Source organism: Camelus bactrianus, chromosome 1, assembly GCF_048773025.1.
Source record: "Camelus bactrianus isolate YW-2024 breed Bactrian camel chromosome 1, ASM4877302v1, whole genome shotgun sequence".
Taxonomy (NCBI): Eukaryota; Metazoa; Chordata; class Mammalia; order Artiodactyla; family Camelidae; genus Camelus; species Camelus bactrianus.
The window spans coordinates 38,127,332-39,280,764 of NC_133539.1; the positions used below are offsets into that span (position 1 = coordinate 38,127,332).

Consider the following 1,153,433-nt stretch of genomic DNA (forward strand, 5'->3'; position numbering starts at 1 on the left):
AGAAGAATCTTTTTAATAATGTTATCTGCAGGATATGGATGCATAGGGCAGAATCGTCCATTTCTAGAGAGTGGTGAGAATTTCAGATAGGATAAATTGTTGGAGAGTATAAATAATCTAGGAAAAGTTTAAGTATGTTGAGATATTTATTGACAACTGAATATATATGTTAAATATGTAAGTGAGAGAATTAGACACTAATTCAGAAGATGGATGATAGTCTATAGCAGTGGTTCTCAACCAAGTGAGTCTGGCCATCCATGGGACAGTTGGCAATGTCTGGAGGCACTTCTGGTTTTCATAGCCAGGGGCAAAGTACAGGAGGATGTGCTATTGCCATCTGGTGAATAGAAGCCAAGGATCCTGATAAATATTGTACAAAGTACAGGGCATTCTACCTCAAGAAAATAATTATGTGGCCCAAAATATCAATAGTGCTGACAATGAGAAAATATGGAGTCAATGTGGGGGCAGTGAATGAAAGTCCACACAGAAAGAAGTGATCTGAGAGACTGAAGCAAAGAGAGAATAGAATGAAAAGCCTCAAAAGAACTGTTCTTTTTGGCCCTTGCTCACCTTACATTAATTCTAATTTATGTTGTTTTCTGAAGCACATGAGAAAACTTTGTCTGTTGTAAGTTTTTAATAAGTGCTTTAAAAATTATGCTTCCACCCTAAAAGAGAGAGAGCGTAACTCCCCATTCCTTAAGTGTGGGCTGTGCATAGGACTTCCTTCCAAAAAGCACAGTGTAGAAAGGATAACTCTCTAGAGTAACTTCATGTGGACAAACCTGACAACGACCACTCCAACCAGGTGTCCAAGGTCAACATGAACAGAGATAAATCATGTTAATAGTATATACTATTTTTCAAATGTGATGAAAATTGAACTTCATCTTTGTCCTCTTCCTCTAAAAACCTCATAACCCCAGCCTAAGCATGAGAAAAATATCAGACAAATTCCAATAGAAGGGCACCTTACAATACACCTGATTAGCACTCCTCAAAACTATCAAGGTCATCCAAAACCAGGAAAGTTAGAGAAAATGTCACAGACAAGAGGAGCTTAAGAAGACATGACAACAAAATGTTAATCTAGTAACCTGGATGGAAACTTGGAATAAAAAAGGACATTAGATAAAAATTAAGGAATCCCATGTAATCTATAGATTTTAGCTAACAATATTAATATATCAGTATTGGTTCGTTAATTGTAACAAATACACGATACTAAGGTAAGAAGTTAATAATAGAAGAAACCGTGTGTAGAGGGAAGGGGCATATAGGAACTCTGTACTATCTTTCTATAAATCAAACTTTCAAAAATGGAGTCTACTAATAAAACCTATTTGAACAAATGAAGAGTATTTAACCAAAAACATGATAATGATAAATGTAGTCTACGCTAAAATTTGATAAACATACTGAAAGCTGAAAAAAGTTCTTTTGAAGTTATTTAGTTTACTTAGAAAGTAACATTCAGTAATGAGATACTTTATTTTTATCCCTTTCCATGTGTTCTTTGGATAAAAACGCCAATGCATAGCAACAGCAAAATGTATTAAATATGTACCTATACAATAGAAATGAAAACTTTTTTTCAAATACTGAAGTATGAATCATTAGTCTACTAGATTCTAGTCAAGAGTAAGTCTGTACCTAACTTAGATGACAGCTTCATTCCCAAAACAAGAAAATGAAAAGGTTATATTCAAAAGATAAATCTTCTTTGATGACAAGAAGATTTTTCTAATGGCTCTTTTCTACTAAGACAGTTATGTGAATATTAATTTTGCCATGTTACAACTTGGAATAGGCAAAATTTTGTACACAATTTTATTTTATTTTTTGCCCAAGCCAATTAAGATTTTAATCACATTTGATAAACAAGCCTACATGTTTTTTTGAATTTTGAACTCTTCTTAATACATAAAACAAACTTAATCTATAGGAGCAAATCTATAATTATATTACCACAGAAATAATGTACACAAAGTAACACAATATAATTTTATCTTAAAGTGCACTTAATATGTTTACCCACATACTTTAAATTATTCATCATTAATAAGTAGTCTATAATCTCTTTTTTCTAGCATTGCTTTTTGTTATTGACATATGATATTGTACAACTTTAAGGTGTGCAGCATAATAGTTTTATACACACACACACACACACACATATATATAGCCAAATGATTACTACAATAACATTTAATTTAGATTCCACATAAAGTGAGTCCATATGTATTTGTCTCCCTCTGCCTGACTTCTTTCACTTAACATAATACCCTCAAGTTTCACCTATGTTGTCAAAAATGACACGATTTCCTTCTTCTTTAAGACTAAAACATATATATGTGTATCTGTTTATATATATGCTATGTTTTCTTTATCCGTTCATATATTGATGAGTACTTAGGTTGTTTCCACGTTTTGGCTATTGTAAATAACACTGCAATGAACATGGGGATGCAGATTTCTCTTCCAGATAATGATTTCATTTCCTTTGTATATATACCCAGAAATGGCATTGCTGGACCATATGGTAGTTCTACTTTTAATTTTTTGAGGAAACCTCCATAATGCTTTCCGTAGTGGCTGCACTAATTTACATTCCCACCAACAGTGCACAAGTATTCCCTTTTACATCACTCTTCACACTTGTTATCCCTTATCTTTTTGAGAATAGCCATTTTCTCAGGTGTGAGGTCATTGTAGTTTTGATTTGCATCTCCCTGATTAGTGATGTGGAACACCTTTTCATGTACCTGTTAGCCAATTGAATATCCTAAATGTAAAATGTAAAGTTCATAAAACTTCAAGGAGAATATGTAGGAGGAAATCTGTGTAAGTCTGTTTGGTTTTTTAGACACAACACAAAAAGCACAATCTGTGAAAGAAAAAATTGATAAGTTCGATTCTAATAAAATTAAAAATGCTTGCTCTGTGTAAGATGTTATTACGAGAATCAGAAGACAAGACACAGCATAGGTGAAATATGTGCAAACCACGTATCTGAAAATATAATTGTATCCAAACCATACAAGGAACTCCTTAAAATCAACAACAAGAAAACAACTCAATTAAAAATTGGGAAATATATTTGAACAGATACTCCATGGAAAAAACTGTGCAAGTGTCAAAAATATGAAAAGATGCTCAACATCATTTGTCATTAGAAAAATTTAAATTAAAACAACAATGGCATACCACTACCATCTATTACAATAGCTAAAACCCCAAATTGGACAAAATCAATTTCAGGTGAGAATTTGAAGCAAAAGGAACTGTCATTCATTTCTGGTGAGAATGTAAATGGTACAGCTACTTTGGAAGACAATTTGGCAGTGCTCATACACCTAAATATAATCTTATCATATGATCCAGCAATTGTACTCCTAGATAATTACTTAACTGATTTGAAAACTTATGTCCACATTTAAACCTATGTGTGAAAACAGTTATTCATAATCACCAAGCAAGCAAGATGTATGTCAACAGTCAACAATTGAAACAAACTTAGTATATCCATGCAACACACTATGATTTAACAATGAAAAGGAATCAGCTATCAATCCATGCAACATCTTTAATGCAACTTAAATTCATATTGCTAAGAGAAAGATCCCAGTCTGAGCTACGTATTGTGTGATTCCTATTATTAGACATTATGGAAGAAAACAAAATTATGGAGCTAATAAAACAATTAGTGGTTGTCAGGGGTGTAAGGTGGGTGTGGTAAATAGGTAAAGCACAGTGGATTTCTTAGGGCCGTGAATCTATTCTGTATGGTACCGTACTAGTGGATAAAGGATACTACATTTGTCAAAACCCACAGGACTCTACAGCACAGAGTAAACCAAAGTTGTAAATATCATGTAGGATGTCAGTAAATTCCCAGGACCACCACAGGAACTTACTTACATTTCATTTTAGTCAATGTCCCCCAGAATAAAAACTGTATTTCCAATGGGTGTCATGTTCTTTCTGTCTGGGGACTTTGCTTAACATTTATTCTTAGGTAGATCTGCCAGTGATGATTCTTTCAGTTTTTATATGTCTTTATTTCACCTTAGCTTAGGAAAGGTATTTTTGCTGACAGTTTTTTTCCCCAGTAATTTAAAAAACTGTCTTTTGAGTTGCATTATTTTTCATAAGAAATCTACCACCATTCTTATTTTTGCTCCCTAGCTACTTTTAACACTTTTCTTTATCACTGCTGTTAAGGAGTTTGATTAGGATGTGCCTTGTGTAAATTCTTTTTTCTTGTGCTTGGGTTCATTGAGCTTCTTACATTTGTAGGTTTATAGTTTTCACCACTTTGGGAACTATTTCAGCATTATTTCTTTAAACATTTTTTTCTGTTCCTCCTTCTCGCTCCTTTTCTCTAACTACAAATATATTTGGTCAGTTTAAGTTGTCCCGTGGTTCACTGATGTTCTTCATTTTACAATATTCTCTTTTTCTCTACGTATTTCTCTCATTGTGCCCTCACATGGCAGAAGGACTGAAAGAGTTCTCTGGGGTCTCTTGTGTAAAGGTACCAATCCTATTTATGAGGCCTTCACTTTCATGACCTAACTGCCTTCCAAAGGCCCCACCTCCTGATACTATTCAGGTGTTAGGATTTCAATATATGAGTTTTGAGAGACAAAAGCATTCAGTCCATAACAGAATCCATCTAGGTCTACATATTATTTTTTTTTTGCACAGTTTAATTATGGATTGAATTGCATTAAAATATATAAGAATGCTCAGATTTTCTAGGTTTCTCACACATAAATGTTACCCAATTCTGATTTCACAATAAAACGTTCCATAACACACAGAAAGTGTAAGCCACTATGATCAGAAGACAGCGTAAATAGTAAATAGCAGATTTAGTTATTGTGTTAACAGAAAAGACTAAATAGTCAAATCAGCTGCACACAAATCATAGATTTGACCCAACACCTAACTTTACTAAAAACTCAGCATAGACGAACATCAGGTACAGACAAAACTTCTTTTTGAAGGAACCTGAAATTATCAGAAGCAACCTCCAAAAATGTCCCTTTTCTCTTGCATTAGGTTGAATTTCGGCCTTGAATTAACAGATCAGTTTTGAATAATGTATGTGAAAATATTTCTTGAGGGAAGTTATTCTTGTTTGGAGGCTCCTCTGTTCATTCTTCCTCAGTTACACAGATAAGTAATGTGGCCATGCTTAATCCATACTTTTATCAATGTTTATTTTGTTGATAATAAAAATATACAGATTAAATATATCCTGCTAATATAATTTTCTAGTATATTTCATTTACTTGTTTTTAAAGATTTCAGATTGAAATCATTGGCATTTTACAAAGTAGTCTGGTCAGGGCCATTCATTCTCCTACATATGCCCAAATAGGAAAGAAGTGAGTTAGAGGACTGCTATGAGCCCTTTCCTTTGGAGGCAAAGACAGGTTTTAGATTTGGAACACACAATAAATTACATAGAGAATAATTTAACAATAATGTTGCCAGTTTGAAACTTATGTTGTACATTTGAATACATGCTTTACAATCCTACAATTTTACACTACAAACAAGAGAACTCTGACACATGTACACAGGAGATACACACAAGATATTAGAGTAGGATGCTTGTAAATAGCAAAAGTATATATATGAACAAATGAAAAAAGTACAAAATTTAAAAACTTAAACTTTGTTTTATTAAGAGGAGCATTGTTAAATACATTTTTAGCAGTAAAAGCAAATGAACCAGAACTATATGTATAAACATGAACAAATCTCACACACACTGTCTTATGCTAACAGCAAGTTGAAGGAAAATGCATCCAGTATATCCTATTTATATACAAAATATGCAATTTTGCAGAAATTTGGAGATCCATACCTATATAGAAAATTACAAAGAAATGCATATGAATAATAAACACCAAATCTGTAACACTAGCTATCTCTGAGTGGGAGAGAAGAAAATGTGTTCAGGAAGGGGTAGCAAAAAAGCTAAAATATATTTGAAACTTGTATTATTAATAAAAATCATAAGCATATTTTTTCTGGATTATCAATAAGCCATACTTAGGTTTAAAATATAATTATCATATGTTTTATAAAAACTAAAATAATAAAACTTGTCAGTGAGGGGGCATACTTGTTAAAAAGCAAAACTGTGATATTTCCCATTAAATTATTATATATTGTATGGAAAACAAAAATCCTGTAACTTTCTAGTTCAGAATAATACAGGAATTTACAATCCACTGAGGACAGAGGGATAGGAGAATTCACTAAAGTAAATAGATAAATAGAATACAGATAATTACAGTTACAAAAATAAGTATATTTTTATCTAGTTGGATAGATTAAAGAAATCAAAAGGGACAGTAAAACCTGTGCTGGATACTCATTTGTATGTTGCTGGTTAAACTGCCTAGAGACTATTAAAGGTAAAAAACAAAAATTGAGTAGCTAGAACAGAAATAACTTCTTAAGTTATAGTTATCTATGAATTTATTCAATTTTTTGGTGAGGCTTATCTTTAATTTGATTATATTCTTGGTACCTTGCCTCAACATTACATTAACAAAATAGAAAATTATACATTGTTCTCCCTCTACTGTGCAGAACCAATCATTCCCAACATATTTTTTTTTTTATCTTTACAGATTCCCATTTCAAGCAATCTCTTCCCATATTATGTTTAAAAGAGACGTGTAATCCATTTGACAACTGAAGTGAAGGTACTGGTGCCTAGAGTGGTCAGACCAAGTAAACAAGTAAAGCAGCGTTTCTTAAAATGTAATGAATGAGTGCCCATACAGCTGCTAATAATTATTCTTATTTTTTAAAGTGTTTTTGGTGCAATTTGGAAACTTGGGTTAAACTAATCTAGCTAGGCTTCAGGTCTAGCTAAATTCTCAAAGTATTTTATTGGCTAATGTACCTTAGGAATCCCTGGGTGTAGGGTACGTTAGCAAGAGTAATGTGTACTTTCGATAATGGAGACTTTTTATTTCCATTAGCCCCCCTATAAGCATCTAAATTTTATCTTAACAAAGCTCACTTTTAACTGGATGCATAAGCAAGTCAAAAATTTTGAAAGTGTAAGAAATTATAAAATAATTGGCCTTTGTAGCCATTAGGAAGCATGTAAAATGCTGTATTTCAGCTTTCACTCAATCTAACAAAAACAGCTTTCATTCAATCTAACATTTCTAAAGAAATGGTGTATTCTATCTCCTTCAACCAATTGAATATTATCACTATTTCTCTTGCCCAAGTTTAACTTGAACTTATGGAGAAATAAGATAAAGATTGAATCAAGAATGCACAGTGGAGAAAAAGACTGTCTCTTCAACAAATGGTGTTGGGAAATCTGGACAACCACATGTAAATCAATGAAGTTAGAACTCCCTCACACCATACACAAAAAATAAATTCAAAATGGCTTTAAGACTTAAACATAAGACAAGACCACTATAAACCTCCTAGAAGAAAACATAGGCAAAACATTCTCCAACATAAACCTTAGCAATGTTCTCTTATGGCAGTCTACACAGGCAGTGGAAATAAAAGCAAAAATAAATGGGACCTAATTAAACTTATAAGCTTTTGCACAGCAAAGGAAATCATGAACAAAACAAAATGACAACCTATGGAATGGGAGAAAATATTTGTAAATGATATGACTGACAAGGGCTTAATTTCCAGCATATATAAACAGCTCATACAGCTTAATAACAAAAAAACAACTCAATCCAAAAATGGGCAGAAGACCTAAACAAAAAATTATCCAATGAACATATATAAATGGCCAATAGGCACATGAAAAAATGCTCAGTATCACTAATTGTCAGAGAAATGCAAATAAAACTACAGTGAGGTATCACCTCACATCAGTCATAATGGCCATCATTCAAAAGTCCATAAACAATAAATGCTAGACAGGGTGTGAAGAAAAGGGAACCCTCCTACACTACTGATGGAATGTAATTTGGTGCAGCCATTATGGAAAACAGTATGGAGATTTCCTCAAAAGACTAAAAATGGGCTTACCATATGAGCCAGCAATCCCACTCTTGGGCATGTATCTGGAGGGAACTCTAATTCGAAAAGATACATGAACCGCAATGTTCACAGCAGCACCATATACAATAGCCAAGACATGGAAACAACATAAATGTCCACTGACAGATGACTGAATAAAGAAGCTGTAGTGTATTTATACAATGGAATATTTACTTCTCAGTCATAAAAATGAATAAAATAATGCCATTTGGAGCAACATGGATGGACCTGGAGATCATCATTGTAAGTGAAATAAACCATAAAGAGAAAGAAAAATATCATATGACATCACTCATATGTGGAATTGTAAAAAAAAAGAAAAAAAAAGGGCATAAATGAACTTATTTACAAATCAGAAACAGACTCACAGACACAGAAAACAAACTATGGTTAACAGTGGGGAAAAGGGATGGGAAGGGATAATTTGTTTGAGAGTTGCAGATACTAACTATTATGTATAAAATAGATAAACAACAAGTTTCTTCTGTATAGGACAGGGAATTATATTCAATATCTTATAATAACCTATAATGAAAAAGAATATGAAAACAAATATATGTATATATACATATTACTGAAATATTATGCTGTACACCAGAAATTGTCACACACTGTAAACTAACTATACTTCAATAAAAAATAAATAAAGAAAGAAAGAAAGATTGAAGAAATTTCCACCAACTAGAACAATGGAATAGACCACACTGAGAAAAAGAGTTCTCTGTCATTGAATCTTTTTTCAAACAGCAGCAGACTGGTACTCTATAATGTATATAAAGAGTATCTTTGCACTAGGTAACCCCTAAAGTAGACTCAATGTCTTGGTGCCCATAGGTGACATGTGGTCATAAAAATAACTGTATACTCACTTCCTTATTAGGTGTCTAACTTAGAAAATTTGGAAGCAATTCAATCAGATGATTATTAAATCTTTTCTCAGTTTAAATGTTTCTGCAAAATTTACTTCATTATTTGCATGATACAGTAAAGAAATAAAACTTATATAGCCATAGGTTTTTAGGTTGCTTTAAATGTATCCAAATCCTAGACACAGCTGTTTTACTGTCACATAGATGAACATCAAACATGACTACATCATTCATTCTGAAGTTGCCTAAGTATAAGAAATGCTTAAGCCTTCATAATAGATTCAGAAGGATTTGTATATAATCTTTGAGAAATGCATTTACATTTCTGAAAAGATAATTGGCTACCTCTATCATAGCAGTATATCTTATTTAGACGAATCAAGCCATAGAGAGTAGCATTGTTTAAAATTACCCTGGAGTGAAAAAGCTCTTGCAATGAAACACAATGCTATTAGCTTTGAAAACTAACCTTGAATATTAGTATAGTCCTGTGGATAAATGAGGCAAAAATGAAAAAGCACAGTTCAGGAAAAGTAAGCAATGTTATAACTAATGATTTATGGTAATCAGTGTGATACTATGAATTTTAGCATTATGAATAAATGAATGAAGTTGAAAATGACAACAGAATTCTTTGGTATTCTTTCATTTATACAACAAATTTCTTTTATAAATAAAGTTAACTACCTAGAGCCAGGCTCTTACATTCATATGTCCTTACACATCCTTTTATATCCTTACCTAGAAGAGGAAAACTTACTAACATATCCATACGTGGGTTTACAGCAGCAAGAAATAGGAAAGATGAAGTGGAATTGGAGCTGTCATTCACACAGATTTAAGCATCATCATTTCCACTCTCTGGAGATGATTACAGAAGTGATTTTCTTTTTCCTTATATCTATTCAGTCTGAGTACAGTGGCCCAAGAACTGCTAGATATCCTGGCTTTTCTTTCTGAAGAATGCAGTAATAAACTGTGGATTAAAGAAACAAAGTAATGTGGATAAAAGGGGGAGTGGAGGAAACAAGGTAAGAGAAGCACGCATGGTTCACCCAGGGACTGAGAGGGAAAATACTGGAAAATATCATATGCAGTAAGTGCCTGCTATGGAGAAAAAAGCAATGGACTAGGATCAGGAAAACAGCCCTGGATAATCGCTACCTGTTACTCTATTTAATACTCATTTTTCACAACTTTAAAATTAGAGTGAGAGGGATTGCACAAATAATATTCAAAGTGCTTCTCTGCTTTAAAGTTCTAGATTCTGTGTTCTAATTATAGTGGCTTTTGTGTGTGTGAATCTGTGTGTATGTGTGTTTTCTCTCTTGGTGAAATATTCGAGAAACTAAATACAATCAGGGTACTAAGGGTTCTGCACCCACTTCTAATGTGTGGTTGGGGTTTTCGCTCACACCAAGGAGTTCTCTGACATCAGCAGCTGGATGTCTTACAATTCAACTCAATTGTGACACTATCTATCTGGAGATACTGCAAGATCTCGCAAGTTAAGGACTCAGTCCTGCCAGACTGCTCACTCACACCCACAATTCAGATGCCAAGCCCAAATACGGGTTGTCACCAGTGCTTCTGAGCTACCAGCTATAGATTGGAGGTTCTAAGGACCCTCTCCTCGGTTAGCTAACGTGGCTCCCAGAACTCAGAGAAACATTGTGCTTCCTAAATTACTAGTTTATTATACTCAGGAATAGCCAGAAGTAAGAGATGCATAGGGCAAGATATAAGAAAAGGGCTCAGAGCTTCCACTCTCTCCCAGTGAGCACTCTCCCATCATCTCCAGGTGTTCACAAACCTGGAAGCTCTCCAAAGCCTCTCCTTTTGGGTTTTTATGGAGGCTTCATTACATAGGCACAACTGATTAAATCACAGGCCAATGGTAATTGATACAATCTCCAGTCCCTCTCCCCTCCCCAGAAATAAAGGGGATGGGGCAGCAGGATTGAAATTTCCAACACTCTAATCACGTAGTTGGTTCTCCTGGCAACCAGCTCCCATCCTTAGGTTAAGTTCAAAAGCCACCTCATTCACATAATAAAAGACATCTTTTTCACTTTCATTTAGGAAATTCCAAAGGTTTAGGAGATTTGCACCAGAAAAGGGGACAAAGGTCAAATATACATTTCTTATTACAAATCACAATTTTACAGGTATACTAAATCCATTTTGGAATTAGATAAAGTGTAAATTAATTAAAGTCATTTCAAGCTTTTAAAAAATCCGTGCTACAACTTTCATCTGTGTTAGACGACTTTCCAGGCAATGAGTGACTTATGTACACCTGTTAAAATTTGCACATATTTTTCAACATCATTAAGTCCTTAAACACTTATAACAGAAGGAAGATGTAGTTTTCTGTGGACTTCCCCTCAAAAGTTTTAGAAATGACTTTAAGAACAAAGTCCTTCATCTCTAGTTGGCTCCAGATTTATCTAGTTGAGCATTCTTCTCCCAATGAAGGATGAAGCTAAAATTCCATGGAGATACCTCGTTGGGGTCAATTTCAAGGACTTAGTCTAGGGAACAGTCTTAGTCTTGCATTCTCACTAGATAAATGAATCACCAACAATAAGAATCCAGTATAAGATCAGAGAACTGAATTTTTATGGTGACTTTTATTTCACAGCAATCACTGCCACCCCATTACAGTATGGCTCATTTAACTCTGGTACTCGTCCTCAAATGATGTTGCGTCAGAATCATGGGGATCTGTACTCATTGGATTATCATCCAAAATCCAATCAGAAGAGTGAGGCTCTAATTTATACTTAGCTGTCTTAGCAGGAATATATTTGGGCACATGACATATCTAGACACTTATTTATTGAATTGTGTTGACTGGTCCATTGTTAACTCTGAATTACATATGTTCAGTTAAAATTTGCTGACCAGCTGAAGCCAAAAGTTAGTACAGAAATACTTCTATTTGCAAAGGGAAATAAAAAATGCTCCCAGAATAAAATCCTATATACACTGATACCTAATTCAATTTCCTTTACCCTGACAGAAGTTAAATATTCACCACCTGAATCTATTAAATTTGAAATTTAAGAAATATACTGTGTAACCCTTAGAGAGGAAACTTTTAATCTATTCTATGTCTAGAACTACAATAATTTCAAAGAGTAAACCCAAAAATGTGTGACTCTTTAAAATAATCCCATTTTAATTTCATTGTTAACTTAAGGCAGGTTATTGCTGGAGTAACTGAAAACAACACGCTGCAGCTCAGTCTTTGCTAAAATGTCCACCCTAATTCTCTTTGATACAATTTTTTCTTTCAATACAACCATCTCACCTTCTGAACATTATTACCCAACAAAGTACCATTATCCAGATGGATCTAACACACAATGGGTGAAAGCAGGAACTTTATCAAACAATCTAATGTCAATATTTTACCCTCCTAACTGAATTATTGTGAGAATTAAACCATGTAAAGTGCTGAAAATATTGGCATACTGTAAGTGCTCAGTAAATATTATTCTTGCTGTTTTATTACTTACAAAAAGGACTTTAAAGGACTTTTTAGAGAAAGTGTAGTCTTCCAATAGTTCAGCTCAATATAACAGAGTTTGATATTGCTGCTTGATGTCAAAACAATTCTGAATTTTGGATTCAGAATTTGAATTCCAGTTGATTTCTTAATCATTTCCTTATGCATGCATTTATTTTTCATTGTATGTCTTCTTCCAATATAATGTACATTCCACAAAAACAGAGCCTTTTTTATCTTCACTGTGTCCCCAACATCTCTGACAGTTTCTAAACATTCTTAATAAGTATTTCATTAATTATCAAATAATTGTTTTCCTTATGAAACTTGCATGGGTGTTTAGGTGAAGAGGACACTCAAGACACTCCTGGGTGACCACGAGAAAACTTGGGCCCTCCTGCTTTTATCGTAAAACAATCTTAATGTTTCAACTCAAGCTGATTAGGAGATAAATAGATACAGATGTTTGCCAGAATTCAAAGTTTAATATTGGGTGATAGAAGTATGAGTTATATTTATTTATTCTTATAGTTTCTACAACAGGTAAATACTACCTTTTTCAATAAGAATGTGTACTCTAGTAAGTTAAATCACAGGAAACTTATTATTTAATTCTCTAAATACAATCTACAATTTGAAAAAGAAGACAGAGAATACCACAAAAATGTTGCTACATCTTTGTTTGTCAATTATCTGGAATTGAGAAAATATTTGGTATCTAGTATACCCAGTACATTCAATTAGTCAACACTTCGACCACTACCAGAGACTCCAGCTGGAAAAGTATATGCCCATATGGCAACATATCAGTTCCTAGTTAATGACATTTTTTCCCAAAGTCACTGGTAATTTTTTTTAGAGTATGTGTGGAACTTCTGCCAAGATTAGACATGACTGAGCATCACCTGTCCTTTCCTTCTAGGCCCATATTCCGAGCTACACAAATGACCAAGTTATATGAACAAAAGGAAAAGTCCGATGAAAGTGAAAGCAAATGAGAAAAAAGAAAGAATCTCTCTCTAAAACCTAAGCATAAGTAGCCAAATGTACACAATCACTTCTTTCTACATTGGGAGAATCTTGTGAACTGAAAGAAGTCATGATTATTTAAACCCTTCTAACACACAAAGAGGAAAGCATACCTAAATGCTTGAAATTCAAAGAAGAAAGAAAGACTGTGGTACTGATGCGAAAATATCATATCTCCCTTTTCTTTAAGAGGGAAAGAATAGGAACTGGAAGAAATCCAACTCTCCAATTCATTGTCTTTTATATTTCCCTTAAAGCATTGAAATAAACCTGTGTATTTTTGTGTTTACTTTATATTAATGCTTCTCCCACTAAAATATGGGCATCATGAGGGCAGTATATGACCTTGAATATAGATAACGTTCAAAAATCATTTGTTGAATAAATTTAATTAAATTAACAAGAATAGCATTAATTTAATAGTAAGTTTATAGAGTTCCTTATAGAACTGTTTTAGAACTCTAGTTCACTTACATAAATGAATGTGTGTATGTGTGTGCATGTTTTGTGCGTAACACAGGACATTCATAATTCAGTTTCTACCATAGTCTATGGTGATCACAGACTACATGAGTATTTCATTTACTCCCTTGTACTGATACTGAAGCTGTAACTCTACTCGAATTCTGTAATTCATATAATTCATAGACAATATTGCTAAGCTCATAATAGCATAGCTATGTGCTGGCTTACTTATTTCATATGATATTCATGGTCATATTATTTTAAGAGGAAGATAAATACATGTATATCTTATCTGCACTGGATATAAATCTCTCTTGCTCATTCTCTCCATCTCCCTCTGCTTTCAACTTAATTGAAACAGGGAGGTACTGCAGATCTCCTTTGCACACTTTTTCTCTTCAACCGATCTATTTGGTAGCGTGTCTTTCATATTATAATAACATAGACTGTTATGCATTATTTTTAAACATTTTGTTACACTAGTCATTCTTTTATTTTGGATTTCATTCAAATGAATATCATAAGCAAAATATTCCCTTTCTTACACTATGCTCACTGTTACGATCTATCTTTACTTTTTTTAACACCTTTATTGTGATATATGATTCCTATACAGTAAACTACATGTATTTCAGATGTATAATTTGACTAATTTTGATAGATGCATATGTTTTAATTTTAAAAAGAAACTTTCAAGACTTTAATGTAGACAATACTGAAATGAATATTATTGTGTATGTTCATGAAAGAAGAATAAAAGAAACTCCATTTCAAGACAGCTTACATAAAAGCAGCAGGAGAATTTCAATGCATTGTAAATGAGAAGCATAAAAATATAAAATTTATACTAGGCTATGCCCACTCTGCTCCATGATGCAACCTAGGCCAGAAAAACATTGTATGGACACATATATCTTACACCAGTAATTAACTCTGAGAAACTAAGTACCTTGGATATATCAATTATACAATGAAAATACATTATTTTCATTGAATTATATGAATTATTTCTCTGATAAAACAATTTTATTATTTGGAAATGTTATCAAACTGTAGATCTTGGATGTTAAAGCTTAAAAAAGTATAATTTCAAAAGACTTCATAAATATTTTAAATTCCACTTATTTCAGTTATTTTTCTACCATGTTTACCAAGGGTACTTTTTAAAATGACCTACATTAACAACATCCTATAATGCTAGAATATTTATAGACATAATGATTCTCAGAGATAACCATATAACCAATAAAATTGAGTTAATGTTTTTATAATAAAAAATTAAGAAAAAATGAGCATTGAGGAGATGCTTTGTTAAAGTATTCTAACTAATTGGATGAATAAGCATAATGATATGATTATACACAGGCATTTGTATAATATTAATAACAAATGAAATTATTTTATGCTATTAACAAATAACTCAATATGTTGACTTCAAAACCCAATTTAATCTATGTTCTTAATCACTTAATTTAAATTAGAAAAAATAAATGAGTTTTGGCAATCTGATATGTTTATTAGCAAAAAACAATCATGTAACACAATTAATGAATGATTCAGTTAAAGTAGGCATCATTACCAATTTTTTAAAGATATTAGATACCAAAGTAAAATTTAGTCTAAAACTGTATGTAAACTTTGGATGGTTTATATAAGTATTTTCTCATAATTGCTTATGAGCAATTTTTGACCAGAGGGTTTTGCAGACTAGGAATTAGATTTACACAGACCTAGCTGCACTTTCATTCTTGGGTCTCTTTGAAGGAAGAATTCTATTTTAGAGTAATAGTAAATTATAAAATCATACTATATGCCTCAGCAGAATATAGATTTTTTTTTGCAAGAACAAGTAGTATTGACTTCTGGTTTTAGCTCTGACAAATAAAGACTGGAAGTCATCACTCCCCTTGTACAGCAAGCAAACGCTGAACAACTGAAAATCAATGACATTAATTAGACTCATCTGAGAATTGAGGGCACAGGATAGAGTCCAACCCAAAATCTGTAGAGACAGGCGAATACAGAGAAGCACAGCCTATATCAGCTTACCAGAATCATAACTAATTACAGGCATATCTTGGTAGAAATAAGTAAGTTTGATAAATTGCCAGAGGCAGAATGTAGCCTAATGAGAGAATGAGAACCTCCTGAATTTCATAGTCTTGGGAATCCCCCATATTTTAATAGTTTTAATGTCTAGGAATCCAGCCAGGTTCTCATGATGAAGAAGCAAGAAATACTCTCGTGTTTCTGACAAGGATGAGGAAAGAAAACCATTTCAATATATACCAGGAACATTCTTCATAACAAAGTTCTACCCAGCAAGAGAAAAACTTTACCAGAGACTGATATTATATGGAGGAAGGGAAATTCCCCAGCTATAGCCTTTCTCTAGTCCTTCTGTCTCACCTAAGGGAGAAAAAGATAAAGCTGAGAAACACCTGTGAGATCACAGACCAGGGCCACAGACTCACTAAAAGAATGAGACAATCAGAGGGCTACTGAACCCTTCTCCTCCCACTACATCTTGCCATCACATCAATATGGATTCAATATGATAACATTGGATCATAGCTAAAAGAGCCAGCAAAGCTCAGATTCTATTTAAAATGGATGTTTAGGGAAACCTAAAAAAACACAGGGGAATTTAAAAAACAAACGAACAGCAAAGACAATAAAGGAAATTGAAGCCTCTGATGTCTAAAGCTACAGCAAGCATTGAACACAACCCAATTTCAAGCCAAATTAACATAAAACTTCTCACTAAGATCCTATTTATGTCAGTTCCCATTACCTGATATATCATGCTTGGCTTTCACCAAAAAACTCCTAAGGTAAGAAAAAAATACAGTGTAAAGAAACAAAGTCAGAATCAAAACCAGATTCAGGTGTAACAGAGATACTGGATCTATGAAACTGGGAATTAAAAAACTGATTAACAGGCTAAGGGATCTAGTGAAAAAGGAAACAATGGAAAAGAACAAATGGGTAATATAAGCTGAGAAATGGAAATTCAAAGAAAGAGTAATTTTTAAAAACCCTAGAAATAAAAACAACATGACAGAATGGAGAGTTCTTTTGATGAGCTCACTAGGGAAGTGTCAGTGAACCTGAAGACAGGTGGATACAAACCTTCCAAGCTGAAAGGTAAAGAGGAAAAGTAATGGAAAAAAATCCAAGAATTGTGAAACAATTTCAAAATGTGTAATTACACGTTATTGGAATACCAGAAGGAGAAGAAAGACACACTGGAGCTGAAAAAAAATATTTGAAGAATATTAGAAGAAAAATTTCCAAAATTAATTGCAAACACCAAACCACAAAACAGGGAGCTAGCTGTTTTGAAAGCACCAAACAGGATAAATACCAAAAAAAAACTAAAACTAAGTGTTTCATATTCAAATTGTAGAAAACCAAAGATAAAGAAAAACCCTAGAAGCAAATAGAGAAATAAACATCTTACCTATAGAGGAACAAGAATAAGAATTACACCAACTTCTTGCTAGAAACCATGCAAGCAAGAAAACACTGAAGTGAAATATTCAAAGTGTTGAAGGAAAAAACCCAGCAACTTGGAAGGAATTCTATATGCAGTGATATTATCAGTCATATGAGGAAAAAATGCTTTCTCAGATAAATAAAACAGAGAATTCATCAGTAGTAGACTTGCCCTGCAAGAAATGCTAAAAATTTTTTCAGGGAGAAAGAAAGTGATACTCAAATTGACATAAAGAAAGGAAGAGATTTAGAGAAGGAATAAAAGAAGGTACAATAAAATATTTTACTTTTCTTATTCTTGATACAATATATGAGTATTTATTCAACAAAATAACAGCAGCAATATAGAGAGTGATTATAGCATACCTATATATGAAATGAATGAAAGCAATGCTGTAGGGGGCAGGAAGGAAAAATTAGTAATACTCTATTATAAGCTGCTTGCACTATTCATAAAGTGGTATGGTATTATTTAAGAGCAGACTTAATTACTTATAAATGCATACTGCAAATTCTAGGGTGACCACTAAAAATAATTTAAAAGTAAGTGTAACTGATATGTTAAAAGATACAAAAAAAAAAGGAATTGCATAAAATGCTTCATTAAAAGCAAAAGCACAGAAAAACAGGGAAAAATAAAAATCAAGAACAATACAACAAATAGAAAGTAGTTACATGAGAAATATAAATCAACTATTTCAATAATCACTTTAAGTGTGAATGGTGTAAAAATATCAATTAAAAGAGATCGATAAAATGGATATAATATTTTTTAAAAATCCAACTAAATGTTGTCTACAAGAAACTAACTTTAAATCTAAAGACTCAGATAGGTTAAAAGATGGGATGGAGAAAAATATAATATGCTACCACTAATCTAAAAGAAGTAGGAATAGCTACATTAATTTTTTAAAAAGCAGATTTCAAAACAGGGAAAATTATTAAGGATAAAGAGAGAAATTATATAATGATAAGGAGGTCAATTCTCTAAGAAAACATGACAACGCATATCCACTTAAAAATAGAGTTTCAAAATGTGAGGCTAAAACTTCAAGGAGAAATAAACTAATCCATTCTTATAATTAAAAACTTCAACATTCCTCTTTTGGTAATAGATCAATTAGGCAGAAAATCACTAAGGATATGGTTGATAGAACAGTAGTATCTATCAACTAGATCTAATTAAGTTTTATAGAACACTTCATCCAAAAATAGCAAAATATACATTATTAAGCTTATGTAGAACATTCACTACTATAGACCACATTTAGGGCCATAAAACCATTTGACAAATTTAAAAGAATAAAAATACAAAGTGTGCTCTCAGATTAGAATGAAATTAAACTAGAAATCAATAACAGAAAGATGGCCAGAATTCTCTTGAGTATCTGCAGATTAAACGAAACATTACTTAATTACATATCAATCGAAGTCTCATGAGAAATTTTATAATTACTATTAATTGATTGAAAATGAAAATTTATCATAATTTGTAGGATGCAGTGAAAGCAATGCTTAGAGGGAAATTTACATGTTAGAAATGAATAAAGATATAAATTCAATAGTCTTAGCCTCTGCGTAATAAGAAACTAAAGAAAGAAAAGCAATTTAAGCCTAAAGAAATCACAAAAACATAAGATGAAGAGCAGAAATCAGGGAAATTGAAACCAAGAAAACAACAGAGAAAAACCAACAAAGCCAAAAGCTGGTTCTTCGAAAAGACAAATAAAATTGACAAATCCCTAGGTAGCACAACCAAGAAAAAAAAGAGAGAAGATACAACTTACCAATATTAGACATAAAAATTGGTTGTAACTACTGATTCAGGGACATCAAAATGATATAAAAATATTAAGAACTCTATGCTTGCAGATTTGATAATTTGATTAATTCCTGAAAGAAATATACTACCAAAACTCACAAATGTACAAACAGATAATCTGAATAGGCCTGTTATATATTAAAGAAATCAAATCAATAATTAATGACCTTTTTAAAAGGCTCATATGAATTCACTGGTGAGTATTACCAAAAGTTTAAGCAGCATTCTCTATAATTTCTTCCAGCAAACAGAAGTAGAGAGAACATTTCCTAACTCAATCTATGAGGCCACTCTTAACCCAAATACCAAAACCAGATAGACAATACAAGAGAGAAAAGCTACAGACCAATATCTCTCATGAACATAGATTCTAAACAAAATAATAGCAAATTAAATCCAAAAAGATATAAAAGAAATTACACACCATGAACAAGTGAGATTTATTCTAGTTATGCAAAACTATTTAACATTTGAAAATCAGTTAATATAATTCACAATATCATTTTAATTAGGTCCTATTTGCTTATTTTTGCTTTTATTTCCATTACTCTAGGAGATGAATCCAAAAACATATTGCTGCAATTTATATCAGAGAATGTTCTGCCTATGTTTTCCTCTAGGAGATTTAGAGTATTTGGTCTTCAATTCATTTTGAGTTTATTTTTGTATACAGTGTTACAGAATGTTCTAATTTCAGTCTTTTACTGTCCAGTGTTCCCAGCACCACACTCTCATTTCTCCATTGTATATTCTTATCTCCTTTGTCATAGATCAATTGACCATAAGTGAATGGGTTTATTTCTGGGCTTTCTATCCTGTTCCACTGATCTGTGTGTCTGGTTTTGTGCTAGTAACATATTATTTTTGATCATAACTTTGTAGCTTTGCATTATAGTCTGAAATCAAGGAACGTGATTCCTCCAGTTCCACTCTTCTTTCTCAAGATTGTTTTGGCTATTTAGGATCTTTGGTCTTTATACACAAATTTTAAAATTTTTGTCCTAGTTCTGTGAACAGTGTCACTGGTAATTTGATAGGGATTTACTGAATCTGTATATTGCCTTAGGTAGTATGGCCATTTTAACAATATTGATTCTTCCAATCCAAGAGTACAGTATATATTTCCATCTGTTTGTGTTGTCTTCAATTTCTTTAATTGGTGTCATATAATTTTCAGGGTACAGGTCTTTTGCTTCCTCAGGTAAATTTATTCCTAGGTATTTTATTCTTTTTGATGTGATGGCAAATAGTGTTGTTTCCTTAATTTCTTTTTCTGATATTTTGTTGTTAGTGTACAGAAATGCAACAGATTTTTTTACATTAGTTTTGTTTCCTGAAACTCTACCAAATTCACTGATGAACTCTAGTAGTTTTCTGACAGTGTTTTTAGGATTTTCTATGTATAGTATCTTGTCATCTGCAAACAATGACAGTTCTACTTCTTCTTTTCCAACTTGGATTCCTTTTCTTTCTTTTTCTTTTCTGATTGCTGTGGTTAGGTCTTCCAAAACTTCATTGAAAGTGACAAAATGGGCATCCTTATCTTGTTCCTGATCTTAGACGACTAAAATGAAACTTAAAAGCTTTTTCACAGCAAAGGAACCCTTAAACAAAATGAAAAGACAGCCTATGGGATGCATGAAAATATTTGCAAATGATGTGACCGACAAGGATCAATTTTGAAAATATACAAACAGCTCATACAGCTTAATATTAAAAAAAATTTAAAAAATAGGCAAAAGAATTAAATAGACATTTCTACAAAGGAGACATACTGATGGCCAGCAGGCACATGTGAAATGCTCAATATTGCTAATTACTGAAGAAATGCAAATCAGTACTACAATGAGGTATCACCTCATACCAGTTAGAATGGTCTTCACCAAAAAGTCCACAAATAAATGCTGGAGAGAGTGTAAAGAAAAGGGAACCCTCCTAGACTGTTGCTAGGAATGTAAATTGATGCAGCCACTATGGAAAACAGCATGGAGGTTCTTCAAAGAACTAAAAATAGATATACCATATGATCTTGCAATCTCAGTCCTGGGCATATATCGAGAGAAAACTCTAATTCAAAAATGTACATGCACCCTATTGTCCATAGCAGCACTATTTACAGTAGCCAAGACATGAAAACAACCTAAATGTCCATTGACAAATGAATGGATAAAGATGTGGCAATTGTGTGTGTGTGTGTGTGTGTGTGTGTGTGTATAATTGAACATTACTCAGCCATAAAAAAGAATGAAATAATGCCACTTGTAGCAACATCGATAAATGTACAGATTACCATATTAAATGAAGTAAGTCTGAGCAAGAAAAATATCATATGACATCACTCATAAGTGGAATTCAAAAAAAGATACAAATGAACTTATTTACAAACCAGAAATAGACTCACAGACATAGAAACAAACTTATGGTTACCAAAGGGGAAAGGAGTGGAGAGATAAATTAGGAGCCTGGGGTTAATATGTACACACTACTATATATAAAATAGATAAACAACAAGGACCTACTGTATAGCACAGAAAACTATATTCAATATCTAGCAATAACTTACAGTGGAGAAGAATCTGAAAAGGAGTGTATGTATAACTGAATCACTTTGCTGTACACCTGAAACTAACATGGCATTGTAAATCAACTATGTTTGAATAAAAATTTAAAAATTAAAAAAAAAGCAAAAAACAAAAAATGCATTACCAGAATTGAAAAAAAATACATAATTCACAACATCAAAGGTAAAAGAAAACTATCATATGATCATATGCAGAAAAAGCACTTGGTAAAATCCAATACCCACACATGATAAAAACTCTCAACAACTAGGATTAGAGGGCAACTTCTTAAACCTGATTAAGGACACATACAAAAACCCTACTGCTAACAGCATACTTAATGATAAAAAACTAGACACTGTTCTTTAAGATTTGGAGGAACAAGACAGAGGATAATGCCTCTCACTATTACTTTTAAACATTGTACTGGAAGCCCTAAGCAGTGCAATAAGACAGAAAAATAGACTATAAGGTATACAAACTGGGAAGGAAGAATAACATTATCTTTTTTCATAGACAACATGCTTGGCTATTTAAAAAAATCCCAAGGAAACAACCAAAGAAACTCCTAGTACTAAGAATCACCTATAGCAATATTGGAGGATATAAGGTTAACACACATAAGTCAGGGTTTTTTTTAATACTAGCAATGGAAAATTGGAATTTGAAAGTAATGTGTATACTGGCATACACCAGCACAACATCTCTTAGAGGTCTGCTGAGAGCTCCCTGTAAACAGTATGTCATAGGGACCATGGAAGAGAACTTGGAGGGCTCCCAAAGTGTAACAGACATGGTACGACTACTGTCAACTATCTCTCGATCTGTGGTTCTCAATTAGGGGAGATTTTGCCTCCCAGGGAACATTTGGCAATGTCCAGAGACATTTTTGGCTATCAAAACTGGTTCGGGGCTGCCCTGGTATCTAGGGGTAGAGGATAGCAATGCTGCTAAACATCCTACAATGTATAAGACAGCCCCTGGCCCCTCAGCAAAGAATTATCTGACCCAAAATAAGGTTGGACCGCTCTGCACTACATAAACACAAATGCCCAACCCATGCTTAAATTAGACGGTTTCAATCAAAGTAAGAAAGGAAAGACTTGGGGTTGACTGAGATATCACAGAGTCAATCATACTGCAATAAATGTAAATGATAACTTCTATATATCTAATAGATCCATTTGTGTAATGTTCACCACAGAGAGAATAGGGCATTTTGCTTATTTTTAAAGATATGTAATGAGGAACAACAGAAAAGTAAACAGATAATTATTAGAAAAATTGAACCAATATTGAAATCATGATGCTCACATTTGAATTGAGTAAATGTCAGAGGCAGAGATTCACAAAGTTCATCCCTTGGTGATAGAAACTTGAATGTATCTTTGAAGTGGAAGAGAAAGTGCATTTCTAGGTCTCCCCTTATCATTTATCAAGAGAACTAGTACTATCTTTGCTTATTTTTTTTTAAATTACTGTTCAGGATTCTGATAAGATGCAAAAGCCAGAGAGCTGTTTTCTAAGGAAAATCTGTTTCCAGTTTAAGCTCTTTAATCATGGAGTAGTAGTGCTGCTTACAAACTAAATAAACGTAGAATGTGTTGAGTACTTCACTAGCTACCTTATATCCCTCTCTTATTTTTGTTTCTTTTTTGGGGGAATCCCATAATTAAAGAGGGTTATGCAGCTAACACTCCAGGTATAGAAAGACATTGCATCCAGCTAGGGACTAGCAATCTATAATTTGATAGATCTGTCACTAAATTTCAAAATGGGATTCAAAAAGCAGGAAGAGAGTCAAACTTTGACAGTGATGACCTGTCTAAAGTGAAAATAAGGAAGATGTTGAATTGCTTATTCAAAATGCTGAGAGTAATAGGTCATGACACTGCTTTCAAGAAGCAGAAACTGTGATAATTAAACAAATGAGACATTACAAAAAAACTCATTTGGTTAACGTGTTCTTCAGTGATGAATGTTTCCCTTTACTTTCCAAAATTCAAGAAAGTATTTTGTTTTCATATTCTTTTTCATATAGGTTACTACAAGATTTTGAATATAGTTCCCTGTGCTATACAGTATAAACTTACGTATATGCATGACTGAACTATTATGCTGTACACCAGAAATTGACAGAACATTGTAAACTGACTATACTTCAATTAAAAAAAGAATTTTGGCTGATTTTATTTAAATACAGTCTGATAGACTGTGGTAGCAAAGTTTGTATAAGCCTTGTTTTGAAAATTTAAGAGTATCTGGATGCCACAAGTTTTAGGTCAATTTGTAATTTAAAGTATCTTAAAATTTAAGATACACAATTAGCAGATTATAATTATGTTTAATAGAACACATTACTTAAATCTAATATAATAATCATTAAGTTTTTAAAGATGAAATCAGAATATATATTATAAACTCAATTTTCTTAAACTAAAAAGAATATTCAACTCTGTAAGTATAAATAAAACAATGTCAATTTCACCTTTGTCTGTCTCTCCTCCTCTCCTCCCCACTCCAACCTACTCATTTAATTGAATTTAAGGAGAATGAAAGTTTAGTTACATTATTCACAAGAGTTCAAACCTTGGCCTTTTCTTACTAGCTGTGTGAATTTGATTAATTTACTTAAATCAGCCTTTCTAAGGCTCAAGTTTGTCATCGGTCAAATGGAAATAATAATAGTACCCATATCTTAGGATTGACATAAAGACTAAATAAAGCAGAGTATATAATATAAAGCTCCTTCTACGTAAGTGTGGGTCCTATTAACATTTTGTTAACAGCTTTTCCACTGGAACTCAGCTTGCTTTGCTAATATCCGTGGCCCAAGCTGAAAGTTCACTTAATGATGTGTTCTTTCAAAACATGTCCAGTGCCTGAAGTTGATCCCCACATGACTCAGGTTCAGTCCAGCTCTGGGCCAAGGCTCACTATGGAAACTTTCACAGCCTCTATCACAGAGTCACCTCACTACTTGCCATGTTAGGCCGAAAGGAAGGCCTGTTGATATTTAACTCAGGTTTCTTCCCATGTTCAACCTTACTCCAGAAATCTATTGACATTAAACTCCTTCTCTCCTTCTGCCTACCCATGGTTCAAAGCCAAAATGTTGATGCAGACATCCCTCACGCTGAATTGGGATATTGGTGGGGAAACTCAAAAATGTCGTATTTTCCAAGAGTCCAAAATGTGAATAAAGGCAAAAGACAAGTCATAGTTCTCAAATTACTTAACACATGTGCCTTTTTTTCCTTTTCTGTCACATCTTCCTTCTCTTCATAATCCATTATAAATAAAAGAGGTAAGTTCCCCTCCCTGACTTCAGCTTCATAGCTAAAGCTTAATGGTAGGAAAGCATGAGGAAAAAGAGGAGAACAAGCTTATCCACAAGGGTGCTTAATTTCAGAATTTTTTTTGTCACCATTACCAGTCATATTATAAATTATTATTCATTTAGTTAAAACATCTATGATTATGATTTTAAACTGGTTTAAGACTCAATAAATAATCTTAGATTCATCTAATAACCTGACTCATCACTATTCCAAGAGACAGCACCAATGAATATTATTTGTAGTATTTCTATGTAAAATACAACAGACACTGCATACATTACATTATTTCAGAAAGAATTGTGAGTTTCTGAATGTGTAGAGTAGAGGTAGTTTTATAAATACCAAAAATAATTCTCACTGGTGAATTTACCACAGTGTAAATATTACCATATCCTATGATTAAAGCAATCACCAGAGGAAATCAAAGAATTTGCAGAAAATTTTTCTTGATAATTGCTAATTTGCTGAACTCCTTTCCTGGTTATATCATTAATGGAAATTAAGAGGATGCTTTTGCCTTTACTGCATTCATTTCTTCCTACCAATATATTTCTAGAATATATTTTGTGACTAATATTGAGGGAAATATCAGCTAATTTAGCTTATGCCATCAATTTGTTCCAGTCAAGTCTATTTACCTGCCATTGTATTCTCCCTTGTAAAGAATCCCTGTAGTAAAGAGTAGGGTTTTCAGGATGTGACTTCTTGGAAATGCTACAGTATCCTTTAACTTGACAGAATGACTACAGAGTTCCGGTGGTATTCATTCCATATCCCTGGTATATCTGGGTTGGTTCTGTTCAGAGTGATTTTTCTGTTCCCAACATCAGGGTACATGAGTGCTCAAATGTCCTGAACCAGAGATAAGCTTAGTGAACCCACCCCAACTCTGAGTGTAGACACTCATGGCTCTGATGGTGGTGTTTTTTCAGCAGTTTGACCAGCTGCCTTTGTAGTTTGATTAACAGAAAAAGCATACCTGTGCCCAGTGTTATGAATAGCGTGTGCCACAGGCCAGTTTTCTGGACCAGTATTGGTAATATCAGATGGTAAGAGCACTAGTCCTAGCTTGTTCTTCCTTAATGTAATACAGGGCCTTCCAGTTCCCTCCCTGGAATAGTGATACCCATCACGGCAATCCTGATGACCTAGAAAGAGGCAGTTGGCTACATATCCAACAACTGGACTGACTCCTCTGCTGGGCATACAAGTGGGCTCACCATAGAAAGGTATTTCCATAAGCTGCTCATCCTGCGACCAGAAATCATAGAAGCAGCAGAAATCAAAGGTCAAAAAGACAGACAGCTAGCAGGAAGACATATGAGAAGATCTTCTCCTATAAGAATAACACTTGTGGCTCAATCCTTAGATGTTAATGTGGCTGTAGCTTTGGGAATCTGACATGGTTGTGCATACCATACATATTAGTCAGGGGAAGCAGCACTGTCAGGCACACAGAGATAGACTTGGGGCAGAATTTCAGACCAGGACACCCACCCTCTCTCCCATCTCAATGATGATGTTGCATTCCAGGCACAGTGCATTTCAACAGGTTCAGCTTGGCAGCAGAACAATGGGATCACAGCAGAGACTGGGTAGTTCCCCTTCACTGAGGGGTTTGAAGTAACTCAGCCATCCTGGTGGGACATCCCATTGCAAATTCCAGTAGAAAATGCCTTTGTGATGGAATTTGGTGTTCTCAGGAACATAGCACAGTGATCCACAGTGAGAGTCAGGGCAACTGCTATCTCCCAAGGCCTCAAGATTCCCCTTATCTTTACAGCATTGGATGTCTTGACAGGGGTTCCCAGTCTGGTATCTGGGATAACAGGCCCTATCTGTTGATCATTCAAATGTATTAAAGCCCGGGGTTTGTACTTTAATCCGCCTGGTCAAGGTGGTTTTTCTCGTTAGTAATTTAAATTGCTGCTTTAATATTCCATTATTCCTTTCTACCAACCTTGCTGCTTGCAGGTTGTGGGGTAGATGGAACCTCCATTCAATGTCATGTTATTTCACCTAGTGTTGCATATAGCGATGTGACCCCTGGTCACTTCTATCTGACAAGAGAATCCATACATGGTATTCAGCTTCTTTAATTCCCTCATGGTGGGAGTCTGTTTTGCATGGCAAGAGGGGAAAGTTTGGGTTAGGCTAAACAAGGTGCTTATGCACATTAAGACATATTTAGAACACTCAATTGGAAGGGTGTAATAAATTTGCCAATTCCTTTACCAGTTGGGAACTCTGGTGGATGGCCCCAGGCTCCTTAGGCAATGTGTGTTTGAGCACACAGAACCTGTTTTTACCGCATCGACCAAGTCACTGTATTTCAAGGGCAATCTGGCTTTCTTTGGCAATATTTCATCCCATCTGGGCACTATGGTGGTGGCTATTCTTACGTACCCAGTCTGTTGTATCAACTGAAGGGACAAATACATCAACAAGCCCAGTGTGCATATATTCTTTCATCATAAATGTTTCCTGAGTTGGGGGTTTCTCCACTGGCTGGGGTTGTTGTTGGTATGCTTTTGCTTTTCTTCATATTAGGGTTCTAAGGACATGGGGCACTTCATCTGTTTCTCTCTTAATCACCGTAACATCCTTCTCTTAAGTCTCTTTACTTTCCCAAGGATTTCACCTCTTAGCATCTCAATCAGGCTTTGCCACGAGTGTTCAGACCTTAATTCATGTAGTCTTGCACCTTCTCAGCTTTGTAAAACACACTAAGTTCTCCAATTTATCCTGCTTTCCTACTTTGTCTGCCAGACCTGAAGCTTGCAGAGCAGTCCTTTTCTAACCTCAGCTCTTCTTCCAACTGGAGCTTCAGGCTCTAGTTGGGCATCAGTGGTGAGCCGACCTGCCCCAGGTGGAGTCCAGCCCGCTGCGGCAGCCGTGCATTTCTCTTCTCTGCTACAGCGCCCTATGACAGTTCCACAGACACGTTAAACCTGAGGTGTTCTTGTACTCAGGTGGCGGTCCACAAGCACCCAACATACAGGTCACCCTTCCACACACAGAGGTCAATGGACAACTTGGGATTTCACCTGTGGACCTCCCCTGTGGACCTCTTTCCCAAGAGCTATTTCTCTGGTCCCCTGTGTGGCTTGCCAATTGTTGGGAGTTTTTCAAGTGTAATCTGAAACTGGTCTTCATACAAGGAGTGCAACAAAAGACAGAAGAGGTAGACCATCCCAGATGGGCAAGTGGCAGTTTTAATGAGCAAGGGAACTTACATATGAGGCTTTTCTTTGGTGGCTGCTAGTGACTAGATCTCTGTCTCCACCTGCCATAATCTTAAAACATTATGTAGAGACCGTAACAAAGTTCAATCACATATACCATCCAGATTGTCACACCATTTTACTCTCTCAAGGCTGCATTTGTGGAGTGGCTCCTAGCATGAAAAAGTGCAAGAACGTACATCCCAAGGACAGAAGAGGAGAGAAACTCTGATTGTCTGGATCCTGCTCACAGATCAACCAGAGATCACATCCTCTTAATGCACAGAATGTGGTTGTGAAGACTAAGTTAGGGAATGGATACAAAATGGTCAGCACAGTGCCTGGATACAGGAAGCACTCCAGACCATATCATTTTGTGAAGTACTTATGGCTCTTTCCCTAACAAGGCCTGTCCACTGATGCCTTCCCAATCCAGGCCACAATATCTATTGTTCTAAATAGGATTTGGCATAGTAGACGAAAGCAAAGTCATCAAATTATCATACTTAACATGAAAAGCTCAGCTGTAAGACAGAAAGTTTTAGAAGAATGCTTACTGTGCCAGTGTTTCTCATCTGAAAGAAAAGACTTACACTGAGATTGGACAGGAGAAGTTGGAGGGCAAAGTGACAGGGATCAGCTAAACTCTTTGGGAATCTGAGATTAAAGGGAACCAATGCCTGCTTCCCATCTGGACCCTAGGGAGGCAACAGTTTCACTATAGTCCTCGGGCCATCACAGGGGCAGTAAAAACTTCTCATGTGCACACTATTTGGAATGTTGAGGCAGCAGCAGGGAGAGGCTGTCCTAGTGAACATCCTAGGAACACAAAGTAGTTTTAGAGGTGTCAAATGTCTCTGATTTTTGGAGGAAAGTATGAATGTAAGTTGAAAGGAATAAAATGCCGACAGCCCTAAAGAATCTCACAATTATGACAAGGAAAAGGGCCAAGAGGGGTTTGGTTCGTCCCAGCCATATATTCAGGGGCTGGTTGAAAACAGAGGCATCTTATTGCATGCTAGCTAGAACTGCAAGCATGGTTAATAATTGAACCTCTCACCAAAGTAAGGCCATGAAGCTATCATACCAATAGATTAAAAACCAATCTGGTTATTGGAAGTAAAGGAAAATATACTAAACTGACACAGCATACATCTGAAACGATCAAGTTTACCTGGAATTGACCAAAATTAGATATTTTCCCTAAAAACATTGTCACATTTTTCTATACCTGAAATATGTGGCCTATGATTTTTGAATCTAGGACACTAAATAATAGTTATCGTTCTTATTTAATACTCATGTCAGAAATTTAACAAAGCTTTTTTTTTTTTAAGTGGAGAACAGATTTTAGGATGATGTTACTTAGATATAACAACCTAAATATCAAGAAAATATTTTCCTTCACATTGAAAAATTAGTAATCTCATTAGCCCATCTGCTTCCTATGAACTCTGCATGATAAAAGACTATTGAAAAGCAGTGAACAGGATCCGGCAGCAGGAAAGCAATCTCACACCACATTTAGAACTACGATTAAGTAACAAAGCACTGATTGGTCCCTGGAGTAACATACACCCATAGATTAAGAGTCAGGGTTAAAAAACTGCACTTTAGATCATGTCATGGCAAACCTAAGAAGGCCTATACCACAATTTGGCCACAGTTTCTGATATGCTAAAATTAGTTAACTTGAAAAGGTCTGTGGTTAGAGTTAATTTATTTAAATTATTTTGTGTTTCCCTTCATGTAAGTCATTCAATAGCCAGAAAAAAAAATGAATAAAATAAAGAAAAAAACTAAAATAATCCATAAACTATGAAAACAAATAAAAATCTGTATTTAAGTAGCTCATTTGCCTAAGGATATTTTATAAGATATAAGTACTATATTTTATTTCTATATTAATGATTTGTGAATTAGACAAATTTATTGTCAATAGAAAAGTCTGAAGCAGGAATGTCTTCTAGAGAATATATAGGACCTAACAAACATTTAAAGTGTTGACTCTGTTCAGACCTGGACTCTACTAATGAATAGTGAGGGAAATAACATGCTGATTCAAGGACTAAATAACCAGTACCACATCAAACAGTACCACAAAGACTATTTCCTAGTCACCCCACACAGACTAGACACTCTCTTCTATTAATAATTTACACTAAATAACGTATGTCTGTAGCTAGCTGCCATTTGGCTCTGATTTCATGACCTAGTAGGGAGTTTGGCTTATGTATAGTGGAGATATGAGCCTTCCCCAAAGCTTCCCTGACATTTCCTTATGTCTCTCAATTCCTGGTCAGCTGCTGTGCTGATTGAATTTGCTGTTCACTTCCTCATTTCATGTCAATATCTCATCATAATTAATAATATCAATCACAGGCTATATTTGAACACAAAGTACCACATCTGTGCAGCTAGCATTCCACTTGAGATTTTAGCCAATCCATATTCTACCCAGTACAGACTAATTTTTCCTGTTCTTGGCACATTTTCCACATTGCCCTAAACTATTCAATTCATAAATAGAGATAATTTTATTTTATAATTCATAAAAACTTAGCATTTAGTTGTTTTTATTCATTTTTAAATGCTTTGAAGGAAAAAAAATCAAATGTATTAAAAAATAAAGGTGTTCACTAGTTTTTCTAACTAAAAAGACTAGGTGTAGGTCAGGGTTCAAGTACAGTTTGACCTGAGATCCACCTTAAATTCTCTGTGACAATGCCTATTCTGAACTTAGCATGTGGCAAGGTGAGTGATATTAGCATAAGTGACTTAGATCAACAAGGACCCAACTCTGAAGTTGAGGGTGTGGTTAACTCTACCCAAATCACTTAGTTAATGTATAATGGTAAGGTAAAATTTAGGGGTCTACTCAACATCTATAAACACCTCATAAACCTATCAAGGTATTCATAGGAAGATATATTTGTCTTTAAAAATGCCTAAGCTATAAAACAAATCCATTCCCTCTCCAAAAAAGAAAAACTGAGTTTCAAATACCTATGCCTATCTGTTTTAAGTCCAGAGTCTGCAGGGGTATTCCATTTTCTTAGTCAGGCCTTCTTCAGGAGCCTCTTTATGGCCTACTGGTTACAGTTAAATGACAATTTATCTTCTTACAACATTTGCCCTAATCCATGGCAATAATTGCTTCACTAATAACTTACCTTTGGAAATGAGAAGGGTTAAATAGAATATACAGTGTCTATTTGCCATAGCACATACTATAACTAGACAATAATGCAAGAACTCTGCCCTGGCAGTGTGGTGAATTACTTGGTCAGTCAGTCTGACAGCTTCTAGTTTTGCTTTCTGGGAGAATAGCTCTTGCTCACTGTCTTCCATGTCAATAGCTGGAATAGGCATAGGCGTGATGTCTTTCTGGGAACTGGATAAATTTTACAGTACTCCTATTAAAAGAATTCCGTAACACAAGGGACTGAATAATCATCCTTTTTCTATCACTCAAGGCTGAACATAGTTCAGCAATATAGTCTGCTATGGTAGTCTAAATTATTTTCCCCTTTCTTTACTCCTTCTTTTATCCATGCCCTTTGTCATGTGACTTTGCAGTTCGCCCAGTCTGACATGAGGTAGCATATATTCCATGCTAATTTGATACAGCCATATGATTTGTTTGGCCAATGGCATGTTCGTGGACACAAATCAAACAGAAGATTGACATGTACATGTCTGTTTCTGCTTGCTTTCTGCTCCTTTGGAAACTGTCATGAGTTCATACCCTAGAAAGTCCATTGGTCACAGAACAACAACTAAGACAGAAACTCATGATTTGGAGACAACCCACCTGATCACAGTTTATATCTGCCTTATCCCAAGGAAACGACAGAGACATGAATGAGAAATAAAGGCTTTTTATTTTATGTTGCTAAGAATGTTGTGTTTTTTTGTTGTTGTTTGTTTTTTAAAAAGCACTATTAAGAATATTGATGGCAGTGACAAAACTGGTATCCAGAAGTGGGGTACTACACATCAAAATTTTAAAATGTGTAGCATTATTTGTGGGGCCTATGGAGGGGGAAGTAATAGTTATAAAAGACTGAAAACTTAGATTAAAAAATTTTAAAAGGGACTGGAAAAATAGAGACGTGTTATGTAATGGCCAAACATTTGTAACAACTATCACCTGGAGTAAACTGGAAAATAGGAAATATGCCTCCTGATCTTGTGGCCTTGGGAAAGAGGGTTACCAGGAAGAACACTGAAAACATAAGCTGGCTCCTATGAGCTGTATTTTTAAATAAATAAATAAATAAATAAATAAATAAATAAATAAATAAATAAAATTTGAAAAATTTGGGGAAAAAACATGCTCGGGGAAAAATAGCCAGTTTACAAACAAAACTGAAAAAGAATATAGAAAGCCTGGAAAATCTGGAACTCAGCAGGCTGGAAAATAAAAGCATTTCCCAATACCAAAAAAATATTTAATTTAATATAAATACTGGGGGCTAAGTAAGTCTAATATATGTAACTGGAAGGATAGCTAAAATCACATGTGGTATGATCATTACTAATCAAAACTACAATGAGGTATCACCTTACACCAGTCACAATGGCCATCATTCAAAATTCCACAAACAATAAATGCTGGAGAGGCTGTGGAGGAAAGGGAACCCTCCTACACTGTTGCTGGGAACATAGTTTGGTGCAGCCATTATGGAAAACTCAAAAGATTCCTCAAAAGACTAAAAATAGACCTACCATATGATCCAGCAATCACACTCCTGGGCATATATCCCGAGGGAAACTTAATTCAAAAGTATACATACACCCTAATGTTCATAGCAGCACTATATACAATAGCCAAGACATGAAAACAACCTAAATGTTACATTGACAGATGACTGGATAAAGAAGTTGTGGTATATTTATACAATGGAATACTACTCAGCCATAAAAAATAATAAAACGCCATTTGCAGCAACATGGATGGATCTGGAGATCATCATGCTAAATGAAGTAAGTCAGAAAGAGAAAGAAAAATACCATATGATATCACTTATACGTGGATTCTAAAAAGAAAAAAAAAACCAACAAACTTATTTGCAAAACAGAAACAGACTCACAGACACAGAAAACAAACTTATGGTTACCAGAGAGGGGAGAGGGTGGGAAGGATAAAACTGTGAGTTCAAGACTTGCAAATATTAACTATTATATATAAAATGCATAAACAACAGGTTTATACTGTATAGCACAGGAAACTATATTCAATATCTTGTAGTAACCTATGGTTTAAAAGAATATGAAAACAAATATATGTATGTTCCTATATGACTGAAGTATTTTACTATACACCAGAAATTGACACAACACTGTAAACTGACTATACTTCAATAAAAATATATTTAAAAAAAAAAAACAAGAATTAAAGTGGTGCTTCCTGATTCTGATTCTCTCAGAAAGGACTAGTCTAGGTTTAAGACACAAGTGTTATCAAGGAAGTACTCCCAGGAGAAACTGGCAAGGATGTGTAGGATAAAGAAATGGACCAAACCAAGCAGCGTGCAATTTTAAGTCTGGGACTCAGCCTGATACCATGTAGAATTCTATGCATAAATCGGCATTCTGAAGTTTGTCTCTCCTCAAGGCAAGGAATTGGCTTATTTTTGTACTCAACAATATAATTTTAAATAAAGTCGGCTAATATATTTACTTCAAAATTTGGTATCAATTACATATTAATTCCATCTCATGATACTTTAACCAAAGCTAAAGCTCATGTTGATTTATTGTCTCTGAATCTACTAGTAACAAATTACAGTGTTAATAATCTTTCCCACAGTCATTTTAACATTTACTGAAAAAATTCAAGGGGAAGTACAATAATTGGGATGGAAACAGGAGATTGTGCTTCCCCTGCCCCAAATCATAAATTCTGTTATCTCTATTGTCTCCATATTTTTGCTTCTATTTATCTTCTTTGAGACAGAGTCTGGCTGGTCCAAACCTACTTAGCTGTAGAGTTCTGAGCTTGCAGCCAGTTGGTGATGACAGTCCTCAGGAGGAAAGTGCTCTTTTAGTGATATTAGAAAATACCACTTTACATGAGGCTAAATATATCTCTTCATTTAGACTTCACTGAAGTCTAAAGTTGCCCTAAATCCTAATATTTTGATTTTTTTCTTAAGGGTCCTGTTTGTTAGAGGATTACATGATCCAATAAAATCCACAGATTATGGAGAAAATAATCCCGTCATAACCATTGTGGATATAGTAATGCATTAAAGTGATCAAAGGAGAGAATATTGAGAGAAGGTCAGATAAATGTGTTTGGGGGGAAAAGTGGGATGGAAAAGGGTTGTTAAATAAATAAAAGACATCTATTTAAATTTTAATTTCAGATAAATGGAAAAAATTGATATTGGTATATCCCAAATATTACACAGAACATGTATATTTATATGTGTATATAAAATACTTGTTTGTCTGAAAATCAAATTTAACTGAAAGTCTGTTTTTATTGTTGTGATTTTGTTTTGTTTTTGCTAAGTTAGCAACCCTGAGGAGGTGTGGCTGTGGCGGGAATTGAGGGCTGAAGAGGGAGAGGGCTATCGTGTAGAGTATTACAGCCATTTCAAGGTCTTAGTCTTTTGCCTTAAGTGAGATTTAAAAAATAATAATTAATGGCTTAAATGTGAAGAAAGATATGATTTATCTTACATTTTTATAGAATGTATAGTTGGCAATAAACTGAAAGGGAGAAACGATGGAAGCGTGGAAACAAGTTAGCACAATTCTCCAGCAATTCAGGCAACAAGTGCTGGTGACATGCAGTAAGACTGTAGGAGTGATCACGGTGCTAAGTAGTATGATTTTGGATTAATTCTGAAGGTAATGCAGATAGGATATACTAAATGATTAATGGTAAAATGGTAAAGTATAAAGGAAAGGAGACAAGAATGGATATGGTAATTTTATTCTGTTTTTTCCCTTGGCAACTGGGAAAAAGAAGTTCCCACATACAGGGGTAATAAAGATTATAGGAGAAACAGTTTTAGTGGATGAAATGAGTAGGTCTATACTGGACATGTTAAGTTTGAGAAATCTGATACACATCCAAGTGAAGATGGTGAGTACACAGTTAGATCTAAGGATAGATGGTCAGGACAAAAAAAAATTGAAAATTATATGCTTATAGGATATTTAAAGTCATGGAACTAAGTATGATAATATAGTTAGTTTTTTGATATTTATTATTTCAGAGGTTAAACCTTGTCCTCCTGGGTCAAAATTTATACTTGTTATCCTGAAGCATGTTGAGATCTGACCCCAGTTACTGGTCAAATTGCCACAAGAAGTTGTTGGTTTTAAGAAAAATATGTGTTTTTGCCAAGACACTGCCCTAGCTGAGGTTACTATAATATCTTCAACAAGAGAGGCTTACTATTCTCAAAATATTGCTATGAAAATTTTCTGATTTAAAAAAATTATAAATTACATCTGAAATGAAAGAAAATCAGTACCTAGGGAAAAGGAGATCTATCAAAACTGAAAGTTCTAAGAGCTCTTTAACATATAATATATTTCATAAACTGGGCTTCAACTGATTTTACCTTAAAATGCATCTATGCTCCGCTTATGAATTCAAAACACACTGTTTTTGGAGTACACAAAATATCAATGATTTATGCTGTTACATTAACATAACTTTCCCCTGTACATTAATGACTTACAGTTTTATACTCTGAGGACTATGATTCCTCTGTAATATTTTCACTTGGTCCAAACACCTCTCACTTTATTATATTTTCATGTATCAAAGGGTTAAAATAAAACTGAAAATTTAATTACATCATTAAGATCCAAAATTATGATTTTAACTGACTTCATGTACTTAAAAAATCAATAATATTCCAATCAATTCATAATGACAATCAACCTCTGGTAACAAATATCTGAACTAAGGGTTCCATAGGTATTGATCATGAAATTCTGAAACAGACTTAAGGTCAAGAAGTGTTGAAAATAAAGAGACAGAATTTTTTTTTTTTTCGCAGCACTTCTCTAACTCTTCAATATGACAATGTTCTTTGTAAATCTGAAAAGTTTTTGAGAGTTATCTGGATATTTTTATAGTACACACTTCAGGAAAGGAAACTTCTCTAGATGCATTCCGTTGATTGTGTTTATTTTGTAAGCAGGTTACTAAGCAAAACCACCAAAATCAATGAATGAAAGGAAGTTTTTTGATATTTATCTATGAATCATACTAATACTCAACTATATTGAGTCAAGATATAGATAAGTAGATAAACATAGAGATAGACATATAGATACAGTGGACTGATTGTTAATACAATGGAGTTTGATCAAAATAGAACATAAGTTATTCTATAGTATACACAAACCTTTACATATAATGACTTATGACAATAGAATTTTAATGTTTGAAAAACTTACAGGTTATATCCCAATCTATCTTGTAATGTGGAAATGATCTTTATAATATCCCTAAAAAGTATATACTTTTTATCATAAAAATATATTTCATTAAGCATATACTAATATGCTCGTGTACTTTTTTTAGTAAGATGATCTGAGATTAAATTTCAAATACATCATGAACTTAGTTACATAAGCATCAAGTTCTTTACTAAATATAAATAATAGTATCTAATTCATACAATGTTTTTGAAGATTAAGTGGCAAAATATACAAGGCACAAAACTTTACACAAGGTCTGACACTAATATTTAATGTTATTATAACTATGATTAACATTTCTAAGAAATTTTAAAGCAGCATATAGAGCAATCTTCCTAAATCCCTGAAATTAAATTAGAAAACCAATTTACAATGAATAATTGACAACTCAAAGCAGATGTAGCTAACATTAATGATTTATAATTTTATGCCCTATTCTAAGGGATTTATGCATATTAACTCATTTAATTATTACATGTTGTACATACTATTGTTATCTTAATTTTATCTATTAGGAAACTGAGGCACAAAGATTTTACCAAACTCCAAACAGCTAGTAAATGGCAAAGCTAGGAACTGAACCAGCAGCAATTAAGCTCCAGGATATCTGCTCTTTACCCTTACTGTATGCTGCCTTTCTAGCTGCAGATAGATCACAGATTAAATAGGTCATTGAAAAATAAATGAGCTAGAGAGTGAGATGAAACAAAAGAAAGAGAGAGCAATTTGATGAAGGAACATGAGTGTGAAACTAGAATGATACCAGACCTAAACAAAGCCTTTATCAGCAGGAGAGTGGTAATAAAGAGGTGGGAGGTAAGAAGGCAGTCAAAGACAAGATTTTATAACTAGTGCTCAAAAGTTACAGTGAGGCAAGTCTCATGGCTTTTGGATTCTACTCCCTATATGTCTCTTCAATGGTAGGTTACCACAGAAGATACCAACAAATATCTGAATAATATAATTCCTTCTCTTAGCTCTGATTCCATTAATTCATTTATTCAATAGTTTAATATTCAGTACCCATACTAACCAGGCACTGTTGTATGTACCTGAAATACACTGATGACCTAGGCAGAGAAGTTGACTCTCTAAAATATTCTCCTGTTCATAGAATGATTGGAAAAAGTCTGTCCCTTTACTCTTGAGTCCACTTGGTAGTCATCAGACAAGGACTCAGAGGCATTCTTCCAGACAGAAAGGACATATTTCTAATCACTTAGAAAATGAATCTGAGGTGGGTGGTGAGCAAGAACATGAAGGAAACGTGTCAGAAATCGGTCCTTTCATGAATAAATGCCTTCAACCATCCTTTCATTTCCAGAAAGGTCCCTAGAATTCCTGAAAGCCCGAGAGACTGAGATTTTACTCATACCCCTTTCAGAAATAAGACATTATAACATAATAAAAAATGATCCTCTCTCCTTGAAGCCTGGTCACAAAGGGCCAATTCACTTTGTGATAGTGAGAGGGGACAAAGAGGGAAGATATAAAAGTCATCCTACATCTCAAATCACTTAAAATGCCCCAAATATTTCTAAGGAAGGTTTTAAACATGCACACATAAAACTCCTCCACATGAAAGAAATAGAATGCATCTTCAGTTAAAACACTACTCAATTCTACATCATTTCCCAAAGATCTGCTATATGAGAGAAAGAAAATTTTTTTAAACCTGCAAAGATTTTATAGCAGAACAAGAGTATAATATTGATGTGGATAAAAATTGAACAGTATCCCTGATTGACACAGAAGTAAATAGAAGAGAAATAACAAATAGCTGTGATTGGCATGAAAATTCCTGGGTGTTTCATTTTACTCACAGGAAAAAGTAGGAGTGGTCACAGCCCTGAACTGAGCTGAGATACCTGAGAACCGGGGAAAAGGAGGTGAATAGTTAGGATGCTGATTATCACTCTTGGTACAAAGCGAAAAACAAATTATTTCCAGCATAATTAACACTGAGCAGGACTGAAACCATGGAGTGAGTCCATAATCAAAGCACCACTGTTGACAGCAGCAACTTGAGAAGCAGTGGTCAGAACAACCATATAACTACCTAGGGCTGGGACTGTGGAAGCATCTGCTGAGTATTAATTATTCTAGTGAGGGACACTTTAGTGACATTCTTATATCATTTATGTAGCTAAGATGCAAGCCATATAATATTTACCTAGTGCAATTTATAAATACATTTTGTATACTTCCAAGCAGTTGAGAAGCTTGGCAGCCAGCAAACTCAATTTGAGAAAGACAGTTTTTCTAAGAAATGCTCTTAATCATTAAAAACATGTACAACTTCATAAATTTAGAATGCTTATCTAAATCATCTGGGCATTTTGCAAGAGTGTATGGTTTTCCTAAATATAAAATATTTTTCACATTACTTCACTTTCTCTTATTACAGTAATGGGAAATGTGTTTTATTTTATATAAGAGCAAGCATATTATCTGTACCAACACCATGTAATAATTTTGAACTGACCCCTGTATTGAGTTTTTAACACATTTTTATTCTGTGTACTTGATAGAAATTTAACAATCATAACCCATGTTTACATTTGATACCCAATAGAATTTGCATAGAAAGAGTTGAGTGTTCACAGTCTTGTTAGCTCTCAGAATCTAGATCACAAATGTTAGTTTCATAGTGAGTTAGTTGCAAATCAACTATACTTCAATTGAAAATAATAAATAAATAAAGTTTGGCAAATCTTATTATAGTTTCTGTAGTAGAAATGTCTTAAATAAGATAAATAGGTTTTATATCTTAAAATACTACAAAATATTTAACAATATAAGAAATATTTCCATAATCTGAAAAGAGTGACCTATTCTGATTTAAGCACAGATATAGTCATTTATTTATCTGTGCATTATAGTTTGCATGCATACATTCATTTAACACATATTTGTTGAGGACATAAAGTAGCAGGTATTTTACTGTGCCCTGAATAAAAAAGGGGAATAATAGACTGTAATTGTTTTTCTGAGCTGAATATGAAAGGCAGAAAAATATAGCAATCTGGATACAATTCTGTGGGCTGTCATTTTATACTAGGTTACAGTCTCTGGAAGAAGAGAAAATGTGTTTAAATTCTGATTCAGCCATTTCCTAAGTGTGTAGTTCTAATTAAGGTTCTTAAACTTTCTAAACTAGAGTTCTTTCTTCTATTAGAAGAGTTTCCTTTGCTTTAAAATTGTTATAATAATATCACTTAAGGATTGTAAGGATTAGATGAAATAACACATGTAAACTACTACAATACTAGTCTAATAATTATGTTTTCAATAACATACAAAATAAGAACCCAGAAGTACAGTGTAGTAATTTAAACACAGAGTTTATTCTCATCATCTATGCCACTAATACCATGGAATAAATGTATGCACATGTATTGCTATTCTGTTGTCTTCAATTCCCATACCACAAAAAAATAAAAGTTTGGTAAACATTCTGAACTAAAATTAAAGTACTAGCGAATTGAAAAATTAACCTCTTTTGTATGTGAAACATTAGACATTATAAAAAAGAAAGCCCTGTTTTCACCCCAGATAGCATGCAGCATCTCTGGCTAGTGTTGATCATCAGTGTTTACAGCTTTGGGATCCTTTCAACTCAGTTTTTCTAATATATGTAGATCTTATGATGTTCTAAACTTAGGTGGTTCCATAACTGAAAGAAAAAATATATATGAAATCACAAAATATTTTCCCCATTTTTTTATAAGAACAGTGTTTAAACTAGTCCCATTTACTTGCCAGTTATTTTATTTCCTTTGAAAAATTTATGCACATAATGTAAATATATTTGGATTTATTTCTATTCTTTTACATGTGTTCACTTATATAAGTAATTTATAGCCTTAGATTGAAAATATATTATATTTGATGCCCTGAAACTTATTATTTGGAAAGTTGAAAATATCTATTATTTCATAATAGTTTTCAATGAAACTTTAGTGTTTATTTCTTAAAAATTTTGTAAGATAGGTAAAACAAAAGACCCTTAAAGTGGGAGTGAAGGGGGACAAAGAAAGAATAGTACCAACCACAACACTTCTCTTTAAGATAAAGAAATACAACAGAGTGTAGACATAGTTGGATCCCTGTTCGGACAACCTTTTCCTCTTAGGAGATACAACCTAAGAATACATAAGAGGTGACTAGCCACTGTTACAGAAAACACGTCATGCAAAGAGCTAGGATATCCTAAGCACCACAAAGCATAGAATTAGGTCTATAAAATACTAATTTTTATTAGGTTATAAGTCACTAAAACTAAGGATTTTAGTGGTAGATGACAGAGGTAGCTAACAAGTCCAAGAAATATTCCACAAATAGTTTCAACATCTGCTTGTTTCAGATACTCTATTCGAAAATTCAGATTACAGGGAAAGAGACTGAAGGAGGTTGTGGCAGGAGTTCTCTGTTGGCTCTTTCTGTTGTAACTTGGGGGTAGGTCACATTATCATAGATGTGACTGCCAGAGGCACTGTGAGTGTTTATCAAGGAAAGAATAGGGGATTGTAAAACAATCAACCAATAAGCTATCCTAAATGTCAGCTACTAGAAGGGTTGGCACTGTACAATCAGCTGATTAAGTTTATCATCATCAGACTAAGAGCAAGATTACAAAGAGATAGTATATACAGAAAAGTAAATTTCTTTATGTACCTCAGATCCCAAGTATGTCCAGCATGTATGCACATAGGTTTTACCCAATGTGAAATTAAGTCATAGTTAGATATTTTGTACATGTGTTAGAATATTGGCTAGGCTGCTTTAAACAAGGTGATATATATATCAACTGAATTGAAGTTTTTTTCTTTATTGTTAGAGTTCAGTAGTAAGTTGACCAGGCATCACTGAGTGGTACCATAATCCTCAATATATCTCTTCTATCTCTGGTCCAAACAAGCTACTCCTCTTTGCACCATCTGCTAGCCAGGGAGAAGAGTGAAAGGAATTGAGAAGAATATGCTTTCTCCTTGTAAGGAAAAGGCATGATGGCTCAAAGACTTCTGTTCATTTCTGCTGATCAGAATTTAGTCAAATGTCCACACCCAAATGCATGGGAAGCTGAAAAACATAGTATTTAAATTGGTCAACTATGTGGCCAGTTATGACAGTTACTACGGAGAAATACTAAAATTGGATATTGATGGACAACAAGCAATCTGTCACAAAGCTTTTAAAAAGCTGAGAAATGTGGTCATCAAAATAAAGAGTGAGAAATTTAACAAGAACATAGCAAGACTAGAAGTGTAAAAACTTGTAATTCTTAAATAACCAAAGTAATATGACATTTTCCATAAACAGAGCCCTCAAGTTAGAATAGAGATTTCAACTATTTGTTGAATTCTAAATTACTAGAATGAACCTAAAAAATGTCTCAAGTTTCTTTTGACTCTGAGGAATTGTAGAAAACGTTTATGATTTTTATCTGGCTGTGATGCTTATGGCAAAAGCAGATGAACATAAAAGTTACAATATAGATCAAGGTTTTTAAAAATATTTATTTTCCTTGAATCTTGGTATTAAGTGACAGTATTTCTGAAAGTTTATTATTAAGTTTTGTTAAGAAAAACAAATATCGATAATAGTTTAAGTTTGTTAGGGAGAACTTAATGCTTGCTACTCGGTCTCTGTGCCCATGTATCTCCTCCCCATTTATTGGCAGCTGCCTGAATTACATAGAGTATCCCTTAGAAAAGCAGTATTTACATCATGCAATATGAAAAATATAATTCTTCTAGAGTTATGTTTATGTATTAGAGAAACTTGGACACGTCTGGAAATACAGGTGGCATGTATATCATTGACTGAATAGCAACAGATAATTCGGTTCAGGTGTTGCCTATATGTGTATATGCATTCAAGTAAACAGTCCATGTTAAGGAAAACACGACTATATATTTCAATCATAGATGAAACATCAAAAATTCCACACCAGATACATATTATTTGTAAGACATCTCCACTAGGCCACACAGATGTGGACAATAATCAACAAAGATTGTACCCTCCTTAAAAAAATAAACTAGAAAAACTATTGGTTAGCTCAGACACCCATTTCATGTATTCATTTGATTATTTGTTGAGATTATTATAAACAAATGTATATTCATTGTATTTTATGAATATACTCACATATATTCACTTTAATTTATGGGGTTAAAATCAAATGCCATCATTATTTCTTTTATTACTCAAATTGTTCTAGCTTTGATAAATGAGCTACTTGTAGTTCATGCCTGTGTCCTATCAACAGGTGCCAGTCTTTTATTGAGCACTTGCATACCTTCTGACCAAGATATTCCAAGCTCATATTATATTGCCCTTGCCCCAGATGAGGAACTAACTAGTTTTTAAAGAATCTGTGGCTCCTTTTATCAGAGAAGGGTGTTTAAAAGCAAAATCTGGGTTCTAGGTGTGCTCATTGTTGCTGGGATGTCATTGCTTCTACACCCTCTCTGTAGACATAGTCAGATGTATGCATATACGGTAACCCATACATAAGCACACATCTATATTTCTTTATCCATCTACCTGCCTGTATATCTAACTATGTACCTATCCATCTGTTTGTGAGAAACATATTTACTAACTAGACTGCAGCACTCATATACAGTTCTTTTTGTATTTAGACTTGTAGTCAAGGTACTATTTTCCAAAGTTGATAAGGATGTTTCTTTTCTTCCCCACCCACTTCAATGTGGTTACATCTTTAATTTTTAATTTAGTTAGGTCTGTGTTTTTAGTGTTCATATTCTGCTTTTGTTCTGCCAACATTTTGATTGGTTCTCATTATTTATTTGGAGAGGTAGGAAGACTTATGAGACACATTACTATGGTGCTAAAAGCCAGAGCTGTACAAAATGATAGGCTCAAAGAAATGTCACTTCCTCTTCATTGCTGCTCCACTCATTCTATGCCCCCTTCCTTTCACCTCCCTTCCATGCAGTTTCTAATAGAATGTACATACAGAAATTATGATTGTATTCATTAGTCTACTACCTAGATTTTTTTAAAGACTACAGATAAATTTAATACGCCTATGTTTTAGGTAAAATATTCCAAGTGTAAATGAAACGTCTTGTGTTCTTGCTTATATCACATTACGGCCAGTGTTTGATATGTGTATTTTGTCTGTATACCTACTTTATCTACTTATTTATTACTGTATAATTCTAGCATGATTTATATTTCCCTTTTAATATATGTGCCTTTTAAAAAAGTAATCCAAAAGCACTTCAAGATGGTGGAGCATAAATAAATAAGCAAATCTTGAGTCTTCCTTACCCTCACTTAGACTGTTTTGAGAATTAGATGGAAACTTCATTGCCGGTGGGACAAAATCTGAGGAAATGTGGAAGCAAAGATAAAGATAAAGGACAAAGACATAATTTTACTAATTTTGTTCTTTTATATGGTTTCAGTGGTCTGTAAGAATTTCACTCTCATTCTCTCATTCTGTGGACATGGTATGATGAAAATCTATTTCAAATCTTCTTGAAAGCAGGTATGGTTAAATAAAGTATTTAAAATTAATTAAAAGTAAGCCTGAGAATAAAGAGATTTTAAGAATTTTAATTTTTTGAAGTAACATGATTCATAGTTTTAGAAGAAGTTGTTAAATATAGTGGAATATTATTTTAAATGTTAATAAAATGTAAAATATCTTGAAGTGTTCATTGCATTGAAGAAAACTTACACTTTTAGCTCTTATTTATATAATGTAATATACTATGCATACACATACACAAACAGAGAGAAAGAGATCTCATACATTTATTTCATGACAATTTTACCACAGCATATATGTTCTTATTTTCAAATTAGCAAGTTGATCAAAATAAGTTGATAATAGAAAGTATGAATCTGTTTTACTGAAATAATTTAAGGCTTGGTGAGAAGAAACCTGAAGCTTTAGTGTAAGTATGTCCTAAATACTTCATGAGACATAGTTATACTTAACATAGTTTGTTGTTTATCTGAAATTCAGATTTAACTAGGTTTCTGTTTTTATGTGATAACCCTAGCTTAGCAGGATAGGGCTGGATCAGACTTAAAAAGTTAGTTAGAAAATAAGGTAACATTTCATGCACACCTAAGAGTATGGAATAAGAGTCAAAGGTCCTACACAAATATGGGGCTTAGTCAAATTCTAATGAACACATGCATGGAGTTCAGTATCTTTTATTGCTATAAATTCATAAATATTTTAAGGTTTCAACATGGCTTCTGTCAAAGCCTACTATCACCCAAGAAATATGGGAAAGCTACCCTGAAAGGCTACTGCTATTGCTCATATGCTTTGTAAGACTGGGTCCAAAGCTCAGGAACAATGACGAAAGGCTGTTCAAAGACTGCTTTGATTGCCTACAGAATCATTACCTTAATTCTAGATGCTCCTGTATTGCCATCATGGAAATCAGGTTTGGAATTAGGGAGAAAGAAAAATACTTTCCAGCACTGATAAACACAGGGTTAAGTTGTTCTCTTAGAGAAATGGGGAATAGTGGAGAATATTTAGGAATCAGAAAGCCCTTGCTTCATTGGCTATCCAAACTGAAATTTAAGAAAAGAATAAACTGAATCCAGGTACATGTTTTTGAAGGGGATTTCCATTGATTTGTTTTTCTTTTTGATATTTTTTTGATGATTGCTTTGGTATTCCTACTATAATCACATGCAGAGAGAGAAGAAAAATAGAGTCTTCTACCATTTCAGGAGAGAGAACAGCTGCAGCAATGATGCAGAAAATGGCAGCATTAGTAAAAGTGATAGAATAGGATAATCTTCAGAGGGCAACAAAAGTTGCTACCTTTTGTAATCATTCTTCAATTATACTTTGCCACTAGAGCTTTTGTTTCAGTACAAATGGAAAAAAATATTATTCAGTGCATGTATTTGTTGCCCTAGTTTATGGAAGATCATCAGTGTTTTCAAATTGTGTGTAAGTAAAAGTAAATCATTTAACCAAATTGTGCTGAGAAAAAGAGAGGCAAAAAAGAACATAATTATGTTTTGTTTAATGTGTTCTCCAAGGTAAAGCACAGTAATTTGTTTCACTACTTGTAATACATAGGGGTATTTCTAATGGGTTTCTTCCACATATTTATATGTCAGTCTCCAACTCATTAATACTAGTTATTAATATTTATTTTGGAAGCAAAAGCCTTAATTTATAATATAGTTTAAACTGGATATTGGCCAATATTTATACATTTTTTAAAGTATTAGTAATCCTTACTGTCTGTAATAGCTCAGCACCATAAAAATGACTGTGCAACGTGAACTGTACAAAGTACTCTTACTAAAAATGGGAAAACTACAATACACAATTAAATGACCTTTAGAAATGTTTGTCAAAACATTAAAAATTTTCTTGCTCTTGGCTATAAATGCATAGGGAAATTTTTCAAAATAGTAAAACTAATATATTGTACACTGTAATTTAAAATATTGGAAACATTCAGAATTAAAGTGTTTTATTTCTTTCTAAAAAACATGTCAAGACTAATTTGAACAGTGCCTTCTCATTATGTAACTTACAATATAGAGCGAGTGTCTTTTCTATGTCTTGGAAAATTGCCATACCTTAGAAGGAATTCTAAGTTTGATCAGCTTCCAGCATTTTGCCCTTTCCAGTTACAATGTCTTAGAATATCTCCAAAGTTCCTTTAACATGGAGTTTTTCTTGCCAGAGTCACTTTCACCAAGACATCTTCATCCTTTTCATCACAACCACTTTGGTCATTTACCTCAGTAAGTTTGCCTCCGTTAAGTTCCTCTAGAGTCTCTCAAGTTATACTAGAATTCCATCTACACAAGATTCTAGTTCTATTTTCAGCATTATCATAACCACTACCATTCTTTGATGCATTTTCATCTTTGTTGGACAATCCCTTCTTTTGATTATAAAACTTTGTAAAATGTTACTTCAGTTTATCAGGGGAAACAGAGAGGCTATAGCTTTTCTCTCTGTGCATGAACTGCTTAACAAACACACAATGACCGATCACTTAGGGACCCTGAAGGAATTGAAATGATCGGTCTACTGATCATAATGTGCATCTATTATTTATATAAAAATTTGTGGACTGAAAAGGTAGCAGTAAAGTATATTCACAGTTAATATCCTGTAGTAACTGAAATTTGAACTGTGTTTTTAGGGAAAGCTAAGGTTAGTTAAATAACCTGAGGTGAATGAAATTTGTTCATATGGAAACCACAAAGTTAGGAATGTATGTATTTACTCCAATCAAAACTAGACTAGATATTAAATTTAGTTGGCAGTGAATGCTTCCTTCATTGATTGATCAGGTGGCTCAGCAGAATTAACAACAAAATGATAACTTACACAGTATTTAGCTTTTTCCATAAGCCTTAACAGAAATCCTTAAACACACACTAGTATCCAAGCAAATATAGAATATACATAAAAAAAGCATGCTTATCATGTAAAAACAGCTTCAGGACCAGTGCCCTAGTTGCCCAAACCATGTGGACATACATACTCTTATACAGAAATTCTGGAGTCACCTCTACTTCTTAGCCTCTATATTGGATGCTGCCATCAGCAAGAGAGCCCAGCAGAGACAAAATAATTTTATAGAACCAGCATTCAACTAGAACTTTGAGCTTATCAGTTTCTTAATAAATATTAGCTAAACAGTTCTTTTGTCTCCTCTTCACAAAATTGTTGGTTTATAAGTTTGTCAGCTCACATCATTATCCATGAATATTGAACTTGGTGCATTATCTAATCCTATCATAGCATATTGCACTTTTGGTCCTATAGAGATTACATTCTTTCATCCAACTCAGAATCTTTTCTTACCTGTCTAATCACCTCATGTTCTGCCACATGGGTTCTCTGTTCTAAAATACTAAAGAATCTCCCAAATTTTATGTGAATATTGCTTTTATATTGTATGCAACCACCGTTTTGTGTATTTCTTCTATCTATTCATTCTCTTTATGTAGAGAAAAAAATAAGTAACTTAAGAAAATGAAAACATGTATATATTTATATAAATTAATTATAAACATACAAATTATAAATATATAAACATAATAAATTTATATAAACATATAATTTTGTGTATATTCTGAGAATTTACAAAGAATTTACAAAGATTGAAAGTTCTTAGCAAAAAAAAAAAGTTTTAATGTTTTAATAGGAGGGAGATAGAAGACTGTTTTCCCCAAAACTATGGATTCTTCAATTTTTTTTCTATAGAAACAAGAAAAGTTTTTGTTTGTCTTTAGGCAGATACTACACCTTTGTGGTTAGGATCTATAGGAACAGTAAGCCCTAAAAAACGTATTCTCAGTAGTCATGAACTAATGTTAAATTCTTTTATCTGACATTACCAGAGTTCAAAGATTGTTGTAAATGTCAGCAATCAAATCTACAAAGGATATCTCTGAGGATGGGATTAGGAAGCAAACACATCCTGAAGTCAGCTATTAACCTCAAATTATCTCTCTATACTCTAGCAAAACATTTAGGAGATTAGAATCAGGGAAAAGCCACACTAATTGATACTTACTAATAAAGGTCAGCCACAAGTAGTAATTAGACCTCTATGAATACTCAGAAGGCCTGATCCTCTGCCTGTGCTGCAGTCTTCAACTAAAAGCTCTTAGGAGACATTGCCTCACTATGGATGAAGGGCACTCACAGGCTATTATAACATGAAAGTGTTGAAGATTAGCAAAGACAAGCATTAGGATATGGAGCTGGGAGAGAGGCAACTAGGACATAGGAAACAAGAATCAGCAGGCCCACCAGAGCACCACTTGAGCTAAGATCATAGTGAGGAGTTGTATCTCAGTGTCACAGTCAGATGCGAACAAATTTTAGAACCAAGTGATTTAACTGGAGTGAAAAATTATCAGTTGGTGTGCTGAGCCGTATAATCATGAGATAAATAAGCAAAACATCTTAACCAAAGCTTGGATATTAAGCAAGAAGACTGAGCTAGTGATCAAAGTCTGAGAACATGTATTTTTCCATGGTAGGTCTCTTCCAAAGACCTGGGATTCATATTTTTTTACCTTCCTTTCTTTTCTCTCAAATTAGAAGCATGTTGCAAAATATAGCATATATAATAAAAGCATGCTATCATCACCAGCTGCTTTGGAAACACTCTGACTTTGGGTTATGTAATATTTGGTTTTTAAGGACAATGTCTCCACAAGTTCAGATGCTTTGAGGTGAACAAAATAATTGTGTTTCCTACTTTTTCTGGCATTAGGAGTTAATAAGGCCTAAACAATTTATTCTATTTAGCCACAGTGAAATTTCTACTTCATTCAAATGATAAAGATCTTTATCTTTCCTTCACTCATCTACTCAAAGATAAATATTGATGACCTACAATGTAGCAAGAGCTTTATTTTCCTATTTATTAGGAAAACAAATACAAATAAGAAAGTGTTTTACCTTTAAGAGCTTAGATTCCAGGGAATCTTGAGATGGAGGGAGACGGCAGTAGAAGATTTCAGGATCAACTTTTGGCTGTATTAAGATATGAACTCAAGCACTTATTGTCTTTCCAGAAAGGTAACTGCAGTAGAAGTTGGTAAATATTCCTACCCTTATACAGGCAAAAACTTTTTGCAAATGATATCAATCAACACAGAAGATCATTAGATATAGGACTATTAGAAGATAGTGTTTGGAATATTTGGATTGTACAAAGTTGTCTATGATATTGATCTTCACAATGGCAATAAATGGTGACAACATTGTGTAGTGTCAAGGGTGGCATCCATCATTGAATTTATATTTATTTTCATTTTGTACTTATTTAGCATCCATATATTTATGTAATTATATTTATAGTTATATTTAGGTATATGTTTTTATCTGATTTATATTTCCTGTAGTCAACTTGTGCAGTGGATATAAATTTTCCAATGTCATATAGAGAGCGGTAATTTTTTCAGTTTTAGTCTTTGGTACATTCCTAATGTTGCAAGAATGCTTAACAACATAACATGTGCACAAGTATTTGTTGACTGCTATGACATGTAACTGCAGGAGTAGAGCTCCATTATCATATTTTTATTACCCTCTACCTGACAATACTATATTGAGAGAAATGCATTTGAAGGGTAACATCAGAATTAATGGTGATTTGATACCAATATTTTGTTAGCCCATGGAAAATTAAAATGTCTCTAAGTAGCCATGTGGGCTACAAGCATGAATGGAAATACACCATCATTTAGAGAGGTTAAAATTTTACAATGTCATTTTTGCTTGATAGTGAGGATTTCCCATTACTAAAGTGTTTTCTGCAATGAAGGATGTGCATAAGATTGACAGGCATTAAACGGAACTGAAATACATACACAGAAGTTCTTCAAGCATCTTTCAGTCTTTTCATTAAATCAAAGATAATGTGAATGTGTTCTCATTATGCCTTTACACCTCACTTATACTAATCTCCTTTAATGAAAGGCAAAGCAGGCTTTGTTATTAGAGCCTTTGTTAGGCAACAATATTTGGCTGGCATTTCAAAAACTTGATTGAAATTTATCTTGCATAGTTATCTTCTATTATAGGAAGTGATAATGCTTTAAAAAAACAATGATATAAAAGTTTTTAAATGATTGAAATTTGGGAAATACCAATTAAAGTCTAAGGATTGATTCATTATTTGTCATGAAGCATAATGGAGAGGTCAAGACTAAAGCTTGGCCTGACCTTAGCATCAAGGTCTTCCACATGACAGTGTATGAAGAAAATATAGAGATTATAAGGGCAATCTAGAAATTCTAAGAAGAATTTCTAATTCCCCTTCCTGGGTCTCTGCAGTTCATACTGCTTGCCCAAATAACAACCTTATTATCCTCACCTTTCTTAAGATTTCCTTATCTTGATTGCCTGCTCAGTCTGACCTGTAAATCTGTGGCTATTTTGATTGTCAACTAGTTTTCATCCTTCAGTTCTGACCCTGGGACAAATACATTCTAAACTGCTCCTGAATTCTGGCTTTATCATAATTTTTCTATATCTTCATACTACCTTGGATTAATTTTCTTCCAAGGCTAGTGCTGTTCCTTTGTTTCCAAACATACTCCTTTCTTCTGTCAAACAATAATCAGTATGGAGGCTATAAAGAATAAAGAACTTTATTTGGGAATTTTCAATTCAGGAGACACAGATCTGAGTAAAACCAAGCATTCCAGGGAAGAGAATGAGTCAGGGGCTTATAAAGGCAAAAGCCACATGTTTGTTCAAGAATTATGATTGACCCTTGATTCCATGCAAGAATGGAAATATTTGTCTTTAAATAATAGGGGGTGTCATGAGTTGTTTTAGGGTAAGGTATGTCTATGAAGTTGCAACCCAAGGGTACAATTCTAACCTTTGTGTTATATTATTCTACTCAGAAATGGATCTACTCTGACACTAATGAGGTATAAATAACATTGGTAAAGTCATCTTTCAAAGCCCCGTGCCTAATTATTTTTCATAATTTTGTGTTCTTTCTCTATAAGAGAGCTGGCCAAATTATATAAGCGTTGGGCCTCATAAAATGTGGCTGATGACATCTTCAATATAACAGTAAGAATGATGCGGGCATATTTGGAAAATAATGAAACATTTGTAAAGAAATGATGGATACAATCATGGCTTGGACACTGAGGATTGAAACTATCTACTCTTTTACACAATTTAGTTCACTTTCTACCATAATATGATTGTATTATTCCGTTACCTTCATTAGCATAACTTTACTATTCCAGAAGACTCTTATCCAGGCTAATAAATTTATTTTTAATAGAGGAACTTCATGAAAGACCCATGGACTCTTCAATATAAAGCATCAATAGTTTGTATCCTAAGACTCTTTGAACCCTTAACCCCAAAAGCCTTGCTTTGCTATTTCTACCAATCCTAGAGTGTTGTATCCTGATCCATTCCCAATCTTAATCAATCTCTCTCATTGCCCACTTTGAAATGCCCACATTAAATCAAACTGAAACTACTCAGTAAAACTGAATCTTGCCCACCCAAGAGACATTTACAAAGTTCTCTTGACCACTCACAAAGGTCTTCTCGTCTACCATAGTAAGAAATTTACTCAAATCTGTCTTATGAACAGATAGTGTTGGTGATATTTGGGGAGCCAGTTTATAACAACTGACAAGCCCTTTTATGTATCCATATACCTGCAAAGAATCATTTTAGCCATACACATGTCTGAATTATGACCACATGAATGTTTTAGAGGATATAATTTACTAATATATAAACAGATGAGTCCAACCTGGTAACATTCATGGTTACCTTCACTAATTTTATCACTATCCTTTGGAAGATAGAAATCAGAATTTTAACATTTAAACCCTGAATCTGAATTTTTCAACTCCTTTTGGAAATATGTGTGTGGATTTTTATAACATTTCGTTGTTTTCAATGGAAAACAAATGAAACAGTGAATTTTGGGACTTTACTAAATGATTACACATAGGATTTCTTATTCTTTCATAAGATTTCAAGAAAGAGTCTTAAATCCTGAGTTATAATTCCGGTGAAAGGAGAAACAGAAGGACAAGTAAAGAATGCTCTGGTCCCCATTTTCAATGTATTCAATCTAGTTCCTAAATATCGTGATTCCTACTCTTTATTTTCTCTATCAACTGCAACACTAGAGGAAAAAACAGAAGGGGCAATGACTGAAGTCTTCATAAAAGAGAGGAGACAGCATGACAACACTACAAAACTGTCTGCTTGAAAATTTTCACTCTTCTTCATTGCCATAGAGACAAAACAGAAACACTTTACCCCTTTTCCCTTATGCAGCCACAATATCCTCTTTTTTCTTTTTCCATTCCTATCAATCTTAATATTCTTTTGTTTTATTTGTTTGTTTGTTTTCTGGGGGGTGGTAATTAGGTTTATTTATTTATATTATAATTTTTTTAATGGAGGTACTGGAGATTGAACCCAGAACCTTGAGCATGCTAAGCACACAATCCACCACTGAGCTATATCCTCCCACCTTGATTCCTTTAAACCAACTCATTTTTGATACAGTATGTACGGTAATGACATGATGGTGTAAGAAAGAGGATGAATGAAAATCAAAGACCCACAGTCTATAAATAGGGACCCTGAAATCCTCTGTGATGCCTATGATAGTAATAAGCTTGGTCATAGCTCATATTTGTGGTATTTACTTTCAAGATTGGACAGAGAGGTAGGAAGAAAATAAAGATAGAGCATAAGGATTAATTTGTTAGGAGAGAATGAAAGACGTGAATACCTCAGGTCAGGTCAAGAGGTATGTTCTTGAAGCAGCAGCTTCAGCTCCTTATGACTTTTCCTTTTGACTTTTCTTGAAAAAAGAATAGTAATGTTTGTTTAAACAAAGTTCTGATATGAAAAATTTCCAAAAAAACAGAACCAAAAAAACAAAAACAAAAACAAAAACAAAAACAGGCTTGCATAGCAGAAAAAAAAAAAAGAAGAAGAAGAAAGAAAGAAAAAGAAAAATCTGAGGTAAAAAATTATTCTACATTTTTTTTTTAAAGAACTGAGTAGGTATACATCAGGGGATTAAAGTGCCATGTAAGTATGCTAATATTTTAGTAAAAACAGTCAATGTGAAACACCAACTGTATGTGACATAAGCAGAAAATATATTCTTCCAATATGTTAATATTTTTCTACAGTTTGAATTATTTTTACAATTGTTTCCACTGTCTATCCTAGTAGTGTGTTTTAGACTCTAAGTTCTAAGAGGTGAAAATCATTGATTTTGAGTTCTTTGAATACTGCAAGTCAGTTCAGTGTGCACTAGAATTTTGAAAACCTGTAACAAGAACATTAGCTAAGATACTCATTTTCAGTTAGCAATATTCATCCCACAATTGCTCCTGTAGAAGGCTGTGTCCTCCATGTATGCTTCACTCTGAGTTAGGCATTTGAAATGGCAAATTTACTTCTTTACCTCATATTACTGCTAAAATTAAGAGCTTTTTATTAGCATAATTAGCAAATCCCAACATAAGAGGAAAAACTTTTTGAGCATGTGGGTTTCTTGTTGGAATGATCTGTAAGTCATATTTGAAATGCTTAAACTCTTTCCACATAAACAGAGAGCATCACTGCACGGCACTATGACACTCTTTACATTATTAATGAAAAACTGGTTCACAGGTAACAAAAATAACAAAATAACTCTTTTCAAATGTCTCAGCAGAAGATAAAACTCATGAAATAATTGTTTCCTAAGTACATTTTCCCTCGTAGTCGTTACTGATCTCCTAGAATCTCCTGTAGTGTCAATTTTTTCCCTCTTCTCAAAATTCGGGCAACAGATGATTTTACCACTGCTCCCCGTCTTGCTTGCTAACATTTGGAGGAGGAAATATAACTCATTTTGAAAGTCATTTGGGTGGCAGCCTTCCTTTTTTCAAAAAAAAGTATGAGAATCACTAGGACGTGAGACTATGGATTTGGGTTTCAATTCACAATTAGAGAAGCATTAATTCCTTGATTCCACTATAGAGGCCAAATATCAGATCATAGAAAGCTGTGCAGCAATGCTAAAAGAAGGAAGAATACTACACTTCCAGTCTCCAAAGACCAACACAAACGGAGACTGTATATTCACTGATACGCAGTTATTTGTTCTGAAACAAGGTCCTTTCCATTAAAAAATAAAAATTATTTTATTTGACAGATTTGGGATTGTTACTTTGCTTTTAGGAAATCTATAAAAGGGGAAAACTTAGTACCCACGTCCTGGAGCCGAGGCAGTAAGTCAAATAAGATTACTTCTCCAGGGATCACATATGTTTTCATTAACATAAATCAATATCTTTCTATCAAAGTCTCATTTGGAGAGGATCAACTGTAGGAGAACTCTTTTACTAAATGTCAAACAAGTCACTTAGGATGAAAATTTTACCCTGGATTTTCTGTCAAACCTCAGTGCTATTCCAAGAAGGAAGAAACCCCAACATGCTGATTTATCCAGCCAGAGCCCACATGAAATTAGTTCACACATTGGGAAGGGGCCCAAGTTATAAGCCCACAACTGGTACAACAGAGCACCCTGGAAGGACTTCAACACCACCACCTTGGAGCAGATGAATGTTCCCTGAGGGACATGGCTCTGCCAGCAGTAGACTAGATAGATGTCAGCCTTTACTGCTTCCCTCAGCCACATGCCTTTGTGCTATTAACAAACTGCACAACCATATGTGACAGCCTTGGGCCCAACCAGCAGCTGTGTGCATCACCTGGGCTGATGGAATTGTTCTTCTAAGTATTTGATCTGGGCCCATAGTGCCACAGGATTGTGGAATACTTATCCTTATTAATTAGGTACAGAAGAAAGGTCTACATTCCTGATAGGCAAGCTTTAAATATCATGGCAAACTTTACTTATCTTATTCTCCTTATAAAGAATTTCATTAATATAAATTTAGATGTAAATCATCACTACAATAATCACCTCTTACTACAAGTTTCTTTTTTGAATATTTACTTATGATTTAATATTGACTTATAAGATAATTGAGTCCCACAATAGTATTATTAGTTATTAAGGCAAAAATCAATAGGGTCTACAACAATAGAAATATAATAAAATGGTAAATGATGTCAACCAGGTGTATACACTTATGAAATTACATTGATCTAAACTTCAATATAATAAACTATAATTTTTTCTTGTCTCAATATCCTGGTAAGTAATCCATTCACAATGTCAGACCTCATGAAGATAAACACCTGATGTGTGCCACAGACACAGAGGTATTTAGTATCAAGAAGACAATTCAAGACATATATTAAGTAGCATCGTTCAGAACACAATGTCAACTATCTTGGATTATTTCAGTAGCAAAATCCTCTTTTCTGATACATCAGAAATCAAAGGAACCTTTGTCACTTGAGTTCAGTCTCAGCATATGTTTTGGAAAGATCAGATAGTTCTATAAATTTATTTAGTCATATGTTCCTTCTTTCCATTTTATGGCAGCCAGAGCATGACTAGGCACTTAAATAAAGCTCCCAGAAATTTAAATATTTAAGAAATAAAGCATAAGACAAAATTGATAGTCAAAGAATGACTCCATATGGTGGCAGTGGCAGGAATCCAGCTGGAATGGAGTTAAGAGTTAAGCAATATTGACTGCTCAGCCAGTCATCTGAAACACACTGTACCTTGGCTATTTGTGCAAACTAGATTCTCAAATCCTTGTGGTATTCTGAACCTAATTCTCTTGCCTGTCTATTGATTCCTTGAGCTAGTCAATATCCCTTCAATACATTTATTTTTTGCTTAATTCAGTCAGAATTGGTTTCTATTGTTCTCAACTAAGAACTGAGTGATATAAGTATATAGAAAGAAATGTGAGTGTATATAGTGAAAGACTTTTATTCCCTAGGACATTTTTATTCACAGTGCTGCTCTAATAACTATATAGCTTTATAAAAATGTCTTGAATAGTCATAATAAAATTTTCAGCTTGGGAAAATTTGTTAATAGTCAATATTTGCTAAATCCTAAGAGATTTCTCCAAGGTTCTGCCTCTTCAATCTTAGGATCCTACCAACATGTCTATTCTGAATTTACTGATAGATGGCTGCTCCCAAGTATGGCATATTTTAAATTATAACATGTTCCAGTGTATTATTCTGTATACTTTTACTCAAAAATTATTTTTGACTTTCATGAAGGTAATATAATTTATACAAGTCTGATTGGGGCAAATAATCCATTTTCCAACCAACCACTCATCCATATATTGATCTGGAGTAACTAGCCTTCCCCATAGATCTGGATTGAATAATATTCTATCTTACTTAAGAGATTTAATCCCAAATCCTAAGCATTTACTGCAGAACCCATGTCTTTTCTTCTACTCTTCTTGGAATGGGGCAGAGCCTTAGTCTCAAATTCTAACTATCAAGAATACAGCACCACAAAGTGGTTATTAGTTCAAAGTATATACTACATCTTGAAAACATACACCCGAAATTCATAGGGTGTCATGGCCTCCTTGGCATCCTAGCTGCATGTTTAGAAGTATCATTCTAACTTTTAATACAGCTTTCAGATTCTGGATGATGATGATGGGGCACATTGTTTGATTATTTGATCCTACTTTTATGTGTTCTTTGCCATATAATGGTTTCCTTGTTTTGAAGTTACATAGGATCTCATTAGGTAAATTAGACATTTTTATGAACTCTCAGATAATGGTCCTGGCTATGGAAGCAGGCAGGAAAAGGAAACCCACATCAGAAATACATATTAGTTACAGTAAGGATGAAATTCTGCCTCCTTTGAGTATAAGGGGTGTACAGTAGCTTACCATCATATGGCTCATTGATCTCCTTAAAAGTTCGTACCACAGCAAGGAATCCACCTCCGTCTTTGCTGCTTACAATCTAAACATTCCTCCCTGGCAATAGCTACATCATCCTTGGTGAGAGGGATCCCACGTAATTGGACCTATCTATAGCCTTTATCTCTGCCACCATGGCATGGGATTTTTCACAAGTATCAGGCGGCCAAGGAGAGAAACTGGCTGACATGATGTATGACGGATAAGTTATCCTACTTGTCAGTTTGTTCAATTCTTTTCCTTCAGTTGGTGTTTGCTGTTGGCCATTGACTGAACACAGAAGTATTTACACTTTTATACTTTCTACTATAGTTTCAATCATACACTTCCTCTCAATACCTTCTTTCTTTGAGCTTCTAATCATATTCATTCTAGGTCCCCTCCCACCCAGTCAAGCCAATCATTACTGCTCCAAAATTTGAAAACCCTTATCACCAACCATTTCTTCCTTTTTCTGCAAAATTAATGGCCAGATACACTGATCAAAGATCTGCCAGGTGGAAGGATTCCCTCTCACTAATATACTTTAGTACTGACTCCAACAGAAGCTATACTGCAGTGAAAATCCATTTCCATATTTCAGCCAACTTAAGCATAACCCAATCTGAGTTTGCTTGCCTGTTTGTTTTCTCCTGTATCATGTGGTCATAGGAAAGATCCTACAGTGCCTATAGTGTAAATTAAAGACACATTTGTGCAATGGATGTGTGTGACACTGGGTCTAGGCTGTTGTTAACAGCAAAGCCCATTTAACAATTCTGGGAAATAAAAGTAGAATGTGGGGAATAAAATAAAGTCTAACCTTTTTTTCCCCCTCATTGGGCTTCATCAGTCTGTCTCTAAACTACAAAACCATTGTATAACTGGCCTGCTATGCCAGAGACAAAAGAAATGAGATGAAATTCCCTATACCCAATATTTTATGAACTTACATCAGAACAAAGGCCTTCAAAAGGGATATGGGGTCTCCTCCACTGAGGTAATACCAGTCCCTGATTCTCCCCCTGAGGACCATCTTATTCTCCTCCCTAACCCTCTTCCTACTGCTCCCTCCCTAACCTCTTCCTTCTTAGATCCTGACTTGAGCCATAGGCCAGACAGGCCTCCTCCATTACCCTGTCCAGCAAGTACACAAAGCAGGACTAATTATCTGTGAGAGTCCAACAACCCACCAGGAACAGTACTCCCTTTGAAGCAGGTCCCCAGTGGAGAAGGAGGGCTCGCCCAGGTACCCACCCCATTTACCACTCCCAATCTGTATAATTGGAGAAGTCATAGTAAGGGATTGAGGAAAGATCCAGAGGGATTCCTAAATCTGACTAGGAGAATCTTTCAGACCCATGAACCTACCTGGGGAGACATTCAGAGCCTCCTTCAATGTACTCCTAACAGGGGAAGAAAAGGCCATGATCTTTCAAAAGCCAGAGTGGAAACAGACAAAGAGAACAGAAACAATGCAGGCCATGTTATTTTCACACCAGGGAATCAAGCATGCCTGGAAAATGAACCCAACTGGGACCACCAAGACACTGTGTGGAAGACAGAGGCTAACCCATCATAAAAATATGATCCTAAAGCGAATCCAGGCAGCAGGAAAGAAACATGCCATGGGAATAAGATAAAGGAAATCAACCTGGAGCTGGCAGAAAACACTTTGGCATTTCTAGAGCACATCAGGGAATCCTTCTGAATCTATATACTACAACTGACCTTGAGTCATTGGAAGGAACACACTCATGAGGTCCTATTTCATTTCTCAAAGTGCCCTAGACATTAGGAATAAACTTCAGAAACTGAAGTAGAACCAGATACCCCTACCTCTCACCTGGTGGAGGTTACTTACTGGGTGTTTAATAACTGAGAGGAGGAGAAGTCAGAGGATTAAAAAGGTCCAGAGGCAAGCTCACCTGCCGCCCTCCAGTGTCGACTAGTCAGCACAGGAATCTGGACTAACTTCCCACAGAGATTCTCAATTACAGTGAGCGATCCCCTGGCCCCACCAAGGGATAGCAAGCCAAGGAGACTAGGACTGAATCAGTACAGCATATGTTAACAACAGAGACGCTGGAACAGAGAATGCCCTCGCAGCCACCAAAGGGAATGGAATAGCAGATCCTGGCCTCTACCTCCACTTCTGCTGAAAAGATGGAGCTGTTAGCCCTCACCTGAGCCTTAGAGATTGGGACAGGAAAAATCTTAAATGTCTACATAGATTCCCAGTATGCAATGCCATCTTACATGTACATGGGGCTATTTAGAAGGAAAGCTGTATGCTTTGGAGAATAAACAGGTGAAACGTGGCTTTGGCATATTGAAGCTCTTAGAAGCAGTACAGCTTCCAAAAAAGGTGGCACTGATTCATTGTAGAGGTCACCAAAAAAGGAATGCAGCACGTCTCTAAAAGGTTAGAGAAATGTTGGTCACTCAGTAATGGAGTCCAGGCTTTGTGACAAACATATGGAAAGGTAGCTGAGGAGAAGTTCTCCTCCTCCACCTGGGTTATGACAACGCCCCAATCAGCAGGAAGAAGTAGTTACAGAAGGCAAACTTTGGCCCCTCAGCATCCCTCGGGAATGAGAAGCAGGACAGAGGAGAAATTGGTCACCTGCACAGCCCATTAACAATTCCCAGAAAATAAAAATAGAATCTGAGTAATAAGATAAAGTCTAACCTTTTTTCCTTAGTGCTTTGTCTAGTTTCACTTACTTGTAGGTTGTTGTGCACAGACGCCTCACACTCGGCCCTTCAGACCGGAGCTCCTCGCACAAAATGGCTGCACTGACACCTCAGCTCCACAGGCACCTCAGCTCAGCGCAGAGACGCTGCCCCGGACACCTCAGTTCAAGATGGCGGCAGCGTGCTGTGCGTAGAGACGCTGCGCCGAGCACTGCGATCTGGAGCATGAGCAGCACAGCTGCGCGCCCCGCGAGAACTCCGCCCCTCCGCGCCCCGGTGACGGGATCCCTATAGAGCAGCCCTCCTCACGGCCAACAGGGAGAGCGTGTGCTCTAGAGCTCGGGCTCACACTTCTCCATTCTCTGATCAAAGGGTAACGCTTTCCTTTGCTTCTGAAGCTAACTCCATCTCCTTATGTTGGCTTGACGAACTCTGGGCAGGAGGACCCTTGGTGGAGACTGACTCGGGAAGGTAAATAACACTATCTTTTGATGTAGTTTCTTGCGCAGCCTGGACTTATTAATACCCTAACTGAATGTACTATCGTGTAGTGTATTGCTGCTGTTCCACCAAAACGTATGACTTAGTGTAGGTGACAATACTACCAGAACGACTCTGATAACATAGTTACATTTTCTCTCACATTCAAGAACAGTCTCTACTAAGTGTAATGAAACAAAAGCTGCTTTACTGCTGGTGAGTAATTCTCTGCTGCAGATGGCATTTCCTTACTCCAGCGTCTAAGAGGTCTGTACTGATATTCTTCTATTGGAGCTTGCTAGCGATTCCACATAGGATCTTTACCCACATTGACTCTGTCAGGTCATATAACTTACAAACTGCTTAAATCTGCTCTAATTTCTTTCTTCTTGAGCCCCATTCAACTGGTAGTGTTTTGAATCATCTAATAAACAGGTTAGAGCAGCATTCCCAAGTGTGGCATATGCAATTCCCAAATGCACATGGACATATAGAAAATACCATTTTTGTAGTGGAAAACCAAAGATACTTTTTTTCCCCTAAATAGTAGGAGGTATGTGATGCAATAACTTATTTACCTTGGAGGATGTCGTATAATTGTTTTGCAAATTTGTGTTTCCTCCCTTCAACTTGCACTGGAGAAATATAATACCCCTCTGCTCCAATGATTGTGGGCTTTATCCATGTGACTTGCTTTGGTCAGTAGAATGTAGTTGGAAGTGACAGTATGCTATCTCCAAGCCTAGGCTTTAAAATGCATGGATTATTTCTGCTCCCTTCTTTGGGAATTTCCAGCCTCTGCCAAAAAGAGAAAATGCCCCTGTGATACTGTGACTTAATAAGATCTATATATATATATTTAGTTTGGGCTCCATTTCTGGCACAGAGCTTCCAAAACCCTTGGGCTTTCCAAAGTGATGAGAGGGTTAATGTGTCTTTTGTTATTCTAATGAGGTGACTTTGGAAAAATCTCCCTAAGGATGGGAGCTGGTTACTAGAGGAGACAACTGTGTGATTAGAAGGTTGGAAATTTAGGTAATGGTGCCCCTCGCCTCCAGATCCAAGAGGGGAGAGGGGCTGAAGGTTGGATCAGTTGCCAGTGACCAATGATTTAATCAAACAGACATATGTAATGCTGCCTCCTTAAAAACCCAAAAGAAGTGTCAGAGTGTTGGTGAACACCTAGAAGTGCTGGCAGAGTGGCGCTCTCAGGGAGGACATGGAAGCTCTGCACTCTTTCCCCATATCTTGCCCTTTGTATCTCTTCCATATGGCTTTTCTTGAGTTATAATATATCTTTTTATAATAAACCAGTGATCTATTAAGTAAAATGTTTCTCTTGAGTTGTGGGAGCTGCTCTGGCAAATTAATTGACCCCAAAGAGGAGGTATGTGGGAACCTCTGATTTATAGCCAGTTGGTCAGAAATACAGGTAACAACATAGCCTTGCAACTAGCCTCGAAAACAAGGAGGGGTTGTAAGGACCTTCCGTCTAGCTAGTCAGTCAGAAGCACAAGTAATAGTCTGGTCCTACAACTGGCATCTGAAGTGGGATGAGTAGAAGTCTTGTAGGATTGTCCCTTTAACCTGTGGGATCTGATGCTATTTCTGGGTAGATAGTGTTAGAATTGAATTGAATTCTCAGACACAGCTGCTGCCTGAGAATTTCTTGGTGTTGTGTGGAAACTGCTCCCACACAATCATTGGAATTGGGTCCAGGAACCATAAAGAGCCCAAATAGAAGCTGCTTCTTCTGTTTTGGACACAGAGAATAAGATGAAAGTAGTAGAATAAAGCCAGTAGCCAAAACCAGCCAAACAGCAGGATGAAACTGAACTTCGCCAACTGACACACATAGAATGTCCTAGAATGCCCTTAAAATTGACCTCTGAAAACTTTACTAATGTGTCAAGCCCTTGGGCTGTTTAGGGTTTATGTCTGCACTCTTGCCATCCAGAGTACTTGCCATTTCCTGCTTTACACATTCGATTAAAATACTGTCATCAATATGGTAGACCTTCATGGTGTTCTTTAGATTGTCAAGATCCGTTCTATCTATATTGTGCCTATTGTGCTAAAGAGCAAGAGATTAGCATAGTCTTAGAGGTATGTGTTGAATGTAAATGTAAACTGCATTGGATCTTCCTTTTTGACTGGGATCAAAAAGAACATATTTTCTAGGTCAATGGGGCAAACCAAGTACCTGAGGCTATGTTGGTGTGTTCTAGTAAACATACCACCTCCTCACAGACACTGTGGTTGTACTACACTTGGTTCAGTGTATGATGGTCCATCAGCAACAGCCATGGTCTTTGTGGTTTTTTCAGGAGTCATAACAATGAATTAAAAATCTTATGAGGACTACCTTTTTTAAATAACTGAGGATAATATCTGAATCCTTTACATTTTTGAGTGTGCTGTGTATTTTTCTTCTTCTACTTAGGTTGCAATATGATTTCTTATTCACTGTCTTCTCCAGTGGTAACAGAGTCAGGTGGTTTCTTTTGGATTTCCTTCTGTAATGCTTCTTACTCTACAAGGAAGAGAACCAATATCAGTAACCTGCCAGCCAATAATTATATCCACCCTGAGTTTGTACTCAGGAACCAGGGAAATGACCATAAAATGAATCTATGACCTATTAGATCCACCATGAGATGAACCAGCACCAGGTTGTCATTTATCATATGGCCTTTGCACACCCTCATGTTAACAGGGTACTGTGATGGTATCTTGCATTCTCTGGTGTCAATGTCAGCTAATACCCAGTATCCAAAGGCCCTGAAAGGATATTTGTATTCTCCTTTCCCCTTTGTGCCATTCTTCTTGTAAATATATTTAGGCCAATTTGGCAAACCATTGGGTGAATGACTGCTGAGTATATTCGTATTGCATTTCAGGCTTCTACATTATGGTCATGGCCTTCCTATCAGTCAATATGCTTTATGTCTGAGAACTGACTCAGGTCTAGAAACTAAGACAGAAATTGCGATTTTATGCTGTGATATCTGACATCAGTCTTCTCTTTGCCTACTCTTGATAACTTTGGGATATATAAGTCAAGTACTGTACTTCTTGACTGCTCATCTGCCTTTGTCCTTAGGAAAGCTATGGTCTATTAGCTACTATCATAGGCCTATTATCTATTGATGAGGGCTTTCTGACCTTAAGGTCCATTATGCAATTATGTTCACCTTGCCATTGAATTAAATGGTGCCACCTGGCATCTGCTAATCTGCATACCTAAAACATACAATGACAATGGAGAGATCGGTTTACAACAGCATTTCCTGTTATCAGCCCTGGCCTAGAGAAAAAAATACACCAGTGAACTATTCAGCAATGTAAGTATCCTCTTTCCATTTACATATTCTTTATCATTTTAGTAAAAGGAGTGTTCCAATAATCAAATGGCATATACTTTGGTCTTATATGACAAATCAATTCTATCAAGTTTACCTCTCTGAACATTTTGGGCCCTTCCTCAATACGATACTAAGGCAGTCCTGGAAATTCTATCTATTTAAGTATTAGCCTTTCTTTTCTAATTTAAATTTCTAATTGTCTCATTTCAATAGCCAGCAGCATATAAATAGACAACATGAACTCTTTGCCTGAGTTATGGAAGAATACTCTCATTTTTTAAGTCTTTCTTATTCTTTTCTCCCTGGTCCAGTATCCATAAGGCATATTCCCAGACATGTCATGTTGATTATTGCCAGTATACTTTAGCCAGATGCAGCAGCTCTTCCTTTAAACAATCACTGTCTCTCAGCAGTAGGGAGTGTACCCCTCTCTTTAGGCTTCAGAAAGATTTAACCTAGTTATTGTACTAGAATTGATGCAGGAAAACATATGTGGCGCAGGAGGAGGGCTGTGTCGTAGGTCTTGGTTGAGCCCCTGGGACGTGCTCCGCCAAGTGTAGGTCCTTGGATTCACGCAGGAAAGAATTCAAGACCAAGCCACAGTTGAGTGAAGGTAGATTTATTCAGAGAGATACATTGAAAGGCAAGAGAAAGGCCACAAGGTTTGGGGGTTGGGTGCTCAGATTAAAAGTAGGTACACACTCCATAGACAGAATGTGGGCAGTCTCTGAGGAGGGAGAGAGAGGGGCGACCGCGAGGCACCATGTTGCTGGTTTTTATGGGCTTGGTGGCTTCGTATGCTAATAAGTGGAAGGACCAGTCTAAGTAGTCTGGGGAAGAGGCTGGGATTCCCAGGAAGTTGGCCATTTCCCACTCTCTGACCTTCTGTGTCTAGCCTTCAGACTGCCATGGTGCCTGTGGGCGTGTTATTCACCATGTTAATATATTGCAATGGGCGTATAATGAAGCTCAAGATCTACTAGAAGTTAAATCTCCCATCATCCTGAGCCTCAAGGCCAACTGGGGGTTGAATCTTTCACCATTTTGATGTTAATTGCTGTGGCATTCCTTGAATGGCTGTGCACTGCCCCATTCCTGTCTCAGAATCAGTGAAGACTAATTCTGAAGACTGTAGGCAACACAAGAGGAATGCAAGCATCATTGTGTAACAGATCCACTTCAAGTGGAGCCTTTGCTTGATCTCCAATCAATGAGCAGCAGATTTTTTCTAATGAGCAAAGATTTTTAATCCTTGCCTTAAGAGGCATTAAGTACTTCGATTCACCTCTCTTGTATATATCCCAGACAGCGTAAGTCCCAGAGGAATCAGATATATATGGAACAGATCTGAACCCAACTCACAGCTTAGAGCTGAGCTAGTCAAGCCTAGATCAGATGAGTTTGACATGAATAAACAATTTTCCCTGCTACCCACTGCCCCCTGCCAAGTTTCCTCTGTAACATAAAACAGCCAGACCAGGAAAGCCAATAAAACAGGAAGGTTTTTAATAATAATAAATTATTTCAAGAGACAGAAAACTCACCATTTTAAGTCTTTAATGAAAATATTGGCATTAACAAAACTGTGTAAGAAATAGAATTCTCATGTATTTCTGGTAGGAGTATGAGTTTTTATAACCATTATGAAAAATTGTCAGCATATACTGAACCCAAATATGTGCCTGTCCTTTGGCCTGGTAATCATATGCCTAGGTATACACCCAGAAGAATGTATACATATGTTCACTGAAAAACAACTTCTGGTATGTTCAGAACATTACTATAAATAATAGCCTCCAATAGAAACTACCCAAATGCTTATCAGCAGAAAAATGGATAAATAAATTGTGGTGTATTCACACAATAAAATCCAGAATATCAATAAAAATAAACTGGAATTATACATGACAATATTAATGAATCTCACAAACAAAGTATTAAGCCAAAGAATCCATACCAAAAAAGAAAAATAATATACATTCAAAAATGACAAAACTAATCTATACTGTTAGACTGCAGGGGAGCAGTTACCCTTGGATGTCACTAATTTAGAAAGCAGAAAAGGAGCTTCTGGGGTAGTGACAATGTTCTGTTTCTTGATCTAGGTTTGAGTTACACAAGCTCATTCAGTGATAATTCATTATTTATGATATTTCAAAAATCACTTTTTAAACTCCTTAGCAAAAGAAGCATTTTCTTTTTCATACAATTGAAAACGTCAGAGGTAACATACGCTTCAGACTTGCTTCTCAGGAACACAAAGTCTGCCCAGTACTCAGCTCTTTTCTGATCTATGTTGCCTTATAAGGCTTTGCATGGTGTGAAGAAGACTTTAAGCTATTCTAGGTCTTTCCTTTCAAATATAAAACTGGTGGAGAAATGAACTTCTCAGTCTATAAATGCCTTGTGCCTCAACAGACTGTTCTCAGCTCTATGGTCATTCTTTGAGCCAGTCGATAGAGCTACTCAGAATAAAATGTGCTGACTACTGTGTTTTCAGTCAAACAAACTCCCCTGAATGTTGGGGTAGGGTCATTTTCTTCTAAGCTACTTGGACTGAAAAATGGGAAAGAAGTTTTTCTATTTATAAAAACAAACAAAAATAAACATGGTTTCTTACCAGGAATAGAATAGATGCTATGCACCAGAGGTCAAGATAACTCTCAACAACACATAGCCTGTTTGGTTTGATCTTGAGAGCTAGATCAAACTCCATTATTTTGAGCATCCTAAGGGGAAAATTACGTCTACCGTACCCTCTTGAGTGAGGTGCTTAAAGAACAGGAGGACCACGAATATAGCTGCCCTGCTAGGCTGAGTTGTTCCCAGTTGCTGTAGTGACTTATGTATGCTAGCAGGGATGATTATTGCCTGTGATGTCACTGTGTTTTAAAGCATGAGCAAGAAGAAAAAAGACCAACAAAATAAAAAACAGAGAAAGAAACACAGAGTCATCTCACAAGAAATGGAACTACTGGAAATGTCAGATGAAATAAAGTAAGTAATAAAATCTGTGAAGCACATCAAATATAATTTGTGGAAAACAACCACAAAACAAAATAGATTTTCAACTTAAATTTTTCAATAGTTAAAAGATACTTATGGATGAAAGTTAAATTGACTAGAAAGATCTACTAAAAGAAATATAAAATATGTAGAGAGAGTATAAATGATGGCAATCACTAATGAAAAGATGAGTTATTGAGGGCATAGACAAGAAAATTTTCATGCATATGAAAGGAGTCTTGAAATATGTTTATAAAGGAAGTTGTACAGGAGAGGTACTACTTAAACAAATCAAGAAATTTTCTTTTATTTGAAGAAAGATTTATGCCTGAAGATTGACAAGGTTCCCTAGGTCCCAAGGAGGATTACTAAAAAGGTCATTTACACGGATATATCCTAATGAAAAATTTTAATCCCAACAGTAATATAAAATCTTATAAGCTTCTCAAAGAGCAAGTAACTTTTAAAGGAAAGAGAATCTGACTAATATCTGACTTATTTATAATATTAAAACTCAGCAGTCAATGAAATATAATCTAATGAGACCAAAGGAGTTAGATTCAAATTATTATTCACCTGTCAGAGAAAAGGAATGACATTTTCAGATATAAATGGACTCAGATTTTATATAATCTGTGTGTTTCTGAGAAAAATTCAATGACCAAGTGACAATTAAATCAGAACTAAAATATTGTAAAAGTGAGGATCATGTTGGACAAAGAGTGATAAGTGATGACTTGTAATTTACATAATTGACTCTAAATGGATTTGTATTTGACTCTAAATGTTACTATAATTGGGAAATCATAGTAGTGCTGTAAAGTAAGTTTTCTTAAAAGAAATGAGACAAATTGCAAGGGAAACCCTAAAACTAGATTTCAACAAAACCCAGGACCTTGAAAGTATAAGGAATGGAAAAACAAAAGCAAAAACAAAAAACATTTTAACCATCACACCTAGAATAATGATTGACATGCAGCAGAAACTGTTAGTAACTATCAGATACCCATTTTATTTCTCTTCCTTGGTAATAGAAATTCAGTTTTACTTATGGCAACAATATATCCAAATAAAACATTACATTTTCTGCCATACCTTGGAGATGGAAGAGCTATGCAACCAAGTGCTAGGCAATAGGTATATGCAGAGGTTTCGATGTGATGGCTGGAAGGCTACTAAATGTTTGCAGACTATGCTGGGATGCATACCTATTTTGCCTTCTCTTTTTCTCCTCATTGATGCCTGGAACATGAATTTAATGGCTAGAAGTCATGAGACAACGTATTAATATAAATGAAAAAGAAGTTAAACCAAAAGTAGGAAGAGAAATTAGTAAAGGTTAATGCTGAAAATAATGAAATGGGAAAAAAAAGAAGGATAAATGAAGTATATTATATGTTTTCAAATTACCAATATAATAAGTAGTTTTCTTTGATACTGATTAGAAGAGAAAAACAGTCAAATTAAAAATACACAAACATGCACACACACATATGTAAGTTTGTGTGTATGTGTGTGTATGTGTGTAGATGAATATTACCAGAATATGAGAGGAGCTTATAAAAATTATGAGAGACTAATACATATTATTCAAGAAAAAAGTAAAATACAGTCTAGGTGATATGGATTAGTTTCATGTAAAGTGTAAAATACCAAAATTGGCCAAGAAGTGGAAAGAAATTATAAAAGTGATTAAATATTTAAAGTTAAAATCAATGTATTGTTTTACAAAGGAGTTCACTGTACAATTTTTAGTAGTTAAAAAAAGGAAAGAAGCATAAATACCCGTTTGCAGAAGAATCATTAAACTATCTCTATTCTATGAAATATTATACAACTATTAAATAAATTTAGATTTCTCTCTATTGATGACATAAGTGACATTATGTGTGAAAAGCAGTTTGTAGTACTGTTTTAGGAAAATATTAATTAATTTTACTTCATTTGTTTAATAATATCAAATAGCAGTACAAAGCTTAATAGCAGTACTGGTTTTCATAAGACACTGAATCCAAAAGATTGACAAAAGATCTAGGGAACAAGCAGAGACACAAAGGAAACATACAAACATACTTAAGAGCTATTGTATTAGTTTCCTATTGCTGCAATGACAAGTTACCACAAAGTTAATTACTTTAAAAAGATGAAATTTTTCTGGAGATTAGAATTTTAAAATCAAGGTATTGTCAGTGTTATATTCCTTCCAGAGCCTTCAGGGAGAATCTGTTTCTTTGTCTTTTCCAGCTTCTAAAGGCCACCTTCATTCTCAGCTCAATGGCTCCATCCTTCATCTTGCAAGTACATCACAACAACCTCTGGTTCAGACATTGTCTCCTTTTTCTGTCTTTGATCCTCCTGTCTCCCTCTTCTAAGTACGCTTGTTATCAGAACCAACCAGATAATCCAGAATGATCTCTACATCTTAAGATCTTTAATCATATTTGCAAATTTCCTTTTGTTCTATGTGTTAGCATATTCAAAGGACCCCAGTATTAGGATGTGGACATCTTTGGAGGGCAACCATTTTGCCTATCACATCTATCAATAACCTCATTAGATTCATACAATATCCATTGGCCTAAAATTATTAATAAACTTAATTTTTTCCTACTAAACTATGGGAAGATCTATATAATATCAATTATATACCCAAGCTACAAATGAAGTGAGTATAGACTTAGAACAATGTTTTCAGCTCTGAAAAAAATAGATCAATTTAATAGCAACATTTAAACTAATATAATATACAAATAATTCAAAAAATGAACAGGCAAAAAAACTAATTCAAAATGTTTTCTGATTAATTGCACGTAATAAAAGAAAAAAAAAAACCTAGAAAACTGACAAATGCAAACTGAGTATAAAATCTCCAGCCTTCATTGAAATTATGCTACAATACAGAAAACCACCTTAATCATGTCAATTACAAGTCTCAGTATATTTTGGTTGAATATACTATACAGCATATAACTTTAAATGCACCTAAGACTATTAATTTTAAGGAAAATAAAAGATAATTTTGCCTAACACATCAAGTGAAATTTGTAATTGTTATTTGTTAGAATTGCATTAAAGTTAAACAAATAAATATTTAAAGCACAAAATTCAAAACCATAATCAAACTGTGATAAAAATCTGAGGTAAATTATATGTTGTTTTGATAAAATGAGAGGGAAATCCTTTTATCAAGCAGTTTACTTGTAATTCTTCTGTTGACATCTTCTATCAGCAAATATAGTACACAGAATATGAGAATTCTGATCTTGGAAAAAGACTGGCAGTTATTTAATAAATGTCTTCCCTTTACAAATGAGCATAATGAAGCACAGAAGAACTTGGTGATTTATTCAAGATCATACTACTAATTACTGTGAGAGAAAATCTCAAATCATAACATAGAACTCATATTAAGCAGACATTTTCTTTTGGCACATATAAAATTCCATTATAACACATTATTTTATTTATGTAACTGAGGAATTAGTTTATAGAATTCTTTTATTCTAGATGGCTTTTTCAACAGATTTTTCTCATATATAATAGTGATTATGTCTTAAAAAATGTTACAATGCAAGCTTATTTAATCAAATTTATCTCTTAGTTCAAAAAGTCTGATTATGTGGTAATTAATGTTAAATTTTACAATGACTATTTATAATTTCATATAAAATTAGTTACACGTAAGTTTAAACAACATACATAACCCCCAAATGGTTCAGTAGTTTAAGCTGTCAATGTAAAGTTAAATATTGCATTTGTCTGGATAATAACCATGGATTTAGAAAGTTATTTTCTATGAACAAATATGTAATCCATGTGTAACAAATCACAAATGCTTTGTTTATTAATTTCCTGTAGTTAATGAAATATCTTATTTGGAGATTAAGTTGTTTCTCAGACTCATAGCTACAGAAAAGAAACTTGTGATTACCAGAGGGGATAGGATAGTGAGGAGGGAGAAATTAGAGGTTTGTGATCAAGAGATCCAAACTACTATATATAAAATAGGTAAGCAACAAGGATATACTGTATAGCACAAGGAAGTATACTCATTATCTTGTATTAACCTTTAATGGAATATAATCTTCAAAAATAATCACTGTGTTGTTCACCTGAAATAACACAATATTGTAAATCAACTGTACTTCAATTTAAAAAAAGAAAAAAATTGTTTCATTACTTTGGTATAAATGTTCACTAAGGCAGAAAAAAATGTAAACTTTTTCAATGAAAGAAATGCTTTTGAAGTAATCCAAAACTAACTGGAGGATAATTGCTGTAAATAAAATATTCTCATGATGGATACCTTTAGCATCATATTAATATTCTTTTAGAGGACATCAAAATATTTATGTTCAATACATATAACTGAAAGGTAAACTCAGTGGTTAATTTTAAATTAAACAATGTAAAATTGGTTATAATACTTTTGTGCAAATAAAAGCATGTGTATTTATTAAAATTTTTTCAATCCCTCATGAATACATTATCCACCAAACCTGATAAATATTTGAATTGATTGTATACATGTATTAATTTTACTGGCTGTGTTGTTTGATATAGTCCGAAAAGCCTGAGACATTAAAAAGATCCTTTCACAGAAGTAAATTCCATTCAAAGGAAATTCCATTATGACTGAATTTTTTAGTTAAATAACTACTTCAGTCTATGTTTTTATAGGATGCAATTAGGAGGAAAAGCAATTTTCTCAATTTTCTCATATGATTCAGAAGTGTTCTAAAAATATATATTATTGCATTAATTTTAATGCTTAAATTTAAATCATTATTCTTGAGCCTATTCCTTTAAGCCTAGATGAATATGATAACTTTCATAATATAGAAGCTTTTACACATTTAAGAAACCAATTTAATCAATTAATTATATGATACCTTACTATTGAATATTGAAGTTGAAGGTAGATACATACTGAGACTCCACCTACACAATATAACAACCAAACAATGCAACTAGTCTCTGAGGAAGAAGAGGAAGAATAAAAAGAGAAGGAGAAAGGTAGGGAGGCTGGAGAGATGGAAAAGGAAGAAAAGGAATAGGTAGCTCATGGTGAAATTCACAAATGGATTGTAGGTTGAGGTAAGTTGATTAACTGATCGTTTTACTCTTCAACTAATGGTATTAGCACTACGTCAAAATGCCAAAATCAGTTTCTATTAGATCTGTACATATACTGCCTTTTAGTAGATCCTAAATTTACTTATTTAAAATATACTATTTGTTCATTTGTAATTCAGTGCAAAATGTTGAAACGTCTCATTCCACAGATGCAATGCATAATAAGTTGAATGAACAATTGACATAGCAACATATAACTGTCAATGACAAATGGCATACACTGCAATGTATTTCTCAAAAGTCTATTTCTGCAATAAACTCAGATGGAATTATTCTTCTTATAAACATTCATGATCTGAGGAGTAGATCTATCCTACCCAGCTTTATGGCCCCTCCCTTTAGTCAATGACTTCTCATTACTGTGACACCAAAAGCTGCAAATTTCCTTATCTCTAAAGTGGAGTTAATAATATTCACTGTTTCATGGGAGTTTTAAAGATCAAACAAATCATAAACATAAAGCACTTAGCATCATATACTATATTAACTACTTAATATATGATAATATATATTTAAAAATTTTTTTCTTTTTAATAACTAAAAATAGATTTAGCTATTTGTGTGTTTCCTGTGGTTACTAGGTATTTGAAATTTCATTAGTCAGTGTAATGATGTGAAAAATATACCCAATTAAAACAATGAATTAACATGTAAACCCATAGATAGGAGATTCATGGACAGATCGAGTTGTGCTTTGTCCAAATGGGCTATGCTGTTTCTTAGAAATGAACTATCAAATGTAGAAATAGCATCAGCAGCACAGCAGCACTGATAAAATATAACCTTTTAAGATTTACAGACAAATATTTATCTTATTTTATTGTACTACTGCAACTTTTTAAGTGAACGATTTTTCATTTCTCTATAATAACATTTTAGAATGAACAAAACATAAATGCATATATAGAAAATCCCTTTTAACTCATTGAGAGCTCACAAATACTATAAAGGAATTATTATATTCAATTTACTTTCCAGCAGAATTCCTTTAAATTCAAGTATATTTCTATAAATCTGTTGTTAGTCTTCTCATAAGAATACCTCCCAAATCAATAGTATTTGAATAATTTTAATCATTGGCATTGATTTCCTTGTGGAAAGGCAGTGTTAAAATGATTTATTTCAATTAGAGTTCTCAGATTTGGGACAATACCATATATTGAAGTTGTACCATCAATTGATCTTGAAGGATTCTAAATCCTAAAAGAGTGAATTCAATCTTCAAAAGCCCTTAACTTAAGGTCAGAGTAAGTGTTGGGAAAAAATTTGTATACTGAATCACAGCTGGACAATATTTTGGTCAATATTTTAAAATAAAATACTTTATTTTAGAACAGTTTTAGATACACAGAAAAATTGAAGACAATACTGATAGTTCACATATACCCCACATCAGTTTTTCCTATTATTAACATGACACATCTATTATAATTTTTAAAATATTGATATATTATCGTTAATTAAAATCTACGCATTTTCTTAGTTTTACCTCACGTCTTCTTTTTTTTAAATTCCAAGATCCTTTCCAGGGCGCCACACTACATTTAGCTGTGTTATTTCTTTAGGTTCCTTTTGGATATGACAGTTCATGTCTAATATTTTAACTCATATTCTAACAGTATAATTTTTTAAAAATTCTACTTTTTAAATTATTCTTTCCTTTTAGTATTAAACCTTATAGTAACAGACATACTTAACTATTCTTGAGAGTGTTGGTGGACCCCATCTATGTTGACCTTGTCTTTAAGATCTACTAATTAAATCTCAAATTTATTTTGTATTAGAGTATTCTTCAAACACCTGTGCCACTGATAATTAATATTCTTTTAATTCAGGCTAGTTTCGACATTCTGTATGCAAAAAAATTTTTCTCTTGCAACTTTTACTGTCTCTGGTGAAGAAATAATATAAAATTTACTTCTAAATTATCCATGAGACTAGATATAACATCTTGTAATAATACACTGGTACTTGTATGGGAATCTTAGTATGAATAAATACAAAATGGCGTCCTATTGAATCTTTCAGTTCTTACTGCTGAAAACTGAGTGAAAACATTTTATTTTTGTTAAAGGCTATTCAAGAATTTTCATCTTTGTAGAATTTGTTCTATAGGGCAGGAAGAAGGGTTTAAATTTGATTGGTGGCATAAAAAGTCACTATGGAAATATCTTTGCAAACATACACTGATGGAAGAACATGAATCCATTAAAATAGCTTTATACATTACCTTCTAATAAAATGTGTCAGTCTCTAAAAAATCCTCCAGTGGTTGAAAGATTTGAAGAAGTACCTCACAACTGTCTAAACTACTGCCTTAATTAAGACATTGCACTGAAAATTTTAGCCAAAAAATTTGATAAAAAACTATAATAAAAAATTCCTGAGAAATAGCACCATACCCAAGAAGGTCTAACATTGAGAAGAAAATGAAAGATCAGAATATATCTACAACAGAATCAAATTGTTGGAGAGAGAATTTGAACAAAAATGCAATAATAATTCTTGAGAAATTTTAAGTATAACATACACAAAAAATGTTTCCAACGTCTTTTTAAATGAAGATAGTTTTGATCGCTAATATCTCTCTAACCTTCTGTAACAATCCCAATGTTATTTTAAATACTATTTTAACTTTAATTTCAAAACCAAATTAAAATAGTACAAAATTAAAACTGCTTATCTCACTAGTGAATGTACATAAGAGATATTAAGTAAAACATTAAGAAACTGAACACAGCAATTTATCAATAGAATACTGTTCTAAGAAACTTGTAGAGACTTGTCCTATTAATGGCAGTTGGCACCTTTGCAACATGTGTCTTCTCCTCTAGTAATTTGTCACATTTCACATCCAAAATATCCATTTAGAAAGCAGAACTTACCTACAAGGCTCCCTTGCTTCTACCTATAGGAGTCTTTGCTTCATAAGAAATAATTCATAAGAAAGGTTCAGCATATAGAGTCCATTTTCTGCTTTAACTATTTGTAAGTGACTCTAAGGTATTTAGAGGTAGTATTTGCAATGGAGAATTGTGACTGACACAAGCAGCTTATAAGAGTAATTCAAGCATCTTAAAATTGTAGGCTATCAGTAGATTAATTTCATCAACAAATTAAAAGACAAAATATATGATTACACAAATTGTGCTAAAATGACACTTGATTATACTGAAGATATGTGGGGAAAAAAGACTAAGTAACAGGTAAGTAGACTTTTTACCAAAATTTAATGACAATATAGTCTGGGTGAGACAGGAAGGGGGCAGGGCACAGCCATTCAAGGAATGCTACAGCAATTAACATCAAAATGGTGAAAGATTCAACCCCCAGTAGGCCTTGAGGCTCAAGATGATGGGAGATTTAACTTCTAGTAGATCTTAAGCTTCATTATATGCTTACTGTACTATGTTAGCATGATGAATAACAAGCCTACAGGTGCCATGACAGTCACAAGGCTAGCCACAAAAGGTCAAAGAGTGGGAAATGGCCAACTTCCTGGGAATCCCAGCCCCTTCCCCAGGCTACTTAGACTGGTCCTTCCACTTATTAGCATATGAAACCACTGAGCCAATAAAAACTGGCAAGATGGTGCCTCGCCTCATGGCTGCCCTCTCTCTCTCCCTTCAGAGACTGCCTGCACTCTGTCCATGGAGTGTGTACCTACTTTTAATCTGAGCACCCAACCCCCACCACACCTTATGGCCTTTCTCTTACCTTTCAATGTATCTTTCTGAATAAATCTACCTTTACTCAACTGTGGCTCACCCTTGAATTCCTTCCTGTGCAAAGCCAAGGACCCACACCTGGCGGGGCACATCCCAGGGGCTCAACCGAAGCCTCTGACACAGCCCTTCCCCACCTCCCACATCTGTTTTCCTGCATCATGGGCACTGTATCTTGTAGATATAAAACCAGCAGTACCTAAGTGTATGTACACAAAAATATATACTATAAAATTTTCTATAGTGATAAAAAAATTGCAAACAAAGTGAATTTCCCTCAATAAGAGAATGGCTAAGTAAATGATGGTATATCTCAGACATTATGAAGCTATAAAAAGAATGACAGTTCCAGTTTTAAATGAGTCCATCAGGTTTTGTTTTTTGTTTTTTGTTTTTTAGTATATATATATATATATTTTTTATTGAAGTATAGTCAGTTTACAATGTTGTGTCCATTTCTGGTATACAGCATAATGCTTCAGTCATACATGAACATATATATATTTGTTTTCGTACTCTTTTTCACCATAAGTTACTACAAAATATTGAATATAGTTCCCTGTGCTGTACAGTATGAACTTGTTGTTTATCTATTTTATATATATCAGTTAGGATCTATAAATCTCGTACTCCCAATTTATCCCTTCCCACCGTCCTTCTTCTGCTGGTAACCATAAGTTTGTTTTTTATGTCTGTGAATCTGTTTCTGTTTTGTAAATAAGTTTGTTTGTCTATCTTTTTTCAGATTGCACATATAAGGGATATCATATAGCATTTTTCTTTCTCTTTCTGACTTACTTCACTTAGAATGACGATCTCCAGTAATGCCATTTGCATCAGTTGTTGTTGACTGAAAATGGAAAGATGCAGATTCCTCTCTGGTGAATGGGGCATGGTAGGAGAGGGTGACTAGAGAACTGCTGTTTGTTGTTGTTTGTTTGGATGTGGGAGGATGAGATAGTTGCAGTCTCCCAGCGAATGCAGAAGACCTGTGTTCTAAGTACGTAGTTTGATTTGAACAAAGAGTAGAACGTGGGACAATAATAAGGGAACCAGATTCTTTGCAAATTAAAAAAACAAAAAAACAAAAAAAAACCTTAAGAGAGTTTTTACCTGTGTCAGGGATAAAACAGCTGTTTATGTTTCAACTTCATGCAAACTTTTATAGAGTAACTCCCTTCTCAGAGTACCCTGAATAAGTGGCCCAGGTGGGGACTTACTCCAAAGTCTGTCCATGAACCTGGGGAATAGACAGAAAAGACTTTTATCTAATTTTTAAATTTTTTTTATTTAAAGAATTTTATTTTGGACTTTAATATTAAATATCAGACTCATCAAATTCACAGCAAAACAAGCATAAACATCTAGATCTAACTTTCAAGATCTTTTTAAAATTGAGGTATGTTGTATGCTAACCATATTAGTTTCAGGTGTTCAACTTGATCTGATACTGATATAAATTGCAGATATCACCACAATGTCTAGTTAACACTTATCACTTTACATTGTTACAATTTTTTTTCTTGTGATAAGAACTTTAAAAATTTATTAGCAATTACTATTTGTTTTATTGTTGTTTTAATTGTTAACCTCTAGTACCATTTGACATTTTAAACTAGATACATCTATTACTTTGATCAAATTAATTAATACAAAGTAATGTTTAAAAGGAAAATCAGATGCTCTTTATGTGGGTTTTGTGTCTTTTTTCCATGTAAACAGTAAATGCTGGAGAGGGTGTGGAGAAAAGGGAACCTATCTATACTGTTTCATGTGCCTGTTGGCCATCTGGATGTCTTCTTTGGAGAGATGTCTATTTAAGTCTTCTGCACATTTTTTGATTGGGCTGCTTGTTTTTGGGTTTTTTTTTTTTTGATATTAAGATGTATGAGCTGTTTGTATGTATTGAAAATTAGTCCATTGTCAGTCACATCATTTGCAAATATTTTCTCCTATTCTATAGGTTGTCAAAGAGTATTCTACATATGTTTTCCTCTAGGAGTTTTATAGTATCTGGTCTACATTCAGCTCTTTAATCCATTTTGAGTTTATCTTGGTGTATGGTGTTACATGGTTTTGTATTTCCATAGAAATTTAAAAAAATTTTTTTCCAGTTCTGTGAAAAATGTCATTGGAAATTTCATAGGGATTGCATTGAGTTTGTACATTATCTTGGGTAGTACACAGAGTATCTTTCCATCTATTTGTGTCATTTTCAATTGCTTTCATCACTGTCTTATAGTTTTTTGAGTACAGGTCCTTTGCCTCTTTAGATAGGTTTATTCATAGGTATTTTATCCTTTTTGATGCAATGGTAAATGGGATTGTTTCCTTAAAAAATTTCTATGGAGAATCTGTAAAAATACCAAATCACTACGCTATACACCTGAAACTAATACTGTAAATCAAATATACTTCAGTTTAAAGAGTGCATTAAACTTTCATTGCCACACACACAAAAAAATAGTTTTCTAATCAAGCAAACTACACATTTGGAATCACTTCTGTTCAAACTACATTTTTTTTGCATCACTTCTGTTCATTTTTAACAATTTATACTTTACTATTTGGCTGTCTCATGTGCTATGTCATCTCCTTCCTTCAAGTGTTCCTAGATCTTGTAAATACATAATCATTTGTCTGTAAATTCCCATAGAAACTTACTTACACCTACACTTAGAATTCAACATATTGTTTATTAGGGCAGTTTAGTCTTTACTCTTTAGCTGAATATGTTCTCTTTTTCCTTGTAGATTGATTCTTCACTCTTGTCTACCATGACATCTGCCCTTATAGTCTTTTCCATCAACGAGTTGCATATTGAGGAGTCCTGGCAGATGAGGAGAGACGAGAAGGAGAGGAGAGGCATTTACCCTCCCTCCTAGGCTACATTCTGTGACCTAAGATAACTGCTCCTCTCCAGAGAGTCCCTCCATAGGACTCTCTCTCCTGCAATTGTTTCCTCTCTTCCTCACTGTAGTCCTGGGCTACCCACCCTGAGGTTCCCCTATAATTGGCTGGTAAATTTCTATAAAGTAGCTTTGTAAATTAAAAATCAGTGTATCCTAATTTGCATATGACCTCTCTTTCTTCTTGATATCTTGAATGACAAACTTACATAGGAAAGTGTAATTTCTTCTAGTGATAGAGAACATACCTTGTGCTTCTCTTCACCTTTGTATACATCCAGGGCAGAGTTCCTTCAATGTAGTAGATGATGCTTAATAAATATGAAATCAATTATATTGGATATCACCTTGAGATGAACATATTACTGAAAACTCCATGCATTAAATATAATTGTAAGAGAACTACTGATTTTGTCTTAATTTATCCAACTGTGGAAATATGTGAAGAGTTTATTTTGACAATATTGTGCCTGCAAATGTCAAAATAAGGCATAGCTACCTAAAATACTTTAAAGAGTCTCCTTTTAAACAATAAGTATAACACAACACAAACTATTAAAGGATTGTTTCTTAGTACATTATTTAAAATTACTTAAAATTAAGCATGAGACATAGTAATTCTTAATAGTACACTAAATAGCAATTATTGTGAGACAGTCCATAAAAGCAAAATGAATCAATGCAGAAAAATAATTTTTATTTTTCATAAAATGTTGAAAATCTAAAATTTAGAAATCATTACCTGGCATTTTCACTTTAATACATTTTCCTCTTATATTTTCTACTGATGCTTCTGAAAGACACTTCTGATAATACAAGTCCCTCTAGTGGCATCTGATGTAAAATTTGTAATATAAATAAAAGTTATAATTTTTCTTAGTGTTTAGAGAATAGGTTAAGACATTTAAGAATTATTAATAAAATTGATATTTAGAAATAATGGAACAACCAGTCATTTATTTGCTGCAATAATGTTTCATTCTAATATAGCATATATTTATTCTTTAAATTTATTTCATTATATTAATTTTGTCAAATTAATTTAAAAATTAATAAATAAGAACATTTTCCATTGAAAAGGACAGTTTGATATGGGGCAGGGGGAATTTATTTCTTAAACACCTATTCCATGTTAGATCTTTTATCCATTAATTCATTTAATTTCATCAACAATGAGCTTTTAAAATAGTATAATTTTCACTTTAATGAAAATAAAACTCAGAAAATAATGTCACATGTCTAATTAGTGCCAGAGTAAAGGGTTTATCTAAGGCACTTTTTACTATACATCCCAATTAAATAAAACTTTAAAAATGAAAAGAAAGACTGACATGTACCCAGAAAATTTTGACAGCTAGTTCTAAACTGACAAGTAGAAGGGCAATACTAAGCTATAAGGTGAAAAGGTCAAAAAGAGGTTTTTAAATCTCTGTAATTCTGATATAATTAAATTGACTTTCCCATATTTTTTTAACCAGATAGTGTCTTACTGAAAGGTGAATTAATAAGCAACTTGCTTCATATTTAAATTAAATTTTAAATCTGACCATTTAGCATTTTGTATTTATGACTATTCGGGATCTGACTTCTGCTGAAATTATGTAAGGGCTGTCTTGTACTAAGCAACATTAGGCCATGTCAGAATAAAAAATAAAATATATGAAATTTATGTAATATGACACTTCTTAAGATAATCTTTATTTTTAGTCTGAAAAACCAACAAAAAGAAGCATAGTTGTATGGGAAATGAGAGAAACCCACTTTGGAAATTTTCCCCAATTTCCCTGGAAAGGACTACAAAAAAAGTAAAATTGTTGACAATCTACTTTATTTCTATTTTAATTGAGGTGTAATCTGAGTTATGATCATGCTATTCTTTTAATATTTATGTTTCTGATCTGGTTAATATTTTAATATTATGTGCTTATAAAAGCAAATTTAATATTTGTTCATTATCAGTGTGCCCCCAAATTGTCACTCCTTCCAGGCAATGAAAAAATAATTCTAGTATTTCCACATTACATTATTACCTAACTAAATTCACCTTTGTCGTGCTAGTTCTTTCTCTGTGCTGCGAATGAATTCTCAAACAAGACCCTTAGTTAGCTGCTATTCACAAAATTATTTGCATTTGACTAGAAAGAGCTGATGTAGAGTATCCCTGAATGAGATAAATGTTTAAAGCTGACTTTTCTTAAGCGCATTTTCATGGGCAAAGAGACACCACACTGCTGGGGATGTTTCCTCTAAAGTGTTCTGATGCCATATACATCTTCCCTGGCCATTGGCAGATAATCCCTAACTTCTCATCTGGACTTTCAGCATTATAATTCCAGCGTCTTTGAGCAGCCATCTTCCAGACCATCCAAGTGGCCCTACGGAAAAAAAGTCAGGTTGTTTCTTTCTCCTTGGCCCACATTTGATCTTTGAGAAAAGCTCGCATTTATCCTGCTATCTGTGAGAATGCAGAAGATTTCCAGTCTCGGTGTTTACTCTGCTAACACAGGCTGCTTCAGCATGCCTCTCAATCTTTAGACACCAGACTATTGTTTCCAACAAGATCACCAGATCCCTCTTTTTGAAGTGCACACTCATTTGCTTGAAAGGGAGGGGAAGCATATGCTATATAGAGTAGAGTGATGACAACCTCCTGTCCCTTACTTTTTTCCCCTTACCTTCCCCAAACTGTATGTGTTTAAAGCTACTATTTGTATTGGCTGCTGATGGCCAGAGGCTACATAAACTGGAAAATTAGGACTGCCAGCCTTCAGTTTAAATAAGCCCACATTGAGAGAGAAAGAGTACTTTAATTTGAAATGAATTTCAAAGATTTTGAAAATCATTCTGAGCTTATTATTCACTTATCTATCTTCTGAGAAGAATCTGTTCAAATGGTTATTCACATTTTACTTTTGAATTGTCTTATATGGAATTCTTCGTATATCCTGGTTTGAATTCTGTTGTCACACATATCATTGTAAATATTTTCTTGGTTTGTTGCTTGCCTTTTCATTCATTCCTTAGGGATGGTTTTCAAAGAACAGGAGTCTTTTTTTTCTTTTTAATGACATCCAACTTATCTTTTTTTTTTTCTTTTTATAAGTGCTTGTTGTATCCATTATAAAATTCTTTACCTTTTCAAATCTATTCCTAGACATCAAATCTTTAGGATGTCATCTAAAAGTTTTATAGGTTTAAATTTTACTTTCATGTATATGACATATTAAGAATTGAATTTGTATGTAAAGTCAGAGAAAAGATTTATTTATTTCTGTATAAGTATTTAGTTGTTCCAGCACTATTTTTAAAAAAGAATAAAACCATCTTTTCCCATTGAATTATCTTGGTACCTTTGTCAAAACTCAATTGATCATGAATGTATGGGTCTATTTCTGGACTCTATATTTTGCTCCATTGATCTCTGTTTATATTTATATCTATATCACATACTGTTGATTTTTATAGTAGGTCTTGAAATCACTATTTTAGAATGGGCCAATGTCCCTTTCCAAAGCTCCAGAGAGTGGAACAGAGATTTCACCCAATGGGAAAGGCAGACCATAAGAACAGAGTTTAAATCTCTCTCCAAGGGAACTGACTTTATTTGGAATAGAGTATGAGAAAGTCCAAGCCTAAGGTCACTCTAAAAAATCAATGGATATTTCGGTGGTAAGTATTTAAGAGGAGTCTAGTGGGTCCATGAGAGCAACAAGCTAAACAGTAGACCAGCTAGTTTACCAGAAAGAACCAGTGAAAGAAACAATAAAGGGAATCCTTCCTGGTATCAGAATTAACCTCAAAGACTTGCTTCTAGAACTACCCTGGCAAAGCAGTCTATACTTAATTGCATCACACTATAAAATACTGTATACAAATAATAAATAATAAATCAATCAACAACAATTAATATAACCTAACAGCTGGGTATGATACCAACTGAGGAAAATCACTAAACAGAGAGATCAATGAAAGGAACAAAGAGAGCCTCTGATGAATTCACTGTCATCTCAAGGTGACTAGATACATGTCCAAGGATAGGTCCTCTGGGGAGTAACATCAGAAGTTTTAAACTAAAGGAAAAAATAAACATCACCATAATAATCCAACTAAGTTACCAAGAAATAAACAAAGCCCTAAAGTAGGAGAATCAGTAACCAGAATTGCTACAATGTCTAAAATGCCCAGTTGTCAACCAAAAATTATTAGACAGGCAAAGACACAGAAAAATTGGCCCATATACAAAGGAAAAAGCAGGCAACAGAAACTGGCTAGATAAGGGACAAATGTAATTAGGAGACAAAGACTTCAAAGAAGCTACTACAATTATGTTCAGAGAACTAAAGGAAACTATACTTAAAGAAGTAAAGGAGGATATGGTGACACTGTCTCATTAATTAAATGGAAAGAAATAATAAAAATTAGAGCAGATACTAATGAAATAGAGTATAGAAAACAGTAGATAAAAAAGAATAAAACCAAAATTTGCTTCTTTGAAAAGATCAATAAAATTGACAAATCTTTACTTAGACTGACCAGGGGAAAAAAAGATTCAAATTACTAAAAACAGGAATGAAATAGAGAATATTAGTACCAATCTTAAAGAAGATTTTGAGGAAATATGAACTACTATATGCCAATAAATTAAATAACTTAGATGAAGTAAGCAAATTTCTATAGAGTCCCAAATTGGAGAAACTGACTCAAGAATAAACTATTTGAATTAACCTACAACAAGTGAACAGATTGAGTAGGAAACTTAAAAACTTCCCACAAGACAAGCCCAGGTACAAATGGTCTCACTGGTGAATGCTACCACAATTTTAAAGAAGAATTAATAATAATCCTTCCAAGAAATAGAAGAGGGAACACTTCCCAGTTCATACTATGTGGTCAATATTTCTCTAAACCCTAATGCAGACAGAGATATCACAGGAAATGAAGACTACAAGCCAATATCTCTTATAAATATGATGTAAAATTTCTCAACAAAATATTTACAAACCAAGTCTAACAACATGTAAAAAGAATAACACACTATGACTAGTGGGATTTATCCCAAGAATACCAAGTTAGTTTAAAGTCTGAAAATCAACTAATCTAATCTACCATTTTAATAGAGGACAAAACCATATGATCATTTCAATAGACACAGAAAAAGCATGTGACAAAATGCAACACCATTTCAGGACAAAACCACTTTGTATAGTAAAAGGTACCTATTCCCCTCTGCCAGGGAGAAAGCCTAGGATTTCAGCCTACGTTGTAGACTGCCCAGGATTTCAGGTTCCACCAGTTCTTTTGGCTGGGAACCTTTGGGAAGTGCAAAAACTATACAAAGCTATAAATCTCTCTGCCTATAGTCTGAGTAGACACCTAAACACATTGGAAAGACTCAACTGAAGCAACAGAGGTATGCTTTACCTGGAACATTCCATGATATGGAATGTTAATTCAGATAGTGTCTTATACATCTCCATAGAGTTTTTCATGTCCCAGGGTGGACCTGCAGTAGCAGAATGAGTCCCATGCATCTAGTTCCATGCATCTATGAACATAATTCAGAAAGTGATTATACCTATGTGACCTTTAGGAAGACAATAAGGAATAGATTAGCTGAAACCAGAATGGACAGACAAATGAGGAAAACACAAGATGAAGAGTGTCTCAGCAGAAGATGGTAGGAGAGACAACACTGAGACTAGAAATCTTCAACCCCAACACTGAGATTTGATGTTCCTAAAGCCACCACATCCAACAATAACAAAATCTTGTTGAAATAGAGGCATAACTCTGGAGAAAGGAATGTGCAGATCCCTGAAATAAATAATGCAATTTTATTTCTGACAAAATGAAAACTTGAAATTAAAATTAAGTTGAATTATGAGAAAATGTTATATTTCTTGTACCTGAGTTTGTGTCATAAACTGTGCATCTACTAACTAGAATAACATATAATAACCACCTTTAATAGCCAGGCCCTGGCAAGAATTTTAGAGCCTCTTGTAAATTACTGTGCTTGATTTTGTGTTTCTACCACCCAACAAAGAAAAGTCTGAAATACTGAGATATCATTAAACATGATATCTGAGATTATTTTATATAGCTCTGTGAGGATAAACAAGACAGTCTTCGTATTGACTTGAACAAATATGGGGGGGGGGGGGAGAGTAACTTCATAGATCTTCAGTTTAATCTTGAGCATTTTGAACTTAATGACAACATTTAAACCATCCAGACTTCATAATTTATAGGACCATTCTGTTCAATTTTCACATGATTACCTAGACAATGGCAAATGCTTGCTTCTCTCTCTGAGAGTTAAAGAACAAACATTATTGGCAGTATTCGCTTTCCTAACTCATTGGGGTTTACCTAAAAACCTCCGTATGGCATCCCACTCTGTTGTTGATGCCCACCTCACCTGATCCCACTCTCACTATTCATAAATTATCCTTTTCTTTATCTCTGTGGCATTCAATTAACCCTTTTTCAAAGGCACTGTGAAGACTCCATATTTTCCTCCACTATAAAAATAAATGCTCTAAGCCATTATCTTGATGTGTTAAGCCCATCCAAACTTGGCAACATTAGAAAGAAATCATCATGAGACCATGCAACCTAAAGATTCAAAAGCAAAATATTGCATTTTACCATCCTGAGGGGCTTATTTATTTATTTATTTTTTACCATACTTGCCAACATGTAAGCTCCTTTCTTGAGATGCAGCAGTGATGAACCTGAAACCAAGCAGGACCCTGCAGGATATTCCCAGAGACAAACTTCCATGTCTCCTGCCTGCCTCTTATTTGTAGTAAAACTTTAGCCCCCTAGGCCTTCCCTGAGTTCCAAAGAGGAAATTTAATCAGAGAAGTGAGAAACTGCAGAAACAAAGGAAAACAGTCAAGCAAGATAAAATAATAAGTGTTTAGCCATAAAACAAAATCAAGAACCTTCTGTCCCACCTCAAGGGTTATAGATAATATCCTGAACCATATACTTGAGTTGTTTTGCAGACACTAAAACCCCAACCAGGTAGAAGAAGTTAATTGCTGACCACCAGCACGTAGACCTTAGATCCACTGAAGCCAGAAAACTGATAATTGAGATTGTCATAACATCACACGGTTACCTCACCATCAGCCAATCAGAAGAATGTACATAAGCTGATCATGCAACTCTCAACCCTCCCTCTCAACTTGTCTTTAAAAACCCTTCCTTGAAATCCATCGGGGAGTTTGGGTCTTCTGAGCATGAGCTGCCCATTCTCTTTGCTTGGCCCTACATCTGGCATCTTGCAATAAATAAGTAACTTTCCTTCACCACAAGCTGATGTCAGTAGATTGGCTTTACTGCACATTAGACGAGTTTGGTTTGGTAACAAGCCAGAGTAAAAAATGTGACATTCTAAACCTCCACTTCTGATTTTTCAACCCCTGTCTACAATAATTAAGGCTTTATAATATGAACTTCTATATGTAAGATTTAATATCTTATTTACATCCAATCTTTGAGCAACCAGGAACAAGGGTAAAGGCAATTATACTAATATCAGTTGTTATGAAAGTCAAATTCTGAAATGTTTGGCTTAAATAACAAGCACATATTCTTCTCAATCCTGAAGAAACTTGCTGACAAGTCTGCTGGATAAATATTCTATACCCTTTATCTATAAGAGGGTTGTTTACTCCACTAACAAGCACAGGGAGCCAGCAGATCTCTAGAACCAAGAAACCATACTCCATATTCCAAAAATCCATTAGCTGAAAATAATTTTCAGAAACTTAAATTTCAGAATTCTGCCAATGCTACTTCCATAGGAAATCTAGAATTGGGAGATCACGTTGCTATATATTTCCCCCTAAAAAGTAGCCAAAAGGATTGGCTAACCACTATCCAAAACATTCACATAGCATCACCAATATTATACTTAAAATCTTAAAGTATTGTCAACATTCTTAAACTTAAATATTGAATAATCTTATCCATGTATCAGCTCTTTCAGTGACTGGAGGTGGGAGAGATGGAGACAGAGGGTTGCAGCTTATATCTTTGAAGGCCTCTGTGTAATTAGATTTTCTATGGAAGGCGCAGTTTAACAAGCTGTGGCCAATTGATGACATTTACTCAACTTTCTGTATATGATCCAAACATATCTCAATCCACTATTTATTTACATGCTTTAAAGTGTTTTAAACTACTGTCTGTGAAAAATTTCTACTTCGAGAACCCTTCTAATCTAATGCCATAAAGAATAGGACAGGCCTCCCTCCACTTGGAAGATTATACATCAGACTCCTAAATTGACATGGTAAGATGTTATCTCTACCACCTAATCTTGTTGGAATCATACTAAGAGTCAATAAAGTAAAATATGGCACACTAATGACTAATGTCAATTATAATATTGGACTGAGTGAAAACTGGTACTTGTCAAACTCCCATGGAATATCGATTATTGGTAAAAATGCTCCTTAAGGAGCACTTTTTCTTTCTTTGTACTGTGCTAGGATCTTTATAAAGATATTGCTGGCTCAACACAAAGCTGCTTACCTGACTGTCTTATTAGAGTTATACAGTCATGCCCTTCTTAATTATAGTTTAATCATATGGCTTTGATATCTTCTATGTGATGATGAAAGAAATATCCTTTTGAAGATCAATTCTGTACCTCTTTATCCTACAAAAACTTATTGAGGGCCAGTTGAATGCCCTCTTCACTGTGTAGGGGCTGGGAATAAAAAAAAATCAAACAAGTCAAGGTCAGATGCTCCTAAGAAATTTCAGTTTAATTAGACAAATGAGCAATAAATTATTAAAACAAATAAATATACAAATTGGTATATGCATGGGTGGCAATATGTGTATGGTGCTATGGGAATACAGAGACAGGTCACTTCATACTCTAACTAAATACAGATTCAATTATGTTATCCAATATCCCTTAAACATGGGAAGCATGTTTATTTCTCCTAGAAGTCAATGACAACAAGTAAGTTTATTTCCATAGAGAGATTTTATGTTCTCTTTTATTGTATTATGAGAACTAGATAGCCTAAAGTAATTTGCTTTTTCATTCTGACTTTAGTTCATTGCAGTAAGTAACTCATACTAAGAGCCTGATTCATTTTTTATCTTTTCAAATTAGCTTTTGATGTTTACCTTGTAATTGCCTTGTTTTACATGTTTTTGAATTATATAATTTTTAGAGTAGATAGGGTTAGAAAGATAATCTATTTTAATCCCCTGAAGTTTCAAAGAGATTAATTTGGTCCTCTAGATTGTAAGTGATCTAACCAAGATTACATAGCTAGTTACTTGCAGAATTTAGATTAGAAACCAAGTCACCTGAATCCTAGTACTTTACTTATGCAAAAAAGTAAAAGATGAAATACAAATAATGGTGACAAATCAGAAAATGAGGAAAGGAGAAAGGAAGAGAAGAAAATGAAAGGGAAGGAGAAAAAAGAATGTAAGAAATTTGAAAGGGTTTAAATTTTAGTTTGGCAAAATTTAGAAATAAAACCTTAAAAAATACAGCAGTCAAAAGTCTCACCATGAAGTGAAAATATTCTGTTGGCATTTTCTCTGGTATAAATAAACATAGTCCCAAACTCAAATAAAATCTTTAAAATGTAGCAGAACATGTATCTTTCTTCAGAGTCATTGACATAGTTGTATTTTAAGTTGTAAGGGTGAGCAATTCTATTTGTCCAGATGCTTTAAAAACAGTGAGAATCGCTCTTACCTCTTTTGCTACATTTTCTAAAATAGGTTGGTGTTTTAAGACCTAAATGCTAACAGCTCTGGCTTCTACACTAGCACTCTGACTAGTATCTAGTTCAGTATATGTTCCTGATTCATGAAGAGAAGCAATTTATTAATTAATAAAGCTTTAATTCCTCCCTAAAGTTTATAAACTGAAAAACATATGTTTGTGTGTTTGTGCCTGTGATTTGTAAAGTTAGGAAAGCAGCATCACCTGACTCCAACTGAATACACACCTACAATGGCCCCTCCATGTGGCCTGGGTTTGTAGTGGCATGGTAGGCTGTGTGTGTCATGTTTGATCAAAAACCTACCTCAATTTTACATCAGTTTGTTAAGTGTTTTGAGAAAAAAATCACATGCCTTAGATACCAAACAATGCTCATCGAGAATTGTTCCAGTTTTCTATTGCTGCATAATAACCTGCCAAAAAATTAGTGATTTAAAACAACAACTTATTATTATGTTTCAACTCACTGAAACAGTTTTATCTATGGTTATTGTTTAATATTATCTATGTTTCTATGGATTGACTGGGATCAGGTGGGCAGTTTTGTCTCAGGGTATCTCAGGAATTCATAGTGTCCTTTTTCTTTCTTTTTCTTCTTTTTTTTTTTTTTTTTAGATTCCACATATGAATGATACTATGTGGTATTTTTCTCTCTCTTTCTGGCTTACTTCACTTAGAATGATGATCTCTAGGTCCATGCATGTGGCTGCAGATAACATTATTTCATTATTTTTTATGGCTGCGTAGTATTTCATTGTATAAATATACCACAGCTTCTTTATCGAAGCATTTGTTGATGAACATTTAGGTTGTTTCCATGTCTTGGCTGTTGTATACAGTGCTGCTATGACTATTAGGATGCATGTATCTTTTCAAATTAGAGTTCCCTCTGGATATATACCCAGAAGTAGGATTGCTGGATCATGTGGTAGGTCTATTTTTAGTTTATGAGGAATCTCCATACTGATTTCCATAATGGCTGCACCAAGCTACATTCCCACCAACAGTGTAAACGGATTCCCTTTTCTCCACACCCTCTCCAGTATTTATTGTTTGTGGACTTTTGAATGATGGCCATTCTGACTGGTGTGAGGGAATACCTCATTGTAGTTTTGATTGGCATTTCTCTGACAATTAGTGATATTGAGCATTTTTTCATGTGCCTATTGGCCATTTGTATGTCTTCACTGGAGAATTACTTGTTTAGGTCCTCTGCTCATTTTGGGATTGGGTTGTTTGTTTTTTTGTTGTTGTTGTTAAGTTGTATTAGCTGTTTATATATTCTGGAGATTAAGCGTTTTTAGTGCATCATTTGTAAATATTTTCTCCCATTCCATAGAATGTCATTTTGTTTTGCTTACAGTTTCCTTTGCTGTGCAAAAGCTTGTACATTTAATTAGGTCCCATTTGTTTATTGTTGCTCTTACTTCTTTTGCCTGGGTAAAATGCCCTAGGAGAATATTGCTAAAATTTATGTCAGACAATGTTTTGCCTATGTTTTCTTCTAGGAGATTTATCATGTCTTGTCTTATCATGTCTTCTCTTTAAGCCATTTTGAGTTTATATTTGTGTTTGATGTGAAGGAGTGTTCTAACTTCATTGATTTACATGCTGCTATCCAGTTTTTGCAGGAAGGCTTCTCTATACGACCTAGCCGCCTATGTTTTGAGATGTCATTTTTACTCCATTCTAATAGTTCAAACAAGTTACTACATAGATTCAAGAGGATAGGAAATTAAACCCCACCTTTTGATGTGAGGAAGATCATGGGTATTCCAGGAGGAAGGACTTGATAGCAGTTATCTTTGGATATTATGTACCAAAAGAGGTTCCACCAATATTTTCACATTTATGAAAACTCATCTCATGGGAATGCTTTACAGGATACACATCACAACAAAACATCCTTCGATAAATAATTTTGAATCTTTTCAAGTGTGTAAATTTATGATTTAGATGTACCCCCCACCCACAAGTTTCACTCTGAACAACCCAGTAAATATTAATTTATCCATTATATTTTGAAACTAAGAGATTATATTCTGTTTACTTTCACTTTAAAGAACCCCAATATCACTTTTTTTATACAGTGGAATGAAACAAATTAATCATATTTTTTCTTTGTCATTATATTTTTCTTAATTTGCATCTTCACTATTCACAAATTATTTCCAATTGCAACAAGATTGTCAAGATAATTATTAGTGGACATAAAACTATCATTGAAAAAATATATTAAGCATATATACACATATTAAAAATAGATAGATGAACCCTTTTTTCCACATATGGTTTTTATTTACCATATTTTGCTAGGTTTATCTGAATGCTTTCTCTGGTATAAAGCTGGAAATATACATGAAGTATAATTGTGTTGTATATCCCAGAGAGCTTTTGTTATATCAGTATTTTAAGAGTAACTCTGTCATATTTTACACAACTCCCCAGCAAGCAGTAATACCTTTAGTCATATCAGTACTTCCTTTGCCTATTTATCTTGAAGATCTGCTATCCATATTAATATGTTTATCTTCTAAACTTTGAGAGAAGAATCACATCTTTGGTTCACATTTGAATATAAGGGTTTTATCAGTTATTATTAAGAACAGCATAAGTTTATCTACAAGTAAATGTTTTTTGATAAGTAATCCTATTAGAATTCTCCTTTAGGAGTATATCCAGCATTCTTGCCATCTCACACACCCACAAATGTTCTTACTTAGTCATACTTCCCTTTTATTAAATATCAACAAACTTACCTACCCTTAAAATGTAAATTAACATTTCAAAAACTATTAATTTATGGGACTATTTAATTAGTATTTTAACTTATTTTATTGATGCACTATTAATGGGGTTGTTGTTGTTTTCTATTAAATTCAAAGCATTCCCACAAATGCCAAATGACTCACTTGAGCAGTTGGGAAATTTCATTTTGCAAATCAGCTTTGTGAATCCCCAGAAGTGGTAATTTTTAGACTGCTTTGGATAGTCTCCCAATGCTTCTATTGTTGTCCAGTTACCCCTTGAGGAATACCACTCTACTTCTTCAACAGGATAATATCATACCTGTGCACCTGTAAGTCTGAACAACAGTGTATATATAGCTTGTACAACCTCAGTTGCAGTGTCAAGGGCTTATCAAAGTCCATTTCATATCTCCTAAATCAATTCTGATATAAAGTGATGTCTTGAATACATGTGAGCCAGCTACCCGCCATAATAAGTTACCGTTGTCAGGCAAGGAGTTACCAAATCTAGAAGGATGTAATGTATGAGGTAAAGATTTCAAAAGAAAATTAGTAAGATGAGAGCAGAAATCTAATTTTTGAAAAAGATTTCACAGCAGCTTGAAACAAAATCAGTTGGCAAGTCTGGTGTTCAATATTTTCTACTAATCTGACTGGGTATTTCTTTGGAATTGAGGTTCATCTGAGGATGCATGTTCTGTCCTCACTAGTAGTGAAGAATAAAATGGTGTAATTTCACAGAATTACTTTTACCAGGCCATTAACTTGATAGAAATATGGATTGATTTCTGGAAGACTGAAAGAACAGATCAAATCAAGCCACATGTAACTAGCGTGTTAAACATATGACTCACAGGATATCATCTAATTGAAAATCTAGTCTGATTTCCTCCTGTCCCTTAACATTTTCTCAGTGGGGAAGGAACTCTTCCCCACCCTTGTGTATAAATATGGACATATCCCATGAGTATTCTGTTTTAGGCAATGGATGGTCACTTATCTTCATAATCAAAGACTTAATTTAGAATACAGAATATCTATCAAAATGCTAACTAAACACTAATTCAGGAGTATGAGTTCTTAAAACATTTCTTTCCTCCTCCCACTCTACTTCTATGTTAACCCTAGAGGAGGCTACCTGCTTTCAAGTGCAATGATATAGTTGATCTCTGCTTTCTCTTTATGTTCAAGGCTTTCCACTCTAGCTGTGGTTTGGTCCACCAGGGGAGGGAAAAGATACAAGGCAATATGAAGAATTTTACTTGAATTGTATGGGGCTTCTTTGTTTCTGGTTCTGGCAGGGGTTTAACACTGACTTTCTTTTTCTTCCTCATGAGCTGCTACTGTAAAATTTTCAGATATTTTCATCTGTGGCAATCTTTCTCATGCAGCTCCTTTGAACTGAGAAGATGCATCTCTATTCTATTGGAATACACTTGTGACTCATTCCACATTCTCTACAAACCTAGTGTTTATCTCATTTTTTTTAAAGACTTTATTCTTTAAGAGTAGTTTTAAGTTCACAACAAAATTGAGAGGAAGGTACAGAGATTTCCCATATACATACTACCCTCAAACTTGTATAGCCTCCCCCATTATCAGTGTCCCCCACTACAGTAACATTTGTTACAACTGATGGACCTACATTGATAATCATTATCCCCCAAAGTCCACAGTTTACATTGTGATTCACTCTTGGTATTGTACATTCTATGGGCTTGGATAAATATTTAATGGCATGTATCCATCATTATAGTATCATATGGAGTATTTTCACTGCCCTAAATATCCTCTGAGCCCCCACTATTCATCCCTCCCCACCCCCTAATCCTTGGAAACCACTGATGTTTTTGTTGTCTCCATAGTTTTGCCTTTTCCAGCATGACATATGGTTGGGATTATGCAGCACAGAGCCTTTTCAGATTGGATTCTTTCACTTAGTAATGTGCACTTAAGGTTCATCCATGTTTTTTCATGACTTAACAGCTCTTTATTTTTTAGTACTGAATAATACTCTGAATGTATGGATGTATCACTGTTTCTACACTCATCTACTTAAGGAAATTTTTTTTTTAATTTTTAAATTTTTGTGGGGGTAGATAATTAGATTTATTTATTTATTTTTAGAGGAAATACTGGGGATTGAACCTAGGGCCTTGGGTATGCTAAGTATACATTCTACCACTTGAACTATACCCTCCCCCCAGGAAATCTTGATTGTTTCTCAGTTTTGGCAATTATGAATAAAGCAGCTATAAACATCTGTGTGTGGGGTTTTTGTGTGGATAAAGACTTAATACCTTTGAGTAAAACACCAAGGAGTACTATTTCTAGCTTGTATGGTAAGAGTATGCTTAATTTTGTAGGAAACCACCAAACTGTCTTCCAAAATGTACCATTTTGCATACCCACCAGCAGTCAATGAGAAGTCCTGTTGCTCTACATCCTTACCAGCATTTGGTGATGTTGGTGTTTCAGATTTTGGCCATTCTGATACATGTGTAGTGGTAACTTGTGTTAATTTGCATTTTCCTGATGATGTATCTCCTGTTTTTTACTACAGGAGTTCCTCAGCCTTTTACTGTCCCTATGAAACTGAATTCAAAATGACCTGATGAAATATTCATTCTTGTGTGTCCCACTCATTCGTTGCCCAACAAATTGAGGTTCAGGCTGCTCCCATTGTGGCATCCCTATCTTATTTTTACAGATTAGTTAGCCTTTCTAAAATGGCACAACAAGATCTTCCAGCACACGTGCTCTTCTTACTATGTGATGTTTATATTCTTCTCCCTGAGTTGTAGGGCCTATGTTCTCAGAAGAAGCCTAGAACACATAGGAAGGGTCAATTGTACAAGTTCTGACTGACAGCCCTGGCTGAGGTACCGGCCAGTATCAGTGTGAGGGAAGATGCCTTGAGTCATCCACAGTTGTTGCATCTTCTGAGCTGAGGCCTCAGATATTATGAAACAGAGATGAGTCCTATTCGTGCTGTCCCCTCTCTGAATTCCTACCCCACTGAGTCCTGAGTATAATGAAATGTGTGTTTTTTTGCCACTAAGGTACAAGCTATAAAAAATGGAATATCAGGAATGAATCATGCATCAGCCGTCTATGTCTCCCACATGTAGCATATACATTTTGAGCTTAAATTGGTCTGACGGAACTCTCTCAGCTTGTATCACCCTTTTATTTTTGCAGCAAGACAGCAGATATTTTCACAGAAGTTTCTTTATAATCCTCCTCCTTTAAGCCCCAATCTTTTTTCTAATAGGTGGAGCTAGGGAACATGGAGTGGATTCATGTAAAGTTCCTTTGTAAATGTGCATAATAATCTGGCTTTGCTGTATCTTGGTGTCTGCTCACTGTCAAAACATCAATTTTAATATATGTTACACGCAGTATGAAGCATCCATAGAAGTTTGGAGTAGAGATGAGAGGTGTTCTTCCTGTGGGGCTCCCAAGAAAGACTACCCTGTGCCCAGAGTGACCAAAGACAGTAATACATGACCCAGGACAAACTCAAGAGCCCACCTCTAAAGAAAGAGGGCTGCATTTCTGAAGAGGAAAACGGCTCCTAAAATGAGTTTTGTTTCTCTCAGAGTAAAGAATTAATTATTCTGACAAGGGAATGGACTGAAGTCTAAGTAGCCTGACTGTCCCTGCTGGAAGTATAAACTTTCAGTCAACTTTCCAAGGAGAAAAGAGACTTGATATGCAAAGAACATTATGATATAAAGAGAAGATCCACATTAGCTAATTTTATTAATTAATCATTCTTTCATTTATAAATATAAAGAGAAGAAAAGATAACTAACTTTTTAAGGGAAATAATTCTCTACTTCCCTACTCTGCCCCTAAAAAGAATAGGTTAATTGAACAAAACAGCTGACCTTGGAGAACAGAGATATTTTGAAGTAGTGTTATAGTTATCCTTCTAATAAACTGTTTTTGTCTGACCAGCATCCATTTTTTTCTTCTTCAAGAACCACCCTCTACCGCTTTCAATTTGCATGGATCTCATAATGATTAATCTATCCCCCGATAGTAGGGGTAGACATGTGAACCAGTTACGAATGAGGAGAATTTTGTATCCTTCTGGCAATGGTGATTTGTTAAAATCTGTCCCTTTGACCAAGGTTGAACTAGCAATAGCTAATGAGTGTTATTCTCTTTTTCTGCTTAAATCAGTGTAAATAGGTTTCTGTTATTTGAAACTGAAGACCCATAGATTACTCATAGATATCAAAAAAAAATATTGCTGCATACAACAAAAACAACTGTTATTAAAACAGAGTAATCAGAATTAGAATAATATTATTAATTTTTTCAAATAGTAAGTTGAGCCAAAAACTTCATCAAAATATGAACAAATAGGAAAAGGAGTAATAGACATGGAAAAGTTAAACCAGGAGGTGTAGATCTATATAAAAATATACCAAGGATAGGAAACAAAAATGAGACTGAATCTAAATAATGGAAGAATATTTCCCAGAGACAAAGATGCCATCTTTAAAAACAGATTTTGTTTTCTAGAGCAGTTTTAGGCTTACAGAAAAATTATACAGAAAGTACAGAGAGTTTCTATTTATCCTCTTCCCCAGAACATAGTTTCTAGTATTACTAACATTTTGCATTACTGTGGTACATTTATTATAATTGATGAACCAATATTGATACAATACTATTACTATAAGAATGGGGGCAAAAATCTAGGTACGATTTAAGAATGCACAAAATGACTTCCCCTTCTGAAAAGACATAGTTCAAAAGTAGAAATATTGCTTCAAAGTCTTCAACAGCTCAATTTATGGTTTGAATAGGCTTTTAAAGTAATGTAAACTTGTTACATGTATAATTGAGCACTTAAGTCATTTCTCACCACCAACAAGATAGTATGAGCCACGACCCAAATCATTAAGAAGTCCTATCCATTTACCTTCAAAATGTATGGAAAATCCATTCACTTATCCCTCCCTGTCACCACCCTAGGACCAACCACTATTGTCTCCCTCCAGAATTACTGCCTAAACCTCCTGTTTCTTCTCTCTGCTTATACTCCTGCCTGCATTACAAAGAACAGATAGAACCTCTTTATAAAAGTAAGAATCATTGCTCTGCGTCTTATTAGTATATATTCTATGTGTTTTGGCTTCGTCATTTGTAAAGTGGGTACAATAAGAGTACCTGCCTCATAGGGCTGTGAATATTAAATGACCTGGCATGTATGTTGTATCTAGAACAGTGTGAGACACATGATAAGCATTTTATGTGTGTGAACACTAGAATGTAAGTTCTGTGTAAGCACACTTTAGTCTGTTTTGTTACTCACTCTCATACATAGTGCCTTGAAAAGATGCTCTGCATGGAATGCGTAACATAATTGCTGAATAAACATGAGCTAGGAGCATTGGGAGAAAGGTACCATTTAAAAGAAAGAGCTAAGTAAAACAAAAGAAAAAGGATGCTACAAGAGTAACAAATGTATAAATGTTGGGCCATTAGAATGGAGAATGAGGTCATTTGGATTTAGTCACAGTTTCGAAGAAGATTCACTGAAAAGATTCCATGACCTAAGCTTAATTTCATAGAATTAGAAAAAATTTACTAGAAAGATACACAGATGTATGCTAACTATATACATGCATGGTTGTGTTTATTTGGGTCAACATTCAGAGATACAAGAGAGGCAGCACAGCAGTGAAAGGCACAGCTTTTGGAGCCAGACCGTTTGGGTTCACATCTCTGCTTTACCACTTACTGCATGGGTGACTACGGGCAAGTTCTGTGCTTCCACTTTCTAATCTATAAAATGAGGATAATAATAGCAACTACTGCAGAGTGTTCTTTTGAAGATTAATTGAATTCCCATTCATAATTAGTATTTAAAATTATTTTCTGAAATTAATATTTGTACTTGGAACAGTGTCTAGCACATGGTAAATACTACATAACTGTCGGCTAACTAATATAAAAATTAATGCTTTTTATTTTATCATACTTCAAGATTTCATTAGAAGATGATGCCATTTTTAACGGATTCTCTTTTTTTTTAGTTTGGTGCTTATGACAAATTAAAGTTACAGGATATTATCAAGTGACAGACTTTAGGACAATATAAATAAAACAATGGTAAACAGATTCGCCAGCTTTCCTGTGAACCCTCATATTTTAAAAAATCTGCTAAAATAAAAACGAGAGCCTGACAATGTTTTTACATGTAAATTGAAGTCAAAAAGAAAACAAACAATAACAACAACAAAAACAGAGACAAATACTAGCATCTAAATGAAAAAATCTTGCTGCTTCTTTGACAAATCTCTGGGTAAGGATATTAGTTTTGGAACCTCCACTACTGTTATGAATCTCTCAGGTCACTGTAATTTTGTGGAACCCAGGGCAGTGTAATAGACATAGTGGGCACAGCAGAGTTGATGGCAGGTCCTGAACAATTTTTAAAATTGTAGCGTCCAAGATCAGGCATATTATGAAAGCAATTCTACTCAGAATTGAAATAATTTTAATAATATTAACATTTTTATCAGAGTGACTACTTTTAATGTCTTCTGACCAAATCAATGTAATATGAAAAAGGCACAACATATCAGGCTAGTTTTAAAGACTGCGTAAACACATGCAGTAGCAAAGTTATTGTTCAGAAAGAGCTTCATTTTTGTTGGTAAACATGACTGTGTGACAGAATTTCTATAGTAAAATCGAGCTGTTCTTGTAGAAAGTTGTACTGTGTCCACTCGATGTTTACATGGTTTTCAAATCCCTTTCTTGTTTCCCCCTATTTTCAACGTGGAAGTGGAAGTACTGAAAATAAAACTAGGATACACACACACACGCCAATCCCACACATGGCTACTTACTTTTATATTTTTAAAATTAACAAAAACTAAAAATTCACTACCCTAGTCACACCAGTCACAAACACTCAGAAGGTACATGTGAATGTGGCAAGTGGCTATTTTACTGAACAGCAAGGATACACAACATTTTTAGTATTGCCATAAGTTCTATTAGGTAGTATTAATATATAGATTTATTTTAGATAATATATAACCTTAATATTTATTTAAAATTGTACATATTCTCTATAAACAAGAACATTTCTTATTTTTTTCCAATGGATAAAAACACTCAAAAATAAGCATGAATATACTTCCCATTTCTTTTATATTTCAAACCATGATCCTAAATAAATTAAGAACAAGCAAAAGAATAGTCACTGACTGTATATTAATGCTAATCTAAGTCAACCTAGTGCTTATGTTTGCTTTTTTCCGATTTAAAAATTTTTTTTCTGAAAAGAGCAAATACAATTGAATTCCAAATGCTATGAACCTCATCATACTTCTATACCATGAACCATAAATGGAATTTAACACTGAAATAATAGAGGAGTCTCACATGGACTCTGTAGTGGAGTTTAGTTCCCCAAATAGCAAAAGACCATTTTCATAACAGTTCAGAATAGGCACAATATGTAATAATAATTATTCATATATCACACTTAAAGTTCTAATGACACAAGTATTTAATAATCTGTAACAAACGGAAAAATGGCTCCTATATACATTTTTACAGTTGAAAAATGTAACTATTAAATTATCTTCTATGAAAAAAAGCTAATAAAAATAAATTTGACCTAAAAGATAAACATCGTTAGTATTTAAACACAAATTATTTAGCAATTTTTTTCGTAGAGATGTAAAGGAAACATGCTCTGCTTTTTAGATTTCTCGAGGTCCTTGGGAAAAGTGGATATGTGTTTCAAAGTCAGGCAGGAATATGAAGAACCATATGCTGATTGTCAAATGATTAGTATAAGTGAGTTATACAGAAATTACAATCATCAAATAATTATAAGGTAATATTGGAAAAATTTTATATTCCGTGTAAACATTTTAACAGCCATGGTAAATAAACACACTATGACTAAAATGATTTAGAATCCCTAACATAAAAGGTAAATATTAGGCATATTAAGTTTTTGTTGTTAAAGCTCACTTGGAAATATAATGTGATGTCACTCAAGGCTTGTTCTTTTATTTTTTAAATCAAGTTTAACATATATTTTAAAAAATAACAGAACTTCAAAGGTGCAGACATGGGACCTGATTTCAAACTAAACTGAAATATTATAGGACACATGTTTATAAAAAGAACTTTACATACAAAATCCATCTTAAGAGATCATTAAGGAATCATTTCTCTTTATCTGACACTTAATCTATCTCCAATTTGATTGTAGTAAAAGAAGGTTTTGCATTATTTATATCAAAATAAGTGAAATGTTTAAATGAGAATGGCTATTAATATGGATAATACTATTTATAAAATTAACATTTAAATATTTGACATACCAATGTATTTTTATTGCAAAAGCTAGCTTCGCCTTTTCCTGAAGTGAGGAAAAAGTATCTTAATGCAAATTTAATACAAGACAAAATACGAAGTCTGTTTTGATAAGTTAATTTAAATACTTGAATAGACATTAGTGGCAATAGTCCTGTGACACTGATATCTTATTTATTATAATGGATTTTTTTAAAAGATAGTTCACTTCTATTATTAGTTGTTCCCCATTGGATACTTAGAACATGATCTTAAATGATATTTATTATAATTCAATGAAAACAAAGTTGCTTTGATAAAGCTGGGCATTTTGGGGCATGAAAGATAAATGATAATACGTTACTAGTAAAATTAAAATAAATTTAAATATATCATTTAAAAATGTCTCTGCATAATTTAGTTTGTTATTTTTTGTGGATACCTGATGCTACACAGACTATTTAGTACATTTTATTTTAAAAAATGCAAGTTACTTGAATCTAGTAGAATTATTTGGCTGTTGTGCATAACCTTTAGTATTGTATTTGGTATTAGTAAAAGTTCATGCACTAGCTTTCACAGGATGAATCAATCCATACCAAGAGTAAGTTTACCTCAAGCAAAAGTGGTGACTGTAGAGATTCAGACCTTAGAGGGTGAGGGTGTGAGTCCTCTCCTCTTACGTAACTGTAATAATTTGAAACTCCATTATGGGATAACATAGAATGGTTTGTATGTTTTGATTGGAATGATTTGTATGTCTGTGCCCTTCAATACAATATTAACTTTTGATGGTTAGGAACTAAATCCAAATAATCCTTGTACCTTGCCCTTAATGCTCAGCACAAATGCACATGAAAATCTGGCTTGGTAGGTGGTTACTGAATTTAAAAAGCACTAGAGAGAATGTTCTCATTGAATTACAGATACATATACTCACAATACATATTATATGTATAAGACATATATATGGTATATGACATGTTTTTTTCTTTTACTATAAAATCCTATACAACACAAGAACAAAATGCAATATCACAGCAGCAAACCACAGTATGGCTTATGTAGCCTCAAGCTGATTTTTATTTCTGTGAGGTTTTTTTAAGACTTGATAGGCTAACAATAAAGTATCCAGTATTGTTTTGAATATCTTCTTCCAGAAAAATATTACCTACCTTCTAATATCAAAGACATTTTCTGGAGTAAATAATGTGTGTGTTTTCCCCTGATTACATCTTTTCTTAAAGCAAAGGGCCTCAAATTAAGTATGTATTTCACTTTGTGAATTTTTTTTCACTTTAGCTTTCTGCATGCTAAAATATACAATTAATATTTTATATTTATATTTATATTTTAAAGTTGATGAAATGACAACAACTCTGCAACATCTGTCTATATTTTATATTAACAAAAAAGACTTAGATAATTGTACCTATTCAAAGTACTACACTAATATTTTAAGACCTGATGTTTTGACATACTTGAAGATCAATATTCTTTATATTTATGCCACTTTTACCTTAACTTTAGAGAACACAAATTACAGATATAAATGGATTAATTTACTCTATCAAAATAAAATACTTTCTCACACCTTGAAACGTGCTCAGTATACATTGAAATATAATTTTTTTTTCTTCAAAGGCATTAATTGCAGGTTAAGTCTCTCCTTTAATCATTTTAAAAAGCAAATAATATTTGTGAACTCCATCATTTCTACCATAAATGAAATCTTAGACTAGTTTTTAGTGTCATATATTCTTTATTTAATAAAAATGTAATCATTCTTACCTTAATCCAGACCACATACATCACAAAGAATAATGGTCTGAGAGAAAACAAAAGAATTTTGAACAATACAGTACTGAAAAATGAGACATGCATGCTTTTCTGAATACAGGTATGATTCAAACAGACAAGTGCAGATAAATCTACATGAATATTGCATCTGGTTCATTGAGTGGCTTACAATTTTGAAACTGTCACATGTCAGCAAATGTATCAGCCCTGCTGGAAAATCAAAACGGAAGAACATTTCTGTTAAGTTCAATTGTTTCTAGTTCACATAAGCTAACCATGACTATATTTTAAATAAAAAGTTACCTTTTAAAAACAAATTATTTTTATTCACACCAGCATTAACTCTTCTCTGAGTGAAGAGAACTGAGCATATAACATGAGCTCAAAAGTATTTTAGAATGAATATGCATATATGCATTTTGTATGAATATATGTGTATATATAAATTTATTTTTATATATTTATTGGATAGCACAAATGGTCAAATGGTTATGGTAATTTTTTTTAAAACCATATTTTGAAATTGATTATGTCAAACCCTTGGAATATAAGTCTAGGCAAAGGTCGTGATAATTACATTTCAATTTATCTTCTTCAAGATGAATTTTTACTTAAGAGGTCTTCTAGACATGCAATAAACAGGGCCTAAACATATAAGCATGTTTTATTTTAATATTTGGAAAAATCTTGTAATTATTTGTTTTCTTAAAAACCAAAATCAGAATATGACTTTCAATTATTTGACCAGGTAATTAATATGTCTTGACTATGACTTATTTAAACAAACAAAATTTGTGACTTTGTAGGTAAATTTGTAGGTAGGGGTAAGGGTAGAAACCCAGTTTAATCAAGCTGTTATTGTTACTCTGAAGCAAATAACAGTGTATGCTTCAGATACTGTGCCACGATTTGGAAATAAGTGAGAATTGTTGAGAAGAATCTTAGCTTTTCTTTTTTACTCTTACGTTTTTCCCTCCTTCCTTCCTTCCTTCTATTAGAGCCATTCCCTTCTAACCTAATTTTTGAAAGAATCTTATTGCTGTTCTATTTACAATATAGTCTCTAAGATGTAATAGTGAAGGACAATATTAGAATTTAGGTTAAAACTTTGATACTAAAATATTTTTATTCTACATTACTTTTTGGAAATAATTTCTTTTTAGTGGTGTTCCATTAAAAAAAGAAACAAAACTCCTTGCAAGTCTAGTTAATTTAAAAACTAGAAGCTTAGAAATAGATTAACATAGCTTACATTTCTAAGTTAACAGATCGTATTATAGATTCCTTCAGTTTATCAGAATATAGTATATTTTAGGCATTTATAAGGAGTGTCTTCTTTGGACAGAATTTTCCCCTTAGTGAGCTGTTAATGAAATCTATCAAACTATTCACTGTAAGTGAATTTAAACATTTAAACATAAGAAATTCAAATTTAATTATAAAAAGGTCATGAAAATATACTGTTTGACAGTAAATAAAAAGATTATCTTGAATCAAAACATAAGGATACTGAATCACCACTTTCAAGGACATTATTTATTTCGAAATAATGATTTATATTGTAATGTAGCTTTTCTAATTTTACAGCTTGTAAATTGTAAACTGAGTTTGTTAAATCATATTACAAATGATATTGAGTGTCAGTATCAGGAAGAGTGATAAAATCAGCAGCAAAATCAGACTTTACTCCTTTAAGTACCAATATATAAAAATCTATATTTGGTTCTCTTCATAAGTGATTTATTTGCATATATTTAAATTGGCGTTGGACACCTTTAAAGAGAGGCAGAGTTTGAATTCATAATGAGAATGAAAGTATAGTCACCAATGGGAAACCTTCCTCACAGTCTCAGAATCACTTGCAATTCACATTTCTGTCCTTGCAGCGGAATTAGACGTGGCGCATCTTTTGCCCTCCTTCTCTTTGCCTCCAATTGACTGTACAACAATTAACTGAAACCACTTCAACTGTACGTGACACAAACACAGCCGCGCGGAAACGCGTTGAGTAGAAGGGTGCTTTCTCTTCCAGAATTCTGTAAGCGTCGACCGCTGACCCTTTGCTCCTTCATCCACTAACTCTCCCAAATTCTGCCACTGTGCCTCCCCCCCCCCCGCCCTCTGAAAGGAAAATATCGTCCATCCTACGTAATTCCACAGCTCTCTCTTCTCAGCTCACTTTCCTCCATTGCCATAAATATTTCTTCAAAACATTCTGATGAGTTTTGAGTTGGGCTTTTGGAAATCACTCGACTGTGATACCCCAAGTCCCTTCAAGAAAGAAAATAATAATGATGATGATGGCGATGATTAACAGTGAATAGAGTATTACAGAACCCCCACACCAGCGATTTGGGCTCCTCGGCGCGCCCTTCACAAACGCATTAAGTTTGGCCTGAGAGCATTCCTCCTTCCTTGTAGTTCCTTGCATGGTAAGCCGCTTCACTTGCAAGCAGTGGAGGCATTTTTGTTGTCGACTAACCCCCTCTAGCGCCGGACTGGTAGCATCCGAGCCGCGGCTGCCAGGCGGGCTGAGCGTCTGGGTGGCGGAGCTTAGCTGCCCTCCGGCTCCGTCCCTGCCCACAATGCCCTCCTCGACCGCGGGGCGAGAGCCTCAGGGCCACGGGCGCCGGGCCCCTCCCTGTTAGCCCGCGTGTTGCCCCTCCGCCCCGCTCCCGGGCGAGGGCCGCGTGATCCCACCAAGCAGCCGGCGCCGCGGCTTCCCAACCGACCCGAGCGCTGGGAGGGAGTGGGTGCCGCGAGGGGGCGGCTTGCACGGAGAGAGCGGTCCGCTCGCAGGCACTCGGCGCCGCTGTGGATGTGGCCAAGCGCCGCTCAGCCCTTGGGCTGCTCTGAGCGCGGGGTCCGATGCCAGCACACCGCGGGCGCTCCGGACCCCGGGAATCCCAGCGCCCACATCTGCGACAATGCTCGTGACCTCCACTGCGAAGTCGCGGCCGCACGGCGACGAGAAGACCTCAGTGAGCCGTGGTGCCAGGCACCCGCCCTTGTCGGGCCTGATGTGACTCTCCTTTGCTGCTTGCTCCCTTCCTTCGCTTTCTTAGGACTCGAAGCAGCGGAGGCGGCCGCAAAGCTGAGGCTCTCGCCCTACTGGGCAAGTTTAGGCGACCCGCGCTGAGGAGCGGGCAGGCTGGTCTGCCACGGCCAAGCTCACCCAGGACCCGGAGCGCTTGCCCACAGCACTCGCCCCCTCCGGCGGCGGAAATGTGAAGTCGGGGGATAGCCGTGTTGGGTGCTGACTAGCCCTGAAACGCAGGACGCTGCTGCCGCGAAATGGGGAGCAAAGTGCTTGGGGTACTCAGTGCGGCCTCAGAGATGCCGGGAAAGCGGCTGCCGAGGCGCAGCGCAGACGCGGCCGAGTTGGAGGTGTTCGCTCTGCGGGCCGCTGCCGTCGCCACCTAGGAGAGCGGCTGAAGGCGCAGCTCCACATCTCTCCCGGGCCGCTCGCGGCTTCCCGTAGCCGCCTCACTTGCTGGGCTTTCGCCGCACCGGCGGGAGGAAAGTTCCCGCGGCCCTCGCCCCTCGCCTCTCTTCATAGCTGCTGCGCCTCTCCTGCTCCTGGCTCTGCAAGTGCCCACTTCAGTCCAGAGAGGCGCTCGGGCCGCGGGAGCTGCTAGCCGCACCTGGTCGTCCCTCCCCCCTACCCGCCGCGAGCGGCCGCCCCCGCCCCTCGCTCCCCTCCCCCAAACCACAGCCCGAGCTCGCTCCTGCGCGCGCGCTCTCCCGGGCCCAAGTGAATAGTCCTCGCGCGAGCGGGACGCGGTGGTGGATGCAATTCCGCTCGCCTGCAGCCGTCAGGAGGTCCCTGGCGCCGCAGGCAGCGTCCTCCTCCGAAGCAGCTGCGCCTGCACCTTGGCAGCCTGGACCTTCGTGCCCTGCCCCCGGGGCCTCGCGCGGGGGGCGCCCCGGGTCACCCCCTGTGGGCCGGGTGGAGGAGGAAGAGGAGGAGGAAGAAGACGTGGACTGGGACCCCTACCCTACGCAGAACACCTGGCTGCGCTGCTGCCACTTCTCTTTAAGGGGGAGGAGAAGAGAGCCGAGGAGAGCCATGGGGGGCTGCGAAGTCCGGGAATTTCTTTTGCAGTTTGGTTTCTTCTTGCCTCTGCTGACAGCTTGGCCGGTCGACTGCAGTCACGTCTCCAACAACCAAGGTAAGGGACGGGGGCAGAGGAGCGGGGGAAGGCGGGAGGAGGCGGGTGCTCTGAGGACCGGTGCCTTGGTAGTCTCCTGAGGTAACTTCGTCCCGGAGTCGGCTTCTCCAGCCTCCCCACACGAGGGGGTCGAGAATGTTCCCTCACCAGATCGCCGTGTCCCCCATCGCCCGGGACCCGCTGTCGCACGAGCTGTGGTCCCTTCTGCTAACAAATGTCTTTAAACGGGTTGGTGAGCATCAGCAGCAGTTGGGTCCCCCCACTGTTGGCGGCGGGACCGCTCCCGGCTGTGCGGTCTCCACAGGAGGTCAGGCTCGGTGGCACAGGCTTAATGGAGACTTCTGGCTCTTTGCGGTCGCTCACAGAACGGTAACGTGTAGGTTCTCCCACATGCTTTCAGGAAAGCGGATCGTTCCCTTGTAGCCGTCCGTAAACTAAGCCGCCCTCGCCTAGCTGCAACCGATTTACCCCATTCGAACCGAGTGTAGACGTCTTGGAAATTATCGTAGACCAGATGCCCGGAGAGGGTGGGGGGATAAGCATTAGGTGTGAATTTGTAAGTTGTGGATATCCTATTCATAAAGTCGAGTCAGTGACAAATTTTTGGGGTGAAGACTTTGTTTCTGTGAAGTGGTAAAGTGAAGATGAATGGCGTGTGAACAGTGAAAGTCACGCTTAGCAAATGGAAAGCACTGAGAATTTTTAAACATTTTCTTTCTTTCTAGTCAACCGTATTTATGAGACATATCTCATTGGATTTCTGCTATGAATATCTGAGAATCTATAAAAAAAATCACCTGCATAATCTAAATCCTCTTAGACTAACCAGTGAACGACCGTAAAAGTTTTCCAGCATGTACCTGGCTGGATGCACTCATTGGCACTGTGATGACCACCAGTATGTCACCTGTTTTGTCACATTTTTACAAACATTTCACATATAAAATTTCAATTATAGTTACCATTCAACATATAAGACCTCAGAATAGTTTACAAATATAAAAATGGAGGTCAAATGATGTGAAATTGTGCACATTCTTTGTGAGGGTGAGAAGGCAAGTAAAACAACACAGCTTTCTTTTTTATTATGAACATATATGACCACTTTATTTTATCGGAAATAGAATTATTCAGAATCAATATTCAGTTGTTTTCATTTATACAACTGGTACTTTTGACATGTTTTCCTAATTTTTTTTGACCTGCTAGATTGCAATCACAAATGCATATGTAAATTTGGAAGTGATACAGAACCATCATGCCTTTGAAGATGTATTATAAGTGCCACCTATAGTGCCATACTCCCCTATGGTGGTGTATACCTTCACACACTTCCCTTATTTATTTTCAAGGACTATTGACATTAAGTATCAAAGGGGTAGTTATTTAATCTACTGCTGAAAATAGGATTGTTAAAAATAACATGTAATTATGTACTTGGCCTTTTTATTGTAAGGAGAAACAATTTTTAATAATTGTAAAGTCGGACATTTATATTGTACTATATGTTTGTATTTAGTGCTACTAAAGAGATGTGTGCTTTGAGAGTCAGGTTTACTAGAAACATCTTAACAGTTATTTCCATGCAATCATTTCCCTAAGTCAATATTTATTTTTTCAATAAGTGCCTACCACCATACACCAGTAACCATCCTAGGCCCTGAGGATACTAACATGAGTAAAACTCAATTCAGAATCTTCACATGACTAAAGTGCCATTCTACCTAAATGTGTCAAGTGTTAAAATATGACCTTTCAGATACGCAAGTTAAATTTAAGGGCATAGAGGAGTTATTTGTTAACCTCTTACAGTAATTTTTATTTGTTTGTCTATTTTAATGGCTTGCCCATACTTTTTAAAGACATTTTACCTAAAATATTTACCAATTATATGTAATTTATGTGTGTTTTTATAAATTAGCATAACTTACTGTTAGTGAATGTGTATTACTCAGTTTATTTTATAGTTGTATAGGATCATTAGACTTAGTCTACTAAAACTCAAATTTGTATTAAAAACACAAGCTATCCTTTACACTTGGCTAATGTAGTACCTAAAGTCTAAGTTGGGTAAAATTTAAAGGAGTTCTTCAACGGAAGACTGTGGAGAAAATATGTTCATATTTTTTCATCAGACACAAATGATTACTTATAAAATGGTTTTTGTAGCCTAAAATCAGTGATTAGAAATTATGATTTATAATACCTTGGGATAATTTTTGACTACTGAAGTCATCCCGATAATAGTTAATAAAATGTGGAACTTCAAAATGTTATTCTTTTGAACATTCAGGGGATTTTTTCTTATTTATAGTTTCATAAATAGGTGACATGCGTCAATGTATCTTACCAATCTTTAAACGTTGAAAACATAAAGCATTAGAGAATTATTGTGGTACATATACAATAAAGAAATATTAACTATAAATCAGATTTCTTATACACATAATAAATATAAGTAATTGGATTAATATTAATTTTAAGGAGATAGTATTCATTTTCCTAGTAACTTCATCCTAAGAGCTAATGGAATTTGTATTTTATTTTAAAAATTTGTTACGGAGGGCAAAATTTCAGTTTTATGTAACTTCCCTTCTAATTAAGGATATTCACAATGTAAACTTTTTAATGTTATTTATTTTTACCAGATTATATAAAATCTTTCGTGGTTGAATGAAGGAATCATCCTTTTCCCCCTTCCTAGTTTTCTATAGGTAGGCAGGGTAAAATGGTGATAATGATAGAAAAATGAACTACCTAAATTTTAACATGGTGCTTAACATGGTGCTAAGAGTAACATGAGTCTAGAAAGCATCTCTTGTCTTGATGTTTATCTAGCTGTGAAGCTCTACACTATAAAGACAAAATAAATCAATGTGACTCTTCCTATTACCCAAACCTCCTTGAATCGATCAGAATGTAGAGTTGCTTCCTAGATCATTTCATCTGATTAAGTAAGTGAAAGCATGATTTGTACTCAGATTTCTCTTATTCCATTAATTTTCCCTCTATTTAAAACCACAGTATTTGGTGTTGGTAATTTTTATTAAAAATAGCAGATTTCTGTACTAGTAGGATACTTAGGTGAGTATAAAATACAATCTTGTTTCATATTTAAGTAACCATGTGTAACCATGTGTATTGATTACAGTGGTTAGTAGCCCCCAAGAATCCATTAATTCAGATTACTCTGCTTTCTCCTAAAAAGAGTTGATGCATCTCTTAGGGTGTGACTCCAAAAATAATCAATCAGATACTCAAATAATTTATTAGATCAAAATATGGTTTGGATGCAAGATTCTAGTGAGTTCATTTTCTACGAAGATTGTGTGAATTGATTCCCCTCTCTCCCACCAGCCTAGGCAGTTCAGTGACAGATGAAGTAAACAAGGGAAACAGTAGTCTGACTCTTTAGTTTTATTGAATTTATTAATTTGAATGAATTGAGTTTAAATGCACTAAGTTGTATGTAAATACAGGTGAACATACCTGAGCAGAAAAAATCTGCTTATTTAAATTCATAGCCTAAAATTAGTTGAACTGCCATAAATATTGTTCACAAACTATAAAACTGAATATTCTTATAGAAAGAGAGTAATTGAAATGTTTTTGAAAAGTTTGAGTGAACTTTACTGAAAATATTAACATTTTTGTTAAATAAGGAAAACTGAATGATTTCCAAAGAATATTGCTAAAGGAACTTTCACTTAGGTAAAATTCATTTTCAGGGATAAACTGTAGTTGTAAAGGTGTAGGAGATTGTAATCACATGCCTTCTTGTTGACCATAATTATAAAAACAAACTAGGATGTAATTTTATTATATATTTACAAATTGAAATGTCATTGTGCAATTAGTTATCATGATTAGTATTTAAAATAGAAATACAAAATGTCATTGATATGCATTGAACATCTAAATGTTTTTTGCTCTGGGTTTGGGTTAAGACTATATCTAAAAACTTTTTCTTACATAAAAATTATACACTCTTCTTTAAGGATCTCTTCTTCAAACTAGAAGTGACATGAATAAAACAGTTTTATTTGGATTTTCCTAAGGGGGAAAATATATATCTAATGGCATAAGACAGAATGGCTAAATTACATCTTCTATTATTTTTTATATTTTCAAATTTTCCTATAAGGAACTTATATTACTTTTATGTTACAAAATGAAATATTAAGAAAATATTAGAGTAGAAATTATTTCTTTTCTTCACCAATCATTGCTAGTAGAAATAAACGAAGTACTAAAGACATCATAGATTTCTTGTATTTCTTTCCACCAATCCTCTTTCCCTATCACAGGCACCATGTATCAATCATCTCTTTCTTCTGTCTTCACGCATACAAGTACTTCTGACTACATACTCCATTTGTCCCAAATGGTGAGAGAATAGATTTTATTTCACACTGTATATCAGTCAACCAAACCCCAAAAGTAATAGAAATTTCTTCATTGTGGTCTTGAGTCAACATTTCTTGGGAGTATAAATATGGTGGAAATCAATAGGTATAGTTAAATAATCAAAATGGGTTAACTTTGTCCACTGTACTTTGTTAGTCATCTAATCAAACTAAACTTGTATGGAAGGATTAAATTGTTTATACTGTACAGCATTTTTTTAAATAAAAATTATGCTGTATATATCATATATATATAAATTGGACAACATAATGTGAGATACTGTATCTTTAAGGTTCTGATCAACTTGAAATTTCATTAGACTAGCATCTTTAAAAAAAAGAAATTATATTACCTCTGATTTTGCCTTATTTTATTGAGTATTTTGTTTTAGATTTTAATATTTAGATGATGGAGGAAAAAGGATAAATAAGGCAAACTTTATGCCCTCTTGGAATGTATTTTCTAGTAAGGGAGAGTGGCAAAAGAAAAAAAAAGTAAGTAAGTAAAATGCTATGCTATACAGGAAACAGTAAAGGCACTGAGATAGAGAATAATAGGAAGGGCATGCTATTTTAAATGTGATGGTTGGAAGGGCCTATCTGGGAGGTTACATGTAAGCCACATTCACAGGGAAGAGAAAGAGCTAATTGTACATAATGGGAAGAAGTTCAGTCTAGGTAGAGGGAACTGCCTGGTCACTGACCTTGAAGGGAAATAAACTTGCATATTTGAAGACCTAAGTCCAGTGTGACTGGAGCATACTGTGCAAGGAAGAGGATAGCACAAAGTTAAGATTTGAAAGACTCAGGAACCAGATCCCACAGAGAAGAAAAAGAGCCATGGTAAGGAGTTGTGGTTTCATATTATCCTAGGGAAAATGGGAAGCAATTGAGATATTCTAACCCATTTTCATTTTAAGAGCATTATGGTTAGTGAGGGAAGTGATGATGGGAAGACGGTGAGACTAGAATTAGGAGTCTGTTGCAGTTGTCCAACGAAAGGGGTTAGGTGGCCTGGCCAGAGTGCTGGTAGTGAGGTGAGAGAAGAAGATGGATTTGAGGTATATTTTAGAGGTAGGATTACAGGACCATTTTGTCCTTATAGAGAAATAAATGTAGATACTCAACATTTATATCATTTTTTCCCGTGGGGCCCCAAAATATTTTCCATTACTCTCCATGAAAATGACCTTGATCATTGACAGAAGATAGGAAGGAATGGGGTAAGAAGTCCATTTCCCACTTTACTCATCTCAAGCTGTGATTTAAAATATTTCTTAATAGTGCAGTTTTGCTATTTCAAACCATTGTGTATAACATAGTACACTCATATTGGATCAACAAGTGAAATTTGTTAATGGATTTCTGACATGATAACTTTCCATATATAGTTACTTTTTTGTCAGAGTTGATAATGGCACAAGTGGTTGGGGACATTTTCACAAAGCAATATGGTGATCCAACAGTCTATTAAAATACAGAGCAATATTTGGAAGTTTGAGTTATGGCACCAATTTTATTCATCTCTTTTATGATCAAATTAATGTTAGTAAAAACAAAAATGTAAATGTAGAAGTAAAATAGGTGTGTTTTCAGATATTTTCCATTATTCCCTCTGCATTTTGTTCAAATGAAGAGAAACAAATAAATTTTCAGAAAGCTTGTAAGAAACCCAGAAAATGAGATGTTAGGATATCTGATATTCTTGGGAATGAGGGAAGAAACTGTTAGTCTCCACTAAACAACAGTAAATTGCATGTAATTTGAAAAATTTCCCTGACTAGTTCATTATTCATTTTTTTGAGTTGCCTTTTAATAATAATATAGAATATAATTATTAAATATATAAAAGCATAAATAGGCCTAACTTAAACAATAGTCCTATATACTTTATGTATATTTAGAAAATTCATACTCTGGAGATGCCTCATTGAAACATTTCCAAGTATTCCTAAATATATATTCAGACATAGTAAATCTTATATTTTACTTCAGTGCTTAGAATGTTCTGGAAAATACTACTTTATAGTTATTCCCTTTCATTAAACATTATGCCTTCTTATGAGATATACAATTTTAATTTTCAAAGATAAATATCCTAAAACTGAGTGAAAACAATCATTCTTTAAACAGATACTGTCAGAGACCTACTTCTCGATGGGAGTGTACTTACCATATATAAGGAATTCAAGTAGAACTTTCCCTCCAAGAATATATGGTCCAGTGAAAGAATTTTTAGTCTCTTTCCAGGTCTAGCAGGAAAATTTTCTGTTTTCTTTAAATTACATCCAAAATTAATTTAAAAACTTAAAAAACCCACTTGTTATATGATAATATATTAACAGTATTGATGATCAGCCCTCATAATATAAAATATTTATGTATCATTTGAAAATAATATCTATTATTTCATTACAGTTGCTTTCAAAGAAAAGAAAATAAGTCACTCAACAGTTGTATCTTAAGCATCTCCCTTTGACATCATGCTAGATTCTGAGGCTGCAACTGATTATCATACAGTCTCTGATCTTTAGAAACTGAGTCTTCTCTGTTGATGTTATGTATCCTTCAGTAATTGATATTTACTCTTTGATCACTTGATGGTTTTTATAAGATGAGGAATTTCACAGTAAATAAGATTATGAGGAGTGAAGGAAGAGAGTAAAATAATACTACTTAACATGTGTTTTACTTGTAAAATTGCTTCACAAGAATCTTCTAATGTTAGTTTTATGGATGGGCATATATTCTATTTAATTACATGAAAAATAAACATAAGTATGCGTTAAAAACACATTCACGTATAGAAAATCAAAATATTTCACATCTGTAATGATTTTTCATAGAGTGACAGGTGGAAGGAGCTATTGTTTAGAGGATATTAGACTGCCTTTTTCTGGTGTGTTTATTTAAAGTATGTTAATTATTAAAAACTGTGATTCATGGTAAAGAAACAAGTTTACAGTTTCAAATTGCAGCAAGCATACCTTTAAATTGAACTTTGGATCAAGAATTGGGATGAAAGTGTGTATTTTCAGTCCATGTCCTGAAAAGTACTTTCAGCTACTTTCCTAGGACACCATTGTATCCTCTAGCCATCAACCTGTTTGAGGACCTGAACCTGGTGGATATAAATGAAAAATTACTGCTCTTCCTATTTCATTTCATAACTTCAAGTGTAAAAGCTGTACTTACTTTTTGATCAAGATAGCATCTCCTTAGAAATTGAATGTTCAGAAACAGAATTAGTTATGTATTATTTTACTATTGTAATGTTAGGTGTGTGGCTATCTGAGTTGATAAAAATAAGCACTAATTGTAAATGTATACACAATTTAATTATTTTAACTTAATAGCATAGCGGTAGAATAAGTATGTATTCTTTCAGGTTGACTGCTGTATTATAATTCATTTGTGCTACATGAGCACTGCAAAGACAAACAGGTTCTTGGATAGTACATAGAGTGTAATGTCTAGAATAAGGAAAAGCACTTACCCATGAATTAAAAAAATTGATATATGAAAATTTGCCTACCTATGATGATTATAAATTAGGTGTTTTTTAAGCAAGTTCATAAAGAGAAATATTTTGTATAATAGGAAATAAAAAAAATTACATTAGAATGTATTCCAAATAAGAATTATCTAAAACTAATTGAAATGATTGCCCTCAAATTTGAGTTGAATTTTCTTAATATCACCTTAATTTTTACTTTTAAAGGCAAAATTGTGTTCCTTATGTTGCTATGATACTTTAATATTGCTAAAAATAATTGAAATTAAATGTGTAATTAGAGAATTAAACTATGTAGCAGTGAATAAATAAGTTACAAAAATTGATATCTCAGACAACTGACGGTTATTTTAAAATATAATGCAGTAGCTAAGTAGCTATAAACAGGCCAGAATGAAAGAAAGATAGGGGTAGAAAAACTGAGTTATGGTACTGTTTTAAAAAATGAACTTGTTCTATATATCTAACAATACCCTGGGTTAGATCCTTAATCTCTGCAAACAAAAATGTGTCCATTGAAGACAAATCCTGAAAATTTCCTTCTGCTCTCCCTCTGGACTTAAAGTAGACTTAGATTATATTTAAGTTGTAAATGCAAGTAAAAATAATTAGTGGTTGCCATTATGTATGACAGAAGAAAACTGAACAAACTAATAGGTCGCATTGCACAAAATCGTAAGACTTTTGTCCATTTCTAAAATTAAATGAAATCTATACATTGGTACCTTGTTAACAATTATAATGCTTCAGCAAAAAAAAAGGAATGAAATAGCCAGGAAAATTTTAGAACCCTTGAACATTTAATGAGGAAAGTCCACTGTTACCTTGGCTATTTTATATACTCAGTTTAATGAGGAAGCAGTCAGAAAGTGATCCTAATTTTTATCTGAAGAAGAAAAAAAAATTTCAGAAGTGAATATTGTTCATATAGCATATTTGCTTAGCCTGGTTTAAAATATGTAAAAAATTAACATGCTTCAATTTTATTGTTATTTTTATGATACTACATTAGACCAAAAAAGGTACTTATAATAACTTACTGTCTTAAACTGTTATAGTATAATAACTTTATTTTATAGATTAGAAAACTGTAGTTCACCCAAGTTATTAAAATAACAGTTAGGTAGTTTGTTTGTAAAAATAACATGTGTAAGAACCTTTATGATAGTCACTAGTTTATGATCAAATATCTGTACGTGTGTGCGCGTGCTTTCTTTTAGATTTTTCAAGAGCTCTTGTTACCTAGCAAAGCAGAATTAATATTTAAGAATTTGTTTTAAAGGTTAGCATCCTAGAGTTTTAATATGCTTGTTAAAGCTAACTGAAATTTTTCCCCTAAAATTATCAAGCCTTAAAATCAGATAAAATTATTAACCTCTTTCTATTATAAAGTTCTCAAATATTTTTATTGTAATATAGCTATAGTTACCTTGCAGTTTTTGTTTGTTCATTTTTATTTTTGTTACTTAGGTATCAATTCAGTTCCTAACCTATATGGTTTATTCATATATATTTTCCTAAAATTCTTAAATTAGTTCCAAATTAAATATATATTCATCCAATATTAAATGAAATGTTGATACTTAACTATGTTTTTTCACTGTGCTGGGAACAAGAAATACAAAGGTGGGTCACTTTGTCCTGGGCTTCTTAGAGTTTAAGATTTAACTAATGAGACTATTTATATGTCACTGAATAATTAAAACATTCATTTAGCAAAATAACGTGGATTTAGCTGTCCCACAGATAAGTTCACATCTATGTATTATTGTTTACAGAGATGAAAAGATAAAAGTACTGTTCTCAAGGATCTATGAATTATTATGTGGAATCACTGTGGAATCAATATATTTATTCAGTATATTGATCATGAACATATATTGGCCCTAACTTGGTGTGAGTACTATAAATGAAATAAGATCTGCCCCCTGGCCTGAAGGACAGTGTTGTAAAATTGAAGAGATATATTTGACAGTTAAATACTAGCAATATAGCAAAGATGAAATGAAGGTAAATAATTTAAAAATGTACAAACAAATAAGAATCTTGAGTTACACAAGGGAAATGAAAATGAGTCTCACATTTATCAGGATTCATCATCATGAATATATGTAAATAATAAGAGAATTAAAATGAATGACTCCTCCAGAAACCTGTTTTTAAGTTACTTTGAATTGGTTATTCTGCACTTAAAGATTAAAACTTACTCTGCATATAAATAAAAAAAAAATCCAGTGAACAATAGTTTAGATTAACATAGAGCTTTTAGGTGGTATGACTTGGCTTTTTCATTAAAAGTTTTATTGTATTCTTTAAGAAGTAGTTTATTTAATGATGTTTGGCTTCTTTAAAAAATATAACACAAAAACTATAACAACAGAAAAATCTCAATTTTAATGGATTATATGTGGTTTTGTCTACTGATTATTTTACCTTTAGATGACGGTAAAATTGTAAAACCTGTATAGGTTACTTTATATGCAATTTAAAGATTAAAAATGTTTCTCTAGTTTCTTGCCATCTCCTGCTATTCTTGTTTTATTGTAATTCTCTCTTCCCTAACTCTATTAAATATTTATTTTTAGCAGTGTTTCATAACTTTGAAATTGCTGGTATTCTTTAACATTTATCTTGAGAAATTGGTAAATTACTGTTTGATAGATCCTGTATTTTATATTTGAGAAATGTGCCTGTACAAGAACATACATATAAAAATTGCTGCCAGAATTTGCTATTTTTAAACAGAGAAAAATCAATAGCAGATTATCCATGATTAGCTGTTGACATTTAGATTTGTACACTTAGAATGTCAAAAAGCACTGAAAACCATCAATTTAGTTTCTAAATTACAATACTATTCTTATTTTCAAATCCAACACTTTATAATTCTCATCCTCCCTCCAATATAGTGTATTTTAAAAATAATTGAAATAATTATTTTTATTGCTGTTTGGATATCAAGATTGGCTTCAACCTCCAAATTTTCCCACTCATCATTTTTTCCTCTCTAATATTTGCTTCTGAAGACATGCACACATTGAACAATAGGCAATTGGGGAATAAAATACTGATTTACCAATCACTTTAATAGTAATTTATATATCAATGATAAGTTCCCTGTCAAAATGTCAGCCATCGAATTACAACCAATGGAACTTTATTCTGAAGTCGGGTTTCTTACCTTCCAGTTTAAATAAAAATCATCCCAAATTCATGTAATATCCACATACATATACAATCTTCTAATACTGTCCAGCTTTGAAAAACTCCTCAGGTGGAACAAGCTAGGAAAACAGTTGAAAGAGGGTTGAGAATTTGAATAAGAACTTAGGCTAAAAGCAAGGAAATTTCCTTCCCCAGTTCTCATTTCTTAGTATTTTAATTAATATTTTTGGAGGAGTTTATAATTTTATGGAAGGATGTCTATTAATCTTTTTCTCTGTTAATTTTTTAGTTTTTTAATGTGTAGAGAATCTTTGGACATCCTGTTTAACTGTGCTTTCTAGATATGTTATGGTTTCAGGTTAATATATCATGCCTCAGAGAATGCTATGAAAACACACATTTCTTTTGAAGATGTAAAGTGTTCTGGAAAGCAATTAAGCAGAATGTTGAAAAATATTCATCGACTTGGATACATTAATTCCACTTTTATGAATTTAAATTCTAGGGGAATGCACAGATAAAGACAGGCTAAGATTTATATACAAGGATTTTCATCTCAGTCTTATTTATAATACTGAAGAATTGCATTTAAAGTAAACGCCCCCAAATAAGAACATCCTCAAAGAGATTTAACTTCCTTTATTTGGAAATTTTTCTTCGGTGAGGTCTTGTGTATCAAGAGGTGTCCCAAATTCCTCTGTGTGAGACAGTAGAAAAACTTGTTCTGCTACTGAGAGAGAACATAAGAGAGAAGATGTAGAACAAGGAGAGAAGGCTTTGCAATAGGAGCAGTCTGATGGAAATTCTGGGATTAGTTTAGAGTAGTCAGGAAGACAGTTTAAAAATGATGGTAACTGTTGTTCTATGAAGTTATTTGCATGACTGAGATGTTAATCATTTCTTCCATCTTCACCTCTAAAATTTTGTCAGTCTGTTATACTCCAGAAAAATAAAGAATAGAAAATAGGTTTAAAAATTCTCTGAGGAAAGAAGGCTAGCTACATCACCACCATCCAACAACGACAACAACAACAAAAAAATCTGAAGGTATCAGAGTTCAGTTACTCAGCTAAATAGGGTTCTACCAAAACTTTGCCCATTCAAAACAGCAGCTGGATAGCTGTTTCCCTTCTCATCTGCTCCTAAAATGAGTTCCTGATCCCTTTAGAGGAGGTAACATCATCCATCTATCTAACATGACAGCATTCCCATACAAAATTTACAGAGGGCAAAGATTTTAAAAAGAAAAAGAAAAGGAAAGAAAGCCACCTCTGTGTCCGCTATGTGTACTGTTTCTCTTATCAGGAAACACATGTCAAATATGTGAGAGAAGCATTTTAGAGATACAAAGGGGAAAGTGGTACCTTTAACAATATGGGATCTTGATCATATGCTCTAAACACACTAACTTCATTTTCGTTCTTGTGAATACATAGAATAGCTTGGTCACCTGTGCTTTTGCTCATGGCAGTAAACTCTGAAGTCAGGGATTTAGCCATAGTTTTCCCCAGAGTGAAAATGAGAGAATGTCATAGCAAAAGTGAAGAAGCAGGGCTCTGTCTGCCTCCTTTTCTTTTTTCCTGGATGATAAACACTGCCTCATTCCCCAACACCTCCATAGCTCCATTTGCTGAGCCTTCCAATACATTTTAGAGTGACAGCCACCAATCTTAGACTCTCCTTGCTGCTTCATTCCTAGGCAAAAGCCTAATTTACATCATCCCTGATTTAGAGCAACTAGAGGATTAATTTTGATTATATGCTGTCACTGGCAAATGAATCTCTAGCGAGGATATATTTTGAATGGCAGCATTTTCAGATTTGGAGAAATTATTTTAAAAAATAGTCACTCATCCAAACTGGTTGGGGTCACTAGAGTCAGGAAGTAGATCCCTACATTTTCTCATAAGGAAAACTTCAGGCTCAGATAATATTTATTGGCTCTGTTTTGGAGATTGGAAAGTATCCCAGCCCAGTTATAATGGTTATAAAAGAGGGCATACCATGGCACGCAGACCACTTTATCTTCAGCTAATGAGTGTCATCCATTAATCAAGAATACTTTTGCTTAAGTTATAAAAGTTACTTTTTAAAGAAAATGATAGAAGGGGTGAGATCATTGCTTTCACTTTTGACAAATATATAAAGAGGGGAAATTAAGCCCACATAGTACGAAGAGGAAGGAATACAATTAAATGCAGTCATCTTTCACTTCAGGAAGTTTAGTTCCTATCATAATCTGTGCTTTCAAGCACTGTATGATGCTCCCTTTCCAATAAAATCATACTACAAATACCTAGATTAGACGTCTGTGATTTTTGGAAGTCCTCAAAGGAAAAGAGATGTGTTCATTTGCTTGCTCTCCTGTCCTTGAGAACTACTGATAAGTTTTAAACATTATGAAAACATAAGTTTTAAACAATTAATGTGTATTTCTTCTTAAAACTAAGTATGTGGTAATCCATGGCAGTGTAAGAGCTATCTTCCAATCTCATGGGGAAATAGAGGTAGCATCTGCTTCCTGTCGTCTTGAGCTTTTCACCATTCTGATTTGATGAGTGAAATTCTGCATTAAATGTTTATTATATGACGATCACACATAGGAAATGGAAAATACTTCACATAAATATTGTACGGTAAGCTTGAGTTGTATTTTGTTCAAAAGTTTAAAATAGCTTACTTAATTGTTACTGTAGCTCTTATAATCTTTAGCAGTTATTTGGACTCTGACCTAATACTGTCTATTACACACACACACACACACACACATACACAGCCTGAAACACTATGATATTTGCTCTATAAACAAGTTATTTTTTACTACTGTGTAGTGGTTCACATAATTTCAAGTATTTCATTTTAGTGCTGTAGTGAAAAGAACTATAAATTTAAAGTGTGTGTACATTTTAATTTTTTCTACTATATTTCAGGCCATATCACATTAAGTATTCTAGATATAACTTGCTTGAGGCTGTGCTTTATAGGAAAATCAGTTCTAATTTAAGTTCAAAATAATGGATAGCATCTTTGTGCTTAAGGAGGATATTTCTCTGAAAAACTCAAGCATGTTTTGCACTCAGCAGTCTCTCCCATTAACACACATAGAGAAATTGATTGTATCTCCAGTTGATGGAGTATTTGACATAGTAGGAAAAATGAAGAAATAGACCAAATGCTTTTCACCTGTGTATTAATTTATTTCTACCACTTTATCTTTTTTATTCCATTTCTCCAAAGTAGGTAAGCGGCATAATTTACTGCACTTATTTTACTAATGGAATTTATATGGGCGATAAGTTACTTGGCAAAGCTGATAAAACAAATAGTAACCACAGAGGAAAAAGAAATCAGGTCATAAGCCTGTTAGATCAGTGTACTTTCTAAATGGAAAGGAGAATTTCAGGCAACTCTTAGAATATTAAAAATGCAAAGATACTGAATTTAAATATTGTTCCTCTACATTAATGTTTTGAAAACTTTTTGAAGCACTGAAACTTTATCACTTATAAATATTGGTAATCTATTTTAAAAGAATAGTGCCTCCTTTTTGCTCCCTCCTCTTCTGAGACAGCCCACACTCTGTCTATGGAGTGTGTACCTTTTACTCTAATCTGAGCACCCAGCCCCCACACCTCGTGACCTTTCTCTTGCCTTCTGAAACAGCCTACACTCTATGCAGTATGTATGTCTCTACATAAATCTACTTTTACTCAACTGTGGCTTGCTCTTTCCTATGGAAAGCCAAGGACCCACACTTGATGGGACATGTCCCAGTGATTCAAAGGAGACCTGGGACACAGCCCTCCTCACGCCCCACACACGTTTTTCCTTCATCATCTCTCTGGTGCCCAACATAGGGTATTTACATAAAGAAATGGGGCTCAAAGGGCATAACCTCGATCAGCCTATTGGGCTTCGGCTCCCCTCTCTTCAGAGGGTAGCAGGGGGTTTCTCCCACACCATGGGATTCAAGTAGCCCTTAGGTGGTGGCTGAAGCTGCCTGCAGGATCTAGCAGAGACCAGCTCTCTATCCGTGAAGGAGCCCACCAAGCCCAAGGCTTTTCTCTCCTTGATCTTTTCTCATTCTTTCCTCTATCGCTCTGTCTCTTCGGACTCGAGAAGATCCACCAAGGCAACCACTCTGACATCCAAATTAAGACCATGTGGCAAGTAATTAACAGCCTGACTGGATGTTTAACCATGACTTTTAAGTCTTTTTGTCATTATAGACTGTTAAACTGCTGTTACAAAGGAGCTTCATCTTTAAGAAGATTCATCAGAAGTCAGTGGAAACAGTGGGTTACAAACAGTCCCGTATCAGATGATGGCTATGCAAGGATTCCAGCCCATACCACCCTTGGACTCAAAAACAAAAGGCTATCCTGCCCCTGGGGCCCCTAGATAGGTATTCTGAGATTTTTACTCCCTGATAGGCAGGGTCAATGCCCCTACTCAGCCTGGAAGTAGTTTCAGAAGACAGACCTTTGCACCTCTGCAACCCCATAAGATTATGGGAATAAAATCTCTGAGGGGAAAGGAGACAGGAAGGAAGGAGACAGGGCATAGCCATTCGAGGAATAACACAACAATTAACACCAGGATGGCAAAAGATTTAACCCCTGGTAGGCCTTAAGACTCAAGATGGTGGGAGATTTGACTTCTAGTAGACCTTGAGCTTCATTGGACACTCATTGTAATATATTAGCATGGTAAATAACATGCCCACAGATGCCATGACAGTCCCAAGGCTAGCCACGGAAAGTCAAAGGGTGGGAAATGGCTGACTTCCTGGTAATCCCAGCCCCTTCCTCAGGGTAGTTAGACTGGTCCTTTCACTTATTAGCATATGTAGCTACCAAGCCCATAAAAACTGGCAACATGGTGCCTCGTGTCCACCTTTTTGCTCCCTTCTCTTTGGAGATGGCCCACACTCTGACTGTGGAGTGTGTACCTACTTTTACTCTAATCTGAGCACCAAACCCCGACACCTCATGGCCTTCTGAAACAGACTACACTCTATGCAGTGTGTCTCTCTCTAAATAAATCTACCTTTACTCAAAAAATAAAATAAATAAAAGAATAGGGAATTATTTGGCAAACATAAGGAAGAATTCCTTTCCCTGTATCATACAGCTTTTTAAATTAGCATTTAATAGTTATGATCTTGAGTAATAGTCATTTTTACTCTTTATTTTGTTTATATGTATTATTTTTAAATTTGTAATGCCCATTTCAGTGTGCTTTTGCCTGTTTATTTTACTAATTTGTCCATATATAGTTAAACTCATTAGGCACTGTATAAGCAGTCTTGATTAATGAGTAATAATGACAACTTCAGTATCTAATGAGAGGCCATATAGTTTGAGTCTTCAGTCCCTGCTTCTCCTCCATGTGGGCTACTTTTTATTTTCCTGCAGTTTGGATCTAGCAGCTATTGAGTCTTAGTGTCTGTAAGAATTGCTGCAGAACTTGTTCAAATGACACATTACTGAGCACCACTTCCAAAGAGTTGGATTTAGTGTGTTCAATATAGTGTTTAGGAGTGTTCATTTTTAACAAGCATTCTACTAAATGTGGATGCAGATGGTTTGAGAAACCCTGATTTAGGGATTCATTCCAGTTCTTTGTTTGCAGCAAATAGGAATTAAAGCTAGTTAAATAAGCAGAAAAGAAATTTTTAAGAAGTAGATGTCCTATAAATAAATACTGAATTTATAATATAACTTTTGGATTTGTAAGACTTTGGATATGATGATTCCACAGAAGCAAAGAGACTCCTAGAGAACCAACTTTAGAAAAGGATAGGAGTCAGAGCAGCATGTGGGATCTAGACGCCAGGAATTAATCATCAGTCTCACTGAACTGAATTGATTTCAACCCTTTTCTTCCTATAATTGTATTACTGAGCTAAAAATATCAATCCTGTAAGAGTGTGTCTGGTTAGCTTGGATTGGGTCATGAGCCTCTGTATCATAGAAAGAGTAGGGCCCCTTGATTGACAAACTTATCATGAATGGACACTATAGGAGACAAGTTAATTCCTTAAAAATGCCACTAAAACAAGTGGAATGGATAATGAGTGGCCAAAACCTCGCATATGTCTAATCACTGGTAATATAATCATCCAAATAACTTCCTTTAGAATTTCAGCCCTTCCACTAAAAACTCAATTATGAAGTGAATATGACTTTGTATAATTAGAGTCTATAGAGTCTTCCAGTTCAGCCTAGGGGAGTTAGTCGTCATTTTGCTACTACCCTCAATAGAGTATTAGCAATTTAGGAGGCATATTATGATAGAATCATGAAGCCAATTTCCCAAAAGGATAGTGTATATTTGCTTTTACCCAAGTACAATTTGAAACACCCCTTGTTATGATAAAATGCTTATCAACTGCAGTATAGAAGATAAGGAAACATATAGGTGGCTTGAACTAACCTTTTCTTTACAAGAAATTGGACTTTTAGCAAGTGGCTTATGCTTATGAGTATGTCCAAAATTTCAGTGCATTCAAAATTAAAATATTATGCAGTATTCTTGTCATTAACCATGTGCCTGGTTAATATGAGAAAATTTGTGACAAAAAATATTGTGCCCAGTATTGATCCAGTTTCCATACACAATTCTTATGCGTTTAAAAATAAACTATAGAATGAATGTGTAATTCCTAAACTATAGAAAGAAAATTGATATGCCTCTAAACCTTATATTTTTGTCTAGTAAATGACATTTTAAGGAGCTTCGATTTTAAGATTGCCAGTGTTTCCTTTTAAGACAATTAACTTTTCTATGGGCCATTTTCCCAGAAATAGCTGCCCAAATGCAGTATAAACTCTTGAGTTTTTGAGTGCTTACTCCTTCCTGGGCCCCATTCTGAGTACTTCAGTGTATTCAATTGTATACTCTTCACAACAACCTATAAAGTTAATATTACTATTTTCATCTCTATTTTATAGGTGAGGAAATCAGGATGCAAAATAGGTTAAGTAACTTGACACAGTGTTAAAGGATAACAGAGTGTTATAGGTTTAATTGTGTGCCCCCCCCAACTCATATGTTTAAGTCCTAATTCCCAGTACCTCAGAATATGGCCTCTTTTGGAAAAGGGGTCATTGCAGATGTAATTAGTTAAGATGAGGTCATACTGGAGTACTGTGGACCCCTAATCCAATATGACTGGTGTCCTAATGAAAAGGGGGAAATTTGGACAGACATGCACACAGGGAGAAGGCTATGTGAAGATTAAAGCAGATATTGGAGTTACACATCTACAAGCCAAGGAACACTGCAGATTGCCAACAGACTGCTGTAAGCTAGGACAGAGGCATGAAACAGATTCTCTCTCATGGTTCTCAGAAGGAACCAGCCCTGCTGACATCTTGATTTTAGACTGGTTCTAGACCCCAGAAGTGTAAAACAATAAATGTCTGCTATTCTGACCCAACTAGTTGTCATACTTTGTTATGGCAGTACTAGGAAATAAACATGCAGGGTAAGGATTTGGATTTAGACATTATACCTCCAAAGCTTACATTCTTAACCAACACACTATATTATTTCCATAAAGGTAAGAGAATTGAATAAATACATAATATTTTAGGATGGGAAAGATACCTACACTAGGAAAGTGAATCCAGACTAAGAAGTAATAACATTTCTTTGAATCTTGAAGTACCTCTTTGTAAGGGCATTGAGAAAGGAGCTTAAAGTAGCATTTTTCTTCAAAACTGACAACAGGAAAAATGAAATAGATTAACTGACTAAATATGTTTGGAAAAAAGTCATGATCTGGGAATTTAACCACAAACTATAAATTTGTATAAATTAAGTTTGTTTAAATGTCAAAAAAATGTTTATTTAAATATTAAAAGATGTCTCCCTTAAGAAATCTCTAGAGAAAGATAAAAAATTTTAAGGAAGATCTCTGCTGTATCTATTTGATGACGTTTACATATATCAGTCACATAGAGCATACCTTTTGCATAAACCCAGGACTTGACTATTAGTGAATTAAACAGGAAAAATGTTGAAAAAAAAATTCTTATTACACAATGACCACAATGGAGAATCTGCATGGTATTCTGCCCATAGCTTTTTCTAATTAAAACAAACAGCTGTGGAATTAAGGAACAGTCATGCATAACCTAGGTTTCTTCTGTTCAAAAATAAATGCAGTGGAAAGCAAAATGAGAAAGAAAAGTTAGAAGTCAGTAGGAAGTACTTGATATCTCGACTCTGAAATATTGAAAACAATAATGAAAAGCTTGAGATGTCAGAGTTGCTCTGAATTGTCAAGAATAGAGAGGTAAAAGCTTGGAAGCCATGATTTTTTTTTTTTCCTTCTAACTCTGAGAATAGATTAAAGATGAATTAAGGGGGATTTTCTGCTTGACTTCAATAGAGGTAGGAAATAATCTGTAAAGCAGAGATATCTTGCAGTTTGGTCAGTAAGATGCTTGATTCTTGTTTCTTTATTTCTCTCTGCTCAGTGCTGCATAGTCAAATAGGTCTGAGACTGAATCTCAGTCCTATGCCTTATTGAGAATGAGTTTCTTAGAAAATGGATTACTGTCTTGGCTTTGCTTTAATTATCTGTAAAATAGCAGAAATAACACCTGTTCGGTTTCATTTTGAGATTTTATAAATGCAGTATATATAGAAGTGCCTGACCACACAACGACAGTCACAATAAAATAATAGTTAACATTAATCTAGTGATTACTATGCTTTAAGGGCTTCAGTGCATTGTGTCATTCATCTGAACTAGGAAGTAGGTCATATTATTCATTCCAATTCAACATTGAAGGCGCTGAGTCATAGAGTTTTGGGGAATTTGCTCAAGGTCATGAACTAGTAAGTTCAGTATAGATTTTGGAATCAAGCTTAGATCATTATCTTTGAAATAACACAATTAAATATATTACCAATGACCCTTATCAAGGATACAAATAAGAGTAAACTTAGTTCTTTATGAATTTATTGTGTAATAGAGAAAGTCAAGTGGGTGGAGACACCTTCTTGCAGGTGTGGTGATAGTAATATGCACAAGTTACTAATGGCTTTGGAGGAAGATATTGTCATATCCATTTTCAGGTATCAAGAAAGACTTTCTATAGGAAGCAGAGCTTGAACTAAGTGATGAAATGTTAGTCACTATTTATCAGGTGACTAGTGATAACAAATCATTCCAGAGAAGGGGAGTAACAAGTGCAATAACATGATGAAAACATAGGATAGCATTTTGTGAGACACTGGTAAATAGGATTAGGTAGAGACTACAAAGAGGAGAGAGGCAGAAGATGAAGGATGGAAAATAGACAGGGGTCAAGCCATGAAGAGCTTTGAATGCTGTGCTAAGTGGTGTGCGTTTTATCATTAAAGACCAGAGATTCTTAACCCTGGCTGTACATCAAAATCATATTGGGGCCTTTTGAAAAAATACCCATACATAAGTTCAACCCACGTCTACCTTTATAAACATACTTTTTTTGTGATGAATTTTGAACATCTTTCTTCCTACTCTTGTTAACTCTATTAAGTGTGTAGTAGGCCCTCAATAAATGTAGGTTGGTTGATCTTAGTAGTTAGCTTCTGTTAGCTAATACAGCCACTTCAGAATTATTTTTAGTTATTTTGGTGAGTTATGTGATAGGATTTTTTTTTTATTAACATAAAAAGTTAACATTTTTATAAGGTACTCTGGAATTAAAAAAAAAACATGAAGTTAATGATAACCCAGAATATCACTGTGATATTCTGACATATTTATTGATGATTTACTAATAAACAGTCAAAGGGTGCATTTTTGGTGAGCAGCACATTTCCATATCCCTCCCCTGTTTGCGCTGTCTTGGTGCAGGCACACTGACTGCATTTTTCCCCGTGATCTTGAAACTGATAGTCTAGTAATTTCCCTATTTCAGCTTCTAATATAGAATATTACCTGTGGGTTTTGTGTGTGTGTGTGTATGTGTGTGTGTATGTGTGTGTGTATGATAATGCTACATGCAGATTTAAAGATTTTTGTTAGTGCTTCAAAGGCAGAAAAGAAGGAAACTAATCTAAAAAAATCTACCTGGGTATAAAAAGAAAAAGACATTTGATTTCACATATAAAGAGCTTATAAATCATCACTCGGTTCTAACAATAAGCAAAAACCTGAAAAGACTGAAAAATCAGCTCTTCTTGGGTCCATAAGATAGGGGAGGACATGGAGCAAAGTGCTTGCTTCCAAGATTAGAGAGACAGACAGGCAAATATAAGGAGTTACTGCTTCCCAGAGTAGAGACTTTTAAGCAGAAACAGCCACAGGAACCAGTGCCTGTTGCATCATGTCCAGCAATCAAGAAAAAAAATTGTAAGGTGTACCAGAAGGCAAAACCCACAATTTTAAGAGACATATCAAACATCAGAACCAGATATGGCAGGGACGCTCGAATTATCAGATTGGGGATTTAAAACAGCTATAATTACTATGCTAAGGTCTCTAATGGATTAATTAGACAGCAAGCAAGAGCAGATGGGCAATGTAAGTAGAGAGATGGAAATGTTGATAATGAAAATAAATGCATATGTATGTATGTGTGTATGCTTGTGTATAATTGTAATGAATGACAGCAATGATACATGAGGTGGGAAGGAAGTAGGATTATTTTGTTACTATAAGGTACAGTACCTACAAAGCTGTATAGCATTATTTGCAAGTAGACATGCATTAGTTGTAAATGTATATTGCAAACTCAAGAGCAACCACTAAAAAAAGGTGAAAAAAGAAGTATAACTGATATACTGGTAAGACAGCGAAAATGGAATGATATAAAAGCTAGCTAAAACCACAAAAGGCAGAAAAAGAAAAAAAGAGAAAAAGAAAAAAATGAGAACAAAGAACAAGGGCAACAAGTAGAAGACAGTAATGAATATTGTACCAGCTATACCATTAATCACTCTCAATGTCAATGATCTAAATGGGTGAAATAAAATGCAGAGATTGTTAGAGTCAATCAAAAAAACAAGGCCCAGTAATATGTTCTCTAAAAGAAACCCACTTTAAATATAAAGAAACATATGGATTAAATGTAAATAGATGGAGAAAAATATACCATCCTAACAGGAATCAAGAAAACACATGAGTAGCTATATTAATTTCAGACAACAGGCTTCACAGCAAGACAAGTTATTAGGGATAAAGAAGGACATTACAAAATGATGAAAGGGTCGGTTTTCCAAGAGACATAGCAGTCTCCCATGTGTATGTGCCTAACAACAGAACATCAAACTTGTTTAGGCAGAGACTGATAGAACTGCCAGGAGTTCCATAGAATAGTTGATACACTACTATATTTGGAGACTTCAACCCCTCTATCAGAAACAGACATATCCAACAGGCAGAAAATCAATAAGCACATAGTTGAACTCAATAAAACTATCAGTCAACTGGATATAATTTTCATCTATAGACTACTTCATCCAAGAATAGCATCCGATACACATTCTTCTCAAGCTCATATGGAACATTCACCAAGATATACATGACTGTTGAGCTTAAAAAAAAAAAACCAAAAACTTACCAAATTTAAAGGATAAAAATAATCCATTGTGTCAGCTAAGGACACAATGCAAATCAGTAGTAGAAAGATAACTGGAAAATACCAAAATACATGGATATAACCAACACACTAACTACCAAGACTGAATCATGAAGAAATAGAAACTCTAAACTGACCAGTCCTACTAAGAAGATTAAATCAGTAATCAACATTCCACCACTCCATCCCACAGAAAAGTCCAGGGCCAGATGGCTTCACTTAATGAATTCTACCAAACATTTGAAGAATGATAGTACTAATCCTTCTCAAATCCTTCTGAAAAATAAGAGGAGAGAACACTTCCTAATTCTTTTTATGAGGCCAGCATTACCCTGATACCAAAATTAGACTAGGATACTACAAGAAAAGAAAATTACAGGCCAATATCTTTGATGAGCATAGATGCAAAAATCCTCAACAAAGTATTAGCAAACCAAATTCAGCAGTGTATTAAAAGGATCGTACACCATGATCAAGTGGTCGTTACTCCAGGGGTGTAAGAATGGTTCAACATTTGGAAATCAGTCAGTGTGATACATCACATTAACAGATGAAAGATAAAAATCATATTATTTCAATAGATGCAGAAAAAGTTTTTGACAGAATTCAACCATTCATGATGAAAAGACTGGGGGTAGAGGGAATGTACCTCAGCATAGTAAAGACCATGTTAACAAGCTCATAGCTAACATCATACTCAATGGAGAGAAGCTGAAAGCCTTTCCTCTGAGATCAGAAACAAGACAAGGATGCCCACTCTTGCCGCTTTTACTCAACATAGTACTGAAATTCTAGGCCAGAGCAATTAGCAAGAAAAAGAAAGCAAAGACATCCAAATCAGAATGGGAGAAGTAAAATTATCTTTATTTACAGATAACATGATATTATATATAGAAAACCCTAAAGACCACCAAAAAACTACTAGAACTAATAATTAATTCAGTAAAGTTGCAGGATACAAAATCAATATATAAAAACCAGCTTCATTTCTATGAAATAACATCAAACCATCAGAAACAGAAATTAAGAAAACAATCTAATTTACAATTGCATCAAAAAGAATAAAATACCTAAGAATAAATGTAACCAAGGAGGTTAAAGATCTGTACACTGAACACTGTAAGACACTGATGTATGAAATTGAAGAAGATACAAATAAATGGAAGGATATTCCATGCTTATGGATTTGAAAAATTAATATTGTTAAAATGTCCATACTACCCAAAGCAATCTACAGGTTCTGTGTAATCCCTATGAAAATTCCAATGACATTTTTCGCAGAAATAGAAAAAAAATCCTAAAATTTCTGTGGAACCACAAAAGACCCTGAATAGCCAAAGCAATCTTGAGAAAAAAGACATGTCCAGAGGCATCACACTTCTTGATTTCAAATTATATTAAAATAAGACCTGTAACAAAACTTCTAGACGATAACATAAGGGAAGAGAACCCTGATGTCAGTATTGGCAGTAGTTTGTTTTTGATTTGACACCAAAAGCAAAGGCAACAAAGGCACAAACAAGTAAGACTACATAAAACTAAAAATCTGCCCAGCAAAGGAAACTATCAACCAGATGGAAAGGCAACCTATGGAATGGGAGAAAATATTTGTAAATATATCTAATATGGGTTAATATCAAAAATAGAAAACTCACATAACTCAATAGCAAAAAAACCCAACAAAACACAAAAACTAACTGAAAAACAAGCAGAAGAACTGAATAGACATTTTCTGAAGAAGATGTGGAAATGACCAATAATGAAGAGGTACTCTATATCACTAATTATCAAGGTATTGTAAATCAAAAACGCAATGAACTGTCAGATCATACTTGTTAGAATGGCTATCATCAAAAAGATGAGATAACAAATGTTGACAAGGATGTGGGTAAAAGGGGACTCTTATACACTATTGGTAGGAATGCACATTGGGGCAGCCATAGCCACCAATCACATTCTGGAGATTCCTCAAAAAACTGAAAATAAAACTTTTGTATGATCCATCATTCTCACTTCTTTTCTTTCATCCTGAAAGAAATGCTCCCTGTTCATTTCAGCATTATTTACAATAGCAAGATATGGAAACAATGCTAGTGTCCATCACTGATGAATAGATAAAGAAGATGTGGTGTATATATACATAATGGAATATTATTTAGCCACGAGAAAGAAGGAAATCCTGCCACTTATGACAACATGGATGGATCTTGTGGGCATGATGTTAAGTGAAATAAACCAGACAGAGAAAGACAAATACTTCATGGTATCACTTATATGTGGAATCTAAATAAAAGCCAAACTTGAACAGAGTGAAGAAAAATGGTTGCTGGAGGCGGAAAGGTGGAGGAAATATAAACATTTAGCTATAACATGAATTATGCCTAAGTTTCTGATGTATAACATAGTGACTGTAGTAGATGACAGTGAATTGTGTAATTGAAGTTTGCTAAGAGAGTAGAACTTAGATATCATCACAAAAATATGTGAAGTTGTACATGTACATCAAATCATTATGGCGTACATTTTAAATTACTTATAGTTTCGTCTATTACACCCCAATAAAGCTGAGAGGTAAATAAAACTAAAGAGAAAAAAAAGGAAAGATACTGCAGGCAATGTAATCGACCTGTGTCATAACTGTGTGTTGCCCTTTACATAGACCTAGTGACAAACTACTTTCATTCAGGTATTGTAAATTTTTGTAACTCTGTCTCTATATCCCCAAATATGTGCCGTATTTATATATTATTTCTAGGATGTGTTTTATTGTCTTATATAAAAATACTAAGTGGGAAAAAGTTTGTATTTTTATTACAAAGTTTTTCTTAGTGAAAGTCTTTTTATTTAGTTTTCAATTTTAATACTGAAATGTAATAAAATTTTAATCTATTTACTTCAAAGTGATAATTTTTTAAAATATTGGACTTTTTTGATTAATTATGGGAAGATAGCAATATCTGATGTTTTGATTTCTTAATGTAATTCTGTGCTTTACATTTGTATTGATTTATTTGGACACTTGGGTGTATAAAATAGGAAATCAGAGGTAAATGGAAAGCCAGAGATTGCTAGCAAAATTCTGTAATTTTGATTTGAGTGAAATGAGATTTAAAATATTAAATGAATTGTCCACAGTCACTTACCAGTTTTTGGCAAAATGAATACTAGAAACTCTAAAACACACTGACACTTCCATACAAGATATAAAGTGGATTTTCATTGATTTTTTCCTAACAAGTGTGATTTTCCTATCAATTGGCATGAATATCACTTCTTTTTTTTTATATGTAGGTGCATTCTTTTTTTTTAACATGTTTTATTGAGTTATATTCATTTTACAATGTTGTGTCAAATTCCAGTGTAGAGCACAATTTTTCAGTTATACATGAACATACATATATTCATTGTCACATTTTTTTCACTGTGAGCTACCGCAAGATCTTGTATTTATTTCCCTGTGCTATACAGTATAATCTTGTTTAACTATTCTGCATATGCTTGTCAGTATCTACAAATTTTGAACTCCCAGTCTGTCCCTTCCCACCCCTAGCCCCTTGGCAATCACAAGTTTGTATTCTATGAGTCTGTTTCTGTTTCGTATGTATGTATGTATGTATTATGTATTTATATTCCACATATGAGCAATCTCATATGGTGTTTTTCTTTCTCTTTCTGGCTTACTTCACTTAGAATGACATTCTCCAGGAACATCCATGTTGCTGCAAATGGCATTATGTTGTCAGTTTTTATGGCTGAATAGTATTCCATTGTATAAATGTACTAATTCTTCTTTATCCAGTCATCTGTTGATGGACACTTAGGCTGTTTCCATGTCTTGGCTATTGTAAATCGTGCTGCTCTGAACATTGTAGTTTTGATTTGCATTTCTCTGATAATTAGTGATACTGAGCATTTTTTCATGTACCTATTTATCCTTTGTATTTCTTCCTTGGAGAATTGCTTGTTTAGGTCTTCTGCCCATTTTTGGATTGGATTGTTTGTTTTTTTCTTATTAAGTCGTATGAGCTGCTTATATATTCTAGAGATCAAGCCTTTGTCAGTTTCATCATTTGCAAAAGTTTTCTCCCATTCCATAGGTTGTTGTTTTGTTTTACATATGGTTTCCTTTGCTGTGCAGAAGCTTGTAAGTTTAATTACGTTCCATTTGTTTATTCTTGCTTTTATTTCTATTGCTTGGGTAGACTGCCCTAGGAGAGCATTTTTGAGCTGTATGTGAGAGAATGTTTTGCCTGTATTTTCTTCTAGGAGTTTTTTTGTATCTTGTCTTATGCTTAAGTCTTTGAACATCACTTCTAAATGGAGGTACACAACTTTGGCAATGAAAATTTTATAAAAATATTGCTAAGAATTTCACAGTATTAAGGGGAAATAAGTGTCAATGATGATTATTTCTCACGCTGCTTGCGTAAAATCTATCTCATGTTCTATACAGTGGAGCTAAATTCTATATGAAGAAACTCAAATATAATCTGGAGACTATATAATTAGAAACATTGTACTATGTAAATGATGCATTACCTGAAAGTTGCTTTAATCTCTGACTTTTTCCATAAACAGCATAGTCATATATCTTCTCTCTCATTTTCTCAAAATCCAAAATCACTTTTATTCAGTCATGGTTCTGGTGCATGAATAGCTATCGGGCAAAAACATTTAGGTAATTAATATTTAACCCAAATTTTGCTAATTTTTTGGAAGTCATTGGAAAATGATATGAAGAAGGTTAAGAAAGTTAAAAACACTTTTCCCAGGCACCACACAGACTAACTAGTTGGGCTGACTGACATTGGTCTTTTTGTGGCCTTCGGAAAATACTTCACTCTCACTGAGCCACAGTTTTCTTCTTGGTGAAGTTTTGATAACAGGTTTATTGCAATATAATATTGTTTGTCAAAATGTTCTGAAAATTGTGACATGCTTATGCAACTGCATTATTTCATTACTATTTCTCAGCAATGCTGGAACACCTTTAAACATTGGTATCAAGTCGTTTAATCATTCATTCTAGATTTACTGAACAAACTTTAATTGAATTCCAGAAGCTGTGACTCATGTTGGCATTAAAAAGATGAACCATTCTGCCTCCCTCTCAAGTCAAGAAGGAGAAAAAAGAATGGAAGAGGGAGGTGAGAGAAAAGAAGGGCAGGTGAGCCAGTTGTGTCCAGGTATCACTGTGATTGTGCCTGTGCACACGTAAGCCTAGCTGCAGCATATCACAGTGTGCCTCGGTCTGCCAAGTTAAATAGTCTGATCCTAGGTTATCTAATTGAAATAGAGCAAAAAAGGGAAAGAAGTCTACTATTTTGTATAGAATATACACACTTAATTTCCTAACAGTCCTGGGAGGTCGGTAGTACTATTATGCCCTTTTTTATGAATGAGGAAGCTGAGGTACAGAGAGGTTAAGTAGTTTACCTAGGACCACTCATAAGAAGGCAATGGGTGAGGCATCTAGATTGGGCAGTACAAGGTGAGGCAAAGTGGAGTTCCTTGAGATGAAGATTACGAGATGGTGGTGACTTCACATATCAGCTATTATACAGCAAATAGAGGTGTGCCCAGCATCCTCAAGTTGTATTTCTGAAACAGATGGAAATAACCTCTAATTAAGAAGCTCAGAATTCTTGAGCACAGAATGGAGAAATACTCAACTAGTAATTATATTTCAATGTGGTAAATATCCTCTAGTAGGAATATGCACAGGAGTTATTGGAGGATAAGGAAGGTTGGTGTGACTTACTTATAAAGGAATCAACAAAGGCTTTTCACAGTTGATAATGCTTGTGCAGTCTTTTTTTTTCCATATGAGGTAAAATATGAATAGCATAAAACTTACTATATTAGCCATTTTAAGTGTATCATCCAGTGGTATTAAGTGCATTCATACTGTAGTGCAACTATCACCATCATTTATTTCTAGAACTTTTCATCTTGCAGAACTGAAACTCTTTACCCATTAAAAAATAATTCCCCATGATCCCTTCCCAGCAACCCCTGAAAGCCACTGTAATACTATCTTTCTTTTATCAAATCTCTCCTTTCCCTCCATGCCCCAGCCTTAGGTAACCACTGTTTTACTCTTTTGTTACTATGAATTCAGCTTTTTTCCCGATATATACAAGTGAAATCATACACTATTTGCCTCTCTCTGTATGATTTATTTCACTTAGCATAATGACCTCCAAGTTTATCCATGTTGTTGTAAACTGCAGGATTTCCTTCTTTTTAAAGGCTGAATAATATTCCATTGTGTATGTATATATCAGTATCTTTATCCATTTATCCATCAACTGACATTTAGGCTATTTCCATATCTTGGCCATTGTATATAATGCTGCAGTGAAAAAGGGAAGGTTGATATCTATTAGAGATAGTGGTTTATTTCCTTGGGATGTGTACCCAGAAGTGTGATAGCTGTGTAGTATGATAGTTCTGTTTTCAATTTTTTGAGAAATTTCCATACTATTTTCCGTACTGATTTGCATTCCCACTAACAATTTACAAAGTTTCCCTTTATAAGCATCCTTGTCAATACTTACTATCTTTTGACTTTCTGGTAATAGTCATCCTAATAGGTGTGAAGTGATATTTCATTGGGGTTTTGATGTGCATTTCCTGCTAATGTGATTTTGAGCATCTTTTAATGTCTGCTGGCCATTTATATGTCTTCTCTGGAAAAATATTTATTCATATTCTCTGCCTATTTTTTAATTGTATAATTTGATTTTTTTTGCTTTTGAGTTCTAAGAGTTCCTTATATATTTTAGATATTAACCCCATTGGATATATGACTTGCAAATATTTTCTCCCATTCCATAGGTTGCCATTTCATTTTGTTGGTCTCCTTTGCTTTCTGGAAACCTTTGATATAGTCCCACTTGTTTATTTTTGCTTTTGTTGCCTGTGCTTTGGGTGTCATATCCAAAAAATCATTGCTGAGACCAGTTTTAAGGAGCATTTCACCTATGTTTTCTTCTAGGAATTTTACAATTTCAAGTCTTACTTTTAAGTCTTTCATCTTTGAGTTGACTTTTATCTATGGTTCAAGATAAGGGTCTAATTTTATTCTTCTGCACGTGGATATCCAGTTTTTCTAAGATCATTTACTAAAGAGATTATCCTTTCCCCATTGTGTATTCATAGCGCCTTTGGGAAAAATCAGTTGACTGTACATATGTGGGTTTATATGCAGGCCCTCTGTTTGTTCCATTGATCTACGTGTCTCTATTTACGTGCAGTCTTGAATGACATTGTTTATGATGAAGGAGAGTCAATAGCAAAGGGCTTTTCCACAAGATTGAAGAGGCTATTCCAGATAGAGAATTAAAGAGCTTGGCATTTCTGTGAAAGAATAACTGATTCAGTATAGTTTTCTTTTTTTTGAGGTGGAGGTAGCCAGAAGGGATTGGAAATAGAGGAGAAATCGAAAAATGAGGTGATCCCAAACTGTTTATCAAGTCAGCATGCTTCAATATTTTACTTTTACTTTTATATTTTACTTCTATATCCTTTTTACTATGATATGTCTTTAATACCTTTAAAGCTCATTTAATCATTTTTGGTGTAATATTGCAACTTTGGGTAAAGGCATTTTATTTTATTATATTTTAATGAAAATTAAAGTAAATTTAAATTTAAGTCAAAATATAAGGCAGAATTTTACTTTTTATTTGATTATTAATACATAATTTAACATCAATTATTTAAGGAATAATTATGATTTTTATATAATTCAAAAGTATATTTTAGTATACCAATTAAAGTATGTCTACTTGATATGGTATAAAAATCTCTTAATATCTCGATATTTGAAGTTTATCAAATTTGCACTGAAATGCTCAGTGGTTCAGTTTAATAATGTTAATATTCTAGTGCATCATGATGAAATAAATGAGGTCAAATTGCAGTTTCAAGTACTTATCTGTACATAACACGTTTTACATGATGAAAGCTTCCCCAGAATAAATAGTTAACTACATACAGTCTTTATCATGTTTTATCTTTTTAATGTAACTCTTCATCAATATTTTTCATTGTTTCTACTTTAATTGGTGGTCATTTATGGGTAGATATGGGTAGATATTAAATGCAATGTGACTGAGAATGAGCAGTTTCACACAGCTAATGGAGCTGACTGAGAGAAGGACTTGCTTTATCTCCATAAACTGCCATTAGTTCATATCCCTATGGCTTTTATTTTAAAGGGGAACAATTAGACTATTTTTATCTGTTGATTTTTAAAAAAAACTGCAAAGCCAAAATTAAAAGTTTTCATTTGTACATTTAATGCTTAGTATCAGAAACCCAGGGATTTTAGAAGATACTTGATTAGGAAGCGTAATTGATTAGAAATTATTAATGAGTTTTAAGAAATAAGAAATATATGATGTAATTAATATTTTAGAATGCTCTCTCTGGTAGTGACTAAAACATTGTGAAGACTGGAGTCAGTGGTGTCAGTTAAAAAATAACTGCAGTAGATTAGGAAAGAGAAAACTGGTTTCTAAGAATTTTGTAAGCTTTAGATTTTGGTATCTTGGTCCTAAATGTTGGGTAAGTTGTTGATGTTGTAGGAATTTACTAGGCATTTGTTTGCATAGCAGTGAAACTGTTGGCAGGTGTTAAGGGAGAGGAGCATTAAATAATCCAATTTCTTTAAAAAAATGTTTTTCTGATCCCAGAATGAACAGTGGTTGGAGACAATAAGAGTTGATCATGGGAGTCCAACTAGAACACTATTATCATTATTCATGGAAAAAATTTCTGTGACTTAGACTAGAGCAGTGGCAATGAATGCTGAAAGAGTGAATGCTTTTGAGAGGATCTTAAACCAGCCATTGAGTTCTCCAGGTGAGAAGTAATGTGTGACTTAGCTTATAACTCCTGGGGAGTTAATCACATGTCTGAGACCAACAACAAGGGGACAAGAAGTGCAATCATACCATGTGCCTCGAATTGGGAGCTCCCTGTATATTTTGTCAGGAGCAATAATGCCTTTTCTTATTTCTTATTTCTTATTTTACCTTTCTGGTAACCAAATACCCAAATCATTCTGCCTCATCTTGTTGTCAAAATGCACATTCACCTTGTGGTGGGGGACTCTATTATTCTCTACTCTTGATCCATTCAGGATTATTCATTTTCTCTTGAGCTGTACAAGCAAGGGACTCCACAAACTTGCTGTTATTTTCATCTTTATTAACAAGTGTGTCAGTGGTCTAAATCACTCTTGCAGGTAATTTAAAATGCCTTTTTTTTTAATGGACATTGGGCCCATTGGTGTGAGCAGTAGTGATAGTAACAGTTTCACAGATCTGAGCAGAAGAGGAGACTAGGATTGGTGGTAGAGGAAGGACAAGGGGAATGAATTGCTTGCTGGTTGACTGCTGCTAGAATATGGGATGGCGGTATTCTTTCTCTCTTAACTCAGACTTGACCCATTCTTATGGGTGAAGGTGGAATGCTGGGAAGGGCAGGAAAAGTACTGATTCAAAGCAAAGGAGATACTGATCCCTGGCTACTGAATAGTGGCTTGGGATGGGACAAAAATCATAATTTGTTAAACTTTAATCCTTAGAGTGACTATTTTGAGGAGAAAGGAGATCTATTTCCCTTGGCCTCAATGTGGCAATCAAGTGAGTCAACAAGATTGAATTTTTTAAAAAAATCAATTTTTTGTTTCAAAGTCTGGAGCAAATCTGTCAGAGTTATAAAGGTAAAAAAACAGATGGTAGTAATTAATAATATTCGTACAGTATTTCTAGTTCTCTGTTTTTTTAAGCATGTTAGGAAGATTGTATTTCCTAGCTACCTTTGTGTTAGGTGAGGTCACCTGGATAGTGTGTCTAATGAGTTTGGATCACAACTGATATGCATGTTATATTAAGTGCCTGTGTAACACTTTCAGAGAGAGGCTCATTTTTTTCCTATTGTGAGGTGACATGCATTGATGAGGTTGGTGGCTTCTCATTCAGTGTTTATTTCCAAGTAACCACCATGAGCAGAGCCTACGACCACCATGCAGTCCATTGAGCTTCTGAAATTTTCTTTCTGCAACATACCTGTTTGATATTACTAGCAGCAGTATGTATCGGCAACATTTTGATCTTTCTAATATGTGAGGTAAAAGCATGACTGTATTAATTTGTATTTCTTTATAAGGAAGGTTTAATGTCAAACACTGGCAGCAGCGCCATGAGAACACTAAGTCTGCTGCTTTTGCCACCACCCCCATAATTAATTCTGTCCATGCCTGTTACCATTTCTCACTCAGGTTGAAGGTCCTATTCTGAAACATTCTATTGAATACTCTTACGTTGTGGCACCTGTGATATAGCTGCCACGGAGCCAAATATCTGCCTTCCTTTAGATTCTCTGGTGAGAGGCAGCCTCCCATTTAGCCTGAGATTTCTTTTTAAAATGAAGATGCGATTCAGGCAAGGCTACTACTCCAGAGCTGAGGTTGTAGGCAGGAAAATGTCATCTCTGAAAATCTTAAAGCATGAGAGAACCAGAGGTGCCATCAATTTCATACAGGAACGCAGGGAGCCTCATCTCAGGTATCAGCATGAATTAATAAAGTTTACACTAGCAAGAAGTCTGAGATTATGTCTACTAAACCAGGAATAGGTGTTAGCAGCCCCATTTCCTTGTCTTTTATATTCTGGTAATTGGTATGGGAGGACCAGGGTAAGGGAGAAGAAATCCAAGGTGATGTAGCTGCTTTCCACATTGTATGTGAGGTTAGGCTTCCTGCAAAGTATGCTCCTCTCCCTAGCCTCTGTTTTCTTTAGCACTACATTTTAACTCTAATCTTATAAACAGGCTTAGATGATTATCTTATCCCTTTAAAACACATCATAAATTTCAACTTTATGCTACCATTCTCTCGGTTATATATGGTGATGAGTGTTAAGACCTTTAAGGATTTATTGCACCTTAACTGTTTTCTTTTTCTCTTAGGACATCTTTGATTTCCTAATATCTTATCCTCTTTCAGTGTAAGCAGAGAGAATCACAGAACTTAAAACCAGCAGCATCACCTTATCCAGATTAGAATGTTACAGCTCATACATTTTTATCTATTTAAAATCTTGAGTTGAGGTTGGTTCGGTTTGCGTATGATAGCTGTTTACTCTTGATAAATATTTTAGAATATTTATGTCAGCTTTTTTCACAGCTACAGTTTTCAACTCACTGTCTTTAATATTTGATGCAATCAGAAAATTTAGAATTTAGTCTCCATTAGAACCTCAATTAAAAAAAAAGACGAAAGTGCTTTCATCATAGCAGGATTCATACTTAGCTTCCACTAAGCGTCTGTCTATGAGTTGGATTTCCTTTGTGCAAGTTGATACACATCCTCTCATTTTCAGCTTGTTAGAGCAGAGCTGTCTGCTTGTTAGAGCAGCACCTGGGGTTGGCACTGATCTCATATTTTTGTTAATGAAAATGTAGTGTGGAGAGGTTAGACAGAATATTTTTGGTCCAGCTGTTACCATTATTTTACCTATAAACTTTAGGGTTTTAAAAAAAAATCTTTAAGAATAAAGATTCAGAGCTTAGTTTTCATCTATAAATGAGCAATAATGAAAATTGGGGTTTAATAGGTGAGAGAGCATGTAAAGACATGAGTATCTGTATGATGTATGTTATTTGAAACACATGTTCATTTAAATAGTCTTAAATTATAGATGAGAAATATTTATTGAACTCTTTCTTTAACAAAGTCAAGTTTAGTTTAGGTTAGTTGTGAAGAGATGGATGTTTGTCAATTATGTGAGGCAACTCTATCAATGAGGTGGCAGTAAGCAGGTAGAAAGGGTAGTAATGAAGTTGGGTTTTAGCCTGCAGAAATCATGAACTCCTTTTTCTAGCAAGGGAAATTTGAGTGTGAGTGTTCAGAGTAAAGTGATTGTAGTGGAGTGAGGAACAATGGATGCTTATTACCTGGATTGACAGCCAGCCAAAAATAGGCTGTCTTGAGGGCATGTGAATTATCACTTTGAATATATCCTGGAGCAGCCTTTATTTATGTGACATCTTGATAAAAAGGTCTATTCTAACAATACTTAAAATAAAAAGAAATTTTCTTTCTTTTATTGTCCTCTTTAATAATTTATACTTTCCCTTATTTTTAAAGAAGAAACCAGTGTTGCTTAATAGATGTTATTTTATTTGAATATATTTATAGTTATGTAAAATGCACAAAGTATATTGGAACCATATCATTCTTTCCTAATAAATTCTTCTTTGCTCGAGCCTGGACCCATTTGAGTCCCACATGTAGGCATACTTCCCATCCAGGCTGGAGGGTAGCTGTGACTTAATTGAAAAGTTTCAGCATTCTTTAACACTGTACAAAGATTCTCGTGTTGGGTTAATCCTGTATATTCGTTCTAATCATTGGGCTTCTCTGTTTTTTCCCTAAGACCAAATCTGATTTAGTTTAGTGGTGGAAGCTTTCTGCTTAATTCCTTACATGTATGTACAAACTTGATCCTGAAACAGTGTTTGTAGTCTGCCCTGAATTCCTATAGTTAAACTTAACCTGAGGGACCTGTGACTGGATGGATACAAAAATGAATGTCATACATTACTTCTTTGGCCTTCTCAGTTATTCATACGTAAATTGAGACTAGAATATGGATATATCTACTCTGTCTAATTATGCTCTGACATTCACTGTTTCTACTTCCCAAAGATTTGGTCTTGCTGTTTCTGGTTTATCTTACAGAGATGCCAAATATGATGAAGGATTTATGGGAATGTATAAGCTAAGTGTATTTAAATATAGTTAAAATGTGAATAGAAAAAGATTGAGATATTTGGAAAATAACTTTTACTTAAAGGATTAAAAATTTAAAAAATATGTACTGATTCTGAGTGTTCCTAAAGTATCTTTATATGTGAATCCAGAATTATTTCTATACTAAAAACCATTTTCTGTAATTGATTTGTTTCCTTTTTTAGGTTAAATTTATGTAATATCTGAGTTGTGATTAGCCAGTTCATAATTATGGCACAATTCTTACCAGAGAATAAAATTTTGATGAAATATAAGAGTACCAAATTATACCATGAAAAATGAATGATTTCTGTAAGCAATTGAGGGATACAGTTTACAATAATTCCAACAGAACTTGACCTATGAAAGAGTGAGAGACAAATATTAGATAGTACTTGAAGGGAAGAGGTGAGCATGAGAAACATGAACACGGTGGGTAAGAAAGGGGAACACCAGCTGAAATAAAATTCAGGCAAAATGATGATAGGCATAATTATATTCTAAAGGGTACTGATCTCCAGTTTATCCAGTCCATGTGAGGCCACATAATTAAATGATGTATAAATCATATGGTAATTGAAGCCGTCTTTGAACATGTGTAGAAAAATAAAGTATACTGTACATTCGATGAAGTTGAATTTATTTGTTATATGCTCTACTGTCTCCCCAGAACTTAGCACAGACACTACAAGATAGGACAAATATATTTTTATTTTCTTTTTTTAAAATTGAAGTACAGTTGATTTGCAATATTAGTTTTAGGTGTATAACATAGTGATTTAATATTTTTATAGATTATATTCCACTTAAAGTACCTCTTAATCTTCTTCCTCTGCCTTTCCCTTACCCTGACCCTCTCCCTACTAGTAACCACTAGTTTGTTTTCTGTATCTGTGAGTCTGTTTCTGTTTTGTTATAGTCACTTGTTTTAATTTTTTAGATGGCCCTGTAAGGTATTATGCTTAGGGAGGTAAGTCAGATGAGACAAATACTATTTGTTTTCACTTATATTTGGAATCTGAAACATTAAAACAAATGAATTAATATGACAAATATTTTGAAATAATGAGTGAAATTTTTAAATGAGGAAAGAATGACTTTGAGAAAAGCTTTTATGATCAAAGAAGAAAATTAATTTCCAGATCTTAATGGATTTCTCCTCTTTGGATAGTATAATTAAATGGCAGCATGTAAAAAATGTAAGTTATATTTCTCCAAATAAAATAAGTCGGTAAGAATTCAAGATTGGGTCTTAAAGGTAACTTATTAAGTTGTTGAGCAGTTGTGTTAGGGTTACTCTCAGACTGTGCTCAATTCATTTCCATTCAGCATTGTAGCTCATGTGTTACAATACAAAGACTTAGTATCTAATTGGAAATGAAAATAAACTCTTCATGTAAGTAACTATGATGATGCCTCTGCTGATGTCAGTCCAAATGTCCTGGTGATTGCTCCCAATATATTACTAAAGATATTTTTCCTGCCCTAACTTCCTGACTGCCATCAATGAATTCTAATAGTGAATTTCTAATTTTACCCACAATGGAAGCTAATTTATTAATTATCTCATTTATCTCATCACTTAATCAGGTTTTACTTGGTTTGAGTTACTAGGAAAGGGGAACCCAGCACATTTCTGTATATCCTTAATAGGTCATAGACTAAGGAATTCGTTGGTATAAAGGGCAAGGTTCTGAGGGACACACTGAAATCTTTACTATCTCTTGTGTTCTCCGGATTCAGAACTGGCTCTACTTAGCAGTTCTAGTTCCAAGATATATTATGAATTCCAAGGATGGTTAGCTAAACTTGTCATAAGCAGTGATGATGTATTCACATGTCTGTTTGAAATGTGAGGAATGAATCCACAATGTTTTCTAATATTTGAGGGTAATATTATAGAGTTAGAAAGTTACAGCTCAATGGGTACTTGAAGAAGATAAAATCACAAAGCTTACATTATTAAACAGTGTTTTTTAAACTGTGTGTTGTGACCCAGTAGGTTACTAAATAAAATAAATTTAAAAACAAAAGAGAATAGAAAATATAAAATTATACCAGAGCCAAGGGTTGTTTTATGAAACTTTGCTTTATGTCTGTTTACTGGTTCCTAGTGTAAACTGTGTTTTGACTGTGGGTAGCCAATAAGATTGAAAGTCACTGGCTCATAGCAGAGATTCTCAAATTATAGTGCACAGAATTTTGAGTGAGACTTGTTTAAAAATAAATTTAAAAATAAAAAGAGAGAAAAGTAGGGAAAAATACTAATTGCCTGTTTCTACCCTATAAGATTCTGACCCAGTAGATCTGAGGTGTGGCCCAGGAATATGCTTTATTAAAACATCCCGGATGACTATATACATGGTCTTTATGTCACATTTTGAAAATTGATGCCTTTGTGAAATCTAATAGAGGAAGAGACTGTGAGCCTCTATCTTTTTTCTGTGGAGTTGAAGGAAACTATTCTCTATTCTAATTTTTATACTTGGCCAAAGATAATTGGAAAAAATGAAAATAGTCTTAAGTCATTGAATAATTTTATGCATTTGATATGTGGAATTGATGTACAATAGCTCCTTTAGTAGCTTGAGACATTGTTTAATAATCCAACTAGATTTCCTAGTTGGTTCAACCAAAAGATGAACTTAGAGTAAACTAAGAGAGTACTGTTTTACTGGATGTGACATACCAAGCAAGAAACTAAATTTCTTTAAGCTTGTTTCAGTCACCCATTACCCTATCCCATATCTCAAATTTTTGCAAGGCAGTTATTGTTATTTACCATAGCTGTAGCTGGGAAAGGACACAATCTTAATGACTATTATTAAACTGTGTCCAGACTGTTCCTGAGGCCGTATGTTTGGTGTTTGGCTTGTATTATGGATTGTCTGTGGGAGTGTTGGGTATTATGTTTCACCTGTACTTTAGCAGTCACTCTTCCTTGATTCTGGTGCAGCTCTCTTAGGGTGGATCCTACTCTCTTAGGGTGGACCCTCTTGTCCATCAGAGCATGCTAACTGGTATATCTCAGAATCCTAGTTTACCTCTCATTTTTTTCCAAAATCTCAACTGGTAGAGAGAGGGTCTATTTATTTTTGCCTCAACTATTTTATCTTGTATAAGTTAACAGTAATACTGCCTCTAAATAAAAAAAAAAAAACCATAATTCTAGTTAGGTCCCATTAATGAATAAAACTTATATCTGATTCTTGATAAATTATTAACTAAAATATTCTCAGGAACTAATCCTAAATAGTCAGTAATTTCTTATATTTACTGACCTCTCTTACCCCTACTCCTGAACGGTGATAATTATAAGTTTGGACATTTATCAAAACATAGATTGACACTTCAGTTTTTCTTTTCTAAGATGGTGAGGTGGCAAAAATAAAGCTCTTAGGAATCCTCTAAAATCAAGGCATTATTCTAATTATTTTATTATTTTCATTATAGAGTAATGCTTCTTTTAAGAAGAAAGAAACATGCTTTTTTAGAACTGAGTGAACGTGTCATGCTTAAATAAGTAAATATATGAGTATGAATTATAATCCATGAGATAAAATATTTGACAGGTGATTCTTAAGATTCTTAGGATTATGGTCTTTAAGAAGAGAATTATACAAGAAATAATTTTTGCTAAGTGGATGAGGGGATAAACTGTGTGAAAAATGAAGTATTTATTTATTTTTGGACATCTAGGAACTATATATCAGAGGAGGACAAAATACAGTTTTGCCCCAAAAGATATACAACAGAGTCATTGTAAATAACTCACAATTTGATTTGGTCAGGGGTAATACAGGGTCAAAGAAAAAAAGAGTAAAAAAAATTAGTGAAAAGAGTCATATGTATTCATTCAGTACATGCTATTGATATTAGATAGTAACTCTACCAAATGCCAGTGTTAAGAAAATGGGAAATTTTGTTGAGATATGTTTTGTAATGCTCACAGTTTTCTTGGACTTTGCAAAAAAAAAAGTCATTTGGAGTCTTGTTAGCAGTAGGAAATATATTCATTAATTTCACATGGACTTACAATTTAAAAAACATGTTTCAAGCTGAAAATTCTCGTGTATACGTATATTTCATTAAATGTGTGTTGCAAGTCAGATTTTATGATAAATTTTTAATATGCTCTTTCCCCTAATGAAATTTTGCTAATGTGTATTAAGCTTCTAAACAGATAATAATGATCCTACATTGAGTTTTAAGTTATTTCTAATATTTCTACCTTAATAAAAATTTGGTCAAGTCCAAATCTTTTTTAAGAATACCCAAGAATATGTTAAAATAAAGTTTTGTGAAAACTACTAGTGACTATATTAATCATTAAAAAATATTTAAACCTCCATATTTTAAGTTTTATATGAAAATTTGATTAATACACTTTACCATTCTATATAATACTTAATGGTTTTGAAATACATGTTCAAGAATTTCTTGAGAGGGGATAAACTGGTAATGTTTATATCCTTAAAAAAATAAGATGTATTTTAAGCCAGACTAGATTGCATTTGTTTTCTCTATTCTTAGGTTATCTGAATATCTTTGTGCTTATATTTCTTATAAAAATGTCCAAGGTTAGTAATTCTGTTTAGACACATGAAAACATTGGTGTCCAGACATACTTAAGTGACATAACTGTAATTCTGCTTTCTGGATACACAGCAGACAGTAACTGCTTTTCCCAGAACAATTTGAAAAAAATGGAAATTTCCTGAGGGGAAATATATGCTTATCAAGAGTTAGAGCTGTCTTCTTGATCAGCCTTCAAAGCTGAAGTAAATAAGACATGAAGTTTAGCTTCCAAGCGGGCTTTAATTCAGAAATTGCTGACCAAATACAAATGCCCATAGCCTTCTGTCATGAGATTGTTCATTACCTTGGTCCAGTTGCTCAGATTAGGTGTGAAATATTATAAAATTCAAAGGTAAATGCTTTAAAAAGTGCCAGCTTACATATTTTATTGTTCAATAGAAATGTGGATGACTCCAGCTCAGTATTAATTCATTTCACACTGTGGGAGATTAGGCAGTAAACAAGACTCTTGTAAAATCAATTAAATTTAAAATCAAGTTTTACGATATTTTATTTCTAAAATTCTAAATAAATATTAAGGTAATTATTTTGTTGGTTTTATGTTAGGAAAATTTCCATATAAAATAATGTAAACTTTTATGTCATGCTGTGTTTTTTATAGCTGCTTATTAGAATCCTTTAATCAGAAAACCAATTGAGTACAGGATACCTCTCAAATCTCATGTGTTAAAAATCCTTCCTCCCTTTCACTCTTCTTGTAATACTGGCTGCTCTATTTTTCCTCTCTCTTCAACTGTCCTGGTTTCTCATCCTTCACAAGATCAGAGAGATGTTAGCATAGTGGTGAGGTACTTGGGCTTTAATATAAGACCAACTGGCATCAAATTCAAATGCTTCTGCCTCTTACTAGATTTCTTTCCTGAATTACATTTCTTTACCTCTTCAGGACTTTGCTTTCTTAACTGGTAAAGTGAAGGTAGTAATAAGAACTTTAAAAAAAGTGTGAAATAAATAGCAAGTAAGATACTCCATGTAGAACATGCTTAGCTAAGTGTTTGACTCATAGGATTAATTCAATTAATGTTAGATAAAATTATTATATTACAATATAGGATTTTAAAATGAGACTCATGAATTCAGCTGGAATTTCAAAGCCAAGAACCGTATATAGGTTCATACTAAGGTGAAGTATGGGATAGAGCATCCCCTCTGCAGCTCATAGTTAAAAGTTTTTAAAAACAATCTTTCTAGCATTAAAGATGGCCAATTTCAACTATTATAAGTGATTACATTTGGGAACATTGAAAGGAATTGCAATTCGGGGTGGAGAAGTAATGCTTTAGTGGAGGAAATATTAAAGGGACAACTCAAAGGTTAATATGTGTTAGCTATAATTTTGGGAGCCTAAGAATGGTAGGGGAGTCTATGACGTGGTGGCCAGAGACGGGAGAGCAGAGCAGATACAGGGCTGCACCAGGAGGGAACTCCATAAACTAGGGTGCACGGGTCAAATCTGTGCATTTCTATATCCTAAATGTGGACCATTTAGAAAGGAACTGTCCTGGAATACACATTAGAAAGGTACTGCCTCATATGTTCAAATGGTTTATAATTAACTGGAAGAGACACTGTTTTCTTCAGAGTTAGTTTCCCAGCAGGAAAATTTCCTTAAAATGGTCACATAAGGTAAAGCCATCTTTGACCATCTTCCAGTCTCAGAGAGCCCCAAAGTCAGATCAACTGAACCAGTCGTGAAAAGCTTACCCTTCTCTACTTTGACCCCGGTGAGTCGGAAATAGCAGTCAATGAGTGGTGGCTTGTGAAGAGAATCTAAACACAAACTACTTCCACACTGTACACAGGCCTTAAGCAAAATCAAATTGACGGAGAAGTGCAAAGTCATATGAATTTTGAATTTTGGCTGTTTAATATTAAAAATTTTTGAAATACAACATATTTTGACTAAGAAGGCATAGCAGAATAATATACCTGCCTGAGATTTCATTGGAGGATGGGATAAAAGTAGATGACAGAGATTTTTTTGAACGAGGGTGACAGAAAATAAAAACAAAGTAAAAACTACGTATAATTAATAAAATGAATGTATAAACTAAAATATAAATAAAATTAAATTCTAATTATTTCAATAAAATCATAATATAATCAAATACTTCTTTAACTACTACGTGACCTAGTTACAGGAGATACATGTTTTGCCACCCTCTAGAAGCATGAATGCTAGTTATGGAAATGAAATTTTATGGTATAGCAGGAAAATCAGTATTCTTGGTGAGAGATATGGATTTTAATCTAGTAGTAGCACTAACTACCTGTGTGATATTTAATAAGTCTTATAATATTTCTGGGTCCCATATTCCTCCTCATCTGTAACATGACATTATCTATAAATAACATAAACTGACATATCATAAGTTTCCAGTGAGAAGCAAAAATTAGCTGGACACATACTAAGCATATTTAGGGGAGGGAGAGTTCACTGTGGCCTTGATCAGTTGGGAGAATTTTGTTATGCCAACTCTACCATCATTTCTCATCTGGATACTTCAGTAGCCTTTTGAAGGGTCATGGTGCTAGGTCCTAGGAAAAAGTTGGTGAACAAGGTGACTGAGGTCCATAAACGTAGGAAACCTAGTCTCTTCTGGGAGATAAATGACTGAATAGTTATAGTAAAGTCATGCTTTTTTGGTGTGGTACATGCATTAATCTATGGAGACTCATTAAACATGACATTTCCTTACCATTAGGTAAAAGAAATCAGAAGAGACTTCCAACAAGAGCTATCATGTAAATTGAGACCCAGGAGAGGTAGTCACCAAGATGAGAGAATATTAGTTTGTGAGAAGGCCCAAAGAGTTTGATATCAGAGAGAACACTGAATTAATTTAGTAAGGCCTGGAGCACTGAATTTGAGGGATGTAGTGCTGAGAAAAAAGGCTTGAGAGGTGAATGTGACAGATTCTGGAGGGACACGGAAGCATAATGTTGGTCACTTGAGAATTGCTGAGAATTTTTAAGACAGCTAATCATTGCTAGTCCAAAAACTTTTTGAAAAAATCCAAATTTGATTTGGTTATAATAGTGATTTAAAAATTGTCTTATTATTGTTTTACTATAAACTGAAGGGTGTGAATATGTAGTGTACAGTACACATGGGGAAAAAGTAAATATTAGTCTAAAATACTTTAAAAGGTTCTGCTTATTGTAGCTACTAGAACACTGACTATGGTTATTTTTTACTATTATCTCAATTCTCAAATTAATCTCTCAGAATATACATTTCTTTTATTTTTTAAGAATCATAAAGATAACACAATTATTAATTGAGACTAAAATCAATTTATGGAATAAAAGCAATGTAATAAATACTTTTTCACTGTGTTCTCATTATACATGAGCCATCATTGAGAATTGAGTCATGTTTTTAGGTTGATTCAACTGTACAAAAGGGAGAATTTTTGTTGAATGTAGGTGATACTAGAGCAAATACCATCTTCAACAGGAATCTAAGTAAAGAAAAGCTTAGTGAGTAAATGCATACCTGCAAGTTGTGTTTTGTTTTTAAATTGACATAATACTTAGCTTAGTTTCATCATTATTTATGGTGTCATGGTAGGACTATTTCATTATAATGTGTGTCATTTTCAAGTTGGCCTGAAGCAACTGGAGTATTAATCTTCTAGAAAAACCAGAACTTCAATTTCTTATCAACACGAGTTCAATTCTGTATCAGGAGGATGCTCATTGAAATTTAATCTTCTGGACAAAATAAATTCAGAGTTCTCTCCTTAAGTCACTCAGTTTCACAAGTTTGGGTCAGATTCCCAAATATTCTCAGCTACCCTATATTTAAGGGATTTATATGGTATAGTATAATACTTAGATTTTGAAGTAATTTGTTTATCTCAGAATATACTTTCTAATGCAAAATGGTTTGCTGTCCATCATCCCATTCCCTTCTGTTCTATATTTACTTGAGTGCCTCACACAGCTCTTGGATTTACTAAGTACTCAATAGATGGTTGACAGAGGTGAGGAGGAGGCAAATGACTGTATCTGTCAGTGTTTCTGACATCAGTAGCTTCCTTATCTGGGATTGGGGCTTTAGCAGAACTATTTAATAGTTGCATTGTGGAATTCCTTTGAGTTAAAATTATTTTAATGTCACCCATTTCTCTGTAAGCAGAATGACCAGGGTATCATTGCCCTTCTAATAGGGGGTATGTGGGATAATTGCCACTGACCCATTGTCAGAGTAACTTACATGTTGCTGGTTACTGTCAGTTTGGGTCCCCTTTCCCCAGTAACAGTATGAAATCTTGATTATTTCAGGGCTTCCATGCTTCCTTATATTCACAATTTGCTTCTCTAAGGCACAAAGGCACGTGATTAAAATTTATAACTATGTCCTCGAGCAATAGTAGGCATGAGGATTTGTTAATACTCTGTTTTATTTTCTGACATTTCAGTATATCTAGTGTCTAATAAAAATAATTCGCTAAAAGTTTAAATTTATATGAAAACCCAACCATGTAGGGACTCTATAAAAGTACCATTCTGGCCACTTCAAGATTAAAGTGTCAGATCGGTAGGGTCCCTACATTTAACTTCAAAGCTGTTGTAGATGCTTCTGTAGCTCTTTTTAAATGCTTTTTAATACCATCTGATGTTCCTTTCCCTAGCCATTCTCCAACATCAGTGGCCATAATACATTGATTCTTTTCTTTGTCCAGAGCACCAGCTGATTTATTTTATTTTGGGTAGATGGTTCTTTCTGTTCATAGGTATGTTTTTTTCCTTATATTTGAGTGTATTCTTTCAGATCATATATATATATATATATATATATATATATATATATATATATATATATATATATATATTTTCTAATCTGAAAACGCCTAAAACTACTTCAGATATACTTTATCATGTACACACACACACACACACACAGAATCTCTCCTACTAGGGTTTCCATTGAAATTTTTGCTTAAGTAGTGATTTCACTTCAGTAGTTTTTATTTTTTTAATTTTCTTTTCCATATGATCAGGATTGCAGGATTTTTACTATGACTTTTCCACTGCTTTGACTCTGCTCTAGTAATTTCTTTTGATACAATCTGATAGAAAAGCAGAAAGTTCCTTTATTATTTATTGCTTTTGGAACACTGGATTTATAATCACAGACTTTACTCCTTCCCCAGTGTACTTGTCTCAGTAGTTTGCAGCTACTGAAAGGATACTATAATTTTTGTTTGTGTGTTCTAACTTATCCATTTTTATCGAATTTTGGGCCTTTACTAACTGAAGTTATATATATTCTAAATTCCTCATCTGTGTATTTTCATTTTCTTCTTCTATTCCTTTATTCATTTTTAAAAAAAATAATCTTGAGGAAGAGTGTGGGGATTAAAATACACAGTTTTGGTCTTCAAGGAATTTAATCTAAGGAAGAACAGTTATACAAAGAAATATACACTTTGTGGTAAAATAAAGTAAGATAATTACTGTTAGTGAAGTATGTGCAAATTTCAGTAGGGCATAAGAATAAGAGCATTTCCATCTTATGGGGGTAAATTATGGAAGAAATCAAATTCAGGTTAAGCTTTAAGTGATGACTAGGAGTCTTCTTGTTGGGACCAAAAGAGCAAGAATATTCCAAGCAGAAAGGAATAGCATGAAATGTGGAGAGGTGAAAGGGCAAGGTAAGTTTCAGGATTACCAGTGCATCATAGTAATGTTGGGTGGGGATGAAGTGCTACAGAGGAACAGGAAGAAGTAGGACTGGTAGATGGGATCAAGCCAAGAAGGATCTTGCATGCAGTGTAAAGGAATTCAAAGTAAACTTTGTAAGGCAACAGTTGTCATTCCATGTTGTCTTGAAAAATTTGCCATAGAATGTTAGTACATATTCATTGGGAACGAGGTTTTTAGTGCCCATCTCTAACTTTAGTGAGGAGAATACTGGGTTAAAACTAGTTAAGCAGTTATCTTATGTCTTCTCTGATCATTGTTATGTAATTATATCATGAATCTAAAGGGAATATAGAGAATAGCTCAACTCTGTCTAATCATGTCTTCCTTACTACAGGTTTTATGTGAACCAGAAATCCAAATTAGATTCATAGCACTTATGAAATGCACAGTTATATATTTATTTTATAGTTTATTTTCTCTTTATCACATTATATTATAATCACCCTGAAGACAGAGTTTATGTTTATTTTGATTCACTTTTATACTCAGAACCTGGTCGGATGGTCAGTGTGAAGAAATAAGTGCACATTTAAAGCAATTATTTTGGGAGAATTTTTTTTAAAGTGATAAGGGAACCACTGAGGAATTTTGAATAGAGAATGGAGAAATCAGATTTGAATTTTAGGTAGATCACTGATGCTACATTGTGGAAGTTAAATGAAAGGAACAAGACCAAAGGATACTGTCCAGTTGAAAAAGAAAGTAAGTAAGGAATAGAAAAACTGATAGATTTGAAGATGGTCTAGAAAGCTCAGTATTAGTTCTCTATTGCCGTTGTAACAAATTACCTTAGATTTAGCAGCTTAAACAACACAAATTTATCCTTACAGTTTTGTAGGTTAGGAATCTGATATGATCTCCCTAGGCTAAAATCAAAGTGTCAGTGGGACTGTGTTCCTGTATGGAGGCTCTAGAGGAGAATCTGTTTCCTCACGCTTTCCAGCTTCTGGAGGCTGTTCACATTGTTTGGCTCATGGCTGCCTTCCTCCGTCTTTAAGCCAGCAGTGTTACATCTCCCTGGTCCTTTCTTCTGTAGTCACATATTTCTTTGACTCTCTTCTGCTCTTAGGTACCCTTGTTACTCCAGTGGGCCCACCAGATAATCTAGAATAGGATAGTCCCTTACTTTAATGTCAGATGATCAGCAACCTTAATTCTATCTGCAAACTCAATTTCCTTTTGCCATGTAACAAAGCATACACCCACAGGTTCCTGGGATTAGAGCATGGACAACTTCGGGGGACTCTTATTCTGCTTGTAACATCCAATTTGCAAACGATAGCTGGGGAGTTGGGACAGGTAAATCAAGAATTAGATATGGGTTCTCAATTTTCTTCACTTGTGCAGATCCTGGGTATCTGAAATAGTAGCTGAAATAGGGAAATCAGGAGGTGGTACCTGTTCATGTGAAAATAATGAGCTCAGGTGCAGACATGTTAAGTTTGAGGAGTGTTTGAGGAGGTAATTGAGAAGATGTGAATACTAGTTGACCTGTGATTTGTACTCAGACAATGGGAGGCTCCTTACCCCCTCCCTGTCCTTGGAATGTACAGTTCTGCCCACCATTTCTGCAGTGGGAGCAGATCGAGGGACAGAGTCTTGAGAGAGTAAGGTATTGTAGAGACCATCTGGACGGTATGCAGGACTGAACCCAGTTGAGAACTCTGTATAAAAATTTAAGATTCTGTCCAGTGGGTGTGGAGATTTTTCATCTTACAGCTGCCCAAGACAAACCTTGTATTTTAGTTCCTTTATGTATTAAGTGCTACCACCCACCAGTCTGTAATGGTCTGACTCTTCCTTGGTCTCTCCTCACCCCCTGTGTATAGGCGCCAGTTTGCAAACCAACAAGGGGCCTCTTAATTGTGTCTAAAGCATAAGAGAGAGAGTTATGCTGGAGATACTGTTTTGGAGATTGACACCACTGAAATAATAGTTGAAATCCCCAAATGGATAAGTTTTCTCTGAAAAGTGCAAAGACAGGGAAAACAAGAGAACAGATTCCTGAATAATGTACAACTATGCATTACTCAGAATATGGAGGGTTTTGATTATATAATGAAATAAAGTCATAGAGAAAGGAGAAGACTATTAATATTAAGATAAATTGCTCAGAAACTATTTGCATTAAGAAATCAACTGGCTTTTAGTCTTTTAAACTCTTCATTCTTTGTCAATAAAAATAAGGACCACAGTGTGTTTCCCTTTGTAAAGAGCAATCTAAGACCGAAACAATCTGGCAGCTAATAGCAGATACCATGCCTGAAAGTTTAGATTCTTCCCCACATCATTAGGAAATATTATTCTCTGTCCTTATTTGAAACCGGATACAATCAACTCAGTAATTGGAATTTATTTTACTCACATGTAAAAATCTTTTTTGGAAGAAATACAAACTACTTTGCAATTAAAGAGAGTCTGTAGATAGAACCAATTTTCTTTACAAAAAATAAAAATTAAGCCTTCTAAAATTTAGCCAATATCAGAAAGGCTATAATAGTGGAAACTATAATATGCCTTGTAAATAGTGTTTGAAATGCCAGAGTTGTAGTTGGCAGTACATATGTTTGAAAAACAATTTAAATAGAAACTTTCAATGTTTTTTTCAGCACTATTTAATGTTAAGAGCTTTAAAATGGGTAGATAAAACTCTTAATTCTATAAATAGAAATAAACCTAGAGGATTAAGAAAAAATAAAACAGGGTTACTACTTTCCAGTCATTTAGTACTTTCCAAGAAATCTTTGATAGGTAATTTTGTCTCTTGGTGTGTTTACCTGCAAGAAAGGAGACTCCCTGGGGAGACAAATCATCAGTTAATAAATCATCCTTCTCATTTTAAAGTTAGTCTCCTATATGCCTGATTAGCAAGGTGTAGTCTCCTGAAATACGATCACTCCTTGTTGGAGGAATAAAAATTGAGCTTCTTAACCATGAAAGCTGAGGATGGAATTTGGGTCCTGACAACTTCACCAAAAGAATTTCTCAACATTTTACGTTTCTGATCGTAATTCATGTCTTGGGTAATCAATAAATTAAAACTGATCAAGATCCTATGAAAGCCTGCATCTGCTTTCTTATGCTTAATTATACCTGAGAAGCCCATGTTGGATAAAATATTCTCCATTTGCCTAAATGTTAAAATGCCACTATCATTTCTATTGTATTTACTTTATTGCACAAGATCCTATGGATAAACCCTATGACAATAGCACTTAATGATCTGCATTCCCTACAGGGTAATGGTGATAATTCCTGTTTTTTTTTTTTTAATGCTATTTTCTTTTATTTTTTCTGCCAACAATAAAGCTTCCATCTGTCGTTCTTTTCTGTATACTGAAGCCATGCTGCTCTTGGCATGGGTCACCTTTGTAAATGTTTCATTTATGAAACATTCCTTCTCCTGACTCCTCAGCAGTACAGAAATATGCCACAAAAGATCAGCTGTCTTGCAGTTCATGTGCCGCTAAATCTGGCATCACATTCACTCTGTCATTTCCTCAATAGTTTCCAGTAAGAAGTTGTCCTACATAATTTTCGTGACTTTATTTATCAAATAATTATGCTAAAAAGCTATTTAATGTCTAAATGATATGACATTCTCTCATTATAGACTATTCTGTTCCACAGGCAATATTACTTAGCAAAATCCTCAGTACAATTCAATTTACCGATTCAGAAGATAATACACCTTCTTCAGGCAGTCAAGGATGTTGAAATCGTGGTAAAAGAGTTAAAAAATTACATTTTTATTTAAATTATTATTTTACAGCATATCCCCAGAATGTATATTATTATGTGAACAGATTATCAAGTTTCATGACCTGACAACCATGTTTTATAAGCAGCTGACTGTGAAATATACATGTTCATAAGGAGTTTAGTTAGCTGATGTAGAGAAGAGTCTTCCACATTGGCAATTTAGCTTTACTTTTTTTTAGAGACTAAAGAAACTACAGTATGGATAGTATTTCTGTAGTCAGCTGCAGAGGAGGCGGTTGGGAAATCTAAGGAAAAAAAAATCACTATCTTAGATCTCTGTTGAAGACGCTTTAAGTGGATGAATTAATAAGAGAAATTCAAAGGGCAAAGGGGAGATAACCATGACCCATGAAACAATAAGCAAAGTTTTGTTTTGTTATTATGTACTAAGCCATGCTGTCCTGGTAGAGTGGCTAACAAGATCAGAGTCTGTTGAGAGCTAGATAATATGGCTTAGAGAATTACCTGGTTTAAGGCAGAACAACTCCTAACAATTAGAAGAATAAGAATTTTGAGTTGGCTAAGTTTATATAAGCACACAATACTAGAGTCAAGTACAGAACCCAGGAAGTAGATAGAAGATATTATCTAAACAGAGGGTAATATCTTTGGACATGGTAGGAACTGGAGTTTTAGGTTTTCTCTTTCAATATATTTCTATGAGGAATTACTTCTGTGGTGTGATTTTGGTCATGACATGAAAGACTCTCAAGTCACTATCACCTGAATGGTGCTGTAATCAAATTTAGCTTGAATAAATAAATAAATAGTGTAGAAAGCATAAGGGGAAATGAGTATTCATAAGCACATTTGTGTGCTGCTTTAGTTAAGATGTTTTATTGGTATGATGATTGCTTTTAGTGGGGCAGCAGACACGAGGGGGATGATTTGGACACCACACTCTCAGAGACGGGGATAGACACACAGGGTTTGGACTGAGAGTGAGCAAGCCTGAAGGCACTCTGTGTTAAAAGGGTAGGGCCTTGGATAGAGCAGAGAAGAGTACACCAAAGGGTACAGAAAATGTTTGTCTCTCATAATCCATTCTGTGCTTAACACAAATGCCTACTTTGATTTTATTTTTCCGAAGACCACTTTGTCTCTTAACCACATCTTAGAGCGATCATATGTGATAACCTTTGACCTTCTCCATTACAGACAAAAGCACAATAGCCATTTAAATTTTGTACAGTGCCTGCCTCCCCTCTAATCCTGCACTGCTTTTTCAATATGTGGTTAAGAATGTTTTTACCCAAGACATGAGTTTCTTGCTCATACTCCCTTCCATTCAGTTCATTCACTTGTTCATTCATTCATTTATTCATTTTATTCAACAAATATATACACATACATACACAGACCCTGCCTTTGAGGAGCTCATATTGCATTGGCAGAACTAATTTGTAAATTAATACTGATGATTGTGTCTTTATCTGGTATAATTTCAGTGGACAAAAATGAGAATATTCTCCTTTCAAAGTTTTTTAATACATGTTTTTCAAAAATTTGACAATTACTATTTTTACCTGATAATTTTTTATTTCTGATGATTAAAACTTAGATTAGAAAAATATCCTTATAACACTTCTTAATTTATCTCCCACTCTAACTAAAACCTATGTCTCTCCTTTAAAATTTAGCAGATATTTCTTGTCTTTGCTATTATTTTAGAGATGAGTATCCTTCAGGTAAAAAATTGTTTCCCTTCCTGTTGTCTACTGCGACATATTTCTACAATCTATTCATTCCTTGGCACTTTTCTATAGGAACTGAGATAAGTGGTCCAATTACCAACAGTTTTGATGGTGATATTGATGTGCTGTTGGATGTCTGCCCTTTTGGAATAGCAATTTATTTCTACACATTCTACTAAATAGCTACAGCCTTTCCTCTTCTGCATCTTCTGAATAGGGCATTTTAATCTGTTTTGCTATTTACATGTTTAAATAAACTATGTCGGTTGACACAAAAATCCTAACAGTAGGAGTGAAAAAATAACACCAGATACTCCTTGAGGGTAGATATTACGTCTTATAAACTTTCTATACCCTGAAATAGTTAATATAGAGACTTAAATATAACAGACTCAGTAAATGCTTGTTGAAATAATGTTGAAATGTCTTCATGTAAAATCAAGTAACATTTTTGTAACTCTGCATATCCTTAAGAAGGAAGTCGAAAAGTACTAAAAGTATTTCCATTACAACCATGTGAGTGTAATGGAGGGAAAAAACAACATTGCAGGATAACTTCTTTTCTTCCGTTTTCAAGAAAAGAGACAGACTCTTCTTTACTCATATAATTTTTTCTTAGATTCCTAGTAAAAGTAATTTTTTCCTCCTCAATAGAAAGCCACTATTTTTTGTTTTTAAAGTAAGGGTTTTGATACGGTTGTCTTCCATTATATAGAAATGGTTTTGCATTGGGATGCCCATTATATTGTAGATAATTCTTTCAAGTAATTAGTCATAATCTCTTTTACCAATGCTATAAAAAATGATTTAGACACATTTCAGACCTTGATTTTCATTAAAAAGGGCAAGTGTCCAAAGCCCACGGAAGACAAATGAGAAATGTAAGACAAGAAAGAACTAGAAAGGCAAGAAGCATCCTTGATGCTGTTTAAGTGATGGGGAGGAGGTTCAGTGGTTTGGGCTAAGTGGAGTATATGTAATAAATGTTGTAAGTTTCTGTGAGAGATGAGAAAATCACAACATTTGATAAATACAAGACTAACAATCAAAGACTAAAGCGCAATAGTCTTTTCTACCTATTAAAACTGTGTAATTGAAGGAAATGGAAATAGTACTTGTCCTAAATGAAGCTACTTAGCTTCTTTATAGACTGAAGTGCTGAAGATGTCAAAATGGAAGAATTGTGTATTGTCATTAATTTAGAACGTGCCAAATTTACTTTCCTTTCCTTTTTTAACCATAAAGATAACTGAACACTTTGATGGGAAAAGCACGACTTTGAAGTGACTTGTTGATAATCTTAATGGCCTTGTTTGGGAGCCCAGAGTGAGCCTATCATTTTGTGACCTTATGATGGATTAAATCCACACCTGGGTTCTCCTTGGGTATCTGTGGTAAGCCCTCCTGTCTAAAGGCAGGCTTTAGAAATGATCATGAGGCTGAAGCAAATAGAGCTGTGTCAAGCAGGATAACGGTATAGAGTTCTTTTGAGTCAAATAGGAAGGTGTGGAAATGAGGATGAACATTACTAGTTATATTTTTAATCAACTACTAACCATTCATTATTTGGATAAGATTTTCGGTGGCAGTTCTTCCTGAATAGTATAGCTTTTCTTCTAAATAACAAGCTAGATTGAATTGTTTACCCATTTTCTCCAGGTAAGGTGATAATCAAGTAAAATAATTTCTGATTATTATAGCTTATTTTTCCATCAGAACAGAAAGAAAGAATGATCTGTTTTCTAGAAGGGACAGAAACACACTTTTGAACATACTTTCTGAAAAAGATTTTTTTCTAGGAGAGTAGAAAGTGAATGTTATGAGTTCAATTGTTCTAGACTTGATTTTATTGTCTACTTTTGAGAAAACTGTTTAACGTCTCTATGTTCCTATTGCCTTATCTTTCAAATAGGAGTTCTAAACTCACATGGGGTAGAAAAAATAATAATAAAAATATCTATATTAAAAACCAATAGGCAACAATGGAAATAAGAAAGCTATGACAAAACAAAATGCTATATGTATACTTAATGAATAAGTATCGATCTCAGTTTCCAGATAAAAGTATTTTTGTTATTTTTAAGAAAGGGTGATTCTCTTTGGAAAATGTTGCCTTAAAAATAATGCCAATACACAGAGGGACATACCAGGGGTTAATGTAATAATCCTATGCTTACCTAAAGCAATCTCTTTTTGATTTTGTTAGGAATTAAATATTGATTCTGACTCTTTGTGAGGTTACAGACTCATAGTATCTGGAAGTTATAATTGTGCTTTTTTTTCAATCAAAAAAATGCAGTTATGTCAAAACATTAGTTACTGTGGTAACCTGGCATTGAAATAGACAGTTGCTGTATAGGTAGGTAGGTAGGTAGGTAGATAGATAGATAGATAGATAGATAGATAGATAGATAGATAGGTAGATAGTTAGATGTTTGTTTATGTATCTAGATCTATAGCTTGAAGTATTCTGATTACATTTAATCTGACCATGATGTTGGAAGTTATTTTACCTGTTTGTTTAGATCTATGGGAGGTGGTAGGGTGTGTTACAGTCAGTGGAACATGGAAGTAACTATTAAAAACCTCTACTAGGTTGTTACTAAGTGACTTAGTAACTTACTTTACCTTTCTGGATCTTATTTATAAAATAAAAGTTCTAAATGGAATGATTCTAAGAAGAAATGGCTTTCCCTTCTTTGCATGAAAACTATTGGAGAAAATCCCAAGCCTGTATTTACTGCTGTCTGAACTTTTAAAAATATTGGTAAATCTCTGGACTCAGTTCACATGCCATTAACTTGAATTTTTACAGAGAAATTATCCTAAAAGAATAGCTACTTTCTTAGTAGGTTGATTGATCTCTTCCTTGTTTAATTTTTCGAAGTGATATATAAATGAAATCTTACACCTTTTATTGTGCAGTTGGAATAAAGATGATCTATTATACACTGTAAAACCTATATGCTAATTGTTTTAAAACTAATATATCTTAAATTTGCTAAAAGGGTTATAAGGATAAATTATTCAAGGGCAAAAAAGTAACATTGAGCTTTTTAATCTTTGTACTCATTACTCTGACTTTTAATTCAGTGCTATCAACCTTGTCTTTAATATCTAATATCTTCTTTTAGAACACAATAACATTTTCTTATAACTTCCAAAAGAATGAGTAAAGGAAGCACTAATAAATTAAGAGACATTTCCAGAGAAACATATAATATGCTGGAAATTTACTTCTAAAGTTAATAGGAAAATTATATATAGTTTAACATATTCTATGCATTATATTGGTTATTAAGTATTATAAAACTTTGTTTTGATACCACCTGCAATTTATTTTCTGGTTTAACCAATTTCTTATTTATTATGACATGAATAAATATATTTTGATGTGTACTCCTTAGATAAATAAGAGATGTTAATCTTGCTGTGTTTAAAACCTCGCCGTTAAATTAAAAATCTAAAAAATGTTCACATTTTATTGAAGTTAATGTTGACATGTTTTTTTTTCCTCCACTCTGGTAGGGACTAGATAACTTTTACTTAAAGCCAGCAGGAGGAGCTCTCACCTTGCTGGGTTCAATGTAATTAGTGTGCCTGAAAAACCTGATTTTGTGGGGGTTTTGTATATGAAACAGATGATAAAATTTAAACACTTATCACATGTAATGGTATTAAAAATCTAAAAAATCCTCAGTTTTATTTTGATATCAGTGCATCATTCACTTGTCAAGAATGCAAAATTGAAATTTTACTGTCCTTAAGAATTTTTTTCAAAGTATGCTTGTAGTTTAATGAGGAAAATAAAGCAATTATATAAATATTGTTTCTTGAAGCTACTAATAAACAAAAAAAACCCTTTTCCTAAGGGTCTACACTGTTGTTTAAGTATATACACATTTTCCTTTTTTATTTTGAAATGAGTGTATTTCATAGTTTATAAATTATAAATACTAACAACCAAGCAGCCCCAATATGTTTTAGAAAAATATTACATCAATTAATCAATTTATTAATTTGTCAACCTATGAAAAAGAAATCTGTGTCGCTAGGCATCTTTGTATTAGGCATCTTTGAACACTCTACTTCAATAAACCTCTTGATTTAAATAGCATGATTTGTAGGTAGTGCCAGTAAAGTTTCTGTTGAAACCACTGGTGAGAAAACTAGGATAAAAACTTACGAAGGTTTGGAATCAGCAAAAGAAATAGTGATTTTTCTCTGCTTCTACAAAAATAAAATGATAAAACAATGAAGTTTTATATTTAAATTTAAAAAGTAATAAGAAAACACTTAAAAATTGGAAAGGTTTAAAAAAAATTTTTTTAATGGACATTCTAGCATCAGTCTCCTTGGTGGGACTCACTTTGTGATCTTAAGGAAAATTATGTAACCTCTCTCAGCCTCAGTTTTCTCTGCTGTAAATTGAGCATTTTAAAAAAGAAACAACTTATAGGACAACATGGAGATTCCTTGAAGAAGAAAATATATAGAATGTCCTTTCTACAGTGACTGTGAATTTGTGTCATTACTTTATCAACTTACTAGGGAAATAATGATATATTCCAAAAATGTAAATGTGCTAAATGAGTAACATTAAACTTTTCAGTACCCCAAAGTAGATATCGGGATTGCATACCTCTGAATTCTTTTCAATAGTATATACACAAAATAAAATAACATTTATTTGACAATAAGATAAACTTATGGTTTTGAATATTTATTACAATGATATCTTCAGCTTTTTTCTCTAATATGTGAGATTATTTTTGTTAAACTGAATGAACCCAAATGTCATCAGGTGTTTATTTTGTGTATTTGCATGTGTGTGTTTTTGTGTGTACATATATATGTTAAGTCTGTATATATATTCATATATAGGTATATAATCCATTTGTTCTTTCTGTTACGTTTAGGTTTGTTAGCATTGTGTGTTAATATGGAGTAAATGAAACTATAAAGAAAGCCTTCTGAAAGGCTCTAGCCTTTTATGTGTCTTTATATCTTTATGTGACATTAGCAACATTGAGAGCCATTACCTAGATATGTTAATTCTTTAAGAGTAGAAAATGATGTAGCCTAATTCAGTCATTTTGTCTTCATTTATTAACTGAAATATTTCAGTAAGAGAAATATCCCATCATTAACTATTTCTTTATTTACGAGTAGTTCTTAGAGAAAAAGCAAAATAAATGTTTTATTCTTTTCAGATTATTTACCAGTTTTTAAAATATGGTTTCCTACTGTACTGCAAGTTATCAGTGGATATATTTTATCATTATGAATGCGTAGACTTAAGCATATTTGAAGGGTTTCAATCCCTTAGAGTCATTAACCTTGTGTATGGTCAAATTATCCATTTTTGGCCATTTGGAAGCCTGTGCCAGTTGGCTCCTGAATCCTTTTGACATGACACTGGTAAACATTGATATCTTCCCTGATTTCTGGTATTAAATTTATAAAACACCACCAATGAAATAATCTTACAAAAAATAAAAATAAGCGGAACCTAGATCTATCTGGTCAAGCCACTGAATATATCTACCAATTTAAAGAAAATACAGGGAATGGAGGAATACGTTCAGTGATATCTCATGGTAAGGAAAATCTAGAATGTGGGATAAAACAACTTTTATGGGACAAATATTTCTTATCAAATTTGATTTCATGTAGTGAAAAAGATGACTGGCTCTTCATTAGGAAACAAATTAAAATAACTATGAGATACTATTGCACACCTGTTACAATGTCTTAAAAAAAAAAAAGCTGGACAGTACCAAGTACTGGTGAGGATGTGGAGCAACTGGAAAGCCGTACATTCTGCTAAAGGAAATGTAAAACTTCATAGCCATTTTGAAATACAGTTTGACTTTTTCTTAAAACATAAGCCTTCTTTGTATAACCCAGTAATCATTATTTACCATGCAGAAATGAAAACATAGGTTCATATAAAAATTTATGAGAGAAGCAAGATGGCGGATTAGAAGGACACTTGTAGCTCACCCTCTCCCACAAATACACCAAAACTCACATCTACGGACCTACTCAACCAACCAGAGCACCTGCCAAACTCCGACAGAACATCGCCCTCTTTGAAAGACAAAGACGCCAAATATCTGGTAGGAGAAAAGGGAAAAAGAAAGAAGAAAAAGCAAAACGGTGCGGGACCGGTCCTGTGGGGAGAGAGCAGCAGAGGAGGACTGGAGCTCATTCACTGGGTCTCCCCCCTCCAATGGAGAGGCCAGTGGGACAGAGGGGGAGCCTCTGAGGCTCAGATCTGCCCCGAGCACCCCTTGACCGACAGAACTGAGTTAAATGGGCACAAAGGGTCCCCGTGACACCCAGCGCAAGACTCGAGCCAGCAGCTGGGGGCTGGGCCAGGCTGCCTGAGCTAGGCGGAGGACTAGGGGGGCTGTACTGAGGCAGCCCCGGGGGACTGCAAGGTGCTGCACGCCGTGGCTGGGAGGGGATACGGACTGGAACAACCTTGGTCCCCCATAAATTGCAAAAAAAGCAAAGAAACATGGCTGGTGTGCCCTGTGGGGAGGGGTGCCATAGCCTTTGTCTCCTCAGGCCTGCGCCGCCATTACTGGCTCTTCTCCTGAGAAGAGAGGCGGGGCGCAGCCACAGCTGCCATCTCCTCCAGTGCGCAGCGCCCAGGCGGGGGCAGGGCCGAGACCTGAACCCGAACCCTGAGGCTCTGGAACCTCCTAGTCAGGACTGAGACTTGTTTACAGCCTGAGGCAGATAGGATCTTTCTGCCCTGGTACCTCAGAGAACTTGTGCTGCCAAGACAAACAAGGAGCTGAGAGTTGGCATGAAGCAGGGGCGGGGCCGTTCTGTGGTCTTCCCTGAGCCCGCCTTTGGAGCGCTGACTGGAGGCAGAGCAGGCAGCTGCACAGAGCAGCGGAACTACGGGCTCCAGGAGAGGGCGGGTAGACACCCGCCTTGTGGCAGGAACGCAGCACCTGACCACCGTGCTGGGAAGGGGCAGGATCCGCCCACCTGCCTCCCCACCCCCCCAGAGTGCAGCATCTGACTGCAGCAGTAGGAGGGGGAGTGACCCGCCTGCCCACCGGGTAAGAGCTCAGCTCCAGACCCAGTATTAGGAGGGGGCGTGACTTGCTAGCCAATAGCCACTGGGAGCAGCACAGACGAGGGCGCCAACAGAGGGCCTCTGGAAACAGCAAGCTGAGTTCGTGAAACAGGGCAAAGACACAAAGACCTCTCAATAAGAGCGTTAAGGGCACACCATCTCCAGGAGAACTAGATAACTGATAAGCCACAGTGCCAGAGAGATATAAGCAATATGAAGAAGCAGAGGAACCACTCCCAATTAAAAGATCAAGAGAAATCCCCTGAAAGCACAATCAAGGAAATAGACATTGATGGCCTACTAGATCAAGATTTCAAAAGACTGATCAAAGTACTGAAGGAACTAAAAGAGATAATGTTTAGAGATATAAAATATGTCAAAAATGAAATAGAAGCTATAAAGAAGAACCAAGTAAAATTAGTAAACTCATTTGCTGAGATGAGAGCTGACCTAAAAGCTGTGCAGAGCAGACTAGATAATGCAGAGGAACGAATAAGTGACCTAGAAGACAGGACAACAGAGAGCACCCAATCAGAACAACAATGAAAAACAAATGAAAAACAATGAAAACAATGTAAGGGACCTATGGGATAATAAAAAGCATGCCAATCTACACATAATAGGGGTTCCAGAATGAGAAGAAAGAACAAAGGGGATTGAAAAGGTATTGGAAGAAATTATGACTGAAAAGTTCCCAAACCTAAAGAAGGAATCAGATATACAAGTACAGGAGGCTCAGAGGGTCCCAAACAGGAAGAACCCAAACAGACCCACACCAAGACATATCATAATCAAGATGGCCAGAGTCAAGGATAAAGAAATGATCCTAAAGGCAGAAAGGGAAAAACAAAGAGTGAGTTACAAGGGACCCCCCCCCCCCCATAAGGCTCTCAGCTGTTTTCTCTACAAATACTACAGGCCAGAAGGGACTGACAAGATAAATTCAAAGTCCTGAATGAAAAAAAGATGCAGCTTAGGATACTCTATCCAGCAAGGCTATCCTTTAAAATAGAAGGAGAGATAAAGAACTTCACAGATAAGCAAAAAGAATAAGAGTTTAGCAACACTAAACCCATGCTAAAAGAAATATTAACAGGTCTACTCTAAATAGAAAAGAAGCAGGATACTACAAAAATGAGAAACTCATAACTGGAAAGGAGATAACTGTCATGAATTGCAAAAAGAATAAACACAAAATTGTAAAAGAAGACATCTAAATTATTAAGAGTGGGAGAGGGAAGCAAGGAAAGCCACTGTGGAAAACAGTATGGAGATTCCTCAAAAGACTAGGAATAGACTTACCATATGACCCAGGAATGCTACTCCTGGGCATATATCCAGAAGGAACCCTACTTCAAAATGACACCTGCACCCCAATGTTCATAGCAGCACTATTTACCATAGCCAAGACATGGAAGCAGCCTAAGATGTCCATCAACAGCTGACTGGATAAAGAAGATGTGGTATATTTATACAATGGAATACTATTCAGCCACAAAACCCGACAACCTAACACCATTTGCAACAACATGGATGTTCCTGGAGAATGTCATTCTAAGTGAAGTAAGCCAGAAAGAGAAAGAAAAATACCATATGAGATCACTTATATGAGGAATCTAAAAAAAAGCTAAACCAAAACAAAACATAAATACAAAACAGAAACAGACTCATAAACATAGAATACAAACTTGTGGTTGCCAAGGGGGCGGGGGGTGGGAAGGGACAGACTAAGGTTTTAAAATGCAGAATAGATAAACAAGATTATACTATATAGCACAGGGAAATATATACAAGATCTTATGGTAGCTCACAGAGAAAAAAATGTGACAATGAATATATGTATGTTCACGTATAACTGAAAAATTGTACTCTACACTGGAATTTGACACAACATTGTAAAATGACTATAACTCAATAAAAAATGTTAAAAAAATTATATGTGAAAGTTTATCAAGTAGAGAATTCCATGCAATATAACACTTTTCAGCAATAAAAAGGAACTGAGTATTCTGTTGTGTGTATTGATATATACAGTAACATATATGAATCTCAAATGGATTATGCTATGTAAGAGAAACTAGGCTCACAAGACTTCATGTTGTATAATTTCATTCATGTAACATTTGGGGAACGGCAAAACCATAGAGACAGAATTCACATTAGTAGTTGCCAGTTGTTGGGACAGAGAAGGAATTCGCCATAAAGAATCACAAAGGAAATTTTGGTGGTGATAGATGTATTCTGTAGCTTGACTGTAATGGCTGTTACATGGATGTAGGAGCTGACCACAATTCCTAGAAATGTGCATTTAAAAAGGCTGAATTTTAAATTATACCTCAATAAATCTAACTTAAGAAATATAAAAGGGGAACCTATAGATTGAAAAAAATACTTAAAAACAAGACCTCACTATAATGTGTGGGATTTATTTGGATCTTGATTTTCTGTTAAAATAAGTTGAGACCATGGGAATATTAAGCACTGATGGGTATTTGATTACATTAAATAATACATACTATTTATAGTAATGAATTAAGATATTTTAATTATATTTAAAAAGAGTATGTTAGATATACATGCTAAAACTTTTACATATCAAATGATATGATTACTAGAATTTACTTCAAAGAAATCTCACAGTGAAAGAGTAACATGTATAGATGAAATAAGATTGGCTATAGTTGGTAATTACTAAAGCAGGGTGATTAGTATATGAGGTTTCATTGTACTGTTATCTCCACATTTTAAAATATTTTTGAGAGAGAATTTTCCATAATAAAAATTAAATAATTATGGCTCAGTTTTACAAATATATGCTTGGTGAATAGATTTTAACAGTATTGAAGGAATATTCTACAATGAGTAAGAATTTATTGCAGAAATTTAAGCATGGTTTAATGATTAAAAATCAATAAAATGTATCACAGGGATTCCAATAAGAAGAAAACACAGAATCCTTACAATAGATGCTAAATGGCAGATGGCAAATAACATACTCCCAATGGCATTTTTAAAAAACTATTAAAAAAAAAAACCTGCACTTCCTTAACCAAATGAAGGACTAAAACTCATGGTAAGATATCAAAGCATTGTTTCTCAGAGGTCCATGACCTTACTGGCATCTGGGAGACGTGGAGGTAGTAGTTAAAATAAAGATCTTCTGAATCATGGGCACTACATATTAACCTGCCAGAAGCACTACACCTCAAGTTGATCACCATTTAGCTCTATAGTCTCATTGATGTCCTCCTAGTTCCTCCAAATAATCTCCACTCCTGCTCCCTACTCCAGCAACTGAGGACTGGCTTAGTCATAGCTCAGTTAAGTTATAGAAAGTATTTTAAAATAAGTTTTTTCTTATCACATCTTTTTGAAGACCTCCTCATCTTAGGCCAGCCCAAATTGCATTTCCTTTGTGAAATATTCCCAGACTTGCCCTATCAGCCTTAGCCTAACTTAATTGCTGAGCTATTATATATAGTCTTTTAGAATTTAAGAGAAATGTTCTGATCATTTGTTTATATGTCTCTTCAACCAGTTTATGAATTACTTTTGGTTAGGAAAAAAGATGCATGGTTTTTATTTTTGCTTTTGCCTCCCTTAGCAGTAAGTATACTAGTGCATACAATGATAATGTAATCTATGCTTTAAAGATAGTAGGTTTATTCAAAATGTGTTTTTTTTTAAATTCTTTTCCAAGCATGTATAAGGGTATTTAATAACACAGAAAGAAAATAAAGAAGCCTGCTTTAATAGTTTCTCTTCCTTTAATGTGATATAAAAAGACTATATATGAAAATGGCAGAGAAAGCCATGATGGTTATTTCATGGTTGGTTTGCAAACTGGCCCTGTACTCCTGGAAGGCAAGGAGAGTCTGAACAAAGAGGCAGATAACTCCAGATTGGAGGTTGGTAGGTACGGGAACTTACTTACCAAGCTGGTCTTGGGCAGCTGTAAGACGAATAGATCTCTGCACTTGCCCTTTAGAATCTTGAAGTTTATATAGAGTTTATATAGCCTCAACTGAATCTGGGTTCATTCATATGTATGTCCAGGTGGTCTCAACAGTGCGTTCCTCTCTCAAGGCTCTCTCCTTGGAACAGCTCCCGCTGTGGGAATGGTGGGCAGAGCATACATTCTAAGGACAGGGGAGGAGCTGGAGAGCCTCCCATTCATTGCTTAGGTCCGTTCGTGGGTCAACTGGTGGTTACATCCTCCTCATTACCTTCTCTAACATTCATCAGTTTTAAAAGTCAGCTGTTAAAAATGACTTTATTAGTTTTATTATTCAATTATCCATTTTATTTAACATTGCTAAACACAAATTTCATATTTTAAACTTAATTTATAAGCACCTCATACATTTTAGAATTACTTAATATCATTATATGCTAATATTTCATGTAGTCAAATTTTAAAGTTAGTAATGCAACTTATTAAAGCTAATGCAATGAATAATAATAAGGGAGTTAACATTAATGATTTAAATTACTGATACATTTTTACATTAATTGAGAAGTTCATGCAATTTTTTTAATTTATTTAATTCCAGTTGTGTTGCTTGATACAACAACTGTGCTGGGAGAGCTGGGATGGAAAACATATCCATTAAATGGGGTAAGTTTAAATATCTTTTTAAAATTGTCATAGTTGTAGGTTAATTTTAGCATCTATTATAATAGTTAAAGGAACAGTGCATTTTTAGCTGTATTTAGTATGAATTTTAGCATATTACTTAAATCCCACAGGAAATACTAAAATATAATTAGAACTGATAATCAATGGTATAAAAATTCTTTGCTTTCTTCTAAATTAATAATTCTTCCTTAATATATTGTTTATACATAGTAGTATTAGAATAGCTCCCATATGAATATTTTCTTTAGAAATAAAATTTTACGCTCAAGATACTTTTCTTTGTATATATTTATTAAATTTGGTAACCTCAATTTGTGCATAAAAAAACTATAGATTGTTGTAAATAGATTTTACAGATACTAACAATTTGGTATTTATTAGAAAGTATGAATCTACCAAAGCAGTTTGTGTTTTTTGAACTTGGCAAAAAGATACATTATGATTAGCATTTTGTTAGCAGAATGTAGTTGCTTTTGAAAAGATTATAAAGATGTGTAATTTCCAAAGTACACCATTTCAGGTATTAACATCATTTTACCTATGGTTATACTTGACTTTTTATATGTTTTGATATATTTTGTGTCATTTTCACATTACAGTGTATTTCTACATCTTTTTTTTTTTTTCTCATTTCAAGCTAAACTTAAAAGGGTGGGTTGTGAAGCTTTTTAGTTTGCTTTTCTCTGTTTAAACAGAATCTTCAGTAATGGAGTAGTCAACCTTTTCCAGATATACTTGGGTTAGCTTTCCTTCCTTTTCTTAGAAACTGTGTTTTTCTTATTCATCACATTCTTACTTGATATTGTTTTACATTGCTTTTTTCATTATCTCTACAAATTTAAATCTCAATGGAGAAGTTGACCCAAAATTTTTTTATTTTTTAGAATCATTCAAATATTGCTGTTTTAATTTGAAACAGAAATCAGAACTTTATATCAGAAATTATTCAATAGTTATCATTAAACATGTATATTTTCAACTGAAAGTTCCTATGAAGAGTTCAGTTCTTATGTCTTTGTTTAACAGGCCATTTGTTTCTTTAGATTTGTTTGTTTTATAGACTATGGTTTTATTTTTTCTGAAATTTTTGTTTTATTCTAATAGAGCTCTCCTCAAACCATTTCTGAAAATATACCTTTTAAACTAAGATTATGCTTTTCTTCATTATCTTATTTTCATTAAAATGAGTAAATATCAGTATCTGTTGAGCGTATTGAGAATGTCACATTTATCACAATTATTTTCAAAAAGTGAGTGAAACTTCTTTTTTGGAATGCCCTTCCGAGATAAATACACATGTCCTTTTCTCGATATACTAAGTAACTTACAACTAGTTAGGTAGTTTATAAGCCTCACTTTTTCATCTTCTGAAAAAAATGACAAAAAATATTAGTGATCATACTATCACTGACCTTATGTAGTCATAGCCAAAGAATCATGTGAGGAACAGGAGTTGCACCCCTGCTCTAGTGATTGTGTTTGGTTTGATCAGACTGCATTTCCTAAAGCAAACTGGTAACTGGAGACACAGAGACTTAGAGAGTTACAAATAAACTTCATTGCTATCATACTTATAATGACTTTGTCATTGGTGTTATGAAACAGGGCATTTTTCTACTTGTGGTTTACTATAGAGAGAGGGAAGAATTGTCTGAAAAGTGATGCTTACTTACCTCATAGTTTTCCGTTTGCCAGACACTGCACTAAGAATTTTATACTTTATTTTCAAGATGGCTCTATGAAGTACGTCTTAATTCTTTTTCCCTGTTGGAGAAGCCCAGTCTTAAAGATGGCAAGGAACAAAAAATGCCAAGAAGTTATAGGCCAAATAGTGAGTGATGGCCTCCAATTCAAACTAAATTATTTCTGACTCTAAAGCCCGGATACTTACGATGGAACTGCAAACAGAGAGAAGCATTGAAAACTTCCTGAAAGGTCAATTACTTATGTGTGATATTTGCATAATTGATTCAGATTTTTTTTCTCCCTTGTTAAACGTACTGCTGAACTGAGATGTACATGTTGGGCACCAGCCCAAAAATGAGCAAGAGGAAAGAGAAAGAAGATGGGAAGAAGAGTACAGTAGAAAATAAATACAATAGAATAAGGTAGAAAATGAAAAGACAGTTAAAATTCATTGAGCGTTTACCATATGCTAGGCTTTGTTCAAAGCACTTTACTCACGTGAGTCCTAGAAATCAAGTATAATTTTTCCCTATTGAAAGATGTGAAAATTGAGACCTGAGTATGTTAAATAACTTCAGTATAGTCGCAGAACTAGGAAGTGATGCAACAAAACCTCTGAGCCATATATAGACTAATCTTCACAGGTAGGGGTGGTTATTTCACAGCTGTGCACTTTTTATTTCTTTTAAGATTCTGCCATGTAAAGATAAAGGGCAATGACCAATAATATAGACTACAGAGAGAAAAATAGCACATGGATTCAGAAATTAAAGAGTAAATTGAATACTCAGTTACCTTGGAATATCACTGATAGAATAGGCTATATTACTTTTAGATTATTCCCCAAATAATAATGTATATATGGCACGTGTCGCCAGTAGGGATACTTGAAAATTGGAGTACATGGACATACTTTGTAATAGATATGGACTAAGCTTTATGAATTAGATCAAACAAAGGTGAATCAAGGGAAATAATAAAATGGATAGATGACATGAGTAAATTTTAAAGAAAACATACAACTTAAATTTTCTCTTTGAATGCAGAGGATAGATTACTGACAAGAATAGAGCTTTACTTAATGCTATTTATAGGTAAAACAAGTAAGGAAATGGTAAGGATGAAAAGCTTTGAAAGAAATCTACTAAAAATGGCAAGACTGAAAAGCATCCAGACATCATAATTGGTTAAATAATTTGAAATCTATAGAAGCTGTAAATCAGTTTATAACATTTAAACTACCATTTATGTCTGCATATTAAAATTATATCTATTTGAAATTTTCTAGCTTTTTGAGGGTCTCAGGTTTTTTGAGCCATGCTAATTTGAGTTTTAACTAAAGTTGCCTTTTCTCAGAGACACTACTTCAGTTGGTTTTACAAATATGTCATGGAGAGAAAAGACAACTAGGTGATATATTTGGCAATCTTATGATTTAAAGTATATTTGATATTTCTCTGACTAAAGTAGTTTCTATGAATAACTTTAAAATTGATAAATTTTCTTTATGTAAAGAATTGAACTAATAGATATTTTTGAATCCATCTACTATATAAAATATATGATTTAATAAATTATTTCATAGTGGGTTTATTTTTTTTTTTATTTTTTTTTAAACTTAAAATACCCATTCCACCAGTAATATCACACTGATGTAGTTACAGGAGTAGGCATTCATGATGTGCCTGTAAACAAAACCATTACTGGTTATTTAAGTGTAACATAAGTACCTATGGTTAGCAAATATGAGTAGTTTTGAGCAAATGATGTTTTAGTTTTGTAGAAATGAAAGGAAAATATATTTATTTTCTGAAATGCTTTCTTGTTAACTCATTTTTGCCAATGCAGAAAATACACTTTGTTTTTTTTAAGTCATGTCCAGAATTCAATTCAGTAAACTTTAATTTTACGTTCTTTGTGCCAAGTACTCTGTGAAAGTGTTCTAAGAGTTTTTTCCTACCCACAAGGAGTCTTGCAGTTTAGAGATAATTCTACACAATCATCAGACCAAAGAGAATGTCTTCAGGAAATTTTGAGTAATGTTTTGTGAAAGAATAATAATGAGAGGGGTCAGTTCTGTTCAAGGAAAAGTGGTAGTAGGATGTGATACATCAGCTCTTTCTTGTAAACTGAAGGAATCACATATGGGCTGGAAGAGAGGATAGAAAGCACCTGTTAGGCAAAGAGAATGGCTTGAGGACAGGCACAGAATTTTTAAATGTGTGCATTAAGTTTTAGGAATGTTGAGAATCATTTGTGTGGCTAGAGTGAAGGGCGGTGGTGGGAAATAAGGCTATGACCATAGACTAAGCTGTATTGTAGAAGACTTAGAATTTCAATGTCTTAGTTGATTTAGATAGTGTATAGCTCAGCCCCAGTAAGTAGAAGTAAAGTTAAAAACTTTCCAGATTTACTTAAACACACAATAAAAAAAAATTATTGAAGATTTCTTTTATTTAAGGCAATAATATAAATCCTTGGTAATGAAAGACACCTTAGAAAATTATTAGGAAAAAAATGTTCAAAATGTAGGTGTTATTACTGGTATGTGGAAAACACAGTGAAATTGAATAACTATATGTGTATAGAAGTTGGAGCTTGGTTTTATGAAAGAATGAATACCTCAGAGAATTTGGGAACCCATAGTTGTAATTCTTAATTCTGTGCTCTCACTGTCTAATGCCAAGAATTTTATGTCTACATAATTCAAAGCTCTTAAGAACTTTATCCTGTGTGTGTCCCTTCCATCCTTTATCTGTCAAACATACTACACTAAAGTCATAAAATTATGATGACCTGGTAGAGTAGCTAACACAGTGCCATGATAATCAATGAAAGAGTGCTTCATGAATAAAAACTTGTGCATAGCACTATAGAAGTTAAGTGAATACTGAAGAAGTGTTTTCAGAAACATTTAAGTATAGGCATGTGCCCTGGATTTTCTGTTTGCTAAGTACTGAATCTTGCTATGTAAACCTGAAGGACCTATTTGAGTTTTGAAAATCTCCAGGGAAGAAGGCAGCTAGTCTTTAAGAAGTCGTGCCATTGTAATGCTAATGAGAAAAACACAGAAACACAAAAGACACTGCTCATGCAATAACTTTGTACAAAAGTAGCAATTAAAAAATATATGTATATCTCCTGAGTTTGTTCTCTTAATCTGAAAATGTATGAAAGAAAAATCATATAAATTTTCTTGCCACATTAACTCTCATGTTTACTCCTTTCCTTTCATATTTTATTTACTCAGGTTGGTTTTAGCCTATTTATAACATTTTAGATGAAAGAGAATACAATAAAAGGGCCTGTAAATTAAATTTTATATTCAAAATCCTCAATACTCATTACAGAAGGGGTCCCTCTCATTCAGTGCCAAACAGCAGTCGGGGTTTGTCATACTGGGGCATCTTGGCTCAATGTTAACTAATAAAAAGTAACTGCTACTAAACAGAAAAATGAAAAGCTTTTTAGAATATAAAAAGTGGACTTCATGATTAAAAACTTACATTATTTCAGTCACCCAAGTCCAGGAAGCACAGAGTTCCACACAGGATCAACCCAAAGAGGAACACACCAAGGCACATAGTAATGAAATTGACAAAAATTAAGGATAAGGAGAAAATATTAAAGTTAGCAAGAGAAAAGCAACAAATAACATACGAGGGAACTCCCATAAGGTTATCAGCTGATTTTTCAGCAGAAACTCTACAGGCCAGAAGGGAGTGGCACGATATATTTAAAGTGATGAAAGGGAAAAACTTAACAACCAAGAATACTCTATCCAGCAAGGGCTCTTGTTCATATTTGATGGAGAAATCAAAAGCTTCACGGATAAACAAAAGCTGAAAGAGTTCAGCACCACCAAACCAGCTTTACAATAAATTTTAAAGGACCTTCTCTAGTCATCGAATTATAAGAAAAGAGAACAAAAAGAAGAAAGAGAAAAACTTACATTGTTTTACTTTGAGATTTAGTACTTATACTACTTCTTAAAATGTAACTACTTAAAATACTTATACTTAAAATGTATACTACTATACTTCTTAAAATGTAATAATCACATTTTTTTTAAGATTTTGGTACTATAATTGAAAAAGTAAGTGACTTATTTGAGTGGCCACAAAACCTGATAGTTAAAACATAGCTTTTCATAATAATAGTAATTCCATATTATTTAATATATACCTAAAATTGTACATAATTAATATTGATGGAAATAACTTGATTTTTAAGTACTCCATCAACTCACCTGAAATAGTTTCACCATTTATTTTTATTCACAGTAGTATGTTTAACAAGAAAATGAAAGATTTGCTTGTTCTGGATATTTTTCCCCCACGCTTCTCTTTTGGCTGCTACTGTATACATAGTAGATCAGTCTATGTTACAAAGTTGTAGTGGACTCAGATATAAGCACTCCAGTATTCAAAATCAAACTTTCAACAGTGAAGTATGCTTTAACAAAAAAAATTAAGAGAAAACTGAATGTTAGTGGGAAAAGAAGTGCTATTGTATAATGAGTTACATCTTACTAGAGATTGGAAAACTTTGTGTTTCTTAGATGCCAAATATTGGTTTCAAATATATATTATATGTATTTTGCAAATGTTGTAACTTAGTGATCATTAGAGTTTGAACAACATAAGATAAGATATGTAATCTTATCTGGTTTTCAATAATGCAGGATAATTTAAGATATGTGATCTTATCTCTTAAGCATAGTGAATTGGTATTAGGACGTTTACCCTGAGATAGTTAGGAAAATAGAGATTCAAGTCATTCATGCCTAAATAAAAGCTATGAGTGAACCTAGCAGTTCAGTTACTAATTATTCTTACAATGAAAAAAAATGATTTTTATAATAAAACAGGGTTGTATTACAATTCAACTGTGTAGAAAGTTACCTTTATTCCATTAGCAAGAGTTCATCAGTTCCTAATATTGTTCCAAAGTTGAAAAATCAAAGATAGAGTGTGTTTATGATAGAGAATGGAATACCTACAAATAGTTAATATCTGTATTTTACGGTAAGAACCAATTTATCATTGTAGCAGATTCTAGTACCACACTTTTGTTCATTTTATAGTACATTGAAATTATCCAAAACTATAGATATCTATTTGAATTCTGAAAATATAAATTTTTAAGACAGTTTCAGTTTGAAATGAATGTGTCAGTTATTCTTTCCAAAACTGATACCTACACAGTTTTTTTTCTGAGAAACTTCACAACATATGTAGTAGTTTTCTAAATATCCATCATATTAGTTTCAGTCATATTATTTCACATTTAAAAGAAATTTCTTTCAGTCATATCCCTCAACTCAGAGATTCTTTCCTCAGAAGGAGCCCATCAAAGCCACTCTTCATTTCCCTCACACCGTTTTGATCTCTAGCATTTCTTCTTGATCCATTCTTAGAATTTCCATCTCTCTGCTTACGTTATCCATCTATTCTTACATGTTGTGTACATTATCCATTAAAGCCCCTAGCATATTATCCATGGTTTTAAAAAATTCCTGCTCTGGTAATCCCAACATTCCTGCCATATTGGACTCTGGTTCTGATGCTCTTCAGCCTCTTCAAACAGTGTTTTTTTTTTGCCTTTTAGTACATCTTGTAATTTTTTTTTATTGAAAAGTAGATGTAATGTATGGGTAATAAGAACTGAGGTATATAGGCCTGTAGTAATGTGGTAAGATATTGGGGGCAGGGAAAGTAGTCTATAGGCTCATAATTAAGCCTCAGTCTTTTAGTGGGTCTGTGCTCCTGGACTGTCAGCTTCACCCAGACTTCTCAGTTTTCTTTTCCCCTGTTAGATGGGACAGGATGGCTAGGGGGAGTTGAAGTAGGTTGTCCCCCTACATGGAAGACTAGAGCTGGCTGGAGCTGGGAATTTTCCTTCCCTCAAGTAGGTTAGGCTCTGGTAAAACCCCCAGAAGGTGAGGTTCTGCTAAAATACTTTTCCCTGAAGGCAGGCCTTGTTAAGAAGAATCAGATGCTCTGGCACATTTCACAGTAGTTCCTTTCATTTTCACATGTCATCAACATTATATAATTGGTTGAAACATTTGCTTAAAGAGTTTCACAAATTATGATTTTCCCTTAATTTTCTCTGCCTTCTGTTTTTAATGCATGAGCTGTCCGAATTTTTCAATTTCTCTTCACTTCAATCACTGTTGGTAGCAGTTGGCTTTATTTTCAAATCCATTTAATCTAAAAAATAAATCAAGCTTTTATGCCTTTGATTATATGACATTACTGCTGTTATTCTTTATGAATCAATAAGGGGAGACTTCAGAGTTTCCCTTGGTGTGCAGGCTCAGTGGTAGGCCATGACACTCCCAGGAGCTTGTAGAAATTGGGTTCCACATACCTTGGCTTCATAGGAAACCTAATGTAAATTTCTGCCCCCAAATATTCAAATTATTAATGTGATGGGTCTGCAGTAAGAACTGTGCTTAAGCATTTAATATATTTTTTCATTGAACCCTAATAATATCGATGTGAAATAAATATTATTAGCACCATTTTATAGATGAAAAAGCTGAACTTGAGAAAAATTACATCACCTGCCCAAGTTTGTGGTGACATTTATCTGGTACTAAAACCAAGGTCATCTCATTCCCAAAGCCAGGATAGTTAACCACTCAATGTACCATGAATTGATTTTCAACACTGTGACTGATGTTGTGGAGAGTATAGAATAATCTATAAGGTTGCTCAAGTGCAGTCTTAATCTAGTTACAATGTTGTTACAATGAACAGATTTTGTGTCAAAAGGTATGAGGTTATTGAAAAGTGCTAAAAAAAAAGATTAATGTGTCTTTGATGACGAAAGGCTATCCCAAAGCTAAGGACGGTTAATAATTATTAAGTACAGTTGTTTAGTTAGTGGCATAAAAGTATTTGATGCACGTTTAGATTGTTTCGATTTTTTTTCTACCTAGGAAAGAACTAATGAAATATTCTTTGGTGTTTTTCTTCTGAGTTTATTCTTTTGTGTCTCATTTTAAATAACTAGGTCCTTATGCACGTCTGTTATTCACTGTCAGCTAAATAAGGGTAAAACATGAAATAGTTCAATCCAAAACTGAAAAAAAAAACCCTTTAGAAATGAGTATATTAGAAATGTTAGAAAAATTAGAGAACAAAATTAAGAGTAATGTTAGAGCTTGTCATTTCCACACAATCTTCTAAGCAGATTGACCAAGAGGCTTATTGAGGGATTTCTAATATGGTTAGTGCTAGGATGCCGTACTTCCTCAACCATAGTTTATTGAGACAAAAGTGGGCATTTGAAATATATCCAATTAATTGGCTAGTCAGCTACCTGGCACCTGTCACGTGTGATTTCCATAAATGGCCAAATCAGTCAGATTCCTTTTTAGGGCTTTAGGATTTCTAAGTTCAGAGACAAAAGGAAACAGCTGTCAGAAACTTCTGCCATAAAGACAGACTAAAGGATACATGGAAAAGGAGAGCAGAGGGACCGTGATTAAAAAAAAAAAATCATGTGCAAGTAAAAGTTTTAAGAGAACAGGAAAACAAACAACAAACAGCAGGTGAAGGACAACCAGCCAGTAAGTAGAGGAGAATGGAGAATAGCACATGCAGAGAAAAGGCCATGAGAAAATAAAGAGCAGGGTATTGGGCACTTCTGAAGTTGACCAGGTTGCTGTTAAATCTCAAGCTCCAGCTCTTTAATATTCCTAAAATGAATTCCCTTTGTGTAAACTACCAAACTGTAAAAGCAGATTGTAAACCTGATGATGATGATGATGATGATGATGAAGACTACAATGGTGATGGCAGAAAAAAGAGACGGCACTATATTGAGTTCGACCAGGAAATGTGAAAAGCTGTGGAAAGTAGAATTCCTTGAGAAGGAGAATGCAGGAACATGAATCACCCAGAGCTGTAGGCCTTCTTTTCTCATCTCTTGCATGGGTAAATGACCTCCCCTGCATGCAGGCAGTCGGGGAAACGGGAAACAGGTGAATGAATATGCATAGTTTAGTAGAGTCCATAAATGTTTAAATATTAATACCTGAACAGCTATGATATGTGGCACGTCTCTCTACACTGTCTCAAAATATTCCTTCCTGTATAGCAACCTGTGCAAATAAGTAAGTAAATGGGTTTCTGCCTTATTTTTCACCGGTTGAAAGAACATGTTTTGGATATTGATGAAATTATTTCTGACATAAGGAAGAGGAGTAAGAAGAAAGCAGGTAACTATGATTTAGGAAATCAGATGTGAAGTATTTACTGACATCGGTGAGTATGTAATTAACTTCATATTCTGTGGACAACTGAAAAATAAGTATGTTTGCAAATCATTTTTCATTGTCTGCTGTTCTTTAATGTTAATCTTGATGGTGTCTTCTCTAAGATCTATTTTTAAAGATATAGATCACTTTAAGCCAATTACCCTTGATACACATAATATAGTCTTTTCTTTATTCTCTCTCTCTCTTTTTTTACATTGCTATTTATAAAATGTTAACTTTTGGTCTCCTTCTTCCAAGAGAAGTTTCCAGTTGTCCTTTTAAAATGAACTCCCATACTGTATAATCTAAGCTAAAATTTGGTTTTATCAGAAAATTCTTATTGTAACCAGAGTCATTCAAAATATGTATAAGCCATTTCATTTATAAATGAGAAAGTCTGTATCTAAATCCAGAGCAGACACATACAAATGTTATATTCTCTCATGACACCATAAAAGATTATTTGTGAAATAATTAACAACTAGATGAACTATATAGTAGGCCAAATACTTTTATAAATTTTTTTGTATTTTAAGGGATTGACTCACTCTTATCCCCACAACCAGTCAGCAAGTCCTGTTGACTCTATCACTTAAAGCTCTTTAAAATCGGTCTTTATCATCATGACATCAATTTGGCTCCTCATCATTCTTCTCCAAATTACCATGGTTATGTTTTAAATTATCCACTTCCTTTGGGTCCTTCTCTGGCCCCTTCCACCAAACTTTCTAATCCATCCTTCATCTAGTTGCCAGAACTTAACTTCCATACTGAAGACCTAATCATGTCCCTACTCTGCTTGACCCCTGCTTCCCTTACCTACCGTTTAACCTGTGGCCCAGAGCTGCCTCTTCATTTTTATCTTCAGCCAGTCTATCTTCCAGCTTTTTCTGAAGAGACTTGTAGTTTCTTCCCTGTAATTTGCTTTCTCTTGTCTCTGCTGTTGAGTTTATCTGGAAGGTTCTCTTTCCAACCCCTACCTTCTCTGGCTTTCTCCTATCTTTTTTTTTTTTAAGGCCAACATTTTCCATCTTTTCTGAGAAGACATACTGTCAAAGGTTGAATTAGGAAACTCTTTGGGAACACCAGGAACCTCAGTGTATATCACAGTGTTTAAATGTCTCACAATATTTACAATGTCTGTCTCTTACAAGATTATAAACTGTTGGAGGTATGGATTGGGTGTGTCACTATATCCGAGTTAGTGACTGTCATATGACAGATGTGCAGTAATAGTTGGTTGAATAGCTAAGTATATGTACAAGTTAAAAATTATTTTACATACATATTGGTTAAAGACTATATTTTGCAACTCTCATTGGAGCTGAGAAAGTTACTACCTTTGAGCCGAATCAGCTGTGACAAAAAGACTTAACAGTTGTGAAAACTGAACCCTGTTCTTACTCAGCATTGGTTCTGAGAACAGGTAGAAAAGTTTATATATTTACTCTCAATTTTGTATTTTAGACAGAGCATTCATTTTCTTCTTACCAGTTTTCTCATTCAATTTGAAGTTGAAAGGTGGGTGGGAAAGATACTTACCTAAGAAATAAAAAGACTATAAAAGAGCTTATAAGCTATCTAAGCAACACCAATCAAGACATAATATACTTTAAAAGAATTAATGACCAGTTTAGAGCAGTTGATGATCTGAATCACATCTGGGAAATATTAACTGCAGATGGTTATTAGTACTGCACCTTATTATTAGGATGAAAATGAAAAATAGAGCATATGGATTTTTAATGGTTGATAGATGGACTGCAAATTTTAGAGAATTTATACTAACCAGTCAAGCTTTCAAAAAGCATAGGTCAGCATTAAATGTTAAATAGGTTTTGTACTCTGTATTCCATGCAATTAGTATTTTGAACTAATGTACCATAGTAAGCAAAATAGTTTCTTAAAATGGCTTGACTTTGTTTTATTTTAGCAAAAAAAAAACCCTGTTGTGCTCATAAATGTAATGCCTAACTTAGTCTTTATCTCTCCCATAATTAGGTAGGTAGTAGTGTATACCAAAATACTTCAGTGAAATTTTAAAAGTTTTTCAAATAATTATGTATATCGATGATTTAAAATACATTATATAGACACACACAAACACATATATGCATTCTGGAGACCACATTTGAAGAGGTAAAATTAGATCTGTAATGTTGATTTAGATAGCTCAATTTAACAATGATATTCATTTAATCAAATTATCTGCTTACCTTAAATGTAGTGTTTTCTGATGCACACTAGAAGTATTTTTTCATGGTTCCTGTTAAAAATTGCTCTAAGAAATACCCACATTATAAATCTTAAAATAAAGAAGTAGATACAGCTAACATATTATGTTTTTTATTCTTTCTATTTTAAATACTATGTTAATTATCTGGATGACCATAAGTCCTGGTTTGCCTGGAATAGTCCTCGTTTATTTTTGTTGTCCTAGAATAATTATTAATTGTATCCCATTTATTTTTAAGTGTCCTTGTTTGGGTGAGAAATTGTATAGTCACTATGATGTCAGTTCAGGTAATGTTAACTGGATTACCAGTAAACCCCAAATATGTGATAATTCAAACAGAAGAGAATATTATTCTCACTTTTGTAATAGTTTAAAGTGAGTTTTCCCAGTTGTCAGAAATTCCTCCTCTTCCTTCCATGGAAAGGATAATCCTCCTTCTTAAAAATGTGTAAGTGGTACACAGTACTTATATTTTAATGGCTACAACCCATTCACATTACTGCACCTAATTACAAGGGAGGCAGAAAATTTAAGTTATCCTGGGGAAGAAGAAGAAATGATTTTAGCTGAATGGGCTAAATTACTAGTTGTCATCCAATATCCATTCTCTTTTTTTGTTCTCATTAATAGAACTTTGATTTTGAGGAAGTGATATGTCAAACTAAAAACTCCTATAGTTTCTCATGCATTTTGGAGCTAGTTGTGACCAAAACACTATTCTAGCCAGTGATATATAAGTGGAGGTGTTTTGTGGAATTTCCAGGAAAGCTACTTAAAATGAGCTCTTTCAACTAGAGGTCAACCTTTTTGACTAATACATTCCCCTTTTGTTGTCTAGAATGCAGATGTGATGTCTAGAGCTTCAGCAGACATCTTGGATCCAAACTAAATTTGAGGATGAGATCACATGCTAGGATGGTAGAGTGCATATTATACAACCATTAAAATTATATGTGTGCTATAGACTTAAATTACATTAGAACATTGCCCTGTATAATATTAAGTGAAAAAAAGAGCAAAACATGTCTAATCTTTATTTTTTTAATGTGTATGCTAGAACAACATGAAAGGAAATAAAACCACTTATTAAGAAGTTTTCCTGTAGGTCATGAGAGTATATGGTGATTTGGTTTTTTGTTCATATTTTCTATTTTTAAAAAGTCTCTACAATAGGAATATATTTATCTTAATATTAAAATTAAACATTTACTAAATGTGTATTTTATTTATTTATGTTCTAATATAGATTTTCTTAATTTATAAATACTGTGTCATTTTGAAAGGATTTAGTGTGATTTAGTGTTGTTATTTCCCAACAATCAAATGTCAATAGAAAATGACTTCAAGATGCCTCTGGAATCCAGAGTTTTATATATAAAATTAATATAGATTAGATATATGTAAGAAAAATACCTCAAAAGCCTATTACATGCTTCCTGAAATTAGAAAGAAGAATAAGCTGAATTTGGTTTTATTAGATACTGAGATGTCACCTAAAATTGATATAAAAATTAAGAAAGACTGTCTTAATTCAAATGGTAGAAATTGTGATTCAGAGAGAAAAAATTTGTCAGTATTTATTCAATAGAGTCATTAATTTGTCTTTTCATCTATTTATCCATCCATCCAGCAACTATTCATTAAAAGCCTATGTTCTTGGCTGTTAAGACTGAAATAATTGGCAAAGATGTGGTCCTTGTCCTTAAAACCAATGGTGGCAGATAGACAACAATTAAATAATCTTATAATACAGTAAATGTAAAATTGCAAATGTGGTAAGCATAAGTTTTATGAAGGAGAGATGCTACTGGAGTTTAAAGGGATTTAATCTGGTCAGGAAAATTTTAAAAAAGGAATTCTCTAAGTCAGTATACAGGGGAGATAATAAGTATGTGCTTGGAGCAGCAAAGAAGGAAAGAAATCACTTCTTAGGAAGTGGGAACAGAATTTGCAAGATGCATGAGATGAAATGAATGGAGGGCCCTATGATTGGAGATCAGAGAGAGAGAGAGAAAGAGAGGGAGACTGAGGGAGATAGAAAGAGGTGTCAAACAAAAAGATAAGGACAAGAGGTAGGTCAAGCAAGAAGAGACAGAAAGTGAAAGGAAGTCAGCACATTAACAAGCAAAGCCTTGCAGACCATGGTAAAGTATGTTATTATCCCAATCTCAGTCTAAATTTATTAGAGGGTAGTATGCAGACTTGCATTTTGAGATTATCCTTGTTGAATATAGGCAGAATAGTTAGAAAGCCTCAACACAGGGACAGAGTCTTGACGGGCTAGTTTCAGAGCAGTTATGTGTCAGCAGAAGCTGACATCAGCTAATGCCATTAAATGTTATCACGTATGTCCTGGTTTTAATTTGTCTCTCTAGACGTATAAAAGTGTGTATCATTCCAGCGTGGTTTCCCCTCTCCAAAACAGTTTTATATGATGGTTTCCAGTAGCTTTTTAAGGTTTAAAATCTCTAAGCACCGAGTTACAATTTTTTACCAGAGTAGGAGTAAAATTTGAATGGTGAAAAACATATGACGAAAACATTCACAGATGTTGTCTACCTTATTACTAGTTTATTCTCAGTATCTAACATTAATTCTACCACAGATTACAGTCAATAAATATTAGTTTATTAAGTGAAAAACTGAATAAACTGATTCATTATTTTTGAGTAAGTGCTAGTATCTTTGTAGAAAAACATACTTCATAAATTTTCACTCACAGCGCACCTAATGTGTTATTAGTATTGTCCTTAATTTAATTCTTATATATTTTCTATTCTCGGTTTTAAGGTCTTGTAGGACTATGTTTTTACCATTTAACTGATATTCAGAAAAGCAGATAATACTTTTCTCAGATGAAAACTATGAATATTGCACTTGAAGTATACTGTTTACATTTCAGTTTTAATCAATTACTTGATTAAAGATCCATTTACAGCATTTTGCCTTTGTAGAAGAAATGAGGACAAAAATCAGTGAACTTAATACTTGATACAAGGTCAATAAACAGAAATCAATTTTATATCTGTATACTAGCAACAAACAAAAAACTAAAAAAATTAGAAGTATCACTTTTCATATCAGAAATCACAAGCACTTAGAAATAAGCAAAAACACTTTGCATTGGAAACTGCAGATAGTCTTTAGAGAAAGAATTACAGAAATGGAAAGTATATATCATGGATTGGACAAATCACTATTAGATTGTAGTGAATTCTCCCCAAGTACCTTACAGGTTTAATGAATTAAATCCAGATAAATACCTCATCTAGTTTTCTTAGTTTTTTTTTCCCCTTTTAAAAACTTGAGGTAACATTGACAAAGCATAAAATTAACCATTTTAAAGTGAATGATTCAGTGACATTTAGGATATTCACAGCATTCTGGAACCAGCACTTCTGTCTAGTTCCAAAACATTTTCATTGCCCCAAAAGAAAGCCTGTACCTGTTAAGCAGTTCCTCCCTATTCTCTTTCCCCCATTCCCTGGCAGGGAACAATCTTTCTGTTTCTGTGAATTTACATATTCTGGATATTTTATATACATGGAATCATACCTTTTATATCTGGCTTCTTTCACTTAGCATAATTTTCTGAGTTTTATTCATGGGTTTCACCCACAAAACATGTACTAATACTTCATTCCTTTTTATGGCTGAATTATATTCCATTGTATGTATATGCCACATTTTGTTTATGCATTCATCCATTGGTGGACACTTGGGCTGCTTCACCATTTAGTTATCATTAATAGTGCTACTATGTTTATAGCTGTATTTGTTTTAGTACCTGTTTTTAATTATTTAGGCTATATACTTAGTTGTGGAATTTCTGGTTCATATGGTAATGCTATGTCTATCAAACTGTTTTCTACGGGGGATGAATCATTTTACATTCTTGGAGCTCTTGATGTGAAAGATAAAATTGTAAAGCTTTGAAAAGAAAATCTTCATGAGCTTTGAGTAGGCAAATATTTATTAAACATGACCCAAAATATGATAAACAAACAAACATGTAAATTGATCAGTATTAATATTAAGAACTTTTGTCTGTTGGAAGAAACCATTAAGGATGGGGAAAGGCAACTCACAGATTAGAAGAAGATATTTGCAATACAGTCATCTAACTGAAATATATCCAGCATATATTAAAAAACACCTCCCAAAAACCAATGAGAAGAACACAGATGATACAGTAGAAAAATGGACAAAAGAATTGAAAGGGCATTAGAGAAAGAAGATGGCCAAATACTCAATACACATATGAAAAAGAGCTCAGTTTCTTTGAAGTGTATTAAAAAATTAAATTTGAGATGGATGGAAGGATTGATAGGCAATTTTCAAAAAAGTATAGTTGAATGTTAATTATAGTATCTAAGTGATGGATATAGATACTCATAAAATGCTTGAATTTTTAAAAATGTTCATTGTTATAATAGAAATGGAGTAAGAATAAAAACAGAATGAGTTTTTAATGTACACCTAACAGGATGGCTAAAATGAATAAAAGATATATCAGGATTTGGAAAGTATTTGGAGCAAGTGGAGCTCTCATACACTACTAGTGATTGTACAGATTGGTATAACTTCTTTGGAGAATTGTTCAGCGGTGTTTACTAAATGTTATTAGCACGTGCATTTCCTACAACCCAACAATTCTGCCTCTAGATGTGAGTGCAGTGGAATTGTGTAACATGTTCACCCAAAGACATGGACGAACATGAATGTCAATCAAGAGGAAAATAGATAAATAGTGGTCTAGTCACAAAATACAATACTACAAAGCAATGACAGTGAGCAAACTATGTCTTCATGCAGCAGTATGGCTGAATCTCACAAATACAATGTTGAACAAAAGAAAGTAGAAATCAAGGAGTACATGCCATGTGATTCAACGCGTGCAGGATTCAAAACAGGCAAAGTTAATCCGTAATGTCAGAAGTCAGGATAGTAGTGAGTGGGGAAAAGGCAGAAGAAGGGCTTTTAAGATGCTCAAAACTGTTCTATTTTTGAGTTGACCGATGGCCACATGGGTCTATTCACTTTGTGAAAAATTCATTGATCTGTACACTTAGTCATATAGTTGATTCTGCTCCCTGGAAGAAACTCCTTTGTTTGTTTTGTTCTGTGACCCCTGGTTCTGCCCTTGAGAAAGTTTTTCTCATCCATAACCACAACTGAGATGAGTCTTAGGAGGGGAATTATTCTTGTGAGGTGAACAGGTTTCATGGTCTACTGGTGCAGATTTGGAGGCCTAGAGATTGCATTAAGAGCTGAAAAGAATTGCTCACTGCAGGTATATCATTTATTTGAAAATGTTTTCTTAAAAACACTTAGTAGGCTTAGGTCATTTTCTCCTTTGAGTAGCTATTGCCAGTGATTTCATATAGATGGCACATCACAGAAAGAGGAATATTCACTCACTCTCTCTCTCTCTCTCTCTCTCTCTCTCTCTCTCTCTCTCTCTCTCTCTCTCTCTCACACTCACTCCCCTCTGGGCTTTGGCCCAAATCCATTCTTACAGTGCATTCACCAGAACTCACCACATGACCTTGGCTAATTTCATTGGGAGTCAGATGTGTAGGGAAGCTCAAGAAATAACTGGCGAGCATTACTGTCTCTGTAACATCCTTTCGTTCACAGAATTCACTTTTAATTTGAGGATTCATGAGGTTTTTTTAGTTTTATTCTTCTCTTCAAGAAAATTCACAACTATTATCTTCTCATGTATTCCATTTTCTTTTGTCGTAAGATAAATATTGGAACTTTTCAGCTGGTTCCCTGTATTTCTTAGTAGTTCTTCCATAATTTAAAATCATTTTCTCTCCTTGTAGGTTAATCAGTGTAAGTTATTACTATTAAATTTCAATGTATATTCCAACATATTAATCATTATTGTCCATTCTAGTGTTTGGCCTGTCTCCTGATTTCATACCAGTTAATACATATGTGTGAGTTTCTGCATATTTCTGATTGTTTCTTTTTTGCTGTTCTCTCCTTTTACTTCATTTCACTCTGCTTTTGCCTCCCCCACCTTTATTTTTACTCTTTTTTATAGTGGAAGTTATTCCAGCATTTATATATTTGACATCTTAAATATATTTATGAATCTTTTCAGATTGTATTGTGAAATTATTTTCATTCATGTGTACTTTGTGTTATTATTGGTTTCATTGGCTCATTTCCATAACATTTCATTTCTTCAGCTTGGAGCAATTCTTTGTTACTAAACTAGGCCTACAAATTGCTCAGCAGCCATATTTGTTTGTTTTAAGCTTCCTTTCATGTGCTGACGTAGGCAGTGAGATGGAGAAAAAGTCATGCTCCATGTGGTAAGCCTGTTGTGTTCAGTCTCACGTGAAAGATTTTTGTCCTTTGCCCTGCCTGAAGAGTTAAAACTACTAAGCACCAATACTTGCTTTCAGACAAAGGTCTCAGCGGGTCAATGGCTTCAGGTCTCCTCACTGCTTTGCATTTGTGATCGGTTTTTTTCCCAAGAGTTCTTGTTTTTATCCTGGCTATGTAATTTTTAATTTTTATTTTCTAATTTTCCATTTTGTTTATCACTTCTCTAGGTTTAACAGTAAAATGTTACTAAAGCAAGGAATTGTAACATCACCTTGACTTGAAATTCAGCATAACAAAAATTAAGACACTATCCAAACACTTACCTGTTGGGATAAAGGACCTTTTATACACTTGTTAGTTTTTATAAATGTTTCATTTACCTATTAAGATTGAATAGTTTTTAAGCACAAGTCATCTATTTAAAATTTTAGAACCAGACTTCGGAAAAAGGCATTCAAGATTATATTTTTTAAAAAACGTGAATGGCATTTCTGTCCTTTATCCTATTAGTAATTTAAAAACTACCACAAAATTAAAATAGCTATTTCCCCAAATATCATTGATAATACTTCAAAAGAGTCATGTACAACTCGTTGTTGCAGTTTTATTGTAATTTAAAAACTAGTGTGATTTTTAGAAGTACGTTTTATTGTTATTCCCTGTTAATAAGGTCTCTACAAATAGCAATGCATTGATACCAAAGTTTTTTACAAACACTGATTACTACCCAATGCCAGTTAACTATTTTATGTATTTTGTACTAAGCTTCAGGCAAATACACACACACACACACACACACACACACACACAGAGGCCCTCTCTGTGTATTACGTTTCTCAGTCCTGAGTAGTGATTTTGCTATGTGTGTAATAGCAGACCAAATTTCTTCTTATGGCAGCGAGTTACCCATTATCTAATCTGCTGTGAAGCAGATCTTGATAGGTGCTAGCACCAAACCACCCTGGTTAAAGATAGAGGGCAAGCTACCCTTTTCCTCTGGTTTTTCGGATTTACACCTGGGAATCTGAGAGGATGTTACTCAGTCAAAAGATACTTTTCTGTTCTCTTTTGGATTGACTTTTCTGTTCAGAGGCTCACTCTCCATTTAGAAAAGCAGTCGTCAAAATAGGCTCGTCTGCAGACTATTCCTTCTCCATAAAACTAAATGTGTCATTTGTTCCTGAGCAGATGTTAACAAATATAATCAGAAATTCTAATGTAGCTGCATGTGTAGAGAGAGCAGCAAAATAAAGGGAAGCATGCTAACTAAAATTAAAGTGTAGTTCAGTGACTTCCTTTATGAAAGAATTTTTCCAAATGGATCCCAGAATTCATAAATATCTTGTGAGTGTCTGATTGACAATGCGAGTGATGTTACAGAAATCTTCAAAGCAAGTTTTGTCTTCTCATTGTATGTGATTTGGTAGTTTCTCCATTTGCCCCTGGAAAGTATAGTATGAAGGAATGAACTAGTTTACATTGGTGAACTAGCCATTGCTGCACTTAGTGCCAGACAATTCTCAAGACAAAATGTTTTATACCTCAATACATAATATTTAAATTCCAAAATCTTAAGACTTCAAAGCCTAAAAATAAGTGGAAAGGAAAACTATTGATTTTGTAATGTTTTACATTACTTCAGTTTTAAGAAATACTGTTACAGTTACCTGTTTTGGAGTAAATATTGCTAAAGAAAAAAAACATCTCTTGAAACTAATGCTACATAATTGAAATTTAATCCTTAACTAAGACAATGCCCAGAAACAAAGTGAAGCTTTTAGGTATGTTACTGTTTTATGATCGTTATCCAAACTTTTTAATATTAAAACAATGAACTCTGCCTGTATAATTATTTAATATTTGTAATGTGACTTAAATATTGTTATTGGGAGCCATGCTAAGGGTAAGATATAGAATTTTACTGAAATGGGATACACATAGCTGATGGAAGAAATCTGTCATAGCATGAACAATAGCGATGGATAGTTTGACAGCCTCAGCAGTACCTTCCTGCCTTCTCATTTTCACTACCACAGGGGAGTCAGAGTAATCATTCAAAGTTTCAACGGACTCTTCTGTTCACAGTGTTTTCTCATTTGTAAATTACTTAAAGAATTTAAATGACCAATGATTATTTATACATGTAAAAAATGTAATGTGTAGATAATTTAAGTAACTAGTTATGACTAGTTAAAAGTACAACGTAATCAAGAATTACATATAATATTGTACATTATATAATATACTAGTTGCTAGGGGTGCTGTGATAAATTTTCACAAACTGGTGGCTTCAAAGAATAGCAATTTATTCTCTCACAGTCCTGGAAGTCGGAAGTGTTAAGTCAAAGCAGTGGCAGTGTCAAGCTCCCTCTGAAGGCTCTAGGAAAGAGTCCTTCCTTGCATCTTCTAAGCTTCTGGTGTTTGCCAGCAATCCTTGGCATCCCTTGGCTTGTGGCTGCATCACCCCACTTTATGCCTCCATCTTCACATGGCTGTCCTCCCTCTGTATATGTCTGTATCTTCTTAAAAGGACACCAGGTATTGAATTTAGGCTCTACCCTAATTCATTATGACATTACCTCAATTTGATTACATTTGTTTCAGATGAGGTTTCACATTTACAGGTTCTAGATGAACATGGAGTGTGTGGGCACTTTTCAACCCACTACAGGTCAATACTGTTGTTCAGTGTCTGTTTCTTTCTTCAGGGTTAACATCTGATGTTTGAGTACCTCATCAAGTACACTCATCAAGGAGTAGTTGGAAAGCTAAGGGGAGTTAACCACATACACATTAGTGAAAAATATTTGATAATTATTTGCTGGTAAAATAATTACTGTTTCTTAGGTCTTTTAGTATTTCATTATAAGCTATAGTCCTGTTGTCCTGGAGGATGCTGTCTTTGGTAAAATCTGAAAAAATGATATTAAATACAACACAGAGAATAATGGAAACAATGGGATTTGGGAAATTTGTGTATTTTCTCTAATTTTATGATATAATCTTAATTCACAGTTTAAGTGTGGCCTCCAACAGCCCTTATAAAGATCTTGAAAAGTTTCTGAAATGATGGAAACATAATCATTTTCTATTGACTCTTAGTGGTCTTATGGGTGTTTCTTACTGTCAGGATTTGGTCTCTTGTCTAGTGTGAATCAATGGCAATTAAAGTAGATTATTATCCAAGATGGTTCCTTTTGAAAATGAAATGGGCATTAATTAATAATTACTCTGGGACAATGCGTATAAACAAGGCATTCAATACTGCTAACTATTTATTAATTTACAGATCTTTTTGTTGGTAATTGGAATAATTGTGTCTCTCCCATGCCTCAACACAGAAAAATGTATTGATCAGATATAGCTTATTTCAGTCATGGTTGATGTTTCATAGTCGTTAAACTACAGAGGAGGAAGATACTAATTCAGTGAGATGACTGTGCAAGTTGGTGTTATCTGCAGAATCCCAAGAAGGAGAGAAAGTACTTACGTAATTTGGAAGAAAATGTAAAAGCTACTATTTACTTTAAAATTTCACGTGTAATAAATTAAATATTATACTTGTACACATGTCCTTTTTATCCCAGATGCTTAGATTTTGCAAATGAAATTAAATCATATTGAATATCATTAGAATATTATTGAAAATATTCTGAAAGGAGACTTAAATTTTTTTAAGCTCTATTAATCTTGATGACTCCTTTTTGTGGGAGAAGGATCAGAATTTTCTTTTTAGGATCCTCATTTTAAATAATTGCAAATTCAGTTATGTAAATTCACCTGTTGAGTCTCATTTATGATAGATGATATGTGGAAAGATAAATGTTTCAGGGATATGTGTTTTAATGTTCAGTTTTAAGAAAAAGCAAAGGAAATAAAAAGAGAGAAAGAAGAAGATAGTGAATACAATGAACATAAGAATATAGGAAATGGGGAAGGAAAGAGAGGGGGCTTTTGAGGAACAGAGAGTAAGCCTATGCTAGCAAGCATGGAAAGAGAAGTTTGGTTTTGAAAATTTTTTATTGTCTGCAGAATGTAACTAAATAAGAAGATTTACACAGTGGTTTTGCCACAGGAATAGGCTCTGGCATGTGCCAATGCAATTAAGCATCCCATTCATCTCTGTCAGTCATGGCCCTTCAAAGACTGATTTCAAAGAATTACTTGTTGTGAGAGGGAGGACATAAGGAAACATTTGAAACAACAAGTGATTAATGGTATCATTATGGAGTCCTGTAGCTATTATGCAAAACCTACAGCGTTTCTGTGAACAAAATGAAAAAACTGGAATATCCATGGGTTTCACATTCTGAATCTTTGACTAAAAATGAATTAATGTAACTGGCCACAGACTGAAGATAAACTAGACTGCCTGGCTAAATAGCAAGTGGTGATCAGTGTTGATTCTAACTATACATTTGGCTGAGAGTAGAAAAGAAGTAATATCATTTCTGTTGCATAATAGTGACATTTGATGCCTAGAGGCAGCACATTAGGAAAGGCAAAAAATCTCGTGGAGAATGATACTGTCAGTGAGACAAGGCAGTTTTTATCAATTCATCAGCCAGGAGATTCTGAAGCTCTCTGCCATGGGCACCTTAGGTTAAACCAAATATATTTATGGGATTTGCAGCAGGTCTAAATATTTGAGTATGCCAATGAGGAAATAGCACACATACTGGCTGTCAAAGGAAAAAAAATAAGTAGATATATATGTACAGGCTTATGAGGGTAGCCATGACTATTATATATGGTTAAATGAAAACAGCTATTTCAGAACTGCATGTATAACACAACCTTATTTTTAACCTTAAAATGATGCCTACAAAATTATTGGCTACAAATATAAACACAAGTTGGTTATACTGCGATAATTCAATTACCTGTTGGATTCAGGATTGGATTGAGAGGACTCTGGAAGAAGATAACTAATTTTTTTTTCACCTTATATCCTTTTATTAAAAAATAGAAGAATTATAGATGATATTCACATTCATTTTATGCCTTTATAATAAGCAAGAAAAATGCCTGGACTTCTAAAAAGGAATAAAATTATTAAAATGTTGGTTGTCATAACAGATAGAATAAAAATAAAACTGCATGATTTATAACTTAAACTCATATTGAAGGAGCAACAACAGCTTCCTGAGTTGCCAAATGGATAAGAATGGTGTCTTGGTCCTTAGGGGAAAAAAAGTAGAGGAGAATGTGTGACAAAATTAATATTGCCAAGGAGAACAAAGGAGGACACCAGATTCATTTTCTGGCCGAGAGTCTACAAGTATAATTATGATTTTTAAGAGTTTTCAAGCAACCACTGATAAATTTCCAAGAAATCTTAAAAGTAGTGGTATTATAAAGTATTTGGATATGCAGTCATATCCACTAATATGTGTCAGTTCTGCTAAGCATCTCTTAATTTTGCAGGCTATGTAGTACCAAAAGACAGGTTGAATGTTGTCCTGGAAGGTACTATTTTCTCTATTGTATTTGTAAGTAAAGTACAAGGACTTAAAGACATCACTGTGGTTTACTACAGAGTGGGATGATTATGCCAACGTCACAAAACTCATTGCTAATTTAATATATCAGGGTGTTACATCGCCAACAAGAAAGGCAATGGGAAAAGACCATTGAGAGCATTCAGGCAGTGGAGATCTCTTAGTATTCTTTAGCATTGTGTGAAATTTCTGCTTTGGGAAGGGTGGGCACACTTGCTGTTAGACTGAACAGATATTTGTCAGAGAAGGTTTTTAAAGCAATTTGGTCAGTCTTGCCTAGTAGGAAAACCAGAACCTCCTTAGTTAATTCTAACAAAGGAATTAAAACAGGAATTTGTTTACAGATGTGTTAGAAGGACTAGAGGAGTAAAAGGGGGAAGTAAATATAGGAAAAGATCAGTAATTGCAGGGAACTACTGTTATCCCTTGGGCTGGAGGGGCAAAAAGAAAGTGATTATCCAGGGCCTCCTGTTGGAGCACTGCTAAGGCCATTCTGCTGTTGAAACCACTGACGCTCCATTTTTCAGCAAGCCAGGAGTCACACACCTGCTATTGCCAGGGAATCTTGTAGAATCACAGCCAGCTGAAGCTCTTGGACTCGTCTATGCGGTGCCTGGAGTCCACAGCTCAGTTGCTGAATCTGCATTGCCTGGAGCAGGAGTCAGTGAGGCTGTGCTGCCTAGTTGGCTTAACTACCCCTGCCTCAGCTGCCAGAGCCAGAAGTAGAAATGGCTGGGGTGGGGAGGGGTAATGCCCTTTCTCCTCCTGCTTCTAATCTCACATCAGTGCTTCATTGACAGGACCTAACTACAAGTCAGGCAGCAAAGGATTCCAGGAAATTGCTACCTCATACTAATTGTATTCATTAATTCAACAAGTATATGTAAAACATCTATGTATGTCAGATATATTTTAAACACTGGGGACTCAAATGTAAACAAAACTGACAAAGCTTCTGTTTTACATGGTGCTTGCATTTTAGCAGAGAGAAAAAGAATATAATTGCATGTATGCTACTATAACATTAAGTGGTGGTGAGGTCTAAGAAGAAGTAAAGGAATGAAAGAAGAGTGACAGACTGATGGTTAAATGGCACTGGAGTTGGGGGAAATCTCACTGATGAAGTAATATTTGAGCAGAACTCTAAAAACTTAAAAAGGATGGTGAGCCATGTGGGTAGCAGAGGGAAGAGTGTTCTTGGGAAAGGTATTATCTTGTACTAGATGATTGACAAATATGAGGAAAAATATGGAAGCCAGCATGGCTGGTGCAGAGGAAGCAAGGGTAAGAATTGTAGGGGTTCAGGGCAAAGAAGTATTGTTCCCCTTCCCCCCTGCATTGATCACATTAACTCATTTGACTCAGATATTCTGTGGAGCCCTCTTTGAGAGACTCTGTTCAAAGGCACATTAGAAATTTGTAGATTTTTGTAAGAACTCCAGCAGTGGCAGTGCTTCTAAATTTGATGTACAGAATGATGATATGCATGGAACTCCTGCCAAATAAAATTAACTCTCATAGAAATGAAAACGAAAATATTTTACTTGTCAAATTAACTCTGTAAACAGATAATAACACTGACAAAAGAGCATTAAAACTAGTATTCTTTTTCATGCTGAATAGCACTGTATATTGAAAAACAAACACATACCGTAAACCATAAAATCAATCATATTCTTTCCTAGTATTACCATTTATGAGAATCTTGCCTAGAGAATGCAAAAAGTACATGTGACATGTGCTTGAAGATGTTAATTGCCTAGTTATCTAACATTTCTTAGAGAACAAAGAAAAATGGCTTTAGAATTCACAGTACATTAATATTTATGGTGCAACAAATAGAATTTCATTAAATCATGGATGTTTCATGGTGACTTGGGTCTATTAAGAACTTCAAGGTCTTAAGATCTTTCCTGGTCTGTGAATAATTTTATAGGAATATTTTGTTTTAAAATCCTTCGAAACTTATTTTACTTGTGATATAGAATATTCCTCCTGGGTTTGACTTTTTTTTTAATTATAACTTTTGACATTCAGAATTTCTGAGCATGCAGTTACTCAATCCATGGCACTTGGCTTAGTCACGCAGCATCCTGAATTCATAGAATCAAGTGTGAAATTTCAGACAAAAAAAATCATATGGAATATTATTATATCTTTCTGCAAAGAAAATAATTACAAAACTAAAATTAAAAAAACTTATAATATCATCTAAACCAAACTATGTATTTCACAATTCTATGGCACTGGATTCTAGAATGATAAATATACTCGAACTGAAATGTCTTATATGTTTCATCACTTGTAGAAAAACTTGTAGCTTCTATAAAAAACTTATAGCATGCAAGAAAGAAGACTATTAATTATGCTCATCAGGTTTTTCTTACTATTATAGGATTCACTAAGAGTGATAATCTATACAAATACCAGAAAAGAGAAATTGATTTTAATTTATTGCATATGGATCTTTTAAATACAGGAAATTTTTAGGGTACAGGAGTAATGAATTTTATCATAGATTACCTACAAATCATAGAATCTCATACTTTTAAGATTTTTAAATTAGAATAACTTTCTAAGTACATATCTAATGTACATATGAATATGTAGAGAGATTAGTAGTTCAAAACTCAGAATTACGTTTTATAAAGTCTGAATATGAAAGGTCTGCTGAGTATAGATCATATTGAGAAATCACAGAGAGACCCATGAAATACCAAAAATGTTATTGTTTTTACTGTTTAAAAAAATAATGAATTAGTCAGATTAGTTTACCAAGAAATTGGTAAGCATAGCTACCAGAGAGAGAGAGAGAGGGGGAGAGAACGGTGGCAGGCAAGATAACTTCCATTCCCCTACTTTCTCTCCCCCTCTCCCTCTCCCTCTCCCTCTCTTTTTGTTTTTACTTTTATTTCTGCAGATCCTGCAGTCTCAGATTTCTACGTTGTTCTGAGACCAACTCTGTAAGTGAAGTGGGTCAAATGTCAGCCATCTTTGGTAAGTTCGACTTAAGCCCAGGCTTTTATCTTTCCTGGTTCTCAGTTTCTTTTCACTTGGAACTCTATTCCTCATGTTCTTACACCTGTTCCACAATACATTGGGACCCTCTTTCCTCACTTCTTTACCCATTGGGCATCTTAAACACTGACAACAAGGGAACTTGTGTCTTCGTTCTTCCAGTTCTGACATCCTGACAAGTCATGTGCCCTTGTACCCTGTCATACCCCCTTTTAAAGAACATCTTGTGTCTTTGCAGCTTTGTCTACAATTTCCAGTTACACCATTTGTTCTTTGTCTTAATTTTCTATGTTGCTTCTTGTGGTCATAAGACTATATAGCAGCAGCAAAATCCTACAGTAGTTGGTTTAGGACAACCATTGAGTTAGGAAGTAAAGAGTTTTCAAGATACCTTTTTTTCCTAAAAAGTTTAGAGTATGTATAGAAAGTGTCGAATTTGGGTCACTGGAAATAAATAGGAGAAACTAGGTAAGAAAAGAGTTTATGAGAAAGGACACAGGCTCTGAAAGGATAAGATTATTAGGTCTAGGTTTGCCAGACACTGAGGTTCCAGATAAATGATTCCTGGAATGCTGGTGGAAGTGGTAGCAGCAAAGGAGGAAATAATTGGGTACTAAGAAAATGGAGATATTATGGACAAAAGCAGACCACTAAGTTGGATTTATAAAAGATGACTTCCTGGCAGTTGTCCTACTCTTGATGAAATGTCGTGGAAGGTGATAATTAAAGGATCTGCAGAAATGTTTAAAAAAAAGAAAATTATAAATAATGTGATTTATGTTATATATCATTCATTAACATGTGTTTAGCACTTTTATAGATGTGTTTGGAAAATTTTACTATAGATACTTTGAATGCAAATATTTTAAGATTGGCCATTTAAATATTTTACCTCATTTCCATATTCATAGATATTGTTTGTCTGTTACGTTCAAGGGACTGTTAATGGTGTTGTTCATTAAATACCCTACTAAAAATTTTAATTTTTATTTCTTTTGATTATTGAGGTTGTAAATTATGATGATGGAAACGTTACAGATCAGATGTATTAGCTTCTGATGTCTTGCAGCTATTTCTAAACATTTACTTATTGCTGATAACAGGGGCAAACATTATTTTGATATTTCTCCCCTATTGTTGTTTTATAATTGCCTTATTTTTCTTTTCTTTGCCTTGGTATTGCTTCCTTTGTATGCATCTTGTGTTTGCATTGATGCTCTTAATTTTAGCATCTTTAATATTCAGTAAAAAATGTCAGATTCTAGAGAAGATACAGGGATATTTCATGTTTTTGATTTTCTGTAATTAGTGATTATTTCATTATTGATTTTTAAGATATCCAGTCATCTCTCTCCAAAGGCATATATCTGGTGTGATTTAACAAAATAATTTATAATATATTCTGAGAAACATACAACCTTGGGAAAATGACAAAGTTCAGTACCATTTAAACAAATAGGTTGTTTTTTGTTTTCACTTCTATGAATCTATATTACATGTTTATATATAATTTTATTGCAAAGGTCAACTTCATCTTATTTATTTATTTATTTAACAGTTACTATTTTTGTCTAGCAATACAGGAATAAAACTAAATCACCACAGAATTTTGCATAATGTTTCAGTTATTTCACCAGGGATTGGCTATGTCCCATTATCAGTGATGGAGTATGGCAAAATGAAACACTGATTGTATGGCTTTTTTATATGATTCAATTTTATATTGCACATTTGTCATATTTTGCATGGTTGGATAGCTCATTACTTGTTCCTATATTGAGGTCAGTAAGTAGGGTAAATTTATATTTCATTTTTTTCTATTCATATTTTAGCAATTTTCATTTCATATATTGAAGTAACCATATTTATTATTAACTGAGAGAGTCCATGAAGTTCAATGGAATCAGGGGGCAGCTAGGTCTGAGGGTTGGTTGGGTACGAGAGGGTTGTTGTAAAGAGAGCGAAATAAGTATTTGAATTCTTTTAAAAATTTTACAATAAAGAAAACCATTTTTTTCTATGTTCTTATTGTTGTAAACTGTTGATTTCTTTGAAACTAAAAGCTATTTATTTGGAGGCACTGTGAGATGAAAGGATCATCTTAATCTGGTTTTAAGGAGATGCCTTTGTTGACGTTAATCTACTATGAGCCAGAAATAAAGCTTTTGGAGATTAATAAACTGATTGAAGCAGCTGGGAAAGATAAAGAACAGGAATCAAAGGTTTCTTTTGCTTGATATGGATTCAATTAGTGAGCAGTATGGTCTAAGGTTTCAGCAGTAGATACAGAGAGATGTTGACAGACAGACTTTTGATGGCAGATATATTTTTTCATGTTCTTTAAACTGGTTGTTTTTGTCCTGTCGTTATCTTAAAAAAAAAAGTAAATTGGAGAGATTTTTCAGGACAGAGCTTAGTGTCAAGTTAAATTCTTAAAGAATTAGTTTTTAAACTAATATAGTTCATGTGGGTGAGGATCATGTGGGTACACCACTCAGATAATTAAGGGAAAAAACCCCAATAATTTATTTTAATTTCTTAAGCTAGTATACCAGTTTTATAACCTTTGACTTTGCTCTCAAAAATAGGTACCAGCAAAAAATTCTGGCATGAGGAAAAATATATGAATTTTGTTTCATAAATGTATTTCAGTACTTACTTGATTGATTTTTATTATTTTCTGCTATCTCCCTCTTGGCATTTGAAAGTGGCTAATATTCACATATGAGATATTAAACTGGCTGTACAATATATGCATGTTTGTCATAAAAATAACAGTATATATTAGTGTTTCACTTAGTAAGTTTATTTATATTTTACCTCTTTACAGACAGGAATGGGGCAACTGATCATAACACTGTACTTTCTATGCAAATTAATTTGTAACATTGAAACTAAAGATGGAGTAACTTTAATATATTCTAAATATTACATCTTAAGAAGCCTTCACAGTGCCTTTTATGTTAAAGGCACACAATATATATTTTTAATATAAATGAATGAATGAAGTTGAACAACATGACAAATCTCAGTGAACTGTGTAACTCAATAGTTATGTTATGTGAGTAACTGTAACACTGTGGCCTAAAACCTCAGCTTTCTTAATAGTTAACTCTGGATGCGAGTCGTGAATGTTGATTCTGCTGCTGAATTTGTGCTTGACCTTGAGCAAGGTCCTGTGTGTCTCTGGGCATATATATATATATCTTCAATCATACAATGTAGGAGTTGTTCTAGATATGATCTGAGCTTCCACTCTCACGTGGTGTAAGTAGCCCATTTGTTCTTGCACACTCCCACAAATAGCTTGTTAATTACTGAGGATGCCAATCCATCTTTGGATAATTTTAAATACCAGTAAAGTCTTTCTTATCCTGAGCTAAAGTCTCACTTCCTAAGTTTTGCATTGTTCATTGTGGTAAGTGTGCCCTTGGGTACATTCATAGAAATTATTGATGAAAGTGGTATACAGGACTGGACAGGGTATTGTGTTATGGTTACACTTTTTAACAACAGAAAAAATCTGTTTGGTCAGTATCTTTTGGACATGGCCATTCAATTCGTAGTAGTCAATTAATTGTCCTTGTGGTTTAGCTAATATGTCTCCATTGTGCACAGAAGGATATCACAGAAATTTGACAGATGCCTTACCAAGTCCTGACTCATTTTGATGGCTGCATTTTCTAGCAAATAAGGACAGGAGAAAGTAGGGAGGGAGAGAAGGAAAAGAAGAAGGGAGGAAGGCAAAAAGGAAGGAATAAGTTATATAGCTAAGACTTGATAATAATCCATAAGATTCTTTATACTCAAGAATTTTGCTTTTACAAGTATCATTTCCTCTACGCTATCAGTTTATCCACGTGCTTAAACATTTCCCCCAAATGTTCTGTAATATCTTCCATGTTTAAAACAATCTTTCTTAATGTTACACTCCTTCACCTCGTCTGTGGTTTGTAGTCAGTGTCTTTTTTTTTTTTTGCTTACATTCTCACAATTTTCTCTTACAGTCTTTCTCCACTGAAACTGCTTTTATCAACTCTTAAAATTGTTAACTTTGTGTTGCCAAATATTTTGGTCAGTTTGCATTTTATTCACCCTCTCAGAAAAGTTCAACAGAATTGGTCACTGTCTCTCCCCTTTAGTTTATATATGCCATCTTTATTTGACTTCTAGCTTCTTGTACTCCACGTGTTTTCCTTTTATTTTATTGTTCTTTTCTCAGTCAGTAATAACAGGTGATCCCATCTAGTTGGTGGCTTAAATAACATTAATTTAGCATTGTTATTAAAAAGTTTCATCTTTTTTTTCTCATGTTTCCTCTGAATTCCTGACTTTTGAATCTAACTCTGACATCACCACTTAGATGTCTACTGAGAATTCTTAAAGGTCTGTCCAAGATTCCTCTCACATAACAAAAACAAAACGAAACAAAACCCTCTTCCTGAATTGTTCTAGTCTGAGTAAATTTAAGCCATAATTATCTACCCAATTGTGACTCCTCTGTACTATTAAAATATAAATTCAATTTGAACACTTCCTAACATCTTCACCACTACCATCTCAGTCCCGGCCTAGCAATAGCCTGGTAATTGGTCTCTCTTTCTACTTTTTGACTTAATCTCTCCACAGTACCTGCAGTGATCGTTTAAAATTAGATCATACCACTGTTTTGCTTGAAACTTTCAATAGCATCTTTCACTCTATGAGAAAAATTCAAAGACTTAATATATCTCCTGAGGGTTCCATGTGAACAGGGCCAGCCTACCCCTCCAGCCCCACCATCTACCATTCCCTCTGTTGTTCTTTCTGCTCCAGCTATACTAGCCTTCTTCCTAATCTTTGAACTTGCCTTTAAACTTGTTCTTGTCTAGATCTTAAATGTTCCTTTGCTGAAGTTTTCACATGGCTCCTTCCCACATCGTTTTGCCATTTGCTACTAAATATCACCCAACTTGTCCACAGTAGCCTTTCAAATTTATACCTCTTTATTCTCTTACACTCCATTCTGTTCTCCCTAACACTTGTTTATTGTCTGTTTCCACATAACAATGTAAACTCCAAGTCTATCTTGTTTACCTACCCATGCAGAATTTCTGACTCGTAGAAGGAGCACAGTAATTATTGATTGAAATACCGTTGTTTTTCTCTTGAATGAGATATCATTCCATTGCATTTATAATATTTTATGCTTCTAAATGACTTATGAATCATTTTATTTTGATATATTTGCTTAAAATATGATCATGACATTTCAACTTTTTTCTGAAAATAAAGCTGTATTTAGGGGGAAATGCTGATTGCTATTATATTAATATTTTAGCTTTATAAATATTCAACACACATAATTAGAAATATTTAGTTACAATTTTTGAAATTTTTGATTAAATATAATAGAGTAGATATTATAATCATAAAAATTAAAATATTATTATCTATTCTCACCTTGATTATGGTGATGGTTTCATGGGTATATACATATGTATATATTGTATACATTAAATATTTGCAATTTTTTGTATATCAGTTATACCTCAGTAAAACCATTTAAAAATAAAATACCAGGAATGAATTAAATATTTAAAACTTGTACTTTGTGAATATAAGTCAGAAAGTGGATTCTATTTTTGTTCATTCAAATTAAATTTTTTATTCAAAGACACTAAAGCCCCATCTTATTCTTTTTCAAGTTAATCTCACTTTAATGAAAACACATGGTCATTTTTTTTTAAATGTTGAAAGCTTTAACTTCTTGAAAACACTTATGTTAATAGAAAAATTATGGATATATGTAGTAAAATGCACATCAACTTTAAGATAGCAGTTTCCTTTGAGCGTACTCATGGAATAGAGCAGAGGATGTGACCTTTAGTGGTATTTATAAAAATTTATTTTTTTGAAGCAAAAGATATGGAATTAATAAAATCAGAGTTTAACATTTGTTCAGATGTAGTGCTGGGCAAATTCTTGTCTGCTTAATATTATTACTTATAACTTTTGATATGTTTTAAATACTTCTAATTTAAAAAACAAACAATTAAAAATAAAAAAATTTATCTTACTTTTGTCATTTAAATGAATCTGTAACCTGGTAATGATTGTATAAGTTGAGTTAATTTGCTGTTAAATCTATCATTTTTTTTAACTTTTTAAAGGGTTTTAAAATACCTCTTTTATTGTATAGATTTAAATGTCTTTTTCACATTATTCCTTCCAAAGTCTTTTGTTTTTCTACCTTCTGTTACCTTTATTCTACTGAATATAGGCTGTCTCAGTTTAGATGCCTAAGAACTGGAACACAAGAAATCTAAAACAGAAAGTAGTTGTCCTAAATAAATTTAAATAATTTAAACATGGATGGAGTATACATAAATGAAATACATTTAAAAAGGAAAAAAATAAGATTCATCTTCCAAAAGTTCCTGTTGTTTTTTTTTTGTTTGTTTGTTTTTTAATTTCGTTACTGTCAGTGGTATCAATCTTCTCTTTCTTTTTAGAGTTTTTACTTCTGACCCCATTCAGTCAGTCCTTAAGTACACATAATGCAACCCTTTTATGATGCTTTAGGTTTGGTCTAAAATTTGTTTGCCCTAAAGGAGAGTCCTGTCATGCTAAAGTGAATAAAATTAGTGGGATGTGCCTTCTGAGTAAGTCAGGAACCAATTGTCAATCAATAGTGAAAACAATAGATTTAGCCTCATGAAATGTATAGACTGGCAGGAGATGGAGAACAGTGAATAGGAAATTACAATATTGTAGGTTAGATGTGTTGATATGAAAATACCAGCTACTGTGAAATAATGGAGGAAGCACCTACTCCAGTTAAGGAGTTTAAGGAAAACTTCTTAGGATAAGTAGCATCTAATTGGAGACCTGAAGCCTGGATAGGATTTTGCCAGATGAGAGGTAGAAAGGCAAATTTTTTCAGAAATAATCACAAATCCTGAAGCAGGTGAGATTACAGTTATTTAAACAATGGAAGCATGCTAGCAGCATGGTTTTGAGAGAGGGAAAGGCAGTGTAAAATGGAACTGGAAAAGTATCCAAGAGGAGTTTTCAAAGGCCTTGTGTGTGCCACATTAAATAAAAATGGATTTTATTTCAAGGGATAAAATGTGGATTTTATTCCAAGGGAGTGATGTAGTCCAATTTACATTTAAGGGAGATTACTGTGGCTGCAAAGCCTGCTCCATCTTACTGTATATTATTCACTTTAAATTTGTTTTAGAGAAGAATTCTCTTAATATCCCAAACCTGATCATATCCCTCATTTAGCACTTTGCACTTCATCTTCAGAGTGCATGTATAATTGTAATAAAATAGTAAATTGTGGGATAAAATAGTAAATTGTGTGATTCTCCTCCTGGATCATAATCTCTGAGATGGTGGACACCAAACTCTCTGGTTTATTGCTGTATCCTCAGCATCTGTCTCAAATCCTTTTATAGAGTATGTGCTCAATAAGTATATATATTGAATGAATAATCTATAGAGGCCTAATTATCAAGAATAAAATAGTTTTCAAGATTAATTAACAATTTAGCTAAAGATAACTAAAAACTAGTATTGATTTTAAACTTTTTTTCTCATTCTTACAATGCGTTTAACAAACAATTATCGAGGGCCTTCCTATACTAAGTATTGTGATACAAACTAAGGAAAGTAAGTGATTAAGTGTGAATAATAAATATTTTTAGAATTAATGGCTACCGTTCAAGCAAGGTATTTTGGAGAGGTACACTCAACAATACTAAATATGCAGCTAAAAATATAGATTTATTGCTCCTATTCCAACTTAAAAAAAGGTTTTATGTTTTATAAATCTTTTGTATTCCTGAAGCTACATGTCAACTTTTAAGTGATTTTTTTATGTCAGTATGGAAAAAATTGCCAGAGCAGGGCTTCTTTTAAAGTATAATTACAGACTTGCTGTTGGTAAGTTGTTAAGAAATTATCCTAAAAAGAGTAGGAGGTATTGATGAATTGGAAATAGCTACCTTTTACTATTCATAAAAATTGACTTAATTTTCTCGATCAATGATAAGTGATTCTCTGTTTAGGAAAGTTTTAGGTTGTGTAAAAATAAACGTTTTTGACTGGAAAAGTAAATACAATTTTAGAATCTGTTAATAATTGTGTTTTTAAAAAGACATTCTGCTTATGATCAGCAGCCACAAATGTTGTGATAAAAATACCTGAATTCAGAAGGACCTGTTTAGAATTTTGGTTTCCAAACTGGATATATTACATTGAAAAATTTATCAGGAAATTCATTTCAGCTCTTGAAGTTATAGTTTGTGGTTTAAAAAGAACAGGAGTTACAGACAACCCAACTCAGTTAATTTATGCTGTGCATGAAGAAAAAAAAGTTTTTTAATCAGATGATTAATATATATTTATGGAGCCTAGAAGAAGCTTAGTCCAGACATGTTCTAGCAATTCTTGTCAAAGAGATTTTGGAGCAGAACATTTTGTACAGGCTCCCATCAAGAAGGTTAATGTTTGAGCTTATAAAGCAAATGACCCGAGAATCCTACCATGTGATTTGAGTTCTACTTTACTGAAAAAAAAATTTATGGCTATAAAACTTTTAAATTGTTCATCATTATGTCACTGATACTATAATATTTTATGCTGTCTGCACCAGGGGAAAGTAGGAAGTTAGTTAACTATTTTGGATTCTTAAAAATGAGTACTTTATAGAGTTAACCATTGTCCTGATTTTATGAAACGGCACTTTGAGAGTTATTTTAGCATTTTCAAAGATGGTTTACCTCAATTTGTTTTGCCAGTCTTTATTCTAATGATATGGTCAGTTACTTAGTAATATTTCTTACTTGTTTTTAAAAATGTTTAGATTTCAGCTTATTAGGTGAGGGATGACCAAAAACAAATTGCAGTGATTTGAAAGCATACTGTATGAGTTTTGATTCATTATTTCACATTCTTATCTACTTAATTTTCTGAATAAAAAGCAAGTTTCTATGAGGGAAAAAGGGTTTCTTTTTTTTTTTTTTTAACATTACATAATGAATTAAATGTGTTCCTGGATTAATTTTTAAAGTAAATTAAATAAATGAGGAAATATTATTTTAATAAAATATCTGTCAAAATTTTTTAATGTAAGCAGGCAAATTTTATAGTTAACATAAAACCAAATGTAAGTTATCCCTCATTCACTATAGTACATTATTCATAAGTAAGATAAGGGCATCAATAGTATGTAGTCATTTTTAGTAAGTGTATAATTGAAAAAAATGACCACTGTTTGCAAAGTTTAAAGGTATATTAAAATTTTTACACTACTATAAGCAGTAAATAATTAGCACATTGAAAGACTATTCTGAAAACTAGGAAAATATGATAAAGTATTATGAACTTCAAAGTTAGAGGATCTTTTTGGGAATGATGATAGCCCTAGATTCAGATTTGAGAGCAAGGAGTAAATTTAAACATCTGTACATACAATAAATAATCAAAGAAGTTTTAGGGAAAATTCAATTAAAGTTTATGACAGGATAATAGATTTCATAGAAATTTGTAGAAGTACATTAGGATTATCTACAAAGGAATGTTGTCTCTTGCTTAAAAATGATTCATTTAGGCATTTCATTTAATTTAGCTTTAGGGAGTTTTTTTATATTTATGTCTATTTCAATAAGAAACTATCTTTCTTCAGTCTACTGAGGCACGGATTATAATTGACTGTAATAACTTTTACGTATTGGGTACTATTTAAAGTTTCATAGATCTAAAAGCCTATGCCTTTGGCCAAAGTAGAAATGTGTGTCCATCTCTACTAATAATTTTCTTAATATTTTTTCATTTGATAAATCACTTTGCCTCAAGCTCTTTCTGCTAATAAGTACAGTGTGGATTTTTAAAAAATTTCCCATGCTATTTTGTCCAAGTATCATCCTACTTCATAGAAGAATAAAAGGACTGCATAAAATCATTGTACATTTCTGAATGTAGGTCTGTAGTTTGTGAAGTTCTGCTTTGCCAGTTCCCCTGGTATTTGATTCAAATAATCATTCAAAAAAAGTTTTTTTTGCTAGTAGCATGTACAAAACTAAAATCATAGGGAAACAAAATCAACAGAATACATGATCTAAAGTAAGCAAAGATATCCTAAACACTAATCAAAATACTTGCATTACAAATTAAGAAACAAGGGGAAAGACAACAGAAGTTGATTTTATCTTATGCTTCTCATCACAATAAATAGCTGGTGGAAAAAATATTCCTAAAATTTATCAAAATATTTTGTGTTCATGTGAATTTTCTTTATAAGTGATTCATTTTCCTACAACAAAAGATCTTTAAACTTTAAAATAAAACCAAGTTAACTGATGAGAAGAGTGCAAAGAATTTAAGGGTATAATTCTCATCTATATATTAGATAAATAAGAAAAATTCCCTTCCCTTCTCTACAGTGTAGAGAAAGTAGCAGAAAATATTAAGCACGGTGAAAATATACCTTTGCTTATTCACTTACTCATTTCACAGTGTGTTGACTGAATGCCTATGTAGTGCGGAAGACCTGCTCTTCAGGAGTTTTTAAAGGCTAGTATCAAACACCTTTGGGTAATTAAGTTCCATTTACAAAAATAAACAAACCTATAAACATATTTCATTTCGTTCTTGTGTTGATATACAGCATTTCTTATGTGACTTAATTATTCCAGAAACCTTTGAGGACTTCCTGTATAGTTTTATTTATGATTGTGTATGTGTGTGTCTTTAATACATTGTATCTTAATATGTATATACATTTTAGGATGCATGTATTTTTGTGTTTCTTCAGGAAGTCCTGCACCTCCCATTTAATAAAATAGCTCCATAAAGTAGCTTCAACTAATAAAATTTTTTTGTTCTCTGTAATAAAAATTGGAATAATTAAAATTTAGAGTCATCATGAAATAAAAATAATTTGTTTCAGTTTTGAACAGAATTTGAGGTACAGGTTTATGTAGTCTTTAAGAGGAAGAAAGTTTTATTTAATCCAAAATTTTATGGATTACCACATGTATTAACTTCAAGACAGCTTCTACCCAGAATTCTTTAAGGCCATTAATTACCTATATAAGAAAAAGAAAGTACTTCTAATACAGATATCCAACAATACTTTCTTTGTTTAGACTAATTATGTTTTGCTCTAAGACTGAGAATTATACATATAACTTTATCTAGAAGATTATTTAGGGAGATATATATGATAAAAACTCAACTGTGATACTTTTACATGTGATTTTAATTTTGTTTATGACTAGCACTACAATGAGAACATGTTACTTTCTAAAGGTGATAAAATCATGTGATAATGAAAAATTAGTAAACACTTTTTTCTAGATCGTACATGAATAGAGGAACATATTAGTTAACTATGTAAATCATTTTACATGTTTATTTTTCATGTATATTATGATACTGTTTTTCAAATACATTTATTATGTTTGGCTAATTTTTTTTTAATTTAAAAAATATCCGGGAAATAAAACATACCATTTTTCAAATCATGCATTTTTATGTTGTTTTTCTCCTTATGTAGGTTGTTAAAATATTCATGATTGTCATGACTGGGCAATGGCTAATCTCTCAATGCCTTTATATAGCTCTTAGATTAGAATAACCAAAGTATACTAAATAAATTAATTTTCAGAAAGGATTTTGAAATTCATTGAAAACTCCTAACTTTTAATGCATTGTGTGTATATATGTGATAACATAGAAGCCAGTTGAATGGAGCTTCTGTTGGCCAAGATTGTGAAAATTTAAGTATCATAAAGAATAATGACTGAAGTTGATTTAAATAAATTGTCTATTAAACTCCTTCAGTCTACCTTGATATGAGAGAGACAGAGAGAGAAAGTGGAGAAAAAAAAAAGAGTCTTACATTTGATGACAGCTATTACACCAAATGCTTACTCAAAATATTTGTAATTAAAGAAAAGAATTAAGTATTTAATTTCATTTTCCTGTAGGAACGCTATTTCTGGGTTACCAGATGGCCTCAGTTCATGAGAGACAGTTTTTCATTACAGAATAATTCCTCCTACTAAATAAAGAAGAAATGATAGAATTAGAAAATCACCATTTTTCAAAACCTAATGGAATAATTAATTCAGCAAAGGTTGTCTGGGATATTAAAGTCACTAGATGAAATATTTGGGGAAAAGAATTTTCAGGTTGGAAAAGAGAGACAGCCAAGTGCATGATGTAGACCTTGATTGGTTATGTAGGTAAACTTGAAAATTGACTATATTTTTAGATAACACTAAAAAATCACTGTCAATTTTATTAGATATGACAGTGGTATTATGTCTATGTAGGAAACTGTATTTTTCAAAGAATGTGTTTAAGTAGAATGTTATAGCTGAGATTTACTTTAAAAAATTAAAGTGGTAAAAAATACGATACTTGTAATTAAATGTAAATAATGCAGCTCATGCAACTTTATATCCTCCTGTATTCTTTCTTATTTTGGGGGAAAATGTTCAAAATCAAATAGCTGAAAAAATGCTAGAGAATACACTTTAATTATCCAACCTACCTTTTGCATTTTATTTCTTTATCAAAAATCTATAAAGAGAGAACTTTCCCCCTAGTATTTAACATACATATTTCACATTACTTAAACCACATGAATTATAAATAATGAAAAAATGATGAATGTTCAAGAGGATTAATCTAACATTCAGAAAGAAATTAAATTGCCTTAGTACATCTTCTTTCTACTAATAAAATATTTAATTATTAGAATGCCAGGTTTCCAAAGTCGTAAACTTTTATTTTCTATTCACTTATTGTTACATTTCTTTAGCTAAAGATGTTTATATAAACTTCAGGGTTTTTTTCTACTTTTAGAATGCGTACTTTACGACAGATAAATACCTAGCTTTTTAGGATTCGTCTGCCTCTACTTCGGTTTTCCTATTTCTCCAAATGAAATTAGTCACATTATTACAGAATTATCTTGTAATTCTACAGTTTCATTAACACCTGGCAAGAAATGGGAAAACAGGAGAGATTCAGGATTAAGTTGCAGATCACTGAAAGCAGAGGCAGTGTGGGACATATGAATGTTTTTTGGAAAAGAAGAATTTAATGTGAAATTATAGGGATACAGAGTAAGTTTATGACTGTACATTTTAACTTGAAATTGGAGTTAAAGTTAAGTATGTGAAACAATCATCTAGTTGTAGATTGAGGAGTCAGACAAGGGAGAATATAGATACTTGTTTCTGTTTTGGAGTACCATAAATAATACTGTGATTATCATCCTGTCATAGATTGGGAAATAACCAGACAACAGTTGTCATTGTTTGTAAGAAATAGGTTTATTTCTATGTTATTTTATGACAAAATTTTTTATAATAATTGATGGAAAAGGCTGTGAGGTGAGTTGAGGTGACGCAGTATTTTAAAGTAGCAAACAAGTGTAAGATCCCTTATATCAAAAATCACATTACTTATTACTGTTTCTACAAATATCAGAATATTATGGCATTTCCTTTTCCATACATTCCTGAGTGCACACACAAACACACACACTCACAGAAGCACACGATATTGTCTGCTAGTTTGGTTTTCTTGAAGCAGTTAGCAGAGTCTATGCAGGTGAACTTTTCCAAGGAAAGAACTTTTGCAAAATAAGGATCTACAGCCAACCACATGAAATCCATAAGGAACAGTAATAATTTAAAGTATTTTCCTCAGTAAGCCTTAAAAGTAGATTTTATTTACATCTGGATAATCTGCAAACTTGTTAACTTTTGATACTAATCACTGTTAGAAGTAAGTCATACAAAGGCAGAGGTTTTTATGTGCTTTGCTCACTGCTGTGCCAAAAATTACTTGGCAAATATGAACACGAAATTAATAATTACACTTCCATCGGCACCATGTAAGAATATGCTTCACCAAAGCTAGTAAGTTTTAAAAAAAATAGTGTGAAATCCTCTGGTAAGATTGCTTGGAATGATGCAAATGTGGATACTTAGATACCATACCTTTGGCAAATGGTTCCCATTTATGCACCAAGCTCACCCTCGTAATTTACAAACCTGTCCTGCAGACCCACGTTTTTTCAGTTGTTTTTTCTGAACTTTGAACATATAGCATTAACATTGGGTTTTATTACATTAGCCAATTTAATAGACTAAAACTGTTTTGATTTGCAGTACTTTGCTTGCTAGTTGGTTATTGGAATTGACCACTGGTATTTCTTTTTCATAAATTGTGTGATCATGCCTTTTACTAGCTCTCAGAATTTCTCCATGGCCCTTGCTTTTTAGCTCTTTCCTATGTCTTTGAACTTCAGTACTTCATATAATTTTAATGACCATTAGCTAAGTATTTCATCCTTTGAGACCGATTCCATATCTTCATCCTACTCTGCCACATCCAGAAAAAAATGCAGTATCTACAACCTATCCTAAAAGAGGAATAGCATAAAGAAAACAATGATGTTGTAATATTGTATTTATAAAATGTACAAAAGAAACAGAAGCCACCTTATGAACATCACTTGGTAAATTGTAATATTTATACTTTTCAAGAAGTACTTTAAGATCGTAATTATTTTTTTTTTAATTTGGTGCCCTAGACTTTCAAATAACTCAAATATCTAATATCTTCCAGAATTTAATGCTGTTGTTAATTCAGCATGAACTGTTCTTCCAACAACTTTACTACTTTTATAACAATTTATAAAATAACTCATATATTTTCAGAACAAATTATATCTGTAATTAAAATCTCTCAAGTTCATAATTTAAAAAGCAAGCTATAGTTTTCTTTATATTTCTCTTTCTTGGAATTTACTAAGCTTCCTGAAACTACGGGTTTCTCTATGATGAAATTTAGAAATTTTTTTGTTATCCTTTTTCAGATAATATTTCTGCCCCAATCTCTCTTCTGTCTCTATCTGGGACTCCAAAAACATGTATGCAAGACTACTTCATGCTGACCCTCGGGTCATTGAGCTTTTATTCCCTTTTCTCTTTTTCAAATCTCTTTTTTTCTTTATATTCCTCAGTGTGGATGATTTCTATTAACCTGTATGTCAGGTTCAATGATCCTTTTTTCTATTTTGTCCAATATGCTTTAAATCTCATCCAGTGGATTCTTTTATTTCAGATATTGCATTGTTCAATTCCAGAATTTTTCTTGGTTGTTTTGCTTTGCTTTGTTTTGTTCTGCAGTTTTTATATCTCTCCTGACTCAATGTAGTCATCTTTTCTTGTAGATTTTTTCATAGATTTATCATAACTATTTCAAACTCCTCTTCACTAATTTCAGCAACTGGTTTGTCTGTTTCAACTGACAGATTTTTCTCTTGATACAGTGTCTTATTTTCCTATTTCTTCACATGTTCAGTAAATTCTTATTTTATACAGGACATTATGGATGATACATAGTTATCATCCTTTGGTACCTGGGGGGATCAGTCCCGGGAGTCCCCGAGAACACCAGTATCCACAGATGCTCAAGTCCCTATTACATAAAATGGCATTGTAAAATGCATACATATATTTATTGAAAAAATCAGCATGTAGGTGGTCCTGTGCAGTTCAAACCTGTGTTGTTCGCGAGTCTCTGGATATTGTGATTTTCCTCTAAAACTTTTGAGTTTTCTTCTGTCAGGCAATTACGTTACTCACAAATCACCTTGACTTTTTTGGAAGCTTAGTTTTAGGCTTTGTTAGGGTTATTTCGCTCTATTACGGTTTTGTACTTGGTTGTAGAGACAATCCCTTAGTCTGAGACAAGGTCTTTATTTCTAAGGCATGACTTTTCTGGTCTTCAGTGGAAAGCTGGAGTGTTTACAAAGCCTCTGAATTTGTCAGGACTTGAAATACAACCTTACCTTCTTTGGGGTGGGCAGCTGCTAAAATCTCTAGTCAGCTTTTTCAGGCTTTCATCTCTTTTCCTCTGGGTGTCTTTCCCAGAACAAGAGCAGTTTGAGTTAACTAAGGCTTCCGGGGTATGTATATGCACCTTTTGGACTCCCCCTTCTCCAGCTCTCCACCGCTGCACCCCAACACCCAATTTCCAGCTGCTCTGTAAGCGAAAAAGTCCAACCTCTGATTCCTCAATAGGGTCAGGGTCAAAAAACCTGCAGCTTCCAGCTTGAGCTCTTTCTGTTCCCTTCCAGCCACCCCACCCCTTATATTATAGACTGAGAAATACGCTTAATGTAGATGGGATGTCTAAAATGTGTGATACTTTTCTTTTCAAGGATCTTATCTCCTTTAGTTTCTGCCTCCCTTAAGTCTCTTCCAGTTCCCTCATCCTTTGCCATTTCCAGAGTTTATTCCTTTTATTAACAAAAGACAGTCCAACATAAGCTATATTCTGCCATTATCAGAAATTGAAAATATCCCAGAATAGTATTTTCAGCAGTCTTTTAAAATAGCTAATACCTCATGCTAATATTTAAAACCATAGAGCTATAAGACTTTATCTTTTAAGATATATTTTGTGACTTTAAAAGTTTGTGTTTTTGAAGTGTCCCCCCTCTTCTTAGTTACCATCTTATCATGATTTCATGTTACTTTCACCTTCTGCCAATATCATATGTAGATATTATTATTTATACTTTAATTTCTTTGGGGGGGGCAATTCTGGATATCTTTAATATCAGGCCATACAATCAAATGAAATTTAATCTTAGCACAAATTTTTGCTTTATTTTTAGATCAGAAAGGTAGTTCACTAAAAATGCACTGGAGTCATCACTCCAGGATAGAATATTTAGATTAGGAAAGTCCCAGGGTGCCAGGAGTATTGCTGTACCTATCAGAAGTCTCCTAACGGGGATATGAGGAGAGGATGGATTAGCGTCCTTTCATGCCCAAAACTTAAGGTCCTAGCTTCGTGTATACCTGAAAGCATTTCAAAACTAGCAAGTGCTTGATCATCTCCTACTCCTACTCATTACTAAACTTAAACTATGTACACTTAGATTTTGAAATTGCTGAGAGATTCCAGGTATTTGCAGTGGCAGCTCAGAAGAAAATTTACCCATTTTTCTACCATAAGCCTCTGCCATTGCCACACACTGTATTTTTCAGTGTCAGCCAATGTTATTTAAAGTGTACAGTGGAGAGAGATGTCCCATGATGGTTTCACTAAAAAGGAATATAGCATACCATTCCTGGTAGGTATTCCTAAATTAAAATAAGGTTTTAAAGACTGAAATATTTTTTCAATTATAGAAATAAGCAGTCCAGTACAAACACACAAAACATTTAAATTGGACATTCTCAGATTTTCCAGAATATACTGTACCAAGGAATCCTTTTTGGTTATTGTAGTTAGTCCTACCTGCTGCAGTGCAGAATTGTTCAGTGGGGCACTCTTAAATTCAGTTTGGTCTCAGTTCCTACTTATAACCCTAACAGTTGTCTTATACTGGTTCTGTGTTGCCCTCTGAGCTAACTTAGACACACACTGGTAATATAAAATTTACCTTTTAATAACCAGCTAATTGCATTAATCTTTATTTTATTCTCTAACAATGTTTATAATTAACAGAGTTCATGAGCTTGCTATCATTCTCCTGTCTTTTTTGTTTACTCATTTTAATCCTTGAGGATTCATTATGCTTAGAAAATTTCACCTTCTTTCCTTCAAGCTGCAGTTTATATTCCATCTCTTATAAGATACTGTCTTAAATTGTCTAAAACAGTTTCGTACTCAATATTTAATATGTCGCTAAGATCAACTAGTATTGTGTGTCATGTCTACCTAATTGTTTGTTGTAATCTTCCAGTGAGAAAAGGAATTTGCCACTTTTCTCCTATTACAGCACCTGTGGCTTGTGAAACCTATATTTAATTACTAAATCATGGAAAATAAAGTTTTCACTGATTTCACCTGTATAATATACCTAGTTTATACATCATGACTTTGAGAAGGTTTCTATTTTGGATTGTCCTTCTATTTAGTGACAAACTTTTATCTGCTTCTATTTTATTCTCCAAATCTGAATCTTTTAATTCTATTTGTCTGCACTAAGTAGCAACCCATTGGCCAGAAACTTACGGAAATCAAATTAATTTTACTATTACTGTGTATTTTGACTTTGCATCTTCAAATTTGAAAGATATATTTTAACATTGAATCTTTTATGAACTCTTGTGGACTCTTATAAACTGTTTTTTTCTTTTAGATAAGTCGAAGGAATTTCATTTGTGTCTGTGAGCACTTTTAATTCAACAGGTTTTGTGATTGTTCAGTGTTAAATGTCCGCAATATTATGTTGATGAACACCTTCAGCTTATGTTTCTGTCATTAAACTGTAGATTTCTTCCCCACAATATGTTGTTATTGTTCATGCTATAGTAAGTTACTAGTAGAGTTTCCCTTTCAAATTGTAAAATATATTTTCTGGTTTACTGAGGTTTTTTTTCATAGAGGGAAATAAATTCTCTCGTATTTAAGCTACAAAGGAGATTATTTGTATACTTCACTCTGACTGACTAGACTATTTTGATTTTTAATTTAAAGGCATGGGGGTCAGTGTTAATTTCTATCAGGTTTTCCTTCCTTACAGCTTTAGTCTTCGTTTCTGTTTTTAGAATTTATGCTAAAAGATTAATTTTAATTTTATCTTGCTCTGCCATTATTAAAGGAATTACGTTAACACATTTGGGTTTTCTAATCTTAGTAGTAAATTATCATTTTCATAAGTGATAATTTGTTTTTTTAGAACTATTTTCAGCACACCTCATTATTTTTTAACTGTAGCTTTGAAATAACCAAATACATGTTTCTAGAATAATCAGACAAAAAATATCAAGGAAATAGATATTTCTATTGATTTTGTGTTTTGTCAAGCTAGCTACATGTTGAGTAACTATAATTTTACTATATGTGTAACTATGTCATGGACATATGGAAAGTGGGTATAGAAATATTTGTAAAAATTAATTTATAACATTTATATTACTTTACAGAGTCTTCAAGTATTAGTGAACTTTAAAGTTATAAATTTAAAAATGTACAATTAGGAGGGCAAATGTGCTTGAAATAAATATTAACAAATTAAGTACCATAAAAGTGTCTTTTTCTAAAGAAGTTTTAATGCTAAATATGGAAACATAAGGTGGAAAAGAAGTCCTTTAAATATGGTGGCTTTAAATATTATTTTTGTTCTTGGAATTATAAAACATAACTTTGTTCATTACCTGTTTTTTATGTACTAGAACCATGAAGAATGGTGGTGCCATTTACAGTTTATACCTACTTTCAGTCATAATAACTGAAATTAAATATATTGATTCTCTAATGTCTACCCAAGCCCTGTGTAGGCTTAAATGATTCAGGAACACTAAGAGCATTTACATTAGTGGTTACTGTTTTAGCAACCTCTCTTCCTTTAAGTATTTTTCACCATGTTCGTTTTCACTAAACCTGAAGACAGTACTCATATTAACATTTTTATACATTTTAGAAAACAACTAACTAAATCATCAGTAGTTTTACTACATGTCAGATAGTCAGTATTGGGGAAAAATCAAATTAAAAATATTTTGCATATTGTAACTATTTACATTGATCTTTGAAACAAATTAAGGGTGATATATTCCTACCAACATACAATCTTATTTTTTTCATTCAAGGTTAGAAATGTAATCAACAATATTTTAAGTTTGGTAAACACATGCAACTATTATATATATTACATATATATGTGAAACTATTGTATATAGTACACATGGAAATAATTTTTACTTATCCTTAATAAACAATGCATTTAATATTTTCTCATCTGTGTAAGAACATGCTATATTTTAATATTTTTTAAAAATCCAGCTTATAAAGATAGCATATCAAAATTAGATTGCCCTGAAGAAACATACTTCATTTTGTATAACAGGAATCATGCTAAATAGTTCAGCTTTCCTTAGAAATCGTTTTTACTTATGCATAGTTCTAAGGATGCTTCAGATCTGACTCAGACATGCACATTTTCAAATATAACTTGATTTGAGTTAATATAATGTAATTATATTTATCTTGAGAATATTGTTGATTTGACATAGGAAGACTCATTAGTGAAAATGAATACGTAATGTCATACCGTTTAACACCTTCACCATGCAAAGTTGCTAAAACAGTATGGAAAAAACCTCCTAAGGAAAATTTGATATAGCTTTCCTATGCTTTTCCAGACCTATTTTCAACACTGCTAAAAGGGGGGAAAATTCAAGAAGGCACTGAAGAGACCACCTCACCAGACCCCGCTGTTACTTCTCCTCTGGATGTACATGCTGCAGCTCCATAGGAGCCAGGTTGGAAAAGTTTCTAGGAAAAAACATGTTCATTAATGGCATATATTTTTAAGTAGAAAGATTCTTTTTCTATGGGAGTTTGTCTTTCTAGGCCTCAGAGTTAAGAACATTAAAAAGCCCATATTTTTAGTTTGAATGTAACATTTATTTCTTAATTGTTATTTTTTTAAAATATCGATGATAAGCATCTGGCTTCTTAAAAATTTTTTTGAAATGTAATGGTTCCAAAGTATGCAAAATTAATTAATTAGAAAACGCTGTGGTTCTGTTTTATATGAACTTAAAAAAAATCAAGCTGTTACTAATCTATTATAATGATAGAGTATGAAGTTAAATTATTGTAAAAAGTTACATCAACTTTTTCAAGTTCTTATGTGCATACTACATAAATGGCAGTAGGTTGTTTCTATAGTGTTCTTTTTTCTGTACCTCAAGCTCAAGGAAATGTATATTATCGCTCTTGATTCCAAGTGAAAGTTTAAAAGTAATAAGTTTTCACATAATGTTGTTAATTATCTATACCTGGGAAGACTCTGAAGCTACAGGTCAGTGAGTTAGCAAAACAACCTTAAAAGGGCATTTTTCTTCCTAAGACTAATCTTAAAACCTAATTTTCAGAGTTCATATATTTTAAAAACATAAGTTAAATTTTGAATAAAAAATCTAAAAAACACAATAGGTAATATCCCTGACATTTTAAATTCTGAATTCATAGGTACACAAAAAGTAAGAATTATCTTTGCATGTGTATAAGAGCTAATGTTACATGTCTGTCTAAAGTATGATACTTCTAAAGTTTAGGATCTCTCTCTAATTGTTAATAATTTTCTTGCTAACTTGGTAAAGGAAAAATCAGTGATTTATATGTGATTTATAACCTTTATCACATTTGCTTTGTATTATAATTATTGTTTCAAGGGAGTGTTTTTTGTTGTTCTTTTTCTTTCCCTCACGCTAAAGTGTAAACTCCTTTAGAGAAGTGATCATATATCAGTATATCATTTAGGTTTCTGTCTGCTGTGAGGTCTAATAAATTTTCACATATTAGAAAGTTTGTTGACAGAACTAAGTGTATAATGTCAGGCATTAAAAACAAATACTTAGCCCCAAAAATGTGCTTTATTGACTTGTTTAAAAATAGGCTATCAGTTCCTAACATTTGGTATCAATTCAGAAGCATTAATGAGTCCATCTGCCTGAAAACTCTAAAGCAACTTTGATGTGTGTATGTGACTTCTCTCTCTCCTTAATGGCCTAAGACAGTGATGACTTGGACAGAACTAGAATGATGATGTAAATTGTATTGTAAAATTCTAACTTTCTTGTGTTGCACTGGGTAAATACTCAGTGAAACTGAAGTTCTGGTTATCAGACTTATTAAACATAAAATAAATAATAATGTAGGGTTCTTTGGTTTTGTGAGACAAATTTATCTATTCTAAGTTCTGTAGAATATAATATGGATCAGCAAAACTGAAATGTATAAAGCAAATGCATAAAGAGAAAATGGACCAAGTAACAAGATTCTCTAACAGGTTGAGATAGAGAAAAACCAACTTCATTAACCTGTTAATTGGTAAATCATTTGAATTAATGTGTTAAAACATTTTTTTTCAGTGAAAAAGAAAGGGTCATAAATAGATCAGCTTGAGGAGTTCATAGTGAGAGGTGAGAAAAAGCAATAACTCTACAAACATCTGCTCCCAGTGAATGAAGCAGATCTCCCAAGTGGCTATTAGAAAGGATTATAGTCCCTTAGAAACAGTCTGGGAATTAAGATGATTTAGTTCAACCCTTTCATTCTCTCCCCTAATAGAGACTTTATTTATATCTATAGACGTGTTATCTATATTTATGTGTGTATATGTGTATGTAGATACAGATATGTGTATATATATTTGTGTATATATATATGCACACATATGTACACACACATAATCATATTAAAAATTGAAAGATGGGCTAGCAGCCTATATTTTCCTAGAGAAGAAACTGTAAAAATTAAAATAAAACAGAGATAAACAGAGGAAATGAATTTAAGATTTTGGAAATTATCATTTAAATGTAAGAAAGATGAATTATGCAATTCATGATATATATTCTCTGATTTAGTAGTGGTATTCTAATTCATCATCAATTGTATTATATATATATGCACATATTAATACACTGCAATATATTTATCCCTGTCAACTATTATACATTTTTCTATAAAATTCCTTGAAAAATTATCTATATGTTGTCTCCTTTTCCTTACCATGAAAGAGCTCTCTATAGTCCCCATCTTCTCTGATAACCTCTCTAGTTAGACTTTTGTCCAACTGTTCACTAAACCAACTCAGCTCAAGATCACGTATAACACTCACATTGTGAAATTTAGAAGTCAGTTTTCAGTCTTCATCTTCCTTGATTTATGAGTGGCACTTATTCATATACTAGCTACCTCTTTTTTTGAAACAGTTGTATCACTTGACTTCCATAAAATCACTTTGTTTCTTCTCTCTCTCTCTCTCTTTTTTTCTTCTCAATTTCCTTGGCTGGGTTCTCCTTTAGGGATCAATGCTTTGACTCTTATATTGCCATTTACTCTTCATATGGTCTTATTCAGTCTTAAGACTTTAAATATGTTAATGAATCCTGAATTTATATTTTAGCCTGGGCTTCTCTGAACTCAGACTTGTATATCCAGAATTGCACCTGTTCAACTTAGATGTCTGTCAGGCATCTTATATACAAACCTGAACTCCTTATCTATCCACCTTAACCTGCTTCTCCCATAGTCATCACCATTTCATAAAAGGGAAATTATAGTATTCCAGTATCTGTAGACAAAAACTTGGAGTTATATTTGACCTCACTTTTTCTCAAAATTTATAACTTTATAAATTTATAAAATTTATAAAATTTTAACAGCAAATTTTTGTGGCTTTACCTTCAAAATACATTCAAAATTTGATTGCTTTTTAACACCATTATTGCAACCACTCTGGTCCATGGTGCCATCATCTTTCTCCTAGATTTAGTATAGTAGCCTCCTAAATAGATTTTCTTTATTTCTTTTTCATTAAATGGAGGTACCAGGGATTGAACCCAGGACCTTGTGCATGATAAGCATGTGCTTTGCCATTGAGCTGTACTCTCATCTCCCTAAATAGATTTTCTGATTCCATACTTACCATCTCGTCAATAGCCTATTTAACTTTGTAGACCTGTGCTGTGTAGTATGGAGCCCCAGGACCAATGGGTTCCTTGAAATGAAGTTGTCTTCACTCACCATGTAATGTCTGAATTGTACATCTGGGTAGATTGAATGAGCAGCTAACTTTTGTATGGCCAAGACTAATAAAGGTTGTGTAAGCCAGATATTGGAGTTATGATAGGTTCCCAACTTATTCTAATAATTAGCATATATTCCTAGCTCCCCCAAATAAAAGTGCACACCTGTATGACTTTGATCAGAACAGTTAGCATTTTCATATTTGGTTTCCTCCTCTATAAAATAACTAAAATAATATTGCCTACTTTGTAGATTTTTTTTGAGGGTTAAACTGAAAATAAATGAATGAATAAATATAAACCAGTTAATACAGCAACCCGTACCTACTATTGATTCTCTTATTTTCTAGTTCTTGGTATGGCTAACACTGCTCACTCCCTAATTCAAATGCTGATGCTTTGTCTGATCTGTGAAGTCTAGGACCTCTTAGACAAGAGTTAGTCACTGTTGACCCTGGGCCCCCATGGTACCCTGTGCACAATGCTGGTATGATCCTTATTGCCCTTGCTGTTCTGAGGTGTACTGAGTTGTGGCTCTCTCCCTCATTAGATTGAAACTCTGTGAAGTCAAGGGACATGTCTTTTTCTCAGTTGTAATATATTAGTTCATAGAGAAATGACTGTGATAATTGGGTTCTTAAAATTGAAACAACTGAATGATGAAAGTTGAACAGAAACAACAAATTATCATTATTCATGAGAGATAATCTTCCAAAGACACCCTTAATCCAAAATAACTAATAATGTGTTAACTCTCAAGCCTCCTGATTTTATGAAATCATTTTTGAATATTGATGTTTTAGTGTGTTTACCAAGTCTACCTTTACTTTTCATTATTTATCTATAGTGCTATTCACATCATAATTGCCATTCTCCATGCTTAAATATTAATTTTCTACCATTATCTCTGATGTCTAGCTAGTTTTTCATTATTAACATTGAAATATTTTCTAATGGCATTAGTGATATAAGAGAGGGAGTGATGCCTAATTATAATTTTCATATAATTTAACCCACATTTATTTTTTGTTTTCTAATTTTCCTTAGTTATGAAGTATATTTTAGTGTTTACTTTCTGGCATTTCTTTCAATTTAGTTGATAATTGATAGTGTTTTGGCAGTGACATTATAATAGTGAAAAAAATCTGTTTTTTTATTCCTTAAATGCTTCAATGTTTCAAATCTCATTTTCAAGAAAAACTTAACTGAGAAGCTGATAAAAGGAAGATTTTCTCCAGCATGATCAGTATTTTTCTTACATCCAGATTGTAGTTCCATAATACCTACTTCTGCAATCCTGCATTACTTTTTTTAAGCGCCAAAAGGATGCTTGATGCATAGTTTTCTGGTTTTTTTTTTAATTGAAATATAGTTGATATACACTCTTACATAAGTTACAGATGTAAAACATAGTGATTCACAAATTTTAAAGGTTATACTTCATTTATAGTTACTATAAAATACTGGCTGTATTCCCTCTATTGTACAATACATCCTTGTAACTTACTTACTTTATACATAATAATTTGTATCTCTTAATCCCTTACCCCTATCTTGCCCCTCCTCCCTTTCCTCTCCCCATTGGTAACCACTAGTTTGTTCTCTATGAGTCTGTTCACTTTTTGTTATATTTACTTTTTTTTTTTTTAGATTCTAGATGTAAATAATATCATACAGTATTTGTCTTTCTTTGTCTTATTTATTACACTTTGCATAATACACTCCAAGTCCATCCATGTTGTTGCAGATGGCAAAAGTTTATTCTTTTTTGTAATTGAGTAGTGTTCTATTGTATATATGCACCACACCTTTTTCATCTATTCATCTATTGATGGACACTTCGGTTCCTTTCATATCTTGGCAGTTGTAAATAATGCTGCTATGAACATTGGGTGCATGTATCTTTAAAAAAAAATAGGGTTTTTGTTTTCTTTGGATATATATCCAGAAGTAGAATTGCTGGGTCACATGGTAGTTCTAGGTTTAGTTTTATGAGAAACCTCCATACTGTTTTCCACAGTGGATGCACCAATTTATATTCCTACAACAGTGTACAGGGTTCCCTTTTCTCCACATCTTTTCAACATTTGTTATTTGTTGATACCTTTTTGACAGATATCTCATTGTGGTTTTAATTTGCATTTCTCTGATGATTAAAGTTGTATACTTTTTCATGTGCCTGTTGGCCATCTGCATTTCCTCTTTGGAAAAATGTGTATTCAGGTCTTCTGCTCATTTTTTAATTAGGTTTTTTTTTTTTGATGTTTAGTTGTATGAACTGTTTATATTTTGAATATTAACCACTTATCAATCATATCATTTGCAAATATTTTGTTCAGTAGGTTGTCTATTTGTTTAGCTGATGATTTCCTTTGCTATGCAAAAGCTTTTTTTGGGGGGAGGTTCTTTTTTATTGAATTTTTTATATGTGTCAATTTCTGGTGTACCGCATAATGTCCCAGTCATGCATATGTTCATTTTCATATTCTTTTTCATTAAAGGTTGTTACAAGATATTGAACATAGTTCCCTGTGCTATACAGAAGAAATTCATCTTTTATCTATTTTATATATAGTGATTAACATTTGCAAATCTCAAAAGCATTTTAAATTTAGTTATGTCCCATTTGTTTATTTTTGCCTTTTTTCCTTTGCTTTAGTAGATGGATCCAAAAAAAATTACTCTGATTTATGTCAAAGAGTATTCTGCCTTTGTTTTCTCTAGAAGTTTTATGGTTTTAAATTTTCTGGTTTTAAATTTTTTTTGGTTAGTCTGGTCTTAAATTTAAGACATTAATTCATTTTGAGTTTATTTTTGTATAAGGTGTATGAAGAAAGTTCTAATAATTTAATTCTTTTACATATAGCTTTTCAGTTTTCCCAGAACCACTTATTGAAGAGACTGTCTTTTCTCCATTGTATATTCTTGCCTCCTTTGTCATAGATTAATTGACTCTAAGTCTGTGGGTTTATTTCTGGGCTCTTTATTCTATTCCATGGATCTATATGTCTGGTTTTGTACCAGTACCATACTGTTTTGATTACTGTAGCTTTGTATTACTATCTGAAGTAAGGGAATGTGATTCCTCCAGCTCAGTTCTTCTTTCTCAAGATTGTTCTGGCTATTTGTGATCCTTTGTGTTTCCATACAAAGTTTAAAATTATTTGTTCTAGTTCTATGACAAATGCCCTTGATATTTTGATAGGTATTGCACTGAACCTATATTTTGCTTTGGGTAGTATGGTCATGTTAACAATATTAGTTTTTCCAATACATGAACACACTATATCTTTTAACCTATCACTTGATTTAATTCTTTGTTCTAGTGTACTTTATCTCATATTTGTGATATAAAGAAATCAAAATATGCTTCTTTCGCTTTATTATATTTTATTTTATTAAAGGTGAACTTACTAGATTTCAAGAGTATTTACAAAGTACTCATTACTAACTACTCAGTTATTAATACCTCCTAATAAAAAGGCACACAATTCTTTGCTGAGAGAATTTGAGTATCTTAAATATTAAGAGACAATCTCTGATATCAAGATGATTATGATATAATAAGAGTATACACTGTATAGATAATCATCATCATTATCATAATTGTTTTACATGATATTTTATAGTTTATCAAATAGCTTCACTAATGGAGATTCAAAATTATCAACTTTGTGAAGTTATATTGTGTTCTTTATTTTACAGATAAAGAATTTGAAGATTAGATAAGTTTAAGTAACTAATTTAAGTTTACTTGAAGTGTTGAACCTATGGATTAATAAAATCGCATCTTTTGATGGGAATTTCTAGGTTATATCATAAATTGGTTCCTTTATGAGAACAGAAAACAATGCAGTGGGTAGATTATAAATGCAAATTTGGTGTTATAGTCCTTACATTTATAGCAATTAATAGAAGAGATCTCTGTGACTTGAGATAGTCATGAAAAGTAGTATGGACTCTATGGAGGAAGAAAGATAGGAATTAAAGAGAAGAGTTCCTACTGTTTCTCAGCGACCTAAGAAAATGTGATTTACTTGGTTTGAGCTAAGGGCAGGGGAGGTGCATAGGCCTGATGCTGACAGCCAGGGCTCTTGGAAAACTTAATCCTTTCTCATCATCCATGAGGGGCCCTTATCTCATCGGTCCATGATGCCAGGAGGAGACCATCATCATTTAGCATTCCCCAAAACACCTATCCAGACAAGAGGATGAGCTAGTTGTGCTCTGAGGTTTCTGATGAATGGCCTGATAAGCACCATGAGGACCGTGACTGGCACATTAGATAGATAATGTTTTCTAAACTTACTGTTACCCAGTATCAGGGTTAGTATTTGAATTTCAGTATTTTGTGTATTTTTCTACAGCTTATGTTTTTCCACCATACCATGTAACTTAGATTTGCCCCACTTTGTTGTATGCTAATCACATAGTTATTTTTTCAATGAGAAATTATGTTTGAAAATTCAATTTAGTATTTTTATTATTGAAAAATAAAGTGTAAGATTTACATTTCTAATTGTTAAATCACTATTGAAAAGTTGTATTTGGAAATTCATTTTAGTATTTATATTATTAAAAATTACAAATCAATTATTAGAATTACATTTACTTCTAATTTAAATACTCATCTTACGTATCTTCTTTCATCCAGTGAGGAAGCGATTTTAAAATTGCTTTAAAAAATTACAGAAATGGTATGTGCTGGTGATAAAATACTCAATTAATACCAGAGTCCATGGAGCAAAATGTGAGTTTCTAGCTCTGCTTCCTTTCTTAGTGTTACCTGCTATTAAAACTCATATCTATCTTTCCAGGCCTTTTTTTTTTTTTTTAAGTAAAAATGGTCCAGTTCTATACCTTTTTATGCAGATTTCTTTTATCTCACTTACCTGTATGTCGTGGGCAACCTTCTATATCAGCACGTGCTGATCTGTCTCATACTTGCCATTCCCTCTTTCTCTTACACCTCATATTCCAAATCATTAGTAAGGCCTAACAGGCCAACCTGAAAATATATCTGGAATGATTGCATTTCCTGCTGCTATCCTGTTCCAAACTTTATCTCCTCTCACTTGACTATTTCAATAGCATCTTAACTGCTGTCTCTTCCTCACTTGCTTTCTGCAGCCTATTATCCCAGACAGCAACCAAAATGACCCACTTAAAATGTAAGCCAGATCTTGTCATTCTTTCTGACAAAACCTTCCAGTCTTTTGAAATCTTATTAAGGGTAAAAGCCAAAATCCTCACTGCAGCCTGCTTGAGTCTTAGTGATCTTTCCTCCTCAGCTGTCTCTTTGAACTCAATTCTTAACCACTCCCAACCTTGCACACTGAACTCCAGTCACACTGGCCCCTTGCTGTTTCTCATATAACCTGTGCTTACTTCCAACTCATGCTCTTTAATCTATTTCCACTTCTTTTAATGCTCTTTCTCCAGATTTCCTCTTGTCTTGCCCCCTCAGTTAAGTTTCAAATATCACTTGATTATCTCCCATAAAAGAATACTCCCTCATTCACTTACAGCTCCCTTACCTTACCTCACTTTATTTTTCTCTATGGCACTTTTTACCACTGATACTTTGTGTGTTTCCTTTAAAATTTATTTTCTTTTAAACAAGCTAACCTATAATGAACTGGGAAAGCAGAGAATTTGTCTTATATTTTTACTGACTTCTGCCCTAAATAGAACACTGTCTGGCACGTAACAGGTTCTTAAAAATATTTGTTGAATGAATTATTGAATAATTTGAATGATTAATGAGCTATATTAACATCTATAACATATTCTAAAATATAGATCAGCTATAATTTATCCATTGACCTATTGTAGGCATTTCATTTGTCTCTAATTCTCACTATTAGAAAAACTCCTCAGTAAACATTCTTGTGCTGTATTTCTGTAGACATATTTCTGAGTAGAAATACTGTAAAAGGGGTATACATTTTAAAATTTGATGTATGTTGACAAGGTGCCTTTCAAAAAGATGAATCATATATATCTTTCTAATACTGAGTGATTTTATCCATAGGCATGCTGTATATCTTATATTTATTCAGCTTTCCATGTATTTTAATGAGTTTTATTCATACATGTGAATAGACTTGATTTTTATTCATACCGTTTATGGTTTTTCAATGTCTATACCAGACGTATTTAAAGTATTCCAGGAAACCAGCAGGAAAACAGTTTTGGTATGAAGAATTTCCACTAAAGTTGTGGAAGTTAGAGTTAGTTCTGTTGATAATTTGCATCGGTACTCCCAGTCTTTTCTGAGCTCATTTTTGATAAATTCCAAGATTAATGGCAAAAAAAGAATATATGACCTAAAAAAATATTATGGCAATACATCTATAGAAACAAGAAGAGATTTTAAAAGTAAAGATTCACATTGATGCTTTTTATTGAATGATCTTTATTTTAACCTTCACAGACAAAATTCAATGACTTAAAAAGATACATAATGAACAACACTCATTTTATTATCCATGTCAGTGAATCTGTTTATTCCCACCTTCTCACACATTATGCTAATGACTTTTTAGATGAACGCATTTTAATTAAAAAATAAGAGTCAGTTAAAAAGTGTTACAAATAGAAGCAAATACAAACTGTGGCTTGTGTGATATAAAATATGCTTTGAAGAAATCAACTGAAGAATCACTTGCTGGTAGCTCTGAGGGATAAGAATGTTTAAAACAAATGCCTTTTTCATGTTACGTGAATCAGTATTCATTAGGAAATTCAGTAGTAAACATGCCCAGTGTATTCCTAGGCAAATGTTTCATCAGGTCAGTGTCAAAAACTTGCTAAATGGAAAAAGTCCATGCTGTAAAAAGAACATGAAAAAGCTTAGAACATTATTCAATACATATGAATCTCTTTACAAGTTTATTCCTAATCCGTTTATATAGAGGTGGCTTAGAGATTGGTAATTGGAAAAAAGTTCTCCCTTTATGTTCTCTGCTGTCTGAGAAGCTTATTGGGAAATTGCTAATAAGAGGCACATAGATGATAGGAATTAATTCTGACGAGTGAATCAGAAACTTTAAGCATATGCAGATAGCTGTGACCCGTCGAACTGACTAGACTCTCCCTCACCTAGCATAATTCAAATGGATACAGATAATGTACTTACCCCAAAGCTGGAAAAGAACTATCAGGTTTTTAAGGTTCTGGGAGGAAATCTAGTGGACTCTATTGGCATTATCATTCCTTTTAGTTGAATGTTATAACTTTGGAATTAAATTATGTGAAGTAAACACTGGTTACAGAGCTTAGAATTCCATAAATAGAGATACCTGGAAGCCAGAAGACACATTTTACAAATGGATGAATGAGTGAATTTGGCAGGAAAATTAAGGCATTAAAATGAAATTTAACAAAAAGGGAGGAAAACATTGTCCAGATAATACCACAAACCCAGTACAGAAGAGAAGATAAAAGATATAGAAAATCTGAATCACAGTGATGGGAAAAATACAATTGAATGAAGTAAAATACTTACGGACTTAGCTTAAGCATATTGAACAGAGCAGGAATAATGTGCAGAGTGATCTGGAAAATAACAGAAAGTCATTGAAAGGGATTTGGGTAGAAGTAATATGATGGCACTAGTAGGTCAAAACATAGCACCCAGAATGAAGGGAAATCTGTGAAGTTGCAGGGTGTTTGCAGAAATAACTGTTCACAATATTGGAAGGCTAAGGACATTGCCATATTACAGATGTCCTCAATTTAATTTAGAAAATTTGAACCAAATAAAGATATAAAATGGGGCCTCTAAATATCTGGAAATACTTTCATATATGCAGAAGCATGCTTTAATTAATCACTTTTAATGAAACTTTTCTATTTCACTGTAAAGAATCTGTAATTGGGAAGATATTTCAGACTTGAGAAACTTGTACCTGCAAAGAATAATAGAAGTTACTAAATTTCAGTCATTTATAATTCCTATCAATATAGCACTGAATGGTGTTACAAAAATAACGGAATCTTTGGGAGTAATAACCAAGTTATATTAGAATTCTCATTAGTTGAATAAAATTAGGAGGCTGAAAAAAGTAATAATTTAGTTCTGTTAATTTTTATTTAAGTTCAAGAGACCTATAATTATGTACAATGCATTCAGTCTCCCCCCAAACTGAACTATTAGATCACAAGAAGTAGAGAAAATGTAGTAAAGCTGTGCCTCATAGCAGCTGGTTCAAAAAAGTCTCTCACATCTCAGCAGGGGGAGCTTATGGGCCTGTATTCTATTGTTCTTCAGTAACATGACTCAACTCATTGAATATTGGGCTCTTTCTGCATAATCCTTGAAGATTTTTATTTTCACTTTTGCTGTTTGCTAATTCTCTGACTTGGGAAGTGAATCACTTGGGAAGTGATCCAGCTTCCATAAGACTTAGTCGTCCTTATATGTAAGATGTGGATAATATTACCTACTTAATAGGATTTTTATGAGGGCTAAAAGTGATATTACATGTAAAACCTTAATGCAGTGGTTATACTCATTCAATGAATACTGTTAATAATATTGACCAGTACTGTAATATTGGTAATGCTACTTCTTTGAATGATTAAGATTTACATGTACTGGCTTTTTCCTTGGCATATTTACTATATATGTGTGTTGGAGGGAGAGATGGTTGATAATGAGATATCATGAAGTACACATTTGTTATTTCTGTTGCTAAAACTCAGTCTTCATAATCATTTTGGTGACTCTCCCCCAATAATTGTCTTACTTTTATTTTTAAAGGTTCACCTTTGCTCCACTGTGATCACTAAATGGATCATGAGTAGGAGGACTGAAAACAAGAAGACTAGTTGGATGGCAGTTGTAATAGTACTAATAATAGATGATTGTTTGAATTAAGTTGTTAGCAACACAGATGGAGAAAACATTGATGTGTGTTGATATGTTTGTGAAGTAAAGCTTATACAACTAGCTGTTGAATTATATGTTAGATATGATGGAAAAATAAGGGAAGGATACTCCTAGACTATTGTCTTGACTATCTGGTAGATTGTTGGTTGCATTTACTAGGATGGGTAAGACTAGCAGAGGAGCAGAAGGGTAGAGGATGAGAATCAAGAGTTCTGTTTCAACCATGTTTTGTGATACCTATAAAACAGCTAAGTAAATATTTCAAAAAAGACTGCTGTATATATGAGATTGGAGTTCAGTGAAGAGGTCAGGACTCTAGATACAATTTTGGACATTTTGGTAAAAGTTTGATATTTAAAATCATCAGTCTGATTGGGATCACCTAGTAAAACAATGTAGCCTTAAAAAAATAGTGGGACTAACTCATGGTTTTAGTTATTCCCAGAATCCTTCCTTCATAAGCTTGATTTCAACATTGCTTTCATGGTTTTTATAATCACTCTGTATAATAAACTTTCAGGTTTAGTTCCAAATGCTAACTGGTCCTCCCACCTCCACTCCATTTGCATCCCATGTTTATTTGTTCACATTTCTGAAAAGGAATATTTGATTTTACCCACTTCCTGACCATTAAGTTAGAGGCTTACTGCCATTCACTAACCTAGATGATTTTCCTCTAGATTACAAACCAATATTTTCAATATATACTCCATATTAGATATTATGCTATGCATTGTACATGTGTTATCTCATAAAATGATTGAAATGGTCTATGGAAAGAAAGGTACTTTTAATTTTATTTCTTTGATTATGAATTGAAGATCAAAATAAATTTCCCAGATCACATAGTTTGTAAATTATGGATTTGAAGACAAGCATGCATAGCTCCAAAGTCTAAATTTAAGAAAAAGTTATAAGGATTTAAGCCCTGAATTGCTTGACACCATGTTTACCTTTATATGAACAAACTTCATATACTGTAAGGCAGACAAAAGTCAATAAACAAACACTAGAGAATAAGACTGAAATTTCTAACAACGTTTGAGTTTTGGAATCCTTTTTTTTCCTGTGACTGACTTCATCCCTTCCTTTTCTGAGGTACAGTAGAAACCAGTAAATTCTACCTTTTACTTAAGATTGTTCAATTTGCACATGGACTGTCTTAAATAATACAACCATGATGCACAACAGAGAAAGGAATGAATATTATTATTTGACACATTTATTAATATGTTATATAATTAATAGATATAATTCGCATATTATAAAATTCATTGACTTAAAGTGTATAATTCAGTGACTTTAGTGTATTTAGAATTGTGAAACCATCACCATAAAATTTAGAAAGTATCCCCCAATGCTGTGGTGTACTCATTAGCAATCCTTACCCAGAGCCCCACCATCCACCTCAACTACACTAAACTCCAGTAGGCAAGCATTAATCTACTTTTTACCTCTATAGAGGTCTGGGATAATGACTTCATTATCAGTACTGATGGCTCCTGGTCTTGAAAATCTTTGGTTTTGTAGGTCCAGCAGTACCTTCATTTATTTCTTATCATGTTATTTCTGGGACTGTCATGTCTGTTAGACAGTGCCACACATCCTGGTGTGTCAGTACCTCCTGGTTGCCATTCAAGCTTGGCTGCCCATTTTTGCATTTAGAACAGTTACGTTCACCTTCACTCTTACATTTAAGTGTCATCATCTGGCTTCTGCTGTTCTGAAATCCCATCATTCTTACTGAAACTAGGAAACCAGTTTCATAAGCAGACCCCTAACTCTACCCTTTATTTGATCAATAATCACTTTCCTCCCAATAAAGGGAGAGTACTGCCACTGTTGGATTTTACTGAGAATTGACGATAGCTGTAGCCTAGAAGCTTGACTGAGGTGGAGAGAGAGATCTTGAGGAGGGCAGGCTTTGTCTTGCCAAATATCTACTTGAGAGTAGGCCACTGCATGTCCCCCAAGCAAAGGGAGTCTGTTGTCTTCTAGAAAGGGTGAATGAACCATTTCTACAGGCCCATAGATTTTAGGGATATCTGGGGATTCAAGTTCTCAAGTACATTCATCCATCTCTGTTCTAGGGCATAGAAACTTCCCTGTCCATGCCTGACTTGTAAGAGATATGACAAGGCTGTGAATTCATCCTTCTCTGCAGTTTGGTTCCTAGCACAGTCAGGTCCTGAGCTTGGTTTGCATCCCTGATGCCTTTTGGCTGCAGAAGACTAATGTCTCTATAAATGCTATTTTTTTTTAAAAAGCCTTTTATTTCGCACCATGTTGGCTGTTGGAGTTGGGTGTTTGTGAGTTCAGTATGTCATTTTTCTTCCTTCAATGCATTGATGGCATTTAACAGTAACCATTGTCCTTATAATTACCTCTGCTTTGCATCTTTTTCAAATTCTAGAGATATTATGTAAACCAATGCAACCTTTCTACCTTATGAAAACCCAGTTCACCTCAGTTAAGAATGGCAGTAATTGAGATACTTCAGAATGCCGGAGGGTATCACTACTCACTCCCAGCAGTGGCATTCTTGTTGCTGTTTGGCTAGTGAGTAATCCACTTACTAGGCTACCTGCTTCCTTGAATCATTTTTTGTACCAACTGACTTGGTTGCAGTTCCCCTGTGAGCTGATGCTGAGATAACAATTTGAATTTTTACAGTTTATTTGGTAGCTGCAGGCAGCATGGATCAGGGAAGAAAAGTGATACAGAAAAAGGATGGCAGCAATAAAGGGGGCTTTATTAAGCTAGTTAATATTGCACATAACTGGAGGTTAATCCCACCAGGACATTCAGGGAAATGGTATAAAACACATGTCTGATATACTAAATTCCATGAGTTACTTGTGAAGGGCTTCTCCTCTAGGAATAATAATTCCTTAGCATTTCTAACCAATGTGTACACAGACAAAGACTTCTGCAGTTTTGTGAAATAAAATGACAGCCCTCATGCACAGAGTTGTTAAATCATCCTCAAAGATCAGATGAATTAGGCAGACGTACTGACAACGTCTGCTACAGGGAAGAAATGAAATGAAAGTTAATTAATGTCAGACCATGGAGGAAATTGAATGCCATTCAAGGAAGAATTTAGCATTGATTGTCTCTTGAGCAAGAAAGTTACACTGAAGTGGCGTATAGTGTAAACTGGGGAACAGAGACTGAATTGGGTAGTGCAGTGAAAGGGGAAATATAACATGATGATCTTCCTTCTGTTTTCAGTTCTGATCAGGACCTGCTTCCAGTCCTAATACTAAATCCATTTTCAGTAGGATTACCTGTGTCTAAGTGTACTTCAACAATATTTTAGATCAAAAAGAGCGCAATCTCAAAAGAATTAGGAATTTAGTAAGAATGCAGGCAGCTGTTCCCGAGATTACTTTTCTGTATTCCATTGTGAAGATTCACAGAAAATTTCCCCCTTAGTTTTCAGTTGAAATATTTTGTTTTAGCTAAAGCAAATCAGCCTCAGTCTGGCAGAAGCAGCTGTGTGTAGAGAGGAGCAGCATGGTCCATGCCTGTGTTTCCTAGGCCATTGCACTTGTTCACTCACCTACATGTGCCCTTTGAATCCATTTAGTAATTTGTCATTCCCAGTAGTGATTTGCCAAAGACAAAGGGCAGAAACTAGATACATAAGAAGAAAACAAATGATAAAGGAGGAGGCATTGGGGGGGAATTTTCAGAATAATTTGAAACTCACTTAGAAACAGAAGAGTAAAAACTAAGAAAATGTCTTCATACCTTAATCACTAATCTAGTAATAGCTGCATCAATTTGTCATCTCCACGTAGAACACCAACAGGCAGATTCAAGTTAGGCTAACTCACCCATTCACACAAACTTTAATCCCTTACAAGCCCTTGGCCACTTGGACTATTTCTGAGATTCATATTAATTCATTCATAATTCTCTATTTCCCAATTTTCCAAATTTGAGGACTTTGTTCCTGGGGCCACTAGAGGTTAGCTTTCTTCTCCTCCTTCTCCACCTTCCCCTCCTTCCCCTTCTTCCTTCTTCCTTCTTCCCCCTTCTTCCTTCTTCTCCTCCTCCTCCTCCCCCCGGAGATATTCTCTACCAGTATTCACAACTTACTGCAGCGATCCAGTGAAAACACTTCTGTATTGTGCAGCAGACTGACAGACATGCTTAGGTGTTTCTGTGTCCACCTTGGAGACAATTTAAGTTCATTTCCAGAAAACTCATCATCTGTCATGCAGTAGTGTTCTCTCTCTTGTCTCCCTTCTTTAAACAGAAGTGAAGAGATGTGTCGAAACATCAAATAGTGGGGAAAAAATACTGTGGTTTATACTGTGATCTCTCTTACACATGTTTATATAAAGAGAAAAACATCTGTGGTAATCAGTATATGAAATCCTCTAGCTTTGGGCAAATAACAACATATCCTCAAGATACTACAGACTTGTTCCCCAGTTTGCCAAGATTAGGAGGAATCAGACTTTTCATGTGGCTCTCTCCCCAGTCTCCAAATTCCTAGGAGGGCTTATTCATGTATAAGAAGTGAAATCTAGTTAATCTTTTCATTTTCTGGAAGAGAAGTGCCTCTAGAGGCTGGAAGAACCAATCATGGCTGCCTCTTAATTCTGGCTGCTTAGTTCAATGCAACATTATCATCATTAGTCTGTAGAGGTCCTCTCTTGCTTTATTTATTTAAACTTACTCCCTATACACATTCCTCTTCTTTTCCATAGACAACTATTCTGTTGAATTTGAGGTGAAAACCTTTCATTGTTATATGTTTTTAGACAATGTAAATTGTCTTACAGATGTTATTTTTGGTTTTCATAAATGATACTGTACCATAGATTTCATTTTGTTCCTTACTATTTTTTCATCAGCCCTATGTTGTAAAATCTTTATTTGTTGTTGAGAGTTCATCTACTCTTTCAGTACTGACTGCTAAGAAGGTAGTATTTTGCTGTTTGGTTTCACTACAGTTCACTTACCTGCAGTGATTACATCCAACTTCCAGATACCATAAATCATGCTATGATGAGATACTTATACGTTTCCAGTTATAGGCCTGATGAGTATTGCTCTAGGGTTTACATATATGTGAGTGTGTGTATAAATGTGCATGTCATAATGTGTATGCATACTTAAGTACCAGAAGATTGCTCCCTATAAGCTGCAAGTGTCTGCTTTCTCATCAACAATGAATAAAATGTTGTACTTACCTCTATCTTGGCAATACTTGAAGATAAAGTTTTTTCAATTTGTCAATCTTAATGAGTCTAAAATTTTATTCCAGTGCTGTTTCAGTTTCTTTAAGTTTTAATGAGTTTGTGAGTATTTTCATATTCTTCTTGGTATTATCCTATATCCTTGTGTATTTTTTTGAGTTGCTTTTTTTTTATTACTAATTTGTAAGAATTCTTCATGTAGTCTAGATATTTTTTCCTTTATAGTGATTAACACTGTAAAAACCATATCCAAATCTGTCATCTGTCAATTTTGTTCATGGTCTCCTTTGTTGAGTAGAAATTCTTATTTTTATATTATCAAATTAATCAGTTTTTCACTTTATATTTTGTATTTCATCTTATTGTTCAAGAAGTTTTTCCCCAGTCCTAGATCACAAAGATATTTGTTTACACTATATAGTAACTTTATAGTTTAACCTTTCACATTTAGGTCAGTTGCCTTTGGGGATCAACCTTCTTATAAGGGATTATATAGAAATACAGTTTTGTTTTCGTTTATATAGTGAGCCAGTTTATCTACTGAACAGCCCATCAATTGCACTATGATTTTGTATATACTGATTATTTGATGTTTACTTTCCTATAAACATGGTCTATCTTTGAACTCTGTATTCTGTTTTATGATCCATTTGCCTCTTTTGTGCTAGTGTACAAGACTTTATTACTGTGGAATTATAGTATATTGTAATATCAATAGGGCATCATTCTGGGACCTTTTTAAAAATGATTTACCTATTCTTGAAATGTTATCTTTTCCTATACTTTTTAGGATAAGTTTATTAAGTTTCTTAAAAATATTGAGCTGGTATTTATATTAGAATTGATTTAAATTATAGATAAATGTGGGTAAAATGGACATATTTATAGGAAGTATCCCATAAGTATTACAGTATCCCATCCAGAGTGTCACAATGTGCTTCCAGTTGTTCAGAATTTCTTTTGATACACTTACGGGGAGCCAGCTGGCAAAGCAAAAATGTGGCTCACGTTTGTATTTCTTCCTTGGAGAATTGCTTGTTTAGGTCTTCTGCCCATTTTTGGATTAGGTTGTTTGTTTCTTTCTTATTATGTCGTATGAGCTGCTTATATATTCTGGAGATCAAGCCTTTGTCGGTTTCATCATTTGCAAAAATTTTCTCTCATTCCGTAGGTTGTCGTTTTGTTTTACTTATGGTTTCCTTTGCTGTGCAGAAGCTAGTAAGTTTCATTAGGTCCCATTTGTTTATTCTTGCTTTTATTTCTGTTGCTTGGGTAGACTGCCCTAGGAGAACATTTTTAAGATGTAAGTGAGATAATATTTTGCCTATATTTTCTTCTAGGTTTATTGTATTTTGTCTTATGTTTAAGTCTTTGATCCATTTTGAGTTGATTTTTGTGTATGGTGTAAGGGAGTGTTCTAGCTTCATTGATTTACATGCTGCTGTCCAGTTTTCCCAACACCATTTGCTGAAGAGACTGTCTTTATTCCATTGTATATTCTTGCCTCCTGTTTCGAAGATTAGTTGACCAAAAGTTTGTGGGTTCATTTCTGGGCTCTCTATTCTGTTCCACTGGCCCATATGTCTGTTTTTGTACCAATACCATGCTGTCTTGATGACTGTAGCTCTATAGTATTGTCTGAAGTCTGGGAGAGTTACTCCTCCAGCCTCTTTCTTTTTCTTCAGTAATGCTTTGGCAATTCTAGGTCTTTGATGGTTCCATATAAATTTTATTATGATTTGTTCTAGTTCGTGAAATACGAAAAAAAAAAAAAAGAACATAAATACAAAACAGAGACAGACTCATAGATATAGAATACAAACTTGTGGTTGCCAAGGGGGCAGGGGGTGGGAAGGGACAGACTGGGAGTTCAAAATTTGTAGATACTGACAGGCATATGCAGAATAGATAAACAAGATTATACTGTATACATGGAAATATATACAAGATTTTATGGTAGATCACAGTGAAAAAAATGTGACAATGAATATATGTATGTTCATGTGTAACTGAAAAATTGTGCTCTACACTGGAATTTGACACAACATTGTAAAATGACTGTAACTCAATAAAAAAATGTAAAAAAAAAAAATGTGGCTCTAGGGTCCAGTCCTAGCACCACGAAGCAGAGTACATAACGGACACCTACGAAGCTGAGAGACAGTTATTTAATAATGGCTCAGATAAGTTTTAACTGTTTCTTAAAAGTTTGGTTGAATTTGTGTAAGTCCACATTTCTGCTCCCAAGTTGGTGTGAGCCACATTTTTGTTGGTGGTGCTATTGCTATTACATTTTGTGGGGGAGCGATTTATTAATTTTTTGTAGTAAATAAGGTTGTTTTACTTTTATTATCAGAAGTATGTAAATTTTCTAGAACTATTTAGTAAAGACTTCAGTTTTTTGTGCTTGGAAACTATATTTTTAATAATGAATTTATGCTTACACATAGAGTATATATTCTATCCCTCGTATAAGCATAAAATGAGAGAAAATTGAAAACTTTACTAACCTTAAAGAATTATTTAAGAAATCTTCAAAAATCTTCAAGAAAATTCACTGATTATCCCTTCTTTGAGAAATAACCATTTTTTTAAGAGTTCTTTCTTCAGCTCTATGTGGATGTGTCTATACTTTCTCTGTGAATATTGTTATTACATAACATGGTTATAACACATGGGTTATATAATATTATATAATATTATATAATAAATTACATATAATTATTAGATAATAAATTACATATTTTATTATTAAATAATGTTTTTCAAAATGGAAATATCATTAACTCATTTTTTATATTTCAATTTTTCCACTTACTATACTATTAAGCCATTATTCTAAGTCATTAAATGTCCTTTACAAAATGGATTTTAATGATTGAATGACATTCTATCATTTAACTATTCCACAGTTGTTATTTAAAACTTGTGATTTCCAGAAGTGGAATTACTAAATCATAGCTTAAATACCTTAGAATTCTCAAAAATATTGCCAAGTTTTTCATGGTTGGTACGCATCCGATGCCAGTATTTTTTCCAGGAAGTCCTTTTACTCTTTACTCTTTTGGATTATTCTGTTTTAGTTGTTACCCTTATTAGCAATATGCAGTTGTGTAACACTTGTTCTTTTGTGTGTGGTGGTTGTATGTGTGTGTGTGTGTGTTAATTATTGGAAGACCCTTTGTCTTGCCAAGCACTTTGATATATTTTTGTATTAATTTGGAAACAGGAGACAGTGGGGCTGAATACTGAATAGTAAAAGAGATGAATCTGATATGTTTGAAGAAAATTTGGAATGAGGAGAGTGAATCCACAGCTATGTGTGGGATTCTATTGTGCAGTACAGTTGCATTTTGTTTATTATAAAATCTTTGAGTCCTTTTAAAAGTGGATATTTAACAATTATTGTTTGATAACTGACATGAATATTTTGACTTCTGTCAAGAGATATTTAACACCTCCTAATTATATGCTGGTTTACAATTTGTCTTCTCACTCCCCTTACGACTTTTTTTTCTGAAATTTTTTTCTATATATTACTTTATTGTATTTCTACTTTCTCAGACATTTATATTCATTGATTTTTTCTATTAACTTATAAACAGTTGCATTTTGCTTAAATTATTGCTCTAAATATGAACTATTTTTAGTATATGTTAGATCTTTTAAGTATACGTTAGAGATGATTCTGATTTTGAATATAAGCCACTTAACTGTGGGAACCATATCTCTTTGAGTATATGTAGTACTTAATTCCATGTCCTTTTAATTTTGAGCTACTTAGGAAATGTATGATGTTTTGCTTATTGGATTTATGAATTGTAAATTTTCATAGAAAATGTAATGTAACCATAACAAAATATATGTGAAGAGAAGTAAGATATTTTTCATGTACTTTGAGAATATATCATATATAAAGTATTTTAATAGTGTGTATTGGTAACACTTTCATGTTCTTCTGTCTCTTTTTTTAAAAATTTTATTTTATTGAGTTATAGTCAGTTTACACTGTTGTGTCAATTTCCAGTGTAGAGCACAATTTTTCAGTTACACATAAACATACATATATTCATTGTCACATTCTTTTTCACCATGTGCTACCACAAGATCTTATATATATTTCCCTGTGCTATACAGTATAATCTTGTTGACCTATTCTATATATACCTGTCAGTACCTACAAATTTTGAACCCCCAGTCTGTCCCTTCCCACCCTTCTCCCCACTGGAAACCACAAGTTTGTATTCTATGTCTATGAGTCTGTTTCTGTTTTGTATCTGTGCTCATTTGTCTTTTTCTTCCGTCTCTTAATTAATATTCAATTAATCAGAAGTGTGCATTATATTTAACATCCACCCAGTTATTTTTGTCTGCTACAAAGCACCTAAGTGCAAAAGTACCTAAGATCATTGGTTCTATATCATATATTTCAGAGCTAAAAGAATTATGTTCCCAAGATAACCTTAAGACTCTTTGTGATGTATAATAAAGTTTTTTTATTACTATGCTAACAACAATTTTAGTTTATTATTCTATGGAATATAATATGTAATATCCAGGGATAGGTTATTTTCTTTGAAGTTTGCAAGGTGAATAGTGTTAAGTATTGTTATTTGGCTGGCTGCAAATATAATTTTGCCCTTTTTTTCTCCTAAGAAAAATTAATGAAACTTTTTCTAAAGATTATTTGAAATAGGGTAAGTTTATTACACTGTCTGGCTTATTGCACACTGATGATTGTGTCAAATCCTATTTAAAACCATGCAGTTCTTTTAAACAGTCTTACAGAAAGAATACATCTAAAATATACTCTAGGTAATTAATAATTTGTGAGATTAAAAATGGGGTGTAGGGGAAAAATTCCTAACTTAGGTCAGCAGTATAAAACTTCCCTCTAGTACAATTTGATATTCTAAAATAATTAATTGGAAATCAGTGCCACAGAGTTACTTAAAAAGAATAGTACCTATGCTTTTATAGTTTTCCCACTGTATATATGCAGTTACATGATGTGTTTAAGGTTCTTTAAATACAGATATGCCACAGAAAATTATTATAACCTATCATGATTTTATGCAAATCAGACATTCATTTATGGCACATGTAATTTATATCTTTAAATCAATTAAGGTAGACAAATCTCAGCTTGAAGCTGTTGGAGTGACAGGTGATCATTAGATACAGTTTCACTTGTAGGATTCGGATGTCAAGCAAACTTTGACCTACCAGGGACCATTCCTATGGAACTGTAGGCCTGGGTAGAGTTAAAATTTTAATTAAATTGTGAAGGTCTAATATATTTTGAAAAACAAAGTCAAAGTAGGTATCCTTTCGAAGTGCTAAACAACGTTAATGGGCCAGAACATGAACGGAGAAGTATGTATAGAATCATCTTCTTACCTTGAAAGAATCTCTGCAAGTTTATAGTTAAAAAGCAAATCTTTTCGGATTTCTTTGTGAAGATTGTGCTTCTGTCCACATTAGCACTCCACCAAACCTTGTTTTATTGATCATAGTTGCCATAACTTCTCTTACCAAACCAGTAAATATTGGATTGTCTTTATTTTACTGGACCTTTCAGCAGCATTTGATGATTGATATGGTTAAATACTTTCTTCTTCATTAATCATTTTGTTCTGCAATGTGTACAGAGCCTCACACTCCTAGGGATTTCCTCTCCCCACTTGAATTAACATGTATGGTTTGAATATTCATTTATTTCATACATTATGTTTGTAAGAATTACCAATTCATAATATAATATACTTAAATATTATAACTTCTAGTTAAAATAGAAAGTTAATCAGAGTCAGGGTTGTAGACTTTATTAGTAATTAGAGCAAAGACAGATAATCTAACTGGATCAATAAATAGTCATTTTTATATTGAAGTACTCTATTAAAGAATATTCTAAGCTGCTTGGATGTAATGTCACTTATTCATTCTCTCTCTCACCTGATGCAGACATGTATTCTTAATAGCATTTTCCTCTTTCTCCTCCCTCCATCTTGAAAACACACACACACACACACACACACACACACACACACACACACACACACACACACACACACACACACACACACACACACACACACACACCACCTTTCAGTTCTAAGCCTGAATCTTTATCCTAACTTAAAATCTTGTGCACTAGCATAATGCTGACTGAATCAACTGGTGTTTGCAGGCTTCAGTTAATTCCTCTGGTATTTCTCTGTGCAGCTAAGTCATTATGAAAGCTCTAAAATTGGTTGATAAGTTTAAGAGGGAGCTGAAAGTTTATATCTCTCAATAATGTGTGATATTTAGAATCTGGATAGAAGAAATAGTAGTCTCTTATTAGTGGAAGTTTTCTGAATTGTTTTAGTTAGAATTCAAGCCTTCTAGCATCTGTTTCTATATTTAGCAAATATTAAGAACCTACTGTGATCTTGCTTTGTATTCTCCTGGTGCTAGGAATACTATAATGAGCAAAACAAAGTCTCTGCCCTCATAGAGATTACATTGTACTTAAATTTATTTTAGTTCAGAGCCTCCATATGGGTCAGTAGGACTCTCCAGATTCATGTGGTAGTGATTCTTCTGTTTTCTTTGAAAACTCTGATCTGTTCCCTTCTCTAAGTCAATTTCCTCATCCATAAAACCCAGATAATATGCTTTATTATTTCTACCATATAGGAATGAAATTAAAAATGGTTTGTAAGGTTATTTTTACATGCCTTCTGTATTTGTGAAGTCCTGTGGAAACTAGCATGGTAGTCATGTATTGTTGAACATAATAAAGAACAATTTAGATGAATATTTTCCATATCTTTATTGTAAAAATCCTATTCAAACATGATGTTTGCAGCACCTTATTTATTGGTTGAGTGAAAATCTTTACTTTTTTTGCCAATTAAAGCTTACAGACATTCAGAAGATGGATTCTGTCTAAGAATTTTCAATCTTCATGAATATGTGACAGTTTTTTTATGGGAAGAATCATTCCTTCTTAATGGAAATTACCCTTCTTGCTATAATATTTTGGTCCTGTTAATAGGACAAATGCAACAAAAGTTATAAATTTATTTATAAAACTTACTGAGTCTCAATAATTGTCTTCCAGATATGCCATTGAGTTCTTGATTTTTTTTATTAAATGTCTTTGTACTGCTAATAAAAATGTTTTATGTTTGCCCAAAATGAAACAGAAATGTATCTGCACATGATGCATTTTGCTTCTTGTTTTTATCTCCGAAGCTAGTTATTTAAATGCAGAGCCTTCACTTTTCTGCTGCAAAAACAGATTTATGTTATTAACTACATACCTAGCAGCAGAATTCAGGGCACTAATTTTCTAAGTTTACGTCAGTATATTGACTCAAAGTGAATGTTTTAAGTGGTTCTGAGGAAAATATCACTTTAGAATAAGAAGGTCCCTTTAACAAGCTTTTCTTTGGTTGAGAATATTAGATGCTTATGATTTAAAAATTAAACCACTACAGGTTACATAATGAGATGCCTATGTACATTCAACCACTTTAGTTTATTTGGATTATGCAAGGTAAAAATTAGAATGTTTAGAACAAATCAAATATATGCCATTTTACCAAATGAAGACTTCTTTTCATTCTCACCTCTTCTATTTTTATTATTCTTAGAATGAAGTTGAAGATTTTCTTCCCCTGCCTTGCTCCCTTTCTCATTTTAATCTAGTTTAATCTTCAGGAATAATTAGTTACAACGACATACCACAAAAACCCTTGGAAACAAGTTACACAGGGAACCTAACTTGGAATTATAGATTTATCATGATTTTGTTGTTGTTTCTTTGTTTCATTTAAATCTACCTTTAGATTATCTTTTACTTTTGGAAAAAAATCTGAATAATGATAAGCTATTTCATTGTTTTTATTAATTTGTCATCTACCAGTAGTAATGCTAGCTAGTTTTAAGTCACTTGGTCTTTTGGATTCAATATCTTTGAAATTATCTTTTGATATATTCTATTTCCTTTTCATATTTTCCCTTTGTATATTTATCATAATTACATTTTAAAGAAATAAAAGTAAAAAAAAAATATTTTTACCGCATAGTTATCTCCTTTTTAGCCTATAGCTAGGACCTGTTACAAATGGAGGCAGAAATAAGTTTTAGACTTACTAATTTTAATATTAGAATGCATGTGGTTTTTAAAAAGGCAGACAGAGAAAAGCAAAGAAAGGAAAGTGATATTACACACATATAAATAAGTACTTACTCATTAGGAAGCACAGATAAAGGTAAAAACCAGAATATTTTTCTGTGTCTCTTTTTACAATGCTTCCTTCCCTAGTCTCTATTATCAGCATATTTAACACTATTGTTTTGGTTTTTTTTTAAATTATTTTTGGTGTTGTTGAAGTATAGTCATTTTACAATGTTGTGTCAGTTTCTGGTGTGCAGCATAATGTTTCAGTCATACATACACATACATATATTCATTTTCATATACTTTTCATTGTAAGTTACTACAAGATACTGAATACAGTTAGTCCCCTGTGCTATACAGTAGAAACTTGTTTATTTTACATATAGTAGTTATTATTTGCAAATCTCAAGCTCCCAATTTATTCCTTCCCACCCGTTTTACCCCGGTAACCATAAGTTTGTCTGTGAGCCTATTTCTGTTTTGTAAGTTCATCTGTGTCTTTTTTTTTTTAATTCCACATATGAGTGATATCTTATGGTATTTTCCTTACTTCATTTTGAATGACAATCTCCAGGTCCATTTATGTTGCTACAAATGTCATTATTTTATTCTTTTTTATGGCCGAGTAGTATTCCACTATATTAATGGCTTAAATACTTATGCGTAATACAAGACACTATAAATCTCCTAGAAGAAAACATAGTTAAAACATTTTCTGACATAAATCTTGGCAGTATTCTCCTAGGCAGCCTACCTAGGCAGTGGAAATAAAAGCAAAAATAAACAAATGGGACCTAATTAAACTTACAAGTTTTGCACAGCAAGGGAAACCATAAGCAAAACAAAAAGACAACCTATGGAATGGGAGAAAATATTTGCAAATGATGCAACTGGCAAGGGCTTAATTTCTAGAATTTATAAATAGCTCATACAATTTAGTAACAAAATAACATTGTTTTTTAATTATTTTTTATTTTTTTTCCTTAAATCAGACCAGCCCTGCAGTTGTTTAGGGTTCTGAGATATCTAGGGTATGATTTTTTCCCCCTCTCTTTTCTGTTTGGATATATGGAGGTAAGCATGTTAATATGAAAGTAAATGCTCTTTTCCTTGGTTACAAATTTTCTTGAGCTATGGACTTTGAGTAAGTTTCAGGACTTATCACTGTTATTTAAAAATACAATTATTTTTTCCAACAGCCTTCTCTATGCTGAGAAATAGATAATCTGCTTTTATTATAAAATTTCAAAGTTTATTTTTGAAATAAATGTTTATATTCCTGTTGAATTCTAAGGATTTTCAGAGGAAAGAAGGTATAAATATGAGAGGTTCATGTTAGACCTTTCAATGTTTAGGTCAGTTTACCAGCAAATTACCTGAATATTCTTGCCTAGAAAGGCTATTTGATTGCTTTATTTTGTTCTTCGAGAAAAGAAAGCAATCTGATTCCACAATGACTGCCAGTTGCTTTAGGAATTAATTTCCTTGTTCTTACTTTCTATGCCCAAAAGGAATCTAGCTTTTGACCTAGTTTATTAAAGGAATCTAGCTTTTGACCTAGTTTATTTAGCTTGCTTTAGAAACAAAAATTCACTCTGTATAGGTGGAGATGGGTTTTTAGAAAACCCTCAGGCACAAATGGATTAAGTACTGTTCATAGCTCTTTACATTTCCTATCACTTCTAACAAAGATTCATTTTAAATGGGACTGCCGAAGAGATCCATCAATGAAGAAATACTCTTAGGTGATATACAGCACTTATATGTGCTAAATTTTTGGCAACCTGAGCCTAATACCAAGTGTTTTCCAGTGGCTAAAACTTCCTGCCTCTATTTAAGACAGTCACACATATAACTTACTCTTTGGTTTGAAATACATACATAAATATGTACATAAACCTTGTAACCACAGAATTGTATGATGAACTAATCAAACCTGTCATTGGGTCTGCTGTTAAGTTGGTCAATTTGATCAGCTACTTGCTGTTACAAAATAGAAACTGAACTTGAAATATTCCAACTCCCCCATCTAATACTGTTTTTTAATTTTTTAATACTTTCATACAAGACTTAAAATGTCAATATATGAAATAATTCGCTGCTATATAATATAGAAAAAAGCTCAGTAAAGCAAAACTCAACATATACCTGTGTTAAAAGATAAACTGAGGCATATTAAAATTTCTAAGAGTTTATTTGAGCTAACATCAGTTTGAATCAGGCAGCATCAAACTAAAAGTGGTAGGGTTGCTTTGCCAACGGGAGCTAGGGGAAAGTATTTTATATGGCAGACATGGAAGCAAAGCAAGGAAATTATTTGATTGGCTATGACTTAAGTGGTTACCTCATTTGGAAAAGGCTAGTTGGCTATTTGTGATTGATTGTTTTGGGGTTTTGATTTCCTAACCTTGGAGCATTTATAGGAATTTATTGTAGCTTAGGTTTGAGTTTGCTTACATCGGCTGCCAAGGCATTGGAGCCACTTCAGTCTAATAGCTCCCTTGTTTAATTACTTTAATACATGCTTCTGCAGGGTAGACTATCTTGCAAACTGTATTTGCTTTTATGGCTGGATAAGTAGAACAGAGAGCTTCCTCTGGCTAATAGTCATCTTATGAGTCCTTTTCTTTGGATCAAGGAGAGGATATACGAATTACATGGGATGAACAGAAAAGCTTTGTCGCTTGGAATGTCTTGCTCAATGAAAACTTTTGATTAAGCCAGAGTCAGCTGCCTTCCAAAGAGTTGCCAGGAGAATTAGCTCATGAACCATATAGCTGTTTGTTCTAAGAATGTAAATGTTGATAATGGTATGGTAACGTCAACGTGGCCACAGGAGGAAACAAGAATTACAGTCTGAAGGGAGAAGTCTGTTATACTCACAGGTTCCAGGAAGGAGATCATTGATGCCATGCAGGGCCACAGGGAAGCAGTGAGTTTTGGTCAAGTGACAGAAGACAGGAGTGAGGGGAAAGACTCAGCCAGAGTCTTAATTGGAGTTTCTGTGGGAAATGCAAGGCAGGGCAGAGTAAACAGTTTTGGATTGCCTCATTTGCATGATTCCTGCAGGTTTGGGGCTATAGGAGTAGTCTCTAGTTGGTACCTGGCCTTGGGATGATTTAGGGCAGAAGAAATACTGACTTGGTGTGTGAGTTAGATAAGGAAGTCGTTGGGCCTGTAGACTCAGGTTTGGTTGGTTTGCATATGAAAGATCCGCTCTAGGCCTAGAGCCTTTTGCTATCTCTAAGAATTGACTAGCCCTGGGAGGGGTAGTCTCCCCCAGGCCAACAAGTCACCAGCAAAATGTCATGAAATACAGAAAATAAAGTTAGAAAGCCTGTTTCCTGTCCTTGGCCCACACAGTTCCTAAGTATTTAATTCTTTATCAGTAATGTAGAAATGAAAATATCTGTCTCACTTTATTGGATTGATGAGAACCAAATGAGTTAACATTTGTGAAAAAGCTTTGACGATATAAATTCAGTATACAAATAGTTGCCCTCAGGAATCATTATATCCAAGATGTCCTTGAAATTTATGAAAGAAAGAACCCTTAGTGTACAAGTGATTCTTGCTTAACTAAAACTTCTCATTGAGCAGGATACATGAAGTTACAAAACTTACTTTTATCGTTATGTAATTCATTTCTGCACATCTTGATCCAAAAAAAAGTCATTATTAAATGACCATGAGACGGAAGGGCTCTATTCTACTCATCTTGGTCAGAAGAATAGATAAATTTTGCAAGATACTCTACTCTGCAGAAGAATATATGATTTAATTTTTGCTTCAGTGAGCTCTTTTCTACATTATATATCATTAAATTGTTTTATATATTGGTATTTTAAGTCCTACATAGAAATAAAAAAAACACATAAGGTTGAGAAGTTGAGTATTTTGGATTGAATGTGTATTATGTAATAGCAAGCAGCTGACAGTATTGATCAACTTAACAGCAGAATTAATGTTAGGTTTGATACATATTTTCATCCTGTAATTTCTGTAATTACTGGCCTATGTACATCTGAATAGTTCACAGCTAGAGAATAAGTACATGTGTGTTTGTTTTTGTTTTAAATAGGGGCAAAAACTTTTACCCACTAACTATATGTAGTATAGGACTGAATTGCCAAAAAGTATATTCATATAGGTTAGTGTTATGAATTAACTTCTATACTCTACTTTCTCTACCTTATTGAATCTTGTGATTCTTTAAGATTAAAGTTTCTCCTTCTTGTCCAAACCTGCCAAACCACCTCAGTTCACAAATGTTGCTATCCTTTGGACACTTATTCTGTTTATTATATATACTGTTTATTTGTTTCTTATATTCAATTCTGTGCTGTCAAATGTGTTTTCATAATTTGCTACCTTAAAAATTAGGAACAGCAAAAATTCTTATATCTTCTTTCTTCATTTCTCTTATTGAACTTAACATACACTGTAAATTCACTAAATATTGTTTATTGCTTATTAACACATGATCTGTAGTATCCATGAAGTACTTTATAAGGCAAAAGTTTAAGGTAAAAGTTACCCAATAATGGTACCCAATAATTGGGTACAACTACCAAATAATGAAGTAGAACATTAAAAGTTTTTAGAATATTTAACTCTCTTTGATATTAAAGAGTGATTATAGTATCTTACATTCCAAATTAGGATTTTTTTCATCATTACCATCTTTAGCCCTGGGAAGGGAAGACCTTACACTGTTCCTGGAGCTTTAGGTGACTTTACCCTTTCACTTCTCTAGCTACACCCCTTTTTGTGAGTCAGTGACCTCAGATGAAAAGGAAATATGCTACTTAGATCCTGTGCTTTCCCTTTGTACCACACTGTAGGTAAGACCCCAGGATTTCTTGCTCAGATGGCTTCCAGCCTTCTTTTAAGAACTTCAAGTCTTCTCGTTGGGGTCCACCCACCAATGGGTGTACTGTGCTACTGGTATGCTTAGCCTGGGTTGAACAGAGGACCAAAGTTGGCATCTTTTTGTAGCAGAGAGACACAGGTTGGACATGAGGCCTCAGATTACTCATACATGTGCTAGTGTGAAGCCCTTCATGGTATGGGATAGTCAGGGAAGGGAATAGAAATGCTATTGACTGAGGTTAGGGGTTGGCTCTAGATGGACCACCACATGCTGGCATGGTATTCTGAGGATTCCAAGTATTTTAAATTTGAACTTAGGCTTCTAGTATCTTTGTAAAGTAGGCAAATAGAACATACTTAGATTCTGATCTTATCTGGAGAATGATATATCATTTAAAAATATTTAGACATTTGGTATGTGAGCCCTCATGCTCCCATCCTTTCCTTTGACCCCACATTTTTAGAGACCTTATTAATTTTAATACTTGGAAATTATAACTAAAAGGTTGTATAACTATATAAATACAAATATAATTATTTAAATACAATATTTCCAAAGGATACATTATGATTTAAATACAATACCATTTCTGTGTCTACTGATGTTAATATTTTTAGTAAATTTCATAGCCTTTTAGATCTTGTAGCAATCTTGAATTTATTTGTATTATTGATTTAATTAATCATATTCAAATTTTAAAATCTAATTTCAATTACTTTCATTATTCTTGGCGAAGATGAAATTTAGCATGTGATCCGTTTTGACTATTTTGGTACCTGAATCTCATTTTAATTTCTTTTTTTTTTTTAATTAAAGAGAGAAGAAATACTATTGTTTATCAAACATCATAAACTTAACATAGAAAATGATGTACCATTTTGTTAAACATCCTTACGCAGTGCTTTGAGAAGAACCACATTTCTCATTATTTGTGCATGTTTTGTTAATTCCTTATCTCTTGGTTCAGATTAGTCCTGATTCAGAGAATGCATGTCATATTCTCCTAATTCCTGACCATTTTTTCTATTAAACATTTTTCCCAAACCCAACATACATTAAAGTAAAGATATGTAATGATTGTGGGTTTTTTTTTTTTTTTTGGTCATAGAGACAATTTTTCACATTTTAGTTAATCTCATATTTTAGAAGAATTGATTGATGAGCATAGTTAATACTTTTTATTAATATGAAGAGATAAAGTCTGAAGGTGTTAAGATGTAATTAGTCAAACAGAATTTATTGAGAGTATAGCTCTATATTTCTATACGGGAGAGTAGAATATGTGGTGTAGACAACAATAATACATTGCAATATTACATTTAAATAATGCAATTTACATACATTCCCTCAGAAACAAAATCAATTCTGATTAGAAATTTATCTAAAATAAGAATAATCATACAGGCTCTCCAGTGGATAAAATGCTTAGAATTTTGAACACTTATTTTGACAGTTCTTAGATTTTATTATTTGCATCTTGTCTTACTGTTTATTTTCTGAATGCTTAGTTTACCATTTTAGATAAGCTATGATAATGCTGGTTTGCCTTTAAATTTTAAAGTGTGGAGTCATATAAGACCTATGATATGCTGATGAAAGGCATTTAGATGGGTAATTTCATGTGTGTCCATGAGATTACTGGATCGCCTGTGATAGACAATGGGTGTGTTTTATAAAATTACATCCACAGTTCTGAAAGAATTCATTTATTTTTCTGGAAATATATTCTGAATTTCAAGCAAGCAATTAACAAATGAAATTTTAGATAAAGAATTATTTTTAAGTTTTCTTGATGGATAATATAAATTATTTGTGGAAATTTAGAGTAGATAATTGAAAGTACTTAGTGCCTAACAGTAAGATAGACTAAGGAAAGTAGCCATTCTATAAGAAACTATACTAATTGAAATTCCACCAGTCTTGATTAAACTCTCTACAGCCAACTAAAATAAGAGAGTATAGACAGAATGAGTTAAATAATTTTATAAATCACTGAAGTATGATATCAAGAAATAACACTTATTCACTATAGAAAATAGCTTATCATTTCCACTATAATACAAATGAGAAACTATGATAACTAGTATATTTTCCCAGAAAGACTATAAAATTTGTTTATTGAAAATTACTATAATTATAAAAATAAAATACATTACAATCTAAATTCGTAATGTAGAAGTATGCAATATTAGATGTCTAAATAATGACATACCAATTGATTTCAGAGTGTTCAAAGATTTTTACTAAAATTTTAAAAAAGAATAAGCAAGATTTTTCTATTTATATAAGTGGCAGAATGCTTTTATGTAAACACGCAGAAGTGAAGATAATCCAGTGATCTAGCTCAGTGTGAAAGCCAAAGTGTTTCCAGTGCTTATAAAGGCTTTTTTTTTGCCCCTTCTTTGCCTCTCTGTCTAGTGCCCATCCATACTGTACCTAAAGCATGCCTATACACTTCTGCGTCAGGGATTTATGCTTACTGTTTCCTCCTCACGAGTTTCACTGTCTCACCTCCAAGACATTACTTAAATGCCACTACCTCAGTAAGGCCTTCTCTGGCCATGCTACTTAAAATTGCGACCCTCTTCCCCATCTCCCTGCCTTATTTTTTTCCCACTGTACTTTCTACCACATTATTCGGCTGACTTGTTTACAATTTTTATTGTCTCTCTTCAGTCTAAGCAGGATCTATGAGGGCAAGGAGTGTTTGTTCAGTGCTCTGTTTCTACTGCCCAGAAAAGTGCCTGACAAATAAATATTTCTTAAATATGTCTATGGCATGTAAATATTTAATTGACTACTGATAAATACACCTCAGTTTGTGACAAATTGGATATGAAGACAAATAGGTAACTAAATGCATTTGTCATTGGTGTAGTTATTTGATCAGTTAATCGATCAGTTATTTTTACATTGTTTTTAGAGTACCAGAAACTATTTAAATTTCTTTACCTATATTAACTAATTTATGCCTCACAACAATCCTATGAAACTGGTACTGTTATCAGTTCCATTGAGGAACTGAGGAAACTAGAGCTTAAGTAAAGCATCTCTTGGTGTTGCAACTAGCATGTAAGAAGGCAAGATTCATACCAGGGCAGCTGCTATGCTCAGAACCCAAACTCTTTAACAGAAATCTCCTGTTTAAAATCCTCCACCATTGTTGCTTTGCTTTGCTTCATTTGTATCCTTTTTAGTCATTTTTTCTTTTGGTAAAATAGAAAATGTTGGAAGTATTCGTATCTGTTTACAACTGTGGTTTTATAATCATTTTATTTCTTTTTTTTTTTCTTTTTGCAGTGGGATGCCATCACTGAAATGGATGAACACAATAGGCCCATTCACACGTACCAGGTATGCAATGTGATGGAACCAAACCAAAACAACTGGCTTCGTACAAACTGGATCTCCCGTGATGCAGCTCAGAAAATTTATGTGGAAATGAAGTTCACACTGAGGGATTGTAACAGCATCCCATGGGTCTTGGGGACTTGCAAAGAAACATTTAATCTGTATTATGTGGAATCAGATGAGTCCCATGGAATTAAATTCAAGCCAAGCCAGTATACAAAAATTGACACAATTGCTGCTGATGAAAGCTTTACCCAGATGGATCTGGGTGATCGCATCCTCAAACTCAACACCGAAATTCGTGAGGTGGGGCCTATAGAAAGGAAAGGATTTTATCTGGCTTTTCAAGACATCGGGGCTTGCATTGCCCTAGTTTCAGTCCGTGTTTTCTACAAAAAATGCCCCTTCACTGTTCGTAACCTGGCCATGTTTCCTGACACCATCCCAAGGGTTGATTCTTCCTCCTTGGTTGAAGTAAGGGGCTCTTGTGTGAAGAGTGCAGAAGAGCGTGACACTCCTAAACTGTATTGTGGAGCTGACGGAGATTGGCTAGTTCCTCTTGGGAGGTGTATCTGCAGTACAGGATATGAAGAAATCGAAGGTTCTTGCCACGGTAAGAAACATTTAAATAATTTACCTTGCATTTAAATAATGGTTTTTAAAGGTAAATTTGTTGTATATTTATTTTCAAATAAGGCATTTTTGAATGCTATTACTGGCAGGATTAACTATGGAAGAAATTAACTCATATTAAATATAAGATAATTTCTGATTTTTTTCCTACTGGAGATGGGGTATGAAAATGTAAAATAAATTATATACCATGACAAATGTTCTTCCATATTGCCTTCTGTGAAGTAGTTGCTGTATGGTTTGCTGTATTTACCTAATTTTTACAAAGGAAGGCAATATCAATAGCAGAAGCAAAAAGCAAAAGTGATTCAGTTTGGGCATTTGTCTGTCTTTCATGTTTTGGTAGTTTACAGATAATATGACATTTAAAGACAGTTTTAAAGTAATGCTTTCTTTCATGTAAAATGGTAATAATTGAATAGTACCTAGGTAAACTGAACTTACATTTAAATAAATTGAGGAATTCATATGTTGCGTATGAATCATATATATGTTTCAAAACATATAAGGTAGTTTATAGGAGTGTTACATGTTTGGTGATTTAGTACTGACTGTATGTATTAAAGCTTAATTTATTTTTTGCTACTATTAAATACAGTTTCTCACCATTTACTACATTAGTGGAGTTTGTACAAGATCTAATTGTTAGGAAGTATTAACACAGTGCAGTGCCGAATAAGTTTAAAACATACCTTTCACATAGTTGTGATAAAGGAATATCTATATTTTCAAAATGAAACAATGTTTTCTTTTTATGTGATTCCTTTTATGAAAGCTTATTAATCTAATAAATATATACACTTAAAAATTTTTGCATATCCCCTAATAAAGGTAATTTATATCAATTTTGTTTGGATTTAGGACTCATAATAAAAATACAAATATAGAAATAAAATTATTGCTTGGTAAATAGTAATATAGTAGATATATTTTCCTTTAATGGTAAATTATTTATTCATTTTTTTCTATAGTACCATTTTTGAATTTATTGACTTCTTTGTTGATGCTATATTCCCACACATTAAATGGGATAAAAATAAATAAGAAAAAACATAATATGTTTCTATATAAGGGTCATGGATAATCTATGTGAATTTTTAAAGGTTTTATCTGTTTATAAAACTTAGGTTCTTAACAGTCAAAAAGTCCACTAGAGCATCCAGTAATGATTATATTAGGTCATTTGAAAATATTGTCTGTATGAAATGTCTGTAGTATATTTTTATAAAGTGTGAACCAGCTTTCTTTCCTTCACTATTCAGTCATTAAGATGTGTTTCATGAAAGTCTGTCTATATAAATTTTAATTCAAAAATTTTATTCACCTATAACAAGGATTTAGAATGAAATAAGTTATAATACATTATGAATTATACTTTTAAGGTACTCTATAAAATATTTTACATTGGAAAATGCACTAAAGACAAATTCACATTTATGAATAACTTTTCAATGAGATTAAGAAGGTAGTAATAGCCAAGGATAAAACATATTACATATACTAACCATGTAGTTCTGCCATATTTTATATAAGGTAGAAGCAGGAATATTGGTGAAAATAATGTTTTTAATTACTTAAGGAATAATTATATAAGGATTTATGTGATTAATTATTATTAAAAATATTTTATGGCATTGACCACAGAATCAGAGATAGTGACAGTCATTGATAGCTAGATATTTCTTTGCTTAATATTTTTGCTCTGTGAAATTTCATTCTTATTTACATACGTTAAAATTCCTTCACTTGTTGGGTAGAGATGATTTTGGACAAATGATAATTATTGGCTTATCTAGACTAATTTGTTTTTATGGCTTATTATTTTTATTATAACTTATTTGATTGCAAAAATGAGGCTGTGGATACAGAGCAAATGTTCATCATCTTGTAGTGGATGGCAGAAATTGGAAGATTAGGCTTGGATTCTAAATCTATGGCTTACTTACTTTGAAATCACAGTTTTCTTATCAATAAGTAGTGGTTATAATAAATTAATGATAAAGCATATGAAAGACTATTAAACACAAACATATATGCTTGGTTCCAATTGAATACAGTACATTGCTATTTACAAGCACAAAGGAAGTCAGAGTGGATGTGAAGACCTCATTTTTGGACAAGGGTATCTTACACTACCACCAATTTCCATTTTAAACTATTTGTGTGTTCTTGAAGCTTCATCTTGCCGCTTTCTAGTCTCTGATAATAATTTCTACCACTGATTATATTGCTGTCTATTAACATCTTATCTCACATCCGAATCTCTGCATTAAATATAACCTAAATGGCAAATTAATTAGAATTTAAGTGAATAAACCGTAGCTCAAGTAATAATGTAACTATATATGTATATATATAATGGGACAGGAAAAATAATGTCTGTATACCACTTTTCTTTTCTTCTGTTCTTTTCTGTTGGAACATTTAATCTATTTAAACTAGTAACATTTTTGAGTACTTACTATATGTTAATTATTTTGATAGGTGGTAGAAGTAAATATAAATGAAAGCATATATTTCAGTTGTCTATTGCAATTGAGATAAAATAGCCCAAAACTTAATAGCTTAAAGGTATAATAATGTATGAGTTTTTAGGGCTCAGCTGGGTAGTTCTTCTGCTTATTGTAGAATAAGCAGAGGTCACTCTTGCCGCTGAATTCAGCTGGGAACTTGACTGGGGTTGGAAAGTCTAAGATGACTTGTCATCCAGGACCTCTCTCTGTATGACCTCACATCATTAAAGAATCTGAGAAGGGAGTTTTTCACTTGGCCAAGTATAAAGTGAGTATATGAGGGGACTACAAAAGGGGCTGAATACCTAGAATTACGTTTGCAAGGAGCTGCCAGTGTAACAGTATACCACAATCTACTCTCTGAATTCTCATGATGAATGTCCCTACTTCATGCACAAAAGCCCACATCTTCCCCAAGATCTGTCCCATTATGGCATTGTGTTGAAAGTTCAGGAGAACTTCATTGAAATCAGTTCTAGATGTGAATGAAGCTTCATAGCTAAATCTCCCCTTGATCTGGAGAACTAGGGACTAAACGAGATAAGCTGTCCTCACATACACAGCACACATGGGACAGGGATAGGATAACTGTAAAAGATTCACACATTCCCAAAGGCAGGGAACAAACAGTCTGTCTGTTTGTGATTCAGAAATCCAATGAATGTTATCAGGATTCCTAATTATAGGGGCAGGGAATGTTCTTTTATTAGAACCCAGTTCTGCAACCTGAGATTGCTTCTCTGTGGCTTCATCACTTGACTTTGCCCTGAGTCATCCTCCTTAGTTATAAGAATTGCCCATGTAGCCAAATGGCCGGTTTAAACATCTGTTGTGAAAACTTAATTTAGTCCACAATATTATGAAGTGCTTTTTGTGTTTTCCAAGTTGTCACAGGTAGTATTCTTACCAGTTGTTGGATGACCTTTCATTATCTTATCGCTAATTGTAATTTTCTTACTGCTCTTCCATCCTCCAGTCATAGTCTCCTTGCCACTCTTCCAGTCTCCACAGTCTGTTTATTACCAAAACAAATGCTGTGTTTTAGAATTTAGTTATAGCAGCACTCCTTATCTTGTACAGGTCATTTGCTTACAGTCTGGAAATCTAGACTGGGTTCAGCTGGGTGGTTCTTCTGCTGACTTTATCTGGGATCATTTATGCCACTATGCAGATGTTTACCAAGGCTAGACATCCAAAATGGCTTTACTCACTTGCCTGATGCTTCATCTGAGATGTTTGAGCCCCTTAGGTTGCTTACTGTCTAAATCCTGATAACAGTTTAAATGTTTCATGTGAGGAAATTATTGTTGTTTTTTTTTTCTTTTATTCTTGTATATCTATTTTTTCTTTCATACTTGTATATCTATTTCACCATGGCATTCAAGGGACTTCACAATTTGGCCTTGTCCTATTATTTTCTAACTTCAGCAAATTCTGTTTCCTGTTCTGTTTTTATTACTTTTGAATAATCCATGTATTTTCCATGTCTTTTGCTTTTTTTTTTTTTTTTTTTTTCATATTTTATCTAGCTGCTTGGCGTCCCTTTCTTCTTCCTTTTCTGTGATGGAATTTTATTCATCCTTCAGGGTCTAGCACAAATGTCATTCATCTAGATCTTCACAAAGTTAATGCCTCCTTCCTCTGTGCTACAATTTGTACTAATTAATTATGTGTCTGTTTCACCAGGGCTGTCAGATAAAAGAGTTATATTTAAAAATCATTTGTGTAATGAAGGTTAAGAAATGTATTGATATGAATAAATAGAACTAGGTTCTACTGAGTAGTTAAAGGTAGAAGCTGTTGGTATATTGACAGAGTATTCTGTTTCTTCTCAGTTCTGTGAAATGGGAAAGTTTTCTTTAGGGAGAGTTGTGGTATTTTAGGTCTGGAAAGTCTTAGAAAATATTTTTATTTTTCATTTTATGAATCAGCATTCTAAGTTACTGAAAATAGAATTCTATTTACTGGGCCCACTCAGTAACTACTACTAAACTTAGAACTAAAGCCTAGATAATTCTCAGTCTGGTCTTTGTGTGTTTTCCCTCCCTACCTCCTGCCCTTCTCCACTTCTTCACATATTCCCTTCTTTTCTCTTTCATTTCCTCATTCTAGGCATCCATGCCCTTACCTTGATACTTTAATTGTTCCTGCCTGCCAAACACAGTGCAGAGAAGCCCTAAGTTTCTCATCATTAATTAAGCCCTTTTTGCTCTGTGTTTATTTAGTGGAACCTCATATGGGCACTGTTAGAACAGAATCTGTATATCTATTCTGTGATTCAAGCTACTGAGAATGATAAAAAAAATATAAATTTATCTGGAACTTTGCTGTTAGAGATGGTAGAAAGGGAAAATCACAATGAGGCTTTAGGAATGGTCATCATTACTTGCATAAATTTGAGAACCCTTGGCCTGCTATGTAACAAAAAAGCCACTTTAAAATAGTAAAAATCTGTGTTTCCCCATACTACCATATCTAACGATGTATATTTATTTGTATTTAAATAACTTACTATATTTTATTTTAAAAGTTGTACTACTAAATGTTTGCACTTGAGATTCTGTTCTCTGTAATATTGTTAAGGCATATCTAGATTCAAATTCTAGAAGCACAAAAGGTAGAGGTACTTTTATTCTTACTGTTTTCAATCAGGTTTAAATAGACATAAACATTGTATTGAGCAGATATGCTAAAATTTAAAACCAAACACAGTACTTTAGGTTGTTCCACATAATAAGCAGTATTTTATACTTCATTCCAATCTCTGTTTTTCATAACTTTTTATTTTATAGCTTCAGAATTAAGACTCATACTTAGACATATTGATGTTACAGATTTAATTAGATGTAATTTTTAAATTGTTTTAATTTATTCTAGTAAGGGTTTGAATAAAAAATAACATTGATTCATAAAGCATTAATTTGCATCAAATAGTCTTTCACTTCATATATCTAAGAATATTTTAACACTATGGAAGAAAATTGGAAACAATTAATATGCAAAATTGAACAATTTTTGTTCAGTTGTGACTTCTGAAGTGATGTGAATCCCTAATAAACTCCTCTGGGATATTAATTTAGAGTAAATCTTGTTAAGGTAATGGCACTTATACTTAGAGATACTAGTTAGTTAGGATTTGGTATTTTAAACCTGCTGGGAATATATACGTGTACTTTTTGCAAAGATACCTTTTTTAAGCCTTTAAGTATCAGACGATATAATTTAACAGAATAACATTTGGCTGTGGAAATTAAAGTTCTAAAACATTGAGAATGTTTTAAAACGTTTTCTAGAGACATGCCTTTATTTATTTATTTTTCCCCTAGTGCTGCTTTAAAATTCTGGAGGAAAGAATTATAGCAGTTCTCAGACCATTGCTTTATTGCTCACAGAAGTGAATGGGATATGCAGGGCTTTTGGTGACATAGCTATTGATTTGAGCTCTTTAGGAATCTTGTAATTAAGGCTTCATGATTCTGTCCTCTGCTGCAGTTCAGAAACATTTATGCTCTGTATTTATGATCTTCTGTCTAATCATGTTATCAGAGATGACTGTGGGAGCAGACCTCATAAAGAAATTTTGAAGCACTACGATTTGCTGGCATTAAATAAGGGGGTTTGAGGGTGTGATGAAAAGCTGAAAGGTGAGATTGGGATCAGAAAAAAGGGGCAGACATATTGGCCCAAATAGTATTTTCACTTTCTAAAGGTTCTCACAAACTAAATATAAACACTTACAACTACAATATAGCCTTCAGTTCCAAATAAAGCTGCTTTATTGCATGAAGCAATTCCAGACTTTTATCCGGCTTGAGAAAAATATGAAATCAAGAGGCTCAAAGGAGCCTAAAAAAATAGAAGGTATTATTTCCAAGTAGAACAGAATGAAGTTAAATAATTATGTCAGAGTTTGTTCTTTGTCACAATTTAAAAAAATAGGTTAAAACATAAACTATCTTGAAATAATAATTTTTAGTAAATTATTTTGTCCAAATTTCAATTTTAATTTTAGTATCTGTTTTACTCTCTGCCAATTTGAAAACTTCAAATCATATTTCTTTAAGATCTATGCTTACTTAACGATGAGGTGTCACCTCACACCAGCCAGAATGACCATCACTCAAGAGTCCACAAATGACCAATGCTAGAGGAGCTGTGGAAAAAAGGGAGCCCTCCTACACTGCTGGTGGGAATGCAGTTTGGTGCAGCCACTGTGGAAAACAGTATAGAGATTCCTCAAAAGACTAGGAATAGACTTACCATATGACCCAGTAATCCCACTCCTAGGCATATATCCAGAAGGAACCCTATTTCAAAAAGACACCTGCACCCCATTGTTCATAGCAGCACTGTTTACAATAGCCAAGACATGGAAACAGCCTAAATGTCCATCGACAGATGACTGGATAAAGCAGATGTGGTATATTTATACAATGGAATACTACTCAGCCATAAAAACGACAACATAACGCCATTTGCAGCAACATGGATGTTCCTAGAGAATGTCATCCTAAGTGAAGTAAGCCAGAAAGAGAAAGAAAAATACCATATGAGATAGCTCATATGTGGAATCTTAAAAACAAAACAAAACAAAACAAAACAAAAAAACCATAAATATAAAACAGAAACAGACTCATAGACATAGAATACAAACTTGTGGTTGCCAAGGGGGTGGGGGGTGGGAAGGGACAGACTGGGATTTTAAAATTTGTAGATACTGACAGGTATATGCAGAATAATAAACAAGATTATACTGTATAGCACAGGGAAATATATACAAGATCTTGTGGTAGCTCACAGCGAAAAAAAAATGTGACAATGAATATATGTATGTTCATGTATAACTGAAAAATTGTGCTCTACACTGGAATTTGACACAACATTGTAAAATGACTATAATTCAATTAAAAAATGTTTTTAAAAAAGACCTATGATTAATTAAAAAATCCTATGAAATACATATATTTCTAAGAGAGGATAAAATTATTCAGCATCTCTCTTTTCTTTCTAAATATGACACACCATGTCACCCACTGAAATTGCTATCTTTCTTGTTAACATTGCCTAGAATTTTACTCTACCTTTTAAATAAAATCAAAATCAATCATTTTATAAAGTCAGTACTTAGATATAAGGAGATATAGTAACCGTTTTTATTCTTGCTGTATTTTTCTATCATTATATCTTTTTTTTTCTTGGTTCAGTATTCCATTTGATGAAGTATATCCTTTGGTAGATGTCTTGGCAAGGTTCTATAAGTGTTTAAGATCTTTATTTGATGGATATCTAAAAATATCTTTATTTTGCCCTCTCTTTTCAATGACTGTTTATTTGGATATAGAATACCAGATGATAATTATTTTTCCTCAACACTCTGCAAATATTATATCCCTGTCCGTAAGAATCTATTGTTGCCAGTGACATTATTTGGGAAACTATAGGCTCCATATTTTTGGCCTTCAATTACATTATTATGAAACTGTTATGGGTTTATTTTTTCCTGCTTCATTCACATTTGTGTTTTTAGCCTTAAAAAGTCTATGTGTATGATACTCTTCTGCTCTCTATTTTTAGAATGCCTGTGAGATAATTTGTTGGAGACTTTCAGTATTATCCTCTTTAATATGTTTTTTGAAATTTTAATCTCTGCTAATTTCCAGGTTATGAGTTTTCACTTTTGCTGCATCTAAGAGATTACTTCATCTATTGAGTTTTTTCATTCTCACTTGTTATTGCTTCATTTCTGCCTTTGTTTCATAATTTATTTATTTATTTTTTTATGGATGTTGTTTTATTCTTTATGGGTCTTAAAGTGAGATTCAGGTAACTTTTGAAAGAAATTAGGCCTGAATATTTATTAGCATTAGTGTTGATGTGTACTTTGCAATTGTAACTCGTGTACTAACTTATTTTCTTTGTCTTTTTTTTTTTTAACTTGGAGAATTTATAGTTGGCACTAATGCTGCTACCTGAGGCCTTATAAAGAGTAAACTTAAGATTCCTAAAAATTTACCAAAGAATTCATGTTAGCATTTGTGGTTGTCAGTTCTGTTCCATGTGGTGATTCAGGGATCCAGGACTACTTGCATTTAGTGGGCCAGCCATCTCTTAGAGCCTTGTAGTTTTCTGTGTCTAGCTCAGAAATTATAAAAAGAGATTGGAAAAGGCACATGTGTTTTTAACCAACCCAAATATGAAGAGCCATATTATTTCCTCTTGCATACCAGCAGTGAGAACTAGTTATATGGCTGTACTTAGATGCAAATAGGGGTGGGATGTTGTTAAATGTTGTTCCTAGCTCAGTAGTCACTTTCCAACAAAAATTCTTTATCATGAAGGAGGAAGCCCATTTTTTTGGTAGGTTCTTGGTTATCTCTGCAGTATTTTGCCACTTCACCCACAAAATGTACATGCCAATCCTCATATATCTGTTAACACAAAGTTTTTTTCATCTGGTTCGAATATTTCTTCTTTTCAGCTGGTGACCTGCACATTAAATAATAAGCCACCTGTCCCTAACACAAAATACACAATGGTTGAAATAAATAGAAAACTCCCATTAAGAAAGGAGAATGATAGGAATCACACAGCCATGAATGGTTCAGAGCAGTGATGGGCAGGCAATGTGAAGAACCTCAACAGATCTGGACACTCATTCAGTGGGATGCTCTTATCCATTGTTCTCAATGATCCTTGGCTACACTGTGAGCTTCTTATTATCCTGATAATTTTTGAAATAGTTTTGGTGATTGAACAGCTTTCATACCTGTTCCATGCTCATCTGTTTTGTGTGCTCAAGGATCATTTCTTAGATACAGGCTCTTTTAGACTACACTCATGAATTGTTGGCAATAAGATTTCCTAAAATTCATAGTAGTCTTTTAATCTATTTGTCAATTCTACATGCCAGAAACTACACACAAAATCCAAACCCAAAGTTCTGTCTTCGACATAATTTTCAAGTATGTTTTATTTATTAATTTACCTACTTGCCTCAATATTCACATGCCTTTCTCAGCTTAATAGAAACTAACTTCAGGGTGTTTTAAACTATTGGGTTGGATAGATCTTAAACATATGGCTGAGTTTTTTGTTTGTTTGTTTAACTGAGATGTGTTAACCTATCTTTGGTGCTCAGAGATACCTTTTTCTTAGTTTTGTTTCTGGTTATTGGGAAAGATATTATCTTTTCCTATCCTGAAAGCACTAAAATTCTATACTCTTCTTTTCCTTCTCCTTCCAACTTTCAACCTTTCAACTTATTGCCTGAGCTTGTTTCCTCCTGGAAGTATCTTGTTTGATGTATTAAGTAGCAGTCAACACAAATCAGCACTTGACCTGCCTTCCAAGTTATTGCAGATAAAGTTTACCAAGAATGATACTATGGTATAATATAGGTTCCCATCAGTACAGTCTTCTATTACAGTTTTAAAAATCACTTGCCCCCTGACTACTAAGAAATTGCCATGTGTGTATATATCTGTATATTCACATACACATTCAAACACATACACACACCCCCATATACACTTAAATCTTCAATTAAGGTAAGATTTAAAAGCTGAGAAGACAAAATTCCAAATTCTAGAGCCTTAATGTGTAGAAGTTCATTTTTCATTTACATTACAGTCCAAGGTGTTCCTGGTTGTTGAGGGCTTTCCTTCATACAGAAAATAGGAGAATTATAGATTTCGCATCTGTAACTTCATTATTACATATGGCCTCGTAGTCTTCTGTATCCAATGAGAGAAAGAAAAAGAACATACAGACTGCACATCTTCTTATAAGCCTTGGTGTAGAAGTGCCATATGCATTTTACCCACAATGGCGACACTTGTAAAAATTGTATAATCCAAGAGTAAAAGCTTTTACATGTAAACTTTAATATTAAGCCACATCCAGTGTAAATAATCAGGATTTTCTTTTGATCAACAGACAAGAAGTAGACTATGTATCAATGTTCCGTTTAACTAGATATGAACTAAACTAAATATGCTAAATTAAACATTAGAATAAAAATATTTCTATAAATTTAAACCTTATTCTCATTCCATATAAATAAATAGGATTCAACTGTTTTGAAGATGAGGTGATTATTTCCATGTAGCATCCACAGTAGCAACAGATAATTCAGGATAAACTTTACACTGGAATATAACGTGTAGTACATTGAAGATATAATGGCAGAATTTTACCAGAGAAGAAAAAGACCTCACTTTTTACTTTATAGAAATACAGTATAATAACAGAATATTGTATTTAGTAAGTCTGTACATAATTCAAATTAAATAATATTCTAAGCATCATAACAAATATAAATAGTAAAATTATATCATACATCTTAAAATTTGGGGATAATTTTGTATTATACTATTTTTCATTATTTAGTCAGAGCTCGCATTGGAACTACAGAGGTATGAATGTGTATCATCCTCCATATGAACAAAAATGTAGTAATTTGCGTTTTTAGGATATTCACATATCTAAGCTCTAGGGAAGTATATTTCAAAGGACAACATAATTCTAAGGAAAACAGGCATCAAAAGGAAGAACTTGATGCAGAAAAAGGAGTGGGTGAGATAGATTTGAAGAATAGTGTATCTAATATAAATATACTTAAAATATTTATTTTGATTTAAGATATCCTGTTATCTTTTGTGAGAAAAACATTTTTATTTCATTTATAGTAACTGTTACTATGATTATTCAGAGGTGATGATAAACTTGAATACACATTATGATGATATTGGAGGGATATTATTAATATTTTTATTCCTTTGAAATAATGACTTACAGTAAGAATTAAATAAATTACTTTTGTCCTCAATTTTGCACGTGGCCTTTTAAAGAAATAGTTCTCTGTTTTGTACTTGAACGTTTTTCCCTTTGGGCATATAACACTATACATGGAAAGTTTCAGTATTACAGGTATTTCCCCATCATTATTCTGTATAACCAGTTACCATTTTCAATACGAACTTAGGACAAACTATCTGTTTTTAGAATGAGTTCTAATAAATAAGGACTATGGTATTATTGAAAAACAGTAGTCTCTATTTTATGAGGAACTGTAGAGTGGTGATAAATTGAAAGGGATGGAGATTTCCAGTTGCTAGTTGCTCTAGACAAGGACTATCACCATATAAAGAAGCATGCAGTACCAAAATTGATGGGAACTTTGGGAGCATAAAAACAAGCTCTGCTTTATCTTCAGCAGTGGACAAGGAAAAAGCATGATTTATTCCCATTATTTGACAGTATCAAAAGTGACTGCTATAAAAAGTCGTGAAAACCTCTTGAAAGATGCAAGCCCTGTTCCTTTTGACAAAGACAAACAACCATTGTCTTGGATAGAATTCTTTAAATAGGATCACTTTTTTTTTTTTTTTTGTCTTTTTCTTAAAATGACTCAGATCCTCATTTTCTTGTTTTATACCGATTCTTATTTTAAATTTAACTACTACTATTCAGGATAGTTTATATCTCACCCTACCATGGTGAAAAAGCTTATTTTCTTTCTCTCTCTGTTAACCAATTAAATATTTTAAATAAAATTAACTAGAAAACTTTTAGTTGTTAATACTTTGGAATGGCACTAAATATGGATTATGTGAGAATATTTCTAAAGATTCTCTATTAATCTACTAATTGCATTATGACCAAGAGCATCGTCTTCTGAAAGCCTAATTTTATTGGGTATTGTAGCTTGCTAAACATGAATGAATTTTCCATACATATGAAATAGTATATTTAATTATATAATTTTCAAAATTATCCTATAAAATAAATAGCATACATTAATTAGGTAAATATTTTCTTCATGATGGTTTATAATTTTTTTCAGAAATTTTCTGGCATCTATAGAGGTGACCATAAAATTTCTCTGTATACTTAATTGATGAAATATAATAATGTATTTCCTTAGATGACTCATATCTGATTCAATAAAGTAAAGCTATCTGGTCCTGAGGCATTATTACTTTAATGTTGAATTGTATGTTTTCCTTAAATTTGTTAAAAATTGGCAAGAGGATGTTCTATTTAATGCTACAAGTTAAAATTTGTTTTGAATGGGATAAGGAAGAGTAGAGTAATTTGATATACACACTGTATTCTTGGATAAGAAGTTTAAATATTTGAAAGATGTAAGTGTTTATTTAGAATTATAAAGAAATCATACTCAAGAGTCTTACTGTTTTGCTACTTTGAACTCGGCAAAAATGATTGTAAATTTTTATATGAAATGTTAAATGGAATGGCATATAGATTATTTGAAAAGAACAATAAAAGAGAAAGAACCCTGTCAGGTATTAAAATATATTTAAGGGAAAATATTTAAAATGTGTAGTATAACTCCCAAAGAGAAATATTTATCAATGGTACTGAGTAGAAAGGAAAAAAATAGATATTACATGAAATCCTTAAACCTACAATAAAATAAAGATCGCTAATTAATAGGAAGAATAGATGGATTATTTAATACCACAGTTCTTATTTTAAAGGGATAGAGATAGGGGAGGGGAGAGCAATAATGATTTGTGTGTAGGGCCAGCAGTGTCACCTCTTACCAAGCCCCAGAGGAATTACCTTCACCATTGAAACCATCATTCTTTAGAATGTGTGCAGGTAGCCTCTGATTGTACGTTAGTTTAGGGATCTATTTGGGGGCAAGAAAAATTCCACAGAGAATTTCTTGTTGCAATAAAATGAAGCATAAGGCACAGTTATAACAAAAAGATGTTGATTTGTAGGATAAAAATTAGGATTTTCATGGAATTTTACAACTATGATGAAACAGTAATTTTGAAGAATAGGAGAAAAGGTGAAAGAGAAACATTATTTAAAAAAAGAAGGCATCATCCAGGTATTAAATATGGATTTGGGTCAATCAAAGGAAAATCCTAGATTATTTTTGACACTGCTAAAAAAATAATCATTCTGACATTTGCTGAAGGCAGACTTAATTCAGTGGGAGTACTGCAATGGAGGTTTACAATAGTGGAGAGAAATTGAGTTCAATTCTAATTATAACAAAGAAAAGGGGAAGTTTAAAGCTAGGGATTATGGTGTGGGTCAACGGATGGAAAATTACTGAGAGGAAACATCAAGGGTAAGGGGGGATTCTGGCTAAACCATCCTGACAGGATTCTTTCTAATGGCTGAACAGGGTGATCACATATCACTTGGGGGATTGTGGGAGATGAGGAATTGATCAGATATTTAGGGTGGGGGATTCTGTCAATCAATTTAGCAAGATTCTTGCAAAAACTGGACTTTACAGGAATAGAGACAAAAGCTCATGGTCAGGCCTTGATGAGCAGAGGGTTCAGTGGGGGATTCTGTCAATCAATTTAGCAAGATTCTTGCAAAAACTGGACTTTACAGGAATAGAGACAAAAGCTCATGGTCAGGCCTTGATGAGCAGAGGGTTCAGAGGAGACTGACAAAGTTTGGTCAAAGAGAGGCTCTTGGTCATTATCAGGTAACACTGTGTAATGGGAGTTGGCAAACTCCCTGCTTGCCATTCCAGCCCATTTTCATGAGTTAAGATTTTTTAAAGCACAGCAAAGTCTGTTTATTTACGTATTGTCTATCACTGCTTTCAAGTCACAGTTGCAAAGTTGAGTAATTGCTTCAGAGACCATACGGCCTATAAACCTAAATATCTGCTATCTAGTTCTTTACAAATAGTGTTTGTAGAGCTCTTCCCTGTAGACAAATTAATGTATGTCTAGGAAATATAAATAAAATGATCAAACTTGTCCTTTTGAGCCTGTTATTAGTGTGTAACATTTTTACAATTAAACAGGATAAAACTTCTAGTGGAACTGTTTCCCTCACAAGTTAGCCATCATTTTTATTCAGTCATTTACTAAGGCATCTGGGCTAAGGAATATAATTTCAAAAACATTCAATAGAGGATTTCATATTGATCTATTTTAGGAAACAGAGTTTGATTTCTATTAAAATGCAAAAGTATCTGAGAGTAAAAGATCATTTTAGTAAAAAAAAAAAGTAGTGTATGAGTGTTTTCCTTAGAGGAGTGTTAGTTCAATGCTGGCTGTTTGCTGATGAGATCTTTTCAAGATCTCTCTTTGCTAATTATCTCATGCTGAAACATCTTGACTAGTTGCCATGCCAGGCACTGAAAATTTGTTAAAAATTGGTGAGTTATAGTTTATATTCTTTTTATAATACACAGGAGCAAATTCAGTAAATAAAGCAAATTCAGATAAGTAAAATTCAGATTGTCTTTTACTTAGAAATTACAAGAAAACAGATTTTTTTTGTGAACCGTAAGATTCAGTTTCCAGTACATTCTCATATTTTCTCCCTACTTGCAGATTATTTTGACCTTTTGGCAGTGGTAAATATGTTTTTATTAAGGTATGCCATAAACTTAACGAACTTTATTGCCTTCCTATTACATCCTGAATTACAACTGAATTGCTATGAATTGCCATGATCCCTGCCACACAATAGACACAGACCTGCACAATAATGGTGCTATTGCTTTTGTGAAGGGGTGTATATTTGCATAGAGCGCATGATTTTGTATACTTTGCTTATTATGTTATAAAACATATTTAGAATTGGCATTTTAAAAAATGTCCCCAAGTTGTTGATAATCTTGAATAAGTATCTTTTTATAAAGATATTTCTAAAATAAGCAGTATATTGTACCTGTTTAATATATAAATGAAACCCTTTATTTTTAGCTAGAATAATAGTTTCATATTGTAAAACATGTTTTGTGTAGTGCTCTAGGAGTTTTTTGGGATATATATATATATATATATATCTTCAGTAGTGCCCCCTTGGAAATTTACAGTTACTGTATTTTGTCATTTATTCATTTTTTGACTTCTCTTTCTTGTTGCACACTCCCCCCCTGCCACCAGCCCCTGCACCATCTCTCTTATTTATGCCCTTTGAAGAAGTCAACTTAAGCTGCATGGTGAATATTTTATCATCAAATTCATTTATATTTGAGATTTCTTAGACTATGTACTATGTGACTAAACTTTCCTGTGGAACTGTGGTTATATTGTGCCATTCTTATTCTTATCTTTCAATATATATAGATATTCAAGTCATTCATTATACTCAATCATAACTAAGGATTTGGAAAAATTATATGACATTTAATCTTAAAATAAATTTTCAGTATTTCATACCGAGCATTATCATCTCCTTCCTAAGGGGTGTCAGTCTACCTCATGCTATTCACTGTTTGAATATAATTTTGCTCTTTAAATAGAAGAGCTTCTTTCACTCTTCTACCCACCTTTCATTCCTTCCTCCCTCCCTTCTTTTATTAATGGCCTGGAGTAAATACACAAAAACTTAATTGGAGGAAATGGAAAAATGATTGCTTAATGTATCTCTTCTGTTAAGACTCCTTTTTCTATGTATACCTGGCATCCTTAAGAAGAGACTCTAATCTTTGAACCATAATATTAGTGATGTTTATCGAATTTAATGGTTTGACTGCTAAGTGGGAAAAATATCATGCAGTTCTTGTGCCTACTAATGAAACATGGAAGGAAGTCTAGCATTGCATGTGAAACATATCTTTAAATGACTATTACTTCAAAGGGACGACCAAAGTATCCAAGAATTCCTAAAGGAGATAGCAATGTTTTTTTGAGGGAATTTCCCTCAATGTGACAGCAATGAATGTCTATTTATTTACTGTCTGGTGGCCATGAAGTAGTACTGTTCATTGAGAAATGTCTTCATTTTGCTATGACAGCTTGACTGTTTTCCCAGATGGCCAACATTTCAAAGTTTGTCTTATATATATTCATAAGAAGGATGAAAGTGTTAATTCTAATTTAAATGATGCCCAGTTCATTAGTAGATCTAATGAAGCCTCCAAGGATAAGTAAATTAAACTGAAGATTATTGAAAATAGTTTTATTATTGGAGAAAAAATAATTACTGAATCATTGGCCTTTATTGGTCAACATTTTCTCTCCCTTTCATAGAAAATTATGAGTTAAAGTTAGGAATTAAAAAGAAAGTAACATACATCAAAAGTATTGTAGAAGAAAGGCTTACTAGTTGATTGTACCTCATAGTGTAAGAAAAGTAAAAGTAATGTATGCTAAGCTGGAAAAATTAGTGTGAAGGTAAAAACATTAAATGATTTTTTCTAGTTTTATCACTAAACAGGGCCTAAACTCAGCAATTTTGATTCAAAGGCATTTCTCTGAATATCAGTGTTTTCAGCAGAATCTGTACTTCAAACGCTTCCCTCTAAACTGTTAAATATATTATTTTTCAGATCTCTTTTGTTTTAATAATTTGAAGTGATCTTCCCTTTTTTAACCTTCTATTCTTTTTAGATGCATAAAAAATATATTACCATCAAGAATTACTTGAGTTTTCACAGAGATAAACTCTTTGCTTTATAGAGATTATTGCCTAGTTAATATAAATATTTTAATTTCTGAAAAGTAAACTGGATGTAAAAAGTTCTAACAGAAGAGTTATTTATATTTTAGAAGATTTGCTTACTTTAGAATAAAATGTGTAAAATTTAGTTAAAAATCAGGAGATAAATATAAAACATTTATAACAGCTTTATACAGTATAATGACATATAAAAACTGTACTTTACAGCATGAAACTTGCTAAATTTGGGTATATAAATATGACTGTGAAGCCATCAGCATAATCAAGATAACGAGCCTATCCATTGTCCCCAATATTTCCTCATACACCTTTATAATTTCTCTCTCCTTATCCTTCTTGCAACCAATCACCATGGCTCTATACATTAATCTCTATGCTTTAGTTCACATTTTCTAGAATTTTATATTGCAGGGATTATGTATTACAAACACATTTCTCTGCCTGGCTTCTTTAATTTCAGCATAATTATTTTACATTTATTTCTGCATTTGCATATATCAATAGTTATTACACTTTTGCTTTGTAGAACATCTTTCGGACAAACCATAAGTTGTTTATCCATTCATTTGTTGATGGACATTTTGATTGTTTTCCATTTTTATCCCTACATATTTCGTGTCTTGATAATATTGTAAATATTGTTTCATTCATTTTAATTTCCCACTGTTGTAAAAATACAAATAGTTTTTGTATATTGATCTCATATCTTACAACCTTCCTAAACTCGCTGATTCATTCTAGAATGTTTTTATATATTCCATAGATGATTTTAGTTCATATTTTCATGTCATCTATGAATAAGAAAGTTTGCTTCCTTTTCAAACTGGATATTTTTTATTTCCTTGTTTCACTGTCCAGATCCTTCAGAACAGTGTTGAACAGAAATAGAATGAATATTCTTGCCTTGTTCCCAATCTTGAAATGAAAGCATTCAAATTTTCACCATTAAATATGATGCTAGTTACATTCCTGGGATAAAATACCTTTTTTATGATTTAATATTTTAAAAATTTCGTATTTCTAAAAATTTTAATTGGAGTTTTTTCCATCTGTGTATATGAGGGCTGTTGACCTGTATTTTTCTTTACTTGTAATATCTCCTTCTGGTTTTAGAATCAAAGTATTACTGACCTCATAAAATGTATTGGATGGTATTTCCTACTTTTCAATATTTTGGAATTTTTTGTTCAAATTTGGTATTTTTTTTTAAGTGTTTAGTAGAATTCACTAGAGAAGCCATCTGTGCCTGAACATTGAGTTTTCCTGACACATATGTTCTGAACATCACTTAGCAAAGTTATCAGGGGGCCCTCTGCAGATCTCAGAGTATGCTGTTTTATCATCCATCTCCCCTGCAGTAATATGTGTGTAAGTATCTGTGTGTATGTATGTGGGTATGTATTACATACATGTATGTAGACATATACACAGTTACTACATTTTAATTTTTCCTAAGTGTGTGTCTATCATAATTAGTTATACACTTGTTTTAATCTGTATAATTAGAGAAGGGTGAGTACAGGTATGACATTTGAATATGACTGGCAAATTGAATTATTGGTCTCAGTTATTCACCCCTCCTTGTATTAATTCTCTTTCCCTTGTAATTTTGCCCTTCGTCCCAGTAAAGGGCAAGTGTTTTTCCTGACTCCTTGACTTTGGCCTCAGCTATATGACTTAATTTGGCCAATAGAATAAGAACCTAAATTAGTTACCAGTTCTGAACCTACCTCTCAAGGATCCTAGCTTTGTTTTTGTTAGTTCTATTGTACCTTTGCCAGCATCATGAGAAGAGCTTCACTAGTATTTGCTGGAGGATTCTGAGCCCCTACTATAATAAGGAGCCAAGCCTAGAAAGATCCACAGACTGAAGCAGGGTTGCCCTGCCAAATCCAGGCAAGGTCAGATGACCCCAGTGAAACCCCAGAATAAATAACAGGAGATGAAAAACGTAGAGATGAATCCACTTACAATAATAAAATATGGATAATGCATACAAAAAGTTAATAGATCTGGTCTTCATCTCCAGATGACAGGATAACACATCATGTAATGCTGGCCAAGCTAGAAAAATAGATATTTTCTACGGCAGTTCAATTTACAAAAACATAAACTGGGACCTGCTAATACCTAAGTCTATTGGAACATGGATAACGGGTCAAGAAAGTGTGGCATGGAGAAACAAAACTATAACCATCAATACTAACAAGGATAAAAATTTAGGAATTATTGTGTTCAGCCCATGGTGGGGGTCATAAAGTGAGAAATGTATATTCTATTATGTAGTATCATGGAATAAAAGCTCTGTGTGGTACCTAGAAGAGGTTTCACAAAAAGAGATTAACTCTGGTCCAATACAGTAATTTCTTCTAGGCATGGGGTTAAGAAGTTACTTGCGGAAGGGGATCGATGAAAGTATTAAAATCCACCTTTAGGGTTTTTAATTTTTCAATTGTTTCATGTAATTTGAATGTAATCTCCATTGAAGGATGTACTTAAAATCATGTTAACAGAGACTTTTCTTCATTTTAATGAGTCACAAACTATTAAAACTAGATATCCAATCTTGTGATTTCTGACTATCTATTAGAATGAAGAGACTTTCAGAGAGAATGGTCAAAGCCAGGTAACTATCACTTTTTTCTCATTAATTTATCAGCAAGTTCTTTAGGCCCTACCTTGAAAGTTTATCCCAAATCTGTTCCCTCCTGTTGGTCACTACTAACCTCCTAGATCAAATATAGACTGGAATAGCCTAACAGTTCCCTATATTAACTTTAACAATCCATTATTCCAAAAGTGGCTGGTCTTGTCTCTTATCTTCCATTGGCTTCATGTTATCTTTAAAAAAATTTCCTAACTCATCATCATGGCCCAGTAGCCTTCCCCTGCCCCCTTGATCTAGCCCTTGCCTGCCTCTGCAACTTCATCTCCTACATTTGCCACACTTGGTGTGACTGCAGTCCTACCCACATCCCTAAGTTTTTAGAGCTCTCCAAGCACTTCCTCCTTTAGAGCTTTCACATTGTTGTTTTCTGACATAAATATCTCCTTTTCTGTATTAGTCTGCTAAGGCTGTCATAACAAAATACTTCAGACTTGGTGGCTTTAAACAGCAGAAATATTTTCTCATAGTTTTAGAGGCTGAAAGTCCGAAATCAGGGTGCCACCAGAGTTGGTTTCTTGTGAGGACTCTTCCTGGCTTGCAGATGGCTGCATTCTTGCTGTGTCCTCAGATGGCCCTTCCTTTGTGCATGTGCACTACTGGTGTCTCTTCCTCTTCTTATAAGGGCACCCTGCCTTTATGACCTCATTTAATCTCAATAACCTCCTTTAAGGCCCTATCTCCAAATGCAGTCACATTGGGCTTTGTTCAGAATTCAGGGGGACACAGTTCAGTCTATAACACCTTCTCTCCCTCCCCTGTTACTTAGATCATCACATGGCTCATGACTTTTCATTATTCTGTCTCATCTGCCATATCACTTCTTTTTCTGTGTATTATCATTTACATTTATTACTTAGTATATATCCATAAAAGATACATACCATTGTTTTTTAACATAAATGATCCATAAATGTATCATGATATAAACCATCACTGTATAATTCTTTTCACACCGATTTTGAGATCCATGTTACACATATGATTTCACTTCATTCATTACAGATGTGTACTGTTCAGTTGTAATTACATACAGTTTTCACGTCTGTTCCCTTTTTATTGGACATTTAGTTGGTTTCCAAATGTTAGGGACAATGCTGCAGTAAACATCCTTTTTATTTATACACACACACATGGACACACACATGCACACACACCTTCATCCTCCTGTACATTTGCAAGTGTTCTACATTATTTCCCAGAGTGGAGTTGAGTCAGAGATTAGGCACATTTTCAACTTCAAGTAATCTTGTCAGATTATTCTCCAAAATAGCTGAATCAGCTAGCACTGACCAGCAGTATGTGAACATTCCTATTTCTCTACATCCTATGCAATATCACTTCTTTAGAAAGCTATTCCTTGACTATGGTTTACCCCAGTGTACTGTAACTCTACAAGACCAGGGACATTCTGACTCTTCATTCATCTCCAAGTTTACTATACCCAGAATTGTACTTAGCACTTGTGAGACATTGAAAAAACATTTGTTGAATGAATATATTCTTCCAGTGCTTTCATTTATGAGGCATAGTTATTTCTGGGTGTTCCATACCCTTTAATGGTGCATTATTTGTGCCCTTTCTTAGAGATATACACCTGAACTTCATGATACATACTGATACAGAGAAAAATAGAACACAATAATGTTATTTTAAGTATACCACTGACTAGAGTAACCTGTTTATTGAGGAGTTACAATACAACCCATTGTTATTTAAATAAGATATTGTTTTAGGTTGTTTTTTTTTTTTCAGTAATTGCTCCCAGCTATAATGGAACTTTTACCCTTTTTTCTCACTTGGGGGCTCTTCCTGGACCCTTTTTAGACAGATGCCATAACTTTTCAGACACTTGGGTTATTAGTTTATTCTATTACTTATTCATTTTAAAACATCAATCTTAAGTTCCATTCAAAGCTTTTCTACACGTACCATCTGTGCTGACAGCTTTTGTGCTTGAGAGTACTGGGGTGTGGGTGGGATTCCAGATACTTCTATCTCACACTCCTAGATGCCAACTCCATCCGTGATGTAGCAGGAGTGGACACATTTCTCCTTAAGACTCAATGAGATTGTAGTCTTCTGCTTCTAAGACTGGCACTCACTTCAGATGTCCTCCGTGTACCTGGCTTCCCAGTGCCTGTGCTTCTTCTGAGTGCTTCCCTCTGAGAGTTATGTAATTGGTGTCCTGTTTCTTGGATCACTGAAGAGGCAGATCAGGATTCAGCTTCATTTCTTTCATCTCTTTATTCTTCATTAAAGTCAAAAAAGTCTACTTATTAAGGTGCCTTTTCCTTGCAGTTACTTGCTTGTGTAGGTATATTATTAGGTCCGCTTAAGTCAAGGAACCTTATTCATAAGCAGCCCACCCAAGGAAAGTGCATATCCTTATTCATCAGTGAATAGGAGGATGGGTTACTCCCTAGGGCTCCTTATCCCATCACCTCTATCTCTCTGTTTTGGTCATTATTTTCAACCCTGGACAGTGTTACACTGTCTGCAGATCCAGTGGCTTATCAACTTTTTAGAAGAGAGAGTAGATCTAGTTTAATAAATTTGAGGGAACATTTTAGGCAACCTTAAATTCATGAGGGATTCTTTTGACTGCCTCATTCACATTACCCCCAAAGACCATTCTCTCTCATCCCTCATTATTGCTGCAAGAACTGGGGGCACTGAAACTGGAGAATCCTGATAAACCATTCCTTGTGTTCACTGTCTCCAAGTGTTAAAGTTTGTGAATGGAAAATAAAGATTCCTAGCAGTGATTAAATTCAACTGGGGCCTTCTCTGAAATTTCTGGCTGTGGGAAAATTCCCACTTAACATTCAGTTACAGTAGCATTTTGCTGCATAATATGCTTTATATTACATATCTTACCTAAAATGAGGATTTTATATTTAGGATTTTTTTTCATCCTCTCAAATTTTATAAGATTAAATTATATAAAATATTTTATACTTTTCCTAAGTTTAAAATTTCTAACTTACATATTAAATATTTTAAATGCTTTAATTTAACTATTATTTTGTTTTGCCTTAACATCTGTTTTTTTCAAGTATGAATTTCTTTCCCATCAGGGATTCCTCATGACTAGAACCCTGTTTAGATTTCAAGGATTTTATTCTTAAATCACTTACTTTCATTTTCATAATTTGCCTTCAGAATCTATTTTTCATGTTCTGATTTTACTGCCATGTATTAACTTGGTGAAGTGTTAGATATAAGCAAATAAGACTAAAAACAATTGTCAGGGAAAATATATTTTTCAATTTTGTATTATATAAACTTGAGAATTAAATTCTTAGGCTTTTTTAAAAATACCATTTTACAGTGTTTCTTTTAAAATCATTTTTTATTTATGTTCATTTAGGTAAAAATCCTCAAATAGATAAAATATCTCATTTGCTCTCTAAGGAGTTACAGACTTAAATTATTCATAAAGACAAATATCAGCCTGAGTAAAGAATTACCTGTAAGATTAACAGGGTGAATCTATTGCAACATTTACACTTCCTATCCTGAAATTGATTTTTTTTTTTTTGCATTTTAATGGAGGCAATATTTTACACTTGAGTATATTATATAGGAATGTAAAATGTCAAAGCTTATCCATCTCAGGGTTCACAGCCTTGTCTCTCTCTTTTTCTCTCTTTTTCTCTCTTTTTCTTTTAGTTAGAGGAATTCTCTTATGAGAAAATCTGGTGGTCAGTTCATTTCTCATTCTTTTAGAACAGATATTTGCATATCAAAGTCCTGAAACAAACATACTTTATGAAGGTCCCATCTGCTGTTCTCATGCTAATGAGACCTAGTGTAGGGAAAAGGAAGTAGATTGGAGAAGACAGCCTAACTTTTCAAATACATACCATTTCTTTCAAATAGCAAAATACACAAATATTGTCCATATGTTTAATTTCTACTTCTTTGAAACTGCTGGAGCCAAAATGACATATTGATCCCAGTCACAGGAAGGGATGGTAAGGTGGGATTAGCGGGTCTCTATTGCAGTCTGTTATAATTTCATACTAAAAAACATTGTCATTTTTATAACTATAAACAGCAAACATTATGAGTAAATCAATTTTAAGATTTAAAAAAGCACACATTCCCTGACATATTTTATTTCTAATTGAGCTGAAAGAAATTCTAAACATAAACATTTTATATTATCAAACATGACGAATTTGATTAAACCATGGAATGAAACAAAAAAAAGTATTGTTTGGTTTTTTTTTTTCCTTTGAGGATCTGGAACTTAGTATCTAAAACACATGAGAAAACCTAGTCAAAATTTTCAAAATTCAAGAAGTTGTTTACATGTTACATGTTTTATGTAACTTTCATCTTCTAGGAGCCAAGTGTTACATTCAAAGATACCATGTTGAGAGTAAAGTCTCTGCCAGCAAAATGGCCACATTTGCTAGCTACTCACTAATTGCTTCCTATCTTTTCTTCCCATTTTAGTGTTAGATTATTTTAAGGTTGATTCTGACTTGTTTTACTTGAAAAATTATCTTAAAAAACTCACCAAAACCCCAAAACAAATGACTCTATAACGACAGGCTTTCTGCTTTTTGAAATCACTGCCAAATGGAAATTTTTTTGTAAAACAATAATCCTTTGTAAAGAGTTGGTTATGATATAATTGGAAACACTCTATTTCCATAGGTAAATTTTAAGTGGAGGCAGTGTAGTTTAATGATGAAACATGCAGGCTCTGGAGTCAGACTGGCTGAGTTTGAAGCTCAGTTCTACCACTGACCAAGTTCCACCACTACAAAACAGGGGAGAAGACAGTACCAGTGTCATGAGGTTTTTGAGAGTATTAAATGATATAATGTACATAGAGGATTTAGCACAGCACTTCTGACCTTGTAAACATTTCGCTATATTAGCTCTTATTAATATGCAACATTTCAAAAATTTTTAATGAAAAATAATTTAAAGTTCCACTAGGGAGAAAGGAGAGAGAGAGAGATATTGAGTGAGTGAGTTGGTTGGGAAAGAGAGTTGATTAAAAAAAACAAAAGATTCTGACATTAGTGGTTTGTAACTGGGCAGAGAAACTTCATATCCACTTCTTACAAGTGCAAGTGTTGATGCTACCTGAAGAATACTAGTCTCAGTAGAATTTTAGCTATTTTTAGTCTGTTAAGAATCGGCATGAATAAACATTAACAGGTTAATGAAAACTCCGTCTGAAAATAAGTGAATCCAGTTGCTAGTTTAATGTACCAAAACCCAACCTTCTAATGCTTTATAATGGGGTCTCAGTTCTTCTTAAAACTGTGAGGAAATAGCTTCTGTCCCAGAGGCATACTGTTGTTAAAGAAAGTCTATTTTTATTAACATCCGTTTGTGGCTGTAACTACAATTATGGGTTAAAGTAAAATATCTTGCTGATGACCAATTTCTGTTTCTAATAGTTCTTAATCAAGAATAATATGCAGTACCTACACAAATTTCTTTCCTTTATACTTACTTCTAATTCCCATATTCTGGTCCCAAAGTGGAATTAGGTGTCTAGAATTCCCCTTAAAACTGTCAGTGCCAAATTTGCTTCATTACTATCTAGCATTTTAAATGTGTTTGTCATCATTTCAGAATTTTGAATTTATATTTTGATGGTCCCAAAGTGGAATTAGGTGTCTAGAATTCCCCTTAAAACTGTCAGTGCCAAATTTGCTTCATTACTATCTAGCATTTTAAATGTGTTTGTCATCATTTCAGAATTTTGAATTTATATTTTGATATTCCAAAAATGGAAAGTAAAAAAAAAATTTAGAAAGGATATACAGGGTAGAATTAACAATGCTTAGTAGGTCCATCAAGGAATGATTGAAGGAAACTAGTATATTTTGTATGGAGAGTAAAATCTTGAAGACTGATTTAGTAACTAGTTATACATAGAGGAGAACTAAATTGCAGGGTTTTTTCCCATGGGTGAATTTGTGGAAGTTATTTAGCCACTTTAAACAATAGTTTTCTAGTTTGCAAGGTGAAGATAATACTTCTGCCTTATGACTGTTGGGAGTATTAAATGAGACAATATAGATTAATGTCGAATACAACATCTGGTAATAATAGGAGCTCAATAAAAAATGTCTTTCTTTTGTCTTTGTAGGTAGTGTGGTCACAATGAATATTAAGGTAGGAAGTTATAGTTATGATTACCCAATTCAGTGCTCTTCACAATTAAATGTTATTTCTAAAAGAGCTTAAAAAGTTATGATGATTTTCCAGTTTATTAAAAGTGGAAAATCAATTTTAATATGTTGTTAATAATTTTATTTGATTTTAAATTCCTGAAAAAGGCACTGTAACTGAAAAAATATAACTTAGATATAATTTCTCATGTAACTGAACACAACCAATTAATAAAATATTTATATTCCTATTAATCATAATTAAATATAAACTTCATGTCATTTGACTTTTATTTAATTCTTGAACTGATAAAAGCCTTTTTATGTATGGGCATTTACCTCAGCGTCAAAAAAAATCTTTTTTTCTTTTAATTATTGAGTATTATAGATTCAAACATTTAAAAATAAAAAGTAAATTAAATAGAAGTTTTGTTAAGTAAAAACAAAAACAAATATTAGAAAATCGATTTAGTTCCCATATAACATAATTGTAGTTATATTACACTTCTTACAAAATAGCAACCATAAAGTTCATTCTACTTTACCTTTTTTTTGAAATGTAGACAGAAAAATGATTAATTATTTACTTACTTTAAAATATTGAATTATCTAATCATAAATATGATGGAGTAATTTGAAAAAAAAGTGTTTTCTAAGTTTCATTCTTATTATGGCTTCTAACTTAGGCTAGACCACTAGAAGAGAAAAAAATAATAACATTTGTTATTTGAGAAAATTGAAAATATCATGTGATATCTTTAATAATAAATTATTTTAATATAGGCATTTTAACATCATATTTGAAGACAAATGATGAGGCCTAAAAATAGTTATATAGGAGACATTCTGATGCTAAATTATAAAAAATTGATATGCTTAATGAAGGAAGTTGGAAAAGAGCATATACGAAAACACAGAAGAATACGTAATGGATGATATATGAATTTTAAGAAAATGTGCACTAACTATTCTATCATGACACAAAGCAGACCCATGGTTAACTGTGTGGCTAGATGTGTAAGAAGGGGTGAACCACAGAGGCACTGAAACTGGCAGGAGTGATGGAAAATTTTATATCTCTGCTGTTGTGGTGTTTTCATCACAACTCATTAAATTATACACTTTAATTGACTGCAGTTTATTTTGCAGAAATCATATCTCATTAAAATTGATTCTTTAAAAAGAACAAGGACAGTGGTTTCAGTCCACTAGTTTTAAGTAAATAAATAAAAGAAAATATGGAGGCATTATATTTTTAACTAGTAGATTTTAAAAAAAAATAAACAAACCAAAAAATAACAGTAGTGGTTTCTCATAAGGATATGATGACTATGCAGTATTAATTGATCAGACTTTTGGCTAAGCATTTTGGTAATACATTTCCAGAGTCATTAAAAATGCCCCTACCCTTTGACAAATCAATTCCACTACCATGAAATTATCAAAAGAAAGATAAAGTGACATGCAAAAAGACCTTCTTTTCAGAGTAGGTTATTTTGTAGTTTTGAATTTTAGTCCCAATATTTAGCTGTATAAAAGATCTCTCATCTTTTCTTTTCCTCAAATCAGTCTAAATCTGTTCTTGAACCACCTTTCTGCTGAAGAGGTAGGAGTTCAACCCCAGTCATTATTACCGACTTCACCCAATTGTGCCAAGTTGCTGGAACCTAAGTCAGTACCTGTGAATCAGGGACACCCCTCAGATCATCTGCCATTGATCTTTGCTGACTGTATCCAGGTGGTATCATTCAGGGTTTGCTATCTTCCTGCCACTCTCTGTGCAAGGACATCTTTGGAGAGAATGAGGCACCCTGTCCCAGAAGCTAGCCTATTTGACAACCTGATGTCTTGCCATAATCCAGAGTTAGAGCCATAGAACAAAGTTTATAATCCCACAATTTCTGTAACCCTTTCCAGTCTTCTAACATCTTTTCCTCCCTCTCCCTACCCCTAAAAGTTCTCCTAACCTTATTTACTTTCCAGAGCATCTAGTATAATCTTTTCATTAAGTTTAGCTACTTCCTAAAGCTTGGGTGTAGTACCTAATTATAACCTCTTAAATTACCATGATAAATTTATTTTAGTGAAGAATTGTAAGCAACCTAAATATCTAATCATCAAAGAATGAGTTAAAAAAGTGTATCCTCTAGATGAAATATTATGGTTAGGCTAAAATTAAAGGAAGAGAAGCAGCATCCAAAATTGTATAAACTATAAATATGACTTCGTAAGACTCACGTATATTATTTGCTATGTTGAGAATGTTATGAAAGTTCTCCCATCTTTTTAAATTACGGAATTGTGTGCATATATGTGTATAATTTATTAAGAAAAGTACATAAGTAACATGTGTTAATTAACATAAAAATGTATGATGTGGCTAATTCAAATCCAAAGAACTAGAGAATACTGAAATGTAGTTACTAGGCTATCCCTATTATGGAAGTATTGCAGGGTAGGAGGAGGGACTGAGAAACTTTGAAAAAAAGTTAAGGGGTTCTTAGGAATGTGGTAGCACCACTACCCTGGAGCATGGAAGATCCTGAGCAAGGAGTTGTGTGAGGAGGCTGCTGGAGATTCCATATTTTCAGAAAGAGTGCTATGAACTGGTTTGCGAGATAACAATTTAATCTTTACTACACATACTGTGTTATTGAAGTCGCATATTTAATCACAGTAATTGTGGTTAAAGTATTCTATGTATGTATGCATGGATGTTAATCAAATCATTCTGCATTGAAGAAAAGTTATATAGCTATATGGCAAAATTTAATCTAGGAAAAATTGAAATAGTTAATTTTAGTGGTATAGGTGAAAGGTGGTGAGTCTATTGCCACAAATAAGCAGTGAAGTAACATCCTGAATTTTTCACCACATGTATCATGGATCTTAAGAAAATTCTAAAAACAGTATTTAAAACAAATTATTTAAAGATCACTAGTAAGAAAACAAAAACATTCTGGTTTTAACTATAAAATATCATAACCATATTATGGTGTTTGACTGAATAGAGTATCATAATGCTGAACATATTTTACAGAGAACTGAACATATTCTTAATCCAATAACTAGAATAAAAGATAATATGGAATGTCAATGCAGACCAAAAAACAAAACAAAACAAAACAAAACAAAACAAAAAAATTCCTTAATTCCTAGAATGGAAGACAAATGAAAAAACCAAGTTCATTACTATGGAAATAGCATTGAGGTTCAATAAAACTGCATTAGAGAAGAGCCCCAAATCAGAGCTGTGTAGTTCTAAGAATGCAAAAAAGATAGTAATATGCCTAGTCACCTCCAAAATTATAATACATGTTTTTGAGATAATGAAATCTTGATTTAAAAAAAAATATATATATATACACACACACAAAAGTTTGTTGTGGTTTTATAAATCAAAAAACATTTTCTAAGAATTATGCACTAAAAACAAAAAACAAAAAACTGTGACTTTGAATTTCAGGGGGTTCACCTTGGTTGTCTAATTCATTTTAATTTTATTATTGAATACAACTCTGCCATGCGTATATATCATGCAAGAATATTGTTTTCTAAGTCTACATTGGCACTTTAAAATTTAAAAAAAAAAAACACTTCCTTGACAAGTTTCAATTTGAGCATTCTTTTCTCAACTGATGTAATCAAATTGCTCCTACTAAAGAAAATGACAATGCAATTCACTTCTGAATTATAATTTCATGTTTGTATGAGAAAAATCAACTGATCTTAGTGATGAGGTTTTTACCTCCTGACCTCTAATGAGATGTTAATGTGAACAGATAGAGCAAACTAAACTCTACTTTCCTTCTTTGGGGAGAGTTTTACAATCTTTGTAATTATCAGTGCCATGACTGTACATTATCACAACCTCAGTACTTTCATTTTTATGGACTTAATGTATAAAACAATTTGTAGTCCATGAAAACACCATTTAGTATAATGTGAATGGTTCATCCAATTTGCTAAATAGAGGATTCAGTTTCTATTAGAATTTGTTTCAATTTGTGCATCAGCAACTGTGTTCTTTTAAAGGCATTATTCCTTGCTTGAAGTCACCTCTTGCAATAAATTGTTGTTTTAACACATCTAGAATTCAATTGTGTCTGAGCAGTTAGCTTTTCCTTTACCTGACTGTTTAAATTCTTTCAGGTTTAGCTTTTATTGTTAGTATATTACCTACCATGGTTGTTTTCAAACATAAGCAGTCTACTAAAAATAATGTGCGGGCACATACACACACACCCCAAGTACTTATTTTAGGTACCAAATTGAATTATTTATGGAAATACAATATATAAAACAGGTGCAAAGTTCTTCTTCTACTTCCCTTTGAACTTTTCTGGGACTGCAGAGCAACTTAGGTTCTTCAAAATTCAGTTTTCAAATGTTCTTGACCACTGTTGTATTGTGTAAGTGTTTATAATTCTTTGGGAAGAAATAAAATTGTAGCTATAGATCCACATGCTGTTGTATCTCCAGAATGTATAATGCCAGGCTTCTAGGAATCATTTAAGAGTAAATGAAAACCCTGTTCTTTCTTTTTAACACCGTGTTCCTTGTTTTGCTCTCAATTAAGATTTAGAGTTTCTACAAAATCCTGTTAGAAACAAGTGAAATTCTTTCAGAGACAAGTGAAATCATTCTTTATATAAAATATTTCTATAGGTCAAAAGCATACCAATTTTCCCCAAAAGAACAGCACATGCACCAGAAATTTTCACTGTTATTTTGGCTCATCCCTCTCCGGTTGCTTTTTCCCTACCTTTTCTTCTCTCTTCTTTTTTCTTATGCTAGAGAGAGCACCTTACCTTTACAGCAATTCAAGTCCCTCAGCAGGATGCTTTGCAGATAAAATTTCTCTTTTGTATAGAATGCACAGTTAAGAAATAAGCTGTAGTGGTACATAACTTTTAAAGCCACTAGGCCTTTCTACATGGTTGCCCTTTTATCATCCTTCTCTTTCTTAATATCTCAAGTGTACTTTGAAACAGTAATATGCCTTTTCTAGTATTGTGTTACTTGTTCCTTGATTCTTTGGTATTTAATATTTGATTTATGTATCTAGAAGTCTGTGATAACAGCCCTTAAGATTCCATTTTAAAAAAGGAATGGATGTATTTAAAGGAATGGATTGTGCCTTAATGATAAAAATCTTTATTTATTGTTGTATTGTTGGGAATTTAGCCTTCAAAATTAAAGGATTTTTGTAGAATATTCCATATTCCAAACTATTAAAATTTTTTTCAACTTTCTATCTGTAAAGATGATGTATTTCTTCATTTGTAGTCAGAGATTTCTTCTTTTAGTCCCTCACTAGATAGCTGCATTTTTCATTTGTTATGACAAGGTATATGATAGTGCTTGGATTTAATCCTTATTGTATTTTAGCAGTTAGAATGACTTGAAAAATACAGTGTGAATTATGTTATTAATTTTTTTTATCACTTTCTGAGTAATTTTCGTTCAATTTCTCTCGTAAGACTTTTGTCCTAGAAATAGAGTCATTTTGTTATATACAGAATTAGATACATTAATTCATTTTGCCAGTGACGTTGATTAGTAATACAGAATCTAGTGTCAGGCTGACTTGGGTTCAAGTCCAAATATGCCACTTCTCTGTGACCTTGAGCAAGACAAAAATTTTATGGTTTAGTTTTTCATCTCTCTGATAGGAATAGCAATAGTATCTATCCCATTAGCTATAGAGAATATTAACTACGAAAATACATTTCAGTGATTTCAGTCATGATGACTTCAGTAAACACCAAGTGGATGCTAGCTAGTACTATCTGCATTATTAATATGGTGATTCTCTTTATGATGAGCAGAACAAAATCATTATTAAAAGATGAGTCATGAGGTTTTTTCACATTTTAATATTTCTTGTGATTTCCTTACCTAACTTCAAAAGTTGTCATTGGCAACTAAGGAATGTTTCTGTCCCCCCGACTTGGAGAGTCTTCACTTAAATAAAATTCTCTTTGAAGGTACAAGCAGAATTCAATGCATAAAAGACTTGGTTTTAGAGTGAAAGTCTTGGGTTCCAATTTGGGCAGTACCCCGTGCTGGAGTGTTCTCTTAAACTAATAATACATTTTTACATTTCATTGTTATGAAATAATAATAGTCATGTTAGATGATTGTTTAAATAAAAAAGTATATGTAATGGCACTGTAGATGCCTTGCCCATGTTCTGTTTCCTGAGCAAGTGTACCCATCCCTCAGCTGCTGAGTGTTGGCTGCTGATGGCTCACAGCTGCCCCCTTCCCCAAGAATTTGCTTGGCTGGGAGCTGCCTGTCCAAGAAAGTTACGTCCCCTGCTAACCCCTGGAGAAACCAACAGTCATGGATGGATTGACAAGGGATTTCAAAAGGCTGAAACCCTTCCCTTAAAGTAGGAAAACGTCTGTGGTGTAATTCACATTCTATAGTTCCTTGTGGAATTCGGCTAAAGCTAACCTTTAACTGAGACCACATCCTTGCATACCTCCTTTCCCTGTGCTGACTGTTTCACTTCCTTTGAAAACATATTCACAGTATATCACATGTGTCAGTATCCTTATCTTAGGCTTTGTTTCTTGAAAACAGATCTAACCAAATATATGTGAAATGCTTTAGCATAATGCCATGGTAAGCAGTTTTTTGTAAGATAATGTGATAGACCATCATGGGACTTTTTAGAATACCTTATAGGGGAGGAAAATGATTCGCTCTACTCTTCTAGGTTCTTTTGGCTGGTCTATTAATTAGACATAATACAGATTAAGAGGAGAAAAACAAATTTAATTACTTATGTCAGAGAGCCCCATAAAAATATGAGACCCAAAGGAAGGTTGAGAAGTTAAGGCTTATATGTGACCCTGAGCTAAGGAATGGAATAGGGCCTGGGAATTCAAAGGGAAGGAGGGTGATTCACAGGACAATAAGAAGAGCAGATGTTTGGTAATTAGATATTTGTCCTGCTATATGGTTAGGTCATTCAGATAAAATTCACCTCTGGCAATAGCTCTCTTTCTGAGCCAGACCCCTTATCTAAGTTCTTTAAGATAGTTAAGGAAGAGGTGAAAGTATTTCTTGATTTTTCTGGGCCTTGATTGACTTCAGCTCAAATTATTCACATGCCAAAGTGGCACATTTTGGGGTGGCCTGTTTTATTCCCCTTCAACCTCCAATACTGAGATTTTAACAAGCAAAGCATTCAAGTTTGTTCATAAAAAATTAAACTACAATGGAATAAAAACTGTACTTAAACAAACTAAAGAGTAGATATCTTAACCAAATTTGTAGAGCACCTACTATGTACCCAAACTGTGCTAGTTACTAAGAAAAAATGGTAAGACAGATGATTTCTACACACACACACGCACACACATACACATACACACTTACATAAAAATCTCAGTGACTTGAAAATTTCTGTGAAATATAAAAAATATAAATATAGAGAACAACTAGAGGTCTAAACTTGGAAGTATTTAGGGAAGACTTCTTTGAATAGGTGTCAGTTTGCCTGAAACCTAAAAAATATGGAGGGGCTGCTGACACAGTGTTTCAGCAGAGAGAATATCATCATGTGCAAAGACCTTTAGGCAGGATATATTTGACTTTTGCCAGAGAATGCTGATGTGTCTGGAGTTTACTGAGTGAGAGTGGGCAGAGAAAAAGTTGAAAAGAGAGGGTGAGATCACATTGGATTACATGCTTCACTAGAAAGTTTGGATTTTGTTCTGAGTTCAGTGGGAAATCACTGAAGGATTGTAAATGGTAGGGGTGGGGAATGATATAATTCTGTGAAAAGATAGTGGATTATAAGAGACAGGAAGGGAAGCAAGGAAACCAGTTAGACTGGATGAGGGATCATATTGGACAGGATGAGGGCAGTCACAGTAAAGAAAAGAGGAGGTATTTCTAAGAGAGTATTTGCAGATGATTAAATTTTAGTAGTTAGGGGTGAAAGTAGAGTTTGTGGGTAGATTGAATGTTAGGTAAGGAGAGGAAAATGGGAGAAATCAAGAATATGATGCCAAAACGTGGTGAAAAAAAACGAATTTAGGAGAAAGAGGTTACTTGTGGGCACATTAAATGTGAGAATGTACTAAGACATTAAAATGGAGAATTGTATCCAACATGTGCTGGAAATATTTATCTAACATTGAACAGTGTAGAGATAGTCTCTAAAGTTTGGTTATTGATGTGTTTAGTTGGGAGACAGTATTGAGAAAGAGAAGATGGCCTAAGAGTCAATATTTAAGTTGGCAATTAGAAGGATTTGGGAAGAAGACTGGAAAGGGAGAGTTAGTGAAAAAGGAAGAAAATAGTAAGGCATGGTCACATTGAAGTGTGTGAAGAAAAAAAGGAAATTCAAAATGTTACATTGAGTGCTCCAAAAAGGTCAATTAAAGTGAAATTTGGGGATGAATATTCTATTGGAATCTGCAGCTTATAGAATTCAATCAGATGACCTTAAAATAAAAGTTACAGGGTGGTAGAGACACAACCAAGTTGGAATAAATTGAGGAATAAATGAGAGATGAAGAAGTAAAGGTAACATCAATAGAAAAACTGTGGGAAAAAAGAGAAATAACTAGTTGGAATGGATTATGAGAGTCATGGAAACATTTATTTTTAAACTAAGAGATAGTAGAATATTATGAATGTATATATTTTTATTTGACTTCAAATATTTCTCAGTTTTGAGCATTTTATTTTTAGTTTTTAGTTTCAAATATCCTGAAGAAAAAAGATGGTTTTAAGTGCATGTTTATATAAAACTTACATGTAGCAGATAGTAAAGAGTTAAAGAGTAAAGAGAAAAAGTGGCAGCTGTTTGCTACAAGTTTATAGCTTTAGATCCTGACTGTTTTGTTGCAGCCAGGGGACATTTTGAAGTAAGCAGTTAGGCAGTAAGTCCTTGTGATATAATTGGATACTGAGCAAATTACAGCCTCAGAGTAAGCCCTTGTAACCTTTACACTACTAAATTCAATAAAACCGCAGAAGACAATGAAAAGAAAACATGACTCAGAAAAGAGAAAACAACTGAAAACTTGATGTATCAACCTGTTGTTTGAGAAATTCTGTAGATTTCAGTGGAAATGGCAGTAGTTAAAATAAGAACTACATCTGCTAATTATAATAATAATGAGGATGCTATTTATTACAAAATTATACATTTGTCAGCTCTGAATTCTTGAAACTCTCTTCGAAATAATGAATTTAGGCATTCTCAAGTCTTTTTGCCTTTATTTTTAATAGCTTTCAGATACTATCCACTTGGATCTCAAGTCTCAAAAGGTATGGGGAGATACTAATTAAAATATGTTCATACAAACAAGCTAATGTTAACAATGGGGATTTTGATAAGGTCTTTGAATCAATATCCAAAATATGGATTGTATTTCATAATATAAAATGAAAGTATTATTTCTGAGACTTTTATATCAAAATAGGTTGTTAAAGTAAGAAACAAACAAAAGATAATAGATCTTGATTAAGGTGTACGAGCCATTTTCAATTTATCATGGCCTTTGCTCTTAAGGATAGAAAAGCTTATTAAGAATTCTTCATGTTATGGGAACTTGAACTCCTTAGAATGTTTTCTATATTATTATTTCAACGCTTTCTCTGATCAGTCCCAATTGATTTTAACATAGCTAAAACCTTCCAAGGATTCTCATTCTCCCTGGAGATGATTCCTGAAATAAAATGATTTAATGCTTTGGCCATGTCAAAGCCTTCAGAGATAATTTATTTTATAATCAGTACCATCAGAGAAGTGATGCAGTTGTTTACGGTGGAGTGGGGAAATTAAATTAAACATTGGCTCTCTGAGTCTTATCTGTATTTTATGTATGCCCATGGATTCAAAATTCTATATATTATTGGTAAATATATTATACCTATCATGTTTAGAATTCAGTGCTGACACTTTTGAAAAGGAATATCACAGCAAAAGATCTGTTTATGCAAGAATTCTATTAGCCTTTATTCAGATTACTTTCTCATTTTCTTTTCCTCCTCCTTTTAATTACTTCTTGTTTCTATTCTTGCTTGTTTATAAAAGCTTGAAATGAATTAGCATACTGTCTTTAGTTTCTTTTCTCTGTGCCAAGAATTCTTAGGCAAACGCATCCAAATGGATGCTCCCACCACTACTGGGCTTACCTTCTGATTAGTCCTATGCATTCCTACAGTATTAAGTTCATACCTCTCCTAGATCATTTATCCCATACTTTTGTATTATAATTGTAATGTGGCCATTAACTCCTTGAAATCAGAAACCTCTCTGGTTCTTACCAATCCTTGTCCCTGTGATTTGCCTGGGGTTGCAAACGGAACTGAGACTGTTGAGTCTATTGGATATTGCTCCAGAAAGCCCTGGATGCTTCTTTGTAATGGTGTGGTGTGAATTCTATCACTTGGGAGAATTTTGCCCTCTTTGTAACCCAGATAAAAACCTCCTAGTAGAGGATGTCTTTTCCTATGACTGCCTGTTCCCAAACCTGCACAGTTTTTATCCGACTCTCCATGTCCCAGAACTTTCTGTTGGCCTGGAGCACCAGTGCTAGGTGTTTGCTTCCCCACAGATCCAGCCTTGGCTCCAGCCATTAGAGAACTCCCCTGCTTTCAAAGCAGGCAAGATTACTTGGCAGGAGGGACTGGACTTTTTGAACTGCAGACGAGGCTCTGAGTAAAAAGCGTACACTTGTCTACATCCAAATATGAGCAGTAAGATCAGATGTACTATCCTGTGTACAATCAGATCAAACTGAAATCTTGACAACCACCTCACCACTCACATTCTATATAGCAAGCAGTCTAGGGCCTGGTGTGATGACTTGGCCTAGCAGTGTAGCTCCCTGCCAGCTTGATCTCAGCAGGTGAGCCCTCAGAGTAGATAGTAGGTAGGAAAAAAGGTAGCTGTAAAAGCAGAGTGGCAAAGTAAAGCAGCTCCCTGCCTCAGCCACTGACTCACATAAATACTGCTTTGATCTTGTATTTCATCCTTTTTTTGTTTAATCTTGTAACTTTTTTTTTTTTTAAGATAAAGTAGGCTGGACTTTTCTTCTTTGTTTTTGAAATTCCTAAATATGTGGAATTTACCCAAGAGTCTTACCCTCTGGAAATCATGAGCCAAAGGCAAAATAGCTCAGGTCTCTGATGTATGTTAGGACCAGAGGCAGGAGTAATAGCTCAGCAGCAGCTCCACAGACAGACCAACTCTCTCTTGGCAGGGACAGCCAGTCCACTTTGTATACCCAAACCAGAGCTGCCTGCTCCACCCTTTTTGGAACTATGTTTAGCCATATATCCCAGAAAGATACCCTGATCCTCTGAGTGGAAATAAATAGACACTTGTAAAATGTAAGTGGGTCACTCTAGGTCTCAGGAACCCTGGAAGACCTTTCCAATAATAGAGGCATTTTCTGTGCTTATGCTTTTCAACAAATACTAAGAGAGCACTAATTGATTCTGTACTAAACTGCAGGGGCCACAGCATAATGCCCCTTTTCAAGGCAGACTTGCCAGCTGGATCACTTCATGTCCACCTTCACACCTTTAGTTATGACTTTTTAACTTATCCAGGCAGGATAAGAAACATCTAAAATTAAGCAAGTATAAAATCTAATATCTTTATTTTAAGGTTCATTTAGATGTTTCCCAGTCTTTTTAATATCCTGGAACATGAAGAAAATATATCTGTTCAGCACCGTTGGGTCAATATGCCTGTTTGCTGCTAGAAGTGATTGACCCAAGGACTGCCCCAGGCCCTGCCAAAAGCCCTGATGGTTGGAGGTGTCAGTATCCACATTGGTTGGAAATCCCTGGTCCACATATGGTACTCAGTTCCTTAGCATGGCATTTATGCTTTTTCAGACTGTTGCCCCACATAACCTCTTCCTACTTTTCCAAGGCTTCCCACCCTCCAGCCATAGATTCTCTATACATCCAGTATAGTTTTAAGCTCCATATATTGCAGGTGCTGTTTTCTACACGTGGAATACCTACCCAGTCTTTCTTCAGCTGCAAAGTTCTACTTATCCTTTAGGATTCAGCCAAATATTCATAACCTGTCTTTTGCAGAAAGATTTAGTTATTCTTTTGTCTCTGTTTCATTAGCATTTCATTCATATAACAATCTTAAATTGTTTCACATTAAATGTAATTATTTATTTATTAATCAACCACTCTGAGCAAGAAAATGGAATTAACTTTCAATTAATCAGCTTTATATGCTAAGTACGATGCATTGTGCTTTTACATACATGATTGAATTTAAACCTCTAAATTCTGTAAGGTTGGTTGTTGTAAACCATTTTTATGAGGAAACAGATATTTTAGCATCATTCTATAGTTTTCCTAAGGTGAAATATCTGGTAAGTGTAAGTGATAGATAATGGATTTCTTTGGATGGTCTCAGACTTCACTGGCAGTCTTTCTAACACAGTTCTTTAAATCCCAACCTAACATGAAGATGCCTATTAAAATGCTTAACGAATAAAAGAAGGGAAGAATAAAGGGATGAAGGGAGGGAGGAATGGAGGAAAGAAGGAAAAAAGAGATAAGTAAACCAAAGAAACTACAAACTACCAAACAATTTCTCTGGGATTGTTTGTGACACATGGGCTTAATCAGCTTTTGACTTTCAAATAATTGTTGGGCTATACCTTAGGGTTTAGGGGTATTGTAAATATAATGGAAAAATGAACTAAATCCCAAAACATTTTATGGCCCCATTTTTTTCTAAAAATCAAAGTGAATATATTATAGGAAATACCACAAAGTTTGTCTAACAAAAAATAATTAGTAAGTCTTTAGAAATTATTAAGAAAATAGCTTTTATCACTTATAGAAGAACCCTTTATTATAAACTTATAGAAGAATCCTTTTTGTGAAGAATTGTGTTCAGTTTCAATATCTTGAAGTTTAAATATGTAATTATGGATATATTTCAATATCTAACATTGTATGAATGGCATTTAATGTATTCCATAGCTAAGTTTGGATGAAAATATTTTCATAAATTATGCCATTTTTAATTTATTGTGATAACTAAAGTGATATCTACAACATCATGTAGTAAATGTAGCTTAAAAAATGCAGATTCTCTTTATCAAATATGCCATTTTAAAGCAAATATCTGATACCTATATTTCATACCCTTGTAGAATTAAATCAAGATTGTTTCCCTGGCAGATGGCTACATGCAAGCTAATTACAGCATGATTAAGAAGAGCTGGAATGTCACAAAATGATAAATTACCATAAATAGGATAGAGCAAAAATCAGAGTCAACATTTATCTGACATAGTCTTTTTATGAGGGGTGTGAAACACTGATCTGCTTTATTTATTTCATTTTTCTTTGCCTTTTTTGATTTTCCTTCTCAATAAAAAGAAGTCAAAATAATATTACCAAAAGTGTCACAAAAAAATACAGATAAGTCATTTGAAATTCTAAAATCCTCAGTTTCAGTGTTTTCTAATTAAAAAACAATACACAAACTTTTTAGAAATGTTCTGAATAGAGAAGAGTAAGAAAACAATTATCCATAGTCCTATTACACAAAGACAGTATGCTTTGTCCATGTGTTTTTTGAATAGTTGTAATGGTAACATGGCCATATGTTTGTCAGCAGTATTTGATCACTTTCTTGAAACAAGATGGGTAGAAATGTAGATATGTGGGTACTTTCTGTCTACCAACAAGAAGCATTTAGGAATTATAATTGAAAGGAAGATTCCATTTATAAAAATCATAAAAAACTGTAAGGATCCTAGGAAAAGATAAAACAAACCCTGCAAAGATTTTAGAAAATAAATACACAAGCTTCCTGAAGATCAAAAAATAAAACTTAAGTAGATAAATATACTATATTCATTGATGAGAACCTTCAATACTCAGAATACATAAATGTATATCACGAATGTTGACAAACTAAAATATAATTTGTCTAAATGAGTAATTCAGTTCAAAATATTTAGAGTTTGTCTTGCTCAATCTTGTTTAAGAAATTCATATGTACCCTACCACTATAAATACTCTATGTATTCTTTTAAGTGTTTTGACATATTTGATTTTCTTTTTAAGTTTCTATCAACCTGGATTTGAATTTCTATGTGGTATGATAAGATATATACAGATTTCTTAAATAAGACCCATCAAGCCAAACCGTAAAGAAAAATAATGGGTATACTGATTTAATCAATATGTAAGTTCTCTAAGAATATAAGAAACTATTAAGAAGTGAAAATATTATCCATAATCTGATTGAAGGGATTTGTAGCTTATATCATATGAGAGAGAAAACTTTGTACTACAGATAGTGAAACTTTGTACAGATTATTTAAAAAATTAGATCTGCAGTGCAGTGTGCTTGAACCCAACTAATATTTTTAAATGATAAGATGGATTATCAAATCACTGATTTGCATAACTTAAGTTGGAAGGGAAGAAACAATGATCATTAGAAATATAAGTTCACTAAAAATAAGGCTTATCAGGGTAACTTAATTTTCCTTCTGAAGGAGTTGCTGGAGAAATGCTGTAATCAATGTCAGTTTCAGCAAGACACTGGCAGTCATTTGCAATAGCCTTATAGAAATGAAGAAAAATAATCAAGCTCCAGGACTGTTGAAAAGTGGATCATTGTCTACTTCAATGTAATTCTTTAATGTCTGTTACACAGCTCTACTTATAGAAATATCATGTTTTAGCTTAATCAATACAGTTGATAAAGATATAAAATGTGTTTTGTTAAAATCAAAAAGAATGCAAATATGGAACATATAAATAATTCAATAAAACAAACATAATGACTGCCTAAAAATGAGGATTTACTTTGACACTCTGGATAATGGATTTATAAATTACAGGAAAGCTTAGACAAGCAGATTTAGTTCTGCTATGGCCAAATCTGTTGAAAGGAAAAAATTATTTTGGCTGGGAGAATAAAACACTAAGAATGTAATAACTGAGTAGTGACTTGATGGAAAGATAGGGTTTCATAAGGAGAGACTGGAGTGAGAGCTGTTGCAGGTGGAGAAAACTGCATGTGTGCGAAGGCATAGAGAAAATTTGTGAGACATATGCACAAATGGCTTGAGTATCACTTCTAGGGGTCAAATTAGAGGAATCTTGATTGCCACATTGTGTGGTTGTGACTTTATTTGTTAAACAGTGGTATTGAAGTTAATTGAATTTGAAGGTTATTCTTCCAGCAGAATGTAGGATGTATTAGATTAGTGGGAGACATCGTGAGGAAGACAGTTCCAGTAAAATGCAGTTCTGAGCTGTGACATCAGTGATGGATGGGATTGATGGGAGAAAAACTGTAAAGGTCAAGTCATTAGACCTCTAATACTTGCACACAAGGCATTTTTCATTTGAGAAATATTTATTCTTTGGCAGGTACTGAAGATAAAACTGTGAACAAAATCAGGCAAAAATCCCTGCTCTCAAAGAGCTTATTCCTAGTGGAGAGAGACAGCTAATAAACAAACAAACAAAAAAAAAAACACAAATAAGGCATAATAAGTTAGGAAATGAATGTTATAGAGAGACACAAAGCAATGAAGAGGGAATAGGAAGTGTGGTGGGGACAGAAGACTGTGCGTTTTTTAATAAGGTGATCATTAAGGGCCTCACCTATGTAGGTGATGTTTGAGTGAAGACATGAAAGTGGTGAGGGAAGCAGCTCTAGGAGTATCTTGGGGATGATTTTTCCTGGTGGAAGGAATGGCAAAAATAAATGCCCTGAGGTAGAAGTATGTCCTTCTGCCTCAAAGGGACATCAGGGCCAGTGGGACTGGGAGGTTAGGGAGGAACTGGAGAGCTACCTCCTGTCTAAGGCCAGTATAAGGGCTTTGGTTTTTACTCAGTGGGAGACGGGAGCCATGGGACAGCTTTGAGCAAAGAAATGTTGTGATTTGACTTGTATGTTAACAGAATCACTGTGACTACTGTGTTGAAAATAGATTGAAGGGTAATAAATTGGAAGCAAGGAGACCAGTTAGGAAGTTACTAGAATAAGTACCTGGAAGCAGAGAATCGTTATCCCAGCAATTTAAGTTGGAGAAAATGTGACTGTTAATGGGTGAATCCAACAGAGCAATTAGGAATACCAGATTTGTGATAAAGATAGTAACGCTGATATTGGGTCAGGTCGAATTTTAAGTCCAGGTAGTGCTTTGAAGAGGATTTATTAATCTAGATTTATAAGTCATCTGTGCCCAGAGCTTATTAGCCGGTATAGAAATTATGTGGAAAATGTGCCTAGTGAAAAAATTACTGAAATTTCAAAGGAATTAAAAGAGAAGCATTAAAGGTAAGTAAGGGCAACTCTCTCTAAGTCATTTGAAAACTGTCAGAAGACAAATCAGATATTTTCTTCTGCTAATCCCTCTCTTCTTAACAAATGATCTAGGACATTGGACTAGCTCAGGTTTAAGTCACAGCATCACTAAGAGGTTTAAATGAAAATCCTCTATGAAAGTGTTAAATCCAAGTGAGACCAGAAAGAGAGAGACTCACATTTGAAAGCAAGTATCATATCGAAAAGGTTCTGATTAGCCAGAAGATTTGAAGCAAAAGGTGAGAAGCAGACATGCTGTAAGTAACTCATCTATCAATGAGTAGATAGTAGCTCAGTAACCTTTATTTGCTCTTGAGCTACCTGTGACTGGGGCTAGGATGTGTGTCAGAAGGCTAAAAGGTATAGCCAGTAGTAAGCCTGAGGAGAGGATAAAAGCCCAAGTGGATGGATTGTTATAAAATTTTAGTTGCATACTAGGAAGGAAAATATGTTTCCCCAGAAATGGTGTGTGTTGCTTTAAGAAGCATTAAAAGTTACCATTAAACCAAAAATGAGGGCCCCACATCAGACATCTTTTTTTAAGTGGAAATTCAGGCAGCAGTAAGGAAATAGTGTTAGTGATCTTTATATCAGTCCCCATTTCTAAAACTATGAGACTGACACATCATTTTGAGCACAGAGATTGCCTGTGATAGCTTCTGCTTTTTATTATTATGCTTGTATTTATTTGTCTATTTATAACTTTTCAAAGCCTTTGACAGGAGAAACTCAAAGATTACTGTTCATTTGTTGGGTCCTACCCATGCAGAGAACTTTTACCATAAAGGCATCAGCATTCTATATTTCAGCCTGACTTTTTAGGAATAAAGTAGACTTTAAAATGTGATCCTCAGCATAATCTTGGAATTCACTCAATAAATTTATGTACTAATATAGAACTTGAATTTACTTAGCCCTGGTGTGAAGAGTCCTTTTGAATGAGGGCTTCTATTGATTGAAAATATAGATCTTGTCAGAAAGAATAAGTTTATCCAGGAAACATGTCCTGTGCTACTGTTTCAGATAGCCCTGTCAGGACCCTCAGAGAATTGTGGAAATTGAGAATGGCTATCCCCTACTGGAGGCAATCTGTGAAACAATTAAGCTATGTATCACTCATTCGTTTATCACTAAATAGCCTGAATAATTTTATTTCTGCTGACAACATAACAGCCACTGGGACATGTAGAGTTTGAAAAGTGTCACCAGAGAGCTGCCTTTTTTCTCTCATAAACTGAACGTAGAAATACTTCTTAAATCTTCTCTTTAAAGTGCTGTAGTATGTATGTGGATGTGTGGCCAGGCCCACCGAGAGTTGCTTTTTTGTAGAAGAGGTACTTGTACGTAATAATTATAATTCAAGGCACTGTATGCTTTGTGTCAGCTGAGTGACATACAAGCTATAGTAGGTCTGATATGCGTGTCACCTACATCAGAAAAACCTAGAATACTTTTTAAAAATAAAGATTCCTTGGCCCCCTAACCTAAAGCCATAAGACCAAAAACTCTGGGGTAAAACTTAGGAATTTGTATTTTTAAAGCTTATTGGATATTAAATGTGGCACCCCAGAGTTATTTGTAAATGCTGCAATAAGTTCCCTGGAGGAAGATCACTTTCAGTTAGTCTCAATCCAGTCAAGCTCACTAATCCAGTTAAAGGTTCTCAGGCCTGGCTTCCCAATACAGTTAGTTGGAAAGTTTTACTGATTCTTAGCTTTCACTCCCCAGAGATTCTGATATTATTTGAGATTGCAATCTGACTAAGGGTATACATAGCCAACACAGCAGATGATATATTCCAAAAGTTAGAGTCTGTTTATAAGGCCATTCATGATATCATGTATCTTATACTCTATCCAGTAGCCATAGTGAATTACCTGCAGACCTCAAAATGATGATGATCGAAGTAATATTGGTGGTCACTGTTTATTTTGTTATTATTATATTCCAAGTATCAATCTGTTTAATCCTCATGAAAACCATATGAGGTAAAATATTGTTATTATTCCCGTTTTCCAGATAAGAAAAAAAAGTGACTTGCCTTAGGCCACACAGCTGGTCAGTGGCAAAATTGTGTGTTGAACCCAAGCAGTCTGGCTCCAGAGTGCATAACCTTAACACTATGTTAACCACACATGTGTTATACTCTCCCCACATCTCTCTTACTTCTTTGAACTATGTCATGTGTATTTACACTGCCTTGAAATATCTTATTCCAACCTCTTATAAATTTTCCCCTCTTTCAGTTCACAGCTCACATGTCACCTCCTGCAGGATATTTTCCGTACCTCTCTACCTTGGGAACTGAAATTCCTATTTTAGAAATTGTCAGTCTGTATATATATACACATATATATATATATATATTTTTTTTTTGGTCTGTCCACATTATTATGTGAACTCCTTGAGGGAAAAGACTGTGGTATATGCATTTTTGTAGTTGCCTTAATAATGTCTGTAGTATAATAACTATTCAGTACTTGTTGACTATGTGAATGATTAAGTAGAGGAATGCATCACTGAATGTATATGGGAAAGCAAAAGTGTATTTTGATCTCATAAGTAAATTAAGTTAATCAAATTGATTGAAAGGCAAAGCCAAAAATGTGTCAGGAGCTATTATAAAGCTACTTGAATTTCTGACTGTGGAGTTTGGATTTCATTTGATGATAGTGGGGGGATTACTGAAAGATTTTAAATAAGGAAGTCACATGATACATATGGTTTACACCCAGAAGAAAATTTAAACCCAGGAGGACCACTTGGGAAATCCTGTAAACAATTGTTAACATCTCAGATCACCCTGGATATAATTTTATCCCTATTTAAGGAGTTCTACCTCTATCTACAAAAGGCACACTGTGACTTATGGTGAGGGATGGAGTGAGGAAAATGTGAGGAATGAAGGAGTGGTGCTAAGCCCATATCCAGGAAGTGTGATAAGGCCATAAAGTGTAAAAACAGTTGCAATAGTCAGAAAGGTAGGGCACATGCTGCAAGAGAAATAAGAGTAATTCAGAACAGAAGCCAGGAAAACTGTCCATGGAAAAGGTGTACTTTTAGCTGATGCTGGGTGAATGGTAAGGGGGAGAGCCTGGAGATTTAAAAAACCCAGAATTACCAGTAACGACAAAAGGAGTATTTTCTGAAGATGAACCTAGCAGCAGTGTAGAGGATAGTCTAAAGGTTGGCAACCTGGAGAGCTAAGAATGATTTTTACATTTTTAAATGGTTGAAAAAAATGTTTGAAGAACATTTAATGACATGTGAAAATTACACAAAATTCAGATTTAAATGACCGTAAATACGATTATATTGGGATACAACCATGATCATTCATTCGAGTATTGTTTATGGCTCTTGTGATTGCACTACAGTGGCACAGATGAAAGTTGCAGCAGAGGCACAAATGGCCCATAAAGCATAAAATATTATCTGGCCTTTTGGTTTTATAAGACTGGAAAAGTTAGAAGCATAGATCAATTAGAGGCCTTACTTAGGGTAGGAGCCTTACACAGGGTATTGCAATAGCCTATGAATAAAATAATAAAGATTTTATCATTCAGCCTTTTTAAGTTGAATTTGTTGAAAGCAATGTCATCTCAGGGCTTAAATGGCAAGGAGTGTAGGGCACAAGAAAAGAATTAATGGTGGAGTGCTACAGTAAGGGCAGGGGTTCTATATAGAGTAGATCTGTGGGTGAGTCTGGCCTGGAGAAGGACTAGGAGGCCAGATTTGAACAGAGCTGTGGGACCAGGAAGTAATACATGCTTTGCAATGGGTGCATGTGCTAGTACTAAGGTAGAACCAATGAGTGAGCCAGAACTGAACTTCAAGGGAAGGACAGGAAATTAGTTTCTTGACCAGAGTAGGCACCTAATAAATGATTACTAAAGGGACTAAACTAGAACTGATAGGGCAGTGAAGCAATGTTGAGACCATGGAGAGTAAGCAACCAAGAACCCAGGAAGGTTGTGCAAGAGTGGGCACGTTCCAAGGAGCCTGGGTTCAGGGTACGAGTGGCAGTCAGTCTTAATACTGAGCTACTATTTCCTATGCAACTTGTATTTGCAAGACACTCAATGCACTTTTGCATGTTATTTAGACCCCTTACATTACACCTGGCAATGTAGGTCTGGCAGACACTATGCCTTCCATTTTACATTTATCATAATGGAGAATCATGAGTCTCCATGTAACTAACAAAGTTTGGCCCCTCATTTTCATGGGTCCCTTCCCAGGCCCAGGTGACTTTATCTTAAAGGAAACCTCAAATTATGTAATTTCAAGACCGATAAAACTTTGATCTGCCTTTGTGTTTCACCTAACCTAGATGAAATTGGTTGGGGCTGGAACTTCCAATTGTGTTCTTTCTACTGCTTTCCCACTGGCTGCCTTTGTATCTTTCATGGCTAGGTGAGCCAATTCCTGTGTGACTCACCTGACAGATGAGATGACAAAATTCTAAGCAAGCAACAGATGGAAAATAGCATATGAACAGCAAAAGCAGCAGTTTCTAACATAACTACTTGGCAACCAAACACAGATGATGAAAACTACCTGAATCCCTAAAAAGAGCCACCGCATTAAGGCCTGCATATTCAATATTCCTTTAGTGATTTGTTACGTGAATGGCTAAACTAGGTTTCCAGGTGCCCTCTGTTATTCACAAACGCATAATTCTTATGACGCTACTAAAAATAAATATTAGTATAGAGAAAAGAAAGTTTAGCTTAAAAAATCCAGCATTTCTATTCGACTTTCATTTATTTTCCCTTTAGAACAGTTTAATAAGTGCATCTTTACGGAGTGATATAAGACAAAATAGTCACTAAACTGATCTAAGTAACTGCTTAAATAAGGGGAAATAAATGTTCATTTTATAAGTAAATATGTCATTATGTACCAAAATGAGAATAAAATGTTTGCATTTTATTTTGAAAAAGATCTTGAATGTAACAATTATCAACAATATGAAAGAAATATTTCTTCTAATCAGTACTTCAAAAAGGTGTATTATTCTCAGAAAAAAAATGAATGGTTATAATTTTATTTAGCCTATTTTATATGACAAATTTTCATTTTTGTTTCTTTCTGATTTGTCTAGAAAGGATAATTTCAGTCCCTGTAAGAATCTATTCACACGTGTTTGTGTGTGTTTGTGTGTGTATGTCCATGTGTGTTTGTATGTGTATAAAGTTTTCAACTTTCATTGTAACTGAGTAGCTATTGTGGATACTTTTCTTCTTTTTGTTTTTTTGTAAACCTTTCTAAAGATAATGAGATTTTGCCTCCTCCTCCCATTACCCTCGCCACCATTTTTCATTTCTGGTATTATTTTTTTTAATTTCCCTCTTTGGGAAATAATGAGGATGATTCTGCTTAGCTGTGTTTTTGAAAACTTTAAACTAAATTGCATACACATAATGTGATTTTAAGTAGTTGAATGGGAACACATTTAATTTACTTTCCTCCTATAAAATGTTGCAGACTAACTCTTAAAAAGCACTATATCCGATAGGCACTCTAAAGCAACATTTATCAGAAGGACTTGGTTGCTTATTAAAAATACAAGTTCCTGTGTCTTAGCCAAGTCCTACTGAACCTGAACATCTTAGGCTGTAGACTGGGGATATGCATTTTTAACAAACTTCCCAAGTGATTCTTACCCACATTAAAATTTGAGAACATAGACTTATATATATAGCCTACCTTATTTAAGTCCTAGGAGTGTTACAAATTTATTACGATGTAGTTGCTAAGAATAAAAGGATATTCTTTATCCATAGAGGGAACTTGGGAAATCTTAGCTTAAAAACGTCTGCTAATTAAGATTCATGAAGAGAAATGGTTTGTTGATAGGAAGACTTTTGCCTGGGTCATTAATTTTTAGAAAGGTTTATAATCTTTCAGGATTTAGATTCATCTGGAAATACACAAGGGTTTGCCAACTGACACTAAAATGAACAGTTGAGTGCTTGAGTGTGGTAAGAGACATTAAGAAAACAGAATGAGTTGTTAGATAAAATGTAATGTTGGGGAAAAACTGTCCTCCAGGCATCTATGTTCTTATAAAATGCTTGAAAATGATTTTTCCTCATAACAAATCATATATGTACTCTTTTCAGAGCTATAATTATTAAATAGCATTCTGATATTTTTCTTTAGTGCTCCTTTGATTCTGCATTTTTAAATAAAAATAATATATTTCCTAAGGGATGACAATAATGAAAGGTGTAGAATGGAACACCGTAGAAAAATCAGTTTTACATTTTAATTTGGAAAAGTTTGGTATGACATAATTAAATATCATATATTAATTTGCAAATCTATTTAATTTTCTGTGCAATGTAAAACATTTTCTATACTTATAATATGATTTTCCTAGTATTATTAATAGTTTCTTATACAACAGACAATAATACAAATATAACCAGAATGCTAATCTTCCAATACTTTAATTATTTAGAGAAAATTGAGGTATGTACTTCATACAAATACTTGGAAATACAATTTATCTCAAGATGATTGGTATCACTACTGGAGTAGATAATACTGCATCCCAGAACTACCTCAAATCCATTTTTAGCTGCTGTATAAACCAGGATGCCTGAAATAGTCACAGTTAACACCTGTTATTCCAGTCTGCTTATTAGTAGTGTCCCTTTTCCTCTCAGTTAACCTGACTTAGATAGCAAATTATATGCTGACCCTAAATTTGACATTCTCTTGTACTGGTAGGTAAAAGCTCCTTCTCCCCCTTAAACACTTTCACAGATCTTCTCTTTCATTACTATCCCAGGTAGGTCATAGAAGCACTGCACAAGAGACAAGAGGAATGGGCTTTCTAGTTTGACCTTCTCCCTCAATTTGGAGATGTTTGTGTTCATAAGTCTCATCACTTTTTGTTGGTTCCTGGCCTCTTGTGTTGTATAGCACCTTCCCAGAAGTGGAAAAATGTCTAGGTAGATCTCTGCTGCTGCTATTTTGGTAAAAGGAAAACTGCTTGGACCTAGATCCAGCCTTCACACAAGCCTTGTGCCGGTAATGCAGATGAATATAAAAATAGTAGAAATACTTTAGCACAGTTGTTAGCCTCTGGAGTTAAAAAGACCTGGGTTTGCAACATGGCATCTTCATTCACTTGTTGGTGTGATATTGGACATCTCATTCAAACTCTCTAACCTTTAGTTTCTCTGTAAAATAAGAATATTAACAGTCCCTTTTACAACAGATCTAGCCATTCACCAAGGTGACCCTGGCACAGAGTGTCCTGGGACAACCCCAGCCCCCACCCAACCCAGTACCAGCTAGCTTTCAAGGGTGGACCCCAAGATTGCCCAATGCTGATACCTGCACCATCCTCAGCTGGCCTGCCAAAGCCTCCTGACACTTACTGTCTTCACAGGGGATGCTCCTGCACAAGACCATACCTTTCAGACCAGGAGAGGTACCTGTTTTGCCTAATTCATAGAAACAAACACAGAAAGTCAAAACAAAATGAGGAGACAGAGGAATATGTTTCCCCCAAAAAGAATGTGTAAAATTCCAGATAAAAACCCTAATGAAACAGAGATAACTAATTCACCTGAAAAAGGGTTCCAAGAAATAATTATAAAAATGCTCCTCAAACTTGGGAGAAGAATGGAGGAACACAGAAATTAAAAAAAAAAAAAAAATACAAGGAAGACTTGATCAAACCTGAAGAATACAATAGATAATGAAAAATACAGGGAATCAGTAGCAGATTAGATGATACAGAAGAATGGACCAGCAATCTGGAAGACAATGGTGGAAATCACTCAACAGAATAGGAAAAAGAAAGAGAATTTTTAAATGAAAATACTTTAAGGGACCTTTGGGACAACAAGTATAGTAATGTTCACCTGAAAGTGTTCCCAGAAGGAGAAACGAGAAAGAAAAAAGCAGAAAACTTATTTGCAGAAATAATGGCGAAAATTTCTTTAGCCTGATGAAGGAAACAGATATCCAGGTCCAGGAAGCACAGAGTGTCTCAAAGTGAACCCAGAGAGATCCACCACAACACATAATAATTAAAATGGCAGAAGTTAAAATTTTAAAGGCAGCAAGAGAAGAACTAGTCACATACAAGGGAGCCCCTATAAGGTTTTCAGATGATTTTCCATTAGAAACTTTGCAGGCAGAAAGGAGTTGAATATATATTTAAAGTGATGAAAGGAAAAATTTACAACCAAGAATACTTTACCTAGTGAGGTTATCATTCAGAATTGGAGAGATTAAAGTTTCCCAGACAAGTAAAAACTAAAGGAGTTCATCTCCACTAAACTGGTCTTACAAGAAATGTTAAAGGGTCTTCTTTAAGAGAAAAAGAAAAGCCCATTGCTAAAAATAAGAAAATATTTGAAAGAAAAAAGTCTCACTGTTAAAGGCAAATATATGTTGTAAAGGCAGTGAATCTGCCTCTGAAAAAACCAGTATGAAGGGTAGTAGACAAACTGTCACTACTTGCAGATACTACATGCAGAAAACCCTAAAAACTCTACCAGAAAACTGCTAGAACTAATAAATGAATTCAGTAAATTTACAGGATAGAAAATCAATATATGGAAATCTGGTGCATTTCTATATACAAATAACAGATAGTCAGAGAGAGAAATTAAGAAAACAATCCCATTGCATCAAAGAGAATAAAATATCTAGAAATAAATCTAACCAAAGAGGTTAAAGAGCTGTATTCAGAACTATAAGACACTGATGAAAGAAATGAAGATGTCACAAATAACTGGAAAGATATGCTGTGCTCATGGATTAGAAGAATTAATATTGTTAAAATGTCCACACTGCTCAAAGCAGTCTACAAATTCAGTGCAATCCTTATCAAAATACCATGGTATTTTTCACAGAACTGGAGCAAATAATCCTAAAATTTGTATGGAATGACAAAAGACTCCAAATAGCTAGAACTATCTTGAGAAAAAGGAATAAAGCTGACATTGCACTTCTTGATTTCAAACTCTACAACCAAGTTATTATCAAACCCATATGTTACTGGCACAAAAACAGACACATAGATCAGTGGAACAGAATAGAGAGCACAGAAATTAACTCATGCTTATATGGTCAGTTAATCTACAACAAAGAAGATAAGAATATACAACATGGAAGGACAGTCTGTTCAATAAATGGTGTTGAGAAAATGACAGCTGCATGCAGAAGAGTGAAACTAGGCCACTTTCTTATACAATATACACAAATTTACTAAAAATAGGTTCAAGAGTTAAGGTAAGACAAATCATAAAACTCCTAGAAGAAAACATCAGCAGTAAGTGCTTTGACTTTGGTCTTAGCAATATTTTTTTTAATCTGTCTTCTCAGACAAGGGCAACATAAGGAAAAATAAACACATGAGACTACATAAAACTTAAAAGCTTTTGCACAGTGAAAGGAACCGTCAACAAAATAAACAGGTAACCAACTGAATGGGAGAAGATATTTGCAAATGGTATGTCCAATAAGAGGTTAATATCCAACATCTATTAAAAACTCATACAACCCAATATTAAGAAAACAAAAAATTTGATTAAAAAATTGGCAGAGGATCTGAATATATATTTTTCCAAAGAAGACATACAGATGGCCAACAGGTACATGAAAAGATGCTCAACATCACTAATTATCAGGGAAATGCAAATCAAAACCAGAATGAGAAATCTCACATCTGTCAGATGACTATTACCAAGATAAGAAATAGCAAGTGTTGGCAAGGATGTGGGGAAATGGTAATCTTTGTGCACTGTTGATAGGAATGTAAATTGGTACAGTCACTATGGAAAGCATTATGGAGGTTCCTCCAAAAATTAAAAATAGAACTACCATATGGTCCAGCAGTTCTACTTGTAGGTATTTATCTAAAGAAAAAGAAAACTCTAATTCTGAAACATACATGCATCCCAGTATTCATCGAGGCTATTTACAATTGCCAAGATATGGAAGCAACCTCAGTGTCCATTTATAGATGAATGGATAAAGAAGACACACACACACACACACACACACACACACAATGGGATATTATTCAGCCATGAAAAAAAGAATGAAATTTTGCCATTTTTTGACAACATGGATGGACCTAGTAGGTATTATGCTAAGTGAAAAAAGTTAGACAAAGAAAGACAAACACTGTATGATTTCACTTATATCTGGAATCTCAAAACAAAACAAATAAACAAACAAAACAAAAACAAACTTATAGAAACAGTGAACAAACTCATGGTCACTATAGGGGAGGAGGGTGTGAGGATAGGTGAAACAGGTGAAGGGGATTAACAGGTATAAACTTCCAGATATAAAATAAGTCATGGGCATGTAATGTACAGCATAGGGAATATAGCCCATAGTATTGTAATAACTTTGGTGACAGATGGTAACTAGACTTGTGGTGAATATTTCATAATGCATAAAAATATTAAATCACTATGTGGTACACCTAAAACCAATATAGTATTGTAAGTCAATTATGCTTCAATAAAAAAATTCTTAGTAGAAATTAAAAATTAATTTAAAAATTTCTTAAAGTTCTTCTTTCTTCATACGTCTGTTAGGAGATGTGATTGAGTTAAGAGATTGATCACAGTGCATTACACATAGTACCTATTATTTTTGACTATTTCTACCACCAACATAACTGTCATCAATACTCTTCCTTCTAGATAAATTATACACTTCTAATAGAAAAATGAAATATTCTAAGGACAAAAGGGATATATGTTAGCACTATCCCTATCTGTTACCTTGTTCAAAGATAAGAAATTGCAGGAAGTTACCTAACCCATTTATGCATTCAATCAACAAATATATACTAGTAGTAACCGGAAACAATACAAAGGAAAATAATAATGGCACAAGTGTGATGTTATTTTAAACCCTCTGCCTTTCAACTGGATGCCCAGGGTAGTTCAATCACAATTCTTCCTTAGTAACCTCTCCACCTTTTTCTTTCCTCCCAGATATCAATATTTAAAGTAGAAAATTTTGATAACTACATCCTATCTCTTCCTGCTTAATGGAGGAGGTATTAGGGATAGTCTCTTGTATCAGTTATATATTTCTGGCCTCACCTGAGCTTACTCATATGTATATATAAAGCAGACAGGTTGCCTGGGGGCTGTGCTCAGCTGAAGAGGTGGGGTAGCTTGTTCTTCATCTTCATGTGGTCTGTACTCCTCAAAAAGGCTTTATATGGCAATGACAATGTTCCAAGAGGGCAAGCTGCAGTGTGAAAGGACATTTTAAGCTTTGGCTTGAGTCACATTTGATGATGTCGCATTGTCCAAAGCAAATCACATGACCAAGGACAGAGTTCTTGTGTGAGAAGAATATAGAAAATAAAACTATCAGGAGGGTTAATACATTGAGAATCATTAATATAAACACCTATCTCAACTATCATATTGTAATTTTTCGATTGAACAAAAATACCCCTAGTATGTGTGTAAGAGTGGGAGGATACCTTTGAGCACTGTTTATAGCCGAGCTGAACATTAGTTCTCTCTTCTACTTCAGGCATGAAAGAACTTCTTGTCTTATTTCTTATAATAGAGGGGAGAATTGAGCACTCTTATAATGCAGCCTTAATTTAGACTCTAATCTTTTATCATTGGAAAGCACTAATGTTTCTAACTCCATAGAAAAAGCAAGATGAATTATCTAGTTTTATTCTGTTCTCATGCTTATAATGTGTTGTACTCTCAGTTTTCCCTAAATAATTTTTGACTTTTTATGTATTTTCTATTTTAATTTAAATAATATTTTTTACCACATTTTTAGTTGCAAGAAAATTAGAATAATTTATGGCATTAAAATGCATTGCAACAGAAAATTTGGTAATGATTTTTAATGTTATTCTAAAATTCAGTAATTTGGATTTGTTCTTAAAAACATTGCCATACATGTCTGCAAAGGTATGTATATGTTTATAAATAGTATAGTATATGAATGATAAACTCACATTTTTTTTACTTGGAACATGAAGTATGTAGTATAATTTGCTTAAGAGTTGGAAATTTTTGCCAAGTACTTTTATCATTGTTTTTAATATAATTGTTCAAATGATCAAGGCATAATTTTTAAAGTCCTTAATTAAATCAACAGCTTATTTTTTTTTCTTATACGAAGGACCAAATAAATCATATAGTGAATTTCTTAATTATTTAGCCTATAGCTGGACTTTAAAAAATTACTTAAAGATCTGTGAATCAATTCTACTGATGTAAAGAGTGAAGTAATGTAAAGGCTTGAACCAGTCTTCTTAGTGACTTACAGCAGTCAGATTGTTTTTATATTTTCATATTTGAAATGACTTCTCAAAACTCCTGAAGCTGCAGAATAGTGTTAGAGAGAAAATGTCTTTCTGATCTTAACTGAAAGCTAACTTCAGAGCTTGGGTTTTTCATTCTATGACTGGGGAGGGAGAATTATCTCTGCTTAAACAGTGGAGTCTTTAGATTATTTAGTATAGGAGATAAAGACAAAGATAAGCCTTGAGTAAAAAATACAAAAGTGAAACAAGTGGAGAATAAGAAAACTGTTGTTTTCATGGCTATACGAGCAGAGAGAGGGACCCCAGAAGAGAGGAAAGCAAACAAACACCCCTAAGTATCTGATTTTCAGAGTCATTGAACCTGATATCTAAGAATCAAATTTTTCCTCTCAAATGATTTTTCTTTGTAATAATAGCTATGCAAAATAAGACCAGCTGTCTCAGAGGAAAGCACATTTCTTTCTCTTGCATTCCAAATAATTTCATTTGAAAGGAAACCTTGGACACCTTAGGGCAATCCTGTTTCTTGGGGAAGATAATCATTTTAGGATATGATAAGTGTAACACACATTGCAATTCCTGTAAGATGTTTCTCTAGTGTAGGGCTTTATCTTTTCAGTCATTAAAATGAATAAATTATTTCAGATATAGTTTCATCAAGAGTGTTGTTATGTGAGCGTACAGGAGGGTCTCACAATTCACCTAAATGCATTTCTGAAAACTATAAAACAAATTAGGTCATCAAAAATGAGCTCATACTTTCATTCTAACAATTTGATCATTGAGAGTTTTGTTCCTAATGAAGAATTTAGCACCAGGGTCATTATAGATGTAACTAAAATAATTAATAGAATAATTAGGTTGTAATAACTATTCGTAATTATTGAAACTAATTTCTTAAGTACATAAAATAGACAAATGTGTTGAACATACTCATCGCAAAACAAGAGCTAATGTTTACTGAACACTTCCTGTATTGAAAACGTTGCATCTAATACTTTCATGTATTATGTGATCTTCTATTAGATGCTATCCTCTTTTTATAGACAAGAACACTGAGGTTGAATAACCAATATGGAATCAACAGTAATACCTAAATTAATTATCTTAAGTACCTAATTATACTTTCTTGCCTATAATTTAGGGAAACTAATGTATTGCAGAGTATATATACAGAATGTAAAGTAATTTCATCAAATGAGCATACATATTATAGTAAAAACTTACATTTAATTAATGACAATTTTGATGACCTTCTAGAATTAAGTAAAGCTATTTTGCAAATGATTTGGATGACCCAGATGTCAGGTGAAAAAGTCCAATGAATTTCTTCTTTTGTTCATAAATTTTCTCTTAACAAAGTATTACACATTCAAAATGATCAATTAAGTAATATCCTGCATTATTAAAGAAGGTCAGCTAACACTCAACGCAAGAACCTCACTGGTAGACCCAGGAACAGAACCCCTAGAGTAGAAAAGCCAATAATGGTGACTTGGGTGTATTAGAGATTCCAGTAGACTGATGACTACAGACATTAGAAAATTAATTGAAGAAAAAGTAGCTAAAGGTTTTTCTTCTAGGACCCAAACACGAAGAAATGGAGATGTGAAAAGTGGATTACAGAACAGGTGGAGGTGGATCTATGGGAGGACAGGACTTGGATATGAAGCAGAAATTGGACAGGATGGAAAACATGTATATTCCCTCTTCAGTGATACGCTTAAGATCAAAATATAGTTGGAAAAAAGATTCAGAATGGGAAAAAGGAACAAGGTTGAACTGGAGAGCTGAATGAAGGTGACACTGCCACAGTAAATGCTCATATCTCAGTATGCAAAAACCAGGGTCTGTACTTTGAACCCAGAGGTTCCTTCCTGTTGTTCTTTTATTCATGGAAACTCTGAGCAGCTCAACCCTGTGAGAAAGGATCAGTCCTTTTGTTTCTAGATGCTGATAGAGTTGGACAGCATGCCCAAAAGACAATATATGATTAGTTTAAAATGGAAGTAGCTCTACCACTATATGTTTATGGTAAGTGGAGATGGGGGAAGTATAAGGAGATGAGAAAGTAAAAAGAAGTAAGACTGGGATGTTGATAGCCCATCTTTGGAAGTCACTTAAATAATACTGCCCAGGAAGGAGCCAAGATTAGATAGGAAGTAAGAAAGAAAAAAAAAAAAATGATCATTCATTCATTTAACAACCTTTTAAATACCTATACTATTGCTGTGCAGCGTGCTGAAAATACAGACATGAAAAGGCACATTGTACACTGAAAAGGCTCTTAATGTAGTTGAGAAAGTAGGGAAGTATAGCAAAAATTATATGGAGGTACAGTAAGAATCACAAAGAGGTAGTCATAGAATGAATGGCTAAAGAAAGGACGCTAGTTCAGCCTTAGTCCTTGGGAAGTGGAGAGGAGAAAGGAGGTGAAGATTCCCAGAGAATCATTGCATCTTGAAGGTTGAATGGAAATTATGCAAATGTATAATGGAGGGTGAATATTCCAGGAAGACAGAGTGACACAGAAAACATTTGTAGTTGCGATGTAGCCTAGTATGTTTAAAAATTGAAAACACAGCACTGATGGATGTATCAGTCAGAGTCCAGTTAGGAGACAGATACCACACAGTAAGTTGGACAGGAAAAATTTAACATGGAGAATTATTAACTGTAACAGGATTTGAATAAATAGGGATTGTCTAGAAGGAAGTAATGAGAACTTTAAATAATAAAGGAATAGTTGCTATAAGGAGTAAGCACCAATCCTAGAGCTGAGATAAAGCTCTTACTTAGTAAGATCTTTCCCCATCCCTGAACTCTGTACCTGCAGAGTCAAGGTCCAGACTGCTGGAGAGAGGACATGGCTGTAAATCAGTCACCACATGGCAGAGAAGTAACTGGGATGCTGAGTTGATGGAACTTGCTGAAAGTTTGCCCTCTGTAGCTTGCCATAAATTGGCCCTCTAAAGTGTCAAAGAAAGCTGTTCACAAACAGATGTGTCACCAGTGGGTACAAAACTGCCTGAGGGTTGGGGGAGGGAAATAACTCCATGGTAGAGTGCATACTTAGCATGCATGAGGTCCTAGGTTCAATCCCTAGTACCTCCATTAAAAAAAAGAAAAAGAAAAAGAAATGTTGTGAAAGATTGTTTAAAACAAAACAAACAAAAATTTCCTGACGGTTCGTGGGGGAGTTGCTGGCTGTTCCTGGCCACTGTGCACTGCAGGAGCCATGTGCTACACAAGGAAGCTGCTGGCACTGTAAGAACCTAACGCTGGAACAGGTGTTGGACAAGCCACATGCCTGGCAGGAGCAATCCAGACCTTATATCAGAACCAGGAGTGAAAACCCCTTTCTCCTCGAGTGCCCCTCTGTCTCCCAATACTGAAAAAACTTAACCTCATCATGGCTGGTAAAGAAAAAATACTAAATGACCTAGCTCCATTTTCTCAAAGCTAGCAATAAGGAATAATAGGAAGCTGAAGGGAATAAATTGATAACTGGCCCAACAGATTACAGAGTGACAGTGAAGTTATTGTGAATGATATTGGAGAGGGAAACCAAGGTCAGAAGGTTATGGACACAAGGACCAAGGGCCTATGGGATACCATGGTATGAACTCCCAAATCTGTGAAAGAATCTTGGCTCTGGATCCAGCTCTATATGAAAATAGCTGTCCAAGTGCTGACTTTCTACATACACCTTGAGATTCTAGAGAGAAATCCAAGGAAGAAAATTTGTACACTTTGTCATGGAGTTAGCTCTATTTTTCTTTAAATGTCAATTCATATAAAACCCATAACCTCTTAGAACCGTATGTGGCAGAGTGTGAATATCAGATTTTACCCTGACTTGAGCCCAATGTATAAATAAAATGAGCAGTGATTAAAGGTATCCTTCTGTCCAGCTTTCAGAGAAATTCACCTTCACCCAGCAATCCTAGACAGATTCCTTTCTTGAAAAATGCTCTCAAAGAGCCAGCTTCCTTTCCTTCTTAGCATCTTAATTTGTAATTATATATTAATACTCAGTATTTGATTAAGCCTATATTGCCCACTAAACTAAGCTTCAAGAGGACAGAGACTTATTTTTGCTCTCTGAGTACCTTGCACAGTAGCTGGCACATAGTAGGATGTCAACAATAAGTGTTTCTTGAATGAATAGCTGAACAAATCATTTTAGATTTTGCCAAAATTGTCTTGATAGCCCACAGAAGTTTCTATTCTTTTTGGTGCCATTCAGAAATAATGATATCTTCATTAATCTCATTTAAGTGTGGAATGCTTCTAATACCAACAAATGATGTTGGCCAAGGTTTTCCTATTTATGTTTTTAAAATTACGTATCAGGTGTTTTTATTTCTCCCTCTCATGCTCAGAGTTGCTATAATGTCTACTCTTAGGGAAACTCCAGCCCTGCACAGCCCCGCTTCCTCCAGCCACATTTGTTTCACCATGATTGCTGCTTCAGGATTCCTTTTTTAATTAATGACTGTTCTTTTCCCGGCAAGCAAATAAATAGGAAGCAGAAAGAGCTTGATTAAGTTATCTTTTTTTTTTCATGGTTGTTTACTGCTATAGCCTATTCAAAATGTATATACTCACAGTTTAGGTAAAGTATATTTGAGTTTGAAAAATTTACTGCCAATCAAAAATATATATACCTGGTATGGAAATTAATACTTTGAGCTGTGACTGTCAAAATTCTTTGAACTAATGGGCCTTTCTAGGGAGTGCATTATTCAGAACAGTTTAATATATGCAAACAATGCACAAGGAGATTCAGAAAGATATAAAATTATTGTCAGCCTGAACAAAATTTTCCCGATCTTTAAAGGGTTTTATCTATTAATTTTTAAATGCTGAACACAGTTGACATTTCAAATTGAATTGTTACTGAAATAATCACATCAGATCTCTTGGTTAAATGTTAAAGTAGAACCCGTGAAATATGCATGTTACCTAATCAAGGCAAAGGGACTTTCTTCTGAATGAGTGATTTTTATTTAGATAAAATGTTAGATGCCTTCTGTTTAGAAATAAATTATCTCTTAAGAGTAAGATGCACTTACTCTTCAGAGAAAATTCAAGTGTGTGAAACTCAAGGGGTTTGTGCAGCACTTGTTTCTTATTGTGTGTTCACTGTTTATGAGGCAATAAGTTTAAAAACTTATAAAACTCAGTTTCTGATGTCAAGACAGTTAGACTCTGATGGCTAATACTGGGGAAATACATTATTTCAAGGCAATGTGTAATATTTCCCAAGGCCAAATTTCTTGAGGTATGCTATGTATATCTTTGTTGTCACATTAAATGAGTGTATGTGGTACTTGAGTGAACATTTTGTAATTTATGAACTTTATACTTCTAATAAATGGAGTCAAGGAGGGAGTACAGCTAGTTTATGTATTTCTCTTGTTAATTCCTTGTAACCTGTTTTTAATCAGGAGTGTTTCTCCATCTACCATGGTCAAAATACCTAATTTTTCAGGAACTTCTTTGCCATTTGTTCTGCTGATGCAATCTCCTATATAGAACCTACACAGGAAAAAAAAAAAAAAAAAACTTAAGAAAGCATAACTTTTACAAAGTAATCAATCCCTAAGGTGCAAACATCTGTAATGGAAATGATGTAGGGATTGCTCAACATGTGAATTAAATGTGCTTTTTAATATATCTGAATATCAAAAAGTCATTTATACTGTTGACTTCAGTTATAAAACAGACTACTTGTCTTGAGATTTCTAGGTTTTAGGAACCTTAGGAAACAGGAGGGTTTCATAAAATATTTCCAGGTGAGTCCTACGGAAGACATACCAGTGTTCCAAATGGGATGGATTTCTGTTGATAAGGGACAAGAGAAGGAGATATGTTTATCTTATCAAAACAGAAGTCTGTGGCTATTACCTTCCCCTACATTTTGCAGTAAGCTGCCTCACTGAGGCCTTCTTAGCACATCAAATATCTAGTCAGCTATTTAGGAACTGTAGAGATTTCAGGATATAGTCTAATTACAAGTATGTGTTTTCATTTTTTGTTTTAATGAAACTAATTCAGAAATCAAGTTTTTACACGTCTAAGCTCCAAATGTTTCCCAAAGTATATCCAAATCAGTGCAGTAGCAGGCAAGACTCATCTAGGTATTAAAAAGAAAGGAATCCTCACCAGATAATGCAAATTGATCCAAAAGAGCAGACAGAATAAGAAACAGACACCTGGTTTGACAATTTAATAGGCCAAGAGGGAAAATTTGCTTTTTTTTTTGTACCAGGATCTTTCAGAATAGTATTTAAGCCTGTACAGTTTTCCAGATCAAAAGCTTTTTTCCTCTTCATAGTACATCTTCCATTTTGGAATTCTTTTTCTTTTTTCCTCACATACTTTGAGTAAATAATGGTAAATTTCAAAAGTGTTTATTGTTTACTTTATGCTAACTACCAATTTTCATCCTACTTAAAACATCTAAGTAGCATACTTTATATCATAAATTTATATCATATAATCCCTTGAATATTAGATTTGTTCAAATATTTATTCAGTGTTTGCCATGTACTAGGTAATATTGTGTTCCATCAGAAATACAGTTATGACTAAACATAATTCATGATCTAAGGAGCTTCAAATTCAGGAGGGAGAAACCTATGTTTTCCATCTTACACATTTTAATTTTAAAATGAAAGATACAAAGATTATAATTAATAAGTGAAAGCTGGACAGTTGGATCTTATGCTAAAAAAGGGAAGTCTGTAAACAAATGTTAAAGTCACTAAGATCTAGGTAATTGTTGAAGAAATGATGAAGACTGAAATTACCCAGGAAATATATACAGAAGAGAAGAAATGGTGGTAGAGAAAAGAAAGACAAAGAATGTAAGAAACACAACCAAGTGGCATAATCAAGTCAAGGATAGTGTGTAGTAGGACAGTACAAGGGCAGAGACTTTCCAGAAGCTGGGACGATTGACATTCTCAATTGTTGCTGAGAGATAAAGTACACTGAGGCTTGAGAATAAGCCATTGACAACTTAGGCCAATTAAATTAATCTTTGAGACAACCCTTTCTATAGGGAAGGGAATGAGTTGTGGGAGTTGAGAAGGCTGATTTCTGAAATGTGCCGAGAGAGATAAGTGGCACTGGCTCAATAAAGAGTCATGGATAAAAGAAAATTTATTTAATGGTGGAAAAACTGTACTTAAGTATCTTTATGTGTGATGGAAAGAGCCATGGAAAAAGAGAATTTAAAACCCTAAATGAAAAGGACAGAACAAGCTGCAGGAGAGGGTTAAAAGAAGATCTGGAGTATAAGCAGAGGTGTTCAGTGTGAAAGGAAGTTAAAGCATCTCTTCCTCTGAAGCAGGAGGAAGCTTCAAAGGTATGTTTTGGATAACTATGGAGGTGAAGGGAGGGAAACTAAGAGAGGTCTGTGACATGCCCGCCAGTAGGGCGATGATAATAAAGGCTTACAGAAAGAAGCTCAAGGTTTGAAATAGAGCTGTGAGAATAGAATAGTCAGTGAGCTACAGATGAATAAAAAATGCCTTTTCCAGAAGCACCTTTACCAGAAGGGCTTAGATGTATGCATTCCCATTATTAATAGCTTGCAAGTAAAAAGAAATAGTACTCCCTGCCTGAAAATAAAGAAATCAGTTTTCAGGAGGGTATATATGTGTTTGTATATCTATATGCATACATTGCTCATACTGAATATATGTGTGCATATATGTGCACATACACAAACATACATGTATGTGTGTGTTGAGTGAGAGGAAGATACTCTTTACTGAAACTCTAAGGAAGGTATTTCCATATAATGATTTAAGTATCACTAAAAGAAAAAGTGAGAGCTTTTCTAAAGTTAGGAGAATTCTAGAAACTTTGCCACCTACTTTAGGAAAGGAGATCTAACTATTTATTAGGAAGTAATCCACTTAAGGATTTCCCCAAATAGTATTTATTTGGGAGTCTAATGATGTAGCACATAACAGCTGTAAAGTGTTTCTGCCAAAGTAAACATCTGTTTTGAATAAAATATAATATTACATCAAAAATAGGTTTAAAATATGTTTTAAATTACTCATTCTTAAAGTTTGAACATTTAAAAATAGTTACTAATAGGATGTACTTCATGGTTATTAAGAATAATTCAACATGTAATTAATAGGAAAAAATAGAGAAAAAAGGTGCATACTAATAATATTTTTTCTCTGTGTAATGATAACAACAGTGTTTCTAAGAAGTATGGCCTCTGTTTCTCCCACCTCCCTAGCTCTTTCAGACCACGTGGTCTTGCTCTTGCTCATCCTTTTACTGGGATGCCCTGCCATGAATGTGGCATGACTGCCTCTCATTCTTCTTGACTTAGACCACATGTCAGAAAAACCTTCCTTGGCTGTATGATCTAAAAGAACTTCCCTCCCACCCCCACTACCCAAATTACTCTATGGTATCTTTTTTTGAGTTCCTTGAAAACTGAGATTATGTTTATCATCCATTTGCTTATTTGTTTATTCCATCTATCCTTTGACTACTATGTAAGTCTGTGAGGGCATATACTGAGTGCCTGGAAAATAGTCACCACTAAATAAATATTGCTTAAATATGAATGAGCAAAATTAAACAACATATGTATTCTGTATTTTATAATTGGCAGTGTTTTGGGCTAAATAGATACATAACATGCAGCATTTTCCTAAAACGAGGCTGTTATGTCAGGACTTGGAGTTGGGGGAATTGGAGATGGAAGGCCATGGGGCCTACGAATAGCACTCCCATTCTCTGAACCAGAGGAGGTCAACCTTGACTTCTTGATATACTGGTTTCTCTTACTACTAGTAAATTACTGAGGTCTACAAATAATTTTCTTATAAAATATTATAGACCTAACAACATCATATCTCTGATATATTCACACATATTCCCATGTGGGAGAATAAGAACCATTATAAATAATCGGTATAGTATCAGTGACTATTTCTCAGGAAATATTAACATGGTGATAAGTTTGAATTACTGTAGTGTTTTTACTCTAACATTATTTGGCATTTTGAAAATGGTTTTAAATATCCATAGGAATGTTTTATGCATGCTAGGATCATCTTGCATGTGTGTCAAAGTAGAGAATAGTTTGAAAGCTAATGCTCAAAGTTAACTTTGTAGGAAAACAGGTCTTCTGGGTAGGCTGAATAACCTAAGCTACAGTTTTATCCAGGGGAGAGAAAGTGATCACTGTGTCTTTGTGTCCACGGTGCCTTATCAGTGCCTGATACATTGACTATGACCTCAACATTGCCTGTCAAATAATAGATTAATTAATGAAATAGATAAATGGTATGGTTTAACTGGCTTACCAAGGAAACCTATGACATGTTTGCCATTAATTGATAGAACTTTTATATTCTAGAACTTTAAGGGTAATTATGGTGATTATTTTCCCCATAATTAATTTGGACATCTCCCACTAGGAAAAAGGAATTAGATCCGCTTTTTGTCAGTGATTCTAACAAGGTGGGGAGACTTTCCTAAGTGGATATTGTGGTTTATAATACCCTAGGCCATTCTTTTGAAACTTCATGTATACACCTCTATTCCTTCTTCAGTTTGCTACTCTTTTTACTCCTGACCATTTTGTACTCCTATGATAAAAATAATTGAAGTAAGCAGTGTTGTTTATAGGAGACTGTCTTTTTTCTCCAGCATTTAGGAACGGTTATGGGTTTAGTTGGATCCCCTAAAAAGATGGTAGAGTCCTAATTCCCAGTACCTGTGAAGGTGACCTTATTTAGAAACAGAGTCTTTGCAGATTATCAAGTTAAGATGAGATCATTAGGGTGAGCCCAAATCCAGTATGACTTGTATCTTTATACAAAAAGGATTTGGACGCAGAAGCAGTCACTCACAAGGGAAGATGATGTGAAGACACAAGAATAACACCCTTTATAAGCCAAGGAACTAGGAGGGAGTCATGGAAGTTTCTCCCTCACAGCCCTTAGAAGGAACCAATCTTGAAGACACTTAGATTCAGGAATCCTAGTCTCCAGAACTATGAGATAAGACATTTTTGTTGTTTAAACTATCCAGTTTGTGATACTTTGTTATGGCAGCCCTAGAAAGCTAACAAAGGGACAGAAACTAATTGAGAATCACAGGTTAGATGATGATAACTAATTGACATAACTTGAAAATATTCAGTTAGTTATGAGGGCTTTAAATAGAAAACTATATATTAATGTAAGTAATTTACAAATTTTATTTTTATATAAATTAATGTAGATAATGTTGATAATAATTCCGGGAAATATAATTTGCTCACTGTCAGTGGCAACTTGTGGCCTGAAAGTCAACTGTTATCAAAGACTTATTAATTTAAGAGTATTAAGGTTTTCCCCCTTGGGCACAGTACCAGTCAGCACTTAAATTAACCATGAAGTTCTTCTTAGGTGCAGGAGCCTACTGTGATGTGTGTTTTGCTCATAGCATGTGAGTCTTCTACTCCAGGCTTCAGATTAACTTTGACATCAAAAATGCTATAACTGCTTGCAGCATAGTAGAGCAAAGTGTCCTCTTGTATCTATCCTATCTTCTGTTATGTTTTTTATGAGGAGAGGATTCTTTCTCTTTGACATATGACACTCCACACCACATATGATTCAAAATAAGAAACTATGGATGTATACTGTTAAATCTGTAAATTGAGATTACCTCCTCCCCCAATCAGAACAGAGAATCCTTGGCAGCAAATTGTATATATTTCATCAAACTCAGTCCATATTTCTTTTTCTCTATTCCATGTTTCTTTTTGATCAATACCATATGGAATGAAGAGAATTTCTATATTAAAGTAATGCTATATAAGCTCCCCTCTAATCTTCTTTTGAATATTGCCTGTTTTTTGGGGGAGGGGGGCAGGGGGATCAGAACATTTAAAATGACTGTTAGCAAAAGAGATTTAAGGAAATAATACACAATTATTTCCTCAAATCAAGACTAACTCAGACATCTCTTTCACTCAATCTGGAATTTCTGACTGTTAGAATGATTTCTTCACTTGAAGATAAGTTCTGCTTGAGAGAGATCCAAGAAGTGGTGATATCATGAAGGAGAAAAATTAACTAATCAGTCCTATTATTCAGTTTCCTAGTTTCACTATATTTCTAGATCACCAACTGGGAATAAATACAGTATAAGGCAAGCGCTATGGCCTGAATAGTTGTGTCTCCTCAAAATTCATATGTTAAAGCCCTAATTCCCAAAATGATAGCACTTGGAGGTGGATCCTTTGGAAAGTAATTAGGTATTGAGGGTGGAGCCCTCATGAACAGAATTAGTGCCCTTATAAGAAGAGATAGGAGAGAGATGATGTCTCTCTCCATTTTGTGAGGCTACAGCAAGAAGGAGGCTGTCTATAAACCAGGAAGAGGGCCCTCACCAAGAACCCAGTCATGCTGGCACCTTGATTGCAGATTTTCAGCCTCCAGAACTGTGAAAAATAATCATTAGTTGTTTAAGTCACCCAGTCTGTGGTATTCTGTTATAGCAGCCCAAACTGACTAAGACAGCAAGGGAACCAGACAATACCCTCTTCTTATTTCTGAAAAGAAACTTCAGGTTTTACTTTAAGAAAGGTGATACTTTATTTTGACTATACAAGGGAAGCTGTGTCTAATACCGTCTGTTAATATCTTGGGAATCGGTTAAGCTTTTTAAAAGCGAATTTTAAAACAATATTAGTAATATGTCCTCTTCATAAAACAATATCCAGACAATTTGTAAGAGTTTATGGTAAAATAGTTTATGCCCTATTTCAGTAGACTCACTCATCCTACGTTAATATCTCTGTTGTAAGTGTGTGTATGAAAGATTATTGCTATTGATAATCCACTTATGGGTAAGCTTATGACTTGCCTCCCCTTTGTTAGAAGTGTAAATTGTTATTTTAAAGGAAAATGTATGCCAGATTCAAAAAGAAAAATCAGTATCTCACTATTTGGTTAATTTACATTTATTTGAGTCCTAGCAAAATTGTGTAGTTTTCAAAATGTTTATTGGTCATTTATATTTTTCTTTTATGAAGATCTGTTCATACCCTTTATTCATCTGCCTATTACTGATTAAAGTTTTTAATCAGTTATTTTTTATTTGAATAATAAATTTAGTAGAGTCACAAAATTTATATTAATTAAAGAAGAAGAAAATCCCAAAACTTTCATTTCTTATACCTGTAAGGAAACAGGGATAAATATGATTATAGGGATCAACAAAAACGGTAAACAATAAAGCAGAGTTGCAAACTTTGAGAAATTATTGTTTACATTTCAAAAGTCACAACATCATTCTCTGAGCTCTGGTTATCTAAAATGTCTTCCCAGTTCAAACAAAACTTCCAAGTACTGTTTAATAATTGGCAACAGAACAGGATTATACATTCTTATGCAGGTCTCCATAGTAGACTGAGGAGTACAGTTGATACTTTTGGGAATGTTCTCAATATACCATGTTATCAGAATGCATTTTAAGATGTAGAATGATGTCTGCTTTTCTGCACCTATAGTGGAGGAAAGGAATTTTATTTCTTAATTTTTTGGTATTTCTTTCTTGATGAATTAGGACAGTCTGCAGCTTCAAGGCAAAACATGGGAATTACATTAGTTAGTAAAGAGAGGGGGAAATGAAACCAATTTTGAGAAGCTTAAATTATACAGAATCAAAAGAGCAGAAGAGAATTTTAACAGATGAGGTATGACACATATATTTTACATAATTTTTTTACCAGTATGAATTTCTGTTCACTTAAAAATAAAGATAATTTTTATATTGATATGTGATTAGCAGAACTGGGTAATTAGATGTCACATCTCCCAAATATTTTTCTTTCTAATTTTCCATTTAAACGTTGACATTTGTGGGTCATATTTTTACCACTGCAATAATTTAAATATTATGGGACTTCTAGGTTTTGTGCCTCACTTTTAAAGGCAATAATGATATGTTTAACTTTTAGAGAATCTATAGCACTATAACATATTTTTCTTTTCCTGAGTGAAGGCAAAAGATTTTTTCAGTTTTATATTTATTGTTATGAAAAACACATTTTACATGACACCATGTGTAGTGGATAGAGATTATATTTCTCTCCTTTTGTGACAGTGAGTAAATTAATTAATATACCAGTGCTCACTATGTGCCATATTTTAAAGATAATACAGTCTTCAGTGTATATCCATGTTAACAGTCTGTATGTGTGTGCAGAGAGAGGGGGCAAATCAATGGCAGAATATGGAAGCCTTTTCATATACTTTTGTGCTCTTTGTAATGAGTCTATTTTCCAAATCAACTGACCTCAGAAAGATGTAGTTTTCCTCATCTACAGCCAGAGAATGCTCCAAAATTGTTTTCATCACTATTTATACAAAAGACATCAGAAAAATAATACTTAAAGAGGGTGTATAGTGAACTTCGGATTGTTTACAAATGTAGAATAGTAATAAGAATAGAAATTACTAGATCTGTAGAAACATAGCTGATGACGTCTGGGCATTTCACAAATGGAACTAAAAAAAACCCAACTTACACTGAGAAATGAACATTCTCCTAAACTGTCAATTTAAGAATATATAGTATGCTTTTATATAAAGTGTACATGTGTATATATTTATTAATTTGACCATTTGTGACAAAAATGCATAGACCTATGCATTATATACTTTCATAGTTATATTTATACTGTAAGCTGAGAAACAGACTTTCAAAAATAATGACCTGCTCTTTTTTAAAAACTGGAGGAATTTTGCTATAGTTTTGTGTCTACTATTTTTATTTAAAGTGGAGGTGTTTTGCTGTAGTTTTGTTTTCCTCAATAAGATGCCACTATTGTATTTAGAAAGAAAACATTTTTGATAAATTGGCACACGAGTGAAAACATAAGAAGCAGAATTTTCAAAATACTCTTGGTCTAATCAGTAGTTTAACAGAGATACTAATTAATATAGGATGAGTGAGTCTACTGAAGTGAGGCACAAACTGATAAAATTTTAAAAATATCTCCCAGAAATTATAAGAACAACTAAAAACAAATTATAACTTTAAAGATGAAGTGTTAAAGATTTTAAAATGCAAACAGCTTTTATAAATTACTTTAAAAATAGTACCGTCCCGACTGAAAATCAAAGGACAAAAACAGACAATTCCAACAAACATTAAAAGAAAAGCTAATAGGTATAATAAAAATGTTCAAACTCACTATAATCAAACATAAATTTGTGAGATAACTATTTCTCCCTATCAACTAATGCATATTTTTTAAATGCTTATTTTTTTCTTTTTTTGGCCAGGGTCAGTTGAAACTGACACACTTGTATACTTCTGATGTGAATATAAATAACTATTTCAGGACAATATAGTCCTGTCCTTTGCCAGTGTAGCAAGAAACTTTCAATAGTTCATACACTTTGACCATCTGATTCCACTTCTATTCTAAGAATATGCACAGATATAGACTAGAACTTATGTTTACTATAGTATTATTTTAAAAGAAAAAAATCTAGATGTCCAAATGTAAGAGATTGTTTATTGACATAATGGTAGTGAAATATGCACGCATCCATTAAAATTATGTTTTACAATTAATGATAGGAGAAAATGCTAACTACATCTTGATAAAAGAAAAATTTAGGAAACAAAATTTATATATCAACCTAGAACAATAGTTAAACATTTGCATCAAAAATTCTGAAAGAAAATTTATCAGATTATTAGATATTTATCTTTGTGTATTGGGATATCATGTGATTTATTTCACAATGTATACATTTCCAATTTTCAAAAATGAACATATAATTTTTAATATTTTAAAAATGTAAAAACACTATTACAAAACATTTATGAATTAGATATGGGATTTATACATGTAGAAAACAGACAAATGTGGAAATAGCCTAAGTTATTTATTTCATTTGATTTTTAATGTCATTTATTTTATATATAGTACTTTTTCATGAATATTGAGTATTAAAACAAAAAGATTCACTAAATGTAATTTACTTTTTACCATTTTTAACCAGTTGTTAGTTTCACTCTATTTGGAATTTGCTCTATTTGTTTGACTCTTTGTTTCCAGTATCAGTTTGTCAGCTATGTTCAGTTTTTTCACCTGCTTTATCAATAATCTGTGCTGTTAGGGTACTGGCCATGTGTAGTCTTTTTAAAGCTTGCATTTAGAAAACCTGTATTTAGTTTCAGTGCAAATAATTTATTGCTTTTCACTTTAGTATAAAATTCCACTGTTTATGCTATTAACTTTGTTCAGGATCTACTAGTTGCCTATAAGAATGGATGGCCTTGCAAGTAACACCCGTAAAATACAAATACTCATGAAAACTTACTTTAATCTTTGACCTGTGGCACAATCTGTAAGCATATTTCTTTGTTCTCTTATATTGTCAAAACTGCTGCTACATACCATTAGATTTATTCAGTATTGACTGACAACTTTTTTTCACAATCTTTAAGATGTAATAAGTGTTAAAGTTCATAAACTCCTATCACTGTATGTTGAGAGCAGTCTGGTAAAATTTAACAGCCTTCACTATTTCTTATAGGCTCACTTTTCTTCCCATGTTACATATATTTAAATTAGAAAATGCTTTGGCTTTGATATATAATAAAATATCTTCTAATCCCCAGATTTTTCTGTTCTAATTTAACATCTCATTCTATAACTCAGATCTACCACATAAGAGCAAACCATCTTAACCCCCCGATCATTCATTCGTCATAAGAATTAACGATTATTTTGTGCTAATGTCCTTCAACTTATTCTAACAAATGTTTTTTTATGAAGATAGATGTTTCCTCAAATTTACTTTCCTTACCATTACCATAGTTTTTTGGAAATGTGTTTCTACTTCCATTTCTTTATCTCTGCCTGGTCATTTCTAATTTATACTTTAATCATGAGTCTTTTACTGAACCATTCTTTAGTGACAATGATCTCATGGTTGATTTCAGTATCCCTCCCTCCTTTGTGTTTTAGAGTGAAGACTATTAATTTTTAATAATTGAAGGTTATTAACCAGTTGTTAGTTCGACTCTATTTGGATTTGCTTCCTTATCAGTTACTTCTTTTTCATATCACATGCTTATTATGTTGATTGTTAATACTACTTCTACAAAACTTCTGATATATATAACATAAGATTTATCCTGAGCTTTTTTGCCTTTTTTATTTTTACCTACCACTTTTCTCTGTAGTGCTTTTATCAAGCTATATTTATGTTGAGAATTCACAGATCTTCTTTTTATTCCTAAACTTGTTCCTTTAACCAAAATCTTTACTTCTTATTTTCAGTGCTACCCACAAATGAATGTTTACCAGCACTTTAGATCTTTCTTTCAAATATTGATTTCCAGCTTTTCCATGTTTAGAAATTTACTTAGTAGCCATAGTCACACAAATCTGCAAACTTAAATACACAAAGAGAATCACTGAATCATTATGTTTAATAGTTAAATAATGAAAGAAAATCTAAATATTCCCAAATAGAGAAATGAGTAAATTAGATTATTGTGTATACATACCTTGAATTCTATTTAGCCAGTAGAAAGGACAAGTAAGTCTGAGATTAAAGCTGTCTATGATACGGGACAAAGAAAAAAAACAGCTAACATAACAGTAAAATTGTATGAATTCATTTTTGTTTAAAATAGAAATTGTATGTATGTGTTGTATGTTTGCAGATGGATATTAATGCTTATAAAACTGTCTATTAGATGCAGGTCAAACTGTTAAAACGCTTCTTCAAAGATTTAGATAGCAATGGTGCTTTTTATTAAAGTTTTTAATATATGTATGTATTTATATATATTTAGTATATAGTATATATTTATAAACATAGACAGAAGAGACCCTATTTATATTTATAGTATTGAGAAAAATTAAATATTTCATTATAGTAAACTTACTGTGTCTCTTAATTTTATTTATAATGTTCCTATGGAAGCAGTTTTATCTTACTTTTCATCCATTGCAAAACACTAATTGCTAAATTTTATTTGCGTCATGCACAACAAAAATAGCAGACAGAGGCAGATATCCTTGACTTATCCCATTCTGTCATTTCCTCTGTTGTGCTTGTACAACACTTACACATACACACTTATACACTGGCACAGTTATTTCTACTACCCTGTAATAACAGATTTCTCCGACTTTTCTTCATTATTATACTGGAAATGCTATTCTGTAGAAAGTTCTCTGCCTTTCACATGCTACACAGAGTCCTTTCCTCCCTAAGTCTAATGCAACCACAGGCAGGACTTTAAATTTATTCAGACATCCTATGTTCTTTGTAGGTACCATTCTTGCTGTCTGGAATTTCTGTCAGTATCTGTTTGCCAATCATTTACTATTCCTAAATCCAACTCAGTACTCATCCAATCAAAAAACTGTCCTAACTAATCCCAGTTAGTTCCAATTACGTGATTTGTGCTACTTTCTTTGTTCTCGTTTACTTGTATTTTGAGTGTTTTATTTTATATTTAATTTTCCAAGACATTTTGTTACATCTTTTTGTTGATTGTAAATTCTTTCAGTCTAATTTAAACCCATTTCTGAATGTATCTATGTAATTGGTATTTATAGACAATTTTGATTACAGGATTTTTAAAATATCTTTCATTAGTTCATAAGAAGCTCTAGAGCATGGACCTTGTGAAATAAATGACAAGAACCCTGTAGCATCTGATATAGTTTTGTGTACTCAGTGCCCTCAGGATAAATGTGTGATGATGATACAATAAATGTGAAAATAACTTACATATTATACTTCCTTGGCTCTCATTATTTTAGAACTTTATCTAAATATTATAAAGATCACCTGTAAATCTAAAGATAAATTTTAAGAAAGATCTTAGAATTCATTAGCAAAATAATACTTTCCATGATTTGAATAGTTACATAGAAGTACTTTCAGCACTTTAAAGTTCTTTGAATAGTGCCAGGTTGGCATTAAAATATTTTAAGATCATGAGATATATGATTACATTAAAATATTGCACTTTGAAATGACTTCCAGTAACAATTTTTTTAATTGCAGTATAGTCAGTTACATACAATGTGTCAGTTTCTAGTGTACAGCATAATGTCCCAGTCATGCAAATATATACATATATTTTTTTCATATTCTTTTTTATTAACGGTTATTATAAGATATTGAATATAGTTCCCTGTGCTATATAGAAGAAATTTGTTTTATATCTATTTTTAATATAGTGGCTTGCCTTTGCAAATCTCAAATCCCAAGTTTATAACTGGCTCCTACACTTAGCTTAATATGACCAAGAAAGTAAAAATTTTATAAAGAAATGTTTCTTTCATTAAAAACAATTCACACAAATTATATGTATAGTCAGTATATGGAAGCTTCATTCTGCCTTTAAACATCACTCCATGAACTCAACCTTAGGAATTATATGTCCTCTACTTACCAGCTCTCCCTTTTGCTCTTAGAAATTTGTAGTTTGAATGATGGAGTAAAAGAACTTTGACAAACTGAGTCATAAAATATATCTAGCTTGAAGTAAATACTGCTATAAACATAAGTGACATAGAACATGGCAAATGTGTTCCTGTGCGGTGAATCTCTGATGGAGTGGCTGGATGCAGCCTTAAGCAAGTCACTTTGGGGGTACTGAAGAGTATCTAGTGCTCAGTGATAATGCTTTATATGAATCAGATATCAAAGCAGCTTGTTTATAGCCTAATATAATACATTTCACAGGTTCATATTTCATTTATAAACCATAAAGATGTTGTCAAAAATAATTTATTATGCGAACTCAGATAAAAATAGATAGTATGAGTTAAATGTTACCATATAATTGGGTTTGTTGTTTCTGTTTCACTTATACTTTACTATTTATTCTAGGCCTCGGAAATAAAATTGAACTTTGATTTTTTTTTAGTTTTACTTCTTAAAATACTTTTCATCTCTTTAGTTAGACAGACTGAGTATATTTCTCTCCTACCAATAAAATAAATCAAGAAGTCCTGTCTTTGAAATTGATGAGATAAAATTTAAAATTCCCATTTGAGAACTATTTATGTATATAATGACTATATAAATTCAAATTATTTTAATGTTCTCTGGAAATTATTGGATTAATATAAAATCAATATATAATAACTATTATAAAATTTTGAGCTATAATGTCTTCTTTATGTTGAAGTTTAAAACTTCTGTATGTAGCAAAAGCCTTATATCCTTCAGTGTTTATATTCAATTACAATTTAGATATGTGTGCCTCATTTTACTGCACTTCACTTTATCATGCTTCTCAGATACTGTATTTTTTTTTTTTTTTTACAAATTGATGGTTTGTGTCATCCCTGTATCAAGCAAGTCTATCTGCACCATTTTTCCAAAAGTATTTCCTTACTCTGTCATATTTTGGTAATTCTCACAATATTTCAAACTTTTTTATTATTATTATATTTTTCTTAGTGATCTGTGATCAGTATCTTTTGGCATCATTATTGCAAAAGCACTGCAAGTTGTTGAAAGCTCTAATGATGGTTAGCATTGTTTAGCAATAAAGTATTTTTTAATTAAGGTATATACACAGTTTCTTTAAACATAATGCTATTGTACACTTAGTAGACTACAGTGTAATGTAAACAAAACCTTTATATGCACTGGGAAACCAAAAAATATGTGTGACTCACTTGATTGTTGTGGTCTGGGAGAGAACCTACAGTATCTCCAAGTTGTGCCTGTATGTGCCAAGCAGGCGTTTCTTAGTTTACGTGTATTGTACTTACTAAAAAATGATTTTGAAATTTATTGATTTTTAAAAAAAATTATTGAATTTTAATGCAACACAAATATTAAATATCTTTATGTATAGTATATCAAGTATATATTTTAATGTAGTTTTACAATATTAAAGTTATTACTGTTGTACTCCCAATAATAATACAGTTAGGAAATGGAAAGTGTATTAAATCACAAGGTTTACCAGGAAACATAAATATACACACATAAATGTATACAGACAGAGATATGTACATACATATATTGGCAATTATTTTTAAACATTCATTGGTTATATTTTACTATTTAATATTTCAAATATCCTGAAGATTTAAACATCTGCTTAAAATAGTAATGATTTAATAAAATTATGCCATAGAGAAAAGTAAAAAGATTTTGTACATGGAGAATGTTTTATTATTTTAATGAATACTTTTTTGAATTACTAGTTTCAATATCTAAAATATATTAATTTATTGCTTTTTAAAAGTTTCAATTTTAGCCTGTTATCAAATTGCATATTATTAAAATTATTTTAGTGGCAATTAAACATAATAGGATTATTAGTTGAGGAGTAGGTCTCAGGGCTTTGGGGATCACTGCAAAACATATTGAGTTTAGTCCAGTAGAAAAGCAGACATGTTTTGTGACATGGGCACTTCACAAAGGAGCCTTGCCTTCTGTCCAGACACCACCCTTTGTTAGAGAAAAATTAAATGATTCTTTTCAGGAATGCCTAGCCTGTAGGAAGGAAAAGATCTGGTTGCTCACAAGAGCAAGAATCTTGCTGGCTCTAGGTGAAGTGGGTTCTTGGACATTGAGAAGGACAGTGGTATAGCAGCTTCTGTGCATGGAATATCTTCCATTCACCCACACTGCAAGAAGCAGTGTAGGAGTTTGATGGACAGACTTCTTATGAGGTGTATTTCTGAAGACTGAACTTTGCTGCTCTTCCTGTCTTTTGGATTACTCCCCACCTTAGTTCCAGTGCCTGCCTGGGAAGGGGCTAGATTTGCCCCGTCACTTTTTGCTTGAATTGCCAGCCCCTAACATCTTCTCCCAGTGTCAGTGTCCCTGGATTCCCCCAAATGCTAAACACCAGCTCAGTCCAGCAAAGCTTGATCTGCTTAACATTCCAAATGAAAAAGATAATAGCTAAAAGCAACCTCTGGGTCTGACACTCCAGACACTAAGGAAGTTTGGGAGAAGGAATGCTGATGGTTTAGCACAGTCTGTTTCTAAGGGCACATTCAGTATGTTTTATAACACCAATAAGACGTTGAATAGATCCTGGACAAAAGCAGGATCCTCAGTACCTTCTTTTATGCCAGGGTTCCTTGCCAGCTCTTGGAGAGGATAGGACAAAGGAAATCAGGATAGAGACCAGTGAGACATAATCACTCAGCAAATTTGGACACCAGGTATTTACCACTTGGTAGAGAAATATTTCATGCTTTAATAACCTATAAAGTTGTACCAGTGAGTGCTGGCTGAATATAAAGTCTGACTCTTATATATCTGAAAAATAAAGAAACAAGTTAAATATTATTATTTAAAAATAATTAGTAAATATCAAACCTGTTAACAAGATGCTGAATATTTTGTGATCTTTTCACAATCTATTCTTCTAACTGCTGATGACAGAATTTAATTTTTTACAAATTAAAATAGTACCTGAGTCAGTGGTCTATAAGCTTACTTTTCTTTAATAATTTTTATCCACTGATGCTTTGAATGATGGAATGTCAACATTCTGAAAGTCATGCAAAAATAGGTTTCCCCTTGATGTTCTCCACAAAATGGAGAGAATTCCAGGTTCTCAGAAGTCTGTCGTTTTCTATTTCTGTACGTTGTTTTAAAAGGGAGCTCTCTAAACAAACTGAAATCAAAACTCTCTAGACCTATTCTGTGAATCTGAGTATCAGTAGCTTTGAACCCTATGATATGTGAATGGTAATAAAATCTTCTGTCACTATTCACAGGCTCCATAGAAGGGCCAGCTTCCACCTCAAAGGAAGTTTAGAAGTGGAAAAGTGACTTTTCTAGAGCATTTGGTAAACCATCAAACTATAACCACTTAGAAAGTTGAGCACTTCATAAGTTTTATGACCTATCTAGTTTCAAAACCTGATGTAAAGCTAATGCAATGATGGTTTAACTGAAAACTCACAAGGAGATTATTTTCAACACTTCCTGAGTGAGGAACAGAACAGTATAAATTATATTGAAATTTTGTCTGTGTGTTTAATTACTGAGTAGAGCACTGGAATTGATAGTTTAAGTACTAATTATTTAATGTAATTATATTTAATTATTATAATTGCTATTCATATCTTATGTCCTAATAGAGAAACATCAAGGGCATTTTTCACAAAATTATTATATTCTCCTCGTGCTAGAAAACAGAATAGGGATTTTTATCTTAGTTTAGTTGAAACAAGCTATTTGCTACTTCATTTATTTCAAAATGAAATAAGTTACTAATTCTCTTTTTTTGACCAACAGATATTTTAACAAATGCTGTAAAGCCCTTTGAAATTAAAAAAAAAAAGAAATAGTTGGATTATTTGTATATGATTTATGGCTTAGAATATTGTGTACATTTACTTGTAGATCACACCATAAATTCACATCTTTTTTTCTCCTGTTGGGCATTACAGTATAAAGAAAGAGGTGGTTAGAGGTTGTGATTTTTTTAACTCTAAGTTTATAATGTGTGGCAGTATATTCAGCTCATAAATGTGTAAAATACAGCACAAATAAGATCTGAAAATCAAGAAATGAAAGGAGAAAGCAATCTACAGGAACTGAAAAACGAATTCTAATTTATTGCCTCATATGACCCAAGTTTAATTTGTTTACATTTTACAAGGGAAACACTTATTTACCATATTCTCTTTGACATAGTACATATAAAGCTGAAATATTGTGTTTCAGCATGGATAATAGGGTCATTACCTCAATTTTAAACATTCTGTACCTGAAATTGGAATTCATGATGAACTGACTCATAGGCTAAACAAAATTACCACAAGTAAAAAAAAAATTCTAGAAATTAAGGATTTAAGATTTATTTTTAAAATTTCTTTGTTATATAGAATGGGAAATAGAACTCAGGCAAGTTATAAAGATTATACTTAAAGCCAAGAAACATGTAAAATTATATGTTGTAGAGGATAAAAGAGCTAGATGTTTATAACGTCTTGCTAATAGCACTAATAATTATAATGGTCTCTAACATTCATAGTGTACTTGGCAGGTACACCCATTTGCCAAAAGTTTTATATGTATTATTATATTATTCTTTACAATAGCCCTTAAATTAAAATATTACTGTTCTTCCACTTTATTGGGACAGTGGGCACAATCAACACTCTCCCAAGAAAACTGAGCTGTATGGTTTCCTATCCTGACCAATTTTGAGACAGTAGAGTGATTTGCAAAATAGACTTTCCCTAGATGTTCCACAAAATGTGGAAAATAGTCTTAGAAGTCTGTCATTTTCCACTCTTAGCTTTGTTTCCAAAAGAAACTACCAAAACTAATTGAAACCAACAATATTAAGATCTATTCTACTATGGGTCAGAGTATTAGAACCTTAAAAACAGACTGAAGAAAGCTATAGAAATCTATGTACATTGAATCATGTTTTTCAGAAAAGCCCAGGAGAGTTAATGATGCTCTAATTAGATAGTGCAGAGGAAGAGTACAGCTATTTATGTTCTGTTGCATAGGAAGTTCATACAGAGGTTTAAAAGCATAGGCACTGTATCTGAGGGAAAGAAGTTGAATCCAGGAGTAACCATTTAATAACTTTATGACCTTGAGAAATATGCACAATCTCTCTAACCTTCAGGTTTTCATTCTGTAAGATTAAGCTGATATATATGTTAAAGAATTACTGTGAAGATTATAGGGAAAGAATGGCCATATTCTGCTTAGTGTGGCCATGCTACACACTCATTGAATGTTAGCTACTTCTTAACATGTAAATATTTCAATTGTGCAGCCTCTATACTATTGTTTCTGTCAAGATGGCCTTCAGTCTGGAAGTCTTAGCATCACTTGTGGTACTTGGAGAAAAAGAAGTATGAACCTTTGAAAAAGAAAAATACTCAGGTTCTATCCCTGTAGCTTCTGGGTTAGTGGTGTGGTGTGCTTGGCGGGGAAAAAGGCCCAGTGATTCTGAGAGTCTAAGGGGTTTAAAATCCCTATGTTAAAGAATATTCTCAATTAACAAGTATTTTTTTTCCTTTTTAATGTATTATTTGGTTAACAAAATTTTTTTTAATTTAATATATAGTTACCACAACATGTAACTAAATAAACAATAAATGGGTCTTTTTCCCTGGAAAGACATAGCTTTGATTTTACAAATCCTTACCACTTTCAGTCTTTCTTTAATTTAACAGTGTATTTAAACCCAGATCTTATTCTGTGCTGGTCATATGCTAAGAAATGCGAGTATCATTGCTGTAATGGGAGTGATGACAGCAGATAAAGTTATAGACAAAATATTAATATTCAAGTGGGGATCACAGTTTCAGCTTCATCAATATATGGATAGCATTCCCTGACTTCCAAATGCATAGCCTCTATAAATTGTGTTGGAGGACAAGACTTAGACCTGAGCAAAACTGAGTCTCTCCTTGAATACAGATTTTTTTGAAGAGGACCTATTTTTTTCCTCTGAATTTGGTAGAGAAAAGTATCTCTACAAAATTGTCTGAATCGCTTTACTCAGCACAACTATTTTTATTATTGTTATAATGATGATTGCCACCATCATTATTATCATTATTACTTTGATGAGTTACTAACATTCTCTCTCAGGATATATAAAAAGCTGGTTACCAGTGTTCTTGGTGCTCTGTTCAATTTAAACTGTGACTCCTTAATGGAAGAAACCATGTTAAAATATTGAGCAGTTCTACTCAGACCTGTCTAGGAACATCAGGAAGACATATAAGGACAAACACAGGTCTTGGAATCAGACACACTTAGGTTCATTTCCTGTTTTACCACTTACTGTAGGTATTAGAGTTATACTATGGCAAAAAAAAAAAAAAAAAAAAAAGAATTCTCAGAAGTCTGTGGCTTAACACTATGGAAATGTAATGCCGCTGTCCTCCACAAAATGATCTGAAGACATAGGCTCCTGCCATCTCATAGGTCCACCCTCCTTGTAGGGCCTCCCAGTTTTCCTCATGCAGTTGATGGGCAGGGTAAGAGATACTGAATATCTTGACCTAAAAGTGATACAGCCACCTTTATTCATTGACAAGAATTAGGCAACAGATCTACCTACATAAAGAAAGGGAGGCTGAGAAATATAATAATCCCAGGTTGTACAACTACTTACCAGCTGCTAATCTACATTTAGAAAAAGGGGGTGCAAATTTTTGTTGGCTATCTAACCATCTTACCAAGCTAACTATGTAACTCAAAAAATGAATTTCTATAATTCTAATTCCTGACTGAAAAAAGAGAATACTACTCCTGAAAGATAGGTAATGAAGATTAAACGAGATGTTGTACATAAAGTATTTGACATATGGTCAGGCAAAATACGAATTCTCAGTATATGGTGCATGCTGTAATTATCATGATCACATGTTCTGCACTCCATGTACGTGAGATGGTCACTTACTCCTCCCTCTCATTAGTAGTAGCTTGATGTACTGTTTCTTTCCTGTTTATCATGAAGGTTGATTAATTCTTATAATTTTATAAAATTATGAATTATTTGTTTTATGCCCTTATTTTATGAACATTTATTCCTACAGTGGTAATGATACAAATGCTTCATTTTTATAGTTTTGGACTCTGTCAAAGAAAAGCAGCTCCTTTTCTGGGATTTTTACCTAAACACCTGTGTACATTAGGGAATTTTAAGCCTACCTCCTGATCAAAATCTGAAGATTGAGCACCTAATATGAAATTTATTATGTAGAGATTGATGATGGCTCTGTTTAGTCAGTAACTATGCAATTTCAGACAGGGCATGTTATGAGCAAAAGGGTTCCCTCTGGAACTGCCTGAGTCACGACCAGATCACCCATGCAGCTGAATCTGCATTAGAAAACCTATGTCAGTCAGAGTATAAGGACTGCTATGTGCAAACTGATTTGGCTTTTCAGTAAAGTTTCTTTTATTCTGTGTTCTAAAATAGATGCTTACTGTTAACACTGTGCTATATTGGTTATGTTGAATTTATCTTCATATTTGTAAGCTACATAGCACTTTTTGTTGTTTTCACATGGAAATTCTAAAATGCTAGAGTAAATCATCAGATAGTTTCTATTGTTAGAACTCTAGCAATAACTATTTCCAAAATATTAGAGAAGAGAATCAGTGACTTGAATAGAGTTGAATATTTTGATCATAATTTCAAAAGTAAACAGTAGCTTTTAATCACTTTCCATTCTCATTATAACAACTATTTTCTATTTTTTAAACAGAAGAACAAGCAAGCAACAATTTAACGTCAATTGTCCTGGTCTTTTAAAGATTGAATTGTCACATTAGTTTAACTTCAAATCAAAGTTTAGAAATATTAGTGTTAGGCAGCTATTTATCTTGAGTTATTAGCACTTCTCAGTTATTAAAATCCGGTTACCTCTTTTATGTTTCAATGATTGAAATATAAACAGCAAATAGAGAAAAATGTCAAGTGTGTCTCATTCTGATTACAGTGTAATTGTAAAGTTCTTTTAGTCTTGCTATGTAAACTATTATTTTAGCCTTCACATTTAAAAAGCCTTCAGCATTTTCATGGGGAAGATTTGCAAGAAAAAAATTTGTTTGAGAAAGGAAAAGAAAAGTGGAAAGCTAAGGTGTTGAAAAATTAAGGATAAAGAGTGTAGCCCTCATTAAATAAATGTGATATTATGTAAGGGATGAAGGAACCTAATTTCTAAGTCTTAGTTTTCTTAACCAGCCAGGTGTGTAAGATGTTGAGTAAGAAATCTGTAATTTGGGAATCTCAGTTTTCTTATCTTTAAAATGGGGACAACAATGTTCCTCATTCTCTATTATTAACATGATTTAGAAATTGAATAAGGTAAGAGAAAGGGCTGCCATTAAAACCAATAAATACCCCGAAAAATAGCATTCTCTTTTCAGTCAAAAAATATTTTTCTTAATAAAAGTAGAACTTTTAATGGGAAATAATTCTTGTTTTCTATAGTTCTTGCCCCCCACCTTCCTTTATAAAATTATGTGACATAGGCCAATAGTGTTTCCAGTATTCCATCTCCCTTTCTTTAGACCAATGAAATCCCTGATTTTCAGTGAGGCTTGTGACTAAAGTAACAACTGCATTTCCTCACCTTCTTTTCAGCTATGTGTGATCCTATGACTAAATTCTGGTCAACAGAATGTGAGGGAAAGTGATGTGCATAACTTCTGAGATACACCCTTTAAGCAGTGGTCTTCAAACTTTAGCTTGTAGCAGCATCACTTAAAGGGCTTGTTAAGAAACAGCTGGGTGCCATCCCAGAGTAAAAGATTTAGTAAGTCTGGAGAGGGGCTTGAAAATTTGCATTTCTAACAAGTCTCTAGGCGATACTCTTCCGCTAGTCTGAGGCTACACTTTGAGAATCTCTGCCTTCTTTTCCTTTTATTTTTAATACTCAGAATGTGAATGTGATGGCTGGTGCTGATTCTAGAGTTATGAATTTGAGGGTCCTATCCAAGGAACATAGAAAGTTGGAAGCTTGCTTGCAGGAAATTGTGGAGCTACTCTGTCAACTATGAACTGCCTACATTTGTGTTTTCCTGTGAGAAATAAATGAGCTTCTAAATTGTGCAAGTCCTGTTAATTGTATTTTCTGTCAAATTCAACCAAACTTAATTTTTAGTATTAAAATGTATTAGATAGAATTGAAGCACTACTTTGTCCGCTTCCCTACCCCTACTTTCAGACAGTGGTCTATAGTAGTCTTTTACCTAAATACCTGTGCACATTAGGGAATTTTAAGCCTACCACCTGATGAAAAACTGAAGACTGAGCACCTAATATGAAATTTATTATGTAAGATTAAGACATTTTTGAGCTGAAGGAATGGGTTTTGCTTTAATTTCTATTATTTCTAACTTTAACAAAGTGATTTTATATGTATCTATCTATTTGAGGAAAATATATTTGTAAAATGTGTCTTTGTGTATATTTAAACTAAAGAGATATAAATATATTCTATATTTGAGTATTGAGTTTTTACAGCATAGCTATATTTAGAATAGTTTAAAAGCATGTTATTATATACATCTGGTTTAAATCTGTGAACATTTCATAATGGTACATAAACATATTCAAGGACAAGGATTGATAATGAGATTTACTGACTTCATAAGTGTTGAGGGTACTTGGCCTTCAACCTCATGCCTTATGATTTTTCTAAACCACTGAATATAACTCAAAAGGAGACTATAACATGTCATGGGTTATGCTGAACAAGACATTTGAATTCTCAGTGAGACATGTAAGAATAGTCAGCATATTCAGCTTTTTTTTATTGAAAGCTAAAATCATTGGTAAATTCTGGCTTTTTTTAACCCAGTTTTTTTTTTTTAAGGTTTGAATAATCAAGAATGGTTTAAATGATAAAATGATTGAAAATTGAAAACTGAAAGTTAGTAGTACTTAATTCTATATAAGGGAGGTAGGATAAGCTTTTGCTTTTGTATTTAAATTTAGACCTATATTGAGAAAAACACGCAAATCTAAGAGAGCCTTTATTATCTGTTAACCAACTTTTAAAATCATAAGTAACTGAAGGTTAAATTCCTCTATCTCCTAGTATTTTCCTTAAATATATTTCCCTGAGAATATGTACTGTCATAAATAATCATTTACATGAAAATTGATATTCCAGCAGAAAAAAAGTTCAACTTTCAGATATATTACTAATGTTTCTCATTAAAGCAGTTATGTTTTGGTATTATGAGAACAAAAAATATAGTTTAAGAAGCTACAAGATTTTTTAAAAAGATAAGTATTTTTTAAACTTCAAACAGGTTTTATAAAGGAAATCAGGTGATTTAGAAAAATAATAAATTAATAATAAAAGAGAAATAAAATATATAAAGGAAAAATATAAAGAAAAGTACAAGCTTTTAAAAATGATGCAAATAATAATTTAAATGATTGGACCATCAAGATTGACATCATTGCTATATTTTGTTTCCTGACAGTCAAAGCTAATGATGTGATAATCAGTTACATTATTATCATTACTTTTTTCTGAAGAAGATGCACCAGTTATTAAAAAATTTTTTTTGAATTAAAAGCATTGATTTCAAAAAACAGAAAAAAATGTTGTGGATGTTAAAATGTTACTTGTAGCTAAATGACCATCTCAGTGAAGATAAAATCACATTGGTTCCTTTTTTATAATGCATTTATCATGTGATACTTTTAATAGATTACTTTATATAATGATTATTTGATTAAAATTTATATCTTCACTGACAGATTAGAAGATCCTGAGTACCAAAAAATATCTTATATTTTATGTCACATGTCATATGTCAAGCCTGTGTTTATAGTAGATAAAATAAATTTTTTTTAGTAATTAATGAATTATCAAAGTTAATGCTAAGAAATACTGCCTAATATTTTAATCACATAGCTGATAAATTAGAAGACTATATGCAGCTAATAAATCTAAAAAGAAAATACAAAGCAGGCAGTGGTTATTAAATAACATTTGTGGATGTGAATAATGATGTAGATGTGAAAAATATCATTAAAAATGGCACATTTCCCCTTCTGTCTAATTAAAATTTTGCAATAACAGTGTAACATAAATCTTAAGTTTAGGAATTTGAATTTAGATAACTCAAGTTATGAGGTTAAGGGACAACAGTAATAACACTCATATATATTATTTATGATATATTCAGCAATTTTCTAAGTTCTTCATATGTAGAAACTAACAAACTTCTTTCACAAACCTTTTAAGATGACATCCTTACTGTCCTCCTTTTGTGGATACGGCCCCTGCAACATAGGGAGATGAAGGTCACATAGCTCCTAAGTGGCAGAGCCAAGGATTGAATCAAGTCTGATTCCTGGGTACATACATGTTCTACTCAGGCCTTATTCCAGAACTCTAAAATATCTAAACAATTCACTTTCTTTTTTGTATTTAATACTTCAATTTATTTAGATATTATTCAATTTCTAGGACTGCTGGGAGTAACAAACTTAAATTGTTGACCTAACTTTTGACTTTGTAGGATTACTTTAATCTTCTTGCTTTTTTATATTATCTCTCTTAAAGTAATGTAGTAAGTGGGCATCACAATTTATGAGAGAGAAAAAAACAAAAACAAAAACAATTCCAAGCGAAGTATGGAAAGATAAAACAAAGGGATCTGAGTAGATTTTAAATCTGAATCAGTTTATGACATGTGGTTATAGTCTACTATGTGAAATATCTTTGCCTAAGTTATGATGAAAAAATAGTTGCATCTCTAACATTGTTTCTAGGATGCTTATGATAAAGAAGTCAGTAGAGTGGGAAAAGATTTTTTTTTTTATAAATCTACAAAAGAAAGAGGGTATCTGGAACACCTTGGGGGCTACATCATAATTTATAACTGTGCAACCTACTTTATCTATCAAGAGAATAGAGATATAATTGTCATGCCGTTCTGTCCATCATTGGTGAATATGTTAGCTGCTGTTTGATGATTGCTAACAAATTGGTGGCTTCTGCTGTCAGCATTAGTATCAGAGTGCAGGTCTATTATATTCTCATTAACATAATGATAAAATTAACATTAAGGAAATACTTTCAGTGAGAAGTTATGAGATTCTGTGCAATTAAGCATGTAACAATATGGACAGAAATTTTGCAGAAGGCTGTATAATAATAGATTAAAAATAAAAATATTTGTAGAAGTAGTCAGTGACCTGAGACTTTAGATTGTTGATTGCTGGCTTGTTGATATGTTAATGTAAAGTAATTATTCCAGTGAACTGAAGCTGAAAGTCAACATGTATAGTCATTAATTTAGTTTAAGATTTCTTACTGTTAATCATAGTTTGGGTATCTATTTTCAGCATACTGATCCACAACTTTCCCATCATGCTTTGCCAACCATAAAATTTAAATATTCTTTCCTGTCAACTTTCTGATTTCTAACTAGAAGATGCTTTTCTGATCATTTAAAATCATAAACACTTGTTTGTCTTTAAAACTAAGAATAGATTTTTGTCAGAAACCTATTTAACATTGCATATAATTTGGGTTTTGGTATCACAAATATATTCACAATTTTTTTCTGTCAAATTATTCATTTCTTAAAGTATTAGCTATTTCTTAATGAGTATCTCTTACTAATTATATAGTGCATTATGTCAGAAACAATAGTATGTGCTCATCAAAGCTCTCTTTCTTTAATTCTTTGTCACCCAGTTGGATGAAATTTTCCAGCATACCTTGTAGCTGGGTAGGGTCAATATGACTTAGTTCTGGCCACTAAGAATGAAGTTTAAAATGATAAATGCACTTCCAGGCCTGACCCATTAAATGTCCTTCCATATCTGCCAAGCCCTCTCCCATCTTTCTTCTCACTCCCTAATGATGGCAATCCAGTGGAAAACTCCAAGACCTCTAGGGTATGGAGAAGCATAAGATGGAGTGCTATATGGAGCTGAGTCCCTTTACTAACTGTATTGAACTATAAAGTGGGCAATAATAAAATAAGTGAGTTAATAAACCTATACTTAATGAAATTTGGGGGTTCTTTTTTGCAGATGTTGGCCTAATATGTCTGAGATTAGGAACATATTGAAAGTTAGAGAAAATTAAGAACAAAAGGGTCTCCCACGGTGTATATGCATATATTTGTAGGTGGCAAGCTAAAATTCACTATAGTATGGCATAGTTTATGGTGACACAATCATATTGGACAAAACAACTGTACTATGAGTATAGGAAGAGCTGGCAAAACAAAAAGCTAATAATTAGATGCAAACAGTCATCTAGTGATCAAGTAGATAGATAGATAGATAGATAGATAGATAGATAGATAGATAGATAGATAGTATATATAGTCAGTAGCACAGTGGGGCTTAAAATTTTCTAAGCAGTTTTGATGAATACAAAAGATAGTGAAGAGATCAGTTTTTTATGGGACATAATAGATTTCTTTCTGATTTGCCCAGAAAATAACAAAGATAAATAAAAATGACAACAATCATTTAAATGCTTCCCAGGTTCCAGAGTAATCCAGGACCCAGTATAAATATTATTTAATGCCCATAACTGATTTTAGTGATGGGAAACAAAGTCAAAGAGGCTAGTTAACTTGCTCATATCACATAACTTTTAAGTAATAAGCTTGCGGTTTACCCCCAAGCCCGACCTATTCTAGATATAGCACATTGTTCACTGTGCTATGGGAGACAATGGAGGTAGTAAGAAGGAACCAGGGGAGATAAATGATATAACCAAAGGCACATGTTCCAAATATTTTCATGAAATTTTGAGTTGTTATTCTTAACATGCTCAATGATATATGCCAAGTATTACTTTTTTTTCTACTTTTCTGTTTCAATTGAAGTATTTATATATTTTAGACATTACTTATAATTCTCTATCCTTATTCTACAATTTTATCAGCTTCAAAATATAACTGCTACTTCAAAAAAACCTTCTTCTAAGTAAAATATCCAGGTTACTGCACATGTTTGCCTATCTTTTATCTCTTTTGCAGTCTGTCAGCATATTAATTTTGCTAAAACAATACATTAGTTTTCTACTTAAAACTACGGATGCTGTGGTGAAAGGATATAGTTCAGTGGCAGAGTGCATGCCTAGCATGCATGAGGTCTGGGTTCAATCCCCAGTACCTCTATTAAAAATAAATAAATAAGCCTAATTACCCCCCCTCGAAAAAAAGCAAAACAAAAACAAACAAACAAAATAAAACCTTTACACATGCACATGAATGTGTTATATGGAAAGGGAAGCATTTCGTAAGGTAAGGAAAAGGTGCATTTTTCAGTGAATGCTTAGAGACTACTAGGTAGACACCTAAAAATATAGTTCTATTTGCATATCACACTTTACATTAGAGAAAATTCCAGGTGGAATAAATACTAAAATAAAAATAAATATAAAAAATTAAATCATAAAGAAATAGAGGAAATCAAAGGAAAATTTTTTTCAGTAGTCTCAGATTATGGAAAACTTTCTGACATTGAAATAATAACCAGAGGCTATAAAATAGAAGATAAATTTGATGACATGCAAATTTAAAAAAAAATTTGTCTAAAACCACTATAAGCAAAAGCAAGCAAAAAACTGGGAAAATATCTGAAGCTTATTTCACAAACCAAAGACCAATTTCCCAAATATGCAGTTTCTAAAATCAATAAGGAAGCCATTAGAAATCCAATAGAAAAATAGGCAGAAAATATGAAGAGATAACTCATGGGAAATGAAATACAATCGACTATTAAAGACAGAAAGCAGCACTCAAAATTGTTCACAATCAGGTAAATATATGCATAAATTATATATTCAAATATATTTTTCACCTGTTATTTTGGCAGAAAACAAAATGTTTGTTAGCACACTGGGTTTGTAAGAATGCAGAGAAACTGGTACCATCCCACACTGTTAGTGGAGTTATAAAGTGTGATATAGCTTTAATGAGGGTCATTTGGCAGTATATTTTGAAATAAGCCAAAAAGTGGAAACAACTGAAATGCAAGTCAGCTGATGAATTGAAAAACAGTGTGGTATGTCCATAATATGGCATATTATCCAGTAAAAAAGGAATGAAGAACTGATAATATGCAAAAACATGGATGAACCTCCAAGTTAATATGCTTACTGAAAGAAATGGTCATAAAAGACCATTTGTTGTTCAATCCCATTTATATTAAATGTCCAGAATAGTCAAATCTGTAGACACAGAAAGTAAATTAGGGGTTTTTTAGGGCTGGAGTGAGAGGGGAATAGGGAGAGATTGTTAATGCATATGAGATTTCTTTTGGATGATGATGATGTTGTAAATTGGATTGTGGTGATTGTTCCACAACTTTGTAAATATACTAAAAACTAATACTGAACTACACAGTTAATTTGGGTGAACTTTATGGTATGTAAATTATATCTCAATAAATGAATGTATAACTTCCACATTGTTTACAGGATAAAGTCTTTAGTTCATTCAAATAGTACTTTAGGACTTCTAAGACTTCTGTTCTAAGTACTGTGTTAATCACTTAGAATACACAGTAACTGAGACATAGTCACTGGCTTGAAAGGACTAACTGCCAAAATAGGTAGAAAAACATAAAGCTACATTATAAGTTATATAATAAAGGAACATACACAATACTTGGAACTAGAGAGTTAGAAAAACTTCCTGGGGAACCTGGGGGAAGGCTTCATAAAAGGAGGTAACATTTTAACTTTCCTGAAAATATTAGAAGAATTTTTCCAGGTATTGAGCACTGGTGAGGGAATTGAAGTTAAGGCCATAAAAAAGAATAGCTTTGTGGGATTGCAGTGCAATCTGCCTGACGATCTAAGAAGTAAATAGTAATGAACAGAGCTGCTTGCGCAGCTTCATCTGGGCTTCTCAAACTATTTTTCAAGCTGAGGTCCCTGCTTCCATTCCTGTTCCCTTGCACAACCAAGTCATCTTGGATGACACTGTGTTTATGTTTGTCATATACCACTTTCCTCATTGGATTCCTTTGTTCAGGACTGTGTGTTGTTTTATTATTGCCTACTGAATCAAGTCTACTTCTCTACTTTAACTAAAAGGTCTTTCATAAGCTTAGCCTATTTTCTCTCTCCAGCTCCCATAAGGATAATTCTTTGTAATTGGCTGAATCTCATGCCTGTTCCTGATACAGATTGTTCCAACCCTTATTGCATGCTTTTGATCATGCTGTTTATGCTCTGGAATGCATATCTCCATTCTTATTCAGAGTTCATTTCATGCCTCTTGTCTTCCATGAGGATTTCCTCAATTCTGACAGATTATGAAGGCTGAATCTCTAGAGAGTAACTAAAGAATATACTTCCTTATTTATCATTTAATGATTGTTATCTTTTGGTATCCTCATTGTTTTTGTCTATTTTGTTTCCTTAAACAGATTGTAAGTCTTTCAGTCTAGGGATCTCACTTTAGTTGCTAGCGGGTCATTTCTTTTAAAGTGAAATTATGTGTTGTATATTTTAAACATTTTTATTTTAAAGCTTATATTCTAGCGTTTTCAAATAGAACCACATGATACTTTTCTAAGTGCCAGAACTATAATTGTACATAAGAGACCTAAGTTTCCCTCACTAAGTTTGGCCTCATTCAAAACATAGCAGGATACCTTTTCTTGTCTCTGAAACCTTTATAATTCTGACTGGTACTTCCCATATCATGCAGTGCAAACCTTAGTAAATTGCATACTAGGTAAAAGCTGCCATGGTGTTACCCACCACAGGAAGTAGTAGGAAAGAAATGTTAGTGGAAAGTCAGTGGAGAGCACAGTAGGAAAAGGAACACATGAAAACAATATGCTGGTTATTATCAATAGTTAAAACCAACTGGATAGCAAATGTTCCCATTTAAAATCAATCAATGGATGCCAAAATAGCTTAGTCAGCATGAACCATTGATATTTGCAGATTTTTTTCATTCTAAGTCTTGTATAGGATTGGACAGGAAATGACACTGAAGGGGCTTCAGGAAATAGTACAACCTTTATTGTATTTATAGACCCTATATGCCTATTTCTTCAAAATATGACTACATTGCCAAGAAAGACAGAAAATACATAGGAAAAGAACGTAGTGAGTGGCTCAAAATATACTTATAATGCAACATTATATGACCTCACAGACTCATGAGATCTAAGAACTAAAGGGATTACATTTCAGTAAGCCTGTCCTCCACCCATATGCCTCTGGCAAAACTCACCATTTGAGAGGATACAGGCAGAGAATTTACCATGTTAGAAGATAGCCTATCCCATTTTTGAGTAGTTTTGTTCTACAATCTGCATTCCCCAAGCTTTACCAAGAAGGATGGAAAAGGTAAACATTAACAAACTAATTAGTTTCTGGTGCTGTTCTCACCCTCTTTGGGACTTCGACTTCTCCAAGTACGCCTAGTTATTTCTGGAAATTTCCAAGGGTTAACATGATTGTGCTGTGAGAACTCTTTTTCACGTCTGCAGTATTGTAGTCAATGTTCTTTCTTGCTCTGGCTTCCAATGTTGATGTCTAAGGCTCTGGTGGACACAGTGTAGGAGAAATTCCAGTGGCAATTAAGACATTCCTGGGACTAAGCATAGGGCAACCAGAGTGAAAGATGATAGGTCGTAACTATAACTACTTCTTTGTCCTGTTGCAATTGGTACAATAGTTACAAAGAAGTAACTATTGATTTATTGTCAGCTTTTCCTATTAGAGTATAAGATGATTGAGAACAAGACCTATGATGTATTTTAGATCACAAATATCTGTTGACTGAGTGAGCAACTCTAAGCCTCTGCCCTCAACCAAAATTACACAATATTCACTTTCCTTTGGGTGAGTTCTTTTTTTTAACCCCAGGGAAACCTGGCAGATCAAACATGTAAACAGATCTTTTGCAGTCTAGCTCCTTTGAAGACATACATGGCTCAAATTTAGGGTGAAGGCCACTTTGGCTTAGGATAGAATCTGGAATAGATTTATAAAGTTAGTTTTGGGATAAAACAAAACTGTCTCCCATGGGCCTAGTTCAGCCAAGTAGAGCTTAACAGAATACAACTTCTGCTCTCCCAGGGAAAGGAGAGCAGTGTTAGGGCCTCAAATATACAGCTTCATGAACACTTTCAAGTTAAATTTTAAAGAGACTTGGAAAAATTGCTGTCAATATTTCCATTACTTGTAGTGAAAACATGAAGATACTAAGAGCTACTTTTTCAGCTTTTATAAAGCACAGTTTTGTTGTTGTTGTTGTTTTATACTCGAAAGTGGAAGCAAGGAGCAAAACTGTGAGAAGCAGAGACCTTGGGGATGAGGATCTGAAGATATATAGCATTCATTTACTCGTTAACTGCAGAATCTTTATTGAGCAAGAACAAGGCATTGTGATGTGCTGACAGCAGTAAACTGGATGGGCAAAGGCTCCTGACCTTATGACACTTATGTGGGCTAGTGGAGGACAGACAAAAAGTAGTAATTATTCAAATCATTAATGATAGTCGTGATAAATACAAAAGTAATCATATACTAACCTAACAGTTTCAACCACAGTCATCATTGGCACTCTCTAAGGGCTGGAGTGTAGGGAAGGCATTATGTCAAGAAACATATTTTAGATCAACATAAAATGAAATTCTAGGAGATATTAAGGAACATTGAAACATTCTGTACTATATTTCTTACTTGGAGTAATGAAAGAGGAAGCTAAATTTTTATTTTAATCTTTATGTATATGGAATACTTTACATGTACACTGCATTTTAAGTTAATACTATCCAGTGAAAAAGCTGAAATTATCTTTATGCATAGAGATGAAAGTAACTAAAATATTTGCAAATGGGGGTGGATGATGAGCACAGATTACTTAGACATAGTCATGGCAGTACCTCCATGATGGTAATTTGCCACTTACACAACTCTTCAGAGAAAATTCAGATAACTTCCCACAGTTACACAGCTAAATGGCAGTCAGAAATGAAACTTAACTCCATTTGATTGTTGCCTCTGATTCACTGTCTTTTCAAAAATTACTTTCCATGTTAAACCACATTGTCCCATACTTCATTTATTGTTATAATTGTTGTTTATTTGACTTAGAAACCCGGGAATGTTAGATTATCGATGTAAGCCCTTTATTTTACAGAAGAGGAAACTGGAATTCAGAGATGATATGACTTGCCCAGAATCTTGCTAAGATTAGACTAAAGTCATAATTTGCAAGAAGCACAGCAAAGTATTTGATTGTTATGTATATTTATATTTAAACAGTGATTTGTATGCTAGTGAGAGGGCAGTATTTTTCCTATAAATTCTATTATTGGAGATCTTTAGAAAAAGGTATGGGGAATGGAAATGATACCACCTAGTGAGCTTCTACAACTCTTAGTGAATCCCCCAAACTCAGCTGGGAAATAAAGGCTCTGAGTTATATACCTAGAAGTTTTCATCATGAACAGACTTTGTTCAGCAGCAATAATAATCTGTTTACAAATGTAGAATTTTCACGTGAAATTTAATTTTTATTCATGAATTTATTCTTTGTATGTCATAAGATATATCCTTTGAAATTGAGTTTTTAAGATCTATTATTGTGGTGTTCATTTGTTGTGAGTGAATTTTTTAAAATTGTATGTGACATGTACCTAGTTAAGTACTTGTTTTCAGCTTTTAACATAATAAGCAATATGTGCTATCATAGCTTCAATTTTCCTGCCAAGTAGAGAATGACAGCTGTGTGGCAATATGTAGTGCATATTTTCATCTACAGATAAATTGGAAGGAAGGATAAACAGCTTCTGGGTGGGCAGGTCACCATCATTTAAATGAATCGTCAAAATTATATTTTTCCCTGGAAACAAAAATGTAATTGCTTTTCTGGTTAGATGCAAACTGGAAGGCCTTATTTATATTATTGTAACATACTTTCTCTCAATTTACAACTTTCCCAAGATCCTCTGGATTTTTTTTTTTTATTTGTGTTACTTCCCTCTATTCAAGCAACATGCACTGATTTCTTAGTAAAGCTACGTATTTGTGTAAATGTTATCCTGAAGGTCAGAGTTGCTCAGTGCTTAGAATTGTAAGTGAGACCTTGCTCTTCCCTATCCGTCTGATTGGCAAGCAAGCGAATTGAAGCTCTGAGTAGACTGCCACTTAAGGAAGTTCTCATGGTCACCTTGATTGAGGAAAGGTTAGAGCCCCAGGCTCAGGATTTTAAATGTGCTCTATTTTAACTCAGTTTCAAAGTGAGATAAGAAATGCCATTTATTTATTACTTACTGACATCTTTCAATTTTGTATTTTAATCATTAATTGTAATAAATTTGTTCATCTCCAAGAAAGCAGAAGAATGCCTTAACTGTATTTCCAGATCATGTTTTAGTGTTACTGCCTGAAACTTAGAAATCCCTCACCAATATTTCATTTTATAATATGTGGTTTCTAAAGATACGGTATTCATTTAATGATTTGTATGAATAGTAAACAAAGAAGAAATTTTAATTTCTGTCTTTTCCTACTCTCACACAAGTTTGCTTGTGTGTAAGTGATTTTTTGGCATTTTATGTGCTAGCATGTCTTTATTTTGAAACTTCCAAAAGGTTACTCTGGGATAATAACTTATGTGAAAACTGTCACTTAATAAAATAGCACAATATTCATGATTTCTTTGATACTCTGGGTAAATTTAATTCCACTTTGGACTTGAATGATGTTGTTTGCAATTAAAAGAGTATTACAGAAATAAGTCTGTTATCTTGGTGATCTTTTCCACAATATATAGGCCTATCAGACTAATCACATTGGGACACAAATCACATTTGGGGACATTAGAAAGGGGGAGAAAAGCTAAGTGCTGTTTCTCTAGAGTTTATTTAGGATTTGAAAATCTTATGTCCAAAGGTAATAATAATTTGTATTGTCCCCTGAGTGCATGAAGAAGTTAACTTTGTATATGAAGTTCAATCAATGTAATCTAACTTTCTGGCTGAAACAGTATGCCATGGGGGAGTTTCTCTAGATTCCTCGGATGCTTTAATATACATTTTGTAACATTTTTTTTGCCCAAACAATATTTCATAGGTATTTGTTCAGAGGATTCAGATATGAATTTATGTCTCTTTTATATAGCCTTCTTTATGTAGACCCCTTTCAGTTTTTTCCTCCTCTTGAAGTTTGCACTGTAGAGTTAATCCCATTGTCTGTCCCCAATTATAGTTACCAGTGACTTACAGGACAGCCTCTGTGTTTCCTTAATGATTCATGTGAGAATCATTTTTCTCTCTACTCAGTCATGCTAGTGAACCTCTGAATTCCAACACCCTGATTTTTCTAGCTTATTGTTCTTATAGTTGTAATTATAATATACTTGACTTGCTTTTAGTTATTCATTCCAAAAACAGCTCTCAGTTGGAGTCTCCAACTGTCCAGAATAGATATATTTCTAAGTTATTATACTCTGAAAATTACATGTATAACTATTGTTTGGATTTTTATTTGTCCTGTCTCAGGTCAGATTCCCTTAGAAACAGACCCTGAAGCAGCATTTGCATTCAGGAAATTTCCTGGGGAGTCCACTAGGGAACAGTACCTGTGAGGGAATGAAGGAAATGTGGTGGACAGAGGGAGAAGTTCACTTGACTTGTAGTTGCAAAAGAGGCATCACTCAGCCTCACAGGTTGGTTGCTCTGAAGCTAAGTTACCTATTTCAGAGATGTCTATAATTGAGGCTAGGGCATCGCCTGGTCCCCTTCATCAGCAAGATATCTTGTGTGGGCTGCATCCCCTTTGGTGGAGGGCCAGGGCCAACGAGGTACTCAGCTGTGTTCCATCAGCGGCCAACACTCCTTGCAGCTGATACAATGAAGGCCTCCATGGAAGAGGATCTGGGTGGCATGTGTAGTACCTACAAAAAATATCTTCCCTAGCTCTTTTTCCTTTTTTCCACCCAGAAGTAATACCTGTCAGTGTCTCTCTCACATTTATTCATTCATATTCATTCTTTCTCTGTCTCCCCCACTCCCTCTTCCTATATCCTCTGCCCTCCCTTAATCCCCATAGCATTTCATCTGTATTTCTGTTGTGACATTTATTGTATTTTATATTTTATTGTTATTTTTTATAATGTGTATGAGTTAGATTCATAACTACAGGGTCTGAGTACTGTAAAGGTAGAGTCTGTTCCGATTGTATTCTTACTGTCATAGGCATAGTAAAATTTTTTTTTACAAAAATATCTAGTGGAAAAAATGCCCCATAGACTATTTCTTCATAGTTCACCTACAAAGAAAAATAAAACAAATAATATTTTATGCGTATCTAGAGTCATAGGAGATATGATGAGAGATTTAATCACTTTATATTTCATTTATAGATTCAGTCTAAGCATTCTCTGTTCTGGAATACTGCAGAAATATTACTTGTTTTGCTTGGGGTATCTTGGGACATATGGCCAGTTCCTGATCACCATGAGGAGGTGATTACTACCTCTAATGTAACATCTGCTGCTACTGTGCTATTCATTCCAAATAAAAAAGTAAAAATTGGATGTAGCAAAAGCAATGTTACCACAGAGGAGTTCCTTGATGAACAACCAGACATTTTGTAACCCTGAACCACACTTAGGAGAGCTTGCCACACCAATCACTTTTTATAATGATTAAATTTAGCTCATATGAAAAGTAATCTGAAAATTTTGACACAGATCTTTAAGTAATGACAAGTGACTATTTTATAAATCAGTATGGGCTATTTCTTATTTTTAAAGATTTCTAATTTCACCAGCAAATTCAACTGAGTTATACATTATAGCTACTGGATTAATTTTAAATGTCTCTTCTCATTGTTAAACTACAAAATCTTATCACATACAAGAGTATCTGCTTAGACCACCATCAGTGCTCTTTTATTATTATTATAATATATTATTGCACAATTTCAGAATTTTACTTTGATGATTGGTATCATTTACTTTGCAAATTTTCTCTTCTCTCAGTAAATATAAATAAATGAAAATCATTAGCCTCCTACATCTTCCCATTTAAGATATGTTTAATATTCTTATAACTCTAGAGCTTATCATAATTTCCTTCATTGATTAAGACCATGTGGAAAGAAAAAAATATCTTTTTTAACTATGATTCCACTTATTCATTCAAAAACCATTTTGGAGCTCCTTTTGTGTGCATAGGGGATTTAAAGATGAAGAAGATGCATTTTTTTCCTCTCAAAATCCTCACAAGTGTGGTGGAAGATACTTATATAAAAGCTGATCTAATACAATTGGATAAATGCTCTCTGGTACTGTGAACAATGCTATTTGGAGCACTGAAAACAGAACTAATTCTTGATGGAAGATTTATTGAAAAATAAAGTGATTGAAGGAGGTCATAATTGAGCTGATGCTTGACAGATAAGCCTCATTTCTGATCTGCATCACAGTGTGCATGAAAAATACGTTTGATATAGTTGGAAAACAGGCTAAGTGATAGATGGTAAAATGTGACAGAACAAAAAGTCAATTATTAAAGGGCTTTAAAATAAACTGACTTTGTATTTAATGGATAGTTGCTTAAAGGATTTTTTGTTTTGTTTTGTTTTGTTTGTGTTTTTTTTTTTCTTTTTGAGAAAGGAAGTGACTTATATCTTTATTACAGAAAGGAAGTTTTGGTTGTATATATAGAACAGATTACTAGTGGAAGCCAAAATGGGAGGCAGTTTAAATAATCCATAGATGACTCTGCTGAACTATGAATGAAGGAAAAGAAAACTAGCAGATAGTTCTTGCCAGGCAGATAAAGAAAATGTAGGAGAGGAGAAGTGGAGAATTACAGGAGTTTCTAGCTTGAATGACTGAGTGATAGAGTAATTAATATAAGGTACTGGGGAGAAGGAACTGAGAATCACAGGTAATATTAATTCACTTTTGAAATCGTGTCATCTTCCATGTGACTTTGGCACAGCCAGGACTGTTTGGTCTGTAGGCATTTGGGGGTGTGCATTTGTAGCTCAGCATCATGGTCTGCATGCAGCACCCCACATCACTGGAATGAATGAGATGTGCTGAGGTGAGGGTGGCATGAAACAGAGAGAGAGAACGAGAATAGACAGAAAAAGGAGTCCTCAACTTTGTGGGCACATGTCCCTTTATGTAGCTTCAATCATTGTATACTATACTCATCTAACATCGTATCCTAAGTATTTTCTCATTTTGTTATTGAGTGAAAGCCCTTTTAGATTGCTGGACTTAACTATATTTTAGAGGCACTGCCCTTCTGTTTTATCTAAATGTATCAAATAACTGCATATAAAAGGCACTTTTTCTTGGACAGCATCATCCTATTACATAATTCCCTAAAAAAAGAATCACAGTTCCAAATGGTGTAGTTTCAAAAGATGATCAATTATATAAAGAGTTTTTGCATTTGGGCCCAAAGACAAGCAGGAAATGAGTCAGCACTGGAACTTTTCGTCTTTATTTCCTTCCATATCTAAGAAGATTTTCTTCTTAGTGAGAACATATAGAGAGAAAGGGAAAAAACTAGGAGGCAGATTATTGCATGCATCCAGTTTAAAAATGCTAGCTAATTTAAAATATTTTATTTTAGATTAGAGGACCATGCTCTTTAAATCAAGGTTGCAGCCTTTCTATATTCCTTTGTAATCAACTACACATGTAAATCTCACAAAGATGTCTTACACTGGAAGTTAATGTGGGCACAAGGAGAAATGAAGTGTTACATAAATGGTACAGCATAATTATTTTAGTCTTAAAAAAGACATAAAAATCAATTTCCTCCATTTGGTAGTTATTTCACATACCAAGAACTATGTATTATTTAATGTTATGTTCATCTCCTTTAGTGTTTGGCATAATATTAGAACAGAGTGAATGTCCATTTAAAATTTTCCAGTGAAAAGAGTATTATGTATTTTTAAACTTCATTTTGATCTTCAAATGCTGTATCAAATAATTAAGATGCTAAGAGTCCATATTCATTCATTTGAATAAAATCATCAAATAATTATACTGGATTAAGATTTAATTTTAAGTTACTGATCCAGAGCAAGTTTATATACAAAGGATTATTTCAAAGTCTTCTGGTTCTTTTGAACCTATTTCAGGATACCTGGCAACTTCTGATTAGAAATGCCATATAGCTTCAGTATGCATATTACTAAGACATACACTGGAATATCATCTGTCTTCTTTTCTCATACTCAAGTTTTCTGGCTCAGTTCTGGAACTTTGTCATTCATAGATACTCTAGATTTTTTTCAGTTGAAAAATACCTTAAAAACTATCTAGTCCAGTCAAGTCCTAATGTATGCAGTACATTTGACAAATGCTCATTTAGCCTGTGCTTAACCTCCCAGAGACTGGTAATTCCCTGTCGTTTGAGGCATCTCAATATAAAGATTTTGTCTAATGTGATTCTTCTCTTGCCTAATCTTAACCCATTATTGCCTTTTCTGTTTTTAGAGGGTTAAGTGCCTTCCAGTTTCCTCACCACATTTATTTTAGTTTGAATACCTGGATCCATTTATATAGTGTAAAACCCAACGTTTTAGAATCACACAGTCATGGCTTAAAGTACTATTTGCAAACTTTAGTATCTATGATCTTGGAAAGATTGCTTAACTTCTCTAACATCCTATTTTGTCGTATGTAAAATGGTGCTAACAGCAAATATCTCATAGAAGCTGTTGTGAGAATTAAATTTAAAAGTGTCTAAAATATTCCCATACAATACCCTAATAGTTTAATACATTTTCATTTCCTTTTATGACTTTTAACAATTACTGGCAGGTCAATACTATCACCTCAAATATTCTAGATACTACTAAATAATGCAAGGATTATATTAGCTTTTAGGCAGTCTCATGCTGTTTACTCACAAGAAACTGTCAAGGAAAATTTTAAGTAATTTTTGTGTCAGAGCTGCTAGCTCTCATATCACTCTCATATGTGCACACTGTTTTCTCTTTTTTACATGATCAATGGTATAATGCCTCATGTTAGAATTTGCCTGTGGCTTGAACTTAATAAGCAATCTTTTGAAACTTTATTCAGTTAGCCAGTATGTTGGCTTGATTCCCAAATTTGTCTTTTGCAAATTTGAAACTAAGAGTGGAGTAAACCCAAGCCAGGCTGCTAGGGAACTATACACTGATCCACTACTCTCTCGCTCTCATTCTTGCACCCACGTCTGGTCCATCCTGATTTACAGCATCCAGTGCATTTCTTTAGCTGCATGTTGCCTACAAGTTATCATGAGGGAAAACTAGCAAATTCTGGGTGAAATACATAGAATGATTCTACCTGTTTATTCCTCTGGGCACAGGTCATCAGGGCTGTTAACTAGTGGGCTAGTGATAGGTGGCAGGGTCTACAAGAAGACCAGGAGTAGGCACAATAAAAAACTGAGCCCAGACCACAATCTGTATGAGGTAGCAAAAGTCAAAGCTACAGAAGCAATGTACCAGCTGCAACAGCAGGGCTAAAAGCCAGAGTAAAATCCAGTAGCTGCAAATAAATGAAATGGAATGGGGAAAAAATTGGGAGACGAAAAACAGGAGGATTCTGAGTGATCATTATGAATGGAGAAAAGAACATATTTTTGTTTTGCCTGCATAAATAGAGATGTCTGAACTTGTGAAAAGAGAAAAACCAGGTTGAACATATTTAGTTTCCTATATTTTTGTATTTTTTTAGTTATTAACTCTACTTTTGAGGGGAGCATGTTAATCTGTCAAATGGTTTTTGACAAGCTCATGTAGGTTCCTTGTTTGCCATTCTTTCTCGGAGGAAGTTCTTAATCATTCCATTTATAGTGTATAACTTCCCTCAGGATCAGTATACAGCATTGTAATAAATGGATCCTTTTTTCCCTTTTGAAGGCTGAGAACCATTTGCTCTTTTCACTGTTGTAGCCCTATTGTTGCAATCTCACTATTTCCCAAAGGTCGCTGATAAAATCATCAACTCACATGCAAGCCTCTTTGTCACACTGGGATATAATTAGTCTGTGTAAGAAAACTTGAACTAAATTAGAGTCGTTAGATATTTGTGTAAGATCTCTTATGTGTTTGGATTTAAAATTCTTTTTTGTCAGTATATCTGATACTGATTTTTGGTTCAAAAATTATTCAAAATATGAATTTAGATACTTCTTTTGCATCTCATAAAAATTAATGCTCTGATGAAGTAGACATCTTGTTTTTAGTTTACAATTTGTATCTTTTAAAAATAAGTCGTAATATAGTTCTTGTTTTCCTAGAAACAGTAATTCTTAGAAACTGAATATAGGTGAGTTTTATAAAACTTGGTATGCAGATGTTATGTTTTTGTAAAAAAAAAGTTTCATAAAACTTTGTGTAGACATTGCTTGTACTGTTTAGTCATTCAACTTTTCATGATTAAGAAAGCACAGAAGCATAAAATGTAGTAACTGCCAGACAATTTAGAAAGACAAAATGATGGTAAACTGATTAAAATCTGCCAAGCAACTGCTAACATAAGGAATGAGTTTAAAAAGTGAAATATCAGTTAACAACCATGATTGTTTACTTAAAGAGTGTGATTGTCACCATGTTTATGTTCAAAAACAGTTTCTAGGTCTTGAGTTTTGTGACTATAACTCAGCCTTAAGCTGACCTAAAAAATCCAAATGTGTTTAAAAGAATGATATTTTCTAGATCATAACATCATATCTCTGTAGTCTGATGGGATATGTGAATATAATTATTAATTATATACAATTTAATTATAAATTATATAAAAATTATAATAATTTTATAATTTAGTGGTTTTATAAACCAAATAGTTTTCAGCTTTCATGGTGTATCAAAAAGTAAGTGTAAATACATCTTATTGTACTGGCCCAAAATAATTTCATAGTGTAAATAAAAATAAACAATGACTTCTAAATAATATTTAATGTGTAAAAGGTATAATTAATCTAAATTGAGATGATAAATACCTCTTTTTAAATGCTTATTAGTTTGGAATTTTTTTAATTATAAGAGGTATTCATAAATATCATGTCCTTCAAAGATCACATAACTACTGAGAGAAAAGAAAGTTATACCAAAGTCCCGTATTCTTTTCAGTATAATGAACCATTTCAAATGAAAGATATACCCATTTCCTTCTTACCGCTGTGGAGAGAGTCCTGATGATATCACTCAACCTTCAATACCCTAAAGAAATAGTTTCCAATTATTTTAAGATATTAACACCTTAGGGAATAATAAAAAGCTATGTACCTTTTCTCCAGAAAAAAATTCACAAATGCACATTCATGAGCTGGATTTAAGTAGTGGCCTGCTGAGTAGTTATCCAAGGTGCTAATCTAAGAGTAGCACTAAAATGCCACCAGGAACATGTGGAGATAAAGAGTGCTTCACACAATTCTCCTTAGGGATAATCCTGTATGTAGTTGGAAGGATTATTTTCACAAGTCTCTTGGGAAAGGAGAGGTGGACTTAAAGATCTGGGCCACCTGTAGCCCACATGACCCTTTGGTTCACATTCCTGCCTCTAGATGGATGCAGTTGGACATGTTGGACAGCTTCAGCAATCCAAATACAAACTGATTTTCCATTCCCACTTGTCCTCTTGGCTGGGCAGCCTTGTGACGGTATCATAGAGACCTTGCTCAAAGGCAGAGATTCTTGTAGCAACAGAAGGGTCTATAAATGCTTTCTCAAGAGGTTGGATCCAGTTAATAGCAAGATTCAACTTCTACTGAAAGTATTACCCTAGGATAGGGCTGCAATTCAAGGCAGAAGATAAAGGGTGAATATTGCAGACAGTGCTCCATTTTTTAGTTTCCCTAAAACAGAATAATCTATTCCAGCTCTAAAATAATGCTGGACAGATATGTTGAGATTTTTAAGGACACCAAATCATCAGCATACTCTGCTTTTCAAACTCTCTGGGATGCTTAAGTGTATTGGTCTGGCCTGCAGATACATTAAATATTTTCTGTACAGTTTTAGTGTATTAGTAACCACTTGATGCTTATAGATACTGTTTTTTATTTCTTCATTAATTATTTATTTAATGTAGACATATTATGTGCCAGGAACTAAACCTGCTTACAGTTGTATCTTCAATAACAAGTGGGATAAATAGCACATTTGATAATACTAGACTTAGGTTATAATCTAGGAGTTATTATAAAATTTACATGAGTCATGATATTTCATTAAAAAAAACTGAGTAGGAACTTCACTTTCTTCCTCTTTCCTTTGAGCTATTCTTGAATACTTCTCTGTTGCATCAAGTTTTGTGCTTGATGAGGGAATCAGCTTGAAAATCGTGTGACTCTCATACTTAACAATATCATCCCTCTGACACATAGTCAGAACAAAATGCTGATAGCCTTCAATTGAATTTACCCATATTTTTCAAAAAATCAGAATTGCTTTAATGGATTTCAGAATTACTTGTTGTTATACAACATATTGGTTTGGTAAGCATGGAAATCTATTGATTTCACGTGTTTCAATTTTCTACTGAGTGGTTAATCCTTTTATAAAACAAAATGTATTTCAGTGGGCAGAAAGAAAACAGTACAGGTATCTTTAGGCTGACAGAATTCTCCTGTCATCAGGGAAACTGAGTGATTCATTATTAGCTTCTATGTAACATATCACTGCTGGACATCTAGCAATGGTAAAAAGCTGGGAGACTTAGAAATAACTATAACCTATGCTGCTTTCAAGTTTGATATAAAAAAAAATGCTCATGTATGTGATTACTATTTTATCATTTTTCTAAGAGCAAATGAAAATCACAAATTAGGTATAAATTCACAGTATTTTGGGTAGTCTAAAAATAATAGCACAAGCAGCTGATACCATTAGTTGTGCTAATACTTGGTTTGCATTGAAAACATTCTTCTCTCTAAAAATTCAGTAGTGCATCTAAAAATTCACATGTGCTGATATAATATATTTCTATGGCTAATAACCCATGTATATGATACCGTGACTTCTCATCTTCTTTTTTCTCCATGTATAATAGTATTCCAATAAAAGAGTTCAGTCTGCTTAAGCAGCATTCAGGTTTTGGCTATGTAATGCTCAAGCTCATTGCCATCAACACCTCTCCTTCCCTTAAACTTAGCAACACATGTAGTATAAGTTAAGCCAATAAAATACCCCCATGAAAGTTGAAATTAGTATCATAGTCATTGAAATGTTAACCCACAGGGTACAGGGAGAAATGTTTTCAGTCATGTGCATTATGGTAAGTCAGTATAGAATGCAATCTCCAACGAGAATCAGAAGGATAGATTGAACACGTAGAGAAAAAGGATCAATAGACATTTCTGCCAAGAATAATAGTGTAATGATGTCAGCTTATTCCATTTCAATAGGAACTGTTTGCTGAATTTGGGGGAATTTTTGCAGGTGGGTTGACTTCAGCTGGTAATTTGAAATCTGCTATGGTGGTGTATTTAACACCAACCTGGTAAACACTCCAACTCAGAGCTTTCTTGACACTGAGATCTGGAGGTTATACGTTTAGTTACCTACACTGCCAGAGAGACAGAAAGAGAGAGAGACAGAAAGAGAGACAGGAGCATAGTTCCTTATATTGCTGACATGTTCCCAGTTTCAGCTCTAAACCCTGGCTTTATTTCTGTGAAATGCTTTTGTAGCTTTCTAATAAACCCCACATTTATGCTATGCTACTTTACTGAGTTCCCACCAAAAAAACAAAATACCAAAAATATACATATCTTGACCAGGATAGCCTTAGAAAAGGAGCATCCCCAATTAATTAATTGCCATGATTCTAATCAATATAAGTGGAAGTAAGGAAACTGAGGATTGTAATTTATCATATTCACTTGAAATGTATTATATGTACACATGTTTGTCTCCTTACTTCTTTATTGACCCCATGTAATTCAGATTCAGTGTCAACACTGAATGACATCTATGTTGGCACATGGTAAGACAGTTTTTCATAAATATTTCAGTGTTAACCTGATCACCACCAAGAGGAAACTTAGGGAGGAATGATTAAAGAGAATAAATATAGTATCTTAAAAGATATTTGAATATTTTATTAAGGACTCTGTTTTTTAATATAGAGCTATGGCCAGTTTCTATCATCATAAGCATTAAGAGAAGTTGGATATGACTAATTGGAGAATCAGCCTAATTAAAAAAGAAAAAAGAATGATGCTAACCTAATTTGCCTTCCTGAATTTTTCCTAACCTTGCTTTCAGACGGTCTCCTCTAATGTCTTTTAAAGTAATGTTAATAAGTATCTTGTCACAAATTGCCTTAAAATGACTCATCCTCGAACATTATTTTGAGGGGAGGTCACCACACCCCTTTCTCCCTGTTGCATCCTACCCCTGAGCAGCTGGATGGAGATAAAGTATAAAATTCAGTGATATTGAGACAATCCTATCGATTTGGCAAGACGTATCTAAAATTATGTGCTTAATCCTAGGAGTTACTAAAGCCCAGTAACCACTGCAGGTCCTGCTTCAGCCTGTCTTTATTGACCTCAGAAATGTTAAGGTTAGGTATCAGATGCCAGCAAGGGGCATGCACACTTCCGCAGCTATCTTTGGAATTGCTGGAAGCATCTTTACTAAAATACAGTGACTGACCCATTTTTTAAAGGCTTTACAAATCTTAACTGGGAGCAGCCTGACCCCTCAAGTGCCAAAGGAAGGATTTTACCTCATTAGAAGAAGTCCAGCTGTATTGCTTAGAGAAATTCAGGATGTCATAAAGGACTCTTGGGAAAGGGCATGCCTTTGGACTATCAGATTTAAAGATAGAAGAAACCAGTGCCCTGCTTCTTTTGTGTTTGTTTAGAAAATGCCACCAGGAGATGCCACTTTCCTCTTTGGATTTAAAATCTAATGATGTTTTAAAGCAACTGTTAACCTTTAGCTGAGAAAATATTTGGTTTGGATATGTATTGAAGCACACTCTATTGCTTGCTTTGGCATACCGCATAAAGTTCAGAACATGAAAGGATCCCTACAAAAGCTGACCCAATTCGACAAGGCTGTTTTTTTCAGTTATACTAGTATGAAATTCTACTATCATATAAATAAGTAGAAATATTTCTGGAAAATTTAAGATCACATCTGTTGTCATGGTATATATTTTGAGTTACTTTTCCCATTAATGCAAGAATGTGGGCAGGTATTCATTTGTCTTCAGACTTGTGAATAAGAATTTAAAGGAGTCACTTTTTGGTATCTTGATTATTCTAAACTGAAAATAGGTACCAGATTAATCTTTTCCAAATAGAAAAATGACTATAAAGCCATTGTAATTATGTGGCTAAACAAATAAATGATTAAAGTGAAATAAATATTTTCAGACAGCATTACTTAAATACATAAGTGGTTAACTTTTAATTATTAATGGAATCACAGGATGCTGATCAAATAGCCTAGGAGGTAAGTGTCACACACACACACACACACACACACACACACACACACACACCCTCTTTCACTGACTTTCAAACCCAGTTGTAAATGCTTTCAGATTGTTTTAGAGTATTCATTTCAGTTGTAATAGGGATGTAAGTAAAGGCTATTGATGTAGTTCATCTCTGTAGAGGACTGAGAAACGGCTTCAATCAGAGTCACACATCCTACTGTGCTTTGGTTTAGTGAATGGATTACAAAATGAGACTTATTCAAGATCAAAAGGCAAGCAAGCTTGCATCCTAAGGCTGTGATTATATGACAAAAGCCTATCTTGGTGCAGGTATGGGGTTTCCTACTTCTTTAGAAGACAACTTTTTTTAGCCTTCACAGCATTGCTGGTCTCTTAAACTTTTGAAAAGGCACTCTGGTTTCTTTCCTTAATGCAGGCTTGAGATTTATTGATTTAGACCTGGTAGACACTTTAACAAGTTATTACCCCCACCTGATTCAAATAGCCAGGGGACTGTAGTTCTGTTGTCTGAATCTACAATACGGCACTGGCAGCTTGGAGCACAGCCCAGGAATGCTAACTCCAGGTGTGAGGCTTTCGCTGGCATTCCTTGAGTGCAGAGGAAAAGAGTAATTTTTTTTTTTTTTTTACTTTTCTGAACAACTGTTTCAGTCAGAAAACAAGCAAAATAAAAATATAAAATTCATCCAAGATTGCTTTATTTTTGGCATTTAGCACAAATGACAGTACAGCTCCAGGAAGCTACCCCCAAATAATTACATAAAGAGACATAGTAAGAAATAATTTATTACTGCATCATTGCTAAACAGCCTTCTCCTAGGAATTTAGATACTATTAAAGAAAAAATTATTCATGACACTTATTAAAGGTGGTAAGTCAGACTTTATTTAAGGAGGACTATCATTATAGGTATACCAGGGGTTACCACAATGGGGTTTTATAGTAGGAGAGATAAATCACCCTCAACTCCAAGTACAACAAAGAAAGGGGGGCGATTTATAGCCCAGGAGCAGGGTGGGAAGTTCAGTGGATGGTCATTATGAAGAGGAAACATCAGGGAGGCTTCTGGTGATACTGACCAAATAGAATTCTTGTGAAGGCGGGCCAAGGTGAACAGATGTCACCTGGGATGGTGGAGGATAAGGAACACAATCAGACATCAAAGATGATTATTTTGAAGTATGGGACCCTGGCTAAGCTGACTTAGCAGGATTCTTGCTAATATTGGACAGTGCAGAGATGATCAAGGAAGCCCAAAAGTCAGAGCCTAGTTGAGAAGAGAATTCGGCTAAACTTGAGCAGAGTTTGGTGAAGTAGAGAGTCTTTGTCAATGTGCTGCAGCAAAACATGGCAGATTACTTCCCATTACTCTCAACTAATTGCTCCTAGGTTCTTACACATTTAAATGTTTTGCTTTTTAAGCTATACTAAGAAACAGTGGAAATTCAAAGCCCTCACTTGTGTCAAAAAACTATTTGAAGTGATGGAGGATAACCAAATTAAATCCATCAGAACTGAAACAAGTTTATAAATTCAACTCTGCTGATGTTTAAATGATCAAAATTAGTTTATTGAAAATCAGTTCAGTAAGAGCATAAAGAATAGGAAGGGCCAATGGGAGAAGATGCAGTAAAAAGCAACAGAAGTTTAGATCTAATTGAAAAACAAATAAAACAAATAAAATAATGATAAGCATAAAATAATAACACGGAAAAGTACCATTCTATAATGATCTTCATGAAAGGAATATTACATTCTATAAGTTAATCTGCCTCTAGGCCACTCTGTTGGGTTATACCTATTTGATAATTAGCTTGTTAGACGTAGATATAGTCTAAACACTGAAAATATGTATATTTTTATTTAAGTATTTTTATAATTTTTCTCCTACCAGAATGTTTATGTCCTCTTTGGACTCACCTAGCCATAATCGTTCAGAAAACACTTCTTGAGTATCTATTGTGTACAAGGGTACCAAGGTCAATTATGTGTTTATTGTGTGCAGTAAAACTATAATGGAACTTCAGAGTCTGTGTTTGATCAAAATAAATATTACTTGGTGTCTGTCAAAGCAGAATTTATTGGTGAAATTATTTCTCTTTTTCTTGGTGTTGGGAGTGATGGTGGTGGTGGTTGTACATAGAAATTGTCACTCATTTCCTGAACCAACCTCTATTATTTTCACTCTGGAGTTATGCAGATGACTGCAATATTCTGTGTACCCTTCCTATATTCTTAACATCTCAAGTTCTTTCTATTTTCCTTCATTTGTTGTCTAGTTACCAGCTGTCAAACCAGGTTCACTATTCTTCTACATGCAGATAGGTATATCCAATTTGCTTTTATTGTAAATTGGTTTAACCGTAATTCAGATATAATATAAATTTTATAGAACCCCATTAACATTTTTGTGTTGTTAACGTCTATGCCCTCTTTGATTATACAGGTATTTCTAATTTACTCACATTTCCTGACTCTGCCTCGAATGCCATTTTTGTCATTTTTCCATACCAGTTAAAATATTTCTGTTACCTTAAGCAGATTTTACAGTATGATTTACAGAGTTCCCATTCACACATATCCTAATTTATCAGCTTCTTTTTGTATTGATATATAATCTCAGTAAGACAAATTCTTTATTCTCATGTCAATAGGCACATAAATTCATCTGATATTAGGAGAATATTAAGAATTATAGATATGAATAATGCTATGACTGTGTAAAGCTTCTAATAAAACTATGCCTGTTCTAGGCAATGTGTACATTCCTAGATCTAACTGTTAAAAGTGAAGTATTTCACTTATTCTCCCTGTGATTTGCCCTGGTTTTAACTAAGCCATCTTTTTTCCTAGGGAGATGGTCTAACATTTTCTCTGAGAGGATGTGTTGCAGCAGCAGTTTATTGTTACTATGATTATTTTATTGTAGCCATTCTTATGCCACTTAATTTACACAAAGTGATCTTTAATCATTCATTAGTTAATTCTTCCATCATTCCATGGGGAAAAAATCAATAGTGCAGTTGATTTACACCTCTAAAAAGCCTACTACTGCAATGGCAGATTAAAGTTACTGAAGGAGAGAAAAAGAACTAGTATTTAGAAAAGTAGTATTATGTAAATTAATTCCCAAATGTGTATTTTGCTTAATTTTTACTCATGTGTAAAGTAGGATATACAGAAGTCCTTATTATATGACAGTAGTAGTAGTATGTATGGAGATATAAAAAATATAAATAAAAGTAGTAATACATACATAGTTTTATACAGAAACAGATGGATAGATGAATGAGAAAAGAAAGGTAGATAATACACACTTGTCAGTATCTCCAAAGAACTATATAAAAAATAGAAATAGATCAAGCCTACTTAGAATATTTCTTAGTCATAATAATGATTAATTTGAACTACAGAAATATAAATATATAATGATTGTGACACTAAATTTTTTATGTCAGTTTCCTTAGTAAAATGACAATCGAATAAAGATGAAATATTGGAAAAAATCTGTGAATTTTCATTATACATATATTTTTGCACAATATTTATTACATAAATGTGGTCCCTTCCTTTCTCCAAGTGAGAGCAGTTATGTACACATAACCTTATTTGCAAAAGGAAAGCTAACAATGACCCAACCAGATGCCTGGTGCTTTAAGAAATTTGCTAGCATGTTGGCAGCAAACAGGTAATGGATCAGAAAAGTTCTCACTTCAGTCAAAGCACGCAATGAATATTACCCCTCCTATTGTACTGTTATTGCTAAAAATAATAAACAAGAAAGATGATATCTTGATCAAAGTGTGTGGCTGTCTGTTTATACAGTAGTATACAGGCTGTGTGTCCGCAAATCAGCCTCCAGAAGCCAACAGATTACGGTTTCTGTCATAATCTAACTGACCTGCCATGTTAAAACTAAACTGGTATTCTTCCACCAAAGATTTTTTTTTTAAAGATCAGGCAAATTAATGTGCATAAAACCCCTAAGATAAATGATACTAAAACAAATTTCAAACCATATGTGGAAAGTCTGTGAATGCTATTGTACTGTTCAGAGAAACTAGCCCTCACATTATTAGTTTGATACTGAAAGCAAATTATATATATAAACAAATTTTAATTAGGTATACATTTCACTTTATAATCAGAGCCTTTGTTTTACAGAACACACATTATCCATTTTGAAATCAGTGCAGATATTTATTAACTCATGAAACAAATAATTGATGGGCACTTGCCACAAGTCAGAGGCTATTTTAGGGTCTTGAGATATAGCTACAGTATTTTCCAAGAGAGGAACTCATGATTTATTGAAGTGCTGTGTATCAAATGCTGTCTTTAAAGTTTTTTTCATATTCTGATTATTTGATTTTGGGAAAATTCCAAATTACAGGAGGTGGAAAGTTGTTAAATAATTCTCTCAACCTATTGTCTTTCTTAATATTTTACTGTAACCCTGTGTGAAGAAGCCCTGTGTTTGGCAAGGTAGATGGTTCCCTTTATGATGATAGTTAGGGAGTTACTAATAAGAAAACATACTAGTTTCTTGCACAAAACTGCTTTTCACCTGCTTATTTCACTGCCTGAAGTGGCGTAATGAAGAAATATCCTCTAAAATCACATACACCTTGCAGGACTTAACACATTCATTTATTATAAGTTTTATTCTACCATCTCTAAGGTGATGATTTATCAAATTACTTTAATCTTCACCAGATGAGAATACACAGCTGAGCAAAGGGACAATTACATGTAGAGAGTGTGGGTCTGAGCAGAGCATAGTCATGCAGAGAAGTAAATGGGTACTGAAAGTAAATTTACAGAAGAGCAATCAGTATATGCTTTCTACCCGGGCTTAGCTTGCTACTAAATTCAAGAGACATAAACTAATAAAATAGAGAAAATGTGTTTTGCCCTTGAGGAAAAGAGTATTACTCTTTGGCCATTCAAGACAACAATTTTTTTCCTCTCATTTTAGCAGCGTAGCTTTATAAAATGGCATACATGTGTATACAGTTTTAAAATAGAATATTAAGTAATGAGTCCATAGATAGTAATGGAATGGTGAAGAAAAGCTAAGTGGTGTTCTTAAAGGCTTCCAGTGATTGGTATAGGTTGAGATTTCTCTTAAAAGATTGTAGACTTGAATTGTAGAGGCACCACATCGAGTGGGCGTGAACAGCCAGCTTACTGTGACACAGCTGTGACAGGAAAAGAGGGGTGGATAAAGTAGGGAAGTGATTTATGTTGGGCCTAGAATACTGGATTAAGCCATGTATATTTGTAGCAGTCAACTTTTGACAAAGTTGCTCAGATCTGAAGTGACAAGTTTCTTTCAGGTATTTAAAGCATTTTCAAATGAAATGAGTAATTTGGTGTAAGATAGTTTTGACTAGATTTTTCAACTATTTTTCATATCTGCTTTCTCTTCTATTTTCCTAGAAAATATTAATTTATCAGAACCCTTATTAAATATTTGTTAAGAAAATATATATTTGACGAAACATTCAGAATGACTCTGAAGACTATAAATGCTAACACTCAACTGTTAAGAGATAGAGTTAAAATTGTTAGGAAATATCCCCATGTCTAATGCAGATTTGCAAACATAATTATAATGTGTTTTGTAAAATATGTCTGAAAATATAGGATTAAAAATCAGACATTATTTTCTTGATGTTTTCTATTCTTATAATGGCTTAATGACATTCTCTTTTAGAACTTGTATTAAAATTGTAATATTAGTAATTGTTATTTTAACAGAACAAAAGTGATGAGATGCCATATAAATGCCTGTACCACCTAGGAAATCAAAAAGGTCAAAAGTGTCTTCTCTAATAATGAGTTTAATTTGTTCCCAAGAGGGAATTCTAAATTTTATCCTTTTAAGCTTGTCAACATAACTCAAGCTGTTAATTGTAGAGTAGATTAATGATACTGAGTATGTTATGTAAAATTTTATTAGCAGCTCAGAGGGTGACTTTAGAAAAGTAGCCTTATATTTAGCCTGAAGAAAATTGCTTTTGCCTTTGTTTTCCTGAAATTAAAAAAAAATACAACATAATGCAGAAAATGACTATGGACAGATATCAGTTAAAAACAAATGGAGAGTGATTTGATATAAGGTTTATATTTCATATGCATTATAGTTATCCAGTGTTTTCCTACTGGACAAAGCAATTTATCAAATAGCATCTTTTTCAGTATACTATTGCCAAAGCTATATATTTAGATTGTTTCTTTGGTATTTTTTCAGACAGAATTGTTCTTTGAAACTTTAATGAATAAGATAGATCAGTGGTTCCTAACTCTAGATAAGTGTTATAGTCATACAGGGAGCCTTTAAAAAATACGGATATCTATGTCCCACACCAAAGAGATTCTAAGGTAATTTTAATTGATTTTGTCAGTATTTTGGGCACTGATATATTTGCAAATCTACCCAAGTGATTTGTGAGTGCTGAGAGCATTTTGAACAATTGAGAGAAATCAACTTTCATCTGTTCTGAAATATGAGAAAATATTTCCAAGATCTTAGTACTGGACTTGATTTCAAAACAGTTAACCAATAAAATTATGTATTATTAAAATGCTTCCTTTTAATAATACTTCTATGCATATGTTTTATGATTAAAATCTGAATAGTCAGTAAACATATCTCAAGTTAGGAAAAAATCACTGCATTATAAAAATGTATTAATATAATTTTAGAAAGTAAAATAAAATTTATATTTACTGACTTTTCATATATTCAATTAAAAAAATCAAGAAGTAGACTATAACCAGAATAAATGAGGAAAGAAACTTCAAATAATAGTATTCAGTAAATAATTATGGCTCATTTATTTGAATTTAGAAATAGATATTTTAAAGTTTTCAACATAACTGAGCATATGAATAAAAATTTTAAATATTTGGATTTATTATTTTATAAAATACCCATTTTAAATATTTAACCAGACATTTAAGAAAAAATTTGAGTGACATTATTGACTTTTCACAGAGCTTAGCATTATAGCATTGTGTTTCAGATAAAAACACATATGTCAGTCATTTAATGTATGTTATCAAAATATGAATAACTAATTCATTTTAGTCTCATATGTGTTGTTTAGTTTGTTCAAAATTACCTTTTTTTTTAAATTGAAATACAGCCAGTTACAATGTGTCAATCTCTGGTGTATAGCACAATGTCTCAATCATGCCTGTTCATACATATATTCATCATCATATTTTTCCATTAGAGGTTATTATAAGATATTGAATGTAGTCCCCTGTGCTACACAAAAGAAACTTTTTAAAATCTATTTTTATATATATCTTTGTAAATCTCAAACTCCCAGATTTATCCCCTTCCACACCATTTCCCCAGTAACCGTAAGATTGCTTACTAAGAGATTGTTTACTAAGTCTGTGAGTCTTGTTTCTGTTTTGTAGATGAGTTCATAGTGTCCTTTTTTTTTTTTTTTTTTGGTTCCACATATGAGTGATATCATATGGTATTTTTCTTTCTCTTTCTGGCTTACTTTACTTAGAATGACATTCTCCAGGTCCATCCATGTTGCTCCAAATGGCATTATTTTATTCCTTTTTATGGCAGAGTACTATTCCATTGTGTAAATATATCACAGCTACTTTATCTAGTCATCTGTTAATGGACATTTAGGTTGTTTCCATGTCTTGGCTGTTGTATATAGTGCTGCTGTGAACATTAGGTTGCATGTATCTTTTCACATTAGAGTTCCCTCCAGATATATACCCAGAAGTGGGATTGGGGATCATATGGTTAAGTCTGTTTTTTAGTTTTTTGAAGTATCTCCATACTGTTTTCCATAATGGCTGCACCAAACTATATTCTCACCAGCAGTGTAGGAGGGTTCCCTTTTCTCCACACCCTCTCCAGCATTTATCCTTTGTGGACTTTTTAATGGTGGCCATTCTGACTGATGTGAGGTGATACCTCATTGTAGTTTCGATTTGCATTTCTCTGATAATTAGTGATACTGAGCATTTTTTCATATGTCTATTGGCCATTTGTATGTCTTCTTTGGAGAAATGCTTGTTTAGGTCTTCTGCCCATTTTTGAATTGGGTGGTTTATTTCTTTGTTATTAAGTTGTAGGAGCTGTTTATATATTCTGGAAATTAAGCCCTTGTCAGTCTCATCATTTGCAAATATTTTCTCCCATTCCGTAGGTTGTTGTTTTGTTTTGCTTATGGTTTCCTTTGCTGTGCAAAAGCTTATGAGTTTAATTAGGTCCCATTTGTTTGTCTTTGCTCTTATTTCCATTGCCTGGGTAGACTGCTCTAGGAGAGTGTGGCTAAGATTTATGTCAGAGAATGTTTTGCCTATATTTTCTTCTAGGAGATTTATTGTGCCTTATTTTATATTTAAGTCTTTAAGCCATTTTGGGTTTATTTTTGTGTATGGAGTGAGGGAGTATTCTAACTTCACTGATTTACATGCTGCTGTCCAGTTTTCCCAACACCACTTGCTGAAGAGACTCTCTTTTTCTCCATTGTATATTCTTGCCTCCTTTATCGAAGATTAATTGACCATAGGTCTGTGGATTTATTTCTGGGCTCTTTAAACAGTACACCAAAAAACAGGAAAAATAAATACTTTTGTTATTTCCTTAAAGTCAGGAGAGAGTGCAGGCAGAAAGGTAATACCTAGATGATACTTAAAAACTTGAAAAGATACAAGTTTGAGTTATTTGGCCCATGCCTAACACCCATGGGAGTTACGGTGCCAACTTTAAAAGAATACCTGAATTCAAAACTTCACTTTTTCATGAAGTTGAGACAAATCACTTAATTTATGCAAGCATGTAAATTTTACATTCAGTTGAACTTTCTAATCTTTATTGATTATATCCCAGCACACAACCCTTATCATTTCTCTTTGAACTACCTACATCTGAAAATTTGAAAAATCATTTCTACTTCAAAATTTTTTGCTGACACACAAATAAGATAGAGTACTGAAAGTAGACACTGGTTGTTAAAAATATTTTTGAGGAAGCCCGCTCAAACCTCAATTTTTATTCATTGATTCTTAAAATCTTTAATAAATATTTTAAGGGTCTGTTAGAACCATGTCTTTTAAACTTTAAAGTGCATTCAGGTCACTCAGGAATCTTGTTAAAAGTGCAGATTCTGATTAAGAATGTCTCACCTGCAACATGAGATTCTACACTGCTAGCAAGCCCCCAGTTAATGCCGATGTTCTTGATTCTTGTATCTTATCTTGAGGATTGAGATATAAAAGAACTCACACTTTTGGCTGTATGGATAAGTAGACTCTTTGTGGGAACTTCTGGACAAAATTCAACTAGATCTGGGATTAAATGCAGAAAATAAGTTTTATTGCATTCCTGGGTTTGCTACAAAGTAAAAGAAACCTTGAAACATACACACACCTTAGAAAACTAAAAATATAGCAGGAAACTCTGAATGGTAAGCATAAAATAGTGCTGTATTGAGGCCAAAGCTGATACCAGTGCTGCTTCATGTAGGCAAAGCCTTCTTCTCTTTTGGGCCTTAGATTCTGCCATTTATTATGGTTTTTCTGCCCTCTCGTTGTTTATTCTACATTCCGTAGAGTTGGCTTTTACTTGCCAAAAACATAGGCTAGGGTTAGATAGCTTCGTACTTGGATAACTTATTCTCCCTTTATTTCAGTTTATAAATCTGTAAAATGGAGGTAGTAATTGAGTCTCAAAATTGAAGTTGTTTTGAGAATTGAGTGAGGTAATACATGCTTAGAACAGTGCCTGGAAAATGACAAGTGCTCAATATTGTTTTCTTTAAGTCATTATGTAATGTTTTGATGTCTTTGATAGCTAGAAATTAATTTAGCAAAATCTTTATAAAGCTATATTGGGACTTACTGCTAAAAAGGAATTAAATCATTAGCCAAGTTCCAATGATTCTAGGCCTAGAAACTTGTTTTACTTACTGTCTTTCTTCATTTACATCTTAATGAGTAATTAAACACTAACTGCATCTTATGTTTTAATGTTTATTAATAATCAAATAATTTCCTTAAAAACATGAAATAGTTACAAAATCAATTTTAAAATATTGAGTAAAGAGGTTACAAATTGCACCATAACCATATTATCTTATGGTGGTATGTCAGAGGGTGGAGGTTTTCATTGTGTTTTGGTCCAATTCTAATACACTTTCTGGAGAAAATAGTAAGAACAACTACACATGCAGCTACCTCAAAAGCCTACTAAATATTAGATAGCAAAGTTATTCTTTGAACAGTATAAATTCACCCCAAAATAGTATGATCCAGAAGTATTACAATATTATAAACATAATATTGTCATTTTCCATGGCTCAGTCAATGATTTTCCTTACTTTGTGTAATACTTGAGTATCCTTTTTTGGTCTCCCCACCAACAGTAAATGTTAGAGAATTTCCCACTTTTGTCAGCAAGGTCTCGTTTTTGTTTTAATTTAAATTTCTCTGATCAACAATGAGTTTAAGTTATCTTCTCCTTTTTGAAATTGTTTTTCTCTATATTTTCCATTAATATACTTTATACATGTAAAATTATTAATATGCAAAACCTTTAAAATCATATAGGTATATAAGATTTATAATTTAAAAACTAGTTCCTATGCACCCCCACTTTTTTCTTATCCCATTACCCAGGGGCAATCTGTGTTCTGGTTTTTCGCTATTATTTTCAGTTTTTTAATCTGTATGTATCTAAATAAAAAAGCATATACTACAATCTCAATTTTAGAAAATGTCTAGTATGATAGATTAACATTTTTAACTAGCTTCATTTTCCCTTCTCAGATGTTGCTAAATCCATATGCAAGATTTTGTTATTATGACTCTGTAAATAGTTGTTCATTACTGGGCCCTATAATATACAAGGACATAAACTTTTCTTCTGTAACGTTTTTATCCTGGAATTAATAATCTCCTCATATCTTTCTTAATGTGCATAATTTTCTTTAAACATGAAAGTAAGTTGATCTATATATCCTATGCTCTATAGTTTAATAAAATTTTTCATACAGTTAAGTAGCTCAAATATTATATCTCCTCTCTTTTCCCCTGTGCACTTTTCTTCTTCTGTCTGTTTCACCATTGCCCTGAGACTTCCTTTTGCTCATTCTTGGACTTCCTTTGCCTTATTTCTCTGCTGAATTCCTGTTTTTAGACCTTATGTCTAATTTTCCCATATTAATGCTCTTTTGTTTTTCTGTACTACGTCTTCTCAAAGCTTCTTGAACTCTTCAGAAAAAGGGTAAAAAACATAAGTGTTTATAGGCTTTGCATATAATGTCTATGTATACACAGAATTCAAAATTGACTAGGGAATAAAAGGTCATTTTAACTTCATATTAAGCTTATTTTTCCTTAAATTTATTTTACTTTGAAAATGTATTATGCATTATAAATAAAATCAAACAATACAAACAAATGTACAATGAAATATAACCATCTTTCCTACTTTAAATTTTTAATACATAAGGAAACTTACTTTAATTCTTTTACATCTGTTTTCCCCACCTAGTATATCTTGGAGGTCCTTGTCAGTATACAAGATGTAACCCTGATTGTACAGTATCTTTATACAAGGCTGTTGTCCAGAAACTCTCAGATAAAATTATGATTAGTACTTTCTAGATGTTCTGTGCCTACCAATTTGATTTTCTACTTGATCCAAATGGGTTTTATTTTTTGGCATTTTAAATGGGAGTGTTTTTAATATTCAAAAATGTTGGGTTGCCTGTTTTCCTTGCATATGGCTTTTTCTTTTCTGTTTTTATTTCTCTTGATTTTCTTAAATCTAATTTTAAGATAGTTTATTTAGCTTTAGGAAATGACAACAGTAAAGAAAACATTTCAATGCATTGTACTAATGTCCTATTCTGTGGTTATGTTGCCACTTGCTGTTTTTATAAAGGGACATTTTTCAAAAATCGTTTGTAATTAGAAGAATTTGGCAATTCCCAATCAGTCTTGGAAGTCTACTATATAGGTGTTTTATTTTGTATCAAACCACCTTTATTGAAGGATTCACTTTTTAAACATGAAGATTGGTTTTTTGTCAGCTGAAATAAATCCTGCAAAGTGATTTTGTATTTTTACAACGGAATGTTTTACGTGCAAACTGTAGTTTAAAAGAGAATAGTAAAATACATCATAAGATGAGTCGAGCACTTTCCAACAATTCCAGGAATGTGTTGGTTGTAAAATTCTTGTTGTCTGCTTTTACCAAGTGTAAAGATTTCTGGTACACTTTGGTGAATTTTTATGCATTGTGATCTACCTTTAATGGGAACTTTTTTGCTTTGGTTATTTGAAGCATTGCTGTGGAGTACATAATAGAACATTGTGTTAAAATAGTGACATCTCAAAAATTACCCATTATTAGTTTTTCCCACAAATTTATGCTTCATATTTTTAAATTGATTAATTTTCATGTATTAGCAAATCTTTCCCGAAACATTTAGTTCAAAATACAATGCTTTGTATATTGTTTGCTCCTTTATTTTCTAGAATAATGTACCTATATTAATTGACCTATCTGTAGCTTTGGTACTCTTGACCTTTCTCTGCTTTATGAATCTCTGTCCTTGAATATTGAACCTCCATCCTACTTTCTGTGATAAAATTTTCTTGGTTTCACTCTACTCTTGCTTGCCATTCTTTCTTCGTATCCATTGCTGGCTAGTCTATCTCCACCCATGCATTAAATGTGGGTGTTTTCTGAGAGTTCCACAACATCCTTCTTTCTCATTCTATATGCTGCTAGCAGATATCATGTAGTTTTATTATTTCCAATACTATCTATATGGTAATGTCTCCCAAACTGTATTCCCAACTCATCTCTCTCCTTAGCTTCATTTCCAATAATCGCTAGCCTTTTGGGCATCTCTACATTATGTCCTCAAACTCAGGCATCTTAAATCCAGGCTGTTCAAAACTGAAATATTTTCACATCTCCCTACCCTCTCACTTTTTGTCTCTAATATTACCTGTGGTAGGCAACTCACATCAGTAGGTACCTTATCAACTAAGTAGAAATTCAGAAGTGATACTCTCCTTTTATTCTTTTCTTTTCCGTGTTGAATTATATTCATGTCCTGTAGATTCTACCTCTCTTTAAAAACTCTTCTCCATTTCTAGTTCATAACCATAGTTCATGGTTTGTCTTGATTATACTAACAGTTTTCTCCTTAATTATTTTCTGCTTCTAGTTGTTTCTCCCTCCAGTTCACTCTCCACACTGCTTCTAGAATGTTCTTTCTAATATGCAAAGTTTAAAAAGGAAATAAGAAGAAGAAATACTTCAAGTGATGTAAGTTGTTCTTTTGATAAAAATAAGTCAATATATTTAAAAATGCAAATCTCATTTGTTATGCTTTTGCTTAAATCAATAGAGAAAATAATCCTCTCCTAACTTCCCATCCTCATTTCAAAAAAATCCAGAAGGCATTTTTAAAGCATACTGCCATCACAGGCTCCTGCACACTAAAGCTTTTGGTTCCTTTGCCTAAGTCCCTTTTTGCCCACCTCTTCCCCTGGCAAAACTCAACTCATTCTATAAAACTTACCTCAGATATTACCTCTTCTGCCTGAGTAGATATATTTTACACCTCTGTCTAATAGAGTGAAGTGCGCATAATATTTATAAAGTTAACAATATGTATTTGAACACATTCAATTATTTTGCAGTCATGGGTATCTACCTTTGTGGGCTTTATGGTCTTTGACATTAACTCCCACCCAGTCTATTACTCTTTCTCTGATAATTTTATGTTCACTTTACTTTTCCCTTTCTTGACCCTGTCCTCAGTGAGGAAAGAAATTGCATCTTTTCTTTCTGTGTTTCCTCTGAAAAGCACAATACTGGGCACAAAGTAAACATTCAAAAAATGTTTATCAATTTAATGAATGAATCTCATTCTTATTACTTTACTTGTAAAATGCTCTTTCACTAGTAAATAAAATTTTACCAGGTCTTTCTGGACAACTTCCTCCTTCTTAGTAATGAAACAAATTTACATTATGTATGTATGTGATTAGTTAGGCAACAGTTACACATAAGCAAAACTATACAAACATGCATCAGATTTATAGGACTAAAAGCAATTATATAAACCAAGACTGGGGACATTCTACAGGATATCTGCCAGTATATCCTAAGACTGTCAAGGTTATGAAAGTCAAGGAAAGAAAGAGAAACTGTCAGAGACCAGGGTGACATAACCACCAAATGCAATGTGGCACCCATGATTGGATCCTGGTAAAGAAACTAGAAAACTGGTAGAATCCATATAAAGTCTGGAATTTGGTTAATAGTAATGTGCTAAAGTCAGGTTATTAGTTTTGACAAATGTATTATGATAATATAAGATGTTAACAATGTGAGAAACTGAGTGAGGGTATATGAGAACTTAGTTTCCATACTATCTTTGCAGTTTTTCTGTAAATCTAAAATTATTTCATAATAAAAAGTTTATTTTCAAAAATTCAATTAGAATTTACGAAATGATACAATTGTTAACATAACACAGTATACAGATTGTCTAAATATTATGTGCACTCAGAGAACACTTGTTATAAAAGCATACTTTGAATTTTAAAAACACAGAAGGTCTTTTTCAAAAATTCCATGGAAAATTATAATCATTAAGAATGCAATTTTTCTTACACATTGCTTGCTATAATATAGATTTTTAATTGAGGCACTGTAAATGCTTTTATGATCATATACTATAGTGTTACTGATTTGTTTTATATCAAAATTCAAGACATTATTTTTTACATGTTTTTATCAGAATTTTTGTATAGAACTCTGACCTTGAAATGAATGGAAATTTATACTGACTTTTGTCTACCTGAATATTATGGATCACTTTCATTTTTATATTTTAAAAATCCCTCACAGCAAAATATGTTTAAGCAATTGGTCTTTTCATCTATTACAAAAATGAAACATTCCATTTTCTGATATCAGGGGACATATTTGAGGGGTGGGCAAGCATACATTTGTTTTTCCCTTTTATTAATGTTTTGCTGGAGGGCAAATGTCAATGTAGCCACTTTCATTTTTTTTACCCCTCTTGCTGAAAACTCCTGTAGGGAAATTCTGCACATGAGTTTCTGTGATGATTCTTTTCATTTTTATCTCCTGCTGTGACTTTGACTGTCAGACTGGCAGTGGGAGACAGAAATAAAAGAAGAAGCCTTAAAGAAATGTTATAGCCTCACGCTGTGAATTTAGAAGATGACGGGGGTTTTGGCTTGCTTCCTCTGGCCCGTGACTAAAAGAGGAACTGTCACCAGGTTACAGGGCTAAGGGGAAGTAATGAGAACATATTTTCTCATGCAGGCTACCTAGAGGACTTTGATGCACGTGGCCCTCCCAAGTCAATCTGAAATGCTAAGGCTAAAAATTGCTATGGCTGGATTCAAAACCACTTTACTGGGCAAGAGACTTGACAATCCTCTTTGTACAGGTTACACACGGTAGGCATATGATAAGCATTTATCAATGATAATTGCATGTAAATTTGCCTTTCATACCATTGTACCAGCAGAAGTCTGTAAGCAGTCAGTTTGTCTGTCTCTGCCGTAGCTAATGTATCCTTTGAAAGAACTAATGAAATCAGTGTGGTGGATTTGACCTCATTTTCTGTAGAAAGGTGTCGCCAACTCTTTGTTAGGCAGCTGGAATTACACTTACACTAATGAGGATCCTTAGGGCTATGCTAATAACGTTTCTAATTGGAAAACTCAAGAATTGCCTGTGAAAGACTTCAAAATGTGAAATTCCCTAAGTTTACAATACATCTTGAGAAATACGTAAGATAAAAATTACTTAGAATAGAAGTGAGGAAGAATTAGCCTCTGAGGGTTATAAAATTGTCAAATTTGTTGTCATTTTAAATACACACTTATTTTTAGGTAAGATATGCCCAGTTTTTTGAGCGTTTGGTCCATAAGAATGATATGTATTTAAAATTAATATGCTTTCTTTTCAATTGAAATATAGTCAATCTTGTTGATTTTTTAAGAAAAATTTAAAAATGCATTTGGAAAACAAATTCTAGAAGTTCATGAAATAATATACACACATTCATATATTTAAATGTGTATTATCAAAAATAAAATGTAACGTTCTTTACATATTAAAATATGCAAGTCAAAAATTTGAAATTAAAAAATGTAAAATTTGTTCCACAAAAAGATGAAATATTATCTTCTGAATATATGTGTGTATATATATATGTGTATATATTATATATATATATATATATATAAAATGTATACATTTTTTAGAATTGCAAAGTTAGAACACAGTCCATACAAGACCACCTTCACTTGTGATATAGTTGCAAATTTGAGTATTTCCAAAACCATTGTCAGATTAAAAAATTCACTAGAAGGATTCACAGAACTCACTTAAAGCTGCTATATTCATGATCACAGTTTATTACAGCTAAAGGATACAGATTAAAAATCAGTCAAGAGAAGAACATACTAGAGTCCAAGAGAGTTCCAAACATAGTTCTTCCACCTGTCCTCTTCCTATACAGTCAAGATAAAATTACCCACCACAAGATAAAAATTACCTCCCACTTGCAGTACACACAGAGTATTGCCAACTGAGGATGCTCACCCAAGTTGCTGTGTCCCAGAGTTTGAACTGGGACTCTATCACGTAGGCATGTTGATGTCCCATGTGACTGATCTCAGTCTCCACTTCCTCTGGATGTCAGCTGATACCAGATGACCCAAAGCCCACCCTAAATTAAATTGTTGTTATGACTCAGAGCCCTTACCCTAAACCACATTGTAATTATCTGGTTGATCCAAAGACCCCAAGCAAAGATATTCCTGTCAAGTGTGACATTATAAGGGTTTAGAGATAACTTCTCTAAGCTGAGGCCGGATCTCACTTTGGGTAAGATTTAATTCTTTACCACAGGACCTAATAAGTGTATGGCAGTGTTGTTTCTGCCTTACTTTTTTTAAAGCCATTGCTATATTCACAGCTCAGAACAAAGCGTGTTGACTCCAATATTTTAGTTTATCCACAGAATTGATTCATTCTTTTTCTAACTGCATTAAGTGTTTTTAATCCCAATTAATGGAGTTTATTTATGTATTAATATTGAATTTTGTCAAGATAATGGAAACACTCCTTAGGTTTTAAATAGCTTTGCTCAGTTCTGTGAATTTAACTCCCATCTTCAAGAAAAGTATGGAAGTGTTATTCTGACAAAAAATTTATTCTTGTAAGAAGTCAACATTTCCCTCCTAGTAACATTATGATGAACATTGGTATAGAAGCAGTAAAGTAATTATATTTTCTACTAATGTTGAGAAAAAATAATATAACAAGAAACATCGCCTGCTCTTGTTAAAATTTTGATCTGCAGACTAAATAAAATCACAGAAAGTTTCATGAATACAGTGATTCTGTGAATGGGATTTTCACTACCACCTTGTAATTCAGGCTTTTACTATTGAGAGACAGTTCTCTATGGGTCTTTCGTGATTCTGTACATCTTGTAGGCTATATTTGTTTTGGACTGTCTTTCAAGAATGTTTGTATAGTTAACAAACAAGATTAAGAAGATTATGACATTTAGATGACAGAGTATCTCTCTCTGGGACAAACAGCAGGTTTGTTCACTGTCTAGTATAACAAAGTTAATGTCAGTCAGGGACAAAGTTTTGGCCACCTTACTGCCTCATATAAAAGATTCAGTTTCCTCTCCTGTAATGCAGCCCATTAGGTGTGAATATGTCACCTATCTCTGTGGGGATTGGGGTTTGGGGAACTTACACAAATGTTGGTATCTGGTTACCCTTTTAAGCTGTCAGCCTTTGTCTCTGACCCAGGAGTCTCTGGTCTTCTGACACCATCCATGAAACTGGCAGACTAATATATAAGCTTGCAGGTAGAATAAATCTTATCCCCTCATGGTTCTTGATACTTACTTTCTCTTCCCTCATTCATAAAAACTGTTTCCTTTTAGTCTCTCCCCCTTTAATGTCTAACCTATTTAATTCATCATAATCTGCCACTGTCTGATCATTCTTTCTGATGTCCACCTCTAACCTATATCTCATGGCCACCCATTTCTTATTGATTGAAGTACAAACATTAGTTAATTCATTAACTCATTCATTTATCAAAAATTTTAAGGCATTTACTACCTACTTTTTAGGTGTCTGAGATAAATAATAGACAAGCTTGTCATACAGCTGGTCCCCATAAGTTCAAGGACAAGTGCAGTGCTTTAAGCTGGGAACTCTTCGGTGCTGGCTTTCTTGGTATCTTTCTTGTCTTATTCTGCACTAATCCCTTCAAAGAACCTGTGCTCCAGCAACCTGGGTTGAGTCTCAAAATAGGTCCTATTTTTTTTCCCCCAACCCTATGCCTTTGTTCATTTCAATGCCTAAAATACTGTGCTTCTGGATCTCCACCTATTAAAAACCAGTATATGCTTTAGAGTCTTTTTGAATAACAATTTCATTATAAATGTTTCCCTTTTAAGTCCACTTAGAGGTGGTCTTTTCGTTTGTGTCCTTTCATATTACTCTTCTTTATAAAATAATCATTAAATCCATTCCTTTATCTTGTACCAGATGATGGCTACTTGAGGAAACACATACTATATATCTTTTATGTTTTATAGTGACTTATGTTTAGTAGATACTCAGTAAAATTGAAATGAATAAGAAGATAAAAATAGATATGAGAAAAACCCAAAGCCTCACAAGCCCAGCCAAACGTTTTCTTTAACTATCCTCATCTGCCAGTCAAATGTAATTGCTAGTTTCTTTGTCAGACCTGGCCATTTGAGCGTCAGCACGTAGCACAGGCTTGTTTGTCTGAGTTTAGCACAGTCTATTTGCCTTATTTTTAATAACTGAATAAAGATTTTCACTAGATTCTGTGCCCTACTGAGAAGCTTCACAGTTCCTGACAAGTAATAAATAACCTGAAACGTAATTCTATCTAGACAATCATTGCATGAAGATGTCATGCTAAAAATTAAGTAATGAATTTATTTCCATTTAAATCAATATAATAAACATAACTCTATGGTATCATTATTTAAATTACTATAACTTATGTTAATAATATTCTATAATTATAGTATTATTGATCAATTTTAAGTCTTTTATAATGTAATTATAAAACACTTTTATATCATCTAATCATTTTTAGTATTTTTCTTGTTGATAAAATTTATTAATTCCTTACTATGTCAAGCATTATGTTAAATGATTTACATACATTAACTCTAATAAGTAGATTCTATTATTATTTCTATATGTAACAAGGGAAGATAAATTAAAGTCTAGAAATGCTGAGTAACTTGCTTGGGTATATACTTTGAAGATTAATGGCCATAATGGTTGAGAAACAGGGGATGAAGAATCAAGTTTTATTTGAGGATTACACTCCTTTACAAGGGTTGAGTTTTACCAAGTGTAATCTTTGACAAAGAAGCAGAGTTATACTAAAAAATTGTTTAGGGTTGTTTCTCCTAATGTTTTTAAACTTAGGGAAGAAAAATAATAACAAATTTTCATATTAGTAGGTAGAGATAAAATTCAATACTGTAATAACTCCATCTCTTTATCATTTTATAATAAAATGAATTATATGAAATAGTTGATTACAGTAAAACCATTTACTGAAATCACAAGCTAATATTAATTCACTGTTGAAGAACAATTTGTATAAAATATTTTGTATGAGTAATTTTGAATTCTTAAACAGAAAGTATTATAGGATTAACATTAAAATATATAAAGGAAAAAATTAAAATATTGTCTCTGGTTTTAACTAAAGAAAGACTTTATATATTGACCAATATGTAAAATTAGATTTGACATATTGCCTTGCTCAGTGATTCGGCATTTACTCAACACTTGTTATCCTTTACTTTTGTTTCGATGCACAACTAGTGGTTTCTTAAAGCTAACAGTAAGAATGGTTTTGATGATTAGTTTTTCTACCTGTATAATTACTTCATTGTGCATTTCTGTCCCTCTCCAATAAGAGGGTAATAAGGAGGAAAGCTGACTCAATGGCTTTTTCCCCTCCAGTGAGACAAAGCAGGAGGGCATACTAGGATTCAGATCCTAAACCATGCTTAGGCAGAAATATCTTCAGTGTCTCTTATGAATTCTATTATTATGTCACCTGCTTTGTATTTCATGATGCTACCAAAATATTTAGAGACTGTACTAGTAAAAAGAGTCATTATCACCTAATGATTGTTTTAAGGACCTAAACAGGCACAGGTAACAGAACTAGCTCTGTTATTTACCTGGTAAAATTTTAAACTAATGAACTCCAGGACATAAAGAGAAATATTGAGTTTAATCAATCTATTGTATAGATATAACCATGCCAATTTGATAACTATTTTTAAAATCTATTATGTACACTCTTCTCCCTAAAGGATCACTGCATGTAGTTTCTGATAAAATCAGAATCAACATATATCTTTCATGTATTGTAGTTTTTCTTCAAAGTGCTTGACAGGCATTTAAATAACTGATAAGAAATATAATTCTGGACAATCAAATTATGATTGCATGAGTAGTTGCATCACAAAAATAAAATAATCAGTTTCTTCCATTTTACTCAGCATAATAAAATTACTTCTTGTCATCATTCTATTTTGTATTTTCAAAATGGCTATTGCTAATATGAAAGCAAAGTGGTGCCTTTGAAAAGTTTTATGAACACAACATGAATCACTTTCAAAAAGATTGTAAAATGCACAATTTAAATAAGTAACCTAGTTATGACCCAACTTTCAAGAATAATTGGTATATGATGAATGTTTGTTGAATACAAATGTTAGTAATAAAGTTCCAAGGGGAAAAAATAGTTACCTAAAGAAATTTTTTCCTTGAAATTGCTGGGAAGAATTGATATCTAATAAAATGCTAGCAATATTTATTTATACCTAAACTTTGATTAATTGTGCCATCTAGAATTTCACCATGTTGTATGGAATCTTCCAACTATGAGAACAGCTCCAGTCCTTGAAGGCATGATGCATATGATCAGAATTAAAGTTCTACTTCTGGCCACATCAGAAGTCCCAATATGGTCAATTCTAGTGAACACTGATGGTCCCTTAAAAATGTCTGCAAACTTAACCTGGTGAATTTTAATAATGTGTCTCAGAAAGTTATATCATTGATTTTTTTTTCTAGTAGAATTTATAAAATTAACTTAAACACAGAATTAAAACATTATATAAAACCATGATTTAAACTCATTTACATAGTTATCAAACACACAGATGGACTGACATGTCATTGGAATATTTTGTTGTGAAAATATTAAGAGCATAATGGCTGTACTCTCCTACAGATGCTTTGTTTGGTTTTAGAAGAACAGTATACATTTTGAACAGGGAATATTTTTCAGTTTAGATATTCACTATTTCATCAAATTGACCAAGTTGCAATTAAAATGAGACATACAAATATATCATAAAAAGTTATTCAGGCTTTCATGAAAACTATCAGGATACTGATATATCTAAATTATTACATATGGGGAAAATATGTTTAGTCCTTTTCCCTACATAATAGTAAGTGAAGTTTCTAATTTCATTTTCTTTTTTTAGGTATATTTCTTTGTACCCTTAAGATTTCTTATTTCTTATAAAAGAAACTTGTAGCATTTATAGTAATACACTGACTGTTATTATGTACCTGTTTGATCAAATTTTATGAACATTTACATCACTATTTTTTGTTGTTGTTGAGAGGTGGTTATACCTTCAAGAACAATCTATTTGGTGCCCTCTAGATTAGCAGTTCAAGAGACATAGTCCTGGTACCACATGAGTTGAAAAGTTCAGCAGCCATCTGAATTGATTCAGGCAATTGAATTAAAATATGCATAATTTATTCATATTATTATACCACATTTGAATAAGTAAATGAGCTGGAAATACAAGGAGACCAACCTAGTTCTATATATGGTGTAAGTGAAATAGGAATTATATTGTATTGCCCTGTTCTAAGCATTTTCTTGGAAATTTCAGTATTATGGTTAGCTTTATACAATAACTGAGGGAAAATTAGAAGGTTAAATTTTTTTCTTATCATGAAAATAGAATAAGTAAATATTAGATAAAGATTCCTTTAAAATGTCAAGAAAGGCAGTATTGAGAAAGAAAAGAAAACTCCAACTTTACTGTTGCTCTGCATTTAAAATACTGTTAGATTCTCATTTTTGTTACAAGGAAGACCCTAAACTAGAACCTGAGAGATTTGGGTGGGGCTCTGTTCTGCAGTGTGCCGAGCGGAATCTTCCAGAAGTCATTCAGTTTCTCCGAGACCCATCTTACTCATTAAAAAACAGACATAATAATGTCCTTCCCAAGTATCTGAATGGTTATAAATAAAGTTCATAATAAATATGAGAATTGCTGAATACAAAAATGCTGTAATACTGTGTATTAGTTTTCTCTTGCTGCCATAATTACCACCTTTTAACAACATACTTTTAAAAAAATTTCTAGTCTTTTTACGTCAGAATTACGGTTGATTTGACTGGTTTCTCTGCTCTACATTTGATACGGCTAAAGCTAATTTGTTGGTGGGCTTAGGTCTTATTGGGAAGTACAGGGAAGAGCTGGAATGATTTCATGTTCATTCAGGTTGTAGGCAGAATACAATTCCCTTGGTTGTAGGGCTGAGGTCCCATTAAGCTGCCTACTGTCAGGTGAGAACTGCCCTTAGTTCATAGAGGACTCTCAGGTCCTCGCATGCAGGTTCCTGCATCTCAGAGCCAGCAATCGCTTGTGAAAGCCTCCTTATGCTTGGAAGCTTTCTGATTACCCCTTTTTGTCACCATTATCTTCACCTTTTCCACTACATCTCTCTTAACACTTCCAGCTAGAAAAATTCTCTACTTAAAAGGACATATATGATTAGATTAGGACCACCCAGATGGATGGATAATCCAGAACAATATCCTTATTTTAAGATCTACAGATTTAATTACATCTGCAAAGTCCCTTATACCATGTAAAGTAACATATTTATAGGTTCCAAGGACTAGGGCATTAACATCTTGGGGATGCTGTTTTTCTGCCTACCACATACTGTAAATAATGTGACGTTATTTTATTAGCTCTGTGAATATAAATTGGAGAATGAGCTTGTAAAATTTAAATAATATTAATCAGAGTCAAAGGAGTATTAATGTTAAGACAGAAGTGACTAAATATCTTTTTAATTGGACATGAGTTTGATAAAAAATCTGATCAGAATGGAAGAAAAAGGGACATGTGGGTAAATGGCCACAGCTGAAGCAGATTCCTTATAGAAGACTAATTCTTAACACTTTAGATACAAATAAATATATTAACGAAAAAGTCCCCAAAATATAATTTAATAAAACCAACGTTAAGTAAGCAAATGGATGTGAACATATCATGTATTATCTATAATAGACAATTTAAAACACCCTTGATTAATGTAAGGAGGAGGATGTTGGAACTATGAATGAAATGAAAATGTTTAATAAAATTTATTTATTAGCAAATGTATGTCATAGCTAAAGCTACATCTATGCACTTATGTACAGGCAAATTTGCATATATAAAGATAAGTTTGTTTCCATATAGGTTTCACTTATCTGGCATTAACATAAATGCTTTATTCTTAATATTTTAAGTTGTGTGATAGGGAGAAGACCATTTGTACTTCTTACAATTTAAGAACATTGCTTGTTTTACTCTTACCCATGTTTAAAGTCAATTTAATACTTTTCTATTTGAGGAGCAAACTAAGCAGGGTCATTTCCATACTGGCATTCCCTTGATTTTTTTTTTTTTTAATTGAAGTGTAGTCAGTTACAGTGTGTCAATTTCTGGTGTACAGCACAATGTCCCAATCATGCATATACATACATATATGCTTTTTCATTATAGGTTACTACAAGATACTGAATATAGTTCCCTGTACTATAAGAAGAAATTTGTTCTTTATCTATTTTTATATATAGTGGTTAACATCTGCAGATCTCAAACTCCTAAATTTATCCCTTACCACCTCCTTTCTCCCAGTAGCCGTAAGATTGTTTACTATGTCTGTAAGTCTGTTTCTGTTTTGTAGATAAGTTCATTAGTGTCTTTTTTTTTTAATATTCCACATATGAATAATATCATATGGTATTTTTCTTTCTCTTTCTTGCTGGTTTTAAAATACAGCATTATTCTCAAACGCATTTGAAATGCACTTTCTTTTGTGAAAGGTGAGGTACTTATGTTAAATGAAAAAAATAGTAATGAAATTACTGTATGCTTACTACTTAGCACAACAACCGTGGAAGTTATCACTATTCTTGCTTAAGAACAGTATCCCATTGAAGAAGAGTGGAGCTTATTTTTGAAGTATAAGAAGTCCTGTCTCATTTGCAATGGATCTGAATGTCTCAGCATTCATGATGTAACGTAATTTATAGAAAAAACATTAAATTTTAGTGTGTTCCTTAAGTCTTGCAAGCTTATTCAGTCAGTGTAACTATATTTTCACAAATGAATTCACCATAAAGATAAGATAAAGATAAGAAATTTTGTCATCTTATCACAGTGAACATTAGTCTTTATAAAATAACATACATTCTTATTAAAGTTTCTGAATGTTGGATAATTATAAATTTTATTGCTTGCAGATAATATGTGTTTTAAGCACTGTGGGTATAGAGTGAATAACCAACAGTTATTTCTGTAGTTGTTTTCTTTTGGTATAATTTCTTTAAGGTGTCCATGTACTCTTCAAATAACATTTCTATTGAGAAATATACATAAATATTCAACTTTGTATTTCAGATTTCAGTTCCTGAGTTTCCTAAGTTAATGCTTGATATACCTTCTGTATTCATCAGGATTCTCCAGAGAAATAGAACCAATAGGATCTATATGTGTGTGTATGTATGTGTATGTGTGTTATGTGTGTATGTGTATGGAAAGAGAGAGAAAACTAGAGAGACAGAAAGAGATATTCTTTATAAGGAATAAGCTCATGTGGTTGTAAAGACTGATAAGTTTTAAGATCTGCGGTTGGTAAGATAGAGGCACAGAAGGGCCAAAAGTACAATGTCTGAGTCCAAAGGCCTGAGGACCACCAGTGCCAGTGGTATAAATTCCATCCCAAACACCAAGGCTTAAGACCCAAGAAGAGCCAATGTTTCAACCTGAGTCTAAAGGCTGGAAAAGACCAGCGCCCCAGCTGAAGCAGCCAGGGAGGAGGAGACCCCTCTTACTCAGGCTTTTTGTTCTATTCACATCTTCAGTTGACTGGATGAGGCCCACTCATACTAGGGAAGGCTGCCTGCTTTACTCACTCTACTGATTCAAATCTTAATTCATCCAAAAACTCCATCGCAGACACACTCAGAGTAATAATATTTGGCCAAATGAATTGGCATCTCATGAACCAGACAAGTTGAAACATAAAATTATCCATCACAAGTACATCTCTTTTCAACTTGACACCCACATGCTTTTCCTTAAACCATACTTAATCTCTGAATGTACAATAACAAGGTCATAATTCCAGCTAATACCTTGCATACATGTTAAAACACACTAATTTCTTCCCCGTAAAAAGAGGTAAAGTGTTATTTTTCTTGGTAGAGCCAGTTATAGTGGTTTCCATTTGTCCGTTTTCACCATTGTAGTCCTCACTTCACAGGTCAGTGAACCAGTGTGGGGATTCTGCCAGCTGCTGAATATATCTGTTCTGATTATGAATTCCAGAACTGGGGAAATAATCACTGAGCCCACTGTGAGATGCACCTGAGGTAAAACTTCATTGCTCTCCTGACCTCCATAAACCCCTACTCTGATGTGTGGACACAACAGTGACATTTAGGAATTAATGTCAGATCATACCCCCTGTCCAGCAGTTTACCCAAAGTCTGATCATTTCCATTCCCTCACTGCACAGTTATCATAGTAAAAAGTCAATAGATCCCTTTGGGAAAGTCTGAAAAATTAATAATATAATTTAATAATATAATTACAATATATAATAATACCAGGGTCCTTCCTTGATGGGACCTGGCCTTCCCTTCATTCCAGGGCTTCTGGGCTATAAACTGGTTCACATCTGGGAATTGATTGAGAGGCTATGACTCCCTTATGGTTCTGGCTAGACTTTTGTTCATATGACCTATAACTTTTCTGCTTATATGTCAACTAAGAATTTAGTAGGCTTCCAATCTATTTCCCTTCTAGGAACACCATAATCAACTAGCCGACATGTAAGTCTGTGCAAGTCAAGACTATTCTAATTGCTGCTTTGACTCTACCGTCTATTATGGTAACTACTCCTGCCTTGCCTTGGCATTTGAGTGCTGTCCCTGGCCTCTGCCACCACAGGATCCAGTTACTTCCATTGAACTTATGTTTCCCAATTCAGTGACTGCAGTTCCCACTGTAAGGTTTATCTTCAGAGCAGAGTGATCACAGATACTTTTGAAAGACGTTGGAGCTTCCTCCACAAATTTACTCCTTGTAGTCATGGTAGATGACTGGGTCTTAAATGACAAATTCACTCTAACATTCTAGTTTCCCTATACCTTTAAATCATTTCCCTACATTGAATCAAGAGAGATCTGGCATTTTCAGCTTGCTCACTGTGGGTCATTTGTTGGTCCTTGTTTCAGCCAACCAACCAACCAAACAAAGCCCTTTGTAACTAACTTCCTGAGCTGTAATATTAAATACAGAATTTCTGCTTAGTAACCCCATTATCAGTAAAGGTAGCTTGACTGAACTTTATATCCTACCGTTATCTCACATTTTTAGTAATCATTTCTCACATACTCCTCAGATTTCTGTCTCACTTAGAAAACTCAAGTAGTTCTTTTGGAGTATAGTGCACCTCTTCCTGCATCGCCTTTGTGCCTCACCTTTAGGGTCTGGCTGAGACTTTAGTAGAGTTACAGCTCTAGAAGCAAAGAGGGCTGTTGAGGGTACACTCGGCATTGTCTTGCACAGCAGCTGCCTCAGGGTAGGCCATGGTAGTTTCCTCAGGCAGTGCAGAGTTAATCCCATCAGTTGCAGTAGAAAGGACACTCCCAGTGGCAGTAGGAGACTTATCAGAATTTAGAGCTTCAGGGTCCCCAGTTTCTTCAGGGTCTTCCTGCATATCCCTATTCCAACTTACAGTTATCCTATTTTTTCCTAGTCAATACCCTCACTTTGACGTAAACACTCATGAAAGTTAAGAGTTCAGCTTGCACTGTAATTCACCCAGTCACAGGATGAGATTCGGCGTTTTATTTTCAGTAGTCTCAGGCCTGGTAGAGAAGATAAGTCTCTGAGGGCACACATAGAAGCTGTCAGGTCATTTATGAGGCTCTTGAGCTGGAAATTTGAATCTCTGAGCTCATCCTTTTCTTTCTCCATTTTGTCTAGTGACAATAGGGGCAACTAGCCAACTTCAGTATATTTGTTAGTTTGCCAAAAATGTTTGAAGTGTCATGTATACAGCCACTCAGATCCTTGCTTTGAGTGGTTGATTAGATGTGTCCAATGGAGATATTTTGCATATCTCCATCACCATGTGCCACAGACAGTCAGTGCTCTCCTTGCTCTCTTTATAGCTACAGAAAGCCATTAGCAACTTTAATCAAATCATTTTCTGTGCCTATTTGTCCTTGGGAGATGCCTGGGTGTAATCTGAAATGGCCCCTGCACAAGGAGGGCAGGGAGAGACCAAGAAAAAAGACAGATGCCTTCAGATTCATAGGTGGAAGGTTTAATAGTTTGCAAGGCATGTCTTGGGTGCTTGCAAAAGAAGATTTCTGCACCCACTCCTCAGAATCATAAAATTTTATATAGAGGCATTAAGTGGGTTCAGTCAAGTACTCAGTCTAGATAGCCTCAACACCACATTTCTATTTCAAGTATGTATCCTTGAACCAGCTTCTGGGGGTGCAGAGGAAGGAAGGCAAGGAGAAAACACATTGCAAGTACACAGTTGGGGTGAGAAGTCTCCAGTTGCCCAGGTCCGGCTTTCAGGTCATCTGGCAGTCATGTCTTCTTGATGACCTCCTCCAATAGTATATGTGCCCTCAGATGGCCATTTTGGGCATAAATTCATGCATCATAAGTGGTTCAGATGACTAGTACCTCTTATGGATCTCATTCTAGCAACTATACATTTTATGGTAATCCAAACTTGTCATTTCATTTTTGGTTTTCTTTATAAACTATAATGTCATATAGTTTAATCCAAATTTTGGATGTAATATAATAATAAATACTCATCCTATTCCTAAATTTATCATGCTTCTATTCAAGTTTTTTACTCTACATATCCCTTATTTTCATGGCAGCCCTGACCTGACACTGATGTATAACATGTCAAGTCCAATGTCTCTTTTCACCGAACATCACTGAAATCCTCATAGTTATTTTTTTGTATTAATAAACTAATAAGTATGCTTGTACTAGTTAAAATATTTACCATTCAATCTGAATTTTGCTGCTTAGAACACTAAATAGAGTAACATAACTTCATACGCTTTAAGCACTGAAATGTGTCTGTTAACAATATTTTGTCCAGTGTTCTTTTGGTCCTACCCATCTGAGGTCTCTTCTAACATGCTAGAGCCCATTTCCATGTCGAAGTTAAAAATGCCAGGTTGTTGCTTTCCAAGGCTCCCATTCAGCCAAGGCCTGGCATGATGTAGCTTCTGAAAATGAGATTCACTGGGAGTAACTACTAGTATTCTTTCTGCTGTTAGATAGCGGCGACTATGGCAGCTGCATCTGATCTTCAGAGGGAGCATCAGCAGCAGTTCTTTTGGCAGATTCCAGAGACTCCAGTTGGTGGTACTGGTGTTTCACACTGTGGCGTCTAATGTCAGGATCTAGCTGGAAGGTTGGAAGGGAGCCTGTGCCACAGTTTTAGATGTAGCCTTTGATTCTAGTTCTCCAACTCTCCCAAAGATTCTGTGAGTCACCCAGTATATTCTTTCAATAATTTACTGTTCTGCCCGTATCAACTGAATTTTGTCACACCATGACTAAGGTCATTCTATAAAGAATAATAGAAATTGTGTAAAAAAAAAGCTATATTAAGTATTGTCATTATTGACATTATTTTGGATGATTTTATTTTTTGTGTTTTATGCAGACTGTTAGATTTCTATAAGTTTAAACTAATTTCCTTGGGTTTCTGTGTTTTTATTTTCTACTCTGTACTTTTTGGTGTTATTGTTTCCTTTAAAAATTATGAAACAACTGCAGGCTTGGTTTAAATATTATTTAAAATTGAGAATTGGAGATACTAAGTATTTGATATAATCTGAGGATGTACTATACTTATGTGGCATATGTGATTCTTGGCAGTCAAATGCTATTTTGGGAGACAGTCTTTTCTTCATGTTTAAGTAATTAACTCTACCTTTACTTCCCTCTCATAACCAGTTAGTTGTCAGATCCTGTTGGCTCTGCTTTCGTGGTGCCATTTCACATATCTTCATTCCTGCTACCACTATCCTATTCGAGTGCTCTGTTAACTCTTTCTGGAACTTTTGTTTAATGAATCTTCCTTTCTATAATCACTTCTGCCTCCAATCCACTCTGAGGCCAATTTAATCTTGCAAGAGAAGAACTCTTAGTAATAATCTTTAATTCTAACCTGTGGCAGTTAAGTTGAACATGAAATCCACAGCCTAACATGTATGGCCCTCCACACTGTGGGGTCACCCCACATTCTCAGACATATTTGTTACAGCTCTTCTATATATACAGAGTTAGTGCAAAACTAGCCATTTTATTGTTAAAATGTGTCATTATTTTGCATTTGCATGTCTTTGCTTATGCTGTTATCACTGGCTGTCCCTTCCTTATTCCTGAACTATAATCTCTTTCTTGGAGATACCAACCACATAGCAAGATCGCCTCAAATGTCTCCTACTCCCCAAAACGTATAGCCTTCTTATTCTCAGAAATCTCACAGGAGGTTGCCTAAATTCTACTTTAGGGATTTATAGTGTATTATATTTTCAACATCAAATTATATATGGTTTTAGTAAATTAGCCCCAATTATGTATCTTCTGCAGGGTATATATACTATTTTAAAGTTACAAGGTATTTAATAAGCATTTCTTAAATTGTATTCATTCATATAGGTGTTTGGTGAGTTGCAGGCTCCATAATGATCATGGGCATTGGAAATCAGAGCAAGTAAATTTACAGTGTCTGGCTCTAAGGAGGAATGAAAAATGTCTGAGGCTGGTAATGAGAAGAGTCAGAGTGTGTGGACTGAAGTGAAAAAGACTAGGAGTGATTGTTATTGCCTTGGATGATTATGACTCTGCCAGTTAAGTTTTCTGCAGAAGGAAATGAAGCTTTCACTAGCATCAATGAGCACCATTGTGTGAAACAAATTAGCTAGAAAGTAGTAGGTAAAAGAGCTTCATATCAGAAGTTGAAATGGTATTATCTTTTGGTGATTAATGATTTCTTTGAAAGTGTATTTTTAACTATTCCATACAAATTGCAGGGTGTCTTTGTCTATACAAAGCAAGTTTGCAAGGCATTCTGATAAATACAGACACTTTTGGTTTTGATTTAAAAGACAAGTATGTAACTAGATTTCTATACACCTATAAAAATATGAGGAGTTACTTCTATTTAGATTAGGCTTGCCTTCTAAGGGACCTCTCTGTTTCTTTAATATTGAATTTGGGTGATTGTTTTATTATAGAAAGCAATTACTCTCCCAAAGGATGTTTTAAATTTAATGAAACAAGCATTTAGTAACACCATCTGTTGTTATTATGTGCAAGTATGTAAATGCTGCTGTGAAGGACACGAAATGTGGCTCTTGGTCCTGAATAATTACATACTCTTAACAATAAGTTTTACTTTTAAAAAACCTCTAAAATTAAAAAATAGTATGATAGTAATTAGAAAAACATCTAAGCTTTCACCCTTTATAGTTAGAGTAGAAAAGCTGAAAGCATTTACTTTTTTTTTTTAATCAAAGGTACAAACTTGTGGATATTGGTTTCTGTAGGTGGAAAAACCCTACCTGTGTTCTCATATATCCTGAGTAGATTGTTTATCACATTGGGTTTCGAAAGTCAAATCTAGGGTCTAAAACTTCTGAAGTAATAGAGGAATTTTGGCCTGTGTGTATATATATATACTTTTTTTTTTTTTTTGGACAAAGTAATTCAAATGACCACAGTTCACCGAAACATGGATATAGAATCTTCTCACAAGATAAGACAGGGAATTTTTGGAGAATAGTAAGGTAATCTGTCAGAGGCACCATTCTTGTGAATGAATAATGAAGCCTCCATGTTTTCTCTTTAACTCCCAATTTTTATGTTTGGATTCGCCCTATGCATTCATGTTAGTTTAATTTCTTTAAAAACTTTACAGTGTGTTGAGGTATGGATTTTGAGATTTTTTATGATTTTATTCAAAAGTAATTTTTATCCAAATTAATTAGAGAATTGATTTAGACATGTCATTAATTTTGAAATTCAGAACCCTAAATGTTAATAATGAAGCTAGCCAGCTGATAATTTTCTGTGCTTTAAGTTACAAGGTATCATAAATGATTACTTGTGTTCTTTTCATGTTATCAGACTTCAAAGAATAGCATTCATTAAGATGCTTTTCATGAAGAACAGCCTAATTTATACAAGTCATATTAGTATATATTCTGTTTAAAATCAACAGTATTATTCATTAGTAATTAATTCTAATGGGTAGTAAGTTTTGAAATCTATCTCATATTGAGGCCATAAGCTCCTTAAAAAAGAGAGAGCTCACGGGAGAGGGTATAGCTCAAGTGGTAGAGGGCATGCTTAGCATGCATGAGGTCCTGGGTTTAATCCCCGGTACCTCCTCTAAGAATAAATAAATAAACCTAATTACCTCCCCCTAACCAAAAAAAAAAAAAATTTAAAAAAGAGAGAGATAGCTCACAACTTTTATTATTAATTCCATAGCATCAATTTTAATGCTATGAAGCTTTATTTGCTTACTTCATGACTACACAAATTAAGGTTTTAGACTTTTCTCTCTCCTTGATTCCAGAAATAGCAATATTTAAATAGTAGTTGGAGGTTATAATGGATTTGCATTTTGGATGGATTTAGTCATGAAAATTCACTTTAGATTTGGTTTTTAAAGTAAATAAAGTCTATTAATTCATCATTTTTCACATGATGGCATATACCATTAAAATAATTAATTCTATTTGTAGTGTTGCTGGCAGAATTGGAAATATCAGTTGGTACAGTCATTATAAAATAATCATCATATTATTTTCACCGTGACTCAAAATACTGTATTTGTAAATCTTGACACCTACCTTCTCATTTTCATCAAAGATTTTAACTCTGCTGTTCTTTATTCTAGAGCACTCTTTTTTTTTTTTCTAGGATACATGGGGTAGCATTTTACACTGGTGTCAGCTTATTATATATACTCTCTAAAAATGTCCAGCAAGTCAGGTTTTCCTCTAGCACTGAAACAGATTGTTATTTCTTCATCTGAGCTCCAGATGAAGTTGTTTGTGGAGTGGCCAACACAGAATGAAATAGGCATATCTTCAAGCACTCAAATTCCCTTCAGTGTTGAATTACGTTTGTTGTCGCTAGGCGTATGAGAAACACATGGTGGCTTAGCTAATAAAATATACGGATGCAGTAGCAGATTCTCTTCTATTTCATGTTCAATCTAGAATACACATTCATTCAGTGCAACAGTTAGTAGAATTACCTTCAGTGTTTACATAATCTGCTTTCTCTTCCCTCACTCTTTCTCTCCGGACCCCTCCCCCTCCCCCACCTAGTTTAAATATCATTACTATTTTGTATGTACAATGGGGTTCCGTTGTATACTTCTTTCGATGTTTTTTATAGCCTCTTTGACAGACTCATTCTCTGACACATCTTCCCATTTCATTTGCAGGTGTATAGAGTCATTGTCCAATTAGTATAAGTGCACAGATACATATTTAGACACTAATGGTTCATAAAAGGAACCATTTATGTATTAATTTTCTTCCTACTTTCTCTCATTCAACCTCACCTGAGGCCTTTGAGTAAATGAGTTGACTTTCCCCTAATAAAAATCTAAAAATAACATTTGTAGAGATTTGAATCCTATATGTATTTATCTAAAGTAGATTTCAAGACATGAACACGGAGGCTGGACAAGAGCCAAAGTAGAGAAAAATGCAGGTGTTTGTTGTAAGCACTTGCTAAATACCCTCAGTGAAGTCAAGAAGTGAGAGAGTCCTATATGGGATGGAGCTTGGGAGGGAAACAGTTTCGTAGCTGACGGCAGTGAGCAAGTGAAAATAGTTACCATTAATGCAATTTCTTTTGGACTCACAATTGAATCAAGAAATCCGAGTTATATAGACTGACAGGCCACTCTTAAGAAGCTTCTTTAACACCACAGATATAATCTGTATAAATGAGTCCTTAATGAAGTTATAATCACAGATAAAGTTGCCAACATAAAAGCTTGTGCTGAAAAGAGAGTAGGAGAAATGGGACCAGGTCTGAGAGCAGGTGAGAGAAATAAATTCCGAGGAATGACACCTAGGCACTCCCTAGGCACTCTACATATTACTGACTGGAGAGCCTGAGAGCCCCCTTTTTTTCCCTTCTTGAGAATAGTATAAAAAGGAGTAATAAACTCGGTGTTAGCTATAGAAACTAATCAGAAAATAATTCTATCTCAGCTAGAGAAAAAGATATTAGAACACAAGAGGTTAGCACCAGCTACAGGTTTCTAAGAGATAGAAGGCATTGATTTCACATGGTATTTAACAAAAAATGTTAAATCAGTGTCTGTTGAATAAATAAATGCATGAATGTCAAAAAATTAAGTACAGACATTCATTCCAAAGGCATAGAGATAAATTATCTACCATCTAATGAATGGAAGATGAGAGAAGTAGATAAAGCTTGATTATTTTTTAATCATGGAAGAAATAAGTAGGAAGATTAAATGTATAGGAGAGTGATATCAGTGGGTAGAATATGGAGAAGAAAAAGGTGGTCAGGAATCTAGTCAGCCATTTTTGTAAGAAGTAATAGATAATGAAGGTAGAAACAACAGATGTGGAAAAGAAGACAGACACAAAAAAAAAGATATTGCAAAGTTAGAGCCGTTGGTCTTTGAACTGGTTTGATATGATGTGTGGGTAAATTTAGAGTTAGAGCTAACTCCAAGATCCAGGCATTAGTGACAGTGAGAATGGTAGCTCTGTTATTGCCAGAATTTCAGCAAACTAGGGGAGGAACAGATTTCACAAGACCAGGTATGCAGTTAGTGAGGGGAGGGAAAATGATCAGTTCAGTTTGGGACATAATGAGTTTAAATATGGAACAAGTAAGAAGGCTAGAAGATAATTTGTAACAAGGCTACATAATCTGAGAGGCTGAAACCATGGAAATCACCAAGAAGTAACTCTGAAGGAGAAAGAGTATAGGGATGGGAAGAAACATTGGGGAAGTATAGATTAAAATTAAGGAGTGGTTACAGAAGAAGTCTGTACTATTATACAAGTCAAAGCAGAAAATTGAAAAGGAAGCACATTCAACATTGCCCAGTGCAATATTGAGGTGCAGTGTTGAGAAAGGCTATTTGTAACTTGCTTACTGGCAACCTTTAAAAATATGGCTTTTGTGAAATCGTGGGAGTTGAGACAGGTTGTAATGGGCTAATAAGGTGGTGGGTTCTGGCATGAAAGTGGCATGTATAAACTACTATTTTTAAAGTTTGCTGTGAGACAGTGGTTAGTGAGCTAACTGGGATATTAGGTTCAAGAAATGTGAAATATACAGGAGTAGGAACTACATATTAACTTTTTTATATATCCTATGGAGCTTTGCACAGTTCTCGGCACAGGAAAGTCTCTTAATAATTGTTGAATTAATGAATAAATGAGCAAGAGGACCAGCTGGAAAGCTATATACTTTCCTGTCCAATTGCAACTATTTTAGGAACAGATAGCTTAATAAGATGTAATTGTACTGTAATTTTACTCATTCTAAAATCCCTGACTAATACTTATATGTGGAAGAAGCATGAATTGCTGAGACACAATGTTAAGCAAATAAAAATCAGTCATATCATTGCACACAATGCCAAATAGTTTATTGGACTGAATTAGATTCATTTTTAAGTATTGCTTCAGACCCATGAATATGAATCACTGTAATTCTGTGTACATCTGCTTTGATTATAGCATCCCAGAAGTGTAATGTACTAAAACAAAGGAGTTGCTCTTAAACTTAGAGATGCACTTACTGTTGTACTATCAATAGCTCACCTGACTTTCTTTGAAAAATAGCATCATCAATCCACTGCCCTATTGTTCAAATGACTGGTTACATAGCACAACCAAACTGTTGCAGTTTCAGGGAGTCAAGAACATTTACATTTTTATTGAACAAATAGCATGCTGTTCATGGCTTTGACCTTGGATTAACCGATGATCTAAAAAGTGATTCATGGTCAGCAACAACAAAATTATCACATAAGCTTATGGAGTTCCATAAGATATGATTTTTCAGTCTAACTTACTAGATTTTGTCTCTTTTTATTACTTCTCATGCCATCTACTGTATAAATATATTTGAGCATGTTTTGAAATGTCTTAGAGGTTTTGAGTAGACCTAGACTTAAATTTTAGGAAGTTGAATAACTTGCTGGTGGTAATAAACATAAATGTAAAATGCCATAAACTACTTTTGAAATGTATTAAAACTTAGATGTCAAAAGTGACATACGAGCAAATTCTGGAAATGTGATTTATATTAAATGTTTTAAAATATTATTTTCAAGGTATTTAAACAAACATGTTAGTTTGGTCACGCTGCCATGACAAATGCCACAGACTGGGCAGTTTAAACAGAAGCTTATTTACTCACAGTTCTGGAGACTAGAAGTCCAAGGTCAAGGTGTCTGCAGGTTTGGTTTCTTCTAAGACCTCTCTCCTTGACTTGCAGGTGGCTGTCTCTTCCCTCTGTCTTCACATGGCCTTTTCTCTGTGTGCATCCCTCCTGTCTCCCTGTATCTCTCAATCTCCTCTTCTTATAATAACATCAAGCAGATTGGATTAGGGTCCACCCTCAGGGCCTCATTTTAACTTAATCATTTCTTTAAAAGCCCTGTTTCCAAATATAGTTACAGTCTGAAATACTGGGCGTTATGGCTTCAACACATGGATTTGGGAGGTGGGGGGTGAACAATTCAGTCCATAACAATGAGCTAAAGAACTGGTAGATTTTTCTGTTCATATCTAAAAAATTTCCCAAGGTTCAGACAAATGTGAAAAAATATGAAATACATATCCAGTAAATCTCATTGTGGACGATAAACAAAGAGGTCACTGCTTTGTAGTAATTGAAAGATTAAACTTGTAATCAGATAATTTGGATTCTAGTTCCAAAATATACCAGGATATGAGAGTGGAAAGATGTTTAGAAAATCAAATTGAATTAGCATTGTATCAGGAAATAGACCATTGGCCAACTTCTCAATTCTACAAGTATTCCCAGAAAAGTTTCCTCTTATATTTATCATAATGAAATGATCTGTCTGCTACTTATGCAGATATAGTCTATAATTCAAACAGAGGTGAAAATAAAAGTTTATTACTCTAAATTTGTAGATTTGTTACTAACCATCCTGCCAAAATCACATATAATGCATTTAAATGAAAACATGAAGTATGTGTATCTTTTCTAAGTGTTTCACTTTCCTTTATTTTGTAGGCATTCCTAGTATGCAGAATAAATCATGCAAGTACCATGTGCAATAATTGCTGTCTTTAAATTCTATCTCACAAATTTGAAGTGACCTAAAATAGTTTATTTGTAACCATTAGAATATATGGTAAATGTATTTTCAGGTGTCAGCCGTAGACACATAGTAGTTGATAACTCTTCCTGAAAAGGCAAATGGGAAAAATAGATTTATGGCATGGACACCAAATCTGTTGAGTGTGTTTCTTGAGTGTCACCTCTTTTTGGATGGCTCCAGTGCACAGTGGCTACCTCACAGCTCGGCTGTGCTTTTGACCCTGACCTCTGAACATAGTGAATCATTAAGAAGCAGGCACAGCTGGACCAGTTGGAACCCATCTTCTCTAAATTGAAATGTGGAATGGAGAAATGTGACAGCCGAGCATTGTGGAAGATAACTCATACTGGCCGTTCCTCAGAGAAAGCCCCTCACACCTCTGCTATAAAGGTTCCCAGGAGGGCTCTGGCCCCTGCCCTTCTGGAGGCTGGATAAATTTTTCAAAAAATTGCACACTACATTTACTTCTTTCATTTTGCTAGTGTGGCTTAGATTGCCTATAACTAAAATAGCCTAAATATATCTTTCTAATGTATTCTCATAAAACAACAATTTAGAATTTTCCTGAGACAAATAATTGTTTCCCACTGAAATTTCCTCAGAATACTTTCTTCCCCAAATGTATTATTATAATTCCGCATTATAACTTGCTTATCTAAAGGGGAACATTATTGGAAATAAATTTAAGAAATACACAGAATGTCAATCATGCATTGACTATTTTTATAAATTAGTTGCTATCAATTGGCTATTTAGAAGCTATACATATTTTTTATTGTTAGCTTATCACGATTTCCCTACTGAGACATAAGCAGCATTTTGCCATTATGGAGAATTAATGAAGTCGAGCTAACTGCATCTTGTCAGAAACATCAAGAAACATCAGTCTAGTTTCAACCAGCCCTGATGATTTTGTGCAGAATAGCTCCAGGAAGTCTTTGCCAGAAGAAAGTACCTTTAGCAAAGTTGACATTTTATTCATTGGTATTTTTAAAAAATATGGCTTCCCACATGGCTTCATAAAAGAAAAGACTGTAGATATAACTCAGTCTCTTTTAAATAAGTAAGCATGAATGATGTGAATGATATACGTAGACTACAGCCTTTGATTTGCTGAAAAGTGGGTGGCTGCCTGGGACCTATAGCTAGAGGAAATAAAGATGAAATTTATGATTAAAATGCTTAAACATGGCAGATTTTCCCCTTTATTTCTTATAAAGTATACATTTATTTTAAATCTATTTTTTTTCACTTGAGGTTTACATTGTTTTCAACGTTATTTGAAAGTGCTTATGGTTTTGGCTCACCAGAAAGTGATAGTGTTCATCTCATTTATTTGGTTAGCTTAATTTTGTTTAACAACACTTTGCAGTCAAAATTTATTAAGGGTTTCACATACATATACCTCTTTAACTTCCACATGTGACCTGAGTAATATGCTATCCCCATTTTCTGATGAGAAGGTGTAACCCAGCAGAGTCAATGTTTCCAAAAATCACTGCTCTCTCTGACTCAGGTTTAAGTAAAAATTATATCCTTGCATAACTTGGAAAAATAAATCAATTAAATACAAATTAAAACTGATATACAACTTTAAATGATGAATTACTAAGTAATATGAAAATATTAATACTTAAGGATAGTCAGTGGCAGGAAAATCATTCCTTTTGTATAAAACTATTAGAATCAGTAACACCTTTCTGCCAGCAACTTAGCAACATTTTGAAAATCAATGTAATTGCTTACTATTACTCAGCAATCCCATTAGGAATTTTTCCTGAGAAAATAACTCTGAATGAAAATTAGCTATTTTCCAACAAAACTATTCATTTTTAATAAAACTGTAAGAGAATACAAGTCACTAAAAGTGTAATAAAGATTGGCTGATTAAATTACTGTACAGCATATATTTAAGATGCTATACAACCATTAAAATGATTAACTACTTAAGAACCTAGAAAGATGCTCGTATTTTATTAAATTAAAATAATAATTTTAACACACACATATGTTCACAGATAAAATTGTATCCATAGAAAAAATATTTCAAGTATATATATATCAATATTAGCAGAAGATTTTTCATTAGGCTGATTGAGGACAATTTTTGGCTTATCTGTAGTCTACATTTTCTGCAGTGAACTTGAATCTCTTTTGTTATTACAACCATAAAATTTAGTTTATTTCACTTCTGTATAAATATATATAGGTTTATATAAATATACATGTATAAACATATTTTTATTTACCATTTCATTTGAATGCTGTGAAGAATGATGAGTTAATGACTACAGAGCATTTCTGAATACCTAGAACAAGAGTAAAAGTCAACGTCAGTAATTAGTACAACTTCATTTACAATTAGAACGTTGTAATAGATTAAATAGAAGTGAGATTACACTAAATTATGCTATTGTCCAGCTGTATTTTATGTCCTGACTATATTTTTTATGAGTTAAAGCAGAGTAATGTCATAGCCCTCATTCAAAGTCTTTTAGATACTCATTTTGAGTCTAAAAAACAAAGCAATATCTCTTAAAAGTTATTAACATTCTTTACAAATTCATGTAAAAATAGGCAGGTTATTCTAGATAAGATTTTATTTTGTCAATATCTTTTATCTAACTAACTTTAAAGTAATGGTGTTACTTTATAGTATTAAAGATGTTAGTCATTATTGACAGTGTTGAGTGTGTGTGTGCGTGTGTGTGTGCGTGTGTACATGCATGTACCTGTGTGTTTTCCTGGCCATAACTTCAGGTAAGATCCTGTCAAGTCAGCATTGCAAGTTTCTTCAGACTTCAGACCTTCCTTTTCCATTAAATTAATCAATCGATGGCTAAAGGGATCAGTGGGATTCTGCTACAGCTGACATGCCTTTAGCAGCAGTGCAGTAGAAGGATTTGCTCACTTCTATGTTCCAGTTTAAATTGAATCAGCTGTTTTTTCTCAAAATAATATAATAGCCTTATCTGAAGATTTTTTTAAGTGTCATCAAAGAAATTATATGTAGCTATATAGTTTTATAGATGGAATTATGAAAATATTTACCTGAACTAATTTTCCGCCTCATTATTTTGGAATATAGATATGCCTTTGCCATGATATTTTTATTTTACAAACCACCTCTAGTACCTTTTTTTTTTCATTTTGAGATTAAGAGTAAAATTCTTAGAGGGAAAAAAGAAAAGGTTCTTAATGTTTATTTTAAAGCAAGAGATGGCAATTAATACCATGTAATATGTTTTCAAAACTGTGGGATCCTCCCTTGCTTCCTAGGTTCTGTATCCTGGAAATAACTCCCCAGTCCACTGTTTCCATGGCTCATGGTCTCATTGTCTGGGTCCTTCCTTTCCCAAGATGTTCCTTAGCCATTTCTGAAAGCAGGTGTTTAAAAATACCTTCCTCAGCAGCTAAGCAAACCTCTCACCCTGCTTCCTATCTATGGAATTTGGGGCCCAATGGTTGTTTTTAAGTTTTTAACTCTTCCAATCCAGGCTAGTAGCTTTCATGGCAGGATAGCTCACAACTTTCAAAAACTTGGTTTGTGTAACTCTTATGTGTTCTGTGTGCTAACTCATAGATCTTGTGGCGATAATGGCTCTCTCTAGACTTGATTACCAGTACCTAGACCTTTATCAGGCTTCTTGAGAGAGCCATGCCATGTGAGAGTATGCAAATTCAACTTACAGGATTTACTGGGTGCTAAATTAATCAATTCAAAAGTTTTAATAAAGTATGTGATAGCCTAACCCTTGAGTTACTTTATCAGCGTTCGCCACTCAAAACATTTCTCAGTGAGTGGAAATGAGAAACAATTGATTGCTATAACCTTGTAAGACATGAATTTTGAGGATATCTGTTCACTTTCATTGTTGTTTGCCAAACAGCCAGTTTTTTGTGAGCTCATCTCTTTGTCAAATGCAGCCAGTAGCATTTAAGATTTACTGATAACATTTAATTTCCTAATCTTTTAATCTAAAACTACAAGCTGTCTTGGCGTGTTAGCAATTTACCACATGTTACCAAGTATTTCACTACTGTGTAATACCAGTTGCCATATTTCTAGCTCAACAACTATTCTCTAACCAGGCCTAGGAGATAATACCATATATTTTAGTGTTTTGTTGTTTTATAGCAATGACATATTTTCATAGCCATTGTATGTAACGAATGAGTCGTCTGCCTTAACTGGGTTATATTATGATGACAAAGGACCCAAAATTTCACTGGTAAGTTAAAACAACAAAGTTTTACCACTTGTTTACACTAGCTGTAGGGCTTTGCTTTGTGGCTTGTCTTCTTTCTGTAATACAGGATGAAGTATCAGCCCTTTTCTAAAATTTGTTGTTATGAGGCAGAGGGAAAAGCAAAATGGTAGAGTCATGACAGCTCTTGAAGCTTCTACTTAGAAATGGCATGTATGTTTTCTGTTCCATTCTATTGGCGAGACACAGGGTCAAGCCTAATGTCAATTGTTGGATAGGGTGGGGTGGTACAATCCTTTTACAGTTAGAGCAGTAAATGATTAGAAATAATTATACAGTCATCTACTCTCTCCCCAGATGTCAAGAGAATGCAAATTAAAACAAGAGAAATACCATTTTGCACATCTGATTGGCAAAAAATCCAAAATTTTGATTACGACAAGTATATTTGAAGATATGGGAAAACAGGAACTCTCATTCACTGTTATTGAAACTATAAATTGATTTAATCACTTCAGAGACAAATTTGGTAATATCTAGTAAAGCTGAAGAGTATGTAATCTATGATTCAGAAATTCCATATTTTTCTAGCAAAAATTTTCCTAGATGTATGCATAATAGTATATGCAAAGATGTTTATCACAGCATTATTTTTAAGAGCAGATGGGTTTAAAAACTTAAATGACTAGCAATATAGAAATAGATAAACAATAGTATTTTCATATTTGGAATGTCAACGTCACTTGCGGTGATTAAACTACATCTACATATATCAGCATGGATGACTCTTAAGAACATTATTGTGGGGAAGAAACAAATTTCTATGGTGCAAGTTAATCTGCCACCATGACATTACTACGTTCTATTCTGCTGGGGATGATGCTAAAAACTGTTTTATAGGGTGTCTATAAAGTTTGGAAACATACAAATATGATACCAACAAGAAGAACTTCTGTCTGTAAAAAATAAATAACATTATCTGTTTTCAGACTTTATGGACACTATGGTATGAGATGGGCCAATGGGTATGAGTGAAGATCATCTGTATCATAAAATGTATTTTAAATACTTGTTTTAAATTCTTTAAGAAATATGTCTTTTGAAATAAAAGCTTGCTTTCAGAATGCAGGCTCATGCAGGTCCTAAGAAGGTCAGGTGGGATGTTGTTCCCTAAAATGTTATTGTTACTTATGTAAGACAGTGAGCAGTGAGATTAAAAACAATCATACTGCAGTTTTGTTTGTTTGTCTGTTTATTTTTTTAGTCATTTTATCCAAACAAAATTATTATGCTTTTTACATGCTTTGGGCAATTCCATGTCATGATTTAGGCTAGAAATGGGTTAAATGAAGTAGAATAGAATTGTAATTATATCTCTTTAGAAAGGTAAATTTAGCTTCAGAAATGTCCTAGGGTCTCCTCTGCTTTTCATCACGAAGTCCTTTCATTTTAGGCTTTATATCCTCTCCACTTTGGAGATGGGAAGTTATTACAGTTTGAGCCAGGAGGAGTTCAGAACTGTTGTAGGTCTGCTTTTCTCCATTTCACATTTTAGGTCACATGTGCTTTCTACTTAGTTCAGAAGTTTTAACTTCTCTCAAATAAACCGTTTTTACTTTTACAATACAAAAAAAAATCATCAATATTTTAAAGATGCTAGTGAGTTTGCTGAAAATTTCATGCACTATTCTAAGAGGTCAGGGTTTCACACTCTAGCAGAGCTTCCTTCACTCTTAGCGACAGTGTATATGTGTTGGAGGAGGATCTGATTAAACCTGAATGGAAATGCCAGAATCCCTCATAAGTTGTCCCAAGAAAGAGCAACCCGTAAGCCATGGATACTTAGGAGAAGCAATGGGCAGGGTCAGTAGAGACTGCCTATGAGAGTTTGAATAATTTAAGTACCCCTAGAGTCTAAGTGAAGACATAATACAGTTCTGAAAGGAGCAATATACTACAGCCAAATCTATATTCGTAACAGGTGCTATCATGCCCCAGCCTTTCACTTTTATGACTTAAGAATCCACTGGCCCCTTGAGCCTGGATTTTACTTTATGGGGAATTAATGTGCCCAGGAGCAGTTCTCAGTGAATGACTTTTGAGAGTTGGTGTATAAATAACCCAACTCTCCCCTTCTCCGAGTTAGGTAGGATAATTTTGAGGTGTGTGTCCTACTCTTGCTGTCATGGTTTCCCCAGCTGGATTAAACTCCAGTCACACATACTAGTACCTGGCTTAAAACATCTTTATATGCTAGCTTCACTTCCTTATCTCATTTTTCCTCAGGCCCCCTTCACTTTCCAAATAAACAATTTATGCTGGATTCTTGTTTCAGAGTCAACATATCAAAGAACCCAAATTAAGATTACATTGTTGCATTCTTTATTCTTACTTAGCTTCCTAAAATAGTTTTAAGCCATTTCATTGCAGTCCAAAGGGAAACAAGGAATATTGTCAGTTAAAAGACACCTTTAAGGTATCCTAGTTTCTGAAAGCATTGCTGGAGCTGTAGGGAATCGTACCGAAAGAAAAATCTGTCTGTGACTGTTTAAATTCCTCTGGTGCTGTCATTTATATCTGACATACTTTTGATTCTGGATTCAATTTAGCTGCTGGCTCTCATCTGCTGGCTATTCCAGCTTCTAGATTCTAAATTCTAGCCCAATAACTACAGAACTCCCTAGCCCTGGCTCCACTTTTGCCAATTCTGCACAGGGCAGGACATAAATAGCACACTGGATTGCTCAGCAGCATCATAAGAGGACCTAAGGGGATAAGGTGAAACTAGTGAGCGCTTTGCTTTGGCCCATTGAATTATTGAGATATTCATTTGGCTGAAGGAACCAAAACCAAAGTTTATATAGGGATAAAAACTACAGTTAATAAAATGGAGTTTTTCTTACCATTTTTTCTTTCCCCAGTGAAATTCTTGAAATAACAAAGCCACTTATAATGAAAAGTCATTAGAGCAATTTAACATTGAAAGTGCCAGTGTCTGAACACATTTTACATGAGAGTGAAATCAACATCAGGAAAACAAAATGGTTTTCACTGGCTTGGCATTTATGTGCATGTAATTTTCTTACACTTGGATGGTGATTGTGACTCAGAGGTGTCTGACATTTATTCAGCCTACTCTCACTGCTGCTCTCTCCCCAGTTGGCCAGGCAAGTCCAGTTCTGTTTCCTGAAGGAGTTTGCTTAATTACAGTTGACCAGAGTTCACTGGCCAAGCACAACTCCCACTGCCTTGAGGCATCAGCATTGTTGGTACAGGCACATATGAGACAAGGAGAAAGTTAGAGGAGAGAGAGCTTCCAGCTCCTCTTCCATTAGCCGGTGACAAGCATCTTGTCTGAAAAGAATACAATGATGAATTTAATTTTGATTATTGTTAAATCCTTGGTGAGCCATGGCTGAAATCTGTGGGTCCTTTTTCGTAGAATGTGACATGAGGGGTGGTAAAATTAAGCAAGGTAGTTATTTAGATATTATTTTTCTTAATTGCATTCATAAATGTAAGAATGGGTTTATGGGGAACACATGTGTCATGTCATGGTACTTGGCAACTCTGGCTGTACATTAGAATAACCTCAGAAAATTGAGGAACTGCCCCCTCCACCACCACCACCAGAGATTCTGATTTAACTGACCCAGGGTATAACCAGGGCATCAGTAATTTTCAGAGCTCCTTAGCTGGTTCTAATTTGCGTCTGAGGTTGAAAACCACCAGTGAGAGCAAGACAATCTGAGTTCTAATCCTGGCTTTGCCACTTTGTCAGACTTAACCTCTATGGAATTATGTTGGTTCTTTAAATAACTAATGTATAATTTCAAATATTTATACATATTTTAAAATTTAAAAAAATATGAATCACATAATTGTCCTCTAACCTCAAGGAATTCATTAGCTAATGAGAGGGGCTGGGGGTGGCCACAAGTTAACTTTGAAACAGACCCTTATTGATAGAAATAAATCATGGAGAACAATGACAGCAAACATTTGCCCTTTAAATAGAAAAAATCTCAATCTCATGAAAAAACTAGGATTTGAGCTCAGCCTCAGATAAGGATATTCTAGGTTAAAGAGCAGCATTTGCAAAGGCTCTGGAGAATTCAGGATGTGTTTGGTGAAAAAAAAAGAAAAAGTAGTTTAAGGTAGCTGTGTTCATTGACAGTGGGCAAGAAGTTATGAAGGCTTCCCAGGACCAGATTGTGAAGGGTCTTAAATACCAAGCACTACTCATTCAAGTGTAAGAGGAATTCCTTAATAGAAATTTGATAGCAGTGTCAGAAAGTGTTGTATTTTACATTTTGAGAGAGGTTTCCCAGTCTCCCGCTAGGCTTCTACCTGAGTGAGTGCTACAGAGAGGTTTTAATTGGCAAAATCAGGAATCAAACTCCAGTCTGTAAGCAGAATCCATGAGCTTAACCACAGCACTGTATTGCCTCAGGCCTATCATGTATATTGTAATGAGATAAATCCTCTCCACCTTACAAATTGTCTGTGATTGATTGAATGAGATGGTGCAGTTATGTTTTACGACATGCCTGGTACATAATAAATGTTCAGTAAATTATTAATTTCTGTCCTGTGGTGTTTTCATTCTGGCAACCTCTGTGCCTATGTTCCCTCTAGCAATGCCAGTGTCCACACTCAACGTTTTTACCTGTACTGCTTAGTTAAATGCTGACTGTCTCTTTTACTCAGATTCTTAGTATAATTTCTCAGTCCTTTCTTCCAGTTTAATTCAACAGATATTTACTGAAAGCTTAGTAGTGCTCAGCAGCCCATGTAGAAGGCCCCAAGTTAGGTGTGAGAGGATACAAAGATGAAAATGGCATACTCTTTGCACACTAGGAGCCTGCAATCCAACAGTGGAAATAGACGTGGACATAGCTTTGATTGCCTGCTGGAGGCATAAATAGGGCAGATGTGAAAATATGATAGTTCTGTGCAGTTTATTTTTAATTAGGCTGAAGTATAATGACTGGTTTAAGTTGGAAACATTTGGCAAAAGGCCTAAGGTACTTTGGTTCAGAAATTACATATAAATTATAATCAAATTGCATTTTAGGAAGCAGAGAAAACAATCAGTCTAATGTCTGATTGCTCAGTTTGTGAATTTTATCTATTTTTCAATAACCAAACAAAAGCTCATTTGTCAGTTGGACAATTGTACTGCATTTCAACATGAGTATACCCAAGATATCAAGATATGTTTTATGGAATTTGGTAAATGAAAGTTTCATTTCCTCCAATAAATTATCAAGCAGTAACCCTTGTCAGTTTCTCTAACGTCTCTTAAATCACTGAAGTAGTTTACTCATTAAATACATCTATAAATATGACAACACTGAAAAATTGTCTCTGGGAGTCTTTTGATTAGCATTGGTCTTGATTATTTCTTCAGTCTTAAATATTTTATTAAATATTCAAAGTCTTTTTCATAGTTACAGTCAATATAGGAAAATTGAAAGTTACCTGAAGCCTAAAATTTATTAATACTTGCTACAAAAACTTGAATTCTTAATTGGGATAGTCTTATCCTCGGGGCAGTTTATGCAAGTCATCCGATTCATATTAGCTTACCTCCTAGAGAACATAAAACATACAACCAGTAGAGCATTGTTTATTATTGGAGAAAAGTAAACATGTCTAAAAAACTATTATTTAATTAGGAAATGTACTTGAAAGGAAAACCCCCAGAAAGCAAATAGTAAGCTCTCTTTAGTAATTTAATAACTTTTTTTGTAAAGGAACAGTTTTTTTATATAACGCTAAGATACTGTAATTAAACTGCTTACATCTTTCATCACACTGCACTGCCTCAGTGTTCTCATCTGTAAGGCAATAATGCATATTGAGTAAAGCTAAATCTGGCTTCCAATCTTAATTAAGAAAGTGCTGTTATAAGCAGCAGCACATAGCCCTTATATTTCCCAATACCCAATACCCAGTGAAGACATAAATTCCTCACTGCCTGAATTAATGCTGGCACATAGGCACATAAGGATCAGAATCTTCATCACTAGCTCATAATTTTTGATTGCTCATCGTTGGCAAGGTACTCTAACTAGGCACTCTAATGCGTACACACACAGCCAAACATGCTGACGACATTGCTTTTACAGCTGAGGGTTCCATGTGTGCAAAAAGAAGAAGCCTCAAGGAGATGACAGAGTAATAGAGAAAACTACATTTTATGAAGTAAGGAAAATTACTGAAAGGCTAGAGACATAAATGAATATTTTCCCTCAGACAGAACTCTTATATACTCTTTACGCGAGAAACTCCTTTATGATACTCAAAAATAGGCTCTCTTTCTGTGAACAGAGATCATGTTTGTTACAGAGTAAGAGAGTACTGTTGAAATTGATTGCAAAAACTCTGAAGAAGTTTGAAGTCCAAGCTCTGGTAGGGGCATCCTGAGGGTGTGTTGGAGAAGGAATATTAAAGATGATATCTTCTCTAGTGAATAGTAATAACAATTTACTGATAAATGAGTGAGAAGATAGTTGAACCTATCTTGACCATGAGACTCATATAGACTCATTCAGCAAATACTCCCTGAGTAAACTCCCCTTGCCAATTTCTGTCTAGGTGCGAGGGATAAGTCATAAACAAGAATGGTGTTTCCTACTCTCAATAAGAGCAGTAAAAATTAAACTAATAAATGAACAAAATAAATTCAAATTGTAGTAACATTATGCAAAAAATAAGAACATGTGATAAGATGGAGAGTGGTTAGAGGATCAGTCCTAAAGCACAGATATCGTTGGTGAATTCCAAAGGAACAAGAGGACCAGGATGACTGGAACAAAGTGAGGGTGGAAGAGAGGGATTAGAGAGGTAGGAGGGGCCAGATCTTATAGAACCACCCTTTACACTACAAGAGGAATCTGATTTTATTAAAAATGTAATTCTAGCAATTGGAGAGATTAAGCAGTAAAGACAGCATCTCCATCCTTAAGTGCTGACTGACATTTTTTAAAGATCACTCTGACTATACTATCAAAACTGTGTTGTAAGGTGGTGTTTGCAGAAGTGCAGAAAATTATTGGAATAATTCAGGCAAAAGATGGTAGTGATGTGTACTTGGGTATTAGCAGGGGAAGCGGAGATAAAGGGACAGATTTAGGATCTATTTTGGAGATGGAGCCACAGGAATGGATATAGTGATTTGCCTGCTAGATGCAAAGTTAGGAGACTACATAAGACTTTTGATGGTAATAGAGATTGTAAGAATGGGAGAGTTGCCATAAAACAAAATATCATACCCGATTTTGAACAAAACCGTAGTAGCTCTGCCCCACAATACGACAGACGGCTCTGATTATGATACTTCAAGGAGAAGGAAATAAATTAGAAAAAAGTCCAGAAAGAGCTAATGAAATGTTTAAGGGGTAGAGATCTCAGTGATTATGTTGTGGAGGGAAAATGTCAATCCAGGGAGTTGGAAGCCTGGAATACTAGGTCCAGCTGTTACTATCTCAACATGTAATTCTGAGGAATGAGCTTTATTTTTCTAAAGCTCTGTCTCCTCCCTTGTAAAAGAGGAGCGCTATTTTAAAACGTACTATTTTGTGCTAAGATATACTGGCGAACAAACTCAAGGTTTTCCCATACCGCATGTCGTCTGAGCACATGTCACTTCTGCAGAGCACAGCTGCCCATCCCAGCTCCTTCTGCTTGGGCTCCCATGTCTTCTGCTTATTGGACAGGGTGACTGTATGGTACAGATTGTGACTGAGGGATTTTTTTCTGTACAAATTTGTATTTTAAAAAGCAACTCATTGAATTACAAAAAAGTCATCTCAATAATCACTAATGGCTTAAACATTTCATAATCTCTATTTGTCTTCTCTTTTGGAAAAATAGTGGGCGAGAGAGGCATGATAAAAGTATATACAGTTGTGTGTTATAAATGATTTTTTCACTAAATGATAGACTATTTTAAGCCTTGAAAACGTCCTAGAACTTTGAAAAGAGTAAATTTTATCCATGTGAAAAGCAATACTGTTTTATTTAAGAAATAGTGAAATTATGAAATATTTACCTATGTATTGAATAGCTATCCATTCTCCAAATAGTAATTGATTTCTTGTGTTTTAGATCCCCAAAATGTAAAGATCCATTACATGGGTAGATAAAATCATGTGTAAGGGAATCATTTCATAGCATCTACCATGGGCCAGATGCTAATAACTGTTTTAGAAATAAGAACTCAGTTAATTCTCAAGATACCTCTACACACTAAGTGCTGTTTTTACAAGTGTTTCATAGATGAGAAATGAGATACAGAGAGATTAACTAAATTTCCTGAGGTCACAAAGTTAATAAGTGGATGGGTCAAGATTTCAATCTACAGTATCTGGCACTCAGATCTCTGCCCCTAAATGCTGCATTATATCTAAGAATGATAAAGGAAGACCTTTATTCTTTCTTTGAGAATTTATCATAGAGAAACAATTCCTGGATTCCTATGATAAATTACTCTCCATCATCATGAGAAAAAGAACAAAGATGCTCAAATCTCATAGAAAAGAATTGTGAAGAAATTTTTTAAATGATAAACCAAAGACTTTTTATGCACTCAGCAGAGTTGATTGAATAAATTGAGTAAACAAGATGTTTGTTGAGTGAATTAATTCTAGAATAGGATTCAAGTAGATTCACTTGCAATAAGCATGTTTTCTCTACTAATCTTTAAGATGAGTTGCTTAGAAGATATCCTTCCTACAGGATAAAAAGAGGAGAGAAATATTTATTGGATATGTTATAGATCTATCTACCAGGCTTAAATTTTTCTTAAAAGTACACATAAAAATTGGGCAACTATATGTATATAATTCTGTTATAAATCTTGGACCTATTCAATCAATAAATTATGTTCCAACAAAAATAAATTCACTTGACTTAAGCAAGAACTTTTATTCCACTGAGTTAAAAAATGTGTAAAAATTTCTTTCTCCTGGATTACCTTTCTGCCACAAAGCAAATCTAATCCATTATTTGTGTGTGTGTTTGTGTGTATCATTAAAAATATTGAGTATGATATTAAGTTGGATAAAATCAGACATTATAAAACTTAAACATATATTTGTTAAATTCTCAAGTACTTTTTTGATATGTAAGATAGAATATATTTTATTATGCTTAGTTATAGTATTATACTGTGCATTTTTAATTCTATTTGTTGGAAAATGGCAATTCATTTATGATATAAATGACTAGGGTATTTGGTTTAACCATTACAGCTGATTTCCTGACTATTTTGGGTACAGAAAAGTTTCTTTCTTGGCATTATGAATTTTTGTGGGATGACTGACCTTAAAACTTACGAATCTGGCCTTTATTCATTGCTTGTAATGAACTAGGCACCAACTAAACTGATTACATAATTATATTGTGCGTCATCTCAACAGATAGGTTAGTTCTCATCTCTTGTTACAGATAAGTAAATTCAGACTTGTGGTGGTTAAATAACTTACCTAAGGCTAAGGCAATATATTTCAACCAGTAGGCTTTGAATATAAAATTTCTATGTAAAAAGCGCTGAATTCTATCCACAGTGATATAGTCAACATCATTAAATATATTTAACCTGTACTTAATATCTACCTTATCCTTTGTCCATGATATTTTTAAAATCATTTTTCTTCACAATGTCACATTTTCCTCTTTTCATTACTACCACTCTTGTTTTGTTGTTAAACATTTATTCTCAGAATCAGTGCCTTAGTCTCCTACCTGGTCCTCTCACTTCTTGTCTCATATCTCTTTAAGACTCCACTTAAAATAAGCTTATGTCCCTTTGTTCAAATATTTCTGTGTCCTTTAGTATCAATATAAACTTATTTATGCTTTCATATAAGACTCAATAGCCATCCTCCATCAACTACTTTATATCTCTCTTCTCCCCACTGTCTATTCATTTTATCCCAGTTGGTTTCCTCTGTATATCTAGGAAATGGTAATACCCATTTTCATTTCCAGATCATTTTTCTTTCATTCTTCATCTCATTCTATCTTTCCATTAAAAAAGTCTGGTTAAAATGTCACATCTCTAGGCTAATTTTAGCTACTCTACCTGACATTAATGTGTTTTTTCTTGAAACTCCAGGCATTTATTATCCGTACCATTCATGAGTCATTTAACCACATAGTATCCAAAATTATCATATAACTTGAGCTCTATACTCATTACCTTTTCAGGGACTGGGTCTTATACAACCTGTACCCCTGACTTCTCTATTATATGCTGAGTGAATTGTAACTGCAGTCAATTGTACAGTTACCAAAGTTGTTCCACTTGAGAACAATCAGAGGTGATTGTACTTGGAAATGCAGTATCAGCTAGATGATTTTTGCAATAGCACTGTTATTTTTATGTTCTCCAGTTTGTAAAAGTGTAAAAAAGGAATATTACGTATGCATTCAAATTAAAATATGCAGTCAAACATGACAGCTGAATATATTTATCAATATGGCAATTTGAGCCAAAGTTCTAAAATTGCAGGCTTCAAAATAAAAGTATGTATTAAAATTTAGGATTAATTTTCTTAATAGTGCTTCAATATGATGTTTCTTTGGTAACAGCTGTAGTGAAGTATCATATTAATTCCAAGTGTCTTTTGCAAGTATTCCTGCCCCTTTAAAGGAGCTGTATTAGAAAACTTATAACTTAGTAATACTTACTGACCAGAAAAATTTTGGTTTTATAAGTCAAAGAATATCAAAGACCACTAATTTTTTTAATTACTTATTTAACAGGTATTTACTGAGCACCTACTGTGTACTAAGCACTGTATTAGAGGATGAGAATTTTAACAGAAAGGTATATTCTTCTCACAAGTGCTCACACACTGTTGAAATGGTCATGGAATCAAACCACTGCAAAACAAATACCTGTTATAATGGAGGCCTGTGCAATATGCATTTGAGACAAAGAGGAGAGACAAACAAATTAGTGTATGTTGATAATGTAGTCATTTTGGTTTAATAGCTTATTTGACCACAGTATCTATAGAGTTTGTCTCAATTTAAAGAAATCTGATATGCAAATATATAAAATAGATTGAGAGTTTGTAACTGCATAAAGGAAGGTCTGCTAAGAATTGCTACACTGTGTTTAAAATATTTACACATATATATACCAAAGATTAACATGGAAAGATTTATACAAAACTCTTATACAAAATTGTATATATACACTTTTGGTTAATGGGATTTATAGCTCAATAATAGAAAACTGCTTCTGTGGTCCCTGATTTTCCAACAGAAATACTTATTACAGGTTCATGAGATTCTGTAACTGATTTTAGAGAAGAATTCCTGCTTGTCGTGAAAATTGGATTATCCAAACACCAGCTTACAGATGATCTTCCTGGGTGTAAAACAGTCATTGGGAAATTCAGGCTCAGGCCAACAGCATTAATATATGGAATGGCTCTACATGTGTGGAACTAGATATGAGCCAAATCAAAAGACCATATTCGGATCAGACCCATCACATCTGTAAAACATGCACATTCTAGTTTCTGCTGATCACACATCATACAGAGCTGTTGTAAGCAGTGCATTGGAAGTTATGAATCTTGAGTGTCTGCTGTTGCTGCTGCATACAGCATTTCACCCTTGAGTTTGCCCTTGTGATCCAACCATGCTGGATCAAGATGGGTACTCTGCTTGTACTAGTGAAGATGATGCACCAGTTTACTTCAGTTCAGTATGTGCAGAATATTTCAGTGAAATGTAAACCAAGGGTTTTTTTTTTTAACATTTTTTATTGATTTATAATCATTTTACAATGTTGTGTCAAATTCCAGTGTTCAGCACAATTTTTCAGTCATTAATGGACATATACACACTCATTGTCACATTTTTTTCTCTGTGAGTTATCATAACATTTTGTGTATATTTCCCTGTGCTATACAGTGTAATCTTGTTTATCTATTCTACAATTATGAAATCCCAGTCTGTCCCAAGGTTTTGATAAGCTATTTTAAAATATTAATAGAAAGGTGGTAAATAAACTGCTGTTTAGTAACACCATTAGTTGTTATTCAGCATACAAACATTACAGGAATAGAGGCAGGGATCAAGAAGTCAGAGTCCGAATAACCTGAGCTCACCTCCCCCTAAGAACACATCAAAACTACAAGTATTTGTAGAGTAATTGTTACCAAACCAGGTTCATTTTGCCCAGTGCACAGCAAGCCAAAACACTAAGTCACCAACAGAGCAGAGCCAGTTCAGAGATGCAGGTGCAAGCCCTCAGACCCCGACTACACCCCCCGCCCCAGCCCAGGTGGATACTGCCATCACATAGGGGAGAAGCCCAAATTCCTCAGGGTGCCTGCTCCAGTTCCTCAGGCACATGACCCCACCACTGATAGGGCAACAACCCTCATTGAGCCTAGGAGAAGCCCTGGCTAGCACACCTGGCTCTGGCTTCAGCCACTCTTGACTCCAGCCCTACTTCTCACCCTGGCAGTGGCTGCCAACATATTCTGGGAGAAGATACAACCTGTGCTAACTTCAAATCTAGTTGTTCCACCAAAGCCACTGGGCAGATTGCATTCAGGTACTCCCACACAACGACACACCTTCAAGACTGTTTCATCTAAATTCATAGAGAAAGGGATAGGTGACTGTTTCATCTAAATTCATAGAGAAAGGAAACAAATTGAGAACACAGAGGAATATATTTCAAATGAAAGAACAAGATAACCACCCCCTAAACAAAACCCTAATTGAACAGAGATAAACAATTTACTTGATGAAGAATTCAAAGCAATAATAATAAAAATGCTAACAGAACTCTGGAAAAGACTAGATGAAGTCAGTAAAAACTTCAACAAAGGGCTAGAAAATATAAAAAATAACCAGTGAGAGCTGATGAATACAATAACTGAAATGAAGAGTACACCAGAAAGCATTAACAGCGAATTGGGTGACACAGAAGAATGCATAAGCAATCTGGAAGATAGAATAGTAGAAATCACCCACTCACAACAGCTAAAAGAAAAAAAAAATTAATGAGTATAGTTTAAGGGACCTCTGAAACAACATCAAGCCTAGTAACATTCACATTATAGGGGTCCCAGAAGGAGAAGAGTGAGAGAGAATGATCGAAATGTATTTTATGAAAATATGGCTGAATACTTTCCTAACTTGAAGAATGAAACAGATAACCAGGTACAAGAAGTACAGAGTTCCAAACAAGATGAACCCAAAGAAAACCACAGCAAGACATACAATAACTAAAATAGAAAAAAATACTTTATAAAGATAAACTTTATAAAAAATTTCTAATAAAAGACAAAGAAGATTATGTAATGACAAAAGGGTCAATATAAGAGGAGAATATCATATTCATAAACATGTATACCTAACACAGGAGCACCTAAATGTGTAAAGCAAATATTAACAGACGTGGAGGGAGAAATTGACAGTAATACAATAATAGTAAGGGACTTTAACACCCTACTTACCTCAATGGATTGATCAGCCAGGCAGAAAATCAATAAAAAAACAGTGGCCTTAACTGACACATTAAATGAACTTAATAGATACCTACAGAACATTACATCCAAAGTTAGCAAAATAAACATTTGCTTCAAGTGCACATGAAACATTTTCCAAAACAGAACATGTACTAGGCTACAACACAAGTCTCAACAAATTTTAAAGTATCGAAATTATATCAGGCATCTTTTCAGACCACAAAGATGTGAAACTAGAAATCAATTACTGGAATTAAAATAGGAAAAAACACAAATACTTGAGGGCTAAACAGTTTGCCATTAAAAAACCAATGGTCAATGAAAAAGAAAGAAATAAGAAAATACTTTGAGACAAATCACCTGTATGTGCATGTTTGTTTACATAAATATACATTTATATAATTATGAGTATTATTTCAAATAAAGTTTGGGCTACAGAATCAGAGAAACTTGGCTTCAATTACTGTCATCTGTGACCTTGGGCAACTGTTAGAGCCTCTGTCTCCTCATTTTTGCAATGAAAATACTAATATTTACATCACTTAGTTTTGTAATACTTAAATATAATGATGTTTGTAAAACACCAATTTTTAGCATACATTAAATTGATTGTTATTAACAGTTATTGGTATGTTTAGTAACTCTATAAAAATGAAATGTATGTTATTGCTAGTAAAATTTTTGTAGTGTATGTAGTTCAGTAATTTTTTGCATTAGTTTTTTGCACTGTTTAGCTACAGAAATGCCACAGATACATGACAGCAGGATATTCACAATTGTCAGATTGAAGAATGGATTATAAATTTGTTGCTAAGCCAGCAGAAGATATGGTTGTCAAACTTTACTGAGGTGTCAGAGTACATGAGACTTTGAGCAGTGATGAGTGAATTTGGTCAAAATGTTGAAATCATGCATACAAGCCATTTATGATGAGTCTGTTCTTCAGTTCTACATTGAAAGATAAAATATCTTGTTTGCTTTTTCTATAAAATGAGGGGTATATGTACATAACACATTTTTTATGAAATAGAAGTTGTGAAATACATTTTTATTCCTAATTGTCTGAATAAAGTTATGTTTTGCTTCTTCCAAAAAAGGAAAGTGTCTGTAAGAGAACATAAAGCCATTATTCAAAACTACATCTGTCAATTAAATCCCACAAAAGAGTATTTTTTGTTATAACAGTTATTTATAATCCAAACACTGTCACCCATTTTCCTTTCAAAGTTGTGGTTGAATCCTTCACTGCTCTAGATAACAAAGAGGTATGCTGTTCCAAATACAGTGAGTAATGAACATACTCTGTGATGAGAACTCAGATTATGGATTGGAATGGAGCTAGGTCTTAATTTTTGGCTCATCTACCATATGACCTTGAGCAAGTGTTCCAGGTACCCAACGTTGCATAAGAAAATGCTCCCCCCCCAAAAAAAGACTTAGTGGCTTAAAACAACAACAAGCATTTATTTTACTTATAAATTTGGGCAAGATTTAAGCAAGGGCAACTATCTCTGTTTCATGCTGCATTAGCTGGGGCAGCTTCACTGGGACCTGGAGGATCTACATCCCAGGTAGCTCACTCACCTGGCTGGCAGGGCGGTGCTGGCTGTCAGCCGGGAGCTCAGCCACAGCTGTGCACCAAAGACCTAAGTTCTCCACGTGGGCCTCTTGATGGCTGCTTGACCTTCCTCTTGGCATGATGGCTAGCTTGTAAAACTAACCATCCCAGAAGAAACAGGTAGAAGCTCTGTCACCTTATGTCGTAGCCTAGAAACTCACCATATAAGCAAACACACCCAGATTAAGAGAAGGGAACATACACCTGAACTCTTTATGGAAAAGAGTATCCATGAAAGGTTGTCAGAAGCCTGTGTAGGGTGGGAGATACTGTTGAGACCATTTTTGGAAAACATAATCTGTCACAGCAAGTTACTTAGTATTCCTTAACTTCAGTTTCCTCATCCCTATTATAAAATGCTAGGCACCCTTCTGATCGCTTTACACATATTATAAACAGTGTTGCTGTAGTTATTATTAGTAATATATCTTACAGTGAATCGCAGCTGGTTTTCTTTTTGATGATGGTTTTACTTATTCAGAAAAGTAAATTTACTCTGGTTTAAGGAGTATGCAAAAAAGGAATATTGAAAGGAAAAACTGGAAATGTCTGATGTCTAAAAACATAGCTAATAGGAATAAGAATCTCTGATGAGGGGATAAAAAGTTAAATAGCATCTCATTTCAGACTAACTGAAAATGTGATGATAGATTCAACAAGCACGCTTTGTAAAAGCAGTGCTAAATAGGAAGGAGGGAAGTAGTATTAATGTAGGCTTAAGTTTCATTGACTAAAATATACCTAGGGACAACAAATTAAATAAAAATAGTGTTAGAAGATAGATGTTGGAACACTTAAAACATAATCTGTATTTTTAGAAAAAATTATAGTTAGCTTTTTATGTTATGCCATTATTATTACCAGATTGCATTCAAATTGGCAATTAAAATAAAAATGGTGTGAAATCCTAAAGACTGCTAATATAAACCTTTACTCTCCATACTTTAACTTCTGGAATAAAAACACTTACCTTCCTCTGAATCTAGAAACAGCTTTAGAATTTTAACTTTAAATGACACCAGCCTCAGGCTACTAAAGTATTTCTGATGTTATATTCCAAGTAATGCCCTGTTTTTGACGCTTGTCCATCTCTTGAATAAGAGCACTTTAAAAAAAATCTCTTTAGCATATAAATTATTAATCTGTAATGAGAAAAGATGGTGGAAGATAAAACTAAGATCTAATGTATCCACTTAATGTTTGTAAAGGGCAACTTACCTGGGTTTGAGAGTATATATCCCTGTTTGTTTTATAAGTTTTTGTGTTACATAGTAAAAAAACAAAAACAAAAACAAAAACAAAAAACCCAGTATATGTATTTCTAGATTGGTTTCCTCTTTCTTCCTAACCAAAGGTTTAAAACCTCACTGCTAGTTGGAGACCTGGATAGCAGTCTTTCGTTTCAGTTCTCAAAGTCTTTGGTATGTTAAATAGAATCAGTTCCACATATGTGCAGTTTGGGAGTAAGCCCAGATTTTCATAAGCAAGTGTATTGGATTGCTTTCCTAGGCCCCTGTCTCTCCATGTTTTTCCCAGCACCTTCCCAATTCCTGTGACTCCTCTTAAAGTCCTTTGTCTAGAAAGCTGGCTGGGGCTTCATTATTCCACTCTGTTGTGCATTTCTGCAACTGAATCTTCCAGGGACCATTGAAAAAAGGACAGAGAGAAAAAGAAAGGCGGACATTGATTCCACCCTCTCAGAACCACAGCTTCAGTGAAGGAAAAGGAAGATTTTTCTTCTTGAGAATTTTGGCTCCTGTGGGTTCCCATTACTGGCCATCACCACCACTCTACCACATGATTACTTGAGGGCTAGGCATGAGAGAACAGGAAAGAAAGAGAGAGAGAGTTAGAAACAAAGGCGGAAGGGATTTCCACATTCTCTCCTGAGTATTAGGAATTCCACCTCCCACTTCCAGAGCCAAGGTGAGCTGGAGCTCTGACTGTGACCTGGTGGTCACTTCCAGGTTTCCAGTCCATTCAGTCCAGGCTCCAGCCCAAGCACTGGAGGAAGCGGGAAGGGGGAGAGAGAGAGAAGGATGGTAAATTCATCACCAGCTTGGTAATACTTCAAATTTTGGTCTTCTCCAATGCACCTGCTTCTACTTACTTTTCAGTGTCCTCAAGTCTGCTGGGGGATTGTGCCCAGAGTTGACAGATAAGCAGGAGAAAAAGGATGTGGTATGATTATTCCATATTTTCCAGAGTCCCTCCCTCTGATTCTTTCGAAAGTCATATAACCTACAGTATATTTGTGTATGTAGGTCTGATGTCTTTTTTTTTCTTCTATTTGCTTATTTAAGAGAAAGTCCACTTTAAATATTCCTTTGGAAGAAGTAAGAAATTAGAATTCATAACAGGACACTTTTATATACATTATCATCTTGAGGACTTTATAGGAAAGGAAAAGGAAAATTAGATTGAATATTTTGAAGCACAGTCCACAATTCATTATTAATAGACTTGTGATAGACTCCAATTATATGATTAGAAAATTATTAAAGTGTAAACTTTTCTGTTCAACATGGTTGATTGAGCATATTAATTTTTCTCTGTATCCTCTGGACACTTCATAAAAATGAGTAAGGGACTATAGAATGTTTACATTAACAAGGGCAAATCAAAGGAGGAGAAAATACATCACTTGAGAAAGGTCAACATGTCAACCAAATTGCAGAAAGTGAAAATCAAATGAAATGATAACTTACTTAGCAATGGAACTTGGTCTGACTGCTTGTAGGGAGAGAAGCTGCGTTTACTTTGTGCTGTTCTGTTGGATATATACCAAGGAGTGAAATTGTTATGTCAGAAGATACGTGTATGTTCACTTATAGAAAGTGGTAGTAATATCATTTTAAACTCCTGCAGCAGTGTATGAGAGCTAACATTGCCCCATAACCTCACCAACACTTAGTATTGTGAGTCCTTTTTCACCTTAGGCATTCTGGTAGATGGTAGAAGTACTGCATTATACTTTGAAATAAGTTTTTAAAGTATATCTTTGAGAAAATAAGTGTAGTAGATAGGAGGAGGACATTATAAAAGGAAGTTAAATATGAAGACAGTTAGAAAAATGAGAATTCAAGATGACTAAAGTCTGATTTTTTACTTGTAACCAAGATGTAGTAACATCTGCTGCCTAAAATAAACAAAGAAAACACATGCAAAATGTATGAAAAAAAGTCATTTTTAAGGCATAAAAATCAGATAATATAGGACAGTAATCTCTGAAAGATGGTAAATAAAGAGGAGAGCCCTACAGTTGTTCCAGCTTAGTGTCTTGAGAATTTCAAGACCATGGTTCCAGGAGGAAGGACCCTGACAGAACCCAGTACACTCTCTACATGGAATAACAAGGCAGACCTGAGAATGGATGTAAACCAAGAAAGCTAGTTTTCATAAGACAGTATGAAAGAGGAGAGTGCTTCTCTGAAAGAGAACTCTAGCAATGTGCAGAGGTTCTCCATGAGTATTTACCTGAGTTTTGCTAAATAAGCAAATAAAAAAACAAGGGAGATAAAATGAGATCATAAAAAACATGTAGTTATTCTTAAAGAAGTCAGACAAAGAGAAACTGGAACGAAGAACAGAGGAGACAAATGGAAAACAAATAGCTAGACTGACTTAAAGCTAACCATATCAGTAATTGCATGAAATATACATAGTCTAAACATGTCAATTAAAAGGCAGAGGTTACCAAATTGGATTTAAAAGAAAATAGCAAGATCCTGGTATATACTACCAGTAGGAAACATATTTTAAATATAAAAGTGAAAATAAAGAAGCACAAGGAAACTTTTGGGTTGATGGATACGTTCACTGTCTTGCTTGTAGCCAAGTTTTCACAGTTGTATACACATGTCAGAACTTATCACATTGTACACTTTATGTGCAGTTTTTTGCTTGCCAATTACATCTCAGTAAAGCTGTGAAAACATAGTATGGTGTATGTGGGGAGTGCTAACAAATTTAAAATTTCTAAAGCAGTGGAACATAAATTTAGAGAAATCAACGTGAGCTCAACTGTGAAGGAATTTAAACACTAAACTGAGTTTGGACTTTATTCTAGAAGTAAGTGTTAGCAAACTTTTTCTGTAAAGGGACAGATAGTATATATTTTAGACTTTGCAGGCCAAGAGTCAAAATTGAGGATATCATGTACCTATATGATCACTTTAAAAATGTAAAAGCCATTCTTAGCTCACAAGCTGTACAAAACCAGCAGACAGTGGGCCAGATTTGGCCAAAGGGCAGTAGATTACCAACTCGTACTATAGACAGTAAAGAGTAGTATGCTAAATATGGTCATTTTTACCATTTAGAAATGTAATGGGAAATAACTGGGGAGTATGTGTGAACAGGGAGAAACAGAGCCAGCCAGACCTGAGATGAATGCAGTAGTCCAAGAAATGTGGATTTACGTAATAAAACTATAGCATTATGCATAGAAACTAAAATATAGAATCACTGTAGGTCTTCTTTCTGTAGGTGTATATTTATCTGTTGATGGACACAAGTTTTTTTTCACAATATTTTGGCTATTGTGAATAATGCTGTAATAAACATGGGAATACAGATATCTTTTCACTATTTTTATTTCATTTCCTTTGGATGTATACCCAGAGGTAAGATCGCTGGGTCACATGATAATTCTAATTTTAATTTTCTGAGGAATCTTCATACTGTTTTCCATATTGGCTGCATCAATTTGCATTCCCACCAGCAGTGCACAAGTGTTCCCTTTTCTCTACATCCTCATCAACATGTATCTCTTGTTTTCTTGATAATAGCCATTCTGACCAGTGTGAGGTGATACCTTGTTGTGGTTTTGATTTGCATTTCCCTGATGATTAGTGTTATTGAGCATCTCTTCATGTACTTTTTGGCTATTTGTATGTCTTCTTTAGAGAAATGTCTATTCAACTGCTCTGTGTATTTTTTAATTTAACTGTTCATTTTTTGAGGTTGTTGTTATAGAGTTTTGTGAATTCTTTATATATTTTAGGTATTAACCCTTTATTAGATACATGGTTTGCAAATATTTTGTCTTATTCTGTCAGTTACCTTTTCATTGTTTTTGACTCTTTCGTTGTACAGAAGCTTTTTTAGTTTGTATAGTCCCACTTGTTCATTTTTGCTTTTAGTGCTGGTGCTTTTATTGTCCTATTCAAAAAAATTATTACCAAAACCAATAGCAAGGAGCATTCTCCTATGTTTTCTTCTGTAAGTTTTACAGTTTCAGGTCTCATGTTTAAGTGTCTAATGCATTCTAAGTTAATTTTTGTGAATGGTGTCTGGTAAGGGTCTAATTTCATTTTTCTTCATGGGGTTTCTCAGCTTTCCTAACAGTTTATTGAAAAGACTATCTTTCCCTATTGAGTATTTTTAACTTCTTTGTCAAATATTAGTTTATTGTTTATGCAGAAAGTTTCTGGGCTTTCTGTTCTGTCTGTTATCTATGTGTCTGTTCTTAGGCCAGTACCATATTGTTTCAATTAGTATAACTTTGTAGTATAGTTTGAAATCAGGAAATGTGATGCCTGTAGCACTGTTCTTCTTTCTAATAATTGCTTTGGCTGTTTGGGATCTTTTGTGGTTTCATACAAGTTTTAAGACAGTTTTTTATATTTCTGTGAAAAATGCCATTCGAATTTTACAAGGGATTGCATTGAATCTATAATTAGCTTTGGGTAGTGTGGCCATTTTAACAATATTAATTCTTCCAATCCATGAACACAGGATTTCTTTCCATTTGTTTGAATTGTGTTCAGTTTCTTTATCAAAATCTATAGTTTTCATTGTATAGGTCTTTCACTTCCTTGGTTAAATTTATGCCTAAGTATTTTACTTTTTTGATACTACTGTGAATGAGACTTTTTATGCATAATTTCATTATAAAATTGATAGAAAAACATAACAAAAATGACATAGCATTAATGTTGCTAATAAACAGCTCTTACAAATTAATAGAAAAGACAATAAATCAAAAGAATAAGATCAAAAGGCAGTTTATATACAAGTATAACCAAGTGACCAGTAAAAATGTGAAAAAAATGTGCAGCCTTAGTAGCAATTAGGAAACTTCAATTGAAGAAACAATATTAACTCCACATATTATCAAAAGGTAAAAGAATAACTAACATTAATTACAGGGATTAGTAGGGTGAAAGGTTAGGGTGCTCACTTACATTATTCTGAGTTTGAAAAATGTTGAGGCATGTAACATGGAAATACTGTATTAAAACAAGTAATTAATATACCCTGGCTCAGAGCTCCTGCTCTTGGGAATGGAAATACAGGTGTCATCATGAGTGTGTTTACTGCAGCATAGTTTATGAAATATTTCTCTCAACTGAAAGATTGTTGGTACAAATACTACAGATACATTACAGTAAATTGACTACAACCATTGACCTGGAGTGATTTCCATGCAATACTGGATAATTGAGGAAAACAATGTAAAGTTTATTGATATTATCTCAGAGTTAAAAAGCAGCAATACTAAATCATTCTGATCATATTTTTGTAAACATATATCTACACAGAAATGTGCTGGCATTTTAGGAAAATGATATTTAAAGAGGAAAGAAGGCAGAAAGGGTGGAAGTAAGCCAGATTTCTAAATGATATTCTAGAGTAAATGTCCATACAAAAAGCACATACCTGTTATGATCTCATTTATATAAGCATGAATTTTTAAAATATAGAAATAGATACTTAAAAAAAAGTCATTGCAGAAAACGCAGATTTAACCTATAAGGTCTATATCTGAATAGCTTTTTTCTAAAAGAAGACATTTGAAACCATTGAATTACATAATATTTAACTTTCTAGCTGCAGTATTGACGTTTGTTGGGAAATATTTTTATCTTGGGTGATTTGTTTGTTTTTCGGAAATGAAGTTTGCATACTTAATAAACAGAGAAATAAGGAAGAGGTAGAGAAAGGATAAGGGATGTATAAGAAAGTAATTTAAAAGTTTTCAAGACATTGGTACTGATATCCCATTTTTAAAGAAATACAAACAAAACCTAAAACCACTAACTAAAAGAGATGCAGAATGTCTATTCCACTTACAGAATTCTAGTAATCTCATATTAGACATTAATGAATTAATGATTTATTCATTCACTCATTCAACTTTTCAAGCATTTATAAAAACTAAACATGTACTTGAAACATGCATTGTGGGTATAAGAACGGTAAGGCCTGTGTTTGGCTTGTGGCATTTATAAGAAGTTGAGGTGATGATTTGATCAAGTAGTTGTAATATAATATGATTTGAAGCCAAAAAGAGTGCAAGATGCTGTATACCATTAATGTGTGCTATATGAAAAGAATGTTACTTCCTGAAAAAATGTTTTTCTAACATTTAAAAAGTATAATCCTTAATTTGAAATGAAATTATAGACTAAATTCCAGTATTAAAATATTTAAGGTAGTAACTTAAGAATCCAGATATATTTTATAAGTTCAAAATTTTAAGGTTTTTCAAAGGTAATTTTTAGTAGACAAACATTTGAAATCAGGCATAGACTTGAGAGTTGTTATGCCAGTATCCAATTTGTATTTGTATATTTTGCAGTAGGCAAAAATAAGTGAATAAATAAATTCATATAAATAATAACTTCAAATGGAAAATTTTTTAACAGCCAGCACACTTTGCAATATTAAAATAATCATTTTTGAGTTGTAGTTGAATCACTTTCAAGATTTTTGCTGTTTCTGTCCCTTATTTATAATAATTCAAAAAGTCCAAAAAAATCTATAAATTTGTGGTAAGATGAATTATGCTATGATCAGAACATATACTGAGTAGACATGCATAATCTTCTGCAGGAACTTAATTATCAGAGTACTCGCACATTGTCCCAATCAGTAAAACAAGTATGGACCAATCACCGACTTTCTGACAAGCGCTGTGCCAGCCTGTCCTTGTGATGCTTACAGACATGAAACAAGTAATTGTGAAGGGGTTACTAACATGGAAAAGGCACAGGTGCTTGGAGAAACTAGTCTAGGAAGTCAGGAAGGACTTTCTAATAGAAGTGAGACCTAAAAGATGACTAGGAGTTAGCAACCTGAGTAGGTCATGTGGTAGAGATGGAGAGAAGGGATTTTTCAAGGGAGGAAAAGGCTCAAAGCAGGTGAAAGAGTATAGTAAACACATAGAAGTTAAAGGAGTCCCTCAGCAGTTCATTCATTCATTCATTCATTTACCAAATACTCATTGAGGGCCTAATAATGCCTGGCACTGCTCTAGGCCCAGGAGATGCTTCAATGAACAAAACAGATAGAAATCTCCACCCTCATAGAGCATACATTTAAAGGGGGAAATGGCTTCAAAAATTAAATGTATTAAGTGTCAGATGTTGTTAAGTTATTTGGAGATGGGAAAAAGAATGGAGAGTAATATGGATTACTGAGATGGGATGTAGTGGGAGTTGCAATATAAAAACAGAACTGGTGAAGGCTTTATTAACACAGTAATATTTGAATAAAGATCTGATGTAAGGGAGGGAGCAAACCATTCAGACAGCTGGGTGAGAGTGAGTGTTAAAGGCCCACTGGCAGGAGAGTGCTTTGGATGCCCAATATTCTGAAGGAGGCCAGTGTGGCTAGAGCAGACTTTCCCTTGGGTACTCAAGAGGACTGAGGGAGAAATGGAATGTAAAAACATTTTAAACAATGTGATTCAATGTTGTTTAATGCCATCTCCCAGAACTACACAATAATCTCCTTTAATGTGGGCATCCTCACACTTTGGTAAGCACTGTTTATCTTGCATATGTGGATTTCAAAAATACCTTTTAAATTAGCAACCTCAGCTAACATGTGAGGTTACTATTGTGTTACTAATTTTGAATAACAAATTTTATTCATTAATATTAGCATATGTTGACTTTTCTGTGTATGTGTGACACTGAACTCTGAGATCCGAAGTGGGTATAATTTAGATTATGTTGTATGTGTACAAATTAAATAGTTCTAGCAGTAATAAAAATAATTGTTTTTTCTGTTTTTACAGCTTGCAGACCAGGATTCTATAAAGCATTTGCTGGCAACACAAAGTGTTCTAAATGTCCTCCACACAGTCTAACCCACATGGAAGCAACTTCTGTATGTCAGTGTGAAAAGGGTTACTATCGAGCTGAGAAAGACCCACCTTCCATGGCATGTACCAGTAAGTCTATCCATTTTGCATTTGAAAATCCTATTTCCAACCTTTTGGTGTCTTTAGCCTGATTTTTTTTTTTTTTAAGAAGTGGATACAAAATCCTACCATCAATGCGATTTGTCTTTGATAAAAGTCAAGGAAAAAGTTTCTCTTTCTTTCTTAGCATAATTGCTTTTCAACAGCTTGCAGAGAATGTATTAATTCTTCAAATATCACATTGATCCTTGACGTGCAAATGCCAGCACTGGTTTGGAGGCCCTACAAAATTTTCCTAACCATAATCTGTCCTTAGAAAGTTAAAGCAGTTTAAAACTACCTGAGAATTTATAAACAAAACTTCTGTTCTTTGCTTCAAACCTTGATCGTTTGAAGGCACATCAATTTAGGACCATCAAGTCTGCTGTGTCGGGGAGCTTCCACATGAAACTTTAAAAGTCATTGTGCTGTTGTTATGCGGAAAAGTTCCAGTTTTCAAACTTGATATTTGTCCTTAAAGGAAGGTATTTTTGAGTTTATCCACATTTTGCCTCTCACTTTTTCTCCAGTTTTGGGATTGGAGCCAATAGAATATTAAATGTAAATGTGAAGGTCATTTTAATTCATGTGCTGAGAATTTAAATTATTTGTATGCTCCTGTTACTAAGGTGTTGTGAAATATATGTATACTTTAAAAATAAAAGTTAATATATTAATGCAAAGCTAAGCCATGCAAAAGTAAAATGTCACCTCTTAAGGTAGCTGTGAAAGTCTTGTTAAATACTTAAATAAGGTATAGTGAAAATTTGCCCCTCTTGTTGATGAATTGGGGTCAAAATGTTGCTTATCTTGTGTAATTCTATAGAAGCAGAAATAGATTGAAAATTATGTAATGTCACATATTTCTTAGAGACAATGAGATGTTCCATTCATTTTAACTAATGCAGTTTATAGATTTGTGTGTATTACTGCAGACATAAAATATAAAGCATTTTTATGGAACACATTTAATAAAAATGCAACAGATTCATTAGTAGATGTAATTTTTGCTTTCTGATTGTAAATGCTGAATGACTACTTTCTTCAGAAAATTGTAGCGCAGGAAATTTTTTTTTCTAGGAGCATATTCTTAGTTTATAAGTAGGAAAAGGAAAATTCTAAATATAATTTTTCACCTAATTGTGGAAATAGTTTTGAACAGGAATAGTTTTTTATTATCGTTTCATATTCTATCCTTTTTGCATGGTTGCTGTATATTACTATATTATATGGTGAAAAGCATACTCCAGCTTAGGTAGATGGTGGTGTTTCAAATGGCTACAGGTCTGCCAGGGAAGTTCCCTCAAAACTTACATCAGAAACTAAATAATGCTTCCTAGGTGAGTGATAGAGGAGAATCTCCTCTTTTTATTTAACTGGAGGGCCATAAATAGACGACACATTGAAGGAATAAACTCATTTCCATCAATATAACCCCTTCAGTGAGGTGGCAGAGTAGGTAGTTGGGAAGCCTTAGTTCTTTGTGTGAGAAACTATTAAGAAAATAAATAGAGGATGTGACAAGGTCTATGAACTCAGTAAACTAGTCAGTCATTGTTGAATCTGATATGTGTACTTAATAGCTTAACATTTTATGTTTCTTAGATTTTCTTTTTTTAAAAAATACTTTGTTAATGCTTTTGTGTTTACAATAATGCTAGCCTGTTTTGGCTATACCAAATGGAAGCAGAGAAAGTTCTAATTCTGGTCATCATTGGGCAGAGCTTTAGACAGGGAATGGCATGTGTTGCCATCAGGGTTTAGAAGAGAGAACCCAAAGAAAAATGAAAACTTTTCTCAAGTCCCCCCTAGTCTGGCCACTGGAAGCTCTGCTACTTCCTTGAGGACTTCTTTGCCTTGTTTTAGCAAAAACTTAGCACAGTGTGCTAGTAAGTTCAGCATCTTTTAGAGTCAGACTATGAGTGTGAATCTTGGCTTTGGTACTTACTAGCTGGGCAAATTATTTAACCTCTCAACCTCTGCTGCACCATGCATAGTGATAATAACAACATCTGCCTCATTCTGTTATTTATAATGATTAAATAAACTAGGAACACTACTTAGCATGTAGTAGATAATAAGTGATTGTTTAATGCAGAAAGTTGTTCTCTTACAATTCATTTTTATATAATTTTTGATAAGTTAGTATTTAAACTATTAAATAGACTTTGTTGATAGTATTATGCTGAGCTCACAGCTTCCATCATCTGCATTCCTACAAACTGAAAAAGTAATGTGCTGAATTTGTACAACCTTTTCACAAAATATGTTAAATCCTTTACTCTGTGCATATCTGATATCAGTAAAGTTTTTTGAATTATACTCTGACTAGATAAGAGACCCTAACAGTTATTACAATATATGCAGAAAAAGCAAGGACCATAAACTCCAAAGCATCATGCCCCCTGAAAATTAAAAGATTAGATTGCTGAGGAAGAAAAACCAGGAAAATAACAAGCAAAGAGGCCATTGAATGATTTGACTTAAGAAGAGCAGGGTAGCTTCACCAAGATGTAAAACTTCTGAAGCCAAGAATCAAGCAAACTGTCAACATTTCCATTTTTTATTAACTGCAAACAATAGCCAATTTGTAATGCTCTTAATAGACAGAAGCTTCCTTAACTTCTAGATCATGTGTCTATGATTTAACCATGGCTATTTTTTTTTTTTTTTTTTTTTTGGTCTTAGCATGGAAAACATACTTTCAGAGAGTCTTCCAGGGATTTAAAAGGAGATTTTTAAAAATTTTTCACTTGTTATCAGGGGCAGAGAGATTTTGAATGTTGGGGTTTAAAAGAAAATGAAGGACTAAAATATTGAAAATGACTAACCTAAGACATTCAGTTAGTAAATGGCTTAGTAGGGAAGAAGTTCATAGATAAGTATAGTATGTAAGTAATATGATTTTTAAGGACCTCAGGAGACCTTTCCCTGCTCCTTAGTGCTATCACCAAAACAAGAATGACCCATATGTTTCTGGTACTACACAGCATGTGATTTCACCATTAAGAGTTTTTAATTTCTTTGGATTTTCACTATCGAGATAGATGTCTTTTTAAATTTCATAATCTTGAGATGTACAATACATATGATATAGTCACAAAAATACTTCTCATTTTTTCAAGCAGTTTTAGAATCAGAACAAAATTAAGAGGAAGTATAGAGATTTCCTATATACCGCCCTGCCCCCTGACATGCATAATAGCCCCCTGCATTATCACCATCCTCCACCGGAGTGGTACATTTGTTATGTCTGATGAACCTATATTACCATATTATAATCACCCAAAGTCCATAGGTTACATTAGGGTTCACTCTTGGTGTTGAACATTCTGTGGATTTGGACAAATGTGTAATAACATCTGTCAGCCATTATATGGTCATTAAGAGGATTTTCACTGCCCTAAAATCTGCTGGGCCCATGTTCATCCTTTCCTCCTACCAACCCATGGCAACCACTTATCCTTGTACTGAATCCATACATGTGCTTTTTCCAGAATGTCATATAGTTGGAATCATACAGTATGTAGCATTTTTCATATTGACTTCTTTTACTTAGTAATGTGTATTTCAGATTCTTCCATGTCTTTTCATGGCTGGATAGTTCATTTCATTTTAGTGCTGAGTAATACTCCACTGTCTGAGTATACCAGAGTTTATTTATCCATGTACCTACTGGAGGGCAGCTTGGTTGCTTCCCAGTTTTGGCAATTATGAATAAGCTGCTTAAAAACATGCATGCACAAGTCTTTGGACTTACGGAATTTTGTATTTTGTACTTATTTTTGTACTTACGAAAACTTATGGACATAAGTTTTCAACTCCTTTGAGTAAATACCTAAGAATGTGATTGCTGAATCATATGGTAAGAATATGTTTAATTTTGTAAGAAACCACCAAACAGTACTATTTTGCATCCCTACCAACAATGAATGAGAGTTCCTGTGCTCCACATCCTGGTCAGCATTTAATGTTACCGATGTCATGGATTTGGGCTAATTCCAATAGGTGTATAGTGGTACCTTATTATTATTTTAATTTGCATTTCTTTGATGACACTCGATACAGGGCATCTTTTCATATGTTTATTTGCCATCTGTGTCTTCTTTGGTGAGGTATACACATAAAGATTTGTAGATGTTTCAAATGACTACAGTTAAAAAAAAAGATGTCTCATAATCAAACCAATCCCTCAAATATTGGTCGAGGGTTGGGGTGATCTAATCCTTCAGTCTTTGGCTGGCCCTGGCTATTATTGTTAATTTCCTCTTTTGACATTTGTTTCCAGTGACTCCTTCCTCACTGCCCATAAGTATACTCAAATTTCTGTCATTAGAAAAATGCTCCCTGTCCAATATTTTTTCTTCTCCACAACAGACACCTTGGGAAAGCATTCTTCATTGGCTGTGGCTACTGCTTCACACACTTTAATTTACTTTTTACTCTACTACATTCAAATTTTTGTTCATTACTCCACTGCAATTAGATTTTTCTTCCACCACTTCAGGTAAACTGTGTAAGAAAAATCACCAATCATCTTCTTTGCCATTTTGTGTGAGAAACATTTTCATTTTACTATTCATGACAGTTCTGTTGGTCACTTCCTTTTTCTTGAAACCATCTGTTTCTTTATATTCTAAGACTACAATCTCTCCTTTACTCTCTTATTTTTCTGACCATTGTATTTGTTGCCATCGATGGTTTCTCTTCCTTTACTCACTCTTTAAATGTTAATTTTTCTCTTGTTCCTTTCTTTGCCTTGCCTTTTGACATGTTTTCAATCTCATGGCTTCAAATATTACCTGTAAATAGATGAGGCCTATGTTTTTATCGTATCTTCTCTCCCAAGGTCCAAAGTTATCTTGCCAATGAATTATGGGATCTGACAATCTGTATGTCCTATGGAAACCTGCCCACATCTTCAACCTTGTGTCATACCATACTTTCCCTGGTATTAAACTCATGGACTTCCATGATGCTGAACATGCTCTCATCCTATTGCCAGCGATTCCCTCTACTTGAAATGCTCTCCCTTTAGGTCCTATGATGGCTGTTTTCTTTTTGCCGTTCAGACTCAGATGTCAGGTCTTAAGATAGCCATTTCCTGGCCATCCATTCAAAAATAGAATCCCTCTAAATTACCGTCTTTTGTGTCAAATGCTTTATTTTTTATGGATTATATCATTCTTTGAAAATATCTCATTTATTTGTGCACACAGCTCCTTATTTATTGTCATTCTGCTTACATTAGATTACAAGGGGATCATGAATGTTCTTTCTTTACTGTATCTCCAGCGCTAATGATAGTACTTAGCAAATACATGCACTAAATAAATATTTGATGAACAAATAAACTAATCATTTAAGCTCAACCTGCAAAAGCCAGTTTTATTGTTCATACCTCAGCCTGCTCATCCAACCCAGCTTGTTTCTTTACCCTGGTGAATCCTCATCTACCCATGCATCAAAGGCAGAATGCTTAGAATCATAACCCCCGTCCCTCTCCTTGATGTGTCTGTCCGAGTAGTCACAAGTCCTAGCAATTCTGCTTCTTAGTATTCCTTCTGTCCATTCCTTTCTGTCAATTCCTGGCCCTTCCCTTTCTGTTAAGGTCCTCAACTCTCTCAAGCTAATTTAATAATATTTTGGCAAGTCTCCATCCTTTAGTATTCCATCTGTCCACATTTCCCAAACTGTTAGAAAATATAATTTTTGAACAAAAACAAAACCTTGTTCATACTCCCACTTCTTCTGCCTAAAGTCTTTTTAAACTCCAGCTCCTATTAGCCACAGTTGTAATAGTCAATTCAAGGACAACCAAAGTCCAGCTGTGGCCTATCTCTCCCCTTCCAATTTTAACTATACTAAGACCTCTCAAATAGTCCTGGTATATATGCAGTTATACCAGCAACATACTTGTAAGTTTGGGCCTTCTTGATTGTTTAAAAAATTCATTGTGCTCCTTTTGTATGAACTGCAAAAAATATAAAAGAAATTAGGAATAAGGAATTTGAAATGAAATGCTGGAATGTTTTCTCTGTTATCTTAATCTACTTCTTAAACTCTTAATTTTATTTCTCAGGTGACTCTTTAATGTATGTTCTGGGCTTTAAAAGATGAGCTGTAGAGGACACTCCACAATACCAGGTCTTGGTCAATTAGGGCTGCCTCTGAGAGCAGTTCAGAGCACAGGAGATCCTGCTGCCTGCCAAGAAGTCTGTTATCAAAATAACTGCCTAAGGCTTTTCTAGGCCAGAAGGGAAAAATGCTCACTAATATTGGAGAAACAAAGGACTATACGAGTTACTAAGAAAGTACTTGTCAAGCAAGAAAGGCTGAGAGCATGAAAGGATTGAGAGAAATGAAAAGAGGGTCTAATACATGGATGCACAAAACGTTAGACGGAATATAATTCCACAGTCATAGCACTTTCACTTTGATGTTTCTCATGTTTTAAAATCAATAGGAGGATTGTTATTTTAAAACTGCTGAACAGATGCTGGAAGATTAACACATTCAACAAACATTGTGTTACCTACTTGGAAAAGTTCAAAACAAAATGTAAATCATATATGTGGGTAATTCTAATGCACATCACTGAGGATAATCAGATACCTTGAGTAAAACCAGTTTCTTCCAATTTCACTTTTAATACACAGGCAAATAGCATGTCTTTGTATCTTTGTGTTTGATATACAGTGACAGTGATTGGGATGAAAGTGTAAAAGTTGAATTTTTTTGCTCTAAGGCTAACATTGTAAAGCATGGCTTCTTTATTTCTGAAATAATTGTCTGCTTGAAAAAGTCGCTATTCTCTCATTCATTTTGAGTAGAACAAATATTGTGTTGAGATGAAGTAGGAAAGTTGCTCTTCCCTACTTCAGCTGCCCTACTCAGGTCCCCCACTTCTGGGTAAGGACAGGATGCTCACATCCAGGTACTCCTGCTCTCTGTCTCTTTTTTTTTTTCCCCTCATCTCTTTGTTTTTGGTTTTTGGTTTTTTTGTCTCCTTTCTAAGCTTGTCTTGCATGGAAAAAAACATTCTAGTTCCTTGCTTTTCCATTTCACAACTGAAATAGCAAAAGGGCAACTGATTGGTTAAGTGGCTCATTGTAAACACAATGTAACAGCCACAATTTTGTGGAGGCCAGAAAGGGAGATGTTGCAAAGATGAATTTTTTTACCTCTAGCAGCCTGTTACATTCTAGACTTGTTTTCATTATGGAAAGTAACTCTAAATATTTCTCTGTGTATTGCAGTAATACATTTTAAATTTAAAATGGTCTTTATATTACAGAAGAGATACCTGTATATAATGAATCCTAGTCTCCTCAATACAGATCACTGATGTAAGATGTCAGTTGAGCTTCATGGAGTTTCCTAAATACAAATACTTTAGTTTTTATATCAGCGAAGTTCCTTTTATCAAATTACCTGAAAGAGGTTCCTCCATAGGAAGAGGTATTAAGTGGTTATTCTGCTGATGCTAAAGAATTGAGTTACCACTTGCTGTAGGGTGAATCTATTTTTGTCACCTACAGTTGGAACTCAGAACTGTACCATTCGGAACTCAGAGAGAACTGTACCATTTAATATCATCTACTTGTACATAACAGACCAATTACCATGAATCATCCATAATTGTAAAGAGAGCATTCATAATTATCCCTACAGTGTTATGCTTTGTGAGAAAGGTTTATTAATTTGCTTTTATCTATTTATTTATTGTTTTTCTTTTCCCTCCCAAATTATGACAGTGCTTACTCTCTTCATATTTCTCTTTTTGATTTCTAATGAGTGTTTAATTAAAAATAATTAACTCAAATATAGAAATGGCTATATGTAGGTGTGGTAAATTTTTTTCATGGTATTAGGGAAACTGGATGATTTTTAACTCAGAAGACCCAAGCCTAGGCCACTCATGATTTCATTCGTGTTTTAGTGTCCTTTCATTATACATGTATTTTTGCCCTTTAACTCTTAACTCACACACAGCTATAGCATATTTCTGTCATTCTTAGCATTAGTTTTCTATGGGTTGATATTGAGAATGTTTTTTCTGCACTGATGAGAATAGTTGATAACTATTTTTGGAATTTTCCAAAGGTAATAGTATGTCTATGCTCTGTAGCACAGAAATTTAGAACCACAAATGCTTACTTTTCAAATGCTTACAGTGTGTCCAGAACTGTATTTTGAGCTTTACATTCCTTCTCAATGGGTAGAGAGATGATGGGTGCCTACCCATTTTGATATGAGTTTTTATTAGTTAATGCCAGGTTTTTAGAAGAAAAATTTATGTGTTTTTAAATTTTATTTATTTTGATGGGGGTAATTAGGTTTGTTTGTTTGCTTGCTTGCTTGTTTGTTTTGGTGGAGATACTCAGGATTGAACCCAGGACTTTGTGCATGCTCAGCGTGTACTCTACCACTAAGCTATACCCTCCTCCTTAACACCAGTTTTCGTAATATAAACATTCCCTTCTACTTCATAAAAGTGATTTTCAAGTCATGTGGCTGTATCCTGAATCAATAACACTGAATTCTTGCAACTGGAACTCTCTATTCTCCAATATTTGTCAAAATTTGTACTATGTAAAAATTAATTTTTGGAGGATTGTACAAAACCAAGCATTCTATTCATTCCCTTAATTAAAACGCATGTCACCTTTGTATCAAGCTGGACCAGAATAGACTGGTGTACATGAATACAAATATTTCATTGTAATATGTACATTTGGTAAGCATCAGTCACCTTTTCTATAAATAGCATATTAACAGCTGTCTTACAGATTTACTGTGATAATTGAATGGAATGTTAAGTACATTCCTTAAAACAAAAAAGTGGGCTCAAAAATATTGGCTATATTTCTTTGAATACACGCCTACAATGTATAAAAGTAATCAATCCTGCCTGAGGGCAGTGGGAAAGTGTCACAAAGAGGGTAACATCTAAATCAGAATGTGAATGATAAGTAGGAATTTTCCACAGCAAAAGGTAATGGAACAGCATGTGCAAAGGCATTGAGGTACAGCAAAAGGGAGAAAGTGGCTAATGGACAGGCGTAGTTATAAAGACATATGGAGAGGCTGAGAGATTTAGATTTTATTCTGGAAGTGAATGGTATTTGGTCTATTAGATTTCTTTTTTAATGTTTGCTTTCTTTAACTATGAGTTTTAGAAGTAAGGGAAAATCTAAAAAGAATCATCTAAGTCCTCATTCACAGTATTATGAAAACATTAATAGATAAGTCTTAATTTTAGACATCAATTAATTACTGAAATAGGTGCAGTAATATTGATGAAAATGAGAATATGTAGAATTCAGAAGATCTGAAGTGTACATGTTGCTGTATCCTCAGCAATATTTTATCCTAAAGATTTAATTCTTGATTGCTCTTCTGTAAAAAAATTATTTTTCAATGTGTTAAGGTAACATTATTAACAGGAATCTGTTGTAGGAAGACAAATAAATTGTTCTCTAATTGGTGTGTTTTAAAAATTTGTATTTGACAATACTCTCTAAACAAACCACTATAAAATACTTTAAATATTTATTTACCAGACTTTCTCTATTTAAAAGATAAATACAGTGTGATAGAGTAGTATAAAAACCAAACATGAAATGACCTAGGTATAATCCTACCTCGTGCACTGCATGATTCTGACGTAATTACAGAACTTCCTTGGGCCTCAGTTCTTTATCTGAATAAACTGATTTATTCCCTTCCCTGTGGTGAAGTTGAAGCCCATTTTATGACTACTCATCATCCATTTCCAAATATACAAACATTTTATGAACAAAACTTACAGATAGAGCACTTAGTGGTTTAGAAAAGAATACGTAATTTCTTTTATAGATGCTTTTATTAAGTATCTTTTTCAAAGATTATATAGGAAGGATATTAGATTAACAATATAAATGTAGATAGCAGTTAAAATTGATAGTGATAGTGCATAGAATGAAGTGACTTTTAGAGTTTTAAGTTATGTCTACATGTAGATCTGACAACTGATATTTTTTGTACATTATTAAAATCTGGAGTTGTACTTTTTCATTTGTTCATATGTATTTATATTTCTTTAGTAAATTCTACAATTTACTCCTTTGGAAAAACATTTACCTAAACATCTCTAGATGGTTCAATATATATATATACATGCTATGTGTGTGTGTGTGTGTGTGTATATATATATATATATATACACACACACATGCTATGTATATATAGCAATATAGCATATAGCAATATATATATACACACACACATACATACACACACACAATAAATATATGTATATTTAATGCTCTCTTTGGCACAGATTAACATGGAATTACTTTTCTCTCATTTGTAACCTCATAGGTATGAAGAAATATGCTTTTTATTAGGGAACTGTCCTATTACATTCTTGGTATTCATTACATTAATAAACACATTTAAATTATTGCCAGGTAGTAACTTAAAAACTGTAAAATACGATTTAATAGCAGTAGCCATTCATGACTTAATATCCTCAGTTATTTGGGTCAAATTTTCATTGTTCTTAAAGAGACTTAAAAACATTAAGAGTTAATGGATGAGTGAATAGTCACTCTTAATATAAAAGAGTTAATATGAAAAGGCCCCTGTTTGTTTATGACTTAACATATTTCTGTAACTATAAACATAAAATATTAAATCTACAGCAATTGATATAGTAACTGAAATGTGACCCCTAAGTTTGTTCTCCTTCAGTGTCAGCCTTTATTTAAGGGTGTTCTGCAGAATGCTAGCATTCCTTCAGATGCTTCTTGGAAAATGATGTTCTGTGAATAAATGTTTTGGAAATATAGGAGTCAACAAAGTGAAGCAAATTGTGTTACTTTTGTTTCAGCATCAGTCTGTCAAAGGAATCTTAATTTGAGCACCAAACTCATTTTTTTATGCGGTCTCTCGTGGAACCAGAGATATTACACAGGATATATTTTGGGAAATATAGTTCTGTTTCGAATACTTACATGCAGAAAAAATTAAAATCAAATGAAATAAAACAAAAATCACCCCCACCCCCTACCCTCTGCTACTCTGAGAGAAATGTGTGGGCTGCAGAGCCAGACGCTCTTCCTGGGAGGGACCTGACAGCACTGCCTTAGGCTTCTCCTAAGTTTACTCCTGGAGCACTATTCCTTTATTCGTTAAAAGTGTAAAGGGGAAATACAAATTGAAGCCAGAAAAAGAAGACGAAAATTGAAAATGTGTTTTTTTGATAAACTAATGGAAGTAAAATTGTGGTTTTCACAAAAGTTTATTATATGATGGGCTTGGGAAAAAAAAGCTGATTGCAAATCAAAATGATTGCCCTTTTCTTACGAGGTCACCTGAAGGGTGAAGTATGGAGGTTGCTTGTGTTCTATGTGAATTACTTGTTTCATTTGAAGAAAATAAAATCAACATAAGGAAATCCCTGAGAATTTTCAATGCATATGTCGCCGAAAGAGTTAGGACTGCCAAGACTTTTTTTTCTCAATGTGTCACATAATCTTTGTATAATTTATAAATGATAACAAAGCAATCAGGCCACATTCATAAAAGCCCAGTGACACATAATTTAGTTGAATCTGAGGATTAGAATTAATTGTCTCTCTTTATTCTAAGTTCTAAATCTTAGTAAATGATTCACTGCATGTCATTACAGCTTAATATTTGCATGAAATCACAGTTTAGCTGGCATAATTTAACAGCAATTAAAAAGCTATTTAATCGTCATGCAAATTGGTATGAGAGCCCTTGAGTAAGAAGGGTGTCTGCCTTGTTTTTTTAAAGTATCTCTAGGCGGACGGTCATACACTTGCAGACACCGATAACTTAATTGATAACATTCTTCCTGTTCTTGGAAATATAAGTTAGTAATAATTCATGTTTTCCATTATAAATGAGAGAAGAGAACAACAATATGAATATATCATTCTCTAGGAAGACATTATTACGATAATGATAATGAATCTTTATCTCCTAGGCATGAGTCTAGGTTGGAGATAAGAACCTACACTTGTCTCTGTGCTCTAGTTTATAATTCCTTCCATATTTTCCTTTCTGAAGGCAGACGTTTTTATAATGCTCTGAAACATGAAATGGCATAAAACAAGGTATGCAGAAACTTTTTAGAAAAACTAAATGCCCCATTTCTAGGTCTAGCTTTAGTTGATATGCATATAGTGACTGAGATTCCTACCCATCATGTTGTTGATATCAGGATCCAGCAAAATAAAAAAGGAAGATATAACATTTCTTAATATCTCAAACCCAATTCACAGTCGTATTGATTTAAGAGTGATGTTATGTTACTTTAATACCGTAAAACAGATCTTGCTACTGAGTCCTCTGTACTCATTTAGACCATTCCTCACACTATAGCCAGAATGCTCTTTTTAAAATACATCACTTCCATGCATAGAATCTGTCAGTTTCTTCCTGTTACATGTAGAAAAATATCCAGACTCATTCCAATGAGCCTAGCAGCCTTGCATTGTCTGGTCCCTTCCTGTTCCTTAAAACTCATTTCTTGCTTACCCCATTTGCATTCTAGCCACAGTGATTTTGTGCCAATTCCATGACTATTTTAAAATACTTTTGACTAAAGACTACACATCTTCTACCTCTAATATTCTTCCAACTCGTCTGTACATCTTCCATATCATTTGCATGAGGCTTTCTCAGAATGTTTCTCAGTTTGGACCCCCTGGAGTTTTCTCCTGCCCTTGGACCAGAATTTATACCATCAGCAATCCTAGTATCTCTGGCCTTCAACCCAGGCTGGAGCTTACACACCAGCTTTCCTAGAACTCCAGCTTTCTGACTGCAGATCTTGGGGTTTTTCAGCCTCCATAATTGTGTTATCCAATTCAATATATATATATATATATATATATATCAACTGATATAAATGCACAGCCTAGAAAAAAGATTGGTCCCCTTGATACTTTTTATTTCAGCTCTTTTCCTTTTGATTTTCATAATTGCAATTATTATAAATTGAATTTTATTATTTTGTCGATGTGTATGTATTTATGTTTACCTAGCCATTTAGCTAAATGTAAATAACAAGAAAGCAGAAATAATGTCTATCAGACTCATGCTGTAAACTCAAGATCTAGCAAAGTAGGTGACACACATAGTGATTACTACAGAAAAGTATTTAATAAATGAATGACTGTATTTTGAAATTCAAAAGGAGCTTTTACAAAAACGTGAATTTCTTTCTATGGAGAGAATGTGACAGAGAATCCTTTTCCATCTTCTAAGCAAATTTTCCTGATATCAAATTTAAAGAAATGTTTTTGATTTCTTAAAACTAAGCCTTTCAAACATGGTAAGAATGTTATTTAATTTGTTATTTATGCAATGAATTACTTTTCAAATATGTATCTTAAGCACAGTCTGTTACAGAAAAGACTCTGTGGTATTTCACAATGAAGTACATGGTGCAATGCCTAGCACCTAGTAGACCTTCAGTTAATATTTGTTCAATGAATGATATGAAACTGAGGTTTGAAGGACTGTGATAGTTGTAAAAGATTGTTGATACAATTTTAAGAAAAGGCTGTAATAGTGAGAGGATATTAAGTACTGTATGTAGTGTGATCTGTATTGAAAAATAGTGAGAAAGAAGCCTGAGGGAAGATGCTCATCGGTCATCCACGACCAACTTGGTTTATGCAGAGTCTCATTGACGAGTAAGAGGATTATGTGGATCTCCTGATAAGCTTTTAAAGACACACTTACTTTGTGTTTAGTAAAATTCATCTAAATTAAAGTCTAGACACCATATATATGGATACTTCCTTTTATCCCTTCTGTGTAATGCTTCTATCCCATGAAATTGGCAAGACCTAGTAAAAGCTTTTGTGTAGCCTCCAGTTTCCCTTCCTCTTCCTCTTCTTCCAAAGTGCCTGTCCACGCTAAATTTATGGCCAGTTATTCTCAGCCTATGAGAAACAGATCCTCAGAGATTGTCAAAAGTAATGAATGGGAGTTTTAGTTACAAATCAAACATAGTTTGAAGACTGAAAGACTGAATACAGTATGTTTTATACATGTAAGTTATTATTTTTTTCAAAATTTTCAAATGGTGATGTAATTATTAAAATGTAATTAAAACTATCACATGATTTAAAATAATGTTTGGTTATTGTATATTTTCAGTCAACAAATTTTAAAAGTTTAATTACGGTATCTTTTGGAGATGTAGCTTTTGGCATTAAATACTGAAATCATTATACCAAAAAGTTAAGATATAGACCATCTCCACTCCTAAGACTCTCTACTTATTAGACTTAATCAGATATTTTTAACCATATTTCTTTATCATTCCCAGCAGAAGAAAGAGTGCAAAGTAATATAAAAGACTAGCAAGTGTTTGCTGATGACGTTTTCAAGTTAGCATCGTAATTCATTGTCCTATACATGTACATTTGTTTTTTAATTATTTTCTCTAGGGCCACCTTCAGCTCCCAGAAATGTGGCTTTTAACATCAATGAAACAGCCCTTATTTTGGAATGGAGCCCACCAAGTGACACAGGAGGGAGAAAAGATCTCACATACAGTGTAATCTGTAAGAAATGTGGCTTAGACACCAGCCAGTGTGAGGACTGTGGTGGAGGACTCCGCTTCATCCCAAGACATACTGGCCTGATCAACAATTCTGTGGTGGTACTTGACTTTGTGTCTCACGTGAATTACACCTTTGAAATAGAAGCCATGAATGGAGTCTCTGAGTTGAGCTTTTCTCCCAAGTCATTCACAGCTATTACAGTGACCACAGATCAAGACGGTAAGTTCCATTGCTGTTCTCTCGAAACAGACCTATCATTCCTTTTATTCCTTAATATCCTTGGTGGACCTATATTCACTGAGGTGCAGTTGTATACTCTATACATTATAGGGGTGATTTTCTGGTGGTTGTCCTTATTGTTTCCCAAGGTGCAGAAAGGTATTTTTGATATTACCTCTTAGTAGTATGGTAGTATGGTTAATTGGATATAATGCTTCTCTCTATATCTATGCATTTTTGTTTATGAGCAAGTCCATTGAATTACCAGTGAACATCAAACATAAATAAAATGTCGCTAAATGAATTGAAATTCAGTTGCCCTACATATGTAGCCATCTCTTTTGTATGTCAAATAAGAAGATGGTAGGAATTTATGTTGATTTTAATTCCTATTTATATTATAAGAACAGTATAGCTAATATGCCTGACCATGATCCACTCTGAAAAGAAAGAGCAAAAAATATTTAGAAATGAGTCTAAGTGCTGTTGTTTAGGTGAAGTTTTTTGTAAAAAGTAGTTAAACTGTCTGTTTTAAAAATCCAATGGCTTTCAGCTGAAGATTTCCTTTATTACACTATAGGACTTTACTGCAGTGTAGTTAGGCATGGATATCCTATGATTTTTATAAGTATATAGTCTCTTTAATTCCCCCATAACAATTTATCACAGAGCATGATATAGGAAAAGCTTCAGAGATTTTAAAAACTCCCTTTGAGAAGCATTCATGAATTAGGTGGATACACCAGTGATTGTGTTATAGCAGAAAGTATTGTTGTATATGAACACAGATAGATGAGACAAATTTATGCAGATAAAACTACTCTTATACGTGGTGTTTGTTTTCTAGGTCTACTATAATAAATGCCATAGACTAGGTACCTTAAACAACAGAAAATTTTTTAACCATTCTAGAGGCTAGAGGTCCAAGACTAAGGTACCTGCAGAGTTGATTTTTTTCTAAAGCCTCTCTCCTTGGCTTGCAGACAGCCATTTTCTCCCTGTGTCTTCCCATATTCTTTCCCTTGTACGTGTCTGTGTCCTAATCTCTTCTCATAAGGACACCATCATACTGAATTAAAACACACTCACATGACTTCACTTTACCTTAATTTCCTCATTAAAGGTCCTAACATCCAAATACAGTCACAATTCTAAGCTACTGAGGTGGGACTTCAATATATGAATTTTAGGGACTGCAAGTCAGTCCATTCCAGATGCACGAAGGCAGCATCTGGTGATGTTTAAAATGAAAATATATCAAAAATGTTGGAATACTACTCAGCAACGAAAAAGAACCAACTGTGGGCAGATACAACTTGGATGAAGTTTAAGGGCACTATGCTGAGTGAAAAAGCCAATCTCAAAAGGATTCACTTATGTAACCCTCTTGAAATAGCATAATCTTAAACAGATTCTTGGTGGCCAAGGGTTAGGGATTAGGGGGAGAGATATGTCTCTGTGAAAGTGTAGCAGGATAGAGCCTCGTAGTGGTAATACATTTACATATCTTGATTGTGATGGTAGTTACATGAAGTTAGATATGTGATAAATTGCACTGAGCTGCGCACATACACACACACACACACACACACACATACACACACACACACATACATACATATAGGAGCCCTGTGGATTTTACCAATGTCCATTTCCTGGTTTTGATATTGCACTATAGTTATGCAAGTAATTAACATTGGGGGAGGCTAGGTAAAGGATGTATGGGACCTTGCTATACTTTTTTTTCTAATTTCTATGAATCTATAATTGTTGCAAAATAAAAAGTTTAAAAACATTGCTAAACCTGTAAAACACAGGAAGAAAACTTTAATATTCTACTAAAAGCATATTTGTAATAATGGATATGACCATTTTATTCAAATATTATGTATAATTTCACTTTGCTGATAATCTTCAGAAATACAGCTAATAAATAAAGCAAAGCCAAAGAGTACTGTACAATCACCATTTTTATATTTACTATGTAGTATTTCCCTTCATTTAGCAAATTGCTTCACAGCATAGAATCTGCTTTATAGTTGTTCAAAATGGAATTTCTGTTTTCTCTTTCCTTAGTTCTTTCCCATAGTCTAAACAAATCCTTGTCAAATATGTCTTCAGAATGAGACAAATTAGGGTCTTCTGTTCCTCTCTGCATTAGCAAATTATTTCTAAGGCTTTATTTCTGCCACTTGATCAAAAAAATACAATCCAGTACAACCATTTTAACTATAGGATATAAATAATTAAGTTTGGGAATAAAACTAATATATCACCTTAAATAAAATATATATAAATAAAATATGTTTACATAATTTCATACATTAAATGTACATTCTATGCCTTTCATTCTAGGATTAGAAGAGAGTTCATTTAGGCCATTTTTCTACCTAGCAGAAGGGCAGAATATGAATTATTTCCCACTTTGAAAATGAGAGAATTTATTCAAAGTGTATTGCTGTAAGGGCAGAAAATATATTTTAAGCATGAAATAAGACATAGTATCCATAGATTGAGACTATACAAAATGATATGAGCTATTCATAAGCGTTTGATTTATTCAACATATATATGGTGGTGAGCAAGCCCTTATGAACATTACACTCTGGTGGGGAGGCAGATAACAAACAAATAATTTGACAAAGACATAATTAGTACTGTGATAAGTCCCACCAAGGAAAATCCAGGGTGCTCTGAGAGCATGTATTCTTCAGGTCTGAAGGATAAGGGCTGGTCTTCTTGAGGAAGCAGTATTTAAATTAAGTTCAGTTCCGAGAGATGAGTAGAATGTGAGTAGGTCAAATGAGGCCGGGAGAAGGGAAAGAATGCAGCATAGAAGGAACCAAGCAAAGATTGAGCAACTGAGGGATTAGGTGTTGATGACTAACATACTAAGAGCATCTAAGAAGTTGATATATTGCAGAGGCACAACAGGATTTGGGGAAGGAACTGAAGATTTAACTTTAAATTTGGAGAAATGAGTTGCAAAATAGACAACACAGGTTAGAGAAACAACCATTTAGCAGAAGATGCTGATATATTATCAGGGCTATAGACAGGAGAAAAGAAAATCAGCAGAATAATAATATACATGTGGTGACATTTGTCTGAATACTAAGTAAAGTAGTAGAGACTGAGAAATACAGATAGTTGCACTAATTATGTTTTTATTACTCTATGTATGCACAGTGTGGAGCTTGAGGATAAAGGGAAAGTCTGCATTAAATTTGCTTTTCTTTCATGAAGTTAATTATTTGTATATGTCTTTTCTCATACTTAAGAAGTATTAAGGAAACAACATTAAACAACCTTGACTTAATTGTTTGCTATCTGTTTACAATTAAATAAATGTAAAAAAAAAAATCTTTTCCAAATCACTTAGAACCATTTAGCTATAGTTAGAAGAAACATTCCTTGATTATCCTGATTCTAGTTGGATAAATAAGATTATAGATTTAGAACTATGACTCTCATAATTAGAAATCTTTGCAATAAACCTTAATTAACTGACTTCTACATTCCCTAAGAGCTATATTTGCAACCTTCTATTTTCATAGTTTATTTAAATGGTCTTTAAAGGTGGTTCATTTAGAGGGGAAAACAAGAGAGCAACACCTAGGAAACATTTGATTTTAATCTTCAGTGCATGTTAGAAAAAAAATAAGATGTGTAGTTTAGTAGAAGGAATTATTCGGGTCGTAGACAGTAAAGGAAAATGTTGATCATGGATAGTCAGCCTGAAACAAATTGTGTTTGTAGATATCCTGACATGTGCAAAAACCTTTAGGGACTATGTTCAAAGTGAAAGACATGCTAAATTACCAACCAATTCTGCTGGTATTTCCTAAAGGGTCTTTAAAGCAATTATTGTCAGAAGCAGTTTGTCCAATTCTTTTGCTTCTTAAAATATATATTCAGCAGTCCTATCCCTGCCATTGCGTGGGTATTCTGTATAGGTTTTGCCTTAGGATTACATTTTGCAGGCTAATATATGCAGATTTCATATATTTGCTCAGGCAACAATAATTAATTGAACTGATATTGAAAACAGATTTAAATAAACAAGTCTCCATATATGTATAAACTTGAAATATCTATTTGATTTACCGTTCACTGCATTCTGAAAATACAATCTGTTTCAAATATGGACGTTTTGCATGTTGCTAGAGTAGGTAATTAGGGATATTGTAAAGATTCATTCATCTTTATGTCTGTATTTTAATTGTTTTTGGTCTGGATATCCCTCATAATCTTCAGTGTGTTTTCAAAATTCTTGACAGTGAATACTCTTTTTTTCTAAGTCTATTCAAAATAAAAGAAATTGGTGTAAAAATCTTAAATGCTTACTAAAAATACACTGAATATAAGCTAGTGACTTGATAAGTTAGAAAAGGAAAAAGCATTAACCATAATTTAAGCTGAGTGATGCTATACTATTTGTATTTTTTATATTTCTTAGACATAAGAAAATTACATATTCAAAACCTACACTTTATATTGAAGGATAAAATTCCTATCTCCTAGGAAGAGTGTTTTTCTTCCAAAAAGTGCACTGAATATTTTATGTAAGGGAGATAATTTAAATGTCAGTCTAGTTAATCATAACTAAATAACTTTATATTCTAGCCCAAAATTAAATTATAATAGAGTCTAGATGATTGTAAACTTTGTTTTTACTCCTAGGAAACATCAAATTACTTCCAAGTCTAGTGTCTTTTTGTGGCATGCATCTTTTGAATAAATGAATGGTGTAGAAAAGGCTTTTAGACCCTAGCAGTGAGTTTCCTGAAGTTGGTCAGTGGCTCAGCTCGCAGTCAGCAAGTATAGAAACCGAACTGCTCCCAGCCACTTACACACAATAGCACACGCGTGTCTGTCGCACTGGATCATAATCATATTTTGATAGTTTGCTTTTCTGACCAATATGTAAGCTTCTTGAAAACAACAATGATGTGTTATTTGAGCATATCCTCAACCTATTTTGTCTGTAATTTAATAAATCTATTTACCGCATTAACAAAAATTATAGATGGTTTCAGTTAATCTTTCATTCATTATTTCATTCACTCAAAGTATTTATTGAATATTTTCTATCTGCCCAGAACTGTTCTATGTGTTAGGAATATAGCAGTAAAGGAGAAATACAAATGGTTAACCAGGTACCTTCCTTCATGGACATTATATTTTAGTGCCAAGTAGCGATATGTCCCATGATGAAAAACTAAGCAGAATAAGAGATTTGGAAGTAATGGGGAGGGGGCTTTTTACATAGGGCAACCAAATAGACTGCTCTTGACAACATAACATTGGAGCAGATCATGAATTAAGGAGAAAACCCTGTGAATATAAAAGATGATTCTAGGCAGTGGGAATCAAAAGAACAAAGCCTTAAATTTAACCAGGAATTTGTCTAGAAAGTAACTAGGATATATTATTGCATGTATATTCTTCAACATATTCTAAATTTCATGGTCACTAAGTCCTCTGGTCCTGTCCTTACAGAATTTTTAGCAAAAGGTTTTAATCAACACTAAACCATCCGTTAGTAGCAATCATGGTTTTTCTTGATGATCATACATTGCTAGAGAAATGTGCTTAATCCTAAACTTGTCTTTAAGCAGTTGGCTTTTAGAATCATCAGCTGTTTCTCTGAGAAATTCTCATTTGTACATTTTTCAGGAAAGGTGACTAAGTGTTTTCTTTAGCAATAAAATAATTAGATCTTATTGCTATTTTGATGCCTCTACTATTAGATTAACAATTTTATGGCATTTCTCCTACAAATTGGAAAGTAGTAATAGGGATTGTTTGGTAAAATATTTTAAATCCTATAAAAATAAACTGGTTAGCAGCGAAGATAAGTGCATATGATCACATTTTACATAATCTGTAACTATCATATGATATAAGGCTCTACTTTATGGCTAAGCAAATGTCTGGCAAATTGTTTGTTATTTTCAATGCAGTTCTTTGTTTTGAAAATGGAAGCCAGTTTAATTTCATTAACTAATCTCTGCCTGCATAAGAGACTGACTGATTTGGATAACTGCTTCAAATGTGGTTACTATAAAGTACTAGGTTTTAATTTCGGGGGAAAATTTTCCAAAAGTCCCTTTTACTTTAAAGTAAATATTAATGAAGATTTTTAAAAAGTTAATCTGTAAGAATAAAATTAAAACATTGTCAAGACTGACAGATTATTCTGATCATTATTAAAAATGTGAAATGTCTTCATCTTAATAGTTTGTAAAGATTGAAAACTAATTGCTGACCTTTTAATCAGACTGAAATCCACTATAGCATCTTTAGATTAAGTAGCTTTTTTTTTTCTTCCATGTATTCCTCAGCACTTTTCTATTTGGTTTGGATTCTAAAACAGTCAGTTCCAGCTACATAATTTGTGATGCCCAGTGAAAAATGAAACTGCAGGACCTTTTGTTCAAAAAGCAGGAAAAAAGGGCCGTTAAAGGTACTAAAATATAAAGCTTTTTCCTTCTGCAATTTCTCTCTCTCAATTTGTAATGGTGCTTTTTTAATTGCCATTTAATGTCCTTTTAAGTAAAGAAAAAGTAAATTTCAAATTATTACCATACACTTTACCATTTGTCTTTATATTGCTCAATGCTTCTTTTAAATGTAAACATAAGAGCATTTAACTCATGTGGAATCATAAAAATCACACAGTTCTTTTCCTATAGTCCCGCACCACTCCCCATCCCCAGTCCCCAAGGGTGTCTCAAGTAGACCAGAACAGACAAGTGTAAGACTCAGAAAGTTTGGAAAAAGGAAGAGAGGGACCCCACTGGAGACAAGGGACAACCCAGGAATGTGGTCCTCTGTCCTCAGAAGTTAACATAGTCATTTAACCCAGGTGGAGAGTGGCAGCAATCAAGGAACAGGGCAGGAATTGCAAGACTGTATGGCGGAGAGCAGGAGAGTGTGCAGGAAAAACACATCCAGAGGGCTATGGTGGGGTAGGTGGCCAGAGCCTAGACTTTGCCTAGAGCCGGGGATTCAAGCTCCCAGTGCGTGCTCCATTGTCCCAGCAGACTTCACTTACAAAACATGAGTTAAAGGTAAAATTATTAAGAATTTCAAGATGGCAACAGCTGAGCATTAAACCCTAAGCGGGGTTAGGGAGCTATGCAGCTGTGTAAGTCACACTCATGAAACCAGCTCTGAAAACATTTTATAACATAGTGATGTCACTGTTGTTCCCATTTACCTTTGTGGATTAGTCAGCAAAAAAACTATATTCAGTAACTGTGATGTGCCACGTACCATTCTGCATGCCGTGTAGTGAAAGAAAGATGCATGTTTGAGTGTTTGAGATGTGGTGTACACTATGGAGAAGTCAGCAGTCTTTTCCTTCTTTAAGGTTTGGAAATGAGAGCTTGGCTAAGTAAAAAAGACTAAATTAAACTTATGATATCTGATTTAATATACATTTTCAAGAACTGAGTGCCTGAAATATTAGTTAGTACACAAGCCCTTAAAATATGCATAAAGTAATAAATGATTAACTAGTGAGATGATAGTGAATGTTGACATTTCACTTTTCTATTTTTATGAAAGAGACTAGTTGTTTTACCACATATTTATTCTGTTAGACAATGAACAAAGCTTTTGGTAATGAAAGATTAAAAATAAAAAATTGAAAGGTAGTTGTAAAATTTGCCTAATGCTATTCTAATTATTTTGACATTCTGATAGACCTAAGAGTAGGTTTCATAGCTGTTGATCCCTTTGTGCTCTGCTCTGTACTGTCCTACTGAGTCACTTCCAAGGTGCACCCTAAGATAGAAAAGTTCTTTTTTTCCCTGAAAATAATTATGCCATGACTCATTGGATTATTTGTATTCATCCTTTCAAGTAGTTGTCCCCTTTACATATTTCTTAAGTAATCTTTCACTGAAGCAAATAAATGAATATTCCAAGAATGATAAATGTAACTATGTGAATAGAAATGTACTTTTTATTCTATTTCATTTTGTCTTTAAAAATTTTATTTTACTTTTCTGCTGAATCACTAAATCTCTAAGATGTGATTACCTTTTACTTTATAATTCTCAAGTGAAATAATGCCCTCTGTTTTTGACTTCCTATTTCAAGGCTTTTTTTATATAAATATTGAATGACTATTTTCTATGGGTTTAGGTTATATTTTGATGTTTATTTTCTATTTACGTCCTATCATAATTTTATACTTTTAAGTTTTTTTTATTACTTCTCATAAAGATAAATGTGTTGGTCAGTTGTAGATGTGAATTACACATTTAGATATCTAGAAATTGGGAATAGGGTCCTCATTCTGCTTTTATGAGAGTAAATATTTAATGTGCTGAACAGTTTTGAATATTTAAAATGTTCAACTGCTGTTTTTATTTAGCTATTTTACAAAATGTGAGATACTTGTATTAAGAGCAGAACAATAAAACTCTATTTGAAGTGCTACTTAATTATATATTTAAATTTAAAGATAACTGACATGCAAAATTGTGTCCTAAAATAAACTACTTTCCACCATCTGAAGTTTATTAACCTAACCACCGCCAACTCATATTAGTTTTATACTTACAAGGTGACAATTTTCATATGCCTTAAAGAATCCCAAGAGAATTCAGACTTCAAGTACAAGTCATCAGGCAAGATATAAATATAAATGTTATAAATAACATTATATAGATAAATATATTTTTATGTTACAAATAAATATTATTTTTATCCCATTTCAAAGATCTCTAAGAAGGAATTCCAGTCCCCCTGTATCTTTTAACTGACTCTTTTAGGCTGGTATTCTATATATTTCACCTAAAACTTTCCTTCTGCCTATTAACCTATTTAAGAAGAAAATACAAAAAAATAAATTGCACTTAAGGAGATAGAAAGTCCCTTTGTCTGCACTATCACTCTTTGTAGATGGGAAGACCATCAGTAGAACATTCTAGTTAGATAACTTTTATTTATCTCACTTATTATTTGCCAGTTTATCAACCCCCAACCCAACTTCTTCCACTGTTCTGCAATTCTGTGTTTCTAATGGACTTTAGAAGTGTTTTGCATTAATGGTCACAAATCTTAAGGGTGTCACAGGAGGAGTGACAGTATATCAGACCAAGGATTCTTCAAGACATACTTCTTGGATGTAATTTCTGGATAATCTGAGGGCCTCTCAGTCATTCTCTTAAATGCCTGCTAAAGCAATGTACGCTCCAGAGGAGAAGACCTGTCCAAAAGGAGAATGAGAGTCATGGAATCCAGAAAGCTGTTCAAAATTTGAATGCTTCCACCATGTTCTTCTGGCACAGTAATGGTGCCTCCATGGAACATTCATACAAAGAAACAAAATTAATTATTGTGCAGTTACTGATGATGAGCAAATGTTGGGTTTAGTCACTCTTGTAGCTCAAACTTTTGTGACCCAGATCCTTAAAACAGGAAAGTGTTTGTCTTTTTTAAATTATCTAGTTTTAAAAAATTTTTTGGTAAAATTCACAAAATGAAATTCCATGTGAAAATATTACAGGGTGCTTGAACCTTGTTTTATATGACTAAGCTAAATCCAACACAGTCATGCTAAAAATATATAACACATTTTGAAATATTCAATAATTAGCACATTTTATGTAGCATAAATTAGAATAAGATTATTTGCTTATATCAAATTTAAATAAACTATAATGGGAAAAAGTTTTAGAGGTTTATGTTCAAATCTCATTAAAAAGTATTGCTTTAAATTATTGATTTAATAAAATTGTAAAAATAGTTTCTTATAAATGTCATATCATACAATTTATTGATATTTTGAAAGCAAATATTAGATATAGTGACCTTATAAAAAATAATTTATTTCTTTGTTAGAAATAAAATTTAAAAATAAATTGTTAATATGTAATTTTTACTCTAATTTTCTCAATTAAAAATCCATGGTAGATGAAATGCAAAAAGTAATCTAATTGCATTAAATTCTGATGGTCCTTTTATTATAATACATCCTTGATGTACCCTCTTTCTTTATATGTGAAGAATTAAAGTTTTGATGATCTTTTAAGGTAAAAATCCTCATTCTTGTACCATGATCTAGAACTCAATATCTTTTTCTAAACTGTTTCCTATAAGTGTTCAATTACTTTCATTTCTCTTATTAATTTGAATTTTATTCTCTACTTCCATACACTTTTCCTTTCCCCCTTGTGGTGGCTCACAGTTTCAGGAAGAGGGAATGAAATCATAAACCTGTCTTCATGTCACTTTTAAATCCATTGCAGCTTATCATGGTATCAGAAGCACCACAGAAAGAATATGGGAAGAGTCACCCTTTATTTGAAATAAATCTGGCCAATAGGGTATTGATTTTGTAGGGAAAAGTATATTTTTACTTTATTTTTTATTGAGATAATGGTTGATGTACAGTGTTATATAAATTACAGATATACAATATAGTGATTCACAATTTTTAAATATTATGCTCCATTTATAGTTATTATGTAGCTATAGTCCCTGTATTGTACAATATATCATTGTAGCTTATTTTATACATAATAGTTTGTACTTCCTAATTCCCTACCCCTATAATGCTCCTCCTCCCTTCCCTCTACCCACTGGTAACCACTAATTTGTTCTCTATATCTGTGAGTCTGTTTCTTTTTTGTTATATTCACTAGTTTGTTGTATTTTTAGATTCTACATATAAATGATATCATATAGTATTTGTCTTTCTCTGTCTGACTTATTCCACTTAGCATAGTATCCTCCAAGCCCATCCACATTGTTGCAAATGGCAAAATTTTGTTTTTTTATAGCTGAGTAGTACTCCATTGTATATGCATACCAAATCTTCTTTATCCATTCATCTATCGATGGACACTTAGTTTGCTTCCATATCTTGGCAATTATACATAATGCTGCTATGAACATTGGGGTGCATATATCCTTTTAAATTAGTGTTTTTGTTTTTGTTTTTTTAAGCTTTTTTTATTAAGTTATAGTCATTTTACAATGTTGTGTCAAATTCCAGTGTAGAGCACAATTTTTCAATTATACATGAACATACATACATTCATTGTCACATTCTCTTTCACTGTGAGCCACCAAAGATCCTGTATATATGTCCCTGTGCTACACAGTACAATCTTGTTTATCTGTTCTACATTTTGAAATCCCAGTCCCTTCCCAAACCCCATCCCCCTGGCAACTACAAGTTTGTATTCTATGCCTATGAGTCTGTTTTGTATCTTTTTTTTTTTTTTTTTGATTCCGCATATGAGCGATCTCATATGGTATTTTTCTTTCTCTTTCTGGCTTACTTCACGTAGAATGACATTCTCCAGTAACATCCATGTTGCTGCAAATGACTAGATAAAGAAGATGTGGTATATTTATACAATGGAATACTGTTTTTGTTTCTTTTGGATATATACCCAGGATATATACCAAATGGTAGTTCTATTTATAGTTTTTTGAGAAATCTCTATACTGTTTTCCAGAGTGAGTGTACCAATTTACATTCCCATCAGCAGTGTATGGGGGTTGCCTTTTCTTTACATCCGTGCCAACATTTGTTGTTTGTGTTCTTTTTGATGATAGAAATTCTGATAGGTTTGAGGTGATACCTCATTGTGGTTTTGATTTGCATTCCCCTGATGGTTAGCGATATTGAACATCATTTCATGTGCCTGTTGGCTATCTGCATGTCCTCTTTGGAAAAATGTCTGTTCAGGTCTTCTGTCCCCATCAGGTTGTTTGTTTGTTTGATGTTGAGTTGTATGAGCTGTTTAGATATTTTAGATATTAACCCATAACTATAATTCTAGGGTCAAAAGACGCTAATATCATTTTTGCTCAATTATTAGATAACTAAGAAAAATAAATATGTTTGGAATGTTAAGTTGAATGGGAATAATGCTGACAATATTGTAAGTGCTGCAGGATTAAAAACTCTATATACATTATCACCCAATTACGTAAACTGATGTACACATATAGTCATAAGAAAATGAATGGCAAAATTTTCTAATGTTGACACTGTGCGTCTCTGTGTGGTAGTAATATGGTTGGTTAGTCTCCTAAAGTGACTTGTAAGGTTCTTTATGCTTTGGCCCTGAATGTCCTTTGATATCTCCTTATATTTACCCTGTCACAGTATTTACTATGCTCTGCATTCCAACTGCTGTCAGTTGGAATGTTTTTTCTATTGGATTAACCATAAATGTTTATATCCTCAAGGCCTAACATAGCGTATTTCATATAAAATCTATATATTAAATATTTACTAAATAAATTAGTGAATTAAGGGTATGGATATAGACATATATACATTTACCCCCCACACACACACACAATTTCTACTATACTTAAAGTGAACCTTTTAAAGCTTTAACACTGAAATACTTTTGCCCCTTAGTCATAAAGTGCTCACTTAGGACAATAAGCATTCTATTCATCAATTCAACATCCTGGAACAGAACTGCCAAAGGCGTAGTGTTCAGTTGTGTAAACCTAAGCAGGAACACCCTGAAAATATGCAGGAGAGATTATTGTTTATTTGTTCTTATAAATCTCTGGTGCCTGAAATTCCATCTCCTGTGTATATATAGTTTTGTCTGCTATTTACCATCTGCATTCTCATGAATTTATAACTCATAATGCCATTCTTTTTTTTTTCTCTTGAAATGTCCAGTAGTTTAGTCAAAGAGAAAGGCAAGTTAAACAAATGGTCATAATCTGATCAACTCCAAGTTCTAGTCCCTAAACTGCTGCTATCCAGCTGTGTAAATTCAGGCAAGTTATGTACTCTTCCTGGACCTCAGATTCTTCATTGGCAGAATAAAGATATTGCATTGGATAACATGATGAGCCTTCTATGTGCAGTCTTTTCATATTTAAAATCAGTTTTCTATATAACTTCAAGACTTGATGTAATAAAAATAAGAAAACAACACAGTTTGTGAACATGCAAAACTCTTTTTGACACCTCAGTAAAAAGAAACCTTCTCCTAAAAGTCTCACCAACTTTCCAAGCATACAGCTCTTGCTGTAGGTCTTACACTGTAATACTTCGCAGGATTATTGAAAGTTTACCGTGGTGACTTCAGGTTGTACAGTTGTTTTTAGAGGTAAAGGAGAAGTATCTTAGTAACATTTCATCCCATGTTCAAGTCCATATCACTTTACTCTAGTGAGAAGAAATAAAAATCTTTATGGTTTTTGGAAAATAAATACATTATTGGAAATTATGTATTATTGAAAAATAAGTACATTATTATGTCACATTAAATACTTGTTTATGTAAATAGATACAGTTTTCATGGTTTAAGAATAAAAATAAGAATGTTGTTCACTCTTTTTCTTTACTTCTTCCCCCCTCACACTCTGGTCTGTCACTGTAGACTCTTTTTCTTTGTTTACCCCTCCCCCACCCTCTCCTTTCTCCTCCTCCTCGTATTTGATTTTTGGTTACCTCTTGTTTTGACCGTATGTTTATTTCTCAAGTTTGTATCTAAGTCACTCTTTGAAATGATTTGCATATGTTCTTTATTCTGTTACTTATTTCCATGATGTAATAAATTCCAAATATAATTTGGTCTTTCAACAACAGAATTTAAGCTCCATGAGAGCTGGACTTTTCCACTATATTTTATTGATCAGGCTACTCTATCCCTGGAGAACTGAAGAGTACTAGGTATAAAGCTCAGTAAATATTTGCTTAATAAATGAATGAACAAACATTCATTAAGCCATGTGGCCCATCATATACTACTGGTAAGAAAGAAAGAGGTTAATGTGGCTTCCTCAAATGCCTTCCTTTACTCTAATTGGGGAGACAAGGCTAGCAGACTGAAAAAGCCTAGCAAAAAATAAAAGGAAACATTTTTTCAGTTAAGTGCTTAAATTATAAGATTCAGAACACAAAGGCTGTAGTTCAGAGGAGGAAAGCTTAATTGAGCTGGAATGCTTCCTGGAGGAGCTTTACCCTAAAGGAAGGATAGCATTTGGATTGGCCATATAAGGAGTGTTGAACCTTGAGATTATGAAGCCTTGTAGGAGAGGAACAAATTTTCAAAAAACTTTTTGCTGGCCAGGTTTTCAAAAAGCCTAATTCTTCATGTGCATATCTGAAGAAACTTTCACTGAATCAAGATTTACCACAGTCAGTCTTTGATAAGAAAGTTATAGAATCATGCTCATTCAATTTAGGAAACAATTTGCACACAGAATTATGGACTAGGTCTTAGTAGCAATGTTCTATTCTGCTTCCTCAAACATGAGCAGCGCTGGATAAAAAGATTTGAATATCAAGGAAGAGATTTGTCAGAAGAAGAAGCTTACTTTGGTGGTGGCAGAGTGGGGAGTGGTTCTTTTAAGGAAGCAGGCTTAGCAAAAAATAACTTCCATGGGGAGGAAATTTACATGGCACTGTTACAAGATGCACTGTTTTGATAGTGATTTATAAACAGCCATTAGAGTGGGATGCTCGTCTTCCCACAGCAACATCTCTGAGCACTAAGCACTTTTTGGTCAAGCCCCTAGGATTTAACTGCAGGGTGTTCAGTTATAAAACCGTTCTTCATCGATCTGAGCTGTTGAGTTCTTAACTGTAGCTTATTTTCACTTTGACTTTGAAATCCATAAATGCCAGTCACAGCATTTAGGAACTAAAATCATTGGCACAAGAATTTAAATGAAGAGTGATAAATCAAGGCTGCCAGTGGCTACTGCCTCAGCCAGATGCAAACACCACAACCACAGTTTTTAATAGCCTTGCATGCCTAATTTCAAATTAAGTGTGACAAATTAAGCAGGAAGTTAATTACTATCTTGAAACAAATAATCTGATGTTGATTGGAAAGGGCATCATAAAGCTGTGTTTTATCTTAACACAATACCCAGAGGAAATATTAGAAAATAGAGATGTACAAATAACGATTAGTTCAGGTTAAAAAAAAAAGCAGAGGGGAGAGGTTTATTATGCATCTGGTTAGATCACTGTAGGTATATGAAAAGGAGACTTCCTCTGAGAATAGCTTTACTAGGCTAAAAACAGGAAGTGAATTCACAGATGCATCAGAATTTTGGTACCTGTGTGGTAGATGAGGGAAGACGAGGCTCCGGGGCATATATCTCTACCACTGCAGAACAGACAATTAGAATGCCTGCCAGCTCTTCTCATGGCAGAAGTGCTAATCTGAATGACTGCACTTAAAGTGAATGTGACCTTAAAAATTTGAAGATAAGTCACAAAATTCTTAACTAGTCCTTCATTTATTTTTCTGTACCTGCTGCACTCCATGGCCCTGATTGTCTTTAGACATTTATTGGACAGCAGCTTCTTCTTTAAGTGACTTCCTACTTGACTTAATGATTTTTAATACTGTTCGAGGAAATGTTTCAAGAAAGAATCTGTTCTTTGGAGTTCAGATGGATCTTAGGAACAATATAGTTCAACTTTCATTTAATGTGATATAGTTAAAAATCACTTACTGGGTCAGACACTGTCCTTAGCACTTACATTGAATCCTAAAATCAACCAACCCAGTAAGGTAAAAATACCTTATTATTAATAAGATATGACAATATAAGCATTTTCCAGATGAGGAAACTGACTCACAAAGAGACTAAGTAAAATGCCAATATCCCTGTTACAAACCAGACATGGACAAACCAGAATTTGTAGCTAGGTGTCTGGGCCCAGAAGTCTGCACTCCTAACCATTGGTAGTACATGGCCTTTTTAACCTGGGCCCCAAGAGAGCAACAGTAGTTATAAAAGTCTAATTATTTAGTCACAACTTACTCATACCAGTCTCTTTTCTTCTCTATTACAAATCAGGAACATACCTACCTCAGAAAATAAAGATTAGACACAAAGATTAAGGTAGCTTTTTATCAGACCCTATAGAAAATATGATGAGCCATCACAGTGCATGTATAGACTGCAGGAGGCTTTTGAGCTGTCCTTTCTAGCCTCTTATCACAAATCTTGCCTAAATTGGAGTCTGTAAATCAGAGGAGGATACTGAAACTCAAAAGTGTCTCCTTAAAAAAAAGATTCTTAGGTCTTTCAAACTCTTAGGTCTTGACCCTGAAACAAGTATTTTTATTGTTTATATGTTTATAATAGGGCACATTTTATACATTTTAGAGAAAATGAAGGAAGGGTTCAAATTTAAAATGCATATATTCTCTGGTACAGTTCTTCACATACATGTGTTTTGTCAATTCCAAAAGAAAAGTATTTCATAAAACCTGAGCCACTCCACCCAGCCATGGTAGTCTTTTTCTGTTGTCCAAACACCCCAGGGACATTCCTGCCTCATGGCCTCTCTTTTTTGTTACCTCCTTCAGGTCTTTGCTCAAATGGCACTTGGTCATGGAAACTTTTCATGGCCACTTAAGTTAAAATTATAATTTTTCATGTCCACCACTCCCAACTCCATTTTCTGCCTTCTTTTTTTTTCTTATGACACTTATCACCGTTTTCCATTTTATTCAAATGTTTATTTTCTGTCTTTCACCAACTTTTATGTGAGCTCCATTTAGGCAAAGACTTCTGTCATTTTTATTTACTATATTCCCAGTGTTTAGAATAGAACCTGGCTCATGCCAGTTACCCAGGGTCGTTTATTGAATGGGTGAATAATTGAATAACTGAATATTTTTTCAAGTTAAATTTCATGATAACTTAGTGGCCATTTTCTAATTAGATAGCGTATGTAGATTAGAATTGATATAAAACTACCTAATATTTACAGTTAAAGTATCTTTTATTTTGACATTACTTTGACATTTTCACTCTAGTCAATTATTAAAATACCCTGTAGGATCAGCATTTTGTTTTAAAAGGTGATGTTAACTGCTAAGCAGAATCAATGTATATTTATTAATGACCATGCCTACACTATGAGCAGGGCTTAGAGATGTGTTTTGGGGGAACTATAAAACATGTCAAAATTACTTGAAAGAACAAATCTTTAAAGTTGTTATCATGGCCAGTCTAAACAGTTCCTGCTCTGTAGTTAGAAATAAATTGAATTCATTACTGTATCCTCAGGGCCTAATACAGTGCCTAGCACCTGGGAGACCTTCATAAACATTTGTTGAATAAAGGATTACATGATTAAGTAAAGGGATGGACTTTTAAGTTAAGTTTTCATGATGCTTTACTAAACACCTTCTACTTAAAGGGGATATGTATACATAGAGAAACAAAGTTTGCAATACAACACATTTACAGTACAACCAATTTTTTTCATTTATAATGATTTACTAAAGTATATAAAGATGTAAAACATTGTAATATTTAGGAAATTTTATATTTAATAATATGTTTGTAAAAGATGTAGAATTTTAAAATACCTTTAAGGTATAGAATTTTGTGTGATTATATCAAAGCTCTTTTCTAAGGAATACCATCTTAGTATAATTGTGACACTCAAAGTTGAAAGAAGAAAAATTAAGATAAGATGTGTGTTGCTAGAGAGAAGAGTATAGTGTGATAGATAGACTTCGGACTGAGGGTCTATAGCTCCTGATTCTCATTCTGATGAACCATTCTCATTCATCTTATTTGGATGAAGTTGGGACATCCTTGTAGTTTTCTGTATGGTACCAGAGCTTTTTCATGACATAAAAGGACAGTTTCCAATATTTATTCCAAATAAACAATGTGAGGATTCTATGCAGGTAGATTCTAGATCAGTTCACGTATCCCCTTATAATCTAACCTTTTTCTATAAAAGGCCAGATAGCAAGTATCATAAAGTATATGGCTGTGTGGGCCATATATTCTCTGTCAGACTACTAAACTCTGCCCTTGTAACAGGAAAGCAGCCCTGGACAACACTTAAATGAAGGAGCATGGCCGTGTGCTAATAAAACTTTACTTACAGAAACAGGTATTGGGCTGGATTTGGCCCACAGGCCATAGTTTACCAACCCTGTCCAGATGATAAAACTTTATGTTCTTAGATAAAGTAATTGGATGCTTTGGATTAATATGCCCATACTTAAAATCTGAAGGGAGAAGGAAATATTCTCTGAAGACAGATGGTTTTCTCATTTAGAAATCATCCTTTTAAGGTAGATAGATTTTTTTTTTTAATTTTAAAGTGATGAAGGCTATTTAAGGCTTTTAGTTTTCCTGAAATAGTGTGAGGCATTGTGAATCTTAATTTGTGAGAAAATGAAATTATGATCATTTTTTATGTAAATGCATACACACAGTATGAATTAAAGAATTTTAAATCACCTAAACAAATTGTCTCACCTAGTTTGGGGAATGGTCAAATTTTATGTTTCTCTAGTTCCTCCAATTCCAGATTTCATTTGTGGATGAGCAGTACAAAACTAAATTAAATTTAATGGATAATTAAAATGCTAAGATTTCAAGTTAATAGGGATTATTTCCACATGAGTATCATTTACAGAGATTCCATGTTAAAAACAATAAATCTAGACTTTTGTAGATATTTCACTACCACTAACAAGTAACAACTTATTCCAGCTGTTTAGCTTTCAATTCATATGCTTGTTACTTTAAAACTTTGCAAATTCAATACAAAAGCAGTTGTCAAAGTCTGGATAGATTGGTACAATAAGACGAAACTAAAATTTAATTGATTTGAGCCATCAAAATAGAAAGACTGACTCTTACTCATCAAACATTTTTCTTAAACTTGTCTTGATGAACTGCACAAATCCTGGCAACCTACTGCACAAATCCTGGCAACCAAGTAAGAATGATTTGAAAGTATGGTACAAATATAATACAAAGAAAAGAAAGAATTTAAAATTTGATATTTGGCTTTTATTTTTTTAAAGATGGACCCGTACATAAGTATTTCACCAGAGTTTTCCATGAGATGATTTGTATATAGATAAAGTCATTTGTGTATAAAGTCAGTTTATACTCCATTCTCCATTAGAAATATTTAAGAATAGAGAGGTCTTGTCATGAAATAGAACAGACCCAGGACTATTGAGATCTGTAGTTAATGTTTTGTAACTACAGCAATTTGTTATTTTAATGTTGAAATACGAGTTTAATCTGCTTATTAAGTGAAAATTAGCTACATTTTTGTTGATGCATTTGTTTGCATCTTCACATTGTAAGTATGCGTTCCTATACCTGTGAACATTTCATTATGTTGAAAAAGTAACTAAATAGCAAATGGTTCCACAAGTCAGTTTAAATAAAAGTACTATAGTCTCCCTCTTTTTCCTCCTATTGTAGTTTTTTTCCTGTGGGTTCTGTATTGGTAGGAAATTGCTTAATTTTTTTTTCTGACCACAGATGATCAGTCCTCTGTGGTCTGAGACACTTTCTTTTACCAACTAAAATAGAGAACTATAATCCAATTTAGATCTGTTTTCATAATGCCTGTCAGAGTCCAGCCCTTATTAGAATAGTTTAAGATCAATAGAAAGGAAGGAAGGAAATAACACAAAAGTGTTTGCCATCTTTTCTGAGATACAGTATGTGTCATGTAATGGACCTTCAAATAAATGTTGGTTGACTGACTAAATGAATAAAAAAATGAGAAAAAGAAACTTATGTTTATGTGTACTGTCTCTTTTGATTTCATAGCCATACTTTGGCTTAGGAAGTTTTGTTTTTATTTTCTTCTCTTGACCCAAATGGAAGAAGATTGACATGTTTAAGTCTAAAAATCACCAAACATATGATCACAGTGAAGTAAGTTTGAATTGGGGGAATTCTAGGCTAAAGAAAGTGTTCTGTAAATAGTCGTCTTTCCTCTTTTAACTAGGATAAATATTCAGTAGTTGTCTTTGTTTTCTGAGCAATAGAGAGGTTCCCAGGGAATTAAGTCTGAAAATGCAGAGAATAAAGATAAGCAAATAATTCTATCAGTTAGGAATGCATTTGGCTAAAGAAACAGAAAATCTGACTGAGTTTTCTTAAAGGAAAAGGAGTTTATTTTTCTCATGTAACAAGAACAGAGGTAGAGTCTCACTGGAGGCGGTTGAACTATCCAGTGATAATTCATGGCTTCTGGATCTTTCTGTATTTCTATAATGTCATACAAAGATTCTTGGCATCTTTTTTCCTGACTGCAAAGATGCAAGCTGCACATCCCGGGAGCAATCACAGCAGAGAGAAGGATGTACAACAAAATGGTGACAATACCTCTGTCTGTCCCTTTTCACTGGGGAAGAAAAGGCTTCTAGCAAACCATAACTAGCAAACTTTTGTTTAGATTTCAGTAGTCAGATCTTGGCCCTGTAGCCACCCATAACTGCAAAGCAGGCTGGAAAATCAAGTTTGGTGCATTTAAATCCCTGTAGGAGAAAATGACAGCAAAGAACACATTTGAAAATTGGTGTTGAGTAGGTTGGCCTGTAGTGTCTGTCACAATAATCTTTAGCAAATGAATTTGTTAATTGAACTATATAATAGATTCTGAGAAAATTAACCAATATGAATATTTAAATGAATTATAAACAGTATTTAGATCATAAATCCTATTTCTAGGTTTAGAGAAAGCAGTTGGAAGGCTAAATTCTAAAAGTTTAGAAGTGGTTATTTTGGGGATATGAAGTGATCACTTGTTTTTTCTTGTTACTATTTATTGTATTTTAAAAACACTTTACAATAAGATGTTTTGTTAAAAGAATGAAGATTAGCTTTTCTAGGAAAATAATAATAGGGATGTTAGTAAGTTCCTTATACTTTAATATTCACTAAGTAAATAGTTCTACTTTATAAAATATTTATTTTATAAATTTATTGAAGAGATTTATTAAACCATACTGTGTTACTAGTACTTCATACCATCAAATAGTATAGGTCAGAAAATAATAAGGTATAGTGTCCTTCCTCAAAGGTGTTATTCTGCTTAGGAAGATCTTTACATTTCTTTTGTCTGCAATACACAGTTGAGTTAAATCCATATTTTGTTGGATCTGTTAATAAGAAAACTTTTTCAAATTCACAAAAGATAAGAAATTTAAAATTGGTTTGTTTTTTCAGACAGAAATTCAAGAATGCACTCCTCCATTATAGTGAACAATCATACTTATTTTTATCGTACTTTAGCCTTGTGGCTAATCATTTCCTCTTCATAATCATGTTTTAAACTAGGTTCCATGCTCTTAAAAGGACTCTCTGTCTCTGTCTCACTTTAGTGTGTGTGTGTGTGTGTGTGTGTGTGTCTGTGTGTGTCTGTGTGTTTGTATGTGTGTGAAGCCATTAAGTAACTTTGAAGAAACAGTAGGCAAGTTCTGTCTGATCTAGAAGCAGTAAAGTTTTAGTAATCCAAAACACAATAGAAAAATTACAAAAGCAATGGTTAGTCATTGCACCCACACACACAAATATTTTAATTCTCATTTTTTGATAATATGATCTTGAATTTTTATTATTTCAGTAATTGTCTTTTATTAATTAAAATACTTGGCTATTCAAGTTTGTAGATATTTAAATTCACTGCTAATTTCACAATCCAGTGTTGCCGGGACATAGAATATACTTTGTGAATCCACAGTTTGAGTTTGGGTTGCCTTAGCATTGTCAATAGGAATGTAATTTTCAGAAAAGGCTAAAAATAATGATAGAATTTAACAGTATCAATATTTAGATTTTACAGACTTTACAATTAGCGAAAGAAAAATTGTTCCAAGAAGTTATTTGAAAAATAAGGAAAATATTTTGTAAACATTTTTATTCCTATTATCTCTCCTATAAATTCTCCTACTAATTCTATTTCTACTTCTCTAGTGCTACGTTGCCAAAGAGGAGCCCAAGAATATGTTGATAAAGAATCTCCTTCAGGGAATTACTTTCATCACTTTTTCCCCTGCTGGTTAAGAAATCTTTTTATCCTCCCAAGACCTCTTTCTGGGCTTAAAGCATGTTAGCAATCTTGCCAGAAATTAATGATATGTGTCATCTTGGCTTGCTATAGGGTACGTTATTGCATTTGTATTTTTTTCTCATCAAAAGAGAATATACTTCCTCTTATTAAGTCAGTCATATTTGCCTTAGACAACATAATTTCTCTGAAGAACTCCATTCTGCCTTTATGACAAATGCATTCAAAACTTCATAGCGTAACTGAATTAGGTCATGTTACTATAGCCAAAACAAGGCAGAAATATATCATACTTTAGTTCAGTTTTCCTAACCACTGAAACTCAGCAGCAGGGTTGCCAAGTTTAGAGAATTCATAATACTCTCCAGTACAGTTCCTCTGTAGAATGTCTCCAGTGCAGGCTCAGAATGCTTTTTTCTACTCCTTTTTTTAACTTCTTCACTCATAGACAAGTGCACATTATTATGAACATATGCAGTAAATATCACTGCAAAACAGAGAGCCTGTAGGGCATTCCCTGAATTCCCAGAGTCAAAAAGTAGTCTATAGTTAATGATTTAATTTACCCAAACCCTATGGTTGCCTAAATACAGGGACCACTGAGGATTCAAATGACATATATAGCCCTTCCAGAGCATATTTCATATTTGGAAATCCAGGCATTCATTAATCCCCTCATCTGTGACAATTAGTAAAAGCCAGATGATAGGTGGTCAAGGACTAAATTGACCAATATAATTTACATCCAAACTGGGGCATTTCTGAAATGAAAGAGGAAGCTATTTATAATCATACCAGTACACAAGGCATTAACCTGGATTGTCCCAGGCAAACCCAGATACAAATAGTTTGATGTGGTGGTAGAATGAATGAGCTTCTGGATGGACACATTCTGCATGTGCAGCCTTAATCACCAAATCTATGATTTGTCTCCTGAGTTCGTTAAAATAAAAAATATCAATCCATGCTAAATATTTTACTGCCTTTTTCTGTGTGCCTTCTGTCTTTAAATCACTTTAAAGGTTTTTAAAGATAAAAAGTCCACCAGAATTTCTCTTATAATTCATACAATATTTACATTTTTATACAGTTTAAATTAAGCCAATTAATGTCATATACATTTTCAGTTTTTCATAAGTAACAGAAAATCAATGGCTGCTCCTTAAAGGATGTTCATTAAGCATTCATGTCATTCTCTCTCTTATTTTGATTTGTCATAAGCTTCAAAGCATATACAGTAAAAAATAAAATGAGAGTTTAGACCCAATAGCTGCTTTAACTTCTCAGTTCATCTCTTTAAGTATTTTAGAATGTCTCTTAGTCAAGTCATGAAATGAGAACACACAAATCACAAAGTAAGAAAAGGATCAAAATAACCACCCTGGGTTTGTGGTTTCCTTCAATCTGTTCTTAAAATATTTGTTTGGAAGGAGAAATATGTTATTTTTAATCTATAGATATAATTTATGACTTATTAACATTGGTTTAACCCCTTTCCCTGATAACCATAAGATTGTTTACTATGTCTGCGAGTCTGTTTCTGTTTTGAAATTTACAAATGTTAGCCACTATGTATAAGAATAGATTTTTTAAAAAGTTTCTGCTGTATAGCACAGAGGACTATGTTCAATATCTTGTAATAACCTTTAATAAAAAATATGAAAACAAATATATGTATGTATATGCAACACTGGGACTTTGTGCTGTACACCAGAGATTGATACATTGTAACTGACAGTATTTCAATTAAAACAAAAACAAACCAGTGCTCTGTGAATGTTAGAAAAAAATTTTTTACAAACTTTATCTTATTAAAACTCCCCTGCAAAAGGTATGCTATTTTATAAAAAGAAAATGTCACCCTAGCAAGTGTGATTAAGCAAAAAAATGAGCCCTCACAGGCATCTTTTGAATGCTGTCAGATCGCTCAAGTGAGGAGAACGGGGAAACCTATAAAGCAAAGCAGGTCAGAGCAGGGGAAGTGCAAATTAAAATCAAGGAAGGCTTAAGTGAAACCAAAGAGCACTTTACAAGAAAGTCCAAATCTAGTTACATAATACATCACAGGCAGGAAGCCAAGCAGAGAATCAATGAAAACTGGTTATGATCAAGGTGGATTCAAGGATGGAAGAAGATAGCAAAGAGTAAATGTTTAACGTAGATTTTTACTGAAGACATGAGTGACATTTTCACTCCCAAATTTTCTTTAGAAGGAGAAAGGTCAGAGAGATTAGATCAAATAGGTGGTGGTAATCTCATTATAGAGTAGAAATAACCATGAATAAATTGTATGCTTCCAAGCATTTTGAAATAATTGAAAGATGAAATTATGAAAGTGTTCATCTAAAGGTTGGGAAAGTACCTAGACTGCAGGATTTTCCTCTCTGTGAAATAAGGGTTGATAATAGTGTCCCCTTTGAAGGATTGCTGTGAAGATTAAATGCAGTGACATCAATAAAATTCTCAAACAGTTCCTGGCACATTGTACGTGCTCAACCATTATAATTTTTGTTATTTAGCAAACCGAAGGATCTTATAGGATTAACAAGCAAACACCAGTTGAAACACAGTAAACATGGTGAGACTCACTGATACCTGGATTACAACTTTCGCTCTCCTATCTATATTGATTTTGACTTATCTTGACCTTTCTCAAGGAAGTTTATTTTTCTGTGCTTTTTCACGAGGTTGAACTAGATTATTTGTATGGTCTCTTCTAGCACATGTATGATTTTTAGGACTTTTTATCAACAATCTTAGTATCTTTATACAGTTGAGGTCTATCAAATATACATGTTCTTAAATTATTTTAATATTTATGTTTTCCTTATATATCTCTTCCTAAGGTTGTGAATTTCATGCTTTATACAAACATTAGGGCAAGTTTGAATACTAAAGCATTTCTGGAATTCACTCTCAAAGGTGGAGTCGAGTTAAATCTCTATCACCCTTTGATATGTACCTATGAACATAATAAGCATGTCCTGCAAGACAAGCAGTTTGACTCCATTTCCCCATCTCAAATGATAAACTTAACAGGTGGTAAATCCAGAGTTGGCAATTTGTTCTCTGTATACTAGAGAACTTTTGTCTTTTATCAATATATCTTTATCATAATTCAGTCACTTGGCAATTTCTGCCTTATTTTAAAATTAAGTAACTTTTTTATCAGGGTTGTTTATAAACAAAAGAAATTGACTTTGATTAACTTAAGCTACAATAGGGATCTCACAGAAATTAAGAAAAATTGAACTACGAATCTAAGAAAGGATAGGAATTAAGGCAGTCTAGGATCTAGAAAAGTAGACATTCAGAGCATTATTGTTGATATGACTCAGCTCCAACTTTTTTTCCTTCATCAGTACTATCACGGTTCAAATAAACAAAATAAAGACCCTGATATTCCTAGAATGTGCCCCATACTTGTACTTGGCAGAAGAGGGAAAGTTAAACTGCCCCAAGAAAATCATACACAGTGAAGGAAAATGTCTCCTCTCTTCCCAGGCAAGAGAGTTTAGTGTTATCAGATGACACTCGGAAGGTGCTACCAAAAAAAAGAAGGAGAGTTCTGTTTTCAGTTTGTAAAGTTGTGAGCTAAATTGCAATGACTAATTCAAAGTGTATGTGTGTTTTAATGTCACTGCTTTATTAGAATTATCCACTTTAATACAATTAAGTTACAACTTCTCTTGGGGGAAAGGAAGCATATATGCCAAAGAGAAGGGTGGCATTCCATTTTAGTTTGTATTTTAATTTGCATTATTTTTATTTGTATTTGCATATCTCTTTTTATAAGTTAGTTTAGACATTTTGTCGTACTGCTAAGGGAGAGCAAATTCTCAACCTTCTTAATTAAGTGTACCTATTGCCCCAGACTCTCACTCTGCTTCCAATCATTTTTCACCCTACACTATAGAAAATTTCATAAAATACCGAAAAAGAAGCCTGAAGGGGCTGAAATTATAAGGCAAATGAAATAAATTGTGATTGTAATAATAACAGTATATTCAACATCATTATCATCATTATTAGTTAGATTTACTCAGTGCTTTCTACGGGCCAGGTACTAAGGATTTTGCGTGTATTAACACATGTGATTCTCACAACCTGCCTGAGTATAGTAACAGTATTATCCTAATTTCACAGATGAATAAATTGAGGCACAAGTGAGCTCTAAGTCAGTGAGGCTTCTGGTAAGAACCAGGTGTTGCATTTAAAGAGGGGTAGCTTTTCAAAGGAATTTAATGAAGGCACTGCTTATAGAGGGGTAGGCAGGATTAAGATAATGGACAGGATAGTGAGATCTAAGGCTCCAGCCTAGTGGGGAACCATCACCTTGGGGGCTTAAGGAGAATGAGGAACTCTGCTTCTTCAGACTGAGGCTGTGACACTGGAGCTGTAACTGTAGAGAAATGCAGCCACCAAACGCTGTTGGAGGGGTAAGAACAGAACAAAGGGGAAGAAATATCCCAAATGTCTCTCCTCTTGCTCCCTACCCTACCCATGCCTCCCATAGGTGAAACCCACCTAGAATCCAGAGGTCAAGGTAGCTCTGGTGTTGTAGTTCATATGGGTTAGTTTTCTAGGGTATCTAACAGGGCATAGATGTTAAAGAAAGAATATAGGGAAATCAGCTTAACCAACACATTTTTGTTACTTGGCTTGGATCACACAGCTGGTGAGTGTGGAAGCTGCAATTATGTTTGTGATCTGAGAAACTGTCTGCCCTGAGAACCACTCTCTTAAGGGCCGTTAATGACAGTTTGCACAAAAAAAAAGCATTCCATAGACTACTACTTGTTTCAAGAAATGTCCCACCACAAAAAAACCCTCACCTCTAACTCAGAACAATCATTTCTGTTTTGTAAGATTCCGATTTGTTTGTTTATACCTTTGCAGCCAAGGTATGCTTAATATTATGCTTGCTGATCAGAGATTGTCTCAAGATTTCTTCTTTTTATTCTATAGCACTTACACTCTCTCTTCTAACATCTTAGAAGCATTGCCAAAATACAGCAAATAGGTTCACTTGCCGCCAGTTTATGAATAAATAGCCTTTGTTAATTGTGCGTCCAACTCAGTGTTGTCTTTGACAATTCTTACCTGCTGTATTGTACTACTTCTCCAGACTAGCTCTCCTACAGAACTATTAACTTAATTAAAAATAGCAAAGAACAGAATAAGGCATGGGTACATACTGCAGTGGCCAATTGTGGGACCAATTTGAACATTGAAATACATATGGTCAGCAATAGATGATCACCTATTGAATAAAATAATAATTGATGAATCTATACTGACAATAAAAGTGAACAAATAAATGAGAAAATAAGGAAGTGAAAAAAATAAATAAGGGAAAGTGAAATCTTTCTGCAGTAGAATGTCTTCTAAAAGATATAGAAGATATGAAAGACTTAGAAAATTACCATCTTGTAGTCATAGCAAAAGTATATTCAAGCAAGAATTAACAGTGAGGCTGCATCCTGGGGATAGGAGTGATGTGATGGGGAACAATATGTTTGCATGATCTCAAAGAATATTCTTCCCAAGTTACTCACTAATTAAAAAGGGGAAAATAAGAACTAGATTATGGATAAAATAGATAACACTTGAATAAAGTGATCCAAGTTGTCATCACCAGTCAAGGCGAATGGGCATTGCCTTGGGATGTGAGAATTCAATATTTTTTTTTAGTGATGAGATTTCAGCATTTCTTCTGTATTATCTCAAACAGAAATGCATAACCTAGATGTATAATCTGATGGAGTGATCAAGTAAAAATGGAGAATGTCAAAATCAAAATGCTAGAAAGAAAAGAATAAGAAAATAAACATAAATAAAGAATTAATGACAAAAAGCCCCCCAAAATATATTTGAAAACAGAAGGAACACTGGTGTGTGTAAACCAATTCCATGACTGATTTTGAAAACAGCAACAATTTGCAAGTGAATTTTCTTCTACATAACAGAGGAGAAAACACTAAAAATTAAATTGAGGAAATAAGCCCAGAAAAAGAGATAATTTAACATAGTACATCATAATAATTGATATCAAACTTCAAAATTTGGAGGAAATTCATGATTTCTTAAGAAAACCAAATATCCTTTCAAAGTATGAAGAAATAACACTAGACAAACTTGGATGAAACTGAAAATTTTATCAAAGCCCTGGGTATTGTCAGAGTTGAATTTTTTCACATATTTAAGTAAAAGACAATTTCTGTCATTTATGGAGCACAGAGAAGAAAGAAAAATTTTCAAACAACCTGATCCAAGCCAGCATTACACAAGGCCTTAAAAATAGTATATAAAGAAATAACTAGATGAATTATACTTATGAATAGCAGTGCTAATTATCATTAATTAAATGTTTACTTCACTCCAGAAATGCAAAGCTATCCAATGTCAGATAATCTATTACTAACTCAAAAGAGAAAACAATTATCATCTTAAAGGACCCCTCCAAATCTGCAAACAAAATTCAGTACCAACCCAGGCTTTAAAAAGTAGAATTGGAAACTTTTTGGCAAATCATTGACAACATTATTATGATAGCAACCCCCCAAAACAGCATAGTGTACAATAAGGAAATTTGTAGATACTGACAGGCATATGTAGAATAGATAAACAAGATTATACTGTATAGCACAGGGAAAGATCTTGTGGTAGCTCACAGCGAAAAAAAAATGTGACAATGAATATATGTATGTTCATGTGTAACTGAAAAATTGTGCCCCACACTAGAATTTGACACAACATTGTAAAATGACTATAACTCAATAAAAAATGTTAATGAAAAAAGAAATCAAGTAAAACAAAAAGAATGTCTTATTTTTAACTTTCTAACTTTAAAGTGGGTTTGAATTTTTTCACAGTATGTATAGATTAAATCTCTTTTGAAAATAATTTAAAGGATATGAATATTGCAGAAAAATTTGGAAAATATCACCAAGTTTTTATATAATGCGGCATGCATGACAAGAGTGTGGTATGTGGCCAATTAGGAGTTCCAAGACAGTATATGAGCCTATCTTGTGATAACCAAAGAATGTTTATACATGTAGCATTTAAAAAATTGAACACATTTAAATGCACATTGACAGATGACTGGATAAAGAAGTTGTGATATCTTTAAACAATGAAATACTGCTCAGCCATAAAAAAGAATAAAATAATGTCATTTGCAGCAACGTGGATGGACTCAGAGATGGTCATTCTAAGTTAAGTAAGCCAGAAAGATAAAAAAAAAATACCATATGGTATCACTCATATGTGGAATCTAAAAAAAGAAAAAAAGAGAACACTAATGACATCATCTACAAGACAGAAACAGACTCACAGACATAGTAAATAATCTGTGGTTACTGGGGGAAAGGAGGTGGGAAGGGATAAATTTGGGAGTTTGAGATCTGCAAATGTTAGCCACTACGTATAAAAATAGATTAAAAAAACAGATTTCTTATGAATAGCTCAGGGAGCTGTGTTTAATGTCTTGTAATAGCCTTTAATGAGAGAGAATATGAAAACAAATATATGTATGTATATGAATGACTGGGATATTGTGCTGTACACCAGAAATTGACATGTTGTAACTGACTATACTTCAATTTCAAAAATTGAACATATTTCCCATTAAAAGTACATTTCTTAAGATATTTACAGTATTCACATAGGGACTTGTTTTCATATCCAGCTTTTTACAGCAGTTTTATTGAAAGACTGACAATTTCAGTCAGTACTCAGACATTTAGCATCAGCCATCATAGAAACAAAGGATGCTATTGGCAGATTAATTTTCAACAAAAAGTAAACTAAGTTATGCTACCACAACCAAATTGCCTTGTTGTATGTTTTCTGCATTATTCCGTTACTGACTTGGAATATGAATTTTCAAGCTAACAACCAACATTAAAAAGAAAAAAGCATATAAGTAGATTAGTCTATATTATACAAAAAAAGACAAATCAAATTAATTTTGAAAAATTTTAGTCCTATTTTATAGATTAATACTTGAAATATAAAATATTATTTTGTGGACATTAAGACAAATAGGAAAAAAATCTCATAAATTATGAAAAATATTCAGTGAATAATGTAATTATGCCAGTCTTCTTGAACTTTATGATTAAATTAGCAAATAAAATGATAGGGTATAGTTTTCTCAGTAGACAATTACACAGTCAGTATTGTTAAGCAATCTAAGGTTTATAATTAAAAAATAGTAATAAAAATTATTTTTAAGTAACCAACCACATTTGATGACATATTATTTGTGATAAATAAAATTTTATGAGACTGAGTTCTAAAAAAGGCAAAGCATCAAGTTTCAATTCAAACAATCAACTAGAAACAAAACTAAAACAAATTTAGTTGTCTCTAATTTAAGGTTACATTCCAAACTACAGTCTTTACTTAGATATGTAATAAATTCCATGATCTCATAATCCTCTTCTTCTACGCTTAAAATGTTTTAGAGAATTGTGTTTTGTGTTTCTGTTACTCATTGCTTACTTTACTGCATAGCATGTAATAGAGAATGCATGTTTGAGCCAGTAAATCCCTGTATAAAAAATGTATATCCCTATAATTTTTAAATAAATTTATTTAATATTTACTCTTCATGACATTGTATACCTACTTTGCATAAAAGCAGAGTTAATATTTTTCCCACAACATATATTTCATCATTATTGTTTTAGTAGCTTTTGAAATCTGTGCCCTTTGGTTACTTTTGAATAAAAAAAAAATCTCTGCAAGTTCCACATTAAAATTGATTCCCCCCTGGTTTTGCAGGGAGAAAGAAGCTTGTTTGTTTAAGAACAGTTAAGAGCTCTCATTTCTCTTGTAATCTTAACTTTTATTAAGAGACCATCTTCTCCCTTTAAATCTTTCATTTACTTTTTTTCCTTTTCTTTACCCATGAGTCCTATTTTGTATCTCCTCTCTTTTTTTTTTTTGTTTACATGTTTAAATTGTATGCTTCAGTTAGTACCTCTACTCCTCTGCTGAATCAGCTTTTCTAAAAACGTCTTCCAAATATGTGACTGCCAATTCCATACACTAAGGGGGCACTCATGTCTGAAGTGCCAGTTCAGCACTATGGAGTAGAAGTGCTGAATAACGTAACATGAAAAATAGTGAACTATTCCAGATTTCACCCTATTGTTACAATAATGATTTATTACGGTTGCTATTGAGTTGGAAGAAACAAATCCCCAACGCATTTCTTTCTCATCCCAAGAAATACAGATACATAAAATCCTTAATTTTTATACCAATACAATAATTAGAATGATAGGTACACATTTAAGAGTCTCATGCTCTACCGATTGAGCTAGCCGGGTGCCGATAGGTACACATTTAATTATATAAATGACATCTTTTATTTTAACAATTTTATGGTTTATATGCTTAGCATTTAAATGGTCTTAGATGTAGTAGTTTAGGGAGAATTTTGACTGTATATCCGTCGAAAACTTGTCTGACCTACAGGATATTGCCATCCCATAAGCCACTGCTGGTAGTCATTGATCTAGCCACGCAGTTGAAATTTAAAACACAACCACTATTCATCTTTTAATAATAAACTTCAGAGATGTTAGTGATGGTTAAATATTTCTACTTTGTCAAATATTAATTAATTACACAAAAGCATGACTATAATTAATAAGCCTAAGACATTGGGTATGTAGTATTTTTTGCTCAGAATATTCAGAGTATTTTTAAATTTTTTCTCATTATTTATAGAGGTAATATGATAAATGTATTCTCTAGATGTTCATTATATACTTATAAATTATCTAACTAAATTATAAGGCCAAGTAAAGTAAAAAATTAGTTATAGCTAGATTTTATAATCAGTGTACTTTGATATGATCATTCCAAAAATTAAATCAGCTACTTAGGGATACCCTTTATGAAAGACCTAACGTGTACAATAAATTAACATAATTAAGTCATAAGATAGGTTGTAACTTTATTTTTAAATAGAAATCTTATTAATAAATTATAAAATTTAATTAAATTATTAGGAAAAATCTGCAAGAATATGAGATAAATTTGTCCAAATAAAAATACCAAATTCTTTCTCACTGGTCAACAAATACTTAAGTGACCTTGTTTCATTCATGTTTTAAAACATGATTATTAAACAATTTATTCCAATTGTTATATACTCTAAAAATATTCCAAAATAATATTCGTACATATACATATATATGCATATATGGAATAAAATATATTCCAAAAAAATATACATATTAAAATTTTTACAAAAATACTTGAAACATTCTTTCATCTGAACTAATATTTGTGGTCATTCTCTAATCAACACTAGTATTAACAACTACTACTTCTTTCTATTAAGGTTGATTTTTACTTCTGATATCAATTTTTATTGATATTGATAATGTGATATGAATGTTTTATCTAGCTCTAGATTAAGAAATGAAAATTCTATTCTCCTTACTGTAATTGTAAAATAAATGAACTTTAAAAACAACAGTTTACATAATACTAATGTGAAGACACCAAGAGAATGTACCAAATAGCAGTTAAGCTTGCTTTCCATGTTCATTCTTGAGAGGGATTAGCTCTAAAATAGCTTTATACTTGCTGTGACAAAAGCATCTTGATGTATTTGTATGTCAAATATTCTTGCATCATTTTTGACATCTTAATAAAGTGACTTGAGTGATCATTTTAAAGGAGTTTTAAAGACAACTATATTCTATTTTTATTCCTTTTCCAAATCCATTGACAGATTTTGTACCAAACATAAAACCACATTTGCCTTATCTGATCGTTCAGAGTTTTACCAAAGCATTTTATTTCCATTTCTCTCATTGTCTCCTGAATTTGCCCTAGTAATGGGAATTTCAGTTCTACAGATGGGTTTTGATCAAGTTTTATGGCTAATTTCTATAAGAAATGAAAGGTTAAGACTCCCACAAATCAATCTTAGTGTGGCTGTGACTGCACTTTTTCATGAGCACAGGCAAGTATTAGATAACAGTTACCACTATGCTAAAGGAATCACAGCATTTTGTTTCACTTTTAGTTGCTTGTTTCTACGATATGGGAAGAACTTAGTGAATAATTAAATGTGGTGTGAAGGCTACCACCTTACTTGACAATTCTTTTTAAAAATTAACTATACTCTGGGTCCTTCTTTAAATAGCTTTTTTAACCTTGACACATGTCTAAATTGTCTGTAACATGCTAAGAATGCATGACTTAATCCTTGTTACCAAATATATAAAAAGAAACAAATTTTCTGTTAGTCATAGACAAAATAAAGATTAGCTAATGTTTATTATTTAGTAAGAAATGTAACCATTATTCATTATAATCCACACATATATATTGAGATATTTTTGGATTGATTTGCTTCTAAACCATTCTACTCTTCACCAAAGCTCAATATATACAAATGTAATTATTATTTTTTTCCTAATGTCAGGGAAAAAATCATGCGTGTACGCCTCATAAATATATAGAATCTGATTAGGAATTTGAAATTTAAATTCTAACTTTGTTGCAGTCTTCCTAATTAACTTGGGAAAATCACTCACTGCATTTTTTTTCTACTTAATTTTCTGATTTTGAAATGGTTTTATTTAACATGCATTTTTAAAACACTGCCAGTTGATAATCTTATAAAAGTGCTTACAGAATATGCACTCTCAATGCTTGCAGAATAAGCTGTTTCTTGGAACAAAATTTTACAGAATTTAGTTTTACTGTTATTATCAACAGAGAAACTTACTGTACAATCTACCACACTTCAGTCTCTCTTAAATTCCTCTTAACTATCCTTTGGCTGGATAGTTTTCTACTGCTGATCAGAGTGCGCGCATGCACCTGTGTGTGTGTGTGAGTGTTTTAGACCTCATAGTCTTCCTATTCAGGGACTATACGGTCATGTACAAGCATTCCTTTTATCATTTAAGTAAGCTATCCCTTTCAAAACTCAAGAAAGAACAAAAAGAAAACGTATTTAGATTGAAGCCATATACCCCAAGGATTGAAAAGCGTTGCTTTGCCTAGAACCAAGACCAAAGGGAAACAAATGAGGGAGACATTGTTTACTTTTAAATTAGAAGGATCTTTCCTAGGAGATCTGAAGCAGCCATTTGAGAAGAATAGACATTTATTTTTATCTGAAAGGAAGTTTTAAGAGCACCAAGTGTCTATCAGCATTAGAGACTTTATAAGGTGATCAGAGAAGACAAAGTCCATTATGTAAAATATATTTGTATGACTTGATAATTTTGTTACATAATTATGTATATGGTTTTATATTTTTTCTACTTTAAGGGAAAATTTATTTTGGGAACTTTTTTTCTCTTAATAAATTGACAAATCACATATAGTTTCCTTGAAACCCAGAATAGCAATTATCACTAGACTTTTCTAAGGTTATGCCTAGGTTAGAAAAGAAGTTTTTCATTTAACATATTTCATGAGAAACACATGGCCTTTAGGGAATAGCATTGTTGAACTGAACCTAGTTAATAATAAATTGCATACCGTTGGTTAATTTATTAGCCACCTGTTTCATTACGACAGTATAATAGTAAAGTTAGGATTCCATTATTTGTATGCAATATTTTGCACTCTGAATGTTCAAAGAAATATTTCAAAGCAAATTAAACCTCAGGAGTTGAAACTAAGAATAAACAAACATTCATAACTTTCAAGAAGATTAGATATGAATTCACTCTTTAATATTTTCCTTTATTATTCCCTTTATCATAATAGCCTTTTATTACAAAAAAAATCTAAAATAAATGGAGAGAAATCAAACTGAATTCCTCAGATCTTGAAATGGCTTAACACCAATACAAAAACAGTTACTGTAGTACTTCAAGCTTCACTATATCTGTCTGGATGAAAAAGCACTATGAATTCCAATAATAATTGTAACTTGAATGAAGACAAAAAGTATGTGAGTATCCTGGGTAAAGACAGTAATTTTGTGCATTACTCTTGACTTTCATATAAGACATTGCTCACACCCCACTTCAGTCACTCCAACAAAGTGTCCCTGCTGTACAGATGATCACTTTCACTTTGCCCCCACCAAATATGAACACACTTCCACACATACGTGGTGGACAGTGGATCAACTTTGGTAAATCAGGGACACGTTTGTGATGGTACATCAGTTAATTGGTAGGAATGTGACTAGAGCTTTTGATACCTTCCAAATACCAGGAGATATCTAGCCCCAGCCCAGAGTCAGTTTTATTAGATATACTCTGCAGTGAATTTGGGTTAGCTCGGCCAATCCTGGAGGAGACAGGATTCAGGGCAAGAAGGCACTTGGAACAGTTAAAGTTGGTTTAGAATTGAGGGCTACATGGTAATAGGCTTGAAGCATGACCTTACGCTCTCAAGGCATGACAAGAGAAAACAAAAACAAAGGAGCAGTGCCATCTGCATATCTTCCCTGGCATTTAGAACTTGTCTCAGTGAGATTCCATCCTGGGAGAGCCCTGAAATTATGTGTTTCCTTTCATCAGGATCCACTGAAAACTCAGTGCTTCTTGAAGCCATTCAAAATTAATGCCTGTGAGTTAAACTGTCCTCCCCAGACTTTGAGATTCTAGTTTCTAGCTTCTGTGTATCCAAATAGCAAGCCTACAACAGCCTCTGGTCTTGGCAGTGACCACTTGTGTATCTTCTTCTGCTACTTTTAGATAATCCGATCTTGGCAGAGTATTTTTTTAAAAATAGAAATGACAGATGCTAGCTAGAAAGCAAGTTTTAACTTTAACTATTTTCTATTTTCCCTAATAATCCCACAACCCAGAAAATTCAGCATGTTGACTAACTAGACATACTTATTATTCTTTTGATTGTTGATTATTTAATTTTAGTCAGTTTATTTAATTTTACAAACACATAGCATTCACTATGCATCAGACAATGTGAAAAATGGTTTGAAAATATAAATTCATTTATTTCTCACAACAACACTATGAAAGACTTGTTATTTTCCTCATATTATAGATAAGGGAACTGAGGCAGAGAAAGAACAAATACCTTGTCTGTCATGATCAAACAACTTGTAAGTCTTGGACCAGGTTTCAAACACAGGGAGTCTGGCTCCAGAGTCTCTTAACTGTTAGTCATTTTAATCTGTTGTTCTTATCAGGCTACTCATATCTTTCTTCCTGTTAATCTTGACATGATCAATCAATATTTATTAAATAAATGAAAGCTCTGATATACATATCTTAGATGACATAATGGTGTGCTTTTAAGACACTGGCAAAAAATTCATTCTGTATATTCAATTTTTCACTTATTATGCTATGAACCTGATGTTTGTTGGGTAAAACAGGTCACTCACCTGTGTATTTAGCAATATGACTTCTTGTTTTAACCATGTTTCAGTCTATAAGATTGGTACGATATTGTACAAGATTTTTTTTCAGAGATTCAAAGGTATTAATCATTAAACTAATACAGTAACTTCAAAAACTAAATACCAATTATTTAGTAGTATTAAGTATTTCTATCTAGTGAGAAAAAGCAAAACTCTATTAGGAAAATTGCTTATTATACTTAGAAAGTATTTTTATGATGTAATTCAAACATCTAAGTTATCTATACACTAAAAACAGGTACTAAATTAATTTTTAAATTGCTATTTTGTTGGAAACGTATTCAAGTACTTCTTATGTATTTAATTATCTTTTTTTATGTCATTATTCCCAAAACTACTTCACTAATTAGATGATAAATTTTAGTATAATTTCAGTAATACTTTTTCTGTATAATCAATGAACACTTTTTGACAGAATGAAACTGTTGGGGTAAACATCTAAAAAAATTTTTGATGAACCAACAAATGTTTCCAGTAACCACCTTTGTAATTTAAAAACAATACAACAAAACAGAGATGGGCATTTTTAAAAAGTAATTGGCTTAACTGTTTACAGTAGCCATCATAAGACATTGAACTATCAAAGAATAACTTCACACTACCCTTTTGAAAACCATGATTTAATCCAAAAAGCCATTAATAAATCTTCAGAAAACAAGCAGGATCATGTAATTTTCCTGGTCAAAAGACTAGTGACTCTTTTTTTAGGAGAAAGCCAAACTTCTTAATCCCCACCCCGCTCAGCTCTGAAGACTATAAAATCTATCCCACCTTATCTTTTCAATACTGTATCCTATTCCTTGGAAGTGTTCATGTTGCAAATGTCAGAAAACCCAACTCAAAGAAGTTTATTCACTAAAGAGAATGCTTTCTCACAGTTTGCTAGCAGTCAATAAGTATCACGAAAGCTGTTAATAAACGCATGTAACTTGAAAAGGAAAAGCCCTTTCAATTTAGAAAGAGCAAGCCACAACTGACCACCTGATCTCAAATATGATAGAATTTATAATAAAACGATTGAAATGTTTGAGAAAGAAGATGCTGAGATGAAAATGAGCTTCGTGAAATATACATGAATCTTGGGTAGTGTGAAGGACCAATGTGAGCATTGTTGATTTGTTCCTGTGGAAATTTGAGAGCAGCATGTACAATTTGGTAATCACTGTTGCCCCAAAAATTGACACTCAATTAAAAATAGAAGCCTGATCACATCAGGTTGGTTATTACTGCTAGTATCAGTAAATTTGAAGTCGCGTATCTCAAAGAAAAGGCTGTGTTGACACGGTCTTCCATCTTAAAATTAGTTAAGTCCTCAACAAATACTAATCCTCAACAGATGTATTTTTTTATGTATTCTCTTGCAACTAGATTATAACTATATCTTTTTGGTCCTCCAAAGTGTCCATGAAGTGTTTTAAACATAAAAATTATTCCAAAAATATTTATTGATTCTTTGTTTCTCCTTGAAATAGCCGAAGTAGCAACTTTCTGTCAGTCTCTCTCTAAGATCCGTCTGTCTAATCCCAGGATCGTTACAAAAATCTTTTTTCCATGTGTTGCTAACCTTGATATTTTTCTTGTAAAGTGTCTATTTACACACACACACACACACACACACACACACGAGTATGTCTCTGACTATCCCTTTTCCCCTGGAGACAGGTTGATCAACCTGATGAGTAAACTAGAAGAAAAGAGAGGTGGTCTCAGGTACATGGCTCCACCTGCCTTTACAACTCTAGTGAGTTGGATGCCTTTGCAAGCCTGGATGCTGAAGTGCCAAAGCTAGAAAAATATTTCTTCTATTCCTTTTCTCCATGATGAAATATGAAAGTGGTGACAGAATATCATGTCTATTTTCTGAAGATAGGAACTCTAACAACCCAAAACACTTTTCTCTGGGATAAAGTGGTTAAAATAGATAATTCTAAGCACATCTTCAAATATGTGTTTGAAGTGCTCTCATTATCCTAAGTTCCTCTCCAATCTTGGGTGTCTTTCTCAAGCTCTGGCTGTCCTGATTTCTCTGAAGACTTGCCCATGTACAGCCCTTTCTACTCTGAATCATCCCTTGGATGATGCTTTGCCAAATGAAATAGCTATCTGTTCTGGGTCAGTGATTTGGGGTTTTTTCTTTTAATATAATACAGATATCAAGTTGCTCCAGCACCATTTAGTGAAAAAAGTTTCCTTTCCCTTTTTGAATTGCAATGGCAACATCAAAGAAAACTAAATAGTCAAGTGACTAGATTGTATTTGGACTCTCTTTCATTGATTTGTCTTTCCTTATGTGCATGCCCACACTGACTTTATTACCTTATCTTTATTATAAATTTTGAAATCGTATGGAATGTTTCTATAACCTTTTTTTTTTTTTTGAGATTGGCTTCACTAGTCTAGGTCCTTTGTATTTTTATACCTAGTTTAAAATAAGCTTATCAGTTTCTGCAAAATAGAAACATACCTCACTGCAGTTTTGAATGGGAATGGGTTGGACCTATAAATCAACTCGGGGAGAATTAACGCCTTAATGATTTTGAGTTGTATTAAACAGAGTTCTTCCGAGAAACAGGAGTTGGCTCTCTTGGTTTTGGAGGCTGGGAAGTCCCACAATCTGCTGTCTGCAAGCTGGAGAACCAGAAAATTTCGTGGTATAACTCGGTTCAAGGTCAAATTTTATTCTGAGCTTTTATTACATTTTATAAACTTCTATCACCACTCAGTATTTAAATGTTTTCTGATTTCAATTGTGATTTGGGTTTTGTTTTTTTTTTTTTTGGCTTATGAAATTTTTAGAAGTGGTTGTTTACTTTTAAAATATTAAAGAATTTTTTTGTTATTTCTATTAGTTAAATTCCATTGTGGTCAGATAAAAAATTCTGTATGATTGCAATCCTTTTAAATGTGTTGAGGTTTGCTTTATGGTCCACTGAATGTTCCATATACACTGGAAACGTATGTGCATCCTGCACTTGTTTGCTGCAGTGCTTTATAAATATTGATGAGGTCAAGCTTGTTGCAGATTCTTCATGTCTTCAGTATCTTATTGCTTTTTTCTCTGCTTGTTCTTTCAGTCACTTAGTGAGGTGAATTCACATCTCCAACTATGATGGTTGTCTGTTTGCTGTTTTAGTTCTGTCAATTTTTGCTTCATGAATTTTGAACTAATGTTATTAGTTACACACATATTTGTGATCACCTATCTTCCTGATGAATCAGCCCTTTTATTATATAGAACTTCCTTGCTTTATTTCTGTTAATTAATAATCTTTAGTCTGCTTTTCTTTATATAAATATAACCACACAAGCTTCTTTTGATTAATTTGTATATTATTTCTCTTTTCATTCTTCTACTTTTAAACTATCTCCTTACATTTAAAGTGAGTCACCTACAACTATCAAATGGTTGAGTATTCTATTTTTATGAAGTCTGATAATCTTGGGCTTTCAATGGAGTATTTAAATATATATAATATAACTAGATTTCATTGGGTTTAAGCCTGCTTTCATACTGTTTGCTGTTTTTGTATTTATTCTTTGTTTCTTTTCAATTCCTGCCTTTTTGGGATTAATCATATTTCTTTTATTTTATTTTTATCTCCTTTACTGACATTTGAGATTTCTTTTTATTTTTTAAGTGGTTGCAGAGATTACCAATGATTCATTAACTTACTACAACCCGTGTTGAAATAATACTATACCACCACACAAGCAATGTAATAATCATTCAGCAGTATAAGTTCTGCCTAGTCCTTGCTTAATTGTTGCCATATATTTTTTACTGTATATATTTTATAGACCCTACAATGAATTGTCGTATTTTATTTTAAATAGTCATTAATTTTTTAAAGAAAAAAAATAATGGTTTTCTTTCCAGAACTCTTGACTCTTTCCTAAAGATGTGTGTTTGCATCTGGGAGGATTACTTGCCTTCAGCTTGAGGCACTTCCTTTGACAGTTCTCAGAGTGTGTGATGTTGTTGACAAACTCAGAATTTTTTCATTTGAAAATGACTTGTTTCATCTTCATTTGAAAGAGATAAATTCTTAGTTACATAATTCCATGTTGGCTTTTTTTTTCCTTTCAGTACTTTGAGGATACCATTCCTTTATGTCCTACCTTCAACATTTTCTGATGTGAAACCAACCAAATTATTATTGTTTCCCCTGTAGGTGATGGGTTGACAGTTTTCAGGATTTTCCCTTCTATTATTAGTTTTCAGCAGTTTGACTAAGATTATGCTTAGGTGTGGGTTTTCTTTATGTTTTCCTGTGTAGGGGTTATGAAATTTCTTGGATCTATGGCTAAAAACGTTCATAAACTTTGAAAAGTTTTTACTATTATCTCTGATATTTCTTCTGCTCAGTTCTTGCTCTTTTACTTGTCTTCAGCTACACTTAGAGTAGATGGTATTGTTCCACAGGTCTCAAATGCTGTGCTTCGAATATTGTCATCATCATTGTCATCATCTCTACGATGTGCTGTGATCCTTCCATGATCCTTCTTTAATTTCAGAAGTCTTTGCTTTCTTGGGTCCAGTCTACTTTCAGATCCAATAAATCTTCATTTTATATAGTATATTTTTAGTTCTAGCATTTCCATTTGACTCTCTCTCTCTCTCAGTGTTTCCACCTAAATACTTTTTACCCATGTTATCCATTTTCATTCTAAATTTTTTATATATTTCTAGTGCTCTTTTTAAACATTTGTTTGAAAACATGAATAGCTGGAGTATCTGTGGTGTGCTTGTATTGACTTTTCTCTATTGATTACGAGTCAATTTTTCCTGCTTTCTCTATCTTGTCATTTTTAATTGTATGCAAAACATCTTGTTTCAAATATATTATTCTTGAATGGACCAATTATTTTCTGTCTGGCAGCCAGTCTGAGGAGCGAATTCACTGTTCTTTTTAATAATTAAACTAGATAGGGGCCATATTGCATTTTTAGTAAACTTCAGCCCATCTATGATTTCATAAGTTTTGAAGTGGAATTTCGTATTCCCTCAACAGGACTATGGCATCTGGGGACTGAAAGACTAGGGAATCTCTCTTTGTTTTCCAGTTCTTTTCTCAGCTTCTTACATTGCCACTTGCTCAGCAAAATGTTCCATAGGAAAAGTGACAGGCAAGAAGATCTAGCTTGGTTTATAGGCTCTCCTAAATTTCGTTATAAGCCGTGTCAGCTCATACGTGGCTGTCAAAATGTGTTTATTTACTCCAGTGGAAAACAAAAAGTTTCTCCGTTGTTGAGAAAAGTTTCTGTCTTTGGCGAACTTATTTCTCCAGCAGCCATGCAAGCTAGCTAAGTTACCCTGGGGATGGAAATGACCACTGGTTACACTAACCTTGAAAAGGCTTTTTTCCTTTCAGAGATTAGTTTATTTGGATCTTTTTATACACTGACAAACTTCAGTGACTTTAAATACACATATTGAAAATGTGACTTCATATTTTGTTTTGTCATTGTTACAGTGAGAGTGATCTTTTCTGACTTTCTATATCTAAGTAAATGGAAATAAAGGATTATCTAAAACTTTACACATGCGTAGTTGCATCACCGTCTCTTCCTTTAGCTTTAATAGTCATCTTTATGATATTCCAAATATACTGTATATTATATACAGTGGAAACTACCAATTTAATCTATATTTGTGTATGATAATATTCCTTTTTGACACCCATTAGTTTCCTCTAATGCTCAGTCATTTAAATAACATAACAACAATGAAAATGTAGTGATTGATCTTATTCTATAGTATTGTTTCTCCTTTTATCTAACTAGGCGTGTACATAGAAGTTATGGAATGTTAGAATTCATAATTTGGAAGGACAATTAGTGGGTCTTGAGTCACTAGAGACTGTAATAAGGTTTGCAACTAATGAATTATGCTTTCCAACAGTGGGTCTTTATTTCATGCTGAGGTGTACTGCTTGATTCAGAATATAAGAGCTGAAAATCTGAGGCTCCCCATATGCACTGAAAACCTTCATGCTGAATCACAAGCTCAAATATGAGGCAAAAATAACTTATTTTTTATAAGTAAGAGAATAATAAATTCTAAAGTGTTTGTGAAAAGTTGGAGGGAAGAAATAAATTGAGTAGAAGAAATAAATTAAATAGATATTAAGTAGGTGCTGGGGTGCAAGGGAAAACAGAAGTTAACTTAGAAGATGGTCAAAACTAGGTGGTGGTGGAAGTTGATGTGACAAGTTTGAAACCCTAAATCAAACTTACTGACATGCACTGGTGACCAATACCACATACACAAAAAAAATATTCTTTAAGTCTTTATCACTAGTTGCTTCTTCATAAGAGCTGTTTCATTGTATGCTCAAAGAAAATTATCCCATATATCCAAAGCATCCTATAGTGACTAAAATAATTACTTCAAAAATCAGAGTACTTTTGAATTCTGGTTGCATGTCTACATTGTAGAAATAGATAAGTCAGTATGAATCACATTGATTTTACTCCTCCAAGGAGGGAAGAGTTCTCTGTGTAGGAGCTTGCAGATACAAAGAATTAACTACAATTCTAATGATCTTTCATAGATGTTGTGAATGAAACCTGTAGATTCAGACTTTTTTACAAAATAATATATGTTGCCATCTAAGCAACTGACACCATGATATAGCAAACTGTTCCCTTTCCGCTTCGTTTTTTGCCTATCATCAAAGTTGCACAATACAAAGGGGTTGCACAATACAAAGTTTATGTAAACAAAATAAGGAATAGAAAAAAATGCACAACTACATGCCTATTGAATTTATTAATTTCATGGCAAACAGTCAGTGCATTATAATATTAGAGAAACTACATACTAAATTTCTTGCCCCTCCCAAATGAGATGGCTTTTCTATATCTTCACTGGTCTCTGTAAAAGAATTTTAAACAATAAGTGTCTTCCACTCTGTCCAAAAACTTATATGAAGAGAAGGAGTAATACAAAGGGAAGAATTAGAATCAAAGGTGGAATATAGGAGATACATAGCTTAGAGATCATATAATGAATTTTATATGAGTATAATATTTCTTAAAAGTGGCTTTGAAAACCAGGGAAGAGGATAACATTAGCCAAGTTTTATTACTGGTATAACTTTATATGCACAGGGGGATTAGAGCATTAAAAAAAAGCTTTAGCAAATATCATGTCCTTTAATCTTTTAACAACCATATGAAATGTTTGTTGTTCTCATTTCACAGATGAGAAAACTAAACTTTCTATGCATAAGGGGTTTAGAGCATTAAAGACAAAAAAAAAAACTTTAGCAAATATTATGTCCTTTAATCTTTTAACAACCCTATGAGATGTTTATTGTTCCCATTTCACAGTTGAGAAAACTAAGGTTCACACTGAAAAGTGCCAGGGCCAGTTTTGAAGCCGGGGTTCCTATTTCATGTCCTATGTTCTTTCCACCATCATTTTTATCTTTCTATAAGTCTGTATAAAATTTTAAGTTATAACATAATCGTAATGCTATTTCATGTAATTCAGAACTATTAGAACTGGTTCTACATTAAGAATGCTTATAAAAATTTTCTTGCTTAAATATATAGCTAATTGGTTATATATAATATATAATTAATGATTTTCAAACATCTTTTAGAATTTTATGTTTTATAATTGCTTTAAAAATGATTTAGTATTACAATGAATGACTAAGTTCCATTGAATACACTTCCCTCCAGATACAGAAAAAATATTTTTTAAACTAGCTAGCTGTTTTACATAAACCAAAACAGACAGATGAAAAATTACCTAATAATTGAGCCAAAATCACGAGAGGTTTGCTGAATTTAAAAAATCAGTACTGACAACTGACAAGTTTTATTTTCTAACATTAAACAAGTGTAAAATACAAATACCTTATGATCAGATGTACTCATATGCATTGCATTGTGCACTCCCCCAGGAACACCAATCCAGGGGGAATAAATAATAAGTGTTCTAACCAGAAGGAAAAGACTCACAAATAAGGCATCTTTTCAGAGGTTTCTGCATTTTCTAAAATGTTGTATGTCATGTATTTTGATAGTCCCCTTAAGAGTGTAGTATTATAATCCAAACCTTGATGCTATTAAATATATTTTGTCATTCAGATTCAGGCGTCTAGATATTGGAATGGCCTAGTAAATTTATCTACTTATCTTTAGCTTCATATTTCTTTACCCATATGAGAATTATTCACATTTTTAAGCTAAAATGCCAATTGTACTATGAAATCTTTTTTTTTTCTAGTTTTATTTCATAAGTAGTATTAAGAATTGGAGAAAGATAGGAGAAATGGGAATACCACAAATGCTTTGGGAGGTTTTCAGTAAGGCTTTAAGTTAATTAAAAATGTTTGTAATCTAGACAAACAGATTCTTGATGGATGCCAAAAGACAGGAATAGCTCAGATGCTATATGTTCTTATTTAGCTGTGTGATCCTGGAAAATAAGAATAAACATGCCAGCCCTCAGCTGTTTTATCTATAAAGTGAAAGAGATATATATACTAGGTAAACTCTAAAAAGACTATGTTCACCTCTAGATACTATTTGACTTATTAATATATTTTAAGTAATTCAATATAATATGAAATTATAATACCTAAAACAACATTGCATCACATATATGTTGTAAACTCAAATGGTACCTCAGGTTGCCCTCTTAGGACAGATAAAAAAGAAAAGAAAAGAAAAGAAAAAGTGATCAAAGAAAGGCCACTGTGGTACTGTCACTCTCATTATGATTTTCTGAAAGGTTAATTTATCTTCCCAAAAGATCAACAAAATCCTTGATGTCACGTATAGAACTCCTGGAGATGATCATATTTACAGCACTCTCCATCCACACAGTTCTTGTAAAAGTTCAATTATAAAGAAACAGTAAGACCTACAAGTCAGTTCTGTTTTGCCCACCTGTGTAACCTAAACACATAGATATTTTAACATACTATGAAAGAATGTATTTGCTTTTAATTCTATGATGAAAGCTACTTCAATACTCATTAAAATTATAGTTATTGTGATAATGAAGTAACAAAATTTTCCTGAAAGTTATTTTATAGTTATTTTTTTTCCATTTACTTTTCTTAGATACACCCCTTGGATTTAACTGATAACTAGATTACTATTCAACCTTTTAACTTTGTGCTCCTTTTTTATACTTATCATTATACATGAATGGTTTTTTAAAATAATTTATGCCCCCATGAAACAAAATTCTGTAATAATCCAGATTATCCCTAATGCGCAGTGTCTGAAATTCATCCACAAACTCCTTCAGGACAAATGGAAGCAGGTGGTGATTGGGGACAATGAGATAATTGGGTGCAGAAACCTCTAGGTCTGTGATGATTACTAGAGGTCCATGGAGATAAAGCCTCCAGTGCAAGAGGAGGAAAGGAATGACAAGATGGATACAACACAATACAGAACCCAAGAAGCCATACACATGGAAGCTGGAAAGAACTGTTGGTTATAATCCAAGTGGACAGGTGATCAGCAGATCGTGTTTGGTTTGCCAGCGAAGAGACTCAAATGCAAGACTTGTAGAAAATTGTTCTGAAGATGATCTACTCTTGTATGCAAAGAACCCAAGAGCCAGATTTCCAAGTCTCAGTTTATAGATACATAATTTAGAGTTTAGAATCATCAGATGCTAAGATCTGCTTTGGGAAAATACATAAACCAATGGAGAAATTACAGGTTCCAACTGAAGTACAACAATGCCATTGTGGGACATTGTAATGTTAAAGTTCATAATAGTTTTAAAACTCAAAATATAAAGAGAATAAATACAGGAGGACAGGGGCAAGGAATTGAAACGGTCCTGACAATCTAATCAGAAGGTATTATTCACTGTGAATTTCATATCACTGTCACCACTTCTTGACTGTATTCTGGCTTCTCTTCTCAGGCAACTTATTGTTAAGATGTCTTATAATTGCTATCTTGCAAACATAATAAATATGTTTTAGTTCCTAGCTTACTTTATCATACTGCGTGAAATAACAAATTATGTTGCAGCCTGATAGGAATGATATAAAAAGCAGAGTCTGGATTTCTCACGTCCTCCTTAATAACCTGAGTTTATTCAGTATTTCTTAATTGGATTGATGACCAAGGATGTGAGGTGTCTATGGTATTATATAAATATCACAGTCAACAGATGGCTTTGATTAAAGTTATCCAACAAAACCGACTTTCTATAAAAATTTGATAAACTATCACTAAATGTTTTAATAACTGAAGTGATTTCTTTCAAGTAAGCAAATGAAGTGAGTCCTTCTATTTATATAAGCTCTTTGCGGTAGTTATTTATATGTAAAAAATGAGCAATTTTCCAATAATTGAATTTGTTTTTCTAAAATAAGAAATAGGAAAAGGATATTAATAAGTTATATGACTTCATACTGGCCAAACTAAATGATCAAAAGTTGATATTAGTCTATTCCTTTATATTTAGAAGAAGTTATTTTACAATATCAGTTGTACTTTTATCATTACAGAGATGTCTTCATGTATAATTTTTCCAACGTTTTGCTTCAGTTTAAAACCACTCATCTAGTTGCATTCTCTGTGAAAAAATGAGACTGTCTCTTAATTCCATCTTCACATTAAAACTTCAGTTAAAAGACAACTTTATATTAAAAATTTTAATTTTTTAATTATAAAATTTTAGAAATAACTTCTAATATAATTATTTAATCACTTCAGTATTCTAGACCCTTTCAGCATTTCCATGACACTTTTTTTCTGATAAAAGTGGAATAAAAAAAGGTACCTACTCTTCACTCTTTCAAACAGGAAAATAGTTATATATATATACAGGCTATAATTTTTTCTTAATATTATATAAAGTATTTTTATATCCTAAGTCAGCCTAAAGGCAAACTACCTTCTGTTAGGTAAAATTAATGAGACAATTAAACCTTTAAAACGGTAGATACAAAGTATGATGCCACTAGTTATGTCATGATTTTAAGGGTGGTTTAGATATTCGAACAAGCAGTTAGTTATTTGAAAACTTGTGGTGACTACGGAACATCAATCCATTTTCACAACATTTCATTTTTAAAACTTTCTCTAAAATCAAGAATAAAAAATTAGTTCCCCCCACGGCCCCTTTCCTTTTCTATTTTTGCTTCTTTATCATCAATATTTTGTTTCAAATTTGGTGTGGGATTATAATCTTAACTACACACTCTCAGGAAATAAAAGCTTCTTATTTCAGACCAGAGAACAGAAATATTTAGCGTAACACAATACATTTTGTTAGTGAACCAAGTCTCCAAATCAACTTAGAATGAGGCATTTTTAATGATTTCTATACTCTGTGACATCCTGCTATGATACAAACAGATACATTTTAAGTAATAAAGAAGTTATCCTTGTAGTTTTTCCTTTCTGTGTCATAAAACCTTAACTTACTTTTACAAAATAGAAGGCAAATAATGAGGAAATACAATGTTGTATCTGAGATATGTTAACTTACTAATCTTCTGCTGGCCAGTCTATTCAGTATTCTCTCGAGTGGAGTAAAAGTTTGAATCTTTTCCATGAGATGCACAATGGGCAAAATCATGGCTGGAGAGAAACATGTTATCACTCCCTGCCTTCCTCTTTCAAAGACACAGAGAAAAAGATCTCCTTACCCAAAACTTGATTCCTCTTAAACTGCATTACCCCTCCCCGTCCCATGTACATATGTTTGTGAGAAATGTGGAAGAGGACCCAGCACCATCTGTGATTCTGCCTACTAATAGCTAAAAATTGGGAAAGAAAGAGAGATGACGTTCCTTTGGACCCAAGGGATGCTTCACTTTTCCTGGGCTTCGAAACCAAACATAATTCTGACCTTGAAGGGGCAGTTTATTTACCACATCATTCTGTGTTCTCAAGGGGAAAACGTATGAATTTAATTATATCCTTGTCAAAAGGTAATTCCATCTCAAAAATTAATTTTCGCTGCTTTGGAGTTATTGCACATTAAAAAATATTGTCACACAAAAAAACATGGATGGCTGTCACAAACATTTTGAAACCATTGACCTTACATAGCTTCATCTGCAAAACTATTGATTTTTTTCTGTCTTTATTTTGACATTTCATATGATTTCATCTAGCATGCATCACTGTGGAAATGTCAGGTTTCAGGGTGTGCTTTTATTGTTTGGGTAGAGCAATCTTAGAAATGGTTTACGACTTATCTATTAGAAGCAGTAGGCTAGATTCATCAATGTTGAAATGATTCAGCATCAGGTTACCACACTTATTTTTCCAGAGGTTTCCAGATGATTCTTTTTTTTTTCCCTCCTGAGAAGTGAATTGGATTGTCACTTTGGATATTAGATGTCAATAATTCCCTAACTAGACTTGAAAACTCTAAGCCCGTGAATATTCTTAATTTGAGGGCTTTCTGGAGTGTGAGGTGTTAACTCAATACAGTTTCTGTTTGTTGGGAAGGTAATGGGGGCTCTAGTACATTTCCAAATATTATTCGTTCATGATATAGTCAAAAAATCATTATCTTTGTTCAGTTTTTATCATATAAATATTTTGTCTTACCCAAATTTTCAAGCTAGATTCTTCATGCTGTCTTGCCCCAATCCAATGGGAGATAAACAATGTTTTAAAGACCCTGAATGGTGTCTGTGACTAAAATATCACCTGAAAATATGTCTCTCTTTTGCTTGACTCACTTTTTAAAAATAACATTTGCAGTGTGTTAAAAAATAAACTGAAGACTTCAATTGAACAGTGAATAATTTATGTGTAAATAGACTGACTTTTATTAGTAAAAAAATTGGAAGAAGAGTCAACAAATTATTTGTGTTACTCTAGACTAGTTTCAGCCCAGCCAACAGCATGTAAAAATCGTATTTCCAGGCAGAACAAGCTACATAATTTGCAGGGCTCAGTACAAAACAAAAATGTGGAGTTCTTTGTTCAGAATTATTAAGAATTTCAACAGCAGCAAACGTTAAACTAAGCACAAGTCGTCCATTCTAAGCTTTGGACCCCATGTTACTGAATATATTGCATGCCATGGGCCAGCTCTGTTTCAAGGTTCTACCTGTGAAAATTTAACCTTGTAATTCCATTTGCTAATGAAGAAAAACTTGACCTCCTTACACTACAGTTTTCTTTTCTAAAAAAAAGCAACCTGAAACTGAGATAATCCATATATACATTCAATAAAATACCATTAGCTAGCTAAAATTTTATAAAAATTATTGCTGAAGTAGGCAAAATATTATTTTGTTTGATTATTTCTTTTTAAGATCCTTGAATTTAAAATATATTAAAAAATTTTTTATTATTAGCTAAAGTTAAAACAAAATACAAATAAAAGTAAATTCCACTTGGCCATTCTTATAACATTTCCTGTTTATGGACAGCATATCCAGAAGCTTCAAGTATCTCTCCATCTGTCAGCAGATTTGCAGAGAAAAGTACTGTTAATGAAAATGACAGTACACACAAAGTGACCTTTAGAAGTTACCCACTATTCTCAAAGTGACATTGCTTTCCACAGCAAATAAGAAACTATTATCTGGGTTTCATGTTCTCAACCAATTGCTATCAAAGCAGTAATAATTGATTTAAAAGGAAAGAAAGCATTATAACATGACTATATTTCATTTATTAATGCAACATTTTTCTATTGGCCAAAAAATTACTGGAAGAGACGTTATGCTAAAAAATACATTGGGATTTATTCTATATGATTCTTGAATTCTAAGTATTTGCAATGATGTAAAACCAAGTCACTGTACTGAAATGCAATTACATTTTTAGTGGCATTTTTTTTCCCTTTTAACTGAATGGAAAAACTAAGTTTTTTTTGAGTCTTTAATGTTTTAATTACGGTATTTGATTCTGTGAAGAACAATTCTCCTAATGAGAGCTGGCCTACATAATGACATTGCTCAGTGTATTATTTAACTAATCAGATTTTTCCTTCAACCCTAGCATTTATTACTTTCTTTTACATATTCAAAGCAGATGCTCCTATGCTAGCATTTGTATTAATGTTAATTGAAGTTATTCAGGTGGATGACAAAGAAAATTAGACCCCTCAGGGTATCATCTTCCCTTGTAGTTTTTTAAAAAAGCTTTCAAGAACTGCATATATAAATTTGAACAAAATACTCTAGCCACTATAGATTTTCTAAGTATTTGATCATGCAACTGAGAATGCCTCTGACAAGATATATGCCCTATAAAAAGAGTTTGAATGATAAAATAAGTTTATAAAATCTACAAAAATTCTGAAGTGTAACTGACTGTAAATTTATAAGGAAAACATTTATTAAGTTTATTAGCTTTTTGAGAGAAATTTTATTCTGATGAAAGAAGGGTAGGAGAAAGGTATATTCATATATAAAAGGAAAAATATGTAGTTAAAACACTTATTAGTGAGCTGATGTGAGTTAAATTGGGAATAAAGTATATATAAGTGAGAATGAGGGAGTATTGTGATGAAAAAACTCACTGGCTTAGTTAAGTGTGTCAAATGGTCATGTTTATATAAATCAGTACCAGATGTGTTTCCAAATCAGGGAACTTCCAAAAAAACCCACTATATCAATGGACCTTGTGAAATATTTAAAATCTTTTGTACTCTGTGGAAGAGAAAGTTCTAGAAATCTGTCCTCCAAAGCTTGTATTTAATTCTATATGCAAATCCACATATAAAAAATACTTTAAGAAGAGGTTTGATAAAATTACAAAATATAAATAGTATTTATTGACTTTAAGCAGAATAAAATTGAAGAGAAAAGAAAATATCTCTCCCAGTAGTACCATAGGGAGAAAGAAATACTGTTTCAAAGCACAGGAGAGATTACAGCTGGCAATATTTTAGTGGAAATATAAAAAGCTGAAATAGAACTGAGAAACAGGGTAGCAACTGAAAATTATTCTTAAAATTATCAGAGAGAAGGATACTGATGGGAATGTAATTCTGAAGTCGCTTCTTACTTGCTTAGTCTAGGAACTGAAGCGGCTTTTTAGATTTAAAAAGAGAAAATGCAGGTTCTGTTGGTTGAGTGATCCTTCATAGCCAGCAGAAAGCTTCAGGAGCTCCTCAGCGTTTTTAATCCAGTTCCGCTGCATCCCTCCACCCTTGTTTTCCAGTCTGCCGCTTTTTCCCTTTACTGCTTCCTCCCTCTGTGCTCGTGTAGATGCTATGTCTCCCATCCTCACAGATTCTGACTCTACAGATATTTTGAGGGACCACTCATATGCCACCTCCATTTCCAAGACTTTTCTGAACCTCCCAGATCAAAGGGATACTTCTTCCTCTGAATACCCCAAGTCATTTTTCACGGCTTAGGAACATATTTTATTCTTTCTTCTAATTTGTTCCTTTATGCATGTTCTTTTTTTCCTCTGCTACCAGTTTCTAAGTTTTCTGAGGAAAAATATAGGATGGATTTACACTGATGTGTAAATGTGTCTTTTGCATATACACGTTCAGTAAATGTTTAATAATAGATAAATATGAATGGATGGATTTTAACTTTGCAGTTGTTTCTAACCTAATCGCCTCGTGCTGAGTGGTATTCATCATGATTAACCATGTTAACACTCAAACCAGGCTGGTTGGGTGTAATTCTAGGCTTTTATACTCACTGCTGTATGATTTGGGGCAAATCACTTAACAACTCTTTCATTTCTTCGCTTAAAATAGGCATAATGATATAGAGACTGTATGAGGAATAATTGTGTTAATTTTTTATATTTGTTTACCAGTTGTTTTATAACAAAGTACCACACACTGGGTGGCTTTACTGACAGAAATTTATTTCTCACAGTCCTGGATCCTGGGAGTCCAAGAAGAAGGTGTCAGCAGGTTTGGTTTCTTCTGACGCCTCTTCTTGGCTGCATAGGCTACCTTCTGGCTGTATCTTCACAAGGTTTTTCCTCTGTGGTTGGACATCCTTGTTGTATCTCAGTGTGTTCAAATTTCCTCTTCTTTCAAGGATACCAGTCAAATTGGATTAGGACCCACCCTAAAGGCCCTATTTTAACATAATCACCTCTTTAAAGACCCTATTTCCAAATACAGTCAATTCTGAGATGCTGGGGCTTAGGACTTCAACATATGCATGGGTGGTGGAGGGTACATTTCATCCATGAAAAGCACGTAAAACCGTAGCTGGCACATAATATTTAGCATGGGTCGTGGTGGAGCTCATCAGCCTTGTTCCTTTAGCTTCTGATCGTTTTTGACTTATTACAAATACTTTTCCTTATAATTTAAAGATAATTTCAAATTTGGATTCCTGTGATCTATGCCTATGCCTATTTAACTTAAATGCAATTTTGTCTGTTAATCTAACAACTATAAATATTTCATTATCCTATCATATTTAACTGAAGTTTTAAGCTTCCAGAAATGTTTTCTTAACTCTGCATATTAAAAACTTTATGTTGTTTTAAGTTGCAAAGCATTTTTCATTACTACAGAATAATTCAGGAAATAAGAATAACTGAAATATGAACGATTCAAACAGTTTGATAGAAATGTGTATAAAATATAATATATATTGCACGTATATTATACTGTATGAGAAAAGTGGTTACTAGTCTGAGCAAATACAGAATTACTGAAAGTTATTTTACCCGAGAGACACTATATTCAAAATAATTTGTCAGAGGAACGAATAAGTGACCTAGAAGACAGGACAACAGAAGGCATCCAATCAGAACAGCTGAAAGAAAAACAAATAAAAAACAATGAAAACAATATAAGGGACCTATGGGATAATATAAAGCATGCCAATCTATGCATAATAGGGGTTCCAGAAGGGGAAGAAAGAACAAAGTGGATTGAAAAGGTATTGGAAGAAATCATGACTGAAAACTTCCCAAACCTAAAGGAATCAGATATCTAAGTACAGGAGGCTCAGAGGGTCCCAAACAGGAAGACCCAAAACAGACCCACACCAAGACATATTATAATCAAGATGGCTAGAGTCAAAGATAAAGAAATGATCCTAAAGGCAGCAAGAGAAAAGCAAAGAGTGAGTTACAAGGAAACTTCCATAAGGCTCTCAGCTGATTTCTCTACACAAACACTACAGGCCAGAAGGGAGTGGCAAGGTATATTCAAAGTCCTGAATGAAAAAAAAGATGCAGCCTAGGATACTCTATCCAGCAAGGCTATCCTTTAGAATAGAAGGAAAGATAAAGAACTTCACAGACAAGCAAAAACTCAAAGAGTTTAACAACACTAAACCCATGCTGAAAGAAATATTGACAGATCTAATCTAAATAGAAAAGAAGCAGGATGCTACAAAAATGAGAAACTCATAACTGGAAAGGAGATAACTGCCATGAATTGCAAAAAAGAATAAACACAAAATTATAAAAGAAGACATCTAAATCATTAAGAGTGGGAGAGGGAAGCAAGGAAAATCATTGTGGAAAACAGTATGGAGATTCCTCAAAAGACTAGGAATAGATATACCATATGACCCAGGAATCTCACTCCTGGGCGTAAATCCAGAAGGAACCCTACTTCAAAAAGACACCTGCACCCCAGTGTTCATAGCAGCACTATTTACAATAGCCAAGACATGGAAACAGCTTAAATGTCCATCAACAGATGACTGAGTAAAGAAGATGTGGTATATTTATACGATGAAATACTATTCAGCCATAAAAACCGACAACATAATGCCATTTGTGGCAACATGGGTGTTCCTGGAGAATGTCATTCTAAGTGAAGTAAGCCAGAAAGAGAAAGAAAAATACCATATGAGGTCGCTCATATGAGGAATCTAAAAACAGAACAAAACAAAACATAAATACAAAACAGAAACAGACTCATAGACATAGAATACAAACTTGTGGTTGCCAAGGGGGCAGGGGGTGGGAAGGGACAGACTGGAATTTTAAAATGCAGAATAGGTAAACAAGATTATACTGTATAGCACACGGAAATATAAACAAGATCTTCTGGTAGCTCATAGTGAAAAAAAAATGTGACAATGAATATATATATGTTCATATATAACTGAAAAATTGTGCTCTACACTAGAATTTGACAACATTGTAAAATGACTATTACTCAATAAAAAAATGTTTAAAAAAATAGAAGGCTGATGTGATAAGGGGATAAGATATTAAATGTAATAACACCAATAAAAAAATAATTTGTCCCTCTTAGAGAATTCTAGATGGTACAATAATTGAAAAAAAATCAATTCATAGACATTTGTAATCTAGAAATATTCACATGGAATTTCCTTCAGTTATAACTGTGTCCAATGACTGAGTTTTATTTAATATACAGATAGGGAAAAGAAACTGCTGCCAGTTGCTTTTTGCAGAATTGTATACAATATTTAGAGTACTCTAGTTATGACACTATAACTCAGCCACCCTTTTTTCTTACTTTCAGCATATCATGTTAAACAATATAAATCTTACAATTTTCCTCTGAATAAATGTTTCTAGCTAGCTTAGTACTGATAAAGCAAGGAGGAAAAGAATTAATCAGGAAAATGATCTGACCAAAATGTGAAAATAACCCCATCTGCAGAGATTTAAGTGCCCACAACCCATTTCTGAGGAAATGTGAATTAAGGATACTCCCTTAGAAACCACTTAGAACTGAAGAAACTTAAACTTTTACAACTTAAGGCAGAAATATAGGCTCTTTACAAAAGCTTCAGGTTTTTAGTCTTTAGTCAAGCAAATGGTATTAGTAGAAATTTGAAGTACACATCATGAAACAGCAAAAACCTTTATCACAGCAAAGGACAAAATAATTTTAGACAAACTGTTGAACTGCTGTAATTGTAGAAGAAAGCACTGGAAATCTGATGAAAATTCTAAGAAATATGATTTGCCTCACTGCAGATCCTCTGGAATTAAATGTGAGAAATGTCTTTATATGCATTAAAACTGCGTAATCCACTGATACTCCTTAGCACAGTGTTGTATATCAAAGTTTTATGAATTCAAACAAGAACTTATAGTAGTAATTTCCCTATTACACAGCAGCTTCTCCGTGCCAAGTGGAGAGCTCAGTCTTCCAAGTACTGCAAGTAACTCTCTTGCCATTGAGGCTATCAGACTTTGTTTTAGGAAGAAGGTTGAGCCTAGAAAGGCTTATTATTGTCACTTTTAAATTCAACTACATTTTGAATGAACAAGGAAAATTTACAGATAAAAATGATAAGCAGTAAATTACACTATAAAATATAAAAAAAAACCACTTTGTGATGCAACCAACCCACCTCTATTTTATATTTACTAACTGTAAGTTTGTATATTAAGTGCAATTCTTTTATATCTTCCTAAAAATAATTTGGCCATTACCTTATGTGAAATGCATTTCTAGGTTTACTTTGCACATATCCATATCAGTAAAGATTCTGTTTCTAATAAGATGTTTTCCTTTTGTTTTGTGAACATGAAGTGAAAATGAAAACATACATGAACTACTTTACAATTTATATGCAGTATGCCTTAGTGTAAACAGAGAAGAAAGTAAGTGGTGGTTAAGGGGATTTCCAAGTTTATTTTGTCCATTTATTAGTCCATTTAATAACAGTAAGATCATTACATGTTAACATAAATAACATTTTTATAGAGCATAGCTGTATTGTCTAAAACAAAAGAAATGTTTACTGAGAAGAGTAGTCTTGGTCTATATCTTTAACTGATATTTTTATTAAAATGGTTGTAGATTCCCATGCAGTTGTAGGACTAATACAGTGAGGTCCTTGTATGCTCCATATGTACTTTATCTGGTTTCCTACTTAGTGGAACATTTTGCATAACTACAGTATAGTATCACAGCCAGGATATTGACATTCATATAATCCAGCAACTTTCTTCAGCTTTCTTCACTTTTATTTATTCTCATTTGGAGTGTGTATGTGTGAGTGTAGGTGTGTGTTCAGTCTATAAAATTTTATCACCTGTGTAGGTTTGGGTACCAAGATACTGAAAAATACTAATACCACAAGAATCCCTTGTGTTGTCTTTTTATAATCACCCTCACCTCCCTCCATCCCTTCTCCTCTGACAAATATTAATTTCTCTTCCATTTCTAAAATTTTATCATTTAAAAAATATTATGTAAATGGAATTATACAGTATGTAACCTTTTTGAGACCAGCTTTTTTCATTCAGCATAATTCCTCCTGGAGATTCATCTTAGTTGTATCAATACTATATTCCTTTTTATTGTTGAGTAGTATTTCATGGTATTTATGTTTCTCAGTTTATGTAACTATTCATCTGTGGAAGTATATCTTGGATGGTGCCATTTTTTGTTCTTACAGATAAAATGACAATGTACATTCATGTACAGGTTTTTATGTGAAGATAAGTTTTCCTTCCTCTGGCATAAATGCCCAGAGTGAGATTGCTGAACCCTACCATAACTGGATGCTTAAGTATATAAGAAACTGCCAAACTGATTTCCAGAGTGCCTGGGCCATTTTGCATTCTAGCAGGCAAGATATGGATGACCCAGTTTCTCTGCTTTCTTGCATTTGATGTCATCATTATTTTTTATTTTAGCCTTTACATTACGTGTGTAGCTATATCTCCTTGTGGTTTTAATTTGCATTCCCCTAAAGGCTAATGATGTTGGACATTATTTCATGTGCCTATTTGCCATCCGTGTATCCTTTCTGGTGAAATGTCTTTTCATATCCTTATTACGTTTTCTAATTTAACTAATTGATTTTTTTGCTGGTGAATTTTGAGAGTTCTTTATATATTCTAAATACTACTCCTTTGTCAGATATGTAATTTGCAAATATTTTCTGCCAGTTTGTAGCTTGTCTTTTCATCCTCAGGACATGGGCTTTTATAGAGCAAAAGTTTTAAATTTTGTTGAGTTCTAATTTATCAGCTTTCCTTTTCTGGATCATGCTTTGGTATATCAAGTCTGAGAATTCATTGCCAACTACTAGATCCTAAATATTTTCTCCTGTGCTTTTTTCCTAAAAAATTTTGTATTTTACACTTAAGTAAATTTTCACTTACACTGTTTGTAATTCACTTTGAGTCGGGGCTTTTGTTGAGGTTCTTTTTTTTGGCCTTTGGAAGTCTACTTGTTTCAGTGTCATTTATTGAAAGACTATATATATTTCTTCCACTGAATGATTGCTTTTGAACTTTTGTCAAAAATCACCTGAGCACATTTGAGTGGTCTATTTCTGGATTCTCCATTCTGAGTCATCGATTTATATGGCTACATTTTATCCAACACCACACTGTCTTTATTACTATAGCTACAGAGTAAGCCTTATGTCAGGTTGAATATTTCTCCTTCTTTATTAGTCTTTGTTGAGACGGTTTTAGATATTCTGAGGTCTGTACCTTTGAATTTTCAAATAAGCTTGTCTTTGTCTACAAAAAAGTTTGCTGGAATTTTGATAGAGATTGCATTAATCCTGTACACCAATTTGGGAAGTTTTGATGTCTTTACCATGTTGAGTCTTCCAGTCCATAAACAGAGTGTATCTCTCCATTTATTTAGGTATTTGATTTTTTTCCCCAACATTCTGTAATTTTGACATACAGATCCTGTATATGTATTTTAAGAATATATATAAGCATTTCTTTTTATTTGGACCAATTATAAGTAGCATTGAGTTCTTAATTTCTGTTTCCACACATTCATTGTTAGTATGTAGATATGCAGTTGGTTTTAATGTGTTGATTTTGTTTGCTGCAGTCTTGACTTAGTTATTACTTACAAGAGAGGTTTTTTGTATGTTCATTAAGAATTTTTTACGTAGACAATCATGTCATCTACAACCAGAGTTAGTTCTGTTTCTTCATTTGCACTCTGAATGCTTGTTGTCTCTTTTTGTTGCTTTATTGCAGTGACTAGAATTTCTAGTACTATGTTGAGTAAGAGTGGTAAGAGCAGACATTTTGCCTGTTTTTCACCTTGGGGAGAGAGCATTAGTTTTTCACGATTAAGTGTGATATTATCTGTATGTTTTTATAGATGCTCTTTAAAAAATTGGGTAATTCCCCTCTATTCTTATCTTGCTGAGCATTTTTATCATGAATGGGTATTGGGTTTTGTCAAATGTTTTTTCTATGTCAATTCATCATAAAATTTTCATTCTTTAGCTTATTGATGTATTGGGTTATACATTGATTTTCAAATATTAAAAAAATAGTCATATATATATTGGCTAAATCTCACTTTGTCATGATGTATGATTCTCTTAGTGCATTGCTAAATTCATTTTGCTAATACTATACTGAGGATTTTTGCATTTAAGTTCATGAGAGATTTGTTTTATTTATTTATTTATTTATTTATTTATTTATTTATTTATTTATTTATTTATTTATTTATTTATTTATTTAGTCTGGTTTTGGTATTAGGATAATCCTGGCTTAATAAGATGAACGGGGAAGTGTTTTTTCCTCTTCTGGAAGAAGAGGTCTTCTGAAGTCTCTGTGTAAAATTGTTGTTAGTTATTTAGTTTTTAGTGGAATTCCCTAGTGAAACCATCTGGGCCTGGACAATTCTTAGAGAAATTTTAAATTATTAGTTCAACCCTTTTAATGATTAAAGAGCATTCAGATTGTCTGTTGCTTCTTGGCTGAGTTTTGGTAATTTGTGGTTTTTGAGAAATTCATAAATTTCTTCTATGTTGTTGATTTTCTAATTTTATTGCCTTTTTTCAAAGAACTGGATTTTTGCTTAAGTGATTTTCTCTATTGTTTTTCTATTTTCAATTTAACTGATTTTTGTACTTATCTTACTTCCTTTTGCATGCTTTGGTGTTTTGTTGCTCTTCTTTTGTAGTTCCCTGAGGGTGAAACTTAGACTATTGGTTTGAAACCTTTACTCATTTCTAATGTAAATATTTTGGTGCTATAAATTGTCCCCTTATCACTGCTTTAGTTGCATACCACATAACACCTGCCGATGATGTACCTAATCTCTAATTTATTATAAGGCAAATTTGCAAATTCTTTGAAGTCACTACTCTCAAAGGAAGATTTTCAAATAGTAAATGATATGTTTAAAGACCTAATTGACCTTACAAATATTTTCATTAGTTCCAGATGCCCATTATTTTGAGGTATGCTAAATTTTAATTGGTCATTCTATTTCTTTTCTTAATTATTCTCACTTTTTCCCTTTCTCCCCATTTCACTAGGCTAAAAGAATAAAAATAGAGTGAATTCTACTTTCACCATGCCAGTGTTTATACAGGAGTCATTTTTTTCAAGAAACAAAACTCAAGGGATATATAACAAAACAACATTTTTGTCATACTTTACTGGCTTTTAACACCTGTGCCATAAACTTTTCCCACCTATGGTAGAAAAGGGTGATGCTAACTTTCAGCAAGGACATGTATTTACTACTCTTGAACTATAATTGGGAAAAATGAGTCTGTCAACACTGAAAGCAATACCAATTTCATTTTAATAAGTATGAGAAACACAATATTCAAAAGGTAAATTTTATTAAAATAAAATAAAATTGAAAGGTTTAGCTAATAACCCAATAGATATATCACAGTCATCATGTTTATACCATGAGAATTTATCGGTTCACTCTTGGACCTTTGAGGAGGGCTTTGTTTCTTATGTATGAGTGTACTTCTTTGGTTGGGATAGCTTAACAATCTAATAACTAAGAGGACTTGTTGATGAGTTGGATAAAGGGAGTTTGTATCAGATTAAAAGAGGAAAGAAACAAGGATGACTCAGAGATATTTGACTTGAGGAACTCAGTGAGTGAATGGTGTAGCCATTTACTAACATAGAGAAGACTGATAGAACAGTAGTTTTATTTTGGCCCTGCTAAATTTGACATAACTCTCAGATTTCTAAGTGAAGATGGATATATGAGTTTGGAACTCACTGGAAAGGAAAAAACTTGGGAAGTATGAGGAAATCACAAATTACAGCTGATTTTTTTTCCCCCATGAATAAGTATAATCGATTATCCTTTGAAAGCCTATCCCTTGGGACCTTTTGCCCACATAGTCCTGCCACATTATGCAGTTCTACATGATTACCACAGACTGGATCTTATACCAACCAGAACCAACCTTTGTCATAATGGCAATGTGTGATCATAGTAGGTATGCAATTAAATCTTGATGAATGAAGCCATGCACTATATTCTTTCTGTCACTAACATGATATTTATTGTACCTAAGATTAACTATTTGGCACCTGTGGAGTCTCTGGAATGCATCCGTACTCTAACCTGTCTCTGAATATCTACTCAGATCTTATACTACATTTTTGTTTATTTTGCTCTTGTATGAACATCAAATATGTTCAGCTATGGCCTTGCCCAGAGGACACTAGACTTCTCTTCAACTCAAGCAAATTATTCTTTGAATCTCAGAAATGAAAATGCTGCCAAACCCATTATAGCTGACTCCACATATCATCACAACCTAGAAACTCTAAAGGCCTTGCAGATATGTACTGTATCACGTAATTGAGATTGTTGTCACTTGCCCAGGTTGTAACTTTATCATGCCACTTTGGATTTTGTGGTTTGTGGTCCTGGTGTTTGCTGTGCTACTTATCCCCTAAAGTCTGCCATGGTCAGTATTGTTTGGTTGCAAGTTAAAGAAATGCAAAAAAAGGGTAGGCAAGACTTAATGGAAGGGCATACACTTCACATATCAGAAGCCTTGCCACAGGAACCAAGTCCTCTCTAGGGATCTCAGTGATTGGAACCAGAAATACAATTGTTACTAGGATTGTCTCTCAAATTCTGGCTCTTTTGTCTTTCTCCACCCATTCTTTGCTACTGCATAAAGGTTCTTTTCCAAGAGGTTGGAAACATGACTATAATGATCTATCCTGAAATCATCTCTGCTTAATAATATGAGAAAGGAGATGGATGGCCCCTTATTATCTTCACTGAATTAATAATCTGTGATTGTTGTGACTTGGATAACATACCCACTTCTAGACCATTCACTTAATGAAAGGAATGGAGTGTTGTGATGGGCAGTCCTACCAAAATGACATGGAGTGTGGAGGAAGCTATAGGGTATGGGAATGGGAGCAGGTATACTGGGCAGATACAAACAAAAGATACTTCTCAATGGTCCCAACGTGCTTCATGACTGAACCCTTACAGGGGTCCAGCACTTAGATTATCACAGATTGCATTGGCCTGATGTCACTTTGACCTCTCAGGCCTCCATCTTTTCTTTACTCCTTCCTATTCTCTTCTTTAAAGTCCTTTTTACCTCATCCTAGAAAGAAGAGAATTAATAGTATCTGAGCAGCCCCTCTATCATGTGATATTTCACAATGGAAATAGACTGAAGTATTTAACAACACAGGCTTTGGGGTCAGATTAATATGAATTTATATCCTGACTCTGCCACTTACTCTCTTGATTACCTCAGACAAGTTACCTCATATCTGCAAAACAGGGATGCTAATACCTAATTGAGGGTAACTGTTAGGATTAAAATAAATAATAAGGGCTTTTCACAGGGCTTAGGACAAAGTCAAATGTGTATTGCTATGGGCCCAAGTCACAAGACAGTAGAAGAAACAACACGTATTGCAGGGGAAAATAGCAGTTCACAGCTAGCTCCTGGACACCCCAAAGCTCACAAACCTGCCCCGACAGAAGCAGCCAACATTCTGAACTGAGTGATAAGGGCTGTAAGGTTGACAGATGGCCTTCACTGATGCCACAGAAGGGTTGACAACAGAATGGAGCTCTGGTAGCTTAGCCTCCCTTGAGCTGTTTAAGAACCAAACCTCTTTTGTGCCAAGGAAAGTCACTGTCTGGGCCAGAGCCAGCTGGCTTGTCACAGGGCTTAGGGTCTGTGTGAAACAGTGATAACCAAAATATTTTCTCCATATAAAATTTTTAAATAGATTAAAAAAATTTATGAGATGGATATTTATAGTCTATAAGGGGCAAGTGCTACAAAAGATAAGACTTTTGCTCCAAAGAATGTAGCATGAAGGATTTCAGTTAAACATTGAAGAGTTTTCCAAAGGTGAAAACTGTTATTCAGGCAGTTCCTGCCCAAACGTTTTTTTGTATCTATAGGTGGTCTCTGTCGTTCTTGTACTCCCACACCCACCCATATTAGGAGACATCACTGTCACCATTGGTGGCACTCTGTCAGTTGGGATATGAACAGGTAGGAATCCAACTAAGTGACAAGCTGGGTGGGTGGGGAGAGAGAGAGATTTGGTTTATACAAGATTTCAGTGCAGTCATCAAGGACTCATATCCTTTCTCTTCACCTGATATCCTCAGCTTGTCAGCTTTTGCCCTCAGGCTTTTCCCTTCATGAACTCAAAATAACTGCAGAAACTCCAGTCATCAAGTTTTCACAGAGCTATGTCCAAAGCCTGCAAAGAGAAAATGGGTGTTTTCCTTATGTCTTAGTTTCCTGGGGCTACCATAACAAACTACCATAAACCAGGTAGCTTAAGCAGAAGACATTTGTTTTCTCACAATTTTGGAGGCTAGAAATCCATTGATTGATTAACAACCAGCAAAGTTGTTTTCTGGTGAGGGTTCTCTTCCTCATTTGTAGTCAGCCACCTTCTTGCCTTCTCACATGGCCTTTCCTCTGCATTAGTGTGGAGAGAAAGGTCTGGCGACTCTTCCTTTTCCTACTGGATTAAAGCCACACCCTTATGAGTTCACTTCACTTTTACTACCTTCTTACAGGCTCTCTTTCCAAGTACAGTCACTTTGGGATCTGGGCCTCAACATATGAATTTGGGGGCAGCGCATTGCCATTCATAAAACCTTACCCATGTCCCTTTTAAACTGTGAGAAAAATCTTTCCTAGAAGCCCTGAGTCAACTTCTCCTCAATTAAGTCCCTTGTTGGCAAGGGGAATAAAATTACCATGACTGTTTACCTGACTGAGCCAGAGTGGTCCCGGCCTCTCCTAATACCCAAGGAGTGAATGAAATATGACTTTGTTAACAAGTAAGAAGGAGAAAATGCCTGTGTGGAGGTAACCAACAGCAGTGAACACAGTGGCTGTCATAAAAACACTTGGGACTTTAAGAGGTTCTGTGCATTTAAAATTAAAAGCAAGGAAAGTCTTGAGGAAAAAGAAAACAATTTAAAAGCTCTGGCTCAACAACTGGAGACTTGTCATGCTACGGCGGTGTGCTTTCAGTCAAAAATATTAATATTTTCTCCCTCACTACCTGATTTTAATATATAGTAAATTTAATACGTATTTATTTAAAATTAAATATTTATTTTTCTCAATTTCTTTGACTTGGCTTGATGATATAGCAATTAAAATTAATTTTAAAAGACATCTGTTTTCTTTCCCTAGATCAGATTGTGGTTTCCAGAGTTAGGGGATGGAAAGAGGAATGACTGGATGAAGGCAGTCAAAAAGTACAGATTTCCACCTATAAGTGGATAAGTACAAGAGACGATAAATATAGTTAACACTTTTGTGTGTTATACATTAAAGTATAACAATCTTAAGAGTTCTCATCACAAGGAAAACATGTTTTCCTGTTTCTTTGATATGTATCTATAGGAGATGATGGACGTTCACTAAACCTGTTGTGATAATCACTTTGTGAGGTATGCAAGTCAAATCATTATGCTGTACACCTTAAACTCATATAGTGCTATATGTCAATTATATCTTAATAGAACTGGAAGAAAAAAAGACATTTATTTTCTTTGCCAAATTATCTTCTTATGTTTCATGCCTTCATATATTTGTATAAATTCAATAAAACCAACTTCCTCAGATACATTACTGGGAAAAAATTTACTAGCAGATTTCCATTTGAGGAGAGGGTGAAACAGGAGGCAGTTGTGAAGAATGAACCATTGTAGGACAAAAAATATAGACTTACATGAAGGACACATATTGGAGTTGAAGACATCAAAAGTGGTCCAAGAGTTTGGGAAGATAGAGAGGGAGCTGCAGGATACAGAGAGAAATAAGAAAAGAAATGGCTACAAAGATAACATGGCTCTTTCAAAAAATTGCCTACAATTAAAGAGCAGAGAAGTCTATTTTTTCCCCTTCTACTTCCTAATCCATATAGTCCTATGTTCACAGAATCAGAACTCAGAGCAAGTGTAGTTTATAAGTGTTTTTTAAATAAAATCTTACCTCTGATCCTCACTTTTTAAAAAATTGAGATATAATTTACATACGGTAAAATTAATCCTTTTTAATTTTGCAGCTTTGGTGAGTCTTGAGCAACGTATATTGTTGTATAATGACTACCACAATCAAGATACAGAACACTGTTGTCAACTCAAACAAATTCCCTCATGCCCCTGTGCAGCTGACCTCCTTTCTCAACTCCAGCCTTGGCAACCAATGTTCTGATTTCTGTCTCTGTGGTTTTGCCTTTTCCACAATGTCATACAAAGGGAGTTAGGAATATATAGCCTTTTAAGTCTGACTATAATGCCTTTGTGATTCATCCAAGTTGTTGCAGGTATCGGTAGTTTGTTTCTTTTTTTTCTTTTTTAACGTTTTTTATTGATTTATAATCATTTTACAATGTTGTGTCAAACTTTGTTTCTTTTTATTGCTGAGTAGTATTGTGTTGAATGGATTTCCTACAATTTGTTTACTCATTAACAAGTTAATGAAATTTGTTGTGTTTCCCCTAATATTGGGCTAGTTTGAATAATATTATTTAAAATGTGAATAATAAAACTTCCAAATACAGTATTTATATATAGGTTCTCAATTCACTTAGGTAAATGTCTAGAAGTGGAATTGCTGGATCATATGCTAAGTGTGTATTTAACTTTATAAGAAACTACCAAGTTGTTTCACAGAGTAGCTTTATCATTTGAAATTCTCATCAGTAGTCTATGAGAATTCCAGTTCCTCCATGCCATTGTCAGCACAGGTATTGTCTTTTTTAAATTTTAGTCATTCTAATAGGTGTTTATGGTCTTAATTTGCTTTCCCTAATGACTAATCATGTCATATAGGCCTTTTTAAAATTAGCTTGGAAAGAATATCATGGATTCTACAGGAGAGAAAGGGGGAAAGAGAAGAAGAAAGAAGGAAGGAAGGGAGGGAGAGGGAGAAAGGAGAAAAAAAAGGATTGGATTTTTGTGTTTGCCAAATGGTAAGCTTGGGGTAAATGTTCGAAATCTAAGCAAAAATATAAATTCTGGATTGTTTACTTCAGGGAAGTCAAATAGAATAGTAAGGAAATACAAGTAGGAATTCTCAATGAGGAAGAAAAATTCGGAACATGAATACTATTAGTAAAATATTTCACTTGTACATAAATCAAGGATATGTCAAAATAAAGTGAGGCAAATAGAGGTATGTACTGAATGTAATTAGCATAAATTTTGAATGTGGCACTTTGAAACAGGGTCAAAGCAAACTGCTTAGAAATTGGCGTCGCGAATGCAATCAGGGCATAGTCGAGGAGTCAGAGGAGCACAAGAATGATTCCATTCTGATATGAGATGACTTTTCTAAGAATCTTACTCCTGCCTCTTATCTCTGGTGCTTTAACATCTGACGTGAATAAGCACTCCATAAATGAATGAATGAGAGGCTGATGACAAGGCAAGTCTTCTATTTGGGTTTAAGTGGACCCAGAAATATGAGGGAGTTCCACAGAATTCACCTACAGTTTATTGATCTCAAATATGCTGTGTTATTAGTGCTTAATCAGGTATTGACTAGATGGCATTTCCCTATGAGTATATCAAGTTAATAATGTTCAAGACCTATTTTGTGCTTAGCGATAAATCCTGATTTCCTCAAAAATATATAAACACATGGCATAGTATTTGCCCACAAAGTATTTATAACTTAATTGGGTTTTTAAAAAATGCAAGGCTCGTTAATACTGATGGATCTTTTTAGTAGCTATAGCTGCTTGAAATTTTGAGTAACTGAATGAAAAATGAATGTTACGCTTTTCAAAGTATTGATGGATTTTATTGATACCCCAGTACCCACTAGCATTGTAAAAGCAAGTCATAATCTTTCTCAAGATTATGTTGAAGAAACCCTTGCAAGCTTTTTATTAATTAAATCTTACCCCTATTATAACATATTCTCCCAGTTCTCTCTTCTTTTCTTATAAAATTCCATATCATTTTATGGGTAACTAGTAAAACTTCTGATATTTTTATTTTCTTCCCCTCTAAGGGAGGATGGGTCTCCTATCTCTTTTTTTACCCTGCATATTCCACTTTAGCTAATCAGTTGTAATCTCTTTCATGTCCCTGTATTCTTCCTTTCAAAGTCTGCAGTTGTATGTTACAATTTTATTCCTCTTAGCAGTACAGGTATGATATGGTGGTCCCATATTGTTAAGGATCCAGGCTTCTTTTCTAGTCACTATCTCATCCTCAAAACTTCCATCTCAGGGTCCAAAATTGCTTCTTCAGCTCCTACTATCACATCCTCTTTCATGAATTAGAGGAAAAGGAAGAAAAGTCCATAGGGCATATGCCTTTATTTTGCAAGCATGACCCATTTTGCATTCATCGATTCTGTTCATATTTCTTTGGCTCAGACCTAGTCACATAGCTGTATACAGCTTCAAAGGAGGCTAGATAATGTAGTCTTTAGCTAGGACACAGAATGTCTATCTTATATTTTTATTATTACTGAAAAGAAGAAGAGTAGTAATTGGAGGGAAAACCAGTGGTCTCTGCAATATATTAACCTGCTGTATGAAAAAAAAAAACTTCCATCTTTAAAACTTCCTCTTCCCTTTCTTGGAGATTCAAGTCATCACAAAATCTTACAGTTCTTACCACCTCACTTTACTTTCTTGTCTTTTCATGATTTCAAACACCCAGTTTAGTCCAATTAATTTCTGCCTGGACCCATAAAATATCCTCATAATTTGTTTCCCTAGATATAGCGCTTTGGCCTCTCTATAATCAGTTCTCTGTTTTTAAGGAGCATTACATTTTAAAATTTTGGATATGTTCATTATCAATTGATACTGATTTTTCTTAGATAAGGTAAAATGTATTTGCTTCTAGGGTAAAAACTGTCTCTTGTTCATTATTACATCTCCAGTGCCTATTAGGAATTCAGTGTACAAAAATGTTACCAAAAAATTATTCAGTGAATAATTTGATTTTTTTTACTTTGGGGGTCAGGGAAGAACTATGTATTCCCACAGTAATTCTGGGAAGGTTAATATGGTATACAAAAGTGGCTCAAAGTTACCAATGGAAATGACTATGAGGTTACTTCTACTAAGTTCTCATTCTAGAAACAAATGTTTGTAAAGGAAAAGGGTTGTGATTAAACAAGTCAAGTTTATAGACTGGAGTAAATTCTTAGAGAAAGTACAGTTGTTAGTCATTGCCTTTGAGGAGCTTCAGTGTATGGCAACTTCCTTGCTAAAATTTAGCATGCTTTTATGAAGTATTTTATCAACTAAAGGCTCTTTCCATAAACTTCAGTATTTCTGAAATGAATTTGTATGGCAAGTACATGTTTCTCACTTAAGAGTTGAATTAAAATTTGAATCTCTTTAAGAGCCTCTATCAAGACCTGGTATCTTTGATTAAAGAAGCAGCAAGTTACAAACATCTACCTACAGTTAATCACTCTATTGTCTTACCTAATTTTCTGAAACTTTGCAAAACTACTATTCTTTGTTTAATGCACTGATAAACTTTTTTTAACACCTGTATTGTGGTATGATTCTTGTACAGTAAACTATACATATTTCAGATGTACAATTTGATGAATTTTGATACATGTATACACCAATGAAACCATCACCACAATCAAGATAGCTAACATTTCCATCACTTTTTAAACTTTAATTTTTGAACAATCATATTTTTGTGTTTGTGTATGAAAGGAAATTATTTTACATACACTTCTATGCTAATGTTAAAAAGTAAAATTGTATGAAAATGACAATGTAGTATATAGTATATAATATGATTCCTTATAAGGAATGGAATGTCATAAGCCAAATTTTTTTCCTAAAATTCTAAATTTATCCTCAGAAGATATAAATCTTATAATAAAAATTACCCTGATATTGTATTGCAAATTCAGTTGACTGTGGTATCCATATACTAACTTTGGTCTAATTATTTGATTTTATAATTTTTTTGATCTAACTTCAACGTTTAAGACCAAGTGAATGTGCATGCATATTAAAACTTGGCAGAAATAACTATTAGAGATTTCTAGATTTAATCTTATTTTCTTCCAAATTATATTTAAAACAGGTTTAATTTCTCATGTGAAGTGCAGTGGATTTTTTTTTTAATTAAGTAGTAATTCTTTCAGTTCACTTGAGAATCATTCTGTAAAAGGTAATTTATCATTATCTATTCAAAAAGCATTTATTATGCAACTAATTGTGCATAACTGGGCTAGGTGAGCACAAAGATAGTTACATAAATGTAATTTATGAAATTACATAAATACAGGAAACTAAAAGAGTTAGATAAAATGCTAAATATATTAATATCAGCAAAGTATTTTACTGTGCACTGATCAAAGATATACCCATTAAGTTTATCAGAAGTTAGGTAATAGAGCCAGAGAGTCTGGAAGCACACATGATTGGGATGGAATCAGATAGTAGTCATAGGTATTTTCTTTCTGTGATGGAAGAGTATTAATAAAAGTGATGGAGTGGACCTGGCAGTCCTTTTCAAATTTAGTTACAATGGTAATATAATTTTAACAATAGACAATTATAAGAAATAATTAAAATACCATAACAAATGAGTTGAACTTTTCAGTAGGCTTTTTTGGGTACTTCCCTAACTACAGTGCTTTTATACTGCCTATAAAAATAGTTTATATATCCTAACATTTATTTTGTACTTATCTGAATATTGAAGCCTATTTCCTATCACTGCTTCATGTAGTCTTAAAATTGATATTGGTGTAAGTTTCCATGCATTATTAAAATACTCCTTCAATTTATTGGATATCAAAATTCCATTTTACTCATATAAAAGTTTTTAATAAAAGTGAGGAATATTACCTTCAGACTTGGTCTTTGAATAGGATTTCCAGTTTTAAAAGCATTAAAGGTCCATTATATGAAATGAAAAGAATCAAAGTTCAGGCCCATGACAAAGCTTTTGAGTAAAGCTAACTTCAAGTGTGTGAGTAATGCTTTGACAATTATAGTCACCAGGTATACTTATTTTTCTTTTCAAGCTAATCTACAATCCCTCACACATGCCATAGTCAGCATCATCAACCAGTATTTACGATGGCAGAAATACAGAGCATTGTGCAAAACAATAGCAAGTCAATGTGATATATCTTACCCAAGGTATATACAGTTTTATATATGCATTCCCCTTGTGGTTTGGAGTTTTATAAAAAGAAAGGCATAATGAGTCATGGAGAGACAGCATAAAAATTGTGGCAGACACAATTGCTTGCCTACCACAAAGCATCCTTTTTTCTTCCCGTTCTAAATACAATTTTGTTCAGGCAATAATGTGCCCGTCCCCAAGGGAAGGTACACTTTTGCCTAAACTTGTGCTTTTAATGAAACTTTTGAAACAGAAAGTCCTGATCAAGTTTAACTCTTTGACGTTAACATTGTGTGTACTATTCTTGGCCCCCACAATTCAAGTTCAGCTTTATGTCCCAGGCTCAGTGACAATTTTTTAAAAAGTCCTCTCAAAGTTTTCCAAATACCCCTTAGAGAGTTGTACCAATCTAGTTGAGAAACAATAGTTCAAATTAATCATGATAATCCTGCCATCTGCCTGTTTTTGGCCCAGGAGCAGCCATGTGACCAAGTTCTCAGTGATGTGATGTTGAAGTAGTTTTAATGGATTGCCTCTGGGAAATTTTTTGCTTACTGATCAAAACGTAGCGTTAGGGAAAGACTTTTGCCTTTTCTCTTCTACCCTTCTAGCTTTGGATTACATTGAGAGAGGGTGGGATATTTAGCAGCAGTCTTATTTTGAAGCAAAAAGCCTGAGTATAAAAGGTCTTCATACTGAGAATGGTGAAGCAGACAGATAAAAATCCCTAAGCCCTTGAAGACATTGTTGAACTGGTGAAACATGCTAGAAGGATAAGTAAAGGTTTTTATTACTCAAGACTTAATTAGCCAAGTAGTCCATTACTACAGATTGACACAATGCAGAGCAGTTGAAAAGACCTACCCGATACATTTTTTATATTAAATCTTTTCTTATATAATTCATATTTAGATTATTTTACAAATATAGTGACTCTAAGAAAAGTATTGTAGAAAGTCTGCAATAAAAAGGAAGTAAATTAAAACTATTTCTTTTAATGTTTTGTGAAAATATTATTTTTGTACACAGTGGGTACACCTTAAAGAACATCACAGAGGACACTTCAGCACACACCCAGTCTAGTTCCCGTCATGTGCTTCATCTTTTACTGTAACAGCCTGTTCAAGTGGTACAGCTTCAGCCTGAACACTTCCATGATGTAGAACTTAACAACCTCCAAGGCATTCCATTTCATTTTTGGACAGCTGTCATCATTAGCAAATGTGCCACAGTCCATTCCAAATATGGCTCCCTGTTGTTTCCCGTACATTAGTTCTGTGCTTAAAACCCTATTGAAAAAAATTCTAATCTCTCCTGCTAACAGGTTCTAATTAGGCAAGGTTAACAATAGGAAAGTAATTATGACCTGTGGGATGAAGCTAAAATATGAGATGTCAGAGAATTCCAACCTGGCATATATAGGCCTTCCTAAATGGCCTTGTACATCTCCTGCTAAGCTTATTTGGTCTTCAACTTGCCATCCATACATTGCCCTTTTATTATCATTAAACCTGCTACCCTCAAGCTCTAAAAATGAACAACACACTGCATATGTTCATAACTATTTTACTAGGGACCAAAGAAGTGGCAGAAGTCCATCCTTCTGTTCATGCCAAAGTGCAATTTGTCGATGGAAAGATGTTAGTGGATGCAGTGGGAATGGGCTGGAAAAACTCATTTGGCATACCAAAATAGCTCTTATACAGTGATTTAAATTTTAAAAATAGACTGTGGACAACTTTGAACTCAGAGGTGACCTGGATCAGGTTATTCAATGCTTATGAAACAGTGACTAAATCTATACTCAAACAAATCCTAATCCTGAGCAATATCCATGTGATTTTCAACTAAAAGAGATTCTATGGTTTTTGTTATGCCCTCTTTTCTTTCCAACAGTAGAAAATTATCAGCAATCCCAGGGAGATGACTCTTGTTAATGTGGGGGAAGAACTGGTGTCTTAAGTTTTATCATGTTTAAATTTTTGGAAAGAAGTATTTTGAGGGAAGTTATTAATGAAAACAGATCTACTAAAGCAATTTCTTTTATTCCTGAAATGACTCATTGTTTTCAGTGACAAATAGAGGCAACTTACTCTGATGAGTTTAAAATTAAAAAATAGAGATCTTTAACTTGAAGTAATTGAAGTAGCTATTCTGGGATTAGAAAATAACTTAAAATCATTAGAAGATGATTATGTATGATACAAGCTGTCTTTGTTTTTCCTGAAAAAAATGTTAACCTGTAAGTAATAGAAGGAAACTTTTCTTGTTCAGAATGTCTACAGGTTCAGGTGTGGAGAGTGGGAAGAGGGGGTGGAAGATGGAAGTAAATATTAACCATTACAATATAATGTAACTATTATCTCTTATATTGGTTTATCATTGCAATTAAAAATAGATCATCACATTCAAAAGAAATAGTAATAAACATGACCTCCAGTATTGACAAAAGGAAACCACATAACCTAATACAAAGATCTAGAATTCTATGCTAGACTTAATCAAGAAAATGATCAGGAGAAGTTCATTGAACAGATACAGAGTGGGTCAGTTTAATAGCTCTAAATTTTCTAATGCACTACAAGTTTGTACAATAGTGTCTGTCTTGTTCAATTCTTCACACATATACCAGAATCATCATTTCCTCTAAAAAAAACTCTGGGTTTACTGAATGAAGAAATGAATGAATGAAGAAATGAATGAACAAGTAAAAATGTGCAATAATAATGTGGATTTTAAGTAAGTGATAAGAACTTCTGCCTCTGTGTAATAGCTGAGTAGCTTCTATTTAACCAGTTTTTCTACAAATAACAACTATAAACCCTGGATAAAATATTAAACACACACAGACACTATCTGAAGGCTCTGGAGATCTACTAAAACGAGACAGATGTTTGGGAATGTTGACACCTGGAGGAAGAGAATTGCACTGGACTAGTTGCCATTTGTACAGTTTTTGCTAGAGATCAGTCCCCAGTGTATGCCCTAATTTGTATCTAAATTAGCAGAGAAAATCCTGTCTTACTAGCATGCAGAACTAGAAGACAGAGTTTGGAGTAACCACAACAACCGATAAGTGAGGGGTGAGAAATGCCAGTAAAGAGAGAGCTACAGAAGGGAAGGCCTAAATTATGTGTATTAACTCTACCCTAATTTCTGGCTGATCCTTGAACTGAATGGATATGGGGCAGATTCTTACAGCCATGCTAAGGCAAAAAGAACTGTTTTGAGATTTCAAATGATGCACACAAAAAAAGAGAGTTTATAGTTTGAATTCAGCCAGGTTTTCTACTTCAAATAATAATAATAATCAGTATATTCAAAGGAACAAAACAGAACATGGAGCCTTACAGTGTATCATTCACAATGCCCGAGGTGCAATCCAGAATTATTTGACATACAAAGCAATAGGAAAATATAACTCAAACTCAAAAAACTTACAATCAATGGAGACATCCTAAAATGACCCAAATTTTGAAATTAACAGAGAAGCATTTTAAAGCTGTTATTACAACCGTGTTCAAAAAAGTAAAAAGAGCCCAATAGAAAGTATAGGGTGAAAATAAAATACATGAATTTTAAAATTCACTGCATGGGCTTAACAGTAGGTTGGAAATGACAGAGGAGTCAGTGAACTTGAAAATAGATCAATAGATGTTATTCCAATCTGAAGAACAGGAAAAGAAAGATAAATTTTTAAAAAGACAAGTGCCCTAGGACCCATGGGACAAGATCAAAACTATATATAAATCTTAGGAGGAAAGAAGAAAGAAAATGAGACAGAAAATAAGTGAAAAAAATAAAGGCAAAAAATCCCCCAAGTTAGGCAAAAACCATACATTTACAAATATAAGATGATCTACAAAGCAGAATAAATACAAAGAAAGCCAATCCTTGGCACATTATAATCAAACTATGTTAAAAAAAAAATCAAAAATCTTAGAACCACAACAGAAAATATGCTGGGCTGTAAAACAAGTGTCAAGACATTTAAGTGGATTAAAATAACATAGCAGATATACTCTGACTAAAGTGGGATAAAATTAGACATCAATAGCAATAAAATACTAAGATAAAATAATTATATGGAAATTATACAACACACTTTAAATAATCTAAAGAAGGAATGTTAAGAGGATTGCAAAATATTTGGAAATGAATACAGATATACCTTGGACATATTGCAGGTTTGGTTTCAGACCACCACAATAAAGTGAATACTGCAATAAAGCAAATCATGTGAATTTTTTTTACTTCTCAGTACATGTAAAAGTTACATTTACACTATAGTATAATCTGTTAAGTGTGCAATAGCATTATGTCTTTTAAAATGTACATACCTTAAGTAAAAAAATGCTCTATCGCTAAAAAATGTTAACCATCATGTGACCCTTTAGCAAGTCATAATCTTTTTGCTGGTGGAGGGTCTTGCCTCTACATTGATGGCTGCTAACTCATCAGGGTGATGTCTGCTGAAGGTTGAGGTGGCTGTGGTAATTTCTTAAAATCAGAGAAAAAGTTAAGTTTACTGCATCAATTGACTTCTTTGCATGAGCAATTTCTCTAGAATATGCAATGCTATTGGATTGCATTTTACCCACAGTAGAACTTCTTTCAGAAGTGGAGTCAATCCTCTTAAACCCTGCCACTACTTTATCAAGTAAGTTTATGTAATATTCTAAATCCTTTGTTGTCATTCAGCAGTCTTCACAACATCATGATGAGTGGGTTCCATCTCAAGAAACCACTTTCTGTGCTTATCGGAAAGAAGGAACTCCTCATTCATTAAAGTTTTATCATGAGATAACAGCAATTTGTTCACATCTTCAGGCTCCATGTCTAATTCTGTTCTGCTGTTTCCACCACATCTGCAGCTACTTCTTCCACTGAAGTCTTGCACACCTCAATGTCATCCATGAGAGTTGGAATCAACTTCTTCCAAACTCATACTAATGATATTTTTACCTCTTCCCATGATCAGTAATGCCATCTAGATGGTGAGTCCTGTTAAGAAGGTGTTCAATTGACTTTGTCCATATCTATTAGAGGAATCACCATCTGTGGCAGCTACAGCCTTACGAAATGTATTTCTTAAATAATAAAACTTGAAAGTTGAAATTACTCCTTGATCCGTGGGCTGCAGAATGGATGTTGTGTTAGAAGGCATGAAAACACATTAATCTTGCACATCTCCATCAGAGCTCTTAGGTGACCATGTGCATTGCCAGTGAGCAGTAATATTTTGAAAGGAATCTTTTTTTTTTTTTCTGAGTAGTAGGTCTCAACAGTGGGTGTAAAATATTCATTAAGCCATGTTATTAACAGATGTGCTGTCATCCAGGCTTTGTTGTTCCATTTATAGATCACAGGTAGATCAGGTTTAGCATAATGCTTAAGGGCCCCAGGATTTTCAGAAGCCACTAGCTGGATTAGCTCCTAGCAAGACAGTCAACCTGTCCTTTGAAGCCAGCCATTGACTTCTCTTTTCTAGCTATGAAAGTCTTAGATGGCATCTTCTTCCAATATAAGGCTGTCTTGTCTACATTGAAAATCTGTTGTTTGGTGCAACCACTTTCATTAATTATCTTAGCTCAATATTCTGGATAACTTTCTGCAACTTCTACAACAGCACTTGCTCCTCCACCTTACACTTTGATTTTATAGAGACAGCCCTGCTGGCTTCTGACTTTTCTTCTGCAGCCTCCTTACCTCTCTCAGCCTTAATAGAATTGAAGAGAGTTAGGGCCTTACTTTGGCTTAAGGAAATGTTGTGGCTGGTTTGATCTTCTATCCAGACCACTAAAACTTTCTCCATATCAGCAATAAGTCTGTTTTGCTTTCTTACCATTCATATGTTCATTGGAGTAGCACTTTTAATTTCCTTCAAGAACTTTTCATTCCATTCACAACTTGGCTAACTGCTTCAGGCAAGAAGCCTAGCTTTCAGCTTATCTCAGATTTTGACATGGCTTGCTTATTAAGGTTAGTCATTTCTAGCTTTTGATTTGAAGTGAGAGACATGTGGCCCTTCCTTTCATTTGAACACTTAGAGGACATTGTAGAGGTGTTAAACTGTCCTAGTTTCAATATTGTTGTGTCTCTGGAAATAAGGCATCCCAGTGAGAGGGATAGAGTTGGGGAAGCAGCCAGTCAGTGGAGCAGTCAGAACACACACAACATTTATTAAGTTTGCTGTATTACATGGGCACAGTTTGTGACACCTCAAAACAATTACTGTGGCAACATTGAAGATCACTGATTACAGATCACCATAATTAATACAGTAATAATGAAAAAGTTCAAAACATTGGGGGAATTACCAAAATGTGATTCAGAGACACAAAGTGGGTGAATGATATTGGAAAATTGGCACCACTAGACTTGCTCAAAACAAAGTGAACACAAACCTTCAATTTGAAAAAAAATTCAATATCTGAAAAGCACAATAAAGTGAAATGTAATAAGATGAGATATTCTTGTGATTAGAACGCATCAAACCAAAATTTGTGAGATACAACTAAATGGCTTAGAGGGAAATGTGGAGTTTTTAATTGGTTATAGTATAAAAGAAGAAATGTCTAAATCAATAACTTCAAGTTAAAAAGCTAGAAAAAAAGATGATCAAAATAAAACCAATACAAGTACAAAGGAGGAACAATAAAGATAAGAGCAGAAATCAATGAAATAGAAAATAGACAAGCAGTACAGAATAGTCACAAAACCAAAACGGTTCTTTGAAAATGTCAACAAAGTTGATACACAACTCACAAGACAGTAAGAGAGCAAGACGAAAGGGAACACAGATTACCAATATCATGAACGAAAGAGCTATCATCACTACTGACTACATAAGCATTAAAAGATAACAAGGGAATATTATGATCAACTTTATGCCAAGTACATTCAACAGCTTAGCTGAAATGGAGCAATATATGAAAAATTAGCCAGTTAACAGGGGACTGGAGATGCAAATATCAAAGAATGAGGACAAAATAGGTGAGCAAATGACGAGGTACAGGAAACACAGAAAAGAGAAAAAAAAAAATCTCACCAGCCAAAGTGAGAACATGAGAAAAAACTAAAGTATTATTAGCTGTTTTCTGTATTGAGGGAGAATTAATTTTTAATTCTTGCTGATGGAATCTACAGGTATAAACAGAAAAGAGAAAGTTGCCTTGAGGAAAACTCTCTTAGAAAGGAGAGGGTCCCTTTCATGCCCAAGAGTGTGACTGTCCTTTAGTGAAATAGGAATTTTGATTATGTGACTCAGATCTGATTTCACTGAAACGTCATTGTCTTAAAGATGAAAAACTATCAGAAATAAAGCTTTCTCAAATAAAAGCCAGAAAATATGTGTATATTTTTACTACCAAGGAGCTATGCAAATAGTACTTCACTACTTATAATGACCAGTTCTACAAATTTCTGCATTTCTTTTTGTATGTATGATCTATTACTTTCCATAATTTTTTGTTAGTTTTCTAGGCTGTGTAACAAATTAACACAAACTTAGCTTAAAATAATATCTGCTTATTTTCTCAGCATTTCTGTGCATCAGGAGTCCAGGTACAGCTTAGTTGGATCCTCTGCTTAGTGTCTCACAAGATTGAAGTCAAGGTGTTGGCTGGGCTGAGTTCCTTTTCAGAGCTCACAGATTTCTCCCAAACTCACATAGTTGGCAGAGTTCAGTTCTGTGTGGTTGTAGGACTAAGACGCTAACTTCTGTGAGGGCTGGTTTCCTTTCCTAGAGGCCCTGAAATTCCTCCCATAGGCTCTCTCACATCATGGCAACTCACTTCTTCAAGATTAGCAGAAGGCTTTCCTGCTCCACTCAACCAAGAAGGAGTCTTAATAACCCAGTGTGATCACAAGAGTGACATCCCATCACATTTCCCATACTCTGTTGACTAGAGGCGAGTCACAGGTTCTGCGCACAGTTGAGGGAAGGGGGATTATAGAAGGCTGTGAATCACTGGGGCCATTGTAGAATTCAGCCTACCAGTTCTCAAAAATGTTATCATAATATTTGAATAGTAAAGCTTTCTGTTCACTTTTAAGAGTGAAATATACAGTTATATTTGTCTGAGATGATTTTAGATGATTTTCTAGACCTCAATAGTCCATGTTCAAAGTACTAAAGCTAGTTGTGTAAAATTTCCTTTATTGAATTGTTGTCTTATATTAGACTCACCTTTGAATTTTATAGGTAAGTGGGAAAATTTTTTGAATAGAAAAAGATTTTCTAAAATATAGGAGCTTTACAAATTTATATGAAATCTTTAATCAACTTTATACACATACCACTATAAAATATTAGTAATTTTTAATGTCTTTTTATAGATTTGGGGAAGACTGATTTTTGAACATTAATTTTTAATTTTTTTCAAATATGGTCAATGAAGTTGATGAGGCATTTTGCAACATTTAGAAATCATTTTCTTGTATGTCTGTGTAAGTATATGTGGTTAGACGAAGGGATGAGGTCATATGTCTGTTTCACAGTATGAATCTAAGATTATGGCATAATGAATTTTGTGCTGCATTATTTAACTCAAACTGCATTTGGTTAGTGTAACTTGAGAAAATAAAATTTATCTAAAAGATAATATATGTAACTCTAAATGAGATCAGAGGAATCAGCTACATAGGGCATTATCTCAGATAGTATAATTTATAGTGTAAGGAAAAAAGTAATTAAGTAAGCAAACAGTACCATTTAATTTACTTGTCAACCTCTACCATCTCACCTTATGCATGCTCAGACTGCTTAGCTAGTAGCCCTACTGAAATGCTTCTGTGTATGCTTATGTTGGCCCTATTAGCTCAGCAAAGCTCACTAAGGAAGGTGTCTCTGTAGGAGACATTACTCAGCTCCCTTCCGTCAATAAGATGTGCCCTTTTGAATTGTTTTCCCAAAGATATAATTGTGATGTGCCGTGCTGAGTCTTTCATCCAATGGGGGATTGCTTTGTTGTTAATACATCTAGTGGGAACCTCATTGTTTTTCTGCGAACAGCACAGAAATTTTATAGGTATGCATCATTTTTGGCACAAACTAAGCAGCCTGCCTCCTTAATGTGCACACCTAGAGTTTTTGTAACTATCAGTAAGAAACTGTGTTAAATAAATGGCTTTGTTTTTTCACCTGCTGGGCTCTAATAGCATCCCCAAAATAATCTCGGTCTAACAGCTTGAGTCTTTTGCAAAAGTGATCAAGTGATCAATTCTTTTTAACACTAAGGGGTAAGCTTCAGCGTTGTGCAGAATGCCAGGTGCAGGAGCAGTTGTCGTGAATAGCAGCATAAATTTAATATGAGTCATGCAATTTAACATGGGTACCTACTAACAGATTTTTTTTTAACTCATGACACCATATCTGAAAGAAATGAGGCAGTGAGCCTAAAGGAAATCAGGCAATTAATCTAAAAATGTTTTTATTCATTCAGAAAATATTTGTTAAACATCTAAGATCTGACAAGTTGTGCTAGGCACTGAATATAAAGCAAGAAACAAGGTTGACATGGTCATTACTTGGATTGAAAGTACATTTGGGAAAGGAGAGAGTTAAATACACACAAAAATCATCATTTAAGTACAATTTGATAGGAACTGTGATAAAATAGAGTATTTCAATGTACAGCGAGAGCAAATAAGTTGAAGATTTAGATGTGTCTCATTTTCACAGAAATTAACGGTCCTAAATAACTCCCAGTTGGGTTTGATAAATATTGATGTATATAATTTTGTTATTCAATACTGTCAATCAACATATTTATTTTTGAGCATGTCCACGTGTGTTTTTAAAAGAATTCATTTAAACCACATATCTATGGAAGAAATGACAATGCATTATAGCTCAAAAGTTTTTGTTATAGAAAAGCCCTTCGCATTTAACATTTATAATTAAAACTCAGAAGATGAGAAAGCTAAAGGTTTTATGACACTTAATTATCATTTCACATGTATTATTTATTTATACATTTTTAGGCCAAATAGTAGTTTAAAAACACGATTTGTATCTTACATTTATGGCTAATTAAAGAAGATGTTATTTCTACCATTTCTGATTGTTTCTTTAATTTTGTAATCTTATTATGTTGTGTTAATTTTATTTAAAGGAGTTGTAGCTGGGCATTTTAAAAATATGAATGTACCTTGTTTCATGCTATTTTATGAAAAATATAGCAAAAAGAACCCTATGGGTTAATTGAATCCACAGTCAAGCATTCACACGTTAATTAACTTGAAAGAAAATCTATTGAAGTTTGCAAACCACTGAGTCAAGGTTTCAATTTCATTTTTATTTTAATCAGATCATCCAATCTATGAAGGTACTTATGGTCCTACTTAGTAAAGTAGGATATGTGGAAGTTCATTAAGATGGCTGTAATGCCTCTGAAAAAGGAGCAAAACCTATGTTTGAAATGGAAGTAATTTAATTACTTATTTATGGAATTCAATAAGAATTCACTGTGGTTATACTTTGTAGATTTTTTTCATGTGTGTGAGTGTAGTTTATTTAGTATAGGAAGTAATTTGGAGATGTTGATCCTAAGGTTAAAAATTCTCTGTACGCAATAGCAGGTCTTAAACTGGCGGCAGGTACTTCAGTAGGAGATATCAAAAGCCATAAACACCCCATATTGCCCCTGAAATATATATTAGAAAAGTCACAGGTGCTGCAAAGACTAAAATAATCATCTAAGTTGTATATATATAACCAAAACTTGTTTAGTATTTATTTAGAACTGCTACAATATGATACTGAGTTTATTTAGAGGCATTTTAAAGAGTTTTCAAGGTATTTCTTTATTTGGAATAAAGACATGCCAAAGCAATAGGTGGGCCTCGGGCTCAATAGTGTTCTATTTCACTTCTTCGAAACACTGCCTAGCAGTCATTATTTTAAATATTACGATAGAAAGAATTATGGAGACATTTTAATAGGTCGTATTTTTCACACCTCCATTTCTAGTAGTGGACACTAGCTCCGTACATTATTCCTATGGTTTTCCTGTAAAGAATCCATGGCTGCATTTAAATAAAAGGTTGTTTGGGAGTTGTTTGGTTTTGGTTGTGGTTGTGATTGGGGGAGGGGGGAGTTGATGTGTTCTGTTTTAATCATCCTTAGGTGAGGAATTTTATTTTGTTTTGATTTTCTACAACATTTTGTAAAATAAAAAAGAATTTTTTTATTCTCCTGTGGGGAGTAAGACTCATGCACTCAGTGGCATAAAACTCTCAGTTGCTACAGTATGGATTCAACACTTAACTGTTGTACCATCAACATTTCTCTCTCACAATGATTGTAGTAAGATACTGAAATTTCAGCAGGCTCACTCTATAACAGTCTGAGAAAGTTCAGTATGGGATTGTTGTATTGGCTTGTATTGAAAGACCACGTTGATTTAAAGCCTTTCTAACTATAGAAAAACTCCACATTGTGATTTATTGATCCTCTGCATTTCCATCTAAACCCAGATATTTCCGTTTTTCTTGGTTTTTTAGTATTCTAGGCAATTTACTCTCTTGAATATTAATGAAGGCAATATATTAGTTATAGCACTTTTATTAATTAATTAATTCAACAAATATTTATTCAGCACCTACTGTGTACCAGGCAGCACTCATGATGCTGTCATCAGTGCACTCAGTAAATCCAGTTGTCAACAGTTTTCCAGTGATTTAAAGTGGTAGATCCCTCTTCTAAAATTAAGCATTAGATTGAATCATTTAGATAACTAATAGAGAAGGCACTGTGTTCATACGTATGGAAATGCTATTTCTGAATAAGTTTATTATTAATAGAGTAATCTTAGACTGGAACTGATAGCACACCAGCACTGTGTGTTTTTCACTATCCTATGAAAACAAAGAGTGGGGATAAGCAATAACCAGACATGATAAATGAGCAAAATCAACAAGAAGTGTATATTTAGAGAAACTAAACTAAATAATAGACTGTGATTATGTAATTATGTAGAATGAAAAAAATATTTTATTGTAATTCAGAAAACTTGGACCATGTGCTACCCCTCGCCGTTGTTTGGAAACTGTGGCCTTGAATCCCATGAGTTTGTTGAACTTCACTTCTGTTTCTGTGAAATGAGTATAATAAGTGCTGGCCATCACTCTGGACTTAACCACATGCTAGGAACTAGAGCTTTAAAGATGCTGATTCGTTGAGTCCTCATAACATCCCAGGAGGAAATAGTATTACTATTCCCTTTGATGAAGAATGATGGTACATAAATTAGAAATGTCATCAAAGTTATGCAGTTCATGAGTGGGGACTGAGATTTGAACCCAGGATGTCTTACTTCAAAACCCATGGCTCTTAACCTGTGAGTGCTTTTACAAGGCCACACATGAAATAACAAAAAATGAAAAGAGCTTTGTTATCTATTGTGTTACAAACAATGAAACCTATAGTAATATTATTATTAAAGTGTGATTGATTAACACATTTTCTGTTTATTTTGTGAATTCATCTTTAAATAGAGAGTAAGTTAACCTCCCAAATCAGCTAAAACCAGGTCACGTGCTCAGCCTTGACCTACTAAGACACTACATGGGACAGCAGTGAGGATAGTGAGGTCCCAGCATTTATTTTCCTGGCTCCCTTCCTGCGAGGTTATTTCTGGCTGGTTGTGTCCCTGGATAGCTGATGACTGCTCCTTTCCAGGCAGCTTCTCTTTTGGACTTTCCTTTGGTTTTCTGGTTAACTGCTGAATCCATTCCATTAGACCCAAAGACAGTAACAATTGTGCTTTTGTTTGTTTGTTTCTAGCTCTGCTTTATCCCCTTAGTTCTCCTACACCCTGCTTACACCTTTGTAAGAAGTCCCTTTTATAAACTCTTCCAAAATTATCCCAATTTGAGTATACCATCCAGTTCCTGTTGGTAACCTGACTGGTACAGTATTCTTGCTATTAGGAGGCATTTTAGGGGGGTTCAGATAACACTGGCAAGCTAATACAACTACTAACTAAAACATCTGTATTAAAAAAGAACAATAAAAATATTCCAGTGAAGAGTCTGTCTCCACTTTAGATATAATCTCTTAAAATAAAATGTGTATGCATTTAAAATATGCAAGACCAAAAACAAAAAGCAATGTAGCATGCCCCATAACCAGAGTCTGACTGTGATTATTTTCCAGCTTACTTTCTTATATAACATAGCATTACTTTCACACTTCTTAAATAATTCATATATTCTCTTGCAAGTTCAATGTGCAGACTTCAAAGCTCAACATTTACATGTTCTTTGTTTGACATTACCATATGTTGGTAAACACTGAACTCATCTGGAATATTTTAAGCCTTCTCCTAATAATATTGGAAAAAGTCAAATGCCAGAAGCTACGTATTTTTCTGGGATAAATGTCAGTTAATCACAACCTGAAGACACATTTTAATTTCTGTCTATTGTCTTTATATATTTTATCCTTTGCAAAAGGAAAACATACTAGTATACGTTGACAGATTAAAATGAGAGACTATCATATCTGCTTCTACTAAAATATAGTATGTGGATAGTTTTGAAGCGTTTAAATAAAAATACTTCAACATGTATAAATATACTGAATTTGAAAATATAAATGCCTATGCAAAGATAAGTAGCATTTTTATTTTCATGAACAATATTGCATAGCTAATGGATTTTCTTTTTTACCCTATAAAATATATATTCTAGTGAAACTAATATTTGCTACACCTTTATTTGAAGAATTCAGTCTGTTCCAGTGGTGGTATGTTTTCAGAATGAATGAATTAATGAAATGAAATATAAAAGAAATTTAAAAAAATTTTTTTTTCCAAATCCCAACTTCATTTGTCTGTTAACCTCTTTAAATATCTCTAGAGAGGCATACAAGTAAGAATGCATTCACTCATTCTTTGAACATCCATGTATTAGGTACTTATTATATGCCAGGCACAACCCAAGTGCTAGGGATAATAATCACTGTATGCAGGTGGGGGAAACATATAATAAACAAGTAAGTAAGTGAATACATATTTACTCCTTGTGATTAGTACTGTAAAGGAAATAACCTCCTTGCTATGAAAGATAGGTTGACCTATTTTGGATACAGAAGTCAAAAAAAGTCTCTTTAAAGAACTGATACTTAAACTGATATCTGAAGGATGAAAGTAAGCCAGCTTGTGAACAGTATTCCAGAAACAAGAAAAAGTCTACAGCTCTGAGCTGAAAGAAGAGTTTTCCATGTCTTGACAGAGGATGTTTGTAGATGAGCTATAGTGAGTGAGGGAGGAAAGTTCCATGATAGAATGATGGAATTTTGGGTTCCTAGGATCCTGAGCACGCAGGTGAGAAGTTTGTATTATTTTTAAGTTATTTTTGGAAGACATTGAAGACATTACCTGAATCACCTCTTTAAAAGATGTGTCAGGCTGCAGCGTGGGGAAGGGTTTGGAAAAGGTCAAGTGTGAAAGGAAATAAATCAAAAGATTTTCATTAGTTCAGTCAAGAAATAAAGATGGTGTGGACTTGTGTGATGCCAGTAGAGATGGAAAGAAGTGAATAAAGTCAAGATGTATTTGAAAGTAGAGCTGGCAGGACTTGCTGACAATTGTTTGGTGGATACAAAGGATCAAGGGGAAAAGTGGAGTCATGGTTGACTTTCAAGTTCTGTCTTTAGCAACTGGGTAAATGGTGGTTCCAGTTATTAATGACCAAACTGGCTTAGGTGACTGGCATCAATCAGCTTTTTGCTTTAAGTCCAGTGTGATTTTCATCTTGACTTCTACTCCTTACTCCTTGGACTTCTTGTTTCATGTTATGAGTTCTACTGATTGACACAGTAATACGTTTTATGGCTGTAATTTACTTTCTCTGTCATTAAAATATTTATATACAAATAATCATGTGACCTTCCTATATTTTGCTGATTATAAATAATACCTAGAGTTATAGCCCTAGTTATTTACCATATTTACGTTATGATACTTTTATTTTCAATGCTAATATATAACAACAATCTACTAGGTGAAAAAAAAAATCACATTTTTCAATCTTCTGTTCTTTCCATGAGGATGGTAGCTTTATGAAAGCAGGAACGGTGTATAACATTTTAGTCCCCACAGTGCCTAACAATGAGAAACAAGTAATTGTTGATTTGGAATTGACAGCAAAGCATTAGACAGTCCTTCCACCCTCCCCACCCTCACCTCCACACAACCCCCCATTTTCAGCCATATGGCATTTTAGCTCCTATAGCAGCAAACAGCCAAACTGAGTTTGGAGCTTATATGACCTTTTGCCTAATTCCTTACAGTATGGTGAATGGACATTTTCTAGCACTTACTCTGTGTTAAGCATTGTGCTTTGTGTATTAAAAACGTTATCTGATTTACATCTTTGAAGCAATATTGTTAGGCTACAATTAGAATCACCATTTTTCAGAGGAGAATCTGAAGTTCAGAGAGTTTGAATAAGTTGTGTAACGCATGTAGCTAATGAGAAATGGAGCTGAGATGTAAGCAAGCATGTCTGGAACTGGAGTGTAAGGCATCATCTGATTTATTTCCTCTGCTGGATGCTAAAGCACTCTTTTTTTTTTTTTTTTTTTTTTTTTTTTTTTTTGGTGGAAGAGGTGATTAGATTTATTCACTATTTTCTGAGTAGGTACTGGGGATTGAACCCAGCACCCTGTGCATGCCAAGCTTGCGCGCTACCACAAGCTACATCCTCCCCCGGATGCTAGAGAATTCTAATTCCTTCTATTTCTGGGATCATGAATAAGGGTGAGAGATGAAAAGCCTGGTCCCAACCATAGCTGAATTTTATTGTAGCTAAATATGTTTAATCCATGCAAGAAGATCCACAGTGATCTGAGGGATTCATGGGTCCTAAAGCCTTTTCATTATAAATCTCAAATTCAGCATAACATTTTAGCAAATATGTTTTATGTTAAAGGTACAGTAAATTCAAACTTTGTCAAATTTTAAATTTGATTCTTAAAAGAAAGCATACAGGCAAAGATGTAGGAAAAGGGAAACTTTCATACACTGTTTGGGAGCCTATCAAGTGGTACAATCTCTTTGGAGAGCAAGACAGTATGATGACATGTATCTAACTTCCTACAGTCTAGTGACTCTAGTTTCACGTTCACACTTAAAAGAGATTCTCACGTGTGGTTAGGGAGATGTGGGCAGAGACATTCAATGCAGCATTGGTTTCAATAGCAATAATTTAAAAAGGGCTTACATTTTTATCAATAAAGGAATAAGTAAATAACTTTTGATATAATCATGCAGTGAAATAGTATACAGCAGTTACAGTGAATGAACTGATGCACATGCACTGACAGATAAATTTAGAAATTTAGAAAATGAAAGATTGAATTAGAGGCACAATACACATAAAATAATTCATTTTAAGTAAAGTTTAAAAGCACTCCAAACAATATTAAATCACCATATACTATATTTCATACTATATTATATAGAATATATATTGTATTGTTACATATCACAATAACATTATTTTAGGCATTTTACATTTATACATCTGCTTATAGTAAACATGAAAACACTGATGAAAAAGATACATACCAACTCCAGGTTAATTGTTACTTTTGGGGTAAAAAACAAGAGAATTTGATTAAGGAGAATACAAAAAGGACTCTTACTTATCTGGAAAGTTGTTTTGTTTTTAATTACACAAAAATAGATAGAAACCAAATTCTTCAAAGTTTCTATTTGTTAAAACTAAATGGTGAGATAGATATATATATATATATATATATATATATATACATACATATATATATTCATTATACTATTGTACTTTTCTGTCTGTATGAAATTTCATAATAAACAGTAGGCTTGTGCTTAAAATTACCTTTTTAAGAACATTTTGGTGATTTACATTATAAAAGATTTGTTTCTCTATTTTTTTCAGTAATTTCTATTTATGAAATGTAATTTTGAAATGAAAATTGTAATTTCCAATCCCTCTTTGAAATGTACACTTTTATTTTAACTGGCTGTAGCAAAATAAAGAACAAACGTTTTGGATAAGATAGTTTTACATTCTTTTTGCAATTTAAAAAATGCACCATGTCTCTGATCTCACATTTCAGCTTTGTGATCGCAGCTTATTCATAAAGTATCAATCACAATAACAGGCTGTGGGAATAAGTTGGTGACATTCCTCTTTTCCGATGAGTCAAGTAGCTGAAAAATTTGTAAGTTCCCAGCCACTGTGATCACATCCATTTCTTTGTTAATAAGGAAAGTAAGTCATTTTAAAAGATAAAGTAAAATTAGAATATTATTTCACAAGTCATTTACTTTTGAAGTCAGAAAATTGATCCAAGAATGGCTTGTTATTTGAATTCATCAGCCACAAAGTCAGTAACTATTCAGCCTTTTAGGAAGTAGTACCTGTAATAAGAAATAGTGCTTTTGAGTTATTATAATGTGATTTGAAAGATAGAGATGATCATTTTTAAAAGAAAATGCCATTTGATTCCGAACTTATCTTTTATTACTATCTTGCTTTATATCACCAAGATTTCATATATTGTAGTCAAGTTAAAAAGCCATTCTGTGGAATGCATACTTCTTCTTTTGTACAAAAAAGTCCTTTGCCTGTTTTTTTTTTTTTTAAAGTAAATCAGTTGTGTTTGCTGTGTAACATTATTGAAAAATAGTTTATATGAAGCATTTGTTAGATATGTAATTCTTGAAAGAAAATTATTTGGGTTTTTGAGGGTCTTTTTAAGGTTATTTTTCACTGTTAGATCCATGGCTTTTGTTTTTCAACAGAGGTAAAACTTTTCAAAACTTTCTCAGAAACCAAACTATGCTCTCCTTTTATTTTTTTTCTTTACTTTTATTTTCCTTTACTTAGGGAAGTAGTAGCTATTTGAACTCCTGTTTCTCTCAGTACTTGCTGTATTCTAGGCTCATTATACATGTTAAAGAACTAAAGTAAAAGTTAAATTCCAAACCTCATATGCCTCCCCCACTCCTATTTCCAAAGTAGTTCCTGCTTCCAGCTTCCCACAGTCACAGGAGCTGTCACAACCTTCCCAGCTGCCCAGACTCAAAACCTTCCCTCTTCTGCCCTTTTGCATCTTTCACCTTTAACATCCTCATTCTTACCTACCAATAGGAATCAGTTACCAAATGAACCATCCTGTTTTGGTAGCTCTCATTACCTCTCTTTCCCAGCCGCTCCCCCCCCCCCCCCCCCCCCGGCAGTTCCCTCGAACTTTGATTATTGCAACAGTCTTCTAACTGTTCTCTTTGATGCCTTCTCTCCCCATCTTGACAAGCCACCTACATCGCTACTTTTTCCCCACACTTTTCACTACTGGATTTAAATATTTACCCTGTTCTCCAATGACATTTACAACTTCATGTTTTCTGGCTTAAGAGACTTTACATGGTCTTGGTCAATACTTCCTTCTAGACCTAATGCTTTTATAGGACAAATATTTATTGAGTACCTGCTGTGTGTTAAGCCCATGCAGGCACTGGGCAGACAATAGTGAACAAGGCAAAAATAGTTCTTACTGTACCTCTTTAGTTTCTCTTTTTCCTGTTCTTCCACAAATTAAAGGGTACCTCTCATTCCCCAACTAACAAAACCTGACAGCTTGTGAAATTTGGAAAACAGATAGTGTACTTTCTAGATACACTGATCATCTTGTTACGTAGGCCTTTATTTTTCTCCTTGCATAATAAAAGGGAGGGTATTTTTGAAAATAGTTATCTTAATCATTAAACTACTCTCTCCCACTTTTATTGTTTGTGATTTAAGATTAGTCTCTTTAGCATCCTTGGGAAAATACCAGGGAGAAGTATTCAGTGAATTCCATAATTATTAGCGTATTGAACTATGTAGCTACATGGTAACTTTACCATGTTTTATTCTCATCAATTCCTGGGTCAGGGTGACAAGGAGGGAGGGACTGAGGTGGCAAAAGCTATCGAGTAAAATTTTTTGAACATACATTTTTCTTCTGACTTTTATTTATTTAAGCCATAAAGAAATTAATCAATTTTTTCTAACTATAACTATGTAGAAGTAAGGGCATTGTTTATGAAAAAAGAATGATTGATGCATATCCTTGGTAATACTTCTCTGCTTATTTTCCTGAAAAAGTATGAGTATCATGTTAATAAATATTGTTTTAAAATATTTGACCTTTCTTACAGATATAAAATTAATGCTTGAAAAAAATTAGTTATGCAATGCTACTCAGCAGATGAAAGGAACAAACTACTAATATATGCACCAGTATGGATGAATCTCAATTTATTATGCTGAAAGAAAAAAGCTCATACAAAAAAAGATTGCATACTGTATGATTCATTTATGTGAAACTGTAGAAAATGCAAGCCAACCTAATATTGAGAAAAGGCAGATCAGTAGTTGTCCATGACAGTGGTAGGAGAGGAAGGGATTGCAAATGGTATCTTTTGCTTGAAATAAAAATATCCAGTATCTCAGTGGTTTCATGGGCATATACTTATGTCAAAACTTATCAAATTGTACAATGTAAATATTTACCGTTAATTATATATGAGGCATCCTATAATAGCGAGGGGAAAACATTAAATTTTAATAATTCACTATATAATAATAGAGGTATCCAAATCAGTACAATCCAGTTTTTTTCCCTAAAAGGCACTAATTTTAGTAAAACTTAAGCATGAAATTACTTTAAAAAGATAAACTGACCTACATGTGGAAGTGTTCAAAATGAAATAAGCAGGCACACGATTAGAAGATCATCTGGCTAGTAGAACTGGTTGATCATGTGTTGCAATTTCTCTTAAGGATGTCTATAAAGCACAAATAAAAACGTAATGAAAAAAGGATATTTCTAGTTGTGCAGTCTGTTAGGTCTAATAGCATATTAGCAGAATCTGAAAGGATTCTCTAGATATCCAAGGCAGAAAGAACTGGAATGAAAAGCTTATCATTTGTTTACTTTTCTGAAAGTGAAGAGAGTATTCAGCCTTTCCCACCTTCTTCAATCTGTTTTTGCTTTGGTGCATTTAGACTATTGGCATCCAAAGTGATTACTGATATTTTTGGATTAATATCTACTATATTTGTCACTGTTTTCTATTTGTCGCTTTTGTTCTTTCTTCCTATTTTTATCTTCCATTCTTTTTCTGCCTTTTATCATTCTTAATTAAGCATTTTATATGATTCTATTTTCTTCTTTTTTTTTTCTTAGTTTATTGGTTATGTTTCTTTTTTATACTTTCTGTAGTGGCTGCCCTAGAGTTTGCAATATACATTTATAACGAATCCAAATCTACTTTCAAAAAGCACTATAACATTTCACAGGTAGTGTGAGTACCTTATAATAACAAAATAGTTCTAATTCGTCCTGCCCACCCCTTGTATCACTGTTGTCATTCATTTCACTTATACATAAGCACATATGACCATATATACATGTATATATGATGTATACATATGCATATATATATATACACATAAGCATACATAGTTGAATACATTGTTAGTATTATTACTTTGAAGAAAATATAATGTGTTAGCTCATTTAGGAATAAGAATAATAGTTTTTATTTTGCCTTCATTTATTTCTTCTTCAATGTTCTTCCTTTTTTAGGTAGATCTGGGTTTCTAACCTGTATTATTTTCCTTCTCTCTGCAAACTTCTTTAAACATTTCCTGCAAGGCAGGTCTACTGGCAACAAATTCCCTCAGTTTTTGTTTTTAAGAGAAAGTCATTATTTCTCCTTCAGTTTGAGGGATAATTTCTGAGGGTACAGAATTCTAGGTTGGTGGGGGGTTTTATCTCTAAACACTTTAAATAATTCTCCTTTCTTGTGTGACTTTTGAGAAGTCAGATGTAATTTTAATCTTTGTTTCTCTATATTTATTTTCCTCTGGCTTCCTTCAGGATGTTTTCTTTACCTTTATTTTCTGTAGTTTGAAAATTATATACCTAGGTGTAGTGTGTAGTTGGATTTTTTTTTTTTTTTTTTTTTTTTTTGGCATTTACCCTGATTGGTGTTCTCTGAGATTCCTGGAACTGTTGTTTGGTGTCTGACACTAATTTGGGGGAATTCTCAGTCATTATTATAGTTTCAAATATTTCTTCTGCTCCTTCCTCTATTCATGGAACCAGGCCCATTATATTTTGATTCAAAAATGTAAGGTCTGAATCAGAACAGTGGCGAATCATTTCTGCCTGGTGGGACCTGCTTTTTTGAGACAGTGAGGCTTCTTGCCAGCACTGCTACTTTCTACATTCACTGAGGGATTCATACTCATCAGAAAATTGGGAAGTAAGGAAAACAATGCCAAGAAATGATGAATTATGCTGGTGGAAGGTTGAGGGAGATAAGAAGAATATAAGTAACAGTTCATGATGTAGATTCTGTATTATGGGTGCCAAAGACTCAGATAATGACAATAGGAGACTATTTAGTAGAATTATACTTGTTAAAACTCATCTAGAATCTGAATGTCTAGGCATACCTACTTGTTGTCCAGCTCTGAGTCTTAGTAGACGACAGCAGGCCCCACATGGACAAAAGTGGAACAAAGGCAGTTCTCTTGTACTATGAGTTACCAAAGCTCAGACTAGAGAGATTTCTTTCATCTGAAATATAGTGAATAACAAAGCAAAAGCCATTATGTGACCAATTAAAAATATTTCAGAACCAAGGAAAAGAACATAATATAGATGATTAAGAGGAAGTTCAGACCTCTGAAAATCTTTTACTATTGAAACTACAAACATAGATAGGAAAAATGTTTATGATTTTCAAAAGGATGTGCTTTGATCTCATGGGGAGAAAAAGCGTAAGGTAAAAAAACAGTTGGATATGAAATGAGAGGTAAATGTGCTGAAGTCATCAGGAAAACAATACGTGATAGAGAATAATAAAAGTTGTCATGATAGGAAATGTAGAAATGACAAACTAATCATGTGGCAGACAAATTTTAATGCTTACCCTGCATTTTTTTTTAGAAATAGTTAAGTAATTAAAGTAGTGAGACAGAGGTCCATGGAGGGATAGAGAACAACTCTAGCCCACTGGTTCTCCTTAGGAAGCATCCAAAAGTAATTGAAAACAGACCCAAATTAGTCATCACAAAATTTAAGACTTGATCTGCAGAATGAAAAGTTCATCTCGTTTTTATTGCATGGATACAATCTCCAGACATGTTTTGGTTATATATACTTTTTTTCCCTTTAACACAAGGATTTAAAAATATATATCTTGCAGGTTTTGTGATGGTAAAACATAATTACTGAAAATAATTAATCTGACCTATACTCAGAATAAATCCTAGAAGGTACTCCTTATATATGGACTTCTTACCTTCTGCAGTCACTGACCACTTTGAGAAATGCACATACACACATACTTACATGCACAAAATGATGCTCACAAGTTAAAGAGATTCAGTGTCTGCCTTAAGCACACCTAGGAAACTTCTCAGCCTTCAAAGTGCACTAGGTGTGGAGGGGAAAATACTGTGACACAAACTTTCACACCCAGACAAGTTGCATTTCTTACGGAAAAAAATGAAAAGAGTCTGATACACTCTTCTAGGAAATATATTCTTATAGGAAAAAAGTACTTACTGAAACATTTCAAATATAAAGTGAATCAAATATAAAACGTCAGATAGGCTAGTCACAGAGTATTTAAAAAGTGGCACTTGTCTAAGAATTTATAATAAAGAAATAATTCCAATTTATTTATATAGAAAATATCTGTCAGTAATACTGTAATAGTGAACATTTTAAGTTTCCTTTGTAAATGTACAGTCTAAGACCTCCTAACTCCTAGATGTTAAAGCAACATCTGCCTTATAACTTACTGCAGTTTCAAAAATTATTATGTGTTAGCTTTATTTTAGCATAGTTTCATCTCCTTCATGGTTATACGTCCTCTTCATATAGATGCTTTTTCTCCTTAATCTAGTCAATTGCCCTTTCATTACCGTAGCATTTTCTTCCTGACTTTATTATTAATTTTAGACTATGTTGGCTTTAATATGACATAGGAATTATATTAACTTTCAACATTTTGCAGTCTTCCTATAATACAAATATTCTAGGTAGCTTATGTTTGCCAATCAAAATAAATGAATAAAACAAAATAAATTTTTCTAATGGAAATATACCTGAAAGATTTGAAGTAAATGAAATACATAAGATAAAAATAATTTCTCAAAATATAGTTATTATACAAAGTTTCTGGAAAGATTAGTTAGCATAATAATGGGAATAATAGCCTATTTATTTTTTATTGATGCCTATTATATCCCAAGTTCTGAGCTAGTCACTTTATATAGATTATCTCCCTACGCTTCCCACAACAACCCTAATAGAGAGATGTTATTCGTATTCCTAGTTTATAGATGATAAGATGAGGTATAGAGAAAATAAATGAATCACCAAGAGTTAAACTGCTGAGATAGGATTCAAAGTCAAGGATATCTAGCTCCAGATTTGACTTTTTAAAGTCCTGCTGGTATATCCCCCTATGTAGTAGGCCACATCACACTCAGAAAAATCAAGTCAAAAAGACACCAATTTATTCAAGTCCTGTGTCTTCGTCATGAGAGCAATCATAGGAATTCTCAAAAACTTTTTTTTGTTTTTTTTGCCAAGTGAGAATACTAGCAGGTTGAGTGGTTTTGCTGATGTGTATGTTATATGCAAATAACAACTTTCTTTTAAGACTTGTAAGTGTTAGAAGTACTCTGGAACATCAAATAATCATGCCTCGGTAAATTAAAGAAATTTTTGTAGGTTGTGAGCTGTGGTTATGTTTGGGTTGATCCTTTCATCATTTGGGGCCCCAAAGACTGCTTAGCACTTAGCCTAAACATTGGAGGCATTTATAAAGATATTCTGTTCTCATTCAGATGAAGAGAATTAATTCACTCATGGTTTTACTGTGATTTTTCCAGTAGATTCTCAACTTTATATTAGAAGAAAAAATAACCTGTATTTACAAATAAATGAAAGCAGAATTTGATTTTACTTAACATAAAGGTCTGTAATGTTAACCATTTAGAAATATATATTTTAGGTGAACTAGTGTATGGATCATGAACGAGTTTTAAAGGAAAGTCTGATAAGCATATTAGCAAAAGATTTAAATTACAGTAACTGATTTTGACATCCTCAGTAAATGCCAAGAAACATCGCTTTTACAGCAAGTTTATAGAAGTGTTCAGATGAAATATTCATGAATTCTCTACTAAAAGAAAAGTCTCTTATGGTCTTGTTTGACAGAGGATGACCTTTGCTTCAATAAGTTCCCATCTTTGCTGTAACTTAGTGTTTAGCTGCCCTGCTTAGATGAATAAAACATAGCATTTTGTTCTTTGTGTTTTCCAGCATATGTGATAATTAATAGAAAGGAAGACTTTGAAGTTTTAAAATGAAGTAAATGGGTTAAAAAGAAAAGGCATTAAGAAATCTTTGAAGATCAATTTCCCAGCAGGAAATTTGTCAAAGCAATTAGGATCCACCCTGACTTGGGCAAACACAGTAGTGCTCAATTGATGTGCTCTTTCACATAACTAAAGCATTTTTAACTTTAGTGATCTGTGCTAGTCACACAGTCAGCCACCTGATGGTTCACACAGAGACGAATCAACAACTCAGGTATTGAAAAAAAAAAAAAAACTTTATGAGGATAAAATCGAACATACTTCAGATTTTAATACGAAGACAAAATAAACAGGAAACCATGGATTGGATTACTTTCAACCATTTGTACTAGAGATTCAATCCAGGTTCAATTTTAGTATTTGTGCTTCTTGCTTAAGTTTTTGTATTCCTTTTGAAGAAAGACAGTATTATTTTCTACTGAAGTATGTTCAGAAAACAGCAGCAGTAAAGGTAAATAAGATTTATCTATTCGTGTACTGAAGATCTGAACGTTTGTTAAAACAGCATGTGTTCCACCACACCCTTTTAACAAATAAGGTATCATCTGGTTCAAAGGAAAGTACCACATTGACTTTGTAGTGATAGGAAACCATTGATGCATTTAACCAGTAGTTTACTTAATGGACTGCCCAAGAGATAGGAATTTATTCCATGGTAGTGAAAGATTAATTAGAACTTCAGTATGTAGATATAGTGAATAAACAATGGATTCATTAATATTTTTATAATGTAAATTTTTATAATATTTTAACGTGAAAATTTGATTTTAATAGAGAAAGTAACATCACACATCCCCAGACAAGGAATAATTGTAAACCTGTTTTGGGAATTATATCTGTTTTCTGCCAAAATTTTCTGACATATGCTGGACACATCCATAAACATTGGAAGAAGGACATTACCCATATTTGGTGAATATGTACTTGCAGAATTAAGACAGGGAAAAATATCAAGCCCATATTATTGAAATTATTTATCGAAAACATGCCCTGAAAATTAGGTTCTAGCATATTGGCATGTTTTTAACTAATCCGGTACCAATGGGGAACATGAGATTTATATATGTAACTGGTATGCAATTAACAGGACCTGAAGCATTTCAAGTATATAAGTTTGAATAAATGTTTGATTTTCCTGAGCTGATCTTCTAGATCAGCAGTCTACAGAGTATTTCTACAGAGGATTAATCCTATGACATGCTTTTCAAAAAAGTGATTCCTTGGTCAGTTGTATTAAGGAAATGTGCATGCTATATGACCTTCTTCACTACTTATAAAGCAGAATAACACACTAAAAGCTTTGATAATTCCTTCAATAAGAAAACTTTTTTGCTTTTATTTTTTCCATGTAGGGTTCACCAAAATGTGTTAAACTACAAAACCTTTTTCCTGTGTGACATTTATTAAAATTCTAGGCATATAATTTTCTGGAATATTATTCTTAATGTGGCATTTACCGAAGCTATTCAAATTTAAGAAATATCCTTCAGGAAATTTTTGCCAAAATCCTTTCATACTAAAGAAACAAGTTGTTTCCTACAGGGCTTTTTAGCATGTAAGATATGTAAGGTTTTCTTGGATTTGTGATGTTGACTATTGCAAAATCTTCTATAGCCTTTATTGATGAAATAGCTCTTTTATGACAATAACAATGTTTGTTCAGTGTTGTTTTTTGTTCACAGCAGTAACAGTATCCAACAATTTTGAGTGCTTGGCATGTGACAGAAATTACTTTAAGTGCTTTAAATGAAATAATATATTTAATCCTCACAATAACCCTGAAGGGTGGATATTATTATTTCTACTTTTTGGAAGAAAAATCTGAGGAAATAGAGAGGTGAAGTAAATTGATCACAGTCACATGACCAGTGAGTAGCGGAGCTAGGATTCAGAACCAAGCATCTTGGCTCCAAAGCCCTTGTGCTTAGTCACAGCACCCCACCAGCACTTATGAGAGCCTGCACTGGGGCTCTCCTGATCTCCCTCCATCCCAACTCATTTGTAGCTTGAGGCTTCCAGTGGTTACTCAGATATCTCAGTGGAGGGGAAACCTAGTCTTGCTTCAGAAGCTTAAGACACTTTATAGTCTTTCTGACTCTTACACACCAGGAACATGGTAGTTAGTACAAATTCTTGAGCCAGAGTCAACAGAATAAAGTTTCCAAAGCTTAGGCTAATGTTGTTTCCAAAAGTAGTTTTCTAGCATTCTGATATTTTTATGAGCGTAGTGCCAGTAAAATTTTTTATTTTAGATAATATGAAATAAAAGAAATATGTTGCTGCCTCTTTTTTGGATATTCACAGTAACATTGTTTAAGCATTATCCAAACTTATTTGAAGATAGAGTATCTTCTTCATGGAACACCTATCAGTGTCTTAAAGAACAAAATTACAACTACCCTAAGTTTGGTAAATATGAGTTATGACCAGAGATATGCTGGTGCTTAAAAACTGGCTCTCCAGAGCAAAATAGAAAGAAATTTTTTTAAAAGACTGATTGTGACATAGTTTGAATGTTGTTGTTAAAAGATAGGCAAAGTAGGTTCTGATAAGCTGACAAATGCCAGTTCCAACACACCATATGTTTCTCAGTCTTCTCAAAATCTAGCATTACCTCTTACATCATCATAAATTAGTGTCTCTTGATGTGGAAGCCATTATACAAAAGGTCAAGGGATTTTTAAGGATTATATTCAAGGATCTTATCTGATTATCTTTAAGTGGCCACTCACTTGACATTAGTCCTTGAAAAGTCACAGTTGGACTAAGTCACTATCAATATAATTGTGACCTATAGGCTTTCTTCCAAAATTCCAACATTAGTTGCATATCAAGATTGCCTCTACCCTGATAATTCTAGCTATAGCTGTTTAAAATGTACTCCTATCACAAAAAGCCATTATGTAGGAGTCTGTAATAAAGGACAATGCACATCTACATGGGAAAACTCCAAAGGGACATCCATAAGGAAAGAAAAGAGGAAAGAAATTTAGACCTAGGTTTATTTCAAGGATCCACTATCTAAAGATCTTTGCTCCCTAAACTGTAGCATCCTGTGGAGTTCCTTCTAATTCCTTATAAATATAACTTTATTTAAACCCCTCAAACATTATCATAAAATGGCACATTGATAGGTATAAGCATTTCAGTCATGTTCTCATGAAACATCTAAGCCAGCAATACCATCTGCAATTATACTACTAACGCTGAGGCCAGGCCTGTTGCACGGAAACTGTCAGGAAGGAAAAAAAAAAGTCCTCTACCTCCTGTTTTATTGTTTGGGGGCCTGCAAATTAAATTGATAGAAGACAGGTTATCAACAGAAAAGACATTTTTATTCATGTACGTACATAAGAGTTTACAGAAAATCATGACTCAAGGAGATGATTACAATTGGGGGCTTATAACATGTCTTAACAGGGGAAGGGGAGGGAAATAAGAGTACTTATGGGAAAACAAATGACTTTTAGAAAAGATAAATGAGACCTTAGGAGAATAGATGGCAGATATGATAGTTCTGTGAAAATGTCTGTTTAGGTGATTTCTTATCCCCATGTGACTTCTCCTCTCTGGTGTTCGGGGTCAGTCCTCCCTGGTTGCAAAACTCCTGGGGAGGGGATCCTTTATGACAGTTGAATTCTTTTGGGAAGCTCTGTTTTTAGACAGATAAGTAGAGTTTAGAAGTTGAAAAAAAACGAAAAGCAAAACTTTTATAGTGGTGTATATTATGGATCCCTTCAAAATTTAAATGGACAGTGATGTATATAAAGTGTAGAGGGCAGCAGAACAGCCCAAATGTGGGAAGATAACGACTAAAGTTAGGAAGGTGATCTGAACTAAGCATTCTCAGGTTTTTCTGAAGCACAGCTGCAAGCAAGAGAACATCCCTGTGAGTATCTGGGAAACAAAATGTCCAGCAAGCAGAGATCATTTCTTAGTGGATTTATGATGTGGGCCAGTTTTTAGCCTGATAGGCCCCTTCTCTTTAAACAAATACTTGGTTTCCTTAAGCACCAGGCAAAGTCATGCAATTGAAGTCTGCAAATAAAAATCAGACAACTATATACACATCGGTATGTATGTAGTTTAAAAAAAAAAAACAAAACCTGCCCGTTAATTGAAATTGATCTCTTAAGTTAAGCCAGAAAACCACAATAAGAAGTACAGTAAATGACATAATTCTAAAGTTTTTAAGGACAGTGGTACATATATTCAGGGTGACACGCAAAATACTTTCAAATTTTATGACATGGGCTTTATCCAGATAGCAGAGTGCTGGCTATAAGCCATTGATATGGCTTTGATAGTGTGTGTGTATCATTAAAATACCATCATTAAAACATCAGAACTATTTCCTTGTTATCCTATCACTTTGCTTACATTAGCCTAATATAATTTGAATATTCAGAAAGTATTCGTTGCTGAATTGCAATTTTAGTTTTTAAAATGTATACTCATGTGTTTTCCATATATACTATACAATTAATTATAAGTTAATGTTAAGAAAACAAATACTACTCTGTTGCATGAACTCAACTTGCAAATGTGTAGGCTAAAAAAAAATTGTTTTATCCGTGTATTTTTCCCCTAGAAACAGAATTTACGGAACAAAAAACATAACTATTTAGCACATCATGTTGCATTTTAAATAAAGTATAAAAACGTGGCTAAGATTTGCATTATACATAATAAGTAATAATAATTAGATCATTTTTAGTTTTAAACATGTTTGTAATCCTATTAATTCCTGTAATAAATATGGAACAATGCCATTTGGCTTGTTCACAAAGTAGTCACAAAAATCAGGAGGAAAAAGTATAACGTATGCGCTAAATACCTTTGAAGCTACTGTGAGAACATGAAGGAGAAATTATGAGCTAGCAGCCAATATGAGAAAACACAAGCTTTTTCTCCACATGCAGTAATGATTTGTAAATAACAGCGACTAACTAGAGAAAATGAAAGGAAAACAAAAGGCTCAGCCAGGTGTTATTTTACGTCAGTGATTTACTCTGTTTGATCAATGATGAAAACAAAATCACCCATATCCTCAGGAAGTCATGAATTTTTCAAGGCAGCTGTGGGAACACCTGGCTACTTGTCCTGCACAAACACTACCTCCATCAAGGAAGAATCAAGATTTATTTCTCTCGGCTTGAACCAGAAACCTTGCCAATAAATCTGCTGTTGCTTTGCATTAGTTCTTTAATGGGAGAACGAAAGCAGTTTTATAGTCCCTTTTCTGGTGAATTGGCAGGAATACACTTGCATCCTCTTGCATCTGTGTGACAGGATCATTCAACATTCCCTAGAGCTACCAGCAGCATGAGTACCTTCTCCCTTTCTGTATTTTCTATAAAAGTGCATGCACATGCGCATGTGCACGTGCGCACACGCACACACACACACACAGTATTGGTAAGGAAGAAATTTTCCTTTACCCTTCTAGGTTCTTCTGGCTGGTCTGAGAATTAAATTGACGAGATAGATTAAAAGAGAAAAATCAAACAAAAGTTTTATAACATGTATGCATGAGGGATATTCAGGAAAACTGAGTAATTTACCAAAATGTTTGAAATTTTCACCTTACGTACCATCTTCAGCTAAATACAAAAGAGGACACTTGGGGTAGTGATTTGGGGCTTCAGAACAGAGGAAGGCAATTCATATGGAGATGGAAAAGCATAGGTTTTCTGTGTCATGCAATAGAAAAAAAGGGACTTAGTGAATTCTGACAGGCCTAACAAGTTTCTCCCACCACATCTAGCCCATATTCTTTGCAGGTATCTGCAGTGATACCTCTATTCAGGGAACAGGCTTTTACCTAAATTCTTTAGACAGCTAAGGAGGAGGTAAAAGGCTTCCTGAGTCTTCTGTTCGTTAAAAGTAATCAATCTATTTCACTAAGCATATACCCTCTAGGTCCATCCACGTTGCTGCAAATGGCAGAATTCCACTCCTTTTTATGGCTGAGTAATATTCCATTATATATATATACCACATCTTCTTTATCCATTCAATTGTTAATGGACACTTGGGCTGCTTCCATATCTTAGGTTACTTCCATTAGTTTAAATAATGCTACCATGAACAATGGGGTACATGTATCTTTCCAAATTGGTGGGGTTTTTTTTTTTTTCAGTTATATATATACCCAAGAGTGGAATTGCTGGATCATATGGTAGTTCTGTTTTCAGCTTTTTGAGGAAACTCCATACCATTTTCCACAGTAGATGCACCAATTTACATTCATACCAGAAGTGTATGAGGGTTCCCTTTTTCCTACACCTTCACCAACATTTGTTACTTGTAGACTTTTTGAGGATAACCATTCTGACAGGTGTGAGGTGATATCTTATTGTGGTTTTGATTTGCATTTCTCTAATAATTAATGATGCTGAGCATCTTTTCACGTGCCTGTTACCTATCTCTGTGTCTTCTTTGGAAAAATGTCTGATCTTCTGCCCAGTCTTTAATCAGGCTGTTTGTTTTTTTGATATTGAGTTGTATTCACTGTTTATATATTTTTGATATTAACCTCTAATCAGTTGTATCATTTGGAAATATTTTCTCTCACTTAGTAGGTTGTCTTTTTATCTTGTCAGTAGTTTCCTTTGCAAAAGCCTTTAAGTTAAATCAGGTCCCATTTATTTATTTTTCCTTTTATTTCTTTTGCCTTAGGAAACAGATCCAAAAAAATATTGGTACAATTTATGTCAAAGAGTATTCTGACTATGTTCTTTTCTAGGATTTTTATGGTTTCACATCTTACATTTAGGTCTTTATCCATTCTGAGTTTATTTTTGTATATAGTATGAGTTACTGTTGTAATCTCATTCTTTTACATGTAGCTGTCGCATTTTCCCAGCACCACTTATTGAAGAGATTATCTTTTCTCCATTGTATGTTCTTGTCTTCTTTATCATAGATTAGTTGACCATAGGCACATGGGTTTATTTCTGGGCCCTCTAATGAAATAAGTTAGACAGAGAAAGACAAATACTCTTTGTTATCACTTATATATGGAATCTAAAAAATAACACAAATGAGTATGTATAACAAAACAGGAATGGACTCACAGATATAAAGAACAAACCACTGATTACCAGTGGGGAGAGGAAATGGGAGAAGGGAGGAGGGACAAGATAAGGGCATGGAATTAAGAGATACAAACTACTATGTATAAAACAAATAGACAATGAGGATATATTGTACAGCATAGGGAAATATAGCCATTATTTTGTAATAACTTTAAATGGAGTATATTCTATAAAAATATTGAATCACTATGCTGTATACCTGAAATTATTATAAAATCAACTATACTTCAATTAAAAATTAATACTTAGCCTAAATGAATCCTCATGCCAAAGAGACACATTTTGGGGTGGCAAATTTTGCTTTTCTACAACAAATGTATAAATATATATAATTGTGACTATAGCTTTCATGCCCCAAAAGTAATAGAGGAAAAAAAATCCCAAACACAGCTTCTTAAACATTTTATGGGTGGATTATATAGAAAGCACGTAGAATCTTTGCTTTATAACATAGAAAATCTATGGAATCTAGTAGAATTGTATGGACCAGGAGGTGTTACACTGTGACTGGGAAAAGTGAGAGCTAAAATTATGGGGTGAAGCAGGTATGGGAATAAGGAAAATGAATTTAGAATTAGTGAAAAGGCAGTTGATATTGGGAGCACTCGAAATCAATAATCAAATAACTTAGAATATTTTGATTGTGCATTTATTTCTCAATCCAAATGCTTTTTTTCAAATGAGACAGTTAAATAATGGAAAACACTGAAAATTCAAGAAACTAACCCAAGATGTGTTTTAATATTATACAATCAAATTATTGCATAATACTCACTTTCATCATCACTGTATGTTCAAACTCATCACTTTGCAATAATCTTTCCTTATGTTCTAGTATTATTGTTACTATATATTGTATGTTGATATTATTTTATTACATTAACTCTACTCTCACAAAATGATGTTTATATACCTGAAGTATGTGAATTAATTGGATGGTGTTCATATGGTGCCATAAAGGATTTATAGAACAAAACCAGAGTGCGGGACAATTGTCTGACAAGCCTGAAACAAGATTAAACAAGTTCTGAATAAAGGAGATAGTCACGTGCAAGGTACATAATGTGTTTGTGTGGTACTCTCCTAGGTCCTGTGGGAGGTTCAGATCTTGTAATGTGCCACAGTCACTAAGGTACAGTCAGTAAATGCTTGACTTAGTCTGGAGTCTGCTCCTTATCTCTTATGTAAGTGTAATTCATTTCCAGTCTGATCCTCTTTCCTCATCTTTAAAATGAGAATAGCTGTACTTAGAAAGTTACAGTGTATTTTAGGTGATTGAATGTATGTGAAAGAGCATGGGAAGTTGAAAAGTCAAGTACAATACATTATTATTTACTCGATAAAGAGGAATAGCAAGAGCTTAAGATAAAGGCAGTCAATCGCTACATGCCATGTGGAATAGACAATAGATGTTTTAGGAGTTCAGACATCAAAATCAATTCCATCTGAAGTGATCAAAGAAGTCTTAAGCTAGTCCGGGTTCTATCTTAAGGGAAAAAAGGTAATTGCTGCTATTTTATCTATGAATATGAATAGAAGTCCTTACACGTGAATCCTCCTCTAAAATTCCCAAGGTTATCCATGGGTTGTTTCACAGCCCCAAAATGTGACTGAAATTTTTTTCTTTCTTTATGCACCTTAGGGGCCCAATAGCATAGAAAAATTTTTTTTCATTCTTATGAGACTCATTTTCATAAAGCTTCTTCATTTAAAATACTTCTGAAGCCAGTGGTCTTTCAGCTAGCTTTCTTTGCAATTTTGTATCATCATGTAAATTCAAGGATGACAAAGAAAGGACAAGACTAAAATTCAATGACTCCACCATAAACCACATGTATTACTTTATAGTCATAGCTTATAAATATATTCATATTTAGGTTCAACCTTTTGAAATTTATTAAAATTTTGAATTATATTTTTGAAAACAATCTTCAGAATATCACATGAGCTAAGACTAAGGCTAGTGAGGCTTTTTGAAATAAAATCATATTCCTTTTAAAACAGTTTCAAAAATTATGAATAATATAATAATCTGTTAATGTAATTTAAAAACCAATAACTATTGGACTATTATTAGATTTATTTCTGTTTTGCTCTTGTTACATCTAACTTTACTAGACCAGCATGGTAAAACCACTACTAATAATTTTATGGTATTACAGGTGATTACATATATATATATGTGGGGGGGGTTGTTTTTCTTTTCTTTCCTTTTTTTTTTTTTAATTTAGAGGACCCACAGTTCAGTTTTATTCAGAGCAAAGACAAGATAAACTTTTGATCGCACTAAGTGAAACTCAGCCATAGATTTGGAATCTGTTCTAAAACAATACATGCAATGAGGACAGTATTTTGCAAATAGAGTTGATTCACTGCTGCATATGTCTGCTGTTTGTCTAATATTAACAATTGTAAACCCAACAGCGCAGCAATTATTTGGAACAATCCTTTCGGTGTTACAGTTTCAGGCACAACGTTTCACTTCTCTTCTCACCACTGGTTCTCTTTGTTTGCCTGGGCTTCCTCTTCTTCAATAAAGTCATTTTTGATATTGAAAGTCTTCGGAATCTCCTCATGAGCTTTCCCCCTGATCATATTGGCAACAGACTTGCACATACCATCAACCAAATCTTTGATGTCTAAATAGTTTGCAGGCAGAGTAAGTTCAAAAAGTATTCCTTGGGAAACTTTCAGGAATTCTTAGTCCCAAACAAGAATCTCATCCCTTTGCTTTAATTAGGCTCACTTATTTATTTATTTATTTATTTATTTTTAGGGGAGATACTGGGGATTGAACCCAGGACCTTGTGCATGCTAAGTATGCACTCTGCCACTTGAGCTATACCCTCCTCCCTTATCTCTTTGCTTTTCTTTGTTCTCATCATCCTCAAGAGGTGGGTCATCCTTGTGGGTGTACCACTGAGTGACCTTTTTTTAATATTGCAGAATTAAGATGGGGAGAGGAACTGGTCATCATCCTCTTCATGGTCCATTCCAAATCTTCCAAAATGGTCTTGATAGTTACACAACTTGGTTATACAATAGTTACACAATTGAGTTATACAATTTGGGAGGTATTTACTATTTACAAAAATTAATTGTATCATGGCCTGTATGTCATTTTGCAACTTATTTTTGCTATTTTAAATATTACACTTATTTTCCCATGCCTGTGTACCTATGTTATTTTTAAGCAGCTTCATTGGAATCTATTGTATGGATTTCTTTTAAAAGTCTGAATTTTTTTAAATGAAGCAATAAAATTTGTGTGTAAAATTTTATCCATTATATTATTTTTAAAATGTATGCTTTTGCAATCTTTATCACTTAGCTGCTTCCATTTCACAATATATATTAGGATAATTTTAGTCATTTACTTATAAATGACATTCCTGGTCAGTTTAACAGAATTTTTTCCTCTTTTTTGATAGTTCTTAAGTTGGCTCATTTTTTTCCTATACTTGGAACATGATACAAACTTTTTGTTGAATCACCTGAGACCCAGAAGTTACAAGCCATATTCAAATATAGCTAGGATATTATATTTTATATTTATGTAATTTTATATATAATTTATGTAATTGTATAATTCAAATAATAGTACTTTTACCTAGAATAATTACTAAAAACCAATATTTTAATTTTAATACAATGGATGCTGTGAATAAGGAAATTGTTTGAAATTAAGATGAGAAGGGATTTTTCTCTAGGACCAGGTCTTTCTGAGATTTTCGTGAACAGCATTTGCTAGATTCCTAGAAAATACTGATATAACATATATCTTTTACTGAAACCTGACAGGTAATAATAAGGTCAAAAGAATCTAAGACTGGTCTAATTTGAGGATTTTTTTTCCCCATATATTTCAAAGAAACTGCATTTTATAGCACCTGTCACATAAACCATTTCTCAAATGACTCTGAAATGATATAGTCAGTATAGGTATATGGTATAAATTACTGAAAACAGCAGTCTAAAGAGAAGCATAATAGTGAGCACATTAAATCAGCCAGTCATAAGATTCGTAAAATAGAAATTTAAAACACACAGATTATACTGAAAAGAACTTTAAAGATAACAGTTCAGGTTTTACTCTGTAAAATTAAATGCTGACAGTGCTGTGTCACTTTGACTCATTATTAATAGTGATTTTTTAATGTGGCCTCCACAGGTAGTGAGAGTGTTCTGAACAAATATTTCCACACATTTTTCACTAATGTCTTGTCAAACTACCTGCCAGCATCAGGTTGGCATGGCAGGAAGAAGGAGAAGGAGTGAGCAAGCTTTGTGTTAAATGCGATATTAATTTTTCCTTGGGAAAGACTTGAAATTCATAGCTAAAGGCTTCTTAAAAAAATAGAACAACATTAACACTGAGCAAATGCTGGGTAAAAATTAGTCCTGTATCACCTGTAACTTAAGGTAATATCATCAGAAAGAGGGAAATTTCTCCCTTTTTGAATAAGAAAGGCAGAGAAGAGAAAATCCTGACACTGTAGATTAAATAAGGAAAATCTATAGGACGAGAGTATCCAAAATATTTTTTAAAGAAACATATCCTTTTTAAAAGTAATACATCAAATGAGTTAGTTACTTAAATAGATGTCTTGATTACTGCTTTAGACATATTTTTTTTAAAAAACTTACCCACTTTCTCTGCTGAATCATAAATGTATCCAAAATTAAGATCTTCAAAGATAAATCAGTTGAACTGTTGTTAAGATGTTTATTGCTACCGTAATAAATCACCACCAAGTTACTGTTTCAAAAACAGCACATATTTATTATCTTACAGTTCTACCTGTCAGAAATCGAAAATAAGTCTTACAGAGCTAAAATAAAGGTGTTAGAAGGGCTGATTTCTTCTGGAGGCTCCAGAAAGAATCCATTCCTTCCCTCTTTCAGCTTCCACATACCTTGGTGCTCAGCCTTCTCTTGTGTAGATAAATCTCCTCCTACCTCCCTTTTATAAGTACGCTTATGATTACTTTGGGCCCACCTGGATAATCCAAGATCCTCTCATCTCAAAATCCTTCACTTAATCAAAACTGCAAAGTCCCTTTTACCAGAGAAGAACATTCACAGGTTCTGGGAATTACAATGTGGACATATTTGGAGGTCATCATTCATCCTATCACGGCTGTCATATGGTTTAACATACCACAGTGTTACTCTCGTGTATAGATACGAAACAGAAATTAGAAAGAAAGTAAATCACCATTTCTGCTATGTATAAGTATCACATGTGAATTTGAAGCTCATGATCAGGTTTTAACCACAGGGGGGAAAGTAGATAACAATATACACACACATATATATTACTGTTAAACTGTGATTACAGGAAAAAAAATACAACAAAAGAAACGCATATGAGGCAAGTATCATTAGCATATATTATGCTATCTATAGTACAATGTATTTAACAAACATTTCCAAAACAAGATATTGATCAGAGATATTTTGAAGCATGTTCTTAGCTTTCAAAAAATATCAATTCACATGATAACCCATTTACAAAATTTCAGAAGTAAAATTATCATATTAAATATAACATGTCTCTTTCCTGACCATACACAGGAAGAAATACTATTACATAATTTAGCTCTGCAATAGTACTCATTGGTTCATTAGCAAACAAAACGGAAAACTCATATAGTCTTAAAGTCTCTTCTGAGTTGTACTTTCTTATTTATATCATTTATTTATTATATTATTGTTTTTAATTCACACTTCCTCGTGCTGTTGATTGTAATTCCTTAAAACATACACATACACACACACATATTTTTCCAGAAGAAGACACAGGGAAGAAAAGAAAGGAGAAGATAAAGCAAAGAGACCCTGAAAAGCACTGAAAAAGGAAATGAAGAGAGAAAGGAAGGAAGAGGGATAGAGGAAGAAGAGAAAGAATTAAAAAGGAGAAGAAAGAGGTTGATAGATAAGCAAAGTGGAAGAGTTACTTCTACTTAAATGAAAGCTCAGTGCTAGAATCTAAGTGGAAATTATAGGAAGAAAACAATGACTCCAAGTGAGAATTTTTATCAGTTAAAGATTTTCAACAGGGAATGGATAGCCCTGTGAAATGGTGTTCTCTTTAGTGCAATAGCTACAGCAAGAAGTGGAGACTCAGCTGTCAGGGATGTGTTGAAGGATTTTCTGCATTGCTGAAAAAACGAATTAAATGACTTATAAGATCTGTCCTAATACTAAGATTCTATGATTTAGCATTCTCCATTAAGATTTTCATTGTCACAAACACATGTGTATAAAAATGTCCTCTCACTCTCTCTCCCTTTGACCTCTTTCTCACCAAAACACACACACACTCACGCACAGAGATATCCTAAGATATAAATCTTCATATGCTCAGTAGATGACCAAGAATTAGCAGCGTTTGACAGATCTTTAGGAAAAATCATCACCTTGTGACCCATGTCATAAATCTTGATTACATGCTCAAAATAAGACATATTTGTAATAATCCACAGTGAGATTTTTAGCAGCAGTGTTAGTGTTTGATGTTTTAAAATTTCAAGAAGTAGCAAACTCAAAGGCAACAAGGATATTTGTGACATTGCCTTATTCCTTGCTTCTAGTTTTGAGAACACATTTTAATTTTGAACATATTACAGTACTAAATAGGGTGAATTTTAAGGGAAAGTGCAGCAAAAATGTTAATGTTCCACTTCTTTCTTGGCATTTTGAGTTAATGTCAAAATTGGCCTTCACATCTTGTCTTTAAACAATTACTCACTTCTCTGAGCCTCAACATCCTCATCTTTCAAGTGGAGACAGTCCTTTTCCCATAGATTTATGAGAATGAAATAAGATAGCATACATGGTATAAAGTAAATGTTTAATAAAAATGCATTAGTTCCTAATTAGGAGCAAAATAATTATCTAGAGTAATTCACTATTTCTTCAGGTACCTCCACATAAGCGTAAGAAAGCAATACTTTTCTAAATGTAAGTGAGATCTTTTTGGTTAACTAACTCTGCTTGGTACTTTTCTTTTCAATATTTGTTACATACTTTTTGGTAAACTATTTGTGATTCAGAAAATATAGTATTCAGAAAGGTTTGTATTAGAACCGTTTTCAAGAATGTGGTAGTCTATTCAACAATCATTTATGTTGAAGGTCAAAGCTAAGATTTTTGATAACTTAAGAAAGGATGTATGTCAAAAATACAATTCTACTGAAGGTTATACTGAATACATTAATTCTTACTCGGGAAATAGTACTTGAGTCTTCAGGTCTTTCAGTTAACTTCTGATCTTACAAACTCCAAAAGACATTATTATCCTCACTATTTCTTTCCTTCTCTGACTTTTTAGAACCAGAAGTCAAAATCAACAGTTGCCCTTTTGTGTCCTAAAATCAGTTTTTCTCATGTGGAAGAACAAATGTATTTTCTGCTTTATATTCGTTGGAACTACAGTGTTGTCACAGTATGCCAAATTCAGATGTTATATAAACTTGGATTATTAAGAAAGCAAACTCATTAAATATATTCAGAACAAATGCCTGAAGCTTTATCTATTGAAACCTTATTTTAAAATGGAATTCCATAAAGTATTGTCCTCTCAAAACATAAAATGCAGCATTTGGGGTGTATATTGACCTATAAATTGTTTCCCACATCCTCTGCTTTAAAACTTAAGGGGTTAAAATGTATGCTTAGTGTAAATTGATACAACTTTTTTCAAAAGCAATATGCTAATAATAATATGGCACAAAATCCAAATGATAATCATAATTTTCTCTATAAAATAGTTTATCAAAGTGAAAATATATGCACAAAAAATTAGTGCATAAAATATCAACTCTCACAGGGCAATATTGGAAACTTCATCTAACATTATCAACGTAATAGTCATTAAAGTAGAAATTATGCAAACTATATTAAAATACGGACTAGGGTTTAGAATAGGACTAGGGTTTGAAAACAGAATTATCCAAAATTATTTATATTTTAAAACTATGTAAAATATGGATATTTCCATATAAAAGGCATGTGCAAAAGTGAAGAGAGTTTAGGATTTATAAAGTTCTTAGACCCTGAAGTCCATGTATAAGTAAGAATCTGTGTAGTCAGGGATAGATTATCTTTATTTCTATTTTATAAAAGTATTGGAGCAGACTCCTATAAAATTTAAATGATATGTCTGTACAATTAATTAACCATTGGAGAACTGGAAATTGAAAAGATAGTACCTATGTTTTAATCAATAGTCATTCTAATATGCTGCTGCCATAATTGAATGTCATATAAGTTTTGCAAGGATTATATCATTTGACCTTGAGTGCTAAATAATTATGAGGCAAAATGTCATACGTTGATAATAGTGCTTTGTGACATTGTATATTAGACTGAAAATTAACCATAAGATTGTATACATGGAAAAGGACATTTTCCAAAGTTGTAATGAATTGGTATACTTAAATCAGCTTCTAATTTGTATGATTCACTTTAGAGTTATAATTTTTCCATAGATCACCATTTAATTATTATATTATAATTCAAGATCATTAATGCAGTGGGATAAATTTATTAGAGATAGTTTATTAGTAGTGAATGTGACCCAACTTAAATAGTAAATTCTGAACACTTTCTTATTTAGCATGTTATGTATTTCTGTCTTAGCTTATGGCATAAACTTTGATATTTCTTAGCAATTTCTATAATTATTACTCATTTTAAGGATATATTTCAGTCCAACAATAATGCTTTCATTGAATAGCTGGAAAGAGTTTTAAATATAGATTCTAAAGTATTTATTTCCTTAAGAAAACTAAACTTGTCATTCTTACAAATTTAAGATAATACTTTATCCTTAATATATAAAAACAACATTGAGAAATTAAATACAAAATTTAATACCTGAGTCATTTTTAGAAATTTAAAGTATATTCATTGTAATCATAGTCAATTTTTCAAATCCTATTCTCAACTGCAATTGGTATATTTGGATGGATATCTGAAAATAAACTGGAAAGATGTCATGAGTTCATAACGTTATTTCTAATTCGAGTTTACTAGTACAGGATTTTTACTTACCTTCATTGGTCCGATACCTGTATCTCCTTTTCTCATAAGAAAAATACCCTAATTCTCAGTAACACCAACATAATTACTCATTTGCTTTATCCCTCAATTTACACAAACATATTCAGAATCATAACACCAACACTACCTCTAACAGTATCATTACTAAAAAATAGTTTAATAATTTTTGCAGTATTTTTAAAATACTAAAAATATGTCCCATTGGGATACATGTTGTTACTGTGTTTTAACATCATTTTAAGTAGTTCCTCTTGGAAGCTCTGCTTTAAACTCAATACACAGATTTCTTTTATTTTTCTTTTAATTTTTTTGAGATTTTTTTTTTAATGTTCATTTTTTAAAATTATTTAAAATATTTTCAGGGTTCCAAAGTAAACCTTCAAGGGGAGATATAGTCAGACATGTTTTGCTTCTAACCCTGTAGAGTCCATCCTGTTGCTTCCCACCCTCTAAGGGTAACCATTGTTATTATTTTTATTCTTAGGTCTATCCTTACGTTGTTTTTATACATTTTCACCTTACTTTTTTCACTTAGAAATATATCCTGAAATAACTCCATTGTAGTATTTATAGACAGTCACAATTCATTTTTACAGCTTCATAATTCTATAGTGCATGTAGCATAGTTTTTTTAACTGATTCCCTATTGATGGGCATTTAAATTGTTTCCAATCTTTATAAATGAATCTCAGTGAGTAGTCTTGTAAATATGTCACTTTGTATTTGTGCAGTATATCTTTGGGATAGATTCCCAAACTAGTGTAAATGAATATATAATTTACCTTAAATTATTAAATTTCCCATCATAAGGGTTGTGGTTTTTTGCATTTACATCACCAGTGTATTAAAGTGCTTTTCCCCTTAGTCTGACCAACAGAGCCCCGTGTCAAATTTTTGGAATTTTGCCAATTACCTAGGTTGATTTTTTTCACCAATCTCAGTATATTTATTGTATTTTTAAGAGTGAGTTTTAAAATCTATGTAGAAAACTACTTTTGAAAATAATTAGAATACTTAAAAATGAGAAATATTTTGTTAGATAAAAGAACCTACACTTTTACATTCTAGGTAAATTTTGGAATTTTAATACAAGATAACTTTGGGTTAGGATTGGATTGTTAAAATGTTATATAGGAAAAGGAGATAAACATGATGATGAAAATAAACTTCAGAACTTAAATATTTCAGTTGTATTCAGATGTCACAGAAAACATGCAAAAGAAATAATCTTCACGTTGATAAGCAATAATTTACTGTAGTTAAGATTGTGATATAAACTTCTATTAAGTACTAAGATTTTATGAAGTACTAAGTCAAAAGGAAAGAAAAAGCCTTAAATGATCTTGTGATTGCAGAGGACTTTTCTATAGCAGCTTTAGATTTTATAAAATATAAGAATCAAGTGTATTGTACTTCATGTTGTAGCACAAAACCAAAACCAGTTTAAGGAAAATTGTCATCCTCTAAAAAAACCAGAGATGATGAGTTCTGGCCCTTATTCTTAGACTATTTGAGTTTTTTCCTATGTTCCCTAGTAGTGCTTCTAAATATATCTTAATACTTTATTTGGATTGAGTCAAGTATATCCTAAGGCTATCATATTAATCTGACATCAACAATTGCTGTCCTCTTCAACAAGAATTATGTTTTCCTTGGAAGACAAAATATTAAAGAAAAGATTATGGAGAATGATTCCTGCCAATTAATTCTTAGTTATTTTCTTTCCTTTCAGCACCTTCCCTGATAGGTATGGTAAGGAAGGACTGGGCATCTCAAAATAGCATTGCCCTATCATGGCAAGCACCTGCTTTTTCCAATGGAGCCATACTGGACTACGAGATCAAGTACTATGAGAAAGTAGGTCTTATTTGGAGCTTCCTAAAAAAACTACATATACATATATATGCATATATGTATATATTAAGCATGTTGATATACAATATTATTTTACTTTAAAACCTGTTCTTCTTTGGCCTAATCTCATACCTACTATGTCTTTGAATACTCTCCAATTTACTATTGTGCTTATAATTTCTTAATTATTTTGTTTTGTTTTATGTCAGATTAAAATAGAAGGTACAACATATTCATCTCTTATCTTGACCTACTCTAGGGAGTTTTTTACAGTATAGTAAGAAGTAGCAACTCCAACTTACAGTTTAATTGACATAACATTGTTTCTAAAACTCAGTTGGGAAGAAATAACAGAATGGAATTACCATAACCTAAAGCAAGTTCGTGTAGGTCATATCCTTTGCCAATAAGTTTAAAGTTATGGTCTGCTATAATTTAGAAGGATGATTTAAGTTATAAATGGAAATAGCTGATGAATTTAATTTTTTCTTTACATTTACCTGTTTTATTTTATAAGCTAGCAAGATAAATCTGGTAAATAAATCAGTTGTTAACCTTAATTTCCATTTCTGTCATTTAAAACTTTTCTGAATTACATTTTCCCAAATTATATACTTGCTTAGCTTTATTGTATTCATATTCTTTCTTTCTGCTTCCCCCCACTGTCTGTCACCACTAAGATATTGCTGCTATACATATTATCGCAGACCACATAGTCAATTCTGATAATATATCTCATTGAGCTTCTACTACCCTGGAATATTGATAAGGGAGAATTACATTAAAAAATTAAAATTTAAAAATTATATGTAATTCCCCAGTGGTATACCAAAATAAGAAAGAACTTCTTGAATTTTTGTAACTTTTTAGAAGCAAAGGAACATACAAATAAACTTAGATTTCCTATGAAGAAATATAGGGCAAGAAGAGAAACAGAAGTCTATATTTTTCTATTCCACTGCTTCGGAGCAAATGTAAGTTTGAAAAAGGGAGAAGACCAACTCAGTAGCATAGCTGTATCTAGTAATTTCAGCATTATGTAGTAAGTGGAAACTATCATTGTTATTAACTGATTAGGATAAATTCATAGTCTGAGAATGGAGGAATTTACTCTGTTTAAATTGGATTACAGATTCTATACATTAGTCTGGCCATCATGTGCTCAGAAATCCTATTGGGCTGTCCTTTCAAATGTTACAACCTGTCACAAGAATATACATATTTTCTGTCACCTAGTTTAAATATACTCATGTACTCAAACCTTCTGATTATTTAAAAAGCAATGCACACATATTTATAACCAAATTTTTAGGATGAAAATATTTCTCTGTGTTTTATAAAGGTTACATTTCACACAGAAAATTACTCTCATTCTATAGTCATTTATACTTCATATGTTTGAAGATGGATAACTTGCAGTATTTCTAGTTAAAGACAAATTAAACAGATTCCATAAAAAGGAAACAACATTCATCCAATCAGAATTTTAGAAAATAATAAGATCCTGAAAGATGGTCATTAACATAATATCCATGTTTTAATGATAGAATAAATAATGTTATGAAGGAGTTTATTTTGTAAGAAAATGGCAATGAGCCAGCGCTAATGGAGTAAACCTAGAGTTGGAAGCCAAGGATTCCTGATTAATGTTACTCTGACTCTCATTATGCCTGTGGCCAGGAAAAAGTCAATTAATCTCCCTATGTCTCAGACTTCACATTTACAAACTGGAAATAAAGATATCAACCCTTCTAGTGGGTTTTAAAGATTAATTGTAAACAGACCTAAAGATGAAGAGTGCACTAAATCAGTATCATTTAAGAAAGCTTTAGTGAATTATTTGACGTATAATACAATATAAAGTCAGGACACAATAGCATGGGAATTATGTACAAACTAAACAGAAATCATGATCTCTTCATACATAAATACATAATGTGTAGGCAACCAATGAAAGATGTTAGAATATCAGACCTTTCAGAGAGAGCATAAAATGATTGACAACATTAAACCTTTTCCCAACTGTGACTTCAAATTCTTACTATACATTTTACATATCTACATCTATAACATGGTTTCTCCTTCCAAGGAATATTTTTATAAAGCTTTGAACTAGGGCAGCTTAAAATAGAACTCAGTTAAAGTGCTAATTTCCTTATTTACTAGAAATTGAAATATTGCTCAGTAAGAAAAGCAAGATACAAAGAAATATATGTACAAATGATCTTATTTTGGGAAAACAAATATCGCCCTAGATATTTGTATGATTATACAAATAGAGAGAGTATAGAATGAAAACATGCTGTTTCAAGTGACCTGTTGGGTTAGAGTGGGACAAGTGTATGGAAGTACATAGACAGAGGCAAGAAAGAGAGAGGGAGGTCTCAAATATAAATAAATATGGATGGATGCAGGAATGGATAGATCGTAAATAGTTCTGGTAGTTATCTTAGACCTAGTTGCCCAAAAGCAGATCCTGAGATGGGAATTTGTGTGCAAGTGATTAGTTAAGAAAGCTCCCAGGAGAACTGGTAAGACAATGGGGGAAGCAGGACCTGCCGGGAAGGAAGATGCCAATCAAATTCAGCGACTAAGGGGAACGCTGGAGTCTAAATTACATCTCAGAGTTTCATTCTATGGAGACAAAGAAGCTGAGCTTCCATACTCTGGCTTCAGTCTGTCATTGAATACAGACCTGAATGGAGGCATATATGTGGTGTGCAGGAAAAAGTCTTAGGCACTTCTGGTTCTCTGGACTGGCTCCAGAAGCCCAAGGTTAGGTGTCTTAACAATATGGCAGGTACAAACCTTTAAAAAGCAAAACATATAGAAGCTGGGGCATGGGAGCAGGAACAGGTAAAGGTGATTCAAGTAGATCTGGTGGTGCACCAGCTAATAGCTAAGGCACCTCAGTGCTCAGAGAGCTATGAGAGAATCTTACCCCTCAGCTTATTCCAATATTCATATTCTCCTCCATCTTTAATATTGGTGCTTCAGCCATCTTTAATTTATGGCATCTAAACCTTACATTTCCTGTCAATCAAAGATACACTGTATTTCTAACCTATAGTTAATACACAAATGATTAATATTCATACCTTTCTCTGAAAAAAGTGATTCTGTTTAAGTTCTCATTGTGTTAGAAGCATTGGTCTGTGAATCAGAAAAGGAGTTAAGCTGCTTAGTATGTGGTTGTCTGCAAATATCTAAGGTCAAACACATAGTATTGTTACCAGTGACCTTTGCTTAGAAAAAAGGCCTGGCCTAAGTGTTCAAAAATTTGAGTTTGGCTCAGACCTTTCTTAATCCTATTTTCTCATCTGTAAAATAAGGATCTGGAAAGATAATTGCTTACATTTTTAGCTGTTTTGAAATGCTACTGTTTGTGTTATACAGCTGTATAGATAGGTTATACTATCTTTCAAGTAACTTACATATACTAAAATTAAGTGCATACACACATTTAAAAAATTCCTCACCACAGGGAATAATAACCTTCACATCAAAATTATATATAAAAATAAGACCCTGCTATTGTTGTCTTCTGTTTCTGTGTGTGTATGTGAGTGATGAGAGGGGTATGGGGAAGAAAACATACTGCTTGTTGGTTATAATTAGTTAGATATTCTCTGTTTAGTTAATCATACTCCCCCAATTCTTAGTTTTCCCTGTTCGTACTCAAAAAATGTTTTATTTTTTAAACTCACATGAATATCATTTGAGTGTGAAAAGACACTAAAAATAATGAAGAAAGTCAAGTATAAGTTGCCAAAAAAAATTACATTTCGTATTTACTTACTAACAATGCTTTTCTCCAAAAGCAGAACATACTCGTAATGAGGGAACTGTTAACAACCATGAAGACGGTTTAGGGATATATACACTTTATATAACACTTCATGAAGTGGATGGTCTCCTTTCAGGGAACTGCCAAATGGGGCGGAAGACAGGAAGCTTTTATAGGACAAAGAATAAAGAACAAGGAAGAAAAAAATAGAAAATATCTGATTGGCTGGAGCCACAGAGTCAACATTGTTGAGGGTGAGAAGGAACAGGGGAGGAAGAATAGTTGGCTTGGCATTTGGGGATTAGCTAACTGGATATACTGCGTTTTTGAAGCAGAACATTTACAAGGACACAAACGTGATCTAAGTTTCGGTTTGCTGATATGGCACTCCGGATGGGAGTGGCTCCATCCTGGATGTAGAAATTTATTTCAGCATAACTAAGACATCATCTGCTCCCAACCCAGGTCTCAGTCTCCACCTTTGAAATGTTGCAAACTCCCCTGCAGTCACTAAATGCCAAAACTCTCACTGAAAATCAAACATACCCTTCCAGTATCTCTCCTCTTTCCCTTCTTTCTTTATCCTTCGTTTTCGCATTGTTACTTTTCTTCTTCTTTTTCTCTGTGCCCATAGCACTTTTCTCTCTCTTGCTTCTTTGCTCTTTTACTATGTTTATCAAAGTTCGTCTTGATTTAAGTCTTGTATATGTGTATCTGACTCTCTCACTAGTTTGTGAGCCCCTGAAGAAAGATCATTTCTTGTCTTTGTTGCCCAACTCCAGTCAGTGCCTAACATAGCTGTTTACTTTCAGTAAAAATTTTTAAAAATTAATAAAATCCTCCTTGTTCAGAACTCATTTACAGGAAATTGAGACAAGTTACCTAGTGACTGTGAAATTACCCTTAGCAATTAAAAAACAAGGAAAGCAAGCCCCGGGGACTTCCTGTTTCTACCTGTTCATAAGAAAGACACTTACACTGATATCCATTGGCTGAGAGAACTCTCTGTTAATAAACAGAGCTTATGAGGACAGGGGCGTCTTTTGTCCACTTCTATATTCCCAGTGCTTAGAAAGGCACATAGTTAATAATTCATAGATAGCGACAGTTGACCAGTTATATGCCAGGTACTTTTAAAAGTGTTTTTTATGGATTAAATAATTCAATTGTAATAACAACCCTTTGAGATAAGTACTATTACTCTTCCCATTTTACAGATAAGGAAACTAAGGTACAGGGAGGCTAAGTAATTTCACCAAAAGAACCCAGACAATAAGTGATTGTTAATACCTATTTACATCACAATCAGATATTTTAGAAAAGTCAGTGCTTTCTGCTGATGCTGATTTTCTAGGTTCCCTGGGGCCAAATACTTCATTACTCTCTGCTGCCCATTTTGCATCTGTAAAATGGCAACAATAAAACACACCTACCTCACCAGGGTGTTGTACAGCTCCATTAATTACCAACTGGTAGCTCATTTTGCAAACATGAATCCCCCATAATAGTTCATTATTCTTACATCCAGTATTTAAAGACACTGTGACTGGTAAAGTCTTCTCCTTATAATTCTCTTGTTAATTTTTTTTTTAACCACAGTCAGCAGTTTTTAGATTTTGTTCAAGAAATTTCATCATAAGAAAGAAAACATTTTTATGTACAGATGGTCAGTAATTATCCCCATGGAATACTGAATTCGTATAACTTTCCATTGTTTCACTTAGTCCACCAATAATAGAATAAAAAGTATCCATGAGGTTTATATAAAAATATATAATTTCATGTCATGAAAAAGGTGAGGAGGTTTGTGGGAAGCTGCTTATTATGGGAAATACTTTCACCACTCAGGGGTAATTTAAAATCCTTGGTATCTTTTATAAAAGTGACATGCTTCTCAATAACAAACTTCGCACAATAAGTCTCTTTTTCTCTTCTCTCCCATCTTATTCTACTTTCTCAGGTTTTTTTCCCAACAATAACAATTCAATAAATACCACTCTTTTTTTTCTAAAATATATGATCACTAAATCTGCATCTTTATTTGATTAAAAATATATGAAGCAATTATTGTAGAAATAATCAACTGAAAAAGAAAAAAAATCCTGCTTTCCTTTCTTATAAAATGTTCAATATACATTTCTTATTTTCTTTTGTTGTATTTCCTTCACTTAGATGTTTGCCCAAGGGAAGAAGAGAATTTTCTCTTCACTTCCTCACTTCCATGAACGCTACTCTTACCTCCATCCATTGTTTAGGCACAGAAACATATCTCGTTCATTCTCCGTGTCTCCCTTCCCCAAAGACCATCTCATGTGTACATTTTGTATCCTAAATGTAAACTTGCATGTAAACCAAATGTGGCTATTATATAAGAATTAAGAACAGTGTAATTAAGTAAAGTGCATGTGGACTAGCTGGATCACAGGAGGATCTTGTTTAAATCCAGATTATGAGTCTGTTGACTGGAAGTGGGATGAGGGTTTACATTTGGAACAATCCCCAGGGAATGCAGTGCCACTCCAAGGACCAAACTTTGAATTGTACGTCTCTAGAGGCCCTGCTTCTCCATTACCTCACCTGAAAGGCATAGACATAGAGAAAATAACCACAACCCTCTAAACATACACATGAACTTAAATACTGAACCATCTTTGTAACTGGCTAGGACCACTGTAGATGTTACATGACTTGTATGATGTTTGAATCTAAAATATTAATCTGAAGCAAGATGTAGTAAATAAGGGACTGAGTCAGTTTCAGATACAATTGAGTGTTTCTAATGGAATCATCAAATTCCTGAGCTGGTAACTAGTTTTGTGTTCTTTATTTTACTTCCTTTTCGTAATTCTTATTTTGTTGCCATGTCCACCACAGAGAAATTAGATATGAGCATTTAGTACTGATTAAAAGAACATTACCTGATAAAAAATAGACAGCGAGAGAATTTACTGATACAGACACTCATGATGGACATTTCACGGCCAATTTCCACATTGTGTAGCAAACAGTACACTGTGCAGAAGCCTGTCTGGTTTAGCGAACCCAGGGAGTCCCCACAGGGCCTGGAGCAGAGATTCTCAGGGTCACATGCCTGGGACTGGTGCCAGTGCTGCATGTATGGTTTGAGTGTATCTAAGTTGAAAAAACTTAAAAGATATTTGCACTGTTGCGTCTAGTATAGAGTTTGTACCCACATGAAAATTACAAGTGTCTACTGACTCCTCTAGCTTTAAATTGTCTTCATTTCTTAAGAGTTTCACTAACTTTTGTTTGATTTGAAAAATGGATTTCTTTAAAATTGTAGAAGCTACATTCAGTATGTCAAAGATTTGATACATCCAAAAAAGGAAAAATTGAAGTTGGTAGAACTAAATACTCTAAATGTACTTCATTTAAACTTCAGAATATATCTAAATTTATAGATTGAAATGGAGGTTATAAACACAATTGTTGCTGAAAGATCGGCCCCCATCCCTGATGAGCCAAGTAACCCAGAGACAAGGTCTTGGAGCTTAGAAAGAAAGAGGCAACTTTATTGCTTTGACGGGCAAAGGGGACTCACAGCAGGACTGCGAACCCACTTTGGAGATGGGATGGGGTGGTTATATAGCCCTAGCTCAAACAATAAAGCCCCTATAACAATCAACAGAATCATTTTCTCATCAGAAGACTTAGAGTGGCGTCATGATGCCTCCAGGCAACCAATTCTATAGAGGTTATCGGTTGTCACTCTTTCAGTCTATCTTATAAGCACCCAAGGTGTGGTCTTCTTGGTAATTCAGGCTATTTTGTAAGGTTAAAGTCCTGTGACCTTCTCCCTGGAGATCAGCTCAGAGACCAAGCATGATTATAGCTTTTGATTACTGAAATAAAGTAGAAACAGTAAGATCAATAGATTTAGTTTTAACAATGGGCCTGGAACTATGAGTAAAAACCAATCATTCAGATCAGTTGACCGTTTTAAGGACAAGCATAAGAATAAGCAATCTGGTAACCTAAGTGCGGCCATTTTATTAATCTTCCTTCATAACGAATATCAAAGTTTATATTTTGGTTTCCAAGGAAAAGAAATCCATACCCTCTTCAGTGTGCTCAGAGGGCCTGGGGTTCTTTTGGTGATATGTAGTCACCAAAAGTCCTATCTTAGCTCTGATCTTGTAATTCTACATAAGGCTGCACATTAATCACACTTCTGCCAACTTGGTATGTTTCAGTCAGCTCTAAAGTCCGTAACATTTTAACCTTTTTTTTTTTTTTTTCTGTTGTGGGGAAGGTTATTAGGCTTTTTAATTTATTTAATGGAGGTACTGGGGATTAAGCCCAGGACCTTGTGCATGCTAAGCACTTGCTCTGCCACTGAGCTCTACCCTCCCCTCTAAAGTCCGTAACATTTTAATTCAATTTTACATCCTAAAGTCATAATCGGTTGCTTGGATGTTCCTGGTCAGACTTTTCTTAAATTACTTCTTCATCACTTTAATGAATTCCATGTCTTCATCTCTTTTTTTGATGAGATTAGAGTAAACTAGGTTTTTTTCCAATTCTGAAATTCCATGATTGCATAAACTTAGTATTTTTATTGTGTCTTGCTTTGCTACGCAAGGTGATAAGAAATTATCGAGTAAGAGTAGTGAAGGAAAGAGAGATTTGATGTTTCCAATGAAAATATGAAATATTTAAAAAATTACAGGAAAGTACATAAAAATCTTAAGGATGAACGAGTAGTTCAATTTCTTCAATGATTTGAAAATCTATAGTATTTTACAGACAAGTTTTGCGTTTCTAAGGAAAGAGAAAAATATAAGGCTATTTTTAAAAGATTAATTGCCACGCATAAATTTCTATCTCCTCTTAAAAGTTACTGTTTGTATTGCTGAGTCCAAACTCGTTCTGCTCGCCACACGACAGGCCAATAAATCCAGAGATGAGCTGTGTTGGGGCAGGGAATAGCAACTTTATTCGGAAAGCCGGCAGACTGAGAGGATGGCAGACTAATGTCTTGGAGAACCATCCTGCTCTAGTCAGAATACAGGTTCCTTTCATACAAAAAATAAGGGAGGAGGTGTGGTTGATTGTTGTAATCTTCTTGCTGCAGGCATTCTTTGTTCTTGCAGCCATCCCCCTGGGCTAGGTCATGGTGTCCCTGTAAACCTCTAACAAAACAAAGGTTATTCTCTACTACATTTGGAGAGAAGAAATATTGCAGTGTAACATGTAGCTGGGAGTAGAGGTTATAGAATCCACAATATCAAATTATGAGAGGATCACAAATGTCCCTTTAAGTAGGGGGAGGTGGTGGGAAGGAATACTGAAACTATTCTAGGAAAGCATTTGGGTTAATGCCCACCTGAATCAAGATAGCCTTGGAGTATGCAAAATTGGTATTTTTCTATTATAGTTTCATTCCTTCAGAAAATTTCTTCTGGGGAGTAACAAGGACACAAATTCAAACTTCCTCTAAGTTTCAGGTCTAGTTTGGTGACAGTCAGACAAACAAATCTCACAGACAGGCACTGATTATTTGAGTGTGACATTGCTATGAATTCAGACTGCATTTAGTCAGCCTTCAAAGAACCTCTCTTCCATTAACCAAAAATGTGAATATAATGTTATTATTTTAGAAAACCAGATATACAAGTCAAACATCTAACTTTCTATCCTAAAATGATGAAAGGGTAAATACTATTATATCATGCCTGTGGGTAAGTCTTGCCAGATTTTCGAATATAAGTTTCAAGCTAAGAGCTACAACTCTAGTTAGAGTATATTATCTAACCCTTAGCAAGTTTCCCCTTGATCACTGGCCTTATTAAAGTGGTGACTGAGTCATACTCCCTGGGGAGAAATGTAAGATTTGCTCATTTTTAAATGCAGATGCAAATACAACCATATCTTTGTCTATTCTTTAAACAATTACATTTTGGGGCTAGAAGTAGAAACATAATTACCAATTCATAAATTTGCTTCTTCTCTTCTAATACCGTATTGCTGCTTTTTTCATCATGAACTTAATGAGAAAAATCAATAAATTAAACAAAAATGCATTTATTTCTTCTGAAAGTTTTGAAGCCTGTAATTGTATGAAAAATCATGTGAAGTTACCTTGAGAGATTTCGTATAAAATACAAGGTGGCTGTTTACAGAGTGCATTATTTGGCTCCATTTTCCTCCAGGGATTTATTTGGAAATGCTAATAGAGAAAATATGAACCATTCACAGGGTAAGGTGGAATTAGCAATTTTTCTTGGTATTCAAATCAGGAATTTGGTGGGATTTCCTCCCTGGATAATTCACTCTAATAAATACTTTGGTGAAAGGTGTGTATATATTTTTAAACTGCATGTTTTTAAACGTGGTTTTTATTAGACTCCATAGATTTCAAAATATTGTAAGATTATAAAGAAAATTAAACCTTTTTATTTCAGAAATATGTAAGCTGCTCTGTTCCCTTGCTGCCTGACTTGATTTGCAGTTTGTTTTTTGTTTTTTTTTTAATGCTGGAAGGAATGTCTAACATTCAAGATATAGTGTACCCAGAGTTAGGACACCTGTTTTTTTGGAGCAAGATTTTATTTTGTTGGATAAATTAGAAAAATAAAAATGAGTTGGAAGGTAAAATGTTTGCACATTTCTAATCCTTAAGACTACTTTTCCAATCATGAGTGAAAGTAGAGAACAAAATCTTTGTGTTAATACCTAAATTGGATTATGGGAAAACGAAAATATTATTAACAAATAGTAGTTTACTAAGTATACTTTACCTGCATTAATTCATTTTAATACAAGTTAATTAGCTGCTAGCTAATTCATGATTACCATTTAGATTTTAACCTCCAACTGGCAACTTAATAAGAACCTGTGATATAAATATATTTAGATATTGATGGAACATTCTAAGTGACTGGACTATTCATTGCTTATTTTATTTTTCTTCTATTGGTTTTTTAACTTTTGGTGGCTTTTTAGTCAATTCACATTGGTATTTCTGAAATAAAATATTTTCCACATAAGAACAAAAATATACTGTAATTTAAAAATCATAAAATAGTTGAAACAAAACTGAACTGGATAGTTCTATCAGCTCTGTCTCTAACTAGTTATAGACCTTGGACAAGCTTGTAAACTTCTCTTTGCTTTAATTTTTATCAACCAAATTGAAAATGGCCTTATTATATTATTTTTAAACTCTTTTCTAGATCCTTGAGAATCAAAGGAAGTAATACATACTCTAGTCATAGTGGATTTTGAGAGACCTGTGTTAGAACTCAGGCTTTGATACCAAGTAGCTGTGTGATCATAGGCAACTAGATTTATTTCGCTAAGACTTAATTTCCTTGTCTCTTGGGAGAGGAATGATAACAACCACATAAGCTATTATGAGGAAGATATTAAATGAGACTTTTAAATGTAAATCATTTCATTTGCTACTAGGAAAGAGTAAGCATTCAATACATAGAACCTACTAAAATTGGTATTAATTTCTATATTAGTATCAGTTGGTTTTAAGATGGTACTAGTCCATGCACAGTAAGACCTTTAAATTTTTTTCACCCAAACAGAATACCATCTTACCCAAACTACAAGCATAATTATCAAAAGGATTATTCTAGTCTATAGATCAAATGGCAGGGGTAAAGGGTAAAGATAGTAACTAACGTGTAAACCACAGTATAGAACCAGTTCCTACACTTAAAAACTACCATCTACGTCAATATTAACCAATTGATACCATCCCATAATATTATTTTATTGTCACTGAAGAAGTTTTAGTATAAGCATATGATAACATTCTAATTTGGAAATTACAAAATTGATGTCTTAAATTATGATTTACATAGTTTATGAACTGTAAAACATTTGACATTAAATAAGATACCAGAAGGTTTTTTCCTCCCTAATTAGACATGAATGTACAGTAGTGTGGCCATAAACAAGGAAAAATAGTTTCATTATTATTGTATTCTCCAAGTACATATTAGATATATTGATGACAATGCAGACTATATTTTGCTTTGAAACAAGATTCTCTTCTGTTTAAGACAAGTTTTTTATATATGAGAATAATTCATGAAGCACGATATTCTATTTAGTTTGGCAGATTTATTTCATCACTCTGTAGTTATGGAAAATTACTCTGATGTGTCCACCTTTTCACATCTTCCCTCAAGGTTTCATTTTTTTCTTTCTTCATACTCTTTAAAGGCCAGAGTAGATCATACAAGGATACACAGCAGCCAAACATTTTCTTTCCCTCATTTACTATCTTGGCATTAGCAATCTTTTCTCTCTAATTATTAATCATTTGTGAAAATAGAGACAAATATAGAAGTAGAGAAAATATATCGAAAAGTAGACAATGCTGTGGTAAATAATTAAACATTTCATTTACAGAGAGATTCCCAAACAGAGACCATGAGAACCCTCTTAGTGTTACAGAATTTAAAAATATGAATGGCCATTAGGACAGCTTTAATTTAACTCTCTGAAATATATTAGGAAGTTAGACCCAGAATAATTGCAGCTTGTGTGACACTGGCCAAGAGCCCAATAGAGGTGTCCTGAATGCAAGGCCAGTCCTCTTCTAACATTCTCTCTTGTCTCAGAGGCTTCCCTTACAGGAAAAGATACTGAACATTAACCTCAACTACAGATCAAATACACTAGTTCTCTATTGCCACATAACAAATTATCCCCAAACTTAGTAGTTTTGAACAATGAATAGGTATCATCTCACAAAATCTCTTGAGAACCAGGAATCTAAGAGTGGCTTAGCTGGGTGGTTCTATCTCAAGGTTTCCCATAGGATTGCAGCCAAGCTGTTGTGGGCTGCAGTCAGCTGAAAGCTTAACTGAGGCTGGGCAGCTGTTTATCAAGCTCATTCATGGGATTATGGGCAGAAAGCTTCAGCTGCTCATCACATCTAAACTTGATCACATCTAAAAGAGAATGCACATTTAAGACCAAAGAGGCAATGTCTTTAGTTAACTAATCTTAGCGGTTTCTATCACTTCTGTCATATTCTATTGGACACACAGTCCAACCTTGGTATAATATGGGAGGGGATTGCATAATGGTGTAAATGCTAGAAGGAGGGGATCATTAGGGTCTATTTTGGAAGCTGGCCACTGTATCAGGGTTCTTGGAAGAATCTGGTGCTTTAAATTAGGCTTCAACAGAAAAATTATCTGTGAGGTAAAGGGATGTACCTATTTTGAAATGCCAGTGGTTTTTAAAACCTACTCTAAAGACTTCAGTGATATGGCCATTTCATTTTGTAGAATTTCCCTGGAAGATTGGACTATACTGTCCAAAATTCAACATATAAAGCTTAACTTCATACAGTTGGCAGATCTCTTTTTTCCAAATAACTCAGTCATGTCATTTAAAAGCCTGTGTAGTTGATTTTCTGTCTGTAAAATAAAAGTAAAGTAAACAACCAAACTACATTTCCAAGTAAGCAATCACATGCATGCTCCTCTTTAGGAATGTTAAACAGAAAATTTTACACAAAACTTTAGCCTTATATTCAGTTATAACTAAGGATTTATCCTGCTTTGACTCTTGCAGGACCTTAACAATTTTTGATAGTTAAATCAGACCAAATTTCACCAAAGCAAAATCCCCTGGTTTTATGAAAGGATAAAGCCCTCCTTGGAAACAACAGAAGTCTCCTCTCCTTGTATAATCACTCCAGGATAGTAAAGGTATACAGGAAAATAGTTAATATTGTGTAAATTCTTAAAAATTTAATTTATGAAAGAGATTTCTAAACTTGATTATATGAACCAACATAGTGCTTCTCAAGTCATTAACAAATAAAATATTTTAACTTTTTTTCACAAATCAATATTAGTTAAAGTATCATAAGCAAATTACGTGCATAGTTATATATGGAGCCATGGGAAGACCTAATAGGTTATACTCATAGTATGGAAAAGGTAGCCCAAAGAGTTACATGAATCTGTGTTTGTGTGTGTGTGTGAGTAAATGGAAAGTTAAATCAAGAAAGATCATTTCTTAAGAAGTTTGTACCTGAATTTTGTATTCTCTCCTATACTCAAATAAATATCTTAATAAAAGCATGGCTAAAAATTGAAGCATCCCTGCTTCAGCCAGTCCCCTGAAGTCTGCTATTTATCTTTGTCTTTTCTAATTGTTACTCGGTACATCTCTTTAAAAAGAAATTTCTTTGAGAAAATGCCATATTTTTTTTAATTTAGAAAGATACTTAACATCCTCAAGATATGCATCAGACCTTTAAAATTTAGGGAAAAAAATAATTACTACAAAAGTGCTCTGGGAGTTAAACTATTACAGCAAAACTCTTTTGGCTTCTTCCCGCATAGTAAGTGATGTGTAGTAAGCTGCTTCATTTCCCGGCTCTGCTATTATTATCCTGACTCCTCAGGGGAAGACTTAAGTATCTTAGATTCTTAAATGAGGGGGGGAAAAACCTAAGTCTGTGTGATGCTTCAAATAAGTAGAAATAATTATGAGGCTTCTCTGACCAGATATAATTTTTACCTTGGAGAGTAAAGCAAGGCCCCTTGCAGCAGCCATTATTAATGATACTGATATAATTACTACTTGAAAAAAAAAGGAAATCTGCCCAGAAAAATCAATTATAAACCACCAAATGTTCCTGGGACTTTTCAGAGAGGTTCTATGCCTACTGTCTCTCATGACCTCTCCATTAAGAGACTGGCTGGCTGTACTCCTAATGGTTTCCTTCAATTATTTAGAGGGGATTTCTAAGCTTTTGTATTTCATATTAAAATGGTCTGGAGAGAATTTCCTGATTGTCTTTCTTGCAGAACAGAAGAGTCTCTCTGGGGAAAATGGAGTGCTCCAGGTGGCTTTGCTCTAAAAAGTTTACTCAAAATCCTCTCCAGTTAGCAACGTTAGTCATGCAAACTGATTCTCATAAAATGAAGCAAACAATGTATGATGATGTTGCTGTCACTGAAAAATTACAGGAGAAAACAGTTTAAATAGTCACTGGAAATAAGCTGTCTGTATGTAATCTAAGGCAAGGCGAAGCTGATAGGAGCATCTGCATTTATCACCTTTTTTTTGTTTTTGAACTTATCACATTCTACTTCTCTTAATATTAGTGCATGAGTGTCCGATTATAATCATCCAATATCAGTTAGTCTCCAGATGTGAGTGGTGTTTTTAGTTCTGTCTTATCTATTCCTTTGATACCTTGAAGCTTGTAAAATTTTCTAGAAGAAAATATAGCTGAAGGCAAAATTTGAAATGAAGACAAACTGTATAAAATGGTATAAAATATTTCAGACATGATATTGTTGAGGTTAGGATGTGAATTTGTGAAAGGACCAAAACAAACTCAAACTGGTCCTGTGTAATGGTTACTAACTTGATCATATATAGATCCTTTGGTTTGAAAAAAATTCTACTGGATTTTTGACAAAGTTTGCAGACAGGAAGTATTTTTCTTGGTTTTATTAGAAGAACTTATTAAGGAAGTAGTCTGAATTGAATGAGAACTGGAGCTTGTAGGAAATTCATTTAAGGATTTATTTGGAGCAGACCACAAAATGGACATTTCATGTGCAGTCTCTGATTTCTATCCCATTATTAAATTAGAAGATCCAAAAAAAATGTGTCTGCAATACATTATCTAAGCTTCTTGAAAAAAATTTCTCCAATCAATTGAAATTCAATAATATGCCTGTATTCTGTCTTCAAAAACATCAGTTGAAGTTATTGTCTACTGATTTATTCAATAGCCTTTATTTTAAAAAGCAATTGTGTTTTCCTACTTGAGTATTGTTTGAGGGAAAATCTGTTTTTCTAACTTTAGCATTATATTGTTTGTTGTCAAAAATAAAATATATTTCTCAATTTTACTTAATAACCTGACATTCTGAACCCAATTTTTGGCCTAGTACTATAACCTGTGGAAGACAAAAATCTAAAATACTTACTCCTTTTTATTCTTACAAATGAACACTTTACCCTGTATTAATATTTTGTTTTAATACAGGAAAAAGTGAAGAGCAAATACAAGAAGAGAAGGAAGGAACTAAAATATGTTAGATACCCATTATGTACCAGGTTCTTAGCTACACATTTTTGCTATCTGTCAGCAAATCCAGAATTCTTTCCTTTATGTCAAGCTGTCTACTGAAAATTAAATTCAAGACTCTTTTGCAGTCTAAAGTTACATTCAAATTTAGAGTTAAATGAATCTCTGTAATAAAAATCCTTTATGGATACAACTTTAAATAATTAAAGAGATCAAAGATTTTCATTTTTGTCTTAGGGATTAACCCAGAATGGGGAGATATTTTAACATTAATAATTGTGGCAAAATGAGAAGAGAGGAACATTCCAGGCAAAGGGAACACTTGTGTCAAAACCCAGGACAAAAAAGAAATTCAAGGAATCTGGCAAGTTCAACAAGGAGACAATTTACTATGGCTTGAGTATACTAAATGAGGAAGGGGAGATGAGATTGAAAGTGTGCAGGAGAAAGCTAAACACATCTTTCCTCCCTTTCTTTCTTTCCTTCTGTCATCCTCTCCTTTCTTCCCTCCTTTCTTCCTTCCTTTCTTCCTTCCTCCCCTGATTCTACGGATATCCATTGAACAACAACATGTGTGATGTTTAGCACTACAGCTTTATGTTAAAGATGACATTTAAAATTTTAAATAGTCCTTTGGTTAAATATGCTTAAGGTATTATTAACTCTCACTAAAAACTTTTTGCCTTTCATGATTATAGAATATTTTCATGTCTTTCATTAATACCATATTAACTTTCAGTGATTTTTTACCCTTAGGAAAGAAATCAGTTTTATAGCTCTTATTCGCTTATGTTCCTTTCTAAATGCTCAAAAAGAGGTATTTTAAAATGTCTTTCTTTAAAATGTTTGCAATCATAATAATAGTGCATTTGATTCATAAATTTAATTTCCCAAAATATTTAGCATGGAATGAGTCCAAAACAAAATATTACATTATTTCAAAATAGAAAGTATTTAAGGAAATGTATGCCATGATTAAATGTATATTTAAAACAATTATAACTTTATTTTAAGCATATATGTCAATTACTATGTGAAGAAGATTCTGTAGGGACAAAAGGGAATTGTAAGTTCTGCAGACGTTTCTATGACTATGTTAGGTTATGAGTCCTTTGGGGATCGTATCTGGTGCATCTTTGCATCTCCAGCAACCAGTACTTTGATAAACTTAGTGTAATAATTAAATAAAAATTGAGGAATAAGTGATTGTACTAATGATGATTTGTCACTCTTAAACTTCCATTTTATTTTCTCCTATGTTTATTTTAATTGAAAAAAAAAGTGCCATGTCACATAGCTTGGTAGAAAGTGGTTTATTGGCTTTTAGAATGATGCCAGAGTAGGTATTCTGAAAGGATCTTTCTTTGCAAGATAAGAAGGGATGAGTAAGACATACTCTTGACAGTAATTTTTATCTTGCAAAAGCTAAAAGAAAGTTTCAAGGACTCACCTTTCCCTGTCCAATAAGAGAGCAAGAGAGAGAATGGAGGAGAAACAGCTGTCATTCTCGTGCAGTGGACTTTGTCTGAGAGTAGATGGTCTGAAAGCATCACTATCAGGATGAAAGTATTGGACCACCAGCTAAAACGGGGAATAGATCCTGGGTCTCCAGTCTTAAGCTAGCTCAAGAGAAACTAAAGTGATGCCATCTGGCTACTCACAGATGTACAAGTAAATTCTTTCTGGAGAAGAGCTTTCAAAATTTAGGACTCAAAGACACCACAAATTATGATCAGGCAATAATATCACAATCAAATAACACCAAGCACAGGAAAAAGCAAGACATGAATGAATCAGCAGAAACAATCAGCAACAGATTTAGAATCCCAAGGACTGCATATGTTAAAGAATCATACATAGAACAGCTATATATGGAATGTTAAAAAAATAACAAATGCGATCATGAAAGTGAGAAAAAGACAAGAAGAATAGGCAGATTGGGGGAAAATAGAACTTCTAAAATGAAAAAATATAAATATTGTAAGAAAAAATGCAACCAATGGCTTAAAAAGTTACACATTATGTATCTTTACACATATGATAAATAATAAATAGAGACATTTAGTAAACTTGAAGATATATATGAAAATATTGCCCAGAAAGCAAAACAAAGAGACAAGTAGAAGGAAAATATAAAAGAAAAATAAAGAGATGTGGAAGATAGAATAACAATATCTAATATACTCTGAGCTGGATTTGAAGAAAGAACAAACTGAATGAATGGAGAGTGTGTAATACATGAATTATGGCTGTAAATTTTCTAGAACCAGTGAATCCACAAAGCATGACATATCCAAAATAGGAAAAATAAGAACTCATGTTTCTAGATGTATAGAATGCATGAATTGTATAGTAGAATTGCAGAATATAAAAGAGATACAGAAAAAGGGGGCAGTTTTAAAGTTAGTTAAACATATAGACTAAGGAACAATTGACAAAGGAACAATAGTTAGAATTAAAGCAGACTTCTTAGCACAACAGAAAACAGAAAATTTAAGAATACTTCCTTCAAAGTTTTGATAGAAAACATTTATCAACCCAGAATCATCTGAGAACAAAGGTAAAATACGACTTTTAGACATAAATAAAAAGAGTTTGTCACTAAAAGTCCTACCTAAAGGAAATCCTAAGGGATAGTAAGAAGGAAAATGATTTCAAAAGAATAGTGTAAGAAGCAAGAAGTGAATAAATTAAATAGTAAGCATATACATAAATCTGAACAAACATTACCTGTATGAAATAATAATATTTCAAGAAGAGAACTCAAATACTGGATAAAAATAGCATACATGAGTCAAAAAAGAAATCATAAATTTCTTTATGGGAAAGCAGTTCATAAATGGAAATGTGTTCATTAGTGGAAAGAAGTTCTCATATTATAAAATAATAAAATTTAAAAAGTAAACCTCTAAGTATTCTACTTATAAATTTAGCAAAAGGGAAAAAAGAATAAATCCAAGGAAAGTGGAAGGAAAGAAATAATTACAAGAGCAGAAATAGAAATAAAGGAAACAAAGATACAATAGAGATGAACAGACCAAAAGTTGAAAAGATGATCAATTATATAAAATTTAGATAGGATGATCAAAACGAAAGAAATAGGAACTAAAAATTAATGATAATAATAATGGGGGTAGAATAACAAATATTGTAGGAGACTGAAAAGATAATGAATTTACTACGGTCAGCTTTTTATGCAAATAAATGTGAAACCTTGCATTGAACAAAAACAAAAATTTCATTAAAATGTCATTTACTAAATTTGGCCCAAGGAGCAATAGATAACTTGAATAACTATTTAAATAGTTGTTTATCTATAAATTTGAAACGGGATAAAACTTGTTCTAAAATTAAGAGTTTCTGGCTTTAGATGGTTTTAAATGCCATTTTACCAAACTATCAAGAAACACATTATTCCAAAAATATGTAAACACTTCCTAAGAACAGAAAACAAAAGAGAATTATCTGAAAGTTATTCTATATCACCAGAATAAACGCCTAACTGAGATAGGAGAGCAGAAGAAATAATAACTGCAGGCAAATCTCACTGAGAAAAAACATAGATACAAAATTGTAGACTAAATATTAACCAAATAATCTAGCAGATTATAAAAGTAGAAAACCAAAAAAATGACTAATTTATTTCAGAAATGCATGATGGTGTTAACAGTAGATAATTTATAAATGCAATTTACCATGTTAGTAGATTAAGGGAGAAAGCTCTCTCTGGATGCAGAAAAGGCATTAGATATCTAATATTTATTCTTGAGTATAATTCTTAGAGAAATAAGAATATAAATTCCTTAAGGTGATTAAAATCAAGCAAATATACTTCTTCATGAGGAAATGTTAAAACTAAATCTCCTAAACATGGGAACTATATAAAATGCCTATTAATATTGCTTCTAATAAATAGTGTAGGATGTAGCCATTTCAATAGATAAAGATAAAATAATAAATAAAATCATATGAATTGTAAAAAGAAAATTCACATTATCCCACACAATATGAAATTCTCACCAAATTTACATACACATTGTTTAAATAATAAGATTGTAGCAGGGTGCCTGGCTTCAATTATATTTCTGCATACCAGTAGCAAAAAGAAGATACAGTTTTTAAAGGAATTACATTACAATAGCAACATCATCTGTAAAATATTTGGGAATAAATCTAAAATATTTTTCAGTATATGCAAAAGTTTTAAAACTTTATAGAAAGACATTTAAAAACACTCAAATAAATGGAGAGTTGACGTTCAAAGATAAGAGAGATTATCAAAAAGAGGTTGCTTTTCCCCCAAATGATATGTAGACTTGGTGCAATTCTAATAAAAATTCCAGCAAGTTTTTTTTGTAGAAATTGACAGACTGATTCTAAATTGATATAGCAAAGAAGAAAAAGGGAGGACCGAATGAGCATGACATTGCTAATGAAATTAAGTCAGGGTTCCATGCCTTGACGAATTTGAAGAATTACTCCAAAGTATAGTCATTAAGGCTGAGTGATATTGCTGTGAATGAAACATCTTGACCAATGTGTCATAATAAAAAACCTAGAAACTGACCTACACACATGTGGACCTTAAACATATGATATTGGTGGATTGCAGATCAGTAGGAAAAGTATATCTTATTATGTCTTATTCATTTCCTGGTGCCAGGCAATCTATAATGGAATAAAAGAAAAAAAGAAAAAGAAAATGGATCCTTACCTCAAATCATTTATGAAAATCAAGTTTAAATATTTTAAGGACATAAATGTGATGGGAAAAGCTTTTTACATTTTAAAAGAAAAGTATGGAATAATATCTTTTGCACCTTGAGTAAGGGAAAGATTTCATAAATGAGATGCAAATCCTTGCATAAAAGAAAACAGTAACTTTGATTACATTCATTTTGAGAACTCATTCTTTCAAAAGATCCTATTAAGACTGTATAAAGATAAGCCACAAACTAGGAGAAAATAGCTGCCATGTATACAATTGTCCAAAATACATAAAGAAATCCTGCAAAACAAGAAAAAGAACAACCCAGTAGAAAATGTCAACCTGTATAAGAAAAGATGCTCAACTTTATTAGTAATAAGAAAAATGTGAATTAAGACTGCAATGAGATAAAATTTTACACATATTGATTGCAAAAATTAAGAAATCTGACATTTCTAAAAATTGGAGATGATATAGAGCAATAGGAACTCTTACATTTGCAGTGTAAATTGGTAAATCATTTTGGAAAATAATTTTATCAGGTTTTACATTCTCATATCCAGTGACTCAGCAATTTTTCTGCTGTGTATACCCTAAAAATCTTACGTATGTGGTCAAGAAAATTCCCTAGGATGTTTAAGAATCATTGTTCAAAAAAAAAAATCCAAATTTCTGTTTTCAGGAGATGTAAATAAATTGTATATTGAAACAAGTAATGTATATTAGTGAAAGTAAATGAACATTATGTACGAATATACATGAGCATAATGTACAAATGAACATGATGAACAAATGTAATGCCACAATATCATAAACATTAGAAACATAATGTAGTCTCAGACGACTACAAACAGTATTACCATATTTGTAGAAAGCTTGAAAACATACAAAGCTAAACAATATATCATTTATATACTCAACAGGTGTGACAACCCATTTTTTAAGCAAAGATGTATGATCAACACAAAATTCAAGTTAGTAAATACTTCTGTGAAAGAGGTAGGGGATTGAATAGGAAGAAACGGAGCTAAATCTAAGTTAATAGTATCGTTGAGACAGAAAATAGTTTGTGTGCCATTGCTCCTGATAGCTCAGAATTTGTATTAATTTAGTATATTTTAAACTAATATTTCCCAAACTATGTGCTCTAGAGCTAGTCTCCATAGGTGGTTTTTTAAATCACCATAGGGTTGTATCAAGTCAATTTGGAAAATTCAGCATGTATACTTCCACCTCTGTAGTTTAACAAAGCACATGGGCATAATTAAATGCTCAGGGAAAACCTGCTTAATTAACCTACTTAATTTTATTTAACCTAGTGCTTTCCAAGTTTATTTGACCTTGGTGGCGGCCGTGAGAGTGCACAATATCTCCCTTTGGGAAACTGCTGCAGGGAGTTTCCCCTTAGTTTCCATCGTTCTTCCTGAGCCCCTGGTACTAGCGCCAGGCCTTTCTTGACAAATGCAAAACCTGTTTGAGGCTCCCAAATGCCTGGCCAAGACTTTCAGGGTTGTGCTGAGGCATTTTCAACCCAATCCTATTTCTTCACTTCTCTCTTTTCACAGGAATCAGACATGCACTGTGATCTGAAAGCTCTCCTTGCCTACTTGATCCCTTTCCTTACACAGATTTACCCTGTACAGGTATTTTCCTCCATAAATATCTTCACTTTCACCATCACTTTCAGTCTGCTTCCCAGAAGATTCAAACTTACACAATCATAAGACGTTTTTCTCTTTAGCCATAACGACACATTCCTTGGAAATAATGTTTCATAGAAAACTCTTTGGGAAATGATCTTCTAAGTCAAACTGCTGCTGCCAAGTGAGGAAATTACAAAAACAAAAATGTTTACTTCTTCAGCTCTCTCAAACTCTTTATATTAAGAAAATACTATTTTAAAATGATGTATGTATTCTTTTCTCAACTTTATCCTTTATTCTTTACTTTCACAATAAGGACTATGAAAAATAATCCTCGATGCCAAAGTAAATTACTCCAACATTTTTATTAAATAACTCTGCCATTCTGATGTGTAGTTTTGTTTATTTCACTGAAGCATGAATTTGAGGCAGGGAAGGAAAAAAATAAAAGTAAATATGTTTTACTCTATTTTATTAATTTTCAAATATTGCATGATTTTATATCCAAATCAAATTAAATAATTCATTATAAAATTCTTATTCAAAACAATAAAAAATTAAAAAGTGGATGTAGTTTATTGGGCATCATAAAATAGTCTATGCCTCAAATAACCTGTAACCAGAAACATTTTAATATCCTCATTCTTTTTAAATTTAAAGAAAATTTCAAATGATTTAATGAGTGAGGCAACTATAGAAGAAAACAGTTCCAATAAACTAATAAAACCAAAACTTCTCTGACTCAAACAGATACCTAGAAGTGTCCTCATCGGAGTTAAATCACAAATAATTTTTCTAAGGTAAGCAACAAATGTCAAAAATTTATAAAATATCTTAGGACATCATGCATTCATTCATGAAAAAAGGCTTACTAAACTCTTAGATGGCAGATACCTGTGCTAGGTATTGTGGATTTGTGTTGGAATAAATTCTGGAACTTGCAAAAAATAAAATAACTTAGATTTCATTTTCGAGTACTTTTGACTAGAACATATTTGGTTTCAAAATTATGATTTGATTTTTATTCAGAGTAATTAAGTCTTTTGAATGAGTGTATTCAAATCAAGAAATTCATTATTTTAATGAGATAAAGTTTAAATGAACCTCTCTTCATAAAGCATTCATATTGGCTACTTTTTAAAATGCATTTATCTTAATGGTTTCAAAATGTCCTTCCTCAGTACTCTTCTAAGGGAGGCTGAGTTAATGGCCTATTATTATGTACTCCTTACTGAGCTGTTAATAGCTTTACAGTCTTTCAAAGAATACACCTGCTGCTCATAAAAACATTTATGTTGCTACAGAATTTGGCTGTGTTTTAATATCATGTTATTTGCAGTGACCTTGTAGAATTCATACTGATCTGGTTTTTTAGGGGAAAATAAATAAGGATAGACATCTGTCCATTTACTTGAATATATCAGTGGAAAAGTAGAAAAGTTCATTATTACTAGTGTTTTAACATTTGAAAAGTTGTTTTTCTTTAATGTCTTTAACTTTCTTGGTGAATATTTATACTACTTGAGTTTCTTTAGATAGCTGATTCTTAAAATTTTGTCTCAATGTGTACATGCTGAAAAAACAGGTTTATGTTGCTATATGTATCTGTATATTTTAATTAGAAACTAATGACTTAAATATTGTTAGAAATATCAACGTTTCCACAGAATGATTTAAAAAGTAAAAATATTATAATTAATTTAGATACTCCTTAAGCCTTTAGTAAGAGAAAATCATTAAGTCTGTAATTACAAAATGTGAAGTTTTAGCTGAGGAAGTATTCTGCAGTTCTTCATGGTTGAGTGCAATATAAATTAATTGTTTTTGGCTACATTTCAGTTGGCAAAGGCAAATTGCTCCCAGACCCTGTGTTTGATCCTTCTATTTCACACAAGGACATTTAAAGAAGGCAATCAATGCAATCATTATTTCCATATGTCCCTCGATTCTTGTGATTTCGTGGAGTAGATCACAGCAGGTGGATGAATGAAATCTTTCTAATTTAGTTATGCCTGAATGTGTACAGCTATTACAGCTGCTGCTATCAACAACTTCTTGGTAATTTTCCTCCTATTTAGTGGATCATGCATCATAACATTTTTACTTTAGCATATTTAACAGCCCCATATTTTTAAAAAACTGCCATATAGTCTTTCTGACAACTTAGTTCAATTGTTGGTTAGCACAGTGGTTTTTTTTTTTACTGCTATGCATAGCAAATAGGTGGAGGTAGCTGACAGAGGTATAGTGCCTCTTAGTTCCTGAAACATGTCACATTCAGGATTATTATAAATCCTCTTTTTAATCTCAACATGGTGCCATTGTACCAATGAGAGCTACATTAATAACTAGTCAACTGGTCCCGCCCACAAATGTAAATGATTGACTTGAGGCCCAAGTAACTAACTCTAAAGGAGGATATGTCATCTGAAGAAATTTTTAGACACTGGCATTATTCTCACCCACGGATTCAACTGCACCACTAATCATGTAAGGATCAGACTCCTGGGCATTCAGCTGACTTATTCTAGTAGCTTCACCGACATGGAATTAAAATATGAAAGTTTCTATAATTGTGAGTGATTAATTTACTAAATAACCAATGCAGTTCCCATTCACTAACTCAGAATATAATTCATTATTAAAATGTTATGTCTTAGTCTAAGTGACAGATGTTCCCACCAACTACATAGACATCTATTTAACAACATCGACAACAATAATCATTCCATCTCGTATTTGACGAGGATGCTCCAGTTCCAGTTTAGAATTCACTTTTGTGTGCATTCTTATTTGACACATCAGAACTGTATTGTGAGGTGGATGGAGCTGAGGGGTTTTGTTGATTTTTTAATCTGACTATGCTGTGGCTCTGTAATATTATCACATGCTCAAGTTCCTCTGTCTGTGAGTCACAGAAAGACAGCACTGTATCTCCAAATTCCAATTCAGTGTTTTAATTAGTAAGTTCATCAGTTTATCACTGAATGTAGAATATCCTGTTCAAACTATAACAGAATTAGTATACTCAGTGTAAAGCCTTGAGAAGCTCTTAGTTTTTTGATCTGTAGCACAGATATCTTCCTAAACTCACTATGATGGAAATGTTGAAGAATGTTCAAATAAAGAAATTAGTTTGGCTTACTATTTCTAGTTTGCCTTCATAGATGAGCTTAGATACTAATTTTAATTGTTGTGATAAAAGAAATAACAGTTTCATTCTTGCTAATGAGTCTCTTGCCTTATATTATAAAAAGAGGAAGTAAATACTTGTCTGGAGCCCACCAGTGGTATAAAATCCCATGAAATAGTAACAAAATATAATCTATGTACACATTTGTTAGACTGAGCACTTTGAACATCAGATGTTCTTATACTCTGATTAGGATTGTGGATTATTTGTAATATATAAAATATAGATTAACTTTTTTCTTTTCCTCTGTGTTTGTCAATATATTAGTAAAAAGGGAATATAAACTGTAACATACTTAATATATAAAGTTTCTAATGATATGTGTCTGTATTGAGATACTTGGTATTGGAAGCTATATAGCGTAATAAGTGGCAGCATAGAATCCAGAGCTGGACTCCCTGGATTCAAATCCCAGCTCTATCACCAACTTATTGAGTGACCAATTTATTGAGTATCTCAGTCTTGTCATTTGTAAGGCCTCACAGAGTAACAGGATTTTCTGGGTATTGGGAGTGCTTATAGAGGCTGCAACATTAAGTACTATGAGGTGTTAACGTTAAAAGATTTTAGCTGTATATGTTCTGTTTATACCTCTAATTGATTTATTTTGACTACTTTAACCTGTCATTTCAGGCTTAAAAATTATCTGATTTTTCAAAAAAATTAGATAATTGAAATGTTTAAGTTGATTAAGTTTTATATGTTAAGACAGAATCTTCAAAATACCATCAGCCAATCTAGTGACAAAAAATAGAATCAAAACTTTTCCATATTAGTTGAAGTCTGTGAAATGCAGGTTAATGGTGTCAATGAAAATAATCAATAAGCAATCAATAATAAGAATATAAAAGAATTTTACTTGAGCCAAACTGAGGACTAGATTACTCTGAGAAACTGCTCTGGAGAAGCAGGGTTTTCAGCACAGTTTTATATCTTGTTAGAACAAAGAACATTAAACAAGTTAGGGTTACATTTCTTCAAAGGTAAAAAAAAAATAAAATAAAATAACAGACCAGCACTTAGCACGTACACAGCAAGTCAGTATGGACTTGGTACCTGGGAAGGGCGTCTTATCATCAAAGTGGTGATTGGTGCTCCAGGAAGAGGAGCATTTAATATTTAACTGGGATAAATTTTACTTTTGGTCAGTATGCCCTTTTCTTTAATAATTAAAGCAGATATACAGTGTATGTTTGATAGGCCACAAGCAGGCTATTTTAGTTAGCATAAAATTTAAGTTAACTCATATATATTTAAGCCATAATGACTTCCCTATATCTCAATATGTGAAGTTTTCTTTTATCAATGGTCAATCTATTTGTTTCAGTTACCTCTTCCAGTACAACGGACTACCCCCATAATGTAGTGGCTTAAAAATAACAATTCATAAGTATTACATCTCATGAAGCTGTGGGTCAGATACTTGAACAGGACCCAGCAGGAGCAGCCATCTCTGCCCCACAATTTCTGGGACCTCAGTTAGGATGATAGGAAATAGGCTAGGGACTGGGACACCTGAGGAATGGCTGTGCATAAGGTCGCATCGTCATCCCTTTCTCCCTCCCCTCCCTCTCTCCTCTCCCACCTCTCCACTCCACTCTCCAAGATTCCTCCATGTGGCTATCTTGGGAGTCTACATAGTTTGACAGTCAGGCTAGTCATACATCTTAGACTGCAATGCAGAGCCCCAAGCCAGAAGTGGAAATTGCCAGTTTTCTTAGGGACTGGACAAGTAACCTCTTTATTGGTCATATCAGTCACAGGCTAGACCAGATTCAAGGGGCAGCGACACAGACCTGACTCTTCGTTGAGAGGAGTGTAAAATAACTAGCCACCATCTTTAACTCACTGTACTACTTGACTTTAGGTCAACATAACATTACATTATATGCTTTGTTTCTAATTGTACTAATTTAAAAATAAATTTCTTCAGTACTAGGTCAAAACAGATTTATTAATTTTGAATGTATATGAAATTTTAAAAATTCAGTCTATGTAATTGTGTCTGGAGATATTACAGGGTAAAAAAAAAGTAGTAAATTTATGAAAGTAAAACCAAAAAAACAACTTTCACTGAGAAAGTTTTCAGTTCTTTGAATCTGCAATATACATTGGGTTGTGCCAATGTGTTCATTACAAATAAAATAAAATTATACAGATCAAATTATCTAAGTTGAAAATAAGGAGACTTGTGCGTGTCCAAGGAAAAAGTGTCCATTACTAACACCAGAAATTCCCCAAGTACAAACTGCATAAATACTTAAAATGGGCAACATTGTAACCATAACCAAAGAACAGAGGCTTCTTCACTGTGGTCCAGGTTATATTTTCTTTTACCCTAAATTTAACTTACTGCCTTGTGGTAGGTAATTTTTTCTCTTTCTAATTTGATTTGAAAACTAGTTTATATAGGGTGTTTCTCTGTGTGTGTGGTCTATGGGAAGCTACAATCTGTTTACTAGTATTATATTACTTATTTTGTTTCAGTGATGAGATATTATTCCATTTCTAGTCACAGTATCTTGGTAAATCTATATTTTATTGTATTTTATTATAAATCTTGAGGCATTCACTTGTTGCACATCTTAATATCACCAGTCCTCTGAGAAGATTCAAAGCCAGTGACTGCTTTAGATCATTAACTGAAAATACTGAGTTATTTGGAGTATAATGGGATGCTTTTCAAGTCAAGATGATACCACTTACAAAGAAAGCTTTAAGTTTAAAATCTCTCTTTTGAGGGGATGGGGCTGTATTCCTTGAAATCTAAATTATGCTTTGTAGCTTTGTAGACCAATTTTAACAGATATTTTTGTTTCAGTTTTGAACAAAACAAATATAGTTGTCATCAGATCACAATAAAGACCCATCACCAAATATAACAAAAAATTAAAATTTCACCATGGTGACAAAATACATTTACATGGAAAGCTAAAAATGAAAAATAAATCTTCAGAAAGAGTCCTCTTCCTATTCTAACTGAGACTGAGGCATTCTCATGCATGTATATTTAAATGAATTTCTGCCTCCTTTTCTTTGCAAGAAGCAGCTCTTATAACACCATGTTCTGTGGCTGATTTGGACAAATGTTAAGACTTTACCTGGTATTCACAAATGATACTGTTTTTCAGTGGAGATTTTTCCACAGAGCATTTTTTAAAAATATTCTACTGCCATTTCACTCTAGTGAAATTCTGCCTTCTTTATTACTCTTAGTATTCTTATCTATAAATCTTACCTTCCTTATTATTTACTTTAATTCTGTCAGAATATCTAGCAATGAAGGAGCAGTTTTGGAGGCCAGGCACTTGCATTTACTGTCTAGTTATTTCATTTTTAAACACTTATTCTCTGCTCTTCTTTATTTTTCCTACCTATCATATAATTCAGTGAGTGCCGTTGTGAAAAAATATAACTCCTCTATATTTTTCTTTTATAAAAAACATGTTATTACTTCTAGTTTTATTTTCTAATCCACATTCCACAATTAGGAAGAATTAATCAAAGCACAGTGCATGTGTTGCCTTTCTAGTTTTTTGCCACTCCATTCAGCCATATTCTTCCAACGATTTAACCAAAAACTTTCAGTTTGACAATTGGAATACCATATATGTTTGAAGATGTCAACATATGTATATTAATGTTTCCAAAGATGCCATGTATTTTTTTCTCTCAGTGGCATTTATTGATAACTATCCTAATTTTATGATAAATGTTGATTTTTAACTAGCTTTTATGTAGCTATTTTAATATTTGACCCAAACTATTTGACATAAGCAGGAATTTGTAAACTTTTCTAAAAATGTTTAGTTTAAACCAAATGTAACTCTCAAATATTCTTATAACGATTGTTTCCTATCATTTCTCCCATTTTAGATAAAATAATTTTATCTATCCTCAATACTTAGGTAAATATGAATTTTAAATATATATTTTATTCTACATATATTCCCTCCTTTTTTCTATCTGTATGTTATTTTTTATTACCAAATTTATGCATGTTTTTATAATTCTTATAGGTTATCAAAATCCTTAAGAATGAATGATGAATTTAAAGTTGTTGTTTGTCTGTGATATACTTTAAGAAAATCATTAAGAAATTTTTGAGCTATACTGAGAGAATAGCTATACACCATTATAAATATTTATAGAGTAATAGAACACAGAAGAAATCTCTATATCCCGTCTGTACAAAGGTAGGTTACATGAAGACAGATGGGAAAATTAAAAGTGAATAAATATTTTTTAAAATATGTATTAAAAGATATTTCAGCACAAATCTTAGTTTTTTTTAAGCATACCGTTTTGCAAAACATTTTTTGGCAAGTAAAATTTTGGCTTTTCCCGACAATGTTCCAAAGAAAACAAGCCAGCTATACTGACATAATATTATTGCACTTTGATTGTGGAAGTACCATAAGCCAGCTAAACAATTTTTCTCATCTCTCATTTGAATTACCATTAATTTATGCAAACTAATTTTAAATTGCTATAACAATATGTATAATTTAAAAGCTAAACTTATAGAGCAATTAATTCATTAATTTCTTTATTCAATATATTTGGCTAATATATCATGGGAGCCTACAATGCTAAGCACACTGCATTAAGCAGTGAAAATATAAAGGTTAACAGGCAAGCAAAACACATACAAAATTTTTTGAAAGACCTCTCACAGCATCTGCAGAATTACCTCAATGCACAAGCCTGTTATTGCCCTAGATTAAATGTACCACCTATTGATAATGACTCCTAAAAGAAAGAAATAATACTAAACACATCTGCTGGAGCCTGTAAAAGGATTTTACATGTTATTTTGCTTTTTTTCTTACGAAAAGCCTGACCCTTTGAAGTGGTATAATCTTTGCATTTTTCATAGGTGAATTGACTACAACTAGGACACCACTGGACTCATCCTAGCACTAGTAGTTTTGTAAAGGTCGCATTGTAATAATTTAGCCATTCTCCCTAACAGTAAATTTAACCACTATTTCAAGCAGTCAGTTATCTACTTATAAGTTATCTGTTTTCTGAAAATCAATTGTGAATGCTTAATTCTAGGTCTGTATCATTCTCCCATCAGGTGTACTTTGAGGCCATCTCCTACTATTGCTCAACATATAACATTCAAGGAATGCATTTAATTTTCATTTTAGGTGAAACAAGATACACATTGGAAGGAATATAAGAAAAAAAGTCACAAATGCATTTAAAAGTGATTTAGGGTTATCTCTTATTTTGGGTTACTGGGGATAATCAAGAGTTGATTAGAGTAAATTATAGCCATGGTAAATGATACTTCTCTAAAAGTGCAGTCAGAAAGTAGTTGTGTACTTAGAATATCTACTTCTACATTTTTCTTGCTTACACTTAATTTATAATTTTATCATAGCAATAGCCAGTTTTTACCTAAAAATATTTCAGAACACCTTACCCACTACTTAGAACACCCTACCAAATAGCTTGTTAACCCCTTCTTGCCCCAAATTAGAAACTCTGTCTTATGTACTTAAATGAATGTGAGAAAAGAAAACAACTCTTTTGGTTCCCTCCAACAAAATCCAACTCTGATGATTATTTATGGGTGTCAAAATGTAGAATCCAAGGCAGAGCAGAATGTCCTAGACTCTGGAAGTCAGCAACCAGAAAAGCTGAGGTTATTCAACTTCAGTGCAGTTCTTTCTCTGTATCGTCCCTTCATGGATTCAGTCTCATTGGAGGAGAAATCTCTAATCATTCTAGCTAGCTTTTATCTTCGGAGAAATCAGCTTGTTGGGACACTATCCCCATTTTCCCCTGGTGGTGCAGTTAACTTAGATCTGGTCACAGGAGAATCACTGTGAGCTGGAACCATCCTAATTTGTGCTTCTACTTTGGAGCAGCAGTTTTAGTAGCCCAGTTCCCAATGATATGTGACTACATGTTAAGTGATCTAGGTATTCCTCTGTGAAGATCAATCATAGACATTTATTAAACACCATGCATCGAGCACTCCTTTGCTTTCTTGTTTTGTTTTCTAAGGGAAATATAGGTCACATTTTTGAGGAAATAGCAGTCTACTTGGGGATATATATTGCTATACATTGAAATAACTATAGAAGGAACCAGATAGTATAAAATTTTTCCATCATTCTTTGAATTATTCCTTGAAAATCACACAACAAAATCAAAAAATTAAAAAACTCCCCCATCTCACCACCAAAATCTATTCATTTGAAGATTTAAAATATTTTCTTAAATAACATGTTTAAGAGTAATAGACTTAAATTGTAAACTGTTTAAAAATGAAAGACATTGAGATATATACATGAAGAGTTGACATCAATAGATACAAGCTTAGATTCAGCATTTTAGGCAAATGAAAGGTTCAATGTGACAATAAGATTAGACTCCCAGGAAAGCCTAGATTCTCAGCAGCTAGGAAAGAGCAATTCCTGAGTCTAAGCTGCAAGATCTGCCCTTGAGAAGAGACCCGAAGTAAAAGTTTATATCTCTAGAGAACAATACGTGCATATTCTGTTTGACAATGAATGCCTTGCGTTTACACTATTTAGTTCTGAACTATGGTTTTAATATATGTAGCTACAAATATATAAAATAGAAATTGTATACACATTTATTTTAGGAAATGATATACATAGCAGTATGTTAAAATGTATTGCTACTACATGCTTTTTTTCCACAATTGGTGCTATTATTCATGCCCATCCAAGTAGTGCAAAGGCTGTTTCACATTCAGCCAACAAACATTAGTGCAGAAGACTGCCAGTGTTCTCAGCAATGAGCCTCCACTGTCCAGTGTGCTTTGCAACCCGTGGGATAATGCCTTGGGAGCTTCACTTTATGTCATTTATTTACTGCCTGACAACCTGTCTTGACCTTTAAAAGTGTACAAATAATAATCCTAAATCTACCACAAAGACTAAAAAGATACTGCATTTCTGGAAATTAGTGAATACTTAGAGCTGATTGACAATGTATCATGAAAAGTTATGGAGTACAGTTATGTGGTACTTAAGAGTGAAATTTATAGACTTAAAATATATTTGAAAAAATATACTGACAATTAGTGAGTTAAGCATGAAATGTAAGAAGTTAAAAGACAACATAATTAACGCAAAGAAGAAAGAAAATAATTTGTAATAAGAGCACTTATTAAGTGAAATAGAAAATGAAGAAACAATAGATAAAGCCAAAAGTTGGTTCAAATCTCTGGAAAAGTTTGATCAAGAAAAAAAAGAAAGTATTAAAATAAATAATGCTAAGAGTGAGAAAAGGGTTTTACCATTTAGCAAAGATGAAAAACAGATGTAATAGAGTTTTATGAACAATGGAATGTATTACCTAGCAAAATTAAAGACATAAGTATCATACAAATAGCAATTCTGTTACGGTACAAACTCTAGAAAAATTTTCACACACACCCTATTCAAGCATGTTCAGAATTGAGCCCACCTGGGCAAATAAAGCAATCTAGATGGCTCTGTGGCAAAGCACTGTCTCTATCTGGTGATAGCTACTTTGATATGTCAGCAGAAAGGCCATTAGCCAAAGTTCCTAGACAGTAGAGCTTGAAAACAGCAGGAGAGAGGGCTGCTGTGCACTGGAAGGAAGGACTCCCCTGACTCTGCTTTCTGAGCTCTCTTTGGCCCTCTCAGAGGTGGGAATATGTAAGACAAGGCAGCAGCCACCATGCTGCTGTGATTTAGGTTGAGGAACCATGTAAGCACACTTCCTACTTAGTGATTTTTATTCCAGGGATGTAGCTACACATACACTTCTGTATAACAACAGACATGCCATAAGCTATTTGCAAAAGGTGTCCTTTGCTCCCTGTAACTTTACTGAGTAAGAAATTACTATTTAGCTATGTTTTTAGGTGAGGCAACCAAGATATAATGTGTAATTATTATGAGGCCATTCTGAGAGTAAATTTTTGAATCTGTATCTCCTCTCTTTAAGGATGAAATTAAATTCTTTTTGCAGGATTTTAAATGTCTCTTAGTCATAATTTTATATTATGAAGCACTATTCAAAGTACACCATAACTCTCATGTTGCAGAAAATTCTGGGAGAGGTGGAATATTCTCCTCTGGTATATGAGAATAAACAATCCAATAGTTTTTTGCAAATTTCTCCCACAAACAATATTATCTCTTCTAGTAGTACACATTTTTTTGTCCGCAATATGGATGTTAAGCCCTCTAATTATAGAGGCCTTGATCTTAGAAAGCCTCTTCTTTTAGCAGATAATGACTGCCATCAATGATTTTATAGACTTTATTTCATTGGATTTTATGGTAGGCAGATATTTATTTACTTTCTAATCTGAAAATTACCTAGGGATAAATGTATGTTGCAATTTGTTTTGTCTTTTCTACTTAAAATGTTGCTATTGTTAATTCATTTATTACTTTGTACTTTGTGTTTAATAAACAGTTCTATTTGGGGTATAGATGGGGAATTCAGTTACTCAATTGACACAGAATAAGTATCTAGCATATAAAGTTCTGACAAATAAAGGCCATACAGTTTAAAATTTATCTTTAAGAAAAGGATTCTTTTCTCAAAAATAGCTTAAGGGAAATTATTTTCATAGTTTTAAATCTTAAAGCATCACCAGTCAATAAATGCAGTTTGACACATTCTGCACGTGCATAGATTTTTATAACGTTATTTATTAGTCTGGAAAGTCTCTTGAACAACAGAGATTTTTCTGACAAAGGTGAAAATAAATCCTGATGGGAATATTATAGATAGAATTTAAGGATCAAATCAGTAATTCAGTTAATGATCTTGTAAGTCACTTCCAGTTCTGAGAATCTCTGTCTTTAGATTTGTAACTCAAGGGCGTGGTGGCCTAATTTGATCTATGAATTTAGAAGAGTTGTTCATAGAAATAAAGGGTTTTTTTTTTCAAATACCGTATTAAAACACCATTATAAAGTTACTGAACAATAACACTATACAAAAACAGTACTGAGTTTAATGTATCCCCACCACCAGCATATTGTGCACTGTCTCTTATGTGCACAGGTGAATTGTTCTGAGGTGGTGGACAAGACAGCCCACTTAAAAGACCCTGAATGACTAGAGTGTTCAGTTAGCTGTGGTTCCTGTTAGTGGGGAGAGATGGTCTGGCAGTTACTTGCAAGTGACTGGGAATTAAGCCTCCAGTCCTGCCTGATTTCCTGCTGTCTTTCATACCTTACTTTGTCTTCGATGTTTCTTCACAGACAGACTGTTTCAAAATCCACCTCATAATCCCTAGGTAACTTGTACCTCTTTACAAAAAAACTGTTGTCTTTGGGGGGGAGTCAATTTCCCCTCAAAGGAAAATTGTCATCGTTTTATGTCTAAAGTTGAATCAACTTCAGTTGTTACTGCTGGGGAATCACTGAGTTTCAGAACAAAGCAATTGATTCAGGATAAAAGATTTCAAACGTTAAAAAACAATTAATTTATTTTTCCTTTCACCCACAGGTCTACCCACGGATAGCGCCGGCATTTTGGCACTACCTGCGGGTAGAAGTGAGTAGCGGGTACTTGAATTCTCCCACCTTGCTCCTTGCACTCTGCTGGTGTGGTCTGATCCAGTGTGCCCATTTTGTCCAAGATGCAGCTGCCATTCTGTGTAAACGTGCTCTCACGCCACCACCATTCCTTAGAGTTGGATCAGAAATCCAAGGCACCACAAATACAAGTGCAGTTTATATAAGATGATCATCTTTCTTAGTAAATTTTCAAATCAAGACCATACCATGTGCATAGTAATTGGTAAATAAGTCAGTGCTAAATTATGGAAAACCATGCTTACACCACTTTTTGATCAGTATTTTGAAAGTCAGAGCATAATTCCCCAGCTTAACTTTAGAATGTTTCTAGGAAAAAGTAGAATAACTGCTTCATTTCCTTTCTCGTCTTTTCTGTCCCCAGGAGCACGAGCAGCTCACCTATTCCTCCACGAGGTCCAAGGCACCCAGTGTCATCATCACGGGTCTCAAGCCAGCCACGAAGTACATTTTTCACATCCGGGTGAGGACTGCAACAGGATACAGTGGCTACAGTCAGAAGTTTGAATTTGAAACAGGAGATGAAAGTAAGTTTCACACAAAGACATAAAGTAAGATGTTACTTTACTACCGTTTGAATCTGACCTGGTAGTTAAAAAATCTAATGTCCCAAATTTTGAATGGTCTCATCAAGCAGAATTCTGTTCATGTAAATACTCATACAGTCATTTCAGTTAATGTTTTAGTGCTATCGTTAAATATTTCCATGAACTGCCTTGCTCTATCACAATTGTAATGCGGCCCAAATATGTCTCTTTATGCGGAATTCATCAGTCAGGCCATAACATAGAGTCTCAGTGGATGGTGTTAGCCTAATTGTTCATCAGTCTTGGCATCATAATGTGATACTAATGAAAACTTGGAAGAGAATAAAACCGTGAGCAAATGATGTTAGCAGTTAGTTCAAAATTGTGTAGCTTTGGCTGTTATCTTAGATCAATAAAAACAGAGATCAGGCGACAAACTCCACTGAAGTGCACATTGTAAGTTTTAAATATAGATGCATGAGCTTGATTAGAAACTCAAATTAATTCCATAGCCTCAATGTACTGAAAACCAAAATGGGAGACGAGGGGAGTGAGGTGTTCCAAAGTCATGTTACATAGCATTAAATGTCATATTCATTTTAAACTCAGCTCTATCATTGAATTATATTTTTGAGTTTAGAAATCCATCCTATTACTATCTTTATAAGGCTAATACAGCTGGCTTTTGCTGTGTACTTTGGTGGAAAAATATCCAAATACCTAATTGTAATAAAAATCTGTTCCCATCATTGTTAAAATACTTAGATTTGTATAAGAATGCAAAAATAGCAAATTTATTATAAAAATTCTTTATGAATAACAATAATGATAGCTACCATTTACTGAGCCTCCCATAAGTGCCAAAAATGATGTGAAGTGTTTTACATGTATTATCTTATTTAAACGTTTCAGCATCCAATGAGACCAGCATTATTTTCCTAATTATACTTCTGAGAAATCAGAAGCCTAGGAAAGTTGAGCAATTTGTCTGTATTCATGCAGTTGGTAAGAAAGCAAAGCTAAAATTTGAAACTGAGGGCCATCTTCTTCCAAGGCCTGTGCTTTTAACTACTCCACCATCCGGCCAAGTCCTTTCCTTTGAATTATAAAGTGCTAATGGTAAGACCGCTAACTAGGCCATAATTCCTCTGGTTTATCACTGAAAGTGAAGCTACGCTGAATGTGACAGAAAGAGTGTTTTATTGTTGTTTTATAGTAATGCACAATGTTGATCCATAAGAACTTTTTTGTTACAACTATATCTAACTAAAAAGTGGACGAGCACTGACATATCTAAATAAGAAAGAACACAGTTTCGGATTAGAGAAAACTAAGGGATAAAAAGATTACTTATACCCTAGATGTTTAAAGCCAGTGATAGTCATTTATAATCCTACCAGAGACGGTTGACTTTTCAAGCTAGAGATGAAATTATTGGGAGCAGAGTGCAATTATCACAAAGCAAAACTCTGTAAACAAAAGCAATGTAAAATATTCAGAAAGTGCCCCTACTATTTCCTATTGACTATTTTTTTCGCTGTCCCTATATCAAAACTTAACCTAGGTACAAAGCCAAACATGCAATTCAAGGTAAGTTTTGTCCAGGGAGGACTCACATCATTGTCTTGTCCAGGGTGTGTTTATTGCATCCTTGCATCTTATTTCACAGATCAAGAAATTCAGCTAACTTTTAACAAGTATGACAGTTTTGAGTATTATATCATCAAGTCAGAAATGTACTCTCAGACAAACTTATAATGCTAAATCTAGGTAAGTCATTTGTGTTCATCTGGGACTTTTAGATGAAGAGTCTAATCTAATAAGAAAACAATAAGTTCTTATCTAAATATTAAAATATTGACTTGGTTTTAACTTGAAATTTGAACTAATTGCACTTTCAGGACTAGAATTCTTTCAGAGGTCTTATAAAAGATAAATACTTTAAAATGCCTTAGCAGAGAGGTCCCATACTTACCAATAACCCAGTGTAATATTTACTAACTCAACAAAAAATGTGTTAAGACAATATGTGCTACACTCTGTGTGATGCTCTGGCGATAAAAAGGTAATGATAAGCTCTACAGCCTCTGTCTTCATGTAATTTATAGTCTAGATTTGTGGGAGATAAAATGAAAATTTAAATAAAAAATAGAAGATTGGATGACACGTGCTATCAGGTAGATATGGGAACTGTGCTATAAGAGCGTAGAGAAGAGACCCTGATTCAGCATGAATGGATCATGACGGGCTGGAGGATGGGAAAGGGGCTCATTCTTGGAAGAGAGGTAATAAAGAAAGAGCAGAAGCACTGAGGCCTGAGTCAGCGTGAAAAATTTGAAGAAGAACCAACTACTTGGTGTGACAACAATGGGGAGACTATGAAAGATAAAACATTGGGAGCTAAAGGCAAGAACTGTATACAGAGGCCCAAACGAAGGCGTTCTTTTGGCCGTGTTATGGGTATTGGGCCTTATGACGATATTGGGCATTCATGAGAGGATTGTAATTAGGGAGTAACATGGCCAGTAATATGTGCAAGACTCTCTGCTGAGCAATTTACACAAATTATCTTTTTAATTCTGACAAGGTTATATCTCTTTTTGGAGACTTAAGTAGCTTTACCAAAATCTGATAAGAGAACCTTAGAGGCACCTGACAGTGGCAGCCTCAGACAGCAAAACCATATTCTGAATTACTGATTTGTAAATGTCATGTGAGTGACTTTTATTACACCCTTGAAGAGACACAATATTTGAGAAGAGTCTGAAAAATATGTTTGTCTAAACTTGGAGTTTGGGTACACAGAGTGGCTCCCAAGTCAATTTACAGCCTGAGGGAAAATCATTTAAAGGATCATTTTTTATCTGGTTAGCTTTAAATTGCATTTTCAAAGCGTGCTGTTTATATCCAGAAGAGAATTTCAATGAATAATGTCATAGTAAGATATGGGTAGGTCTACTATAAATTCAGGAATATAATGATGTGAATCCCAACTGACAGCATCAGATTTTTTTGTTTCTCTATATACCATCATAGTGCATCTTTAAATTTTTATACCTTTTGTTTCTCTGGTAGTACCTGAACTTTGTAATGTCTACTTTCTCATTAACTTCTCTCTTGTGTATTCTGTTTAATTAACTGACTTTATAATGCGTTGAGATGGGGTGTGAAGTAGGGAGGTGAAATTAGGTGCTCTCTCATTTGATGGTCCGGTTCAAATTTTTTAAAGTAAGCAAAATGAGTAGTAATTAACCATATTATTTTACTTTGTCCAGCTTTTAGTTTGCTCACAACTAGTGAGACAATAATATAAAATATGAAATAATTCCTTTTCAAAATCATGTTCTTAACTGACTGCTTGTGCTCTATAAACATAGTGGTGTCTGAAGAACAATTACCATGACTCCTCTTGCTCTTTTATACCAGTGGTTGTTTTGTTTTTCTAGTCAGAATATGCTAGTGGAAACTGGCTAGCAAATTTAAAGATTACTAATTATGACTGCTAGCACTGTAAAAATAGCCTGCTTGAACTATAGCAATTGGTTTCCTCTCTTCCTAATTCTATAGAACAACCTCATTAAATATATTGTATATGAAGAGATAGATAGAATTGATTAATAAATCTATAGATAAATAGGTAAATAGATAGTCACTCATATATAATCACGAAAGACTTTCCTTTTGTGTTTCAATACTGACATTTTGTGTGTCTGCTAATCTCTTTCAGGACTAACAGTGTATAACTAAATATTATGTCCACTAAAAGCATTTATTGAGTGGCTATTCTGTACTGGTCTTTTTATTAGGTACTGTTATTGATTGTCCCATCTTTTTGGAATTGCTTTAACAAAATTACAATAAGCTACAGAATCAGTAGTGAGAAAGTAAGAATATATAAATATTCCATGCAAATCTTCTTGAAAGATAGGTGAAAAATAGATAGCTGTTAGAAGCTCTCTAATATAAGACATTTCTCAAATTAAAATAAAAATCATTTTATTCCCCAAAGTATCTCTTTCTCACACACACACACACACACACAATGGTTAATTATAGGCCTTTTTAGCTTTTATAGATAAAACAGGAAATTTTAACTGCCTCATGATTGTTTTTATTTCTGTGCTTATTTTCTGGAGAAAATGTGCTCCTTTCCAATGGAGAAAAAGATAAGAATTAAAACTCAAAAGTTATCTACATAGCCAATAATGTTATCCAAATCCTTAAAAACTGCTTGAAAACCACGTTTGATTCAAGTTTAAGAAAATTCTGTTAAAATTACACCTATATTTTTAAAAAGAAATAATTTAATGAAAAGAAAGTCAAACATTTGTTTTTATTTAAAACATCACCAGGATTTATCTAATATTCAAATATATTTTAGAGAAACAGAAAATACTTTTGTGGGTTCATTTTTAAAACCAAAATAAAATATATCCTGCTATATTGCAGTCAACTTAAACATTTTACTTATATAATATAAAAGAGCTTGTGAAGCTATCAAAAGGTAGGAGAATCCATAGCTTAAAGCCAACTTTTGAAAGAAAACTGGAATTTTACATATAACTTACCTCTTCCATTGCCTTTATGGTTTTCCAGAATGATCCAGGAGAATTAATGCATTGCCAACATATAAGCGATGCATTCCTTTTCCCTGAAAAGATTAATTATACCTTAAATTTTAACAACACATAAATTTAGGTTGTCACTCATAAGCTACATGAAGCATTCTCATAGCACGAAAGCCACATCTGCCATCATTTTAAAATATGCTATTGTTTACCAAAAGTAGTAAAGAAGGACTAAATTTATATCACTTGAAATAATTAACCACACAAAAATCATTATGAACAGCATTAACTAAACAAGCTATAAATTACTGAATCATACTATTGCAAATTAGAATCTATGTCATGTCTTGCACATTTAGACAATGAGTTATGTAGATATAAATGAATGAATTTAATCACTTAATTATTTTGAAAACACCCATAAGATTTAGCTTTTTGTAGTATGGCTTCATATTAAAGCAGTTTAATTAGTTTTAACAATGTATAGATGGGAAATGATCCTGAAAATTAAGGTAGAAGATTGTGTCTCCAGTTTCTTCTTCCTTAATCTATTTTTTATGTCCCCATTTGACTAATTTTTCTATACTTAACTTTGTACACTTAAAAACCCCAAGTCATTTTATATTTTCTACCGAATAAAATGTGAATTTCTCAACAAATATTCAAGTTTTCCTCCAGTCTAATCCAATTGACATCATTTTTGTCCTGTCTCCCTCTGGTTAACAGATACTCGAAAAAGTGTAAATGCTTTATGCACAAAATTTTCTGATTCTTCATCATGACTCCCATATGGAATAATCAAAAACCTATCATATTGCAAATGGTCAGTCCAGCTCACATGCTACTCCTCCTGAAGTGTTTTTGATCAGTCCAATGAGACGTCATCACTCTTTCCTCAAACTTTCTATAGTATTTTATTGTGGGAAGGCTTAATTCTTTGCCAGGTTCTTAGCTCTTTGAGATCAAGAACTGTAACCTATGTATCCTTGTGTGTCCTAAATGTCTGGTACACAGTTAGTTTCTAATATACATTTCATTAGATAAGTGAAGAATGTATAATTTCAAAAGGCTAAAATATGGAAGAATAGCATGTTGCCTACCAGTAAAAATAAGAAAGAATCAAATATTTTTATTTGCCACAGATAAGCAATATCACTTGCTATATTTTGGGTAATAAGCTATAACTGACTTGAGTTGTGTCATAACATGATACATGCAATTCTAATTACAAATTAGTTGTTAATTCTAACATTTGGGAGTATTTGAATAGAGTAAAATGACCTTTTTGTTGTTAAATGTATTTTCCTCCTTAAACACCTTTTTGAAAAATCGCTATGTGTGATCCAGTCTATTGGTTGAAACCCAACCTGTACTGCTTTAATGACTTAGGATGAAATTAGCTGCATCAATATTAACAGCAGCCAGAAATTTGGGGATGATTATTAATGGTGAAGCATGAAGCAGAAAGAGGACCAGCTGACCTGGTGGAGCAATAAAAAAAAGTTAATTAATCAAGCAGGAGGCAGACTTCATATTTATGAGTGTACCCAGAGAAGGATGAATTCCAGTATGTAAGACTTTAATTTGAAATAATCTCCAATCAATAGCACACTTTCAGTGTTGGCAGCCGTAGCTATCTATATGCAAACATCAGTAGGAATGAAAAACTTAACAGATTGTCTGAATATAAATTGGCCTACTTTACAAGGTGATGAAGACTGTTTCTGAAGCTAACTGGATACTTATTCAGCATGTCGTTAAGGATGCCCGCTTTGTTTAGGACGATGTGTTAGAAGCTTGATGTAACTTCTAATATTGAGATTTCATAACAACAGGTAATATTTATCGAGTTCTAATTATGTTTCAGGCACTGTTCTGTTCTTTATGGCTACTAACATACTTACAACTTGGAAAGGGGGTACTGCTATCATACCCGTTATTTAGGGACTGGAAAAACCAAAGCACAAAGAAATTTAGTTACTTACCAGATTCCCACAGCTAGGACTGAGTTCTCCTTCTGCCTATTCAATGTTTTCACTTTTCTTATTCAGCTTGGTTAGTGCTTCTAATTTTCTACATGATTATTTTTTATTCTTACCTCTCCACCGTCCCTTAACTAATTATATTCCTCCTTAGAGTAATATGTGTTTGAATATAAACACAGATTTTCAGAAGACTGTAACTGTTTACAAATCACCATGCAACAAGTTCAGAGAGTTGTGTTTTCTTATGGTTTTATGGATTAATGCACACATAGTAGACCTAGTATAGCACTCTAAAGCAGTAAAATAATGCCGTTAGCCCCATTACCTTAAATGTGCAAGAACTTGATGAAGAATAGCTATTTGCATAGAAGATGGAAGTCTCCTTTTAAGAAACCTGCACTGACCAAAAACAAAAGACATTTTGCTTCAGTTTTGCATGGATCCAATAAAGATTTTAAATGATGGGAACAGAGCTTATGTACCATAAGACAGATTGAAGGCCTTAATATGAAAAATATTAAGGATCATAACTTTGCTAAATGGGCTGGAAAGAAGATCATTAACTATTAACAGGTACTTAGAAGTTATAAAATGTGCACATCAATATGGAGTGTTACAATTTGAATCATATCTGAAAGGGAGCTAACAAACAGCAATGGATCTATTTCTTAAAACAGAATATAGCTTTATTTTAAGCCAATAGCCTACAGCAAAACAAAAAAAAGTGACTTCTTTGGGATATAAACCATCATTCTTTTTTATTTTATTTATTTATTTATTATTTTTTGTTTTTTAAAAACCATCATTCTTTGACTGAAATCTTTTTCTTGAGATCAGGAACCTTTTATTTTTTCATTTTTGTAACTCATGTATTGCTTTGCATGTGCCTGACTAATAGAAAGCATTCAGTGAATATCAGATGAATTGATGTTATCCAGTAAATACTTAATGAACATACATCTGTTGTTTCAAACAAACTATATGTGTTCTATTAGTCTATCTATATGTTTTTAGTACCTTACTTTTATTTGTTTATTTGTGTATATATTAATAATGCAGTATATCAAATGCTGGTCAAAGGGTGCAAGTTTCAATTATGTAGGATGAATAAGCTGAAGATTTAACGTACAGCATGGTGACTATGGTTAATAATACTGTATGGTATATTTGAAATTTCCTAAGAGAAGGGATCTTAAATGTTCTCACCCCACATACACACACACAAAATATGTGAAGTGATGATGGATATGTTAATTAGCTTGAGTGTGGTAATTATTTTACAGTGTATACTTACATCAAAACATCACATTGTACACCATAGAGCATACAATTTTTATTTGTCAATTATACCTCAATAAAGCTGCAGGAAAAAATAAATAAATAATATATGTTCTCTGTCTTCAGGAAGCTCAACACTAAACCTCACTAGAGGCTCTTATACAGAGTTCCTTATTTATGTCTTTCCCAAAGTCTAATTTTAATTTGACTTGATTTGAGATGAGATGGATTTTTTTCTATCAGCCATGATATAAATTGCCTGAATTTTTCTGTCAAGCTATTTGACTTTACAACCTTGAATTCTTTAACAGAGCAAAAAAAGTTCCTAAGACATTTCAAATTGCTCCAAATTTAGTGAAAAATACATTCCCTGTATAATACTTGAAGATTTAGAGCCATTCCTTAGACTACACAAATCAGCTTTATTGACTTATATTGTGAAGTGGCTTTTAAAAATGTCATATTTTAGTTGTTAGAAAAGCATCAAGGGCAAAGCGAAGAAAACCTAATCCCTTAATATAAGTTTATGGAAGCTATCCGGAACTGCTGGTATGATTCTTAATTGTGGTTGACCTCTCACCCTCATCCATTGCATGATCGCTTGCTGTTCTCAAGACCAGGCTGGGAGTATTGTGTTGTTCACTCGTTACTTCTGGAATGGTGTATTAAAGCACGAGGGTAGTTCCAGTTAGCTATAGGGTGATGCCCAGGGGCAATATGTAGTTCTTACAGGAAGAGGCTAGAAACACAGGATGCTGGGATGGACGTATCCTTTAGAAGTCATGGACTGCAAGGATGACACAGCATTGCCTTGGATCCTTTCATAGCTTTATTTCCTATTTCCTGATTTAATTCCATTCACCTGGTAATCCATCATTTTCAGAGCCAAAAATTTTTGAGAGTTGAATGAAAGAGTTATTCAAAATGTCCAAGTCAGGTAAAAAGTATTTTATATGAACTATGTAAACAACTAAATATTATCTGCCAATGTCAAAACATAAAGACATATATAGTTTGAATTTTATCTGCCAGAGTACCAGTACGCAGTAAAAATAATTTTAAATTATCTACTGTACTATCTCATAAATGTGTACGAACCCAACACAAGGCATGTGTTTTTGCTTTATCTTACTGTGACGTCACAGTACTGAATGGACGGATGTTTATAAAATAAACCCAGCCAGCTCTACCAAGCCCTGTGTGAAGAACTAAGAAGCAGCTTAAGTATTTGCATTACACTTTACTTTTTCAAGGGAAACAGTAGTTCCCTGAATTTAAATTGAGTAACAAGAATTCTCGGCAAAGTAGCAGAAGCTGTTTAAAAGATTTAGCTGTGTGCGCACAAACCTGAGCAATACAGGCGTGAGCAGATTACGGACTCTGTGATGGGCAAAGGAGCAGAGTGTAGCAACCTGACCGCAAGATGTAAAATAGCTGAGTCACAACAAACTGAGTTTCATATTCTCTTATGCTTTTGGAAAACTGAGCATCCTTTTTAAAATGTTCTTGCACTGTAGGTATTTTTAACTTATATAGTTATCTTGTATTTACTGGCTACAAAACCAGAGAGCAGACCAAATGACTTTTTCAACAATCAATTTCAACATTTCTGTAAACAATAAACATTGCTATAATAAAATCACAATACACTTACTGAACTTAGCATACATATGTACACATATATATATGTACATATACTTAATGCATTTATTCTGCATTTATACACACTTCCTATTCTCATTCTAAAATGGAGCGAAATTGGCTCTGTTTTCAGTATTGCTGCATAAGCTGTTATCCTTGGACGTAAAAGGATTTATTTCTAAATTTGATCTAAAGTTTGTTCCTAAATTTGACATAATGAGAAAGAAAGTGAAGAGCTCTTGAAAGGAAGCAGCAAAAGCTAGAGTAGGCAGAAGAATGTTTAATTGTCGAGTTTATTTTTTCACTCCTTCACTCAATTGAAAAATATTAAAGAATAGGCCAGATATAGAGACAGGCACTAAGGATTCAGAGATGAAAAGAATAAACTTGTTCCTGGCTTTCACAAAAGCTAGTTGAGCAGTTCATAAAATTACATGAGGTTAAATGGGGCTACATGTGATATTTTTATAAAATTACAAGAGATTGAACAAGGTTACATGTGCTGTTTTGAGGAGCACAAAGAGAAAAACCCAAACCAATTTGTGTCAACAGAGTCCTCCAAAAAGTAATAATATCTTGAAGGAGACTTTAAAGTTAAATAAAACTTGGCCATGAAAATATTGGGGATGGAGGGTGGGGTGAGGGGATAGGATAAGAGGATTGGGGAGTCTCTCGTGTGTGCATGTAGAGATGAAAGATTATGGAACTTTCTAGTAACTGAAAGAATTTCAATGTGGCTAGAACTGTGGTTCTCAAAATGTGAACCCTGTACCAGAAGCATCCAGCTATACCTGGGAACATGTTAGAAGTGCAAATTTTCAGACCCTACCTCAGCCTTATTGGGTCAGAAATTCTGGGGATGGGACTGAGCATTCTGTTTTAACAAGCCTTCCAAGTAATTCTGATGGACACTCTAGTTAGAGAAGCAGTAGCTTCATCAGAGAGTACAAGGAAACGGGTAAGGAGCAGTGGGGGTGATAATCTTGGTACAGGAAATATAAGACAAGGGGCTAGGTTCGTATGCAAGGGCCATACAGTGCCACCCCTTATCTTGCTACTGAAGCTAAAACCTTCCTGAGTTTTTATTTTTCTTCCAGTTATCTGTAGTTTTGGACACAGGCAACCCAGTCAGAGCAAGCTTTCCATAACTGACTTTTCTGGAACCATTGCCAGCACATCTAATTATTTCCACACCTTCACTTTATCCACACTAAAAATAAAACCTTCCAGATATCTTTTTCATTGTCATGCCTATAGATGTCATAACTTCTAAATTTCCTGGAGACTATTTTAGCCTTAAGAATTCACCTACTGAAGGTGCTAGAACCTTGGGAATTATCAATTTAAATTCGAACACATGCTTGCTCTCTGCCAGCGTGTAAGCCTACATATTTCTCTTGACAGTTCGTAGTTGGTCTCTGGACTTTCAAGACACAGTGAATTATGACCTGCTCACCAGAGCCTCCTGAGAAAACGAGCTGAGCCATCCCATACCAAACCTTCAACAAAAATTGGTCAGCTGCAGAAGTCCTGGGAATTAAGTTATCTGGGAAACTTCATGAATCTAGATATCATAGAGGTAATGGTGATATGTTAGCAAAGCAAAGTTAGACACCAAGACTCATGTGCCACACAAACGTGTCACTGATTTGTCCCAGGCTAAGTAACTTTGTTGTGTGTTCTGATTGCTAAAGGAAAATGATACATTCAGGAAGGCCACATAGGACTTGGTGTTTTGGTCTAGGAGGATTCTGCACTCTAGGCTTTAATTCCTCATCAGCAAAATAAAGGGAATGTGCCAGATTATCTTACCATGCTCTACAAATGAGAAACTTCCTAGCAAAGTGATTAAAACCTTGGGCTAGACCAGTCTGGATCAGCATCCAAGCTCTGATGCTCCGTAGCCATTAGCACCTAAGGAGGGCAAGTTCGTCTCTTTAAGCTTTGGTTTCCTCATCCGAAAACTAGATGTATTCATTTGCTTGTACAATGATTCATTCAACCAATATTCGTGAGAACCCATTCTGAATTCTGTACTAAGTGCTATTCCACATGCTAGGGATAGAGCAGAAATAGACAAAGAGCCAATAAACCAACAATAAGTAAAATATTTAGAATGTCAGGTGATGCAGAGCTTCGGTGTGTTGCCTCAACCCCCGCTTCAGGACCCAGACCTACTCTCAGCTTGTGGCTGTGCTGTTGCTGAAGACACACCGTTGAATTCCTTTCCCCAACATCGCCTCTGTCCAAAAGAGGATGCGTGCCACAGGGGCAGCCAGAACACAAGACTGATCAGTAAGAGGCACAAAGATTGGTCCCATTGCTTCAGTTCAGGACAGCTCTGAGGGACCACCTCAGCTCCAGAACTCCTTGAGGTTGGCTGAGGTCTTTGTAGCCACCACATCACAGTTCAACTGCTCCATTTTCCCATTTCTACTTCCCTCCCTCCCCTGCATGTCTGTGCTGAGGTCACTCCTCAATAAACCTGCCGCAGACAGAGACCCAGTGCAGAATCTGTGTCTCATAGAAGTCCATCTCAGACAGGTGATGAGAAGCGCTCTGGATGAGAGTAAAGCTGAGGAGGAGGTTAGCGAGTACCTCCCTCCTGATGTGGTCATGAAATGTTAACTATCACTAAAATCCTAATTATGACTGTGAGCTAGGCAGCTGGCAAAAAGACTGCATGGGGGAGGGCTTTGTGGTTGGCCTTGAAGAAAAGGAAGGATATAAATAAGCATAAACAACAAGGAGATTATTCATGATATCAGCTGATTCAAGCAATTCCATTTGGCAGATATATCACAGATAAATCAACAACTAAAGAGAACTAGTGAAGAAGAATTTTGGTTAGAAGCTCAAGCTTTGTACTGCACCCTGAATTTAGATCTTTATCACTTTCTAGATACCAGACTTTGGGCAAGTCAGTTAACCACCATGTGCCTCAGTTTCTACATCTTGAAAATGGATATAAGAATACCACCTACTTTCTGGTGTTCTTCTGAGTATGCAGTGGTTCAGTGTGTGTAAAGTACTTGGCAGATTATCCAGCATGTGTTTATAGCTCAGTAAGTGTTGATTATTAATACAGATTTTATTGTTATTAATTTTCAACTGTAAAATTCCATTCTAGCAAATTCAAAGCTGTACTTAAAAAAATAAAACAATATTCTTTGTTGTCTTGTTGCATGTAGACATCCTACAATGGCAATCAAGTCATTCTCTGATCCTTCCCTTTGACATTTATTTTTTCATGCTCCTTAGCTCACCCTTGAGATGGTTCGCTACTCTTGGTGTTAGTTTTTGTTTAATTTTTATAGGTAATGTATAAGAATGAGTGAGATGCTCCAAGATGAGTTGACCTTCCAGGGCTTAAGTGGTGGAGAACTGGACTCAGACAAGGAAAGAAGCTCCACATTTGAACTTCTAAGATATCAGATCTTAGCCAGCATAGTAGGCAAGTCAGGGAGCCTCCATCAGTCCCATTCCAGCAACATCATCCTGTGGACTCGGAATCACTGTCCATCCTGTTTCAGTGGTAATCAAACTACGTATGGGTTGGGCCACCTTTCTTTTAAATACTTAAATTATAAAAAGTCTTAGTGCCAACGGACAGCATAGCATAGTGGTTAGAAGCTCAAACTCCGGAACTAGACCATCGATACTGAAGTCTGGTGCTGCCACTTCTGTCTGCATGACTATGGGCAAGTTAATTAACTTCCCTGTGCCTTAGTCTCTCTAACTATAAAGTGAAGCTTGTAATACTACTGTCTCATATCATGTGAAGATTAAAGAGGTCAGGACACGTGAAGTGTCAGAACTGCAGATGGCACACGTAAGCACTTTAAAAGTGTCATTATAATAATCACATACTCTTCTGAGGGGGACTCCTTCACTGAGTCTAATATGATTTTTTGAGTGATCCTGGGCTGTGAATCAGCTGCCACTCATCTCCATAAACAGGAAAGAAAAAAATTAAGAAGGAAGAAAAATAATGTAATTCTGGTAAGAAACCTCCCTTAGGGTACCCTCTGTGGAGTCCTCTTCTGGCTCTCAACAAGAAATGACATGACTTATTACCCGTAGCTGCCTACCCCATTATAAATGTTTGAGAATGAAATAAATAACTGAATAACTGATTTCCTTGCAAAGGAATAAGCATCCCACAGAAAATCATGTTCAGCTGTATATTGAAAACTATATTGTGACTCAGAATAGGTATTGGTTATGCAACTACTTCTGTAAGTAATAAGTTTGAGTATCCTGTTTGAAGAAGGATTTAACTTTTTCAAACTATGGAATGGATACAAGTTTGAGAATTTTTGAACTTTTATAAAATCACATTTTACCTTGCATAATGCCTGGAAAGAGGGCTACTGCATTCTTTTCCAAATTAACCCAAGTTGCCCGGCAGACAGAGCACCATGTGGGAACAAACCAAGGCGACTAGGAGGCCTTTAGCACTCTCTTCTTTTTTCTGTCGTGTTTTGTACTGCAGCGCAAAATGCCTTTTGAATCCTTCTAAATCCTTGACAGCCGATTTTTGTCCGTTAGAGACCCACTTCTCACTATTTGTATTTATCCATCTTACCAACTGCATCCTATTAGAACTACCTGGCTGTCTTTTTGTCATTTTCCCTCTCTCTTCTTGCTAAACTGTCCCCTGGGATGATGGATTTCAAATTGTATTAACGAAATAGGCAATTAAGACACCCAGTAACACCCATGGTGATCTTCTTTTAAGTTATGTACCTTGAAATTGCTATTTGCTTGAATTCAGCAATATTTTTAAGGACTGTAAAAGTATATCATTCATGATTAGGCTCTACCCAACCCTTGAGATTATTAATAGAAGCAGGCAAGAAAAATTTAATGTTTTTTATTAAAACAAAAAAAAACCTACACACATGAAACCTTCACACATGAAACTCTATCTGCTTAAGATAGAGAAGTATTTTAATGGAAATGAAAGCAAATTGGGTAAATAAGAAGTTGATGGAGTAATTCTACCTTAGCACTGATCAGTGACATCTAGAGTAAGGCCTGAGAATTTAACACAGTTGAGGAGAGAAGGGGCATCTTATTTGGTCCATGACTGGGAGGATAGTTGATATAGTCTTATATGCATCCTTAGCTTAAGGCTTCCAGTAGCTAATGCTATGGAAATCGGGGGATCCGGGCAGGTGAAGAATGCCAAAACTCAGTTTGGAAAATGAAAACAATTAGAAAAATACTTTTTGTTGATCTTCAGAAGAGAAGCAGAATAGAAAAACTCACTTGAAGCTAGATATATGCACTTCTGTTGCCTGAGAGGCAGGGGCAGGGAGTGGGAGGGAAGAGCTTAACACATGAATTAGTGAATCTAGTAAGAATATGAAATTTAGAAATTCTTCTCATGTGCTTTAAAAGGTGATAGAGTGATTTCTCTTAAATTTTTTGTTAATCATTCAGAATTATTTAATCAAGAATATTGCTTAACAGAGCACACCCAAACATATATAACTAATCTAAATCATTAATATCACTTATTAGAGGTGTGAGAGGATTACACTGATCGTCAAATTTCATGTTCTAGAAAGAAAGCTGAATGCTTTCAGCCACTAAGTAGCATGACTTTTCCCACATACATGCTAACACATCTAAATTGCCCTTAATTATTATGGGGATGCCTTCTCAGAAAGCTTGACTAACTAAACAGAGGAATGTTGATTTTTACTTGCATTTCTTGTCTCCCTAAAAACATTTGAGGCAGTTTAAGACAAAATGTTAATGTATAAAATGTTTAATAAACCAGAACTGGAAGTAGAAAATTAGATCCATAAAAACAAGAGGGAACAAAGTCTTGTGTTGATCATTATTACTAGTGATGCTGTGTGTGTTCACCATCTCTGCCTCTGAGATTTCTGGCAGCAGCCAGAGAATAGAGAAGTGATCATGCTTTTACAATATGAAGCACAAATGCTGGAGGTAAGCTGTATGGAGGCCACTGAGGATAATGGCCTCAAGCAGAGTTTTTTCAACAAATGCAGAAGTTTGTTTGTTTCACGTGGTGTTTTCTGACCACCGCCTTTGATAGAAGCAGACCTGAAGTAAAGTGTCACTGACTGAAGGTGGTTTTCCTATGAATGGAGTGAGATAAAGAGAGAGGAAGGTTACTTAGTGTATTCCATGCATACAGACTTCAAAAGAGAAAATATACCCAGTGAACGAATGAAAAGAATCACCCCTCAAATCTATTTTCTAAGTGTTTTGTCCTTTGGTCAGGAACTGAAAATTAGAATACCCTAAGACCCTTTGGTTGTTAAGTACCAAAAATACCATAAGCTAAGTTAAGGGAAAAGAGCTACAAAAATGTCCCAGACAGGACTGCAGGGGAAACATGGGGCATAAATCCAGGCTTCAAAAAGGACTGAAACAAGAAATCGGAAAGCCCTGGAAATGAAAGGCAGCCAATCTTTTTCTTGGTCCACAAAGTCACACATCTCTGTTTCTCTCTCTCAAGGATAGTTTTACCTGCATCTATGTTCATTTAGGAAAAAGTATCTTATCTGCCCCATGGCTTGCAAATTCACATTTCCCCTTCATTTCAACCATTGATCAAAATAGCCAACACGGTGAATTCCTGTCGACTGAAATAAATGCACAGCCTAAAAGTTGAGAGTTATGTTTTCTTTGGCGGGAGGACTCAGAGCCAGGATGACAGCCTCTCAGACGCTCTGAGGGACTGCTCCGAAGAGGTAGGGGAGGAGCTAGGATATATAGGAGCTTTACAGCAAAGACCAGGTAGTTGGAACAATAAAAGATTACCTGTTATCTAAAGAAAAGCAGGCATCTCCAGTTAAAGAATTTAGTGGTTTTCTATGTATGGGAGGAAGCAAACATTTGGGTTTATTGAATTCATTCCTTTGACAAGCATCTAGCTATCTAGGGTCATTATTTTGTCCTTTATTATTCTGAGTCCACTCAGAGGGCACCACTGTGAGTGGCTGCAGAGGCTGGACTGCAGGTCTGTCCTCACTTGGGGGTGGTGGCAGCCACTGATGACTTGGTTTCAGCATTCTTTGTTTACTGATACAGTTGCAGTATTTTCATTCACAATCCTAATCCCAAATTCCTGGAAGAGAGAATGTGGGTGGCCCAGTTTGAATCAGATCTCCCAATTCAAGACTGGGAGCTGAAGACAGAGAGAACAGTCTTCTAAGGCCCTGCCCTGGGTGAGGCAGTTTTTGGAGACAGGAGCTGTTTCTGTGTACTCTGAACAAATACCCTAAAAGATGCTTACTAGTGTTTAATGAAGGCTTATAATGTGAATTCTCAATTTTTGTCTTGAGGGATGGTGGAAGGTAAAGGAAATGCAGATATCTTTCTGCTGTTAAAGCTAAGGTGCCCAACCGACGTTTTTGCTCAGGCAAAAATAAAACCTCCCCACATTAGCACTGAAATGGGCCGCAGGCAAGGCAAAGACTGTCCTTGGGGAGCAGATTTGAATCCACTCCCACAATTAAGCCTATTCTAAATTGAAAGCCCAGAGTTCCACACCACATGACAAAAAAAATGATGATTCTGACCTGGAAAATTTTCAGAGCAGGTGTTCCAAATCATCAAAAGGAACCCCACGGAGGACTTTTCCTGTGGAAAACATTATATATTGAGCTGCATAGTCCTGCAGTATACTTTCTAGGACAAGCTATGGAAAAAGTATGTTATACAAAATGGAATAGGTTGTCTCATTTTGTAGAGTTTTGAACCATTGCCTTTTGTCTGCCAAAGAAAACGATTTCAGTTTTGATAAAGTTGATGGTGCACAATTCTTTACAGCAGCAGTAGGATGGCAGAATTATTTGTATCCAGAAATCAATTCCAGTTGGTGAAAGTGAAACCCATATCATCAGCATATAGAAAGAGGGTGTGAGTCTATCTACCAAAATGGCTCAAAAGCAGTTTGTCTACAATCAGTATCATATTGTGAAGATATTAGTTTAAAAGATGAATAAATAAAACACAATGCTGATTTATATCACATGAAATTGTGAATGGGTATGTCAGGAAGTTTTTCCCCTTTAGTTCACCAATTTTTAGCATGGTATTTATTTACTCCCATGTTTCCAGAATCATCATACTAAGCCTCAGTTTTGAGTTAACCTGATTCTCTGGGCAGTGAAGTAAAAGTCCAGTAAAAGAGCAATATGCAAAACACACAATCTTATTTTCTTGAAAAGAATAGCAGTAAATAGTAGAGAAATACTGTACCCAAAACCCTCTTGCTTCTAGTACAAACTGTTTGACTTGGACACCTCACTTGTGGTTTAAGGGAAAATGTAACTTAAATAATTGAGGGGCTCTGAGAAGATTGATAGAGCCATAGTTTTATAGGACTATGGATTGGTCCTTTTTAAAACAGAGCTGATTCTCCTTAAATCTTTCCAGAACCAGTGGTAGTAATTGGCTAGGAGTCAGCGTAACTTGTTTGGTGTTATTCAGACCAGGCTTCAACCAGTTTCCAACAATGAATCCAAAAACTTACCCTACAACTTACTCACTTTCAGGGGATGATCAAATGAGTTTTGGCATGAGGAGTAGCAGGTCCCTGTTAGATGCCTGGGATCTAAATCACTTGGGGCACTGCGCTTGTGTCCATAAAGCTAAGGGAGATTGCATCCCCACTCCAGCACTGCTGGTTTCTGTGCTTTCATAAATACTTGTGCTGATAACTACTATATATAAAATAGATAAATAACAAGGTCCTACTATGTTCAATACCTTGTAATAGCCTATAATGAAAAATAATATGAAAAGGAATATATATGTATATGTACGTATATATATATATGTATGAATCATGCTGTACACCAGAAACTAACACAGCATTGTAAACCTACTATACTTCTATCTAAAAAAAATACTTCTACTGAAGCCATATAAAGGATAAGTGTAGCGTCAAATCTGCTTTCATTAACTGAGAAAATTAAGTAAAGGTCTTCCATAGGAATTTGTTTAGCTCCAGATTTGGTGGTAATGAGTTTATAATTAGATGGGTTTAAATTGGGCAGATTCTTCCACAGTCTGATTTTGGCATGTTGTCTTGCTAAACTTGCCAGAAATGTCAGTTCATGTGTTTTTATTTTGATTTGCTTGTTTTTACATTCACTCAGTTTTTATTAAATTGGTGAGTGAGATCCTTTAAATATATGATAAACAGGACTGATTTCCCCGTGAAACTAATCTGTCTATTAAAGAAAAAAAAGGAGGGGGAATCTCTTGGCAGAGTATTTGGTATTCTTTGTATAACAAAAGGTAATTTTATAAAGGTTAAACCCCACCATCCCATTTCACCTTATCCTTCCAACCCAACCATCCAGTCATGGGGGCAGACATACTCAGAAGGCTGTGTTCAACATCAAATTTTAAAAAATAGCAAATGGAGAAAGAGAATATCCAGCTCAAGAAACATAATGAACAATGAGAAGTTATTGTACATAGTATAGAAATATAAAGACCCACATACCCTCCCTTCCCCTTGTATTAGGATATGTGTATGGATAAATATAGCTAAATTCTTCCCTCTTTGGTTCATTATCTTAAATAGGACTACCAATTTCAAGTAGCAAAACCCCAACTGGCTTATTGAAAAAATGGGTCATCATTGCTTTCTGTAACCAAAGTCAAGGAGTAGTGTGAGATTCAGGCCAAATTCAGGCTCTCCAGCGTGTCCTCAGTACTTTCTCAGTCTCAGTTCTGCTTTCTTCTCTATTGGATTTATTTCCAGAAAGATTTTTTCCATATTTTTGCAAGAGTTTATATCTCCAGTAAGAAGTGCAATTCTGATAAAATTCACATGTCTATCAACTCTGCTTCTGACCCTGAGTATGAAAGGTGACTTGAGAAAAACATAAGCATGCTGACTGATGCCAATTTAAATGTTCATGATCCATCACTTGCCTCGCTGTCCAGCTTCTTATTTGGCCTCTTGGTCTTTGCCTCAGACCTCCCAGAGTACACAGAATAAGCTCCTGAAGATATTGTGCTTTTTGGGGTCTCCATATTTGTGATGTCGTTTCTTCAGACTAGAATGTCCCAAAGCTATTCATCACCTTGGTGACTTGCAAATTTATTCTCATCATTCCAGCTTGAGCTTAAGAATCACCTCCTTTGTAAACCTTCCTTTCCTTCTTCCTTTCAAGGCTGTTACTCTCCTACTCTTCCCTCATGACCTTCACACATACCTCCATTTAGCAACAGTGTTACTGTGTTACAGTGAAGGTTTACACATCTGTCCCCCTCACTAAGGAGAAACTACTGTGAGGACAGGAAAATATGCTTTGCTTTTCTTTGTCTCCCCAACCCTTACAGCACAGTGTTCAGCACATTCTAAATGATTAATTTTTTTTGTTTTTGAATGAATAATGACTCAATGAATAAGAATGTCCTCAGGAAATTTTCTAGAACTTTTTCTAAATAATCAATGCGTATTTTTTATTCTTTTTTTTTTTAATTGAAGTATAGTCAGTTACAATGTGTCAATTTCTTGTGGATTGTTTTCTTTAAATATTTTTTCTATGGAAAACAGATGCTAAGTAAATCTTTTATTTTATAAGACTTAACGAAACTTGTGATCTCTGTACATGTAATTAAAAACCTGTTTACCTCAAACCACACTAACCTTTATATTAAGAAGCTATAACCTCAAGTGCATGTATGTGCCTACCAATATGCAAATACCTACTATTAACATTATGGTACGTGTTGAATACTGTTTGAAATTGAACATCATTGGCCCAAGGTCAGTGATTTAGGGAATTTGTGAAATTTGTAAGGAATTCAATTCTACACTGAATCTTTAAAAAAAAAAAAAAGTTGAAGTATGTATTTTGGTAATGTGAGTATTTCATTTGAAAAAAAATGTTATCAAAGACGTATCTCAACTGTCAGTAACTATATGAAATATAGACAAATTACAAATTAAATTCTTGACAATTAGAATGTTAACAATAGTTCCAGGAATTTAAATGCTTCAATCTCTTTTCTTTGTTCTTTGACATTTGTCACATGAAGCCTACCTGTAGCAAGGCCTCGTGACCATTTATTAATGCAGATAAGAATCTCTGGGAAAAAAAAAAAAAGACAAAAAGTGTTTCATCATGCTACAGCACCTGCCTCTGCTTCTGCCTTTCCATCAAGTCGTACCAGACTCACATTTTCCAATTATCCCTGTGTCATTTGGCATTTTTATCTGACAAGTAAATTAAGATCATCAGGAGGAGTGAATCCTGAAATCTTCTGTGTCCCTGAGTAGCCACAGTTTGGTGTATTGAATTGCATTGTTTCTGGGGAAGTGACAGAGCAGTGGAGGAAAGACATCTGTGAAACCATTTTCTGAAAAAGTATAATCCCAGCTAAGGGTCTTTACCTCAATAGAAACGATCCACGAGGTTTGTTTCCATCCAGCTGAGAAGACAGATTCAGTAGCTGGCTTACAAGAGTAGAACAGAGTCTCTTGGTAGTCTCTCTCTCTCTGTCTCTCTCTTCCTCTCTCTCTTTTGTAAACCAGTCTTAGAGATATTTTTCCTGTTGGCAGATGGAATCAAATACTGGATGAATGTAAAAGGAACGTGTTAATACAGTTTCAGGCCAGTACCTCTTCCTCTCAATATCTACTTCATTCAAAGCCTAGGCAGGGATATTTGAATTAAAAAGTTAACTCACACTATTTTCTATTAATTTATTTCTGAATCTATTAAATACCAAAATACAAATGAATAAGAGATTATTTATGTCACTGGGATGTTTTTAAGCATTACTATTACCAAACTAATCATATATGAAAGTTTTTTTTTTAGTCAGAGGCATTTATTTCTTGTATCTAGAACGCTGTCTTTATCTCTTCTTCGTGAAAGTATACATTCATTAATCCTTATTCTGTGTAAGGCACTATGTTGACTTCATGTGATATAGAAAGTTGAATTATATTCTTTCTGTCCTCAAGAAGCCTATGGTATAGTTGAAATGGGCCAAAAAAAAAAAAAAAATCTTCAGAAAATGAACCATTTTTGATAGTTGAAGTTTTCAGACAGAGGTTTGGCCTTTAAAGTGTTATTTTTATAATTTTTAAATATTTTGGAGAGAAACATTTTTCTAATCATGCATCCACAAACTCCTATCTTCTAAATAAAATATATTGGACATAATCTCAGCAGTTTTTAATTGACCTTGGATGATCATGTTAATGTACTGAGTTTTAACATAGTGAGCCCTTCGGTGTGCCTTGAATTTTATAGGGCTATTGATCCTAAATTCCTGGCTCCAGAGTAGTATATATTTTGAAACTTTATGTGAGATTTTCAGTTTTCCTGCTTTTTCTTTCAGTCAGCCTAGCAGTGTGCACTTCCATTCAGCTCCCTCTCTTTAGATATTTCATGCCTGACCTTAACTTTTAATTTACATCTACTCCACTGCTTTGTGAGCTTGGAAATCAATAAACATGTCTGAAGTAAGAGTGTGAGGCACTGCGGCTGTTCTACGAGTAAACCCTGCGTTCTTTAGTACGTGAACACCTGTCAAATGTTCTCTTCAGAGGCTCTTTTTGTCTGTCTTGTTTACCACTGCTCCACTGCATTCCACATAATTGAAGTTGCTATCTAGCCGAATTCAAATACATGTGATAACATGAGTATCTGAACCAGGAAAATCCCTGTGGGGGTGGGAGAGAATGGGAATGAATCTAAGAAATACTTTGAAATGCAGGGACAAACCACCTGAATTGTGTGAGGGCTTAAGTCCAAGGTTTCAGACTTGGACTCTTCTAAGAATGGTGTACTTACTGAGATGGAATGATTTTACCCTCTAGGGAAATGAGAAAGTCTGAATATTTCAAAATACTATTTTGAAGATAATTATCTGACCACATACTGGGGGATGAGTTAGAAAGAGACACTGTAGAAAGGCAATCTAATAGAAAATTATTAAACTAGCCTAATGATGTGAGGCTGGAGCCTTAGAGGTGATACCAGTGGTAATAAAGACAATGGAAGACACAATAAAGATCTGACTCTGGACCTGGAGTTTTAGGGAAAGGTAAAATAAAAGATGACCTCAGGTTCAAGTCCAGGTGGCCAAGAGTATAAGATTATTTGCAAAGTCACAAGATTATCTTCATCTAGGAGAAGTATTTCCTCAGCTTTCATTCCTGTCTCACACTCCTATGTCCACATGACCATACAGTGTTGAGATTTTACAGATTGATGACTCTCCATTGTATACTGCTACATGTTTATATATATGCCTCATTTCAGAAGGTCAAACCAATCCTGATTGCAATATATACCCTGAGAGGGGGAATTTTTTTTTCCTGAAAAAAAAAAAAAAATGCTAAGGAGATCCTGAATTGATTACCAGTAAACCCTAAGATTAACTTACTAGGTACTGTCCATCCATTACTTTGTTGAGATTTCTGCTGTGTTTTAAGAAATTATTTTGGTGGAGTGATGAGATAATATCATTTGAAATTTTAATAGTTACTCTAAAATTGAGAGTCATAAATAAAACATGTGAATATGAAACAAATGCATTCCACCATTTTTCACTGGGCAGCATTTTGAGAAATGCTTTATTAAAAAAAATCATATAACTGCTGTTTCAGTAACTTTAAAAACATGTTCAAACAGAAAAGAGTTAACTTTAAAAAGCTATTGCATAGAAAATGGCACAAAATACAAATAACAGATTTTACTTTGAAATGTAAATATAAACTAGAATAATCTTGATTACACGGAGACAAAATCATATGCCTTCATATAAGAAAATTCTTTGGTTAAAAATAGCCCAATTGCTTTTCCCTCATACTTTCCTAAAGACACGAAATCTATTTTTTTAAGAATTTGGATTCCAAGTAAAGAACTTCAGTTTTTTTTTCTTTAAATATAAACAACTAAAGCAAACCCTTCTTAATAATGTCATCATGACTTATGCCAGGCATTGGCTAGGGCTAAGACCTGCTCACCAACAATTTTGCAACTCTTTTTGGAGAATTGCTTCCTCTTAAGGAAGTGTGCTTCTTTCCAAACCATAAAATGAAATATATCATTTTAATATACTTACCTTTTTCTAAGACTACAGACTCATTCCATAGAGCAAAGAAACATTTCCAATGAGCCAGTCACAAATAAATTTTACTTCTTACCGTGGATTTACTGTGTTTCTTTTTAGGACAGGTTTGCTCTCTATGGTGTTCTTGTGTGGGTAAATTACAAATATATATACATTTTCTCCTACAAAGCTAATTACAAATAAACTTCTTCTCAGAGTTGAAAAAAATTAATAGGTGGTACCACAGGCAAGTTTTCACAACAGAGGAGTTTATAGCTATACTATATTTTTATGGAATCCATTTGGTAGATAATTTTATGGTTTGTTTGTCTAAGTGTCTGTCAATTAGTCAAGTCTTTGAGGCCTCTAACCAAGAATGGCTCCTCATCCTCCCCTCCTCTCCCCTTCCTTTCCATCCTCCTTCTCCTTCCCCTCCCCTTCCTCTTTCTTCTCCCTCCAACATGTTATATTTCCAAACTCCCACTTTGCTGACTCACTGCCAGATGCTGTTTATTCTCAGAGCACACTGCAGTTTCTCTTTTGTAACAGTTTTTACTCTTGTAATTATTTGTTCATCATTTATCTTCCCCACTGAGCCTTAAATCCAGGAGGAAAGTCTGTTGTTCACCACTGTATCCCCAGTGTCTGCCTCAGTGCCTGCCGTGTAATAAGTGCTCAATAAACATTTGGTGAATGAAGTAATAAATTCTCAACCTTGGATTCATATGTCTAAGCTTTATCTGCTCAGCCTAATTAAATGTAAAAGTCTGTACTTTGTAGTAGTCCCTGCCTTCCCAGAAGCATTATCTCCAAGAATACGGAATTGGATTCTTCTGATTAAGATAGTGTTGGATAGACTTACTTCACATACAAAACGTCTTACCTTCAGTGTAAAATTTCTATGTTATCAAGGGGAAGGTGAGGGTATGGATTATCTGGGGTTAATCTGACTTTTTTTTTTATCATAATTATCCAATGTACATGAATGCAGTCAATGAATGCATTCAATCCATTCACACAAACAAATATTTATTGAGCTACCACCATATATCAGGCTCTGCATTAGTTTCCTAGGGCTAGTACAACAAATTACCAAACAAGGTGTCTTAGAACAGAAGCACACTCTCTCCTCAGGCTCTAGAGGAGAATCCTTTCTTGCCTCTTCCATCGTCTGATGGCACCAGGCCTTCCTTGGCTTATGGCTACATAACTCCATTCTTCATCTGTCTTCACATGGCCTTGTCCTCTTTCTCTTCTCCTGTCTCTTATAAGGACTCTGGTCATCGCTTTGGGCCCACCTGGTTGATCCAGATTGATTGAGGTCCTTAATTATACCTACAAATTCCTTTTTTTGGGTGGAGGAGGGAGGGGATGTCATCATTCGACACACTGTACGTACTATGTTGAATACAGTCCCCGCCCTCATGGAATTTGCAATCTAATTAAAAGACAGAGTACTTTTTTTTTTTTAAGAAATTTCAATAAAACATGATAGAAATATGTGGGTAAAAGTAGTACAAGGGTCTATGGGAACATGTGTCTGGGGACCTAACGAAATCTAAACAACCGGAAAATGACGTGATGCTTAGGTAGGAGGACTGACTAGGAATTGACCGTGAGAGAAAGTTAGGTGCATTGAAGGAACTAGGAAAAATGTAGCATAGAGAATGATAAGAGAAGAATCTGGAGATGTATGCTGGAGCCATTTCTAGAGTCTTGTTAACAAAGTTAAGGGCTTTGGACTCTCTCCTGAGATAAAGTCGGAGCCCTGTAACTGACCAACATGAATACAATCAAAAGGCCAAAATTCTCTCTGTCAGGACCAAAAGCCTCTGCACAGACCCTGAATTTTCCTCTTATTTCTTTATGGCAAACCTTGTTCTTCCCAGTGTTTGATTGCTGAATGAATAAGCCAATATCATAGTAAAACTGCTCTGAAAGGTTGTGCTAAGGATATTTAGTTCAACTTTCTCATTTTACACACATGAAACAAAGGTCAAGCAAGGCTATGATTGTTCTAGAACACACAAAACAGCCCCTGGCCAGTTATGATGTTAGTGAAGAGGGTGCAAGATAGTGACAAAAGTATGGGCTTAGAGCCTGACAAATCAGGGCTGAGTGGCCAGTTTTCTTGTGTACAAGACGTGTGACCTCAGACAAGTAACACAACCACTTAAACTAGGAATAATGATAGTACCTACCTATTAAGATTGTTGTGCAGATAAATTTGATAATGACTTTGAAGCACTAAGCATAATTCTAGGGGTAGTTTACTATTAAATACATAGTGGCTTTTGTTGATGAGGATGAAGAGATTCACAATATTTACATAATCATCCCAGCCCCATCATCCATAGAATTTTACTCCTAGTGTAACAGTGCATCACATTTTATACTCTTATTTTCAAATGACTTATTGCATATATATATATATATATATACATACATACATACACACACACACATATATATATATAATTCTCAACAGAAGAGTATTTAGAATTCCTAGTACAGAGGTTTAAGAAACAATTATGCAAAATAGGCATTTTTCAAAATGTCACAACTTAATATTGTTATCCAATTAAAATTTTAATTGAAGCAAAGTTCATAAGCATGTAATCACACGAGCGAAAAAGAAGATGTATTAGTAGAGCTGGCAGTTTACTAGGCAATTATTTAAGTTAAACAACACAATTTTCTATAACAAAGTAATCTGATTTTCCAAAGGCACCCAATTACATAATCTTCTCCATCTGAGCTTTGAATACATGGTCTCAATAAATCACTTGCTACCTGGCTACTGTGAAAATAACATGCTCTAGGTTTAAAACTCTTGAACTATATTATATATTTTATAAATGTAACAATTGGTAAGTAAATAATGTTTTCTTTTTAAATGCCGCCTTCTTTAAATTCAAAAAGTTAATGTTGTTTCCTATAACATGTATTCCTTAAAATTTGCTATTCAATAATTTTCAATGAGAAAATGTGACATTTTAGAGCACACATTAATTCCCATGATATCAGTGCTATTTGGAAGATTAGGAAATCCAGTGCGGGCCAAATAAAAAATCTTCAGTACATTATTTATTGGGTAAAATGTAACTATTTATCTTGTCTCTGCACAGATTATGAGCTACAACTCAACACTGAAATAGATTGCCTGAAATACCTTGATTTAATCAGAGTGACCAAAATCTAATTTCAATGTTTAGTAAATTTCTTACTAAAAACTGGACATAAGTGACTTATTTTTATTTACATTTAGATTTCCTAAAAAGCCTCTTAAATGCTGTAACTTGTTTCTTACTGACTCAACAATAGTGTTTAAGGTTTAGACATTCTCTAGTAGATATGTCATTTTTATGAGAAAGTTATTACTCTGTATATTAATTTGCACATAGTATACTACATACTTGATTCCCAGAAAAAGAGCTACTTCTGTGGAAGCCTGAAAGTATTCAGGTATAATAAATTTAAATTATTATGGTAGAGAATTAAGTGGTTTGCTTTTCAGTTATATTCTTTCTTTGATTCAGTTTGCTACTTACAAGTGATTAGATTAATGTTTTGATAGTAATCAAAATAGAAGTCAAGCTTTATTCAGGTTAAGGGATAGTGGAGGTACTGATTAATTTAATAGTTTGTAATATTGATAATTAACTGAATTATTATAGCGAGTTATAGCATTGGAAGGAGAAATGAAATAAAAATCTAAAGCCTGGTTTCTGGTGATGGTCATGTGTAAGCTGGGTCAAGTTCTTTAACTTCTCTGGGCTTCAGTTTCCTTAACTCTATTATTAGGCAATCGTCCATATCCCATCCCATAAAAGTATATCTCATGAAAACTTCAGTAATACAGAGAACAAAAAGTATTAATGAATTAAATAAGCTAAGATATTTTTAGAAGATTCCTGGCCGGTTAGTGAAACATGCAGCAAGCACATGTTTTGATAGTTTTGTCAGTGAGAGAAGTAATATGCTATTACCAACCATAGTCGGTACTTTTCTTCAAACAAGGAAGGTTTTAAATGTCAGTTTTTAAATGATTGCCAGTCAAACATCTAAGCACCTACTGTGTACAACCTTGTGCTGCAGAGGGTGAATTCATAACTGACGTTTGAATTAAGCTCTATGAAGTTTAAAGAAGTTCATTCTTAAAACAAATTATGCAGTAATTTTCCACTTTGTGAATACAGGCATCAAAACTATGTGTAAAGCCTGGCTCACTGGCATATGATCAGGACACTCAGGACAGCTGTTCTCTTGCTCTCTGGACATCCCCTGCTCAACCAGTCCCTGCTTTCCCTACACCCTACTTATGTGACTACCCAATCCTCTTTATTATTGGGCTTAATCAGTAACTGCCCATGTGCTTGCCCCTGCCCCAGCTGCTGGTTTCCCTGGTAACTGATGAGCCAACCTGCCATCAATTCCCCCTATAAATGGTAACCACACCCCACCCCCACCTCCTGGCCTTGCAGTGAAGGCTGCTGCATCCTGCCTGCTGTCTGCCTTACGGGGTGGCGTGTCACTCCAGGACTGCTTCAGATTTGTAAGATTCCCTAACAATAGACTATTGATGTCTCTGTCCCCTGACTCTTTCTTTGGTCTCTCAGTTGGGCAATTACAAGGTTAGCAGGCTTACAGTGTTCGGCCCAACAGTTGGCAAAACCATTTAAGGAAATAATTCAGCAACTATATAAACAAATTCCTTTAGTCCATCTGCCAATCTAAGTTTGCAAAACATACCTAATCTTAAAACGAAGGATACTAAGAATCCATCTACTTTCTTGGTATTTTTGTGAAAAAAGAAAAAAAAAAAGGAAAGGTTATGCTGTGGGTTATGACCTCAATCTTCAGCCCTCATTTTGGGTTTGCATCTTAAGACAGCAGATAAAGGGCATATATGGTGGGGGTTTTGGAATCCATTACCATGCTTTCAAGCATGTACTAAGTTGTAAAATAACTGTGGTGGTGAAATATCACCCAGGGAAATGCGCGTGTTGTTTCTGTGTTTCAGCTTCGGACATGGCGGCAGAACAGGGGCAGATACTCGTGATAGCCACCGCGGCTGTGGGAGGATTCACTCTCCTCGTCATTCTCACTTTGTTCTTCCTAATCACTGGGAGGTAACGGAAGCACACCAGATCATTTCTAAGATTTGTGAATAGCCATTCTTTTTATATACACTGTGTATTCAAGGGCTTTTAAACTTAACAAAGTGTACCTGTGGGAAAAAAAAGGATCAGGGCAGATTCCTCTCTGACAGTGAACTTTATGTGGCAACAGAACCACTATGGCTGGTTCTCTGTGTTAGCAGGTCCCTGAATATGGAAGCAACCAGAGACTTGATAAAAACACTTTGAAAATGATGAATGATAAAATCCTACGTACTAAGTTACTTCTGAATTTTTTCTTTGCTACAGTCACATTCTCTCACAAAGGGAATTTTGCTTGGAAAAAAGTATTTCAACAGAGATACTGAACAATTTATATTAAAGTGTTTTATAAATACAGTGTTATAGAAATGTTTTATTTTAGCCATTAAATATTGAAAGTATCTATATTACAATTGTATTATTGGTTTTATAAATCAAGTTACTTCTCCACTTAAGAGTAATATGGATAAAAATTTAAAATACCAATAAATTAACTGAGCAAAAGACTTCAGTTTGAATCCCGACCAGCTGGTGAAAGTGCTTTGTCCCTCTAAACCTTAGATTTTTATTTTTACACAGTTTGGTGTGACAACGCGTTAAAATATTTATTGACTTTTAAGTATATTAGACTATTACCATGAGCCAGCTGTGACAATACAGAGATATGAATGAAGAAAGTGTGTATGAAATTATTTAAAAGAATTAGTTTTATTTTTTATTTAGCCCTTGTTATTTGGCCCAGACTTTTGTCAGAAATTGTGAAATCTTCATATTCTCAATGCTGTAAGGGGAAAACATTCCATTTAGATGATCAACAGTGGCACAAAATATCTTGAGAGTTTCCTTGATAATCTGAAACACACATACTGCAAAAAATATCAGTATCATGATTTAAAACTGTGGTAACAGTGCCAGCCAAATAGTACACATCCTAATTGACTCTAGTACACCCTGATATTTGGTAATTACCAGAAATAACATATAGCTACCTCAGGGCCAATAGTTCAATGAACTATGAACACCCTTTGTTTTATTCATTTTTTGAATTCTTACATACCAATATTTTATTAAAATTTATTACAAAATTATAGAAGTTATGCATATATGGAAAAATATTATCTGAAGTGTTGACAGCAGACTAAAAGTATAGACCAATAAATTGATAAATACTTAGAAAGGCACTTATCCAGTGTTGGTCCCTGAGGAAATTTAACTGTTACCTACCTGTTAAAAGTATCAGATTTAGTTGTAACAAATCCACTTTTACAAGATTTATCAAGGAACAAAGAAATACATGAATATTCTAATGTGGTTACATTGAAATGGTGACTTCCTCATGAAATCAGTTGTAAAAGGGGCACATTTACCCCTATGTTTACTTAAAATTTTCAAGTGTATAAATAGACAGTATTACTCTTTCAATTAATGGAGAGTGTCTGAGTCTCCTGCTTTAGGAGGCTGATTAGCTGATAGAAGAATGCTAGCTATACTAAGAAAAAAAAATTGATAAAGAATGCAGGAAATAATGTTGAAGTCTTCCTGTTGGTTGGGCCTGTTGTGGTACCACAATCAGATACTGCTGCTCAGCACTCTCCTGTTCCTCTCCTTGAACCTAGACCTAACCTCTCTCTGACAGCTCTTAGCCATCATTACAGCTTTGATACTACCATCTTTTCCAGTGGACAGGAAACAAATTTTGAAGTCTCTAAACTAACCCACAATTAGTTTGAAAACACCATATTCAATACCATAGCCTACAAATACCAGATATGACCTATAAAAACCTTAATCACTAACAGGGGACAGCTTATAAAATAAACAAGCAAAAGTACTGGTGGAAGAATAAGCTTCTTTGCTTAAAAAAAAAAAAAAGCTGAAGTTCTGATTCTATCTAGAACTCCCTTGCAAGCAGACGGGACTAAAAGACAGTAATGGCTAGGAAAGGAAAAAAGAAGAAAATTTCACTGAGAGAATTAAAGATCTAAGTCTGGTAAAAGGAAGGAAAGAAGAGAATAAAAGAATTTTGGTGCATGTGAAGTCACAATGACAATTTGGACAGGTAAAAAAAATTAAAATACCAACACTTTATGGGTTGCAATAAGTTTAGTCGACCATTATAAAAATGTTATGGAGAAAAACTGTATTTTCATTGCCATTTATAACATGGGTACTGCCCATGCAGTGTGAATTTGGGGACATTGATATCTTGATAATACTATGCTTTGCATGGATAAAGACAATCAGTTTGGAGCCCAGAAAGTTTGTTTAATTATTTAAGTATGATAAGGTCCTATAAGGTGATCTTAACTCCAAAGACACAAATTATGTCATGTTAACTAGGCTGTGATAATTTAGATGTGATGATTAATTTCATTCGGAAAGATTCTTATTTTCTTATTTGAAAGTTTCTTTGAAGAAGTTTGGAGAATTTTCTTAAGTATGATTTCATTTAAACAGCAGTGTAATATTTATCAACAATTTTAAAAAGAGCCTCTAAATACATAATGGAAATTGATTCAAATGATATTTTATTCAATAATGATTCAATGCATAGCAAAATTGGATGTAACTTTTGAGTTATATTTTATGTATCTGTAGAACATGAGTTAAGGCCTTATTTCCTCAGAGTATTTCAGTGAACAGTGATTTAAATAGGACATACATATGTGGAAAAGCATTTCATTAAAATATCAGAAAATATTGCCTTAACACATAAATCTGACAAACTTAAAAGAAGATCTTATAGTCATTGTAGGCTAAATAAGATTGGCCTAATAAACTTGAGAGAGAGGCTCATCTGTTATCTTTATTTGGGATTCCTGAAACAGAATTTGAATACCACTTAAAAAGAGAGTTTAATAATGATGAAAAAATTATACTAGATTATTTTCAGCTTTGAATTTCTATGTTTGCCAATTTATATGACATCAGAAACTGCTTTAACTGGAGAAAACAATTTCAATTACATAAGTTAAAAAAATTGATTTTGAAGCACCTCTTAAGCACTTTGCTAGGGGAGCATTCATTGGAAATTATGTCATAGGACTTGAGGCCAAATTCACATTGAAAGATTGGATTGTGCACCACAGATGTATTCCATTTAATCATTTGGAGTTAGCAGTTTGATGAACTATCAAATCATATGGATATTAGTGAATTTTTCATGTCAAAGAAGTCTTAGGAGATAAGCACCTACCTCTGTTCTTCAAAGCACGATTTTTCCAAGAGAGAACAGAACATACCTCTACTACATCTCTGATATTAAAAACAAACAAAAACAACATGCTGTTTAGCACTGAAACTGGAAGAGAGTTGTCTAAATTTCTGAGATTCTGAATCAAAAATAATTTTTCCATTTTGACTTTTAATGCTTTTCATTGACTAGCTATTAGAAGCCAATAAGGAAGAACTTGATGGTTATTGCTGGTTATTAAATATTTTCTAAGATTCCTATCATTTGGATCAATAAGTCCACTTGGGAGTATTTTACTCTTATGTGGGGCTAATTTTGATATAAAAATAAAACCTTCTGTGGAGTATTTTCACATGTTACAAGGGTGTTCTTAAAAGTGGTCTTTATGATAAGAGCTTTGCCCATGGGTGAAATGCATTTTAATTGGTTTCGGTTGGTATCCAGCATAATTCTTAAGAGTCTGTTTACCTTTCTTAAAGGTGTCAATGGTACATAAAAGCCAAAATGAAGTCAGAGGAGAAGAGAAGAAAGGACTTGCAGAATGGGCATTGTAAGTAGTTCAGTGACTCATCCATTTTTTTCTATTGTTTCAGCACTTAAAGAATTAGTTTTAAACTTCTATCCATTGAGTTGAGAAAACCAAAGAAATACACTTCCAACCTTTCAGCACTAAGACTTTTCATCTGGTTTCTAGGTTTGTTAATGGAAGTTGCACCTGCTTCTCATTAAATGATTCTACCTTTTTCCTAATTCTGCTTTCTGGAAAACAACAGAATGAATATGCTAAAAATACAAGATGATTGATGATAATCTAATTATTTACCACTCACAGTGGCTCCAAAACGTTAGTTAGTTTTATTTAGTGGAGCATTAGCCATAGAAATATTAAGGAATTCTTATTCTTTCTTGTAGGGACTGTCATTTAACATATAACAAATCAATTTACAATTCAGTAACACTAAAAAAGAAAATCAGCTCCTTAACTTGTAGAATATGTATGAAATCCTTGAGCTGACTACAAGGTTATACTCATTTGAAGGATCTCTTCCCAAGCAAGCTGTAATTACCAGTATAGTTGGTTTGATAATTGCCACCTTCTTCTCCCCAACGCCCACCTCCACCTCCACCTCCAAATTGCAGACTGCTTTGTCAAGACAGTTTCTCAGTCATGAGACGCTGAATTAACAAGAAAGGGATGTTCTCTAATTAACCACAGTATAGAGATAATACGTGAGGCAAGTTGTTTAACTATTTAAACTCTTCTTCCATTTCAAATTAAGCTGAAGTAATAAGGGGCTTTTCAATCTATATAACCCCCCAGGGGACAGAAAGGATTTCGGTGAGGAAATTATAAACCAGAGTGCTGCTTGAGGGCTATTTCTAAAGGTCATGTGGTTTCTCAAAGAGAGGTCTAAGGACCATCTGCATTAGAATGTTCCATCCTTACTCAGACTCAGAAGGTCCAGGGCAGGGCTAAGCACAAATGCATTTTAGCAAGCTCTCCCAGGTTGTTCTTTTGCACAAAGAATTTGAGAAACTACCCTAGCTGGGAAGGGAGAGCTGAGGCAGCTGATACTAGACTGAAAATAATGTAGACAGATGCAGAAACCTGGATCCAGACACCTGGACCAATGACTTATGCTGAGCAACCTTAAGATTCGCTGCAGGACTTTTAGTACTGAAATGCAAAAGAAAAAGATGCTCCTGAGGTATTTATTAATCTGTTTTCTAACCAGCAGTTTAGCATAAACTAAACCAGATGGGCCCAGCAAGAAACAATGAAAATAACCTGAGGCAGACAAGGAAGTAGAAGAAAGGTAATAGATGTTTAAGGAAACAAGAGTACATTAAATAAGTAACCAGATATTCAAAACTGGAACTAAGTTTGGTGTTTTTTTCTTCCCTATACTATATATACTGTATTTACAAGAAAAATAGAGTGATGCTGTTGCCAAGTCCAAATTCGTTCTGCTCACTGCATGACAGGCCAGTAAATCCAGAGATGAGGTATTGGGGCAAGGAATAGCGACTTTATTCAGAAAGCCGGCAGACGGAGAGGATGGCAGACTAATATCGTGGAGAACCATCCTGCTCTAGTCAGAATACAGGCTCCTTTTATACAAAAAAAACAAGGGAAGGGGTGTGGTTGATTGTTGCAATATTCTTGCTGCAGGCATTCTTTGTTCTTGCAGCCATCCCCATGGGCCAGGTCATGGTGTCCCTGTAAACCTCCAACAAAACAAAGGTTATTCTCTACTACAATGCTAACTAATCAGTTTGTTCTGTAGAAATGTATATTACTTTTTAAAAATTGAGTGGTTGAATTGTTAAAACCATGTATGAGTTAATAAATTACATCTGTTATCTGTGCCTAAAGTAATGTTATCAACATGACCACATATCCTGTTAGATACTGTTAATCATCTAATAGTAGCCACCAGATTTGAGTTTCTAGTATTCAATCTGAAATCACAACTCCTACTATATTACAAAAGTATCATTAAGAATATGAACTAGAGGTACAAATGATCTGTTCTCCTTTCCTCCAGTCTAAAGTTAAATCTTGCCTTTAGAAAGTCAAGAAAAATATAGCATTTCAGAATCATTGTCAAGTCTATCTAGAAATATGCCATACTAGTGCTATTTCTGGAATTACTAATTTCATGAGTACGTACCCAGTACTAGAAGACAGGAGGCAAAATTAATGAAAGAAGACAACAGGCGTAGAACTCATGAAACAGTTACTGCTAATAATCTCATCACCTCCTGTCAACTCACTTTATTACCTTTCATTGGTTTGCTTTGAGATTTTCTTGCAAGAGCATATTTCTAAGGAGACCTAGACAACGCTTATCTCAGGGTGTCGTATGGCTTTCAAAATCTAAGAAGCAACAAAACCAAATATTTTTCACTATGCCACAAATTTAGCATTGATCTTTTAATCCCTACTAATTCATATTCTACAAAAATGTGTTGTGTGCTTATTGCCTGTAAAACCATACCTCAGGTATTGGGAAAGATGCAAAGATGTATAAGAAATTATCTCCTGTTCTCCAGGACCTAGCAATCTAATGTGGAAAACAGAAACCAATGAGCAAAACAGAGAAAAATCCACAGGCAGTCTGTGACTTCCTTACATAATGAAGAAGTTGAAAATTAATATGCAACCAGGCTTTCAAGTTTTCCAGCCACCCCCCTTCGTCTTCCTAACTGCCCACAGGCTGTGAGCACTCCACCCCCACCAGAGAAGGAGGAACAGTTACAAGGCCAGTGATCAGACTTGGACCTTTGATTCTTATCTGTGCCTCCAGGACAGACAGTGTGCAATCTGACCATGGAAGCAACTACAAGACCCAGGAAAGGCCTGTTATCCACAGTGTAGTGGTCCTCCCTGCCACTGTGCTGTGGGGTCTATGCTTTACTGCCCAAGAGTTTCTGGAAGAAGAGAGACTACAGGACTGGGACATGAATTCAGGAAAACCTAGTGCCTTAGAGTACAGAGTCCAGGAGGGACGCTAAGGGGCTTGCTTGTTTGAGGGGAAGGCTTATGCTTCGTTTCCCCCAAGCCCTGAGCTATGTCAGTGTAAAACGTGTGGGTGCTAGTGGCTAAGTGAGCTAATTACATTTTTTACAGAAATACAATAAAAATTTTTTTTCTTCAACTTGTCAGCTCACTCTCTCTAAAACCACCAGGTCATTTTATATCAACAGTTAGGTAAATAAAATGTTGATTCCAAGTATTCGAAGTTTTGATGGGGATGGGGTGGGGTGGGGGGAGAAGGGAGACAGGAAGAGAAGACAGAATTGAATTTAAGTGATTAACAAGAATGACTACCTCAAAAAATGAAACAATCTGCTAAAGAATGGGCAGAGGACCTGAATAGACATTTTTCCAAAGAAAGCATACAGGTGGGCAGCAGACACACGGAAAGATGCACAACATTGCTAATCATCAGAGAAATGCAAATCAAAACCACAATGAGATGTCACCTCACAGCTGTTAGAAGGCCATTATCAAAAAGACAACAAATAACAAGTGATGGGGAGGATGTGGAGGAGAAGAAAAGCTCATGCTATTGGTAGCAATGTAAATTGGTGCAGCCATAGTGGAAAACAGTATGGAGGTTCCTCCAAAAATTAAAAATAGAACTACTGTACAATCCAGCAATTCCACTTCTGGGTATTTTTCTGAAGAGAACAGAAACACTAAATTGAAAAGATGTATTCACCTCCGTGTTCAAAGCAGCGTTATTTACAATAGCTATGATATGAAAGCCACCTAAGTGTCCATTGATAGATGAATGGATAAAGAAGATGTGGTATGTATATGCAATGGGATATTACTCAGCCATAAAGAAGAATGAAATCTTGCCACTTATGACAACATGGTTGGATGTAGAGGGTGTTATACTAAGTGAAATAAGTCAGACGGAGAAAGACTGTATGATTTCACTTATATGTGTAATCCAAAAAATAAAATAAAAAAACAAATGAACGAACATTACAAAACAGAAAAAGACTCATAGAAAACAAACTAGCTGTTGCCAAAGTGGAGGGGAGTGAGAGGAGGAGTGGAATAGGTGAGGGATATTAAGAGATACAGACTTACAGTAAGTCATGGGTATGTGATGTACAGCACAGGGAACATAGTCAATAAAATTATAATAGTTTTGTATCATGGCAGATGGTGACAAGACTTATTGTGGTGATCATTTTGTAATGTATAAAAATATCGAATCACTGTGTTGTACACCTGAAACTAACATAATATTGTCATTTATACTTCAGTAAAAAAAATGACTACTTCAGTACATCACACCTCATTTTAAATAGTGACAAGATGTGTGGTTACTAGAATACTCTTGAACTAATTCAGTCTTTTGTTTTGTGGCAGTACGCTTCCCAGGAATTAAAACTTACATAGATCCTGATACATACGAAGACCCATCCCTAGCAGTCCATGAATTTGCAAAGGAGATTGATCCCTCAAGGATACGCATTGAGAGAGTCATTGGGGCAGGTAAACATAAAATCTACACTTTTGAAGATACGGTTTCTTAGCGGTTTTGTAACTGGTTTATCAACATAATATTTTAAATCTTAGCAGTTTTAGTCATTGAAAAAAAATTTTTAATGAGAAGTAAAATTATCTTGTATATATATTGTTACTGTTTTAAAAAGTATTGCAAGTGCCCAAATTCAGTTTCCAAACAATGAGAAAATCCACGAAAGTTATTTTTAACATCCTGTAGTCATTCTTTCAGTATTGAGATAAATTACAGTGAAACTAGAGTGAATCAAGAATTTATTTTGAAAGAGCAGCTTCAGGAGTTTGTCATAGGTTATTATATATTTACTTGAGTCCTAACATCTATAGGCATATACTATAATTAGTATTCACACTGATGACCTTAAGGCCCTGCAAGATCTAGAAGTGTTCTGAGAATCATTGATATACAATTAGGTTCAATATAGTTTTATATAATTTTAATACAAATTAATAATTTTCCCTCTATATCATTCAACTATTCTGGATAAATACAAATTTATTATGAGTGAGCTCCCAAGAATTTCTTCTGTATGTTACTTAGGGCAGAGGCCACACCAGTATAACAAAGAGATCCAGGATAAAAATGTTTTCCTCTTTCAAGTCCTTGACCCAGGGTGAGTAGTCCATGCTGGCTCTCATTCAGGCGGTCTTGAAAGGACCCAAGTTCTTTCTATTCTTTGCTTTGCCTTCCCCTATGGTGTCCTCCTCCTCTGAACAGTCAAAGCTGGTCACCAGCACATCTTCCTTCTGGCCTATCAGAAGGAAAGGAAAGTTCAGTCTCTTTGTCTTTAGAGTAATTAGCTTTGTCTTTAAGACAATAACCTGGAAACTGCAACCATGTCTATTCACATTTCAATATTCCAAATACAATCACATGGGTACACTTCAATGCAAGAGAGTTTGGAAATACAATCTCTGACTGGGCAGCTATGCAGCCTAAAAGTGGAGGGGGAATGTGCTACTAAATAGAAAAGAAAGACTGGATCCTGAAGGGGAGTACTAGTGTCCTCTAGATGCTAGATATCTGTGTAATCCTTTACAGAGAGCAGAATATACCATTCCATCTGGGTATCATGTCTTTGCAAAGGTCTAAAAGGCTTTTTTCTTCCAAAACCCTTCACCAGAAGGACTGACCACATAATTTGCAGGGATCAGTGAAAAGTGAAAATATAGAAAATGTTAAAAAATGATTAAGAATTTCAAGACAGTGACAGCAGAGCTCTAAACAAACAGCAGGGCCCTCCTAAACTCAAGGCTCCACGTGACTCTGCCCATGAAGCTGACCATTTTCCAGGTGCACAGAGAGCTAGCACCACATCAAGAATTCCGGGGATGTTTGGAGAAAGTCCTACTTTATATCATTTTATTCCCCATGCACAATGGATCATCTCGTCTCCTGCATGGCCAATTCTCCCTCTGAAATCTGACGTAAGGGTCCTATACACTTAAATCTTACTGCTTGGAGCCAAAGAGGCTGTCTTACCAGAAAGATTAAGAACCTGGAATAGAACCAGATCCTCTATTCCATTCTGCTGAACATAAAGCATACCAACAGGCATTAAGGCATAATTGAAAAGAGTGATTGCATTATATTCATTTAGTTTGGAGGTTTATTTTCTTAAGACAGCAGAGAAACAGAAAAGAGAGGAGGCTGAATAATTTCACTGCACCCTACTGCTTTCTTCCTCTGGTCCCCAAGAAAAAGTGGTGTGACCTTTTATACTGCATTGTTCCATTGCTTCTGTAGATACAGGAATTAAACACTAATGTCTGAAATCATAATATTGAGAGATAAATCAAGTATCTGAGAGGTAAACTATCAAGTTAAAATGCAGAACTTAAAAGCTGTGAGTTAAGTTCATTTAGTGCCTTACTGAGGAATATTGCCCAAGAGACAGCCTCTCAGATAGCTCTGAGAAACTGTTCTGAAGAGGTAATGTTAGCAGATGGAGGGACCCCTAAATTAGGAAGCCCACCAACGTGTGGGTTCTTGCCACTGGCTGTGAAAGAATTCGCACAGCAGAGGCAGAGGGACAAAGAGAACAACCATTTTATTGCTCAGACGGGGAAATGGAAAGAAAGTGCTTGAGCAGAGAGAAGGAAAGAAAAGCACTTGAGTGAGGAGAAGGCACTCGAGTGGGAACCATCAGCCAAGAGGGGCAATATGGACAGCTCCAGGCCGGGCTGGGCCACATGTACTCTCATGGGAGGCTTCTGCCAACATATCTTTCTTCCTAGTGTGATGGAGCCAATCAGCCCTTGTTCGAGTCTTTCAGTCCATGTATGGGCTTTTCCGGTTCTTGTCATGGCAGTCATCAACTGTCATGGTGCTGAGGGCTGTGTCATTTAGCATGTTAATACATTACGGTGAGGCTCAAGGTCCACTGGAAGTCAAATCCTCTACCATGTTGAACTGGGTTCTAAACAATTCTTGTTTCTTCTCTGCAGCTGCCCCCTGAGACTTAGATAAGAGTAATTGGTTTCTATTCCAGAGAAGGGCAGGGGTATGATCCTGGGGGCAACAAACAGCCTTGGTAACAAAAAGGAAGGCTGCTTTTAATCAGAATGCCTGCAATCTAATGCACCCAGCATTCCTAAAAAACAAACAAACAAACAAAAAAACCATCTCCTAAGATTCTGTTCAGCCATGAAAGTTTTAAGAGGAAACACAGGAGTAATCTCAGTTAATTGGTGAGATAGGGGGTCAGAGTCGTCCATCCCCCAATGCCTGCAGGCTTTTCCTAATCAACTGCTTAAGCCTGCTCTTCTGTGATGCTGAGAGGCCTTGGAGACTTCAGCTTTTCTATAAACGTGAGTCAGGGATTGTGGGCACACAGAGTCCTGCTCCCTTTTAGTAAGTGGGAAGGTCAGGATATATGTGATTTTGGCAAAGAGTGTATGTGCAACCAAGTACACATCTCACATCTCACTAGAAGGTTGCTGCTAGTCACCTGGAACACATGTGGTTAATTTAGTGCTTTTCTAAGTATGGGAAGATACAAGAATCTAAGTTCATAAAAAATTTCTCCATAAAATATGTAACTGTCTCCAAGCCCTGTTCTGCCAGTTTTCCCAGGGCACAGAGTGCCTCCTTCCTGACTTCTGCCCTGAAATCCTTTCAAGACATGTCAAAGGCCAGCAGCTGCGGTGGCCAAGGACTCAGTCCTTGTAGAGCCGGATGGCTAGTGTTATGCACATTCTTTAGTTGGCAGAACAAATGAAGAAATTCAGTTTTTCTCTAGTGTTTTTTTTTAACCAAATATCATTTTGTCCTAAAAAAAAGTATGACAGATATTGCCAAATCAAACAATAACTATTAAAGAGACTGTTTTACGATCATATTCTTCCTGTCTAAATTCTAATAAGTCATAATGGTTTTCCTTTTATTTGGCAAAAATGGAATATCTAAACCATGGGGTTAATACTATAAGTCAGTGTCTCTTTTTTGTATTTATTCATCTTTGACTATTTCAACTTTCAAACATCATGCTAAGTGACCTTTTACTGTCCATTTCAGAAAAATCATATAAATAAAAATGCTTTATGAGAAAAAACTGTTGTAATGCAACATCCCTCTTTGTGCCCCTGGCCTGTACTGCTCTGTTGTTAATTAAACCCATTAGGTCTTGTTCCTAAAACTCTTATTTGCATATGAAAATATAATGAATATGTGGACATTCCCCACAGCAGCAGTGTGGAAAAAGCAATGTTCAATCAAACTAAAGGAAAATTAACAGAGTTTTATACCATCCATGACATTGTAGGGGAGGAATGTTTAAGTTTACAGGCCACTTTGAGCTAAGAAGAGGGTGGGCCTGGGGTTTCAAAAGAAAGGAAGATAATTCACAGGGGGATAGGAAGAGCAAATGTTTCATACACAAATTTTGCCAAGCCAAACTGACCATGGAAGGCAGAGAGGAATGTGATCCCCAGACCCACTCCCACTTTCCTGCACAGGCTGATCATTCCTAGGACTTACTCTCTCTAGTCATCTTTGGTGATAGCTCTTCCTGGACCAGGCCCTCTATCCAGATGCTTTTAGACAGTTAAGGGGATGGCATAAACCACTCCCTGAGTCTTTGGGGCCTTGATTTTTGGTTCAAAATAATCTACATGCCAAAGTGGAACATTCCGGGGCAGCCTGCCCTGAACCCCATTAACATAATTGCACGACTGGTTACTTGCCCAAATTTTTACTGTAAATAGTTTCCTTAAGTTGTCTCCTACCTTTATTTTTCCCCACCCATTTGATTGTTTCTTCTCAAACTCTACTTCTTCACCATCTGAGTGCATTAGATATTCCCCTTGAAAGTGTAAACTAAATGCTTTAAGGGGCAGTGTAGATGCTGTACAGAGGTGAAGGGGACTGGGGGAGATGGGAAAGAAAGGCAAAACACCAGGTCTTGGTAACTGTCAGGTGAAAGATACCAGGTCTGACTAAGGCATTGAGAGTAGCTGTAGACAGGGATACCTAGATTCACAATTCATTGCTGAGGAAAAATCTACAAGACCTGCAGGGCTTTTCACAAAGAAATAATTAAGAATGCTTTTTAGATCTCCAGATGGGAGACACAATATATAATCATTATATATTTCTTAAATGTGTTATTAAAAAAATGAACCCCAAAATAGTTACGTTAAAATTTTGAGAAAGAAAAGGCCATGGCATATCACACCTAACCTGTGACATTTCTAACATGTTCACTGAAGAATGTTTATTAGATGGCTAATATCTACTTATATAAAAAGACAGTGTGCTAATTAATTAGTTTTTTTCATATTAAGTCACTATGCTTATTAAAGACATATGTCTTCAATATATCTTTTGTAGCCTTTGTCCTGGGAATTTCAACTTTATAACCATCCAAATATTATGCAGTAAATCCTGAGAAAATTTAATTTATCCATTACCCCAAAAGGGGAAGGGAAAAACCTCAGTCTTGTCTTGCCCGAAAGAGAAGAATTCAGATGGAAGAAGTGCATAGTGCTGTGGGTAGTGAAAGATTTTTTAACGATTTAATTAGTAACGCAAAAGTACACCTACAAGAACAGGAGGTGGGCTGATCCAAGGGTGGGTAACAATGGTCTTTTTTTGCCCCTTCTCTTATACCCTCGCTTAGAGGTGGTCTCATGATTGATTGATGGCTTTTGTCCCTGGAGTGCTTAGTCTTGCTCCTTCCCCTTTGTACATGTCCTTACCCATGATGCACACAGAAAAACCCACGGCGGGGGCCTAAAACGCAAAGCTTATTATATTACAATGAGCATTGGGTCATGTCTGGTTAGGTCCTTATCAATACTGTGCAGTCACAGCCATTGAGTTCTAATTGATTTCTTGCTGGCACTCATTTAGAGGAACTAAAGCCCCTTTATGCTGAAGACAGCATGGGCATATCACCATCTTCCAGACCATCTTCCCTCTCCTCCACCTTATCTGCCCGGTGCCCCCACTTATTTAACTACCTAACATATCCAGCGTCTAGGCTATATATATATTCTTAAAAATCCCTGTCTTTCAGTGTATATCTTACTGGGTTTTTTTTAATAAGTTTCCTAGAGCACTTTTTGTATATCACTATTCTGAATAGTAGTTGCAACTTATCTTTGTTCATCAATACAGGCTTCAATTTCCATGAAAATGCACATTTCCATTTAAATGAAGTGAGGATCTCTGTTGCATAGGAGCCTATCAAGATCATCTATCTCCTTTGACTTTTTGCATCATAAAGTGAAAAACTGTGGCCAGAGGACTGTAAAACAGAAATTCCCAGGCTAAAAGAGCCAGATTAAGGTAGAATCATTATTTTACACATATCTTGAGAGATAATGAGAAAACTAGTAAACTGAATTTTAATCATGGGCTGAAAAGGTCATTGAAAGGCTATCCCTTTCTCGGGGTAGTACTGAACCTAAACCATTAAATGAAAAACTTGCCCAGCAGAGTATGTATAATTTTGAAACATTATTCCATTGAAAAAAAATCATTCTTGCGTCTCTAAGCCCATAGGGCACCCTTCTTATGTTTGGCTTTCCCTCTTTCCATAGCTTCAGTGGAAATGCATAATATCTCCCTGTCATTCATATTCTATCCCTTAATCTATACAAAACTCATCGTTGCTTCCACTATCAACCCTCTCCTCTTCTGGCTTAGTGTCTCCATAATTTTTTTTCATAGAAGAATCAGAAAGTTTTAACTGTTGGTGTCTCAGCAATCACCTGCAGGTAAAAGAAAGTCAAAAAGACAGTAAAAGGGATATAAAAAAATGAGTATCAAACCAGTGATTTATTCAGCCTAGTATTTGGTTCAGGTGTTGCCACCTCCTTTGAGGTCATAGTTTCACATGATAATGTGCAAAGCAAAACGCTTACTCTGCGTACTTTTCCTAATTCCCTGTGATCCCCCAGCCAGCCTCTTCTCTGTACTATAGAATCTATTATATTTTAGCTATCTTAAAGAAATTCTCTCATCACCTTTATTATTTTTGTTCCTCTTCTACAGCTATAGTATGTTTTCTTGCAACATGACAGTGAAAAATGTCAGCAGTATTCCAGATGTGAATCCACAATTCACTCTTTACAAAAAGAATCTTGAATTTATGGCTCATTTCCTCTATATTTAGATGAGATGATCTTATCAGATACAAATTTTGTCCTTGTCCATCAACTTAAAGGATTTGTAGTAGAGGTCAGATTCATTTTCTTTTCTATTCTTAGAAATTCCTTTGCCCAACCAGCTGAGAATGGGATCAATGACAGATTATAGCAAGACCTAAGTGCCTTTTATTCAAGAATTCCATAACTTCCTAAATCAAATGATGTAATGGAAGACGGGCTTTATCCATTCTCCCTGGACATTATGATATGAATGAAAAAGAAAGAGACTGAAGGCAGACAGTTGCAAGCTTAAATCACAGTTTTGCTGCTAATTCACTTAATGACCTTCTGCAGTTTACTAATCTTTCAGAAATTTGGTTTGTTCACCTATAAAATAGATTCATAATAATAATAGCTATCCTGTAAGATTAATATAAGGATGAGAGATGACACATATTGAAAACCTGTCATACTATAGACTCTCAGTAAAAAGGTGGAAAACTGACTATTAGGTTAAAAAGAGATATAGTTTATACCTACAGTTGAGATGGATAAGAAGAATGACAGTTTATGCCCAACTTTCAAAATATTTTATAATGTAAATATGTGCTTATGAAGAGTTCAAAGTCAGTGCCTTAGTTAACTGGAATGATATCTATGATTTTCAGAGTTTGTTGAAAATTAGTAATTAAAAATGGAATTTTCTTTTTGTCAATACAGTAAGGACTATCCCCATATCAACAAGTTCTTTTTTTTTTTTTTTTTTTTTTTGGAAGAAACTCAAAACTTAATTTTTCCTATACCTTGTGAGGTCATAATTATTAGATACGTATTTATTTTTGTTTTAAACTTAACAAGCCATATGATGAAATGAGGTTAACAAAAGAAACCTTACTTCAATATCTTAATATAAAATCATTGTAAACTAATCTTACCAGTTTATTCCTGGCACATCTAAGAACTTAGTAGCTTAGCCTATCATAATAGACTTTAAGTTAATATTATTTTACTTACATTTCAACACTCTACATCTTATGTTGGGGGCTATTTAGTTTACATTTGCTATCTCACGTATACATTTTCCAATCTTACAAGTTGCCTCATCATAGTAGTTATTTGAGAAATACTTGTTAAATAAATAAATTAGTAAATAAATGAACGACTGAAAGGATATAGAATTACTTCTAAGTAATTATTTTAAATGACTACATCTCTCTGGTTATCAACAAAATCCTAATGTAAAGTGTAACTTAAAGTATAACACAATTAATATAAAATCAAATACCTAATATATATAAAGTAAAAATAAGACAAAAGAACAAGTTTAGAGGATAGTTGTGAATTATAGTAATTGAAATACTTCATGTTAACAATTTACTTGATAAATTAGCCTAAAATTATAGAAATTATTATATACCTTTGTAGTCACATAATGAAATTCACAATCTTACAGAAAAGATTACATTGATACTTTATTTTCACTGCATTTGTATAACAGATGAGATAATTTTGAAAAATTTTTATAACTTACAAGGAATTTATTAATTTTCATACTTCTTTCCCTTTTCTTCTGATTTGTGTATTGTTAAAATGTTTGGTGAAATGAAGGAAATATGACACCTATTTTTTAAAAAGTACTCCAGAGAGACAGGGGCAGAGTGGATACATCTTACATAGAAAGAAAAAAAGAAAATAGTGATATATTAAGGTTCTAAAATCCAAAAGAGAAAAAAGACCCACACATCAACAGCAACAATTTTTATTCCTTACTACAGTACATTTAGTTAACTCTTGCTACATAACAAATTGCCCTAAAACCTAAACCAAGAACATTTACTATTTTGCAGTTTCTAGGGTCACAAATTCAGTCATGGCTTAGCTTCTGCAGGGTTGCTCACAGGGTTGCAATGAAGGTGTCAGATAGGGCTGTGATCTCATCTAAAGGCTCAATTGGGCAAATATATGCTTCCAAGCTCATTTATATGGCTCCTTTGAGGGATGTTGCCCTGAAGGCCTTAATTTCCTACTGCTAGTTGGCTGGAGAACAGTCTCAGATTCCTGTCATGTAGATTTCTCCATCATGAGATTATTTCATTAAATCCAGCAAGAGAGTTTGCTAGCACGATGGAAATCACTATCTATTGTAACTTAATCATGGAAGTGACCTCACATCACTTTGCTATATTCTGTTGGCTATTAAGTATGATATTAGGTCTCATCCATGATGGAAATCACACAAGGACATTCATGCCAGGATGCAGGGATCATTGCAGGCCATCTCACCACATCTTACCACACCTACTACCACATATAGTAAATTTCCATTTGGAGTTTTAAGTTTAATATGAATATATTGAAGATAGCAAGCTCATTTAAAATATAATTTGGATATTTTGTTTATATAAAACCCAAAAAGTTTTATATAAAAATTTACATTAAAATGGGTGTAGTTCTAAATTTATCTCTTATAAGGAAGTAAGAGATGGTTTATGTTCTACAATTGTTTAATAATGCCGCCTGAGAGACCATGTGCATTCTTACATTGGTGTACAGTAAGATGTGAATCAAGGTAATAAATCTGATTATATGATTTGCTTATACCATACCATGTTCATCTAGCATAAGGTAATTAATTGATTGTTCCCACAGTGATACTTGTGTTCTCAGTCTAATTGTCTGTGTATTTAACTAATGGCTTTTGTCTTTGTAGCCTGTCCAGATTGTCTGTTGCTATGTAACAAACCATTGCCAAACTAAATGGCTTCAAATAATAATTGTTTCATTTTATTCATAATTCTGTGGGTCAACAGTTTGGGCTGGACTCAGCTGGAGCTGGGGATTTTGTCTTTTGGTCTCACTTGGGGTCACTCCCATAAATGGTGGCTCAAATGAACATGTTGTTGTCAGGTGGTTGGTGGATTCTGAGCAGGGATGATGCATCTCTACTCCATATGGCTTCAACTCCACCCACAGGCTAGATGAGACAGTCTCAAGGCAGTGTTCTAAGCAGATAAGAAAAAGAGTTGTAAGTCCTCTTTAAACCTTGGCTCTGAACTCCTACAACATAATTCTGACACTTTATCTTGGTCAAAGCAAGTCACAAGGCCAGCCCAAACATAACAAAGTGAAGAAACAGATTCTACCTCTTGACGAGAAGAGAGCAAAGTCACACTGCAAAGGGACACGCATTTTTCCTCCCAGGGTTGGGAGGAATTTGTAGTCATGTTTTACAACCCACCACATAGCTGATTCTTAAAAAAAATTTAAAAAGAATCATTATTTTTCAAGCCTAGTATGAATAACAGATTATGAATTTATTTACTATTTTGTCTTCAAGACCATTTTTTCTTCATATACCTAATGAATGATACTCATGTTTTCCTTATTTAGCAACTAGGTAATCTGCCATGGGTTAGGTACTGTGAGGTTTACAAAAATGAATGAAAAAGAACCTCAGCCTCAAGAGGGAAGCTAAGGAAAGCCTAATATATAAGGTAGAAAGGAGATAGAAAGGACAGGGTAGAAAGAAGCATCACTGTAAGTGAGCAAAACATACATATAAATCACTATTGAAATTCAAAGAATCTAGAGCTCACTGCAGAGGAGTGGATCAGACAGCATCAGGGAGATGGCATCTGAAAGATAAGGAATGCCAAGGTGAGGACAAGGCGGGTTAGATGGGGGAGAGAGAAGTGGTAGGACAGCGATGTGGAGATGGTGAAGAGGAATTTTGGACGTTTCCAAGAGATTTTAGTTTGGTAGCACTTGCTCTTTATTATATCTAATTTTTCCTCAAGGCCTAGGCTTTTCCTCTTTTTTTTTTTTTTTTTTGACATAAATGTGACTCAAGCCCTGCTTCTTGGCTATTAGTAACGGTTAGTGCCTTTTTATTTTGGTGACTTTTTAGTTTTTAATCACTTAGTGAGTGAAAAATGATTAAAGAAAAGAAGAATGATTTTTGCTTTTATTGGGCAACTAGTAAAAATAAAATGCCATTCTACTTCATGATTATTGTGAAAAGCAAATGAGATACAAAAGATTCTAACTATCCAACTATCAGAATACTGCCAGTGACAGTGTTCATGACCTCACCAGGAAGCCTTAGGAACAGTTCTAATAAATTGGAAATCTTTCTGAGTACAGGTGTGCTTCCTTATTGCACTGTATGTAATCTCATAACACCTCCCACTGGTACTTATTCTGCAAAATGGAACTTATACAAATTAAACCTAGTCCTTCTTCTGACCTACTTCATGACCCTTCAGATATTTGAAGACAACATGTGAGCCTCATAAATCTTGTTCTTTTCCTGCCTAAATTGTCTAAAACTTTCAACCATGTCCATCTGACATGGTTCCTGGATACTGCATCATGCTGATAACCTTCCTCTGGAGAACTGGAGTTTTTCTCTAAATCTTTTCAGAACTGAGCCGAATATTCCCCACATTTTCTAATCAGCGTAGAAAGCAGAGCTAGAGCACCTTTCCTGCTGGGCCTCAATTAATGCAGCCTGGTTTTCCATTCACTTTTTGAACAGCTGCCATGCACTGTTGGCATAGGGATGGCTTACTACCAGCTTATCCCCAGTGGTCTTTCTCAAATGAGTTACTTTTAAGCCAGGCCTGTTTCTGTACCTGCCCAACTGACTTTATGATGCTGAGTGCAAGGCTATATTTTATTAATATGCCCACACTATATATCTATATAAACCATATCTCTTGTGTATCTATCTATCCAAACTCATATAGTCTCATATTCCCATTTTATAAATATTCCTATTCAATTTCATCATGCTTTTACAGGTGAATTTTCACAAACTGTTGAGGTCTTTCTCCATCTCAATTAGTTGAGTTGGTACAATTATCATCCTTTTCCAGTCATCCAAGAGTTGTTCTGCCTTAGAAGTTAGCTCTATGTCTCTATCTAAACTTAGAGCTCTCTATGCAGCAAATATTTAGTATACTGTCTAATTTTCTTCTTCGTTGGAATAATTGTGTTTGCATTGTTGGAATTCTGTATTTTATAGATACTAATTCCTCACCCTTTATAGAATCTCTGATCATGAATTTGTACTCAATCCATGGACTTTTTTTAATTGCCACCCTGAAGTTTAATATCTACAATTATGGCCAATGCTTTTTTCTTCCCCCTAGGCTGTTAGGTATCTTAAAATGAAAATCGTTTCCGGTTTTCCCAAGTTCCCACCCCTTACATTTCATAGGTCTTTATTCAGAATTAAATCCAACTAACAACTCCTGATGACTTTTTGAAAGATGGAAACAGTAGCAAGGCAGGTATTTATGATATTTTATAGCCCCTCATTTATTGCTTTCATGGTGGAGTAAATAAACTCTCAGGATGGGAAAGTGTGTTAACATAAGGATTGTTTAGAACATGAAGTCCATGGCCTTTCCGTGTGGTCTAATGCAGTTCCTTATTTAAATGGAAACCTTTGACTTTCTGTTCTTGCCAGAATCTGTCCTCTGGTTTCCTCCATTGCTTCATCCCATCAGGAAAGGTAGTCTCTCTTTGATGCTAACAGTGCATAGCTTGCACATGCCTAAATTATTAAAGAAAACAAAAGGGCTTATAATGAAAAGCACAAGCATACCACTCCTCCTCTTGACTCTCCATCATCTGCAGTAATACTTTTTAACTTACTCTCTTTTATAATTCCCATGATTACTTCCATATCCATTTTTACTTTAGACATTGTCTATTGACTTCTTCTTGTCATAGATAAATATTTCACTTCCTTAGACAGCCACCTATCCTCTCAATATAGTTGTTATCTTTGTAACTGATGTTACCTTTATGACTTTAAATATTGTATTTAAGTCTATATATTTTTCCAACAAATAGACATACTATTTGTATGCACTTGGTAGTTTCTTACCTATAATCAAAGTGGAAATGTAAAAACAACTTATTTTCAAATTACTATATAGTATTTTTTAAATGTTTTGGCCCTTTCTGCTAAGATTTGTAATACAGGAGCTCCTGGTAGTCAGATGTCATTTTTTTGCCAAGCTGAGAAAAGAGAAAGGTTTAGCCATTCTTAACCTGACTGCTGAATTGTGTAGATCCTTTTTCATGATACCACCTTCTCCAGAGTAGGTTTGCTCTTCTGTGTCCTATTGGTAATGCTGCTGGAAATTCATGGCTGAGCTTCTCCAGAGTGGGCTTCAGCGAACTTTGGCCCATGGACCAAATTGTCTGTTTTATTGGGACACAGCCACATGCATTTGTTTACTTATTGTCTATAGCTGCCCTTGGGCTACAACTGCAGAATTAAGTAGTTGCAACAGAGTCAGAATTTTGCACAAACCTAAAATATTTAATATCCATCCCTTGACGAAAATATTTGCCAACACCTGCTCTAGGCTGCTTTAAGACTAGAGCATCGTCCAGTATATCCAGACTCTGCCACATGAGCACCTGCATTCCTAAATCCTGTTCTCCTCCTTCCCTTTGGACTGATACATGGGACTCACCCTTTATCCTAGTCATTTAACTAAGTTAGAGCTACTATTTCCTATATCCCAGGACTTTCCTCTCTCTCTATTTACCATCTTCGTTTTGCTGGAACAAACCCTCCGTTTGCTTCCTGAGAGTGGAAAGTTTGCAGACAAGTTATATTTTCTTTTGTATCTGAAAATGTCTTTTCAGTAAATGCAATAAATAATCTATGCATAGAATTGCAAGTTAAAAATATTTTTCCCTCTGAATTTTAAAGGCACTGCTCTACTGTGTTTTAGGAGACAGCCTTGCTCCTGACCAATTCAATGCCAGGGGATTCTGCCTTGAAATTACATTTTAATGTGCTGTACACATACAGGTTCTTTCATCTGGAGATGTTCTTTGAAAATCTTTAGTAGTATTTCTAGGCAATATTCCTCATCTGAGTTCTCTTTATTCTCTCTGGAATTCCTATTAGTCATTTATGGAAACCCAGGATTGAGTTTTTACCGTCTTAAACATTAAATTCATATATGTGGTTTTTGGGTTTATTCTTCGTAGATGCAGATTTGTTCTGTTTTGTAGCAGACTTCCTCGGCTATATCTACTTATGTTTCAAGACTTCTATTGAGCATTTTTTCTGCTATAATTTTAATTTCCATATATCTCTCTATTGTTCTTATTAGCTCATTCTTTGAGCATCCAGATCTTTCTTGATAGATGAAATATCTTCTAGCACACCATCATTTTTTCTTCTAGTTTACTTGTTTCTGTTTTATTATTTTTGCCTCTCTTTCATACTGGGTATTTTTCTCACATGTCTGGTGATGCATGACTTTCCATTCATTTTCATGAGTGAGGCACTGATTGGAGCCAGAGTGAGCATGCAGACAACACTTGGTTGGTTACGGAAGTGTTTCATTGGAGATACTCAACTGCCAATATGTGATTTGTATTTTCCAAGGAAATATTTTTTTTCCAGAAAAGAATTTTCTGATATTTTGTAGAAATTAGAGGTCAACTCTTCCTTGTAAAACTTTCACCATATACCCTTGCCCTATTTAGAGCCCATGACTCACTCCTGCCCTTTGCCATAATGGTTGCAACCGAGCCAAGAGTCCATCTATGGTTCTGCCATGTGAATTTCTCTCCTCTAAACAAAAGCAACCTCTTCTCTCCCTTTTTATGCCCTACTGCACCCATCAATACTCTCCAGTCACTTTCCATCTTCAAAAGTTTGCTTCAAGCTCTCATCCACTGAAGTCCCCTCACTGCTCCTTTGTCTTTAAGGGTTTAGTGTTTTCTTTTCTATTGTTAGAGGGGTATCAGACAGGGAAGGGAGATAAGCACATGTTCATGCTACCATTTTTAAACAATTGCAAGACCTACTGTGTTTTCAGTGCTCTACAAAATTGAGACAAGCCCTGGAGAGCCCTCAAAAGTAAATGTATTCTTCTAATATCTTCTAATAGATATTGGTTTCTGACTCTGCCTTATTTTTAATCCAAACCCTTTTCATGTCATTTTTCACAACATGAAATAAGACTATTAGAATTGTTTCTTATTTATCTTCTTAAACTTTAAATGTTTGATGTTAAAAACCAATTAATAATCCATATTATTCAACATGTTTTGTTTAAAGAGCATGTTGTGCTTACTTTTGATTAAATAAAAATGAAAGCAAATGATGGATCAAAAAATAGATTGATCTGTTTTTATCTAAAGATAGCAGCCAGTGTGTGGAAATACTAGTTTTATAATATCACAAAAATTTCTCTCTATATACATTTGCAATAGATTTTACTTTTTAGCTGTAGATATTTTTTCTGACTGTTCTTTTCTAATCAAAAAGAAACAGCATCCATGACAAGTGACATGCAGCTTTCGTTTATTCCACTAACATGAACACAGACACTGTCCTATTTTCCCTGATTCATGATTTTCTGCGTAGTGAAATTCAAAGGAATCATCTGTCTTTTCATTATTCAAAAGAGAAAAAAGAAACAGAAACAATGACAAATATTTAGCATCTCTCTCTGCTCTGCTTGCAGTCTTATATGTCTGCACATGTTTTTTGAAGTTTCTGAAAATTCTGTGACTTATTAATCTCAAATTTCAAAGTCATATGATATATATATATATATTTACATTATTATGAATTTTTGTCTTTACTTCTATCTTCCATTGGCCTAGTGAGTTTTTGTTTTAACTTATGCTTTTTCACTCTTGATTTTAAAACACAGTGTGCTGGTCGGGAGGGCATAGCTCAATGTTAGAGTACATGTTTAGCATGCACAAGGTCCTGGATTCAATCCCCAGTACCTCTATTAAAAAATAATAAATAGATAAGTAAATAAGTAAATCTAATTAACCTCCCCCTGAAAAATCTACAAAGCAAAATAAAATTTGGTTAAACTTAGAAAGTACTTGAAACTTATGATAATATTGCAGCTATCAACCATTTCTTGAGCTTTTAATCTGATAAGTAAGACTAGACGTTGTTTCTGTAGTTTTAGCAGATACTCTTGAAGAGCTAAAGTCATAGAGTTGAACTCATTATTTTTCCTTTCAGACGTGATATCTGGTGCCATCTAATCTGGGGTGGCTACTGCTATTCCTGGCTAATTTGGGCGCACTTGAAATAGTATATAGTTTTAAACTTAGAGTTGCAGGTACCATACCAAAAGTATAGATTTTGAATGGAATTTTTGATACATTTCCTTTAATAATTGCTAGATCAAGTTGAAAAAAATCAGTGAGGCTAGAGGACGTTAACAATACAATTAACAAATTCTGCCTGATGAATATGTAGACAAAATAATAATCCTAAATTTTCCAAATCACATTCTCTTTATGTACACAAAATATTAATGAAAACTGATCACATACTAGGCCATAAAGCAGTTTGCAACAACTCAGATTTTTACAGAATATATTTCTAACCAAAATACAATTAGCTTAGAAATAATAAAAAGGTAACATAAAAAATTAGCTGAAGACGTATTTTTAAATAACTCATGGGTTAGTTTAATATAAATTAGAAAACCTGTACAACTAAATAATAATGAAAACATTTTAAAATTTAAGGGGTACAACAAATGCAGTACTTGAGAGGTTAATGCATATATAGCCTTAAAATGCTTATTTTAGAAATGAACTACTAAAACTTAATGATCTAGGCATCTAACTTAACAATTTAGAAAAAGAGGAGTAAAATAATCACAGAGAAAGTGGGAGAGGAATATTAAAGAAAATATTTAAAATAGTAAATAGAAAACAAAATAGCAACAAAATCAAAAATTATTTTCTTAAAAATATTAAACTATAAAACTGACAAAATAGATCAAGAAAAATATAAGGCATAAGTAAGCAGTATTACAGATGCAAAAGGGAAGGCTATAACTACCAATAAACAAATATTTAAAAATCAATAGGAAAATATAAACAGCTTTATGACGGTAAATGTAAAAACTGGATAAAGCAGACAAGTTTCTAGAACATTGTATATTACAAAAATTCAAGAGAAGTAAGATCCTATATTGTTCTATATCCATTCCATAACTGTATCAGTATCTAACAATTTTTTGCCCACAAAGGAATTTCACATCCAGAAATTTAGGGTTTGGGGAGCAAATTTTACCAAATGCATAATTCTAAAAATACAGATACACTAACTCTTTCAAAGAATATTAAAATTTTATTCCAGTCAAAGCTGTGAGCTAGGAAAAGAGTTTTTTACTTATATTTTAAGATTAATGAAATGTAATGCTGGGCATTTTTCTTAGGTTGGATATATCATTGGCCAAAAATTATTTCTTCACTTCTGTTGGATTTGTTTCAATAATTATATTGAAAGTGCTTATTTGTTTAGTTAGTGAAATTGTAACAAATTTTAAATGGCAAAAATGTTGCTCTGTAATGCTTATAATAATGACTTATATGACATTTGATAATAAAAACTTTTTTTTCAGTAAGAGAAAAATTGGGAACTGATTACAAAGCTCTTTAAAAAGAGATTTTTTAAATTAAATTATGTTATATGTAATAGCATGGAAACTACATATACTATAATACCAAGTCAATAAAGTGTCTTAAGTATATACATAAAAATACCATATAGAAGGAGCATAACTTAAAGAAAAAAAAAATAAACTTTATGCTTGTGAAATAGATTAGAAATATATACACCAAAATAAGATTGTATTCCAGTTATTGGGCCTATGGGCGATTTCTCCTCTTCTTTTGGTTTTGCTCTAGTAAATTTTCTCATTTTAATATCAGTGAATTTAGGTAGCATCCTGCAATTGATAGCATTCATAGTTTAATTGACAATAGTATTTCCTTCCTAGAAGTACATATAATAATGGTATATATTGCAATCTAGACTCAGTGAAAACATTATCTTTTGAATAAATAAAATAATGAAGCATAAACTTTTTAATAGATAAAACACAATTAATGTCTTCTGAGACACAAAACTGACTGAATAAAAGTTTGCCTAAAATAATGTTTACATTAGTGAAAATAGCACTTTAACATGAAAAACTTTTTAATGTTTATTTTATTAGAACATCTGTCTGTTATTATCCCTTGAGAATAAATAATCACATAAAAATGTCTGCAATTCTGAATCATGGTTTAATTTACAGAGGTGTTAGTGATTATCAATGTATATTTTCTGTAGTCTAAGATAAAATGAACTAATATTATTTAGTTCCATTATAAACCTTTGGTATATTAAAGCTATTCAAAGTCTCTATTGCTATTAAAAAATTGCATAATATCATTTTTAATAGTAACTCAGGACACTCATTGGCTTTTTAAATCAAAATAATCATCTACATGTTTTTGGAAAGCTGCTTTTTCTCCCTCTTTTGAAAACATTTTGACCACTAGAGCTGACAGTCCACTAGCTTCTCTTAGTCATGCTTGTCTAAACACAAGTCCTCCACTGTGAATACTGATCATGTTTATTGCCTGACTGAATTCCAAAATGTCTTACTTTGCTTGTGCAAGAATTCACATGCTGGGGTAAATGATATTCTCTCATGGTTGCCCTCTCAAATAACACTGGAAGATGTTTAGTGTGTACTTCCACATAGAGAGCTCAATACTGATGAAGGTGTCTAACGTGAGGATGTCTGTCCACTCGTCTGTTCAGTAAACATTAGTTATCCGTGCTGGTCACAATGATAGACACTGGGAATTACAATGAAGACAGAATCCCTGTGCTCAAAATTTTCGCAGTGTCGTGAGAGAAATGAGTGAACAGAAACTCACAGCTAATGAGAGAAGTCCTGTTAACAGAAGAATGTAAAAGGTGCACAATGGAGAGTAATAAGGAGTCATGGTTAGGAGGGGTATATTATCCAGCCTAAAATGGAAACTAGTATTGGAGCACTCATTCTGTGCTAAAAGCCATCCATGGGTTTTGTTTGGATTCTTCTTTCTTTTTTTTTTTTTTTAATTGAAGTATAGTCAGTTTACAATTTTGCATCAGTTTCTGGTGTACAGCATAATATGTCAGTTATACATACACATACATATATTCATTTTCATATTCTTTTTCATTATACATTACTATAAGATACTGACTAGAGTTCTCTGTGCTATGCAGAAGAAATTTGTTGTTTATCTATTTTATATGTAGTAGTTAGCACCTGCAAATCTCTCCATCCATGTATTTTTTTAAATTACTGCCTTAATAAAAATACAAAATAATTATTTTACAGTTCTGGAAGTCAGAAGTCCAAAATCAGTCTCACTGGGTTAAAACCCTGGGAGTTGACAGTACTGATGGATTCTGGGCACATGAGGGAACGATCTGTTTCCTTGACTTCCAACTTCTAAAGGTCTCCTGCATTCCTGGGCTTGTGTCCCTTTCCCCATCTTCAAAGCCAGCAGCTTAGCATTTTCAAGTCTTTCTCTGACTTGTCTTACCTCTGTTTCCATCATCTCATTTCCTTCTCTGACTGTCCATCCTGCTTCCCTTTTATAAGAACCCGTTGGGCCCAACTGGATTGTCCAGGATAATCACATCTCAAAATTATTATCTTAATATATCTGTAATATTGCTATACAAGGTAACATATTCACAGAGTCTGTGAATTAGAATGTGGACATCTTTGGAGAGCCAATATTCAACCAACCACAGCTACCACATAAATTACAGAATGAAGACAGGAAAATGAGTTTGAAGAGATGCTATGGACTGAACTGTGTCCCTTCAGCCCTGTGTTAAAGCCCTAACCCCCAATGTGGCTGAATTTGGAAATAGGGCTTCTAGGTTTTAATTAAGGTTAAATGAGATCATAAGGACCTACTGATAGGACTGGTGGCTTTATAAGAAGAGGAAGAGAGAGATCTCTTTTCTCCCCATGGCCTCACCAATAAGGGCCACATGAGGAGACAATTAGAATGTGGCTATCCACAGGCCAGAAAGAGAGCTCTCACCAGGAACTCAGTTATCTGGCACCTTGTTCTTTCCAAGCCTTAAAAACTATGAGAAAATAAACTTCTGTTGTTTAAACCACCCAATCTATAGTATTTTTTAATAGTAGCCCAATGCTGCTAGTGTAAAAGATAATGACAGGACTGCCCTTAGGAGACCTCTCAGTGGTTATACAAGTCTGGAGTTCAAGAGAGAAGTCTGAGCTGCAAGTGTAGATTTGAAACTTAACAGCCTAAAAGCAGTAGCTGGTGGTAGTGAAAGCTATTACCCTGAGATAGTCTGTGTACTGAAAAGGGAATATAGCTGAGAAAAAAACTATACATTTCTAGTAACACCGAGATCCAGTGCAGGGTGCTCAGTAACCTGACTGTGGGAGGAGAGACTGGCCGATGGTTGGATTGGTCCTAGGTTTTATTTGCAGAGAAATGGTAGCTGCAGGGCTAGTGGAAGCGTATGGAAGCTAGTGGAAGCCAGAGGCAGTCCCTTTACTTCTTATAATTCTGCAAAACAGATAAGTCACATTTTTTAGATAAGGAAACTGAGATTTGAAGACATTCAGTAACTTTCTCTAAGTCACAGAGTTTTTATTTTTTTTAAATTTTTTTTCAATTGCTATTTTATTTTATTTTTTTAACATTTTTTATTGATTTATAATCATTTTACAATGTTGTGTCAAATTCCAGTGTTCAGCACAATTTTTCAGTCATTCATGGACATATACACACTCATTGTCACATTTTTTTCTCTGTGAGTTATCATAACATTTTGTGTATATTTCCCTGTGCTATACAGTGTAATCTTGTTTATCTATTCTACAATTTTGAAATCCCAGTCTATCCCTTCCCACCCTCCACCCCCCTGGTAACCACAAGTCTGTATTCCACAGAGAGTTTTTAAATTAGATTTTATTTCTGAAACGATTTTTCTGATGGCAGAATAGAGAATCAATTTTGATAGAGCATCAAGCAGAGTTTTGAAATGCAAATATTTTGTAGTCTAAAGAGAAGCTCTTTTAATATACCTTGAGGCAAGAAGTCAGGTGGTCAGAGAGGCCATGTGGTATAGGAAGAGACACTGGATTAAAACGGTCTTCTAGGGGTTGAGGTATCAGTGAGTTTGAAAAGTCAAAATGATATGAATTAGAGTATCCAACAAGTAAGTAATATACTGGACTGTATGGTATCAGGAGAGAGAAATCTTTGATCTCCTTGAGGACAGTACTGTATTTGAGAGCATGTTATAGCAGAAAAGAATAAGACCTTGCTGAAAAAGAAAAGGCGGCTGTCTGACATTTGGAGTGTGGCGTGGGGAAAAATGGAGAATGTGTTACTGAACTTAGTCACTGAAAAAATCCTGACATGCTGTTTGGTAAGAAGTTTAAAAACCTCATTCTCATGTCTTAGAGAAATCCTGCTCCCTGGCCTGGGCTTTAAGAATCTAGCAATCAGTGGAGGATACTTAGAGTGACATATTTAACATCTCCTCTCTGGTATCGGTATAATTTAAAAAAACCCAGTAGTTACATGGAATTTTTCTTAGACTCCAAAAGCTTTGCAAAAATGTACACATTAATCTTTATCTCTCAAGAAGTAGACAGGTGGTATGTATTTAACCTACCCGCAATGAAACTAAAGCAGGAAAAACTAATAAAGCTTCCTCCAACACCGCAAAACAGATTAGTGGCGAGGCCAGAAATAGAAGCCTTGACTTGTGAGAACCTGTTCTCTTCCGTGTCTTAGTCGACTCTTCCCACTCACAGGCCTTGTTAAGCATGAGAAATCTTGCATTATGGTGAACCTTTCTGTGAAGTTGAATCAGAGGCATTCAAATATGACTTCAACTGGTGTCAGGTTATGTTTTCAAAAAATGTTGTTCTCTTTTATATGTAGAATGTGTGCTATGTATCAGAAAGAAATCAGGCAGAATTAGTCATAAGGATTCTGATATTTCATCCTTGAAAGACAGGCAGTGAATACGATTGAGTAGGTGACCCTCTTGATAACATTAATAATAATGGAATTTACCTTAAGACCTCAAGAGACTAACAAATCTCTCTAGAACTCAATTTAAAATCTGTTATATGTTTTTTCCTCTATACCTCTTCTTTTTAACTCTTTCTTTATACGACACATAAATCTTCCTATTTCCTTTACAGAAAATGAATTGTGGAGTTAAGACCAAAAAAAAAAAAAAAAAAACCCACAGACTAAAAAGGTTTCAAGGTGTCTCTTAGCTGTACAAAATGAAACAAAAGGAAAAGACAGTATGCAAATTTTAAAAGTTAGCATATTGGAGACTTTTGTCTATCTCTACTCTAAGATATCCCAACTTTGGGTCTAGAGTCATTTTTTCCTTTAATTCATTCATTTCATTGAGGCAACAAATATTAAAGTAGTGTTTATGATGTACTAAACATACAATTTGTAATAGAAATAGTTAAGGCTCATTCCTACATGACTTATATTACAGTTGACAGGACGGGGTTAAGGGGAGGTGTTGAAATGGAGGGATAGTTAATAAATGTGTAAACTAGTTAAAAATGAATTTCAAAGATCATTTCACATAGTCAGAAGTGCCATGCAGTAAATATATTATGCTAATAATCTCAAGTCAAAGACCCCATAATCACACTATAGTTGAAAAAGCTGGGTGTACTGCTTATTTCAGTGAGGGAAAACACATACCTTAGGGAACCATAGTGTGTGTCAGAGGGTGTTAGAAAGAATCTATTAAAGCATTTGGGCTTTGGTTGGGTGATTTGAGAGAGGGTCTAAGGAAGCAGGAGTTTGCTCCAGATTAAATGCTGTCAGGAAGCAGTGGCAAACTGTGGTTGAGTATCTGTTCTCATTGCCTCGTATTCTCCCTGGGTTTGCCAAATATGCAACACCTGACATTGGACAGATGCGATTAGCAGGTATTTATAAATTACATACATTTAAGACCCCAGGGGAGGAGGCAAAACACCACATGCCACCTAGGGCCACTCAGGGGTTATGCTTGAGAACTGAGTGGACAGCCAGGGATTCTGGGAAGCAAGCTTTGTAGTATCAAGAGGGTAGGGTGCCCCCCGCCTTCCCTCAGGAGGATGTGATCAGCTTGCTTGAATCATTCCACAGACTGGCAGGAAAGTGAAATCTGCTATTCAGGGATAAGAGGGTTGTTTGGCTGGAGGACCTTATCTGTGGGAGCAGAGTGAGGAGGAGAACCTATGGTGAGGGTATTGGAGGCCCTCCTGGTTTCCCCCCAGATGTCAAAGCAGCACATGATACTGGGCCTTAACTATAGGACTGATGCCATAGTATCTTAGTGAATCTTATCTACAGGAAGGGGAGACTAGAACAAGAATAAGGTTATAATTGGTAGAGAAGGAGCAGCCATTCATTTTAGCCAAGAGAGGAGGAGATATGTAGTATTTTTGGCACTGTGACCTGGCCTTTGTCTATGCTTAGGCAAAGCTATGCAGTAACCTTGCTCAGTCTCATTTTATCAAGGTCTCAAAGTAACCTTGTCGAGATTGGTATAATGTCTTACAGGAGAATAACAGTGCCCAGCTCTGAGAGCGAGGCCAGCTTCTGATTGTAGAGCTGCTGTTTTTTTCTCACTTATAAGGAACTGATGGTGGTTGGGGACTAAATCAGAGAAAGTTTCTGAAGGGGGATCTCAAAGCTTGGCCTTTATTGCTAATAAGAAGCCATCATGTAGAGAAGGACTGAGGGTGGAGACAAGGGAGGAAGGGGGGCAACTTGTGGGCAGCATCCTCATCAAAGGGAAACAGCACGTGTGAAGAAGGAAACACCTCATTACATTTGAGAGGTAAGTTTAAAAAAAAAATCAGAAGTGTGGCTCTTTGCTTCAGCAACTCTCAAGGGGTGGTAGGTAAGGGAATACCAGAATCTCAGAACAGCAGGAGTCAAATTTCTGAAAGCCTCCAGGGGATGGTGAAGTGACAGTCCTCTAGGGCAGATTTCCCCTCATTGCCTCCACTCTCCTCTCACAGTTTCAGTTAGATTATATAGGCTTTATGTGGAAAACCCAATTCTAACTGGTATTTTCATATGACTCTGTATATTATACAACAAAATTGCTTGTCCAGAAAGGTTTTACCACCATCCAGGGAGATGGATGGTACTGTGAGCTAGTGTATGGGCTGTCAGTGGCAGATCAGTTAGCCTAGATATATTTTTCTTTGCTCTCTTAAGACTAGGTAGGATGTATTGATTTTTCCAGACCAGCTAATATACAGCATGATTAAGCTAGGTCTCTGTTTCCATTGTATAGTGAACGATTCCTAGCATATGGTTTTATCATTCCATCTACCTTTGCATATCCAGTCAATGTGTTTGAACACTGTATAATAGTTGATTTGAGGACACCATTGTTACCAATTGGGAATTTAGCATAGTAATGCAAGGAAGTATTAACAACATTAATAATGACAAGCATCCCAGACAGCAGAGAATAGTGATCATAAGCATGGATTCTGGAGCCAGACTGCCTAGGTTAAAATTACAACTCTACCACTTCTAATTATGTCACCATGGACAAGTTATTTAACTCATGTGCCTCAGTTTCCTCACCTGCAAAGTGAGGATAATAATGGTACCTGCCTCAAAGATTTGTTGTCAAGATTAAAATATATATTAAGTTTTTAGACCTGGCTCATGATAAGCACTATGTAAGTGCTGGCTTTGTAATAATGATGGTGACAATGATTGGTTAAAGAAAAAAAAAAGGTAGTTAACACGATATTCCTATAGTCAATGAGTTAATGATAAACTAACCAGTATATATAAACATCCACAGATCTTATTAAGGAATGAATTCTCTTACTTATTCTATACAGGTCCTCCACTTGTGCTACAAACTTAGTCATATAATGGATCAGTCTTTGGCGATACTTGACAGTACACATTTAATTTAAAATATTTCTTCCTCTCTGCCTGATTTGTCTGATACATCCAGGCCTACCACAGATAAGGGTTTTAATACATTCTGTGACTGAATTTTCTGGATTTTGACTGAAGAATGCCCTAGGAGTCTCAGATCTTTAATTGAGGCAGCCATATTTAGTGTCACTGAAATAAGTGTGATAACAGCTTGATAACGCAAAGCTTGACATGAAGAAAATGCCTGCCTACTGTTAATAAGATACATGAATTTCAGACAACAGAAAACCAAAGTAAATTGCCACTATGTCTATTTTGATAAAATACCAACAGAGTTTGCTATTCATTTTACTATGTTCAAAAGTTTATATGAATGACTATGAAATGTTAACAGAAAATCACTTGCAGTCTAGGCTTGTGGCAGGTGAGGGGTTTTAAAATATTGTTAAATTGTTAGATGTACTAACAGATTTTTAAGACAAAATAAAAAGAAAAAGTATTTTCCTTGTTCTGGATATTCATTGTAGCAAACCAGAGTGATGTGAGAAGGAATTTCAAGTATCTTAGTAGGCCTGGTTGTATCAGACATTAATTTAAACAGGTACATATACTTTTACTCTCAAGGTTCAGAGTATCAATAGAAAAATGTTTAAAATTTCTATCAGTTTCCAATTTTTTTATGTCCAACAGAAAAATCTTTAAAAAATCAAAAATACTATTACAAACAAAACTGGAAAGCTATGGCTTCTTTCTCCCGTGAACATAAAAACATTTAACTTCCAACAGGTTGAGAGCATCATTATGAAAAAAAAAAAAAAGACTATTCTTATTTTGATGTCAAATTATGCAAGTTTTGTAAAACCCCAATATCATATGCACTGAATTTAGGGACCACATTCTAGTCAGTGTTTTCTGTTTGCTTATTTGTTTGTTTGTCTCATATATATGTATATAGTCATATATATATATATATATATATATATATATATATATATATATATATATATATAAACTCTTGCTAGACTGCTTTCTATTTCTAATGGACATGTTTACACATAATTTAGGAAGCAAAGTTTGGCTTCATTCCTTTCTGGTTTTTTTTTTTTCACTTACAAGAAAATCTTAGCTTCTATACCAAAAGGTAGTTAATATTCATGAATAGTCAACATTTAGTTGACTATAATGAATTGGTCTAAAGAAAATAGGGATAATTGAAATCTGAGGTACTACAAAAATTTAACTTGATCCTCTGCACTTCAGCTTATAGAGCATTTGCTTTTGGCCAGACCTGCTGCCTAATAAACCAACTGAAGATATTTTAATTTTCATTCTTCACTCTTCTGAAGATTTATGTAATTTAAAGTACATGAATAGTACTTTACAGTTTATAAGCACTCTCAAAAATTTATCACTTTTGATCTTCCCAGCATCCTTATGTGGAGGGGACATTGTATAATTATGGAAGGTTTTATTATTGTGTTTACTTCATAGGTGAATAAGTTTGGGATCAAGCAGTATGCTTTTAAGTAAATGCAGGTAATTGGCCCTAGAAAAATTAAGTTTGGAATCTCAAGCTTTATTGAATTTATTGCATTGTGCTGAGAAAGCCTCCAACCTTCTTTTCCACAATAACCCCTCTCTTCAGCCTTGTCTTCATAATGCCCGGTGTCCACATCATTCTCTTTACTGTTTCCGACCTTTAAATCTTTGTCTTCATTTCCCTCACTCCATGTACTTCTGTCTAGAATTTTGATGCTCTTCTTGAATATCCAAATCCTACCCATCATTCAACATCCAGCAGAAGTCCACCTCCTCCAAGAAGTCTTCCAGCTCCCATTCTTTTTACTTAACTAATATACAGCATTTGCAGGGATTGGTTCTTAGTTTCCTAAGTGTTTCATTATTTCGTGTTTCATCTAAAGTCTCGTACTAGACTATAATAGAGACCTACTATACTAAGAACAGAGTCTTATACTTCTTTGAAATTCACAGCACTCTAGCACTGGATATATGTAGTAAATTCATGATAAATACTTGGCTAGTATTTAATCTACCCAATGGAGCCATTGCTGAACCATGGATAATCTTACTGTATTTGTATTCAAACCATGTGACTTATAATTTAGCCTGTATAATCACTTACTATAGTTATGTTCAGTGTGGTTTTTCAGTATGTTCATATACCAGTTGACCCTAGCATTGATTTCTAATGGCAGTGAAGCCCAGACATATGGTCTATGGGATCAAATCAACTACACATGCCTGATGGATTCCCTGAACAGAGCAGGCATTTGGCCCATATATCGGTATTGAGAACAGGAACAGGAAATGTTATGCAGTGATTGCTTTTCTATAGAGTTACATTAGCATCACCCATTCTGCTAGTCATAATTTCTCAGCAGATCGGGGTTATCTGTCAATGGTAGTTCCTGTGGTACAGCATATGAAAATGCATTCCATTATTCATTATAAATGATGCTGACAAACATATTGACATTACAAATTTAATTTTTAAGAAAGAGATCTCTATATAAAAATAACACACTTCAGAGTCATTATGTTAAAACACAAAAAGACGGTACTGTATGACCATTCAGTTTTTCTGGAATATAAGTATTCTGTTTAAACAACTAACTACTTTTGTTCATATTTTTAGGTGAATTTGGAGAAGTCTGTAGCGGGCGTTTGAAGACACCAGGAAAAAGAGAGATCCCAGTTGCCATCAAAACTTTGAAAGGTGGCCATGTGGATCGGCAAAGAAGAGATTTTCTAAGAGAAGCTAGTATCATGGGTCAGTTTGACCACCCAAATATCATTCGCTTAGAAGGTGTTGTCACAAAAAGTAAGTACTGGTTATCTTCTTTGCCTCTTTTATACATCTAGCTCAGTTCCTTAAAAAAAAAAAAAAGGCTTAATAGCAATATCATGGCCATTTAGGGGATAACTTCGTTCAAATATCATCTTCAGCTATCACCCCTGAGAGTCCTGATATTAGGCTATGACATTTTCAGAGTTTGCATTGGTCACCAAACCGCTTTGAAATGTTTTTTATTACCTGTAAATCATTTGCCTAATTTAACTTGAAGTAATATATCAAAAGTAAAGGGGCATATATATTTTTTCCCCTAATTTCTATAAGCTATTCACTTCTAAAGCTGCCTAAATTTCAATATTAATAGGAAAAACAAAATATTTTGGGTCATTAAGGTAAAATACTTCTTTTGGAAATAAATTTCATATACAAATATAGAATGCTTTATCTAAAGTAAAGCTTTTAAACAAAAAATTCTGTATGGAAACTGTCTATATAAATGCCATTAGAACTATATTATTTTAATTTATACAAAATGCAGAAAAGGATTACAGTTTCTGAAGTAAAAATCCTGTTTTTACAGAAATCGTGGAATCAAAACCATTTCTTTGAAAAAAAGTTTCTTAAAAACCCAAAATTAATCATATACTCTAAGAAATAGATGGCAATATTCACTTTTATTTGGGTAATAATAAGGCATAAAGCTTAATATTTCTCCTTATTTTATTCACTAATGAATTATAGCATATAGAACCCAATGCAAATGGCATTTAAAAATTCATAAAAATAATTTTAAATCTTTGATTCATTTTTCTTTCATAAAACTGAAGTTTCTTTTATAATCATTTAAGTGAAATTGAAATTTTATGTTATACTTGGAAGCAGGAAAGTGTAAACGCTTGCTGACAACATTTAATTGACTCTGTGTCTGAAGCTCCAAAGTCCTTCTCACAAAGCATTGACAAACATGCTGATTACTGATACCCATGATAGTCTGGAGGGCACAAAAGAGAGCTTTTGATGACAGCTGTTCCTGTGGGCTGTTATTTTAATGGGCTTAGTAGACCCTTCTCATCTTCATGCCCTTGTGTTGTTCTGTCTTACATTGATTCTGGGCTTGTCCATGTGACTAGCATTGGCCAGTAGGACATTAACAAGTGCGATGCAAGTGGAGACATCTTACCTATTTGCACACTGGAGCTTGTCCTCTTGCAACACTCCTTCCTGTTGCCCAGCCTCCAATGCTAAGGGAAGCCAATCCATATGGTGAGGCCACATGCAGGACAGCAAAGAGAAGAACTGAGGCATTCTAGTCAGCAGCTCTACTTGAGCTCCCAGCAGATAGTACTGAGTGCCATCCTTGTGATGAACCATCCCAGATATTACAACTTACAACCCCTTCCCACTACCACTGCCACCAGGTAGCTGCAGCTGCAGTTGATACTTTGTGGAGCAGAGGATCCATCCAGCTCAGTCCAGTTAACACAAAATCATGAGAGATAAGAAAATGGTTGTTGTTTTAAGTTGCTAAGTTTTGGATAGTTTATTACACTGCAGTAGATAACCACACAGATGGCCCCACTTAGAATTCCACTCCAGGTAGTGAAGATTTGTTCAGTTTTAGGTAAATTACTTAACATCTCTATCCTTTACTTCTGCATCTATAAAATGGGGCCAAAATAACTCTTAGTCAATAGGAATGCTGTAAGGATTAATTTTATAAATGTATAAAGCATGTAGTATAGCATGGGACTCATAGTAAGCCATATTACATGGTAGCTAATATTGGTACTATGTGCCAGGAACTCTACCCATGTAGTTCACGATTTCATTCTCATGGTAACCCTCATGAGTATCTGCTGAACCTTCATTTTCCACTGAAGCTCAGACAGGTCAATTAACCCACATAAGGACTTCTAACCCATAGTAAGTGGCATGGCTGATGTTCAAACTGAATTCTGTTTGACAAACCAATGGGGTTTTGCTTTTTGTTTTTTGGTTTTTTTTTTTTTGCTGTATCACAGTGAGTAAGTCAAGAGTTTTATACTTTAACTTTGTCTTCTCTGAATTAAATGACATAAAATAAATGACAATGTGAATAAAATAACACACTATTACTTTTTTAAAATAAGGAAGATATTTAGGTATGGAATTATCTCTAATATGTAAAATTTGGAGAGATCCAGATATGCCTCGATAGCTAGCAAAAAAAAAATCATGTAAAAGAAAGAAGCAGAGAAGAGACAACATGCTAATTCTTTCATATTTTCTGACTTCTTTGTCATTACTGTAACATGGACATTTCAAGGTACTCCTTCTGTTTTTAATCTCTCTGGAAGGAAGAAGACAATTTTAAAGTTGGGTTATGATTCTTGGCAAAGCATTTAAAATAATTTAAGTATGTTGTTAAAGTCCTCACATGCATATTTATGCATGAAATATCTGGAAATAAGTGTCCAACACTAAATTCAAAGATCGTGTCTTTATTTTTTACCTTTGATAAATCACATTCTGTGAACTTTTCATGTATTCCGATGTATTTTATTAGATATAGAATAGTTATTATATAATCTGGCCCTATGTAGTAGTAGGAATTATTTATTCTAAATTAACTGAATAGGTTTAATTAGGTAATCTATGGCTCTTGTCTGCCAGTTTGAAACACTCAGTTTATTTCACAAAAAGACATCCAAACAGTTAACACAGTGATTGCTTTACATCTCTGGCAATCTTGTCTAAAATTGAGACCAGGGATCTTTACATAGCTTAATTTGTATGATTCCTAAGTGAAGTTCCTTGTTTCATTTTAGAAAAAAGAGAGAGAGAGAAAAGACAATAATTGAGAAAGGTATATTCAGTATGCTTTTGAGTGGCAATAACCATAGTAATTTGAACCTGTTAGCATGAATCCCATATAAGGGCGTAGTAGCGATGCTGAAGTGGGAGGTGGAGGTGGAGAAAATAATTCCCGCAAAGATAAGTGAGCATATTTATACTGTTATCTTCTTAACTCAAATGCTATGGGATTTTTAGGAGAAAGGCAATAAATAAATGAATGCCTCATTCCCATAAATACATGGTAATTGTTCCAAGATTGCCTTTAAGTAGCTAAGAGATAGCTAACAATTAACGCTCCCTAAGGACTACCATATTGCATAAAAGATTATACTGACAAAGATAAAGATGCAGTATAGGTTTATATGGTCATGTCAGTAGAGTATTCTGGGATTCTGAGAAATAAATGCACAGACTCTCAGTTGAAAGTAATGCAAAATTATAGATCAAAATCTTCATCAGATCCTTTTATAAATTCTTAATATGCATACTTTTTATCTGATAAAGTTTTATCACTGAGTGATACATATAAAGTTCTGGGGAACATTTTGCTCTTTCATACTTGTGCATATAACTACTTTTACATAATTTTAAACTTCAAAATTAAGTGATTAAAAGCTGTGTTATGTAAAAAGTGTGTCTGATGAAATTTGAACCTGTTTATTTGATACACATCACAATTTCATTAACTTGTTAAGGTACAACTGATACAAAAAGAAATTAATCCAGCTACACCATATGCTCAGCATATTCTTTTTCTCCAAGAAGCAAATAGAAGCCATCAGTTAGACAACAGATGTGTAGCCATTAGTACCATAGATAGTAGCAATGTGTAACTGGTAATGTATATACCAGTATCATTAACTACATAACCAAAAGAGAAAGTTCTACCCTTCTATAAAACAATGAGAATTGTGGTTAAATGATAAAGAAATATACTGCAGTAACCATATTCCTGGAGACTGAGCCCTATAGTTTGAATTTATGATAATATGAAAGAACCAAAAGGAGAGATAATGAAGTGCTTATCTCCCAGCTTAGGTAACAACTTAATTTAGATATACTGACTATATCTCAAATAAATCGTAAATCCAGTGAGGAATAATAGAAATCAATCATGATAGCAAACAAATTCCCAAACGTAATTTCATTTCAGCATAAGACATTCCTCAGGACTCATGGAACAGCACAGAAACTATAACAGAAATACCAGCCTGCACAAACCATCTTTAAATATTTCAAAGTACAGTGGGTTCTTTCCAAATAGTTTTGAAATGTCCACATGGAATCTAAGTCAGAGAGTAGATTCAAGCCAGTCAAATACCTTGTACAGTAAATGCATGAGAACTGTTTCTCTTGTCCAAGAATTGCATTTTACTTGTCAAGTAATAGATTCCCCAAGACTTTGATTATTACTGTTGCCACCAATATGATAGCTGCCTGTCCACCTGATTGTATATTCTGCTCCTGTGTAAGTCAGTCAGTGTCTTTAGACCTCAATATTTTCCTCTGCACAAAAAATGGAAAAGTGCAGGATTGGATTAGAAAACAATAAAGGTCACGTCTAGCCCTGATATTTTTGTATTCCATGCATTTGCCAAGAGAAGGGTCATGGGATATTTGTGAAGAAAGTTTGTGCCGGTGATAACTTACTACCCCACCTCTACCTCTATTATAACTTCAGGTTCATATCAGTGATCAAGAAGATAGGTTCAGGAAGAAACAAACACTACTTTTTTTCCTGACAGTAGAATTTTAATGACAAAAGACAACTCCTAGAGCAGTAAAAAGAACATGGATTCTACAGACAGAGATATCTGGGTCTGTTTTTTTATTTGAAGTATATAGTCAGTTATAGTATGTCAATTTCTGGTGTACAGCACAATGTCCCAGTCTTACACATACATACATATGTTTGTTTTCAAATTCAGTGAAGTTTTTATCTTGCAATGTAAAGTAGAAACATATAGGTAAAATTTTGCTGTAAGCAAAATCAAGGTTTGGATGTATGGAATGTATGTTGTAGAGGATAAAACATTCTGTAAAACTGATTCTAATGAAAGAATCTAGAATGTTTTCCCTGAAATTCAGCTACTCAGCTAGCAAAGGTAGGTTAAGAGTTTTGCTTTACTTTGTTTTATTTTCTAAGAAACATTTGCTGAGCACCACCAAGGTGTCAGACACTGTTGCTGATTAAAACCTAGAGATACAGAAAAGAAGGTCTCAATGCTCTAGAGAAGCTCATTTGTTGGCTCCAGCCCACAGGGAGCAATAAACAAATAGGTGAAGAGTGTGCTATTTTGGATACAGTTATTCATTAACTTATTCATTATTTTATTCAGACAATATTTACTGGGTGCCAATCTAGTCAACAGAGTAGTGAAAAAGACAGAGCTTCTACCTGCTGGAAGAAACAAAAAGGAATCTAAATATATGAACATAATTTTAGATAAAGAGAGAAAAAAAAAAACTGAGTAAAGTGCCAGAGAAAGCCATCCCAAGGTTTGGTAGGAGAGTATTACAGGCAGAGGAAACAAGTTCTAAACCCTCGTACTCAGAAAGAATTGCACGTTAGCGGAACATCAAAATGAACTGGAGCAAAGTAATAACAGTAGAGATTACATGTTGAAAGCAAAAACTGGAGGCAGGCAAAACAGTAAGGAGGCTGATGTAGTAATCCAAGTGAAAAAACAGTAAGAAAATAGATGAAGTAAGTAAAGATAAGAAGAAGGGAGTAGATTCAAGAGCTATTTCCAAGGTTAAATTAAGAAACTTCAGTGACTGATTATAGATGGGGAATGAGGGAATGAATGGGGATGGTTTCAGATGACTTCTAAGCATCTGGTTTACATAAGCAGGGAGATGGAGAGGAAATTCTGGAGAAATAATAGATTTGGAGCGAAAACAATGAATTCTAATTTGGACATGGTAAGTTTGAGGTGTTTGAATATTTAAAGATTTCCAGGAAACCTCTGAAGCCTGGGTGGGAGTCTGGGCTGCCAGTGCAAATTAAGAAGTGTGTCTTGAATCCTAGATTGCATTCATACTAAATGGCAAAAGCATCTCAAAACTTACTGTCATTTCTCCCTTGTGTCTCTTCCAAATCCCTGAGAAACTGGAAGGAAATGTACCAAGCTGACACTAAATGGATACATGGATAACTGTGATATGCAAAGATTGTTGGTACCTAGAAGGCCCAGCTGCCTCTGGAGTTGTTAGCCTTCCTTTTTTCCAATGATCTGCAAAACTAGATCATTTTTGAGGTCATAGATAGGGGGCCTGAGGTGTTGGTGAATATTTGAAGTAGCTCTTAAGAAAAGTGTGAAAGAAAACTGATTAAGAAAGATTATAAAGATTGTGGGTATCACTGAAGACGCAAGAGAAAATAGAGATCAAGACAGAAGCTGTTGATAGCATAAAAGTGGGGAGAGATGCAAATGAGGGACAAGGAGACGTGAGAGGCAACAAAAAAGGAAGAAATTGAGATTTTCTATATTTTCTCTCTTTTCCTACCATTCTTAATATTTACTATTTGCTGTTACTATTTGCTGAAATAGGGATGAATTATTGTTGTGTGATTTCTGGAGTCTCAATGGAATCTCGGGATATTTATTGCAGAGTATTTGCCACTTGGAATTATAACGTATACATATTGATAAGTAGAAAATGAACCCCAGTGTGACTGTAACAAACAGTAACGAGATGACATAGTCTGGTGGCTCTGTGTGTCACACTGTTTGAGCAGCACTGGGGCTAACTGGGATCACCAGCTTATTTTCTTTCTGCCAGAGAGTACTACCTTCTTTACAGGAGAGAATAAACTTCCTTTGTATTCAGAATGAATTTATTCCTGTCTCTTCAGTGTTTAAATATCTGGGTTTTCTCAAGGTCATTCACTCCAATCACCTCCCTAGATCTACTTCTAAAGTGCTGTCTCCTTCCTGTGATCCTCTCCCTTTCCCAAACCAGTCTGCTAATTATCAGGTAGGCTATAACAAGAAGTAACAGGTTAAAAAATTCAAGTAACAAATGCTCACTCTGAACATAACACTGTCACTGTAAGAACTAGGAGAGAAAAAGAATATAATATGACTTTTTGCATACATAATGTTGCCTTTTAATACCTCTAAATAAAATTGAATAGAGCTATCTAGAGGGTGAAATCTTACTCATCTTCAAAAGTGAACGTTCTTTCCAAATCATTCCTGGTGCAGTTTGTTCTGGTAGAGTTTGATGGCTCTGAATTTGAGAAGGGCTATAGATAAACCTGTATTATAGACATTAATTTGCATCCATGAACTCAAGAGAATGAGTACCAACCTTCCAGGCTGCAGGGTAAGGCAATCAATGATTATTTGGACACTTTTTCACCAAGTTCCTGACGCTCTTACGTAGGAATGGAGAAAGACCAGTTGAAATCTTAACCACTGAAAATGATTATGGGCCCTTTGTAGATGTGATTTTTTGATTAAAAAAATTACATGTGAAATTAATGAGTGGAAATCTAGCTAAGTCCTTATTATTTAATCCCATGATGAATATCTTAATACTTGTTTTGTGGGAATAAATTACTATAACTTTTCTTAAATTTTTATCTTGATATAATTTCAAACTTAGAGAAAAAGCTATTCAAATAATATAGTTCCCATATAACCCTCACTCTGTTTCCCCTAATGTGTTTTACATAACCATAGAACTATTATCAAAACCAAGAAATAAACATCTATACAGTACTATTTACTTAACTACAGACTGTTACTCAGATTTTACCAGCTTTTTTGATAGTGTCCTTTGTCTGTTCTAGAACCACATCCAGGATCCCACGTTGCCTTAGTTATCACATCTTCTTATTCCAGTCTGTGGCTGATCTGTGACAGCTCTGCCATCTTCTTATTCCAGTCTGTGGCTGATCTGTGACAGCTCTGCGTCGTTACTTGTCTTTTATGTCCTTGACACTTTTCAAGAGTACTAGCCAGTGATTTTGTAGAATGTTCCTTAGTTTGGGTGTGTCCTCTGTTTTTTCATGATTTGGTTTGTGGTTATGCATTTTTGGCAGGACAATGACAAGCATTGTATCCTCTCTTTAGGGCATTATATCAGGGGATACATGGTGTTCACATGCAGTATTCCTAGGGGTGCCAACATGGATCACTTGATTAAGGGTGGTATCTTCCAGACTACTTCACTGAAAAGTTACTTTTCTCCTTTTGTCACTAATATATGTTTGGGGGAAGCTAATTTAGACTATGCAAATAACTTGTTTTTCCTCAAACTCTTTCCTGTTAATTCAACATCCACAGTAGATCTTGCCTGCAGCAGTTACTACTGTTGTATTCTAATGGTGATTTTTTCTATTTCTTTCCTTCTCTGTTTGTTAATCAAAACATTTCTTTAAGGAAGAGCTGTATTCCAGAATGTTCTGTAAATGCATGTACACAATGTATAGACTTTCAAGTCTGGCTTCTTTCTCTAAGCAGAATGCACTTGAGATTCGTGCCTCTCTGTTGTTGCTGAGCGAAAACTGTATCATGTACTATCCTTTGGTTCTGCATTCAGTGATTGAAGGACATCTGGGTTGTTTCCAGTTCAGATGATTAACAAAACTGCTATGAACATTCATGTATAAGTCTCTGTGTAAACACGTATTTATGTTTATCTTGGAGAAACAGCGAGGTGTGGAATGACTAGATCAGACAGTAAATGTATGTTTAATTTTATATGAAACTGCTGAACTGTTTTCTAAACTGTATGTACCATTTTATGTTCCTACTAGTAACTAATGAGAGTTTCAGCGCTCTGCATCACCAACAATGCTTTATAGTGTCATTTAAGAAAAAAAATCAGTCATTTTAGTGAGTCAATATTAGTATCATATTGTCATTTTAATTTGCATTTCCCTATGATGATTGATTTAGATCTTTTTCCATATGTTTATTTGTTATCCTTGTATCTTCTTTGGTGAAGTGTGTCTTCCAATTTTTATCCGCTTTCTTTCATTGAGTTGTTTTTTTCTTAATGTTGAGCTTTGAAGGTCTTTTAAAAATATTTTCTGAATACATTTCTTTGTCAGAAATGTGGTATGTAGATATTTTTCAAGTTTGTAGCTTGTTTTTCTATTCTTTGAACAGTGTCTTTAGCAGAGTAAGTATTTTTAATTTTGATGTCTACTTTTTGATTTTTTTTTCTTTTATGGATTGTCCTTTTGGGCATGGAATGTAAGAACTCTACCTAGTCCAAGGTCACGAAGATTTTCTCCTCTACTATCCTCTAGAAGTTTTATAGTTTTACACTATACATGTAGGTCTATGATCCATTTTGAGTTAATTTTTGTAGAAAGTGTGGGGTATGGGCCAAAGTTCTTTTTTTTTTTTTTTTCTTTTTGGCTTATGGATAATTTCAGCACCATTTGTTGAATTAGTATTTTAAGATATAAAACTAGTTTTCCTCATTTTTAACTTTTTTTCTTTGCTTAAAATCCTTCACTGCTTTCTTTCACCCACAGGACTAAAATCATGCCATGCCAATGAATATAGAAATCCAAGGTTCTGTATGATTGGCCTCCACTTACATATCTTTAGCCTTATATCCTGCCTTTTCTACCTCTTAGTTTATATTCTATTAACAGTGAATCATTATTTGATTCAGATTTCAAATGAAATATTCAAATGAATGTTTAGGTGAATCATACTTGACCCTCTTCCTGGAAAACCCTCTCTTTCCCCCACCCCCATCACCCTTAACTCAGTCAGCAAATTCATTTTATGATGGATGACTCAGTTTATATGAAATATCCTTGCTTAATCTCTACTGGTAGATATCTACATTGCACTTAACATATTGTCCTATAATTATCATTTGTATGTATGGCCCAAAAGTCTACTGTTTTCTTAACCCTTATCCCATAATACTAGGACCTCAGCACCCTTTTGTAATGCCCTTAAGTGTTTCCTGGGACAGTCCCACCAGGCTCTCAGGTGCAGTAGTGCAGCATCTGCACTGTCTTCTACCCCTGTTGGGGCTTCCTCTCACCTGCACATTGCCTGTCCACAGCCCTTGTAGAGGCTCCAGCAGCCCGGACACTGCCCATCAGTAGAGAAAAACTACCGAGCCATTCATTTGGTTCATGATTACTCTTAATTTCCTGTTAAAAAAAGGGTTGAACATAGTGTATTGCCTACCCCATTTACTCCATTTAATCTTTTTTTTAATTGATGTATAGTCAATTTACAATGTGTCAGTTTCTGGTGAGCAGCATAATGTCATACATATACATAATATGTATCCATTTTTATATTCTTTTTCATTACAAGTTACTACAAGATATTGAATATAGTTCCCTGTGCTGTACAGAAGAAATTTGTTTTTTAGCTGTTTTATATTTAGTAGTTAGTATTTGTAAATCTCGAACTCCATTTATCCCTTCCCACGCTCTTTCCCTCAAGTAACCATAAGTTTGTTTACTACATCCATGAGTTTGTTTCTGTTTTGTAGATAAGTTCATTAGTGTCTTTTTTTAATTCTTTTTTTTTTTTTTTTAGATTCTATGTATGAGTGATATCATATAGTATTTTTCTCTCTTTCTGGCTTAGTTCACTTAGAATAACATTCTCCAGTTCCATCCATGTTGCTCCAAATGGCATTATTTTACTTTTTATGACTGAGAAGTATTCCATTATATAACTATACCACATCTTCTTTATCCAGTCATCTGTTGATGGACATTTAGGTTGTTTCTTGGCTATTGTATATAGTGCTGCTATGAACATTGACGTGCATGTTTCTTTTTGAATTAGAGTTCTCTCTGAATAAGTGCCCAGGAGTGGGGTTGTTGGATCATATGGGAAGTCTATTTTTAGTTTTTTGAGGAATCTCCATACTATTTTCCATAATGGCTGCACCAAACTACATTCCCACTAGCAATATAGGAGGGTTCCCTTTTCCCCACACCATTTCCAGCATTTATTGCTTGTGGACTTTTGAATGATAGCCATTCTGACTGGTGTGAGGTGACACCTCATTGTAGTTTTGATTTATATTTCTCTGACAATAGTGATAGTGAGCATTTTTTCATGTGCCTATAGGCCATTTGTATGTGTTCATTGGAGAATTGCTTGTTTAGATCCTCTGACCATTTGTGGATTGGGTTGTTTGGGTTTTTGTTATTAAGTTGTATGAGCTTCTTATATATTCTGGAAATTAAGCCCTGTCAGTCTCATCTTTTGCAAATATTTTCTCCCATTCTGTGGGTTGTCATTCTGTTTTGCTTATGATTTCCTTTGCTGTGCAAAAGCTTACGAGTTTAATTAGGTCCCATTTGTTTATGTTTGCTTTTATTTCCAGGTAGGTAGACTGCCCTAGGAGAACATTGCTAAGATTTATGTCAGAAAATGTTTGGCCTATATATTTTCTTCTATGAGGTTTATAGTGTCTTGTCTTATGTTTAAGTCTTTAAGCCACTTTGAGTTTATTTTTGTGTATGATGTGAGGGAATGTTCTAACTTCATTGATTTACATGTGGTTGTCCAGTTTTCCCAACACCACTTGCCGAATAGACTGTCTTTTCTCCATTGTATATTCTTGCCTCCTTCGTCAAAGATGAATTGACCTTAAGTGTGTGGGTTTATTTCTGGGCTCTCTGTGCTATTCCATTGATCCGTATGTCTGTTTTTGTGCCAGTACCATGATGTTTTGACTTAATTTTAATTTTCTGTACTAGCTTCAACTCACTCTTCCCTTAAGCTTCCTCCTCCCAAATCTCCAATATATATTCCCTAATATATATTTTAAACTTACATGCTTTTGGATAGAGTGAAAATGCTATACTATATTGGAATGGGGGCTTGGGAGGCAATAATCTGTTAAGGATACCTTTATTTTATTAATTGTGGTGCCTAGCATGGTGCTGAGCATACAGTAAACACTAAGTACATGTAGATGAAGGAAAATGGTAAGTAAAGAGGGAAAAGAAGGAAAGGATAGAGGTAGAATAAAAAGAAGAGAAAGATGGAAGAAAGTAAAGGAAAGCAGGAACCTAATTTTTCAAGGATTTCAAGCCCAGTTCTAAATTTGAATACTCTCTAATATCAGTTACAATTATATGAAAGTGGCAGCTTTTTTCATAATTGTGCTTGTCTGTACCTCTGTAATTTCTCCTTCCTCTGAACAGCAATCATATTTTAATTGTTTTTCGCCTCTGAAATTTTAACTATATATATATTACATTATATATTTAGGTACATGTCTTTTTTTTTTACTATAGGCCAAAGTCAATTTGAAAGTAGTACCATGGATAATTCATCTTTATGTACCCCCACATTACTTAGTCTATACCTTGTATGTTATATCACTCAATCTCAACTTTGGAATGGATGAAGAAATAATGGTATTTCTTGACTTGAGAAATAAAAGTAGGCACAACTTAGCCACTCATGATTGAGACACAGCAACAGAATAATGTGAATTTATTGACATTTTTATTAGGTTACATCAATCACTGCAAGTGAATTTATTCATTTTCCACTCCTCACAAATGTCAGCCAAAGACATCAGTGATTTTCTTTCTACTTTTCATTCAGATGCAATGGCTGTTTCAGGATTCTGAGGCCTGAAAATAATGCATTGACCTTTCCCCTAAACATTAATGGCATGATTCTCTTGAAATAAGTTCAGTTTTCATTTTGGCATAGCCATATATTATATGGGACATGCTATTGTATTTGGTGCAGCAATCCATAAATACAAAAAGCTATAGCACCTCTGTGACTTTGTCACTATTTCATATACCTAATCACTGAAGTCTTCCATTACACTGGAATGAAAGTATACAAAAATGCCTTCCATTAGCTAGAATTTCTGTGGTATAATGATTTCTTTTATATAGATTATATCTCATTGCAAGAAATTCCAGGATATTCCCTAGAGAAAGCAGTTCTGGATAGGAAGTATAAGTCTGCTGGAGAAACTCAAGCAAAAACAAGGGCTGCGTAAAGAGAGGGAGATTCAAGGGTAAACCTTAGGGGAATTTCTTAGTTTGTTCCCCCAAAATGGAGAAACTAGTTTTTTCCCTAAAAGAGGATTTATAATTAATACAATTATTTCTTACATGTTAGCTAAATAAATTTACTAAAACAAAAACTAAAACCTCCCTTATGTCAACTGTTATGTTCCAATTACTCTACTTAAATGAAACAATGTTTTTAGGTCATACAGGTGTTTGGTAACAGACTCAGAAAATATTTCATACTAACTACCTCCAAGTAAAAAAATCTGGAAGACTATGTTTATCAGATGATGAAAGTTTTAATCATACAACTTGTAAAGCTTAAAACTACTGTTTTTAATAAGATAGGCCAAATTAAACAATTGCTTAAACTAAAATAATGTTACCAGTTCTTTGATATATTTCCCAGATTTTAGCTACAGGGGAATTCTTAATTGCTTAGGAGGCCCGCACTTCAATCTAATTATAAGAAACTATGCTTCTTACTAATTAAGAAATTGATAACTGGCTAAGAAAGCAGAAAGAAAAAAATTGGTAGGGAAAGAGATACAGATGGAGCAAACCCCTTTCTAAATATTTTAATCACTTCAATCTACCTAATAAAGACTTCAAAGTAATGATCATTAAGATGCTTACTGATTTCAGGAGAAGAAATGATGAACACAGTGAAAATTTCAGCAAAGAGTTATAAAATATAAAGAAGAATTAAACAAAGCTAAAGAATACAATAACTGAAAATTTTAAATATGCTAGAAGGGATAAACAGTAAATTAAATGATACAGAGCAATCTAGAAGATAGATAAATGGAAATCACCCAAGCTGAACAGGGGGGAAAAAATTTAAATGAGTTTATTTTAAGATGCCTCTGGGACAACATCAAAATACACTAGAAGGAATCAACAGTACACTAAATGATACAGAAGACCGTATCAGCAAGCTGTAAGACAGAGTGGAAATCACTGAAACTGAGCAGAAAAAGGAAAAAGAATAAAAAGAAATGAGGCAGTTTAAGAGACCTTTGGGACAACATCAAGCATATTGACATTCACATTATAGGGGTCCCAGAATGAGAGGAGAGAGAGAAAGGGGCAGAGAACATATTCAGACATGATAACTAAAAAAAATTTCCTACCCTGGGAAGGGAAACAGACATCCAAGTCCCAGAAGCACAGAGAGTCACAAAGAAGATCAACCCAAAGAAAAATACACCAGACACATCGTAATTAAAATGGAAAAAAATTAAATATAAGGAGAGATAAAGGGAGAATATTAAAAGCAGCAAGGGGAAAACAACAAGTTTCATACAAGGGAACTCCCATAAGGCTGTTGGATGACTTTCCATCAAAAACTTTGCAAGCCAGCAGGGAGTGACATGATATATTTTAAGTGATGAAAGGCAAAAACCTACAATCAAGAATAGTCTGCCAGGCAAGACTCATTCACATTTGATGGAGAGATCAAAAGTTTTACAGAAAGCAAAACAGAAAGAGTTTAACGTCACCAAACCAGCATTACAAGAAATGTTAAAGAAACTTCTCTAAGTGAAAAAGAAAATATCACAACTAGAGAAATGAAAATTATGAAAGGAAAAAGCTCATTGGTAAAAACAAATATTCAGTAAAGGTAGTAATTCAACCACATATAAAGCTAGTTAGGAAGATTAAAGAGACAAAGCAGTAAAATCATCTATATCCACAATAAGAAGCTAAGGAATATACAAAACAAATAGATGTAAGCTATGTCAAAAAATAGTAATTATGAGGGGAGGAGAATAAAAACGCAGAGTTGTTAAAATGCATTTAAAATTAGGAGATCAACAACTCAAGCTCATCATATGTATCAGCTATATATAAGCCTCATTGTAACAACAAACCGAAAATCTATGATACGTACATACACAAAAAAGAGAAAGGAATCCAAACATAAAACTAAATACAGTCATCAAGTCACAAGGAGATGGAACAAAGAAGAAAGAAATGAAAGAGAACTGCGAAAACAACCCCAAAACAATTAACAAAATGGCAGTAAGTATATACATATCAATAATTACTTTAAATGTAAATAGACTAAGTACTCCAATCAAAAGATACAGAGTGGCTGAATGGATATAAAAACAAGACCTGTACATATGCTACTTACAAGAGAATTACATATATAAAGGAATACACAGACTGAAAGTTGAGGGAATGAAAAAAGTATTTAATGTAAAAGGAAATCAAAATAAATTTGAAATATCAATGTTTGTATCAGACAAAATAGACTTTGAAAGAAAGAAACAAGGAAGGACATTACATAATGATCAAGGGATCAATCCAAGAAGGAGATATACCAAATATAAGTATATATGCACCCAATATAGGACCACCTAAATACATAAAGCAAATATTAACAGACATAAAATGAGAAACTGACAGTAACACAATTATAGGAGGGGACTTTAACATCCCACTTACATCAATGGAAAGATCATCCAGACAGAAAATCAATAAGGAAATACTGGCCTTAAATGACACATTAGACCTGATGAATTTAATAGATACATATAGAACATTTCATCCAAAATCAGCAGAATACATCTTCTTTCCAAGTGCACATGGAACATTCTCCAGGATAAATCATATGCTAGTTCACAAAACAAGACTTGGTAAGTTTAATAAAGTTGAAATCGTATCAAGCATCTTTTCCGACCACAACACTATGAGACTAGAAATCAACTACAAGAAAAAATCTACAAAAAACACAGACACGTGGAGGCTAAACAATATGTTACTAAACAACCAATGGGTCAGTGAAGAAATGAAAGAAGAAATTAAAAAATACCTTGAGACAAATGAAACAACACACAACAATCCAAAATCTTTGAGACATAGCAAAAGCAGTTCTTTTATAGCAATACAAGCTTACCTCATGGAAGAAGAAAACTCTCAAACAACCTAAACTTGCACCTAAGGGAACTAGAAAAAGAAGAACAAACAAAACCCAAAGTTAGGAGAAGGAAAGATCATAAAGATCAGAGCAGAAATAAATGAAATAGAGACTTAAAAAATAATAGAAAAGATATATCAATGAAACAAGAGCTGGTTCTTTGAAAAGATAAATAAAATTTATAAACCTTTCACCAGACTCAACAAGAGAAAAAGAGGGCCCAAATCAATAAAATCAGAAGTGAAAAAGAAGTTACAACTGACACCATAGAAATACAAAGGATCATTAGAGGTTACTATGAATAACTAGGCCAATAAAATGGACAACCTAAAAGAAATGGACTAATTCCTAGAAATGTACAATCTCCCAAAACTGAACCAGGAGGAATGGAAAATATAAACAGACCAATTACCAATAATGAAATTGAATCAGTAATTTTAAAATGATGCCAACAAATTAAAGTCTAGGACCAGATGGCTTCACGGATAAATTGTACCAAATAGTTAAAGAAGAGTTAACACCTAACCTTCTCAAACAATTTAGAAAATTTCAGAGGAGGGAATGCTTCCAAACTCATTCTGTGAGGTCAGCCTTACCCTGATACACAAACCAGACAAAGATATCACACAAAAAATTAAAGACCAATAGCACCCATGAACATAGATGCAAAAATCCTCAACAAAGTATTAGCAGACAAAATCCAATAATACATTAAAAGAATCATACCCCATGATCTAATGGGATTTATCCCAGGGATACAGGGATCATTCAGTATTAGCAAGTCAGTCAATGTGGCACACCACATTCACAAATTGAAGAATAAAAACCATATGGGCATCTCAATAGGTTGAGAAAAAACCTTTTTACAAAATTCAACATCCATTTATGATAAAAACTCTCCAGAAAGTGAGTATAGAGAGAACATACCTCAGCACAATAAAAGCCATATATGATAAGGCCACAGCTAACATTATACTCAAAGGTGAAAAGCTAAAAGCATTTCTTTCAGATCAGGAACAAGACCAGAATGCCCACCCTTGGCACTTTTATTCAACATAGTATTGGAAGTCCTAAGTACGACAATCAGACAAGAAAAAGAAATGAAAGAAAGCCAAACTGGAGAGGAAGAAGTGAAATTGTCACTGTTTGCAGATAATGTGATACTAGACATAGAAAATCCTAAAGAGGCCACCAAAAAACTGCCGGAGCTCATGAATGAATTCAGTAAAGTTGCAGTATTCAAAATTAACATACAGAAATCTGTTGCACTTTTATACACTAACAATGAACTATCAAAAAGAGAAATTAAGGAAACAATCCCATTCATAATTGCATCAAAAATAGAATAAAATGATTCGTGATAAACCTACCTGAGGAAGTAAAAGACATGTACTCAGAAAACTGTAAGACATTGATGAAGGACACTGAAGAGGACACATACTGATGGAAAGATATACCATGTTCTTGGATTGGAAGAATTAATATTGTTAAAATACTCATACTACGCAAGACAATCTACAGATTTAATGCAATCCCTATCAAAATACTAATGACAGTTTTCACAGAACTAGAAGAAATAATCCTAAAATTTGTATGGAAACAAGAAATACCCCAAATAGCCAAAATAATTTTGAGAAAGAAGAATAGGGCTGGACTCATCACACTCCTCACTTCAGACTATACAACAAAGCTACAGTAACCAAAACAGTGTGATACTGACACAAAAATAGATGCATAGATCAATGGAACAACATAGAGAGCCCAGAAGTAAATCCATACACTTATGGTCAATTAATCTATAACAAAGGAGGCAAAATATACAACAGAGAAAAAACAGTCTATTCAATAAATAGTGCTGGGGAAACTGGACAGCTACATGTAAAAGAATGAAATTAGAACTTCTCACACCACATATAAAAATAGACTCAAAATGGATTAAAAACTTAAATATAAGGCCTGAAATCATAAAACTCCTACAAGAAAACATAGAACACCCTTTGACATAAATAATTGCAATGATTTTTTTTTTTATCTGTCTCTGAAGGCAAAGTAAATAAAAGCAAAAATAAATGAATGGGACCTAATTAAACTTAAAAGCTTTTGTACATTAAAGGAAATGATCAACAAAACAAAAAGACAGCCCACTGAATTGGAGAAAAACCTCTGCAAATGATATGACCAATAAGAGGTTAATATCTAAAATATATAAACATCTCATACAACTCAATATCAAAAAAAAACCAAACAACCCAATTAAACAGTCAGCAGAATACCTGAACAGACATTCTTCCAAAGAAGACATACAGATGGCCAAACAGGCACATGAACAGATTGCTAAGTCATCAGATAAATGCAAATTAAAACCACAGTGAGATATCACCTCACACCTGTCAGAATGGCAATCATCAACAAAACCACAAATAACAAATGTTGGCGAGGATGTAGAGAAAAGGGAACCCTTCTGCTCTGGTGGTGGGAATGTAAATTGTTGCAGCCACTGTAGAAAACTGTGTGGAGGTTTCTCAAAAAACTAAAAATAGAATTACCTTATGATCTAGCAATTTCACTCCTGTGTATATATACAAAGGAAACAAAAACACTAATTCAAAAAGGTAAATGCACCTAAGTGTTCATAGGAGCATTATTTACAGTCACCAATGTATGGAATCAACCTAAGTGTCCATCAATAGATGAATGGATAAAGAAATGTGTTGTATTTGTACAGTGGAATACTACTCAGTCATAAAAAATGAAACTTGCCATTTGCAACAACATGGATGGACATGGAGGGTCTTAGGCTTAGTGTGTTAAGTCAGACCAAGAAAGACAGAAACTGTATGATACCACTTATATATGGAATTAAAAAATTGAACTAGTGAATATAACAAAAAAAGACTCACAGATATAGAGAACAAACTAGTGATTACAGTAGGGGAAGGGAAGAGGGGAAAGGCAGGATAGGGGTACAAGATTAAGTAGTACAAACTGTTATTTAAAATAAATAAAATACAAGGATCTATTGTACAGCACAGGGAATATAGCCAATATTTAATAACTGTAAATGGAGTTTAATCTATACAACTTTTAATTACTATGTTGTACACCTGAAACTAATATGATACAGTTAGTTAACTATACCTCAATAAAAAAATTAATTTAATAAATTTATTTAATAAATTTTAAAAATAGTAAAATAATTAAGAATAAATGTGTGGTAAAAGATGTTTTCTTAAAACTTAGATATTGATGAAAAACCACTGAAGATGACACAAACACATGGAAAGATGTGCCATGCTCATGGATAATAAGAATTAATATTGTTAAAATGCTCATACTACCTATGGCAATCTACAGATTTAATGCAACCTCTATCAAAATACCAATGGCATTTTTTACAGAACTAGAACATATATATATATAAGTCTAAAATTTGTATGGAATCACAAAAGACCCCCAATTAACCAAAGCAATCCTGAGAAAGAAAAACAAAGCTGTAAGTATTATGCCCCCAATTCCAAACTATACTGCAAAGCTACAGTAATCAAAATAGTATGATACTGGCACAAAAACACATCAAAGGAAGAGAATAGAAACCCCAGAAATAAACCCACTCTTAACGTGGTCAATTAATATATGACAATGTAGAATATACAGTGGGGAAAAGATGGCCTCTTTTATAAATGATGTTGGAAAAACTGCGAAAGAATCAAATTGGACTGCTTTCTCACATCATCTACCCAAAAAACCCCTCAAAATAAATTAAAGACGTAAATGTGTCCATCAGTAGATGAGCGGACAAAGAATCTGTGTTATATATGCAATTTAATATTACTCAGACATTTTAAAAAATGAAATCTTGCTATTAGCAACAACATGGATGGATCTAGGAGTTATTATGCTAAGTGAAATAAGTCATACCAAGAAAGACAAACATCATATGATTTCACTTATATGTAGAATCTAAAAGAGAAAACAAACAAAACAAAACTAAAAAAGACTCAATTGCAGAGAAGACATGGGTGATTGCTGGAGGGAAGGAATGAGGGGTGGGGGCAAATAGGTGAAGGAGCTTAAGGGGTACTAACCTCTAGTTATGTAGTAAATAAGCCACAGGGATGTAATGTACAGCATAAGGAATATGGTCAATAATATTGTAAAAGCTTTGTATGGGGACAGGCTGGTGTTACACATCATGGTGATCATTTCATAATACTGTATATGCAAATGTCAATTGCTGTATGGTTCACCTGAAATGAACATCATATTGTATGTCAATTATATTTCAATTTAAAAACCTCAAAAATTATTCAGAAACAGTGTGAGAAAAGCCACACTACAATTTTGAATCTTGGCAAGTCAATTTTGGAAAGACAAAAATAAACCTACTTCAAACATTAACCTCAAAGGGTAACATTAGAAGTAAGTATTGCAGTAAATACTACTTTTGTAGTTTCTAAATTTTGTCCCAAAAGCACTTCTTCATTGATGCAGAAATAATAAAAAAAAATTATTATCTAGTTATAAATACTGTATATTCTGATTTTTTAAAGCTATGACTTCTTTTTTTTCTTTTAATATCTCACAACCGTTTTGCTTCCCTGAATTGAATCTTGTCCTGCAAAACGTTGTTCACAATGGTCAAATTAACTACCATTCAATGAACACATTAGACCTGTCACTGTCTACTTTGTGACTCTCTGGCACCCTAAATTAAAGAAATCTTCCCTAGACTGAGGCAACTGCTTCATAACTGCTCTTCCTGCTGTCACTCTTGCTCTCACCACAACCCATTCTTCATACTCAGCCAGAATGATCTTTATTAAAAAAAAAAAAAAATTGCAAACTGCACTCAGGGAGAAAAATCTAAAGTCTTTACTTTGGTCCACAATGCCTTTAATGATCTGGACCCTGCTTAGCTTTCAGATGTTGTTTTCCATCTTTCCCCTTCTAATCCGCTGTTCCAGACTAGCTGCATGCTTTGAACACGCCAAGCTCACTTCTGCTCAGAGCTCCATATGTTCTCATTTACTGCCACCACCTTCCCAAATACCCTCACGAGACTGGCTTCTGAAAACCTGAAAACCCTGCCTAAATCTAAAGTAACCCTCCTCCTCACCCTCAGACAGTCTTTATCCTGTACCTTTGTTCTGCTTTCTTTCCTTGTATATATAGTTCTGTGAAATCATGTAGGGTTTGTTCCTATGTGTTCAGAATATTCTGCATCAAGGAAGTTCTAGCATGTATGGAAGTAAGAACTCAGTAGAGAGTTGCTTTATAAGTGAATGAACCATTTTAAGCAACAGTATCATTGAAGTGATACCATACTAGCATTTCTGGAATTTCCAGTTTTACTTATGCCTTTATTTTGGGACATTAACAAATGCAGATTATTCAGACCAAATAAATGTATTCAGTTTAAATTTTAAAATAAAATGTAGACCAGAGCACAATTATGTGTGTTTCTGTAAAATATTTTTATAATACATCAAATTGGATATTAGTAGGATTTTTTAAAATTATTTATGAGCTAGGCATATAATTACTCTAAATATTCTAAAATTTCGATTATGTAGTGAATAATAGAATTATCACACACTGCATATGCTGAGATTTATATAGAGAACTCTTTTCAGTTTAGATGGATTAGCCTGTCTGCAAATTAGTTAATAAAAAGAACCCTAAAGAAAAGCTTAAAGGAGGATATTTTTATATAGTAAGTTAGTTTTACAAAGCATGTTTGTTGGAAAGCAAGGTGAATTTTTTAATTAAATGTATTCCCAAAATAACAAACTTGTCGTTAACTTGTCGTTAGTTCTATTAAATTATTTTCTAAACCAAACTTATTGTTTGAGAGAGAACGTACCAAAAATATAATAGCGTTCAACTTTGGATTATAGTTTTGGAATAATTTTGTTTTCATCTTTGTATTTTTGCATATTGTCTGTTTCCTACAATGTAACAAATACTGTGTTGGCATTTTGTTTCTAAGGAATGATGAAAAATGTCCTTACACTAAATTAAACAACCTTATGAAATTGCCACTTTTGTAGGTCAAAATTTTTTGAATGTAGGAAATTTCATACGGTTCTACCTATGAGGAACCATTTCTAATAAATTAAATTTGCAAGTGAGTTGGCCAACTTAGAAATGGAACGTTACATGTATGCACAGTATGTTTTTTAATAACTGAACCCTTCAAACAATTGAGGAAAACATCTTGCCAGATAAAGGAGTAAACTAATCAATGACATAAACCCAACTCATACTAATTTAAGGAAATAAAAATAACTTATTGGGTCACATAACTAAAAAGTCCAACATTAATCCAGGGACAGGGATAGCTAGATCCAGGGCTTACATGACAGTAAAATCACAAACAGACCAAAACATTACCTCTACTTTTTTCTGCGTGCTCTCTTTGGCTTCCTTTTTAGGCAGATTCTTTCCACTTGGTGGGAAGGATGGTTCCCTGAAGATCTAGTGACTGAGTTGTCCCTAGATGGGCCATATGCAAATCTTTGGTGTAATCATTGTGTCCAGGTGGATAAGATGCTCTGGCTGAACTGTGCAACACACTGTCCCCTCTGGAAAGAAAGACTGACAATAGCTTGGAATTAGCAAGGGGATTTCCCCAAAGGTTAAACAAAAAAAGAAGTGATTGCTGTTCACTATATGGGTTTAAAAATATCTCTAGAAAAGTTACTTGTTTGGTTTTGATAATTACAAGCATAACTATTTCTATATTTGTATTGCAATCTATGGATGACAATAACATACACTATCAGATTTGCAGGGTGAGTCATGAAATAACAGAATGAGAAAAAACAGATATTTTATGAAAAATGCATTGTTTACAGCAACAGCTTTTAGTGTAACCATGATTGAGATGTTCATTAACTACAATTTATGTTTTCTTTCAATATGAGCTTAATAAAAGGAGTTAAGAAAATAAATGGATTTTTTAAAATTTATATTTGAACAAAACCAAAAATATAAACAGTGAAAGTGAATCATAACCCTCCCATTTAAAAAGTATTATTAAATGTAAAATGTGATTATATATATTCTGCATCTTCATTATCTATTCAGCTGTTGAAGTGCACTTGGTATGCTTCCATAGCTTGGCAAGTATAAATAATGTTGCTGTTAATAACAGAGTGTATCTTTTTGAATTAATTCTTATTTTGTGGTTGGCTTTATTCCTTTGATAACTATGTAAGTTCAAAAAGCTAAAGCTCTAAACATTCTTAGAAACAATGAACAGTACATATATGTAAATTAAAAAATATACGTGCGGTGGAAAAAATAAAGAAATGAGCTATCAAGCCATGAAAGAAATAGAAGAAACTTAAAAGACGTAATTACTAAATGAAAGAAGCCAGTCTAAAAAGGCTATAAACTGTATTATTCCAACCAAATGACATTCTGGAAAAGGCACAGCTACAGAAACAATAAAAAGATCATGGTTTCCAGGGGTTTGGGGAGAGGGAGGGAGGGAGGAACGAACAAGTGGAGCACAAGGAATTTTTAGGGCAATGAAATTACTCTGTATAGTACTATAGTGGTGGCTACATGTCATTATGCATTTGTCAAAACCCATAGAATGTACAACATCAAGAGTGAACCCTAATGTAAACTATGGACTTTGGTTGATAATAATGTGTCCATGTCGGTTCATCGATTATACCAAATATGCCACACTGATAAGGGATGTTGAGGGTAGGGGAGTATATATATATGTGAGTGGAGGGGGCTATGTGCGAACTCTCTGTATTTCCTGCTCAGTTCTGCTGTGAACCTGAAACTGCTCTAAAAAATAAAGTCTGTTAAAAAAAAAAAAAAAGATTTGGACAGAAGTGATAAGGGGCTCTGAAAATTGTTGTTAAAATAAATGACGCCAAAGTAGATTTATGATGTAAAAGACTATGAAATTGCAAATGGAAGTGAAAAGGTTGAATATTTTCACTAGAAAAAAATATAAAATATGATTATCTTCCTGCCATACTGCTCCATCCCCTAGAGTTAACCCCTGTTAATAATCCAGAGATAGGCTTCCTAAATGTTCTATAAACTTACATAGATGCATCTCTATCTATACCTCTCTCTATATTATTTAATGAACAGAACTGAAATCATGCTATGCAAGTTAGTTGCAGTATTTTTAATTTAGCAATTGTATTATTTAGAATTATGTTTGAGTAGCTGAACAACTAGAATCATGGTGGCTTAAAATAAGATAGATCATATGGTAAGTCTATTTTTAGTTTTTTTTAAGGAATCTCCATTCAGTGTTTTCCATAGTGGGTGTACCAAACTGCATTCCCACCAGCAGTGTAGGAAGGTTGAAATTTACACAACATTGTAAACTGACTATATTTCAATTTAAAAAAAATAAGATAAAACTTTATGCTTCCCCACTGATTGGTTGCATGATCATTAAGGAGTCAGTTTCCTTCTATCTCATTTATTCATTCCTCTCAATGGGACTTCAGCCTCATAAGCCACGATGTTGCCCTAGTTCTAACTATCTGTCCACCCTCTAGCCAGCAGGAGAGAGAACACTGCTTGCTGGTCACATGAAGAACACTTCATGAAGATTATGCTGAGAACAGCTGTCAGAGAGGCTGGGAAATGTAGTTCTTACCTTGGTGATCATGTTTATCTGTGTTAATCATGCCTTTTTATTTTCTGTATTTTCTGATGCTTTGAAATATGGGCCTTACTGATGCTGGAGAGACTGACCCTTCCAGGGCTAGCCAATTCCTATCTACATGGACCTTTCATGTGCAAACCGATAGATCTGAAGTCCACACTCCCCACCTTCTTTATTGAGCACATCCCAAGCTATCTTTCCCCATTCTGATCACCCCAGGGCCAGGTATCAGACAACTAGGAGCAGCCCCTATATCCCAAAGTCTGCAAAATTATTTAAACTAGCGAATCCTAAACTTGCTCCTCCTGCTTACACTGCCTGACCCACTCCTTCCTGCTAAAATCCTAACAAAGGCTCACCCACATTCCCCTCACTCCCTCTTCCTCCTGACCAACCCTGGTGCTCCCATTCGTGGCCCTTTGTGATGTGCTATGCCTCCTGTTTCTAGAGATCTTTGAGTATAAAATGCTTCTTCCTTCATGACTGTCATTTCAGTCTGCGTGTCTTACTCTACCTGATAAAGCAAATCCTGGAGACGTTTTAAAACATCTCCAGATGATAGTGATGTTTACATACCACTTTGTGCATATACTAAAATCACAGAATTAAAAACCAACTAAAAGCATGAATTTTATAGTATGTGTACTATATCTAAATTTTAAAAGTTAAATAAAAAATAAAACAATGGGCTCTGTTACAGTAAAAAAAAAAAAATGAAATAATGGATATTGAGGGGGTGATAGCCATGCTACAAAAATAACATGTACCAGATTAGTACCTGAAAATCTCTCTTTCAATTTTGTCTGTCCTATATTAGCATATTATATTTTATTCAACCTTTCACTTAATAATAAATGTTTAGATTTCTTCCCTTTTTTCCTTGTTCTTAGACTATGCTGTAATTTACATGCAGATCATGCTTTTATTATTATAGGATAGATTCTTAGAAGTGTAATACTTAAATCAAAGGATATGTGATATTCTTTAAAAATAGATACAGCAAGTTACTTTCCAAAATATTGTATCAATTTAGGATCCTCTTAAAGGATTGAGTGCCTATTAATTTTTACTTAGCAATACCTGTTACTCATCTTTTTAATTTTTACCAATGTGACTGATTGTAAAAGTACCTCATTACTGCTTTAATTTGCAGAACTTCGACTATATGGGTTATTTAGCATTATTTTTATGTTTATTAGCTTTTTTCATCTCTTTCTCAGACAATTGCCTATTCATGACCCTCACTCTTTATTAACCTAGGGTATATAACTGATTATTAACCAAGGATATTAATTTTAACCTCCTATCTCTGTCTAGAAATGTATAAGATAGTCTCTGCACCTTATATGTCCCCAATATATATCTAAGAATATGTCTTCTTTACATTAATTCTGACTAGTTCTCAGTGTGCCCTTGAGGAAAAGTCACTTTTTCCTCCATTCTATGGGAGTTTTCTTTAGTTATTTCTTTGGAAATTGCTTCACCTCAGTTTTTTTGCTCCTGCTAGAACTCAGAATATTCACACTAGATATCCTGAATTAATCCTCCTTTATAATTTATTTCTTAACTTGAGATTATCCATTCTTGTGTGATTTTAAGATGGTTCTTTTATATTTTTAAAAAATGAGCATTGAGTTTTCAGTACTGTCCTTCCCTTTGTAAAATTTTCCTAATGCTTTTTTCTTTTTCTGTCACAATATCTTATTGTATCACCTTAAGAAATCTCAGCACACATTTTTGATTACTCTTCCATTTCATCAACCGTATCTGCCATAGAGGAGCCATCTGCTGTGGTGGTTCAGCTTGGTCTCCTTTTTAAACTCTGCTTAACTCTTCCTTACTGATTCATGTCAGAGGATTGGTCCCTCAGCACAGGTGCAAGGCAAATAGTGAGAGACTTGGCAATCACTAAAATAGTACTCAGATTTTCTTTTCCAGTGTAGAGCTTATCTACTGAAGCGTAAGAGGGGATGGAGGAAGTGGGGCCACTTGATTCTTGGGTTTCTGCAGCAGGGCTGGGAGGTCCTTTTCCAGCTGATTGAAGGTATATTCATCTCAAGCAGGAATGGCAATTTTTTTCCCACAACCACAGTCAGCTAACTGCAGCAGAACTTCCACTCTCATGATAAGAGCATCCACTCAGCTACTGGGCTCCCCAAAATAGTTTCAGAATCGACAGACTTCACCTCAGGTTCTGCAAAAGAGGTGAGCGTTTTACCAGGCCACTGGCTACCTTCTGTTCAGTCAATGAGTAAATCTTAGATTTTCTGTTTTCCCCCTCACATTTGCTTATTTCCTGTCTCTCCCATTGCCTTGGCTGTTCTGTCTCATGTCCTCTTTCTCCTTTTCCCTGTGCTTTCTGCTGCATTTCTATCTCCTATATACATAAGTATATATTTGCAAGCATATATGTGCATAAGGCAATATTAGTGTATCTTAGAAAAAATGGAGGTAAAATAATACTTTAAAAGGCTTTGATAAAATATGTCTAAGCTTTTCATCTCAAATACTTTTTTTTAGGAAGCAGTGCAGCTTTACAATATTTGTGGGAAATATACATGTAGTATTTGATATATGTTAAACAAAAATAAGTATGACAATCAGCTTTATCTCTGGACTTACCAAGAATATCAGAATTTAGAATATGAATATTTTTGTTAGATTGAACCTTTCTATTTATACTAATAATGAGACAAAATACAATTATTTATAACTTTAAAATATTTGTTTTAGGAATTGTTTACTATAATATTTACTGATAACTTATAGAAATTGATAGTAAACCAGCCAACATGTGCAAGGCATGCATAGATTTAATTTAGAGAAAAAATACATCTCAATGTTGAAAATATTGGAAATAATAGGATTTATTTGTAAGTAATGTGTGGCATGCATAAAGATGCATACTCTGAGAGCTTCAGAGTAAATAATATAGAAGGCTGGCAAGAGGCCAGTCCAGAACAGGTAAGATAAAAACAAACTACCAATATTACCAGTATTGCACAATACATATAACCAGTATCATCAGTATTACACGGTACACACAGCCATTAATAAAAGCAAGGTGAAAGCTTGAATTAACTTTACCTTCCTCCCAAAATTCCAATGAAATGATAAGGACAATGCACAAAAGGGAAAACAAATCTGAATTAATATCAAAAATAATGGGAGAAATCTCTACAGATTTTGATGAATATGTGCAAATAGAACCATCAAATAGATGGTTTTGAGTAGATAGATTAATCAGAGAAGCAGGACTTACAGCTCAAGAAATCCACAAGTAAAACTGTCAGAGCCATTCTTTGAGGAACAATGAAGTTCTGAATCATCAGAGAGGGAAGGTGGGAAAGTAATCAGAAATCAGAGTGGGCTAATGAATAAATTTCTACCAAACTACCCCTTCTCCACTTACTTCTTCCCCCACTTCCTTTTATTCCGAGGTGCTGGAAGGGTGGCATACAGCCTCAGGCTAAGAGGGGACGCAGGCTTTCTAAAGAAGTAAAGCAAGATGCCTGAAGAGCAGCAGAGCTCCTATGTGGGCACTGGCAGCCCGGAGTAAAGTTTCCTTATTTTTTGCCTGGGAAAATGCACGGGGAGATTTGCCTACCCACCATCCATTCATGCATCCTAGAGTTAAAACCTGCCAGGCAAGAGCAATTAGTTAGCCTCCTTGGTTAGGGAAGCAGCTCTGGGAATGGAGAATGGACAACTAGGCTTACCAGATTTTGAGAAGAACCAAGGGCACAAAAGCAAAGCAGTAAGAGGAAAAAATATAAATATTGACCATAAAAACTATTCAGGAAACATAAGAAACTCTTTTTTTAAAAGGCTATTTTATTTTCTCAGAAAGAGTGGAAAATATATAGCATCCATAAAATAAGAACTGGCTGACATTCAGGGAAAAATTTCAGCTAAACTATCTAGAATGAAAGTCAAAAACAAAGAACTGTTTAGATGTGCAAGGAATAAGAAACTTCCTCTTTCTGAAATCATTATTGAAATTATATATACACACACACACACACATATATATACATATATATGTATGTATACACACACACACACACACATATTTATAAATAGGAAGACTTGGGTTCCCAAAAATGTGGTACGTGAGCTGAAATAAAAGATATCCATTGAGGACAGCTATATACAATGCCTTGAGAACAATTAGCCTGAATTAGAAAAGTAGTCTTAAATCTCCAAAAGAGTATCTTTAAATAGAAGAACGGTAAGGGTCTTGTTCAACAGTGTGATTGTGAAGCCAGTGCATCCAGTCACTAGTGACTAGCTACTAGCCACACACACCTATTTGTATTTGAAGTTAAATTTGCTTTCCTTAGTCACACTAGCCACGTTTTCAGTGCTCAACAGCCACATACTGCTAGTGGCCACTAGATTGCACAGCACGTATATAAAATATTTTCGTCATCGCTGAAGACTCTATTGAACAGCTTTGGTCTTACTAGTATGGTGAGCATATATTTTTCACTCATCTTTGGACAAAATCCATTGAATAGCTTCTTTTTGAAAATTAGAAAAGCTGAAAATATAGCATCCACAACGAGATAGCAAAGACCCTGTTCTCGTGGAGGACTTAGTGTGTAACAGACAGAGAATAAATAATGCATAATATAATGGAAAGGTTGACAGCTGCTAAAAGCGAGACTAAAGCAGTATAAAAGGATAGAGGGTGAGGGCAAGGACTGTTTGAAGTTGGGTGTGAGTGGAGATTTCTCAGAATGTGATGTGTGAGGGGACTGAGGTAAAAAAATAGTCACATGAAAATCTGTAGGAAGCGTTTTCCAGGTAAAGAGAAAAACCAGTAAAAAAGACCCAGAGGTGAAAAACTTTAAAAGTAACACAACAGCAAAAAGGCTATAAAATAGCAAACAAGGAAGGAGGTAACAGGAAAGAATGCCAGAGAAGTAAGCAGGAGGTAGACCCTACAGGAACTCACAGACAAGAGGCGGGGTATGGATTTTATTCTGGGAGTAGGTGGGAAATTTGTGATAGGGGGAGAGGGTGACATGATCAAATTTATGTTTTAAAACCATCACTTTAGTTGTTTTGGTATCAAATTTATGATAGAAATGCAAGTGTAGAAGCAAATTTTGTTTAAAAACTTCAGAAAAAGTAAATATATTTTACAAGAAAGTTCCTAATTCAAATAGGATACAGACAGAAGTACGGAGTGAGCTATCCAGTGAATGGAGTTTAATTCTTAAACTTTCTTTTAACTTTGAGGTCTGAAACATTCTCCTTCAAAAATAACAGGATTAGTGATAGAATTGTACTTCCTTTTCTACAAATTAATCACAATAGTGGGTTTTGCAGAAAATAATTATGTGAACAAACTAATATAAACCCGATTTTTTAGTATCAAATGTTCATAATCAATCTACAAGCCAAGAATGAAACAAAATCATATTAATAGTTACAGATACGAGGTTATATGAATTTAAAAGAATGATAAAACTGACAAATCAGAAGGTAGAAGCTAATGACATTTTTTCTTCTCACATAGTGAAATGTTGATGGAATAATTAATAGAATTTAAAATGTTATTTAAAAGCATTGAGTTAATTAGTGGGAAAAAACTGAAAAGAACTAACAAAAGTAACTAACAAAACTCAGGAAGAAGTCAGTATATTAACAGGGTGTCAGTTGTTTCTATTTAAATCAGATAAATCAAAAAATACCAGTAAAAATATATTACTTAGAATTATTATGATCCCTAGAAAAACAAATCAGAAATGTATAAAAAATGGCTATCTCTAAGGAGCAAAAAGGTTACAAGGGCTGGTAGACCTTTTAGTTGTCATTTAATACCATTTTGAATCGAAGCATTTGAATTTTTAACTATGTGCTTGCCATGCTTTATAATAATTCTACTACATGGGACTTATATAAAATACTATGTTTATATTACAGATATTTTTTCTCACAATAGAATTTATATTGATTGGCAAAACTACAAATTTTAAATGCTAAGTAAATGTTTCACTTTCTTTTTTCTTGATGTGCATTTTGTTTACTGTAAGTAACCACAACACACATTAAAAATAGCATATTTACAAAAATGGGCCATAAAGCCAGTTCAGCTACAATAAAGGCAAATTTTAAAAATTGTTCTCAGTGCCTCAGGCCCATTGGTGAAAAGTGCATGGTTGAAATTTAAAGAAAAAATAAATAGAAAAAAATTGCAAGTAATATTGAGTATTAAAATCTGTGATACATGGATCATGACAAAAATTTCCATCCAACGTTTTCTTTTCCCAAAAGGTAAATAATTCATACATAATGGATTACATACAAGAAAACAAAAAGAAGAGAATAGTAACATTTTGTTGGATTTAATCAATATAAAAATTTCAATGTGCAAAGATCTCTGATGTTAATGTCAAAGCTGGAAAAGTTGTCTGCAGCTGTTATACCCTTTAAGACCAATCACTGCATAATCAGAGGTCATAAGAGAATGAAAGCTTACGCATGTTCCAAGTAAATATCTGGCAAATACAGCACCTTGGAGGCAGAAAAAACTTGAAAATTACCATTCCCAGTGTCAGAAAAGAGAGTAGGAAGTGAAGGATAGAGGTGACTTTCATCAGCATTTAGATGATATTCCTGACATCCAGTCCACATGCCAAGGGAGAGGTGGTTTACAGAGAGCAATAAAAACCAGAAGTGAGTCAAGGAGTCCCCTACCAAAATTTGTTGTTAAGAAAGACAATTTTGTTTCACAAGCACCTAAAGAAATCAATTGAGTAAATATCTAAAGAAATCAATTGAGTAAATATCTAAAGGAATCTGAGCAGTCAAGAACAGTTCCATGAAGCTTCCTACCTTAACCAGATGCCATGATATATAAAGCACATTATAAATATTTAAGGAAAATTAGCTTAAAGAAAATAATCAAGTAATTGTGCATTTGAAGTAATATTAACAGTTTTATTATTACAGATGACCATTATAACCTATAATTGCAGCTTAAAGTGAGAAGAATTTGTGTTGGAATAACTATGTGTATGATTTATTAATTCTGAAAAGAAAGTTTTAAATTCTGCTTTCTTAATAATTTTACCTTTGACAAGTCATTAGCTCTGATAGTAACTAAATAGCAGAATGTACCTTGAATAGATTAGATATTAATATAATAAAATGTCATAAATTATTATTATAAATACAAATATATTTCCCACATATTTTTTAACATTTTTTAAATTTTCAAGTTCTTACCATGGGAAGATCTCATAAAGAAAGGAAAAATATATAATTTACCAAGTAAACACTGGCAGGGAATCTCAGTAGTAAAGTTTTCTAGCCAAGCCCCCTTAATTTCAATGAGAAACTTGAGACTCTAAGGAATGATTCTGCTAAATATCATATCCTTAATTATCACTAAATCTTGGATTAATAAATAACATTGATTTGTAATCTAATACTGAGCAATGACTTGAAGTCAATTTTACATATTGATTAACCATGTTTATTACCAAATGTATTTGCCAGGGCACTTTTGGTAAGAAGTCACAGAAATCAAGGTCATATTGTCTTCATCCAAAGAAAATTTATTAAGTCTTGCAACTAGAGATTCAGGATCATTTAGCTGCAGGTATGGCTGAATCTAGGCGGGTTTGGTTTGGTTTTGTTTTGTTTTGTTTTGTTTTGTTTTGTTTTGTTTTGTTTTGTTTTGTTTTAAGCTGGTCTTTTAGTCTCTTAGCTATGCTTTATTCTTTATTCTGAGCTATTGTTAATATGGCAGCCACTGTATCTTGAGGTTAACCCTCTACCTACTTCAATTCCAATGAATAATGTCCTTCATTCCCTAATAGTTGTAGCAAAGTCCAGGAATTGAGCTTCATTGGCCTGACATGCCATAGGCTCACCCCTAGAGCTCAACAGGGATGGAGGGATAGATTTAAACCCCACTACTACCAAATAGAAACCCACAAAATCAGAGAAGGGGAGGGTGCTTTTTAAGGAAAATTCATAGGCTCTTCCAAGACTGAAGGAACATGAATTGTAGATAAGCAAAATCAGGAGATGTCCATTGCTTTCAGTTGGCTTCATTTTTTATTTAGTTATTAAGATGACATCACCTCTGGCCCACTTAATATTGTGATATTATAGAAAGAGCATTGGTACTGGAGGCAGGAGACCTAATTGTGTGACCTTGAGTAAGCTGCCAAGCCTTTCTGAGTCTACTCTCTTCATATGTAAATTGGTTTAAAAGTATATACATCATTGCAATTTTATGTATGATATGGTAAAGAAAAAATAACTTAAAGGCTCATATGCCAGAACTAAAAACAGTCCTGCTATATTACTCAGCTTCAGGGGGCATCATTCACACAGATTACAATAGAAGAAATCCAGCAACGTTATCTATAAAATGGAGCTAATGATTCTTTACAGAGTGCTCTTAAGATTTAATATGATAATGTGTGAAAGTGTCCAGTGTAATGTTGACCACTATTATGGATTGAATTTTGTCCCGCAGAAAAGATATGTTGATGTTCTCCCTGCCAGACCATGACCCTATTTGGAAATAGAGTGGCTGCAGATGTAATTAGTTAAAATGGGGTCCTAGTGGAATAGGATAAGCCCTTAACCTAATATGACAGGTTTTCCTTATAAGAAGAGGAGAAAGAGATACACAAGGAGGAGAATGCCATGTGAAGACACAGAGACACGTAGGGAGAAGACAGCCTTGCCAAGGTAGAAGCAGAGAGCGGGGTGATGTATTTACAAGCCAAGGGATACCAAGAATTGAGGGCATCTCCAGAAGCTAAGAGAGACATGAAACCGAATTATCATTTAAAGCCCTCAGGAGGAATTAGCACTGCCAACACCCTGATTTCAGGCTTTCAGACTCCAGAACTGTGGGAGAACATATTTCTGTTGTTTTAGACCATCCATGGTACTTTGTTACAGCATCTTTAGGAGAATAAAACAGCCACATTAAAGTCAGTCATAGTTAAATTCGGAAGTATTTTATTATTTTCTAAATGTGGCACTATTCATATATTTTAAGTCTATTGACTTTTGAAAATAAGAATATTCAACAACCATTGGATTAGTATTGGTCATCTCATATTTCTTTATAACACTTGCCACTTTGGCCTATTCCCTTCTAGAAAGCCTCTCGAGTCTTATTTGATACTCTTCTCTCCCAGCTCTCCACCTGTTCCTCTGACTAGCTGTTTTATGTCTTTGTTATGTCCTCCTTTTCCTCTGCTCTTCAGTATTGATACAGTCCAATATTCAAGCATCAATCCTCTTCTCTTTTTATTCTGGGCATCAATGGCCATTCATGGGTTACCAAATTCAAAGTTATAGGCAACATCATTCTCCTGAGTTCAAAATATGTACAGCTGGATGCTTTTCTGCACCTAGGTATCAAATGCACAGCTCAGATTATGCCCAAAACAGAAATCATCATCTTTTCCCCAAATATGGTTCTCCTCAAGCATAAACTCAGGAATTATCATAGATTCTTCCTTTCCCTTACTCTTCACATTTAATCCAGAACCAAACCATCTTGTCTCTACTCTTAAATTTATTCATCCTTTTCATTTCCATTACTAACTTGAAAATGATAAATTTTTAGTCATTTATTTCCTTAATTTTAGAGAAAGAATCACATAACTTGTATCCCTTCCTCAGTTTTTGCTACCCTTCAATTCATTCTACCCACTGCTGTAGGAGTCATCTTTGTAAAATACAAAATAGATAAAATTACTCCCCTGCATAAAAATCTCCAAGTTTTCCCACAGACTGAGGGGCAGAGTCCAAGTTCTTTGGCAGAGTATTCAACGCCCCATTGATCTGGCACTTGCCTCCTCTCTGGGCTGATTTTTGCTAATTACTGTGCATACTTCAGCTCTGTTAACCACTCACGCTCCCCAGAACAGCTCCTTCTGCCTGGCATGTCCCTCTCCTTTTTCTCAGTGGCAAACACTATTCCTTTTTAGGTTCAAATCAAAACTTCCCTCCTCCACATAGAATTATGACTTCTTTTTTTTTTCCCTACCCAAACATTTTATTATTTTAAAATTTTATTCCTGTGATTACCTACTCAAACATCTAACATAGCACCTAGAACACAGTGTTGTCCTTATTACTTGATATACGTTTGTGTCCCTAAGTATCTCATGAGGACAGCAGGAAGTCTCTATGCTGTATCTCACCATATGGCACATAGCAAGTGCTCAGTAAGTGTCTGCTTCATTAATGAACAAAATGAAAAAAAAAATAAAGTGATAAATGGATGAGCAAATGTAAGAGGAAATATTGAATGGGCCCAGCAGTCCCCCAGTGAAGTGTTTCACTTGGCAGGAAATAAATGCTGGATTCTCTGTACTTTGGTGACAGTTAAAAGCACAGAACTTGCTGGGATTCTCTGCTAGGTCACTTATTTAAGTGACTTTGGGCAAGTTACTTCCGTTCTATGCAAAGAGGTTGGGATGTAATAGTTCCTTCCCAATGAGGGAAAGGATTAGGTGAATCCTTTAGAAAGGATTTTTCTTTAGAAAGAATCTTTTAGAAAGATTAGCTGAATATATATTTATATTATTAAGAATGTTTTATGATTATCAAATGAGAATATAGTAAATGTGATATACATTGTTATTAAAATGTTTTTAAAGACACAAAATTAGAGGCAAGGCTTTTGTTTTAATTGGAAAGAATATTTACGCTTTCTGTCTGCATATATTGGAAAACTCTGAACTTAGATTATTATAAACAGTATTTCTGTAGTTCCTGGTATTTTCCAATATACAGATAAAAATACACCCATTTACTGTAAAGAGCAAAGTTCTTTCCTTCCTGGTTGAGCGAATGCTTACTGTGACCAGTTTTTACTCCCTTATGGCTTTTCTCTGTACTGGGGTACAGGACCAGAGAGGGATTATGTACGTGACCATAGCTTTTGTTGAATCAAACCCTGTTGAATTCCACATGAAAAAGTTCCTTTTATGTGCAAAGTCCATTGGCACTGGTACTGGGCTGCACTACTAATTTTTATTTTACCCCAGCTGCCATCAACCACTTTATGGTTTAAACTCATAATAATAATAAGAATACAAAATAAAATAAAATAAATCTGTGACACAAATACAAATGTGAGGAATTCATAGAAGTGAGTGGTCAGGAAAACTTCATTTAGAGAAAGATCTGTTGGAGATTAAAGGATACCTGGGATTTGAAAAGTCAAGGAGATGATGTAGAAGGCATTCCAGGTGGGGAAGCAATGTGAGCAGAGGCACAAGGCAAGAGCATTCTTGTGTTTTGGAGATGAGAGCATCTCAGTCTGCTTTAAGCATTAGGTTTCGATGGGGAGGAATTAAAATATAAATTAGAAAGATGTGTGAGACCATACTATGGAAATGTAAGAGTTTTTAAGATCAGAAAGATTTTTTTGAAGATCAGAAAATTTTGAAGAATGGGAAGATGACAATTCTTCCTGAAGGGGTTGGTGTGCAGAATTGCTAGGATAAGCTCGAGGTGAAATTCAGGACAGACTTCAAAGAAATAATTTCCTTCCACCAGCAATTGTAGAGTCTGGAAGCCAGAATGTAGCAACAGAGTAGTCATCTTCAGATTCTGGTAAAAGCTGAGGGGTTGGCCAGAGAAAGATCAGATTAGAATAGTTCACTTACAGAGTCATGGAAAAAGAATTTGAAACTCAAAGCCTAAATTCATGTGTAAAGTCTGGACTGAACAGAATTGATACATGGTAGGTAGAGCCCAGGTCAGATTATGTTATCACATATAAATGTATGACATGTGTCACAGTAGGAAGCTGTCACTTGGGACAGCAGTCTCGCCTGTTACAAAATATTGCTGCCAGAGTACCCAGGGAACTCAATAAACCATAACAGGGAAAGAGTAGAAACAAAGGGACCAATTAGCAGCCTATTGCAATAGTCAAAATTACAGGTAATTAAGGGCTAGAGGTAAAATGGTAGAAATGGGATTATAGGGGTAGACATGAAGATTCAAGAGAAAAACACTCCTTTTTTAAAAGTTCTAAAGGTAAAAAAAACACAAAAACAAAAAACAAAAAGAAACTTCTTTTGGAGCAGTTGCATATGTTAGGTAATTTCTCCAAAATTTAAGTACTAATAGATAGATTCTGAAGCTGACTTGCAAGCTAAATTCTTGTACTTTTAGAAAAGTCACTGTCTCAGTGACCTGGCTACTGCTTTATCATCTCAAATGCCGTTTTTTCTTGCTATTTCATTATGATGTAAGGACAAAAATTACACGTAAGTCGTATTTTATCTCGCTAGGACCAAAAGAAATTCTGCCTTGAAACTCATAATAAAACTCTTTCCTCTGTTTCACACTACACAACAGATACACATTAGACCCTAATTTTTCTGTTACTCTGACTCACCATGAATTTGCTGTTTAATAGGTTTTAATTGAGATCGAACATTAAGAACCTACAAAGAAGTGAATTCTCAGTTCACAAAAGACTAATTGCTGAGCCCTGCAGCATTTATAAGCATCAAGGTCAATGTGAAATGTAGAAGGTCAATGAAACTTGCCTGCAAAATTGCACTGTACTCAGAACCGCCATTGCAATGTATAGCACAGTAGCAGCTTTTTAACTATACCTCCACTGCCACTTTCTGTCCACAAAACCATGAGGCTATTTTCATCCAGTTTTGCATTTTCCCTTCAGTCAGCATTTTATGTATATATGCAAGCTTTCCTTTTAATCTTGGCAATTTATCTAAAGTAGAAGCTTTCTTGGACCAGAAATCTATATGGTTCTAATTAATGCCTGCCTCACTTTAAACACTAATCCCTTAGTTGTTCTCTTTTCCTGCTTTTCTGATTTTGTGTTATACTTATCCTTTAACATGCTTATTGGGTTATAAGCACTCACGGTAATATAAGACCTTAGCCAAGTAATGGCATATAATGGCGTAAATGATACCTCACATGGTCTTGGCCTTCTGGTTCCCAGATATGAAGTCTTAGGAGAGTATAAATGTGTAAGATAAGTTTTATTTTAGGATTCCTCTGTGTTGTTGTCGAGCTGGTTCAGGAGGGACCAACTTTGCTGATGTGATTTCCTTCTCATGTGCCTGTTCTATGCCTACTACATACCAGACACTATGCTATGCATTTTTCATATCTAGCTTTACTAATGCTCACAAACACTATAAGGCTTATTATTATTATTATTATTATTATTATTATTATTATTATTATTATTATTATTATTATTATTATTATTATCATCATCATCACTTTCCCCACTTCACAATAAGTAGTTTAAGTCAGAGATGTTAAGTAGTGTATTCAATATCACACAGCTTGTAATTGGCAAAGTCAAGATATGAATCCATGTCCTTCTTACTGTAAAGCTCATGCTCTTTAATTAGGTTAATCTTCTACTTTCTGCCCACAAATTTATTTTTAAAAATCCATTATCTATATGACACTGTTGAGTTAAGCATAAAGCAAGAAAACAGTGACATTTCTTACTAAAGAATTGTACCAAACTCATACCACAGCTTTTTACTAACAACTGTGTCTATATTAAACAACTGTGCCTCCCAGTGACTTGGTTTGGAAATTGTTGGACTATTTAAAGTATAGAGTGAGGTTGTTAATCTTTTTATATGTGTATGAGGAATTCAATATGAGTCATAAAGGTCAAAACAAGCAAGAGGAACTTAAAGGAATAAATATGAAGCAGTGTGCTTTTAGATCATATTAAGCAGAGGAAGGCATTAATGCAGGTCAACTGAAAAACACCAGGGGATTTTAGTTGGCCACAAGTTCAACAATAGATAGCAGTAGGGCATGGCTATTACAAAAAAGCTAACTACATGTTAGGTTCCACTGATACAAGCTATTATATATATCAATGATATAAGATACCATATTTAAGGAACGAAAGAGCCTGTTGATGGTCTACGTCTGGTATACAATATCAGTTCCAGTTGACACATCTTAAAGTTAACATTGACAGAGTATGCTTTTTTTGCACCAGTAGGGTAACCAAGATGGTGATATCTTTAAAATAAGTGTCTGATAGATCAAAATATGTTTGGCCTACATCCAAAAATGTAGGAGGAAAATGGAAGGAAAAGTAATAGGTTTCTCCAGATATAATTTTTGTTGTCACATGCAACTTTGAAACCACTGGATGGAGTTGCATGAAGACAAATTTTATATTGATTTTACATTAATTAGGAAAGCCCAACAATGAAACATACTGGCAAGCAGCATAGTCACAGAGATGCAAATAGAATAACAAAAGAATGTCTAGGATGTCCAGGCTTTTCTTAATTCTAAGATTTTTTTTTGCCTGAATGAAAGCTGTGGTATTTTTCTTTCCTTTTATTTATTAACCTATCATGTAATGTGGACCAAGCCACTTTTCACCCTCTTTTTACTTAAGCAACTTAGAAAGAAGTATTTATTTAATTGCTTTCAGAAATAATTGTGGGTTCCTCTCAGAGAAATCCAAATTTCATTACCTAATGGAGGAATGGTTTCAACAATCTATCCTGAAGGTTGCACTTATCGAGTCATTCAATCAACAGGCGTATATTGAACAGCTAGTGGGACACTAATACAAATAAGGCTCAGTGTCTACTCCCAAGGAGTATATAAGTCTAGTAGAAGAGACAGACAGGTTGAGGATTAGTACTTGGGTGCAGTACTATGTGATAGATGAGTGAATGAGGTTGAAGTTAAGCAAATTGGACCTCTGTAAAGAAGAATGAGAATAAAAGAAAGTTCCCTAGAGGGAGTAACACTAGCAGATTCTTGAAAAATGACTAAGAGTTAACTTGGTTAGAAAGGTGAGGAAAGTGTTGCAGGGAAATGGGTTGAGAGGATGGTCATGCCTCAGGTCTTCAGCAAGTCCTTGTGATGCATCCCTCCAAGTGAGGGTCTTTGGCTTTGTGCAGGAAAGAATTCAAGAGCAAGTCATAGTAAAGTGAAAGCAAGTTTATTCAAGGAGATACAGACTCCATAGACAGAGTACAGGCCATCTTAGAAGGTAAGGGAAGTGGCCCCAGGAGATAGGGTCATCTTAGAAAGTGAGAGAGACTTAGGAGATACACATTCCATAGGCAGAATGCAGTCCATCTCAAAAGGCAAGAGGTGGCCCCAGAGCAAGAGGTCATCTGGGAAACTGAAATTGGCCACAAGGTGTGGGGGTAGTTAGTTTTTGTGAGCCAGGTAATTTCATAAGCTAACAAATAGGAGGATTATTCCAGCTGTTTTGGGGAAGGGGCAAGGATTTCCAATAATAGGGCCCCCATCTACTTTTTGACCTTTAATGGCCAGCCTCAGAACTGTCCTGGCACCTGTGGGTGTGTCATTTAGCATGCTAATGTATTACAATGAGCATATAATGAAGGTCAAGGTCTACTATAAGTCAAGTCTTCCACCATCTTGGATTTAGTTGTTTTTAATCAGTTAACCTATCCTCATTTGCTGTGTCATTCTTTTAATGGTTGTGTCCTGCCCCTTTCCTTCCTGTCTCAAAAGGATATATTACTAGCAGAGAAAGCATATAGGAAGAAGTGTGAAACAAATCTACAAGCATTTTCTTATTATGGGAGCAAAGGGTATATTAAATTGATATTAGTAGATGTGACCAGAGAGATCAATAAGTTGAATAACAACTGTTAGAAAAATTGCAATATTAATTAAGCAAAGGGTTAATATGGACATTATACAATGAATTCTTACAGATCATTTTTTAAAAGACCCCATTTTATAAGATGGGGCAAAAATATGAAGAGCCAATTTGCATAAAAACAAATATGATGATCAATAAAAATAAGAAAATATACTCTATTTCACAAATACCTAGTAATATGCAAATTAAAACCAAAATTAAATCATTTAACATATCTAATTAGCAAAGAAAAAAAAATTGAGGAGACTGATAATATTAGTGCCAGGGAGGTTATGGGGAAATAAGAACATACTTGTCATTGATAGGAGTATAGACTGACACAGAATTCTGGTGGACTCTTTAAAAGTATCTGCCATATCTTAAAATGAACATATTATTCAACTCCAGAAGTCTACCACTATGTAACTATCCTAGATTACATATAGTAGCCTAAATACTCTCCAAGAAAGAAATGGTTTGATGAATCATTGTGTATTTGTACTAGTGAATATTATGATGCAGTTAAAAGTTAAATCAGTATCATGAAGGGTCTCCAAAACATGTAATCAGTTTTAAATGTAAAAAAGCAAGTTAAGTATAAGATACATTTTATAATCTCATTTAGTTAAGAATGCATAAAACTATTAACTTTCAATCAATGTATATAAATATACATGGTATATAAAAACATCTGAGAGGGCACACATCAAAATGACAGCAGTTGGGATTAGATGAATAATAAAAGAGAATTTTCATTTTTCTAAACTGTTTGCATTTTTGATTAGCATATACTGTTGTATTATACTGTAATTTAAATTATAAGCATTATTCTTAAATCTTCAGGGAACCTTTAAAAAGGTTTTAAGTAGGGAAATCACATAAACACATTTCATCTTAATAATATTCTTCTGCCACCTGAATATAAGGGAGATGGGTGAGAAGTCAAACTGGAGTTAGGGAAGTCGATTAAAAAGTAATGGCAATAATCCAGAGTACAAAATAATGCTGGGCTTAAACAAGGTTGTACAATTTCAATGACAATGAAAAGAAGGAAATGACCAAGACAGATATTTACTGCATAGACTCCATAGGACATCGCCCCTTAGGATAGGAAGGTGATTGTGAGAAAGGAGTCTAAATGACCCTCAAGTTTCCAGCTTAACAATTAATTGAATGGTCAAGTCCATTCACTGAGTTAGAGATACAAAGATATATGTGTGCGTGTTGAAGGATGGATTATAGGAGTTGTAATTCTTAGATCCTTGCTATCTTGAGGAATTTGAGGTTTTGAATAGGATGGCTATCTCAAAGATTTTTTCCTATTAAGTCTTTTTTTTCCACAAAAAAAGTACCCATCTTCCATAGAAGGAATCAGTGGCAAATGAGTTTCATCTAAATATCCTAGATTTCTATGAAGTTTCAAGAAATTTCTAGATTCCACAGAAAGTTTTTCAATGGATTTTTTTGGTTTAGTTATCCAAGGAGCAGCTGCATCTACCTATGGTATCATTGTGGGAGAAAGTGTATCAGTCTTACCTTCTAAAGCGTTGTCCCCCTCCCACTTTCCCTGTGTCCTGCTCACCAGCCAGCCTAACGAGCTGACATTCAGGCAAAAGCCCAAATGTTGAGCAATGTCTTCTGTCAGAATCGTCCCAGTGCACAGTGACTCATAAGTCTGGACAAGTTTGGACTCTTTGGATCAGCATAATCTTCTGCCTTCAAGCAGATACCAAAGTTGTGGAACTTAAGTGGAAGAATTCATTTCAAAAAAGAGAAAATACTTGTTTTTCTATGTTCAAAGCACCATCCTTACTTAATCTCTATACTTTGTTTTACTGTTGAAAAATGAAAATAAGATCTCATTTGTAGATAAAACTGTGACATTAAAATTAGATTAGAAATGACCCATGGGATGTTTGCACTTACTAATCAGTATTCATCTTTGTCAAAAGTAAAATTTTTATATCTAAATAATGGTAGAAAATATATAGTAAAAAAGATTCGTTCAGTCATTCATCAGTTTTTAAGTGCAGGAGATACAGTGAACAAGATCACATGATACTGGCCTCAGAAATTGCCATCTAATGGTGGAGATATAGAAGAATAGTCTAGAGTAGCCAAAATGATAAGTATGAAAGCTGTTTCAAATTCAAAGTGTGGGATGAAGTCATCACAGGATATTGATGCAGTTAATTCAAGGTCTAGGAGTGTTAAAAAAGGACACATTAAACTACCAGTTTATGGATAGATCCTTTTGGGAGTAACAGAAAACTGCAAATTAACAGTGGATTGAAAGAATAAAAATTATTTCTCCACACATAAGCAACATCTAGAGGCAGGCAGCTATGTCTGGGAGGTTGGCTTCATGAATCTCAAAGACCAAGTGCCTTCCTGGGGTGGCTGTCTTTAGTACACTGTCCAGGATAGCTCCGTAAGCTTAAGCTCCATGCTTCAAAGAGGAAAGGGTAAACATGGTCATATGTCCTCCATTTATGGACACTTCCCCTTATACTCATTAGTCAGAACTTAATCACATAGCCTCATCTGGTTGCATAAGGAAGCTGAAAAAATATTGTATTTATTCTGGCCAGCAAGTGCCCACTCAAAATCAGAGATTCTAAAACTAGGAAGAAGGAAACAGACATTGATGGGTCACCAACAGTCTCTGCTACCGTGAGGTCAGAGCACAACTCGAGATGCAGGACTTTCCTCAGGCATCAAATATGAACTGACATTCCTTTTGTGGGATATCCAGCATGTGCTCTAAGCATGCTTGTCTTTAAAAGTTGTTTCAGCTAGCATATTGTTACACAGGGGAGCTTATTCCGAAGTTTTTTCTTAAGATACACATTATAAATCAAAGAAAAATACCTCATGAAAATAAAACTTGTTGTTTCATTCAAGACTGCATGTTTGAAAAAGTCTTATACATTTGTTTATTGTATGAGATTGTACTAAAAGTTTGGTAAATCAATATTTGATAAACTTACACAGAGACACGCAAACATAAAACTTTATCTTTATGCATCCATTTTTCTTTGATCTATATAAATCATTTACCCCCATATCTATCTCCTCTTCATTGTTCATTTCCTGACAAGCCTATTCCACTATTCAGTATTTATCTTTGCCAGCACTTTTCTATAAATACAATTTGCTAGATTATAGCTAAATCTGTACTTAAATACACACTTTCTGGGACTCTCTCCAAACTCAGAGGTTGTGGTTACAGTTAAGCAATGATATTGTCACTTGCTTTTTCCTTTCCTGAAACTACTTTATCTCCTTAGGTCACTGCCATTCAGAGTGGTGAAAATGTGATTTGAAAAGCAAGTTGAAATGGGGCTTTCTAATTAGGCTGCACTCATTTTTATTTTCCCAGCCCTGTACCCGGGTCACCCTGGAGTTATATGCACCCAATTAAAGAACATTCAATTTGAGATCTATATGCCTTTGAGTATGAATGGGTAGGTCTCAATGATTGAGTTTGAGCCAACTGCTCATTCAGCTGAAGTGAATTAAGTCTTCCAGGGCACCAGGGTACCATTTAGCAAATTACCTCACCCAGCACGCTAAATTTGCCTCACATGGGTGAACAGCTTTCTTCCAAGGAGTAGTTTCATCACCCCAGTTCTCCACTGGCCCAACTTTATTGATGCTAAAGGGTGATTCATATGACACAATATTTACCCACAACCACAGACAATAAGACTCTATAATGATCTGCTCCATTTAGGAGCACACGTGCCAGTATTTAAGGGGTAAATTAAAGAACTGTTTTGTTTGGATTTATTTTTCAATAAATCAAAGGTAAACAAAAGTGCATCATTGTTCTAGAAACTCTGAAACTGTAAAATTTGGTGATAATTTCACCACTGTATAATAAAAGGACGTGGCCCCTTTAAAGTATCAATAAACAAGCATCTTTTTCTTTCAGTATTAACACAACAACATGTACATAAAATGAGTCTATTTAAATAGCAATAAAATTGAATGTAATACTTTGAAAGCAGTAAGTTTTTATTTTTCACTTACAAATAGAAACGTTCTCTTAATTTTAACTCAGTCCTGTTTCTTAGATACTAACTCCAGATATTTATTGGTTCCTTTTTTGAAAACTAATATCCAGAGCATAAAATGCTTTTTGTGGTGCTGTAATTTGCTAAATAATGCTTTGACAGTGGCTGGGTGCCCAAAGAGCCCATGCAGAAATAAAACGCACTCAAACTGCTTTCAAATGTTTTCCTCTCTGCATATATCATGTCAAAAGCTGCCGTTTCTCCCACACTGTCACTATATTCAAGAAGCTATAATCATTCACCACCGCTAGCAGAACATTCTTGCAAACTACCCAAATTTACATCTGAGCCAATATTTAGAATGTAATAAAAAGCATGTATGTTAAGTGAACCAGTAATCTAATGATACAAGAGTCTGAAAGGGCCTCAGAACTAGCTCTGAAGCGAACGTTGGGGGAGCATTTTCAACAGAGAACACCTGCTAGCTCTCTTTCTCTCACTTTTTCTCTTTATAAAATCCATGAATCTCCCTCAACAATTCTCACAGAACAAGCTGTACTTGGAGCCTCAGTCTGAACTCCAGCTAATGGCCTGCCGGGGATAGCCTAATGGCAGACAGGCATGGAAGCACAGTGAGGGGTGGCAAGGTTGGCAGCGGAGATATTATTTCAGGCCATCTTGACATGCCCGGTTCATGTGGCGTAAGAGTAATCAAATCAGGCTTCTTTGAGTCTGTTTCCATTTTCTGCCTTATTATCAGGAATGAGTGTTACCTCAGATCAGACCTGAAAGTTAATATAGGCCCCAAAGACATCTAGCTTAAAAAAAGGAATAACCTCGATAAAAATGAAAAGACACGTTAGACTGGATAATGCCTCTTTCCAAGGCCCTTTCACATGTACAATCTTCTTTGAAAATAGAGCCCAGCACAGTTATTCATCTGCCTGAGGCTGTAGTTGAATTTGCTGGCTCATTTCTAAGAGAGCTGGGGCGCGGAGTCAGCCTCTCCCTCCATAGAACGTCATCTCCAGCTCTGCGCCTGACCTTTCCTGTGGTCTTAAGCAGTTCAGATTGCTCTGCCCTCAAGAGCTATTCTCTCTTTGTCCCTTAAGAACACAAATGAGAGGGCAGCTAGGCAAAACTGAGAGAAATGAAGGAGAGGACGCCTGAGGAGGCCCTACACCTGGCCATTAGTGTCATTCATTGTCTGTCTGTTAATGTTAGAGTGACTTCGCAAGTCACAACATTTCTATGACTCTAATGGCATTCTGACTAACTTGCTAAACCAATTGCATGAATCTTATCATTTCACCCTTAGAAGCTGCTGTCAAAGCCGTCAATAACATTGTCATAAATAAAAAAGATATGCTTTATTCTAGTTCCTGTTTTTAAAAGTTGCCTTCACAATTGACCCCTGTATGCAACATAGCATGCTAAGTTCTGCTGGAAATTCAAAATGGGAAACTCTTCAAGAAATTTATGATATGTCATGAACAGAAAGAATTATATAGTACAAGGCAAAATGTAAGAGTGTTATACATGAAAGAGGGAAAAGAGCCAAGAACTGTCTTACTTGACTGACCACATAGTGCTCGACATTTTATAAATGCTACCTTGTACAAATGTCTTCATAACTGACCATTTCCACATGATACCAAAGTGGGAACTGAGCCTCAGGGAGTTGAAGTGACTTGCATGCGGTCATCCAGTGAGTTGTGGCACATGAGGTTTGACCCTGGACCCCTCTGACTCCAGAACTTGTACCCATCTGATGGCATCTTTGCTTCCTCCTGGGGGAGCACAGATGAAGGCAGGCTTATTCCAGCAGTGACAAAATGCAAAGTCTCTTAGAAGAGGCGACACTGAAGCAGGACATTTAGAATGGGTCAGACCAAAGCGGAACATTCTCACTTTGTGCCAGGAGTGAGCAACCATTCCAATAAGAATAGTTATAATAGTATGTTTGGAGTAAGAAGTGACGGATTTTGAAGCCATTCTTAGGTCTTGTGTTTGTGCTGAGCAGTAAGGAGATTTTGAAATTTTTAAGCTGAAGAGTGAGATGATCTGAACTGGAAGGATGCAGGGAGGTGTCCTTGTTAGTGTTTCCACCATGCGTGGCTGCAGGTAGTGACATGGACAGAAATCCCACATGCTTATCTCAAGCGAAAAGTGGCTACCTGGAAAAGTGGATGTCCTTCCACCACTGCCGTCGTTATGGTGCCACCCCAATCATCCATTTATGGTATCAGAATTGATGTCAAGTCGTTAGGGGCTTGATGAGTTTTATTCTCTGTTGGCTGCTCTCAGTTCTTTTCAAGACTCCCCTGATTATTTCAAGACCAATCCAATTTCCAGAATGGTAATTACCAAGCCAAATTATCCTACCATTTACACTCCACACCATATAGATGCCAAATGAGTATGATTCTGACCTGAAAAAGCCAGCAAGACTTACAAAGGAATGTAAATATCTTAGCCTTAATTGAGAATTGCCTGGTGTATTAATATATTTGTTTGTAGATAACACTGCCAAAACAACAATGGGATGTACCTGACAGCAGGATGCATGCTAGCAACTAGTGGCCAGTTTGGTTTGTAGACAGCCTTGGAAAATTACAAAGAGGCAGATGCAGCCTGCCTCATGACCTCTTTAGCAGGTGTGCTAAAGGTGTAACCCTCCCTTTAGTAATGTGACAGATACACCACTAGTTCATAAATATTAAACGTACAACATACTTAGGCTGTGCACTAAATAGATATCAGTTTCATATACGCTGATAAATGCTGCTTAACAGCTCCTTAGCTGACTCCTTGGCACCTGAACTGTAAAAGCATTTTTTTTAAGGAACAAATAGTTTGAAAGTCTGACCAAAAAAGAAAGGGCTTGGTAGGCATCTGCCAACCAAGGACACACTTTCCAATTTCAGTTCACTCCTTCCCCACTCCTTCCCCAATTCTTAAATAAAAGAATTTTAGAATTTTTACAGATCTGTCCCTTGTTCCCAAACCCTGGCTCTTCATAGTGTTTAAAATGGTAAGTTACTCACGGAACTTGAATAATTACACAGTTTTGAGGATATTTATGGTATTAGAGTATACATAGTTTTTAAAACTCAGACATCAGGAAAACTCAATCTATTATTTATCCAGATAAAGTCAAACTCCCTTTGAACTATTCATCTAAGATGATTTTAATTCAACTTGATAAATATTACATTGAGCTCCTACCAGACACAAGCTCTGGGACTGGCCATGCAGGAGAGAGTGAGATGTGCATGACTCAGCCCTGTTCTTCAGGAATCACAACTAACATGTCAGCCAAGAGTCACCAGCTGGGAGCCCACAGGCTGAAGTCAGCCAAGAGCTGTGTTTTATTTGATTTCTACACTGGTTTTTAAAACATTTTAATTCATTATCCTTAGCCAGAGCTTTCACCCTTCATTGTGACTGAATGCCTTTGTCACCAACCTGATATACTTATTTATTGCACTTGACAGGTCCCTAGAGGCATTTGAGTTTGGTATTACAAAACTGTAAACGAGAAAATATGGTACCTATGATAGCGTGCTACCTCTATCATAGTAGTTAACATGATAGGCGGGCATGGAGGAGGGAACACCAAGTTCTCCCCAGGTATGTCAGGCATGTTTTGACAGAGGCCAGAAATCCTCCCAGGAGTGAGAAATACCATGGAGGTGTGTACACATGAAATGATAGGTCAAGTTTAGGGAATTAAAGAGAAGAAATATTTGTCCCTCATTTATCGAACACTTACTGTCAGCCACTAACAGGTACTTCCCATATGATCTACTAAAACCCAGTATAAGTGGTGTTTACTATTAGCTGCATTTTTCAAATGAAGAAACTAAGTATCAGAGAAGGTAAATAACTTATCCAAGATTAATCAGACAGTGAATGGTAGAGTCAAAGTTTTGCTTGGCCTCAAGCCTAGGCATTTTCACTATTAAACCTGATGGATATATTGGCAGATTGCAAATTTAGTCAGGACAGTTTTTTGGTAGTTAAAATTCCAAGTCTTATTGAACATAAACATAGGTAAGAGCACTGGACATAACCCATATCTGGAGAAAATATAGGCTTAATTCACTGGGGTAGTGGATAAAAATTATGTAAACAGACTTTTAAGCTTAAAGGAAATTCAGGGAAGTTCTAGTCCAAGTTCATCTTGTAGGTAAGAAAACGGTTATTTTTAAATATTTGTTTTTAAAAAGTCAAAGAACTTCTGTATTATATATTAATTAAGATGCATTTTCAATAAATGTCTTGTTCTTAATTAGCTTCAAAATATTTTAGTTATCCTTTTTAATGCTATGGTTTTAAATAATAATTTATGTAATCATAATTTTATCATACATATCTTACAAGTTTCAAAAAAACTCAGGGAGAGCTGAAAATTTCTTTTAAAAGCACTGAAGAAAAGTCATAAAAATCTAGCCATGAAACTGCCCTTTTGGCTTCAATAATTTTTTGTGACCTATTGAACAACAACAGGATGAGAAATCTGTAAAATTCATATTGCAGTGACCTGAAAGATAAAAAAAAAAAAACTCAAAACAAAACAGTAATGGTCGTATGATCTTTAATTGTATTTGGTGCAAAGAATCTGCATGGAGATTAACTATGCTAAAAGGAAAACACTAATTTAATTGTAGGCATATTTCCATCTATAAGAATCTAGGAAATGGACAATATTTTGTAATTGCATCTTTATTGCTTAGCTTATTTAAAATCATTTCCTGAAAATAATAGTGTCATATCAAAAGTTATTTGATTTCCTTTTCTTGTACTAGAAATGTGGCATAGTGCCAGGTAAAAAACAGGTACTTCAATAAATATTTAGTAAATATTAATAAATATTTACCCAATAAGTGAATAAATCCATAAATGGATAAAAGGATAAATGAATGAGTTTATCCTTTTTCACATTCTAAGCCTAATTGAAAAGTAGCTCTTGGCTAGTCATTAGAAAGTTGTCATTGGCCTAGGGAGCAAATGAGAAGCCAGGGGATTTGCCCAAGGAGCAATTTGCCACTTTTGATTCCATCATCCATGTATCCACTTATTCAGCTTATATTTATTGAAACCCTACTCTGTGCACCTTCTGATCAGGTTAGAAGAGACCATGTTGAACTTCCAGCTGGCCCATCTCATGCATCACAACGAGGCAGGAATCTTTTCTCTACCAGAATAGGCAGAGCAGCTTAGTCTTCCATGCTATTATGTAGAGACCCAAAGTAAAGGTTTCAGTGCAGTAAAAGATGTATTCTTCCAATGCCTTACATGAAAATGCCTCTTCTGACTACTACTGGTCTTTTTCACTGGTTATGTAAATGTGAGGGTCTGAGGCTTCATCTACTCTCGCAGAAAACTAGGAAGCATATACTCAAACAAACCTAATGAATTTATGTTTTTCTTTTACTTCTTCCAGTGGAGGACAGAATGTGTAATACTATAAATTATTGTAACAGAAAAAGAAGAAAGAGGCACATAGGAGAGAAAACATGAGATACACAAGGAGTGGAGGGAAACACAAACAGTCTGACAAAGAAAGGGCAACTGAAGTTAGATAGATAGACAGACAGATAGATAGATAGATAGATAGATAGATAGATAGATAGATAGATAGATAGATAAAGAGGTAGAGAATCGTTACAGGTTCCAGCAGTTAGAGTTTCTCAGAAAAAATGGCCCTTGACACAGCATTTGGTTTAACAGACTATATTCTCATTGAATTTTGAAGTTATTCATACTGTAGCGGAGATACCATCATTCATCTAAACCATACAGTTATGAAGAGGCTACTGTGTGTCAGTTGTAGAACTCAATACTGGATATTTAAGGCTGAAAAAGGGATGTCTACTCTGAACCTATACATACTCAATTCTTAGTTCTCCAACAGTAAATATTTTTGAGGCAAAACGCTCTACTATATGAATACAAATTTAGCTGCAAGTCATATATATATATATCTCTACAGTTTTACTGTATTTATTATAATGTTGTATTTATTATAATCCAATCAAAATATCTTAAAGGAATGAAATTATTGAATATTTTCAATATTCAATATTTTGAAATATTCATCTCTATATTAACAGTGCAAACTTTATCAATTTAGGATCTGATTGTAAGTTCAGTATATTTCAATACTTACAAATAATAGCCACACCACACACTAGGCAAAATATACATAAAATGCTACATATTCAGGCCAGGTTTGCTATAAGTGTAAATTCATATTTTTTAAGTGTAAATCCAAATACTGCTCCCAATGACTTTTTGTGATCTCCTCTTTTTAGATCAGATTAGATCATCCTTGCATTTCATATTATAGTTGACAAAGAATTCATTCTAGGGGTTATAGACAGATTTTTCCATATTCTATATTTATCTAATATACATCTGCATGCATGTATTTTCAGTTTCCAATTTTAAAGTCTTTATCTTTGATTAAGCCTGTGCATTCTCTGTCTACCCATAGATCAAAATGGCTATCTGCAAAAATACAGCCTAGTGAAAACAGTTTGAAAAAGTGAGATCTCAAAATTTCACACGTTATAGGGATATTGCCCTTATTAAACTTCATGGCATCAAAATTAAATTATTGGTATATAATCTTCAAAGATGAAACTTGTTCTATTAGGGATTTGTGTATGTATGTGAGAGTGGAGGGTTTCTACATTAGAAAATTTAATTAATTTTTTTCTCACTTTCTCACCTAAAATGGTTTCTTTTTTAAAAACATTAGAAGTATCTAATAATATTACCTTATATTTATGATAGTTTACTCTCATTTAACCCTCACAAACAGCCCCATTAAGTAGGGTTAGCTATTTTCATTTCACAGATAAGAAAACTGAGGCACAAAAACTTTGAAGTTATAGCTTGTTATCTCTTACACAAATTCTTAAAGATGTCTAGTTTCCAATGTAAAGTTATTTCAGGGAGATTGCTGTGATATCAAGTTAAATGGGATTTTGTTTCATTGAGTTTGTGTTAAATATATTTATTATAATTCTTTGAAAATTGCTTATTCTACAGGCCAGATTACTGTCACATCATCTGAGTAATCAGTCCTCCATTAATTGATCAAGCCAAATGTCAGAGTACAGGCCACGTCAACTTCTTCACCTTGTTTCTTCGTATTGTGGCCTCTTTATATGACTTGTTCATTAGCAGCTGTTTTCTTAAGATTCTATATTCTTGGACAACATTTTCCAGTGGATGCCACCAGCATTTTGAAAGAGAATCCCCCTTTGTGTTGAGAGTATACTACTTACTGCAATGCCTTCAGCATGTGTCCTAACCCCACCTGCTAAACACCAGAGGTGTCTTTCCCCAGTCATAATTTTCAGGGCTCCCTAAATGCATTGAGAACCACTGAGCTAATGAAAGACAGATAAGTCACCAACCACAGCAGCCAGTGACATTTGTTAATTTATCTTACGCCAGTAGTGAATTGTGTCTTTCATCCATATCCATCTGATATCCATTAAGTATTTGAAATTATATTAGAGTACGGTTACCAGATTTAGCAAGTAAAAAATACAGAACACCCAGTTATCTGGCAACTCTTTATTAGAGACAATATAATGCTAATGTCACAGTTTGGTCTCTCTTTAACCCACTGACTCAAGATCACTGACAAATGGAAAACTCAAGTATTTGAGATTTAGAAAAGCATCTGGAGTGACTCCTACTTCAGACTTGTAAGGCTAGAGGAATATTCTCATTACATAAAAATCTAATTTATATTGACAAATAGTCTACTGAAAGTAACTAAAAAGAAAATATTCATGGAAATTTACATGGTCCTGCTACAGATATTAGACATCATTTCTTATACCCCTGCAATATAATTGATTAATAAATTCTCTAATTACTTTAAAAAATAAACAGTCAGAGAGGGTCAGCACCTTAAGCAATAGTGCAAACCAAGCTAAAATTATTTCATATCAAATTCCAAAAGGTCCATGAACTTAATTTCTTGTGGATTAAGAGATAAGGGAATTATAACAAAGAATAATTTCAGTTTTCCTGATTGAACTGTGAAAACGTAGAGCTTCAGTGTTTCATGCAATCTCTATTGACATGATTGGCCTTAAGAAGAAAAATAAGCCACTATTATCACATAATATGATATCTCAATGGAATATGTATTCATGCCCACCAACCAGCTTTTCTGCTTGTTTCAGATATAAAAAAATGATAGTTCCTTAAGGAAAAGTTGCCACAATAAGTGAAAGTCCTTTTAACCCACAGTAATGAAACATAACAAAACCATTGCAAATGATGCACCAAGTTTAGGAAAATGAAAGCCACTATTAAATATGATAGGCTGTCACAACGACAAAAATAGTAATGTAATCGTAGCAGTAAAATAATATTTGTAATTAGTTTCTTTCAAGGAGTTAAAATAATTGGCATCTTTTCTAAGGTAACAGTTTTAAATAACATTGGAAAAAATAGCAGAAACTCAGATAAAAACCTCTAAAAGTGAAGCAGATTAACATTTTTTAGATTTACCACTAGATATGCTTTTATTTTTCTTCAAATTTCCCTTAAAATAATTACATTTATGTCCCTTTCTTTTTCTTGGGCACAATGATGTTATTCTTTTTCTTTACGGTGTAGGTTCTTAAACCAGACTTCTTCTTATCTGACTTCAACAAATCCATGATCAGCTAAAATTGGATTATTTTTGTTTTCAGAGCATAAAATAAAATCTGAATTTCTTGTAATTATTTTCCCTCTTGTAAAATCACCATTTCTTTCATAACTTTAAATAAGAATGCCTTATAAATATATGATATAATTATCTCCACCTGGCATTCACTGACACTCTTTACGTTAATGAGTGTTTTCTCAGATGGTGATGAAACACTGCAATGTGGGAAATGCCTTGTGTGAGCGACTCCACAAGGGCTTATGTTGACTTTATGCTTGATGATAAATATCCCATGTAGTAACAGAAGAGAAATTAATTTCACTGTTCCTCGAAGGCTACCTCAGAGCACTTTAAGCCTTACTAATAGGCATTTTTGCCACACCTCTTAATGTTTAAGGGACTCTAACTCTGCTGGGTCATTTTACTAAAGCCACATAAAATCCACATCAAAACCAGTTAATTCACAGTATATGACTTTCTTTCTATGTCTTCTTTAACCCAGTGCACAATGTATAGCCCTCAACCATTAAAACATTCATTGTAACTTTGCTCTTTCATAAAAACATCTCTGAAGATCCAGGAAATACTGCTTTTTTTCTTTAGCAACAACTTTCTCCATAGAAGCAGGATGTATAGGGTATGGTATACCAAATCCCTTTAACCCTGGTCAAAGTTCAAAGAAGCCTCAAATTTTAACTTATTTTAGGTACGAAATTTATGTCAAAGAGCAGAGTGAAGTCTCTTCAAAAATACAGGACTTGCTAAATCTGAACTTGGGAGGAGAGATCCCAGCTCTCTGCATATGAAAACTGTTGTGATTGATGGGAGTTTCAGAGGTCTCGAATGAGATGCATTTCTTACAACCATCAGTGGAACTTGCTTTCAGGGTATTGTGATTTAAACTTAGATGTACTATATCAATTACCAGGGCTGTCCATGCACTGATGTTGCATGTATATTAAATTTTCTTCTGAATGATTTTAGTGTCTTTCAGGTCATTGAGACTCCAAATTGTAATAACACTATTCCAAAGTGCAAAGTTTCTAATTCACATTCAGGGGAGAGCTCCCAAAATCTCTCAGATAGGAAGTGGCTCATTGTTTATTTTTAACCTATAGTGGAAAGACTCTGTCCTGGGAGACTGCCAGCAATGTAATATCACTCCCTACTCCAGGCCTCAGTTTGCTGGTCTGTAAAACGTAGATTTTTTTGACTGGATGATCTCCAAAGTCCTTTTCAGCACTGATACTCTTTTATTCTAGGGTTCATTATATTATAATTTTGTGGATAAATATCCAAGTAGTTTATTTTTTTTCTTGCTTCCCTCTCAATAGCCTTCTTAAAAATGAAAAAGCATGTGGTTCTACCTTTGCAAACTCTCATGTCTTGTCCCTAACAGAAAAGTGAGGCAAATTAAGAAATGTGTATGTTGTTTTTCTTACCACTATTTCAAAAACCTGTATAATTACTGGGGAATATAAAAGCTGTCCTCATTTTAAGCTCTCAGATTGATACACCTAAAGTAAAGCACTGTGCCTTCTAGTGCAGCACAGATCTCAGATCCTATTGGGGCTGTTTTCTGTGTATCTATATCTCGTGTGGACGTGAATTCTGCAAATAGAAAACACTAGTGGCTTGCATTAAATCCCCTTTGTCAAATGTAGATTTAGAAATTTTATCTTAGCATTCTGATGCTTCTAAATCCTCTTTAATTGTACCTAATTAAGAGTAACTTTCTTTTCAGAAAACTAGGTTTAATTTTCAAATCTGTGAATAAAAATGCATTTCATTCCTTTTAATTTTATAGCTTCCTTGTACAGTTTGATGTCTTTGTTGATTATAGGTTTTGTTCCAATTAAATGATCAACAGCTTTTCCACAGAGAAAACTTTATGATTAATGTTAATTTTTATCTCTTAAAAGGATCCTTCCCGGCCATTGGGGTGGAAACGTTTTGCCCCAGCTTCCTGAGGGCAGGGTTTTTAAATAGCATCCAGGCCCCGCATCCAGTGCCAGGGGGAGGATCTTTGCCCTCCAGGATTCCTGCTGGTAGGTATTTCAAATGAAATTTTCTGCCACCACATACAGCAGTAGGACTGTGCTCATAATTGATAGACCCACAATACAGAAATAAATATTTCTAAAATACATTGTTGAAAAGAAATGCAAGTGACTTGCTAAAATGCAGGAACCACGTCTGTGATCTCTAATGCCTTAAAAATAATGTAAAAGAAGTGGAAGAAGGATCTGTACACTGGGCACCCGATCAGCATAGTGCTGCCTCTTTTTCGAGGAAAGTTTTTTCATTAATAAAAACTAGAGATTCAGGTCCCAAATTTGTAACTTAAGAATAAAACAAGGATGAATTTGAGCCACTTTGCCACTTGGAATTGGCTACAAAAGAGAATTTGAAGCTGAGTGTTACTCACAGAAAAAGTAATTCCATATCTGGGTGAGTTTATAGAGATTTAAATAAAGTTCCATGTCACTAAAGAAAAAAATGATTTGGAAAAAAAGAAAGTAGTAAATTTGGAAGACATTTTTGAGAAAGAAAATTAATGTGCAGTTTTCCCTAAAAAAAAAAACAATCTTAACCAAAGCCGTATTTTATCAATGAGAAAAAAAACAAAATATAGGATATTGAGCATTTTAAAGTACAATTTTGAAGTTGAGTAAATCATTTTGTAGATTATCCGTGGTATTACAGTCACAGATTGTTTTACTCTTACCATTTTGTAGAGTATCCTGCTGCCTTCCTCCCTTTCACCAGAAGCACGCGTATCTACTTTGTATTTTACATTTGTCGTAGAAAATGGAACTAGGATATTGATTCTTGGAGTTTTTTTTTTTAATCATAATTCTTATGTTTCTATCATAATTAGTAATTACGCTACAAATTATGGTGATGACACCAGTATTTTGAGGAGGGCTGGCCCAGCTAGCAGTATAATGGGACCATTTGAAAAAATCAGGAAATATAATGGAAACAAAATGCCATCATGCACATTTCTTATTTTTCTTGGCAAAATGATGCCATCAAAGCCTAAAATTATTACACTGATATTTTTCTTTTGCCTTTCAATTACCCTTGCCTGCTGAATTAAAACATACAAACAGTAACAAACCATAACTATGCTCCAGTGTCATTTGGTTTTATCATGGGTTAATTACTGAAGTGGTTGGAAACTTTCTGGCCAATAATGCCACTGACAGAGTAGGAACCAAAATTATATGCAATAAAAATTAGTAGTTTTAATTCTAATGAATGTTATACCACACTTTCTCTCCCTAGAAACAAAAATAGTATCAGTTGCACAAAAATTTTATTGGTGGTGGTGGTGGCGGTGGCTGTGGCAGTGATAGTGGTGTTGCAAAAAATTGGAGATAAAATCTAATAAACTGAGCTCTCAGAGTTAACTGCAAATACAAAAATGTAGCATTCACATATATTATTAATATTTCAGTGATTGGAATTAAAGAGTTGAACAAATGATTTGTAGTTTTATGGTTTAATCCTTAACTCTTAATGACAAATCTTGGTGGATTTAGGTATATTTTGCAAAAATAACATTACAAAGTTCAGTAGTGACTTGAATTATTCAACATCACTGGTAAAAAAGATAACCTTTGTCATTTAGCCACTGAGAATGATAGAAGCAAGATGATGTTTGTGTAATACATACACAGAAACAACTTTCCAGAGAGGAATGTAAAAGAACACTCTAGCACTCTATTCTTCTAGGCTGTAAGCCAAATTTGCCTCCAGCTTTCATAGGAGAGAAAACTCAGTTCAGTTTTCATGACTTACATACAAATCAGGTTTAACAAAATTGCTTCATAAAAAATTTATAGGTCTAAACTTGTTCCTGTTCCCTCAAACTGAAATTAAGTCATCTCACTTTTCCTGACTTAAATCACTTTGATAAGTGGTCCCTGGTCATTTTCTCTGCTACTTTTTAGTTATAACTGCTATGATTTTAAAGATAATTTTTATCCTCTTCCGTTCACCTATAGCTTGTTTCCCAAGAATTCTCTTTATAATTTTGTATAAAGAGAAATGAAGCAATGATCATGAGACTCTTTTTTTTTGTTTGTTTCATATTAAAAAAAAAAAAAGCCTTATGCAGGTTCTTTGCCATATAATAGTTGAGTGACTCTTCAGTTTGGGGGCAGGAAGCAGTTCCTCCCTTGACCTGTATCATGGCACCTTAAATTGCTAGCCAAAGGACGATGCCTATTGAGCAGAAATTAATTTCCTTTCTATCAATTGGTTATATGTCACAATACTTTTAGGATCTCATAAGTCATCTGCTGTATCATTCAAGGAATCACAAAATCTGTTCTAATGATGATGCTTGTTTAGTCCCCAGTTACCTTAATCAAATTTAAATGAGATACATAATGATGTCTTGTATAAAATAGTTTCTTTGCATTCATGTCACACTGTGCTATCAAGGAGCAATTTTTTTTCAGTATTTTTTTATACCAACCTCAATAATAAGAGAATCATTGAATTATGAGACTTGGAAAGCAGACAAGCCTGAAATCAGTATTTATGCAGTGGTTGTCATTTGTTTATATGACCTTTCTCGTTTCCAGAAAGGTCACAGTAAAGAGTAATTATTCTTAGTTTCAAATAGAGAAAAACACCAGGAAATAATTGACTGAAAGTTGAATAGCAAGTATATTCATATATTTACTGCAGTGCCTTTCAAGTAGTAGTTACCCAGTGAGGTAAGAAAAATCCCAGGAGAGAAGAGGAGAGGATGAGGAAAGAGAGGAGAAATTAGGATGACATAACTGAAATTATATATTTTAAATTTAAGTCTTCCCCACTGGATTCCTCCCTATTAAAATCAAATTTTACCCTCTTGAAAGAACTAATGTCACTCTTAGAAAGATGTTTTCAGGTACATACTCTAAAATGTTGATAAGCTCGCTCTCTTTGCTCCTCTAGTTATTTCTTTAATTTATTTCTGTAGTCAAACAATATTTGAAAACGGGTTAGAAATTTTATATACCATAAGGTATTGCTTATACATAGGGAAGAATTGCCTCTAGTTTTCTTTTCTTTTTCTTTTTTTCATTTCTTATTTATGGTGACTTGCTTAAGAACTAAGACAACTGGCAAAAAGGGGCACCTACACACTTGAACAGTTTATATTTTATTAGAACATTCTGTGGTTCCCAATTCAGAATTAACATTCTTCAAGCATTGAAGTCCAGTGAAAGTTTTAGCTATCCCATATAAAAGTTCTTCCCAGGATAGTGATTTAATTTTCCTATTACTCTTCAAAACCATTTGTAAACCTACAGCATTAGTTTCAGAATTGCCAAGACCCTAAGACATAGGGTCTTAGACCGGTGGCTCACCTTATGACAGCCTTCATCTCTACCCAACCCCTTCATATTGTGGGTGGTTTCATATGCTTACCACACACAAATAAAAAGAGAGTAATAAAGTCATTGTGAAATAGAATTATGCACCAATGATGGAATAATATATGGAAGTTTCACTGATTCACTGTCTTCCCTGTCAGTTCACAGCAATAACTATCTGATACCATGTGGTATCTTAAATTTACATGAGGTCCAAATATTACTTAAAAACTAGACTGACTTACGTTATATAAAGGCATATTCATTATCTAAAAATTACTTAGAAAGTAATAGCTTTGGTTGAATATGATTAGATCAACAGAATTCTACCTTACTTTCTGGAAGTTTTCTGTCAGTTGTGGGAAACTTGGTAACATTTTTCATTAATGAAGTAACTTATATATTGATTAGATTCTAAGCCAAATTCAGATGTAGGCCTTAACCTAAAAAAAATAATTTCTCAATTATAAGCAAAGTCTCTGAAAGAGAAAACACAGAAAAAGGCAGCATGTAGGATTTAGAAATAGATAAATAAATAAATTCTGGGGGAAAAAAATCAATGCTAAGATCTTCCTAATACTTCCCTTGTGGTTAACCTTGGAAGCTCTTTAATTGTTGAGAGAATGTTCTTCTGAAACACCATCTCAGTTTGTCTGTCTATGCTTTAAATATAATGGTATATGTATAAAACACCTCTTGTTACACTTTTACCTGAGCTTCTTTTGATTGCATGCCACGTGTTAAGTTCAAGGTAAATGGCAAAGATGAAGTGAATAACTGTCTTCACCTTTTTGCTGTGTAATCCCATGAGACTTCCTCTCTGCTTGTTCTGAATCAATTTAAAAAAAAAAAAAGAAATGCAAATACATGGAGACTGAAAAACGAGATTTGCAATACTAAGTATATGATTAATAGTAATTTTAATATTGTTTTTTTTTTTACCCTTGGAAAGAGATCTGGATGAGCCTTATACACAAATAGTGAGACTTTTTCATATCCCTGTTACTGTCCCGTGATTAGTCATGCTAGGATATGAATTCACAGTCCAATTTTCTATAAGCCAGTAACAGATCCCACTAGACCATTTCTATAGCAAAGGACTTACAAGGCTGAGCCAAAATTAAAATGTCTTCAAAGTCCATTAACAATGATTTTCAATATTTTCCTTTCCATATTTCATATGAAATCCTATCTGATATGGAGGCAGGGCAAATATCACAGGCACTATTATCCAGTCAAAAAAAAAGTTTTTCTATTGGAAAGGCATACAGTTTAGATTTTAGAAATAAGCCAGGAAAAATAAAAATAAGGTTAAAGCTGCAAAGAAGCTAAAATCTACTAAATATAATGTTATCAGATTTTGATGCATATAGAGGACTGCAGAAAAGCAGTAATGCAAATATATGACTGGGTGGCAGACTTTGAAAGAATATACAATGAGTTAAGGAAAATTGGCATGAACTCAGTATGCCAAGGGAAATCAACAATGGAAAAATATATATCTCTTAAATACAATCAAACTGCAGTTCAGGAAAATCAAAGTAAACCATTTCATTCCTTTATATGTTCAGGCATTCTAAAAAAAAGGTCAGTAACTTTGTTCTAGCTTTACAATTGGGCCTTTCAAAATTGACCACTTTGACAGAATTTCTACTTGCTATAGTTCTTCTGAGATGATTATTCTTTTTATATTTTTTCTGTGGTGTATATGGCAGTTTGCCTTATTTTATCTTTAACACATATTGTTGTAATAAATATACATAAAAGATAAGAGATGATGGTTCACTTTTTAAGTAAGAGATCTTCAGGGAAAAAAAACTCTTTAATTGAACGATGTACATTTTATGTATTTCTGCAGTTGAGAATGTTGCCAATTACCCTGAATGATGTGTGTGTCAATGAGTATTTGTGTATGTACCTCCTTTAACCAAAAACTAATTATAAAAATAATAGGATAAACTGGATTAAATATGCAAAGTAAAGTCCTGAATAAATGATTCAAAAATGTAAACAATGGTGAAAAGTAAAACATTCATCTGGATTCCTAACCCCTGATTTCTTTATTCCTTGTCAGCTGTGTGATTTCAAGCCCCAATAGGCCCTACTCAATACTCATCTGCACAGTTCTGTTGCCTAGAGATCTCTCCCCCGGCAGTTTGTGCAGCTGCAGACTTCAGGAGGAAAGCCTGCAAATGAAGGTGTAATTCAAGCCTTCAAATAACATTTAGTTTATAAAAACTTTAATCTATCACAGTCTGTGAGTTTAAGGACTCCTGTGGATAGGCAGTCCTGATGTTGTGGTATAGGTCACAGATTCAGATTCCTTATGGATTATACTTTTTTTTCTTGGCCAAAAATAAGACTCTCTTCTCCAAGAAAATGGACATTTGATCATATATGTGCATGATTCCATATAATTTCAGGAGATCTCTGGATATTCTGAAGTTCATAAATGAAGAATTTCACAGATTATTAACAACTCAGTTTCTTTATGTTAAGTCATGTTTAACTAACACAGTGAGCAGCAACATCTTTGTGTGAGACTGACAGTGCATTTAAAAGAAAACAAAAAAGCACCATTTATTTGATATGGAGCTCTTGAACATTTACAAAGAGAATTTCTATTTTTTTCCTGCTGGAAAGACATGAAAAAAATCTTTAAAGAGCCTTTAAGTAATCTCCAATTATTTTTTTTTTTTACTAGTTCTTTTTACTTCTCTATTTTCAGGTTCCTTAAATAGTTTTAGCCTCTGACTTTAGCTGTGCTTTCTTATTAGCATGAATGCTTCTTTTATCTACATATCACTTGAATAAGCTTGAATCTTAAAAAAATCTGAACTTTATATGACAGTTTAAATTCTCAGTCAAGAATATATGTCTACCCCCTAGAGACCTCCATGTTGTATTATTGCAAATCGTGCTGTCTACTTTGGTCCTATTCACAGAAACTACCAACACTTTCAAAAGATTCATCCAAGAGTCATTTTCTTCTTGCAAAGAAAAGTTCTGGGTAACTTTACACAGCTTGCTAAATGAGCTGGGTCTCCATGGGAGTCAGTGTTTAATCTTTGCATTGGTTGAGATTGTTGTGTCGGTGTGTTTTCAACTTAATGGGATACACGATAAGAAACTGAGCTGCTTCAATGCCTCTTGCTCTCTCGCAGGGCAGCATTCTTTCCTTCCTGGGCTGCTGGGCCACTTAAGAACATAAGTAAGCTAGGAAAGACCAGCCCTGTTATAAAACATGTCTCGTCTCCCCGTTCATTCTTTTGCATTGTAGGACAAAGCACAGTGGAAGTTGCCCTGTGGCACAATGTTAGCTTTTCATACTTCTATTCACAGAGGTGTCACAGAAAGTGCATTTAGCAAAACTGAACATTTTTTTAAAAAGTAAACCTTTTGTAAAGTTGCAGAAAGCCTTCAAAAATGTCATAATTTTCCTGGGGGAAAAAAAGGAAGGTAGTTGGTAGTTAATTTACATCATATGTATGATTCATTTGACAGTATTTCCTCCATTATAATTAAAATCTCACCACAAATAACCTATGTAGTTAGGATTAAATATATCCTGTCCAGAGGTTTGTTTGATTTTTAAGTTTTCTGTTGATTTTCTTTTAATTAGTGAATAATACGAAAGACCAAAAGGTTGACTATTTGATCACTTATGTAATCATAACCCACTTTTGAAACTAGAAGTGAAACATAGTACTTGAAACATTGCTGGAAAATATGACATCTTCTTCCAAAAGCTTCAGGACTCTTTCTTTAAAGATTCCTTTGTAAGGGAACCTTGAGATCATTATCATAAACTGAGGTTTGGGATTCCGAGAAAGCAAAATCTAAAGGCTTTTCCAGCAAGTTTCATTAGCACATATTTCCTGTTTATATAGATTATTATAAGGCTTTATTGGGCTTTAAAATCCTAAAACTTCTCAAGGATACAACGTCTTTGGCAGCAACACGGTCACCAGGCCATTATGGCTCTCTAAGATGTGTTTTTAAGATGAGGCACAGAGATCTGGGGTACTGATTGCTTCCTGTTCTCCAAATTACTCATGGAAACCCAAGTATTATTTGGGGGTATGACAAGATGGCCAGGCATTCAGACTCTGGAGCCAGATTGCCTGGCTTCAAGCTCTGGCCCTGCCAGTTGCTCAGTGTGTATTCTTGGACAATTTGCTTAAACTCTCAGTACATCTGTAATCTTATCTGTTAAACTGAACTAGCGATTATACTCACCACAGGGGTTGGTGCGAGGATTAAATGAGTAAACCCATGTAAAGCCCTTAGAACTATGTCTGGCACATTGAAGAACTTATTTTTTAAGTTGTTGTTACATATGTGTTGATTAAGATATAGTATCTATTTTTAAATTAACCACACTACAGATTTTGCAGAAAGAAACCTCCAACAAAGGTAACATAAAATTATTTATTTGACATGCAGTTTAATTTGGTTTTGAACTTAGCCATTCCACAGTATTTCAAGTCATGAGAATTCTCTGATGTGTTTTGTTCATTGCTACCTAGTGGTAATTAAACTATTATTATTATATAATCAATTATTTCTTTCATAATAATTGGAAAGCTAAAAGTCATAATTCAGCTAATTTCAATGCATCTGCTTTTAATTTGATCATAATCTTATATTACTTTTATAAATGTGGATGTAATACAAACTCAATCATTCTTAAAAATTTTTTATGTTATTAAAATTTTGCAATGTGGTTAATGTCTTACGTTGAAAACACAATCTAATATCAGGCATCTTTGGCAATAACTCTCATTGTCAGTAAGACATTTCTAGTTAAGGAGAAATCTTTTTGCCCATATGGTAATTTCCAGTAAAAGGAAGGACAGTACTGAATATTACTGACGTTAATTGATGCAGATGGTATGTCACTGCTTTCTGGAACTGTCAGGAAATTTGTTTCATTTCGTTAGCCTCACATCTTTGACTTACTCTAAAACAAATCTAGATTAAGAAATGTTAGTGTGTTCATAAATGCAAATCACCCCTCCTGATTTCTGCTCACATAACTCATAAGTGAGTTATGTTTGATCACAGAATAAAAATATTCTTCAGCGTTAATCCAAAGGCATTTAGATCCCTTTAAATTCAAAAAGCAAAATAAAGAATTAAGACAAAGCATGGGACCAAATCAACATAGTTATTATATAGACGTAGGGGTTTCAAATACTTCTAAGGTTGAAATCAATTCCAAATTAACCTAAGACATATTGATACAGATACAAATCTGTAAATAGAGTATGTAAGACACAAGATGGCTTGTTAGGTAAGAATAAGAATTTACTTCCTATAAAAGCTATTTCTAAGAAACTGTATGTCAGCCGAGGGAGGCTGATGTGGGGTTCTAGGAGGTGAGCGGCCCAAGCGAGAAAATGCACGAGGAGTTGCCATACCGCCGGACAGACTTCAGCCGGAGACACCATGGGGTTAACAACACTTTATTGTAACAGGGAGGTACGCCTATGATGCACCTGTCCTGCTTTTATCTGTTTTCTGTCAGCACACGCGTGGTCTGAGTTTCTTTGTTCATTAGGCTTACAGAATATCTCTAGCACATGCATACTTCTATTTTCTTTGTTCTAAATCTTATATAATTGATGCATGCATGGAGCAATTATTTACTGCATACTACGAACATGCTCTGATCGTGGCCTCGGGTCCCACAGCTGTAACTCATCTCAATGCTCTGATCGTGGCCTTGGGTCCCACGGCCTTAACTCAACTCAAGACCAGCTCACACTGTATGTTACAGTATGTTATTTAAAGTAAGAAAATACCCATTTTTGATTATTTTACTCTACTCTAGGAGAAACCATCTTGTTCTTTAAAGCAACTTCAGACCTATCAATTTCAGTTGTATAGGATTTAAATAGACTTTTGAGACCAGCAGGAAAGTTCCAAAATGTATTGACCTTAGTCATTTACAGTAATGAACCTTCTTAACTCTGAAAACCGCTTCTTAGCTTAGGATTCAACATCTAGTCAGTACAGTAACATATAACACTTGCATTTATCCATTCATTCTTTAAGCTGTTATTGGATGTTTCAATGTTTATAGTATCAGATACTATTCTCTGTGTTGTAAACACATTATTTCAGTTAATCTCACATCTCACTCAGTGGAGGACGGAGATTAATACCTCCTCCATTGTGATTTAATTCATCTCAAGCAATGGAGGTGTTGTTATGTAATAATATTCCATACACAAATATACAAATGAGGAATGTATATAGTGTACAAATGAGAATGAAGCAGAGTGATAAGTGAGTTATGAAAGGTCACCTGCCCAAAGTGGAAAAGTTCAATATCATGCAGTCTTACTCTAATCCTACATCTTCTAACTGCACTGTGCTGAGCACACAAAGCATAAGGTAATAAACCAGCCCAATTTGCCTGGGACACAAGGATTTCAGTGCTAAAACCAGAAATATACTGCTTAATATATTAAACATGTAACTAGCAGTTTTTTTTTCTTTGCTGTAGGATATGAAAGAATCTTCATGACAGTCAAACGACAATGGAACATGAAAATGATGCATTTTTATAGAGCTATTTTTTGCTACATAGTGGACAGTTATAATAAGAAGGGGAAAGCAGATAATTGTGCCCAAAAGGAAAAGAAAGTGAACGTACACCAACATTTTTAAATGCCAACTGTTGCCAGATGCTGTGTCAGTTTTATGTTTTCTCATCTAATCCTTTGAAAATTATGTATCGTATGTGATATTATCCTCTATTTATAAATGCAGAAACTGAAAGAGCTAAAATAACTTGCCCAAGATCATGCAATGAATAGGTAGCAGAGCTGACATTTGAATTTTGTTTTTTTCTTCAAGACCGTATATTTTATAATACAAATAATTTAGGATTAAAGTCCTTTGATTACCATTCTATTATCTCAGTAACTCTTCTCTAGGTCTGAATTATTCCTGGGAAGCATCTTTATTTGTATGTTCCTTCTGACATTCCAGTCCAAAAAAAATTAAATTGGGTACCTACTCTGTGCCACACCCTGTAGTAGACAGTGGACTTACAGAGAAGCATTACGCACAAGTCCATCATTTTACAGTGGGAGGCAGACACACTGTAGTTAGTATCAATGCCATACTATAAGTGTTATATAATTTTTTAAGATATAAAGGGAAGCAAAAGTAAACAATCAGGTCCTCCTAAAACAAGAAAGTGATTCATAGGGGAATTGACAGTGAAGATGGTATTTAAGTTCCTTTTTTTATTTTTAAGTATATGATTTTACCAAATGGGGATAGTGAGAAGGAAGGTACAAGTAAAGGCATACTTAAGGAATTATGAGTCCCCTAGAGAATTTGAAAAACAGGAGGTAGGGGGACAGGGGCAGTCAAAGATGAAAAGAGAAACAAAGGTAGAGGAGAGATTGTGAAGGAACTTAATTGCCAAGCTGTTCAGACTTTAATCCTGCAGCAAACAATACAATAAGTAAGACAGTCTTTAAAGGAGGGGAGGGGACATTGGCCCTTTATAGTAATTGGCTGTCCTCCTTTCCAGTGTCCACTCTGTGAGAGCAGGAGTCTTGTATTGACTGAGGATGTCTCTCCAGAAACCAGAAGAGTACTTGATGCAGAGTAGCCATTTAAAAATGCATATTTGATGTGTCACTGAATGTTTAAAATAATGATATACAAGCATTAACAAGTACAACCAGTAAACAATTATTGTGATAAGTCAAGCAAAAGAAAACAAAGGCAGAATATGGGTGATAATAGATTTTGCATAGAATCAGCACCATTTAATGACTTAATATTAAACCACTGATGGAATTTGATAAAGTGGGAAGTCCAGTAGTACCATAGATTTTCAAACCTGGGTAACTAGATGGATGGTTATGCTTTAACCAAAACAGAAATACAGAAGGAAAAGGAAGTTCAAGGGAAATTTTTAAAGTTTGGATTTGAACTCACTGAGGATAGAATTTGTTTAGGACATGATCTGATAATCACCAGGCAGCAGTGTTAAGAGAAAAACAATCCTCCAATTTTAGGACATATCTTGTGCATAAAAATAAATATTTAATATGTAACTTCGTTCAAATTTATGTCATCCATATCTTTTGAATGCCTTAGAGGGGTAAGAAAATTATTTCACTTATTAGCAAACCCATTTGAGATTATAATTATAAGTCTCAGCACAGCAGAAATAGGGAAGTAGAAAGCGATTAATTAACTGACTCAAAAAGTCCTGAACTGCAGTTAGGGAGGAAAAAATATAGGCAACCTGTCAATCCAAATTATCATCACAAATTCTGTTAGCTGTCAGACAAAATGTAGATGTAATATAACATTAAATAAACTAGAATTGATTTAAATTGGTGATAAGAGTTTGGGGTTGTTGAGGTTTGTGTAGATTCTTGAAATTAATGACTGCACCTTAGAAAGTTCCAAACTAATACAAAACACTACATCCAGCAGAAACTGTCTAAAAAAAAACTACTATAAAAATGGAAATAAGCTGAAGTAGAAAATATTAAAAAAGAGAATTAATCACCTCCAAATATATTTTCCAGGAGTGAAAATGCAATATATAATTTTTATGTATTTAAAAATAACACAGGAAAAGCACTGTTCTCTCTCACCTAACCACATATTTGAAGACTACCATCCTAACTTTTATAATTTGCCTTGTATTTATCTATTTTATTGATTATAAAATGTAATCATGGACTATAAGCTTGTAATCTTCACAGTGTAACTAACTTCCCTATAGAAAACCACTAAGAAACAAATTACAGGTTAGATGCCAGTGGTATTGTAAAAAAAAAAAAAAAATCCTTAGTTTAATAACACCTGCTTTCAATTGATGCTACTGAACAAAATACAAAAGATGCAGAGCTCAGGTGTGAAACTTCTAATTCACAAGAAACCAGGGGAGTCTTCATCTGACTCTTTATTATCTTTAATGAGAAGATGAAACTTGTCACTGATGATTTTTAAGATTGTATAAAGTGTCTCCCAAGGAGTTATAGATAGAACTAATCTCAAAGTACTTTGTATTTCCATAGATCAGAATCTTGCTGAAATATTTCAGTGTTTCTCTCTTAGGAATTGTGAAATTGATGAGAAAAATCAGCTTGTTTCCATGAAGCACCTACTCTGCTCAGCTCTGTGGGAGGTGACCTTGAGAAACCCAGTGAATGGGGATACAAAGCATCCACGGGGAGTTGAGAAAGAAAAACAACTCAATACAAAATCAGGCACACATTTTGTAATGCAGACAATAGATGTGTTGGGAATGCAACTATAGGAAATGTCACGGGGGGAGAATTTCAAGGAAGAGGTGAGTGTATACGTTCTGGGGAGGTGTAGGGTGTTTTTAGGGAAAGAAGCAAGTTGGGAGATAATCCTGGTAGGGGAATACTGAAAGGAAAGTCAGAAAGAGACAGGACTGAACAAATATAGGCGATAATGACAATTGATGGGCAGTAGATAAGGCTACTTAGGAGAGATGAGAGGTCCATTACTGAGGAGGACTGACTGACAGGATGGGCCTTACACTCCAGTCTATAAATCGTGCCTGAGAGGCACCTGTGGCATAAAGGTTAAGAGCTTAAGCTCTGAGACAGATGCCTGATACTGCCACTCACTTGCTGTCTGGGAAGTAGTTTAATTTTCTATCCCTCATTTTCCTATCTGTGTAATAGGGATAATAATAATATGTTAGTATTCTTAGGGAATGCCAGGGGGGTTTTAATATATATATTTTAAATATATCTTCATAAAACTAAATATGTTGTTCTGACAGCAATGGTCAATGTTGATTGAAAAGTTCTGACTGTGAGCATAAGAACTCATGCTTTGTAATAACCCAAATTTCCCCCTTAACATTCATAATCTGTTATCATTCAAACTGGAATATGTCTCAGAATTTTATTTTTAACTATAAAAATGGCCTTTTATTATCCCTATGTGGCTAACCAAGTATTTGCATTAGGCTCCCAGCTCCAGGCTCTCTGAAATCAATGGCCAAATAGAAGATTTCATGACAAACTTTCAGATTTAAAACCTGAAACTTCTAGATCTCTGCCTGCAGTAGTGCTTTCTGTTCATTTGACCTCAGTATGTTCTGATAAATTTTTTTTATCTGTATTTGGGTGAAATTAATGACTTTAAAGAACATTATAGAAATTCACCAAAACGGAAAACTTCTTTGGGTTCTAATTCTATGCATGATAAATTGGGAGCTTTATTACTACATTTAACCTTTAACACATCTTTCTTTAAAATACAGATTCAAATATAAAATCTAGCATTTGCAGACATTGTACTAATTTGTCACAGTCACCCTTTCTAACCCTCAAGGCTTTGAGTTCATAAAAGGGACATGAATTACAATATGAGATCTAATATTTCCATCATTGGTACACGTATTTCTTTCCAGATCTTCTTTGTGCTCATGAGGAAAAACTCTGTGCACAGTGCAGATTGAATTGCTAAAAATTCCAATAAGAAGCAAGAAATATAGAAGTAAAAAGTAAATATGTCATACATGTTTATTTCAGGTAAATACCATTTTCCCTCCATCTGAAATGAGTTTATCTTTTAAACTTGGGCAATTGGGCAGAACAAATAGATTCTTTTCTTTGAAACAAATCAAAGTTATTTATGTTGAATATTCTACCTAATAGAGGTGTATTGGGGACTGTAACAACTGCAAATAGACGTGATAAAAAGAAATAAATGATGCTCAGTTTCTGATTTTAGCTTCTGCACTAGACTACGAAATCAGTTACTTTTTATGTACTGCCATTATTGTTCTGTTGATCTAATCTATGTCCAATAAAGAGATGATCAAGAACTATTACAAATCCCACCAACTTTGTAGCACTCATCAATTTACTGACATTTTTCTACTTAAAAACCCTTAAAAGCAGACTATGACCGATGGTTTATAATTTCTTAAAGAGAATTTATGAATTTCTCTCTTCTGCTTTGCCTTAGGAGTATTTCAGAAATGCCCGGTCTAATGTAATTCAGCCATAATTACTGCATCACTGGAGGAGAAGTTGTACCACAACTGCCAAAGCAGCTACAGTAACTGCTTAAACTCTGACTTTAGATTGTTGACTGTCTTTTAAGAAAAAGATCAGGGCTAAAAGAACACAATCTAAACAAGAGATTGCAGGACTTTAGAAAAGCAAGTGCTTAATTCCTTTGTAATTCATCTTGTAATCCATGTTCTTTTTATGAACTCAAAGGGAATAATGCTATAAAGAAATGGAGAAATCCCTATCTTTAACATGAGTACATTTATAGAAGCATGTTGGAAAATGAGGTTCCTATTAATAAAATACAAGTAATTCAGCTGCCACAGCTGGAAATCTCTAACTGGAGCACATATTTCTGTAATTGCTCTAATTCTTGTGTGTTCTCTTGCTCTTTTTGCAGGCAGACCAGTAATGATTGTGGTGGAATACATGGAGAATGGATCCCTAGACTCCTTTTTGCGGGTGAGGTGTTCTTTTCTGATAGCATTTAAATAAGCTATTCTGAGTTCTAGATTTAAATCATTCATTATAAATTAATTTTTGCGTAATGTTATTCACGGATTTTTCTATGAAGAATAACAGCATTTTCTCTAGGGTGCATTTCTCTGATACTGTGATACATTAGAGTATTACTAAAGAGGGAGCAGATACACGTAATAATATAATTGATTTCTCCTATAAATTCACTTGCCATATAAATATATACATATTTCAAATGATGGTGTAAAGAAAGATTAAATGAACCTCAGTTGCTTCTCATAGCCATTCATTTGACTTTATCACATTTAACTATTCAGTATGATATTTTATGCATTATCTATAATGCTGAACCCCTTATGTTGATGTATATTTACCAATAATGATTCAAGTTCATATCAGAAAACGGATTTTATCAGCTTTATCCCTCTTAAGATCATTTGGCTAACTATTCAGAAAATAGAAGGAGAAAGAATGAAACTTTGGCACAGATTTGTTTTAGAAAAAATTTTAAAGCACTCTTTTTTAAGTGACTTATCCTTTAAAATATGGTGTATTAAAAATTATTTGTTTTATATCATGGTACAGGATAACATAGCTGAGAAGGCAGCATGAAGTTATATTTCAAAATGTATGTGTAATACCTTTAATATTTAAAAAGCTATCATTTGCCCCCAAAATATTCATTGATAGTAAAAAAAAAAAAGAAATATAAAAAATAATCAATAGAGTAAATATTTTTATCCCCAGCATAGGTCACATATTTGCATGTCACTGTTTTCTTGAATATATATTTATCTACAGAAACATCGCCAATTTTCTTACTTATATAATGACTGGACTTTTGCTATTTGAAATGTGTTATATTGTTTTTCTTCATTTCTATGTGAATAAACAATCTCAAGCATTCTTTCTTCACTTCATTTTTTGTTCAGTGTTATTTGGACAAGTGCTATGTGCATCTACTCTCTCTCTTGATCTCATTTTCATGTATTTTTCTTGATTCCATGCCCTCTTCTTCCAGCTGCTCTCAGTATTAGCAACGATGATATATTTACACTGTAACTGGACTTGATGTGCAGATTCAATGCCAGAAGCTGAATTCAGCGAAATCGTTGAGTCATTATACAGCAGTACTCCTCACATAGTGCATACTCTCAGCCAAGTATGCTCTTTAAGGCAAAATGAAATTCATAGGTGTTTGGGGACGTGAACTATTTGTTCTTTTCTGTAGTCATTCTCAGAATGTTATTTTATAGCTTGTATACATTTCTCCAGTAAATGTGCTAAATTACTTTACAATAGTTTATCAGGACCACCTATGGTACTTGAAATGCATATATACTTACACGCTTCCATTATGGTTATCCAAAACCTCATTTTTATCTGATACATATCAAAATGACTTATTTTCTAATGATACTTGTGATAGGATTTTTTTATCAACTATATCCTAGGGCTGAATATAATGGCAAATAATGTAACAGATACTCATCTAAATTGCTGCTGAAAATTGGACCAAATGACTTCCTTAAGCAAATTAGGAGAGAAATGTTAGCTTCAGATATATTTTTTAGCCTGCTAAGAGATAAACCATGAATTAATTAAAATACATTATAAGGGAAAGATAATATGTTATAAATAAAATATTTACTTGTAAACATCCTACTACATGTTTAAAAATGGTATATTTCATCATTTAAAATTTAAAAACTAATATTTTTCAGCTCTTATGTACCATGTAGGTAAGACCCAGTGCAGTCTGGAAAAGAGTAAATGTTCAAATAATTGTGGCTACCATTACTAATCCTATGAGAACCTTAACATATATTATCTGAGTTCATCTTGGCTCTGCCACTGGCTATGTGACCTTGTGACTTGAGCAAGTGACTAACTTCTCCGTGCCTCTGTTTACTCATATATAAAATGGAAATACTAACAGAATCTACCTCATACAATTGTTATAATGGTTAGTTGAGTTGATTATTGTAAAGCATATAGAATAATGCCTGATATACTTACTGTTAAGGGGTAGAATGAGGATTCAAACTCATCTCTGAAGCAAAAAGCCATATTCTCATATACTGTGAATTCTATCTTTTTATTAAATTACTTATTGCTTCTTCTTTTAAGCCCATTGCCATTTCCCCATATGGTCTTGAGTCCCCTCTGCACATAGAATTTCTATTAAAATAAAAATCATATGGATGAGGGGAAAAAAACATAAGGCCAATACTCCCTTTTCACTTTCCTTTAATATTCTTACCCTGCTTTGTAATCATATCTCTTTTATCCCAGAAGCTCAAAGTGCTTTATAAACTTTATGTCAATAGCAGACACTCAATTCCCTATGGCAAGCAGAAATTATATATATATATCTCCAACAAATTCTCAAAAGCGAAGTCATTTTTCAAACTACTGCTTTAGAATTTGATAATCACAGCTTCTGTGAGCACAGAGAGAAGGAAGTGGCTAAGTGCATGGCGTAGCGGGGGAGCCATCCATGGCTCATTAATAGCATTCTGTGCTTGCTGGGGGTAGAAAAGATTTCCCTTTGGTCTCCCACACTGTTTGAAACTCACTTCAATTCACTGTTTTATATGAAAGACTGGTAGCAAACTAAGTACAAGATTACAATCTAGTGGCAGTAGCTTGCTGGTTGTGACATTGCACCAAAGTCATAAATCTACTGTTTGGATCCTTGTGGACATTCCTCCAGATATATATATATATTAGCAGGGTGTATGTGGTTAAGTGCGTACTTTTATGTGTGTGTGTGTGTGTGCGTGTGTGTGTATGCGCGCACATGCATACACATACCTGTGCAAAAGGGGTGTGGGTGCATATGTATGTGTGTGTTTTAAATTTTAAAATAAAATGCATTCTGACTTAGCAAGCAGAGCATCAGCCTGGCTGCCCACTAAGTATGACCTCACTAATATTCAGGTTTTCCTAACTTTTCCAAGGAAATACACTAGTATGAATTAAGTGCAAGTTTGACTGTCTTCCCTGAACAGTCTCTCTCCAGCGATTCATATGGATTTCATAAATACTTTGTGGCACTTACCTGGCAACTCTTTTTCCCTCAATCTTTGGACCTCCATGTTTACAGCAACATTAATTAGCAATCAAAATAAAAATACTTATAAAATACTTGAAAATTTTGAGATATCATATATCAACCACAAAAAATTAATCCTTTATCTTATAACATTTGTTGAGTGTGGATTTGTTTATAAAATCACAAATTCAGTTATAGGAAAATATAATACCACTGGTTTCAGTTCAAGATGGTATATTGTGTTCAGGCTGCAGCCTCCTGCTCCCACCTAAAAACTTCTGACATGAGAGAAAAGATATATATACACTGTTTACAGCATACAGTCACATGAACAAGCAAGCAAGAGTGTCATCCAGAAATAATAACAAGAAAAAATTGGAGAAATGAACAAAGACAAAAAGCAAACAGAATCAGGTTGAGTAAAGGGAACCATAGCCAAAACCACGCTCAGGAAAGGACAGTTGGGAGTAAGAGGAATGTGGGGAAGGTGGTGCCACCAACTGCAATAAAGATCTAGAGGAGGAGGAAGGGGATGGGCTGGTAGTGGGAGAAGATGGTGAGTTTAATTTGGGTCATGTTACCTGTGAGATGCCTATGGAACATGCAGTGAAAATGTCTGGACAGCAATTAGAAAGATAAATCTTAAGCTCAGGAGGAAAACTTGACTAAAGTGAAAGATCTTGGAGTTGGTAGCATAAAAGTGATTATGAAACCCAAACTCTGGTATTTCCTAGGAAGAACTTTTAGAGAAAGGAAAGGAGTTGAACCAGGCTGGAACTCTTTGACATACCATACTGAGGAAGCAGCACAGGTGCTGTTTCCAAAGGTACCTAAGAATGAGAGGTGACAGAGGAGCAGGGAGGGAGAGGAGGCCATTGCATCCCAAATCTAAGAGAATACTTACAGCATTTCAGACAGGAGCAAATAAGCAGCCGTGTCAAGTGCAGCAGAGAAGTTCTGGAAGACGGAGACTTCAAAGCATCTATGGCGCTTGGCGCTTCAGAGGCCCTGTGAGATCTCAACAAGATCACTTTCAATGGGTTGGTCCCAGGCAGAAGCCAGATTATAAAGGGCAAAATGAGATTGAAATATAAATAGAATTGCTAGGTGGAAACCACTTTTAAAGGAAAAGTGGATAAGGTGGCAAGGCAAGAGATAAATCAGATGCTAGTAGACAAAAAGAAAAATCAGGCTGTTTTTTAAGATAGGAAAGATTTAGGCAATTTAGACACTGAGGGCTAGGGAACTAAAGAAAATAAACTGGTAGGGCAAAATATCTCAGGAGATGGGAAGGTACAAAATCAAGGACACTGGTGGAGGATTGACTTTGAATAGCAGAAGCGTCCACGTTTCCCAAGACTTGAAGAGACTGTGTACTGTGGATCTAGAGGGCTTTATGAGGCACATGCATGAAACTGAAGGAAAGGATACCGGGTGCTACTGCATTTCTATGCAAAGCAGGAAGAGAGCTGATGTGGGAGTCTGAGGACAAATCTTCATTTAAGGTGAATGTTTAGAATAATTACTGAAATTAAAAAGAAAAATAGCTTATCAGAAAAAAAAAAAAAAAAAGAAGAAGAAGAAGAAAAGCAGAACCATCAGGATCAAGTTCTCCAGGAACACAGATTTTTCAGAGCCCGGCAAGGGTAACCAGCTAAAAATCTTCACCAGAGTTTTTACTGATATGCAATGTAAGTAGCCAAGAAAAGGATCTTCTGGACTGCTAACCCAGTGATTGTGTTAGTTACACACACTCTGCCTCCACTCCTGCCACTCCCCATCTTCAGTCTTGGAGAAAATGAGATGATTAACTAGTCATGCTGACATCCAGGTGATGGTGGAGAACATGACTGTGTTTTGACAGTGGTGTGCATGCTTCTGTGATTTCCTGCAGGAACAGTTCACCACCTGCCCCCTACCCGCCTCCCTGTGACCTCCCACCCCAACCCTTGCTCTGGCCAATGTAGAATGGAAATAATAGAGGCTATTGTTTGAAGAGCAGGTACAACAGAAAAAAAATGGGAATTGGGGATGGTAGTTGAGGTAAGCAACCAGTAAAGGCAGGTTAGATAATGAAGGCAATAAAGATGCTGCTAGGCTAGAAATAAATAGAAATTTTATGGGCTGGAAGTCTTTATTAGGTAGAAGAGGAAGTATAATTGTTTGTTTAGGTGAGAGAGCTAAGGAAAAAAGAATGTGGCCAGAAAGTAGAATATTGACAGTGGTTGTTAGAGTCAGCTTATACCAACTTGTAAGAGATGATGATTAAATAAATAGTCAGGAATTTGGGGAGTGGGTTGTTAAATGGTCATCGCTTGAAATTAGCCATGACTGAAGTATTTACATTACAGAAATTGGCAAATATTACAAATCAGAGCTTTTTTGTTTTGTTTTCCTCCAGAGAGCCAGTTTACCAACACACTATATTGATATCTAAGATTTCTGAATAAGATAATTTCAGGGATGACAGTTTCCAGGTATGGTCTAGGAGTCGGTAGCTAAAGTAAAAATAAAGATAAATGTCTTTAATTAACTAATATAGCTAACATTTATATGTGCTCTCTCTGACTCAGGCATTATTCCAATCTCATGCATTTATGAGATAGGTGTTACTATTATCCCCATTTTACCAATGAGGAAACTGGGGCAAAGCAAATTAGGTAGCTTGCCTAATGTTAAAATAGCCGATAAATCATTCTTTTTTTTTTTTTTGCACAAGTATATGTTGACAGACTATAGTAGGCCAGGCACTATTCCAGATCTTGGAATTCAGAAGCAAACAAAACAGAAATTAAAAATCTAGTGGGAAGAAAAATAAAGGATTTGGCAAAATATATGGTACATCAGATACTGGAGAAAAATAAAACTGGGAGAAAAATGTAACACAAGTGAAGTTATATGAGTGAGACTGACTTTCAGTATTAAATCGAGTGGAGAGGGAAGGTGTCACTGAAAAACTACATGTGAATAAAAATCAGAAGAAGGTAAGGGAGCTCCAAGGGAGTAAGGGAACTGGGGGAAAATAATCCAGAGAGTAAAAACAAAAATCGCCAATGCCCTGAGGAAGGAACATTTTATTCCTTTTCAACTGCAAATTATGTCTTTAAGCTCAATGACTATAAGCTTGTTTTTCCTACTACGATTCTGATTCATGCCTATTGTCTCTTCATAATTATAACAGTGACCCTTTCACTGTGCAGTAGAGATGATAAAATCTATTAATTGCCCTATTATTATGGCTAGAACAGAGTATGTAAGGGGAAAGATGGTAAAAGCTGAAGTCAGAGAGTGGATGAAGGCAGAAAGAGGATCAAATCTTAGAGAGAAATGGTTCTCAACCTTGGCTGCACATTATAATCATTCAATTTAGAGAGCTTTATACGGTCCCAAGTTCCAGGCGTGCACCCCAGATGAATTAAGTCAGAATCTCCTGGGGTGGGACACTTGCATCAATATTTGTTTTAAGTTCCCTCAGTTGCATCCAATATACAACCAAGTTGGAAAGCCAGTGAAGTGGGACTTTGTAGACAATTGAAAGGACTTTGAGTTTTCTCTGGGTAAGGTGAGAAGCCATCCTAGGCTTTGGAGTAGAGGCACGACATAATCTGATCATGTTTTAAAAGGCTTGTTCTCGCGTTGAGAAGAGACCGTAGTGAGGTACAGATGTACGCAGGGAAATTAGGAGGCTTTTGCAATAATCTAGGCAAGGAGATTGTGACGGCTTTGTTAGGTTAGTTGCAGTTGCGTTGACAGAAAATGATAGATTCTGTGATGTATTTTGAACATAGAGCCAATAGGATTTGCTGCTGGGGGATTGAATAAAGTGTTTAAGCAAAAGAGAAGATTCGAGGATGACTGTTATCCACAAAATAAGGTCAGGAATAGGCTATAACCATTTCTTGTGGTTATTGTGACTTTATTGTATTGAATAGCTGGCGAATAGACCTAAAACTCCTAGAAAACGTCTGGCACATACTAAGGTCTCCATAATGTTATCTATTATTATAGTATATTTCAGAAGACATCACTAAGAGTTTAAAAATTATTTTTCTGTTACATCTTGGTCTGTTTTTCTAGTGGCTCAAAGTAGTTTTAATTTCCACCATTTAAAAAAATCTAGATATAACCCACAAATATGAGTATTTAAATAATACATATAAGTGCGTATCAGCATTTCAAAAGCAATGTGAGTCATGTGAAGTTTCCTTGAACAAATGCAAAGCAAATATTAATTTAAAAAATTAAAGGGATCTTTTAAATATTTATGTACTCAAATTATAAATTTAGTAAAGATGGCATTTTACCTTATGCTAGTTATATATTAATAATGAGAGCTGTGTTTTATTAGCACACTTTTCTTGTAAATTGTGTTGTGTGGAGTTACGTTTGTGCTGGGGTATAAGAGCAAAATTAATCTACATCACATTCATTTTATATTCAACAGTGGAAAAAAAAAAGTGAAGTTACATTTATCTACCATTATGTTTTTAAACCGTAAAAGTAACAGTTGAATTACACCCCCTTGATTACATTTTTCAGAAGAAAATATGTGAAACTTCATGTAGGCAAATGCTATTATTTATTAAGCCTGTACCAGCTTAATGCCAAAGACTAGTCTAAAAATAATGTGATGGTAAACACCTAAATATGTGAAAGCATAGTGTGCTTGGAACCAAGCAGATGGATGGCTGAATGTTTTATTCTTAAATTAGGAGTTAGAGTAGCAACTTCCAATGGCCTAAATTTATCTCCTTAAACATTTTAATACTGTAAATGTGTTGTGTCATTTGTAGTACCTGGTACCGTGAAACTGTATTTTATAATATTCCTTATTAATTCTCCTTTTGCATACAGGACTTAAATTGATTTTTTAAATTAGTGTGTAATTTATAGCTATAGTGATAGTTAGAGAAGTTCCATGCATTTTCCTGAACTTCTCTGTTATCATTCTTACCCCTCATTTGGACCATACAGGAGATTTTGGATTTACAGAACTAAATATTAGACTCAAAACTTGTGGTGTTCAGCCATGCCTGCAATCAGAATCATCATCCTAGTGAGATTTTTTTTTTTCAAAATACACATGTATACCCAAGCACATATATTTTGCAAAAGCTTCTCTAGGTAATTCTGATGCACACTAATGAGGCTTCATCGAGATCTTGACACTGTGACACCCTGCCCTAGATGCCAAGCAAAAACTTTTTTAAATTTTCTTGGCTTTGTTTAAGTACAGCACACAGTAGCTAATGTAGATTACCTTTATGCAAACCTAAGCCAAAAAAAAAAAAAATCAAATTCAGTAGTAAGCTTTGTAAGTTAAAGCTATATCATATTCAGATTCACTTTAAGCTCTTAAAATGCAATTCAGAAATCCAACTGCCATGTTTCACAAATCCCTAGCTACTTTTCTTCCTAGATTTTTTAGGTATATTAGAAATGACAGTTTTATTCCTTAAGATTGGAATTTCTGATTCCACTCTTGGTGGCCTCTCCCTTCTATAACTAAAAATACAACTCTGCCTAGCTCAAGTCCAAATCCTTGATGACGACAAAAGAAAAAACTCCTTGAAGGATTTAATAAATATTCTATGGGAAACTATAATAAGATTTTCAACTGGAGAGGCCACAAGAGCCAAAATTTCAATAAAAAGGAGTTACCAACTCTTATTTGTTCAGTGGTTGTTTTAAAATGTGATCTGGTCTTTTCAAATCTGTAAATAACCTCAGCCATTTCTTTTACAAATTCAGGAGCATTTTTTAAAGTCATAACATGGTCAACTTTGATTTAGAAACATATAAAAAATGAATTTTAACTTTAGTTATAGAAGTAATTCTCCAAGGACTGTTTTCTGCAAAGTCACTTATAAATCAATTGTTGAGAACTCAGAAAGCATTTTCCCATAAATATTTCTTTTAAAGTTTCTGCTTAAGTCCCTAGGCAGACCCATAAAAGCCTGTTTAACACAGACTACAGGTAAAGGATGTAACTTTCAATATGAAAGGGAGCCTGTGGTTTCCTTCCCCCCAAAAAAGAGTGTGTTTTTTACCCCCTTCCTGCCTGGTCTTGGACAATAAAATAAAATAAAATAAAATAAAATAAAATAAAATAAAAAACAATGTTAAGGCTGTTTTGCTATGGCATCCACCCCTTTCTTCAGCTCCTCTTCTTAGGTCCTCAAATATTCAACTTTTACTGTTTTAAATTCCAATGGTAGTACACCGTCGCCATCCCCTCTTATCCCAGGCTAGACCTTTTTCCACTTCATAGAATCACCTGTAACCTGGACCTTCACCTTGCCCTGACATAAGCTCACATTCTTTCATTTACATGATCTTAGCTGGATATAAAGTAAGACTAATTCATACTTATATGTGATTCACAAATACTGTTTTAATTCCTCCAGATGATTTTGCACTTTTTACATAAACTTGTATATCCAAATAATTTTTTTCATTATTTATTCTGATAATAATACTTAATGTGAGATCTACTCTCTTGACGAAATTTTAAGTGTGCACTGCAGTGTAGTTCACTACAGGTACAGTGCTGTCCAGCAGGTCTCTAGAGCTCATTCATCTTGCTTAACTGAAACTTTATGCCTGTTGATTAATAACTCCCTCTGTCCCCCTTTCCCCAGCCCCTGGCAACCACCATTTCACTCTTGGATTCTGTGAATTTAGCCCAAATCGAGATTTAATAATGGAACTTCAGGTAGCAAACCAAAAAGAAATGAGAACATTCAGGCCGTATGAGTGCGGGTATTTTTAGGCTGAAGAGCAATTAGGAACGCAGAGGTCCACTCCTTTCTGTTGTTGCGGCTCTTCATAGATTCTCATCTTCTGTGTCTTAAGAAACCAATGTGTTTTTTCCAACATGCAGTTTTCTCACAATAGCCCTCAAGCAACACAGAAGTAAGGGGATGAGAAGTTTACAAAGTGTCCACTGTTTGTATACTTCAATCGTGTGTAAACCACGTAGTAAATTAGTACATTTCCTGCGTAGCATATTATAGCTCAAATCAGTGTTTTGGAAATAATAATTTTACAGCCCTGCAGCTAACCCTTCTACTTTTGTCATTCTGTTCTGAAACGCTGTTGCCATTTTTTACAACTCATAGTTAGTAAACCAAAAAGTCTTTTGGCATACATATGAACCAAACTTCTATTATTTCATTTTAGAGCATAAATTGTCATTATCTAATAGTGTTTATTGCACCAGATTTGTGAGGAATATGGAAGTTGATTTGTTTATTATAGGTAACCAAGACACTGCATAGTGAATTGAATTCTCTGTAAATGTTTATTAAATGATGATGTGAAATTTTTATCAACTCTTCTCTAGAATAGCAGCTTATCATCTGCTAGGTATAGTATTTTTTATCACTCATATTTAATGTTTTCAGGACTGTGAGTCACCACAGTAATCATTTACTCTGTACAAAGGAGTACTGTACATTTTTCAACAAGAAAGTTTGAGGACAGTGATTTATATTGTGGCCCACAGACCTTTGATATTTTGTAAGGCTATTCTGTTGGTGGGCTCAACATTGCTAAAATTCTCCAGTGATGACCTAGAAAGAAATATTGCAGACATCTGTATAATCTATTTAGTCCCCTTTTCCTCACTCTGCAGCAGAAATGTAAGAATCTGGTGGTCATAATCTGAGTCAAACCAGAGTCTTGCCCTCAGAAGTGAAGATGCCTGCAGTACAGTCAATATTTCTCATTTACTCATGATTTTCTCAGAGAATCTCTTATAGTAAACCTAAATTTCCATGAAAAATGCTTCAAGAAAATAACCTACTACTGACTAAAAACTTAAAGTCCTTTATTCCATTAAGAGAAAAATAAATTCAGCTCAGTTTAATCCAGTGACTATCCGTTGAATATCTCCTGAGTGCCAGGCATGGTACTAGATCTGGAGATTTTGAAGATGAACAAGACAAGGAATATTTATTTCCTGAAATGAGATTATGTTTAAGCCAGTGGGGGAGTGAGAGAGAAAGACAGATACGCATTTGGTTTTAGCCAGTTCTGTTGTAGACAGGATGCTTGGAGAGCAAGGAGAGAAACTTGGTCCTACTTTATTCCTCCATTTTTCTGACCAGTCACCCCCATCCTTCCAATCTATTGCAGGTCCCACTGGCTGTGCCTCTAAAATAGATCTCAAATCTGACTCAAGCCACTAGTTTCTCTATCCTGTGTTACTCTAATAGCTTCCAAATTGATCTCTCTGCTTCCTTTTTCCATACACAAGTCAGACTATATCACTCCCCAGTGAAAATTCTTCTCTGACTTCTCATTACTTTTAGAATAGATTTCAAACGCTTTACCGTGGCTTACAAGGCCCTACCTGATTCTGCCTCTGTCCACCTCTCCGGGCTTCTTCTCCCTCTCCCTCAGCAAGCTCCAGCCTCCGAGGCTTTCAAGTCTCGCACATGCCAAGTTCATTCCTGTCTTAAGCCCTTTGTGCATGCTGGGAACTAGTCCCAGGCTCCATTGTCTTTCTCTTTCATATCATCCATTTTACTGATTTTATATTACATTGTAAAGTATCTCATTTATTTTTCAAATATTTATTTTCTGTCTCCCTGCCTCCAACTAAATATAGTTACAGCCAGAGCAGACACCTTTCTCTTTTGTTCCCACTTTCACTCTAGCCATTAGAGCAATGACTGGCCCATGGTAGATGTTAAATGAGTCTTGTTTGAATGAGTGACCTTGGGGATTCAGCCAGGATCTCCTAGAAGAGATGATACTGATCATGAAAAGCTTAGGTGACGAAAGACTGGAAGGGCATTCCTGGGAGAGGGAAGCGTATAAACAAACCACCTTAGACGTGAAATAACATGTTGTAGGGGTGAATTAAATACACATACACAAAAATTGAATCAGAATAGGATATGAGACTAGAGATAAATGCAAAGGTCATGCCTTTATATTGAATACTATATTTTATTCTGTCTTTGAAGGTCTCTGAAGGGTTTTCAGCAAATGAATGAGAGGTTAATCTCTGTGTTTCCAGAAATTTTGAATATATTTGTTTAAAATAACCCAAAACATTGTTAGACAATAATGTGATGACTTCAGGACAACATAGCACTCAAATCCTACATTTGCCCTGAGCACAGACTAAGTACTTGAGCTCAACCTAAGATGAATGGACACCAAGAAGTTTAAAGTATTTGTGGGGCACAACCATAAGTCAGGATTTTGAAAGCCATTGTTAAGAGCTATCATTACTGTGGGGACACAATGCGGCATGCCAGTGACTGCTGAGATGCGTTGTGCTCCAGGGTCTGAGAGAGAGAATCTGGTGGAGCTCTGTGGTTTTGGAAATAGCAGGCATTATTATGTATAGCTCTCAGAAGCCACCTTCCCATCAGACTCACCCTCTCTGTCACTTAGAGGTTAAGCTCCTTGTTTCTTAGCAGTCAGGTTGAGAGAGCAAAGAAAAAGAATGAAGACAAACTGAATTTCAGTTACTAAGCTCTGAGATGCAGTGTGCAAATATGCCACATTCGCTCTCTTTCGTTTGTATCTGCCTTCCTGGGAAAAAAAAAAACATATGTCATAAAAAAAATTCAGTTTCTTTTTGATTAATCTCTAGAAGGCAGCCCAAAGATATTAAATCTCAGAGCTCTCACATTTTTCCTCCTCCCCTCATAAACAATTCAATTCAATTGGAATTAATATTTATTGAGTGCTGACACCAGGCATGGCAGTATAGTAGATGCTGTGATAGAACTGCTACAAATAAACAGGAGAAAACCAGTGTCCTACCTTGAAAAAAAGAGAAAGCAGCCTTTTTTCTTCAAGGCAATAGAAATAATGTAGCGACAGCAACCAGTGCACTACAAGATAATATTAAAGGTTATTTAATTCAGTCACCGTTTATTAACCATTCACCATATTCAAGAAAACCAATATATCCTAAACCACACTTAAGGAGGCTATGTTGACAAGGACTAGAAAGAGGAATGTAGATTTTGTTTGAAGGAGAGAACTGCACCATTTGTTGAGAAACAGATTTTTGCCATACCTCATGTGTGAATAAGTGGGACTGTTCTCTCAGCCAGATGTAGATAAATAGACCCTCATTTGTTGGCTTCTCTGGAGTGTTCTTATTTGTCTGTTTGTTGTTTGTTTTGGTTTAATGGTCTCAAAGTTCTTTTATACTTTGCTTTATTAAGCTAAATTTTGCTGCCCAAACCAGCTCAGACTGAGTCATTATGGCAAACTTTAGGCCAGCTATTTTTTAGATAACTCCAATTAATAATACAAGTTCTAGGTTTACAAATGTTAACCACTATATATAAAAATAGATTTTTGAAAAAGTTCTTCTGTATAGCACAGGGAACTATATTCAATATCTTATAATAAACTTTAATGAAAAAAATATGAAAATAATATATGTATGTATATCCATGACTGGGGCATTGTGCTGTACATCAGAAATTGACACATTGTAACTGATTATACTTCATTAAAAAAAGACTTACTGTAAAACTATAGTCATCAAGACAGTGTGGTATGGGTGAAAGAATAGACAAATGGAATAATGGAACAGAATAAAGAGACTGTGATAAACATTGTCAACTGGTCTTTGACAATGGAACAAAATAGTTTTTTCAACAAATGGTGCTGGAACAATTGGACATCCACATGTTAAAAAAAAAAATCCAGACACAGAACGTTACACCCTTCACAAAAATTAACTCAAAATAAATCACAAATCTAAATGTGAAATGCAAAATCATTAAACTCCCAGGAGGCAATATGGGAGAAAACCTAGATGACATTGGATATGGCAAGGACTTTTTAGATACAACACCAAAGGCACCATACAAGAAAGAAATTATTGATAAGCTGGAGTTACAAGGATGTAATGTATAGTGCAGAAAATATAGTCAGTATTTCTAATAACTTTCAGGGAGTGTAATCTATAAAAATATTGAATTACTATGTTGTACACCTGAAACTAATATAATATTGTAAATCAACTATACTTCAATTTTTCTTTTAAAAAAAGCAAGCTAAAAGAAAACCAAAGACAATGGAAAGAAAAAAATAACGAAAAGGCTGAAGACTTTAACAGGCACCTCACAATAGAAGATATATAGGTAGCAAATAAGCATATGAAAAGATTCTCCTCATCATAAGTCATCAGGGAAATGCAAATTAAAATTTGATACCACTGTGCTTCTATTAGAATAGCCAAAATCAGTAACGCTGACAACACCAAATTTTGATGAGGATGTGGAGCAATAAGAACTCTCCTTCATTGCTGGTGGGAATGCAAAATGGTACAGCCACTTTGGAAGACAGTTTGGCAGTTTCTTACAAAACTAAACATACTCTTACCATATGATCCAGCTATTTCTCTCCTTGGTATTTTCCCAAAGGAGTTGAAAACTTATGTCCACATAAAAGCCTGCAGCTATAAATTGCTATAAACATGCTATAAACAGGGATATTTATAGCAGCTTTATAATTGCCAAAACTTAGAAGCAACCAAGATGTCCTTCAGTAGGTGAATGGGTAAGTAAACTGCATACCCAGACAGTGGAATATTATTCAGCACTAAAATATTGAGCTCTCAAGCCATGAAAATGCATGGAGGAATCTTAAATGCATATTACTAAGTGAAAGAAGTCAATCTGAAAAGGCTACATACTGATTCTGACTATATGACGTTCTGGAAAAGATAAAACTATGGAGACCATAAAAAGATCAGTGGTTGCCAGAGGGGTTAGTGGGGAGAGGTGATGAATAGGTGGAACACATGATTTTTAGAGCAGTGAAAATACTGTTATTGATATATGATATTATACATATTTAGCACATGATACTGTAACACTGAGTGCATGTCATTATAAACTTGTCCAAACCCATAGAACGTACACCACCAAGAATGAACCTTAATGTTCAAACCATGGAATTTGGGTGATTATGATTTGTCATTGTAGGTTGGTTTATGAGTTGTAACAAATGTACCATTCTGATAAAGGATGTAGGGAGGCTATGCATGTGTAGGGGCAGAAGAGATATGGGAAATCTCTCTACCTTCCTCTTAATTCTGCCATGAACCTAAAATTGCTCTTAAAAAATGAAGTCTTTTTTTTTTTTAAAGAAATAACTTGGTCTTTGTACAACCCTCAGAACAAGATAGGAAATTAAATTTCAACCTGATGTTAAGTAACTATTTCTCTTCATGACCTAGAAGTTTGTGTTGCCAATTGATTTCTTAGGAAAATGAGAGGAGAGTTTTCTGACTTGTTAAAATTACAAAGACTACATATAAGTTTTTATTAAATAATAACTATTATTAAAATAAATGGGCTGCACCATGTGTTCTGTATGTGATTCTCACTACGATACTGAGTTAGATTACTCTATTCTCGTTGTACAGATAAGGAAACTGAGACACTTGTTTATTGTTTACAGATCACCCATTAATACTGTCTACTATACAGAAATTATGCATTGACAAGAACTGTGATACCAGGCAACTTCAATTACTAATATGTAAAGGAAACATCTCTTTAAACTTAGTGTAATCCTTTCTAGGCCCAAAGAATTTATGCTTTCAGTTCTACTCAAAGGCTTTGAGATTCCTAATAGGGGAGAGGTAGGTAGGGTACATGATAGAAAAGGCAGATCTCATCCAACAGTGAACTGTCTAGGAAGACAGAGTGGAAACACAGAGCTAATAACACCAGAGATTTTCTTTGTAAGGTTATCTTTCATACATTAATTATACAGAAGAGCCTGCTTAAATGGATATGCTTGTTGTAGAATCTTTCTTTTAAGAGGGGGTTCTTTTCCTTACTCTGCACTTAAGTTGGGAAATACTGTCTGAGAGCTATCAGGGAGATAAGTTGATATAGTAAGACAAAGTTCAAGTTGTTTGCAGTATGAGCTTATTCTTTTAACTGACCAATGAGTCATCATTGTATAGGAAACTGTCACTGTGCTATGGTCAAATCATCCCTGTGTTTAAGCTACTCTACAGTTTTAAGTCATACATCCATGAAAACTGCTCTAACTTTGCAAATTTTAAGATACTCTTAATGTATGCTTCTCCCACACTGTATAAAGTAATAAAGTCCTCTAGTGTCTTACTAGATATTAATTTTTAATATCATTCGTAAATAAATGTTACCTGATGTGTAAAACCAGCTTGAGAATCTTTTGTGTTTCTCTATAACCCCATTAATAACAAAAAATCTCCAAATAACTAAGTAGAATATGCATTATTTTCAAACTTAAACTATTTTTATTTTCGTTTTCTCTACTACCTGTACTATTGCACTATTTGTATCTGGTCTTATTGGTATGCACACCTTACGTAATGACAATTGGAAAATTTTCCTTTTTAAAAAAGTCATTTCTATATAGAAAACAAACTTATGGTTACCAAATGAAAGAGTAAAGGGGTGAGGGACAAATTGGGGGAATGGGATTAATAGATACAAACTACTGTATATAAAATAGGTAATCAACAAGGGAATGCTGTATACCATCATCTTGTAATGACCTATACTGGAATCTGATTTGCTAAAACACTAAATCACTATGCTGTACATCTCACACTAACACAATATTGTAAATCAGTTGTACCTAAGTTTAAAAATATATTATTTTTAAATCAAAGGGAGGGGCATAAGTAGTCAAGGGATTGATTACTACATACCAGTGCTGTTCTTGGCTTGTTAATTCATATGATTTCTTTTAATTTTCCCAACTGGAAGCTAAAATAGGGCTGTTTCAGTCAGTTGCCAACAACTTTCTTTCCATTTGTTCTGGACAGTTGTCCCTGTGTGTCATGGGAGATTTGTTCTAGGACCCGCCCCAGGTACAATAATACGCAGGTGCTTCCGTGCCTTAGTCAGCCCCGTGTATCTGCGGATTCTGCATCCTCAGATAACAACCAACCGAGGATCAAAAACATTGTATTGTACATGGTGTGCGGTTGGTGGAGGCCGTGGATGTGGAGGGCCAGCTGTGTATTTATTGAAAAAGTTAAGATATAAGTGGACCTGTGAGGTTCAAACCTGTGTTGTTCAAGGGTCAACTGTATAAGGAAAGAATGGAAAAATCCAGTTATTTGCTGTTGGCGTATTTTTTTTTCCCTCATTCTCCTACAACTTTCCTAAACTTGTTTTGTTTATGCAATTTTTCTTTTTCTCTGAGTGATCATTTTTCACCATATTTCCAGTTATCACACAGCTTTCATCCAATCCTAGGTTTTGCTGCCCTTCTGCCCACCTGTACAGCTGGTTGGGAGCTCGCTACTATGGAAAGTTAATTCTCTTTTCTCAGTAGTCATTGCTGTTACCCTCCTTGATTTTCATTCCCTTTTGTAACTTAAAGGTTTTGAAATCATCTTTTTTTCTGGAAGTTGATTTGGTTGATTCTCCTCTATCCTTTGTCCTCCGTCATCACTTCAAGCTAGATTTTGCTTTCCTTTAAATCTCAAACAGATTTTTACCCTTGGTTATGAAGATAGTCGATGATCAGCAAACTTGATGCTTATATTCATTGGATCCAGTACAATAAATTCAAGGTTTTTATTTAATACTGTTCACACACATACACACACACAGCTTGCGTGCATGCACATACACTACAATAAAGAAAATCTATGTAAATAATTGTGGTTCTCTTTCAGAAACATGATGGCCACTTCACAGTCATCCAGTTGGTTGGGATGCTCCGAGGCATTGCATCAGGAATGAAGTATCTTTCTGATATGGGTTATGTTCACCGAGATCTAGCAGCCAGGAATATACTGGTCAACAGCAACTTAGTATGCAAAGTGTCTGACTTTGGTCTCTCCCGGGTGCTAGAAGATGATCCAGAAGCTGCTTATACAACAACTGTAAGTTTGCACACCCTTTTCCAATATAGTTTGTTTACTTGTATTTACTGGTAATGTCATTAGAGTAATCCTGGCTTTGTCTTCCTAATTTTCTGCTCTCATTCATCATTTTCCCAAGTTAACAACTTTATCTAATTGAGAAGTATTCATTTTATCTGAGTGCGTGGTTTAAAAAGAATTGGTATATTTGACTGTTTTCTTTCTTCCACTGTGTGGGGACTGTCACATCATGCTTGAGGTCTATGTCATGACAGCACTCACAAAAATCTGCCTTCACCTGAGGTATTTTTGATGCATCGATAATTATCTCCTTTACATGGCATTTTGTACAGGCCAGTGGTGCCATCAATTAAGTCAGTGATAGTGAAAAAACAGCGGTTATAAAATGACAATTTCTTTCTCATAGCAAATGTTATGGAATGATCTGATCATACTTAAAAATGAACAACATAGGTTTCTCTGGAGACATAGGAATACACTTTAAACCTTTTTCTGAATGGTAATTGGGGAATATATGACCAGGAATAGAAGGTAAAACTTTAGAACCAAACTATCCTCTGTAAATTATATGATCTCAGCTTAACTCATGAACCAATTTATTCCACTTGTCTCTTTGATTATTATTTCAAGGAGTTAAGCCTCAAAGTCTCTCTTCACCTGTCAAAAAGCTTCACCATTATTCTTTTTTTAAACAAAACTCTCACCATTGACTCATTTGATAGTCCGCTTCAATGAAAAGTAAGTCAGTAAAACTAATCCAAGATGTTTTTATTCTCTTCTGTTTTTCTGATTTTACACATTAATTTAAAAGAGGCAAATCTTTTAATTAATTCTCTTTTATTTCATTTTCTATGAGATTTTTTGAAACTTCACTGTATTCAGCTGCTCTAGAATGGATGAAAATTTAATATTAGGCACAAAACATCTTATGCCCTTACTATGTTTGCTTTGTAAAAATCCTTTATATTAATTTATTGATGATATTTTCATGATTTTCTCCAAGAAAGAAATACAGTTCTAAGGAAGATAAATTAATTTCTCAGAGTCTAATATATAAGGTATAAGATCTATTGATCTTTTAATTTGACCAAAAAGCTTCATAAAAATAAAAATCTGTCAAATTTGAAACTAAATTGTTCATTTTAGAAAAAGGATTGTTTTCAATTCCATTTCTAATTGGAAAATATCATAATTATTTTCTTTTTTCTCAAAGCTTTTATTTTCTCCTCTTTTATTTTTTATAAATGTAATACTTGAAGCAACTTTTCGAGTTATAGAGCAATTCATGTAGGATTTTTCCATTATGTGTATTATTTCCAACCTTAGAAAATAATGTTTAAAGTTATTATGTATCATAAAACACAAAGTTTGTAAAAATTGCAATCTACTAAAAGAACAAAATAAGATAGGAAATAATGAATAGTACAGGAAGTAACTACGAGGCTCCTTGGTGTATACCTGTATAGATATACTTGAAATCCTTTATTAAATAATATTTTAACTGCTTTTTTTAAATGGGAAGCTCATAACTAAATTTAAAATACTAATAAAATTGGCAGGGTAACCCAAATCTTGAAGCATATATAGATTTTGTTGGGTCAGATTTGACATCCAGATTCTAGGCATGTTCAGTCATATATGATTATAGAAACAGACAGGCCTGGAACAGTGATGTCTTAATTTAAATATGACTATTGAATTAAACATCAAATTAGGTAACCAGAGAATAAGACTCCAAAAAATACCCCTAAAAAGCTATAGATTCTATCTTGATTAAGAAATAAGTCTCTGATTTTGAGGTATCAATCAAATGGTAAATAATGTAACCAAGTACTTAAAAAAAACACTCAGAAATATCTAACTGCTCAAAGGATCCTGGGGTGCAAAATATCATACACTGATTACTTGACTTTCTAATGAGCGTGGACATTCATCTTGCCTTCAAAGAGCTTTTTCCCCTTTGACTAGGTAGACAGACTCATGCTTCTTTGCTATTCAGTGCATTAAGTATTGTTGTAAGGCTCTGTAAAAGAAATATGGAAGTTTCAGAAAACAGAGGTCTGGGGAAAGCATCACAAAAAAGATAAAATTTGAACCAAATACTAAAAGATTTCATTAGGCAGACAGTAGAAGAAAAGGTCCAGATAGAGGAAACAGAGAAAAAGACACAGCAATTTGAGGAAGTGGATGGACATACTGATGCAAATGTGAACAGTTTGGAATGAGGGTGAGAAGAAGATGGGCCAGGTTTCTTAGGAATAATTGTGAAGATAGTGAGATGACAATTCAAGAAATTTGAAGGTTTTTCTATAGTAATGAAGAGACAGAAATTGATAGATTTAAATAGAGGAATAATAAAAATGCATGCCTATTTTAGTAAGTATTATTGAAACAGTGTCAAGGAAGGCTTGAAGGACAGGAGGACTGGTAACAGAGAATAGTTAGGGCCTTATTGCTGTAGACCATAAAGGTCATATGGCTTTAATAAGGACAGTGGTAGTTGGAATAAGGAGAAGGGGAGAAAACTGAAAATTGTCATGAATGTACAATTTACATGACTCAGTAACTAACTAGATACAAATTATAAAGATGAAGAAGGATTTAAAGATAACACCAATATTTCTAGATTGAACAACTAGTTGACTGGAGATGTTTTATTAATCAAGACAAGAGTTCCTGTTAGCAATGGCTTGGCTAATAGCATTAAATTACAAAGCAAAATTATAACAAAAGGTTACAGGTACTCTGTCTCAAACTCAACAAGATAATGCCTGATTGAACTTTGTCATTCTGTTGCAATTTTGTATAAAAATTTTAGGACTTCATGTAAATGTACTTTTTCTAGTTCCTGTTAAAAGGAATGAGATAGTTATAAAACTTGACTGCCTGGTGAATATATGCCTCAATACAAGCAAACCCTATAAAATAAAATACAGAAGAAGAATGGTCATTTATATGAAAATGATTCTTTGCTTTATAAAAACATTAACATGAAAATAAATAGCAAGCTCTCTTGATACATTTTTTTAAAGTATGATTCCATTTTTAAAGTCTTAACTGTATATAACTTTCTTGAAACATATCTTTTACCTTAAATTATTCTGATTCTTTCTCTTGCTGTGTAAGTATAATTGCTATTTCCTTGTTTCTTTATAAACGTTTTTATAATCTGCATCACAAAGGGTTTGGAGGAAAGGGAGGCTTTGTAAATGGTTTTAAAAACAGGACAACATCATGGATAAAGTGGTGTTTTTTGTTTTGTTTTGTGTTTTTGGAATCTTCAAGAAAATAGTTCTTAAAACAGTATGCCGCATTGAAACTATCCTTTCTGAGACAAAATAGGGGCAGAATAAATAGACATTTTCCTTTAAGGTGACTTTGCCAATTTAGAGAGCACATATCACAGCAAAGAGCAGTAAGAATTAGTTAAAAGACAGGCTGGAAAGATGGAGTGACCAGTATGACTCCAGTACTGGCTAATGTACTGAACTGGTCAGCATGTGATAGGTGAGCAGAATGGCCATTGGAGCCAGACTGGCCAGACCAGAAAGGAATATGACAAGAGAGATTGCTCTGCCAACAATTAGTGAGTCCTTTAGTGCCCTATTCAGAAGACCTATACATGTAATATATGAAAATGTATTGTCTACACTATAAAATACACTAAAGTAAATAAAAGGATGAGATTTACAAGTGGTCATAAGTAGAAATTGTAGTATTTCTTCCTGCAACTTAAGAGTGTTTTTGCATGTCCCACTTCAAGTCTAAGACAATTCATTCAGCATGTATTCAACACAGTTGATTATGGAGCTACCACGTTTAAAGGCTCTGTTCCTTGGAAGGCCAATTACCAAAAATAAAAGGATTCTTGAGAATAGATGGCTGTACGGAGAGAGAACCAAGAGTAACCAAACAAGTGAAGTGTAATAAAACCGATAGATGTGTGGACACCAAGAGTGGGCAGTGCAGCATGAAAAGCAACAGAAGTAGCAGATTTTCTTGGTAAGCCTTGTAATAAAATCAAGCCTTTGCAAAGGGACCTTAAGTACTGATGGCATGAAGCCTTTGCAAAGCGTTTGCAAAGGGACCTTAAGTACTGATGGCATGAAAACCAAGAAGTATGCATTGTGGACTAAAGAAAGAAGGGAAAAAAAGGCACAAAAATAGGACCTAGAGGAGGCCTGAGAGGCCTTGCTTTTATATGACAATTCTGTGCAGAGCCTACCAGGCACACAGGGAGGGGAGACTGGTGAATGATTATGAACCACACCTAACAATACATATACAATCAGTGATATGTGGCTAACAATCTGCACAGAATTTACTGAGTTTGGACTATTCTCATTTGATTACATGGTCTCCTTTCTGGTTATGATTTAAGTGCTAGGAAATCTTTTCCTTTACTGAATCTGACACACATTCACGTGGACAATTGTTTTATACTCAGTTTCAGAGAAGGGACTCTCTCTTATTTGAATATTGCTAAGCAACCAGTCTTAAACTTACACTGAAAATGTTAAGCCTCTTTTTTCTCAGTTATAGAAATGAGGCTCTGTTTACCTAAAAAGAACATTAAAAGATAAATTATGGCACACTCTTACCTGTTTTAAGAGATAAATTGTATTTAAAATACGTATAATGGCAGTTACTGTTCAGAATTTTTTTTAATTATAACGAGTAACCCTATGCCTTGTATTTTAAAGATCAAAACAAAATGGAAGAATCACTTTATCACAATATCTGCTGAAAATTATAAAATTCCTTGATTCTAACTTTCCATTATGTTTATTTTGTGTTACTCAAGATAAATTTTGCTTTTTTCTTTCTTAGTTGGCAGCATGTTACTTATAAGAAAGCACTTATTTCTGTATTAGTACTTTCTTAGTTGAAGTACAAAGTCTCCTTATTGACCACACATAATCTGCAAAATCACAGTTATGTTAACATCATAATTCTAGTTACTTTGCATTCATAAGACTTCTCCAACTCTTCACCTCCCCTAGTCCACATAAGATATGAGGGAAGTCAATCTAAGGAAACACAATCTATACCCAACATGGAGATAATTATAGCAAATAATGGAGCAGCATAAGTGGCATATATTTCCATGTATGTTCTGAAGTTGAGGGAAGATCTGAGCAACCTTCCTCCTTTGCTAATTCAAATGTTTCTAAATTAGCTTGACTTTTTTGACATGAATTTTTAAATCTTGAGACACATCCAGCTTTAAGAATAAGTATTTTTAATAAAAGTGTGATAAAACTTATTTTGGATCTTAACTATTCTGCCTTTAAGTGCTTTAATTTACTTTGTTAATGGCTGAGATTTGCCTGGAGATGATGCTTAACCAGCTAGTAAAACATACACAGAATTTTCGCTCACTTCTGTCTCTTTTAAATAAAAGAATTACTGTAAAAAGTTACACAGTAAGAATTTTTTTTAAATACTGTCCATCAAGTCATTGACGGTAGAGGTGACACTGTGATAAGATACACCACGTGGTAGAAGGCATCTTACACTAAGTCTGCATAGGTGAACCAGGGCCAGCCTGAAGAATGACTTTTACTTCAGTTGTTCCTTAAGATTTAACCAAGCAGAAAGTGGAAGTGATATGACAGCTTCGGGCACAAAGGCAGACACTGGGGTAGAGGACTGTGAAACCTATGAGCCCCCCAAAAGCTACATATCATTAGCATAAATGGAATATAAGAATAGTCTTCTGCACAAAATTCAATGAAAAATTCAGGTAAAGGAAATGACAGTTTCTTCTAGGCAAATGTAATTCAGCAGCCTGAATTTAAAGGAAAAAAGTGAGAAAAATAGCAGTGTTATCAGAAGGCTGTAATGTGAAGATTTAAGTAACTTCTTTTTCAATAAAAAGATGGCGAACAAATAAACCTTGGAAGAATGAAAAACAGTAAAATCCTGGCTTGATAAACCAAATTCATCTCTGAGACGGGAGCTGCTCCACTTGGGGAAAACAACAAAATGATTCTTCCCAAAAAACAGTTCTCACTTGACAGATACTATGATAGCAGTCAGTCAAACTCAGTCACATATATAGACCATTATAATTAGTTGAAGAGGAAGAAATTGATGTGCCAATATTAACTTTCCTAAATTCAAAGGGAAAAAGTACCCTTGAACCGGCAAGTGTTTGTTTGATGGACTAATTCAGGAGTGGAAAATCTGACAGTTTTATTTATCTTTGTCAATATAAACTTTTTGTAAAGGAAATTCTAATGACCTAATGCATAAAAACTATATTCTAAGGAATATAGTTCACACTTTGAGCCCAAATGCCAGAAAGCAAATCCACAACAGTGGAGACGAAAGGGCAACAAAGCTTTATACTAAACCAGGAGAATGTGAGCAAGACTATTCAATAATTGTTCAAAAGGTGAGCGTCTACATACCAGCTTGGATCACAGACCGAGAGACCCAAAATCTTCATCGCAGTTGTCTGGGACAGTGGTGTCAGAGGGCACAGACTTCTTTGAAGTGGACTAGTTGGGTGAATTGACAGTGGCAAATCTTGAGCATAAGAAGGAAATGGGAATCAATCAGCAATATTAGAGGAGATTAGTATCTAAGAAGTGATTTGCTAAAAAAGTCTCATTTCTGAAGCTTAGGAAGCAAGGGTTTGGGATCATTACAGAGCTGTTGGTAGTAAAATAAATGAAAAAGGTTTGAAGCTTGTCAAACACAGAGTAGAAAGGACTGTGCAGACAGACAGCTCTATCAGAACACTTGAAGCTCGAGAGGACCATCGACTTCAGTCATGCATCCCATTAAGAAGCCAAGCCATGCTTTGGGAGAATCTCCATCTATCATTTGTGCAAAGCTTGTACAAAAGCATATCCTTTGTAGTTGTAAGCCCTGTCTCTTTCCAATGTGCATTTTTAAAAAAGGACGCTAAGGCCTTAGACGTGGGGAGGCATTATTGAAGACAAGAGGTCACTGAAAAACTTCCTGTTTAGCTCTCAAGGCTTAGGGTAACTTACAAGTAGTTTTCTTTTTCTTATTTTTTCCTAAAAACATGAATCCTTATAGATTTTTATAGAATCCTAGAGAGCAGGAGATTTATCTTTTACATTTTTTAAAGCTTTTCAGCATTTAGATTAATACACTGCTTAGCGGCAGCTTAATTAATTGCTGATAATTACACCAATAAGAAAATGGTAGAAAGTGGTTGAAACTATGAGAACATTGTAAAATTACATTTATTTCTCCTCTGATATCACTTTCACAACCACCAGATGAGTTAATCACAACCTACCAAATAAAGAAGCTTAAAATAATCCTTAATGCATCATAAAGAGATGAAAAAATTACAATAGAAAGCAGCAAATGGAACAACATTGAAGAATTTATAACAATGAGTCAGGGTATTCACAAACAAAGGGAAAAATTCAGTTTTAAAGTCTCTGAAAACATCCTACCAATGTTTGAGCACAAAAAGATGCCTATGTGCATGGATAAGACCCAAGACAAATTGTTCATAAAAACGCATAGTACGTAATATTTTAAAGCCTGCAAACATCTGAAATACATCCAGTCTGTCTAATGAAACGGTGAATCAATGAGGAAAAAACAAATACCAGTCACAGTTCTTAAGATATTTGGGATACACCTTGATAATTAGCCAGGAACCACAGGAAATACTAAGTACTGCCTGTTTTTGTTTCAGCAACATCCAACACTGTCTAATTCAGAGTTACTCTCCCTGCACCCAATGATTTTCGAACAAACCCAGACTAAATTGGTTTACTGGGGAAGATCAATGAGCAGATGTTCAGCAAGTGGAAAGCACAATGTTCATTGGCCCATCTTGCTTGTACAGAAAAAAGACAAAGTAAGACAGTGTACACAAAGTTGCTGACTTTAGACCTAGAGTTCCAAAGATAGCATCTGAAGAAATCAAGTCATTACTAATGCTTAATTGCTAGTTTCATCTTTGAGGTCAAAAAAATGCTTTTTTTCCTCTAACAGTAAGAAACTGGAAAGGAAAACATAAATATAGCATAAATCACATGAAAAGTCTTTTAAAAGCTTACTCATTCCCACTGTAAAGAGCTTTACATCAATGGCAAATAAATTGAAAAATGTGATCAGTTAGTTGTGCCGTTAGTGGCAGACCCTGTTAGCTGCCTATCTGACCTCTCTTGTCATACCTTCCTTGTTAATAAAATCTGTATTTGGATGTTTATAATGAACTCAGGTCCAAGAAATAAATCATGATTTATATACAAGCCAGTTACATTTATACCGTTCTCCCTTGACACTTAAATTCTACACTTCAGTCACTTAAATGCAAAGGAAAGTGAGACTGGCAACTTTGGTGAATGTTTTGGTGTTGAGGTCTATTAGAAATAGGCATGAATAGAGAGCTTTCTAGTATTGGTCTTTTTTTTCTTTATTGCCTCAAATACAGTTTTGGAAGGACATGCTCTTGGGGCTTAAGGGGCAAACCCAGTTCTGAAGATGGCTGGGTAGGAGAGCAAAGAGCCTGGTTCTCTGATGAAATTGTTACATTTCTATGTCAATACAGAAACCACTTACTCCAGTTAGTTGTTTGTAATTTAATTAAACACTTTATTTACTTAAGCTCCTGAAAATTGTGCAGTCTATGACTCTATGACTTGTATCTGAAGACATTCTGATACAGTAATCAACACATGAGAAAGCTTCCAGATTAATAGATAGTATACATTAAAAAATGAAAAGATTAGTTGAAGTAAAATATCACCTTAGTCATACACATCTGAGTAGATTATCTAAGCAGACTGTAAATGTAGGTTTGAGGATTCTGTAATCATAATTTATTCATTTAACATGTGTTTCTTAGTATTATTAGGTGCTAAATTGGAGATAAAAAACATGTGAGGAGAAGACCAACATTAAATAATCATGTGTAATTATAATCTGAGATTCTGCACAACACACGTGTGTTGAGTGCCTTTCTGTGCTACACACGGTTCTGGACATTGGAGATATTCCAGTAAACAAACTTTTATTAAGGAGTTTAAAGCCTTGAGTACAGTGGGACTAAAGATAATAAATAAAGTTTAAAAAAGAGAAAAAGGAATCTCAATCTTAGATGGTAATAATTTCTGGATATAAAATAAAAACATGAAAAATCAAACTGAGTAGCTACCTTGGAAGGCATAGCTTGGAAATGGGAACAAGCTTGGCATATTTTATAGTAGGAGTAAGGCCAGGATGGTTGGCAGACTGAGAGATCAGAGAGGGTGGGAGGAAACTAGGACTGAGGGGCCAGATCTTGCAGAAATTCAAAGTTCATGGAATGGAGTAGAGTAACTAAAATGAAGCCATTGGAAGATTTTAAGCAATTGGTGACATAATAGAACTTGTGTTTTTAAGAGCTTACCGTGCCTGATATGTTGAGAATGAATTGTAGAGGGTCAAACAGAGAGAGCAAAAGATCCATTTGCACCATGCTAGACAGGAAATGATAGTAGCTTGTTGTAAGGTGGTAATAAAAAAAAAAAAAAAATGAAGAGTGGTGAAGAGACTTGGGATATCTTGTGTCAGTAGGTCCACCAAGATATGTGAGAGTGTGTGTGTGTATTTATGTATTTATAATTTTTTTAAATAAGGAAGTTGAGGTCCAAAGAAATTAAGTGATATGCTCAAGTCACATGGCTGTTACAAAGGAAACGATGTCAATTATTATTGCTGTAATGACATTGTTAAAGGAAAGTGTCTGTTCCACGATTGAATCTTCCTCCTTCTCTTCTGATACTTCCCACTGCAAATTCTCTTCTATCATATGCAAACTTCCTTCTGTCTCTCACCTCTGAGACCCGTGCACAAGGTAACAAATGACTGTAGCTGAAAGTCTTTGAAGACTGAGAAATAAAGAGAATGATCTCTTAGTCTTTGGTGAGATATATCACGAACGCACATGTAACTCAAAATGTTTTTTCCTTTTACTTACCAAACTTTTAAAATTATTCTGCAATGAATATTTTACTTTCTTGATAAGAGAAAGAAAACAGTGTATGTTATAAAAATAGAGAGAAATAGCTCTTGGCAGAGTTCCAAGATATCCTTCTGATCAGTATATTTAAAAATTCTTCTCCCTGGTATTAGTCAGTGAATAAACAACATGTTTGATTGTTTTAATATGACTTCTGTAATCAAAAAGATGGCTGGAGGTCATTTCGCTGGGCAACAGTTATTTTTAAATGAAAGATGAAGAGATTAAGGAAATGAACATTACCATTACTGATTTTTTTAATGGAATTCTGGGCAATATTCCAAGAATCCTCAGATTCTTCCACAGATTCAAATTCAATACCTATCCCTCGTTGTCACCGCAGGGCCTACCATTAAGCCCCACAGTCATCAAGTTTTCCAAGCTGTAAACAATCGTTAGGAGATCAAAAGCTAGAGAAAATGCTACGGAATTTTGAAGTGTACTTTTAAAAGACATAAAACTGAATTCCAAACATTCAAAAATGTATTAGCATCCTTGTCATGAAATAAATACTTTCCCCCATTTTCTCACCTGTCTATTCCTTGGTTGGTTTATGCTAGCCACTTACCAATCAGGTTTTCATAGGGCCAGCATTTGCAGCCATGGCTCATTACAGGAAAGCAAAAAGAGGTCACTGAAAAGGTAACTGCAAGGAACTTTCCCTAAACTCTCACTTGGACCTTTCTCTCTGCAAGGAACAGCTCTGAATGCATCTATAATCCATCAATATTATCGTATATTCAGATCATGACCTGTTCTAATTAACATGAACAGAGTTTCACTATACCTAGTTCTGCTTCTTCAAACTTGCAGTAAGAACAGGGTATTATTATATGAAGCATGCACATTATTCAGTTGTTTAACCATGCTCTTAATCAGTGTATAATATGTGTTACAAATAGGCAGCTGCTAAATGAATTATACATAAAGATAATGTTTTCTAGATTACTCTTGCCTGTATATATTGCATAATTTAGGTCCTAACACATTCTAATCCTTAATTCTCTTCTTTTTATAGAAACTGAATCATTACCTTGTTCTTTTCAGTGGTTCCAAGTTTTATTTTTCATACATGCTGTAAAAGTAAACTCTCTTTAAGGGAAGGCAACATTTTTACTGTAAGTGTTTATAGCATGTATTTTTCTATGGGCTCAGATTTCTTTTTTTAGGAAAGTTTTATGGTTGTTCCTAGTTAAGTTGCAAATACATTTGCTTTTAGAAATAATTGCTACTAAAAGAAAAGCATAAATTCAATACATCCAAGTTTTCTTCATAGAAATTAATAGCTAACAAAGATAAGAGGTAAGCTGTTATACTCTCATCTTTGCCTCACCCTCTATAGAATTTCATAATGAGGGCATTGCAATAGGCCAATATGTAGATGGAATCACTAAGTAATGGAGAAAACACTATAACATAATATGGCAAAAAAAAAAATAGTGGGTTGTATACATGGGGCTCAGATTTTAATTTCAGTCTGGCCATCATCCAGTGAACAAACGTCAATCAGCAATTTAAAATCCTTACGCCTCAGTTTCTGCATCTTGAATAGATTTGATAAAACTTTCCATTCTATAAAAATGTTACAATAACCGACAAGATAATAAGTAAGATTAAGTATAGATTACAGCTGCTATTGAGATGAACAGTATTAAAAATCACCTAAGGCACTTATTTAAAATACAGATTCCCAGTTTTCAGCCCCAGAGATTAATTTTCATTCAGTAGGTCTGGGGGAGGAGTAGCAAGGTATGATCTGGAAATCTGGGTTTTCAGTAAACACCCAGGTGGCTGTGAAACAGGCAATCTAAAGGCCTCATCTTGATTAACTGCCTTAATGTAATCTAGACACATAACCAGTTATTTCCTCCTCCAGCCTTAAATAAAACAGAAATCACAGGCAGGTAAAAGATTTGTCAGTACAGTGGGAAGGTGCGTGGGAGAGGAGGGGAGGTGAGTGGCATGGACAATGGAAAGTTAGACTTGTTTTGCTCACATGGAGAGACTACACTGTGCAACAAAAAGTAATTGCCTCTCTGATGTTATTCTTCAAATAAATGTTCCGTGTAGCCCAAGTATTTTGTTTTCATTTTCTCACAGAAGATAGTTTTCAGTGTAAAACATGCTTACTAACTAAAGAGGGAAATTGTTAGCCCCGATGTCAATTTTTTATTCTGGTGTTACCATTGTTTTGATGGCTTCAGGAGTCTCTGCTTTGCTACTTTCATGCAGTTTCTTTGGTGTAAGTTATCTGTGATGGTCATTTTCCTCCAATATTGACTAATATAGAAATGTATGCCCCTCTCTAGGCACTTGTAAAAGACCTGTAAAATTTTGTGAAAGTACTTTAAACTATGATATAAATATAATCTGTGGCCAAACATAAATAACTTTGCTCAGCAAAGTCATTTAGTTGCCCCAGGTGCTGAATTTTCTCTGAGTCTTAAAATAATTATGTATATTTCAGATTATGCCATTGAATGCTTAATATCTCTAAAGTTGATAGGGTTTCAGGATACTTGGACATGATTAGACTTTGCTTGAACTCCAATATGTCTGATGGGAAATAGCAGAAACTGCTGGAATTGCAGTTTCTAGAGTCTGACCTAGAATACATCTTCTGGTTCTAAAATGAAATTCATTCTCCACACTCAACATTAGAAAATATGGTAGTATTAGGATCACTTTATAAAATCTATACATACTAGAGGGAAAAAATACACAAAAGCATGATAAAACAAAACAAAATAAAACAAAACTAAACCTTTGTGTAATCATCATAAAATGCTACCACGCGGTCTTTATACACTTGTACAGATATGCCCCCTTGTGGTGAATGAATGGGACACAGGACGTTTGAAAAGGTTTCTGGAAACCAAGGAAGAGTAACTTTGTTTTTCTTAGTTTATTATTGTCTGAAATAGAAGATATACATCTTAATAAGCCCTGAGCCACAAGGATTTTACTTACATGTTATTTATTAAAGCTTAATGACTTTAAACTATTTACTCCTAAGATAGAAGGAAGGATCAGAGAAAACTGATTCCTAATATTCAAACTGAGAAGTTACTCAAATTTATATTGGGATTCCAATATTGGACTTTAAAAAGATTTAGTTGGTGTTATTACCTATGAAATTTAAGGTATAAATGGAAACATAATCCCAGTGAGAAGATCAAATGTAAAGTCAGAAAAAGGAATTGTTAAAGTAAGTGAAAGCAGCATCTTTAAAACAAATCGGGTTGAAGACAGAAAGAAGTAGAGAGAAACTTATTGGAAAAGAAAATAAAACATGCAGACTTTTCATTGACATTTTTAAATGCCAATGCTAAGTTTTTGTGTGTATAAATGAAACTCATAGTTCTGAGAACATCTAAGAGGCCTTGAGGATGTCTTAAAGGGCAAGAGGGCAACCATGATCTTGGAAGATTTAAGGCAATGAGATTCTACAGATTTGGTCTCAGTGCTTATATATAATTGATACAAATAAGTGGAAAAAAGGGTAGATAAAATTCAGCAACCTGATAAAGCCCTAATTAATGAAGAGAGAAATTCTCAAGGGTTGTCAGAGAAGAATACTGAAATACAAACTATTCCAGTGGATTTTCTGTTGTATCAGGAAAATTACCAGAAATAATAATAGCAATTGCAGACACTAGTTTGAAAAATAAGTGATACTTATTTTATGGATATGTTTTCCCAAATTTATTTTGGATATGAGGGTGGTAATACATAAATTAATTTTGAATAAAACAATTCAAAATTATTTTCCAGCATTACTAGAGATTATACACAGGTTTTATTACCATAGAATTTAGACCACATTTGTCCAGTTTCCCCTGACCCACTAAAACTATTACAAATTTATTCAAGTGTTGTAAACAGCGCAGAAAAATATAAGCCAATTTAGCACCTCGTAAGAGCATGTGGAAAACTATTTGTAAATGTTTATTTTCCTCATCCTAAAATAAGAGAATATAAGGAAGTTTCAAGAACAAAGCAGAACATTTTCTGTGATATTTTGAAATCTGTTTCCGGCTATTCTTCTTTTTAATTCCTACTCTTGAAAGCTTATAAAACATTGACAGAAAGAGGATTATAAAAACAATCTTAAGATATCATTCATTGTACTCCCTTTGGTATTTTGTACTGTTCTCTTGATTTTTTAAAATATCACTATATATTCATTTTTACTAGTTTTCTAGCTTTGAATTTTTGAGGTTAATCTAGATCACATTTCTAATGAAAGTATTTTTTAAAACTCACGTCCCTCCACTGTCTAAATTGCAGTCATCCTGCCATTCACATTGGCAGGAAATGACCTGAACTTTGTATTTCAAAAGGTGTTGAGACCAGACTATAAAGTCCCTTGTTCTTCACTCTACGTAGATTGAATATAGCTTGCCGAGAACAATCCGAGATAGAAGAGAGGATAAGTGACATATGCCACAATTTACAAGAGATAAATAAACAAAAATAAGGAAAACAAAAATAAAATATGAATGTGGCACAGCGTGACAAAAATATGCCCCACTAAAGCAGCATTCTGTAAGGTGTACTCCTTGCCTGATTTTACTTGTACTGGCCCAGAATCTTAGTTGTCACAGTCTCAGAGGCTCTACCAGTAGATATCAATAGATGACAGTATCTGGACAGTTCTTCAGTTCTGGGTTCGTGGGGATGACCAAAGGATGACTCAAAATAGCCTGAACCTGTGTTATGAAAATAAAACAAAATACATTTTACCAGATATTAAATTAACCATAGATCTGCTCAACATACAAGAAAATAACATATTAATATTAAATTCCAATTTCTTCTCAGTCAAAATTTGTAGAAAAGTGTCCAAGACAGTGATCTATTTTGGCCTAATCTGAATTCTTTTTCCAGTTTTCAATGACACCTTTCTAATGCTTATCATTTCTATCAGTACACTTGCTCAAAGTTCATGTTAAGGGCAGTCCTTTTTCACTTTAATTCTAAGATGAGTTACTTCCTTTAGTAAAGTGGAAAATACTAGTTTCCTGCTGGCTTTGTAAATCCAGAAATAACATGTCTCTGCATCATGCCATAGCACTGCCAGTCTCTTTCCAAGTCCTCATACTATGCACTGCATTTTTCATAGAAATGGGAAATATTGATAAAGATTTTTTTTGGTACAATATTATCAAAAGAAATTCAGAGCAAAAGGAATTGTAAAGACTGAGCCCCCTAATGTTGTTCAGCTTACTTGTAAGTGTCTCAAGCCCCCATGTTCATCCTAAGAAAGATTTTAACATAGTTCCAGAGTCCTTCCACTGGCTACAAACACTAAAGAAACTTGATAGAACATTGGAGTTTATGATGGACAAGGAACTATGACCGAGACATTTTCTAGTTCATGAAACTTTGATTTTTAAGCTGTCCATTCTACAGTCTTTAAGTATATAATCAGGTTTTCAGACATCCAATCTAAAACACTTATCAGAAATTTTCTCAACCTAACTCTCTTAGTCAGTTTGGGCTGCTATAACAAAACAACATAGACTGCATGGCTTCAACAGTATGAATTCATTTCTCCCAGTTCTGAAGGCTGAAAGCCCAACATCAGGGTTCTGGCTTATTCAGTTCCCTGGTGAGAACTCTCTTCCTGGCTTGCAGCTACCCTCTCACTGTGTCCTCACATGATGAAAAGAGAAAGAGAACTCTGATCCCTCTGCTTCTTATCAGGACACTAACTGCATCATGAGGACCCCACCCTCATGACCTCATCCAAACCTAATAACCCCCCTAAGTCCCCACCTCTGAATACCGTCACATTGAAGGGTAGGGTTTCAACATATGATTTTTGCAGGGACATAAACATTCAGTCCATCACACTAACCAAATCCTTAAGAGCTGAAAACTAGGAGATGTGTAAAATTTTACCCTGAAAGACCTGCTTTTTCTGTGGTGGTGGTTGTGTGTTGGTTGTTTATCTTTCAACCAAGCCATTTAAGGGGAAATTTTAATACTTGAGTAAAAGAATCCTAAAATTAAAGTTGTGACGAGGTTTGCGTTCATTTGAAGGGTCCTCCTTAAGCAATGCTACCCAGTCACATCTTTTACAGTTCCTCTTTGTGGCTCAAATAAGTGTGCTCAAGTTGGAGGTTTACACAGTTGGATTTTCTCTCATAGATGTCCCTGTAGTCTTTGATACATAGTTCATGAGCTGCGTGAACAAAATCAGCACTGCTTCTTGGCAAATTTGTGAAAAGTAACTTGCTCTTTGGGTAGAGAACGATGCTTCTCCCCTAGTGTATGTCAAGATGTCAAAAGTATTATGTATGTATGATTTAGGCTGCTGTCCTGTCCCACAGGACTTCCTTTTATGTCTTGGAGACAATCCAGGGCTCAAATAAGAAACAGAGATCTCTTTAGTACCTCAAAATTTAACAGCTGAGGGAGTGGGGAGAGGAGGGAGATAAGGAAGGAGGAAGAGATATCAAGCCTCTTTTGCACTGGGCTTGGGCAGTCAGCCTGTCTCGTTTTACAAATATCTCCTCTGATTCCCACCTAAAATAAAAATTTTTTATAACTTTAAAAAAATTAAATATTAATTAAATGAGTAAGAAAAAAGACAGTAAAGGTGAAACATGTTTTAAAACATAACAGAGTAACCAAGAATTAAGCAAGATATAAAATGGAACTTTAAAGGATTTGACAGTGCCCTGGGAAATGGAAGATTCTTCTTTGTTGAGGATATCTTAGGAGGCCGGGACACAGACCCTGCCCACAACTGCAGCAAGGAGCTCTCACTTGCAGCATCCAAACCTAAGGCATCGAAACGAGTTGCCCTCTGTGAGAAGGGGTTCTAGCTCATCTCCCAGCCCCCTTCCTCTCTGATAGTCCAGAACAAACAAAGGGGATAGTCTTCCACCCCTTCAGCTGATTTCTCATAGAGGGGGACTTCATGGGAGACTTTTTTTCTTGAATTGCAAAATAAAATAAATCTTTAAGGAATGCTTATTTTTTATGGTAGTCTTAGCATCTACTCTTAAAAACTGGAACAAATGAAATACTCACTTGAATTAAATGTCCACCAACAGGAAAATAGATTAAGTATGGTGTATCCATATGATGGGAGAGGTAGCGGACATTAACACTGGGCTTCCTGTATTTCTTACCTCCCTTCACCATTGTTATGTACACAGGCCCCTAATATGCATTTCTTACTGAAGTGAACTTGAGTGTATTTGCCTGTGTGCAGTAAAGCCAATATACTGACACCTGGTTGCGGTGAAGGAAAGTGCAGCATTTATTGCAGGTACCAAATAAGGAGTTCAGGCAGCTAATGCTCAAAAATACCCAAACCCTCCAAAGGCTTTTAGGGAAAGGTTTTTAAAGACAGGGTGAGAGAGAGGCCTGTGGGGTACACGATCAGCTCGTGGACTTTCTTTCTAGTGGATTGGTGGTGCGGTAATCCAGAGTCAGTATCATCAACCTTCTGGTTCCAATGGTCTGGGGTCTAAGTGCATGTGGTCATTATGCAGTTAACTTCTTCCCCTTGGTGGGGGTTTCAGTATCTGCAAAATAGTTCAAAGGCTATGACTCAGAATATTATCTGTAGTCCTTGAGAAGGAAGTAAAAGTCCTTCACTTTGTTTAATGGCTAAACTACTATTATTTTGTCTTGCTTGGCTGTTTTTCTTTGCTTCTGCATTTTCTCACTTCTCTGATTAAATTTATTCTTTGGAACTCAGTGAAGGCCTGGAGGCTAAAGTTTTCCTACAAAAACTATAGGCAGAGGACATGAGGTTGGGGTGGGGTTTGTCCTGGGAAGTCTCACTAGGATCAGTTACACATTTACTCCAGCAGACAGTACCTGGGACTTTATGAGAAAACTCCCCTAAAGACTGCTGGCACCTACTTTGCCTACAAGTAAAAAGACCTGGGAAGCAACTTGAGATTCACAACCCACCAGGGACAGTCTTGGACCTGTAACTGGCACTGGCAGAGACAAGGGTATAAAGGCTTCAGCACTCTTGCCTCTGACCTGGACAACTCTGCAGGGGAATATAAAACAGAATGCATGAGAGTGATTTCAGAGTAGGAGGTACCAGGTGTGGTTGTTAGGGGAAGAAATGAGATCTGGAAGAGGAACCCCTGGGGCTTTAATAGATGTATACACCTATGAAACCATCACCACAATCAAGAAACCTAATAGAGAAATACCATATTTTTAAAGTCAAGTTGTAGATATATGGGTGATCATTGTATTAGATTTTGTTTGTTTTTATTGTAATATAGTCAGTTTACAGTGTGTTAATTTCTGGTGTATAGCATAATAGTTCAGTTATACATATACATACATACATTCGTTTTCATATTCTTTTTCATTATAGATTACTACAAGATATTAAATATAGTTCCTTATACTAGACAGTATAAACCTGTTGTTTATCTACTTTGTGTATAGTAGTTATTATCTGCAAATCTCAAACTCTCAATTTATCCCTTCCCAACCCCTTCCCCCTGGTAACCATAAGTTTGTTTTTATGTGACTTAATGTGTATGAAATATTTTAGAATATTTTAGAATGATTTTTAGAAAAGATTGAAGGGTAATTCTACATGCTTTTCATTAATATTAAGACATATATTGTCATATTAAAAATGTTAAAAGTTCCAGCATCCTCACATTTGTCCTTCAGAAAGAGTATATCTGTCCAAATCTAGAGGTTAAAAAGTCCTTAAAGCAGAATTCTATAACCACCTAATCTTTCATTTCTCCTACTAACTCCACTTTTCCTATTCTTGTTGTAGCTCATAAGCACACTTTTCCACATTGTTTTCCCTCAGTTGTCTTCCCAACCCTGATCTCATGATCAACTATTTTAAGAATGCACCTTCATGCCTTGAATTCCCTGCCCTATTCATTTTCAACCTTGTCAAAATCCACCCGGGGATAACATGCATTTTCCCTTTCATCTTCTTCTGTTTCCAGGCTCCTGACTTTTGCCATTTAACTGACAAAGCTCTGCCAGTAGGATTCTCTACAAACTTTTCCATGAGAATAACTGTTTGTAGCACTTTGAGGATGGAGATTATGTCTCCATTGTTATGTCTATACCTGTATTAGTTAGCCAGGGTTGCTACAACGAAGCACCCCAAACCAGGTGGCTTAAACAACAGAATTTATTGTCTCACTGTTCTGGAGGCTACACAGCTGAGATCAAGTACTCTATAGGGTTGGTTCCTTATGAGGGCTGAGAGACAATCTGTTTCATGCCTCTCTTCTAGCTTCTGGTGATTTGCGGGCATCTTTGGTGTTCCTTGGCTCATAGAAGCACTATCCCAATCTCTGCCTTCATGTTCATATGGCATTCTTCTTGTGTTCATGGCTCTCTGTCCAAATTTCCTCCCTTTTTTATGGACACCAGCTATATTGAATTAAGGGCTCACTCAGCTTCAGTATGGCCTCATCATAACTAAACTAAGTTCATCTGCAGCAACTCTCTTTCCACGTAAGCTCATATTCTGAAGTACTGGGGTTACAACTGCAACATAGGAATTTGGGGGGGACAGTTCAACTCATAACATTAGTTTGACTCAACTAATTAGTTTGTTACTCATTAAATATTCCTTGAACTCAACTGAAAAGAACTGAAGACATTGTCATTTCTTTTTCGACTTGAGCCCTTTACTTTAGTCAGTGTCCTGTTGTCAGACACAATACTCCAAGTAGTTCGTCTTTTAAGTATTCTCTTACCTACCCCTTTCCGTTAAACAGGAGAGCATTATTTTCCACACAATGTAGCCTTGGAACACTACTATATTCATTTCCCTAATGGGTTCTTCTGACTTACAAATACCGGGTTTATTTTGGCTTGCATATGAAGTTTGATTGCTTGCATTCATAATTGAGTTTCCCTTTTGATTTATTAATCAGAACCATCATATCTCAAAATGATAATTAGCTGGCAAGTTGTGGCAAATATATACAAAGTTATTTATAGATATTTCCCCCTTTCTGTCTGCATGTTAACATTGTCTAATAAATCATGTAATTATAAAAGTTACAGAATACCCAACTGAATCTTTTACAATTATTGAAAGTGTGACATTTTAGAGTAACATTCTTAAACATTCACGGTGTCTATGGCTTAATTAATCTGCTTCTCCATAATTTGACTCTTTAAAATCTTAAAATGACCTCATAGATATTTTACCATTCAACATGGAAGGCTTTTTGGTTAAATGTTCTGAATTTATTTTTGTACAGTATCACCTCTGGAAAGATGTTGCTATGGATATGTAGATATAGAAACAACATTTCCATTTTCCCATTTACAGTTTCAGTTTCACTGTAGAAAAAAACAAATTATCATGCAACACATTTGAACATTTTTATATCTGAATGCCTATATATAAATAAATGTGAAAGGTATTAACTGATATAACTTCCCTTCTAGGCAGATATGCTGAAGCATCTGATCACTTCAAAATATTTAAGCAAGGAAAATTAAGGAACACACAACTAGAGCTTTCTGATTAGCTTTTCTTTTCTTTTCTTTTCTTTTTTTTTTAAACCAACAATTACTTGAGGGTTGGAAGAAATGAGACAGTCAAATATTTTAAAGTACCTTTTTTTTTTTTAGACAATAGCCTAGATGAGATCTTAAATAACATAGAGATCATGGCCCACTGGAAAGTATAGTGGACCAGGGTCTGAAAAGTCAAAATTCTATCCCCAGTTTCTCCTGTTTGCTCTTTTTCATGGAGCAAATTAGAGAAGTGAATGACCCAGTAGAAATTATATGCCTTTGGAAACTCCTTCTTTTCAAGCGTCTGTTGACCCTATTTTTTTGGAACAGAAAGAGCAAAACAATGAATACACTTGTGATAACAGAAAGCACAAAAACTATAGCTCCCTTTATCAATTTTTTTCCCCAAAAGAGAAAGATCACCAAGAGAAGGTTAACCAAATGTCTCTTCCAATTAAGTTTTTGTCTTTTGTTTGTTTGTTTATGTGATTTTTACATTTGTGTTAAGCACAATCTGTGCCATTTGAGGCATGACAACTCATAAAGTCTTTTTGTGGCTAGCTGTACCAACAAAAACACTTGAGGGGATTGAGAATGAGCAACCACCACCACAAACTTGCTTCAAGTTAAAATTAGAGCAAGTCAGAACAATTCTGCCTTGTGTGTCAACATTTATCATAAGAATATTTATTAACAAGCAGGTACAAGACATTCATACAGTATATTTATTCTGTGAAATCAAGTCCTAACTCTCCACTCTTACAGGGTATCCCTAAATGTCTTGCCTGAAAAAAAAAATCACTTAAGGAAGCCTAAACAACATCCCAGAGCCAAGATTCTGTATCCTTATAGGCCAGGCAATCGGACATCTTCAGATTAACTGTCCCAACCATTTAGGGATTATTGAGAAATTAGCACCCATCCTTCAAGTGACAGGCTAGCTATAGGCTTCTCTGCTAAAATATTTTAGCTGATCCACATATCATTAATGACACTAATTTCACCAGTGAGGGTCCACTTCTAAACCCATTATGCTGGTTAACAATCCACCAGTTTAACCAATGGAATTCCTTTTCTGATGTTCATTATACTAATTAGTAAAGTTTTTGGTATTGATCCAGCGTAAATAGCTAAATCAGTGTATGAGCCCTCTCCAGAGTCCTGGCTTTCTTTTAGAATGCTAGTGAGGCATCACTGAGCTGCAAGATCCCAGTAAATGGTCACTTCCAAAGTGTAACTTACAGTAACTAATTTACAGTAAATTACAGACATCATAGCATTATAGCAGATCTCTAAGATACTGAGCTCTTTTATGGTACCATGATTATATTATCTACCTTCCTTTTTTTCTTTTTCTTTATACCTATCCTCTCCTTTATGCAAATAGGCATTCTCTTTTGGCTTCTTCTCTTTCTCCAATTCATAGGTCAGTGTATTTTTGATTTCTTATCTTGTGCCTCCTGGGAAATAAAATTTTCCTGTTCCTACCTACAGTGATATTTCCTCCAAGGAAAGTCTAGACCACCTGCTTCAGAATCATCTGGGATAAACTGTTTGAAATGCAGATTCCCAAGCAGCACCTCTGAGGTTTATCTAGAAATCTGCAGTTTCAACAGACACAACTTCTTCATGATTCTTACACACTAATATTTGAAAACACATTCTGTTCTGTGTGTTCCAGTCAAGTAAGTAGTAAGATCTGTATTAAACATAAATTGTGTGCAGATTGGTTTTATTTTGGTGTTTTTACTTGGTGCATCTACTTTTCCGCACATTGTGGAACCTTCATAAATATTCAATAACTGTAAAGCAAACTCTCAATTATTCAGGTGTGAATTAACTACCTGATGGATTATCCAAGCTCTCAGCTTCTTCCACCTTCTCCTTAATGCGTTTTGGCTATTTCTCTGGGGAATAAATCACTCGTCTGTTGCAACTTGTTAGCAAGTTTGATGAAAGGCCAAGTTTTTAGGCATATTGAAATGTAGTTGGGGGATTTTCTGTGTAATAAATATCCTACCCAAAAGGACCATCACTTATGTATATTCATGTATGACTGAAGCATTGTGCTGTACACCAAAAATTGACACAATATTGTAAACTGACTGTACCTCAATTAAAAAAAAAAAAAGGACCATCCCTTCTGCAGATAATAAAGAGCTAGCTCTTATATTCAGCAGTCAAACAAGAGCAGAAAACATTGGCCTGACCCATTTGCTGGGAAATAAAATACTTCATAATTATCATTACAAAACATGTCGCTAAATATCCGCACAAAACACCATGAATACAGCTAGATTATCAGGTAATTAAGCAGAGGGTAAAAAACCGCTTCCCACAAGGGTTTCAAAATGCTGTTGATGATATCCTTAGCCAAAACTGGGAAGAAATTAAACAAAAAGGGATAAAGGTAACCCTTTCTTAGATATGTTCACACAATACAGTAGAAAACAATAGTTGGCTATCTCTAATAAGATTCACCTATTTCACCACTTTTTCCGTCTCTTATGCATCTTTCCTTCCATATGGCTTTCTCAGGTCTCCTGGGATATTACTGCCATATGATATGATTAAAGGCATATCAAGTGTTAGGACCTTTCTTACTCAATGGCAGATTCTTGTGTATCTGCAACTGTCTGGTCTTGCAACATACAGAGCCTGGATCACGCACTTTCAGCTAATTTATGGGCAACTCAACATGGTGATTCATGATAGTTTTAAACAGAAAAAAAAAAAAACTCTTTGATTTCAGCTAAGTCTACTAACTTAATGAATTTTTAGCATATAGTATACTCACCCCATTCTAGTATATTTGCTGTCTGCCGAGGTCCTTTGTCTCTCACCACATCACACACTCTTCCATTTCTTTCTTCAAAATAGATTTTGTGAAGGCTCCTCTAACTTTTGTACTAGACTTTGCTACTCATCTGCTCAGGTTTCCTAGGACTTCCACAAATGAGGGTTTCACTCATCAGATCTGGGAGCTACAGGATAGCAAAGGAACTCTAAGAATACCTAAGTTTAAATTATCATGGAGGATCTTCCAGAGGGTCTTAGCTTCTTTCAGGATCCTTGGTAGCTTAAAAAATTAAAAGTAAAAGTAAAATTAAAAAATGTACGGTTGACTTAGTCCCTGACCGTACCTTTTATAGCCTATCACCCGAGACTCCGTTTTCCCATCAAATATAACCACTTACGTGGTTTGTTCTAAACTTGGCCTGTCTATAGCATGAATAGCTTCCTGTGAAACGAAAGCTGGCTGAGACCAGGAGACATGGGACTTAAGTTCACAAATTGCCACACCATTCAGTCATCACCTGCCCCTCTCTCTCAATTCTGTCATCCCCAAAGGCTGGGCCAAGGTAGGAAGTGGGGCAGCAGGGAGAAAGGGAATAATGACAGATGACATGTGGACTTCTATAATATGTTCATAAGGAAGAAGCAGGTGAGATAAGTGCTTATCCAGTCACTGTAATATTTCTGAAAAAGCCTGTTCTGGTCTGCTGTTGCATGATCGCAGAGTGGTATATGAGAGCTATGTGTTGGGAAGTCTGGGTTTATGAGAGCGTATTCAGTTGGATTGTGCTAGCGGCAAAGTCCTTGAAGGAAGTCAAATATAATATGCTTAATTCACACATTGCCTTATTATTCTTTAATATCAAGTCTCCGTGCTGTAATCTTGGTATTGTTTGCATGGAAGATAGTACTTTAAAGTACTTTTGACTTTGGATAGACTCAGGCCAAAATGATTTAATGCTTTTTTTTTTTCCAATGCCCTATGTCAGTGGGAATTGTTAAGAAACTGCAGCAGGAATCTTGGGGCAAAAGGTGAAATCCTGGCATAGATTTTCAATATCAAAAGGAAAAAAAAAAGCAGGAATAGAAGCTATGATTTTGATAATTTTCTTTCCAAAAGGTTTAACCTCCTTCCTTATTTATGCACACTGCAAAGCTGTTTAGATTCTCATTTCCGTTGGAATACATTTGACTGCCCCACAGTGGCTGCTGAGAGCTGGATTTAGGATACCCCATGCACAGCTGGATTATGCAGTCCATCATTGTTCCTGAAAGCATGAGAACTTTATGCTTTCCAGATGAAAAATGGAAAAGTTTCAGAGAATCTAGTTAAATCCCAATTAAATTTAGATCCAAAATTGTGTTGTTCCTTTCCTAGCCAGAGGGATTAAATTATTATGTCTTTTCAATTCCAATTCCAGGTTCTGGTTCTTACCTATTAAATCATCCAAAGTGGTTTTACAGGTCTACCAAATAACGCTCCAACTTCCAACTCAAAAGAATGCTACTTTCTGCTGAATACTTCTTGCCTTTATAACGATAATCCTATGCTTTTCTACCTGCATCTTCTCTCTGAAAAGTGTTGTGCTGTGACCAGTCCTTCTTCCAGACTATTCTTATTTCTGCAAATTAGGTGGGTCTTTTGGCTTTCAAGACCAGAGGTTTATTTATTACAATTCTTTTTACATGTTGAGAGGAGTCAGGGAGTAGTTAGGGGAAATTTAGATAGTAAAGAATTGCAAGGTCTCTGAAAGTCAGGAAGGTCACGTGGGGGCAAAATAGCCAGATACATGGAGGAGAGTGAAAGTATCCTGCTGCGCACCTAGTTGGCTGTTTTTTACTTTTAAAGGAAAGACAGAAAAAAAAAAGAAAGGAGAAAGAAGTAAAGAAAAAAAGAGGGAGGAAGGGAGAGGGGGAAGGAACCCTTTAGAAGAGAAAGGGAGGAAGGGAGGGGAAGAATACCTTTGAACATGTCAAAAGAAGCCCTCCTTAAACGCTGATAAGATTGATTTTGTTACCATCTTGTATAAGCGACTTTTCGCAGGGTCATGTGTGAGCAGAAACTTATTCCTTCCTCTCAAAAACTAAACTCTATATTTTTCCTTAAAATTGATTTTGCTGAAGTGGATTTTTCATACTGAAGCCTCAGCTTTGATGCATTTGCATTCCAAAGGGAAAATGATCTGGGTGGTGAGAAGGAAATGGGAACTTCACCAGGTGTAACGCCCCTGTACCTCGGAGGTGTGCAGAACTGAGTCTCTGCAAATCAAATGCCTATATGTCGGACCATGAAAAAAAAAGTCTTTAAGGAGACAGGCTATTAACAGAACCCTGTGGAGAATTCACTTTTTAATTGAAGAAACCTCTTTAAAGGTTAATTATCCTCACACCACTTCCATATCACTTGTTTCTGTTTCTTTAAAGTCAGAGTTGCAAGTATTTGGTTTGCAAAACCTCATTTCTGAGACATTATTTCTATAACCTTGGTGTTAAAAAAAAAAAAAGCTTCAAGGAAGAAGGGAAACCTAGAGACAGGAAGAGGGAGAAAGAGAAAGAAGAGGAAGACACAATCGGGGTTACCCAGGAAGGGGAATATTATGAATATTCCAACAAATTACAGACAAAGCAGGCGAGGGGAGGACATAAAACCATGGCTTTGAATGGATAATATTCTCATCCACTCACTTTTCACTGATGGAAGGGGAGCTAAATTAGTTAGTTATTGGGGCATAAACTTTCTCTGTGTTTATCCAACGGAGTGCTGGGATGTCTTGCCAGCAGCCTAACCTAATCTGGCAGAAAACAGGTTAGGCTCAGGTTGAGACCATTTGTCCCTCTCTAGGTCACATGTAAGGAGAGATTTACCACAATATGAGGACCTCAAAACAAGTTTTCCCAAGGAAAGGCCCCCAAATCAGAGTAAACCTTATTCCACAGGCCTCTACAGACTGAGCCATTGGCCAAGTCCATCTTCCTAAGAATCTGTTTGCTCCAGACTTAGTGCATTTCTGAGTGACCTGAGGAGCATAGGTCTCATCCCAAGTGGCAGGCCAGGGCCGTCTCAACCGACTTTAGCCTGACACGTCTGACTGCTCTGACAAAAACTGCGTCTCGCTTCCTGCAATAATTCTTCAATTATAACTTTGTCTACTGTTAACAAGAATATATTTTACTCTCGATTTAAATAATATAGCTTGTGTAGTAGTAGAGTGTAAAAGCTTTTCCAAAAGTCTTTTAAAATGTTTCAAAGAAAAGAGTAGCATTTTGTAAGAAAGAGCTATACTTAAAATGCGTGTGCAGAAAAATAGAAGGAAACCTAAAAGCTAAGTCTAACACTATACTGAGAAGAATAAAAACCTAGATCATTAGGTAGTGATTCATTGCCCAAGAAGTGATGTCTGTGTGAAATGGTAATGGAAGCATATTAACAGTGTCATGTTTCTTTTCTAAGTATCTGAAACTGCATTCCAACCAAATGCACGTATTGTCTGAATTCTACTAGCCACCTAAGGATTTTAATAAGGCTGCATTGATCCACACCAGCTCACTTACTGATGCTTCATAACACACAAGAACAATTGCAATGGACTTCTTTTCAGCAATTGGTTGTATCCATTTGAGCGTGCAGTTTTTAAGAATATTTGGGTACTTCTTGCTATGCAAAATTTTCCTTTTTAGGCAAGAAAATAATTTACTTAATTATTGTATTAATTAATAGACCCTTATTGTGCATTTTCAACCTAAAGAGGATGAAAACAAATTTTCTCTAGACAGAACCAGCTTCTGCTGGTTTCTGCTAGCATTGTGGCCCTGTGACTTAGAGGAATCAGCAAAATTTAATTACTGAGTTTGAATCAAGTCCTTGAGAAGTACAGTACAATGGCTTCTGCTTATTGCAGCCACTTTAGGAAATGGTTATTTGAGTCTAATAACTGACTGATTCAATTAAAAGGAGACAGGAAAACTATTTGCTGAGCAGGCACTCTGTTTGTTACTCACTGCTGTCATCTAAAGCACATATTTTAAACCACAACCTTATAAGCTGTGGTTCTCTATCTTTCCCCATCCTAGTCTATTTGAAGGCTATGGCACAAACCCATTTTTTACTCACTTCACCAGGAATTCTCAGCTGGAAGATGGGGTGTGCATCAGAATTTAGGGTGAGATTACACGAGCAATTAAAACCTTGCAAGATTCTAATATGTCAAGATACACAACCATGTGGGGATTCTTGCTTCAATTCAGATGAAAATCCCATCTCTGGGGCCTGTGCTTTGCAGGAGACGAGCTAAGAAATAGAAGTACTGTTATTCATTCACTTCACAGCAAGAAGAGCAGAAAGCAGTCAGGGACCTGCTTCAATTTTGGTTTTATGGTAAAACAAAATCCACAAGCCTTGGATGGGAAGTTTAAAGAATAACAAAGACCCAACCGAAAGTGACAACACAAAGAATCTACATAGCATAACTCTTGTTTTGGACCCTAGGAGAACAGAATGCAACTTTACTAGCATAACTTTGGAATGCCTTTTATGATACATGAGGTAGTAACCTTATATGAAATACTTGTTCTCTATGATCTCTGAATATTTATCTATATACCTTATAAGAACAAAAACTAATTTATTCCATCAGATCTTTTCATTGAACTTCCAGAATGCTGACATAGAGAAATTAGATCTTAAATCAAAAATAGATTATTGTTAGAATGGATGTCAGCCTGCAGTCTTTCAGCTTAAAAGGCAAAAGAATGGCTGCCTTCTCTAAATTCTAAAATGTATGCAGGAGTAAAAAGAAAAAATGGAAATGATTAAAAGTGATCCAATTCTTTGTGTGTTCTTAAGGTAGAGCCAATAGCATTTCTATTACACTGGAGATGAGAAGAAAAAAAAATTAAAGACAAAAAGGAAAATTCCAAGGCTTCCGAGGCAACCTAAAAGGGAAGAAAACATGAAAGAGTAGTTAGAGAGGGGGAAAAAATTGCTTGATTTTAGGTATATTAAGTTTTATGTGTCAATTATATATCCAAGGGAAGATGTTGAACAGAAAGGTATGTATAAAGTGAGAGTTGAAGGAAGAAGTCCAGCTGCGGGTGTACACTTGCGAGTTACTAGCACATCAGTGGCCAAGATATGAAAGAGTTGTGGGACACTCTGAGCTAAGAGGTTGAGAAGAAGATGAGGAGAAACGTGAGAAGGAATAATCATCAAGGCAGAAGAAAAGTGGAGGGTGGTATCCAGGGGTAAAAATGGAAAAAAGTATTTCAAGGAGAAATGAGTCATCAAAGAAGAGGATTGAGAACTGACCATTGGATTTAGCAAAAAGGAGGTCTTTGGTGCCATCAAAAGAGTAGTTTCAGTGAAATGATAGAGGTAAAATTTGACAGAAATGGATTTAAAGGAAAATGAGGGTAGAAACAGTGAAGCCAGGAAGTATAGACAACCTTTGAGGAGTTTTGCTATAGAAGGAAGCTGAGAAATGAGGCACCATTTGGAAGGAGAAATGAGGTCAGTAGAACTTTTTTATGGAAAGTAAAAGTAGGTGATATAAGAGAGGAAGGACAGATTTCCTGAAATTATATCCTTGAGAATAGAATATAATGCCCAAGAGGAATGGTTGGCTTTAGATGGGGGTAAGAACTGTTCATCTCAAGTACTGAAAAGAAAACAGGGTACATGGGAACCAGATGTGGTCCTGCCCGTTTGTCGACGTTCTCTCCGGGATATTTGTTTTATCAATCATGTTAGAAATACAATCAGTTAAAATTGAGGATAAGGTAGGAGGTGTTAACCAGCTTAGGAAGAAAGGATATATATGGAATAGTCATCTCAGAGAGTAGGAAATTTAGCCAAGGTTTTGCCATCCAAAGTGGCAACCACTAGACATATGTATCTATTGAACTGTGAAATGTGACTTGTGTGATTGAGAAGCTGAATTTTTAATTGTATTTAATTTTAATTAATTTTGATTTTGATTTAAAAATTGATGCTCATTCCAATCTTGTGAAAAATTTAAGAATCTCAGAAAAGCTTGAATATGTAATCCTACGATACCAATCATAAATTTTATGGTACTTAAATATAGATCAAGCATTTTTGATGAAAATTTAGCATCCAAATGGAGAAGTGCTATATGTGTAAGATGCACATTGGATTTCATAGAATGAAAAAAGTAAAATATCTCATTAACATTTTATATTGATTATATGTTATAATAATATTTAAATATATTGGATTTAGTAAAATATATTGATTTTAACTTAAACTTTTTATTTTATTTTTAATGTGCATGCTGGAAAGTTTTAATTTACACATACGGCTCACATTATATTTCTATTAGAAAATGTGGGCCAAGAAGTATGGAATATGCTTCACTCCTGCTGTGGAGGTAAAGATCCCAGGAAGGTGATTCAGTTGTTCTTTTACTAGCATTTGACCTGAAAGCCTAGCATTTAAACTAAGAGAAGTAAAATTGTCCGTACGATAGTGTTTTGTCTGTTTCTCCCAGGACTCTGATAGTTTTGCTTTATGTACCTTGATGATGGCTATTTGATGTACAGAATTTTATAAGTATTCTTTTCATTCATTTTAATATGAATAGTACAACCCTAATTTCACTTTTGTTTTGATTGATGGGAAATATTTTTGCATATTCTTTTATATTTAACCTTTGTGGGTCATTTTATTTTGGATATCTGTCTTGCAAGTAACACATAGTTAGGTGAATGAGTACAGACATGTATGCATGAGACTCAGTGAGAGTCTTTATGTCTTAATAAATAATTCAACACATCTCCGTTTCTTATGGTAACTGATATGCTTACTGTTACTTTGTGATCTTAGTTTTCCAAATTATCTTTTCCTATTTTCCTAGTTTTGCTACATTAATCAAAGTAACTCTGCTTATCTATTATTCATCAGTGAGTTAGACATTTTCCACTAGTGGTTACCTTTAAATTGCTTTTAAAACATATTTTGTATCCCTACCCTTTCAACTCTCAGAAGAAAATTTACCTTTCTTTTACTTCTCTTGCCCCACTGCTTCCAAGATTTTAGCAATTAATCTGGAATCTATTTAATCCCTTTTCTTATTTCAGTGGGAATTTGGAATGGGGAGGGCTTAGTCACACACAGTCAGGTAGTTTCCCTGAACTACAAGATAATCATGGAATTCTATGTGTACTAGTATACAAAGTGTATTGGTTCCCCAAAGAACCTAAACCAATAAATCACTGCTTCTAATATGTGAAATGCATTCTGTGGTACTAGTGGGCGTGATAAACAAGGTTGCAGGAAGCTGTTTAAAAGTAACTTTAAGTATCTCATGCCTGATTAATGTCCTATAATACGGCACATGCTTAATGAAAGAATCATTAACTGGAATATAATTAGATGTTTAATTCAGTCCCTAGTCAATCATTTGCTTTTAAATACATCTAAGAGTAAGTAACCTCAGCAATTTTGGTTTCTTACCTTCGTCTTGTCTTGAATGTGAGTAGAGGGTAATCTGTGGCACATACAGAGGTACCAGACCCCTCAAAATGCCAAAGCATCTTTCTTTGAGAAATGCTTTCCTGGGGCACCCCACAGATTGTCTGTTTTTAAGTTATTCTGAGTTTGTATTTCTCTGTGGCTGATTCACCAAGGGACATCAATTTTAAAAAGGCTGTCAGAAGGCGCAACATTAAGACATTTGTTTAACCCTTTGTGACCCAAAGATATTTGACCATACAGTCTTTTTCTTGCTTGCCATCGGCAATTTATTTTCAGTACAACCTACTTTGGGGAATGTTGCTGCATGATGTTCTGTTGCAAAATGGGTAGAGGAGTCACTTTAACTTCCTTATACAGTTATACTCGATTACAGATCTCCCAAAGTGTTTCTTGTATCTTTTAGGCTTTTCATGAAATACCTCTGTCAGTTTTGATGTTTAGCTCCCCTTCCCCACTCTCTGCTCAGATCTGCAGACAACTCAAATATAAACCCAGTGATGGGAATGGACCAAGAAATTACAGCCACGGGCACATAGATGCCCTTCTGTTATCTGGTATCTAAGGATTTGGTAACGTGTCAAGCTCATAATGTTCACTCCCCTATCCCTTACTGTGCTTTCTCTGAGAGAGGAGCCTTGTGGAAGCAGACTTCTGGCAGGCCAGGTCCCCGGTGTACCACGTGGACCTGGGGTCTCTCAACAACCATGTACATGTGCGTCTCTCTAGTAGACTCTCAATTCCTTGAAGCAGGCATCTAAGGACATATTTATTTTTATATTTCTACTGTTTGCAGTGTAGGTACTTGAGTGTTGCTGAATGAATGAGTCACACAACAAATGTGAAAAGTGAAAAATGGTTGAGTTCTCCAACTCATCAGTTATTTCAGATGTAAGCATTTGACTAAAAATGCCAAGACATGAGTTTATATCAGCATGGTTTGTTTACATATCAGTTTCCAAATATTTCACACACTGAGGTGTTTAAAATAAAAGGAGACATTAAATTAAAAGTACTTTCTACAAAATGAGGGAATAAAAAGTCTTTGTATTTTTACTTTTATAATGGAAATCTATTAAGTTGGTGCTTTTTGTAACTGCTCTACCACACACATGCATAGGAAAAGTATACAGAATCAGCATCATGATTCATAAAAGGCAAAAGTAAGTAGGTAAAGACAAAAATGGTAAGATACTAGGTGCATGGATCAGTAAGAAAAAAACAAATAGCCAAATAGGAAAAAATTGAGAAAAGAAAGAGGAATTCACCAAAGGTGAAATGCAAATGACAGTAAACATATGAGAAGCTGTTCAACCTCACTAGTAATCAGAAAAATGCAAACTAAAACAACAGGATTGTATTATCAACCCTCGGACTAGCAGAAATTAAAAAGATTTATACTATCCAGGGCTGGCAGTGATAAGTAGAAGTAAGCACTTTCATACACTGTAGGTGGGGGTATAAATTGATAAACCTGTTTTGAAGAGCATTTGGCAGTATCTCAAAATTTCAATTTGCAACTTTTAGCCAACTCTTGCCTACAGAAATACTTTCACATGAGAACAGAGTTATGCACAGGATATTGATAGCATCATTGTTTATGTAGAAAAAATTGAATGTAAATTAAGTATTCTCTAATACTGTAGTTTTACATGAATAATTATACATTCATCCTATGAAATATTATGCAGATATTAAAAATAATGAAGCCAATTTTCATGGATTGACTTGGAAAGATCTCTAGAACATAGTATGCAAGGAAGAAATTAAAAGCATATTAGAAATTTAAATTTTGAGCATAATATTTTTTTACATAAACTTGTGTGTGTTCATTCAGTTCATGAATCTGTTGCTTGCAGAGGCTCTTTAAACTCCTCAAATATCTGATGCTCTGATCTGTTTTGAATTAAAAACTACATTACAAATAAAGAAGAAGAATATGCTGAAACAGAGTTGGTATGATATTCACCAAGCTCATCAGTTGATACTGACTGGGAAAGGGATGAAAAGGAGCTAATATATTTTATACTATGTAGTTCTGTATAATTTGAATCCTTTTTTTTGAAAAACTGTATGACACATGTAATTTTAAAAATATACTTGGCCTCTATAACCATAAGGTTTGTTACAGCCATCATATAAAGCCTGGCAAGCTCATATTTATATGCCAAGTAGTTGAAAGTTTAGGGTAACTGATTCCAGAGATGTGAGCAGCATCACACACGGACTCTCAGGCACTGACAGCAGCCACATTGTTCCTTAATCATGGGCAGCCCATCTAATTCGATGATTTAAATTTCCTTCTTACGTAGACTATTTCTCAGATCACCTAGTAGGCTATGAGGCAGTTGCCAACCCTCCTGTACATCTTCGGTCTATCAGTGGAAGGTGAATAATGTGATGAAAACCATCCTGACTTTAAACAGTTGAAGGAAAAGAGATGATGTGAAATGTTTCGACTCTGATCCCTCAGTAGATCGTTTTTCAGAGTACCATTGGAAGCTGAAAGTAAGATGATTTAAGGAAAGTAAATAATTCCCAGGGATTCATATGGCTATCTAGAAGTGTTAGTATTTACAACCAACCTGAAGCATGCACTTTTTTATTAAACTGACCCTTCCAGTTATTGACATAAAGAGCAGACAATGTCTCTCTGTATTGCCATACAATTTTATAATGCTGAGCAAGTAATGTCTCAGTTTCCTCTGTAGACAATGACTCCTCGCTGCTCATCTTGAAAATCCTTTTACAGAAGTAATGATCTCCCTATTAAATTGTGGTTGAATCATTTGTGCTCAATAGAGGGTGCATTTAGTTCAAGCAGTGCATTTTCCAGCAGCGTGAACACTCACACGGAGGCCCACTGTGCACAGTGCACATGTCACATGGCTATTTTTCCAGAGAAGGACACTGAAAATCTATCTAAGAGCTCATTTTCCTCTTGATCTGTCATCTGTATACTCTGTGGACAGCTTGTCTGTCACTCCTCACTTGTTCAAAACAAAATGCATTCTCCCATATTGGACTGTAGGAATTTATAAACACGGAGATGACTCTGCTATTTACAGCTCAAATGTAACAACTGTCAGCAACTGACTGTAACCTGACTACATCTTAATAACAAACAACAAAATCTTCCCTTCCATTTCAAGTGCATTCTTAAAAGTTTTATAGAAACTGTCTGTAGTACTTTCCCAGGTATCATTTTTATTGGCTATATATGCATTTTGTAGTCAGAAACCATTAGAAAAAGTGTTTCCCCTTTAAGGAAAAAAAAGAGGTCTTAGAATACTTTCAAATCATAATTTTTAACTAGGCTAAATTCTCCTAATGTCAGTTAACTCAGCCTTTATTGACACCATGCTCTTGTGAACATGTACGGTTTTAATTGCATTAAGGTGCTATTTTAGTTCCTGACTATTGTGTAAAAAGGTAGTCTGCCTTCTATCACTACACTTTCTCTGATGTATGCAGCAACATTCATTTAACAAAGATAGCGCCTGGTAATAACTGTTATTGGGAAAAATTATAGAAAATAAACAGCATAATAGCCCCCAATACATTAGTGCAGATGTAGTAACTATAAAAGGATAATCAGATCACCCTCTGAGGTATTTAGTTGCTTTTCATATTTGGACCAGAATTAAAGCAATGAAAAATGAAACTTTATAATTTTACAGAGAGGAGAGTCTAGCTGGCAAGAAAATAGCCTGTCACAGTTTAATATGCAGCTTTCTAGCTTATTAAAAATTTTTTTTTCTGGGTTCTGAATTCCCTGAAGCATTGTCAGCCCAGGAGCAAAGTAGCCTGAGGGTTGATTAATTTAGGTGCTCACCAACCCCACAAAAGGCCTTAGATACTTCTTTCCATATTACTGCTCTGCCCCTCTGTGTTCAGCTTTGCTCTTTTCCTGATTGCAAGATAGCCAAGACAGGTCTAGTCATCTCATCCAGACTTGTCTAGGATGAGAAAGAGGAGTTGTTCACTAAGCATTTATGGAAGCACCTCAGCTGACTTCCGCCCACTTCACAGTGGCCAGTGCCCATTCCTACATGAGCCGCAGGCAAGGAGAAACCATTACCACCAATGGTTTTGTGAATATAATTATGTGGAATATGGTGGGTTACCCAACACAATCCTAGTTCTACTCAAAAAGAAGAAAGAGTTTGGTGAGTCATTATTGGATAGACATTTAAAAATATCTGCTACTCCCCAGGTTTACTTCTTGTTTATGTATATATATGTTAACCTCTCCATGAAAATTATGCTGCCTGATTATGGGTCCTGCTTTATGTGCATTTGTATCTTCGAAGCATGTTAAATATTCAGCAAATACTTCTCAATGAATGGATGGATGAATGAATATAAGAACAAATATTTAATCCATAAGAATAGAAAAAAATTACTGTGAAGTTAACAAAGCTTAAGTTTTAGTGGTCTCTTGTCAGAACCTAAGAAGAGCTATAGAAATGTGTTCTTATGATCATCTAGTATAAAATTTGTTAAAGTAAGATATTTTAACAGCAGTTGGTTCAAATCGCTGACTCCAGTCGACTGACTTGTCCTCCATCACATTTCTCCCAGTGCTGGAATGACCATGAGCATTTTGGGAATTCAGTTATCAGAAAGTTGAGTTGGGGATACATTTATTTTTAGTTCGGTGGAATATATTCATGTGTTTCTCAGTCATTTCCATGTATAGTTACAAGTAGCCACCTGGTATAGGAATGGCTTCCAGAAATACCCCTCCACCCACCATGCTGAATCATTGCAAGAGGATACGAAGGTGCGGGGCCAGAAGCATTAATGTGATTGAACACACCGTACTCAGCCCTGAAAAAATGTTACTAGTGAAGGAGAAGCAAGGATTGAAAGGGAGGGTGCCAGAAACTGGTCAGTTTAAAATTTTTTCAATCGGCTATAGAAAATTATAATTAGAGGAGTCAGTTCTTATCAAGGTCCAACAGAAACAGAATATCTCTCCTGTCAAAAATATTTTTGATAGTGCAGTTATATAATTTTAAAAGCACTATAACTTTTTTCACTTTTAATGGGTATTGCATGAAACAGATATCAATTCCTGTTTGTAGGAAGCAAATCTGTAACAATACTGAAAACAGCAAGTTTGCCTATAAGAGCTAATATATTAAACTTGATAGGTTTTTCCAAATTTAGCAACCCTCATAAAAATTTACATGGTATCACCCATAAAAAATTATGAAGCGGAAAGAAACTTTTCTAAACTAATAATAAAACCAAATTTTGACCCAGCATGATAGGGGAAGGACTGAATTTCCTTTGTATTTTCTTTATAGAAAATTATGTTATAAAACTGTTGTCAGATGAAGAAGTGAGCAAAGTTACTCAGCCACAAATGCAGCCAGTGGGTACCCCGTTCCAATGAAGCAACAGCCTAAAATAAGAATGATAGCTAGTTCCTACTGAATGCTTTCTTAAGGATGTTGCACATGTTTACTTCTTTATTTACAACAACTCAGTGAAGTTACCATATCAGCAGGATGGGCAATGTTATACAGAAGTAGCATATAACCCCCCAAACCTCAGTGGCTTGATACAATAAAGGTTTATTTCTTGCTCACTCTTTATATCCTGTAGCTAGAAATTGTGCTTTATATGGTTGTCACATAAAGACAATATGGCAGTGCTTCCACCGTCTGGAATATCTCCAGTCACTGGAACAAGGAGAAAGGGAATGACAGATACACATGGACTCTTAAAAGCTTTGACTGGAAGTGACACCCACCATTTCTATGTAGATTTTGTTGACCAAGGCACGTCACATGGCTGTGCCTAACTTCAAAGAAATGGGCAAAAACAATCTATCCTAGAGGGAGAAGAACAGATACTTGTAAACAGCCAATAATGACTTTAACAGGTACTGTTATCACTAAGTGACATATAGGAAAACTGAAGCATGCAAAAAAGTAAGTAACTAGACAAATATCATAGAAATAATAAAATGTAAGGCTAAGCTTCAAATGCAGGCTCCAGCGTCCACAAGCTTAACCTTTGGGCTTCTACCTCCTTGGATGTACATTCTTTGGTAAATTCCTAAGCCCTGAAATAGCAAAAGGCACGACCCCAAGCACTATGCCCTTGCTGAACAATTATGACAAGTAATACAGTTAAGATCCCTGCATTTTCTAGTTTAACGAGCAACATAGTTCAAGTTCTCAATCATCCTGCTCATTCAATAAATATTTCTGAAACACATTCAGAAGTTATAAATGAATAGTTATTCGTTTATAATAAATTGTCACATCAGTTTCGTGTAGAAAAATAAGGGGAGGAAACTCCTGTAACTTTGGAGGAATTATCCAATGTTACATCATTACAGCTGTTATGATCCCTACTGGACATCTAACAGCTGTAATGATTCATTGCCAATGATCAATAGCTTGCCTTTCCTACCTCCCCTCCTTCCTTCCTACCTTCCCTCCTTGCTTTCTTCCTTCTCTCCCTCTTCCCATACTTCCTTCCACCTTCTCTTTCACAAAAATATATTGCATTTTTCTATGACAGGTATTTGGAACTGGAGAGAGAAACAGGAATAGAAAGATCTAGTCCCTATGGCACTCACAATCACAGCCATAAATGAGATGCATAAATGCAATACAAGATTCAAGGAGATACACTGAAAGTCTCGGAAATTCAAACTCCACACATATGCCTGATTTTATAGGCGCAGAACCAGACTATAATTTGCCAGGATATATTTATTACAGCTCTCATCATGAATTTATTAACATTCTCTCTAATGCATAAGACCTTTTGGCTTCATTCACTGGTATGTTTATAGCTGACATGCACTATCTTTCCTGGCTTTTGTACCCACATTTGTTTACAGTGACACATGGTGCTATAGCTTTTACCTAGATAAGATTTCAAGTGTTTTCACTGAAATCACTCAGAATTATAGTAAAGAGATGCATTTACAACCATCAGGGAATGCTGGCTCTTGGCTTCTGTGTTCTTTGACATCTGTTAGTAAATATCTTACTTCCTTCACTGGCTTTAGGGTATACATTGTTTACCTGTGGCGCAGCAGAAAACGTCTCCCATATTTTGTGGGGGGAAATTCTGTGTCTGACTCTTATGGTTCTGAGAGTTGTTTACAGCCATCTGGTGGAAAGTCTTACTTGTACTTCACCTGCAATGATTTGTGTGTCAGGCTTCTTGTCTCTTATGGTGCATGAAGAGGACAAATGAAAGTCCTTTCCCCTGCAATATCTCTCCTGCTCATAAAAGTTGCTTTTCCAAACTTTAATTACTGGCATGATATCCTGTCTCCGCTCTTAGTGTCAGAGGTCTAATTTTGCTTTCTTGTCCAATTACATCTCTTCAGATGCTTTATGTATTTTAGTCTGTCATAGTTCCTTCACAATAAAGAACAAAGATAACCTTTGTGTGATGTTTTAGCTGGCTAGTGTCTTATCTCAATCTGTGTCTTCAGTTTTCTGTATAGAAGTACAGGTGGTTGTATATTTGTTAAAATATCATTGGACACGGTAGTATAATGTATCCAAAAATGCTAACGTTTTGGGAGAAGTTCAAACTGGAAGCAAGTATTTTGTTTCCTTCTTAGTTGTCAGAGATTGTAATACAATAACATCATGAGCATATTCCCTGTTTCAGACTGAGACTGAGGAAGGATACCCAGTTAAGTTATTTTGTACTGTATTCTCTTTTCTGGGTATGAGGTACACCTCCTTTCTACATAGTTTCTTTTACAGCAGACGCTATATAATTTTGTTGAAACCATTAACATTTTTAGTATGATAGAAAGTTTGGGAAAACAAAACAAATTAAAAAAGAGCTATTTTTGTAGTAATGCCACCTAATAAGCAGCCCTCCAAAAAATATCTCAGTGGTTTCCAACTAGCCTTTATTTCTTATTCATAAGTCTACAGGTCAGCTGCCACAGCTCTGCTTAAGATATCAGTGAAGTTCAGGTTTGTTCTTCCTGTCCTGTCTGGGGACCCAGGTTGAAGAAGCAGCAGTTCTCCAGAGCACGCCCCCTGGTGGTGGAGGGCAGAAGTGCCAGGGTGGCAGCCAAACAAGCCAAGCACGTTAAAGCCCGGGTTGGATATGACATGCTTTACCTCACATTCTGTTGGCCAAGGAAGTCTCGTGCCAAGCTCTGTTAATGAGGCAGGGAAGTACTCTTCACTCCCACTGAACAATGGCCAGCACAGGGAGTGAAGGGAGACTTGTGACCAAATAATACAGTCTACTGTAAGTCTCAATTATGACTCTGTCTTCCTCGTATGGAATATGGAAATTGCCAGTGGAAATTTCTGATTGTGTTTCAATGTACTTTAAGCAAAACCACCTTATTTTGGGGTGGGGGGATTTTTCTTCTGTTATTTGATATGTAGTTTTCTACTTGTCTTTCATGCCTTCAATTTAGGTCAAAGAGTGATACATGTTCCTACCGTATGCTTTAGAATTGATATAAAACCACCTAGTAATATGGTTCTTTCTCAAATGAAATTATCACTTTAAAAAAAAACAATAACATATACTTCTACCCACTTCTTTTCTGAATAAGATTATAACTTTTTAAAAAACTAACTTGAGCTTTGGCCCACTTCTAACTGTAAGAAAGAAATCATCATTTCGTTAAAACAGTAAAGCCCCTTTTATCCACAAGAGAGCCAAACCCTCCTTCCTAAATCATTTAAAATATGTTAATTTTTAAGAATATTTTTGTATATTTAAAGTTGTCATTATTCAGTGAGTATACCAAAAATATAGATACCAATGTTATAAATGCTCAATATAGTTTGACCCTTATTTCCTCAGAGTTCTCCTTCCCTGTGAAATTTGACCTGCCTTGTAATTGCTATAACATTTCATAACTTGAAATAGTAAAAAGATTTAAAAATCTTTGGTTTAGTTTTAGACACTTTAAACTCATAACAGCAGATATCATGTTAAGTAAATGCATCTTGCCAAATATTAGCATCTGCAGATAATGGGAACTTTAGTCGTATGAAACTTCACAGAATAAAGAGTAAACTTTAGTGTTTGTATTGGAGGTTGGCCAAATGATTTGTGTTCGTTCAAACATCTGTGATGTTCAGCCATTTACAAGTCCCAGTAAATGTGGTACAGCCAACAATTTGTCCTTCCAGCGTCGTAGTAAGATATATGTTCAGTTCCATTGACTGAAATCAGTGATGGTCTGAAAAGCATGTTGTTTGATTTTGGCTAGATATACAGAGATTAATTTTCTTCTAGAAGCCAGTTTTTGTCTTTTGCATGTGGGCTTTGAGAGATGGCGCCCATGAGGGAGGTGAACAGGGTCACTGCTGCTGTGACCCCAGCCTGAGGGGGAAGCCTTGCTTGCCCCTTCTGACAGCCTGCTCTGGGCTGCGACTGAGCAGCTAGAAACTCGGAGCCTCGTTCCAGCAGCTGAGTGAGCCAGTCTTTGTATTGCTGTGGGTTTTTCCCAACAACTTTTTTGGATATAATTTATATACCACAAAGCACATTTAAAGGGTACAATTCAATGGAGGTTTTTTTTTTCATTTATTTTCAGAGTTGTACAGCTATCACCATAACCTAATTTTAGAACATTTCATTATTCTCAAAAGGAACTCCCCTACCCATTAGCAGTCTTGACCCATCCTGTTTCCACCGCCTCACAGCCCTAGGCAACCAAATCTACTTTCCATCTCTATATATTTGCCAGTTCCAGACATTTCATGCAAATGGGATCATACAACATGGGGTCTTTTGTGACTGGCTTGTTTCACTAAGCATAGTGTTTTCAAAGTTCATCTCTGTTGCAGCGTGAATCAGTACTGCATTCCTTTCTATTGCCAAGTAATATTTCATTGTATGGATATAGTATGTTTGTTTATCCATTCATCAGTGATGGACATTTGAGTTGTTTTCACTTTTTGGCTGTTATGGACCATGCCACTGTGAACTGTTGTGTACAAGGTGTTGTGTACAAGGTGTTGTGTGCACGTATGTTGTCAATTCTCTTGGATATACAAGTAGAAGTGAAATTGCTGTGTCATGGTGGACTGAAAGTCTGTGTTTAACATTTTGAGGAGCTGCCAAACTATTTTCCAAAGTGGATGCACCATTTTACAATTCCACCAGCAATGAATGAGGGTCCTAATTTCAATACATCCTTGCCAGCATTGCTATTGTCTGTCTTTTTGATTATAGCCATTCTTGTAGGTGTGATATGGTATCCCACTATGACTTTGATGGACATTTCCCTAATTAGTAATCATGTAGAGCATCTTTTCATGTGCTTATTAGCCGTTCACGTATCTTCTTTGGATAGGTAGAGTGTTTTTTAAATTATTATGTTATAGTAGTTCCTTACATATTCTGGATATAAGTCCCTTAAATATATGATCTGTAAATCATATCTTACATTCTGTTGGTTGTTTTATCACTTTCTTGACGGTGTCATTTGAAACAAAAAATTTTAATTATTATGATGTTGAATTTCTCTGTTTTTCTTTTTATTACTTGTGCTTTTGGTGTCATGTTTACAAAATCATTGCCTAATCCAAGGTCACAAAGATTTACCACTGTGGTTTTTTCCCTAAGATTTTTTACAGTCTTGGCTTTCACAGTTGGATCTGTGATCCCCTTTGAGTCAGTTGTTGTCTGTGCGGTGAGGTAGGTGTCTAACTTCACTCAGTTGTCCCACACCTTTTGTTGAAAGACTATTTCTTCTCGTTGAATTATTGACCCCTTTGTCTAAAATCAACTGACCATAATATTTATTTATGAACATTTATTTTTAGACTCTCAATTCTATTCATTGATCTGTATGTCTGTTCTTATGACAGTCCCACACTGTCTTGATTAGGATAGCTTTGCAGTGAGTTTTAAAATTCAGTAGTGTGAGTCCACTAACTTTGTTCTTCTTTTCAAGATTATCTTGGCTTTTGTGGGTCCCTTGCAACTCAACCTGATTCTTAAAATCAAAATGGGAAGCTCCTTTTAGCCCATTTTCTTTTTTTGTTCATTTGCTTTTTTTTTTTTTTGCTTTAATTACACATAGAAAGTCTAGTAAATTATCTCATAAAAGAATGACTTGGGTGTGACTGAGAGAAGAGTTGTTGACTTTATAAATATACATACATTCACATGCTAAACATCTCTGAGCTTTGGATATTATCATAAAATTCTTGCTTAAGAAAAACTGTATATTTGAATTTCATACTCTAATAACTTTTAACACTCAATGCACATGGCAACTTATCTCCTTGCACTAAAATATCCACTGAAGCAATAGTTGTAAACTAACATTGATGTGAGCATGATTGAGTTTGGGAGGGCACAAATCACATGATATCAGGAGTTTTAGAAAAGGAGAAAATCTACTTCTAACCCCTTCTGTTATTCTTACTTTGACCTTTTAACTCTACAAACTTGTTTTGTGAAGAAACATGAATATTTCCTTAAAACCAGAGAAGAGCAGTCATAGAAATAATACACAGAACTGGGAAAATGTTGTTGATGTCATGTTTTTCCCGACAACCATGGTCTTTCCTTGGATCTGAGTTTATTTTGGTAGCAAAGGTGTTACGAAGAGGCTTTCATAATAGCCCTAAGATTTTAAGGGACTCACCTCTCCATTCTTAAGGTAAAAAGTTTATACTATAAAACTTGGAATCCATTGTCAGCACCTTCTTTATTACATAGGACTTGCTTTTTTATTTAGATCGTGTCCTACTGCCAAGTTTGTTAAAACAGGTCATTTTCATCTGTCTTTCCTCTTCTTGTTCTTAATAGTTACACGAAAGTTTTCTAGCTGAATGTAATTAACTCTCTTATCCCTTGTGTTCGTCTTTTTCAATGATAGATTATTAAGAATACCTCTGGCATATGTAGTGAAACTTTTGCAAATAATCAGTATTTGATCAGAATTTTTAAAGAAGGTGCTTGGAGGGCATTTCAAAAACAAGATTTCGTTGTCATTTTTTTCTGACTCAGGTCTTTTTTATGGTAGAGTTGCCGCAAATGCCATCAATCTCAAAAAGGCCATTCTTGTCCTAAACCGATTGACCCTTCAGTGCTGAATCCTCAGCTAGCTCGGGTGTTCTACTGGACCTCGCTGCCATTTTCTGAATAATTTATGTGATTTACAGTACCTTGTAAAAAGCACTGAAACATCTCCGTGTGTTACTTGTTTGCTTTTGATTTACAGTGACATATTTTCATAGTAGCGGAAAGTTGCTGGAAAACTTTTTCTGAAACATTATATTTTTCCATTCATCCTCAGATGACTGTGGCTCAGTTATCAGTGACCTCAATTTTCTGCCCTGTTGTTTTTCAAATTAAAAAATACACGTGGGCAGTCTCTTCACAAAGTCACACATTAAATAGCACTACCCAAGAGATCATTAGTCTGTGTGCATTCTGCCATTACCAACGGTTACCTGACCTTTAGAAATAAGGAGAACATTATGAGCATCTACTGAGATATTAAAAGCTGTAATATTATTAATGTTTCTTAGGGTCAGCTGGAATGTTTACATTGCAGCTGTGATGGTGACTCAGAGAGCGACATGTGTGGTTGGTGAGTGGCCCTTGTCAAGGCGTCATGATGGCTTGATAATAATAAAGAAGGTAAATGAGGGAAATACTGTCTGGTTCAGTGAGATAGGCATTTGTAAATAAGATTGAGCGCTTACGGAGTGCTCAGTCGGCCCTACACAGAGCATAAGGAGATGCAGAGGGCCCGCAGTGCGGGTGCCTTATCATTTAAATTAGGCATCTGGGGAAAATACCAAAAAGCATCAACTGAATAAGGAGAGGCATATAAATTGTTGGCAGAGAAATTCAGATGTCTGGATCAACAACACCAGTATATGTTGAAATAAAAGTGTTTTCTTTTCAGAAAACTGGAGTAAATAAAACAAATCATGCCTAGTCTTCTTCTAAGGAACAATTGTTTTTACTATTTGGAAAATATGATCAGGATGATTTCAGGATGGATGTATACAATCACTGTAATTATTAGCAAGAGTGATTGCACCAAGGACATATGAACCTTATGCATTTCCATGTTGAGCAGGATTTTGTATGGAAGAAGAAATGATGTTAATAAGATTGTGTATGCTGACTTAAGACCATTGTTTTCTGGGGGAAGAGCATGTGCTCTAGAGCTGGAGCTCGCACCTCTCCGTTCTTCGATCAAAGAACAAAACTTCATTTTGCTTCAGAACTGAAAAAATAAAATTGTTTTCTGAAATCCATGTCTTAGAGCAAGTGTTTAGGCAAACTGAAAAGGCAAAACGTCTATCACAGTGTCCAGTAAGCACTCAGTAAGTGTTACCTGTTTTCATCGTCATCACTGTTATTATTATTAGTCATCATTATTATTTTCTTCTACCATATGGTTGGGGTTGTGCTCAGTCAAATAGACATTGATTTGCATGAAGGCCTCCTTCAAAGGTAACAGAAATAAAGCACTCCTTAATACTCAGCATATTATCCCCATACGTGTACCCTATTGTAGTATTTTAATTGTAAATGACCCACAATTAATTTTGATTTTTTTTTCTATCAAGCACTGAAATAGTTACCCAAAAATCTAGTTTCTAGCCCTACTCTACCCACTCACTATTACATGACCTAGAGGAAGTCTTACTCTCTCTAGGCCACAGTTAAAATCAGTGATATTTATGAGTACCTTGCCTAATATTCTGTGGGGTAGCTCAAGGGGCAAAATTGCTGGAAAACGATTATAATATATGGCATTCACTTTTAATCTGTCCTTGGAAGTCACCTTACTTCTGCCCCAAGCAAGTTCTGCATCTGGTTTAAGAGCGTCATTTTGCTGAGCAGTACCGCGGGCTGCAGAAACTTCACTGCAGCGTGCGAGGGACATCAAATATTTACTAGGGATAAAAACCTGCCTTAACCGTCTTGAAACCAAAAAATGAACTTTTAGAACCTATTCTATAACAGAGAAATAGATCCCTGTTGTCTTCAAACTATCTTTTACTATTTGTAGTGCCTTTGACCTTCACGAGAATTCCATAGCAAACGAAGTCAAACTTTCCTCAACTGTTTATCCCTGGGCAGTACCATCTGATATGAATACTATTCCATCAAAGTGCGTTTTTTTCCTGAGGAAGTCTTGCTTTAATACATCATCAGCATGACAGCCAGTGTATTATACATTACAATAAAACATCCCCAGAGCAAAGGTACATGTGATGATGAATTATGCTAATATGTTATTGTCATTATGTTATCAGCACTCAGAGAGTGATTTAGTGAGATACACCATCAGTGAGAGATTATCTGATTTCATATTACTCAAGAAATGACACCATCATGGAAAACCACAGGCAGGTTCAGTTGATTAATAGGGTTGGTGATATTCTAGTGCCAGAACTCATGTATAGTAGTATATTAAAATGTCCTTTGAAACTGAAAACAAGTTAAAGAGAGATGAGTCCACGAGGTAAGGTTGTAAAAGCACTGTCAATTTTAATATTGTTACTGTAGAGAGAGTGGATGACTCGGTAGAAACCAAAAGTCATCCTTTGTCCTTCAATCAAACATTTGACACAGACTTAGTTCTGCTTAACTATCTTTAAGAAACCTGAGAACTTCTTGTAAGAAGCTGTCTGTTGTAAGACTACTGGTTATCCTGTATATTTACATTCTACAGGTGACATTTTGTAATGATACATGCATTATGCCCCAAGTCATTGACCAACCAGACGTATCACAAAACAGTTGTTGAGTGACAACTAATTTTTTCAGGATATAAGCTGATCAATTTTGTTACAGCATCCTCTTTTGCACAGAATCTTGCACACATTAGGCACTCAAAAGATACTTGCTACATTGAATTAATGAATTTTTTTTTTCTTTTTACTTTTTGGGAAGAGGTAATTAGGTTTTTGTTTACTTAGGTAGTTAGTTAGTTGTTTTTAATGGAAGTACTGCAAATTGATCCCAGGACCTCATGCATGTTAGGCATGCACTCAACCACTGAGCTATATACCCTCCTCCCCAAATTAATAATTTTTTTTTTTTTAGTATTTCTAGGTGAATGATAATTTTATTTTATTTTTTTAAACATTTTTTATTGATTTATAATCATTTTACAATGTTGTGTCAAATTCCAGTGTTCAGCACAATTTTTCAGTTATTCATGGACATATACACACTCATTGTCACATTTTTTTCTCTGTGAGTTATCATAACATTTTGTCTATATTTCCCTGTGCTATACAGTGTAGTCTATTCTACAATTTTGAAATCCCAGTCTATCCCTTCCCACCCTCCACCCCCCTGGTAACCACAAGTCTGTATTCTCTGTCTGTGAGTCTATTTCTGTCCTTTATTTACGCTTTGTTTTTGTTTGTTTGTTTGTTTTTGTTTTTGTTTTTTAGATTCCACATATGAGCGATCTCATATGGTGTTTTTCTTTCTCTTTCTGGCTTACTTCACTTAGAATGACATTCTCCAGGAGCATCCATGTTGCTGCAAATGGCATTATGTTGTCAGTTTTTATGGCTGAGTAGTATTCCATTGTATAAATATACCACCTCTTCTTTATCCAGTCACCTGTTGATGGACATTTAGGCTGTTTCCATGTTTTGGCTATTGTAAATAGTGCTGCTATGAACATTGGGGTGCAGGTGTCATCCTGAAGTAGATTTCCTTCTGGATACAAGCCCAGGAGTGGGATTCCTGGGTCATATGGTAAGTCTATTCCTAGTCTTTTGAGGAATCTCCACACTGTTTTCCATAGTGGCTGCACCAAACTGCATTCCCACCAGCAGTGTAGGAGGGTTCCCCTTTCTCCACAGCCTCTCCAGCATTTGTCATTTGTGGATTTTTGAATGACGGCCATTCTGACTGGTGTGAGGTGATACCTCATTGTAGTTTTGATTTGCATTTCTCTGATAATTAGTGATATTGAGCATTTTTTCATGTGCTTTTTGATCATTTGTATGTCTTCCTTGGAGAATTGCTTGTTTAGGTCTTCTGCCCATTTTTGGATTGGGTTGTTTATTTTTTTCTTATTGAGTCGTATGAGCTGCTTATATATTCTGGAGATCAAGCCTTTGTCGGTTTCACTTGCAAAAATTTTCTCCCATTCCGTAGGTTTTCTTCTTGTTTTATTTCTGGTTTCCTTTGCCGTGCAGAAGCTTGTAAGTTTCATTAGGTCCCATTTGTTTATTCTTGCTTTTATTTCTTCTAGGAGAAAATTTTTGAAATGTATGTCAGATAATGTTTTGCCTATGTTTTCCTCTAGGAGGTTTATTGTATCTTGTCTTATGTTTAAGTCTTTAATCCATTTTGAGTTGATTTTTGTATATGGTGTAAGGGAGTGTTCTAGCTTCATTGTTTTACATGCTGCTGTCCAGTTTTCCCAACACCATTTGCTGAAGAGACTGTCTTTATTCCAATGTATATTCTTGACTCCTTTGTCAAAGATGAGTTGACCAAAAGTTTGTGGGTTCATTTCTGGGCTCTCTATTCTGTTCCATCGGTCTATATGTCTGTTTTGGTACCAATACCATGCTGTCTTGATGATTGTAGCTCTATAGTATTGTTTGAAGTCTGGGAGAGTTATTCCTCCAGCCTCTTTCTTTCTCTTCAGTAATGCTTTGGCAATTCTAGGTCTTTGATGGTTCCATATGAATTTTATTATGATTTTTTCTAGTTGTGTGAAATATGTCCTGGGTAATTGGATAGGGATTGCATTAAATCTGTAGATTGCCTTGGGCAGTGTGACCATTTTAACAATATTGATTCTTCCAATCCAAGAGCATGGAATATATTTCCATTTTTTAAAGTCTTCTTTAATTTCCTTCATCAATGGTTTATAATTTTCTGTGTATAATTCTTTCACCTCCTTGGTTAGATTTATTCCCAGATATTTTATGACTTTGGGTGCTATTTTAAAGGGGATTGTTTCTTTACTTTCTTCTTCTGTTGATTTATCGTTAGTGTAAAGAAATGCAACTGATTTTTGAACGTTAATTTTGTAACCTGCTACCTTGCTGAATTCTTCAATCAGCTCTAGTAGCTTTTGTGTGGACCTTTTAGGGTTTTCTATATATAGTAACATGTCATCAGCATATAATGACACTTTTACCTCTTCTTTTCCAATTTGGATCCCTTTTATTTCTTTCTCTTGCCTGACTGCTGTGGCTAGGACTTCCAGGAGTATGTTGAATAGGAGTGGTGATAGTGGGCATCCTTGTCTTGTCCCAGATTTTAGTGGGAAGCTTTTGAGTTTTTCACCATTGAGTACTATGCTGGCTGTAGGTTTGTCATATATAGCTTTTATTATGTTGAGATATGTTCCCTCTATACCCACTTTGGCGAGAGTTTTTATCATAAATGGGTGTTGAATTTTATCAAATGCTTTTTCTGCATCAATTGAGATGATCATGTGGTTTTTGTCCTTTCTCTTGTTGATGTGATGTATTACACTGATTGATTTGCATATGTTGAACCAGCCTTGTGTCCCTGGGATGAACCCCACTTGGTCATGATGTATAATCTTTTTTATGTGTTGTTGGATTCTATTTGCTAAAATTTTGGTGAGGATTTTGGCGTCTATGTTCATCAGTGATATTGGCCTATAATTCTCTTTTTTTGGAGTGTCTTTGCCTGGTTTTGGTATCAGGGTGATGGTGGCTTCATAGAATGAGTTTGGGAGTATTCCCTCCTTTTCAATCGTCTGGAAGAGTTTGAGAAGGACTGGTATGAGTTCTTCTTTGTATGTTTGGTAGAATTCCCTGGTGAAGCCATCCGGTCTTGGACTTTTATTTGTAGGGAGGTTTTTAATTGCTATTTCTATTTACTTTCTAGTGATCGGATTGTTCAAGTGTTCAGATTCTTCTTGATTCAGTTTTGGTGGACAGTATGTTTCCAGAAACTTGTCCATCTCCTCTAGGTTATCCAGTTTGGTTCCATATAGTTTTTCATAATATTCTCGTATGATATTCTGTATTTCTATTTTGTTTGTTGTAATTTCTCCATTTTCCTTTCTTATTTTGCTAATTTGTGCTCTCTCTTTTTTCTTCTTTGTGAGTTTGGCCAGCGGCTTGTCGATTTTATTTACTTTTTCAAAAAACCAGCTTTTGGTTTGGTTGATTTTTTCTATGGTCTTGTTAATCTTTATTGTATTTAATTCCTCTCTGATCTTTATTATTTCCTTCCTTCTGCTGCTTTTTGGGGCTTTTTGTTCTTCTTTTTCTAATTCATTCAGGTGGTGGGTTAAATTGTTTATTTGAGATTGTTCTTTTTGAGGAAGGCTTGTATCACTATAAACTTCCCTCTTAGCACTGCCTTTGCTGTGTCCCATAGGTTTTGAGTGGTTGTGCTTTCATTATCATTTGTCTCAAGGTATTTTTTAATTTCAGCTTTGATTTCCTCATTGATCCATTGTTTTTTCAATAACATATTGTTTAATCTCCATGCTTTCCTTTTTTTCTCCTTTGTTTCTCTGTTGTTGATTTCCAGTTTCATGGCATTGTGGTCAGTAAAGATGCTTGAGATAATTTCTATCTTCTTAAAATTGTTGAGGTTTCTTTTGTGCCCAAGTACATGATCGATCCTGGAAAATGTTCCATGTGCACTTGAAAAGAATGTATATCCTATTTTTGGGGGGTGTAATGCTCTGAAAATATCCACCAAATCTAGTTTTTCTATTGTAGTATTTAATTTCTCTGTTGCCTTGTTTATTTTCTGTCTGGAAGATCTGTCTAGTGATGTTAATGCAGTGTTAAAATCTCCAACTACGATTGTATTCCCATCAATATCCCCCTTTATCTCTGTTAGTAATTCTTGTATGTACTTAGGTGCTCCTATATTGGGTGCATATATATTAACGAGTGTAATATCCTCATCTTGTATCACTCCTTTAATCACTATAAAATGTCCTTCTTTATCTTTCTTTATGGCCTTTGTTTTAAAGTCTATTTTGTCTGAAATCAGTACTGCAACACCTGCTTTTTTGGCTTTTCCATTTGCATGGAATATCCTTTTCCATCCTTTCACTCTCAATCTATATGTGTCCTTCTCCCTAAAGTGGGTCTCTTGTATGCAGCATATTGAAGGTTCTTGCTTTATTATCCAGTCTGCCACTCTGTGTCTTTTGACTGGAGCATTTAGTCCATTAACATTTACAGTAATTAATGATAGATGTGTGTTTATTGCCATTTTGAACTTTGCAGTTGAATTGGTATATCCTCTTTGTTCCTTTCTTCTTCCTTTTGTGGTTTGGTAATTTTCCTTTGTATTATCATGGATTTTATTTAATTTTTGTGACTCCTTTGTAAATTTTTGGCTTGTGATTACCCTTTTTTGTAAATCTATCAACCCATTACTATAACTGTTTTTATTAAACTGATAGTAACATGATCTCAAACCCATCCTACTGTTAAAAAAATTTTAAAAAGAAAGAAAAAAATATTCTATATTTCCCTGCCTCCCTCTCCCACTCTCAGTGATTTGTATGTCTTCTTTTATAATTTCATGTTTACTTTATTTGTAATTCATGAGTTTTCACCTTTCCAGTTGTGTTTCTCATTTCTGTAGCATCCTGCTGCTTTTCTATTTAGAATAGCCCTTTCAATATTTCTTTTAGCATGGGTTTAGTGTTGCTAAACTCCTGCAGCTTTTTTTTTGTCTGTGAAACTCTTTATTTCTCCTTCTATCCTCAAGGATAGCCTTGCTGGATAAAGGATCCTAGGCTGCATCTTTTTTTCATTCAGGGCTTTGAATATATCTTGCCACTCCCTTCTGGCCTGTAGTGTTTGTGTAGAGAAATCAGCTGACAGCCTGATGGGGGTTCCCTTGTAACTTAATCTTTGCTTTTCTCTTGCTGCCTTTAGAATCATTTCTTTATCCTTGACTCTGGCCATCTTGATTATGGTATGTCTTGGTGTGGGTCTATTTGGGTTCTTCCTGTTTGGGACCCTCTGAGCTTCCTGTACTTGGATATCTGATTCCTTCTTTAAGTTTGGGAAGTTTTCAGTCATGATTTCTTCAAAAACCTTTTCAATCCCCTTTGATCTTTCTTCTCCTTCTGGGACCCCTATTATGCGAAGATTGGGACGCTTTATATTATCCCATACGTCCCTTATGCTATTTTCATTATTTTTTATTTGCTTCTCTTGTAGTTCTTCTGAATGGGTGCTTTCTATTGCCCTGTCTTCTAGATCACTAATTCGTTCCTCTGCATTATCTAGTCGGCTTTGCACAGCTATTAGATCATTCCTCATCTCTGTCAATGAGTTTACCCATTCTACTTGGCTCTTCTTTATAGCTTCAATTTCATTTTTGACATATTTTATATCTCTAAACACTATCTCTTTTAATTCCTTCAGCAATTCGATCACTCCTTTTTTGAAATCTTGATCTAGTAGGCTATCGATGTCTATTTCGTTGATCTTTCTTTCAGGGGATTTCTCTTGTTCTTTCAATTGGGAAAGGTTTTTCTGCTTCTTCATCTTGCTCATACCTCTTTGGCACTGTGGTTTATGGAGTATCAGTTGTTTATTTTGGTCCTTAAGGATTTTATCTATCTGATGCCTATTTAGGAATAGAACTTAGGAAAAAAAGAAAAAAAATAAGAGAGAGAGAGAAAGAATTTTAAAAGAAGGGAGAAAGAGGGTTTGAAAACAGTGTATAATGAATAATAGAAGAGTGAGTTGAAGCAGAGTATTAATCGGGTTGAGACGTCCTTTTAAAACCTTTACAAAAAAAGGGGGGGGGGGATGAATAGATGTATTTGAAACCTGTGTCTAATCAATAGCAGGACATCAAAACCCAAGAGAAATAGAAATGAATTAAGAAGTAAAGATTAAGAGAGTAATAGAAAATAGAACAGGTAAAAACAGATTAAAAAGGGGGGGGGGGGGTTGTCGGTGTTCTCCTGGAGTCTGTGTGCTTTTAATGTGAAGTCTTTCTGTCTTCGTCCTGTTTTGGAAGCTCAGCTTGCTGTTTTCAGAGGCCCTCCGTTGGCCTAACACTGGGTCAGGTGCAGCTCTCTGCTGTGGGCGGGCAGGTCGCTGCCCCTCCGGATGCTGCAGTCAGATGTTGCAGACTGGCCAGGTAGGAGGGCAGGTCGTGCCCCCTCCCAGCACTTCGGTCAGGGGCTGTGTTCCTGCCCGAAAGGCAGGGGGGCCGCTCTCCCTCTACCTGCGCCGCCGGTAGTTCCGCTCTCTGTGCAGCTGCGCGCTCCGCCCCGGTCGGCGCTCCGCGGGTGGGCTCGGGGAAGACCGAGGGACAGCCCTGTCCCTGCTCCGAGCCAGAACCCAGGTCCTTGTTTGTCTTTGTGGAGCAAGTTCTCTGAGGGACCAGGATGGAAGGATCCTATCTGCCCCGGGCTGCAGTCCAGTCTCAGTCTGGCCTTTGAGGCTGCTAAGCCCTTCGGTGCGGATGCAGGTGCAGGTTTCGCCCCCGCCCCCGCCTGAGTGCTTAGCGCGGAGGATATGGCGGCTGTGCCTGAGCTCCGCCTCTCTTCCCCCGAAAACTTTCTGCGGGTTTTCAGAGATAGGGGTGTGCACCCTTCCCCCGAGACCACATCAACCGTGCTGTTTTATGGAGGGCCCAGGTTGTTCTGCCCTGTGCACCCACAGCCACGGCGCGCAGCCCCTTGCGTTCCCCCGGGGCTGCCTCCATGCAGCCACTTCCGTCCTCCGCCCGGCTTGTGCAGCCTGGCCCTGCCCGCCGCTGCCGGCCCGCGTCTCAGGCTGGGTGTCGGGGGGACGCTCTGTGCCCGTTTAACTTAGTTCTGTTAGTCAAGGGCTGCTCTGTACAGATCCGAGCCTTGGAGGCTCCCCCTCTGTCCCGCTGGCCTCTCAGTTGGAGAGGGGAGACCCAGCAAGTGAGCGCCAGTCCTCCTTTGCTGCTCCCTCCCGGTAGGACCTGTCCCGCACTGCTTTGCCTTTTGTTCTTTCTTTTTTCCTTTTCTCCTACCAGATTTTTGGTGTCTTTATCTTTTGAAGAGGGCGATGTTCTGTCGGAGTTCCACAGGTGCTCTGGTTGGCTGAGTGGGTCTGTAGATGTGAGTCTTGGTGTATTTGTGGGAGAGGGTGACCTGCGAGCGTCCTTCTACTCCACCATCTTCTCCATCTCCCCAAATTAATAATTTTCTTAATAACTTTCTGTATCATATTCAAAACCACAGAATAATATCTGACACCAAACTGTTAGATTGAAAGAGCCAGACATCATGGATCGCAAATAGAAAAAATTTCACTTTTCTTGGTGCTGCTTGTTCTACTGTGATCTTGAAAGATAGGACTTCTTCCTCCCAGCTTTCTGTATAAGATCTCTGACCCTTTCATAGTCATGGGAAGAAGAATAGGTAAGATTTGACTTAACTGGTACTCTCCCAATCTGGCATTGATGATGTCACATGCTGGGGAATTAAAACTCTCTCATTACTTTCATAGGTGCTCTGGGGACCACCCCCCCCCCAATCACTATACACCTCTTTCCTGAAGATTTCCTAACAGATTCGGTGCCTTTTAGAGCTCACGATCATTTCGGTAGTCTCTGTTTTCCAGCTGTTCACCTCTCTGTTGGCATCTTACACTTTTGGAGAAAGTGCCTTTGAAAAAAGAAAAATGAAGCTGGTCCCATCCTACAAGGCCCACATCTGATTCAGAGATACATTCCTTTGCCCTGCTGTTAGTGAAAACACAACCAGATATTGACATAATCATAATTACAGTAACTAACTTTTACAGAGGGCATACGATGGTCCAGGCATTGTCTACATGTATTAAGTTATTGAACTTTCCCAAGAAGAGAAGAGTGGTATGATTATGATTATCCTCACTTTTACAGGTTAAAAAAAAAAATTGAAGCATAGATTGATTTTACCAAAGTTATAAGACCCAGAGATGAGAGAGAGCCAAAACTCAAACCTTGGTGGTCATAGCTCCTAATTATGACACTAAATTACCAGTTTTATATTAGCACTAAATACTAAATTCAGATTTAGAATTATATACTAGTGTCCTCTCACTGGAACAGGTAGCAACCAGCCAGTGTATCACCTTTAAGCTTTTCCAGCCATGGATTCAAAGCAAGTGCCTTGTATTTCCCCAAACTCCAATGGCAAAGGGAAATTCTCCCAGTGTTCCTATAGAGGTCCCTCACTAGCTTTGCCACTCCACCTACATTCTCCAGAAACAGTTCTCTCCACCCCAACCTCCTCCATGGTCTGGGTGCTGAGCAACAGGTGACAAAACCAGTGACTTTGTTCCTTTGTGTTTAAGTCTCCCTTTTGAAGCCTTGTTATAACGTAGGAGAGGTTTATAAAGTGGGATCCCTACTGTTATTGTCTTCTCCTTGGCCTTCTTGGGCCTTGACTGAAATTGAGACAGAAAGAGCCCAACTTCAATATCCCTTTACAGAAATAAAGGCCATTTTCTGTAACCTGAAAGACAAGGACACGAGAGCGTATGGCTTCTAGGAGCAAGTGGCTGTGTCTCTTCATCAGTAGTAAAAACCTTAAAAGATGAATGTGTTCCAGACCTCAAGAAATGTTTCAGGGTCGTGAAAGGAGTTTTTACTTCGGCTGATTTATGTGTACAATTTCCATGGGGCCGTCTGTTCTAGAGTGCTCCCAGGGATCCACCAATTAGATCATGATGAAGTTGGTATCAACCTGTCAGTGTGCAGTTTGGCTTGGAGGTGGGTTATCCATTTCCAGAGCATCAAATATAGTCGCCTGAACTGACAGGACGTGGGGCCCTCTGCGTCTCCGCCTCACTGTGTCAGTCTGCCCCACACGTGCAGGTGCTGCTGGCCTTCCTCCCCAGACTGCTTCCATTTAAAAAAACACTCCCAAAATGGGCTGAACGAGTATTCTAGCCTCTTTTATATGCTGCACCCGTCCTTAGTTTTTTTGGCGTGTTAAGTGAATTATTAATTTATGTTCATTTAACTTAAATGTAAACCAGTTAAACTATTAATGAATTTTAAGATAAAAGCAAATTAGTAAAAATAACTACTATATGTTTCTCTTATTCATTCATTTACTGATAAAGAGTCATTGTCTTAAGAAGAAAAAAAATAGTGACAAGCAAGCTGCTTCACCGTCTAATTCTTGACATAAAAGATTTCTTTATAAAACTGTTTCACCACCTACATGTTCTTCCCTGTGGAAAATTTACCTTCACTGGTCTTTTGCCTCTAAAAGTTGAAAGAGGACATTCTAATGCTTTAAAAAGTGAAACAACAAATTTCAAGGGAATAGCACGATAAAGTTAATGCGTGAATGTCTTTATTGTTATAGAATATTTTATTCATAATACTTTACTGAATGTTGACAAAAGGAGGGCAGAATTACAATATGGAAGAAGCACTGGTTTGAAGGCAGAGGTTTGCATCCCAGTCTTAGGTCTGGCACTTTGGCTGGCCGTGTTGCCCTGGACATTTTTCCTGCCTTTTCTGATCTTCATTTTCTTTGTCTGAAAAGGGTGGCAACTGCTTTTATTAGCAATAAATAAACTGAGTACAGGATCTTGGCATTATTTATCTCTGTGTCTACAGGTCCTAGCCCAGTGCCTGGCACTAAATGCTTCATGACGAGTAAATAAATCAGTGAGGAATTATCTTCCATTTACAGATAAGCAGAGTCCCCCAAAGGCAGAAAGAGCTAGTGTTACACAACCAGTAAGGAAAATGCCGTGGTGGTTGTGAGAAGAGATCAAATACTGGGCATTGTGACACGTGGAATTCTCTTCACCATGCCAGAACAGAATCCCCAGGTGTATACAGACAAGATTTCAGAAGTATGTACTTCAGGGGTCCATTGGAGAACTAGTTTATTCCCCCTCGCTCCTTGCAGATACTTACAGTTAGCAACAAATGCCATCCCTCTTGATGGAGATAAAGAATAAATAACAGGTAGAGTTGGTTGTTTCCCTTTTTCTTGAGTGTATTCTGCACAGTGTTTAGCACAGAAACTAAATATGAAAAGAAATAATACTAATAATTACTCTTAGTGAGCTAAGCACTGTCACAAGCATTTTACATGCATTCTCCTTTTTAATCCACGGAACAGCCCCATAGGTTCATTGAGAGATCATTATCTCCTCTTTACAGCTGAGAAAAGTGAGCTATGGCGAGGTAACGGAACTGGCCAAAAGGCACACAGCTTCTAAGTAGCAGAGGCAGGATTCCGATCTAAGCGGTGCCACCCGGAGCCTGAGCTCTTAACCTCTACGCTTTACTGTCCCAGAAAGTAAATAAAGTAGAGGCCACACAGAAAGGACTCTGATATGCAACTCCCAAGTCCAGCACAGACACCAAACCTTAACTCAGCAAGAACGCAAGACCGGGGAGAATACACTGTGCCCCACAGAGAGACGAGGACGGTCTCGAAAACGTGAAAATGAATCCCTTTTTGCCGCCGTTTCCCTTATGCCACAATCTTCTAGAACATGTGTTCAGTTAAGCATTTAACTAACTGTATTTCATCTAAACTCACATTTGACTAGAACAAATACCCTGAGTTTTTGAGGGGTGGTAGATAAGTGATTCTGTGGAAACTGTCTGAGCCCAGTTTCCCTGGAACACAGAGCCTCAGGAAAGGATGTAAACTGGCGAGGCTCTGTTTGGGGGGTACAAAACTAGGGCACCTGGATGGGGGAGAACGGGGGTGAGACAGGGAAGAATGGGGGTGAGACAGGGAAGAATGGGGCCAACATCACAACGGATCGCTGTGCTGCTGCCCCTCCGCGCGGACCGTGAAGGACACAGCGGTTGAGAGACATGTCCACTCACCGCGTAGAATGTCTCCAAATGGGTTGTACGAAGGAACCACGCCTGGCATCGTTCATGGGAAGAAGGAAGAAGGAGGGATCTCTCTGTGCAGCTCCTTCCTGACTCCTGTTTCCACTGGCCAGTGTTCACCATATTGTGAATTAATTCCCCCAGGCTTCCAAGTTGAGTGAACTGGCACCTTCAGTGACCGCATGAGATGCCAAGTTCCACATTCTGTGTGTAGTGTATTCAAGTCCAGAGTGATGATGGAAGTCACCAGTTCTGAGCCTGTAGCTGATGGACCTGAAGGAGTGGAGGTGGACTTGGCATTCCCAAGGCAAATGCCCCATCAGCACTCAGGGGTGGCGGCATGGTCCACGGAGCAGATGAGGCTAACAGAAGCTGACATATCCCTTCATATTTGTGCAGCTTAGGAAATCAGCTTCTTCAACTGAGCTGAATAGAATATCTAAAGTCAAGGCCACTAAGAAAGAACTATCTCCTTTAAGGTATGACAACATCTCTAAGTGTGAGGTATAGAGGAAAAAAGAAATACACACATATATACACACTATACATGTATACACACATGTATATTCATTTCCTTCAATCTCACAAAATGTTCGGTCCTGCACATTATAATCCAAACAGAAACAATGGATTTTCAGAAATACAATTCTGAAAAGATGTGGGTTTTCAGAGGCAGTAGTCCATCTACCATGATGGTAGACCAGGGCAGGCCAGCAGGGAGAAGAATGGAAATGACATTCAGAAGGAAAAGAATGTTAGGAAAACTCACACAGGCCACATCACAGGCCAAAGGCCAGGAGGCAGGTGGGTCATGTCAGAGGGTAAAGAGAAAGGTTTTCCTGGTGGTGGGCAGAGCACCTGGCAGCAGGTAATGAATCGCAGTCCAGGAAGGCAAGCAAACTGTGCTAGACATGGTTTATGGGGTTTAGGGTCAAGAACTGTAGTTATCACCTTACTCTGTTGTGACCTCTACACTATATTGGGGCAGGACAATTATCCAGGTATGAGAACTAAACAGGGATTGGTGTCAAAGAACCAAGCAGGAGCTAATGGACAAGGAGGACACCACAAGGCTGACTCAATTTTGAGTCTTAAAGCTTTCAGGGTTCCCTGGTAGGGGTAGTTAGTGGCCCCAGAGCTTAAGAGAGAGCGTAGTATGCCAGTGATGGCTGAGGATTCATTCTTGGGGAGAAGAGACGATGAGAGGGCAGAAAGTCAGGTTAAAGTCATTTAATTACTAATGTTCCTGAACATTAGTTAGTCAGTACACTGACAGCTAATGATATTCTTTTAGCAAAAATTTATTGCGCACTTATTATATCTGATGCTTAATACTATTTCAAACTGGCAACAAATACAAAAGTTCTATCATTTATTGTGTATTTTGATAGTCTAACATATTTCTGAGTTAACATATTTCTCACAATCATAGAATATATGCATATATATAATTTCATTTTAAATACTAAAATTTAATATTACTATTTGAATTTGTCTGATAATGATTACCTACCTTCTTAACTGTCACACAGTATCAATTATACTTATCTGACTTTCACATTCACCTATAATCCCTTCCTTCTTCTTTTCCATCCCCTATCAACATAATGCAGTCAATTCCTTAAATGATAGGTGGTAGAAATAATCTATAGAGATACCTAGCCATTTCCCCAAATTTATAAATTGAGTGCCAGGTTGAAGATAATGTAAGGTATCTGCATTCCTAGTTCAGTGTTCTCAAAAGTAGCCCTTCCTGACAGCTGGCACGAGTCTCCTGCTCTGACAGCCTGACCCTTACACTCCAATTAAATATAAAAACAGATCTGAATCTTTTCACCCAGTTGTACTGTCAAGGATAGTATAACTTGACTGTCATGGGGAGCTCCTTAAATCAGCCTGCCAAGAAAATATGATTGTAGTACCGATTTTAGCATTCAGAAATATTCACTCCCTTTCACTTACACAGATTTTGAGGGTCAAAGCTATGCATTTTTATCAGATATTTTATTATCTTTCAACCTTTGTGAAGATCAATGTATTAGAATAGAGGAAGAACTTTTTCTCCTTTACTGTTGAAGTGATTTGGGACGAGGGAAACACTAACAAGGACTTTTTATTGCTTATTGAAAGTTCCCATTGGACAAAATAAGAAAGTTATATTTTTAAAAAGATGGATGTAATATTTAAATTCCATAATACTTTTGGAAACTAAGCATCTGTTCAAAATAGATGCACATTTAGAAAAGGGATAAAAGTGTGGAGTTTTGAATTTTCTTAGAAACATGATGCTTCCAAGAAGAGTTGCAGCATGTTTCAGCAAAAAGTTAAAAACTCTAAAAGCCCTGACTTATAAATCTAAGCAAAGAAAGAAACTTTTAGAAGTAGATTTTTTTCCATTTATTTTAAATGTAAGATAATTCTTATTATAATGCCTAAAAATGAACTTTTTAGCATTTTTCTGTCACATAATGGGTACAACCTAATCACTATTTTTTTTTATTGTCATTCCAATGGTCATGCTTTTAGGAGGTGGCATGCAAATCATTCTGGCTTCAACTAGCATGGGTTGATTGAATCGTGGGGTTTTACTGATTAGATCATAAAAGCCATCATTTAACGCAGTGAACTGCTAAAACCTCTAGGACTTTCTCTTCAAACAAATAAAGAGTCCTAAATAAAGAAATCCAAGTTTAATATAGTTAAACTATCATCCTCATGTTACCATCATCAGCATGAGCACCCACTGTACTAAATCTTTTTCCTTGAATTATAAAAGGTAATTTTGCCTTTTTAAGAGATACTTAGGAGAAAGGGGATGGGATCATCTTAGGGCTCATAAAAGTAAAAGACTGACAACACTGGCTGAAGCCATGCAGAAAGCAGTCGGCCCCGGGGAGGCACTGCTGACAGCCACGCTAATGCACTACGATGCTGACGTGAAACTGCCTCTAGATTCCAGAAAGAAGGCATTTGGGAAGAGCCGGTCAATAACGTAAAACTGGGCCAAATGTTTCTGCTTGTGAACTGCTAGCCAAAGCCTACCCAAGACTAACTGGAGATGACCAAGCTCATGTTTTAAATGAAAAATATGAGCACAGCCATCCTCAAGTGAAAGGAGCTTTCATGCAAATTAAGGTGTTATTTTTTAATATTATATTGGGTTTAACATCTCAGGTATTTTTCCACAAGTAGATATATTTTTCCTTCCTGAATTCTCAGGGGTCTGCTTTAAGTTCAGTTTTGTTTACCGGAAAGATACGAGAACAAGTTTAATGCTGTGAAAGATGTTTACTTAGAGCAATAATATGACAAGCAGAACAGAAGACGTAGCAACTTGCACATCACATAAAACTTTCCAACCAACACTGGCTCTAAAATTACTAGTAAACTGAAAAACAAAACAAAATGCAAACATAAGACCAAGAGTATAGGTAAAAACTAACCATATCAAAAACACTATCAAATAAATTACCTTCTTTTATGCTTAAATAATGAATGAAGCTTCTGGTAACCGTAACTGCTGTTTTTGATGCCTTGAATTGCTTCAGCAACTTGACCTTGGGTGTATTTCTCTGGAGTATAATATTGAGCCCCTGTGAAGTCCTTTTCCCTGAGCAAATCTGTTGTCAGAGGGGAAAAACAACTAAAAAATTGATCCTATAGAATTTCATAAATGACAGCACTGAAAAGCAACTTCTCTGAGTGAATTTTCTTTCTTCTACCCAGTACACGTACATATGTGAGGAAACAAAATAAAACAAGACAAAAAGTTGGACATTTATCCTTCTACCTTTCAAGTAAACTATTTAAACTATGAATTTTATATAGACTTAAGCACACAAAAATCATTATTGATTAAATAGGGAAAAGGTAGATTGTTTTTAAACATGGCATTATTAATTTTAAATATTATAAGAAATCTTTCTAGTGTAATTAGCAGGTCCTTAGAGGGTTTTCTCTAATACATAGTGTGTGTAAATGATGCTTCAGGATGGTCCTTGAGAATTTTCCAAAATGAGTTTTTTAATATCCCTCCCTCAACTTTGTTTACTTAATTAATAAGGACTCTCATTTAGATATGTTATGTTAGGCAGCGTAAATGTCATTCCATTATTCTCTGAAATATGGCAAATATCTAGTAAGAGAAATTGACATAAATGTGTTAAACATATATAACGTAACTTTGGTGTCATATGTGACTATTATAGGATTATTAAATAATGTACTAACTTTCTAGAGATGGCAAGACTTCCCTATTTCTGCTCTTCCCCCTTTTGGTCCCTTATTCCCCCATCACTCTTCCATAATGCGGCCAAAGTGATCTAAAAAATAATAAACACAGAACCTCTATTTTTATCACCCCATTGCTTGAAGTCTTTCAATTGACACAAGTAAAGGTCCAGGTTCTTTAAATACCCTAGGAAGCCCTTCATGATCCTTTTTTTTTTTTTTAGTTGAGGTACTGGGATTGAACTCAGGACCTCATACATGTTAGGCATGCACTCTACCACTGAGCTATACCCTGCCCACCTCCTTTAAGATCATTTAAGCCCCCCATGATCACTACCTTGCTCACTTCTCTAGTCTCTCTCTCTCCCCACTCCCTCATCACACATTCTACTTTCCAGTTGCACTCAAATTCTTTCAGTACCTCTAACTCTGTTATGCTCTCTCTTGTCTACCTGCTCTTCTCTCTGCCTGGACCAGTCTTTTCCTCTCTCCATCCCAGGTCTCCTCCTCTCCCAATTTCTTTTATTCATCTAACTTCAGTCTTCCATAAGGCCCGAGCCTAGACACTATTTTCTCTCGAAAGCCTTCCCTGACTCTCCGCTTTCATGGTACCTGTCACATTTCAGAACATCCTTTGTTGTGTGTTATTATCTCCCATTAGATAATAAGTACTGTCATGATCTTATGCTACAGCTCCAATTCCTTTAACTAATATTGATTGTCTGTTATGCTCAGACTCATCTCTAAGCTCTGAGAAAATTAGCAAAGGATCAAGTAAGGATCAGATTTGCCTCAGGAAAATCTGCAGACACAACAAGTATTTGTTGGCAAGAATAGTAAAAGAAAACAGGACAGTAGAGAGCAAAAGAAAAAAAATAGATTGAGAAGAGCGTACAGAGTGAAATAAGAACCAGGAACCATTCAAGATAAAAATGGAATGGGCTCATAAAAATTCAGGTTGATCTCTTAAGAGACCCCATCCACAACCAGATAGGTCCTCTTTCATTTAAAACTTTGTGGTTGCCTCCTGATATTATTTGAAGGTGGTAGAGATGGTTCCTTGCTTCATCACATCCAGATTCTGCCATATTATGCTGTTCAGCATTCCAGCGATGTCCCCCAGAGCCATCTGCTGCCCACAAGGAACAAGACTTCAGAACCTACATGATGTACTTAATCCTGAGAAAAACAAGCTGGAAGCTTATTTTAAAAGCATTGCTTTTCCAAAATTTAGTCACTGGGAAAATCTGCTATAAAACAGTGAATATGTTATGCAAGTAAAAGCAGACCTTTCAACCTGCTTGGTATGGTGCATGATTGCACACACTTACTGCAAGTGATTCTGCCAGAATTAAAAGTAATTTAATTTTTTATTAGACATTTAGTGCAAAAGGTCAAGAAAGAGGTTTGGGATCCCTGTTATCTTATGCTTAGAATAATTTTTTAAACTTATTTATAGCACTTTTTATCAAATGATACAGATCTTTAAGCCACAACAAAATTAGGATGAAAACAAACAAACAAATCAAACCAAGTTGTATGTAATTTCGCATACAGAAATTGTGACAGCACCCCAAATTATAAGATTCTGTTTTCCAGGGACACGTTTCAAGTTACGGTGACATTATGAAACTGTACTGACTACCATTCTAAATGCCTAACCAAGCCTTCAGTGACATGGCCACCGATGTTTCCAACTTCATGGCCACTGGTTTCCTCCTTGGACTCTCGGAAGCAGCAATTTTAGGCAGCTTGCAAGTCCTGGACATATTATGCTGTTCCACCCTCTGTGTGCCTTTGAACTCACCGTTCTCTCTGAAAGGAAGCCCTGGCCTCTGTCTTACTCTTCAAATTCCTACTTTTCTTTTTACTCTGTGTAAGACATTAGCTCTATTATGACACCTTTCTGCTTCTCCCCACAACCATCCCAAACAGCTGGCCCTCCTTTTTTGCTGCCAGATGAATTTTGTACAGACTTCTGTTAGAGCCCTTACCCTCTGCGCTGCCGTTATTTGTTTACATTGATGTCTTTCCTGCTCTAACATGATCTCCCTAAGGACAAGGAGGATGTCTTTGTGACTCAAGCACCTGGCATGTGAGATGTGTTAAAAAAAAAAAAAAGTTTGATCAAAAAAAAAGAAAGAAAGAAAGGAAGGAAGGAAGGAAGGAAACGAATGAATGCCACCAGGGATTTTCAGCGCCTCTCTGTGTGATGCCCTTTATAGACTGAAAATTTAGAATGGGAAACTTCCCTTTCTTCTTTTCCTTGTCATTAACCAAGTTCATAATGGTGACTAAGAAGGAACTAAAAAGTGGCATTTGAATTCCACTCACACACGTATGGTTCTGAGACTGTGGTTTTTCATTTTACATCATTTGCCTAATTCATCCCATCCAGTCATCCCCTCAGCAAATAATCATTAAATTCCTATATAATCATAGCACCATGCTAAATACTGTAAAGTAGATTACAAAGAATAGAAGACCCTCCAAGATTTTTATAACCTTCCTGAGATGACAGCACATCCACATTTTTAAAAGCCAAATAGTGGTATACAGAAGGTACGTGATGCTAAGTGCCAAATGAGTGAGGCAGACAATGGGTGTTGCAGGCAGGCTGAAGAGGAGTAAGCACGTTAGTCATGAACAAAACAGCACCTGAGGGAAAACTGACAAGACAGCATTCCGTGTTGGAATAATGGAATGAACAAAGGTTTGTAGAAATTTTCTCTACTAAAAACCCGAGGATATAAGAAAACTGTTCTCCATATTTTAATCGTTTGATCCCAACTTTAAAACTTATTGAGCACACTAGCATTTTAATAATTCTCTCAGCCAAAGTCTACCTTTAAAATAGATGTATTTGCACTAAACATTGTTTTGGTATTTCCAGTCCCAGGGACTTGCAGACTTTTCTCAAGTTCTTACCCACCTTTGGACGTGAGCCCCTCAGCCTTGTGCTGCCCACAGAGCAATGCTTTCTTGCTCTTTCAGAAGATTGCCCTCTCTTCTGTCGAGTGCTCATCGACAGCATAGCCGGTCGCAGACAGACTGCCCCTAAAGATGTCATTACGTCATCTTGTCTCTCCTCCTCAGGTTACACTCAGAGCTAGCCTTTCTGACAGTGGGTAATTTGAGGTCATAGTTGCACTCTGAACTGACACATCACAACACTACATGCCACAGCTGCAAGAGAAGACCTGCTTCTCAGATACGTTCAGTCAAAGCACTGTGGGTCTGTCAGGAAGAGTTTGCTTTCATGTGTGAAGTGCCTGTGGGCATAACAGTGACTCAGGAAGCCACTGAGCTCCGCACTCACCCTTTCTGCTGCGTTTCCTTAGACGGAAGTGGAGGTTGTGCCTTCTGTTTTAACTCACTGGGGTGCGATGTGTATTGACAAATCACAGAGTATTAAACTTCCCATGACCTGCAAGATCACACAGTCAAGCCCTCTCAGCTGACAGAGAATCTGTGGCTTGCCCGAGATCACACAACAGATTAGGGGAAAAGAGGAATTAGAAGCCGGGGGTTTTGCTTCACAGTTGCTTTCTCACTCAACATAGTACACTTTCTCTCCAAAGTAGGCACCCCTGGGATTATGAGAATCACTATTGTGTGTGCCTGGAGTCCTATACACTTTCTCCATCCTTTTTAAATATTTGTTTTTAAACAGGGTTTACAAATACTACTACTGTAAATATAGACATACCTCCTTTTACACAGTCTCTTTTCCTGAAGACATCTGAATGTCAGATCTTTGGGATCTGAATTTTTCCCCAAATAAATAGCATCCAATTATTGACGGGGATGGGAGGTATAGGATTAATCACTGCTTTGTATTGGTATTATTCTCGCAGGGCCACTTGACAAGAAAGCAAAGTATTCGCTCTTTGGTGGTATACATCAATTTGAGGCCATTCAGATAAAAATGCTTTGTAAATGCTCCAGTGTTATATGTAGGAAGAATTATATTATCATTTTATATATTACATTAGCATTTAATGTATTAACTGTCTCAATATTAATGGCCCAAAATAAGTAATCTTTTATTCCCCTTTATGATTTATGTGGTACATTTTTTAAAAATCTGTTACTTCTGTGCTAATTTCCATAAGTCTTTGCCATCAAAACTATAGGTGAGATGCTTAAGAAAAGCTCGTTAAAATACACTCGGGAAGAAGTGGAGGGGTAGCTAATCTTCTGAAGAGCTGGATTAAAATGCAAAATGGAGGGAGAGAGAAAAATAGAGAGGGAGAGGACGCTCTAGGGGAACAGTGTACTGTCCAGAGAAGAGTGGAGTAGTGTTTTTCACTCTATTGGTATCAGCTATCCCCTTGGGACCTTACCATACAGTATATTTGTAAAATCATAATGAATGATAGATTATTTTTTTTAATCTGCCTTTACTGTCAGTGGTGTTTAAGTTATCTACACTCAGATACAATTATATATATATAATTATTATATATTATTAAACATATATATATGTTTAATTCCCCGTGCATGATAGTAACATTGTGTCCTCCTTTATCTACCTTATAGGATGGAATGGAAAATCTAATTTAACAGATACCCTCAGAATAGTGTTATTCACTTAATGATATAGCAACTATATTCTCATCAGAAAGAGAATAAGTACTGAGAGATACGTGGCAATGAATTGTTTTCAGGAGCAATTTAGGAGGAAGCATGTGAAAAGGATTCTAATTCTTGAGGCTTTGAGTAGCATGATAAGCACTGTCTCATTAAAGGAACAGAAAAAATAGCATTCACTGAGTTGTTTATACATTTAGACAGTGAATAAATACGTAGTGTAGTTCCAAGTAGACAGCATGAGGAGAGAAGAATGAGAAAGTCTTTCCACAGTAAGGAGTTTTTTAGAGAGTGGAAAACAAAGCTGACAAGCTAGCCATTCAACTTTAGCTGAAGTCATTCCTCAGCTGTTCCTATTCCTTATGAAAAATACAGGTAAATACATTTCAGAAGTAGATAATTGTTTCCTAATCAGAACAAGGAGGTTGGGTTAAAGTCAGAGTGGGGACAGGGGAACAGCAACGCCTGTAGGAGCCACGAGCGTAATGGAAATAGGGCAAGTGCGTCTGATGAAAGACTCGGTGAAGCGGCAGAGTGGAGTGGCGGTGCTCTGGGCAGCCCACGGCCTGTCTGAAGACATTTTACTCACTTAAAAAACTTAGCCTTGGAAAGCCTAACTGTAGGCCTATTTCAGCGCAAGGTCAAATAGTGAGCTCTGGATTCATAAAATCCAAGACCCTGAGACCTCAGTGAACACCCACACAGGAACAAGAAACAACTGTTAAGGAAGTCTTTATTGTATGTAAAAGAGAAAAAAATGGTGTGTTTCATATGTTTTTGGCCCCAAACAATGCTATGTACCATAGATTTCTACAGTACTTATCATCCTATAAAAACTGGTTGTTATTAACCCATGACTTACATTTTTAAAATACTATGCCTAAAAGGGTCTTTTGCAAGATTATCTTGATCGACATCTATGAATCTCATGATACGGATGCAAAATCTTGTGTGTGTGGTGTGTGTGTGTGTATCTGCATATGCATTTTTGAGGGAAAAGGTTTGTAACCCATCCAGTGTGTCACAACTCTACAAAGAGAAGAGAAACTTTCAAGGAAAAGGCAAGAATTCCAGAGAGAATCATTATCAGATGGGTCCAACTGTAGGCAGAAATGTGGGTGCCAACATTCAGCCACAGATAATGTTCTTTGAGGATAGAAATCTACCTATGAAAAAATAAGATGAATGAGATAGGTCTTCAGTTTTGAAAGGGCAGTGGTGGGGCAACAGGAAAAACATAGACATGGAACCAAACTCAAACTGGACATGACATGGTCTGAATTACAAGAGCTGAGTCAGAGCTTGTCCATCAGCAGAATTGGTGCCTCTGGTTTGAGAAGATCACCCTTGAACATGGGCACTGTAGGAGGTAGGCTCAGTGGCTCCAGATGAGTGACCTGGGATGCTGGTCTGTGCTGGAAGCCAAGCAAGTCCCCCCAAAAGACAAATTTTAAATACATAAATCAAGGAAACAAGTAACATTTGCTGAGTGCCTACCATGTGTTGGCAGCTAAGAGTTGCTTCATGCATACTGTCTCGTTTAACCCCCTCAACAGTTAGCTTGGAAGCCAAAATACGAGAAGCTTTCTCCTTTGTGACCACAAAAGAATTCATTGTATTGTGGTTCTCAGACTTTCTTCAAGGAAGGATAGAAATTACCCCATACTTCAGAAGAGAATGAAACTTCACAAAGTACCAAAGTTGCCCTAGATCAGTAGATCTTAGTGAAGGAGGAGAGTATGTGCCCCTCTGAGAAGCAGGGAGAGGGTGTAGTTAAAGGCTTACACAGAATTATACAGTTGTGCACTGGACTGTTTTAATTTGTTGATTTGAGAATACAGACTAGAAATAGATGCTCAGAGATGGGTTTATTTCTCAAGATCAGTAATTCCCAAGAGAAAGAAAAATATCTTTTCTATATAAATGTCTGTATAACTATTGTGTGATCTTTCTGTGATTTGCTATGGCTTTCCAGGACACCACTGTGAGTTAAGGCAGAATATCCCAGATGCTGATTCCCCCATCAATGCTCCCAAAACTAGACCACTCTGCCACAGATAATCCACTGACAAGAAATTATAATGTAAAGTGATCTCTCAGTAAACACATTAATGCCCCTTTCGTCTGCCATCAATAAGTCTCCTTATAATGAGTTTTCCAAATAACCAATGGTTACTCATTAACAGTATTTTAACCCATTAAGGGGATTAATTAACCCTATTAAAAAACAAAAGGGAAAAAAAGTCAATGTGTTGATTCCATGCCTACCTAAGATGTATTATTCATGCTGTAACCTTCTTAAACAAAAAGTGATTGAATTATTTTAACTCTTTCTTCCCACTCAACATGATCACTGTGACCATTAATTATTGACCTGGGATGTAAAATTAAGAGTGTGCCTGCATGCTTTGCTGTCTGTTATCAGGCTGTCTGTTCACACAGTATAGGTACCAACTCATATGACCTATCTCCTTACAATTTAATCAGAGCTGTCGGAGCTGAGAAATTGTAGGCAAATATTAAAACCCATTATAGTTTACCATTTTATGATCTTTAATTCAAATCCCCTCATTTTGCAGATCTGAAATATAAGACTCAGAGTTAAGACTTGCCCAGGATCACACAATGGATTACAGTAAAACTGCATCTCACTTCTAATTTGCAGCTCGTGAGGAAAAATATTGTTTAGCCAGAATTGCCATTAGAAATTCCTTAAATTAATCTTTAAGCATAGTATATGTGTTTTCTGTACTGTAATTTTTATACTTGTTGGAATTTGGGTACTAAAGAGGTAGCCTGAGGAAATAAAAAAAGGAAAGTCTGCAGGCAGATTGGTGCCTATTCAAACCATTTGCCTTTAAGATAACCATCAAATCCAGTGAATGAGAAAAGAGGGAGATTTTTACTGTGTTCCTATTGCTCAATGGAATTTTTCCATTTGGTTTCAGTACTACGCTTCTAAACCTTACTATATTTCAATTGATTGTTTCCTCCACTGAAGATAGAGGATTAGGTTCTAAAACTCAGATGTGAGTTAATACAGCTCCACAAGGGGTGCAGAGTTTACAGGTACACAGGCTCCTGGTTCTCCCTTTAGCACTTTCCCTGCTATAACCCCTATAACCTACTTAGTAGAAATCAAGAGCTGAATGTGACTTGAAAAACAGAGAAAAGGTTTGTTAATAACATTTTCAGTGGTGATATCCAGCTTCCTTACTTCCTGTTTCTCCTTTGTTCCCTCAGTGATTAAGCTTGCTGGGTAACAGAGGTATTAGTAAATGAGAAGGCTTTTGAGTTACATTCAGTCATTTTGATTAGCATCTTTGGTAACTTCCTTTTTATTATAAACATATGGTAAAGCAACATGTAATGTTCCAGTGATTGTGATTTCAAATCTAAAGGTCTGTTTGTTCATCACTGAAACCTGAAACAAACATCTGGTGGTTAATGCTTTCAGGAAAAAAATACATCAGTGCATTACCTCTGTCTATGATTCAAGATCTTGGGCAAAAATAAGTAGATGAGATTAAGCCGGAGAAGTTTGTTGGTCCATTCAATTTAATTAAAAAAAAAAAAAAAAAGAACTGGACTTCATTGTTTCCTCTAAAGTAGGAAAGGCAATAGAGACAATACAATAATCTCAAGGGCCTCGTCCCTTCTGTCTCATCTTGCACTTAGATATTAACTGTAATCTAGTATATATCCTCCATTTGAAAAAACAAAGATTTGAATGCTTTCTTATCTCCATCCCGTGTATGCTCAGAATTACTGTTTGTGTATACCGTCAGGTTCATGGTACCATGCATTTTTGTTAATTAGAATTGTGTCTCCTACATTAAAACTTCTGTGCCAATGTTTCATATTTTAAGATTCATTCTAGCTCACTTTCCATTACAATATGACACTTGAAATAAAATTTGAAATAAAGATGTACTGTCCATTTTGCAATGTTGCTCATCTTAGGGGGAAAATTTTTTTAAGGGGATAGTGTATTAGTCCACTAGGGCTGCCCCAACAAAATACCACAGACTGGGTGGCTCAAAATTTTCACAGTTATGGAGGCTGGACATCCAAATTTAAGGTGCAGGCAGTTTTGGCTTCTCCTGAGGCCTCTCTCCTTGGTTTGCATGTGGTCAGTTCTTGCTGTGTCCTCACATGGCCTCTTCCCTGTGCCTGCCGGCCTCTGGTGTCTCTTCATCTTCTTATAAGGACACCAGTCATGTTGCATTAGGGCCCACACTCCTGACCTCATTTAACTTTATCTCTTCGAAGGCCCTCTCTCCAGATTACAGTCACATTAAGGGTTAGAATTTCACCATATGAATTTTAAGGGACTACAATTCAGTCCACAACAGGTAGCAGTGGTGCTATTAATCAAACATTCTGCAATATCTTCCCCTTGGGGAAAAAAAAAAATAAAATCTTAGGAAGAAAAGTGATAAAGTTATCATTTACATGTGATACCAAGTTATAGGAAATATAAATTTATATGACTCATTTATATGAGATGTCATTTCTAAGTGAATGTACATAAAATAGCCCTTAACTCCATTTTTTAGCCTGTCTCAATAAAACTCAGCAAAATCTAGCAAGGGGACAGCCCAGCAGACTAGCAAGTCACACTTCCACATCCTGTTCACCAGAAGAGGCCAAGAAAGATCCAGAATCAGAAATGCTGGATGAGACTGCTGCTCTTGCATCTGTTCTGAGGCCAAATCTACAGATTTGGTATTTATTCTCTGGAAGGATGGCTTCTGTAATTGAAAGAAGCCTGAGCCAGACCTAAGTGGCTTCGAAAAGCAGAGCAGCAAGACAGAGGAGCCTCAGCCACAACACGCAGTAAAACAAAGGCTGCTGTCGTGCTGGTGCACGAACATACATCACAGCATCCTTTTCCCCTCGTGCACTACAGACCACCTAGTTTTTTCAGAAAAATTGTATTCTGTCGGATCAATGTTCCCGTTTCTGAATTTTTTTTAATGCTCTGGATTAAGGATTACCAGATGCAGTAAATAAAAATATAGGATGCCCAGTTAAATTTGAATTGCAGATAAATAATGAATATTTTTTAGTATAAACATGTCTCATGCAGTATTTGGGACATACTTATACAAAAAAAATAATTCATGGGACATATTAATACTAAGAAAAAAAAGTATGTGTTACTCATTTGAAATTCAAATTTAACCATGGGTCCTATATTTTATCTGGAACTCCGCTTGGGTTCAAGAATGAATCCTCCCCTTGCAGCTTCCTTCCCCCAAATCACTACCCTCTTAAACTTCTGTCACCAACTTTGTAAAATCAGTTTCCAGGTCTTAATTTGCCCCAAAAGGTGAAAACCCCAGGTTTCAGGCTCCCTTCCGTTCCACTGCTATGATCTATGGTTACAGATACTCAAAGTTAAAACAACGCTAAAGTTAGTTTGGCCCTGCTTTTCCCCCCATGCTGAAATATTTGCGTCTTTGTATCAATGTCCCGTAATACTCCTACGGTGACATAAGATGACACTCTGTGCTTTTGATAATGTGAAGAAGTTACCTCTAAATCTCTGAACCCTGGGCCCAGCCTGCTCTCCTGTAAAATGACAAGACCGAATTCAGGGTTCCTTCTAACAATTCCTTGCTACAAGTCTTTAAAATGAGGGTTCTGTTAATGTTCTCATTTGCCTTGTGAAATCTAGTTATTCCTGTTTCGGAAAAAACTCTTTTCCCTTCAATTTCGGTTACTCGATTAACAGCTTCCTCTTTAAGGATGTCAGCCCTCAATTCCTCAAGGGCCGGAGAATGCAATCTTTATTTCCTCCCACCCCACTCACCCTAACACCAGACTCTGAGCACAGCAGGTGATCGGATGCCGTGATCATGAGAGTGCTGAAATGAGGAAACAGTTCCGTGGTGGTGGGTTTTCTGCCTGTCGAAAATCAGCTGGAAACAGAAGCCGTCTCCGCGGGGTCGAGTCCGCCGTCTGGCAGCCGCTCCTTGTTCTCTTCCGCCATCTAGTGGCGTTTCAGTCGCTCCCGTCCGCCCAACCTGCTGTCCAGAGCAGCAGATTTCAAAGACTGCCAATCAAATGGATGAATTGTTTTATTCTTGTCATTACAGGAAAAAGGGACTTACAAGGTGTTTCTAGAGATAAAATGTGATGTGTTGATAAAAATACGTGTAACAGCATCGCAGGCTTTAATACCTGAACAGTATAGATTTAATTCATGCAATTTAGTCTAATGTGTTCAGATGTTAACTTGAACACTGAAGAATGAAAAGTATAAACTAAAGAGTTCTAAGGAAAGATCAGCCTTCTCAGGGGCTCTTGTATAATGTTCAAGGATTTTTTTTTATTTCAAATAAACATAATCGTAACAGATGAAAAAGAATGAAAGGGAAATAGAGTTCTGATAAAAATTGAATTTGTAGAGGATGTCTCAATTCTGTATTTAACCATTTGACTTCAGTTAGGTTAGAACTTATCATTATTATTTATAATGCAGTACAGTGTTTAATGAATGTTGGATGATACTTAGTTTTAATGTCCTATAATCTGGAACTTTATTCAAATGGCATAATAGTGAGTTTAATTGTGTGATTCTAAAGTGAAAATAAATTTCTCTAATGAATGAAATAAAATATTTCTGAAGTGTGACTTATGTCCCATTAAAACTGTGTTCACCAAGTAGCTATTACAGGAAAAATATTCCTGACATTTTTACATTACTCTGGTTTTGTTTTTATTTTTATTTAAAATGCCAATGCTATCATGCAGTGTTTAGGTCTTTCTAATAAAAGTTATTTAATTGGAATGCCACTTCAGTTTTTAATACACTTGTGACCCAGCTGAAAAAAATCTCCAATTTGTTTTCCAGGGTGGGAAAATACCCATAAGGTGGACAGCCCCAGAAGCCATTGCCTACAGAAAATTCTCCTCGGCAAGTGATGCGTGGAGCTACGGCATCGTCATGTGGGAGGTCATGTCCTATGGAGAGAGACCTTACTGGGAAATGTCTAACCAAGATGTAAGTGCCACCCATAGTTAAACTGCCATCTTGTGAATGCAGACACAATAGTATGCATGGGGAAACACGCTTCACCCTCCCTCAGATTAGCCCTTGTCTTCCTGAGAGTGGTTCAGGGTCTGTGGCTGAACTTAGGAAGCTAAGTAGCCTTTCACTCTGAGGTGTTTGTTGCCATAGGGGCCAGCTGGCGGTGTTTGCCATGTGAGCACCTGACCCATGTCTTCCATCTGATACGTCCACACATATTGTTCTAATGCTTATGCAACGCCTTGATCTACAAGCGACAGAAAACCAAGAATCATGTTTACCCTCATTTCTCCCTTAGGGCAGTATAATGCACTGCTGTAAAGGGCAAATTAATTGAGACTAGATATCACTTAATAGAAAAAGACTGAATGCTTTCAGGCAGTGTATTATCAATATGTCATCTAGCGTGGTTCTTTTGAGATGCATGACTCTTTACACAATCTGTTTTCTTTCTGCTTTAGCTGTGAAAATTACCTTGGTGGTTAGTAATATTATAGAACCAGGTAGTTAACACACATTTGACCTCTGTGGCCTGTCCAAAGTAGTAGAGACAGTCATCAAAATATGCTAGTATCCTGACAATGTAAATAAGTGTGCTGTCAGAACTGAAAATACATTTTAATATCACTCCCTCATCTCAGAATTTAGACCCTTGTCCACTCACTTGCCTTTCTCAAAGCATCTAATGGTTTCTGAGACAATGGCAGTGGGAAATCAGCTCTAATGGGATTCTGAATGTTCAGAGGTGAAAACAAAGACTGTGTGACTGTACAGAATCCCTAAGCAGAGTCAACTCTTGTCAGATCTCTTCCCTTTTTTCCATTCACTTGTTTGAGCCACCTGTCCACACCTCACCCTTGTTACTCCATCCCAACCTCAAGTCGTCCAGGTATCTTAAGGTTTTGTTCAGTGACAGAGTTTCTCCTTTCTGAATGCCGGGCACGGAGAAGACTGGGCTGTGGTTAGCTCACTATGGCTATCAGTTCTCTCTGACATGGAGCATTACTTCCAAGCTGAGTCCTGCTCAGGCTTGTGGGTGCCTGCTTATTCTGTGGAGAATGCCAGGTCCAGAAACTGCACGGCAGCAGATTCAAGGTCATACACACTGCCCAGGCTTGCTCTTTAAAGCACATCATCAAAACACACAGCTGGGTGGCTCAGTCCTGCAGAGCATCCGCCTTTGAGTGCAGAGTGTGCTGTAACCAGCAACCTCTGCTCCACTCCCAGCACTTAGACTTTTTAGATCCAGGCCTTTTGCCTAGAGTTTACTATTCAGGGAATTTTATTTGAAGGACCTCATTGCTCCTTCCTGCCTCTGGGCCTTGTTTGGGGCGACTTGTGACTACCTCTCACACTCGTCTTTAGATTAAATCCCAGAAGCAGAAATGAAATGTGTTCCTTCTCTCCCAGAAAGAACTCACCTTTTTTTTTTTTTAACCACTTATCCAAGGTAATAGAATCCTGGCTTCAGTCTCCATAGTTCTTGTTCTACTCTGAACCCACTATAACGCTTGCCTGCCTGTCTCACTTTGACACGACTAAAATAGGCCATTCAAGCAAATCTCTAGAATAAAAAGTCCTCCTCCAGATGAGTCAAAGTCTTCACTGCACAGAAGAGCCCTCAGTTCAAGTACCCTCCTTAACTAGAACCTCATTTAGTCCTTGTCTTGACCAGTTCCCTGACAGACTTAAAATTAAAAATTGCCTAATTCAGAGGGCTCCAAACTTTACTAATCACATAGCCTTGCAGGAAAAAGTTTTTGAGCCTTCACAGCTGACATGTGTATATTTCTTGGCACACTATGTGCTAGTACTACTGTACTAATATATTTCCTTTTCATTAAAAAATATTTATTGGGGGTCTTCTCTGTTCCAGGAACTAAAGATACAACAGAAAACAAATGTTACACCTTGAAGGGATCATACAGATGATCTAGTCCAACCCGAGTTGAACTTGGTTATGAAACTGAGGCACAGAGAAGCACTAAGATATCCCCAGAATCACATAATAAATGCTTTGACAGTGATCTTAGAAGTCAGTTGTAATAACCTTGTAGAAGAAGCCTTGGACAAGGAGAAGACGGAATCACTGCCTCTTGGATGGTAGTTGAGTTTACAGTCCATGGGCCAGCAATTCTAGGGAGAGGGAAACAGACTTTAAACAAAGTAAATAAGCAAAATACATACAGTATATAACATGATGATCACTGCTTTGGGGGAAAAAGCAAGAAAGGAGGATAAGAAATGCTAGGGGTTTGGTTTTAAATATGCATATTGCCAAATACATTGATGAAAGTCATTTCGTCATGGTCATAAAAGTCCTGGTTACTCTTATTAGACATGCACAAATAGTCTTCCTTATAGTAGGATGAGACAAATAAACATAAAGAGAAGTTCCATTCTTTTTCCTGCCCCCTGGATTACCATCTTACCACCTGGGGTACATTGTACCACCAAGCTAGTAACCAAGGCCATCATTAATGTAGACTGAAATTTAACCATGAAAATGCCTCAGTTTCATGACCAATAAATACAATAAAAGGACTTGGTTAAATGATGTTTTAATATTCCTTTTAACAGTAACATGCTATGAACTTATAGTCTCTAGAGAAATAGTTATCATTCTTGCCTCAGCAAGTGAGTGACTCAGATTGTTCTTCTCTGAAGTTGAGGGCTTTCCTGAACCTCTGTGGAGGTGCAAGAATTCAACAGAGCTCCCACGGAGCAGAGCAGGTGCAGGTGAAGGTACCAGGCCACAAGACAGAATTTCTAGGAGAGCAACCTCTGAGAGAAAAAGCCCAGATATGTAGTTCCCGACACAGACCCCTTGTACATTGTTCTTAATTGTTGCCTAGAGTCATCCACACCCTGTAGTCACCCCTTCCCTTCCTGGCTCTCATCCAATTGTTTACCCAGCCATTCTGTCCATGTACATTGATGATCTGCATCCAAGATGATCATTTAGAGAGCCGTTCTGTGTATTAAACCTCACTTGGCCATAAAGACTGTACCTGGAATCAGAAGTTGCTTGCAGCCAGGAATAGACATCTGAGGTTAAGCCCATTCTCTTTTGTTCAAGATTTTCCAGTGCCCGCAGCACAAGGCTGAATGCTCCCTCCACCCAGAGCTTAGTTGTTTTTCAAGGACTGGTTAAGGGCTAGGCTGGTTATTTTCATGGTCTTTGAGTGGCTACCGAAGAATATGCAAGCAAGAATCTGAAAATTGGAGGAGAACAAAAAGTTCGGGGGGGGGGGGGCGGTGAGGGGAAGCCAAACCCTTGAGGTCCTCAGATCAATACAAGAGGAGAAGAAAGCAGTAAGAGCTAAAATCTTTCATCTATCTTGTGAATATTTTTTGCTGCTGCAGTAAAGAGAGTTGGAATTCTGTTTAGCTTAACACATTGGAAGTCAGCATATCTGTGACAGATCCTGTAACCAAAATTTCTGTTTGGAAGCACAAATAGCTTAATCAAAACTTTCTGAGCTGCCTTCTCCAAATACTGGTTATTTTCTATTTGTCCTGCATTTCTCATTTGTTCATTCAAAGTACAGTCTTGTGTTTGACTTTTTGCAACCAAAGTGTATTTTAAATAATGAAAGTAATTTTTAGACAAAATTTCAAGTATGTTCTATGTTACTGTTTTATATTTTTATTACATTTTGGTGAGTTTAATTTATGGATATAGTTAAATATGGAATGTTAACATGCTTTAAGATTTTAAATGAGTTTAGGACATTCCATATAGTGTTTATGAAGTGGTCCCTCCATTCTGCAGACTGTGACATATTTTATTACAATGAACAATTCTGAGTTTGCAGAATCCATTTTGGTGAATAATATAATGAGTTTCCCAAAGATAGGTGATAATATACATTAGAGAATGAGAAAAAATAGAGTGCAGAGGACTAGTCTATAAAAGGCCATTCAGCAGTTACTGATAACACACGTGCCAGTCACTGGGCATGGGGGTGGAGATGGAGAAGGAGAAATCCCAGCCCTCACTCTCAGGGAGCCCTCAATGTAGGTGAGGAGGTGAAGTTCTGCCTTTTGTCTAAGTCTTGCCCCTGCCCCCAGGTAGAATGTATCCTCTCAGGGGTAGACCTCAGGCCTTCTTTTTCTTTTTCTTATAGAAAACATCGTGTGACTGCAACATGGCTGTTTTTAATAGATGCCCTTAAAGGCACGCATACTTTATTATTCAAGATTCCTTTGCTTATGAATGAACGAAACTCAACTGAAACTAACTTAACAACAAATAAATTTTTTTTTTTTTTGATTTGTGAGAAGGTGGTTAGGCAGTGCCGTATCTCAGGGGTCATGCAGGACTTCAGTCCTTTCCAAGCAGTGGGTCCATTGACCTCATTTTCTGCAATTGCAGAAGTTTTCTTCTTTGCTTTATTCATCTTTATAGTACAGAACTCAGCATTTTGGCTTAGCAATCTCAGTAGAATGGGGCCTTCTCCCTGTGAAAGTTCATACACCCATCCCAGAGAAGACTGGCTGGCTCTGTTAGCCAACGCTGAACCAAAATCACGCCTGAAAATGGATACTGTGATTGACAGAGAAAGGTTAAGGTACCAGCCTGTGCATTAGGAGGTGGAAGGAGCACTGTGACTGCCAATATCCCCCATAAGCACATAGAGTGAGGGAGAAAGTCCCCAAAGGAAATCAGTTGTGCTGCCAGAGATAAACTATTATTCTTTTCTGTACATTGTTTCCAAGAGCAGCTTTATTTATTACAATATCAAATGGCACCAAAATATTAACGCTGTTCATCATTATATTCTCATGAAGCAGCAAGTGTATTGGAAAGATCCTGAAAGCTTTAAAGAGGGGTTTCGCAACCTCAGAACTATTATTGAGCCAAATAATTCTTTACTGGGGTAGGGGGAGGCTTGTCCTGCGTGTTGTAGGATGTTTAACACATCCCTGGTCTCTACCCACTAGATGACAGTAACAGCCTCCCAGTCATGACAACCAAAACTGTTCCCAAACCTTCCCCAGTCAGAGGTGAGATACAAAAATCACTCCCAGTTAAGAGCCACTGCTTTAGAGCTAAAAACATTTGGATTGAAATCCCAGCTCTGCAATTTACTGGTCATGTAATCTTAAATAAGTGTTTTAAGCTTTTTGAGATACTATCTATTATGGGCTTCAAAATACTCAACTGCAGGATTTGAAAGAATCAGAGATAATACATATAAAGCAACTGGTACATAGAAGACACTTAATTATGATTATAAATGGTAATAATCATAGCTTACAATTTCTAAGTTTATTATGAGCCAAGTATTTTAGATTATTGGCTCATTTAATCTTTAAAATAATTCTTTGAGATAGAAACTATTATTACTCCCATTTATAGATAAGAGGCTTTCTAGAAAGTTTAAGCAACTTACCCAATGTTATTAGCTGGTTAATGGTAAAACCAAAGTTGAAGCCCCCTTGCTTACTCCAAAGTGTGTGCTTCTCCCCTCTAAGCTATACATAGAAGTCTAATTTTCAGAGGAGTATGCTACTTCTGCTTCTGAAAAGAGAAGCTTTTTCAGCATATCCTATTAGCAAAAGAATGTGGATTGACTCCTTGTTGTGTGGAACTATAACTCTTCTCTGCAATATGTTTTGTTTTGATGTTAAAAATTTATAAAATGCACTGTATTTATTATATTTCTTAAAAATATTTAAGGCAGTAGCTTAAAATAAAATCCTAATCATCAGTATATTTAGCTGATTACCAGGAACCCGTCACAGGCACATTGAAGGCATACAGCTCCTTGCTATTTTCTAGCATTTTTTTAAAGATATTGCAAGGTAGTGTTTTATATTATTTTCATCCAAGTTCAAAATAATTGTTGTTTACTGCATAATAGGAGTGCATTGTAATGCTAGGAGCTACGCTGGCTCCAAGGATGACACCAAGGGCACTGCCGTCCTTCCAACACTTACACTGTATAATGTGCTTAACAGAAGAAAATGCAAGCAAAACATGAACAGCAGGCAACATCAGATAACCAAGTCCCCACAGAGCTAATATTTGGGGGAAAACTAGCACCATGTAAATGAGAGGCGACTTAACTTGAACTAATGAGGTGAACGCAAAACTGGCGTCTGGGGCTTTGTTTGTTTTGTTGTTTCCCTGACATGTTGCCGTTAAAAAGAAAAAGAAAAAAGAACAAACAAACAATTCACCTTGAAGCAATTTGAAGCCCAAATGCCTCCTGGGTATGGTATCATTTAAGCATATGCTACTGAGTTCAGTTTCCCAAAAAGAGAACCTCTGTCAGTGAAAATCTCATTTGAGGTTTACTAGGAAACATAGTGCTGCCTCAGTGTTTTTGTATTTTTTTTCTCTTTACTTTTCAAAAGTTTTTAATATAATAATGAGTTTTGCTTTAGATTGCTCTCTGAAGCTTACCTGAACAAAAAAATTACAGTTCAGCTTTAAGACTTTTTTTTATAGATGATGTGGTTGGAAATAACCTTTCGACCTTATCTGAATTGATCCCTCTTTTCAAAATTTGAGAAGGAAGAAAATCACCTTTTACCATATTTCTTATTTCTCAGTTATAGGTCAGTATTTCAGCCAAGAATGTGGATGTGTAGAATCCACTTACCTACAAATGCTGTATGATTTTATGACTTAGAGAGTCCAGTCATTTCCAATTTTTGTCTCTGATTAGATTTTCCAAACTCCACTTTATTATGTGATGGTCCTTGTGTAATGATCTGTGTAAGATACAGTAAATTGCTAACGGCGCATTCCCATTATTTCAACCTTCCACTTTACGGAGGGAATTTTTGCGCTTGTTTGAATATGTTTCTACCAAAGCAATTTTCAAAATGGCCTTCTTTTTCTCAGTTTTTCGATAATTCCTACCATTGGTCTATAGGCAAGAGCAACATTTTAATTAAATACGTGCTAGTCACGCCAGCATGATGCATGTCTGTTACAGAGACAAGAGCAATACCCAAGATATTCCGAGAGTCAATCAATCGCCATTGTAAATAATTCAAATAGTAAAGTTCCAACTAGAGTTAACCAATAGCCAATATGCTATCACAACAGTGTAATTTTCAACGGAAATTTTTTTTTAACTAAATGACCACAAAACTAGGAAATGTAGACATGTCAGCAACATTTTCATAGAAAATTAATTATACTTTCAGTTTCTGTTTGGAAGAAATGTATATATAGAATCTTTTGCGCTTACAACTTTTATAACTTGTGTTCTGTTTAAAGCATTTTTACAAAGAGGGTACTTTAAAATCCCCCTTTCCTTTGTACTCAAACGATTTTCCATAGTTTTCAGATACTTTTAATGGACCCAGGAAATACAGTATTTAAGTTGCCTATTATCTTTCTATAATGGAAATGATGCACCAGTGAAGAAATATTTAGTTTTTTCACAGAGAGTACTTGCAGAAATGGGCCTGAGTTTTAAGAACATGGAATATGTCTTTATATTCCCAAAAAGTATACTTTGTTGGAGGAGAACTGGCATAGTAATGAATATCATGGCTCCCCAAACCTTCCTGGCCTCAGTTTACCACGATATCCTCTGACCCCACCTGGACTTTTGTCTCCCTGTGCTTGGAGCTCTGTGGCAAACAGTCCTTTCAAAGGAGGCCAGATCTAGATCTGGAGGTGACAGAACTTTGAGATCAAGAGATGTTACCAGAGTTCCCGCAGATTAAGTCTTCAGTTTCACTGACTCCAGAAACATCGCTTCTTGAGCTGAAAGGTACTACGGCAAGCACTGAATCCCATTTCCGTTTCTTTTCTTTCCTTAATGAGGAGACAGAGACTCATCCAAGAACGGAGCTTGTTAGTGACAGTTCAGGGCTCAGATGCAGTTCAGGTGATTCCTTCACTAATGCTCTCTCCATGACTTACACACTGAAGCGTAGTTGCACAGAGAGTGTTAATCATCTCAAGGCTTTCAGCTATTAGGGCTAAAGATTTCCCAAACCATAAATCTTATCATCAGCAACCTTTTAACCTAGGAGAGTCCTACACTGCATATTTTTCCCCATTTTGTCTACTCATTCAACTGTCTGAAAGATGGTAAGCTACCAAAGACAAGCCCTCTCCATTTTTATTAGTCCTTGACATTCTATTGTGACTTCCAAAAAAATGAGGTTGGAGAACTGTCTTAAGTATAGGGCTTTAAGAAATTCTTTGTCTTAAAGTTAGAAAGGAAATCTTAGGTTTCCAAGCCCTAATGATTTATAAATTAGCCTATGAAAAATTGTTTTCTGTCTGTATGTTCTTTTACCACCCTATCCCCCTTTTTCTTAATGTATACTGAATTTCATTTGGGTCTTGATTATTTGTACTGAATTATAAATTCTGTATGTTGAAAAATATTGACTAAGAAAATAGGTATAAGATTATAAATGATTTTTTCTTAGAACCACTTCTTTCCTTTCTTTTTTTCTTTTTTTCCTTGTGCCTATGTAGGCACAATCTTTATACTGAATATCAGAAAATACATTGCCAGTGTTTTGAGTATTACTGTTTTATAAATTTAAGCATGCTGATATCTATAAGTATTCATTATCACAAAAAGTAAGGATAGACTGGGACCCTTGGGGGACCCTTCACCATCCCCCTTCAACCTGAAATTATAGGTTTTCCATAAAGCCACGATGAAGAGAGGGAAGATAAAAATGAAATCATTTCGTATTCCATGTACTAGTGTACATTTCAGTCCTTGCTAAAATTTTGAGATAGTTTCTTTTAAAAGCAAGTATGAATAAGTAAATTCAATGCTCTTCTCTCTGGGAGATATTTAGCAGCCTTATAACATAAAAGTGTGATTCCCTGCCCAACCCAAGCAGCCCTTGTTCAGGGGTATCGTTCAGGGATATCTCAGTGTCCTCGTATTGACTGTCTACTCCTTGTTTGTCTAGTTTAATAAAAGGTCCACACTGCCTGCTTCGATTCAGAAACCGTCAACACAATTGGAAAACTCATCAGATTCAGCAAGAGCAGAGCAGTCAGCTACGTGCCCCAGCAGAGCCTTGTGTTGATTCTGGGCTGCTAAAAATTGCAGTGTCAATGACAAAGAACCAGTACGGTCTGCTTAGAATAACCAGCCAGGTTTTAGATAATAATTTCTGGCAGAATCTAATTCCTTCTTCCTGTGCATGGAAGTTATCACTGCAGTCATTTTCATATTTTTTCACTTTATTTTAATCTTCTTACATTTTCAAATAAGGGTATAACCTTGTATAACTCTTCTCCAAAGGTTGACAGCCTAGAACTATCATAAAACCAAGCTGTTAACAAAATTCTCTCGAGTTAATTATCATCCCTTCATATCCTAAAACAACAAACCTCAATTAGTCTTTTAGACAAAGCGCCCCATATGCTCCTGCTCCCTGTCAGTCCTTAACTAAGGAATAAGAAAATACCTATGAAGCAAAACTTCTCACAAAAGGCTTGTTTATGAAGATAAATGTTAATATACTGTTTTCATAGATCACATATATGACAATGGGAGCTTACTCTTTGAACTTGACAAGGCATTGTTTTAGATGCTGGGAACGTATGCAAAAAAGAAACAGTCCCTGCTCTGGAGGAGCTCGGCTGGCCCAGCTGAGAGACTGCAAGTGTTTTGTAGCAGCCAAAGCAGAGGGGAAGCGGACACGGCCAGAGGTGAGGGCTGAGAGCCAGGGGCATGGTGAGCCACTGCTGAATTTCAGACGTGGGAGGAACACGAGCACAGCTCCACTTCCACAGGATTGCTTTGGCTGCACTGTGGGAGACGACTGAGGGTGGAAAAGGGGAGACAAAGGGACTAGTTAGGGGGCTGTTGCAGTGATCAGAATGAAACATAAATTCTTTGGAGAGAGGATTAAAAGTGGGGCAGATTTAAAATATGTAAAGGTGGTGGAATCAACGTGTCTTCAGTTAATTTTGACCATCACGGAAGGCAGAGGGCAAGCAACTCCCTAACCTACAACTTGAAGAGTGGTACCCTCTTCAAAAGACACATGGCACAGGAGGAACAGGGTTAGTTCTGAACAAAATGAATCACGGCACATGTATGACTTTGCACTTGCAACTTTATGAAGTTGGTATGTCCTAAGGGTGATAGACATAGAGATCTGGAAAGAAAGCTGAGCGAGGATTGCATGTATGAAAGTCACCAGCTGGCAGGTGAGAGTGAAAGCCCGCAGTGTGTATGTGTATAAAGAGGCTCAAGGTCTGATTCTGGAGGGATGACTCAAGACTCTGGACAGACTGTTCTCTACCACCGTCATGACTGAGGGGCTACCAAGATGATAATATTAGTCTGTCCTTTGTGGAATTGTAAGCTGTGATATTGAGTTAATCTCATCAGTTTCAGCTTCAGTTTTCTTACCTACAGACTATGTAAAACCACACTCACTTAGGCATTTTGAGACCTAAATGAGGTGAGCTGTGTTAAAACACCTAGCCTGGAAATTGGTGTATAATAAGCTCTCGAAGTTATATAATGTTCCTTGAATCTGAAACCAGAAAGCTCATAGAAAGCTTTATTCATGGTCACTCCAGCCCCTAAATTGCTTCTCCTCCTTTGTCTTCTATTTTTACGAGTTGACCGACCCAAAAATCTAGAAGTCATTCTTCTCCCTCTACTTCCATATAATGTCACCCAAGCCCACATCCCTGTCAGATCAGTCTACTGGTACCCCATAGCACTGCTTCCACCAGGCCCTCCTCACCTCTGGCCTGGATCACTGTCGGCCTTCTTCCTGGCCTCCCACGCCCTCCAGTGCACTCTTCATGTTGCAGGGCTCCAGAGTGAGCTTCCAAAAGGCAAACCTACTGTCTTTACTTGCTAAAACCCTTGTCCCTTTTGCATAAAGTCTGTTTATAGCATGCAAAATCATTCATGATCTCAAGAAATACAGTGCTTACTTAACGTTCTAGTCTCAAATCTCACCATTTCTCTGTTTGAAGACTCTATTCTAGTCGCATGAATCTACTCTCATCCCCTGATCAGGTCACATCTCCTCTCTTGGACCTGTCTAGTTGACCCTGTTACCTTACACATTCAGTTCATCTCCTCTGAGAAGCCTTCCCAAGGCTGGGTTAGGTACTCCTCCGACATGCTCCCATGACTCCCTGTGCTAGATGGCACTTAACCATATTCAGACTCCTTGGTCACCTTCGCCAGATTATCTGTTTCCTAAAGACAGAGGTATTTCCTACCCATTATGTTATCGCTTATACATAGGATGCTCAATAGTACACTTTAAGTGATTAATATTTTTGTATTTGGATGAATAAATTAAAAACCCATTAGAAAGATGTTGTGTCTTTTAACCATTTTTGTGAATCATATTGCTTAAATCTCTTCTCTGAAGCCAGAAATTTTAGGTGTGTAACATTCAGCAAGTTAAACCTCTCTATGTAAACCTTGTCTGTAAAGTGGAGGTAACAACAGTACCCACCTCATAGTATTATTCTGGGGATTAGCAGAGTTGACACATGTGAATCATTTAGAAATGGCACCTAGAAGTATCCAAGAGCTCCCAGTATTATTATTGCCACTGCTATTATTGTTGTTATTACTTTTGTCCTATAAGGTGGGACATTCATGTTTGACCTCTGTCATGTACCAGGGCTCGGGACAAATTTCACAAAGTTGCGAGATAAAGAACTCGCAAAACCAGAGGTCAGCAAGAAGAAATGTCAGGAGTCCCTGAGCCTCTCACTGTCCCCACAGAAAAGCATGCTGGGACCAGACATGCTGAACACATTATGGATAAAGGTTCCAGGCGAAGGACCACACTTCCTTGTCACTCTCTCTTCTTACAGGGCAATCATGAGAGCAACCTTTTTTGCCAAAAAAGAATAAACAGCCTGCTTGGCACCAAGCAGTCTGGATTTGGGTGTCAACTGTTTACAGGAGTTGTCTAGGAAAGTCAGCTCCCCAGCAGCTAAGGACCTTGGGGCCAATGGGAAACAGTAAACCCTTTGGACAGGAGGAAGAAGCCACCAGTCTTACAGGAAGCGGAGTTTGGGTCAAGTGCCTCTCTCTTAAGGAAGAGCAAGGCCCAGTCTCACCTGGTTCATTGTCCAAGCAAACCAGAGAGAAGTCATGAGATCATTTTGGACAATGCTGCTTGATGCACCAATTTTTTTGTTAGTGTTTCCTTCAGAGGTACCCCAAATGCTGACATGCTTGTGCTTTCAATCCATCCTGGGTAGCTTGAGACTCTAGATTTTCTAAGAATCCACTCCTCTATCAAGACAAATCCCAAAATTTCTTCTAACAGCTTTAGTTTTGGTCAATAACATTTATTAATGTGTCAGGAACCACACATAAAGGATGAGAATGCAAAATATAGAGACGTAATTCCTGCTTTCAAGTATGTTTAGCCTTAGAGGGAAGCAGGTGAAAATTACAATACAATGTAATAGATTCCATAATAGAAATGTGTACAAGACTCAGAAGCATTCAGAAATGACCCTGTTCAGCCAGAGATTACATTTTACAAACTATGAAGTAAATATGTTTTTGATTTACCCAGAATACAAAATTTAGGATCCAAATAAAAACACTGAAGTCCAGTTAGCAGATGTATAAGAAACATAAATCGTAATCATCAGTCCTAAAATCAGGTCAGTTGATATGAGATTGGAGAGGAAGATGTTATCATGAGAACTGAAAAGCATTTCTGGGGAATGGCCAGAGGGAAAGTTTGGAAGCTAAAAGAAACTAAGTTCAAACTTCAGCTCTGCCACCTATGCTGTGTGAATTTAGGCAAGTTTCCTAACCTCTCTGAGTCTAAATTTTCTCATTTAACAGTAGGGGTAATAATAACCACCATATTGAGTTATTTTAAGCAGTAAATTAAGAAGAATATGCAAAGCACTTAGCACATGACACTCAATAAAGGCAGCTAATTTTTTTTCTCAGACTGCAGCTTCACTTGTCATCTGTCTTATTCTGTGCACTTATAATTAGGTAACTCTGGTGAATTGACTAGAGAGCTCTCCTGGGGTGGGATTTTAAAGTCTTTCTCTAATGGAGTTCTATTCTATTTTTCTCACTATCCATAGTAGTTTTGATACATTACAAGCATTTTTACACACATCCTGTTTTACTAAAATGTATTGTAAAATGTCTTAAAATCTAAGCCTAGTTGGTAGCAAAAGTACTCAGAAAACAGGTAAGAAAAAATCCTATCCAATAATGGGAAATAAAGTGAACAGAAAAAAGCTAGTATCCTGACAGGGGAAAGTGTTCTGGTCACAAAGACACTGATGGGATTATGAGAAATTCCTGGTTACTAAAAAAATGAAAGCTTAGCAGTTAAGTTCCTGAAGGTGTTTTATTGCTCCTTTTAACAAACTGCCTCTAGCATTAATTATGGATATTTTCGAGTCATGTCAAATAGTGTGCATTAAAAGAGAAATTAAAATGAGGTATGTTTTTTAAAAATTATAGGAAGTGTATATAGATGGTTTTACAAAAAAGAGAGTGCTGCTAACAATATTTACACTTGCACTTTTGTATTTCTGTTGTTGACACAGGGAAGAGGGGAGGTTGAATTGTGCCTCTCTTTAAATGTTAGTATGTCCCTCAATATTCCCACATCAAAAATGGGGGAAATAAACCCTTTCCTTTGTCTTTTTTCCAGAGGTGATATAAAAATAAAGAGTCACATGAACACCTTTGAACACTTTATTTATAAATAAGCTACATAAATTCCAAACCGATTTTATTGCATTGTTAGGAAACTCCCGGTGGGTCATATAGTAAACAGATAAATAGATAAATATCTTGCCTTATTTTGTATGTGATTTCCTAAGTACTACTACTACTACTACTACTACTAATAATAATAATAATATCATCTTGTTGTTACTCTTAACTTATAGAAACTCCTTTCCCTAGAGCTGCACTGTCCCATAGAGTAGCTGCATGTGGCTATTTAAAAGTTAATGTGAATTAATTAAAATTGACTAAAACTAAAAATTCAGTTCCTCAGTCTTACTAGCCACATTTCAAGTGCTCAGTTGCCACAAGTGCATACTTATCATCATGTTGGACAGAGAGAACATTTCTGTCCTCACAGAAAGTTCCACTGGAGAGTGCTGGCCCAGAGGATACTCAGGCCAAATGTCCTGTTGCTCTGTGGCCTTAAGCTAGGCACTGATAGCATTTCAAAGATAAGTGACCTTAGAAGTTATAAAAGGACTTCGTAATCATATCAGTGTCAGACTAAGGGAAAGCCAGAAGTAAGTGAAGAGGAGTTAAATAGGCAATAAAGAAGAAAGAAGAAATGATGGCTGCAAAAGAATACACCCTGACATTGTTATAAAAGGATGAAAAATGATTCAGGAATTCAGTGCTTCAGCAGAAGTACAATTTTGCTTAAAACATTTGTCACACGTGGTTTTCACTAAATGCATCGATCTTAGGCTGGCTTTCTGATGTCCTAATTGGGTTTTGAGAGATTCCAGGTAAATCCCACAAAAACTATTTTGGGACATTGTGATGAAACTTAACCTCCCATCCGTATATCACAAGGTTAAAAAACCTGGGTGATCAGATGGTACGAACATATTTGCAATTCTTGTTCACAACTTTTGTATTTATCCTTGTCTGGACCACGTGTACTCGCAAGTAGTTTTCATGTTTACCAATGTTTTGGCTTCCGCTTCCTGTATAAAAGGAATTAAAACTTAGCCTATGTGTTATTTTTCCCCCAAGGTAAGAGAATAACCTGTGTATGTTTGCATTTAGGTCATTCTGTCCATTGAAGAAGGTTACAGACTTCCAGCTCCCATGGGCTGCCCGGCATCTCTACACCAGCTGATGCTCCATTGCTGGCAGAAGGAGAGAAACCACAGACCAAAATTTACTGACATTGTCAGCTTCCTTGACAAACTGATCCGCAATCCCAGTGCCCTTCACACCTTGGTAGAGGACATCCTTGTGTAAGATGCATAATGTTGATTTTTTTCCCCTTGACAATCATAATTTCTTTCAGGCTGCAGACAAGACTAACAGGTAAAGAGGACAAAGTCTGCTTTGATAACCGTCTAGTGGTTGACCTTTTAGAATAGTGTGTATAAACCGTATTTATTTATCAACTGAAAAGCAATTTATTAACATTTTTAAATGATTTTTTTCATAAGAAAACAGGTTCCCCTTTTCTCTTCTCCATATCTAATCTTTCTGAATCACTTTTTAAATATTTTTTCCTATGTGAGTCTATGGTGTTTATAATTCTTTTCTTTATTTACTGATCCTCCCTTACCTTTATAAGTAGAATTTGTATGCCTGCAGCCCCTTTAATTTCCTTGTCCATTCCATATTCCATCCCTCTATTTGAAATGGCAAGCAAGACAGGGGCAATTTGTGAATCAGCCGGGAGCAAGGATGTTTCCTGCTGATCTGATCACACTCAGCTGTTGTTACTTTCCATTGCTAAAACCAGAAAAAGACAGATGACAAGACAAGAAAATGAAGGCACTCATCCACCATTTTATAAAAGTCAGTAGAGTTGAGAAGATCTACTCACCTCTCTCTGAAAAGCAATTATAAGAGGAGGGAGAGTAGAAGAAAAAAACACTACCATCTATGTCTGAACGTATTACATTTAAAATATTATTAAGTTGAAAATATATTTCTTAATTTAGGCCAAATTGGACTTAAAATAACCAAAGCATTTTTCAAAGCTCACTTTCCCGACTCAGGGGATGGCCAATAGGAGATACAGATGTTCAACTTTAGGTCACAAGTTCAGTCCAGTGCAGGTTTTTAGTGATAAAAAGGCCAAAGGCTCTTCAAGGACTACTTGAAGCTGGCCTCAGTTCACAGCGGAGTACATGAGAGTTCACCTCTAAATCACTAATTGGCAGCCTCAGTAAAGTGAAGCCAAGCATGAAATAGCTAGAGATTAAACTATTACTCCGGTCCGTCTTCCCTGAAGCAGTCCACCACGGGAAGCTGTGACGGTGGGAGGCAGTGGGGGGAGAGGGGAAGCACTTTGGATTTTATCATAAAAGCAATGGGCAGCCATGGGAGCATTTTAAGCAAGAGAATGGCATGATCACGTTTGCATTTCTGAAGGATCACTCCAGGGCTGATTTAAAGTCCAAGTGCAAAACAAGGAACAAGACTGGACACAGAGACAGTTATATGTCTCCACAATCCAAGCTTGGGAAGGCCAGGGCCTGACGTACGAAATGAGAGTAAGTTTGGAGTCAGGAGATAAGAGAATGGACTTATTGTTAGGCAAGGAAAAACGAATGTGTCTTGGTCACTGATTGAACTTGGAGGGAGAAAGAGAGAAAAGAATAAGACATTTGTCAGGTTCTTTTCTTCGACAAGCAGGTTGATGGTATTACCACTAAGTCAGAGAGGGAGAAGGACAAGTTTTTGCAATAGAAACGAGACCATTTCAAGCCTGCTGAGTTGAAGATTCCTGAAGGGCATCTAAGAGAAGTTATCCAAGAGGCCCTTATACTTACATTGGTTTAACTCGGGTAAAAAGATCTGGGCTAGAGATGTAGATTTGACCAACATCAGCGTATTGATTGTACCTGAAGCTTTAAGCATGGTTAAGAAAACCCAGAGAGAATATACAGAATGCAGAGACACAGGAAAAGAATTCAACCCTCTGGAACATCAGGATTTAAGAAATGAAGAGGTGTCCCCAAAGGAGACTGAGAAAGAAGAGGCAGACGGGGAGTGAGGAAAGCAGAAAAGGAGAGGTATTTTAGAAGCCAGAAAAGGAGGCAGTTTTAAGGAGTGTAATGTCCAAGGTGCCACAAAGCTCCAGTAAGATAAAAACGAAGTGTGTCCACTGGATTTAGCAATTGTGTGTTTAGGTGTTCACAAGCAGCCTTTGCAAGGGCATTTCCAATAAAGCTGTGTGAGACAGCTCAGTGCGGGGGTGGGAGAGGGACTGAATCTGAGGGCAGAGAGAGGAGCAGTACGAAGTGCCAAGCTCCATATTGTTTTCTCAAGAAACCTGTCTCTGAAGAGAAAGAGAAGGAATTAGAGAAAATATTTTGGGGGTTTTGTTTTCATAGGTTTTATTGGAGACATGCATGCTCTAATGTTGGGGAGAAAGAGCTAGTAGACAGGAATTCCGGAGCGAGTGTGAAATCATTTAATCTGGGCCTCTCGTGGTATAGGGTTAACGGACTCCACAGCCAGTGCCCGTCCACGGAGCTCTCTGACTGTTCCATGGCTGTAGAAGCAGGCAGGTAAGAGCCTTCTTTTCAAAGAAAAACAGATAAAACCATTTCTTCCCTGCTTTTTCAAGATAATGAATATTCATCGTATTTGGAAAATAATGATGAAGAATCTAAAATGAGGACATGCCAAAAAGTCAAAATGATCCAGAGGTAAAGTCAATATGAGGGTGTGGGTCTGAGGACCAGAAGTTTTGGTTTAATGGGAACAGGCCAGAGAAAGTCAGGCTCCGGGCTGGCACTGCCACACATGGGCCAGTGGTTGGGTGATTTATATAAAGCTGGCAGTTTGATTCAATTCTGAAGTTTAATCTCAGGGAGACCAAATGGAAGTTTTGAGGACTGATGTGCTGTCCTTGTTTCTGGCAGAGACATATGTGCCACCGCCTTTGCCCTTAATATACTTTTGTTTGAGAAGCAAAAGGAGCAAGAGTTCTAAGGGTATCATCCCTGAACCTCTGTCAGCATTCTTGTTTGGGTTCCCCTTATGTACCCTCCTTGTCTACCCCCTCTCCCCAGTGCCACCCACCCACCCTGACCCCAGAGAACTGAGACTGTTTAGGCAGAAGAGAGGTGGAGGACTGAAGGATGGCAATGTTGGCGACAGAATGCCTGGTTTGTTTTATGCTTACAAAACCGTGATGTTGCCTCTCCATCCCCCAAATCCCAAAGCCCAGTGGTCTGCCCCCAGAGCAATGCTGGGCTGAGGAAACATGACAGCGTGTAGGGCTGCGGTGCTTCCTCTCAGGTGTCTCTCAAGCAGGTAAAGGAGTCTAAGCGTGTATAATCCACAGCAACTCTTATTAACTTCTTCTATACCCGCCTTTTCTCTACTATCCCCAGACTCCCAGGGTTCTCTCATGCTTCTCTACTGACATAACTCTCACTCACTAGGTCCCCATGGCTTTTATTCCACTCTAATTGCCTTTTCTCAGGAATGCACCTGATAAGCTTTTATCTGTTCTCTTGACAAAGTAGGAAGAGGGGAGGAAATTAAGATGACTCAGGGAGGAGGAAGGCTGAGAAACCCACAGCTTACTAGATTTATACTAGCATATTGGAAATTTCATAAACCTTACATCTGTAATTTTTCTTTCAAAAGACAGAACACCTAATAGAAAAAAATTGTTGGTCAGAGAAGAGTTTTATTATTTGGAGTAACCACTCCAAACAATGCCGACGGTCTTGTGCCTGACGCACTCCCATGGGAGTGTTCAGAGCTCTGTGAAGTTCCCAGCCTTCTAGCTTTCTCTCCCACTCAAGAAAGTGTTTGAATGTATACGTGAATGTAGTGATATTAATAAGCACAACCGTAAATCCAATTGATTGTAAAAAGTAGTTTGTGAAATTACCTTAGTCATATAGACAGTCATCTTTTCGTGAATGAATTTCAAACTACCTTCACTTTCATTCACAGTACAATGAGGCCTTATAACCTCCCTTCAAAGAAGTATCTGTAGCTGTCAAAATGACGCACAGCCCTTGGGGAAAAGCCCAGCTCGAGACCAAGGCCACGTGGGGAATGGCGTCAGGAGCAGTGCCTGGCCGTGCTCTTTGAAACACCTCTTGCTCCCTCTCCCCTGACCCTCAGGATCAATCTTAAGAGTTACTGTCAGCCGCAAGTCAAGGATACTGCCGTGGAGGCCAGAGTTACATCTGGGGCCCAGGAGTTTAATAGCACAAAGTGGGTTGATGACTGTAGGGATGTTCCTTCACCCAGCCCCACCGTCCCCACCCACCCACATTGTCCTACCCATTCTCCCTCCAGCCTATTCAGCCCCGACCCCTGGTTCCTCCGTATGCTGCTGCCTACTGAGTACACTAGTTGAAGTCAGCTGGCCAGTGCGGTTCTGGAGACTGCTACCAGGTACTAGGGAAATAGCTCTTTCCTCCAGTTCCTGTTTCAGATCCGCAGCTCATCACTGATAAGAATTTTACAGATTATAGGCTCCTTGACAATATCAGCTAAAAGGTAGCATTCAGAGATGAGCAGCGACTGACCAGATGGACCAGTCCATGATCGTCACCTGCCCCAGAAATCATATTCTGCCCAGGCCAAGGCACATAGGAATATTCTCGCTACCCACTGGACCACAGTTAGGGATCTTTTAATATTTGAGCTCTAGGAACTGGAGCCACCACTTCCTTAGTACTGGATTCCTGTAATATGTGAATCATGAAGAAGGGAAAGGCTCAAACCAGTGTCGTAATTAAGAACCTCCTCTTTAGAGAACTGTGGGTAAACATCGTAAGACTAAATGATGCTACCTGCCTCCCTCCAGTTAATAAAGCACCTATAATGCTGTCTTCTGAGGGCACCAACTTTCAACAATTTGATATAAATTTTTCTCCTGATTTTTCGAAGATCTTGCTCAGCGCTGCCTTGGCGGTACATAATCAGCACTTGCTAAACTGTTTATCTCTATAAACTAAGTCATGGACAACTTGTTCTGTTTAAATTTTGTAACTAGCACTTTTAATGTTGTTTTTTATGACAGAGAAATAACTGGCTGGCCAAAACCAGTGTTGTAATTGAGTGATAAGCAAAGCTTTGTGGAAGACAGAATGTTACTCATCAGGAAGTGTGAAATTTCTGCCCATTAGAAAATCTAAATTCAGTTCATATGAACTGTTGCCACAATATCATAATACTAATGATAATACCAAAACTAACACTGATACAAATTCTAATAAACAGTATCAACAGTAACCATTCCTGCATTTTGTTAGGAGCCTCCTTTGTGCCACTCACTGTACTAGGCACATTTAGCTGTCATGCCATTTAATCCTCACTGTTATTATCTCCATCCCTCGTATAAGGAAATGGAGACCAAAGGGATAAATTTCCCAAGGGTACACAGCAAGTAATTCCTAGATCAGGAATTTGAATGCGGTCCACCAGTTGCAAAACCCTTGTTCTTTCCACTACACAGTATACAATCATCCAAAATTACAAGATTTTTTCCAGTATAGCACTGTTTCAGGAATATGATTATAAGAAAAGAGGATACATTTTTACATCTCCAACCAGATTTTCTCTGGTCTTATCAGACTGCATAGATGGAGTATATTAAAATCCTAAAAAGAACTTGTAGTAGGGCACAGCCTGTTATTTTATGTTCCACTAAGCAAACAGAAGGATGGAGAGAATGAGTATTCATGGAAATACGAAGCAAACACATAATCTGCGTATCCCCCCAACATCCTTCCACAATGCTCAGCCACTTGGAGAGCATTACTTGAAAAAAGAAAGTAGTAACTACAACAAAATAAAGAAATGAGGAAAATATGCAGCAACATAGTTCCAGAATTACATCCTCAGGCATTTTTTTAGATTGAATTTTTGCAGTGTTGGCAATGTATGCTTTTTTTTTTTTTTTTTTTTGCTTCTTTGTCTTGTTATAGTAGAAGTTACTAATCATCACAACACTCCTTCTTTTCAAGACCACATTTTGATAACCACTGCCAATGAATTGTAGTTGGCATGTGATATGAAATCTATTTCTGCCCCTGAATTATTTACCCACTGAAATAGGCTTTCCTTGAGGTTCAGTGATCTATTACTCTTACTATAGTGACCTTGTGCTAAGTACTCTACTCAGACTATGGGAACTATGTAAACAGTATTATTCCTACCCTGTGTCTAGCCCTATAATATTTAAACACATCTTTAATTTTAAAATTTCCTTTGAATTTCATTCCTTCATACTTTTTTTTTTACCAATTATCAGCCTTCTTATGAGAGTTAAATAATCATAGCAATAAAAAAAAATAACCTGAAGACTTAGTGAAAATAAAAGACTGACAAAAAAATAAATCGTGCTCCCAATTTAGCACAGTGAAGAGTCAGATTGTTTGGAACAAAGAGATATTGCCCACAGCCAGGAAATAGTCACAAGATTTATGGATGGTTCTCTGCTCTTAGGATTTTATAGCATCTCATGAAAAATTACACTTCAAATTTTTTAAAGACTGTCTAATTTATTTCATTAATTTGACTTGTGTTCAAGTTGACAATTAGGCATAATTGTAGGGAGGGCAATGTTTTCTTTTTGATTTGATTAAATAAATTCTCCCTTCAAAGGTTAGGTAAGTAGTATGTGGTATTAGATTGTTTTATGGATTAACTAAATAATGTGAAGTATAGTCCCCTAGTCATGAGAAGAGAAATTCATTTTAAAACAGTGATATTGAATAAGGTGAGTGTTGCAGTTGTGCTGTGTGGTTCTGGGTCCCTTAGCCCTGTGCTGCCTCACTCACCTATACCTGCCTCTTCCTCCACTCCGAAACCTAAACAGAGATAAGCAAACACTTCCACGATACAAGGAAGCAGTTAAATAAACAGCATATTCATTAACAGATGGACCATTACATCAGTAGGCACATACTCTTCCGTTTAATGAGTTAAATGAAAAGATATCATTCATCATTAGTAGGTGATTATGTCATGGACCAGACTTTTCAGTAGAGAATAGTCAAGTCTAAATCGTTACTTATTTAATGGATTCCTGTAAATACTTTCAGCATTGTGCTAAAGCCTACAGAAAATTAGAGAGACATGTGAGGTATGCTTCCTGCCATCAGGGAGTTTTAACTTACTCTTTAAAAAAAAATTATTCTGTCTTATGGATTTTTCCCAAAGAAGTAATTCAAATGAAGCAAAAAGATACATACTCTAATATTGCATAATCATCTGTTATAAAATAAGGCTAATAGGAATCTAAGAGTCTGACTTCAGGGAATTAACAAATTACTAAGCATCAACATAGAGAATATTATGTGCTCATTTGAGTATTAGTTATGAAGACCATTGAAACATGGCAAATATACATATGTGAAATAAAGGCAATACAAAATAGAATCTGCCCATTTCTGCTCACCATATATAAATGTCAGAGCTAGGAAGAAAGAAGTTACATTAGAGTGGTGAGGGGAGAATAGCCTTTAAGCATGTAATAGTTTCATATTAAAGCGAGATCCTACCTTGGAATAGTGTTTCTCAAAACATAACCTTTCTTGAATCATTATTAATATGTCTATTACTTTTATATTTACATGATGGGTATGAAACTTGGAAAACTTAGGAGAGTAAAAACCCTCCTGCTTTTTACCAGGAGTTTTGATACCTACTGGCAACCTAAGAGCTCTCTAAAGTAAAAGACTGGTACAATTGTGAACTCAAAGGGCTCACTAGAATAAACACTTCCTGGCCCTATCCATGCTGTTCATTTTTACATGTTAGATATATTGGGATTATGTATTTATTGCACCTGAAACTATTGTATGACCTATTCTAGCTATAGCTCAGCCCTTTCTCCAATCTAAATGGACTATAATTTATACCTCGAATGTCTTAATTCTACCCCCTTCTTATTTTTCTGAGGAAAGTAGTAGACCTTTGACCTTCTGTTCTACAATATGTACTTTTTATGTGAGTTACAGGTTTTGCTGTAAAGACATTTCTCAGGTGGGCAGCTCCCACTAATCATCCAACAGCAGAAATTTCTACATGCTCAGCAAATAGCAGACTGAATTTATCATTGTATGTGGTTGATAAGAAAGGGCATTTATTGTTTGTTAGGTAATATTCCAGAGAATTCATGTGCGGGTGATGGTACCCAGCCCTCAAAGCCAGAAGATAGCAGCATTTTTCAACTTCGTTATAAGGGGAAAGAAAAGTTATTTCCCAGAGGCTGTGAACAATCAGGGGACCCTGACCTTACTAAATCAGCTGCCAATGCAGTCGTATAAAGGCCAAAGAGTAACTAGGTTACTAAAGATGTGTGGAGAGAAAGGAAATTATGGTATTGAAACATTGTGGGAGCAGACAGTAGATGCTTTTCAACAGAGAAATAGGCCATTTTAAGTCATTTGGTGTACAGAATGTCCTTCCATGACCTTTCTATACTAAGGACATAAAATTAGCAAATTACATTTCCACTCACCGATCATATGAAATTGTGAAAGCTCAAGAATTATTCCAGAGTTATCTCAGGAGAGAGAAGTGGAAGTCATCTGACTGTCTGTGCATCAAGAATGGCCTAGGAGGATGAAGAGAAAGTCACTTAGACACATGCTTTTAATTTTGTTCAGTTTCAACAAATTTCTCTAACAAGTGATTAAAAGATATGAGAGTCACATTGTTTTGAAATAGGACATTCAGTTTTCTAACGTGTGTGGTTTTGTTTATGTTTATAAGCAGTAAGGATACCCTGGTCATTTTGATACTTAAACTTGGTCAGTGAACTTACTACCGCAGTCTTTCCTAAAGTATGTTCCATAGAAACTGGTCAGATAATTTGGGAAAATAGTGCAGAAGCTATTCTGAATCCTCCTACATATTCATACTGCATATTAGAATAGTGAAGACTCTAAGAGATGCCACAATTAAAAACACTGTTTAACTCTATTTGCCATGGAGACCTTTATTATTTTGTATTTATATATGAACTTGTATTTATTTGATAATACTTATTACTATAAACCTCTAGGAAACAAAGAAATATAGCAATAATTACAGTGTTTACTGGTAGATGCTATGATAGCTTTTCAATCTTTGAACATAACTAAACTTTGTTTAGGGTCAAATTATAAATCATTCTGATATTAATTAGAATGAAATAGTCCATGATCAAATAGCATTGCAACTTATAGTACAGGAAAACAGAATGTGGCTTAACAGCCTCCAAAATAGAGAATATGGTTACAGAATTGAGTAGTAGTAAAAAGGACACAAGTCTCTGTGAAAGGTAATCAGACTCAGTAGGGACTGAGGTGTGATCACAAGACACATGCATTTAGTTTATGCAAATTTCAATTATATAGAAAGAGCGAAAACCCCTGGATTTCCTTGTCATCCTTCACCCCTCCACCCACCTTCAACTAGAAAATAGTTTAGAAAAAGGGAAGTCAATGTAGCAGTCAAAGGAAAACCAAAGAAACTAGTTTCAGGTCTTTAGTAGGGACTGTGTCTTGAACAATCCCTAGGGGCATTTTAGGGTCTTTGGGAATCACAGTGCACAATTTGTATGGCTGTGCAGTACATCTCTGGCTTTTATGCTTCTAAAAACCCAGGTCCACGTGATTTAATGGTAATTTAAAGGACTTTTAAGGTAATTTTGATTGTTAGAGAATTTCAATTTTCACCCAAGAACCTAACTCCCACTCCCATGTAGTCTTAACAGAGCAATACCAGGTTTATATAGCATGCATATGCCATTCTGCTTCACAGTAGAGATTCTTATTTCATGTGGTTTAATCATATGTGGTCGTATGTTATTAGTTTGTAGTTAAAGTTGAAATAGTTCAAATATGAATGGTAAAACTATTTAGATGAAATATTCCAAATATTATTGCTGAAAACTCTGGCTCTAGTTAAGCCTCTGTGGATTCCGTCATCCTTTAACTTTGTAAAATATTAAAAGCAAAGTAAATGAAAATTGGATTAACCTTCGATATTCAATATAAAAATAATTCAGTGGTTTACTTCTAATGGGAAATTTTTCATTACTTAGAAAATACTGATTGACTCAAACACCAAATGTTAAAAAAATTGCTATTGATTTACTATTTAATATAAACTCTAGAGCTAATAATTTTTAAATGATATATTTATTACCCTAGAGGGATAATAAATATTTTACTATAATTTCTGAGGTTATTTCCACTTTTATTCTGGCTTTAGCTTATATAAAACTCTTTTTGTACACAAAATTCACTAGCCTCTTCAAAATAATACCTTGATATAATTTTTATATTAAAACTAAAAAAAATCCCCAGCTGGAATGCCCTTTGCATCAGATCTTAGGAACAGAAATACAGATTTCTGTATCACTTAAAAGACCCATCGGTGCTGGGTTTCTTTTTTCCTACTAACCCAAACTTCCACTGATTTTGCTTTAGTTTTGTACTTTATATCTATGCTTTTGTACTTAATATCTATGCTTTAGGCTGTATTACCCTATGCTAGGATGTATGTACATCTGATTCATGCAGTTGAGCTCTCTGACAGCAGAAATTACTTTTTAGTAAAGAATAATATTTTCGTTGAATGTTTGAAAACAAATAAATGGAAGTTTAATCAATGAATTCACCGTAAAAAAGAGAAAGGGCTATCAGCAATTGTGAAAAAGACAAAACAGTGTGGATTCGGTGGCAGGTTGGAAAGTTTAAGAGTGAATAGCCTATGTGTGGCTAGTTACTTTCTTTTGGGCTGTTCCTCAAGTTTTAAAACACAATTTCATGCCAGAGAAAAAAGTAAAGAGAAGTTAGCAAGATGTGAGTTTTCTCAAGATACATCAAGTATAAAAACCCAGTCATGGCAAAAAGCAGGAAAAGACAAAAGAAACTGACAAGTGAAACTGACCAGATAAAAATGGCTGATTTGAATATGATGGAAAAATTTTAAATCTCTAATTTTCCATGGAGGATGAAAAACTTGGGTATAAGAATATTGTAAAATTGAAAAATTAAGTTGGGTATTTTTTGCAGTATCTGGCTTTTAAATGGTCTCCACGGGTTTTTGTCTGTTTGTTTGTTTGTTTTTCCCTTGTAGAATGCCAGAGTCCCCTGGCGAAGTTCCCGAATATCCTTTGTTTGTGACAGTTGGTGACTGGCTGGATTCTATAAAGATGGGGCAATATAAGAATAATTTCATGGCAGCAGGGTTTACGACTTTTGACCTGATTTCAAGAATGAGCATCGAGTAGGTGATACCAGATTTATTATTATACTTAGATGCTCCACTCAGGAGATTATAAATTCAAATACTGTATCAAGAACATCATGGTTAAACTAACTTTCCTAACACTAGTATGGTATTTCCACATCTTTCCTCACCATTTCTCATGATCATTTTAGTGAAAATTGGACATTACACTTTTAACTATTTTCCTTTGAAATAATATATTTAACTCAGATAGCTATTTTAAAAATTTTAAATGCTTTCTAAAATGCATATTACTCTTGTTCACGTTGTAGACCTTACATCAACATAGTTTTACCCTGGCAAATTATTTATGAGTCATGTAGACTAAATGAATTACTATTACCTTCATCAAATGTAATCATTGTGATAATACAGTATAACCATGTCCTACCAGAGCCTTTTCTCTATATTGTAATGGCTGGGCATTTTTACACTGCCTCAAAGATTATCCTTTGCCTTAGGTGCAGTGAAAATGCTCAGCATATGCTTAAAGGATAGGTACTAAAACTAGTAGATTGAGCTATGTGAAATTGCCATTGTTTTGAAATAGTAATGGCAATTCATATTGTTCAACGTAATACAATGGAATTTTTTTCAGATTATTAAAAGACCATGAGAATACAAATGAAGTCCACATTATACTTTCTATCCTACATGCTATTTTGCTAATTCTGTTGAAAATTTGTATAATTATATAGATTATATAACCATTAGGCTTATGAAATTTCTGAACATTACATTGGTACCTGAATTCTTTGTACCCTTAAATTTGAGGTTGATTTGATGCACTCTCTGGCACTAGGGAAAAGAAAAATGTTAAGACTCCTGATGTTCATTTATATTCCTACTTAAACTCTCATTTTAGCAGATATACAATTTTTGGCAAATTCTTCAAGCAAGTCTAACATGGGGCAGAGCTACCTTATCTAAATGTTCATTTCCTCTCTATGTACTTACCAGACCTAAATGTTCACATTCACTCTCTCTCTCTCTCTCTCTCCCTCCCTCCCTCTCTCTCTCTCTCCCTCAATCTCACAGTGACATTAGAAGAATTGGAGTCATACTCATTGGACACCAGAGACGAATAGTCAGCAGTATACAGACTTTACGTTTACACATGATGCACATACAGGAGAAAGGATTTCATGTATGAACGTACTATAAGCACCTGTGTTTTGTGCCTCAGCATTTCTGATATCCTCTCTACCACCCTCTCTTCTGATTCTCCAAACATCACTTCACAAACTGCAGTCTCCTGTTCAGACTACGGGCACACACCTTTAGTTTATGCTTCCAACCTGGATTTTAAAATCACTCTTCATAGTTCTTCTCTGAATAAGCTGCAAATCAAACCCACTGCAGATTATCACTACACAATGGTAAATAACTCAGCATGGATGTGTAACTTTGTACAACAGTATTTCAGAAGTGTTCAAGGACTTAACGCAAAGGAATTTGCTCAGTTGTGGCTTCCTTAATGATATATTTAGAGTCTGATGGTAGATGAAAAAGAAGTAATTGACCTTTCTTTCTTTCATGTTTTGTGATCAAGTAGCATTCAAATTGACATGGATATTTGTTTTTTAGATAATTATCTTCAGCTCTGTGGGTCATAGTGTTGCTTTATTCTATAATTGTTTAACTGGTGATATCTGATGTTGTCAGAATTCTTTTCAGAAAAGACCAACGATCTCATGTAGTGAATTCTTATCAGGTGTGACTATGGTGAGACGAGAGTCATCCATGAGGGCGAGGGGAAACATACTGTGTTTTTAAATCTTCTAAGTCTTGATTTGTCTTTTTTTTTTTCTTTAATTCTTTTTATTGTGTCCCACATATTTCAGAGTAGGTGGTGGTTTAGAGGCTTTCTCTCCTAATTTTTTTTTTACTAACTATAATATACTTCTCTACTACCTTTCAAAAATCAACCCTGGAAAGACCAAGAGTGAGTTTTTTGCTCTAAAGGTTTTCCTAGAGTGAAGCATGGAGTAAATCCATGACTATTCCCTTGGTTCATCTTCACAAATTTGCAAAAGTAATTATCAAAGCACTGAGGAAATTAGTTATTCTCGGTTGCTTTGAATAAAAGATCTAAGATTATAGCCTTAGATTAAATGTAAAAATAATAATTAATTTAATTTAAGCAGAATTTTATGATAGCTATATGGTAGCCCAAGAAAATAGGCACATCTAGCTGACTGTCTGATATTGGTGCATTTTGCAAATTTAAGAATTTTTATGTTTCACTCATAAAAATAAGTTACATGAACATGCTGAGCTGTTTTCCAAACCTTCCAAGAGACAGGTATGCCATTGCATACACCAAAGAGGATATAAACAGAACTAGCACAGGAGCTTATATGAATTGTGTGTCAATCTGGGTCCTTGATACAGAAACATAAAAATGTAAACACAGCTAAGGTGTACTGTTGCCATAATCTGCAAAAACAGGCAAATACACTTTTCATTGAATTAAGCTGAGTCAGCTTATCAAAATAGTACTGTCTTATGAAAAAATTCAATTATAGAATCAGCTGTTTCCTGTGAAACTAAAAAAATGATGGCTGTGCTAGGTAGGAGAGTAGGGAGAATGTGTTAAGAGAAAAAAGACCAGGTTGTCTGAAGATGCTGATTTAATTAAAATTAGTTTTTATTTGATCTCAGAGATAAAGGTGCCCTACCCATATTCTCAGATTCCTACCTAAATTACATTTTTTAGCGATAGTAGCTTTCTTGCTATAAAAGGAGCCTTGCTTTTTCTCTTTTCCTTACTTTAAGATTTGTTGGTTGTCCCATTAGACTAGACCCTTCCACATATTTTCTTTTGCTGATTTATCTCCTGATTTTTTGCCTACCACAGCTAAATTTCTCTCATTAAAAAAAGAGAGAGAGCTAGAAGGAAGAGTTTTTAAAGTATTCCTTAAAGTACACTAAAACAGAAAAAAGTGGGAAATCCATCACTTTTTAAGTAAGTGTGTCAGAAATAGCTAGCAACATTTTCCAGCCATCACCTGCACGGTCATGCATCACTCACAGACTAGCTGCAGTTTGCTTGATACATTTACACAAACCCAGATACATTTAGAGGAAATACAAAATTTCCATATTTACCTGTCTTCAAATATATATTAAATAAGAACAGATGTAAAACAGATTAAATTTATTAATCATATATATATTTATTTTTATAATACAACAAAAAATATTTAGAAAAATAAGGAATAGAATAATTATGGTCTTCCATAGGACTCTGTCAGCAACATCTGTATTCTTTGATGAAATAAAGTCTATAAATTATTTAAACTTCTATGGGATGGGCATTCAGTGCTTGAAAGATTAAAGTTCTTTGTTAAGATATTTTTTCTTTAAAAAGTCCAATGATCCTATTCTATATCTATTAATTTATACTTTTTTTTCTTCCCAAACACCATTCTCTAGTATTATAAAATGGCCTTTTCACTTTGTCTCTTACCCCAAATCCTCTTTACAATTTACATTTATATTACATTTATATTTTTTGGAACTGTAAGCATGATAATCTTTACTGTAAATTTAAACCTCATCATGGTCAGAGCAAGGTGTGCAAGATTAAACAAAAACATTAAGAAATAAGGATATCTATTTCTTTACTGCCTACCAATCACAGACTCAGAATTTTTACATGAAATATTTTGAGATTTACTAGTGCACATATTCAGTAATTAAAACTGTTTAATATACATAAGCATAGAACTTAATTATAGACAGAAAATAAGTACCTACCATAAATCCCAAGCCTTCAGAAGTAATCTTTGATAACAAAATATGCATATACATTCAGTAACTGCTTTATTTTAAATGTCCTAGGCTATACTACTGAGGGGCTTTTTGGATTTTGAAAATTGGACAGTTGAAGGAACTGTTTTCATTTTATTTTCTGGGTGGTCAGTTTCCAGTCTGTAGCCAACTCGTTCTCTCATAGTATAAGACATAACTGAAAAAAATTGTAAAAACAATGCACAATCAAGAAGAGAGATTAGGTATGTAAATCATGACACTAAAAAAGCCATCAGAAATTGCAAAGCTCTTGGCCTAACAAGAATTAAGAATCACAGCACTTTTGCATTGACTTATCTTATAACTTTAGATAAATAAGTTATGCATGCCACAATCAAAAAAGATTTATCTTATTTCACTTCGTATTACTCTTTAAAATCTATCCAGCTATCATCTGAAGAAAACAGTTTTCCAGCTACAGCTTTAAGGCCTATTTTAGCCCATGAATGAAAAACAAATCCAAATCCAATCCTTCGAAAGCAAAATCTTTACAGAAGGTCTTCTGAAGAGGTGGTGAAGAACACATTACATTACCTATCTCCCAACCACAATTTCCTTAAAAATCCATTTTTCTATCTTGCCCTAACAAGTTTCTGTTCTGTAAAGCAGCCAGTTAAATCCCTTACCTCAAAATTTTCACCAGTACTAGGTCTCTTTTTTTCTGTTCCCTTATTAAGTTTTCTACAACATTCTTTCCCAGCTCCTTCCATTCCTCTCTCTGTATTCCTCCATCCCATCTTTTTTTTCCTTTCTCAGCTTCTACCACTCCTCTCCATATCAACTAAAGAAAATTAGCACAGAAAATCTACAAATATCCTACAGATCTCCTTAGAAGAGGCAGAGGGTGGAGGAAAAAAGGAATGTAGCAAAAGTCATACTTTAATATTTTGGGTCCTACCACACAAATGGGAGCATTTGCACAATGAGTATGAGTTCTGGCTTTTCATTAACTGGAAATTAAGTGCTTTGAAAATAATTTCAAGATGGATGAAGATAATCCTTTTCTACCACTTTAGCTAAGAAAATATATTATTAACTTAAAAGAAATGAATATTTTAAGAATCAAAAACTGTTATTATCAACTCAAGATTGGTATACATGTCTTTATATAACAAAGAGATTAGAATCAGATGTCATCACTTCTTTTAGTATCATCACCTTAACTTCCAAGCTCAAATTCTATTACTTAGAAAAGTCTGATATTCACATTCAATCCAAGAATATTTTAAAGCTTTTTATATGAAGACTCCAAAAGGTAGAGGAGTACACTGGGTCAGATTGATGGTATTCTTCCATTAGAATACCAGGCACTGAAGTCACCCAATGTTTGGTTTTTATGCTCAATATTTTTGACAGATTTTCAATTTTTATATAATGCTCAATAAAGGCAGTGTAAGCTTTATTTAGTTCAATGTAACAAATATCTATAAGGTGTCTCCTACATGCATAAAATTTTATGGCAAAGATGAGTTTGACTATACTGTCCTTATTTTCTAAGTAACTCTTAAGCTTAAAACTTAGAAGTCAGAGCCTATCTGCTATGCTGGCTGTGACTGCCATGTCACTAAGGGTTAGTTCTTTTCATAAAACAAAAATACATTAAGTAAGTAAAACCTTGTCCAGTGTGAATTGGATTTGCAATCCCAATGGAAAGAAATGTTCTGGACCTCAGATTTTCACAGAACACTCCACACTTCCTATGGCAGAGGGGAGCACACCTGCTGGATTCTCTAAGACGATCTCTCTTGTTAACAGCTGATCCTCCTCAGGAGTCAGATGTCTGCTTTCTCGTGGCAAACTTTTCAGTTCACATGTAGACTCGCTCAAAGAGGCCTCAAATTAGACAACATCAGCCATTTTTCAAAAACAATTCTGGGACACACTCTTGCCCAAGTCAATTCACTGGTCTTAGGAAATGTAATAGTAAGTATACACCTGCAATGGTTACATAAAATTCTTTCAAACATGATATATTTAACAAGGGAAAGAGATGATTACTCATGACCAGATCTACATATTACTAGATGAAATAAAGAAAAAGAAAAGTCTTATCTTGCAGAAGAGTAAATACCCCATTTTTCTGTTCCCTTAAAAAGGCAAATACTAGACAAGTGTTTCAAAGATTTCTTAGGATAAAATATATTTTTTATATTATAAGAGGACACATATGATACATACATGTCTCCTCAGGGAAAAGGTCAAAAGGTCCAGAAGAGGATCCAGATCATCAAAATGTAATTTTAACTAATCGTCTTTCTTCTGACTAATAATTAGATTCAATTTCAAATTAATGATGATTTATATACAATGTTTAAAAAAGGATATTTACATCTTAATTGAAAGACTTGGGTGACACTGGTTTTTTTAGGATTTTTAAAGTAGATTTAAAAGTGTTCTTTAGCTTATAAGTGTTGTTTCAAAATTATTGTTTTTAAAAGCGAAACAAAACATTAAAAAAAAACCTTTCAATTACTATTGGTAGCAAAGCACTACTAAAAAAATAAATAAACTTCATCTCTTAGAAAAGAATCTGGCAAATACGAAGTGTTGTGTGTCTCTTAATGGTACCAAGTTACCTCCATTTTATTATGTTTTTGCACTTGCCCATTGAAAGCAAAGTTTCTTTCTTGGCAAAACAAAGAAGGTTCATGCTTGAATTTCCACACTGGTTTATCAGAATATTAAATCTCTATATTACTAAGAGCATTTTTTATTTGTTTCATTGAAAAGGGAAAAAGTCTCAAAGAAGAATTCCACTATCTTTTAGACTTAATTCATCCTTAAGAATAACAAAGGCATTAAAGGAAAATTACCTGACAGATGAGGATGAAAGATAGCTTTTAAACGTAATATATAAAGATGTGGTTTCTACTTTTGATTGGAAAATAAAGTACAGATTAACGACACAATTTCCTGGGAGTTGTAAATTAGAAAAATAATCAGAATTAGTGAAAATCTCTCAAGCTCAGTCCTTATCCATATTTCTCTATTACTTGTAACCTCTGGCTGTCTTTAATTTGTCATGATAAACTTACTTTGGGTTAAGATAGTAAGTTATCAACTCAAATAGTAAATCAGAACAACTGAGATATGGCTTTAAAGTGTCCAACACAATAATGAAAGGAAGACAGCTCTCTTCAGGTTTCCTGTTTAGTTAGCATCAGAGTCTCCATCTCATTAGCCCTGGTTGAAGGGAAAATTGTTTTTATTCCAAAATAATACATTGTTATAAAGAAAACTCCAAGGACATGAGAACCTTCATTTTTCATATATCTAATTCAAATTTTATATTTAGGCATTATTAACTTTGACGATAGATGTCCTCGTTATCATGAGTTAAATATGAGCTTACATGACAAGCAATATTGATGCGAACATTTCTATACACGTTTTTCTATGTTTATAGATCATCATCCTTAAAACAGTCTTACTTTGCCTTTGTTCTAAAAAGACCAAATATCATTTACCTTTTTGAAATCATGATAGATGGAGTGAATAGTGCTAAATCATAAAGATTAATAAACAATACACTTTCAAGATTTTTACCTAATTTAAAATGTCCTCTTCAGTTGCTTTTACAATAAATTAACACTCTTCCACATTTAGTAATTTGTAGAATGAAATGTATGCATTTAGATAGAAATTGTTTTTGTTAAATTTTCACTTAAACATGTCTTCACTCACTTAGAAGCCAGAATATCATTAATCATATCAGTTAATTTTTTATACAAAGTAGTAACTGTTGCTCTCTTTAGAATTATTTACCCAGTAATATCATTATTAAAGTAATGAAGTTTTTATTTAACTGTACATGTTTTATTTATTCTCACATGTTACTTTTGTCATTAAGATAAATCTGCTTAAAATTGTGGTCTTTAGAAGCTCTATGACAAAATCAGTGACCACTCATTTGCTAACAGACTTGTAACTGAACAAGCTATTTTTTGTTGATGTGACTGATGTGAACATTGTTAAAGCAAACTTGTTTGAAAATCCATTGGTATTTTACCTAGAGCTATTATTGCAATATCTTCAAAAGTATCTTTAAAACAATACTGAATTTCATGGACAATATAAAAACAAACAGTGAATGAGGCTTTTAAAAAATTTCTTCATTGCTTGGAAAATAAGGTTTAATAGGCATAAATGTTTGTCATTGAAGTTTGTGATTTGCTTTGATGTGCTGTTTCTTCCTATGCCATATATGTGTATTTAAAGAAAATTGTATTAATATATGCAAAAATCTCATTTTCTTCTTACAAGTATGGAGTTTTGATATAGTTTTAGGTATTTTATGCCTCCAAGAGAAAAAAAATCAAAATGTGAAATGGGCGCCTTTTTTTTTGATGGGGCAAAACACCTGAGTGTTCCTAACAAATAAGAGTATGAGTAACACTGGATTTTAAAGATTACTATATATGCTTTATTTGTGATACATTATTAATCATTTTGTTAATTATACTTCATCCTTAGAATGTGTCATTGGAAATTTGAATAACTTTGGACATTTTTCACAAGCTATACTTGGGTTTAATTTTGTATGCAGTACAAACTTCAACAGCTTAATTTTGACTTTTGAAAGAATAATTGTTAATTAACAGTCTATGTGTCCTAAAATGTTAGTTATACCTTCTATAATAACCTTATTTTTTAAAAAATCAGAGGCAGAGCATGAATGCAGAACATGAAGATGGACCAAGTTCCATTAAAACTGACGAAAAGACAAAAAGGTAATACAAAGAGGTGTTTGTGTTACAACTATTAATTACCTCCTTAAAAAAACAAAAAATTAATAGAAAACAGTGATTGAAAATTATGTCATGTTACTCTTACTGGTAATTTTGAAATTAAAATGCATTTTCAGGATGAGACTCTCTAATATAAATAAGTCCACTAATATTTGTTAAAATATATCGTGCTATATAAAACTAGAAAGAAATGTTACTAAAATGTCAAAAATTTAAATTTATTTTTTAAAAGTTTTAAAAGTTTATTAATAACCAAATGATCACAATTATTAACATTTCCCTAATAGTTCTTTTGATTTCTAAGATATATATAATTAAAGAATTTGCCAAAAAACATTGACTATTAGACTGTCAAAGCACTTTACACATATTAATGAATCACTCCTATTAATAATTAAGAGTTGTTTCTTCTGCTTTATTAACTGTAAAACCAGTGTATATAAAATGCAGGTAAAAATAACTGACTTGAAATGGTAGTCTTTTAGAATCAGTTTATGCTTTTATACAGATACATAAATTTTACACGGTCTTAAATGTTCCAAAAATATGGTACCTGCATATTAGTTGTACATTATATCTTATGTTCTCTAAATGCTTATATTCTTTCAAGGAGATGGCCTTCTCTTTTCAGTTGGTTAAAGTATTAAAAGAGAACTGCTTTATATTTTATATTTCTATTCAATTTCTCTAATAGTGCTTATAACTTTCCAATTCTCAGAGAAGTGGAAGCCAAAAACCATAACATAGTGGCTAGAAGTTATAATTTTTGAAGTTGCTACTCTTCTTTTGTCTAATATCGGTCATATATATCATAAAGTCTGCTGGAGAAAGCAAACTCTTACTTTCTTATGAATGGAAATACCAAAAAAAAATCCTCCATTAGACTTTCTGTATTCAAAATAGTGAACGTATGTTTTTATAGTTACTTCCACTGCTTACTGTTTATTCAGTTTTAAAAATTTCATCAAATGGGATACTTCAAACAAAAGTGAAAAGCCATTCCATTTTTGCATAAATTGCTTAGCTTCTTTGAAGTCTCCAAAAATTCCTCTGAGGAAGCAAAATATTCTCTTTCCCACCTTACAGCTTTGATCACTCTACCATTAAATGAAATAGTTAAGTGTCTACAGTTTAATATAAAGAATAGCAACAACAAAAAAGTCATGATTTGTCCAGTCAAACTTTTTACACTACAGGGAACAGATATAAAAACAAAAAGACAAAATTAAAGAGAATCACATCTGTTTGCTAGCCCAAAACTGTGTAAGTCCTAATTTTAAAAATACTATATATACACAGATAATGATTTATTTTAAATACATATTTATGCATAAGTCCATTCATTCACTAATGTTTATTGAACTCTACCATGTACCAGTGTCCTGTTCTAAACCCAGAGGACACAAAATGGCCAAGACAAGCAAAAGCCCCAGCTTCATGAAACTGACCTTCTAATGGTAAAGACAATAAAGAAGTAGTGATGTGCTATACTGATAATTAAATTAATAACGTCACACAGCATGACTGTGGCTTCTTTATATAAAATGGTAAGGGAAATCTTCTCTGAGGTTGTGATCTTTAAACTGATATCTGAAAAGCCTGAAGGAACCAGTCATGAGAAAATCTGGGGGCAGAGCATTCAAGCCAGAGGGAACAGTTTGATGTGTGAGTTCGGAATGTTTGAGGCCAGAGAGAACGGTGTGGTCGGTGTGCAGTAGATGAGCCAAAGTGGCCAAAATGAGAGGGGGGTCAAAGAACATTTATGAGGCTACTGCAGTAATTTAAGGGGAGAAAAGTGGCTTTTGTTAAAGTGGAAATAGATGAAGGGAAGCCAGTGGGTTTTGAATGTGTTTGAAGATAGAGGCTGGCTAATGGAATGGGCCTGAGAGATGAAGAAAGAAAAATCGAAGATAAATTCTACATTTGGAAAGTAAGAAACGTAATTAATGGTGGTGTAGGAGAAGCACATTTGGAGGATAAAAATCAAGTTTGGTTTTAACCATGTAATGCCTGAGATACCTGTTAGATATTCAAATGGAACTACCAAGCAGTTATATATAAGAGTTCAAAGGAGCAACCAGGGTTAGGTATCAAGATTTAGAAGTCATCAGTATAATGGTATTTAAGGTTTTTAAATCACCTAGGGAAAGCCCATAAGATAGAGAACTAGGCCTTGATTGAGATCCAGAGCATTCTAATGTAGAAGCTAGGCAGAGAATTAGAAGCCAGCAGAGGACACTGAGTAGTGTAAGGTAAGGAAGAGAACAAAGAAAACCAATGGCCACCTGGATTAAATGCTTTAAGCCAAGATTGGAATAAAGAAATGGCCATTGGACTTGGTGACATGGAGTTATTGCTGGTTTTGACATGGGCAGTGTCTATGAAGTAATGAAATCAAAGTCTGGTTGATGTGGATACTTTAAGAAGATACTTTAGGGAAGAAGGTGGAGTCAGTATCTATAAACAACTCTTCCAAGAAGTTTTACCTCAAGAAAGTAAGAAAAATAGGGCAGTAAGTAGCTAAGTATCTGGAAGTAGATATGGGGTTAAGAAAGGGGTGTGTGTGTGTGTGTGTGTGTTAGAGGATGCTAGAGCATATTTATTTATTTATTTATGAGAATGATCTGGTAGAAAGGGGAAAACTAATTATGCAAGAGAGAATTTAATTATAGAAAAGGCTTTGGGAGGTAGAAGGGTTCAGATTCATAGCATAAACAGGGAGGTTAGTTTTTGATAGGAGGAAACACATAGAACTATAATGGGAGGGAAGGCAGAGTGTGTAATATGCTGATAGGTTGGTAGATTTGTGATAAAAAGGTAAGGATGTTACTATGTGAGGAGTTTTATTTTACCAAGAGAATTTAAAAGTCAACATGGGGAGTGGGAAGTGAGTATAGGTTGAAGGAGAGATGTGTAGGTAGTTGGAAAGAGGGAACACACACACACACACACGCACACACACATATATGTGTACATATATGTGGGTATTTGTGTGTATGTAATACCCAACAGGAAAAAGACCTATTATATAAAATACTTTGAAGCCATTTTCACTAAATATTTTTGAGACATCTTATTTGGAAGATCTGAATTGGAATTCTGAGCTTTCCAAGGATGCTGATAACAGAGTACTCTTTTATGTAACGTAGAGATTGAGGACTTCTCAATGCTATAGGTAATTCTCATGTTGTTATTTTTGTCTATTACAGTGTGAAAGACAAATATCTTATAGCTATTCTAAGTCAAAACTTATGAAAATTAAATTGGCTTAATCATAAAAGAATTGTTTTGCACACTCAAGTTGTCAGTTTTCTCAGAACACTATATTGCGAGGGGTTCAGCCCCCATCTGAATTTTTTTTTAAAAAGCAATCAGGCTTTAATTGTTTGGTAAAACAATACTTTTATTATGATTTTTTTTCATATGAAAAACATCTGTCATTTAGGAGAAGGGGGTTATGGTAATTTTTTTCATTATGCCCTCCCTATCCCGTAGGAAGGATGAGTTCTTTGTGCTTGGAGCTTCATTTCTGAGTAGGTTGTATGTAATTCAGTGTATTAGAATTTATAGGTACATATTTATTCCTTGGATTTGATGTAAAATTAGATTGTGAATAATGAAATAAGACTGCTCTACTTTTTTTTTGCTGTTTTAGCATAGCCAAAAATATAGAGATACATTGTACATATAAATATGTATTTGATTAATCACTTAATAGTTGAATGGCCATGTCAAATATTAAATGGTAGATTTGACAGTTGCAGTGTATTTAAAATAAAAAAGCTATAAAAATCTTTGTAGCACAAATCCTGAAGAATTTATTAAATACTAAATAGTACATTTATATTAAGTGCCTAGATAACATCTGTCTAGGTTGAGACATTTAATCCCTCATAGAGCAATATCTGACTAGTGAAAAACTGCAGCTGAAAACATTTGTCCTTCCAATAAATATGAATATGACTTTTAAATGCATCTTTTTGTAACCCATCATAAACTTATTTACCATAAATATGGATTTAGCACTGAATCCATATACTCTTGCAAAAGGGGGAAAAGATCTGTTTGTGAGAATAAGGAAGCACAGCACTGTATTACTTTTTTCTCTTTGGTTTTACATCACTAGTGTTTCAGTACATGCCCTCCGCTCAGGTTCCTTACACAGCCTATGTTCTTTTCTGGTTGTATCACAACATTGTAGAAAGATAAACACAGTAAGAGGGTGTTAACAATAGAACTGCAATCCTACCTATTACCTACTTTACTGTGACAGTGAAGTAGTCCAGACTTACTTGAAGGCGGTATTGTTTTCATCTTATAAAAGTCTACTGTAATATTATGATGTTCCATGTAAATTTTCATGTGCTGGCATGCTTAGAAGTTAATAGAGTTATAGAATGCTCAGCTCTCAATGAGGGGTCGTTTGTCGTGAGTTGCATTACATATGTCATCTATTTGATGAAAGAATATGGTGTTTAGCAAAACTACCTGCTGAGCAACATAATAAGATTTTTGTACAAAGTACAAGTAACTAATTACTGTATTTTATTTTTCTATGATTTCCTAAGAGGCATTATCAGGGTCTTACAGATGGAGTAAGCCTGTTTATTAAAATATCTATTAGTAAATAAAAGTTACAGTTCTGGTGGTTGAATTTGTGACTTTTTTGTATTGTTGTATTGATCATATTTAATATAATTTATTTTTTAGTCTATTAAGTCTAGATGTTCTTTATGAGTAATTCTGGAGACAAAATCATAGCTGTAAGTTTTCAAAATAACATCATTAAGGTCAAGACATAAATCACTATAAATAATTGGGACATACTTTTGTAATGATTGTATATCAGCAAAATATTTTGTGAGATTCAAGTAAATTAAACTGTCCATTGCATGGGTAATACTGTATACAAATTCAAATGACCAAAAGATACACATAATATACAACTATTCAAACAGCTTTAGACCATCAACATTCATTCCAAAAATCTTCCAATAAATTATGAATCATGGATTTTCTATATATTTTCTTAAAGTTCCTGGTAAGAAAACACATTAATTGTATCTTGAATTAACCAGAATAGTGCTGGATTCATCATATCTCACTCTTCTCTCTTATAATTCTTCTACTACAGTTTCAAAAGCCAGTATGAAATTTTAACCAATAATAAAGTACTTGAAACTTTCTTTCCTTATACAGGTATCTTAAGTAGCCCTCATAAGACTACATACCATTTTAAAACTTCTTATTCTTCTAATAAAATGAGGAGAACCAAACTAACGTCCTAAATCAAGGAAAACCAATTTTTATGTTGAGCCTTGAGTGTGCTGTTGAGAGTTGTTTCCATTGGCAAAGCACCAAAACGGCAGATTCAGCCATATGAAACATTTACTTTTTTTAAGGTTGTTAGTTTTGAAAACTAGCATTTTCTCGGTTATGGAGTAGATTGAGGGTTTCATGACCACTATTTGGTCTCTAATGATAATAAGCCAACATATCAACTACACTCATTTAAGATAACTACTTAGCTAAAATTTTTAAGAGAATTATGTACCTTAAGAGAACTATTCACTTAGCTAATTTCTTTTTAAGAATTATATTATCTGCTTAAATTTACTGAAAAGTTAGATATCCAGTCTCCCCATTGTATGTCCAGTTTTCACTAAATATTTTATACTAAGCAAAAACAGAACTCAACTTAGGGGCATAAAGTATCAACCCCAAACAGGAAAACTTGTCTGTCTACTAAAGTTTCCTGAAACATAAGATTTCTGCTTAGCTCTAAAAAAAAAAAAAAAAATGTCAAAGTCTGGCTATCTGCATGTAGCTTCCAACTTTTATCAGAGTGAGTCACAATATCCAGACACACAGAAAAGTAATCAACACCTTACTGTAAATTCATTGAGTCAGAAGGTGAAGGACCACATTTAAAAATCCTATCCATATAATAAAAATTTCATGACAAGGGAAGACAGGAAATTATTTATCGAACACCTACACTGTGCCAAACACATATACTTCTGTTATCCATTTATTCCTCAAAACATCCAGTTGAAGTAGTGTCATTTTGAAGGTGAGGAAGCTGAATAATAGAGCAGGTTAATTGGCCTAAGGCCACACAATAAAGACTATATTTCCATACTCCATTTTTACAAGGACATTGGTAAATAAGTTGTTTTGTATATGCAACTACTGTTTTTTGTGTTTTGTCAGTTCTTCTCTTTCAACAGTCACTAGCCCAGACCACATTTTTTTCCATCATAAAAATAACAGAACCATATTTGAAAATTTGGAAAATGAAAGAAAACCACCCCATGATCATGATAATACAGCCTTTTATATAATTCTTTCTAGTCTCTTTTTTTCAACCTAATTCATTTAATAGGCCAAAATAATTTATATGCCAAAGAACAGGTAGGGTAGTAAACATAACATTAGGTAGTTGGAGGGGGGAAACAATCATACTCACGACTGACAAAGGAAATGAATCATTTACTATTAACACCCCAGAGCAATTTAAGAAGGTGTTTAAGCATTCCGACTATGGATTCCTTTCCTGACCACCCGCAGATTTGATTCTGGAGACTGTAATTTAATCACAGGAGACTATGCCTCATGGAAATCTCTTCAGGAGATCAGACAGCTAAGAAGCCAGGTTACGGGCATTATTTCCTTTGCCAAACAATGCCTTTGAGTCTATCTCCTCTCCCTACCCACAGTAACAGTCTTGCTTCTCCTGGTCCCCCGGGTATGAGGCCCAGCAGACCTGGAAGAGGGTAGGTGCGATGGGCAAGGGGCCTGTCCGCTGCACACCTCGCCCTAGAGTGCAATCGTCTCCTGCAGCTGTAGCCACCACGCTGCGCCCCTGCCCGACGCCAACGCAGGCGCCCCAGCGCTCTAAGCGCCGATCCCCAAGAGCGGACATCCCCGAGCTGGCTGGGAGCCTGGCGCTGCAAGAAAAGCCCGCCGCAAAGGCGGACGCCACACGTTCCCAGCAGGCTGTGCGCGTGCCTACAACTCCCGTCATGCTCCACGCGGACTGCCCAGCTCCTCGCTGGAAGGCGGCAGATCGTCCAGTCACCCTTGCTCACACTTATTTAATACTCCTCGCTGTGCCTCTGGCATTTTGGGGACCTTTTCAATTCACAACGAGTGTGCGGCGACTGACGCACTAAGACCTCTGAGGAGGCGTGGCTCCAGACCGGAAGAACCTTCGGTTGCCACGGGAACGCCACGCACCTAAAGGCACCAAGGCGCCTGCCCAGCCACTGATGCTTGGGCTGAGGCAGACGCTGCCCCTTCGCCGAACTTGCAGAGGCAGTTTTGTTCAGGACCAGGCGTCCTTCTTCCTATGGAGGCCTAGGGAAAAAGGCTGAGAGGCGTCCGCACCACATTCCCTGTCCAGAGACGGAAAGGAGCGAGTGCGTCCGTTCCTGTTCAGCAGCTCCTGGGCCCGCGGGACAAACGTCAAAGAGCAGGTATCTCCCATCCCGCAGCGCCGCCCCCAATCCCGCCGCCAGTTTTAGAATTGCTCTTGCCCATGTTTTTCTCTGCGTGTAGTTGTTTCTAATGTGTGAGAGGTAGAAAAGAAGAAGTGGGCTAGGAAGCCCAGAAGACTCATTGCACTGCTCTGGGTGAGTTTTTGTTTGATTGGGTGGTTTTAACACTACCCAGATTGGGCCTTTTTATTTGGTGTGTACGAAGTATAATTGAAATTCCGTCATCAAAAACTGAAAGCTGAATAAAAATGTTTATTGGGTGTGCTATATAATTCACTCTAGAAACATTTTTAAAGTTTATGAAGTACCATTCATGGTGTCTTCTTTGCCCGACCACTCTACAACTTACCTTCCAAGCTCTTAGCTATGGATAGTGTCCTAATTCTTCAGGACTTTTCTGGCAACAAGTGAAAAAATCCTTTAGAAAGCAGTTTCTTTGATGACAGCCAAGAGAATTTGATTGGCTGGTATGCAGAGAGGAAAACAGTGAGATAAGAAACTGGAAAGGTCGACTGGAGTCCGATTGTAAACAACTTTAAAAGCTGTGCATGAAAGTTTAGACTTTATTCTAAAAGCCAGTAGTTCTAATAGTGACTGTACATCAGAAACGCTATGTAGCTTTTTAAAACAGATGCCCTCATTCCATCTTCAGATATACTAATCCAATTAGCTGATTCCATTGTGCAGGCAGGGTTGAGAATCATGGCTGTAGGAGTAGGGAGATACAGAAAACTTTCATTGTATCTCCTACTGTGGACTTAGGAGCCTCCAAATGAATGCTGAGAGATTTAAACTGTTATCTTTCATTTCCCTCTTTCATGTATGCAAAAAGTAAACATAAAAATGTAGAATTACTGAGAAATAAAAGCATATATAAGGCTATAAGGTAGATGTTACAAAGCTACTTCAATAAATGTAATTATATCTTTTAGAACACCTGACTTCTCTTGTAAATTATCCCAGAGTTTTTCAATAACAAGCATTAGGTGCTTGATAATCCATGAAAAAGTGATGGCAAATCACAACCCAAGGTTCTATGAAAAAAAGACAAATATTCAGGTATCAAGCTTTTGACAATCAATGCTTTATATAGATGCTCAGAGGGGGATGATGTGAGAAGTGGTCGTATTTTTAAAAATCCATTCAAAACTGTATGGAAATTGGAAAGCAAGGTATAAGCCTGTATCAATATGCTTAGTACAATTAATAACAAAGTGAGTTATATCAAATTTATTTTGATAAAATGATCTATATGATTTGTTCCATGATATCAGAAGGCTAACTTAAAGTAGATTCTACAGATGCCTGTCCTTAAGTTGAGATTTAGAGGAACAGATTGAGTGAGATTTGAATCTCTAACACAAGAGGAAAAGTCGATTCAAGCGGCACAAATGGAATTCCTGAAGTCAGACCCATCCCTTGGGTAAGACAGACACCTGTGGCCTCATGCTTGGGTGAGGCATTGCACCTTCTCTTTTCCACATATCACTGGAATTCAGTTTTGAAATTTCTGTCCACAATGATCTCTGAAGTGGCCCAAACAAAATTGTTGATGCAGCCTGCTTTCAGATGCAGTTGTCTCGGAAGCCTCTTATTTTTCAAGTGGCTGCATTTTTTAAGTGGCCTACAAGGTATGGTCTTGCCTGGCTGGTATGGAATGAAAAATACTGAAATAGCTATAAAATGACAGGCTTCTGGAGCCTTATACAGAGATGAATTAAATGATATTAACATTTAGAAATTTTGAAAAAGATGGTTTGGGGAGTAATAGGAAATGTTTGGAATACAGGTGTTTTGTAGTTACTGCTGTAGCAGTCTCTGCAGCTAAGGGCTGGCAAAGGCAATCTCTTTCTTCTCTCACTACATGTTTTTTAGGGTGGGAGTGATGGACCCAAAGACAGAACCTTGGGAAAGTTTCATTTGAAGACCAGAAGTCTAAATCTAACAGTACCTTAAAGGATATGAATAGCCATAAATTTACCACATAGCCAGCAATATGTCATCAGCAATTTTATTTGACTTCAAAATAGGTGGATTGCTGATGAAGTTTGGTTTTTGTTTTTGTTTCTGTTTTCCTTTTTTGAGGTTTTAATTGGAAGGATTTTTTTTTCCCAAAGGAAGAATTGATAAACAAACAAATGAACCCTTCAGGGACAAGTTAACAAAGAAACTTTTATGGTATTTGAGAAAATGAGATTAAAATATAAGATTGGTATTAGGGTTCCTATACTTTACTATTATACTAATTAAAGTTATTTTAAAATAATGTTTAACTGGATATTTCAGGTAAGTTATAGTTTCAAAGAAACAGATATTTATTAAAGTTCAATGAAATTGTGTATTTTATACATAGCCTTCTTCCCAAATGGATTTGTGTTGACTTACGAGGATATATGTAAGGACTAAAGAGAAATTAAGATAAATATATCAGTTAGGATTCTTTGTTTCTACTGATAGAAAACATAACCTAAACTGGATATAATCAAGCAGACAAACAAAAAGGGTAAATTTAATATTTATTAGTTCATATTATTGCAAATACAGCAATGGGGCTGGCTATAGAAAAAGATTTAGCCAATGGCTCAAATGATAGAGCCAAAATCTCAGTTTTTCTCTGTTATTCTGGTTTGCCTTCTGCTTCTGAGCTTCAGCATCAGACCCCACGTGAATGCCGTTGCCTGTACGTTGTTCCAGATTTCCCGAAAAGGCTGCAGATGCTCTCAGGTAGCACAAATGGCAGACCTCACATGACACTGAGTTTAACCACATTTTCTTCTTAAATATTATAAGTTACTATGAGAAATGTAGAGTTATTTCAAGGGCATTATTCTGTGTTACCAGGGGTTATAAGCTGCCAATCTGCATTTCAGTTAAGGCTCCTTTCTGGTAATCAGCTTAAACTCTGTTTACTAAGTGCAAAGCTACATTATCATGGTTTTCACAGTATCCCTGTGTCTTTAAATTATGAAATTTTTGATATCTATGCTCATATTTTCCATATTTAAGATACTTGTGGGATATATATATATATATATATATATATATTTTTTTTTTTTTTTTTCCTCTTGACTTACAGCTGGTTTGGAAATACTTGACTCACATTATGGGATTGTTAGACAGACTTTCAGGCTTGCTTGGCCTGAAGAAGAAGGAGGTTCATGTTTTGTGCCTTGGTTTGGATAACAGTGGCAAAACAACAATCATTAATAAACTTAAACCTTCAAATGTAAGTATATTTATTAGACACTTTATGTATTTTCTGCTAAAGAAAGTTAATGCCAAAGTATTTCGTTTGTCATTATAATTTCATTATCATGTTATAAAATCTTGTTAACCTTGTAGTACCTTAAAATAATAAGTATCAGCCAGCCATAATTTGCAGTTTATTTTATGCAGATATGTAGGTAAATCTTGATTAATTAAACCAGAATATTTTCCAAATATTTGTCTTTTCCTCTCAGAAGATCTTCACAAATTTGCAGTTTACTTTCAGGTAGCATTGCCTTCTTTTTACCTCCCTCTTTATAAGAGGAGCAAAACAAGCAGAAAGGTGAATCATTTTTATAGGTTCTATGGATAATTAGACAGTTTCCCAAGAGTGTGGTATGCATATCAGTAGTAGCAAGCAGAATGACTTTAAGTCATTTAAGTAGTAAGTATGTGAACATATTATTTTAATAACTGAAAAATATATAAAGCTAGCATATTCAATACATAATGCATAAGTTAAAGTTAGGTTCTGTGACTAAAAGAAAACCCCCATAACGGTGGACTAAATAAGATAGAGAGGCTTCTTTTTCTGTCATCTAAGTAAGTTTATAAGAGATATTCCAAGCTACACAGCCGAGGCATCTGACATCTTTCTGCCCTGCTATCCTTAATGCCTGATTTTCCTCCAAGATCCTCAAGATCCCCACGTTGTCACCTTAGCTAACTATCCTGTCTATATTCTGTCACAGGGATGAGAAAAGAACAGGGCAGAAGAATAGGTCTTCTTGCTAAATAAGCTCTCTTTAAAGAGCTTACTCAGGAGCCCCAACTAATGACTCTTAGACTTCACTGGCTACCTCATCTGTAAATGAAGCTGGATTTTTTTTTTAAGCAAGGCATACTGTTGATTCCATAAATGATCAAGGTCCTATAAGTATGGAAGAAGAGGAGAGTGGATATTGGGTAGATAGCTAACATTTACAATTGTAAATGCATTTGTTTAGGCAAACCATTAGTCAATTAATAAAAAATGTTGATTAAAAAATAGTATAGCCTGCATGCAGTTAGAACAAAAATTAGGAAGCTGGCACTCTTAATGACTGAATGGCTGGCGAGTGGGAATTGCTCCTAAGTCTGATGGTTAAAGGTGGACTTCATTGCTTCCAAACAGTGCTTCAGTTTGGGCAGAATCAGAAGCCTTACTGCTCCATTTTCTTATTGCAACAGCTTCAGTTTTACTTCTGTTTCAGTTTGCTATTTGGAATTACGAAAATGCCATTATTTCTTTTCTTCTGGTCATCATTCCCTTCTTCTACTGGATGAATTTGCCACTTGAAAATAACTAACTGCTGGTGTATTTTCAGGTGGGAATTAGTTTTAGGCAGCTGGGATAAGAAGCTGAAAATGGATGTGGAGAGTAATTTAGGTGTTTTAAGGGGCTCCCCAGCTGAGTTGGAAATCAGCTGAGATATGCTGAAGTTAGGCAGGGATCAAAAATAGCAAGTGTATTGAAAAAGCTGACTTTGGAGGGCAAGGTTTAGGTCTGGTCAGAGGACTTGCTAACAGTCTCTTGAATTATGATTAACATCCCAGAATGCAAGCGTTCTTCCTCTGGGAAAGATCCTACTCTTCTAGGATCACTGCATGGCTCAGAACAGGTGATGAGTATGCATGATTTAGATAAGCATGTGGCTCTCAAATGAGAGAGACAGACAGGGACAGAGAGAGGCAGAACAAAGGATGCTTAGTTCCATTTCACACACTTAGCAGTTAAAGAAGTCTGTTTTTTCCCCCATAGAGAGGGGTAAAATTAGAGAGGGGAAATAGAGTAAACTAGAAGTGTCATTTTTGGAGTTTTCTCTGTATAGAAACAGGGGGAAACATATTATTCCCTAGTAAGGAGGACAGGTTAAAAAACCTGTGTACATGGGAGTCTTGTCTCCTGACCTAGATGAATATAAGAAATTTTGTTATCAGCCCTTAAGAGGAAGATACAGCATCCTACCCAATTGAATGAGGTCCAGGATTGAATTAGAGAGCAGTGGATGTGTCGTAAAAGTAGGACCATACCCAGATAGTCCTTAATCAATACTGTGAATCAACTATCAGCAGATCAATCTGGGCTAATGTTTAAGAAATTCAGTGGCTGGTGACCTGCACTTCTGCAGGTAAGGCCATCAGCAATAAGTGAGCAAGATTGTAAGGAAGTTCTTTAGGTAAGATCCTATTCTATAGGAGATACTTCCATTTTTCTCCATATCAAGGAATATCCTCAAAAGAAAATTTTTTTTGGTTTAAGTAGTCTCAAATAAGTACAAAATGATTGAAACCAAAGCCACAGTTAATAACCCCAAAGTGGAACAGCACCCCACCCCATGCCTGCTATACTCAAATTGGCAGAAATAACATTCAAAGAACAAAACAGAAGTTAGATTCTCTTATTCCATCATCCTCAATAGTTCAGCAATCTTTTGTCCCAAGACAAGTTTATTACCATAGGAATAATCTTTGATACGGGTGGAAACAGCTTTCTTCATTAAATAATATTGGTCATTTGAAGACAGTTGTTCTTATTTTTTAGGTTAGTTATAGATTTTTTTCCATAATTTCTCCTGTCATTTCTAGGAATTTGGGGCAGAAAGAGAGGAGGCAGCATGAGCTCGGTTTATTATCTTGAAATATTCTAATATCTCAATTTCAGACTAGTCTTGTAAAAGACCTGTTGACATTGCCTAAACACCGTATTAGTCAGGGAGAGCCCTCAGGAAAACCTGGGCACACAGCCAATAACTAAAGCATTTTAATTAATCTTCTGCTTCACAACATCCCTGTCTCTGTGTTACCTCTAGTGAATTATGGAACTAGCATAGACTAGCTCCAGGGCTATTTTTAAAGGGATCACCTAATTTCTGACACCATATCCTGACACTTAATCCTTATGCAACTGTCCTATCTCCTCAGAACAATTGACATCTACATTCTGAGAGCCAAGTAAGTTGCTTTGCTTTTTTTTTTTTTAATTAAAAACAACTTGGTGCTAATAGCCAAGAGGCTGCTTGAAATGGAACTTCTTAAAAGCCCAAAACTTCTGTCACTCAGGTATAGATATAAAACTTACTTCCTCCCTACCTTTGAACCCAAGAAGAGTCTCTTGTGAATTTATCTCCACTATGAGAAACATTATTGTTAATGAATTAAGTGAATTATAGAAATCTACGGTGCTCTATTAGGAAATGCCTTACGAAAGAAATTACAAATCTCATTTTATAGTAGTCTCTTATTTTTTGTGGATAAAATCAGTTTCTAGATAACTAGATACCTTCTGAACGCAAACTGATTTTTAGTATTAAGTTGTCCTAATGTTCATTTATTGTTAATATATTGAGGTTGCTGCTGTTTTCTAAACTGATGGATAGGGAGAGAGAGGAGGTACATTTTAACCTGGTAACTCTTTTCAAGAATCTGGTCATTTTCTTAAGAGATGTGCTCTATAAACACCTGTCTTTTAAAGTTCCCACTTTTGCCTCATTCCCCAACATAGATGCTCTCATTCTATCACTTCATCCAGTTTTATATTCTTAACATTTAAAATAATGTGAAATTATCTTGCATATTCAGTTGGTAACTGGTTTATTAAATTTTTCCTCATTCTAAAACTAAATTTCATATGAGCATAGATCTTGTATTGTTCAATGTGAATCCCAATACCTAGACTATTGCTTGGTACTGAAACATATTTTTGAACAAGTGGACTGATGGGTGATCTTTTTATTTTCATTTTTGGGCAGGGAATGATGATTAATAGCATCAAGGATATCATTTTTAGCAGACTTAATAAAACTAACCAAATAGGTTCTCTCTCAGAAATCTTGTTCTAGTCTTATTGATGTTGGTGTATTCCTGGGCTATCTCAGATGATCTGTTGCACTTAGGTAATAATTTCTACCCTCTTTGCTTGCTTTGTAAGCTTTTCCTATAGCAGGTGAAACAGCAAGTTAAAAAAGAGTTTGTGAAGAAGCTGGGAGACTGTGGAGAGGCTAGGCCAATTTCTAATTACAATTCAGTGAAAGCTGCTCATTTGAGGTATATTTTCAGAGATTTCCTTCAACTTTTAACTTCCTCACTTTTTTATTATTGTTAGAATTTTCCTGAGTATAATAGCTGATGATTTATCACATGAAAATCCTTAAAATCAAAACAGTAGGGTCTTTTTAGACAACAAAAATTAGGAAACTCTTTATTCGTATGTTTGTTTGCAGGGAAGGGCCCGTAAGGTATGAGGCAGGAATCTGAGTAGCGGGAAATAAAATTTTTCTAACATAAAAAGAAAGATATTTTTGGAAGTATACTAGACAGCTCACAAGATGGAAGGAAAAGCTGAGTAAATAAATTTCAGAGAAGCAAAATCAGGGCAACTCGGGGAGGCCTTGTCACTAGCACATTACTGCTCAGGTGATCAAGCTACAGTGACTTTTCAGCTTCTGTCTTTCCACTTGAATTTTAAATTTCCAGAAGTAGACTACCAAAGTGAGCATAATGACGTGAGACATCAATTCCTCCTCTCTTGTCTTTACATAAAAGCAACAAGATGACCTGAAGATGGTGTTTGGTTTTTGTTGGCTTTTTTTAGTTACACTTTTGACAGTATGGAGAAAATAGGGGGCAAGACTGAAATCAGTGAGCAAGTAATTCAAATAATAGCAAACATTTCTTGAGTGTTTACTATGGACCAAACGCTGTGTTGGGTATTTTGCATCCGTTAACTCATTTTATTCTCATGATAACATTATAAGTTAAGGTTAATAATATAATATTTCACATTTGAGAAAACTAAGGCTTAGAGAAGTTACATAACTTGTTTAAAGTAGTATCTTAGCAATTAGGGGTAATCAGGAGGCTGGTGTAGTCATTTGAAGTAAGAAATGATAAGGGCCTGAGCTATGTTAGTGAGATAGAGCCAGCAAAGCTTAGAGAACGGTTATGTAGGGAACGTAAAAAAGGGGAGGTGTCAAGAATAACTCCTAGGCATCTGAATCAGAAAGTGGGTGGACTGTTATTCAAAAAGAAGAACAGTTTTGATGGTAGAAGTATTATGAGGCATATGATGAGTTAACTTGTCGGTTTAAGGCGTTTTACTTGCCAGTGGGATTTGTCAGCAGGTCTCCCGCTGTGCTCTTGCCCCTTGCAATCTCTTTTCCACACAGTCCCCACCAGGGCCTTCAAGGCCCCACCACTCTTACATGGTCACATACAGCTCTTCCCCTTACTCAATCTACGTTAGATGTATAAGCCTTCTGCTTTCCCTGAGTGGTGGTCTGTGGTCACTGCCCTGGCTAATTCCTTTGACTGGAATGTTCTTTGCAAAGATCTGGTCATAGCTCTTCCCCTCCATACCACTCACTCCTGGGTGAGATGTCACCTCAGACAGGCTGTTCCTATGCCAGCCCTCTTCTGCCCTATTGTCCCCCACCCTTACTCACCTTTCATTTCACTTATCACTGCTCACAGTTATGTTCCCTTGTACCTTAGTTGTTTATTGCTGTTTACCTTCTCTAGATTATAAATTTCATGAGTGCAGGGACCATGTAGATCACCATCTAGACATGAGGACAGTCCTCTGTAGCATATATAAACTCAGTAAGTGTGTGTTGAAGTATTAGAAAGTCCTATATGTGAGCTAAAGGTGAGTTATCAAACCCTTTAAGTCCATGATAACTTGCAGCAAGTCACAAAATGTGAATTGAGACGTATACATTATACAGATTCCTAATTAGTAAACCTTAAACTTTTATGATGAATTTATACACAGTGGTCCCATTCCAAAATTACGATTTTGTTTAATCCTTTCATCTCCTTAGTGGCAGACTTTAGAATTGGAAAATCTGGATGCTTTTTTTTTTTAGCCTGAGGAAAAATTCACCTTTGCTAATTGCGAATTTCTAAACTTTATCTTTTCTCTTAAAGGCTCAATCTCAAGATATAGTTCCAACTATAGGATTCAGCATAGAGAAATTTAAATCATCCAGGTAATTCACTTTATTATACTTGTGGTTAAGAATTTGTGGGTGAAAAATGATATTAGATCTACCTAGTCATTCCTCTGCTCTTAGAAAACAATGATTTGTTGTTTTAAGAAGCCCATAGATGTTAAAATATTTGTACCACTACCCCTGGATTATTATTCAGACTTTAGGTTTTAGATACACTCTGATAACCTCACTAGCAAAGAAAACATCTTTTTTTATATGTTACTCATTATAAAATCATATTTATATTCAATAAATTCATCTTATGGCACTTGTACTTGAAAGCTGCTCTGAGTAGAATATTGTATATTCAAGGGTGGTTTCTTTGGTTGAAAACAATTTAAAATTTTAATTAAAAGCTATACTTTTAGTAGTTTATAATATGGTTTTTTAAATTTTTGTTTTGTTTGTTTTGTTTTGTAGTTTGTCTTTTACAGTGTTTGACATGTCAGGTCAAGGAAGATACAGAAATCTCTGGGAACACTATTATAAGTAAGTCTGTGAATGTTGGTTAACTAGATGGTCATATTTTAATAAAAAGCAATGATTAGAAATCCAAATAATTACATGAGCTGGGTTGCAATGTTTATTTTTTATATAATTTAAGTGTATTTCCTAACTTAAAAAATGTATAATCATACTTCCCATTATTTCTCAAATGCTACAGATCCTTTGTGACCTTGGGCCTTGCATATGCTGTGCTCTGTTTTTAATGCCCAATTTTACCCTGCTTCTCTGCAGCTTATATTTAAGAACTAGCTCAAAAGTCACCTCCTCTGTGAAGTTTCCACTATTTTGCCCAGTTATTCTGTCCCCAGTGTTCACACAGTACTTTGTCCATTCATATCTCTGTAATCATACTTACTACATCTTAATGTCATGTACCATAGCTGCCTCCCTAATGAGACTATGAATTCTTCAAAATCAGGGATTTTTTCTTATTCAGGTTATTTCTTCAAGACCACGCATGATGGTAGGTATATAGATCAGTAAATACTTACTGAATAAATTTTGTTAAAATAACAGCAGTAATAGTTGATCCATTTGTTCTACAAACAGTTCTAAACAAGAAATTTTTCAGCATGTGCAAATCAAGTGGTAATTACTTGAGATTAACAACTGTCAAGTTGCTAGGATACAAATGTATTATACCCTCTCGAGATTTGCTTGTGGTGTTAAAATGAGTTCAGTAACTTCTGATATTGCTAGGACTCCTTCATTTATTTGTGTAACTCACTCTTGGAGTCTGAAACTTATAAACAGTATCTCTTCACTAAATGCCCTTTTGTCAGAATGAACTGCTATGTGATGACTGCCAGATCAGGTTTTGATTTTCATTGGTTAATTCTTTCGTACTAATGTAGGAACAAATACTGTATTCCTTAGATATGAACCAAAGGAGATTTATTCCAGATATTCTTTTCAGCAAGTACTTTAATAGATTGAAGGCCTATTTAAATCATAAAGATACAGAGGACCTCTGAAGCAGTCTCTTCTCTCTACCTCAGATTTGAGGATCAGTTTGGAAAAGGAAAGGTGGAATGTTTGTGGTATCCTGCATTAAATTCCCTGGGGAAATGTGAGGTGTTTTTGTTTTGTTTTTAAGGAAACTTCAGTTTTCGGTATAGGATTTTTTTTTTTTTTGAAAAAACATACTTAGCTACTTTTTAAAAAATAACATTTAATTACTTTACAGAGAACACAGTACTACATAGAAAATAGTAGTTGAAAAAAGGAAACTTTTTTCTGATTTTAGCTTCTTTTTCTTCAAAATCTTTTGGAAGAAGTTAATGAATTCAGCAATATTATAGATACATTGTAGGCTGTGTGTATTTGGAAAGGAGTTAATGTTTGAAAAATATAGGAAAGAGTATCAAAAAATTGTTTCCCATAAATCTCACTACTAACTACCATTGTTAATCTTGGTATGTTTCTTCTATTTTTAAATACATAATGTACACCTTACATAACTGAGAAAGCAACCTTCTAAAGTATAGACCATGTGCTATAGTTTTCCATTTAATGTTCTATGATAAGGGTAAGTCAGGAAAAATGTACAAAGAGTGTAACTCTCTGGCTGTCTTAATATTTTTTCATATTCCTGTGCTAAAATTTGCTTAATCATTTCTCTATTTTTAGACATAAAGGCTGTTCTCAGTTTTTGAACATTATAAACACTTCACTTAACATTTTGCTGCATGAGTCTTTGTCATAGTTCATGCTTCCTTAGAATAAATTCCAGTAATAAAATTACTGGGCTCAAAATGATTGAACATTTTTAAAGCTCTTGATAGATATTTTCAGTTGTACAAGTTTTTATACCCATCAGTAATATATGACTGTGATAATCTGCATTCATTCTTTAAAATAATAGTAGAAAATGGTATTAAAAGGTTGTTCTATTTTTATATGCATGTGATAACTAATGACATTGAACTTTAAAATCTTAATTTATGACTAGAATAAGTGATTCACAAAAATATATAAATGTCTGATATATATATGAAAATATATTGAATTTAACTAGCAATTAACAAAACACAAAGTTAAATATGTGCTGTTAGAATGGTAAAAAATTGGAAAGAATGGTAAGAGCCATGCTGGCAAGAGGGTAGGAAAAGTGCTGGTAGTAGTATAAATTGGTTCAGCATTTCTGGAAGATAATTTGTCAATGTTTATCTGAAACTTTGAAGTTTGTGTGTATGCCTAGAAATTTTATTCTTAAGAACAAATCTTAAAGTATCAAGAAATTTTAAAAATGTGTTTAGAAGGATGTTTATCCCAGAGTTTTTCATAGTAAAGAAAAATTGGAAGTAATCTATAAAGTCCAACAGTGGAAGTTTAATACAGTATTTAATGACACACCTATACAGTGGAGCACTTTATAACCATTAAAAGAAATGTATGGAGGGAATCTGGTTTTTGAAGTGCCACTGTGATCTGTAAGTGAATCCTTAAACCAGTTTCAGTGGCTGATTATCAACTTAAAAACATCAAATAGAGTAAAATAAAAGCTCTTTGTAAGTATTGTTTCAGGAGACTATTTCAAATATATTTACATATAATTACTTGTCTAACTGCATCTTAATGTAAAATGTATTTCTCACTATGGTTATGGTAGAAAAATATTTGAGAAACCATAGGACAGAGTTTTAATATTTCATATAAAAGTAGTTCAAACTGTACTGTAAAAAAAGATCATGTACATATATATCAGAAAGACAGTATAAAACAGCAGGATTCCCTTTATATACAGATGTAGATAGTCATATGTGAATATACAAAAAGAAAACGTTGAAAGTGATTTACATGGAAGTATTAATGATTGTATCTATATAATAGGATTATAGTTTTATTTGTTATTTTTTAATTATGAAATAAGTTATTGGATTTACCATATTATGATCCAAAATGAAAAGGAATTATTGTACATGAAATATGACTCACATGGTTAATATATTAATCATGCGTATAAACTAGTAAGAAACAGCACCAAAGACTGTAATGATAAATGGATATAGGACATGAAGAGATAATATGCAGGTTAGAAAATGCAAATGAGTAGTAAACATAGAAAAATGTGTAAGTTTATCTTTAATTTTTCTCATTTTTTTATATTATACAGAGAAGGACAAGCCATTATTTTTGTCGTTGATAGTAGTGATAGATTACGAATGGTTGTGGCCAAAGAAGAACTGGATACTCTTCTGAATCATCCAGGTACACGTGTGTGTCTTTCAGACTGTGATGTCCACTGTGCTTTGGAGTCTGATTATGTATGATGTTCTGTTTTTCAGACGAGCAAAAGTGTTGTTTATACTGTGTAATATACTGTGTAGTATATATGTGTAGCATATATTTTTAAAATTTCAGACCTTTTTGCAATGTTTTCCAGGTCTTTGACCTGTATTTCCCTGAAAATAAAAATGCCCTTTTTCTGATTACATAAATAACATGTCAATTGCAAAATGTGAACAGGTAAAGAATAAGGAAGAAAGTAAAAATCCATCTTGCAGCACGTTAACTTTTTTTGATTACCATCTTTTTACATGTATGTATGTGTAACCACAGCATTTCTTACATATTTGTTGTAGGGAATTCTTTTAAAACAGATCTTTTCTGTTTTTAAACTAGTGCCAGTTCCTCAACCCCCTTTTAATATATCAATATTATATGATATTATATAATATAATATATCAGTATTAATAGTTTGATATTTTTTCTTTATACCATTATATAATACCATTTCATATATATATGCATATACATATATAGGTACCATAGATATATATATTCATCCCTTGGTATCCATAGGTGACTAAGGGGTTCTAGGACCCCAAAAGTGTTCTAGTCACTTATGTAATGTGGTGTAGTATTTCTGTAGAACCTATGCGCATCCTCCCACATACTTTAAATCATCTCCACATTACTTGCAATACCTAACAAAATGTAAATGCTGTGTACATAATGCCAGCATACGATAAATTCAAGTTTTGCTTTTGGGAACTTTCTGTCATTTTTTCCCCAAATATTTTCCATCTGCAGTTGGTTGAATTTGTGGATTCAGAGTCTGCAGACATAAAAGGCCCACTGTGTATGGTTGGGGGCTGTGAAGACTGTCATTGTTACTTACTAAAATGGGATCATATTCTGTACACTCTTCTGCATCTTCCTGTTTTCAAATAATACTGCATGATGAAAATCCTTTCAAGTCAAATTTCATAAATGTAATTATTCTTTTTAATGATGCATAATATGTCATAGTACAAATATGCCACAGTTTATTCAGTCTTTCACCTATTGATAGATACTCTTTTTTTTCCCCACACTACTAACAGTTCTCCAGTAGTATTGTGGAATTCCACATTTTGATCCTTACTCATGCAGAAAGATTTTAAGTGGTTTTTGTGTTAGGACTTTTAGAAAATGATTTAAAAGAAATATGAATTTGTTAGAAATAGAACAGAAATAGTATGGGGCTTTCTGACAATTCTTGCTGCTTAATCATGGTATCTTTGGTATTTTTATTGGACAACCTCAAGTTTATTCAAATATTGAGTGAGGAGGAGGAATTATCCAAGTTTTTTTCTAAATATATTTTTGTTGAAGTATGGTGTGTCAATTTCTGGTGTACAGCATAATGCATGAAGATTCATATCATTTTCATATTCTTATTCACCATATTGAACATAGTACCCTGTGCTATATAGTATTATTGTTTATCTACTTTATGTATATTAGTATCTGCTAATCTTGAACTCCCAATTTATCCCTTCCCACTCTCTTCCCTTCCTGGTAACTGTAGGTTTGTTTTCTGTCTGTGAGTCTGTTTCTGTTTTGTAAATAAGTTCATTTGTCTCTCTCTCTCTTTTTTTTTTTAGATTCCACATACAATTGATATCATATGATTTTTCTCGTTTGATAATTTTCTATTGTATTAGCTTGGTTTCTTTTTGGTTTTTATGACTCTGTTGTATGCTTTTGATTTGTGGTTACCCTGTTTTTCAAGTATGTTAACCTCTTACTCTGTCTTTGCTTTGGATGGATAGTCATGTAGGCTCAAACATCCTAAAAAGAATGATGGAAAAAATGAAATAAAAAAAAAAAAGAGAGAGTGACAAAAAAAAATTTTCTTGCTCCCATTCACTTTAATGATTTTGATGTCCTTTTTTTTTTTTAACATCTTCATGTTTATTCTATTGCAAATCATTGTGGTTATTGCATTTCCAGTTATGGTTTTCTTATTCTATAGCTTCCTGCTCCTTGCTTCTTTTCTATTTAGAGTAGACCTTTCAATATTTCTTTTAGGATGGGTTTGATATTGCTGAATTCTTTTAGATTTTGCTTGTTTGTGAAATTCTTTATCTCTCCTTCTACTCTAAAGGATAGTCTTGCCTGATAGAGTATTCTAGGTTGCAGCTTTTTCTCGTTCAGGAATTTGAATATATCTTGCCACTCCCTTCTGGCCAGCAGTGTTTGTGTAGAGAAATCATCTGAAAGCCTTATGGGGGTTCCTTTGTTACTAACTCTGTTTTTCTCTTGCTGCCTTTAGAATCATTTCTTTATCTTTTACTTTCGTCATCTTAATTATAATATGTCTTGGTGTAGATCTGTTTGGGTTCTTTTTTGAGACCGTCTGTGCTTCTTGTACTTGGATATCTGTTTTCTTTAGATTTGGAAAGTTTTCAGTCATGATTTCTTCAAATACCTTTTTAATCCCCTTCTCTCTTTCTTCTCCTTCTGGGACCCTATAATGCATAGGTTGGCATGCTTTATATTATCCCATAGGTCCCTTATGTTGCTTTCATTGGTTTTTACTTGCTTTTCTGTCTGCTGTTTTGATTGGGTGAGTTCTGTTATCCTGTCTTCTAAGTCACTTGAAAATTCCTCTGCATTATCTGGTCTGCTTTTGACTGCCTTTAGCTTGGCTCTTATCTCAGCCATTGAGTTTTCTGTTTTTAATTGGCTCCCCTTTATAGTTTCGATTTCCTTTTTATAGTATTCTCTCTCTATTCATAGTCTCTCTTATTTCCTTCAATGCTTTTATCACCCCGTTTTTGAAGTCATGGTCTAGTAGATTGTTGAGGTCTATCTCGTTCATTCTTTCAGGGGACTTCTCTTGTTCTTGCAGTTAGGAGTGGTTCCTCTGCTTCTTCATTTTACTTGTATTTCTCTGGCTTTGTGGCTTTAGGAGTACCAGTTATCTACTGTGGTCTTGAAGGACTGTTTGTTTGTTTGTTTTTATTTAAAGTGGTAGTGTTCCTGTGTAGACTGTGTGCATCTAATAGTTTTGTTGCGAGGGCTGTTCTTAGTATGGATGGTTGCCACCTCTTTATTCCATGTGTGTTGGCTGTTACCCTTTGATTGGGGTTGTGGTTGGTGTTGTGAGAGCCTGCCCTGATTGTTGTTGTTTAGCTGGGCCTCCTTTTTTGTTCTGCAGTTGTCAGAGCCTTTACAGGGGCCTGGTCTGCTCCCCTGTTGCTGAAATAGGAGCTTCTAGACCCATTTCTGAGCTGTGGTGTGTAGTAGGCAGGGTTGGAGCACTTCAGCTGGGAAGAAGAGAAGGCAAGAGATGTCCACTGGGAAGTGCCTTCTGTGGTGTTCTCTGTCACTTGTTATGCGGGCTTACAAAGTACTCTTTGTTGACGCTGCCTTTGTCCCCACCTTTGCTGTGGGAATGTCGGCCACCCACTCTGGTGTCCCCCGGGTTCTGGGCCCCAGAAACCACCAGCCCAGATCCACCAATGTCTGGCACTAGGGCCTGCCATAGTGAGCATGTAGTCACACACCTGAATCAGCGCTGCACCACAGGGTCAGCACAGACCCAGCCCCACTTCCACATGAGGTCAGTACACCGGCCTGTTGTCATCCTGTTGTAAGTACCTGTACTTGCCCCCGCCATGCGTGACGGAACTCTGTTCACTGCCTATTTGTCCCAGAGGTGCAGGTCCACAAAGGGTCCAGAGAGAGCAAATCCAGACTCTCTGCCTGGGGCTGTAAACAAATCTCAGTCCTGACTGTGAAGTTGCAGGGCCCTTGGGTATGAATATTTCTTAAATATTTGGGTCAAAGTATTTTCTAATTTACCTTGTAAATTCTTTGATGCTTGGATTATTTAGTAGTATATCATTTAATTTCCCAAATATTTGGGAATTTTGTTATTGACTTCTAATTTAATTGACTTCTAATTTAATTCCATTTGATCAAAGAACCCATTCTGCATGATTTTTATCCTTAGACATTTATAGTCTAACATACTTGGTTTAGTATGGTAAACATTCCATCTGCAATTATGTAGAATGTATATCTTGCTGTTCTTGAGTGTAGAGTTCTATAAATGGCAGTTGATAGTATTATTCACACCTTCCACATTCTTTGTTTTCACTGAGGTATAGTTGATATAAGTTTAAACATAGTGATTCACAATTTTTAAAGGTTTTGTACCATTTATAGTTAATATAAAATATTGGCTATATTCCCTGTTTGTACAATATATCCTTGTAACTTACTTTATATATAGTAGCTTATACCTCTTAATCCTCCACTCCTATCTTGCTCCTTCCCCTTTCCTCTCCCTACTGGTAATCACTGTATGTACCACATCTTCTTTATCCATTCATCTGTTGGTGGACACTTAAGTTGCTTCCATATCTTGGCAATTTTAAGTAATGCTTCTATGAACATTGGGGTGCATATATCATTTTAAATTAGTGTTTTCAAGTTGTTTTTGTTTTTTTTATAAATATTCAGGAATGGAATTGTTGGGTCATATGGTAGTTCTATTTTTAGTTTTTTGGGAAACCTCCATACTGTTTTCCATAGTGGCTGTACCAATTTACATTCCTGTCAGAAGTGTACAAGCGTTCTCTTTTCTCTACATCCACACCAACATTTGTTGTTATTTGTGTTCTTTTTATGATAGCCATTCTGACAAGTGTGAAGTGATACCTCATTGTAATTTTAATTTGCATTTCTCTGATGATTAAGTGTTGAGCATCTTTTCATGTGACTGTTGGCCAGCTGTATGCCTTCTTTAGAAAAATGTTCATGTCTTCTGCTCATTTTTTAATTGCTTTTTTTTTTATTTTAAGTTGTGTGAGCTATTTATATATTTTGGATATTAATCCCTTATTAGTCATATCATTTGCAAATATTTTCTCCCATTCAGTAGGTTGTCTTTTCATTTTGTTGATGGTTTCTTTAGCTGTGAAAAGCTTTTAAGTTAAATTAGGTCCCATTTGTTTATTTTTGCTATTATTTCCTTTGATTTAGGAGACACATCCTCTCCCCCCCCCCAAATTACTACAATTTATGTCAAAGAGTGTTCTGCATATGTTCTTGTCTAGGAGTTTTATGGTTTCAGGTAGTCTTTAATCCATTTTGAGTTTATTTTTGTATATGATATTAGAGAATTTTCTAATTTCATTCCTTCACATGTAGCTGTCCAGTTTTCCCAGCACCACTCATTGAAGAGGCTGTCTTTTCTCCATTGTATATTCTTGCCTCCTTTGTTGTAGATTATCTGACCATAAGTGCATGGGTTTTTCTTCTGGGCTCTCTGTTGTGTTCCATTGATCTATGTGTCTGTTCTTGGGCCAGTACCACACTTTTGATTACTGTACCTTTGCAGTAGAGTATGAAGTCAGGGATCATGATTCCTCCAGTTCTGTTCTTCTTTCTCCAGATTGTTTTTACTATTTATGGACCTTGTGTTTCCATACAAATTTTTGAAATATTCTAACTCTGAGAAAAATGCCATTGGTATTTTGATAGGAATTGCATTAAATCTGTAGATTGCCTAGGGTAGTATAGTCGTTTTAACAATATTATTTCTTCCAATCCATGAACACAGTATATGTGTATCTTTCCATCTATTTGTGTCATCGTCAGCTTCTTTCATCACTGTCTTGCGGTTTTTCAAGTACAGGTCCTTTACCTCCTTAGGTAGGTTTATTCCCAGGTATTTTATTCTTTTTGATGCAATTGTAAATGGGATTATTTCCTTATTTACTCTTTCTGATAGTTCATTGTTAGTGTGTAGAAATACAACAGATTTCTGTGTTTTAATTTTGTATCCTAAAGCTTTGCTGAATTTATTAATGAGCTCTAGTAGTCTTTTGGTGGTATCTTTAGGATTTAGTATATAGAGGATTATGTCATCTGCAAACAGTGACAGTTTAACTTCTTCCTTTCGAACTTAGATTCCTTTTCTTTCTTTCTTTCTTTCTTTCTTTCTTTCTTTCTTTCTTTCTTTCTTTCTTCCTTTCTTTCTTTCTTCCTTTCTTCCTTTCTTCCTTCCTTCCTTCCTTCCTTCCTTCCTTCCTTCCTTTCTTCCTTTCTTCCTTCCTTCCTTCTTCCTTCCTTCCTTCCTTCCTTCCTTCCTTCCTTCCTTCCTTTCTTTCTTTCTTCCTTTCTTCCTTTCTTCCTTTCTTTCTTTCTTCCTTTCTTCCTTTCTTCCTTTCTTTCTTTCTTCCTTTCTTCCTTTCTTCCTTTCTTCCTTTCTTCCTTTCTTCCTTTCTTTCTTTCTTCCTTTCTTTCTTCCTTTCTTTCTTCCTTTCTTTCTTCCTTTCTTCCTTTCTTCCTTTCTTCCTTTCTTCCTTTCTTCCTTTCTTTCTTCCTTTCTCTCTTTCTTTCTCTCTTTCTCTCATTCTCTCTTTCTCTCTTTCTCTCTTTCTCTCTTTCTCTCTTTCTTTCTTTCTTTCTTTCTTTCTTTCTTTCCTGTCTGACTGCTGTGGGTAGGACTTCCAATATTATTTTGACTGAAAGTTGTGAAAGTGGCGTTCTTGTCATGTTCCTGATCTTAGAAGAAATGCTTTCAGCTTTTCACCATTGAGTATGATGTTATCGTTAGGTTTGTCATATATGGCCTTTATTATGTTGAGGTATGTTTCCTCTATACCACTTTCTAGAGTTTTTTTTTAAATCATAAATGGATGTTGAATTTTTTTAAAAGCTTTTTCTGTATCTATTGAGATAATTGTATGATTTTTATTTAGTTTGTTAATGTGGTGTGTCATAATGATTGATGTGTGGGTATTGAAAAGTCCTTGCATCCCTGGGATGGATCCCACTTGATCATGTTGTATGATCGTTTTGATGTATTGTTGGATTTGGTTTGCTAATATTTTGTTGAGGATTTTTGCATCTCTGTTCATTAGTGATATTGCCTATAATTTTCTTTTTTTGTGATAGCCTTGTCTAGTTTTGGTATCAGGGTGGTAATGGCCTCAAAGAGTGAGTTTGGAAGCATTCCTTCTGCAAGTTTTGGAATAGTTTGAGAAGGGTGTTATCTCTTTTCTAAATATTTGGTAGAATTCACCTGTGAAACCATCTAGTCCTAGACTAATGTTTGTTGGGAGTTTTTGTTTTTTGAGTTTTTTTAACTGACTCAATTTCATTGGTCTGTTGTATTTTCTGTTTTTTCCTGTTTCAGTCTCGGGAGGCTATACATTTCTAAGAATTTGTTCATTTCTCCTAGGTTGTTCATTTTATTGGCATATAGTTGTTTGTAGTAGTCTCTTATGATCCTTTGTATGTCAGTTATAACTTCTCCTTTTCCATTTATAATATAATTGATTTGGGCCCTCTTTTCTTCTTGATGAGTCTGGCTAAAAGTTTATCAATTTTTTTTTATCTTTTCAAAGAACCAGCTCTTAGTTTCATTGATCTTTTACTGATTTTTTTAGTCTCTATTTTATTTATTTCTGATCTGATCTTTGTGATTTCTTTCCTTCTACAACTTTTGGTTTTGTTTGTTCTTCTTTTTCTAACTCCTTTAGATGTAAGGTTGTGTTGTTTATTTGAATTTTTTTTCCTGAGGTAAATTTGTATCACATAAACTTCCTTCTAAGAACTGCTTTTGCTGTGTTGTGTAAATTTTGGATCATTGTGTTTTCCTTTTCATTTGTCTCCAGATATTTTTTTTATTTCCTGTTTGATTCCTTCAGTGATCCATTAGTTGTTTAGTAGCATGTTGTTTGCCTCCACATGCTTTTGTATTTTGCTTGTCATTTTCTTGGGGTTTTTCCTTGCAGTTGATTTCTAGTTTCATAGAATTGTGGTCAGAACAGATGCTTGATATGATTTCAATTTTCATAAATTTACCAAGGCCTAACATGTGATCTATCCTGGAGAATATTTCATGTGCACTGAAAAGAATGTGTATTCTCCTGTTTTTGGATGGAATGTTCTACGTATATATCTATTAAGTTAATCTGATCTAATGTGTCATTTAAGGCTAGTGATTCCTTACTGATTTTCTGTCTGAATGATCTGTCCATTGATTTAAGCGGAGTGTTAAAAAACCCTACTATTACTGTGTTACTCCCTATGTTTGTTAATGTTTGCTTTATTTATTTAGGCACTCCTATGTTGGGTGCATATATATTTACAATTATTGTATCTTCTTCTTGGATTGATCCCTTGATCATTATGTAATGTCCTTCTTTGTCTCTTATAACAGTCTAATTTTGAAGTCTATTTTGTCTGATATAAATATTGCTACCCTGGCTTTCTTTTCATTTCAATTTGTATGGACTACCTTTTACCATCTCCTTGCTTTGACTCTGTTTGTGTTTAGATCTGAAGTGGAACTCTTGTAGGCAACATATATATAGGTCTTGTTTTTGTATCCATTGAGCCACACTGTATCTTTTGAGAATTTAATCCATTTATATTTAAAGTAATTATTGATATATATGTTCTTAATTTCCATTTTGTTCATTGTTTTGGGTTGTTTTCGTAGGTCTTTTTTGTTCCTTCCTTCATTTGTTTTCTTGTGATTTGATGAGTCTCTTTACTGTTATATTTAGATTCCTTTTATTTTTTGTGTATGTCTAGTATAGATTTTTAGTTTGTAGTTACTTTGAGGTTTATATATAGCTAGCATATATTAATATGATTGTTTTAAGTTGTTGACCTCTTAATTTCAAATGAATTTTAACAATCCTATATTTGTACTCTTCTCCCCTCATGATTACTGTTGCATATCATGTTTTGCATACAATTTCTTTGTGTATCCCTTAACTGCATGTTGTGGATATAAATGATTTTATTTCTGTCTTTTAACCCTCCTACTACTTTTGTGGATGGATGATTTCCTATCTTTACTATATATTTGCCTTTATCAATGAACTTTTTCCTTTCATGATTTTCATATTTTTTGTTGTGTCTTTTTCTTTTTCACTTTAATAAGTTCCTTTAATACTTCATATAAAGCTAGTTTGGTGGTGCTGAACTCTTTCACTTGTCTATGAAGCTTTTGATCTCTCTGTCAGATCTGAACAAGAACTTTGCATGGTGGCATATTCTTAGTTGTAGGTTTTTCCCTTTATCACTTTAAGTATATCAAGGCATTTCTGACCTGCAGAGTTTCTGCTAAAACATCAGCTGATAGCCTTATGGGAGTTTCTTTTGTGGTTCTTGTTGCTTTTCCTTTGCTGCTTTTAATATTCTCTTTTTATATTTAACTTGTACTGTTTTTTATTACAACATGTGTTTCTCTTTGGGTTAGTCATGTATGGGACTCTGTATTTCCTGGACTTGGGTATCTATTTCCTTTCCCAGATTAGGTAAGTTTTTCAGCTATTATGTTTTCAGGTATGTTCTCAGGCTCTTTCTCTCTCTCCTCCTTCTGGTACCCTTATAATTATAATGCAAATATTAGTGTGGTTGATGTTGTCCCAGAGATCTCTTAAACTGTCCTCATTTCTCTTCTTCTTTTTTTTTTTTTTCTATTCAGCATCAGTGGTTTCTGCTACTCTGTCTTCCAGCTTGCTGATGATTCCTTCTAATGTAATTTTTATTTAAGTTACTGTATTCTTCATCTCTGGTTGTTCTTTATACTTTCTAATTCTTTCTTAAAAACTTCTGATTTCTCTCTCTATGCATCCATTCTCTCCCTAGTTCTTTGATCATCTTTATGATCACTATCCTGAACTTCTCCAGTAGGTTGCCTGTCTTCGCTTCACTTAGTTCCTCTTTTGGAGTTCTACCTTGTTCTTTGTTTGAAATATGTTCTTCTGTCACTTTATTCTGCCTAACTTGTTGTTTTTATCATTATGAATCTGATAGGTTGGTTACATTCCCCGACCTTGGAGAAGTGGCCTTTTTAGATGCCCTCTGCTTCTCAGCAGTGCCCTCCCCTCTCATCACCAGAGCTTTGTGCTCTAGGGTTTCCTCCATGAGTGCTGTATGGGTCCTGTTATGGCAGAATGACTAAGTGAGGAATCTGGTAGGCTTGGCTGACCCCTGGTTCATTTGGTTGCCAGGTCCTGCCTTGTGTGGAAGCTCCTGGCTGCTGGTTGGCAGGACCAGCTGGCTAAGTTGGCTGACCATAAATCCAGGGAGCCCTGGGGCTAGAGCTGTGTTAGTCTTGGGTGGAGTTAGGGTCCGGGAGACTCTGGGGCTATTTCCTGCCCCTTGGTGGCTGAAGCCAGGTACTGGAGCTAGTGCTGGCCTACTGGCAGGCAGAGCTGGCTCCTGGGGTCTCAGAGCAGGTGTCAGATTGCTGATGAGTGGAGTCCTCTCGTGACACAGTTGAGTATGGGGATGGGGCCTGAAGTTGTCTTGAAGCTTGTGTTCTGCTGCTATTGGGTGGGGTCAGGGCCAACCAATCCCAGAGCAGGGTCTGCCCTGCTGGTAGGTGGGCTGGGTCCTTAGGCCGCAGGGCTGAGGTTTTGTCTAATGTCTGCCCACTGTTGGGTAGGGCTGGGCCCAAGACTAGAGCAGGCTTGCCATGGGCAGACCCAGGGCCTTAGGGTTCCTGAGGCTGGTGCTTTCACACTGGTGGATGGAGGTGTCTCCTGGGGTGTCTGGCTGGGAGGGCCCTTAATGTCTTCAGTCTAGTGCCCGTGCACTGTTCTGTGAGACCAGATCCAGGGCCATCTGGTGGGCAGGGCTTTTCCCACAGTTAGCTGTGGGCTCTGGGTGTCTTAAGGCAGCCCTTCTGCTGGTGGGTGGGCCTGTGTCTACGCCAGTTAGTAGCTTGGCCTGAGGCATCCCAGCACTGGTGCCTACAGACCACTGGGCCAGGCTGGGGCTGGGTCCTGAGGCTAATAACCTAGAGGGAGGATCCCAAAATGGAGCTTGCTGGCACCAGTGTCCACGTGGTAGAAAGAGCTCCCAAAAATGACCCCTACCAGTGTCTGTGTCCCCAGGGTGAGCTGCAGTTGCCTCCTACCCCTCCATGACACTCCAGGATCAGCAGGTGAGTCTGACCCAGACTTCTGTTGAATTACTGCTTCTGCCCTGGGTCCTGAAACATGTGATATTTTTGTGTGCATTCTTTAAGAGTGAAGTCTCTGTTCCTGCAGCTCTCTGGGACTCCCAGAAGTGAGCCATGCTGGCCTTCAAAGTCAAACGCTTTGGGGGTTGATCTTCCCAGTGCAGGACCCCTGGGCTGAGGCACCTAGTGTTGGGCTCAGATCTCTCACTCCTTTGGGAGAACCTCTGCAGTTACAATTATTCTCCCATTTTTGGGTCACCTCCCCAGGGTTATGGGATTTGGCTGTATCTCAACTCCACCCCTCCTACCCATCTCATTGTAATTTCTCCTTTATATATTTGGTTTTAGAATCTTTTCTTTTCATTGATAGTTATTTGGTGAATAATCTGTGCCCATGAGAGGAAGTGAGCTCAGTGTCTTTCTACTCAGCCATTTTGCGCCTGCATGGGGACAGTCCTTGAAATGAGGGCTCTGTGCTGCAGTTTAAGAAGAACATCTGGAAGAAGCAGCAGCACAGCCAGCGGGCAGACGTCTGGGGGTGCAGACACGCGTTTTCCTCCCACCACCGGCCACACGTTGTCCCAAAGTTGGCTCTTCATTCAGTCCTGTCGAAAATAATCACACATCTTTCACATTCTTAGTGATATTTTTGTCTACTTGTCTATCAATTTCATAAAGAAGGGTGTTGAAGTGTCCACTATGATTGTGGGTTTATTTGTATTTCCCTGTAATACTCTCAAATTTTGCTTTATGTAGTTGGAAGCATGTCTTTTAGATACACACATAGAACTGTTGCTTTATTAATTGACCGTTTTATAATTTTTAAATGCCTTTCTTTTTCATTGATAACACCTTTTGTCTCAAATACTACTTTATCTGATGTTAGTGTAGCCATGCCAGCTTTCTTAAACGTTTGCATATTATGTCTTGCCAGCCTTTTACTTTCAGCTTGTTTGTGTCCTTATGTTCAAAGTGTGTTTCTTGTATACATCATATAGTTATGTCTTGCTTTTTAATCCACTCTGACAGTTTGTTCTCCAGGATAAATTCCAGCTGGACTAAATGTTTAAATATAAAAATTACATTATTACAGCAGTTGAAGAAACGGGGAGGATTTTTTAAATAGTTTGAGGGCAAGAGGAAGCCTTTCTAACTACAACATGAAACCCAGAATCCTAGGGGGAAAAAAAAGGTTTTGAATGACAGAATGAACCATGAGTAGTCAAAGGCAAATGATAAGCAAGGAAAAATATTTGCAATTCATACCATAGCTACAGGATTTATTTCCTTACTGCTTAATGTGTTCTTACAAATCAATAAGAAAATAAAAACAATAGAAAAATGGGGGAAAGATATATAACAAGATAGTTCAGAAACAAAAGAAATAGAAGCATGTTTTGAATATATAGAAAGGTTTCTAACCTTTCTAAAAACAGTGTAAGTAGACACATTCTGAGTGTATTTTTTATCTATCACCTATCATATAGAAAAGAACAAAAGGTTTGATAACACTCTTCTGGCATAGGCAGTGGAAACACTCATTCTTTTTTTTTTTTTTTTTGACTTATTTGACCTTTTTTTATTAATAGATTTTATTTTCTACAGCAGTTTCAGGTTCACACCAGAATTGAGCAGAAAATAGAGTTTGCACATAGCACTCCCCACCCACACATAAATACTCCCCTACCCTCAACATCCCTCATTAGTGTGGCATATTTGGTACAATCAATGAACCGACATGGACACATTATTATCAACTAAAATCCATAATTTACATTAGGGTTCACTCTTAATGTTGTACATCCTATGGATTTTGCCAAATGCATAATGACATGTAGCCACCACTATAGTATCAAACAGAATAATTTCTTTGCCCTGAAAATCCCTTGTGCTCCATCTATTCATTCTTCCCTCCCTCTCCCCAGACCCCTGGAAACCACTATCTTTTTATTGTTTCTGTAGCTTTGCCTTTTCCAGAATGTCATTTGGTTGGAATCGTACAGTTTTTAGCCTTTTCATACTGGCTTCCTTCATTTAATAATACATCTTTTAAGTTTCTTCCATGTCTTTCATGGCTTGATAGCTCAGTTCTTTTTTTTTTTTTAACTGTACATGAATTTTTTTAATTTACATATATGTACTGTTCATTGTTTCTGAGAATGTTTAGAGCTTTGGCTTTTTAAACTCACATAGTTATCAAAGGGATAAAGCCAACCACAAAATAAGAATTAATTCAAAAAGACATATATATACCCTGCTGTTAATAGCAACATTATTTATAATTGCCAAGACATGGGAGCATCCTAAGTGCACATCAATAGTTGAATAGATAATGAAGATGCAATATATATATATATAATGGAATACATTAGCTCACCCATAGGAAAGAAGGATATTTTGCCATTTGTGGCCTATCATTCACCTTTTTTTCACTTCAAAAACCAGAATTTTATAACTGGCATAAACATTTCCATTACATCGAAAACAACAAAATACCCAGAAATAAACCTAACCAAGGAGGTTAGACTCCAAAAACCAATGACACAAAGAAATGGAAAGATTCCTTGTGCTCTTGGATTGGGAGAATCAACACTACCCAAAGCAATCCACAGATCCAACGCAACCCCCGTCAAAATACCCACGACATTCCTCACAGAACTAGAACAAACAATTCCAGAAGTCACCGGGACCCACAAAAGACCCCGAACAGCCAAAGCAATCTTTTGTAGGTCTCTTTTTTTTTTTTTTTTTTTCTTTTCTCTTTCTTCTTTGTTCTCTTTCCTTATGGTTTGATTGCTAGAGAAGGTCCTTTAACATTTGTTGTAAAGCTGGTTTGGTGGTGCTGAAATCTTTTAGCTTTTGTTTATCTGTGAAGCTTTTGATTTCTCTATCAAGTCTGAACTAGAGCCTTGATGAATAGAGTATTCTTGGTTGTAAGTTTTCCCCTTTCATCACTTGAAATATATCTTTGCCACTCCCTTCTAGCCTGTAGAATTTTTGCTGAAAAATCAGCTGATAACTTTAGGGGAGTTCCCTTGTATGTTATTTGTTGCTTTTCTCTTGCTAATTTTAATATTTTATCCTTGTCCTTAATTTCTGTCAATTTGATGACTATGTGCCTTGGTGTGTTCCTCTTTGGGTTGATCCTGTGTGGTACTCTCTGTGCTTCCTGGATTTGGGTGACTGTTTCCTTTCCCAAGATGAGGAAGTTTTCAGTGATTATCTCTCCAAAAATTTTCTCAAGTCCTTTCTCTCTCTTCTCTTTCTGGAACCCCTATAATGCGAATATTAGTGCATTTCATATTGTCCCAGAGTTCTCTTAAACTATCCTCATTTCTTTTCATTCTTTTTTCTTTTTTCTGTTCTGTAGTAGTGATTTCTACTTATCTGTCTTCTAGCTCACTGAGCCGTTCTTCTGCCTCATTTAGTCTATTCTTGGTTCCTTCTAGTGTGTTATTCATTTCAGTAATTTTATTCTTCAATTCTGTTTGGGTATTCTTTATATTTTCCAACTCTTTTCTAAAAACTTTGTTCTGTGCATCTATACTCCTCTTGAGTTCTCTGAACATCTTCACCATCATTACTTTAAACTCTCTCAGGTAAATTGCCTATCTCCTCATCACTTATTTCTTCTTCTGGGATTTTATCTTGTGCCTTGGCCTGGGAGATAATTCCTTTGCTGCCTCATATCATCTATCTTTCTGTGTGTTTGTGGATTCCTTCCACAGGTTTTGGGATTATTGTTTTCTTATTTCTGAAATCTGCCCCTGGTGGATAAGGCTGGACTAGAGGTTTATGCAGGTTTCCTGGCAGGAAGAGCCGGGTGCCTGCTCACTGCTGGGTGAAGCTTGATCCTGGACAACCTCTGGTGGGCAGGGCTGTGTCTAGAGGCCTTTGTGGCTTAGGAAGTCTGCTGATGGATGGGGCTGTGTTCCCACCTGTATGTTGTTTGGCCTGAGGCTTCCCTACAGGCTGTTGGGTGGGGCTAGGTCTTGGTGCTAATGATCCAATCAAGATGTCAGCCTCCAGGAAAGCTCATGTAGATGAACACTCCTGGAATGTCTGCCACCAATTTTTATGTCCCCTGAGTGAGCCGCAGCTATCACCCACGTCCCCAGGAGACCCTCCAAATCCAGCAGGCAGGCCTGGCCCAGGTTCCTATAAAATCACTGCCTCTGCCCTTGGACCTGGTGCACACGAGTTTCTGTGTACACTTACCAAGCAAATGGAGTGTCTGTTTCCCCCAGTCCCATGGGAGTCCTAGAGCCAAGGCCTGCTGGCCTTCAAAACCAGATGTCCTGGGGTCTCCTTCTCCTCGTAATGCCAGGACCCAAGCTGGGGAGCCTGACGTGGGGCTTAGAGCTCTCACTCCTGTGGGAGGGCCTCTGTGACTTAACTATTCTTCAGCTTGTGGGTCGCCCACCCCAGGGGTATGGGACCTAATTATATTGTGAGCACGCTCCTCCTGCCATCCCTCTGTGGCTTCCTCTTTATGTTTCCAGTTACAGAAGATCTTTTTTTCTAGGTTCCAGTCTTTTTATTCTATGGTTGTTTAGCATTCAGTTGTGGTTTTGTTGTAGTTGTGAAGAGAGGTGAGCTCATGGTCGTACCACGTCACCATCTTGACCGGAAAAATCAGAAACACTCATTCTTATACACTGTTGTTGATATTAAATTGATACAACTTTAGAGGGAAGACAGTTTGGTAATCACTGTCTATCAAAATAGAAATTTACATTTCTGACCCAACAATTCCACTTCTCTGATTTATCCTATAGACATTGTAGCCCATGTACGAATTTTCCTTTCTACAAGTTTATTCATTATAGCATTATTTATAGTTGTAAATATTGGTAACAAAACAAATGTATCTCAGTTGGGTACTGTATAAATAAATTATGGTTGATAGTAGTAAAAGACAGAACGTTCGTAACTGTTAAAATAAAGAAGAAACTACTCTGTATGCACTGATACGGGACAATCTCCAAGCTATGAAATTAAGTGAAAAGCAAGAGGTATAAAATAGAATAGCCTGCTATTTGTATAAAGAATAATACATAATAGCCCATAATGAAAAAGAATATGAAGAGGAATATATATATGCATAAATGAATCACTATTCTGTACACCAGAAATTAACACATTGTAAATCAACTACAATAAAAAATTTTAATTTAATTTAAAAAGAATAATATATAATAATTATTTGCAAATATGTAAAATATTTCTATAAACATGCCAAGAAACATGAGATGGGTTGCCTCTTCTAGGGAGGTCAGATTGATGGTGTTGGACAAAAGTGGGAGGGAGATTCTTGTGCTGCATACAGTTTTATGTCTTCTGAATTTTGAACTATTTAAATGTATTACATATTCAAAACAATGAAAAATATTTCCAAAACTGTACCTAGATAAAAACATCTTGTTGCAGTTTTATCTAGCTTGTCACTTACAATACTGTAACTAAAATGTAAAATCAGATCCAGTTTGTCCTCCGCCTACTCCTGTTTGAAGTTTGCCTCCTTTGTGTTGACAATAAAAATGAAACAAAATGTTTGACCCTTTTCTAGGTGCTGTTCAGTAACTGTCTAATGAGCCCTCCATTCCCACTTCATCCATCTTTGTTTTAAAGTTCCAACCAGAGGGCAGATAATCTTAGGAAGAAGTATTTTTTAAAGTTTCTTATCACTCAAATCCATACATGACAGTATGTCTTTAAATGTTTTATGTATGTGTGATATGGAAGGAAGTGATTGGAAAACAATTTTAGTGGATTTCAATTTTAAGGATTTGGGGGAAGATAACCCAAAAAGCTGGAAGTGTGATGATAGTCTTATTTTCTCTTGCAGATATTAAGCATCGCCGAATACCAATCTTATTCTTTGCGAACAAAATGGATCTTAGAGATGCAGTGACATCTGTAAAAGTGTCTCAATTACTGTGTTTAGAGAACATCAAAGATAAACCATGGCATATTTGGTAAAGTTTTATATTTACTCTTCTTTTTATCATTCTAAAAACTCCAAACTTAAAGGTTTGTTGTTTTTTTTTTTTCCCAAGTTCATTTTATAAGTGACTTAGCATGGTAGAATGTAAGGTAAGGATCTTGTTTTATAGAATTGTGGCATTGCAGATATTCATGAATGTACTACCATTAAACCTTTTCAAATCTTTTCATGGGTAGAAAAATAAAAACAAAATATTTTCGTGGGTAGAAAAATAAAAACAACTCTTTAAACTTAAAAAGCCCACTTACTCATGCATCTTCAACCACACTGATTTTCTTCTGCACATTGAATCAGCCAACCACAATCCCATCTCTAGGCATTTGTACTTGTTACTCCCTTTGCCTGAATCAGTCTTGAAAATAATTGTCCTGCTTGCTATTACACTTCTTTTGGGAAAGAGACCTCTCTTGATGACTCCCTGAAATATCACTATACCTTATCCCCATCTCTTGTTTTTTCCTTTTCTTTGTTTTTATTGCCATGTGACTTCTTGGGCTTTTTTTTTTTTTTCTTTTTTCTTTTATAGTCTTATCTTCCTACACTAGTGCATTAGTACCATGAGACCTGGAATTTTATTGATTTCGTTCTCTCTATAGCCCCCGGAACAGTAATTGTACCTGCTACTTAGTAGATACACAATAAATATTTGTTTATATGAATAAATAGAAATGTTAAAATTAGTCTTATTTGGACATACTTGTAAGATTGAACTCTTACAAAGTAGCTGAAATTATTATACATTGTTTATTTAGAAAGCAGTTTCTTACTAATATATTTAACTCCAGTGTGCCTTTCTACCAAAAAATTCCAGTAAGGATAACCAGAAGTTATATGTTAGAGAAGATTTTAATACCTACCACTACCTTATATTAAATTATCCACCCACTCCCCCTGCTGGATGATATCCTTCTCTTGCCATTTTTCCCCTTTTCGTAAGAAGGTGTCTATTGAGAAAGGCTGGAAACAAAGGCAAAGAACTCTAGGAAGCAAGGAAGTGGTAGAGCTCAGAAAAGAACATTAAGAACTAACCTTGGTGCTGAAAGAGTAATGACATACAGAAGAGCTGAGAACACCCTTGAAACTTCTCAGTACTCAAGATCACGTATCTCAAGGAAAACCCTCCTTACTTTTCCTCTGATTCTCGAGTTGGAATTTGAGGTTGCGTGCTATTTGGTTGGTAAATAAAGGAGGGATTTGGGGTAGAGAAATATCTTAAGGTAGAACCTTTGTATTTCTCTAAATCAAACTTAAATTGATAATATCTAAAGTAGATTAATTTTTTAATTTTTGCATTGGATTAAGTGCTGTGACTGCTTTGGTTAAAAGTACAGCATTCAAAACATGGGTCTAATTAGTAAAATATACAGTCTTGCTTTTTGAAGTAGAAATTAATTTTACAAATTTGGAGAAGTCTCTTTCTACTTCGAATAATTAACAATTGAATTTTAACCAATTTATTTAATTGTGACATCTAAATACTTTTTAGTGAAAGAAAAAGTGGTATCTGATGCTATAAGGATATAGACTATTATATTGCTAGTTTCTGTATTTCTGTATAACCTAGAATGCCAAATTTTTCTTTGAAATTTGTCTAAAATTTTGGCTTCTTAATTCGAACTGGACATCTGACTAAGTTCCAATTAGTGTTTCATTTGTTAAGTTTGTTTTTTATTTTTTGCAATATTTTTAAAGCATGTATGAAATTAAAATTACACTTAGCCTTCTTTTCTAGTTTTAGAGAGAAAGGTAACGCTCAGTGATACTGAGTGTTGACCATGGTACTAAACATACAGTAAACTCTGATGTTCAGGTTTTGATTGTGTTATTGTTCTTCCCATGTGTTCATTGACTCAAGTCTCTGGCGTGACATGTGTGTGTTTTTGCTTATTTACTGTGTTGTGAGGAAGACGTAATAAAACAAGTAAATAGATGTATAAAATGTCAAAAAATAGAGGAAGATAATAAAAGAAAGGATAGCGAGACATGGTTCCTCTCTGACATCTAATTGAAGTCAGGGAGCAGTTCATGCAAAGGTTCAGAGGAATAGCTTTCCAGATAGAGAGCCCAGCAAGTGAAAAGACTCTTGGATGAGAATGTGCATGGTGTGTTCTAGAACAGCAAGGCGTCCGTGCTGGCTGGAATAGAGTGATCTAGGAGGAAATTGTAGGAGATGAGGCCACTGAGAAATAACCAGGGGCCATGTCATGTAAGGCCTTGTAGAACATGGTGAAGACTTGGGCTTTTATTCCAGTTACAGGTCTTATGACTTATTTAAAAGGAAAGGTAGAATTTAAACATTTGGGAATTATTAGGAAAAGATGCAGGGCTTTTAGTAGGGTAGTAATACCTACACCAAAGGGGAAGGATTTCTTCCTTGTATTACTTGTTTGGGACTGTGGTCTGATTTGGGACTGTACGTTTGTGATTAAATCAATACATTGATCTTTCTTGATTTAAATATTTCAGTTACTGATGTTTTGCCATTAATATAGATGATCCATAGTTTGCTTTGAATAATTGTGTATCTCATGATGTTTGTCTCTGTCTTCCTATTTTAAAACAATTCTGTAAGTCATATTCTTAGTCTAACAAGTAATTCCTTAGAGATAAATTTTTTTTTATTAGAGGCAAATTAACTCTTTTAAAGGTTGTTTAGTACATTTTAAAATCATGCTTCAGCACACCAAAAGGAACACTAATCATTCAGAAAATCTATTTTTATATACTAATTGCTATTATACAATTACATTTTGAAAGGAAATAAGTAAATCAGTAACATGTTATGAGAAACTATCAGTCTGAATCTTTGAAAAAGATTATTTGATACTCTAAAAATCCTCTGCATCTTATTATTTTAGTTTATATAATTTAATTATTTATAAAGTAATGTCACAATAAAGACTTAGGTTTACTCTCTTAAGAATAGAAAGACAATGAAAAGATCCTGTTTTATATAAATATCTCAAATATTTAATTTTCACAGTAACACCATATTAGGCCAATGGTAACATTCCTCCATTTAACAGATGCTAAAACTAAAGGAAGAAGAGTTAATAACATAACCTCTCCAGGTTTCTGAAGCCAATAAATATAAAGTTGTGGTTGAAATCTACTGGGGTTTTTTTTGATTTTATCAATTTACCAAAGTTATAATTATAGGTTTATACCTCTAGATATCAGATTTCACTTTGAATAAAATCATTCCATCCTATGGCTAAATTACAACCCAAGTCAAGCATTTCTAATAAATAAATGCTATTGAGTCACTGGGGCAGGGCAAAAAGTAGGATGGCGTACTCTATAAAACTCTTCCACTACTGGGAGAATAACTCAGAGTATGTTTTGTTAATGTCAACCTGAATAATATTCCTTGAATAATATCTTTTTAATGATACACTCTTCCAAGTGTCTATATAAATTATGAATCATTTTCTCATGTCTTGCTTCTGAGCACTCAGACTTTTATATCCTGTATATATTCAATTGCAGTACTTAGCCAGTTTTTCTCAGATATGTTACCAGAAAATATTAATTTGTCATATGAGAAAATTATAATTATTCTTACAGTTTTATGATGTAATGAAATGGGTATTTTTTTATGAATTTTATTTCAGTGCTAGTGATGCCATAAAAGGAGAAGGATTGCAAGAAGGTGTAGACTGGCTTCAAGGTACATCACCAAATACTGTGCATCTTCAGCCTTTATTTCCTTTCCATTCACATTTTCTTTCCTTTTTTACATTTTGTTTTTATTATATCACTGCCTTTTTTCCTCTTGTCTCCATTTATTTCTGCTATCAGAAAAAACAATACAGTAAGTATCCAATACCTTGCTCCATTTACTTCAATTACATCTTTATAAAGAATTTATTTAAATAAAGTGCTTACATCAATATACATGACAACTCTAGGAAATAACTTAAATTTATGGCAACAAATTTCTTTCGGATCTGGTAATAGAAGCACATTTGAAGTTTGGGACATATTTTAGACCTTACTATCAATAACTAAAAATAAATCTGCATGGCATGTATGTATCTTTTACAAATCATGCTGTACTCCACATGTAGCTCCATTTATACATGGCATGTTTATGCAACTTTTAACTCTCATAGTTAGTATTATATATACTGATGTTCTGTTAATGTTTTATATATCACAGTTCTATTTGTTATTCATCAAAACAGCTGTCGTGGGTTGGTACAGGCTTACTCTACCAGGGAAAAAAATTAAGATACATCATTTTCCCTAAGGTTACTTTGTCTTCAACACGGAGGAATAGCTTGAAGCACAATGACTCACACAGAGCAATAAAACATGAATGTTAATGAAACCAAGTTTTGTGGGTCCTTCTTATTACAGGACCCTGAGGATCAGGCAAAAAACCTTCCGTTTGTGGGCAGAACAGCTGAGGGTGATTTCTATTAGGAATCTCCCTGGCCTGAACAAGAGTGAACAACAAGAGATTACAAATTCTAGTTACAGTCTTGTGGCTATACATTTATTTTTTTCTATACCAACCTTACAATTCCAGTTACATGTGATTTTTTTTCTCTTCTGTATGTCATCGTGGATCTAGGGGCACCCTGCTTGCCCACCACACATAAAGAGACAACATCTCTTTGGTTCAAAGTGCTAAATGTGCATCTGAGAAATATTTCTACATTTTATTAGTAAAACATGGTATTTTAGTTGCCTGCACAGACTGTTGTATTTCTCTTCCATTTGTGTTTGTGTGGTCATCATGCCATTTACCATTAAACTGCAGAGAACTTTCTAGTCGTATTTTACAATTAAGTGACAATTAAGAACCTCTGGTGGTTCTCAGAACTAGTGGGATTTTTCTGTCAACATACCAACTTAGTTTCTTAGACTGCTAAAGAAGTGGTCACAGTGGCCACTTTATGGGACCGATTGCCACAAAACACAGATACGTTACAAAGGAACATTCCAGAGAAGACACCAGAAGCATGTTTTCAGTCTTTGTTTACTATTTTATTATTGCTCACAGTGGAGTACAGCATAGATGGAAACCCCACTATTACTCCTGATAAAGTAATTGAAAGCAGAGTGCTTACTGAAAATAGGTCACACACACTCTCTTTCTGGTTTTATTTTGTCTGTAATAATGAGGCCACTAGGTGTCAGTGACGATCCAACATCACAGTGCCACTTGCCAACTCTGGTCTTCTTACCTAATCTTTGCATCTTACCTCCCAAGTATTTGTAAGAAGGATACATTATTGGAAATACTTCTGTGCCCTTATGTTGCCATATTATTTTATGTACCCTTTATAACAGTTCTCTGCAAGGTAAGTAGTACTATCCCCATTTTGTGTAGGCAGCATGCAATGGTAGTAAAAGGCACTTGGGCTTTTATTTATTCCACTACTTATTAGTTACTGACATCTCTTATTATCTTACAAAGATAATTTTCTTCATATGTAAAATTTTAAAATGTCAAAAAATTGCTGTACAGATTAAATGAAACGCTGTATGTGTTAAAGTGCCTAGCATAAGAAAGCATTCAATAAATGTTAAATTCACCCTTTTACCGAACTGCTCTATTCAGCAGAGGAGGAAACTTAGTATGTAGATTTAAAAGTTTATCAGTTTGTTTTGAGTAAGAGAGCCTTTGTTCATAATTTCTATGTAATAGTAAATAGTTTACATTTTTGATACTCCTGTCTCTCTTGATTTGGAAAGAGGTAAAAACCTGTTTTCCAAAATAAATAGCAGTTAATACAGGAGACTCGTCTGTGCCTATAACTGTTAATTTATTAGATAAAGGTGTTTTTTTTTATAAATCTAACTGTAAGTGTATTCTGAACTCAAATCTCTTCATTTTGCCTGCAAAAATTTGAAATTTCCTAGGATGGCGAACAAGAAGGCCTCTGGTTCATTTTGGACCGATTTAACCTTATTATTTTCAGTTTAAGTTTGGAAAATTTGGAGTAAAATATTAAATGACACATTTTGTACCATGATTCCATTCTCTTTTGGAAGGAGTCTCAATAATTACCTATGCATTACAGCCCAAACAGAAGAACCCCTGAGCAGGCAGACTACAGAGTATTTTTTAAAACTACCAGGGAATATACATAAAATATTACAGAGATATAAATTGTTTTCTAGCTCTGAAACTTTCAAATGAGATATTTATAAAAAGAAATCCTGCCACATGACTAATGAAACTTACTCATTTTATCACTTTATGGGACAAGTTATTAATGCTTCCAGGTTTTAATATAGGACTTCTATAACCTATGCATATAGGTGTTCCAATGAGAGACAGAGGATTGAGCACACACTTTGTTTCATCCCCTCCTCAGATCTCACTAACAGTAAAGAGACTTTTGTTTTAAGACATTAATCCATGAGGACAAAAAGAATGGGAATGACAAAAATGGCAACCAAATTTGGAAGCTGAATATCTGAAGAATGTTGAATAATTTAACATACCTGAGAAAGCTGAATTCTAAGCTAGCCCTGGAGAAAGCTGGAAAGCATCCTAATTTACATTGCAGATCCCCTCAAAGGCTCAGAAATAGACATTGGAAATAAAGATGAAGTGAGACTGAAAGGGTAAGGCAATTGTACATCCTTGCCACAAAAGAAGGCTGCAGTTTCATTCTTTGCAGAGAGTCTAATAGTACCTCTGACTGGAGAATACCAAGCACAACTGTGTGTGGTGATGCTGAACTGAAAATAAAGAGTGACTGAGAGTTTCATACTTAATACGGTAACTGTCTTCTGCCTTCTCCTGTTTCTCCTAGAAGACACTGTCAGTAGGTAGGAGATAGAAGGTCATCTCTGAAGAATCAGACCAGCCTAAGTGAAAAGACCTAAAGATATTAACACTAGAAATCCTCAAGGAAATGGCTTAGCTAAATACACTAGAATAAAGACCACTTTTGACAAGCCTCACACACATAACAAAATTCCAATCAGCACTCATACAAATGAGAAGATCAAAGGATCACCAGGTATTTGAAGACCAAAACATTAAGAATTATTAGAACTTAAACAAAAAAACAGGTTAAAAGAAGTAGAAGCTCTTTAGGGAGGACATTTCAATAAGCTATTGCAGTATTCTCAGAGAGATAAGAAAAGGTATTGCTTTGGTGAATATGGTCAGGATACTGCTTGAAAAGGAACAAAGAACAAAAAATGAATTCTTGGAAAATAATAAAATAGTAGAAATGGAAAACTTAATAAAAAGAAGATAAAATAGAGGCAAGCTCTCTGAAAAGCAAAAAATGAAAAATTGGAAAGAAAAGAAAGTAAGGAGTCATTTTAGGACGCCCAATATCCAGATAATAGGAATTCTTGAAAGAGAGAACAGGCAAAATATAGAGAAAAGATTATCAAAGAAATTAAGTAGTATTTTCCAGAAGTGAATGATGAGTTTTTAGTTGCCAGGTCCCTTGAGAACCCCATGCAGTGGATGAAAATATTTCCACCCCAAGGTTCATCATGATCAAAGTCAACACTGAAGACAGTGGAAGATTCTACAAGCTTCCTGAGAAGAAACAGGTTTCATGTAAAAGATAAGGAAACAAAGTAGCATAGACTTCTCACCAGCAATATTTGGAAGCAATGCCTGGAAAAGTCTAAGGAGAAAATAATATTCTTGGGCAGTATCAGTGTATTGTGACTATAGAATTAAGACATCTTCAGCTGTGTAAAGTCTCAAGAGTTCACTTTCTGTACCTTTTACTAAGGTAGCCACTGAGAAATGTACTCATCAAAAACAAATGAATAGACCAAGAAGAAAAAATGTGGAACCATGAAATAGAAAAACCTGCACAAGAGAGTCGGGGAAGGAATCCCAAAAGAACAATAACGGAGATCCTAGAATCCTAATGAAAGCTCTCATACGAAAATAACTGGGCAAGCATGGAGAAAAACTGTTTCAGACTAGAGAGTTTTGCAAGACTCTAAGGGAGAGTTCTTCTGAAATTGATCAACTAGGTAACATGCTTCATAATAGTAAAAGTTGAAACACTGAGAGTAGTGGGATTGAATTCACGTTAAGTAACATTAAAAAAACCCAAAAAAACTAAGATAGGGTTGGGGATGCAGAGCATTCCCTAACTGCAAGAAAAAAAAAATGTAATAGAAGAAAGGAAAAGTAACCAGGGCATACCACTGTCTGGGCTGTGAATAGTATGCATATAGGCATCATACTGATGACTGCATTAACGTTAGGAAAATGGGACTACTAGAAGCATCATGAGAGTGGCAGAACAACAGTATATGAGTGTTTGAGAACAGGAGCCTCATATTACATTGAAGGGACTGATATTTCAAGTAATGATAAAAGCTTATTATTTAGAGTTACAGAGGTAATCACCTAAAAGAAGTTGGGAGTAGGAGAAAGAGGAGACGAGGCAAAGGACTGCTGTTTTTCATTATAAGCTTTGTAGAACTAGTTAACTTCAACTAGGTGCATGTACAGTGACAAAAATAAAAACTATAGCATGAATTGTGTTTTGAAAAAAAAAAAAACAGGTGTATGTATAGGTTTCTACCATGTTCTTATAGATTTGTCTTGGATTACTTTAGAAAACATTTTGCTCTGTAGAGACTGATGATTTTTTGTTTGGTTTTTGTTATCAGATCAGATCCAGGCTGTGAAGACATGAAAAGATAGTATTTGGAAACCTCAACAATTTTCAATTCAAGGAATATATCTTAAAGCAAACTGAACTTTAAATTTCTTAAAAGGTGTTTGTACATCTGAGAATACTTTATAATCTTCTGCTTGCATTTATGGACTCTGAATGAGGTTTTTAAGAACATAGGACTTCAGGTATGCTAATCTGGCCATTAATTATACGAAAATTAAATTTTTCCTCAGAAGGGCTCCCTCCCCAGAATTACCGACTTCTTGTTAAAAGTCTGCATTTGATTGTAACTAGAATGTTTAAAGTCAGAGTTATAAGCCATCTCAATATCTCATCATGATTTATGATACCTTTAATGCATTTTACTTTTTTTAATTGTCTTCTAAAAATTTAGTTTATCATATGACTTTTGTAGTATGATTGTGCTTGTGGAAAAAGAACTTTAAATATTTATAAGGGACCATTGGGTAATTAATATATATTAAAGTTTTTCTATATGTCACCACTAATAAAACATAAAGTAAAGTGTACCAAGTAGGATGCTTTGTATGCTAAAAAGAATAATGGTGTGTTACTATGGTATTTGGTGTTTTACTGTCAAACATTTGTAAATTACCTGAAACCAAGTTAAGCTAAATTTATCCAGTGAATATATATGAAACATCTCTATACCTATACTAGTTTGGCATTTTCCTAGGCAATGGTGATACAAGATAAATGAAACATATTCCTTTTCCTTAGAGTACTTAAATTTGAGGGAGAATTTGAGAATCTTTTCATTCATAATTTTATTACATTGGCTGAATGAAAATACTGCATCTTAAGATTAAGAAGTATAGAAATGAATTAATGTGATTCTTCACAATTATTACAACTTACTTCTTCTTTCTTCTGTTAAAATGTCTCCAGTTTACTGCACTACTTTGTTAAAATAGACTGTGACTCACCAACTATGTTTTTCCTGAGCATAAACTGCTACAAAAATGTTCTTTAGAATTTTAAACATATCTCTGCCATTTACTGTATGCAAATTGTGTTACTTCTCACAACTTGGAGACTACTTACAATTATAAACTCTAAATAGAAGCTTTCATTTCAAATTAATCACTGGGAAACAGTATACTGAGCAATGGTGTGAATCCTGAAAAATATTACGTATAAGGAAAAACTGTAATATCAGTGTGTAACCTCTTAAATATCCTTAGCTGTGAAAATGATAAAAATAAAAGGGAAAGGGTAAGTGAGTAATAAGGATGTGTTATAGTAACTATGGTAGTGGTATTTTCACAGAGATTGAATAAAATAATTTTAAAACTACAGTAAAAATTCTGTAGTCCATTTTCTCTTAGTGCAGAAATCCCAGTGATTTAGAATTTGGCAAATTGAAAGTTATCCAGAATGTTCCAGTGAACCAGCATTTTAGCTAGCTTTCTCTCATAAATTGTTTTGATGAGGATACAAAGTGAGTCTCGAATTGCCTCAGATATAAAAAAGGACATGAAGATGAAAACACTGACTTTAATAAAAAAAATTAATATTATGTAACTGTTTTAGGAGGATGGAGAAAGGGGTGTTTTAAGAGAATTCAAATCTCATCTACAGTAGGTAACAATAATAATAGCTATCACTATATGGTCACTCTGTTTTGAGCAAGATATCATACATATGTGGGATTTTGCATCATATAATCCTCACAATAACCTCATGTAGTAGATTCTAGTATTTGTTTTGTAGAGAAGGAAACTGAGGCCTCAAAGTTTATTTGTTAAATGTCACAAAGCTGGTAAATGATGCTGAGATTCAGAACCAAAAGTTCTGTTTAAAATGGGTGATTCAAGAGCTAAGAGTGTTGCTGATTTTAGAAATATAGAGCTGTCTGCCATAAGAACAGCTAAAAGGTTGGGAAAGTCTCACTGCAGTGGGAGACCCGAATGGGGCTAGAGGAGGTCAGGAACAAAGGACTACTGGTTTTTTTTGTTTTTTGGTTTTTTGTTTTTGCTTCTTTTAAGTCTATTAACACTTCAAATTTTAAACTCTGGGAAGAAATGACTGATAAAAATAAAACTATGTTGATGCTAGTAAGTTAATTAGTATTCCATATACTATAGTAATTCACACTTAAGCAAATATTTAGAAGAGAGGGACATACTAATTTTTTCCTTTGTTTCCATGATCTCCAAATCTAGTGTATAGTCTATAATAAACATTTATTCCTACTCTACATTTTCATGTAAAGATTATGTACAGCAAGTTGGACTGCAGTGGTCACAGGATGCCATGTAAGTGTGCAAATGCTGAGGTTATTGTGTTTGTATTTAGCATTATGCAATTAAAATTTATTGCATTAAAGCTCAAGCAAGCTTTTTATTTCATGTTTAGACATCACTGTGTTGCAAAGTGTAATTCATTAAGCTCCACATTTCAATATAACACCTCATAAAATGTTCAAAAGTTAGCCTGTTGTATGTTTTGCATTTAAATATTTATATGTGGTACTATTCAGCCTGTGCCTTATAAACCACAAAAGGGCTGAGTTATATTTGTTTTCTATTTATTTATAAGTTGTCTGCTAAAACTTACAATTGTCTTATTACTTATTTTTTTCCTTTGAAATTTTTGGCCCACCTTGTTGTGATTTCTATAAATAAAATGCAGTTACTCTGAAGAAAACTTAAGGTAAATACATCCTGCATGTAATTCTGGTACATTAAAATACTGTAGCATTTTAACTGACTTTGTACATATTTTCTGCTTTCCAATTACTCCCTCTTGCTTCTTAGTTAAAAAATAAATAAAACCAATATTAAAAGCTCACTTAAATGGATGTTAAAATAGGTTTTTTCATTTCTGGGGCCAGAAAGAAATACTGTAATGGTTGAGAAATGGTTATTGTGTTTAATTAAATGTTTCAAGTAACTTAGTTATTACATTTTTAAAGTGAATCTTTCTCATTAACGATGTTCCTTCTGGGGTCTGCAAGGGACTGCCTCAGGACCATTAGTGCCTCTTCTCTCTGATCACTAGATTTTAATGCCACTCTTAAACTTAAATAACTTGCCTACAGTCACACTGCAAATAAACACAGGACCCCGGATTTTGAGTCTAAACTATCTGGCTCCAGAATTTGTGTTCTTAACCTCTACAAAGTTTCTCAAAAAGGTAAACATTATTTTTAAATGGAATAGAATAATTTGAAATTACTTTCTTAAATAATTAAAGATAAAAAATCAGATGCAAATGGCTGAAAAGTAATGCTTTTTGAAGTCCTTTTTTTCCCCCAGTTAGATCAATGTCTCAGCCCTTTTCCTTCCTTTTGTTTAAATGGGTGGCAACAGATGGGGCAGATTCTGAAACATCAGACATGTTCATGTCTTAGAGTGTAATCACACACAGATTATCTCCAGGCATCAGGCTTGGACTACCAGATTTCTCAGTGAGTTTTACCAGTATTTTGAGGTAAATGATAACTAGTGTTGATAGTCTTGAAATGTGGTAAAATGTGGAAACATTTATAATTCAATTTGTGGGTATGCATTTTAAGTTAAATAACCACAAGTAACAACTATAGCTAAAAATATTTTCTTAATTACAAATATTTCATGATTTTGCCTTAGTGTTCTGAATTTTTGCTATTTGACTGGTGAAATAGCATATATTCATAAATGCCAAGGCCTAGAAATCAGTCTCTCTTCCTCTTTTTCTCTTTCTTATTCTCTCTTGGAAATATTTATGAATTCTTCCAAGTATTTAATGAAATATCATAATGTTATAATAAAATATCACTGAAATAGGTTTACATTTCCTCCAGTTAAGTGTAACCGTTAATGTTGGAGTTAAAGCCAATTTCACATTTAAGCTCTATTTTCTTAGGCTCAGTATAGTGTATGTGTCAGAATGCACCATCCTAAAAGTCACTGAAAGCTCACACTTCACTCATTTTAGTGATCACTGACTTTTTCCCCAGGGCTTTTGGGGGCAGGTTTATAGAAACACCTTGCAAGATACATTATTCTTAACCATGTTGTAGGAGTTTTTTTGTTTGTTTTGTGATACTCTTAAATGTGATACATAAGCTCTTGCCATTTCAGGAAACTTCATTGTCTGTTTGATAGAGATTTTACTGCATTCTTCAGATGTGGGATTATTAGTGTCTTAAATCCTGTTCACTAATTCAGTGAGTTTAATTTATAGATTCACAAAATATCACTTACTATCCCTTTTTACATTGTAAAACCCCAATACTGTGAATAATTTTATTTCATTTATGCATAGCAGGACAAGATTTTTTGAGAGCAAATTTAAAAATTTCCAAGACCCTATATCAATATAGTATCTCACTAATGTTAAAATTTGTTTCTCTAATTTGAAATACATCTAACACAGGACTGTTTTTTAAATGTTAATGCTTTGTTTGCTGATTAAAAGGATGTATTGGTCTCTGTACAAGCAGTGGCAGCTGAAACAAGAGATGTTGAGTCTGGGAGAATATGAAATGGCTCACAAATTTTGTCTGAAACGATATATCTTAAAAGTTAAGAAATCTCTCAGATTACTGGCTTGGTTTGATGCATGGAACTACAGTGTATCTTGGTCATATTTTTAACCATAGACTCTTTTGGGGCCAGGCTAGGTTGTAGATGCTTTGGTATTAATTTCTTTGACAGTTACTGAAGAATTAAGCCATTCAGAAGTTTCCAGGTGACCTATATGAAAGTACTAACATTCAGCTGCCTTGGGCCTACAAAATGGCTGTAGGTTCCAGACAACTGTATGTTGGTGCAACTTGACAATGCCCCGCATCTCTCATTTCCTATTTTGGAGCTTCCTACTTTTTGTCCCTATGCCCCCACCACTACCATTCCAAAACAGACGTAACCCAGCACGGAAACCATTGACAAGTGGAAGATAAGAGCTAATGAATAAATTCTTCCCTCAATCATGGACAGTCTTGAGACTCACTATATATAGCTTGTGGGATGATTCCTCTGATTCTAACAATTAGTCATACTTAGCTGCAGCCAACTCAATAACACCTCCTCATATTGCTACTCTCCTAACCTGCTTCATTCTCCTTTTCTGTGACTTTACTTCCTAATAAAGTAATACAGAAATCTCTCTGCCACAGCAGTGCTTTCTGAGTACCCAGGCTATATCCAACAATGTTCTCAAATTTTTATCAGATTTTTCCTAGGATTTTTTTTTCTTCATTTTTAAAATAGACTTTAGAGCAAATTTAAGTTCACAGCAAAACTGAGCCAAAGATAGAGATTTTCTACATACTACTGCCCCACATAATGCATAGCCTACCCTACTATCCACATCCTGATGCCCTAGGATTTTTAAGTACATAAAAGTCACCCTCAAGTGAGCATATGATAGTTGACCAAAAGCTACCTTGGAAGTTCTGGCTCTGGGTAAGTTGGGATAAGCACACTCTGCCCTACCTCCCCCACTGAATGCAACCACAATACCTGCACAGACTCGCCATTTAAATGCATGGACCAAGGGAAGGGTATATAGCTCAGTGGTAGAGTGCATACTTAGTATACACGAGGTCCTGGGTTCAATCCCCAGTACCTCCATTTAAAAAAAAAAAAAAAACTTAAATGCATGGACCAGCTACTTGAGGACTCTGAGAAGTAAATAACAGATTAAAGAAGACCAGAATTTAACATGCCACAAGACCAGCAGTGAGTTTGCCCATTTTTCTCCTTTGGTAGCCTCTCTACTTGGCTTAAGGCTACTTAAAACCCAGAATTGGGAGTCTGTGCAGACAGAGCTCCAGAGAAATTCTCTAATTTTGGCTCAAAGAATGGGAAGAAAATCTAATGATCAGCAAAAATTAAGGAAATACTCCATTTTCTTTCTCTGTTTTCTTGTGCACCAGCTGCCCAGCAATCTGAGGGTGTCAGCAGCAGCACCAATAGCAGCAGTAGCAGTGGAGAACCCACAGACCCTAAAATTCTGAGGAATAGGAACCTCATTCTGCAATCAGAGGAGCTTTGGTCCCAAGAGGATGTGGTAAATCCCATTGCTTTTGTTCTCTCTGTCTTCCCATTGCTTGGCCCCAGACAGGGACATTTTCATAGGAAGTATATTACAGAGCAGGGTACATAAAGCCCCAGCTTTCTAGCTGGAAGATAAAAAAGGGAGCCCCAGGAACTAGAAAGTATGGAGGAGGTTGGGAGAGGAAGAAGATTGGCAAAGCAACCCCATAAAGTTGTTTATGAACTCTTAGTCTTGCCCTCAGTGTCAATCTGAGCCTAAATAGCGTACAAATTTAACAACTCAACTATGACCCAAATCCAAGATTGGCCGCTGGGTGGCTCACACATGGCCTAGAATAAAACTATAAAGGTTTTTGAAAACAGAAATAACATTGAAATTACAACTCCCTCATGGCTGGTTGGAACTTTTAGCCTCAATTCAAACAAGATGAAGGCCTGCTAAAGCAAAATTATCAACAATCTCCACAGAATTAAAAAAAAGAATCAGACTCTCATAGCATTCAGAATACCCAGGATACAATCCCAAATTACTGAGTATACAAAGCCCATGGAAAACTCACATGGCAGAGAAAAGACGGATGTCAATACCAACGTGACACAGATATTGGAGCTATCTAACAAAGACCTTAAAACAGTTGTTATAAAAATGCTCAAAGTAAGGGTGAATACTCTTGAAGCAAATGGGGAGATAGAAAGTCTTAGAAGATACGACAGATTAATGAAAATTTTAAAACTGAAAGGTAACAATAACTTGAATGAAAACTAGATGAGTTCAATTAAAGAATGAAAATGACAGAGGGAAGACTCCATGAACTTGAAGCAGATTAATGGAAATTACTCAATCTGAATAATAGAAAAAATACTGAATAACAAAAATAGACAGAGCCTTCATGACCTGTGGGTCAATGTCAAAAAGTCTGTATCATGTAATCAGTATCCCAGAAGGAGAGGAGAGAGTAAAGAGCATAAAAGGTATTTGAAGTAATAATAGCGGGAAACCTCCCAAATTTGGTGATGGGCATGGTGTACAGATTTCAGAAGCTCAGCTTGAAAGCAGCTGGGGAAAATTACACATTACTTACAGGGAAACAGCCATTCAGATAACCACTGATAGCTCATCAGAGATCATTGAGGTCATAAAGAAGTGGCACACCATTTTCAAAGTGCTTTTTAAAAAAGAACTCAATCCAGAATAATATATCCAGCAAAAAATATCCTTTAAGAATGAAGGTGAAATAAAGACACTGTCAGGATAAGAAAAACAAGAGCATTTATTGCCATCAAGTCTGCTCTAAAAGAATTGCTAAAGGAAGTTCTTCAAACGGGAGGGAAATCATAGCAGAAGGAAACTTAAAGAACATTTTGTGTTCTTTAAAACGTATTTGACAGTTGAAAACATTGTGTTATGTCTCCATGTGTGTAGATGTAATATATAATACAACTACAAAATAAAGGGGGAGAATAAAGGTTAAATATGGTGTTTTTCTACTCTTGAAGTAGAAAAATATTTTTCTAATTAGACTGTGAAAAGTGTGTTTATTGTAATATCCAAAGAAGCCACTAAAAGACTATACAAAGAAACAGTCAAAAACGTAAGTGAGTTTAAATGAAATACTGAAATATGTTCAGATGATCCAAAAGAAGGCACAAAAGGGGACGGAGAGCAACTAAGTGTGGAGGGAACAAACAAAACATATAATTGTAGACCTAAATCTAAACATACCAATGTTACTAAGTGTAAAGATACACATACCGATTAAAAGAAAGAAACTGAATGGATAAAAGCATTACCAAACTACATTTGCTCACTAAGGTATAGTCTATAACCCCTCTCGCAACTAAAATGCAAGCTCCAAGAGAGAGCACAATTTTTGTTTTATTCACTGCTGTGTCTAGTGAAAAAAAAAGTGCCTTTAACAAGTGTCTAGTGCAGGGCAGTTTTCTCAATAAATGAATGCACCAAGAGATGAATGAGTTAACTGCAAGTAATCCCGTTTAAATACAATGATATAGGTAAGAAAAGATTACTATGCAAGACTAATCAAAAGAAAGGGGGAATGACTATATTAATATAAGACCAGGTAGATTTCTGAGCAAAGAAAATTATCAAGAACAAAGACGGGCATTACATAATGATAAAGGGTAAAGTTACCAAAAAGATAACAATTTTAAATGTGCAGTCACCTAAAAAATCTTCAAAATACATTGAATGATTCAAAATACAAAGGAAAATAATGACTGTACGGAAATAGGTCATATATATATATATATATATATATATATATATACACACATACATATATATATATATCTCAATATATCAATAATTGATAGAATTACAGACAGATGATCAGCAAGGATATTAATATCATCAAACTGCTAGATTGAAACGACATTTATGGAACAAGCAATCCAATAACATCAGAATAGTACTTTTTCAAGTGTAAGCAGAATAGTCACCAAGATAGACCATATCCTAAGTCATAAAACAAACCTTAATAGATTTAAGACAATTGAAACTGCAAAGTATGTTCTCTAATCATGAAGGAATTAAAATGTAAGTCAACGACACATTTAAACATCTCCAAACACTTAGAAATTAAACACAGTTCTGCATAATCTACAGTTCAAAGAGGATGATTCAAGGGAAACTAGAAAATATTTGTAACAAAACAAAAATAAAAATGCACCACATTAAAATTTGTGGGATGCAACTACAGCACTCAAAGGGAGATGTATACCATTAAATATACAGCATTAAATTAGAACAAAATGACTTAATAATCTATACTTCTGTGTTAAGAAAACTGAAAAAGAGAAGGTTAAACCTAAGGCAAACAGATGGAAAGAAATAATAAAGATAAGGTTAGAAACCAGTGACATTGAGAAAACGATAGAGAAAATCAATGAAACCAAAAGCTCTTTAAAAGAAATAAAGTACCATAGCTTTGAAAGAGATTCTAGGCCTTGAATGCCTAGATGGCTTTGATTCATGTATTCTCTTGTCTTCTGATCCTGATTTTGCTATTCGGTGATTCTCACTACTAGAAATAGAAAACACTATTGTAAAACCAGATTTTTGAGGCAAACAATCGGAATTTGGGACACTGAGGGATATTTTTCTAGGGACTTGACCAGCCATGGTAAACTAAGCTTTTTAGAAGATAGATCTAAGAACTGGAGACAGATAGCAAACAGCAGCATTGAATTGTTTCTTATTCTTTCACTGTTTTTGACAACTTGGTGTGTGTAGATACCTATGTAAACACATATGTAGGTATGTATGTTTGAATCAAGGCAGATTTAGGACTAACTGATTAATTCAAGGGATACCCTAAAGTTTCAGAGAACATTCATTCTCTGAAAAAATACTAAGATAATATGTTTTCAGTTGTTAATGAGGTCTCCAAAATGTTTAAAGCTTGGTGCTTTTTGTTTCATATATGCACATTTTGGAAATCTGGGATGGATGGCTATATTTCAACAGTACTGTTAATCAGTTTCATTTTTTGCTGTTAGATGAAGGCCAAATGGCATCATCTTGTACCCTATTCTAAAATTTACAGTAAGGTAAGTAAAGAAAAGTGGGATAATTGAGTAATCACAGTTATATAAATATGCCAAAACCAGAAGAACTTGTCCCTTATAATCAATATTCCATTCACTTTGCAAATAAGTATAGTAGGACAGTCCTATCTTTGTATGTACCAACTTGCATGAGTTCATTTCGCCAGTCAAAATAAGGTATCAGTGATTAAAATGGGTTCATTGATAGCAAAATAAAATAACAATGATACTAACACAAATTATGATTCATTATACCAAAGTCAATAATCAAATTGAAAACTGTTAAAATATGAAGAAGAGATACAATTTCTTCTCTCATCTCCCTCTTACAATCCATCACCAAAAATCCAGAATCTGACCTCACACCACCTCCACCAGTATTTCCCTGGTCCACGCCACTATAAACTCCTATCTGAACCTCTAAATTCACTTCTTAGTCTCTCTGCTTCCACTCTACCTCAACATCAGTGTTCCCTCTTCACAGCAACTAGTGTCATTTTTCTTTTTTAAAAATAAAACATATCACTTTCCTATTCTTAACCTTCCAACAGATTCTCATTACATGTAAAATAAAATCCAAAACTTACCAGGGCTTACGAGGGTCCTGCCTAACTTATTTTGGCTATATCTTTAGTCTCCTTTGCCAAAAATTACTGCACTTCATCTTACTCCTCAAATGAGCCAAGCTCTTCCTCATCTCAAGACCACTGCATTTGCTCTTTCCTCTACCTAGAATGCCTTTCCCTGGATCCTTGCATGCCTCATTCTCTCATTTCATTCACTTCCTCAGACTTGTCATCTCTGACTATCATATTCAAACTAGCAAATGCACCCTCCTCAATTCTCTTCTACTGCTATATCTTCTTTAAAACACCTTATCATGACCTAATATCATTATATATGTTAATTTACTCATTGTTGGTCTTTCACACTAGAATATAAATTCCGCAAGTGCAGGGAATTTATTCACACACTACATTCCAAGTGCCTCGGACACTGCATGGTATATATTGTGCCCACATTTGTTGAATGAATAAAAACAAGTTAATATTATATGTAATATTTGCCCTGGTCCACAGATTTGGGGGAGCATAATAAAGAAATTAAATTGTAATATTAGTGAAGATTAATATTTGATTATGTTAATCTAAATAAAATATTAAATTATTCAGTGATGAACTATTTTTAATATGTTCATTTAACTTCTATTCCTAAAGATACTCTTAAACTTCTAACCATGAGGTACTGGGTTAGTAGTGTGTGATCTTTTTAGGTTTAGACTGAATTCTGCTTCTTGTATTGTAGGAGTAAGTTTCTAATAGACCAACCTTCCTACAGTTAACTATAAATGCTGACCAACAACAAAAAAATCCAGCTACCTGAAGGTTCTTGAGAATGAACAGGAGCAGGCATATTTTGGAGGAGAATTGAAACTTAGAAAGAGGCACTGGCATGGGGTGATTTTCACATTTGGAGGCTTTTAGCCTGAGGACAGGCCACAGTCACAGCATGGGGTGGTTAAAACTCTGACAGAAAACCTGCCATATTTTTGGCCGTAAAAAAAGAGTACGGACCACGGCACAACCAAAACCACTGCAAAGTAAAGGGAGGAGCACTCAGTAAAGGAGTGCTCCAGAGACTAGGAGTCTAAAATTCTAAGAACAAACTTTCCTGTCTCCGGCTGAGCCTCAAACCATGAACAAACAGGGCAAACTCAAAGCAGCTTTCAGCTAAGGCTCAAATAATTAACTGAGATTTGACCTGATGCCTTCAGTGAGCAAGGTCAAGTTTGCAGTTTGAGTTTAACCAAATTAATGTCCCTGTAAAACAGAAATGGCAACACTCTTTGGAATCAATTCCCTCAGCATAACATTCAAAATGCCTAAGAGATAATCTAAAATTACTTCACATGAGCAACCAGAAAACTGTGACCCATTTTCAAGGAAAAAGATAACGGAGGCCAACACTGAGAGGACTCAAATTGGATGATCAGATAAGGACTTTAAGGCAGCTATAATAATGCAGCTCAATGAGGTAAAGGAAAACATTCTTATAACAAATGAAAAGATAAGAACTTCAGTAGAAAAATAGAATATATAAAAATAAAATAAATGAAATTCTAGAACAGAAAAATACAACCTCTGATATTAAAAAAATCATAGACCTAATAATAGAATGAAAATGACAGAAAATAAGCAGTAAACTTGAAGATACAGATCAATAGAAAATGTTTCATCTGAAGAAGAGAGCAAGAAATATTTTTTTAAATGATCAGAACTTCAGGATATTGTGGGATAATGTCAAAAGGTTGTTTTTTTGTTTTTTTGTTTGTTTGTTCTTTAATATATGTAATAGAGTCCCACAGGGAAAGGAAAAAGAGAATGGGACAGAATATATTTTTGAAGAAATAATGGGTGAACAATTCCCAAATTGAATGAATAGATTCAAAAGCTTAGAACTCCCCAAATAGAGTTAATACAAAACAGACAAAAAAACCTAAGTATATCATTGCAAGTTGTTGAAAACCAAGGAAAATCTCTGAAACAGGAGGGAAGGGTGTTGGGAAATCAACATTATGTACAAAGTAACAATGATACAAACTAATGTGGATTTCGTATCAGAAACAGTAGTGCAATATCTTGAAAGTATTGAGAGAAAAAACATGTTGATTCAGAATTCTAAAATAGAAGACTAGGGAAATATTTCATCAGCACATCTGCACTACTATAAGAAATGTTCTTTGGGCTGAAGGGAAGTGATACCAAAGAGGAACTAATTTTAAGGATACAACAAAAACTAATGAAATGGTAAATATTTGGGTAAACATAAAAGACTTTTTTCTTTAATGTCCTCAAAGTACATGTTTAAAGCAAAAAGCATAGCATATTCTTACAGGTTTTATAATATATGTAGATCTAATACAAATGACATGACAACTGCAGTATAACTATGGGATGGCTTATAAAAGACATTTACAGTTTCAAAACCTACATTTTACATGAAGTTATACAATATTAATTCTACTAGACAGTGTTAATTAAGAATGTGTATTGTAATCCCTAGAGCAACTGTTTAAAAAATGTAGAGAGTTATGTTAAAAAAGCCAGTACATTTAAATGGAATTCATCACGTTATCCCAGTAAATATCATCTGTACTGGGCCAAACTGAAATCGTGGGCATGAGCAACAAGAAGAGCCTAACATTATTTTTGTGATATTTGTGCCAAAAATGCATAGCCTGACTCTAACCATAAGGAAACACTAGACATACACAAATGGAGGGCTGTCTCTGTAACATCTAAAAGTGTCACAGTCATGAAGGCAAAGGAGAGACTGAGGCAATTTTACAGAGTGCAGAAGACTAAAGAGACTTGACAACTGAATGTAATATGTGATTCTGGGTTGGATAACTATGCTGTGACGCACATTAATGAGACAACTGGCAAACGTGAATGGGGTCTGAGGATAAGATGGTAGGATATATTAACACTAATTTCTTGATTTTGAGAGTTGTGTTTGGTTATTTAGGATTTTAGGAGAGTGATCATATTTGTAAGTTATACATCAGTGTATTCAGAGTTATAGGACATCATTTTGACAATGTACTTTCAGAGAATTCAGGGAATAAAAGAGATTCTTTGTACTATTGTAATTTTTATATAAGTATGAAATAATTTCAAAATAAAAAATTATCTTTAGATATAAATAATCTTACACGAAATAGTAATATAGGGCAAGTGGCATTTTACATAAGAGGGACCAGAATAGTATACAGTAGATTTGACTTATGTTATTTTCAAAAAAGAAAGTCTGAAATTGTATAACATATAAAAATTAACTGCTTGCAAACATGGGAAATGTGAATATATATATTACATGAGTTACAGATTTCTTGAAATTTATAGATCTAGTATTAGTACAGTACTGCTGCCAGTTTTCAGAGAAAAAACACTTTACTGATCATAAAAATGGATCAGGTAACTGTGGATTTCACAATAGGAATAATAGCAAACTGACAAGTTAGAGTGTATTCAAGGTCGTAGCTATGAAAAAGGCAATTTATACAATAATTCCAAACACGTGTCAACTGTTTGATTCTTGTATGCACTAGATTTTGGTCCTCAGTTAGATATTTGTTTGGTAGTAAGACTTGCCCAGCCTGATTTACTGGTCTAACCTGTCTCAGTCAGTAATTGGCAGATATAAACTCAGATTATGTAGGTTGAGTTAGGATCAGTGCAGCAGTTTCTCCACTAGCATATTCCTCATTTTTCATCATTGTCATTTACTTTTTAATTATGCAGTTATTTTAAAGAAGGAAGCAAATAGTTCTCATAAAGATAGTTTCATATTAATATACTAAAGCCCTTGAGTATTCTTATGTTACACAGAATTTGATGACTCACAATGTAGTAGCACCCATTGGCTACAATATCTCTTCACCAAATCAGATAGCGTATTAATTATGTGTCTATTGCTGGCCTAGTATGGTGTGCACTCCTATAGGACTTTGATATTGCTTTTTGACAAGCGTGACATTTCTTATATAATTCTGTTTCAACAGGTGTTTTACCTGGGTGTGATTGCTGAACTTTCGGAGCCATGTTTCTGGACCTTGATTTGTGAAATCTATCCCTGACCCCAAGCACAGCCTGCTCACGTGATACAGTTTGGCGCTTTCTTCTCCCTTTTTCCCCTTGTGTGTATTTCCTACTCTTCATATTTATCACACTGTGCTGTAACTGGTAACTGTCACTTAGTTCCGTTTCCTTCTTTGAGACTGAGTTTCTTGAGGATGGATCACATTGTGTATTCCAATCACCAAATATAGGGCCTGAAAACATTTAATAAATGTTTTTTGAACCAGTGGAAGGCCGTAAAATAACTTTGTAGATGGGATATTACTTTTCATTTAAAATTTTTTTAAAAAATATACATTCTTCCCACCAACTTTCCTAATCACGTTTGAGGCAACTACCACCAGAAGAATGACTACTAGGTCAATGATCTTTATTTAGGCTCAATCCAGATCTTTTTCAGAATTTTCCACTTTCTTGTTTTTTGTTTTGGTTTGTTTTTCTGAAATGTAAACTGATTAATAAATTTTTTAGTAAATACATTATTTTTAAAAAGTTCTCTGACTACCTTCCTCACCTACTAAGGAAAAGTTTTTCCAGTAGCTACTTCTTAAATTTCATTTAAAGATACCTTTTTTCTAAGCTAAATTGTGTTTTATTTAAGGTACAGAGACTAAATATACCTACAGAATGTCCTTAAGTGGTAGGAAGAACTAGAATGAAAATGGCAGAATTTTAAATGAATAAATTAATTTCCATTCCCTCAGTCTGCATGTGGTTGATAGTTTTATAGAGACAAATTCTGTACTGTGATGTGGTCCGCTTCTTTATTTGATGATGTGCATGACTGATCATTTGAAGTGGAGTTCCTGTTGAACCAGATGGAAGTAGAATCATCAATTTGAAGTTACTTAATACCAGGTGTTTTTATGTAAGGTACATAAAAACAATTGGCTCACTTAATTGTCTTCCAGACTTGATACAATACTGCTATGAGTATAGTAGTATGTCAATACATTTACCTGTAGTAGAAGTAAACCAAGTGACTTATGATGGAAACTGACCCCCTAGAAGTGCTTATTTGTGGAGCTGAAAGGAAAATAGAATGCAGAAATGAATAAAACTTAAAAATGGTTGTTAATATGAAATCAATTTCAAGAATTATCATTTTACTTCGATATTAGAGTCAAAATATTCCTATTGCAACTTTTTGTCTTCTGTTTTACCCTTTTTCGTAGGTAACTCCTTTTTTCTCTTTATCAATGAAAATTTGATTGGAAGAGGTGAAGAGGGAATTCAGTTGCTAACATAGACTGATGGAAATATTTGATGTAGGCTGCTTTTGTATTATTTGCAAAACCAGTTAAGTTAGTTTGATGTATTTTTACAAATTTTTTTCAAAATTAAAGTGGGGTCATTGAGAAATATACTTGCTACATTTCTGAAAAATCAAACTATATCCTCTAGTAGCACTTGATTTTATAAGCCCCATATGGGTTTTTTGCTACTACTACATTTAGCAATATTTTTAAATGAAATTTCGTGAACATTGGCTAATGTTATTATTTCATAATGGACCATGTAAAATTTCCATAAATAAGTATGTCAAGTTTATTTTCAGCACTGTATTCAGTACTTCATCACCCCAGATTATAAACAAAGTAAATAGACTTCCATTCTATACAAAGAAAATTCATGTTAAGGAAATAATGCTAATCTCAATTTTAAATTAGGTAAAGGCCCCATGTGAAAACTGTGGCTCATTTTATATGAGAGCATGTATCATTTCCAGCTGCTTTCTCTCTCTAATCAAAACATTTGCTCACAATAACAGCTGCCTCTGTGCCTTGTTTTTAAACCATTTGCAGCAAATCAAACTGGGAACAACGTGTCCATAGTAAGAGAACTCAGAATTCTGGGACACGTCTGTTCTAAAACTTCCAAATAAGAAAAAAGGAAAGCCAATTCACAAAGCGGTTACTTTTTACTCTAAAGGTTTGTTTCATGAGCCCTAATAAATAAAATTTACAATCAACATTTAATATAGTGCAGTCCAGAAATTTATAAACAACGTTCTTTTTAGAATAAATCCATTTAAAATTGTATATCAGATATGTACAATACAGTGCATAGCTTATGTACTCAGATCGATTATTTTGGGAAAACAGAATATAGGAACTAGGTTCCTCATATAATAGTGATTATTCTGAGCCATTATCTGTGTCATGCATATGAAGCTGTATTAATCCCAAAGTTAATATTCTACATATGACTTTATATTTTAGATAGCATTTGACTCAAGCAAAAGACATCAAACTGAACTGGTATGAATAACTATTTTGGAATACATTTTATAACCTATGTTTGCCAGAGAAATCCTTCTTCTATTATACTCTTTAGAATACAATGGTTTGTTATTAGCAAATTTTACACTGATTAGGAAGTAAATATTTGATTGTTAGTATTCTGATTTTGTAAAGCATTCATTTTTCTTCATAAGTATCATCATTATATCAAGGGAAGAAAAGAGTAAATAATTTAGGTCAGACTAACTAACACATCTTAATTTAAGCATTAAAAGATGTGTGTTTAAAAGATATCAATATCCACATGTTCTGGAAATAAAAACCAGACAAATAATTCAATAAAACTTCACACATCCCATAGAAGTCTGAATAACCAATTACTTAAAATTTCACCATCTGCTCTCATTGAAGCAGCAAGACTGAGGCATTTCCCTGTGTTGCACACCATGATAATCAGAATGTAACAGAATGAGAAATGCTAACATCATTTTTCCCCCTTTCTTATTTGCTGTTGTGGTTCTTAATGAAAACCTGAGCTATACAAAGGAAAGGGGAGGATATTCCCCCGCCCCACCTACTAATTGGGTGCTTATACCCAGTAATAGCTTTTTGCTGCCCTGGGCAGCATGACACTGTCTCATTTGGCCACGCACAGCTATTACTCTGGGAGGCAGCTAGTGAAGTGCCCCAATCCATCTGCTTGCTTTTCATGGGCTGGTGCTTTCCTTGATGTTGACAGCTGTCTTAATATTCCTGGGCCACCTGCCACATAGTAAATACTGTGCTCTAAAATATATACAGAAGTTTATCCCTCTGGTGGACTTCTCAGAACAAAGAGCTTAGCATTTCTAAACTACCCTTGCATCCTTGTTGAAATGCTTCGGGGATCATCACTTTGTTCTCACACTTTTGAGGAGCACAGTGCTTACTATGCTTTGGAAATGGTAGTCCACTTACAGTGTGATGAACTTCAGCTTTTCTCACATGTCAAATAAGCTAGTGAATTGCAGACTTTCTGTGGAAGTTGTGGTGGTCACAGGAGGCAGAGAGGAAGAGAGCATACTGACAGTTATCTCTAGTGAGCCTTCCTGGAAACATGTACACTAAATTGAGGGTCTATCCTATTTATGCCCATAGAAAGATTGCCCCTGTCCTACTCTCTTTGCTCATCTGCTTCCTCCATCAAACCTGCTCCTAGAGGGAAAACACTTGATCTTACTCATCACTGTATCTGTAAGAATGAGTGTGAATCTGACACACAGTTGGCACTCAGGGACAGATCCAGATTTTAAGGTATCTAAAGAGTTTTGCAATTTCTCTTTAAAGGAAAAGATTTAAAATGAAAAATAAAAATTCACAAAAGTGAATGAAAAAATAAATCACACAAATTACCAATTTTAAAAGGTTGGCTAATATTACAAATATCACAAAGTCTAGAAAATCAGTATTTTTTCCATTAACTCCCCCGCATGCCTCTATAATATTTTTTCTTATACTTTGTCTACTCTTTGATAGGCTTCCCTATGACAATCATTTTCTAATATCATTTTCTGTACATATAATGGAAAGGTAATTCAGTCTTTCCTCCAAATTGGTTAAGTGTATTTATTATTGATACAAGGGTTACGTAAACATACAACACTAAACACACACACCCAGTGTTGTGGTACTGCTACAGGTTTGTGCCCTACAAACAAAAATTCTGATAAATTCTATTTTACATGATTTTCACTGAAAAAAGACTGGGGCATTTACAGTTATAAAAATTGTATACACTACATTAATGAACATCTTACTGTTATGAGAGAAATTACATCAATTAGAAGTGATTCTTCCTGTTTCACTTTTGTCTTTTGATGCCTGGAATACTTTTCCACAAGTCACCTTTTGCTATTTTACATTTAAAATCTTGTTTCACCTCTACTACCCACATGCTTTCAGCGTTATGGGTCTTAGGATATGTTTATGTCTTGTTAGTACCTCTGGTCCTGTATCTTGGGTGTAATGCTTGGTGAGCTGCACAATGGACAAGTTGGAATTTAAGCAATAACAACTATACTTTGGAAAAGCTGATAACCATATAAATATATCCCATTAAATCCAAACTAAATGTATCCCCAACACAAATTTCCCAGCAGATCCCAAAGTGCTGCCGGTAACTCCAATACCAACTGCCTCTAGGAATAATATGATGGAGGGGAAATCCTAGAGGAAAGAGCTTGTGGTCTTACTTGCAGTATAAATACTTGTTTTGGCAAATTTCATAAAAACGCATGACCAAGCGATCACATTCCTGAATTCACACTGGAAGAGACTGTGCCGGTGAGATGCCTTGAAGTTGTGCTTCATTAGCTTCACAGAAAATGTGCTTCTACTGTAAGTACTCACTCACTAAATGTCAGTGAATGAATTGAATGGAGATAACTGTGCTAAATTAGCATCTCTAAGATGCTTACAACTCTAAAATTTAACAGGAAGTTTTTACTGACTTCCTAACTCTACCTTAGATCTTAGAATTCAGAATGTGTTATTATGAGTTCAGAATATAAGGATGGAGGACATTAGTACTTGAAAAATAAAGAAATGAAAATTCAGGGGTCATTGATTTATAAGTTTAAGCTGAATTTTCATAGACAAAAGTTTGCCTTAATGGAGGCCGCGCATTACTCATTCACTCAGGGTGGAGATCAGAATATTGTTAGATATTGTTTCCTTCCTTAAGTAGTTGCTTTTGAGAAAAAAAAAATAAGGTTTGTATTGGCACAACTGTTCATTTTAGGTGCCTCTAATAACATTTACATTATCTTATACCCTTCCAAGATGTTTATTAATAGAAGGGATTCTAACTAGATGAACATTAGCTTTATTTCTACTACTTACACTGTCACCACGAATACTGTAGAAAGTTTCTATATGAATGAAGGACTTCACACATCATGATTCTGATGCCTTCTCATTTACCCCGGGTAGTGACTATTGAAAGAATATGATCATCACAGCTTTGTCCCTGACAGCTATTTTTTAGAGAAATTATTTTCTTAAAGAAATAGCATTATTAGTTAAAATCATAATTCAGTAATAAATCTGACTGGCCCCCACCCACGTTTATCTCCAGAAAGACCTCCTGAACAATCCGCCCTCTGGGTAGGTATTAGAGCGTAGGGCCTGCTTTTGTCACAGTACAAGTGGTGGACACATCTGGTAGTCATTTAACATCCCTCTGGGGAGATTAATTCTCTAGGCCTTCTAGCTGGAGGGAACAGTTTGTTTCAAACTCTCTTTGCTTTCATATTCTCTGAGCTTTCTGGTAAGTGGGCCTTTAATGGAAATAAGACTCGAATTGGGAAGTCTACTTGTCTTATTCTAGTGTATTATTCTACTTTTTCCCTATTTTCTCAGACTCACAGAGAAAGAGGAAAGATTTGCTAAAGAGAAAGTGCTGGTCAGTCTTGAGGGATAGTCTGGAATGAACCCAGCAGAAGGAAATGGGGCTGATTTAACTTTGGTAGTTATTGCCATCAGCTGGTGCTGAAATGATCTGGGGCTTATAGACATCCAATCTACTCAGAAGCAACCATCTCCTCCTCCAGCACTCCAAAACCAGAGCAGGGGATGACCCCAGGGTAGCTTCCTTCCCCTCCCCCAACTCAGAACTGCCTTGGACATTTCACTTTTATCTCATTTACTTGTATAAAATTTTTAGTGAACAGGTGTGCCATATCATGTCTGTGAGTTCTACACCCTCTCAGGTGTAAAGCAGTTGGCTTTAAAACAGAACACCTGGGGTAAATGGGCCTCGACGTTTTCTCTACTAGCTACTAGGGTGTAAAAACTGAAAAAAAAAAAAAAATTCATGCTACTATCTTAGTGAAATAAGTCAGACACGGAAGGACAAATACTATATTACATGGATTCACTTATATGATGAATCTCAAACAGTCAAATCCATAGGAGCAGAGACTGGAATGGTGGTTGCCAGGGGCTGGGAAAGGAAAAAAGGGAGGGGAGGAATTAGTCAAAGGGTACCAAGTTGCAGTTACACAAGGTGAGTAAGTCCCAGAGTTCTTCTTACAGCATAGTGTCTATTGTTAATAATACTGTATTGTATACTTAAAACTTTGCTAAGAGGGTAGATCTTACATCTTAAGTGTATATAGTAATAATAATGAAGGTGGAAGGAAGCTTATAGCCGTGATTATTTTATGACATAGATTGTGTTGGTGGTTTCATGGTGTGCATTTATCTTCAAACTCATCAAGCTGCATACATTAATTATGTACAGCTTTATGTATGTAAATTTTTAAAACACTAAGAAAATTCAGACTACTGTATTTAGACATTATTTAAAAGCAAATCTTAAGGACATTTTGGTTTCCAGATTTCAGTGACGTCTGTGTAATGACTACAAATATTTGTTTCAGCGTTTACAAGTTTCAGTCACACTTGTTTCTGATCAGTGTCGTTTTTACAAGAGGGCTTGTCGGGGAGTAGTGGGTAACACGGCGTGTGAGACACACAACGCACGTCTGGGTTACTCCACACGCAGTGAGCCAGCCAAACAAGAAGAGTTGCTGACAGACCTCACTTCTGGGACTCAGCCGTAGGGCAACCTCATCTTTTGCAGCCCTGGTGGAAGGTGTTTTAGGAAGAGCTGTTCGTTAGCTGAAAGGCAGCCCAGGGCACTCTGGCGCCGGTTTACCCAGGTGCGTTCACAAACTTTAGTTCATGAACCTGTTTCAAATGTTTGAAAACTGTTCCGTGCACTGGCTGGAGGATAGAAAAACAAACCAGAAATAGATAAAAATTGAGCGCTAAGACAAATGAGCTGGCAGCCTCAGCTCGTTTGGGCGGGAAGCCGGGAGCCCGGCGTCGCGGGGTGGTGCTTTCGCCTCCAGGTCTCAGGCCCGCGCCAGCCGCGGGGACCCTGCCAGCCGCGGCGGGCGGCGGCCGGCGGCCGGGCCCGGACTCGGGGCGGTGCCGCGGCCTCTGGCTCCTCCCGGGGGCGGGCGGGCCGTGGGCGGGAGGAGGAGCCGCCACACAGCGCGTGAAGGAGCCGCGCTTCGAGCGCGTCTCGCCCGCGCCTCCCGCCCGGGATGGAATGAGCTGCGCCGGCGGCCCGCGCCGAGTCGGCCCTCCCTCACCGGGTCCCGCGGCGCCGGGCCGGTCTCCGGGCGCAGGACACCGCGTCGCGCGTTCCCCGCCGACGGCTCCGGACCGGCTGCCGCTCCGGGGAGATGTCCGGCGGCCGGCGGAGGGGCGGCGCCCCCTGGCACAGCTTCTCCCGATTCTTCGCTCCCCGAAGCCCTTCTCGGGACAAGGAAGAGGAAGAGGAGGAGAGGCCGGGGACGAGCCAGCCGCCCGCGCCGGGCCGGGGCGCTGCCAGGTGGGAGCCGCGGGGGACGTCGGGGGTCCTGCGCGGACTCGCGGGGCAGGGGCGCCTTGCCCCACTGCCTGCAGCCCGCCGCTCTCGGCCAGGCTGCGCTTCGCTCGCCACTTTCTGTTCTCCTTCCTCCATTGCCCAAGTTTCGTCCTCCTCGCCTAGTTCCCGTGCCGCATCACTTGGTTCGTTCAATCTGGGCGAAGTGCGTGACCCGCGGCCGGCCAGCCCGCGGGCGCTCTGCCTCCCCACCTCCCCGCCTCTCCTCCCCGGACGTGAGTCCGTTCCCGTCCCACACTCGCGTCTGCTCTCCAAGTTCTGTGGCAGAAGCCAGTCCTCGGCGTCCTGCCGGCGGTAATGGGAAACAGTTGTGAGCCCGGCGTCCGCCAGGGCGAGGAGGGAGCGATCTGAGAAAACCACTCGTGCGCGAAAGGTGACGCTTTGGGGCGCCAGCTGGTATTTTGCCATCTTGTTCAAATTTTCCCAAAATTATTATGCCTAGTTCCCAAGACTTCATCAAAATGTTAAACTCTCGCCGGGTTTATTTACCATTGCCTGACTTTTAAATGAGGCCGCCCTTTCCCCGTATCTCTAAGGAAACATCTGCCTCAAGTTTCCAAACGGATTCCAGAAACCAAGACTCGCGCTGTCTTGGTTTCAGTAGTGAAAACGTGCCCCTTATCTGCAGCCTTGTCTCCTTCCTCTACCTGCTGCTGTAAAATCGAAAAAAAAATTTTTTTAATCCGTGTCTCATGAAAATACCGTGAATCCTTTCATCCGTCCCGAGGGAAAAAGAGGGGTTAAGTGAAATGCAACTTGCTGTTTTAAACTTGGGATGAGAAGAGAGGCTTACTGCTCCCTCTTCCCCCAAATTGCGCTAGAGGAGTGTAACCCATGTGGTTGAAAGGACTTTAGGTGTTAAAGACTTTGTGGAAGGCTTCAAAGAAAAATGGATAGAAAACCTAACTGTAACCGTGACCGAGCTGATTCTGTCAGTCAGTATTCATTCCGGTCTTGTCCTTGGATTCTAGCCGTTTATATGTTCCTCAGTTTCCTTCCTTGTGAACCATTTCCATTATGACCCTCTGTTAATAAAATGCCGCATCTTTCCAAGAAAGCACCTATGTTATAATTAGTAAACTTGTGGGAAGCTTCAGCTACTATTGCCCTATTAAGACAGAATTTAAAATTCAGAGTTACACAGTAGTTAAAAATAGTTTTGAAGTCTGACAGGGCCCAGAATGTCCCAGTGCTGGTGTGGGCAGACAGCCTGTGGTGCCTGCCATCACTGTAACAACACTAACAGTCTTGAATAATGTGGAAGCGGTGCTTAAAAGAAATCCCAAGTAGACTCAGCAAAAGTCGGAAACTCGAGTCAGCTGTTAAAAGGGAATAGGCCGGCTAGTTTCAGGCTCTTGCCATAATTGTCCTGAAACCCTACCTACCTTCCTGCCCTGTGCTGGTGTTTTAGGCACTTCTCAAATCTAATTTCTTTTCACTCCGGAGCTAACCACTCCAGCAACTTGTCTCTTGTCTGCTTACCACTTCTCTATTCTCATCATCTCCAGAGAGGCACAGACTGGCTTTTCGACAATGAGAATTTTAATTGTGCTTCTATGAACACTAATTTTGTCCTCATCTCTTTTAGAACTTGCCAGATGTTAAGGGGATAGCAGATAATCCTTTGTGAGGGTGTTTTACCTTTTAAATGAGCTTTAAGCTATCTTTTCAAGGATATAAAGGCCCACAAAGCCTTTATTGAAAGTTTAATGAAACAAATGGAAACACTCAGTAGTGCCGAGTGTCCTAGTAACACAACACCCTGTGCTAACAAGATTGGAAACAGAGTTGCAATTCGTCACCATGATCTTATTTCAAAATGAAAGGGTATTTTGACTGTTTCTTTTAGAGGCAGTAGAAACTTTTGGTTTTAATGGGAGCCTGGTGTACCTTTTGTACTGGTGATTTTAGATGCAGGGGAGTCTGTTCAGCAGACACAGGATGCTTGGTGCAGTAGGGATGTAAAGATGACTGAGAAAAGGGTCCTTTCTCTAAGGAAACTGAGAATCTGAGACCACTTGAAAATAGTCATACTAGCACTTACGGCACTTTACAATTTTCAGAGTGCTTGTAATAATACTACACTTGAGGTTGGACAAACCTGTATGATCCACGTTCTCATTTTACTGTTTAAAAAAAAAAAAGAGTTTAAGAAACTTGATTAAAGTCTCATAGCTACTTTTCAGTGGGTGAACACAGGGTGTTAAGTCCTGTGCAGTGCCTGCCTCTCAGAGGCCCCTTAACATGCATTAAGGATTAATATATGTATTCTAACTTTTCGATGTACTCAAAATGAAATGCATTCTTTCCAACTTGTACAGTATCCTTTTCTGCACTCCCGTTGTTGACTTACATGAATTTTGTGTTGTAACTTCTGCATGTACAAATACAAATGGGATGTGAATTCCTTAACAGAATTCCTTAACACTTAAGAACAGAGTTAAAAATTAAACACAAACATAACCACAAGACCAATAAAAGTAAAATTTACAGCATTATCCTGACAGCTCTTTTTTGGCTACTCACAAAATGCATATTGGTACCAGCTGGGACAAACACAGGGTTTTTGGGAGTTGCCATCACTGTGCCACTCTACCAAAACATGATTCAGGTTTTCCAATATTTCCCTATTTGAACCATAGGAAAACCTTTGCTTTTATGGTGTGCTGTAAGTTATTTGGGCATCATTTGGTCTGAACGCATTTTTTATATGTATAGTGTTTGCTGCTGTTCTGTTCTCATTAACCCTGCAGCTGTTAAAGAAGGCCTGTTTGCATCAATACTGTTGTATATGTGAATTCAGGTGTTAACAATTGAATTGCTTGTCAGTACTTAATATCTTGGGTGATTGACCAGATCCAGGAAATGCTTATATTAATTTGTTTTAGATTAGACAGAAATGAAAACTGCAGTGGAATTAAATCCACTGTTGTAAATGATTAGCCCAGTTTATGAGCATGCAAGGAATGGACTCCTTAGAAGTGATAGGGGAGAGCAGGGAGGGCTTCATGGTAGAGGTGGTTTTACCTGGGCCTTCAAGGCACTGGTAGTGTTTTCTGTAGGTAGAGAACTTAGCCAGGAGATAGAGAGCAATAGGGAATGGGTCCTCTGGGCTGAGCAGAGGCTTTCAGGGGTTATGATGTCTTGGGGGCTAAGTACATTAGTGGGGCAGAGAGAAAAAGGTGGTAAGAAAGTTAGATTAGAGCTGAGCCATAAAGAGTGTTTACCTCTTGATTTAAAGTTTAGAGAATTTTAGTGAAGTTCTCTTAAACAGTTACTGCTAAACTGTGAAATTTGGAGGATACCTGCTTTCTAATTTGCCCTGCTTTGAGAGTGATTGCTCAGTTTTGTTTCTTTGCTATATCACACATTATGGACGTGTTTAAAATGAGCTCCGTATAATGTTTGTAACTTGGGAAGAGGACAGATAGGTGGGAACAGCACTTATCAAGAGCTGACTGTGCACTTGCTCCTGGGCTGGATACTCGGACTTGCAGCATCTCATTTAAACATCACCCTCAGCCTGAAAGGTTGGTATGCTAATCGCTATTCTGACAATTGAGGAAGCTAAGGGTGAGAGAGTTCTTAGTGGTGGACACTTCCAGTATCTTGGGTGGGACAGTTCATTGTTGACCTGGACTCTCCTGTCCTTGCAGGATATTTGGCATCTGTGGCCCCGCCTACTAACTGCCAGAGCATCCTCCAGTCACTGGGATAACTCAGAACACCCCCACCCAGTTGGGTAGGGGAGAGAGTGCTAGCACTCCCAGTGGAGAATGACTTATGCCAAATCATGCCAGGAGCAAGATTTGAACTTAGGTTTCTCTGACTCCAAAGCTCTGGTTCTTTTTCCACACCATCCTGCCCTTCTTGAACTGAGTAGTAAGTCAGTTGGACCTTTCCGTCCTTTGTTCTGGAATGGACAACATTTCACTTGTACTCTTTTTGGCTGTTCCTTTGAGTATCCCAATATAGTGTCATTGATAGAAGGTGAGACAGGATCACCGGACCCAAGGACAGGGCCTGTGTTTCATTCCTCTTCGTGCCCTCTTTGCCTCACTCAGTTGAGGGAGTGAACCTCTGTTTGTTGATGGAGCATGACAGCCCTTATTAGTGGCTTTCAGCCAGGGGTGGTATACCTCCTGCCCTCAAAATGGGCATTTTGAAACATGGTTGGGTGGTGGTCTGTAAAGATCTCTAGGCAGAGAGATTGGCTCTTGATGTAAAGTTCAGAAAATTTTTGCTTTTCACCATGGCTGAGTGTGATTAAGTGGGTGGAGCCAGGATGCTAATGCGCTGAAGTGCAGGAGATAGTTTCATAAAAGATTCAGTACTGCCCTTGCTTCCAGCCTGAGAGCTGCTGACCTTCAAGTTAAATGTTGACCACAGCATCAGTTATGTGGGGAAAGGGAGCTTTCTCCTCTGAATTTTCATGGTGATTGCATTTTCATTGATTTGAAAACACTATAGAAGATAATTGGTCACTAGTTTAGTGGAATGAGATACCTATGTGGTGTTGAAAGCCCACATCCTTAGTTCATGCCTGCAGCAGTACAGGTGACTGTAAAATTCCAGGAGTCCTCTGCCATGTGTACGTTGTGAGGATCTTGAGCTCCCAGGTTAACGGAAAGCGCAGGACCTACTCTTGGCAGTGGAGTAGAAATACAGTCTGTTTCAGGCTGTGGAACTGTACTTCTTTTCAAATGAGATTTCTCTTTTGGGTTTAACAGCGTGTCTGCCAGATGTCTAACCTGGGGATTGTGTTTCTTCTTGCTGAGGACATTCCTTGAAAACTAACTCAATTGTACACTCTAAATATGTAAGAGTTGCAAGTGTTCCTCAGACTGGCCTGCGATAAATTTAATCAGAACTTCTGATTTTATTAGAACAAACATTTTTGGGTTCTTTTTTTCACCTCAGTGGAAAATATGTAAAAAGGACAATGGCAAATTTTGTAAAGTAACAGGAATATAGTATTCCCTCAATAAAATATTTCATTTTCTAACCAGAGTTCTGATGAAATATACTGACAGGTATACCAGAAATGCCAATACAACTATAGTAGCAAGAAAACATAGGTTGATGTAAATTGAAACTAAGGAAAGTAATCCAGGCTACCTACTGGAAAGAGAGGATCAGCATGAAATAAAAGTTGAAGAAGTCCTATTTATTTTGAGTCTTTGTTCTATAAGTTGGAGTGACTGCTACGTGTAAAGTGTGTTGCTTAGGAGTGGGATACAAAGATGAATGAAAGGCCAAAACTGCTCTCAAAGAGTTCCTGAAGTAATGGAGGGGATGGACACGTCCATCTCTGTTTTCAAGATGAACTCATTATAAGCCAGATGGATACTCGGTGTGCATGACTTGTTTCATTCAGAACGCACTTACTGTTTTGTGAGTGTCAAACATTGTTTGAGGACTGTAAGTGGGCTTCACAGTGTCTTCTCGCATTATTAACTTTTCTCGGAGCATGGTTTGATTAGCATCCTTTCCCAAGCAGACTGGTGGGGAGGTATGGTGGTAACTGTACCAGCAGGGTGAATGCGAGTGCTTTCCCTCCATCCTCCTGCCCTTTCTTGACTCCATAAGGCTTAGACTGGGACAGAAAAGCAGATCCTTTCAAAAATCAGCATTCCAAGTGAGCTGAGATCCTTGTACAAAATGGTTTGCTGCTGATGGAGAAACAAGTTGACGTTTTGGGACCAGAAGTAACTCCTTAATGTTTATTTGGCAGTTGTGAATTCCAAGTGCTGGTACAACTCCAGCAGGATTATCCCTCAGTGTTTAACCCCTGGGGGTATTTAATTGAAAGTGTCCCAAAGCAGTGAAACAACTGTTTGCTTAGTCAGGTGTGTTTTTTTCCCCCTGATGGATTAGTGGTGACAAAACTAAACCACCCTTTATTGAGGCTCTAATAAGATCCAGGCCCTATGCTTGGGGCTTTAAACATATGCATTCATTTAATCCTCAGAGCAACCTTATGAGAGAGGAATCTTTACTCCATTTTACAGATGCATAATTTGAGGCTTGGAGAGTTACAGTAGCTAAACAAAAGCCTCACAACATTTTGTGGTAGAGTGAGGAGTCAAGTTTCCCTTCCTGAATTCAAAGCCTACTGCATTATGGGACTGCTTCCTCTGCTTAATTGGGAAGATCCAAACAGAAGGCAGGCCTTAGAAAATGGTTTTGAATGGAAATAAGACAATGGCTTGCAACTGGATGTCTGCCCAGATGGCCTGTGTCGGTGCCCATACGATAAAGAATTTATAGTCCTGACAACTGAGAGAGGAAAAAATGTATATTTATAAAATTTATAGATCATTCAAACACTTAAAAAATCACCCTCCTTCAGAAGAGTTACAAATTAAGACTATAGCAAGATGCCATGTTCCACCTGTTTGATAATCAAAACTTGAATTTGATATGGGGAAATGAGAGCTCTCAGACATACTGGTGGGAGTATAAATTGGTGAATCACTTTGGAGGGCAACTTGACAAGGTCTGTCAATATTTTACATTCACATACTCTGATTTAATAATTTCCTTCTAGGAATTCTGTTGAATGTATACAGTTTACAAACAGGGCAAAAAATGTCTCTACAAGTTTAGTCATTGCAATGTTGTTTTAATAAGCCAGAAATGAAAAAAGTGGAATTCCATCAATAGTAGACTAATCAGTAAATTACGGTATATCCATGTGGTGGAATATCACACAGCTGTCAAAAAGAATGTTAAAGTTTTTTATGTATGGATAAGAAAATATCTCTTAGATGCATTAAGTAAAAATTTTTTAAAAAGCAAGGTACAAAGCTTTGTGTATAGTATGCTCCATTTGCATATAAAAATGGGGGGTTGTATAAAAAGTCTGTTACTAGTGTTTTGTTAACTGTTTAGGGAGGATGGAGACTGGGTGAAGGAATGAGAAACAAGAGGGAGGCCTTTCATTTTAGACCTTTTTATACTTAAAAAAATGGGGGGAGGGTACAGCCTAGCATGCACGAGGTCCTGGGTTCAATCCCCAGTACATCTGTTAAAAATAAATAAATAAACCTAATTACCTGCCCCACTCCCCAAAAACATTAACAATTATGTGAATTATTTATTTTAGAAAAAAGAATAAGATTGGTTATGACCTAGTGTGTATCTATATAAGAGGGGAGAAACAAGAGAATTTATGATCCTGAGTTGGCAAAAATTCTCCAAAGGAAGAATGTAATCCATTAACTTGTTCAAATGAAAGAAGTTATGATTAAGGCTGTAAACAGATGGAATATATATAATGCAGAATAATTTGATATTTTGATACTTTCTACAAGTATGAGTGAGGATTATGCATTATTAATCTGCAATGTTAAACTGAGTGGAATTAACAGCTTCAAAAATATCAACTCACTTTTGTGAGATCACCTACATCATACACCGTGAGTAGCAGTGTGACTCTGGGCAGCTCAGGGCTCTCTCAGTCTTGATTATAAAGTGAGGGAGGTGGCCCTCATTTCTAAGGTCTCTTCCAGCTTTAGCATGCCACTCAAAACTCCATAGGGTAATAGGTGTGTACAAAATAAAGAAGTATGTCTTATAGATTAGGAAGACTTGTACTGGAAAGGTCACATGTGAAAGTGTATGGGGTATTTCCTCTATGTGGTCCTAACATTTGATCATTTGATTTAAACACCTACCTCACCAATGTTTTTAACAAAAATTCATTCCGTACCACTTGTGCCAGGCACTGTGCTAGGCTCTGGGGATCCAGTGCAGTATGGTCTTTGGCTCAAGCACCCATGCAGTTTTGTGGGGAAGGCAGACATAGCACAAATCTTTCTTCCACCCTTAAAATAAATACCGAGGTGTTACACGGGGCTGTGGCACGTGTCATAGGTGTGGGCCCATTCTTGAGACTCTCCTCTTAGAAGAAACTGTTTTAATCTTATTTAACTTGTTTCTTCTACTCTTTCTGTATATATGTCTATTTACTATTCTTCCTTGATTTATAAACTTTAGACAATTTATATTGATTCCTGGTTATGGTAGGTGAGGACTTAGCTATTTTACCTCTTCCCACTTTTCTTTGTTCATTCAGCCAAAATAAGTGTTAAAATTTTGGGATTAAATCGAAAATCATTCTTTCCATTTATATAAAATATAGTTTTGGTTTCGGTGATACAGCATGCCTTTTAAGGAGCTTATCTTTTATATGTTCTTTATGACAAGTAGCATAAGTGGCAGTGCCAGAATGACGTGAATATGGCATTTGAGTGCTCTCACAAATACCAATTTTGTGTGATTCCTACAAGATATATGTTAGAGAGTTCTGCTTTACTCTTTGTATTAAAATGTATACAAAACACGGATACTACATTAGTGGCAGACTGTAATTTTTTTATAACTGCCATGATGCTTATGACAAGAAATAAAATACTTTGAATTTTACATTCTGATAACTGGAAACAGATTAGGTGAGGTGTTAACTCTCAGCTTTTTATTGTCTTTGTTATCAAAGCACCAAGGAGCACACCCTGGCTGAAAGGGTGGCATTGTGCTATGTTAGTCAAAGCCGAAAAGGTGTACGGTAATAAATTTGATTGTTCCATTGTTCTAGGTAGGCAGATAAGGATCTTACTTGGCAATGCTGGATTTATTACGATACAAGAAATTGCCATTATGTACTATTTGTGCTGCTAGTATTTAGTTGTCTATTCTAAATTCATTGCTTGCATTTTTTCCACTACCTTGTTTCTATTTGTTTTTTTAAATCAACTACAATACTTGGGGATTTTTTTTTTTTTTGTCTTTTAATAGTAATATATCCTTTTCTAAAACAGGTATGAAATGATAAGAAAATCAAAAAGAAAAAAAGCAGGACTCATATATAACCCTGTCCACTGAGAGACAAGTACTAGATTCTTCTTGGTCATTTCCTGTGCACATATCTGCAGGTATATATATTTTTATAAAAAGTAAGTTCTCTTTAGGGTTTTGAAACTTGAATTTCTTTTTTGACTTAACAATGGTGCTTTTACATTTTCTGCGATAGTTATATACACTTGTATAAACTATAAGAATAATTTTCAATTTAATCCTTTAAAAAATCTTAGATGTGTCAATCACTTTTTCTGATCTGAACATCTAACTACGTCTCCGCTTACAGAGGTTTGTATTCCGATGGGAGAGGGCAGAAAGTAAACAAGTCCTACAGATTTATCTGTAGCACGCTTTGAAGTAGAGTGCAGCAGGGTGAGGGAAGGGGACATGGTGGAAGTGGTGAGTCCGGAGTGAGGTGCAGATGGGATGGTCGTGAGAGATCTCTCTCCTGGGCAATGTTTAGCCAAAGACCTGCATGATATTTGGGAGTGGGACATGAGCAAATCAGAGGAAAGGACTCTCCACGCAAGGGAATAGGCAATTTCAAGGTCCCGGGGCAGGATCATGTTGACACAGATGCCAGAATAGGCAGAGAGGACAGATGCAAGGGAGCCAGGGGCCGGGTGAGGTTGGCCTTGGTAAGGCTTTGAGATGATGAGATTACTTTTTTTCTTAAAAAGAAGAATCACTTGGGGATGGGTTTATATGTGTGTGTATGTATATTCTCACATTCTATCAGTTTATTGGTATCTGGAAGAGTTTCCAGAGGAGGAGGGATTTCGGCTGGAGGAGAGGTCAGCCTTGGCCAGGCTCTGGGCAGCTCTGGGAATGCCCAGTCTTGCTGTCCTTGACCTCCAGTGCCCCTCTCTCAGGACAGTTTGTTGAATGGTTCATGAATGAGGGTCCCATTTTAGAAGGCAGCTGGAATACTGCTTTGAGTTCATGTCAGCAAAAGTTCAGGGTATTGATTCTGGTGGGGGGGGGGGTCCCGGATGTTGGGGATCTGCAGGGTACGCACATAGAGGACTGTGGGGATAGAGCAGTTGCTGATGTCACGTGCGGATGGACAGCTCAGGTACCCATCAGACACACTGAGCTGCTCACTCTGTAGCCTGGGATTAACTGTGATTATGGGTCTTGTTTTGGGAGCGTGAGATGGGAACAGGCCACAAGTCAGCTTCGAGGTAGATAAATAAATTATAGGGGAGGGCAGTAGCTCTGGGAAAAAAAAACTGTGGGAGGAGGCTAGGACCGTAGAGCTGCCGTGCTTCATAATCATGTCTGTTACCTCCTCCCTTCTCCCAGTTTCTCACCGGAGAGCTCTGAAATTCAAATGCCAGATGTTTGAGCTAAAATACATGCTGTTTGACTGTCTTAAAAGTGCACCTTTTAATTTGAAGCCCAGAAATAGCTATAACCACCTGTTTTATATTCTGTTAATGGTCATTAAAAAAAATACAAGTGCTGCTCTACTGCTGGCAGTCACTGTTTATGAACGGACAGTTGTCCAGATGGTTGTTTGCAAACCGTTGGAGTGGAGCTCTGTCTCTATCCCCACAGAAGCAGGGTTGGAGATGCTGGATGCAGCTCTGGGCCAGGGCACAAAAGTCAGTTTAATTTATAATGTTCCTGCAGTGTAGCAGTAAACAAAGAGAACTCTGGAGCTTGTGCAAAGATGTGTTTCTAAGAAAAGATCCCCGAGGTAGTGTAGATGCCCCCAAGGCATGAGCAGACCTTTTGGAGGGTGTGGGGCTAAAGCCCACACTATATTTAAGGACCAAAGTAAGGGCTGGGAGGAGGGTGGAGTCTAAGGGACTGAAGGATGGTCCTGGTGTGGCCTCAGTCACTCTGAAATAAGGGACAGGAGAAGATTCTGCCACCTTGTTGGAACAGCCTGGTATTATTTTGACTGGATTGCTTTCTTGGCCATAGTCTTCCTCTTCTTTTACCACAAAAGCCTCGACGTGAGTCTACCTGTTTCTTTTTCCACCTACCCTGCTATTTGAGGATCCTGTGGGGATTTTAGATCTGGCGGAGCACTGGTCTGACCCCTTCAATTTACACATTTGAAAAAAATCAGATCCAGGAAAGGGCATTTTGACAGAAGTGCCTTTTGTCCCTAAGGTGCTGTGCCTGAAACATATATGTCCATGTTGAATTTTTGCAGAACATCTTGCTACTCATGACAGTGGGGAAGGGAGTGGGGAGGGAAGAGACCCCTGCTTGTTCCATATTCTTTCTTCATTAGTCCTCCAAGGCTTTACTGAAGTACTATCACATTTCAAGGGATGGCCACATTCTGGCTGCTTCTAGGGTTTCATCATAGGAGTTGTGTCAAGTTGCCTCTGAGGTGCGGAGCAACATGCCCGGAAGGAAGGCTGAAAGAAGTTGTGGTAGAGGAGGAGATGCTGCTTAGTGGGCCAGGCTTCTGGAGCGAGCAGGGCTTTTTGTTAACAGGGGAGGAGAAAGCCATAGAGGGATGTACCCTGATTCTCTTTCCTTGTCCTCAGCGTTACTGCTGGTTCCTGTGCTGTGGACCATACCTTGTACAATGGAAGTGAGAATCAAGAGTGGGAAGAAAATCTCAGGTAGCAGCAGGCTGTCTGAGTGCGATGGAAGGGAGGCAGAGAAGGGAAATCCTCAGCAAAGTCCCCTGAGAATGGTGTAGGGTTCCTGGGGGCAGTGGACTGGGGGCACTGCTTAGAGGTAAGGCGATACCCAGATCAGGAACGACCTTCTATTAAATGACCTCGTGTTTTGGGATGCTCAGAATTAACAGCCAGTGATGTCATCAGTAGCAAAGATTGCCTCCTGGAAATGGCAAGAAATCATAGACTCAGAGATTCAGTGAGAAGTAGGCAGTCCTCTGGAAGACGGTTATGGAAGCTGCTTTAACATTTCCAGGTTTTTCTGATGCAGCCACAGTAACAGTGAGTGAGGAAAGAGACAGAGTAGGAGGCGGTACCCAGCAGCTGTGTTCCAGGACAGGGAGGAGTGAAGAGCTTTATCTCCCACACTGTGTGCCCTCCCCCATCTCCTCCTGTGTTCATTGACCTTCTAGGAAACTGTGTTCTTAGCACTTGAGGAACTGGCTCTGGTAGACGCCCCGCCACATCCCTTATGCTTCAGTCTGCGGTATACACTGGAAGAAGGGGATTTTTCTTGTTGGTCTCACTCAGCTTGCGATGCTCTGTGTGCTCATTAGGGTATCAGCTCTTCGCTGGGGCCAGCTCTGCCAGGCATCGGTGTTGGAAAACGGGTAATGTTTCACGTGAGTGAGGTTTCTAAATAATTGATACCTACCTTTAAGTATCAACACGTAACACACTTAAATAATGTTAAGTGGAGATCCCTCCCACCAGATGGTTCTCTTCCCTGGGCAGCTCTCAGTTGCTGGTTTCAGCTGAATAGAGAGGGAGGGTCTCTGACCATTTATCAAGAATGTGGTCAGAGGGCGACCTGCGTCTGAATGACCCCATGGAAGGGGAAACTGGTTATTGAACATGTGGATTCCTGGGCTCCACTCCAGCTGGATCCTTAACTGTCAGGCCTGGATATCTGCTTTATAAACACAGTTGCCCAGGTGCCTACAGTACACCTGGGTAGGGATTCTGAAGGAAAGAGGGCAAGGATTTTGCCTGGTGTGTTCACTGCTCAGCTCCTCGTACCAAGAAGAGTGCCTGGTACCTAAAAAGTACGCAGTGTGTATCTGGTGAGTGAGTTCGTGGCCTGGTTTTCTCCTTCTTATTTGCTAATGAGTTAGGGAATCTTGTTAGAATTTAATAAAAAAAAAAGTTTAATATATCTTAAGTGACAGAATAGGGACTTCTGTGTACATTATTTGAGCCTTAAAATGTAAATATGCCCCATTTTTTTTATGGCCCAGAGGTTTGTTTTATTGTACGTCTGGCATAAAGTCAGTAGATGCTTAATGGTTGTATGTTGGGTTCCTGGTTTTTAGCTATGGTCTTAAGGTTGCTTCAGAAATGAGGAGTTTCTGTGTTACTTTGACCTTGATATTTGGACTACTTTGAAAGATTAATTTCCAGAGTCCTGTTAGCTGAGTAAGACTGAGGCTGCTTAGAAATGCAAGGCAGTCCTCTGTGTGCCTACGTGTGGCTGTGATTCCTGCCGTGAGCAAAGTGTGCGCATTCTAAAAATACTGCTATTGAAATAGTCCCAGGTCCCAGAGGGGGTTAAATTGTGAGAGAACAATAGGAGAGGCTTGTCGTCTTTCATAAGGTTTGAGATATCTGAATTTGAAATGTTTCTCTTTCCCTCATACTTTTGAGAATCTGAGAGAACCACTCCAAGCCTTGTGAGATTTTTCTGTAACTTTTTTTTTTTTTGCTGAGCAGACATCCAAGTACCCAGTGTTCTGAGTATCTTTATGGACTCTCTTCTGATTTTTGTGTGTTTTGTTTATAAATCAACTGAAAATATCTTTGTTCCTGTTGAGTAATTTTCTTCTCCCAGCCCCACTGCCTTCTTCAGAGAAAGATGATGCGGATGAGAGTGGCTGGTGCATGCTTCCAGGAGCCGTGTGGACTAGGGTTTCATTAAGGAAAAAGGACTAATTTGTCTTACTACGTTGTTCCCAATGGAACAGTGTTTTCTGATTCAGCACACAAGAAGGGAGAGTATTTTATGTCAGTTATTTTTAAAATTCATTTAACAAACAATATTTGAGTGCCTTCACAGTGCCAGGCACAATGTGAGGCTCGGGGATACGGCCATGAATGATATCATTCCTGAGTTAAATGAGTTCAAATTCTAGTTAGACAAGTGGACAACCAACCAGCCATTAAGGTAAAGAGCAGAAGTGCATGAGGGGTATCACTGGGTGCCGTGGGAGCACAGAAGAATACTGGTTAAGATAGAACGAAATTGTAAAGGATGAAGAGTTGGGCAGAGTGGGGAAGGGTGTTGCAGGCAGGAGGAGAAAGTGGTTGCTGGCATGTGAATTTGGTGTGATCTGAGAATGGGAGTTGGTTCCACACGACAGGTGTATCTGCGACCGGGTTGTGAACGTCTATACTAAGGACTCTTCATTTTATTCACCAGCTCCTGGAGGTTTACTGAAGGATTTTTTTGAACAGGAGACTGTCATGATTACATTAACGATCACATTGGCCAGGGAGAATGAATGGAAGCAGAACAGTCCTGAAGATGCCAGAGACAAATGAGGAAGGGACTCTAGTAAATCTAGAAAAGAAATGGGGGAAGCTTTAAGTAAGGCAGTGATTTTTATATATAACCCCAAGTTTTGAAATGTTGTTTGCTTTAAAACTCAACACATTTTTAAACTTTGGCTTAGCAATAAGATTCGTGAAACGTAAACGTAGGATATAAGTTTCAGAAAGTTTTATGCAGTGTCAAGTGTTACTTCTTTTAGTGATTTCAGCTTTAAATTCTTTAGTTGTTTGCACAATACAAAAAACTCATGTGCTGACTTACAGCTGTATTTTTCTGGCATTTTGTGTGTGTTTATAGTGCGGAATTAATTATAGCTACTGGAAAACACTGAGTTCTGCCTTAAATCCCTTGGGCCCAGAGCTGCGTCTTCCGCAGATCTCTTGTGCTGGAAAAGACGCTTTCACTATGTTCATTTACAGCCTCACTGCAGCAGTAAGTTTATAGAAAGCCCTGTAAACACTCTGAATATAATTTCAGAAATCTTGAAGTAAGAACTAGGATACTGACGTTATAAATGCTTATATATTTAGGTAGTTTTTAGGTCATTCAACATAGATTACAGTTAGAACACGTAGGAAGTCGTCAAGGCCAGTAGTGTTCATGATTATACCCCAGGTCCTTGCAGCATGCTCTTTCTACATGTAACTTGCCAGTCTCTTTTTCTTGATTCGAGCTTAAATAGACCAGTATTAATTGACATTTAATTTTTAAAAAACTGAATTGTAAACAACCTTGTGGCTAAAAATACACCTAGTAAAATAGGAAAAAAAAGAGATAAGAACCTACTCATATTAAAAATATTAACCATTTGAGACATTCTTACTTTATAGCTACGTATATATGTATAGGTTACAATTCTGTGTTGTACATTGTTATTTTTTCTGCATTTGTCTTTGTTTTTCTCTGTGAAATTTCCATGTGTCAAAACAAATAGCTCACATATTTATCTATTTACATGCTTGTTTGTTCCTATTGGCATTTAAATGGCTTAAGAGCATGGTTGTATCTTGTTGGACCTTGTAATCCTGCACAGAGTCTGAGACTTAATAAAATCCATTGTGTTTTCCAGATGTTCATTATCTCTTTATGTTTTCTCCCTTTTTTTTTTTTTAATCATTATTTGTTTCCTGGATAGTCTGCACAGTTGCACTGGGTTTTATGGGTAGAAAATCTAAGTAGCACAAATCATGTTCTCTCTTTCCATCCTGATCTGAGCTGTTGACCCCTCCTCCTTTCCATTTCCCCTCCCACCAGTCACCAGGATCCCTAGGCTGTTCCCCACTCTCAGTCATTCTCCTGCCTGAAGGCTCCCCAGGGCTGGTAGGACAGAGACCGCATTCTGCAACGGGTCAGACAGGTTCTTCATGGTCTGGCATCCACTAACCTCTGGTCTCATTCTCATCTCCATCAGGATCACCTCTGCCTGTCCCAGGTTCCTGTGCTCCGGTTTTATATTAAAAACAAGTAAACAGAATATGGTTTCCTGAAAGGCCGTGTTTTCTATTACCCACTTCTCTGTGGCACCACACTGAGCAGGCAGAATTGCTGCCCTTCTTTGTTTCCTCTGTGTTCCATGATACTTCGTGCATTCAGCAGTTACAGCTTGTACCGAACTGTATGATTACTTTGTTTGTGTATCAGTCTCCCCTACTAGACTGAGTTTTACAAAGACCCTAACCTACTGGTTCTTAAATCCTCAAGGCCAAGCACAATCCCCAGCACATGGTAGAGTGTCATGAATATCTTCGGTGTGGAGCAACCCAGTTTGCCCAGGATCAAGGAAGGATGAAAGCAAAATAATGTGTAAACATAGAGATATATTTAGATCTAAAATGTATGTGTGCCTAATAGGCAAAGTAGGTTATTATGAAATCTCATAAGACATCTGTGGAGGTATTCCAGACAAGACAATTAGAAGTGACTATCTGGAAAATCAGATTTTTAAGGTGGCATCCGGGACACATTTGGGGTTAGATAAACCTGTATCTGTTTTGAGCAACCCCAGAACTCACTATATGTTTATAAAAATTTACTGAGTAGAAATATATTCAAAATAACACTCAGCATAGACATTAAAAGAGGTCAGGCAGCAGAGAGCCTTAGTATACATAAAGTAAAAGAATGCCAACACTCCCCAAGATTACGATAGTCATGCACTGGTGCTCCTTTGTTCAGGTGCATCATTAGTGTGATGCTGGTCGTCAGCATAAGAAAAGAACAGCGCATGATGGACTCCCTAAATTGTCTGAAGCCTGGATGAGCATTTCAAGGGTCAAGACTCAAATCAACATATTCTTAGTACAGCACTTTGTGTATGAATCTTTTGAGCATTGCAATTAAAAAAAACTTTTAATTTTTGCATTAAACTCAAAAACTGTATATGATTTTTGATAATTCTCTTTTAATTTCAGAAGAAACTGTGGTTTTTATTTTTCAGTGTTGAAAATGAGCCCGTGAGCACAAGTCAGAAAAAGGAAAATGTACTTTCACCAGAAGCAGTGAAGGTATAGTTTTAAATTAATATTATTTTATATCAAGCAAATATTTTTCTTTATTTCTGCTCTTCTTTCTTCTTTTAGATTCTGCCATCTCATTTTACATTTCAAAAACAGCATGGAGTCTTACTACTTTATGTGGAACTCCAGCCCAGCTCCACTGGACATTTGCATCTCAGGGTGGGCGTAGGGGGAGGGGGGCACCGAGGGGAGACTTTAGACAGTGGTTCTCTTATCCCAGCTGAGCCACTAACCAGCTGCGAGGCCTTCAGCTGAAGCATTTAACTTCTGTGTGCCTTGGTTTTCTAATCTGTAAATTGGATCATCTGACCTCTACAGTCTCTTTTTCCCTAGGAAGTACTTTGATTTTTGTTGTGTTTTATCAGAAGCCACTGACAACTAATAGTGCTTTTGGGGGCGTAGAAGTTAGTGACATGTCCGTACATGTCATTAGTATGTGAAGATATGTTGTTCAGCTCACATATGGACTGACTCTCTCTGCATCTACGGGACAAGCATGGAAAGTGTATACTCTATAACTTCTACCTATATATTTACTGATAGGTGTGGTTAGAAATCCTTGAGAACCACTAAACCTCGTGACATTTCTTTTTAGCCATAAGTGATTTTCTAGAAACTGGGTGTTGGAGTTGTTTGGGGGTGTGAGGCCAAGTATATGATCAGGTATTGGTGGCTGTCCCACATTCATGGAATTTAGTCCCAGTTATTTTCTTTTTACATGATTTGTGACAGTCAGTCAAGGAGAAAGCGTCTGCTTTCCAGGGGTTGCAGGGTACAGTAGCTTGGTCAGTGGGGGGACCAGAAAGTCATCTGAACTCTTCACTGCTGATACGGGGACTTTTAAGTATTATGAAAGGTCTAAAGGCTTTAAATATGGTAAAGATAAAGCTGTTTTCATTCTTTATTCTCACCTTCCACATCATGGTTAACAATATAAATTTTTTTGAAAGAAAGTTAATAAGTTAATATTTTTAACTTTATTGAAAGAAAAAAAAAAAAAAACCAGGATCACCTTGCTCCCACTACCTTTCTTCATTCCTTTGTGAATTTGGCTACTGAATCCTGCTCCCAGGTTTTGTAACACTTCCTACCTACTCTTTTGCAGCCAGTTGCTAACCAGCCTGTTGGTTTACCAGTGCATGGGCTCTGCAGCTTTCTTCCTCTCCTTCGGTTTTTACAGGTCCTAAGTTGCCCTACTTCAAGATTTTTACTTCTAATTCTCCACATGCAACCTTGCTCTTGAGTTGTTTCACAGGAAGTACGTCTGTTAAATTCTGAGATCTCAAACTTCAAAGTTTCTTTGGCTGCCAACTCCTGTCATTCCATCTCTCAATCCCTTGTTGCCTCTGCACCCACCCTTGACCGTCAGCGAACCTTCCTGCCTTCCCTGCTCTCTTGTCTCTACTTGTTCGCCTACTCAGCCTGTGACTCTTAGGTACCACTTCAGCAACTGATCTCACCAAAAAATAAACCTTGAGTCCTCAGACTTGGCCCTCAGACTTTAATTTCCAGTGGTCCTGCTTTCCACCTGCAGAGATCTGCTCCAGAAAGTCACATCTTTGTGGCTTCAGTGAGGATACATGGTGGACAAATATAGTGGCTGGACCTCCATGATTACAATCTTTTCTATCCATTCTTAATATCTCGGTTTGAATGCACATGATAGTTTCAGTTTGGGATTTGGGCCCCCAGGTAAACACAGCCCATTGTCATGGGACTGTTTCTCCCATGATTGGAGGCCTGTGGGATTACTTCTGCATGGGCAGTCTGGTGAGCCCATAATAGGAAGGGCACCAGGGCTCTCTCACTGGGGTAGCATAAGCATGTTGGCCCATGTAACTTTTTTTTTTTTTTTTAACTTTCTGGAAACTACTGATAGGATTTCTTCAACTTGGTTACACAGACGCAGTTGTTGTGGGACCTGTTGCTGCCAGGAATCAAAAATACGTTATTTTGCAGGTTATATCCCATTATAGGTTATTAAAACGTATTGGATTTAATTCCTTGTGCTATATAGTAAATCCCTCTTGCTTCAATTTTTTAAAAAAGTGAAAAAATACATATTTTCATAATATCAATAGTCAGCCCCATACCTTGGGGTGGGGGTAAAATGTTAGCAACAGTATTTATGATCTCGCTATTTTAAGTAGTTTCACTCTAAGTTTTTTTTCATTTAGCAAGTGGCATAATACATGCATTTGTTTTCTCACTAATGAATGGTTTTCTGAAACATAGAATTCCCCTGACGTGACATTTCTTGCCATGCTTCCATCTTCTTAACCTGAATTTCATGATAATGCCTTCCGTGATGAGAAAAAAATGTGCACCGTTTTCCCTCTTGATTGTAAACTGTAACAGATTTACGTATCGTACATGTTTTTATACATTTCTTTTTGTGAGTATTTGACCTTGAGATACCGAATCAAGATGTTGAAGATTGTTTTGTTGTAAATTTAAGCTACAAAAAATTAATTGCGTTTTTCAAACAAGAGACTACAGAAGGTTTGTTTTCTTTGGACATTATTAGATTCTTAGTTCTTAAAATATCACTTATATGCTGTACAGATTTTGCTGTTTTGCTAACGTTGGTAGCTATTTCTCACACTTGCATCTACCATTCCACTGAAATATATATTTCTTCTTTATAAGTTAGGTTTTTATATCTAGCTGGCAAAACCTTCAGATAGTGACTCCACATTCTACCTTTATTTTTCTGTGGGGCCTACAGTCTTGTCTGGTACCTTAGGCTCTTGCTGCATTCGTGTATACTGTTATTTACAAGAGAGGGAAGGCATGTCCCAACGCCCTGCTCCCTTCTTCCTACTTTAGAGGCATATTCATTCCCTTCCTTCCTTCCAAGGCTAAGCTCCCTAAAGCCCCCTGCTAGTGGTATTGGTGTCTTATTTCCTGCCCCCTCTTGGACCTCACCTTCACTGTGTTCATCTCTCCATCTTCACTGGCTTTTTCTGTTTCTCTCTAAATATATGAAATTAAAAAAAATTTTATTTTTCCTTTCATGGGTCTGGTTTCCTTTCAGTCTATCATTTCATTTTATTCCTACCCTCTTCCAAAAATTTCTTGAGAAAGTCTGACATAATCACTGTTTAATTCTTAACGCTTTCTAATCTGACTCCTGTCTCTCTAGCTCCCTTACACCTGGGGAGACTAGTACTGTGCCTGGCACACATGTCATAGTTGTTAAGTGAGTGAAAATCATTTCATGAAACTGTGGCCGCTTGCTAACCATCAGTGGCCTTTTCTTTAGTTCTTACTTTATTTAACCCATTGAGACACTTGATTTTCTAAGTCTTGTCTCCTTTCCAGAAATTTTCTTTTTTATATTTGCTCTTATGATATTGTACTTTCGTCTTTAAATTCCTGTGTCTGGCCATCCCTTCTGTTGTCTTCACTGATTCTCTTCTGGTTAAATTACTTTTCATGTTGATGTTTCCCAAAGTCTTTAACTCTCCTCAGTATCAACATTCCAAAGTAATATTGTCCAATCTTACTATTGCTTCATCTTTTGGCTCTCAGATCTCTACCTGACATCCCTCTTGAGACCTAGACTTGATCGTTCAAAGTTCCAGACGTTTCTATATGGATGGCCTTTGATACCTGAAATTCAGTCTGCCCAAAAGTCTCAGTATTTTCAGAGATGTTCTCTCTGTATATATTTATTTGGAAGGTGAAGTGGTGAGAGGGAGGGACTCTGCTCGTTTAATTGCTTGGGATGGAGGAAGAGCCCTAGGGGTCAAGTACTCCATTTGGAGATTTTCAACCAAACTGTACTTTTAATTCCGTGCCTCACATTGCCCTAAGTAGTGGCTAGTGTCTTCCAGTCGTGCTTTTTCTGGTGGTCTGTTGATAATCTGTCTATAGATTGTTTCCCCTTATGATCAGAATTCCCCGTTGCTGACACTTGGGTAGAAGCTTCTTCTGGTCAATTACCCTGCCTTTGTCTGCGTTTGCCTTCTAAACCTTTTCTGAAATCTCTTATCTGCTAATATCTACTCTCTTCCTCTGTATTCCCCACTTTAAAAAAATCCCTTTATTGTCGTTTTAGAGTGTTTTGTACAAGAGAAGAAATCAGTCTGTGGCTTGTCTACAGTGTTAATCAGAATTTTTATCTCTTTTTGTTGTTGAAGAAAGTGACTTTCAGAGAGATTGTCACTTGACAAAACTCACACTGTTCCTTAGAGGAGGCTAGAGAATTCAGATGCAGTTCTGTGCCATACTGCTTCCCATTTGTGAACTTAATTTGTAAGGTATATTTATAAACTTAATTTACCAAAAAGAAATCATGTTAAAAATTAAAAGAACCACAGCAGTAAGTCTGTTTTCAGAATGAGTCATGAGCTAAATAAAGTGAGTTAAACCAGGACCATAGGTTATGGACTTTCCAAACTAGGCTTAAATAAATTGATGATTATTAGGCTTGTTCTCAACAGCTTGACATCTGCTTTATATAAAATTTAACTCTCACCCCACTTTAGAGTGGTTGCTCATAGCTGGTCACACAGCGCTGGTGAAGTTTCTGGCATCTTTTAAGAGGCCATGGTTGATATTTGCCTGTGATGGTTCCTATGGATAACCAAGGAGTACCAATCTAGTGCAAATTTCTGTTAGTTATTAATGATTCATAACTCCTATTTTTAATATTATAATAAGTAAATAATTTCCTAAAAACAGCCACACATTTTTAAATTATTACCACTATTTACTGATACGAAAAAATGGAAGAATTGTAGCTCAAGAATATCTCACTGAAGAAAAATAGTCACAAATGGTTCTTTACATCCATGCCTGTATTGAGGGTACAGCACACTGTTTAGTAAGACGAATATATTAAATTATGTATCTGTTCATTTTTTGATTTGTGTGACTCTTCTTTAGTGTTTCCTCCCCCCCCCAACTTCTTCTTGGGCCAGAAGTGAAATGGTAGTCAAATTTAAATAGATTAAATGTTTTCATGATTAGAAGAAATTTAATTACTGGACTAATTTTTAAAATAAATTATGGCCTTGATACATGTTTGCTATCCTTTTTTTCCCCCAATGATGCAGATAATAGCAATATGACATCAGTTTAACATAAAGATTTTCACATTTTTCTTTTTCAAACACAAGAGCTCTTAAAAATTTTTTTTCAGCTATAATTGGATTTGGAACCCTGTGTATAAACAGATCAAAGCAAAGCTCCCCTGTTGGTGACGGGAATGAGTGGCCTGGAGGGAGCCTCACAGCCCCTGTCCTGCCTCTGCCAATGGCGGCGTCTCCTTAGAACAGTCTTAAAATTACATGTGTGGTGATGGAAAGAACGCAGTCTTTGGAGTCAGGCATAACTGGGCTTCAGTCCCAGATCTCCATGTGATAGCTTTGTAACCTTGGAAAGTTTACTCAACCTCTCTGAGTGTGGGTTCGCTGATCTGGAGTGGGAGTGTTCAATCCTTATTTTATGGAGGTGTTTTAGAATGAACTGAGGTAACGTGTGCAGTGGTGCATGGTACCCGACACAGAGAAGGTCCTCACGGAAAGAGTTGCCTTCTTGCTGTATAAAATCTGATTACAACTTGGGGTCTAACCCTTTGCTTCAGAATGGTACTGGCTTTTTCTGGGTGAATAGTAGAGGACTCAGCTACTAGAAACATTGATTTTCTATAGAATTTGAAAAGAAGGTGTACATGAACGTTTACATATTAAACTTCAGCTGAAAATCAAAAATTCTCACCCTTTGATTGCTTCTGTAGAGACTGAGTGCTGTCAGGGTGCCTGAACTGGAGATGGCACTGTGTGTCACTGTGCCATTCTCATCACCAAAGGAACTGCCAGGGCTTAAGCCTGTTGGTCTGGCTGGCGCCGGTCTGGGGCCCGGATTTTGCGGAGTTCTTGGATATTGAATGTATTGTAAGGGATCTGGTTTGATTTGCGACAGTTCCAACCTGTCAGGCCCTGGAACGGTCCTGCTCTGTGGTGTGATAGAGCACCTTACCAAAATGGAAACTGAGGATGAAGGGTCATGTACACACTCAAGATTTTTCTGAGTAAGTTTGTCTCCACCATTGCCAGATACTGATTTGAGAACTTTAGAGGAAAGGTCTCATAGAATTGAAAACATTTATTAGTCTTGCTCAGTGTTTGCATAGCAGGACGGGATGGCTATTCCCCTGTGTGATGTCATCTTGTTCCTGTCTCTTCTCACCACACACACCTGCCCTGGCCCTGGTTTCTGCCTTCATCTTAGCCTGTGGTGAAGCTCACATCTGTCCCTCCAGCCCAGTGTGTGTCCTGAGCTTCAGGGTGATAGAGCCAGCCCTTTGATGGACCTTTCCCGCAGATGTTGCTGGGTGTGAGATTTGACTTACTCAAAGTTGAATTCAGTATATTTTATCCTAATTGCCTCCTCTTCCTGCATTCCCTATTCCGCTAAAAGGTCCTGCCAGTTACCCAGTCTTGACATCAGACAATGATTCTGCCCTTCGTTTCCCTGCCCCCTGTGCCAGGGCCAGCCCTTCCCGCACACACTCCGCTACCATGGCTCAGACTTCTATCATTTACATCAGCAATTTTCACCTGTATTTTTTTTTTCTCTGACACAGATGATAGATGACTGGCTTGGGTCACCTGTAGTTGAGAGCACTGATTTGGTACACTGTACATAACTATACCCCTTTATCAGAAATTTTGTAGAAATGAAGGTGACACCAAGTGTAACCTTGGTTCCTTTCTAGAGCAGCTTTTTAAATGAAGTTTCAGCTTTCTAATTTTAGTAACAAATTATTTGTCACATCCCAGAACTGATCACAACACTGGTGGGTCATGAGGCAAAAGTTGCAGATAATTCTCTGTTATGTTAAGTAATGACCAGCTTAGCAAAATATTTGGTGGCAAACCTGCTTTCCTATTTACTTTTTTTAGTGGAAAAAAAAAGTTCTGTAATAAAAATGTAATGTTTTCTTCCAAGCAAAATTACTTTAACGACAGGGGTATAAATAGCTCACCTTTGCACCCTAACATTAGTTGTAAAATCCATTTAGTGAAAAATATTATTCATGCAAATATGTGTCAGTAGTCTATACAGAGTTAATCAGACAACTTACCACAAACTAAATCCATTATGATAAAGATAAACAGTGATTTTGATTTAAAATTATAGCACTATTTAAATTATAGTTAACTCAAGATATCAGTAGTAATAAGGTGATAAATATTTTCCTCAAAATTCAGGAAATTTCAACTACTGGTGGTAGAATTTTAAATATTAGCAGATGTGCCAAGTAATGTGTTGTGGCCAGAGGTCTTAGGAGAAAACTAACTAGAATTCTCTAGTAAGCAGTTGGTTTTAGTTTACGAATACCAGATTTGGGTAACTGTTAATAATTTAGTTTAACAGCCTTACTCATGATGAAAGCATGAAATTGTTAGCCTTCACCTTGTGGTGACAAGGAAAAATAGGATTTTAGGGTTACTCATTGGAAGAACATATGTATAGGTCGTTTCCATTCTGGAAAGCCTGAGTTTTAGTAGGACTCTTCTAGGCAAAGAGGCCAAGGGACAAGTGATTTCAGCAGTGAAGACAGCATTGGGCAGAGACATACCTGTAGAAGACAAAGAGGGAGCAGGAGGGGAGGGGAGAGGAAATGTGCTCCTGAGACTCCTGAGCCTGCACATGGTGACGTCAGGCACTGCGAGCGTTGTGAGTGGCAAGAGGTGGTGTCAGAGAGAAACACAGGGGCTGGATCCACCAAGACCTTGAATGTCACGCTAGGGAGTTTGGATTTTATCCTGACAGCAGTGCACGGCCATTGGAGGCCTTTAAGGATGATCCAGTTTGAATTCTAAAAGATCACTCTGGCTTTTGTCTGGAGAGCAGACGGGGGAACTTTAGGAATGGAAGCGAGGAAATCAGTTGTCACTCACTGCCGATAGTATTCATGGGGAGAGGTCATGGTGTCCTGGTGTTTCATCTGACTTTTTAACAAGTGGGAATGTTACAGTTTATAGAAAATGGAAGAGTAGAGACAGCACGGTCAAGTTCAGTTTGGGATATACTGAGTTTGAGGTTCCTGTGAAGCATCCAGGTGGGTACGGATGTCTGGTCGATAGTTGGATATACAGTCTGAGTTAGGAATACCAATCTGGGAATAATTTGATTCATCTAACCTGTGGGAAATGAGACCTCATAAGAAGATCGTGAAGGTAAAGCAGGTCCAGGCTGGAAGTTGGGGAAACATGGTGTGTAAAGGATGGCTAGCAGGATGTGAACTTGAAGGAGATTGAGAGAGTATTCAGGAAGAAGGGAAACCTCAGGCTGATGTCAGGAAACCAAAGGAGGATTGGTTTTCAGGACACCTTCTGTAGACACATCATATGAGACCAGGGCAGAGGAAAAGTACATTTGAATTAGCAAGTAGGGCAGTGTCTCTAAGAGATGATGGTCAGAGCACAACTGGGGAGGAAGCCAGATTGCAGGGGCTAAAGGAGTCATTGGGAGGAAAGGGAAAGAAGGTGGTGAGGGCTGGTGACTCCTTTTAAGGAAGTTGGTAGTGAGGAGAGAGCAAGGCTGCCCCTGGACTCAGTCTTCTGAATGGTGGGCTTCCAGAAGGTGCAGATGAGGATGTGAGGTTCCTGAGGAAACATCAAGGATCATGAAGTGGTGCTCTGGTGGATTCTTGGAGGAGGAGCCCTTCCTCCCTTCATTGTGGGACAGAGGCGGCTGCTACGGTGCAGGTAGAGGAGAGGTGGAGGCAGAACTGTGAGAGAGGGTCCCCGTGCAGTAGAGGGTAGGGTCCTCTGCTGAGCGAGGGATGGGATGGTGGAGGGAGCGTGGCTTAAGGGATGTGGGGAGGGTTTGAAATAGCTGCTGTGGAAGACCAGGAAGGTTGCAGACTGATTTCCAGCAAAGGCTGTAAATCGTGGCTTGTTGGCAGCCCAGATCTGCATTGCTGTGCATATCCCTGCGGATTTTTAAAGCAGGGTGCATTCACTTATGTGGAAAAGATAAAACTGGAACTTTTCTGGGTGAGGACAACTGAAGAACAGACAGAAGAGGCTTTAGTCATATTTGATGGCCAGATAGAAAAGATATGGAAATTTGTGGGAACTGAAAGGGGCACAGTAAGAGAGGACAGAAGCTGTGCTGAGGCAGAAGAACTGGTATGGTGGGTGCACCCGGGCCAGTGAGTAAGAGAGCTGGAAAGATGAGAGGGTGTGCACACTCGGGAATGCCTGAGACTGAGATTCAGAGGTTGGGTGGTTATAGGTAAAGACAAGGGTCAGGGTTAGCCAAAGGGTCAGGTAGAGCGGAAGTGGAGGTCATTGGACTTGAGGGTCATATGGAATGGGGATGAGGGTGTTCTAAGGATACCCCAGCTATGCACAGTGAAGGCAGAGCCCGACCACGCCAGGTGCTTGACACTGTAAAGGAAGAGTCATCGGGCAGACTCTTTGGTGATGCTCTCTACCCCTTGACCTTGTTCCCTGTGCCAGTCACCATGCTGAGACAGCACCTGCTGGAGCTACTCAATGAGGAGACAAACTAAGGCTAATTAGGCCTGCAAATAAGTTCTTCCATCACTAGAATGTAGGCTCTGTGAAAGCAGGGCTGTGGGTATGTTTTGTTCACTGTTGCATCAAAGCACAGAGTAGTATCTTGCTGTTCACCATTTACTGAATGAATGGATACCTTGAAGTTTGCTCTGACCCTGGCTGCTCCTTGGGACACGCGGCTGCAGCCTTTTGCTGCATTCCCCCGAGGCACTCTTCCAAGTCGTCTCTGCCTGGGGAGCTCAGAGCCCAGCTCCACCTCCGCATCCCGCCGTCAGCTCACCGTCTCTCCTCTCACCTTACGGAGGTCAGAGCCGCTTGTTGGGCCGTGCTCACTGTCTGCTCCCCCTCGCAGGGTTGCTCAGGCTTTAGCTGCTCCCTGACGCTGTGCTTGGAGGAGGAAGCATCCCGGCTCCTCTCCGAGGCTAACGCCTTCCCTTTATCAGAAGAGTTGGCGACTGCACTGGTTTCTTCACCTCATTGCCTGCTTTTCTTTCTGGAAGTCATCAGCCTTCTCTTGTACGGCAGTTATTCCCTCTGCAACGGGGGTAGAAGTGACCCTTAAAACAGGAATAAAGGTCTGTCTGGGACCTTAAACTGTCACCTTGTTTCTACTTAAAAAAAGTCTCAAAAGTATTGCCTTCTATATACTGACTGTTCCTATTTCCTTGCTGTGTATTCACCGTTTAACACCTTGAGTTCGGGGCTGTTCTCACAAATTCCTGAGCTGTTGTAACTCTTTCTCCTGCATTCCTAGGGCTTCTCTACAGTCCTATTCCTTCATGTATTAATCCGACAAATATTTAAGCACCTCTTACTGTCAGGCACATTTCAAGATGCTAGAGATACTGCAGTGAATAAAACAGACCACAGACCCTGCCCTTGGGGCTTTTATTTTCCAGAGAAAGAAACAGATACTAAATCTGTGTGTATGTGTGTATTTGATACTAGCAAGTGCAAAGGAGAAAAAAAGGCAGGGAGGGGGTATAGGCAGTTTCAGAGTAGACAAGTTTACTATTTCAGATGGAGTGACTGGGGGAACTTCCAGGGAAGAGATGACTGTTCAGTAAAGGCCCGAAAGAGGTGAGGGGAGTGGGTTACAGAGCTTTCTGGGGAAGCACATTCTACACGGAGGGATGAGTGAATGCACAGTCCCCGAGGGGTGAGTGCCTCCTGTGTGGAAGAACAGTGAGGAGGACGGACCTCGTCCTTCTTAACCTCTCAGTGACATTTGGCCTTTGCTCCTCTTTGCTTTTGGAAATATCCTTCGTCCTTTGCCAGTGGACACCAGCATTCTGGAGGGGTGACTTCTGGTTTTGACCTTCCCCATCTCTTTCACAGCTTTCTTCTCTTCCTTGTGCCTGCCTTTTAATCACCGCCCCCCCCCCCACCCCACCCCGGGCTCTTTTGTTGGTCCCTCTTTCCCCTGCACACACTGTGTATCATTAAGTTGCATTCTTAACTGTGCTCTGACTGCTTCACCAGGGGACCAGAAATTCAACACATTTGACAACTAACTAGTTTGTTGCCTGACCTCCCCTGACTCCCACAAAGGCCCTAATCTCGCCTCTCCTATCTGTCTTATCCATTTTTGGCTTAACTACTTAAATAGTTTCCCAGTTTAGAAAACATCGTCATCTGTGGCTTTGTCCTCGCTCACCCTCCGCTTCTGGCTGGTCATCTTTTCTACTTCATTCTCTGTCCTCCCTGGTGCCCCAGTCTTCTTGCTGTAAGAAACATACTTCACACTTCTGTCTTTGTACTTACCCTGGGTCTAGCATGCGCTTCTCACCCGTCAGGAGCAAACTCACATGTTTCCTCCTCTGGGCAGTGGACTGTCCCCATCCCGGCCAGGTAAATGTTGTCCTCTGTGGTGTGTGCCTCCGTGGTGTGCATACCTGTGCTAAGCCTCACACAGTGATACAACGATGCGTATCTTGCTGGACTATAAGCTCCTTGAAGCCACAGCTGAGTCTTATTGATCATTGTACCTAATGCTTTCCTGTGTTTCCCTGTATTGTGCACATGGCAAAGAGAATGGATAGATGGACGAGTTTGGACCCAAGGGCACTGCATTACAACATATTGAGTATGAAGGACAAAAAAATAACTTCCCAAGATTACATATGCCTTTGTCAGTAGCCTTTATATGTTATGTGCAGAATACCAGCATCTTTGTTGGCAACTGGAATCAGTGTCTTTTGTTGGTGTGTGCTTGAATCCTGAGTGCATTCATTCTGGTACTCACTTGTGGGAACAAAGTCCTGTTGGCAGGTGACAGTGGCCCTAGCTTGTGGCAGGGCTGAGCTTCACTGTTCTCTAGGCTGAGGGCAAAGAACAGCTGTTTTAGATCAGACTTTAAAATGTAATTATATAAATACAGAATTTGTTGTCTTCACTTTGAATAGCAGTACTCTTTTCTGCTAATTCTTTTCCTCTAAATTTACATTTTTGTTATTGTTGCAGGTATTTTAATTACCGATACAGATTTCTCATAAGATATTGGAGAAAAATTAAGCAATTAAGACATTTAAGGAAACTGAAAAAATACTCTAGTAAATTTAAGATTTGGGGATTCTTAAATAGCAAAGAAGTGAAAATTGAGGGAAAGGAGAAACAAGTGATTTTTTTAAAATTCATATTTATTGCCCTAAAAAGATTAAATATGAAGGCTTTCACTGCTTCAGCAAAATGTATCTTCCTGCTTAGAAAGGAGTCCACTATATTTTAAAAGGAATTGTCAAATAAAAATAATTGAGGCAATCAAATAAATAGTATTTTTGACAGAAAACATTTGTCTTGAGATTTTATTGATGTCAAAAATGTAATCTCCATGTTCTCAAAGTTTTCCTTTTTTTTGTTTTTTAAATGGTTGCTCCAATTTTATAAAACTCCTTTGTGGATCTGCAGCATTTTGAGAATATTTATTTTAGTGAGTAGCCTGTGGCTCGCTTTCCTCCAGCAGCTCCCCAGGATGAGCAGTAGTTCATACTAGTTACAGAAAAGAAATCACTGTTCTATTCACGTTACACAGTCTTGGTTCACGTGGAAGCAGAAAGAGAGACTGTGGGCGGCCGTCACAACAAATTAAATGTAGTAGTTAAAGAACAAAAAATGTTTACCTTTCATACACATGATCACTTTCAAAATGCCCCCCAGCCCGTTTCCTGCTGCCAGAGTGAGAGGCTCTTTATGCTGTTTCCGTGAGGAGAGGGCATAACTGGCTCAGAGCGCAGGCTCCCAGAAAGAGCAGAAGGCTGGGTGGGTGAGGTGGAGACGTGTGGGGTCGAGTCTCAGGTGAAACCAATAAAAGGTGAGACTTTGAGTGACTCCAGAAGGCTGGTGATATTCTAAACGTAGAGACTCACAAGTTATATTAAGGGCCTAACACATAGAAGAATACTATGTGTTTCCTCAAAAATATCCCTGACTCTTAAGGTGGGAACAAACTTAAAATATTGTCCACTTGAAATGAATTTCTTGGGCTAATGGGTTCTAAACATTTTCTCAACCTTTCCTATGCCAGAGTTTTAGTGGCTCATGGGGCAGTCCTTTAAACTGTTTTGAATTTGGATTAAAACATGGAACGAGGTGAACAAATGACATTATAGTTACTGTGCTCTTGCCTTCTTGAAGGTGAGCTTCTTACAAAACTTGATCCTTTGAACGTACAGTGCCCTAAGGTGGTTTTACCTTGGTGACCTGATATTTTTCTGACTCACATTTGAGCTTCCCTTTTATAAGGACTTGTGAGCATGACAGCTGACAGATACTATCAGACCGCATTCCTTTTACAAGTAGGTGAGTGAGCTTGTTCGGAGGCAGGCGGAATTGGCTCACTGGGCTGCAGCTAACGAGGCTTTAGGGAAGAGCGTGATGGGGAGTGCCCGCGTGCTTCTGACAGCAGCCCAGCCCTCCTCACACTGAGTCCACGTGAATGGCAGCTTGCTTCACTGGTATCTTACTTACAAGCAGGTAGAATGCACCCCAGAAAGTGTTTGGTGTCTGCAAGGGTTCCCGGTGCTGTCCACTGTTTGCATTAATGCACATACCAGGGCTTTGTGTTTTACCGTCAACAGTTCATAGTGGGCTTTTCCTCTAAATTGATACATCGTGTTCCTGTCTTTCCTCATCTTCTTGAGCAACAATTTTCCACAATTGGCAGCTTCATGGGTTAACACAATGCTGAAATGAGGAAGTCTGTCTAGGTGTCTCATGTATCTGAGTGTATCAAAATACTGTCCATTAGCTCTGTAACAATAAAGGCTAAATTTAAACATATATAAGATTTGCTATCATCTCTCCCTTAAGTCTTCATACTTACCTTTCACTCTTCTCATTTTGTCCCCTAACCCCCAGTCATAGTAAACTCCTTAGAAGCTGAGACCTCGCTAAACCCACAGTTGAGGAGAGAAGGAGATGGGAGGGGAGAGCAAAGGGGAAGGGAGATGCACAAGCATCACACAGGCACTGACATCCTCTAGGAGGCATCCCCCGAGTTATTGCCTCTGCTCTCGCCGCCACCGAATCTGGACCAGCTGTGACCGTTCTGGGCTCCCACGTGTGCTGCTCTTCTCCCTTTGTGACATTTACTGTGTAGCCTCGTTACAGATGTGCTGACTGTGCCTTTCAGTAGATTGTAAACTATTAGGGAACAGAAGCCATCTCTTATTCACTGATGTGTCCCTGGCGTCTAGCGCAGAGTGTGTCATGTAATAGGTTACCAGTCAATCTGTGTTATTTTTTAAATGATGATGCTTATTATTCTCTATTTTGTTTTCAAAGATTCCCCAGAGTGAGGACAAGAGGAACCATGCTGAGAAGCTATCCACTCTTCCAGCACAGGAAGTTTCCAAAAAACCAAATGACCTTTCCAGCTCTACTTCAGATGCCAAAGTGGGAGAAAGTGATAAACAGCCAAAAGAAAGCTTTTTTCAGTTTCTTGGTAACTTATTCAATATCTCAGGAAAGTCATCTCTTGGTGAAGCCAAGCAATCTTCTTTTAGAGATGACCATGACAAAACTGAGAAAGATTTACGGAACCCAAGTGCCCGTCGTGAGGAAGGGGTCCGAGGGGAGAGGGCCACTGTCGGTGGCTCCCTGGGGGCCCAGGCACCTCCAGCAGAAGAGCTAGAGTCCAACTCAGCTGAGCTCTCAGATGCCTTTTCATTGGATACATCACAAGACAGTGAGCAGGAAGCCAGTGATTTGCTAAAGTAAGTTTAAAATTTACTTAGCTAGAAAATTGAGCTTTTGGACCTAGTTTTTGAACCTTAGTTCTATTCATAGTAATTAAGGGGATTGGAAAAGTATGCTGTAACGTCCTTGCTCCTCGGGGAAAACCTCTGTGATTCTGTGCACCATACATGTATTTTAGGCCCTTCGGAGCTATTTTAGGGGGCGGTATCGATACCTTTTAGGTACTAACTTTGTCATGCTATAAGGTTTGTTTCTGATTTAGGACTTCCTTGAATGGGAGTGTTTTCTGTTGTCTAAATTCTTCTGTAGTATGGCAGGCAGTGTGTTCAGTTATCTGCATTTCAGGAACAGAATAGACCTAAGGTTTGTGTTCACACTCTGTCAGTATCTTTTCTTTGTGGAATCCAATTAAAGGGGTTAAGAAAAGAAATTTAATTTATACACTTCATTCATAAAACTGGCCTTTTGAACCTTTCCCACAGCTCAAAGAAACAAATCTTGCAAATATTTAAGGAGCATTTCATCACTCTTTTCTTCCCTTTCTGTGATCAACAGTTGGGCACTAACTTGTTTTTCTTTTACTCAAATGAACTAGAAGGAGTATTTTCTACCCCAAAAATGTTTATAACGATTTTGAGTCCATTAGATATTTTGTGTGACATAAAAGTATTTATTCATAACTAAGGAGGATCTGTTTTTATTGATTTCAATTTGACCTCTACTTGAGAATTATTTTTATTATTTGAAGAGGTCATCAATAATATTATTGTCAGATATAGATGATATCTTATAGCTCTGTAGTTCTTTGTAGTTTCAAAGTGTCCTCGTGTGTGCTTTCAGTTAATTCCTCACAGTAAGTATCATAATAAGCATATGAGTCAGGGTAGGCATGGACCCATATAGTTATTAGAACCGAGACCCAGATAGATGTGAGTTTGCCCAGCAAGAGTGATAGGTGAGGCTTGCCCTACCAGATGTTACAATGTACTGACAAAGCTACATTAATTGAAATGATGTCATACTGATGTAATATTTGCTAGACACTTAAATGGAACAGAATAGACAGTCTGGAAACAGGCCCTCATCTATTCTGTGATTTGAACCCTTGAATGTGATGTATTGTAGAAAGGAAGACCTGGGGAAATTGGATAACAGTTGGGAGAAAAAAATAAAAGCTAGATAGTCATCTCACTTTTATATTAAAATTAAAGTGGAATAAAAATGTTTAAGAAACTACAAAACAAAAAGTAGCTAAGTGTGAATTATTTTATTTTGGTGAGAAAATTTTCTAAGCATGGTAGCAGAGAAAAGCATCAGGAAAGAGGTGATCAGTAGATTGGATTGCTTCCAGTTTTCAGGCTCCCTTATGTCAGACACCATAAACAATGATACATTAAATCGGCAAATGAGAAAGTTATATACAAAACATACCAGAGAATGCTTTAACTGATGAGAATTTTAGACCTTAACTCACCAACAGAATAAAATGGGCAGTGTAAACAAATCATTCCAATGAAAGAAACACAAACTTCAAGTAAGTGGGGAAAAGGTTTATTCTCACTAGCAATCAAAGAAGTGGGAACTAAAATGAAAACTTTTCTCCTATTACATTGATAACTGTAATAATGAGTGATAATACTCTGGGAGTCAGAGTGGACGTGGCTGATGCTCAGGCTGTGCTGTGAGTGGACGGCATGTTCAGGGCAGTGTGGATCAAGAACCTTAAAAAGCTTGTGGGTTATTTCTAATGATGTGCGAAGATGTTCATTTATGGAAACATGTAATTGGAGACAAAAGTCCAGCAGTGGGAAATGATTAAACTGGAGTACATCCGTAAGAGAGGATTGTCTAAAAGCTGTTCAAAGTGCGGTCCCTGCAGCATCAGCAGCACGTGGGAATTGTCAGAAATGCAGATCATCTGATTCAGACTCAATGATTCAGAATTATTAGGAGTGGGGCCCAGCAGTCATAGCACAGCCTCTCAGGTGACTTTTTGGCTCCAAAGTAATTTAAAATGGTGGGATTTTTGAGGTTACATGGGAATTGGGTAGAACTGAAAGTCTGTGCTTTTTCTCCTTTGGATTTGCTTGGTAGGTCATGTTTATTTCTTTGGTACTGGACAAGAGAAAATGGAAGAGGATACTCTGCCTCTTATTTCTTGTTAGTAAAGCCGCCCTTATTAATAGAATAATTGCTTTGGGCAATTCACCAGAACCACCTCAGCGAAGAAAAGTAATTCTCAACTTAGAGGAAAGGAAAAGACCACTGGGCTCCCAGTTTTAGATATAGACTTTCTCCATCCCAGTTTCAGAAATCCTACAGAATTATAGTTTTAGTAATGTAAATGATTTATTGTTAATGATTAATAGTAATGTTAATGACTTACAGACTTTGTTAATGATTGTCAGTTCGAGTAGGTATTATCACATGAAAGTTGAATACCATTTTGGTTAATAGTTTATTCTGACAATATGATTAAGCACTGCTTGTAACTGATTTTAGATATTATTTAAATAATACATTTGGAGAAGATATTTACTAATTTTGAGACTCTGCATTTTAAGTATTAAAGTTGTTTTGGTTCTGTGATGTGAATTTACTAAAAGCAAGGATATATTTTTTATTAAGATTATGAACATATTTCAGATATAAAATGTTATTTAAAATTAAGAGCCTATACTTTTAAAGTTACTAGAATTCTAGGTTTTAGTTTCACAAAAAATTTTCAGTTTTTTTAATATAAGAAAAAGTGGATTAACTGAAGGTTTTGTGTTTTCTTTCATATGTAAAAATGCCCCTACTTGTTTTTTTTCCCTTATAGGTCTTTTGTAATCAGGGTGCATTAAAAAAGGTTAATAGTTTAGTGTAGACAATTTAAGAAAATAACCTGTGCTGTGTAATGCTGTCCATTACTATCATCAAATATATTTTTGATCACTATTAATACAGTTTTCAAGATTTAGACAATAATTTGAAGTGTGTTTTTAAAAAAACTCTCATCAAAAATCATTGTAAATGATTTCATTTTCACTTAATTAAAATAATAAACAGCTTCATAATTGTTTTTATGCATAACTGACCATGTATATTTCATTTTTAATATCCATAAAGCCTTTAAACCTGTTCGGTAATATATTTTAGATTATTTTTCATACATTAATTCATACTTCTGGTGTAATTTATATAGGAAGCTACCTCATTGTTGGGTTGAAATTCTTTAAAAAGTTCTCTAGTTCTTAAATTTTTAACAGATTCATATCCATCATCAGAAACTCTAATGTCAAAGCTTTTTCATCCATTAAAAAAAAAGAATTGCTCATTTTGCATCTTTTCTTTACATAGAAAAGCTATAAGCCTTCCCTACTGTGAGAGAGAAGATATTCTTAACTATGTAATTTGAAAGGGAATAAATATTAATGCTAAAAAAGTAGCTTAATCATACTTACTAAAAGTGAATTAGATACTTATGTCCTAACGCTATTATTTCCAGGCTGCTTTTATAGAATGTTCTTTGAAGAATGACACGTGTCTTTGGTTGACCTTTGTGGTGTCAGGTACCTCACACTTATCCAGGGTAGAGCACGGCCGTATGTAGCACCCGGGGGCCTAAAAAGCCTTCACGTGACAGGTAGTTACGATTGGGCTGAAATGCGTAAAACCTTCTCAGATTTTTTAATATGTATGTCTGTTTTCTTAAACATTTGAAATGTCTAGATGTTTTGCTTTTTTCTTACTGTTGTGTGGATCACATACCTCTAGTTATGTAGGATAAGCTATAGCTCCCATGCACGGTTACATAATGCATGAAATTAATACATTCTTTTCTCTGTTCAGTTTGTGAAAATAAACCTTTTAAATTTTCTGTCTTTATTTGTAAAGTTATATGTTTTTGACATTTCCATTTTCTTTCTATTTTCTTTACTAGGGAAAAACTTAACAAAGAACAGTTTTATGGTCTTAATACTATTCAATTATGAAGATTCATCTGCAGCCTGAGAAAGAATGTTGCAGAAAATAGACTATATTGGCATGACTAACCTGTTAAGAAGCTGGAGTGTAGCTCATCAGTACCTGAAGGGACTAATTATAATACATGAAGCTAAGCTTGCAAGTTTGATGTTCAGTACTTTAAAGATGGTAATATAGTTATTTAGTATAAAGAATGAATATTTGAGTTACAAGCATATGACTTTTATGCCCAGGATGCTGCAGGAGATTATCTCGTTAGAAATTTAAACTAGTTTATGTAAATCAATTTAATCAGTTTAGTTGAAACTACCCAGAAAGTTCCAAAAATGGAAAGCAATGATCCCCCTGCTGCCCAAAGGACTCTAGAAACTACCAAAAGGCTTTATTACAGTGAGCGGAAATTTAGTGAATTTGTCTCTGGTTTATTTTAAAAGAAGTTCTTTCAGATCAAAAGTTGCATTATTGGATTGATGCAAAGTAAAATGCCTTGAGGTCTCATTAGGATGGAGCTGGTAGTAAAAGAACCTAAGTTTCCTGTACTTGAGGAGTAAAATTCTGGTCCTTATCTCTCATGTCCTATTTCTTTGGACATCATGTACATTTTGGTGATCTTTTGGGGAAAAAATGAAATGACTGCAATCTGTTGAAATTAGGTTTTAAGTGTAAAATGTAAAAGGTTTGAAAGAAAAATCAAATGATAAAACTTCTTGTCATCTGTTCACACTTCTGGATCTTTATATGTTGCTCTGAAAGACTCTTGTATTTTCTGAGTAATTTATACATTTTGATTTGGGATTTCACCAGTAACGTTAATTTACCTCTGTGTGTTTTTCTCTTGCATGTTTTCTTAACAGGTTCCCTTAAAGTTTGTTTCATAACAGTCTTTGATTTGGTCTGAAACTCATGCAGCAGCTAATATCACTTTCCCAAGGCAAAGTTTTTCTCTATACATCTCCCTTGGCTGTTTTAAAATGGACAGTAAAAACAAATTAATGTATCTGATACAATTTTTTTTTCCACAGTGGCAATGTGGTAGGATTTTAGGGGCCAGCAGTTATATAGATTGCAATAAGTTATTTCAGCTAAAATTCAAGAAATATGTAAGGGACACAGTTGATGAAGATTTTACATGTCAGAGGTTTACTTTCTGTTTTATCATTTAGACAAATCTAGCATTTTTCATGATATTGCTTTCAAGATGGGGAGAAAAAAACATTTTTGATATTGGAATACTGATAAGTGAATTTCTTAGTTATTTAGATGGATTCTATAATGTTTTGTTAATTATATGTTTAATCTGAAAAAGTTAGAACATACATCAAGTTTTTATACCACACATTTTTGTAGTTGGGACATGAAAATGTAACGAGTCCAGAATTAAAAACACTTTTGTATCTATAAGAATTAAGACAGTCAGAAACAAGTTGCTTAGCATTTAGAATCATGGCTTTACTTATTCATTAATTCACACAAAGTTATTAAATATATACCATTTGTCAAATCTTATGTGGGACACTTAAAAATACAAAGATAATGAAGATACAGTGCCTTCCTTCAAGTAGCCATAAGCTAGTGGGGAAATAAATCAGTGCACAGACCTTTATAGTTTAATAGGGCAAGTTCTGTGCTCAGGGCCCTTTGCTCCCACAGATCAGAGGCTACCTGCTCACTTTAGCAGTAAAGGGGTCCTGGAGTACTTTTGCTTTGGAGATAACTTGAGAGCTGAGTCTTGGATGACACTGGAGTTTCTCTCTGGGGCTGGAATTGAAGGGGGGGGAGGGTATGCGTGGAGGGTTGTAAGGCAGCAGCAGAGCATGGTGTGAGCGCTCGCAGAGGGAGGGTCTGCAAAGGAAGTTGGACGCTGAAAACATCAGGAACTTCATGCTGGGGTTGAGAAAAAGTAGGGAACTTGGGCTAGAAATCAAGATTTCTTGGTTTCTGCATTCATTCAGGCAGTTTAGTACTCATTACGCTGATTGACTATTTGAAGAAAATATCTTCTCTAAATAGGATATTTAAAGGCACTTCTGTCATTTACTGACTTAATACATGTATACGGAATGCTTAGTGCGGGCTAGGCATCCTGCCAGGTGTTTTCCTTTACGGCTTTTCTACTGCTGTGCTGGAAGTTGCTGTTCCACATCCACATCTAAGGGAAGGAGGAGAAGCTTGCTATGATGCTCTGATATGGTGGGGAAATCAGTGATGTAGCCATGCACTTGTGCTGCCGATATGAGACACAAAGCTAGCGTGGTCCCTTCCAGTCGGGATCAGAAGTAGAACCCAAGCCTCGGATTTGTCAGCCCACATTCTCTCCATTAACCACCGTGAGAGAGATGAGCATAACCAGGTGAAGGAGCTCAGACATCGATGCTGGCTTGACATTCACGTGCTGCTGATCAAATCTGTATTGTGTTTAATAAAGATAGGTTAAACTAAAACATTCTAGGATGTCCTTTCCAAATTAGGACATACTAAGAGCAGAAAAATTTGAAAGATAACTTCACCACAATTTCTAGGATTGCTGTTAAGTGTTACTAATTATACTTCCTGATACTCTCATTTCTTTCTGCAGACAAACGGATGGTAAGCCAGAGAGGCCTTTGGTAACATACGCAACATATCGAGGCCCGAGACAGATGAGGAAATATTTGAAGCAACAGGCAGTGTTGGAAACCGTGAATCCCTCAGCAAAAGAAAATGAAAGTTCTGACTCTAGTACGAGCACACACATGGGCCCTGGAAGTGAGATGGAGGCTGGGACGGTATCATTGTCATCAGCTAGCACAGACGGATCGGTAAAAGGATACGTGCTTGAGGGCCTGTCAGAAGACATTGATTATAACGAAATAAATCTCAGCACAGAAAGCCATTCAGCAAACAACCAAGAACTGCCAAACACTGCTTCCAAGGATGTTTTAAATGAAAACGATCCTGGGGGACCTGAGAGAAGAAGTTCATCCCCTTGTGTGACCAACTCCAGCTCCGCTGTTGGAGAATCTGACTCACAGCACCATTTAAGCTGTGCGCCAGTTTTGCAGACTGACAGAAATTTGGTGTGTTCAGTGTGGTTTACAGGAAGTAACAGTAGCAAAATTCCTTGCAGCCCAGACTTGCAGAGGACAGCTACACCAGGAACTATGGTAAAGGAACACAGCTGGGTGATGAGTGATGGGACACTGGTGCAAAGAGAGGAGCACGTGGAGCCTGAGAACCCTGCTATTTCTGACTGCTTCTCTAGTAAGTCTGATAGGAGCAGCACCACCAAACCGGGAAGGGCAGGTTTGCCAAGTCCAAGTAAATCAATTAGGCGTGAAGACCTGCAGATGCCAGAGAGTAAGTGTTCCGACAAGCAGACCATAGATAACTCATCAAAGCAGGCTGCCAATCACACCAGCCCCACTGCTCTCCAGAGACATGCTGTGACAGACACGGAACTTGTAAATGAAGGAAACAGGTTGTCTGCCCAAGACACACAGAAAAATTTGGCTGTTGCAGAAATCAAGCAAGAAACCGAAAGCATCTCAGTTGGTGAAGCCAAAGCTTCAAGTCATGTAAAAGCTCCAAAAGATAGAATTGAGTCCTTACCCAAAGATACTGGCCAGTTGTTTGTAACAGAAGCCAGAAAGCTTGATTTTAGGTCTCCGGGCAAAGTGCCTCCCCTTGTTAGAATAAATCAAAAGGACGCTGCCTCTGTAAAACACATCCGTGAATCAGCAGTTGTAGCATGTGGAGAAAATAAAAGAGCACTGGAACTGAATTTTGAACTTAATAGAAATCACATTTCAGAATCTCTTCTTGATTCTGAGAGTCCTCAACAAGCCAAAGCATTGCCTGAGGCCACAACATCTCTTAACCTTGACCATAAAAAATTAGATTCCAATACTTCATCTCCTACCTTTGTTTCCAAAGTTGGCCTGCTAAGCAAGTCGGATAGTCCTGTGTCCCAGAATGAGGGTTCTTCTCTGCTGGTTGAAACTCGGAATGTCAGCATTGCTGGTATTTCCAATCAGCCTAGTAAGTGTCAAGAAAAAAATGTGACAGATCATGTTGAGGCTGTGGACAGCGGGAACCTCCCTGCTTGCCGTCACCCTGAGCATCCATCTGCAATTTTTGAATCCAAAGCTGTTCTTCCTGATAGTGGGGAATGCCAGTTTCCCCTAGATCTTCAAGCCAGGGACACCCACTTAACCGCAGTGGACTTGAGCTTTGAGTCTGAAAGCCTCTCTAAGGACCACAGTTCCACTTCATCTCAAGACCCTAATAAGGCAGAGTTAATGCTGTCAAACAGCACAGCAAGTAAGAACACTGTAGAGAAGTCTGACTCTTTCTCCTTGGAGACCAAAACTGATAACGTTGTAGAAATTTTATCAAAAGCTGAAGTGGATGGTCAGAGCTGTGTTCCTGTTGAGTTGCCTTCTGGAGGAGGGAAAACTCTAGGTCTCTCCAAGATACCTATTTCCCAAACAGAGCCCACAGACACTTCTTGGGATAAAATTTTGTCTCCACTTGAAATGACAGATGTGCCAGCAAAGCCTGTTTTGTCAGAACTGACTTCCCTAGAGCTGGGACAGGACAAAAGTTTTCAGTCAGTTGGTCAGAAAGAGACTAAAGAGAAATATTCAGATGCCGGCCTTAAAGAGAATTGCCAAACTGAGGTTTCTCCTTCTGCTTCCGAATGTCAAGGTGTACAGGGAACAGAGACGGAGGCCTCAGGTGATCCTCCTGCTCTGCTCCAGAGTCATATACCTGGGGCTTTACCTCCTGCTCATGCTGAAAAAGTCACTGGGCAAATGGCACAGAGTTGTGAAGCCAGTACATGTGTGATTCCTCGACCTTCAGCTACTTGTGGGACAAAAAAGGTTTCTGGTTTTTCAGACATGGCAGAACTCAACTTAACTAACACTTCCCCCAGCTTCCCGGAAACTGACAGCACGAAAGTAAACCCACCTCTTCTGGATCCTGGTATCAGTTTGGAAAAAAGGGCTTTTGCGTCTGAGGATTCAAGTTTTGTTACTGATCCTTCTGTGCTGAGATCAGAAAAGGGAGCCTCATCTCACAGAAGGAAAGAGAACATTCATCTCCTAAGTGGTGGTACTGACAGCGTGTCTTCTTCCTCCAGTAACTCCGAAGAAGTTAGCGTGGGTGCGAGCTTATGCAATCCCCCAGGTGACTTTGGTTCTGTAAAAGTTGCCACAGGTGGCACAAACGAAGGTGCCTCCTTAGCTAACCAGCTGTGCCCTAACGGCTCTTGTTTGGAATTTGAAATATCTGTCACAACAGGGGCAGAAGTCACCCCGCTTCAGGAACATTTTGAGAATCATCCTGGGATGGTGTCTCTTGATTTCCCAACTGCTGCCCAGTGTGACCGTCCCCTGGCAGCAGGGACTGGAGCCGTTGCTGGGGCTCCAGCGTCAGTTAACAGCTCAAGCCAGCAGTGTTCTGAAGCATCTGCTGGGCACACAGAAGCAAGGAGGAGAGCACATGACCAACTGGTGGACCTTGAAAATGGTCTGCCTAAAAAGGCTGGTACATTGATTGGTGAGATCTTTAATTCTGTCAGGGAGGAACTAAAATCCAAACACATAGTCGGTACCTGCCAGGAGCCTAGAACCATAGACGGCATAATGAATCCAGGTGCCTTGAAAGTAAACACCCCTGAGAAAAACCCCTCAGAAGTGACACTAACAGGGATCCAGCTGACAGAGCATCTGGAAGAGCAGGCCACTGAAAGCATGTCAGAAGCCCAAGAGGAAGAAAAGACCTGTGACTCACCTCCTGTTGGTGAGAAGAGCCTCCTTTCAGATTCTGCTAGAATGAGTGTATGTTGGTTGATAGAAGATCGAGCTAGGGAATTAGTCAATGAGATTATTTGTTCAGCCCAAGAAACCTTAACAAATGATGCTTTTGAAGATACAGAGGATAGCTGGGATTCTGAACTTCAGGCTAATACTTCAGAAATTCTGAATAGTGGTAGTGTTAAGCCGCGCGATATAGTAAGGGAGTTCTTAGTGTCGGAGCAGGCAGTAAATCAAAGCACATGTGAAATTAGTGAAAAAGTACTAGATAGATTCTTTGCTGTAAGTAACTTAGTTAATAACACAGAGTCAATTAAAGGAAGAGAAATTGTTCTCTACCAGAAGTCCCCATTTTCAGGAAATAGAGCTGGGCAGTCTGATAGTATAAATTTGCAGGAATCAGATACCGTTTTACTAGCTGAAGACACGCCCAGTACAGGGTTAGATGATCAGGCAAAAACACATTCATTTCTCAATGGGGACTCTAAAGAGAAAATGGAAGTGGAGTGTGCTGATAATCACAAAACTGATACAGAGGATACAAGAACTCTTGCACTGAATTTCAAATGGCCTCCATTTGTGAATGATGACATCCATGTACCCGGGACATCTAAAAGCAGTTTGTCTGATACTTTTGTATGTATATCTGAGAAAAGCTTGCCAGGACACAGTAATAAAAGCACACCCCTTGCAATGTCAGAAGTAGGGAAAGTGCACAAGAAGGATACTGAAGTAAATGTAGGAAAAATTGAGCTTATGCCTTCCATGTTAGAAATGGGGAAAATAAATAAGAAAGATGCTGAACTGAATATTGTGAAATATGAGGCAGCCCCTCTTATGTCAGAAATGAGAGGGGCACCTAAGAAGGATGCTGAATTGAGTGTCTCAGAAACTGAGCGAACAGCTGACATTCTGAAAATGAGAGAAGTAAACCAAATGGATGCTGAGAGGTATATTGAAGAAACGGAGGGATTACCTGCCATTTTAGAGGTGGAAAAAGCTTATAAAATGAGGGACACTGAAGGGGATATTGGCAAAACTGACATGATACCTGTTATGTCAGAACTGAAAAATACCTATCAAGAAGATGCTGAGAGAATTACTGGAAAGACTGAAGTGATTCCTGCTACGTTAGAAATGGAAAATATTTACCAAAAGGATGCTGAAGGAGATATCGCAAAGACTGAGGTGACACCTGTTACATTAGACGTGGAAAACATTTACCAGAAGCATGCTGAAGGGGATGTTGGCAAGACCAGGGTGACATCGGTTATGCCAGAAATGGAAAATACCTACCAGAAAGATGTTGAGGGGACTCCTGAAAAGGCTGAAGTGATACCTGCTACATTAGAAATGGAAGATATTTATCAAAAGGATGTTGAAGGCGTGATGGACAAAACTGAGGTGATGCCCATTACGTTAGAGATGGCAAATACCTACCGAAAAGATGGTGAGGGGATGACCGGGAAGACTGAAAGACCTATGATGGAAATGGAGAACACTTATCAAAGGGGTGCTGGAGGGGTGCTTAGGAAAACTGAAGTGGTACCTCCTCTTGAGCTGGAAGTGAACGAAGCACCCTGGGCAGCAGTACCTGCCTCCTCAGAAATGGAAGACGCATGCCAGAGAGATGCTAAGGAGACCACTGGGGTGATCGTGCCCAGGCCCTCTAAGACAGAGACGGAAGGAACGTCCCCAGGAGATTCTGACGGGACTGTCAGGAAACACAGAGTGTTGTCCACCGTGGTAAACAGTGAGAAAACATATGGGACAGGTCTGGAACTGCCCATCACACGAGCGGAGGCCACACCTCCCACACCTGAGGCTGGGGCAGCACGCCAAGAGTGTGCTGAAGGGAGTGCGGGGGAGATGGAGAAAGAGACGACGGAGGTGAAGGCAGGCTTGATAGCGTGTGACACCAGACTCGCCTCCTATTTCAGGGGACATGAGTCACCTACGCTGAGTAAGGATTATGAAGGCTACCCAGCAGTGCCGCATGTTCAGCCCGAGGGCACCCTGGGAAGGCCGGACAGAAGGACACCTGTTGCTGCAGTGCCTAAGAGAACAAGACACCTAGATTATGGGGACGAAAAAGGGGAAGCCAACTTAGCCTTCGTTTCTCAAGATGAGCAAGAAAATTCTTCCTTTACTATATTATATGAGGAGCCCCTTCGAGATGAGGACAAGTGTGCTACTGCAGAGGTAAGAAGAACACGTTCTCTCTTGGTTCCGGACACGTCCACTGACAGCATGACTGTTTTCGCGTGTGAGAGGTCTGAGAGCAGAACTGACCTCGTCCGGCATTTTGAAAAGGAAACCAAAGTAGGTGAGGCGTTCGACGGTGATAGTTCAGACATGTTCTTAGCAGTGGAGGCCAAACGGTACAAGATCTATCCCTTAGCTCTGTCTCCCATTTATGAGGACGACAGCTCCCAGGAGGACGTTCTCTCCAGTGAGGTCTCACCCGGTCATCACGGCTCCACGAAGTCAAGGGAGAGTGCAGACCAGCCCTCCTCTGTTCTGTCGCTTCTCCAGTCAGTGTCAGAGCGTTTAAAGTTGAACTTTGAGGAAGATGACAGGCAGGAGGGAGGGGAAGAGGAGGAGAAGGAGGAGGAAAGGGAGGAAGAAGCATCGCATGAAGGATGTCTGAGAGCTCGAAGGCGGGAAACTGTTACCTTCAAGCTGCCAGATTCTTCTGTCACATTTTACCCCGATGGTGACCACGAAAGTACTGGAACTTCTGAGACTTCGTACATGATGTCAAATGAACCCGCTACCTGTAATCTGCAGATTGGTTTGTGGCCAGAAAAGGCCTCATTTCTACAAAAATCCGACCTTACTTCCAAGCTTCACTCTTCTCTGAAGAGTGCTTACCATCAGTACTTGCAGACTTCCAAAACCCACTGCTCAGAAAAAGGAGCCAGATTTGGTGGAGTTTTCCAGGAACCCGTGTCAAAGTATTTCCGTGCTCAAGACACCTCAGGCCGATTGAGCCCCTTCACAGAGGTGAGTTATTTTGATTATTGATCAGTGAAGTAGTGCTTTGGGTCATGAAGTGAGCTAAAAGCTTATTAAGAAAATAAGTGTTTTGAGGTTGTGTAAAGGATTTAAAAAACACCACAGGTTAACTTTGTCCTTTGATGGAACTGTACCAAGATTCAGCTATTTTAGCTGAACTGTTATATTTCAGAAAACAGAATTGCTTCATCAGAATTTAAAAGGCAGAAGAGAGAAGCAAATTATTTCCCAGTTCTTTGCTAATTTTTAGTTTTCAAGCTAAATTAAGTGACAGCATTCTGAATTTCTCGAGGTACTGTATGTGGGAAAATTGTCACTTTCCGCTGAGCGTGTGTCTCATGAAATATTTTAAAATATTTAAAAATATTTTAAATGCTTAAAATATTTTAAGTGTTTGCTTGACAACAACCTCTCCCTGTAATTGCTCATGTCCTGGGTCCTACATAGCAGGGCAGTGAACAGACGAATTCAGAGGAAAGGAGAGGAAAACATCATAGCCGGAAAATGTCTTGAAATTCAGTTACATCTTTCTTTGCCTTAGAAGTATTTAAATGTCTAATATAGAATATTCATCGAACATGGGATATTCCTTTCTGACATTCCCAAGATCATGGAACTTTCTCTAGGATTCCCAGTGGCTGTGTCTTTACTTTGAATAGCCTTTGTAACAGAATAATAATTGAATACCAGCCAATAGCTTGTGAGGCAGAGTCGTTTTAAATGAAAGGTTGGAATTTGGAGAAGTGTTTCTTTAATGGTTCCCTATTGCCTACTAAGCCAAGGGCAAGCTCTTTGCTCTGGATTACAAGGTCGCCAAGTTCTGTTTGTTCAACCTTGTCTCTCTGTGCTCTGGGTACACACCCTATAAGAGATAAGTACTTTTTCTCAAGATGTCGTCTTCCTGGAATGTTTTCCTCTGCTACCCCCACCCCAACCTGCCACGTTTTTTCACTTATTGAAAGTCTGTTTTTCAAAGTCCTCTCCATACCAGTTCCTCAGATAAGCCCCTTGGGAACGGCCTTGTGCCATCACCTCCCCTCCACGCTCATGCCATTCCCCTTGATTTCCATAACCTGGCGCTTTGTTCACCTAGAAGAGTCGTGGGAATGTGATCGTCTGTAAGCTTCTTGAGGGCAGAGTCAAAACATTATTTTCCTTTATGTCTACCTTTACATTCCTCAGACTATCTAGAGGTGCACCTTGCAGCTAATGGTCACTAAGTAAGTATGCGATAAGTTGGATTTGTGACTGCTAAGAGAGTGAACTGTGTATCTTTCCATTGATGTTTCTTCAGATTTACTTCTTCCACTTTTATTATTTCAGAATGTTGACAAACAAACTCTGAAGTGTAACCCAAGACCTGGCAAGGTAAGCATACATTTCTTAGGTAGAATGAGATAAAATATGAAAAATAAGGTTACTTTTAGGTTTGGGGAGTTTAAAGTAAATACTTTTAACTGACATAGAAAATAATTATTTTACTCAAGGATTTAGCATCTGAAGTAATATTTGCTTTTTTACATTTAGATTTTGTTCTCTACATTCTAGGATGTTTTAGAATTGTAAATGTGTTCTTAAAATGAGTTATCGTGCCTACTTACTGTATGTTGCAGGTGGTTATCTATGATCTCCATGGAAGTAAATATAAACAAGAGATCTACTGTAATATTCCTGATGCTACATCTTGGTTCTTTCCGAATGGGGTACTGATAAAAGTTGTAAGGGGCTGGTAAGAGATCTCTTAACATTTTATAGCATTTTCCCTTCAAATTAAGTGTTTTCTTCTTCTTGTTTTTTTGTTTTTTGTATTTTTTAATTAAAACCACATTCCTTTCCTTCTAGAATAATTTTTAAAACATTATTAGTGTTTTATAACTTATTTGTTCTCTGTATTTTCTGTAGCAAAAACTACAGGTTGTTCTTAGTACTTAAAGCCAGCAGTAAGTTGTGAGACCTAATATATACGATACAATCAATACCATTTTGTAACCTCATTGTTAGCAGAATAGATTTGGCAAGTTGAGCCGGAGGCTTCAGTTTAATGAATAGCTTTGGAAATGAGTTCAAAATCTGTGGGATGCTAAGGAATGTGAAGGCCATATGCTTAAAGTCATTTGTACAGCTGACATGCTCAAGAAGTGAAGGACTCTCTGTATGGTGTAAAAATGATGGAAAAGCTCATTTGTTATTATGGACCACGTCCCATGGATGTGCAGGGGCCAGAATTTCTCTGTCCAGTGTTTCGGTTACGCACTGGTCAGTATGCATGTTGTAAGCAGTGTGGTGTAGTGCTGTCTTCATGTAATAAAATGAGACACGTGGGCTCTGTTATCCAGCAACAGGAAAATTTGGGTGGAAGTGGAATTTGGAATTGTTAAGCTGTTGTTTTTAATATAAATGGATACTTTTGTGTATCCAGCATCTGTAAAGTGTATGTATACATGAATATAGGCACAGCATACATTGTGGTGCTGTGTTCAGGAATTGTCCCTTCCAAGTTGTGTGCACTTTCATTCTTGCTAATGCTATTTGCCTATACTTACATTAGCATATATCATTGTTTCAAAATAGGGCTATATGGAGTAGTGGAAAATAGCCCAGATTGAAAAAATTCAAGTAGAGAAGATGGTCTGTAACTTATCAATATCATTTGCTTTATGCCTCATTTCTTAGAAAATTAATTATAACTGATCATGCTTTTATATTTGTTCAGCTGGATTTTATATGAGAAACCACATTTCCAGGGTCAGAAATGTGTACTAGAGGAAGGGGAAAAAGTATTAAACCGTGACTGGATCCTTCAGAACAGAAAGCATCCACAAAGAGACTTCGTATTGGGTTCTATCAAGCGTGTCTTAAAGGTAACAGGACAGTTGATCTTCCCCTGCTTTTTGTTTTGTTTTGTTTGTCATGTAATGAAGCTGTGCTTTGGCCCAGCAATGCTTAGAAATGGTTGCTAATATTTGTGCTAATTTTATTAATCTTCATTATCATATTAATATTTTTTACCAGATATGTATAAAGCACTAAGTGAATGAAAATTTAAAATATTACATGTAATCTGACCTGTAAAATGTTACATATTGTAATATATATATATATATATATATATTTTTAAATAGTAGTAGGAGTATACCATCCAGACATCTTTAGGAAAAGATGTTTCCAAATATGTCTTTTTCTAGTGAATTTTACTCCTCAGTGTACGTGTGTGCGTGCGTGCGTGTGTGTGTGAGAGAGAGAGGTGGGTGTTAGGGAAATCAGAGAAGGAAGGATGATGAGCAGAAGGGAAAGTGTGTTGCTTTTTTATTTTCTGTTTAGAAAATATTACTGAATACTAATGTGGGGAAAATCTTGCCATATAATAAGACGTTTTGTGGGAAGTGCCTTGCTGGTTTAGTGGCAGGGTGAATTAGTGATAAGGACAGCATTCTCCCATGTACTGTTAGGAGCTCCTCCCACAGCAATGTACTACGTGACTTAGTGCAGTTGCTCCCATGACAGTCACAGATATGTATACATATATTTCAAACTCTGGAGATTCCATTTATATGCTAAAAAAAAGTAGAAATTGAAGTGGACCTTATCATGATTTGGGTTAATGTCATTAAACCCTTGAGAGTTGCAGATAGCATCCAGAAAAATATTATCATAAGGGGGCGTCTGCATGTATTTTATGTGAATTAATACTTTCTGCAAAACTGTAGACAGACCTGTGGCTAACAAACGTCTGTGTCTGCACCTGGACCCAATATTGTGGTAGGCACTGGGCATAGAACTACAGGCGAGGTGCGGTCTCCTACTTGAGATTGCTCAAAGTCTAGAACAGAGATGGGAGATGACCTGACCGTATGATGTGAGAGGTTCTCTGCAGGGACCTGCAGGTGCACAAAGAAGAGGCACCTCCCCTGGAGGAGGTGGCACCTGATTGGAATCTTAAGAGAGTAAATAGGAGTTAGGCAGCAAGCCACTTGTGTCAGATACCGAAGTGAGCGTTGGTGTCTTGGTGGTAGTGTAAGGAGATTGATGGCTACAGCATAGAGGGCAGTGTGCCTTTTCACTGCAAAATTTAATTGCCAGCAGTTCAGCTCAGCAAGAACATTTGAATGCTCACTTAATTAGCTCACTCATGAGAAATGCCTTAAAACAAATAATTAGTTTATATGTAGAATCTTCTAAGATTTAAATAACTTGTGGTTTTGTGCCTGCCTTGTGAGTGTCAGGCACCATGCCAAGGCTGGTGAGGGAAAAAAAGATGAATAAGCTATTGTAAACGGCAACCTCCACACACCCCCACCCAAAATCAAACAATAATAAAATCAAACAAAATACTCAATCTGTTGAGCATGGGTATATAAATGAGTATTTGCACATCCGTCATTTGCTTAGAATATATTATAAGAAAGAATAAGTCATGCATGCATTTTTTTCCTTCTTCCATTGTTTGTTCTTGGACTCATTTTTTAAATTGCGGTGTTAGTGCCCACTCCTCTTGGACAGGCTAGCAACTTTTAGTGAGGAAGGAAAATGAAACTATTCAGCATTGAATGGGAAAGGCATTATATTGTTCTAAATATTTGACAGAGCAAGAGTGAGGCATCAAGCTGCTTCCTTTCTCCAGCCTTGTCAAAATTCTGCCTATTGATAGCTTCATTTTCATGGTGGCCATTCCACATTCACTTAGACCTACCTATGCTAGCTTTATCTTGTTTCATCATCTTTTAGTTGCTCTAATCTGAGTAGTCAAAACATTAATGTTCTTTAAAGATAATGCTTTCGTGATGTCTTCGCTTTGCTGTGAGTAGATACAGCAGGCAGCAAATGACATAGTCAGTTATCAGAAATTGTAGATTCTGCTCAAGGGTCATCTTAGCCCCCAGTGGAAATAATTCACTGCTACAGTGAATCTTGAGTCAAGTGCTTTCTTTTCTCAAAAAGGTGAATACTGCAAATTACTCTGTTTATTAAGAATTTAATTTTTTTTTTTTAAAGGGATGACATTTCCTTCCTTCAGAGGTGACTTAGGTTGTTTCCTCATTAGTGAGCCGAGAAGAGAGATCCATTGTTAGATCAGGGGCTGAATGTATTTCATACAAGGTGGAGGCAAGCAGTTTTTGTTACTGGGTTTGTGATTCATTCCTACCCAGTTTCTCTCTTTCAGCTTGGTCTCCATTCCTCCTGATTGCTCTAATAGTCTAAGCTTGTAGATTTCACTGAGCTATATTTACAAAGTATATTGTGACAGGAAAAGCCTGGGAGGAAGACATATAAACTTTTCTTTACTAAGAATAAACTGCTTATTGTTGCTAGGTTACTAGAAGGCGCCCTTCAGTTGCTAATGTTTACTGCCTCTGTCCATCAAGAATTATACAAATCTTGCAAAAGACATTATTTCTGTGACTAGCCACTGTGGAGAAAATAGAATTATCAGTGAAATTTTTTTCAGTCAACTAGAGAAAATAATTGGTTTTCTAGTAAAGATAGTTGAGAACATAAATGATCTTATTTTTGTTTATTTTCAGTTTTTTAGCAGTTTCCATTATGCTTTTTCCATTATGCTGTTTCCTTCTGTGTTGTGTTAGTCTGGATTGCCTCTTAGCTTTTTCCCTTTTAAAGTACACCACCCAAACATTGTTTGTATAACACAATGCAGAGGAAACTTATTTGTGTGAGACACTTAGTTATGTATTCTGTTTCTGTACCTCAGATCCCTGTGGAAACATTAACATTGGCAGCATTTTAAATAATGTTACTAGAACTCTATTTTTAATAGCAAACAAAAGAGCCTTAACGATTGACAGGTGACTGTTTTAGACATTGCTGGCTATTTTTTAAATGAAACTTTAGAAGGAAATATACTTCTTAAACTTTAAAGGATATTTTAGGTTATACCTTTTTACCGTATTGCATTTTAGAACTAACTTTCTGAAAATAAGCAGTATCAATTTGCTTGCTTTTACATATTAATAATAATGATTAGTAAAAACTCAGTTTGGAGAAAGATTTAAAAATCAGAAAATTGCAGTTTTTAAATTACAAAACAGATTATAATAAAAAATATAAATGTTCAACCTAATAAATTTCACCCGATTGTTACTGCATTTACCTACGTTATTAGAGCGTAATTATTTAAATTTCACAACATCCTAGATGACAATTGTGTTACTGAACCTTGAATTGTATAGTTAAACACTCATGACTACTGAGATAGATTGTGTGTTCAGACAAAGCACATCTGTCATTTCAGAGAAGGTAAAAACAGTTTTGTTTTGATTCTTTAAGAAAAGATGAAGTCTTTTTTGAATTAGGACCTGACTAATAAAGATTTTCTTAGGTAAGAATACAGAAAATCATGTCTTTAGTTGCAATGAGGGAAACATTTACAGCATTCAGAAAGGCTAAAAGGGGAAGTGGAGACAGCACGGATACCAGTATGACTGAACAGTTCTGGGGAGTTAGTATAGGTCACTAGGTTGGTGCCACACTGTAGAGAGGAAAACAGAAATATAAATTTGAAATGCTTAGGTGCTTGAGTCTTAAGCCAAGGAGTATCACGAGGAAAGCGGTGTTCACACAAGCCCAGCCGTATAGAGGAAGCTAGTACCTGCCTGGTGATGCAATCAAAGTCATTGCCTTGATGAAGGACCTTGACAGTGGAAATTTTAAAGGGCGGTTTGACAGGACATGGCGACAGTGCACGTGTGATGGAGAGTAGGGTCAACTTTCATAATGCCTTTCTTCTTCAGACCACCGTGTGCTGAAGGAAGTAAGTAGAGTACCGCAAGTAGGAAAGGAGATTTCCTTTACCCTCACCTCTAATTCCTGCTTCCTTTGTCGATGTAAATTAGATAACACGCTGGGGGAGGAGTGCCTCTCTGTTATTTATTTTTTATGTTCCCCATGAGATCAGCTTTTATTTAACTCCCTTCCTCCCCATGGCTTTGTTATGCTTCTGAGAAGGAAGGCTTATAGACTTTTGGCACTCACATAGTTTGGTGATTCTGAAAATTGCTTAATGGAGCAAGACTTTTAAAAACAAAGCAGAAAGAATTGGGCTAATACTGTTTCAATCAGTAATCTTTCAATCAGTTTTCATGTTATCCATGTAACTCCTTAGAAAAAAAATTATTTTAACAAACCAGTAAGGAGGGAAAGTATTTCCATTATGTTTTTGGGTAGAAATCCAACTGAACAATGAGAATAATTGTAACTGTATGTCCAGGGTGTTGAGAAGACTGGACTGTGTGTCTCTAGATATTTCAAAACCATTTTTTCCCCCCAGGATTGCAGTATTCCAGAGATAGAACTTTGCCCACAGTCTGACCCAGCATGTTGTCCTATCTACATACAGCGAGCGATTCCCAATTTGGAAGAGCTGAATATCCCCAAGTCTGTGTCCTTCACTGTGAAGTCAGGAGTGTACGTATCCGTTTCTCTTTACGACAGTGATTGTTGGCTACCACAGCTACCTTGTTCCGTATTTCAGTAGTTTAGTTAATTTTACCATATATGCTTCTGAATACCCAAGAAAGACTTTTGCAAGCATTAAAATAGATTCTGTCTGTTTTCAAATCCAGTTAAGCGCTTGATATATGACTCACTGGAGCAAATACAGATTCTCAGAGATAGTTCTTGATGGGTGCATCCATTGCCTTTTCACCACCAAATTGTGGGATTGAGAAATAAAAACATGTCCCAGGCCGCAAATTCTGGAGCCTGAGCTATTTGTAGGGTATCTCAGTGCTAATAGTTATTGAGGGTCCTTGTGGCACGTTTTTATTACTCCTCTATTCCTGCAAGGCTGGTGGAGCTACTTGCATGTCATACACCAAGAAATTGGATGGCTGGCTTGAAGCTACCAGCCAGTGGGCATGTATTTGATACTAGGCCTTTCTGATTCCAAAGGTAGCTTCAGAACTGTGGGTCTGAATTCAGTCTTAACTCAGTCCCAGACTGACTGGAGTCACAAATTCTGTGATGCCTGGCTCAGCAGGGACCCCTCTTGTCCCTCTCTCGCTGTCTTCATCTACTCTGACGATGGTTGGTGCCAAATTTGGGGGTCACTGTTAGAACTCTTGGGCAGACCCAGTTATTGACCCTATCCAGGAGAAATGTCTGTAAGTATCAAGTGTAGCTGGATGCTGGATGGGTCTGTTAGGAGCCTTTCCTCAAATACTGTTCCTGAGGCAGCCCAGGAACTGATACTGATTCTAAGTATGCGGTCAAAGATGTAAAATGCCTGCTCTGATTGCCCCAGTTGAAGGAAGAACGGAATGTAGTGGAATGGTTTTGATTTTTCAGTTATACCCTGATTGAATTAAAGGTGTCACACCTTTTAAATACTGGAAAAGTCTAGGGAAAGTAATAGCAATGCTTGGAAAACATATACTAGACTTAGAATAGTGTTTGAATGTTAAGTACTTAACATGTTAACTCATAGTTATATACTGTCTGGCAAAGTGACCTTGAGAGTGTTTTCCTAAATTCTGTGACAGAGGTTTCTTTCTTTCTTTTTCTTTTTCTTTTTTTTTTACTTTTAACTGTTGAAGTACCAGACTAAAGCATTCCAAGTATACTTTAACCAACCATTCATTTCTTATTTAGTTGGCTTGCCTACCCAGATATTAATTTTAAGGGGCAAGCTACAATTTTGGAGGAAGACCAAGGACTCTTTGAGATTTCTGCAGCAGAAATGAAATCACTGCATCCACTTCAAATGGTAAGCAAATTAAAAAAGAAGCATTTTCCCAAGTATCCATGATTCCAATATTAAGATAGTTCTGATAATTGCTCATGCACCTCAGTCTTGAGATATGAATATGTATGCTACCGAATTGGCAAATTATTCATACGTTTTCTTTCTGTTTCTTTATATTACAGAGAATGTCTGTGTGAAAATGTTAATGTTTTCTAGAAGACAAATGTCTGAATTTACTTTGTGCTGCATTTATCACAGTTATTATTAACATGCAGTTTCCTTTAATAACATTCTGTGGAAGTTTTGCCTATTTAAAAAAGTTCTGAATTTGTTTTTTGATGCTTATTAGAAAACTGCTTGTTGTAAGTTATACTCTTCCATTGCAGTAATGAATAATAAGTTCAGCATTAATAATAAATGGGCAGAACTGTCACTGGTTGCTTTCTAAAAGATAGTAAATGCCTGCATTAATTACTTATTTTGTTGCAAACATTTTTATATGAAAGACAAGCTGTTCAATTAAATGTCAGCTATATGACAAACCAGTTTTGGTTGTGCTGTACCTTAAAAAAAATAAAAACCATGAAAAACTGAGAAATTTTTTGAAATATCACCATATGGAATAGCATTAGAAACAAGGAAATTATAGAATTGAGAGCTTTTGTGAGCGGGGTTACCTTTTACGCTCTACACTGTTGTGGTCACAAAGACACTGAGTGTAATATGAAGTGCTGATGCAGCGTGGGTGAGGAAGTGCTCTCTCTAATGCAGAATTCCCAAGCAGTTGTAGAGAAGAAATTTAGTCTTAAGAGGTTTAGAAATCTTCTCTGCAAAATAAAATTTTAAATCTACTAGCAACTTCACTCTTCTTTCTGAGACACTCTGCAGTGGGATTAAATCTTTAACTGGTTGCCTGTACTTAAGGACTAAAGCTGTTCCCTTCCTTGTAGTGGTTGTAATCTAGAAAGTACCTTTTTAAGATTTTTCACCCCATCTACACTGACGTGTTGAAGTCTGACTTGATTTTGACAACTGTGGAGTTCTGTACTTAAGTTTTTAAATTAAAAATTTTTTTAAATACCACAACTTAAATTTGATTAGTATGTACTCTTCACTAATCAGATTTTTATGTAACCTACATGCACCACTTTGTTACTTTCAAATATTTTAAAATGTATATACCTAATATTAAAATTTCTTGTCCTCTTAAGGGTGGACTGAAAGTGGAAATGCCTATGAACTTAAAGGTAAGTCTTGGACAGACTTTAGGAGCAGGCTAAAACGTTTGAGTATTACTCTTTAACTATTTTGAACTATTAAAATAAAAGAGGATTACCTGAATGCATGCTAATAACACATAGCTAACGTGTACTGGGGTGGTGGGAAGTGACCGTGCACCGTGGTAGTTGGGGGCCCAGCTTGATGGAGGAGTGGGCTCAACAGGCAAAGATGGAGGTCTGTGCCGCCAACCCATCAAACCCAATGAGCACCTTCTGGCAGGGTGGAAAGATGGTAGGTTTGGTGGGGGTGAGGTGGGGTGGGAGGCACTGGGGGGATGCTGGGGTGGTTTGAGGTGATAGCTGGACATTTAAGTGGAGATACCTGGCAGGCGTTTGGGAGTGATGCTCGGAACAGACATCAAGGATAATCAGAAGGAGGTTGAGGCAGCTGCTATCAGGCAGATGTCAGTTTGCACGTGTGAGTATCTGAAGAAACAGCAGAGGCAATGAAAACTGGGGTGAGAGTGGTGCCGGGATTAAGCACATTTTGGGAAAGGAAATGGAATTGCAAAATGTCTGTAAAAAAGAGGAAGAAAACCAGTGTAGTGATCAAAGATGCCAACTGGCCTCGGTTTAACTAGGTTACAGCACTTTCCAGAGGCCTGTAGGGAGACAGGGAGTCATCCATCATCCTTCCCTCCAAAATAAGGCACAGCTCCTCCAGTCTCCCCATTTCTGGGCTTCCTGCTTTGTGGAATTGACTACCATTCTCTCAATCACATAGGTGGAGTTTTTAAAACCTTAGTGTCTGAGTGTACCTAATATACCTTGGCTATATGTTGGAATCATACATATGTGAGTTTTGAAAAAAATACTTATGCCTGGGTTCCACTTGGGAGATACTGCTTTGGTCTGAGTGTGGTCAAAATGTTTCAAAGCTCCCCAGGTGACTCTAACATGCAGCCAAAGTTTCGGACCAGTGACCTAATAGATGCAGAACTAGGCGTGACACTCCCTGATGACTCTCCTCTTGGTCTCCTTGTCTGCTGAATGAGGACTCCAGCTGCGACAGGCTGAGTCTCCCTTGCACCGCTGCAGTCTGACAGGTTGTAGAAGTGAATGAATGGAATGACTATTGTAGACAGTCACGAATTCCAAGTTGTTAGATGTTGGCTTATGACTTACTCACCAAAGAATTATTGCTTCCAACTTAATTTGAATGTGTTCAGCATATGTGGCATATGTTAAACCCAAATAATGCTTTATCATTTCCAGTACAGCACTCTGTGAAAATTTAATATGTAGAAAACAGAGTGGTACTACATATTTTTTTCAGTGTCTATTATATTCTCAGTTTGTTTTTTTTTTTTAATAAAGAAGCGATAACTTGCTGGTTCAGTGTGTCTAAGCTTGAGGTCTTATTTGCCAGTTGCACACAAATTACGCCGTTAGCCATAAATAGGACCAGGTGACAGAGTGTGGAGAGATTAGTGCTGTTGTCACTTCCCTGTGCTAAGGGCAACTTGCGCTTGGGAAGGAAAGGACATCAAAATGGGAGAAGGGAAATACTTGTACCAATCCAAATTTGAAGCAAATGAAATGTTAGAACTGTTTCCTACTATCTTCCCTCCTTCCCCATTTGAATCAAATAGCCAATAAAAATACCAAAATTTTTTCAATCATTTCTAACTTTTAGAAAGTTTTGTATTTAAATTCAGTGATTTGCATGTCTAATTCTTCTCAGTAATTAGTAACGATATACAAGCAGTGTTATAATAAACAGTATGTTTTCTCAAATCAGTAGATAATTTATCATTATTCCCTGAAAGCTCAGAGTTTTTATCTCTTTTTTTAAATTTATTTTTAATTAAAAAAATTGTTTTAGGGGTAGGTGCGTAGTTTTACTTACTTACTTTATTATTTTTATTTTTAATGGAAGTACGAGGGATTGAACCCAGCGCCTCACTATGCTAAGCACTCACTCTACCACTAAGCTATACCCTCCCCACCAAGTTTTTATTTCTTACAGAGAAAATTCAAGAAATATAAGGCCGGTCTGTATCAAATTCTAAACAGAGATAAACTTAGAAAGATAACTCAAGAATTGTAAGTTATTACCAGTTATAAGACAGTTTATGAAATTGTCCTCATATTTGGGTAACCAGAACAATGTAATCATACTTGAGTATATTGAAGCATATTATTGAGATATTTTACCCTTATGATGATAAAGACTCACATATTCCTTGTGAATATCAGCCAATGTGCTGTATTTTAAGTATATATTAATGAAGATAATGGACAGTGGTCCTTAATTCATGTTGTAGCCCTTAGTGTCACTTAAATAAATCAGTATGCATCTATTCTAAAATATAAACATGCTAAGTAATTTCCTTTCATATGTTTCAGGTTATTATTTATGAGAAACCTCACTTCCGTGGACAGGCCAAAGAATTTAGTGAGCATATAGATTCTGTACCTAATTTTTTAAAAAATGATGTGGATTTTCATGGAATTGGATCAATCCGTGTCATCGGTGGAGTGTGAGTGTTATACTTTCGATAAGTGATTCAGTTGTCTATTTTTGAAGAACAGCACAAAAAATGTGCTAAGCAGAGCAAAAACAACCTGCCTTAATCTAAAAATATATATTCCCTTCTGTAATGTGGGAAATAAACAGTATTACTTACCGACAGCTTTCTGTGAACTCTTGTTGGCATTAGAGGTTTTGAGATAGATTAAATGAAGAAAACAAGTTTCTAAAACTTAAATACTTAGTGTTTCTAAACACAATATAGAACATAAGAATTGCAAGATAAAATCATCTTGTTACAGATTATGCAACGGAATGAGATTCCCCAGTTTTTGTTCTCTGTTCTGTCTTAGTTGACTTTCCATGCTGAGGATCTTGGCAGTGAGTCCTCCCTCATTGAAGAAGTATCCTGGGTTGTGTGTTTCCAAAGTCAGGGATTCCTGACACTGGTTACCCTCTGGCCTTGCACTGGTTTTAAGGAAGCTCTCTAGGAACCTCTAAATGCAAACCCGAGTGTAACCATCATTGCTGCTATCCCAGTCTCAATCCGCAGTTACAGGGGCAAGAACCCCAGAAAAGCTATGACTGGACTGGGATGTGCTTTTGTATTTACATCCTGGCAGGTAAAACCATAGAGAAGAAGCTGTCCTCATTGCTTATTTGCCATTGTCAACTTAGTGTTAGAATCCCTTCAGACACCTTCTATTAATCTCTCTGTTGATACGTTGGATTATTTGGAATATTGGTTCATTTTAATTTAAGCATCGATATCTCTTTATTTGTGGTAACATTGTGTAACTTTTTCATGCTATCCTAGCAAAAGATGCTACTGAAATATTTTATTCACAGAAGTTAAATGACTTGCTTAAGATCACTTAAGGGTCTACATTTAGAGGCTTAGCCTTTGCAATTCTGACAATAAATCAAGCAGTGGTCACACTAGCCAAAATGGAAATAAAGGAGATGATGTGATGCTTTGGATATATTGGTCATGTCCATAATTGGTCTGACATATTAGTAATCATTTAATTACTTATTTTTGAAATTTTGAAAATTTATTAGGGGCTTGAAAAACAAATGTTTTGGATAAACAAATTTTTATTATATTGTACGTTGCATTCCTCTCTGATCTGTGGACACACATGCTTCTTGCTAATCCTGCTATAGAATGTTTTCTCCTTTTCTCCCCTTTGAGATTTGAATGGTTTTATCATTAGCTAGTTTGTGATTTGCATTGTTATTTTCTGTGTATTTGCAATTCTCTTATGAAAATCTTAAGAAAGTATTATGGCTTATAAAACAGCACACATGCTCTCACTTTTACATGACAATTGCAGGAGAAAAACGCGTGTCCCCATTTAAAGATGAATAGCTGACTTCATTATTTTCTTTTTCTTTTTTTTTTTTTTTTACTATTTTACTATTTTTCACTTCTAACTTCTGTGTGTAGTAGGAACTCTTCCTCTCTGTCCTCTCTGGAGGAATCTGAGGAAGGTGAGGTTGATGTTTCTTAATTTTTCTTAGGTAACATCTATTTTTAAGTATTCCAAATGGATACAGAAATTGAATCTTAATGAAAACTTAATCTATTGAGAAAAGCTGGGCAGAAGATTTTTGAACTGTCAGTATGTAATAATTCACTAATTTGTCCTTTAATGTTAGGTCTCCTATACCTTTTATTATTTTTTCCCATTCAGGTGTATTGAATAACCACATTTATATAAAAGAAAACTTAGAATTTGAAAGGTCTCTCGTGAAATTTATCTTCACGTAATAGTTTAAGATTAAAAAAAGGTTAGTTTCTTTACACATTTCAAATATACTAAGATATATAAAATTTTTATTCTAACTCATGTGGACCCTCATTCCTTTCCCTGCCATATGCACACCTACACACAGAAATTGAGGAGGTTTTCATGGTTACTGAGCAGCTACTGTTATTTTGTACCCTGTGGAAACAGTTCTTTGGAATTTTTTTTTATATCTTCCCAAAACAATAGTCGTCAGCCCTACTCAGCTTCATTTTGTCAAGCTCCATAATTCAGAACCCAGGAGCCCAAAATAGTCATCCTTAGAATCTGCCCTATTGGAGGGGGCCCCACTCTAACCACACAGCACCAGCTGAAGGCACATGTAAGCAGGTCAGCGTGTTATGAACCACCTTTGCCCACATTGCGTTAGCTATTGTGGATTACTCCATATAAAGGTAAGTCTCCTGGAGGAGCTTAATGACTAATGCTGTTTATCAGTGTTCTGCACTGATAGTTTTAGGTTAGAAGTCAAGAAACCGGTGTCCCTGGAAAGCCTCTCCCACAGTGCTTCCTGTTTCCATTATCACCGCTGATAAAGCGGTGGGAGCAACATTTCCTACCCATAAATATTTACAGAAGTCTTTGTATAAATTTAGGCCACCAGGGCTAACACCATCCCAGTCGTATTTCCCAATTCCCCGTTGCTAACCCCACCTGTAATGTGTTTCAGATCCAAAGCCTGGTTCCTTTGATTTAAACCCTAAATAAATGTTTAATATAGTAATCATTCTGTGATTCCAGCAGGGCTTAATCAGAGGGAAAAAAACCTGATTATCTTTGAATCTCAGTGTGAGTTTGTAACTTTTCTCATTGGCTGTACCTTCCATTATTTTTTGCTTGGCACACTATTCCCCGACCACGCTGAGATATGACACCAGGTCCTGCCACAAACAATGAGCATTACTCTATTGCAATTCTACAACAGTTAACCTTTTGTTGGGAAAAGCCTCCAAACTATAAAAGGTATTGATCCATGAAGCATACACTATTTGTTTGCCTTTGTAAATGGTAGCAAAATAAATGTGTTGCTTTTTAATATACAGCAATGTGCAACTAGCTGCTTTATCATGATTTTCTCTCTTGCTTTCTTGACTGCAGTTCTATTAATAACTCAGTTGGTTGTCTTCTGTATTTCTAGTTGGGTTGCCTATGAAAAAGAACATTTTAAAGGCCAGCAGTTCTTGCTTGAAGAAGGAGATTTTGAAGACAGTAATGCCTGTGGGGCGTTAAGTGGTTCCATCTTGTCTTTCCGGTACTTACAAGCTGTGAGTTGGCTTCCTTATTCTTAATTTTCTATCTGTTTTATCTTTCCATGAAAACTGGACATGACCTCTGATAGAACATACGGTTATGAAATGTTTCTAATATCTGAGAACATTAAACTGAACGGCTTATGTGACTTGCCTGCTCTTCTTAACTGCCATGGTTATTATGGAATACTTACATTTACTTTTCATCCTTTGATTCCATAGTCATTTTTGAGCATCTGCTTTGTTAGGTGTATTATGTCAGGTGCTGGAGACAGGGTGGCCAGAGACTCAGTCCCTGCATTCTCAGTAGGCAATCCGGTAGGGAAGGCAGCAGCTATGTAAATGTTTGATACTGTTTTTTGACTATGATTGGATTAAGCACAAAGTGCTCAGGATACCCAGAGAAACGTCAAGTACTTCCACGGGAAGTAGAGGAAAAGATGACAGCTGAGCTGAAATTTCAAGTTTAAGAGTTAGCCAGGTGGAGAGATTTTGGGACAGAGTGAAGAGGAAAGGTAGGTGTTTTAGCAAGAGATTAACATTCAAAAAGGCAAGGTTGTGAGCCAGTGGTTCTCAGCTGGGGGTGACTTTTTACCCCTTAGGGGGCATTTGGCAGTGTCTGGAGACGTTTTGGAGCGATCTGACTTGGGGCGAGGGCTGCAGCGTGCTACTGGCGTCTAGTAGGGGGAGGCCAGGGATGCTGCTCAACACCTGCAATTCCCCCAACAGCCCCCACAACAAAGAATCTTCGGCCTAATGTGTTACTAGTGCTGACGTTGAGAAACCCTCGTGTAAGTGAAACTGGTGAGTTTTGGAAATGCCGTTAAGTCACGGTATTAGGCAGAACTTTAGGAAGATGAATCCAGAACCTAATAGTGAAGGGCGTTACCTGCCATGTTGAGTTCATACTTTTTTTTCTTGGCCTGACCGTAAACCACTGATGAATTTTGGGCCTAGTTAGCATGATTAGATTAGCAGTTTGGGAAGATCTTTTTGGTGAGTGTGTCAAGAAAAGGCACGCAGTGTAAGAGGCAGCCTGGAGGCAAGAGGTCTAGAACGTTACAAGCCTCCAGGTGGAAGCTGATAAAGGCACAGAGAAGAGGAGATTGATGGTAGAGAGTCCTGCAGGATGTCAGGGCTTCATCAGACGTTGTTCATTTTTCTGACCAGCTCTGGAGACTTCTTTAATGTGTTCAGAGAGGCATGCTTTCTTATAATTAAGGAATTAGCACTGCAATGTCTTTCCAAAATAATCTTTACCAATGTAAACTCTAAACTCTCTGGCATGGCCTCCAAAGCCCTCTTTGAAGGAATTGATAATGGGTCTGCATGGACTTTGGATGAGCGCAGAAGTTGTGCGTTTTGGCCCCTTAGGTGTTTCTGTCTGTCAGGGCCACTAGCAGCACTGTTGTTACCCTTCAGCTGGTCGGGCGGGAGGAACCAGAATGGAAGAAGCACAGGGAACAAGGGAGCATTTTGTGTTTGTGTGTGTGCGCGCGCATGCATGCATGCATGAGTGAGTGATCCTTGTTACTAAGAAAGTGAGTTGCAAACCATTTCTACCTAAAATAAATGTAGGACAGTCCACTGATGACTGGGCACTGCGTTTGCTCCAGCAATGGACAGCTAGCTTTTGAGGTGTTTGGTTCACAGTTGTAATGTACAAGGGCTGTGGGTTTTCTCTGCATCGCCACTCCTCACTTGCCCACTAAAAGGCAAGCAAGACAAGATAGAGCCTTCATCTTTTTTTCTTTTAGGTCATTGTGACCACATGCCTTGAGGAAGCTATGGGTCATGATTCAAAGCATCTTCAATTTAAAAAAATTTTCCCTCTTTTTTTTTTTTTTAAAAAAAACTTGACTGGAAGTGTTGCTCCTAAAAATGTTCAGCAATGGATGTGATGTTATCTTCCAAAGATGACTGTGGCTAAGACAAGCAAAAATAGAAACCGAAACCCCAAGGCACTAGTTGAAATCTTCCAACACTAGAAAATGTGGAAAGAAAAAAAAAACTGTATAGCTGAATAATTAGGAGATATTTGATATAGATATGCTATAAATAGTCAAAGATAAAGTACACTGGAAAAATTGGCATGTTAATTACTGTTGCTCACAGAACTGTTGGGTATTTACAAAAATGATTTATAGTTTTTATTTAAGTAAGTAAACATTTCTTTCAAAGAAAATCTGTTTTCTTCAGATTTTTTTTTAAAATTGGAAGATGAGTTTAGCTTGTGAAGATGCTATCGTGATCCTAGTTGTCGTAACCCTAACATTTTCAGGTACTTATTTGTGCCTTTACATGTATACCTCGCACTTAATCTTCACAAAAGCGATGAGATATGAGACTCTCATGAGTCCCATCTTACAGATGCAGAAACTAAGGATATAAGAGGTTAGGTCCTGTGCCTGAGTGTAGAGCTGTGATTTGTGGGCAAGTCTGTCTTATTCTAGAGCCCAAGGTGTATTACCCATTTTCCTCTGTTGTAGAATGATTAGACTAAAAACAGCACCTCAACAGTGGAAAACTAGAATCTCATTCGACCAAAGGCTTACTAGCATTTCATTTGTAGCTATAAATATATAGTCACTTTGGGGACTAATGCACATATATAATGAATAATTATTAACGTAATTTTCATGCTGTTTATAATTTTATGTTCACTAAAGTGTTTCAGATGAAATATTTTATACTCTCCAGACATAACACATAATTGGAGAGGAGTTCTCTCTCTTTTAAAACCGCTGTATTGAGGTATGATTGACATGAAATCCTGTATGTAACAGTGTGTACTTAATGTATATACCTGATGCGTCTGGGGATAAGTATACATGTGTGAAACCATCACCACCTCAAGGCCATAGAAATATCCATCTCCTCCCAGAGTTTCCTCCTGCCGTCTTTATATTTATTAATTTTTTTGTGATAAGATAAAACAAAAGATCTTCCCTTTTTGAAAACTAGGCATGTGGTACAGTATTACTAGACATAGGATTTGAAGCTTGTGGGGTGTCACAGCCTGCATAAGTTAGCAGGTAGAGCGCTGTGAGACATCTATTCCCCAGGTAGACTCTCAGAGGTCTCTAACTTGGGAAAGAATGAGGCGGTGCATTTAAAATCGAAGTTGAAATAATATAAAATGAGCAAGAGGACAGATAGAAAAATTGTGCAACACAATGCAATCTGCTAACGTCCTGGCTTGAGTATGGGGAACACTCTGGATCTACTAAGGTCAGATCTTGGACATGTTCCGTAGGGAAAATGTGATATGTGTCACGGAGTGCTTTGGAGGGGACAACCAGAAATGTGTTTCTAATTCCAAATGAGTCAGGCAGATCCATTGACTTGCAGTTTATTATTTTGTAAAAAGAAAAGGACCAGAAGGAATACAGCAGTATTTAGACTCCAGGGATGAAAGTAGGAATTTTTATTCCTTGGCTTCCTCGATAAAACTTTCTTGGTATGCTTGTTTTTCCTCAGTTTTATAGTATCTGAACTTTTGGATTTGCTTTTGTTATGATTTTCAGACTTGGGGCCTTTTTGCAGATCTCTGAGGCCAGGTGGTATGCAGCAGACATCACTGTGTCTCCTCAATTAATGGATTCAGCAGATCTCCACTGGTGTCTCCTGTTACGTTGCCCACCCTGGGGGTTTGTGTGAAAGAGTGCCAGGGCCCAATGAGCTGAGGGATTTTATGGAATTTAAAAACAATCAAATTACTGATCCTGCAGACTGATTTTTGGTCCTGAAGCAACGGCTCATTAGTTTTCTCTAACAGTGGGGAGGACAGTACGTGAGGCTGTATTAGACTGTCGAGATTTTTTCATTGGATTTAAGTACTGTAAAAATTTCAAATGGAATGTAGATTGGAAGTTCCTTCATTATTCATTCTTCTGGAGCAACAGAGCTCCACTTAAATCTGTGTGATTTTCAAAGTTATTTAATTGTGCTTATAGTTGGACTGATGGTAACCCAGTAACTGAACAGGGCTTACTTACCCTGGGCATGACTCTGAGAGTGCCTGTGATGGTCACCTCATGAACAAGCCAGTTAGGAGTTTTGGTTTTTGTGTTTTCTTGCACATTTCATGCCATACTTTGTACATGTGACCCTTGGAGAGTTAGCCCCAGGTGACTGGGTTTGGCTTAGAGTTAGAGCTCTGCCCAGCAAGGATACCATATTGATGGCAACTAGTCAACTACATCAGATACTAAATATATGTTCAGTTTGACTGAAAAACACAGAGTGTCAAAAATCAGGAGACTGGCTCAGAAAGGTACTTAGAAAAAGATGGAAGGCAGAAGCTACAAGACAAGAAAAGCCACAAATAAACAAAAGCGGAAGATAGAAAAAGAGAAAGGCATCACTTAGGAGACTCCTGTGGCCCTTGGCCATGTGTCTGGGAATGGTCGTCAGGGTAGGAAGGACACAAATTCAAGCATGTGTGTGAATTTATTTGTGAACTCATATGCTGCCAGCACTTGTCCTTGGCACTGGGTCCTGTGACAGTGGACCCCACCTTCTCTGCTCAGCTCCTGGCTGTATCATTGCCAAATGGCCTGTGCCTCCAGCCCGCTGCCCAGCTCACCCTCCTGGCTGCTGCCACTCTCCCACAGCCCACACAGTGGGATTTGTGCAGAGCATTGCTCAAGTAAAGTACGTCACATCATGACACAAGTGATTTCTCAATGAAAGGGCTCAGCTACAGCCCATGTGCACCTGTCTGTATTTATTGTTTTCTACCCTTGTCCCATTTTACTCCAGCATGACACAGTGACCCATGGTATATGTCAGCTTGTCCCTGCTCCCTCATTCCTACAACCCTAACAGGGAGTAGAGCACAGCGGTAGGGGCCGAGGAAGTAAAAGCAGGCATGGAGCACTGCAGTCGCCAGAGGGGGGCCAGAGAGGTCCATTTGTGAGTGTGGCTCAAGCCCCATCCATTGCGGTTGGCGTCTGACTCTGTGGCTACTGAAACCAGTTCCTGACCAGGACCCAGAAGGAGCCCCTTGGGTTGTCATCACCACAGTGTACCCTCACAGCCACCTGGAGCTGGTTACGCACTTTCAGGTTGCAAGAAACAGAGGCATTTTCATGTTCCTCAAGTGACGGAAGTTTATGTTGTCAGTGTAGCCCGGTTTGTTGATGTGGCATCTGGCTGTAAAATTTAATTTGGGAGGCTTGTCCCCGGGACCTTGAGGCAAATCTCTTACAGGCTATTAAAGCCTTGGTTTAATATATGTGTATTCCAGATTTATATCTAGAAAATGGCAGATCTGTATCTGTAGTTGTATTGAGATAGAGATATAAGGAAGGATGGTGAGAGTGATGAACATAAAGCCACCCAGCCCCCCCCTTTTATTTTTAAGAACCATGTGAAAGCAATGAACGTGACAGGTGTTCTCCGGTTCCAAAGGTTTAATCTCAGGGAGGAATTGAAAACACAGATATGGGTTAGGAATAATTTTGTAATAAAAATTTCAGGTGAAAAGCATTTATCTTTTATTCTAAAGTCTCAAATAAAATTTAACCCAGCTGTGTCAGCAGTTTTTCAGTCCTTGAAAGTTGACAAGTAAGTAGTGAGTGCAAGAGACCTTTTTTTAAAATGTATTTTCTTTCTCTCCTCATTGATGCTTTGTTTTTATTGGACACTGTTTTGCTTGTTCATATAAAATGTATGTTTATCCTAGAAATCTTAAGAGTATGTTTATATAATAATCATGAGAAATTTGATAGTGTTTGAGATGTACAGAAGCTGATAACATTTCTTCATAGGTCTAAGACTTGATTTATAAACAGTGAAGTAGTAGTGGAATGAATGGAATCGTTTCTTTTTTTTTTTTAATGCATTCTATATTTTCCAATTAAAAATATACATATTACAATATTTTGAAAAAAAGTAGAGTAAAATTGTCCAACTTCCCTGGACCCAAAGATAACCACTCGTGGTCTTTTTTTTTCCTTCTAGTCTATTTCTTAATGAAAAGTTGGGGTTTTTTTGAGAGCTTGTAGTCTTACCAAGTTTATAAGTTTGAGATTTTGTCCCACTCCTTCATCCTTCCATTTATATCTGACAGTGATTAACAGTTCAGACTAGGCAAATAGATTTAGATGCAGTCTCTGCCACTCAGCTGTGTTGTATCAGACAAATTACTCAATTTTGTTCGCTGTAAAATGGAACGATAGCAATAAAATCACATGTGGTGGCTCTTTTGGAAATAATGCGTGTAAAACTCCTGACCAGTGTTAAGTATAGGATGGGTTTTTAGCTGTTAGCTTGTTAACAACTCTTCTTAATTGTATTTATTTCATCAAGTGGTAGATGCATAAAGTTGTTATGTTTATAAATCTTTTGGACACTTACACCGTTGACAGCATGTCACTACGATAAATAATGCATCTTTGCGTATAAATTGCCCATCATTTAGTTTTAGGAAACTTTTCTTAAGAAAAAAGGAATTTCAGGCTCAAAGAATATAAACAATTTCAGTCTTCTAAATATATTTCTAAATTATTTTCTAAAATAACTGTAAAATTTTTACTTCTACTAGCAACGTTCCATGATAAAACTGGGTTTTAGATCTCTCTTAAATTAAAAAGTGAAATTATATCTGTTTTAATTTGAATTTCTATATTTTTACTAGTGAAATTAGACTTTTTTTTAATGTTAATCTTTTTTGTGAATTATCTGTGTCTTGCTGATTATCAAGTTGGGTCTTAGAATTTTTCTGTTATTTTTGTCTTATGTGTGTTTTCTGACTATATAAATATGTTGTCCTTAATTTTTAATAAACAATTTTTGTCAAGCAAGTTTTTTTTTTCTGTTACATTTAAGCTCATAAAATGCTCTCCCATGGTACCCGCAGTACATTGTATATTTACTTTTTGTTTCATGTGGCTTTTGCTCTTTGGGCACAAGTGAGACTTCAGTTTCCTTTACAGTTAGTGTTTCATATGATAGTCTGTAAGTCCCAGCAATTTACTAACTGTTTTATAAAAATGTTATGTTTTCCTGATTCAATTTAGACTTTTTTTTTTTCTTTAAACTATTTAAGAGTAGTGACTATTAAAACTATTTTCAGTGCCATTTAAAATTCTTGCTGGAGTTATTTGTGTGAAAATTATCCCACAAGTATGTGAAAAGTGCTGACACAGCAGTCTGTAAAGCAAAATGCATATATTCTCCTGAACTTTCTTTCCTCTTTTTAGAATTTCATAGAATCTTCTATCACACTGTTTGAATCTGATCTAGAAAGTGGGAAGTTTATTGACATTACGAATCAGGAAGTTTCTGACTTAGAAGAAATTGGCTTTGGCAGTGAAACAAGATCCATTCACGTTAAAAGTGGCGTGTAAGTTGTCTCCTATCCTGAGAACCTGGAGAGATTCTTTGGGTTTTAAAAGTACTGGCTGCTCGATTCTATGTCACCTCTGTTCTTTTTCCTTTTGTCCCTGCTAGATGGGTTGCCTACCAGCAGAAGTTCTTCTGTGGAGAACAGTACATTTTAGAGAAAGGAAAATACAAGTGCTTTTTTGACTGGGGAGGATCAAATAATACAGTCATGTCAATACGACCTGTCCAGCTGGTGAGTCAAATGCGAACATAGCCAGCGCCAGTGACGTGTGCGGGCGTGCAGCTGAACGTGTGGGCAGGCTTTTCCAAAGGGGAGCTGTTCGATTATGTTGTGTGTATCTATAGAGAAAATGAAACAGCATATGAACGTTATAGACTCACAGAGAGCTAGTAGTTGGTATTAGTGCCTCGATGATTAGGGGCTGTCATTTGATCAGCTCCTTCATTCAGCGGCATTCATTTAGTGCCTCTGATAGGTCAGACAGGACTGATCACGAGACAAAAGATGATTAACACCGCCCTGTTGGGTCTCAGCCTCTAGACATGTGCGTAGTTACTTATATTGTGAGTCATGAGAAACTGAGTGTGTGGGCTGTGCTGGGGGAGCAGGGGATGGGGGAACAGAGAGCCTGGGGAGTTGGGGACCATGCTGCGCCTCAGAAGAGGATGCACTGAGTGATGTCTTAGGGGATAAAAGCAATTTTTACAGGTGGGGAAGTGGGGCAGAAAAGGCGGTCCCACAAAAAGGGAATCATGCAAAGTCCTGAAGTTATGAGAGTGTGGCCAGTGAGGATGTTAACAAGCACTGCAGGACAGTAAGGGTGCCCACGGGATAGTGGTGGGAAGGGAATGGTGGGAAGATCAGACTCTGTCTTTCTGATGGACCTTGGGGCATGTTTACTTCTAACTATAATAGTACTCAAAGTAAATTAGTAATAAACACTAAAATTATTGTAAGATAATTCAGTATGTTATTTGACAATCCCAAATCTAACCAGTTCAAGGAATCTAGTAAATTGCTCAGACCATTTATTTTTTTTTTCACTTTTGAAAGGATGTTTTCATTACTTTCAAAATGACAACTAAGATTATATGATTGTAATTTTTTAAATGTTTTAATATATGTTTCAGGAACCGCTTGGGATAAATGAGCCTCCACATTTGGTATGTTTAAAAATATTCTGAACTTAAAATTGTTAAATCGCTTACTAGAAGCACTGATGCCCTCTCTCTCAAGCCTGTCTCCTTCTCCCAGATGACGTTTGTGTGTCTGTGTGGCAGGGCAGTTTATGTGGTACTAGGAGCCCAGAAGCACAGGAGGGCCTGCCGTCTTTAGTACTGGTCTCCCTGGCCTGGATTTGTCACAGTCCTTTTGTTTTCTCCTAAGAGAGCTTCAGCTCTGACCACTTTGGGCTCCTCTGGATCCTCTGTCACTCTCTTTCCTGTTGCCCGTCTTCTCTCGAGTGTCCCCCTCTAACTCAGCACAGGATGTTCTGCTGTCTGTGGAGGCGCAGACTTAGCGTGGAGGAACGGCATGCTTGTTGTGTGGATGTATTTCTAGTAACCCAAGTCACGTATTTCTGAAAAGCACTGATAAAACTGCAACCCTACTTCTTTATTTGTAGTGTGTTAATGGTTTGAAGGGTTGGGCAATACCCTGGAGCTTAATGTTTATTTACTATCCATTGAAGGCTAGAAATTGTGCTTATTTAGTGCTTCTAATAACTCTGTGAGGTCAGGATTTGTCCCATTTATTAATTAAAAAAATGAGGTTTAGAATTTAAGTGTCATTTTATACAGCTTGAAATAGCAAAATAGGCATTTTTTCAGTATCTAATACCAAGATTTTATATCAAAGAAAGACATATCGTGTTATGAATAGTGATAGGAACATAGGAGAAAGAGGGGATGAGAGACAGTGCTTCTTCCTTCTGTCTCATTTTAAGTAACAAATTCAGAAAAATGTCTTCAAAAAGCCTAACTTGGTGATTAATTTTAAATATTTGACATTTGCTAGTTTTACGTAATGCTGAATCTTTTTCTCTGAATGTGTATGTTTTTCATGTTCAGGTCAGTGTTTATATATTTTAAACCAGCTTAGTTTAACCATGTTTCCATTCACAGTGCTTTCAGGTTTTATTATTTTCTGATTAGCTCAGGCCTCTTGGGAACATTTCCTCGCTGAATATAACTCAGTTGCTGTTCTGAAGACATTTCCTGCCAGATATTTATTTTGAATCTTAGAAAACTCCAACTGTGGGCTTTTCAAAGCACTTTTTTCCCCCCACTTGCATCAACATAACATGAATTAGAAAAGAAATGAACAGGGGTAATTCCAAACTGCACATTTTCTGAGTTTCAAGTGCAAATAGAAAGTCACATTCTTTTGAGCTCTGTTCCCCGCCCCCATCCCTGTCCTTTTTTGCGAACTTCCTTGTTTGGGGCAGATTGCTCAGAGCGCTTTCTTTCTAGTATTTCCAGTCCAACTTGAAGAGAAAGGAAGCAGCAGCAAATGCCCAGTGACATCGGCCCTGTTTCATTCTTCTGATTTGGGCTCCGCCATTGCCGTGGGAGATGAAGGTCTCTGACAAGTGTGTGATGGCTGGATGTCTGGTAACATGCAGACAGAGCCTCCTTAGTCTACCCAGTACCAAAGCTCTTAGTATTTCACATTAGGCCAAATTGAACGTTTTGTTTGTTTTCACTTACCCAAATAAGAACAGATGGATCTTGGCTGACAGTCTGGTGCATTCAGTAACCAGAAAGTATTTTCTCCTTCAGGAGTAGTCGTGACAGGTTGACAAGTCAGAGGCTGTGTTCAGATGGGGTGGTTATTCTCCCTGCCTGGGGAATAAGGAGGAAGTCACCTCTCACGTTCACATCAGAAGAGAGAATTTTCTTTTATGCTGGTGATTTGAAAGGGAACCTCAAGCAACCTGAGAAGGGAAAAAGCCAGAAAATATTTGTGTGTAGAGATAAATATATAGCCTGAGAGTTATGCTAGTAAAAATATTATTGCTGATGTGTAAGCATATTATGATGATTTATGTGTCTTATTTGGGACACAGAATGCCACCTTTTGAGAAGATTGTTTTTTTTCCTGTGGCTGAAGATCAGTCACCAAATCTAATTGCCAACTCAGAATATTTGATACAATGACAAGATCATTATAGAGTTTTTCACAGTTAGCAAATGGCCCTTTCTTTTTGCTTTTACTTTTCCTCAAACAAAACAAACAATGTGGATTATTTCATAGTGTCTTCATCTCCTGCTCTTAGCAAGTCCTGAATATCAGAAATCTCACTAGATTAAATCTTAGAAAAGTGAGTTTTGTTTCCAGAGAGGTTATAGTTGGGCAGCCACTGTCTAGAAGTTGTAACCAGTTCCCCACTTTGACCCAGCAGAGGACTTTACTTTCTTAGAATCTTTTTTGAGTCCCCTTGCGGATATAATTAGAAGTTTGGATATCTTTACCTGCTGAGCCTCTGTTCCATTTCATACATGATTCTAGCTGAGAAAAAGCAACTGAATATTTTCTTGTATTGGATAGTTTGGCCAAATTGAATCTTAGAAAGATCACAGGGTCTTTAACACTTGTGGTTACTGTTACATGTTTGGGGGATAAGAAAACAATAGTTTTAGTCAAGTATCAGTAGATTCAAGAGCAGCAGGGGAAAACATTTCTTTGCGGTGTGATAACCGGATCATTCTTAGACTCTAGAGGCCAGAAATACTCATGCAGTAGTACTTACTTATCTAAGTAAAGAAAGGCTTCTATGGGTAAACAGGGAAGTAAAATCACTGTAGAGTAAGTAATTGATGTGAAAAGTACATAACACTGTGGGGCAGTGCGATGTAATACAAGAGTGAAAACAAGACTGTTCTTTGTTGAACAATCAGTATGTTTGTGTGAAGGCAGTCCAAAGGGCTGCAGAAAGTCTCGTTTAGACAAGGTAGAATGTTTCTCATAGAAATTATTTTAGCACTGAAGTAAATAAAATTACATTAAAAATTATTTTGATATTGTGGAATAAATTAAGTGAACACAACTTCTTTTGCTGGGTCAGTAATTCAGCTCTTGAGTCTCTGGTTTGTCAGAGAAGATTGCATGTGTTTGTGTATATTATAAGTGAAAAATACATAGCAGAAAATGAAAAAAAGGTTTTCTGTGAAATTATCAAGGGATGATGATTTCTGCTTCAAAGCGTAGTTCTAAAGAACACAGAAGATATATTTGTGAAAAGGCACCTTGCAAACCAGTGATACACTGCCTTTTTTTTTTTTTCCTTGCTTCCATACAGTTCCATGTAGGAGGCGGGGAGTGCTTGAGCCATGCTCCCGTGGCTCGGGGGGATGGGTGTGGTTCAAAATAAACTAATTTCTTGTTCATCTGACTATTCATCTGCGTTCTAAGCAACCTATCTGAGTTGTTTTGTACATTTATTCTGCACTAATCTGGAAGGGAAACCAAAATGGCGAGTTTATCTAGCTAGCTTTTCACAGGACTTATTTTCACCAAGGCACTGTCACTTAATTTCACCAAGTATGGAAACCACAGATGAATGATTATAATTAGAAAGCACAGAGTTGGTTTCTGTAGGGGTCCCTCCTCAGAACATTGTTATGAGAATTTTTCTATTCTCAGGCATTTGTAAGGCAGTCAAAATGGGGTGTTACTTTTCTGGGGCTGGACAAGTCTTGGGTGAACCATATACCATATCTCATTTTGGGGGTAAAAATAAAATAAACTCAGATCTGTATTAAGCTCATTTTTTTAGTATGGGTAAAGAATGTTTTAACTCATTGAATCAGAACAAGACTTGATGGCAGAGTGAGTACCTATGTGTGAATTTTAATTAATGCTTCTGAGTATGAAGACTGAGACTAAAAAGTAGAGGTGGCTGGTACAGATACCATCAGAAATACGCTGAGCTTGCACTGTCAGCTGTCCAGGATTTGACATTTCATGACTTCACGGTGAAATATTGAAGCATAAATCTTAAGCTCAGAAATATGAATATAATTAATTCAACAAACTGGGAAAACACACAATGAACAAGGCACCTGTGATTTCTGTTCTCCTGTGGCTTTTCTGATTCTTGTAGTGAATAAAGATAATATTTGGCTGTAGGAGCAATTATGCCACACTTTTGGAAGTTAAATGTGATTTACTTTTTAGCCTCCCATGTTTTATAAGCCTTTAAGTTAAAAAACATAGTCTGAAAAGCCACTAACCAAAATATATGTTGTTATGAAGGAATTCAGGGCCGTTTGCCTGGACACAAAGAATTGTTCTGGGAGTTGTTCCAGAAGTCTTTATTGTTTTGGACTTGCTTTTTCTCGCTTTCTCCTGCATCCACCAAAGGACCATGATAGGAACTTGATGGATCACACCTCCTTAAGTCAGGGAGCCCCTTGGTGTTTTAATGCTCCAAGTGCAGCCTCATTTCACAATAAGAAATCATACTGTGCAAGCCCCAGTGGTCGGGGGAAGTGGTTCTCTCAGCTTTCTGGTTTTGGCTTCTCTTTGATATCAGGCCAAGAAGCAAAGTCAGAGCAGAATGAGATAGCCAAGAAATATTTCCTCAGAACTCAGAGACCGTCCATCTCTGAGAGGACCCTTGGGAATATGCAGGAGGTGGACATCAGCTGCTGAAAGAAGCCTTGTTCTCGATGACAGCGCTGGCGGGAGAGAGGGCGGCGCTGCAGATGGTCATTGTGATGCATTCTTAGCTACAGTGCAGGCCTGTCGGAGCCGGGTGGATCTGTGGGCCATGTTATTTCAAGGCTCCAGTGTATTATGAAACATTTATAGGGCTCATTAATTTTTTCTTGCCTATTAGAGATCCAGGGCCACGAGCGCTGCAGATGATTCTATCTCTGGTCCAAAGGGAACTGTTGAGATTTCATGAATTTTCCTTGACAAAAATAACTAAAGTAGAAAGGTTGTTATATAAACCTGTAAGTTGTGCGTTCAAGGTATTCCTATCAGTAAACTGAAGCCTGTGGGCTGGAATGCATGACACAGACATCTTCCCTTCTTCCCCGTAAATCTTCCACTAATCTCATCATTATTATCTTCTCTGCCATCTGCTCCTGGGGTCTTGCAGGCCATCTCAGGCTCATTTATGGGCATACGCCTGTCCTTTCTCTGTCTCCCTTTGATGAACTGTGGATTAGGAAGACTTGGGGAGAGAAGAGGCATGGTCACCAGACCCCACACGAATCCCAACAGCCTTCATGTTTAGCACTAAATTGCTTCTTCCTTAAGACATGCAGTCTCACCGCAGGGGCTAGTAATTGTCTGATACAATGGACGGGGACTGCATTTTAGTGGAGGAGGGATTCTGGTTTACTCCTGTGGGTAGAATTGTTTTCTGGGCCTCTGTGCCCAGACCCTGATGCAAGGGGTGGGTGGAAATGGTAAATAAATCTTGACATTTCTGGAAAACACTTAAGGAAAAAAAAAAGTGAGTTTAAGGAGAATCATCCTTAACATGGATTCATTGTTAATAAGTAAAACACGAGTGTAGTGTTTTGCTGAATTTTTATAAGTACATGAAACGAAAGATTTTCATTTGCTTTTGTGATGATGTCAAACTGTTCTCTGTGTAATCGCTGTGTTGTTGCTCTTGTAGCTCAAAGCATTCAGTAAACCAGGGTTCCAAGGTGAATGTGTAGATTTCACAAAAGAGATTTTGGATTTGACTTCATCATTCTGGCCATGTTCTTTTAAAGTTCTTCGGGGTTGGTAAGTATGCTTTATTGAATGATTTCCACTGTTGTTTAATAACTAAATTTCTGCTAAATTTATGGAGCTTTGACTTTATTTTTTGCATACACAGTGAAATCAAAAAATTTTAACCAGTAGTCAAAAGCTAATTAGCCTATATTAACTTAGCCCATCTTGTGTCATGAGCCATTGTGCACTGCTGAGAAACAGGATGCTGACTGGCCAACTCTGGGAGTGTTTTGGTGATTTTTTTTGTCTCACTGTTATCTTAGATTATTTCCTAACTATTTTGAATGTTTCATTGTGTGTTTACTGTATAGTGTAATAGAATGCTATAAAATTAGCATTTTTGTCCAGATAATACATATTACTCCTAAATTTTAAAAAAAGGTTTTGTTTGTTTAAATTATTTGTTGCCCCCATTTCACAGATTAGGATCCCTGCTTCAGAGTTAAGGTTTCCCAAGATCCCACACCAAGTGTCAGACCCAGGATTACGTTGGCTGTTTAGTGTTTGTTTGTTTTAAATTCTGTGTTCTTCCAACTGCAGCAGCATATTGGACCTTTCTCACGTGGGTATATGAGACTGTGTGTTTTTCAACTTATGTTCTAATATCTTCTCTCTATGTATCATTTTTATTGTGGTACAATATGTATAACATGAAATTTACCTTTTTAGCCATTTTTAAGTGTATGTATCTTCATACATTTTTAAGTATATGTTATCTTCAGTGGCATCTCTGTATATCAGATATCCACCTAATAACTCAGATAGCCACTTAATAACTCATCAGAGTCTCTTTCCCAAGATATCTTGGATTCATTGATTCTCCTCCTTTTTCTCTTGAACCAGTAGAGACAAGGATCCTACTTTCCACTTGAGGAATTTCAGTCTCCTAATTAGTCCTACCCCGATGTCCTCGTATTTCCAGTGTTTATCACAAACCAATCGGAGCCCAGTTGTCTGTCCCAAAATCCAGTTTAATGTTTTCTACTACTCTTCTTTAAATCCCAAGGTCATGCTCTCATTAACAGTCAGATCAAGTTCAGATTCTTTTTTCCTTTCCAGGATTTGCCATCACTGAGTCTCATTTTCCATGTCCATGTTCCAGTCTGTCCTTGTACTGTGCCCCATCCTCCCCTCACTGGGCATTTACTCAGCTCTGTGTTTCGCGCCTTACCATCTATACTGTGGGTCAGCAGACTCTCTCTATAAAGGCCAGGTAGTAAGTATTTTCAGCCTTGGGGCCACAGAGGCTCTGTGCCAGCTACTCAGCACCGTCACTTCAGCACCAGAGCGGCTGTGGGTGATACACACGTGAATGAGGATGGCTGTGTTCCAGCGAAGCTCCGTTTGTGGATGTCAAAATTTGAATTGGATTTAATATTCACATATCACAGTCTTCTTTTAATTTTTTAGATCATTTAAAAATGCAAAACCAGTCAGCTTGCTAGCTGTTCAAAAACTGGCAATGGGGAGGATTTGGCCCACAAGCTGTGGTTTGCCGTCACCCCGCTCTGTCTCAAAGGTTGTAGGTTTCAGGTGAATCTCGCCAGCACATGTTACTTGTTTGGCCCACACACTATGTTTAAAGTTTTTTTTTTATATCAATACTTAAGTTTAGGATATTTTTCAGAAGAACCTGATTTTTACCTTCTCTTTAAAAATCAGAAGGTTTGAAAACTCTGGGGAAACATCACCTTTGGTACTGAGTAGAGAGGCGCGTGTGCTCCCCAGCGTACTGTAAAACTGCTCATTTTTATTATCTGCCAGGCCTCCCACAGGTATGTAAGTTTGTGAACCCTGCTTAATATTAATCCAAATACATATTTTTAAGATTTAGTCCATCCTCATTCCTTCTTTTAACCTTCTTGATTAACCCTAAATCAAGCAGTCTTTTCCTTCTCTGATTTCCTTAGCTCTCACTACTTTGAACCCCTTCATATCAGTTACTGTTTTTATAGTTACTTCCAAGAAGGATATGAACGTTTTACAGTAGTAAAACACATAAAGTAGGACACGGTTAGTTAAATAGATTATCTGCAACTCTAGTGAGAAATATGTATGTATACACCAGAGACCTGAAATAATTTTGTTACTAGTATTTGGCTCTGAGTTTCTTCTCCTCTAAGATAAAAGAAAACATTTTGCAAGATATATTTTAATTTTCTGATGAGAAGGAGCACTGAAGTTTTTCTGGAGGGAAATATTTTTTCCTGACACTGAAGTCTAGGACAAATTAGTCGTATATGTTGCTTCGTGTAGGAAATATTTATTTTATTTATAAACATATATAATATATATACTTTTTATATATAGTGTATACATTTTACACCACACACACACACACACACACACACACATATATTTATGGGGGGGAGAGAAGTCCCTAGGTATGTGCAAGGATTGGCTCTGGAGTCCCCACATATACCTAAATCCACGGGTGCTCAAGTCCCTTATATAAAGTAGCTTAGTACAGTCAGGCCTCTGTGTCTGCAGAAGAGACATTTGTGCATACAGAGGGCCAACTACATACAAAATACACATTTTATATATTTTATTTATATTTATGTGTAGTTTATTAAACTATGGCTTTAATAAAGGAATACAAGAACCATGGTGATTAAGTGCCTGTAGTGCTTTAGAGATCTGGATTTGAGCCCGGTACACCACAGCCTCATTCTGTAACGTTAAGCACTTTGGACCATCTGAACCTCAGTTTCCTCCTCTGTAAACGTGGGATAATAACAGTACCTACCTCAGAGGATTCTTACAAGGACTAAAAAATTAATGCACAGAGGGGCTTAGCTCCATGCCCAAAATACTGAAAACCTTTGATAAATATTGGCTATAAAATGCTTATTACATAGAAGACATGGCAGTAAATTAAGGCACACAGCATTTCTGTGGTTATCAAAAGTTAGTGTCGTCTAGCTAGAGTATAGTTCTGGTGATCTTAAAGTATAGAGCTAGAACTTAAACACACGAAAGCTAAAATAGTAACAGCCAATTAATTTCTCCCTTGGGCTCCTTCTTTCCAAAAGGGCATGTCTTAACCAAGCTTTTGATGACTGCTGTGTTGAAGGTAATTTGCTATGGAATATTCTAAAGGGTTCATTTCTTTTGAAAAATCTCCACTAGCTATCAGCTGTGCAGGTGACATATTCTTAAATACTGTTGTGTGAATTTTTAGGACTCTGGCTTCTAACTCATCCTAGACTGAAAGCAAGCTCATTAAATAAGTATACAAATTTTTATTTTTCTCAAAAAGAACTTCTCATCTGTCCAAGTACTTAATAATCACTATAATTTGATTCCAGGTTTTTTTGTGCTTGAAAGCACTGAATGAAGCTAATGTCTTTAGCTTACAGTGGATGTGTTACTTCAAATCTCAGCTCTGTCATTTAATAGTTGGGGGAGTCTTGGACAAATCATATAACCTCAGTTGTGTTGCCTGTAAAAATAAGGGCACGTTTCTACCTCATAGAATTATTGAGTGCACAGTGAGACAGTAGTCTGGCACGTGGTAAGCACCAGGACTTTTATGTCCTACTCCTCATTCTGGTTCCCACTGCATGATGATGAGTCAAGCTGCCAGCTGATGGAGTTTGAATGTTTCACTGCTTGCTTTTTCAGCTGGCTCCTGTATTACCAAGAGGACATTTCCAATAACCAGTGTGTGTTAGAAGAAGGCCTCTATGCTGACCTTACTTCCTGTGGTTGCCCAACATCCAGAGTCAAATCCCTCAAGCCCATTGACTATGTAAGTTCCTTACTGAATGCATATTTATAAGACTTTTTCTTGTCCAGTTTAATTACCATGAATGATAATGTGAAGTTGGAAGAAATAATACAAGGGAAAATATAAAAATCTTAATGAGTGACTTGTAGATTGTAAAATTGAGATTCACTCATGAAATCCAGCCTAAGTGTGAGATTGGTATTTTTCTTTTCTTTTTTTAGCAGAATGCAAAATTTAGGAACTAGAGCAATAGAGGCCTGAGCTTAAGTTAATACTTGAACCAGTTTGGATGATATTGGCAAAGTTACTTAGTTTTCTCGTCTGTGGTAGTACTTCATAAGGCTACTGGGTCACTACATGTGATGGTGCCTGTAAAATGCTTAGCACATGGTGAGTGCTCAGTATTAGCTATGAGTATCGTGGTTGTAATTGTTATAGCTGCTTAAAAAAAATAATAACCTGATCATTTTCTTATTCTATTAGAGAAGTCACATGACAACTTGTCTGCTACGTAGGCTTACAATGTTACTTTAGGGCGTGGACCACCACTGGTTTCATTTCAAACCTTGTCTTGGGGGAACTAGGGCTTTCCTGCCTGGTGTGTAGAATTGTCTGGGTCACCTGAGATGGCTACATTTATATAGAGTAAGTAGTTTCTCCTTTCTATCATATTTACTCAGAATTTTAAATGTGAGAAAAACAGGATAGCTATCTGGGACATTCACTCTGGGCTCTTGGTTACTGGTGTTTACGCAGAGGAAGTCGTGAGGATCTGGAATATTTTCAAGATGCCTAGTTATAATTCCCTAGGAGCATCTGGTCAAAGCTGAGATTTACACGATGATGACTAGAAGCCCTACATGGTGATAGGAGGGACTCAGACCTTTCAACCAGAGCTGATGATCATACCGGGATCTTTGATCTCAACCTCAGCAACGTGGTCTTATTTCACAAGGCATTCCTGGAGAGAGTATTCTTGGTATCAGGCTAAGAATAGAGTCTTGGCTGAGGAGCAAGAATAAAAATAGCATTCTGGTGTGTCTCAGTGGCCTTTAGACACCAGCTTGGAAAGACTAAATGGCTACTGATGCTTCCTGTCTATTGGAGGAAAACTGGTTAAAAACAAAATAGTGGGGGAGGGTATAGCTCAGGTGGCAGAGTGCATGCTTAGCATGCACGAGGTCCTGGGTTCAATCCCCCAGTACCACCTCTAAAAATAAGTAAATAAACTTAATTGATCCCCCACCCCCCCAAAAATAGAATGTATTCTGGTCAGTCTCTCCAGGTATTGATAAGGCTGAAAAAGGCATTGGAAAGTAGTCTGCGTTTACTGAAAAAGGAATTTTCTTAGCAAATTGTAGTGGTAAAACCAGCAGATATATACTTAGATAATCCAAATTGGTGGTATTACTATTTTTCTTTGAAGAGTTAAAATTCTCTTACATTCATAAAGTCAAAAATGAGTAATTAAAATTAGAAGTGAAAATATATATAGAGAAAAGAAACATCTTTACACAAGATATAACGTGCAGTTGCATGTCCCTGGTTTGGTCCTGTGGGATCCAGGCAGTGCAGGTGAAGGTGCCTCTTGGGAGGGACTTGAGAGCTACAGCCTTTTCACTCCAAAAACTGATTAAAGAGCATGTTAGTTTTCTTAATGCGTTTCCCAGGTATGTTTTAAATTTTTGAAAGGTCTTTGTTGAAGACACGTTTAGGCAGTAGGTTTGGTGTTGAAATGGAAGGAGTATGAGATGAGGTTGGGCATCCCAGCAAAGACCTGCAGGTTGACCAGGAAGCAGCCTCAACAGGTACTGCATCCTTGGTGACGTCAACTGTGCTTCACCCTGGTGGCCCTGAGTTGATCAGACCTAGGAGACTGATAGGTAAGCCAGAGGGCCAACCTAGTGATTTGTAGTAGGTGGATTCTGGTGACTAGAATCCTTGGGAATTCTGTCCTGGGCATTTCTGTGCCTCTCTGGAAGAACCTAGGAAACTGAATTAGTTACCAGAATGTTACTTGTTGAGCTTAAGATTTGGGTAAATGGTGGTTGTCTTGAGAGTAACTTCCCTAGCCTAACATTCCCTACAAAAGGGGCCCCTCCCGTTTCCCCAGGGCCCCTTGTGGCTGCATTTTCCAGATTCTGTGTCTTCTTTCTATGGAAAATTCTAGACACAGTGTACATCACCTGCTCTCTGATTCCTTCCACAACTGTGCTCTTACTTAGGGACTGATAGGCCTTTTCCTGTAAATTGGTTAATACTGTTGCCTATGCAGTGTGATTCTGGATTCATTCTGGGGAATGTGACATCCGGTTAAGTTGACTTTACATATATATGAGTTGATTTTTTGGTTTTGCTCTTATTATTATTATTTGGATTCTTTTTCTTTTATTGAAGTATAATAGCTGTACAATAATATCTGAATTACAGGTGTACAATATAGTGATTCACATTTTTAAAGGTTATATACTTCATTTATAGTGATTATAAAGTATTGGCTATATTCTCTATGTTGTACAGTATATCCTTGTAGCTTATTTATTTCATACATAGTAGTTTATACCTCTTAATTCCCCACCCCTATCTTGCCCCTCTGCCCTCCTCTCTCCCTACTGGTAACTATTGGTTTGTTCTTGGAATCTGTGAGTCTGCTTTTGTTGTTGTTGTTGTTATAGTCACTACTTTGTTATATTTTTTAGATTCCACATATAAGTGGTATCATACAGTATTTGTCTTTTTCTGTCTGACCTATTTCACTTAGCATAGTGCCCTCCAAGTCCATTCCTGTTGTTGCAAATGGCAAAATTTCATTATTTTTTTCAATTTTGCTTTTATTAGCTAAAACTGCAGAATTATGAGGGTGTTACCCATAGTTGGCATTCCTAGACACCCTGTGACTTAGTGCTAAAAGTGTCATCATGGTATAATACTGAGGAGCCGTAAGACTCCATCTTCATACAAGATCAGTGAGTCTTGAATTTGACACAACATTGTAAAATGACTATAACTCAATAAAAAAAGTTAAAAAAAAAGATCAGTGAGTCTTGCAAATGACAGTTTGCTCCAGGCTGATTTTTATTTGTGCAGACATGTGTTTCATTCTAGGGGTCCATGGATGCATAATTTGCAGTCATTTTATAGTGAAAGGAGCTGTGAGCATACATTATAGTTCTGCTTTTCACTAGGGTGACCTTGTACAAATCACTTAATTTATTTTGACCTCAGTTAACTCATCTGTAAAGAAACTGCTAGAACAAGTATTTTTAAATCTTTGACAGCCTCTAGTATCCTGGGCATGTTTCTAATTGGACATGAAAAACAATATATCCAGACTTAAGACTCACATGGTCTGAGGGAATAAGATGGTATATTAGCTTTAGTAAGGTTATGCCATTAGAACAGTCCCCAGAACTGTTGGTAAGGGGCTAGAGGTGGGTGGGGAACCTAAGTAAAATGTTTAAAGCATTGGTCTAGTAGTGTGTGGGGTAACCTGCTTCTGTTCCATTTCCGTGGGAGCAGCAGTCTGCTTGTTACTTCTTCAGTGTCTCCATGGTGGCTTGGCATGGAAGTTGGCCTCCTTTGAAGTATAATCCAATCCTGGCAGCTATAAGCAGGCAAAGCAAAAGAAACATTATAACAAGAGGTTGAAGGAAAAGTTCACATGAAATTTATGACTGTGATGACATAAGTGATCTTAAAAGGTAAAATAAGAATTGGCAAGGCAGTAATTCATTCTGTGCAAGAGTATTGAGTAAGGGGTAAGCTATAAATAGAAGGCTCTAAATCCAGCCACAGATGAAAGGAAGCAATGACTTTATAAAGTGTAGAAGAGTTCAGTTGCTATTAAATTTTCAGCTGAACTCATGTGTAGTTAATAGTAGTGACTCCAGTGTACATTTTGAACACGAAGGCCAACAGAAAGCTACGGTAAACATCATACTTCCAAGTGAGACATCTGAAGCATTTCCTTTTAAATTCAAGCAGAAGACAAAGTTCTCAACCATCAGCATTTCTATTCAGCATTAATTTGGAGTCTTAGACACTTTAATAAGATTAAAACCAAAAAAGGTTTAAAGCAAGAAACAAAGTTGTCAAGAATATCGACTGACAAGTTATTAGGACTCATATGAATTCTTTAAAAGTTGCTGGATACGAGATAAATGGCAGTTAAAATAGAGGATATGTAGGAATAAATCTAACAAGCCAAGTAAACCCTTTGTGAGAAAAATTGTACAAACTTCTTTAAGGACATAAAAGATGGAGAGAGATTTTTATAGATGAAAAGACTCTATTGTAAATACTGTGGTCTTCCCCAAATTAATAAAATTTCAGGCAAAATGCTTACAGAATCTTTTGTATTTTGGGGTGGTAGTGGTGGTAAAACATGACAAGCTCATTCTAAAATTAATTTGGAAAAGATGGGGGTTCAGAATAGCCAAGATTATTTTTAAGAACAATAGGCAGGATCACTTGTCTTCCATTATTTATCAGTAGTAATTAAGATAGTGAGTATTGGTGCAAGGAGAGACAAATAGAACAGCAGAATAGGACCGCACAGGAACTGACCTACATAAATAATGGAATTTGGAAGGTGACAGACAGCATTTCAGTGGGGCTATTATGAAAGACAGTTGGCCCTTCACATGGAAAAATATACAGTTAGAATCTTGCCTTATTCCAGACACAAAGATAAGTTCCAGATGGATTAATGGCAACTTAAATGTGAAAAACCAACTCAAATGAAATGTACAGTGTGGGGAATTTAGTCAGTACTTATGAAATATCTTTGTATGATGACACATGACAATTTATCATCGTGATTGTTTTGAAATGTGCAGAAATACTGAATCACTGTGTTGTGCACTAGGAACTCACACGTGTTGTAGGTCAAGTACTTATACTTTAAAAACAAGCAAACAAACTCAGAAAAAGATCAGATTTGTGGTTACCAGAGGGTGTGGGGAAGGGGAACTGGATGGAAGTAGACAGAAGATACAAACTTCTAGTTATAAGATAAGCAGTAAGAATGTAATGATAAACAGATAACACTGATATGATAATGATAAACAGAATTAACACTGCAATATGTTATGTACAAAAGTTAAGAGAGTTAAGTCCTAAGAGTTCTCCTCATGAGGAGAAACATTGTTTTCCCATTTCTTTTATTTTGTATCTATGTGAAATGATGGGTATTCACTAAACTTATTGTGGCAATCATTTATTTCATTGTGGCAATCATTTCACAACGTGTGTAGGTCAGATCATCATCTTGCACACCTTAAGCCTATACAGTCCTGTGTGTGTCAATTATATCTCTATAAAACTGTAAGGAAAAAAAAACTTAAAAGGAAAATATTGGAGACTATCCTAATGATATTAGAGTAGAACATACAAGTCAGTGAAGGGTAGAAGGCAAGTGTGTCAAGTTTCCTGTTGCTTCTGTAACAAATTACCACAAATGTAGTAGTTTAAAACAACAGAAATGATACTACAATTCTGGAGGTCAGAAGTCTGAAATAGGTCTTACTGGGGTAAAATTAAGGTGCCGGCAAGACTGCATTCCTTCTGGAAGACACAAAGGGAGAATCTGTCTCCTTACCTTGTCTAGCTCCTAGAGGTCCCTGGCGTTCCTTGGCTCGTCGTCCTCTTCATCTTCAAAGTGTATCACTCCAGTTCCGCTCTCTATCCTCTATCCCTGACCCTCCTGCCTTCCTCTTATGTGGACCCCATGTGACCATGTTAGGCCTATCTAGAGAATCCAGACAAATAGCCCCATCTCTAGATTCTTAACTCTCAATCACATTTGCAAAGTGCCTTTTACTATATCAGGTAACCTGCTCCCAGGTTCCAGAGATTAGGATGTGGATATTTTGGGGGGTGGCGGGGAGGGCAGTGGAAGTGAGGGGACATTAGTCATTGACTGAACCAACCACAGCAAGCCACAGATTGGAAGAATATATTTTCAGACCTTTATAAACTGCAGAGGTTTAATGTACAGAATATCAAATCAATTGAGAAAAAATAAAAGCCTATTTCAAAAATCAGAGAATATGAAGAGGCACTTCAGAGATGTGAGAATAACGGCTAAGGACATACAAAGGATGTTAAACCTCACTAGTGATCAAGTAAATGCAAATTAAAGCAGTAATTAGGTAGTATTACCTTACTTTAGATTTGAAGATCTGACAACACCAAAATTTAGTTTAATGGTAGAGAAGTGGGATTATTCATACACAGGTAGTGGAAGGAGTGCCAGTTGTGATGAGGGAAAAATAAGGATGTTTGATGCATCATTTATGGATGGAACAAACTATACAGCATTTTGATAAAAGGAAATACAATATAGTAGGCGAGGTTCACGTGTTACTAAGGATGTTACAGTAAGGATGTGTAAGAGCTAGAAAGATTCACGACAGCTTCAGGGTAGTGGAGGGGGGAATTAAAATTCAACTGGACAAGTTATGTTTTACTTGTTTATACAATTTGATAAAAATATAGTAAAAATGATTTACTTCTGGGTGCTGATACATGGTCATCTAGGTATTATGTATTCTTTTTGAAATGTATTATAACCTTTTTGTTAAAAAGGAAAAAGATGAGTTAGAAAGTAAAATTGATTTTCTAAGTTAAATGGAAGAAGCTTTTATGAAGGGGATTATAGTTCACTGTAGAAGAGTTTGGTCTGGGAGGCTGACAGACCACTACGTGTTGGCTGAGTGACCCTGAGCATATTTCTGGCCACTCTAAGCCTCAGCTTTCTCATCTAATAAAATGAGGATTAAATGAGCTAGTGCATGTGAAGCCTTTAGCACATGAAAACACACAATAATATTATAATACCTCATAGACAATAATTAACATTTGTTGTACAACATCAAGACTTGATAGACTGAAGGTATTTATATGATTTTATTTTAAATAGGCCAGGCTTAGAAGATTCTAGGTTACAGTCTAATTAGAGGTTTATGAGCCTTCTATTACATTTTCATTTCAGATATCTTTTTGGTATTTCTCTGCACTGAAGCACACACTATGTTTACTTTCCTTGAATTCAGTCCAGTTGCCCTTAGTCTTCTTAGCCATGGTTCATTTGGCAAAGATTAGGGTGACGTGATATTGTCAGCTGTACTGATAGGGCTGTTCTCAGTGGCTGTTTGCAAGATATTTTTAAAATAAAATAACATGTTATATTGAGAATCTAACCAAATAACATCCTGAGGTGCTATCAACATCTTTTCCACACAAGCAGTGATCTGAAACTCAAAGAACTGTAGAGTGCCAATGTACAAGTCTGTAGGGTTTGTGTGTGTGTGTGTGTGTGTGTGTGTGTATGTAAATAAGTGGGCATGTTTATTGCTCAAAAGGAAAGAGCCAGAAAAAAATGGAAGGTGGAAATGTCAGAGAGAGGAAGAAAGCTGATGATGAGAGACAGTTGATAAGGGACAAAAGGATTCAACTGGACTTGGCAACTGGAAATACCTGGAAGCGTGAAGATCTGCTTAAGGCAGATAAGGATGTAAAGTGCTGAAATGCAAACGATGATAGCTAACTTTGCTACTCTGGCAGATGAGGCCGCAAAGACGGCTGGAGATCAGAACGTGAAGGGCTCTGTACACCAGGAGAGGAAGTTTTGGACACTTGCTAGAGATCAGGGCTCAGGATTTCCTTTCAGCTCAGAGATCGAACTTGTTTAAGTATCCTAGGCACTTGGCAAATTATCTGGCCTGCAGCAGGAATTCAGAAATGTTTGCTAAATTGAATACTTTCTTCTCCCTTCTAAGCACTGAGAAGCAAGGCAAGATTTTCACGCCTTGTTTTCAGTATTAACAGTCAGTCAATAAATTGTCCAAGTGATTTTCATCTCTGTTCTCACTTCCCGGATGGCCTCTTTTTCTCCAATAAATGTGGTCTTTGAAGGGGACGTTCCCTTTGATTATGTTTTTGTCAGCAATCTCTCTCTCCCCTTCTCCCCCCATCATAGTCTTAACACAGACTCTAACTCGAGACATTCTGTGTGATTATCCAAGCCATGCTTCTAGGACACCAACATATTTCCATTTCAAAAATCTTTTGATTATGTGCTTTCAAGTTATGGTTTTTGTGCTCCCTAGAGCAAAAGATTAAAGTCTTGGCCCCATAATGACACCAAGCTAATCAGTATAATTTAATATTTGCTTCATCTATAAAGTTAGGAAAAGACCATTCGACAGACTTCATTCTACCTCAAGGACCTATTATATGAATAAAAATGAATGAAAAAAATATATAAAGTACATACATTCTCTTTCCTGTCTTAAACTCATACAGTTGATGATTAGGGAAACTACATGAGAAAAAGGAAATATATTTGTATAAATTCATCCCCATTATTAAATCCTAGTTCAAGTCTGTGTAGCTTTAAAGAATGTCAAAAATTAGAAATTGACACAATATTATAAATTAACTATACTTCAATTAAAAAAGTCAAAAATTAGTAGTTGGATTTTAAAATTTTATCCAATTATATTGAAGATGCATTGATATAAATACATTCCTTCTAGTAGAGTGCTTGTACCCAGGGTCTCAGAGCTTCAAATTTAGACGGTGGGCACACCTGTTAAGTAGATGGGTAGGTAGGAATAAGGGTCACAGATACTTCCCCTCTGAGCAAGATGAAGTCAGCTCCTGGAGATAATATCACACCTGCCAATCAAAAATATTCTACATGGTAAAATTACTGGTACTTAGAACATTTTAGAACCGGAGGGTAAGGGTTAAAAACATGGCCTCTGGGGCCATAATGTCTAGTTTTAAATGCCAGCTCTTTTACTTACAGTATGTGACCTGTGCCTTGATTCCTCATCTGTAAAGTGGGGATGATAATGGTACCCATGTCAGTGGGATGTTGGATGGATTACATGAGTGAACATAGTTCTGTGATCCCTAACATGAATGTATTTTGGGATTTGGCATTTTTCACATTTTATTTATTTATTTATTTTTTTATTTTTTTAGCAATTAAAAAAATATTTATTTAAATTTACATATGTGTACTGTTCATTGTTTCTAAGAACAGTTTAGAGCTTTAGCTTTTTTTTATTTTTAATTTTTTTAAACTTTTTTTATTGAGTTATAGTCACTTTACAATGTTGTGTCAAATTCCAGAGTAGAGCACACTTTTTCAGTTATACATGAACATACATTTATTCATTGTCAAATTTTTTTTTGCTGTGAGCTACCACAAGATCTTGTATATATTTCCCTGTGCTATACAGTATAATCTTGTTTATCTGTTCTACATATGCCTGTCAGTATCTACAAATTTTGAACCCCCAGTCTATCCCTTCCCACCCCACCCCCCTCCCCCCCGGCAACCACAAGTTTGTATTCTATATGAGTCTGTTTCTGTTTTGTATTTATGTTCTTCTTTTTTAGATTCCACATATGAGCGATCTCATATCGTATTTTTCTTTTTCTTTCTGGCTTACTTCACTTAGAATGACATTCTCCGGGAACATCCATGTTGCTGCAAATGGTGTTATGTTGTCGGTTTTTATGGCTGAATAGTATTCCATTGTATAAATAACCACTTCTTCTTTATCCAGTCATCTGTCAATGGACATTTAGTCTGTTTCCATGTCTTGGCTACTGTAAATAGTGCTGCTATGAACACTGGAGTGCAGGTGTCATCCTGAAGTAGGGTTCCTTCTGGATATATGGCATTTTTCACATTTTAAAGTCATATGGCTCACATATAGCATATAAGAGAATACCCTTAGAAAGGCTCTGGGCAGCACCCCATAATTAAGCACATTTCTATTTCTGTAGCAAAATATAATCATAGCTATATGCAAGTTGGATAAATATTATAGTCTTCTACTTAGGTTTTTTGCCAAATGAATTAGATTTTTAAAAATTGGAGTTTTAGAGCTTTTTTGGATTTCAGATATATGTATCTCCATCCATCCATCAACAATCCCCTACCTATAGTGTGTGTGTACATATGATGCCCAACATATTAAATGCCATATATATTAATTACTATTACTGTAATACTTAAAAATATCATTTTAGTTGATGGGATGAGGAGTGATGAGTTGTTTCCATTCTTCCTTATTGAAAGTTCGTTTGTTCAAGTATTCTTTTTCTTTCTTAACCACATCCTCCTTTTAGAAATTGTATCCTCTCTGCATGGCTTAGACTTGACCCAGCAGGAATGTCCTGTTACTGCTGACACCTAAGAAGAGCCTTTGGCCCCAGATGGTTGGCTGTCTTCTAAGTTAGTGTGGACTGAGGCCAAGAGATTTGTAGAGCTCAAATTGTAATTAAATTCTGGCAGTTTCTGTTGTCCTTGGAAAGTTCCAGTTACTGTGTCATCTTCAGTTTTGAAGACTATTAATAGTCTATATCTCTACTTTCATGTTCGGAAAATGTGTCAGAAAAATAAGATTCTGAAATAGTTCTTCAGCACCCTGTATTTCTGAATGATTACCTTCCTAATCTTTCTAACCTTTCAGCACATTTATGAATCAAGTACATTTATAAATGTAAGTGCCGTTGACCCTTGAACAACACAAAGGATTAGGAGCACTGACCTCCCCCTACAACCCCAGCAGCCAGTGGAAAATCTGTGTACTGCTACTTCTGCCTCAAAAACAAGGGAACTGATAAATGTCTCACCCAAGGGCAGGAAGCTGAAACAGTCTGGATAGAATCAGGACTCAAACCTAGTTCTTTTGATTCCACATATTTTGATCTCTAATCAAACAGAAACTTTTACCCACACTTAGTTAAATATCCATAAAATGAAAATACACATACTATTTTTATTGGAAAAAATCCACCTGTCAGTGGACCCACACAGTTCAAACCTGTGTTATTCAAGATCCAACTGTATATTTGTGAATTAAGACCATTAAATTAAAACAACTTAAATAGAGAAAAGTCAATTTAAATATATATATATATATCAGACATCTAGAGGGGGAATGACCTTAAGCTTAGAAACAACAGATGTTCTAAGATGAAAAGTTTGACAGTTTGGACCACATGATGATACCCGTTGTTGTCAGTGGAGAGGGGGGAGATTATTCCACATCAGTTAGTCATATTTCTTCCTTGGTTAATGCTGTTTGTTGGTTTGTGTTCTTTACCCGTTAGTGTATTGGGTCTCTTAGAAGATTCTTAAACTCATAAAAATACTCTCAGTCATTTTCTACAATTTTTTCCTTAATCTTCTTGCATTGTCATTTTTAAAAATTAAGTAAGTTTTATTAGGTTTTTAATTGGGGGGGGGTTATTTGATTGATGGATGGATATTAATGGAAGTACTAGGAATTGAACCCAGAACCTCTTGCATGCTAACTAAGCACATGCTCCACCACTGAGCTGCATACCCTCTCCACCATCATCATTTTTAAAACAATTTTTGTGATCCTTTCCATCAAATTTTGCATTGTCACCTTAACATAAATTTTTAGATATACTGTTGCTAGATTGTCTTTGAATGGGGGAGTGAATTTGATGCAGTCTGAGTGACAATGGCAGTCTTTTAAAAACATCTTTGTGGCGTTCTGCAAAAGGAAGAGGGAAAATATACATTTTTCTTAGAACATTACTTAGCATTTAATTTACATCCCCAAGTAAGCTTTCAATTTTTCCCCTGTGGAACTGAAAATATTATGTCAGCATCAAATGCCTTTAATGTAAGTGTCTGTTGTTCTTGTCACAGCAAACTCTACTGGGGAGAGTGTTGCTGATGGCTGACCATGAGCCAGACCCAGGCCCCTTGCCTGTCTGCCCTTCCTTACTAATTAGTAACTCAGTGGGTAGATGTGTGAGGTACGCTGAAGTGCTTTTTCAAAAGCTCGAGGGTGAAGATGCTGGAGAAAGTCCAGCAGTAAAGTCGGGGGCTTATCTGTGGATTTTGATTATCCATTTGTTTTCAGTCACCAGTTTTAGTGGGTAATTTAGAGCTGGCTGTTGGCTGCGTTTCTAACCTACTGCTGCCTTGGATTCCTACATGGATATTTCTTCTATAAATGGTTGGGATGCTTCCAGTTCCTATTTTGCAGATAGCAGAAGAGAAGCTTGATCTTGCTTGCAGTCACTCAGGAACTCAGTGACTGGAGATGAATTTCCATCCCTGACCCAGTTTTTGCTGTTTACTGAAGGAAAATCAGCGCTCCGGGGCAGCTTTCTCACGCATGGCTGACTGTCTCACTGCACACAGTGATGCGCACCTTCTTTTCCAGCATCCTCTAACCCCTAAACCTGCACTATCCGACACCACAGCACTAGCCACGTGAGGTTGTTTAAATTTGAATAAATTAAAATGAAAGAAAATGAATTCACTTCCCATGGTCACGTGAGCCACATTTCAGATGCTCAGTGGCCACGTGTGGCTGGTAGCTCCCGTACTGAGGAGCACAGATACACAACATTCCTATTGCTGCAGGAAGTCCTATTGGACAGGGCTTCATGCCTTCCCTGACCCACAGGGAACCTTTGCCACATAACGTACAGAGAAAATTACTCACGCGTTTACCTAATTTAAAACCCTAGAGATATCTTGGCATTCTTTTTCTATATTTCCTCGGATTTCAGAGGAAGCACAGTTCATCCTTTTCAAAGCAATCCTTTCCCTCAGGGACTGAGTCCAGTCAGAGGTTCTGAGCTGACGGGACAGGGGGTCAGACCACTGCCTTCTTCCCTAGAACCACCCCTCTTGCCGAGCATTCTTCAGCTTCTTCCTCCGATGCTGCCACTTTCCACGGGGCCCACGGGTGTTCACAGAAGCCCCCAGCCCACTTCCCTCCTCCTCTTCATCAAACTTCTCTAAAAAAATAGCCTGTGTGCCCTGTCTGCAGTCTCTCCCCACACACTGTTTCACCGGTGAGGAATCTCAGGTACCAAGAAATGAAGTGACTCACCCAAAGTCACAGTGCTTCTGAGGGGCAGAGCGAGGTTATTTGCCCCTAAGATATATATCTTGCAGAGCTTTTGTAACAATCTCCTCATTCTTTCTACAGCGGTACAGGATTCCTCCGTGAATGCGCCGTAATTTACTTAATCAGTGCCCTCTTGTTAGACATTGAATTCGTTCTCCGTCCTCTGCTACTGCAAACACTGCTGCCAGGGATAACGCTTTCACAGTGCATTTTGCTCTTACGCAAGTATATCTGCAGGTCACCTGAACGAGCCGGGTGTTTGACCGTTTATTTACTGTTCTGAACATCCACAGTCCCTCCACTCATGCTCTGCTTCTCATGTACCACTTTATGGATAGTTCAGCCCAATCCTAGTCCCCTGCCCAGAAGCCTTCAGGGATGCCCAGTTTACAGGCAGTAAATCTGGCTCTGGCCTGTCGGTGTCAGGGAGAAGCGGGCGACTCAATACACAGTAGCAAACAGTAGGTGCACCTGACGCTGTTTCCTGTTGGACTCTGTGTTGGAGCCAAGGGGGTCTACTTGCCATTTCCCTAACGTGACTCACATATTTCTGTCTCCCTTCTTTGCACAGAGAGCCTTCCTTCTATTCTCCCTAGGGCCCCCCAGATCCATTGCATCCTTTGAGACTGAGCTCACACACCACCATGGCCGGGAAGCTTCCTTGAGTCCTGCTCCCTTCTGCTAAAAGGGATCCAGGCTTCCACTAGGAACTCTCACAAGGCACATGCTTCTCCGCCCTGGACTGCATTACAGCATCTGCACAGTTCTCCTAATTTAGCCACTCGTTAGTAACGCCCCGAACACAAGGATGGTGAACTTGTTTTGATTTCTTCCCCATCCTAGCATGGTACCTTGTACATATTCATGAATGAAAAAGAACAAAATTGATTCTCTTCTTGTCTGACATGAGGGCTTGGGCGAATACTTACTTTTAATGTAGAAATCACTCCCATCCCTGTGCATTCTGGCTTTTTGTCGCTGATGTTAAATGAGAAATGCCTTTTCTTCCCCCCTAGGAATGTTTTTAAGAGCCTAGAGAAATGAAGTCTTGTTTTCTCAGTGACTGCTTCCGTGACCTCCTGGGAAATGAGAGTGCCCTTCCGTTCTGTGTTTATTCTCTTGCCGGCCAAAAGCAAGGCAGGACCAAAATGTGGTCCGTATTACAGCACAACCAGACCTTAACATGTGATTGGAGCCAGGTCTCCACTTTCACTACGAGATTAAGATTGCTTTTCCAAAAGTTCAACTTTAGTATACAAAGGAAGTGAGTACAAATTAGTAATGGAATCTGACCTCGCCACTGCACTTTTGACTACAACACCATCAGAGGGTAGAGCGGTAAACAACACGCCCGTGAGAAGCAGTGGGTCCAGGGTGCCCTGCGTTCTGACTGGGAGCCACTGAGGTATGGCTGCCCTGTATGGTGATGCTTTTTTTGTCTTTTCTCTGCTGTTAGGTTTTTGAAGAGCCCTCCATTAGCCTTTTTGCTCTGGAACATTGTGAGGGGAGAGAGTTACACCTGGAAGAGGCTGTGAACTCTGTTCTGAACAAGGACCTGCACTTCTACACCCAGTCCGTGTGGGTGAAAAGTGGACTGTAAGTCTGGGACGGGGGCTGGGCTTGCTTCGGTCACTCTGGTAGGACGGAGTTGCACAGCTGCGTTTTAGTGCCCGCGCTGCTGTGTTTTGGTCTGATGGTCCACTTACTCCTCTTCTCTCTCCATGTAATACCAGTAGTTCCTCTTCAGGCACGAGAAGGCTGTGGCCTGTGTCCAGGGGCACAGCAGGCAGCGGTCTGGGAGAAGAGCCCTCGGGGAGAGAAGGGCTGCCTTGTGTTCAGACCCTGTGTCCTCGAGTAGGTGGACCATGTGAGCTTAACCATTTGCGCCCACCTTCCTTTCAGGAGAAACCTCATTAAACTGGCAACTTTGGCCAGTTGAGACCATTGCCTGCTTCAGACACGTGACTGTCTGTAGGACTAACAGGGTTTTGTGTTTTGTTCTGCCATCTCCTTTACTCTTGGGCTGCTGGCTCCAGAGCGCTTACGCTCACACTTGGAGTCCTGGCTGAGCCAGCCCGCCCGCCAAGGTTGCTGTTCATGCAGATTGTTGGTCAGGGTGGATCCAGGTCCTGTGGGGCCTGCACTTTTGCAGTCTGGGGAGATGACTCTAAGAAATGAAATGAAATATGATGGATACATAAATTCGTTATGAACTTGCATATTTATTGAAAACAAAAATGATAAGCAGCCTGCAAGTGAGGGGCACTGAGTTGAAGCGCCAATGCTTCCTAGAAAATCTGCCTCTCAAGCCATTTTTTTGTTTTGTTTTATTATAAGTACTGAACCCAGGACCTTCTGCATGCTAAGCACATGCTCTACTGCTGAGCTATGCCTACCCCGCCGAGGCCGTTTCTGAGAGGGACTGTCAGCCTGCATCTTTGGTGTTTTGGTACCAAAAGTTGACTGAAAGAACACACATAGCTCTCAGTGATTAATACAGATGCCTGTTTTCATGTCTTAAGACTTTCAAACTGTTTGATAATCGACTGCTTGTTTTAAATATTTGGGGATAATGAAAGAGAAAGCTGAGATTGTGAATTGATTTGAAAATTTACTATAAGTGGTTTCTGTATCATTCACATGTACAGCAGTTTAAATTTCCTTCTGCAAAGCATTTCACCTGGTTTGATGTTTATTAAACATAAATTGATTTGCTCTCTAAGCCTCATAACCCATATATTGTATCCCAGTATATTATTTACCACTGAATGAAGTCTGAACTGAATTCTACATCCCTGTGGTACAGGACTTTCATAGCATTTTTGTACATTTCTTTTTTTTTTTTCCCCCACATTTTGAAGTGCAACTGATGATTATTGATTCACTTTTGGAAATTTCTCACAGGCTAATTTCACTTTGTACATAGAAATCTGGTGCCATTTTATCTTAACATCATATTTCTTCTCTTGAGCTCACCTTCACTCACTGTTCTGGATTCTCTGCAAGAGAACTGCTGCGTGGAGTGAGGAAATGGTGAAGGCTGTCTGAGGATCCTTCTAGGCTACAGATGGCTCACAGAACACCCCCTAGTGCACAGCCAGCTACCCTCAGTGACAAGTTTTGTTTTGTTCTGTTTAATCACCATGTTTTCCCATCTCTCTGATCTTTGGTGGTGATGGGGGCCAAGCTTTAACGCTTTGCAGCTGTGGAATTCACATCTTGCTTAGGTTTTTATAACTGAGACTCACCTGCCTATAAGCTGGAGAGGTGAGTCAGTCTCTCCATGGTCCCGCTGTCCTAACCCTGCACCAGTCTGGTGGTTTAGATTGTGTCGGCAAGAAGGGGCAGAGGGGAGGTTGTCTCTCTCGCTCATTCATCTGTAATCTGGCCAGGCCTGAACTCGGCTGTGGGGAGCAGGGCACTTTGTCTGAACCAAGCAAGGCAGCTGCCTCATCTTCCATACATACTTTCCAAAAGCACCTCTTGCGGGTGACCTGGAGTCCTGCTGAGAATTTCAGAGCCTCCTGGCAGCCCCACCAGATTCTCCTTAGCTGTCCAGCTTGATAACCACCTTGGGCTGGGCTCGGCAAACTTTTTCAAGAAAAGGCCAGATGGTCTTTTCAGTCTGTTGGCCGTCCTGCCTCTGTCACAACTGTTCCACATACTGTTGTGGTATAAGAGCAGCCAAGGCCAGCCTGGAAAGCAACAGGCTGACTGTGTGCCACTGAGTAGGGCTCCGGATACTCACCTCCAGGGCCTGCACACTTTTATACATTTTCCGACTTGGTGCACAGTGAAGGTCCCCAGGGTACTGAGAACAAGTTGCTTTGGAGACCTTAAAGGAAGAGTTCAGACAGGATCTCTATAGATAATTTTAATTAGTCCTCTCCTGGAGAAGTTGTGGAAGGAGGTGTGCCTGGAGAGGTGGCTGGAGCCACCCAGAGAAGCTGCTGAGGATGAGGGACGATGAGCCTGAGAGTGGGACAGGAAGCTGGTGTCTCTTACCTGGGTGATGGGGAGGGGTTACAGTCTACCCTTGAATGTTACATTATGGAAAAAACTTGGCATTATCAAAGGAACATGGGATTGTAGAGCTGGAGGGAACCTTGTTTTGGAAGTAAGGAAACCAGAACCCTGACTGGAATCTAAATCTTCGGCGCCCTGGCCCAGTGGGCTTTCTCCTAGTCCTCCCTGCTTTTTCCTGCATTTTCCCTTAAAATACACTCTTAAAACATTGTTTTTCCTAAAAGAAGAATCTACAAACTTAGAAGTTTTACAGAATGAGCCCTATATGGTATAGTAGCAGGTATTTTTTGATTAGAAATTGCTTTCTGTTTTAAGCATCCCATTTCTTCTTGTTCTCATATAGGTGGATAGCTTATGAAGGACCCAATTTCCTAGGAAGACAAATCCTACTCAAGCCTAACGAGATCCCAAACTGGACAGCGTTCAGTGGATGGAAAACAATCGGCTCTCTCCGTCCTATGAAGCAGGTAAGGAGAAAAGAAACAGAAGTCCCCAAATAACTTGATTTCCTAGTAGAAATGTCACAAACCACAGCATCTGAACCATGGACTGTTTAATTCAGCTTGCCATTTATGTTCCAGGGGGATCGGATTAGGATGAGGATCTTTATAAAATTGTACCTAAGGTCAGCATAGGGTTTTAGCTTTGAGTCCAAAGTCGTATTGAACTTGTTGTCTTTTCTTGGAAAAATAAGTGTCTTAAGCTCTGTGGCAAGCAGCAGAAACAAAAATGAGCTCTGAGAGTGCACTAAGTTTTACTTCCTAAGTATCTGACTTCTCCCCTCCACTTACATAATACTCAGGAAGGATCCTGGCATCTAATTAACGGGATATTTATTGCACACCTACTGCTTGTCAGTCTTCTATTCAAAAGCTTCCCACTGCACGTGGGGTGCAGTCTAATCTCTGCAACGTGGCCTCTGTGATCTGGCTCCCCCGGCCCCTCCAGCCTCGTCTCTCACCGTCTCTGTCACCTGCATCGACACAGGGTGCTTTCCCATGCTAGCACAGGCCGTGCCCTCTGTCTGCAAGTTTTGTCCCTCATTCTTTGGCCAGTTCTCACTCCTCTAAGTCCAGCTCAAGTGTCGGGTCCTCCAGGATGCGTCTTTCACCCTCTCCCAGTGGAAATCAGATCCCTAAAGACCAGGTTCCTTTTCTACAAGATACTGCGTGCGGCCGGTAAGCAGTAGTTGTTGGGCTGGGCGCTTTCTCCCTCTGCTGCGAGGCATGGACTGTGCACGTGTGCTCACTGCTCTGCACCTGGTGCCCGTCACCACGTCTGGCACATTGTGGGAACTGAGGGCCTATTTGTCTCATGAAGGAATGAATGTGTAAGTGGGTAAATGAATGTCTGACATTATGCAACAAATTATGGACGATATGTAAGGCTAGACATGGTTTCTGCCTTATCGGAGCTTACATTTTTGTTGGGTAAAACACACGTAGCTCAGAGCAGTAATATAAAATGCAAAACAGTGTATGGTCATCTAAAAGCCACAGGCAGTGCCTGATTTTGAGGAAGGAAGTTTGATAGGAGGTTCCGTGGAGGGTGGGAACCCAGGCTAGGCTGCTGGGGCGCCATGGCCCATGGATGTGCCATTTGGACTTATCTCATCCCTTTAGAAATGCTTTCTCACTTGATTCCAACAATAGTCCTTTAAGGTGGGAGTTATTACTGTTGACCCTTGAACAACATGGGTTTGAACTGCGCGGGTCCATTTATGTGCAGATTTTTCCAGTAAATACTACAGCACTACAAAAACGATCTGCCTGGGTTGGCTGAATCCGCACATGCAGAACTGAGAATACGGGGTACAACTGTAAGTTATACTCAGATTTTCAACTGCATGATTGATGCCCCAACCTCCACGTTGTTCAGAGGTCAACTGTATTCCCATTTTCTGGAAGGAAAAATAAGGCTGAGAGAGAGAAAGCAAATTGGCAAGTCATCCAAGTGTCAGAACAAGGATTTGAACCCACATCTTAAATGCTCTAAAATCTGTGTTCTTAAACAACCACACCCTACTTTCCTGCAAAATAAGACAAACATTTGTAAGACAAACATTTACAGGGTGGCACCATATAGCTCAGGCCCTGAGCTGAGGGTAGCATAGTGGTTATAAATGCTGAGGCTCTGAGGCTAGATGTGACGCATGAAGTGGCAAATACACGGTAGCCAGTAAAAGAAATTACCCTAATTGGTCTTGCTGCCCCCTTCTCTCCCTCCCTCTCTCTGTCTCTCTCACACAGAGACATGTGCATGTGTGCACACTATGCTCACCTCCCCCGCTCTGGTTCTGTTGGTTCAAACCCTAGCTCTGCCCCTCAGAAGTGAAGCAGTAGTCAGTCAGTCAGGTAGTCTCTTCATTTCTTGGCACTTCAGATCCTCACTGGTGAAACCATGATCACATCGCTTACCTCTCAGTATCACTGTGAGGATTAAAGAGCCTGGCACAGCATCTGGCTGTGGTGTTACCACAGTAACACATTTATTTTGAAAGATTATTCATGATGTCCCTTGAAAACCAGAGATGCTCATCTGAGGGATACCAGACTTCAGTGCACTTTTCTGGCGGAGAGTGTGGTACAGCCTCCCCTGACCTGCATATCTTGCTCATCCCTCACTCGTGTCACATGGGAGGATGGGTAACACTCCACCCCAAAAGCCTTGGGGGTGAAAATCAGGGCCAAAGTGGGATTTCAGTTTAACTTTTACCAACTATTTAATAATGCTTAATCCCATGTTGTTAGAAACTTTAGAAACCAAGTTGGAGGCTGAGAATATTTACCTCACTTTTGAAAGGGGGTTCCTTGCTGGTAAGGATGTCTCTGCCTATTGTCCTGGGTCCTGAGATAAAGGAGATTTAGAACAGTAGCCTCTCCTTTTCCATAGACGTTTTTTGACCATTGCCAGCATGTCTGTTACTCTCCTTACATTGTACTTTAAATGTTTAACCAGAATAGGAATCATTTAATTTCAAAATTTTCTAATAGATTATTCTCCCTTTGTTTATTTCGGCCACAGCTCTGAAACCCAGCAAAGGGATTCTGGGTTTCTAAAACAGTATTATGAGTCATATTTCCTCGTTGGTAAGGCTGTTGGCACTGCTTTAGTTCATATTTCTTGTTTAGAAATTCAGGAGTAATTAACACGTGATCCTCTCTGAGGCTGGGAATTAGGAAGTCACTAAGGCACTTGTAATGCGTATCAGTGTTTGAATGTATAATTACAGAGGAGTCAGACTACAAGTGTGTAATAAGGGTAATTAGTACCTTGCTTGAGTTAATTGATTAAAACTGTGATGTTTGGTCCTAACATAATTGGAACGCTGTCCTCTGTGAAGGTCACACCTGTTTCCTTGCGTGTACAAGGTAAGGACACTGTAGTAAAGGATGTCCTGAAGCCTCAAGAATAATTGCAGTGGGAGACTTAAAGGAGTATGTGATTTACAGACTTACGAATTAGAGACATTAAGTCCTTACTGTTGCCTTATGCATGTGGAAGTAGTGGTGTGAAACATGTAAAACATTTTGCCTACGAGAGGCCTCTTTCACCTGCTTTAAGTTACCAGATTTAAAAAAAAGTGTCCTTTCATTCACTTAAGTGGTCAGAACGTTTATTTCCTTAGGAAGCCTAAACATGACAGCAGTTTACCAAAATTCAGCTGGCCTCGTGTCTATCCATCGTAAGTTTCAAAACAGAATATTCACAGGCAGCCTCACCCTGATACCTTGTTGCAGGTCCCTGGCACTTAGGTCTCCCCGAGTGACAGTGCTCCCTCATTAAATAACAGGCTACGTGTTATTACTGTTTAGCGAGGTTTCAGTCAGGATGCTAACACCTGACCCAAGGCAGGGATGTTGGGCATCCTGTATTTTATTACATTAAGCCAGGAGTCCAAGTCCTGGTTCTGTGCAGCTTCAGTCATGTGCTGTGTCCCCGTCGTCACTGCCACCTTTGGAACCAGTCTCTTATACCCTGTGTCTAAGAGTAACTAGTATGTTTCTGCACTGGCCTTAGAGCAACAGGGTGAAGAGGGAGGGTTTTGGTGCAGACAGACCTGGCTTTTACATATCTGTGTTAACCTTATTTATAAAATGCGGGTCATAATTGTACTTTCTTAAAGGGTGGTTCTGGTCACTAATTCTGATAGATGACACAGTGGCCCAGAAAGCATTTAACACACTGCTTAGTATGCACTAAATCTCAATAAATAATAACTCATCCTTAGAGGCAAGTCCTAGATTTAACATTTTATTTGAAAACTTCCTGTATATATTCCAAGCCCAGGAGATGAAGTCCCTTGTGACCGAGTTCTTCCCTTGAAGTATAAAAGTCAACAAAGTCTAAATGTAAACAGAGAGAGATTACCAGAGCTACATGGGCCCTCAGCGTCTGGGTTTTTTAGCACCACCCACAGCGGTCAGTTGGCACTTAATCGCAGCTCAAGCCAGTATGTCTGATTATTGTCCTGTCTCTACTGAGTTGTTGTTAGACACAGGTAGGTAGCACCTTGCCCTTATTCCTACTCCCCTGCCGCTCCCAGCCCAGCATCCCAAACAAGACACGTCAAGTCCCTAATTCTGCACCACTGCCTTGCCCATAATGGAGTCCTAGTGAATGAAATGACCACCTTTTACGCTTCCAAAACAGCATACTTCAGAAAAATACACTAGAGATTGTTCAATTTAAGCTGTGTGCTCAGTGGGCTAAGGCTTTGTCCATAGAAAATATTAATTTAGACATATTTCCTTAAAGGGTGAAACTGATAAATCAGCTAAATTCCATCACCTCTCACTTCCCTTCCAAGCTTTCCTTTGGAAGGACTGACTTCCAGATTCAAAGGTTTTTTTTTCCTAAATGGCTCTGTTTCTCCCGCCACAGCCTGCAGTGTACATTAGGATAAAGAACCGAGCCCAGGATGAGTACCTGACCGTCACCGGGAACGTGGCTGACACACGGGCGACCTCTGTGTGCTTGTCTCCATACAGTGGGAAGAACACTCAGATCTGGCACTACTGCCGAGGACTCTTTAAATCCAAGGTAACCAGCCCCACAGACGCTGTTCCCCACTCTGTGGTCTTTGGATTTTTTTCTGTTGGAAACCAGAATCTTGCCTAATCAAAAGGCATCATAAGGTAACGCGACTTCCTGTAAACAGTCTGTTGCATAATTATAACACTGACACATGTTACTGAAGCATTTAAGTGAAATGGACTCAGAAACCAGATTTTCTACATCAAAAGTTTCTCCATTTTAAAGTACAAAGCAAGATTATAATATACTGTGGATATTCCTCAATGATTTTTTTAAACCAATCAGAAAAGACACTACCCAGTTGGACACTGTGCTTCTGTGAGACATTCCTCACACTCTGTGGCCCATAAAATCGGCCGTCTTTGTGATTCCAGATATGGTAAGGCCTTCTCATTGTCAAAATATACAGTGATAGAAGCAGCAAGCTGCTGTTTCTGAAGAAAGCTTAGAAAATAAAATTTAGGTCTGTTTTTGTGCAACCCTTCCACTGAGTTTTGATGCTGTGGGGAATGGAACACCAGTTTTACTGTATCACCAGTAAATTACTTCTTTTAAGTGCTTTTCATTTTTGTTGAAGCATGAGAAAAAAGTAGATATTGTCTGAGTATCTAGCACATCACCTGATGTTTTTGTCAGGAAAACAGGCTCGACCATATACATATAAGCTAACAGGGACTCAACATTTAATTCTAATTCAACAAAACTTTTCTTGACCATCTGTTGTCAGATCCAGATGTCCTTTTAAAAACAAGTACCTCTAGTTCTATAGATTAATTCCATACCATCTCCCTTCAGCCATAAAGACTCAAAAAGTTGACTGAGATTATAATTATGCTGTATACTTTTTTAAGATAAGACAGACATGGAATGTCTGATTTGTTCACATGAAAGAAGAGGGACCCAATCCAACTGATTGTAGCAAACAACACAGTTCTGCCCATTTATTTCTTGACCCTTTTAGGCCAATAATACATGTCTTGATGTGATCGGTGGTCGGGACACACCTGGAGCTAAAGTCGCCCTATGGACTGAACACGGGCAGTTGAGGCAGAAGTGGAGACTGAACAAAAATGGAACCATCAGCTCCTACCTCAGTGATCAACTTGTCCTTGACGTTAAAGGTGGGCCTGTGCTGAAACCCAGTGTTCTGTGTCCTTGAATATTCATTTTACATTCCAAACCCCCTCCTCAGTAAAAGAAGTCCTTGTGTATAAGAGAAATATTAAGTCATTTTAAATTATGCTTGAAAAAGTTGAGATATGCCATTTTAACAAACAAAACAATTAGCGCTATATACGGATCAAGCAGAAAAAGCCTCAGGCTTTGTTCATCAGTACAGTTGTAAAGCTGTCAATCACTATATGATCTCTGAGAACAATTCTAAGTTTGAAGCATCATCAACCATAAGATGTCATCTTTTTCTTAAAGAAACACCTCTGACTTTCTATTGTGAATTGTGTAGTCCTTAAAAGCCCTCAATTAAAATTCATGGTAGGTATCATTTAAACTTGTTTTTGAATTCAGCAAGGTCAGGGCCAATATTACTCAGTGCTGTTGCTCTAATTGGGTTAGTCATAGCCACCTTTGGTGTAGAAACAAAAACCCAGTACCTGACTTGGAGCCAGGGTGCTGTCAGAGCACCATGTTCTTAGAAGCCCATTGTTAGGAACACGGGTTATGCAAGCATCTATTACAGCTCTTAGTTTTTCAGTCTGAGTCATAAGGTACGATTTGAGGTAAAGAAGAGCTACGCCTGTTTAACCTCAGATTCTGCTTTACAAATGACGTAAACAAAAGCTCGTGAAAACTGAAATTGTTATGCACCTGTGTGAACAAACGATCTTTCCTTTTGGAATTTCTATTTTAGGAGGAAATTATTACGACAAAACTCATGTAATTGTAAATCAGCCCCTGGAGGGAGAAGAAACACAGAAGTGGGACATTGAAATATTGTGAGAGACCCTGCAGCCTCCCTGAGAGTCAGCACAGGGAGCAGGGACCACGTCCCGTGGAAAGGAAGCTGCTCACCCTCACACTCCTGGATCACTGAGCGAACTTCTTCCCCAACTACAAGACTGTGGCTCTTAACCATAGAAAAGCTCAAAATATTCTTGCCAGTCATTCCATGTTCCTCTGAAGAGCGTGTTCTGATTTCTGGGAGATTGTATTCCCACCTGATCTCCAGCTTTGGTGAGCAAGTTTCCTGAGGTCTGTTTCCTCTCCTCTCCACCGAACAGGAATCCTAGTCCTGACTGTTGTCAGACGCTGGTGATGCTGTCATCCTGTGTTAGCTGTTAACCCCCTAGCAGACGCGTGTATGAGCGCCAGGCACAGGGAAGCAGGGTCCTATAGGTCAAGTCAGACTTTTAAAAAGGTGAATACTTTTTTAGCAATATCTGAAAACATATTTAATAAACCTTCCTATTAAGCTGCTGTATTAGATAAATAGTCAAGGTTCTCTACTGAGGCTTTTTATAACTGAAGCACTGTAAGTATTCACACTTGTCACTGCCCCCAGGGAGGGGCCTCAGCTTTGTAAGGAAAATGGCTCAACTACTGGAGTGTTTTCTGTGGCTGCTCTTTGCTCAGTCCTTCAAACTAAAAAAGCACAAATAATATGCAGCCATCCTGGCACTCTCAGTATTAACAAAGACACCCTTCTGGGTGACAAGACTCTAACCAAGGCTTACCTGTCCCTGAGCAGAGACCTCCCTGATCTGCCCTCACGGTATAAAGACTCTGTCACCCACGTAAAAGATCAAATTTTTCTTCGCCTGAAGTAAAAGAAAATTTCAAACATTCAAAACCAAGCGGTATTTGAGCTTGACTTATATACCATTTTACTTTACAAAATGACAAACTGTTTTTTACTCCCGTTTGGAATAGCTTTCATTCAAGCAAAATCAGGTAGGACATCGTCTTTGACTTGGTTACAAGTAATCGTTACCACCAGTCACCATGCAATCCACAAGCACCTTGCCCTCCTCAGTTGGTTTTAAACGTAAATTGAGACAACAGTTTCCTTCATCCCCAACTTTTGCCAGAAAGCAGAAAAACATCTGCCCTATTTTTATATAGAAAGATTAAATTCTCCAGTGATATTTTTTAAAAAGTATCAACCTATATGCACTTTAGAATATAAAATAACAGTGAGCTGTTTTAACTCAAGACCCACTAGTTTGAGTATTTTTTATAGAGACTTGGTCTTTCCATGTAAATATTATTGGGGCTTCTTTTTTTTTCCTTCAATCTCAGGCTCTTTTGTCACCTTTCAAGCAACATCTGTAAAAACCCCTTTATGCCCATAGCTGCGATGGCCTCTTACTAGTAAGGCAGTATTATTTAATGAAATTTATGTTATAGGAGTAACTTTATTTTAATGGGGAGGGGGGCTTGTGTATACATGAAGGTATGTATATTTTCATTGTAAAAAACCAAGTTAAATTTTCTTTTTCTTCATGTTAATTGTTTAAAATTTTTCCAGAGCCAGTGAGGCTCTTTAAAGAAGCTGTTTATTCCAAAGAACAAAGCCAGGTAACATTTAATTTTAAATGAAACACTTATTAGAGCTGTGCCTTTTCTACCACACTGGATTAAATAAACTTGTCAGAAAGTGTGGTTTTGTCACTTTCTGGGGCATTTAGTAAGTAATCTGGTATTCTTTCTTCCATGTGCCTCTGTTAATACTTATGGCCAACTGACCCCCTGTATCGGGCAGGTCTCGTGTTATAAGGTACGCAGGTGTGAGACACACGGGTGAGGAACATTACATTCATCTCATCCTTGGCTCAAAGCCCACATATCTGTAGAATCACGTGTCTATATAAATATCTTAAAATCAAGTAGCTATAGACATATTTAAGACTAAGTGAAGGCACTAGACTACTTGGATTAAACATTCTGTCCAGAGGGACACTACCAGGCTGTGCTTTTCCTCATCCGTAGTAAGTTTCAGGTCCTTGACAGAAACAGCTGAACTGCTCCAAATTTGCTTCAGTGCATCCAAGTGCGATAAAGGAAAGCGAAGTCCATGAGACTGAAAAGAGATAAACCATTTAGTCCAATAAGGTTCTATTTTAGTCACTCAAGTGGCATTTTCTACAATTCTCAATACAGCATCATTTTGATGCCTTTCACAAGGATGAACCTTGTTACAGATAAGCTATTTACAAAAAGTGTAATTAGATAACTTATAAAAGTTGCCAATTCCCATATGAAAACTCAGACTTCATGGAAGGCACGCTAATTTATACAGTGAGAAACGTCAGGCACTTGAACTTCACATTTGTCACACTGCACTTTCCCTACAAGGCTACAGGTCTCAGCCAGTATCTTTAAAAGCTGGGATATGAGGATGTACATCCCAGAAACGGCTGACTGACTCATCCCCGTGCAAGGGCTGGTCATCTGTGAAACGTTAAGTCCACACTGCACATTACCCATAAATCAAAGGTAACAGATTCTTCCCAGCCACCACCCAATCACAGGAAAGACATTCATTTTAGGTTGGAACAAACCTCTGTTTCCTCACTTCCCATCATGTGTGTCTCTCTTTTATTCTTTAAGGAATGATAGATGTAAATGACCTTTTCTCTAGTTTCATCCTTAAAAAAAAAAAAAAAAGTGTCAACACCAAAATATGATCACTTGGATACCAGGAGGGTTTTCCAATAATATAGGTCAACACCAAGGAAAAAAGTTTCAGTGCTCAAGGGAAATTTATTAAATGCTAAAGAATCCTTTTGGCAAAAAGTTACTTATATAAGGATATATATATGCTCACACACAATATATGATATATACATTACTTCATTATCGTCATCACAGATTACTATTTGTAGGTAGCAAATAAGCACTCTTAAGTCATTTTTTTTAAGAGAGCAGAGCATCTTCAGAAAGTTGATTTAATGAAAAAGTAACCATTTATATATCAGCTTTCTAATGAAATACTCTTCCTTTAATCATACCTGCACTCTTTTTGCATCAGAAAAACCTGACACTCCCAGGTATACATAAACTGATAACTTATGAACACCATGGAGTAAATATTACTTCCTGAGAAACAGCAGCTGTGGGATCTATAAAAACTCCCATTTCTTTATAGTAGCCTCGGAATGGTCTCCACTTCCCCTCCCTCTCCATCTGCCCTACACCGTGCAGTTTATTGTCTCTTCCAGAACCTTCAGTCATTCCTTGTCACCTCTCAGACGAGGATCAAACACCTTGGCCTGACATAGAATGCCTCAAATTGACTGGTTATCAGTTTAATGGGGAGGTGGGAGGTTTTGTGTGTACATTATAGACCAGATGAAGCCCAGGAATTTAGAATTTCTAAAAATTTTCCAGTTGACTATATTCAGCCAGCTTTAGGAACTGCCGTGCTAGGTGGGTAGGTTAGAGAATGTAGATTCCCCTCGATACGATCTATAGATTAGAGATTTTTTTTTAGAAGAAACATCAACAAAACCATATGTAAAGACAGCTCTGCACTGTATACAAGACAGGAGAAGGGCCGGGAGAGGGAGACGCATGAACGGGGTCTGCAGCCGTCTAAGCAAAGGCGACCTGGCCCGAAAGGAGGCAGAGGCCAGACTAATGAGGGGAAAGGAGGAGGAGGGTTCTGTGAGGGTGACGACAAGTCCTCAAATGCCCAAAAGGCAGGAAACTTTGGAACCAGAAGAGCAATAATCTGATCTAGTGACGGCGGTAAGCTGTGAGAAGATGGGCTCCCAAAGGAGGAGGGCAGGGGTGCTGTTAGTCTGATAACCTGGGGCCTGTGATGGAAATGCCCTGAGAAGGGAGGAACCCGCTTCCCCTCTGCACACTCACAGATGGATCCGGATCCGGTCCTACAGTGAGGACAACGTGGTCTCTAAACTGCAGTCTCACTGTGCTGTCCAACCTTGGTAACTGTCCACCTAGGAAAGCCACAGAGAGAGAAACCTGCCTTCAAAAGAGGGAACCAGCAGGCTCAAGCTTGTTCCCAGGGGCAACTATTTAGAAAATACACTTAGTAACAATTTGCAGCTGAAGCCACACGTGGGGCGCCCTCTCCAACTCAAGTGTTTGCTTACCCCCAAGTTTACAGCGATACTAAAAGCACAGTTTATACCTTAATGGAGCTCATTCTTAAAGTGAACACAGATGCACAGTTAGATAAATAACCAGAGAAATTGGGAAGTTCACTGAATAGCTGTCACTAGTATCCCGGGAGCACACACCATCACAGCATAGACAGGGCCAGCGTGCCTTCTGCACGGAACACTCACTTCTCTGGCTTCTCCCCCTTCCTGCTCTACACATGGACTATGAAAGGACTTCCTGGGCTCAGGGTGCACCACCCCACCAATTACTAGCTGCATGACCATGGCAGACTATTCAGTCTATGTAGGCCACACAAAAGCCACCTAATAAAGCTCACAGAAAAACACTGCTCTTAACTAAATTGGATCTAACTTAGTGAAAAAAGCAGCCACTGCAAACAGACTAGCCTTACGGGGTCATCTGGCTGCAGAAAGAGTTGAGGGATCACAACTTTATAGACTATGAGGGCTGAGACAGGAGAACCTGAGATCAAACATCCTGGGCCATAAGCTGGCACTCAGGAAACTGTTCTGCTGAAGATTAAAACATATGCTGGGAAAACGTGATATTTTGAATAGATGTTATCAAAAACAAAACTTAAACTCCTCCCAGAGATTATAATAAAAATGTCCAAAGAATCATGTTAGAAGGGACTGGTAGACCGTGTATCTTGGTGGTTCTCCACTGGTGACGAATAAGGCTTTTATGAAAGTCAGTGAAAATGAAAGTCTCCCTCTATCTGACTACGAGGGAAGCAGCCCGAGAGCCGGCTGGGCATCCACGGCCGTGTCCCCACGTTCTCCCGACAAACACAGGCCACTGCACAGAACACTGACATTAAACAAGGCAATTCTGCGACTGAGCAATCAAGACAAAATCAAGACCACTTCATCATCAGTGCAACACTCAGACAAAATCGAGAACGCTATCCAAACCACAGAAGCGACAGAACTCGCCCCTCTCCTAGTTGATCTGAGTGCTGCTGCTCCTCTACCAACCCTCCCTTCAGCCCGCTCCCCTCCTCCCTGCTGTCACGGAAGCCTGACCTGAGACCCAAGCCCAGAACCCCTCCCATTTCCCAACAGCATCCAATCCAGAGCAAAGCCCTGTGTCCCTGAACCTCCCTGAAAATCACCTAACTCAAACCCAAGTCCTCTAAATCCTTTCCAACATCCTTTTACTGAGATACCCCCACAGTCCCCAGTGGTGTGTGGTCTTCCCTGTTATGACAAATCAATAAGCTGAGCTGTGTCCGACTACAGGATTGTGGTGTTGGTGGCCTCTGCTCCAGGACACTGATCCACACAGAAGTCTGTCAATGTCATCTGTAGCCTCAACTTGTCACAAAATAAGTCACCTGGGACTTGGGGAGAATCTGTGAAAATGGGCATTCCTGGCAGGTCACCTGAGGATCGCTACATTTTATCCCCTCCCTGAGTTAATTCCAACAAGATTATTTCCATGTTCACATCCTTAAAACTTCCTGAAGATGATGAATACTGGAGGGGCCATAAATACACAACATTTCTCACCTAATATCACAGGCTCTCACTCCCCATCAAGCAGCATGTCTTGTCCAACCTTAACACACTAAAGACAGGCCCACGTTAATTCCAAAATGCTGCATACTCTCCATCAGCTTAAAGAGGTGCCCACCCAGGAAAGCCTCAAAATGCCCCATGTTAGCCCCTAACCACCTCGAAGAAGACAATCAGCTCCACCTGGTGTTGAAAGCTCTGCTCCGTCTCCCACGTAGTAAGGCGGAAGTCTGTTCATGGCAAAATCCTTCTTCATGTCGGCTGAAAGCAGTTCTTCGGTGCCCTCCAACCGGTCTGCAAGCATCCTCAGAAAGCCGCTTAATCTTCTTGTTGCAATAGCTGTGGTTTCCACCTGCTGGAAACAGAAGTGAGTCCTGGCCCCGACTCCAGTGCCCGGACTGCCCAGGCCCCACATCTCCTGAGTGGTCCACTCAGCAACCCCCCCCCAGCGCACATCGCATCACTCCTTTAAAAACAACATCCCGCTACACCCTTAGAACCACTGTTCATCTTAAGCTGCTTATTGTTTGAGTAAAAATAAAGGTCAATTTTCAGCAGCGTGCCTGGAAAGAGGGATCCCTGGAGATAGGTGCAGTCCCGGCTTTGCCTTTGGGAAAAGAAGTCGCTAAGGTGACTGCTCCAGACGGTGAAAGCACCCTTTGCTCAACTCAGCACTAATGCTCTCATCTTCTCCAAACCAGCCTAACCGTGCTGTTTCAAAGGTACAACAGGATGGACAGAAAAGTCAAGGAAGATGGCAAGGCTAGGCTCTGCAGTGGGTCTCTCCTCACTTGTGATCACTGCTGAAGCTATGGTTCTCCCAGCCACATTAGTTACTTGTTCAACCACGTATGCAGCCAGCACCCCCATAGTGCCTGCCGCTGCCTTTACTGCCGCCCTGAAATACAGGAAGTGGGCTGTCGGCACAGCACCCCTGGTCCTTCGGGGAGCACGTGATGGGCGGCACTCCATTCATTCTGCACACCACCCAGTCCGGCAGGTCAGCAAGGGAGGAGGCTAGCTTGGCTCACGTGGGGAGAAGGATGCTGGGGTCCCGAGGAGGCTGCACTGCTCTAGCTGGCCTGGGCTGTGGCTTCCCCTCCTTTCCCACCTGCCTTCATTCCTCACCAGGAGCAGCTGCCGAGGGATGCCGGCCCGTAACTCCACGTCGGCCTTCGCGGTATCAAACACGAGCCCCGAAATGGTGTCCAAAAGGAAATCTCCCCATGAACTGGAAAGCGCACCAAGAAAACAGAGAGGGAATGCGTAAGAAATGTGCCTAAAGCACTGACTACTAAAAGCCCAGAGCTACAAACTACCAAGCCAACTCCCCTGCCCTGGCACCTTGAATTCTGTAATTTCACGTCACTCAGCATGAAAACTCAAGGCCTCCATCAATCACAGGCTGCCTGCCCTCCCCATTTCCGGACAGTCACATGAGAAGTTAAAGGTGGGAAGCTAGGCTTTATTCAGGATTTATCTCAAATGTAAAGATACCAGAAAATTAATTACATACTGTCATAAATAGGAAGTTCAAGAGACCAATTTATTTTTTTTAACGTTTTCAACTGTAACACAGTGCCTATGAGGAAAGTTTTGCAGGAAACTTTAACACTCAATCATTATAGGACCTGAAAAAATATTTATGTGCAAAAAATCCAAAAGCAATACATTTAGGGTAACAGCAAGATTCCCCGGACTGTGTGACAGTCTGAACAGTTAAAACACTACATGTTCCTTTGTCCCTTATGAAAAAGAGGGGCACTGTTTCTCAGTAAAATATCCAACATCCACGATTTCAAAACAATTGATTTTGCAACTTGTTAAATTCTAGCAATGGTTTTCCTGGGGTAGAAGGCAGAATTCAGAGGCCCAAAGTAACAGCTCGGGATGAGTGTCAGTGTTCAGCTGTCTCTGCCTTCTCCGGGGCGTTTCAACTCGATCCTAACCGTGTGCCAGCAGGGGAAGCCCACGCTGTGCGGCTGCCCTCTCTCAACATTTCTGAGCTGTTCAAAATTTTCCTCTGTGTCACCAGCAGATTTCAAATTGTTAGCTACATGCAAAATGGAAATTCACAGTGTGACTCTTGCTTCTCGCTCAGTAAGCAAAATTAACACTTTTATGCTTCCCTCCTGGAAAAGTGGCAAGAGGATGAAAGCCACATGAGACACTTTCCCCAAGGTGTCCACTCCTACCTGGTGGTCTCACCACCGTGCGATTTAACACTACGCCCAACCTCACACCTTTGATTGCACTTCGACCTGGAGGACACGCGCAGGCCTCCCAGCAGCAGGAAATGAGCTCGTCCTTCGCGGGGTCCCAGGTAGCTGTCACACAACAGTAGCTCATGGAGGGGTTTAAGCACAGTTAAACTGAGCTCTGTGCTCTTTCTAGAAGGCATCTCGGGCCTTTCCAAAGTTTGGGAATAACACCTCTTGAGGGGTTCACTTTAATAAAACAGCCAAATCGACCTGCCATTGTCCCATAGAGCAGGTACCAAATGTTCCAACAACATGACCCCTGAGAGGCCAAGTCCATTGTGCCTTAAGGAGTACCAGGACCAAAGCACAGGGGAAATCTCTGGGGAGCAACGGTCCTCAAGTTACATCTGTCCCATTCTAGTGCCAGCCCCACTGACAAAGGCACAGGTCAGTGTCCAGCCTAGACTCACGGGTCCTGGTGCCCACCCACAGCCCTGGGGCATCCTCTGTAACTCAGACAGCTGGTCCCCAGCCCCACTGACTTCAGGGGGTGGGGAGAGCAGGGAAAGCCTACCAGATCCTCATTCCTGGGACTGGGAAATAACATGTCAGGCACCCAGGGGAAGCACAAGCTAACAGGTTCAACAAGGTCAAGGGAGGTCAGAGAAGGCACTGATGAGAGTTTGTGATGAGCCAATGTTGTGAGTAAACAGAAACTGAGTAAGGAAAACCAGTTACTAGAAAGCCAGTTGGTGGCAGTAAGAGAAATGAAAAGGGCGGAGAAGGAGGGAAAGAGGGCACAGCTGAGTATCGGTGATGGCAGGACACCCAAGGATGCATTCATGGGCCAAACTCTGTGGCTGCCAAGGCCCAGAGCCAGTGTGGTCCAGAATCAACTTCTGGTCCAGCCTCCCTGCGGCTGCCCTTCCCCACATGCTATGACGCGCTCCTACGACCGCCCCTGTCTTCAGCTGTCACTCAGAGACCTTCTGCTCCTTGTTATGCAAGGAACCTAACTAGCCACGGTGACACGGACATTTTTCATAAAGGAAGCCTAAAACAAGCTTCGGCTCCTACCTGTGGGCAAAGAGAGCCTAACTTCAGGCCCAACTCCAGCTGGTTCCTCCAGTCTCTTCACTTCACACTGAAAAGCCAGATGAGGAGGCTGAGGAAGGCTTACTCACTTGTTCTGCAAGCTCCAGCTCTGAAGTCAGAGGGGACTTGCTGTCCCTTGGGCTGGAATGGCCTCCCCTGCTCTGCCCTTCTGACCCACCTCTACTTCCTCATAAATCTCCCTCAGCTCAGGTGTCATTTCTGAAGCCTTCCCTGATGCCCCAGCTGAGCTAAGAGCATTGCTCTGTGCTCCCAGGGTCCCCTCCGCACACCTATGATGGAATATATCACACTGTCTGGTAACTATGCACACCCTCCCCACCACTTCCAGAGTGTAAGTTCTCTCAAAGCCCCTCCAGTCCAGTGCCTACAATCCCAGCAACCAGCACAAGGTCTAGCCCCTGCATGATGAGTAAATTAAGCTTTTAATGGGACCTGGACCAGCAAGGTGGCTGCTGTCAGGAAATCACTCCCAGGGCACTGCAGCCAGGTCCTGTCACGTGACCAGGCACTCACCCGACTGGAACATGGTTTTAATTGGAACTGTTTTCAGCACATGTGCTTTTAGGACTCCTTGTTCCAGACTTCCTTTCTGATTTTAATTTCATGAACTATAAAAGATGGAAACCTTAAAAGAGACCCAGAGGTTTCAATGGATACAGAGTTTCTGTCTGGGGTGATGAAAGTGTTCTGGAAGCAGATGGTGGTGATGGTTGTACAACACTGTGTGTGTAATTAATGTTACCAAAATGGACACTTAGAAATGGTTAAAGTGGCATATTCTATGTTATAAATATTTTACTGCAATAAAAAAATTTTTTAAGGAGAAAGACTACTATAGCCCAGCCTGGCATCACAAACACACCGCCACACCCACAGCTAAGGTTCTGTCTTCCCAAACCCCGAGAGCCTTTACTTGGGCAAGTCCCAGCATTCTGTAGAGTCAGGTTCGTGACGTTCCAGGACGATACCCAGACGGGTCAAGGGCACAGGTAGGACACTGAAGGGATACAAAGTCACCGGGGGATGCCTGAAAACGCAGGGCTAGATAAGCAGTAAAGAGGCGGCCAACTCCCCACCACCGCCTCCTGACCGTGGCTGCCCGGAGGAGCTGTAGGGGGACAAGGCCGGGAGAGGGGCGCTCACCTGCCCTGGTAGGTGCTGATGGTCACGTGAGTGGAGTGCGCCAGCCCCGGGGGAGTGTCTGCCTGATGAATGGTCCCCCTGGGGAAGTACAGCAGGTCTCCCGGCTACAGGAAGAAGGAGAAAAGGGGGAGGGAGTTAGAGCAAGGGCTGTCTTCTCATTCCTCTACATTTTAAAGAGACAAATGCAGGCTGTGAGTGTCAGATCTGCACCCTAGATACCTCTGCCTGGTGATCAAGCCATGGTCTGCATGCTGGGCTCAGCAGTGCCTGCTGGTCTAGCTCAGCTGTGTCTGTGAGCCTGTCACCATGAAGCCCAATCCTGGAGGGGCTTCCAGCACCTCAGGTCACTTTCTTTATTCACAAGCTGAGACCAGATTCACCAGAAACCACCCCACCCTGATCCAGGGATCAAGGAGGTGATACCCTGTGCCCAGGAGCCTGCTCTGTACCCCGCACCCTTCCGTGGAGCAGTGAGGAGGAGCTGCACCCACTGGCTGTGACCCCCAAAGTACCTGACCTCCCAAAGCCTCAGTTCCTTTACGTGTGAAATAGAGGCGGTTGCCCCAAACCTCACAGGGTGACTTTGAGGATGAAAGGAGACACTGTACCCAAAGCTCTTGGAGCAATGATGGCACGTGGCTGTGTTATAATTATGACTTTACCTGCCAGCCCTTGATATTACCTGTGAGCTCTTAAAAGCAGAGTCTATGTCCACCTTGTCTCCGCAGGGCCTAAACCACTAAAGCACCCAGCACACAACAGAGGCTCAAGAGACATTTGGAAGAACGGATGAAAACCCCTGTAACCCTTCACTTGAACCCAAACACTAGACGTAACTACAGATCAGTCACTGTCCTGGGCCAGTGAGCCTCCTCCACCCTGTCCTATTCCTCTCCCAAGCCAGTGAACAGAAATATTCTCCCCAAATCACTCCCGTCCTGGAGCCATCTCCTCCCTCATCCCACCCAGATGGAAAACACACAGCAGGGCAGTTGCCTCAGAAGAGGAGAGGGAATTGTGAGAGTCACTCAGCTCCTCTCCGCAACCATGGGAAGTGGTCTGCCTCACTGGTTAGGAGCATGGGCCCTGGAGGAAGAGCTCAAGAAATATCAGATAAAAACTTTTTTTTTTGAAATGTTAAGATTTGCCTTAGAGCAAGAAATAATACACAATAATATATGTATTCATAAGTGCTATCTTGGTGGCTCATGTGCCCTGAATGACACCAAACTGACAGGGAAACTAGTACTTCAATTTAATAAATGCATTACTCATAATCACACCCATTATATGGGAGAGGCTGCGTGCCAGGCCTTGAATGAGGCTCTCACATGTATTTCATCCATTCATTCATTCACTCATCCCACAAACATGTGATGAGCCCTTCCCTGCCCAGGCACCATGCTAGGCACCGGGGAAAGAGCATCGAACAAAACAAAGACCTGCTCTGATGCAGCACATTCCAGAAGAGAAGACAAACACCTGAGAAGGGAGAAGAGACAATAAACACAATCAAGACAGTCTAGTGAGGCAAGAGGGATGAAATAAAGCAGCAAATAATGTCAAGTGGTGAATTCGATGGAGGAGGGAAATGATGCTCCTGGAACCGGGGGCAGGGTATGCCTGGAGTAAGAGGTGCTATTTTACCCCAGGATGGTCCATTAAACCTTACTCGGCTAAGGTGACATGTTGGTAGAGACTTAAGGAAATGAGCAAGCCAGCCATGTGACTACCTAGGGAGAAAGGATTCAGCTGGAGGAAAGAGCAAGTGCAAAGGTCCTGAGGCTAGAAGGTGTCTGGCAGGCTGAGGGACATAGGTAGGCCAGTGTGGCAGGACAGTGAGTGCAGGTGGGAATGAGGGGCAGGGAGGGAAGGTGAGCAGGCAGCAGAGGACATTACAGGGTCTTCTGGACCATTTCAAGGACTTTGGTTTTTATTCTGTGTTTAATAGAAAGTCACTGGAGGTCTGGGCAAAGGGTGCACAGGATCATAAAAGGATCAGTATGCTTGTTATGTCAGAAAGTCTGCAAAGGGGACACCAGATAGGAAGCTTTTGTATACATGTGTCTAAGAATTTTGTCCTGAACAACCAGAAAAATGGAGACACATTTGCATGAAGAAGGAGGCTGGGGACCGGGTGGGACATGGGATTTTGGTTGGGGGAATATTAAAGTTATGGCATCTTCTACCTTTCCAGGGGAGACATAGAGTGGGCAGATGGATTATGAGTCTGGAGCTTAGAGATGGGGGCTAGAGATCTAACACAGCATTTAAAATACATCACTGTAGAGGGTATTTGAAACCTTGGGAGGGAATGCTGACTCATCAAAGAAGTCCAGGAAACGAGCCCTATATCCTAACTAACAAAGGTGGGACGACTGAGGACAAGACAGTAAAGGGGATGAAGAAGCCGCTCAGTAAGGTGGTGAGAGGACCAGGAGAGGGTTGCACCCTAGAAGCCAGTGAAGAAGGCGGGGGTGACCACTGTGTCAAACACTGATGACAGGCAGACTGAGATGGGGTTCAGAGCTGACCACCTGACAAGGTAGAAGTGACCTGGAGAGTAGTTCTAGAGGAATGGTGGGGAGGAAAGCCTGCTGGGAGGGGTTCCCAAGAGCAGGAGAGAAAAGGAAAGGAAGACAAGGCATTGTGGCAGGGTCCCCAAAAATGTCTACCTCCTAATCCCTGCCACCTATGAATAGGTAGGTTACATGGACAAGGTAACTCAAGGCTGCAAATGGAATTAAGGGTGCTGATGGGAAGATTATTCGGGATTACCGGGAAGGCCCAATGTAACCACAAGGATCCTTAAAAGTGGAGGACGGTATTGGAAGAGAGAACCAGAGAGTGCAGCAAGAGAAAGACCAAGCTCCTCGGTGCTGGCTTTGAAGACGGAGGAAAGGGCCATGAGCCACTGGGCGCAGGTGGCCTCTGAAGCTGGAAGAGACAAGGAAATAAAATTTCCCCTAAAGCCTCCAGAACGAACACAATCCTGCTGACACCTTGATTTCAGCCAAGTGAAACCCCAGGACTTCTGAACTGCAGAACAAGATAATACACTTGTGTTGCTCCGAGCCATTGAGTTTGTGGTAATCTGGTAAGCAGCAATAAAATGACACACAGCCATCTTGCCCAAGGAATTTCACTATAAAGGAAGCATCAAAGTAACATTTTAAAATCCTTACCACCTACAAGGTCAGCATTATGATGTCCATTTTAATAAAGAAGAAATCAAAACTGAGATCAATAACTTGCCCAAGGACATGCAGCTTGCAAATGACAGCAGCTGAATTCAAACCCAGGTTTGTTAGTCCCCAAGCCACGGAGACACGATACCATTACAGGGGTGGTCCTCGCCCCGAGACCCCATGTTTGGCGGACATACCAGCCAGGCTGCTGCTGGAGCAGGAAGGAAAGGGTGAGGAGGGCTCCAGGCCTCCCACTGCAGCCACCACACCCACCCCTGCCCAGAGCGACTCAGCTTTTCTATTTCATATATTGGGCATTTATGCCAGATTTCATTAGAAGAATTTCACTGATTAAAAAGTCAATCAACATACAACTTGAAAAATGTTGCAGGACACAGTGCTGTCTTTCTCATTCCAGAAGACTCAGAACTTATCTCGTGAACTGTGATCAGGATGGGTGTTACGACCAGTGGGCACTGCTCTGCCTCCTCCAAGCCCCACACCTCGAGGACCACCATGCAGCCCGACCTTCTCGGGCAGGGCAAGGGGCCAGATGTCAGCCTGAGGAGCCCAGCCCTGGCCTCAGAGACCATGGATGGCTTAGTCTTTGGCTTAAAAACAATCAGCCAAGAGCAGGGCCGGCTCTTCCTGAAAAGGGCCAGATAATAACTGTGGTTTGTGGGCCACATGGTCCAGGTGGCAACTAGGCCAGTTTGCTGACCGCTGACCAAGAGCATAAAAAAAAAAAGGGTACCTTTACTGTTGTATTTATTCAAGTCCCCTATGACACGGACACCCATCCTAAAAAGGGAGATTGTTTCTCCCAGCTACGGCAGGCAGGCAAAGATTTTACAATCAAGAAAGAGCCACAAGGCAGTGAGCGAGAATTAGATACTAATTACAACTTTAAGACACAAGAAATACAAAAACAATAGCCCTGTGCAAGTCTACCAGGTGACTTAGAATCTTTGGAATGGTTTGAATCAACTATTATCCTTTTACCACTGAAGGAAATTAAATCGAAGTTTTGTAGGAAAAGGTATAAAGTTTAATTATGCAGCTGTTCTTATTTCTCTAAGATTTCTTCGCAGCAGCCTCACCTGCGGGGTTTGGCTCTGATCCCACCCAGGCTAACAGCTCAAAGACATGCTGTCTCAGCAGCAGGTGCCAACAGGCCAGCACATGCTCCATCCAGCACAGGTCTCCCCAGAGCCTGCAGGGTGACTATTCTGGTGACTGTATGCGGGGAAGGGAAGGGCGCGCGGACAGTCTACCACACAAGCACAAGCACAAGCAAAAGGGATCAAACTGGAATTTTACCTACAAAAAAGCTAAGGAGTCCCCGGCCGTGGGCTGCCTAGGTGACCTACGACCCAGCACTGACCACTGTCTCGGACCTGGTGAAGCTGCCAAGGCCGTGCCTTCCACATTTACTCTAGAGAAGTCAGCGGTCACTGAATCCATACTTCATTCCTGTCGAACTTGGATTATATTCGGAGACAGGTGGTATGGAAAATGAATCCAACATTTGCTCAGCTCACTTCCACGAGTACCGACCACCAGGGCTCCCTCAGAAGCTCCCCGCACCAGCTACGTGGAATGAGAGCCACCCGCCCACAGTCTCTTGGATACGTTCCCAGGGGACCAGGACACAAATGCTAACCTTCAAGCCAAACTCCTCGCCGGAGAGGCACGCACCACGGCAGCCCGTACCTTCAGTGTAAACTCCTGTGCCGGCCTCCCGATCCTGTCCTCGGCCTCCACGCTGTACTCCCGCGCCAGGGGCACCGTCGGGCGGTACAGGCGCCAGTGCTTCTCTCCCTCCAGCTGCAGGATGAAGACCTGCGGAGCCCAGGGCCCGGGAGTGTCAGGGAGCCTCCTGACGGCTCACAGGCAAAGTGCTCCTAGCGTCTCCCCTCCCGGGGCTTAGACAAATTACAAATCTCAGATGAAAAATAAAAATGAAAGGTCACAGATGCATTTCACTCCACACTAAAATACAAGTTACCACTACCAGTAATCACTTTTAAAACCAGGTCATCATGAACCCTGACACTGGAAGACTATTCATTCTTTTCACTTTCATAAAGCCTCACAAGAGTTCTTTATATTCCACCATCCAGCCCACTATCACATCCCCTTAAATCTCCTATCAGACAGCAGAAAGCCTATAATCTCTGATGGAAAAGCCAAGCTTCAGATACTACTGGGTGTCTAAAATCCTGACTATAATCCCTGGCACAGAGGAAAACTTCAAGTTTTTTAATTCTTCATTCAACCAAAGATATTTTAAAGTTCTGTTAAAAAATTTAAAAAAAAACTTTTGGAAAACGTCTTGATATCAAATTGCTCTCAAAGGAGGAAAAAACAGGTTTTTTCTAACTAATAACTCTATGTTCACACATTGTATTAGTACAAAAATAAAATTACAAAATACCTAAGCCAAAGAGTTAACTTTTTTTGGCAGCCACATGAGAGTGAAATCAACACTTGTCAAGGTGCCAGGGCTTAAGTGAAACCATGACCTTCATTCGAGCTTCCACAAGATTTTCACAAATGGAAAAAATATATATATTTTTGGCAGTTACAGAAAAAGGACAAAATGAAAGCAGATGGAAGGATTACTTGTGACCCCACCTTATTAAAGACCATACGTTGTGAAATTAAGGAAAAAGGCCAATCACACTTTTCTGTAGATAAATTCAATAAATACCTGCTTCATAAGAATGTGTGGCTTTTTCTATTAGGAAATAATTTCTCCCCTTTCCGAAGGAGCAGGAAACCAGTTTGGTGGGATTAATTTTGGCCCCTCACTGAAGTGAGGGAGGTCTAGCTCTCCAGAGCCCGCACAGGAAGAGTGGGCGAGACCCAGCTGGTGAGCTGAGCTGAACCCTACGACCCCCTGACCTGGCAGCAACTCCCTCCTCCCGGAGCCCAGCAGTTTCCTCCCCTCTCACCTCGACATCATCATAATGGGGCGGCAGGCCTTGAGCTCCTGCAGGCGTCATGTACACATTTGAGCCAACCAAGGAGCCAAAGTAGCATTCCAGCTTCTCCTGGATCCTCCAAAGCTCATCCTTAAAAAAAAGGGAAAGAAAGGTGGAGGAGGAAGAGGTGAAAAATACATTAGAAGTAAGAGGAGAACATGATCCTATTTACTCAGCAAGTCTTTAATGCACAGCTGCTATGTTCCAGACACCGGGAATTCAGCCGTGACCGAGCCAGCACCTCTGCCCTCAGGACCCTTCCGTGCAGCGCAGCACAGCAGAGAAGAGGTGGCAGATAAACAAGGCAACAGCGAGGCAGGCAACAGGGAGTCACGAAGGATTTTAAACAGGACAAAGATATGGCCCAATTCTCGTTTATAAGAGTTCCCTCCGGCTACGGTGTGGAGAATGGATGGTAGAAAAGTGAGAGAGGGCAATCAGGAAGCTACTAAGGCAGCAGCGTAAGGGGGAAGTGACCAGAGTGGTGGTGTCACTGAACCAAACTTGGGTCTGCCCGCTGCCCGCACATGCGCAGTAAAGCCAATCTACTGGCACCGAGTGGTGGTGAAGGAAAGCACAGGGTTTACTACAAAGGCGCTAATACAAAGAGTATGGGTGGTTCCTGCTCTAAAACCCCGACTCCCTGAAGGGTTTCAGCAAAGCATTCTTAAAGGTGACGTGGGCAGTCCCAGGGTATGTGATCAGCTGGTGCACAATTCTGTGATGGGCGATGGTGAGGTAACAGGGCGGTGTCACAGGGGTTAACAGTATTAATCTTTAGGTGCCAGTAGGTCTGGGGGTTATGTGCCCATGATTATCAAGTAGTTAACTTCTCCCATTTGGTGGTGGTTTTAGCATCTGCAAAACAACTCAGGAAATGTGCATCCGATACTGTTATCTGGGTAATTCAGAGAGGAGCTACAGCAGAGGATATGGGGGAGGGGTCTGCTTGATTACAGGAGAGATGAGCAGCAATGCTGAGATGTGCTCTAGAAGCAGCACTGACAGGACCCCTGATGGCCCAGCTACAAAGGGGTGTGAGAGGGGACAGACAAATACTCTTGGGCTTTTGACTGAGGCAGTTGGTTAGCTCCTAGTTCCACTGAAATGGGAGATTTGCTAAAGAACAAGTTTTCAGGGAGAAAACAGAAAAGCTGTACCTCAGAAAAGTTAAGTCTGAGCTGCTAAGACCCCCATGTGGAGACATTTTTAAGGAAGCCTCTGGCTGGCGAAGTCTGAAGTTCCGGCAAGCTGTAAGGGCTGGGATTTACACTTGGAGACCAGCCCACACAGCACTGGTATTAGAGTAATGGGAGCAGAAATGACAGCTTAGGAAGAGGGTACAGATGGAGAAGGGGGCTCGGAGGTGAGTCATGCTCCCTCCCTCCGGCCCTCGTCAGCTCCCCAGGGCCTGACCCAGAGAGGAGCCACCACCCCTGCGAGGGAGAAACTGATCTTCCCAAGGCAGGTGAGGAGCAGAGAGGTCCAACCTGGCCACGTGGGTGCCAGCACTTCCCACAGGCCAGGCACTATCTCCGAGGGCTTTACTTCACACTGTAGTTCTACCCCTCTCCCAGCAACTCTCTCTTGGATTCAAATCCACGCAGCCTGGCTGCAGAGCCCACACCTTCGCCACGACTCCACACGGCCTCTCCAGGGGACTGTCTTAGAGAAGAGTCACCTACAAAGAACACTGTGGGGCCCCACGTTTCAAGCATATGAATGTCCAGTGCCTGGCACTCAGAAGACGTTGAAGTATTTAAATATTTGCTAAGGAAACCAATGACCACGGCTTGGGAGTCAATCCTGCCACTGGAGTGAAAAGAAAAATCTGCAGTATTACAAATACCAAGTGGGGAAGACCTGGGTCAGCATGAAAGAAGCTTTGCGAGACATCTTTATATAGGCCACCTGGCTACTCTGCATCTCAGGGATTCTATTTAGCACAGGAAGGATAATAATCTAATGGCATCTGAATAGCTCCAAAGAGTTAGCAGATCTCCCAAGCAGCCTAATGGATACCTGGCTCTGTAATTCCATTTATACAGTAACTGGAACCAGCTTCTCTCTCCCTGCTTCCCTTCTCCCCACCCCCAGCCTCCTCTGATGGCCCTAGTGGTGTCTCAGAACCTTGAGTGACCTTTATGGCTCCTAACTCAAGCTTCTGGGTCTGGAATTGAGGCGTACACGTCTCTTTTCTTCTTAAAGGTTACTGAAAACCCTATCCTTTGTACAGTTTTTCTCTCGGACCTCTAGCTTCCGAATCTGGCAAGTGTGGTCCACTAGAAAGAGATCTGGAGTCAAACCACGTCAGTCCAAGCTGTAGTTACAAGCTAGGTGACTTCACCTTCTCTGTTTGTAAAAGTGAAGACTCCCAGCCTAAGATGGTGGGGAACAGCATAAAACTCATCTCAGATCCTATCTAAAATGCAAAGCAGTATACAAATGTTACAGTTTCACCAGAGCTGACTTAGGCAAAAACAAGGCTACTGAAATCTGTCTCCTTTAACTCCTGTCTCCCAGCTATGTCTGGAGATGCCAAGGAGGACCCCAGGACAATGGGAAAGCGAGGGAGGAGCACCTCCTCTCTCCACTGACCTACCAGCAGAATCAAAGCCGAATGCAACGGCTAAGCCCAGAAGCCCACGTTCATGCCTAAAGAAAAGCAAAAACAAGCATGCCAAAAGCCCTACTGTAATTCAGTTAACATCTTTAAACATATGGTTAGGAAAATGCCCTAAATCTGGAGTCAGAAGTCCTTCCTTAGTAGCTATCGAAGTCCCATTTGTGAACTTCAACGGAGACCACAGCGACTGCTCTAATGATTTCAAATGTCTGCTGCAAAGACTGACAGTGAACACACGTGTTAAGTATTTGGTAAATTCAAGTGGACTTTTGATATACAGATCACACAAAGCAGATGGGCAACAACCTCTAGGTTGTTCATTTCCAGACTAACTAGCATAAGCTGTGCACATTCTGGGACCAGATAAAGAAAGGGCTGACTGTTCACTCTGACAGTCTCTCACCCTGGCCAGTGAGGAACTGCTCCAGACTTTCTCTATCCTGAGAGTGCTACGTCCACTAGTAAACACACACACGCAACACGAAATCACCACATAACAGAGTACTTAGAACCCAGCAAGCGGGTGAGCTCCTGCAGCTGACAGGTTTCTCAGGTCCTGGTGGTGGAGAGAGAAAACAAACAGGAAGCACTCTCGTCTGGCCTGGGGGCGGACTGGAGACTGGGAAAGTGCATCCTTCCTGCTTTAATGAACACAGCTAAGAGCTGAGTCAACAGGGCACAGGGAATGCGTTCGGCCACTGGAAATTGGGGAGGAGGAATGTGCAGCGCTTAAGCAGATGAGCAGAGAGCCCAGGATGATTCTGAAGCACAGAAACGACAGCCGCAGAGGACCCCCCCACACACACCAAACAATAACTTCCCGCTGGTCTGCAACCAAATTACATGTAATCAACCCCACCGGTCTTTTCCAGTCATAGTTCTTAGGCGTTGAAAAACCACTCTTAAAAAAAAAAGTACTGATTCTAGCCAAGTAGAGTCAAAGACTAGCTCAGAGCGAAGTACCCTGTTGTCCATATTTTCTGAATGCAAATCACCACTTGGTCTGGCAAGTGATTCATAAATTCCTTTTGGGTGCTAGGGCCAAAAGGCTGGCATTGCAGGGGCATTTCAACTGCTCAGGGCTGCATGAGATGGAATATCTGGAGTGAGGACTTGTACTGAAAAGTTTCAGAATACTTTTACTTTATGCAAGAGTACAAACAGGTTCAGGAGGCTGTGGACAAAAAAGGGAAAGGCATTCACGAGACGAGTGAGGCCTAACGGATCTAACAAGGCACCTCGAATTCAGTCATGAGAGGCATTCCTGGTAGCTGGTGACAAGGCCCTGGGAGCCACACAGCCAGAACCCAGCCCCTCGATGTGGGACTTCACGCACTGCTCTCCCCCTCCTCCCGTGCTGACGGGGCAATTCAGCCACGGGTCACAGAAGGGGATTTCTGAAGGGGCATAAACTTTTACCTAAGAACAGGCCCTCAGTTGCTCTGGGCTACCTGTCACATAAAGATTTCAGACCTCTGTGAGAGCAGATTAGCTCATCCTAGGTCTACGTTTTACAAACACAAAAAATGAGCACGGGGCGGAGGGTGGGGTGCAAATTATTCCTCAAATGTCAACCACTGATGGAGAATAAAGAAAAGTTAGCCAGTCTTTCCAACTGGCAAATCAAAGCTACCGTCCACCTATGACTGCCCCCAGCAGCAGTTCCAGGGCCCTGCCCCTGAGCCAGGTGGCTCTTAAGAAGGGTGAAGTCTCTTTCTTCAACATGCAGCTGCTATGTGTTCTGGTCACTGCTCCAAAGCCTCTGATTTGGCAAATGGAGGCAGCAGAGGGAGGCAACTTCATGAAGAAAATGATCACCTTGATGCTATCATGCCTTAAATCATAGTGATGGGACAAACCAAACAGAGATGCCTACCATATAGCAAAACATACACCAGCCCACGGAGATGCTCCTGGAGCTGTCATGTCACTTTAACAAACTTTATAAACTTGCAATATAATTTAATTTTTGCAGCTCAGTGACACGAAGCCATGTCCACCCCAAGCTGTTAGAGATCCTGTTTAGCCAAAAGGGAACACAAACATCACTGAAGCTGGAGTGCATCTGAAGACCAGACAGGTGCTACCGCTTCTCAAACTCAACTGACGGCAGGAGGCTAATCATGATCAAACCCCTGAGCTGATCAGCGGCCAAGTGTTAGTGCTTCAATACAGATGAGGCCCCTGCACTGCGGAGACCCATTACCTTGAATCTCTGAGGTTGGTGAAACTGAATTGTTGCCCTTTTCTGGTCGAAGTCTTTTCTCAGCTGAAGGAAGTGCACTTTGCCATCTTTATTTAAAACCTTTTTCTTCCCACTGACACAGCGGCAGACGTTGACATCCCTCCCGTAGTACACACCCTGGCGGCACAGGCTCTTCAGGTCTGAGAGCCTGAACAGGGACTGGTAATATGTGGCCAGCGCTAGGTCATCTCTCTGGATGAGAAGGGGCTTCTGCTCCCAGAATTCCTGGAAAAAAGTCTCTGCCTTGACAGGAGAGATTAAACTTTCAAAGAGGCCACTGGGGCTGTCAAAGTTCAAAGGGGAAGGCCCCCCGGCCACCTCCACCTTCACCTGCTTACAGGGAACAGGCCCCTCTTCCTGCCCATTTGCTGCAGGCTTCGCTTTCTTCGGCATTGTCTTCAGCACAACGCTGCAAGGAGCCGCAAACCTGCCAAAAGGACAAAACACACGTGTTTGGGTTTCCCAGTGCCGGCGTCAGGAGTGCACACACAACAAGCACACGGACTCTTCCTCAGCCAAGGCCATTTCCTCCAGGATAAGATTCAGCAGGAAGCCAACACCACTTCTTCCAAGATATGACTCAGCCTCAAACACCACTCAGATCACATTCACAGAAAGGAAAGCATGTTTCTCCTGTACACAAGCACTAAGTCACAGAATGCATTACTTACTAGGAGGTATAATTATCCCAAATTAAACAATTCAATGGCCTCAGCAGTTCCGAGTCAGTTTTAGCCTATGGCCATTGACAAAGCAAAGTCGAAATCTTATATTTGGCTTTAATCAGCACCAGGTCCCAACTCTAATTAGATGCACTGAGTTAAAAACACTTGACCTAGAACTACCAAGGGCTGCTTTCCAGGCCACTGGGGACAGTGGTGCCACCTGGTGGCTGAAGCAAGAAGTAGCTTGCTCCCAAGTCTTCCTCAAGCACCTGGGCCACCTTACTTCCAACCTCAGCTTATTGCTAAAAATTGACACTTTACCAGAAACCTCCCATTAAAAAATAAAACAAGAAACTAATTAGGAGCTGAAAAATGAAGAGTAAATATAGTTATATCCCAAGCCTTTCAAAAGTTGTAACTTTTTAACTAACATAAGACACAACAAATAGCTACGTCATTAACCTCTAACACAGCACTCCTCCCTCTGGCTTTCACGGGCACACACATCCCCCTGGGCACCTAGATGTCAGGTGGGGCTTGAGAGTCTGCATCTCTAACAAGCTCACAGGTAATGATGCTGCTTCTGGGCCACAGACCACACTTGAGTTGTAAGAGAAGCAACCCTCCTAAGTGTTACCAAAGGTCTCTCAGAACTGCCCCAAACCACAACTGCCGTCACACTTACAATACAGGTGTCCTTCATCTACACTTCAAGAACAGTACTTCAAATTATATGAATTTCCTGAAACTGCAAAATTCTATTTTACAGTACATTTTTTCCCCATAGGAAAGCTAGGGTGGAGGGGATTCACTGCTTTAACCAGATTCTTAAAGGAGTCCCCATCCCCTTAAAAGGTTAAAAACCACTGTGCTTACGAAAACCACTTTTTCCCAGAGACCAGTAACTTATTTATAAATGTTATGCTTTTCTATTTTATGGGGTTATCAGAATTGCAAGAACAGTTTTCTGCTCTTTTATCATTATAACTAAGCTGTATTTCAGGTACACTGTGGACTGAGTAGAATGAATGGTCTGGCCTGGGAAGCAGGCAGCAGAACGTGTCACACTTACGACAACTCACATATAAATTTAGAATTGATTAAGTTCAGAATAAATCTAGAAAATAAATATAGAAGATCCCTTTGTCCAGCGTAACCAGCCCAATGGTCACTTAGTGGCCGCCGTGGTTATCAGATTGTCGACGTTATCGCAGAGATGGTGTGCAAGTGACCCTTGTTTTACTCAATAATGGCTTCAAAGCACAGAAGTAGTGATGCTGGCAATTCAGATATTCTCTTACTGTGCCTAATTTATAAGTTAAACTTTATTGTAGGTATGTATGAATAGGAAAAAACTCTATTATATATAGAGTTCAGTACTATCCAGTTTCAGGCATCCACTAGGGGTCTTGGCACATTATCTTCCACGGATAAGCGGGCACAAATATATAAAACTCTCTAGAAGTCTCGTTCTAGCTTCTAAATTTTGAACCCACAAATAGCTCAGTTCCTTCAAAAGACCAAGTGCTTTTGGTAGGGAAACACAGGACCATGGCAGGAAACTAATACAAACTGATTCTGAAAGCTTCCCTTGAATGGGTAAGGGCTTAAGCTTAAAAGCTTTTTCCCTTAAACTTAGGGGGAAAAACAAATTTGGTGCTTTAGGATTTATCATCAATGAGGCACATTTTCTGAAAATGCTTCCTATTCCTTTTCAGTGAAACAGACCAGCTTGATTTCTCAACTGAAGAATCAAGGCTTCAGTGAGACAAAATATTGCTAGAACTTGGAACCCAGAAATGTAGAAATACAAAAAGATGAAAACAGATTCAGTCAATAGCCCTGCTTATGCAGAAAATTTACTTGTTATCCTCTGAAACGCCAGCATGTGGCCGAGAGTGTTCTCACCGCCATTAACTGATAATAGGAACTCACTGAGCCTCAACTCTACAAACGATGGGGGTTATGAAGATCACCTGCATTCCTTCTGGGCGTCAGGAACTTTGATGTCTGCCAGGCAAGAAGGTCCTACCTGATCAGCCCCCAGTAAAAACCCTGGGCACTGAGTGTCTAATGAGCTTCCCTGGCTGGCGGCACTTCACATGCGTTGTCAGAATTAGCGGCTGCAGCAATTGTGCACTTGGTCTTCTTTCGCTGTAATAAATCAGCTGTGAGTCCTAGCAAATCACCGACCCTAGGGGTTGTCTTGGGGACCCCCTGACACATTGCTCACATTTAATTTTTAAAAACTGTTAGGTTGGCTCAGAAGGTTTGGATCATTAAAGGTACCCTATAATGAAAAAGTAATTTCATATTCAGCCACACATCTCTTATCCCTCACAACCTGTCAGTTAAAATTTATTTAAGGGATGTGAGCAGCAGGAAGATGCAAACAAAAGGCCTGTTTTCTTTAAGCATAATAGATGAAAACAGCATAAGCATACTCACCAGGAAGAGTGAAAAAAAATGTGCAAAATACTTCAGCCAAAAATAAAATCACTTGGAGCTTTTTTCCCATCTCCAATCACTGACAAAATAAACCGCAACAGTGCATAACAAATGCTTTTGTTAGAACATAAATTTCAGTACTTATACTGCCAAAAGTTACATCATTTACTGCTTATGTTCATATTGAAATGATCTGTGGCTTAATTGGAACCAAGCTTAGAGGTTACTGGGTAAACATACTATTTCTCTGATTCTCACTCTATCCATATTGTAAGACAAACATTTTAACAGCTTTTGGAAGGTGGAGAGGACAACACAGGACACAGCCCACCACAATAAACATACAAAAATAATAAGCTGCATCACAATTTCAGAAATGTAAAAAAAAAAAGTGTGTCTTGGAATCTAAGAAATACAAGAATTAAGCAAGGGAATGCTTTGTCTAGAAAAGTACAGCCAACACAAGCCTGCCTCTAAACCGCACGGACCACCCAAACAGAAGAGTAAATATTTTTATAAAGCTGGGGGCGGGGGGGGGGGGAGCAAGTTTTTAAAAAGCAATTGTTTCCACTTTGAGTTAACTATAGCATTAAAATGTAAAAAGTCTAAAGATTCAAGGTTCGTATTTTACTAACTGCCCCCAGATAAAAAACACCAGCTAATGTAAACAACTTTGAAGGATTAAACTCCACAAGAAAATCAGTACTGGTACCCATTCTACAGCAAACAAATATACATAAAGCCTTTATATTTTTAAGTGTCCCAACCTTCTTCTCTATGGAGAACCTTCTTCTCTGAGAAGTCCTAACACAAGACAGCTATCCGCACATTCCCAGAGCCTAGTACAGAGTATGGCATGTAAGTCCTCAATAAACATTTGCTGAATAAAGTCTTTTTCCCCCTCTTTCATCTTTTGTATACAATTTTAGAGAAAAATCTCAAAAGCCTTACACAAAACAGAGTGGGGGGGGGCAGATGGTTTGTTCAGTGGGGATTATTCGGATGGCAGCTGTAGCCTGGGTATTTAAAAGTACTGTCAGAGCTGAGAGGCCTCTTAGCCACCAGTGGTCATTACCAAGCAGGGAAGGGAGGCGTGTCTTTATAATCTCCAGAGCTGTGTTTTACAGAGTGTAGTCAAGTGACCAGGAACGCTTGTTAGCATGCAAATTTCTGGGCCCCATATCAAGCCTACTGGATTAGCAATTCTGGTAGCTAGGGCCCAGAAATCCGCAGAAACACAGTATCAAAAAAAAAAAAAAAAAAAAAAAGGAGGAGGAGAGGAAGGAAAAAAAGAAGTTAAAAAAAAAAAGTAACCACCTAAAACATTTCTCTTAGGCCCACGTTAAAGTTTATCAAGTCAGGGAGGGGAAAGTGGTTCTCCTATTGACTTAAAGCTGTGATTGGTACTTATGTTTTTGGTTCTATTTTAGGAAGAATGCGTCATATCTCATTAATGTATTTTAGTAACCATGAGGTTACAAAGGAGGAGGGCAGAGGCAAAACTATCCAAGCCGATGGTGGAAGAAGCTGGGTAAATCAGGCTCTTCCACTTAAAGATGAGACCGGTGAAATGAAAGGCCTGGCGCTGGATTTACAGCTTGTCAGTTAAGTAATCAGAGCCTGCGATTCCCAGGCCTGTACGTCCTGAAAACACAGTGACCAACCTGGTCTAATTAACCCGATGGACGCCAACAGTCAGGCAGCCGTCCTAGGCACATTCGGTGACCCATGAATGAAGCGGAGGGGTAGGCTGTAATTTTAAAGTCAGGGTGTGGTGGGAGAGACGCAGCTTCCCAAGCCCGCACTTCAGGTTTCCCAGCAGTAAAGCCCGGCTCTTAGGCCCCACCTGCCGCCCAGGTGCGGCGCCCACGTGGTGGCCGCGCTCCCGGAGAACCCGCCGCGCCGGCGCGAAGGCGGGCACCACCCTCCATGCCAAGCCTCCAAACTTTCCACGTGCTCGTCCTGTCTCCAGACCACAGGCCGAGCACGTACCTACACGCTCGGCGCCCAGGCCATTCGCGACCCTAGTCCCGGATCCCGGCGGCGCCAGACCCGGCGTGTCCAGCGTCCCCGTCCCCGGGATAGTGGAGAGCGTCGGCGCGCGTCCCCCATACCGCAACCACCAGCGCCCGCCGGCCCGGGCCCGACCGCACCGAAGCTCCCGGCCCGAGTCCGGGGGCCGGCCCTGAAGTCCTCCCCCTCCCAACCCCGACCTTGCGTCACCCGCACTAGCGCCTCGGCGCCCGGAGGATGAGCACGACCGCCAGTACCCGCGGCGCGGGGCAGCGGGCGGGGATCGCTCCACTCACCGGGCTCGGCCTGTTGCGCGCGGGTGCGAGCCGAGCCGGGGGCGGGGCGCGGGCTGGGGGCGATGTGCGCACGCTCGGGGCGGGCCCTCCTGCTCCGTGCCCGCCTCCCGGCCGCGCCGCCGGCCGCCCGCGGTGGGGGTGCTTCCGGCACTCGGATCCCGAGTGCGGTCAGGGCTCACGCCAGTACATTTCCTTATTCGGTGTAAAAGGAAATAAATGAGGATTTTGTTGTTGTATTTTGAGTTGCGGCGGAAGGAGGCTCAGAATCTGGGGACGCATTCTAGTACAACCATGTTCCTTTAATGAATGAGAACCTGAGGCCGGGAGAGGGGAGGTGAGCTGCCCAGGTTTAGGGAGCTAGTGGTCCAGGTTCTCCATCACTTTCTTAGACACGCTGTCTGCTACGCTGTGCTGCTTTGTACTAAGACAGCTTTAATGTAAAATGTGTTGCTCCCGGAGAGAGAATGAATCCTGTTTTAAAAGAAAACTGTAAATTCTTGCAACTGTGGCTGTAGAAGCAAAGAACAAAAGCAATGATTTGACTAATTTCGGCCTAATACTGTCTCCTTTTGACTCATCAGGACTTCGAGGTTGAGAAGTTGGGACCAGTGGAAGGGAGTCAGTTACTCACCTCTGCCCTGGCCTGTGCCCTTCTTTGTTCTGTTGACAGCCAAAGAGGACACAGAGGAAAGACGTCTTTTCATTCTGTTAACATGATTGAGACCAGCAGCTGTATCTGATGGTTAAGTGACACGTGAGCAAATGGAAACGAAGTATACATACCTTTATCTGACACTTGTCTAAAGTAACAGTAATAGTGTTAGGTAGTTGAGATAGAAATGAACACTGGGCAGGAGGAGAAGAAGGGGAAAGGAACAACCCAGAAAATGGCAGTGTCTGCATTCAGGAAAAGGGACTCCAGACATTTTTACTTTCTCTAAATAAGGGCCAGTAAAAGAAGCCAGTTAAAATCAAAGCACTGCAGCTGCGCATGGGATGGGACCTGGTATAACTTGACCCGATAAACCTGCCCAAAACGGGATGGGCGTAACAGAGCACAGGGAACCTGAGTTGTCAATCAATCAATCAATCATGAAACCAGGATATGAAAACAGGAAAAACAAAGGAATGGCGCCATGTTTCCTCTCTTGAATTGGCCTGCTCCCAATTCTCTGGAATGTATATCTTTTGCTATTTTTTTTACTTCACTAATAAAAATCTTGCTTATATCACATTTTCTGTCTCTTGTCAAAAGAAAATTTTTTTCAGGTGACTAAGAACCAAGGTAATTCTTACTTTCCTTTTCCCAGTAACCATAGCAAGGCTTGAACTGAATTCTTCTGCTTTCTGGCACCATGCTAGGTGTTTCATAGACTCCTCACCACAAACTCCACTTTACAGTTTAGGAAAGTGAGTCAGGAGAGGTTAAGTAAGTGCACAAGGTCACACAGCTAGGAAGTAGCAGAAACAAGACTGGAGCCAAACCAGTCAGTCAACTGTTTAGTCCTTTCCCAGAGTGTTGTGCTTTCTGCCTCCCACCATCACCTGAAAGCTGCCGGGCAGATTCCAGTCAAGGAACTTGGAGTTCAGTTCAAATTTAGCCCTTTCAGAGAAGACTACGTAAAAACTCTACTCTACTTCACATGATGTTGGTAACATACCTTGTTCTTTATTTTTACTTCAAACCATCTCCTGAAGATAATATAGAGCAGTATGGATGTTACAGGGATTCAGAAAATGGTAAATTCTCACCCTTGTCCATTACATGGAAAAGCAGTACTTTGTGTCTGTCATAAAGAAAAGTTCCAATGTCAACACAAAAAACTATTTCCTGGCATATAGAATAGTACCTAGGATGTCTAACAGAACAAAGCACATATTGAAGTCAGCTCTGCTAGGGAAAATCATACATCGTATCTAGCAGTTCCCCTGATGCAAAATTAGTCTTTCAGTATTCTCTCTGATATTTTCATTATAGTCCAGATTTCTCAGTATGGCAAGCAAAAAAGTCATGATCTTCGGACCTAAACATGGTGCCTGGCATGTCTATAAAGCAAAGGAGGAAGGAGCGGATGTGAGGGAGATGGGGGTTGAGGGTGGCCAGTGGCTCATTAACTTGCCCGGGGAGCTTCTAGCATCTATGGCATTCCTAATATACTGTTTCCAATACCTTCTTTTTCATCTTTTGCTTTTAGTTAGTTGAGTTTAAAAGCTCTGCCAGAAGATAAGAAAAGGAATACTATCCAGTCCCCAACTTATTTATTCCAAGAGTCATTAAAAAGTCAATTATTTCCTTTCCATAATTCACTTTCTCATGAAAACAGTGTCATAGATAGTCAGGGTTGGCTCAGCCACTCAGACCTGCCTAGAAGTCCCCAGATTTCTGAATCAATCAACTTGGGATCCTCCTGCAGATCCTGGGAACAACATGCCAAGATGACAGGAGAAGGTAGAGAATTCCCTTCTTGTCTTGTCTTGGACATAAACCCTGAACAGATGCGTTTGTGATTCTTACAAAACTAAGTTACACTCCTGCAGAGGTCCTTTATGTTCGTACCCTTGGGGTTGCTTTGTTAAAAGTTCTTTTCAGACCCAGGTTTGTCATCCTTCTCTGTGGCCTCCTCCTTGGCTGTTCTGGGAGATCCTTAGGATTTTAGCCTCCTCACTGTGACTCCACCAGGCCTGACCTGCCCAGGGGTCAGGCTGCAAACATGCACCCCTGTCCTACCTCCACCTCCAGTCAAAGTGCAGCTGGCCACAAACAATCTAAGAAACATGGTGTGCGAGTGTACTTTTTAAAGTTGTTGGGTCTACCTCGGGGGGAGAGGCCACCAAGTATATGAACTCGGACAACTCTCTCTCTTTGCTAACGCCCAGTTTCCTCATTTATAAAACGAGACCAAGCCAGATGTTCTGCGTTGTCCCTACTGACTCTCAAATTCTGTGATCCTAAGGGTCTGTGAACCGAGTTCCACAGGGTGTTTAGGAGAAAAATCAGTCTGGTTGGAATCACTCATGCATCTATAAACATTGATGAACTTGTAAAATGACTAGTATTTGTACATTAAAGTTTTTTGTTTTAAAACTTTCTTTTAATTTGCAGGGCTGCTGCATTGCAGAACTCTAGAAGGCACACACATGGTTTTAAACTATGTGAATGGTGCCCCTTACGTACTTGTATTCACTTTGGTCCAGAAAATATCTAAATAATTTCTTTCTTATATATGACTTTATTTTATATCTATACCATTATTATCCTTTTTATAAACAGCATTAGACATAGATATAGATATATAAATAGACTGATTATATTTATAAATATATAAAATATATGTAAATATATAAACTGAGGCATAGCAAGGTTAAATAACTTGCTCAAAATTATGGACATTGAATAGCAGATCTGAGACTTAAATCTAAAGCCCATGCTGCCTAACTACTGATCCTCTCTGCCTCCTTTTTCTGCATCTGTAAAAGTGGTTAATTTTGCCTAACTCATAAAGCTATTGTGAGTCTCAGGTGAGAGAGAGTAAGCAGAAAAGTTTTAAAACCATAAAATGTGATTCACCCGAGAGGCATTGTTGTTAAATCCTTTATATCATCTTGAACGTGATCCACAGAATGAATTAAATGCAGTTGAGCCTTTTACACATATATGCTTCAGTTCATTGACAAGACTCATCAAGCAAGGCAGCTTCAACCTGACATGCTTATCACCATGGAATAATTTTGGGATTGTGGTAACTTCAGAAGAGCCTTTTGTAGGGGAGGGGGAGAGATGATCCAGGCTGAGATCATCCAAATTTTTAGTTGTGACATATACCTCATGGAAATCAATATATTTAACTTGAAAAAAGCATACCATCACTGTTTGGAATTATATTTTACATATATCTATAACTATGTCTGTTTTACATGTCTTAGAGGCAGGAAATTGTTTTCTTCCATTCTGAGAACTAGAACAGAACTTTGCATTGTAGCTACTCAGTGTTTACAAAAGTGAATTGAGCTAGTATTCCCATTTTCTTACTTACTATCTAATTCCTTTTAGAGCCTGTGCATATAGGAAAATCAGTTATTAGGCTGTATAACTTTTTAAATGAAATGATACTGCAGATTTCCCTTCTCCAGCAGCTCAGCACATGTTAAAACACACCTTGGATTTCAGCCAATGACTTTTCCTCATGGAGATGTTTTGTTACTTAATATGTTACCTCTAAACCTGAAATAGAGTTGTCTGTGATTCTTATAAAAATAAGATACACTCCTGCACAAGTGCTCTCTGTTCATACTTATTGGATTGCCTCGTTAAAAAGTAAACAAGCTCCTATTGAAATGTTTCCTGGGAGACTAAAAATAATGTACAGATGGATGAGAGAACTTCGGCATAGTGATTGTACATTAGTTTACTTATTTTCTTTTTAAAAATTTATCAAAATGACCTAATTATGACCAACCAACTGATCTCCAGTGTGGTAGTAGCCAGGAACTGACAGGTCTACAGATGTTTTTTAACTATCAAGGAAAAGGAAAATATACACAAACTGCTTCTAAATATAGAAAAGAAAGATAACCTTAAAAAAGAAAATTACAGAGACTGTAATTTTATTTATAAAAATGAATGTATAAACTGCAATAAAATAACTTGTATAGGAGTAGACCTAATGGGGTTTTTACATGATATTTCAGCGAAAGCCCCAAAACAGGAGACAGTCATATTTGTTCATCACCTACCATTTTCCAGGCATTTTTTTAACCTTTGTACTCAAACTTACTAGTCCACACAAAAACCTGTGAAAAAGATGCTATAATTCTCCTCATTTTGCATGTGAGGAAACTGAGGCCCCAGGAGACTAAGTTATTAGTCAAAGGTCACAGAGTAGCAGGAGACAGAACCGAGATGTTACTCCAGTCAGTCTGGCTCTAGAGCAGGCTTTCTTAACCTGGGTGTTATTAGCCCCTGAGACTTGGCTGTCCTGTGTGTCACAGGATGTTTAGCAGAATCCCTGGCCTCTACCCACCAGATGCCAATAGTGCCTGCACCCAAGCTGTGACAGCCCAAAATGTCTCACCACTGCTTTAGTGGTAACCCCCACCCAGCTTTTAACCTCACACTGTGCTGCAGTTAAGTACCACATTTCTCCAGAGACAATGCCCTGTAGGACTCACTAAAAGGGCCCAAGCAGATTCCATGAGCATCATCCACCTTCAGAGTACAAAGACTGGAAATTTAAGGGAAATCTGTGGAAGTAGGGAACATAGAAGAGCAGATCATCAGCCCAGTGGAGCTCGCTGTAGCATTTTCCTTCCTCCCACCAAGCCAGGTGATAGGGACTCCAGAGCCCAGCAGAGAGACTGGGGGCACCTGCAGGGGAGTCCCCAGCCAGCTGCTTGCTGAGCTGTGGGATCTGCTGCTCTGTTTCAGGGCTCCTATCAGAGAATATCTGAGTGTAGTTCCAAAGCTCTTGGGTCTCTGAGACACGGTTGTGGGAATTTGGGGATGATTTGTGAACAAGTGGCTGCTTCTTGCCTGGAGGACCCTGAAGAAGGAGGCGGCACTCGGAGGCCAAAAGGCAGCGTGCGGCAAGTGCTCAAACACCCTTTGTTATGTCAAGGATCCTTGCGTATCCTCTGGGCTGAGGCAGTGCTGTAGAAAGTATCTGCATTTGGTCCACCTGGAAGGTGCCAAAGAGAGTGACATAGCAGGTGGTGAAGGCCAAGCATTATGGGACAGCAGGGTCCACTGGCATAAACAGGGAAGGAGGTGTGGGGCCACAGGAGGTCAGTCAGATCAGTTGAAAGGCTCTAAAAGAACTTTCACCTGCGTCCTTTGAAAGCTTCTACACGTTACCAGGACCAGCTACGTCATGGGCGGGGCTCAGTGCAAAATGAAAATGTGGAGCTCCTTGGTCCAAAAGTAGGGGGAAACAGTCATTAAAGGTACTAAAATATAAAGTGGTTCCTTTCTTTTGCAGTCTCTCTCTTCACTATCGTAGTGTTGTTTTTAATTTGCTATTTAAAGTCATGCTCTCGCAAGCACAGAAATACCTGAAAGGTGAGTGCAGACATTCAGGGGCGTGGGAGGGCCCTACAGTGCCACTGGGACCCAGGTAGGCACAGGAGCCTCTGGCCCACAGGCTGTCGAGTTCCCCCACCTGCTAACTGCTGGACCGACACTACTGTGCTCTGGCCAGGGGTTGGGATACCACCCCCTCATGCACTGGTCATGGCCCCAACTCACAGAAAACCAGCAACCCTCAGGGGATTGCAACCTTCCACCCAGGGACCACTCCTTACCTGGATCAGGGGTAATGAGAGGCTTGTTCCAGTCCAGCCATCCTCCAAACTCACCATGGCACTGCCAGCCCAGGGTGGTTACAGGGTTTGAGATGTGTGCACTGGTCCCAAACCACCCTGCATCTGTGTACCAGCCTCTGCATTGGGTAGAGAACAGAGAGGGAGGTGAGAAAGTGAGGTCCAGAACCCATCTCACAGGATGGGAGGCAGAACTGCATGTGCCAAGCCCTGGTCCATGCTTGTTATTCCCAAAGGACTTCACTTACAGAACAGATCCAAAGAAGACATTATTAAGAATTTCAAGATGGCAGCTGCAGAGCATTAACCCCGAGGATGAGGCCCTGCGTGAAGGCACTGGTTTCATGCCCCAGAAGTAGGCTCTGCCTGCCACCCAGAGGACATCAACAGACTAAAAGAGCTGAAGTACATATCATTTAAGTAAAAGACTTGCCAGCTCTTTCCCTAACCCTCTCCATCCGTTCCTGGGCCCCGAACCAGGTGGAATGGAGGAGGGTGGGAGAGAGGCCTGTATTAAAGGGCAAGTTCGCCCTTCTTCCTCAGGCAGTTTCCTCAGATCAGGGTGGGGGCCAAGCTGTGGGAGGGAAAACAGACTTGACTCAGTCTAGGCTTTCCACCTGAAAATTATCATCGCTCTCATCAAAGTGAGTGTTGGGTATGTATGTATTGATTGATTGATAACTCAAAGTACCCAAAAAGCAATGGGATCCACCTGAGAAGTCAGCAAGGGGCAGAGAAGGAGTCGTCCATAAAACACGTTTGACAATTATTGATGAAAAATACAGCCATTTTCTGTCTATACCCCTGACTAGCTCAGCTTGTTTCACATAAAACAAGGGTTCAGTAGTATGAGAAATGGGTAACCCATGTTAACCAAGTAGAACTCACCAGAAATTCCACTAGTAAATTCACTGCATAAAAGGGGTAAATGAAAGTCATGAGAGAGTAATTTGAAATGGGTTGGTTGTCCCTCAAGATAGTATGTTGTACTGATTACTTAGTGACCAATATGTAGGTTAATTGTTTTGATTGCTCAAAGACACAACATCTTTTGTGGGAATGAGCTATAAATCACCTGGTTGCATTCATCTAGACAAGGATATTATCCAAAATAGTCAAATATAATCAACTCTACATTCAAATCCAAATACTTCCCCAAGATACACGGGACTTCAAGTAGTTGATTTTGTGGCTCAAGTACATTTTTACCTTCCACCCTTCTCTTTCCTTTGCCTTATTTTTCTCTCCTACTTCAAGTACATATTATCCATATAAGTCATATTAAATATAAGTGTTCATTTTCACAAAACTGTCTCCTCTTTCAAATAAATATGAATTGCATATTTATTTAAAAGCTGTATATCGGGTCCCGTGCCTCCTTTCACCTTGATCCAAGATTTAATTTAAATATGACCTCACCCAGGATACAACCTAATTAACAAAACACATTTTAAGTTATTTTGGAGAGGTGTGATAGCTCTAAAAATTTGTTTGATGTGTGGGTTTGTGTTTTTAGCACTTTTTGTAAAGTGCAAAATGCTGGAAACACCTGCATTAATGTTCTCTGAAGAAGGAAGAGAAGAAATAAGTGTGGGTGCAAGCACTTCCTTTCTTAGGAAGCCTTGTTCAATCCACTAGTCTTTTTGGAAATATCAGAACATACGTCACTTTTAAAGGACACAGGCTTCTATATCAAACTTCAGAAAGTCTTATTACCTCACAATAGATTTTTAAATTGTTGCTAATGACATTATAACGTCATTGACTTTTGATTGCCTAAGGCAAGAAGAGATCAACGAGCAGCACAATTTGGTAGAAAGCCTTTGAAGCTCTCTCGTAGAAAATAAGTTTTTATAATGAATTGTACTGATCCTAGGATTAAAAGTAATAGCTCACCCTTCAAATGACCTAGTTGATAATAAAACATAGTTCAGTTTTTCCTTCAACAAATTAAGTATTGATATATTGAAAAGAAAATTCATAATTTTTCCCAGTGACTGTGAAATCTATTTTCACTTGGTCCCATCATCCGCCAAAAAGCATTATGATTCAGCAGTGGATTGAAATGGAAGGACAACTGACAATGGTGAACTTTTCCTGAAGCCCTTGTGTTCTTAGAAAGTACAGCAAAGTTTGAAAAATCCCCCCACTGTTTCATCTTCTGGGAAGTAGCCACCTTGCTCTCATACATTCTGAGATAAGACCCACCAATACCTTTCCTGAGTGGGTGTGACCCCTTTGTTTATCTGCCTCTTTGGAGTTCTCGACCCCCTTCCTTTACTCTGAGATGTTCCTCATTAATGAACACCCTTCCCATTGCAATAGCCTGAAAATCATCTCCTTAATCTTGTGCATTTAGTCTTTCATTATTTCTTTACAAGAGGGAAAAAAAAAAGTTCAAGTTCTATATTCTTCATTAAATCCAGGAAAGTCACGTAGCAGTGGGAAAGTGATGTGACTTTGAAATGAGGCAGGACTTCACAGTTTGGTCAAGTGTTTTAAGGCATGTTTACGAGGACAGAGGAGGGGCTCCGTTCATAAAGGAGGCAGTTGGAGTGTAACACTGATTGCTTTGCCCGAGGCCTCGCCAGGAAATAGCAGCACCAGGTTCAGAATTGTTGTTGAAACAGCAATTCCCTCACCACCTCTTTCCCCTGCTTTTTAGAGGATGTTATTTAATCTCATTGGCATTTTGACCTTAATCATGATAATAGGATTAGATATAATCCCTTTCCTCATTAATCTCCATTTAAAAAAAAAATTATATGTATGTGTATGTGTTATGTGATTTGAACAGGTTTAAGAGTGGCACAAAATGAGAGACCTTATTCATGAAAACTAACCCACCTGCAAGGATTAAGACAATGTAAACATAAATTATGATTTTGTAGCAACTCATATGCAAATGTTTGCAACTTCAGTTACTTACCTACTTAACAAAGGTGGCTTGTGGTGGCAATAACAGTCATGGAAGGAAGCAGGACTTCAACAAATAGGATTCCTGTCATGTAAGTATTTTATACAATGCTGAAACTTCTTTTATATAAAGGGAATGCCAGTGGATATATATACCTATATATACATGTATGTAGGCTCTGCTTTGGGAGAAAACATAAACTAAAAATTTTAAAGTTCCTTCAGTTACAGTGATCTGTACCCCAGAGCATCCGGACAAATAGATGAGTCTGACATGGCAGATTCCAAAGGCAAACAGGGATTCTTATAAAAGAAAGAAATGCTGAAATTTGGATAAGGCCAGAAATTTCACTTGTTTCTACAACAATTTCACATCTAAATATTATTTATGTTGCTAATTGCAGCCATTATAATATCACCCAAGGGAAATTAAAGAAAATGTCCCACAGGAGATGGGTTAAGTAAACTACCGCATACTCACTCAGTAGATTTCTCAGCAGCGTATTAAAATTAGTTCACAGGAAAACATGGCATAGTTGTCTATGAAAAAAATTAAACAAATTGAAAAAGTTTTGCTTGGAGAAGAAAACCTGGTTACAAATGGCATAATTTGGACACATTTTCAAATGGAATGTGCATTCAATGAGTCAGGGAGTGTCCATCTTTCATTACTGTATCCCTTGCAGTGTTTGGATGGCATAATGGTTTATGTTAACAAAGGAAAGCATACAAAGTGATTCCACTAGAAAAATATGTTATGCATAGAAAAACTCTAAGAATATACACTAAAATGTAAACTGCTTAATTTTGAGTGGATATTTTTGCGAATTAGCATTTTTAATTTTTAAAATGAAATTATATTTCTTTTGTAATCAGATCAAAAGCAATAAATTTAAGTTAAAAATCTATCTTTTTAAAGGTTTTTCGGAGCAGTCCTTATAACATAGCCAGTTTCTGTATTTAGACAGTTTATAGAGCTGGCTGGCTTTTTCTTAATCTTGGAAAGCAACTTATTTTCTGAAATCCTCGCATTTTATCCAAGCTTATCTCTCAGTGAACAATCACACACAGTCTGTTCCGGATTGTGATCAGTAAATGAAGTGAAAATCACGATGAGGTAACTATTGTGTGCTGTCTGTCACTCACAGATTTCCCAGGTAACTGTGATTTTATTCTTCGTGAAGTAAGAACTGAACCAGAAAACTTGCTGCTGCCCTATAGAAATGAAGCTCACAGGAACAGCTCTGTCCTCACAGTCTTCAACAAGCCATTGGTTTGAGAAGAAAATGAGCTATAATCCTAGGAACTCATTCTGAACACTCCAATAATTCTCTTGAGCAGTAAATATATTTAAGACAATTATTACTAAATAATGCAATGACTGTGTTTCTAGACATTAACAAAAGTTACATTTGATTGGTCAAAAATTGCGCGTCAGTGCCCCCCAAGAGGAATGTTGAGTGCTTGTGCAGTGCAGTAGGACCCATTTTTCTATTCTAGATTGCCAAATATATTCAGTGATGCATTTGATTTCAAATTGAGAAATGAATATGCCCAAGGGAAGCAATGGACATCCTGAATGTTATAGTTCAAAGTAGAAGAAAAAACAGCAATGTCTGGAAAACCAGAGAGTTAGAAGAAAGGAACTGTGTAGATTTATTCTGTTCTGTTCGTAGATTTGTCTTCTTCTTTTTTTTTTTTTTTTTTTTGCATCAATTATATACAGAGTATGTCAGAATCAGAAATATTAATCCAACTGTAGTGCTTTGCTGAAATAATGGCTACGAATTTCCAAAGAACCACCTGGGATATTAATCTGTTCTGTATTTTGAAAATATAATTCTAGAAAATGTAGAAATTTTACATCAAGCCTAAATGCTACTAAATAAGTAGTTTTAAAATTTATTTATAGTCTATCTTCAATTAAAGAGAAAGGTTTTAAATAAATTATATCAGCTCAATTTGGGACCCTTTCCTAGAAAAACAGAATCTTTGGAAAGTTTTGAAAGAATTGGAAAGATTGTATTAAGAAAATAGAATGAAGTATCCCAGAATTAGCCTGCCCATGAGGAAAGTCACAGTAGAGAAAGAATTTGCCTTTAAATCTTTTGCACTCAAGAGGAAAATAAGTTTCTAGAACCTTATGTCATTCACAGCAGAGAACCAAAACCAATGTTACTGGTAAACAAGCAGGAAGTCATCTTCACCTGGTATGAAATAATTAAAATCACTTTAGTTCTCTCTCTGGTAAATAAATGCTAAGACACTGAAAGTAATACACCAGTAATTTATTTCCCTTAATTCAAAACCAGTAATCAAAATAGGATGGGAAATATTTCATACGTCCTCCCAAGGGCTTATCTTTAAATGGACTCTTTTTCATAAATACTCAACACAAAAGCACATACACTGTCAATCTACAAAATGAATGCTGATCATTGGAGATTTTTCTACTTAACAAACCTTTATCAAATATCCACTTGACCTGATTTATTTGGTTCAAGCAAAGTTACTAAAGATTGCTATGGGGATATATAAATTTCATTCCATTTTTAACTCAATACCATGACTGGAATGGAAGCATCTTCACTTGCTTATAATTTGAGAGTCCACATTCCTTCATGGATATTCTTTTTCTCCTTTCAATATCTGCTTTTCAGACCCAGGCAGCACAGTGTATTTAGCTCTATTTTAACATACATTCCATTTATTATTTATTGTAGCTACCAGTTCACTGTTCTTACTGTGCTGTGCACTCGCTGATGGCAGGAATGTTATTTTGTATTCATTTCACCAAATAAAGTGGCTGGCACGTGTAGGAGGCCAATAAACATTTGGTGACTAAAGTAACTACCTCCAAAAATCTATGAAAGCTGTACCTAACTACAAAATACAAGATGCTATTATTGAAGATTGACATATTACTTTAACATTAGGATGGTAAGATTGAGTGAAGTTTAGATTTTTTTTTTTTTTGTCCCCCTTGGTCTCAACAATATATGAAACTTAATAGTAAAATAAGATAAAAGACTTGATTGGATATGGACGAGAGAGGCTCTTTGTGGGAATCTCAGCTGGTGACTGTCCATGGTACCACCTTGATGCTGATGTTCATCTTTAGAAGGATTCAGCTCTGTTAGGTAATCTGGCACTTGGCTGGCACTGAGGAACAAACTCTCCTTGAATTACTGTCATAGTCCAGCTTTATTCCTTAGTTAAATGCTGGTAATTTACATTTAGAAAGCAAGCAGAATCCAGATGAAGTAGTTACAAAGCTCTTCCCTATGAAAATTGTTTTTCCATAACATACATGCCTGTGACTCTTATTGATGGTGTCAAATTCTCCTGGGACCTTAAACTTTTTCCAAGATGGAAATTAGTCAACTTTCAAGCCTTCTTTGGGCCAGAATAGATGGCTGACTCCAGTTTAGTCTAGTATCGTCCAACTCATAGTTAAGAATTGTTTGTCGTTGTTGTTTTAAACATAATCTGACTCCAAAACAAGTTTTATACATTGAGAATTCCTCTTTACACATAGATACCCCAGTAAATCAAATTAAATGTAATGTACACAATGGGAAATAAAATCCGTGAATAGGAGTCAATGACATGGTTGTTCTCCACGATGATTCTACCAACATGCCCTCCTAGGGGTTGTCTTCTCTTTATCCAAGGTGAATCTATGCTGGGGCTGCCTGTGAATCTTCCTTGCATGGAGTCCTCTTCTGAGTGGAGAGAAAAGGAAGTTTGGTCCATGTCTGTCTTACTGTCATGGTAACAACCATCAAAGGCCATGGCTCGAGCTGCATCAATATTGTACATTCCAGAAATCTGACAAAAAGACTTTTGTTAGTAAGTCATGAATATGGTTTTAGGAGGAGGAATTACAGTAAAAGTCTAAACAATCAGATTTTAAACATAGTTTCAATAAATGTTAAGAATGTTTTGCTTATTTTAAAGAACAGAATTCTGATTTTGTTTCTGGTGTCTGATTAAAAGTCATGTTCATAATAAATGGAAAACATCATCTTAGAGACCCATTTTTAATAGGTATTTAGAGAGAGAGAGAGAGATGTGCATTATGACAAATAAATGTATCACGACTATAATTGCCAATGTGTTCTAATTTAATTCCTGGCCCGATAGACTGTTACACTCCATGTGTGTTTCCCAAGAAGGGAACATTGTTTCTGAGTAGTATGAATTTGCGGTAAGTTTGTGAGTTAAAATTGAATATGATTTATCAGAAGACTAATATAAGCCAATTGGATTTGTCTTTCATTGTATTTTTCCCCTTCGCAGAAAACATAGCAGTATGCCCAATCAGTGTGTTTTCGGTCCCAAACAGAACAATATCATCTGATGATCCATTTATGCTTAAATCTGGGGTGGGAGTAGGGAATGATTTTAACTGCTCTTTTAAAATGCAAATTGGCCAAACCTTTCCATTTTTGCTGAAAATTTACCTATGAGTGTTACCAACATAGCTGAATTAAACAACTTGAAATTGGCTTATTTTTTGGAAGGAATGAATTATCAGTGCTTTTTGGCTCCACTGCCTGATTGAATCTAAACTACCATTTTTCTTTAAGGTTTTACTCTAAGGGAGATAATGGTTCTCACTGGTACAGAGCTGTGTCTAGGAAGCAGCTGTTACTAATTGCTTTCTGAGAAAACAAAATCACTTCTTGATCTATAGGGAAGTTAAAAAAATGAACAAACATGGGTAGGCTACTACTGGATGTAAATATTCAGAATTCAAATTGGACACTGCAGAGTAAATTCTGCCAAAACATGTATTTGGTTCATAGTGATTCAAAACCCTAGTATTTTACTGAATTCAAGAGACATGGGGACTATTTTGTGCGGTAAGTAAACTAACCAGGGACTGATACTCAAATTATGTTGTCCCTTTTTGTTTTAGTTGCAGAATCTTTCCACAGTAAAATGTAAATGTGTAAAATAAACATGAAATGGCATCAAGACTGAATTACTAATAGCCAATGATAACAATAATATATTAAACTCTTGATCTAAGGATGGAGTAAATATGTATAGTCTCCTTGGTGGTTTTGCTAGGCACCCAGAACACTGCTGAGTCATCCCAATGGACATTCACATTTTTATGTTAACAACAATGTCATTAGTATGTTAAAGAAGAAGTAATCTTCTTTGAAAAACAAGAATATTATTTTCTTTCTTCATTATGATAATCTAGATCTATAGAATTGATTAAGTCTTGCAGTACACCATTTACCAATGGGCTACTAATTTCCACAAGTTTATAAGGTGGCTCTTCCAACAGAAACAGTTTTAGAGCTGGTCTTTAATTTTTCACTTCAGCCCACAAATAAGCACAGAGCTAAGGCATATTATAGCTAAATACAGATGTAACTGTTTTAGAAGACTGAGTTCTAAGCCCTGGAATTAGGAGACCATGTGGATGACGGAATAAAAAAGAAATCAGCTTCCTTTCACCTTTCTGGGAAAAGGTCAACACTCGGCACAAATTTTCGATGGCCCCTTTGTCTCTCCCAGCTCTTGGCATCTGGGGGTGACGGGGACAGGTGTGCGATGGTGGTGATGGTGGTGGCGGTAGGGCATGAGCTTTGCGTGACTTCACGATTTCATAGGGAGGAACTCCATAGCCTAACAGTCCTGGTCTTTCTTACCATCCCTCAATCACTCCATCCTAGGGGTTTGGAGGAAGGAACTGGCATATGTGGCTCAGTCCCTTTTGAGTTTTCACTTTCGGATCTGTATTCGTGTCCTGGTTTGTTCTCTGAAATAAGGCAAAGGAAACTGTCCTTACAGGGAGAGTCCTAAACCATCTAGCTTCACCAGCGACCAAGAGAGTAAATACATTTAATACAGCCATGAAATAATAATGACATCTCCTGCTCACAGACCTAAGGCACTTTCTCCAAACTGCTTTATCAATAACGAAGATAACATCATCACAGCAATCAGCCTGACTCCCACATCTCTCTCTCTCACTGGTTCCCCAGCTCAGGGATGATGGGGAGAGATGCCATTCATTAACCCCCAAACCTGCACACGTATCCTTCTTCCCTGCCCCTCATCAGAGCATCCCACCCTCTGGTCTCAAGCAGCCTGTTCTCACTATCCCTATTAAAACTACTACTCCTTCAGAGCATATGCTGTGGGCACTGATCACAATAGGAACTTAATATTTGTGGAGCACTTTATAGTTTGAAAAAAATTCAAACCCACTTATTATATCATTTGACCTTTGTAACAGCCCTGTGAGGTAAACAGGGAAGAAATTCCACCATTTTGCAAATACAGAATGAGGTTTAGGAGACAGTCTGGAACACAGAGCCAGCAAGTTAGGTTTGGCATCACTTCTGGCTCCGAATCCTGTGCTCTTTCATTTGTCCCACAAATACATGAATGGCAAGTGGGACACTTCTCTGAGATAACTGCACCTTTGAAGGAAGATGCTTAGAATGGTGGTTTCCCAAGGATCAGAGGAGGGGGAAATGGGGAGTTGTTTAATGGGTACAGAGTTTCAGTTTTGCAAGACAAAAATGTTCTGGAGATTGGCTGTACAACAATGCAAATGTTCTTAATACTACTGAACTGTACATTTAAAAACAATTAAGGTGAAAATTTCTATGTTGTATATATTTTACTACAATTAAAAGTCAATCCCACTCCTGGGCATATATTTGCAGGGAACTCTAATATGAAGAGATACATGCACCCCAATTGTTCATAGCAGCACTATCTACAGTAACCAAGACATGAAGCAACCTAAATGTCCATTGACAGACATTGGATAAAGAAGCTGTGGTATATTTATATAATGGAATATTACTCAGCCATAAAAAAGAATAAGATAATGCCATTTGCAGCAACATGGATGAAACTGGAGATCATCATTCTAAGTGAAGTAAGCCAGAAATAGAAAGAAAAATACCATACTATATCACTTACATGTGGAATCTAAAAGGAAGGTCATAAATGAACTTTTTTTTTTTTTTTTTTACAAATAAGAGAGACTCACAGACATAGAAAGCAACCTTATAGTTACCAGGGGTAAAAGGGGTGAGAAGGGATAAATCAGGAGTTTGAGATTTGCAGATACTAACTATTATATATAAAATAGATGAACAATAAGTTTCTTCTGTACAGCACAGGGAACTATATTCAATACCTTGTAGTAACCTATAGTGAAAAAGAATATGAAAACGAATATATGTATGTATATGTATGACTGAAACATTATGCTGCACAGTAGAAATTAACACAACATTGTAAACTGATTATATTTCAATTGAAAAAAAGATCAGATAAAGACAGGAAGGGAGAAGAAAAAAAGAGAAAAAAGAAAAATTGTTTTTAAAATCAAAAATAAATTTTTAAAATGAACAACACTTATTAAGTCAAAAGAATCTCCTCTGTGGTATACAGATTGTCTACAATATGATAAAGTGAAAAAAAATTCAGGTTGTGTGAACATGTGTGTTGTTTCTACACTGGAATTTGACACAACGTTGTAAAATGACTATAACTCAATAAAAAACGTTAAAAAAAATGTGTGTTGAGTGGCAGGTGGGGGTGGAAGATGTAGATATTTGTGAGTCAAAGGACTAGACAGAGGTAAGCCAACATTACTTTAGTGCCTCTTTCGAGGGTTAACCACTCCCCATGTAAAAACAAAACAAAACAACAAGAACAACAAAATTCTTTCCCTCATCACACATTTTTCTCTGTCACCTTTCACTTCACAGATGATCAAAATCATTGCTTTTCACAGCATGGGCTAAGGATTGGCCACCGCTGGGGCTGGTGAGAAATGCACTCTCAGATTCCACCCCAGAGCTACTGAACGAAAATCCTAACAAATCCCAGGTGATGTGTACATGCCAATTACCACATACTCATCTAAGGGCTCCTGACCTCCTCACCCCTGCAGAGCAGTCACTGTGGGTGTGTGCGACAGGACCCACACTCACATGTGGTCAACAAAAGAAACTGAAGCATCTGCAATAAAACAAAATCAGCTCCAATTACAGCTTTGACTCGAAGGATATGAAATAAAAATGAAGCAGCATTACAGGAGATCTGAATTGCAATCGCAGCTCTGTTGGCTGTGGATCTTTTGGCAAATCACCTTACTTCACTAAAACTCTGCTTTTGGAGTTTAAAAAGAGGGAAAATAATCTCTGCAAAGCCTCCATCCTGGAGCTGATCTGAGGGTTCAGTTCAAGAAGACGATATAAAAGTGCTCTGAAAAGTATGAAATGCTCTCACTAGAAGTATAAAAATATGAAATAATGTTTGGGGTATGTATAAATGCTCATATAAGAATTTCTTAAACCCATGTGAATATATTGGATTAAAATTATACATAAATACAAATACTCATGCACATATATATAGCAAAGAAATTAATTTGATCACTTAGGTTTCTGAAGTAAAATACCTCATGTCAGTTCTCATAATAACAGGGAACTGGTGCCCTAATCCTTTATGAAATGAAGCAGGTAAAGATCAGTCTATCCAGATTTATTAGCAATGTCACAAGGAACATGTGATACATTTAGAGCCCAGAAGGCACCTTATTCCCACGATACTGTGCAGAGAAGAACTTCCCTTTATGCTCTACCACTCTCCCGAGTGACAAGAAAAGAGCAACAAATCCTAGCCCTTGGTGGAGAGCTATCTTTATTGGTCAAGTGCATAATCTTTGGAGTCAGGGAGCTCCAGAAACAAATCCCGATTCCTCTCAAGCTGTGTGACCTTGGCCAAATACTCCCCTTCTGTTCCTACTTCACCTTGGTAAAATGAAGCTGGTAACGTACCCACCTCTCGGGGTCACTCTGAGCATTAAATAACACAATACGTTGGGTGGTTAGCCCGATGCCAATGCATAAGAAACTCTCATTAAAGTTGGCTATGATTATTATCATCACCATCATCTACTTGAAAGGATGTGATTTGTACAACCCCTTCTTCCCAAGGGTTAGAATCAGTGGAGGGGAGCACACAGAGAGAAATTCCTCACACAAAATACCTCCTCGAAAGGCAAATGAGGATCTGAGGAAACCAGCCAGCACAGAGCAGAGAGAATCAGTATGAAGTTCCATGTTAAACTGTCATCATCCTGCAAACCTGCATCCTGCCAAGGCACAATGGACTCTATACAAGGGTTGCAATGCTGTCAGGAGTGGGCAGAAATGAGGGTAGTCTTTTTCGTATTCCCAAAAGGATCCAATAGTCCAAGCAAGCCAGTACCTTTCCTGTCTTTTTGAATCGTTTCCGTTCTTCCACTGTGGTGAGGTAGTTCACAGCTGCATATTCAATGACCGACAGGAAGACAAAGAGGGAGCTGACCCACAGGTACACATCCACGGCCTTGATGTAGGACGCCTGGGGCATGGAGGCACTCACACCAGAGAGGATGGTGGACATGGTCAGCACTGTGGTGATTCCTGCCATTTGAGAAAGTGATAAGCTCAGTGACAAAACCACTCAGTTCCAGGACCTGGTGCTGGACAACATCAGGGGATACATTTCTAGAATATCTGGTGATCAAAGGTGTGTGTGTGGGTGGAATCCCTTCATGTTAACCTAGAAAAAGCTTGAGCCTAAGCTAGAAGCTCTCCTTAGATTTCTCTGTCCGTCTCTTTTTCTTATCCTCACCTCCATCGTCCATGACGTATCCTTCCCTCCAGCTAAAGTCTTCAGGACTCAGACATGTTTTTTTTTTTCTTTTTTTATTGAAGTGTAGTTGATTTACAATATTAGTTTCAGGTGTACAGCAAAGTGATTCAGTTATACATATACATACATATATATATATTTTTTTTCTCTTCAGATTCTTTTCCATTATTTGTTGTTACAAGAAATTGAATATAGTTCCCTGTGCTATACAGTAGGTCCCTGTTATTTATCTATTTTATATGTACTAACATGTGTCTATTAATCCCCAACCCCTAATTTATCCTTTCCCCTTTGGTACTCATAGCTTATTTTTTATGTGTGTGAGTCTATTTTAGGTTTGTAAATAGAATTTGTATCATTTTTTTTAGGCTCCACATATAAGTGATATCATATGATATTTGTCTTTCTCTATCAGGAGTCGGACATGTCAGAAAGGTAAAAATGTATTCAATTTTTTAAAATTCTGGGAAAGAAATTCTGAAACTATTTCCACTACCCCTCCCATCACTTCACAACTTTCACTGTTAAGAAATTGTCTTCATGTCAATCTTTAACCTTTCATTTGTCATGGAATGATCTTTAGTAGCCTTAAGGACTGCTGTCTCTGTACATAGAATACTTAGAAGCCAACATTACTGCTATCACTTTGTGCCTTGTTACTGAAACCACAGTTCAGTTGAGATTCAGAATGGAAGTGTGCTATTGGAGGCTCAGTTCAGTGAAAATATTTACTAAGCAACTGCTAAGTGCCAGTGACGTTTTCTGCTCCCTTCCCTTCCCCCTCCCTTTCCCTTGTTTTCTCTTTTTCCCTCCCCTTTCCTTCTATTCCTTTCCTACTGCCTTCCCCTTCCCTTTCCTGGTCCTCTCTTCCTTTCCCTTCTTTAATCTCTGCCATGCGCATCAGAGGTTCTGGGGGATGGTGGAGAAAGAAGTGACTCTGAAATTTCCTTAATAAAATGCCAGCCTCGAGGAGGGCTATTCTGTGTCGACACTAATTTCTCAGAGGGATACTGTGAGAGCACTGCCTAGAGAGAAAGCATAGGATTGTAAATATTTGAAATGTACACTGGCTGGCATGGTTTTATTTCTTAACTTCCCACCAGAGAGGTGCAAATGGAATCCTTAATGATTTTTCTAAGTTGTGAGGACATTTTAATGTCAACAGACAGAATCCCAAACAGCAGGAAGAGCACTGTGATTTACTCCTAAATGGACAGACACAGCACGTGCACAGCTTCCGCCCACACATTTCTCCCTTTTCTACAATAATTCTGCAAGGCTCTTATCTGAGGGAGGCCCACATCAAAGACAATGACAATTATTCAATTTCAATTAAGATTTTCCTTTGAATGATCAAGACCAAAGCAACTTGGCAATCCTGCTCCTGACATAAACATGGAGATGTCAAATTTTTGTTGACAGTACAGGTGTGTGTGTAGCTGAAGTCGAGATGATTAAATAAAACTTGCTTGCCTTTATTCAGTGTTTACCCACCATAAACCTAGGTAAATATTAGCCACACACTGCAGAAAAGAAATATGAGTGGTGTGGCTAATTAGCCTGAGTTTTGTCAGGAGCAGGATCGAAATCTTTCTCTCTGAGTGTAGGACACATTCTTTTTACATGCAAACCTGCGGCCTCTCATGTTGAACCCATAAAGGGAATTTCCTTTTGTTGTTAAGATTATAAACCAATCTCTATAAATGGAGCTTCTCTGAGGAAAGATGTCATAAAACGGAATGTAGAATTATGTCAGGAAGCATGAAGGTGATTTGTGCTTTTCAAGAGGCCAAAAGTCTTATTCTTTCCAGGATTTTGCTGATGTAAGTAAATGAATCCTAAATGAACATTTGTATTTAGTAGCTAACCTCATTTGTTCAAAAATTTTTTAAATATCTTCTCTTACTGGTTATCTAAGATATAGAGGTTAGAATTTGATTTTTTCCCCAGTGGACAGTAACATGGGGCTTAACAGATAAAATAAGGGTTTAGAACAAACACACAAGTTTACATGTCAGATAGGTCTTGTCATGCATTTTAAATAGATGATTGTTGCATCAGTAAAAGGGAATTGCATTATCTATATTTGCCAGACAGCAATCAACTATCAGTCATTTTCGTTAGAAGGCTGCTTAGTCCTACTAATTTATGGTTGCTTTATTTATTTTGAAATTAGCATTCTAGATTTTCCTGTTTAAAATGAGAAAAAAAAAAAGGGTAGAGAGAGAGACTGGGGAGAAGGGATTGTCAAGTATAGGGAGTAAAGGATGAGAACTCTGGTACATAAATTCCTAAAGCAACAGAACTCGGAGTCAGGAGCATTACAGCTACATTAAACATACCTATTATGTCTTGAGCCACCCCTTAGAAATACATTCATCTTGAGAAATCATCTTCCTTCCAAGCCCATTAAAGTTAACATTGCAGTAAAGGAGTTTTGAATTATATCAAGTGACCAATTTAGTCAAAGAAAGGTCCTGTGTTGGAATTAGAGGTTTACCTTCCTGCCCACTGAAATTGCTATGCATAGTCAGGAAAGCGTTAAAAGACAATATTTAGTTTGTCCCCTGGGAACTCAACTTCCCTGAGCCTTGCAGTTGCACCACATTAACTCTTATGGACAGGTATGGGGTCCTAAGAACCCTTTAGTTAGGGGAGAATTATTTATCTGTGTGTTTCATTGGCCGCGTTTTTGCCACACATGATGGAGTGGTTCATTGACCTCTGTGACAGCAGCAGCGCCTGCAAGCATCACCTAGAACCATTGAGTCAGTAGCTGTGCTGTGGGGAGCCCTTTTGAAGGAATAGGTATCTACATTCATCTTTAAAAGAGTAAGAACATTTTCCTAGTAGGCTTAGGCAGAAAGGAAATATCAAGTGATGTGAGGGAGAGGAAGATGGGCTGGATATTCCAACACCGCTCAATGGTCAGAGAGTAACAACCATTATCCCACTACAGTGGTGCCAGGGTCCACTGCACTGAGGTTCTGGTAACCTCTGTAATGGTAAAACGAACACCACCGGAATGCTTACTTTTCCAGGTATATGGCATATCTTCTGTCGGACATTTTCCTTTATGAGGACTGCCTGAACACTTTAGTTGCCTTTCTCTGCCATGTCTGTGTCCTGATAAATGACCCTGTTACTTCATATGTTTTACGTGAATGCCATACCCCATGCAGAGCGGCCAAACAGGAATGATGGAGGCAAGGAAAGAAGGAGGGAGATAGAAGGGAGGACCTCCAGGAGGGTTAAAACATCCTTGAACAGCTAATAGCCTCTCTCTCTCTCTCTCTCTCCATACCAAATTGAATGGAAACATAGAATAGTATTTTTAGCCCATTCTAAGTTGGGATGGCTGTATCTCTTATGAGAATTGCCTAATCACAGTTGATACCTCAGATTGTTCTTTATCTGAGACATGACACATGTGGAAGAGTCTTAACCAGCAAGTGATTCATCTTCAATCAGAAAATGAACCCAAATGTGGATGGGTTTTAATAAGCAATGAATTATCATTTGTTTTCAGTTAGTAACTGAAGTACAGTTACTAAAAACATGATGGGCTGAATACTGGCAATTTAACAACTATGTATCGAGCACAAAATCTGTGCAGGGCACTGTGCCCGTCACCGCAGGAACAAAAAAGATGGAAATAATGATGCTCGTCCTTAAGGAAGTCATACTCCAATAGAGGAGACAAGATAAGCTACCAACCCAGCCCATAGCTACACACAAAATTGAGGAAGTAGGTACCTTAGGAGAGATACAAAGTGCTCTGTGGTTCAAAGATGGGAAAGATCATATCTGCCTGGAACCATCAGTAAAGGCTCCTGGCCATTCAGAGATGGCAGGACTTTGACAGAGAAAGACAGGCAGGGAGGACAACGCTAGGCAGAGCAAGAGCCAGGACAAATGTATGGAGGTGAGATAAGCACAGGCAAGAGGGCCTGCCTGACAACACTGAATGTTCAGACTGACTGAAGCCCAAGCCAGGTATGCTGGGTGTGGTTGAAGATTTAGCCAATAAAAATACAGAACACTCAGGTATATTTGAATTTCAGATAAACAATGAAGAATGTTTTAGTATTAGTATGTCCCATGCAATATTTGGGATATGCTCATGCTGAAATATTTTTTGGTGCTTATCTAAAAATACAAATGTAACTGAGTGTCCCATATTTTATCTGGCAACCCTCAAGGGACACCTTGGATTCCAAGTTGAGTGTATTTACACGATGGCATCTGAGATGAGTGTATTGTGACTGTATTTGTGTTTAAGAGACATCACTCTGGCAGTAGGATTGAACTGGGGCAAGAACAGGAGGTGAAATAAGCAATTATAAGTCCTCTTAGTAAGAGATGCCCCTTCCTCCAGAGGACGTCACCTCAAACCACGTCCCATGGAGCTTGAGCTGGATTTCTGCTCCCTACTCCCCAGTGGGACAGATGTCATAAAACCTAGCAGATAGGGATCTATTAGGACAATCCAGGTGAGAGTTAACAAGGCTCACAGCACTGGTCAAGGCAGGAGGAAGGGAAAAGAAAGGGTAAGCATATCTGGAGACTTCTTACAGAGAAGGCTGACTCTGAAGAATTAGACACCTTATAGCCACGGTTCTCAAAGTATGGTCTGCGGGTCCTTTGGGGCCTCCAAGACATTTTCAGAGGTTCTGTATAGTAGAAACAAGTTTGACAAGAGTACTAAGACATCATTTACCCTTTTCACTGTGTTGACATTTGTACTGGTGGGACAAAAGCAATGCTGGGGAAAACTGCTGTTGCTTTAGCAGGAATCAAGGCAGCAGCACCCAGCCCACCTGGTAGGCACTACATTCTTCAGCCCCCAGCATCACAATTTAAAAAATCAGTAAAAATTGTTAATTTTATTAAATTACAGGCCTGAGGATATGCCTTTTGAACATTCTAGTTGAGGAAATAAGAAGTATATATAAAATACTTCAGCATAGAATGGTACAAGAGCTGTCTTGGGGGAAAAGGGCTCAGGTAATTGGGTTGTGAGCTGGACACTAGGCATTTTTTAAATGAAAAACTACTTTTACTCAAAAGAACAACTGACAGACAAATGATGGTTGTTCAGATCGTGGGTATCTGACAGACACTTCCCTGAAACTGAGTAGCGAGCCTATCACTTGAAGTAAAACAACTAATGGCATTTGTTGCCAAATGATAAACTTTGAGCTTTCAAGCCAAAATTAGAAGGATGTTAAACTTGGACCCATCACCATGAGTTTGAGAGCTTCCTACAACTCAAAAACTTTTGGGTAAGATTAGCTGTGGTATTAACGAATGTGATTTTTTGGTACGTATAAGGAATGATGTGAACATTGGGAAGATTCGTGTAACCCAGGACACTGATATTTTTCAAATGACCAATGCATGCATCAGAAGATCTAGTCAAAGTGCAAGATAGAGAAATTGATTTTAATTTAATAGAGTAGAAAACATTCATTGATACAGCTTCAGATTCCACATTGCAGCTAACCTTAAAGAAAGTGTCACTTGCTGAATTTTGGTGTAATGCCAAGGAAGACTACACACAATTATCTGAAAACATTATGAAAATATGACTCTTTTCTCCAACTATGTATCTGAGTGAGGCCAGATCTCTTCCTATATGCCTAGTGCAACAAGTTGAATGAAGAAGCAGAGGTAAGAATCCCGCTGTCCTCCATAAAGGCAGACAATAAAGGTCTGAGAAAATGTAAAGCAATGCCACTCTTCTCATAGAAAATTTTTTGTTTTAGAAAAACAGTTTTCATTCAGTATGTTATTATGGTAACTTGTAATGAGTTTATTATCACTATATTTAAGTGGATTGCTACACATTTTTAAAAATTCTGTTTTAATATCCAACATGGATAATAATGACAGATACAACTGACAAAAACAAAAGCTCTCTGGGGTCCTTAATAATTTTTAACGTGTAAATAGATCCTAAGACCAGAGTTTGAGAACCACTGCCAAAGACCAAGAAAGAAATTGCAGGTTCAAACATGACAGGCTCAATGAATTGGTGACCCTTAATAGAAGGGCTGAAGTCAAGAGAGTAAGTGGGAGTCAGGTGTGTGTGGGAGGAGAGTGGTTGTTCAGTTTTGACCGTGCTGAGTGCCTGTCCACCCGAAGGTGAAGTCCAGCAGGCAGCAGTGCCTACCTCTCTGGAACCTGAGAGAAAGACGTGAGATAAGGACATAGACTGGGAATTTCTCTTCATAGGGACAGACATTGGAAGCAGGGGCCTTGGTCCACTAGATGAAAGAACCAAAAGTGAGCAAAACCTTGGGAAGGAGTGACTTAAGGAGTGGAAGGAAGAAGTAAAAAATGAGAAATGAAAGAAAAGTCCAAGGGAGGAGAAAAACTAGACTAGTGCAGAGTAATGAAAATGAATGTATTTTTGTTGGTTGGTTTTATCCAACACTACGGCATAGACGTCAGCCTGGGCTGTGAACACAAACACGCCCATTTAATTCTCATGGTGACCTTCAGGAAGGGAGTATGAATAATCTCGTTTTGCAGATGAGGAAGCTGAGGCTGGGCTCTGGACCACTACATTTGGTTCTGAATTTGGAGAGGATGCTTAATAGTGTAAAATGCTTTGGAGAAAGTGAAGTAGGGGAAGAGCTGAGAAGACAGCTTGCTGAGGGACCTTCCAGAGAGCTGTGTAACACCGCATTTGGGAAGAGCCAGCAAAACAGAGCAAAGCATCTTTGAAAGAACGTGAGGGCGGTAGGGAGCAAAAGCCTGAGAAGATAGCAGTGTTCTGGGAATACTGAAATTCTCTTACTAAAAAACAAACAAACAAACAAAAAAGGACAGGGACACATCTGATTCCACTTCTGATTTGTATATTCTTTTACATAAATCTGCATAGCGGTTCCCTAACCCTGAGGCATCAGATGGAGCCGCAGGAAGCACAGAATTCCAGGGGTGTCTTAAATGCATTTTAGTGTTCTCCATTCACCCCAACCTGCCCTGGAACCAGCTTTTATTGCTGTCATTTTCAAAGTGTAAGAACTGAGCATTCAGTTTTTTGGGATCCCATTGAAAAGGCTTGTTCATAAGCCTTTAGAGACTGAATGCCTTTCTCATCTGTCTCGAGGGCTGGAAATGGGCCTTTCATATCCTCTCTGGGTCTGCTCTGCCCTCCTGCTGTCTGTCCTCAGGTCAGGACCAGGCTGCTCTGATGTGAAGGAACAGCCACAATAATTTAATTACTCATTCAGCTGGTATTTTCCCCTCTGAAGACATTCAAGCCTCAAATGCGTGTAGATTGAAGCTTTTAACAGGGGAAAGAAGTGAACAAATTATTAATATTAATGACAATTTAGGTCTTTCAAATCATCTTTTGAAGTATACGAATAATTTGTGAGCATTAACTTAGAAATCACCCTTTCTGGACTGAATTGTGTGATAATTACAATGATTGTGAACCACTTACAACAATCTTTGCTCTAGACAGAGCATTACAGGTGAAAGAAGAAAATCAGTCCAGATGAGAGAGTTCTGCAGTTTTACCCTGAACCAGCCAAGAAAGCAGATGGGATAGACTCCTGGGTTCTCATGAAGTAACACGTTATCTAAGTGCTTAGCTTGGCACCTCCACTTTGTTAGGTCTCAATAACTGCTAAGTGGGTCTGAAATGGTTCCGATAAATCTGTATGTGTGACAGTGGCACATAACACTCTAGACAGAGTAGATAATCACACCTGTGTGGCAACTTCCATGAGGCTGGCAACATCCTGCCACCTGAAATCTCTCGCCAACTGAATTGACACCATGCCTAAAAGTCCACTGTGGTTGATTTGGATTTTGGCATTTTGGTTAAGCCCTAATTTCTGCTTAGCATTCACATTTCCAAATTTAAGCATTCTGCCTCTCCAAAAAGAAATTTATTAAGGTGCCAATAGTATAGTGTAAATTAGTTTGAATGGAACCCTTCTATGACGTAAAGGTTGGTCAGGCAAAGCGAAAAGAAATGGGGCAAGGTGCGGGGGCTTTTCCTGAAAAGGAGAAGAGAGACATCTGCGCTTCACCACTGCACCCTCTCCTTACTGTCACCCGGCTTTGGCCGCTTGGTGCAGCTTCATACCTACGTCTGGGTTCCCAGGGAAAGAGGCCAATCGCACTTCGCTCCTGAGGTTCTCAACCAAATACTGTGACCTCAGTAATCTGTAACCAACCCTACTAAACCACCACTCTCATTCCCTCTCCACTTATCACCCTTTTTATTTACCGCCCTCGACATTTCTCCTATATTAATATTTCACAAAGATGTGGAAAGACTTACCCAAGGAAACTCTTGCAGGAACAGCTCTTCGGTCAATCCAAAGTGAGACCCATGAAAGCATGACCATCAGCATAGCTGGGAAATACGTTTGCAGCACAAAGAAGAAAATATGCCTCCTTAGCACAAAGTTGATGAAAAGCCTGTTGTACCAACCTATGAGAAAAAGCCGAAGTTTTCATCAGAACGGGCTTCCTCATGGCAATCCCACGCTTAGTGAAATGACCTGCTTCTGCAGTCTCCAAGCTCTTAGGGAACGTGGAACTTAATGCTCTCACCCTTGTTTACCTGCACTGCATCCAATGTTTGTTGAACTACCTGAACTGCAGTCTGTTTAACTATCTGACTCAAATATTCTCCCTTAAATTTCATACCTGCTGTTTGGGGATGAATGGTAATTTTATTTTGTGGGATGGCCTTTAAAGACCTTTTGCCAAAATATATCGTATTTGCAATGTTTCTGCTGGTGAAAAAGTCTTCAATACGTGACTAATGACTGACGCAAGAGGCAATAAACCATTTATTCGCTATAACAAATGAAAGGAAACATTTTATCTGAAGGAAGAGATTCACAGTAGCTACTAGGTCACTGGATTCCAAGTTAGGATCCAGACAGCTAAGCATTCAAAGAGGGATTGGGGGAGGGAGTATCTGTAACCTATTTTTATTATTTCAAAGTTTTATGGGTACCATTAATTTATCTATGACAAATCTGCCAAAAAGTAGCCAAATGATAATGTTTCTTTGTTTCTGTTGGAATTATATGAACTCATACTGGTACTACTGACTGATTAGCGCTGATCAAGAACACCAATTGTGGTCATATCTACACATATACTTTGTTCAGGTTTCCCTTTTCACATTGGCTGCAAGGAAGCCTACAGGCCAAAATTTTGGACTATCTATAGGATTTCTATGAGTGCTTTTCTCTAATAACCAAACATCGGATTCTATACAATAACTTACCCTTGTTCTACATTTTACTCTCTCACACATTTTTAATTCATATAATGTTGCTTTATTTCACCATTACTGTGATGCCAATTTTATTAAATCTTTTCTCAAATAAGACAGTGAATAATAAAATACATAAAAATGAAAATACACCTTACATTAATAAGTGGTGGTTATTTTTTCTATGATAAATGCTGTTTACTTTGAGACAAAATTATTCAAAACATGGGGACTATAGGTTAAAAATAGTAACACTAAATCATAGGTGTTGCAAAGCTGGAAAACCCTTCTACTTCCTCAGCAGTAATTTCTTACGTAACCTAAGATGGCAAACCTATTAGATCAGGTAAATATTTAGGTACTCAGTCTAAGATACACACCTATCCAATCCCCCATGAACTGGCAGACTGGACTCCTAGTACTGTATTCTTAATTAAGTGCTGACAACCCTTCTCTTTCCTACTTGTTCTGAGGTCCTCTCAGCATCAGTTGATATGTTTCAGGAATACCAAACAATTTCATTACAAGGGTAATGTAATAAAAGATACACTACATAGTACATTCTAAAGTAAAATATACATTCTGTTTTTAAGCTGCCCATTGTCTTGTATTACCTATGTTACAGCCCACTTCGTTATGGTTCACAATTGAGAATTTTAATTATGGTTGTAGAGTGGAATAATAGCATCTCTCATGTTATAGTTTCATATAATTATTGTGAGATTAAAAGAGATGAGGAAAAGCTGTGAAAGTACTTCATAAAGAAAGACACGTTAATGTATATGGTTTTAAGTCTTGAAATAAATTTAGGTAACGAGGTCTTTCTTTACTCATAATTTTCTGAATTTTTTTTTTTTCTGTAATCAAGCAGGAGAAATGCTGCTCTGTCTTGCAGTTCTTCTGGGAAGGGGAGACTAGGGACAGTTTGTTGTTGAAGCTGTAGCCAGGAAGAGTTCCCTTTACTCATCAGGAAAAGCAGTGCTGCTTTGGAAAGAGAAGGAGCCCTCATTGTGGGTAGTGTAATAAATACAAAGTCTGACTCCATTTTTGGTATTTGACTGCTGCTAGCTCTCTAGCCCCACTTCCCCTTCTGCCCCACACCTGGGCAAGCTAGTAAGAAAGCCCAGTGCTCCCTCTTTTGGCACCAGCAGTGGAAGATCAAACTGTGCAAACACGGCCCTGTGCAAGGGGGCCCTCACCGCAGCCCCATTGTCTAACCACCACAAAACCCAAGCCAGGCTCCCCTCCCTGTTCTCTCAAGCCATTTCCAGACCTGCTTGGGAGCTGCCCTGCTTTCTCTAGAAAACCTCACTTTTTAAGTAACAAATCTCTTTATACCTTTTGGTACATGTGTGGTATCACCAATTTAGACATCTGAACTCAACTGTGGGTGGAAGTGTCCATCCACCTCCATCAGGTTGCCACACGATAGAAAGAAGAGGAGTTTATGAAAGAAAGCGAAAGGGCAGGAGAGTGAGCGGCAGGAAGTGGAAGAGACAGGTAGTAACTGGGGAGATAGTCCAACACAAGGTTCAAGAAGGTTTTCATACCTGGAGACTGTCACCTTCAATGGCCTGTTGATGCTATGGCCTCAACTTGTGTTGAAAGGATAAGGATGATTATGTTGATAAAAAGGGTGATAATGACAGCTACTAGCTAATATTTTTTGAGTATAGCAGGCAGTATTCTAAGTTATTGGAATTTATTAAATTACGTACCCTCACAACCCTACAAGGTAGAAACCAACTTAAAGGTGAGGAAATTGAGGCTTAGAGAGATTAAGCAACTTGTCCAAGGTCACATTTGTAATAAGTGGTGGAGTCAGGATCTGAACTCAGGCAGTCCCTTTCCAGAACTTGTACTTTCAGCCACCACATTAAGCTGCAATAAACAGTAATTGTTCAATGCATCTCACAGGGGCAGGAGTCATTTCTTTCTCTTGCTAAATTAACAGTGCATGCTTTTGAGGGGCTCTGAAAGGGATGAGGGGGCAGAAGCCCTCACCTGCTTGTTAACATTGACAGACAGTGGTGAAGGCAATGACACGGGAAAAAGTGAGTACGTGATGGCTCAGCTATCAAATGGAAACTAAAGGTCTACAACTATAACTATACTTTTGCTTCTTGTAACCAAAGCCACAAGTACAGTTTTTTTTTTTTTTCCTGTATCACTGATTTGGGAATGGTGGCGATGGTAGTTGTTTTAGTGATAGAAATGAAGACAAAATATAAAATATTTTTGATGAAATGAATGTTTAATCTGAGAAAAATACTTGAATTTGGCTCTGTGTAGACTGGTAATTTATGGAAAATGTGAGGTAGAACTATCACTAACTAAAATCAATTTATAAATGTTGATCTGAGACCTCAGAAATGGTTGAATGAACTGAGATATCATTATTGACTTGATTTTTGAATAGAACTTCCAACACACTTTATTTTAAGTCTTAGAGTCTATTTTAATCTTTCTCATTAAAAAGTATGTCTATTTTAACAAATTAAAAAATAGAGAAGTGTTGAAATAAAATTGAAAACCTCCCTAATATTTATACTTACTTCTCAAAGGTATCTATCATTAATCTTTCTAAACATTAAAAAACTATATATATACTTTTACAAATAGCAAATATGGGATTATATATATATATATTTTCTGTTACTTGTTTTTTTAAATTTTAATTTATTATGAAAACCATGTATATTTGAACCTAATTTTTCTTTCAGTTTTCTTCAAAAATCAAAATGCTATTTCTTAAAAATGCAACTACATTGGAGTGATAAGAATTTTTACTACATTTTAAAACGACTAAAAGCATCTTCCTGAGCAGAAAGTTTTTCAGTGCAAGTATTTATTTGACCTTAGGCAGACTCTAAAACATGACCAGAAGGAGATAAAAATCAATTAGTGTCAGAACTGCTTGGTAGGGCTAAAAAAATCTGACAAACACAAATCAAGAGACAGTGGAGCCAGTAGAATGATACGTGGGTGAAATTAGAATTTAGAAGTGAAATTTAACTGCTTTTTAAGAGACTGTCTGGATGTATGCTAATGGATACTTAGGCTTCAAGATCTGAGGAAATGTCATTGCCGTTGTTATTATATATGTTATATGTATTCTGTGCAGGAAACAATACTCTTGAATTTCTATGCTTCATATATATCACATTTTAATAGCTTCAAATATTGCAAAGTTTATTCACAACTTATCATGTGCCAAAGTTATTTCATCATAGCAGTAGTAAAACAAAAAAGGCTAAATGATACTTTAATGTGCATCATTGTTCACTGCATTACTTTGTTTAAATATTAATTTACTTTAGAACTAAGGGCATTAAAAATCCTGATAAAAAACATACCTATATTTACTTATATAGAGAAAGACAAAGAGAGAAAAGAAGAAAAAGAAGGAGTAGAAAATATGTCAAAATAATAACATAGTTTATCTCCAAGAGGTGGGATTATAAAAGCTTTTTCTTTAAACTTTTCTGAATTCTTTCCAAATTATCTACCATTCATTCATTCATTCATTTATTTAACAATTAGCTATTGAGTGTCTACTGTGTGCCAGGGATAGATCAATGATCAAAACGAGTAATATGTCACTTATATAAACAGAAAAGGCAGGAGGAAGCATTATCACAATAAATAGCATCACCTGCTAAATCCCAAGCAATGTAGACAAACAACAGAGTGAGATACAGCATTTCTTCTGGACCTAAATAGCGACATAGCTATTGGTCCTAGAAAGTCCTTTAGCTTCTGTGTGATGTAAATTTTGATTTCTCTCTTAATGACTCAGGCTTTTGATAACAAGAGAGTCCAAGGACAGAGTGGCGCAGCTCTGGGGAGAAAAGTCCCCACCACAAAGTGCAGGAGGGAAAAGGGTTCTAGCCAGGTCAGCCCTGAAATTCAGCGGCAGCGGTGGCACGCTTTCTGGCCTCAGCAGGGCTTCAGGAATGTACAATGGTGTTTTATACGGGTTCTGCCTGAAATGACCCAGAATGCTACCAACCAGGGAAGAGGAGGCCCTTTGTAACTTGAATCTATAGGGATCCAGAACAATTTTTTAAGGTGCCTTGGATAAATGTTGTCACAGCACAAAAATATCTGTCATGGAAAGGAGTATATCATTCAGGCCCAGTTTTGAATAGGTTTTCTATTTTGACACACTTTCCTGATTGATCAATCCAGATGCTGTTTATTGAGCACCGATCACAGCCCAGGCACGTTTCTGGTGCTGGGGAAGAAATGGTGAACAAGGCAGACAGATCCCTGCAGCCTCTGTATCTGGCCCTCAGACAATAAGGCAGTCACACAGAGACGTATTTCAGGAAGGGGTAAGTGCTGTGAAGACAGACACAAATTGGGGATGGTGAGGAGGGAAGACTCTTCTAGACAGGATGGCTAGGAAAGCGTTCATGGAGGAGATGATATTTGAACAAAGTCCTGAGCGAAAAAGGAGGAAGGAAGCTGGTCATAAAAAGATGGCAGAAAAGCATTCCAAGCAGAGAGAAGAAAGGGCTAAAACAGAAGCCCTGCAGATGGAATGAGATGGGTGTGCTTGAAGGCAAACAAGAGGCCAGAGTGGGGTGAGCAGGTATGGTGGAGGGGCCAGGAGTGGCTGGTGAGGTCAGATTGACCGTAGATGAAGCCAAATCATGTAGGGACTTGTAGGCCATGGTGAGCTTAAATTCTTCCATAGGTTTGATGGAAAAACACTGGAGGGTTTTGAGCAGGAAAAAACCCATGCTTTTTATGTTCTCAAAAGAATACCCTGTCTGCTGTATAATGAGTAGCCTGCAGGGGCTGAGTAGAAGCAAGATGTCTAGTTAGAGGTGGTTACATGAGGAAGACAGAAATGTGACCAGATGGTTGGTCCCTGACTTTGGATGACTTGACTTAGGATTTTTTGACTTAATCATGATGTGAAAGCAATACACGTTCAGTAGAAACTATACTTCCAATTTTGAATTTTGATCTTTCCCTGGGCTAGCGATACTGTTTCATGACACTGGGCACGGACAGTGAGCCACGGCTCCCAGTCAGCCCCACGATCGTGAAGGTGAACAACCGATATGTTTACAACCATTCTGCACCCAGACAACCATTCTGTTTTCCACTTTCAGTACAGCACTCAACAAATTACAGGAAAAAGTCAACATTTTATGATAAAATAGGCTTTGTGTTAGTTGATTTTGCCCAACTGCAGGCTAATGTTAAGTGTTGTGGGCACGTTTAAGGTAGGCTATGCTAAGCTATGATGTTCTGGAAGTTAGCTGTAGTAAATGTATTTTCAACTTAGGATGGGTTTATTAGGAGGTAACCCCATTGTAAGCTGAGGAAGATCTGTCTTGGAAAGTGGAGAGGCTGCCTGTAAATGAAGGATGATGTTTTTGGCCAAATGGGATGCTTGTTTGGACTTAAGTCTTTCCACATGTGCTTTGCAAATGATAGATGCTCAATAAATGCTGATGAATTGTCCACATAAAATACTGTACCTGTACTGCTATAGAAAGCAAATCCACTGGATGCACTGAACTCCTCGATGAAGAACTGAGAAAGGGAGATGTGTTCATCAGTATTTAGGGACTTGTTTCCATGTTTCCAGTACAGCATTAGATCCTCCTCATTGTAGGCATCTAAGACAGGACAATAGCATTCTTGTAATTAGAATAGGATCTTGTAAGTTAGTTCCCTGAGTTCTATGACCCATGTTTTATATACTTCTGTATCCCCAGGGACATGTATACAATGTCACATATATATCAGGTGCCAAATATGTTTGCCAACAGACTGATGATACTCACACCTTCAAAAAGGAAAAAAAAAAACCCTTCAAAAATTAGACTCTGACTACTGACATAGTGTGGAGACTTTTCTTGTGCCCACATGATGCATTAAAACTCTCCAAAGAGCTGCTCCCATGCCTGTGTGCACTAAACAATGTCATAGCATCACTTCTCAGGCACAGGCCTGACCCCGAGTCTTTAGGCTCCTTCAGTTCTGTAGCTCTCTTGGATGAAATTCCAAAGTGAGCCGAGCTTGTAAAGAATATTTTTTTCTAAAATCGATAGTGTTATATAAAGTTTATAATGGATTTGGGGAGAGGCGTCTATGTAGGAGACATTCATTGAGATTCCCAGCATTTTACCCACATCATGAAAAACTGCAGTCAGCTTTCAAGATGTCATGTCAAAAACAGCAGGTGGGTCAAAGTTATTGACAGGGAGCCAGCTTGGTTCTTTGGCAGGACTTTGATTAGGGGGTCTTTGTGTAGAACTGGACTTTTCTGGAGAACCCAAGAACACTTAATGGAAACTTGGGATTCATATGGGAACAAAAATTCCAGAGCTTTCCAAATCTGTCAGTCTATGTTAATAATGTTAGTAAGAATACACTTTTCTAGGGAGATGTCCCTTTAAAACCATTGTGGAAACCACAGAATATGTAGTTATCAAAGCATTTTTTCCTTGAATCTTCTATCTTCTCATTTGAGAGAAAATTTGCCATCATCCTTAGTAGAAAACAAACCAACCACACAGCTGTTTTGGATAAACATATTTAACTTGTATGAAGATGTTTAAATGCTTGTTAAGAGTGTGCGCACTTATATACAAGTTGTGAGGGTGAGTTCCAATCACGCATACTCACTCCGTCAGGGAGTAGCACTTACAGCTTTCCAGTTCAAGGGAACAGTTTTGAGCGTCAAGAGGAAACCTGCTGAAATCCATAAAGCACATGGCCGAAACAGTTATCCTATAGAAAAAATGAGAAAAAGAAAACTGCAGATCATTTAACTACATGGTCAAATAAACCATGCAGCATTGAAGCTTTCCTATCGAATGCAAAACAGGCATTAGCCTCTTCCATCCAAGTAACCCATGAGGAAGCGAACACAGGAAGGTGGGTGATTTGCTAAAGACACAGAGTTAATGAGTGAATTCCTGCTCTAATAATTGCTTCTGATCTCACCACTTCCTGGTCAGCTTCGTCTGTATTTTCTGGCTCTGATGTTTTCAGAAAAACACACTTCAAAGTTAGAAGATTTTTCAATAGATTTAAATATTTTCTACCTTTTGGAAAATCCAAACTTTAAATGGTTTCCAGCAATAAAGAGCTGGAAATGGTGGTCATAAAAACCTTTGGGTAAATGTTTCTTTCACAAAGCAAGTTTACTCGAGGAAATTATCTTTCCAGGAGTGAGGGGAAAACCTGGAGCATTTTCAGTTATAGACCTATGTGCAAAATGCATAATTCAGGTGCTATTAAGTCAAAAGGTTTGCATATTGATTAGGAATTATTTTTTCCCCAAATTTTATGTCCTCCTAGATTTTCCTGGCTTGGCTTCAGGCAGAGGTTGCTGTACTATGGTCCTGCCTCAAAGTAGAAGCTTTGGTATCTACAATAGCAGATCAGAGGTTCACAAAAGGCCCCTGAGCAAGTCTGCAAAAAACAAAAGCAACAGCTGCTCCTACCCCTGGTGCCCCCAGGTTAATCAGAGAAGCAGAACCTTTTTTTTTTTTTTTTCCTGCCGGGGTTGAATTCTACTGCCGATAGTTATGCAGCAAAATGCCAGGTCAGGCAGGTGTCTGGATGACTGTGCCACAAAACACACTCATCTTGACATCTTCCTGGTACTTTAAAGCTGGAAAGGACTTCTGAAGTCTTTGAGTCTACTTCCTTCAGAGTACCTGTGAATAAATTAACAACCGAGGAGGTCAGATAGGCACTGTGAAAGAAAAAATTATTCCTGACACTTGTTAAAGAATGGTAAGGCAGACTCCATTTAAGAGGATTACTATATATTTTTTAAATAGGGAAGAGAGATTGGGCTCAACTCCAAATATAACAAGTGGAAATTTATAGCGAAGGAACAGGGGGTTGGGGGTCAGTGGATGGAAAATTACCAAGAGGAAACATCAGGGGTTGGGGGGTTCTGGCTAAATGGACCTGAGAGGATTCTTGCTGAAGACGGGCCAGGGTGATCAGCTATCACCTGGGGTTTAGGGGCAGGGTAGGTGGATGTGGAACCTCATCAGATACAGAGGGTGATCAGACGTTGAGAATGGGGGATTCTGGCTAAACTAATTTGGTCAAGGAGAGAATCGCTGTCCGTAGACGGTGTGAGAACCCAGCCTGAGGCCATGTGACCTGGCTCTGGGCTTGGACTGGCTCTGCCGTCAGCTGAAATCGCTGAGTCTTTCTGTATTCGGGATCTCCAAGACCAACATCAGGTTCAACAATTCACTAGAAGGGCTCACAGGACTCCTCAAAGCTGTTAGGCTAACAGATGATGGTTTACTGCAATGAAAGAGACCAGCTAAAATCAGCAATGAAGTAAGGTGCACAGGGCAGGTTCCAGGAGAGACCAGGAGCGAGTTTCCCATTGTTTTGTTCTCGTGGGTCTATGTGGACGGCGCTTCTCTTCGCAGTGATGCATGACAACATGCAGGGAAGATACGTGAGCCCTGGGGTCCAAAGTATTAACTGAGGGTTGGTCACACAGTTATGGCTGACCTTAGTCTTCAGCCCCTCCCGAGGTCAAGTTGATACCGTGTGGCTCAAGGCCTCCAGTAAATAAAGACACACTTATCAGGCAGGACATTCCAAGGGCTTGTAGGTTATTTCCCAGGAGCCAGGCAAGAGCCAAACATTTCTTTGGAATGTGTAGAGTAAAGGACAACCCACTGAATCAATTCTTTAGTGGATATCCTCTCATCAAAATAATACAAAACAGTAGATTCCTCGGCCAGATGGGGCTGTCTTCTTCTGATTCCCTAGTGAGGCTTGACTCCAACACTTCTTACAGTCCTATGTTACTCCTGATTTAAAAGTCCTATGGAAAGTAGTATTTTCCTTTAATAGCACTTTTTAAAAAAACATGGGCAACTTTTATGAAATGTCTGGTAATAGCATCTTTGTACTAAAGTGAGCAAGGTGTTTTTGATGAACAAAGAGACTCGGTATTGCTTTCCCGTTTCCACTGTAACAAATTACCATAAAATGTGGTGGCTTAAAACAACAGAAATTTATTCTCTCAGAGTTCTGGAGGCCAGGAATCTGAAATTACTATCACTGGACTGAAATCAAGGCATCAGCAAGGCCCTGTTCCCTCCAGAGGCTCTGGGGGGAGGTTCATTCCTTGCCTCTTACAGCTTCTGGCAGTTGTCAGCATTCCTGGGCTGCTGGTTGCAGGGCTCCAATCTCTGTCTTCACGGTCACACTGCCTTCCACTCCTCCACTTGTGTCACATCCTTCCTCTGCTTTTCTCTTACAAGGATACTTACGGTTGCATTTAGGTCCCAACCAGATAATCCAAAATAATTTTCCTATCTATCTCAAGATCCTTATTGTAATCACATCTGCAAAGATTCCCCCCCCCCCACATAAGGTAACCTTCACAGGTTCCAGAAATTAGGACATGGATATCTCTTGGGGAGCTATTTTATTTTCAGTTTACTACTGAATCTTTCTGGGATTTCTAAGACATGCAAAAAAAAATTGAATTGCTTGGATTTACCAAAACTTTTTGGGTTACCTAAGATAAGCCACTTAGTATGCACAGGACTCATTAGGTTTAAATAAGATATGGTATATTAAAGATGGAGGACACCCATGGCATAGTGTCAGAACAAATGTTTTAAATTAAAAATTTTTTTAATTTTCAAAATTTTTTAAATGAAGAAATTAGGGGTAACCTGGATGATGACTAGATCTTCCTGTGAGAAATGGGGATAGTTCACAAAATTATTTAGTTAATCCAAGATTCCAAAATGGCTTGGTGGGGTGCAGGGTGGAGTGGAGTTGGTAAGGAGGAAAAGCAGTTTTGTGTACCCATAAAATTGACTCTTAAGGATGTCCATAATTCTCCAATATATGCCCAGAGTGGGTACAGTTAGAATAGGAAACCACTCTTTAAAACCTAGAAATTAGAACCAAGAGAAAAATCACATCTTCTGCTTGCCCCCAAGCTCTAGCATGACTACATACAGCAATACTGTGAGTTTAGCCTGAAGTGAGACCCACCAGCTGTGGTGTGGATGGTGGGGTATGAGAAAGCCAAAGGCAGCAAACAGCGCTCCTCACCTGGCACTGAACAGGACGTTTCCATCAGGGTGTACACGCAGCATGATGTTCTCCATGGTTGTATCATGGATGAAGGATCTTTTAGAATGGACAAAAAAGATATCAGGCACCCAAATCCTTTTGATTAATCTATGATCAAAGGTCATGCTTTTGTTGGTTTTGCTGGGAAAGGAGAGCCTTTCATCTTTCCAGTAATGCCTGAGATAAAAAGTCATTGTAAAGTCCTAGGCAGAGAGAAAAAGAGACACGTCAAAGCCAGTAGGAACACAGTTCAGGATTACCAATCAACCCTATTAGTCTCGACTGGTTTCCACGGGTGTTAATGACTTATACGTGAATAGCTTCTATTGTATTTTCAGATTTAGATTTAGAATGAAGCTACTGAGCTTCAGTTACAGAGCCTCTCCCTCACCTGGACTCTGGTGAATGTTGAGAGTTTCTGAAAACTATCAAGTAGTCAAGTTGGTGAAAGGAAACAGGTTATAAGTGGAAAGCATTTCTACCTAAGCATCCTGGTAAATCACCTAAAGAGATCTCAGAAGAAAGGGACCTGAAACCCCATGGCCTAGTATTTTATTTTAATTTCTTTTCTCACTATAAATACATACTCACTTTTATACTTGATTTTGTATCTGTAAATTGATATTGTGTTTGTTAAAGAAGACCTCCCCACGTGGGAGAAGCTACAGTCCCACAAAAACCTGGACACAGCCTTTACTGCAGCTGTTAGTGGAAGGCATGTTGTCAGAGGTCCTGGGACAGAGACACTGATCTCCCTCAGCTTAAGAGACGAAATGAATACCATGAAATGGTGGTCCTGAAATTCAAGGGTGCAAAAGAATCACCTGTGAATTTGTTAAAATGGCACATTCCCCAGAAGCTAGTTCCCAGAGACTCTGGCCCAGTATGGCTCAGGGATTTCAATTGTTAACGTGCATTCCAGTTGTAAGGAGGCAAGGATGAGAAGAAAAAGCTGTGTTAACATTATTTTAGCAGAAAAAAATCGGTTATGTCAATAATTTGAGCTCTGTTTGACTCTCAGATGCTACATTTAATGTTTTGTTTGTTTGAACAGAAACTTTCTTATCTTGGTCCAAGTCACAGGTTTGGGTAACGACAGTGTACTTCACCTTTCACAACTGCTTACTTCTTACTGTCATTTATTTCCCAGCAATACTCAGTTTTTTTTTTCTTGAACTAATACGTATGACAGAACTTTGACATTTATTATATAAGCAAAGGGTAAATCTCACTAAACCACAAATAAGTCATCAGGCAACAGTGAGCTCCTTTGTTTTTCAGAATAGAGGTATATTGTATCATTGTTCTGGGTTAATCTGGGAGCACCAGGCATATGCAGTTTTGGATTAGGGTAAGGGTGAATAAACAGAATGATTCATCCATCACCGAAACACCATGACACAGGGAACTGTGTGGGTTACCGTATGGATTGCTTTAATAAGCATATATTTAGAATCAGACACTCAGTATGATCTGAAGGGCCCTGGCAAATACTGAGCCTGTGAAGGCACGTGGCCGACACTGGTGCCTGTCAGTGATGTATGAGCATCACGGCTACTTGGCACCATCATGAGAAGGAGGCTGAACAGCATGTTGGGAGGAGAGCAGGGCGAAACTGAAAGGGATTGAAAGTGAATTCACGGTGGGGCAAGGGAGGGTGGGAAAGTGATAAATGAGAAGCAAGAGAGGCCAACACTGGGGGTCACTGATAATTAGAGAGCATTTTCAAGTTGGGCGTGGAGAACGCAGTTGTTTTTGCTGATACTGAGTACCAAGGCTGACCTTAGTCAGCAGAGAGGGATGAGGTCGTTTTAGGGGCTGCGGGGTACAGACAGTGAGAAGTTTAGATGCAAACTGGGTCATTCAGGGATGACTTCGCGATTATATCAGGAGAGCGGAACTGAGAGCCTACTTCTGGAGCACAAGATGCTCAAGGAAATATCAGTAAAAGCCACTTTTGTTCGGAGAAGAGCCAACGCTTTCTAACCAAGGCATTTTCGAGTAGTTGGTAGTATTGGTGCTTAAAATGAAGGAAGTTTCATTAAAGGCTTGATATTGAACTGAAATAAATATTGACTTAGATAATGACAGGGACCAGAAGGACATTAACTGAAGATTAAAATGAGATGTCGGATCATAGAGGATTTTGCTTTGACTTTTCTGGACTTTTTATGTGTTATAATTTTTCTTTTAGCTATCACTCGGATCGTAATGACTGGTTAGAAGAATCACTATCAATAAAAATACTAAGTGTATATATGAAAAGGTTATTTGATCTTTCAATTAAGTAATTTATATTTTTCTAGGTCCTGCTTCCTTAAGAGAGCCCTACTTTATTCTCTCTCTTTAAAAAATTTTTATCTTTAATTGCGGTATTTGCATACTAAAAATAATATAATAGAATCTAAATTTCAAAACTGAATTCTATGGAAAACACTATATATAAGCTACAATTCATATACCAAAAATACTTTTATTCCAAAAAGTACCCTAAAGCTTCTGAAAATTTCACAAAAGCCTACATGTAAAAGATTCCAGAAAGGGGGGTGAAATGCAAGGATTAATGTGCATAACCATGTACACGAAATGACTAGGTTGTATAAACAACAAACTAAACCTTTCCAGATGGAAAATAGAGTTTGAAATGAAAGTAGTTCATACCCTCTCTAGTCACGGAGGAGGTATTCCCTGGTTTTATTTTTGACCCCCTCCCACCTCAAAATGAGCTTCCATAGTCAAAGTAGAAAATGAAAGACAATAAGCATTTGGCCAAGGGTTGCAACCCCAGATGACCCTGGGCACCAGGGAGGAAACATCAGTGAATAAAGCAGGACGAATGAAGAGGAAAGCCAGGCATGGTTTCCAGGGCACACTGCAGGGCACAGGCCCCCCGGGATGGCTCTCACAAACTCCCTAATGCTTTGTGGGGAGGTGGGAACAAAACTAAATTTCGGACCAAAGCCAAAACTGATACCACCACCAAAACCAAAACATACTCAGAGCTGCATCTTACCAGTTAGTACCCGTGAGAGCCCTTGTCAATAACAGGTGCTCACAGTGTAGTCTGATAGGAAATAAAAGGAATGCAATTACAGGAGATGATGGAAAAGACAGCACAATTGAAGAGAACAAAATTAGGAGGAAAGTGATTCAAATGCAAGAATATACACCAATTAGGTAACAACAAGGAAATGGACATTGTAAATTTGAAACTATAAAGCACTTTTTATTTGGCATAGAAAAATACTAAAATGGGCTACACAAAACTCTAAAACATGAACAAATTAATAGAACAGTAGAAGGTAAAAAGGAATTCCATCTATAATGCATGTGATTGTGCGCGGAAGCTAGTTGTGGTACGAAGCACTATTTCTTAAAGTAAAATCTCAATAAGACCTGGAAACGTTTTAAATGAAAAATGGTTCTGGTAATTATGTAGACACGGTGGTTCTAAAGTAAGAATAGAGAAAATAAAATGGGGAAATTATGGTAGTGGATATTAAAACATAAAAATAGCAAAAATGGTAAAACTGAGTTGGGGGTTAGGGAACAGGAAACAAAAAAGTAAGGCATGCAATCTGCCAAAGAAGACAGAAAAAGGCTAAAAGGAAGGTTGAATATGGTAACAATTGGTCACTTTAAAGTTTTAGGGACAATGGGTTTAAGTAATACTCCATAAAAATGACAGATATTCAAAATGAAAGAACAGCAGTCTCTTCTAGGTTTCTAGAAAAAGAAAGGAATGGACAATATTTTCTTAATTTAACTTGTTAGTCCTATGAGTTTTTAGAAATCCTTTTTTTTTTATCCTGCTATTATTTGTCTACAGATAAGCAAATTTAGTATCGACTGAGATATTTGGAAAGAGTCCATCCACCCAGGTTCAGCTGTCTATCATCTTACGGTTTAGGACTCATGGCTGTGATTTCATATTTCACATATATTATGATCATCTTTCTTCTTGTACAGTTGTTCCTGGTTCATGTCACACAGCTAAATATACCACGATGTCCTTCAGTGCTCCACCACCGTAAAACCATTAGAAGGAAAAGAGGGAAGGAATGAGAATGGAAAACAAGGAAAGAAAGAAGTGAATATAAGAGAGGAAAGCAACTTCCAATTTATTAAGCAAAGTAGGAAAAATAAATAACATACACGATCAAGATGATCTATTAAAACACCACTGATTTTGACACCGTTGAGACCCTACCCTTTCAGAAAAAAGTGTCTCATGGAGAAACTTACCATGTTAACCTCGGAAATGCTGTCAATGCTTTCAACCTGGACATCTATACCCACTGGCACTGGAGATCCTTCAGAAAGAATAGATAATATAACGAGGAATCAAGGTTATTTTGGAAACATTTAAAGTGAAGAGAGGTCAATGTTGCAAATGAATTATTTCTCAAGTTTTAACGATAAATCTCTCCATTATTTATTGATATATTAGTACACACTCAGAGCAGTGTGTATTAATAGTAGTAATAGTAGTGTGTACTCAGGAGCAGAGTAGTCCTGAAGTTCATGACTCTGGGAAATGTGGGAGACTTTTTTCTCTCACCAAAAATCAGCCTCTTTCACTTGGATGGTGCACAGCAGGCTAGAGGAACACACTGCTATTCCAGTGCTACACAGGGATGCCGCGCATTCAGAAGTGTCCCTTCCCAGATCATCAGTAACCACAGCCTGCATTTGGGACGAAGCAAACGACCTGAGAAATGCATTTGCTGAGAGTAACCTGAAAGTCAGAATGAGAGCAACTTCAGACAGACAACTGCTGAGATTGGTTTGCAGCTGGGTGTCACAGGCTCTGGTTCATGGGCCCAGAGAACAGAGAATCCAGGCCAGACTGAGACCAGGACACTTCCTTGTCACACCTGAGGGTCTCACCGGTTCTGTGTGATGGGATGCTGATGTTAATAACTTCACTATTTAGTATTTGTATGTGAAATTTGATGCAGATATATATTACAATAATTTATATATTTATACATAGAGTCTTCACATGTTTTCTTTCCATGGAGAGCAATTCTCAATTAAATTTTATAGTCCCCAGTTTAAAAATACTTTCAACTCCTTGTTGAAAAAACAGAAATCTTGCCTAGATGGATCCCAGGTGGCTGTGTCAATCAAGATTTTGGGATTCAGAAGGGTCAGGCCAGAAAATCCTCCTTCCTTACTGAGCTAATTAATGTCTGGGTGTACCACATGTGACATATATGTGCATATAGGTCAATAAAGCACCTAATCATTGTGTTTTAAATGTACAACACATTATAAAATGAGACAAGCCTCGCCAGTCCCTGTCCACCATCTATGAGTCCCTCCATTAATTGGCTGACATGACCTTCTCTTTATCAACACAAGCTCCCTTTTCTGCTCCCTAAGTCTAAACCTTCTTACTTATGAGGACGCAGCTGGCCTGTCACTAGAATGTATCTCTGCTTCAGGCTTTAGGAATACCTCATTTGCATCTTAACCACCAACTACTTCCTGCCATATTGGACCAATTACTTTCTACAACATTAGTAATGACAGTTCTATTAAATATTTATTTAATGATAATTATGATTAAGCACTGACTTGGGAACAGCTTAATATTATTCCTGTATTGATTTCAGCTCTGATGCTTTTATTTTGTTTTGTTTGCCTTTTTTCTTGAATTGGTAGAGATATCAAAATAAAAATTCATGGAAAGATCTCATGTCTGGCCCCACACAGCCTTTCAGGATGAGTAAATCTTCCCGTTAACTCCAGTACTCTAAGGGACTGAAGGGACTGGAGAGGTCTGAAAGAGGGAGCAGAATGTCCTGGAGAAAATTCCGGCATGTTAATACCAGACTGGAGTTGGAACTCAGCTCCACAACTCACCTGTGATCTAGGGTCAGTAACTTCTCTAAGCTTAGCTTTCTTGGCTATAAGATCTGAGTAGTAGTACTCACCTTGGAGACTTATTTAAGGACTAGAAATAATACTCAGTTAGTACTCGATAAATGGCACAGAATGTTACTGCTACTGAAATTCAGCCAAACTGTGAGTCTGCTCCTAGGACTGCAAACCATAATTCCCAATCCTGCACTCAGACATTCAGACAATCAGTCCACTCTTCATAACAAATGATCCAGTGCCTCTCAGAGAGAATCATGACTTGTGAGTAGGACCCAGTTACCGATGACTATCCCTGCAAGTCTGGGGACGGTCTTATAAAGCCACTGTACAAGGACACATTCATGCCACCACTGACAAGCACCGGGCCCTTGAGGTTATTTGAAGGCTGGTCTGACAGTGGTACAAACATGGCTTGTCCTTTAGCAGTGGATTCCTGGAAACATCTTAGATTCTTCTGTCTTCTCTCTGGTTTGTTCTAGTCTTGTGGGGATGAGCTCTTGCATCTTGAAGGGAAGTATTTGTCCTCAGATGCCATCTGACCTCATTTTTGTCTCCTTTGCATTCCACGGCCACATGTACCTTACTCCCGGGTCTAGGACTCTAACCTGTGCTCTGAAATTCTTGAGGACAGAGTGGAGGGTGAGGGCATGGAAAGGCAAGATGCAGAATCACAGCATTTTGGAGCTGGATAAAAGCGCCAAAGAACATTCTTTCTATAAAATAGGAGCTGAGTCCCAGAGAGGGTGGCGATAAAGCAGATAGGTTAAAAATTATGAAATCTGTAGCCACAGAAACCTGAGTTAAAGCCAAACTTCTGTAAATCCTCTCTTCTATGCCTTAGTATGCTCATCTGTAAAACAGGGGAAATAAGTATATGGTGTGTGTCTAATGGGGTTGCTGTGAGACCAAATAAAAGAATGCATGCCAAGTCGTTAGCCAAACCCCATTGAAATGTCTTAACCAACTCGTTCCATATCTCTTGCATCAGTAATATATATAGCATGAATAATAACCATTCCATAAATACTTTTATTAATTCCCTACATAAAACATTTGGAATCCAGTAAAAATTAAATAAATGTTAACTGTTTTATGATTATGGCATTGATCTCCCAGGATCAATGACTAGGCAGTCGCAGAGACTTACCCTGCTCCCTTCATGTGTGAAGACAGGTGAGCAGTCTGGTTTTTGTGCATGCTGAGATAAGGAGAGCTAAGTAAAAGTTATTCATTTTATTTGTGTAGTGCATTTAAAATACTTGATATGTTATCTCATGTTATCATTACAGCCATTTTGTTAGGTAGCTGGGTAGAAACAATTGGAGCTCCGTTTGACATATATGGGAAGTCATGCTCAGAGAGGCTGAGAACTTGCCTGAAACCCAGAGCCAGTGAATGCAGGGGTACAGCCAGGTCCCTCTGGCTCCTGGTCTAGTCGGCCCGTTTGACAAGCAAAGACTAGACAAGTGGCTTTTACAACTCTAGCTTCGGTTTTGACTCAGTAGCCGGTATCTAGATGCCGAATTGATTTCACTTTAAAGAAACAAAGACATCATCATCTATAAGACTAAAACAAAAAAGCCCTTAGTTATGAGAGCTGTAAAGGGGAGGGAAAACATAAATAAAGAAAATGAGCTGCAATTTATAACCCAAGTTAAACAAAATGCTCCTCTAAATTTATATCCTCCTGTTTCTACATAATGAGTCAATTAATCTTCTAATGCTTTATAAAAGTAAAAAACACTGTGGTAGCAGCTGGTTTTAATGTTACAGCTAATTAGGAAAACATTAAGGCAAGAGAAGTGCTGAAGTTACATTTAACTCAAGAGGAAAGGAGTATGTGTGTGTGTTAGTGTTACAGACAAGTAGAAAGGGAGAGGAGATAAATTTAAGTCTGTCTTTAACAACCTGCAGTCTGATTTTCCCAGGAAGGCAAGTTTGAGAGAGCAGAGAATGGGTCACTGATATAAAAAGCTGTTATGCGGGGGGAAGGTATAACTCTGTGGTAGAGCACATGCTTGGCCTGCATGAGGTCCTGGGCTCCATCCCCAGTACCTCCATTAAGTTAAAAAATAAATAAATAAACTCAATTACCCCCAAAATTATTCTAAAAAAATTAAAAAATAAACTGTTCTCACCAAGACAAGAGGAGGTTAAGGAATATATTTCACAGAGCTACCAGACTGACACTTCTGACTGAATTTATGCATTTTTCTGCCTGAACTGACTGAACACGCAAGCCGTTTGGATACCATTTAGCCCCAGTCCACGATTGTCAGAAAAATTTCTTAATCGTGGGATGATTTGCCACCTGCCACTAAGTAGCACATTTCAATTGCATTTTTAAGAACCCCACAAAGTAGCCTCAGGGAAAAAAAAATTGTTTAAAAAAATGTTAACACGCATCTCTAACAGATCAGGAGAAGTGGAAATTTAAGGTCAATTTTATGTTTTCCTGGGGGATGGGGATGATATAGAAAAGGGAGAATAAAGGCATAAATGTTTTAAGATAAAAGCAGAGGGTCAGCTCTTAGTAATCTATGACAGTGCTTCGCAAATTGTAAAGTGTACTGGATTCACCTGGGGATTGTGTTAAAAATGCAGATTTTGATTCAGAAAACTTGGGGTGGGGCCTGATCGTCTGCGTTTCTAACTCGCTTCCAGGTGATTCTGCTGCTGGTCCTCGGACCACTTTGAGCTACAAAGTCTAGAGCGCTCGTTTCAAGGTCCAAATTCAAGGACAGTAATTTTTCTCTTAATCTTTCTGGCTTTTAACGGTCTAAAATAGGCCCATAAAAAGCCTTTCCTCTAGGACAGGAATTCATTTATTTGAGGAACCTAACCTGACAGGAATTAGGGCAGGTTTTTGAATTGCTGTTGAGGAGAGTACATCACTCTGAGCTGCTGAAGTCTACTCCAGAGGTGTCTATTTCAAACCATTCCTGTGAGTCTTGCGCCCTCTAGTGGCTTTACAGACTCATAGCCGGGCAAATTTAACTTCGTAAGATTTTCTCCGACTAAACGTTTGGTAGTAGGGCAAAGATTTTAGAAACTCTTTATAGAGACCAAGGTTCAGAATACCTGCATGATAGTCACAAGAGTATATTATCCAAAGTCTTGGTAAATTTGGTTAGGGGAAAGAAACAATCTATCAGGAGTAGTAGTTAAGGCCCAGACATCCGTAGGAGAATTGTGGTAAGAATGACACATCTGAGAAGTAGTGATGTAAAATAAAACAAAAACAAAAACAAACATAAACAAAAAACCCCCAGAAGATAAGGAAACAGACTTAAAAGTAAAAAACGCACACGTCTTTAAACTTGATTTATTCTGAGGCTTTTAAAATCTTAAATTAGGTTCAGAAAGTGTGAGAAATGCTCTGGAAAAACAAAAACATTTACACTCACCATGACTTAATCTGATGATGATAATCTGATTGAGTAGTTATCGAATGTGATTCTCAGATTGGCAGCATCAGTATCACCTAGAAATTTATAAGACATGCACACTGGTGGCCCCACCATATCTAGTGAATCTAGGCCTCTGTGGGTACAGTCCAGTGATATGTGTTAAGAAGCCCCCAGGTGCTCTGATGCTTGCTGAAGTTTGCATAGCTGTACACCAGAAATTGACACAACACTGTAAACTGACTATATTTCAAAAAAACAAAAGACAAATGAACTTATTTACAAAACATAAACCGACTTACAGACATAGAAAACAAACTTATGGTTACACAGGGGGGAAGGGGGTGGGAAGGGATAAATTGGGAGCTCTAGATTTGCAGATACTAATATATATATATATATAAAATAGATAAACAAAAAATTTATACTGTATAACACAGGGAACTATATTCAATATCTTGTAGTAACCTATGGTGAAAAAGAATATGAAAACAAATATATACATATGTTCCTGTATGACTGAAGTATTGTGCTGTACACCAGAAATTGACACAACATTATAAAGTGACTATGCTTCAATAAAAAAATAAATTAAATTTGCATCATTAGCCTAATAAAATCAAAATCAGACCCTTAGAGTTGCAACCCAATAGATTCCAGGAAATTAAAGATCAAAAACCAAACAACCCTCAACATAACAGCTACCTGATGTACTTCTTAACCTGTTAACAAGTTAGTTTTCTATGGTACCTACATGCCTGTTTGCTTCCCTTTGTCACAGACACAATATGATGAGTATCAAGTTCTCCCCACCCACTGCTGAGGACTTCAAGTATTAGTTGCTTATCAAAAAGTGGTACCTCTGGGGGATCCTGCTTCCTCACTCCCACACTCACTTCTCTTATCTCCACATCTCTAGCATGAAAAGCTGTCAGTTCAGGAATCATGGGACTGGGGGACCTTAGGTCACTGGCAGAAGAGTCAGGATGGATTTAGCAGTAAGGTAGAGAGTTCAGTTCAACTGGTTGATTTCACCACATCCTGTCTCTCTCTCGAAAACTTGGTACCCTCAGTGGTACTACTATGCCAGTTAAATAATCTGAGGGCAGGAAAGGCTTTGTTCCAAGGGCATCCATCTAATACGGCTTGCTTCTGTTCTTACTTGTCCTTGCATCTTGGTTCTACCATTTACTGCTTTTTCATGTCCTTGAGCAAATTTCTCAACCTTTCTAAGCCCCAGTTTCCACACCAGAATATGAAGGATCATAATAATGCCTACTTCACAGGGTCACCGTGAGGGTGGAATGAGGCGGTGCGTCAGAGGGCTTAGCACAGTGCCTGCCACTCCAACATTTCCATCAATTTTGGTTGCCAGACATGATAAGAAGAAAACACCTCAGTAGAGGTGGTTCACAGGGAGCCATGGCGTTTGGCATGCTAGTTCTTCCACAGAAGTCAGGCATTCCAGCTCACAGGAATAGCCAACATGATTTTATGAGTATTATCATGTAACCCAATATAACATTTTAATTAAAACAATAAGTTGCTGTATGGGCAGGATATATACATTGACTATTTTCTGAACACATTCTATTTATCGAACACCTATTTACAATAATATATATAGTAAAACATTGAGTCTTTTCGGTTAATTTAAAATGCATACATTATCAATGGTTATTTAAGAGAAGATCACTATAAAAGGTTTTTTGTTTTTGTTCTTTTTTAAATTGATGGTCTTGTGTTTTGGTTGCAATTGCTTCAAATTTTCAACTCAGTTCTGACAGCACAATGGCACACGGCACGAGAGTTTTGTAAAGACAGTACTCACCTCCAAATCCAGGTCTCATTGCAAAGTCATGGTCCTCTATGTGGAGAAGTTGCTTGTATTTCAGGGGCCACACTTTGGTGCTGTCGTCTTTCCTCATTCTAGTTTCTTGTTTGCTGTACCTTCAGGGGAGAAAAATGCTTTTGAGATATATATGCTTCTGGATATTTCAATTTAGGTTAGCTTTCTGTGCTCAACATGGTATGCTCTAAAATAGCCACATAAAAGCTCACTTTTTTCAGTTCATATTACATGTGACCAAAGATCCGCCAAAATTTACTCTTTATTATGTGAGGGTGGGGCAGGGAAGGTAAAAAAAATCTTGGAGTACCTTAAATGACAAACTGAGTTTGGATGTAATTACTGAAGAGCAGTGTTTCTCAGAATATGGTTTTTAGTAGGCAAACCTGGTCACTACCACCTGGGTGGAGGTGATCAAGGCTGAGATCCATAGACCCTATCCCAGATCAGTGAAAACAGAACCAGAGGAAACAGGGCCTTGGGATCTGCATTCAACGTGCTAGCTAAGTGGTTCTTGGAGTCACTGAGGCTAAACTACTTCTTGCACCAAGACAGTGAAGAAAGAAAAAAAAAAAGCCCTGCAAAATTGTAAATTGATGAACACAGTGTTTTACAAAGACAAAATATGCAAAAAGTGTAAGTGGAGGCTTAGATCAGAGGAAGAAGCCCTGCAGTAGATCCTGGCTCTTGAGAGAAGGCGATGGGAACGGACAGGGAGAGCAGCCGCAGGGGAAACGGATGTGCTGATGGCCGACTGGCCTTGACGGCAGGTACAGCCCTGAAGTAGGTGCAGCTTACTTCACTGCAGTTTTCTAGCACAAAGGCAAAGAGGGGTGGCCTGATGGGTGAGTGTGGAGTCCCAACCTGGGAGTGAAGCCTGCCTGCTCCCTGGTCTGTGAACTCGCTGGGTCTCACTGACTCATTTCCTATCCCGTGACACATACTTCCCAGCGATGTTATACGTGCAGCAGCAGAATGTCTGTGGAAGCCCAGCCCTTCTATAAGTGACAGGTAGCTGTCTTCTTGTCCCAGGTGCCCCAGACTCTGCTCAGCGCCTCCTTCCAGGAGAGCATGCCTGTCATCATCAGCAGCAGCAGTAACATGAGACACTTAGGAATCTACTGGGTGAATTCCAGTTACTCTGAATTTCTGATTTGCTTTTGCACAGATACATGTCTTCTTCAGAAAGTATATGTACCTTTTTTGTGTGTGCTCTTTTTTTATTGAAGTAAAGTCAGTTTACAATGTCATGTCAATTTCTGTTAGAAAACACATGTACATTTTTAACATACGACTTGCGGAAGCAATTTCTTAACTCAATAAAGTGACTTTGATAGTGGGAATTTCACATCCTGAAGCAGCTGGTTTAAGAAACATGTCCAGGCTTATGGGCACCTGAGATCACCCAGTGTGGTCTTTCAACAGGGAAGTTTCCAGCTGAAACCCTCAGAAATTTATGTATGTATTTTTGCCATTGATAGAAACAGGGAGGTTGGAGGAGCAAATCTGTTTTGGGTAGAAGACAAATGAGTTTGATCTGAAACATAAGTCATTTTATCCTATGAATAATGGAACACATAGAACTATTTCTTCCAAGGATCTCAAAGTAACTAGAAAACTTCTTTCAAGGAGCTAGGATGAACCACTTACTATAAAAGTAATAGCAGCTAGTTTTTATTAAATACCTACTATGTTCAAGGCCCCCCACAAGATGTTCTGTAAATATAATCTTCTTTGGCCTGTATCTGAATCACCACGTTTGCTGGACCCCCATGCCCAGAGTTTCTGATTTCATAGTTTTGGGTTATAACATTTGCACTTATAACAATTTCTCAGGAGAACTACTGGCCTAGAAGATAGTAGATATTTAATAAAAGCTAGCTAATTATTATTTTAAGAAAAATGGAATGTAACTTTGTGTGGAAACTCATGGAAATCTGTGAACTCCTTTGGTAACATAGCACAACAAAATGGCACATTTCTAACACTCTTTTCAGAAGCGTACATTTCCATGAGGTTGGAAGGGATAAATCTAATTAATAAGAATCCCAAGAACAATAAACACGGCCTGTGCTATGAAGGGTACTCCTGGCAGTGCCTGAAAGCACGTGCTCCTGTTCTTAGCTGTGGGCTCTTCTGAGGCCCAGTGCGATGTCCCATCTATTTATTTTTGACCTTATTTATACATCATCTACTTCTCAAAAAGGTTTATATGGCTTAGGTATCCTCTGAAAGAATTTCAAAAACCTCACACATACTTAAGTAGACATCAAACAATTTTTTTCACCATAAAATTTAAAATTACTTAATATTGATAATTTAAACTAAAACTTATATGCCTCCTTTTACTGTATCCCATGAACCTAAAATATCCACATTAAACATTTAAAAATAAGCTCTTTAAAAACCAGAAATTTGATCTCACTCCTTATTTTCTTGGAACTTTCATTTCCATTTTATTTCCTTTATAGAATTTTATCACCCCATCATGCTTCTTGGCAAGAAACTGTATGTATACATTGAAATGAACTTTTTTTAAAGCCTCTATGATGATTACAAATGGAGCAAAACACAACTTATACAAATGTTGATAAATACTTACTAAAAATATGAATTAAATTTTATTGGAGATGTATTTCTTAATGAAGTGATGGTACATTTCCCCCAATTATTTCATGCATTTGTATATGGATATTACTCATTGAATGTGTTACTTCTCGTCTTTTTGATAAAACCCTTTTTAATTGGTGTGAGGTGATACCTCATTGTGGTTTTGATTTGCATTTCCCTGATCCTATTTTTTACTTTTATAAATGAAAATATTGAAAAAGCTTGTTCCTATATGTAAGTACATGGAGTTTGAAGGAATGTAACTTAATTATTTAAATTCTTTCTTACTTATTTTCCAGAATTCACATTGTGGCCCATCATCAACAATTATTTCTAATGATTTTGTTTCCTGACAAATTAATACGTTTCTTTATTCAATTTTGTTGAAATCAAGGGAAAAAAAAAGGAAATCACCCAGTTTGGAGAAGGACGTTTTATTTGAACTAAAGTCATCTCCTATCTCAACAACAATATTTAAAATGGCTTCTCTGTACCCAGGAGGATTTTATACACTGGGGTAACACACAGTAAGATCTGAGAAGAGGGAGAGGTACGCCTTCGTTTAGCTAAATGGGACAGAGCAATCATTTCTAGAGGGAGGCTATAAAGGAGACAGCAGGCAAGTTTTCAGCTGGATCAGTTTTCAGAAAGAGGTCATAGAAAGTCAAAGATCCAGAAATGATTGCTTTAAAACTATCCACTCCCACAGGCCCCTCTGATAGCTTGTGTGTGCCCTTAGGGGTACATCATACTCTAGGAGTATGAGTGCCCTGTTTGAAGACACCTGGCTTATTTAAAAAATGACATATGTGGAAAGGTTGATAAAATGAAGACTAAAATAGAACAACGGCAAGAGAAGCAAACATGCTTCACAAGCGGGTTAACTTATGAAGGAGCATCAGATTTAGCCCAGAGATTTCTGGTCTGGTTCCATATATGCATCATTTTAAGCCCCTTTGTGTTGTCTGCCTTCTCCCCTTTCCTAGAAAAAAATGATTTTGTTTTTAGTAGTTACTGAAAGAAAGCTTTTGGGTAACTTCTGTCTGAGGAGAGGGTCTTCCGGATGGCTGAGTCCTGATGAGACAGAGCGAAGAAGAAATCTCAACTCACGGAAGAGTCTTACACTAGCATTCTTAATCTTTCCCCACAAAGTATTACGCACACTGCTTGAGAAATAGCAGGTTTCAGTCCAGGTAATAGTTACCATCTTTCTTTTGAATTAGAACCCTTTTTTCTGGATGAAACAAAGAAAACATATTTCTATGCTCCCAACTCTTGTCAGTATTAGAAACTCTAATTTTGTGAGGAAGAAAGTGGGACCCAGAGGGAGGAAAGGCTGGATTTTGAGTGGTTTCGGGGGAATAAAGGAGTTTTTTGAGGTGGACATATTAGGCAAAAAATTTAAAAGTACTCTAACTGTTTGAGGAAAAGCAAATACATCTAACTCATCCTGATGCATTGGTGTTTATTAAGTGGAAAGACAGAAACTCATTTTGAGTCACACTCAACTGGTTGCTTTACCAAACTGCTTTCGTAAGGGCCTATGCATTTGATTAGTTTACTAGGAACAGGACATGAAAACAACTAGGCCTGTTTGAATAGGCTGTTTACCCAAGGGAGGATATAATTAACAAACTTATAAAAAATATTTAACCTAGACAGTTAACAGTGAGATAACAATTAAAACTATAAATACCACTTTATACCTATTAAATGAGCAGAAAACAAAAAAAAAGTTAGCTGCTAAGGATATGATGAAATGGAAACATTTATACTTCGTAGGTAGCAATAAAAATATTGGTAAAACCCCTTTAGAAGTCAATTTCGAGAGCTATGAAGATAATTTATATGCTTTGACTTAGTAATTTAATTCTAGGAATATTATAATTTTTATTGGTAAAGGAAAAATTACATGCATGAAAATATTTATTGCTTTTATTTATAATAGTGCAAGCTTGAAAATAAATGTTCAATAATGAAGTAGGTAATTTTGGTCCTTTAGTTCAAAGTAATAGTATGGAGTGATTAAAAATACCATAATGATGTCTATGACAGTGTAGAAAATGCTTAAGAAAATGAAAAATAGTTCCTACACTAGGAATTATTCATACTTAAATTATTCATATTTAAATATGAAAAATCACATTGGGGAGAGCATAATCGAGATTCTCTGTATTTTTTTCTGTGTAAAAATCATTATTAGATTTATGCAATAGTGCTTTATGAATTATCTAGACCAGATTGGACTTGTCATCTAGGGTCTTTTCCAAATAAAGATCCAGCCGAGGCTTAGTACCACCTCGTCCCTGCATTCTCCTTGTCCTCCTGGGAGCAGGGCCTGCCATCAACACAGACATTTTCTCCTCAAACGAGTGCTGTTGTGAACCAGGGCACCTGAAGCCCAGCTTGTAGTCTCAACGTGGAGGCAAAATTTAAAATCCTTTTGTAGACTTATTATTTTTCTTTAGAAAAATACAAAATGTAGCAAAAAATGTTCTATTAGGCTACATGGAGGCAAATTCAAGGAATGCGGTAAAGTATGGGAAAATCAGTTGATTCGATTTTTGATCACAAAGAAAACCTTGATAATTCTGGATCCAAGGTCTATTTCCAGGTCCCAGATGCTTCTGAAACTTCTAAGAGAGGACATGGTGCATTATACGGAGCAAATCTTGGGGGTCGATGAAACTGCTCCTGAACTCGTGAACTCTGGGAATACACACCTGACGTTACTTAACGGCCAGTCTCCTATAAAGGAAATACCTCTGGAGAGCATTTCTGTGAATGAGCCACCAGATAGTGCCTGCTTGAGACACCACCGTTTCTATGACTTACTGGGTGCCTATCAGATCATGAGCTCAGTGAGGTCTCCATTTCTTCATCTGTGAAATGAGGAAGTCAGACCAGATTAAGAGATGGTCTGCAGACTGTTTGGATAGCCCATGTGGTGTATTAAATTGGAAAATTTCACATGAAAATATGAATTTTTCTTTTGAAAAATCAGAATCTGGCAAACACTGGGCTCAAGTTCTCTCATCAGAAGAGAAGGCTGAAACTGTCCAGCCACCACCCCCAGGGGAGCAGACTGCCTGTAGTTGCCACCGTCTCTGCCACTCACTCCCTCCTGTCTCACCTGCAGTAGCAGTTAAATTGCAATCTCTGGGAAACCCTTGGCTTTTACATTAGGTTGATATGCTGGTTAATTGTTTAACACATGGCTTTCCAGAAAAATTTAAAAAAGCCCTATATGTAGTGTTTGCTGATTTCCATGACATAAAAATACTTCCACTGTAGTTGATTTCAAGCTATGGATATGACAGAGATATGCACAGCCTATAGTGTAGTGAAGTGTAATATAATATAATATAATATAATATAATTTAGTGTCTTATTGTCTATAGGGGAGTATAGCACAGTATAGTGTAGTATTTCTACCACATAGATACGAGGTGTCATAGCCATAAATAACCTTGAAAACAACAGATCATAGTAAAATGGAGTAAAGTAGGAAGTGGCGAATTTTAAGTATTTATTACTTTCATTTTAAACATAATTTATTTGTGTGTTTATATAATTTAATTTTTAATAATGTTTATTTTTTAACAGCCTTAAAATTGAACAATTGGCTCTTGCAAGTGGATCTGAGCAGACTTGGGCACTCTGCAGATTATTCCTAAGGCCAGAGACAGTATGTGGTTCCTCCTAACCCCCGACCCAACACTTGCCATAGTAGGAGCACTCAGTACAATTGTTGAGAAAGAATGAATAAATAAATATTTAGTGAGTCTACTGCCTAATCCTCTTTGCAGCCCTAGGGAGCCAGATGTCTCCCCCACGCAAAACAGGAACATTTTCCCCTGCCATATTTACTTTGCTCTCCAACTCCTCCTCTCCCCCATTTTGTTTTTTAAGAAATAAAGGGAATCTTTGGATGAAAGATTTTTAAGATATTTGGATGAAAAACAGAATCTTTGAGCAAAAAGTAAAATTATATTCTGAATAAAAATAGTCAATAGCAAAGACTTCAAGGGCCTGACTAGAAAAATTAGCTCAAAATAATGTATATAAATGCAAGTTACTGTATATAAATATACTTATAAATTTTCAAAGAAAGTTGAGGGCTTTCTTCTATGTTCATTCTACTAGTTCTCTTGCATTTTGAAAGAGTAGATTGTTAATTCATTCCGTTATTACTTGTCTAGTTACTGATAATCAGACTGGGCATGTGGCAAAAAATGTCACAGTATTTATTCACAGACTAAGGTCTGAAGAATCCTGGGCTCCTTACTCTAGAAACTACATTATATAGTAATTTCAGCATTTTTGCTAAAATGTCTTAAAATCTACATGAGTGAGTGCTGAGTGACAGCTCAGAAATCAGCTGGCTGAATTACTCTGTTCACTCGGGAAAATGCCTGTCTTTCATCCTAAGTGGCTACTTCAGAACCAAGGTCTATGTTTTATGCAATCCCTCGTGTCCTAAAGGATTTTTTCTTTGAAGAACAAAAGAATCAGATATACATTTTAATGAATCATATTGTAGCTTTTCACTGAAAGGGGTACATCACTTAGGATATAAAGAAGTGAAAACAAACATGCTTGGCCTTATAACAAACAGGACCTTATGGGGCCTTCCCGGGGCAGAACTCTACCCCCACGTCCTCTGCCTACCTCTTGTTTATAGAAAAGCTGTAGTCTCCCAGGCCTCCTCTTAGTCAAAAATGCCTGGCTCAAGAATTAACGATTGAAAGGATGTGAACATGTAGTGACAAAAGTAGCAGTTGGGCCAGAAGAACTGGTAACAAGTTAAACAGTAAATCAGCCGTAGGGAAGTCACAGAATCTTTAGTTTCTCCCTGAAGTACACAAATAACAGTATCTGATGCACATTTCCTGAGTTGTTTTACAGACGCTAAAACCTCCATGAAATGGAAGAAATTAACTACTTGATGACCATGAGCACATAGCCCCCAGACCTACCGGAGCCTGAGGATTGATAATGTTAACTTCTGTGACACCGCCCTGTTATCTCACCATCAACCAATCAGAGAATTGTGCATGGGCTGATCACACACTCTGTGACTCCCCTCCCTTACCTTGCTTTTAAAAATGCTTCCTTGAAACCCATCAGAGAGTTCAGGTTTTTTGAGCATCAGCCATCCCAAACTCCTTGTCTGACACCTTAACAATAAACGCTGCACTTTCCTTCCCCACCCAGTGTTAACAGATTGGCTTTACTGTGTGTAGGAAAGTGGACCCAAGTTTGGTTCAGTAACAGTGCCATGGAGTAGAAAGCCTGAGTTTCCAGGCAAGGGGGTATAGCTCAGGGTTAGAGCATTTGACTGCAGAAAGCCTGAGTTTCCCTCTTCATTTAAACTTTTAAAGAAAAACATTTCCACCCTACCACAAAGAACAGGTGTTCTCCTCTTGTCCCTTAAAAATGACACCTAAAAAACATACATGGTAGATTTTTTCTGCAGCCACTCTTCCAATGACAGGGGACTGGTGAAATTAACTCCTGTGACAGTCTCCCTTCTCATCTACACATCCACCAAACAAACTGGACGAATCTACTGTTTGAGTAGCAGATGGTATTTTTAAGCAGTCTCCATTTGTTCAAAATTAGATAAAATATACCACACAGATGTTATAAGCAATCTGAAAAAGCATATAGCCTGGTTATACAACCCCACGTTTCCCAAGTATTGCTTGCCTAATTGCCTTGAAGAAGACTCAGAAAGTGGTTAAACTGGACAAGATTTCATAGCATCTCAGATCTGCATGTGGAAGCAGAAGCCCGGAAGGGAAGTATGAGAGGCAGTCCTTCATTTTTAAGAGCAGAGCAGAGATCAGGAATCTAGTGACCTCTCCCTCCCCCCACATCTCCCTCCCCCGACCTTGCTTTTGTTTTTGTTCATTAAACCTGAGTCTTCAGGAGGATTTATTAAATTTTTATGTTCTCTTTCGTGATCTTATTGTGAGTTCTTCATAAATATTCAAGATGTGAGGGCAATCTGGCTGAGACATATGTCACCTCACAAATGCCACGGTTGGCTGGGTGGTATCACTCACCTTCAGTCCTCAATTTCGCCTACTGGGTCTTTTTGGAAATCTTGTGCTTGTTGAAAAGGACAGACTCCCCCCAGGACATTCTTTGACCATTAAAGGTACATACGTAGAAAGGTGACTAATTGTTCTAGTTTGCCTGGGACTGAGGGGTGTCCCTGGGACTTTCAGTGCTAAAAACCACGAAGCCCCAAGCAAATGAGGAAGAACTGATCATTCTAGCAGTGGGCTGTGCCCCTTCACTAGCAGGTCCAAATATACTCTCCATTATTGATGATAAGATAATAATGGTGATGTAGTGACATTCAGGATGATATTTCAAAGGTGATTTTCAAAATGGAAAACTAATCTTAAAAAAAAAAACAACAAATGGCTTTAATGCCTTTCAGTACTGTCTCATTAATATATAGAACTATACACTCTGCAAGTACTTGACATTAGAAATTGGTGCTTAGACTGATGTGTACTCAGAGAAGTTCTGAAGAAACATTAAACATGTTGTTTTTTTTTTTTATAATAAATGCATTACTCATTGGAGAAATACATTACCTGGAAGAAGATTCACACATGAGCCCCTGAACTGTATTTTTTTTCCTAAAAAATTCAAATGCCAGCAGAGACCCCAAATACTGCTCTTTCCATGCTAACCAGAGGTGATTTATTTTAATGAGTTAATGCTATCTCTAGAGAAAATCAGTGCCACAAATTTGGGCTACTGTTGAAGATTTATTTCCCCACAGGTCTGAGGTGGCTAGTGAGGGAAATAGAGATTAACTTATGGCTATCTTTCGGTCATTAGGTTTGTTTGTTTGTTTGTTTGTTTGTTTATTTGTTTATTTATTTATTTATATAAGGAGGGCACTGGGGATTGAACCCAGGACCTTGTGCATGCTAAGCACGCACTCTACCTTTGAGCTATAACCCCCTCGGGTTGTGGATATCTTACCGGGTCCATTTCATTGAAGAGGAGCAGCACTGGTGGGGCTTCTTGATTTCAGCAGCAGCAAAAGCATTTGGTGTCAGTGTAATCCAGATGCAGGTGAAGAAGACCAATAGGGACGCCAGGATCATCTCTTCCAAAAGAAAGGAAGGTAGATGGATGCAACCAATACTGTTACCAATATTGCTTCTTCTTGTGTCTTTTAAAAAGTAATTAGAGTGTCAGGGAAAAGGCATCAAGGGAAAAAGAGAGACATTGCCTTCGATGGTCTTTTGTTCTAGTAGGTTAAGTAGATTGACATCACTTACAGGCAAACATCTGTCTGGATCGTCAGCAATTTAAGGAAAATAAAGCAGATTTTTTTCATTTTCAGTTTCCACCCTTTAGTCCCTCTTTCCAGGGGAGGTTCTTAGTGGGATGCTTGATCCCCTCCTCAATAAACTCAGCTGTGGTCCTCGGCAGACAAAGAAGTGAGGTCAGGCATTAAGTCCCCTTAATCCCACACAATATCATTTAAATATATTTAAATACTCAGCAAAGTAATATGCTTAATGAGAACGTAGATGATTAATTTAATTTTAATTACACTTTAAAGACCTTTTCCTTTATCTCACGGTTCCTTTTTAATCCAGAAAGAAAAGAATCATTCCCTCCCCAAATGCATACAGATGGCCAGAGTACAAAGAAAAAATTAAATTATTATTTTGTCAAATTAATAAACATAGTTTAAGATGATGGTTTATTCCACTGACATCAAAAGTGGTTCAGTTTAAGGTTTAATATGGTGAGCAGCCAGATAAATAAAAAGAAATTAGTCTTCGGCAGTGGGTAAATTATGGTCAAATAGGCTTCTAAGGGTACTTTGCACACATAGAGTAGAAATATTCCCTGGAAATATTCCCTTTATGATGAATGGACATATCAGTGAAATTCAATTTCTCCAACTGGGAAATCACAGGGCGAGCAATACAGTGACATCTGACCTGTTTACTAGGACTCAAGAAGAATGCTGTTCTCTTCCCAGGAATATACTGTGAAGGAATTCTAAAATTTCCTCAAATTGATTTGTCTCCTTGACGCCTTGTGCAATTGCTTGATTGTGTTCATTCATTTTGGCTTGGGTTACACCTTCTCTTAGCTGATGCATTATCACCTCCTCCTCCGTTTCTTCGGCATGTCTTTCTTTCCTTTTTAAAATATGGTTAATATAAAATATTATAAATATTAAAATACTACAATTATACAGAATGATGTAATAAATCCTTACCTCTTCCTTTATCCCCTATTTAGTATTTATCATCAGATATAGTTATACTATTATATATATTCATAAATAATTCACAAATCTTTTGCATGTTTCAGGAAACTATAAAAATGGTGTTAAATTATACTTTTATTTCTGCAACATATTTTTTCTGTCCCACATTGTGCTTAGATTTATCATGTTGATAGATGTAGCCCTAGTTAATTCATTTTTAACCACTATTTCAGTGTGTGGATAACTAAAACCTTTCTTATTCATTCTTCTGTTGATGGACTTTATTTCTTATTTTTTCTATCAAACAATCTATTATAAACAATCTTACAGTGCATTTTTGTCAACATTATCTTGCACTCATGTGGAAGAGTTTTTTTAGGGTAAATACCTAGAAGTAAAACTGCTAGGCTGAACATTTTCACATCTTCAAATTTACAGGAGACTGCCATAATGCTCATTAACACGACGGCCCCAATTTAAAGCCCCACTAGCAGTGAATGAGAGCCCTCAGTTCTTAAAATCTTTTCAAGATTGATATTATCAGGCTTTGAAAAATTACCCAATGCAACGAATGTTGTAGTTTTAATTTTAATTTCCCTAATGCGTAGAGAAATTTGAGCATTTTTTTCATGTATTTCTGGGCCAGTAGGCTTTCCTCTTGTGCAGAAAGCCAGTCAATAGAGGAAATGTAAGGGAAGTTGCTGGTCTTAAGCTACTGTCACTATGGCAGCTGGAGGATGTCACTGTGGTCAAAGTTTGGTTTCCATCTAAGTGCTCCCATGAGATCCAGGGCCCCCAACTCTTGACCCCAGCTCTCTGTGCTACCCAGATCTGTTCTCTTCACTGAGTACTGTTATCTACACTGACATTTGCCAGAGTAGTTCTTGGCTACACTGGAGATGATTTGTGAGAAAATGTTCTGTGCTAAGTGAGTTTGGGAAACACTATGCATTTCACTGCCCTCTCGGGGATTCACAGTTCACACTACATGGTTCAATGAGAGTGGCCCTTAGCAACGAGGAGGATGTTAGTCCGACAGTCTAGTCGCAGTCCTTGTCTTACTTGATCTACTGGACACAGTGACACACTTGATTTCTCCCTCTTATTTGAAACAGTTCCTTTACCTGTCCTCTCTGTGCTGTGCTGTACTCTCCTGTTTTCCTCTTAACTCTTGGTCATCCTCTCTCTGATCCCCTTTCTCTGTCAAATTCCATAGCATTGGCGCAGTCCTACTCTCAGTACTTGAGTACTTGCCTCTCTTACATCTTTAGTGATCTCACCCAGTCTAGAGGCTTTAAAAATGATACCAAACACTCCCAAATTTATATTTTCAGTCCAGGCTTTCCTCCCAAAGTTCCATCTTATATTGCTATGGTTTCAATGTTTGTGTTCCTCAAAATACAAATGTTGGAATCCAAATCTCCAAAGGTGATGGTTTTAGTAGGCCAGGTCTTTGGGAGGTGATTAGGTCACGAGGATGAAGCCCTCAAAAATGGGATTAGTGCCCTTATCAAAGAGACCCCAGAGAGATCCCTTACGCCTTCCATCATGTGAAGACACAACAGAAGTCTGCAGCCCAGAAGACAGTCCTCAATCTGACCAAGCTGGCACCCTGATCTTGGAGTTTCAACTTCCAGAATTGTGGGAAATAAATTTCTGTTGTTTATAAGCTGCCCATGTGTGACATAGTATTACAATGGCCCAAGTGGACTAAGACATATACCCAACTGCCTGCTTAATATTTCCACATGGATGTCTGATAAATACCTCAAGTTCAACATGTCCAAAAGCCAGCTTGTTAACATCCCTCCCTCCAGTCCCACTATAGCCTTCTTTATCTCAGCTGATAACAACACTGTCCTTTCTTGACTCATCTGTCTGACACTTCTTGTCCAATTCACCTTAAGAATGCATCCAGGGTCCAAGTGCTTCTCACCACTAGCTCAGCTACCACCCTAGCCTTTTAGTCATCATCACCTGTTGCTTGAATGATTGCAGTTGTGCCCTGTCTCCTGGCTTCTTCCCTGGCCTTGTTTCAGCCAACTCTCAACAGAGCAAACAGTGATTCCTTAAAAATATAAGTCAGATCAAGTTACTCCTCCCTTCAAAACTCTGCAATTGCTTCTCAGTCTCTTCAATTTAAAAAGTCTTTACTATGGCCAGGAAAGCCCTACATAATCTACAACTCCCCCTTCCTCCTTGCCTTCTGGTTTCTCAGGCTGTTCCCTCCACCTCACCACCTGTTCCACTAACACTGGCCTCTTTGCTGTTCCTTGAACATACCAAACATGATCCCACCTCAGGGTCTTTGCACTGGTGGTCAACCTTGCCTGACACACTCTTCACATGGGAATCCATATGACTAACTCCCTTAATGAATTTAAATCTTCGCTCAAATGTCATTTTTTCCATGATGCATACCCGAACCACTCTTTAAAAAAATGCAGTATACTCCCTTTCTTCCCACAACCTGTGTTACCAATCTATCATATACTCCATTAGTATGTTTTATACAGTAAACTCATTGTATTTATTATTCATTATTGTCTAATCCTGCTAGAGTGTAAGCTCTACAAGGAAGCATTCTTTGTTTTGTTCCCTGGGGTATCCTAAACACTTCTAACCATTCTTGGCATGTAATCAGTGTTTAATAAATATTTGTTCCCTTAAAAGCTTCAGTGAAAAAGCCTGTTTAGTTCTGCTGAATTCTGTTTCTCAAACTTGGTTGACCTCAGATCTCCTTTAAAAAAAATTCCACCAGATTTACTAATATTTCTCAAAAAAAAAAAGTGCTCCTCCAGAGGACCCAGTTTGGAAGTTCTGATTTACAGGTAAATCTATGCTTTATATATCCTCCTCATCAAAATTCTGGGTCCTAGCAATCGAGACGACTTTTGATGAACACTAAACTTTAATGTTCACAATGAAATAGTGGTAGCTGAAAAGGGGTAAGCAAGACAGTAAGAGGGGATTTCTTGAAGCAATGCTTTGACCTGAAGGAATGAAGCCCTAAAGTGGAAGTTATCCACCTGTCAGGCCAGCAGTGGAGCTTTTTTGGAGCACATGTTTTTCAGAAATATGTGGCAGATCATATGTCTCCTCACCGTCACATAATCACATCAGGGTTCCCCCCTCTACAATGTAGAAATTAACCAACGATACAAATCCAGCTGACCTCTTTATTGAATAATCTCTGCTAGACCAGATACCCATATCCACATTAACATTAAGGGAGGAATAAAAGCAGTTCATATTTTGTCAGTTATGAATTTTAAGTCTGCATAAAAATAAAAATAAGGCAATGGACTAGCTTACAAAGAGTTGGCCCAGAGAAGGTCTCAGGGTTTCAATTCAATTACAGTAAGGCATCTGTCTCTGTTGATCCTGAATCCGCTCCCTAGACCTTATCCCTTTAGTGCTTTCTTTGCAAACCCAGTAAGCTTCTTAAAAAAAAAGCAGAAAACCACATCTGTCAAAATTAGGAAGTGGTAACTACCAGGAAACAAAATTAATCACAGGGTCACTGGAGAATTTTGTAATGGTTCAAGCTCTCCCTTGCATCAACTGCCTCCTGTCCACTCTCCTTCCACTCTGATGATGTCAGCCAGTTTCTGTTCCTTTGGCAGGGAGTCAAAGAGAAGACCTGGATAGCATGGCTGTGTCCTCAATATTCATCTTGGGACATGCAGCTATTTTGCTTATGAAGAGAAAATACAAGGAAAGTGAAGGTCCTGTTTATATTGGATCAATAACACTTGATAACAACAACAAATTCCAAGCCTCTAGAAATTTCCCAGTGTGCCTGCATGATGTCAAACAGGCAAAATACCTTGAGTGGGAAATTGCAGAGTCATAGAATGTTGGTATGAAAAGACCTTCCGAGATTATTTAGACTACCTACTACCTACTACTACTACTACCTACTACCTTCTTTTTTTTTGTATTGAGGAAACTAAGACTGGGGAGATTAAGCACACAATTCATTTGTTTTGGTACCCTGGAAATAAAACATAGCCTGAAGTGCCTAGGGCACCCAGTAGGGGGCATTTGCTAACCCTCCAAAAACCTTGCTCTCACTCTAAGTGGTGTTTCCACTTCCGTTTCCCCGAATTATGAGAGCCTCACTAGAGTATTTTTCCTTCCCACCCACTCTTTCATTCCCCTCTCACTTCACTCCTGAGATTCAGAACTACCTGTGATGGGAGTGGTGACTCCCTTTTAGTGGAAAGTGGGGGACAGGAAAGCAATCTTCATCATAGTGTAATAATAGAATATAACCACTAGATGGAAGCATATACACGATATTGCATTAAATATGTATTCTCTTCCTTAGGAAAGGAAAACCACAAACAGATTAGTGCTTCCCAACACTGCAAAATTAAATGAAAAGATTAATGACATAATGTCAAATGATTAGGCAAAAAGAAAATCCCTGTTATTGAGGAAAATGCAATTTACCTTGCATGAAGATTGACTAATACTGTTTGTTGGTTTCTCTGACTGAAAACTTCAGGTCTTTCCTAGATGTAAACAGAGCGTTTTATGTTCTCTTTCACGTCTTTTTAAGCTTTCATGTTTTTCCTAGATTTAAGAACTGCATTTTATTTTATCTCTAGGAAAGCTAGGCGGTAGAGGTGAACATTGGAAAAGGCAGCTTTCTATCAAAATAAGTGCAGATAATGAGTAATATATTGAAAGGACACAGGATAAGGAGCTAGGCAACTTGGCTCTGGGCGACAGGGCACTTACTGTATGATTTTTAGAAAGCCCTTAACCCCTTGGGCTTCCATTTCCTCCTCTGTATTCATAAGGCAGATGGATTTAGGTGACTTTAAAAATCCCTGAGGAGACAAATACAGTGGTTAAGAATGTGATTTTTGGCAACAGATTTTCTAGGTGCAAATCCTAATTCTTCCGCTTACTAGATGTGTGAACACTGGCAATGGCTTGATATTTCTCTCTGAGTCAGGTACTTCATATGCCAATTAGGAATGATATTGCTAGGACCTGTCTCTTAGGGTTATAGTTAAAATTGATGGGATAGTGCTATGTGTTCAGCACAAAAATTCAGTACGTTGAAAATACAAGAATTAATTTAATTAATGTTAACTGCCAATTTTATTCATCTCTATTAATATAGTCTTTGCATTTCCAACATCATGATTTTGATCAAAATGACCACCATTTTCCAGTCTCCCAGTCTTGAAATGTTGAAGTCATTTTTGACCCCTCCCTTTTCAAGACTTGAATTTTTTTGGTTTGTTTATTTGGGGATTTTTTGCTACAAAACTTTTTTTAGTTTCTTAGTATTCCCATTGCCACTAGACCTTTTTGTCTCTAATATAAATATATACCTCAATCAGTCTCCTTGCCCCAAGTCTTTCTGCTTTCATGTCTTCCATATGCAGTGGCCAAATTTATACCAATGATACTTCTTTTTCTAGTTTTTTTCTCTGGTTACAATGTTTTCCTATTGCTTATAGGCAAAAATCTATTCTGGTACATTGGCCTATGTTACTATATTTTTGCAAATACTGTCTTATAACTGTAACTTTATAGTAAATAAATCTTAAGATCCTTCAACTTTATTCTTGTTCAAAGCTCTTTTAGTCATTCTAGTTCCTTTGTTTTTCTAAATAAGTCTTAGAGTCAGCTTTTCCACATCTACAAAAAATTCTGCTACAATTTGGATTGGTATTGCATTAAATCTGTAGGTTAGTTTGGTGAGAATTTAAATCTTATGTTGACTCCTCCAATCAATGAGCAATGTATGCCTCTACTTAGGTTTTTTATGATTTCTTTCAACAATGTTTTATAGTTTTCAGCATCTAGATCTTGTCTGTACTTTGTTAGGTTTATACCTAAGAATTTTATGTTTCTGGAGTTATTATAAATGGCATTGATTTTTAAAATTTTGGCTTTCTGGGGGATGAGTATAGTTCAGTGGTAGGATGCATGTCTATAGTATACAGAAATATAATTATCTTTTACCCCAATTAAAAATTGGGGTAAAATATACATAACATAAAATTGACTATCTTAGCCATTCTTCAATGTACAATTAGGTGTGCACTAAGTATATTCAAATTTTTGTGCAACCATCAACACCATTCATCTCCAGAATTCTCTCTTTCATTTTTAATTAAGACATTTAAAAAAAAATTAAGGGAGGTAATTAGGTTTTTATTTATTTTTGATGGAGGCACTGGGGATTGAACTCAGGACCTTGTGCATGCTAGGCAGGCACTCTACCACTGAGCTATATCCTCTTCCCTCAAGACATTTTTTTAGAGCAGTTTATAGTTCACAGCAAAACTGAAAGTACAGAGAATTTGCATGTACTCTCTTCCTCTACACAGGTAAAGCCTCCCCCACTATCAACATCCCACACCACAGTGGTATGTCTGTTACAATTGATGAACCTACACTGATAATTCATAGCCACCCAAAGTCCATACTTTACATTATGCTTCACTTTTGATGTTGTACACTCTATGGGTTTGGACAAATGTGTAATGACATGTATCCATCATTATGGTATCACACAGAATAATTTCACTGCCCTAAAAATACTCTGTGCTCCACCTGTTCATATCTCGACCCACTACCCTGGCAACCTGTGATATTTTTTTCCTGTCTCCATAGTTTGCCTTTTCCAGAATATCGTATAGCTGGAATCAGACAGTATGTAGACTTTTCAGATTGACTTCTTTCACTTAGTAATACGCAGTTAAGTTTCCTCCATGTCTTTTCATAGCTTGGTAGCTCATTTCCTTTTAGCGCTGAATAATATTCCACTGTCTGGATGTACCACAGTTTATTTATCCATTCACTTACTATAAAGGGCATCTTGGTCCCAGTTTTGGCAATTATAAATAAAGCTGCTGTAAACATCTGTGTGCAGGGGACATAAGTTTTCAACTCCTTTGGGTAAATACCAAGGAATGCAGTTGTAGGAGTATGCAATGTAAGAGTATGTTTAGTTTTGTAAAAGACCACTAAACTGTCTTCAAAAGTGGCTGTACCATTTCATATTCCAACTAGCAATGAATGTGAGTTCCTATTGCTTCACATTCTTGTTAGCATTTGGCATTGTCACTGTTCCAGATTTTGGCCAGATTTGGTGTACAGCAAAGTGATTCAGTTATATACATATTCAGATTTATTTCCACTATAGGTTATTAAAGATATTGAACATAGTTCCCTATGCTATGCAGTAGGTCCTTGTTTATCTATTTTATATATAGTAATGTGTACCTGTTAATCCCAAACTCCTAATTTATTCCTTCCCCAACTTTCCCCTTTGGTAACCATAAGTTTGTTTTCTATGTCTGTTGAGTCTGTTTCTGTTTTGTAATAAGTTCATTTGTGTCATTTTTTTAGGTTCCACATGTAAGCGATATCATGATATTTGTCTTTCTCTGTCTGACTTACTTCATTCAGTATGATAATCTCTAGGTCCATCCATGTTGCTGCAAATGGCATTATTTCATTCCTTTTTATGGTCAGGTAATATTCCATTATCTATCTATCTATCTATCTGTCTGTCTGTCTGTCTATCTATCTATCTATCTATCTATCTATCTATCTATCTATCTATCTATCTATCTATCTATCTCAATAGACATTTAGGTTGCTTCCATGTCTTGACTATTGTAAATAATGCTCCTATGAACATTGGGGTGCATGTATCTTTTTGAATAGTTTTTTCCATATATGACCAGGAGTGAGATTGCTGGATCATCAAGTAATTCTATTTTTAGTTTTTTAAGAAATCTCCAAACTATTCTCCATAGTGGCTGCACTAATTTACATTCCCACCAACAGTGTAGGAGGGTTCCCTTCTCTCCACACCATTTCCAGCATTTATAATTTGTAGACTTTTTGGTGATGGCCATTCTGACTGGCGTGAGGTGACACCTCATTGTAGTTTTGATTTGCATTTCTGTAATAATTAGCAATATTGAGCATATTTTCATCTGTCTCTTGGCCATCTGTATGTCTTCTTTGGAGAAATGTCTATTTAGGCCTTCTACTCATTTTTTGATTGGGTTTTTTTTTTTATATTAGGCTGTTTGTGTATTTTGGAATTTAATCCATTGTTGATCACATCATTTGCCAATATTTTCTCGCATTCTGTAGGTTGTCTTTTCATTTTGTTTATGGTTCAGTTTGCTGTGCAAAAGCTTTTAAGTTTAATTAGGTCCCATTTGTTTATTTTTGCTTTTATTTTCTTTACTCTAGGAGACAGATCCAAAAAAATATTTCTTTGATTTATGTCAAAGAGTGTTCTGCCTATGTTTTCCTCTGTGAGTTTTACAGTATCTTGTCTTACATTAAAGTCTTTAATCCATTTTGAGTTTATTTTTGTATGTGGTGTTAGGGAATGTTCTAATTTCATTCTTTTACATGTAGTTGTCCAGTTTTCCCAGCACCACTTATTGAAGAGACTGTCTTTTCTCCATTGTATATTCTTATCTCCTTTGTCATAGATTAGTTGACCATAAGTGGTGGGTTTATTTCTGGGCTTTCTACCTTGTTCCATTGATCTATGTGTCTGTTTTTGTGCCAGTATCATGCTATTTTGATTACTGGAGCTTTGTAGTATAGCACAAAGGCAGGGCACATAATTCCTCCAGCTCCATTCTTCTTTCTCAAGATTATTTTGGCTATTTAGGGTCTCCTGTGTTTCCAAACAAATTTGAATTTTTTTGTTCTAGTTCTGTGAAAAATGTCATTGGTAATTTGATAAGGACTGGATTGAATCTGTATATTGCCTTCGACAGTACAGTCATTTATTATATTACAATATTATATACAATATTAATTCTTCCAATCCAAGAAAATGGTATATCTTTCCATCTGTTTGTGTTGTCTTCAAGTTCTTTCTTTAGCATCTTACAGTTTTCTGAATATAGATCTTTTGCTTCCTTAGGTAGATTTATTCCTAGGTATTTTATTCTTTTTGATATAATGGTAAATGATACTATTCCCTTAATTTCTATTTCTGGTAGTTTGTTGTTAGTGTATAGAAATGAAACAGATTTTTGTTTATTAGTTTTGTATCCTATAACTTTACAAAATTTGTTATTGAGCACTAGTAGTTTTCTGGTACCATCTTCAGGATTCTCCGTTTAGTATCATGTCATTTGTGAACAGTGACAGTTTTACTTCTTCCTTTCCAATCTGCATTACTTTTATTTCTCTTTCTTGTCTTATTGCTGTGGCTAGGACTTCCAAAACTGTGTTGAATATAAGTGCCAAGAGTGGGCATCCTTGTCTTGTTCCTGATCTTAGAAGGAATGCTTTCAGCTTTTCACTGTTGAGTATGATGTTAGCTGTGGGTTTGTTATATTCAGCCTTTATTATGTTGAGGTATGTTCTCTCTCTGCCCAGTTTCTAGAGAGTTTTTATCATAAATGGATTTTTAATTTTATGCAGCTTTTCCTGCATCTATGGAGATGATCATACGACTTTTATTTTTTAATTAATTAATGTGATGTATTACAGTGATTGATTTACAGATACTGAAAATTTTTTGTATCCTAGGGATAATGTGATCATAGTGTATGATCCTTTTACTCTAATGTTGGATCAGGTTTGCTAGTATTTCATTGAGGAATTTTGCATCTATGTTAAGTAGTGATATTGGACTGTAATTGTCTTTTTTTGTGTGATATCTTTGTCTGATTTTGGTGTCAGGGTAATGTAGCCTCATAGAATGAATTCAGAAGTGTTCTTTCCTCTGCAAATTTTTGTAATAGTTTCAGAAGGATAATTGCTAACTGTTCTCTAAATTTTTGGTAGAATTCCCCTAGGAAGCCATCTGGTCCTAGACTATTGCTTGTTGGGAGTTTTTAAGTTACTGATACAATTTCATTACTGCTAACTGATCTGCTCATATTTTCAACATTTCACTCTGGTTTAGTCCTGGAAGATTGTACTTGTCTAAGAATTTGTCCATTTCTTCTAGATTGTCCATTTTATTGGCATGTAGTTGTCACAGTAGTTTCTTGTGATTCTTTGTATTTCTGTGGTGTCAGTTGCAACTTCACCTTTTTCATTTCTAATTATTGATTTGGGCAGTCTCCTTTCTTTTCTTGATGAGTCTGGCTGAAAGTTTATCAATTTTGTTTATCTTTTCAAAAAAACACCCCAGTTTCACTGATCTTAAAATTATTTTTAAAGTCTCTGTTTCATTTATTTATGCTCTGATCCTTACGATTTCTTTCCTTCTACTAACTTTGGGTTTTGTTTTTCTTTCTCTAGTTTCTTTAGGAGTAATGTTAGGTTGTTTAAAATTTTGCTTGTTTCCTGAGGTAAGCTTGTATCACCATAAACTTCCCTCTTAGAACTGCTTTTGCTATGTCTCATAGGTATTGGATTGTTGTGTTTTTGTTTTCATTTGTCTCTAGGTAATTTTTGATCTCCTCTTTGATTTCATTAGTGATCTATTCTTTGTTTTGTAGTGTTTGTTTAGCCTCCATGTGTTTGTGTCTTTTGAAGTTTTTTTCTTGTAGTTGATTTCTAGTCTCATAGTGTTGTGGTCAGAAAAGATGCTTGATATGATTTCAATCTTCATAAATTTACCAAGGCTTGTTTTGTGGCCTATCATGTGATCTATGCTGGAGAATATTCCATGTGATCTTGAAAAGAATGTGTATCCTGCTGCTTTGGATGGAATGCTCCCTATACAGCAATTAAGTCCCTTCAGTCTAACGCATCAGTTTAGGTCAGTGTTTCCTTATTGACTTTTTGTCTGGAAGATCTGTCCATTGATGTAAGTGGGGTGGTAAAGTACCCACTAATACTGTGTTACTGTCAATTTCTCCTTTTATGTCCATTAATATTTGCCTTATATATTTAGGTGCTTCCATGTTGGGTGCATATATACTTAAAATAAGTTATATTTTCTTCTTGGATTGATCCCTTGATCATTATGTAGTGTCCTTGTCTCTTGTAACAGTCTTTATTTTAAAGTCTATTTTGTCTAATGTAAGTATTGCTACTCCAGCTTTCTTCTAATTTCCATTCACATGGAGTAACTTTTTCCACCCTCGCACTTTTAACCTGGTTCAAAGATGGGCAGAAGAATGGAATAGACATATTTCCAAAGGGGAATTGCAGATGGCCAGCAGGCACATGAAAATATGCTCAAAATCACTAATCATCAGGGAAATGCAAATCAAAACCACAATATTACCTCACATTGGTCAGAATGGCTATCATCAAAATGAATACAAATAATAAATGTTGGCAAGGATGTGGAGAAAAGGGAATCTTCATACACTGTTAATGGGAATGTATATTGGTTCAGCTGCTATGGGAAACACTATGGAGGCTTCTCAAAAAGCTAAAACTAGAACTGCCATATGACCCAGCAATTCCACTCCTGGGTATATATCCTAGAAAAGCAAAAACACTAATTTAAAAAGATACATGCACCTCAGTGTTCATAGCAGCATTATTTACAACTGTCTAGATATGGAAACAACCTCAGTATCCATCAACGGATGAATGGATAAAGAAAATTGTGATATATATATATATATATATATATACACAATGGAATACTACTCAGCCATAAAATGAACAAAATTTTGCCATTTGCAGCAACATGGATGGACTTAGAGAATATTATGGTAAGTGAAACAAGTCAGATAGAGAAAGACAAATACTGTATGATTTCAATTATATGTGGGATCCAAAAAATACAACAAACCAGGGAATATAATTTTTGTTATAGTTAGAATCAAGCTGTACATGTGGAATATTTGTAGTTTACTGTACAGGAATCATACCACAGTAAAGGTGTTAAAAAAAACAAAAACAAAAACAAAAGTGAGATGATTAAAACCAAGCACATAGGTATATCAATTGTCCTCTAAAATTGCTGCTGGCAATTAAAGCATGATACAAATATTATCATTAATTTAAAAAAAAAGCAGACTAATAGACATAGAGTGTAAACTAGTGTTTACCAGTGAGCAGAGGAAAGGGGCAGGCGGAATACTGGGGTAGGGGAGAAGAGGTACAAACTATTAGGTATAAAATAAGCAACAAAGCTATAATGTATAACCTGGAGAATCTAGCCAATATTTTATAATAACTATAAATGAAATACAGCCTTAAAAATTGTGAATCACTATATTGTACACCTGAAACTTATATAATACTGTATAGCAACTATACTTTAATAAAAGAAATAATTAAAAATAAAAATGAAAAGAATTAGCCATAGGAGACCTAAAAAAACACGTAAAATCCATTCAAAAAGTGGTATTGCCCTAAATGTTCTACAAGTGTTCTAATAAGAAACAATTTGATCATTAAGAGATAGAAAAACCAATTTCTTACAACATGTAAGAAACAGAAATCACTAAATGAGACAGAATTTGGAACAATTTGCATTTTAATTGACTCATCTCCTTCCTTTCAAAGAAGATTCCAGACCAGGGTCCACTGTAACAGACACTCAAATATATTTGCTGACTGAATGGCTAAGTTATACCAATTAAGACTTTCCTGAATCATTAACAATTTGACTGCATCTAAGAAGGAAGTGGGCTTCTGGAGAACTTGAAGAAGCATCTGAACTTCTGACAAGGTCAAATAAGTCAAAATAATGTTTAGACATTTGCTTGAAATTTCTACTTCTTTCTGTATGATACATGTCAGATCTTATGCCACATTTTCCTTTTTTTCTAGTCACAACTAGAAAATATGCCACTTAAATGATGTAGAAAAGAGATAAAATTTTAAAAATTAAAATTAAAAACCATTAAAACTCCAAATAACACATCTGAATCTGGAAGGGATCATCAAAGGACCCCCCCTCAAAAAAAAGTTAGCTAAAAAATGGATGAAGATCTGGACATTTACAAGGTACTAAAGGATCATATCATTAATTACTTGCTAGATGTAAGGGAAAACAAACATGGAGAAATCTTGCTGTTACCTCCTTAATCAGTGGATCATACTAAGCCTCAGTAATAGTAAGACAGACTTCTTTTGCTCCCTGGTGTGGTGCAATATGAAGTTCATAATATCATCTATGATGTATTCTTGCCAAAGATGCTTAATCAAGCCTTTGGATATAATTTCCTCTGGGAACAGAAAAATACAGGGAATAGGAAAACAAGTCAAACAAAGCCAATTAAACAAATCCAGAATGTGGAACCCTCCACAAGACAATTGAAAAACTGGCCCAATTACTCCAGACGTCATAGCCATTTGGGAAAAAAAAAAAGCCCCAAACCACTGAGATTAACAAAAATGAACAAAAGGAACAGAAAGAAATGATAATGCTCTGTATCAACAGATATAACAAACAAATGCAATGCAGTGCTGCAGAAGACAGTTTGGGAACTGGAGAAATGTAAATATAGATGGATTATTAGATGGTATTGGGAGAATAGTATTAATTTTGTCTGATTTCAAAATAGTACTGTAGTTAGGAAGGAAAATGTTCTCGTTTGTTAAAGATGCAGTTTAAAGTGTTTAGTTGTGAAATGTTATGATATCTGTGATTTTCATGAAAATATTTAAATGTTTCTCTTTGGAGAGGAGATAAAGATGGTGGAGTAGGAGGACACTGATCTCACCTACCCCCATGAACACATCAAAAATACATATACATGTGGAGCAAATATTACAGAAAATAAACTGAAGACTGGCAGAAAGACTTTTATATGACCAAGGGTGCAAAGAAAGATCCCCTGGAGAAGGATGGGTAGGGAAGAGAAGCAATCAGGTCAGGACCTGCACCACTAGGAAGGGTCACAGAAGAGCAGGGGGATTACATTGGTTTGTAGATCCTCCCCGGGGAGTAAGCAGTTCAAAGCATATAGTGAGTTCCCCAGCTTGGGGTCTGACACTGGGAAGATGAGTCCCCTTAGCTGCTTTGAAAACCAGTAGGACTGACAGGAGGGCTGTAAAAAACCTAGATTCTACTCATGAAGAGCATGCAGACACTTACATACTCCCAGCAATGGCAGAGGAAACCGACTAAAACTGCCTGGGATTCTCCAGGTTTCCACTGACCGCCCCCCCAAGCGCATGCCCTAGCTCACTCCAAGCACCTACCCCAGCCCCTCTAGCTCTGCCACAGATCCACACTAGGGCAAAGCCTTCCATTGCCAAGGAGAATGTGCATGTGGCAGGGATGGAGCCAGCTTGACTCCAGCACTGCATCTGAACGGAAGTGGGCTGTCATGCTGGCACTCACAGAGGTAGTGGAGAGGAACTGTCTCGAGCTCTGACTGGTATGGTGGGATTGCCCCAGCATGCACACCAGCTCACAATGAGAGAAATTACAACTGACATCAAAGAGACACAAAAAATCATAAGAAAATACTATAAACAGTTATATGCCAACAAATTGGACAACCTAGAAGAAATGGATACATTTCTAGAAACATGCAATCTTCCAAGACTGAATCAGAAAGAAATAGACAATCTAAAAAGACCAGTCACGAGTAGTGAAATTGAATTACTAATCAAAAAACTCCCAGTGGACAGAAGCCTTGGACTGGACAGCTCCACAGGAGAATGCTACTAAATACATAAAGAAGAGTTAATACCTATCCCTCTCAAACTGTTCCAAAGAACTGAAAAGGAAAGACCACTCCCAAATTCATTCTACAAGTCCATCATTACCCTGATGGCAAAACCAGAAAAAGACACTACAAAATAATTACAGGCCAATATCTCTGATGAATTAGATATGAAAATTCTCAATAAAATATTACCAAATGGAATTCAACAATGTAAAAAATTATACACCATGATCAAGTGGGATTTATTCCAGGGAAATAAGGATGGTGATACACAGTAACAAAAGGAAGGACAAAAATCATGTGGTCATCTCAATAGATGCAGAAAAAGCATTTGACAAAATTCAACATCCATTCATGATTAAAAACTCTCACTAAAGTTGGTATAGAGGGAATATATCTCAACATAATAAAGGCCATATATGACAGATCCACAGCTAACATCAAACTCAGTGGTAAAAAGCTGAAAGTTTTTCCTCTAAAAACAGGAACAAGACAAGGATGCACACATTCATCATTTTATTGGACATAATAATGAAAGTCCTAGCCACAGCAATCAGACAAAAAAAAAAAAAAAAAAAAAAAAGAAATAAAAGACATCCAAACTGGAAGGAAAGGAGTAAAAAGTCAGTATCTGCAGATGACATGATACTCTATATCGAAGTCTCTACCAAAAAAGTATTAGAATTAAAAAATGAATTCAGTAAATTTGCAGGATACAAGATTATTATACAGAAACCTGTTGCTTTCTTAGACACTAATAATGAACTATCAGAAACTGAAAGCAAAAAAAGTCCTGTTTTCAATTGCATCAAAAAGAATAAAATACCTAGGAATAAACTTAACCAAGGAGCAGAAAAATCTATACTCTGAAAACTGTAAGACACTGATGAAGGAAACTGAAGATGATACAAAGAAATGGAAAGATATCTTGCGTTCTTGATTGGACAAATTAATGTTGTTAAAATATCCATATTACTCAAAGCAACCTACAGATTTAATGCAATCTCAATCAAAATACTTAGGACATTTTTCACAGAACTAGACCAAACAATCCTAACATACATATGAAATCACAAAAGACCCTGAATAGCCAAAGCCATCTTAAAAAGAACAAAGCTGGTGGTAAAACTATCTTTCAGTGATTTTGTTTGTGATTGCATATAATTTATATATTAATTTGGGAAAATTAACACCTTTACTGGATCGAAGTCTTTCTATTTAAAATTTCTTTCTATTTAATGTATGAATTTTCATACCTTAAACAAGTGTTTATACCTTTCAGTAGTTTTACATTTTTGCCAAATACATATAGGTCAGGCATATTTCTTGCCAAGTTTAATCATAAAAATAGATATAGATAAGTATGATTATGTGAATATATGTATGTGTGTATGTGTGTGTGTGTGTGTGTGTGTATACCCTCTGCTCATTTGAAAATCAGTACAACTTGTAGTAGGCTCTCTGAATATACGTTCCTCCATATCCAAGTTTCCTTTGTAACCATGGTTCTGCATCCATGGATTCAACCAATGGGGAGGGGATTGTGCAGTACCATAGTATATGCTGTTGAAAAAAATCTGAGTGTAAGTTTCCCCACCCAGTCAACCCTGTGTTGTTCAAGAGTCAGCTGTATTTTAAATTTCCCAGTCTTTACACTACCAAAAAGTAAGTAAAGATTGGGAAATTTATTATTTGCTATTTCAAAATATATAGTGTAACTCAGTACAATTTTCCCAGGGGGCCCACTGAAGATTTGTTATAAGAATATTCTTAATGCCGTGCACACATTTGGACAAGTTAGCTTCAATTCTAGAACTTTAAAATTACAGGGTTTTTTTAGGAAAAACGATGTAGCCCAAGAGACAATCTACATGTTTTTCAAACTAAGAACATAAGAGAATATAAATGATAAATTATTCAAATAACATAATTAATGTAAAATATGTGTGGCTGTATTATAATTATTTATATATAATTGTGTGTATAACTTTTGTATCTAAATATACACCAGTATAGCTAAATGCATGGGTTAAAAGGTCAAAGAAAACAAACTTCAAAAGTTAACCATATTTTTCTGTGATTAGTGAGATTACAACAATTTTTCATCATGCTTTTCTACATTTTATTTTTTCTACTATTAAATTGAAACTATTTTTTAGAAGAAACAAGTTATAAAAGTAATAGGTGCAAATGGATTTTTTCAGAGTGATTTGTTGATAGATCTGTATGCCCAGTAGATGACTTTATTCTACAGGGAATCTTTTAGTGGCATTGAGGGAGTTTCAATATTATCTTCACAAACAGACATGAAGATGAGAGGACATAAATATCTTTCCTTCCAAGCTGCATTCTTAAAGAAGATTAATATGAGATGAATAATTGTTTTGGACATTTTTGTTCTTATAGCATGAGTTCTTCATGACATTTTATATCTTATGGCATCTCTGCATCTTCTTATTGGAACTGGGTGAGAATGCAGTGCTTTATTTTATTGTCATTATTCTTTCCATGAAAAGTGATAGAACATATCATTTTAATACCAAGAGTTTCTTAGGAGCTGTCAAAATATCTGAATTTTTTTTTCAGATGATTTATCTACTAATTGGAGCAGAAAGCAATCTGAAACTGAATAGTTAAATAAACATATTCAAACCTCTGAACCCTTAAGGATACAAGCTATATATTTATAGAGTGAAGATTTGAATTAATGCTTTTACATATACAGAATTAATGCTTTTACATATACAGCTTAATTGCTATACTCTGCTATATACTAAATAGCAAAGAGGAGTCATAGTCTTAGACTGTGAGCAGATGTTCCTTAGAAAATCCAGTGTTTTACCAGTGAGAACCTTAAAACAAGGTCATAAAGTGGTTTAGGCATAATCATTTAATAATTTAGAGGTGGAACTGACTCAGAAATTTTGTTACATTTCTGTGAACATTTTCTTTGCCAGGATAATAAGTTATAGAACAAATCTGTTTACTACTTTGTATCTTCAAAAGTAGAATTCATTCTGGGCTTTACTATACTGTCATAGAATTTGGAAGATTTCTTAACAGTGAAGAATCATAGAGTTATGGGGCTTTTAAGAACAGTAAATGCCTTTGCCTTCAACCTGGTTCTTTTTTAGATTGTACTTCTCTGGAAATGAGCAGAAAGGAGTTCCCCACATCTGCCCAGAGCCACACCTCATTATTGTATTCTAGACAGAAGGTAAAATGAAGATAATCTGGTACTTTCAGAGATTTGACAGCAGTGTGCTTACTCAGTGACCACTGCTAATGTTACCAGCCCCTCTTTTGTATTATTTAAAGTCTAACATAAATCTCAAACAAATTTTCTCTTATACTATTCCCTATGAAGATGCAGAACTGTTTCTTTTAATGTAGCCTCCCTTTTAAAAGAAAGAAAAAAAAACCCCTCTCCATGACTTTCTGTAGAAAATACCCCAATTCTTCAAAGTATTTACTGTTCAAAGATTATTCTTATCAGAACTGAAATCACAAACCCTATCTTACTCAAATTTTCTACATGGTTTTCTTTTCTGAATTACAAAGCAAGCACTTTGAGAAAACATTTCAGCACAGCAGAGACTTGGCCGTGAAACCTTCAGCTACATTGTGCAGAATTGGTGACTAGGTTATAGAAATAAAAATATGTGTTGGAATGTCTCTCACTTGGCTGGACATGTCATGAAAGTCAGCGAGATATGAATCCAAGACTTGTAAGTATTCTCTTGCACAGTTATAAACTTAGAGCAGCCGTTTCTAAACGGCTAGACCCGTCTTTAGATAACTGAGGCAACACTTTGAATGCACAAAACACATTTTATGTTTTGAATATGTATCATTTGTCATTGATAAAACGCATTTTGAGGATGTGGATTTAGGTTTACCCTCTACCCTCCCCGGGTTTCCACTTGATTCCCAGGATTATCAAACTAACAGATACATTTTTAGATTGAGGCTCTTTTCTGCCTTCCTATCTTCATATTAGCCATTACCTACTAATGTGCTTCATCTTCTCTCCTCATTTGATTTGGATTTATACAAAATTTAATTTTTTACTATTTAAATTGCATCCAGATATTCAAAACAGTGGCTATTCTTTCCACTGTGCTGTCTTCTGTAATGTTATATTTCTACCCTGGCTTTCATACTCACACTTGTAATCTCAAAAAGGGCAGGGAAGGGAAATCCTTATAATTGTTTTAGAATTATGTGCCTCTTACATATTAAAAACATTCTTGGTTAACTGCATGATAATTGTCTACATTAATATGGAGAGTCTTAGCTCTTAGATTCTTCCCAAATCTGCAGATAAGCTGGCTAATGCCTATTTTTATTTTCTTCTTACAGGAGGGGTTATTTTAGCATCACTGGTGAAATACAGTTAGGTTTTAATGTGTGACTGAGCTAGGACAGACAGTACCACACCTTAGGAGGCATTAAATAAATGTTTGATGGCTGAATGAATGATTATGTTCACATATGAGAATTTCTTGAGAAAATTAAAGAGTCTATTTGAAATTTAGGTGTCATTTGAAGAATGTATAACCAAGAGCCTACTAGAAATTTGGGGTACATTTTGATGACTACATAATCAAACAACGTAAGAAGAGACTGGAAACAGCAAAAATGAAATTTTAACTTACTGTCTTATTACTCTATCCATTAATGTCTTAGTAGGAAATAATAACACATATCAGTAGTACAAAGATATAGCCCATTTTTTGGTTCAGTAGAAAAGTTACAAAAGAGTTCTTGAGAAATGGTGAAAACATTTTGGAACCTGAACGAGAGTCTCACTTTTTAGAGATTGTAGAATAAAATGCATTATGTATTTTTTATTCTTAACTTTGTACAACATTTCACTGTTAACACATTCAGTTTTAAGGTATTTATGAGTGACAAATTATGTCTAGAGCCTCCTCCAGAAACCTCTAAGTAAATGTATATAGATTTTTAAAAAGTATCTAAAAAATGCTTCCTCATCAAAATTCTTTATAATATACTTAATACTCTTCTGTGTGTTTTTAAAAAGACAAAACCCTGTATCTTCATATTTGCCCAGTAAAGTACATGTGAAATAGAGAAATATGACATTGACACCTAAGATAAGTTTTCATGAATCTTGATTAACTTTTTCATTTCCATTCTCCTATTGCAGTGACAGCCTGAGTACATTTGATGGAGGCAAACAAGACGCTGGTGACTGAGTTTGTTCTCACGGGACTTACAGATCTTCCAGGGCTGCAGGTTCCCCTGTTTCTGGTGTTCTTGAGCATCTACCTCACCACCATGGTGGGCAACCTTGGGATGATTTTTCTCATCTGGAAGGACCCCCATCTTCACACCCCCATGTACGTATTCCTGGGCAGTTTAGCCTTTGCAGATGCCTTTTCTTCATCCTCTGTGACCCCCCAGGATGCTTGTCAACATCTTAGACAAGAGTCAAATGATATCCCTCTTTGAATGTATGGCCCAATACTATTTTTTTGGTGCCAGTGCAACCACAGAATGTTTCCTCCTGGTAGTGATGGCCTATGACCGCTATGTGGCCATACACCAGCCCTTGCTTTATCCAGTGGTGATGTCCACCAGACTCTGCACTTGGCTGGTGAGTGTGTCATATGTAATTGGTTTTCTGCATCCTGTGATTCATGTAGGATTGTTATTTACATTAACCTTCTGCAGATCCAATATAATATATCATTTCTACTGTGAAATCTTGCCACTTTTCACAATTTCATGCACTGACCCACCTTAATGCACTGGTGCTTTTTATTTTTGCCACTTGTATACAGGCTTTTACTTTTATGTCCATTATAGTCTCTTATACTGGTGTCCTTTTTGCCATCCTGAAAAAGAAGCCCAAAAAGGGCAGGAGCAAAGCCTTCTCTACGTGCAGTGCCCACCTGCTCTCTGTTTCCTTGTTCTATGGCACTCTCTTCTTCATGTATGTGCGTCCTGGGTCTGGCCCAGATCAATACCAAGATAAAGTGTATTCACTATTCTACACAGTCATAATTCCCTTGCTAAACCCTTTTATTTATAGCCTAAGGAACAAGGACGTTTTAGGTGCCCTGAGAAAAGTGCTAAAAACATAAACATTTTCCAGGAAAATAGTCACTGTTCGCTCCTTTTAACTCTCTGTTTAAACAGAGCATAATAACTGGCCCTGGGCTTTGCACATGGTATGGTCTAAATAAGTAATTGTTAAATGCATGGATAATAATATTTACACTAGATATATTTGTCTAAGAATTAGGTTAATGTGATCATTAAAATATTAGTGAGCACAGTAAGGATAGACATCATTGACTTTTTGCTGTTGTTGGTTTAAATCTGTCCTTATAGATGAAATTGAGACTGAAGTCCCCAAATTCCTAAGTTTGTGATATAGATGAGCACTTGTGTTTTCAAATATATGCATTTTAAAACTCTTTAGAACTTATATTCTTTTAAAGGAAGACTCAGTGTGTAAATTCTCTGTTTAAAATTACTCATGCCCTCCTAAGTCATTCTTGTGTAATTAAAAAAAAATCTCCCGTTTAGTGGCTATTTATGATGATCCAAATGATATGTACAACAAAGTAATATTGTTAGACTAAATATGACAAGATATATTTATCTTGAGGCATTTAAATGATTATTTAGGAAGTTTAACAGTAATTTTTAAAATTAACTTATATTTGTATTGCATTCATGAAAAGATATGCAAATTTTTTAATACTTAAAATAATTTTTTTAACTTAAAATAATTTCCTGCAACATAATGAAAAGTTCTGAGTTTTAAAAACTTCTTTAAATTTATTAAGTATTCTTCTGAATACATTGTTTCTGACAAACTTACAATGATTGAATACAGATGTGTGTGTATATATATATTTTTTTTTTCTGGAATTGACAGCTACCTGAAATAGCAGGTGTGCTTGATCGACTGATAATTACATAAGTTAAATGGATTTTTCCTTACAAAAGCTATGCATGTTTTCCATCTGGTCCTTTTGCCCTTTGGTCTCCTGACTTTATTACATTTGGCCTTGTCAATATCCTAGCAGAAAATACGGGAAAAATATCCTCATATACATGATGCATTCTCCTCACCTCTAGCCTGTTCATTGATTTAAGGGAATAAACCACTTGTGGGTCAGATAACCCCAAGCCCAAGGTGGGCAGACTGCCTTCAGCACAGGTGTGTCAGCCTAGTTTCCTGAGACCCTAGTCACTGTCCCTGCATCTGAGCTCCGCCTTCTGCTGTGAGGGCTCCTTCTAAGCAGCTTGCTCCCTGTGGTGCAAGGAGCTCCTGTCTCCATCCCTCCACAGTCAAGGCCAGTGGCAAAGCTTCCTCTCCTTCTTCTATTTGCCATACAGGCTATTTAGGCTTGGCTGTTACACAATTGCTATGTGTCAATAGATAGTCATTCTTTGTCTCCTTTATAACTTTATTATTTCAGGCAGTGGGATGCCCGAGCCCATGCTTTTTTCCTCTGCCCTTTGCTTTTTCTACATTCCTGTAAGGTGTTATGTGAGGGGGAGGAAAACACCAGATAGGTGAGGGAATAAAAGCCAAAAGCCAAAGGTGACTAAGGACAAGTAAGTATGTTCATGAGAGTAAAACAGGACAACAGAATGACCTGACGCTGATGGCTGAAGAGCACAGGGAAGGAGATGCGGCCAGAATACCGCCAACTGCTTCTTCTCATGCCACCATGTGCCCTGGGGTAAGGGAGTGAAAGGAACCCTCTGGATATGCTTCCTAACTTCGTATATTTTACGTGTAAGTTCAGGTCCCTGTGCTAGGTTTTCCATAGGATCCTGTGAGCTCTTTGCAGAAACTTATTTTTCAAGGTTTCCTATTTTAAATGAAAGATGGCTTGGAATCCACTGAGTAGCCTCATAATCAGGTGCGTCACAGTTCAGTTTACAGAGTACTATAAAACTGCATAATTTTTTGATGCATCAGACCCTTCTGATAACAAGTAACAGAGTTAGACTAAGTGTCATCAACCAGGTCTTGCATATTTTCTTCTTCCTTGCATATTTTCTTCTTCCTCACCCAGAGAGTACAGAGAGTACAGATAGTGGTTCCCACTCTTGGTTATCAACCCAAACCAAACAAATTAGAGTCTCTAGAAGGAGGTTTCAGGCTTCTGTACTTTTAGAAACTGCTCCAAGTGATTATAATGTGCAGCCAGTGTTGGTAATGACTGGAGACCATGATGAAACTTAGCAAGCCATTGACGGAGATGAGATGATTAGCACGGACTAGAGGAACTTCTCTGTGTGACTGCTACAGTGATTTGTCTATCAAAAAGGCTACTTTATGATGCTTTAGCCCATTTCTCTCAAGACTTTTATTCTTCCATGTTTTTGACAAGACAACCAGAATAATGATATATACCTGCTGTGTACTGCACAGTATATATATTTATTTGAGACTGTGGGTCACAATCCTAGGGGCATGATGGCATCACCTAAGGTCTTTTCAAATAAAGATCCTCTGATGCAATCTCAGACCAGGGAAATCAGGTTCTCTGGAGATGTGACCCAGCTTTGGTCTATCTTTAACAGCCCAGGTGATGCCAATGTGCAGGCCAGTTTGAAAGTTCCTGTTTTAAGAGACAAGTAAAATCCTGAGATGGTTCTTGTTCTCTGGTTGTTCTTGATAGTTGAAAACAACTATCTCAATGATAGTGAGTGTGGACCTGGAGTTTGTTGTCTGAAAGCAAATGCATTCATGAAAACACTGTAGATGACACTAATTTCTTTAAACTCCCATCAGGTAATCAGTTTGGGGAGTTATACCATGCATATCCAGACAGTTCACAAAAAAGCTGCCTGTAACTCTTTCTTACAAATTCTTTTTTTTTTTTTTTTGTCTTCTTAGAATCTCATAGTTCAGCAGATATTTTCTTTAGGTTGGACAGTTCTCCATACTGCTGGATTCAGCAGATCATTGGCGGGCCTGAGGTTCTGCATTATTCAGAAGCATCCCAGGTGATTCTGATGCAGGTGGGCCTTGGACCACCTTTTGAGAGACAAAGCAGTAAAATGCTCAAGCATCCATGGCCACTGCTTTAGAGTTTGAATTCTGACTTCTACTACATAGGAAAGCCTACCTCTATGGTCTGAATGTTTGTGTCACCTCAACATTCATATGTTGGAATCCCAAGCCCCAGAGATGATGTTTTTAAGAGGTAGGACCTTTGGAAGTTGCTTAAATCATATGGTGGAAGCCTCATGAATGGGATTAGTGCCTTATAAAAGATGTTTCAGAGAGAGCCCTAGCCTTTTTCTCCATGTGAGGACACATTTGAATGTGGAGGCTGTGGACCAGGAAGAGGGCATTCACCAGAATTCCATCATGCTGTCACCTTGGGTTTAGACTTCCCAGCCTCCAGAAATGTGAAAAATAAATTTCTGTTTTTCATAAGCTATGCAGACTATAGTTTGTTTTGATATTAGCCTGAATGGACTAAGTCACTATCTCATATTAAACCTTACTCAATTTAATGTTTTCATCCGAATTATCTTAATTGACCCTCTCAGGCACTTTGGAAGAATAGAAAAGAGGAGGTATTTCTTCCATTCACAAGTCTGGAAGCCCAGAGTAATGGAAAAGCCCAGGATGTTAAATCAGAAGACCTATTATTTTTTACTATGACTCAGATAAGGCCAGAAGTGATCACAGTAGCCTCCATTAAATCCGCTATTGCTTAGAGAGGTGAAAGAACAATGTTTGATGCTAACCTAATAGTGCTGTAATTTCTTCATTTGTACAGTGGTGATAATAATATGCATTTATGCCTGTGATAAGCTGATCAGGTGATTTAATATATGAGGATGTACATTACAGAGACTATATCACTATACAAATTTTTATACTTTTTAATGAGGAAAAAAAATTTTTATACTTTTTTTTATGAGGTTTTACTTTTATGAGGAAGTTTAAGATCTAACTTTCCCAAAGTTACAAAATCAGTAAAGGGCCTCGCTTAAAGAAGAACCACTGTCACATGGTATTGTCTCTAGACTGCCGGTGTGACCACTTTGGAATTCTTTTCATTTATATCAAGATACTGTGAGAAATGTCAGGAGCTCCAACACTGTAGAGAAAGAAGGTAGTTTATGTGAAAAAATTTTTGCAAAGTTAAATGAAACAAAATTAAAATGATATTACCATAATTACTGTACTAGCCACTCAAATTTATTTGTAAACTGAATGACTAAACTATTTCAAATAAGCCTTAACTGAATTAGTAACAGTTTTTTTTTTTGCATCTTAGGGGAAGGCTGGGCTTTTGGGGGACTTTGAGAAGCAGTTCTGAACTTCTGTTAAGGTCAAATGAGTCTAAACAATGTTTAGACATTTGATTGAAATTTCTATTTCTTTTATATGATATGGTTCAAATCATTTTGTCATATTATTCTCATTTCTGATGTGTTACAGTATGCCAGCTAAAACTGAGGAATCAACTACAGAATAAAAAATTACCACTTTAAAATAAAAAGTATCCAAATTGGAATGGAAGTAGTAAAGTTGTTATAATTGCAAATGGCATGATGCTCTATATAGAGAACCCTAAAATCCCCACTCAGAAACGATTAGAACCAATAAGTGATTTCAGCAAGACTGCAGGATACAAGATTAATATACAGAAATCTGTTGCATTTCTATATACTAATAATGAAATATCAGAAAGTAAAAAAAAAAAAAAAAAAAAAAAAAAAAATCCTGTTTAAAATTGCATCCCAAACCAAAGTAGACTACCTAGAAATAAAGTTAACCAAGGAGGTGAAAGAATTATATGGTAAAAACTATAAAACATTCATGAAGAAAACTGAAGATGATTCAAAGAAATGTAAAGATATCCTGTGGCTTTGGATTGGAAGACTCAATATTATTTAAGTGACCACACTACTGAAAGCAATCTACAGACTGAGTGAAATCTGTCAAAACATTCATGGTATTTTTCCCAGACTAGAACAAATAATCTTAACATTTATATAGAACCACAAAATATGCCAAATTGCCACAGCTATCCTGAGAAGAAAGAACAAAGCTGGAGGTATAAACCTCCCAGAATTCAGACTATACTACAAATATACAATAATCAAAACAGTATGGTATTTGCACAAAACAGACACATAGGTTAATGGAACAGAAGAGAGAGCCCAGAAATAAACCCTGGCACCTATTAATTAATGACAAAGGAGGTAAGAATATACACTGGAGAAAAGACAGTCTCTTCAACAAGTGGTGCTGGCAAAGTTGGACAACTATAAGTAAAAGAATGAAATTAGAACACTCCTTCATACCATATACAAAAATATACTCAAAATAGTTTAAATACCTAAATGTAAGATATGAAACCATGAAAATCATAGAAGAGAGTATAGGAGAAACACTTGTGACATAAATCATAGTAACATATTTTGTATCAGTCTCCCAAGGCAAAAGCAATGAAAGAAAAAAATAAACAAATACAACCTAATTAGACTTAAAAGCTTTTGCACAACAAAGGAAGCCATTAACAAGATGAAAAGAAAACTTATAAAATGGGAGAAAATACTTGTGAATGATATGACTGACAAGAGGTTAATATCCAGAATATACAAACAGCTCATACAACTCTATGTTAAAAGACCAAACAATCCAATTAAAAACTGGGCAGAAGACTTGAATATGCATTTTTCCAAAGAAGACATCCAGATAGCTACAAGGCACATGAAAAGATGATCAACATTGCTAATTACTGAGAAATACAAAAAAAACCCAAAACTGCACCAATGAGAAATCACTTCACACCTGTCGATGACAGCAGAACAGCTATCATCAAAAAGTCTACAAATAACAAATGTTGGTGAGTATGAGGAGAAAAGGAAACCCTCATACACTGATGGAGGAAATGTAAAATGGTGCAGCCATTAAGGAAAAAAGTGTAGAGGTTCCTTAAAAACCTAAAAGTAAAATTTCATATGATTCAGGCATTCCAATCCTGGGTATATATCCGGAAAAAACCAAAAACACTAATTCAAAAAGATACATGCAATATTGTTGACAGCAGCACTATTTACAATAGCCAAGACATGGAAGCAAACCAAGCGGCCATCAAAAGATAACTGCATTAAGAAGAAGTGGTATATATACAATGCAATGTTACTCAACCATAAAAAAGGATAAAATTTTGCCAATTGCAGCAATGTGGATGGACCTAGAGAATATTGTGCTTAGTGAAATAAATCAGACAGAGAAAGACAAATACTATATATCACTTATATGTTGAATCTTAAAATAATACAAATGAGTATATATACAAAAGAGAAACAGACAGACATAGAAACCAACTTTTGGTTACCAAATGGGAGAGAGAGGGAGAGGAGGGACAAATTAGGGGTATGGGATTAATAGATACAAACTACTATACATAAAATTGATAAGCAACAAGCATTTACTATATAGCACAGGGAATTATACTCAGTATCTTGTAATCACCTATAATGGAATATAATTTGCAAATATACTGACTCACTATGGTGTACACTTGATACTAACAGAATATTGCAAATTAACTATACTTCAATAAAAAATTACCACTTGAAATTCCTAATGACATAATTGATTCTGGCAAGGATAATCAAAGGATGCTATAAACCCTAGCAAAAATGTGAATGGGGGCAGGGAATATTTGCAAGGTGCTTAAGAATCATATCATTAATTACTTGCTAGATGTTAGGAAAAACACATAATTTTACAGTGGAGAGATCTGGCTATTACCTTAACCCACAGTTCACATCAAGCCTCAGTAATAATGAGACAGACGTTCCGGTGTGATGCAATATGAAGTGCATAACATCGTCTATGAAGTATTCTTCTCAAAAATGCTTAATCAAGCCTTTAGATATAATTTCCACTGGCAACAGAAAAATACAGGGAATAGGAAAATAAGTCAAACAAAGCCAATAGGCAAATCCAGAATGCGGAACCTTCCACAAGACAAATGAACAACTGGCTCATCTGTCCAACAAGTCATAGCCATTAGGGAGAAAAATGATTAACAATAAAAATAAAAACAAAAACAAGTAAATGAAGTGGAAAGAAATGAGACAGCTCTGGATGAAAAGTTTTGATAGCTACAATAAATAAATACAATGCAGTGCTATAAAAGACAGTTTGAGAACAATTGGATAATTTTTAATATAGATGAATTCCTAGATGGTATTGAGAGAACAGTATTAATCTTTCTGATGTCCAAATAGTATTGTGGGTGGGAAGGAAAATGTCCTTGTTTGTTAAGATGCAGTCTGAAGTGTTAAGCTGTGAAATACCATAATGTCTGTAATTTTTAGGAAAATATTTAATGTTTCTTTTTATAACATTATACCTATGTTTTTCCTTACAGGTGATGTATCTCATTTACCCCACAAAAATCCTATTTTGTGTTCTCTGTGCCAGCTTTCAGATGGCTTGAGCTAGATGTAAAAGTTATTTTATGTACAAAGTTAAACTGCCCTCATCACAAATTGGTAACAGAATAATACATATCTCAAATTTGCTCACCCAAGACACCAAACCCTAACAAAAGAGCTTATCTGCCTTCCTTTGCATAACGAAAATAGCTGACAGACAGATACTGAAAGTTATTATTAATGAGCCCTTGTTATCTGTCAAGTACAAGGTTAAGACTACACATTCATCCTCTCTTTTGACTCTTGCAACAACCTGTAAATGCACATTATAACTTTCTTTTAAAATGAGGAAATCAAGGCTTAGAGAATTTAACTTACTGACCAAAGTATTAGAGGAAAAGTCAGATTTGAATCCAAGTCTGTCTTTCCAAAGTCTATGCTCATAATCAACTCTGCTGCTCTTCCTCTTGATGACTTCCTACCCATAGTGAACTGGGAGGACATCAAGCATAGTTTCAATGGTGTATTGCTATATTGGGCATGGAACGTCTTTATTTTTCTCAAATAATCTCTTTACTTAAGAAAACAAATTTCCTCTTCCAGATAAATTAGAATTTACTAGTCAAACTATCTCCCAATGATTTTGTTTGTGATTGCATGTACTTTATAAAATGTATATATTAATTTGGGAAATTTACCTCCTTGACTAGATCAAGTCTTTTTGTTTAGATAAAATTACAGATTTCATATACTAAACAAATTTTATACTTCTCAGTAGTCTTTCATTTTTGCCAAATACACATAGGTCAGGCGTATTTCTTGCTAAGTTTAATCAAAAATATAGAATTAGATAAATATGATTATGTGAATATGTGTATACATAATTATAGGTTTTTATGAAAATGACATAGCCAGGGAGATAACCCAAAAGTTTTTCAAACTAGTAACATAGGAAAATATGAATGATATGTTATTAAATTAAAAATCATTTGTGAAACATTATGTGTAGCAATACTCTGATATTATTTATATATGTATAAATGTTTATTTAAATTAAGTGTATATAAATGTATATATAATTTCTGTAAATAAGTATACAGAGATATCATTCCATGGGTTAAAGGTAGAAGAAAAAAACCCAAAAAGTTAACATTTGGGTAGTAAGCAGTGATTAGTAAGATTACAGCAATTTGTTTTCTTTGTGCTTTCTACATTCTCAATTTTCTTCCTCAATTAAAATGTTACTTTTTATTTTTAAAAGAAAGAAACAAGCTGTGAAGGAAAAGCCGGGCTGGGCTAACTCATATATCTAAGTTCATAAGTGTTAGTTTGGTAATTCCCTGCTCATGTTTTTTTTTTTTTTTTTTTTTTTTTCCCTAGCCAGCTGGATTTTCAGAGAGACATATCTGGCCTTGAAATGTTGGTTTGCTGCCTCCCTGCCTCTACTTTCGTGATAATGATGCTGCTAAAGCTATTCCATGCCTATTGGCCAAATACCCCAAGCTTGTAATTAACCCTATAAAACCTCATGCGCACATCTTGGAGGTGCTCGAGCTTTGGAGCAGAAGCCCCTCTGAGACTGCCGCCGTAATAAATCTGAGTACTCCAACCCTCCAAGTGGTGCTTGTTTCTTGGCTGGCTTGTTGTTTCCATACATTTCTGGAGGCCCCAGCGAGATTCAACAACGCCAGCCCCTTGAGCCGCTAGACTGGTGGCTCTGGCCGATGGGGGGACGGGACTCCGACAGCGAACGAGGTGGCGCCGCCCGATGGTATTCTGGGTTCTCTTTCATGATGGTGACTTGGCCCCCCCGGGTGGCTGGGCTACAACCAGAGCCAGACTCGGTGGAGGGACAGACAGACTCACCAGGTGGCTGTCCGGAGAAGGTAGGAACCCCCTGGGAGAAATCAGGTCCTGCCCCAGTGGACAGAAGAGGAGGCTGATCCCCTCCTACAGGAAACAGGATATTGGGATTGGTGGGACTGTTGTTAACCTCTGTGTGTGTGTGTGTGTGTGTGTGTGTGTGAATGAATGTGTGGCCTGTGAAGCATGCAGTCAGGCTTGAGTTTGTAGCTCCATGGCATTCTGCTACAGAGTTTGAGTGAGTCCCAACCTGCAGTTCCATGGTGACCTCATATGGCTCAGGGCGGTATCAGTCCCTCAGGGTCCCGATCAGAGTCAGTGGCTTATACAGACCCACCAAAGCTAAGTGGCACTTTTGTCCCCGCGAGGGGAGTGGCCAGGCAGACACAGCGAAAACTCTCCCTTGTCTGTGACACCAGCACAGGGTGGCTACACTGGGAGGGAAAGAGACATAAAAGAGCCAATGAGTCAACGCCACCTGTGCCCTCAGAGGCTAGGATGCTATTTCTTCAAAAAAGTCTCCTACCTGGCTCTGTCATAGAACACCCGAGACTTATTGTTCCCCTATTGAACTGACCCAAGGAGTGCCCCTTTTGCCTAGCCTCAGACGCCCAGGAATTGAGTTTAGAAGATGGATTTCTTCAGGACTGGGCTCACCCAGCCTTGGATGTCCCCTTTCTAGTCCATTTGTCTTGCCATCAGCCGTCAGTCCCACGCCCTTGGTACGTTAGTTCAAGATATAGAGAGGATTTAATGAGGAAGCCCCTGGAACTGCTTGAGGCCTTGAGCTCCAGAGACATCAGCTGTGACTGGAACCCAGACTCCCTGATGAAATTAACCTTCAAACAACTAATAGACCCAGCAAGAGAGTGGTCTTTCTGGGAACTCTGGTGTTTTGAAGAGTGAAGAAGGAAAAGATATAAAGGCTACCTTCCCAAACACCCAAAGCAACAGATGTATTATCCTTAAACATCTAGACAGAATGGGAGGCTCGAAGTTGAAACCCACCACCCTAGGCTGCATGATGAAAAATTCCAGAAAGGGGTTCTCAGGAGACTATGGAGTTTAAGTAACCCCTGGCAGGTTCCACACTTTGTGTGAGCTTGAATGGCCAACCTTTGGAGTTGGGTGGCCTTCAAGAGGAACTCTGGACCTAGCAACAGTGCGAGCAGTCTGTCGAATAATTACTGAAACCCCAGGCCACCCAGATCAATTCCCATACATTGACTCCTGGCTGAATATTGCCCAGACTCTACCCCCATGGATTCGGTTCTACTCAAATGGACCTGGACAATGCAAGGTATTAGCAGCTCAGCTGGTCCAGGCCAAAAAGACAGAGAAAAGCCTATTTTCCAGGGAGACACAGAGGACGAGATGTGCCTGCCCCCTCCATATGCCCCTGGGGCACCGACACCTCCAGTCCCATTGGAGACACCGCCACCCTCTGTGTCACCACCTCCCCAACCTAAGGACATAGAGGCAGAGCCCAGGCCCCAGCCTAGGAAGGAGGTAGGAAGGAGGCTCTGCTCAGCACAAGCTGGGAGACCAGCACCACCGGCCCTTCAAATGCCGCTGCGGGAGACACAAGTGCCACAGCACGTTGGGGAGGATGGGACTGCTCAGCCTGGACATCCTGTACTCTACTACCAACTCTTTAGCACTACAGACCTTCTCAATTGGCGCCATCATACTCCTTCCTATTCCGAAAAACCGCAGGCATTTCAATCACTTTATGGTCTAAACAGAATTAAGACAAAGAGCTTCCACAATAATAGCAGATGAAGAGCCACTGGTAAACTGATCAGGATTTTTGGCCTGCCCTCCAAAGAAAGGGAGCAGAAAGTGTCAGAGCGGGCTGCGGATGACATCAGGGGTGCCGGGCTGAGCAGTGACAGCGGGTGGAGCAGCGGCCACGGCCACCTGGTGGCGACAGCAGCATCAGCAGCAGCCTCTGCAGCCCCGGAACCGTCTCCACCTCAGCGGCCACCACTGCTGCTGCCATGGCAACTGTCGGGGAGCGCCGGCCCCTGCCCAGCCCCGAAGCGTTGCTGGGATAGTCATGGGGCTCTGTCGCGAAGACATGCCAATATTGGTCTGGGTCCAGCCCATGATGATTTCTACTTGGTGGTGTGTAATGACTGTAATCAGGTTGTCAAACCGCAGGCTCTCATTGACCTTGTAAAGTCTATCTTTCATTCTCACCGGCCCACCTGGGGAGATGTTCACCAGCTGCTTGTGACTCTTCAAAATGGAGGAAAAGAGACACATTCTCACTGAAGCATGAAAATGGCTGCAAGGCCGAGCCCAGAGGGACACACTGGATGTTGAGGGGTGGGCCATGACACAGGCCCCTGACACCAGACCAGATTACGACTTTATCTCAGAGTCCTGACTCAGAATGTGGGGCCATGGCAGCACCCTGTGGCCTATTTGTCTAAAAGACTGGACCCTGTGGCATCAGGATGACCACCCTGTCTGCAGACCCTGGCTGCCACAGCCCTCCTGGTCAACGAAGCAGACAAACTCACCCTGGAACAGACTTTAAATGTAAAAGTGCCCCACTCTGTTGTGGACCTGATGAACTGCCCAGGTTACAAATGGATAAATAACACAAGAATGACCCATTGCCAGGGGTTTCTATGTAAAAATCCAAGAGTCTGTCTAGAGACTGTGCGAACCTTAAACCCAGCCACATATTTACCTGAAGGGGAAGGGTAGCCTAACCACAACTGTAAAAAATCATCAAAGAAGAGTACGCGAGTAGGCCTGATCTAACTGACAAGCCCCTGCAAAACGCAGACCTAGAACTCTTCACAGCTGGCAGCAGTTGCGTGCAGGATGGACAATGGCGAGCAGGTTACTCTGTAACAACAACATGAGAGATTATTAATAAAGGCAGAATCCCTTCCCCCAGGATGGTCTGCTCAGTGAGCAGAGACGTGGGCACTGGTCCAGGCACTAAGGGAAGGGAAAGGAAAACAAGTCAATATATACACTGATTCCAAATGTGCATTTGCAACCTTGCATGTACATGGAGCCATCTATAAGCAGAGAGGACTTTTGACTGCTGGGGGAAAAAAATAAAAAACAAAGAAGAAATTTTACAGTTACTGGAGGCAGTATGGGATCCAAAGGAAGTGGCCGTTATTCACTGTAAGGGACACCAAAACGGAAATAACCCTGTGAACCAGGGTAATAGTCTGGCTGATCAAAAGGCAAGAGAGGCAGCTGCCCTGGAACACCCAGTAATGAAAATTATGGCAGCGCCAGAGCTACCCACTACCCTAGAATATTGCCACGATGAAAACAAGTGGGCACAGGCCGAACAAGGGAAGAAAGGAAAGGATGGATGGTGGATCATGATGGATGGAAGGGTTTTCATCCCAGAACGACTAGCTTATAGCATAGTCCGACAACAACACGAAGCCACACACATGGGAAAAACGGCTTTGTAGGCCCTGCTGAAGCGGTATTTCCTGATTTCTCGTCTCCCTACTCTGTGTGCATCAGTCTCCCAACACTGCTTGCTCTGTGCACAAAACAATCCAAAACAAGGGCCCACTGGGCCAATGGGAGTACAACGATGTGGATTGGCTCCCCTCAAAGATTTAGAAGTGGACTTTACTGAACTTGGGCCCAGTAAGGGATATAAGTACCTGCTGGTTTTTGTCTGCACCTTCACAGGGTGGGTGGAAGCCTACCTCACCAGGACAGAGAAAGCAAGGGAGGTGACAAAGGCCCTCCTCAGGGATGTCATCCCTCGGCCTGGAATGCCTACCTACATCAGGTCCGACAATGGACCCACCTTCGTGGTAGAGATTGTGCAGCAAGTGGCAAAGACAGTGAGCACCCATTGGAACCTACACACAGCATACCGGCCTCAAAGCTCAGGGAAGTTAGAACGAATGAACAGAACTCTAAAAATAAATGATAGCTAAAATCAGCCAAGAAACCCAGCTCCCCTGGGTGGACATTTTACCCCTGGCTCTGTTGTGAATTAGATACACCCCAAGACTTAATATTGGGTACTCTCCCTTTGAAATCCTCTGTGGGAAATCCCACCCTGGAGATAGGAAATTTAGGGTTCCACCAACAACTGTTGGGACTAGGACAAGGACTATGGGAAGTTTGGGGTTGGGTAATAGAGAGAACCCCCATTTCATTAGAAGTCCAAGTGCATCCCCATAAACCAGGTGACCGAGTATGGGTAAAGGATTGGAAAAAGGAACCTCTGAAACCAACATGGAAGGGACCATATTTAGTGGTATTAACTACCCCTACAGCTGTTATTAAAGTTGCAAGAATCATCCCTTGGATCCACCACTCCAGGGTTAAGAGAGCAACTTCACCTCGGACACAGGGTCCCTGGAGAATTGAGAGCGTCCCAGGAGGCCCACTCAAGATCAAGATCAAGAGAGACCAGAAAAAGATTGACGAGCCCTGCTCTAGCCACACCCAGAAGCTGACTAGTCAATGCACAGCCGCAGCTTGAGGAAAGCTCAACAAAGCTGTTAAATGTATTCCTTTTGTGTCCCCTTGCCTCTTTCCTTGTTTGCTATACTAGACTGCGTATTAGCAGTGGGACTAGCCAGCACCATCCCATCTGACTGGAATGTAGGCCATAAGATCCTGATAGCTATTTTATACCTTGTTATAATGAGTGCCATCACTGCAACATTTTGTCTAAGACAATCATAAGGCTGATATTACTGACACTAATGCCCTCACTCCCCTTGCTAGTGGGGCTCAAAATGACAACAGGGATGGGCACAGGACTCGGTGGCATAGCCTCATCCTCTTACTACTATTATCAGCTTACAGGTGAGTTCAGCCAAGATCTCCAATGAACAGCAGAAACCCTGGGAGCTCTGCAAAATCAGATTGACTCTGGCCGAGGTGGTCTTACAAAACAGGAGGGGTCTGGACCTACTCATGGCCAAAGAGAGGGGACTATGCCTCTTCCTAAACGAAGAGTGCTGTTTTTATGCCAATGAATCAGGAATTGTCAGAGGGATGGTTCAAGAGTTACAAGACCGAGTGGAAAAGAGGAAACATATTTTAGACAAGAGCCCATGGACAGGCCCCTGGGGCTGGACCTCCTGGCTGGCACTGTTCATAAGACCCTTACTCCTGATTTTTGCAGTTCTGCTATTTGGGCCCTGTGTCCTAAACTTCCTGACCCACTTTGTCAGTGAGCGGGTAGAGGCTATAAAACACCAGATGTTAGCCTCCAATTATGAGCCTCTGCAGCAGGTGAAAAATGCTTACTCCAACAAGGGTTGTAAAAGCCTCAAGAGGGGGGAATGTGAAGGAAAAGCCAGGCTGGGCTAACTCATAAATGTAAATTAATAAGTGTCGGTTTGCTGATTCCCTGCTCATGCTTTTTTTTTTTTTTCCTAACCAGCTGGATTTTCAGAGAGACGTATCTGGTCTTGAAATGTTGGTTTGCTGCTCTCTGCCTCTATTTTTGTGATAATGATGCTGCTAAAGCTATTCTATGCCTATAGGCCAAATACCCCAAACTTATAATTAACCCTATAAAACCTCATGCACACGTCTTTGAGGTGTTCAGAGCTTTGGAGCAGAAGCCGCCCTGAGCCCGCCGGCATAATAAATCTGAGTACTCCAACCCTCCGAGTGGTGCTTGTTTCTTGGCTGGCCTGTCGTTTCTGTAACAAAGCTATAAAATTAATAGTTGTAAAAGGGTATGTTTGAAGTGATTTGCTGATTATTGTAAAGTGCCCAGTAGGTTGACTTTATTCTACAGGGAATCTTTTGATGGCACTGAGGGAATTTCAGTATCATCTTCACAAACAGATTTTAAGATAGGAGGATATAAATACCACTTCCTTCAAAGTACATTTTCCAAGAAATTTAATTTGCAATGAATAATTGCCTTGATACTTTCATTCTTGTACCTTGAATACTCCATGAAAATCTATATTTTATGGCAACTCTGGATCTTCATATAGGAATTAGGTGAGAATGCAGTGCTTTATTTCATTGTCATTATTCTTTCCATGAAATGTGATAATATATCATTTTAGTACCAAAATTCTCTCATGAGTTGTCAATATATCTGTAAAAAAAAATTTCAGCATGATTTATCTAACAAATGGAATAGAAAGTAATCTGGAACTGAGTGGTTAAATAAATATTATATTTAATCTTCTGAATCTTTCTGGATACAAAATTATATATCTGTAGAATGAAGATTTGGACTCACAGTCTTACATAAGATGTTTGTGTGCTTAACTGCTTTGTTCTGCTATATACTAAATAGCAAAGAAGAGTCATAGTCTCATAGACTGTGGGCAGATGTTCCTTAGAAAATGTAGTACTTTACAGATGAGAACCTTAAAACAAGGTCATAATTGGTTTAGGCATAATCATTCAGTAATTTAGAGATGGAACTGACTCATAGCTTCAGAAATATTGTTACATTCCTTTGAACATTTTCTTTGCCAGGATAATGAGTTATAGAACCAATCTGTTTCATACTCTGTGTCTTTAAAAGTAGCATTCATTCTGGCCTTTACTATACTTTCACAGAATCCAGGTTTTCCAACAGTGTAGAATAATAGGGTTATGGGGCTTTTAAGAGCAGTCTATGCATTTGTCCTCAGCCTTGTCCTTGATTAGATCATACTTCTCTGCAAATATGCAGAAAGAGTTCCCCACATCTGCCCAGAACCATACTTCATTATTATATTCTAGGCAGAATGTAAAACAAGAAAAATGCGATCCTTTCAGCGATTTAACCACAGTGTGCTCACTCAATAATTACTGCCAATGTTACCAGCCTCTCCTTTTTGTACTTTTTAAAGTCTAATATAAATATCAAACAATCATTTTCTCTTTTCCTGTTCTCTATTGTGAAAGAAAAATACTGCAAACCATATCAGTAAACAAAGAATGCTGAAACCATCAAGCCATCAGTAGCTACTGCCACCCCCCCAGTGAAGACAAGCCTGAGCCCAGCCTCTGCAGCCACTAACAATGATGCACCCTGGGGGGGGACTCAGAATAAGAAAGGACAGGATACTGGCCCTAGATAGCTAGATGCATGTCAAAGGAATGAATTCAATGAACCCAAATGTTTGCTTCCTCCCCTACATAGAAAAGCACTAAATTCTTTAACTTGAGATGCCTGGTTTGCTTTAGTTAACAAGTAACCTTTTATTGTTCCAAGGTCTTTGTTGTAAAGCTCCTATATATCCTAGCTCCTTCCCTACCTTTTTGGAGCAGTCCCTCAGAGTGATCTGAGAGGCTGTCATCCCAGCTTGAGTCCTCCTGTCAAATAAAACCTAACTCTTAACTTTTAGGCTGTGCATTTATTTCAGTCGACACTATGAAGATGCAGAAGAGCTGTTTTTTTTTTTTCAGTGCAGTCTCCCTTTTAAAAGAAAAAAATAAAAGCCTCTATTTGACTTTTCGTAGAAAATACCCCCATCTTCCATGCATTTACTGTTGAAAGATTATTCTTGTCAGAACTAAATTTTCCATAAACTCTATATTCCTTAAAATTTCCAGGTTGTTTCCTCTCTTTGAATTACATAGCAGGCACTTTAAGAAAATGTTTTAGGACAGCAGAGACTTGGCAGTCAAATCTTCAGCTACATTGTGCAGAATTGGTGACTAGGTTATAGAAATAAAAATGTGTTGGAATGACTCCCACTTGACTAGACATGTCATGAAAGCCAGAGAATGGTGAATCCAAGACTTGTAGGTATTCCCCTGCATGATAATACACTTAGATCAGCTATTTCTAAATGGCTGGACCGTCCTTTACATAACTGAGGCAGGGGTTTGAATACACAAAACATATTTTATGTTTAGAGTTGTGCATATTCTGTCATAAATGAAATGCATTGTGACCATGTGAACTTAGATTTACCCCCCTGGTTTCCACAGGACTTAGCCTTCTCATTTGCTTCTCAGGATTATCAAACTCACAGATACATTTTTAGTTTGGGGCTCTTTTCTGCCTTGCCTATCTTTATGTTAGTTATCATTTATTAATGTAGTTGACCTCTCTCCTCATTTGATATGGTTTTAAGCAAAATTGGTAATATTTATTATTTAAATTGAAACAGCTCGAAAACACTATTTTTTCCACTGTGGTGTTTTTTGTAATGTTTTAATCCTCTCTGACTTTTGATATTCTTGGTTGTAATCTCAAAAAGAGCAGGAAAAAACATTACAATTATTTTAGGATTATGTGCCTCTGACATATTAAAAACATTCTTGGTTAACAGCATGATAATTTTTCATTTGGCATATTCAGCAACATTGCTTAGATCCTTCCCAAACCTGCAGGTGAACTGGCTAGTGTCAGTTTTTTCTCTCTTCTTAAAAGAGGGGTTATTTTGGCATCTCAGTGTAACCCCTGGGTTAGAGGTTCTATATGTGACTAAGCTAGAAATGACAGTGTTCTGGCTTAGGAGGCACTAAAAATACTTAATGACTGAATGAATGATTATGTTCACATATGAGAGTTTATTGGATAAAATTAACAAGAGTCTTTTTGACATTTATAGTGGTTTTGATGCATGTATAATCAGTCTTACAGTAATTTGGGGTAATTTTGATGTATATAAAATCAAACATAATAATGATAATGGATAGAAAATAGCAGAAATGGTATTTTAACCTTCTTACTACTCTACCATTAATGCCTTAGGAGGAAATAATTATGTATAACAGTAGTGTAAAGATACAGCTCATTTTTTGTTCAATAGAAAATATATGAAAGAGTTCCTTTGAAATAGAAAAATTTTGATCCTAAAACAGAGCCTCACTTTTTAGAGATTTTGTTATAAAATGTATTATATATTTTTTATTCTTAATTCAGTATAACATTTCATTATTAATATATTCAGTTTTAAAAATTTATGAGTGACAAGTTATTGACCAAGTCAATTAGTGCTACAGCTGCCTCAATAATTCTTTTAAGTAATTTTATATATGTGCCTTTAAAATAGTCTGTACTTCTAAAAATTGTTTAAATGTACTTATAATATTCTTAAGTGTGTCTAGAAAAAGAGAAACCCTGTACCTTTGTATTTGTTCAGTAATGTGCATCTGAGAGAAATATGAGAAAAATTGTCACCCAAGATAAGTTTTCGTGAAACTTGATTAATTTTTTTCATTTCCATTCTCCCATTGCAGTGATAGCCTGAGTGGATATGATGGAGGCAAACAAGACGCTGGTGACTGAGTTTGTTCTCACAAGACTTTCAGATCTTCCAGGACTGCAGGTCCCACTGTTTCTGGTGTTCTTGGGCATCTACCTCACCACTATGATGGGCAACCTTGGACTGATTTTTCTCATCTGGAAGGACCCCCACCTTCACACCCCCATGTACTTCTTCCTGGGCAGTTTAGCCTTTGCAGATGCCTGTTCTTCATCCTCCGTGACCCCCAAGATGCTGATGAATTTTTTATCTAAGGATCACACAATATCCATGGTTGAATGCATCGCTCAATTTTATTTTTTTGCTTCCAGTGCAACTACAGAATGTTTCCTCCTTGTATTGATGGCCTATGACCGCTATGTGGCCATACGCAAGCCCTTGCTTTATCCAGTGGTGATGTCCACCAGACTCTGCACTTGGTTGATAAGTGTGTCGTATGTAATTGGTTTTCTTCATCCTGTGATTCATGTAGGATTGTTACTTAGATTAACTTTCTGCAGATCCAATATAACCCATCATTTCTACTGTGAAATCTTGCCACTTTTCACAATTTCATGCACTGACCCATCTATTAATGCACTGGTAGTTCTTATTTCTGCCATTTTTATACAAGCTTTTACTTTTATGTCCATTATAGTTTCTTACACTTGTATTCTCTTTGCCATTCTGAAAAAGAAGTTTGAAAAGAGCAGGAGCAAAGCCTTTTCTACATGCGGTGCCCACCTGCTCTCTGTTTCCTTGTTCTACGGCACTCTCTTCCTCACTTTCGTGTGTCCTGGGTGTGGCGCAGATCAATATCAGAATAAAATGTATTCACTGTTCTACACAATTATAATTCCCCTGCTAAACCCTTTTATTTATAGCCTAAGGAACAAGGAAGTTTTAGGTGCACTTAGAAAAATGGTAAAGAAATAAATATTTTTCAGGTAATCTTTCATTATTCTTTCCTTTTTACTCTGTTTAAATAAAACATAATAACTGGCTCTCATAATAGAGAGCAAATGAATAGTTGTTAAGTGAATGAATAATAATATTTATAACAGATATGTTTGTCTTAGTTAATAAGTTAAAGTGATCATCATTATAATTAATGAATACATTAAGAACAGACATCACTTTTTCTTGTTTTAAGATCATCCCTAAGGATGGAACTGAAATTGAACCCCCCAATTTACAAAGTCTTTATAACATGAACAAGCTCTTTGGTTTCCAGATATGCATAATTAAAACTCTTTTGAACTTATGTTCTTTTACAAGAAGACTCATGTAAATCTTCTGTTTAAAAAGTACTCATGCCCTCTGAAATAATTCTTGAGGAAGTAATTTTTCAAAACCTTATCTTTAGTGGCTATTTATAAAGATTCAAACAATATGTACACCAAAATAATATTGTTAGAGTAAATATGACAATATATATTCCTCCTGAGGGATTTGAAATGAATATTTCTAGACTTAAAAGTAATTTGAAAATTCTTAAATCTGTATTGTGCTCATTGAAAGCTATAAAACTAGTAAATACTTAAAACAGTGAATTTTCCTGCAATACAGTAAGAAGTTCTGAGTCTTTAAAATATTTCCCTTTCAATTTATTATGTAATCCTACTGAATACCTTGTTTCCAACATGCATATACCAAGTAAATACATTTTCCCCTCTGGAATTCACAACCTGAAATAGCAGGTGTTCTTGTTCAGCTCATAATTATGTAACTTAAATTGTCTTGTTTTCCTTACAAAAGCTTTGTATATTTTCTGTCTTGCCGTTTAGCCTTTTGGGTTTCCTGATCTTATTCCATATAGCTTTGTGAATATCCTAGTGAATGAATAAGGAAAAGATGTCCCCATATACATAACACATTATCCTCACCTCTAACCTATTTTTTTTTAATTTGAAGAAATAAATAGTTTGTTGAGTCGCAGAACCCAAAAGCCCACAGTGGGACAGGCTGCATTCAGGACATTGATGGGGCTCATTTTCCCCAGATCCTGGTTCCTCTCACTGCATCGGAGCTCTGTCTTCTCCTGTGTGGGCTCATTTTAAGCAGGTTGTTCCATGTTTACTGATTCTCTTAGGAATTTCTGTCTCCATCTTTCTGCAGTCAAGGCCAGTGGTAAATCTTCTTCTCTCTCTTTTTTAATATGCCATACACTGTTTAGTCTTGGCTATACAATGGCTATATGTTAATGTACAGACCTTCTCTATTACCTTTATTACTTCTAGAAAAACTATTACTAACTTGGAGTATAATCTAGAGGCAGACGATTACAATTTGTATTCTTTTGTCAGCACATGCTGATATATATATAGCAGGACTGCCATCTTCACAGTCCCCCTAGAGACAGTCACAGGGAGTTCCAGAGTCAATAGGATAATATTTTTGCAAATATTAAACAATAAAATTTTAATTTTCTATTTTTAACATGTTTCTTTTCATGGTGGAAAAAGCTAGTAATTGCTTTTTTAGCAACTCTTAAGAGTAGGCTTTCTAAATTCATTTATTTCCCCCTTTGGTACGTCTTTTATGAAAGATATACCAGATTTGGTAAACTCACTTCTTGCTTTTTCTGTCTATGACTAGAGGATCTTAAACTTGATACTCTGTTAAAAGGAGGACATGTCATAATAGGGGGAAAAGTCTGCCTCTTCTGGCCTCTGAAGATGGAGGGAAAGATAGAAGATAGGGGAAGAATCAGACCTGATTGGAAGTGGAAGTTGATTCCTTCATGCAACCACAGTGTCTTGGCCCTCAGCCCTCAGCCCCAACTCACAAAGCTGGAGACATAACTCTCCTTGACTTCAGATGATACTACAAAGCTACAGTAATCAAAGCTGCATGGTACTGATTCAAAAACAGACATAAATATCAATGGACTAGAATAGAAAACTCAGAAATAAGCCCACACACCTACAGCTAATTAACCTCAGACAGTATACAGTGGAGAAAAGATACTCATTTCAGCAAGTGGTGTTGGGCAAGCTGGACATGTAATCAATGAAATTCGAACACTCTTTCACACCATATACAAAGATTAACTCAAAGTGGTTTAAAGATGTAAATATAAGACATGACACCATAAAACTCCCAGAAGAGAACATAGCCAAAACATTCTCTGACATAAATCATAGCAATATTCTCTTAGGTCAGTTTCCCAAGTCAAAAGAAATAAGAGCAAAAAAAATAAACAAGTGGGAGCTAATTAAACTTAAAAGCTTTTGCACAGCAGAATTAACAAAACAAAACCATCCATCAACAAAACAAAAAGAAAATCTACAGAACTGGAGAAAATATCTGCAAATGATGCAACCAACAAGGGGTTAATTCCAAAATATACAAACAGCTCATCCAACTCAGTATCTAAAAAACAAACACCCAATTGACAAATGGATGTAAGACCTAAATAAAATAGATGTTTTTCCAAAGAAGACCTACAGATGACCAACAGGCATATGAAAAAGCGCTCAACAAATATATCTCTATTTTATTTAGGCATATCATTCATTTTTGGTGCAAATGGAGCCATTCTTAGAAACTGAAAAAGGCTGCAGAGGTGGTGGTCCACATTATATCCTTATTTATTTTACCATCCTAGTCTCTGCAAAATCTATATAGGTCATGGCTGGTAGTGGCAGAAACCACAAACTTAGCCATGTTGTGCCCACTGTTGTTTTGCAGATACGCTGCTCTTACTAGGACCCTTCAATACAGTATCTGGTATGAGATATGTGGCTGCTGATGTGTGGAAAATGTATTCTTTCAATACCAGTCATGCATGAGGATTAGAAGCATTTTACATTCATCTGGGATGGGTAACAATATACCTTAATGGTCTTGCCCCAGGGCTATGCTGACTCTTCTGCTCTGTATTTAAAGAAAACATTATTTTCTAGACATTTTGTAGAAGAGTAGGTTGGTTCATTATATTGATGATGATACGTTAATTGGACCTGATACGTACTCTGGATACCTTTGTAAAGTTCACCTGCTCCATAGGATAGAAAAATCCTACAAAAAATTGCATATCAGGAGGGTCTAATTATAACATGTGGCAAAACAATATATTCAAAACAACTCTTGGTACCTACACAAAGAACAGCCATAGCTGGAATTGGTGGAGAGAACAGAGTATCACCTCGAAATCCTGTTTTTTGTTGAGATAGGTACTAGATGGGAGTGGGGTTTGAATCCCCAGGAGAGAGGCTGAGAGTGTTCTCTATGTGGGAAGGAGGGTAAAACAGGTAAATGACAATCAGAAGTACCGTAGAAGAATCTGTTAGCTGATCACCACATCCTTCTCTTCTCTTCCTAGATACACAGCCTCTGTTTTCAGTTGACTGCAGTGATACATATCACTTCCACTTCTAGCTCATAAAAACTTCATATTGGGAATCCCCTGTGAACTTTCCCCTTCCAGCTTGATCCAAAAGAGAACACAAGCGTTGAAGAAAGTTATGTGTGTGGAAAATGCTTGAAAGATGAGCTGGAAAGAGTCTAGGACTCTGAATCACCAGTTGGAGTAAAACAGGCTATCAGTTAGGAACATGTGCTTTATACTTATCATGAAGAAGTTAACTTCTATTTTATCAGTCTACCTAACATACTGAGAATTATGTCAGTTCAGTTAGTGCTAGAACAATATACACATATAATGCAAGAAAAATTCTCAACGGCATACAGTTAATTATTGGGTCTATCTATATGGACATGGATATTAGGCTTAAGAATTTTAGTTGTTACTCTATATGCAATGAGAAATTATTAATTAATTAATTAATTAATTATTAATTAAATGGGGAAAGTGTGTTGTGGGGTGTTAGTGAAATGGGGTATGTCTTATAAAAATTAGTCTGGCATCGGTATTGAGAATAGATTAGATGACTGTGTTAGGAGATGCAGATAGTGCAGTTACAAGGTTTCTTAATAAGCCAGGCAAGAGATGACTGTATCTTGGACTTTAGTACTGACTGTACAGATAAAAAGAAACAGTTGGATTTTAGACATCTTTAGTAGATAAACATTTGCTTTGTGACCCAATTCCCTGAGACAGGAACACTGAAAGAAAACCAGGTTTGGGGGTAGAATAGAGGAAGATCATAATTTCAGATTTGGACATGTTAATTATAAGGTAATTTTGGGATTTCCAAGTGGGCAAGTCAGGTAGGTAGTTGGGTAATGGCAGCATTAAAATAAATAAGAGGAAGGAAAACAAGCTTATTCTAAACTCCACTGAGTGATATTTTAAAAACATGCCCATTTAGTGACCCTTGAGGACACACCATGTAGTTTTAATTGCTAAAACTAGCTGTGTATGGATGATTCGATGATTAGCTTACAATGCCCAGTAGAACAACTTGGACTTAATCCCACTGGAAATACTTTAGAAGCACTAAGGGAATTTCAAAACTTTTTAAAGAATGGGTTTGCAAATATGAGAAATAAATGCTATTTCCTTCCAGTTTGGAGTTGCTAAGGAAAATCAATGCATAAATAATTCTTCTCCATTTCTATGCCTTCTATATTACTTTGAGAAAACCAGCACATTTTCAGTTTCCCATGTTTTACAGGAACTGGGTAAGAGTGCAGATATTTTCATAATTTTCATTAATATAGCTTTGTAATTTGTCTGTATGGTAACAAAACATCTAAATAAGAAATTAAAATCCTAGACAGCCATTTTCCCTTTTTAAAACAGCAAACAAAATCTGGCTGGACAGAAGTAAATGTTTGTCTGAACATGCATATTTCAGTTAGAACTATTACTGTGTAGATAACGCATTTATTGAGAGTTTTTAAATAATAAACTTTGATTAATAGAAGAATGAAAGAAAAATTAAATAGCAATGATAAAAAAATCCAAATTTATTTTATAATGGGATGTTTTCTTAATTGAGACAAGCTATGCAGCTCAAATTTAACTTGCTTGTAAATTTTCTGAATGAGAAATTTTGGCCTCAGGTTTATTGCTGTACAATAAAAATTCTTTAATTTCATGGAATTATGAGAATATGAGCTAAAGTCGCTGAAAGTAACTTCAAAAGACTCTGTGTTATCTATCACACAACTGTTGAGAAAAAAATCACAAGGGTTACTAATTCTTGTCTAAATTATACATTACAGGAAATAAAAGTAGGAATAGCAATAATTTGGTTATCTGAGATAAGAAAGTTGGGCCAGTTTATGCAGGGTAAATATTTCCTATGGTTCTTAATTTCCAATTAACATTTTTGCCTGTTTTGTACATATTAGGGCTCTCTGTGGGCATATATTTAAAAGTAAAGATTCTGAAACTCTAATTCTTCACTTATTTTTAGTATAGATAGGAAAATATTTCATGATCTCTTCTGCTGATCATTGATTCTTAGGGAAAGAGCCTTTATTCATATTTTAAAATTAGACAAACTCAGTTTTTCTAATATATTCTCATAGTAAAAATTTTTTGTATTCCATAAGTATTGAGAGGTATGACTGTAATTTATGAAAATTTTTTTTCTTCATACATGGAACTATCATAACAATCTGTATACCTAAATGTATTTATTTTTCTTTTAAAGGTAATCTAAAAGTATCTATATTCACCAGAAAACTCCTTTTTGGAGTTCTTTCATGCAAACACCAAATGTTGTGTTCACAACAGTGACGAAACAATAAGTATGCAGGAATTAGCTGAATAACAAAATTACTGAAATTACAAAAAATAACTCTTAAAAAACCCTCCATTAGTCTACTTGAATCTACCTTATGTCATTATAAGTAAGTTTGGAATATTAAAAAATTGTATCTATTTTCAATGGTCAAAAATTGGCTCCCATTGATAATATCCAAAAGAAAATGCTAATTTCCCTGAAGGCCATTTCTGCATTTAACTGATGTTTATGTACACAAATTTAGACATATTTACATCCTAATTTTATGTTTGAATTTTCAGTTGCAAAGCACCTCCTTAGAAAGGTGGCAATAGGATTTCAGTGTTCTTGTTTATTTTCTCTACTATTAACATGATGGGGGCCATTCTTTCACACATACAGATATATATACACACATGTAAATCAGTTGCATAGTTTATGTGGTAGGGAATCATAATATATATGCTGCCTTTCTCATGGAACTGTTACTTAGACTTCTACTCTCCTTCACTTCCCTCATTCCTGTCTCTACTCTCACTCTGGAAAAACCATTGCTATAAACTTAGTGTCTATTACTCATGTATTTCTCCATATAAAAGATTTAAAAGTACATTTCTTTTTTACAATGATGAGATCATAATTTTTACACTTCTTTGTATCTTACTTTTCTCAGATAACTATACATTGTGGAATTTCAAAATCAAAATCAGGTAGAATAGCTCTTTTTTCATGGCTGAATTATATTCCATAATATGAATGTAGTGTGATTTATTTAACCATTTCACTGTTGGTGAAGACCAAAAGACCAAAACATCTGGTCTTTGCTACCTTAAACAATAATGCACTGATTATTCTTTGTATGTTTATCTTTGTGTAGTGGTGTTTTTATTTCTAGGACATATCTAAAAGAGAATGGTAGTAAAAGGGTATATATATTAAAAAATTAAATAGGATCATATAAAATTGCTGTTTAAAAAGGCTGTTGCAATTTATATTTCTACAAGTAAAATATGAGAGTACCACTTTTCTCACCTCAGTCAGCAGTGAGTATTTTTATTCATTTTTATTTCTCCTATTCTGATTCATGAGAAAGGATGTATCTATGTGTGTGTGTCTGTGCATACACACATGTATCTATCTATGACAGAAATTTGGGCATCTTTTCATTTTATTTATTGATTATTTTGATTTGTTTGTCTGTAAACTTGCTTATTCACATGCTTTACTCATTCTTCTTTTATATTATTTGCCTTTTCTTATCTAAACCTAATAGTTATTTTTATATTATAGACATAAATCTATGTCTTCCATATACATGGCAAAATATATTTCCCAGTCTATTATATGCCCTTTGACTCTGTTAGGTATTATTTTGATATTCATTCAAACTATATATACTTATATTTTTATACTGAATTTCTTCTCTTGGATAAGGATTTCTCTATTCTCCATGTTACATTATTGTCTCCTAAATTTCTTAGAAAATATTCATGGTGTTAGGTAGGAGCCTAGTCTTACTTCCAGACAACAGTCTGCAGAGTCCATTAAATCAATCACCTGTTTCCTAATGAACTTGTCTTCTGCCACATTCCTTTCTATTTCTGAGCTCTCTATTCCATTGTGCTGATTCTCTTGCCTTTCTTATGCACTATCTTAATGTTTTGATGACACAAAACATTATATTTGTTCTTAATGTATCTCTATATTATAGTTCAACATCAATTCTGGTATTCTTGACTACTCTTAATATCTATATTTTTCTTGGGAAAAATGGGAAATTCTTTTCTTCCATATGAGTTTTAAGATGAGTATATACAGTTCTAAAACCTGTATCTAACCCATGTTAGATTGAAAGGAATTTGCATTATATTTACTTGTCAACTTAGGTGAATATAATTTAAAAACTTTTTATTATGAATAATTTTGAATGTATATAAAAGTAGATGAATGGAGGTAAAAATTAGTAACTACCAATTAAATGAGAAGCATCTCTTATGAATTTGTTAATCTCATATAATTTCACTGTTTTAATGATTCTTTTGTGACTGTTTCCTCACTTATTCTTTCATTTTAGTGATCAGCCAGGTCAGATATGGCAGAAGAAAACAAGACGCTGGTGACTGAGTTTGTTCTCACAAGACTTTCAGATCTTCCAGGGCTGCAGGTCCCACTGTTTCTGGTGTTCTTGGGCATCTACCTCACCACTATGATGGGCAACCTTGGACTGATTTTTCTCATCTGGAAGGACCCCCACCTTCACACCCCCATGTACTTCTTCCTGGGTAGTTTAGCTTTTGCAGATGCCTGTTCTTCATCTTCCGTGACCCCCAAGATGCTGATGAATTTTTTATCTAAGGATCACACGATATCCATGGTTGAATGCATCGCTCAATTTTATTTTTTTGCTTCCAGTGCAACTACAGAATGCTTCCTCCTGGTAGTGATGGCCTATGACCGCTATGTGGCCATATGGAACCCCTTGCTTTATCCAGTGGTGATGTCCACCAGACTCTGCATTCAGTTTATAGGTGTCTCATATTTCATTTGTTTTCTACATTCAGCAATTCATGTGGGTTTGTTATTTAGATTAACTTTCTGCAGGTCTAACATAATACATTATTTTTACTGTGAAATTTTACAACTGTTCAAAATTTCTTGCACTGATCCTACAGTTAATATACTTCTGGTTTTCATCTTTTCAGCCTTTATACAAGTCTTCACTTTTATGACCATCATGGTCTCTTACACCCATGTCCTCTTTGCCATCCTGAAAAAGAAGTCTGAAAATGGTATGAGCAAAGCCTTCTCCACGTGCAGTGCCCACCTGCTCTCTGTTTCCTTGTTCTATGGCACTCTCTTCTTCATGTATGTGCGTCCTGGGTCTGCTCCCTCTGAAGATCATGACAAAATGTATTCTTTATTTTATACAATAATAATTCCTCTACTAAATCCTTTTATTTATAGCCTGAGGAACAAAGAGGTTATAGGTGCCTTGAGAAGAATAATGAAGAAATAAATATTTGCTAGATAATTTTCAAATTGTTTCTTCTTTACTGTCTATTGAAAAAACCCCCCAGTCCTCAAGATTAGCCATGACTCTGCCAATTCATCGTGACTAGTGGTTAGGGTGGTCTATGGGCTCTGTGTGAAGGAACCCAGCTTCCTATTATGTTTACTTGGATATGGTACCAGTGAAAGTTTGGTAACCTTACCTATTACTAGCTCATTTAGAAACATTGTGCTCCATTTTTAGCTTTTAGCATTTAGCTTTTGCAAATTAGCTATTTTTCTGGGACTTTAAAAATTTCAGATATAATTGACAGTTTTACTGAGAAACAGCTGTAAGTAATGCTGGCATATAGGGTTAGTTCCTGAATGAGCCCAGCTCACTGCTCTGGACTGGCAAGGTAATAAGGTTTCATTGTCTTCCACCATACACATTAGCTCCACTAGATGCACAAAAATAAAATTCTGCTTCTTGGTAGAATATATTCCTGGGAAGGAATGTACTGTTTAGTCATAAAAGTTAGGAAAAAGTAAAAAGTTCTAAAGAAATTGGTGGACTTAAGGAAGAAAAATGGAAGCTGGCGTGAATTTAGGAAAGGAGCCTCAAAATTAATTCAGTTCCTATTTATAATTCCATAAGCTATTTTTATCAGGGATGTTGCATGTAGTCATGATATTTAATAACTTATAAATTTAGGAATATTTGAGTTTAATAAAAAGCAATTTCAGAGATCAGCCTTGACTGCACTGCTATTCCTAACAGTTGTAGCAGGAGCTGACTGGGAAGAAGGCAAAGAGCCTAAATCAGAGATAAGAACCTGGTTTTGTATATAAAGATATGGGTGAAAACTCGAGTCAGTGAATTCTCTGCCACTAATGTACTTCAATTTGGGACACAGTCACTAAAAACATATACATTCTAATTTATTTTAGAAGTATTATATAGACATAGATGATTCTTTTAGCAAAACAATTATGCTCCTTGAACAATCTGTATGTGTGTGTGTGTGTGTGTGTTTTTTAGCACATTCACTTAGGAAAAATAATTATACAAAATGAGAATGAAGTTTAAGCTGAAGAATAAAAATATGACTGTTGTTCTAGTATTTTTAACACATTTTAGATCTCAGTAGTTCCAAAAATATACTAAAAAGTATTACCTAAAAATGTAGGTATATGATAAATATCTTTTATCACTTAAATTTATTTGCCATATAAATATTATTGGAAAAAGTCACCTTGTTTGTACGGTCTTAACATTAATTCATATTGATCCCCAATAACAAAATTTATTTTAAAAATACCCCACATGATTAAATTTATTCTCTTTAAAAACTATTTGTACTTGTCGGTGATTTTCAGCAATTTCAGTCTTTGCAACTCATTTTGCAAACGCTGTAAACTAAATATATTTTCTTAACATTTTTAATTTTCTTTTTGAGTAAAATCTTTTTTCTATAATTTACCATTGGTCTTTTAAAAATAAACCCTATTTTTATTATTTATATAAATATAAATACATTTATTTCTTAATGTACATGGTATAACGTATTTATTTGGAGAATTTGCAACAATAACTATAGGAGTCTCCTATTATCTGTGGGGGATACATTCCAAGACCCCCACTGGATGCCTGAAACCACTGATTGTACCGAAACCTGTTTTCTGTTCATATCTTCCACCTACAGCTTTAATGCCTTTTCCATCTTAACAAAGTACTTATCACACACTGTGGCTATGACTTCTGCAATTTGAGATGTAACAGCAAACTAGAATGGATTTCTTTTTCCTTCTTCGCTATTTCATGGATAGAAAATTCGTTCCCACAATAGATCTTAGCAACTACAGCATACAATTTTTTTCTTCCCTACTAAGTTGAGAACTTTCATCTTTTCACTTAAAGGAAGAACTTTGTAACTTTTCTTTGGCATATCCAAATTGCCAACAACAGTACCTTGTGCTTTGAAGCCATTATTAAGTAAAGTGAGGATTCCTTGAACACCAGCACTGTGACACTGCAGTAGTCCATCTGATAACAGACAGCTACCAAGTCACTAAGGGCAGGTAGCATACATAGCATGTACACTAGTCAAAGGGATGGTTCACATCACAGGCAGGGTGAGGTGGGGTGGTGTGAAATTTCATCACACTACTCAGAATGGTGTACAATTTAAAACTTATGAATTGTTTATTTCTGGAATTTTCTATTTAATATTTTCAGACCATGGTTGACTTTGGGTAATGGAAACTGTGGAAAACAAAACCACGGATAAAGGGGAACTACTGTATGTGTTATAATATTTACACTCTTTTAATATCTTTATAATTGCACAAGTAATACAGGAGTTTATCAGGATGATTTTCAATAAAATTCCAGCTTAATTATACACATTACCTTGGAAATAAAGGGTTAAATTGAATTTTATTTAGTATTGTCTTCCAGTTCAATGGCCCCATGAGAAATTGACATTTACACAACCTTGCCATGTCAACTCAAGAGATGCATCAATTTAGGATAAATTAGATCCTAGCTGGGATTGGTAGGAACTGATTGCTGATCTGAAATGTTCCTAAGTATGTTGTATGTCAAGTATCTCAAGACTGTTTACTGTACAGCCTGTATTTTATGGAATGCAGCTGCACTAAAAGGTGGATGTGAGACAAACATGCTTCTAGGTGGTGGTGACAAGCAAGTTACTTAAGCTGAGAGACCCCAGACCCTCTCTGTACCTTCCCTGTACTGAGTGAGGTACTTAGGTCAGTTTGCAAAATGGGTTAGAAAACAAAGGCAAGTAGGGAAAATAGCTAGAAACATTGCTTGTTTGCTATTAATAACATTGACAAAATGGGAATTCTATCAGGAGAATAGAAAGAGATTGACTGACTTAGGATAGCTGAGACAAATATGTAAAATAGAAGATGGTGATATCAGCAAGAGAAATAAACTGATGACGGTGCTACATAAAAGTTGGTGGTGAATTATTACTGGCTAGGAGGTGGAAAACCCCTGGTAGTTTGGGCAACGGCACTTGCCTTGCTAAAAAGACCTCAACAAATTCGTTCTAATTACTCCTATTTGGGATCTGCCAAAAGGTATTGGGAAAATAAAGTGTGTGAGCAAGGTGCAGGGATACTCCATTTATTATAGCAAAAGAATAAGAGGGTTGAGATCTACTTGCAAAGTTTTAGCAGGGAAATCTAAAGATGTATGACTGGTATAAATTAAATGGCTTTATTAGGGTGGTAAAGAGAGTTTTCTGGGATTATCAAAAACAGAAACATAATACATGGTGACATGAGCTAAAGACAAAGAGGACAACATTAGAGGACCAATAACAAAACTCTGAAGATAATGTGATGCTATATAAGTAGGTACAAAAGTTACATTAAATTACAATTTGGAATATGTAAAGTAAGAAAAGCCTGTCGAAATGTCACCTACTTCTATCTGGGTGTTTTATTAGATTTGATATGTTGTGAGAATGGAGGGCTTTGCCATGGCTTGCTATTATCTATCAGGTATTAGTCAAGTTGGCCTCCACTCGTTTCTACTTTGATATACAAGTGAGAAGCATTAGAATTGTGCAAACTCTTCTCTGGAGTGAATATTAAGAAATACTAAATCCTTAGAGGACAACATTAAATTTCCTCCTTAATTTGAGAGATGGTAGCAACAGGTGATGTTTATCCAAATTGACAAATTGTATAAAAGTTCTGTCTGGTCTCTAAGAAAAAAAATTTAGTTCATGGATATTAAACATGACCACTGAGGACCAAAGAAAATAGTTCTACTGACAGCCTCCTCTGTGCTCAGTATGGTGAAAACAATTTAAGAAGTATAGTGAGCTAAAGGTGGCTGGTACACTACTATAGATTTGGCTAATGATTTATGTTTTTATTCTAATTTCAGAAGAAAGCTGAACAACTTTCTTTCATTTGGCAAAGATTCCAATACATGTTTGAATAGTTAATCACTCTTGTGTAACCACCCACTTTGGTTAGAAAAGATACAGATTTGATCCCTATAAAGAGGGCACTGGTTTATTATGTTGAATATACTATGATAATTTATCTTTCAGAGGAGGAAGACACCTAGGAATTAAGAACTGTGGTGACATACATGATTAATCCAAAATGGCCAATCTATTCAGCTAAAATATAGGGTCTTGCCTGATACATAAAATATAGGGGAATAATTTGAACTGAGACCACAAAAGACATTCTACAAATAGTATGGAATAAATTACCATCTTTTCAGACTCTCTAGGATTAGAAGAGGGCTATATGCATGTTGGAGAGTATATTTACTACATTTGAACATTTTATTAAGCCCTTCATTGAGTTACTCAAAAGAAATCTGAACTTTAATGGAGTTGAGAAAAAGTTTTTAGAGACTTATAAGCTGTACTCAAGCAGTCTCTTTGGAACTGTATCGTCCTAAATCACAAATGATTTCAAATGTGTCTACTATGCTGTTGCAGGGATTGGAGTCTCTGGCAAACATTAACACAACCACACAATGGTAACCATTTGGGATTTTAGACTTGTAAATTACTTGGTGTACAGCATGGAAGAACCCTTTGGAAAGCTAAATTCAGGTCTGTTATTAGGCTCTGGTGGAAACAGTTTATTCCAGGGAAATATAGCAGATAATTTAAAAACTTGAGATAACTATTGTGTATGACCAATGCCACAGAAATAGTCCCCTAAAAGAGAGAATACCACATAGCTCATGGGCTAAATGAAAAGAGGAATAGCCACTAGTGGTGACACTGGGGTAAGTATCTCTTATTTTTGTATTCTTGACTAAGTTATAGCTCTGCCAGTGAGACTGAATTTAGGACACCCAAAGGAGATACAGCTCCTAGCTCCTAGTGCCAAATGGTCTGAACCTTATGATTCTTCCCCTGATAAAGCAAGCTACCTGGTTCATTAACAGAAGATGCAGAACTGAGATAAGATGCATTTTGGAAATCTGTAGCCATTTACCTTGCAGATCAAGGTTATGTATGGGATGAGTTAAGAGTTGCTCATTTTATTTCACATAGATATCCAGTTTTTCCAGTCATATTTTTTTGAAAAGACTATCTCTTCCCCCACTGAATTATGCTGAAACTCTCTGAAAAAATCAGCAGACCATATATACCAGAGAGAGTTCTCCAGAGAAACAAAATCAATATATTTATTTTAAGGAATTGGCATGTGTGATTGTGGGAACTGGTAAGTCCGGAATCCAGGCAGGAAGGCTGGCAGGCTGGAAACTAAGGTAGTGTTTCTATATTACAATCTTAAGGCAAAATTTCTTCTCACGGAAATCTCAGTTTTTGCTATTAAGGCCTTCAACTGATTGGCTGAGGCTCGCACATGTTGTTGAGAGTAATCTCCTTTTTGTAAAGTCAACTAATTGTAAATGTTGATTATGTGTATAAAATACTTTCATGGCAACGCCTAGGCTAGTGGTTAATCAGACATTTCTGGGCTCACCTCACATGTTCTCTGGGGTCTCAGCAGTCCTGTGCTGCCTAATGTCTGCTGTTGGAAAAAACAGTTGTTTCATTTATTTCATATATTTTCTCCAGTTTTCCAGCTGTATACAGTGGAAGTGCAAGCCCCACAGCAATTACTTTTTTATTGAGGGAAATGGAAATATAAAATACTCCTCTTTGTCATTTCATATCTCTAACTAAAATCTCCTAGTACTTCTTTTCTGGCTACACAGTAGAGTCTATGTCACTTAGCATAGTGTGAAGATCCATAAAATAACCAAACAAATATTCTGTATTCTTGCATTAAATAGGTAACTTACTTATTTCTATGATTTTGTTCCTATTGCTCCCTTCTTCAAGTGGAAAAACTTCTCCATCTTTACTAATTTCTAAATTGTTGCCATTACAATTCTAAGAGGTTGGATCATCCCAAAAGTTATCAGTTGTCTCTTTGAGCTTTAATTTTTGATACTTAAGCCAACTTAATAGTTCATTCAATCATTCACACTTCTTTTTAAAAGAAAGCTTATTAAACATCTAATAGATAAATTTAGGGGCCATATTTGGAAACCGGCTATCACATTCCATTTCCTTCGATGGTTATTCTTTTCAAAGAATTCATAGTTTAGCAAAGGAAATAGGTTGGTAAAAATGTTGACTGTAACAGAGAATGAAAGTGTTATAAAAGAAGTAAGTACAAGGTACGGAGCTGGTGGATGGGATATTGCTCAATTCTATTTTATAGTAATAACGGAGGAGAATCAAAGATAACTTTCTAGAAGATGGCACTGATGCCAGATTAGAAACATAACAGTGTTAACAGGAGTTACAAGGCACTATTCCAGAACGAGAGAGCAAAACACATAAAAATACTGCTCTAAGTTATTAGGTGATTGGGGATAAGCGTATCACAGCTGAAACTGGAGGTGTAGGCAGGGATTAGACAATGGAAAACCACTTACGTCATGCTAGTAAGTCGGGCTTTATTAGATAAATGAGTACCAATGAAAGGTAATGAGCAAGATTGAAAAATAGATTT

General features: G+C 35.6%; 7 protein-coding genes and 1 pseudogene across 20 annotated transcripts; 6 read left to right on the top strand and 2 right to left on the bottom strand.

Moving 5' to 3' along the window:
• The first annotated feature begins 103,539 nt into the window (after positions 1-103,539).
• On the top strand, positions 103,540-846,617 carry EPHA6 (EPH receptor A6). Of its 5 annotated transcripts, XM_074361645.1 has the most exons (21): positions 105,323-105,378; positions 168,279-168,343; positions 215,603-215,722; positions 249,457-250,120; positions 420,814-420,969; positions 435,456-435,791; positions 547,626-547,750; positions 582,614-582,661; positions 583,067-583,229; positions 611,804-611,912; positions 615,615-615,685; positions 620,030-620,155; positions 647,232-647,417; positions 702,096-702,221; positions 717,000-717,061; positions 734,815-735,024; positions 807,304-807,453; positions 822,231-822,424; positions 824,633-824,704; positions 833,247-833,396; positions 834,438-846,617. In XM_074361645.1, exons 3-21 carry the CDS (start codon positions 215,693-215,695, stop codon positions 834,550-834,552), a joined length of 3,093 nt encoding a protein of 1,030 aa, XP_074217746.1. In that variant the 5' UTR covers positions 105,323-105,378; positions 168,279-168,343; positions 215,603-215,692; the 3' UTR covers positions 834,553-846,617. The 5 variants fall into 5 exon arrangements, with proteins under 5 accessions (XP_074217724.1, XP_074217732.1, XP_074217738.1 ...); XM_074361623.1 differs by lacking the exon at positions 215,603-215,722 and having other exon boundaries at positions 103,540-105,378; XM_074361631.1 differs by lacking the exon at positions 215,603-215,722 and having other exon boundaries at positions 103,540-105,378; positions 841,878-846,617.
• A 2,409-nt stretch (positions 846,618-849,026) lies between these two features.
• On the top strand, positions 849,027-890,874 carry ARL6 (ARF like GTPase 6). Its single transcript, XM_010966432.3, has 8 exons — positions 849,027-849,441; positions 852,539-852,688; positions 858,637-858,698; positions 859,122-859,190; positions 862,324-862,418; positions 879,272-879,401; positions 883,045-883,100; positions 888,053-890,874. Exons 2-8 carry the CDS (start codon positions 852,566-852,568, stop codon positions 888,076-888,078), a joined length of 561 nt encoding a protein of 186 aa, XP_010964734.1. The 5' UTR covers positions 849,027-849,441; positions 852,539-852,565; the 3' UTR covers positions 888,079-890,874.
• Positions 890,875-909,544: 18,670 nt separating this feature from the next.
• Positions 909,545-1,013,003, top strand: CRYBG3 (crystallin beta-gamma domain containing 3). Of its 2 annotated transcripts, XM_074361667.1 has the most exons (22): positions 909,620-909,901; positions 926,451-926,517; positions 940,857-941,287; positions 947,815-954,043; positions 955,379-955,423; positions 955,669-955,784; positions 956,769-956,916; positions 961,338-961,474; positions 962,660-962,774; positions 963,965-964,000; positions 966,383-966,516; positions 969,456-969,582; positions 976,776-976,918; positions 977,026-977,152; positions 978,052-978,084; positions 983,559-983,671; positions 987,290-987,416; positions 1,001,781-1,001,920; positions 1,004,694-1,004,817; positions 1,009,235-1,009,393; positions 1,010,349-1,010,508; positions 1,011,255-1,013,003. In XM_074361667.1, exons 1-22 carry the CDS (start codon positions 909,753-909,755, stop codon positions 1,011,341-1,011,343), a joined length of 8,949 nt encoding a protein of 2,982 aa, XP_074217768.1. In that variant the 5' UTR covers positions 909,620-909,752; the 3' UTR covers positions 1,011,344-1,013,003. The 2 variants fall into 2 exon arrangements, with proteins under 2 accessions (XP_074217760.1, XP_074217768.1); XM_074361659.1 differs by lacking the exon at positions 926,451-926,517 and having other exon boundaries at positions 909,545-909,901.
• RIOX2 (ribosomal oxygenase 2) lies at positions 1,008,592-1,038,091 on the bottom strand. Of its 9 annotated transcripts, XM_074361696.1 has the most exons (12): positions 1,037,938-1,038,091; positions 1,032,477-1,032,942; positions 1,027,615-1,027,734; positions 1,026,371-1,026,499; positions 1,021,470-1,021,573; positions 1,018,138-1,018,240; positions 1,017,193-1,017,364; positions 1,015,217-1,015,305; positions 1,013,905-1,013,991; positions 1,013,307-1,013,423; positions 1,012,078-1,012,161; positions 1,008,592-1,011,733 (listed from the first exon to the last, which is right to left on the bottom strand). In XM_074361696.1, exons 2-11 carry the CDS (start codon positions 1,032,906-1,032,908, stop codon positions 1,012,111-1,012,113), a joined length of 1,404 nt encoding a protein of 467 aa, XP_074217797.1. In that variant the 5' UTR covers positions 1,032,909-1,032,942; positions 1,037,938-1,038,091; the 3' UTR covers positions 1,008,592-1,011,733; positions 1,012,078-1,012,110. The 9 variants fall into 9 exon arrangements, 8 of the variants coding, with proteins under 8 accessions (XP_074217797.1, XP_074217803.1, XP_074217775.1 ...); XR_012506388.1 differs by having other exon boundaries at positions 1,012,078-1,013,423; XM_074361702.1 differs by having other exon boundaries at positions 1,008,592-1,012,161; positions 1,017,193-1,017,361.
• Positions 1,038,092-1,049,451: 11,360 nt separating this feature from the next.
• GABRR3 (gamma-aminobutyric acid type A receptor subunit rho3) lies at positions 1,049,452-1,097,354 on the bottom strand. Its single transcript, XM_074363231.1, has 9 exons — positions 1,096,994-1,097,354; positions 1,087,355-1,087,473; positions 1,080,473-1,080,540; positions 1,076,207-1,076,430; positions 1,072,794-1,072,876; positions 1,071,619-1,071,759; positions 1,065,170-1,065,322; positions 1,056,433-1,056,629; positions 1,049,452-1,050,999 (listed from the first exon to the last, which is right to left on the bottom strand). The coding sequence occupies exons 1-9, from the start codon at positions 1,097,116-1,097,118 to the stop codon at positions 1,050,697-1,050,699; spliced, it is 1,413 nt and encodes a 470-aa protein (XP_074219332.1). The 5' UTR covers positions 1,097,119-1,097,354; the 3' UTR covers positions 1,049,452-1,050,696.
• Positions 1,097,355-1,117,993: 20,639 nt separating this feature from the next.
• Positions 1,117,994-1,118,916, top strand: LOC105077934 (olfactory receptor 5AC1-like; annotated as a pseudogene).
• An 18,348-nt stretch (positions 1,118,917-1,137,264) lies between these two features.
• Positions 1,137,265-1,138,197, top strand: LOC105077973 (olfactory receptor 5AC1-like). The gene has a single exon (XM_010966469.3). The coding sequence runs from the start codon at positions 1,137,274-1,137,276 to the stop codon at positions 1,138,195-1,138,197; it is 924 nt and encodes a 307-aa protein (XP_010964771.3). The 5' UTR covers positions 1,137,265-1,137,273.
• Positions 1,138,198-1,145,994: 7,797 nt separating this feature from the next.
• Positions 1,145,995-1,146,918, top strand: LOC105077972 (olfactory receptor 5AC1-like). The gene has a single exon (XM_010966468.2). The coding sequence runs from the start codon at positions 1,145,995-1,145,997 to the stop codon at positions 1,146,916-1,146,918; it is 924 nt and encodes a 307-aa protein (XP_010964770.1).
• The last annotated feature ends 6,515 nt before the right edge of the window (positions 1,146,919-1,153,433 follow it).

Coding starts and splice junctions, on each gene's coding strand:
- GABRR3 (XM_074363231.1), bottom strand. CDS start 1,097,118: ATGATCCTGGCGTCCCTATTGGTCTTCTTCACCTGCATCTGGATTACA. Junction 1,072,877..1,076,206: donor AACGTCCTGTTCAGTGCCAG/GTGAGGAGCGCT, acceptor TTTTTTCTATAG/GATAACTGTTTCGGCCATGT. Junction 1,065,323..1,071,618: donor TGCTTTCTATAGCAGTACAG/GTACAGTATTTT, acceptor TTTTTCTCATAG/GTTGGTACAACAGGCTTTTC.
- RIOX2 (XM_074361696.1), bottom strand. CDS start 1,032,908: ATGCCGAAGAAAGCGAAGCCTGCAGCAAATGGGCAGGAAGAGGGGCCT. Junction 1,015,306..1,017,192: donor AGCAGAGCTTTCAACACCAG/GTGGAGCTGATT, acceptor TGGCTTTCCTAG/GTGGACAGTTACCAAGGTTG. Junction 1,013,992..1,015,216: donor GACCGGATCCGGATCCATCT/GTGAGTGTGCAG, acceptor TTTTTTTTTAAG/GATGAAACTAGAGAAAAGGT.
- LOC105077973 (XM_010966469.3), top strand. CDS start 1,137,274: ATGATGGAGGCAAACAAGACGCTGGTGACTGAGTTTGTTCTCACAAGA.
- LOC105077972 (XM_010966468.2), top strand. CDS start 1,145,995: ATGGCAGAAGAAAACAAGACGCTGGTGACTGAGTTTGTTCTCACAAGA.
- ARL6 (XM_010966432.3), top strand. CDS start 852,566: ATGGGATTGTTAGACAGACTTTCAGGCTTGCTTGGCCTGAAGAAGAAG. Junction 852,689..858,636: donor ATAAACTTAAACCTTCAAAT/GTAAGTATATTT, acceptor TTTCTCTTAAAG/GCTCAATCTCAAGATATAGT. Junction 862,419..879,271: donor TACTCTTCTGAATCATCCAG/GTACACGTGTGT, acceptor TTTCTCTTGCAG/ATATTAAGCATCGCCGAATA.
- CRYBG3 (XM_074361659.1), top strand. CDS start 909,617: ATGAGCTGCGCCGGCGGCCCGCGCCGAGTCGGCCCTCCCTCACCGGGT. Junction 961,475..962,659: donor TTCACTGTGAAGTCAGGAGT/GTACGTATCCGT, acceptor TTTCTTATTTAG/TTGGCTTGCCTACCCAGATA. Junction 976,919..977,025: donor ATTCACGTTAAAAGTGGCGT/GTAAGTTGTCTC, acceptor TGTCCCTGCTAG/ATGGGTTGCCTACCAGCAGA.
- EPHA6 (XM_074361623.1), top strand. CDS start 104,997: ATGCAATTCCGCTCGCCTGCAGCCGTCAGGAGGTCCCTGGCGCCGCAG. Junction 647,418..702,095: donor AGAAGGTGTTGTCACAAAAA/GTAAGTACTGGT, acceptor ATCTCTTAAAAG/GATCCTTCCCGGCCATTGGG. Junction 833,397..834,437: donor ATTTCAAGAATGAGCATCGA/GTAGGTGATACC, acceptor TCAATCTCACAG/TGACATTAGAAGAATTGGAG.